Source organism: Aquarana catesbeiana, linkage group LG13, assembly GCF_042186555.1.
Source record: "Aquarana catesbeiana isolate 2022-GZ linkage group LG13, ASM4218655v1, whole genome shotgun sequence".
NCBI classification, from domain to species: domain Eukaryota; kingdom Metazoa; phylum Chordata; class Amphibia; order Anura; family Ranidae; genus Aquarana; species Aquarana catesbeiana.
This window is the reverse complement of record NC_133336.1, coordinates 206604154-207757586: the sequence shown is the minus strand read 5'-3', so window position 1 is coordinate 207757586 and position 1153433 is coordinate 206604154. Positions and strand designations below refer to the sequence as shown.

Genomic DNA, 1153433 nt, shown 5'->3' with positions numbered 1-1153433 from the left:
GGATATTAAATTGATTACATGTTTTGAATCCTTAATGAGGGAAGGCATCTTGTTAACCAAAGGTTGTAAGAGATAATCTATATACTTGCCCACCCAGGACGTAAGGGAATCAATTCCACTTACGATGGGACGTCCCGGGGGGGCAAGTCGGATGTTTATGAACCTTAGGTAGGTAGTAAATAACAGGCATGCGAGGTGTCTTAGGGATAAGATAGAGCTTCTCCTTTTTATTAATAATAATAATAATATGTGGAAGAGCTGGTATGTGAACTCCTCTCTTTTGTACAGGACACACGTGATGTACTTAGGAGGTTGGATAGGGTTTAATTACCACCGGGAGCAATCCTGGTGGGAATAGATGTTGAATCCCTTTACACATTGATTCCATATAATTGGGGCCTAAAAGCGGTACATCACTTTTTGGACAATAAATTTCCTCTGCTGGCCACACAAAATTAATTCATTGTGGACCTTTTTACAGTTCATGCTTGAACGCAACTGTTTTCCATATCTTGGAACGTATTATCATCAGATTAGGTTCACCTCGATGGATGCCCCTTGGGCCCCCTTGTATGCATGTTTGCATCTGGGCTTATGGGAGATGGAATGTGTATACCCCTCGTCGATGTACCTTAGCCACTGTCATCTGTGGCTGAGGTACATCAATGACGTGATCATGGTCTGGGGGGCTCACCCCTAGACCTGGTTTCTTTTATCGAGGAGCTGAACAATAATGATAGGAATATTAGGTAACTTATTCCTTTTGATCCTGCCGTTTTGCCCTTTCTGGGCCTCACTATTTCAATCAAGGAGGGTAGACTCCACACTAAAACATTCAGAAAAGAAATGATGTGGAGAAAAAAAAGAGAAGATGTGGATTTTTAATTTAAATAGCATGCAACCCCTTGGGTTGAATAACGATTGCAATCTATCTGTCTTCTTAGAGCAATAATTAGGGTATCTGGCGAGATCCTTTACTTCTATTAGTAGCTCATAATTTTCACCCTATTGATTTGTCACCTGGCCAACAGACATCTTACTTATGCGTAAGTGCCAGTTTCCTGGGTACCTGCACCATATTAATTCAGTTATGTTAAAACATGTTACACATTAAAAACCTTTCCTTCTTTCAATTCCTCCCTCCATAAAAAAAAACTATTTTACATTTCTTGTTGTGAAGGATTGGATAGGTTATATTCCTTCCCCAACCTCCAACCCATTGCACTTGTATTCACAGTACGTTTGCATTCATAAATGACAGAAGAGACTCCAGCAAAATGTTTCACAAGCCTCGTTGCTGGGCAAAGTCTTTCAGATTCAGCATTAGCGCTAAATTGTCCACAAGAAAAAGAAACCATATATTGCAAGTATTAATCTGAATATTTTTGTTTGTCCCTTCTCCCCTGAATGTTTATCAGAACAAATTTGCGGTGTGGTATGGCACAGACAAAATGCCAACCAGATGAAAATCTTTCATCTCTGTTCCAGAAACCTCTCCAATCTCTCTCCACCTGGACTCTGGAAGTGAAAAACAAGAGCAGAATAAAATTCTTATCCACAATATATGCTCGCTTGCTATGTTTACTTATAGTTCCCTCTTTATTACCCAGGAACCTAATATTCCTGGCTTCTGCCACTCTGAACAAATTATCGAACACCCATGATTTCTTTACGGTGAACCCACTCTAAAATGGATCCCCATGGTAGAAGCAAAAAAATAAAAAATGAACGTGAATGTTGCTTCTCACAAATTCTCAATTTAAACGCAAAAAAAATACATTTATCTGTACCTTAAGACCTATGCACTAACTCCCCTTTTAGGTGGACCAAGCCTAAACCTTTTTATCTTTTTCCACCTGAATGAAAATAAAAACAAAATAAAAAAACTACAATAACTCCAGGGGCTAGAATGGCTTCCTACCAACTCTTGTCTTAAACAAAATGTATTCAGCTGCTAATTGAAGACATATCCAATGAACCCCCTTTCAGGTGGACTAAACCCAACATTTTTTCCACCTGAACAAAACAAAAATAAAATAAATGAATAAACAATTTTAAAAAATGACAAAATAATAAAAAATTAAAATTATAACAATCCAGAGGCTTATCCTTGAAAATACTAAAAATATATCAAGGTCCTCTATAATTTTCCAAACATGAAGGGCAAATCTTTGAAACTCACATCTAAACCTTATTCATATCAAAAAAACATTTACCAGAACATTCTTACCATCCATGCAACTTTCTAAGGGCTGCTAACATTGTTTTCCTCCAGTGCTATATTTGAATGAACATACGGCTACCTGTCAGGTCACCTGTATCCAGGTGACAGATGCACCCTGTTGGGGTCAGGAGTGCACCGCTATGATAGTGGACCCTAAGGCTGACTGCTGCAGATGGAACTCGGGGTGGTTCAGGAAGGCAGGTTCCCTGGAGAACCAACACGGATGGACTGGGCTGCAACTGGATCCAGGTCGTGGCCCCCAGGGTCTCCCAGCTCACGCTCATGGTAGGCTACAGGAGGATGAAGAGGAAACAGCAGCCCAGGACAGCAAGGAATAGTAAGGAGGTAGCCAAATGTCAGGGCGACTAGCAGACAAGGATAACAGAGAACACGCCAAAAGTCAGGATAACAGGCAAAGAGGGACAGTCGAGAACGCGCCAAAGGTCAGGGTCACAAGCAGACAGGAATAGTCGGGAACACGCCAAGATCGGTAACAGAGACAGAGACAAACTAGAGCAGACGGCAAACAGGAAGCCAAACACACAATATTGCACGGCAAGGCAGGCTTGGAGAATACGGTGTTAAATAGTGGTTCCTGTTGAGGCTAGGGTGGAGCCACACAGAGGGAAAATTACTTAAGCATGCAGGTGTGAGAGCACAAGCCTCAAGGCTGATACACAGACCAGGTAAGAGACAGACAGGTCATGAATGTATTACTGCAAGGTCATGACACTACCTCCATTTCGAGTTTATGCAACTGTTCTACATAGCGATGCCTTTCCTGTCTTAATTGACTATTTTCAGTTTGTAGTCTCGAATTTGGGTCTTAAAAAGGGAAACAGGTTTGATTACTATGGCCTCTATGCCTTGGATTGATACCACATCTCACAGAATAAAATTCATAACGCCTTGGTGTAGTTTTTGGGTAGTGCAACCTCCTTTGCATATCATTATTAGACATCAAACAATACCTAGCTATGTGACCCCCCTTTTTACAAACAAAGCACTTGAGAGCTGGTCTCCCTGCATAGGCCCTTCTCTGAGCATATGGTGATGGAGACTCACATTGCTGCATTACTATGATTGGAATCAACAGATTTTACACTTTCATTGTCTGAGTATTCACTAGCAATGGACTCATCAGAAGTCTCTACTGTTTCAACTCCTGAATCAATTTCAAGCGCGGTTACCGCCCTTTTTTTAAATATTCCTCATTCAGATCTCCAACATTGATTCCCACCATAGCAACATCACTTGCATCAACACTAGCAATTGGCTTTTCTACATGTTGTTTCAGAGCCTCTATCTTTGCTAAGCACTGAGCATGTGTGGAGGATAACTCCATAATGGCAGACTGGGCTTCATGTAATTCCTTTCTAAGCAGTATTATAATATGTTCATTCTCAGCCTCTCTCTGATTCAAAGAGGCAATGCAACTTTCTCTTTGTTTACACATTTCCTCTAATTCATTCATTTTCTGTTCCAATACACATGTTTCAGTCACTAATTGTTTAATGTGATCACAACCATTTGCATCTGCCTTTGCAACCATTGTTAATATATTCTTAGTTACACTTTGTACCTGCTCCAATAAGTGCTTTCTGTCAGTACACCATTGGCCTTCTTTCGCTATAGCAAGGTCTTTAATTTTCAATAACATGCATACACCATTGGCCATCCTTGCTTTCCTGCCTTTTTTCAAAGACGTCTTATGTTTTATCTGATCATTATGAACATCACATTGTCTCAATAACTAATTAAATTGTTGCATTAAAGTGTTTTCTGGCATAGTGTTAAATTTAACACAGGCATGTTTTTTTAAGAAAATCTTCAATGACCTCCATTGATATGCTAATTAGTCTACACTGAGGTTTCTCAGCCAGTCTATACACAGCAGCTGCTTAGACAATGCACACAGACAACACACACAGATAAAAGCTGTTTAAAAGCTAACTTTTACTTGTAGTTCTACAGCACACAAGGCAGAGCACACTCCTAATCAATCCTCTACTATTACCACTGACTTTAGCCCCCTTAGATTGCAGGCCACATTAAACTTCTATTGGAACGGAGAGCTATTTCACTCTCACATAGGGAAAAAATAAAAATGTAAAAATAAAAATAATAATAAAAAAATAAAAATAAATATTTCTCCCACTTTCTCCTCAAAGATGTGTGGTTTATGCCATCAATCTGCAGGCTATATCAGATAACCAAGGGTGATCAGCTTCTCACTTGCCGGCACAATTGACCAGCTACACAGGCCTCAAACAATTTGCATTAGCAATACAATAAAGGTTAACACATGCATGTATACCAGCCAAAAATCTCACCAGGTTTGCGTGTCTGCACACTGATTAAATATTTCATAGAACTTTCAGGAACACTCACGCAGGGCTTCAGAATTCACAAACCAGCGCAAATCTTGTTCACAGTAGAGAAGGCTTTCAGTCCTGGGTGTAGTTGAAGACTCTTTAGCTTATAGGGACTCAAGACAAAAATACAATAGGGTTTGGGTTCTGTGCAGAAATAAATTCCACACACCTTCTGGGGTGCCAATTGAAATAAAAGCTAAAACAAATATTATTCAAGGGTGGTTAGAGTATTTTTGTGTTCACTGGAGGGGTATTCAAAGTCCTATCACTTATTCTGTTTTGCTATATACTTTTCTGGGGACAACCCAAAATTTGTGATTTTCTTTCACTTTCAATGATAACGGTAAACGGGACAAATAGAGAAAGTGGTGAATCTTCCTAACAGGGGCACAGACCACAATAAAAACCTGAAAGGGGTTCTAATCCATCTCCCCTCTATCCAAAACTATAAAAAAGTTTTGCCTTTAGTCATACTTAAAGTAAACCAGCCCCAATGATTCTGTGTTTTCCCATATTTAGGTTTCTATGCATTACTGTTGAGAGAACTCATCCAAAAATGTGGAGACTCCTCCAAATGGGTTATTATATTTTTACATTCCTTAACACTTCAGTCCCGGAAGGTTTTACCTCCTTCATGACCAGGCCATTTTTTGTGATACGGCACTGCATTGCTTTAACTGACAATTGCGCGGCCGTGCGATGTACCCAAATAAAATTGATGTCCATTTTTTCCCCACAAATAGAGCTTTTTTTGCTGGTATTTGATCACCTCTGCAGTTTTCATTTTCTTGCACTAAAAACAAAAAAAGACTGACAATTTAAAAAAACTGTATTTTTTACTTTCTGCTATAATATACATCCAATAAAAAATATGTACAAAATCGAATTTCTTAATCAATTCAGGCCAATATGTATTCTGCTACATATTTTTTGGTTAAAACAATCCCAATAAGCGTATATTGATTGGTTTGCACAAAAGATATAGCGTCTACAAATTATGGCATTTTTATGTTTACTAGTAATGGCGGCAATCAGCGATTTTTAGCAGGACTGCGATATTGCAGCAGACAAATCAGACACTAAGTGACACTATTTGGGGACCAGTGACACTAATACAGAGATCAGTGCTAAAAAAATGCACTGTCACTGTACTAATGACACTGGCAGGGAAGGGGTTAAGATCAGGGGCAATCAAAGGGTTAAGTGTGCTCCTAGGGAGTGATTTCTAACTGTGGGGGAAGTGCTTAGCTGGAGGAAGAGAGAGATCACTGTTCCTGCTTAACAGAAAAACAAGGTATCTCTCTTCCTCTGACAGAATGATGATCTGCCTTGTTTACATAGGCAGACAGCCGTTCTGCCTCTCCTGTTAACGATCGACAGGTCCCCGGTCGACATTGCATCTGCTGAAAAATGCTAATTGGCTCCCGCTGTGTCCACGTTGTTTAGCGCAGTTGGGCCGCCCTGATGTAGTATGTGTGGTGGGCAGTCCAGAAGTGGTTAAATACCGCATGCCAGACCACTACTTAATTACCGCATGCATTTATTTATTTCCTTCTGTGAATGGATGTTAACACCATTTTATGGAGGTATTTACCGAGTGGTTTTGGTTTGTGAAGTAAATAAGTCATAAGGTGATAATGAATTGACATTTTCGGTATGAGATAATTGGGAAATATGTGTCACGTGATTCAATTATGTCATGAGATATTCTTTAGTGAATGGAGCCCCCTGTCACTAGTCATAGAACCCCTCTGCAGGCTGTGCAGTAAGGAGAATTTGTGGTGGATTTACTAAATGCAGAGAGACTGTGTACATTGCAAATGCAGTTGCGCTAATTTTCTTTAGTAAATGTAAATGTGGTAAAGCTTCACTTTAAGAATATCCAATCAGGTGCAAGAAACATAAAAAACTGCATTTTTTAAAATATAATTTGGATGATGGAAATCAGCAGAGCTTCACCACATTCACTGAGCTCTGGGGAAGGTGAGTGCAACTGCACTTGCAGAGTACACAGCAGTGGTGACTGGTGCTCAAATTTCTTAGGGGGGCAGCCCCCACCCAGCCAGTCATCTGACCACCACCAATAACCCCCCAAACCCCCCATTGCTTGATCGATCGCCGCTACCCTCCCACCACCCACCCCTCATCAATCGCAGCTTCACTCCCTTGCCCGTTGCCCACTGCCTGCCAGGTCCCCCACCAGCCCCACACCTATTTTCATCCTTGCGTCTCTCTCCCTGAGTCCCAGTGGTCTCTTACCGGCCAATCAGGGGTCCTGAAATCTGGCCAATGGGGTCTTAGGACTCCCGGCCAATCGGGTCTCAGGACCCACTTCTTGATTGGCTGGGAGGAGGAACAGTATGACATTAGTGAATATTAATTAAACTAATGTCACACAACTGGGTGGGCTCCCCAGCTCAGTGCTCTGTGCCCCAAGCCCACCCTTTTTGAAGCCTTTTAGAGCCTCAGACTCTAATAATCTCAGAGTTTCTGCTGAGCTAAGGACTGACAAGATAGCGGTTTGTACTTCTGCAATAAATCCTCCGCATTCAGTTTGAAGAAGTTTGTATTCCTTTCATTGTTAGATCTTTTGATTTCACACATGCTTAAAAAAACATTTTAGGCCTGAAGATTAGATAAAATCTCCAAAATATAATATATTTTATGAAAATAGAGACCCTGAAGAATAACATGGTGGTCGTTCTAGTTTTTATAATGATAGGTTACTTCCACATTTTACATTGTAAAGGTGGCTTCTCCTAGGTTTTATAATCTTCATATTGTCTTGTTGATTTATCAGGATGTTTGCTCCCCCAACATTGCAGCAAAAAGCTGATCACCATTTGTTATTATACAGCTCCATCATACAGATTCCACTACACGTGGAGGATATATACATGCAGCATAAGGAGAGGTACCTGATTATGGTGTCCATGTTTGCATGCTCATGTGTGATCCTTTCACTGAATATCTAGGATTCCGCTTCTATGGATGCATACAATGTATGAATATATTGCATATAAAATGCCAGTGATCCATTGTGATTGATCCTTTTCCTATGGGGTCCAAAAAAGCTAAATATTCCAGTATACCTGTATACCCTACCGGTTGGGCATGGAAGCAGTCCACCATTATTTGAGTCAAGAACAGGGATGAGCTTCGAGTTCGAGTCGAACTCATGTTCTACTCGAACATTGGCTGTTCGCAAGTTCGCCGAACAGCGAACAATTTGGGGTGTTCGCGGCAAATTCGAATGCCGCGGAACACCCTTTAAAAGTCTATGGGAGAAATCAAAAGTGCTAATTTTAAAGGCTTATATGCAAGTTATTGTCATAAAAAGTGTTTGGGGACCCGGGTCCTGCCCCAGGGGACATGGATCAATGCAAAAAAAAGTTTTAAAAACGGACGTTTTTTCAGGAACAGTGATTTTATTAATGCTTAAAGTCAAACAATAAAAGTGTAATATCCCTTTAAATTTCGTACCTGGGGGGTGTCTATAGTATGCCTGTAAAGGGGCGCATGTTTCCTGTGTTTAGAACAGTCTGACAGCAAAATGACATTTGGAAGGAAAAAACTAATTTAAAACTACCCGCGGCTATTGCATTGCCGACAATACACATAGAAGTTCATTGATAAAAACGGCATGGGAATTCCCCACAGGGCAACCCCGAACCAAAATAAAAAAAAAAAAATGATGTGGGGGTCCCCCTAAATTCCATACAAGGCCCTTCAGGTCTGGTATGGATATTAAGGGGAACCCCAGCCAAAATTTAAAAAAAAAACGGCGTGGGGTCCCCCCAAAAATCCATACCAGACCCTTATCCGAGCACGCAACCTGGCAGGCCGCAGGAAAAGAGGGGGGGACGAGAGTGCGGCCCCCCCCCTCCTGAACCGTACCAGGCCACATGCCCTCAACATTGGGAGGGTGCTTTGGGGTAGCCCCCCAAAACACCTTGTCCCCATGTTGATGAAGACAAGGGCCTCATCCCCACAACCCTGGCCGGTGGTTGTGGGGGTCTGCGGGCGGGGGGCTTATCGGAATCTGGAAGCCCCCTTTAACAAGGGGACCCCCAGATCCCGGCCCCCCCCCTGTGTGAAATGGTAAGGGGGTACTTACCCCTACCATTTCACTAAAAAACTGTCAAAAATGTTAAAAATGACAAGAGACAGTTTTTGACAATTCCTTTATTTAAATGCTTCTTCTTTCTTCCTTCATCTTCTTCTTCTTCTGGTTCTTCTGGCTCTTCTGGTTCTTCCTCCGGCGTTCTCGTCCAGCATCTTCTCCGCGGCGTCTTCTATCTTCTTCTCCTCGGGCCGCTCCGCACCCATGGCATGGGGGGGAGGCTCCCGCTCTTCTCTTCATCTTCTTCTCTTCTTCATCTTCTTCTTCATCTTCTTCTTCTTCTTCTCTTCTTCCTTCTTCTGTTCTTCATGTCTTCTCCGGGCCGCTCCGCAGCCATGCTGGCATGGAGGGAGGCTCCCGCTGTGTGACGGCGTCTCTTCGTCTGACGGTTCTTAAATAACGGGGGGCGGGGCCATCCGGTGACCCCGCCCCCCTCTGACGCACGGTGACTTGAGGGACTTCCCTGTGACGTCACGGGGAATGCCACAGGGAAGTCCCGTCATGTCACCGTGCGTCAGAGGGGGGCGGGGTCACCGGGTGGCCCCGCCCCCCGTTATTTAAGAACCGTCAGACGAAGAGACGCCGTCACACAGCGGGAGCCTCCCTCCATGCCACAGCATGGCTGCGGAGCGGCCCGGAGAAGACATGAAGAACAGAAGAAGGAAGAAGAGAAGAAGAAGAAGAAGATGAAGAAGAAGATGAAGAAGAGAAGAAGATGAAGAGAAGAGCGGGAGCCTCCCCCCCATGCCATGGGTGCGGAGCGGCCCGAGGAGAAGAAGATAGAAGACGCCGCGGAGAAGATGCTGGACGAGAACGCCGGAGGAAGAACCAGAAGAGCCAGAAGAACCAGAAGAAGAAGAAGATGAAGGAAGAAAGAAGAAGCATTTAAATAAAGGAATTGTCAAAAACTGTCTCTTGTCATTTTTAACATTTTTGACAGTTTTTTAGTGAAATGGTAGGGGTAAGTACCCCCTTACCATTTCACACAGGGGGGGGGGCCGGGATCTGGGGGTCCCCTTGTTAAAGGGGGCTTCCAGATTCCGATAAGCCCCCCGCCCGCAGACCCCCACAACCACCGGCCAGGGTTGTGGGGATGAGGCCCTTGTCTTCATCAACATGGGGACAAGGTGTTTTGGGGGGCTACCCCAAAGCACCCTCCCAATGTTGAGGGCATGTGGCCTGGTACGGTTCAGGAGGGGGGGGGGCCGCACTCTCGTCCCCCCCTCTTTTCCTGCGGCCTGCCAGGTTGCGTGCTCGGATAAGGGTCTGGTATGGATTTTTAGGGGGACCCCACGCCGTTTTTTTTTTTTTTTTTGGCGCGGGGTTCCCCTTAAAATCTATACCAGACCTGAAGGGTCTGGTATGGAATTTAGGGGGAACCCCACGTCAATTTTTTTTTTTTAATTTTGGCTGGGGTTCCCCTTAATATCCATACCAGACCTGAAGGGCCTTGTATGGAATTTAGGGGGACTCCCACATCATTTTTTTTTTTTAATTTTGGTTCGGGGTTGCCCTGTGGGGAATTCCCATGCCGTTTTTATCAATGAACTTCTATGTGTATTGTCGGCAATGCAATAGCCGCGGTAGTTTTAAATGTGTTTTTTCCTTCAAAATGTCATTTTGCTGTCAGACTGTTCTAAACACGGGAAACATGCGCCCCTTTACAGGCATACTATAGACACCCCCCAGGTACGAAATTTAAAGGGATATTACACTTTTATTGTTTGACTTTAAGCATTATTAAAATCACTGCTCCTGAAAAAACGGCCGTTTTTAAAACTTTTTTTTGCATTGATCCATGTCCCCTGGGGCAGGACCCAGGTCCCCAAACACTTTTATTGACAATAACTTGCATATTAGCCTTTAAAATTAGCACTTTTGATTATTCATGTTCGTGTCCCATAGACTTTAACGGTGTTCGCGTGTTCGAACAAATTTTTTTCCTGTTCGCATGTTCTGGTGCGAACCGAACAGGGGGGTGTTCGGCTCATCCCTAGTCAAGAATTGTCTCTTACTGATTTCCAGAGGAGTTATATTATCAAACTTTTAGAGTTTGCCACTAAACACAACTACTTCTGGTTCGATAATCGCTTTTATCTTCAGCAGAGAGGTTTAGCAATGGGAGCTAAATTTGCCCCCAGCCTCACCAATTTGTTTATGGCCAAATGGGAGGAGGATGTTGTCTATTCCCAAGACACACCATCCTTGGTTTTATGGGCCAGGTAAATCAATGACATCCTCCTCCTATGGAATGGCAGTGCGGACTCTTTGAAACAGTCTCTTTGAACTCAAATAATCGAGGTATTTCCCTGTCTTACGAGTCCAGTCAAAGTAAAACTTTTTGGATCTCGAAACTGAAATTAAGGACCGACCGTTCAAATTTAAAACTTACTTTAAACCCACTGATCATAATGGCTTTATCCCCATCGATAGTTGCCATCACAGATCTTGGCTTTGCTCTGTTCCATTACTCAGAAACTGTACTGAAACAGAGACCTTCAAAATGCATGGTCCTTAGACAGAGGTTTCTTGATAAAGGTTATCATTCAGTTGATATAGACTCTGAGTTACAGAATATCTTAGATGTTGAGAGGGGTTCTTTATTGGTTGCAAAACCTCGACGCCAGCCAGATGATAATTATAAATGGTCTATGGTGACCTCAAAGTGATTATGAATAAACTTTGGAATATTCTTAAAAGTGACCGTATTCTTAGTACAACATTGCCCGACCAGGCTAGGGTTATTTTTAGGGGTGCTCCTTCTCTACAGAGTAGAATAACACCCAGTATTATTAATCAACCAGTCCGTACATCCTTTTTTCATAATTTGTTCGTTTTTTCCCATGTAAAAAATGTGGTGTTTGTCAATACAATATATTGGGAAGGCGCAAAACTGTTGAGTTTAAATCTTCCATAACTAATCGCGTGTATCCCATCAAACATTTTTGTACCTGTGTGACTAAACATGTTGTCTATTTGATCACTTGCTCTTGTGGCAAACAATATGTTGGCCGAACAATTTGAACATTTTCTATCAGAGTTAATGAACATATTGCCTTAATTAAAAGTGGGGACACCAAACATAGTGTACCTAGACACTATAGAAAGTGTCATAACTAGGGATGACCCTGATTTTCGAGTCGAGCGTAAGTTTGACTCGAACATCGGGTGTTCAACTGTTCGCCGAACAATATGCGGTGTTCGCGGCAAATTTGAAAGCTGCGGATGTTAAAGTCTATAGGACACTAACATGAGAAATCAAAAGTGCTAATTTTAAAGGCTTATATGCAAGTTATTGTCATAAAAAGTGTTTGGGGACCCGGGTCCTGCCCCAGGGGACATGGATCAATGCAAACATTTTTTTTTTAAACGGACGTTTTTTCGGGAGCAGTGATTTTTTTAAAGCTTAAAGTGATACAATAAAAATGAAATATTCCTTTAAATATTGTGCCTGGGGGGTGTCTATAGTATGCCTGTAAAGTGGCACATTTTTCCCGTGTTTAGAACAGTACCACAGCAAAATGACATTTCTAAAGGAAAAATTGTCATTTAAAACTGATCGCGGCTGAAATAAATTGTCGGGTCTCAGAAATATAGATACAGATAATTGAAAAAAGAGCATGGGATCCCCCCATCTATTACCAGGCCCTTTGGGTCTGGTATGAATATTAAGGGGAACCCTGAATCAAAATTAAAAAAAAAATTGCATGGGGGTCCCATAAAATCCATACCAGGCCCTTACCCAAGCATGCAACCTGGCAGGCTGCAGGAAAAGAAGGGGGACAAGAGAGCGCTCCCCCTCCTGAACTGTACCAGGCCACATGCCCTCAACATGGGGAGGGTGCTCAACATGTTGATGGAGACAAAGGCCTCATTCCCACAACCCTTGCCTGGTTGTTGTGGGGGTCTGTGGGTGGGGGGCTTATCAAAATCTGAAAACCTCCTTTAACAAGGGGACCCCCAGATCCCGGCCTCCCCCCTGTGTGAGATAGTAACTAGGTACAAGTACCCCTACCATTTCACAAAAAGGTGTCAAAATGATAAAAAAAAGACAAGAGACAGCTTGGGACAAGTCCTTTATTAAAAAATAAAAATGTCCCACGAAGTAAGTTCACGCCGCCCGACGGACCGGAAAAAAAAACCCTGCCTCTGTGGGAGGCTCCCGCCGACTGACGTGTCTTTGCTGTGACATCTCTTATATAACTGAGGGCGGGGTCACCCGGTGACGTAACTGGGTGACTCCACCTCCTCTGACGCCACGGGGAAGGACCTGTCATGCTGTATTGTTATCACAAGGAATGCTTACATTTTTTGTGACAGCAATAAATTGATCACTTTTTTTAAAGAACAGTGTAAAAGTAATAAAATAAAAAATTATTTTAAAAAATGTAAAAAGCCCCCACTCCCCCGTGCTCACATGCAGTGGTGAACACATATGTAGGTCACACACAGATATGTAACCATTGATCACACTACACATGTGAGGTATCACCGCAAACAAGTGCAATAATTCTAGCACTAGACCTCTTCTGTAAGGCTAAACTAGTAACCTGTAGAGAATTTTAAAGTGTCGCCTATGGAGATTTTTAAGTACCATAGTTTGGCGCCATTCCACAAGCAATTTTAAAGCATGACATGTTAGGTATTTACTCGCTGTAACATCATCTTTCACATTTTACAAAAAAATGGGATATATATTGTGTTTTTTTTTTTTAGTTCATTAAAGTGTACTATTTCCCAAAAATTGCTTTTGAAATACCGTATTTATCGGCATATAACACGCACTTTTTTCCCCTTAAAATCAGGGGAAATTTGTGGGTGCGTGTTATAGGCCGATCCCCGCCAATTTTGTTCTGATCGGAGCGATCGCAGCTATTGCCGCGATCGCCGCCGACATATACAGCCGTGTGTAAATTCAAATATGTCGCCGAGACTGCAGGGACTCGTCGGAGCTGAGATACACATACCCGAGTACCTTCGGCTTTTCTCGGCACCGCTCACAGTCACGCCCAGTCCCGCCATTGGACCTGTGTTATGTCCATCATAGGGCGGGACTGGGCGTGACTGTGAGCAGCGCCGAGAAAAGCCGAGGATACTCGGGTATGTGTATCTCAGCTCCGACGAGTTCCTGCAGTCTCGGCGCCATATTTGAATTTACACACGGCTGTATGCAATCACACAAGGCTGCACTGGGGCAAGGCTGCACTGGGGCAAAGCTGCACTGACAAGGCTGCACTGGGGCAAGGCTGCACTGACAAGGCTGCACTGGGGCAAAGCTGCACTGACATGGCTGCACTGACAAGGCTGCACTGAGGCAAAGCTGCACTGGCAAGGCTGCACTGGGGCAAGGCTGCACTGATAAGGCTGCACTGGGGCAAAGCTGCACTGACATGGCTGCACTGGGACAAAGCTGCACTGACATGGCTGCACTGGGACAAAGCTGCACTGACAAGGCTGCAGATGGACACCGATAACGCTGCATTGATGGGCATTTTAATGTAAGTTTTTCTTCCTTAAACTTTACTCCTAAAAGTTTTTTTCCTTAAAATTCCCTCCTAAACTTGGGGTGCGTGTTATACGCCGATAAATACGGTACTTCTGCACAAAAACCGCGTGACATAAAAAAATTGTAATAACCGCCATTTTATTCCTAGGGCCTCTGTAAAAAAAATATATATAATGTTTCGGGGTCCTAAAGTAATTTTCCAGCATAAAATACAGATTTTTACTTGTAAACAAAGCGTATCAGAAAAAGGTCGGATCTTTCAGTAGAATTGGGCTGTAGTATCATTTGAATCATTTTGCTGCCAGAGCAACTCTTTTTTGTACACACGTTTAAAAATATTTAGGCCTGATTACTTAAAACCACTAAAACTGATATTTACAAAAAGGAGAGACCCTGGAGAATAAAATGGTGGTAATTTCAATTTATTATGTAACACATTATTAGCACAAACGGTTTATCAAGCACAAAATTTCAGTAGAAAACACACTAAAGTTCATTTTAGGGCACAGAAATGCAATATGTTACCCGATTGTTGGTACAATATAAAAGATGAGATTGTGCCGAGTAAATGGACACCCAATGGAGTTAATTTACTAAAACTGGAGAGTGCAAAAACTAGTGCAGCTCTGCATGGCAGCCAATCAGCATCTAACTGATCCATAATGTCAAGTCCTAAAACTGCAACAAACTTCCATGCTGTAAATTTTCCACAGGCAATGCTTTACAATTCCCTCCAGGTCATCAGTTTAGAGTTCACTATTATTAATGATCCGATAATGATTGTTCTCTCCGGTGTGTGTGGTGATATCTGTAGAACATCCCCGGCTTTTACAGAATGATTCTCTTTCTATGGTGTAGATCTGGTGACAGGGACACCTTACACCCATCACACATCTACAGAACTCCATGGAACCAGCAGTGGTGGCCCGTCCATTAGGGGCACAGGGGGCACCACCCCCTAATCCATGCACCCGCCCCCTAATCTACATGCAGGACACTGGACACATGGATTTCAATGGTGGTTTGTTTGCTGCCCCCCAAAAAATGGAGCCCCAGCCGCCACTGAGATCCAGTAATACTGGAAGGTGAAGTCACGGAAATCTTCTCCTTTCCTGCAGACCTGGGCTTGGCCTTCTACATAGTATGAGCTAAAATTCTCTTTATCTTGAGGTGGAAGGATAATGTACCCCGGACTGCTGCACCAACTACTTGGGCAGTGAAGGCCAACCATCTACAGAGGTAAGTACTGGGGGTGGGGGATGGTGCAGGCTTCATTTTCTCTTTTTTTTTATAATTGTATTTTTATTATTATTTTTTTAAAGTTAATCAAGATGTAGAAACAAAGTCATATTAAAAGCAAAGATCACCACAAGTGCATCATTCCAATATACATAGAATGTGATGTTACAAATCATGTAATGCAGTATTATGCTGCGTACACACGAATGGAAATTTGTCCAGCAAAAGACAGATGAGAGCTTTTGGTCGGAAAATGCGACCGTGTGTATGCTCCATCGGACTTGACTTTTGCTGGCCGAATTTCAGCCAGCAAAAGATTGAGAGCATGTTCTCTAGGTAGGAAAAAGTTCCTATCCGAAAATGCGATTGTCTGTAGCAATTCCGATGCGCAAAATTCCTACACATGCCCGGAAACAATTTGACGCATGCTCGGAAGCATTGAACTTCATTTTCTCGGCTCATCATAGTGTTGTACGTCACTGTGTTCTTGACGGTCGAAAGTTCAGCAAATTTTTGTGTGACCGTGTGCATGCAAGGCAAGCTTGAGCGGAATCCCGTCATAAAAGCCATCATATCTTTTTCTGACCAAAATCCAGATCGTGTGTACGTGGCATTAGAATTCACAAGGGGAATATTAGCAATTAAAGGGTATAGAAAGTCCAGATATAAAAGGAGTGTAGAAATACAAGAAGCACAGCAGGGATGTATATTCTAGCAGAGCATTGAAATGGTAAATGTGAAAAAGAACAAGATGGTGGGGGCAGGGAACCTAAGAGGAAGACCATATTCAGACCGGTCCCAAACCTACCTTATTAAATTACAAGAGAGTATCGCCTACAGTGGCAGTAAGGTGTCCTTCCTGGGTTCCCTGAATAAGTTCAGTAAAGGTGGAAGTGGGAGGGGAGACCCCCTTCCCCTGCCTGTAAAAGTAATCCAGCAACTCTATAGCCACTTGGATTACTTTTACAATGTGCAAAATCGTTGGCTAGAAAAAATGATATCTCAGATGCAACAATGACTGAGAAATCACCCTTCCCATCCAAGGATGTACAGGTATGTCCTATGGGCAGGGAATGGTTAATTCTACTCATCATTTATTCCCAGGAAAAGTGATTATTTTCCAGTTAGTTTTTGTGGGGTGCAATGATGTGAGTATAGATATATACCTGTATATTTTCATATAAAAATGCCTGTGACTCGACAGTGAAAGGAGAAACAGCAGTGATAAACTCATCTCTCCGTCACTCTGCTCTCTCCTCCTATCAGCATGCTCCTTGTCAGCACATTAACAGATTGGCTTCTTCTGCAGGAGAATAATACCAGGTCAGATTAATCACTTCACTCCCTTAATGACCAGGCCATTTTTTGTGATATGACACTGCATAGTTTTAACTGACAATTGCGCGGTGATGCAACGTTGTATACAAACAGAATTGACGTCCTTTTTTCCCACAAATAGAGATTTCTTTTGGTGGTATTTGATCACCTCTGTGTTTTTTATTTCTTGTGCTATAAACAAAGAGCGACAATTTAGAAAAAAATACAATTATTACTTTTTGCTATAATACATATCCAAAAAAAAACAAACTAATTTATTCATCAGTTTAGGCCGATATGTATTCTTCTACATATTTTTGGTAAGAAAATTCACAATAGGCGTATATTGGTCGGTTTGCGCAAAAGTTATCGAGTTTACAAACTATGGGATAGATTTAGGGACTTTAATTTTTTTTTATTGTTTTTACTAGTATTGGCGGCGATCTGACACTTTTTGTGGAATAGTGACATTATTACATTGATCAGTGCTATAAAAATGCACTGATCAATGTAAAAATGACACTGGCAGGGAAGGGGTTAACACTAGGAGGCAATCAAGGGGTTAACTGTGTTCCCTGGGTGTGTTCTAACTGTGTGGAGGATGGGCTGGCAGGGACATGACAGATCGCTGTTCCTGATGACTGGGAACAGAAGATCTGTCATGTCATCTGTCAGAATGGGGATCCACCTTGTTTACAAAGACAGATCCCCATTCTTTCTCTGTGCTAGGCGATTGCAGGTCACCAGCGGACATCAAGTCTGCCGACCCGCGGGCACGCTCTCATAGCTTGCAATGCTGCCCTCCCACTATCATGCATTCGTGCTCCCCGTACAGCTACGGTGATATGTGCAGGAGAGCCGACCTGCCGCCGTATAATGACAGTGGCTGGTCAGCAAGAGCTTACAATACTTCTTCCCTATAAAATACATTTAATAATATATTAATGATGACAGACTTGTATTCATTTATCTCTGCATGGATTGAGAACAAGCAGTTTATCTGTCTCTGGATTTTAGTTTTGGAAATATTATTATAAAAAATAAAGTTCCACAAAGATTTCAGTCTGCGGCAGGAAATGAATCCTCAGACATATTACATCTGAGGGATCTGGACAACATAGTAACCATTAGTGACAATGTATCTCTGTGTCTAGGTGTTCCGTGACATGACTGGGATTCAGATGTAGAAGAACTAAGACCGAGCAAAGAGATGGCAGGGAGATTGATAAAATCCTTCAAAGGATTGTTTAAGAGAAAGAGAAGGAAAGAGAAAGAGGAAGAGGAAGAGGAAGAGGAAGAGGAAGAAAGGATCCCCGGTAATCACTTTTTGTCTTTTATTTCTCTGATCAGTTTTAATGAAATATGATAAACTATATGGAGCATCAAATACTGAATACTTCTACTAATCCATTTAATGTGTTGATATTTCATGCAAGGTCATCTATATTTTCTAATTGCTATGTATCGGCTTTTTCCAATCAGGGTGTGTTCAGGTTTCTTTAGGGGGTGCCTTGGCAAAATGCCCAAAAAATTATATACAAGCCAGCGGATGTTTCAAGTCTAATGATCAGTGTTGCCGGCTATAGCTCTAAATACATCTATTAAAATGTATTTATTACAGTCCTTGATACAAAAAATATTTTATCTCTTCTCTCTTCTCCCTCAGCCAGACCCCTCTTATGATTGATAAGACTTCTCCATCACATCTCCATGTTATGATTACAGCTGATCAGACATCAACTTCGTTTCACTTCCGCTCTGCAAAATACATACTTAATATCTAATCAGCTTTTATCCATACAATTCCTGGTATATGTACAGATATAATGGTTTATCATGCACAAAATGTCAGTAAAAAGACACTAAAGTTAACCATTTCTGGACCACCCATCGCATATATACTGTGGCAGGGCGGCCCAGCTCCGCAAAAACATGTACAGGTATGTAATTTTGGGCACGAGATCCAGGGGGCACGCACCACCAGAGCGTCACTCCCACTGTGATTGGACACAGTGCAAATCATTTAGAAGAAAGGGAGAACAGCGGTCTGCCTATGTAAACAAGGCAGTCCGCTGTTCTGTCAGAGTATAAAAGAGAGACCTTGTGTTTCAGCTTAGCTGAGACGCGGATCTCTTTTCCTCAAGTGCATCCATCCCCCACAGTTAGAAAGCATGCCCTAGGAGTACACTTAACCCCCTGATTGTCCCTGGTATTACCTCCTTCCTGCCAGTGCATTTTTTAGCACTGTATTGGTGTCACTGGTCACCAAAAAGTGTCACTTTTTGTCAGATTTGTCCACTGCAATGTCGCAGTCCCACAAAAAAAATCGCTGATGGCCGCCATTACTAGTAAAAACAATAAAAGAAAGTCCATAAATCTATCCCATAGTTTGTAGACGCTAGAACTTTTGCGCAAACCAATCAATATACACTTATTGGGATTTTTTTACCAAAAATATGTAGCAGAATACACATTGGTCCAAACCGATGAAGAAATTTGATTTTTTTTATTGGAAATGTTTTATAGCAGAAAGTAAAAAACTGTTTTTTCAAAATTGTAGGTCTTTTTTTGTTTCTAGCACAAATAATAAAAAATGCAGAGGTGATCAAATACCACCAAAAGAAAGCTCTATTTGTGGGAAAAAAAGGATGCAAATTTTATTTGAGTACAGTGTCGCACGACCGCACAATTGTCAGTTAAAGTGATGCAGTGCCGTATCACAAAAAATAGCCTGGTTATGAATTGGGGTAAACCTTCCAGGGCTGAAGTGGTTAATGTTGGGGCAAAACAAATCCCTGTCCTGATGAGATCCCGGGGAATGCTGAGTACTCCAAATCTCATGAGGAGATGACTCCGCACAGTGCAGGATTGTCTTCTCAGGAGATTCAGGCATACCTTGGGATCTCACCAGACAGACAGTGAAATCATCCTCACCTAGGTGATGTGGAAGTTATAGCTAGGGATCAGGAAAAGATGTATAAAGTGTATGTAAGCACTAAGGGCACTTTCACACTTGGGCATTGGGGGTAAAACTGCTATTTTTAACCCCCCGCTAGTGGATGAAAAACAGTTAAAAGCACCCGCAAAGCACAACTTTGCTGACGCTTCGGTGGCGCTGCCCATTGATTTCAATGGGCAGGGGCGCTTTAGGAGCGGTGTGTACACCACTCCTAAACCTCCTTTAACGATGCTGCTTGCAGGACTTTTTTTAGCGTCCTGCCAGCGCACCACTCCAGTGTGAGAGCCCTCTGGACTTCACACTGGAGTGACAGGACAGGCGCTTTAGCACCTGTATTTAGCGCTATAGCACCTGTAAAGCACCTGAATGTGAAAGTAGCCTAACAATGAATTTACCTTATTTGCACTCATTTCCTCTCTTAAATGTATAATTGAAAGTTTTCTGTTATATCTGTTCAATTAGTGCAAAAAACTTGTTGATCCTTCCAGAAATGCAACTCTGCCGGGTTAGCCCCATATTAAAATTTTTGAAAAAATCTTATGCAGTTTGTTAGATCTTTGTTAGATCAGGTTAGATCAAACGTTGTTTGCGTTAGATCTCACACAGAAGATGCAATATTAACAGTTATTTGCTGGGGGGGCTAACCCGTCATCAGCCCCCCCTTATCAAAAAATTGACCAAACAGTTAGCTATTTTGAAAGCTATTTGTTAGATCCGGTAAGATCAAGTGGTTTTAACGTTAGATCTCACATATTTAAAGACTTATTAAGTGATTAATGAGGGGGGTTGGCCCCCCTTATCAAATTTTCTGCCCAAAAATCATTCAGGCTAATAGATATTCATTAGATCCGGTAAGATCAAGTGGTTTTAACATTAGATCTCACATAATTTCAGAGATATTCCACATCAAAATAGAGATATTAGGTGGTAGATATGGACAGATTAGCCCCCCTTATCAAATTTTCTGGCCAAAAATCATTCAGGCTAATAGATATTCATTAGATCTGGTAAGATCAGGTGGTTTTAAGGTTAGAGCTCACATCATTTCAGAGATATTCCACATCAAAATAGTGATATTAGGTGGTACATATGGATGGGTTAGCCCCCCTTATCAAATTTTCTGGCCAAAAATCATTCAGGCTAATAGACAATTTTTCTCTTCATCCTTGCTGTTTTCATCTTCAGCAAGGGGTACAGAGTGAGATCTAGTCACTAGCCGGGATCTTTGAGAGGCCATGGGTGTGGACTGTAAATCTGGCTGTGGTGGTACATGAACTGCTTCTGACAGAGGCAATAGATGATTGCAATGCCAAGTCTTCAGCGGGCCTGTGCTTCCCTCTGGCCTGATTTGATATACTGGATGTCCTGGCAGATGCTTGCAAATGACATAGGGCTGTGACTTCCAGTGGTCAGTCAACCTTTGCTTTCCAGGGACACCCAGGTTTCTCAGCAGTACCTTGTCATCCGGCTGTAGGTCCTGCACTCGTACTGTGAGGTCAAAGTTTATTTTGTTTCTCTGTCCTCTGGCATATGAGGCAGCTTGAGCATTATCAATTCTAGCAATTTTCAGACGTCTCTGCAGGCGATCCACTTACCCTCTGTGTGAAGTTGCTGAGGTATGGTTGAGGGATGTGCCGAAGGTCAAGTCTACTGGCAGCCAGGCCTATGGTCCGAACATCAAACTATAGGGAGTGTAACCTGTGGCATCATTGGCGGTGCTGTTATAAGCATGCACAACAGCCACTATATGCTTGCTCCATTGCTGCTTTTGTTCTGAACTTAGAGTTCTGAGCATATCCAGGAGGGTTTGGTTAAATCTCTCTGGTTGAGTATCTCCTTGAGGATGATACAGGGTGGTTTTAGACTTCCTGATGCCCAACAGATCTAAAAGTCTCTTGATGAGTCTACTCTCAAAATCTCTCCCTTGATCAGAGTGGATGCATTGGGACAGACCATAGTGCACAAAGAATTTCTCAGCAAAGATCTTGGCCACCGTGGATGCTTGTTGGTCCCTCGTGGAAAACGCCTGGGCATATGGAGGGGAATGGTAAGTCACTACCAGGATATTTCCCTGCCCGCTCAGATCAGGCTCCAAGCACAGAATGTCAATGCACACTAGCTCCATGGGTCCCTGACTCTGAAGATGGCCCATTGGGGCAGCTCGGTGAGGCAAAGTCTTCCTTTGGATACATCTGATACAGGGGTGGCAATAGTCCTCAACTTCAGCCTGCCAGTCGAACCGGTCCCTCACCAAGTGAAAAGTCCTCTTGGGCCCTAGGTGGCCATGGTTGTCGTGTAGGGCAGTTAATACTGTCTCCCTATGTTTTTCAGGTAGGAATAGCTCCCATTTTTCTTCAGAATCGTCAGAGGGGCCCCTTCAGTAGACCAACCCTCTGTGCACCTGAAACTGATGCCACTCTTGGTGCAGCAGATGGGTTTCCTTCGGGGAGTCAGTGAGGAGCAAGTCAGGGCGTTGGCTCTCCAAGGCCTTCAATGCCAAGCTACAGGGAGGGTTCTCCAACTGGTCCCTCCGCAGGTCTTTCTTTGACAGCTTGGGCAGAACTTCATCCCTGACTTGGGTGACATTGCAATAACATTTGGGGACACCAGCGACTGACACTCCAACCTCTTCGGTCCTGGATCCTACTCCAGGTTGATGTTCTGCTTCTTGACATAAGGCTCGTACCCCTTTAGGTGTCAGCCGGGCCTATTCTTATGGAGGGTCCCTGGAACAATCTGGCCTTCTTGACAAAGCATCCACGTTTTGTTTCCCAACCCCGGTTGATAATTCAGGCTGAAAATAAACCCTGATAAAGCAGCCAACCATCTGTGACCCGTGGCATCCAACTTGGTGGTAGTGAGGATGTAGGTGAGAGGATTGTTGTTGGTCTTGATCACGAACTCCGCTCCATACAGGTAATCCCTCAGCTTATCCATCACTGCCCACTTCAAGGCCAGGAACTCAAATTTGTGCATGGGGTAGTTCTCGGCGGGGGGCAAAGTTCCGACTCACATAGCCGTAGATGGCCGTCATGCTCTTGATATAGCACCCCACCCAACCCATTCCAACTGGCATCAAAGTGTAGCTCATATGGCTTGGTTGGATCTGCATAGGCCACGACTGGAGCGGTTGTTAGGCTTCACTTCAGCTGCCTAAAACCTCTTCACACTTTGGAGTCCATTGTTCCTGAATGGACTCTCTGGGTTTTCTGGGCCCTCCAGCTGGTCTGACAGGCTCCGCCAGATCAGGGTCAGTGTCTTAGCAAAGTCCTTGACAAATCTCCTGTAATAAGAGCAGAATCCCAGAAATGACCTAAGCTCAGTCACGTTGGTAGGCCTCGGCTAGGAGTTGACAGTTTCCAGCTTCTGAAGGTCGGTGGCCATTTCGTCAGCAGATACAATATGGCCAAGGTAGTTGACTGAGGGTTAATAAAACTGGTACTTTTCCAGACACAGCTTCAACCCCCTCATCATGGAGTCTCTTCAGGACCTTCTGCAGACACTCTTCGTGCTCTTCCAGGGTCTTGCCGAAAACGATGATGTCGTCTAAGTACACCAACACCTCGATCAGTTTCATGTCACCCAAGGTCTTCTCCATTAGCCTTTGGAAGGTGGCTGGGGCACCAGACAGGCCTTTATGCATATGGTCAAATCCAAAGATCCTCTCCAGAGTAATGAAAATGGTCTTCTCCCAATCCTCAGGGTGCATGGGAATTTGGTAATACCCACTCTTCAAATCCAGCATGCTGAACCACTTTGCTCCTGACAGGCTCTGCAAGGCATCTTCTATCCTTGGGGTGCTATATTGGTCGGGAATGGTCCTTCGGTTCAGCATCCGGTAGTTAATACCCAGCCTCAGTGACCCATTCTTCTTCTGTACCACCACTATTGGGGAGGTGCATAGACTCTGGGACTCTCGGATGATACCTGCCCTCTTCAACTCTGCCAGTTGTTCACGCAGATCCTGCAAGTGCCCTAAAGGAATCAAACCCTGAACGACTTATGCACTCGAAGAGATGGATCCGGTATTGGGCACTTTTTGCACAACCCACATCAAAATCACTCTTGGAGAATGCAGCCTGCCATCTCAGGAGCTGAGTCTTGGCCCTTTTTTCCATACAGGAAAAGGGGAGTATTCTTCGGATAGAACTCCTCCACAGAGATCCCATCCTTTGCTCCCCCCACCAAATCAGACTGGGGTGGCCAGATTCACTTCCCCCTGCAACATCTGAGCTGGCATCTTCACTGGCAAGGCTGTTATGTTGCGGACACTAACCAAGATCTTCCCGTGACTTCTTTGCAACCCGTTGGTTGAAACCACCTTGGGAATTATCTCCACTCCCATGTCTTCTCTCTGTCCGTCCAATTCAAGGACAATGAAAGGGCCTGGTTGCTTCCAGCTTGACAGATGCTCATGAATAGGCCACTTTACCAGGCTGTAACACCTCTCACACTGGTCCAAGCACCAGATCTTTCCCACTCCTTCAGCTGGAGCCTTCTGTTTCTGTACCAGGTGCTGGTAGGCTTGTCTCAGCGTGGGGTGCACACTTGTAGTTGAAGCGCTTGGTTCCAGAACAAGAGGTGTCAACAGCCTTCTGACAAGATCAGTATTGGTCCCTATGATGAGAGAACTCTTACTGGCCGCTGGTGGGCGAGGACAGGCCACTGCCTGAGTGTCAAAAGTCTCGGCTTTCCCAGCCATGGAGAGATCAAAGGTCAGCTTGACTGGTAGATAGCCATCATAGGGGAAGTTCTGACGCAAAATGCCCCATATCTGCAGCTCTTCCAACTTCTGCAAAGGCTGGTGCTTGAGGTGCCTGTCATAAAAGTCTCTGTAGATAAGGGTCACTTAAGCTCCAGTATCCAGAAGGGCCTTGGTGTAGACTCCCTTACTTGGATGGGAACAACAGGAGAAGTTCCCACCAGCTTGTCATGGAGCATAGAGGAAGTGGTGGCCCTGGCCTGTTCGGTGGTTTGTATCCACGCTCCTGTCTGCAGAGATTCTGATCGGGCTTAAGTCTGCACTAAGTTCTGGGAGTCTGGTGTGCATTAACTCTCCGACACCAGGCAGCATGTGTCAAAGGAAACGGGACACTGGGTTGCTTGGAGGCAACAATGGGGGCCCTCTGCAAGGGTTTGTACTTTTGATGCTGTCTCTTTGTGTCATTGGTTTTGAGCCAGCTACCGTAGATGGGCACCTGGTTGGCTCCTTTACAAGAGCCCTCCGAAGTTTCCCTCTGGCTTCTGGCACTGTGCTTCAGGCTTCACTGGGCTTGGACACACCTGTCGATTAATGTCCCACATAATTTCAGCATACCTCGGTATGCTCAATGGCACTCCTCACTGGTACACGTGAAAATGCTCATTATCGGCTCCGATATAGACACTAGTATGGATATCGATGCATCGCTACCAAATATCCATAATATCCCTGTAATTATGGATAATCAAACATTAAAATCACTTGATCTTACCGGATCTGATGAATATCATTTAGCCGGGGTGATTTTTTGGCAAGAAAATTTGATAAGAGGGGGTCAGCCCCCCTCATTAATCACTTAATAAGTCTCTAATTATGTGAGATCTATTCTCATCCTTATGTATCACCACCTAATATCTCTAACGTTAAAACCACTTGATCTTACCGGATCTAAGGAATATCTATTAGCCTAAATGATTTTTGGCCAGAAAATTGCATGTGGGGGGCTAACCCATCCATATATACCACCTAATATCTCTATTTTGATGTGTAATATCTCTGAAATGATGTGAGTTCTAACGTTAAAACCACTTGATCTTACCGGATCTAATGAATATTTAATAGCCTGAATAATTTTTGGTCAGAAAATTTGATAAGGGGGGCTAACCCATCCATATGTACCACCTAATATCTCTATTTTGAGGTGGAATATCTCTGAAATGATGTGAGATCTAACGTTAAAACCACTTGATCTTACTGGATCTAATGAATATCTATTAGCCTGAATGATTTTTGGTCAGAAAATTTGATAAGGGGGGGTAACTTGTCCTTATGTACCACCTAATATCTCTATTTTGATGTGAAATATCTCTGAAATGATGTGGGATCTAACGTTAAAACCACTTGATCTTACTGGATCTAACAAATATCTATAAGCCTGAATGATTTTTGGCCAGAAAATTGCATGTGGGGGGGCTAACCCATCAATATGTACCACCTAATATCTCTATTTTGATGTGGAATATCTCTGAAATGATGTGAGATCTAATGTTAAAACCACTTGATCTTTGTGGATCTAATGAAGATCTATTAGCCTGAATGATTTTTGGCCAGAAAATTTGATAAGGGGGGGCTAACCCGTCCATATGTACCACCTAATATCTCTATTTTGATGTGGAATATCTCTGAAACAATGTGAGATCTAACGTTAAAACCACTTGATCTTAACAGATCTAATGAATATCTATTAGCCTGAATAATTTTTGGCCAGAAAATTTGATAAGGGGGGGCTAACCCGTCCATATGTACCACCTAATATCAATTTTGATGTGGAATATCTCTGAAACAATGTGAGATCTAACGTTAAAACCCCTTGATCTTAACAGATCTAATGAATATCTATTAGCCTGAATGATTTTTGGCTAGAAAATTTGATAAGGTTGATAATGATGTGAGATCTAACGTTAAAACCTTTACAATATCTAACGAATGTCTATTAGCCTGAATTATTTTTGGCTAAAAAATGTGATAAGGGGGGCTAACCCGTCCATATGTACCACCAAATATCTCTATTTTGATGTGGAATATCTCTGTAACTATGTGAGATCTAACTTTAAAACCACTTGATCTTACCGGATCTATCGAATATCTATTAGCCTGAATGACTTTTGGCCAGAACATTTGATAAGGGGGGGCTAACCCATCCTTATGTACCACCTAATATCTCTATTTTGATGTGGAATATCTCTGAAATTATGTGAGCTCTAACGTTAAAACCACTTGATGCTTCCAATAGCACTTCCACAAGCATACCTCAGAAGTATACACACTATGTTCCTAAGATTCATTTGGAGAGGAAAAAACCTTGTTTAAAATTCACACAATTGATTAAAGATAAGGGTAAGGGGGGATTCTCTAAGACCTATAAAGTACTAATAGAGTTGGGGAACATGGACGTCCCAGCATACATTAGGAGGTGGGAGAAGGAATTGGAAAGTAAGCTTACAGACCCAGAGGCATGGCAGATACTGAGGAGAGCGAACGCCACCTCGGTTAACTGCAAAATATTGGAATTGAACTATAAGTGTTTGGCGAGAATGTACATGACCCCTGATCATGTGCATAAATGTCAGAAGGAAACTTCGCAACTTTGCTGGAGGGGTTGCAAAGAGATAGGGTCAATGGCCCATATTTGGTGGTCTTGTCCAGAAGTGAAAAAATTCTGGGGGGAGGTAAGGGAAATTATCAAAGAAATAACCAGTATAGACATCTCTGACGACCCTTGGGAATGTTTATTTCATAAGAGCGAAATGCCCATAAAAACTTACCTGAAAATGCTACTACCACAGCTTACCGATGCGGCTAAAAGTCTTATTCCCAGGCATTGGCAAAAGAAAGGAAGACCCACGATGAGTGAATGGTTCAAAAAAATCAACGAAATTCAAAGCCTAGAATATCTTAGGTTCAGTGAAGGGACCAAAATGGCAGTCTTTGAGACGAAGTGGAGGGCATGGGTGGAGTTTAAGGACTCACTAAGAGCCGCTGAGGTATGGGTTAACTAGCTCAGGGGTCTGGACATCGAATGACAGTAAATAATAGGTTAACAAGTGGATTCCAGGGAAGACAAGAGGAGAATAAAGCGGGAGTGGGAGCGGGGGGTGAAATAAGTGAGGGGTGGTTTGGGGGTTGGGAGGTGGGGGGAGGGGGGGTGAGCTATAGGTTGGATTTAATGAGGATATTATAGTGTAATTAATGTATTCTAGTGACATACCTGTTTTGTTAAAATGCTGATAAAAATTGCCACTATGATGTGATGAAATGAAGGGACGAGTTTGAATTTTAAATAAAACATCGAGCTGATGTGGCAAAAAAAAAAAGGGGGGGCTAACCCGTCCATATGTACCACCTAATATCTCTATTTTGATGTGGAATATCTCTGAAACTATGTGAGATCTAATGATAAACCACTTGATCTTACCGGATCTAATGAATATCTATTAGCCTGAATGATTTTTGGCCAGAAAATTTGATAAGGTGGGCTAACCCGTCATTATGTACCACCTAATATCTCTATTTTGATGTGGAATATCTATGAAATTATGTGAGATCTAACGTTAAAACCTCTTGATCTTACCGGATCTAATGAATAACTATTAGTCTGAATGATTTTTGGCCAGAAAATTTGATAAGGGGGTCCAGCCTCCCTCATTAATCACCTAATAAGTCTGTAATTATGTGAGATCTAACGTTAAAACCACTTGATCTTACTGGATCTAACAAATAGCTTCCAAAATAGCTAACTGTTTTGTCAATTTTTTGATAAGGGGGGGTGATGATGGGTTAGCCCCCCAGCAAATAACTGTTAATATTGCTTCTTCTGTGTGAGATCTAACGTAAACAACTCTTGATCTAACCTGATCTAACAAGGATCTAACATAAGATTTTTTCAAAAATTTTGATATGGGGGGGCTAACCCGGCAGAGGTCATATTTGCCATCCTGGATGCAACCTGGCATTTTTACCTGCCTGCTGTCACATATTGTACTAGTATGCATTATGACATTATCCTGTAGGAGCTAATTTTTTGTGGTTTACTACCACGTTAGGACCTAATTAACCAGTCAGAGCATGGGAATAAAGACGAGGGAGAACTTTGAAAGTCATTGTTAGGACTACAAGTGCTGTATCCTGTAAAGCAGACATGACCAGATATGTATGGATCTGCACAGAGAACACCAGGCTCAACACTAAATGGAAGTAAATGTGGTTTATTAGGGAAACAAGACAAGCGATGAGCACAATAAGTACACCGAGTACAAAACCCAGTGAATCTATTCAGTGAAAGTGATTGCAACTAAGCAAAGCTATCAAAATTTAATCTGTCCATAGAGGGTTTGAAATTTGTTTGGTTCAGCAGGAACCGGCAGACATTTGATCCATCTATGGGCAGGCTGGTTGTATTGTATTCATTTATTGATTAAGTTCACTACAACCAGCTTGTTGGGTTTTCTTGTCCAATCATGGCTATAGCCACCAGCAGTGATCATTGTATTCTGCCAGTGGGGAAGGCTGCCCATGTTCCCCACCAACACAACACAATAGCACTGTGGGATGGATTCCCCATCTACACTGACTGTGTTGATGGAGGAATTGAGCAATTTTCTTTCTTGCAACCTGTGGTATGGCCTGCCTAGCAAACTAAGCTATGTACAGATGGCAGAATAAATCGGGCAGAGAAGTAACAGGAACAGGATTACAGGTTACAGGAAGCAGAGCACATGGGGCACAGAGGCAAAGCACTGAGGCACTGTAGAATACTAGCAGAGAAGCTAAATACCCTCCCAGCAACCAGCATCAGGTGGAGGCGAACTGCTTTATCTGTTGGTTACAAAAATACACCCACTGGTGGGCACCAGTATAGCACCCTTCAGATCTGTAAACCACAGTGCCACCAGCAGGTGATCCAGTTAATGACAGTCACATTCCAACTAAAACCTTTCCTCTTTAGCTATAGATTAGACAACAAGTCTTTGTCATGTTTTTAATAGGGACACAGAGAGCAATGACCAGACAGTGATAAAACCCTGACAGAAGTACTAACTCTCCTTAGTTGTTGGGGTTGCAATGTGTGTGGCAATGCTGGGCCAGTATGTGGTTTGGTATTACTGGAGGGGATCTGGTATGTGTTGTCCTTAAAGAGGGTATTCGGCCAATGGAAGATATTATGTAGGTGGGCCTTTTTAGGGTCTCAGCTGCTGCCTGTCTGGTAGCAATGGAAAGGCATTCCACAAGAGAGATTCAGACGGCTGTAGAGGCATGCTCAATATATAAAATTACCATTTATAATCACCAGCACACCACAGATCTTCAAAACCTTTCCAAAGGCTTTATTTAAAGTGATCAAATCACAGTGAAGAAATGCAACATTTTGGGGCTGCACTGGACCCCTTCATCAATCACGTGATCAAATGACTGATGAATGGGTCCTGCGCATTCCTAAAACATTGAACTCTTCCTCTGTGATGTGATCACTTTGAATAAAACCTTTTGAAAGTTTTTGAAGATCCGTGGTGTGCTGACAGATATGTACATTCATCTGGGAAGTTTCCAGTACTCAGCTGCTTCTATCTTTAAGCCTGATCCATGATTATGTTTGACAGGAATATTGACATCGATATAGAAGATTGTCACACTTGAGGTTATTATTAAAGAAGAAGTAATCACTGCCTCTTTTTTTTTGGTGACCTGCAAAGTAAAGGCATAATGTGCTAGTATGCATTGCATACTAGCACATTATGTGAAACGTACCTGAAAATGAAACCCTCATCCCTGCTGGAGGCCGCATCTATCTTCATCCATCTTCCTTCTGGGTCCGCGGACTCTGGCTGTGTGACTGGCTGGAGCCACATGATGTCACTCCCGCACGGGCATGCGGGAGCTGCTGGTTATGGCATAGGGCTCTGAAGATATGGCACGGGCGGCCGTTCCTTCAGATCGCATGCGCCAATGACAACATCGGCGGCATATACAGTAAATATCTCCTGAATGGCGCATGATTGGGAGATATTTACAGTACCTATAATTAAGCCTTATTATAGGATTACCTATAGGTACAATATATGCATGGGAGTTTACATCCTCTTTGAGGATGTTTATTGGAAATCACAGTCCGCAGGTGGTTAGTAAAGTCAACATGTTTTCGGTAAGTGCTCTCCCTTTGTCAGGGCTGTGATGGTGGGTGTGGTCATCACTGACCTGGAACTGAAGGTCAATTATGATAAAGCCTATACTTTAATGCAGGACATATATAAAGGTAATTTGCAGGAAAGAAATTTGCTTGATATCCCATTACAGTGTTGCCAACCACCCATTAACCCCTTGCCGACCAGCCACCGTCATTTTACTTGCGCAGGTCAACACGATCCCGCAAGCCATCGTAGCTATACAACGGCTCACAGGATCTGGATAGCAGGCATGCACGCTGCACAGCGGGGGTGCCGATGCTCGTGGCCTATAGTCGCGATGACCGCTGGCCACGAGCGATCGCGGGGATGAGAGGCAGAACAGGGAAGTGTATAAACACAAATCCCTGTTCTGTGAAGAGAGGCGTGACAGAACGTGAGTTTCTATTAGCTAGGAACCACGATCTGTCACTTCCTCTAGGTCAGTCCCCTCCCCCTACAATTAGAAACACATCTAGGGAACACTGTTAATCCCTTGATTGCCCCCTAGTGTTAACCCCTTCCCTGCCAGTGACATTTTTACAGTAATAAGTGCATTTTTATAGCACTGATCGCTGTATAAATGCCAATGGTCCCAAAAATGCATGAAAAGTGTCCGATGTGTCCGCCATAATGTCGCAGTCCCGATAAAAATCGCAGATCACCGCCATTACTAGTGTAACCCCTCCCCCCCTGAAGGAGCTGCTGGTATTTGATTGGGCTTACCGTTCCTTTACTGTTTCACCATATTCATCATAGGGGTCCCATTAATGCTATAAATCTATCCCCTATTTTGTAGACGCTATAACTTTTGCGCAAACCAATCAATATACGCTTATTGCAATTTTTTTACCAAAAATATATAGAAGAATACATATCGGCCTAAACTGAGAAAAAAATAGCTTTTTTTTAAAAAAATGGGGATATTTATTATAGCAAAAAGTACAAAATATTGCGTTTTTTTCAAAATTGTCGCTCTTTTTTGTTTATAGCGCAAAAAATAAAAACCGCAGAGGCGATCAAATACCACCAAAAGAAAGCTCTATTTATGGGAAAAAAAGGACGTCAACTTTGTTTGAGTGCAATGTTGCACCACCGTGCAATTGTCAGTTAAAGTGACGCAGTGCCAAATCACAAAAAATGGAAGGTCATTCAGCAGCCAAATCTTCCAGGGCTGAAGTGGTTAATTTACGGACAGCCCGTAAATTTCACCCCATTTTTGGGATGCCTGTAAATGTCTGTTACGGGCAATGCTGTCGAAAAAAAGTTGGCTGCAGGCCGACCATGCAACTGCACATGCGCCATTCTAGGAAAGATAGTACAGGCCCGGCCGGGTGGCGCAAGCGCAGTAACATAATGGCACCACCTGGTGCCATGTTTAATGGCATTTGTTCTCTGCAGTGCCAACACTGAAAAGAGCTAGTGGTTGGGGTGGGGGGTAAGGTTGTGGGTGAGGAGCAAGCTGAAGGAGGGGACTTTAGTGTTGGAGGAGGGCAGCTTTCGGATTATGTGCTGTTATTGACAGGAGATGAAGCAGGAGGAATGTAGGGCATGCATGGATGGGATGGATGGAGCAGGGCAGAAATAGGCAATGGGGAATGTGCTATTAAGTGCTGGTAATGGGAAGAGGTGAGCTGGATGGTAGTTGGTGACAGGAAGAACAATATACCAGGAATGTGGACCTGTAGTAGGAGAGGGGGAGGAGGGGGAGCTGTCAGAACAATTGCTGTGTGAACACAAGTGGACTGAAGGCAGAACTGAGTGTGAGGTTGGGGAGAGGGATATATTTGGTGGTGACGGCTGAGGGTAGGTTAGAGGAGAAGGCTGTTTGTTTTTAAAATTGTGAGAAAGGAGAACGTTGTGTTGAGCAGTACTATTTGGTAAACATGAATTGCTGATCATTCTGGTTGTACATGAATGATGGGACTGAGGTAGAGCAAGATATTGGCTGGTGTGGGGGAGAAGGGAAAATGGAAGCATTTTTATAGATAAGCTAATCCAGTGGTGACAGTGAAAGGTAAGAAAAAGTGGCATAGGCCACAGGACTCAGGAGGACATTACTGGGTGATAAAGCGGGCCTTGCAGAGGAGGACACTGATGTTCACAGTTTCAGTGCCTGACTGGAGAGGTGAAAGGGACACTGTCATGCCTTCGGCCTATAAAGAAAAATAATATCTTCTGGACTTGCAATACCAACATTGTCCACTAGATGCCACTCTAACAAAACACTACTAATGGGCAGTGTTCTATGGTTATTACTAGGGATGAGCCGAACACCCCCCCGGTTCGGTTCGCACCAGAACCCGCGAACGGACCGAAAATTTGCACGAACGTTAGAACCTTTATTGAAGTCTATGGGACTCAAACGTTCAAAATCAAAAGTGCTTTTTTTAAAGGCTAATTTGCATGGTATTGTCCTAAAAAGGGTTTGGGGACCCGGGTCCTGCCCCAGGGAACATGTATCAATGCAAAAACAAGTTTTAAAAATTGACGTTTTTTCAGGAGCAGTGATTTTAAAGAAAGTCCTGGAGCCACAATACAAAAAGAAATGGGCATAGGGACGGCATGACAGTGCTGGACAGCACAGCACCACTTTAAGGCTAGTTTCCCCTTTTAGAAAGGGGGTGGGGCTGGGTAGGTCAGATGACCATAGTGTAGAGAGAAAAGAGAAGGAGGAAGTGACGTCAGTCCGGAGCAGAGGAGGAAGAGATTGCACGCTACCCTCACTGCTCTGCATCTCTTCCCTGGGCACATGGTTGCGATGGAGGGGTTCATGGGACAACTTAGAGCAGCGGTCGCCGCTCAGGGCGCGGACTGGACTATGACAGCTGGATACCATAGCAAGGGATGACAGTACAGGCGCCAGCGGGGGGGCAGCTACACCACGTGCGCGGTGGGCCCGGCCGCTGGAAAGGTTCAGCCCAGACACAGGCCACAGTACTTCTCAGAGGAGGAGATCGCAGGACATGGGGGGATCCCCGGCTCTCCAGGACACCAGCGACCTGGATGATCGGTCAGGGGGTGGTGAGTGGATCCCGGCGCGGAGGCAGAGGCACAGGGGGAAGAGAGCCCAGAATAGATCACGGCAAAGAGAGCCCAGCATAGATCACAGCTCTTCCTCCCCCGCCCGCCGCAGATGTACAGAGCGTGAGGAGGGGTCTGTGGGGTAGGAACGGAACGGACAGAGTGCACAGGAGAGGACAGGGTGACAGCGCTGGGCCAGGGGCCAGTTTAGGAGGGAGGCAGCAGATCCTAGCTCCGCAGAGTCACAGACGCAGGAGCCTGTCAAGAGGGGCACTGAGCGAGTCTGGCGGTCAGGTGGAGAGAGCGGGATGGGCTCAACAACGCCGACCCATGGCAGCCAGGGAAAAGACATCTGGAGGTGAACCGGTAGTCAACAGGGAGGCGATCAGCGAAGAGAGATTGGAAGGCGAACTGTCTGGATCCGATGGGAGTGAGGATCAGGGACATCCAGCAGCGGTGGTTCCAGGAGTGGCGGCTGGTGGGCCCAGTCCTGGGCAGCCCGGTGAGTGCGATTCTTCTATTGTTTTTTCTACTTTCTTACATAGCTTGTTAGGTCAGAGTAAACAACCTGGGCAGGCTGGTTTGGGGGTTGAAGCAAGTGTAGTGGGGGCAGTGTCGCATACAGCGACATCGCTGGTAACGCCCCTTAGGACAGGGCACAAGGGTTTCACGACATTATTGACAGGGCTAAAAGAACTGATACAATGCGTGGAGTCAGGGACAGCAGCAGGCCCGGAGCGGGCTTGGGTAACTGGGCAGACTGCTCCTCTGGAAGTGGGCACTACTCAAGCCGCGGGTGATGTGCCAGTGTCTATTTCTGCAATGGGCACGGCCAACAACGAGTCTGCCAGTGCCACAGTTGGCGCTGCTACTCCTGCAGACCAAGTGGAGGTAGGAGATAAGAAAGCTGAGTCGGTTAGGTTAGCGGACTCTGCAAAAAGCGAAGTTTATGTCTGCTTTGAGGGCCCTCTTGAAGACAGCAGTCAGAGAAAAAATTTGGAAAGGGGAATACGTGGAGATTTTCACGCTATTGCTTTTGGAAAAATTCAACCTGGACAGGCTGAAGCCAGTGGAAGGCAAGAAGGAAGACAAAGAAAAAAGGAGGTACCATTTAATTCCACTTACTTTTTCCAACTGGCAGCAGGCCTTTGCCATTTTGGCAAGCGTGGTAGGGGAAAAGGCCCCCCAACACTGCTCATCGATGTTCATGTACCTGGAAGCTATTAGCTAGGCCCACAGGACTTATGGAGGCAGGGCTTGGCTGCGGTACAATGAACAGTTCAGACAACGGATGGCTGTACGCCGGACTATACGCTGGGATCATAAGGACATAAGCCTGTGGATGAAGTTGATGACTGCGGCGTGGGCCCCCGAATCAGTTTTTTCAGGCAGGGGTAAGGGGTTCGTCAGCTCCAGGACAACCGACCAGCAAAAGATGGGGCTTTTGTTGGCAGTTCAATGAGGGCACATGCAAGTTTGGGTCCAATTGTCGATTCAAGCATTTGTGTTCGGGCTGCGGCAGATCCCATGCACTGTCAAAGTGCTTCAAAAAAGGAAAAGGACGTGCTGGAGATTCTGCGGGTAAGAGGGATGACACTGCTGCGGGTGGAAAGGATGCTTCCTTTTCTCAGTAGGTACCCTGACAGGGCAGCGGCGAACATATTGGAAAATGGCTTTACTAGTGGCTTCAGAATACCTTGTTCTCTAGCTACAGTCCCACCTGAGGTGAAGAATTTAAGGTCAGCACTGCTGCACCGAGCGGTGGTTTCGGAAAAGTTGGGTAACGAGGTTACGTTGGGGCACATGGCAGGCCCTTTTAAAGAGTCACATCTTGCAGACTTGGTGGTCTCTCTGTTGGGTGTAGTGCCCAAGAAAAAGCTCAACAAATTCAGACTTATCCACCACCTTTCATTTCCGAAGGGTGGTTCGGTCAATGATTCCATTGCCCCTGAAGAGTGTGCAGTGACGTACACCTCCTTTGATGTGGCGGTGTCTTGGGTTAGGAGATGTGGGCAGGGGGCCTTGATGGCTAAGGCAGATATCGAGTCGGCTTTCAGGCTATTGCCGGTACACCCAGAAAGCTTTCGGCTGCTGGGTTGTACGTGGAACGGGGCCTACTATGTGGATCATTGCTTGCCTATGGGATGCTCCATCTCATGCGCCCTCTTTGAAACGTTCAGCTCATTTTTGGAATGGGCAGTTCGGGATGTTTTGGGGATTAACTCAGTCATTCATTATTTGGATGATTTTCTATGTGTCGGCCCGGAGGGTTCCAATAGATGTGTGGTCTTGTTAGGGACGCTACAACAACATCTGGCAGACCATTTTGGGGTACCCCTAGCTGCTGAAAAGACGAAAGGTCCAACTGCTACGATTACGTTCCTGGAAATTGAAATTGACTCGACGAGGATGGAGTGCCAACTGCCGGCGGACAAGCTGGAAAAATTGAAGGAGGAGGTGCGTGGGAGTACGCAAATTGCAGTTACGCTAACTGCAATCTTTGCTGGGAAAGCTGAATTTTGCTTGCCGCATAATCCCGATGGGTAGGATCTTTTGCCTTTGGTTGGCGGCAGCCACCGTGGGGGTCCGGGTACCTACACACTTTGTGAGTCTAGGCAGGGAACACAGGGAGGATGTGAGAGTGTGGCAGGAGTTCCTAGAATCGTTTAATGGGCAGGCTCTTTGGATGTCAGGTCCCATCAGTAACGGGGACTTGGAGCTGTTTACGGGTGCAGCGGGTTCCACGAGCTTTGGGGTGTTTTGCAAGGGACAATGGTGTGCCGCCAGATGGCCTTTAGCTTGGCAAGAGGCAGGGTTTCTGGGGAATCTGGTGCTGTTGGAATTGTTTCCAATTGTGGTGGCCATGGAAATTTGGGGGGAATCTTTTCGCAACCTGAAGGTGTGTTTTCATTGCAATAATATGGCCGTGGTACAGGTGGTTAATCGGCTGACAGCGGCATCAGTGCCGGTGGTCAGGCTTTTGCGACATCTGGTCCTGCGCTGCCTACAAGTGAATGCATTCATATATGCTATGCACTTACCTGGGATTGACAACACTTTGGCTGATGCTTTGTCTTGTTTTCAGTGGGACAAGTTCCGGAAGTTGGCATCAGAAGTGGAACAACATGGGGTCGCCTGTCCCGAGTGGATATGGAACATTGCTTTGGGACTGCAGCAAAGTGGATTAAGCAATCAGTGAGTAAGGCTACGTGGAATGCCTACTCAAAGGTATGGAGGAATTGGTTTGCCTGCTTGAGAGAGCTAGGCATACCCTCAGAGGGTCCGGAAGTTGCACAGGCGGTACTCTTTTTTGTTACTCTGGTAATTGACAGGGGTATCCCGGCAGCTGCCATCGATCGTGAGTTGGCAGGTTTGGCCTTTCTTTTTAAGTGGCAGGGGCAAAAGGATCACATGAAAGAGTTTTGGCTGAGACAGGCAGTTAAAGGGTACAGGAAGGAGCACAAGAAGAGGGATAGTAGGCGCCTGGTCTCCTTTGAGATGCTATATGTTTTGTATGATAGTTTGGAGAGAGTCTGCATATCATCCTATGAATGTTTGTTATTTCAGGCTGCATTCGCGCTGGCCTTCTTTGGGGCTTTGCGTGTAGGGGAGCTGGTCAGTCCATCTAAGAAGGTACAAGGGGAGCTTTTGTGTGGGGATGTGGAAAATTTTCAGAATTGTATCAGGCTCTGGATCAGACGATCTAAAACTGATCAGGTCGGTAAGGGCCGGCAGCTTGAGTTCCACAGGATAGCGGAGCCCCGCATCTGCCTAGTTAGGGCAGTGGCGGCATACTTGGCTGTGCGACCAGGAGTCGCGGGGTCCTTTCTCATTCATGAGGACGGTACGTTCCTATCAAAATTCCAGTTTGTGGCGGTTTTTATAAAATGTGTGGCTATCGAGGGATACGATCCGGGCAGTTTTTCTTCTCACTCCTTTCGTATAGGGGCGGCCACAGAGGCGGCTAGGGTGGGTCTGAGTCAGGAGGTAATCAGGCGGATTGGTAGATGGGATTCAGACAGATTTAAGTTGTACGTTCGCCCACAAATGATTTAATAACAAGTTTTGTATATTGTTGGTGTGGGTTTATGGCACTGATTTTGGAATTTATGTTTTGTGTTGTTGTCTTCTTGTCCACAGGTTATGACAGGGGACTAGTATGGATTCTCGGGCACTCTTATGTTTATTGGGGGGCCACGAGAGGTGATGTGCGGCCGAATGGCAGGCAGCTTCACATCCCCAGACAGGAGGCTCAAATCAGGTGGATTGGGATCCCGGCTATGCGGTGGAACAGGGTGTTGGGGGAAGTGTACAGGTTTTCCCGCTTGGACAGGGCACCAGATGTGTTGCTATTACATGTGGGGGGGATGATATGGGAATGAGATCTTTGAGGGACTTTATCAGGGATGTAAAATGCAATTTTTTTTATGGCTACGCGCGGCCTATCCGAGTATGGTAATAGTGCGGTCAGATATGGTGGGTAGGTTGTCATGGCGGTGGGCCTGGTCAGCCAAGAAGGTTGACAAGGCTAGAATTAAGGTCATCAAAGAAGTTAGCAGGTTTGTGATTAAGAATGGGGGCTTAGCCATTCACCACAGGGAGCTTGAGGTGGATACTTGGAGGTATTTGCGGAGTGATGGGGTTCATCTTAATGAGGTGGGGACGGATTTGTGGTCCCTGGGTCTACAGGATGGAATACAGCGAGGGCTGCGGGTGTGGAGGTGCTCGCAAGGGTAAGGGGTTACCCCTTGCGTGCTGTGGCAGTGTTGTGTTGCTGGAATTAAGTAATTATTAGGTGCAGGTATGGAAAAGGTGGTACCCATTCATGCAATGGGGGTTGTTTGATGGTACCCATCCTTGGGATGGGGGTTGTTTGATGGTACCCATCCATGGGATGGGAGGTGTTTGGTACCCATCCATGGAAGGATGGAGTTTGATTTAAGTACTTCCAGGTCACGAGGGGGTAACCTGGAAGGGGTTAAAATGTTAGGTCATTGCAAATGTGGGGGTACCGCCTCCGAGTCAGGGGTTAATGACTGGAGGCCTTTAAAGTTCTAAGGATGTTGTTCACAGTGATCTGTGTTATGTTGATTTCTTATAGTACCTCAAAAGTTTTATAAAGAATTTATGGTTATTTATAATGTTTTATGTAATTTATAAGTTGTTAATAAACAGGCCGTGAAGGCCATTTACTCCAACCGGGTCTAGTGGTTTATGTGAGTAAGGAGGGGGAAATACTTTTGGGGTAAAACGAGTGTCAATATTATACTGGGCTTAAGTCCTACAAATGTCATGATGCTTAAAGTGAAAAAAAAAGTGAAATATTCCTTTAAATATCGTACCTGGGGAGTGTCTATCGTATGCCTGTAAAGTGGCGCATGTTTCCCGTGCTTAGAACAGTCCCTGCACAAAATGACATTTTTAAAGGAATAAAAGTAATTTAAAACTACTTACAGCTTTAATGTAATGGTCCAGTCCCGGTAATATGGATGAAAATCAGTTAGACAAATGGCATGGGTACCCCCCTCTATTACCAGGCCCTTTGGGTCTTGTATGGATATTAAGGGGAACCCCGCGCCCAAATTAAAAAAAAGGAAAGGCGTGGGGCCCCAGGCCCTCTGAACAGCAGTATACAGGCGGTGCAAACAAGACAGGGACTGTAGGTTTGTTGTTAAGTAGAATCTGTAATTTTGAACTGGTACATTTTTAAAGTGTAGCTCCAGCCAAAAAAATCTCTATTTTTAAGCTTTTTGGAAAACATGGGGAAGGGTTATCACCCCTGTGACATTTGTTTTGCTGTCTGTGCACCTCTTTAGAAGAATTTACCTCACTTTCTGTCCCAATGACAAATGTTTTTTGACAATTTGGAGTTTTTAGTGAAACAAGGATTGGTGATAAAGCATCAGTGGAAAGGAGACACGTTTTTCCCATATTAACTCTTACAGGAGAGAATTTCCCTTCCTGGGGGTAGATTTCATCTCACTTCCTGTTGTCTCCTTCCGTTTGCAAGTAGGAGTCGTTTGTAAGTTGGATGTTTGAAAGTAGGGGTCTGCCCTATATATTCTGCAGAAATTGGGGCCTTAGGTGTTGGTGTTGCCACAACACTGTAAGCCCTCATAGTTACTCTTGGTGGGCGCAGGAACGGGCTCTGCTGTGAAATATTAGATCAAGAATTGTAATTACATGCCCCTGTTGAACAGGGTCAGAAAAATTGGACCTTTGGTGGTGGTGGTGTTGCCACAACACTGTAAGTCCTCACAGTTACGATTGGTGGGAGCTGTAACGGGCCCTGCTGTGAGATATTAGATCAAGAATTGTAATTACATGTCCCTGTTGAACAGGGGCAGAAAAATTGGGCCTTAGGCACTAGTGCTGGTGCCACAACACTGCAACCCCTCAAAAATACTCTAGTTGAGTGCAGCAACGAACCCTCCTTGCAAAATATTGCATCAAAAATAGTAATTACATGCCCCTGTTAAACAGGGGCTGAAAAATTGGGCCTTAGCCACTGGTGGAGGCGCCCAGAACCAAAAATATTCTTACAAGCTATCAGCATGATAATTGAGGAGGAAGAGGATAGTCACTCAGCATAACAGGATAGTTACTCAGCATCAGCATAGGCAGTCTTGAAGGGATCTGACATTTCAGAAAAAAAATATTCAGTTACATCAGCATCAGGTGCTTGGTAGCTGGTGGTGATCCAAGACTGATTCATTTTTATGAAGGTCAGTCGATCGACCGAGTCGGTGGACAGGCGCACCCTGTGATCGGTTACAAAACCTCCAGCAGCACTGAATGTGCGTTCCGAAAGAACGCTGGATGCAGGACAGGCCAGTAGCCCAAATTGCATACTGTGCAAGCTCTGGCCAGTGATCCATCCTCAAGACCCAGTAACCCAGAGGATTTTCGGTGGAAAAGGTGTCCAAGTCAGATCTTGCCCCTAGATATTCCTGCACCATGTAAAACAGACGCTGGTAATGGTTGCTGGAACCAATCATACCTTGGGTCTGCAGACTAAAAAATTGTCTGAAAGCATCGGTCAGACGGCCACCTTCTCCACCGCCCCTTCTTTGACTGACCGAAGCCTCAGCAACACGTTGTTCAGGAAGAGGAGTTTGTAACCTCCCAGTCTCTGGGAATGCATTGCACAGACCTTTCTGCAAGGCCTCCTGAAGATGTTTCACCCTCTGCTCTCTCTGCGAAGGCAAGATAAGGTCCGCAACCTTACCCTTGTAACATGGATCAAGGAGGGTTGCCAGCCAGTATTGATCCCTCTCCTTGATACCGCGAATACGAGGATCCTTCCGCAGGCTTTGCAGGATCAGGGAGGCCATGCAGCGTAGGTTTGCTGAGGCATTCGGTCCAGAGTCCTCTGGGTCACTAAGGACTACATGACCTGCAGCTACCTCCTCCCAGCCACGTACAAGTCCATGGGTTTCTTGGGACTGTAAATGATCCCTTAAAGACTTCTGCTGATGCTGAGTGCCAGGCTCCACCTCCATGCTGACACAATCCTCCTCTTCCTCCTCCTCGTCCTCTTCCTGTGTGATCGGCATGGCACGCAGGAACACTGTCTGGATAAAGGGGGCCTTGAGAGCTAAGGAAGTCTGCCTCTTACTGCCTCTGTTCTGCCTCAAGTGCCCTGTCCATTATTCCATGCAGCGTGTGCTCCAACAGGTGGACAAGGGGGACAGTGTCACTGATGCATGCACTGTCACTGGTCACATCCTCATGGCCTCCTCAAATGGTGACAGGACATTGCATGCATCCCTGATCATGGCCCACTGGCGTGGGGAAAAAAAACAAGCTCCCCTGACCCTGTCCTGGTGCCATAGTTGCACAGGTACTCATTGATGGCCCTCTGCTGCGTGTGCAGCCACTGCAGCATGGCCAACATTGAGTTCCACCTGGTGGGCATGTCACAGATTAGGTGGTTCTTGGGCAGGTTAAATTCCTTTTGGAGGTCAGCCAGCCGAGCACTGGCATTATATGACCGGCGGAAATGCACACAGACTTTCCTGGCCTGCCTCAGGACATCCTGTAAGCCTAGGTACCTGCCCAAGAACTGCTGCACCACCAAGTTAAGGACGTGAGCCAAACAGGGCACATGGGTCATTTGTCCATGTCGGAGGGCGGAGAGGAGGTTAATGCCATTGTCACAAACCACCATTCCTGCCTTAAGTTGACGTGGCATCAACCACCTCTGAACCTGCCCCTGCAGAGCTGACAGAACCTCTGCCCCAGTGTGGCTCCTGTCCCCCAAGAACACCAGCTCAAGCACCGCATGGCATCTTTTGGCCTGTGTACTTGCGTAGCCCCTTGGACGCCTACGGAGCACCACTGGTTCAGAGGAAAAGAAAAAAGGAAGAGGCCATGGAGTAAGAAGAAGAAGAGGAGGGGGTGGAGGAGAGAGGTGTGTCAGAATCACCAGTAGTAGCATTTTGGAGGCATGGTGGCGGAACAACCTCCAACACTACTGCACCTTGTCCTGCATCCTTCCCAGCTGCCAGCAGAGTCACCCAATGCGCTGTGAAACTTAGGTAACATCCCTGTCCATGCCTGCTGGACCATGAGTCAGCAGTCAGGTCTTAGAGAGGAATGAAGGTATAGTGGGGTTGGAGATCTCAGCTGATGAGGAGCAAGGAGAGGTCCTCTTTGTTCTTTGGTGTGGGTCTTTTAGGTACGCTTGCCAACGAACTGCATGGCAGGTCAACATATGTCTGGTCAAGCATGTGGTGCCCAAGCGGGAGATGTTTTGGCCACGCGAGATACGCTTGAGACATATGTTGCAAATAGCAGCGGTGCGATCTGATGCACTCGTCTCAAAAAAGGCAGCGCCCTGCACATGCGGAGCTTTGCGGTGTGATGCAGTCAGTGTGCTGCCCTTAAGCTGGCCCCTGGAGCGCATCCTGCCTCGTTGGTGATGTGCCTCCTCCTCCTCCCTCCTATCAGGCACCCACGTGGAGTCAGTGACCTCATCATCCCCTCCCTCCTCATCACTGTAGCAAACCTGGCAGTATGCTGCAGCAGTGGCAACATGACTGCCAGATTGCTGTCCTTCTTAGGCACCCCCTCTGTCTGGGCTCACGTTACTGCCTTCCTCTAGCTGAGTACCATCATCGGAGCCTTCAAAACGCTGGGCATCCTCCTGGAGCATGTACCCAACACTGTGGTCAAACAGTTCAGGGGACTCCTCAGGAGGACATGGTGGGGCTAGGGAAGGAGCGACTGATTCCATTGAGCCGAGGGAAGAGGCCGGGTTGGCAGCTGCTTTGCCAGACAAAGTACCCTGAGCATGGGTGAGAGAGGATGAGGAGGATGAGGACGGCTTGGTCATCCACTTGACCAAGTCTTCCGCATGTTGCGGCTAAACACGGCCAGCTGCCGAAAAAAAGGCCAAGCGTGTCCCACGGCCACGTGCTGATGAGGATGCACCGTGTCCATGACCAGCACAGTTGCCTCTAGACACAGAGCCTGCTTGCCCTCTTTTATTGGCTTGTGACTGTTTGCCTTTTCTTGTTGGCCTTCCAGACATACTAATGGCCTGCAGTGAGATGTAGCTGCACTAAGCTGGGATATATATATATACTAAAACTGCAGCTAGTAAAATCAACTGCCTGCATGTGGTATTATTAGTATGAGAACACCAACAATCTTCTACAGGTAGCTTTAGCTGAACACTGTGCAGAGGTCGCAATACACTAACTTGTAGCTTTAGCTGAACACTGTGCAGAGATCACACTACACTAACTTGTAGCTTTAGCTGAGAGCTGTGCAGAGGTGGCAGTACACTAACTTGTAGCTTTAGCTGAACACTTTGCTGAGGTCGCATTACACTAACGTGTAAATAATGTAGCTGCCTATGGTAGTGATAGGATCAGAAAAACACCACCAATCTTCTACAGGTAGCTTTAGCTAAACACTGTGCAGAGGTCGCACTACACTAACTTGTAGCTTTAGCTGAGCACTGTGCAGAGGTCGCACTACACTAACTTGTAGCTTTAGCTGAACACTGTGCAGAGGTTGCACTACACTAACTTGTAGCTTTAGCTGAACCAAGGTCACACGACACTAATGTGTAAATAATGTAGCTGCCTGCGGTAGAGATAGGGTCAGAAAAACACCACCAATCTTCTACAGGTAGCTTTAGCTGAACACTGTGCAGAGGTCCCACTACACTAACTTGTAGCTTTAGCTGAAAACTGTGCAGAGGTCGCACTACACTAACTTGTAGCTTTAGCTGAAAACTGTGCAGAGGTCGCACTACACTAACTTGTAGCTTTAGCTGAACACTGTGCAGAGGTCGCACTACACTAACTTGTAGCTTTAGCTGAACACTGTGCAGAGGTCGCACTACACTAACTTGTAGCTTTAGCTGAACACTGTGCAGAGGTCGCACTACACTAACTTGTAGCTTTAGCTGAACACTGTGCAGAGGTCACACTACATTAACTTGTAGCTTTAGCTAAACACTGTGCAGAGGTCGCACTACACTAACTTGTAGCTTTAGCTGAACACTGTGCCAAGGTCGCACTACACTAACGTGTAAATAATGTAGCTGCCTGCGCTAGTGATAGGATCAGAAAAACACCACCAATCTTCTACAGGTAGCTTTAGCTGAACACTGTGCAGAGGTCACACTACACTAACTTGTAGTTTTAGCTAAGCACTGTGCAGAGGTCTCACTACACTAACTTGTAGCTTTAGCTGAACACTGTGCAGAGGTTGCACTACATTAACTTGTAGCTTAAGCTGAACACTGTGCCGAGGTCGCACTACACTAACGTGTAAATAATGTAGCTGCCTGCGGTAGTGATAGGATCAGAAAAACACCACCAATCTTCTACAGGTAGCTTTAGCTGAATACTGTGCATAGGTCGCACTACACTAACTTGTAGCTTTAGCTGAGCACTGTGCAGAGGTCGCACTACACTAACTTGTAGCTTTAGCTGGACACTGTGCCAAGGTCGCACTACACTAACGTGTAAATAATGTAGCTGCCTGCGGTAGTGATAGGATCAGAAAAACACCACCAATATTCTACAGGTAGCTTTAGCTGAACACTGTGCAGAGGTCGCACTACACTAACTTGTAGCTTTAGCTGAGCACTGTGCAGAGATCGCACTACACTAACTTGTAGCTTTAGCTGAACACTGTGCAGAGGTTGCACTACACTAACTTGTAGCTTTAGCTGAACACTGTGCAGAGGTCGCACTACACTAACTTGTAGCTTTAGCTGAACACTGTGCAGAGGTTGCACTGCACTAACTTGTAGCTTTAGCTGAGTACTGTGCAGAGGTCGCACTACACTAACTTGTTGCTTTAGCTGAGCACTGTGCAGAGGTTGCACTACACTAACTTGTAGCTTCAGCTGAGCACTGTACAGAGGTCGCACTACACTAACTTGTAGCTTTAGCTGAGCACTGTACAGAGGTCGCACTACACTAACTTGTAGCTTTAGCTGAACACTGTGCAGAGGTCGCACTACACTAACTTGTAGCTTTAGCTGAACACTGTGCAGAGGTCGCACTACACTAACTTGTAGCTTTAGCTGAACACTAAGCAGAGGTCGCACTGCACTAACTTGTAGCTTTAGCTGAACACTGTGCAGAGGTCACACTACACTAACTTGTAGCTTTAGCTGAACACTGTGCATAGGTCGCACTACACTAACTTGTAGCTTTAGCTGAGAGCTGCGCAGAGGTGGCAGTACACTAACTTGTAGCTTTAGCTGAACACTTTGCTGAGGTCGCACTACACTAACGTGTAAATAATGTAGCTGCCTGTGGTAGTGATAGGATCAGAAAAACACCACCAATCTTCTACAGGTAGCTTTAGCTGAACACTGTGTAGAAGTCGTACTACACTAACTTGTAGCTTTAGCTGAGCACTGTGCAGAGGTCGCACTACACTAACTTGAAGCTTTAGCTGAACACTGTGCAGAGGTCGCACTACACTAACTTGTAGCTTTAGCTGAACACTGTGCAGAGGTCGCACTACACTAACTTGTAGCTTTAGCTGAGCACTGTGCAGAGGTCGCACTACACTAACTTGTAGCTTTAGCTGAACACTGTGCAGAGGTCGCACTACACTAACTAGTATCTTTAGCTGAGCACTGTGCAGAGGTCGCACTACACTAACTTGTAGCTTTAGCTGAGCACTGTGCAGAGGTCACACTACACTAACTTGTAGCTTTAGCTGAACACTGTGCAGAGGTCGCACTACACTAACTTGTAGCTTTAGCTGAACACTGTGCAGAGGTCGCACTACACTAACTTGTAGCTTTAGCTGAACACTGTGCAGAGGTCGCACTACACTAACTTGTAGCTTTAGCTGAACACTGTGCCGAGGTCGCACTACACTAACGTGTAAATAATGTAGCTGCCTGCGGTAGTGATAGGATCAGAAAAACACCACTAATCTTCTACAGGTAGCTTTAGCTGAACACTGTGCAGTGGTCGCACTACACTAACTTGTAGCTTTAGCTGAGCACTGTGCAGAGGTCGCACTACACCAACTTGTAGCTTTAGCTGAACACTGTGCAGAGGTCGCACTACACTAACTTCTAACTTTAGCTGAACACTGATCACTGTAAATACTGTAGCTGCCTGACTTTGGTACTAATAGTATCAGGAGAACACCAGCAATTTTCTTCAGTAGCTGTAAATACTGTAACAACACCTGCCCTGCCTGTCAGTAGGAAGATAATAACAGGAACGGAGCTAGCTAAACTGAATACAGTGTGTATGTATATATATATATATATATATATATATATATATATATATATATATATATATATACACACACAATACCTGGGATGCATATATATATACACAATACACTGTAAGTGCAGCTAACTGACTGACTGTCCTGCCTAATCTATCTAACTTAAATCAAACAACACTGTCTCTCTGTCTCTGTCTCTTAACGCCGGAACACACTTCACAGGGCCAACATGCATTATGAGCCATAATTGCCAAAGCCACCCTGGGAAAGGAGGAAAATCCTGGTCCTTCTAAGGCAGCATCGCTGGTATGCTAAAAGATTGTTTAACTGTATACCCAGTGGACATTTGTTTATGTTCATGTAATTATTGGGGATGAGCTGAACACCCCCAATTCAGTTCGCAGCAGAACATGCGAACAGGCAAAAAATTTGGCAGAACCTACGAACACCGTTAAAGTCTATGGGACACGAACATGAATAATCAAAAGTGCTAATTTTAAAGGCTTATTTGCAAGTTATTGTCATAAAAAGTGTTTGGGGACCTAGGTTCTGCCCCAGGGGACATGTATCAATACAAATTTTTTTCAAAACACGGATTTTTTTTCGGGCGCAGTGATTTTTTTAATGCTTAAAGTTAAACAATAAAAATTAAATATTCCTTTAAATATCATGCCTGGGGGTGTCTATAGTATGACTGCAAAGTGGTGCATTTTTCCCACCTTTAGAACAGTACCACAGCAAAATGACATTTCTAAACTAAAAAAAGTCATTTAAAACTGATCGCGGCTGTAATGAATTGTCGGGTCTCGGCAATATAGATAGAACTCATTGAAAAAAAGAGCATGGTTTCCCCCCTGTCCATTACCGGCCCTTTGGGTCTGGTATGAATATTACCAAAATTTTAAAAAAAATTGCGTGGGGGTCCCCCTAAAATCCATACCAGGCCCTTCAGGTCTGATATGGAAATTAAGGGGAACCCTGTGCCAAAATTTAAAAAAAATGTTGTGGGGATCCCCCAAAATCCATACCGGACCCTTATCCGAGCACGCAACCTGGCAGGCCACAGGAAAAGAGGGGGGATGAGAGAGCACCCCCCTCCTGTACTGTAGCAGGCCAACAAGGGGAGGGTGCTTTGGGGTCTGACCCTAAAACACCTTGTCCCCATGTTGATGGGGACAAGGGCCTCATCCCCACAACCCTTGCCCAGTGGTTGTGGGGGTATGCGGGCGGGGGGCTTATCAGAATCTGGAAGCCCCCTTTAACGGGGGGAAGCCAGGATCTGGGGGTCCCCTTGTTAAAGGGGGCTTCCAGATTCCAATAAAAAAAAGCTGCAACTGATCCGCCTCCATGGGAGGCTCCCACCTAATGACGCTTCTTCTCTGTGACAGTTCTTATATAGCTGAGGGCGGGGCCACCCAGTGACATATATGGGTGACCCCTCCCCCCTCTGATGCCATGGGGGCTTCCCGTGGCCTGTGCATATAAGCCTTTAAAATTACCACTTTTGATTTTTCATGTTAGTGTCCCATAGATCTTTAACTGTGTTCCGGCAGCTTTCGAATTTGCCGCGAACACTGAATATTGTTTGCTGTTCAGTGAACACCCGATGTTCGAGTCAAACATCGGGCTCACCCCTAGTAATTATTATATGTTCTTATTAACTGTTTATTTCTAGTTTCACCGCGTGTACATCCTATTCTTATATGGCCACCTCCTGTTCATTGTAATAAAGATCAAAAGTTACAGACAGTCTGGTTATTTTAGGATTCAAGGTTTAAGCTGTATGTTGAGCTACATACATGCCAGGGGCAAATGTGTAGTGAGAACAGAACAGACACAGTGACAGAAGGTGGACACTGACTGATGTGGAGACAGGTATGGTATTATGAAGGGGGACAGAGCAGGAAACTACCATGTCCGCAGCCCCTAACGATCTGTTACTGTATCCTGTCCGCAGCCTCTAACCATCTGTTACTATATCCTGTCCGCAGCCTCTAACTATCTGTTATTGTATCCTGTCCGCAGCCTCTAACCATCTGTTACTGTATCCTGTCCACAGCTTCTAACCATCTGTTACTGTATCCTGTCCGCAGCCTCTAACCATCTGTTACTGTATCCTGTCCACAGCTTCTAACCATCTGTTACTGTATCCTGACCGCAGCCTCTAACCATCTGTTACTATATTCTGACTGCAGCCTCTAACTATCTGTTACTGTATCCTGACCGCAGCCTCTAACCATCTGTTACTGTATCCTGACTGCAACCTCTAACCATCTGTTACTGTATCCTGTCCGCAGCTTCTAACCATCTGTTACTGTATCCTGTCCACAGCCTCTAACCATCTGTTACTATATCCTGTCCACAGCGTCGTCGGGATGGGAGTCACGGGAGGAGTCAGTGTGTGGACCCTGGAGAGGAGACTATAGGATAAAACCAGAGATGCCAAGCTGGAGCCGTTTGACTGAGCCCTGCACGGTGCACCTGAGAGATCATCAGTGACAGCACCGGCAGACAAGTCTGGGGGGGTTGCTGATAAAAGGGGGAGTGAATACAATAATGTAAGGGGATACTGATATATAGGTCCTCCCCTATATTAGTAACACCTCCTTACCTTAGTGTATTTACTCTACAGAAGGTGATCTCTGGTCACCAGAGTGCCCCCCACATCAGAGTTCCTAGTGTTCCCCTTTACATCAGAGTCTGCAGGATTCCCCCTTACAGTGCAAGGGGGAACTCAGTCTGCAGACCCTGATGTAAGTGGGAACTCTGATGTAAAGGGAATGCAGTGGACTCTGATATAAGGTGGTCTCTGGTCACCAGAGCCTCCCCTCACACCAGAGCCTCCCCCTTAGATCATGATCTGCAGCATTGCCCCTTACATAAGAGTTCCCTTTCACTGTAAGAAGGAATCCGGCAGACTCTGATGTAAGGGGGAACTCTGTACTGGCTGGGTTATAGTAACCTGACCTTCATTATCAATGGAGAAATATAGTTTTTGACTTTTGTTTAACTTAAACACATTGCTAATATCACTAGCTATATGTTTATAGTTTAAATATTGATATGTGTACTGTTTAGCACTGAAAACAGTCATTTTAGGTATTTTTTTGCATTGTCAGTAAAAAATGTGGCTCTGCCAGTAAATGTCATGATTTTTGCCAGTAAAAAAAAAATTGGTGCCTTTTGTAAATGTTGGCGTCCTGCCAGTAAATTTCACTTTGGGGGTTGGCAACACTGCCCCATTAACACACACAGTGTTGACAGGGTAATCCCTGCTGCCAAGCCATTGCATTCTCCCTGTGGGGGTTGGGGAAGCTGTCCCCACTGGGAGAAGACAGTGATTATTGCTAGGGGCTATACCAGCCACTAGTAATAATCATATGTAAAATCTGGCAGGCTGGTTGTACCCAAGTTGATTGATCGATCAACTTGGTACATTCAGCCTGTCTATACATGGTTTGAATATCAGCCATTTCCTTCTGAACTGGCAGAGATTTGAACCATCTATGGCCAGCCTTTGGTGTTGTGGGTGATGAATACGTGGTCAGATGACAGAGAAGCAGCATGTATGATCCTCTATCATCTGACATCTTATCCATCACCCACACACCTAAAGGGCTTTATTGTAATTGAATCTTTGGTTCCTGACCATACCCAGCATCACATTCCTAATGAAGGGGGATGCACTTTCCCAAAAACACATTGCCTTTGCTTGCCACCTGTGAACTGTGATTTTTGATAAATATTCTACATAATAACTTCAAGTGTGAAAATCTTCTATACTGAGCGTGCCTCTACACCCATGTGGGGTGAATATGAGGGCAAATATCCCCAGCAGGGTACTTTTAACCCTTTTTCTAACACATTCTGGCAGTTAGGAATGCCCTGCTAGCAGCACCAAAGTGTCGCTATTACAGGGGTAAAGCGCCGCTAAAACTATCAAAACGTTACCACCAACGCCCGCGCCTCCCCAGTGTGAAAGGGGTCTAAATCTCCCCCTAGAGGCTCTACTTACAAAGCAAACACAGAAGGATAAGAAGACTTATTTTAAAAGGTGGCAGTTATCATAAGTCCATAGCTATAACTGAGAGCCTTATCCTTGTTTTAGTACTTTGTGAATTGAGTCTAATGCATGATAAAATCCTGACAGAGGATATAACCCTCTCTCTCTATAAAAAAATAGGGTTATATTTTAACTCTTGATATGAGGCCTGCATGGAAAGCAATGTTAGAGAAATAATTATCATTGAAACTTTTACATATTATTTTTCGGCAATTAACATGCACAGGCATATAACACGCACCTTAATTTTAAGAGGGAAGTTTCAGGCAAAAAATAATTTTAAATAAAGAACTTCAAAGCAAAATAAGGGCCAGTGCCCATCAATGCAGCCTTATCAGTGCTCATCTGCAGCCTCACCATTGCCTATTAATGCAGCCTGATCAGTGCCCATTAACTACTTGCTGCCCAGCCGCCGTTGTTATACGGCGGCAGGCTGGCTTCCCTGCGCGAATCGGCGTAGCTGTACAGTGGGCGCTTTAAGGGGTATAGGGGGCGCGCACACCCACCATGTGATGTCGGAGCCGATGTGCGTGGCCGGCGGCCAAGATGTCCGCTGATGACCTGCAATCACTCCTGAGCGAGACAGAACAGGGATCAGTCAATGTAAACAGACAGATCCTCATTCTGTCAGGGAAGTAGAGAGAGATCTGCTGTTTCAAGTAATCAGGAACAGAAATCTCTCTCCTCCTCCAGTCACTACACTTCCCGCACTGTTAGAAACACCTCCCTAGGGAACACTTAACCCCTTGATCGCCCCCTAGTGTTAACCCCTTCCCTGCCAGTGACATTTATACAGTAACCAGTGGCTATTTTAAGCTCTGATCACTGTATAATTGTCAATGGTCTCAAACAAGTGTTAAAAATGTCCAATCTGTCCACCGCAATGTCTCAGTCCTGATAAAAATCGCAGATCACCGCCATTAGTAGTAAAAAAAATAATAAAAATGCCATTAATCTAGTCCATATTTTGTAGACGCTATAACTTTTGCACAAACTAATCAATATCCGCCACCCCATCAAATCATTACCCACATTTATTACCTTTTGTACCACCACCTCCTCCCTTTAGAATGTAAGCTCTATGAGCCGGGCCCTATTGTACCTTCTGCATTGAACTGTACTGTAATTGTGCTGTCCCCCCTATACATTGTAAAGTGCTGCGTAAACTGTTGGCGCTATATAAATCTTGTATAATAATATAACAATTGCAATTATTTTACCAAAAATATGTAGAAGAATACATATTGGCCTTAACTGATGAAGCCTTTTTTGGGGGATATTTATTATAGCAAAAAGTTAAAAAATATTTTTTTTTTCAAAATTGTCGGTCTTTTTTTGTTTATAGGACAAAAAATAAAAACTGCAAAGGTGATAAAATACCACCAAAAGAAAGCTCTATTTGAGGGCAAAAAAGGACGTCAATTTTGTTTCGGTACAGCGTTGCATGAACGCGCAATTGTCAGTTAAAGCGAAGCAGTGCCGTATAGCAAAAAATTGTCTTTTCTTTGGGCTGCCTCAGAGGGGAAGGGGGTACGAGCGTCGCCAGATTACACAGAGCAAGGATCTCCCATTTACTCAATGGCCTCTGTAATATGAAGTCCCACACCTCCTGCACCGGCTCCTATGATAGACAGAATACTGGGCCAATGCTGGGATGTCTATCATAGGAGCCAGTCCAGGAGGTGGGACTTTGTATTACAGAGGCCACTGAGTAAACAGGAGATCCCCGCACTCTGTAATCTGGTGGTGCTCGTACCCCCTTCCCCTTTGAGGCAGCCCAAAGAAAATATTGGCACACAAAAGTGTGTGTTATACGCCAATAAATATGGTGTTTCTATAATTCCAGACATTGTCAATCTTATATGAATGTGCAACTTTTAATAAAATAATCCCTGGTGATCATGTCATGACAGTCTTAGTTGAGGAATTTCCTCTTATAAGGTGACACCACCCTGTTCCTGTCTCTTCATTGTGATCCTGTGTTGTCACAGATTTATAAAAGATGAAAACACAATTTTATGAAAATAAAATGGTCGTTGATTATGACACACATTGCTTAGCAAACTAAACTCAATCCCATAATATATTAGATCTATCCAAAACTCTATTTAATATTGGAGACCAGAATGAGGAGTTATTGACCCTTTTTTCATAAGATATCAAATGGAGCATCATAACATAGTACAGCAAATCATCATATACTATAAAATAGAATACACAGCTAATAAAATATATCTTTATATTCATCTGAGAAATAAACCTTTAAACCCAATTCCAGCACTCCCAATTTCCCTCCATCCCCTTTGGATATTATTTTTGCATTGTAAAAATCATTATACACCCCTTTATTCCTGGGCTCTATGTTCTGGTCCTCTTCTGTCCTCAGTAGTGGGCAGGAACTGAATGATGCAGAATACTCTCTTCAGCATTCTCCTGTAAGTCCAGAGGGGTCTGAGGTCACTCCCCAGGGGGCCAGTCCTTGACACCCTGAGCTCATAGAAAATGGGATGAATGACACTGGGCATCAATCTACCTGGGAGAGGAGCACCATCTAGTGGTAAAAAAGGAAATACTGCAGGGGAGTATTTTAAAAAACATTATTATTATTATTCTTATTAGTATACAGGATTTATATAGCGCCAACAGTTTGCGCAGTGCTTTACAACATGAGGGCAGACAGTACAGTTACAATATATATAAGAGATACTGACTATTGCGCAAAAACCATAATGAGAAGTAGAATGGACAAGGAGCCGCCAACATAAATGGTATACTCACATAACCTTGCTCAAAATATGATAAAAGTATATGTAGCCCTACCTTAGTCTCAACGTGAAAGAATATTACTTAGTACGCCCAAAGCTAAAGTGAACACAAATAGGTAAGGCTCAGTGTAGCAATGTGTAACATATAAAGTGCAAAGTGAAACACAAAAAAATATTTTTTCAAACTCACACCTAAATAAAATGGAAAATCCAACCTCAAAGTGTAATAAATGAATCATATATGATGTCTCAAAAAGTATCCAATTAATTAATAATAAGCATCTGACATAAATAAAACCACCAAAAACTAATAGCATTAATGTTCACAGGCGTGCAATTCACAGATGTGATAAAGCCATGCTACTTTCCACAATTTAACAAAGTGCAGTGTGCGTGATCAAGAATAATAACTAGGGGACCACACTTCACAACTGCAACTCCACAAGCAAAAAAATATATATAAATTGTAACATGAAATGTGCATATAACTGAAAATAATTAATTTCACAAATTTGCGATTCACAGATGCGATAATAAATGCGACTGACAGAATAAATAATTTCTAACAAGGTGCATTGTGCATATAATAATATTGAAATTCATGCAAAATGGAATGTGCATAATACTCAAAATTGCACAAGCATGCAATTCACACATGTGATAATTAAATACATCAAAAATATATAATTTTCTAACAAAGTGCACTGTGCAAAATATATAAATTAATCAGTGAGAATTAATAATTAAACTATCCAATTGACTGTGAATTTGTATCTCAAGGTAAGGTGATGTAGAGTAAAAAATATATTCAGGTACAGTCCAGACACATATAAGTGCGACTTCTAATAGCGCTCAAAATGTGGAAAAACAAATATCTTCTAAAGATGAGAAAAGTGCTGGTGCAGTAATAGAAACAAACGTCTATAAATAATTCATCCAATCCTGTTCCAAAGTGCGATGTGCGGTGACCGCGGTGGCAGTTTCCCCCAGCCTCTCACCTGTAGTGGCGGCCCCCAAATGGGCCAAGTCACGCTTACACCCACAGGTGGGTAGGGATATCAGCACTGGAACGGCTCCCCAGAATAGAACTCCTAATCTCGATACCAGCTCCCTTGGGAGTGGGGTTGGAGCAGGACGGGATGGTTTTCGCCCTCACTTGGTCGGTATTCTCAGATGGACGTGAAAAAGAAGAAGAATGGGCTCCATAGTATAGTATGTAAAAATAAATTTTAATATATCGATACATTACATATAATTTTAACAGCAATCAGCAGCAGAGATAAAAAGCTTCCAGGTTCGGCCGTAGCCTAGGAAGTGACAGCACCTGGCTCCTCCTTCCCTGACACGTTGCGTCACACCACGTGACTTTATCAAAGGGATGCGAGGCCAGATGCCATGCAGCCAGTATAAGTGGTGACCATTGTTCTAACGGCAGCGAATCAACTACAGCCTGAATACATCATGAGTAATTACGGACATCTCATTATAATAAATATCATGAATATTAAAAACAAAAGATTAAAAAACGAGAAGAGTATGATGATATACAAATAAAACCAAAAATCTTAAATAGATTAATACACTTATCTATTAAGGAATAATTAACAAAGAATATACATAATCTAAAAGGCCTAATACAAGTGCGCCATCTGGTGGTAGAAAACTATCACTACAAAAGAAGAAGGATATATAGCTAAATAAGGCAAACAACGGGAATCAATCTAATAAGGAGTAGTCGACAACAGGATAGACATAAAAAGCCTAATGCCTATGCGCCATCAGATGGTGAGAGAATGTCACTACAAGAGGAGACACATAAATCTAAATAGACAATATGCAGGGAATCAATCCAACATGTCAAATGATGACTATATATCAATACAAAGATTATTCTGAATCCTTAATTCAATGATGACAGCTGATGAGGACAAGAGTTATCTTCTAAAATATGTCCCCCGGACACAATAGGAATTTTTTAAACACACCTTAATAATAAAACATATGATAAAAATATTAGAACATTCAGGCCTCCTCTAACTATACCATAGGCGCATGCAAAGAGGAAATCTATTTATGTGGATATACAAACTACTAATACCACATACTACTAATTTACATACTGTTTTTTTAATCCTTTGTTTTTAATATGCATAATATTTATTATAATGAGATGTCCGTAATTACTCATGATGTATTCAGGCTGTAGTTGATTCGCTGCCATTAGAACAACGGCCGCTACTTATACTGGCAGTATGGCATCTGGCCTCGCATCCCTTTGATAAAGTCACGTGGTGTGACGCAACGCGTCAGGCAAGGAGGAGCCAGGTGCCGTCACTTCCTAGGGTACGGCCGAACCCGGAAGCTTTTTATCTCTGCTGCTGATTGCTGTTAAAATTATATATAAGTGACGATATCGATATATTAAAATTTATTTTTACATACTATACTATGGAGCCCATTCTTCTTCTTTTTCACGTCCATCTGAGAATACCGACCAAGTGAGGGCGAAAACCATCCCGTCCTGCTCCAACCCCACTCCCAAGGGAGCTGGTATCGAGATTAGGAGTTCTATTCTGGGGAGCCGTTCCAGTGCTGATATCCCTACCCACCTGTGGGTGTAAGCGTGACTCGGCCCATTTGGGGGCCGCCACTACAGGTGAGAGGCTGGGGGAAAGTGCCACCGCGGTCACCGCACATCGCACTTTGGAACAGGATTGGATGAATCATTTATAGACGTTTGTTTCTATTACTGCACCAGCACTTTTCTCATCTTTAGAAGATATTTGTTTTTCCACAATTTGAGCGCTATTAGAAGTCGCACTTATATGTGTCTGGACTGTACCTGAATATATTTTTTTCTCTACATCACCTTACCTTGAGATACAAATTCACAGTCAATTGGATAGTTTAATTATTAATTCTCACTGATTAATTTATATATTTTGCACATTGCACTTTGTTAGAAAATTATATATTTTTTTGTATTTAATTATCACATGTGTGAATTGTATGCTTGTGGAATTTTGAGTATTATGCACATTCCATTTTGTATGAATTTCAATATTATTATATGCACAATGCACCTTGTTAGAAATTATTTATTCTGTCAGTCGCATTTATTATCGCATCTGTGAATCGCAAATTTGTGAAATTAATTATTTTCAGTTATATGCACATTTCATGTTACAATTTATATATATTTTTTTGCTTGTGGAGTTGCAGTTGTGAAGTGTGGTCCCTTAGTTATTATTCTTGATCACGCACACTGCACTTTGTTAAATTGTGGAAAGTCGCATGGCTTTATCACATCTGTTATTTGCATGCCTGTGAACATTAATGCTATTAGTACCTTTTACTAACTCCGAGACTCTTGGCTAAAGCCAAGAGTCTCTGAGTTATTTTTGATTTAGAAATGTCGATGGATGCACAAATAGGATCAGTAGTCAGCGGATCTCACCACCCCTCCGCCTGCTATGTAGACTCATCCCATTCGTGCCAGAAGAGGACAAAGCAGCAGTAGTTGGAACTATCATCAATTCCAGACTCGACTACGCAAACTCCCTCTACATAGGACTACCCCAATATCAGCTTGCGCGCTTACAACTCATTCAAAACACGGCGGCAAGACCGTTAACAGGAAAAAAAACCTGGGATTCCATCTCCCCTTCCCTGAGGAGCCTACATTGGCTAACCGTAAAGAATCGGATAACTTTCAAGACCCTCTGCCTCACCCACAAATGCATAAACGGAAACGCTCCTCACTACCTATGCGAGAAAATAAAACGCTACACACCGAATCTCAGTCTTCGATCTTCTAGCCATAACCTCCTCCTCATTCCAAAAACCCGCTACAAAACAAAGGGAGAACGAAGATTCGCAGTCCAAGGACCACGGCTATGGAACGCGCTACCTACTCACATTCGCATGGAAGAAAACCATCAGGCCTTCAGAAAGAAACTCAAGACCTACCTCTTCTGAGAAGCTTGACAACACAGGCCGGATCCAGCGCCTTGAGGCGATTCAGTTCGCAAATGCAGCGCTATACAAATCATTCATTCATTCATTCATTCATTTTAGTTTTTGGTGGTTTTATTTATGTCAGATGCTTATTATTGATTGATTGGATACTTTTTGAGAAATCATATATGATTCATTTATTACACTTTGAGGTTGGATTTTCCATTTTATTTAGGTGTGAGTTTGAAAAAATATTTTTTTGTGTTTCACTTTGCACTTTATATGTTACACATTGCTACACTGAGCCTTACCTATTTGTGTTCACTTTAGCTTTGGGCCTACTAAGTATTATTTTTTCTCGTTGAGACTAAGGTAGCGCTACATATACTTTTATCATAAGTACAGTCACATTACAATTCAATACAGGAGGAATCAGAGGGCCCTGCTCGTTAGAGCTTACAATCTAGAAAAATATACATATATATATATATATATATATATATATATATATATAAATAACTTTACTTTTTTATTAATCTGTAGTTAGGCTTTAAATAGTTAAAGCTCAAAGTTCTCAGTGAAGATTTAAAGCTAGTTAGCTTGTATGTGCAAAGATAATTCCCCAATTGCAGAGCAATTAATGTATTGATCATTATAGTGATTCTCACCTCCAAGGCTCCTTTTCTCAATTGCAGAGATCTCCAGTGAGATAAAATTCATGCTGGAGAATAATTTGCATCATTTATAAATCAGAAAATGTATTTCTTTGTTTTCTAGAGGACATCAGGAGGTTCCACCTTCAGCTGTCTTCATACGATGATCCAACACTGAGAAGGATATATGAGTATTATAGAGATGATCTGATCTACATCCTGGAGAACATGGATCCTCGTGCTGTCCTCAAAGAACTAAAATCTCGTAATGTCCTAAACACAGAGGTAAGAAAAATATATTTCTAAATTACCTAAAGCAATATTTGTATAAGTAAAGGGGAACTCTGATTCATAGTTGCAAACATAGAGTCCTTTATAATTGTACACCTTATCACTCCATAGTGATCATAAACAGCTGAACATAGAAGTCCTCCCAATAAACATGACCATATCAAAACTTCATTACATGCCGCAAAAAATATATTGAAACCATTTACACAACTGCTCCCACCAGAATGTAATAATGCACTTTACTAAAGGCAAATAGACTGTACACTTTGGAAGTACAGTTGCAATCATTTTCCCCAGAGCTCAGCAAATGTGGTGAAGCTTCATTTTGCAAAGAATACCCAATCAGATGCAAGGAAAATAAACATTATTCTTGCATATGATTGGATGATGGAAATCAGCAGAGCTACACCACATTCACTAAGCTCTGGGGAAAATACTTTCAAAGTGCACAATCTATTTGCCTTTAGTAAATCCACCCCAATTGCCTTTAAAATTGCTTCTATCAATGTATCAAATTGTATCTACAGTATATTATAATCATCTTCTTTTATATCCTTTCATTGCTAACAATACTCTTCACATCACAGTAGTAAATGAATGTTCTCATAATACAAATCAGAGATTTCTTACTCCTAGTAAAGTGTGCCATTCCATGAATGACTTTGAATTTAGGCAGTGTGTTCTATGTAAGTGTATGTGTGCTATGAGGTGGCTTACTGTATTGTATATAGTGTTATAATAAGGCTTCAGAAACATGAATGAGGGGTGAGTGTGTAACATTATGACTTCACCATAGTTTTCTATGATTTGACACCATATAGTCTTCACAATCCTGGAATATATTTACTTTTTACACAAATATTTAAATGTCCATTTGGACTACAATATACTGTATGGGGTCCAGTAATATGACAATGTTACCACAGAAATAATGCCTGTATAAGTACATCATCCCCAATGTTCCATTCCAGCTTTCACATCTTACACTCTCCCATCCATAACCCCATATACATATCAGACATGATGCCGTCTTCCTATACCTGCATGTTATCTGGGGATAAGCAGAACATTTTCACCAACTTGGTTTTGTAGTGAAATTGACAAAATTTGTCTTAAAATTAGTTTTAAAGCATTTTCTTTTGAAAGTTAAGAGTATAAATCTACAGGGCCTTGAAAAAGTATCCATACCCCTTAATTTTCCACATTTTGTCATGTTACAACCAAAAATGTAAATGTATTTTATTGGGATTTTATGTGATAGTCCAACACAAAGTGGCACATAATTGTGAAGTGGAAGGAAAATGATAAATGGTTTTCATTTTTTTTAATAAATACATATGTGAAAAGTGTGGTGAGCATTTGCATTCAGTCCCCTTTACTCTGATACCTCTACCTAAAATCTAGTGGAACCAATTGCCTTCAGAAAGCACCTAATTAGTAAATAGAGTCCACCTGTGTGTAATTTAGTCACAGTAACAAATACAGCTGTTCTGTGAAGCCCTCAGAGGTTTGTTAGAGAACCTTAGTGAACAAACAGCACCATGAAGGCCAAGGAACACACCAGACAGGTCAGGGATAAAGTTGTGGAGAAGTATAAAGCAGGGTTAGGTTATAAAAAAATATCCCAAGCTTTGAACATCTCACGGAGCTCTGTTCAATCCACCACCCGGAAATGGAAAGAGTATGGTACAACTGCAAACCTACCAAGACATGGCCGTCCACCTAAACTGACCGGCCGGGCAAGGAGAGCATTCATCAGAGAAGCAGCCAAGAGGCCCATGGTAACTCTGGAGGAGCTGCAGAGATCCACAGCTCAGGTGGGAGAATCTGTCCACAGGACAACTATTAGTCGTGCACTCCACAAATCTGCCCTTTATGGAAGAGTGACAAGAAGAAAGCCATTGTTGAAAGAAAGTCATAATAAGTTCCATTTGCAGTTTGCGAGAAGCCATGTGGGGGACACAGCAAACATGTGAAAGAAGGTGCTCTGGTCAGATTAGACCAAAATGGACTTTTTTGGCCTAAGATCAAAACGCTATGTGTGGCAGAAAACTAACACTGCAAATCACCCTTAACACACCATCCCCACTGTGAAACATGGTGGTGGCAGCATCATGTGCTGATGCTTTTCTTCAGCTGGGACAGGGAAGCTGGTCAGAGTTGACGGGAAGATGGATGGAACCAAATACAGGGAAATCTTAGAAGAAAACCTGTTAGAGTCTGCAAAAGACTTGAGACTGGAGTGGTGGTTCACCTTCCAGCAGGACAACGACCCGAAACATCCAGCCAGAGCTACAATGGAATGGTTTATATCAAAGCATATGCATGTGTTAGAATGGCCCAGTTACAGTCCAGACCTAAATCCAATTGAGAATTTGTGGCAGGACTTGAAAATTGATGTTCACAGACGCTCCTCATCCAATCTGACTGAGCTTTTTTTCTGAAAATAATTTTTATTTAGGTTTAGTCAACATAACACCTGACTAATGAAAAACAGTCCAACTTTAACCCTCCCTTCCCCTTTCCCCCTTTGTCACAGCTCCACCAAGGCTTCTGCAGTATCCCCTTATATATGGTTATATAATATAAAGCATTACATTTAGTCACAACATGTATGCATTAGCAATGGAACAGCAACTGCTACTATCTCGATTTCTAAGGTACAGACTTCCAAGGTAAGTGGTCGTTTAGATCCTGAGTGAACTCATCTCCAGGAATGGAGCAAATCCTGCCATTAATATATTTAGGTATTATATCCACTAATTTAGCCTACTGGCTATATAGGTAGCCTTATATTAAGGCATCATGGAATTCACCAAGCCCTTCCAGAATACCATGTCAGGAGCCCTCAGCTTCTTCCAATTTAGAAATATGGCCTTCCTCCCATAGAGAATAATATAGTACTAAGAGCCCTAGAGGGCGCTACCTCATCCACTAGGCCCAAGGCACAGTCATAGGTATCGATATTACCAAAAGATCTGATATACGGGATGTGACCTCGGACCAAAACTGCTGTATTTGTGGACACTTCCAGAAAATATGATCTGCATTGGCAGGCGAAAAGGAACATCTCCAGCACTCAGCTGAACCGGAGTGAAAAATCTTGGCCAACCTAGCTGGGGTAAAGTAGCTCCTATGTAAAAACTTGAATTGAATCAATTTATTCCTGGCAGATACAAGGTGTTTAAAGGGTTGTGTCCACATGTCATCCCAGTCCTCCCCCTGTATGTCAGGTACAGTAGGTAACCGTGATATTGTGTCTTTCGCCACATTTATCAGCGAGATTTGACACCTGCGAGCCCCGTTGCGGGAGCCAGCGCCGAGATGGCTCACACATCGGGAAAGGAAAACTTTTTTTGATATGAATCATGAGGGGGAACGCCGCACCAAATTTTAAATGAAAAAACCAGCGTGGGTTCTCCCCAGGGACATACCGGGCCCTTAGGTCTGGTATGGATTGTAAGGGGAACCCCCTATGCCGAAAAATCGGCATGGGGTCCCCCCAAAATCCATACCAGACCCATATCCGAGCACGCAGCCCGGCCGGTCAGGAAAGGGGGTGGGGACGAGTGAGCGCCCCCCCTCCTGAAATGTACCAGGTCGCATGCCCTCAACATGGTAGGGTGGGTGCTTTGGGGGAGGGGGGCGCCCTGCAGGCCCCCCCAAAGCACCTTGTCCCCATATTGATGAGGACAAGGGCCTCTTCCCGACAACCCTGGCCGTTGGTTGTCGGGGTCTGCGGGCAGAACATTGGAAGAAGAAGCCGGAGAGAGCGGAGAAGTCGGAAGAAGACCCCCAAAGTCGAAAGACCCCCAGAGCAGCCTAATAAATTACTCTTAAAACCTGTGTAGTGTTTTTTTGTATTGACACTTTTCCCTAGGTGAATGGGTAGGGGTACCATGTACCCCATACTCATTCACATAGGGTGGGGGGCCGGGATCTGGGGGCCCCCTTATTAAAGGGAGCTCCCGGATTCCGATAAGCCCTCCGCCCACAGACCCTGACAACCAACGGCCAGGATTGTCGGGAAGAGGCCCTTGTCCTCATCAACATGGGGACAAGGTGCTTTGGGTGGGGCGGCACTTTACCGTCGGTATTTGGCCACTAGCGGGGCAGTTTTACCCCCCGCTAGCGGCCAAGAAAGGGTTAAAAAACACCGCAAAGTGCCTCTGCAGAGGCGCTTTGCCAGCGGTACAGCCACGCTGTCCCATTGATTTCAATGGGCAGGAACAGTGAAGGAGCGGTATACTCTCTGCTCCTTCACCACTCCAAAGATGCTGCTAGCAGGACTTTTTTTGAGAAAACAGGGGAGTAAAAAAGAACCAAAAGGCTCTGCTTAACTACATTGTGACAGCGGGCAGAGGTTCAGTAATATCTGTGCCTGTGTATAATATTGGTAATTGCTGACACCTGTGGCACTGAGCCTATACTGGGGGTGCGCTGCCCTGAATTAATTGTACATATCAAAGAAAGGGGGGAGAAGAGATGGAATTGTGAACCAATTCCAAACAAAAGCAATTCGTCAAAGAGGAGCAGGCAATTAACAAAAAATATGAATAAAGTTTATTAATAACTCACTTGCACACCAATCAAATATAAATAATTAAAAACAGGTACCACCACCAATACATAAAATAGACAACATTGTCTTGGACGAACACAGATGGCCACCACACACAGAAACCATGTATACCTCCTATCAAATAAATACAAATTGATGAGACCTATTGGGTCATCTAGTAGGAAACTACTAAGTGTCAGCGTCCAGGCTGATTGTGAATGAAAGGAGGGTGGATGGTAAGTGCAACCTGCATGGGATCGACGTCCAGTATGCAAAATGTCAATGAGGGGAACTGACAATGACCAACTTGGCGTCAATGCATTAAGAATTACAGTCCTAATATGCAGAGTTCACCATTAGCGTATATTGCCATGGATAACAGATTGCAAGGGAGGAAGATCTTTATGTAAGTGACCGTAGGTGCTGGAGAAATGGAGCAGGCTTAAATGGACAACTGTGTCAGATAAATCATCAGTGCATTTAGGGGAAAACTGGATATAAAAAATCAGTCCCTATAATGAGGGTGTAAAGGTACGATCTCACCCAATTGTAGGCACTGGAATGTTACACCGGTCAGATGCGGAAGCCGTATCTCACTCGAGCCGTCCCCTGGTATCCGTTCAAACTATCTTCCATTCAGGTCCAGAGTATTGTCTGTGAAGTCCAGCTGGTGATGAGCGGGGAGCAAGGTACTTGACAAGTGGGCTGCAGTGAGCAGTGCGATGCATGCACTCATCTAGTTCCCAGGCTCATATGGATGACCTCACGGAGGTGCGGACAGAGTCCCCTGGGCAGGTGGGTGGGTCTGTGGATGTGCTAGGGAGAGCGTGATGGCGTCATGCTGACGTGTTTCATCCGTCACTCGGATTTCTTCAGAGCATGCGCCGTAGCAGGAACATTCACCTTAAGTAGCCCAAACGAAAATCACGTAGATACGTTGGCTTCTGGTTGTCCCGGCAACAGCGCAACTAATTGACAGCCATACGTACCTAAAGAACAATACATAAACAGCGGGCCAGTCTATGGGTACAGAGAAATCCACAGAGAAAAAGCAAAGCAGGCGCTAGCAGGACTTTTTTTCCCGTCCTGCTAGCGCAATGCTCCAGTGTGAAAGCCCTCGGGGATTTCACGCTGGAGAGACAGCAGCGGCTGTTTCGGGTCGGTTTGCAGGCACTATTATTAGCGCAATAGCGTCTGCAAACCGCCCTAGTGTGAAAGGGCCCTTAGTGAGAAGTGGGTGGGTATCAGCACTAAAATCAGTAGAAAATGGAAAAGGATGATATAGCAGCCAGCACAGTTTGTTGATCACCAAACTCAATAAAATATAGTCCAAAAATGCAGCGCTTATTCAAATAAAAGTTGATTCATTGAAGATGTAAAATGTGTGATAGTAAGAAGAGCCTTTCACCGCTTCCAGTGTGTGAAGAAAGAATCACACAACACCCAGGTGTGTCAAATCTGCTTACCAGATGACAATTAAAGGTGAGCATCATATCATTATTCCATGGAAATATAGGTGTCACTCTCCAACGGATACAATGAATCCTCCCAAGAATCAATCAAAATAGCCAACATTTTAAAACAGCTTCTCAGGACAGGAACAGGAGCAGTGGAACTTCAAGCATCAGCAATCCAGCAATTACACATGACATGCAAGGCAAGAGCAAGGCAGCAAAAAATAGTGAAGCTCGTAGTGTGAAAAGGCACAAATTTATTGTAGTACACTTACAGTTATGAAGTCACAAACGAACATCAAGAAAGGTATAAAATCTGCAATCATCAGCGTGCTTGCATCAGCCAGCCTGACATGTTTCATCCGAAGGGGATATCATCAGAGGCGTGGCTAAGTGATGCAAGCAGGCTCTATATAATGATCCAAATACAAAATGTCAGGTGTTGTAATTTGTCTGAAGAATTGGAAGCTGTATGCAATACATGTTACAATGGGCGTCCGCGCATGCGCAGTATGGCTGCCTGTCACTAATTAAACCCAAAAGAAACATCCAGGAGTGACCAGGAAGTAATACTGGCCGTCATTGAAAGGTATGCAGCAGAACTAACTGTACTGAGAACCACCAATTTACATCTCCAACGAGAGGTGACTGGTGATCGCTTCCGGGAGGTGGACTCGCCGACCGGAAGAGGTTATTGGATCACAACCTACAGCACTGCGCTCCACAATGTGCATGCACACATTTGATAAGCGTCCTAGTACTAAACGGACCTGTGACAGCTTCCGGGAGACTAGTTGATGGACATAATCAACCGGAAGTGATGTCACTGGAGTGCAAGCAAAAGCATTTGAGCTCCAGTGAAAGGAAAAGCTTCAAGACATGTCAGAATAACATCATGAATAAAATTTCAATGCAATTGGGGCGCATGCGCGGATGCCTGAGAGGTTAGATATGCCTGCTTAGAGCTCCGCTCCAGGGCCGTTTTCGCCGGAGGACTACAGGTCCCAGAGACGCCGAAAAGCATCAAAACCACCTGGCACTTACCTGTAAAGCACTCAGGTACTATTAGAATGGTTTTGAAAGGCACCAAATCTAAAATTAAGTCTGGTAACATTAAGGAAACACCGGCCCGTCAGTTATCCAAGATGGCGGCGGCAGTTACCTCACAGCCCAGCACCTCACATACTGCCAAGCCACTGAAACTCAATACAAGCACCATAGATTTTTCTGGAGAGTCTGATACAGACATAGGAGACTCACAAACAGCATTACAAACGGATTTATTTAAAAAATTTGAGCGAATATTACAAAAAGCCCTGAAACAGACGTCAGACCACATAACAGATAAATTAACAAGGGAAATTAGAGACCTGGGGCAAAGAACAGCTGAGTTAGAAATAAGGATGGATGATCTGGAAAGTCAAACACAGCAACATGAATCAGAATTTATGAACCTGAAAGAAGAAAATGCTGTATTACAGTCACGTTTAGAGGATCAGGAGAATAGGGATCGTAGGGCTAACTTGCGGATTAGAGGTATCCCTGAGAATGTCCTTGATGTTCAAGCCACCATTACTGCACTATTTCAAGAACTACAACCTGGTATTCCATTAGAGAGATTAGAAATGGATAGAGTGCATAGAGCTTTAGATCAACGTAGAATAAATGGCCCTCCTAGGGACATAATTGCTAAAATGCATTATTATCGCACTAAAGAACAATTGCTTGCAGCAGCCAGAGGAAAGGATTCTCTCACCTTTCAAGGTCATGTATATCAGCTTTTTGCAGACCTTTCTCCTATTACAGTGGCAAAAAGACGTGCACTTAAACCCCAGTTACAAGTACTTCAACGTCATCAAATTACTTATCATTGGGGTTTCCCTTTTTTGCTCAGATTTACACATTTAGAAACTAAATATATATGTCGCTCTTCAGAGGAATTGCAGTCAGCCTTGATTGAATTGGGCCTAAAGGAACAGGATTCACCTAAAGATTTACCACGCAGAAGGTCAGCCTCAGGTTCACCTCAGCAAAATGCAACAGGAGTACATAACTCTTCCACCTCTTCGCGTCAACATCTACATAAGCGAGGCCGTTTTGACAACTCTTCCCCTAATAATGAGGACTCAATGGACTGATATATATGTTTTTTTTCATATATATATCTGTTAAAGAATGTTTTCTATTTGACTCTTCAGTATTATATTATAACCTATTTCAGTGAACCCACTATTCACAATACCAAGGTTTCAGGTTTTTGGACTTCCAGTCTAAATCTTGTTTTTAATGTCTATGCCATCCATAACTTTTTTTTGTGAAAATATATTTTTGTTTTTCCCCCCTTTTTTTTATTTATTTATTTATTTATTTTTTTTTATTTATTTATTTATTTATTTATTTTTTTACAGCTTTTTACTAATAATTTTTTTTTTGATTACACTTTGGTACTTGGATATGACCAGCATTTAATATCATATCTGTTAATAAAGTGTATGCGTATGTTCATATATGCATGTATACATAAGTGTATGAATGTATATATGTTTGCATATATATATATATATATATATATATTATCTTTTTTTTTTAATTATTTATTTATTTATTTATTTATTTTTAATTTATTTACTATGTATATGTGTATGTATGTGTATGTATTTGTGTATGTGTATGTATATGTGTATGTGTGTAATTATGTGTAAGTGTATGTATGCATGTATGTATATGTATATGCGTATGTATATGTATATGTATATATATATGTATATGTATGTATATGTATGTGTGTATTTATAGTATATATATAAATTTATTTATTTATTTATTTATTTTTTAATTTATTTATTCAATTTTTATTATTATATGTATATATATATATTTTTTTTTTTACTTATTTATTTATTTCTTGCCACGATTATTATATAAATTAACAATCTTAAGGCCGGTAGCGATTTAAATAATTTAGTTTGCCTAAGATTGCGTCTAATATTATAAGTTATAGTAGTATATTGTAATGGAGCTGTGGTTCTCCGGCGAAGTTCGTCCTTTCGGAATTTCTTGTTGCCCCCCTCTCCATCCTCAGATTCTCGCTGCTATTATGTGGGAGTCTGCGGATGGTTTTGGAGCCTCTTGGAGTTTTTTGATTACTCCTCTAAGTTGCTCCCTTACCCTAGCATTTTGCTTTTCTTTATGCTTAATATGTTATCATATTGGGGTTACTCAATTGCTAATTATTCTCTCCTATTCTGTCCTTTCTTTTCCTTTTCTTACTCTCGGGGTGGTGTCCTTGACTCTAGTTATTAATTGTATTTCATATGGTGTGACAGTCATCTTTGTTCTATTATGGCCCCGATAAATATTCTATCCTTGAATGTTCAAGGATTTAATATTCCGCATAAACGCACAAAAGCAATGAGATCTTTCTCAGCCAAGAAGGCACACATTATTTGTCTGCAGGAAACTCACTTTACAGATAAAGCTACTCCTAAATTTCTTTCCCCCTCTTATCCACAATTTTATACCGCCTCAACCACAGTTAAACAACGAGGGACTCTTATCGGATTTCATCGTTCTATGCCATTTACCCTTTTAACTCAACTAAAAGATCCGGAGGGAAGATACTTACTTCTCACAGGATATATATTGGATATGGCTGTCACAATAGTATCATATTATGCACCAAATAAGAGACCAGAATCCGTTTTGTCCCATCTTTTCCAAATTGTAGAAACCCACAAATTTGGCACGGTAGTTTTATGTGGAGACTCAAATACAACAGTTTTCCCCTTCTTAGATAAGTCTCCGCCGGCACCCATCAATAGGTCTACTAATGTAACCCTTCAATATCTACTTACTAAACATGGTTTGGTGGATACATGGCGAGAGCTTAACCCTACTAGTAGACGTTTTACACATTATTCCTACCCACATAAATCATTCTCACGCATAGACCATATCCTAATCCCTTATAGCATGACCCCTGAAATTTTATCTTCAAATATTCTACCCTTTACATGGACAGATCATTGTGCGATATGCACATCCATTGCATCTACTATACTCAGATCCCACGATACTAATTGGTGTATTAATGACTCCACATTAACTCACCCTTCCCGTCGTATTGAAATTGAAATTGCGCTAAAGGATTATTTTTCCTCCAATGATACCGGAGATACTTCTGACACCACGTTGTGGGAAGCTCACAAAGTGGTTATTCGTGGTAGACTAATACAACAAGCTACAAACCTCAAAAGAGAACGTAAACTTTTGTTTACAAAGTTGGAAGATAACGTTAACTCTTGTCATTCCGCCTTTCAATCATACCCGAATGCCATTAATAATACTAAATTAGACAAAGCGCGTCTTGATCTAGATTTATTTTTAACTGACTCAGCAGACAAACTTATACGTAAACGACAACACATTCAATACCTTAATGCCAACAAACCCACCACCTCCTTGGCAAGAAATTTGAAATCAATAGATCAAATACGGACCCCTATAAGACTGAAAACGTCAAGTGATGCGTACACTAGTAATCCAATTAAAATATTAGAAATATTTCGATCTAATTTAGCTAAAGTGTATTCCTATACTCATGATTTTAATCAAACCAATGCAGATACTCTTTTCTCTAATATTAAACTCCCTACTCTAGCTATTGAACAACGAGAGAGACTTGAGTGTCCTATCACAAATATTGAAGTTCAGAATGCTATAAAAAGTTTGAAACTTCATAAAAGACCGAGCCCCGACGGGTTTTCGGCATCATATTATAAAAATTTTGAACACATCCTAACTCCAGTCTTGACTAGAGCCTTCAATTCTATCTTAGCAGGACACTTATTTCAATCTGAGACATTAAAATCTATTATAGTTATGATTCCCAAACCCCGTTCAGATACTACCTCTTGGACTAATCATCGCCCTATATCTCTACTCAATTTAGATATTAAGTTGCTTGCTAAGATATTGGCATCTAGATTGAACAATATTATAGGTCAACTCATACACAGAGACCAAACGGGTTTTATGCCCAAGAGACAAGCAGGAGATAATATAAGAAGATCCCTTTTACTCATCCATGCAGCTAAATCCAGACGCATCCCAACCTGCCTCTTATCTTTAGACATCAAAAAAGCATTTGATTCAGTCACCTGGCCTTATATGCAGTATATGCTTCAAAAATGGGGTTTCGGAATACATTTTCTGACTTGGGTTTCCTCTCTTTATAACAATCCGAGGGCTTATATTAAATATGCCGGATACAAATCGACAGTATTCGATATTAGAAGAGGCACGAGACAACGCTGCCCCCTATCCCCGTTGCTTTTCGCTCTGCTTATAGAACCTTTAGCACAACTAATCAGATCTAATCCAGACATCAAAGGTATTGAATTGGGTGGTTATCAACATAAGCTTTGTCTTTTTGCTGACGATATTCTTATTTTTTTATCACATCCCCATATTTCCACCCCTAATCTTCTTAACGTACTTGATAAATTTGCACATATTTCCGGGCTCTTTGTAAACCCCGTTAAATCAAATGCGCTAAATATATCTTTACCACTATCAGAGCTTCAACAGGCTCAAATTTCCTTACCATTTAATTGGGTCTCTCATAAATTACCATACTTAGGAGTATACCTCACATCCTCACTTTCTGATCTTTTTGCAGTTAATTATCTACCTCTATTGAAACAAACCACAGGCCTCATGAAACAATGGTCCTCTCTCCTATTGTCATGGTTGGGACGGATAAATACTATAAAGATGACGTTATTACCGAAATTTTTATACCTATTTAGGGTACTTCCGATTTCTATACCATCATATTTCTTTAGAATTACACAAAGTAAAGTGTTGTCGTTCATCTGGGGTAACATTAAACCCCGTATATCTAAATCCACTCTTTACCTTAGCAAAACATGTGGGGGCCTGGGGTTACCAAACTTTTCCTCTTATTACCATGCTGCACAAATTTCAATTTTAACTAAATACCATTCTAGGGAAGAAATACCCCTTTGGGTAGCTATTGAATCTATTGATAGCGACCCTATATCTGTAGCCAATTTGTTATGGATGCAACCTAGAGATAGGTCTCATCTATTTAACCCCATTACAAAACATTCATTAACTATTTGGGATAAGTTTAGTAAAATCCATATGCTTCAATCTATGCACAATCCCCTTCTTTCTTTTCTAGGGAACCCAGCTTTTTATCCTGCTTGGAAATTTCCAAAGTCATTTTCAGCTTGGTCCTCTACAAACTTGGTCAGATTATATAAGCTAGTCTCTAACGATAAATTTCAAACATTCTCTACTTTATGTGATAACAATGAATTACCTTGTAATGAAATATTTCGTTATTTACAAATCAAAAATTTTTATACGCCTTTCCTTAGGACCGGTACCATGCTTAATCAATTGTCTCAATTTGAGCATATTTGTATGAGTGACCCACATGTCAGAGGGATTATTTCACTCATTTATCAAAATCTCATTAATACTCCTAATGATATACTTCCGCCTTATACTGCTAAATGGGCAACAGATTTAGGACGGACGTTCACCATCGATGACTGGTCTAACATATGGATGGCTACCAAATCCTCATCCCCTAATTGCTTTGCTCTTGAAACTAACTTTAAAGTTTTGGCGCGTTGGTATCTAGTACCAGCTAGGATTGCTAAATTTACTCCTTCATATCCTAATAATTGCTTCCGAGGTTGTTCCTCACCAGGTACCCACGTGCACATATGGTGGCAATGCCCGATTGCGCAAGAATTCTGGAAAAAAGTATTTGCCATGGCATCTAAAGCTTTAGAAATTCATATAACACTAGATCCAGCCATTGCACTCCTCAATCTTAAACCAGACAACATAACTTGTAATCAATTCAAATTGCTTATTCAAATCAATACTGCAGCTAAACAAACTATAGCCAAAGCATGGAAATCTAATACACTGATTGTGGCAGAAGTCAAACATAGAACTAACAAGGCCCTCATTTTCGCAAAAATGACAGCTATCAAAGACAATAATATTAATAAATTCAGTAGGATTTGGTAGCCTTGGGTTAAGCACTTCTTTTCTTCCGATTTCGACCAGTCATTGATGTTACCCTATTAAAATTCCTGTAATATTGATGTATTATTGCTTATCTATGTCGGGAGCCGGGACACCACTCCGGGGGATTCTTTCTTTTCTTCTTTTTTCCTTTTACCTTACTACCTATTTCTCTTAAGATCTCTTTAATTTCTAGGGCAAACCTATGTAATTTTATTTAATATTCAGCACTATGATTAAAATGCCCGTATAAATCTCATATTCTTTTCTCTTCCTTCTCTACTATCTTTTCCTTTACTATTTATTAAGCGATTGATAATTATGGGATATTTTTACAATTTACTTAAGTGACTCATATCTCATTATCAATGAGTAATGTCTTTCTGCATATTAGACTTTCATAATTTTTTTCCTCCGATAGTTAAATATAGTCAATAATTTGTAATGAGAGTATCACTCCTTTTTTCCGTTCTTCATTTAAATTTCTTTCATCTTCTCTCAGGTGTACTATATGGATTAATTGCTATCTGTAATATTAATTTCATTTTTGATTATCCATGCCCCCATCTATCCACAGTTTGAGCCCAAGCGGGGTGGATAGGTGGTCTGGAGGCATACTTTATATATTTCATACATAAATATAGATTCATATTTTGATTCACAATTTATTGACTAATTTAAAATTTTATTTACCTCTGATTTCACCTCGCCTGTGAGATTTGTTTTTGTAAAGGCCATATAGATATGTCTCTATTGTTCATATATATATCCCTTGTTACATTATCTGATATACTTTGTTTTTTCTTATGCCAAATTTCAATAAAAATATTGAACAAGGAAAATTTCAATGCAAGAAAAAATCTTGTGAAGCCTACAGAAATTAAGTATCCCAGAAGTCCATTTATCAAAACAGAAACTAAACACAACAAAATATAGAATAAAAAATATAAAAAAAATATTTTAACCACTTGACCACTAGGCACTTAAACCCCCTTAATAATCAGACCAATTTTCAGCTTTCGGTGCTCTCACATTTTGAATGACAATTACTCAGTCATGCAACACTGTACCTATATGAAATTTTTGTCCTTTTTTTCACACAAATAGAGCTTTCTTTTGGTGGTATTTAATCACCGCTGGGTTCTTTATTTTTTGCGCTATAAAAGAAAAAAGACCGAAAATTTTGTAAATAAATGCATTTTTTTTCGTTTCTGTTATAAAATTTTGCAAATTAGTAATTTTTCTTCATATATTGTGGCCAAAATTTATACCGCTACATATCTTTGGTAAAAATAACCCAAATCAGTGGATATTATTTGGTCTTTTGGAAAGTTATAGAGTCCAAAAGCTATGGTGCCAATATCTGAAAATTAATAACACACCTGAAGTACTGACGGCCTATCTAATTTCTTGAGACCCTAACATGCAAGAAAAGTACAAATACCCCCCAAATGACCCCTTTTTGGAAATAAGATATTCCAAGGTATTTAGAAAGATGCATGATTAGTTTCTTGAAGTTGTAATTTTTTCCCACAATTCTTTGCAAAATCAAGATTTTTTTTTTCTTTTTTTTTCACAAAATTGTCATATTAGCAGGTTATTTCTCACACACCGCATATGCATACCACAAATTACACCCCAAAACACATTCTGCTATTACTCCCGAGTATGGCGATACCACATGTGTGAGACTTTTACACAGCGGTGCCACATACAGAGGCCCAACATGCACGGAACACCATCAGGCGTTCTGGAGCACCCAGGCCAATTCTGACATTTCTCTCCTACATGTAAAAATCATCATTTATTAGCTAGAAAATTACATAGAACCCCAAAACATGATATATGTTTTTTTAGCAAAGACCCTAGAGAATACAATGGCGGTTGTTGCAACTTTTTATCTCGTACAGTATTTGCGCAGCAATTTTTTTAACGCAGTTTAAAAAAAAAAAAAAACAGTAAAGTTAGCCCAATGTTTTTGCATAATGTGAAAGATGAAGTTATGCCGAGTAAATAGATACCTAACATGTCACCCTTCAAAATCGCTCGTGGAATGGCGCCAAACTTCGCTACTTAAAAATCCCCATAGGCGACGCTTTAAAATTTTTTACTGGTTACATGTTTTGAGTTACAAAGGAGGTCTAGGGCCAAAATTATTGCTCTCGCTCTACCGATCTCAGCGATACTTCACATGTGTGGTTTGAACACCGTTCTCATATGTGGGCGAGACTTACGTATGCGTACGCTTCTGCATGCGAGCACACAGGGAAAAATTATTTTTCTTTTTTTTATTGTTCATTTTACTTTATTTATATTAGTTTGATGCTTTTGTCCAAAAACATAAATTTTTTGATCACTTTTATTCCTATTACAAGGAATATAAACATCCTTGTAATAGGAAAGTGGCATGACAGGTCCTCTTTACAGTGAAATATGGGGTCAATAAGACCCCACATCTCACCTCTAGGCTGGGAAGCCTGAAATAAAAAAAAAAAAAAACAATCCTGGCTTCGATCGTAGCGGTGAGTCGGTAGAAGCACCTGAGGGTGTCAGGAGGAGGGGATGTCCCCTCTTGCCTCCCATAAGAACGATCAAGCAGTGGAACAGCCACTATGATTGTTCTTAGGGAATCGCCGGCTGAAAAAGCTGATATCTGAATGATGCCTGTAGCTGCACCCATCATTCAGATATCCCCGCAAGTCAAGGACGTCGTATGACGGCCGGCAGGCGGGAAGTGGTCAAAACGCATTTTTTTTAACACAAAGTTGTCCATTTATACAATATTTCTAACACATAACATGTACATACCAAAAATGACACCCCAAAATAGATTTTCCTACTGCTCCTGAGTACGGCGATACCACATGTGTGAGACTTCCACAGCCTGGCCACATACAGAGGCCGAGTACAGGCAAGTGTGGCTGAGCATGGCAGAGTATGGCTGAGCATGGCAGAGTATGGCTGAGCATGGCTGAGCATGGCTGGGTATGGCTGGGTATGGCAAAGTATGGCAGAGTATTGCAGAGTATTGCAGAATATGGCTGGGTATGGCAGAGTATGGCTGGGTATGGTAGAGTATGGCTGGGTATTGCAGAGTATGGCTGGGTATTGCAGAGTATGGCAGGGTATGGCAGATTATTGCGAGGTATTGCATGGTATTGTGGGGTATTGCAGAGTATTGCGAGGTATTGCAGAGTATTGCAGGGTATTGCAAGGTATTGCAGAGTATTGCGGAGTATTGCAGGGTATTGCGGAGTATTGCAGGGTATTGCAGGGCATTGCAGGGTATTGCAGGGTATTGCAGGGTATTGCAGAGTATTGCGGGGTATTGCAGGGTATTGCAGAGTATTGCGGGGTATTGCAGAGTATTGCAGGGTATTGCAGGGTATTGCAGGGTATTGCAGAGTATTGCGGGGTATTGCAGGGTATTGCAGAGTATTGCGGGGTATTGCAGAGTATTGCAGGGTATTGCAGAGTATTGCACAGGGAATTGCAGAGTAGTGCAGGGTAATGCTGAGCATGGAGGGATGGCTGAGCATGGATGGATGGATCCATGGCTGTGACTGCACATGTCACTGAGCAGCGCTGTGGGCACTACACATCCAGCCCACAGCGCTGCTACCATCCGATCCCTCCCCCTGTGTACTGATCAGTACAGAGAGGGAAGGGAGGAACCGGCATCATGACATGAAGCCGGTTTGTTTACAGTAGGTGACCGCGATATTGTGTCAATCTCGCCGCATTTCTCGGCGAGATTTGACACCTGCGAGCCCCGTCGCAGGAGCCAGCGCCGAGATGGCTCACTCATCGGGAAAGGAAAACTTTGTTTTCCTTCCGCGATGAGTGACAGGCAGTGCTGACAGCTGTCTGGTATGAATCCTGAGGCGGGAACACCGCGCCACATTTTAAATGAAAAAAACGGTGTGGGTTCCCCCCCAGGGGCATACCAGGCCCTTAGATCTGGCATGGATTGTAAGGGGAACCCCCTATGCCGAAAAATTGGTGTAGGGGTCCCCCCCAATCCATACCAGACCCTTATCCGAGCACGCAGCCTGGCCGGCCAGGAAAGGGGGTGGGGACGAGCGAGCGCCCCCCCCTCCTGAGCCGTACCAGGCCGCATGCCCTCAACATGGGGGGGTGGGTGCCTTGGGGGAGGGGGGCGCCCTGCGGGGGCCCCCCCACCCCAAAGCACCTTGTCCCCATGTTGATGAGGACAAGGGCCTCTTCCCGACAACCCTGACCGTTGGTTGTCGGGGTCTGCGGGCGGGGGGCTTATCGGAATCCTAGAGCCCCCATTTAATAAGGGGGCCCCCAGATCCCGGCCCCCCACCCTGTGTGAATGAGTATGGGGTACATGGTACCCCTACCCATTCACCTAGGGAAAAGTGTCAATATAAAAAAAACACAGTACACAGGTTTTAAGAGTAATTTATTAGTCAGCTCCGGGGTCCTCTTTCAACTTTGGGGGGTCTCCTTCCAACTTCTCCCGGTGTTCGGCCTCTTCTCCCGGTGTTCGGCCTCTTCTCTCGGGCCCCGCCGCTATCCTCTTCCAGCTCTATTGCCAGCGAGGGGCCCGGTCTGCTGCCGCTGTCTCGCCGCCGCTGTCTTGTCGCCGCTTCTTCTCCGATGTTGACACGACGCTCTCTCCGGCTCGAATGCTGTGTGCGAGCTGCGGAGACATTTATATAGGTGGTGACCCCGCCCCCTTACGACGTCATGGTCCCAGCATGCGCAGGGACTCTGGGGCCACGCCCCCTTATGATGCGGATCACGGATGTTCCCGCGTGCGCGCCCCAGGGGGTGCGCGGGAGCGTTTTTCTGGGATCACGTCATAGTACATGCTCCCAGAGTTATCCAACTGCCCTGCAGCCGTAATTTGGCTATGGGCCGATTGGTAACTGGTTAAAAGATTTATCATAAAATACAGATAAGCAAGGAAGTTAAATCAATTACATGAAGGTAATGCATATCTAACATAGAAAATAAATATAATAGGTATACCGAGGGCTGAATCTATAGAAGTTGGTAATAAAATACCTCTATTCTTTATATATTTTAAAAGGATGTTTTATAACAAAAATGTTAATCCTAGCTGTTGTTGATAAAACAATTCACGTCCCAATCAACGTTCATTCCAGAGGGAGTATAACATTTCAAATTGTAGATCCAACGAGTTTCCAATCTGGAATTTAAATACCCCTTATCAACAAGTGATGGCCTGCTCAAAGAAATCTTTTTTAAAAGTACAATTTTGCCACTGGCGTATAAACTGGCTTTTGGGTACAGATTTTAACCATTGGGGTGATGATAGCTGCCCTGCCCAATATAACCATTTCTATCAGTACTTTTGAAATAGGTGGATGTAAGAAAAGTACCACCCCTGATCTCAATATTAAGATCCAAAAAATGGATCTTGTTGGTACTGATCTCGAATTGCAATGACATACCCAGGATATTATCATTAAGCTCTTGTATAAAGAGAGACAATGACGTCATGTCGCCATTCCAGAGGAGGAGGATGTCATCTATATATCTACCCCAGAAAACCAACTCTGGTCTTCTTTTTTTAATAATCAAAATTTTTATTTCATTTATATATTTACACCAGTTATACAACATATTATACCCCTTCATTCATCCCAAAAAAACATAAAAACCAAATTACATCATTCCACAATTGCCCTTCCTATCCCAACATCCATAATTTACATATTGTAAACCACCAACCCAAAAAAAAAAAACCCACATTTTTTTAAAAAAATCCTCTTCCTCCTCTTTATCCCTCTCTCCCTCCTCCCCATTTCCCTCTCCTGCCCCTTCCCTCAATCTGTGTTTCATCCCCCCCTCACTCCTCCATATAGATTACTCCGTGTCCTTCCCTCCCTTATACGTGCATAATTTAAATTATGACTGTGAAGTGAATTTCCCCCTCATCCTAGTTCCATGTCATCAATTGTTATTGGTTCTTTAATTATTAAATTGTAAATGTGAGGGAAAAAAAAAAATTCTTCCCCTTTATTTTAGTCCCTCCCCTCTCTCTCCTGTGCTCATTTGAACTTGCATCCTCAAAAATCCTTGTGCCCTCTGACTAGTGTTGTAACCAGTGAGAGGGGAGGAACACTACCCTCTTCTCCTCTTAACCCATGGTGCTTGTGAATTATCTGTTATTACTTCTTTATTTTACTCCTTTATTTAGTAAAAAAAAATACTCCCACCACCCCCCAGTGTTAAGGTAAGAGAGTATGGGAGAGAGGAAGACAAAAAAAAAAAAACCCAACACCCCCCTCCCCCCCACAAAACAAACAATCATGTATTATCTTACCTCCCACCCTCTTTACACTTAATTAGCATTAGAGAAGTCATATCAATATCTAACTCTTTCTTCCAGGGTAAGTCTTCTTATTATCTTTATTCTTCATGACTATACCATATCTTCCTCCCTTACTCATTAGTATTTCCCCCTTCTGTTATCTCCTTAGCGCACTGATCCCATTTCGCCCAGGTCTTTTCAAATTTCCCTTTCTGATTTTTAACCATGTGGACCCACCTCTCCGCTTCTTTTATTTAATTTACTTTGTTTCTCCAGTCTATAGCTGTCGGGCCCCTAACTTGTCTACAGTACTTCGGAATTATTTTTTTTTGCTGCGTTTAATAGGTGTGGGGTTATACTTTCTCTGTACTTTTTGATGGGTCCGGGCTTTCCATGAAATAGGTACTGTATAGGCCCAAACTCCAGAGAGTCCACTGTTAATTTCTCAATCCATGGGGCCACTGATTCCCAGAACATCTTTATTACTGGGCATGTCCACCAAAGATGGAGAAAGGTTCCCCTCTGTCCACAACCCCTCCAACACCTGTCACTTGATGTTGGAGAGAATTGTGCTAATTTAGCTGGAGTCCTATACCACCTTGCTAGGAACTTATATGCCGTTTCTTGCACCTTTGAACTTATGGAAGTGGTAAATGTTAATGAGATCATTCTATTAATTTGTTTGTTTGTCCAGACTTGACCCAATTCCCTCTCCCACTCTTTTAAAAAGTATGGAGTTGTCTTTTCTTGTTCCCTTAGGATCATTCTGTACATCCTAGATAGCATATGCCCAGATTCTGATATCTGTACACATTGCCTCTCGAATGCAGTGAGTGAGTTCTTGGGTCTTATTACAGGCTTTATTTTTTTAAAGAAGCTCTTCATTTGACAATATTTCCATTCTGCCATTCGTATCGTCCCGAATCTCGAGACTATTTCTGTTAGTGGTAATAGGACTCCGCTTGGGGCAAACTTGCCACAACCAGTGTCCCCATCTCGACCCCAGGCCCCCAGACTTCCCATCTCCCCCCCCGGGGGGAACCAAGAGAATCCCTCCAGAGGGGCCAGAGGGGAAGTCTGGGGGGCGTATCTACCCTTCCTATTCATCCTATCCCACACTTCCAATGAGTTCAGGGTCAGCGGTGATGTCCATTGAGACAACCCTCTCAATGACCCTTGAATCCAGGGTGCTCCTGCGAGGTTTCTCCCCGCCATTGACATTTCTACTTGTACCCATGGTTTCCCCTTTAAGTCATGACACCAATTCAGTATCCTAACTAGAGTCATGGCCTTATAGTATGATGCTATATCTGGTAGTCCCAGGCCTCCCTCAGCTCTATTCCTTCTTAAGATGTCGTAGGCCAATCTAGGCCTTCTATCACTCCACACAAAGGCCACGAATAGCCTACGCACCAGCCTGAAGAGAGTCGCCGGCAACCTGATTGGCACAGTGCGCAGCAAATCAATTATTCTAGGTAATATACTCATTTTTATGGCACTGATTCTCCCGAACCAGGTCAGGTATTTCCCCTTCCATTTTTTTAGCTCCTCCGTTATTTCTTTCAATAGTGAGCCGTAATTACGTTCATACAATAATTCATAGTCTGCGCTAATCTGTACCCCCAGGTATGTCAGCGACCCCTTGTTCCATATAAATGGGTACATTCCTTTCAGTGACCTTTCCATCGCTACTGGGACCTGGCTGGGGAGGATGACTGACTTCTCAAAATTAATCTTGAAATCAGACACCCTACCAAATATATGTACCTCCGCCATCAAAGCTGCTATAGATGTCTGGGGGGCAGAAAGAAAAAAGAGAAAGTCATCCGCATACGCTTCTACTTTATGTTCTGTTTGGCCTATGTGCGTCCCTACTATCTCCTTATTACTTCTAATTTTGCGTAAAAATGGCTCCATTACTATCGCAAATATTAAGGGGGACAGCGGACACCATTGCCTGGTGCCGTTTTGTATGCTGAAACACTCAGATAGTGTCCCGTTGACCTTGATTCTTGCTCTTGGTTTCGCATATAGGGACATAATCCACCCCATAATGTTTTCCCCCAGTCATATCCTCCCCAGTACTTCTCTCATAAATTGTTCAAAAAGATATTCCTGCGCTATCGGATATGGAAAAGGCTAAAAGTGGAACAGCTGCATGCACCTATTAGGGTATCACTTGGCCTAAATGAATGTTATATAGATGGATGGTGCCGCGCTAATCCTATTGTGTGAACTTCTAATTGTTAGAATAAATAAATATATAAAAAACCAGCCTGAAAAACCAGTGATGTATTAAACAGGTGATATAACCCACTAGCAGACTAAAATAAATAGAAATAAATAGGATTAAATTATGCGGGTGTGAGCAATAAACAAACAGCCTAAAAGCTTAAATAAAATATCAATCGTGACTGACCATAAGTTTGACAGTTCCAATAATGTGACAAGAGACGATAAAGATAAGTGACATAAATTAAAATAATTGTCAATCACAAATCAGCAAAGTGCATAGTGCAAACACTGTGCAACCTAGATAACTAAATCATATAATGACTATACGTGTGAAACAGCAAATTTTCAATAAAGTGCAAGTGTGCAAACAAACGTAAAATCTATGTGTAAATAATGACTCCAAACTAAATGGTAGTAAAATGAAAGTGAATGTCCCAACAAATTAAATGAAAACGAGGGAAAAAATCACACAGGAAAAAACGTCCTTAATCTTAGGAAAAATCTTGTGACATATGGTGCTGGCATGCGCATGTAGCAGTTAAAGTGCCTGGTGACTTATAGTTTCATGCAGCTTCGTGTGTGGACACTCCAGTGAGCAGTGGCCCCTTACCTCACGGTAATGGGGCAACAGCATATGACCAAACTGGTTCTTTATCTTTATCCACCTAGCGGCTCCTACGTATTCCTCACCGTCCTGGGGTAGGGTTCCCTCAGATATGATGCAGGGGGGTGTTTAAAGACAGGAATAAAAGGAACCCAATAGTGTAACTCCGTTTAAAAGATTACTAAATTTATTAAGCAAAGGCAGCAGGTACTCACATTAAACAATGAATGGTAAGGTGTTTGTATCCGACGAGCGGCGAGCTCGTAGCTTTCTTTCAGTGTGTCCAGCCTATCCTGTCCCTACGCGTGACGTCACACCACACGTGACTTCTTCAGGGGATAAGTATAGGCTGTAATAGTGTCCTTAAATAGTGTAGTATTGGCCGGCAATGGGCGGGCATTTTCCCGAAGTTCTATAAATTTAAGTTACGGCGGCCATTTTCCTAGAGGTTTTACCGATCTGATTCGACTTAGGATGTATGTCAGCTGACGAATAGTGGCCAATAGGGGCTGTCAGCTAGTTCGATGTCGCTTGTACTGTCAGCAAAGGAGGGCAATGTTATTTCCAATGATAGGAGCCAGGCGGACAGAGAGATCGAATAGTTATTGAGAATAGAATTGCCTATAGGATATTGTTGATGGTATAGTGTCCTGCAAATACGCAGGACAGACTAGGTTTGTAACTAAATGATATGTATACTAATCGAACGAAGGGAAAGGGGGGGCAGTAAACACTGACAGAATGCCTAATGTGCAAAAACAGTAAATGTAAATATACATACAAAACCATATTGAATTAATATTTATAAGCATTAAAATAGCATAAAAAAAGTAAAACAGAATAAATTATTGGCAACAACCTCACATCTATAAGTGAGAGAATTGAGAAGGAGTGTGTGTCTTTATTGTCTGTAAACAAATATTAAATGTATAAGATTATAAAAACAATTTTAGTTAGAATCCCTGGGAGGCTGACTAGTTATATCTGATGCTAACTAGAAATGTAAGCTTGCATAAATATGCAGACTTCCCTAATATGGGAGACAGGTAGATGAATAAATATATATAAAACCTATTGGTTGAATAAAAATTATGGGAGATCAGTAATCTAAAATCAATTTTGAGTTATTCTAAAATTAGGTATTTCAATGTACCTTCATATATTCTAAAACCATTATTAAAAGTCACTCAGGAAACAATTTAGATCAAACTCAATGTTTAAGCCACGGGGCCAGAAGGTATCCAAGGTATAGATCCACTTGGATTCCAACTTACTTAAGGTTCTCACTTTATGGCCCCCCCGCCAATGTTTTGTATATGGGGTAATGCCCCAAAATGTCAGGTTAGTGGGGTCTCTGTTGTGACAGGTGAGAAAATGCTTTGATACACAGTGTTTGTCATAGCCGTTGAGGATGTTTTTAACATGCTCCTTGATACGGACTCTGAGGGGTCTTTTGGTGCGCCCTACGTACTGAAGGCCACAACTACATTCAAGCACGTATACTGCCCCTTCCGTGTTACAGCAAACAAAGTCTTTAATTTCGTGGCTTTCTCCTGTACTGGTTGACGTGAAACTAAACACTTTCTTGTTTGGGCGTTTGGTTCTGAGACATGCGAAACACCTCTTGCATGGAAAAAATCCGTTTCCGGAGAAAAAAGTAAAAGGTTTCTTGGGTGGGTCCACAACGTTTTTCACTAGTATATCTCTAATTGTTGGGGCTTTTTTATATATAAATTTTGGGTTCTCAGAGAGAATTTCTTGTAATTGTCTATCCGCCCGCAAAATATGCCAATGGCGCTTTATTATTTTTTCTATTTTTCTATATTGTGCATTGAAATCTAAGATAAGGGGTATTCCTTCCATTGTATTTTCTTGCTGGGTGGTTTTTTCTTTAATCAGTTGGTCTAATTTAGCCACTTCATCTATTTTTGTCTTAATGAATTTTCGGTCATAGCCTTTTGTGGTGAATCTCTCGCCCATCTTCTCTGCCTGTTCAAAATATGTCTCGATTTTTGTGCAGTTTCTCTTTATGCGCATTAATTGTCCTTTTGGGATATTGAAAATCCAGTTTTTATGATGACAGCTTGTGGTTGGGAGGTAGCTGTTTCTATCAACCCCCTTAAAGTGCGTTTTAGTATTAAAAATGAAATTCTCAAGCGAAATCTCTAGATCTAAAAAATTTATTTTTTCTGAGCTGATATCCCAAGTTAGTTTGATGTTTCTGTCATTGTCATTGAGCTTCATGAGGAATTCGGTTAGGTGTTCTTCTTCTCATCCCATAATATAAAAATATCATCAATGTACCTTTTATATATGACGAGTTGGCTTGGGCGTTCACTGAAAACATTGTACTCTTCCCACTGTGCCATAAAGAGGCCGGCTATGCTTGGGGCAAATCTGGCTCCCATGGCCACCCCAGTCTGTTGGTGATAATAAGAATGGTTATACCAAAAATAATTATTTTTGAGACTGAATTCCAGACATTTAATTAGGAACTTCCGCTGCATGCACAGGAGTTCGGTGTATCTCCTTAGACCCCATTTAGCTGCTTCACAGGCCCTATGATGAGGGATAATTGTGTATAGCGCCGACACGTCTGCGGTGGCCATGATCCATGGTTTATTCTCTCCCTGAATGTTATCTATGACCCGTAGCATTTCTTTGCTGTCTTTCAGATAGGCTTCAGTTTTCTGAACCGCCGGCTGCAAGAAAGTATCTATATACTGGCCCATCCTCGCTGTTATTGACTCGATGCCATTCACTATCGGCCTAGGGGGTGGGTTAGTTTTGTTTTTTTATGTAGTTTGGGAACTGAATAAATAATTGGCGTGCGACAGGATTCTGGTATGAGGAATCTTGCTTCCTTTTTATTTAATATTGTCTTTTTGACTCCCAGATGGACCACTTGTTCGAGCGCCTTGCGGCATGCAAAGACTGGGTTTTTTAATAGTTTTGTATATGTGCTGCTATCCTCCAGCATGAGGGTCATAGTATTGTGATATTGTTCTTTGGAAAATATCACGATCCCTCCTCCCTTGTCAGCTGGCCGAATGACAATGTCTTGCCTTTTGGATAGTTTGCGGATCCCACTCTTAATGTAGTTCGGTTCTTCTTTTTTCTTAATTTTTACATCTTTCAATTCATCTAAAACAATTTTCTTAAAAACATCAATATGCTTATTATCTTTCGCTGGCGGGTTAAAAACTGATCTATTCCTGAGTGAGCTATGTAAAATCCCATTGTCTTGTGGTTGTATGATACTAGTTGTTGGGGGGTTTCCTACCATATATTTTTGTATGTTTAATTTTCGTATGAATTTTTGGATTCCTATGTAGGTCTCGAATTTATTGAGATTTTTTGTGGGTGCGTATTTCAACCCTTTGTCGAGTACCCCAACTTCTTCTTGTGACAATTCCAAGCCACTAAGATTAAAGATCCCCTCTCCTTTTACCGTCTCCTTCTTTTGTTTTCTCTTACCGGATCTTCGTCCTCTCCTCTTTCCGGACTTTTTCTGGAGCCCCGTGTTTCTTCTGAGTTTCTCACCGGGTGATTTTCTCTGCTCCGATCTAAAAAAGGCTTGTTAGAATCTTGTTCTCCATATGGTGGAGGGTAGGGTCTGGATGCTCTTTCATCTCCTTCTCTGTTTGCCAAAGGGGCATAATAGTTGTAGGTGGGGATTGGGCTGCGTGTCTCCGGCCGGTAATCCCTACCAGCCTATAGGGATGCGTGTCTCCGGCCGGTAATCCCTACCAGCCTATAGGGATTACCGGCCGGAGACACGCAGCCCAATCCCCACCTACAACTATTATGCCCCTTTGGCAAACAGAGAAGGAGATGAAAGAGCATCCAGACCCTACCCTCCACCATATGGAGAACAAGATTCTAACAAGCCTTTTTTAGATCGGAGCAGAGAAAATCACCCGGTGAGAAACTCAGAAGAAACACGGGGCTCCAGAAAAAGTCCGGAAAGAGGAGAGGACGAAGATCCGGTAAGAGAAAACAAAAGAAGGAGACGGTAAAAGGAGAGGGGATCTTTAATCTTAGTGGCTTGGAATTGTCACAAGAAGAAGTTGGGGTACTCGACAAAGGGTTGAAATACGCACCCACAAAAAATCTCAATAAATTCGAGACCTACATAGGAATCCAAAAATTCATACGAAAATTAAACATACAAAAATATATGGTAGGAAACCCCCCAACAACTAGTATCATACAACCACAAGACAATGGGATTTTACATAGCTCACTCAGGAATAGATCAGTTTTTAACCCGCCAGCGAAAGATAATAAGCATATTGATGTTTTTAAGAAAATTGTTTTAGATGAATTGAAAGATGTAAAAATTAAGAAAAAAGAAGAACCGAACTACATTAAGAGTGGGATCCGCAAACTATCCAAAAGGCAAGACATTGTCATTCGGCCAGCTGACAAGGGAGGAGGGATCGTGATATTTTCCAAAGAACAATATCACAATACTATGACCCTCATGCTGGAGGATAGCAGCACATATACAAAACTATTAAAAAACCCAGTCTTTGCATGCCGCAAGGCGCTCGAACAAGTGGTCCATCTGGGAGTCAAAAAGACAATATTAAATAAAAAGGAAGCAAGATTCCTCATACCAGAATCCTGTCGCACGCCAATTATTTATTCAGTTCCCAAACTACATAAAAACAAAACTAATCCACCCCCTAGGCCGATAGTGAATGGCATCGAGTCAATAACAGCGAGGATGGGCCAGTATATAGATACTTTCTTGCAGCCGGCGGTTCAGAAAACTGAAGCCTATCTGAAAGACAGCAAAGAAATGCTACGGGTCATAGATAACATTCAGGGAGAGAATAAACCATGGATCATGGCCACCGCAGACGTGTCGGCGCTATACACAATTATCCCTCATCATAGGGCCTGTGAAGCAGCTAAATGGGGTCTAAGGAGATACACCGAACTCCCGTGCATGCAGCGGAAGTTCCTAATTAAATGTCTGGAATTCAGTCTCAAAAATAATTATTTTTGGTATAACCATTCTTATTATCACCAACAGACTGGGGTGGCCATGGGAGCCAGATTTGCCCCAAGCATAGCCGGCCTCTTTATGGCACAGTGGGAAGAGTACAATGTTTTCAGTGAACGCCCAAGCCAACTCGTCATATATAAAAGGTACATTGATGATATTTTTATATTATGGGATGGAGAAGAAGAACACCTAACCGAATTCCTCATGAAGCTCAATGACAATGACAGAAACATCAAACTAACTTGGGATATCAGCTCAGAAAAAATAAATTTTTTAGATCTAGAGATTTCGCTTGAGAATTTCATTTTTAATACTAAAACGCACTTTAAGGGGGTTGATAGAAACAGCTACCTCCCAACCACAAGCTGTCATCATAAAAACTGGATTTTCAATATCCCAAAAGGACAATTAATGCGCATAAAGAGAAACTGCACAAAAATCGAGACATATTTTGAACAGGCAGAGAAGATGGGCGAGAGATTCACCACAAAAGGCTATGACCGAAAATTCATTAAGACAAAAATAGATGAAGTGGCTAAATTAGACCGGAACCAACTGATTAAAGAAAAAACCACCCAGCAAGAAAATACAATGGAAGGAATACCCCTTATCTTAGATTTCAATGCACAATATAGAAAAATAGAAAAAATAATAAAGCGCCATTGGCATATTTTGCGGGCGGATAGACAATTACAAGAAATTCTCTCTGAGAACCCAAAATTTATATATAAAAAAGCCCCAACAATTAGAGATATACTAGTGAAAAACGTTGTGGACCCACCCAAGAAACCTTTTACTTTTTTCTCCGGAAACGGATTTTTTCCATGCAAGAGGTGTTTCGCATGTCTCAGAACCAAACGCCCAAACAAGAAAGTGTTTAGTTTCACGTCAACCAGTACAGGAGAAAGCCACGAAATTAAAGACTTTGTTTGCTGTAACACGGAAGGGGCAGTATACGTGCTTGAATGTAGTTGTGGCCTTCAGTACGTAGGGCGCACCAAAAGACCCCTCAGAGTCCGTATCAAGGAGCATGTTAAAAACATCCTCAACGGCTATGACAAACACTGTGTATCAAAGCATTTTCTCACCTGTCACAACAGAGACCCCACTAACCTGACATTTTGGGGCATTACCCCATATACAAAACATTGGCGGGGGGGCCATAAAGTGAGAACCTTAAGTAAGTTGGAATCCAAGTGGATCTATACCTTGGATACCTTCTGGCCCCGTGGCTTAAACATTGAGTTTGATCTAAATTGTTTCCTGAGTGACTTTTAATAATGGTTTTAGAATATATGAAGGTACATTGAAATACCTAATTTTAGAATAACTCAAAATTGATTTTAGATTACTGATCTCCCATAATTTTTATTCAACCAATAGGTTTTATATATATTTATTCATCTACCTGTCTCCCATATTAGGGAAGTCTGCATATTTATGCAAGCTTACATTTCTAGTTAGCATCAGATATAACTAGTCAGCCTCCCAGGGATTCTAACTAAAATTGTTTTTATAATCTTATACATTTAATATTTGTTTACAGACAATAAAGACACACACTCCTTCTCAATTCTCTCACTTATAGATGTGAGGTTGTTGCCAATAATTTATTCTGTTTTACTTTTTTTATGCTATTTTAATGCTTATAAATATTAATTCAATATGGTTTTGTATGTATATTTACATTTACTGTTTTTGCACATTAGGCATTCTGTCAGTGTTTACTGCCCCCCCTTTCCCTTCGTTCGATTAGTATACATATCATTTAGTTACAAACCTAGTCTGTCCTGCGTATTTGCAGGACACTATACCATCAACAATATCCTATAGGCAATTCTATTCTCAATAACTATTCGATCTCTCTGTCCGCCTGGCTCCTATCATTGGAAATAACATTGCCCTCCTTTGCTGACAGTACAAGCGACATCGAACTAGCTGACAGCCCCTATTGGCCACTATTCGTCAGCTGACATACATCCTAAGTCGAATCAGATCGGTAAAACCTCTAGGAAAATGGCCGCCGTAACTTAAATTTATAGAACTTCGGGAAAATGCCCGCCCATTGCCGGCCAATACTACACTATTTAAGGACACTATTACAGCCTATACTTATCCCCTGAAGAAGTCACGTGTGGTGTGACGTCACGCGTAGGGACAGGATAGGCTGGACACACTGAAAGAAAGCTACGAGCTCGCCGCTCATCGGATACAAACACCTTACCATTCATTGTTTAATGTGAGTACCTGCTGCCTTTGCTTAATAAATTTAGTAATCTTTTAAACGGAGTTACACTATTGGGTTCCTTTTATTCCTGTCTTTAAACACCCCCCTGCATCATATCTGAGGGAACCCTACCCCAGGACGGTGAGGAATACGTAGGAGCCGCTAGGTGGATAAAGATAAAGAACCAGTTTGGTCATATGCTGTTGCCCCATTACCGTGAGGTAAGGGGCCACTGCTCACTGGAGTGTCCACACACGAAGCTGCATGAAACTATAAGTCACCAGGCACTTTAACTGCTACATGCGCATGCCAGCACCATATGTCACAAGATTTTTCCTAAGATTAAGGACGTTTTTTCCTGTGTGATTTTTTCCCTCGTTTTCATTTAATTTGTTGGGACATTCACTTTCATTTTACTACCATTTAGTTTGGAGTCATTATTTACACATAGATTTTACGTTTGTTTGCACACTTGCACTTTATTGAAAATTTGCTGTTTCACACGTATAGTCATTATATGATTTAGTTATCTAGGTTGCACAGTGTTTGCACTATGCACTTTGCTGATTTGTGATTGACAATTATTTTAATTTATGTCACTTATCTTTATCGTCTCTTGTCACATTATTGGAACTGTCAAACTTATGGTCAGTCACGATTGATATTTTATTTAAGCTTTTAGGCTGTTTGTTTATTGCTCACACCCGCATAATTTAATCCTATTTATTTCTATTTATTTTAGTCTGCTAGTGGGTTATATCACCTGTTTAATACATCACTGGTTTTTCAGGCTGGTTTTTTATATATTTATTTATTCTAACAATTAGAAGTTCACACAATAGGATTAGCGCGGCACCATCCATCTATATAACTTCTCTCATAAAGCCCCAATTCACTCTGTCGAAAGCCTTTTCGGCATCTATCGACAGAGTGATCTTTGGGGCTATATCCTGACCAGACCGCATCCAATGCAGAATATGGAGTGCACGAGTGGTATTGTCCCTTGTCTCACGTCCCTTTATGAACCCTGTTTGGTCTGGGTCAGGGGCGTAACTACCACCATCGCGAACCAATGCGGGCGCTATGGGGCCCGCAGCCGAGTGGGGCCCAGTGAGGATAAGAGCACCGCCGGCACAGTCTCAAAGCCAGGGGAAGAGAGAGGAAAGGAAGAGCGAGCTGTCCGTATCAGCAGAGAGCTGAATTGCCCGATGTAATAGCTTTCAATAGAACTTCCAGTGTTCCCGGGGCTCACGTCACATAGCTCCACCTTTTTGGCCTGGTGTCTTTGATAGACAGAACGCCAATCCAATGCAGGACATGTGACATCATCAAAGGCGTCGGGCCAAAAGGTGTGACGATGAGCCCCGGGAAGACATTCAAATGAAAGCTATTACAGCAGGCAATCCCGCTGTCTGCTGATCCGGGTGGCTTGCCTCTTCCTCTGCATAGGTGGGACTGTATGGGGCACAGGCAGTCCAGGCTGTATTGGGCACAGGTCACGCTGTATGGGGCACAGGTCACACTGTATTGGGCACAGGTCACGCTGCATTGGGCACAGGTCACTCTGTATTGGGCACAGGTCACGCTGTATGGGGCACAGGTCACGCTGTATTGGGCACAGGTCACGCTGCATTGGGCACAGGTCACACTGTATGTGGCACAGGTCACACTGCATTGACACTAGGGCACCTGTGGGGGGGCTGTTTACAGGGGGGCCCCATACAACATTTTGCTATGGGGCCCTGCTATTTCTAGTTACGCCCCTGGTCTGGGTGTACCAAATCTCCTATATATTCCTGGAGTTTCAAGGCTAGAATTTTTGCCAGTAATTTGATGTCCAAGTTTTGCAAAGAAATGGGCCTGTAGTTAGAACATACCTGGGGGTCCTTTCCCTCTTTTGGCAACACCGTTATGTAGGCCAATAATGCTTCTGGGGGAGTGGACTAGAGGCACCAATTGAGTTAAAATAACTACAAAGTGGTTTTACCAAAACTGGAAGAAACTTTTTATAGTATGCGTTTGTTAGCCCATCCGGCCCTAGACTTTTCCCCGTGGGCAGTGTTGATATCACCTTGCTCAACTCATCAACCAAAATTGGGCGTTCAATATCTTCAGAAATTGCTCTAGGAAGTGTGGGCATGGCGGCGTACTCAATATATTCACCTATCTACTTCCTCCTTTGTCCCTCACTTTCCCCTATTCCCAATGGTTCTGTTTTGGAGATATTATACAGAGCCTCGTAGAATTTACCAAATTCTTTCGCTATAGCTTTCATATCTATTATTTTCCTGCCTTGGACTAATAGGCTGTGCACATGTCTAGAGTCTTGTTGTTTTTTGAGTTGTTTTGCCAGTAACCGTCCGCACTTATTTCCTTGTTCATATGCTCTATTTGCGAAAAACCTAATTTTGTTTTTTACTCTATGCTCTAGGCATGGAGAGAGCTCTGCTCGTAAGCTCTCCAAACCTCTGCCATCCGCTGGGTCGAGATTTTTCTTATGTTTCATCTCCAAAACGCTAATCTTCTCTAGTAATTCGTCTACTTCTCTTTTACTTTCATTCTTTATATGTGAGCCATAGGCAATTAGGTCCCCTCTAATGACTGCCTTGTGGGCTTCCCACACCACTTGATCTGACACCTCTTCTGTTTTATTTATTTCAAAATATTCTTTTATCTTAGTATTTAGTTTCTCCACTATGTCCTCCCTGTCCAACAATGACTCGTTCAGACGCCATGATTGTTCCGCACGATCCATTTGGGTTGGTCGGAGGGTCAAAGTTATTGGGGCATGGTCAGACATAGTTATGGGTTCGATTGTACTTGTGCTGACACTCCCCAGATAAAATTGATCCACCAGAAAAAGGTCTAATCGCGAGTACATGTCATGTGTTTTAGAATAGTAACTAAAATCTCTTGTCCCCGCATGTAATGCTCGCCAGCTGTCCGCCAGATGCTGTGAGCGTAAAATTTGTTTAACCCGCCTTATGGCTCTGAAAGATAGAGCGGTTATGCCCATAGAGGTATCCATACCCAGGTCCAGCACTATATTAAAGTCTCCTCGTACCACTATACATCCTTCCTTAAATTCTTCCAATTTTCTAAATGGTTTAACCAAGAAGTTAACCACTTCCCGACCGCCGCACGACGATGTACGTCCTAAGTTTGAACGGGGATATCGTTGTTATGGCAGCAGCTAGCTGCCATAACCCCGGTATCCCCATTTTCGTGCGGCGGCCTGCTTTCAGATAAAAGTGGTCCCTGCGGCGGATTCGCCGCGAGATCACTTTTATCGGTGGCGGGAGAGGGGCCCCCCCTCCCGCCGCGATCCGGTGCCCTCCGCCGCTTACTGGAGCCGTCGGTAGCGGCGGAGGCGATCACATCCTCTCCCCTGGTGTGTATAGAGACGAGTGAGGCCAAGATGGCGCTCACTCGTCTCCATGACACTGCTGGGCGGAAGCGACGTCAAAATGTCACTTCCGTCCACGCCTCTTAAAGGCATATTTTTTCAAATGTCATCTGTACAAATGACTTTTTTTTTTTTTTTTTTATTTCATTTTAGTGTAAATATGAGATCTGAGGTCTTTTTGACCCCAGATCTCATATTTAAGAGGTCCTGCCATGCTTTTTTCTATTACAAGGGATGTTTACATTCCTTGTAATAGAAATAAAAGTGACACAATTTTTTTTTTTTTTTTAAAAGTGTAAAAATAAATAAAATATTGTAAAATAAATAATAAAAATAAAAAAAAAATTTTAAAACCCCCCTGTCCCGACGAGCTCGCGCGCAGAAGCGAACGCATACGCGAGTAGCGCCCGCATATGAAAACGGTGGTCAAACCACACATGTGAGGTATCGCCGCGACCGGTAGAGCGAGAGCAATAATTCTAGCCCTAGACCTCCTCTGTAGCGCAAAATATGCAACCTGTAGAATTTTTTTAACGTCGCCTATGGAGATTTTTGAGGGTAAAAGTTTGACGCCATTCCACGAGCGGGCGCAATTTTCAAGCATGACATGTTGGGTATCAATTTACTCGGCGTAACATTATATTTCACAATATTAAAAAAAATTGGGATAACTTTACTGTTGTTTTATTTTTTTATTCAAAAAAGTGATTTTTTTCCAAAAAAAGTGCGCTTATAAGACCACTGCGCAAATACGGTGCAAAAAAAAGTATTGCAATGACCGCCATTGTATTCTCTAGGGTGTTAGAAGAAAAACCATATATGATGTTTGGGGGTTCTAAGTAATTTTCTAGCAGAAAAACCTGTTTTAAACATGTAAACACCTAAAATCCAAAACGAGGCTGGTCTTAAAGTGGTTAACGGACCCTTCGTTGGGCGCATATATTGAAGCAAAGGTATATTTCTTCCCATGCAGTACACCCTTCACGAACAGAAACCGGCCTTCTGGGTCACTTTGCAAGGTCTCCATTATCCAAGAGGACAACTTCTTGAACGCAATTGTGACCCCTCTTGCGCTTGCAATTGGCAACACTGCGTGATACCATTGGTTCAATATATTCTGGGGTAGGCCAGGGATTGAGCTGCCCCTAAAATGGGTCTCCTGTAGAAAAACAACATCAGCCCCTAAATGTTGCAACTCCACCCAGAGACGCCCTCTCTTGTTTGGTGAGCTCAGACCCCTCACACTGTATGACAATATTTTCAATATGGCTGTCATTCTATTTTATCCTTAGGACACCCCATCCCCCTTGTCCCTGATCTCTGTCTTCTCCTCTGCTAATCCTCCCCCATTTACACCACAACTCCCTACCTTTAATACCCCATTGAACACCAACCCATACATGAGAAAAAAGAAAAAGAACTCTTCCACATCTATATCATAAACATAAACCTTACATACTCCTCTTACATACCAAAAACCTTTTTTTAGAGGTATATCTAAAAATCGGATAGGGAGCCTGCGCACACATACGCCTCCTGCGCGCAGGCTACCTCCCTTCCCTGCCTCTCGCAGGATAACTCTCCCCTTCAGTGTCGCCAACCTACCAGATTGAAATTTACTGGCACAACACCCAAAATTTACTGGCACCACCACGTTTTTACTGGCATTTCACAAAAGTTCCAAAATTACATTTTTAGGTGTAAATTTCAGTATTTAGGCTACAAACAGGTATGCTAAGCAAATAGCAATGTGATTTAAGGTAGATTTTAAGGTAAAAAAACATATTTTTGGTATTTTCGACATAATAAGGAATTATCTAGTCCAATCACCTCCTGCCTCCATCACCTGTCACCATTACTCCCTGCCAGACTGCCTCCATCCCCCTCTGCCTCCACCCCCTGCCACCATCACCCCCTGCCAGACTGCCTCCACCCCTCTTTGCCACCATCCCCCTCTGCCACTAACACCACCTGCTCCAGTCCACCCCCCTCTGCCACCATCCCCCTCTGCCACCAACACCACCTGCTCCAGTCCATCCCCCTCTGCCACCATCCCCCTCTGCCACCAACACCACCTGCTCCAGTCCATCCCCCTCTGCCACCATCCCCTTCTGCCACTGACCCCTCTGCCACCATCATACCATGTCTCCACCCCCCTCTGCCACCATCACACCCTGCCTCCATCCCCCTCTGCCACCATCACCCCCTACCACTATCCCCCCTCTGCCAGACTGCCTCCATCCCCCTCTGCCACTATCCCCCTCTGCCACCATCACCCCCTGCCACAATCCCCCTCTGCCACCATCATACCCTGCCTCCATCCCCCTCTGCCACCATTACCCCCTACCACTATCCCCCCTCTGCCAGACTGCCTCCATCCCCCTCTGCCACTATCCCCCTCTGCCATCACCCCCTGCCACAATCCCCCTCTGCCACCATCATACCCTGCCTCCACCCCCCTCTGCCACCATTACCCCCTGCCACCACCGCCCTCTGCCAGACTGCCTCCACCCCCCTCTGCCACTATCCCCCTCTGCCACCATCACCACCTGCTCCATCCCCCTCTGCCATCATCACCCCCTGCCACCATCATACCCTGCCTTCACCCCCTCTGCCACCATCACCCCCTGCCACAATCCCCCTCTGCCACCATCATACCCTGCCTCCACCCCCCTCTGCCAGACTGCCTCCATCCCCCTCTGCCACCAACACCACCTGCTCCAGTCCACCCCCCTCTGCCTCCATCCCCCTCTGCCACCAACACGACCTGCTCCAGTCCATCCCCCTCTGCCACCATCACCTTCTGTCACCGTCGGCTGGGCTGTCACTCTGTCCCAGACTCCCCCCGGTCCCCGTAGACTCTGGATTGCCTGGTCCTGGATGCAGGGCTCCCCTCCATTCCGCCGGCGCGTGCTGCTCAGCCTCCGAGACCTGCTGCTCCAGTGGCAGAGTCGCCTGGCCCTGGCTCAGCTCAGCTGTCAGCTTGCCTTGCCGCCGCGGCCGCGCTCGATCGATTTGAAAATGACGCCGGGCGGCGGTATTACGTTACTGCGCATGCGCCGCCCGGCCGAGCGCGTACGAGCTTTCCCGAGCCCGGCCGGCTTCGGAACGGCGCATGCGCAGTTGCGTGGCCGGCTCGCGGCCATCATTTTTACGGGCACCGGTGCCCGTAACGGGCATTCACGGGCGCCCCGAAAAACGGGTCGTTTTTACGGGCTGCCCGTAAATCTACGGGCGGTTGGCAACACTGCTCCCCTTCAATTGGGGCTGACCTATTGACCTACAAAAGGTCCCCATTCCCCATCACCTCCCCTCATCTATTCCCCCCTCCTCCCAGGCATTGACCTATATGTCCCTTCCCAGGTGGAAAAAAAAAAGTCCCTCATGAACTATTTAAGTCCTTCTTTGGGCTGCACCCCTGTTAACCCTTGCCGGTACATCAGCTTTTGTGCTATGGGGAGGGACCCGGTGTATCCAGTCTATTTCAATGATGTTTGGGGCTTGATCCCCCATAATCTGTCCAAAAATTTTTTGTACTGTTGGAGCCAATTCTGTCGTTGTGACTGACTCCTTTAGTCCTTTTATACGAATATTTTGTCGTCTGTCCCTGTTCTCATACTCGTCCAGCTGGTCCCTGTAAGAATTTAATATCTCTTCGTACTTTTTCATGGACTCTTGAACATCCGCCACTACCTGTACAGTGGATTCTTGCTCTTTTTCCATTCCCTCTACTCTGTGTCCCAGGTCCCTGATGTCTTTTAGATTATCCACTGCCTGCATGCAAGATTGTTCAACTGCATTAATTAATTGCTGAATGTCATTTTTGGTGGGGAGGGCCTTCAACAATTCCCAGATGTCCCTCTCTGGGTCTGTATTCTGTCCATTCTGCCCCTGTAGACACCCCTCACCTTCCTGGGGGCTCTCCTGGTCACACACCACGGCCTGTCTATATGAGGTCCTGCATACTCCCGTGCCCCCTCCTGTTACTTTTGGGTGGTCCTGTCTGGTGCTTTGATCCGTGCTGAGAATTGGGTCTTCCCCTCCTCTTCCCTGCATAGTCTCTATGTTCTGAGACTCCTCTAATGACCACCCATCAGTCTCCCGATGGGTCATTATACCCAGGTTCTCTACTGGTGGGCTTTGTATGTCATTGTCCATAGATGGGTATCCAATACCAGGGTCGGTTTGTCCCTTATCCTTAGCCCCTGCTACTTCCCCTTTCCTCCTGGGGCTCCCACCACCACCGGGGGGACTTTGCTCTGGGGTCTTCCTCCCCCTCCCTGCTGTAGGCGATCTCTTACCGTGTGCAGCGACCTTATCTCCTGTCATCTGGATACTCGCTTTCTTTATCCAGGACTCCCGCTCTGCTTTGTCTGCTCCGCCAGTGGCGTTCGCACTTCTCCGCTTCCTTGTATCCGATCTTCCTGCTTGCTCAGGGGCACGGGGGGACAGGTAAGCTCTGATGCCGTCCATTGAGCTCCTTCCTCTTCCCACTGTTGGCTGCAGCGCGGCTTGTCTGCGGGTAACCATCATCTGGTGTGCTGCTATTGTTAGGAGTGCAGGGCTTACTCGAGTAGGGGGGAGGGGAGCCGCCGTGGGAATCAGCCGCTCGCCTCTCACCTCTCTCCCCCGCTTCAGCTGACTGCCTATCCGCTTGTCAGAAATACGTCAGCGCGTGTTTAGTGCAGGGAGAGGCTGGAACAGAGCAATCTCTCACACATACCGCTCCTCAGCTGACGGCTGGATGACTGCCTGTGTGATTAGCCCGGGAACATGGAGGGGGGGAGGGGCACTCACTCACACACACTCGTCCATCACCCAACTTTGGTCTTCTATTGGTATAGACGACATCCTTCTCCCATTTGGCCATGAATAGGTTTGCCATGCTTGGTGCGAACTTAGCACCCATGGCAACACCACGGCTCTGGAGATAATGTGTCCCACTGAACCAAAAATAGTTGTGTGATATGGCAAATCGCAGCAGATCCAGAATGAAACTCCTTTGGGAATGTAACAGGCTGACATCTCTTTGTAAGAACATATTGACAGTGCTTAAACCATCAGAGTGCGAGATGATGGTATAAAGGGAGGCCAGATCTGCTGTGGCCATAATTAAACCATCCGTCACCTCAAAATCATCAAGTAATTGAATCACTTGAAAAGAATCCTTGATGTAGGAAGGAGCTTCGGCGACAAGAGGTTGCAATATTTCTCGATGTGTGATGTGATAGAGTCCAACCCACTAATGATCAGTCTTCCGGGTGGATTCACAGGGTCTTTATGTACTTTTGGTAAAAAATACATAACAGGTTTCTTAGGGGCGAAAGGTATTAAGTAGGCTTTCTCTTTTTTAATAAGGAGTTTATTATCAAAACCTTGATTGATAATTTTCTTAAGTTCATTAGTGTATTTATAAATAGGATAATGATTGAGTGGGACATATGTAACAGTATCAGAAAGAATGTTATTCATTTCTGTGATGTAGGCAGTTTTGTCAAGCACGACTATTCCTCCATCCTTGTCAGTTGGACGAATAATAATATTTCTCTTTTTGAGGGAGTCTAAACCATTGTGGAATCAAAAACTGTTACGACCCTTTTTCACTTTCAGTTTGTCAATATCCATCAGAACCAACTCTTTAAATACTGTAACTGAAGGGGCAACAAACTCAGGCGGGTTGAAAAGCGAAGAATTGGCCAACCCTGAATGTCTAATTCCCTCATTATTATCACTAATGGGCAAACTAGGCTGGTATAAAAATTGTCTTTAAAGTTAACCTTCCTAATAAATTTTTGCACATCAATAAACATTCCAAACTTGCTCAGAGGGTGGAGCAAACTTAAGACCATGTGAAAGAACAAATTTTTTGTTGTCAGTGAGGATACTATTACTCAAATGAAATATACCAGCATCAATTACACTTTGTGTCTTTTTGGGTCGATTCCTCCGCCCCCCTCTGGTCCCTCTCTTGGATCCCGTCTTTTTTGTTTATTAAGGGAAAAAAAGATGATGTGGAGGGTGCAAAATGGGAAGGGGGGCCCTCATTATGATATTGAACCCTCCTGGGAGGATGATACCCTGGACTATCCAACCCCAACTGTCTGTAGCCAGGATATGAATTTCTAGGAGAAGGAGCAGATGGATGCTGAACAATGTAATGATTATCATAATCATATCTATTATAATTGTCATCATGGCTCCCAGCCAAAGAGCCATAGATTGTACAATGGAACATTATTAGGGTAAGACCACGGGGGGATAATTAGTATGTCCACCGTGTTGTTGTCCCACATGATTATTATGAAAATCTGTTTTAACCTGAGGGTGTTTCAGTTGTGCTGGTTTTTTAAAACCAACCCTCCTCCAACTTCATTAGGTGTTTTATTGGCATTGAAAATACGTGCACAGAAAGGGGGCACTCATTTAGTGCATTATATTATGGTGTACAAATAAAAATATAAAGATATACCAATGTGCAATCTTTAAATTTCACCTTTGAAAATACAAAACATTCCCAGTACAACCTTTGTAATAGGAGACTAAATAATAATAAATATTAAAGAATGCAAAAAAAGTGAAAAAAATGGTCCCAATAATAAGTGCTTAGTTCAACTAAAGCAAATGAAATATGTGTTGCTAAATTCGTGCTTGATAGTGGCTCTCCTTCACCAAATCAGTAGCAAATCACCCAACGTGAGCAGATGTAAAGGCTGCTTACCAGATGTATTTGACTTCTTTAGTTAAAAAGAAAGTCAAGTACCGCTTTGGCAGGATAATGCCTGCTCACATATGGATATGGCTGGAGATGTGCAGGAACCTCTTCCTCAGAATGGTGGGGCAGGATATGCAAAGATAATCAAGAAAATTAAAACTGGGGCTGCTGGCTTGTCTCGACCGACATATAGCTGGATGAGCTGGACCTGTTACACCTACCACACTTCCGGGTTCCAAGTTTTTGGCTGTAGATGGTGGAACGCATGCCATTCCGAGAGGAAGACGCGGGTGCAGTACAGGTCCAGCTCATCCAGCTATTTGTCGGTCGAGACAAGCCAGCAGCCCCAGTGCCGAGTAGGCACATTTTAATTTTCTTGATTATCGGGATTATTTTTTTTACTTTTTTTGCATTCTTTGATATATATTATTATTTAGTCTCCTATTACAAAGATCTTACTGGGAATGATTTGTATTTTCAAAGGTGAAATTTAAAGATTGCACATTGGTATATCTTTATATTTTTATTTGTACACCATTATATAATGCACTAAATGAGCGCCCCTTTCTGTGCACGTATTTTCAATTTAGGAGTGGTTTTCCACTTTTTCGAGGGGAGCAGCCTAACACTTTTATTATATTTTAATTTATTTCACTTTGGCGTGGAGGATCTTTTATATTTATAATTGTTTTATTGGCATTATCATCCCTATCGCGCAGATGGGATACTGAAGCATTGGGTTTTGGATGTGGGCCTGGGCCTGAGGGAAGCTCCCTTAATAAACAAAAAAAATGGGGATCCAAGAGAGGGACCAGAGGGGGGCGGAGGAACCAACCGAAAAAGACACAGAGTGTAATTGATGCTGGTATTTTTAATTTGAGTAATAGTATCCTCACTGACAACAAAAAATTTATTCTTTCACATAGTCTTAAGTTTGCTCCAGATAACCCTCTGAGCAAGTTTGGAACATTTATTGATGTGCAAAAATGTATTAGGAAGGTTAACATTAAAAGACATTTTTTATCCCAGCCTAGTATGCCCATTAATGATAATAATGAGGGAATTAGACATTCAGGGTTGACCAATGCTTCACTTTTCAACCCGCCTGGGTTTGTGGCCCCTTCGATTTCAGTATTTAAAGAGTTGGTTCTGATGGATATTGACAAACTGAAAGTGAAAAAGGGTCGTAAAAGTCTTCAATTCCGCGATGGTTTAGACTCCCTCAAAAAGAGAAACAATATTATTATTCGTCCAGCCGACAAGAGGGGAGGAATAGTGGTGCTTGACAAAACTGCCTACATCACAGAAATGAATAACATTCTTTCTGATACTGTTACATATGTCCCACTCAATCATGATCCTATTTATAAATACACTAATGAACTTAAGAAAATTATCAATCAAGGTTTTGATAATAAACTCCTTAATAAAAAGAGAAAGCCTACTTAATACCTTTGGCCCCTAAGAAACCTGTTATGTATTTTTTTACCAAAAGTACATAAAGACCCTGTGAATCCACCCAGAAGACTGATCATTAGTGGGTTGGACTCTATCACATCACACATTGGGAAATATGTGGATGGCTATTTGCAACCTCTTGTCCTGCGGACTTTGACGGACTTTACGAATGAACGGACTTGCCCACACACGATCAACCAAAGTCTGATGGATTCGTACGTGATGACGTACGGCCGGACTAAAACAAGGAAGTTCATAGCCAGTAGCCAATAGCTGCTCTAGCGTCAGTTTTTGTCCGTTGGACTAGCATACAGATGAGCGGACTTTTCGACCCGACTCGAGTCCGTCGGACAGATTTGAAACATGTTTCATTTCTAGGTCCGTCAAACTTTTGAGAAAAAAAGTCCGCTGGAGCCCACACACGATCGAATTGTCCAACGGACTCAGGTTCACCAGACCAAGTATGCCATAAAGTTCGGTCGTGTGTACGTGGCATAAGTGTACTACAATAAATTTGTGCCTTTTCACCCCACGGGCTTCACTATTTTTTGTTGCCTTGCTCTTGCCTTGCATGTCATGTGTAATTGCTGTATTGCTGATGCTTGAAGTTCCACTGCTCCTGTTCCTGAGAAGCTGTTTTAAAATGCTGGCTATTTTGATTAATTCTTGGGAGGATTCATTGTATCCATTGAAGAGTGACACCTATATTTCCATGGAAAAATGATATGATGCTCACCTTTAATTGTCATCTGGTAAGCAGAGTTGACACACCTGGGTGTTGTGTGCTTCTTTCTTCACACACTGGAAAAGGTGAAAGGCTCTTCTTACTATCACACATTTTACATCTTCAATTAATGAACTTTTATTTAAATAAGCACTGCATTTTTGGACTTTATTATAACCTTTAGTGGTTTTATTCCTTTGATCGCCCAGACCATAGGGTCTGGTATGTTATAGAAATGGGAAAGTGTAGGGTTCATCCACAATGGGGCAGAGGTGGAGACTCCCTGGTAACTTGGGCATGCGAGTTCAACCGCAGATTCCCAGGCTTTAATAGTGTCCCTCATTGTTAAAGTGAGTGGGAGGTCCGATTTAATTCTGCTATAAAGAGCATTCTCAGGCTTTCATAAGACCCCAGATGGGCTGCTTCTAGAACAGTGTTCCCATCGTCCGCTAGCAGCCATCGATGGGCAAAAACCATCTGGCCAGCCAGATAGTATTTCTGCCACATTCGACAGACACCATTAGCCTTCAATGACAGATTCGACCCTAATTTGGCTTTTCGGACGAATGCAATTTTTAACAAAAACCGAAATAAATAAAAATGAATTTCGGGAGTAACTAAATAAATGTATTTTTCGGAAGAAAACGAAATTCCGAAACAAAATATTTCAGTGTGCACATGTCTACTGTCTGAACTACCTCCCAAAAATTTACAAATTATCCAATCCCAAATGAAGCGGTGTTTTTAATATTACGCATATCAACAATATCCACTAGAGTCTATAGAAAATCCATTCTGCAACACTTATTAAATGCCGCTAAGTCATGCATTCCCTTGTTCTGGAAGCAATAAAACCCCCATATGCAAGTGTAGGTGCAAAAACTGAAAAAGAGCTGTAAAACAACCCTTATTCCATACGTTAAATAAAAGGAACAAGTCAATTACTGTAAACATAAAACCTATAAAAATTATTATTATAAAAACCATCTCAGGTAATAAAATATTCCAAAACAATGGCACAAGACGGTCATGATGATAAATGTATATATATGTATAACAAAAAAACACGTATATACAGGAAAGTCCAAACCAGGACAGAGAGTCCACATGTAGGGCTGCCTTCAATGGGAACTGAAACTGGGTTCCAAATCCTGAGGAGAAACACAAAAGAGAGAGAGGCGCCTCTGGGTGTAGACTTTAAAAAACAGTTTATTGAATAATCTTGTATCAATCACACTCACGTTTGGAAGATCATAAAAAGGCATATATATGTTGAGTATCCATCAAGGGAGGTATCATCAGGTCAGTCAGAAACCTTGTCTACTGGCTGCTCTGCCTGCGTGTGGAGGGATATTGCTTGAGATGTTAAAGCCGGCTGCAATACCGATAAAAATCCAAAACGAGGCTCGGAGCGCAGATGGAAGATGGGCAAGGAAAAATGACATCACTGGCAAGCGACGCGTTATCCGGGCGTACGGGCTGCGATGACGTGACAGCCGCGCCCCTTCATCAGGCTATGGATGGATGCAACTGGAGGCAATAAGAAGGAAAAAGAGGAGGAGTGAGCGAATTGAGCAGTACCGTGATTGGTCCGAATGGAACTAGATGACAAACAGGAAGGGGGAGTGGCCGCAATAGTACTAAAGGAAAGGGAAACGATGTGTGGCAAAAAGTGTCAGCAAGGGGGGTATAAGCAATAAATACATAATATAGCAATGAATGGTCAGCAGCGGTTATTAGCAGATCGTGGATGAAGGAATAATAAAGAAATAATATGGATGTGTATATGAATAGGTATAGGAACCCGGGGGAGGGAGGGAGGGAAAAAAGTATAATAATGAGGGATTACTGAGAAATAATATGAAATAGAATACCCTAGCTAAAGAGGGGGGAGGGGGGAAGAAGGGAGCCTAAACTAAATGAGATAAAACAAAAAAAAAAAAAAAAAAAGGGGAAGAGAGAAAAAAGAAAATAATAATAAATAATAATAATAAATGAAAAATAATAATAATAATAATTGAAAAATAATAAAATAAAAGAAAAATAATAGTAAAAGTAAATGAATAAAAATAAAAGTAATAATAATAATAAAATAAAATAAATCTATTTTATTTTATTGTATTATTATTATTATTACTTTTATTTTTATTCATTTACTTTTATTATTATTTTTCTTTTATTTTATTATTTTTCAATTATTATTATTATTATTTTTCATTTATTATTATTATTATTTTCTTTTTTCTCTCTTCCCCCTTTTTTTTTTTTTTTTGTTTTATCTCATTTAGTTTAGGCTCCCTTCTCCCCCCCCCCTCCCCCTCCCCCCTCTTTAGCTAGGGTATTCTATTTCATATTATTTCTCAGTAATCCCTCATTATTATACTTTTTCCCCCCTCCCTCCCCCGGGTTCCTATACCTATTCATATACACATCCATATTATTTCTTTATTATTCCTTCATCCACGATCTGCTAATAACCGCTGCTGACCATTCATTGCTATATTATGTATTTATTGCTTATACCCCCCTTGCTGACACTTTTTGCCACACATCATTTCCCTTTCCTTTAGTACTATTGCGGCCACTCCCCCTGTTTGTCATCTAGTTCCATTCGGACCAATCACGGTACTGCTCAATTCGCTCACTCCTCCTCTTTTCCCTTCTTATTGCCTCCAGTTGCATCCATCCATAGCCTGATGAAGGGGCGCGGCTGTCACGTCATCGCAGCCCGTACGCCCGGATAACGCGTCGCTTGCCAGTGATGTCATTTTTCCTTGGCCATCTTCCATCTGCGCTCCGAGCCTCGTTTTGGATTTTTATCGGTATTGCAGCCGGCTTTTACATCTCAAGCAATATCCCTCCACACGCAGGCAGAGCAGCCAGTAGACAAGGTTTCTGACCGACCTGATGATACCTCCCTTGATGGATACTCAACATATATATGCCTTTTTATAATCTTCCAAATGTGAGTGTGATTGATACAAGATTATTCAATAAACTGTTTATTAAAGTCTACACCCAGAGGCGCCTCTCTCTCTTTTGTGTTTCCCCAACAAAACCCCCCGACCACTGTGATTTGGCTAAGGAACGTGGAAGAGATACAGTCGTATGCAAAAGTTTAGGAACCCCTGACAATTTCCATGATAGTCATTTATAAATATTTGGGTGTTTGGATCAGCAATTTCATTTTGATCTATCAAATAACTGAAGGACACAGTAATATTTCAGTAGTGAAATGAGGTTTATTGGATTAACAGAAAATGCGCAATATGCATCAAAATGAAATTAGACAGGTGCATAAATTTGGGCATCCTTGTAATTTTGTTGATTTGAATACCTGTAACTACTTAGCACTAATTAATTGGAACACACAATTGGTTTGGTGAGCTCATTAAGCCTTGAACTTCATAGACAGGTGCATCCAATCATGAGAAAAGGTATTTAAGGTGGCCAATTGCAAGTTGTTGTTCTCTTTGACTCTCCTCTGAAGAGTGGCAACATGAGGGCTCGAAACAACTCTCAAATGACCTGAAAACAAAGATTGTTCCACTTTAAGGTTTAGGGGAAGGCTACAAAAATGTATCGCAGAGATATAAGCTGTCAGTGTCCACTGTGAGGAACATAGTGAGGAAATGGAAGACCACAGGCACAGTTCTTGTTAAGGCCAGAAGTGGCAGGCCACATAAATTATTGAAGAGGCAAAGCCGAAGGATGGTGAGAACGGTCAAAAACAGCCCACGGACCACTTTCAAAGACCTACGACATCAACTTGCTGCAGATGGTGTCACTGTGCATCCTTCAACAATTCAGCGCACTTTGCACAGGGAGAAGCTGTATAGGAGAGTGATATGAAAGAAGCCTTTTCTGCACACACGCCACAAACGGAGTCGCTTGAGGTATGCAAACGCACATTTGGACAAGCCAGCTTCATTTTGGAATAAGGTGCCGTGGACTGATGAAACAAAGATTGAGTTATTTGGTCATAACAAGGGGCGTTATGCATGGTGGCAAAAGAACACAGCATTCCAAGAAAAACACTTGCTACCCACAGTAAAATTTGGTGGAGGTTCCATCATGCTGTGGGGCTGTGTGGCCAGTGCCGGTACTGGGAATCTGGTTAAAGTTGAGGTTCGCATGGATTCCGCTCAATATCAGCAGATTCTTGAAAATAATTATGAGGAATCGGTCACAAAGTTGAAGTTACACCGGGGCTGGATATTTCAACAAGACAACGACCCAAAACACTGCTCAAAATCTACTCCGACATTTATGGCAGAGGAACAAGTACAATGTTCTGGAATGGCCATCCCAGTCCCCAGACCTGAATATCATTGAACATCTGTGGGGTGATTTGAAGAGGGCTGTCAATGCTCAGAAACCATCAAACCTAATTGAACTGGAGATGTTTTGTAAGGAGAAATGGTCCAAAATATACTCATTCAGAATCCAGACACTCATTACAGGCTATAGGAAGCATCTAGAGGCTGTTATTTCTGCTAAAGGAGGCTCTACTAAATATTGATGTGATTTTTCTGTTGGGGTGCCCAAATTTATGCACCTGTCTAATTTCGTTTTGATGCATATTGCACATTTTTTGTTAATCCAAAAAACCTCATTTCACTATTGAAATATTTCTGTGTCCTTCAGTTATTTGATAGATCAAAGTAAAATTGCTAATCCAAACACCCATTTATTTATAAATGACAATCATGGAAATTGTAAGGGGTTCCTAAACTTTTGCATACGACTGTATATTAATTATAGAGGAAATAACCTTTGCTATCCTGGTCGCTAATACTTTAGTTAAAATGTTAATAAAAGGATCATATATGCATCCAGCATGGAACCCGGCAGAGTGTCATTTGCAAGGCAATATTCCAGGAGTAATCCAAGTCTGGGGGCTAACTGTGTAACATATGACTTATAAAAATCAGCCATCAGGTCCAGGGGCTTTATGGGGGGAAAGCAAAAATTGCTGTTTCAATCTCCTTAGTGATAATTTTGGCATCTAAAGCATTTCTATCTTCCTCTGACAACATTGGGAGTGATAGGCCTTCCAATAAGGTATCTAGAGCAGACACATCATAAGGTGCTATAGGGGAGTATAGAGCTGAGAAGAAGTCAATAAATTCCTTCAATATGGTCTGTGGCTCAGAGACCAAGTCACTCCCCTATTTCTGATGACTGGAATATGTGTGATTGGGTGATAGTCAGCAACTAACATAGCTAATAATTTCCCATTTTTATCCCCTTTGGCAAATATTGTGTGAGCCCTCTGCTGTGCTTCTGAATGCGCCAGGTCCGTAAAATGTAGGAACAGAAGACGCTTTCCTCAAACAGAGACTCGAATGAGGTCCTTGTGGGCTAACCCACATGGGCCAACCCACGTGGGCTTCTGCACACTCCCTCTCCCTAGTCTGTAGAGTTTGAAATCCCTCATTGTTGTTTACATGGGCTGTCTTAAATGCAGAGATAAATTCTCCCCTAGCCACAGCCTTGAATGCATCCGACAATATAGGTGGACCTGCTGATTCAGCATTAGAAGTCCAGTATGATGTAATCGATTCCTCTAGTTGGGCAGACACCTGCTCATTTTGTAATCAGCTGGGTGACATCCTCCCCTTTTGCCCCCTTTGGAAAGGTCAGGGTAATAGAAAGAGAGTTATGGTCAGATAAACCCCCCCGCGAAATATTCTATTTCGGTCAGGAATGGCAACAAAAGCCCACTGCCAAAAGCTAGATCTATCCTTGCCGAGGATCTATGGGCTGTGGATACATGGGAGAAGCACCTGACTGCTGGATGCTTCCAACTCCATAATTCTGATAGCCCCGTTACATTTGCTCAGTTGACCAAATCAGAGTTACCCATTTTGTTCGGATTGGAAGTGTCCAATGCCGCGTCTAACACAGCATTAAAATCACCCATCAAAACAATAGGTAGGTTAGAAAATTGGGCCACTTTAGCCAGTAGATCATAAAGTATCTGGACCTGAAAGGGAGGAGGAAAATAAACATTTACCAATAATAATTTGCAATTACAAACATCCAGAACCACCGCCATATATCAACCCCCCTGGGTCCGAGATCACCCGGTAGATTGTGCACAGGGTAGCCTTGGTAATTAGAATGGAGACACCCCTAGCAAATGTTGAATAAGTCGAGTGCAGGGCTCTCTGGATCCATGGACTACGCAAAGCTAGGATATGATTGCCATCCAGGTGAGTCTCCTGCAGAAAAATGATATGCAGCTTGGTCTGTTTTAAATTTTGGAAAATAAAAGCCCTTTTGTATTTGTTATGCAAGCCCCTGATATTCCAGAACAGAAATGTAACCTTATCAGCCATGACTGCTATAACCCATTAATGCATCCCAGCAAGATAATAACAACAGATCTATGGCTATGTAGTGACCACAAAAAAACGCAGAGTCAATCCATTGTGGAATGGTATCAAAAGCTAAGGCACATTGGGGAACTGTGACAAACAAAATTGCCCCCTCTATTATATCAGATACCCAAGTAAAAAAACGAAAACAAAAACCTCCAGTATGTAGTTTAGTCCCAAAAAAACAATGGTGAGGTCCATCGGAAGCAAACAAAAGTTTGGCAGCTCCATTGGTGATTCTGCAGCTCCTCTGGACACTCCATTTGATAGGATCGTGGAGCAAAAGGAACAAAGTAAGGTGTAATGACAAGAAAGTAGGAAACAATATTGGGACTATGGCACCCTCCAGTGGTGCGTGATGTTATGTTCCCAGTATGCAGGACAGCATAGTCAGCCATGTGTGAATAGGAGGGAATGGAGTAGTTACAATTTTACCCTCAATTGCCTCAGTGATCACTTATAGCAACTGCAATCTCATTGGCCTAGATTAGAGTAGAAAGGTGAATGTGATCAGCACTAATATTGCAGCTCATTCTCCAGTCATTCCCGCGGCTCCAACAGGTAATCCACACATCCACTGCTGCTTCACGATATACAGGTAGCCTGCATACATATGGCAGGTCATAATGGATTTCCTTACCTTTCCCACGATTATGGAGTAATACAGACCAAAAAAGTGCAGTAGAAAAAAAGGGGAAGAACTATACAAGGAAGTTGGCTCCATCTAGTGGTACGATGAGGAATGTTCCCATAATAAAATCAGTGCAGACTTTAACATTTAACCAGAAGGAAATAGAGTATATTTAACAGGGCACCATGGGTGCAATAGTGTGCATTTGTAAATGATACGCAGTCTGGTGCAATCCAACAAAAAGAGGGAACAAGTAACATAGCAGCAACTACTTGTAGTTCTTTATCCAGCCAATCATTCGCCTCCACTGAGTTATTTAAAGCGGAGCGCCGCCGAAAGAAAAAATTTTAAAAGTCAGCAGCTACAAATACTGCAGCTGCTGACTTTTAAAACATGGACACTTACCTGTCCAGGGCGCCCGCGATGTCGGCACCCGAGGCCGAAGCGTCTCTCCGTCCTCCGGTGCTGCCGCCTCCATCTTCGGTAAGGGAATCAGGAAGTGAAGCCGTGCGGCTTCACTTCCCGGTTCCCTACTGCGCATGCGCGAGTCGCGCCACGCAATACGGATGCTCCCTGCTGCCTCTGGGACCCGTGTGTGTTTCCCAGCAGGCAGCGGGAGGGAGCAGGAAGTGGCGTAAATAACCGCAGATTCTGCGGCTATTTATGCCGGAAGTGGGTACAGATACCTGTAATATACAGGTATCTGTACCCCCCTCCCCCCTGAAAGGTGCCAACTGTGTCACCGGAGGGGGGGGGGATCTGATTAGTGGAAGTTCCACTTTTGGGTGGAACTCCACTTTAAAGAACTTCACAGCCCCTTTGTATTGGATTTTTAGCTTGCTAGGGTAAAGCATACTATATTGTATCTCCCTTACTCTGAGCCATTTACGAACTTCGTTAAATGAGCGGCGTTTTCTCTGGGTTTCAGCCGAAAAATCAGGGAGCAACATCACTCGGGTGTTCTCAAAACGCAGATCCTGATGCTTCCTGGAATGTGCTAGAATCATGTTGCGATCCCTTTAGTTCAAGAAACTAACCAGGAAGGGCCTTGGGAAAGCACCAGGGGAACGGATACCTGTGGGGACCCTGTGCGCTCTTTCCACTACATAGATGGGGGTAGATCTTGCTGGAAAAGTAACTGCTTGAAGAACTGCTCAGCAAAAGTAACAGGTGTAGCCCCCTCTGATCCCTCAGGGAAACCCACTACCCGTATATTATTCCTTCTCTGCCTGTCCTCTGCATCATCCGCCCTGTGTTGGAGGGATCAGTGGCATCACTAGGGTTGGTATCACATGGTGTGCCCCTACACACTTAGTAGGCTAGTGCATCGGGATGGAATTGGGGGATGGATGGAGCCGAGATGGGATCGGGGGATGGATGAAGCTGGGATGGTATGGGGGGATGGATGGAGCTGGGATCGGGGGGGAATTGATGGAGCTGGGATGGGATTGGAGTGGGGTGGATGGAGCTGGGATGGGATTGGTGGGATGGATTCAGCTGGGAAAGGATCTGGGGGGATGGATGGAGCTGGGATGGGATCGGGGGTGGATGGAGCAGGATGGGATTGAGGGGATGGATGAAGCTGGGATGGTATGGGGGGGTGGATGGAACCAGGGATTGGGGTGAGGTGGATGGAGCCAGGATGGAATGGGGGGGGATGGATGGAGCCAGGATGGGATTGGTGGGATGGATTCAGCTGGGAAAGGATCTGGGGGAATGGATGTAGCTGGGATGGGATCGGGGTTGGATGGAGCAGGATGGGATCGGAGGGGTGGATGGAGCAGGATGGGAACTCCGCTTTAAGGAGGTGGGGGTGGAGAAACATCAGGACACTGATCTTCCGAGTAAACTGCTATGAGGGGGAATCAGCACAAGTCTTGACCATTGGAGGACAGGCAGGCTGTTCTTCCAGCACAGCTAGAACAAAGCTGGGAAAATGTGCTCTAATGCCTAGAGTGGTCAGTTTGAAATAGTAAACAGGGGGACTGGCAGGATCACAAAGTATTCCACACAAAGAAAGCAATAAAAAGAATGAGATACTGTTTAACACAATTACCTGGTACAGCAGGCACATATCAGAAATAGGAAATGTTGAAATAACATTCTTTAACCACTTCAATATTGGGCACTTTCACCCCCTTCCTGCCCAGGCCAATTTTCAGCTTTCAGCTCTCTCACACTTTGAATGACGATTGCACTGTCATTCAACACTAACCATACAAATTTTTATCTTTTTTTCCCCACACAGAGCTTTCTTTTGGTGGTATTTGATCACCACTGGCAGTTTTATTTTTTGCGCTACAAATAAAAAAATATTGAAAAAATAAAATGTTTTTCTTTGTTTTTTTTTTATAAAATTTTGTAAATAAATAAGTTTTCTCCTTCACTGATTGGCACTGATGAGACAGCAATGATGAAAATTTATGAGGCGGCACAGATGAGGTAGCGCTGATGAGGAGGCACTAATACACAGCACTGATGGGCACGAATAGGCAGCACTGATATGTAGCACTGATGGGCTCTGATAGGTGACTGACTGGGAACTGATGAGCAGCAATGATGGGCACTGATGGGCAGCAATGATGGGCAGCAATGATGGGCGGTACTGTTTAGCGGCACTGATAGATGGCACTGATAGGCAGCACTGATGAGGAGGCACTGACTGGCATTACTGATGGGAACTGATTAACATCCCTGATTGGCATTACTGGCAGGCATTACTGGTGGACATCACTGATTGGTCTGCACTGATAATCAATGCGCTGGTTATCATCGTAGACCCCCCTGTCAGGAGAGCCGCTGATCGGCTCTCGTCTACTCACACCTGTCAACGCAAATAGAAGAAAGCGAATAAACAGCACTTCCTGGTTACCATGTGATCAGCTTTGATCGGGCACAACTGATCATGTGGTAAAGAGCCTACCTCATAGGCTCTTTACCTAGATCGGTGAAGCAGTGTGTCAAACCGACACACCGCACCACCGATCGCTGTGCTGCACACCCCCGAGGTCACGCACGAGCGGCATATCCTGCTGGGCATCATATCACACCTAGTCAGGACAGCTGATCCCCGCTGTGGCCATCATTTTTCTATTGGCCGGGTGGGATTTGTTTTAAATATATGTTTTTAATCCCATTATCACCCTCTGTAGTAAATGTTATCAATCTGATCTGTTGTCTCTCTTGCCTGTGTTCCGTCAGCTATGGCGACCCATCAGATTTTGTAACAGGAGTGACGTTCCTTCGCCACCATCTTGGTACACCCCACACTCGTCCACAGTAAGGATACAGTGAGAAAACGGCAAGCGGACATCTTGTTACACCCTCCGGAGTCTTGCATTTTACACTTATTTTTACCAGTAAACTCAGCTTAGTCAAATTGAGTATTTTGAAATCCATCAGACTGTTTTGATGTTGATTTTTCTAATCAGAGGTCTTCTATCATATTAGCAAACATGTGAGATCACCAGGCTCACTGCTGCTTTTAAAATTCAATATGTAAACATTCAGACGGACTTCAAAATACTTAATTTGACTATATAAGCTGAAAAGCTATAAGCTTTTTTAAGTTACAAGCTTATAAGCTATATAAGCTTGCCACCTTCTCACTGTACTCTTACTATGGAGGAGTGCGGGGTTTAGCAAGATGGCCGCGACAAAATGTCACTTCCATTACTAAATCTGACGGGTCACCATATCTGACGGAACACTTGCAGCTCTGGTAGAGTTCTATTGCGTCCAATTGTAATGGGAGAAATGCAAGAGCACACAAAGGCCTGGAAGTGTTCAGACATGTGTCAGTGGTACCCAGTATAACTTTCTTGTAATAAGATGTTCTTTTCTGAATGAAGTGTTCAAAGCACCCAGAATCACTTTATGTATTTATCCAAAAAAATGAAGTTACATTTTAACAGCAGATATGAAACAATAATAAGTTATATTTTCCAGAAATACCGATCAATGGAAAAAGACCCGTCTTCCTTCTCTCACATCTTCTCTCACACCTTGTTACAAGATATTCGGGATCAGGGAAGAGAAGCTGTGATTGGACTCTGGGAATGTCTCTATGCGCTGAAGAAAGATCATCCTCATCCTAATTTATTGTCGGTTCTGGATGAGATCACACAGACAGGTAACAGGACTTTGTGTTTTCAGACCACAATGTAATAAAATATAATGATTGACACTAATTATCCCAAAATAATGATTGACACTAATTATCCCAAAATAATGATTGACACTAATTATCCCAAAATAATAATTGATACTAATTATCCAAAGTGTACCTCCATTGTCAGAGATAAACACAGTACACATACACTGCACTCCTGACCATTATCTTTGTTCTCTCCTTTTCTCTTTGGCAGATTTGCTCTTGTTCCCATTTTCAAACAAATCCTCACTTTAAGATCAGAATTTGTATTTTTTTTAACAGTATAGATAGGATTTCTAATAATGTCTTTTTTATGGACTGTAAACCATGTGACCACATTACTCCTCCCCCTTTATCTGGAACACCATGTCCAGTCTCCTAACTACTACTAATTATTTCTAATAAAATGCTGCGCTATCCAAATGTTATCGTGTGACCATCACATTCAATATCTCTTAATAAAATAGTATTATTATTATTATTATTATATTGTTGCAATCCTATGCGGTTAAATTGTATCCGAATATTGCAATCCTATGTGATAACTCTAGTGACAAACTGTGTATATGTACATAACTCTATATAAAGTGAATCCACATTGCTTTTCTATGCGATTGTAAACTGCAGTCCTATGCGATAATTCTAGTGACAAACTCAGTACATGTACATAGCTCTAAAGTGCATCCACATTGGATAACCAATTTTATTGTGCTGAATATTATACAAATAAATCATGCATTAATGTGCCTTTCATGGACCGTAACATAAAAAGTCCATCCCTGTTTAATCAATTCTTCTATTACTTATTACAGATGATAAAACAACAAGTGCTCGTGTCCACTCCTGTGTTCCCCTTTGGTGTATGCGCTCACCTTACCGCGTGTGACCTCGCACCTAAGCTTGGTCAAAACACGCTTTTAAACCACCTCTGGGTTTACTGTCTGTATTCAGATCCTTGGCTGGTTGCTTGCACATATATCCATATAAAAACAGAGAAAACTAGATAGTGTATTACCGTTTTCATATATTTATTAAAACATAACATGGAAAAGATTTGAGATAGAATATACTGGTGTGCAGGGACTGCCATCATCCTAAATAATACTAGAGGAGATGTATGCAACAAAGTGCATATGGGGGATGCCCCTTTGGATTTTAAAGGCAGCAGAAGAGTAAGAAAAGTAGATAATGGTAAAAGGCAAAAACAATGCCAACTTTATTATTGTACAAATATGGATAAAAGTGTCTAAGAGACAGGGCAAACATAAACAAAAAGTATTCAATATCTTTACAAATACTTGAATGTAAACCATACAGAGCATTAGTTAATAACATCACCCGGTGCCATCGACCCCAAGAGACCAACCCAGTCAGAGTGGGTATAGTGGGGGTAGGTGGCTAGAAAATATATCCCGACATGTTTCGGAGAAGACCGTAGTCAAACTTGTATATTCCTTCTTCAGGGGAATTATTTTACATACAGGTGGGTGAAAAATGTTTCTTGTCTCTGGAACATAAGTGTATACATAAATGAATAACATAGCAAGAAAAGACTATAAAATGGTCTATTCACAGGCCATTATTTATGGAGAGTAGGCAAAATCACAGTACTTACATGGTTAAGCTCATGTCATAAATAAGAATCAGATAAAGGAATCATATGCTGGCTGTGGGGGTCCACCGGTGGCAAAGGAGGGGAACCCGCGGTGACACACAGAGCCGCAGGGGCACTTTCACAAGGGACGCCCAATCCTCCCTGTAGCAAACAATGTCACCATTAGGGGGAAAGATTGCACATGGGGAAAGGCAAGGAGGTGTATATCAGAGCTATAAAGTATGTGGTAGCTAGCCATATGAAATACCAGGTCCCTGCAGAGCAAGGTTCCTACCTTAGTTGTAAACCAAAGCCATCTGTTGCCGGATGCAGACAAAGAGGTTATCCCTGCCGCCGCATCGACACATGTGGCGTACGTGGATGTACCTCAAGGGGCGTACCTCAGGCATGGAGGCGCGCGGCGCAACCACGCCCACAAGAGGCATGATGGCGTCACATGCCGGTGCGCCACCGGCGGGAGGGCTTCACCAGTCGTCATGGAGACGACGGTGAGAGCGTAAGAACGCTCCACTTTGCGCCGCCAGTCAGAGACAGGAGAGGAGATCCCCAACTGACTCAGGCTGCACAAAGGAAGCCCGCCCGCCGGGTGTCAGAGCACAAGCGGCATCATGGAAAACCAGGGGGGCCCAACCCCGCCATGTAGTGGATAGGTGGAAGAAGACAACCAGGATATGAAACAAAGAAAAACACAACAATAATACATAATGAAAAGTAAAAATGAAAATAAATATAAAATATACAAAATAAAAAGGAAAAAATTATAATGAATAATGAATGGAATACAAATACAAACAACAATAAGGATGACAAAAAGAAAGAAATTGTTATCAACAGTGTATATCAAGGAATGTCCATAACATATGTTGAAAATAATTCAAGAGATATACCAAAGTTAATAGTATTTAGAAAGAAGACCAATTATTCACATATTAAGTTTGCAGACCCCAGGGGAAAAGCCTGTGAGAAAAGGTCTGAAGTTAAAGGCCTCATTTAGTCCTGGTGGCATGGTGGCTCATAAACTATGGATCCATCTGAGTTCGCATTGCAGAAGGTTTTTATTAAAGTCTCCACCCCTAGAATTGAAGTGTATACGATCAAGTCCCAAAAAATAAATTTTGGGGATCGAAGTGGGATGTGCAAGGGCCATATGTCGGCCAATGGTTACATCGGGATCACGTTTGGAAATTGTTGAGACATGTTGGTATATTCTCTTCCATAGAGGATTGATGGTCTTTCCAATGTAATAGCGTCCACATTCGCAAGTAAGTAAGTACACTACACCCGGGGTCTTACAGTTAATAAAGTGTTTTGGGTGGAATGGCCATCCATTAGGCAGGTGGATGTCTCTACATCGGTCCATATACTGACAGTAGGGGCATCCACCGCATGAAAAGGTACCTAAGGTTTTACAAGTGTCTCCTCTATGTGATTTTTACTCACTTTGGACTATTCGGTCACCGACAGACGGAGCTCTCCTATAGGTCACAGATGGCGTGTCTGTGACAAAAGGAGACAGTAATGGATCCATTTTCAGCAAGTGCCAATACCTATTTAGGATTCGCTTTAATTGTCGGTGCTGTATGGTGTAGGTGGTAATGATTCTAGTGGTGTTGTCGTTACAAGCTTGTTTCGGTGTGTCTAGTAGACACCCGGCGGGCGGGCTTCCTTTGTGCAGCCTGAGTCGGTTGGGGATCTCCTCCCCCCGTCTCTGACTGGTGGCGCAAAGTGGAGCGTTCTTACGCTCTCACCGTCGTCTCCATGATGACTGGTGAAGCCCTCCCGCCGGTGGCGCGCCGGCGCGTGATACCATCACGCCTCTTGTGGGCGTGGTTGTGCTGCGCGCCTCCACGCCTGAGGTACGCCCCTTGAGGTACATCCACGTACGCCGCATGTGTCGATGCGGCGGCAGGGATGACCTCTTTGTCTGCATCCAGATTGGCCGCCCATGACACACCCTCCCACCAGCTGTTTGAACACAGCTGTGAACAATACGATTATTCATACTAATTTGGCTCTTTGCCCCTATATATAGGTACTCCATTGCTCTCACCTGGATGTCCTTTGCCATTCTCCAGGCGGACACCGGACTGTCAGCAACAGACGGCTTTGGTTTACAACTAAGGTAGGAACCTTGCTCTGCAGGGACCTGGTATTCCATATGGCTAGCTACCACATACTTTATAGCTCTTATATACACCTCCTTGCCTTTCCCCATGTGCAATCTTTCCCCCTAATGGTGACATTGTTTGCTACAGGGAGGATTGGCGTCCCTTGTGAAAGTGCCCCTGCGGCTCTGTGTGTCACCACGGGTTCCCCTCCTTTGCCACCTGTGGACCCCCACAGCCAGCATATGATTCCTTTATCTGATTCTTATTTATGACATGAGCTTAACCATGTAAGTACTGTGATTTTGCCTACTCTCCATAAATAATGGCCTGTGAATAGACCATTTTATAGTCTTTTCTTGCTATGTTATTCATTTATGTATACACTTATGTTCCAGAGACAAGAAACATTTTTCACCCGCCTGTATGTAAAATAATTCCCCTGAAGAAGGAATATACAAGTTTGACTACGGTCTTCTCCGAAACATGTCGGGATATATTTTCTAGCCACCTACCCCCACTATACCCACTCTGACTGGGTTGGTCTCTTGGGGTCCATGGCACCGGGTGATGTTATTAACTAATGCTCTGTATGGTTTACATTCAAGTATTTGTAAAGATATTGAATACTTTTTGTTTATGTTTGCCCTGTCTCTTAGACACTTTTATCCATATTTGTACAATAATAAAGTTGGCATTGTTTTTGCCTTTTACCATCATCTACTTTTCTTACTCTTCTGCTGCCTTTAAAATCCAAAGGGGCGTCCCCCATATGCACTTTGTTGCATACATCTCCTCTAGTATTTAGAATGATGGCAGTCCCTGCACACCAATATATTCTATCTCAAATCTTTTCCATGTTATCTTTTAATAAATATATGAAAACGGTAATACACTATCTAGTTTCCTCTGTTTTTTATATGGATATATGTGCAAGCAACCAGCCAAGGATCTGAATACAGACAGTAAACCCAGAGGTGGTTTAAAAGTGTGTTTTGACCAAGCTGAGGTGTGAGGTCACATGCGCTAAGGTGAGCGCATACACCAAAGGGGAGCACAGGAGTGGACACAAGCACTTTTTGTTTTATCATCTGTAATAAGTAATAGAACAATTGATTAAACAGGGATGGACTTTTTATGTTACGGTCCATGAAAGGCACATTAATGCATGATTTATTTGTATAATATTCAGCACAATAAAATTGGTTATCCAATGTGGATGCACTTTAGAGCTATGTACATGTACTGAGTTTGTCACTAGAATTATCGCATAGGACTGCAGTTTATAATCGCATAGAAAAGCAATGTGGATTCACTTTATATAGAGTTATGTACATATACACAGTTTGTCACTAGAGTTATCACATAGGATTGCAATATTCGGATACAATTTAACCGCATAGGATTGCAACAATATAATAATAATAATACTATTTTATTAAGAGATATTGAATGTGATGGTCACACGATAACATTTGCAAACGGGGCACTTGCCCTGGGCCCAATCTTTGTTGGGGCGCCCGCATTACCCGTGAATTGGGGCCCCGATGACAGCTTTGTAGAGCGCAGAGAGTACACGGGAGGATGTATTCCCGTGCTAGCCAGCTGAGAGGGGGCGGGGCCGGGAGCTCCACTGACGCTCTGACCTTGCTTACGTGCAGCCTGTATACTCGGAACAGAGCATCCTCCCGTGTCCTCTGTGCACTCTGCAAAGCTGTCATCAGGGCTCCAATTCATGGGTGATGTGGACCCCCCAACAAAGCGTCAGTGGAGCTCCCAGCTGTTGTAGTGAGAGCAGAGTGTGAAAGCCCCGCCCACAGACCTAAATGTATGTAGTGAGTTTGGCTGGCCAGGTATGTCCTTACACCCATAAAACACCTGACTGCTTAAACCCTGAGCTGTGTTATAGGGCGTACACACGGTCGGACTTTGTTCGGACATTCCGACAAAAAAATCCTAGGATTTTTTCAGACGGATGTTGGCTCAAACTTGTTTTGTCTACACACGGTCGCACAAAGTTGTCGGAAAATCCGATCGTTTTAAACGCGGTGACGTAAAACACGTACGTCGGGACTATAAACGGGGCAGTGGCCAATAGCTTTCATCTCTTTATTTATTCTGAGCATGCGTGGCACTTTGTCCGTTGGATTTGTGTACACACGATTGGAATTTCCGACAACGGATTTTGTTGTCAGAAAATTTTATCTCCTGCTCTCCAACTTTGTGTGTCGGAAAATCCGATGGAAAATGTCTGATGGAGCCCACACACGGTCGGAGTTTCCGACAACACGCTCCGATCGGACATTTTCCATCTGAAAATCCGATCGTGTGTACGGGGCATTATTTAACTGTAAAGCTGTGCATTGCTGAAAGTTCTCTGACCATCACCTGTATAATGTCTGCAGTCTCTGATTGTCTCCTGCAGTATGTCTGCAGTCTCTAGTAATCTCCTGCAGCATGTCTGTAATCTCTAGTAATCTCCTGCAGTATGTCCGCAGTCTCTAGTAATCTCCTGCAGTCTCTAGTAATCTCCTGCAGTATGTCCGCAGTCTCTGGTAATCTCCTGCAGTATATCCGCAGTCTCTGGTAATCTCCTGCAGTATGTCCGCAGTTCCTGGTAACCTCCTGCAGTATGTCCGCAGTCTCTGGTAATCTCCTGCAGTATGTCTGCAGTCTCTAGTAATCTTCTGCAGTATGTCCGCAGTCTCTGGTAATCTCCTGCAGTATGACCGCAGTCTCTGGTAATCTCCTGCAGTATGTCCACAGTCTCTGGTATTCTCCTGGAGTATGTCCGCAGTCTCTAGTAATCTCCTGCAGTATGTCTGTAGTCTCTAGTAATCTCCTGCAGTATGTCGGTAGTCTCTAGTAATCTCCTGCAGTATGTCCGCAGTCTCTAGTAATCTCCTGCAGTATGTCCGCAGTCTCTAGTAATCTCCTGCAGTATGTCTGTAGTCTCTGATATTCTCCTGCAGTGTGTCTGCAGTATGTCTGTAGTCTCTGATATTCTCCTGCAGTGTGTCTGCAGTCTCTAGTAATCTCCTGCAGTATGTCCGCAGTCTCTGGTAATCTCCTGCAGTATGTCTGCATTTCCTGGTAATCTCCTGCAGTATGTCCGCAGTCTCCCGTGATCTCCTGCAGTATGTCCGCAGTCTCTAGTAATCTCCTGCAGTATGTCCGCAGTCTCTAGTAATCTCCTGCAGTATGTCTGCAGTCTCTGGTAATCTCCTGCAGTATGTCCGCAGTTCCTGGTAATCTCCTGCAGTATGTCCGCAGTTCCTGGTAATCTCCTGCATTATGTCCGCAGTTCCTGGTAATCTCCTGCAGTATGTCCGCAGTCTATGGTAATCTCCTGCAGTATGTCCGCAGTCTCTGGTAATCTCCTGCAGTATGTCTGCAGTCTATGGTAATCTCCTGCAGTATGTCCGCAGTCTCTGGTAATCTCCTGCAGTATGTCCGCAGTCTCTGATTGTCTCCTGCAGTATGTCCGCAGTCTCTAATTGTCCCCTGCAGTATGTCCGCAGTCTCTGATTGTCTACCTACAGTATGTCTGCAGTCTCTGGTAATCTCCTGCAGTATGTCCGCAGTCTCTGATTGTCTCCTGCAGTATGTCAGCAGTCTCTGATTGTCTCCTGCAGTATGTCCGCAGTCTCTGAACCTCTCCTGTAGTATGTCTGCACTCTCTGACACTCTCCTGTAGTATGTGTATTAATGTGCCCCTTTACTTGCTCAATTATTTGGGATTGCTCCACTGCTCAGTAAGAGGTAATGATGTGCATTAACCTGTAGCAACCAATCAGCGAACAGTAGTGATCTGCTTTAATCTCTAGCAACCAATCAGTAAGTGGTAATGATGTGCTGTAACCCCTAGCAATCAATTAGTGAGCGCTAATAATGTACATTAACCTCTAGCAACCAATCAGCAAGCAGAAATTATGTGTTATAACCTCTAGAAACCAGCCAGTGAGCAGTAAGGATAGGCTGTAACCTCTGGCAAACAATTGCAATCGCTGCGTGATCTGCTGCAACTGTCAACTGATTTTAAATCTACCTGCTATTTTTTGTATGTCTCAGAATGGAGGGGGGGAGCCCCAAGAAAATGTTTTCCCAGGGCCAATCAAAATTAAAGACGGCTTTGGCTACAGTGCACAATTCTATACAAGCCAGGAATAGTAAAAACGCTGAACTGATGTGTCCCCTCCTGTGCTGAGACACCTCCATCCCACACACTGTCCTGTAGGCTTGGCTACTGAATTACTGAATCAAATCAGTGAATCAACTCACTACAGAGTTTGAATGAATCAAATCATGAAAGTGAATCTGATTCAATTCATTGTCAAAGATCCTCCCCTTTTAGGATGAGTAGAGGGAGAAAAAAACAGCAGCCTCAGCTCATGATTTGTAAAATTAGCTAGAACATGATTAGCTGTGAGCCACCAAGACTTCAAGTTTCTGAATAAATCACAGAGTACTCAAGATTTTCTTTTGTATGATGTCTGTGTGTGAGGCAGGCAGCAGCTAGTCAAGTCCAGTCTGTGAACGACTCACTCAGAAAGAGCACACAAGAATCAACATTATGTTTTGTAATAGGGATGAGCTTCGAGTTCGAGTCGAACTCATGTTCGACTCGAACATTGGCTGTTCGCAAGTTTGCCGAACAGCAAACAATTTGGGGTGTTCGCGGCAAATTCGAATGCCGCAGAACACCCTTTAAAAGTCTATGGGAGAAATCAAAAGTGCTCATTTTAAAGGCTTATATGCAAGTTATTGTCATAAAAAGTGTTTGGGGACCTGGGTCCTGCCCCAGGGGACATGGATCAATGCAAAAAAAGTTTTAAAAACGGAAGTTTTTTCAGGAGCAGTGATTTTAATAATGCTTAAAGTCAAACAATAAAAGTGTAATATCCCTTTAAATTTTGTACCTGGGGGGTGTCTATAGTATGCCTGTAAAGAGGCGCATGTTTCCCGTGTTTAGAACAGTCTGACAGCAAAATGACATTTCGAAGGAAAAAAACCCATTTAAAACTACCATTGCATTGCCGACAATACACATAGAAGTTCATTGATAAAAATGGCATGGGAATTCCCCACAGGGGAACCCCGAACTAAAATTAAAAAAAAATGACGTGGGAGTCCCCCTAAATTCCATACCAGACCCTTCAGGTCTGGTATGGATTTTAAGGGGAACCCCGCGCCAAAAAAAACCAAAAAACGGCGTGGGGTCCCCCCAAAAATCCATACCAGACCCTTATCTGAGCACACAACCTGGCAGGCCGCAGGAAAAGAGGGGGGGACGAGAGTGTGCCCCCCCTCCTTAACCATACCAGGCCACATGCCCTCAACTTTGGGAGGGTGCTTTGGGGTAGCCCCCCAAAACACCTTGTCCCCATGTTGATGAGGACAAGGGCCTCATCCCCACAACCCTGACCGGTGGTTGTGGGGGTCTACGGGGGGGGGCTTATCGGAATCTGGAAGCCCCCTTTAACAAGGGGACCCCCAGATCCCGGCCCCCCCCTGTGTGAAATGGTAAGGGGGTACTTACCCCTACCATTTCACTAAAAAACTGTCAAAAATGTTAAAAATGACAAGAGACAGTTTTTGACAATTCCTTTATTTAAATGCTTCTTCTTTCTTCTATCTTCCTTCATCTTCTTCTTCTGGTTCTTCTGGCTCTTCTGGTTCTTACTCCGGCGTTTTCGTCCAGCATCTCCTCCGCGGCATCTTCTATCTTCTTCTCCTCGGGCCGCTCCACACCCATGGCATGGAGGGAGGCTCCCGCTCTTTTCTTCATCTTCTTCTTCATCCTCTTCTCTTCTTCCTGCTTCTCTTCTTCTCTTCTTCATTTTCTTCTCTGGGCCGCTATGCATCCATGCTGGCTTGGAGGGAGGCTCCCACTGTGTGACGGTGTCTCCACATCTGACGGTCCTTAAATAACGGGGGGCGGGGCCACCCAGTGACCCCGCCCCCTCTGATGCACGGGACATGACGGGACTTCCCTTTGGCATTCCCCGTGACATCACAGGGAAGTCCTGTCAAGTCACCGTGCGTCAGAGGGGGGAGGGGTCACCGGGTGGCCCCGCCCCCATTATTTAAGAACCGTCAGATGAGGAGACGCCGTCACACAGCGGGAGCCTCCCTCCATGCCAGCATGGGTTCGGAGCGGCCCGGAGAAGAAAATGAAGAAGAGAAGACCAGAAGAAGGAAGAAGAGAAGAGGATGAAGAAGAAGATGAAGAGAAGAGCGGGAGCCTCCCCCCATGCCATGGGTGCGGAGCGGCCCGAGGAGAAGATGATAGAAGACGCCGTGGAGGAGATGCTGGACGAGAACGCCGGAGGAAGAACCAGAAGAGCCAGAAGAACCAGAAGAAGATGAAGGAAGATAGAAGAAAGAAGAAGCATTTAAATAAAGGAATTGTCAAAAACTGTCTCTTGTCATTTTTAACATTTTTGACAGTTTTTTAGTGAAATGGTAGGGGTAAGTACCCCCTTACCATTTCACACAGGGGGGGCGGGATCTGGGGGTCCCCTTGTTAAAGGGGGCTTCCAGATTCCGATAAGCCCCCCGGCCAGGGTTGTGGGGATGAGGCCCTTGTCCTCATCAACATGGGGACAAGGTGTTTTGGGGGGCTACCCCAAATCACCCTCCCAATGTTGAGGGCATGTGGCCTGGTACGGTTCAGGAGGGGGGCTGCACTCTCGTCCCTCCCTCTTTTCCTGCGGCCTGCCAGGTTGCGTGCTCGGATAAGGGTCTGGTATGGATTTTTGGGGGGACCCCACAATGTTTTTTGTTTTTTTTGGCGCGGGGTTCCCCTTAAAATCCATACCAGACCTGAAGGGTCTGGTATGGAATTTAGGGGGAACCCCACGTCATTTTAAAAAAAAAATTTTGGCCGGGGTTCCCCTTAATATCCATACCAGACCTGAAGGTCCTGGTATGGAATTTAGGGGGACTCCCACGTCATTTTTTTTTTTAAATTTTGGTTCAGGGTTTCCCTGTGGGGAATTCCCATGCCGTTTTTATCAATGAACTTCTATGTGTATTGTCGGCAATGCAATAGCCACGGGTAGTTTTAAATGGGTTTTTTTCCTTCGAAATGTCATTTTGCTGTCAGACTGTTCTAAACACAGGAAACATGCGCCCCTTTACAGGCATACTATAGACACCCCCCAGGTACGAAATTTAAAGGGATATTACACTTTTATTGTTTGACTTTAAGCATTATTAAAATCACTGCTCCTGAAAAAACGGCTGTTTTTAAAACTTTTTTTTGCATTGATACATGTCCCCTGGGGCAGGACCCAGGTCCCCAAACACTTTTTATGACAATAACTTGCATATAAGCCTTTAAAATTAGCACTTTTGATTATTCATGTTCGTGTCCCATAGACTTTAACGGTGTTCGCGTGTTCGAGTGAACTTTTTTCCTGTTCGCATGTTCTGGTGCGAACCGAACAGGGGGGTGTTCGGCTCATCCCTATTTTGTAAAATGAGCTATGTGTGAGACAGTAGAATGATTCCTGAATCTATGAGTGACTCATCAGAGCACATTAGGTTCATGAGTTGTATGAGCCACCAGAGCGGAATGATTCCTGAATAGGGATGAGCCGAACACCCCCCGGTTCGGTTTGCACCAGAACTTGCGAACAGACCAAAACTTTGCACGAACGTTAGAACCCCATTGAAGTCTATGGGACTCGATCGTTCGAAATCAAAAGAGCTCATTTTAAAGGCTAATTTGCATGGTATTGTCCTAAAAAAAGGTTTGGGGACCCGGATCCTGCCCCAGGGGACATGTATCAATGCAAAAAAAGTTATAAAAATGTCCGTTTTTTTGGGAGCAGTGATTTTAAAAATGCTTAAAGTGAAACAATAAAAGTGTAATATTCCTTTAAATTTCATACCTGGGGGGTGTCTATAGTATGCCTGTAAAGGGGTGCATGTTTCTCGTGTTTAGAACAGTCTAAAAGCAAATGACATTTCAAAGGAAAAAAGTAATTTAAAACTGCTTGAGGCTATTAATGAATTGGCGGTCCGACAATACACATAAAAGTTCATTGATAAAAACTGCATGCCTAAATTAAAAAAAAAAATTGGCGTGGGGTCCCCCCAAAAATCCATACCAGACCCTTATCCGAGCAAACTGGCAGGCCACAGGAAAAGAGGGGGGGCGAGAGAGTGCCCCCCCCTCCTGAACTGTACCAGGCCACATGCCCTCAACATTGGGAGGGTGCTTTGGGGTAGCGGCCAAAGCACCTCAAAAATTATATTGCGGCGCTAAAAAACAGTTCAAAAGAAGTCTGAAGAGTGGGAGGAGTCAAATCGCCAGATACAGTGTAGATGTAGAAAAGTCACTCGTCACCACGTGATAATGTAGTCTGCTTACCAGAAGGTAATAAGGATTAGGCATGAATGATTAATTCTCAATGGCATCCAGCAAATCCAGCCCACTGGAACCCCTCGTCAGACAACAACCTCCATGTAACTTCCTTCATATATATACACTTCTCAATGATCGCATCAGAATTGGGGCTTTCCAGCATGTAGTCATCATATACCCGGGAAGAGAAATGAAGGACCCATAGTGAAGCCTGTAATGATATATAAAAAACTTTAATGTAGTAACTTACAATTGAAGCTCAAAACAGCATGCATCAGAGAAAGGACAGTCGGCTGCAGCAATCAGCGTACGGATATCAACCTGCCTGACATGTTTCTTCCTAATGGATGTCTTCAGAGGCGTGGCTTCAACTACAACCGCACGCTATATATATATATAAGAATTAGTGGGTGGATCAGAGGGGATATGATCCATCTAACCACTAACAGCTGGGCAGAGTGTGTGTCTATCGTGCAGCGCGCCATGCGCACGAGACACAAACAATGACATGTAACGTGAGGAGATAACATTAAGTTACCCCGCACGTAGCTGGAAAGTAAACAGCCTACTGCACATGTCTACTTCCGAAAAGAGCTAATAGGATGAACCTGGTTAGCAACAGATGACGCGACAGCGTGCGGTCAAACGAAAAAAAGGGGGCAGAGAAACTAGATGAGAATAGCAACAGATGAGGCAGTGCCGCATCATTGGCCAACCTATCATCCAGTAAAAACAATGGTCTAAAAACGTCAGATGAGCACGGACAAGCGGCGAATAAACATCTACCATGCGGTACGGCTAAGGGGCATAATGAGAAGGCTAAATGACTTTAGATCAATCAAATCATGTACCTAGTGACATGTAATTTAATACAAATTCACATGTATATTATGAAACAATTAAAAAAATTAAAAAAAAAAATTAAAAAAATGAACATCCGCATGGACAAGCTGCAAAATAACGCCTGCCGTGCAGTACAGCTCAGGGGCATGAGAAAAACGCTATACATTGTGCAGCAAATCAACGCCTGCCATGCAATATGGCTCAGGGGCATGATAAAAGCGTTAAACATTTTTGGTCTAACTGATCATGTGCATAATAACACATAATTCAATAAAGGTTCACATATACAGTATAAAACAATACATATATTAAAAAGTTGTTATACAGAAACCAAAAGTCAATAAAACATCATTTGAAAAGATGCTCACATTAATCCAAGATTTGCGAGTATGCATAAAAAAGGGGTAATGGAAAAAAGAAGAAATACAATAAAAAATAAACCCAATAGAGGAGTATGTTAAAGCTAACTGTTGTTGATGAAGCTATTAACATCCCACTCCACATTTAACCCATGGGGCGTATAACATTTAAGGGTGTGTATCCATCGAGTTTCCAACCTCGAGATTTCTCTCTTGGTACAACTGCCTCTCCAATGAGGTGTGAAACGATCAATGGCGGTAATCATGGTCCCTGCCGGGTTTTTATTATGGCATTCCAGATAATGACGTGAGACCGTGTGTTTAGGAAAACCCTTCTTTATGTTTTTTATATGTTCCCTCTACCCGCACATTCATGGCTCTCATAGTGCAGCCTACATATTGTAGACCGCATGGACAGGTCAATAAGTACACAACATTTTTCGATGTGCAAGTGATAAAGGTATCTATATCATGAACCTTTGTAGTGGAGTTAGATTTGAATTGACAAATTTTTCTATTTTTATTGCTATTAATGCGACACACTTTGCATTTGCGACATGGGAAGAAGCCTTTAGAGTTCTGAAAAAAGGAGACCCTATTAGGGGCATCAAGAACATTAGGGGCAACCTGCAGTCTCAAGGGGGGTACTCCTCTATAGATAACCTGTGGGTGTTCAGGTAAAGATGGGCCCAACACTTTATCGTTTTTTAGCATGGCCCAATGTTTTTTAAGAATTCTCTTTATATCATAATGTTGTCGAGAGTAGGTGGTCACTAAAGAGAACTCATGAATGTTGTTATTTTTAGTAGTTCTATCTATTCCCTTTAACATAGTGGCTGTCACGTACCTGGTAGGTTGTGAGCCCGTAGTGCAGAGAAGGACCTCCCTTACAGCTCCCACTCCTGTTCCTCTGGAATGGAGACAGAAGGCCAGGAGTGAGGAGTGGTATGGGTGCCTGGCAGGATCGACAGTCACCGGAAGTTCAGGAGTGGTGACACCCTCTGGGTCCAGAAGCTAAAGAGGAAGCTGGATTACAGAGAGGACCTGGAGCCACAGCAGATAAGGAAGCAGGTAAGTAAGCAGGTAAGTAGGCAGGACTGGAACCAGGAACAAAGCAGCAGGTAGTAGCCTGGAACGCTGGACTGGAACCTGGAACAAGCAGCAGGTAGTAGCCTGGAACGCTGGACTGGAACCTGGAAACAAGCAGCAGGTAGTAGCCTGGAACGCTGGACTGGAACCTGGAACAAGCAGCAGGTAGTAGTCTGGAACGCTGGACTAGAACCAGGAGCAAGCAGCAGGTAGTAGCCTGGAACGCTGGACTGGAACCAGGAACAAGGCAGCAGGTAGTAGACTGGAATACTGGACTGGAACCAGGAACAAGGCAGCAGGTAGTAGACTGGAATGCTGGACTGGAACCAGGAACAAGGCAGCAGGTAGTAGCCTGGAACGCTGGACTGGAACCAGGAACAAGGCAGCAGGTAGTAGACTGGAACGCTGGATACAGGTATCAGACTGAGGGGTGGTCAAACAAGCCAGAGGTCGGTATCGGTCGATCAGCAGAGGTACCAGGGACAACACAGAGGGATGGTCAGGCAAGCCAAGAGGGTCTGGTGCAGGCAGATAGCAGGATGGTCTAACAGGAAGCCGGGTCTGATAGCAGAGTACACAGGTCAGATCAGGTTAAGGCACACGGAACGCTGTAGAGCAGACAGCGGGGATGGAGTGTGACAGGCCAGTTTAAATAGCCCGCCTGGCACTAGCGGGAGTGCGCGCGCGCGTGCCCGTGCGTGACAGCACCCGTGAACGCGCGCGCATGCGCAGTGGAACCCGCGGCCGTGTCCCCCTGCGTTTGGATCGCTGATTATTGGCAGGATCTTCATGACATTGCCCCCCCCAAGGGGCAGCCTCCGGATGCCCCTTTGAAGGAATTTCTCCGGATGGGCTCTTTTAAAAGTTTGCAAAAGATTTTCAGCATGAATATTATCCTCGGGTTCCCAAGATTTTTCTTCTGGGCCGAACCCCCTCCATTTTATCAGAAATTGATTTTGGTTGCCTCTTCTCCTATGGTCCATGATAGCCTCCACCTCGAATTCTTCCTCCCCATCTACCAAAATTGGATCAGGAGGATCCGTACTTTGGCCTGGAAATGGGTTAGAAACAGAGGTTTTGAGTAGAGACACATGAAATACTGGATGCACTTTTAATGAATCCGGAAGTTCAAGTTCGTATGCCACCTCATTAATTCTTCGCTTAACAGGAAATGGTCCAAGAAACTTGGGACCCAATTTCTTTGATGGGCAAGCCATCCTGAGATTTACTGTAGATAACCATACCTGGTCCCCGGGTGTAAGTAACAGCTCACCTCATCTCTTCTTATCAAAAGTTGCTTTATTATACTCCTGGATCCTGGTCATGGTCTCCTGCAAAACTTGATTGTTGGAAGTGAAGAAGTCCAACCTCTCCTGAACTGCGGGTACTGTGCACTCTGGAAGAGAATTAGGCAGAAAACAAGGGTGGAAACCATAATTTGCAAAAAATGGGGTTTGTTTGATAGCGGAATGAATAGAGTTGTTGTAGGCAAACTCAGCCAATGGAAGAACAGAAATCCAATCATCCTGGGCAAATGAAGAAAAACAGCGTAAATATTGTTCAAGAGTCTGGTTTGTTCTCTCTGTTTGCCCATTAGTCTGGGGATGATAAGCAGATGAAAATGAGAGTTCAATCTTCAATGTTTTGCAGAATCGGGAGGTAAACTGTACCCCCCGATCTGAAACGATATTAACTGGTAACCCATGGAGCCTGATGACTTCTCTAATGAATGCCTGTGCCGTTTCTGTAGCTGAGGGAGTGCCCTTCATTGGGACAAAGTAGGCCATCTTCGACAACCGGTCTACTATGACAAAAATTGAGGTGAAACCCCCAGCCGGAGGTAATTCCACAATAAAATCTATAGAAAGCATCTTCCAAGGCCTATCTGGGACAGGTAATGGCTTTAGCAAACCCCATGCCTTGGTCCTGTGCCCCTTGTTTCTGATACAGGTGGTACAGGATTCAACAAATCTCCTACAATCATCACATAACTGAGGCCACCAAAAGGTACGCTGTACCAGATCAGTAGTCTTAGCCACTCCAAAATGCCCAGCCAAAGTATGGTCATGACAGAGTTCTAGTACCGAAACTCGTAGTTCTTCAGGTATAAAAATCCTATTCTCGTGCCATAATAACCCATCCTTAACTTGGAGTTCTGGCCTAATGGAAGACCCCAATTCTGTGGAAGCCTGCCTAATCCGGGAAAGTAGATCTACCTGAAGCAAAAGAAAATTCCCCGGGGACAGAATGGTGTCCGGAGGGGAAACCTCTTGGGGCTTATAAAACATCCTGGATAGGGCATCAGGCTTGGTATTCTTAGAGCCAGGGCGATAAGTGACATGAAAAGAGAACCTGGAGAAAAAGAGGGCCCACCTGGCTTGGCGTGGCTTCAACCTTTTTGCAGACCTCAAATACTCCAGGTTCTTATGATCTGTAAAAATTAAGACTGGATGAGCGGCACCCTCTAGCAGATAGCGCCACTCCTCCAACGCGGATTTGATAGCCAATAATTCTCTGTCACCTACATCATAATTTCTCTCTGCCGTGGACAATTTACGAGAGAAGAAGGCCACAGGATATAACAGGGCCTTAGTTCCCTGTCTTTGGGACAACACTGCCCCTACTGCAATTTCGGATGCGTCCACCTCTAGTACAAATGGCAGAGAGGAATCTGGATGTTTTAGCATGGAAGCAGAGGTAAAAAGGCCCTTGAGAGTCTCGAAAGCCTTTTGAGCCTCAGCAGACCAGTGGAAACGTGTACCCTGTTTAGTTAGCTGTGTGATGGGTGTGATGATGGCTGAAAACCCCTTAATAAATTTACGGTAGAAATTAGCGAATCCAACGAATTGCTGGATCCCCTTCTTATCTGTTGGGACTGGCCAGTCTAGTACTGCAGTGACCTTTTGAGGGTCCATCTTAATGCCCTTGCTGGAAATGATTAACCCCAAAAATGGAATACTTTCCTGTTCAAATTCACATTTCTCAGCTTTTGCATATAGACCGTGTTGTCGAAGCCGGGCCAACACACTTCTGACGTGCCTGCGATGGAATTCAAGGGAACAAGAAAAAATTAGTATGTCGTCTAAATAGACGATAACAAACAGATCTAGAAAGTCTCGTAAAACATCATTGATGAAGTACTGGAATGTAGCAGGAGCATTGCACAGCCCAAACGACATTGCAAGGTATTCAAAATGTCCATAACGGGTACGAAAGGCGGTCTTCCATTCATCTCCATCCCTAATACGAACCAAATTGTAGGCTCCACGGAGGTCAAGCTTAGTGAATATGGTAGCTGTCCCAAGTCTTTAAACAGCTCTGGTACCAGAGGAAGAGGGTAACGGTTCTTTACAGTGATTTTGTTCAGCTCACGGTAATCTACACATGGTCTGAGGGTCTTGTCTTTCTTTTGTACGAAAAAGATACCTGCACCTGCTGGAGACGTGGATGGACGAATGAAGCCTTTCTTTAGATTCTCATTGATATATTCTTTTAAAGCCCCTTGTTCCACTTCCGTTAAAGGAAATATTCTTCCAAAAGGTATCTCGGCACCGGGGAGTAATTTGATAGGACAGTCATAGGCCCGGTGAGGGGGTAAGACCTCTGCCCCCTGCTTGCTGAATACATCTAAGAAATCATGATATGCAGAAGGAATGGAAAGGTGTAGACTAGGATCTGTGTTCAAACAGAGCAGGGTAGGATTCTTCTGAGTGTTCTGAAGTCTACAAGACTGTTGGCAATATGGGGAGGAAAAGGTAACCTCACCTGTGATCCAATTAATGTCAGGATTGTGGGCCTGTAACCATGGCATGCCGAGGATTATGGGGAACATAGGTGAAGCGATGATATCTAGGCGTAACAGTTCTTGATGAGAATTGGAGATGGAAACGGGTATTGGAACAGTCTCTTGGGTAACAGGCCCTGACTTAATGGCTGTTCTATCAGCTAGATGAATGGAAAGTCCATGGGTTTTAGGGAACAGAGGTATCCGGTGTTGGGTAGCAAAAAGAGAGTCCATGAAACAACTGCAAGCTCCAGAGTCAATAATGGCAGCTATTTGCAGAGTCTCTCCTGGAAGCTGTAACAGGAGAGAGAGAGCAAGGTGAGTAGTGTTCTTAACTAGGGATGAGCCGAACACCCCCCTGTTCGGTTCGCACCAGAACATGCGAACAGGAAAAAAGTTTGTTCGAACATGCGAACACCGTTAAAGTCTATGGGACACGAACATGAATAATCAAAAGTGCTAATTTTAAAGGCTTATATGAAAGTTATTGTCATAAAAAGTGTTTGGGGACCTGGGTCCTGCCCCAGGGGACATGGATCAATGCAAAAAAAAGTTTTAAAAACGGCCGTTTTTTCAGGAGCAGTGATTTTAATAATGCTTAAAGTCAAACAATAAAAGTGTAATATCCCTTTAAATTTCGTACCTGGGGGGTGTCTATAGTATGCCTGTAAAGGGGCGCATGTTTCCTGTGTTTAGAACAGTCTGACAGCAAAATGACATTTTGAAGGAAAAAACTCATTTAAAACTACTCGCGGCTATTGCATTGCCGACAATACACATAGAAGTTCATTGATAAAAACGGCATGGGAATTCCCCAAAGGGGAACCCCGAACCAAAATTAAAAAAAAAAAATGACGTGGGAGTCCTCCTAAATTCCATACCAGGCCCTTCAGGTCTGGTATGGATATTAAGGGGAACCCCGGCCAAAATTAAAAAAAAAAATGACGTGGGGTTCCCCCTAAATTCCATACCAGACCTGGGTATGGATTTTAAGGGGAACCCCGCGCCAAAAAAAAAAAAAAAACGGCGTGGGGTCCCCCCAAAAACCCATACCAGACCCCTATCCGAGCACGCAACCTGGCAGGCCGCAGGAAAAGAGGGGGGGACCCCCCTCCCTCCTGAACCGTACCAGGCCACATGCCCTCAACATTGGGAGGGTGCTTTGGGGTAGCCCCCCAAAACACCTTGTCCCCATGTTGATGAGGACAAGGGCCTCATCCCCACAACCCTGGCCGGTGGTTGTGGGGGTCTGCGGGCGGGGGGCTTATCGGAATCTGGAAGCCCCCTTTAACAAGGTGACCCCCAGATCCCGGCCCCCCCCTGTGTGAAATGGTAAGGGGGTACATAAGTACCCCTACCATTTCACGAAGAAAGTGTCAAAAATGTTAAAAATGACAAGAGACAGTTTTTGACAATTCCTTTATTTAAATGCTTCTTCTTTCTTCTATCTTCCTTCATCTTCTGGTTCTTCTGGTTCTTCTGGCTCTTCTGGTTCTTCCTCCGGCGTTCTCGTCCAGCATCTCCTCCGCGGCGTCTTCTGTCTTCTTCTCCTCGGGCAGCTCCGCACCCATGGCATGGGGGGAGGCTCCCGCTCTTCTCTTCTTCTTTTCTTCTCTTCTTCTCTTCTTCTTTTCTTCTTTTCTTCTCCGGGCCGCTCCGCAATCCATGCTGGCATGGAGGGAGGCTCCCGCTGTGTGACGGCGCTCCTCGTCTGACAGTTCTTAAATAACGGGGGGGGCGGGGCCACCCGGTGACCCCGCCCCCCTCTGACGCACGGTGACTTGACGGGACTTCCCTGTGGCATTCCCCGTGACGTCACAGGGAAGTCCCGTCAAGTCACCGTGCGTCAGAGGGGGGCGGGGTCACCGGGTGGCCCCGCCCCCCCCGTTATTTAAGAACTGTCAGACAAGGAGCGCCGTCACACAGCGGGAGCCTCCCTCCATGCCAGCATGGATTGCGGAGCGGCCCGGAGAAGAAAAGAAGAAAAGAAGAAGAGAAGAAGAGAAGAAGAGAAGAAAAGAAGAAGAGAAGAGCGGGAGCCTCCCCCCCATGCAATGGGTGCGGAGCGGCCCGAGGAGAAGAAGATAGAAGACGCCGCGGAGGAGATGCTGGACGAGAACGCCGGAGGAAGAACCAGAAGAGCCAGAAGAACCAGAAGAACCAGAAGATGAAGGAAGATAGAAGAAAGAAGAAGCATTTAAATAAAGGAATTGTCAAAAACTGTCTCTTGTCATTTTTAACATTTTTGACACTTTCTTCGTGAAATGGTAGGGGTACTTATGTACCCCCTTACCATTTCACACAGGGGGGGGGCCGGGATCTGGGGGTCACCTTGTTAAAGGGGGCTTCCAGATTCCGATAAGCCCTCCGCCCGCAGACCCCCACAACCACCGGCCAGGGTTGTGGGGATGAGGCCCTTGTCCTCATCAACATGGGGACAAGGTGTTTTGGGGGGCTACCCCAAAGCACCCTCCCAATGTTGAGGGCATGTGGCCTGGTACGGTTCAGGAGGGAGGGGGGCCGCACTCTCGTCCCCCCCTCTTTTCCTGCGGCCTGCCAGGTTGCGTGCTCGGATAAGGGTCTGGTATGGATTTTTGGGGGGACCCCACGCCGTTTTTTTTTTTTTTTTGGGCGCGGGGTTCCCCTTAAAATCCATACCAGACCTGAAGGGCCTGGTATGGAATTTAGGGGGACTCCCACGTCATTTTTTTTTTTTAATTTTGGTTCGGGGTTCCCCTTTGGGGAATTCCCATGCCGTTTTTATCAATGAACTTCTATGTGTATTGTCGGCAATGCAATAGCCGCGAGTAGTTTTAAATTAGTTTTTTCCTTCAAAATGTCATTTTGCTGTCAGACTGTTCTAAACACGGGAAACATGCGCCCCTTTACAGGCACACTATAGACACCCCCCAGGTACGAAATTTAAAGGGATATTACACTTTTATTGATTGACTTTAAGCATTATTAAAATCACTGCTCCTGAAAAAACGTCCGTTTTTAAAACTTTTTTTTGCATTGATCCATGTCCCCTGGGGCAGGACCCAGGTCCCCAAACACTTTTTATGACAATAACTTGCATATTAGCCTTTAAAATTAGCACTTTTGATTTCTCCCATAGACTTTTAAAGGGTGTTCCGCGGCATTCGAATTTGCCGCGAACACCCCAAATTGTTCGCTGTTCGGTGAACTTGCGAACAGCCAATGTTCGAGTCGAACATGAGTTCGACTCGAACTCAAAGCTCATCCCTATTCTTAACCAGAGGTGCAACATAGTCAGAGGACAGAGATAGGCACTTACGGAGTTTAAGGGGACAGTTCCTGACATAGTGCCCAGGTTCCCCACAATACAGGCACAGATTATTCACTCGACGACGTTGTCGTTCCTCCTGAGTAAGAGAAGGCCGCAGAACCCCTAATTGCATTGGCTCAGGTGGGTTAAACGTAGACATTGATGGTGCTGGTGATGTATGATGGGGAACTTTAGGGGTAACCCAAGTTGGGCGAGAAGTTCCCATAGCTCTCTCAGTCCTCCGTTCTCTTAGACGTTGATCGATCTGGATGGTTAGATCGATCAATGCATTCAAAGTCTGTGGGGTACCCACCCTGGCCAATTCATCTTTCAGAGAGTCAGAAAGTCCCATTCGAAACTGATAGCGGAGAGCCGCATCATTCCAATTCGTGTCTACACTCCACTTTCTGAATTCCGCCACATAGTCTTCTGCAGCCCTGCGACCCTGCTGAAGGGTGTGCAAAGCCGCTTCTGCAGTCACGGACAGCTGGGGGTCATCATACAGCTGACCTAGTGCGTCAAAGAAGGCGGAAAGATTAGTCAAGGATACGTCCTTTTGCTCCAAGAGGCGGTGGGCCCAGGTTTGGGGGTCACCAGAAAGCAGAGAGATTACGTAGCCCACCTTAGTAGCCTCCAGGGAAAAGGTACGTGGCTGAAGAGCAAAGAACAGTTCACAGGAGTTGCGGAAAGCCCTGAATTTGAGGCAATTTCCGGAGAAACGTTCAGGCGTCTGGACCTTGGGTTCTGGAGGGAGCATCACCACTGTTGAGGAAGGCCTGACTGAAGGAGCAGAAGCGGAAGGAACTCCCTGAGCCCCAATGGGATTAGACAAGGTGAACACTCGTTCCTCCAGCCTGGTGTATCCTTGCTGTAGATTCTTGACTGCTTCAGTCAATCCTGCCAGGTGTGCACAAAGTTCCTCCATGGGAGACGTTCCCTGCTCAGGCTCAGACATGGCTGTCTGCTACTGTCACGTACCTGGTAGGTTGTGAGCCCGTATTGCAGAGAAGGACCTTCCTTACAGCTCCCACTCCTGTTCCTCTGGAATGGAGACAGAAGGCCAGGAGTGAGGAGTGGTATGGGTGCCTGGCAGGATCGACATTCACTGGAAGTTCAGGAGTGGTGACACCCTCTGGGTCCAGAAGCTGAAGAGGAAGCTGGATTACAGAGAGGACCCGGAGCCACAGCAGATAAGGAAGCAGGTAAGTAAGCAGGTAAGTAAGCAGGACTGGAACCAGGAACAAAGCAGCAGGTAGTAGCCTGGAACGCTGGACTGGAACCTGGAACAAGCAGCAGGTAGTAGCCTGAAACGCTGGACTGGAACCTGGAACAAGCAGCAGGTAGTAGCCTGGAACGCTGGACTGGAACCTGGAACAAGCAGCAGGTAGTAGCCTGGAACGCTGGACTGGAACCAGGAGCAAGCAGCAGGTAGTAGCCTGGAACGCTGGACTGGAACCAGGAACAAGGCAGCAGGTAGTAGACTGGAATGCTGGACTGGAACCAGGAACAAGGCAGCAGGTAGTAGACTGGAATGCTGGACTGGAACCAGGAAAAAGGCAGCAGGTAGTAGCCTGGAACGCTGAACTGGAACCAGGAACAAGGCAGCAGGTAGTAGACTGGAACGCTGGATACAGGTATCAGACTGAGGGGTGGTCAAACAAGCCAGAGGTCGGTATCGGTCGATCAGCAGAGGTACCAGGGACAACACAGAGGGATGGTCAGGCAAGCCAAGAGGGTCTGGTGCAGGCAGATAGCAGGATGGTCTAACAGGAAGCCGGGTCAGATAGCAGAGTACACAGGTCAGATCAGGTTAAGGCACACGGAACGCTGTAGAGCAGACAGCGGGGATGGAGTGTGACAGGCCGGTTTAAAAAGCCCACCTGGCACTAGCGGGAGTGCGCGCGCGCGTGTGCCCGTGCGTGACAGCACCCGTGAACGCACGCATGCGCAGTGGAACCCGCGGCCGCGTCCCCCTGAGTCTGGATCGCTGATTATTGGCAGGATCTTCATGACAGTGGCCCTATCCATGATGGCAACCTCGTTGATGGTTTTATCCAAGTCAGCACCAGGGTATCCCTTTTCCAAAAACTTAGTTTTAAGGTCAGAGGCCTGCATCAAAAAATCATGTTTGAAAGTGCAGTTGTGCCTTAGGCGGATGAACTGGCTTTTAGCAACCGTTTTTAACCATGATGGATGGTGGCAGCTCCCCTGTCCAATGTAGCCATTTCGATCTGTCTCCTTGAAGAAAGTGTTGGTTCTAAATTTATTGTCACATATCTGTATATTCAAATCCAAAAAATGGATGGCAACCTTGCTCATTTCAAATTGTAAAGATATGCCAAGATTGTTCTGGTTAAATTCCTGCATGTAATTGGTCAATGATATTTCATCGCCATCCCATAGGAGGAGGATGTCGTCTATATATCTGCCCCAGTACACAATTTCTGGCCGTCTGTCAGCATAGACGACATCCTCCTCCCACTTGGCCATGAACAAATTAGCCATGCTGGGCGCAAATTTTGCGCCCATGGCTACCCCTCTGTTTTGGAGGTAATAAGAACCCCCAAACCAGAAGTAATTGTGCATCATGGCGAACCTCAGAAGGAGTAAAATGAATTCCCTCTGTGAGGGGGCCAACTGGTTATCTCTATTGAGAAAGGTGTCCACTGCGTGAAAACCATCAGAGTGAGATATGATGGCGTATAAAGAAGATACATCGGCAGTGGCCATGATGTAACTTTCTTTCCACTCAAAAGTATCCAGTATCTGTAAAACCTGAGAGGAGTCCCTCAGAAAGGAAGGGGTCTGGAATACCAGAGGTTGTAAGAATCCATTGATATATTTCCCAATACGGCAAGTGACAGAGTCCAGCCCGCTGATAATGGGCCTCCCTGGTGGGTTAACTAAACTTTTGTGAATTTTTGGTAAAAAATAAATAACTGGAATTCTGGGAGCCATGGGGACCAAAAAAGCTTTTTCTTTTTTATTAATCAAGTGTTCGTTAAACCCCTTTTCAACGAGTTTCTCCAATTCCCTTTTATATTTGGCAGTGGGATCATAAGAGAGGGGGAGATATGTATCAGTATCAGACAGAATTCTCCTCATCTCAGAAGTATAGGCAACCTTGTCTAAGACAACAATCCCTCCCCCCTTGTCAGCAGGTCGAACAATTATGTCGTCCCTATCTTTAAGGGCTTTCATCCCATCCTGAAATTTCTGATTGTTTGGATCCTTCCGAATATTCAATTTTTCCAGATCATTCAAAACTAGACCCTTAACCACTTCAGCCCCGGAAGGATTTACCCCCTTCCTGACCAGAGCACTTTTTACAATTCGGCACTGCGTCGCTTTAACTGCTAATTGCGCGGTCATGCAATGCTCTACCCAAACGAAATTTGTGTCCTTTTCTTCCCACAAATAGAGCTTTCTTTTGATGGTATTTGATCACCTCTGCTGTTTTTATTTTTTGCGCTATAAACGGAAAAAGACCGAAAATTTTGAAAAAAAATGATAATTTCTACTTTTTGTTATAAAAAAAATCCAATAAACTCAATTTTAGTCATACATTTAGGCCAAAATGTATTCGGCCACATGTCTTTGGTAGAAAAAATGTCAATAAATGTATATTTATTGGTTTGCGCAAAAGTTATAGCGTTTACAAACTAGGGTACATTTTCTGGAATTTACACAGCTTTTAGTTTATGACTGCCTATGTCATTTCTTGAGGTGCTAAAATGGCAGGGCAGTACAAACCCCCCCAAATGACCCCATTTTGGAAAGTAGACACCCCAAGGAAATTGCTGAGAGGCATGTTGAGCCCATTGAATATTTATTTTTTTTTGTCCCAAGTGATTGAATAATGACAAAAAAAAAAAATTTACAAAAAGTTGTCACTAAATGATATATTGCTCACATAGGCCATGGGCTTATGTGGAATTGCACCCCAAAATACATTCAGCTGCTTCTCCTGAGTACGGGGATACCACATGTGTGGGACTTTTTGGGAGCCTAGCCGCGTACGGGGCCCCGAAAACCCAGCACCACCTTCAGGATTTCTAAGGGCATACATGTTTGATTTCACTCCTCACTACCTATCACAGTTTTGAAGGCCATAAAATGCCAAGATGGCACAAACCCCCCCCAAATGACCCCATTTTGGAAAGTAGACACCCCAAGCTATTTGCTGAGAGGCATGGTGAGTATGTTGCAGCTCTCATTTGTTTTTGAAAATGAAGAAAGTCCAGAAATTTTTTTTTCTTTTTTTAATTTTCAAAACCTTGTGACAAAAAGTGAGGTCTGCAAAATACTCACTATACCTCTCAACAAATAGCTTGGGGTGTCTACTTTCCAAAATTGGGTCATTTGGGGGGGTTTTGTGCCACCTGGGCATTCCATGGCCTCCGAAACTGTGATAGGCAGTAAAGAGTGAAATCAAAAATTTACGACCTTAGAAAGCCTGAAGGCGGTGCTTGGTTTTCGGGGTCCCGTGCGCGGCTAGGCTCCCAAAAAGTCCCACACATGTGGTATCCTCGTACTCAGGAGAAGCAACAGAATTTATTTTGGGGTGTAATTTCACAAATCCCCATGGCATGTTTGAGCAATATAACATTTAGTGACAACTTTGTGCAAAAAAAAAAAAAAAAAATTTGTCTCTTTCCCGCAACTTGTGTCACAATATAAAATATTCCATGGACTCGACATGCCTCTCAGCAAATAGCTTGGGGTGTCTACTTTCCAAAATGGGGTCATTTGGGGGGGTTTGAACTGTCCTGGCATTTTATGCACAACATTTAGAAGCTTATGTCACACATCACCGACTCTTCTAACCACTTGAAGACAAAGCCCTTTCTGACACTTTTTGATTACATGAAAAAATTTTTTTTTTTTGCAAGAAAATTACTTTGAACCCCCAAACATTATATATTATTTTAAAGCAAATGCCCTACAGATTAAAATGGTGGGTGTTTCATTTTTTTTTTCACACAGTAATTGCGCAGCGATTTTTCAAACGCATTTTTTGGGGAAAAAACACACTTTTTTAAATTTTAATGCACTAAAACACACTATATTGCCCAAATGTTTGATGAAATAAAAAAGATGATCTTAGGCCGAGTACATGGATACCAAACATGACATGCTTTAAAATTGCGCACAAACGTGCAGTGGCAACAAAATTAATACATTTTTAAAAGCCTTTAAAAGCCTTTACAGGTTACACTTTAGATTTACAGAGGAGGTCTACTGCTAAAATTACTGCCCTCGATCTGACCTTCGCGGTGATACCTCACATGCATGGTGCAATTGCTGTTTACATTTGACGCCAGACCGACGCTTGCGTTCGCCTTAGCGCGAGAGCAGGGGGGACAGGGGTGCTTTTTTTTTTTTTTTTTTTTTTGCTTTTTTATCTTATTTTTAAACTGTTCCTTTCATTTTTTTTTTAAATCATTTTTATTGTTATCTCAGGGAATGTAAATATCCCCTATGATAGCAATAGGTAGTGACAGGTACTCTTTTTTGAAAAAATTGGGGTCTATTAGACCCTAGATCTCTCCTCTGCCCTCAAAGCATCTGACCACACCAAGATCGGTGTGATAAAATGCTTCCCCAATTTCCCAATGGCGCTGTTTACATCCGGCGAAATCTAAGTCATAAAATGCTCATAACTTCCGGTTTCTTAGGCCATAGAGATGTTTGGAGCCACTCTGGTCTCTGATCAGCTCTATGGTCAGCTGGCTGAATCACCGGCTGCATTCTTAGTTTCCCTGTTGAGACAGGAGAGCCAGAGAAAAACACGGAAGACGGTGGAGGGGGGCATTCCCTCCCACTGCTTGTAAAAGCAGTCTAGAGGCTAATTAGGCGCTAGGATTGCTTTTACATGAAAGCCAACCGCTGGCTGAAAAGAATGATACCAAGATGATACCTAAACCTGCAGGCATCATTCTGGTATAACCACTCAAAGTCGTGAATGGCGTACCTGAAGACAAAAAAATGGTTACCTATTGAAAACCAGTTTATTCAACAAACCATTGATGAATTTAGGGGACTCATTGGTGGGGCCTTCCTTGAGGGCCTCATCAATGATGATACCTATAAATTCATCAATGTACAATATCCACGTACTCCTACGTTTTATGCTCTGCCTAAAACTCATAAGAATCTCTCTGTACCTCCAGGTCGACCTATTGTCTCTGGCTAAGGTTCACTAACAGAGAACGCCAGCAAATTGGTGGACACCTTCCTTCTCCCCCACGTCATGAGATTACCGTCCTATATAAGGGACACAACTGACCTGTTGAAACACATCGAGGGGATTCAGATCCCTCCGGACGCCCTCCTCGTGGCTATTGATGTCGAGGCTCTCTACTCGAGCATCCCCCACGAGCAGGGCGTCCGGATGGCTGGTTCCTTCTTGATGGAACAGGATCATCATACCTGGCCCACTAACATCTTCATCTTAAAACTCCTAGAATTTATTTTGACAAAAAATTATTTTTTATTTATGGATCAAACGTATCTTCAAATTCAAGGCGTGGCAATGGGCACATCTTGTGCCCCCTCATACGCAAATTTATATCTCGGCGGCTGGGAACGGGCAGTCTTCAGTGATGACCTTATGGAACCATTCCTGGACCATGTACTAGGATGGTTCAGGTTCATTGACGACCTCTTGGTAATCTGGACAGGTACAGAGCAACTTTTGCAAACCTTTATCGCAGAGCTTAACATTAACACTTTCAACCTTCATTTCACCTTTTCTTATGACAGACACAGCATCCCATTTTTGGATGTACAGATCATCAAGGACACCACTGGTCATCTTATCACGGACCTCTATCGTAAACCCACTGCAGGCAACACTTTGTTGCATGCATCCAGTCTTCATCCCTGTCCTCTGGTTCGCAGTATCCCTTTTGCTCAGTATCTCAGACTGAGAAGGAACTGCACAGAGGACGATGATTTTCACAAACAGGCCAATGCCCTCCGCACACGATTGTTAGCTAGGGGCTACAAACGCACCGTGCTAAGAAAAGCTTTCAACAAGGCCCTAGCTCTTGACCGACAAACACTTTTATACGGCCCTGCACGTCCTAAACAACCATACATGACCAAGATCATTACCAAATTCTCCGCTCACCATCAGCAATTACGAAAAATATTGTCTAACCACTGGCATATTTTAACCGATCACCACACCCTTAAAAAATACATCAAACCAACTCCCGACCTTGTCTTCAAAAGGGCCACCTCCTTGAGGGATAGATTAACACACAGCCACTATAGGATTCCCTCCCCCGACCTCAGGGGACCCAGGGGCACTTTTAAATGTGGCAATTGTCCACACTGCCCCTGGATCCAAGAGGGACAACATTTTTTACTTCCTAATGGTGAAATGTTTTTTCCCAGACACTCAGCCCATTGTGGCACGCGCGGAGTAATTTACCTCATGACATGCACCTGTAACGCTTTTTACGTTGGGAAAACAATTAGGGAACTACGGCAGAGACTGGGGGATCACCTATACGCTTCTACAAATGGCAAGCTCACTACCGTGGGCCGCCATATAGGTATTCACCATCGCTTCAATCTCGATTACATTCGGTTCACTGTGTTGGATGTTGTCCCTGAAGACCCCCGCGGGGGCAATTGGGACCGCAAAATTCTCAAACGTGAATCCTTCTGGATTGAGCGACTTGATGCATGTGTTCCTCCGGGTATCAACGAGGCACATTCATACAAACACTTCCTCGAATAACTCTGTTATCCTTTCCCCTCTTTTCCCCTCCCCCCCTCCCCCCTCTTTCCCCCCCCTTCCTCCCCCCCCCTCCCCTTTCCTTTCCCCCCTCCCCCAGTCTTTGCCACGACCCAATTACACACAACATATTAAAAATTTAAAAATAAAAATAATAAAAAATAAATCAAACCATACAATATTTGGATTCTGCTTTTTAGGACTTCAGGTATTTCCCCCTTTTCCCCCCTGATCATGGACTAGTGGACTCTGAATATTAGTGGATCCACAATGTATCCAAAACTTTCTATTCCTTATTGGTTCTTCTCAGTGGCTGATTTTAAATGTTCAGTGATTGTTTGATTTTTGTTATTCAAAATCATGTATGATGTTGATTATATTGTTGCTCTGCATATGCCCTGGGACGGGCCATGATGCATGTGTCCCCAGCTGTGGGGGTTCCTGGCGCCCCCGCTGCTGGAGACCATGCATCTCCCCCTCCCAGTCTATTTTTTCATTTATCACACTTGTACTTTGATTATTATCAAAATTGCACTGGCCACCCTGTCCTGGATGGATGTGAGGAGTTTATTCTCCCCCTATGGCAGGCTTGCGCTCCTCCGGCGGAGGGCTCGGCTAACATTAGCCCAGCCGCCGCTTCGTCCCGATCAGTGCTCAGGCACTGATCAATGTTGAGCTTTGCGCCTGCGCTGGATTAATTCCCTGCTCATGCGCAATAGTGGAGGACCGGACCCGGAAGCAATCGCGGCGGCCGTCCCCGCCATGGTAACTTCCGGGTTGGAGGCATTTAAGATGCCTGAGACCCAGCTGCCTGAGCCTCAGATGGACACCCAGTACTTTGCGGACGCTACCTGAAATTCATGTGAGTACTTATGTCATGCTCCCCCTTGACTAGGTGGGGATTCCCACTTTTCTTATATGGTATCCCCCCCTCTCCTGGCACTGAACACCTTATGATTGTTGCCTACTTTTAAAACCAGTCTCTCATGCCTCTCCCATTGATTTACATTTATTGCAGCGATCCTCTGTGACAGTGTGATGTGGCGTTTTTGCCACTGACTGCACTACTCATGTCCTCCTGGGTTTGAGCAGCCCCTAGTCTAGGCTTTTACTACAGCAACGATAGGTAAGGGAATTTCTTCATTACCATGAATTCCCTTTTTATTAGTCCTATATGTCTCTTCCTTACCTTAATTCCCTTTTATTAGGTGAAATTGGGACATCTACTCCACTCTAACCCCCTGTTTTTTTCCTTTCCCTCCCCCCCTCTTTTCTCCCCCCCCCTCCCTCCCCCTTCACATCTTCTCTTTCCTTTTTCCCCCCTTTCCCCCCTCCCCCTCCCCCCCCCTTTTTCCCCTGGCCTTCTTTCCTCCCATGTTTCCCCTTGCCCTCCTGGCCCCCTCCCCCCCTCCCTTCTTTCCCTCCCCCTTTTTCCCCCCTTTTTTTTTTTTTTTTCCCCCCTTTCCCCCCCCTTCCCCCCCCCCCTCCGTCCCTCTTTCTTTCCCTGTTCTGGTTCTTTCTTCACCTCAATCCTAGCACTCCCGGGTGACCCCTTAACAGAATTTATTGTATTATCCTTTAAACCTTATCTTTAAATATTTCCCTCATAATAGCTATACCCTAAATTTGCCTCCCTGGCCCGCCACCGGGGGAACGCCTCCTCAAGGGCGTCTCACAACATCACTCCAGGAAGACCCCTTTGGTTATAGTGTGGTGAGTGCAATTTGTAAACTTTGAGCATATTCTCCAATTCAAGTTAGTGTATTCTCTAAAACTGTCTATATATTCATGCTTGTTATGTTGATACTATATTTTTCACCTTCATAGACCATATACTACCAGACGCCTCCTGAAGAAGCGGCTGTGACCGCGAAACCGTAGAGGTTACGTCTGCAAGTATCACACCATATAACCTTTGTCTATGCACCTTGTGGGCATTAGCTATACCAAAACTTAGTGTCAACAATGCTGTAAACAATTACTATTGTTTTTGTTTCTGTATGTTAATATTATTAATATGTACCAAACATGTCCCCTTCAGGACTTTTTATCAATTTTGAAATAAATTTACATTTCTTTTAAACTAAGTCTTCTCTTTATGGTACCGCAATAGTCCTCTTCTCTCTCCCTCTTTTGAAAGAGGCAGGACCCTATTGGAGAGGTCCCTGCTCCGACTTCTCTTTCAATCCTATTTCTTGGCTTTATTCATACCCAGGATGATGGTACCTATCAATGTTAGTTTATTCCTTTGTGTAAACTATGTGGCATACCAATTTACTCTAATAAAGCACAGTAAACGGTAAAGTATAAAAAATTGCATACCTTAAAAGCAAACGTGATAAAACATAATAACAATAAAACATTGCAGAATATAATACAGTAAAAAAGAGCAGAACAATAGAGAGAGAATAGAGAGAGAGAACAATGAAACGACAACTATTTTTTTTTTATTTTTGTTTGTGTTTTTTTTTTTTTTTACACTTTTTTTTTGTAACTGTAACTTTTATAACTGTAACCGGTTCCAGGTTCGGGTCTCTCAAAATGCGATGGCATCTTGGGAGACCCTGTGAAAGTGTGCCTAGTCTGTGCAATGCTGTACCCTACGCTAATACTCAACTAGTGAATGGTAGCGTTCAAAACATTCACCAATGCAAAGACCAGGATTATCAGGACAGGAGGGACAATAATAGCGGGTGTCACGTCTATATCCGCGCTTGCTGCAGACACAACATGTTTTTTGGGGGTGTTCGTTGGGTAGGGGTACTCGGGAGGACATATAAATGCCTCTCATGCAGCCGACTGCATTTGGTTGGGGATGTGAATGGGGGAAGTACGGGCGCTGCAGAAGCGGTGGGTTCCCAATTAGGATTGGCGAATGCAGCAGGAAGGGCATTATGGGCATGACAGGCCTATGTTTGTCTTTTTGGTGGCAGCGGGACACTACTTGTGCTTGTCACCTCACCAGCTTGAACTGCACTTATGGGACTCGCCACGTCACCACATGTTACTGCAGTGCTGGTTTGACTACGACCGGGGTGTACTAGGCCGCTGGCGCTTGCCAGTTCACCAAAACGCTACAAAAAAAAGTGACAGTGATCGATCGATACTGCACTTGGGTGGGCTGGGCTGGGCCAGGCGGAGGGGCAAAACACAGGTGCTAGCAGGTATCTGGGCTGATCCCACTAACACTGCGTTTTTGGGAACCCTAAACTGCTGGGGACGCTAGTATAGATCTGATCGGATCAGATATTGATCCGATCAGATACTATACCACTAAGGGAGGCGTATGCTGCGTGTGTGGGTGTTAGTGGTACTGGCGCTAATCTGACGCTGCCTGGGGCTGGTGCTTGCCAGTTCACCAAAATGCTACCAAAAAAACTGTTAGCGATCGCAGGGATCAGGCCTGACTCTGCGAACGCTGCAGTTATGCGTTTAGTGTTTTGTAAGTGACAGTGATCGATCGATACTGCACTTGGGTGGGCTGGGCTGGGCCGGGCGGAGGGGAAAAACGCAGGTGCTAGCAGGTATCTGGGCTGATCCCACTAACACTGCATTTTTGAGAACCCTAAACTGCTGGGGACGCTAGTATAGATCTGATCGGATCAGATATTGATGCGTTCAGATACTATACCACTAAGGGAGGTGTACGGTGCGTGTACGGTGCGTGCGTGGGTGTTCGCGGTACTGGCGCTAATCTGACGCTGCCTGGGGCGACGCATATCACCACCGGCGATCAGGGGGCTAAACCTTTATTCGGTAATAAACGGCGGGTGCCCTGACACTATAAAAAATAAACAAACTAACCAGCGTCACCCGTAACAGTTATATGGTGATCAGTGGTGAAAGGGTTAACTAGGGGGCAATCAAGGGGTTAAAACATTTATTAGATAGTATATGGGGGTCCCTGTCGCTATAAAACGATGACAACGAACCTAAATATTTACGTTCTTAACTAGCGTCACCAGTGACACTAATACAGCGATCAGAAAAAAGATTGCTTAGTGACACTGGCGACAGGGGGTGATCAAGGGGTTAAAACTTTATTAGGGGGGGTTAGGGGGGTACCCTAGACCTACAGGAGGCTAACACTCACTGTCCTACCACAGTAACTGTCACAAACTGACACTATGCAGTAATCAGGAAAAAAAAAAAAAAAACCTGCTTGGTGTCAGTTTGTGACGGGGGGGGGTGATTGGGGGGGATCGGGGGGCGATCGGGTGGGGATCGGGGGTGTTTAGTGTGCCTGGCATGTTCTACTGTGTTGTGTGTGAGTGTTGGTGCACTTACATGTCTTCTCTCCTCGGCGCTGGAACGGAAACTGGCCAGCCGAGGAGAGATGACATCACATCCTCTGCCTCTGTGTACTATACAGAGGCAGGGGATGTTTCTCATTGGCTGGGAGCGATCGCGAGGGGGGCCACGATCGGATGGTCTCCCCCTCGTCTCTTATCGCTCCCAACCAAACGCCGACTGCCAATTGTCGATCGGACCCCCTGCCCGCGGGAAGGCAATCACATACCAGGTACGTGATTTTGCCTGCCCGTGCCGCTCTGCTCACGTATATAGGCGTGAGGCGGTCGGCAAGTGGTTAAAAACTGAAATGGATGGTGGAACAAAACCTGGGGGGTTGAATAACGAGGCATTCGCAAGGCCAGAATGTCTAATTCCATTAGCAGTATGTTCAGCTCTGACAATGGGTTGAGACAGGAAATGCCTTTTTATACTCATTTTCCTGATATATTTCTGTACGTCAATGAAGGCGCTGAATTTACTCAACGGTCTATCAGGTGCATATTTGGGCCCGTGATTTAATACAAATTTTTCATTATCACTTAAAATGGCCTTGTTGGGATTAAAGATCCTGACATCACTTACAGTCTCTGTCTTTTTCGTTCTGTGTCTCCTCCCCCCTCTGGACCCTCTTTTGGTTCGCCATCCCTCTTGTTCTTTTGGGAACCCTTCAGAAAAAAAGGGGTGGAAGGTGGACCCAGGGGAGGTGGAGGACCTCTAGGTGGATACTGAGGTCTTCTGGGCAGATAAAAACCAGGAGAATCCCAATCAGAGCATTCCCTGGTATAATAAGCTGCCCTGGGGGTATGCTGTGATGGATGATCCACAATGATTCTGTTGTCATATCCATCATAGCGGTCAGTGTATTCCCTATTAAGGGGTTCATAATAATTGTTAGTGGGAATATGGACAGGGTTACTCCTTGGTGGGTGGTTATACTGAGCATAACCTTCCCTTCCATTGTGGGTCCTAGTCCGTGGATGTCTGGGTTTAGGTCCTTTTTTAGGACCCGCCTTCTTCCAGCCATTCCATTCCAGCCAGTTACCTTGGAAAATTACATTAAATGCATTGAATGTATAATGCAAAAAAAGAACAGCAGCAAATAAATATATCAAAACAGTAATAGAAAAAAACAAGAAAAATTTGCGCTGAACTAAAAGAAGCAAGCGGCCAGCAAAGTTCGTTGATATCAAACAAAAAGTCCCATTAAAAATGATTTTGCGGCGCTAAAAAACAGTTTAAAAGAAGTCTGAAGAGTGGGAGGTCCATTATCAGCGGGCTGGACTCTGTCACTTCCCGTATTGGGAAATATATTGATGGATTCTTACAACCTCTGGTATTCCAGACCCCTTCCTTTCTGAGGGACTCCTCTCAGGTTTTAAAGATACTGGATACTTTTGAGTGGAAAGAAAGTTACATCATGGCCACTGCAGATGTATCTTCTTTATACACCATCATATCTCACTCTGATGGTTTGCACGCAGTGGACACCTTTCTCAATAGAGATAACCAGTTGGCTCCCTCACAGAGGGAATTCATTTTACTCCTTCTGAGGTTCGCCATGATGCACCATTACTTCTGGTTTGGGGGTTCTTATTACCTCCAAAACAGAGGGGTAACCATGGGCACAAAATTTGCGCCCAGCATGGCTAATTTGTTCATGGCCAAGTGGGAGGAGGATGTCGTCTATGCTGACAGACGGCCAGAATTGGTGTACTGGGGCAGATATATAGACAACATCCTCCTCCTATGGGATGGCGACAAAATATCATTGCAATGACATGCAGGAATTTAACCAGAACAATCTTGGCATATCTTTACAATTTGAAATGAGCAAGGTTGCCATCCATTTTTTGGATTTGAATATACAGATCTGTGACAATAAATTTAGAACCACCACTTTCTTCAAGGAGACAGATCAAAATGGCTACATTGGACAGGGGAGCTGCCACCATCCATAGTGGTTAAAAGCGGTTCCTAAAAGCCAGTTCATCCGCCTAAGGCGCAACTGCACTTTCAAACATGATTTTTTGATGCAGGCCTCTGACCTTAAAACTAAGTTTTTGGAAAAGGGATACCCTGGTGCTGACTTGGATAAAACCATCAACGAGGTTGCCATCATGGATAGGGCCACTATGTTAAAGGGAATAGATAGAACTACTAAAAATAACAACATTCATGAGTTCTCTTTAGTGACCACCTACTCTTGACAACATTATGATATAAAGAAAATTCTTAAAAAACATTGAGCCGTGCTAAAAAACGATAAAGTGTTGGGCCCATCTTTACCTGAACACCCACAGGTTATCTATAGAGGAGTACCCCCCTTGAGACTGCAGGTTGCCCCTAATGTTCTTGATGCCCCTAATAGGGTCTCCTTTTTTCAGAACTCTAAAGGCTTCTTCCCATGTTGCAAATGCAAAGTGTGCCGCATTAATAGCAATAAAAATAGAAAAAATTGTCAATTCAAATCTAACTCCCCTACAAAGGTTTATGAAATAGATACCTTTATCACTTGCACATCGAAAAATGTTGTGTACTTATTGACCTGTCCATGCGGTCTACAATATGTAGGCTGCACTATGAGAGCCATGAATGTGCGGGTAGAGGGAACATATAAAAAACATAAAGAAGGGTTTTCCTAAACACACGGTCTCACGTCATTATCTGGAGTGTCATAATAAAAACCCGGCAGGGACCATGATTACCGCCATTGATCGTTTCACACCTCATTGGAGAGGCAGTTATACCAAGAGAGAAATCTCGAGGTTGGAAACTCGATGGATACACACCCTTAAATGTTATACGCCCCATGGGTTAAATGTGGAGTGGGATGTTAATAGTTTCATCAACAACAGTTAGCTTTAACATACTCCTCTATTGGGTTTATTTTTTATCGTATTTCTTCTTTTTTCCATTACCCCTTTTTTATGCATACTCGCAAATCTTGGATTAATGTGAGCATCTTTTCAAATGATGTTTTATTGACTTTTGGTTTTTGTAAAACAACTTTTTAATATATGTATTGTTTTATACTGTATATGTGAACCTTTATTGAATTTTGTGTTATTATGCACATGACCAGTTAGACCAAAAATGTTTAGCGCTTTTATCATGCCCCTGAGCCATATTGCATGGCAGGCGTTGATTTGCTGCACAATGTATAGCGTTTTTCTCATGCCCCTGAGCTGTACTGCACGGCAGGCATTATTTTGCAGCTTGTCCGTGCAGGCGTTCATTTTTTAATTTTTTTTTTTTAATTTTTTTTAATTGTTTCATAATATACATGTAAATTTGTATTAAATTACATGTCACTAGGTACATGATTTGATTGATCTAAAATCATTTAGCCTTCTCATTATGCCCCTGAGCCGTACTGCATGGTAGACGTTTATTCGCCGCTTGCCCGTGCTCATCTGACATTTCTAGACCATTGTTTTTACTGGATGATAGGTTGGCCAATGATGCGGCACTGCGTCATCTGTTGCTATTCTCATCTGGTTTCTCTGCCCCCTTTTTTTTCATTTGACCGCGCGCTGTCGCGTCATCTGTTGCTAACCAGGTTCATCCTATTAGCTCTTCGGAAGTAGAAATGCGCAGTAGGCTGTTTACTTTCCAGCTACGTGCGGGGTAATGTTATCTCCTCACGTTACATGTCATTGTTTGTGTCTCGTGCACGTGCGCATGGCGCGCTGCACAATAGACACACACTCTGCCCAGCTGTTAGTGCTTAGATTGATCATATCCCCTTTGATCCACCCACTAATTCTTATATATAGCATGCGGTTGTAGTTGAAGCCACGCCTCTGAAGACATCCGTTAGGAAGAAACATGTCAGGCAGGTTGACAGCCGTACGCTGATTGCTGCAGTCGATTGTCCTTTCTCTGATGCATGCTGTTTTGAGCTTCAATTGTAAGTTACTACATTAAAGTTTTTTATATATCATTACGGGCTTCACTATGGGTCCTTCATTTCTCTTCCCGGGTATATGATGACTACATGCTGGAAAGCCCCAATTCTGATGCGATCATTGAGAGGTGTATATATATGAAGGAAGTTACACGGAGGTTGTTGTCTGACGAGGGGTTCCAGTGGGCTGGATTTGCTGGATGCCATTGAGAATTAATCATTCATGCCTAATCCTTATTACCTTCTGGTAAGCAGACTACATTATCACGTGGTGACAAGTGACTTTTCTACATCTACACTGTATCTGGTGATTTGACTCCTCCCACTCTTAAGACTTCTTTTGAACTGTTTTTTAGCCCCGCAATATAATTTTTAATGTGACTTTTTGTTTGATATCAACGAACTTTGCTGGCCGCTTGCTTCTTTAAGTTCAGCGCAAATTTTTCTTGTTTTTTGCCCCAAAGCACCTTGTCCCCATGTTGAGGACAAGGGCCTCATCCCCACAACCCTTGGCCGGTGGTTGTGGGGGTCTATGGGCGGGAGAGCTTATCGGAATCTGGAAGCCCCCTTTAACAAGGGGACCCCCAGATCCCGCCCCCCCCTTGTGAAATGGTAAGGGGGTACAAAAGAACCCCTACCATTTCACAAAAAAACTGTCAAAAATGTTAAAAATGACAAGAGACAGTTTTTGACAATTCCTTTATTTAAAGTCTTCTTTTTTCCATCTTCTATCTTCTTTCTTCTATCTTCCTTCGGTTTCTTCCTCCATCTTCTTCTTCCTCCGATCCTCTGGTTCTTTCTCCGGTGTTCTCGTCCGGCATCTTCCTCCGCTGCGTCTTCTTCTCTTCATCTTCTTCTCTTCCTCTTCATCTATCACCCTTCCCATGTGAACAGGCTATATACCAATCCAATAAACAAATCATGATCACACCAGCTGACACAAGCCTCATAACCCCAGGTACATACGCCTGAACTTATAAAAATGGACATCATAGATATCTGACCATGATTAACTGTATAATTACCTGCATTGGTCAATTAACAACCCAATTACCAACTATTGTTGGTGTGGGCCAAGACCAATGCAAGGTTGAACCATTAACTATTACTAAGGAAACATTTGAGATCAAACTCTTTGTTTAATATGTAGCAGAATACATATTGGCCTAAACTAAGGAAGAAGTTCTTTTTTTACATTTTTTGGGGGATATTTATTATAGAAAAAAGTAAAAAAATATTGTATTTTTTTCAAAATTGTTGCTCTATTTTTGTTTATAGAGCACAAAATATAAAAATATAAAAAGAAAGCTCTATTTGTGGGAAAAAAAGAACATCAATTTTGTTTGGGTACAACGTCGCCCGACCATACAATTGTCAGTTAAAGCAACGCAGTGCCATATCAGTGCTAATGTCCTGTCGAGAACTGTTCCCCATTGGATAGTGTCTGCCCTGTACTCTGCGCAGGCGCAGCGATTGCGCAGTACGGAGGACAAAGGAGATACCGAAAGTCTCCAAACATGAACACCTGTTCATGAGCTGTATACGGCGCATGAGCAATTAACACTACATTGTGCCATAGGCTCCCGATGCTCATACAACTCTGCAAGGGGCGTCTGTAGGGGCAGATGCATACAGAAGATGGCCAGACCATCAACATTGAACTACCCACCCTTATCAGCTCTGCCCATCATTGTAAAACTGCAAAGACATGTAGTTTACACTCTTCTCAATATTACATCCGCCCCTTTGAGAAATCCTTCCCCATCATATGAGCTCTGGCCATCTTCTGTATGCATCCACCCCTATACCCGCTCCTTGCAGAGTTGCATGAGCATTGGGAGCGTGCGGGAGCATGTGGCACAATGTAGTATTAATTGCGCTGGCGCCGTGTACAGCTGATGAACAGCTGTTCATATTCGGAGACTTTCAGCATCTCCTTTGTCCTGCGCAGTACAGGGCAGACACTATCCCATGGGGGACCTTTCTCGGCAGAACACCGGCCCTGGTAAAGGTCCCCATATTTTGACCATATATAAATATATAAAAGTGATCTGATTAATATTGTGTTCTGACATATATCAATAATATATCAGCGATGTTAGATCTTAGTGTATCAACCCTTTCCTTGCCAGGGCTGTTTTTGCATATTTTTTTTCATACATGTTAAATAAGAAAGCCAGTATGGTGGCCTGAATTTATGGGAGGAGCCGGGGGGTATTTAAGCAGACCACTCTCCCATGCTCCTTGTCAGTTCCAGTGCATGATACCCTCCCCCCCTTTTTCCCCCTTTTCCCCCTTTTTAAGGGCACTTCTCAGCACATTTCTCTCCACGATCATTCATTACTGTAACAAGGGGTTAAATTCTGTGTTACATTTATTCTTAGGTTCATTCATACATTTACCCTTTCAGATATGTTCTCAGTAAATGCAAGGATTAAAACACACAACACAAAGAATGCAATAAAAAGCTTTACTTAGCTTCGATTAAAGATATATTACAGATGATACAATACAGGATAAATACAGCATATTCAATTCCAGGGGACCCCTTAACTTCCGAAAGTTCTGGAAGCCAATGGTCTGTTTTAAGCCCAGGCACATTCACATCCATGTCCTGGGAGTAAACCACTGCTCTTTTCTATTGTCTAACCTTTTATAGGCTAGATGGAAGGCGCAAAAAAGCTGGTTTTATCTGGTACTAACAAAAGACTAGCCATAATGGTCCCGAGACAATGTGACCATCTGTGAGATCAGAAACATACATATATATATATATATATATATATATATATATATATATATATATATATATATATATATATATATATATATATCACCTTAAAACTATTACTAAGTCTCTTGTAATTCAATAACTAAAGTTATGTATGAATATAGGCCCATGCTACAATTACTTATCTTGGGTATGCCCCCTTTTCTTGGCATACCAGCCAGATGACCAAGGCACATCTCAGGTCTATTTTATGTTTTAATCCTTTGGTAAAAATAACCCAAATTAGTGTATATTATTTGGTCTTTGTGAAAGTTATAAAGTTATAAACCATGGTGCCAATCACTGAAAATTTATCACATCTGATCACACCTGATGTACTGAATCTCATTTCTTGAAACACTAACAAGTCAGGAAAGTACAAATATCCCCAAATGACCCCTTTTTAGAAAGTAGACATTACAAGGTATTAAGTAAGTAGCATGGTGAGTTTTTTAAGTTGTATTTTTTCCCACAATTTTTTGCAAAATGAAGTTTTTTTTTTTTTTACAAAATTGTCATATTAACAGGTTATTTCTCCCACAGAACATAGGCATACAACAAATTACACCCCAAAATACATTCTGCTACCCTCTTCCCAAGTATGGCGATACCACATGATTGTCCATAAAATGACCTAATTTTGGAAAGCACACACCCCAACATATAATCTATGAGGCATAATGAGTCTTTTGAACGGTTCATGTTTTCCAGAAGTTTTTTTGAAAATGTGGAAAAAAAAAGAAAACACATTTTTTTTACACAAAGTTGTCCATTTATCAGATATTTCCAACACATAGCATGTACATAGCAAATATGACATCCCAAATTACATTCTGCTACTCCTCTTGAGTATGGCGATACCACATGTGTGAGACTTTTACACAGTCTGGCCACATACAAAGGCCCAACATTGAAGAAGCACCTTCAGGTGTTCTACAAGCATAAATTACACATCTCATTTCTCAACCACCTATTACACTTTTAAAGGCCCTGGGGTACAGGACAATGGAATTGCCCACAAAATGACCCCATTTTGGAAAGCAAACACCCCAACGTATAATCTATGAGGTATATTGAGTCTTTTGAACGGTTAATTTTTTTCCAAAAGTTTTTGGAAAATGTTGAAAAAAAATTTAAACTTTTTTTACACAAAGTTGTCCATTTATCAGATATTTTCAACACATAGCATGTACATAGCAAAGGTGATACCCCAAAATACATTCTGCTACTCCTCCTGAGTATGGCGATACCACATGTGTGAGCCTTTTACACAGCCTGGGCACATACAGAGGCCCAACATCCAAGTAGCACCTTCAGGCATTCTAGGAGCATACATTACATATATAATTTCCTGGCAACCTATCATTTTTGAAGGCCCTTCATATTTCTAACACATAGCATGTACATACCAAGAATTACAAACCAAAATAAATTCTATTGCGGAAAGGGTAAAAAAAAGCATTACCTGTGCTTTTAGTAGTGTCCACAGAGCAGAGCAGCAGGCAGGGATGTGCTTAGCGACAGCAATAGTAATTATCCAGGCAGCAGGCAGGAATATTGTCTATAGTCAGCACAAGGATATTGTCAGCACAGCACAGTCCATAGAAATTGTACAGGCAGAGACAGCCATAATATTGGTCTTGGTACAATGTTACCTGCAGACACTCATTATTGTACTGCTCTCCAGGCCTTTATAAACATACTGCCTCTTGCTACAGCTAATTATTTGCATAGTCCAGGTAGCAGGCAGAGGTGTGGTCCATTCATGTGGCAGGCAGAGGCATGATGGCAGTAAGTCAGTAGCAGGCTGAGGGCCACAATCAGGTAAGACCTGTGCACAGGGGCACAGGGGTAGAGGCTTCGCCTACCCAAATCTCTATGAAGCCTCCAGACTCCAGACCCTAATCCGGAAATTACAAAACCTGGAGAAAACAAAAAAAATTGTTTTCTCCATACGGAAAAACAATTCCACCCTCAGGACTGCCTGTTGGACCTCATACCTCCTTTTTCATCACGGATATGATAAGCCAACGCATGTCAATATACTGCACCTAACATACCTCAATATACTGCAGTAAATGTGCACTAACGCACCTCAATATACTGCAGTAAACGTACATTAATGCACGTCAATATACTGCAGTATACATGCACTAACGCACATCAATGTACTGCAGTAAACATGCACTAATGCATGTCAATATTCTGCAGTAAACGTACACTAACGCACATCACTATACTGCAGTTAACATGCACTAATGCACCTCAATATACTGCAGTAAGCGTACACTAATGCAGTTCAATATACTGCAGTAATTGTACACTAACGCATGTCAATAGGACAAAGGGGTGGCTGTGGATGTGGTATACCTGGACAGAGGGGTGGCTGTGGATGTGGTATACTTGGACAGAGGGGTGGCTGTGGATGTGGTATACTTGGACAGAGGGGTGGCTGTGGATGTGGTATACTTGGACAGAGGGGTGGCTGTGGACATGGTATACTTGGACAGAGGGGTGGCTGTGGATGTGGTATACTTGGATTTTGCAAAAGCATTTGACACAGTTCTCCACACACAGCTAAAGTCTATAGGTTTGGAAAGATCAGTTTTAAATGGATAGAAAACTGGATAAAAGACAGAATTCAGAGAGTAGTAGTTAATGACTCATGCCCTGTACACACGGTCGGACTTTCTGACAGAACATGTGCGATCGGAGCTTGTTGTCGGAAATTCCGACCATGTGTGGGCTCCATTGGACTTTTCCATCGGAATTTCCGACACACAAAGTTTGAGAGCAGGATATAAAATTTTCCGACAACAAAATCCGTATGCGTAATTTCCAACCATGTGTGTGGACAATTCCAATGCGCAAAGTGCCACGCATGCTCAAAACAAATTAAGAGACAAAAGCTATTAGCTACTGCCCCGTTTATAGTCCCAACGTATGTGTTTTACGTCACCGCGTTCAGAACGATCAGATTTTCCGACAACTTTGTGTGACCGAGTGTATGCAAAACAAGTTTGAGCCAACATCCGTTGGAAAAAATCCATGGATTTTGTTGTCGGAATGTCCGATCAATGTCCGATCGTGTGTACAAGGGATATCTCTGAATGGTCTAAGGTTATCAGTGGTGTACCCCAAGTCTCAGTGTTGGGACCCCTACTTTTTAATATCTTTAAATGATATAGGGTCTGGGAATAAAAGTACCATTTCTGTCTTTGCAGATGACACCAAGCTTTGCAGTAAAATAATGTCGTTACAGGATGTCTCCAATTTACAAGCCAAACTCAATGCTCTGTCTAATTGGGCAACTATGTGGCAAATGATGTTTAATGCCCCGTACACACGGTCGGATTTTCCGATGGAAAATGTTCGATCGGAGCGTGTTGTCGGAAATTCCGACCGTGTGTGGGCTCCATCGGACATTTTCCATCGGATTTTCCGACATACAAAGTTGGACAGCAGGAGATAAAATTTTCCGACAACAAAATCCGATCGTGTCAATTCCGACCGTGTGTGGCCTGTTCCGACGCACAAAGTGCCACGCATGCTCAGAAGAAAGTCAGACACGGAACAGCTCGTTCTGGTAAACTTAGCGTTCGCAATGGATACAGCACTTTCGTCACGCTACAATGTTCAAAATGGTTTAATACAGCGCACTCTCTTCTTCTTTATAATGTGACAAGAATTAAGTAGTTTTGATGCTCATATTCACACACACTTCTCACAAACTTCTTTCGTTACTATTTATCGGGATTCCCTCAATATATTTTGATTTCTCACATCTGACAACATATTTTTTTTTTTTTTTGGACTTTAACCACTTGAGCCCCGGACCATTATGCTGCCTAAGGACCAGAGGTCTTTTTCCAATTCGGCACTGCATCGCTTTAACTGCTATTTGCACGGTCATGCAATGCTGTACCCAAACAAAATTTGCGTCCTTTTCTTCCCACAAATAGAGCTTTCTTTTGATGGTATTTGATCACCTCTGCCGTTTTTATTTTTTGTGCTATAAACGGAAAAAGACCGAAAATTTTGAAAAAAAATGATATTTTCTACTTTTTGTTATAAAAAAAATCCAATAAACTCAATTTTAGTCATACATTTAGGCCAAAATGTATTCGGCCACATGTCTTTGGTAAAAAAAATGTCAATAAGCGTATATTTATTGGTTTGCGCAAAAGTTATAGCGTCTACAAACTAGGGTACATTTTCTGTAATTTACACAGCTTTTAGTTTATGACTGCCTATGTCATTTCTTAAGATGCTAAAATGGCAGGGCAGTACAACCCCCCCCCCCAAATGACCCCATTTTGGAAAGTAGACACCCCAAGGAAATTGCTGAGAGGCATGTTGAACCCATTGAATATTTATTTTTTTTGTCCCAAGTGATTATATAATGACAAAAAAAAAAAAATATTTACAAAAAGTTGTCACTAAATGATATATTGCTCACACAGGCCATGGGCCTATGTGGAATTGCACCCCAAAATACATTCTGCTGCTTCTCCTGAGTATGGGGATACCACATGTGTGGGACTTTTTGGGAGCCTAACCGCGTACGGGGCCCCGAAAACCAATCACCGCCTTCAGGATTTCTAAGGGTGTAAATTTACGATTTCACTCTTCACTGCCTATCACAGTTTCGGAGGCCATGGAATGCCCAGGTGGTACAAAACCCCCCAAATGACCCCATTTTGGAAAGTAGACACCCCAAGCTATTTGCTGTGAGGCATATTGAGTCCATGGAATATTTTATATTTTGACACAAGTTGCGGGAAAGTGACACATTTTTTTTTTTTTTTTGCACAAAGTTGTCACTAAATGATATATTGCTCACACAGGCCATGGGCATATGTGGAATTGCATCCCAAAATACATTTAGCTGCTTCTCCTGAGTATGGGGATACCACATGTGTGGGACTTTTTGGGAGCCTAGCCGCGTACGGGACCCCGAAAACCAATCACCGCCTTCAGGATTTCTAAGGGTGAAAATTTTTGATTTCACTCTTCACTGCCTATCACAGTTTCGGAGGCCATGGAATGCCCAGGTGGTACAAAACCCCCCAAATGACCCCATTTTGGAAAGTAGACACCCCAAGCTATTTGCTGAGAGGCATGGTGAGTATTTTGCAGCTCTCATTTGTTTTTGAAAATGAAGAAAGACAAGAAAAAACATTTTTTTTTTCTTTTTTCAATTTTCAAAACTTTGTGACAAAAAGTGAGGTCTGCAAAATACTCACTATACCGCTCAGCAAATAGCTTGGGGTGTCTACTTTCTAAAATGGGGTCATTTGGGGGGGTTTGTGCCACCTGGGCTTTCCATGGCCTCCGAAACTGTGATAGGCAGTGAAGAGTGAAATCAAAAATTCACGCCCTTAGAAAGCCTGAAGGCGGTGCTTGGTTTTCGGGGTCCCGTGCGCGGCTAGGCTCCCAAAAAGTCTCACACATGTGGTATTCCCGTACTCAGGAGAAGCAGCAGAATGTATTTTGGGGTGTAATTTCACATATTCCCATGGCATGTTTGAGCAATATATCATTTAGTGACAATTTTGTGCAAAAAAAAAAAAAAATTGTCTCTTTCCCGCAACTTGTGTCGCAATATAAAATATTCCATGGACTCGACATGCCTCTCAGCAAATAGCTTGGGGTGTCTACTTTCCAAAATGGGGTCATTTGGGGGGGTTTTGAACTGTCCTGGCATTTTATGCACAACATTTAGAAGCTTATGTCACACATCACCCACTCTTCTAACCACTTGAAGACAAAGCCCTTTCTGACACTTATTGTTTACATGAAAAAGTTATTTTTTTTTGCAAGAAAATTACTTTGAACCCCCAAACATTATATATTTTTTTTAAAGCAAATGCCCTACAGATTAAAATGGTGGGTGTTTCATTTTTTTTTTCACACAGTATTTGCGCAGCGATTTTTCAAACACATTTTTTGGGGAAAAAACACACTTTTTAAAATTTTAATGCACTAAAACACACTATATTGCCCAAATATTTGATGAAATAAAAAAGATGATCTTAGGCCGAGTACATGGATACCAAACATGACATGCTTTACAATTGCGCACAAACGTGCAGTGGCAACAAAATAAATACATTTTTAAAAGCCTTTAAAAGCCTTTACAGGTTACCACTTTAGATTTACAGAGGAGGTCTACTGCAAAAATTACTGCCCTCGATCTGACCTTCGCGGTGATACCTCACATGCATGGTGCAATTGCTGTTTACGTTTGACGACAGACCGCCGCTTGCGTTCGCATTAGCACGAGAGCAGGGGGTGACAGGGGTGCTTTTTTTTTTTTTTTTTTCTTTATTATTTTTTTGCTTTTTTATCTTATTTTTAAACTGTTCCTATAATTTTTTTTTTTTAATCATTTTTATTGTTATCTCGGGGAGTGTAAATATCCCCTATGATAGCAATAGGTAGTGACAGGTACTCTTTTTTGAAAAAATTGGAGTCTATTAGACCCTAGATCTCTCCTCTGCCCTCAAAGCATCTGACCACACCAAGATCGGTGTGATAAAATGCTTCCCCAATTTCCCAATGGCGCTATTTACATCCGGCAAAATCTAAGTCATAAAATGCTCGTAGCTTCCGGTTTCTTAGGCCATAGAGATGTTTGGAGCCACTCTGGTCTCTGATCAGCTCTATGGTCAGCTGGCTGAATCACCGGCTGCATTCTCAGGTTCCCTGTTGAGACAGGAGAGCCAGAGAAAAACACGGAAGACGGTGGGGGGGGGCATTCCCTCCCACGGCTTGTAAAAGCAGTCTAGAGGCTAATTAGCCGCTAGGATTGCTTTTACATGAAAGCCGACCGCTGGCTGAAAAGAATGATACCAAGATGATACCTAAACCTGCAGGCATCATTCTGGTATAACCACTCAAAGTTGTGAATGGCGTACCTGAAGACAAAAAAATGGTTAACAATAAAGCACAGTAAACGGTAAAGTATAAAAAATTGCATACCTGAAAAGCAAACATGATAAAACATAATAACAATAAAACATTGCAGAATAGAATACAGTAAAAAAGAGCAGAAGAATAGAGAGAGAGAGAACAATAAAACGACAACTATTTTTTTTTATTTTATATATATATATTTTTTTTTTACACTTTTTTTGTAACTAACTTTTATAACTGTAACCGGTTCCAGGTTCGGGTCTCTCAAAATGCGATGGCATCTTGGGAGACCCTGTGAAAGTGTGCCTAGTCTGTGGAATGCTGTACCCTACGCTAATACTCAACTAGTGAATGGTAGCGTTCAAAACATTCACCAATGCAAAGACCAGGATTATCAGGACAGGAGGGACAATAATAGCGGGTGTCACGCCTATATCCGCGCTTGCTGCAGACACAACATCTTTTTTGGGGGGTTTGTTGGGTAGGGGTACTCGGGAGGACATAAAGAAAATGCCTCTCATGCAGCCGACTGCATTTGGTTGGGGATGTGAATGGGGGAAGTACGGGCGCTGCAGAAGTGGTGGGTTCCCAATTAGGATTGGCGAATGCAGCAGGAAGGGCACTATGGACACGACGGGCCTGTGTTTGTCTTCTTGGTGGTAGCGGGACACTATTTGTGCTTGCCACCTCACCAGCTTGAACTGCACTTATGGGACTCGCCACGTCACCACGTGTTACTGCAGTGCTGGTTTGACTACGACCAGGGTGTACTAGGCCGCTTGTGCTTGCCAGTTCACCAAAACGCTACCATAAAAACTGTTAGCGATCGCAGGGATCAGGCCTGACTCTGCAAACGCTGCAGTTATGCGTTTAGTCTTTTGTAAGTGACAGTGATCGATCGATACTGCACTTGGGTGGGCTGGGCCGGGCGGAGGGGCAAAACGCAGGTGCTAGCAGGTATCTGTGCTGATCCCGCTAACACTGCGTTTTTGGGAACCCTAAACTGCTGGGGACGCCAGTATAGATCTGATCGGATCAGATATTGATCCGTTCAGATACTATACCACTAAGAGAGGTGTACGGTGCGTGCGTGGATGTTAGCGGTACTGGCACTAACCTGACGCTGCCTGGGGCTGGTGCTTGCCAGTTCACCAAAATACTACCAAAAAAACTGTTAGCAATCGCAGGGATCAGGCCTGACTCTGCGAACGCTGCAGTTATGCATTTAGTGTTTTGTAAGTGTCAGTGATCGATCGATACTGCACTTGGGTGGGCTGGGCGGAGGGGCAAAACGCAGGTGCTAGCAGGTATCTGGGCTGATCCCGCTAACACTGCGTTTTTGGGAACCCTAAACTGCTGGGGACGCTAGTATAGATCTGATCGGATCAGATATTGATCCGTTCAGATACTATACCACTAAGGGAGGCGTATGCTGCGTGCGTAGGTGTTAGCGGTACTGGCACTAATCTGACGCTGCCTGGGGCGACGCATATCACCACCGGGCGATTAGGGGGCTAAACCTTTATTCGGTAATAAACGGCGGGTGCCCTGACACTATAAAAAATAAACGAACTAACCAGCGTCACCCGTAGCGGTTATACAGTGATCAGTGGTGAAAGGGTTAACTAGGGGGCCATCAAGGGGTTAAAACATTTATTCGGTAGTATATGGGGGTCCCTGTCGCTATAAAACGCTGACGGCGAACCTAAATATTTACGTCCCTAACTAGCGTCACCAGCGACACTAATACAGCGATCAGAAAAATGATCGCTTAGTGACACTGGTGACAGGGGGTGATCAAGGGGTTAAAACTTTATTAGGGGGGGTTAGGGGGGTATCCTAGACCTACAGGGGGATAATACTAACTGTAACTGTCACAAACTGACACCAATGCAGTAATCAGAAAAATAAATAAATAAATGAAAAAAAAAACTGCTGGTGTCAGTTTGTGACAGGGGGGGTGATTGGGGGGGGATCGGGGGGCGATCGGGGGGGATCGGGGTGTTTTGTGTGCCTGGCATGTTCTACTGTGTGTGTGTAGTGTTGTGCACTCACATACCTGTCTTCTCTCCTCGGGCCGGAACGGAAATTACCGAGCCGAGGAGAGATGACATCATTTCCTTTGCTGCTGTTTAGCATACAGCAGCAAAGGAATGATTCGATTGGCCGGCGGCGATCGCGAGGGGGGGCCACGAACGGATGGCCTCCCCCTCACCTCCGATCGCCGTGGGACAAAAGACGACCGCCTCGGGCACCGGGGGGGTCCGATCGGACCCCCCACCCGCGGAAGGAAAATCACGTACATGTACGTGATTTTGCCTGTCCGTGCCACCTTGCTGACGTACATCGGCGTGAGGCGGTCGTCAAGTGGTTAATGTAGATTCTTTTTTTTGTGTTTCTCTTTTTTAATTTTTTTTTTGGTGATTTTGATTTGTACTCCCGAAAATGTTTGTGTGTTTTTTGTGACAAGTTCCCACAACACCATTAATATGTTGTTCTATTTAATCTGTAGGAGATTGTTTCGTGTTGTCCCTTGTTAATTTCACATTTTATGTTTTTAGAAATGTACCTGAATCGTCACCAACAAACGGTCCTTTTTGGATGAAAACACACACAGGAGAGTAGAATTTACCAAAAAAATTTTTATTAAGGGGTCACAACTATAAAAAAACAAACAGGGAGGCAACGCTGGAGAAACTGCAGAAATTGGCGAAGCCTGGGACCCCCAGGGCAGACATCAATTATTTAAAAGCAAAATTGGTGGCCTGAGGAGTCCATATCTTAGGGAGGGCAGTCTGGTCCAGAAGTCCCAGAGATCCGGAAAGCAGCAGATGACATCTGTGTCCCCAGGCTGTGGTCATACGAGAGACTGCATCTTCTGTCAGACCAGACTGAATCAAGGGAAATCACTCTTTGGTCTTCCTTCCACGCTTGCTTCCAGGCTTTGGCTCTGGTGGTGGAGTTGTGGCAGCAGGAGGAGGAGGAGGAGGATCGTCCATCTCCATGACATCCGTCTTGTGTGTCAGTTCCCCACTCTCCCCCTTACGAAGGACTTTATAAATCAGGTCCTCAGAGATCTTGCGTTGGCCCTCCTGCATGCCCAGCAATTTGGTGGCAGCCATGCAGGCAAAGGCCTCTTCAGGACTGGGGAAGGCTCTGAGGGACGCCAAAGCCTCCTGGATCAGCCTGTATGCTGAATCCTGCACAGGACTGGGAGTGGCCTTCCTGGCTCGTTTATGTGGCAGGCGGAGGGGAGGAACCTGAGACTCAGTCAGGCTGCGACTTGTCCCTGGCTTCTCTTGGCTGACACTTAACCCCGCCTCCTCCTGGCTGCCACTAATAATCCCCGCCTCCTCCTGACTGCCACATTCCACAACCTCCTCCTGGCTGAGGTCTTCCTGTGTATGAAAAAGGGACATGGTTTTAGTATTTTTTCTTCATCAATCACACACAATTTTCACCTCCTGACTGCTGCAAATTGAATGTTAACAAATATAACAGACTATCCTTCTGAGCCCAGCATTTTGCATTCTTCTCCCAATTTTGGGTGCCCACTACTGTCTATTGATATGTAAAACACTTTATTAAATCAGCAATTAGTGATCAATAATAACATCTAGTAAACATCATTTATTTATTGCCCAGAAATCTGTAGAAGAATGCAATACCTGACACCAGCTGGGCTCCTCCACTTCTTCCTGGCTGGAAGGCCCAGGTTGGACATCGGAAGCCTCAGCTGGGGTGGAAGGAAGCGTGGAAGGAAGGGTTGAGAGGGATTCCCTGACTTCAGTCTGGTCTGACAGAAATCGCAGTCTCTCATAGTACCACAGCCTGGGGACATAAACGTCATCTGCTGCAGCTCCGGACCTCTGGGAATCTGTGACCTTCTTGCGCTCCCTAAGATATGTGCTCCTCAGGCCACCAATTTTAGCTTTTAAATAGGTGATGGTTGCTGTGGGGACCACCGGCTTCACCAACTCCAGCAGTTTCTCCAGCGCTGCCTGCCTCTTCTGTTTGTGGTTATAGTGGGGGTGTCTCACTTGCCACAGACAGGGCAGCTCCCTGTACTTGTCTATGAACAGGGGCAGGAAATTGTGGTCGTTGAACCCATCCATTTTCTCTGCAAGACACAACACAAGACAAACCCTAATGTCAGGCCAAACTCCCCTAATCTTGTTACAATCTAGGCTTCCATTTCGAAGCAGTATAGGCCCAAGTTTAGATCCTACCTTCGTTAGCACGATCGGTGTCTCCGATGCTCCTTCCTCCGCTCACAGATCGTACGTAAGACGCGCGCGTGTTATGATTTATACACACTGCGCATGCGTATAACTCCGCCCGCCCCTGACGTTCTTTCTATTCTATTCCCCGCCCCTTTTCGTTCGGCGCAGTGGAGGAAGAGCACATGGCGGATAGACAGCAGGATCATGCTAATTACAGCAACGAGGAGGAGGAAAGGCCAGAGCCTGAAACGTCCCGATCCAGAAGGAGATTAAAGGACTCAAATATGTCCTTTGGGGAGATGGTGGACATCCTGAAGAGGGCCGACTATGATGGAAAGTATGGGCTTTACCCCAACCACAATGTCTGAAAGGCCAAGATCATGGTGAAAGTGGTCAGGAGTCTGCACAGGAAATTCGGGGTACGACGATCGAAAGATCAGCTCAGGAAACGGTGGTCGGACCTCAAATTCAGAGAACATGAGCAGTACAGAAAGATCCGGAGAGTGCTGCTAAAAAGTAAGTAGTTGTGCTGTGTTCCTATTCTTTTTGTGTTTATTACGTTCGTGCTGCTCCATGTGCTTTTAGGAACTGTTGTACAGTTTAAAATGGCAACTTTCATGTTCATGGGCACATTATTCGTTCGGATCACACATTTTTTTTTCGGACGATAAAATACCATTGTTTAGCCCATATGCATTTGGCCACCATTTTGACGCCCTATACTTGTCTTCAAAGAATTGGGTTGTGTAGATGGCTTTGATACTAGAATGAAATGCAAACTAGATTGTGTGTAAGGAGAGGACACTGAGCAGCTGTTTTCACATCTGGACACTGGAGCACTAGTGTGGGACAAAAGAACAATATTTTTATTAGGGGGGCCACACAGGTGCTCCAGTGTATACTATAGGGGGGTCTCCATCTGTGAAGCTTGCACAAAACAGGTAAAGTATTGCAGGTTGACAAAGGACACTAAAAAAGCTACATCTTGGAACTCGGCTAAAATAGATCATTGTACCCTACTTCCAAGCAATGTTTCATCTTTATAGTTCTGCCATCAAATATCTGTGTGCTAATTATACCATTTTTGTTTGACATAGGGGAGAAAAGACTCGGAGGACACCCCTCATCTGAGGAGACCAGAGCCCCCCCCTCTGGAAGAAGGGGAAATCCCCCCAACACAAGATGAGCAGGAGGAGGAAGACGTGGTGGAACTAGTCACCACAACAGGTGAGTGTCTGCAACCACAGGCTCAGATAAGAGATGGATGGCGGAATTTTTTTAGACCTAATTTATTTTGGGGTTCCTCTCTTTTTAGGTGATCGTGAGGTTGTGGATGAAGATCCTTTCACATCCGAAAGTGCCCAGATCCTGATTGGGGAGATCATGGGGTGTAATTTACAATTGGAAATCATCAAGCAAAACATCAATGATGTTATTCCAAAATATAAAAACATCATTGATGTTTTGGGGCGAGTTTAAAGCCCCTCCAAATCACTTTCTTCTTTTGTGTGCTACAATGTGCTAAATGTTTTTGTGATTTTTCCCAAAGCCAAATTTGGAAGATGCACACAGTGTGTCAACATGTGCTATCTGCTATCACGGGAGATCAATGGACGCGTTTTGGGGGTGCAACCCCTTCCTCAATAATAAAGTAGCGGTGAGGAAGGGCTTTCTCCCCCAAAACACGTCCCTTGATCCCCCCGTGATGGCAACTAGCACATGTTGACATTGTGAAATTTGTGTGCATCTTCCAAATTTGGCTTTTCCAGGGGTGACTTCCCCCCATCTGAACGCAATATCCAACCCAGTTCCTAAATACTCATGTCTGATATTGCCTTCAAGTTCTACCAAATGTGAACTTTGTAAGATCAAGATTTGTGTCTTTTCTTGTTGGTTTTACACAGGCCTGTTTTCTATAAAATGCACATTTTGATTTTGGATAATGACACCACAAAAATTGGTATACAACAAACATCGGTTTGTCAGAAAAACCTTTGGTAAATGCACATGTGATTGTGCAGGTATTAAAAAGATTGTTAATCAAGAATGTGTGGATTATTGTCTCAACACTTTTGGGGTGATGTCATTGTTGTTTTATGAGAAAATGGGGGTAATTTCCTAAGGGCAAATCCTCTTTGCACTACAAGTGCTGTTTCAGTGCAGTTGCAAGTGCACTTGTAGTGAAAAGTGTCTTTGCATTTAGGAAATAACAGGCAACAGTGCTTGGTATAAGGTTACACAATCACGACATTTTCTAGACTCCACACATTTCTGTCAGGGTCAGTTAAAACAAACACAAGCAGTAAATGTCCACAAAGAAGAGCCTGGGGGAGATGCCTGTCGAGAACTTCAAGTCCTGCTTCTCCCTGTCGCCAAATACCGCAAGGTAGCGACCAACCTCTGCTCCGGAGTGATGGCTTGCCTCATGCAGGTATCCTGCCTGCTGATATAGGGGGTCAGCGAAGCCAGCAGACGGTGAAATACGGGGTCCATCATCCTGAGAAAGTTCCTGAAATCATCAGGATTATTCTCACGGATCTCACGGAGCAAAGGCATGTGACAGAACTGGTCACGCTGAAGCAACCAATTCTTGGTCCATGAACTCCTCCCCACCCTGTTCATGGACTGGACTTGTGTCAAGTCAGGACCCCAACACCAAGCCCCCGCACAGCACGAACTGTACGAGGAGTACACATACGAAACATGGCTAGAAAACGGTCGGCTGCTCAGAACGAAGTAACAGAATGCACTGAAGAACAGCAAGGCCTGTGAAGAGCGACCTGAAAACCAGTAACGAACGAACAAGAATACAATGACTACTTAAAGTCACGCGGAAGTTGCTGCACGCACTAAAGAGCAGATACAAACCCACAAGCACAAACTGAACGACAGAAAACGATCTGAAAGCCACGAGTCAGAAAAAGCGCGAATCGTCTCTCACCAAACTTTTACTAACACGAGATTAGCAAAAGGAGCCCAAAGGGTGCCGCGCTTGGTTCTGAACCGGCCTTTTCTAGTCTCGTCGTACGTGGTGTATGTGACCGCGTGGTTGTCAAACGGAAATTCCGACAACTTTGTGCGACCGTGTGTAGGCAAAACAAGTTTGAGCCAACATCCGTCGGAAAAAATCCTAGGATTTTGTTGTCGGAATGTCCGAACAAAGTCCGACCGTGTGTACGGGGCATAATTCTGATAAATGTAAAGTTCTGCACTGGGGGCTAAGAATATGTATGCATCATACATACTAGGGGAGTAAAACTGGGGGAATCAATGGTGGAGAAGGATCTACGGATTTTGGTAGATCATAACCCTAAAAATAGCATGCAATGCCAAGCTGCAGTTTCCAAAGTGAGTAAAGTCCTTTCTTGTATTAAGAGAGGCATGGACCCCAGAAAGAGCGATATCATTTTGCCCCTGTACAAATCATTAGTAAGACCTCATCTGGAATATGCAGTTCAGTTTTGGGCACCAGTTCTCAAAAAAGATATTGGGGAACTGGAGAAAGTGCAGAGAAGGGCAACCAAACTGATAAGAGGCATGGAGGAGCTCAGCTATGAGGAAAGATTAGAGGAACTGAATTTATTCTCTCTTGAGAAGAGGAGATTAAGGGGGACATGATCAACATGTGTAAATACATAAGTGGTCCATATAGTGAACTTAGTGTTGAGTTATTCACTTTAAGGCCAGCACAGAGGACAAGGGGGCATTCTTTTCGTCTAGAGGAAAAAGGATTTCATCTCCAAATACAGAAAGGTTTCTTCACAGTAAAGAAAAGAAAAAAACGGAACACCGTTTGTAGAGAGGTAGAGAATCCACCGACTCACCTGTGTGCTGTGGTTGTGCTTTTAATGGTTAGCAAAAATTAAATTGAGATAGTGAAACCGCACTATCAAAAAGAAAAGCACCATAAACCAAGCAGTTTGATTCAAATAATTTATTAGTTGAAATGTGTATCAATGACAGACTACCTTTATATTTTTAGAAAACATAAAATATATAACATATACAAAACATTGTTAAAAAGACAATCCGGATTATCAACCCACATGCTGGAAATTCTATAATAAAGATAATTATATCAGATATCAAAAAATTATGAGAATTCCCATTTGCACACTGAGCAGAGGTAGCAATTGCCAAAATTATATTGAAGACAAAAGGATATCTTTTAGGCCTCATGCACACGGACGTTTTTACAGCCGCTTTTTTGAGTGTTTTTTGCAACTTAAAAAGGCCTGTCTATGTCAGTCTATGGCTTCATGCCCACCTAGGCGTTTTTGAGCTGCAAATGGCATAGGCGTTTTTAAGCTGTAAAAACAAAACAGGACCAGTGGGTTCTGAGAGACGTTTTTCCGCTGTAAAAACGCTCTAACGCTGATAAACGCCCAAAAACGTCATTCACCAACGTTTTTTACCATTTTTTAACTATTGAAAAAAAGAAAAAAAAAATTTTAAAAAACCCGCTAAAAAGCGCTAACGCAGAAAAACGCTAAAAAACGCTAATAAACGCTAAAAAACGCTATTGCAAAAACGTTGAAAAAAGCTGAAAAAAGTTAAAAAAATCACTGCAAAGATACTGGTGTTTTCATAATGTTATTTTAACATCCCGTGTGCATGAGGCCTAAAACCCCGGTAGGTAGAGTAAATCTAGTGAAGATGGTCTTCCTCCCAAAATTTTTGTACCTTTTTAGAAATAGTCCACTCTTAATCCCGGTGTCCTACTTCAATAAATTGAAATCCATAGTCTCCTCCTTTTTATGGTTGGGCAGGGTGCCAAAACTGGCATTGTCCACACTGCAATTGTCAGTGGGACAGGGCGGGCTGGCTCTTCCCAACTTCCAGCAATACTACTGGGCTGATGCTGAGGCACGCCTTTCAGCATCAGTTTCCTGGCGGTGTTAACCTCAAGTCGGACCCAGTGGAGCCGTTGTTAACCACCAAGGTCCTCATGGCACCCCTGTTAGCAATATATTTCCACATATCAGCCTCCATACCCACTTCCTACAGTTAAAGTTCTTACACCGAGCCTTTTATACACCTCGGAGGTTGGCTGCCATTTACCCGGACAGGTCCCCAAAATGCCCTAGATGTGGAGATACAGAGGCCTCCTTTATACATATGACATGGTCATGTCCCTTGTTACAGGGGTTCTGGGAACAGGTCATGGCAGATGTTAATCAGGCAGCAGAAACCTCTATCCCACTGCAACCAGAAACTATGTTGTTAAATGTGATTAATGATCCTAGTGTGGGAGAATACAAGAAGTTGTTCATGGCATATGCCGCCTACTATGGCCGTAGGGAGATTTTTTTTTAGATGGAAATCTGAGCTGCCGCCCACCATCACCACCTAGAGGAATACCCTATATAACATAAATCAATAGAAACTGTCTGAGTAAGTTTGACAAGATATGGTCCTCCTGGATAGACTCCTGGGGATCCTTGCCACTGGAGAAAGCTCTTCCTAGTGCAGATGCAGACCCTTAGTCTGGTAGGGCAGATTACAAACTAGGTACAATTGGCACTAAGGATGAGCTCCGACGTGTTTGCAAGCTGCACGTGCCGAGCCTGCCAGGAAGTCAGCAATGTGCTGCGCTAATCACAGCAGTGAGACATTTCCCGATCTCTGCAGCCGCAAATCGGGAAATGTCTCACTGCTTGTGATTAGCGCTGTGCAGTGCCGAGTTCCTGGTGGGCTCGGCATGTGCATGTTGCAAACACGCCGGAGCTCATCCTTAATTGGCACATGTCCTCCCTCCCCTCTCCCCCACGTCTCTCCCCTCCCATTTATCCTGTTTTCCTCCCCCCCTTCCATCCTAGGAAACCCCTCTCCCTTTTTATACTGCACTTATTCAGGATTTACTGATTCGGGTGAGGGGGTCCTCTTGGTAAAGACTTACTAACCCCCATTTTTCTTTTTATGTTGCACACTTTTCAGCTATTGATATTATAATTACTTGGGAATAACATTTTGTACTCATACCAATACTTCAATCTCATTTGCAATGTACTGTAAACTGATTTGTACAGTATATACTGACTTTGAATAAAGTTCACCTTTTGTTAAAAAAAGAAGGATATCTTTAATCACCAAGATCAAGCTCATAAATGGCCAAAGAATGGAGTCAAAACTATACACTGATTATATCAAATCTTGATGGAGGTAACTTTCCTTATATAACAGAGTAATATCTCCTTATAGTCATGTGATATATTACTCTAGCCACTGTGAAGTTGATACGTCTACAGACATTTGGGCTGATTTACGAAGCATTTGTGCCATGACTTGCGGTGCACGCCGATGCGCAAATTACATTTTCGTATTTACAAAACATTTGCACCGGTAACGCAGCGCGATCCCCCATTTACTATACTCTTCCCAGTGCACGGGAAGAGGTGATCAGTACGCCACTATAGACATGGCACACGGAATCTTTAACTTAAAATTTAAACAAGCTGGAAGTACCAAAATTATGGGGTGATGTGGGGAAGTGTAGTACTAACTGCCCAAGTCACAAATATGGCCAAAATAGAATGATAACGTAACTCTCTCTGAACAAGCCGGCAGCGCCGGCAAATACATTTATTCTGCGGGAGGTGAATTTATACACTGCGCATGCTCAAACGGCATTTGCGTTTGTTCAAATGCTTTGGTTCACTGCGCCGGCAAAATGTCAAGTAAATGTCAAGCAACGTAAATGCATTTGCATAGGTTGAACGGGCGCACCTCTAGACTTTTTTTTTAACGCTGGTTCACTTCGCGTGGCTATAATGGTATGGATATTAAGGGGAACCCTGCGCCAAAATGTTTTAAAAAATGGCGTGCGGTCCCCCTAAAAATCCATACCAGACCCTTATCCAAACACGCAATCTGGCAGTCAGCAGGAAAAGAGGGGGGGTGAGAGAGTGCCCCCCCTCCTGAACCATACCAGGCCACATGCCCTCAACATTGGGAGGGTGCTTTGGGGTAGCCCAAAGCACCTTGTCCCTGTGTTGATGAGGACGAGGTCCTCATCCCCACCACCCTTGCCTGGTGGTTGTGGGGGTCTGTGGGCGGGGGGGGCTTATCAGAATCTGGAAGCCCCCTTTAACAAGGGGACCCTCAGATCCCGCCCCCCCGTGTGAAATGGTAAGGGGGTACTTACCCCTACCATTTCACAAAAAAAGTGTCAAAAATGTTAAAAATTACAAGAGACAGTTTTTGACAATTCCTTTATTTAAAGCCTTCTTCTTTCCATCTTCTTCGGGTCTTCTTCCTTCTTCCTTCCTTCATCCTTCGGTTTCTTCCTCCATCTTCTTCTTTCTCTGCTTCTTCCTCCGATCCTCGGCTTCTTGCTCCGGTGTTCTCGTCCGGCATCTTCCTCCGTGGCATCCTCTTCCCTTTGTTCTCGGGCTGCTCCGCATCCATGATGGGAGGCTCCCGCTGTGTGACGCTTCTCGTCTTCTGACACTTCTTATATGAGGGAAGGCAGGGCCACCCGGTGACCCTGACCCCCTCTGACGCACGGGGACTTGACAGGGACTTCCCTATGGGTTTCCCCGTGATGTCAGAGGGGGGCGGGGTCAACGGATGGCCCCGCCCTCCCACATATAAGAAGTGTCAGAAAAAGAGAAGCGTCACACAGCAGGAGCCTCCCATCATGGATGCGGAGCAGCCCGAAAACAAAGAAGGGAAGAGTACGCCGCAGTGGAAGATGCCGGATGCGAACACCAGAGCAAGAAGCCGAGGATCGGAGGAAGAAGCAGAGGAAGAAGAAGATGGAGGAAGAAACCGAAGGATGAAGGAAGGAAGAAGGAAGAAGGAAGAAGGAAGAAGACCTGAAGAAGATGGAAAGAATAAGGGTTTAAATAAAGGAATTGTCAAAAACTGTCTCTTGTCATTTTTAACATTTTTCACACTTTTTTTGTGAAATGGTAGGGGTACCATTTCACACAGGGGGGGCAGGATCTTGGGGTTCCCTTGTTAAAGGGGGCTTCCAAATTCAGATAAGCCCCCCTGCCTGCAAACCCCCACAACCAGGGCATGTGGCCTGGTATGGTTCAGGGGGGGTGCTCTCTCGTCCCCCCCTCTTTTCCTGTGGCCTGCCAGGTTATGTGCTCAGATAGGGGTCTGGTATGAAATTTTAGGGGGACCCCCCCAACATTTTTTAAAATTTTGGCACGGGGTTCCCCTTAAAATCTATTCCAGACCTGAAGGGCCTGGTATTGATTTTGAGGGGGACCCCCACGCCATTTTTTTATTTTGGTTCGGAGTTCCCCTTAATATCCATACCAGACCTGAAAGGCCTGGTATGATATTTCTGGGGAACCCTACACATTTTTCATTTCTTAATTTTGTTTTTTTTCTTAATGCTGATTTTATCAATTAACCTTTATGTGTATTGCCGGACCGACATTTCATTATAGCTGCAAGTAGTTTTAAATAACTTTTATTCCTTAAGGGCCAGTTCACACCACATGCAGTGCAGTGCGTTTTTTTCTGCATCAAAAATGCACAGAAAGTATGAGTAGGTTATATGGTTTTCAATGGCATAGTTCACACACAGTGCTTGCAGTTCCAGTGCGTTTCCAGTTCCCGAAAAAAAGTAGAACATGCTGCATTTTTTATGCACTGGACTGTACTGGAACGCTGTAAAATGCATCAAAAATGCATTGGAACGCACCTAAATGCACCAAAAACGCACTGCAACACACTTGTCCTTAATTAAGGTTAAGAAAAAAGAGGGGAGAAAAAAACACTGGACTGCATCAAAAACGCACCAAAAACGCACTGGAAAGCATCAAAAACGTGCATGCAGAAAAGCACCTGGAACGCGTCCGGACTGCGTTTCTATGGTGTGATCTTGCCCTTAGGGCCCTTAGGCCCAGTTCACACCATAGAAACACAGTCCAGACGCGTTCCAGGTGCTTTTCTGCATGCACGTTTTTGATGCGTTCCAGTGCGATTTTGGTGCGTTTTTGATGCAGCCCAGTGCTTTCCCCCCCTCATTTTTCTTAAACTTAAATAAGGACAAGTGCATTCCAGTGCGTTTTTGATGCGTTTTACAGCTTTCCAGTACAGTCCAGTGCAGAAAAAATGCAGCATGTTCTACTTTTTTCTGGAACTGGAACGCACTGGAACTGCAAGCACTGGTGTGAACTATGCCATTGAAAACCATATAACCACATTTCCATGCATTTTTGATGCATACAATATGCACTGGACTGCATTGGTGTGAACTGGCCCTTAAGCAATTTGGCATATTTAAAGGCATTTCTCCTTGTTTCGTTTTTGGGGTTGTCCAAATGGTGATATTGATATATGTCCCTTAGGGTGGGACCTGGGCCCCATACCCATTTTAAGGCCAATAACTAGAAGATAAGCCAGCCAAGTGGGGACTAGTAAAATTGCCAAGTCAGTTCCCTTAGACTGCAATGGTATTTGTTGTATAACTTTTGCACATGTTGGGCTCTTTAGTTGCCCCCCTGGACTGGGGGGTGTTTTGTCCCATCTGTAATTTTGCTGCATGCTGGATGATGTGCTAAATTTTGGACAGTGGGATGGTTTATTTTGTGCTAGCTGCATTTGGGTTGTTCTGGGCATGCTCAGGGACTTTGTTTTTTTTGGTGGTGCTTTTTGTGTGTGAACAGCACTTGGATGTTTCTGGGCATGCTCAGAGTGTGTTTTTTGGGTTAGCAATTTAAGGACATCCTTAATAGGTGTACCCACTTTGAAGTTCTCTCTACATTGGGTGAACTTGCATTTTGTGTTTCATGGACTGTCCATGTGTTTGCAATTGCCTCATTAGCACACAAACCTATGTTATATAAGCCCTCATTCACATGAGACGGACTCCGTTTCCACGGAGACCGCCTCGGTCCGCCGGCTCAGCGGGAGATCAGTCCGTTGATCTCCACTAAGCCGGCGGATGACAGGTCCCTCTCTGCTCACTGAGCGGGGAGGGGCTTGTCAGGCACCGCTGCTGCCTATGGAGGGATCGGATGAAAACGGACAGCATGTCCGTTTTCATCAGATCTCACTCAATCCGATCCGCCAGCGACGGATCGGGACGTAGGGCCATCCGTCTGCTTTTAGCGGATTGGATGGGTTTGGAGGTCAGCGGACATGTCTTCGCTGACATCCGTGGCTCCATAGGCTAACATGGAGCGCCCATTCAGGTCCGCCGTCAAAACTGACAGGCGGACCTGAACGGTCCGATCGTGTGAAAGGGGCCTTAAGCTTGCAGATAGCATTCTTTACTTTGCCCTGAAAAGAGCCAAGATTGTGTATGTGGGGGGCCGGAAAGAGAGTACATTTGGGTGTCCTTATTGAGTTTCTAACACATGTATTTTCCATTTGTATTTTGTGTGTTATGTTGTTGCAAAACAGATGTGTTTTTATGCAATTTATTTGTTACTTTGGTTTGTTGTATTTTTTTGGGTGGTGGTTATTTTACCATGAAATCTTTTTTTCTGACGCCACCATACTAGTGATAGGCTCTGCCTTTCTCCCCTCCCTCAGGACCAATGAAATAGCATAAATTAAAGGCCAGTTAGGCCCCACCCCATTCTTCTTTTTGTCCTCATACCTCCACGCACCAGAGAAGAGTAAGCAGTACTATGTTACCCCCTCTGCCTCCAGGGTTAAGCCTCTCCCAGTACGAAGTCCCAGTATCAGGATGCTAAAAGCGTCAGAGTAGCTTGGGAGCGCCTTCTGTGGGTCTCGATGGAGCTGAGCAGTTTTTCCTTTTTTAGGAATGAAATCTGCCTTTAAGGTTGGTGTCTGCAATGCTTGTTGGGTTTGGGGAGGCCAGCTATGCATCCTTCTTACCTTTGTTGGCAGTTTGTTGTTTTTAAGTTGTTCACTTTGATTTAACTGTCTGTGCTGCATTATTTTTAAAATTCTTTCTCAAGATGTTGTACATAATCTTGTTTTAATCCTTAATAGATGTCCATTTGTGGGTGCACTCCTTTTAACTCTTGTTAATTTACACTGCAAAAGGGTCAAACCTCAAACATATTCTGTTAGTGTCTCAAATTAACATACATGTGTGTATTTTGCTTTCCTTGCTTATTTACCAAGTCCTGTTTTTTTTTTTTTTTTTTTTGGACCCATAAAATTGTTTCAAATTTTTTATGTTTTGTGTGTTCTTTTCATGCAACGGATTTCCCAGCTGCAGCTTAACTAGGCTGATTGGCATGTCTTAGACAGATCCCTTTTTTATTTATTTTTTTTTAGTTTTAAGTTACTTTCCTGGTGCCTTCATGGTAGCACATGCATGGATTGTGCGTATGCTGCCATGGATAGTGACCAGGGAAGTAACATTTCAGAGTGGTAAGTATTCAATTTTCTTTTTGAGCTGTGGTTTTCAGCCTCAGTCCTCAAGTACCCCCCCTCGACAGGACATGTTTAGGAAATGTATCTTCTCTAAAATACAGTAGGTGACCCAGATATTGTGTCAATCTCGCCACATTTCTCGGCGAGATTTGACACCTGCGAGCCCCGTCGTGGGAGCCAGCGCCGAGATGGCTCACTCATCGGGAAAGGAAAACGTTGTTTTCCTTTCCCGATGAGTGACAGGCAGTGCTGACAGCTGTCTGGTATGAATTCTGAGGAGGAACGCTGCGCCAAATTTTAAATAAAAAAAATCGGCATGGGTTCCCCCATGGGGGCATACCAGGTCTGGTATGGATTGTAAGGGGAACCCCCTACGCCAAAAAATCGGTGTGGGGGTCCCCCCCAAAATCCATACCAGACCCTTATCCGAGCACCCAGCCCGGCCGGCCAGGAAAGGGGGTGGGGACGAGTGAGCGCCCCCCCTCCTGAGCCATACCAGGCCGCATGCCCTCAACATGGGGGGTGGGTGCCTTGGGGGAAAGCACCTTGTCCCCATGTTGATGAGGACAAGGGCCTCTTCTCAACAACCCTGGCCATTGGTTGTCGGGGTCTGCGGGCGGGGGGCTTATCGGAATCCGGGAGCCCCCTTTAATAAGGGGGCCCCCAGATCCCGGGCCCCCACCCTGCGTGAATGAGTATGGGGTACATGGTACCCCTACCCACTCACCTAGGGAAAAGTGTCAATAAAAAAAAAAAAACACAGCACACAGGTTAAGAGTAATTTATTAGGCAGCTCCGGGCTCTTCTTCTGACTTCGGGGGTGGGGGGTGTTTTCTTCTGACTTCTCCTGGTGTTCCACCTCTTCTCCCGGGCCCCTCCACTATCTTCTTCCAGCTCTTTTGCCAGCGAGGGGCCCGGTCTGCTGCCACTGTCTCGTCGCTTCTTCTCTTCTTCCAAAGTTGAGACGACGCTCTCTCCGGCTGGAATGCTTTGTGCGAGCTGCGGAGCCATTTATTTAGGCGGTGACCCCGCCCCCTTGTGATGTCATGGTCCCAGCATGCGCAGGGACTCTGGGGTCACGCCCCCTTATGACGCCAGAGTCCCTGCGCATGCTGGGACTGTGACGTCACAAGGGGGCGGGGTCACACCTATATAAATGGCTCCGCAGCTCGCACAAAGCATTCCAGCTGGAGAGAGCGTCGTCTCAATATCGGAAGAAGAGAAGAGGAGAAGAGACAGAGACAGCGGCGGCAAGACAGCGGCAGTAGACCGGGCCCCTCACTAGCAAAGGAGCTGGAAGAAGATAGCGGAGGGTCCCAGGAGAGGCGGAACACTGGGAGAAGTCGGAAGAAAACACCCCCACCCCCGAAGTCGGAAGAAGAGCCCAGAGCTGCCTAATAAATTACTAATTACTAATAAATTACTCTTAAAACCTGTGTGATGTGTTTTTTTTTTTATTGACACTTTTCCCTAGGTGAATGGGTATGGGTACCATGTCCCCCATACTCATTCACACAGGGTGGGGGGCCGGGATCTGGGGGCCCCCTTATTAAAGGGGGCTCCCGGATTCCGATAAGCCCCACGCCCACAGACCCCGACAACCAACTTCCAGGGTTGTCGGGAAGAGGCCCTTGTCCTCATCAACATGGGGACAAGGTGGTTTGGGGTGGGGGGGCCCGCAGGGTGCCCCCCCTTCCCCCAAGGCACCCACCCCCCATGTTAAGGGCATGCGGCCTGGTACGGCTCAGGAGGGGAGGCGCTCGCTCGTCCCCACCCCCTTTCCTGGCCAGCCGGGCTGCATGCTCGGATAAGGGTCTGGAATGGATTTTGGGGGACCCCCACGCCGATTTTTTTTGGCATAGGGGGTTCCCCTTACAATCCATACCGGACCTAAGGGCCTGATATGCCCCTGGGGGGAACCCACGCCGATTTTTTCATTTAAAATGTGGTGCGGCATTCCCCCTCAGGATTCATACCAGACAGCTGTCAGCACTGCCCGTCACTCAGCGGGAAAGGAAAACAATGTTTTCCTTTCCCAATGAGTGAGCCAGCACGACATGCACAGTACCCTGTCGACGAGAACCAGCGCGTGGTATCGCATTGGAAACACAATCTTGTGGTCAGGTACTGTAGCTGTCCAAAATACAAAGCTATTGACTTTGATTTAAAGCACCTGTGCAAGATGAAGGAAAACCTGCAAACATGGCCTGTTGGGGGTTACTTGAGGACAGGGTTGAGAAGCACTGAACTAAAATCAAGCTGAAGACAATCCTATTCTAATTGTGAACATTTTAAGGGAAATCAAGATTTTTATTTTTTTTTAAGATTGGGCTTTGTGTCCCTTTTCTTAAAATTGGCTTTGCTTCCTGTCACATAGCCAAACAGGAAGTGTAGTAAGGAGTAAAACCCTAATATTTTTTCCTTGGGGCTACACAGGTCAATCTAACTAGTGCCCCCATTATGCAAATTGCACTCTAGCACTTTGTTGTGGACACCCCAAATTATTAGGTATTTTGGGGTTTATTAAAGGCAAATCCTTTCTGCAATACAATTGTAGTTGATGAAAATCAGAGGGGAAGTACTAGTAATTTTATCATCCAATCATGTAGAGGCAAAGATGCTGTTTTTTTTTTCTTTTCCTTGCATGTCCCCCTCGGATCTCCAGCAACTGGACTTCTAAGTGCACTTGTAGTGCAAAGTGGATTTACCTTTTAGTAAATAAACCCCAAGAAATATAATAATTTGGGATGTACATGGCAAAATGCTAGAGTGCAATTTCCCGAATGGGGAAACTATTTAGATTGACCTGTGTGTCCCCAAGGACATACATTGGTAGGGTTTTACCCTCATGTCCTGTTTGGCTATGTGACAGGAAGTGAATAATTTTGAATGAGACATTGGCAAAATTTGGGAGGTGTCTTCACCCTATCAGGGGTGTAGACACCCCTCAAAACTTCTATTCCCTCTGCAGTCTATCCCCAAGCAAAAATAAGAAAGGATTTTAATGAGTTTAACTTTGCAAAGACACATTCCTAAGTTCAATTGTGATGCATGTTAATGGCCCATTTAGACCTTTAATAGAAAGTCATCAGTTGCCTTTGACTCTAAACATTATTTTTGGCCAGTCCTGGAAATCTGCATCTGTTTTTCTATTAACCACTTGGTGTCTGTGCTATAGCCAAACGACAGCCACAGCGTGGACCTGAATTTATGGGAGGCTGTCATAGGATGGGCTCTCCGTGTGCTCCCTGCTGCGTGCGCACTGAGTCACTGAGACTCGGGTGATCACAGATCCGAGTAAGGGACCCATCCCGGCCCCTTACCACGCGATTAGCTGTCAGCCAATGACCGCTGATCACATGATGTAAACTAAAGCTCGGTAATTGTTCATTTTTTCTCCTCACGCTGACAGCATGAGGATAAAAATAAAAGCTGATCACCGGCTTAGGTGCAAGGGACATTGGTCCCGAAGAGGCAATTCTGCCTCATCTGTGCCCACCAGTACCACATGCCAGGGCCACCTATCAATGCCCACCAGTGGTCCCAAGCAGTGCTGCCTATCAGTGTAACCAATCAGTGCCGCTTCATCAGCGTACATCAGTGAAGGAGAAAAATTACCTGTTTGCAAAATTTAATATCAAAATATCCAAAATTATTTATAAAAATCTGTCTTTTCTTTTTTTTGAACAAAAGAAAAAAAACACAGAGGTGATCAAATACCACCAAAAGAATGCTCTATTTGTGTGAACTTAAAAAAAAAAACATTTGGCTAAGTATGACCGCGCAATTGTCATTCAAAGTGCATCAGCACTGAAAATTGGTCTGGACAGCAGGGGGGTTTAAGTGACCAATAAGCAAGTGGTTAATTTCCATGCCAAATATGGATTTCTGTAATCAAGATGTGTGCCCGCTGTGTATATGGCATGTGTGCATGGGAAAAAGCAAGTCGCACACATATGAACGGTACCCATTGTAAATCATGGGGTACAACTTGTGATGCAACTTTTCAGTCCCAAGTGGCCCTAGGCTCTCTTTCCACTACTGCGAGTTGTTGTGCGACTTGACACATGTGAAGTCGCAGGACAAGTCAAAACACATGTATTTCAATGTTCCCCCAGTCTAATTGGTGCAACTCCAAAAAAAGTTCTTGCACTACTTTGTTCCAACTTCAGCGCGACTTTTTCTCAGATGTTTTGAATTAGTCGAATGACATGGCGTTAGGGCTTGGTTTCCACTATTGCAAGCCCAAAGTTGCGTGTTTTTTGCCGCAAGTTTCCCGCAACTTTTTGCCAAAACTTGAAGCAATGCCTGTGTATTTTTGAGGTCTATGGACCTCAAGTTGCATGAAAGTGGGACCAAAGTAGTGCAGGGACTACTTTGAAGTTGCTGCGACTTAGTCGCAGACATATGAACAGTACTCATTGTAATCATGGGGTAGAACTTGTGATGCAACTTTTCAGTTCCTAGTGGCATGACAAGTTGCAATAGTGGAAAACAAGCCGAAAAAAGGCATTGTAAATCACGCAACTTTGGGGTTGAAATAGTGGAAAGAGAGCATTAGGCTAAAGCGGTAATAGGAAGATGCACTGTAAGAATTACTTCTAATTGTAGAACACCAAACCGGCTCTTGCACTGAATCTAATTTATGGAAGGTCTAACTGATTGGCCAGTGTATGGTGACCTTTAAATATATGAAAACTTGAATTTCTGGTGTTTAAGCCTCATACAACCGATGGGACTTTGTAGAAACTTTTCTGTGGATTTTTGTACAAAGGGCGTTGGCCTTAGGGTCCTTTCACATGGACGTGTCCGTGTACGGAGCCCACTCTGCTCAGCGGGGGATCGCTCTGTCAATCCCCGCTGAGCAGGCAGATGACAGATCTGTCTCTGCACACTGTGCAGGGACGGACCTGTCAGAGTGCCGCTCTCCTCTATGGGGGATTGGATGATGACAGACCGTAGAGTCCGTCGTCACCCGATCCGATCCGCAGACATGTCACTACTGACATCTGACCCTCCATAGAGGTCTATGTAGTGTCCGTTCAGGTCCGCAGGTCTGAGGCGGGCCTTAGGCCCCTTTCACACTGGGGTGGTGCGGGCAGCAGCGGTAAAACAACACTATTTTTAGAACCGCTTTACCAGCGGTATATGGCCGCTAGCGGTTTTAACCCCCATTAGCGCCCGAAAAGGGGTTAAAAATGCTGTTTTGCCGGCGGTATAGCCGCGCTGTCCCATTAATTTCAATGTGAAGGAGGGGTTTATGCACCGCTCCAAAGGTGCTGCTAGCAGGACTTTTTTTTGGCCCCTTTCACACTGGGGTGTTTTTAGGTGCTACAGCACTAAAAATAGCGCCTGAAAAACGCCCTAAAGAAGTGGCTCTATTCACTCCAGTGAGGGCTTTCACACTGGAGCGGTGCGCTGGCACAAAAAGTCCTGCCAGCAGCTTCTTTGTAGCGGTGAACTCACTGCTCCTCCCCATTGAAATCAATGGGGCAGCACTGTGATACCGCCGACAAAATGCCGCTCCAGCGGCATTTTATGGGCGGATTTAACACCTGTCGGCTGCTAGCAGGGGGGTTAAAACCATCCCGCTAGCAGCCGAATAACGCCGCTAAAACGACAGTAAAGCGGCGCTAAAAATAGCGCTGCTTTACCGCAGACACCGCCCCAGTGTGAAAGGGGCCTTACTGTCCTGCTAGCGCACTGCTCCAGTGTGAAATCCCGATTCACACTGGAGTGAATGGAGCCACTTCTTTAGGTCGTTTTTCGGGCGCTATTTTTAGCGCTAAAGAGCCTTAAAAAAAGCCTAAGTCCCCTTTCACACGGAGGGATAGAATTGTGCTTTTAGCTGCGTTTTCTACTACAGCTAAACGCACACAGTGCTTTCCTATGGCCCCATTCACACACTGTGTTTAGCTGCGTTTTGATTATATGCAGTTTGGTGTGGATAGAAAAAATAGAATTTACTGCCTCCAGGAGTGATTAACTATCTGTACATAACCGCAGGTAATCGCAGTGCACTGTGTCAGCTGCAGATAGTAGCGCTGAGCTGGCTCGCTCATTGGGAAAGGAAAAAATGTTTTTTCCTTTCCTAATGAGTGACAAGCACGGGGATCCGACTTGGATCCCCGCCAATGCCAGGCACTGTGGTATGAATCTTGAGGGAGAACTCCACAGCAAATTTTACATAAAAAAACGGCAGTGGTTCCCCTCCGGTCTGGTATGGATTTTAAGGGGAACCTCCTACGCTGAAAAAACAGCGTGGGGGTCCCCCCAAATCCAGCAGTGGCCCGGTCTTCTTCGTCGTTGACTTCTCCCCTCTCCCCGCCCATTATGACGGAACAGTCCCGGGGCATGTTGGGACTGTGCCATCATAATGGGTGGGGTCACCCGGTGACATCACATGGTGACCACACCCCATACCTATATAAGTTGCCGCACACCTTGCAGATGGCATTACAGCGGGAGAGAGCGTTGTGTCAACATCGGAAGGAGAGAAGAGGGGAGAAGTCGACGAAGAAGAAGAAGACTGGGCCACCGCTAGCAAAAGAACTGGAAGAAGATAGCAGGGGAGCCCGGCAGAAGATACCGGACAGCGACAGAAGAACCGGACAGCGTCAAAAGAGCGGCAAAAGAGCAGAAGATAGTGGAGGAGCACGGCAGAAGAACCAGAGAGCACGGAGAAAAACCGGAGACCGGGAGAAGATCCGGAGAGCGCGGAAGAGACCCCCGAAGTCAGAAGAAGACCCCCGGAGCTGCCTAATAAATTACTTTAAAAACCTGTCTAGTGTGTTTTTTTTCTTGACACTTTTTTCCCCCAGGTGAATGGGTAGGGGTACCATGTACCCCATACTCATTCACATAGGGTGGGGGGCCGGGATCTGGGGGCCCCCTTATTAAAGGGGGCTCCCGTATTCTGATAAGCCCCCTCCCGCAGACGCCGACAACCAATGGCCAGGGTTGTCAGGAAAAGGCCCTTGTCCTCATCAACGTGGGGACAAGGTGCTTTGGGGTGGGGGGGCCCGCAGTGTGCCCCCCCTTCCCCAAAGCACCTATCCCCCATGTTAAGGGCATGTGGCCTGGTACGGTTCAGGGGGGTGCTCGCTTGTCCGCACCCCCTTTCCTGACCGGCCAGGCTAAGGGCCTGGTATGGATTTTGGGGGGGCCCCCACGCCGTTTTTGTGGCGTAGAGGGGTTCCCCTTAAAATCCATACCAGACAGAAGGGCCTAGCATGCACCCGGAGGGGGAACCCATGCCGGTTTTTCTCACTCTGCTTTGATAGGAAGATATGTATTTCCTATTGCAGCGAGCGCGAGATGTACCTCGCTGAGAACCAGCACTATGCCATTGCGTTGTAAACATTCTCGCGTGTAGGTACTGCTGTGTGTGCGCCGGTTCACACGCTCAATTAGGAATTTAACCAGCGCACAAATTAAGGAACCAGTGCAGTGCATTCATCTTAGTAAATGACCCCCATTGTGACATGTATCTAATAAAACTTAGAAATCTGCTGTCTTGAAAATCAAATCAAGATTCCACATCGGCTGTTCTTAATCCTTTCTAATTAAGGATCTAGTATTTACTGCTACCTTCACTGTGAAATCCATAATGAATGGTTTGTATTCCATAACTGCAACATTCTTTGATCAGCATTTATTGTGGTTTGCCACAACCATTTCATATCTATATTGAGGAAATATTTGCTGCTTTAAATCAATGACCAATTACAATACACATTACTATAAGGAAATATTACTCTGTTATATAAGGAAAGTTACCTCCATCAAGATTTGATATAATCAGTGTCTAGTTTTGACTCCATTCTTTGACCATTTTATGAGCTTGATCTTGGTGATTAAAGATATTATTTTGTCTTCAATACAATTTTGGCAATTGCTACCTCTGCTCAGTGTGCACTTTATTACAAATGGGAATTCCCATAGTTTTTTGATATCTGAGATAATTAGCTTTATTAAAGAAATTCCAGCATGTGGGTTGATAATCCGGATTGTATTTTTAACAATGTTTTTTACATGTTATAAGTTTTCTAAAAAAAAAAGGCGTCCTATTTAGGAATTCTTTCATTGATACAGGTTTCAGCTAATAAATTATTCAAATCAAACTGCTTGGTTTATGGTGCTTTTCTTTTTGATAGTGCAGTTCCACTATCTCAATTTTTTTTTCTTCACAGTAAGAGATGTGAAAATGTGGAATAGACTCCCTCCAGAGGTGGTTCTGGCCAGCTAAGTAGATTGCTTTAAAAAGGCCTGGATTCTTTCCTAAATGTACATAATATAACCGGGTAATAACATTTATTGGTAAAGTTGATGCAGGGTAAATCCGATTGCCTCTCAAGGGATCAGGAAGGAATTTTTTCCCCTGCTGGAGCAAATTGGTTCATGCTTTGCTGTTTTTTTTTTTTCCTTCCTCTGCATCAACTGTGGGTGTAGGATTATGTATATGGGATAGTATGTTTTTTTTGGGTTGAACTGGATGGACCTTGTGTCTTTTTTCAACCTGACTAACTATGTAAAAATGTAATATACTGTAGTAAACATACACAAACCCACCTCAATATACTGCAGTAAACATGAGCTAATGCACCTTAATATAGTGCGGTAAACACGCCCAGTGCGGTAAACACGCCCTGAAACACTAAACTATAAAAATGAATGGTCGCACTACACTCACACTGCACTATCACTATTTTTACTCTACACTGTAACACACTATAGCACACTAACTTGCTAGTAGCAATGTACAGAGCCCTTTTCTATCTCTCTCCACTCCAATATCACACTCCAACTCTATTCCATACTCTTATTCAGAACACAATCCTAATCAGATCACTTCTATATATTTATATATGACCAGAATATGGAGAACTTTACTCTGACATGTTACATGTAACATAGGATTCATTATATTCTGCTGCTTGGACATAATTGTAATGTGTAGCTTGGTGTATGTGAAAGGTCAGCTTCAATCATACATGACTCAGAACCATCATCTTATATTCCTCTCTATAGGTAAGGGTCTGCCGGATCAGATTTTGCTGGATGAACTCGGACATTCTCTGACTCCGGAGCTGAAAGGTAAATAAAACCCGTAGTGTATCTATCACAGGAATCACTTTGTGTAAGGTGCGGAGATGGTGTTGGAATAATTACACTTCTTTTGTACCATCTACTCCACTGAGGACTTCTAGATCTGAATCTTTAGAAATTATAATGATGATCTATGTACACCGATTATACTGGATCTGGGGTCTGTCTTCTGTTACCAGGTTCATAGTTCTTGAACACTAAATTGTATTCCATTTTATTCCATGGCCAGAAGCTCATTGCAGGAAATGGATCTATAAAACGTGTTCTTACCAATGGACTACTGTATTTCCCTTTAAAAAATGTAGCCTGCTAACTTCATATGTCAAAATGCTTCTATCTGTGTGAGATATTGTGACATCATAACCCAACAGATGTGTTTGTGAATAATACTATATGATCACCATGTCAGAGATTTCATAGTGATCACAGGACTGGGAATCATGATGATTTGTTCCTGAATGATAGAGGAGATTTAATAATCAGAAACATACAAAGATGTACATTCCTAGTTCTCATCTGTAATATCACTTAAAGTGGTTCTAAAGGCTGAAGATTTTGTTTACCTTCTTGCATTCTATGAAGATAAAGGAAGATTTATCTTATGTTCATTGACCGACATAACCTCTTCCCTTCTATAGGCCTCCAGTCATTGTGCCTTGTGCCAGGAGTAAGGATGGGCTCAGGTGTGTTCGCTCACTCCATGTGCAGAGCCCGCCAGGAAGTCGGCACGGTGCTGCACTAATCACAGGCAGAAAGACATTTTCCAGATGTGAGGCTGCAGAGATCGAGAAATATCTCACTGCCTGTGATTAGCGCAGCGCCGTGCCGACTTCCTGGTGGGCTCTGCACATGGAGTGTGTGAACACGCCTGAGCCCATCTTTAGCAAGGAGTATGGATGTATTGTTTTATGCTGGGACTTGTGGTCCTATAGCTTTCTTATTTTTTTCCTTTTCTTTTCCTGGGATTTTTTCATGTGGAGGTCTTCTATCAACAGTCAGGTCACCCCAGTTTTATCAACGAGAGCACACAGACCGCTAGCTCTGCTCTTAGTTGACAGCGACTATGTCTCATCCTGGACTGGGGTGGCCAGTGAGTTACATGTCTCATGTGGACATACATTACTGGGCACCTATATTCTGTGTCACAGTGTTACCCATGGCCGACAACCCCCCACTTCAGTGGAGAGGAGGATCTCTGGGTCCAGCATAGGTTCATATGGCTGCCATGTGGCTATTTTCTCTCTTCATCTTTCAGGACAGAACCTGGAGAGAGCGCAGCTCCACCCACTTTCCCAGGAAACACTGCAGTCAGTTTTCTTTATAGACTGGACACTTCCACCATGGCCTCAGTTGTAGTGTTTCCTCCACCATGGTGGAAGCACTGCAGGGAACCAAGGGAGTGCTATGCTTTCTCCAGGTGGGGAGAGTATGGGGCATACCTGTGGGGTAGTATGTTTGCTGGCAAGCCCAGCATCCCCCCTTTATGGGGGGGTGCGCTGGCATCTCCTCCTCTTCATACCCGGTGAGGGTTCAGGCTGCTGGAGGTCCCCGCTCTCTGTAGACCAGTGGCTGCAGGCTGGAAGGAGGGATGGCATGCTTCACAGCGGTGAGAGCAGTGTCTCCTCCATTCGTAAGCCTCCATGCTTCCCGGGTCCCGGGTGGTGAGTGCATAATTTCTGGCCAGGGCGGGACTTCCGGCGGTGCGACGTGGCTTCCTGTTTTGGCCGCTGGAACGCAGGACGAGGGGGCAGCCTTTGCTGATGTCATTTCTGGTTCTCGCAGTGGCGAAAGGACCGGGAAGTTCAAATAAAGAGCAGCTGAATGCCACTGTGAACTCAGGCAGCATGGAAGAGGAACAAGCGGCGGTGGCAGGAGCCACTAACGCCGCCAGACCCAGGTAGGCAGGGACAGAGGTCTCTGTACATTATCCATTTGGGTCTTGTATTTTTCCCTCTCTTACTCCCATGGGGGGAGGAAAGGGAGCCTGAACCACTCTCCTTGGACCGTTTGTACTAAGAAGAGTGTGTTTGTCTTTTAGCATCCTTTGTGGGGTGACTCTGTGGGGAGATCCAATAGTAAGCTGTGGTATCAAACATGGGCTAAAGTGTTGGCTCCTCTATTTGGCAGATGGTTCTTTTCTTGCATTAAAAGCTTGTTACTGTTTATCTATATGTACTGTTTAGATATACGTTTTAATAGAGGGCTGGTTTTGGTGTATTTCAGAAAGTTAAAGGAAAAACAAAACATTCCTCCCCTCCTCCTAAAAGGAAATGCCCATCCTGCAAAAATGCACTTAGGGAGTCTTGGACCAAGGTCCAAGGTGTTATGCAGGACCTGTATAGTAGATCTAGTTAAGGAGGAAACTTCCTCAGCTACACCTGCTACTCAACCAGGAGAACTATTAAGCTCCTTCCGGAAAGAATTGGCGGACACGTTTGAAATGTTCCATTCTTACCTGGATAAGCGCCCAGCTGCACAGCCTAAAGGCAGCGAAATACCCTGTTCTTGTCCATCTGTTTCTGCATCCAGAGGGGGCAGTGATTCAGGGGATGAAGAGGGAAGTGTTTCCCCAGGTTCTGGGGAAGAAGAGGATGAAGAGAAAGGAGGTTTCTTCTTCACGCTATAGACTATCCTTAGATGAAGTGGATGATCTTTTAAAGACTATCCATACAACTTTGAACATCAAAGAGGACAAAGCCCAGTTGTAGTTACACGATAAAATGTTCCAAGGCATGGGTGAAAAGAAACATTGGGTATTTCCAGTACATAAGTTTCTGAAACGGTGAAACAAGAGTAGAAAGACCCAGAAAGGGCTCCTTTCTTTTCTAAATCTCTCAAGCGGAGATTTCATTTCGAAGAGGATAGCTCTCAAGTATGGAATAAAAAACAAAGCTTGATGCAGCTTTTTCCTTAAGTATCGAAGAACACAGACCTCGCGTTTGAGGATATGGGTGTCTTAAAGGACGCCATGGATAAAAGGGCAGACTTCCTATTAAAGAAAGCATGGGATTCAACCTTAGCCATTTTAAAGCCAGTTATGGCGTCAACTGTGGTGGCTAGGAACCTAAAGCACTGGCTTGAACAGTTGAAATCCCATATTGAAGCAGGAACTTCCGGTAAGGACCTGTTGGATACACTGCCAGTACTACAGAAAGCAGTAGGATACATGGCAGATGCCTCCGCTGAATCTATAAAAATGTCAGCAAGATCCTCGACCCTGGTAAACTCAGCTCATAGAGCATTATGGGTTAAAATGTGGTCAGGGGATATGACCTCAAAAGCTAAGCTATGTAGTCTACCCTTTGAGGGGAATTTAGTTTTCGGTCCTAAACTTGAAGCCGTACTCGATAGAACGGCAGATAAGAAGAAGGCCTTCCAAATAAAGAAGAAGGTGCTCCCTCAAGGCAAGAAACATTTTCATACTTTTTACCAAGCCCAGGACACAAAAGAGACAGATTACAAGAAACCCTGGAGGTCCCAAAGAGGGAGGGGCAAGTCAGGAGTACTGTTTCGCCCCCTACCCAAAACACAAAAAAATCAGTGACAGTCCTCCAACTGTGGAAGGAAGGCTGCAAGCTTTTTTTCCACAGTGGAAGACAATGACCAGTCCGTACATTCTCAAAATAATATCAGAGGGTTACATACTGGAGTTCTCTCAACCCCCACCAACTCGGTTTTACATAACCCAGGCTCCCCGAGACCTAGAAAGATCTCTAGCAATGTCATCTATCTTACAAGAACTGATTCAACAAAAAGTGGTCATAACTGTTCCCCCCAAAGAGGAAGGACGGGGGTTCCATTTGCACGTATTCCTAGTAAGGAAACCATCAGGGAAGTTCCGATTAATTCTAAACCTGAAGATTCTAAACAGATCAATCGGGTACAAGAAGTTCAGGATGGACACAATCTTTTCAGTGAAAAGTCTTCTGACCCCCAGGCTGTTTTTGGCATCCATAAATTTGAGGGATGCGTATCTTCCAGTTCTTATAGCACCAGCATCACAGAAATACCTACAGTTAGAGGTCAAGATGGGAGGGTCAATCTCACATCTTCAGTTCAGAGCCTTTCTTTTTGGGCTGTCCTCCTCACAATATTCACAAAAATAGCTTTAGCTCCCCACAGATTAAAGGGAATATTGATTGTACCATATCTGGACGACCACCTGCTATTTGCCAAAACAGGGGATCTATTATAGAAAGATCTGAAGAAGACAAAGACACTTGGAAAGTCTTAGTTGGATCATAAAAAAAAGAAAAATCAAACATGATCCCATCTCAAACAATAGATTTCTGGGGTATACCATCTATTCCATATGGGAGAGAATTTTTCTCCTAGAGGAAAAAATAGAGAAGGTCCAAAATGCTGTAAAAAAAGACCCAAACAAACCTGCCAATTTCTATCAGGGCAGCCATCTCAGTGCTCCTCACAGCATCAATACCAGCAGTGCAATGGGCACGTCTCCATGCAAGGGATCTCCAGCAGGCAGTTCTGAGGAATTGGTTCTATGGGGAGTCTCTGGAGAGGTTGATCAAAATGACCCCTCAGGTTCAGAGAAAGATGCGGTGGTGGGGGAGACAGTCAAACCTGGACAAGGGCCTACTCTGGTATTTTCCTGTAGAAAGAAGGTGAACAGATGCAAGTTCTTGGGGTTGGGGCGCTCATCTGAAAGGACAGTTGGCCCAGGGAACATGGACAAACAAAGAAGCCAAGAGATCCCCCAATTAGAGGGAATTAAGGGCTATTCTTCTAGGACTATGGGCCTTCAAGGATCAAGTCCGAGGTCACCATATTCAGGTGTTGTCCAACAATGCCACAGCTGTGGCCTATATAAAAAGACAGGGAGGCATGAGAATCAGAGTGTTACTGTCCTCAGCCCTTCAGATTCTGTCCTAGGCAGAAAGCAACTTAACATCCCTGATGGCGGTGCACCTAAAGGGAGATCTGAATCTAGTAGCAGATTTTCTGAGCAGGGGAAGGATACTAGAATCAGAATGGAGTCTGAATTCAGAGGTATTCCAGAGGCTAATAGAAAGATTGGGAGCTCCCCCAGATCGATCTGTTCACATCCCAGGCTATTGCAAAGGTGGAGGCTTATTTCTCCCTGAACAGGTGAGATCAAGCGGACGGACTGGATGCGCTAGCACAGCTGTGGACCTTCCGCTTGTGCTACGCCTTCCCCCTTTTCAAATGATCCCGTTGGTACTAAAGAAGCTGCAAAGGGAGGCTACAAGCATAATTCTAGTGGATCCATTTTGGCCCAAGAGGGCATGGTTTTCAACCGTGCAGAAGATGACAGTGGGACCTCACTGGGTTCTTCCATTACGGAGAGACCTTCTAACTCAGGGGCCCCTTCAACAACCCAATATCGAGCATTTCAGACTGACAGCCTGGTTAACCCTATTAACCACTTAAAGACTGAGTTTCTTTCTGAGATTTGTTGTTTACAAGTTAAAAACAGTTTTTTTTGCTAGAAAATTACTTAGAACCCCAAACATTATACATTTTTTTCTAACACCCTAGAGAATAAATTGGTGGTCATTGCAATACTTTCTGTCACACCGTATTTGCGCAGCGGCCTTACAAGCGCACTTTTTTGGAAAAAATACACTTTTTTTAATTAAAAAATAAGACAGCAGTAAAGTTAGCCCAATTTTTTTTATATTGTGAAAGATAATGTTACGCTGAGTAAATTGATACCCATGTCACGCTTCAAAATTGTGCACGCTCGTGGAATGGCGACAAACTTTTACCCTTAAAAATCTCCATAGGTGACGTTTAAAAAATTCTACAGGTTGCATGTTTTAAGTTACAGAGGAGGTCTGGGGCTAGAATTATTGCTTTCGCTTTACCAATCGCAGCAATACCTCACATGTGTGGTTTGAGCACCGTTTTTATGCACGGGCGCTAGTCACGTATGCGTTCGCTTCTGCACGCGAGCTCATCAGGACGGGGTGTGTTTTAATTTTTTTTTTCTTATTTATTTTACCTTTTTTTTAACATTATTACACTGTTTTTTTTTTTTTTACATTGTGTCACTTTCATTCCTATTACAAGGAATGTAAACATCCCTTGTAATAGAAAAAAGCATGACAGGACCTCTTAAATATGAGATCTGGGGTCAAAAAGACCTCAGATCTCATATTTACATTAAAATGCAATAAAAAAAATTGTCATTTTAAAAAATGAAAAAAAAAGGTCGTTTAAGAGCTATGGGTGGAAATGATGTTTTGACGTTTCTTCCACCCTGCAGTGATAAGGAGACGGGTGGGGACCATCTTCCCCCTCACTCGTCTCCATACCCAGGAAGGGGACAGACACGATCGCCTCTGCCGTTGTTGACTGCTCCGGTAAGCGGCAGAGGGCACTGGATCGCGGCGGGAGGGCCCCTCTCCCCCCGCCGATAAAAGTGATCTTGTGGAGAATCCGCTGCAGAGACCATTTTTATCTTGTAGCGGACCGCCCGCTGAAAAGGAGGATACTGGAGTTATGGCAGCTAGCTGCTGCCATAACAATGATATCCTCCTTCAAAGTCATCACGTAAAACGACGGTGGGCAGTCCGGAAGTGGTTAAATAGCCAAAAAAATGTTACCAGGGCAATTTACTTTAAAACATGGAAATGTTTCAATTCCTGGTGTGCGACTAAAGTTTTTCAACCACCACTAGAATTCCTCCATGAGGGAATGGAGAAGGGGTTGGTGGCTAGTACTTTAAAGGTCCAAGAGGCCGCTCTATCGGTATTCCTGGAGAGACAGGATTCGCTTATAAGGTTTTTTTTTAAGGCACAGGCCAGAGCTAGGCCAGTACCTTTTTTAAGTTTTTTTTTACGACCTATCAGTGGTATTACAGGTTTTGACTAAAAAATCGTTTGAACCTCCGGAGGAAGCGACAATCAGATTTTGGTCGCTCAATTAACACTTTTAGTGGCGGTTACATCAGCTAGGTGGGTGAGCAAACTGCAAGCCCTGTCTATCATTGAACCATTTTGTTATATATTTCCAGACCGGGTAGTGCTAAAAACTGACCCGGGTTTTCTACCAAAGGTTTCAACAGTATTTCATAAGGCACAAGAAATAATTCTCCCAACCTTTTGCCCTACACCATCCAGCACTAGGGAGAGAACCTTTCATAGCCTGGATGTGTAAAGGTGTATACTGCATCTAGAAGTCACAAGAGAATTCAGAAAATCAAATTCACTGTTTATATTGTTCTCAGGCCCATGTAAAGGGTACAGTGCTTCTAAAAACACTATAGAAAGATGCCTATGAATGGCCATCAATGAAGCCTACAAAGCTTCAGGGGTAGATCCTCCCACAGGGGTAGTGGCCCATTCAACATGGGCAGTAGCAACATCCTGGGTGGAATGAGCAGGGGCTTCTCTGGGTTGGATCTGTAAAGCAGCTACATGGACAAGCTTTTCCACCTTTACCCGCCACTACGGGTTGGATTTTCTTTCAGCATCGGAGCAATCATTTGGCAGGAAAGTCCTGCAGGCGGTGGTCCCACCCTAAAGTAAGTAGTCTCTTATCATCACCAGGTGCTGCCCTGAAAGACGAAGGAAGAAAACCTTAGTTAGAATTACTGGTAATGGTATTTCTATGAGTCTTTCAGGATATTGTGCTGATGACCCACCCTAATTGTGTTATAAAATGTGGTGTTATTGCTATGTTCTGCTTATCTAATTTCAGCATGGCTAGAGGTACTCTATGAACAACTGAGGCCATGGTGGAAGTGTCTGGTCTATAAAGAAAACTGACTGCAGTTTCCTGGGAAAGTGGGTGGAGCTGTGCTCTCTCCAGGTGCTGTCCTGAAAGACTCGTAGAAATACCGTTACTGGTAAGTCTAACTAAGGTTTTTGGCCGGCAGTTATTTTCCCGGAGCCACAGCCCCCATTTTACCTTCACTTTTGGAGACATCCTGCATTTGCCATGCTCAGTGGACATTTTCCCTAAGACCAAGTGCCAGTATGGGCTGAAAGAGCTGGCTCAGGGTGGTCATGAATCGCCATTTTCTTGTAGCTCACAGCAGTGGCCTTCCCTTGGCTTCTGAGGGTCAGAGGATGTGGGAGTGGTCCCTAGCACCAGGTGGTGCAGTCCTGAGTGGTACACAGTGGCAGAGACACATTGCTAACTTCTAGTAGCATATGGCAGCCTGTAGTGAGTCCTCCCCTGGTATCCCTCTATCTCCTTCTCTGCTGGGCAGCCTGGGGTGGTCTCTTTCCTTTACCTTGGGGTCCCTAGTTGCAGCAGCACCTGTCAGGTAGTGCTGTCCCTATGGAGTCTCAGGGGCTTGCTACCCCCTGGACACCCTCCTGAAGGTGGCAGTCCTGTTCCTGTAGACGTGCTGATGGATAATCTCACTTGTGGATGTGGCTGTTGCGTACCTTGTGTCAGAGCCTGACATGTAGAGGGAGGCCTCTCATACAGCCCCAGCTCTAAGCATACTGATGTTGCTACAGTGCCCATGATAGCATGGGGGGAAACCTCCCTTCCCTGTTATGGTGCTCTCCACCAGGGTGGTTAACGGCTCCTAAGCATTCCAACATCAGGCATCTGTTTCTCAAGTTTTTTTGTAAACAACTGTAAAATCCCTTTATCTGAGTTCAACACAGCACCCACCTCTCTATGAAGTTTTCTTCTTGACACTGCTTGTGACTGACTGGAGGCCTATAGCAGAGAGGGAGTTTTATACCCAGAGAGGACTGCCCATAGGAGGTGCCAAAGTTTTTTTCTACCAAGTGTCCTACTCCTGTAGGTGGGGCTATAAAACCCTGCATGGTCATGGATAATGAAGAAGATGCTGTGTCCATCAATTAACTCAGAAAAAAGGATTTTATGGTGAGTAACAAAAAATCTAAATTTTTGCGTACTTCATGTTATTTGTGCATCAAATAGTAACTGATTTGTTTTTTTTGTCTATGCATTGAACCTGCATTGATGAAAGCAGTTCAACACCGCTCACCTGTTATGATGTGAATGAGCCCCAGTGTTCATAGTCTGGGTACAGGTGCACTTTAAAGTGGTTGTAAACCTCTAAAATGAAAAAATAACAAAGGATATATCCCTATATAGTGTGTACTTGCTTCAGTCCAAAGCATTTAGTGTGATTTCTGTCTGCTGTCTCAGGCTGGGTTCACATATGAGCCGCATGTGGCTCACAGCAGGGGTCCGGTTTGTCCTTCCTGGTTCACCATTTCAGGTCTGATTTCAGCCCAAATTTTGGGCTGAATTCGGACCTGAAATGGACCAAAAGACACACAGCGTTCTTCTGCAAATCGCACCGGACCCACTGCGGAGATATGTGAACCGGCCCTAAAGAGATTCGGTCACAATCTCCTGCTAATGCGAATTGTCCACATCCAATTCGCAATGGTGTGAACTGAGCCTCATTCCTCTTCTATCTGCATCAATCACTTCTGACAGACTCTAACTTGATACCACAGAATCCCAGGAGATGACCCCACCCCCCATTAACACACCTCAGCTGTTTGTGTCCCTATGTGTTTGTGGAGAGGGGGTGCTTACTATATCCACTCAGGTCTCAAATTGCAGTCAGCTATTCTTTCTAAGCTGTGCCATGCAGTGACATCAGATTCCTACCCCCTTCCTGCTGGAGCTGAGAAAAAGCATTTGCTCTGTGTGCTTTAGAAGGCTGTAGAGAAGAGAGTGTAGAAGATAAACAGGTACAACTTATATAGGAAGATTTGTTTAATATCTGTGTATATGTAAGAGTTTACAAACACTTTAAGCTAATATTTATCTTATAAAGGTGTGTTATATGATTCAGGGAGAGAGAGAGAGAGAGAGATTTAAGTAGAATCTGCTAAATGAACACAAATATATTGCTTAAAGGAGAAGTATGGGAATACAAAAATAGGTAGTACAGGTTACCCTCATACCTGCATTGCATTTCTTTCTTTCCCCAGTCCTTTAGTTTTTGCAGTACAGTCTTTTGAAGAGTCCAGAATCAGCCTCTAATGTTCTCTGTCAGTTCAAAAGTTTCCAGTGGATAGATACTGCTCCTCAATCCAGCTCCTCCTTCAGCCCCTCATTCTCTTGGATGTGTGGGTGTGTTTGGTGAAGAGGTGAACACCCAACCTGCTATCTAGAGCGAGCACGTTCTTCACATGCCTCTGTTTCCATGGCAGCGTGTCCCCAGCTAAAACCTGGAAGCAGAGGCAGCGTGACACAAGCAGTGAAGTGTTCTCACCTCCCAGCAGCAAGCCTCCAACACCTCCTTCAGTGGGCTTTAATGTTCCTGTGTCCTACGAATTCCCTCCCCCCTTCCCCTCACTCTTGGGAGATCAAAGTCTGTGTCAGTGTCTCCTCCATATGATGGGGGGAAGAGTGTCACTGAACACTTCTCATGTCCAGTACATAGGAGGTGTGCAGGGGAGAGGGAAACTGACCACTCCGCCACATCTAAAGTGAAATATTCCTGTTTAGACCCCAGATATATCCCTAGAGTCCCCTTTAGCCTAGGTTCACATTGGAATGATTTGGCATGCAATTTAATTGCATGCCAAATCGGTGGCAATGGCACCGTCTAAATTTGTGGCGCCACACTGATCACCAAAAGTAGTTTCTGTACTACTTTTGGAGACTTTGGGGTGCGATGTCCATTGACATTTGTGCAGCAACCCGCACAGATGTCTCCGAAGTCAGGACTGACATGTGGGAATGAAATTGTGTGAGTTCAGCTGAACTTGTATGATTTCATTCTGGCTATCAGTGTCAACCTATGCTTGTTGTACATAAAAAATCATCCCTCTGTCACTGATCCCATCCCCCACCACCATCCCTCAGCCACTGATCCCATCCCCCACTGCCATCCCCCATCACCACCACCACTGATGTCATCTCTATCCCCCATCATCACCACCACCACTGATGTCATCCCTATCCCCCCATCACCACCACTGATGTCATCCCTATCCCCCCATCACCGCCACCACTGATGTCATCTCTATCCCCCTGTCACCCCCACCACTGATGTAAACTCTATCCCCCTTCACCACCACCATTGATCTCATCCCTATTCCCCCCCCATCACCACCGCCACTAATTTCATCCCTATCCCCCGTCACTACCACTGATGTCATCCCTATCCCCCATCACCACCACTGATGTAAACCCTATCCCCCGTCACCATCACCACTGATGCCATTCCTATCCCCCATCACCACCACTGATGTCTCCCCTATCCCCCGTCACCACTGCCACTGATGTCATTCCTATCCTCTGTTGCCACTGATGTCATCCCTGTCCCCCGTCACCACCACCACTAATGTGATCCCTATCTCCCTGTGACCACCACCACTGATGTCCTCCCTATCCCCCCGTCACCGCCACCACTGATGTCCTCCCTATCTCCTATACAGTCCCATCATCCCGATCCCCTGTACTGCTATACAGTCCCATCATCCCCATCCCCTGTACTCCTATACAATCCCATCATCCCCTATACTCTTATACAGTCCCGTCATCCCCATCCCCAATACTCCTATACAGTCCCATCATCCCCATCCCCTGTACTTCTTTACAGTCCCATCATCCCCATCCCTTGTACTCCTATACAGTCCCATCATCCCCATTCCCTGTACTCCTATATAGTCCCATCATCCCCATCCCCTGTACTGCTATACAGTCCCATCATCCCCATCCCCTGTACTCCTATACAATCCCATCATCCCCTATACTCTTATACAGTCCCGTCATCCCCATCCCCAATACTCCTATACAGTCCCATCATCCCCATCCCCTGTACTTCTTTACAATCCCATCATCCCTATCCCCTGTACTCCTATACAGTACCGTTCATCCCCATCCTCTGTACTTCTAGAAGTGTAAAACCAGCCTAAGCATATGTACACGGAAGCCTCCATGACCCCAATCACATAGAACTATCTGAATAGCCAATAAAATTATAAAATCACAATATTAGCTCTAATTGTTTTACAGTAAATGCAGGCAATGCTGACAAAAGCCAGTGTTGTATTATACTTTCAAAATGTATTATTTGCATTATAATTTTAGTAGGAAAGTAGAATATAATACACTGTACAGAGCACTATCACTGACTTCTACTCTTCTGACTAATGCCTGCTGCTTTTCTGAATGTGTGCAGAGACTGTTCTGTCTGCAACAGGGAGAAGGGAGGGGGAGGAGGGGAGGAGGAGAACAGCTATGTGTGTTGTGTTTAGTCTCGGACATGAACAGAGAGCCCAGAGCTGATGTCATCACACAGATGACAGGTAGGGGGTGGATCCAGACTCTCCATTGTCAGTATGACGCTTCAAGAAAGTCTGCAGACCCTCCCACAGGTAATTAATTCTATTTTAACAGAAACTGAGAGGGCAGGAAAGATTTGTAGATAGTAGCAGCTCATAGGGAATAGGATTAAGCAGAAAAAATGAAACCCATACTTCTCTTTTAAACAACCAAGGAAAATCAGGTTCAAGGCCCAAGACAAACAATCAGACTCTAACCTTTTTACCATCACTACCATATATATATATATAGTATTGGGTGACACCAATCCTACCTATCACTAGGGTTGGTGTCACCCAGTGTGAAAAAAATTGGTGTCACCCCCCTCCACCAACTATAGTCCCCCTTCAGTACAGATCACCCTCTCTCAGTACAGACCCCTTTTCCTCATTATAACCCCTCATTAAGTATAGACACCCCCACTAAGTACAGAGCATAGATCTCCCTGAGTGCAGACCCCCCTCTATCAGCATAGACCCCCTCAGTGCAGACTCCCCTCCATCAGCACAGACCCCCCTCCATAAGCATAGACCCCCCTCTCCACTTGTGCTAGCAGTCCCCTCTCTCCCCTCCCATAGCACCCCCAGGCTATGTATATGTATGTATGTGTGTGTATATATGTGTGTGTGTGTGTATATGTGTATGTGTATGTGTGTATATATATATATATATATATATATATATATATATATATATATATATATATATATATATATATATATATATATATATATATATAAATAGCTGTGTCCAGCTACCAACCCCCCTCCCTCGGTTATCAGACCAGCACAGGCCACTCCTCCCAGTCCCACACTAGCTCTCAGGTGTAACTGGGTGGCATGCCAACACCATGGCAACCCCCCACCTCACCTTGGGCTGGTGGCAATCACCCCCTCAATGCAAGCTGACACCCTCCCACCCATTACAGCACCAGCTCAGGGCCGGGGCAGGGCAGGGCAGGCGGCTAGTTAAACTGTAGTACATCTGTCCCAGTCAGCAGCTGGAGTGGAGAGAACAGTGTGCAGCTGCTCCACCAAGGTGGAGATAGTGACACATGTGACAGGCTCAGCAGCAGGGAAGTAGGAGGAGGGAGGACACAGACCAGAGCAGTGTGGCTGCGGCGCTGGAGATGTTCCAGCTGGGACATAAAAAAACAAGGCTTTACTCACCCTCGGGAGAGTTGGGATGGTGTCACCCCTCTAGTGGTGTCACCCGGGTGTGGACTGCACCCCCTGCAACCCCCTAGCGACACCACTGAGCCATGGCAGTGGGGGGTTTACACAAACATCAGTGGCTGCAGCCCCCGGGAGTGTGTGTAAATCTGACAATCCAGCTGTTATTGGTCAGATGGAAGTGATCTGATGACTGTGTGGCTGCCCAATCATTTCCACACACCCCAATAAGTGCCAATCACCCCTGCACATACCCCTGCCATGCTTTTACTTTTAAGCCTTGTACACACAGTACGATTGTTGGCCAACCGAGTGTCTGATTTTTGTCAAAAGGGCGTGTGCCAGGATCTTGTCTTGCATACTAACGTTACACAATTGTTGTGCCACAAACACGAACGTAGTGATGTACTATAAGGAATTTCAGCTCTTGAGCGCCACCCTTTGGGCCCCTTCTGCAAATTTCGCCTGCTGAAAATCTACTAGCCTGTCATCCAACATTTGTTGGCCAAAAATTGTTAAACAATTGTCTAAAGGAGCATACTAATGGTACAAATTTAGGACAACAGACAATCCCCTTCCAACAATGGAACCGTGTGTACGAGGCTTAAGGAACTGTGACACAGAGAGACCTTGGATGAGGTATTCAGGATGAGCACTTTTATAGTGAATTATGGGGTTTCTGTCATTAGGATTTGTGTAAAGTCAGCTGTTCAGTTTTTGATCATTTACTCCAAGAAAGGTAATACTGTGTGTGAAATGTCAGGGCTGAATACCGTGTCATTGAAAATACCATTCAATAAGGTTACACATTCAGAGAGCAATGACAAACACATCATCTACATATATAGTCTACCCACATATAGACAATGATGGAAATAGAGCAGAAGAACAGATTAAGCCCCCATTCACACCTATGCGAATTAGATGCGGCTTACACTGCATCCAATTTGCAGGACATTTTAAAATACATTCATATGAATGCATCTGGTTCACATATGTGCGTTGCATTCGCACTGCATTGCACAAAAAATGTGTGCATTTTCTGGGCATTGCGGTGCGAAATACAAGCCCATTATCTTCTATGGGAACGCATCTGATTCGCAGATGCATTGCGTTCTGAACATGGATTTCCTCCTTCTCCTCACGACACCTCCCCCTCCCCCCCTGCTCACTGATCCGCAGCTAAAACTCAGATGAACCTCTGAACAACTGATTTTTATCTTCCCAGTGAAACCTGAGCTTCAATTCGCACCGCACATGTGTGAACCCAGGCTAAATGTTCTTATAAAAACCCCACAAATAGATGAATAAACGCTGATACAGCAGCACCACCCATAGCTGTGCCTTTAACCATTTCCAGTCCTGGCCAATTATGATATTTCTCTCCTACATGAAAAAAAAATCATAATTTATTGCTAAAAAATTACTTAGAACCTCCAAACATTATATATTTTTTTAAGCAGAGGCCCTAGAGAATAAAATGATGGGTGTTGCATGTTTTCATGTCACACTATATTTGTGCAGCAGTTTTTCAATTATGTTTTTTTGGATAAAATACATTTTAATGAATTTCAATGTGCAAAAACAAAACATAATACCCAATTGCTTGGTAAAGTATAAAAGATGATGTTACACTATGTAAATAGATACCAAACATGTCACGCTTTAAAATTGCATACACCCGTGGAACAAGGCCAAACTACGGTACCTAAAAATCTCCATAGGTGACACTTTAAAAGCCGTTACAAGTTTAGAGTTTCATAGGAGGTCTGGTGTTAGAATTATTGATCTCACTCTGACGTTGGTGGCAATACCTCACATGTGTGGTGAAATTGATGTTTACATATATGTGTGTGGGAATGTGAGCACATGTGTGCCTTTGCATGTGAGCACAGGGGGACGGGGTTCTTTAAAAACTATTTTTTATATTTGATTATATATTCTATTTCATTTTTTTAACACTGTACTTAAAAAAAAATGTATCAACCTTATTGCTTTCACAAGGGATGAACAACATACCTTGTGATACATGGGCCATGGCAGGTTTTCTTTATGGAGAGATCTATTAGACCCCATATCTCTTCTCTGGCCTCCAATGCAGGTAATCAGACACAGATTGGTCTGATCGGCTGCTTCACTGACTGGTAACCAACCAGTAAAAACAGAACTGAAACTAGAAGTGACAAAATCCTCATTGCTTCTGGATTCTGATGTCCCACTCCTCTCTCTGTGTGCTCGGAGCTGTATGCCGCTGGTCACATCCTTACCGGATTCCCTGATCAGAGCCCGGTAAAGGTGGTGGCAGGAGGGGGACCCCCTTCCCCCACCTGTAAAAGTAATCCAGCAGCTGTATAGACGTTCCAATTACTTTTACTAAAAAGAGAAACGCCAGATGAAAAAAAATGATGCTGGGATGCGACACGGTATACCCACTTCAATGTAGGCCATTTATAAAAGGCCTAAGGACATGAAGTGGTTACTTTGTTTGAACAACCTGTGTTCAAAATGAAAGTATTTATTATTGATAGTCCCAGGCCTCCAGAATATATACACTGGGTAATGGATGATCAGTTTTGTTTCTGCAGAAAGTATTCCACCACCTTGATCCTGACTCAGTTGGTATTGAGGTGTATAAGGAAAATATATTCAATGTGGCAAGGAGCCAGTCTGGTTCAAAGTCAACTACTTGTGATCATTTGTATAAAAAGTCTTTGGTCCACCAGCCCATCATATTTTATTAGCCCTGGATTGGTATGAAATGCCCCTTGCCCAGTCCTCCCCTGCGGCAGTCTACAGGGGCAATTTCTCTTTACCCATCTGACAGTGTGGAAAGGTAGAAATCCTCTCTTCTTTGCAGGAAACATGCATTATCTGATTCAGTTCGGCGGTCACTTTAACCCTTTCACTGCCAGGCCCTGTGCTCCATTTTATACACTCAGGCGACCAGATCATTTTTGCACTTTTTCCTTTTGCTTTTTTATTTTTCACTTATAGCTTTCAGAATTTGTGAAAGACCGCCCAAACCATATATTTTCTGAAAGCACATGATCAGTAGAATAAAAATAAGGTGCTAGTGATTTTTTAGACCTCACGGTATTTGCGCAAATGTTTATCAAAGCAATATATTTGCAAAAAATACACTAAAACCATTATTAGCAGATAAAAACAAAGCACATTTTACAAAATTCCTACTGAATATAAAAGCTTAACCTGTATTGAGTTAATAAATAACTAACAAAATTTTAAATTGCGCCTTTTTGTGAAATGGTGAAAATTGAACAGACACAAGTGTAAATATCCAAATTTCTCTAAAAATCTGAAGACTCTCATTTTTCCCCTACAGCTTTCAGAATTTGTGAAAGACCCCCAAAACCATATTTTCTGAAAGCACATGACCTCTAGAATAAAAAGAAGGTACTACTGATTTTTTTTTTTAGACCCAGCGGTATTTGTGCAAATGTTTATCAAACCAATTTATTGGCAAAAAATACACTAAAACCAATTGGCAGATAAAAACACAGCAAATTTTACAAAAATTCCTACTAAATATCAAAGCTTAACCTGTATGTAGTTAAAGTGGTGTTCCACCCTAAAAAAAAAATCCATGACTGTGCCTAAAAAAAATAAAAAAAAATGTGGATTTTTTTTTTAACTCACCTCTAAATGCCTGTTGCTAGGGGGTCCCTCGTAGTCTGCCTCTTTCAGTGCCTGGCCTGGTGACATCACATCCCCCTCGGCAAAGGAAGGACTCGGCTCTGCTGCCTCCCTCCTGTCAATCATCTGGGACCCATTACAGGTCCCAGGTGACTGAGCGGCCAATCAGGGCGCGTGGCGCCGATCGCGCATGCGCAGTGGGTGTCAGGCTGTGAAGCCACAGCCCGGCGCCCACATTTGCAATGCTGGCGCCGCTGAACGGAGGGGGAGACGAGCGGGTCTTCGATCCCCCGCATCGCTGGACCCTGGGACAGGTAAGTGTCCAATTAAAAGTCAGCAGTTGCAGTATTTGTACCTGCTGACTTTTAATTTTTTTTTTCATGGGCCCTCCTCTTTAGTAAATAACAAATATTTGTAAGTAGATGAGAAAATCCGGACAGCCGCACACCAGGAGGATATTAGCCAAAAAATTTTTTTATTGTAAAATCAGGATCATACCATGTACAGGACACCGTGGCAAAAAAATATATACAGGCAATCAGCTAACACGTTTCGCACTTATGCTAAGTGCTTAAGCACTTAGCATAAGTACGAAACGCATTAGCTGATTGCCTGTATATTTTGACATCAATGGGACTGCCTGCACAGAGAGGCACGGAACACCTGTTCATCCCTGTAAAGGTACGCTGTGTATGCCCTGTGTGAACAAGGCCTTAGGCCCCTTTCCCACAAGCACACTGATTGGGTCTGCCTGTCCGTTTTTCAGGTGGCCCAAATCAGACCACCTATTGCTCTCTATGGAGAGGCTGATGTAATTGGACATGTGTCTGTTTATACCCACCTACATCCGATCCAGTCCACTAAAAACAGACAGATGAGGATTTCATTCCCCATCCATCTAGCAGATCAGATCGGATGGCATCCAATGGAAATGGACAGGCCGCCCCATAGAGAACAGAGGGCTGTGTCCGTGTACGCTCTGCATCAGCGGAGTGGACACGGACCTGCTCGGCGGGAATCAGCAGGTAGGTCCCCCGCCGAGCAGGCGGATCTGCTTGACAGAGTCCACTCCATGTCCAGGAGCAGCCGGTCCATTGGTGGCGCAGGGGCACCCCACCTGCAGGGCACTGGACTCATACAATTGTATAAGTTTTTTTTTTTCAAGCCACATGATTAGAGCCTGAGGCTCTAATTGGCTTGAAAAAGGTTGGGCTTGGGGCACAGAGCATTGCACTCCAAACCCACCCACTCGTCTTCCGGCTTCTCCTCCTGGCTAATCAGGACGGATCGGGGTGGCCAGGAGGAGAAGCTGAGGTATCCGTGGAGGGATGAGTGCGGGGGACCGTCACGGGGGAGGGGGACCGTCACTGTGGAGGGGTGAGTGTGGGGGAGGGGGACCATCACAATGGAGGGGTGAGTGCGGGTGTACCTGAGGGGTCTTACTGTGTTTGTTTTATTTAAAACATTTTTATCTTTTTTACATTTTTTTTTTTTTTTTTTAGTCATTTTATATATATATTTGGTGAGATAGCAGAGGTCTAAACAGACCCCCATATCTCTTTTTTTGAGACAGATAAAGGGACTGAACATATTCCTTTTCTCTGTATCACTTTACTTGAATGAATGGAATCTGTATAGAGATTCCATTCATTCATAACCTGACAGTCTGGTACATAGTAACTCTCGCCTTTACTATTATCAGATGTCAGTGGGCATATAGAAGCAATTACAGCAATCTCTGCATTCGGCCAGGGTGCCACACTTAGGAGGTTGAAGGGGATTGGAGAGGAGAGTGGGGGGAGTAGTTTTAGGTGGAATGGAGGTGCGGGAGTTAGAGAGGCTGGGGAGAGGGAAGCGGTGGCATGGAGAGGGGGTGTCACATTAGGGGTTAATAACTCTGATCAGCGGGTTGTAATCTGCTGATCATTGTTATAGAATTGTTCAGCAGAGTCTTCTGAACAGTTCTGATATAAGATTATGTCACTGAAGTGCCCATAGGCTTATAGGAGAGGGAGAAAAGAGCTCCGTACCCCGTACTGACATGGACACCTGCAGGCCCTTTTGTAGGTCCATATGGCAGATGGACTTAGCAGTGAAAGGGTTAAAGTGTACATAATACTGAACTTAAAACCACTTCAATACTGGGCACTTAGACACCTTCCTGCCCAAGTCAATTTTCAGCTTTCAGCGCTGTCGCAATTTGAATGACAATTGCGCAGTCATGCTACACTGTACACAAACTCATTTTTATCATTTTGTTCCCACAAATAGATAAAAATAAATTTTGGTGGTATTTGATCACCTCTCCAATTTTTTTTTTGCGCAACAAATAAAAAAAGACCGAAAATTTTGAAAAAAAACAAGTTTTTCTTTGTTTCTGTTACATATTTTGTAAATAAGTACGTTTTCTTCTTCAATGATGGACACTGATAAGTCGGCACTGATGGGCACCGATGAGGTGGCACTGACGGGCACTGATGGGCACAGATAGGCGGCACTGGTATGTGGCACTGATGGGCACTCATAGGCAGCACTGATGGGCACTGATAGGTGGCACTGGTATGTGGCACTGATGGGCACTCATAGGCAGCACTGATGGGCACTGATAGGTGGCACTGGTATGCAGCACTGATGGGCACTCATAGGGGGCACTGATGGGCACTCATAGGGGGCACTGATGGGCACTCGTAGGGGGCACTGATGGGCACTCGTAGGGGGCACTGATGGGTACTTATGGATGGCACTGATGGGTGGCACAGATGGACACTGATAGGTGGGCACTGGGCAAGGATGGGCACTGATGGACACTGATGGGTGGCACTGATGGCTCTCCTCTACTCATGTCAGATGCGAGTGAGGAAAAGCTGATCAACGGCTCTTCCTGTCAACATCGTGATCAGCTGTGATTGGACACAGCTGATCACGTAGTAAAGAGCCTCCGCCGGAGGCTCTTTATCAAGATCGGTGTAGCAGTGTGTCAGACTGACACACCGCACCACTGATCGCCTCGATGCATGCCCCCACGGGCGCATGGCAGCTGTTATCCTGCTGGATGTCATATGACGCCCAGTCAGGATAACTGAACCATCGCCTGGCCATCTTTCTGCTATAGGCCATGCGGGAAGTGTTTAAAGTGGTGTTCTGGATGAAATTTTACTTTTTAGATAAAAATCCCCCTATAATCCTCATGCTTAATGTATTCTAGTAAAGGTTTGCTGTAAATGAAGGTCCATTTTGTATTTTTGCACCATTGATTTCTTATTTTTGTAAGTCCCAGCAGGCCGCAGCCATCTCATGTGTGGGCATCTGAAGCCAGACTGTATCTCTTCCTGTATTCCAGCATGCACCTCCAGATCTCGCACATGCTCAGAGCAGCACGAGTAGCATAATAGGTTGTAGGTCCAGTTTCTATAGCAACAGCAGTGTCAGAGGAAGTTGCCGCCCCTTAGCTATGGAAACCTCCCCTCCCCCTCCAGGGAGCAGGAAGTTTATCTACATTTATAAAGATTATAAATCTAGAAATATAAAAAGCTCCTGAAAAAGTAAGTACCTTTTGCAGGAGCTGCCCCAAATTGGCACCATCAAAATTGCCCCATCAAAACTGCACAATCATACTGCCCCCATCAAATTGCCCCATCAAAATTTCCTTATCAAATTGCCCCCATGAAAATTGCCCAATCATATTGCCACCATCAAAATTGCCCCATCAAAACTGCACAATCATACTGCCCCCATCAAATTGCCCCATCAAAATTGCCTCATCAAATTGCCCCCATGAAAATTGCCCCATCATATTGCCACCATCAAAATTGCCTCATAAAAACTGCACAATCATACTGCCTCCATCAAATTTCCCCCATCAAAATTGCCCCATCTTACTGTCCCATCATACTACCCCATCAAAATTTCCAAATCAAATTGCCCCGATCAAAATTGCCCCATTATACTGCCACCATCAAAATTGCCCCATCAAAACGGCCCCATCAAATTGCCCAATCATACTGCCCCATCAAAACTCCCCCATCAAATTGCCCCATCAAAATTGCCCCCATCAAAACTGCCCCATCATACTGCCCCAGTCAAAATTGCCACATCATACTGCCACCATCAAAATTGCCCCATTAAAACTGTACAATCATACTGCCCCCATCAAAATTGCCTCATCAAAATTGCCCCATCCTACTGCCCCCATAAATTTGCCCCTATCAAATTTGCTCCCATCAAAACTGCCCCCATCATACTGCCCCCATCAAAATTGCCACATCATACTGCCCCATCAAAACTGCCCCATCAAATTGCCCCATCATACTGCCCCATTATATTGGCCCCATCAAATTGCCACCAGCAAAATTGCCAAATCATACTGCCCCATCAAAACTGCCCCATCATATTGGCCCCATGAAAATTGCCCCATGAAAATAGCCCCCATCAAAACGGCCTCCATCAAAATTGCCCCATTATACTGCCACCATCAAATCGCCCACATCATACTGTCACCATCATACTGCCCCCATCAAATTGCCCCATCATACTGCCCCCATCAAAACTGCCCCATCAAATTTCCCTATCATACTGCCCTATCAAAATTGCCCCATCATACTGCCCCATCTTACTGCCACCATCAAAGTTGCTCCATCATATACTGCCCCATCAAAATTGCTCCCATCAAAATTGCCCCATCATACTGCCACCATCAAAATTGCTCCCATCAAAATTTCCCCATTATACTGCCACCATCAAATTTGCCCCATCATACTGCCACCATCAAAATTGCTCCCATCAAAATTGCTGCATCATACTGCCCCATCATACTGCCCCATCAAAATTGCCCCATCAAAACTGCCCCCATCAAAATTGCCCCCATCATACTTCCCCCTTCTAAATTGCCAAATCATATTGCCCCCATCAAAATTGCCCCATTAAAACTGCCCCATCATACTGCCACCATCAAAATTGTCACCATCAAAATTTCCCCCATCAAAATTGCCCCATCAAAACTGCCCCATCAAAACTGCCCTCATCATTCTGCCCCATCATACTGCCACCATCAAAATTACCCCATCAAAATTGCCCCATCATACTGCCACATCAAAATTGCCCCATCATACTGCCACCATCAAAATTGCCCCATCATACTGCCACCATCAAAATTGTCCCATCATACTGCCCCACCATATTGCTCCCATCAAAACTGCCCCCATCAAAACTGCCCCATCAAATTGCCTCATCATACTGCCCCATCATAACTGGCACATCATACAGCCCCCATCAAAATTGCCAAATGAAATTGCCCCATTACACTGCCCCCATCAAAATTGCCCCATCAAAATTGTCCCATCATACTGAGCCAAATTGCCCCCATCAAAATTGCCCCATCATACTGCCCCCATCAAAATTTCTACATCATACCGTCCCATCAAAACTGCCCCATCAAATTTCCCCATCAAAATGGCCCCATCAAAATGGCCCCTATCATATTGCCCCATCATATTGCCCCATCAAAACTGCCCCCATCATAATTGCCCCATCAAAACTGCCCCCATCATAATTGCCCCATCAAAACTGCCCCATCAAATTGCCCCATCATACTGCCCTATCAAAATTGCCCCATCATACTACCCCCATCAAAACTGCCCTCATCAAAATTGCCCCATCAAAATTGCCCCATCAAATTGCCCCAGCATACTGCCATCATCAAAATGCCCCAATTAAAATTGCCCCATCATAATTGCCCCATCATAATTGCCCCATCAAAACTGCCCCATCAAAACTGCCCCATCATACTGCCACCATCATACTGCCACCATCATACTGCCACCATCTTACTGCCCCCATCAAAATTGCCCCATCATGCTGCCCCATCAAAATTGCCCCATCAAATTTGCCCCATCATACTGCCCCATCAAATCTGCCTCATAATACTGCCCCCATAAAAACTGCTCCCATCAAAACTGCCCCATCAAAATTGCCCCAGCATACTGCCATCATCAAAAATGCCCCAATCAAAATTGCCCATCAAATATGCCCCTTCAAATTGCCACCATCATACTGCTCCTTCAAAATAGTCCCATAAAATTGTCCCAATCAAAACTGCCCCATCATCCTGCCCCATCAAATTGCCCCATCAAATTTCCCCCATCAACACTGCCCCATCAAAACTGCCATCTATCCTTTGATCACCAGTGGTGAGAAGAACTAGAAGATATCTCTATATTGAAGCTCTTATTTGGTGTTGGGAACTGTCACATTGGACTTTCTATATTGCTTTGTATTGTTTTTTGTTACTGATTTTGGAAATTTATTATTATGTTTTTCCACTGAAGACATCATTTTATATCTGTAACCAAATCAAGATATTTATTTATCACTGTGATCGCCATTTCCTTTCTTTCATGGTTTTCAGGTAATAGAGTATAGAAAACCTGAACTGTCTAGGGCTGTGTGTTCTCTGTCATAAGAGGTATTTAGGGGACAAGTATATCCGGTATTTTTCTGTACTTGTCATGTCTTTATAAGGATAAAAAGTGTTTATATATTGCTGAGAAAATAAATCTCTGTTCTCCAGTAATATGGATGACCACACAAAGTAATCTGTATTGTAATCATTTCACATGAAAATGTAGTAATGATAAAACCATACTAATATTATAATCAATACAGAAGAAAATGATATCAACATTCTTGTCTTCTCCATCCATAAAATATTTCCATTATATTTCCAGATATTCAGGAAAAGCACAAACAACATCTAATGGAGAAGACTGAGACTCTGGTGGAGCATAGACCCCCAGGAACTACCCTGGAACCACAAAGATTCCTCATCAATGATCGTTATGTGAATCTGATTGTAGTCTCCACCGATCAGTTCAGGAAACGTCCCCAGAATGAGATAATACAGACTGGGGTAAAACATGAGAAATGCTTGAAGGAAACACAAACTAGACTGGAGCACATTTCTCCCAACAAGCTGTTCCGATGGAACCCCCAGTCACAATGTGTACCACATGTAGTAATGGTGAGTGGAGTGCCAGGAATAGGGAAGACCACACTGATGCAGAAGTTTGTCTATGACTGGGTGACCGGAAAACACTACCAGAGATTTGCCTTTCTCCTCTTCTTCAGATTCCGGGACCTTAATAGACTGGGAGAGGTCAGCTTGGAGGAGATGATTCTTCATCAATATCCATATCTGGAGAGTCAGATTGGAGACATTTTACAAGATCCAGAGAGACTTCTATTTATATTTGATGGATTAGATGAAAGTAATCACCAAATCGATTTCAGATCAAGTAAACTGTCCAATCCAAAACAGAGATCACATTTTGGTGAGATTGTGGACAGTTTGGTGAGGCAAAGTCTTCTTAAGGGTTGCTCTGTACTGATAACCAGCCGTCCAACCAGAGTGGCATCAATTGATACCAGTGTTTTCCAGAGAATAGCTGAGATCATAGGATTTCTCCATGGAGACAGACTGATCTTCTTCAATAATTTCTTTGGAAATGGGGAATTATCAGAGAAGGCTTTTCATTATGTGGAGGAGAATGGCACGCTGTACACTTTCTGTTATATCCCATCATACTGCTGGATCATCTGTACAGTGTTATCAATGTGCTTCAGATCCCAACCAACAATCACTGATCAGCTGATGACATCATTACCCAAAACCGTGACACAACTCTTTGTCACTTTTGTCTCCAACATTCTGGCCAATCACAGCCAGATTAAAGATGGTGATCACACTGCCCGGGAACTGCTGACCTCTATTGGGAAAATGGCAGAACATGGAATCATGAATCACATGATTGTATTTGATGATCGTCATCTGGAGTCATTCAGTGTGAGAAAAGATAATCATGTCTTTTCATCTTTCATGATGGAATCTGGTCAGCCTCCCGATGTGGATTACACCTTCTTACATCTCACTCTTCAGGAGTTTTTTGCTTCTTTAGTCCACTTTATGAACAATAATCCTGAAAGATTACAGAAAACACTTGATGAGGCCGAATCTTACAAAGACGGCCGTGCTGAAATATTCCTCCGTTTCCTCTGCGGTCTCTCAGACTCTTCTACTAGATCCATGTTAAAGTCTCATGTGGGAGAATTGTCTACTCAGGCTGACAGACATGTCATCACCTGGATCCAGAAGAAAATACCAGAACAAAGATCTGACAAGAGAAAGCTTCTTAATGTATTCTACTATCTCTATGAGAGCAGGAATAAGGCTCTGGTGGCACAATGTATTGGATCAAACAAAGTTGACTTTTCTTTTGTCCCCCTCAGCCCTCTGGACTGTTCTGTGCTGTCTTTTATCCTTCAATCCTGCAGAGAGACAGAAGTAGATCTACTTTCATGTAATATTCAGAATGAAGGATTGAGGAAACTTATACCGGCTCTACACAATATCAAGAGTTTGAGGTAAATATTTAATCTGAATAATCACATTGCTGTAATAATTTGGTATTTTCAGGTGTTTTTCCAGAGAAATGACTAATTATCGGTGTGATTTGTTTTCTGTTCTATGCAGACTGTACACATCTATTTATCTGAATACATCAGATAAGACTTAAAGCGAATGTAAACCCTCACATAGACCCAGTGAAGGGAACAGCCTCAGATGATACACAGAGATTAAACAAATCCTCCTACATACGTTGTACATGTATATCTGCTGTCTCCAGCTTTATACACTGTTCAGAAAGTGAACGTTGTGTTAGATTGTTTTCTTTCTGTTCCAGCACTGGGTGTGGAATCTGGGCATACACTGTGTGTGAGATGATTGGAGGAAAGGCACACACCCCCCTCCACATAAGCAGAGGAAGGAAGAAACATGCAGAGCTGTAATGTGAATAGACAAGCTCTCTGCTAATCTATTTATAGCACTCGCCCCGACACAAATTTCCAGCTGCTTTTATCTCCTGTGTCAAAGAGCTTGTCAGAAGTTATCATTCTGATAACAGAGGAACAAAGCAGCAGAAAGACACTGGACACGGGGCTTTGAAGAGAGATAAGTAAACACTACAGATATATGTGATAAATAAATAAATGCAGCGCTAAGTGTCATTAACCATGCGTTTTTCTGTGGTTAAACAAACGTATAATCAAATATGCGTTTTCAGTGATTATACAAACATATAATCAAACATATCACCTTTCATAGGTAATAAGGATGTTCATCCGAAAAAATGTGATGGTGATTCAAAAAATATAAGTGAAAATAAACAACAAATTATAAGAGCAGTGTCTACACACATGAATCATCTAATTAGAATAATATATATCACCCTACATCACAGCAGTGTATAGTAGTATATAAAGGAATAAAGTCCATACATAAAAAACTCTAGCGATAACGCTGTGCAAACTGTGGCACTGATGAGATCCCGTAGTGATTGTTACATCTGGTGGGCAATCTTCCTGCATACAGATTTCATATAGAAATAGTAAGGTGGATGTGCTTACCAGAAGGGATGGACACTCTCACCGTACGGCGGGGTGTCATAAGGGCTTGTGGATCCAGATGATCCTATGGGTGTTCACTGGAAACTCGGTGAGGCGTGCCAATAGACAGTACCGGAAATTGCATACACAGCGACTTCAGAGACGAGGTAGACTGTAGGTCATCGGATGGATGGATGGATTCACCTCTCCCAATACGCTGGTGGCCGAAAGGATGTAGTTCTCACCACGTCACAATGTCATCCACATAGGGAAAAAAAGGTTGAACAAGTGATCACAAGTTGAATAAAAATAGGATTGGAAATTAGCGTGGTAACAGAGTAACAGCAGTCAGCAACCCGACATGTTTCAAAACATGTTGGGTTGCTGACTGCTGTTACTCTGTTACCACGCTAATTTCCAATCCTATTTTTATTCAACTTGTGATCACTTGTTCAACCTTTTTTTCCCTATGTGGATGACATTGTGACGTGGTAAGAACTATATCCTTTCGGCCATCAGCGTATTGGGAGAGGTGAATCCATCCATCCATCCGATGACCTACAGTCTACCTCGTCTCTGAAGTCGCTGTGTATGCAATTTCCGGTACTGTCCATTGGCACGCCTCACCGAGTTTCCAGTGAACACCCATAGGATCATCTGGATCCACAAGCCCTTATGACACCCCGCCGTACGGTGAGAGTGTCCATCCCTTCTGGTAAGCACATCCACCTTACTATTTCTATATGAAATCTGTATGCAGGAAGATTGCCCACCAGATGTAACAATCACTACGGGATCTCATCAGTGCCACAGTTTGCACAGCGTTATCGCTAGAGTTTTTTATGTATGGACTTTATTCCTTTATATACTACTATACACTGCTGTGATGTAGGGTGATATATATTATTCTAATTAGATGATTCATGTGTGTAGACACTGCTCTTATAATTTGTTGTTTATTTTCACTTATATTTTTTGAATCACCATCACATTTTTTCGGATGAAGAACCTTATTACGTATGAAAGGTGATATGTTTGTATAATCACTGAAAACGCATGTTTGATTATACGTTTGTTTAACCACAGAAAAACGCATGGTTAATGACACTTAGCGCTGCATTTATTTATTTATCACATTTTTTATATGGTTATCATACTGGTGATGCTGGCTGCTGATTTACACTTTTAAGGTAAAAAACATTTTTAGTAGCGCAACAATACTTTTTTCTCTTTCTTGTCTACAGATATATGTGCCCAGGTCAGTTTTCAGGAATGGGGTTTACATCCACTTCAAAGTAGAACTAAAGGCAAAACCTTTTATTTTTTTTATTTTTGGATACAGCAAAGGAAGGTTAAAGGGTGGGAATACCACCAACAACCCTCTCCATCTAATGCTGACAGCTATGTACTGTAATTTGGGCCTACAACGCCCTCTGGAGGTAACATGTGGTAGGTCGTTGTAACCAAAAGAGAAATACATTTCTTATGAAATTTTGAATCTTACCCAGAAAGAAGAGATGAATGAAGTTGGTTTTTACCTTTTGATTGATAGAAAACCGATCAGGGTGGGTTCAGTGCATGTTATAAAGTGGGTGTGAATGAATATATCTGAATAAACCAGTGTGCTTTAGGTGACTTTCACACTGCTCTGTATCAAAAACATACAAAAAATGCATATGAGTTTTTGCTGCATTGTTGCAGTGGTTTTCCTGTATTGTTACATTTAACATAACGCATGATGTGTTCTTGCCACGTTTGTGTTGTGTTTTCCCCATATCACTTTCCACTATCCAAATACAATTTCCAGTGTGACTATGCAGTGCTACTTGCTTACACATTTGATGTGACTTTGATGCAACTTCAATGCTAGTTTAGAAGTTCTCGAACATGGGTTCACAAATTGTATGACAAGGGAAATCACATTATATTCAATGATGTCCCTCTGATCATCTCAGCACAGTGCAATTTTGGAAAAGGTTCCTGGTGGACTTCAGTGTGAATTCAGCCCCATAGCCTGTTATGTTATCTCACAAAGTCACATCAGGATAGATAAGAAGCATTCCTATACACTTTGATGGATCAGTGTTTTTCTAACCCTCACCTCTCCTCCCTGGTCATCCTTCATCCATTGATTTTGATACAGCTGCAATTTTGGAGCCTTCCCTGGATCCTTCATTCGACCCTTTGAAAAAACCCTCCGCTCTGGTTGATCTATGTACATTGCAGGGATTGTAACAAACTTTGTTGCAGATTCATAGCTTTTGTTATTCTGAAGAAATTGCTGTTTGTCCATGTGCAGAGTGAATGTGAATGGGAGTAATTTTATAATTATCAAACAGCTGCTGCACTTGCAGGGCTCTAATAAGGAAAGTGGCAGGGTCTGCATCTCTTTAGACGGGATTTCCCTTTGGCAGTGTCTCACCAAAAATAACATTTTTTGTTGCGGGGATGCCCAAATCTGACTTGTATCTTAGTGCAGACTACTGGGAAAATTAGTGAGCCAATCACACAAGCAGGACATGACATTTTCAGGGGGCGTTCTGTACACCATCTGTGTACACCATCTCTCTATACCAGGGGTAGGCAACCTTTTGAGCACAATGTGCCAAAAAATATTTTCAAAGAAATTGAGAGTGCCGACTTCACACACTCAATCACAAAAAGGATTTTTTATAAAGTAAATGCTGTAAATGACTTGAATAGTAGTGAGAAGTTAACATCCTGCACTCACGCCTCAGATCAGCTCCAGTTCTTGCACCTTCACACCTCAGATCACTGTCCCCCCTGAACATCTGCCCCACCACTGTAACCCCCTGAACATCTGCCCCACCACTGTAACCCCCTGAACATCTGCCCCACCACTGTAACCCCCTGCACATCTGCCCCACCACTGTAACCCCCTGCACATCTGTCCCACCACTGTAACCCCCTGCACATCTGTCCTACCACTGTAACCCCCTTTCTCATCTGCCCCATCACTGTAACCCCCTTTCTCATCTGCCCCATCACTGTACCTCCAACACATCTGTCCCACCTCTGTTCCCCCTGCTCATCTGTCCCACCAATGCACCTCCTTTCACATCTGCCCCACCGCTTTACCCACCTGCTCACCTGTCTCACCACTGTAGCCCCCTGTACATCTTCCCCACGTACCCCCCTGCTCTTCTGTCCCACCACTGTAACCCCCTGCTCATCTGCCCCACCAATGTTCCTCCTTTCTCATCTGCCCCACCACTGTACCTCCCTGCATATCTGCTCCACCGCTGTACCCCATGCTCTTCTGTCTCACCGCTGAGCCATCTTCTCTTTCTTCCTAACACTGAACTTATCTGCTCATCTGCCCCACCACTGCAACCCCCTTTCTCATCTGCCCCAACACTGTACCTCCTGCATATCTGTCCCACCTCTGTTCCCCCTGCTCATCTGTCCCACCAATGTACCTCCTTTCTCCTCTGCTCCACCACTGTACCCCCTGTACATCTGCCCCACCTCTGTACCCACTGCACATCTGCTCCAGCGACGTATCCCCATGCTCTTCTGTCTCACTACTGAATCACCTTCTCATCTGTCCTAACACTGAGCGCATCTGCTCACCTGCCCCACCACTGTAACCCGCTTTCTCATCTGCCCCACCAATGTACCTCCTGCATATCTGTCTCACCTCTGTTCCCCCTGCTCTTCTGTCCCACCAATGTACCTCCTTTCTCTTCTGCCCCACCACTGTACCCCCTGTACATCTGCCCCACCTCTGTACCCCTGCTCTTCTGCCCAACCACTGTAACCCCCTGCTCATCTGTCCCACCAATGCACCTCCTTTCACATCTGACCCACTGATCTACCCCCTGCTCTTCTGTCCCACCACTGAACCCCCTTCTCATCTACCCCAACACTGAACCCCCCTGCTCATTTTTCCCACCGCTGAACCCCCTTAATATCAGCCCCATCAATGTACCCCCTGCTTTTATGTCCCACCGCTAAACCCCCTTCTCATCCTTTCCACTACTGTACCTCCTGCACATCTGCCCCACCAATGTACCCCCTCGCTATTTTGTCCCACCATTGTTACCCCGCTGCTCATCTACCTCATCAAAATACCCCTTTTTTCATCTGCCTCACCACTGTACCTCTCTGCACATCTGCTCCACCGACATATCCCCATGCCCTTATGTCTCACTACTGAATCACCTTCTCATCTGTCCTAACACTGAACCCATCTGCTCATCTGCCCCACCACTGTAACCCGCTTTCTCATCTGCCCCACCAATGTACCTTCTGCACATCTGTCTCACTTCTGTACCCCCTGCTCTACTGCCCCACCTCTATTTCCCCTGCTCATCTGTTCCACCAATACACCTCCTTTCACATCTGCCCCACTGCTCTACCCTCCTGCTTTTCTGGCCCAACACTGAGCCCCCTTCGCATCTGGCCCAACACTGAGCCCCCCTGCTCATCTGTCCCATTGCTATAGCCCCCTGCTTTTCTGTCCCATTGCTGAAGCCCCTTATCTCTTCCACCACTGTACCTCCTACACATCCGCCCCACCGATGTACCTTCCTGCTCTTCTGTCCCACTTCTGAACCCCTTCTGCTCATTTTCCCCACCACTGTACCCTCCTTCTCATCGTCTCCACCGCTGTACCCTCCTTCTCATCTTCTCCACCGCTGTACCCTCTTCTCATCTATGACATGCGTGATATGCAGAGTGGTGAAAGGAAGCAGACATGAGACACATCTACCTGTCCTGACACACTTATCCTGCTGATCCAACTCTTGTATCCAGCCCACATGCATGTATGGGATGTATGTGATGTATGGGATCATGCCATACATCACATACATCCCATTCATTCCATTGGGATGTATGGGATGTATAGGATGTATGTGATGTCACATACAAGCATATGGATAGGATGCGCAATGATGAGCTCAGGTCAGGGGTATTTTCTGAAAGCGGTGGGCCTGTGTGCAGGATCATAAGATGGGCCCCCGCAGCTAAGAAAAAGTGCAACACAGCAAAAGTTGGGTTTGATTTTCATTGCGCTGAATACTGGCTGTAGCTTAAAGGGACACAGAGTTCCAGGGATCAGTAGTAAGTGACAGAGTGCAGAGGGGTTCAGTAGTAAGTGACACAGAATGCAGAGGGGTTCAGTAGTAAGTGACACAGAGTGCAGAGGGGTTCAGTAGTAAGTGACACAGAGTACAGGGGTTCAGTAGTAAGTGACACAGAGTGCAGAGGGGTTCAGTAGTAAGTGACACAGAGTGCCGAGGGGTTCAGTAGTAAGTGACACAGAGTGCAGAGGGGTTCAGTAGTAAGTGACACAGAGTGCAGAGGGGTTCAGTAGTAAGTGACACAGAGTGCAGAGGGGTTAGTAGTAAGTGACACAGAGTGCAGAGGGGTTCAGTAGTAAGTGACACAGAGTGCAGAGGGGTTCAGTAGTAAGTGACACAGAGTGCAGAGGGGTTCAGTAGTAAGTGACACAGAGTGCAGAGGGGTTCAGTAGTAAGTGACACAGAGTGCAGAGGGGTTCAGTAGTAAGTGACACAGAGTGCAGAGGGGTTCAGTAGTGATGCAAAGGTTTAGGAATAATTTCAACAAAGTTCCCAGAAGCTCAACAGTAATTCCACAAACTGTCACCTGATTGGGGTTTTCTTAATCACAGTGAAATCTCTTCTTTCTGAGATTAGTAGTGGCAACCAAGCGAGTCATCTTCCTCCAGATGGTGGACGGGGCTAGCAGGACTGTGATTGGCTTTATCAGTGGCCAATGACAGTCCTCCTCCTCCTGGAAACAGGGACCGCCCCCTAGCAGAACTACACCCAATCTCTTCCCCATCACAAAAGCTGACAATCTCAGCTACAGTAAAGTTAGAGAACCCAACAATGTTTCCTATCTTTTACAATGTGTGGGGGTGCAGTGCCTCCCCCTCAGTGCAGGTGAGGAATTCTGAATGTGGAATGTATTAGTGTCTCACTGACACTTCCCTGTGCTGCTCTGCTGATGGGGAGGGAGTCGAGTGCTGGCAAAAGGAGTGCCGCTTGCGGCACCAGTGGCGGGGGTTGCCTACCCCTGCTCTATACCATCTGTATAAAGAACACCTCCAGGTTGCCATATTGCATTTTTGAGAAGATGACAGCACTGCAGATTGAAAAGGAAATAGCAGCAAATCACCAAAAACATATATTACTATTTTCTATACTATACCACCTCCCTCCCCCTCCTGTGCCAGACTCCCCTTCCCCCTCCCTCCTCCCTCTCCTCCTCGTCTCCATCTACCTCCCACTCGTTTCTTACTCCACACATATTTCTACATATTTGTTGGTTTTCTTAAAGTCTGTTCACTTTTCCCAAATTCCAGCAAATTTTTCTGTCCTGTCTTCTTCCCTACTACATACGTACTCCATATTATATACTGTATGTACTTGACTCTTTTAAAATATTCCCTTATTGAGGGTCTTTCTGGGTCTAGCCATTTTTTTGGGATAACTCCCTTTGCCGCATTTAGCAAATGTGGCAATACTGTACTCCTTTATTGTTCTATCTGTACTATGAAATAGACAGCACCACGGGTCGTCTGGTATTCCAATTCCTGTAATTTCTTAAATACATTTCTCCACCTCTTGCCAATACTCTCACATTTTAGGATATTCCCACCATATATGAATTATAGTGCCCTTCATATTACAACCTCTCCAACACAATGGTGATTTCTCTGGTTGATATTTTTGTGCTTTCTTGTGTGTTATATACCACCTTGACATATATTTATAGTTAAAGTGGATGTAAACCCGAATTTTTTTTATGTCATAATGTAGAGTATAAGATTTCCTATCATTTGAGCCCAGTCTTGCCACAAAGAGTTAATCCATCTCTGAGCAATCCTCTTTTATTGTTCTGTGAGATAAATCTTGACAAACAGAGAAAAACTTTGTCAAATCCTCCCCCTTGCTGTGAGTGACAGGTGATTTACATATCTCGTGCACTAGCCTAAGACATGCATTATTTTTTAATTCCCACCCCCACTCCTTTCTTCAGCAGCTCTGCAAGGATTGGCTGTTCCACACCTCAGCATGATTTGGCATGCTGAAGTCATGTGGTTACTTTCCTGTCTTTTCACTGGATGTTAAAGATCATAGCAGAAGTTCAGTGTAAGAAATATACAGGAGAAAATGAATATTGACAAGGGGAGTGTAGAGGTGGGCGGGGAGTCTACTGACATCACGACTCCACCCACCGAGCTCCAGACAACAGACCCGCCCACAGAATCTGCAGTTTTTGGGTTCTCATAACAAACAGAGGGGAGACATTTGACAGATAAAGATACATGCAGGAGGCGTGTATATCCTTATAGATAACCCCTATGGCAGTAGTTTAGAAAGGATGACATTGGGTTTACATCCACTTTAATTTCAATTGTATTTATGTCTGCTGCAGAGTTATGTACTGCTTTTAGTATTTTACTTCTTTGTCGTTCTTCTAATCATGTTCCCCATTCCTTTTCCCATTTTCTAATGAATGGAGGGATTCTCAGCTCTGCCAACCCCGTGAGTATTTTATAAATCTGTGCTACAGAGTTTTTCACAGTCTCCTGTGAATTACAAAGATCAGGGCCGGTGCACCCACTAGGCGAATTAGGCAGCCGCCTAGGGCGCACTGCCGCCTAGGGGCGCATCTGACCCTTGCCTCCCCCTTCTTGTCGCCCCCCCCAAGCTCCCGGCAGAGCCGCTGATAGGGGACCCAGACAGCAAGGAGTTCGGTGCAGCAGGCGTGCGGGTGGTAGCCTTGCAGTGCGGCGTGCAGCTTCTCCCCTCTCCCTCCCATCGGCTTTCACACATGCTGGAGGGAGAGGGACGTCTGTGTAACGGGGCAGGCAGCCAATAGCGCTGCTCTTCTGAGTGGGAGGGCGTGACTGCTAAGTTGCTCTGCCTCCCACTACCTCCTTAGCCAATCAGATTGCCCAGCCCGCCACATTTGACTAGAAGATGCTAGTGGCCAGAGCAGGGCGGGATGGAGAGGATCCAAAATACCTGAGTATGATGAAGAAGATATGGAGATCAAACATGTCACAATGCATTGCTGGCTGCAGAAATGGATCAGTGTTTTCTTTCTCCCGTCCTGTGTGTAGAATATGCGGTGATCACACTGATCTCCCCTCCATCTTCACACTGCTTCTTATCTGTGTTTTTATTTACACTGAACACAGGACAGGAGAATGCTGATTACACTTCTGCAAGACCTGCAACTTCAGCTCTTTCTATAGCTATATAGTCCATCCAGGATTTGTTTGACCTTTTATTTGTTATCTTTGAAGGAATTATCTAGTCAGGCTGGGAGAAGCTTCTCAGACCTGTTAACCATTTACTGTCCTCCTGTGCTTGAGAAATGACTTTTGTTTTTTTGGCACATTGTTATATCTTGTAAACTCCTGTGCAGTGATCAATGTATTTCCACACTGGTCACTGCTAGCCTGGGACACACTTGTATCATGTCCGCAGTCTCTGACCATCTCCTGTACTATGTCTGCAGTCTCTGACCATCTCCTGTACTATGTCTGCAGTCTCTGACCATCTCCTGTACTATGTCTGCAGTCTCTGACCATCTCCTGTACTATGTCTGCAGTCTCTGATCATCTCCTGTATTATGTCTGCAGTCTCTGACCATCTCCTGTATTATGTCTGCAGTCTCTGATCATCTCCTGTATTATGTCTGCAGTCTCTGACCATCTCCTGTATTATGTCTGCAGTCTCTGACATCTCCTGTACTATGTCTGCAGTCTCTGATCATCTCCTGTATTATGTCTGCAGTCTCTGATCATCTCCTGTATTATGTCTGCAGTCTCTGATCATCTCCTGTACTATGTCTGCAGTCTCTGATCATCTCCTGTATTATGTCTGCAGTCTCTGATCATCTCCTGTATTATGTCTGCAGTCTCTGATCATCTCCTGTATTATGTCTGCAGTCTCTGATCATCTCCTGTACTATGTCTGCAGTCTCTGACCATCTCCTGTATTATGTCTGCAGTCTCTGATCATCTCCTGTACTATGTCTGCAGTCTCTGATCATCTCCTGTACTATGTCTGCAGTCTCTGATCATCTCCTGTACTATGTCTGCAGTCTCTGATCATCTCCTGTACTATGTCTGCAGTCTCTGATCATCTCCTGTACTACGTCTGCAGTCTCTGACCATCTCCTGTATTATGTCTGCAGTCTCTGACCATCTCCTGTATTATGTCTGCAGTCTCTGATCATCTCCTGTAGTATTTCTGCACTAAAGGAGGGCTACAGGCATGGTAGGTGGTGAGGGAAGAGGGCTGTGGGTGCAGTGGGTGGTAAGGCAAGGGAGGCTGCAGGCACAGTAGATGATGAGTAAAGGGGTCCCAGGTGCAGTGGGTGGTGATGTAAAGAATGCCTAGGCACAAGTGATGGTTAAGGCGGGGCTGTAGAGAAAATTTTAATGTATCATACAGGACAAGGGGCTTCATGATCCAGAGCCCACCAAAATCCTCAGCACCAGGCCCATGATGCTCTTAATCCAGGCCAAACGGCCAGGGTCGCAAAGGTCGCACTTGCAATCAGGGCCTGGTGTTCACAGTGAAATAATTAGAAAGTGCACTGTCATATTGTCACACAATACACACTGGGATCTGTGATCAAAGAGTGTGTTGTGCTATTATTTAGTGACACTGCACAAAGCCATTCAGTGTGTTTTTTGTTGTTGTTTTTTTTTGGGGGGGGGCGCAAGTTGCTGGTCTTGCCTAGGGTGCAAAATAGTCTAGCACCGGCCCTGACAAAGATGTTCCATTAAATTTGGATCCTCTTCCTTTCTAATTGGCTGTGGTAGAGTTGATACAAAATGTTTTAGCTGTAAATACCTCCATTCATTCAGTGTCATTCAATCACCCCTGTGTTTTAATTCCTGATATGGGCAGATCTTTTCTTCTTTTATTATTATCTTTCAACTGTTCAACTGTGTATTCTTAAAAGGGTTGTAAAGGTTCATGTTTTTATACCTTAATGCATCCTATGCATTAAGGTAAAAAACATCTTACAATCACTGGCCCCCCAGCTCCCCCGTTTTACTTACCTGAGCCCTGGAAAGTCCAGCGTTGTGAACGCGCTCTTCCTTTACTCGGTCTTCTTGGCTCTTCATTGGATAGATTGATAGCAGCACAGCCATAGGCTCGCGCTGCTGTCAATCAACTCCATTGATGCAAGGGCCAGGGGGCAGGGCTGAGTCCTGTAGTCGGCGGCTTTGGACGCCAAATACAGGACTCGGGAGCGCGCCTGCAAGGTAACCCCCGGGAGAGTGCTTCCCAGAGGGTGTTATCAGAAGCAGGGAGGAGCCGAGACAGCCACCGAGGGACCCCAGAAGATGAGGATCAGGGTCACTCTGTGCAAAACGAGCTGCACAGTGGAGGTAAGTATGACGTTTGTTATTTTAAAAAAAAATATTTGAACCTTTAGTGTCACTTCAATTCATTCCCCAAATTATGTCCCATTCCCTGGTGAGAATATGGAAAATTGTTATCAAATACTTACCGTAATTTTTTCCTTTCCTGGCCTGTCCGCACATCAGCACACAATGGGCTAATGCCTCATCTGGCACCCTATAGGACCACCTCTTCATAGCTGAATAAAAGACACTGAAGTGCTTAATAACCTAGCCTGTGACAGGCCACTTGGGAGGGAGTCCTGTGCTAACGTGAGGACAGGCCAAGAAAGGAAAATTACGGTATTTGAAAGCAATTTTATGCATTCCTGGCCATACCTCACATCAGGGCTGGACTGGGACAAAAATTTGGCCCTGGACTTCATCATGACTGGCCCACTTTAATTTTGAATGTCCCCAACAGTGCCCCCCTTACATCAGAGAGTCCCCACCAGCAGTCCCCTTACATCAGAGAGTCCCCACCAGCAGTCCCCTTCACATCAGAGTCCCCACCAGCAGTCCCCTTCACATCAGAGTCCCCACCAGCAGTCCCCTTCACATCAGAGTCCCCACCAGCAGTCCCCTTCACATCAGAGTCCCCACCAGCAGTCCCCTTCACATCAGAGTCCCCACCAGCAGTCCCCTTCACATCAGAGTCCCCACCAGCAGTCCCCTTCACATCAGAGTCCCCACCAGCAGTCCCCTTCACATCAAAGAGTCCCCACCAGCAGTCCCCTTCACATCAGAGAGTCCCCACCAGCAGTCCCCTTCACATCAGAGAGTCCCCACCAGAAGTCCCTTCACATCAGAGAGTCCCCACCAGAAGTCCCTTCACATCAGAGAGTCCCCACCAGAAGTCCCTTCACATCAGAGTCCCCACCAGAAGTCCCTTCGCATCAGAGTCCCCACCAGAAGTCCCTTCACATCAGAGAGTCCCCACCAGCAGTCCCCTTCACATCAGAGAGTCCCCATCAGAATCCCCTTCACATCAGAGAGTCCCCACCAGAAGTCCCCTTCACATCAGAGAGTCCCCACCAGAAGTCCCCTTCACATCAGAGAGTCCCCATCAGAAGTCCCTTCACATCAGAGAGTCCCCATCAGAAGTCCCTTCACATCAGAGAGTCCCCATCAGAAGTCCCCTTTACATCAGAGAGTCCCCATCAGAAGTCCCCTTTACATCAGAGTCCCCATCATAAGTCTCCTTCACATCAGAGTCCCCATCATAAGTCTCCTTCACATCAGAGAGTCCCCATCAGAATCCCCTTCACATCAGAGTCCCCACCAGAAGTCCCCTTCACATCAGAGTCCCCATCAGAAGTCCCTTCACATCAGAGAGTCCCCACCAGCAGTCCCCTTCACATCAGAGAGTCCCCATCAGAAGTCCCTTTACATCAGAGAGTCCCCCTCACATCCGAGTCCCCACCAGAAGTCCCTTCACATCAGAGTCCCCACCAGCAGTCCCCTTCACATCAGAGAGTCCCCATCAGAGTCCCCACCAGCAGTTCCCCTCACATCAGAGAGTCCCCATCAGAGTCCCCACCAGCAGTCCCCTCCACATCAGAGAGATCCCAACAGAAGTCCCCTTCACATCAGAGAGTCCCCATCAGATGTCCATTTACATCAGAGAGTCCCCTTCACATCAGAGTCCCCACCAGAAGTCCCTTCACATCAGAGAGTCCCCTTCACATCAGAGTCCCCACCAGAAGTCCCTTTACATCAGAGAGTCCCCATCAGAAGTCCCCTTCACATCAGAGAGTCCTCCCTCTCCTCCCCCTCCCACATGTACTCACCATTATGAAGGCAGCTTCTCGTTCCTCTCTCCAGCCATGTGATAACAAGTGATAAGGGGAGAGAGGAAGGAAAGTCTACCATTGGTCTATATAATGCCTAATTCTCTCTCCAGCAACTGACTGAAGCAGCTCCTCCTGACAGGAGTGAAATCGTGATCACTTACTGTCAGAAAGGAGTGGCTCCAGGACTGCACCTGACTGGCCCACTGAGCCATCGGCCCACCGGGAATCTCCCGGAAGTCCCGATAGCCAGTCCATGCCTGCCTCACGTCAGCAGACAATGGGATATAACTAGCTGAATAAATGGGTGGGAGAGAACACATGAAAAGAAACACTGACAATCAAAGAAAGGCTGCCAAAGACAAAAAATATGTATATGGCTCATCCCAAACCTTGTGGGAACTTGCTGACTGCATGCCTGTAAAGTTGAGTGAAAGGCTAGCTGTCTCACATATATCGTCCACTGAAATCCTGGCATAACTGCCCCTCAGGTCAAAGAAGCTTGCACCTGTTCCTGGGGAGAAAGGCCATGCCAATCCTCCATGCCAATCTAATCACTAATAGAAAAGGACTCAAGAACTTGACGGTGAAATTAAAAGATTGTCCACTTTCCTCATGTCTTTTGACCTTTGTATGTACACTGGTAGCAACTTGTGTAAGTACTTGAAGTATTCCTGCTGTGTACTCAGTGACCCCGTGTGAATGCTTGGAGGGACTGCCCCCTGTTTTCCTGGAAACTGCATACCACTTTAGAATTTAGCTTTGGAGATGGACATAGTATCACTATTTCTGGTAAAAAGACACAAAAGGGATCTTTGCAGGAAAGTGCTGCAATCTCTAACATCCTTCTGTCTGAAGCAACTACTGTTAGAGGAACTAGTTTTACCACTAGAAACCGCAATGGAAATGAAGCTATTGGAGCAAAGGATGCCTGTACTAGTGCTTTCAGAACTAATCCCAAGTCCCATGAAGGAAACCAGGATTTCCTTGGTGGTCCTATATGGATTACGGTCTGCATGAAGTATTTGTTCAATGGCTCTTCCACCCTTCTGCAGCCTGAAAAAGAGGAGAAAGGCAGAGACCTGTACTTTAATGGAGTTGAATGCCAGACCAACCTCAAGCGTTGATTGTAAAAATGTCCAGGATATTGGCTAGAGCTGGAGACACAGGAGAGAATACTTTGCTAAGCAAACAGCACAAACTTCCTTCATATTCTCTTATATGTAGCGTTTATGGTCTTGTGATCTTCACCAAGGTCTGAACCACCTTGGATGAGAATCCCTGCACTACTAGTCTGGCTGATTCAATAGCCAAGCTATTAAGAGTCTCACTGGATTGGGGTGCTGCCATTGATGCTGGCATAAAAGATCTTGCTTGACCAGAAACAGGATTGGTGGTGCTGATGACATCTAGGGAAGCAATGAACACCAAGGCCTCCTTGACAGGTGGAAAGCACCTGTATTGCATAAATTTGTTCTGTCCATTGGAAAAAAATGTGCCTAACTGATCTGTTAGTGGATCCTGCTCTTCCGGTAAGTAGACTGCCGTTAACTGTCTGCAAGTGGCTCTCCACCCAGTGAAAAGTTTGTTATGAAAAGTAACAGGAAAAGACAGACACTTGGTGCCACCTTGGTGGGCAATGTAAGCTACTGCTGTCCTGGTGTCAATCATCAACTTCACTCAGGCCTCTTGGAGAAAAGATCCTGAAAGGCTTGCAAGGCTAGAAAAAACTGCCCTAATTTATCTCAGTCAGAGCATCTGCATTCCACTAGGCTTCAATGCACTTGCACCAGGGGCGGATCCAGAGCCTAGTCTCGGGAGGGGCACTGGCAGAAAATATGTTTTTTTTGCGGGAAAGTTATCGGCAGTGGCTGGTGTTAGCGCTTTCATCATCATGGCACCATGGTTGTTATGGTGTCAGGATGATTGAAGCACATTATTTCAACTATTACATTGTAATATAAAATAAAATGGTTCAACTCACCATAATGCAGAATCAGTGTCACTTGCCACGTCCCTGCCACTGGATGCTGATTATCACTTGCCACGTCACCTGCCACATGTTGCAGATTGTCATTGGCCTGCTAAGATGCAGATTGTCACTTGCCAGAGGGAAGGCAGGCAACAGAGAGATGATGTAATCTCTCTGCTGCCCGCGGCTGCACAGTGAGGGCGGAACTGCAGTGATGCAGGGGAGGCGGTGAGAGATGATGTCATCTCTCTGCTCCCCGCCCGCTGGCTCTCTGACTGGCCAGCACCTCCACTCTCATGCCGACCGGCCTGCCCACTTACTCGATGATTGCCCTGCCCGCCATTTCCTAATGCTTTCTGAGTTGAAGTGGTCTTTCTGCATGCATATTTTTGAAGTGTTCAGGTGCTTTTTCAATGTGTTTTGCCATGTTATAGATGCGTTCCATAGAGAAAAAATGTGACACGTTCTCCTTTAGTTAACTGTACTAGAACACACTGCACTGGTGAGGCATAGACCATTGGAATCCATGGTAAACACTGTTCATGCATTTTTGACTTGAATAATAATGCATTGGACTGTATCTGGTGTGAACCAGCCTTAAGTCATCTTTTCAATTCATAGGTTCCCTAAAGGTATAGCAAGGCAAAGACACATGCACACCAGACGCTGGCAGGCCCCATCCACTCCTGGAAGTGCATTGCTTAAACATGTATCAGCCAGCTTCATTGGATAAAGCTTGGAGACCTTTACTGTAAATTAGTATTCTTGTCACATCTCCCCCATTCTTCATCAATGAGCTTTTAACTCTGTCATTATGGGAAAAAAAGTCCTTCCTTTTCACATTTGGAAATATCTGCATGCATTTGCGATGGTTGTGCCTGCGTCTTACCTGTGACATAGATATTTGTCACATACTTTCCACTACAGCCTCTCGGCTTTGAAATTTGTGCATCCGCTTCATTATCCATTGTCATTTGAGGCAATCAATGCCAATTGACTTCCCGTCACTGCACATGCGGTGTAGCATTCTACCAGGGCTGGGCAAGGCATTTTCTATTGAGCTGATTTAAACGCTTGTGAGCCATTGCCACGTGAGCTGCTTGAGGGGCATGAAAGCCGCCCTGTGTGGGAATGTGAGGAATGCAGATTGTCCTGGTCAGCAGATGACCAGTGGCGGGTCTTATGTTTTCTGGAGTGTTTGCGTTTAGGGCTTCTGCTCCTAAAATCATGAAAAACACCATACTTTGCATTCCTAGAGCACTCTATTGAAGACATGTCCCATGCAACCCCCTTGTACCTTTGCTAATCTTCTGTGCTACTTACAGGTGTGGGGAGCTCATATCTGCAAAAAAAATGGAAAAAAAAACATAATTCTGTCACCAAGAAAAACAGGTACCTTGTCTCTTTAAGACCCATCTCCTTTCATCCACTTCAGAAGCAGCAGCAGGCAGCCTTCCAGAGGCAGATAGAAGACACAGAATCTGAGACAAAACCAGTCAGACTGTCTAACCCCCAGGAACACAGCACAGCAGGGGAGCAAACAGCAACAAGTTATTACCTCACAGGAGAAAACTGGCTGGACTGCAGATAGGAGAGAAACCAATTCCTCTGCCGCCTCAAAGACTGTTTAACCACTTAAGGACTGGAAGGATTTACCCACTTCCTGACCAGGCCATTTTTTGCGATTTGGCACTGCGTCGCTTTAACTGACAATTGCGCGGATGTGCGAAGTTGTACCCAAACACAATTGACGTCCTTTTTTTCCCACAAATAGAGCTTTCTTTTAGTGGCATTTGATCACCTCTGCGGTTTTTATTCTTTGTGCTATAAACGAAAAAACCCCAAAAATTAAAAAAAATATTTTTTTTTCTTTTTGCTATAAAAAAAATCCCCAAAGTTTTTAGAAAACAAATTTCTTCATCAGTTTAGGTCAATACATATTCTTATACATATCTTTGGTTAAAAAAAATCACAATAAGCATATATTTATTGGTTTGTGCAAAAGTTATAGCGTCTACAAACTATAGGAAAGATGTATGACTTTTTTTACTAGTAATGCTGGTGATCTGCGATTTTTAGCAGTACTGTGACATTGCGGCAGACAGATCAGACACTTTTGACACATTTTTGGGACCATTGACATCTATACAGTGATCAGAGCTATAAAAATACAGTGATTACTGTATAAATATCACTGTCAGGGAAGGGGTAAACACTAGGGGGCAATCAAGGGGTTAAAAGAGACTGCTTCTTACTGTGGGGGGAAGGGACTGAATGGGGGAGGAGATATATCGCTGTTAGCAGGGCCGGACTTACAATAGGGCTTGAGTGGGCTCAAGCCCATGGGGGTGCCCAATAGGGGGCCCCGCGGCACCCGTGCTATAGCAGAAAGATGGCTACAGTGCGGACGCCCATTCCCGGGTGGGCGTCCCTGGACGTCCTCCTGTGTACTTCCCCTCTGCGTGCCACCGTGGGTGCGCATCGGGGAAGTTCTGTGTTGGCCGTGTCCCTTGGACACAGCCAATCACAGATAGTGCTAAATGGCCAATCACAGCGGCCATTTAGCACTCGTCCAATGAGAGGTGATCTCATATGAGATCATCTCTCATCGCCGGCTCTCACAGAGACAGTGTGTGAGGAGTGAGAGCTTCCTGCTGCAGCGGTGAGTGAACACTCACACTGGTGTTATGAATGATTACAGTTACACAACACTACACAACATCTGTCCCGACTCCCCAGTGCCACCTATCAGTGCCAAATGTCCCCAGTGCCACCTGTCAGTGTCATCAGTGGCATCTGTCCCCTGTGCCATCTATCATTGCCACCTGCCTCCAGTGCCACCTGCCCCAGTGCCACCTGTCAGTTTTATCTGTGCCATAGGTCATCAGTGCCACCTGTCCCCAGTGCCACCTGTCAGTGTCATGTGTCATCAGTGCCACGTATCAGTGCCATCTGTCATCAGTGCCACCTGTCCCCAGTGCCACCTGTCAGTGTCACGTGTCATCAGTGCCATCTGTCATCAGTGCCACCTGTCCCCAGTGCCACCTGTCAGTGTCACGTGTCATCAGTGCCACGTATCAGTGCCATCTGTCATCAGTGTCATCCGTGCCACCTGTCCCCAGTGCCACCTGTCAGTGTGTCACGTGTCATCAGTGCCACATCAGTGCCACCTGTCCCCAGTGCCACCTGTCAGTGTCATCAGTGCCACGTATCAGTGCCATGTGTCATCAGTGCCACATATCAGTGCCATCTGTCATCAGTGCCACCTGTCCCCAGTGCCATGTGTCATCAGTGCCACATATCAGTGCCATCTGTCATCAGTGCCACCTGTCCCCAGTGCCACCTGTCAGTGTCACGTGCCACCTGTCCCCAGTGCCACCTGTCAGTGTCACGTGTCATCAGTGCCACGTATTAGTGCCATCTGTCATCAGTGCCACATATTAGTGCCATCTGTCATCAGTGCCATATATTAGTGTCATCTGTCATCACTGTCAGATGTCATCAGTGCCACGTATTAGTGCCATCTGTCATCAGTGCCACATATTAGTGCTGTCATCAGTGCCATGTATTAGTGCCATCTGTCATCATTGCCACATATTAGTGCCATCTGTCATCAGTGCCACGTCAGTGTCACATGTCATTGTCCTGGTGCTCCAGGGCCTTCAAAAGTGTAATAGGTAATCAACAAGTTAGATGTGTAATTTATGCTCCTAGAACACGTGATGGTGCTCCCTGCATGTTGGGCCTCTCTATGTGGCCAGGCTGTGAAAAAGTCCCACACATGTGATATCGTAATACTCAGGAGGAGTAGCAGAATGTATTTTGGGGTGTCATGTGTTATACACATGCCATGTGAGAGAAATAACCTATTACAATGACAATTATGTGGGGGGAAAAAAAATCTTCATTTTGCAAAGAATTGTGGGAAAAAATGACAACATCAAAAACCTCACCATGCATCTTACTAAATACCTTGGATTGTCTACTTTCAAAAAAGGGGTCATTTGGGGGGTATTTGTACTTTCCTGGCTTGTTCGGGTCGCAAGAGATGAGATAGGCCACCAGTACATCAGGTGTGATCAATTTTTTATGATTTGCACCATAGTTTGTAGACTCTCTAACTTTCACAAAGACCAAATAATATCCACTAATTTGGGTTATTTTTACCAAAGATATGTAGCAGTATAAATTGTGGCCAAAATTTATGAAAAAAAAATAATAATTTGCAAAATTTTGTCACAGAAACAAAGAAAAATTCATTTTTTTTCAAAATTTTTGGCCTTTTTCATTTATAGCACATAAATTAAAAAACCCAGAGGTGATCAAATACCACCAAAAGAAAGCTCTATTTGTGTGAAAAAAGGACAAAAAATTCATTTGGGTACAGTATTACATAACTGAGTAATTGTCATTCAAAATGTGAGAGCGCTGAAAGCTGAAAATTGGTCTGGGCAGGAGGGGGGTTTAAGTGCCCAGTTGTCAAGTGAGTCTGGCGCACCTTGTACTTTTCTATTCCTGTTTTATAGAGCTGTGCTTCGCTCTCCAGGTTGCAGCCATCATAGCAATCCTAGCCACCACCGCTTCTCATCATCCTCCTGTGGTGCCTCAGAACGATCGCTTACATCGTGGACCAGGACGAATACCAGTACAGTAGTATCCCCCACTTACACGCTTATATATTATCTACTTTTGTGAGTAGTCATTTGGCTGTTTTGTTTTGTCTTTAATACTGAGTCTGGCGCACCTTGTCCTTTTCTATTCCTGTTTTATAGAGCTGTGCTTCGCTCTCCAGGTTGCAGCCATCATAGCAATCCTAATGACTGTTCTTATACATAATATTTGGGACTATTTAAGGACTATATAGAATTGTTCCTTGCGCCATCTCTCCTTTTCTCTCTATCTTGAGGTTTTCTGATTGGTTATTGGCAGTTACGTGTAGTGCCTCATTTTCTGCCGTTGAGAAAACATGTCTGCATTAGACAGTGGTGTAATGGCGGACAAACGGTATCAGAGTGGTGCGCTTAAAAGAAAACTAAAGAATGAACGACAGCAACGCAAAAAGGAAGTTCTCAGTAAAATGAAAAGGATTACTGGATTTTTTACACCCATGACACCACAGCCTGATATGCAAGCGGAGAATCCAGAGGACAACAACCCGAACCCGCTGGAAGAAATGGTTGGAGACGATGTGAATTCACGAGCAGGGCAGCCCATCAATGAATCATCATCTCTTCAGTCAGAAACAGCGACCGAACAACGTCCAACTACAGATTCTTTACCCACTGATCCTGCTCGCTGGGGTAAAATTGATGAAAGCGCACGTGCTATTGGGCGCGAAAAGGTCTGGAGTCCTATCAAAATAAGGATGCTAATGTCAAGGCTTCTGAACGCTACTACAAACATAAGAAGAGACGGTTTTCTAAAACTCCTTTCAATCGCAAGCATTTGAATGGTGAGTACTTGCCCAGAGAATGGTTGCTCTACCCACCATCCACCGGTTGTGTGTTTTGTTTTGCTTGCCGCCTTTTTGGCGATGGTGACGGTCAATCCCTCTTTGAGTCTGGCTATAATGACTGGAAACATGCTACCAGATGCATTGCCGAGCACGAGAATAGTGACAGTCATAGAAAGGCTATGTTTAATTACATCAACAGAGTAGCAGCTGACCGAGTTATAGATTCACAATATTTGGTCGAGCTGACAATGGGAATTACATGGGAATCCTGGGACTGATCAGTGAATTCCACCCATTCTTGAAATCACACATACAGATATATGGCAATGCTGGGGTAGGAACCCCCTCATATCTTTCATCAAACATGCAACAAATTTATCGAGCTAATGAGCAGTAGAGTGCTTTCTGAAATCATTGCTGAAGTGAAAGTGACAAAGTACTTTTCCATTTGCTTTGATTCAACTCCCGACATGACGCACATTGATCAGCTTACATTTATCATAAGGTATGTTTCACCAGAGGGCCTCGTAGAAGAGCGATTCTTAAAATTTCTCCCTATATCTAGCCACACAGGGAAGGCACTCTGTGATGCAGTGTTCACAGTTTTACATGAGATGGACATAGATATCAGTAACTGCTGTGGACAGTGCTATGATAATGCCGCAAACATGTCAGGAGTGTACAACGGGCTGAAAGCTCACATCAAAGACATTAATCCACTAGTAGAGTGGGTGCTGTGCGCTGCGCACACGCTTAATCTGGCTGGAGTTAATAGCGTAAACTGCTGCACAGAGACCGCCGATTTTTTTAACTTCATTCAGACTTTGTTCAACTTCTGCTCGAAATCCACAGCTAGATGGAAGGTGGTAACTGCAGGTTTGCAGCCTAATGAAAACCACCACATTGAGACACTAAAATCTCTCTCTGACACCAGGTGGGCTGCGCATGCACAGGCCACCAAGGCACTGTGCAGGAATTATGCCAATATTCAAGAGTCCCTGATGAACATTGCAGAAGACAGCAATCAGAACCCAACAACACAAAATGATGCTTGGTCACTGCATAAAAAAATGAACAGGCTTGAGACTGCTTTTCTTTGCACTATGTGGAATTATGTTCTACAACGCTTTCATGGGACAAGTGTTGCACTTCAAGCTGTGGATCTGGACCTGTGCAATGCTGTTGATTTGGTGAGGTCACTGCAGGAATATATTGTTGGTTTGAGAGATGAATTTGATGTGTTTGAAGACCGAGCAAAAGCGATGTCTCCCACCGTTTCAGCAACATACAAACAAGACACACAAAGACAAAGAAAACGCAAGACTCATGTGGGTGAGTCTTCAACACCTGAGGTTCACTTATCAGGAAGAGAACGGTTCTCATCTGGTGTGTTTCTAGTTATGATGGATAGGCTGCTGGCTGAACTTGATCGCCATTTTCAGTCCTATAAAGAAGGTCCCGGAGCAGAGAGGAGCAGGGGATCAGCGCAGGGACAGCATGACCTGTGTGGACTGCACAGTCAGGCTGTTTGTGCTGGTCACTTTCCCCTTTAAGGATAAGGGAGGGGCTGGAGCAGAGGAGGAGGCAGAAGGAAATGTAGAGAGGAGAAGGGGGGATGTGACGTCAGTGGAGAGCGGCGGGGAGGAAGATTCGACACGCTCTCACACTGCTCCAAAAAAAAAAAAAAAAAAAAAAATCCACTGTCATGGCGGATGTAACGGCGGCGGCTTTGCTCGAACAGCTCAGAGCGGTGGCCGCAACTCAGGGGGCAGACTGGCTGCAGGCTCAGGTCGCAGCCATAATACAGGAAGACAGAGCGGCACCGAGCGGGGGGGGCCAGGAGACTCCACGTGGGCGCCGTTCCAGGCCGCCACAGCGCTTCAGCCCTGACTCTTCTCCTGTGAGTCAGAGGCCCAGGGACCAGCACAGAGGCAGACAGAATCAGCCACCCCCCCCCAGTGCTCAGCAAGCTCGGGGAGCCAGCATGGGAGAGGTGCAGCGTTCACAGCGCAGAGGAAGAAGTGCAGGGATGGGGGAGACCAGCGCAACCCTCGGTTCCCCCCCCTCAGCGCGTCGCAGGCGACAGGAACAACCAGATGGAGAGTCGCTGGGGTCAGCAAGCGGTCAGTCGGACCGTCGATCATCGGCAGTTGATCGGGGGGCTGGTCAGGGGGTCCATGCGGCCAGCAGCCCTACGCCAGCCAGAGGTGGAACCTTGAGAAGCACAGTGTCGGTGGTGAACAGAGGTGAAAGGAGAACAGCGGAGGCCCAGCATAGTCAGAGGAACAGAAGTCCGTCTACAAGGCCAGGACGCGGGTCCGGTGTTGCGGCGCAGCGTGCGGGGAGAGAGCAACAGCGGAGACCCCCGGCAGCCAGAGCGGGAACCTCTGGCGTGCAGGCACCGGTCGTTCGCCAGGAGGAAGTCAGCGACAGGTCGGAAGGTGAACTGTCCGGGTCAGAGAGAGACGAGGACCAGGGACAAGCGTCGGCGGTGGATTCCGGAAGGGCGGCTGATCGGCCCAGTCCTGTGCAGCCTGGTGAGTGCAGATCTAATGTTTCCATTTCTTCTTTATTAGAACAATTGTTAGAACAGGGTAGAAAAGGGGCTCCCTCTGGGGGGGCTGGTTCCGGGGGGGTGAGTGAGGTTAGGTCACCGGCTACACATCCTAGGGAGGCAAGTGAGAGGGCGAGTAGTAAGGGCTTGCAGGATTTGTTGGCTGGTTTGCGGGATTTAGTGCAGCGTTTTGATCCACCCACGGGGGACGGAGCGTCACCGGCGCGGGCGTGGGGCACAACCCCAGAGAAGGAGACGGCTGTGGTAAGTACGCCAGTACCGGCGGTCGTGGTGGGTGGAAGTGCGGAGACGGAGGCCGCAGGGTCGGCGACCGTTGAGTCGCCTGGGACGTCAAGTGGAGATTCCGCCACGAACAGCCAGGGTAAAACTGGAGATAGGAAGGCCGAGTCCGTCAGATTGGCGGATGCGGCAAAAAGTGAAGTGTACGTTTGCTTTGAAGGCCCATTGGGTGCACATCTTAAAGCAGAGGTAAAAGAAAAAATTTGGAAAGGGGAATATGTGGAGATATTCACGTTGTTGCCCTTAGAAAAATTCAATCTGGATAGATTGAAGCCAGAAGAACGCAAAAAAGAGGATGAGGAAAAACGCAGGTATCGGCTGATTCCGCGTACCTTTTCCAATTGGTTGCAAGCGTTCGCTATCCTGGCGAGTGTGGTGGGGGAGAAGGCTCCCGAACACTGCTCGGCCTTGTTTGTGTACTTGGACGCTATCAGCGAGGCTCATCGGACGTACGGCGGAGTGGCGTGGCTGCGGTACGATGAACAGTTTAGACAACGGATGGCCGTCCGACCGTCACTACGCTGGGATCATAAGGACATCAGCCTGTGGATGAAGCTTATGACGGCGGCGAGGGCTCCGAACCAGTTTTTTCAGGCAGGGGTCGGAGGTAACGCAGCTCCAGGACAGCCGACCGACAAAAAATGGGGCTTCTGCTGGCAGTTCAATGAGGGCACCTGTAAGTTTGGTGCAACCTGCCGGTTCAAGCACACGTGCTCGGGTTGCGGGGGATCCCATGCCCTGTCCAAATGCTTTAGACGGGGAAAAGGTCGTGGAGGGGAGCCTTCGAACAAAAGGGAAGACCCCAATACGGGTGGAAAGGATGCGTCCTTTTCTCAGTAGATATCCCGACCGGGAGGCAGCACGATTATTAGACTCGGGTTTTGAAAACGGTTTTAAAATACCAGCTTCCTTGGAGGCGGCGCCCCCCTTAGCAAAGAATTTACGGTCGGCTCTCATGCACCCATCGGTGGTTGCCGAAAAATTGGGAAAAGAGGTACATTTGGGGCGCATGGCGGGCCCTTTTACCTCCGCACCCCTGCCGGGATTGGTGGTTTCTCCGTTGGGGGTAGTTCCTAAGAAGGAGCCCAACAAATTCCGGTTGATCCACCACCTTTCCTTTCCGAAGGGTGCGTCGGTCAACGATGCAATCGCGCCGGAAATGTGTGCGGTGACGTACACTTCCTTTGATGCTGCAGTATCATGGGTGCGGCGCTATGGTCGGGGGGCGCTGCTGGCGAAGGCGGATATCGAGTCTGCTTTCAGGCTTTTGCCGGTTCATCCGGATAGTTTTCACCTGCTTGGGTGCACATGGAATGGCGCGTTCTACGTGGATCGCTGCCTTCCAATGGGATGTTCGATCTCATGCGCCCTTTTCGAAAAATTCAGTTCATTTCTCGAATGGGTGGTCAGGGACGTGTCGGGGATCCAATCGGTAATCCATTACCTTGACGATTTCCTTTGTGTTGGCCCAGCGGGTTCCAACGTTTGTGCGGTCCTATTAGGGACTTTGCAGCACGTAGCAGACCGTTTCGGCGTCCCGCTAGCACCGGAAAAGACGGAGGGCCCTACGTCCACCATTGTTTTTCTGGGTATTGAGATAGACTCCATGTGGATGGAGTGTCGGCTACCGGTGGACAAGCTGGAAAATCTCAAGGCTGAAGTACGTGGGACCATTGGCAAGCGTAAAGTGCAATTGCGGCAGCTGCAATCATTATTGGGCAAGCTGAATTTTGCTTGCCGAATAATGCCAATGGGCAGGGTGTTCTGCCGACGGTTGTCGGCAGCGACCGCGGGGGTCACCACCCCCACTCACTTTGTGACGCTCAACAGGGAGCACAGAGAGGACTTAGGGGTATGGCACGAGTTCTTAGACTCCTTTAACGGGCGGGCCTTGTGGATGTCAGGTCCCATCAGTAATTGGGATCTAGAACTATTTACTGATGCAGCAGGTTCTACGGGCTATGGGGCTATTTTCCAAAGAAATTGGAGCGCCGCCCGTTGGCCCACAGCTTGGGTGGAAGCAGGGTTCTTGAAGAACCTGGTCCTGCTGGAATTATTTCCAATTGTGGTGGCAATGGAAATATGGGGGGAGTCTTTTAGGAATTTGAAGGTGCGGCTGAACTGTGACAACCTAGGCGTGGTTCAGGTGATTAATCGTTTGTCGGCCAAGTCTTTGCCAGTGGTCAGGTTGCTGAGGCATTTAGTGTTGCGCTGTTTGAAAATGAATGTTTTCATCTACGCTGTACACTTACCTGGAGTGGACAACACCATAGCTGATGCTCTGTCTCGTTTTCAGTGGGACAAGTTTCGGGAACTGGCACCAGACGCGGAGCAGCAGGGGGTTACCTGCCCGGACTGGATATGGACCGTTGCCTTGGGAGCGCGGCCAGGTGGATCCAAAACTCCGTGAGTAAGGTCACTTGGGACGCTTACTCTAAGGTATGGCAAGAATGGTTGGCATGCTTAAAAAGTTTAAACATCGACCCTGTGAGCCGGGAGATACCTCAGGCGATGCTATACTTTCTCAATTTCGGTTTCGAGCGGGGCATCTCGGCAGCCGCCATCGATAAGAAGATGGCGGGTTTGGCCTTTCTCTTTAAGTTGCAGGGGTTGCGGGACCATACAAAGGATTTTTGGGTTAGGCAAGCTTTGAAAGGTTACAGAAAAGGTCATAAGAGCAGGGATGGGCGAGGACCTGTGTCGTTTGAAATGTTACACGGGCTATTTAGCCAGATAGAAGGCATTTGTAATTCTAGTTTTGAAAGGGCACTTTTTTGTGCGGCTTTTGCTTTAGCGTTTTTTGGGGCGCTACGGGTGAGCGAACTGGTCAGCCCGTCCAAACGAGCAAATGGGGGACTGCAATGGGATGATTTGGTCTGTACACAGGAATCGGTTAGGATTTACATAAAACGGTCAAAAACAGATCAGGCAGGGAAGGGAGTACAACTTGAGGTGTTCCGGATCGCGGGATCCCAGATTTGTCCGGTAGCAGCGGTAAAGAAATTTTGTGATTTGCGCCCGCATTGCCCGGGCTCATTTCTGATACATGCGGACAGATCCTCTTTGTCAAAATTCCAGTTTGTTGCCGTGTTCAAAAGGTGTTTATCGGCAGCCGGGTATGACCCCAATAGATACTCGTCCCATTCCTTTCGTATTGGGGCTGCTACTGAAGCGGCCAGGGCGGGCCTGGGTTCTGAGGCAGTTAAGCGTATTGGCAGGTGGGACTCAGATAGGTTTAAGCTTTACATCCGCCCGCATTTATTATAGGCTTGTTGAGAAAAAGGGGGGTGTTTCTTTTTGAATTTTGGGGGGTCTGGTTAAAGTTTTTTGTGATTTATTGTTGTGTCCTGTTAACCTTACTTTACAGGTGACTCGGTGCCCCTGGTTTGGATATTGGGCCACTCATTCGTGTTCTGGGGTGCCAAGCGGGCCGACGTTCGGCCGAATGGTAGGCAGCTGGGTATCCCAAGGCAGGAAGCACGGGTAAGGTGGATTGGGTTGTCAGGGATGATGTGGAACAGGGTAAGGTCAGAGGTCCACAAGTTTGCTCGGTGGGACAGGGCCCCGGATGTTTTAGTTTTACACGTGGGGGGCAATGACATGGGGGTCAGGTCCATGAGGGACCTCATACGTGACATAAAATGTGATGTTCTACGTTTACAGGCGGCTTTCCCTGGGATGGTGATAGTATGGTCGGACATGGTGGGTAGAAGGTCATGGCGCTGGGCTTTGTCTGATATAAAGGTTGATAGGGCACGTGTGAAGGTAAATAAGGAGGTCAGCAAGTTTGTTATGCGGAATGGGGGAGTGACCATACGGCATAGGGAGTTGGAGGTGGATACCTGGAGGTACCTGAGAAGTGATGGGGTGCATCTGAATGATGTGGGCACTGATCTTTGGGCGCTTGGTTTGCAGGAGGGGGTACAGCGAGCTTTGAGGGTGTGGAGGTGCTCGCAAGGGTAAGGTTTTACCCCTTGTGAGCAGTGGTTTGGGTCTGTGAGGAGGAGGAGATTGATGGTATGGAGAGTTTACACGGTTGGTACCCATATATAATATGGGCTGTTTAGAGTTTACATGGTTGGTACCCATATATAATATGGGCTGTTTTTATGTACCTTCCGGTTACGAGGGGTTAACCAGGAAGGGGAAAAGTTTGGTCACTGAGAGGTTGGGTACTGTCTCACAGTCTGGGGTTAGCGACTGGAGGCCTTAAAAAGTTTAAGAGTTCCTATGCAGTGACCTGTGGGTGGATTCCCCTCCTAGACTCCAATAATTCCGTAAAGTTATTTAAAAAGTTATTTAAAAGTTATTTACAAAAATGTTATTTATTGGTTTTATATTTTATTAATAAAAGGCCGACAAGGCCATTTACTCCACCACCTTGTCGTGTCATTTGTGGGAGGTATTAGAGGTTGATGGTTAAGGGGTAGCTTCTAGGACTGAAGTTTAGTCCTTCACAGGTCAAGAAGGTCCCGGAGCAGAGAGGAGCAGGGGATCAGCGCAGGGACAGCATGACCTGTGTGGACTGCACAGTCAGGCTGTTTGTGCTGGTCACTTTCCCCTTTAAGGATAAGGGAGGGGCTGGAGCAGAGGAGGAGGCAGAAGGAAATGTAGAGAGGAGAAGGGGGGATGTGACGTCAGTGGAGAGCGGCGGGGAGGAAGATTCCCACCCACCCTCCCTGAGGTTATGGCAATAAGGGACGTTGGTTGTAGTGTGGCAGTGGTTTGGGTCTGTGAGGAGGAGGAGATTGATGGTATGGAGAGTTTACACGGTTGGTACCCATATATAATATGGGCTGTTTAGAGTTTACATGGTTGGTACCCATATATAATATGGGCTGTTTTTATGTACCTTCCGGTTACGAGGGGTTAACCAGGAAGGGGAAAAGTTTGGTCACTGAGAGGTTGGGTACTGTCTCACAGTCTGGGGTTAGCGACTGGAGGCCTTAAAAAGTTTAAGAGTTCCTATGCAGTGACCTGTGGGTGGATTCCCCTCCTAGACTCCAATAATTCCGTAAAGTTATTTAAAAAGTTATTTAAAAGTTATTTACAAAAATGTTATTTATTGGTTTTATATTTTATTAATAAAAGGCCGACAAGGCCATTTACTCCACCACCTTGTCGTGTCATTTGTGGGAGGTATTAGAGGTTGATGGTTAAGGGGTAGCTTCTAGGACTGAAGTTTAGTCCTTCACAGGTCATGACCTCAACAGCACTTTTGGTTTCCTGAACAACATATCTACCCTATCTGCAGAACATCTTCATAAAAAAGCAGCAGATCTACAGAAGAAATACAACACTGACCTGGAAAATGAATTTTGTGAAGAAATCATCCAGTTCAAAGAATTCATCTGCCATGATGAGCCATCATCTGCTAGGGAACTTCTTTTGTGCATTAAAAAAAGAAAACTACAGACCATCTTCCCAAACGTGGATGTCGCTCTCAGACTTTACCTGACATTACCAGTTACAAATGCAAGTGGGGAGCGCAGTTTCTCCAAACTGAAACTAGTAAAAAATAGACCAAGATCCACAATTGTACAGCAGAAATTAAATCATCTCACTCTGATGTCATTTGAGAGTGACCTTCTACGTAAACTGGATTTTAATGATTTGATCAAAGACTTTGCTGCAAAGAAATTCAGAAGATGCCACTTCTAAATAGTACTATGTTAATATCTTTAAAATGAGATGACATGCATGAAGTCATAACCTGATCACCTTTCTCTTTCTTTCTCTACCTTGCCTGTTGTTGTTTTAAATGATCAGCCTCTGGCTTCTGTTGTTGATGTAGTGCTTTCTTAAGGTATGATAGTGTACTGTTTTTGTTTTATTGGCTGTACATTTCTAATTTGTGTGCATAGTTTTGATTTTTTCACTACAACACTCACTTACGTATTACACACACGCACACACAATTTATCCTGCACTTTGTTCAATTAGTTATTTTGCTATATTCTTGCAATTGATTTGTTATGATTGCAACCTTACAAGGTATTTGTATTTCAATATGTTTTCCAGGTAAATAAGTGTTTTATTCTCATTCTGACCAAGACATTTGTGCATCACAATAAACTTATGATCACTTTGAACTTTTTTAATCATTATTTATTTATTGGAAAAAAGTTTTTCAAGCTTCAATCAGTGGTCATATAAATAGATTATTACGTTTTTTTGACATGTAACACTGTCTACTGTACCAGTCAACATTTTGTTCTATTTAAAGTAATGTATAGAAGGGTAGGGCCCGAAAATGACTCAAGCCCAGGGGCCCCCACCACCCTAAGTCCTGCCCTGCCTGTTAGTAATTACTACACTCTCGCGGGTGGCCGGCAGCCATCATGGCCACGTGCATCGGGTCCACCGCTGTGCAGCAGGCACATGCCTGCTATGGCTCTTAAAGGGGAAGAAGTACTGATACGGCAATTTGTGGGAATGTGCCACTTTGCCCACGTATATCAGCATGAGCCAGTCGGCAAGTGGTTAAGCTGCTGCTTGGTGACTGGAGGTCACTAACCTATGCCGACCATTTCCCTGCCCTCTGTGACATCATCCACCGCCTATCTCAGACTGAAAACAAGCCAGGAGAGCGGCATGCTGCCTATACAAGATGAGAAAAATCCCAATGGTGACGTTGCAGAGCTTACTGATACCACACCTGTAGAAAATTTCTGCTATCTAAGAAACATTGCCCACAACTCGGCACAAGGGACAACCAGTTTCAGGAGGCTTTACCGTCCAACATTTAGGTACTTCCAACTCCATGAGAGGCTGAACATGGAGGGGCGGTGCGGTAGGGGAAATATCCTTGCAGCAAACAAAGGACTTACCACTGTGATCCACAGGTGGCCTGAGCATGACCAAAAAAAAAGAACATGACAGTGGGGGAGGGGCTGTCTTTTATTTAGCTATGAAGAGGTGGTCCCATGGGGCGCCAGATTAGGCGTTGACCCACTGTGTGCTGATGTGAGTTATAGCCAGGAAAAAATTTTGTTCCTGTTAACTAAATAAGTGGTGAGTTATATTCCCATTTTCCTTGCCTATATATATTTTTTTTATAATTGACAATTTTTATTGATTTTCCAAGAACAAAGGAATTGACAACATAAGATACAGGGAAATAGTTTGTAGTAGAAAAGATACTTTTGGTATACAATCAACCGACAGGTGATTAATGAGATAGATCGGTGCATAACTAGTTTGACTAACAAACGTTGGATAAATGCAAAATCATAGCGTTACTCAGATAGTATAGCATTTTTAACCCTGTATAAAGAAACAAAAAAAATATGGAAGGGGGGGAAAGTAAAACAGAAAGATGAAGGAGAGTAGTGGAGAGTAGAGAAGAAGAAAGGACAACCATCCGCCCCCAGAGCCCGGGATCTCTTGACAAAAACCAGTCAGAGGTGATTGAGGGTTATGAATCATTAGGTTATGGGGTTCTCCAAGAGGACCCAAAGTTCCCATATTCGATTATGCTTCTCAAGAGCATCATTTAGAGAGGCTGTGAGGTACTCCATTCTTTTGACATCTCTGATCCTGGAGTGCAGCTCGGATTTTGAGGGGGGTTCCTTCTGTTTCCACTTTAGGGCCACCAAACATTGCGCTGCAGTTAGGACATGCGACATGAGTTTTTTGGACACTTTAGAGAGAGAGATCGGTGGGAGACCTAAAAGGAAGGCCCTCGGATCAAAGGGCACTTCAGTATCAAAGATGGACTGGAGCAAGGAGTGCACCATTTGCCAATAGGGGATGATTAGAGGGCAGGTCCAGTAGATATGAAACAGTGTCCCCCTATCCTTACAGCATTGCCAGCATCGGGAATCAGCTGATGGGTATATAGAGTGGAGCAGGTCCGGGGTTTGATACCAATGAAATAGAATCTTATATTGATTCTCTTTATAGATCGTACAAATGGAGCCCTTAGAGGCCTGGGACCATATGAGCTGCCATGTGTTTAGAGGTATGTCTACACCCAGGGCCCGCTCCCACTTACCCATATAGGCATGTCGCGGTCCGGCTGGCGAAAAATCCATGGTCACAAGCTGATAGGTGCGTGAGATCATACCCTTAGGGGACGAGCCCTCTAAGCATAGTTTTTTAAATTCAGTTAAAGGGGAGAATTGAAGATTTGTTACCAGAGATTGTGCATATTGTCGTGTTTGCAAGTAGCTAAAGAAAGCCTGTCTGGGGATATCAAAGGTGTTTTGCAGATCTTGAAAAGATCTTAGCAATCTGGTTTTAGGGTCTATCAGCTGGCCATATCGAAATAAGGCCCTATCCATCCAGAAGTGTGACATCTGCGAGGTCAAGCTGTCTGGGATGTTGGGTGTGAATAGGAAGGAAGTGACTGGAGAAGAGGTGGTGGTAAGCGGATATGTTGATTTGGCTCGTCGCCACAGCAAACGCAGGAGGGTCATTAGTCCTAGTAATTGTAAACTGTCAATGGCTACATTAGAACTCCATAGCATGGAGTTCGGGTGGACAGGGGCTAGCCACAATTTCTCAATTTGCGTTCATCGATTGAAGGTGTGGAGAGTGCACCAGAGGGCTACAGGGTGTAACTGGGCAGCCAAGTAATATTTGGCTATGTTAGGGAATGATGCCAGGCCACCTTGGTTGCGGGGAGCGTATAGGACCGATCTAGCGATCCGGTGCTTCTTATTGTTCCAGAAGAAATTTATCAGGTCGCCCTGGAGCCTCTTAAGGTGTGAGGATGGGATGGGGATGGGAAGCGTCTCAAAGAGATATAAGAGTTGAGGTAGAATTGTCATCTTTTAAGGTCGCAAGGCGGCCAAAGAGAGATAACTTTAGGGGCTTCCACTTGGCCTAGGAGGCTCTGATGGAGGTGTATGGTTGGGGAAAGTTAGCTTTATAAAGAGTGTCATATGTGGAAATAAGATGGACCCCAAGGTATTTTAAGGAGGAGGTCTTCCAGGAATAGTTAAATGTTTGCGAGAGGGCCGTTAGTGTCTGGTGGGGTATATTAAGGGGAAGGGCTTCCATTTTTGAGTTAATTTTATACCCTGAGAGGGCACTATATCGGTCTAGCTCTACATGTAGGTTCGGGAGAGAGACATGGGGTTGTGTGAGGGGGAGGAGGACATCGTCTGCATATAGGGAAATCTTAAAGTCTCTGATACGAACTGGAATACCGTGAATGTTTGGGTTCTTTCTAATATGGGCTGCTAGGGGTTCAATACATAGGGCGTAAAGAAGAGGAGAGAGTGGACAGCCCTGTCGAGTCCCGTTGGATATCGGGAAGTTGGAGGAAGAGGCGAATTGAGTACGGACCAGAGCTGAGGGGGATGACTTGGAGGAAACAGCCCTCGATACCAGCCCGGTGGAGAGTTGCAAACAGGAAGGGCCAGCTTAGCCTATTAAGGGCTTTTTCAGCGTCAAGACTGAGCAGTATTGCCTCTAATTTGGTCCTGTTGGCAACCTCCACAAGGTCAATGACCCTCCGGGTGTTGTCCCCAGCTTGGCGGAGGGGAATAAATCCCACTTGGTCCTTATGGATCAGTGACGGCATGAAGTTGTTTAATCTATTAGCTAATCATTTCGTAAAAATTTTCAGGGCTGTATTGAGGAGTACTATAGGTCTATAATTGGATGGTAGAGTGTGGTCTTTTCCCAGTTTGGGAATCAACGTGAGGAAGGAATTTTGCATATCCCTCGGGACAGGTGTGTCAGAGAAAGGAATTAAACAGGGTTGTCATTTGGGGAAGTAAATGCGGTAAAAAGGTTTTGTAGTAGAGGTATGGTAGTCTGTCGGGTCCCGGGGCATTTGTTATTCGGCAAGGATTTTATCATAGCAGTGACTTCCTCCTCTGTAATGGAGGAATTGAGGGTCGTTAGTGCAGAAGGGGAGAGCTTAGGTAAATCGCAATCCGCTAGGTAGGAGTGGATCGCTTGAGATAGGTCAGGTGGAGGGGCTTTGTGCGGGTCGTTATACAAAGTCGAATAGTAGTCATGGAAGAGATGGGCAATTTTGGTGGGATGGGATTGAAGGTCACCTCTCTCATCTTTAAGGTGGGATGTTAAGGCAATCACTGCTCGCTCGCGAAGTTGTCTTGCTAAAAGCGTATCTGGTTTATTGGCCTAGTCGTAGTAGCTCTGTCATAACCTAAGTAGCGCCTTTTCTATTTTACCCAGGTCTACATCCTTTAGTCCAGCCGTAATGCTAATAATTTCCCTGAGGGTGATTAGGAGAGGTAGTAGGAGAGTAATCATGCTTCCAAGTGCTTGAGCTTATCTAATAGAGCTGGGCGAGTTGCATTATTTTTTAGATCATTTCTTTTTAGAGCAGTGGAGAGTGAGATGCGCTGGCCTCTGAAGACTGCCTTATGAACCTCCCACAGGGAAGAGGTAGAGACCTCAGTAGAGCTGTTTTCTGCGAAGTACAGCTTCAGGGTTTGTTCCAGTTCCACTCTGGAGGGGTCATGCTTGAGCAGAAAATCATTTAAGCACCAGTGACATGTGCGAAAGGTTCCCGGGGAAAGTGCAAGAGAAAGTTTGATTGGGGCATGGTCCAACCATGGGATAGCCTGAATGTCTGAGCCTGTGCAGGCTCTTAGGGTCGGAGCATTGACAAAAAAGTAATCTAAACATGAGTAGGACTTGTGAGGGTGGGAGTAGAAGGTGAACTGTTTAGCCGATGGGTAGGTAGTGCGCCAGGAATCAAACAGGGCATATTTCCTGGTTGATGGGAAAAACTTGCGCTAATGAGCAAAACATAATAAATCAAAAATTAAATTCACAAAGATGCAGCTGCAAAAAAAACTCCAAATATCCATGAAGTAATAAAACATATAAATAAAAAATTGTGCGCTAGCAATAATATAATTGGGATAATGCTCGGAGACACAATTTATATATGAATCCCAGCAAAAATTAATAAAGCAATAACAGGTGCATGAAATCCTCTCTCAAAGATCAGAAAAAAATTGAATATTCTGAAAATAAGATATAAACAATCACACATCCGAAAAACACCTATAATCAGTCCATGAATGGGTTAAGCAAAATAAAATAAAAAGAAAGAAAAAAGTCCCTTTGGTGTATCACATCACAAAACCAGGAAAGTAGTGAGTTGTAAAGAACATTTCCGAATACACATTGATTGCAGAAGAGGAGTAATGGATGTACCCTTACCCCATTCATTGGACCTCCTCTATGGCAAGGTCGTATGGGCTTGCAGATATAGCCCTCTGCAGGGACAGATGGAATGTTGATTTCCGGGTCCTGTCAGCGTGCACCACCGACTCCAATCTGATCCGACTGGTCCAACTGCTCCAGCATCAGAGGGGAGACTCAGGAGTGGGAGAGTCCATATTTAAGAAAAACAAGGGGAAAAACTCCAATAGTGTAGTAATGTTAGGGATTTATTGGTTAAAATAAACCACAGATATATATGTAAAAAGTTCCAATATAGGAAAAAACGTTACATCTAAAAAGCCGGCATAAAAACAGAGGCTGAACGCCCGTGCAAACAAGAAATCAGGAACACGTGATGGCAAGCACTGCGAGGCCACGCCCTACAGGTTTCGTCATACGTGACGTCTTCTACGGGGCACGGGCAACGCAATGAACCATCACCTTATATATAAACAAACAAAGTATAGCCACGCCCCGTCTCTGCCCATGTCCGTCGTGCGACAGGGCATGCGCAGAGATTCGACCAAGCTGTCATTGAAGACCGCCTTCAGGGCGGAACGTAAACAGAAAACCAAAACGAAAAAAACAAAACAAAATTACAGCCAAGCCTCATTTCAGCGCCGGCCCGTCACACGACTAGGCATGCGCAAGGATATACCAAGCCTCGGTCTGGCTGTCATTGAAAGCCTCCTATAGAGGCGGACCATGATTAAAAAACCGGAAAAGCTCGAGCGTGTACCCTGGGTTGGGAGATAAAGAGGACAATCCATGACACGCCAGAACATCCGGTATTTAATAAGTAAAAAACAGATTTAAAAAAACTTGACACCACAATTAAAGCTAAAAAGACTACTCTACAGCACATATGTTGTGCATGACAATAATATTAAAATGCACCATCCGCTTATTATAATGAAAAGGAATGTTATAATGCACTATACGTTTATTAAAATAAAGGGACTCTGTGGTGTGAAAAACCCTTGTTTTGTCTTTTAATTTTTTAATACATATATGTAACAAAAATATGAGAAATATTAAAAATAAAGGTAAAATAAAATTAGCCTGGAACTTATGGAAGGACATATGAACTAGTGTCCAAATTTATCAATAAAGTTATATAAAGTATGGACAAATCATATTAAAAATAGACCCGTTATATCTTTAGAATTACACCTATAAGGTTTAAATTTGGACCTGACAGCCAGAACAAACCTCAGCCTATCCCTTTACAATCTTCAACCTAAGGGAGGAAGAAATGGAGTCTTAAAGGTACAAGGAGCAAAAACCAATTTGAATAATTATAAACACACTAGAAAAAAGGTTCTAATTGGCCTATGAAGGTAGTTATAGTCACGAGAACCATATAAAATATTATGTCTGAAGTTTCCATCATGCGTTATCAATAAACGCATTGATTTCAATATCGACATTGAGTTCTCGTGGTTTAAGACACCCGATTTTGTATATCCATCCCATTTCCAACTTGGATATAGCTCGTCTTTTGGGCCCTCCTCTCCAAGGTACATTCAATCTATCAATACCTATAAATTGAGTGCCCTTGGGGTCTTTGTCGTGAACGTTAAGATAGTGTTTAGATACCGGATGGCCTATGTACGATTCCCCACGCCTGGGGTATATCCTCAGTGAAATATTATCTGTATAAGGACGTGACATTACTGAGAAAACAAAAGAGGTTCATAATGGACTTGCTGGAGTATGCCACTACTCACAATTTCTTCTGGCATAAGAATTTTTTCTTTTTGCAGAAGAAAGGGGTAGCCATGGGGGCAAAGTTTGCCCCCAGTCTGGCTAATTTATTCATGGGCAAATGGGAGGAGGACGTCATCTATGCTCAACGTAGACCAGAATTAGTCTTGTGGGCAAGATACATTGATGACGTACTCCTCCTATGGAATGGTACCCATGACTCTCTATGTAGATTCATGGAGGGCTTGAATGAAAATGACAGGGGAATTCATTTTAATTATGAAGCTAGCCTCAGTACAATAAACTTCTTGGATCTTAAAATATGGGGAGAAGGAGACATGATACTGACTTCTACCTATTTTAAGACCACTGATCGAAACGCGTTCATATCGCGAGATAGTTGCCATCACAAAGCTTGGCTGGATTCAGTCCCGAAAAGCCAATATGTCAGAATCAGACGTAACTGTTCTTCTATTGGCGACTTCAGGATTCAGTCTCAGGTTCTCACAGAGCGATTCCTTGAAAAAGGCTACGACGCCCCTTTTTTAAGAGAGCGAGTTGAGGAGGTGGAAAAATTAGATAGAGAATCCCTATTAAGAGATCAAACAGAAACAGGGAACACCACAAAGAAAGACTTTATTTGCCCATTTGTAACCAATTATTCTCATCAACATTTTACAATCAGAAAACTGATACATAAATATTGGCATATTGTCAAAAATGACAATATATTGGGTCCCCTACTCCCTGAGAAACCCCAGGTAGTTTTTAAGGGGTTGCCATCCATTAGAGCATCGGTGGCTCCCAGTGTATGTGACCCTCCGATAAGGAAACCAATGTTTTTTCAGAATTTATTCGGGTACTACAGATGTAGAAAATGTGTGGTTTGTACCGTTAATGCCATCAAAGATCGGAAGGTGACCCATTTTCACTCCATCAGCACTTCACAAACCTTTCCAATAAAATTGTTCATTACATGTTCTACTACCCATGTGGTGTATCTTTTAACCTGTCCGTGCGGGTTCCAATGTGTGGGACGCACGGTTCGCCCGCTCCAAGTCAGGTTAAACGAACACATTAGTAATATTCGGAGAGGTTTCATAGGCCATCCGGTATCTAAACACTATCTTAACGTACATGACAAAGACCCCAAGGGCACTCAATTTATAGGTATTGATAGATTGAATGTACCTTGGAGAGGAGGGCCCAAAAGACGAGCTATATCCAAGTTAGAAATGGGATGGATATACAAAATTGGATGTCTTAAACCACGAGGACTCAATGTCGATATTGAAATCAATGCGTTTATTGATAACGCATGATGGAAACTTCAGACATAATATTTTATATGGTTCTCGTGACTATAACTACCTTCATAGGCCAATTAGAACCTTTTTTCTAGTGTGTTTATAATTATTCAAATTGGTTTTTGCTCCTTGTACCTATAAGACTCCATTTCTTCCTCCCTTAGGTTGAAGATTGTAAAGGGATAGGCTGAGGTTTGTTCTGGCTGTCAGGTCCAAATTTAAACCTTATAGGTGTAATTCTAAAGATATAATGGGTCCATTTTTAATATGATTTGTCCATACTTTATATAACTTTATTGATAAATTTGGACACTAGTTCATATGTCCTTCCATAAGTTCCAGGCTAATTTTATTTTACCTTTATTTTTAATATTTCTCATATTTTTGTTACATATATGTATTAAAAAATTAAAAGACAAAACAAGGGTTTTTCACACCACAGAGTCCCTTTATTTTAATAAACGTATAGTGCATTATAATATTCCTTTTCATTATAATAAGCGGATGGTGCATTTTAATATTATTGTCATGCACAACATATGTGCTGTAGAGTAGTCTTTTTAGCTTTAATTGCGGTGTCAAGTTTTTTTAAATCTGTTTTTTACTTATTAAATACCGGATGTTCTAGCGTGTCATGGATTGTCCTCTTTATCTCCCAACCCAGGGTACACGCTCGAGCTTTTCCGGTTTTTTAATCATGGTCCGCCTCTATAGGAGGCTTTCAATGACAGCCAGACCGAGGCTTGGTATATCCTTGCGCATGCCTAGTCATGTGATGGGCCGGCGCTGAAATGAGGCTTGGCTGTAATTTTGTTTTGTTTTTTTCGTTTTGGTTTTCTGTTTACATTCCGCCCTGAAGGCGGTCTTCAATGACGGCTTGGTCGAATGTCTGCGCATGCCCTGTCGCACGACGGACATGGGCGGAGACGGGCGTGGCTATACTTTGTTTGTTTATATATAAGGTGATGGTTCATTGCGTCGCCCGTGCCCCGTAGAAGACGTCACGTATGACGAAACATGTAGGGCGTGGCCTCGCAGTGCTTGCCATCACGTGTTCCTGATTTCTTGTTTGCATGGGCGTTCAGCCTCTTTTTTTATGCCGGCTTTTTAGATGTAACGTTTTTTCCTATATTGGAACTTTTTACATATATATCTGTGGTTTATTTTAACCAATAAATCCCTAACATTACTACACTATTGGAGTTTTTCCCCTTGTTTTTCTTAAATATGGACTCTCCCACTCCTGAGTCTCCCCTCTGATGCTGGAGCAGTTGGACCAGTCGGATCAGATTGGAGTCGGTGGTGCACGCTGACAGGACCCGGACATCAACATTCCATCTGTCCCTGCAGAGGGCTATATCTGCAAGCCCATACGACCTTGCCATAGAGGAGGTCCAACGAATGGGGTAAGGGTACATCCATTACTCCTCTCCTGCAATCAATGTGTATTCGGAAATGTTCTTTACAACTCACTACTTTCCTGGTTTTGTGATGTGATACACCAAAGGGACTTTTTTCTTTCTTTTTATTTTATTTTGCTTAACCCATTCATGGACTGATATAGGTGTTTTTCGGATGTGTGATTGTTTATATCTTATTTTCAGAATATTCAATTTTTTTCTGATCTTTGAGAGAGGATTTCATGCACCTGTTATTGCTTTATTAATTTTTGCTGGGATTCATATATAAATTGTGTCTCCGAGCATTATCCCAATTATATTATTGCTAGCGCACAATTTTTTATTTACATATTTCCTGGTTAGTTGACGGAAGAGGTTGGATTTTCTATCGAGGGACTTGGGAGTTTTCCCACGCCCCAGGGAGTGTTTGTCAAGGCATGGGGAGTAGGTCAGGTTAAAGTCCCCTGCAATGACCAAATATTGGTGGGGTGCTGCAAATAATCGTTTATACACTTTGGATAAAAAGAAGTTTTGGTTGGTGTTCGGGGCATAGATGTTGCATAAAGTGAGATTGGTACCTTTCCATGAGCCTCTAAGGATAAGATAGTGTCCCAGTGGATTGGAGTATAGGGATTGTAACTGGAAGGGAGAACCTTGTTGGAAAAGATTTGCTACCCCTGCTTGTTTACGCAGATTTGAGGCCAGGTATATTTGGGGGAAGTGTTTGGATGCGAATGCCATGGTGCCAGGTTTAGTGAGATGTGCCTCCTGGGTAGGGATGAGCCGAACACCCCCCGGTTCGGTTCGCACCAGAACCTGCGAACGGACCGAAAATTTGCACGAACGTTAGAACCCCATTGACGTCTATGGGACTCGAACGTTCAAAATCAAAAGTGCTCATTTTAAAGGCTAATTTGCATGGTATTGTCCTAAAAAGGGTTTGGGGACCCGGGTCCTACCCCAGGGGACATATATCAATGCAAAAAAACTTTTAAAAACGGCAGTTTTTTCGGGAGCAGTGATTTTAATGATGCTTAAAGTAAAAAAAAAAAGTGAAATATTACTTTAAATATCGTACCTGGGGGGTGTCTATAGTATGCCTGTAAAGTGGCGCGTGTTTCCCGTGTTTAGAACAGTCCCTGCACCAAATGTCATTTTTAAAGGAAAAAATCTCATTTAAAACTGCTTGCGGGTTTAATGTAATGTCGGGTCCTGGCAATATGGATGAAAATCAGTGAGACAAATGGCATGGGTACCCCCCAGTCCATTACCAGGCCCTTTGGGTCTTGTATGGATATTAAGGGGAACCCCGCACCCAAATTAAAATACGGAAAGGCGTGGGGCCACCAGGCCCTATATACTCTGAACAGCAGTATACAGGCGGTGCAAACAAGACAGGGACTGTAGGTTTGTTGTTAAGTAGAATCTGTTTGTCATTTTGAACAGGTACATTTTTAACGTGTTTAGCTCCAGCCAAAAAATCTTTTTTAAGCTTTTTGGAAAACATAGGGAAGGGTTATCACCCCTGTGACATTTGTTTTGCTGTCTTTCCTCCTCTTCAGAAGATTTCACCTCACTTTTTGTCCCAATGACAAATGCTTTTTGAAAATCTGGGGTTTTTTGTGGAACAAGGATTGGAAAGCATCAGTGGAAAGGAGAAATGTTTTTCCCATATTAACTCTTACAGGAGAGAATTTCCCTTCCTAGGGGTAGATTTCATCTCACTTCCTGTTGTCTCCTTCCGTTTGCAAGTAGGAGTCGTTTGTAAGTTAGATGTTTGAAAGTAGGGGCCTGCCCTATATACTCAGCAGAAATTTGGGCCTTAGGTGTTGTTGTGGCCACAACACTGTAAGCCCTCACAGGGCCCTGCTGTGAAATATTAGATCAAGAATTGTAATTACATGCCCCTGTTGAACAGGGGCAGAAAAACTTGGCCTTTGGTGGTGGTGGTGGTGGTGCTGGTCCCACAACACTGTAAGTCCTCACTCGCTCTTGGTGGGTGCAGAAATGGGCCTTGCTGTGAAATATTAGATCAAGAATTGTATTACATGCCCCTGTTGAACAGGGGCTGAAAAATTAGGCCTTAGGCACTGGTGCTGGTGCCACAACACTGCAACCACTCACAGACACTCTAGTTGGAACGCAGGAACAAGCCCTGCTGCAAAGTATTGCATCAAAAATTGTAATTACACGCCCCTGTTAAACAGGGGCAGAAAAATTGTGCCTTAGGCACTGGTGGTGGCGCCCAGAACCAAAAATGTTCTTACAAGCTATCAGCGTGATGATTGAGGAGGAAGAGGATAATTACTCAGGGATAGTCACTCAGCATCAGCATAGGCAGTCTTTGAAGGGATCTGAGATTTAAAAAAAAATTATTCAGTTACATCAGCATCAGGTGCTTGGTAGCTGGTGGTGATCCAAGACTGATTCATTTTTATGAAGGTCAGTCGATCGACCGAGTCGGTGGACAGACGCACCCTGTGATCGGTTACCACGCCTCCAGCAGCACTGAATGTGCATTCCGAAAGAACGCTGGATGCAGGACAGGCCAGTAGCTCAATTGCATACTGTGCAAGCTCTGGCCAGTGATCCATCCTCAAGATCCAGTAACCCAGAGGATTTTCGGTGGGAAAGGTGTCCAAGTCTGATCTTGCCCCTAGGTATTCCTGCACCATGTAAAACAGATGCTGGCGATGGTTGCTGGAACCGATCATACCTTGGGGCTGCGGACCAAAAAATTGTCTGAACGCATCGGTCAGACGGCCACCTTCTCCACCGCTTCTTCTTTGACTGACCGAAGCCTCAGCAACATGTTGTTCAGAAACAGGAGTTTGTAACCTCCCAGTCTCTGGGAACGCGTTGCACAGACCTTTCTGCAAGGCCTCCCGAAGATGTTTCATCCTCTGCTCCCTCTGTGATGGCAAGATAAGGTTCGCAACCTTACCCTTGTAACGTGGATCAAGGAGGATTGCCAGCCAGTATTGGTCCTTCTCCTTGATACCACGAATACGAGGATCCTTATGCAGGCTTTGCAGGATCAGGGAGGCCATGCAGCGTAGGTTTGCTGAGGCATTCGGTCCAGAGTCCTCTGGGTCACTAAGGATGACATGGTCCGCAGCCACCTCCTCCCAGCCACGTACAAGTCCATGTGTTTCTTGGGACTGATCCCTTAAAGACTGCTGCTGATGCTGAGTGCCAGGCTCCACCTCCATACTGACACAATCTTCCTCCTCCTCCTCTTCCTGTGTGATCAGCGGGCACGCAGGAACACTGTCTGGATAAAGGGGGCCTTGAGAGCTAAGGAAGTCCTCCTCTTCCTGCCTCTATTCTGCCTCAAGTGCCCTGTCCATTATTCCACGCAGCGTGTGCTCCAACAGGTGGACAAGGGGGACAGTGTCACTGATGCATGCACTGTCACTGCTCACCATCCTCGTGGCCTCCTCAAATGGTGACAGGACAGTGCATGCATCCCTGATCATGGCCCACTGGCGTGGGGAAAAAAAATCAAGCTCCCCTGACCCTGTCCTGGTGCCATAGTCGCACAGGTACTCATTGATGGCCCTCTGCTGCGTGAGTAGCCACTGCAGCATGGCCAAAACCTGGTGGGCATGTCACAGATTAGGCGGTTCTTGGGCAGGTTAAACTCCTTTTTGGAGGTCCGTCAGCCGAGCACTGGCATTATATGACCGGCGGAAATGCACACAGACTTTCCTGGCCTGCCTCAGGACATCCTGTAAACCCGGGTACCTGCCCAAGAACCGCTGCACCACCAAGTTAAGGACGTGAGCCAAACAGGGAACATGAGTCATTTGTCCCTGTCGGAGGGCAGAGAGGAGGTTGGTGCCATTGTCGCAAACCACCATTCCTGCCTTAAGTTGGCGTGGCGTCAACCACCTCTGAACCTGCCCCTGCAGAGCTGACAGAACCTCTGCCCCAGTGTGGCTCCTGTCCCCCAAGCACACCAGCTCAAGCACCGCATGGCATCTTTTGGCCTGCATACTTGCGTAGCCCCTTGGACGGCTACGGAGCACCGCTGGTTCCGAGGACAAAGCACAGGAAGAGGCCATGGAGGAAGAAGAAGAGGAGGGGGTGGAGGAGAGAGGTGTGTCACAATCATTAGCATTTTGGAGGCGTGGTGGCGGAACAACCTCCAACACTACTGCACCTTGTCCTGCATCCTTCCCAGCTGCCAGCAGAGTCACCCAATGCGCCGTGAAACTTAGGTAACGTCCCTGTCCATGCCTGCTGGACCATGAGTCAGCGGTAATATGCACCTTACCGCTGACCGCCCTGTCCAGCGAGGCATGGACATTGCCTTCCACATGCCGGTAGAGAGCCGGAATCGCCTTCCATGAGAAAAAGTGGCGTTTGGGTACCTGCCACTGAGGAACCGCACATTCCACAAACTCACAGAAGGGGGCAGAGTCTACCAACTGAAAAGGCAGCAGTTGAAGTGCTAGCAATTTTGCCAAGCTAGCATTCAACCGCTGGGCATGTGGATGGCTGGAAGCAAACTTCTTTCGGCGGTGCAGCAGCTGGGGCAGGGAAATTTGCCTCGTACAATCTGACATCGGTGTACCAAAAGCAGATTGCCCACAAGTACTTGGCTGTGACACACCTAATTCTACACCTTCATTGCTCTCAGTGCAGGTCTCAGAGAGGACTGAAGGTCTAGTGGGGTTGGAAATCTCAGCTGATGAGGAGCAAGGAGAGGTCCTCTTTGTTCTTTGGTGTTGGTCTTTTAGATACGCTTGCCAACGAACTGCATGGCAGGTCAACATATGTCTGGTCAAGCATGTGGTACCCAAGCGGGAGATGTTTTGGCCACGAGAGATACGCTTGAGACATATGTTGCAAATAGCAGCGGTGCGATCTGATGCACTCGTCTCAAAAAAGGCCCACACCAAAGAACTTTTTGAATAACGTGCAGAGACTGCAGCGCCCTGCACATGTGGAGCTTTGGGGTGTGATGCAGTCAATGTGCTGCCCTTAGGCTGGCCCCTGGAGGGCATCCTGCCTCGTTGGTGATGTGCCACCTCCTCCTCCTCCTCCCCTCTCCTATCAGGCACCCACGTTGAGTCAGTGACCTCATCATCCCCTCCCTCCTCATCACTGGAGCAAACCTGGCAGTATGCTGCAGCAGGGGGAGCATGACTGCCAGATTGCTGTCCTTCTTGGGCACCCCCTCTGTCCGTGCTCATGTTACTGCCTTCATCGAGCTTAGTATCATCATCAGAGCCTTCCAAACGCTGGGCATCCTCCTGGAGCATGTACCCAACACTGTGGTCAAACAGTTCGAGGGACTCCCCAGAAGGACATGGTGGGGCTAGGGAAGGAGTCACTGATGACATTGAGCCGAGGGAAGAGGCCGCTGCTTTGCCAGACAAAGTACCCTGGGCATGGGTGAGAGAGGATGAGGAGGATGAGGACGGCTTGGTCATCCACTCAACCAAGTCTTCCGCATGTTGCGGCTCAACACGGCCAGCTGCCGAAAAAAAGGCCAAGCGTGTCCCACGGCCACGTGCTGATGAGGATGCACCGTCTCCACGACCAGCACTAGACACAGAGCCTGCTTGCCCTCTCTTATTGGCTTGTGACTGTCTGCCTCTCCTTCTTGGCCTTCCAGACATACTAATGGCCTGTAGCTGCACTAAGCTGGGATATCTATCTATATAGATAGATAGATAGATAGATAGATAGATAGATAGATATATATATATATATATATATATATATATATATATATATATATATATAGATATCTATATATATATATATATCTATATATATAGATATATATATATATCTATATATATATATATATATATATATATATATATATATCTATATATATATAGTATGTACTGATACTGCAGCTAGCAAAATCAACTGCCTGCCTGTAGTATGAGAACACCACCAACCTTCTACAGGTAGCTTTAGGTGAACACTGTGCAGAGCTCGCAAAAAAATAACTTGTAGGTTTAGCTGAACACTGTGAGCAGGACGCACGGCACTAACTTATAGTTTTAGCTAAACACTGTGAGCAGGATGCACTGCACTAACTTGTAGTTTTAGCTGAACACTGTGAGCAGGACGCACAGCACTAACTTGTAGTTTTAGCTGAACACTGTGAGCAGGACACACTGCACTAACTTGTAGCTTTAGATGAACACTGTGCAGAGGTCTCACTACACCAACTTGTAGTTTTAGCTGAACACTGTGAGCAGAACGCACAGCACTAACTTATCGTTTTAGCTGAACACTGTGAGCAGGACGCACTGCACTAACTTGTAGGTTTAGCTGAACACTGAGCAGGATGCACATCACTAACTTGTAGTTTTAGCTGAACACTGTGAGCAGGACGCACTGCACCAACTTGTAGGTTTAGCTGAACACTGTGAGCAGGATGCACAGCACTAACTTATAGTTTTAGCTGAACACTGTGAGCAGGACGCACTGCACTAACTTGTAGCTTTAGATGAACACTGTGCAGAGGTCTCACTACACCAACTTGTAGGTTTAGCTGAACACTGTGAGCAGGACGCACAGCACTAACTTGTATTTTTAGCTGAACACTGTGAGCAGGACGCACTGCACTAACTTGTAGCTTTAGATGAACACTGTGCAGAGGTCTCACTACACCAACTTGTAGGTTTAGCTGAACACTGTGAGCAGGACGCACAGCACTAACTTGTATTTTTAGCTGAACACTGTGAGCAGGACGCACAGCACTAAGGGCTCTTTCACACTGACGATCCGTATGTCCGTTTTTCATCCTTCCGTTTTCGGATGAAAAACGGACATACAGTCATCCCTATGGAGCGTCGGATGTCAGCGGTGACATGTCCGCTGACATCCGACCCGCTCCGATCCGAAAAGTGTAACGGAGGAAAAACCTACTTTTCCATCCGTTTTCGGATCGGATCGGATGACGACGGACACTACGGACCGTCATCATCCGATCCCCCCATAGGGGAGAGCGGCGCTCTGACAGGTCCGTCGCTGCACAGCGTGCAGCGATGCACCTGTCATCTTCCTGCTCAGCGGGGATCGGCGGAGCTATCCCCGCTGAGCAAGCGGATATTCACGGGGCGGATCATGACTGATCTGCCCCGTGTGAAAGAGGCCTAACTTGTAGTTTTAGCTGAACACTGTGAGCAGGACACACTGCACTAACTTGTAGCTTTAGATGAACACTGTGCAGAGGTCTCACTACACCAACTTGTAGTTTTAGCTGAACACTGTGAGCAGGACGCACTGCACTAACTGTAAATAGTCTAGCTGCCTGACTGTGGTACTAATAGGATCAAAAGAACACCAGCAATTTTCTTCAGGTAGCTGTAAATACTGTAACAAGACAAGCCTGCCTGTCAGTAGGAAGATAACAGGAACGGATCTAGCTAAACTGAATACAGTGTATATATATATACACACAATACACTGTAAGTGCAGCTAAACTGACTGACTGTTCTGCCTAATCTATCTAACTCAAATCAAATGTCACTGTCTGTCTCTCTCTTTCTCAATGAACGCCGGAACACACACTACACAGGGCCGCCGTGCAGGCGGCCTTATATAGTGTGGGGCGTGTACTAAATCCCCTGAGCCATAATTGGCCAAAGCCTCCTTGGCTTTGGCCAATTAAGGCTCTCTGTTCAGACGGCGCTGTGATTGACCAAGCATGCGGGTCATAGTTCATGCTTGGCCAATCATCAGCCAGCAAAGCAATGCGATGCCGCTGTGAATTATGGGCCGTGACACGCCACACGAATTTGGCGCGAATGGCCCATATCGTTCGCAATTCGGCGAACGGGCGAACAGACAATGTTCGAGTCGAACATGGGTTTGACTCGAACACGAAGCTCATCCCTAATGAGGAGTAAGTAGCATGATAATAAAGTCCCACCCAGGGTTTTTTTAAGCCCAAGTACTCTGCTACCCATCAAGTGGGTTTCCTGAAAGATGCATATGTCAGGGCGATGGGATTTTAGAAAGTTAAATACTAGAGAATGTTTGATCCGGGAGTTAAGGCCCAGGACGTTCCATTATATAATTATTAAGGGAGCCATAGATGAGGATGGAAGTTAATAAGGCACTGTAGAGACAGCTGGGACAGGAAAGCATCTGGACCCCGGGAAGCAGGCAACACCGCCCCTCCCCACCCTCCCTCCTTATAGCACTCAGAGAGAACACAAGCATTTTCTGCAACAACACAAATACCCCTGAAGCACTGACCCCTGAAGGAGCTGCTGATATTTTTGATTTGGGCCTGTACTCTGCCTTACAGCCCCCAATGACTTGACTCAGCCCCTTGGCACAACTGTGTTGCAGTGTTAGTGTGGAGCTAATGATAGGGATAACCTCAAAATGTACAGTATAATAACAGTATACCTTTGTTATTACCTGGGTATCCGATATTCCACCTGTTGGGTAAGGAACAACACTCCACACAAGTTGTACTTAACCAGCAAACATAACCTTTACTGGAATTAATCTGAAAGCAGTAGTACAATACTGGTACTGTCACACCAACGTAGAGCAACAGCCCAGTGAATATACACAATAAGTTGTACACACAAAATGGTATTAACTGATCTCGGGAAGCACGTCTCCAAGTGAGACTAATGCCAGAATGGAAAATACCTTAATTCTGGGCACCTTCCCACTTCCAGTGCGCGCTTGTAACTACAAGAAGACAAGGTTATATAGCACAAGAACAATCCCTAGAGAGCTCCCCCTGCTTTAGAGTGTAAACTCTCTATTAATCACAACTAGGATGCAAGGCCTTGCAATGGAATAGGAAGTCCTCTCTTTGTCTTCTGTCTTCTGCTAGCAATTAGGAATTATAATTTGTAATCCAGCGGTCAAATACACCAAGATTAAACAAAATAGATGATGAAAGTATATTCCTGTAGTGTAGTAACCTGTAACTGTCTCTGATGCAATTAACTTTGTGCAACACAGCATTAATATTGCGGTTAAGGGTAGGCTTGAGGCCTATTTGAACTCAGTCTCTAGTTCCTTCAATTCCCCTGTGTGGGACTACAGGTCCCAGCACACTGTTACAGAATCAGGTGTGTGATAGTGCTTTACGAAAACTTTGGGCAACAGCCCTCTCACCCGACCAGGTCTGTGTAGCAAGACAGCTCCCTCCGGTGTACTGGGTCTTGCTTCTCTCCAGCCAGTGCCGTCGCACCGCTCCGCTCTGAAAGGTAGACTGGAACCCTCTGATGACTCCGACTGTCAGCCTGGATCCTTCTCAGTTCTGTCCCAGCGTCTCTCCAGCCTGCTGGTGCAAAAAAAAAAAATCGCTGGTCGTGCTGCTCCTGGTAGGTGTAGGCTGCGTTCTGTGAAACACCATAGATCCTCACAGGCAGGCCATGCGTCCAAAGAGACCTAAGATGGCCGCGCAGAGCCTTTTTATAGACTACCCAGCATGCAATTCTGTACTGAGTCCTGCTGGGTAAATCACACGGCATGCTGGGTAGGTAGTTGTGGAAAGTAAATAATGGTCACTTCCCCTGATATTCTTCAAAGAGTAAAAATAAAATAAAGTCCATTCACCAATTTGGCCACTAGATGGTGCCACATATTAAAATATAACACTGTTCATAAGTTAACATTGTACTACATCAATAAACAAAAATGCTGGTGCAACACCCCTAAAGCATCCCTTCTTTTGAACCAATAAAGATTTCAGCCCGTTCCAACACCCCCCACCTCGCACACCCACCCAAACCAGGGTATGCTATTATCCCAAACCAAACCATAGTCAATGGCTACCTGGGGTCATGAACAGAGAGCAACCAACAGTTTATAGATGGAAAAAGAATTAGAAATTATAGGGGGGCAGAACAAAGGGTGTGCAGTTACACCATGTCTAGAGGAGAAACCTCCAATGGTCGGGAAACAGTTAAACGGACTTCTGCATAGTGTCCAGGGCACAGATTTCCAATGCAAGTTCTTTGGGACATGAAGCAGCCAAAATCCACGGGGATCACATAGAAAACTACAACCATCAGGTCCTCTGTCTGGGATGCCATGCTGTACTTGTTGGCAACATGTGCCGCCGCTCCTCCAGGAAAATTGGCAGATTTCGGAGCACTCCCTTGTTTTTGAGCCTTGGGTCTGTTCCGGGTCCGTCTCATTCCCTGTTGGGTATGATCTGGGGGTTTTGTAGCAGTTTTTAGAAGTCTTAGGTTGCGTGAACAGGATAAAATCCCCCTATGGATGCAGAGCTCCTCAACAAGTGTCCTACACAGCTGCCATCTTGGTCACTTCCCATATGATAAAAAATGTTATGCTATCATACCTTCCCTCTAAGGCAGATGAGAATGCAGAGATATACATTATCAAAGGGGCAGGTTCTAACCAAGATCGAGAGAGAAGGTATGAGAGCAAAGAGATCTTCCAGGTGTCTGGCACAGTATATTCTTCTCCCCCACCCTTCCCTACCCTCCTCCACTCCCTCTCTACCCTCCTCCACTCCCTCTCTACCCTCCTCCACTCCCTCTCTAATACTAAAGATCTTATTTATTAGAGCTTTTGACCTATTCCTGGTCCTTGAGTAGACTTCTTCCTTCTCTATTTGGGCCTTCACCTCATCTACTCTTCCTTCTTAGGGTAGAACTCTAACTGGCGCCTTTGCTAATCCTCCCTCCCTTCTCACTAGGGGCAGAGGCTCGGAGCACACCAGATAGCCAGGATTCCCATTAATCTAACTTATTTTCCCCCTACCACCCCCACTGTCCCCCCCAACCTCCACCAGTCCACCAAACAATTCTTGTTTCTCTGTCTTTTTTGAGATCAGGTGCCAGTAGTGTTCTGTCCTCCAGTAGTTCTTCTCCCCTTCTAACATCTGACCATCCAGGAATCTCTGGCACCATAATTTCTAGTTTTTTTACAGTTGGGATAAAAGTACTAAGGAGGTCAAATGTTCTCTTTATGAGATAAGGAAGGTGTCAGGGAAAGACAGAAGATAAAGTTGCAGTGAGGAAGTGTGTGTGGCAGGAGAAGAGGATTAAAGAGGAGAAGAAAGGCATATAACAACAATGAAGGGGAAATCAGCAAAAGCAAGTGAAACAGCAAAATTGCCCAAAATAAGTGCAAGACCAGAGACTATAAAAAAAAATGTGAGTGCCATGACAAGTCAGTAACAGAGAATCCTCCGGGAACTCGGGCCAAACAAGTAACATAGAACATTAAAAATGGACAAGCTAACATAAAGGGGGGCCCAAATACATTAACCCAATCAAGAGTGGAAACGGAGATCGAAAGTGACAGTGATTTAAGATATCTGGAGGAACAAACTTGAAAAATTCAACTACCAACAATAGTGTAGCACCCTCTGCCTAAAGGTAGGTGCTAGAGTAGGATTTTTGCTAAGTTTAGGGATGTGTGCAGGTAAATTTAGGCAAGATTATGTTGTGCGCTGGGTCTGTCTGTTTTGATTTTGGGATTGGGAGTGTACAGTGCAGTGGTGGGTGTGGTTACCTGTACTTTGATTCAGAGATGCCTCCCCTATTTTCAGAAAGATGTTTCTGGAATGGGGGTTGGAACTGAAGTCTGAGTGGCAGGCAGATCATGTGAGGAGCTCTGACCAATTACCTCTTGTTATTGGCAGGGGGCAGGCTTCCCATATATGCTGAGATCACATGCCATCAGGGAGGAGTTCTGAGAGCAGGAAAAGATAGAATAGAGTGCTGAGTTGTTGTTCTGGGCATCCCCATGTGGGGGGTGTGCCGAGCGCGGAGGAGGGCTGCAGGAGCCATAGGAATCTTCATCAAGGAGCTGGTGTTGGGCTGCTGTGACCGGGTAGCACAGGACTTGTACACAGATGAAGGTTGGTGAAGAAGAAGTCGCAGTAAAGAGTCAGGAGGAAAGTGGCAGAGCTAAAGTCAAGCTGCTGTGACCGGGGAACACAGGACTTGTACTTTGAAGGAGGTCAGTGCTGAAGAATTATAAGAGGATCTTTGAGAGTAGTGAGAAATGCTGTGGCCAGGGAACACAGTGTTTGCAATCCTGGACTGGCTGGTATCAGTGGTCCACCTATTACCATGTGTCAGGCCATCAGGGGGAGGTACAGAGTATCCTGGTGGCCTGGTGAAACACACTGGCAATACCTTCCAAAAGACTGTGTGGCTACCAGACTCAATGGACTATCGGGGAGAGGCTGTGTATGTCTCTGGCTTATTGATGTTTTGAAGCAACACCATTATGGTCTGCAAGCTGGAATTATTCAGAGTGATTCTTTCTTGTTCAAATGGAAGTGAAGTAACAGTAATCTTGCAGCTTACAGTGGAGGAATGGTAACAGTGGAAGGAAGTCAGTGGAAGAAATATTCTGCAGGGGTCAGTGCAGAGGAAAAGGAGCAACAGTCTGCAGAGAAGTATGCAGAGGAAGTAAACTGTGAATCTGTGGATGCTAGATGCACATCATGTTCAAGATCAATGTTGCTAAATAATGTCTCACCATACACACAGTACTATGGGCATCCCATGTCTCCCTTTATCCCACCCAAGTTTATCCCACAATAAACGCAACAAAAACTACAAATGACTGCTCATTATCTTCAATGATAGATGGGGTCTGGCAGCAGGGTGATTGTCAGATTGCTAGTAACCAAGTGGTGAACATACCGCTACAACAGAAATAGCAGAGATGTTTGCAGTTAGAAAATTCTCTAAAAACAGAAATGGCAACTTTACATAAAGATCTCAGCCAACTTTTACCCGGCCTATTGTCACGGGGAGAAGATACAGAAAGAAGATTGGATATTCATACACAAGTAGTAAAAGAGTTAAAAAATTTTATGAAAAACTTACAATTAAAACAGAGGAACATGGCATATAATATAGAGGTTTAAGAGAACTGTAACAGGAGGAAAAACCTGAGGATTAGTGGGGTACCAGAAATAACGCAGAGTGAAAATTTAATGAAAACAATGAGAAGGATTTTTGACCTGCAGCAGAGCAGACAAACATTAGAACCATTAAAATTTGAAAGGGTACACAGGATTAAAAGATCGAATGGTACCCCATTTGAAACCCAAGAGAAATTTAGTGAGGTTCCACAATTATGAAGATAAAGCACAAATATGGATAAATTCTTTTGATTTTACTTCCAGATGTCCCGCCATTCTTCTTTGTTTCCATTGGATGTCCCTGGCTGCGGATCAGGCAGGCTCCCAAATCTCTTCAGCAGCTCATCAGATCCTCACAGTAGCCATCTTGTTGGACTCTGATGTTATTCCAGACTTGGCATCCTAAGATTGATTATGCCCATCCAGATTTGACCACCTTCTATAACATATAAGAACCTATGTTTATTGAGATTACCCGCAACCTCTCTTTTTCTTATGCCTTTTTTCCTCTTGTTTCTCTGACTTTCCTTCTTTCCCCATCCTTTTTTAATGTCTGGTTTGATGGTAAAGGTATCAGCAGGCATGGGCGAACAGTTCAGCCTAAGCATGAGTTTGGGCCAAACATTGTCTGTTCACCCGTTCGATGAACACCCGAATTATCATTAAGTTTGACCATTTGTTTGCCTGCCGAATGACCACAATTAACTGAGCCACCGCACAGTGCATTGGGAGCCCTGATTGGCTGAAGCAATGAAAGCTTAGCCCAATCAGGGCACAGAGCACTGTCAGAGCCATGATTGGATGCTGTCATGATGACTCTATCCAATCATGGCTCATTGCTCTTAGTCCCATCCCACACTATAAACGTATTCTTTCAATTGTGGCCTTTGCAGTGTGATATTGGCGTGGAGAGAGAACAGGGCTCTGGTCAGTGCTGCTAGCGAGTTGGTGTGCTATTGTGCTTCTATTGTCAGTGTAGGGTATCAATTTAGTGTGAATCTAGTGATAGTTCAGTCAGTGTGGGTGAAGTGACCATTCATTTTTACATTAGTGTCAGTTTATATTGTCAGGGCAGGTTTACTGCAGTAAAGTTCAGTACATTACTGCACATTTAATGCAGTATATTTTAGTGCATTATGTGATGTTTAACATAGTATAGTTCAGTGCATTAGTGCACGTTTAACACAGTATATTTCTGTGCATTACTGCAGGTTTAACACAGAATATTTCTGTGCGTTATGTGACGTTTAAAGCCGTATATTTCAGTGTGTTAGTGCACATTTTACGCAGTATATTTTAGTGCACATTTAACACTCTCTATTTCAGTGCATTAGTGCACGTTTAACACAGTATATTTCTGTGTGCGTTAATGCACGTTTAACACAGTATATTGCAATGCGGTACTGCACGTTTAATGCAGTATATTTTAGACTGGCTTACTAAACTATCCTCATCATCAGTCACCCAAGAAGAGACTAAGGCGCAGTCCACTGCAGCTGCCAGAGTGGCTAAATTACTCCTGCCATAGCCCAAGCATCGGGCATGGAGGAGTCAGCTGAGTTATTTTAACACAGCATCAGGAGAGGAGAGAACACTGGTACAGAAATTGGCAGTCATGTTCCCCTCCGGCTGCAGCATATTGCCAAGTTGTCTCCAGTGATAATGAGGATGGAGGAGATTATGATGATGTCACTGACGCAACTTGGGTGCTGGATAGAGCAGAGGAGAAAAGTGAGGGTGAGGCACAACCCCAACAAGGCAGCCATCATGGAAGAGTAGATATCGTAAAATTGTAAAACACAAGGCGCCACTCTAAGTGCAGAATTATCATAAAGTTTATTATACAAGACTAAAAAGATGGTACTCACAAAAGTACATGATTAAAAGCATGTTTGGCAATGTAACCAGAGTGTCCTGAAGTCTGTGTTGTCCCAGTCTGGACGGCGTTGTCCGATGGGCAGGCTCAGCGGTGGGAGCTGTCGCTTCCTGCCGCTGGAACGCAAGCTGAGAACCAGGAAACCAAGAGATGAGGTCACTTCTGGGTGACGGGACATGTAGGCGACGCGTTTACGGAGCAACGCTCCTTCCTCAGGCCTAACGTGTAACGTGATTGGGCTGAAATGTATAGGCTAATGGATGTCGCTGATTGGTGGAAAAAAGCTCCAGATTATGCTGCAATCGCTCTGGCTGACATTATAGATATCTGATATGGATACATTAGACAACTGCTTGAATTTTTAAAATATGGCAATATATATAAAACCAATAAAAAGAGTAATAAAAAAAGGGGATGTATAAAAACAATGTGAATGATATAAATACTGACAGATAATTAGGGAAATCGTGAACAACCGCATTTCACACATAAGAGATGTTCCAGGGACACTTAACCTAAGCTGACAATTGGGGATGACACCAGGATGTAGGAAATATATGGATGTAAATGTGGAAAATAACAATAAAATAAAAATGAGATAAAAATAAAAATGGGAATAATAAAAAAATATAATAATAAATTAAAAATAATAAAAATAAAAATGAAAATAAATGTGAAAAATAATTGTGAAAAAAAAAATGAAAAAATGAAAAAAAAAAAATAAAAATAGAAAATAAAAATTGTATAATAAATAATGAATAGCTAGAACTTTGTTGAAAAATAAATATGAGAGATTAAATAGGAGGATATAAATTATTGATATTGCTGATACATAATGGCATATTAGGATAACAGAATGCATTGACAGATGGGAGAGGGAAAGCACTCAAATTAGGCTGCTCACCTCTATTTCCTTATTTAATCCGCCTGGGGCAAGAGAGTCCAAGGTGTATATCCAGTACGTTTCCCTCTGGCAGAGGTGTTTAAAACGCTCTGCCAGTGGTAACGTACCTGGAATGGACTCAATGATCCAAACCCTGAGGCCAGAGGAAGAATGATCATGATTGTGAAGAAAATGTAAGGGAACACTGTGGGTGTCATCTCCTGCTTCCACGAGACGGCGGTGCTCCCCAAATCTCTTTCTCAAGGTACGTATAGTTCTTCCCACATAATAAAGCCCACAAGGACAAGTTAAGCAGTAAATTACAAATTCCGTGGAACAATTGTAAAAACTGCTAATCTTGTATGTCTTGCCCTTGTGGGTGAATTCTTTTTGGCCATGTGTAACATGGCTACATGTCAAACATAATGTTTTGCAACACTGATACATCCCAATCAAAGGGATAAGACATGGGAATATCGTTTTGGGACCTGATTTGGATTTAAGTTTGCTGGGTGCTATCAAATTTTTGATATTTCTGGTTTTATGATATGTGAATTTGGGTCTTGGAGTAATGATAGATTTGAGTTGCGGATCCTGAAGAAGGATGGGCCAATGTCTGTTAAGGATACGTTCCATAGTTTTATATTGGGTATGGAACTGTGTCACGAATCTAACGGGTTGTGACGTGGACTCGTCCGAATTTTTAATACATGTAGGATGCTCCGACATGTAGAGATCAAAAGCTTCATCAATCACTTTGGGTGGGAAGGCTTTGTTGATGAATTTTTGTTTTAAAAGGGACCCTTCTGTAGTATAATCTGATTGTCTGGTGCAGTTTCTGCATAGATGGCAAAATTGGCTTTTGGGGATATTTGAGATCCACCTAGGATGGTGGCAACTTTGGAGATGTAAAAAAGAATTGCCTGCCGTAGGTTTTGTATAAATCTTAGCCAAAATTTTGCCATCCTGATGGAATAGTGTTAAATATAGAAATGCCAATTGAAGGGAATGATGTTCTGAGGTGAATGTGAGGCCATGTTTATTATTGCAATGTGCCAAAAAAATCTGTGAATATAGGTTCTGGGCCATCCCAAATGATGATAATATTATCTATATACCTCCCATAAAATACTATATGGGAGGTATAAGGATTATTGAGCCAGATGTGATTGGCCTCCCAGAACCCCATAGTTAAATTGGCATACCTGGGGGCAAAATTGGCCCCCATTGCTGTGCCCTTTAATTGGAGGTAGAATTCTCCATCAAACTCAAAATAGTTATGGGTCAGGCAGAATTCTGTGGCCTCCAAAATAAACTCTGCCTGACCTGGATTTAATAAAGGATCAGAAAAAAGAAAGTGAGCAATGGCTCTGAGACCTATATCATGTGGGATTGAGGTGTAAAGAGAGTTCTCGTCAGTGTTTTAACAATTCCAAAAGATGGGTGCCATCACGGATATAAGATGGAAGACTGATTGCAAGTGGTTGTAAAAATAAATCTATATACTGGGAAAAGGGACTGGTGATACTGTCTATGGCTGCGACTATGGGTCGGCCTGGGGGATTTATTGTACTCTTATGTTTTTTGGGGATGTGAGAAAAATATGGAGTGGAAAAGTAGGGTCTGTTGAAAAAAGCATATTCCTGTTTGGAGATGATGTTGTTGCTCTTGGCTCTATCTGTAAGTGTTTTGGCTTCTATAGTGAAAGTTGGCAAAGGATCACAGCGTAATTTGGAATATGTATTGTCATCTGACAATAAGCGTGTAGCTTCTGCCAAAAAATCATGACGATTTTGAATGACAATACCTCTACCTTTGTCTGCGGTTTTGATAACTATCTCTGGATTATCTGTGAGGTGTTTTAAGGCTGTTTTTTCAGGGATGGTGAGATTGAAATGATTAGAGTGGCTTTCATGTGTGTGTTGACACAGTTTTTGTAAATCAGAAAAAACCACCTGATAAAAAGTGTGTAAATAGGGTCCCTTAGAACCTGTGGGATTAAACACAGTTATGGGTCTGAATTTACTGTGTTGTACCGGAGGTGAAGCTGAAAGATGCTGTGTTAGAAGAACCAAATCTTCAACCTCGTCTTCACTCTCAATGTTGTATAATTTTTTAATATGCTTAGTTCTGGTGAATCATAGGTCTCAGAGTGGGAAATTGAATCTACAGAGCTGGAGTGTGTATAACTATCTGAGGCCTTTTGAGTTTTGATGTTATAATGGCGTTTGAGGGTGAGATTCCGAATGAATAGATGTATATCTTTAAATAGGCAAAATGAATTGGGAAGTGATGATGGAGCAAAATTTAGACCTCGTTGTAAAATGGATGCTTCTGCTTGGGACAAATTGTGAGAAAATAAATTGTAAATTTTTACTGTTTTTGGGACTTGGCCCTGTGATTTGTGTCGCTGCTTTTCTCAAACCGTGTTAAAAAAAAAAAAATCCCAGTCATAACCAGAACACCCAAACAAACAATGAGACATCTAAACACCATTCTCATGGAGATAATGATGATAATAATATACATGCTAACCCCAGCGACAACAGTCTGTCCACACAAAATAAGATTATTCACAACAGCTCTTTGTCCTGTTCCACACATCCAGACAATAAATCAGATCATACACCACAAATCATCACAACCATCATTTCTGGCATCCATGACTTGGACAGATCCACCAGTTCTACAGTTCCTACAGTTAGGTCCCCTTTTCATACACAGTTACCTTTATTATTTTCCCATACAGATTTGTCAGTTCCAGCAGAACAAGTCCCCCTAGACCATATACAACAGGGTTCAGGGGTTTTTTTAGCACTTCCCCCCTCGCCGACCCATCGTCCAAACATTGGAAAAAGAAAACTAAAAGAAGAGAAAAGCGAGGGGGAAAGCAGTGACCCAAATCACAGGGCCAAGTCCCAAAAACAGTAAAAATGTACAATTTATCTTCTCACAATTTGTCCCAAGCAGAAGCGTCCATTTTACAACGAGGTCTAAATTTTGCTCCATCATCACTTCCCAATTCATTTAGCCTATTTAAAGATTTGCATCTATTCATTCGGAATCTCACCCTCAAACGCCATTATAACATCAAAACTCAAAAGGTCTCAGATAGTTATACACACTCCAGCTCTGTAGAGTCTATTTCCCACTCTGAGACCTATGATTCACCAGAACTAAGCATATTAAAAGAATTATACAACATAGAGAGTGAAGACGAGGTTAAAGATTTGGTTCTTCTAACACAGCATCTTTCAACTTCACCTCCGGTACAACACAGTAAATTCAGACCCAAATCTGTGTTTAATCCCACACGTTCTAAATGACCTTATTTACACACTTTTTATCAGGTGGTTTTTTCTGATTTACAAAAACTGTGTCAACAAACACACGAAAGCCACTCCAATCATTTCAATCTCACCACCCCTGAAAAAACAGCCTTAAAACACCTCACAGATAATCCAGAGATAGTTATCAAAACCGCAGATAAAGGTGGAGGTATTGTCATTCAAAATCATTATGATTTTTTGGCAGAAGCTACACGCTTATTGTCAGATGACAATACATATTCCAAATTACGCTGTGACCCTTTGCCAACTTTCACTATAGAAGCCAAAACACTTACAGATAGAGCCAAGAGCAACAATATCATCTCCAAACAGGAATATGCTTTTTTTCAACAGACCCTACTTTTCCACCCCATATTTTTATCACATCCCCAAAATATATAAGAGTACAATAAATCCCCCAGGCCGACCCATAGTTGCAGCCATAGACAGTATCACCAAGTCTCTTTTCCCAGTATATAGATTTATTTTTACAACCACTTGCAGTCAGTCTTCTGTCTTATATCCGTGATGGCATCCATCTTTTGGAATTGTTAGAACACTACACATGGGAGCCCACTTACATGTGGGCTTCCCTTGATGTGAACTCTCTTTACACCTCAATCCCACATGATATAGGTCTCAGAGCCATTGCTCACTTTCTTTTTTCTGATCCTTTACTAAATCCAGGTCAGGCAGAGTTTATTTTGGAGGCCACAGAATTCTGCCTGACCCATAACTATTTTGAGTTTGATGGAGAAATTAATTAAATCAATTAAAGGGCACAGCAATGGGGGCCAATTTTGCCCCCAGTTATGCCAATTTAACTATGGGGTTCTGGGAGGCCAATCACATCTGGCTCAATAATCCCTATACCTCCCATATAGTATTTTATGGGAGGTATGTAGATGATATTATCATCATTTGGGATGGCCCAGAACCCCTATTTACAGATTTTTTGACACATTGCAATAATAATAAACATGGCCTCACATTCACCTCAGAACATCATTCCCTTCAATTGGCATTTCTAGATTTAACACTATTCCATCAGGACGGCAACATTTTAGCTAAGAATTATACAAAACCTACGGCAGGCAATTCTTTTTTACAGCACCAAAGTTGCCACCATCCTAGGTGGATCTCAAATATCCCCAAAAGCCAATTTTGCCATCTACGAAGAACCTTCACCAGACAATCAGATTATATTACAGAAGGGTCCCTTTTAAAACAAAAATTCATCGACAAAGCCTTCCCACCCAAAGTGATTGATGAAGCTTTTGATCTCTACATGTCGGAGCATCCTACATGTATTAAAAATTCGGACAAGTCCACGTCACAACCCGTTAGATTCCTGACACAGTTCCATACCCGATATAAAACTATGAAACGTATCCTTAACAGACATTGGCTCATCCTTCTTCAGGATCCGCAACTCAAATCTATCATTACTACACCCAAATTCACATATCGTAAAACCAGAAATATCAAAAATTCGATAGCGCCCAGCAAACTTGAATCCAAATCAGGTCCCAAAATGATATTCCCATGTCTTATCCCTTTGGTTGGGATGTATCAGTGTCAAAAAAAAAATTATGTTTGACATGTAGCCATGTTACACATGGCCAAAAAGAATTCACCCACAAGGGCAAGACATACAAGATTAGCAGTTTTTACAATTGTTCCACGGAATTTGTAATTTACTGCTTAACTTGTCCTTGTGGGCTTTATTATGTGGGAAGAACTATACGTACCTTGAGAAAGAGATTTGGGGGGCACCACCGTCTCATGGAAGCAGGAGACGATACCCACAGTATTCCTTTACATTTTCTTCATGATCATTCTTCCTCTGGCCTCAGGGTTTGGATCATTGAGTCCATTCCAGGTACGTTCCCACTGGCAGAGCGTTTTAAACGCCTCTGCCAGAGGGAAACATACTGGATATACACCTTGGACTCTCTTGCCCCAGACGGATTAAATGAGGAAATAGAGGTGAGCAGCCTAATTTGAGTGCTTTCCCTCTCCCATCTGTAAAGGCATTCCGTTATCCTAATATGCCATTATGTATCAGCAATATCAATAATTTCTATCCTCCTATTTAATCTCTCATATTTATTTTTCAACAAATTTCTATTCATTATTTATTATACAATTTTTATTTTCTATTTATATATTTTTTTTCACAATTATTTTTCACATTTATTTTCATTTTTATTATTTATTATTTTTAATTTATTATTATATTTTTTTATTATTCCCATTTTTATTTTTATCTCATTTTTATTTTATTGTTATTTTCCACATTTACATCCATATATTTCCTACATCCTGGTGTCATCCCCAATTGTCAGCTTAGGTTAAGTGTCCCTGGAACATCTCTTATGTGTGAAATGCGGTTGTTCACGATTTCCCCAATTATCCGTCAGTATTTATATTATTCACATTGTTTTTATACATCCCCTCTTTTTATTACTCTTTTTTTTTTCCATAAAGATTTTATTCCATATTTGCAAGGTAAACAACTGTATCGCATTTAAGTGTACAAGTATTCGTACAAACAGAAATAAGTACAAACAAGAAGGAAGCATCACATAAAAAAGGGGGAAACATCGGGGTACACATTTCAAAATATGAGGCAATCTAAAGTGAAATTGCTTATAGACTTCCTCCATGGTTGTCAGAGCGCTCTTTCCATTTATTAATGCATAAAAAGCGTCTGAGGGCAGAGGGTCGTACTCTCAATTTTCACCTCCCCCCTCTTCCTCCCCCCTCTTCCTCACCCTGCACAATACAGGGGGCAGGATAGCCTATTAAGCCCGTGCTTGCAATCTAACCTTACCGGGCAGGAACTCAATCAGTCCACTCGGGTCCTGGAGGGTATATGTAGTACCGTGTTCCCTCATTAAACTAAGTATCTGTTTCCGAAGGGAAACCCATGCTTTACCAACGTTTCAGAGCAATCAGGGGGTAGAGAAAAGATATAAACTAAGAAACAGAGGATTAGCATTAAAAGAAAAAGGAGGTGGGGGGAAAGGACAGGTACGGGGTAGATCTTAGGAAATCTCCGCTCCTCGCCCACCCGCCATGGGCCACCCAAGGTTCGGCACACTCATCCCCCAATACTTTTATTGGGTGTATTGCCGGTACCCGTCTGTAGTAGTGAAGTGAGACCAGCAAGCCCATATAATTGAAAATTTGTGCATTCTGTCTTGAGATATGTGGATCAGTTCCTCCATATCCCTGATCATGGATATTCTTGAGAACCATTCTCTGATTGTCGGTATGTTCATGGAGCGCCAGTGTTTAGGGATGCATAATCTTGCTGCGTTTACCATATTCATGGCTAGGGACTTGTAATATGTTTTCCTGGAGAGTGAGGTGTGGTGCAGGAGAAATTGAGCTGGAGTATAATCAAGGGAAAATGTGGTGACATGAGAAATGAGGTTGTGGACCTGTTTCCAGAACGGTTGAATTTTTTTACATGTCCACCATACGTGGAGCATAGTACCCACTTCCCGTTCACAATGCTAGCAGGTATCAGGAATGTCGGCCGAAAACTTGTGGAGCCGAGAGGGGGTCCTATACCACCTAGTGACAATCTTGTAGCCATTTTCCTGGACGGCCACATTCAATGAGCTCTTGTGAGCGTATTCATGGATTGTGGTCCAGTCCTCATTTGTCAAGTGTGCTTGTAATTCATTGTTCCAAGATGTTTGAGACGGGGCTGGGGAATGATCAGGGTCCTCCGAGAGGAACGAGTAGATGAGTGAGATCAGGTGTCGTTGATGGGTTTTGAGTTGGCAAAGGGTCTCGAACAGTGTTAGGGGTCTCGAACAGCACCCCTGGTGCGCTTGGTTTTGTAAAAAGTGCCTAATTTGTCTAAAGGTCCAGAAGGAAAAAGTGGACGACACTGACATTGTTTTGAGTTTCTCTAATGTGATGGGTTTGTTATTACTATAGAACTGCTGGGCCAGAACCTCTTCAAAAGGCCATTCTTTACGCAGAAAAGAATTGAGCTCCCCAGGTAGGAAAGCCGGGTTCCCTCTTAACGTTGTCAGAGGGCCCGGGCTAGTAGTGAGATTCGTATTCCGGCCTGTCCTCTTAAATGCTAGAAGTGAAGGATGGATAAGGGGATGTGTAGATAGGATCTGTGGCCAGCTGCTTGGATGCAGCCAGGTTAGCAGATGCAAGGGTGGGGTTGAGAAGGCTTTCTCTAGGAAGACCCACGCTTTCTCCCTAGCATGGATATTCCAGTCTGCGACCCTGGTAAGGTGGCAAGCTATATAATATTTATGTAGATCTGGCAGGCCTATACCTCCTCTCTGTTTGGCCAGTGTTAGACGTGTAAATTTGATATGGGGAGGAGCGTCTTTCCAGAGAAAAGCAGAACAAGCTTTTCTATAGATAGAGAAAAAGCCAGCTGGTAGGAGAATCGGGACCGCTTGCATCATGTATAGCAATCGGGGCAGGATCATCATTTTAAGCAGCGCTGCTCACCCGAACCACGATACATTTAAAGTTGCCCACCCCTTTAGAAGTTTTTGGACTCTAAGAGCCGCGTGATGATTCAAAGGGTAGAGTTCTGACATTTTTGTGGGGATCTTAATTCCCAAGTAGGTAATTGCCCTCTTCTCCCAGTGAAATGGGAATGAGTCCCGACAGTGGGCGACTTCTTGAGTTGTTAAAGTAACATTAAGTGCATGAGATTTTGTGTAGTTTATTTTAAGGTTTGAAATTTTACCAAACTCGGATAGATCTTTAAGCAGGTTCGGAAGAGACGTTCTAGGTGCTCTCAGGGATAGTAGAATGTCGTCGGCAAACACTGCTACTTTAAATTCCCTTTTATTTACTGTAACTCCCTGAATGTCTGGGTTTAATCTAAGTTTATCAAGAAAAGGTTCTAGGGTTAGTATATAGATTAAGGGGGAAAGCGGACACCCCTGGCGTGTGCCATTATTGATGGAGAAGGCACTCGACAGGTAGCTGTTGGTCCTCACCGCCGCCGTGGGATTCGAGTATAGGGCCATGATGTACGCAAGCATACGACTTCCCAGGCCAATGGCTGTGAGAGTTTCTCGCATATAATCCCAGGCCACCCTGTTGAACGCCTTCTCGGAATCTAGTGATAAAAAGAAACCTTGTGTTTTAGTTGATGTAAGCCAATGATGTAGGTTAAGGGTACAAATCGTGTTGTCCCTGGCTTCTCGTCCAGGAACAAAACCCACCTGGTCTGTGGAGATGAGTTCTGGAATCAGGGGCATCAATCGATTAGCTAGGACCTTCGCATAAATTTTTATATCTACATTTAGTAGGGAAATTGGTCTATAATTTGTCACTAGGGACGGGTCTTTGTCTTCTTTAGGAATTACGGTGATATGCGCCCTAAGCATCTCATTCGGTCAGGAATGCGGGTCTGAAAAACTATCGAGGGTCGTCTAAAGTCTGGGGAATAAACTGTCCGCGAAGGATTTGTAATATTGAAGGGTAAAGCCATCAGGGCCTGGGCTGCTCCCAGCCTTCATTTGTTTAACAGCTATTTCTATTTCCGTGATGGATATTTCACTTTCTAGGGCTGAAGCTTGTTGAGGCTTCATGGGAGAGGGGCTAAAAGAAGAAAGAAAGTCTTTAATTAGATTTGCACGGAATTCGGGTGTAGTTTGGGAGATGTGGTCAGTCTGTAAGTTATAAAGCTTGGAATAATACCTCTCAAATTCTTTGGCAATATCTTCATTCTTGGCCAGGAGATCTCCCCTGTTGTTGCGCAAAGAGTGAATCTTGGAGGAAGATTTAGACGCTTGCACTGAGCGGGCCAGCAGACAGCCGCACTTGTTGCCATGCTCATAAAAGACCCTCTGGCCAAGAATGTAACGTTGTTTCGTGCGTTTATCCAGCTCCTCCAAAAGGAGGGAACGAGCTTGTATTAAGTCCTGAAGTGTAGATTGGGCTTGAGTCTGTTTGTGGATTGTTTCCAGATTTTTAATTGATTGGATAAGGGAGTTGATGGTCTCTTGCTGCAATTTTTTGAATTTTGAAGCTAGGGCCAGAAATTCACCCCGAATCACACACTTATGTGCCTCCCATAAAGTGATTGGAGATATTTCTGGACTTGCGTTTTCCTGGAAATACTGATGTATGCACGTGTGAATGTGTTCTATTGTGGGGATATCTTTATGTAGGGATGGGTTCAGACGCCATATTTTCGACTTAGTTTCTACTTCCGGGAAAGTGAGAGTTACCGTGATTGGGTGGTGGTCTGATAAGAACATAGGTTCTATTGTGGCTTCTTTTAGATATGGTAGGTCTGCCTGGGAGAGGAAGAAATAGTCTATTCTTGAGTACTTTTGATGTGGGGCCGAGTAAAAAGTATAGCTTGATCTGTCTTAGTGCTTTGTATGTTAGGTTGGAGGATCCCGTGGAGGAGTCTAGTAGGGGGTTTAAGGGTATATTGAAGTCCCCCCCATTAGGACCAATCCCCTCTGGAAATCTGCTAGTTTGTCACATACTTTTTGAAAGAAAGAGACCTGATGGTCATTTGGACTGTAAATATTAGCTAACGTCAGTGGTTTTGAGGCATAAGTACCCTTAAGAAAAATGAACCTACCCTCCGGGTCAATAAGGGAGTCTGTCATGAGGAAGTTAGCATGTCTGGAAATTAGTATAGAGACACCTTTGGTCTTGGCTTCAGCATTAGTGGCATGAAATACCTGGCGTTATATGTGGTTTGACAATTTGGGGACGGCATCCGATCGAAAATGGGTCTCTTGTAGAAATATAAAATGAGCTCTGTGTTTAGACAGAGACGATAGGACTTGCAATCTTTTTTCAGGCAGGTTCAGACCCTTTACATTCAAAGAAATGCACTTCAGTGACAGGGGAGCATTGATAACCTTGCTATGCTGCATCATTGCAGGCGGATAGGGGAGTCGAGCCGACTTACCAGCAGAGGACGAGATAAGCCTCACCTAGTCTTAAAACTCTTTCCCCCTTAGGCGGGAGGACGAGGGCGGAGCAAACACAGAGAAAAAAAGGGGGGGGCAAGCCGAGAGGGGTGTCTCAGTGTATGAGGGTGGAGAGGACTAAGATGGACAGGGAAGAAGGTGGGGGTAAAAGGGACAACAAACAACAAATAAGGAGGAGCAGAAAAAAGAGAGAGAGAAGGACAGAAATATCAAACCAGAGATTGATATAGAAATACTAATCCACCTAGGAAGAAACAGTTCTGGAGTGTCAGCCTTGCTCCTGTCCTGTCAGGATTGCTGTGTGGGGTAGAGAGAACGGATGGAAACCACAGAGTGTGTGTACCGTCCGGGTCCAAGAAATTTGTCTAGTGGTTATGCATGTCCGTGCATCCCACTTCAAATGAGAGGGCGGGGAGCCTGCATTGGGCAACAAACAGAGCATACTTGCATCCTGGTCTTAAAATAATAAAAACAAAGAACAAAAACTTTTCAAAGAAACTAGAGCCTTAATGGCCATTCAAACACTGAACCGCATAAAACCCTAGTGCTGGACATTATCAAACTTTGCATGGGAGCATCTGATAAACATACATCATTTTATAACCCTCTGTGTATCCTCAGCAACCTTTACTTAATCCAGGGGTAAAGAAAAGGGGGGAAGGGAAGTAGGGTAGGAAAAGAAGGAAGGGGTTGGCAGGCAGAATAGCGTAGTAGAGAGACCTGGAGAGGATAGAGAGAGGGTAGCCCAAAGAATGGAAGAGAAGAGAAGAGGGCACAATCTGAAGTAAAATGGCAGCAGATAGCCAAGGACAAGTGGGGGTGAGCATGTTATGGTATACATATGAGTGAGATACACACCTTAATATGATAAAAAAGTTAACCTAACTTGAGCTTACATATTCCTCACCTGTAGATGTACCCCAAAGTAAGTACTTAAACTCCTCTGCAATATGATCATGTCTGGGTCATCTAGAGTATAACGGCTACATAAGCTGCATATAACCCCTAGCCTCTTAACTAAATTAAGTTACTTCAACCCTAGTTTGGAATCCTGAGATGTCAGGATAAACCCCGTTGTATCCCAGGTGCCCAAACCAAAAACAGTTATTTTCTCAAACCTCTATCATCGCACGTCAGCCTGGTCTTGTGGCTGTCCTCAGTGCCTCTAGAATTATGACAAAGCTAAATAACCCTGTGGAAGGTCAGAAGCCGTGGTGACAGGGTTCAAAGTGCTCCGATGAAGTCCTCACAGTTTTCGTTGCAGTTCTTCTGAGGGGATGTTGGAGGAGGTGGAGGAGGCGATGGTGAAGTCCGCGGGAAAGACTATTCTGTATCTTCAAGCACCGTCATGCAAGCTGTAATCCCTCACGTGCACATCTTGATTGATTGCAGATCCCAGTCATTCACCGACCAACCTAAAGGAGCACCTTATTGAAAGTCTGGAGGTAGAAGACGAGGCATCATACGTTCTCCATTCTTTTATATTTACTCAGTCTCATCGGTTTCATCTCATCAGGGATCGTTTGCATTAAAGTGTGTGATGGGGCTGGGATCCCATGGTTAACCAAAGTGCCAGAGGATAGTGATCTCAATGGGATTATGCAAAAGTCATAGGCAGATTTAATGATGTATCCAAGGCGCATGTATCAGTCAGGTCCAAATAATAATAAAAGGAGAGAAAAAAAAAAGGGGGAAAAAAAAAGACCAAACAACGTGACCAGCATATGAGGAGCAACTCTAGGCTTCCAGACGACCTCTTCTCGCTGATGGTGAGGGAGGTGAACCCGGGCTGCGTGGGTAAAGGTTGCGTCATGATGCACGGGCACTTGGAGAGGCCAGGTCACCTCTGCGTCTGCGTGTTCTGTGTCGCTGGGCTTTTGGAGATGGGTTGAGGGACACTGGAAGCCAAGGTTCCGCGGGAAAGAACTGTGCATACCAATCCGGTAATTCTATAATTGGAAGGTCCAGCTGCTCACAAAAGGTCTGCAGGTCATCCGGCGTGCGCAATAGTGCAGAGCGACCCCTAGATGAGGCTGACAAGCCAAAAGGAAACTTCCAGCGATAAGTGATGTTGCGGGCCCTTAGAGCATCCAACAGGGGGCGCAGAGCTCTTCTGTTTTGTAGCGTGATTTGCGACAAGTCCTGAAATAGTTTGACTTCCGCTCCATTGTGTAGAATCTGTCCTCTCTCTCTTGCTTTGCGTAGCATTTCTTCCTTAAGTTGGAAATGAACCACACAGCACACAATGTCCCTGGGCGGTTCATTATCACCCGACTATGGGCGCAAGGCCCGATGTGCCCTCTCCATTTCAATAGGGGAATCGGCTGGGCGCTCCATTAGATCATTAAACAATGAGCAGATGTTCTGTTGTATAGCTCCAGGGTCCACACTCTCAGGGATTCCCCGCACTCTGATATTATGTCTCCGGCCCCTATTATCAAGGTCTTCAGCATGTCTATGCAGGTCAAACATTTGGGAAAGCTGGGAGTCATATACAGATTGTACTTGGCGAATGGCGGCCGCTTGTGTTTTAGAGGTTTGTTCAACAGCCTCAATGTGCTACCGCCTGGAAGTCATTTTTCAGGTCCGCTATTGCTGTTGTCACCGTGCTCTTAATGTCTAAAGCGAACTTCTCTAGATCTAGGATGCTCGGCAGTAGGTCTCGGCCCGGGGCTAAGTCGGGAGGGGCCATCGTTAGCGAGCTGGATGGTGTGATAGGTGAGAACGTGGTCTTGGCCTGTGAGGCCGCGCCCGTTTGGCACTGGGTCCGGAACAGCTCCGGAATGTTCTTGCTCAGTTGCGTGTTTATTACTCTTTTTATTGGTTTTATATATATTGCCATATTTTAAAAATTCAAGCAGTTGTTGTCTAATGTATCCATATCAGATAGCTAAAATGTCAGCCAGAGCGATCGCAGCATAATCTGGAGCTTTTTTCCACCAATCAGCAACATCCATTAGCCTATACATTTCAGCCCAATCACGTTACACGTTAGGCCTAAGGAAGGAGCGTAGCTCCGCAAACGCGTCGCCTACACGTCCCGTCACCCGGAAGTGAACTAATTTCTTGGTTTCCTGGTTCTCAGCTTGCGTTCCAGCGGCAGGAAGCGACGGCTCCCACCGCTGAGCCTGCCCATCGGACAACAACGCCGTCCAGACCTGAACAACACAGACTTCAGGACACTCCGGTTACATTGCCAAACATGCTTTTAATCATGTACTTTTGTGAGTACCATCTTTTTAGTCCTGTATAATAAACTTTATGATAATTCTGCACTTAGAGTGGTGCCTTGTGTTTTACAATTTTGCAGTACCCAGAGGATCGCTTCTTTCTCATACAAGGCAGCCTTATAATGCGGTTAGTGCTTCATCTAATATATGGACTTATACACAGCCTATATGGACATTATAGTATATTTTCTCTTATATTTTCTTCTGAAAAACTAATGTTCATTTATTCCATTACTTTTCCATCAGTATCTATATTGACATTGTTTTTATTTTAATTTTTTAATTGTCTTTTAAATTTACAACTGTGTTAGGCTTAGCGCTCACTTTTACCCATTGAAGAGTAGATATCAGCCACCCTATTCCATCATTGTGGAGCTGTTATCTCCCGGCCCACTTCCCACAACTCAGCTGTCTAGACCTTTTTTTAGCACATGTGCAGCCGATCACTGTTGCAATTTGTAACTTTGTCTCAAGCACATCAAGCGGGGAAAAAACACAAGCCACTTGGGTACCACATGCTTGACAAGGCACTTCCCACTACTCAGCCAATGGCAAGAGCACCTGAAAGCCACACAAAAGGGACACAATGCTGCTGCTTCTCACTCCTCACCTCAGTCTACCCCTGCTATACCTTATGACTTCTCAGCAGTCTCCACTGACAGGGATGATGGTATAGCACAGGGTGTCCCATGTCCTTGCAGCACATCTGTCAACAGCACACCACCAGCTGTAGACTATAGTAAGAAAATTTCTCTGCCCCATCTGCTGCAGCGAAAAAAAAAATAGCCACTGCCACCCACATGCCCAGCATCTAAATGCAAGCTTGTCAAAGCTGCTGGCTTTACAACTCCTGTTTTTCTGTCTGGTGGATTCTGTCCCCCTGTGAATTTTCAGAATGTGCGTTACCACAAATTCCCAGTCGCTATTTGTTTTCACGTAAGCCCATTCCAGCTCTGTACCATCATGTGGAAGGCAATGTTGTGGCATCATAGGGCAAGACAGTCAGCTGCAAAGTCCTACTGCTGGCACATGGTCCAGCAAGCAAGCATGCTCAGGGACGATATATTTTGTTCACAGCACACTGGGTAATGCTGCTTGCAACTTGGAAGGATGCTGCAGGACAGTGCTCAGTGCTGCAGCTTGTTGTACTGCCACATCTTCACACAAATAGTGATGAAGTGAAATTTGTCAGCTCCACCCCCTCATCCTCCTCCATGCCCTCTTCTGCTGAATTGTCCAGTGAACCACAAGTACCCCTTTAGTGTTTCAATGGGCTATTCAAGTCAGGCTAAAAGGTGCCATGCAGTGCTTCAGCAGATGTGTCTAGGGGACAGGAACCACACCACAGCAGAGATTCCTGCAGCTTTGCAGGGGCAGACCCAGAGTTGGTTCATGCCATGCCAGCTGGAGCCAGGAATGGTGGTGTGTGATAATGACACAAACCTCCTGTCTGCCCTTAGACAGGGAAAGTTGACACATGTGCCATGCCTGGCACATGTCCTCAATTTGGTGATGCAGTATTTCTTAAATAGGTACCCAGGGATGGAAGATCTACTAAAGCAGGCCAGAAGAGTCTAGCCATTTCAGGCGGTCATACAAAGCAAATATTTGATTCAGTGGGAATTCCACCTGCCCATAAACCGCCTGATTTGTTACATGCCACCAGATGGAACTTGACTTTGGCAATGCTGCAGTGGCTGCATATGTAGCAGAGGGCCATCAATGAGTACCAGTGTGAAAATGGCACAATGACTGGCTCAGGCCAACTCAGCTTTTTTTCCCTGCACCAATGACTGCTCATAAAGGATGCATGCACTGAACTGTCAACATTTAAAGAGGCCATAAGAATGGTGAGCCATGAAAATGCATGCTTCAGTGACACAATCTGTTATCCATTTATTATATTTAAGATTTAATATCTAAAATATATGAGGTGGGTTTAATGAGAGTTCTTTGACCAAGAGTGAAAGTTCTAATATAATAACATTTATTAGGAAGTAGTTGAAAGCACCTATCTAATACACAAACACCTATAGTCTTACACCAAAAAAGAAAAGATTAGGTTAAAATAAAAGAATTACATGAAGGAATACAGAGTATATTCCTTAAAACATTAATCTACAAACATATTTAGTTACAAGTAAAAGGGCAGACCTTTCCCATAATTAACCGATTCTCACCAAGGTTCCAGTCTGATGGCTGCTCTACCATAAAGAGAGAAAATCTTTCCCATCTAGTCTGTGTATATCAATACAGGCTGATGCCTCATTGGTTGGAATAGCATGGTAATTGATTGGTGAGCTTCTCTATTGCTGGTTAAGGATTGGCTGCATCTCCAATCCCTATACTTTGCATAAGTCAGCCCCTTTAATGCAAATCCTTGTGACTATTAAGGCAGGAGATTGACTTGAACTTTCCCGGGAAGTTAAGTATTGGCCTGGGGTGGGCCTTCCTTCTTTGCATATCCCAGCATGGGATTCTTTGAAGTGAGTTTGTGTACCACAAAGAGGTTTGAAACCCATTGTTTGTACACAAAAGCCTGGGCACCGACTTGTCTGGATATATATGTGAAGATTTATATGTTCTGGCCTGCATAGATACAAGCTAAATGTAATATATTCCTAATTACAATATTTTACAGCTATTAATGGAGATTTCACATAAACCCATAAGGCAACACAATCCCTGTTGTGTTCCTGCTGGAACAGGCTCTGCATGGCATTGTGGACAGAGCACTCGAGGCAGAACAGTGTGATGAAGAGGAGGACTTTCTTTCCTCTCAAGGCCTGCATTATGCAGACACCTTTGTTTCTATGCCACAGAACACACAAGAGGAGAGGGAGGAGGAGGATTCTCACAGTTTTGGAGGCACTGAAGCAGAGGAAGACATACGTCAAAGGAATTCCTTTCCTTTATTTATTCACATGACTTTAAGTAAAACTAAGTATTGTTCCCTCCCACCCCCATTCCCATATTTTCCTCCCCCTTCAAAATCCCCCCCCTCCCTCCCGCCTCACCATCAAAACTCTTCCTAACTTTCCCAGATGTTATTTCCTCTTAAAATCCATTGCTAGTCAGCAACTTCTCCCAATAGCTGTCCGAGGTCTTGTATCTTTCCCACCGCTTCCAGACAGAGACGCATTTATCTAGGTTGTCCTTCATCTTTACAACAGAGTATTTCCATTTTGTGGTAGTAATCCACCTGCCTAAACCATTCTCCCAAATCTGGGCTTTTGCTCTTTAGCCAGTTTTTTGGCATCAGTCCCTTCGCAGCGTTTAATAATTTTGATGTTACTTTTCTCATGTATTGCTTTTTGGGAATTTTAGCATCGTGGAACAGACAGATCAATCTATTATTTTCTAACTTCTCTCCCGTGATCTCCTTAACACATGCGATTACTTCCTGCCAGAATACTCTTATTTTTGGGCAATCCCACCAAATGTGTATCATCGTGGCTTTATTCCCACAATTTCTCCAACATAATGGTGATTTTTCTTGATCAATTCTATGAAGTCTTTCCGTGGTCATATACCACCTGACCAAGAATTTATAATTCATCTCGATAGTGTTTACGTCCTAGGCTTGATTGTATCCACCTGCAATCATTTTCTCGATTTGTTGTTCCTCAAATTTTGTTTCCAGTTCTTTTTCCCATTTATCTATGAAGGAGGGCCTCTTCTGATCTTCAATATCTGAAAGGAATTCATAGACCTTCGAAATCCCTCCCTTCATTGTCGTTGGTGACATACAGAGCTTTTCTAATTTATTTAATTCTTCTGTGTCCCTGAACAGATATGGTGATGAAATAATTAAGTGCTTTAATTGTAAATATTCCCATTCACGTAATTTCCCCCCAAATTTAATCTCCAATTCTTGTGCCGATTCCACCTTCCCTTTCCTAGTGACATCTTTAATTTGTGGGTTCTTTATTCTTAATCTTCGAAATATGTCCTCACCCGGTGTGAAATATTTTGTTCCCGTAAGGGCAATTAGTGGAGAATTGTATACCCATTTTTGTTTCCGATAAAGTGCGTCCCAAACTCTAAATACATTTATTGTCAATTCATGTGCATTGGGGTCTATTATTCTATATTTATTTGCAATCCATATATTTTTGTGAAGCGTGGTTTTGCTTAAAGTGTTCTCTATCTCAATCCATTTTTTTTCTTTGTTCTCTTTCGTCCATTCAATCATGCATGCAAGAATAACTGCTTTGTAATACCTAAATATGTCAGGTGCTACTAAACCCCCGTGTTGTCTTTTCCTAGACATAAGTGCAAATTTTAATCTTGGTTTCTTACTTTGCCAGATAAATGTTGTCAGTATTTTCTGTAAGATCTTAAAGAAGCTCCGAGGGATCCTTATTGGTACCATTTGAAATTTTTATACAAAATTTTTGGTAAGATTACCATTTTAAGCGTATTCACTCTTCCTATCCACGATATTGATTGTATATTTATCCTTTTGACTTCTGCCCTAATTTCATTCAGTAATGGGATGAAGTTTGCGGGATATATTTTCTCAAGTGTTGGTGTTAATTTAATTCCAAGGTAGGATAGCTCTCCTTTTACCCACGTAAACGGGAATTCTCTTTGCAGCGCCAAGATATCTTTTTTTCCACTCCGAGGTTTAATATTTCCGTCTTTATGGGGTTTATTTTGAAATTTGAAAGTTCACCGTATCTTTCCACTTCCGATAAGATGTTTAACAGAGTTTCTCTAGGCTTAGTCACATAGACTAGGATATCGTCGGCGTAAGCAGCGATTTTATGTTCTTTTTCCTCTATCCTTGCCCCCTCTATCCCAGGGTTGTTTCTCAGAGTAGCCAGGAAGGGTTCCAGTGACAGCACGTACAGAAGAGGCGAGAGCGGGCATCCCTGCCGCGTTCCGTTGTACATTTCAAATTCGGGCAACATCTTATCATTTACCTTTACTTTTGCCGTAGGCCTATTATAGAGGTTGTTTATCCATTTCATAATTTTAGGCTCAAATCCCAGCTGTTGTAACGTAGTCGTCATGAATCCCCAATCTACCCTGTCAAATGCTTTTTCTGCATCTATTGACAGGAGTAGATCTGGGGAGCCATTGGGATTCTTTTTTTTCAGCATCAAGATTGTTTTTATGCTATTGTCCCTACTTTCTCTGCCTGGGACGAACCCCGTCTGATCCGGGTTTATTCAGAGTGGTATCAATCTTTTTATTCTCGTGGCTAATATTTTGGCGTATAGCTTTGTGTCTGTATTCAGTAAAGCGATCGGCCGGTAGCTTGAACAGTTGACCTTGTCTTTTGCTTCTTTAGGTATTATGGTAATGTGTGCCTGAAGTGACTTTTTTCTGATATCTTCCTCTTTCCCTATTTTGTTTAGATATTCACACAGCCTTGGAATCATTTAGTCTTGGATTTTTTTATAATATCTAATCGTGAATCCGTCTGGCCCGGGGCTTTTACCGACAGCGGTTTCATTTAGCGCAGTCTTAATCTCTTCTTGTGTTATCTCCCTTTCTAAATCCGTTAAAAAAGGTCAGGATTCATTTTTGGTAAGTTAGCTTTTTCTAGATAGATTTGGATCTTCTTCTTCTTCCTTTTTGCTTGTTGGCTTGTTTCTTGTTTTTTATTGCATATAGAGAACTATAGTATTGTGCAAAGGCTTGTGCTATTTCCGTGGTTTTATTTTTTATTTCTCCCTTTCCATTTTTTATCTTCTCTATATAATGTAAGGTCTTTTTTTTCCTTAGGATGTACGCGAGGTGTTTTCCTGCTTTATTTCCTGTCTTGAATCTTTCACTTACTACCCTATTGATTTCCTTTCTATATTCTTTTTCCATCAGATCTTTTAGTTGTTCTCTTTTAAGGATCAGGGACCGATGTATTTCTTTTTTAACTTCTTTTTTATGTCTTTGTTCCAATTTATGGATTTCATTTTGAAGATTCAGGATATTTTTTCTCTTTTCTTTCTTATTTCTTGCTCCTATAGATATTAATTTTCCCCTAATAACAGACTTGTGTGCCTCCCACAGGGTTGCTCTTGCTATTTTGGGAGTATCATTTTCCTGAAAATATTTCTCGATCTCACCTTTTATAGTTTTTACTGTGTCTCTATCCTCCAGTAACTCTTCATTGATACGCCATGTACCTCTTCCTGAAGACTCTCCACGAAAGTTTATCTGTATAGAGACTGGGGAATGGTCTGAAAGTACTGATGATTCTATTTCTGATTCAAATACTTCCTCCAGTGATCTATGTTCCAGCAGAATATAGTCCAATCTCGTATGGATTCTATGTACTGTTGAAAATTAAGTATAATCCTTTATACTTGGATGCTGTATTCGCCAGACATCGACTAATTGCAGCTCATGTCGTTTTTTTTTGACCATCTTTAGTTGTTTTCTTTCTCTGTCCGGAACAGTAGAGGTGGAGTCTAAGTTATGATCCATAATGAAGTTAAAGTCACCTGCTACTATTAGTTTACCCTGTTTGAAATCATGTAACTCTGTCAGTTTTTCTGTTAAGAATTTTTTGGGGTTTTTATTAGGGCAGTAGATGTTAGCTAACAAGTACTTTATATCCTGTATTGTCCCTATAAGGAAAAGAAACCGTCCTTCTGGGTCTGCTTTTATCTTTTCGATAATAAAGCCACTGTTTTTCCCGAACCCAATTGCGATGCCTTTTGAACCTCTGCATGGTGAATCTCTATGGTACCAGGTTGGGATTTTTTTTTTTAATATATTTTAACTCTTGAATCCTGTGTTATATGCGTCTCCTGCAGGAAAATTATGTCAGCCCTGAGTTGTTCAATTTCCCTCAAGATTAAGCGCCTTTTCTGCAGTGAGTTCATCCCTCGGACATTAAATGTCAAGATTTTGACTTTTTCTTCCATTTACAATTCTCATTATCACTCCCTCACCCCCTACAGGAGGACCTCCCCCCTGTGCCCCAAAACGGGGGCACAGGGGGGGAGAACCAGCACCCGGACAACCCCAACTGTCCAATCGGCAGGATCGGGCAGCTACTTCTTCTTGGTGAGACAGTTTTGAATCCCCCCTATTTTTTTCCCCATCCATTTTCCCAGTTTCTTTCCCCTTATCTACTCCTCCACTCCCCCTCCCACCACCCCCCCAAGACCCCGAGCCCTTGCGTATTTACCCGCAAGGGCATGAGTAGGTACCTATAATTAAAGGGGTTTCTTTATCTCTACTCCTATCCCTGAGGTGGAAATCTGTTTGGTCCCTTGACCCACCCTCTCCTTACAGGCTAGGATGATGTCTATGAAGGACGCCCTTTCCCCCAGGTCCCCCCCGCACCCCCCCTATTCTGATGTTTTAACCTTTCCCCTTATCTCCCCCACTTCTCACCCCCATCCCTCTTAGACTATTTCCTATAAACTAATTGCCACTGTGTTTCTTCCTCCATTTGCTTATCTGGTTTTTTAGTTGCTTCAACCAAGTCTTTTGGTAAAGGGATTTCCAGAGTCTTACAGAAGTTTGGGATTTCTTCTAGGAATCTCAATTTTGTAGTTCTTCCATTTCTTTTAACCATTAAGCATGCTGGGAAACCCCAGTTATATTGAAGTATAAGTCTTGAAAAACCTGAATTTCCTTTCCTTCTAATAAAATTGGTGGTTTCTCCTTTAAACTCTTCCATACTAGGTTTTTTCCTTCCAGGCTACAGAAGCGGACTATTATATCTCTTGGGGTTTCATTTGAAAAACCTATTGGCCTTCTTGTTCTGTAGGCCCTTTCAATCTTTAATTTCTTGCTTCATTTATGCTTGATAGGTTGAGAACTTGCCCAATTACTTCTATTATGTTCTCTGTTTGGGGCGCTTCAGGAACTCCGCGGATCCTTACATTCTTCCTCTTCTCCTTATTTAACTGATCTTCTAATCTATATGCCTGTTCCAATTGCTCTTGTTTTAGGGTTTTAATCTCTCCTTTTAGCTCTTTTATTCTTTTTGTGTGTGCGTCAGCTCTTTTTTCCACTTCCTCGACTCTAACAAGCGTATGTCCCATGTCTTTATGGAGTTTTGTCATTTCCGATTTTAATGAATTTTCCAGCGCTGAAAACATCCTTTCCATGTCTGTCATTGTTGTTAACTGGGCCGTTTTCTGCAGGGGATTTTCTGCATCAACTTCCTGTTCTAATCTATTTTCTGGATATACTCTATTTTCTGATGTTGTTTTTATCTGAGACTTTTTATCTTTTTTTTCCTTGTGTTTCCTCTAGTTTTCCTTTAGTATTTTGATGCTTTTCCCCTGCCATCGCTACTCCATGGGTTACATATCTGTGCAATGGGCCAGAAGTGGGGCTTGTACTGGGGCGAGGGGATTTTTCCACTACCCCACCACCCCTTCCGCTCTTACCCCTCATCAAGGTGGAGGAGAGGGAAGGAAAAAAAAAAAGAGAGGAGGGGGGGATAGGGGGGAACGATATACTACCAAGAATTGAAGCTTCGGATTTTTTCAGACTTTTAAGACTTTTGCCCCCTACATATTGTTACCTTTTCTTTTATTCCCTCTCTCCTCCCTCTCTCTCCCCTTCCCTCCCCTTCACCTGGGTACAGAGTCAATCTCCTTTACCTGCTTCCAAACAATATTCAAGCACTAGGGGGCAATAGTCGACAATGTCACTATTTCCATCCTTGTTAGCTGCTATTTATCGCTTTTTATTCTTCCAACAGTAGGTAATGATGCTTTCATTATTAATGAACATCAGCAGCTACAGTCAGTAACAGTCAATAAGTAAGGGGAGGTCTTCCAAGTACACTCACACCGCTTCAAAATCTTACTTTAAGTCAAATTTTTTGTAGGAAGAAACACAGTTTATATCAAGCAGAAAAATATAAATCACTTATCTTATCTTAAAGGGCGTGTTTGCGTCCTTTTCTGTTTCCACCCTTTCTAGCGTATCTTCTGCTTTTTTCCTTAGAGGACTTCCAGCTGATGCTTTAGATCCAGTGTCAGTGATCCCCTTCTATGCCTGGGACGTCCCGCTCAGCTGTGCAGCTGGATGGCTGAAGACTGGTGTCGGAGAGGTGAGGGGGGGATAGACTTCTCGGCATTCCCGCTGCTCCTACCTGACCCCCCACTCTCTCACACCACCTCCCCGCTGACTTCTGTAGAGGGGCAGGGGGAGCGGAGAGCCTCTCCGCACTCACGATCCCCCAAGCCAACACTCTTTCCCTTCGTTCCCTTCACACCGCCTCGCCTTGCACACCACTGATTGAACCGATGCCTACAGGCTGTGTGATTTCTCCGGGCTCTCTGGAGGAAAGTGGAGTGGGGGGAGACACTGCTTTGACCATCCACGCTGCCGCTGGAGTCCGCCGATGTGCCTTCAGATCACCGCCTCAGTCACTTCAATCATCAATCTTCAAAGGGAAATTTTCTTACCTTGCCACTCGGAGGGGTCCGATATCCGGGGGGGGGAGGAGGGGGAATGATGCCGACCAGCTGGAGGTTCCAGCCTGCTGGACAGCAGCTACTGCATCAGCGAGGGTTTGCAGGGAGGGAGACCCGGGATCTTACAGCGCTCCCTTGCACATCGCCATTAGCAGACTCCTCCCTCCAAGCGCGGTTGGCAACCCTCCTTGACCACCGTTATAAGGGAAAAGTCTCAGAACTTACCCCATCCCCAGAGAGAGAGCAGAAGATGAAATCTCTTGAGGATACCTTAAAGAGGATTTTAGCAAATGCCTTTCCTGATAGGTTACAGTGTCATGGAAAACATAGTTTTGAGGCTTCTGTTGGTCAAGATAGGAGCGGCGGAGAAGGGGGCTGACCAAATTGATGCATTTCACAATTTTTTTAGTCCTCTGCGCCCAGCTTCAACATCCCATTGGCAGCGTCTGCATCATATGGTGGACGATTATCTAGGGGCAAAAACAGAGATGGAGAGCTTTCCAGTTGGCGATCCCCTGTGTTATATATACAAAATAGATCTATGGTTCATTACCAAAAAACATATTCTGTGTGAGCAGCGCTACATATTTAAACACTCAACAACTGAATGTTCAAGGTGAATGTAAGACCGTAGTCAACTGAATAGTCAACTAACACTTAGAAATTAGAATTAAAACGTGAATAATTAAAAATGAAAAGAAAATAGTCCCTTTAAATGTAGCCAAAAGTGTAGGTATCACAGTTCATAATACAATAATCAATGAGCAATTGATGTTGATAATCCCAGGAGTGAGAGCAGTCACATAAATTAATCAATCCTTCTTCCAATATATGGTCCTGGATAATGGAGAATAAATCTCCCTATGCATTGGAATCTTACCAGATCAAGCTGGAATACAAGCATATATCAATGGATCATCTGTGGCTCTGGATCTCCCCACGGGATACAACACAATGGATCTGTTTGCTGGCGGGATGGTCGGGTCACTTGTTATAGAAGCTCAATCACATGGAGAAGAGAAAAAAAATCCCCTGGGTTACTGGGTCACGATTAAACAAGTGTTTGGCACAAAAAATTAAAAGCAATAATCCAAAATGAATAAACAACAATGTTGTGCATGTAAATATGCAAAAATAAGTTCATAATAATAGCACAGAGGAGTGAATGGTAAGGATGATGTGAAGAGTCCACATTCATGGCAGCCTTCCAGTGGGAGTGGAAACCATATTCCCAAAAGACATTGAAAAAAACAAGAAAACAGAGGCGCCTCTGGGTGCAGACTTTAAAACAACTTTAATAGTTAAAGGCAGCAACAAAGATTGCACTCACATTTAAGTTGAACTGATGAGGCATAGAAAAGTCCCAAAAGCAACCAAGGTGGTCCGTGAGGTAAGTCTCTCCCGGCCATGGACATGTCTCCTCTGACTGGTCTCTGGTACGCTGGATGTATTGTGGCCGACAGCGATGGAGGAACACCAGAGCTCAAGCTTGACAAAGGAGCACAGCCGTCATGTCACTCATGGTTAGCCGGCTCAGGAAACGTGTTGCATAGTTTGTGACGTCATCACCCCTCACCTGCATCACTGTTTGCTTTCCAAGCCTCACTCTGGTGTTCCTCCATCGCTGTCGGCCGCAATATATCCAGCGTACCAGAGACCAGTCAGGGGAGACATATCCATGGCCACGAGAGACTGACCTCACAGACCACCTTGGTTGCTTTTGGGACTTTTCTATGCCTTATCAGTTCAACTTAAATGTGAGTGCAATCTTTGTTGATGCCTTTAACTATTAAAGTTGTTTTAAAGTCTGCACCCAGAGGCGCCTCCATTTTCTTGTTTTTTTACTGGGTCATGAGAATAGACCACTTGCCAGAACTTGCCCAATATTGAGATCCTGGGCTGCCCTGCATCCAGCGTGCTTTCCGAACAGGCATTCAGTGCTGCCAGAGGTTTTGTTACTGAAAATTGAGCGCATCTGTCCACAGACTGTGCGGCTGACATTTATCAAAATGAAATCAGTCCTGTATTACCAGCAGCTATGAAGCCCCTGATGCCGATGTCACTGATTAAGTGTTTTTGGGATGTGGAAGCTCTGCAAGACTTCTCGGCTGCATAGTGTTGTGGGTGCTGATTTCATCTGGAAGAAATTTTTGGTATAGGTTTCATGGGCACAATTAACCCTTAAAGGCCAATTTTTCTACACCTGTTTGACAGGTGCATATCATTTCAATTTGTGACAGCAAGGTAGTTCTTTCTTTCATCAAAAGTACCTCTGTAGGGTTACGGTGTGAAGGCACCTTTAACACCCAAAGACCAATTTTTCTGCACCTGTTACTTCTATCTAAAGTCTGCAGAAGAGACGCCAGAATTTATCCTCCTTATTAATCTTGTTTCCAGTGCCCTATATCGCGGCCTCATCATACAGACTGGCTCCCCAAGCTTTTGTTTATAAATTAAAGAAAGCTTGCAGGGAATATGTAATTTTTTTTGGCTTTATAAATGTAATTATTGCTGCAGCAGCTTCTATACACAGTACAGATGTGCCATTTTACAGGTAGACTAAGGGGACTCCCTAGGCACTATATGAAAAGGAATTTTTCATTTTTATTGTTTTCTCATTTTTATGCTTTCACTTTAAGCATCAGTAAATCACTGCTCATTTAAAAATGATGTTTTTTACAAATTTTTTTCATTGATACATGTCCCCCAGGGCAGTACCCAGACCCTCATAATCATTGTATGCCCACTGCCCAATTACTTGAATATAAGCCTTCAAAATGTGTGCTTTTGATTTTTCCAGTTCGGGTCCATAGACTTCAATGGGGTTTGTTATTCTGTTCCGAACATTTGCAATGTTCTGGTGTGAATCGAACAGGGGGTCGTTCAGCCTATTCCTAGGTATCAGCCAGTTTAGACTGCCAATTTAATAGAAGTAGTCTCTCCCTACCTTTTGTGATGGAGACGTTCTGATGCCATTTACACCTGGGTCCTGATTTGACTTGTGTTTTTAGCACTGAATCCTACATGGCAACCTTTCATTCGTTTGTAGTGGCTTAAATGTGTTTGCATATATATATATATATATATATATATTTTTTTTTTTTTGTACCATCCGTGGTTATGCCCTTAATATTTTATTTAGTGGATGTGTACATTTTCTACTTTTTGAAATGTTGAAATGGCCCTGTTTGCTTTCTTTGTATATTCAGTTTGCTTACTGTCAATAAACCTTTTGTAAAAGGAAAGGTAATTTTTAATTACATTATGATTTGATTTTTTTCCTCCGAAAGTGAAGTTACTCTTGAACTCTTGGTACTCAATGAACACTAGCATAAACTCAAAAAAGCTAGGAAAAACCAGTTGATAAAAAATGTTGATAATAGCATTTTTGTGCCAGCTTCTAGTAGCATTTTAGTAGCTTTTAGAAGAGCATTATCATTTTTTGCAGTACATGAAGGCAAAAAAAGGCTCACAAAAAAAGTTGTTAGTAGAATTTAAAAGCAGTTAGAAGCATTTGGGAGTGTTTAGGAACATTCAGTATTTTTTTCTGCTCCTAGATGCTAAAGCTCAAAAAATGCTGATAAGCCTAATGAAGTGTGCATAGGATAACACTATTACACACATAGGATAATACTATTTAGCTTCTTGGAGCAGAAAAAAATGCTAATAACTTGACATGTGCAATTAGTAATCTCCCTCCACTTAAGCCTCGTACACACGGTACGATTGTTGGCCAGCCGGGCGTCTGATTTTTGTCAAAAGGGTGTGTGCCAGGACCTTGTCTTGCATACTAACGGTACACAATTATTGTGCAACAAGCGTAAATGTAGTGATGTACTACGAGGAATTCAGCTCTTGAGCGCCACCCTTTGGGCCCTTTCTGCTAATTTTGTGTTTGGTGAGCATTGATTCTGAGCATGCGTGTTTTTACTTTCAACTTTTGTGTGACGAATTTGTGTACTGACGACACAAAAATCTGATGTCAAACCGTTGTCCACCAAAAATTTACTAGCCTGTCATCCAAAATTTGTTGGCCGAAAGTTGGACAACAATTGTCAAAAGGAGCATACTAATGGTAAGATTTTAGGACAACAGTCTGTCAACAGACAATCGCCTGCCAACAATCATACCGTGTGTATGAGGCTTTAGTCTGGCTGCAACCATTTTAACTGTGGGCAGCTGAAGCTGCTGCCTGTTCACTTCCTGGATTTACACAGGGTCAGACCAACAGCTCTGCAGCCCTCATTGGCCCTTCAATGACTTATCCCCCCTCCCTTCCTGGCAAACTCTCATGAGAGGGAGAGCTGTGCATGATGTCATAAGCCTAGGCTTTTTATCAGAAAAGAAACAGGAAGTGGGCTGTAAAAGGTATTTACAGGCAAAAAGTTTTACCATCCAAAGTTAAAACAACAAGGGCAGAAGATTTAATAGATGGAAAGTTTAAAAAAAAAAAAAAATGACTGAAGGTCCTCTTTAAGCAGACGTCCACTGCATCCTTAACAACCAATGACTCATCAGCTGTCAGCAGGCTTCCCCACTGACAGCTGAAATGTAAACAAAACAATAGAACATTTTCCCTCCCCCTTTGGGTCTGGCATGGATTTTAAGGGGAACTCCACACCATTTATTAAAAAAAAATCCATACCAGACCCTTATCTGAACATGCAGGTCAGGAAAGGGGGGGGGACGAGTGAGTGGCCACCCCCTCCTGAACCATACCAGGCCACATGCCCTCAACATGGAGAATGTTTTGGGGCAGGGGGCCTCTGCCCCCCCACACCCCAAAGCACCTTGTCCCTATGTTGACGAGGACAATGGCCTCTTTCCCACAACCCTGGGCTGTGGTTGTGGGGTTCTGCGGGCTGGGGGCTTATCGGAATCTGGAAGTCCCCTTTAACTGGGGGGGGCAGATCCTGGTTCCCCCCATGTGAATGAGTATGGGATACATAGTACCCCTCAAAAAATGTATTGACCACACTCCACAACATAGAGGATAAACAAATTGCTTTATTGCAGAGATGAACAGTTCATGACAAACACAGGTACAGACGAACCACAGCAGGAGTTGACTAGTTTCACAAATTAACTTTGCTTACCCCTACCCATTCACCAAAAAAGTGCAAAAAGAGAATAAAGACAGTACAAAAGTTTGACAATTCCTTTATTAAAAAAAACAAATAAAAAAAACAATGTCTCCCGCTGTAGCTCCATCGTCAATCACGCCGCTCACTGCAACAACGGACCCGTATAAAGAAAAAACCTCCGGCCTTGTTGAATGCTCCCTGCCGAATGCCAGCTTCTCCACTTGACATTTCTTGAATAGCTAAGGGGCGGAGTCACTCAATGATATCAGCAGGTGACCCTGCCCCCTTACAATGTCACCAACCGATGCATGCTGGATCAGTGACATCACAAGGGGGGCAACAGGTGACGTCACCAGGTGGATCTGCCCCTTATCTATATAAGAACTGTCAAACAGCAGAGACTGCAGTAGGCGGTTAGCCTTTGTGATCACACTACATAGAAACGGCTTAATCCAGAACAGAGGGCAAAATCTGCTGCAGCTCTGCATAGAAACCAATCAGCTTCCAGTATTTTGTATCAAAACTTAACCGAACAAGCTGAAGTTAGAAGCCGATTGGCTGCCATTCAGAGCTGCACCAGATTTTGCCCTCTCCAGTTTTAGTATGTAAACCCCCATTACATTCACTATATGTATATGCAAGGGCTCTATAGCATAAATGGATTTGTTTTGGAAAATGTGAAAACTAACTCTTCCAATCTGCATTTTACCCCACATAAATGGAGAGAAGGTAGATTGTAACAGTTACATGCTGAATACCTGCTGTCATAAAAAAGTTGGCTTATGGATATTCCTAAGAGGCAATATGTGTTTGTGAGGAAGTACTGTAGTAGGGTAAAAGACTAGTGTTGGGCAAATGGTTCAACTGTTTGTTCCGCCCATCATATGTCCCACAATGCACTGCACACCGCACAGTGAATTCTAAGCCCTGATTGGCTGAAGCAATAAAGGCTTTGCCCAATTAGGGCACAGAGCATTGTCAGAGCCATGATTGGAGAAAGTCATGATGACTTAGCCCAATCATGGCTCATTGCTCATACACTCACCCCACACTATAAAAGGTTCCTGCCCAGGGGAGCCATTTGCAGTGCGATGTTGGAGTGGTGAGATATAGAACAGGGCGCTGTTCATTGCTACTAGTGAGTTAGTGTGCTATAGTTTGCTATTGTGATTCTGTTGTGAGAGTAGAGTGTCAGTGTAGTGTGAATATAGTGATAGTGCAACGTTAAATGTAGTGCGTCCATGCAGTTTTACTGTAGTGTCAGTGTAGTGTTTCCATGCAGTTTTACTGCAGTATATTGAAGTTTGTCAGTGTAGTGTGTAAGAGAAGCTCAGTTGGAACCATAAGGCCATTACATGCTCATAATTATGAGCAAAGGCTCAATACAGAATGGGCATTAGTGCACATGTGTAAATGTATTAGCATGTACACAAGAATAAATGTGCATATGTGCATGAGCACACACACACACACACACACACACACACACACACACACGTACAAGTGTGTGCACGGGTGCCAAATTTAAGCTGAACTATGGCATGAATAGATTGCTGAGTGGTTTTCAGCTAGTTTCTGTTTAACCACTTGCCAACCGCCTATATACGTGATCACAATGGCACGGGCAGGCAAAATCACGTACCTGGTACGTGATTGCCTTCCCGCGAGCGGGGGGTCCGATCAGACCCCCCCCGGTGCCAGCGGCGGTCGGCATTTGTCTGGGAGTGTTGAGAGGTGAGGGGGAGGCCATCCGATTGTGGCCCCCCCGCGATCGCTCCCAGCCAATGAGAAACATCCCCTGCCTCTGTATAGTACACAGAGGCAGAGGATGTGATGTCATCTCTCCTCGGCTCGGCAGTTTCCGTTCCGGCGCCGAGGAGAGAAGACATCTGAGTAAGTGTAAAACACACAACACAGTAGAACATGCCAGGCACACTAAACACCCCTGATCCCCCCCCCCAGTCATACTGACACCAAGCAGGTTTTTTTTTTCCTGATTACTGGATGATGTCAGTTTGTGACAGTTAGAAGTGTTAGGGCAGTTAGTATTAGCCCCCTTTAGGTCTAGGGTACCCCATTAACAAAGTTTTAAGCCCTTGATCACCCCCCCGTCACCAGTGTCGCTAAGCGATCATTTTTCTGATCGCTGTATTAGTGTCACTGGTGACGCTAGCTAGGGAGTTAAATATTTAGGTTCGCCGTCAGCGTTTTATAGCGACAGGGACCCCTTTATACTACCCAATGTTTTAACCCCTTGATTGCACCTAGTTAACCCTTTCACCACTGATCACCGTATAACCGTTACGGGTGATGCTGGTTAGTTCATTTATTTTTTATAGTGTCAGGGCACCCACCGTTTATTATCGAATAAAGGTTTAGCCCCCTGATCACCCGGCGGTGATATGCGTCGCCCCAGGAAGCGTCAGATTAGCGCCAGTATCGCTAACACCCACGCATGCAGCATACACCGCCCTTAGTGGTTTAGTATCTGAACGGATCAATATCTGATCATATCTATACTAGTGTCCCCAGCAGTTTAGGGTTCCGAAAAACGCAGTATTAGCGGGATCAGCCCAGATACCTGCTAGCACCTGTATTTTGCCCCTCCGCCCGGCCCAGCCCAGCCCACCCAAGTGCAGTATCGATCGATGGGGGATTATGGGGATACCACATGTGTGGGACTTTTTGGGAGTCTAGCCGCACACGGGACCCCGAAAACCAAGCACCGCCTTCAGGCTTTCTAAGGGCGTAAATTTTTGATTTCACTCTTAACTGCCTATCACAGTTTTGGAGGCCAGGGAATACCCAGGTGGCACAAAATCCCCCAAATGACCCCATTTTGGAAAGTAGACACCCCATGCTATTTGCTGAGAGGTATAGTGAGTATATTGCAGACCTCACTTTTTGTCAAAGTTTTGAAAATTGAAAAAAAAAAAAATTCTGGTCTTTCTTCATTTTCAAAAACAAATGAGAGCTGCAAAATACTCACCATGCCTCTCAGCAAATAGCTTGGGGTGTCTAATTTCCAAAATGGGGTCATTTGGGGGGGTTTGTGCCATCTTGGCATTTTATGGCCTTCAAAACTGTGATAGGTAGTGGAGGAGTGAAATCAAAAATTTACGCCCTTAGAAAGCGGCTAGGCTCCCAAAAAGTCCCACACATGTGGCATCCCCGTACTCAGGAGAAGCAGCTGAATGTATTTTGGGGTGCAATTCCACATAGGCCCATGGCCTGTGTGAGCAATATATCATTTAGTGACAACTTTTTGTATTTTTTTTCTTTTTTTGTCATTATTCAATCACTTGGGACAAAAAAAAATATTCAATGGGCTCAACATGCCTCTCAGCAATTTCCTTGGGCTGTCTACTTTCCAAAATGGGGTCATTTGGGGGGGGGGTTTGTACTGCCCTGCCATTTTAGCACCTCAAGAAATTACATAGGCAGTCATAAACTAAAAGCTGTGTAAATTCCAGAAAATGTACCCTTTTGTAGATGCTATAACTTTTGCGCAAACCAATAAATATACGCTTATTGACATTTTTTTACCAAAGACATGTAGCCGAATACATTTTGGCCTAAATGTATGACTAAAATTGAGTTTATTGGATTTTTTTTTATAGCAAAAAGTAGAAAATATTTTTTTTTCAAAATTTTCAGTCTTTTTTACGTTTATAGCGCAAAAAATAAAAAAAAGGCAGAGTTGATTAAATACCATCAAAAGAAAGCTCTATTTGTGGGAAGAAAAGGACGCAAATTTCGTTTGGGTACAGCATTGCATGACTGCGCAATTAGTTAAAGCGACGCAGTGCCAAATTGTAAAAAGTGCTCTGGTCAGGAAGGGGGTAAATCCTTCTGGGGCTGAAGTGGTTAAATGCGCCTTGACCTTCTATATCTGCCTACACATGCTTGACCCGGCTTGCCCTTGACCAATCTCTGGATTCCTGCCTGCCTATTGTGACCTTGGCTTGTACTCTGACTCTTTTCCTGTCTTGTGCTTCTCTGCCGTTCTGCCTGACTGTGTACCGACTCTGGCCCCTATCCTGACTCTGCTTCTATCTTATGTTCCTGTACCTTCGCTGCCCAGCTGGTAAAGACCTTTTGGCTTGTGTCCCAGCTACGCTCCTGCCTGCTGATCTGGGCCTTGCTTGTGGGGACAAATCTTTTGGTAAGTGACCTGTTTGCTCATCGGTGTGGTGGAGGATGACTGAGTTTTCTGCAAAGAGGCGGCAGCTGATCAGCATTGATTTAAACCATCTGGATGAATCTCTGGGACTTCCCCTTTTCTGTTACTGTACAAGTCACTGTATGGTGATGGAAGTAGTGGTAAAAGGGTTGTAGGAAATCAGCTTTTTTAACATGTATAAAGTCTTGTTGTTTGCAATTTTATAAGATAACTTTGTTGCTCGTCATGCTTATGTATTATATGTTGTTATATAGATTGAAGTAGCTGTGAATAGGTTGGAGGAGATCTACCCTTGCTCACATTTATGAAAGTGTATTTTTGTAGTGAATGTATTTGTTACATATGATCCCTATTGGTGGAATTATCACATCTAGTATAATATGGAAGAATGCAGGACTAGTATATAACATTCACACAATATAAATGTGAAAATATAACAATAAACATGAGACTCAACACAAAACTCCCTATAAGTGTATACATAACAATGGTATGGAGACTATTTCACTGATAACTAATGAAGAGAATTTATAATCAGCAGGTATAAAATTAGTGCAGCAATATTAGTACAAATCGTCAAAGTCAAAATAAAGAACGGTAATAATAAAATCTTTTCCACACCATAAGATCAAATCCTCCACCATGATGTTCAAAGGAAATCCCAAAGTACAATGGTGTCACTTTTAGTCAATGACGTTTCCACAGCATGAGTGAGACTTCTGTGACCATCAAAGTGAATCCCCACAACTGAATCCAAGACTTAGCAGAAGGTTGGAGGTGAAAGCCTAGAGGTCAGTGTGAGTGTGTATGGTCCAATCCCCATACAGGAATAATGAATGGATCACACCACCTCATCCACTTCTCATGTCACATTTAGTAATTGGGATCCACAAAAAGAGAAATCCTCCAGGATATCTAATTCTCATCACACACATTACAGTCTGATTGTACAATCTCTGTTCGATCTTCCAACAAGTATGTAGTAGGGATGGGCCGAACACCCCCTCCCTGTTCGGTTTGCACCAGAACATGTGAACAGGCAAAAAATTTGTTTGAACACGCGAACATAGTTAGCCGCTTGCCGCCCACTGGCTGTCATATGACGGCCAGGCGGCACGGCTCTCATTCTGGGAGGCCGTCATATGATGCCCTTGCCTTCCCGACCCACCAGGGGGTGCGTGTGTGCCGCCAACAGCAATCACACACACCGTGTCACTGGGGAACCGATGCGCGTGCCCGGTGGCCGCAATGTCCAGCGGGGCACCCGCGATTGCCTGGTAACACAGCAGGACCATGGATCTGTGTGTGTAAACTAGGGATGAGCATCGTGTGTTCGGCCGTTCGCCGAATTACGAAAGATATGGGCCGTTCGCGCCAAATGTGAGTGGCACATCACAGCCCATAATTCACTGCGGCATCGCAGTGCATTGCTGGCTGATGATTGGCCAAGCATGCACTATGACCCGCATGCTTGGTCAATCACAGCGCCGCCTGTACAGAGAGCCGTAATTGTCCAAAGTTACAGTGGCTTTGGCCAATTATGGCTCAGGGGGTATAGTACACGCCCCACACTATATAAGGCCGCCTACACGGCGGCCCTGTGTAGTGTGTTTCGGCATTGAGAGAGAGATAGACAGAGAGACAGTGTCATTTGATTTAGGTTAGATAGAGTAGGCAGGCGAGTCAGTTAGCTGCACTTACAGTAACTATATATATATATTATATATACACACACACACACACACACACACACACACACACACACACACACATCCTAGGCATTATACATATATATTGTAATATCGGGGACCATTAGCTCTCGTGGCAGATGCGTTTGTCAGTGAATCAAGCCAGTCAGGAACTATATTTAAAGGGCATGGTAGCCCATTTTTATTAAAAAGGCTAAAAAAGTCTAACATAAAAGGGTTCCCACGCAGGGGTTCATCTCCAGCAAATAAACACAATAGAAAATGCTAGCCCACCTGGCTCTCTTTAGCAGTACCTCTGCTCTTTATCCTGGTCACACAGACCACAGGATTCCTCAATGTGGATGGCTTCACTTTAGCGCCCACAGCTCTGCTTTGGCCTTAGTCCTCAGGCCGTTCCACTGCCTCTTTCAGTCACACATTCTGGCTGCCTCCTGCAGCCCCTCTGACTCCTGGAGACCTCCTGTCTCTCTGGGTGTGGAGCAGTCTCCAACTGGGAGCCATGAGGTCTTCCCATATGCTCATTATAAGTGCTGGACACAGGGTTGGAGATCCGGTCCCACCCAAGACACTATGGAATCTCCAAACTACAGAGCCCCATGACCGAATACCAAAACCTGGAGAAAGCTGCCAACACAGTTTTCTCCCTTTCAAAGCTATGCTTTGTAGCACTGCAGTCACCTGACATGCAAACTCTGTGTCCATTTTCCATCCCTTTTCACAGTGACAGGGACTCTCACTATTACATATCCCCCCCTTTGTTTCGATCCAGAGGGAGGAACACCAGCACCCGTCATGGTTGGGACACCTCTGTGCTGGCTGTCAGCCACGTAGGCCCAACCTTTTTTTTGGGTGCGCTTCCAGGTAGGTCCCACCCTGGATCTTAACAGGGTCCTACATTTCCCTATACTCAGCCTACTCCCTCTGTCCTTGGGGTTCCTGAGCTCATATTTCTTTTCTGTTGGCCCCCTGCCTTTCCTGCTACTTCCTTCCAACTCAGTTTCCTGATTCTGTAGAGAACCTGCTGCAGACACTACGCCTGATGAGTAACCACCTTTTCCCTCACTGGTACCCGTTTTCCCATCACAATAGGTCTCTTGGGTTTACCAACTCTTTTGCCTCCACGCTTCAATTTTCCTGGTTTCCCAAAACCTCTCTCAGCATTACTGTTCTGAGACTGTAGGGGGCCTATTTCTATGGTGTTTATAACGGGACCCCTCCTCTTATTTCTGGTACCTGACTCAGCAGTCACTAATTGTTTACCAGGTTTACCTGTACCTTTGGACACCACATTATAATGTACCATTAACACATTACTTGGTTCATCATTGACAGACATTTTAAAACCAACCTTACACCTCTCAATGTTGCACATGTCACCAATGCCTTTTTTTTCAGCATTTGCTAGGGCAGAGTCTGCAGAGGGCACACATACCGGAGGGCCGCCATCACCCACGGGAACCTCACACGATGTCACCTCCCCTGGGTTCACCCACTCTGCAGACAGCTGTCCTACCACTTGACCTTTAATACCACCTGGATTTCTATCCAAAACCGGAACAGGCGAGCTCTCGTCTGATCGGCGTACCAACCTTATTGCACTTTTTACCCATTTGCCTGTCTCAGGGACCATATCAGGTTTGTCACATAAACCTATTATTGGACTGGTGACCCCAGTCTCTTTAACCACCTCTGTCTGAGCCCCAGTCAGGATTTCTGCTGTTTTCTGGTCCATGCTCGGCCCTTCCATCTCACGTGGTTTGTCCACCGGTGCAGTATACACGCCCTTCACCGACAACTGACCAGCACCACCCTGGACCATAGCCGCAGAAATGCTTCCCATCGGGCTGTTAGGAGGTGAAACCTCAGACATTTTGGACTCATTTTTAGTTTCTCCAAAGCATCTCCCATATAACATTTTTTCAGGAACTAACCCAGCAGCATACCCAGAAGCAACTTTTAACAAGAGTAATACATTCAAGAATAAACCATTCCTGTCTTGTTCTCCTTTGTTCTGTACAGCCTGCCATTTAGTGCTCCACCTAGTGGTACTCCACAGTACCAGGCCATCTGACTGTGGAGGAGACACCCCAATATAGATTGGCTGTACATCCCAAAGTTTAAGCATCTCCTTTAATGCTTTGGTTACAGACCAGACCCTTAATCCCAGACCCAAGTCCTTTCTGGGGACTTTCATTACATTGGGAATGCAGACAGACTCATTTGCTGAGACTTGAGAAGTTGCAATTGTCAAACCAACATCCTCCCAGCTGGAGGTAACCACAGCCTGGTGCTCACCCAGAGCACTGCCAGGTGCTGGACTCATACCCAACTTCTCGGGCTCAGCATCAGTGAACTGCTCCAGAACGTTACCAGTGACAACGTCACTTTGACACTCCATGTCAACCTCAGTTTTGTGGGTCACGGACAGTCTGCTGTGCGCTCACCCTTATTTGGTTGATCCTGCTCATGAGGGTTGTTGTGTTACACTAGGTGATTTATTATGCTCTGTGTCTTTAAGATTTGTTCCCTCTGTCTATCTGAACTCTTTCTCTCACCATAGTTCTGTATATTCTCCTCCCCTTCCTCTCTCTGATTCATTGTGCACAGTATACCTCATTGCTTTAACATCTTACATGTGGCTTACAACTGCAACGTTTTTCTACCTATGAATATCCATCATTAAACGGAACATTCGAGAGGATTCATCGTCTGTCTTTCCAAACAGTGAGTTATTCATTGAGTTAAGCTGCCTGAATTGATGCAAGGGATAAATAGATCACCAGGTCATGTAAGCTCTATGTGAAGCTGAGGATAACATTTATAGCCTTGTAGTTGAGTCAGAACAGTAGAAAAATGGAGTTCCACAGCCTAATTACAAGATTTCTGCATATAGTACTGTTACAGACAAGATTTACTGCCCTCATTGCAAGAAAGAATGAGACAGCAGCACATGGAATCTTCATAACCTGAGACCAGGCTGCATGGTGTCATATTACAGCACACAGATCCTGCCTGCTTATCACTGAGACATTGTCTGCCTGTGTCAGCCATGAGTCACCACAGCTCTCAATGTGAATATACAGCCACTCCAACACAAGACACTGAGCCAACTGACTTACCCAAACGCTCAGTCAAACCCACCTGGAAAGTGATGGAGAATTATGAAGCCTTAAGAACTGAATTGTTTAATAGCTTGAAGCTAATTTGGGAAAAGATTACTTCTGAATCAAATACAGTGTCTGTTGAACGTGAATTACTGACACTACAGGGCGCCATTAAACAACTCTCTATCTCTTATGAGCTCTATCAGCTTACCAGTGACAAGTTCATTAATGTCTTACAAAATATGAACACAGAACTTTCACTCGAGGAATTAAAGAATTTCAAGGCTCTTAATCTGGAAAGAGACAGTTTTATCCAGCAAACCAAATTAAAGGCAGAAGCAAAGTTAAAGCTGATACAGGACACTGCATCTCACAGATCTGTTTCCACCAGACATTCTAAAAGGTCTTCTAGAAGTCATAGTTCAAGATACTCAACACTCAGTGAGCGACTTATTAGTGCCCGCACTGAAGCGGAAGCCAGCAAGGTGCAGGTCGCATATGCAGAAAAGAGAGCAGAATTGGAAGCTCAAACAGCACGTCAAAGAGCAGAGTTGGAAACGGAGTCAGTGCTTCAGACCGCACGTCAAAGAGCAGAGTTGGAAGCTCACACCGCACATCAAAGAGCAGAGTTGGAAGCTCACACAGCACGTCAAAGAGCAACTATAGAAATCTTAAATGAACAGTGTAAACATGACGCAGCTATGGCAAGGCTAATGCCGCGTACACACGGTCGGACTTTTCGTCTACAAAAGTCCAACGGACGCTGACGGACTAAAGCTGGCTGGTAATCCGATCGTGTGTGGGCTTCTCCGGACTTTCAACGGACTTTTTTAGCCTCAAATCCGACGGACTTTAGATTTGAAACATGCTTCAAATCTTTACGTCGTAAGTACGACGGACCCCGAAATCCGCTCGTCTGTGTGCTAGTCCGACGGACAAAAACCCATGCTAGGGCAGCTATTGGCTACTGGCTATGAACTTCCTTATTTTAGTCCGGTGTACGTCATCACGTACGAATCCGTCGGACTTTTGTGTGGTCGTGTGTAGGCAAGTCCGTTCGTAAGAAAGTCTGCCGCAAGTCCGCCGAAGGTACGTCGGAAGTCTGTCGGACAGGCTGTCGGACTTTTGTAGACGAAAAGTCCGACCGTGTGTACGCGGCATAAGAGTTTTAGAGCAAGCTATCAGTGCAGACGAAGGTGCAAGTGAGAAAGACAGCATCAACCTAAACATAGCAGATATGGAAGATCCCCTCAAACGCACTAAAGACTATGTCCTAAGCCACTGCAGTATACACTCCATTGTCTCCAATGCTCCTGGCAACTTAGAAACTCCTTCACAGCTCCAAGTTAAAGAGGTTCCAGCAACTTCCTGCATGCAAAATCACTCCAATGCATTTCCTGCCTGCCTACCTAACCTTCCTTCTTATGTCACAGAGCATCAGAGCAACCTGCAAGCAAGTCATCAATTTCCTGTTATCGGTACAGCATTGAGTCAACGTACCATTGGAACAACCGACTTCAAGCAAGCAACTCACCTGAATGCATCTACTGCACCATATTTACCTGTGTCCTTTAACAATAATGTCAAAGATAGTGCAATCAGCACCATTCAGCCAACAGCATCTCACATAAAAGCAGAGACAACTGAGACAGCAGAGTTTGTGAGGTACATACTTCGCAGAGAGCTCACAAAGACTGGTCTTACAAGTTTTGATGACCAACCTGAGAACTACAGAAGTTGGAAATGTGCTTTCAGAACTGCAATCAGCGATCTTGGCATTACAACGGCTCAAGAATTGGATCTCCTGATTAGATGGCTTGGTCCTCTATCTGCTGCACGTGTTAAGCCATTAAGATCAGTTTTCATGGACAATCCTACAGCAGGCCTCACAGCTGCATGGGAGCGACTAGAGCAAAGTTATGGCAGTCCAGAAGCTATAGAAAATGCCTTGTTCATGTGCCTGGAATCTTTCCCAAAGATATCTGGTAAGGACAACAAGGAGTTCCAGAGACTGAGTGACCTTCTCCTTTGAGCTTCAGCTAGCCAAGGCAGACCCAAAACTACCTGGACTCAGTTACCTTGACACTGCAAGAGGGGTAAACCCAATTGTCTCCAAGCTCCCGTACGGTGTACAAGAGAAATGGTCTGCACTAGGATCATCATACAAAAAAGAGAACAAGGTTTCCTTCCCACCATTCTCTTTCTTCTGCAACTTCATCAGGAGAATTGCAGAGACCAAGAATGATCCAAGTTTTTCCTACGGTGAGTACAGTCTCTTCTCACCATTTCCTAAGAGTACCAGTCTTCAGGGCAACTATAGAAGCCGTAGAGGCCCAGTATCCGTGAAAAAGACTGACATCCTTCCCACTCCTACCACAGTTGTTACCACGGACAGACAGAGTAGGAAGATTGAAAACCCTAACAGAGAGTGTCCCATTCACAAGAAGCCACACCCCCTCAAAAAATGTATCGGCTTTAGGAAAAAGCCTCTTGAAGAGCGTAAGGAGCTTTTAAAGACATTTAGGGTATGTTTCAGGTGCTGTACTTCCACCGAACATTTTGCAAGGGACTGTAATGTATCCATCAAGTGCATAGAGTGTGGCTCCGAAGAGCATGTGCAAGCCCTACATCCGCTTGAGCCCAGCTCTGCACAACCTGCTAACTCTCCTCCCAGGTTAACGCATGGCGGGGAGAATACAGACCAAGTGCCTAATTCTACCATCATTTCTTCATCCTGCACTGAAGTTTGTGGAGAAGACCGCTGCGATAAGTCCTGTGCTAAAATATGCTTGGTGAACATATACCACAAGGACCAACCAGAAAAGACTCTAAAAGCCTATGCTATCTTAGACGATCAGAGCAATAGATCGCTTGCAAAATCAGAACTGTTTAATCTATTTGAAATAAAAGGCGAAGCTCATCCCTACACCTTGGGTACCTGTAGTGGAACTACAGAGGTTTCTGGAAGAAGTGCTCATGGACTCATGGTATCTTCTCTGAAAGGTAACTTGCAATTACCTCTACCTACTCTTGCCGAGTGCAATCAGATACCCGCTAACAGGGAAGAAATCCCTACTCCAGCTGCTGCTTTCCATCACCCTCACCTGAAGGTAATAGCAAATGAGATACCGCCGCTTGACAAAGATGCTCAGATCCTTCTTCTGTTAGGAAGAGACATTCTAAGAATTCACAAGGTACACAGACAAGTCAGTGGACCCCCAGATGCCCCATTTGCTCAGCGCATGGATCTAGGGTGGGTCATCATAGGCAACGTCTGTATAGGCAAAATGAAGAGACCTACCAACATTTCGTCATTCAAGACAAATGTTCTGCCAAATGGCCGAAACACTTACTTTGAGCCATGCCCACATCACTACTGGGTGAAAGAGAAGATAGCCAGCCATGGATGGCAACATGGTATCTCAGGTAACACAAGCCCTTTCTCCTGCCACGATGACGACTTCGGCTCTACAGTGTTTAATACAACCAGTGAAGATGACATACTGGCTCCTTCAATGGAAGACAAAGAATTCATCAAGGTAATGGACAATGAGTTCTTTCAAGACGACTCCAATAACTGGGTAGCACCCCTACCTTTTCGTCTCCCAAGAGAGAGACTGCCCAACAACTTGCAACAGGCCATCAGTAGATTCTCCTCCTTAAAACGCAACTTAAGCAGGAAACCAGAGATGCAAAGACACTTTGTCGACTTTATGCAAAATATATTTGACAGAGATCATGCAGAGCCTGCACCCCCACTAAAGGAGGGAGAAGAATGCTGGTACCTTCCATCCTTTGGCGTGTATCACCCACGTAAACCAGACCAAATCAGAGTTGTCTTTGATTCCAGTGCTCAGCATGAAGGTGTTTCTCTTAACAACATGCTCCTTACAGGGCCTAACTTGAACAACAGTCTAATAGGAGTCTTGATTCGCTTCAGACAAGAACCTGTAGCAGTTATGGCAGACATTCAACAGATGTTTCACTGCTTCATTGTCAGAGAAGACAACAGAAACTACCTCAGGTTTCTATGGCACAAAGACAATGACATCCACAAGGAAGTTATAGACTTTCGAATGAAGGTACATGTCTTTGGTAACAGTCCTTCTCCTGCAGTGGCAACTTATGGGCTAAGGAGAACAGCTCAGACTGGAGAAGAAGAATATGGATCTGATGCTCATCAGTTTGTTGAAAGAAACTTCTACGTTGATGACGCACTCAAGTCTTTTCCAACCGCTAAAGAAGCGATTGATCTCCTCACCAGAACAAAGGAGATGCTGGCTACAGCAAACCTTAGACTGCACAAGATTATATCCAACAGCCAGGAACTTATGAATGCCTTTCACTCTGAGGACTATGCCACCAGTCTAAAAAACCTTGATTTGGGTACAGATGTGCCTCCTGTACAGCGAAGTCTGGGTTTGTTGTGGAACATCGAACAAGACACATTCACCTTCCAAGTGTCAACTTGTGACAAACCCTTCACTAAGAGAGGAGTCCTGTCGGTGGTGAATAGCATCTATGACCCACTCGGTTTCCTTGCTCCAGTTACCATTCAAGGTAAAATTCTGCTAAGACAGTTATCTACTGAGAACATAGACTGGGATACTCCCTTACCTAGTGAGAATCAACACAAGTGGGAAAGGTGGAGACATTCTTTGAAGTCACTAGGAAAACTTCAGATTTCCCGTTGCTATGTTCCAGGTTCTATTTCAACTGTTTACAGGAGGGAAATTCATATTTTCTCTGATGCATCAGTTGAAGCTATTGCTACTGTAGCCTATTTGAAGATCTCTGAAATGAATGGGGAATCACACTGTAGTTTTGTCCTAGGCAAGGCAAAACTCACTCCCAAACCTGCACATACCATACCAAGACTCGAACTTTGTGCAGCCGTGTTAGCGGTAGAAATTGCCGAAGTCATACGAAGTGAAATGGACACTAGAATTGATTCTTTCACCTTCTATACAGACAGTAAGGTAGTACTTGGTTACATATACAACCAAAACAGTTTCATGTGTATGTCAGCAAAAGGGTTGAACGTATTAGGAGATTCTCCCTACCAAGTCAATGGCGTTACGTTCCCACTGAACTCAATCCAGCTGACTGTGGGACCAGAGCCGTGTCATCTGATGTTCTTCAGGACAGCTTATGGCTGTCACCTCCAAGCTTTTTGTGTGAGGAGTCACTCACCCCCTGTTGACTCCATGTTGCAGACTCACAAGTCTTTACCACTCACCCATGATACTTTGTCTACCTTTCTCGCTGAAGTGTGTGCTATAGTGAACGCAAGACCTTTAGTGCCGGTATCTTCAGATCCTGATGCTCCAGTGATCCTTACTCCAGCTTCACTCCTTACTCAAAAGATTGGGGCTGCTGTAATATCTTCAAGTGAGATTGAACCCAAGGATATCTACAGGCGTCAATGGAAGCAGGTGCAGCATCTCGCCAATGTGTTTTGGCATCGCTGGAGGAAGGAGTATCTTCATCACCTTCAAGGTCGTAACAAATAGCAAACATCTAAGCCTGACCTCAAGGTTGGAGATCTCATCCTTCTAAAAGACAAGGAAGTTTGTCGGAATGAGTGGCCTATGGGTCTTATTACCAAGGTTATGCCCAGTGACGATAACAAGGTCCGGAAGGTAGAAGTCAAGGTAACCAAGGGAGGATCCACACGAACCTTCACTCGACCAATTACTGAGTTAGTACTCCTTTTGCCAGGTGAGTGACTTATGCAAGGACTAGCTATGCTGTTGGCACGGCGGGGAGTACATTGCTGCTATCTGCAGGTTCTACCTTGGACTTTGGAATTCTTTGAAGACGTCATACTTCGGACTACATGTTCTTCAATCCTGTTGGACTTATTGTTTATACTTGCTTGTTGCATGTTTTTCATTACAGGTTCCAGGACATTTAACAGTATTGGACTTATTGAATATATATATATAATTGTTTATGGTTATGAAATCTAAAGATTTCAGACGGGGAGTGTTGTGTTACACTAGGTGATTTATTATGCTCTGTGTCTTTAAGATTTGTTCCCTCTGTCTATCTGAACTCTTTCTCTCACCGTAGTTCTGTATATTCTCCTCCCCTTCCTCTCTCTGATTCATTGTGCACAGTATACCTCATTGCTGTAACATCTTACATGTGGCTTACAACTGCAACGTTTTTCTACCTATGAATATCCATCATTAAACGGAACATTCGAGAGGATTCATCGTCTGTCTTTCCAAACAGTGAGTTATTCATTGAGTTAAGCTGCCTGAATTGATGCAAGGGATAAATAGATCACCAGGTCATGTAAGCTCTATGTGAAGCTGAGGATAACATTTATAGCCTTGTAGTTGAGTCAGAACAAGGGTTAACCCCTGCAGCAGCCACTGCACACTCTGGTACAAGCTGTTCTGCAGTTCCTCCTGCTGGCACAGCAGAACCAGTGTCCACCTTATTTTTGTGCATAAAAACCTTATCTATCATGGAGATAAGATTTTTACCCCAACTTCCCCAATCCATTGTTTGTGCGCTCCATTCACCTGTACTCCTCAGAACCGATTCATCCGCCCAAGGGGACACATAACAGATGGGCTCAGGCTCATTACACAAATCATTGTGAATCATGTCAGACTGTGGTAATACATGTTTTAACACAGCAGGTTGCAATATATCATATTCACCACCTTGCTCGGCTGGCGCTTCATAAACCTCACACACCTTTGCATTTTTCACAGGTTGTGTTAACCCACCATTTACCTGCACATTTTTAGTACTAGCAGTTTGCACTAAGACATTACCATTACACGGTACAGTTCCACACTGTCCCACCAGAGTGACATCGCAGTTGTCCAGGGCAACCTCCGGCTCCAATAAATGAAGTTCCCTGGAGATGTCTAGGGACAACTGTGCTGTCTTACCACCAGTTGCTATGGGCAATGGCCCATTTTTGATTACAGCTTTTGCTCTGCAAGAACCTGGGGGTTTCCCAACAGCAATACATTTTCCATAATCATCAACATTGATAGCATTTGTACCTCTTGCAGGCTGTCCTAGCCCACTGCCAACTTGAGACTGGCAGACATTAGACACATCACTATTTTCCTCTTGAGATGCACACACAGGTGCAGGTTTGACTTTAACCCCTGCCTCCCCACTGCACAGGGTACTGCTAGAGTTGCCACCTCATCCCTTTAAACCCGAACACATATTAATTACACAGGTTCTGTGGCTGATTAAGGTGGTAATTAAACTCACTTGGTGCCTTATCTGCATTTAATTAGCCTCAGAACGTGTGTAATTCATAGGTGTTCGGGTTTAAAGGGATGAGGTGGCAACTCTAGGTACTGCAAAGGGACAAGTCACCCTCAAGAACACATTCAGTGGCCCCACTAACTGGGGTCACTCTCACATCATCAGGGACAGTCTTGTAACCAGTCCTTTTATACCGGAAATCAGCAGTTCCAGCCATCATTTCATTAAAGACAGTCTTACCCACCGCAGTAGTTGGGGTCACCATCTTCATTTGAGTACGTTGTCTTATGAACCAATCCTCTGCTGCACGTTTACTGGCCAACTCACCCTGGTGGCCACGGGATGAAACTACAGCAGGCATCTCCCACTGTTTAGCACCACCTGCCGACACAACAGGAAACTCCTTCTTGTTGCTAGGGGTGACTGCAAACATATTTTCACAGGAATCTGGGCCCGCAGATAAAGACTTTCTCAGCAATATTATCTCCAGCTGAATTCCAGAACCTAGGACAAGAAAACATGACACGCCCCAGCTGGCCACATTCCAGGCATGGTACTGGATGACTTTTTCCCAGAGCGCTTCTCTCCTGGTGATTCCCAGCTGGCTGGAACACACAAGCCTCTTTGCGGGGACGCTGAGCCAAATCTCCACCGCAGCTCCTCCTGTCTGGCACCACTTTCACTCTCGTCGCCATGGGAGATCACGCTCTCCCAGCAGAACTTTGCTGGCTCTCTCCAACATGATGTATCGGCTTCTCCTGAAGCTACTTGCCACGATCCTGGTTAGACATACCCCATGGTACACAGACAGCCTGACTGGCTTGCTCTGTGTTGCTATAGGCAACCACTCTTGGTCTCAGCCTTTCTCTTTGTAAATAGCATGGGCTTCTCTCTGCTGGATCCTGACACTGACATTTTTCACAATAGCTACTGTTTTAACTGCAGCAGCGTTGCCAGGGCCAACAACACCCCTCTTCCAGTTATGGACATCCAGCCGCTCTCCCCTTACACTGAGGGTTGGCTTTCTTTCCTCTGTAGCTTGGTTCAGCACTGCCAGGTGCCGCTTGCACCAGTCCACAGCCGATTCAAACACTGGTGGACTTTCCATATTCGCAGTCACTCCACTGCAAGTTTGCGGCCTCCAGCAAAAAATGAAGCACTATCACTTTAAAGCAAGTTGCTTTTCACTTCATGCAAGCTTTCCTCACCTGCACAGTGCACACACAGATTGTGCTGTCTCATGCACACAAACACAGTTCATAGCAAAAAAAATAAGTTTGACTTTTCATTCACAGGTACACCACCTGCAACACGCAATGCCTTTTGCCTGGCTGCACTTCCACACACAGACAATAGTTACTGACTTGAAATCACTGTGGAGCAAGGACACGGATTCCACCGTCTCGTGCCCGCATCCAACAACCACTTGTAATATCGGGGACCATTAGCTCTCGTGGCAGATGCGTTTGTCAGTGAATCAAGCCAGTCAGGAACTATATTTAAGGGCATAGTAGCCCATTTTTATTAAAAAGGCAAATAAAAGTCCGTAACATAAAGGGTTCCCACGCAGGGGTTCATCTCCAGCAAATAAACACAATAGAAAATGCTAGCCCACCTGGCTCTCTTTAGCAGTACCTCTGCTCTTTATCCTGGTCACACAGACCACAGGATTCCTCAATGTGGATGGCTTCACTTTAGCGCCCACAGCTCTGCTTTGGCCTTAGTCCTCAGGCCGTTCCACTGCCTCTTTCAGTCACATGTTCTGGCTGCCTCCTGCAGCCCCTCTGACTCCTGAAGACCTCCTGTCTCTCTGGGTGTGGAGCAGTCTCCAACTGGGAGCCATGAGGTCTTCCCATATCCTCATTATAAGTGCTGTGCTCACCTGAGCACACACCCTGCTGGTAATCTACAAAGTCTGGACACAGGGTTGGAGATCCCGTTCCACCCAAGACACTATGGAATCTCCAAACACAGGGACAGGGACTCTCACTATTACAATATATATATATATATATATATATATATATATATATATATATATATATATATATATATATACTGTATTCATTTTAGCTAGATCCGTTCCTGTTATTCTCTCCCTACTACTGACTAGGGATGAGCTTCGAGTTCGAGTCGAACATCGGCTGTTCGCAAGTTCACCGAACAGCGAACAATTTGGGGTGTTCGCGGCAAATTCGAATGCCGCGGAACACCCTTTAAAAGTCTATGGGAGAAATCAAAAGTGCTAATTTTAAAGGCTTATATGCATGGTATTGTCATCAAAAGTGTTTGGGGACAGCCCCAGGGGACATGTATCAATGCAAAAAAAAGTTTTAAAAAGGCAGTTTTTTCGGGAGCAGTGATTTTAATAATGCTTAAAGTGAAACAATAAAAGTGTAATATCCCTTTAAATTTCGTACCTGGGGGGTGTCTATAGTATGCCTGTAAAGGGGCGCATGTTTCCTGTGTTTAGAACAGTGTAACAGCAAAATGACATTTCAAAGGAAAAAAAGTAATTTAAAACTACTTGCGGCTATTAATGAATTGCCGGTCCAACAATACACATAGAAGTTCATTGATAAAAACAGCATGGGAATTCCCCACAGGGTAAAAATGACGTGGGGGTCCTCCTAAATTCCATACCAGGCCCTTCAGGTCTGGTATGGATATTAAGGGGAACCCTGGCCAATTTTTTTTTTTTTAAAAATGACGTGGGGGGTCCCCCTAAATTCCATGCCAGGCCCTTCAGGTCTGGTATGGATATTAAGGGGAACCCTGCACCAAAATTAAAAAAAAAAACGGCGTGGGGTCCCCCGAAAAATCCATACCAGACCCTTATCTGAGCACGCAACCTGGCAGGCCGCAGGAAAAGAGGGAGGACAAGAGAGCGCCCTCCCTCCTGAATCGTACCAGGCCACATGCCCTCAACATTGGGAGGGTGCTTTGGGGTAGCCCCAAAAACACCTTGTCCCCATGTTGATGAGGACAAGGGCCTCATCCCCACAACCCTGGCTGTGGGGGTCTGCGGGTGGGGGGCTTATTGGAATCTGGAAGCCCCCTTTAACAAGGGGACCCCCAGATCCCGGCCCTCCCCCCTGTGTGAAATGGTAAGGGGGTTTGTACCCCTACCATTTCACTAAAAAAGTGTCAATAATGTTAAAAATGACAAGAGACAGTTTTTAACAATTCCTTTATTTAAATGCTTCTTCTTTCTTCTATCTTCCTTCATCTTCTTCTTCTTCTGGTTCTTCTGGCTCTTCTGGTTCTTCCTCCAGTGTTCTCGTCCAGCATCTCCTCCACGGCGTTTCTTCCCTTCTTCTCCTCGGGCCACTCTGCATCCATGGCATGGGGGGAGGCTCCCGCTCTTCTCTTCATCTTCTTCTCTTCTTCATATTCTTCTCCGGTCCGCTCCGCACCCATGCTGGCATGGAGGGAGGCTCCCGCTGTGTGACGCTTATCCTCTTCTGACGGTTCTTAAATAACGGGGGCTGACGCACGGTGACTTGACGGGACTTCCCTGTGGCATCATGGGGAATGCCACAGGGAAGTCCCGTCATGTCCCCGTGTGTCAGAGGGGGTGGGGCCACCCAGTGACGTTATTTAAGAACCGTCAGAAGAGGAGAAGCATCACACAGCGGGAGCCTCCCTCCATGCCAGCATGGGTGTGGAGCGGCCCGAGGAGAAGAAGGGAAGAAGAAGCCGCGGAGGAGATGCTGGACGAGAACACCAGAGGAAGAACCAGAAGAGCCAGAAGAACCAGAAGAAGAAGAAGAAGATGAAGGAAGATAGAAGAAAGAAGAAGCATTTAAATAAAGGAATTGTCAAAAACTGTCTCTTGTCATTTTTAACATTTTTGACACTTTTTTAGTGAAATGGTAGGGGTACTTTTGTACCCCCCTACCATTTCACACAGGGGGGAGGGCCAGGATCTGGGGGTCCCCTTGTTAAAGGGGGCTTCCAGATTCCGATAAGCCCCCCGCCCGCAGACCCCCACAACCACCAGCCAGGGTTGTGGGGATGAGGCCCTTGTCCTCATCAACATGGGGACAAGGTGTTTTGGGGGCTACCCCAAAGCACCCTCCCAATGTTGAGGGCATGTGGACTGGTATGGTTCAAGAGGGGGGGTGCTCTCTCGTCACCCCCTCTTTTCCTGTGGCCTGTCAGGTTGCGTGCTCGGATAAGGGTCTGGTATGGATTTTTGGGGGACCCCACGCCGTTTTTTTTTTAAATTTTGGTGCGTGGTTCCCCTTAACCACTTAACAACCAGCCCATAGCCAAATGAAGGCTATAGGGCGGTTGCTTAACTCTGGGAGGGCATCCAGGGACGTCCTGCCAGAATTCTGCTCTCGCGTGCCCCCCCCGCTAATCGCGGCCGTTTACCATGTGATCGCTCCGTCAAATGACGGAGCGATCACATGTAAACGAACCGGCGTCATCTCATGACGCCGGTTCCTCTCCTCCCCTCCTGTGTACCGATCGGTACACTGTGAGCGGAGAGGGGGATGGATGGATGGTAGCAGTGCTGTGGGCTGCATCTGTAGTGCCCACAGCGCTGCATAGAGGCATCAAGCCATCCATCCATCCATGCTCAGCCATCCCTCACTACTCTGCAATGCCCTGCAATGCTGTGCAATACTCTGCAATGCCCCACAATACTCTGCAATGCCCCACAATACCCCACAATACTCTGCAATGCCCCACAATACCCCACAATACTCTGCAATGCCCCACAAAACTCTGCAATGCCCCACAATACTCTGCAATACCCCGCAATACTCTGCCATACCCTGCAATACCCTGCAATTCTCTGCCATACCCTGCAATACCCCGAAATACCCCGCAATACTCTGTCATACCCTGCAATACCCCGAAATACCCCGCAATACTCTGCCATACCATGCAATACCCCGCAATACTCTGCCATACCCTGCAATACCCCGCAATACTCTGCAATACCCCGCAATACTCTGCCATACCCTGCAATACCCCGCAATACTCTGCAATACCCCGCAATACTCTGCAATACCCCGCAATATTCTGCCATACCCTACAATGCCCCAAAATACCCCGCAATACTCTGCCATACCCTGCAATACCCCGAAATATCCCGCAATACTCTGCAATACCCCGCAGTACCCAGCCATACTCTGCAATACTCGGTGATACCCAGCCATACTCTGTCATACTCTGCCATACTCTGCCATACCCAGTCATGCTCTGCAATACCCCGCAAAAATCTGCAATACTCTGCCATAACCCGCAATACTCTGCCATACCCAGCCATACTCTGCAATACCCCGCAATACCCAGCCATACTCTGCAATACTCAGTGATACCCAGCCATACTCTGCCATACCCAGTCATACTCGGCGATACTCTGCAATACCCAGCCATGCTCAGCCATACTCGGCCATGCTCAGCCATACTCGGCCATGCTCAGCCATACTCTGCCTCTGTATGTGGCCAGGCTGTGGAAGTCTCACACATGTGGTATCACCGTACTCAGGAGGAGTAGGAGAATCTATTTTGGGGTGTCATTTTTGGTATGTACATGCTATGTGTTAGAAATATTGTTTAAATGGACAACTTTGTGTTTTAAAAAAAGCATTTTAACCACTTCCCTCCTGCCGTCATACGACGTCCTTGACTTTGTGCGGGGATATCTGAATGATGGGTGCAGCTACAGGCATCATTCAGATATCAGCTTTTTCAGCTGGCGATACCCTACGCCATAAGAATGATCATAGCGGCTGTTACACTGCTTGATCATTCTTACGGGAGGCGAGAGGGGACATCCCCCCTCCCGCTGCCCTCCGGTGCTTCTACCGACTCACCGCTACAATCAAAGCCAGGATCGTTTTTTTTTTTAATTTCAGGCACAGCCTAGAGGTGAGATGTGGGGTCTTATTGACCCCATATCTCACTGTAAAGAGGACCTGTCATGCCATATTCCTATTACAAGGGATATTTACATTCCTTGTAATAGGAATAAAAGTGATCAAAAATTTATTTTTTTGGAAAAAAGTGTCAAACTAAAATAAATAAAGTAAAATGAACAATTAAAAAAAAAAATTAAAGCGCCCCTGTCCGTGTACTCGCATGCAGAAGCGAACGCATATGTAAGTCCCGCCCACATATGAAAACGGTGTTCAAACCACACATGTGAGGTATCGCTGCGATCGGTAGAGTGAGAGCAATAATTTTGGCCCTAGACCTCCTCTGTAACTCAAAATTTGTAACCAGTAAAAAATTTTAAATCGTCGCCTATGGGGATTTTTAAGTAGCGAAGTTTGGCGCCATTCCACAAGCGTGTGCAATTTTGAAAGGTGACATGTTAGGTATCTATTTACTCGGCATAAATTCATCTTTCATATTATGCAAAAACATTGGGCTAACCTTACTGTTTTGGTTTTTTAAAGCACAAAACAGTTTTTTTCCCCAAAAAAAATGCGTTTGAAAAATTGTTGCGCAAATATCTTGCGAGATAAAAAGTTGCAATGACCACTATTGTATTCTCTAGGGTCTTTGCTAAAAAAACATATATAATGTTTTGGGGTTCTATGTAATTTTCTAGCAAATAAATCATGATTTTTACATGTAGTAGAGAAATGTCAGAATTGGCCTGGGTGCTCGAACGCCTGAAGGTGCTCCCTGCATGTTGGGCCTCTGTATGTGGCCACGCTGTTTAAAAGTCTCACAAATGTGGTATCGCCATACTTGGGAGTAATAGCAGAATGTGTTTTGGGGTGTAATTTGTGGTATGCATATGCTGTGTGTGAGAAATAACCTGCTAATATGACAATTTTGTGAAAAAAAACCAGAAAAAAAACCCTTGATTTGTGGGAATTGTGGGAAAAAATTACAACTTCAAAAAACTCACCATGCATCTTTCTAAATACCTTGAAATGTCTTCTTTCCAAAAAGGGGTCATTTGGGGGGTATTTGTACTTTTCTGGCATGTTAGGGTCTCAAGAAATGAGATGGGCCGTCAGTAATTCAGGTGTGATAAATTTTCAGATATTGGCACCATAGCTTGTGGATGCTATAACTTTCACAAAGACCAAATAATATACACTAATTTGGGTTATTTTTACCAAAGATATGTAACGGTATAAATTTTGGCCAAAATATATGAAGAAAATTTACTAATTTGCAAAATTTTATAACAGAAACGAAGAAAAATGCATTTTTTTACAGATTTTTCAGTCTTTTTTCTTTTATAGCGCAAAAAATAAAGAACCCAGCGGTGATTAAATACCACCAAAAGAAAGCTATATTTGTGTGAAAAAAGGACAAAAACTTCATATAGATACAGTGTTGCATGACTGAGTAATTGTCATTCAAAATGTGAGAGCACCAAAAGCTGAAAATTGGTCTGGTTATTAAGGGGGTTTAAGTGCCCAGTGGTCAAGTGGTTAATATCCATACCAGACCTGAAGGGCCTGGTATGGAATTTAGGGGGACCCCCACGTCATTTTTTTTTAAAACTTTGGTTCGGGGTTCCCCTGTGGGGAATTCCCATGCCGTTTTTATCAATGAACTTCTATGTGTATTGTCGGACCGGCAATGCATTAATAGCCGCGAGTAGTTTTAAATTACTTTTTTTCCTTTGAAATGTCATTTTGCTGTCAGACTGTTCTAAACACGGTAAACATGTGCCCCTTTACAGGCATACTATAGACACCCCCCAGGTACAAAATTTAAAGGGATATTACACTTTTATTGTTTCACTTTAAGCATTATTAAAATCACTGCTCCCGAAAAAACGGCCATTTTTAAAACTTTTTTTTGCATTGATCCATGTCCCCTGGGGCAGGACCCAGGTCAATAACTTGCATATAAGCCTTTAAAATTAGCACTTTTGATTATTCATGTTCGTGTCCCATAGACTTTAACGGTGTTCGCGTGTTCGAACAAACTTTTTTCCTGTTCACATGTTCTGGTGCGAACCGAACAGGGGGGTGTTCGGCTCATCCCTACTACTGACAGGCAGGCAGGTGTTTTTACAGTATTTACAGCTACTTAAAGAAAATTGCTGGTCTTCTTCTGATCCTATTAGTCCTATTAGCTACAGTATTTACAGTTAGTGTAGTGCGCCCTCTGTACAGTGTGCACCTAAAGCTACCTGAAGAAAATTTGTGGTGTTCTTCTGATCCTATATTAATACCACAGGCAGGCAGCTACAGTATTTACAGTTAGTGTACGGTGTCCTCTGCACAGTGTGCACCTAAAGCTACCTGAAGACAATTGCTGTTGTTCTGCTCCTATTAATACCACAGACAGGCAGCTACAGTATTTACAGTTATGGCCCATTCACACGGTCGGACATTGATCGTACATTCTGACAACAAAATCCTAGGATTTTTTCCGACGGATGTTGGCTCAAACTTGTCTTGCATACACACGGTCACACAAAGTTGTCGGAAAATCCAATCGGTCTGAACGCGGTGACGTAAAACACATATGTCAGGACTATAAACGGGGCAGTAGCCAATAGCTTTTGTCTCTTAATTTATTCTGAGCATGCGTGGCACTTTGTGCGTCGGATTTGTGTACACACGATAGGAATTTCCGACAACGGATTTTGTTGTCGGAAAATTTTATTGCAAGCTGTCAAACTTTGTGCGTCGGAAATTCCTATGGAAAATGTGTGATGAGCCTTACGGTCAGAATTTCTGACAACGAGGTCCTATCACACATTTTCCATCCATTTCCATTTTCCAAAATCCTATCTTGTGTACAGGGCATTAGTGTACTGTGTCCTCTGCACAGTGTGCACCTAAAGCTACCTGAAGAAAATTAGTGGTGTTCTTCTGTTCCTATTAATACCACAGGCAGGCAGCTACAGTATTTACAGTTAGTGTAGTGCGTCCTCTGCAGTGTGCACCTAAAGCTACCTGGAGACAATTGCTGTTGTTCTGCTCCTATTAATACCACAGGCAGGCAGCTACAATATTTACAGTTAGTGTACTGTGTCCTCTGCACAGTGTGCATCTAAAGCTACCTGAAGAAAATTAGTGGTGTTCTTCTGATCCTATTAATGCCACAGGCAGGCAGCTACAGTATTTTCAGTTAGTGTAGTGCGTCCTCTGCACAGTGTGCACCTAAAGCTACCTGGAGACAATTGCTGTTGATCTGCTCCTATTAATACCACAGGCAGGCAGCTACAGTATTTACAGTTAGTGTACTGTGTCCTCTGCACAGTGTGCACCTAAAGCTACCTGAATAAAATTGGTGGTGTTCTTCTGATCCTATTAATACCACAGGCAGGCAGCTACAGTATTTACAGTTGGTGTACTGTGTCCTCTGCACAGTGTGCACCTAAAGCTACCTGAAGAAAATTAGTGGTGTTCTTCTGATCCTATTAATACCACAGGCAGACAGCTACAGTATTTACAATTAGTGTACTGTGTCCTCTGCACAGTGTGCACCTAAAGCTACCTGAAGACAATTGCTGTTGTTATGATCCTGATCTTTTTTATTTTTTAAAGCGGTGTTCCGGCCGAATGTATACTTTTTAAATAAAAATATTCCTATAATACACAAGCTTAATGTATTCTAGTAAAGTTAGTCTGTAAACTAAGGTCCGTTTTGTTAGTTTATAGCATTAGTTTGTTATTTTATAAACTTCCAGCAGGCCGTGGCCATCTTAAGTGTGGGCATCTGAAGCCAGACTGTATTTCTTCCTGGATCTCATCCTTGCAGATCTCGCACATGCTCAGTGCAGCACAAGCAGTGAGATAGGTTTCAGGTCAGGTTTCCATAGCTACGGCAGTGTCAGAGGAAGTTGCTGCCCCTTAGCTATGCAAACCTCTCCTTCCCACCTCCCTCCAGGAAATAAATTACAATTGCATTATTTCTTGCATTGCCTACCTGCAAATGGCGTAGACCAAGTAAAAATGAATTTCTATGACATCACATCACCCCGAGAAAATTGCATCACAACAACCCCCGCAAATAGCATCACAACACCCCCCGCAAATCGCATCACAACACCCCCCGCAATTCGTATCACAACCCCCCCCACAAATCGCATCACATTGCCCCCAGCAAATTGCATCATACAGATCCCCCAAATCGTATCACAACACCCCCCGAAAATTGCATCATAACACCCCCACAAATTGCATCACATAGCCCCCCACAAATCATATCACAACACCCCCACAAATGGCATCACATCGCTCCCTGCAAATCACATCACAACACCACCCACAAATCGCATCACAAAGCCCCCTGCAAATTGCTTCACAATATCCCCCACAAATGGCATCACATCAGTCCCCTCAATTTGCATCACAACACCCCCAGCAAATCGCATCACATTGCCCCCAGCAAAGTGTATCATAACACCCATCACATGCCCCCATCAAAACTGCCCCATCATATTGCCACCATCAAAACTGCCCCATCAATATTTCCCCATCAGAATTGCCCCATCAAAACTGCCCCCATCGAAACTGCCCATCATATTGCCACCATCAGAATTGCCCCATCAAAACTGCCCCAATCAAAACTGCCCCTATTAAAATTGCCCCCATCAAAACTTCCCCCATCATATTGCCACGATCAGAATTGCCCCATCAAAACTGCCCCATCATGTTGCCCCCACCAAAACTGCCCCATCAAAATTGACCCCATCAGAATTGCCCCATCAAAACTGCCCCATCATGTTGCCCCCATCAAAACTGCCCCATCAAAATTGCTCCCATCAGAATTCCCCCATCAAAACTTCCCCCATCAAAACTGCCCCATCATATTGACACCATCAGAATTGCCCCATCAAAACTGCCCCATCATATTGCCCCCATCAAAACTACCCCATCAAAACTGCCCCATCAAAATTGCCCCATCAAAACTGCCCCCATCAAGACTGCCCCATCATATTGCCCCATCAAAACTGCCCCATCATATTCCTCTATTATAAATCAGTACATGGTGTGTCTGTCCCCTCCCCGGGCTCTGTATGTTATCAGAGCTGAGATGCTCCAGCCACCTCCCCCACCGCCCATCACTGTGTATGAGAAGCTTTGGTAACCATGACAACAAAAGTGATGCTACGGCCCAGCGATGCTTATTGTCTCCTGGGATTGATGACAAATATCTCCCAGGAGGCATTGCAGAGAGGGGAGGAAATGCTGGGCCGCGGCCGAGGACAGGAAGTGCCGACTACTATACAGTATATAAAAGTGAGTTTAAGGGGAAAATATTCCAATTCTTTATCAGCACACACAGCGGATTTGGAGGGAAATTACTTTAAAATATGGGTGGAGCTCCACTTTAAGGTCCCGTTGTCACCGGCCCACTAGCGCACGAAAAGTGCAGCTAAAGCACCACTAAAGCATCGCAAAAATGACCAGCGATTTAGGGCTGTTTTATCGGCTCTGCAATGTGAAAAGGGGTCTTACTACACAAGTCACTGTATGGTGATTGGAGATGGAAGTAGTGGTGAATGGGTTGTAGGAAATCTGCTTTTACACATTTATGAACTTTCTCTTGATGTTTGTAATTTTATGAGATAACTTTGTTGCTCTTCATGTTTATGTATTTTTGTACATTATATGTTATATAGATTGAAGTATCTGTGAATAGATTGCAGGAAATCTGCCCTTCCTCACATGTATGAAAGTATTTTTGTAGTGAATGGAATTGTTATATCTGATCCCTATTGGTGGAATTATCACATCTAGTATAATATGGAAGACTGCAGCACTAGTATATAACATTCACACAATATAAATGTGACAATATAACAATAAAAGTGAGACTCCTCATCACAAAACTCCCTATAAGTGTATATATAACAATGGTATGGAGAATATTTCACTGATAACTAATGAAGAGAATTTATAATCAGCAGATATAAAATTAGTGCAGCAATATTAGTACAACATTTTCAAAAAAGTTCCAAATAAAGAACGGTAATAATAAAATCTTCTCCACACCATAAGATCAAATCCTCCACCATGATGTTCAAAGGAAATCCCAAAGTACAATGGTGTCACTTTTAGTCAATGAAGTTTCCACAACATGAGTGAGACTTCTGTGACCATCAAAGTGAATCTCTACAACTGAATCCAAGACTTAGCAGAAGGTTGGAGGTGAAAGCCTAGAGGTCAGTGTGAGTGTGTATGGTCCAATCCCCATACAGGAATAATGAATGGATCACACCACCTCATCCACTTCTCATGTCACATTTAGTAATTGGGATCCACAATAAGAGAAATCCTCCAATAGTGTAGATGATCGATCGTCTTTTATAAAGTGATCTCATATTAATGATTCCAATAAAGAGAAATGAGTTCCATTCATGTAGAGAATAGTTACATTCATTCCTGGGGGAGAAATTCATTTTCTTCTGGTAACATTCTTCTCTTCTTCTACAGATTGTATGATAATCACCTGACAGACAGTTCCTGCCCCCACCTGGCATCTGGAATAAGAAATAACCAGACACTGAGGACACTGAACCTGTCTGAGGACAATCTGAAGGGTCCTCATTTCAGGGATCTGATGGAAGCTCTGACAACAAGCCGGATAGAGGAATTAGAGTGAGTATAACAGGACTGACTGAGACAATAATATTCTGGGACAGTTTTATATCTAAACCACATACATAATATAGAAATATGAAAATGTCATCACTTTCCATCTTTAGACTCCATAAGGCTCCATGCACACTGGGCTTAAAAAATGTCAGTTCCCTTGGCAGAAAAACACTTTCATATAGAGATTTTATTGTACAAAGTTTAGACGAGTTTAGGAGAGTTTTGCATTTTTTCTGCCAGAAAGCTCCAATCAGAAACATGAACCAGAAGGTTTTTTTTTCCTGCCTCTAAACATTGAGCTCAAAGTATGTCTTGGAACATGGAGCTGCTTCTACAGGCAGAATACAAAACTCTTATAGTAGCAGCAATGTATCAAGCCAGTGTGCATGGAGCCTAAATATCCAATACTGGACTATTACACTAGATTACCAAAAGTATTGGGACACCTGCCTTTACACACACATGAACTTTAATGGCATCCCAGTCTTAGTCTGTAGGGTTCAATATGGAGTTGGCCCACCCTTTTCAGCTATAACAGCTTAATTTCTTCTGGGAAGGCCGTCCACAAGGTTTAGGAGTGTGTCTATGGGAATGTTTGACCATTCTTCCAGAAGCACATTTGTGAGGTCAGGCACTAATGTTGGATGAGAAGGCCTGGCTCGCAGACTCTGCTCTAATTCATCCCAAAGGTGTCCTATCGGGTTGAGGTCAGGACTCTGTGCAGGCCAGTCAAGTTCCTCCACCCCAAACTCGCTCATCCATGTTTTTATGGACCTTGCTTTGTGCACTGGTACACAGTCATTTTGGAACAGGAAGGAGCCATCCCCAAACTGTTCCCACAACGTTGAGAGAATAAAATTGTCCAAAATGTCTTGGTATGCTGATGCCTTAAGAGTTCCCTTCACTGGAATTAAGAGGCCAAATCCAACCCCTGAAAAACACCCCCCACACCATAATCCCCCCTCCCCCCACACCATAATCCCCCCTCCCCCCACTCCATAATACCCCCCCACACCATAATCACCCCTCCACCAAATGATTTGCCAGTGCACAAAGCAAGGTCCATAAAGACATAGATGAGTGAGTTTGGGGTGGAGGAACTTGACTGGCCTGCACAGAAACCTGACCTTAACCCGATAGAACATCTTTGGTATTATTTAGAGTGGAGACTGCAAGGCAGGCCTTCTAATCCAACATGATCGTTAGTATGGTGCTTTTGACAGCCAATTCCGATTTTTCGTCCGACAAAAGCTGGATGTGCAGACTATAAAATTTTTATCGTACATGAACTCAACATCTGATTTTTGTTTAATCCAAAATAAATTGTGAGAGCAAGACTATGCATGCTAAGAAACGAAAGAATACATACAAAACTATTCAACACATCACGTCACTTCTGAAGTTGTATTCTGTCAGAAGGGAATTTTCATATGGAGAGTAACCTCTTCACTTTCGATATGAGACTAGCATGCCACAAAAAATGGATGAACAGTCATCCAAAAATCTGATCGTGTGTACGAGGATTAAGACTGAGATGCCATTAAAGTTCATGTGCTTGTAAAGGCAGGCGTCCCAATACTTTTGGTAATATAGTGTATGTCTAAACTACATAAACTTAATAATGGAGATATATTTCATCTCCTGGTTGTCTTTATATATCACCAATATCAGACAGTTCTCTAAAGCTGGATTTAAAAATATAAAACATTCAATATCTGCACTAAAAAACATGAACAACTTTGTGCAAATCGAATGAATGAAAACCAGCCGCCAGCAGGAAGTCTGATATAGAAGTACAAATAGTATAATATAATTCTATGTATAGAGCCCTACACTTAGTGATAAAATGTGTGATGAGACAAATGAGAAATCTGCAATCTACAATGTGTCCGAATACCAACACTTCTAATGTAGATGTGATAACTCCACCAATAGTGATCAATAATACAAATTCACAGCTACTTCAGTCTGTTAACATATAATGTGCAAAAATACAATATCACCCGAGGTGTCCAGACAATGGCCGCAATCACATTACATAGAAAAGAAAAAGCCTCCATGTCACTGCCTGGACTCCATCATACACGGCTGCAGTCCGGAGCGGTGTGTGTTCTGAGTTCTGTGTATACTCGTGTATATGATGGAAGTGTACAATCTGTGATTCTATATATATTTAAGGATTATGCACTATGGAGGCTTTTTCTTTTCTATGTAATGTGATTGCGGCCATTGTCTGGATACCTCGGGTGATATTGGAGATACTACCTGGAGGACTGACATTCCGTGGCACAGTCTGTTCTCATCGGAAGCCGGCTTGAGCGGAGTGGCGCTGCTGGAAGGATATAAACAAGCGTGTCTGGGCCTTGTGGGGACAAACCTTTTGGTAAGTGACATGTTTGCTCACCGGTGTGGGGGAGGTTGATTGAAGTTGCTGCAAAGAGGTGGAAGTTGATCAGCATTGATTTAATCCATCTGGATGAATCTCTGGTATTTCTGTTAGACCCCCTTCACACTGAGGCAGTTTTCAGACATTTCAGCGCTAGAAATAGCACCTGAAAACTGCCTCCCATTTATTTGTATGAGTGCTTTCACACTCGGGCGGTGCGCTTGTGGGACATTAGAAAAAGTCCTGCAAGCAGCATCTTTGGGGCGGGTTATGAGCATTATAAATAGCGCTCCCAAAACGCCCCTACCCATTGAAATGAATGGGCAGCACTTCCAAGCACTTTGAACGCGCCGCAAAACTGGTCTTTTGTCTTTTTTTAAAGCTGTGTTCCGGCCGAATGTTTACTTTTTAAATAAAAATAGCCCTATAATACACAAGCTTAATGTATTCTAGTAAAGTTAGTCTGTAAACTAAGGTCCGTTTTGTTAGATTATAGCATTAGTTTGTTATTTTATAAACTTCCAGCAGGCCGTGGCCATCTTAAGTGTGGGCATCTGAAGCCAGACTGTATTTCTTCCTGGATCTCATCCTTGTAGATCTCGCACATGCTCAGTGCAGCACAAGCAGCGTGATAGGTTTCAGGTCAGGTTTCCATAGCTACGGCAGTGTCAGAGGAAGTTACTGCCCCTTAGCTATGCAAACCTCTCCTCCCCTCCTCCCTCCAGGAATAAGTAAATAAATTACAATTGCATTATTTCTTGCATTGCCTACCTGCAAATGGCATAGAGCAAGTAAAGATGAATTTCTATGACATCACATCACCCCGAGAAAATTGCATCACAACAACCCCCGCAAATCGCATCACAACAACCCCCGCAAATCGCATCACAACACCCCCGCAAATCGCATCACATAGCCCCCGCAAATCGCATCACAACACCCCCTGCAAATCGCATCATACAGCTCCCCACAAATCACATCACAACACCCCCCGCAAATTGCATCACAACACCCCCACAAATCGCATCACATAGCCCCCCACAAATCGCATCACAACACCTCCCACAAATGGCTTCACATCGCTCCCTGCAAATTGTATCACAACACCCCCCGAAAAAATCGCATCACATTGCCCCCAGCAAATCACATCATACAGCTCCCCTAAATCGCATCACAACCCCCCCCCGGAAATTGCATCACAACACCCCCACAAATCGCATCACATAGCCCCCCACAAATCGTATCACAACACCCCCACAAATGGCATCACATCGCTCCCTGCAAATTGTATCACAACACCCCCCGGCAAATGGCATTACATCACTCCCCGCAATTCGCATCACAACACCCCCCACAAATCGCATCACATTGCCCCCAGCAAAGCATATCATAACACCCATCACATGCCCCCATCAAAACTGCCCCATCATATTGCCACCATCAAAACTGCCCCATCAAAATTGCCCCCATCAGAATTGCCCCATCAAAACTGCCACCATCAAAACTGCCCATCATATTGCCACATCAGAACTGCCCCATCAAAACTGCCCCATCAAAACTGCCCCCATCAAAACTGCCCCCATCAAAATTTTCCCCATCAAAACTGCCCCATCATATTGCCACCATCAAAACTGCCCCATCAAAATTGCCCCATCAAAACTTCCCCCATCATATTGCCACCATCAGAATTGCCCCATCAAAATTGACCCCATCAGAATGTCCCCATCAAAACTGCCCCATCATATTGCCACCATCAAAACTGCCCCATCAAAATTGCCCCCATCAAAATTGCCCCATCAAAACTGCCCCATCATATTGCCACCATCAGAATTGCCCCATCAAAACTGCCCCATCAAAACTGCCCCATCAAAAGTGCCCCATCAAAACTGCCTCCATCAAAACTGCTCCATCATATTGCCACCATCAAAACTGCCCCATTATATTGCCCCATCAAAACTGCCCCATCAGAATTGCCCACATCAAAACTGCCCCACCAAAACTACCCCATCATATTGCCATCATCAAGACTGCCCCATCAAAATTGCCCCCATCAGAATTGCCCAATCAAAACTGCCCCATGATATTGCCACCATCAAAACTGCCCAATCAAAATTGCCCCCATCAGAATTGCCCCATCAAAACTGCCCCATCATATTGCCACCATCAGAATTGCCCCCATCAAAACTGTCCCCATCGAAACTGGCCCATCATATTGCCACCATCGAAACTGCCCCATCAAAATTGCCCCCATCAGAATTGCCCCATCAAAACTGCCCCATCAGAATCGCCCCACCAAAACTACCCTATCATATTGCCATCATCAAGACTGCCCCATCAAAATTGCCCCCATCAGAATTGCCCCATAAAAACTGCCCCCATCAAAATTGCCCCATCAGAATTGCCCTATCAAAACTGCCCCATGATATTGCCACCATCAAAACTGCCCCATCAAAATTGCCCCATCAGAATTGCCCCATCAAAACTGCCCCATCATATTGCCACCATCAGAATTGCCCCATCAAAACTGCCCCATCATATTGCCCCCATCAAAACTGCCCCCATCAGAAATACCCCATCAAAACTGTCCCCATCAAAACTGTCCCCATCAAAACTGCCCCATCATATTGCCACCATCAGAATTGCCCCATCAAAACTGCCCCATCATATTGCCCCCATCAGAAATACCCCATCAAAACTGTACACATCAAAACTGTACCCATCAAAACTGCCCCATCATATTGCCACTATCAAAACTACCCCATCAAAACTGCCCCATCAAAATTGCCCCATCAAAGCTGCCCCCATCAAAACTGCTCCATCATATTGCCACCATCAAAACTGCCCCATTATACCCCTATCAAAACTGCCCCCATCAGAAGTGCCCACATCAAAACTGCCCCATCAGGAGGAAGAAGATTTCCATGTTCTGTTAACCAAATGGTGCAGAAGTGTCGCTGCGGGGATGGGTGTGGGTGTGTGTGAGAGTGAGTAAGTGAGTGCTCCTCCCCCCTCCTCCAAATCCCGGGCTAATGGACAATCATTCGGCCGACAGCTGAGAGGCTGCACACATGAAAGAGCTCACCTCGCCTGCCGCGTGTCTTCAGTCGTCTTAGTGCAGTAAGGATACGCTGGCACTCGGGAAGGAAAAAACATCGGATTTTACTGGCTGTTGTACCCACTGGCTGTTCCATCTGCTATACCCACTGGCTGTTACGCCTGCTCTACTCACTGGCTGTTCCATCTGCTCTGCCCACTTACTGTTCTATCTACTCCAACTTCTGGCTGTTCCATCTGCTCTACCCACTGGCTGTTCCACCTGCTCTACCCACATCGGTGTCTAGCTGTACCCGGCTTTGCGGTACAGGAGAGTGATTACATCCCGGAGCTTCTCTGATAGCGGACGGATGGCTGGACGGCGCGGCAAGGTAAAGCAAACTTGATTAAAGCTGGGAGCTGAATAAGCTGAAAAAGCAGAGTACGGGGGAGAGGGCTTCATTTGTTTTGTTAGCCTGGTTACCTGCCTACAAACCTCTGCGTATAACAAGACAGCCACACACTGACATTCTCCCTAATAGCAGACGTGTGGACAGCTGAGGTGGGGAGAGAAAAGGAAACTGCCACTGTTGCACTTCATCACCTTACCTCACCCAGGCAAACTTCACAGTGTAAAAAAGCGGTGTAAGAGAGAGAGGTCTCTGGTAGGCTGTATGCCGGTTCACAGCCCCTCCGTACAGTAAAGTAAAGACACACTGGCATTCCTCAGAAAACAGAAGGGAGGCTAGTTGGAGTGGGAAAGAGAGAGAGGTAGTGAGAAGAGCGGCTGCTCTGACGGGCTGCAACCCCTCCCCCACCCCCCAACTCCCTGCTCTATTCTATTTGAGTGGAGTGTGAAGAGGGAAGAAGGAGAAGGGAAAGGAAAAAAGGAAAGAACATTTTCTTTTTCTTAAGATGACAACACGCAGACAAGCAGCCCTGCAACCAACAGCAGGGAGAGGCAGAAAATCGACAGAAGGCATTAAAGCGTACCTATCCCCCCGCATACCTGAGCAAATAGGAAGGTCGGATACAAAGAAGCGAAGCGGAGGTAATATCATGGACAATAGATCCCCTACAACAGGGAGAGGGAGGAAGACCCCAGAGCCAAGCCCCCCCGGAAGTGATGGGAGCCCCAAGGTAGTTGGTGCTAAGAACAAGGGCCAACACATACTTGATAATGGACATCAACCAGGGGGCATACAAAGCCCACTAGTAGAAAGCCGGGATACTATGGCGCAATGGGAAAATAGCAGGTGGTCACTAGAAGAGTCACAGCCCATAGACACAGAGACCATGATTGGAAGAGGAGGAGAAGACCCAGGCCCTGATATGGACCAAAGCACCAGACAGGAACATATAGAAATAACAAGGTGGGACATGGGAGTAAGAGGGGTACCACATGGATATGAGCATGACCAGGAGAACGCTCAGGATGGCGAGGGGAACCCACAAGGGTGGAATGGACCAAATGCAGAACCAGAAAGGGACATCTGGGAGTTGTTGAAGGCCCTCCCCACCAAAAAATGACATACAGCAATTAATAAAAGCAGTTGAACAATCATGTATGCAAGCTGTGGCAAGTTTAAAAGAGGACGTCAGGGATCTGGGATACAGAGTAGAAGGGGCAGAAAAAGAACAAGAAACCATCACGCAGGCAGTGGTTGATGTACAAGAGTCCATGAAAAAATATGAAGAGATATTAAACTCATACAGAGATCAGCTGGACGAGTATAAGAATAGGGACAGGAGACAAAATATACGTATAAAAGGATTAAAGGAATCAATTACAGCGACAGAACTAGCCCCAGCAGTGCAAAAAATTTTTGGACAGATTCTGGGGGATCAAGCTCCAAGCATTATTGAAATAGATCGGGCACATCGGGTCCCTCCCCAGAACACAAAAGCTGACACACCTAGAGATGTAATTTGTAAAGTTCACAAATACACCGTGAAAGAAAACATAATGAAGACAGCTCGTAATATTCCCACAATTACATTTGAAGGCTCAAACATAGCGCTGTATCCAGATATCTCAAAAAGAACTCTTTTTAAACGAGGGTCGGTCCGCCCACTGCTAGAAACCCTACGAAAGGCCGAGATTAAATACCGGTGGGGGTTCCCCTTTAGCCTAACAGCTTCTAGGGACGGGAAAACTGCAACCCTGCGAACAAAGGATGATTTAAATTCATTTATAGAGAAATTAGACCTCCCACAGGTGGACTTTATGGACTGGAGAATAAACTCTTCAAGGCCCCCGCTGCAACGAACAGAAAAGTGGCAGGAAGTACCGGCAAGGGTTAACAGGGGTGGAGCCCAAAGAAGGACTTAAAGGACTATTTTTTTTCCTTTTTTTTTTTTTTTCTCTGGGAAGAGTTCTACAGGGTGAAGCCCGGGAGGAGGGGGGAAAAGAGGGGGGACTTGAGGGAAAATGAGGACCTTGTGTAGGTCAATAGGTCAACCCCAATTAAAGGGGAGAGTAATCCTGCGGAATGCAGGGAAGGGGGGTAGCATGCGCATGGGAGGTGTCGATATGCGCAGGCTCCCCGCCCGATTTTTAGATATACCCCTAAAGAGAGGTTTTTTGTATGGGGGAAGAGTATGTAAGGGTTATGTTTATAACACAAATGTGATGTATTTTTTTCTTTTTTGTTATGTTATGCATAAGTGTGTGTTTAATGGGGTACTGAATGTTGGGAATGGGGAGGTAATAGGGGGGGTGGGAGTGGCAGAGGGGAAGACAGAGATTAAGGGCAAGGGAGCAGGGGGTTCCTGGGATAAAAGGAAATGACAGCAATATTGAAAATACTTTCATATAATGTGAGGGGGTTGAGCTCACCAAATAAGAGAGGGAGACTATGGGTGGAGTTGCAACATCTGGGAGCTGATGTGATTCTCCTGCAGGAGACCCACTTCGGGGGCGGCTCGATTTCAGGCCTGCCCCAGAATATACTGAAGCAATGGTATCATGCGGTATCCCCAGTAGCAAGGGCAAGAGGGGTCTCAATTGCATTTAAGAAATCATGCCCCTGGATATTGGAGAACGTACAATGCGACCCAGAAGGTCGGTATTTGTTTGTAAAAGGAGTAATACAGGGGAGACGATATACCTTTGCTTCGATATATGCACCCAATGAAGGGACTGTTAATTTTTTGGTTAAAATGTTTAAAAAACTCGAAGAATTTAAGGAGGGATGTGTAGTGGTTGGAGGAGACTTCAATATGGTGCTAGATCCAAGTACAGATACATCCACGGGTAGATCCGCTTTATCTTTTGGAGCCATAAAACGAGTTAAACAAACCCTATGCGCACAACATCTTGTGGACAGCTGGCGAGCTTTACATCCAGGGACTAGGGACTTTAGTTACTACTCTAAAACACATGATATGTACTCACGGCTGGACCATTTTCTGGTGGATCAATACTACCTGGGAAATGTTAACACAAGTACAATTGAACCAATAACTATATCCGACCACGCTCCAATAATTCTGACCATCAGACCAACTCAAATGGCTCGTGCAGAACGAATATGGCGGCTGAACGAGTCATTGCTAGATAAGGAGGAAACAGTGGAGAATTTAAGCATTAAGATAAAGGAATATTTTGAAATAAATAAAACAGAAGGAATGTCAGATCAAGTGGTGTGGGAAGCCCATAAGGCAGTTGAAAGAGGGGAACTAATCACCATTGGTGCGCACAAGAAAAAGGAAGGTAAAAGAGAGATAGACGAACTACTAGAGAAGATTAAGGCCCTAGAGATAAAGCATAAGGAAAATCTCAACAAAACAGATGGTAGGTGTTTGGAAAGCTTACGAGTAGAGCTTTCACAATGCCTAGAATATAGAGCAAAGAACAAGATCAGTTTTTTGCTAACAGAGCATACGAACAAGGAAATAAATGTGGAAAGCTGTTAGCAAAACAACTTAAAAAACAACAGGACTCTAGACACGTGCATAGCTTATTAGTGCAAGGCAAGAAGATACTGGACACAAAAGCTATAGCTAAAGAATTTGGTAAATTTTATGAAGCACTATATAACATTGCTATAACGGAACCATCTGAGGGAGGGGAAAGCGAGGATCAAAGGAGGAATGAGATAGATGAATACATGAAGAGCGCTGTCATGCCTACAATACCTAAAGAGATATCAGAGGATATGGAGCGTCCAATCACGGTTGAAGAGTTGAGCAGAGCGATGGCAAACTTGCCCCTCGGGAAAAGCCCAGGGCCAGACGGGCTGACAAACTCATATTATAAGAAATTTCTCCCAGTTCTGGTAAAACCACTCTGCAGTTATTTTAACTCCATTAATGCTGCGAACCCACTCTCTCCAGAAGCATTTGGCATATATAACGGTATTACCAAAAGAGGGAAAAGATCCCCAGTTGTGTGTGTACTACTCCGATACAAAACTACTGGCAAAAATCCTGGCATCGAGACTTCGGGAATACGTAGGTGATCTGGTACATCCAGATCAAATGGGGTTTATAAAAGGACGGGAAGCCAGGGACAATACCATCCGCGCTCTCCATGTATTGCATTGGACGCGACATGGTCCGGATAGAGCCCCAGGTATCACTCTGTCGATGGATGCCGAGAAGGCCTTCGACAGAGTGACCTGGGGCTTTATGAGAGCAGTACTGGGTAAGATAGGTCTGGGGAGAAAAATGCTAGGATGGATCATGTCACTATACGGGAAACCAAGAGGAAGAATTAAGGTCAATGGGACAGTATCCGAATGCTTCAACATACAAAACGGTACTAGGCAAGGGTGTCCACTGTCCCCCTTGATATTTGCGATAGTGATGGAACCATTTTTACGCAGAGTTAGAAAGAATGAGGACATAGTGGGGACATACATAGGACATATGGAACATAAAGTAGCAGCATATGCGGATGATCTGTTATTTTTTCTCTCCGCTCCCCAGACATCTATAGCCGCACTGATGGCGGAGGTACAGAGATTCGGAGGGGTGTCTGGTTTCAAGATTAATTTTGAGAAATCAGTCATCCTTCCTAGTAATATATCAGTGGAGATGGAGAGGTCACTGAAAGAGATGTATCCATTTATATGGAATAAGGAGTCACTGACATACTTGGGGGTACAAATTAGCGCAGACTATGAACTATTGTATGAACGTAACTATGGCTCACTACTGAAAGAAATAACAGAAGAGCTAAAGCAATGGAAGGGTAAATTTTTGACCTGGTTCGGAAGAATCAGTGCCATAAAAATGAGTATACTGCCCAGAATGGTTTATGTACTGCGCACAGTGCCAATCAAGTTGCCAGTGACTCTTTTTAGGCAAGTGCGTAGGCTGTTTGTGTCCTTTGTATGGAATGATAGGAGGCCTAGATTAGCCTATGATTTTTTAAGAAGAAGCAGAGGTGAGGGAGGCTTAGGACTCCCGGATATATCCTCCTACTATAAGGCCATGACTCTAGTAAGAATAGTAGACTGGTGCCAGGACCTAAAGAGGAAACCATGGGTACAGGCAGAAATGTCAATGGCGGGAAGAAACCTGGCAGGAGCACCATGGATCCAAGGGTCATCGAGGGGGCTGTCACAATGGACATCACCGATGACCCTGAATTCATTGGAAGTATGGGATAGAGTGAATAGTAAGGGTAGATATGCCCCCCAGACCTCCCCTCTGGCTCCTCTGGAGGGATTTCCTTGGTTCCCCCCGGGGGAGGAGACGGGTAGTCTGGGGGCATGGGGCCAGGATGGGAATACTAGATGTGGCAAGTTTGCTCCCAATGGAGCCCTTTTATCACTGACAGAAATGGTCATGAAATTCGGTAAGATACGAATGGCAGAATGGAAACATCACCAAATGAAGAGTTTTCTCAAGAAATCTAAACCATTAAGACCCATGAACTCACTCACAACATTTGAGAGGCAGTGTGTACAGACTTCAGAATCTGGACATATGCTATCTCGAATGTATAGAATGATTTTAAGGGAACAAGAAAGGACACCCCCATACTTTGTAAAAGAGTGGGAGAGGGAGCTAGGCCAAGTCTGAACAGATAAACAAATTAATAGAATGATATTGTTAACATTCACAACATCCATGAGCTCAAAAGTGCAGGAGATAGCATATAAGTTCCTGGCGAGATGGTATAGGACACCAGTAAAACTAGCACAAATCTTCTCAGCATCTAGCGATAGATGTTGGAGGGGGTGTGGACAGAGGGGAACATTTCTCCATCTTTGGTGGACATGCCCAATAATTAAATCATTTTGGGAATCAGTGGCCATATGGATTGAGAAACTAACAGTGGATTCCTTGGAATTCGGGCTCATACAATATTTGTTCCATGGGAACCCTGGATCTGTTAAAAAGTATAGGGAAAGCATAACCCCACATTTATTAAACGCAGCAAAAAAACTGATCCCGAAGTACTGGAGGTGGGATTGGAGCCCGTCAGTCATGGAGTGGAGAAATGAGGTTAACATAATAAAGGAAGCGGAGAGGTGGGTTCATGTGGTCAAAAACCAAAAAGAGAAATTTGAAATTATATGGGCAAAATGGGAACAGTGCGCCAGGGAAATAACGGAAGAGGGAAATAATAATGGATAATGGAAGTAGAAATGGTATAGTCATTAAGAAATAAGATAAGCCCAGAAAGAAAGAGTTAAACATTAACATGACTTCTCCAATGCCAATTAAGTAAAGGGGGTGGGGGGCAAGATAATGTATGGATATATGGTCTCATTTTTCCGAGGGAGGTTTTCCTTTTTTTTTTTTTTTTTTTTTTTGTCTTCCATTCACCCTGATTCCCTTAATTAACACTGAGTGGTGAGGGTGATGTGGGGTAGGGGGTTTGTTTTTCTCCTTTTTTTTTTTTCTTCTCTTTTTTATTAAATAAATAGGAATTATAATGATTACAATGATTTATAACACGATTCAGAAGAAGGGGGATTTCACTGTATAATTTAGTCTATTAGGTTTGCACATCGGGGGGAAGAGTAGAGGTAAACCAATACTAAAGAAAAGGGGGAGGGAAGAAGGCACAATTTATTGATTATGGTCTATAGCAGGGGTCTCAAAGTACCGGCCCGCGGGCCATTTACGGCCTGCGGAGTGGTTACAATTGGCCCGCAGGGCCGTTGCATACTGATACATTTCCAGGTAAGCAACGGCCGTTTGCTTACAATGGTTTTTTTTCTCTTCCTGGTTTACTCGGAGTAAGTCGGGCTAGCTGACGTCAGGGACATCACGTGACGTCCGCCGCTGTTGCTTCTGGGAGTTGTAGTCCACGGCTGTGCGCTCAAGCTCCCTGCACCTGGTGGGTGGAGTCTGGAGAGAAGCGAGCGCAGCCAGCCTAAATACAGCCATTAGCATTGCTATGGGGGGTGCGGGAAGGGCTGGGGGTGTGGCTGCCTCCTCCACCCCTCCCACAGACCACTTCACTATGCATGATGCCGCAGCTGAAGCAGATAGAGGCGAGGAAAGACACAGCAGCCCCGCCCACCCGCCCGGGTCTTCATCTGCAGGCATGAGGCATGCTACGTAAGTTACTCTGCACACTGTCACTACATAGAGTTCTAAGATGCCCTGTACCACCCCAGCCTGCCATTTGCCACCCCAACCTGCCCTGTGCCACCCCAGCCTGCCCTGTGCCACCCCAACCTACACTGTGCCACCCCAACCTGCCCTGTAGCACCCCAACCTACTCTGTACCACCACAACCTGTCCTGTACCACCCCAACCTGTCCTGTACCACCCCAACCTGCCCTGTACCCCCCCAACCTGCCCTGTACCACCCCAACCTACCCTGTGCCACCGCAACCTGCTCTGCGCCACCCCCGCCTGCCCTGTACCACCCCAACCTACCCTGTGCCACCCCAACCTGCCCTGTGCCACCCCAACCTACTCTGTGTCACCCCAACCTGCCCTATGCCACCCTAACTTGCCCTATACCACCCCAACATGCCCTATACCACCCCAACATGCCATATACCGCCCTAACCTGCCACTATACCACCCTATACTATCATTTACAGGGGCTGGTTTGGGGTGCGCCCCATGACAGTGCGCTGCCTGCATGGTTCTGTGCAACCTAGACAGGGGGGGTGACACCATGTTTTACCGCACAAGGTGACACCAACCCTAGTGACGCCACTGACTACAGCCAAACTACAATTCCCAGTGGGATCTTCTTGGACACCGTCATGGCTGAGTCTGACTCACTGGCTTGGTGTGCAAGGAGGAGGACCTCTCCTGCTAAGCCTGAGCTGGCAACTGACATCGGCCCATCGCTGAGGTCACGGTAAGAGACCCTGACACCCCCAGCTGACCTCCACATGATCATCCCATCTATCCCCCCTATACACCTCATTTACCCTGCCCCTGTGCCCATCCAGTAACCTCAAAATAGCCTTCAACACTGGGAGCTGCCCAAGTGCCCATGGCCGGTGTATCCTGCTAGGAGCTGGCTGCGAACCTGTGGGGTCCTGCTGGCTGCTGACCTGTGGGGTCCTGCTAGCCTCTGGCCATGGGCTATGGGTCCTGCTGACCTGCGGGTCCTGTTGACCATGGCCTACAGGCCAGAAGGACAAACAGGTTCCCAGCCAGCTCCCAGCAGGACCCACAGCTTGGCTGCTGGATGCTGCAGAGCAAACACTGCCAAGCATCAGACAGTAAGCAGTGACTGGTAGCAAGCAGTAACTACCACTATATATACTAGTTTAATGTTCTTTTTGAAGCTTGAAAGTTTGCATGCGGCCCCCATGGAATATGAAAACTCGTCCTGTGGCCCTCAGGTAATTTGAGTTTGAGACCCCTGGTCTATAGTGACCTAAGACACGTATTGAATGAAGGGGAAACTTACTGTATAAATCTAGTTAAGCACGTTTGGATATGGGGGGAGGAGTTGAGTAAAGTGATATTAAAGATGAGGGGGAAGAATCACAGAAGATTAAGGAAGGGAAGGGAGAGGAAAGGGAGGGGGAGGGGGGAGGAGGGAGAGAGGGGGGGAGAGAGGGAAAGGGAAAGGGAAGGGGAAAGGGTTTTTTTTTTCTCTCTCTCACATATGCACAAATTATGCAACTATGAATTTTAGGGGTTCACAATACAAATTAGAATAAGGGGGAAATCACTAATGTTAAATAAATATGAATACACGTTTTGGGATTTTTTTTTTTTCTCTGTGTTATAGTCTGTGGAAGTCACTTACAACTTATAATATTGTTAATCACGTTTGTATGTTGGGGAGAGGGAGGTGGAGTAATATAAGGATAGGGATGGATGGAGATTCTAACAAAGAGGAAGATTGTGTTGTTTTTTTTTCTTTTTTTTTCTCTACCCTGGTTAAATGGGATACATGGGGTAATTGGTGTCTGGTTATTGGATTTTGGGTTGAAAGTAGGGGTATAGTATGTTGTATGAATGTTAATGTATTATGTATCATATAAATGAATAATTATGTATTATGTATCATATAAATGAATACAAATTTTGATTATTAAAAAAAAAAACTGCCCCATCAGAATCGCCCCACCAAAACTACCCCATCATATTGCCATCATCAAGACTGCCCCCATCAAAACTGCCCCCATCAAAACTGCCCCCATCAAAACTGCCCCATCAAAATTGCCTAATAAAAAACTGCCCCATCATATTGCCACCATCAAAACTGCCCCATCAAAATTGCTTCCATCAGAACTGCCCCATCAAAACTGCCCCATCATATTGCCACCATCAAAACTGCTCCATCATATTGCCCTCATCAAAACTGCCCCATCAGAATTGCCTCATCAGAATTGCCCCCTTAAAACTGCCCCATCATATTCCTCTATTATAAATCAGTACATGGTGTGTCTGTCCCCTCCCCCGGGCTCTGTATGTCATCAGAGCTGAGATGCTCCAGCCACCTCCCCCACCGCCCATCACTGTGTATAAGAAGCTTTGGTAACCATGGCAACAAAAGCGATGCTACGGCCCAGCGATGCCTATTGTCTCCTGGGATTGATGACAAATATCTCCCAGGAGGCATTGCAGAGAGGGGAGGAAATGCTGGGCCGCAGCCGAGGACAGGAAGTGCCGACTACTATACAGTATATAAAAGTGAGTTTAAGGGAAAAATATGCCAATTCTTTATCAGCACACACAGCGGATTTGGAGGGAAATTACTTTAAATATGGGTGGAGCTCCACTTTAAGGTCCCGTTGTCATCGGCCCACTAGGGCACGAAAAGTGCAGCTAAATCACCACTAAAGCACCGCAAAAATGACCAGCGATTTAGGGCTGTTTTATCGGCTCTGCAGTGTGAAAGGGGTCTTACTACACAAGTCACTGTATGGTGATTGGAGATGGAAGTAGTGGTGAATGGCTTGTAGGAAATCCACTTTTTCACATTTATGAACTTTCTCTTGATATTTGTAATTTTATAAGATAACTTTGTTGCTCTTCATGTTTATGTATTTTTGTACATTATATGTTATATAGATTGAAGTAGCTGTGAATAGATTGCAGGAGATCTGCCCTTCCTCACATGTATGAAAGTATTTTTGTAGTGAATGGAATTGTTATATCTGATCCCTATTGGTGGAATTATCACATCTAGTATAATATGGAAGACTGCAGCACTAGTATTTAACATTCACACAATATAAATGTGAAAATGTAACAATAAAAGTGAGACTCCTCATCACAAAACTCCCTATAAGTGCATATATAACAATGGTATGGAGACTATTTCACTGATAACTAATGAAGAGAATTTATAATCAGCAGATATAAAATTAGGGCAGCAATATTAGTACAACATTTTCAAAAAAGTTCCAAATAAAGAACGGTAATAAAATCTTTTCCACACCATAAGATCAAATCCTCCACCATGATGTTCAAAGGAAATCCCAAAGTACAATGGGGTCACTTTTAGTCAATGAAGTTTCCACAACATGAGTGAGACTTCTGTGACCATCAAAGTGAATCTCCACAACTGAATCCAAGACTTAGCAGAAGGTTGGAGGTGAAAGCCTAGAGGTCAGTGTGAGTGTGTATGGTCCAATCCCGATACAGGAATGATGACTGGATCACACCACCTCATCCACTTCTCATGTCACATTTAGTAATTGGGGACCACAAAAAGAGAAATCCTCCAATAGTGTAGATGATCGATCGTCTTTTATAAAGTGATCTCATATTAATGATTCCAATAAAGAGAAATGAGTTCCATTCATGTGGAGAATAGTTACATTCATTCCTGGGGGAGAAATTCATTTTTTTCCGGTAACATTCTTCTCTTCTTCTACAGATTGTGTAATAATCACCTGACAGACAGTTCCTGCCCCCACCTGGCATCTGGAATAAGAAATAACCAGACACTGAGGACACTGAACCTGTCTGATAACAATCTGGAGGGTCCTCATTTCAGGGATCTGATGGAAGCTCTGACAACAAGCCGGATAGAGGAATTAGGGTGAGTATAACAGGACTGACTGAGACAATAATATTCTGGGACAGTTTTATATCTAAACCACATAAATAATATAGAAATATGAAAATGTCATCACATTCCATCTTTAGACTCCATCAGGCTCCATGCACACTGGGCTTAAAAAAAATGTCAGTTCCCTTGGCAGAAAAAACTTTCATATAGAGATTTTATTGTACAAAGTTTAGACAAGTTTAGGAGAGTTTTTTGCATTTTTTCTGCCAGAAAGCTCCAATCAGAAACATGAACCAGAAGGTTTTTTTTTTCCTGCCTCTAAACATTGAGCTCAAAGTATGTCTTGGAACATGGAGCTGCTTCTACAGGCAGAATACAAAACTCCTGTGGTAGCAGCAATGTATCAAGCCAGTGTGCATGGAGCCTAAATATCCAATACTGGACTATTACACTAGATTACCAAAAGTATTGGGACACCTGCCTTTACACACACATGAACTTTAATGGCATCCCAGTCTTAGTCTGTAGGGTTCAATATGGAGTTGGCCCACCCTTTTCAGCTATAACAGCTTAATTTCTTCTGGGAATGCTGTCCACAAGGTTTAGGAGTGTGTCTATGGGAATGTTTGACCATTCTTCCAGAAGCACATTTGTGAGGTCAGGCACTAATGTTGGATGAGAAGGCCTGGCTCGCAGACTCTGCTCTAATTCATCCCAAAGGTGTCCTATCGGGTTGAGGTCAGGACTCTGTGCAGGCCAGTCAAGTTCCTCCACCCCAAACTCGCTCATCCATGTTTTTATGGACCTTGCTTTGTGCACTGGTACACAGTCATTTTGGAACAGAAAGGAGCCATCCCCAAACTGTTCCCACAAAGTTGAGAGAATGAAATTGTCCAAAATGTCTTGGTATGCTGATACCTTAAGAGTTCCCTTCACTGGAATTAAGAGGCCAAATCCAACCCCTGAAAAACACCCCCCACAGCATAATCCCCCCTCCCCCCACAGCATAATCCCCCCTCCCCCACTCCATAATACCCCCCCACACCATAATCGCCCCTCCACCAAATGATTTGCCAGTGCACAAAGCAAGATCCATAAAGACATAGATGAGTGAGTTTGGGGTGGAAGAACTTGACTGGCCTGCACAGAGACCTGACCTCAACCCGATAGAACATCTTTGGTATTATTTAGAGTGGAGACTGCAAGGCAGGCCTTCTAATCCAACATGATCGTTAGTATGGTGCTTTTGACAGCCAATTCCGATTTTTCGTCCGCCAAAAGCTGGATGTGCAGGCTATAAAAATTTTTATCGTACATGAACTCAGCATCTGATTTTTGTTTAATCCAAAATAAATTGTGAGAGCAAGACTATGCATGCTAAGAAACGAAAGAATACATACAAAACTATTTAACACATCACGTCACTTCTGAAGTTGTATTCTGTCAGAAGGGAATTTTCATATGGAGAGTAACCTCTTCACTTTCGATATGAGACTAGCATGCCACAAAAAAATGGACGAACGGTCATCCAAAAATCTGATCGTGTGTACGAGGATTAAGACTGAGATGCCATTAAAGTTCATGTGCTTGTAAAGGCAGGCGTCACAATACTTTTGGTAATATAGTGTATGTCTAAACTACATAAACCTAATAATAATGGAGATATATTTCATCTCCTTGTTGTCTTTATATATCACCAATATCAGACAGTTCTCTAAAGCTGGATATAAAAATATAAAACATTTAATATCTGCACTAAAAAACATGAACAACTTTGTGCAAATTGAATGAATGAAAACCAGCCGCCAGCAGGAAGTCTGATATAGAAGTACAAATAGTATAATATAATTCTATGTATAGAGCCCTACACTTAGTGATAAAATGTGTGATGAGACAAATGAGAAATCTGCAACCTACAATGTGTCCGAATACCAACACTTCTAATGCAGATGTGATAACTCCACCAATACTGATCAATAATAAAAATTCACAGCTACTTCAGTCTTTATAACATATAATGTGCAAAAATACACTATCACCTGAGGTGTCCAGACAATGGGCGCAATCACATTACATAGAAAATAAAAAGCCTCCATATCACTGCCTGGACTCCATCATACACGGCTGCAGTCCGGAGCGGTGTGTGCTCTGAGTTCTGTGTATACTCTTGTATATGATGGAAGTGTACAATCTGTGATTCTATATATATTTAAGGATTATGCACTATGGAGGCTTTTTCTTTTCTATGTAATGTGATTGCGGCCGTTGTCTGGATACCTCGGGTGATATTGGAGATACTACCTGGAGGTCTGACATTCCGTGGCACAGTCTGTTCTCATCAGAAGCCGGCTTGAGCGGAGTGGCGCTGCTGGAAGGATATAAACAAGCATGTCTGGGCCTTGTGGGGACAAACCTTTTGGTAAGTGACCTGTTTGCTCACCGGTGTGGGGGAGGTTGATTGAAGTTGCTGCAAAGAGGTGGAAGTTGATCAGCATTGATTTAATCCATCTGGATGAATCTCTGGTATTTCTGTTAGACCCCTTTCACACTGAGGCAGTTTTCAGACATTTCAGCGCTAGAAATAGCACCTGAAAACTGCCACCCATTTATTTGTATGAGTTCTTTCACACTTGGGCGGTGCGCTTGTGGGACATTAGAAAAAGTCCTGCAAGCAGCATCTTTGGGGCCGGTTATGAGCATTATAAATAGCGCTCCCAAAACGCCCCTTCCCATTGAAATGAATGGACAGCACTTCCATGCACTTTGAACGCGCCGCAAAACTGGTCTTCTTTCTTTTTTTAAAGCTGTGTTCCGGCCGAATGTATACTTTTTAAATAAAAATAGCCCTATAATACATAAGCTTAATGTATTCTAGTAAAGTTAGTCTGTAAACTAAGGTCCGTTTTGTTAGATTATAGCATTAGTTTGTTATTTTATAAACTTCCAGCAGGCCGTGGCCATCTTAAGTGTGGGCATCTGAAGCCAGACTGTATTTCTTCCTGGATCTCATCCTTGTAGATCTCGCACATGCTCAGTGCAGCACAAGCAGCGCAATAGGTTTCAGGTCAGGTTTCCATAGCTACGGCAGTGTCAGAGGAAGTTACTGCCCCTTAGCTATGCAAACCTCTCCTCCCCTCCTCCCTCCAGGAATAAGTAAATAAATTACAATTGCATTATTTCTTGCATTGCCTACCTGCAAATGGCGTAGAGCAAGTAAAGATGAATTTCTATGACATCACATCGTCCTGAGAAAATTGCATCACAACAACCCCCGCAAATCGCATCACAACACCCCCGCAAATCCCATCACATAGCCCCCGCAAATCACATCACAACACCCCCTGCAAATCGCATCATACAGCTCCCCACAAATCACATCACAACACCCCCCACAAATTGCATCACAACACCCTCACAAATCGCATCACATAGCCCCCCCGCAAATCGCATCACAACACCCCCCACAAATGGCTTCACATCGCTCCCTGCAAATTGTATCACAACACCCCCCGAAAAAATCGCATCACATTGCCCCCAGCAAATCACATCATACAGCTCCCCTAAATCGCATCACAACACCCCCCGAAAATTGCATCACAACACCCCCACAAATTGCATCACATAGCCCCCCACAAATCGTATCACAACACCCCCACAAATGGCATCACATCGCTCCCTTCAAATCACATCACAACACCCCCCGCAAATCGCATCACATGGCCCCCTGCAAATTGCTTCACAACATCCCCCGCAAATGGCATTACATCACTCCCCGCAATTCGCATCACAACACCCCCACAAATCGCATCACATAGCCCCCCACAAATCGTATCACAACACCCCCACAAATGGCATCACATCTCTGCCTGCAAATCACATCACAACACCCCCCACAAATCGCATCACATTGCCCCCAGCAAAGCGTATCATAACACCCATCACATGCCCCCATCAAAACTGCCCCATCATATTGCCACCATCAAAACTGCCCCATCAAAATTGCCCCCATCAGAATTGCCCCATCAAAACTGCCACCATCAAAACTGCCCCCATCAAAACTGCCTCCATCAAAACTGCTCCATCATATTGCCACCATCAAAACTGCCCCATTATATTGCCCCATCAAAACTGCCCCCATCAGAATTGCCCACATCAAAACTGCCCCACCAAAACTACCCCATCATATTGCCATCATCAAGACTGCCCCATCAAAATTGCCCCCATCAGAATTGCCCCATCAAAACTGCCCCATGATATTGCCACCATCAAAACTGCCCCATCATAATTGCCCCCATCAGAATTGCCCCATCAAAACTGCCCCATCATATTGCCACCATCAGAATTGCCCCATCAAAACTGCCCCATCATATTGCCCCCATCAAAACTGCCCCATCATATTGCCACCATCGAAAGTGCCCCATCAGAATTGCCCCCATCAGAATTGCCCCATCAAAACTGCCCCATCAGAATTGCCCCACCAAAACTACCCTATCATATTGCCATCATCAAGACTGCCCCATCAAAATTGCCCCCATCAGAATTGCCCCATCAAAACTGCCCCATCAAAACTGCCCCCATCCAAATTGCCCCCATCAGAATTGCCCTATCAAAACTGCCCCATCATATTGCCACCATCAGAATTGCCCCATCAAAACTGCCCCATCATATTGCCCCTATCAAAACTGCCCCCATCAGAAATACCCCATCAAAACTGTCCCCATCAAAACTGCCCCATCATATTGCCACTATCAAATCTACCCCATCAAAATTGCCCCATTAAAATTGCCCCATCAAAGCTGCCCCCATCAAAACTGCTCCATCATATTGCCACCATCAAAACTGCCCCATTATACCCCTATCAAAACTGCCCCATCAGAATTGCCCACATCAAAACTGCCCCATCAGAATCGCCCCACCAAAACTACCCCATCATATTGCCATCATCAAGACTGCCCCATCAAAACTGCCCCATCATATTGCTACCATCAAAACTGCCCCCATCAAAACTGCCCCATCAATATTGCCCAATAAAAAACTGCCCCATCATATTGCCACCATCAAAACTGCCCCATCAAAATTGCTTCCATCAGAACTGCCCCACCAAAACTGCCCCATCATATTGCCACCATCAAAACTGCCCCATCAGAATTGCCCCATCAGAATTGCCCCCTTAAAACTGCCCCATCATATTCCTCTATTATAAATCAGTACATGGTGTGTCTGTCCCCTCCCCGGGCTCTGTATGTAATCAGAGCTGAGATGCTCCAGCCACCTCCCCCACCGCCCATCACTGTGTATAAGAAGCTTTGGTAACCATAGCAACAAAAGCGATGCTACGGCCCAGCGATGCCTATTGTCTCCTGGGATTGATGACAAATATCTCCCAGGAGGCATTGCAGAGAGGGGAGGAAATGCTGGGCCGCGGCCGAGGACAGGAAGTGCCGACTACTATACAGTATATAAAAGTGAGTTTAAGGGAAAAATATGCTAATTCTTTATCAGCACACACAGCGGATTTGGAGGGAAATTACTTTAAATATGGGTGGAGCTCCACTTTAAGGTCCCGTTGTCATCGGCCTCTAGCGCACGAAAAGCGCAGCTAAAACACCGCAAAAATGACCAGCGATTTAGGGCTGTTTTATCGGCTCTGCAGTGTGAAAGGGGTCTTACTACACAAGTCACTGTATGGTGATTGGAGATGGAAGTAGTGGTGAATGGGTTGTAGGAAATCTGCTTTTTCACATTTATGAACTTTCTCTTGATATTTGTAATTTTATGAGATAACTTTGTTGCTCTTCATGTTTATGTATTTTTGTACATTATATGTTATATAGATTGAAGTAGCTGTGAATAGATTGGAGGAGATCTGCCCTTCCTCACATGTATGAAAGTATTTTTGTAGTGAATGGAATTGTTATATCTGATCCCTATTGGTGGAATTATCACATCTAGTATAATATGGAAGACTGCAGCACTAGTATATAACATTCACACAATATAAATGTGAAAATATAACAATAAAAGTGAGACTCCTCATCACAAAACTCCCTATAAGTGTATATATAACAATGGTATGGAGACTATTTCACTGATAACTAATGAAGAGAATTTATAATCAGCAGATATAAAATTAGTGCAGCAATATTAGTACAACATTTTCAAAAAAGTTCCAAATAAAGAACGGTAATAATAAAATCTTCTCCACACCATAAGATCAAATCCTCCACCATGATGTTCAAAGGAAATCCCAAAGTACAATGGTGTCACTTTTAGTCAATGAAGTTTCCACAACATGAGTGAGACTTCTGTGACCATCAAAGTGAATCTCCACAACTGAATCCAAGACTTAGCAGAAGGTTGGAGGTGAAAGCCTAGAGGTCAGTGTGAGTGTGTATGGTCCAATCCCCATACAGGAATAATGAATGGATCACACCACCTCATCCACTTCTCATGTCACATTTAGTAATTGGGATCCACAAAAAGAGAAATCCTCCAATAGTGTAGATGATCGATCGTCTTTTATAAAGTGATCTCATATTAATGATTCCAATAAAGAGAAATGAGTTCCATTCATGTAGAGAATAGTTACATTCATTCCTGGGGGAGAAATTCATTTTCTTCTGGTAACATTCTTCTCTTCTTCTACAGATTGCATAATAATCACCTGACAGACAGTTCCTGCCCCCACCTGGCATCTGGAATAAGAAATAACCAGACACTGAGGACACTGGGCCTGTATAAGAACAATCTGGAGGGTCCTCAATTCAGGGATCTGATGGAAGCTCTGACAACAAGCCGGATAGAGGAATTACAGTGAGTATAACAGGACTGACTGAGACAATAATATTCTGGGACAGTTTTATATCTAAACCACATAAATAATATAGAAATATGAAAATGTCATCACATTCCATCTTTAGACTCCATCAGGCTCCATGCACACTGGGCTTAAAAAAAATGTCAGTTCCCTTGGCAGAAAAAACTTTCATATAGAGATTTTATTGTACAAAGTTTAGACGAGTTTAGGAGAGTTTTGCATTTTTTCTGCCAGAAAGCTCCAATCAGAAACATGAACCAGAAGGTTTTTTTTTCCTGCCTCTAAACATTGAGCTCAAAGTATGTCTTGGAACATGGAGCTGCTTCTACAGGCAGAATACAAAACTCCTATAGTAGCAGCAATGTATCAAGCCAGTGTGCATGGAGCCTAAATATCCAATACTGGACTATTACACTAGATTACCAAAAGTATTGGGACACCTGCTTTTACACACACATGAACTTTAATGGCATCCCAGTCTTAGTCTGTAGGGTTCAATATGGAGTTGGCCCACCCTTTTCAGCTACAACAGCTTAATTTCTTCTGGGAATGCTGTCCACAAGGTTTAGGAGTGTGTCTATGGGAATGTTTGACCATTCTTCCAGAAGCACATTTGTGAGGTCAGGCACTAATGTTGGATGAGAAGGCCTGGCTCGCAGACTCTGCTCTAATTCATCCCAAAGGTGTCCTATCGGGTTAAGGTCAGGACTCTGTGCAGGCCAGTCAAGTTCCTCCACCCCAAACTCGCTCATCCATGTTTTTATGGACCTTGCTTTGTGCACTGGTACACAGACATTTTGGAACAGGAAGGAGCCATCCCCAAACTGTTCACACAAAGTTGAGAGAATGAAATTGTCCAAAAATTCTTGGTATGCTGATGCCTTAAGTGTTCCCTTCACTGGAATTAAGAGGCCAAATCCAACCCCTGAAAAACACCCCCCACACCATAATCCCCCCTCCCCCCACAGCATAATCCCCCCTCCCCCCACTCCATAATACCCCCCCACACCATAATCGGCCCTCCACCAAATGATTTGCCAGTGCACAAAGCAAGATCCATAAAGACATAGATGAGTGAGTTTGGGGTGGAAGAACTTGACTGGCCTGCACAGAGACCTGACCTCAACCCGATAGAACATCTTTGGTATTATTTAGAGTGGAGACTGCAAGGCAGGCCTTCTAATCCAACATGATCGTTAGTATGGTGCTTTTGACAGCCAATTCAGATTTTTCGTCTGACAAAAGCTGGATGTGCAGGCTATAAAATTTTTATCGTACATGAACTCAGCATCTGATTTTTGTTTAATCCAAAATAAATTGTGAGAGCAAGACTATGCATGCTAAGAAACGAAAGAATACATACAAAACTATTCAACACATCACGTCACTTCTGAAGTTGTATTCTGTCAGAAGGGAATTTTCATATGGAGAGTAACCTCTTCACTTTCGATATGAGACTAGCATGCCACAAAAAAATGGACGAACGGTCATCCAAAAATCTGATCGTGTGTACGAGGATTAAGACTGAGATGCCATTAAAGTTGATGTGCTTGTAAAGGCAGGCGTCACAATACTTTTGATAATATAGTGTATGTCTAAACTACATAAAATTAATAATGGAGATATATTTCATCTCCTGGTTGTCTCTATATATCACCAATATCAGACAGTTCTCTAAAGCTGGATATAAAAATATAAAACATTTAATATCTGCACTAAAAAACATGAACAACTTTGTGAAAATCTAATGAATGAAAACCAGCCGCCAGCAGGAAGTCTGATATAGAAGTACAAATAGTATAATATAATTCTATGTATAGAGCCCTACACTTAGTGATAAAATGTGTGATGAGACAAATGAGAAATCTGCAATCTACAATGTGTCCGAATACCAACACTTCTAATGTAGATGTGATAACTCCACCAATACTGATCAATAATAAAAATTCACAGCTACTTCAGTCTGTATAACATATAATGTGCAAAAATACAATATCACCCGAGGTATCCAGACAATGGCCGCAATCACATTACATAGAAGATAAAAAGCCTCCATGTCACTGCCTGGACTCCATCATACATGGCTGCAGTCCGGAGCGGTGTGTGCTCTGAGTTCTGTGTATACTCATGTATATGATGGAAGTGTACAATCTGTGATTCTATATATATTTAAGGATTATGCACTATGGAGGCTTTTTCTTTTCTATGTAATGTGATTGCGGCCGTTGTCTGGATACCTCGGGTGATATTGGAGATACTACCTGGAGGTCTGACATTCCGTGGCACAGTCTGTTCTCATCGGAAGCCGGCTTGAGCGGAGTGGCGCTGCTGGAAGCATATAAACAAGCATGTCTGGGCCTTGTGGGGACAAACCTTTTGGTAAGTGACATGTTTGCTCACCGGTGTGGGGGAGGTTGATTGAAGTTGCTGCAAAGAGGTGGAAGTTGATCAGCATTGATTTAATCCATCTGGATGAATCTCTGGTATTTCTGTTAGACCCCCTTCACACTGAGGCAGTTTTCAAACATTTTAGCGCTAGAAATAGCACCTGAAAACTGCCACCCATTTATTTGTATGAGTTCTTTCACACTCGGGCGGTGCGCTTGTGGGACATTAGAAAAAGTCCTGCAAGCAGCATCTTTGGGGCGGGTTATGAGCATTATAAATAGCGCTCCCAAAACGCCCCTTCCCATTGAAATGAATGGGCAGCACTTCCAAGCACTTTGAACGTGCCGCAAAACTGGTCTTTTTTCTTTTTTTAAAGCTGTGTTCCGGCCGAATGTATACTTTTTAAATAAAAATAGCCCTATAATACACAAGCTTAATGTATTCTAGTAAAGTTAGTCTGTAAACTAAGGTCCGTTTTGTTAGATTATAGCATTAGTTTGTTATTTTATAAACTTCCAGCAGGCCGTGGCCATCTTAAGTGTGGGCATCTGAAGCCAGACTGTATTTCTTCCTGGATCTCATCCTTGCAGATATCGCACATGCTCAGTGCAGCACAAGCAGCATGATAGGTTTCAGGTCAGGTTTCCATAGCTACGGCAGTGTCAGAGGAAGTTACTGCCTCTTAGCTATGCAAACCTCTCCTCCCCTCCTCCCTCCAGGAATAAGGAAATAAATTACAATTGCATTATTTCTTGCATTGCCTACCTGCAAATGGCGTAGAGCAAGTAAAGATGAATTTCTATGACATCACATCGTCCTGAGAAAATTGCATCACAACAACCCCCGCAAATCGCATCACAACACCCCCGCAAATCGCATCACAACACCCCCGCAAATCGCATCACATAGCCCCCGCAAATCACATCACAACACCCCCTGCAAATCGCATCATACAGCTCCCCACAAATCACATCACAACACCCCCTGCAAATTGCATCACAACACCCTCACAAATCGCATCACATAGCCCCCCCGCAAATCGCATCACAACACCCCCCACAAATGGCTTCACATCGCTCCCTGCAAATTGTATCACAACACCCCCCGAAAAAATCGCATCACATTGCCCCCAGCAAATCACATCATACAGCTCCCCTAAATCGCATCACAACACCCCCCGGAAATTGCATCACAACACCCCCACAAATCGCATCACATAGCCCCCCACAAATCGTATCACAACACCCCCACAAATGGCATCACATCGCTCCCTGCAAATCACATCACAACACCCCCCACAAATCGCATCACATGGCCCCCTGCAAATTGCTTCACAACATCCCCCGCAAATGGCATTACATCACTCCCCGCAATTCGCATCACAACACCCTCACAAATCGCATCACATAGTCCCCCACAAATCGTATCACAACACCCCCACAAATGGCATCACATCGCTCCCTGCAAATCACATCACAACACCCCCCACAAATCGCATCACATTGCCCCCAGCAAAGCGTATCATAACACCCATCACATCCCCCCATCAAAACTGCCCCATCATATTGCCACCATCGAAACTGCCCAATCAAAATTGCCCCCATCAGAATTGCCCCATCAAAACTGCCACCATCAAAACTGCCCATCATATTGCCACCATCAGAATTGCCCCATCAAAACTGCCCCATCAAAACTGCCTCCATCAAAACTGCTCCATCATATTGCCACCATCAAAACTGCCCCATTATATTGCCCCATCAAAACTGCCCCATCAGAATTGCCCACATCAAAACTGCCCCACCAAAACTACCCCATCATATTGCCATCATCAAGACTGCCCCATCAAAATTGCCCCATCAGAATTGCCCCATCAAAACTGCCCCATGATATTGCCACCATCAAAACTGCCCCATCAAAATTGCCCCCATCAGAATTGCCCCATCAAAACTGCCCCATCATATTGCCACCATCAGAATTGCCCCATCAAAACTGCCCCATCATATTGCCTCATCAAAACTGTCCCCATCAAAACTGCCCCATCATATTGCCACCATCGAAAGTGCCCCATCAGAATTGCCCCCCATCAGAATTGCCCCATCAGAATTGCCCCCATCAGAATTGCCCCATCAAAACTGTCCCATCAGAATTGCCCCACCAAAACTACCCTATCATATTGCCATCATCAAGACTGCCCCATCAAAATTGCCCCCATCAGAATTGCCCCATAAAAACTGCCCCATCAAAACTGTCCCCATCAAAATTGCCCCTATCATAATTACCCTATCAAAACTGCCCCATCATATTGCCACCATCAGAATTGCCCCATCAAAACTGCCCCATCATATTGCCCCCATCAAAACTGCCCCCATCAGAAATACCCCATCAAAACTGTCCCCATCAAAACTGCCCCATCATATTGCCACTATCAAAACTACCCCATCAAAACTGCCCCATCAAAGCTGCCCCCATCAAAACGGCTCCATCATATTGCCACCATCAAAACTGCCCCATTATACCCCTATCAAAACTGCCCCCATCAGAATTGCCCACATCAAAACTGCCCCATCAGAATTGCCCCACCAAAACTACCCCATCATATTGCCATCATCAAGACTGCCCCATCAAAACTGCCCCCATCAAAACTGCCCCATCAAAATTGCCTAATAAAAAACTGACCCATCATATTGCCACCATGAAAACTGCCCCATCATATTGCCACCATGAAAACTGCCCCATCAAAATTGCTTCCATCAGAACTGCCCCATCATATTGCCACCATCAAAACTGCTCCATCATATTGCCCTCATCAAAACTGCCCCATCAGAATTGCCCCATCAGAATTGCCCCCTTAAAACTGCCCCATCATATTCCTCTATTATAAATCAGTACATGGTGTGTCTGTCCCCTCTCCCGGGCTCTGTATGTAATCAGAGCTGAGATGCTCCAGCCACCTCCCCCACCGCTCATCACTGTGTATGAGAAGCTTTGGTAACCATGGCAACAAAAGCGATGCTACAGCCCAGCAATGCCTATTGTCTCCTGGGATTGATGACAAATATCTCCCAGGAGGCATTGCAGAGAGGGGAGGAAATGCTGGGCCGCGGCCGAGGACAGGAAGTGCCGACTACTATACAGTATATAAAAGTGAGTTTAAGGGAAAAATATGCTAATTCTTTATCAGCACACACAGCGGATTTGGAGGGAAATTACTTTAAATATGGGTGGAGCTCCACTTTAAGGTCCCGTTGTCACCGGCCCACTAGCGCACGAAAAGCGCAGCTAAAGCACCGCAAAAATGACCAGCGATTTAGGGCTGTTTTATCGGCTCTGCAGTGTGAAAGGGGTCTTACTACACAAGTCACTGTATGGTGATTGGAGACGGAAGTAGTGGTGAATGGGTTGTAGGAAATCTGCTTTTACACATTTATGAACTTTCTCTTGATATTTGTAATTTTATGAGATAACTTTGTTGCTCTTCATGTTTATGTATTTTTGTACATTATATGTTATATAGATTGAAGTAGCTGTGAATAGATTGGAGGAGATCTGCCCTTCCTCACCAGTATGAAAGTATTTTTGTAGTGAATATAATTGTTATATCTGATCCCTATTGGTGGAATTATCACATCTAGTATAATATGGAAGACTGCAGCACTAGTATATAACATTCACACAATATAAATGTGAAAATATAACAATAAAAGTGAGACTCCTCATCACAAAACTCCCTATAAGTGTATATATAACAATGGTATGGAGACTATTTCACTGATAACTAATGTAGAGAATTTATAATCAGCAGATATAAAATTAGTGCAGCAATATTAGTACAACATTTTCAAAAAAGTTCCAAATAAAGAACAATAATAAAATCTTCTCCACACCATAAGATCAAATCCTCCACCATGATGTTCAAAGGAAATCCCAAAGTACAATGGTGTCACTTTTAGTCAATGAAGTTTCCACAACATGAGTGAGACTTCTGTGACCATCAGAGTGAATCTCCACAACTGAATCCAAGACTTAGCAGAAGGTTGGAGATGAAAGCCTAGAGGTCAGTGTGAGTGTGTATGGTCCAATCCCCATACAGGAATAATGAATGGATCACACCACCTCATCCACTTCTCATGTCACATTTAGTAATTGGGGTCCACAAAAAGAGAAATCCTCCAATAGTGCAGATGATCGATCCTCTTTTATAAAGTGATCACATAATAATGATTCCAATAAAGAGAAATGAGTTCCATTCATGTAGAGAATAGTTACATTCATTCCTGGGGGAGAAATTCATTTTCTTCTGGTAACATTCTTCTCTTCTACAGATTGCATAATAATCACCTGACAGACAGTTCCTGCCCCCACCTGGCATCTGGAATAAGAAATAACCAGACACTGAGGACACTGGACCTGTCTGATAACAATCTGGAGGGTCCTCATTTTAGGGATCTGATGGAAGCTCTGACAACAAGCCGGATAGAGGAATTAGAGTGAGTATAACAGGACTGACTAAGACAATAATATTCTGGGACAGTTTTATATCTAAACCACATAAATAATATAGAAATATGAAAATGTCATCACTTTCCATCTTTAGACTCCATAAGGCTCCATGCACACTGGCTTAAAAAATGTCAGTTCCCTTGGCAGAAACACACTTTCATATAGAGATTTTATTGTACAAAGTTTAGACGAGTTTAGGAGAGTTTTGCATTTTTTCTGCCAGAAAGCTCCAATCAGAAACACGAACCAGAAGTTTTTTTTTCCTGCCTCTAAACATTGAGCTCAAAGTATGTCTTGGAACATGGAGCTGCTTCTACAGGCAGAATACAAAACTCCTATAGTAGCAGCAATGTATCAAGCCAGTGTGCATTGAGCCTAAATATCCAATACTGGACTATTACACTAGATTACCAAAAGTATTGGTACACTTGCCTTTACACACACATGAACTTTAATGGCATCCCAGTCTTAGTCTGTAGAGTTCAATATGGAGTTGGCCCACCCTTTTCAGCTATAACAGCTTAATTTCCTCTAGGAAGGCCGTCCACAAGGTTTAGGAGTGTGTCTATGGGAATGTTTGACCATTCTTCCAGAAGCACATTTGTGAGGTCAGGCACTAATGTTGGATGAAAAGGCCTGGCTCACAGACTCTGCTCTAATTCATCCCAAAGGTGTCCTATCGGGTTGAGGTCAGGACTCTGTGCAGGCCAGTCAAGTTCCTCCACCCCAAACTCACTCATCCATGTTTTTATGGACCTTGCTTTGTGCACTGGTACACAGTCATTTTGGAACAGGAAGGAGCCATCCCCAAACTGTTCCCACAAAGTTGAGAGAATGAAATTGTCCAAAATGTCTTGGTATGCTGATTCCTTAAGAGTTCCCTTCACTGGAATTAAGAGGCCAAATCCAACCCCTGAAAAACACCCCCCACACCATAATCCCCCCTCCCCCCACACCATAATCCCCCCTCCCCCCACTCCATAATACCCCCCCACACCATAATCGCCCCTCCATCAAATGATTTGCCAGTGCACAAAGCAAGGTCCATAAAGACATAGATGAGTGAGTTTGGGGTGGAGGAACTTGACTGGCCTGCACAGAGACCTGACCTCAACCCGATAGAACATCTTTGGTATTATTTAGAGTGGAGACTGCAAGCCAGACATTCTAATCCAACATGATCGTTAGTATGGTGCTTTTGACAGCCAATTCCAATTTTTCGTTCGACAAAAGCTGGATGTGCAGGCTATAAAATTTTTATCGTACATGAACTCAGCATCTGATTTTTGTTTAATCCAAAATAAATTGTGAGAGCAAGACTATGCATGCTAAGAAACAAAAGAATACATACAAAACTATTCAACACATCACGTCACTTCTGAAGTTGTATTCTGTCAGAAGGGAATTTTCATATGGAGAGTAACCTCTTCACTTTCGATATGAGACTAGCATGCCACAAAAAATGGACGAACGGTGATCCAAAAATCTGATCGTGTGTACGAGGCTTAAGACTGAGATGCCATTAAAGGTCATGTGCTTGTAAAGGCAGGCGGCGTCTCAATACTTTTGGTAATATAGTGTATGTCTAAACTACATAAACCTAATAATAATGGAGATATATTTAATCTCCTGGTTGTCTTTATATATCACCAATATCAGACAGTTCTCTAAAGCTGGATATAAAAATATAAAACATTTAATATCTGCGCTAAAAAACATGAACAACTTTGTGCAAATCGAATGAATGAAAACTAGCCGCCAGCAGGAAGTCTGATATAGAAGTACAAATAGTATAATATAATTCTATGTATAGAGCCCTACACTTAGTGACAAAATGTGTGATGAGACAAATGAGAAATCTGCAACCTACAATGTGTCCGAATACCAACACTTCTAATGTAGATGTGATAACTCCACCAATAGTGATCAATAATACAAATTCACAGCTACTTCAGTCTGTTAACATATAATGTGCAAAAATACAATATCACCCGAGGTATCCAGACAATGGCCGCAATCACATTACATAGAAAAGGAAAAGCCTCCATGTCACTGCCTGGACTCCATCATACACGGCTGCAGTCCGGAGCGCTGTGTGCTCTGAGTTCTGTGTATACTCGTGTATATGATGGAAGTGTACAATCTGTGATTCTATATATATTTAAGGATTATGCACTATGGAGGCTTTTTCTTTTCTATGTAATGTGATTGCGGCCATTGTCTTGATATCTCGGGTGATATTGGAGATACTACCTGGAGGTCTGACATTCCGTGGCACAGTCTGTTCTCATCGGAAGCCGGCTTGAGCGGAGTGGCGCTGCTGGAAGGATATAAACAAGCGTGTCTGGGCCTTATGGGGACAAACCTTTTGGTAAGTGACCTGTTTGCTCACCGGTGTGGGGGAGGTTGATTGAAGTTGCTGCAAAGAGGTGGAAGTTGATCAGCATTGATTTAATCCATCTGGATGAATCTCTGGTATTTCTGTTAGACCCCCTTCACACTGAGGCAGTTTTCAGACATTTTAGCACTAGAAATAGCACCTGAAAACTGCCTCCCATTTATTTGTATGAGTGCTTTCACACTCGGGCGGTGTGCTTGTGGGACATTAGAAAAAGTCCTGCAAGCAGCATCTTTGGGGCGGGTTATGAGCATTATAAATAGCGCACCCAAAATGCCCCTACCCATTGAAATGAATGGGCAGCACTTCCAAGCACTTTGAACGCGCCGCAAAACTGGTCTTTTTTCTTTTTTTAAAGCTGTGTTCCGGCCGAATGTATACATTTTAAATAAAAATAGCCCTATAATACACAAGCTTAATGTATTCTAGTAAAGTTAGTCTGTAAACTAAGGTCCGTTTTGTTAGATTATAGCATTAGTTTATAAAATAACAAACTTCCAGCAGGCCGTGGTCATCTTAAGTGTGGGCATCTGAAGCCAGACTGTATTTCTTCCTGGATCTCATCCTTGTAGATCTCGCACATGCTCAGTGCAGCACAAGCAGCGTGATAGGTTTCAGGTCAGGTTTCCATAGCTACGGCAGTGTCAGAGGAAGTTACTGCCCCTTAGCTATGCAAACCTCTCCTCCCCTCCTCCCTCCAGGAATAAGGAAATAAATTACAATTGCATTATTTCTTGCATTGCCTACCTGCAAATGGCGTAGAGCAAGTAAAGATGAATTTCTATGACATCACATCGTCCTGAGAAAATTGCATCACAACAACCCCCGCAAATCGCATCACAACACCCCCGCAAATCGCATCACATAGCCCCCGCAAATCGCATCACAACACCCACTGCAAATCGCATCATACAGCTCCCCACAAATCACATCACAACACCCCCCGCAAATTGCATCACAACACCCTCACAAATCGCATCACATAGCCCCCCGCAAATCGCATCACAACACCCCCCACAAATGGCTTCACATCGCTCCCTGCAAATTGTATCACAACACCCCCCGAAAAAATTGCATCACATTGCCCCCAGCAAATCACATCATACAGCTCCCCTAAATCGCATCACAACACCCCCCAAAAATTGCATCACAACACCCCCACAAATCGCATCACATAGCCCCCCACAAATCGTATCACAACACCCCCACAGATGGCATCACATCGCCCCCCGCAAATCGCATCACATAGCCCCCTGCAAATTGCTTCACAACATCCCCCGCAAATGGCATTACATCACTCCCCGCAATTCGCATCACAACACCCCCCACAAATCGCATCACATTGCCCCCAGCAAAGCATATCATAACACCCATCACATGCCCCCTTCAAAACTGCCCCATCATATTGCCACCATCAAAACTGCCCCATCAAAATTGCCCCCATCAAAATTGCCCCATCAAAACTGCCACATCAAAACTGCCCATCATATTGCCACCATCAGAATTGCCCCATCAAAACTGCCCCATCAGAATCGCCCCACCAAAACTACCCCATCATATTGCCATCATCAAGACTGCCCCATCAAAACTGCCCCCATCAAAACTGCCCCATCATATTGCTACCATAAAATCTGCCCCATCAAAACTGCCCCATCATATTGCCCTCATCAAAACTGCTCCATCAGAATTGCCCCATCAGAATTGCCCCATCAAAACTGCTCCATCATATTGCCACCATCAAAACTGCCCCATCAGAATTACCCCATCAAAACTGCCCCATCATATTCCTCTATTATAAATCAGTACATGGTGTGTCTGTCCCCTCCCCTGGGCTCTGTATGTAATCAGAGCTGAGATGCTCCAGCCGCCTCCCCCACCGCCCATCACTGTGTATAAGAAGCTTTGGTAACCATGGCAACAAAAGCGATGCTACGGCCCAGCGATGCCTATTGTCTCCTGGGATTGATGACAAATATCTCCCAGGAGGCATTGCAGAGAGGGGAGGAAATGCTGGGCCGCAGCCGAGGACAGGAAGTGCCGACTACTATACAGTATATAAAAGTGAGTTTAAGGGAAAAATATGCCAATTCTTTATCAGCACACACAGCGGATTTGGATGGAAATTACTTTAAATATGGGTGGAGCTCCACTTTAAGGTCCCATTGTCACCGGCCCACTAGCGCACGAAAAGCGCAGCTAAAGCACCGCAAAAATGACCAGCGATTTAGGGCTGTTTTATCGGCTCTGCAGTGTGAAAGGGGTCTTACTACTCAAGTCACTGTATGGTGATTGGAGATGGAAGTAGTGGTGAATGGGTTGTAGGAAATCTGCTTTTACACATTTATGAACTTTCTCTTGATATTTGTAATTTTATGAGATAACTTTGTTGCTCTTCATGTTTATGTATTTTTGTATATTATATGAAATATAGATTGAAGTATCTGTGAATAGATTGCAGGAGATTTGCCCTTCCTCACATGTATGAAAGTGTATTTTTGTAGTGAATGGAATTGTTATATCTGATCCCTATTGGTGGAATTATCACATCTAGTATAATATGGAAGACTGCAGCACTAGTATATAACATTCACACAATATAAATGTGACAATATAACAATAAAAGTGAGACTCCTCATCACAAAACTCCCTATAAGTGTATATATAACAATGGTATGGAGACTATTTCACTGATAACGAATGAAGAGAATTTATAATCAGCAGATATAAAATTAGTGCAGCAATATTAGTACAACATTTTCAAAAAAGTTCCAAATAAAGAACGGTAATAATAAAAGCTTCTCCACACCATAAGATCAAATCCTCCACCATGATGTTCTAAGGAAATCCCAAAGTACAATGGTGTCACTTTTAGTCAATGAAGTTTCCACAACATGAGTGAGACTTCTGTGACCATCAAAGTGAATCTCCACAACTGAATCCAAGACTTAGCAGAAGGTTGGAGGTGAAAGCCTAGAGGTCAGTGTGAGTGTGTATGGTCCAATCCCCATACAGGAATAATGAATGGATCACACCACCTCATCCACTTCTCATGTCACATTTAGTAATTGAGATCCACAATAAGAGAAATCCTCCAATAGTGTAGATGATCGATCGTGTTTTATAAAGTGATCTCATATTAATTATTTCAATAAAGAGAAATGAGTTCCATTCATGTAGAGAATAGTTACATTCATTCCTGGGGGAGAAATTCATTTTCTTCTGGTAACATTCTTCTCTTCTTCTACAGATTGTATAATAATCACCTGACAGACAGTTCCTGCCCCCACCTGGCATCTGGAATAAGAAATAACCAGACACTGAGGACACTGATCCTGTCTGGGAACAATCTGGAGGGTCCTCATTTCAGGGATCTGATGGAAGCTCTGACAACAAGCCGGATAGAGAAATTACAGTGAGTATAACAGGACTGACTGAGACAATAATATTCTGGGACAGTTTTATATCTAAACCACATAAATAATATAGAAATATGAAAATGTCTTCAAATTCCATCTTTAGACTCCTTAAGGCTCCATGCACACTGGGCTTAAAAAATGTCAGTTCCCTTGGCAGAAAAAACTTTCATATAGAGATTTTATTGTACAAAGTTTAGACGAGTTTAGGAGAGTTTTGCATTTTTTCTGCCAGAAAGCTCCAATCAGAAACATGAACCAGAAGTTTTTTTTTCCTGCCTCTAAACATTGAGCTCAAAGTATGTCTTGGAACATGGAGCTGCTTCTACAGGCAGAATACAAAACTCCTATAGTAGCAGCAATGTATCAAGCCAGTGTGCATGGAGCCTAAATATCCAATACTGGACTATTACACTAGATTACCAAAAGTATTGGGACACCTGCCTTTACACACACATGAACTTTAATGGCATCCCAGTCTTAGTCTGTAGGGTTCAATATGGAGTTGGCCCACCCTTTTCAGCTATAACAGCTTAATTTCTTCTGGGAATGCTGTCCACAAGGTTTAGGAGTGTGTCTATGGGAATGTTTGACCATTCTTCCAGAAGCACATTTGTGAGGTCAGGCACTAATGTTGGATGAGAAGGCCTGGCTCGCAGACTCTGCTCTAATTCATCCCAAAGGTGTCCTATCGGGTTGAGGTCGGGACTCTGTGCAGGCCAGTCAAGTTCCTCCACCCCAAACTCGCTCATCCATGTTTTTATGGACCTTGCTTTGTGCACTGGTACACAGTCATTTTGGAACAGGAAGGCGCCGTCCCCAAACTGTTCCCACAAAGTTGAGAGAATGAAATTGTCCAAAATGTCTTGGTATGCTGATGCCTTGAGAGTTCCCTTCACTGGAATTAAGAGGCCAAATCCAACCCCTGAAAAACACCCCCCACACCATAATCCCCCCTCCCCCCACTCCATAATACCCCCCCACACCATAATCGCCCCTCCACCAAATGATTTGCCAGTGCACAAAGCAAGGTCCATAAAGACATAGATGAGTGAGTTTGGGGTGGAGGAACTTGACTGGCCTGCACAGAGTCCTGACCTCAACCCGATAGAACATCTTTGGTATTATTTAGAGTGGAGACTGCAAGCCAGGCCTTCTAATCCAACATGATCGTTAGTATGGTGCTTTTGACAGCCAATTCCGATTTTTCGTCCGACAAAAGCTGGATGTGCAGGCTATAAAATTTTTATCGTACATGAACTCAGCATCTGATTTTTGTTTAATCCAAAATAAATTGTGAGAGCAAGACTATGCATGCTAAGAAACGAAAGAATACATACAAAACTATTCAACACATCACGTCACTTCTGAAGTTGTATTCTGTCAGAAGGGAATTTTCATATGGAGAGTAACCTCTTCACTTTCGATATGAGACTAGCATGCCACAAAAAAATGGACGAACGGTCATCCAAAAATCTGATCGTGTGTACGAGGATTAAGACTGAGATGCCATTAAAGTTTATGTGCTTGTAAAAGCAGGCGTCACAATACTTTTGATAATATAGTGTATGTCTAAACTACATAAACCTAATAATAATGGAGATATATTTCATCTCCTGGTTGTCTCTATATATCACCAATATCAGACAGTTCTCTAAAGCTGGATATAAAAATATAAAACATTTAATATCTGCACTAAAAAACATGAACAACTTTGTGCAAATCGAATGAATGAAAACCAGCCGCCAGCAGGAAGTCTGATATAGAAGTACAAATAGTATAATATAATTCTATGTATAGAGCCCTACACTTAGTGATAAAATGTGTGATGAGACAAATGAGAAATCTGCAATCCAACACTTCTAATGTAGATGTGATAACTCCACCAATACTGATCAATAGGGATGAGCTTCGCGTTCAAGTCGAACCCATGTTCGACTCGAACATTGGCTGTTTGGTCCTTCGCTGAATTCTGAACGTTATTGGCCATTCACGCCAAATTCGTGTGGCGCGTCACGGCCCATAATTCGCATTGCTGGCTGATGATTGGCCAAGCATGCACTATGACCCGCATGCTTGGCCAATCACAGCGCCGTCGGTAGAGAGAGCTGTTATTGGTAAAAGCCAGGGTGGCTTTGGCCAATTATGGCTCAGGGGGTTTAGAACACGTCCCCACATTATATAAGGCCGCCTGCACGGCGGCCCTGTGTAGTGTGTGTTCCAGCGTTGAAAGAGAGATAGACAAAGAGACAGTGTCATTTCATTTGAGTTAGATAGATTAGGCAGGACAATGAGTGAGTTAGCTGCACTTACAGTGTATTGTGTATATATATGCATCCCAGGTGTTGCGCATATATATATATATATATATATATATATATATATATATATATATATATATATATATATACACTGTATTCAGTTTAGCTAGATCCGTTCCTGTTATCTTCTTACTGACAGGCAGGCTTGTCTTGTTACAGTATTTACAGCTACCTGAAGAAAATTACTGGTGTTCTTTTGATCCTATTAGTACCACAGTCAGGCAGCTAGACTATTTACAGTTGGGGGCGTGGCCAAGATGGCGCTGTGAGCGGACGTGTCTGTGAGAGCTCCGCTGCAATCCGGGACTGTCTTCCTCTAAAAGGCGGCTGAGAGGCACCAAATGCCGGCAGAACCCTATACATGTACCGCCGCTCGTCCTGGACATCAAAAGGAAGGGGTAAGAAACTTAAATTCCCCCCTGTGACTAAGGAAACAGCGGCGGCCTGTACAGACCACGTGGGAACCAAGCGGCACGCTCTAATCAATATGGCCACTCAAACACTGCAGCCAGAGCAATCCTCCTCCATACAGCCAGGCCTGGCTGAGGTGCTGGCTGCCATAGGTAATTGCCAGGCCTCTCTCACCACCCTAACCACTAAGGTGGAAGCGATGCAGATAGATGTGAGGCTAATAAGACTTGATATGGACAAAATCCGCTCCAGACTGTCTGAGGCTGAGCAGCGCCTGGGGTATGTGGAAGATACTGTGGAGAATCATGGGCGGATCTGTGTGCCCTCCATACTAAAATCAGAGCCCTGGAATATAAATCCGAGGATGCAGAAAACCGCAACAGGAGGAACAATCTCCGTATTGTAGGCCTAGCAGAGGGGTTAGGGGGTCAGCGGCCGACTGAATTTATTGAAGAGCTACTCTGGAACCTTCTCCCTGAGGCCCAATTTTCGCCATTCTACGCTGTTGAGCGGGCCCATCAGATACCTCCTAAACCGGGCCCTCCTGGAGCACCACCACGCACTTTTATTCTAAAGTTTCTTAATTTCCGTGACAGGGATGAAGTGCTCAGGGCTGCCAGGGTAAAAGGAGAATTGAAGCACCAGAACAGCAGACTGCTTATCTTCCCTGACTATTCTGTTGAGACACAAAAGATTAGACGCTCTTTTGACCAGGTAAGGCAGCCATGCGTCTTAATGGCATTCGTTATAGCATACTATTTCCTGCACGGCTCCGTGTTCAGGATCTGGAGACAACCAAGTTTTTTACGTCCCCCAGGGATGCCACTGCTTGGCTGGAGTCATTGCCTCCTAATCGCTGAAGGCTGCTGGAGGGATCTGTTGCATGACTATTCAATGCTCTGTAGCGAATATTCCTCTCAATGCTAGGTGGACTAATGTTGCACCTGTTGTTCCTTTTGCAAAGCCTGCCTGCAAGAACTTTAAGTACTGTGCCCCTTGCCTCTAAGCCTGCCATTTTATTGCTTATTCAGTGGTTTATTCATCCATCCCGTGATTTGAGTGCCTGTGGGATTGGGATGAGGGAGAGAAGAAACAGTGATAGCTTATTATAATACTCCCTCTCAGTTCTACATTATACCTTGATAGACTGACTCCCTGGACTGGGCACTGGCAAACTCTAGTGCTCATGTAAGGTACTGCAAGCTTAACCATTCCATCTTTTACGTTTGCAAGTTGTTTACTACTGCCTAGATGATTGCTTTCCTTCCAGACATGTTGTTTGGGAACCTTGCTCATCCTGAAGGCACTGTACCAAATCCAGTGCTCCGCATAATAAGAAGGAAGTACACACTGACAAGAAATGGAACAGTCTGACAAACCATATTTTTTCTTTTGCTGGAACTCCATCTCCTATTTTTTAGTGGCGGCGGAGCTTCTCATTGCTCTACGTGGACGTGTTTTTCCACTAAGTGTCTGCACCCACTGGTCCACGCTCCCTGACTGTGGGGTTTTTGATGTTTGGGGAACAAAGCATTCCTGTGTTGGGGTGGGGGATGCGGGGAGGGGGGGGATTGGTTGAAGGGTTGTTTTTGTTCACTGGTTTTTTTCTTTTCAGGTGCTTAAAATTGTCTATTTTACTATTGGGATCTAATGACATAGTGCTATCCATAGTAATGAGTGTGTTGCTGGACTTGGATGCTGCCCTCACGGATTGGCCCATATTCATATTTCTAATTTACCCCATATCCAATGACTGAGTTTAGAGTAGTATCATGGAACGTGCAGGGACTTAATACCGCTGTGAAGCGTCCCCTAGTGTTTTGTTTCCTGCATAAACACAGGCCGCAGATCTGTATTCTTCAGGAGACACATATGCAGAGCAGCAGAACACCTTGCCTTAGGAAAGCCTGGGTTGGCCCAAATTACCAGTCCACTTTCTCCACGTATGCCCGTGGGGTCAGCATCCTGGTCCACAAGGAAGAAGTCAGAACTGACAAGGAAGGGAGATTTGTTATTATACATGCTAATGTCTACGATAAAAATGTGGTGTTAGTTGGTATCTATGTTCCACCGCCGGCTACTGGCAGAATCCTTCATGAGATTATGCAAATAGTCGTGCAATTTGACACCGCTTTGGTTTATCTCATGGGGGATTTCAATATGGTCCCCTCGGTAGAGTTGGATCGACTGCATTGCTCGGCACGAGACACTCCGGATCTCAGGCAGTGGGTGGACATGTTCGCCCTCACTGATATCTGGAAGCACATTTACCCGCAGTCCAAAGTATTCACCTGCCACTCAGCTACACACAAAACTCTATCGAGAATTGACCTGGCTTACGCTTCTGGTCCTGCCCTACAATTTGTTCAGGACCTATCTGTGCTTCCCAGGGGAATCTCGGATCATGCCCCATTATGTTTGACACTAGCGCTGACTGTGCCTCCAGGAACTCGCCTATGGCGCTTGTCTAGATTTTGGGCCAATGATGAGAGATTACTGGAACCTCTCACGGCCTCCATCTGCAATTTCTGGACGGACAACGCGGGTTCAGTTTCCCCGCCTGTTCTCTGGGATTCTTTTAAAGCTTGGATGTGGGGGGAATATGGGGTCAATATTAATAGATTGAAACGGGAATCCACTCACTCCCTTGAAAATCTTGAAGAGCAGGCAGCTAGGCTGGAATCGGAATATGTCTCTGCTCCTGATGATGAACGGTATAGGGCATGGAAGCGAGCTCTACAAGCTCTATCCACTGAAAGGATGACTCAAACAGACAAAGCATTACTTTATTCAGCACAGAGGGTGTTTGAGCATGGGAGGAAGAATGGGAAGTTGCTGGCATGGCTGGCTAGGGGAAGCATACCCTCAACCCCTATAGGTTCCATTAAAGATGGGTCGGATCAAATTCTTACAACTCCCAGTAGAATTAACGATCAATTTAGTGACTATTTTCGGGAGGTTTACTCCTCTAGAGCAGCTGCTTCTGACTCCTCCATATCCTCCTTCCTTGATTCCCTATCCATTCCCGTTTTGTCTGATGAGGCAAGAGAGGGCCTAGAGGCAGATATTACACTGGAGAAGATTCAGGTAGCCATGGGGCATCTCCGGGGAGGGAAGGCCCCTGGGGCAGATGGGTTACCATCTGAATTTTATTCCAGTTTTTCTGAGCTCCTGGCTCCCAAATTAACCTCACTACTCTCTAAATTTGCGACATTGGAGACTCTGCCTGATACCATGAACGAGGCAATTATTGTACTGGTTCCTAAACCCGGTAAGGATCCACTTGACTGTGCATCCTACAGGCCCATATCTTTAATTAATGTGGATGCGAAGATTTTTGCTAAGGTCTTGGCTATCCGTCTATCTCATGTTATTGAAGATCTGATTAGCATTGATCAGACGGGTTTTATGCCGGGTAAGGGAACTGACATCAATATTCGATGCCTGTTACTCAATCTAACTGTCTCGCATGACATTCTGGGGTCCAGAGTTATTGCCTCTCTTGACGCCGAAAAGGCGTTTGACTCGGTTGAATGGAACTTTTTGTGGGAAACCTTGCGCAGATTCGGATTTGGACCCAAATTTATCAATGGTGTACAATTACTATACCAAACCCCCAGAGCTTGCGTACGCACTAATAATTGGGTCTGGGACCCCTTCAATTTATATTGTGGTACGAGGCAGGGATGTCCGCTCTCCCCCAGCCTGTTTGCCCTGGCACTGGAGCCCCTGGCTATTGCTATTAGGGGTGCTTCGGATGTCCGGGGCTTGCGGGTGGGTATGTTGGAAGAGCGCCTCTCCCTCTATGCCGATGATGCACTTTTATATTTGAACGACGACGGGCCCTCTCTGCAAGCTGCTCTGCGTATATTTGATAATTTTGGTGGACTGTCGGGGGTTAAAATAAATTGGACCAAATCTGTTATATTCCCTTTAGAGGCAGGCGTTACCTCTGGACCCCAATCCTTCCCGCTGCAAATGGTAAAGGAGTTTAAATATTTAGGGATAGTGATCACAAGAAACCCCTCTGAATTCATTGCCAAAAATCTAACCCCTGTAATACATACACTGCGCACAAAATGCTCTGCATGGGGGAACTTACCACTTAATCTTCTTGGACACATCAATCTCCTTAAAATGATGATATTACCTAAGTTCAACTATCTATTCAGAAATTGCCCAGTTTGGGTTCCTATTGCATTATTTAGGGAGATTGATTGGCTAGTGAGTTTGTTTATTTGGGCCGGGGGAACCCCTAGGCTGGCTCGATCCACATTGTAGTTTGGGGGGGCTGGCTCTACCCAATTTTCAAACCTATTTCTGGGCAGCCATGCTAGTAACAGTGCATTGGTGGTATCAGGGCTCAAGATCTAATGCTGCGGTCTGTCTTGAAGCCAACAGTTTGGGCTCCCTGACTGACCTCTGTAACTTCCCTTATAGAGGGCCGGGGGCTTACCCTGAGGTACCCGGACCTACTCGGGCAACCTGGAAGGTATGGGTGGCTGCTAGACGGAGGTTCCATAAGCCGGGGCAGCTATCCTCGGCTCATCCATTGTGGGGAAACCCAGCACTACACCATTTCCGTACAATTCCAGATCCTCAAGTCTGGGCTAGATACGGTATTACCACTGGAGCATATAATGCCTAGAGGAGAACTGCTCTCTTTTCAGGAGTTGATGACTAAATTTGGGCTACCGCAATGGATGAGATTTCGGTATCTCCAGCTTAGACAGGTGACTAGGGCTCAATTCCCACAACCCCCTATCCTACAAGCCGACCCCATTGAAGAACTCTTGTCCCCTGCGATCTATTGAAACCTCTATCCTATCTCTATAATGCGCTGTTGGGCAAGGACTCCCCCAAAATAGAAAAGCTGTGGGAAAGTTGGCAGGCGGATATCCCATCGTTGGACAAGGAGGGTTGGGACGATTGTCTAGATTACGGCCCTAAATTAGTGATAGCGTCTAGGGATAAACTGATACAGGTCAAATTTATACATAGGGTTTACTACACCCCGCAGAGACTCCATCGCATATTCCCTGAGAGAGATCCTGTATGTCCTCAATGCAAGATGCAAATTGGTACCTTTTTTTCATATGTTCTGGGAGTGCCCCATCATAGTGACATTTTGGTCTGCGATTTTTGGAGAAATGAATTCCAGATTGGAAGTATCCCTTCCGGTTCTGCCTGCGCTAGCTCTGTTGGGGGTGTTTGATGATGAACAAAGGCCCTATCATCTTAAACTCCTAATTTCCTATCTTCTTTTTTATGCAAAAAAGGAAATCCTTATGAAGTGGATTGATTCTTCCCCTTCGTCGGTTGCGGCCTGGGAGGCACAGATTGAAGCAGCCATCCCCATGTACAGAATGACATATATAAACTGTGGGTGTCCATGGAAATTTGAAAAAGTTTGGGCTCAGTGGATGGCCTCTTAGGGATATACACTCCATCCTGTTTCCTAAATGTATTTGGTGGGTGGGGGGTGGATCTAGTGGGCGGAAACTCAGAAGTACTTGGTTATTAGTTTTGAAATTTCTTTTTACAATGCCATATTGTTATATATACTAAGTAGAACATATTGTGGTAAAGCATGTACACCTATTATGTAGAGCTGTGTATTGTGTCAATCGGTATTCTGTAATTATGCCTTCTTTGACAATAAAGCACCTTTGTTTTGTTAAAAAAAAGACTATTTACAGTTAGTGCAGTGTGTCCTGCTCACAGTGTTTAGCTAAAACTACAAGTTAGTGTGGTGCGTCCTGCTCACAGTGTTCAGCTAAACCTACAAGTTATTTTTTTATGAGCTCTGCACAGTGTTCATCTAAAGCTACAAGTTAGTGCAGTGCGTCCTGCTCACAGTGTTCAGCTAAAACTACAAGTTAGTGTAGTGAGACCTCTGCACAGTGTTCATCTAAAGCTACAAGTTAGTGCAGTGCGTCCTGCTCACAGTGTTCAGCTAAAACTACAAGTTAGTGTGGTGCGTCCTACTCACATTGTTCAGCTAAAACTACATGTTAGTGTAGTGAGACCTCTGCACAGTGTTCATCTAAAGCTATAAGTTAGTGCGGTGCGTCCTGCTCACAGTGTTCAGCTAAACTACAAGTTAGTGTAGTGAGACCTCTGCACAGTGTTCATCTAAAGCTATAATTTAGTGCAGTGCATCTTGCTCACAGTGTTCAGCTAAAACTACAAGTTAGTGCAGTGCTTCCTGCTCACAGTGTTCAGCTAAAACTACAAGTTAGTGTAGTGAGACCTCTGCACAGTGTTCATCTAAAGCTACAAGTTAGTGCAGTGCGTCCTGCTCACAGTGTTCAGCTAAAACTACAAGTTAGTGTAGTGAGACCTCTGCACAGTGTTCATCAACAGCTACAAGTTAGTGCAGTGCGTCCTGCTCACAGTGTTCAGCTAAAACTACAAGTTAGTGTAGTGAGACCTCTGCACAGTGTTCATCTAAAGCTATAAGTTAGTGCAGTGCATCCTGCTCACAGTGTTCAGCTAAAACTACAAGTTAGTGTAGTGAGACCTCTGCACAGTGTTCATCTAAAGCTACAAGTTAGTGCAGTGCATCCTGCTCACAGTGTTCAGCTAAAACTACAAGTTAGTGTAGTGAGACCTCTGCACAGTGTTCATCTAAAGCTACAAGTTAGTGCAGTGCGTCCTGCTCACAGTGTTCAGCTAAAACTACAAGTTAGTGTGGTGCGTCCTACTCACATTGTTCAGCTAAAACTACATGTTAGTGTAGTGAGACCTCTGCACAGTGTTCATCTAAAGCTATAAGTTAGTGCGGTGCGTCCTGCTCAGTGTTCAGCTAAACTACAAGTTAGTGTAGTGAGACCTCTGCACAGTGTTCATCTAAAGCTATAATTTAGTGCAGTGCATCTTGCTCACAGTGTTCAGCTAAAACTACAAGTTAGTGTGGTGCGTCCTCCTCACAGTGTTCAGTTAAACTACAAGTTAGTGTAGTGAGACCTCTGCACCGTGTTCATCTAAAGCTACAAGTTAGTGCAGTGCGTCCTGCTTACAGTGTTCAGCTAAAACTACAAGTTAGTGTGGTGCGTCCTCCTCACAGTGTTCAGCTAAACCTACAAGTTATTTTTTTGTGAGCTCTGCGCAGTGTTCATCTAGAGCTACAAGTTAGTGTAGTGCGTCCTGCTCACAGTGTTCAGCTAAAACTACAAGTTAGTGTAGTGAGACCTCTGCACAGTGTTCATCTAAAGCTTCAAGTTAGTGCAGTGCGTCCTCCTCACAGTGTTTAGCTAAACCTACAAGTTATTTTTTTTGCGATCTCTGCACAGTGTTAATCTAAAGCTACAAGTTAGTGTAGTGCGTCCTGCTCACAGTGTTCACGTAAAAAAACAAGTTAGTGTGGTGCGTCCACCTCACAGTGTTCATCTAAAGCTACAAATTAGTGTAGTGCGTCCTGCTCAGTGTTCATCTAAAGCTACAAGTTAGTGTAGTGCCTCCTCCTCACAGTGTTCAGCTAAACCTACAAGTTATTTTTTTGCGAGCTTTGCACAGTGTTCATCTAAAGCTACAAGTTAGTGCAGTGCATCCTGCTCAGTGTTCAGCTAAAACTACAAGTTAGTGCAGTGCGTCCTGCTCACAGTGTTCAGCTAAAACTACAAGTTAGTGTAGTGAGACCTCTGCACAGTGTTCATCTAAAGCTACAAGTTAGTGCAGTGCGTCCTGCTCACAGTGTTCAGCTAAAACTACAAGTTGGTGTAGTGCATCCTGCTCACAGTGTTCAGCTAAAACTACAAGTTAGTGCAGTGCGTCCTGCTCACAGTGTTCAGCTAAAACTACAAGTTAGTGTAGTGAGACCTCTGCACAGTGTTCATCTAAAGCTACAAGTTAGTGCAGTGCGTCCTGCTCACAGTGTTCAGCTAAAACTACAAGTTAGTGTAGTGAGACCTCTGCACAGTGTTCATCTAAAGCTACAAGTTAGTGCAGTGCGTCCTGCTCACAGTGTTCACGTAAAACTACAAGTTAGTGTGGTGCGTCCACCTCACAGTGTTCATCTAAAGCTACAAGTTAGTGTAGTGCGTCCTGCTCACAGTGTTCACGTAAAACTACAAGTTAGTGTGGTGCGTCCACCTCACAGTGTTCATCTAAAGCTACAAGTTAGTGTAGTGCGTCCTGCTCACAGTGTTCATCTAAAGCTACAAGTTAGTGTAGTGCCCCCTCCTCACAGTGTTCAGCTAAACCTACAAGTTATTTTTTTACGAGCTCTGCACAGTGTTCATCTAAAGCTACAAGTTAGTGTAGTGCGTCCTGCTCACAGTGTTCAGCTAAAACTACAAGTTAGTGTAGTGAGACCTCTGCACAGTGTTCATCTAAAGCTACAAGTTAGTGCAGTGCGTCCTGCTCACAGTGTTCAGCTAAAACTACAAGTTAATGTAGTGAGACCTCTGCACAGTGTTCATCTAAAGCTACAAGTTAGTGTAATGCGTCCTGCTCACAGTGTTCAGCTAAAACTACAAGTTAGTGTAGTGAGACCTCTGCACAGTGTTCATCTAAAGCTACAAATTAGTGTAGTGCATCCTGCTCACAGTGTTCAGCTAAAACTACAAGTTAGTGTAGTGCGTCCTCCTCACAGTGTTCAGCTAAACCTACAAGTTATTTTTTTGCGAGCTCTGCACAGTGTTCATCTAAAGCTACAAGTTAGTGCAGTGCGTCTTGCTCACAGTGTTCAGCTAAAACTACAAGTTAGTGTAGTGAGACCTCTGCACAGTGTTCATCTAAAGCTATAAGTTAGTGCAGTGCGTCCTGCTCACAGTGTTCAGCTAAACTACAAGTTAATGCAGTGCGTCCTGCTCACAGTGTTCAGCTAAAACTACAAGTTAATGTAGTGAGACCTCTGCACAATGTTCAGCTAAAGCTACAAGTTAGTGTAGTGCGTCCTGCTCACAGTGTTCAGCTAAAACTACAAGTTAGTGTAGTGAGACCTCTGCACAGTGTTCATCTAAAGCTACAAGTTAGTGTAGTGCATCCTGCTCACAGTGTTCAGCTAAAACTACAAGTTAGTGTGGTGTGTCCTCCTCACAGTGTTCAGCTAAACCTACAAGTTAGTGTAGTGAGACCTCTGCACAGTGTTCATCTAAAGCTACAAGTTAGTGCAGTGCGTCCTGCTCACAGTGTTCAGCTAAAACTACAAGTTGGTGTAGTGCGTCCTGCTCACAGTGTTCATCTAAAACTACAAGTTAGTGTACTGCGTCCTGCTCACAGTGTTCAGCTAAAACTACAAGTTAGTGCAGTGCGTCCTGCTCACAGTGTTCAGCTAAACTACAAGTTAGTGTAGTGAGACCTCTGCACAGTGTTCATCTAAAGCTACAAGTTAGTGTAGTGCGTCCTGCTCACAGTGTTCAGCTAAAACTACAAGTTAGTGCAGTGCGTCCTGCTCACAGTATTCAGCTAAAACTACAAGTTAGTGTGGTGCGTCCACCTCACAGTGTTCATCTAAAGCTACAAGTTAGTGTAGTGCGTCCTGCTCAGTGTTCATCTAAAGCTACAAGTTAGTGTGGTGCGTCCTCCTCAGTGTTCAGCTAAACCTACAAGTTATTTTTTTGCGAGCTCTGCACAGTGTTCATCTAAAGCTACAAGTTGCTGCAGTGCGTCCTGCTCACAGTGTTCAGCTAAAACTACAAGTTAGTGTAGTGCGTCCTCCTCACAGTGTTCAGCTAAAACTACAAGTTAGTGTAGTGAGACCTCTGCACAGTGTTCATCTACAGCTACAAGTTACTGCAGTGCGTCCTGCTCACAGTGTTCAGCTAAAACTACAAGTTAGTGTGGTGCGTCCTCCTCACAGTGTTCAGCTAAACCTACAAGTTAGTGTAGTGAGACCTCTGCACAGTGTTCATCTAAAGCTACAAGTTAGTGCAGTGCGTCCTACTCAGTGTTCAGCTAAAACTACAAGTTAGTGTAGTGAGACCTCTGCACAGTGTTCATCTAAAGCTACAAGTTAGTGCAGTGCGTCCTGCTCACAGTGTTCATCTAAAGCTACAAGTTAGTGCAGTGCGTCCTGCTCAGTGTTCAGCTAAAACTACAAGTTAGTGCAGTGCGTCCTGCTCATAGTGTTCAGCTAAAACTACAAGTTAGTGTGGTGCGTCCACCTCACAGTGTTCAGCTAAACCTACAAGTTAGTGTAGTGAGACCTCTGCACAGTGTTCATCTAAAGCTACAAGTAACTGCAGTGCGTCCTGCTCACAGTGTTCAGCTAAAACTACAAGTTAGTGTGGTGCGTCCACCTCACAGTGTTCATCTAAAGCTACAAGTTAGTGTAGTGCGTCCTGCTCACAGTGTTCATCTAAAGCTAAAAGTTAGTGTTGTGCGTCCTCCTCACAGTGTTCAGCTAAACCTACAAGTTATTTTTTTTTGCGAGCTCTGCACAGTGTTCATCTAAAGCTACAAGTTAGTGCAGTGCATCCTGCTCACAGTGTTCAGCTAAAACTACAAGTTAGTGTAGTGAGACCTCTGTACAGTGTTCATCTAAAGCTACAAGTTAGTGCAGTGCGTCCTGCTCACAGTGTTCAGCTAAAACTACAAGTTAGTGTAGTGAGACCTCTGCACAGTGTTCATCTAAAGCTACAAGTTAGTGCAGTGCGTCCTGCTCACAGTGTTCAGCTAAAACTACAAGTTAGTGTAGTGAGACCTCTGCACAGTGTTCATCTAAAGCTATAAGTTAGTGCAGTGCATCCTGCTCACAGTGTTCAGCTAAAACTACAAGTTAGTGTAGTGAGACCTCTGCACAGTGTTCATCTAAAGCTACAAGTTAGTGCAGTGCATCCTGCTCACAGTGTTCAGCTAAAACTACAAGTTAGTGTAGTGAGACCTCTGCACAGTGTTCATCTAAAGCTACAAGTTAGTGCAGTGCGTCCTGCTCACAGTGTTCAGCTAAAACTACAAGTTAGTGTGGTGCGTCCTACTCACATTGTTCAGCTAAAACTACATGTTAGTGTAGTGAGACCTCTGCACAGTGTTCATCTAAAGCTATAAGTTAGTGCGGTGCGTCCTGCTCACAGTGTTCAGCTAAACTACAAGTTAGTGTAGTGAGACCTCTGCACAGTGTTCATCTAAAGCTATAATTTAGTGCAGTGCATCTTGCTCACAGTGTTCAGCTAAAACTACAAGTTAGTGTGGTGCGTCCTCCTCACAGTGTTCAGTTAAACTACAAGTTAGTGTAGTGAGACCTCTGCACCGTGTTCATCTAAAGCTACAAGTTAGTGCAGTGCGTCCTGCTTACAGTGTTCAGCTAAAACTACAAGTTAGTGTGGTGCGTCCTCCTCACAGTGTTCAGCTAAACCTACAAGTTATTTTTTTGTGAGCTCTGCGCAGTGTTCATCTAGAGCTACAAGTTAGTGTAGTGCGTCCTGCTCACAGTGTTCAGCTAAAACTACAAGTTAGTGTAGTGAGACCTCTGCACAGTGTTCATCTAAAGCTTCAAGTTAGTGCAGTGCGTCCTCCTCACAGTGTTTAGCTAAACCTACAAGTTATTTTTTTGCGATCTCTGCACAGTGTTAATCTAAAGCTACAAGTTAGTGTAGTGCGTCCTGCTCACAGTGTTCACGTAAAAAAACAAGTTAGTGTGGTGCGTCCACCTCACAGTGTTCATCTAAAGCTACAAATTAGTGTAGTGCGTCCTGCTCAGTGTTCATCTAAAGCTACAAGTTAGTGTAGTGCCTCCTCCTCACAGTGTTCAGCTAAACCTACAAGTTATTTTTTTGCGAGCTTTGCACAGTGTTCATCTAAAGCTACAAGTTAGTGCAGTGCATCCTGCTCAGTGTTCAGCTAAAACTACAAGTTAGTGCAGTGCGTCCTGCTCACAGTGTTCAGCTAAAACTACAAGTTAGTGTAGTGAGACCTCTGCACAGTGTTCATCTAAAGCTACAAGTTAGTGCAGTGCGTCCTGCTCACAGTGTTCAGCTAAAACTACAAGTTGGTGTAGTGCATCCTGCTCACAGTGTTCAGCTAAAACTACAAGTTAGTGCAGTGCGTCCTGCTCACAGTGTTCAGCTAAAACTACAAGTTAGTGTAGTGAGACCTCTGCACAGTGTTCATCTAAAGCTACAAGTTAGTGCAGTGCGTCCTGCTCACAGTGTTCAGCTAAAACTACAAGTTAGTGTAGTGAGACCTCTGCACAGTGTTCATCTAAAGCTACAAGTTAGTGCAGTGCGTCCTGCTTACAGTGTTCACGTAAAACTACAAGTTAGTGTGGTGCGTCCACCTCACAGTGTTCATCTAAAGCTACAAGTTAGTGTAGTGCGTCCTGCTCACAGTGTTCACGTAAAACTACAAGTTAGTGTGGTGCGTCCACCTCACAGTGTTCATCTAAAGCTACAAGTTAGTGTAGTGCGTCCTGCTCACAGTGTTCATCTAAAGCTACAAGTTAGTGTAGTGCCCCCTCCTCACAGTGTTCAGCTAAACCTACAAGTTATTTTTTTACGAGCTCTGCACAGTGTTCATCTAAAGCTACAAGTTAGTGTAGTGCGTCCTGCTCACAGTGTTCAGCTAAAACTACAAGTTAGTGTAGTGAGACCTCTGCACAGTGTTCATCTAAAGCTATAAGTTAGTGCAGTGCGTCCTGCTCACAGTGTTCAGCTAAACTACAAGTTAATGCAGTGCGTCCTGCTCAGTGTTCAGCTAAAACTACAAGTTAATGTAGTGAGACCTCTGCACAATGTTCAGCTAAAGCTACAAGTTAGTGTAGTGCGTCCTGCTCACAGTGTTCAGCTAAAACTACAAGGTAGTGTAATGAGACCTCTGCACAGTGTTCATCTAAAGCTACAAGTTAGTGTAGTGCATCCTGCTCACAGTGTTCAGCTAAAACTACAAGTTAGTGTGGTGTGTCCTCCTCACAGTGTTCAGCTAAACCTACAAGTTAGTGTAGTGAGACCTCTGCACAGTGTTCATCTAAAGCTACAAGTTAGTGCAGTGCGTCCTGCTCACAGTGTTCAGCTAAAACTACAGGTTAGTGTGGTGTGTCCTCCTCACAGTGTTCAGCTTAAACTACAAGTTAGTGTAGTGAGACCTCTGCACAGTGTTCATCTAAAGCTACAAGTTAGTACAGTGCGTCCTGCTCACAGTGTTTAGCTAAAACTACAAGTTAGTGTAGTGAGACCCCTGCACAGTGTTTATCTAAAGCTATAAGTTAGTGCAGTGCGTCCTGCTCACAGTGTTCAGCTAAAACTACAGGTTAGTGTAGTGAGACCTCTGCACAGTGTTCATCTAAAGCTACAAGTTAGTGCAGTGCGTCCTGCTCACAGTGTTCAGCTAAAACTACAAGTTGGTGTAGTGCGACCTCTGCACAGTGTTCATCTAAAGCTACAAGTTGGTGCAGTGCGTCCTGCTCACAGTGTTCAGCTAAAACTACAAGTTGGTGTAGTGCGTCCTGCTTACAGTGTTCAGTAGAAATGAGCTTCGATTTCGAGTCGAACTCATGTTCGACTCGAACATTGGCTGTTCGCAAGTTCACCGAACAGCGAACAATTTGGGGTGTTCGCGGCAAATTCGAATGCCGCGGAACACCCTTTAAAAGTCTATGGGAGAAATCAAAAGTGCTAATTTTAAAGGCTAATATGCAAGTTATTGTCATAAAAAGTGTTTGGGGACCTGGGTCCTGCCCCAGGGGACATGGATCAATGCAAAAAAAAGTTTTAAAAATGGCCGTTTTTTCAGGAGCAGTGATTTTAATAATACTTAAAGTCAATCAATAAAAGTGTAATATCCCTTTAAATTTCATAGCTGGGGGGTGTCTATAGTATGCCTGTAAAGGGGCGCATGTTTCCTGTGTTTAGAACAGTCTGACAGCAAAATGACATTTTGAAGGAAAAAACTCATTTAAAACTACCCGCGGCTATTGCATTGCCGACAATACACATAGAAGTTCATTGATAAAAACGGCATGGGAATTCCCCAAAGGGGAACCCCGAACCAAAATTAAAAAAAAAAAATGACGTGGGGGTCCCCCTAAATTCCATACCAGGCCCTTCAGGTCTGGTATGGATTTTAAGGGGAACCCCGCGCCAAAAAAAAATAAAAAAACGGCGTGGGGTCCCCCCAAAAATCCATACCAGACCCTTATCCGAGCACGCAACCTGGCAGGCCGCAGGAAAAGAGGGGGGGACAAGAGTGCGGCCCCCCCTCCCTCCTGAACCGTACCAGGCCACATGCCCTCAACATTGGGAGGGTGCTTTGGGGTAGCCCCCCAAAACACCTTGTCCCCATGTTGATGAGGACAAGGGCCTCATCCCCACAACCCTGGCCGGTGGTTGTGGGGGTCTGCGGGCGGGGGGCTTATCGGAATCTGGCAGCCCCCTTTAACAAGGTGACCCCCAGATCCCGGCCCCCCCCTGTGTGAAATGGTAAGGGGGTACATAAGTACCCTTACCATTTCACGAAAAAAGTGTCAAAAATGTTAAAAATGACAAGAGACAGTTTTTGACAATTCCTTTTATTTAAATGCTTCTTCTTTCTTCTATCTTCCTTCATCTTCTGGTTCTTCTGGCTCTTCTGGTTCTTCTGGTTCTTCCTCCGGCGTTCTCGTCCAGCATCTCCTCCGCGGCGTCTTCTGTCTTCTTCTCCTCGGGCCGCTCCGCACCCATGGCATGGGGGGGAGGCTCCCGCTCTTCTCTTCTTCTCTTCTTCTTTTCTTCTTTTCTTCTTTTCTTCTCTTCTTCTCTTCTTCTTCATTTTCTTCTCCGGGCCGCTCCGCAATCCATGCTGGCATGGAGGGAGGCTCCCGCTGTGTGACGGCGCTCCTCGTCTGACAGTTCTTAAATAACGGGGGGCGGTGCCACCCGGTGACCCCGCCCCCCTCTGACGCACGGTGACTTGACGGGACTTCCCTGTGGCATTCCCCGTGACGTCACAGGGAAGTCCCGTCAAGTCACCGTGCGTCAGAGGGGGGCGGGGTCACCGGGTGGCCCCGCCCCCCCCCCGTTTAAGAACTGTCAGACGAGGAGCGCCGTCACACAGCGGGAGCCTCCCTCCAAGCCAGCATGGATTGCGGAGCGGCCCGGAGAAGAAAATGAAGAAGAAGAGAAGAAGAGAAGAAGAGAAGAAGAGAAGAAGAGAAGAAGAGAAGAAGAGAAGAAGAGAAGAAGAGAAGAAAAGAAGAGCGGGAGCCTCCCCCCATGCCATGGGTGCGGAGCGGCCCGAGGAGAAGAAGACAGAAGACGCCGCGGAGGAGATGCTGGACGAGAACACCGGAGGAAGAACCAGAAGAACCAGAAGAGCCAGAAGAACCAGAAGATGAAGGAAGATAGAAGAAAGAAGAAGCATTTAAATAAAGGAATTGTCAAAAACTGTCTCTTGTCATTTTTAACATTTTTGACACTTTTTTCGTGAAATGGTAGGGGTACTTATGTACCCCCTTACCATTTCACACAGGGGGGGGGCCAGGATCTGGGGGTCACCTTGTTAAAGGGGGCTTCCAGATTCCGATAAGCCCCCCGCCCGCAGACCCCCACAACCACCGGCCAGGGTTGTGGGGATGAGGCCCTTGTCCTCATCAACATGGGGACAAGGTGTTTTGGGGGGCTACCCCAAAGCACCCTCCCAATGTTGAGGGCATGTGGCCTGGTACGGTTCAGGAGGGAGGGGGGGCCGCACTCTCGTCCCCCCCTCTTTTCCTGCGGCCTGCCAGGTTGCGTGCTCGGATAAGGGTCTGTTATGGAATTTAGGGGGAACCCCACGTCATTTTTTTTTTTAAATTTTGGCCGGGGTTCCCCTTAATATCCATACCAGACCTGAAGGGCCTGGTATGGAATTTAGGGGGACCCCCACGTCATTTTTTTTTTTTTAATTTTGGTTCGGGGTTCCCCTTTGGGGAATTCCCATGCCGTTTTTATCAATGAACTTCTATGTGTATTGTCGGCAATGCAATAGCCGCGGGTAGTTTTAAATGAGTTTTTTCCTTCAAAATGTCATTTTGCTGTCAGACTGTTCTAAACACAGGAAACATGCGCCCCTTTACAGGCACACTATAGACACCCCCCAGGTACGAAATTTAAAGGGATATTACACTTTTATTGTTTGACTTTAAGCATTATTAAAATCACTGCTCCTGAAAAAACGGCCGTTTTTAAAACTTTTTTTTGCATTGATCCATGTCCCCTGGGGCAGGACCCAGGTCCCCAAACACTTTTTATGACAATAACTTGCATATAAGCCTTGAAAATTAGCACTTTTGATTATTCATGTTCGTGTCCCATAGACTTTAACGGTGTTCGCATGTTCGAACAAACTTTTTTCCTGTTCGCATGTTCTGGTGCGAACCGAACAGGGGGGTGTTCGGCTCATCCCTAGTGTTCAGCTAAAACTACAAGTTAGTGTACTGCGTCCTGCTCACAGTGTTCAGCTAAAACTACAAGTTAGTGTAGTGAGACCTCTGCACAGTGTTCATCCAAAGCTTCAAGTTAATGCAGTGTGTCCTGCTCACAGTGTTCAGCTAAAACTACAAGTTAGTGTAGTGAGACCTCTGCACAGTGTTCATCTAAAGCTACAAGTTAGTGCAGTGCGTCCTGCTCACAGTGTTCAGCTAAAACTACAAGTTAGTGTAGTGAGACCTCTGCACAGTGTTCATCTAAAGCTTCAAGTTAGTGCAGTGCGTCCTGCTCACAGTGTTCAGCTAAAACTACAAGTTAGTGTAGTGAGACCTCTGCACAGTGTTCATCTAAAGCTATAAGTTAGTGCGGTGCGTCCTGCTCACAGTGTTCAGCTAAACCTACAAGTTATTTTTTTGTGAGCTCTGCACAGTGTTCATCTAAAGCTACAAGTTAGTGTGGTGCGTCCTCCTCACAGTGTTCAGCTAAACATACAAGTTATTTTTTTGCGAGCTCTGCACAGTGTTCATCTAAAGCTAAAAGTTAGTGTAGTGCGTCCTGCTCACAGTGTTCAGCTAAAACTACAAGTTAGTGTAGTGAGACCTCTGCACAGTGTTCATCTAAAGCTACAAGTTAGTGTAGTGCGTCCTGCTCACAGTGTTCAGCTAAAACTACAAGTTAGTGTGGTGTGTCCTCCTCACAGTGTTCAGCTAAACCTACAAGTTAGTGTAGTGAGACCTCTGCACAGTGTTCATCTAAAGCTACAAGTTAGTGCAGTGCGTCCTGCTCACAGTGTTCAGCTAAAACTACAAGTTAGTGTAGTGAGACCCCTGCACAGTGTTCATCTAAAGCTATAAGTTAGTGCAGTGCGTCCTGCTCACAGTGTTCAGCTAAAACTACAAGTTGGTGTAGTGCGTCCTGCTCAGCGTTCAGCTAAAACTACAAGTTGGTGTAGTGCGTCCTGCTCACAGTGTTTAGCTAAAACTACAAGTTGGTGTACTGCGTCCTGCTCACAGTGTTCAGCTAAAACTACAATTTAGTGTAGTGAGACCTCTGCACAGTGTTCATCTAAAGCTATAAGTTAGTGCAGTGCGTCCTGCTCACAGTGTTCAGCTAAAACTACAAGTTAGTGCAGTGCATCCTGCTCACAGTGTTCAGCTAAAACTACAAGTTAGTGCAGTGCGTCCTGCTCACAGTGTTCAGCTAAAACTACAAGTTAGTGTAGTGAGACCTCTGCACAGTGTTCATCTAAAGCTATAAGTTAGTGCAGTGCGTCCTGCTCACAGTGTTCAGCTAAAACTACAAGTTAGTGCAGTGCATCCTGCTCACAGTGTTCAGCTAAACTACAAGTTAGTGTAGTGAGCCCTCTGCACAGTGTTCATCTAAAGCTACAAGTTAGTGTAGTGCGTCCTTCTCACAGTGTTCAGCTAAAACTACAAGTTAGTGTAGTGAGACCTCTGCACAGTGTTCATCTAAAGCTTCAAGTTAGTGCAGTGCGTCCTGCTCACAGTGTTCAGCTAAACTACAAGTTAGTGTAGTGCTACCTCTGCACAGTGTTCATCTAAAGCTACAAGTTAGTGCAGTGCGTCCTGCTCACAGTGTTCAGCTAAAACTACAAATTAGTGTAATGTGTCCTGCTCACAGTGTTCAGCTAAAACTACAAGTTAGTGTAGTGTGTCCTGCTCACAGTGTTCAGCTAAAACTACAAGTTAGTGTAGTGAGACCTCTGCACAGTGTTCATCTAAAGCTACAAGTTAGTGCAGTGCGTCCTGCTCACAGTGTTCAGCTAAAACTACAAGTTAGTGTATTGAGACCTCTGCACAGTGTTCATCTAAAGCTATAAGTTAGTGCGGTGCGTCCTGCTCACAGTGTTCAGCTAAAACTACAAGTTAGTGTATTGAGACCTCTGCACAGTGTTCATCTAAAGCTATAAGTTAGTGCGGTGCGTCCTCCTCACAGTGTTCAGCTAAACCTACAAGTTATTTTTCTGTGAGCTCTGCACAGTGTTCATCTAAAGCTACAAGTTAGTGTAGTGCATCCTGCTCACAGTGTTCAGCTAAAACTACAAGTTAGTGTAGTAAGACCTCTGCACAGTGTTCATCTAAAGCTACAAGTTAGTGTAGTGCGTCCTGCTCACAGTGTTCAGCTAAAACTACAAGTTAGTGTGGTGTGTCCTCCTCACAGTGTTCAGCTAAAACTACAAGTTAGTGTAGTGAGACCTCTGCACAGTGTTCATCTAAAGCTATAAGTTAGTGCAGTGCGTCCTGCTCACAGTGTTCAGCTTAAACTACAAGTTAGTGTACTGCGTCCTGCTCACAGTGTTCAGCTAAAACTACAAGTTAGTGTAGTGAGACCCCTGCACAGTGTTCATCTAAAGCTATAAGTTAGTGCAGTGCGTCCTGCTCACAGTGTTCAGCTAAAACTACAGGTTAGTGTAGTGAGACCTCTGGACAGTGTTCATCTAAAGCTACAAGTTAGTGCAGTGCGTCCTGCTCACAGTGTTCAGCTAAAACTACAAGTTAGTGTAGTGAGACCTCTGCACAGTGTTCATCTAAAGCTACAAGTTAGTGCAGTGCGTCCTGCTCACAGTGTTCAGCTTAAACTACAAGTTAGTGTACTGCGTCCTGCTCACAGTGTTCAGCTAAAACTACAAGTTAGTGTAGTGAGACCCCTGCACAGTGTTCATCTAAAGCTATAAGTTAGTGCAGTGCGTCCTGCTCACAGTGTTCAGCTAAAACTACAGGTTAGTGTAGTGAGACCTCTGGACAGTGTTCATCTAAAGCTATAAGTTAGTGCAGTGCATCCTGCTCACAGTGTTCAGCTAAAACTACAGGTTAGTGTAGTGAGACCTCTGCACAGTGTTCATCTAAAGCTACAAGTAGGGATGAGCTTCGAGTTCGAGTCGAACTCATGTTCGACTCGAACATTGGCTGTTCGCAAGTTCGCCGAACAGCGAACAATTTGGGGTGTTCGCGGCAAATTCGAATGCCGCGGAACACCCTTTAAAAGTCTATGGGAGAAATCAAAAGTGCTAATTTTAAAGGCTAATATGCAAGTTATTGTCATAAAAAGTGTTTGGGGACCTGGGTCCTGCCCCAGGGGACATGGATCAATGCAAAAAAAAGTTTTAAAAACGGCCGTTTTTTCAGGAGCAGTGATTTTAATAATGCTTAAAGTCAAACAATAAAAGTGTAATATCCCTTTAAATTTCGTACCTGGGGGGTGTCTATAGTATGCCTGTAAAGGGGCGCATGTTTCCTGTGTTTAGAACAGTCTGACAGCAAAATGACATTTTGAAGGAAAAAACTCATTTAAAACTACCCGCGGCTATTGCATTGCCGACAATACACATAGAAGTTCATTGATAAAAACGGCATGGGAATTCCCCAAAGAGGAACCCCAAACCAAAATTAAAAAAAAAAAATGACATGGGAGTCCCCCTAAATTCCATACCAGGCCCTTCAGGTCTGGTATGGATATTAAGGGGAACCCCGGCCAAAATTTTTAAAAAAAAATGACGTGGGGTTCCCCCTAAATTCCATACCAGACCCTTCAGGTCTGGTATGGATTTTAAGGGGAACCCCGCGCCAAAAAAAAAAAAAAAACGGCGTGGGGTCCCCCCAAAAATCCATACCAGACCCTTATCCGAGCACGCAACCTGGCAGGCCGCAGGAAAAGAGGGGGGGACGAGAGTGCGGCCCCCCTCCCTCCTGAACCGTACCAGGCCACATGCCCTCAACATTGGGAGGGTGCTTTGGGGTAGCCCCCCAAAACACCTTGTCCCCATGTTGATGAGGACAAGGGCCTCATCCCCACAACCCTGGCCGGTGGTTGTGGGGGTCTGCGGGCGGGGGGCTTATCGGAATCTGGAAGCCCCCTTTAACAAGGTGACCCCCAGATCCCGCCCCCCCCCTGTGTGAAATGGTAAGGGGGTACATAAGTACCCCTACCATTTCACGAAAAAAGTGTCAAAAATGTTAAAAATGACAAGAGACAGTTTTTGACAATTCCTTTATTTAAATGCTTCTTCTTTCTTCTATCTTCTATCTTCCTTCATCTTCTGGTTCTTCTGGCTCTTCTGGTTCTTCCTCCGGCGTTCTCGTCCAGCATCTCCTCCGCAGCGTCTTCTATCTTCTTCTCCTCGGGCCGCTCCGCACCCATGGCATGGGGGGGAGGCTCCCGCTCATCTCTTCATCTTCTTCTCTTCTTCTCTTCTTCTCTTCTTCTCTTCTTCTCTTCTTCTCTTCTTCTTTTCTTCTCCGGGCCGCTCCGCAATCCATGCTGGCATGGAGGGAGGCTCCCGCTGTGTGACGGCGCTCCTCGTCTGACAGTTCTTAAATAACGGGGGGGCGGGGCCACCCGGTGACCCCGCCCCCCTCTGACGCACGGTGACTTGACGGGACTTCCCTGTGACGTCACGGGGAATGCCACAGGGAAGTCCCGTCAAGTCACCGTGCGTCAGAGGGGGGCGGGGTCACCGGGTGGCCCCGCCCCCCCGTTATTTAAGAACTGTCAGACAAGGAGCGCCGTCACACAGCGGGAGCCTCCCTCCATGTCAGCATGGATTGCGGAGCGGCCCGGAGAAGAAAATGAAGAAGAAAAGAAGAAGAGAAGAGCGGGAGCCTCCCCCCCATGCCATGGGTGCGGAGCGGCCCGAGGAGAAGAAGACAGAAGACGCCGCGGAGGAGATGCTGGACGAGAACGCCGGAGGAAGAACCAGAAGAGCCAGAAGAACCAGAAGAACCAGAAGATGAAGGAAGATAGAAGAAAGAAGAAGCATTTAAATAAAGGAATTGTCAAAAACTGTCTCTTGTCATTTTTAACATTTTTGACACTTTCTTCGTGAAATGGTAGGGGTACTTATGTACCCCCTTACCATTTCACACAGGGGGGGGCCGGGATCTGGGGGTCACCTTGTTAAAGGGGGCTTCCAGATTCCGATAAGCCCCCCGCCCGCAGACCCCCACAACCACCGGCCAGGGTTGTGGGGATGAGGCCCTTGTCCTCATCAACATGGGGACAAGGTGTTTTGGGGGGCTATCCCAAAGCACCCTCCCAATGTTGAGGGCATGTGGCCTGGTACGGTTCAGGAGGGAGGGGGGGCCGCACTCTCGTCCCCCCCTCTTTTCCTGCGGCCTGCCAGGTTGCGTGCTCGGATAAGGGTCTGGTATGGAATTTAGGGGGAACCCCACGTCATTTTTTTTTTTTAATTTTGGCCGGGGTTCCCCTTAATATCCATACCAGACCTGAAGGTCCTGGTATGGAATTTAGGAGGACTCCCACGTCATTTTTTTTTTTAAATTTTGGTTCGGGGTTCCCCTTTGGGGAATTCCCATGCCGTTTTTATCAATGAACTTCTATGTGTATTGTCGGTAATGCAATAGCCGCGGGTAGTTTTAAATGAGTTTTTTCCTTCAAAATGTCATTTTGCTGTCAGACTGTTCTAAACACAGGAAACATGCGCCCCTTTACAGGCATACTATAGACACCCCCCAGGTACGAAATTTAAAGGGATATTACACTTTTATTGTTTGACTTTAAGCATTATTAAAATCACTGCTCCTGAAAAAACGGCCGTTTTTAAAACTTTTTTTTGCATTGATCCATGTCCCCTGGGGCAGGACCCAGGTCCCCAAACACTTTTTATGACAATAACTTTCATATAAGCCTTTAAAATTAGCACTTTTGATTATTCATGTTCGTGTCCCATAGACTTTAACGGTGTTCGCATGTTCGAACAAACTTTTTTCCTGTTCGCATGTTCTGGTGCGAACCGAACAGGGGGGTGTTCGGCTCATCCCTAGCTACAAGTTAGTGCAGTGCGTCCTGCTCACAGTGTTTAGCTAAAACTACAAGTTGGTGTAGTGCGTCCTGCTCACAGTGTTCAGCTAAAACTACAAGTTGGTGTAGTGCGTCCTGCTCACAGTGTTTAGCTAAAACTACAAGTTAGTGTACTGCGTCCTGCTCAGTGTTCAGCTAAAACTACAATTTAGTGTAGTGAGACCTCTGCACAGTGTTCATCTAAAGCTATAAGTTAGTGCAGTGCGTCCTGCTCACAGTGTTCAGCTAAAACTACAAGTTAGTGTAGTGAGACCTCTGCACAGTGTTCATCTAAAGCTACAAGTTATTGTGGTGCGTCCTGCTCACAGTGTTCAGCTAAAACTACAAGTTAGTGTAGTGCGTCCTCCTCACAGTGTTTAGCTAAACCTACAAGTTAGTGTAGTGAGACCTCTGCACAGTGTTCATCTAAAGCTATAAGTTAGTGCGGTGCGTCCTGCTCACAGTGTTCAGCTAAAACTACAAGTTAGTGTAGTGCGTCCTCCTCACAGTGTTCAGCTAAACCTACAAGTTATTTTTCTGTGAGCTCTGCACAGTGTTCATCTAAAGCTACAAGTTAGTGTAGTGCATCCTGCTCACAGTGTTCAGCTAAACCTACAAGTTATTTTTTTGAGAGCTCTGCACAGTGTTCATCTAAAGCTACAAGTTAGTGCAGTGCATCCTGCTCACAGTGTTCAGCTAAAACTACAAGTTAGTGTAGTGAGACCCCTGCACAGTGTTCATCTAAAGCTATAAGTTAGTGCAGTGCGTCCTGCTCACAGTGTTCACGTAAAACTACAAGTTAGTGTGGTGCGTCCACCTCACAGTGTTCATCTAAAGCTACAAGTTAGTGTAGTGTGTCCTGCTCACAGTGTTCATCTAAAGCTACAAGTTAGTGTTGTGCGTCCACCTCACAGTGTTCATCTAAAGCTACAAGTTAGTGTAGTGCGTCCTGCTCACAGTGTTCACGTAAAACTACAAGTTAGTGTGGTGCGTCCACCTCACAGTGTTCATCTAAAGCTACAAGTTAGTGTAGTGCGTCCTGCTCACAGTGTTCATCTAAAGCTACAAGTTAGTGTAGTGCGTCCTGCTCAGTGTTCAGCTAAACCTACAAGTTATTTTTTTGCGAGCTCTGCACAGTGTTCATCTAAAGCTACAAGTTAGTGCAGTGCATCCTGCTCACAGTGTTCAGCTAAAACTACAAGTTAGTGTAGTGAGACCCCTGCACAGTGTTCATCTAAAGCTATAAGTTAGTGCAGTGCGTCCTGCTCACAGTGTTCAGCTAAAACTACAAGTTAGTGTGGTGCGTCCTGCTTACAGTGTTCAGCTAAAACTACAAGTTAGTGCAGTGCGTCCTCCTCACAGTGTTTAGCTAAACCTACAAGTTAGTGTAGTGAGACCTCTGCACAGTGTTCATCTAAAGCTACAAGTTAGTGTGGTGCGTCCTCCTCACAGTGTTCAGCTAAAACTACAAGTTAGTGTAGTGAGACCTCTGCACAGTGTTCATCTAAAGCTATAAGTTAGTGCGGTGCGTCCTGCTCACAGTGTTCAGCTAAAACTACAAGTTAGTGTAGTGAGACCTCTGCACAGTGTTCATCTAAAAGTACAAGTTAGTGCAGTGCGTCCTCCTCACAGTGTTCAGCTAAAACTTCAAGTTTGTGTGGTGCGTCCTCCTCAGTGTTCAGCTAAACCTACAAGTTATTTTTTTGCGAGCTCTGCACAGTGTTCATCGAAAGCTACAAGTTAGTGTAGTGCGTCCTGCTCACAGTGTTCAGCTAAAACTACAAGTTAGTGCGGTGCGTCCTCCTCACAGTGTTCAGCTAAACCTACAAGTTATTTTTTTGTGAGCTCTGCACAGTGTTCAGCTAAAGCTACCTGTAGAAGGTTGGTGGTGTTCTCATACTATGGGCAGGCAGTTGATTTTGCTAGCTGCAGTATCAGTACATATATATATAAATCCCAGCTTAGTGCAGCTACAGGCCATTAGTATGTCTGGAAGGCCAAGAAGGAGAGGCAGACAGTCACAAGCCAATAAGAGAGGGCGGGCAAGCAGGCTCTGTGTCTAGTGCTGGTCATGGAGATGGTGCATCCTCATCAGCACGTGGCTGTGGGACACGCTTGGCCTTTTTTTCGGCAGCTGGCCATGTTGAGCTGCAACATGCGGAAGACTTGGTCGAGTGGATGACCAAGCCGTCCTCATCCTCCTCATCCTCTCTCACCCATGCTCAGGGTACTTTGTCTGGCAAAGCAGCTGCCTCTTCCCTCGGCTCAATGTCATCAGTGACTCCTTCCCTAGCCCCACCATGTCCTCCTGAGGAGTCCCTCGAACTGTTTGACCACAGTGTTGGGTACATGCTCCAGGAGGATGCCCAGCGTTTGGAAGGCTCTGATGATGATACTGAGCTCGATGAAGGCAGTAACATGAGCACGGACAGAGGGGGTACCCAAGAAGGACAGCAATCTGGCAGTCATGCTCCCCCTGCTGCAGCATACTGCCAGGTTTGCTCCTGGCAGTGTGCTGCAGCAGGTGATGAGGATGAGGAGGGAGGGGATGATGCGGTCACCATCTCAACATGGGTGCCTGATAGGAGAGAGGAGGAGGAGGAGGAGGAGGAGGCGGCACATCACCAACGAGGAGGATGCCCTCCAGGGGCCAGCCTAAGGGCAGCACACTGACTGCATCACACCCCAAAGCTCTGCATTTGCAGGGCGCTGTAGTCTCTGCACGTTATTTAAAAAGCTCTTTGATGTGGGCCTTTTTTGAGACGAGTGCATCAAATCACACCGCTGCTATTTGCAACATATGTCCCAAGCGTATCCCGCATTGCCAAAACATCTCCCGCTTGGGTACCACATGCTTGACCAGACATATGTTGACCTGCCATGCAGTTCCTTGGCAAGCGTATCTAAAAGACCCACACCAAAGAACAAAGAGGACCTCTCCTTGCTCCTCATCAGCTGAGATCTCCAACCCCACTATACCTTCAGTCCTCTCTGAGACCTGCACTGAGGGGAATGAAGGTGTAGAATTAGTTTGTCACAGCCAAGTACTTGTGGGCAATCTGCTTTCGGTACACCGACGTCAGATTGCATCAGGCAAATTTCCCTGCCCCAGCTGCTGCACCACCAAAAGAAGTTTGCTCCCAGCCATCCACATGCCCAGCAGTTGAATGCTAGCTTGGAAAAATTGCTAGCACTTCAACTTCTGCCTTTTCAGTTGGTAGACTCTGCCCCCTTCTGTGAGTTTGTGGAATGTGCGGTTCCTCAGTGGCAGGTACCCAAATGCCACTTTTTCTCACGGAAGGTGATTCCGTCTCTACCAGCATGTGGAAGGCAATGTCCATGCCTCGCTGGACAGGGCGGTGCATATTGCCGCTGACTCATGGTCCAGCAGGCATGGACAGGGATGTTAACTAAGTTTTACGGCGCATTGGGTGACTCTGCTGGCAGCTGGGAAGGATGCAGGACAAAGTGCAGTAGTGTTGGAGGTTGTTCCGCCACCACGCCTCCAAATTGCCACTACTACTGATTGTGACACACCTCTCTCCTCCACCCCCTCCTCTTCTTCTTCCTCCATGGCCTCTACCTGTGCTTTGTCCTCGGAACCAGCGGTGCTCTGTAGGCGTTTAAGGGGCTACGCAAGTACGCAGGCCAAAAGATGCCATGCGGTGCTTGAGCTGGTGTGCTTTGGGGACAGGAGCCACACTGGGGCAGAGGTTCTGTCAGCTCTGCAGGGGCAGGTTCAGAGGTGGTTGATGCCACGCCAACTTAAGGCAGGAATGGTGGTTTGCGACAATGAAACCAACCTCCTCTCTGCCCTTCTGACAGGGACAAATGACCTATGTGCCCTGTTTGGCTCACGTCCTTAACTTGGTGGTGCAGCGGTTCTTGGGCAGGTACCTGGGCTTACAGGATGTCCTGAGGCAGGCCAGGAAAGTCTGTGTGCATTTCCACTGGTCATATTATGCCAGTGCTCGGCTGGCGGACCTCCAAAAGGAGTTTAACCTGCCCAAAAACCGCCTAATCTGTGACATGTCCACCAGGTGGAACTCAACGTTGGCCATGGTGCAGCAGCTGAACACGCAGCAGAGGGCCATCAATGAGTACCTGTGCAACTATGGCACCAGGACAGGGTCAGGGGAGCTTGTTTTTTTTCCCCACGCCAGTGGGCCATGATCAGGGATGCATGCACTGTCCTGTCACCATTTGAGGAGGCCACGAGTATGGTGAGCAGTGACAGTGCATGCATCAGTGACACTGTCCCCCTTGTCCACCTGTTGGAGCACACGCTGTGTGGAATAATGGACAGGGCACTTGAGGCAGAACAGAGGCAGGAAGAGGAGGACTTCCTTAGCTCTCAAGGCCCCCTTTATCCAGACAGTGTTCCTGCATGCCCGCCGATCACACAGGAAGAGGACGAGGAGGAGGAGGATTCTGTCAGTATGGAGGTGAAGCCTGGCACTCAGCATCAGCAGCAGTCTTTAAGGGATCAGTCCCAAGCAACACATGGACTTGGACTACGTGGCTGGGAGGAGGTGGCTGCGGACCATGTCGTCCTTAGTGACCCAGAGGACTCTGGACCGAATGCCTCAGCAAACCTACGCTGCATGGCCTCCCTGATCCTGCAAAGCCTGCGTAAGGATACTCGTATTGGTGGTATCAAGGAGAAGGACCAATACTGGCTGGCAACCCTCCTTGATCCACGTTACAAGGGTAAGGTTGCAGACCTTATCTTGCCGTCGCAGAGGGAGCAGAGGATGAAACATCTTCGGGAGGCCTTGCAGAAAGGTTTGTGCAATGCATTCCCAGAGACTGGGAGGTTACAAACTCCTGTTTCTGGACAACGTGTTGCTGAGGCTTCGGTCAGTCAAAGAAGGAGCGGAGGAGAAGGTGGCCATCTGACCGATGCGTTCAGACAATTTTTTAGTCCGCAGCCCCAAGGTATGATTGGTTCCAGCAACCATCGCCAGCGTCTGTTTTACATGGTGCAGGAATACCTAGGGGCAAGATCCAACTTGGACACCTTTCCCACTGAAAATCCTCTGGGTTACTGGGTCTTGAGGATGGATCACTGGCCAGAGCTTGCACAGTATGCAATTGAGCTACTGGCCTGTCCTGCATCTAGCGTTCTTTCGGAACGCACATTCAGTGCTGCTGGAGGCTTTGTAACCGATCACAGGGTGCGTCTGTCCACTGACTCAGTCGATCGACTGACCTTCATAAAAATGAATCAGTCTTGGATCACCACCAGCTACCAAGCACCTGATGCTGATGTAACTGAATAATTTTTTTTTAAATCTCAGATCCCTTCAAAGACTGCCTATGCTGATGCTGAGTTACTATCCTGAGTAATTATCCTCTTCCTCCTCAATGATCATGCTGATAGCTTGTAAGAACATTTTATTTTCTGGGTGCCGTCACCGGTGCCTAAGGCCCAATTTTTCAGCCAGGGCGTGTAATTACAATTTTTGATGCAATACTTTGCAGCAGGGCTCGTTCCTGCATTCTAACTAGAGTATCTGTGAGGGGTTGCAGTGTTGTGGCACCAGCACCAGTGCCTAAGGCCCAATTTTTCAGCCCCTGTTTAACAGGGGCATGTAATTACAATTCTTGATCTAATATTTCACAGCAGGGCCCGTTTCTGTGCCCACCAAGAGCGAGTGAGGACTTACAGTGTTGTGGCACCAGCACCACCACCACCACCAAAGGCCCAATTTTTCTGCCCCTGTTCAACAGGGGCATGTAATTACAATTCTTGATCTAATATTTAACAGCAGGGCCCTGTGACGGCTTACAGTGTTGTGGCCACAACAACACCTAAGGCCCAAATTTCTGCTGAATATATAGGGCAGGCCCCTACTTTCAAACATCCAACTTACAAAGGACTCCTACTTGCAAACGGAAGGAGACAACAGGAAGTGAGATGAAACCTACCCCTAGGAAGGGAAATTCTCTCCTGTAAGAGTTAATATGGGAAAAACATTTCTCCTTTCCACTGATGCTTTATCACCAATCCTTGTTTCACAAAAAAACCCCAAATTTTCAAAAAACATTTGTCATTGGGACAAAAAGCGAGGTGAAATCTTCTGAAGAGGAGCACAGACAGCAAAACAAATGTCACGGGGGTGATATGTTTTAAAAAAGATTTTTTGGCTGGAGCTAAACACGTTAAAAATGTACTCGTTCAAAATTACAAACAGATTCTACTTAACAACAAACATACAGTCCCTGTCTTGTTTGCACCGCCTGTATACTGCTGTTCAGAGTATATAGGGCCTGGTGGCCCCACACCTTTCCTTTTTTTAATTTGGGTGCGGGGTTCCCCTTAATATCCATACAAGACCCAAAGGGCCTGGTAATGGACTGGGGGGTACCCATGCCATTTGTCTCACTGATTTTCATCCATATTGCCAGGCCCCAACATTACATTAAACCCGCAAGCAGTTTTAACCACTTCAGCCCCGGAAGGATTTACCCCCTTCCTGACCAGAGCACTTTTTACAATTTGGCACTGCGTCGCTTTAACTGCTAATTGCACGGTCATGCAATGCTGTACCCAAACGAAATTTGCGTCCTTTTCTTCCCACAAATAGAGCTTTCTTTTGATGGTATTTGATCACCTCTGCCGTTTTTATTTTTTGCGCTATAAACGGAAAAAGACCGAAAATTTTGAAAAAAATTGATAATTTCTACTTTTTGTTATAAAAAAAATCCAATAAACTCAATTTTAGTCATACATTTAGGCCAAAATGTATTCGGCCACATGTCTTTGGAAAAAAAATTCAATAACCGTATATTTATTGGTTTGCGCAAAAGTTATAGCGTCTACAAACTATGGTACATTTTCTGGAATTTACACAGCTTTTAGTTTATGACTGCCTATGTCATTTCTTGAGTTGCTAAAATGGCAGGGCAGTACAACCCCCCCCCCCAAATGACCCCATTTTGGAAAGTAGACACCCCAAGGAAATTGCTGAGAGGAATATTGAGCCCATTGAATATTAATTTTTATGTCCCAAGTGATTGAATAATGACAAAAAAAAAAAATTACAAAAAGTTGTCACTAAATGATATATTGCTCACACAGGCCATGGGCATATGTGGAATTGCACCCCAAAATACATTCAGCTGCTTCTCCTGAGTACAGGGATACCACATGTGTGGGACTTTTTGGGGGCCTAGCCACGTACGGGGCCCCGAAAACCAAGCACCGCCTTCAGGATTTCTAAGGGCATACATTTTTGATTTCACTCCTCACTACCTATCACAGTTTTGAAGGCCATAAAATGGCAAGATGGCACAACCCCCCCAAATGACCCCATTTTGGAAAGTAGACACCCCAAGCTATTTGCTGAGAGGCATGGTGAGTATTTTGCAGCTCTCATTTGTTTTTGAAAATGAAGAAAGACAAGAAACATTTTTTTTCTTTTTTCAATTTTCAAAACTTTGTGACAAGAAGTGAGGTCTGCAAAATACTCACTATACCTCTCAGCAAATAGCTTGGGGTGTCTACTTTCCAAAATGGGGTCATTTGGGGTTTTTTTTGCCACCTAGGCATTCTATGGCCTCCGAAACTGTGATAGGCAGTGAAGAGTGAAATCAAAAATTTACGCCCTTAGAAAGCCTGAAGGCGGTGCTTGGTTTTCGGGGTCTCGTACGTGGCTAGGCTCCCAAAAGTCCCACACAGGTGGTATCCCCATACTCAGGAGAAGCAACAGAATGTATTTTGGGGTGTAATTTAACATATTCCCATGGCATGTTTGAGCAATATATCATTTAATGACAACTTTGTGCAAAAAAAAAAAATTGTCTCTTTCCCGCAACTTGTGTCACAATATAAAATATTCCATGGACTCGACATGCCTCTCAGCAAATAGCTTGGGGTGTCTCCTTTCCAAAATGGGGTCATTTGGGGGGTTTTGAACTGTCCTGGCATTTTATGCACAACATTTAGAAGCTTATGTCACACATCACCCACTCTTCTAACCACTTGAAGACAAAGCCCTTTCTGACACTTTTTGATTACATGAAAAAAATATTTTTTTTTTGCAAGAAAATTACTTTGAACCCCCTAACATTGTATATTTTTTTAAAGCAAATGCCCTACAGATTAAAATGGTGGGTGTTTCATTCTTTTTTTCACACAGTATTTGCGCAGCGATTTTTCAAATGCATTTTTTGGGGAAAAAACACACTTTTTTACATTTTAATGCACTAAAACACACTATATTGCCCAAATGTTTGATGAAATAAAAAAGATGATCTTAGGCTGAGTACATGGATACCAAACATGACATGCTTTAAAATTGCGCACAAACGTGCAGAGGCAACAAAATTAATACATTTTTAAAACACTTTAAAAGCTTTTACAGGTTACCACTTTAGATTTACAGAGGAGGTCTACTGCTAAAATTACTGCCCTCAATCTGACCTTCGCGGTGATACCTCACATGCATGGTGCAATTGCTGTTTACATTTGACGCCAGACCGATGCTTGCGTTCGCCTTAGCGCGAGAGCAGGGGGGACAGGGGTGCTTTTTTTTTTTTTTTCTTTATTATTTTTTTGCTTTTTTATCTTATTTTTAAACTGTTCCTTTCATATTTTTTTTAAATCATTTTTATTGTTATCTCAGGGAATGTAAATATCCCCTATGATAGCAATAGGTAGTGACAGGTACTCTTTTTTTAAAAAATTGGGGTCTATTAGACCCTAGATTTCTCCTCTGCCCTCAAAGCATCTGACCACACCAAGATCGGTGTGATAAAATGCTTTCCCAATTTCCCAATGGCGCTGTTTACATCCGGCGAAATCTAAGTCATAAAATGCTCGTAGCTTCCAGTTTCTTAGGCCATAGAGATGTTTGGAGCCACTCTGGTCTCTGATCAGCTCTATGGTCAGCTGGCTGAATCACCGGATGCATTCTCAGGTTCCCTGTTGAGACAGGAGGGCCAGAGAAAAACACGGAAGACGGTGGGGGGGCCTTCCCTCCCACTGCTTATAAAAGCAGTCTAGAGGCTAATTAGCCGCTAGGATTGCTTTTACATGAAAGCCGACCGCTGGCTGAAAAGAATGATACCAAGATGATCCCTAAACCTGCAGGCATCATTCTGGTATAACCACTCAAAGTCGTGAATGGCGTACCTGAAGACAAAAAAAAGGTTAACAATAAAGCACAGTAAACGGTAAAGTATAAAAAAATTGCATACCTGAAAAGCAAACATGATAAAACATAATAACAATAAAACATTGCAGAATAGAATACAGTAAAAAAGAGCAGAAGAATAGAGAGAGAGAGAACAATAAAACGACAACTATTTTTTTTTATGTTATATTTTTGTTTGTGTTTTTTTTTTTTTTTTTACACTTTTTTTGTAACTAACTTTTATCATGGTAACCGGTTCCAGGTTCGGGTCTCTCAAAATGCGATGGCATCTTGGGAGACCCTGTGAAAGTGTGTCCTAGTCTGTGCAATGCTGTACCCTACGCTAATACTCAACTAGTGAATGGTAGCGTTCAAAACATTCATCAATGCAAAGACCAGGATTGTCAGGACAGGAGGGACAATAATAGTGGGTGTCACGCCTATATCCGCGCTTGCTGCAGACACAACATCTTTTTGGGGGGGTTCATTGGGTAAGGGTACTTGGGAGGACATAAAGAAAATGCCTCTCATGCAGCCGACTGCATTTGGTTGGGGATGTGAATGGGGGAAGTACGGGCGCTGCAGAAGTGGTGGGTTCCCAATTAGGATTGGCGAATGCAGCAGGAAGGGCATTATGGGCACGACGGCCTGTGTTTGTCTTCTTGGTGGCAGCGGGACACTACTTGTGCTTGCCACCTCACCAGCTTGAACTGCATTTATGGGACTCGCCACGTCACCAAGTGTTACTGCAGTGTTGGTTTGACTACGACCGGGGTGTACTAGGCCGCTGGCGCTTGCCAGTTCACCAAAACGCTACCAAAAACACTGTTAGCGATCGCAGGGATCAGGCCTGACTCTGCGAACGCTGCAGTTATGCATTTAGTGTTTTGTAAGTGACCGTGATCGATCGATACTGCACTTGGGTGGGCTGGGCTGGGCCGGGCGGAGGGGCAAAACGCAGGTGCTAGCAGGTATCTGGGCTGATCCCGCTAACACTGCGTTATTGGGAACCCTAAACTGCTGGGGACGCTAGTATAGATCTGATCGGATCAGATATTGATCCGTTCAGATACTATACCACTAAGGGAGGTGTACGGTGCGTGCGTGGGTGTTAGCAGTACTGGCACTAACCTGACGCTGCCTGGGGCTGGTGCTTACCAGTTCACCAAAACGCTACCAAAAAAACTGTTAGCGATCGCAGGGATCAGGCCTGACTCTGCGAACACTGCAGTTATGCGTTTAGTTTTTTGTAAGTGACAGTGATTGATCGATACTGCACTTGGGTGGGCTGGGCTGGGCCGGGCGGAGGGGCAAAACGCAGGTGCTAGCAGGTATCTGGGCTGATCCCGCTAACACTGCATTTTTGGGAACCCTAAACTGCTGGGGACACTAGTATAGATCTGATCGGATCAGATATTGATCCGTTCAGATACTAAACCACTAAGGGAGGCGTATGCTGCGTGCGTGGGTGTTAGCGGTACTGGCGCTAATCTGACGTTGCCTGGGGCGATGCATATCACCGCCGGGCGATCAGGGGGCTAAACCTTTATTAGATAATAAACGGCGGGTGCCCTGACACTATAAAAAATAAACAAACTAACCAGCGTCACCCGTAACGGTTATACGGTGATCAGTGGTGAAAGGGTTAACTAGGGGGCAATCAAGGGGTTAAAACATTTATTAGGTAGTATATGGGGGTCCCTGTCGCTATAAAACGCTGACGGTGAACCTAAATATTTACGTCCCTAACTAGCGTCACCAGCGACACTAATACAGCGATCAGAAAAATGATCCCTTAGTGACACTGGTGACAGGGGGTGATCAAGGGGTTAAAACTTTATTAGGGGGGGTTAGGGGGGTACCCTAGACCTAAAGGGGGCTAACACTCACTGCCCTACCACTTCTAACTGTCACAAACTGACACCATGCAGTAATCAGAAAAAAAAAAACTGCTTGGTGTCAGTGTGACAGGGGGGGGGGGTGATTGGGGGGCGATCGGGGGGGATCGGGGGTGTAAAGTATGCCTGGCATGTTCTACTGTGTGTGTGTTTTACACTTACTCAGATGTCTTCTCTCCTCGGCGCCGGAACGGAAACTGCCGAGCCGAGGAGAGATGACATCATATCCTCTGCCTCTGTGTACTATACAGAGGCAGGGGATGTTTCTCATTGGCTGGGAGCAATCGCGAGGGGGGGCCATGATCGGGTGGCCTCCCCCTCGTCTCTCAACGCTCCCAGACCAAAGCCGACCACCGCTGGCACCGGGGGGTCCGATAGGACCCCCCATCCACGGGAAGGCAATCACGTACCAGGTACGTGATTTTGCCTGCCCGTGCCATTTTGTTGACGTATATATGCGTTAGGCGGTCGGCAAGTGGTTAAATTACTTTTTTTTCCTTTAAAAATGACATTTTGTACAGGGACTGTTCTAAGCACGGGAAACACGCGCCACTTTACAGGCATACTATAGACACCCCCCAGGTAAGATATTTAAAGGAATATTTCACTTTTTTTACTTTAAGCATCATTAAAATCACTGCTCCCGAAAAAACGTCCGTTTTTCAAAGTTTTTTTTGCAATGATACATGTCCCCTGGGGCAGGACCCGGGTCCCCAAACCCTTTTTAGGCAATACCATGCAAATTAGCCTTTAAAATGAGCACTTTTGATTTCGAACGTTCGAGTCCCATAGACATCAATGGGGTTCTGACGTTCGTGCAAATTTTCGGTCCGTTCGCAGGTTCTGGTACGAATCGAACCGGGGGTGTTCGGCTCATCCCTAACCATGGCCAAGGTGCTTGTAGAGAAGTTTTTCGTACATTATGGACTCCCAGTGCAGATCCATTTGGATCAAGGAAGAGACTTTGAGGGTCAGCTATTACATCAGTTACGTACTTTGTTGGATATCAAGAAATCCCGCACCACGCCTTATCACACTCAAGATGATCCTCAGCCTGAACATTTTAATAGAACTTTATTGAACATGCTGGGAACATTGACTCCAGACAAGAAGCAGCATTGGGAAAACCACGTAGCAGCGTTGGTTCATGCCTATAATTGTAGAGAGAGTGATACTACCGGTTACTCCCCTTTCTGTCTTATGTTCGGGAGAGAGGCTAGACTTCCTGCTGATTTGGCCTTTGGCACTTCTCTGGATGATATTCCATTAACATTGCATAAAGGATATGTGAACAGGCTGCGAAAGAATCTGCAACAGGCCTTTGAGAAAGCAGTGGAGCATGCTACTACCAGAAAGTCCCGAAGCAAGAGGAATTTTGATGCAAGGGTAAAAATTCAGGATTTGCAACCAGGTGATCGGGTGTTGTTGAAGAATCTAAGGGTGCCTGGAAAGCACAAACTGGCAGACCGGTGGAGGCCGCAGCCTTATATCATGTGTAAACAGGTTCCTGGTTTACCGGTGTATCAAATTAGACCTAAAGGAGAGACGGGACCGAGGAAGATGTGGCATCGGAATCACTTGCTACCATTGTCAGATGCAGTGAGGGTCCCACCAGTTCCCCAGCTACCTCCTCAAAAGCCAACTCCACCTCATACACGTTCACAGAAAGAGATACCAGCTGAAGTTGAAGAGGATGATGAATTTGGAGAAGATTACGGGTATTTCCAAATTCTTAGTCCGATATCTTCGTCAGAGGAGAAGGAGGCGGATCAGGAAGATGATGAATTTGGGGAAGAGTATGCATACTCCCAGCTTCCTAGTGCGGTGCCATCATCCTCACAGACAAGAAGGAGGGATGAGGAAGATGACCTGGTATCAATGCCTACCTGGTTTTGGACAGAAAAGAGCTCAATAGCCAGCCCTCTGAGAAGAATAAGGGAGAGAAACAAAGAGATGGAAACTCTCATGCCCCGTACACACGGTTGGACTTTGTTCGGACATTCCAACAACAAAATCCTAGGATTTTTTCCGACGGATGTTGGCTCAAACTTGTCTTGCATACACACGGTCACACAAAGTTGTCGGAAAGTCCGATCATTCTGAACGCGGTGACGTAAAACACGTACGTCGGGACTATAAACTGCGCAGTGGCCAATAGCTTTCATCTCTTTATTTATTCTGAGCATGCGTGGCACTTTGTCAGTCGGATTTGTGCACACACGATCAGAATTTCCGACAACGGATTTTGTTGTTGGAAAATTTTATAGCCTGCTCTCAAACTTTGTGTGTCGGAAAATCTGATGGAAAATGTGTGATGGAGCCTACACACGGTCGGAATTTCCGACAACAAGGTCCTATCACACATTTTCCATCTGAAAATCCGACCGTGTGTACGGGGCATTAGAACTTTGCCCCCACAGGCGAAAGAATTGGTCAAAGTGAAGTCTCAACAGCCCTTGGAGAAGGAGAAGACAGTTCATAGGTCTCTTGGGCCGGAATTTCAGAAGACTTTATTAAGAAAGGATGTGGAAGAAACTGGAGCTGTGATGGTCTTTCCTGAAGACAAAACGGGAGATTTAATTGATTTCTCCAGTTGCCAGTGCCTGACCCTGAGGAGTCAATACCTGTTCCTGTACCTGCAACCCAAGATTCTTTTATTGACTTGAGTAATCGAATCGAAGGCAGGGACACAGTCACAGACTTAGCTCAGCCTGCTGGGAGATACTCTTCCATGCGGTTAAAGAGGGACATGCATCCTCCCAAGAGACTTACGTATGACACACTGGGAGAGGGTTCTGAAGAGCAGATCCATACGATTCATAGGTCAGCTCCTGAAGCTACACCCCCCCACTGTTAATTGGGTAGGGGGCGACTCTAACCTCTGGCACTGATGGGTGGGACACTGCAATTGCCCTGGCCTGTTCAAAGATTAATTATGAACTCACTGATGATGTGTATCAGCTGATTCGAAAGAATCCAGTGATGTGTAAATATTTGTCAAGATTGGAATGGGATTAGAATTATAACCTGGTTTTCCTTTCAGCAAGACAAAGTTGAGTTTCTTATCTTTGGGGACCAAAGAGTTTGAGCAGGGGGAGTGTGTAGCCATGCTTAGTAATTTCTGTATTATAATAAGTAAAGTTCTTCAGAAAGGAAAGGCTCCCTCTAGTGTCCTTCTCTTTGTATTCATGCTGTTATGACTTTTGTTTGCCCTTTGCAATAGCTTCAATGCATTGGGGGATGTAGTGAATGAGGAAGTGACTAATATGTAAATTACCAGTCAAAGAACTACCTACCCACAATGCCTACTTACCTACCCACAAGGCCAAGCCACAGAACTGCTTGCTGGGTAGGGGTATAAAAGAAAGAGGCGTGGCACGTTTTCTCTCTCTCTGGACACCATTAAAGACCTGCCTGCAGGGAGCTGTGTGATCAGAAAACTGCGGCCTGTGAGGCGCGGAGTAGAATCGTTTGACTTCCAAGGAGTACCGGGACACAGTGTGCTGGATCAGCATGTGAACAGAGTGGAGAGCTCGAGATAACCCAAAGGTTTCCTGTATTATAGTCACCAGCGATCAGTTGAAACGGTGAGGAGTGACTGCGCCAGCGTGGAGCGGGACTGAAATATCAGGAGCAGAGCAGTACAAGCATCTGGGCCCTGTGTGGTGAGCGGGCACTTGCCCAGACTGATCTAATACTTTGTTGCTGTACAGACTCAGTTCCAGAAGGCTAGTGAGACCTGTAGTCCCACAGAAGGGCTTCATTTATTTAGACTGTGTACTGTGAGGCCTCAGAGTTTGTTTTATTATACTGCAAAGTGAACACGGTGTTGCATCCTTCAGTAGGGAAGAAGTTTCACAAGTGCTCTATATAACCAAGCACACAGTTACTTATTCATCATCTTTACTATAACTTACTACTTATATGTTTCCTGGATTACAAATACTGCAGTATAATAAGCTAGCTGAAGAAAGAAGACCAAAGACTTTCCTTTTCTCTATAAATGCTCTTACTTCTTTTATGCACTCTAATGCTCTGTACACACGGTCGGACATCGTCCAAGATGAAGCTACGCTATAGGCAATAGCAAAACGCATTGACATCATCAACGCTGACTCGTCACGGGCGCTGTGCTTCGGATGTGAGGAATTACGAGGAGGCGGCTGCAGGTGTTAGGTGAATCGAGCCAGCCTGATCCATCTGTCTGACCCGGCACTGAAAGGACTGATTGCCTCCACTTACTTGCTGTGGATTTGTGCCCCATATGGGAAACACCTGAAGCTGGCAGATTCATGTCAGCGGGCGGACGCCACAGCACCGGACTAAGAAGGAGGTAAAGTTTGCGGTGTGCTATTTGTATTTCCCGCTATCCCTCCAGCCATCGATGCAGAACACGGAGCTGCACTAACCACCAACAGCTGTCCTCTCCTCGTGAAGAGGATATCATGAAGAACGGCCAACTCTGATCAGAATCTAGAGAATCAACCTCTAATTAAGCAGAGCAACAAATGGTAAAGTTCCTTACCTTCACTAATTAAAGTGTTTACTTCATATTCACTACCTCATTGTAAGTAACTTTTTGCCTGAAATCATCTATGTGGATCACCACTATTAATTGAACTCTGCCAAATAATATCTTTAATCTGCCTGATATCACTCTATGGGACAGGTTACAATTTTGTGGACTCCTACTGCTTCCATTCAACTAACTTAGTTACCAAGGTCTCTCTTGCTATAGAATTAGAGTATATATTAGCAGTAGGTAGCTTACCTTAATCCTCCCCCCTCCATCCATCCCCACTCATCCCCAAAGGATCTTTCTTGCTGTCAACTGGTTATTTTGGATCACACGGGACATGAATATCCCACCAACCAAATACATTCAACCCATCAATTATTTTATTACCAGTCGACAATTAGCAAGACACTTAAGCGTCCGGACGTTGATCTTCGTTAAGTGTGTTATTTGTCTTTTATATTGTTTTTTGTTTTTCTGTCTGGCTTGTCATCAAATCATGCATGTAGCAATTGGGTCCTATTGGACCTAATTACATCTAATCTATTTTAATTTTAATCCAAGGTTGTTGCACAATGATGATTAATTGTATTTTAATTATTTAATAAAGAGATTTATATTTTTTGGCAATACAGTTAGCAATTCTTTGGTAAATATATAACAATATTGTTGCCACAGTAACCCCTTACCCGACCACTAGAACCGGGTGCTGCCCCTTTCTTCTATGCAGATTATGGTTACAGCAACAGTCGATACACTTAAACACTACAATTGGTCATTTAATTATTTGACCACTCTTAGGTGTTACTTGTTCCCACTTCCCCTTCCCTTTAGCTTAGCTTTTGTGTGATCGGAGCTTGTTGTCGGAAATTCCGACCGTGTGTGGGCTCCATCTGACTTTTTCCATCGGAATTTCCGACACACAAAGTTTGAGAGCAGGCTATAAAATTTTCCCACAACAAAATCCGATCCTTTAAATTCCGATCGTGTGTAGACAAATCTGACGAACAAAGTGCCACGCATGCTCAGAATAAATTAAGAGACAAAAGCTATTGGCTATTGCCCCGTTTATAGTCCCGATGTGTTTTACGTCACCGCGTTCAGAACCATCAGATTTTCCAACAACTTTGTGTGACAGTGTGTATGCAAGACAAGTTTGAGCCAACATCCGTCTGAAAAAATCCATGGATTTTGTTGTCGGAATGTCCGATCAATGTCCGATCGTGTGTATGGGGCATAAGAACTGCATTACAACCTAGGGAGAGCCCTTGAGTATAAGTTGTAGATATATATATATGTGCTGTATTACATTACTGCATTGTATTTGAAATTGCATTGACAGTTTAATGAGTTTATGCTCTGGGGTTCAGGTGGGAGTGTGCTCAGTGTCAGGACTTTATAACACGGAGAATAAGTCCCGCTTTCTGCCTGTCTGCATATACTTCCCCAGCAACCATTTGAAGTATATGTATTATTACCATTTTCATTTGTGATATCTGAGTTTAAATACTGAATTCACACTGTTACAATTATATTACAGTAAACTCTTTACGTGGTTCAGTAGCTCTGTGTACGCTCTTATTTGTTAGCACTGCATTGCAACCTGGAACCGAGCAGCCTAATTCTTGGATCTTATCACACTCTGTTATCAGCCATGAAATAGTCTTTTCCTGTAACCTTGTTATAATCCGATATTCTATGAAGTCCAATAAGTAGTAATATAGATATAGTAGTAATATAGAAATCTGATCTTACTGAAATGACCAGTCAGAGCCTCATATGAGCTTCTTGTCACCTGAGATGACCATCTGCTATTAAGTGTCAGGGGATCTCCCCATTACTTCCTATGAGTACAGAGCTCTTATTAGCAGAGATAAATAGAATATCAATTAAAAATCATCCCGTCCAATCACTAGCAATGCTGATTCCGGCCTCACACGGTCTGCTGATACCATTCATGCTCCATACACAAGGAGATTATAGTGTATTCTGTGCTCATCCTGTGTATGGTGTTATCACCGTCTCTTCACATAGATGACAATATTGGGGTCTGTAGTCCATTATTTTTTTTTTATATTCACTGGAGTTTTATAAAGTAATCTGATCTGAATGAAAATAAATACAATTCTGTATTACTAGATTAGATAATGAGCAGAGAGGTGGAGAGACCCTTAATTGTTCTGGTCTCGGGGGGAGTTGATGGATCAGTTTTGAAGTTCCATAGAACAGGATCTTTTATGTTTTTTATTGATTTTAGTCTGTAAAATATTTACAATATCATAAACAACCATAAGTGAATCAAAACAGGTACAAGAAAGTCAGAGTATCAGTATTCACAAACCAATAGTATGATGTAATGATATGTAAAGTTGAAGTAGTACAGGATGTTATTAGAGGAGTGTATGAGATCTTCTTATCAGGCAATATTAACAATTATAATTTAAGTAAAGAAGAATATGACACAATGTATAAATACTGTATATAAAGGTGATTATATAAATGTAACAACCTGTTTACTCTAAGCTCTCTGACCTCCATGGCCATGATTTAAAACTAGATGGAACAAGATTGTATTTTTAAACCGTGAAAGGGATTCTTTACTGTTAGAGCAGTGCAAATGAGCAACTCCCTCCCCCAGGTTGTGGAATTAGCTGAGAGGTGAATGAATTTAAAAAAAGGAGATATTTTCCTCAGTGGGCACAATACAGTCTAATGGAAATTGTTACATTTGATAGGAGGTTGTTGGAGGAATTTTTCTGATCACCAATAAGTAAGGACGTTTTTTCGCCACCTCAGAAAATTAGACTATTCATGTCGGGCTTTTTGCCTTCCTCTGGATCAAACACATATAACTCACACACAAAGTTTGAACTTCATGGATCTGTGTCTCTTTTCAACCTTGTCTACTATAAAACTTTGAATGTGTAGTCCATTTTCCCAAATGTCATAATGTCTTAAATCCCCATAAGACCCAACTCCATGCAGTAAAAAAATCCCCCCTTGCAGTTAGGCCCCTCGGTTCAAAAAGCAGAGTGGTAGAGGAATATGGAATGATATTTCACTATTCTACACTCTGACAGGATTCAGAGCTTTCCTTTTCTATTTGATGCTCCAGCTTATGAGTGGTTCCTCACCTACAATGTAGGACCATTAGCTCTGCATTGTACTTTATTACATCATTGTGTGACTGTCTGACAGAGCCAAATCCATAGCTCTGCTCAAGACTCATCCCTCTTATACAATGACAATGCGGTTCTGGCCCCTATAGTCTGTCTTCACTCTCTGTGGATCCTATCATTGTCAGCAAACCAGGAGTGGGGAAATGTGTCAAGGAAGGTTGGTTCTCAGGTGGAGACATTGTTCTATGCAGTCGTCATGTTGACAATCAAACATGGCAAGAGGAGCTAAGAGTGGAGTGCGGCTGATACATTCTTTCGTATATCTGCCAGAGTGCTTGAGACAAGAGGATTTGGGGGATCAGTCACACAGATGAAGGGAGCCGGCCAAAGTGAGACATGAGGGAAGTATTATTCCCTTAAAAGAAAACACACCCACATTTTTACATTCGGCTCCATTCACATCTCAGCGATCCAAATCTGGGGCAGAATTCTGCCCGCGAATCAAAATTGGGGCAAATCACAGGATGCTTGTGCGATGCCAATACCTCTTAATGGCACCCCAATCACGGCACAACTTTGCTGTGATGGTCACATGATAAATCTTTCTGCAATCACAGCAAATTGCAACACGTGATGCTGTTGCTCAAAGGATTTCCGCAATTGCAGCACGATTTATCTCGTGGCAAAATTGCACCACAATTGGAGTGCTATTAAGAAGTATTGGCATCACACAAGCGTCCCGTGATTTTCCACAATTTCTAATTGCGGGCAGAATTGCGGTGATTCCGCCCCAGATTTGGATCACTCAAGTGTGGAGCCTTAATGTCCCCCAGTGCGCACTCCACAAAATAACCTGGTATAAGATATAAGATGTATATCTATTATAACACTTTAGGAACATTCTGTAAAACTGCAGCTAATGAATATAAACACATAGCACAATTAGTGATTTGTATAGTTATAGTGCAAAAGTGAAACACCATGTGCAATCCAAAATTCTTCAAAAATCAACAACCACCACTAAGGACATTGTGAACTCTTATAAAACATTTACACCTCATAGTTATAAGAGATCTAGCTGCACTTATGGGTGAGCCCCTCATAAAAGACTCCTGGACTGAAGAGTCCCGGTCTGGGAGCAGAGAGAGTGAAGTGTCACCCGAGGAAGAAATACTCTATGAAATACTGTAGGATTAGATCCAGATACTTCAAGTGATGGGTCATACTGCTGACTCCATAGGGGGGCACACCACTTATTAACAAACTCTTTCTCAAATGGTTACAAGGATGGCAGATTGCTTGGGAGGCACAATGAGCTTGTCAGGATTTTCTATAAAGGAAGACTGCAACCAGAAGATGCACTGGAAAGGCCTTGGTGGTCTTAGGAGCCCCTAAGGAGCCTAGACTGGGGAGAGCACTGGTGGAGGGGACTGGCTGTTCTCCAAGGTTTAAAGTGGTGCTCACCACATCAATAAGGCTACTTTCACACTGAGGAGCTTTACAGGTTCTATAGCAAAGCGCCTCTCCTCTCACTCCAATGAGAAAGCCAGAGGGCTTTCACACTGGAGCGGTGCGCTGGAAGGACGCTCCAAAAAGTCCTGCAAGCAGCATCTTTGAGGTGCTGTAGGAGTGGTGTATACACTGCTCCTAAAGCACCCCAGCCCGCTTTTAACCCTTTTTCGGCCATTAGTGGGGGTTAAAAGCACCCCGCTAGTGGCCGAAAAGTGCCACAAAAACTATGGCAAAGTGCCACTAAAATCAGCTGTGCTTTACCGCCGACGCCCGCCCCAGTATAAAGTGCCCTCAGAGTGTTTATGTTGGGAGTAATGGCAGAAGACTGATTCCTCAGGTACAGGTTCATCTCTCATGGGCTTTAGAGACTCGGCATCCAATAGAGTCTAGATAGATGAAAGATGAAAGGCTGCTAATGCTGTGTGCAGATCAGATAGAGATTCTGCAGGGGAAGGTGGGGGCGGAGCTTATGGCCTTTGCTGTCAGAAATCCTCAGTGCTGAATGACTGCATTGAAATCCTTCCTAGATACATCCGAGGAGGAGGACACACGATGGAGATACAAGACATCCAAGTCTTCTTCTTGGGATTAGATATACTTTACATGACAAAAAGAGGAATATAAAATGGTACAATGGGAAGCTCATGTACTAAATAATTGTATTAATAGTGGATAATGGACTGAAGCCCCCTATCAAAAATAACCCCCTATGAGAATAAAAGGTGACAGCATTGTCCCCCCCCAGCCTTCCATACAACCCCCATCCCCCATACCAGTACTGGTACTATGGTAAAGTAGAAGTGCAGTGTGAGGAAGTCCCCTCTAGTCTCCAGCATTGATTGCTGATAATCCTCCACAGAAGATGGAATTGTTGGTGATGGTTATGACATGTAAATCTGACTGATGATTAGATAATAAGAAGTACAACATGGACAGTGGATGGACTCTGAGATCTCCAAAGCTGGAATGTACAGAGCAGAGGACAGGAAACAGCTCAAGCTTGTAGAGAGAGTTCAGATCAGCAAAGTAATAGAATTCCTGCAGACAGAAGGTGAGAGAGACCAGTCACCGGGGAACACACATCCTTCACACATCTCCAGTCTCATGGGGAGGAGCCACTTATCTGTATTTATACATCACATCACCAATAATCTACAACAATCTTTATTGAATGGAAGAAAAAAGATGCCAAGAATGTCATATCACAGCTGACCAATCATTAGATGTGGGGGCTGCATTCGTTTTTTCCTCTATTATCTCCTGGTGGTCTGGCCAGTAAGACATCTCCTGTATTAGTGAGACACAACTCTGGAGGAAGGAGAAAGGAGGCACAGCAGCATTTTTAGTCATCTGAATGGTTGTGATAAATGTATTAGCAGATTTAGATACACTAACAAATTGAAGCCAAACTCCAGCTCACACTTTATAGTCAGTTACAACAAACAGTTTTTGGGGGATAAAAGTTTTTCATGAATAAATAAAAGCGGATCATATTAATCACCACTGCCAGTGTTAAATGGTTTGTCTCATCCATGTAAACTGATACATTCTGCTGGAGATGTTGTGCTTTTGAAAAGACCTGCTGGCTGGTTCACCAAATGAAAATAGAAGAAAGACAAAAAAAGGAAATCTTTTACAGCCGTCACATCTAAGAATTGGTGAGCTGCAATATAAGAAATGTTGGCTTTTGGGTTTAATAAAACTTTAAACTTTTCTCATCAGAGTAGAGAAAAGACATCCGTCCTCCGAGGACACCAGCAAAAAACTGAGGCATGCTGGGAGGAGGAGGGATTATCCTGGCCCCGCCCACAATCTTTTCATTTCCCAGTGTCAGATTCCCCTGTAGGTGGCAGTATAACCCAAACTTATCTGAACTGCTGTGTCCCTCATTGGATGAGAAAGAAAGAGAAGTGTGACTGTGATTGGTGGGTTTGGGACATCACAGAACAAATGACCAATGAGGAGGAAGATTTCCTGTTCTATAATCTGATATCTCCCATCATCCTCCATTGTGCAGTGTCACTTCTTAGTTGGTAAAGTCCTACAAGAAGGTGACAGGATGGTGTAAGATCATCACACACAGTACAATCTGACCATACAATCTTTATACAATCAGCTTTATATCTTCCAGAACGATGTCATATGAGGACCGACCTAAACTATCATATCAGTCTCTATACAATCAGACAGATCCTTACTCTACATACTTGTTGGAAGATCAAACAGAGATTGTACAATCAGATTGTAATGTGTGTGGTGAGCTTAATAGATATCCTGGAGGATGCTGGGAAATAGTGGAGAGAATTCTGCTGAGATCTGATGACTCTTTATATCCTCTCTTCTAGGATTGGCTACTTATTTTCAGAGAAATCAAGAGGAGAACTAAGAAATCTGGAAAAGCTCCGACCAGAAATGAGGATTTATATGTGATCACCCCAGAGGAAGAGACTCGGCTACAGCTGTGAATGGAGGAGGGGGAGGGGACATTGCTGTGAATGGAGGAGGGAGGAGGGGAGATTTCTGTGAATGGAGGAGGGGGGAGGGAACATTGCTGTGAATGGAGGAGGGAGGAAGGGACATTGCTGTGAATAGAGGAGGGGGGAGGGAAAATTGCTGTGAATGGAGGAGGAGACTCGGCTACAGCTGTGAATGGAGGAGGGGGGAGGGGACATTGCTGTGAATGGAGAAGAGGGAGGGGACATTGCTGTGAATGGAGGAGGGGTAGGGGATATTGCTGTGAATGGAGGAGGGGGAGGGGACATTGCTGTGAATGGAGGAGGGGGGAGGGGACATTGCTGTGAATGGAGGAGGGGGGAAGGGACATTGCTGTGAATGGAGGAGGGGACATTGCTGTGAATGGAGGAGGAGGGAGGGGACATTGCTGTGAATGGAGGAAGGTGAGGGGACATTGCTGTGAATGGAGGAGGGGGAGGGGACATTGCTGTGAATGGAGGAGGGGCAGGGGACATTGCTGTGAATGGAGGAGGGGCAGGGAACATTGCTGTGAATGGAGGAGGGTGAGGGGACATTGCTGTGAATGGAGGAGGGGGAAGGGACATTGCTGTGAATGGAGGAGGGGCAGGGGACATTGCTGTGAATGAAGGAGGATGAGGGGACATTGCTGTGAATGGAAGAGGGGGAGGGGACATTGCTGTGAATGGAGGAGGGGCAGGGGACATTGCTGTGAATGGAGGAGAGGGAGGGGACATTGCTGTGAATGGAGGAGGGAGGAGGGGACATTGCTGTGAATGGAGGAGGGGGGAGGGGACATTGCTGTGAATGGAGGAGGAGGGAGGGGAAATTGCTGTGAATGGAGGAGGGGGAGGGGACATTGCTGTGAATGGAGGAAGGTGAGAGGACATTGTTGTGAATGGAGGAGGGGGGAGGGGACATTGCTGTGAATGGAGGAGGGGGAGGGGACATTGCTGTGAATGGAGGAGGGGGGGGACATTGCTGTGAATGGAGGGGGGAGGGGACATTGCTGTGAATGGAGGAGGGGACATTGCTGTGAATGGAGGAGGGGGAGGGGACATTGCTCTGGATGAGGATGAGATACAAATCTGAGCAAACCTGACCCAAGAGGAGAATGGATGATCACAGATGAAGTAATACACCAGGACAGGATGGGGGATTCTGTTTTGTAATGAAGAAGATAAAAACTGAACATTTCATATATAACCTGACTCAGGGAACACAGCCGGCATTTATCTGTCATCCCGGTATTTATCTTACACAGCCGGCTACCCCTCCCCTCCCCCATGGTGGGGGGATCCTTGTTCTCTGAATGGAGTCTCCCCCTCCCCCATGGTGGGGGGATCCTTGTTCTCTGAATGGAGTCTCCCCCTCCCCCTCCCCCATGGTGGGGGGATCCTTGTTCTCTGAATGGAGTCTCCCCTCCCCTCCCCCATGGTGGGGGATCCTTGTTCTCTGAATGGAGTCTCCCCCTCCCCCATGGTGGGGGGATCCTTGTTCTCTGAATGGAGTCTCCCCCTCCCCTCCCCCATGGTGGGGGGATCCTTGTTCTCTGAATGGAGTCTCCCCCCCTCCCCCATGGTGGGGGGGATCCTTGTTCTCTGAATGGAGTCTCCCCCTCCCCTCCCCCATGGTGGGGGGATCCTTATTCTCTGAATGGAGTCTCCCCCTCCCCTCCCCCATGGTGGGGGGATCCTTGTTCTCTGAATGGAGTCTCCCCCTCCCCTCCCCCATGGTGGGGGGATCTTTGTTTTCTGAATGGAGTCTCCCCCTCCCCTCCCCCATGGTGAGGGATCCTTGTTCTCTGAATGGAGTCTCCCCTCCCCCTCCCCCATGGTGGGGGGATCCTTGTTCTCTGAATGGAGTCTCCCCCTCCCCTCCCCCATGGTGGGGGGATCCTTGTTCTCTGAATGGAGTCTCCCCCTCCCCTCCCCCATGGTGGGGGATCCTTGTTCCTCTGAATGGAGTCTCCCCCTCCCCCATGGTGGGGGATCCTTGTTCTCTGAATGGAGTCTCCCCTCCCCCTCCCCCATGGTGGGGGGATCCTTGTTCTCTGAATGGAGTCTCCCCTCCCCCTCCCCCATGGTGGGGGGATCCTTGTTCTCTGAATGGAGTCTCCCCCTCCCCCATGGTGGGGGGGATCCTTGTTCTCTGAATGGAGTCTCCCCTTCCCCCATGGTGGGGGGATCCTTGTTCTCTGAATGGAGTCTCCCCCTCCCCTCCCCCATGATGGGGGGATCCTTGTTCTCTGAATGGAGTCTCCCCCTCCCCTCCCCCATGATGGGGGGATCCTTGTTCTCTGAATGGAGTCTCCCCCCGATGTGTCACTGCCGGCCTTTCCACATGGACTTCGTGTCACCCACATGGACTGATCCCTGCAGGAGAGATCAGAACTGGGTTTGTATGAAGCTGTGTGCTGGAGGAGGACAATACAGGAGGACTCATCAGACGATCGATCAGCCTGGGAGCCCCCAAATCAGGGGACAGAGGAGCCCTTGAAGAGTGCTGGTGGGATCCCAATGGGGGATGGGATGGAAGTCTATGAAAATATAATGCCCCGTACACACCATCTGAATTTTCGTTGGAAAAACCTTGGATGGGTTTTTCCGATGGAATTCCGCTCAAGCTTGTCTTGCATACACACGGGTCACAGAAAAGTTCTCTGAACTTTCCACCATCAAGAACGCGGTGATGTACAACACTACGACAAGCCGAGAAAATGATGTTCAATGCCTCCAAGCATGCATCAAATTGTTTCCGAGCATGTGTAGGAATTTTGCATGTCGGAATTGCTACAGACGATCGGCGTTTCCGGTAGGAACTTTTTCCGTCGGAAAAATAGAGAACCTGCTCTCAATCTTTTGCTGGTGAAAATTCCGCCAGCGAAAGTCCGATGGAGCACACATGGTCGGAATTTTCCAATCGTGTGTACGGGGCATTACTGTATATCATCAGTCTATGTATTGATCATTACATACACAGCAGGAATTGGGATTTCATTCTCTATAATACTGAGTGACATTCTATATATTAATGGAATATAAAATAGAGAAGCAGCTATTAGTGCAGTGATATTATTGAGGAACGTTTAATGGAGCGCAGACCATATACTGCAGATCAGATCAGAGGGACATTCAGGGGTTTTCATACAATTTAATGTGGAATAAAGTTGTAATAAATAAAATGTCATTTGAACTTTTAGGCCCCTTTCACACGGGGGGATCCGCTCACTGTGCAGAGACTGAGCTGTAAGAGTCCCGCTCTCCTCTATGGGGAGATCCGATGAAAACCGACCGCCTGTCCATTTCCATCCCATCCAACCCACTGGACGGATGGAGAACGTATCTCTATACGTCTGTTTCCAGCAGATCTTGTCGGATCGGATGTCAGGTGGGTGTCAGAGGACACAGATCCACTGACATCCGTCTCACCATAGAAGTCAATGAGTGGCCCGAAAAATGGACAGGTGGATGGGATGGTTCTGATGGTGTGAAAGGGGCCTTACTCCTAAGAACCTGGCTGGTGATGCATTGTAAAATAAAGACATTTCTCATCTCTAGGGATGAGCCGAACACCCCCCTGTTCGGTTCGCATCAGAACATGCGAACAGGAAAAAAGTTTGTCCGAACACACGAACACCGTCTATGAGACGCGAACATGAATAATCAAAAGTGTTAATTTTAAAGGCTAATAAGCAAGTTATTGTCATAAAAAGTGTTTGGTGACCTGGGTCCTGCCCCAGGGGACATGGATCAATGCAAAAAAAGTTTTAAAAACGGATGTTTTTTGGGGAGCAGTGATTTTAATAATGCTTAAAGTCAAACAATAAAAGTGTAATATCCCTTTAAGTTTCGTATCTGGGGGGTGTCTATAGTATGCCTGTAAAGGGGCGCATGTTTCCTGTGTTTAGAACAGTCTGACAGTAAAATGACATTTTGAAGGAAAAAACTCATTTAAAACTACCCGCGGCTATTGCATTGCCGACAATACACATAGAAGTTCATTGATAAAAACGGCATGGGAATTCCCCAAAGGGGAACCCCGAACCAAAATTTAAAAAAAAAATGACGTGGGAGTACTCCTAAATTCCATACCAGGCCCTTCAGGTCTGGTATGGATATTAAGGGGAACCCCGGCCAAAATTCTTTAAAAAAATGACACGGGGTTCCCCCTAAATTCCATACCAGACCCTTCAGGTCTGGAATGGATTTTAAGGGGAACCCCGCGCCAAAAAAAAAAAAAAAAAACGGCGTGGGGTCCCCCCAAATATCCATACCAGACCCTTATCCGAGCACGCAACCTGGCAGGCTGCAGGAAAAGAGGGGGGGACGAGAGTGCGCCCCCCCCTCCTGAACCGTACCAGGCCACATGCCCTCAACATTGGGAGGGTGCTTTGGGATTATCGGAATCTGGAAGCCCCCTTTAACTAGGGGACCCCCAGATCCCGCCCCCCCCTGTGTGAAATGGTAAGGGGGTACTTACCCCTACCATTTCACTAAAAAAACTGTCAAAAATGTTAAAAATGACAAGAGACAGTTTTTGACAATTCCTTTATTTAAATGCTTCTTCTTTCTTCTATCTTCTTTCATCTTCTGGTTCTTCTGGCTCTTCTGGTTCTTCCTCCGGCATTCTCGTCCAGCATCTCCTCCGTGGCGTCTTCTATCTTCTTCTCCTCGGGCCGCTCCGCACCCATGGCATGGGGGGGAGGCTCCCGCTCTTCTCTTCTTCTCTTCTTCTCTTCTTTTCTTCTTCTCTTCTTCATTTTCTTCTCCGGGCCGCTCCGCAACCCATGCTGGCATGGAGGGAGGCTCCCGCTGTGTGACGGCGCTCCTCGTCTGACAGTTCTTAAATAACGGGGGGCAGGGCCACCCGGTGACCCCGCCCCCCTCTGACGCACGGTGACTTGACGGGACTTCCCTGTGACGTCATGGGGAATGCCACAGGGAAGTCCCGTCATGTCCCGTGCGTCAGAGGGGGGCGGGGTCACCGGGTGGCCCCGCCCCCGTTATTTAAGAACTGTCAGACAAGGAGCGCCGTCACACAGCGGGAGCCTCCCTCCATGCCAGCATGGGTTGCGGAGCGGCCCGGAGAAGAAAATGAAGAAGAGAAGAAGAGAGGAAAAGAAGAAGAGAAGAGAGGGAGCCTCCCCCCATGCCATGGGTGCGGAGCGGCCCGAGGAGAAGAAGATAGAAGACGCCGCAGAGGAGGTGCTGGACGAGAACGCTGGAGGAAGAACCAGAAGAGCCAGAAGAACCAGAAGAACCAGAAGATGAAGGAAGATAGAAGAAAGAAGAAGCATTTAAATAAAGGAATTGTCAAAAACTGTCTCTTGTCATTTTTAACATTTTTGACAGTTTTTTAGTGAAATGGTAGGGGTAAGTACCCCCTTACCATTTCACACAGGGGGGGCCGGGATCTGTGGGTCCCCTTGTTAAAGGGGGCTTCCAGATTCCGATAAGCCCCCCGCCCGCAGAGCCCCACAACCACCGGCCAAGGTTGTGGGGATGAGGCCCTTGTCCTCATCAACATGGGGACAAGGTGTTTTGGGGGGCTACCCCAAAGCACCCTCCCAATGTTGAGGGCATGTGGCCTGGTACGGTTCAGGAGGGGGGGCCGCACTCTCGTCCCCCCCTCTTTTCCTGCGGCCTGCCAGGTTGCGTGCTCGGATAAGGGTGTGGTATGGATTTTTGGGAGGACCCCACGCCTTTTTTTTTTTTTTTTTTGGCGCGGGGTTCCCCTTAAAATCCATACCAGACCTGAAGGGCCTGGTATGGAATTTAGGAGGGCTCCCACGTCATTTTTTTTTTTTTAATTTTGGTTCGGGTTTTTGGGGAATTCCCATGCCGTTTTTATCAATGAACTTCTATGTGTATTGTCGGCAATGCAATAGCCGCGGGTAGTTTTAAATGAGTTTTTTCCTTCAAAATGTCATTTTGCTGTCAGACTGTTCTAAACACAGGAAACATGCGCCCCTTTACAGGCATACTATAGACACCCCCCAGGTATGAAATTTAAAGGGATATTACACTTTTATTGTTTGACTTTAAGCATTATTAAAATCACTGCTCCTGAAAAAACGGCCGTTTTTAAAACTTTTTTTGCATTGATCCATGTCCCCTGGGGCAGGACCCAGGTCCCCAAACACTTTTTATGACAATAACTTGCATATAAGCCTTTAAAATTAGCACTTTTGATTTCTCCCATAGACTTTTAAAGGGTGTTCCGCGGCATTCGAATTTGCCGCGAACACCCCAAATTGTTCGCTGTTCGGCGAACTTGCGAACAGCCAATGTTCGAGTCGAACATGAGTTCGACTCGAAGCTCATCCCTACTCATCTCCCTGTAATGTGAGGATTCCTATGGAGGAGATAAAGCGGGCTGAGATGGTCATACATGTAATACAATTATCATGGTGTACTGGGGTGTAATAATTCTTACCAGTTGAGTGGCTGATTAGAATTTTGGTGAAGATTTCATATACCTTAGATTGTAAGCTCCTTGAGGGTAGGGACTGATGTGAATGTACAATGTATATGTAAATGGCTGTGTAAATTGACGGCGCTATATAAGTACCTGAAATAAATTAATAAATAAATATTTTCTCTTGTTCAAACATTTTATTGAAGAATAGAATAAGTATACATAGGTAAGGAGCAAAAGAGAAAATTGCCATCGATAGAGAGGATAAGACAGGATCTACCATAATGCAATGAGAGGGACGCACCCCTTAAAGAAATAAGGTTGGTGTGGGGGGACATTCAGGAGGATCATACAACATCTCATTTCTTACAGATGTAAAAAGCTATAGGTAGCAGAGTAGAATAATTAGATAGGTATGGTAGAAGGATCACTGTGTAACCTCTCACTAATTACAGCTCAAGAGAGAGAAATCCAAGTGTGAAGCAACAATGAGGATACTCGGATCTCCGGGGAATAAAACCAGAGAAAAGGGGAGATGATCACCACCCTTAGGTAGGACCATGGGTCTTGTAGAGTTGTTGTAGATGATATCCTGTCAAATATATACAGTATATACTAGCGAGGCAATGCTAGTATAGCACCCTCTAGTGGGCTAGAAGTAGAATAGGTTTTTTGTTAAGTGTAGTAAATTGTCAGGTTTGGATGACAGCCAAGCCTGTGTTGTTTTGGTTTATCTGGGTCAGGGGAGTGGGAGGCTGGTATGACTCACAGGCAGCATCTCTAAGACCTTCCCCGATTTCTAGAAACTGGTGATATGAGAAGAATGGGAGTGGAGGGGACGATAAGCTGTTTGGAATATTCATGAGGGCCCTGACCAATCCCCAACAGATTGGTTGGCAGGGGGAAGGCCCCCTCAAATACTCTGGGTCAGCCCAGCTGGGGCAGTGTGGAGTTCGGGTGGAAGATAGAGATGTAGTGTTAGGCTGTCGGTGGCCACGGAGGGTGCCCCTCTAGTCTGGGTGGTGACCTTGGGCCTGAGCATATCTGCGCAAGGAACCTTCTTTATGGTGCATGAGGTTGTCCTGTCCAGAGGCACGGGAGCAAGTAAAAGACATCAGAACACTGCCAGGAAAATCTCCAGGAAAGAAGAAGCCAAATGGGCTGGTGAGTGTTGCAGCTGAGAGGCATCCCTGAGAGGAGTGGGTGAGGCATTTCACTGTTCTGCCTAGCAACATGACAGGGATCTACTGCTCCTTGTCATCAGGACCAGTGATCTCTGTCATGTTGTAGTGAGACAATCCCGTCTACACTTTGCCCCTTGATCTCCCCCTAGTGTTAACCTCTTCCTTGCCAATGTCATTTATACAGTAATCAGTGGCTATTTGTAGCACTGATCGCTGTATAAATGCCAATAGTCCCAAAATAGTGTCAAAAGTGTCCAATCTGTGCACCACAATGTCGCAGTCCCAAAAAATAAATAAATAAATAAAAATCACAGATTGCCGCCATTACTATTAAAAAAAATGAATAATAAAAGTGCCATAAATCTATCCCCTATTTTGTAGACGCTATAACATTTGCGCAAACCAATCAATATACGGTTATTGCAATTTTTTTTACCAACAATATGTAGAAGAATACATATCAGCCTAAACTGTGGAAGAAATTTGTTTTTTTAAATATATTTTTGGGGATATTTATTATAGCAAAAAGTAAAAAATATTGTTTTTTTTTTAAATTGTTGCTCTTTTTTTGTTTATAGCGCAAAAAATAAAATAACCGCAGAGGTGATCAAATACCACCGAAAGAAATCTCTATTTGTGGGAAAAAAGGACATCAATTTTGTTTGGGTACAGCGTCGCACGACCGCGCAATTGTCAGCTAAAGCGACGCAGTGCCGAATCGCAAAAAATGCTCTGATCACGAAGGGGGTAAAGACTTCAAGGGCTGAAGAGGTTAATGAATAAGAAAAAAAACAGTAAAGTTCGCCCAATTTTTTTGTATAATGTGAAAGATGATGTTACGCCATGAGAATCGCGATCTTTATTCTAAGCAAAAAAATTGTGATTTTCATTTTAGCCCGAATCGTGCAGCTCTAATGGACTGTTATGGACTCACATGTTTGACTTCATATTGTTTGGTATTTTTGTCAGTATTTAGCATTGGTAGAAAGAATGCTTTCGCGCTACTCTGGATAAATATAAAAATAGGTGATATATAAATTGATATTGGTGGATATAAATGCAGCAAAATCTGTAGTGTACCACTGATCACTAATGAAAAAACGAGAATGAATGAAGTGATTTTGTGCAAATAATACTAATGGTGTCAAATTAATGCATTTGAATGATTCAGGAGAGTAGTTAAATTATTATTGTGAACATAAACATACGTGATATATTTAGTGTCTAACTACAATGATACACTGAAAATACTACAATATTAATAACCTTGTGTAAAATCACAGTGCTCTTCATACATTGGTGACAGTGATAAATAAGTAAATACGACCTAGTAGAGACATAAATTGTATGGATGAAGAATAAGTCCCCTTTTGTGGCTGTACTCAATAAAGATTAACTTGAAATGGTAAATACAAAAATAGAGGAATGATAATATATAAAGTCCAAAAAATGATATTATATGGAAGATTATAACGTTCTAGTGTAGGTTGTTGTTCCCAATATTCCTAGTGTGGTTCCTTTGGCAGTGAGGTCTCACAGGTCTCTTACCTCAAGGGTCTCTTACCGAAGCGTGGCGAGCGAAGCGAGCCCGCGAGGGGCCCCCTTACAGGCTCCATGTACAGCTGATTTCTTCTGTATTTCGCTTTGGCTATTTCCGCCGGCTCCTACTGCGCAGGCGCTGCGCCTGCGCAGTAGATGGGGGTCCTTATCCGCCGAGAGGAACTTTCTCGGCAGAACACCGGTTCCCCAGATGAAGTTGTGTGAAACAACGTAACGCGTAAGGATTGGCCGGATAGAGCCGCGACCGGAAGTGATGTGAGAAGGCGAGGAACAATGCCTAATTTGTTCCCTGTGTTTTTAAACTTTTCTTTGTGTAAGAGCATATACTTTTTAAATAAACTGTTTCCTATTTTACCTAACAACATACTGCACTATCAGAGGTCCCTTCTTTCCCTGTCCCCTCTCCATTGAGGTACCGCCCCACATTACATGAGTACAAATCGCATTAATCCGAAAGGAAACAGAGCTGTAATACAACACACAGAGGAGAGACGATCACAACATAGCAAAACCAAAGGATCCCCCCAGTGGAGGCGGAGTGTACTGCACCTTACAGCCAGCATTGAGGGAAAAGAGCAGTATTATATCATCCAGAGGAGAAATGACCACAATGCAGGAGAATTAAGAATCCACCCAGTGGTGACGGCGGGTACTACATATTATAGCCAGCATTGAGGTAAGAGACCTGTGAGACCTCACTGCCAAAGGAACCACACTAGGAATATTGGGAACAACAACCTACACTTGACTTATTATACATAGAACGTTATAATCTTCCATATAATATCATTTTTTGGACTTTATATATTATTATTCCTCTATTTTTGTATTTACCATTTAAAGTTAATCTTTATTGAGTACAGCCACAAAAGGGGACTTATTCTTCATCCATACAATTTATGTCTCTACTAGGTCATATTTACTTATTTATCACTGTCACCAATGTATGAAGAGCACTGTGATTTTACACAAGGTTATTAATATTGTAGTATTTTCAGTGTATCATTGTAATTAGACACTAAATATATCACGTATGTTTATGTTCACAATAATAATTTAACTACTCTCCTGAATCATTCAAATGCAATAATTTGACACCATTAGTATTATTTGCGCAAAATCACTTCATTCATTCTCATTATTTAGCATTGCTGCTTTTTTTTGCCCTTCAATACCGGACACTTTCCCCCCTTCCTGCCCAGGCCAATCTTCACCTTTCAGCGCTGTCACATTTTGAATGACAATTGTGCGGTCATACAACACTCTACACATATCACATTCTTATCATTTCTTCACACAAATACAGATTTTTTCTATCTAATCACCACTGGGGGTTTTTTTTATTTTTTGATAAATGAAAAAAGATCGAACATTTTGAAAAAAAAAATACATTTGTCTTCATTTCTGTTATAAAATGTTAATAAATAATCTTTCTTCATACATTGAGGCCAAAATGTATTCTGCTCCATTTCTTTGGTGAAAATAACCCAAATCAGTGTCTATTATTTAGTCTGTAGGAAAGTTATAGAGTCCACAAACTATGGGATATATATCTGAAAATCGATCGATCCGGATGTACTGACAGGCAATCTCATTTCTTGAGGCCCAAAAACACCAGGACAGGACAGATACCCCCCAAATGACCCCTTTTATTGGAAAATAGACATTCCAAGGTATTTAGTTAGAGGCATGGCAAGTTTTTTTTATTGTAATTTTGTCTTTTTTTGGGACATGAAGAAATGGAAAAAAAAATCTGATTTATTTTCTTGACATGTGATCACCGGTGCAGAGCGGCATCATCATATACCTGACTGGTGACACCACGGAAATAAAAATACATTCATAGTTTTTTAATACTTTTTTTTCTTTTTTGTACAATTATTTTTTTCTTTAATACTCTGTGACCAAAAATCTAATGTTCCGATAGTAAGATTGTGAACTCCGGGGAAGTGATCAGGATTTTTTTAACACGTTATGATTGCTTATAACAGGGCATTACATTGCTATAAGAAAACATTTTACTGAATGAAACTGATTCCTTCAGTTTGTTTTGATTATCTGTGATTGTCCAATCACATGGTGCTGATGGGCTGTGATTGGCCCTCTCTGTACCATGTGATCACCCTGACCAATCACAGCTAGTAACACAATTGTACACAATGGATGGCATGAAAAGAAAGCCCCCTATTGTGTACAATTGTCATGTGACCAACAAGCCGGTACACTGATCAGTCATCAGATATGTCCCTGATTCAGGAGGAGGTCATGTGACGTCCACCCGGAGTGACGAGAGGCTCCGCCCAGCCGTTATATTGTGATAGGTTGGGTGGGAACTGGTTAATAGGCCAATCATTGGTAGACCAGAAATGTGCAGATCAAATGTAAAAGGAAGTTTGGTGTCACATGGCAGTCTGACACACCCCCCTAAACACCCCAATTATCAGATCTTTAGGATCTACTATATGCTGGACCAATCAGAATCCGGTATCCTCATTATCAACACAAATCTTTTGGTTTTTCTAGTCTTAAGGCCCCACACACCATCGGATTTCCTGATGGGAATTGCGTAGAAAAATCCGACCGTTTGTACGCTCCATCGCACAATTGTTGTCGGATTTTCCACCAACAAATGTTGGATAGCACGCTTTAAAAATGTGTGTTGTGGGATTATCCGATCGTGTGTACACAAGTCCGTCGGACAAAAGTCCAAAGTATAAACACGCATGCTCAGAAGCGATGCTCACCATAACACAACATTATCAGAAGCTGCAAAAAAAAGGGTGGCGCTAAAGAGCTGAAAACCACGTCGTTTCGTGTTTGTTGCCCGACAATTCTTTGCCGCTTGTATGCGAGACGAGTTCCCGGCCAACGCCCTTCGGAGAAAAGTCCTACGCTTTGCCCGCGGAAAATCCGATGGCGTGTCCCCGGCTTTAGGCTCCATTCACACCTGATTGCGGGTAGAATTGCGGATTTCAAATCGCTTCTTAATGGCGTCCCAATTGTGCGGTGATTGTCGCATGGGAACCGCGCCGCAATAAAAAACAAACCTGATCTTCTTCTGGAGGACGGCGTCACACGTTGTGATTTGCAGCACAATTTACAGCACGACAATCGCAGTAAAATGGGGGTACAATTGGGGTTCCATTAGAAGTAATGAGATTGTAAACACGTCCCGCATTGTGCAGTGATTGGGAATTGCAGAGATTCTGCCCGCGGTCCGCTGTGATTGGGGCCTTAAAGTCATACTAAAGGTTTGATTTTTATTTAAATAACAAACATGTCACTTCCCTCCACTCTGCAGTTTGTTTTGCACAGATTGGCCCTGAACCTCCTCTTCTGGGGTCCCCCGGCGGCTCTCTCGGCTCCTCCCCCATTAGATAACCCCCTCTGGGAAGCGATCTCCTGAGGGGGTCACCTTGTGGGCACGCTCCCGAGTCCAGCGTTCGGTGGTTATAGCCCCCAATGAAGGACTCGCCCCCCCTCCCCCGTGCAGAGGAAGCGCACGTCCTCAATGTGGGACTTTCTAGGGCTCAGGTGAGGAAAACGGGGGGCCGGGGGGCCGGGGACTGAAGTTTTTTCACCTTAATGCATAGGATGTAAAACAGGAGGGTTTACAACGTCTTTAAGGTAAAGGTGAAAATCTGTATCAGTATCTCTGAGAATAACCATGACAGTGAACACCCCCCTTTTCTATACACCTCTGCTGACTATCCTATGGAAGAAGAAGGACCTCATAGTCCTGTGAGGAGAACCTTCTCCCCACTGTCCACCATTGTAGAGAAGTGTCCACCATTGTAGAGAAGTGTCCACCATTGAGGAGAAGTCTCCACCATTGAGGAGAAGTCTCCACCATTGTAGAGAAGTGTCCACCATTGAGGAGAAGTGTCCACCATTGTAGAGAAGTGTCCACCATTGTAGAGAAGTCCCCACCATTGCAGAGAAGTCTCCACCATTGAGGAGAAGTGTCCACCATTGTAGAGAAGTCTCCACCACGCCTGACCAACACATCTATGGGGGACATTAAGGACCCTTTACATGACAATGACTTAGAATGCTGTTTACTCCACATGTGGCCTCATCTGTCTGATAAAGGGAACATCACTACAACAGATAGTAGAGGGTCAGGAATAGAGAAGGATTCCTACTAAGGGGTGGAAGTGGATGTGTTAGGAGATCTGGGTCATCAATGTGAAGGTTTGTCAGATGGAGACCAGAGGGAGACTTTCAGGAACATCAGAGAATGACAATGGGGGGATTTACTAAAACTGCCATCATAAAATAGAGTCATAATTAGGGGGGAGGGGTGGAGAGGGGGATAAAGGATAAAGGGGAGGAGTATACAGGGGATTCATCTATAATCAATAAACATCCATACATTAGATAGTAATGTGTGTGTAGTAGGATTCATATGTGGGGCTCATGAAGGGGGGGCATTTTTTTTGGGAGGGGATTTTTGTAAATTGTTTTTAATACATTTTTGTATCTTTTGTGATTGTTTTGTGATTTGTAATGAAAATAAATGTTAATAAACAGGAAATATAAAGAGAGAGAGAGAGAGAGAGAGAGAAGAGTATTGTGGTGATTTGTTACTCATCGGAGAGGCAGAATTCTCGTCTTCCTCAAGGAACCCCCAACAACCTCGGGAGGAACCCAACTGGAGAAAGAGGAACTTCCTCTGTAAAGTGGAACCAACCAAATATTTCTTTCTTCTTCTGAAGGAGTGAAGAAGGTTCAAATCTCTGTTGGGTTTCTGTAGATTTGCTGGGATCATTTCCACTTACTTCCTGTCCAGAGCAACAACAAGTCACTTGTAAAAGTAAAAAACCAGCAACACATAAAATGAATGGGGAGCAGTATGATCCTAGACCAGGAGTACAGCAAACACCCTCCGTGTGTGACCCCCTCCCCCCCGCATTGTATGTGTATAGGGGGTATTATTAGGAGGAGGAGTAGTAGTAGTATTAGTAGGAGTAGTAGTAATATAGCTAGTATTATTAGGAGTAGTAGTAGTAATAGTAGCTGTATGAGTAGTAGTAGTAGTATTAGTAGGAGTAGTAGTGTCACGTACCTGGTAGGTTGTGAGCCTGAAGTGCAGGAAAAGACCTCCCTTACAGCTCCCACTCCCGTTCCCCTGGAATGGAGACAGAGGGCCAGGAGTGAAGAGTGGTATGGGTGCCTGGCAGGATCAACAATTGCTGAAAGTCCAGTAGTGGTGGCACCCTCTGGAGTCAGTAGTCTGGGGTGTAGACTGAGGACAGAGACTGGAATGCAGGACTGGAACCAGGAACAACAGCAGGTAATAGCAGACTGGAAGCTGAACTGGAACCAGGAACAACAGCAGGTAATAGCAGACTGGAAGCTGATGAACACAGCGGAGGGTCAACAAGCCGGTGGTCAGTAACGTTCGGACAGCAGAGGTACCAGGGGTAATGCAGAGGGATGGTCAGGCAAGCCAAGAGGGTCTGGTGCAGGCGGATAGCTGGATCGTCAAACAGGAAGCCGGGTCAGATAACAGGATACACAGATCAGATCAGGTAACACTCACAGAACGCTGTAGGGCAGACAGCGGAGATGGTGTGTGATAGACCGGTTTAAGTAGCCCACCTGATAGCAGGAGTGCGCGTGCCCGTGCATGACCGCACCCGTGAACGCGCGCGCATGCGCAGTGGAACCCATGGCCGTGTTCCCGGACGCCTGGATCGCCGGTTACTGGCAGGATCTTCATGACAAGTAGTAATATAGCTAGTATTAGTAGTAGTAGTAGCTGTAGTAGTAGTAATAGTAGTAGTAGTATAGCTAGTATTAGTAGGAGTAGTAGTAGTAGTATTAGTAGGAGTAGTAGTAATATAGCTAGTATTAGTAGGAGTAGTAGTAGCTGTATGAGTAGTAGTAGGAGTAGTAGCAGTAGTAGTAATATAGCTAGTATTAGTAGGAGTAGTAGTAGTAATATAGCTAGTATTAGTAGGAGTAGTAGTAGTAGTAGTAGCTGTATGAGTAGTAGTAGTATTAGTAGGAGTAGTAGTAATATAGCTAGTATTAGTAGGAATAGTAGTAGTAGTAGTATTAGTAGGAGTAGTAGTAATATAGCTAGTATTATTAGGAGTAGTAGTAGCTGTATGAGTAGTAGTAGTATTAGTAGGAGTAATAGTAATATAGCTAGTATTAGTAGGAATATTAGTAGTAGTAGCTGTATGAGTAATAGTAGTAGTAGTAGTATTAATAGGAGTAGTAGTAATATAGCTAGTATTATTATTAGGAGGAGCAGTAGTAGTAGCTGTATGAGTAGTAGTAGTATTATAATGAGTAGTAGTAATATAGCTAGTATTAGTATGAGTAGTAGTAGTAATAGTAGCAGCTGTATGAGTAGTAGTAGTAGTAGTAATATAGCTAGTATTAGTAGTAGTAGTAGTAATATAGCTAGTATTATTAGGGGTAGGAGTAGTAGTAATATAGCTAGTATTAGTAGGAGTAGTAGTAGTAGTATTAGTAGCTGTATGAGTAGTAGTAGTAGTATTAGAAGGAGTAGTAGTAATATAGCTAGTATTAGTAGGAGTAGTAATAGTAGTAACTGTATGAGTAGTAGTAGTAGCAGTAGCTGTATGAGTAGTAGTAGTAGCTGTATGAGTAGTAATAGTAGGAGTAGTAGTAAAATAGCTAGTATTAGTAGGAATAGTAGTAGTAGTAGCTGTATGAGTAGTAGTAGTAGTATGAGTAGGGGTAGTAGTAATATAGCTAGTATTAGCAGGAGTAGTAGTAATAGTAGTAGTAGTAGTAGTAGTAGTAGTAGTAGTAGCTGTATGAGTAGTAGTAGTAGGAGTGGGAGTAATAGTAATATAGCTAGTAATAGTAGGAATAGTAGTAGTAGTAGTAGTAGTAGCTGTATGAGGAGTAGTAGTAGGAGTAGTAGTAATATAGCTAGTATTATTAGGAGGATTAGTAGCTGTATGAGTAGTAGTAGTATTAGTAGGAGTAGTAGTAATATAGCTAGTATTAGTAGTAATAGTAGTAGTAGTAGCTGTATGAGTAGTAGTAGTAGCAGCTGTATGAGTAGTAATAGTAGTAGTATTAGTAGTAATATAGCTAGTATTAGTAGGAGTAGTAGTATTAGTAGGAGTAGGAGTAATATAGCTAGTATTATTAGGAGTAGGAGTAGTAGTAGTAGTAGTAGCTGTATGAGTAGTAGTAGGAGCAGTAGTAATATAGCTAGTATTAGTAGGAGTAGTAGTAGTAGTAGCTGTATGAGTAGTAGTAGTAGCTGTATGAGTAGGAGTAGTAGTAGGAGTAGTAGTAATATAGCTAGTATTATCAGGAGTAGTAGTAGTAGAAGGAGTAGTAGTAATATAGCTAGTATTAGTAGGAGTAGTAGTTGTAGTAGTAATAGTAGTATAAGTAGTAGTAGTAGTAGCTGTATGAATAGTAGTAGTAGTATTAGTAGTAATATGAACAGGGGTAGTAGTGGTATAAGTAGTAGTAGGAGTAACTGTATGAGTAGTAGTAGTATAGGTAGTATTAGTAGGAGTAGCTGTATGAGTAGTAGTAGTAATATGAGATGGGGTAGTAGTAGCTGTATGAGTAGTAGTATAAGTGGTAGTATTAGTAGTAGTAGTAGTAATATGAGCAGGGGTAGTAGTAGTATAGGTAGTATTAGTAGTAGTATAAGTAGTAGTAGTTGTAGGAGTAGCTGTATGAGTAGTAGTAGTATAGGTAGTATTATTATTATTAGTAGTAGTATAGATTTTAGTAGGAGTAGTAGTAATATGAGCAGGGGTAGTAGTAGTATAGGTAGTATTAGTAGAAATAGTAGTATAAGTAGGAGTAGCTGTATGAGTATTAGTAGTAGTAGTAGTATAAGTAGTAGTAGTAGCTATATGAGTAGTAGTAGTATGAGTGGTAGTAGTAGTATAGGTGGTATTAGTAGGAGTAGTAGTAATATGAGCAGGGTTAGTAGTAGTAGCTGTATGCGTAGTAGTAGTATGAGTGGTAGTATTAATAGGAGTAGTGCATAATATGAGCAGGGGTAGTATAGGTAGTATTAGTAGGAGTAGTAGTATAAGTAGTAGTAGCTGTATGATTATTATGTTTCGTGTTTCTTCATGATTCAGCTTTTTAAATAAAGCAGTCATCATTATACCGGTGTGCAGCTTCCAGCTTTCCTCGATTTGTCTGACTTACTTGCAGCACAGCATTAAAAAATGTAAAATTGAATTCTAATACTTACTGTAATTTTTCTTTTCCTGACGAGCTCCATGGCAGCACAGCTGGGTATAGGCTCCGCCCCCCATGCCTCCAGGACATAACTCATATATATTGGAGCCCACCTACAGCCTAGGCGTTCTGTAACTTGTCCTACCAAGCTGGGTGGGATTTGTGCTGCCATGGAGCTCGTCAGGAAAGGAAAATTACAGTAAGTATTTGAATTCAATGTTCCATTTTCCTGACGGCTCCATGTCAGCACAGCTGGGAACTAACTAGACAAAACAGGGGAGGGATAATACTACACACTCCTCAATTCTGACTAAAAACAGAAGCCAGGACGCCTCTGCCAAACTCAACTGTCATTAAGCCATGAATATGAATATTTTGGTGCCCACGTAGCTGCCTTGCAGATAGTTTCAGACACTCGGCCTGCTGCCACTCTCAAGGTGGAGACCCTTCTAGTGAAGAGTGCCGTGATTCTCCTGGTGCAGCCAACCCTTTCAACTTGTAGGCCAAGGAGATGAGCTTTACCAACCAAGAGGCAATAATCTTGCTGAAAGCCGTAAAATCATTATGTGTTCCACCTGGAATGACAAACAGATGCTCTGACTTCCTCATGGCAGAAGTCGCCTTGATTAAACATTTTAAAGCTTTGCCCACATTCGATGGGCTAATTTCTTGAGTACTCCCCAAAAGGAACGTAGGAGGACAACCTCTTGTGTGATATGGACTCTGGAGGTCGGTTCAGACACAAATTTGAGTATTGGCATGAGTACCACCCTGTCTGGGAAGTACGCGAGTATGGGTTCTTTAAACTCCAAGGCCAACAATGCTGACTCTCTTCTGGCTGATATAATTGCCCCAGTAAAGCAGTTTTCAGTGAGAGGAACCACAGAGTGATTAAAGGCATCTGATGCAATAATGTCCAACAGCAATGGGAGATCTCATTTTGGAAACAATTCAAGGTTTCTACCAAATTGCATCTTGAAAAACAGTATAAGTGATGGATGCCCACTGTATGCTGGTGAAGGCAGAGATATCTGAAATGTGTGCCTATAGCATACTTACTCATAGACCTAAATCAAGCCACGCCTGCAGACATTTCAGAATAGTCTTCTGAAGAGACCAGTGTAAAATCTTGATCAGCAATAATACTTGGAATTTATGCCATATTCTACTATAGGCACGGTTAGCGCTGTCCTTTCTTGTTTTCATAAGAGTATTCACAATCTTCACAGAGCATTCAAAATCCATTAACCTCTTCATCTCCAGACCCAGGCCATCAGCCTGAGCCTGTCAGATGCAGGATGAATGGGACTTTGGAGAAGATTTGATCTTACTTGTAGAGGGAGTCAATCCTTGACACTCATAAGGATGATCCGAGGGTACCAAGGCCCCTTCGGCCAAATTGGGGTCATCACCAGAACTGTCTCCTTCCCCCACCACAGCCGGAAGCTGAAAATCAGAGGATACATACTGTCAAGCCCATCTGTGTATTCCTCTTATAGAGTCTGAAGAGGGATGTTTTGCTTGGGAAAGCTATGAGACTGCTCATTGCCAGAGAATTTAACCCCTTCACAAGGTAAGTGGAAATGGCCCCATCAAAACTGCCCCATCATATTGCCCCCATCAAAACTGCCACATCCTAATGCCTCATCAAAACTGCGCCATCAAAATTGCCCCATCATACTGCCACCATCAAAGTTGCCCCATTAAAACTGCCCCATCCTAATGCCCCAATCAAAATTGCCCCATCATACTGCCACAATCAAAATTGCCCCATCCTATTGCCCCATCAAATCTGCCCCATCCTATTGCACCATCAAAAGTGCCCCATCAAAATTGCCTCATCCTATTACCCCATCAAATTGCCCCAAAAGTGCCCCATAATATTCCTCTATTATAAATGATTAGTAATGGACTGTCCCCTCCCCCCGGCTCTGTATGTAAACAGAGCTAAGATGTTCCAGCCGCCTCCCCCACAGCCCATCACTGTGTATAAGAAGCTTTGGTAACCATGGCAACAAAAGTCTTGTTACCCTTTTTAAAAATGTCCCTGGCCACCACCTTGCATCGCGTCATTTCCGGTTTGCAAACAACACATGAGCCAGCGATGCCTATTGATGACAAACATCTCCCAGGAGGCATTGCAGAGTGGAAATGACACGCGGGACTGTGGACAGGGAGGAGGAAGTGACAAATGAATACAGCATATATACAGAAGGTGCTGACAAAAAAAACAATTCATTTACAGTGCACAGATTAGTGAGGGATGCTGAGGAGTTGAAAATGTGGGTGGAACTCCGCTTTAACATTCACTGTTGTCTTCCTGCTTCTCCTCCCGGACAATCAGCAAGTAGGTCTCAAGACCCTATTGGCCAACAGGACAAGCAGCCATATTGGCCACTGAGGAGGAAGCCACCGAGGAGGAAACACAAGGTGAAGCCTCCGAGGAGGAGAGGCAGGAAGGAGCCGAAGCAGCCCGTGGCCTAGATGGGGTAAGTGCAGGGCTGGTGGGCAATCGAACAAGCAAGCGACGGGTGGGTGGGTTTGACTGACCGAATGAATGGGGGGATGGTGGCCATTTTGTTTGCCGCCCATTCCAAAAAAAAAATGGAGCACCAGCCACCACTGCACTCAATCCTATTCAAGTTCAAGACCCCTAATAAAATAAACCAAAGCTGCAAGGACTGATTTCTTGTCTCCAGCATGTGTGGAAGATTCTGTGTCAGGCGGTGTAGGGCGGAGGATACCTTTATTCACCAGCGGCTCCTGTGGGGGGAGCGCTACACTAGAAAGATAGGTCCCTAGTAAATAAAAACTAGTGGGAATAAGAAAGTTGTAAGAGAGAGAGAGGAGTGGGAAACAGGGGATGGGGGAGAGAAAGGAGAGAAACGGTAAAGAGGGATGGGTTCCCCATGACTAATCTCTGGGGGGGGGTGGAGTGAAATGTGTTGGGGGCGTGGCCTGGTTGGAGTCCAGGCTGAGGTTACCACTCTATTCACTACTCCAGGACACCTAGATGTGCAACTTTTAGGGGTCACCCCATTGTTCTCTACAGAGGGATTAGGGCCAGTCCCGAGAGGAGGGGTTCATATAATTTTCTCATGGTGATGATTGGGGGATGGTAATACCAGTGAAGTGGGTGATGATGAATGTCGGGTGTTTCCAATGCATGCTGGGATGTCTAATAAGAGAGCCCAGCAGTAGTTTTACATGACTGATTGCTGCAGCTGGATAAATAATCATCTCCATGTTCCCAGAGATACAATAGATTTAACATTCAGCATCTACAGTGATCCTTCCCTAAATACATAATGTCTGTATCCTGTAAAGTGATATCTGACTATGTGAATGATTTAAATCCTGTTAAAATCAATTATCATAGAATCAATCTATAATTTCCATGAATTTTTTTTTAACAAATAGTTTGTTCAAGTTTTCAAATGAACAAGGGGCGTGGCGACCGGACTCCAAGATGGACGCTTAACCTAGGAGCTCCGCTCGCCCATCGGAGATAATTTGCAGCAATCAGAGCCCACCGGCACCATCCATGGCTTCAAGCACAGCCACATTCTCGGTGAATCACCGCTGATCCGAAAAAGGATGCCAGGGCACTGTAAAAACCCACAGCAGCCGCAGAAAATGGCGAGCTATTACGCCTCGCGGGGGCCACAACAAAATGGCTGCGGCGCCCGGGATCACAGGCCAGAACAAAGATCCGGACAGAACGGCGGCATTAATGGGCTCTCATTGGCCCCCACTTGCTCGGATAACCCACCCAGCAAATCCTCTTCAGGCCCATCAAGCCCCACGACGAGGAGCCCAGCCAAATCGAAGCCACGGAGGGACTCTCCAGTCAGACAACAGGCCGATCTGGCCATGGAGGTAAGCGGGCCCGACAATGCCAAAGGCCAGAGCAATCAGGAACAGGACCCTATTAAGGATTTTCCCACAGAAGATAGACCAGTGTCAGATACCTTGAAGGACATGCTGCTGTCCCTGCGATCCTCATTACAGGCAGACATGAGAGGGATCAATGAGTGTCAGAGGGAAGTGCAAACACTGGGCCGCAGAGTGAATCAAGTGGAGCACAAGATGGAGGAATATACCTCATCCTACAATGTCATGGTAGAAGTGCACACAGCACAAGGGAAGGACATTTCATGGATAAAAGATAAGCTGGCTGACCTTGAGGACAGGTCTAGGAGGAATAACCTCAAGCTGAGGGGTATACCAGAAACTGTCCCCCCTCCTCAGCTCCTGCAATATGCCCAGACCCTATTTTCCACATTAATACCTGAGGCAACTGCACCAGATCTCCTCGTGGACAGGATACATAGGGTCCCCAAACCGTCCTTCCTCCCTGATGACACTCCCAGAGATGTATTACTGAGAGTGCACTATTACCACATAAAGGAACGTATACTACAAGCCTCCCGTAAACCAGAAAACATTCCCCAGCAGTATACCACCATAAGAGTGCTCCCTGACCTGTCCAGGCACACCTTACAACTAGGGATGAGCTTCGAGTTTGAGTCGAACTCATGTTTGACTCGAATATTGGCTGTTCGCAAGTTCGCCGAACAGCGAACAATTTTGGGTGTTCGCGGCAAATTCGAATGCCGCAGAACACCCTTTAAAGGTCTATGGGAGAAATCAAAAGTGCTAATTTTAAAGGCTAATATGCAAGTTATTGTCATAAAAAGTGTTTGGGGACCTGGGTCCTGCCCCAGGGGACATGGATCAATGCAAAAAAAAGTTTTAAAAATGGCCGTTTTTTCAGGAGCAGTGATTTTAATAATGCTTAAAGTCAAACAATAAAAGTGTAATATCCCTTTAAATTTCGTACCTGGGGGTGTCTATAGTATGCCTGTAAAGCGGCACATGTTTCCTGTGTTTAGAACAGTCTGACAGCAAAATGACATTTTGAAGGAAAAAACCCATTTAAAACTACCCGCGGCTATTGCATTGCCGACAATACACATAGAAGTTCATTGATAAAAACGGCATGGGAATTCAACACAGGGAAACCCCGAACCAAAATTAAAAAAAAAAATGATGTGGGGTTCCCCCTAAATTCCATACCAGACCCTTCAGGTCTGGTATAGATTTTAAGGGAAACCCCGCACCAAGAAAAAAAAAAATGGCGTGGGGTCCCCCAAAAATCCATACCAGACCCTTATCCGAGCACGCAACCTGGCAGGCCGCAGGAAAAGAGGGGGGGACGAGAGTGCACCCCCCTCCTGAACCGTACCAGGCAACATGCCCTCAACATTGGGAGGGTGCTTTGGGGTAGCCCCCCAAAACACCTTGTCCCCATGTTGATGAGGACAAGGGCCTCATCCCCACAACCCTGGCCGGTGGTTGTGGGGGTCTGTGGGTGGGGGGCTTATCGGAATCTAGAAGCCCCCTTTAACAAGGGGACCCCCAGATCCCACCCCCCCTGTGTGAAATGGTAAGGGGGTACTTACCCCTACCATTTCACTAAAAAACTGTCAAAAATGTTAAAAATGACAAGAGACAGTTTTTTGACAATTCCTTTATTTAAATGCTTCTTCTTCTATCTTCCTTCATCTTCTGGTTCTTCTGGCTCTTCTGGTTCTTCCTCCGGCGTTCTCGTCCAGCATCTCCTCTGCGGCGTCTTCTATCTTCTTTTCCTCGGGCCGCTCCGCACCCATGGCATGGGGGGGAGGCTCCCGCTCTTCTCTTCTTCTTTTCTTCTCTTCTTCTCTTCTTCATTTTCTTCTCCGGGCCTCTCCGCACCCATGCTGGCATGGAGGGAGGCTCCCGCTGTGTGACGGTGCTCCTCGTCTGACAGTTCTTAAATAACGGGGGACGGGGCCACCCGGTGGCAGAAGGGGGCGGGGTCACCGGGTGGCCCCGCCACCCGTTATTTAAGAACTGTCAGACGAGGAGTGCCGTCACACAGGGAAGAAGAGAAGAAAAGAAGAAGAGAAGAGCGGGAGCCTCCCCCCATGCCATGGGTGCAGAGCGGCCCGAGGAGAAGAAGATAGAAGATGCCGTGGAGGAGATGCTGGACGAGAACACCGGAGGAAGAACCAGAAGAGGCAGAAGAACCAGAAGATGAAGGAAGATAGAAGAAAGAAGAAGCATTTAAATAAAGGAATTGTCAAAAACTGTCTCTTGTCATTTTTAACATTTTTGACAGTTTTTTAGTGAAATGGTAGGGGTAAGTACCCCCTTACCATTTCACACAGGGGGTGGGCCAGGATCTGGGGGTACCCTTGTTAAAGGGGGCTTCCAGATTCCATTAAGCCCCCTGCCCGCAGACCCCCACAACCACCGGCCAGGGTTGTGGGGATGAGGCCCTTGCCCTCATCAACATGGGGACAAGGTGTTTTGGGGGGCTACCCCAAAGCACCCTCCCAATGTTGAGGGCATGTGGCCTGGTACGGTTCAGGAGGGGGGCGCACTCTCGTCCCCCCCTCTTTTCCTGTGGCCTGCCAGGTTGCGTGCTCGGATAAGGGTCTGGTATGGATTTTTGGGGGGACCCCACGCCGTTTTTTTTTTTTTTTCTCGCGGGGTTCCCCTTAAAATCCAAACCAGACCTGAAGGGTCTGGTATGGAATTTAGGGGGAACCCCACGTCATTTTTTTTTTTTTAATTTATGGTTCGGGGTTCCCCTTTGGGGAATTCCCATGCCGTTTTTACCAATGAACTTCTATGTGTATTGTCGGCAATGCAATAGCCGCGGGTAGTTTTAAATGGATTTTTTCCTTCAAAATGTCATTTTGCTGTCAGACTGTTCTAAACACAGGAAACATGCGCCCCTTTACAGGCATACTATAGACACCCCCCAGGTACGAAATTTAAAGAGATATTACACTTTTATTGTTTGACTTTAAGCATTATTAAAATCACTGCTCCTGAAAAAACTGCCGTTTTTAAAACTTTTTTTTGCATTGATCCATGTCCCCTGGGGCAGGACCCAGGTCCCCAAACACTTTTATGACAATAACTTGCATATTAGCCTTTAAAATTAGCACTTTTGATTATTCATGTTCGTGTCATATAGACTTTAACGGTGTTCGCTTGTTCGAACAAACTTTTTTCCTGTTCGCATGTTCTGGTGCGAACCGAACAGGGGGATGTTCGGCTCATCCCTACTTACAACGTCGCAGAAACCTGATGACAATCACCAAGGCCCTGAAAAATCATAATATTCTCCATAAATGGAAGTACCCTGCAACTCTCTCTATCACACATAATGGAACTACCATCTTAGTATCCACTTTAGAGGAAGGGCTTAATGCGCTAAGGAATTGGGGCATACTTCCTGAACAGTCCACCCAACACTTACCTCCTCCAGGGCTGACCCTTCTACAAAACGATTGGCAAATTGTTTCCCACAAACGTTCGAGCAAGAAAAATGCCGGTGGAAGCTCATAATGCAGTCTACAGTTACAAAAGTTTATCTCCAGGGACGAGTTCAAGTTTGACTCTCACCAAACCCCTATAACACCAGTAGCAGTTACTCCTGCACAGGGATCAATTATTGGATCCATTTCTTATGCAACCCATGTTGACTTTCTCTTCTTTTTTGTTCTTTTTACCTTTTCTTTTTGATATACACAGTTCCATTCGCAGCAGAATCAATTGATTCTTTCTCCAATGACATACCTGCAGCAATCAACAAACCATCTGGGCACAGTGAGTACTCTCACCACTTCACCTCACAAAATACCACACACCCCTTACAATGACGATTACCTGTCTTTCAATTAATAACTGGGGTCTAAACCATCCAGCAAAAAGGTTCTTCTTGTGGAAGGAAGCTAGCAAACAAAAAGCGGATATTCTATGAATCCAAGAAACGCACATCCAACTAAACAAAGCTCTACATTATACGCATAAGTACTACCCGCACATTTATATGGCCAACACACCAAACAGCAAAAAAGGAGGTGTCCTACTAGCCTTCAAAAGCTCACTCTCAATTCAACCCAAAGATATCCTTATTGACGTAGGAGGCAGATACATCATCTTCACAGGTGATATTAACTCTAAACCATATACAGTAGGTGACCGCGATATTGTGTCACAGCGGCAAGACAGCGGCATCAGACCCGGCCCCCGCTGGCAAAAGAGCTAGAGGAAGATAGCGGAGGGGCTCTGGAGAAGAGGCCGAACACCGGGAGAAGTCGGAAGGAGACCCCCCAAAGTTGGAAGAAGACCCCGGAGCTGCCTAATAAATTACTCTTAAAACCTGTGCACTGTGTTTTTTTTTTATTGACACTTTTTTCCCTAGGTGAATGGGTAGGGGTACCATGTACCCCATACTCATTCACATAGGGTTAGGAGCCAGATTCGGATAGGCCCTCCGCCCGCAGACCCCGACAACCAACGGCCAGGGTTGTTGGGAAGAGGCCCTTGTCCTCATCAACATGGGGACAAAGTGCTTTGGGGTGGGGGGCTGCAGGGCGCCCCCCTCCCCAAGGCACCCACCCCCCCATGATGAGGGCATGCGGTCTGGTACGGCTCAGGAGGGGGCGCTCGCTCATCCCCACCCCCTTTCCTGGCCGGCCGGGCTGCATTCTCGGATAAGGGTCTGGTATGGATTTTGGGGGGACCCCATGCCGATTTTTCGGCATAGGGGGTTCCCCTTACAATCCATACCAGAACTAAGGGCCTGGTATGCCCCTGGGGGGAACCCATGCCATTTTTTTCATTTCAAATTTGGCACGGCGTTCCCCCTCAGGATTCATACCAGACAGCTGTCAGCACTGCCTGTCGCTCATCGTGAAAGGAAAAAAAGTTTTCCTTTCCTGATCAGCGAGCCAGCGCGACATGCACAGTACCCTGTCGCCGAGAACCAGCGCGATGGTATCGCGCTGGAAACACAATCTCGCAGTCAGGTACTGTACAGTAATTACGCTGTATGCCCCGAATTCACACCAAATTTGATTCATTAAGAAGTTTCTACACAAAGCTAACTCAATGAAATACGGCAATTTCCTGATATGTGGCGATTTTAACGTAACTTCAGACCCTATTCTGGACACTTTGTCAGGCCAATCCAAAGGAACTCTATCTCTTCAGGCTCTTCTCCACCAGGAGGAGCTATTAAACACGTGGGGGTGCTTACATGCCACTGAAAGAGATTATACCTTCTTCTCCAACAGACACTCTTCATACTCCCGGATAGACATGTTCCTAATGGATAAATGGCTCTTGCAAAATGTGAAATCAACCAGAATTCATGATATTACGTGGTCAGACCATGCTGCCATATCCATGTCTATCGCGGAGAGGGGAGTCCCCTCCTAACCCCCATCTGGCGCTGTAACACCCGACTAATACAAGAATCTAACTATCACAAAACAATCTCCCAGCATCTACAAAACTTCTTCTTAGATAATAGCGGATCAGTGAGTGATCCATTTGCTTTATGGAATACACACAAGGCCTTCATAAGAGGTATCTTAATCCAATTAGGAGCAAGAGAAAAGAAGAGACAGGCTAAGCAGCTTAACACTGTTCTCGCTGACATACATCTTATTTAAACCCAAAACAAGACATCTCCATCAACACCACTAATAAATAAACTAAATTCTCTTAGAGAAAAACTTAGAGAAATGCTAACCCAACAATATGACAAACACCTTAGACGCCTACGACAAAATTATTATGTTAATACCAACAGAGCCGGCAAATACCTAGCGAATAGATTGAAAGCGGCTCACACAAAAACTAGAATAGCATACCTTCAACATCCCACACTATCACATAAAATTCCGAACCCACAAGATATAGTAAACCATTTTGCGACATACTATAGCTCATTATATAACCTACTCAATGATACCAGTACACCTCAACCGTCCATAGACAATATAAACTCATTTTTAAAGAACATAAGCCTCCCCTCCCTCTCAGAACAACAATTAGAGACACTGAACGCCTCGATCATGATCCGGAAAATAGAACTGACCATAAATTCGCTTCCCAATGGGAAATCTCCCGGACCCGATGGATTCTCTAATGAATATTTTAAAACGTTCACAAATATTCTCTCACCACACATGACAACAATATTCAACAAAGCTGCTGAGACTGCTTCTCTTCCAGAGGAAATGCTGAGAGCACATATAGTAACATTACCCAAACCAGGCAAAGAACCCACCACATCAGCTAACTTTAGACCCATCTCCCTACTCAATTCCGATACCAAACTATACGCAAAATTATTAGCCAAAAGATTAACAAACATTATACCCACACTTATAAAGCGTGACCAGATGGGCTTTGTGAGGGGGATACAAACCTCTGATGCAACCAGGAGAATTGTTAACGTGATACATTATGCTGAGAAAACTCAAACGCCTTCTCTGCTGTTGTCAATTGATGCAGAGAAGGCGTTCGACAGGGTCCACTGGACCTATATGGAAATGACTCTAATCAAGTTTGGATTTAAAGGCCCTATATTACAAGCTATTATGGCCCTGTACTCTTATCCATCAGCGCAAGTGTATTCTGCAGGTTTCCTATCCACACCCTTTAATATCACTAATGGAACAAGACAGGGGTGCCCCCTATCCCCAACCATCTTCAATAAGATGATAGAGCCTTTAGCTGAGTCTATAAGAACACACCCCCTGATCATGGGCTTCCAGTTTGGATCTAACACTCATACCATCAACCTATTCGCGGATGATGCAATCCTGCTCCTGACCAACCCCACCACTTCCCTAAAACAAGCCCACAAAATCCTTACTGCCTTTGGGGAAGTATCCTATTACAAAGTTAACTTTACTAAATCATTAATTTTGGATATAGGTGTTCCACCCAACACGCGTGATACCCTACAAACACAACTACCATAGCAAAGGAAGTATCACATACCTAGGGATTGCACTTACGAACAAAATCTCCACAATTGTCAAAGCTAATATGATTCCACTGGTTGTCAAACTGGAAGCCCAAATCAGAGACATGTCAAATAATGAGATCTCATGGCTGGGCAGAATTACAGCTTACAAAATGATGATATTGCCGCAAATATTATATATATTCTGCACCCTACCATGGAACATCCCTCATCATTTCAATAAAAACATTGCAAATCTCGGGTGGAGATATATATGGAATGGTAAAAAAAGCCAGATGTTCGCAAAACAACCTCACATCCCATAAAAAAGCAGGTGGAGCAGGACTAGTGGACATATATGATTACTTCTGGGCAGTACGCTTAGACCAAAACAAACACTGGTTTCAAACAAATGACATACCATTATGGATGGACATCGAAATGGCAAAAGCACAGACAAAAGATTTACCCTTACTACTCATGACCGACAGGTGAATACCATGGGACACAAAAACATTGTTTCCTCCAATGCAGATATCATTAAAAGCGTGGAGATTCATACTGGGACAAACATGTAGGGACACTCAGGACATAAATTACAAAATTCCCTTAACATTCTTAGAGACAAAGATTCCAATGCTGACAGTCAGAGACTTAACAAACAAGGGCATAATACCCTGTTTCCCCGAAAATAAGACCTAGCATTATTGTCGGTGATGGCTGCAATATAAGCCCTACCCCCCAAATAAGCCCTACCCTGTTTCCCCAAAAATAAGCCCTACCCTGAAAATAAGACCTACAAGGACTTTAACTAGGGCTTATTTGGGGGGTAGGGCTTATATTGCAGCCATCACCGACAATCACGCTAGGTCTTATTTTCGGGGAAACAGGGTACATGTATCAGACCTTTATAATGGAACACAACCTAAATATGTGGAACAAATCATGACACAATACCACCTTCCAAATGATAAGAGGTTTACATGCTTGAGAATTGCACACTTCATCAAATCTCGACCTAAACCGACTATATCCCTTCCGAGCAAAATATGGCAATTTTACTCCACAGCTAAACAACACACAAAAGGTATATCTTTCTTTTATAACATCACTAGAGATAAACTCACACTTACAAAAACTATAGCAATGAACAAATGGGAGGAGGAACTGGGTATAGTCTTTTCAGTAGAACAATGGCAACAAACATTCCGGGCAATACATAAAGCCTCTCACTATGTCAAACATTGGGAATTAGCTATCAAAATGGCAAACATATGGCATTACACTCCATATAGAATAGCAAAATTCTTCCCTGGAGCTTCGCCATACTGCTGGAGGGCCTGTGGACAAATAGGAAACTTATTACACATGCTTTGGTATTGTCCTACAGTTAAAATCATTTGGAACCAAGTATTCCAAATGTTATCTGCAATAACGGGAGTGCTCACACCCCCAGACCCGGCGCTGGCAATTCTTCATCTGAACATAGAAAAATTTCATACAGAATTTAGGCCAGTTATAACACACATACTACTAGAGACACGTTTACTGATCCTACGAAATTGGAAATCCACAACAGCCATCAACATGTCAGACATCACTAAAGCTGTACATAGAAATTACACTTTTGAATGTCATAGCAATAAACTCTTTACAATGTGCAACATTTGACAAGTATTGGTCTATATGGCTCAAAGGTTAATGTTCATTGTAACAATCTGATAGTGGATATTTGCTGCCCTTGAGGATACAGCTGAGCTAATAAAATAATATGTAATGTTGAATTAATCTGCTTACACTGAATTTTCTCTTTACTGACAACAAAAGTAATGAAATACTTTCCGAGATGTACATTCGTTGAATGTGTATCTCACTATGACCTTTTATGTTATGTACTATGTTTCTTTATAAAATCTTCAATAAATATCATTGAAACAAAAAGTTTTCAAATGAACAGACATTGGAAGAGTGTTACAAATCTTCAGAGATAGAAATCCGGCAACAGGGGTATAAACCAAACAGGTACATATTATAAACAGTAAATGCAATAAACAAGTATTCCAGTAGTTGTTGAATTTGCGTTATTACTGTAATAATAATGATATTTCAATAATTCATATTGATGAGAAACGTTCCAAGAAAATCCGTTCAATTCTCGTGCAAAAACTGATTTAATAATAAAAATAGCAAAATATTACAAAAACAATGTCAAAGTATCAATAATATATTATATTCTTAAAATGAAGATTAAATCAGATATGTCTGTGTGTAAAAATATCAGCAATGTCTGGAGATGTATGTGTGTGAGTGTGTCCTCGTGGAGAGCTGGAGTGAAAGTCTGCCTTTGTCCCCTGTTACAAGCTTTTCTACTCCTAAAAAACAACCTCTACCCTTTTCCTATTCAGGCTGCTTTAAAAGTTTGTTTTTTTCCTTATAGTCCCACAGAAAACCGAGAACTTTGAATGAGCAAATTCCCTCCCACCTTTCTAAAAAGGGGGGTGTCACTCAATCTAACATTCCTAAGGATGGGGGTAGAACTATGTGAGATTAGCTAAAATAAGAATCATTTAACTTATACAATATACACGTTTCCATTAAACATCTAAAATCCTACTACATATCAGTATATATACATTTAAAATGTGTTCTTATTAATATCCTAATCAAGAAATATAGTAATGTAAAGAAACAGCTTATCTTCTTAACATACTGGAACTTTGTGTCTTTGGAAAAGGATGTAACCTTATCTCTTACGATGGGGGAGGTGAGACTAATTGATACCACATGAGAGTTCTACATAGAACTGTTTATGAAGCTTATTATAACAAAATATATACTTTCACAAGTATATATAAAGATCTGATATAAAACTTCACTTTTTCTATACATAGAAGAGTAATAAATTATATAAATGTATCCATGTCCATTGTTCTCAAAGACCCAACAATTCATAAATATTGATTTATAACAGTAGTCTAAATGGGTACAGCTAGTTCAAAGGCACAGTGCTATTTGGGAAGAAAAGGAAGGAGGGGGGTTGCCAACCTCTCATCTCCAGTCTAGCCAGTGACATAAACAATAGGATTAGGTTTCGGTTGGTTCGGGAATATTAAGCGACTCAAGGGGTAATAGGACTCCTAGTTTGTTTATTCAAGGGTCAGATGTTTTGCCTTCACCCACTCTGCCCAGATTTTATCAAATTTCTTTGGGGAGTTTCTACCTGGGTAAGTTCATTTATATAGTGGAAGGGATGTGTTAACCATTGTCTGCAAAAGTTGTCTAGTAGGCGGTTGAGCCTGGTTCCAGTGTAGGAGTATTGCCTTTCTCACATACAGTGTCGTGTAGAAAACAAACATTTTTTTTCCTCTGAGGGGCCTCTAAGAAGTTGCATATGCCCAGAAGGAGGGGGATAGGGCTATATGGAACATTTATTTTTCCTATAGAGTTAATGTCAGCCAAGACTGCCTTCCAGAATTCCACTACACTAGGACAGGACCAGACCAAATGATAAAAATCAGCGTTTTCCAAGCTATATTTAGGCAGTTAGACGTTCGGTCAGGGTAGATTCTCGCCAAACGTGCCGGGGAGTGATAGGCGCAATGTAAGAATTTCAGCTGGATAAATCTATCTTGTGATGAGATCGTCAGGGGTAGATATTGCTGAATTCCCTCCGCCCAGTCATCGTCCGTTAGCTCTGGAACATCCCATTGCCAGACCAAGAACAATTGAGATACCTTGGATGTGTGGAGAACAGCAAGCTTGTTGTACAAGATAGACAGTGTTCTCACACCATCTGGGGATTGGAGCGTGTCCTCCACCTCAGACATCTCCAAACTCACCAGGGAGGGGAATTGGGAGCGAAAAGCATGGCGCAGTTGGATATATCGGAAGAACATCTGATTCGGAAGTCCCGATCCCGTTTAAGAGCATCAAAAGTAATCAACTGCCCCTGGGACACTATGTCCTCCAAAGTCATGATCCCATATCTGGCCCAAATAATCGGATCCGGTATGGAACAGAAGTGGGGCAGACAGGGGTTTCCCCAGAGTGGAGTATGTGGGGACCAGGCATGGGGTTTCCCAAGTTTCCTAGCAACAGTATCCCACACTCGAGGAGTTGTACGCATAGGGGGGTCACCCAAGGGTTGGACCGAGGACCCCTATATATCAGGTTCCTCAATTCAGAAAATGAACCTGTTATGGAAATGATTAAGAGCTCCAATCGAGCTCAAGGTTATCTGCTGCTGTCTCTAATTGGAAAGTGTGGCTATGCATGCATATAAAAGTAAACACTCTGAGACACGCTCAGCACCGTTACTTCTTACACTTCTGATTTATTCAAGGCGGTGCTAATGTTTTATACACAAAAATACATCATTGCTATGTTAGTCTAATAGGTACATCTCATTGGTTAAAATGGAAAAGAAGATGGAGAATCTTCATAACGAGGTTTGGCTGTCCTTGGTTTTATCTTCAGTTCCGCGTTCTTCTGATGTGTGGGATGTAGGGGGTACCCGCCATTTTGAGAAAAATATAGGAACAGAGCTAATCTGTATACTTATATAATGAGTAAGGAGAAAAATATGTATGCACATAAGAAAATAGACATTTTCAGATTTAATATTATTTACATCACATTCCTTCACAATCCCCCCTAAAATGACTATTTTCTCTTTTCTGTCCCTAATACTAAAGGTCCCACTTTGGCCTGGCCCTTCTCCTCAGCAACTCTTTTAGGCTGTATATAGAATTGGGCAGCAACTGTTCACTTCCCTCCTCAATACAGCTGGAGAGGTGTAGTCAGGCGCTATCTATCCCTAAAACCCTATAGGATTGTGAGGTTATGGACAGGGAGTGACTGTAGAGGAGTGAAGGGTTTGTCATCTTCCATCATAAGGAGGTCCTCTTCTTCTTGGTGGAGAAATGTAGGTGCGCTATTGTCTACAGCCTTGCTCATTAACTTTTTACGAAAGGTAGAATACAGCATACAATCAGTTTTAAAAGAACCAGGATTATTGATACCCTTACCCGTATCTGGACGAGCACCTTCTGCCACTCACTCATCCAGCTAAAGTATTGATCCCATGGGTCTGTAATACCTGAGTTCTTCAACTCCAATGACAGATCTTCTATTTTCTTTATAGCTAGAGTAACCTTACCATTTGGGCCAGTATTATCAGGAATGTATGTACAACAGGTTCCCGTTTTTTCCTATAATTTTACAAAACACCTTCTTTCCCAGCTAGCAGCATGTCTAAGGCCATCAGGTCCTGGAATGTCATGTAGGAAGTGGGAGCTAACTAGTCAGCAATTCCCTGGAGGGCATTTTTAGTGTAATTTACAAATCTCTGTTGGTTATAATATGTGTAGTGCCAGGTCACCTAGAGGCTGGGTGACAGATGCACACCGTTGGGATCAGGAGTGCACCGCAAGGTAGTGGACCCTCCGGCTGACTGCTGCAGATTGAACCCTGGGAGGTTCAGGAAGCAGGTCTACTGGATCACTGACACAGATCCCACTGGGAGCTAGAGCATAGATTCCCCAGGGCGCGGAGTCTAAGAGCCAGCAGTTGTTCACCAGAGCCTCTAGTGGTTAGGATGGACTGCATTGCAGTCTGGCTCCAGGTCGCGGCCCCCAGGGTCTCACAGCTCACGCTCACGGTAGACTACAGGAGAAGATGAAGGAGGCAGCAGGCTGGAAAATCAGGGTCACAGGCAAACAGGGATGGTCGGGAACAGGCCAAAGTCGGTAACAGGAATCAGATGTAGGAAACACAGCAAGTACACATAGAGGCTAACACACAATGGTTGATCAGCACTGCTGGCTTGCAGTGCACAGGTTAATATAGGGTTCCCTGATAGGGCCTGGGGTGGGGCCATGCTTAGAGGAGAGGTTACAAAAGCAGTCAGGTGAGGGTCAGCTGGTCTCTAGAGATGAACACATGGAGACAGGTATGCTGATCGACAAACTCTATTGCATAACCATGACATGTAGTTAATCCAATATACATTCTTGCTGACAGTTGTTATGGGGATCAAAGACTCAAAACCAGCTTTTACCTGATCCCTGGCTTTAAACTCATCAGGGACCCCCTTGTAACCCTTATGACATCTATGTATACATGAGGGTCAAAGCTTCTGGAGAGAGCTGCTCGCTTCCTCATCTGACTGTGTGCTGGGTTAGTGTATGTATCAGGGGTATCTTTGGTTAGGATATGGGGGGGCATAATGACCTTTGCAAGGGCACATTCACTGGTCCAGATTCCCTCTAGATCAAACAGAAAAAGGATATGCAGCACCCGAAAACACGCTCTCCTGCAGTGATAAGCGTGCATTCAGGTGTTCTTCCTGGCCAACTTAACTGAGGTGGCTGTGGTCAGCAAAACTTGGAATAGACCATCATATCTTGGCTCAAGGATCTCCAGACAGTAGTTGGTGTGTTCCTGTATCTAATTCAGGATCTGGAATGGAAGAAAACACCTGGACATGCATTCAGGTTAATTCTCCTGATAATGTGGTTACATAATTATGCCCCGTACACACGGTCGGATTTTCCGATGGAAAATGTCCGATCGGAGCGTGTTGTCGGAAATTCCGACCGTGTGTGGGTTCCATCAGACATTTTCCATCGGATTTTCTGACACACAAAGTTGGAGAGCAGGAGATAACATTTTCCGACAACAAAATCCGTTGTCGGAAATTCCGATCGTGTGTACACAAATCCGACGGACAAAGTGCCACGCATGCTCAGAATAAATAAAGAGATGAAAGCATTTGGCCACTGCCCCGTTTATAGCCCCGACGTACATGTTTTACGTCACCGCGTTTAAAACGATCGGATTTTCCGACAACTTTGTGTGACCGTGTGTATGCAAGACAAGTTTGAGCCAACATCCGTCGGAAAAAATCCTAGGATTTTGTTGTCGGAATGTCCGAACAAAGTCCGACCGTGTGTACAGGGCATTAGTCAACACATCAGACTGCAACTGTAACTGTTGTGGAAAGTAACAATCAAGTCTGGGAGCTGAACCAAACAAAATTTCATAAGGGGATAGGGCATGTTTCCCCCGGGGGTGTGTCTGACACTGAAAAGGGCAATGGGCTAATTATCTGGCCAACTCATGTTTGTCTCTTGGGCCATCTTTAACATCCTGTTTTTTGTGTCCCATTCATCCTTTCTACCTTCCTGCTACTTTGAGGGTGGTATGGGATGTGTAGTGCCAACTGAACCCCCAGTGCTGCCCAAATCTCTTTTGTAAGGGTTGCTGTTAAGGCTGGTCCCTGATCTCTCAATATCACCTCTGGGACCCTAAATCTACATACAGTACCTGACCGCGAGATTGTGTTTCCAGCGCGATACCATCGCGCTGGTTCTCGGCGACAGGGTACTGTGAATGTCGCGCTGGCTCGCTCATCGGGAAAGGAAAACGTTGTTTTCCTCCCGCGATGAGTGACAGGCAGCGCTGACAGCTGTCTAGTATGAATCCTGAGGCGGGAACACCGCGCCAAATTTTAAATGAAAAAACCGGCGTGGGTTCCCCCCCTCGGGGGCATACCAGGCCCTTAGGTCTGGCATGGATTGTAAGGGGAACCCCCTATGCCGAAAAATCGGCGTGGGGGTCCCCCCCAAATCCATACCAGACCCTTATCCGAGCACGCAGCCCGGCCGGCCAGGAAGGGGGGTGGGGACGAGCGAGCGCCCCCCCCCTCCTGAGCCGTACCAGGCCGCACGCCCTCAACATGGGGGGATGGGTGCCTTGGGGGAGGGGGGCGCCCTGCGGCCCCCCCACCCCAAAGCACCTTGTCCCCATGTTGATGAGGACAAGGGCCTCTTCCCGACAACCCTGGCCGTTGGTTGTCGGGGTCTGCGGTCGGGGAGCTTATCAGAATCCGGGAGCCCCCACTTAATAAGGGGGCCCCCAGATCCCGGCCCCACACCCTGTGTGAATGAGTTTGGGGTACATGGTACCCCTACCCATTCACCTAGGCAAAAGTGTCAATATAAAAAAAACACACTACACAGGTTTTAAGAATAATTTATTAGTCAGCTCCGGGGTCTTCTTCCGACTTCGGGGGGTCTCCTTCCGACTTCTCCCGGTGTTCGGCCTCTTCTCCGGGCCCCGCCGCTATCTTCTTCCAGCTCTATTGCCAGCGAGGGGCCCGGTCTGCTGCCGCTGTCTTGTCGCCGCTGTCTCGCCGCCGCCGCTGTCTCTCCGCTTCTTCTCTTCTTTTCTTCTTCCCCGATGTTGACACGACGCTCTCTCCGGCTCGAATGCTGTGTGCGAGCTGCGGAGCCATTTATATAGGCGGTAACCCCGCCCCCTTACGACGTCATGGTCCCAGCATGCGCAGGGACTCTGGCGTCATAAGGGGGCGTGGCCCCAGAGTCCCTGCGCATGCTGGGACCATGACGTCGTAAGGGGGCGGGGTTACCGCCTATATAAATGGCTCCGCAGCTCGCACACAGCATTCGAGCCGGAGAGAGCGTCGTGTCAACATCGGGGAAGAAGAAAAGAAGAGAAGAAGCGGAGAGACAGCGGCGACAAGACAGCAGCAGCAGACCGGGCCCCTCGCTGGCAATAGAGCTGGAAGAAGATAGCGGCGGGGCCCGGAGAAGAGGCCGAACACCGGGAGAAGTCGGAAGGAGACCCCCCGAAGTCGGAAGAAGACCCCGGAGCTGACTAATAAATTATTCTTAAAACCTGTGTAGTGTGTTTTTTTTATATTGACACTTTTGCCTAGGTGAATGGGTAGGGGTACCATGTACCCCAAACTCATTCACACAGGGTGGGGGGCCGGGATCTGGGGGCCCCCTTATTAAGGGGGGGCTCCCGGATTCCGATAAGCTCCCCGCCCGCAGACCCCGACAACCAACGGCCAGGGTTGTCAGGAAGAGGCCCTTGTCCTCATCAACATGGGGACAAGGTGCTTTGGGGTGGGGGGGCCGCAGGGCGCCCCCCTCCCCCAAGGCACCCACCCCCCCATGTTGAGGGCGTGCGGCCTGGTACGGCTCAGGAGGGGGGGGGCGCTCGCTCGTCCCCACCCCCCTTCCTGGCCGGCCGGGCTGCGTGCTCGGATAAGGGTCTGGTATGGATTTGGGGGGGACCCCCACGCCGATTTTTCGGCATAGGGGGTTCCCCTTACAATCCATGCCAGACCTAAGGGCCTGGTATGCCCCCGAGGGGGGAACCCACGCCGGTTTTTTTCATTTAAAATTTGGCGTGGTGTTCCCGCCTCAGGATTCATACTAGACAGCTGTCAGCGCTGCCTGTCACTCATCGCGGGAGGAAAACAACGTTTTCCTTTCCCGATGAGTGAGCCATCTCGGCGCTGGCTCCTGCGACGGGGCTCGTAGGTGTCAAATCTCGCTGAGAAGTGCGGCGAGATTGACACAATATCGCGGTCACCTACTGTACTATCTTGCTCAGTAGTTTCTTAGCTGTGGTCCTGGCAGTCGTGACCACTTCCACTAGGGCGTTTTCGAATCTGCCACTTCTTGGCACTTGAGAATGATAAATTTGCATCCTCTGGAATGGGGTATAGGGCTTTTGCCAGGTGCTTCTTCTGTGCTTCTTCTGTGCATCCTGGGTTACATTTGGTGCAGATAATGCATGATCTGCAGAAGTTGTCGGTCAGTGGAGTAACTCTTGGTGCAACACTTGTTGTTAAGAGAGTTCATAAAAGTCTTTGTCAAGTGGGCAGCTCCATGTGCCCATTGCACCATGGCTGGGTACATACTCCTGGGTAGACAAGGCTTCTTGTTGCACTCGAATAGTCCATTTCTGAGAGTTGCTCCTCTCCGTTTCCAGCTTTCCTTCTTATCCGGACTTGTTGTTTCCTGTAGTTCTTTTAGATAAACTCTGTCCACTGGGAAAGTCTGTAAGGTAAGCACGGGGTGGTCTTCTTCTACCACCCTGCTGTCCACTTCCCGTGGACCACCAGCTGTCTATTTGGCAGCTGAATTGGCTAGATGATTGCCTCAAGCTTCCTTTGAGTTCAGTTTGTTGTGTGCTTTACTCAGAATAGTCACTTGGGTTGGGAGAAGCAAAGCATCAATTTTTCACAGGTGTTCCTGCAGCCGTCAGGAATCCTCTGTCCTAGATAACACCATAATCATGGGCAATGCTGAAAGCATATCTTGAGTCCATATGAATGTTGGCTCTTTTTCCCTCTGCCCATTTACATGCTGTAGTAAGTGCTTACAGCTCTGCCTCCTGTGCAGACATCACCGGTGGTAAGGCTTCAGCTTGTAGAACAGTGTTTTCAGTGGTGACCGCGTGTCCTGTGTGGTCATGGGGTGACAAGTCAAGACTCTACTCCTCCTCCTCCTTTCCCCCCTCGAGAAGTGGAAGAAGGGTGGTAGGGTTCAGTGTTTGACAACTTAATAGAGTAATGCTGTCCAGTAGGAGGGAACACAGGAGTCTCAAGTGTCTGGTAGTGGACAAGTATTTCGGCTGGATCTTGGTTGAATATGGCAACAACGTCATGGGGAGTAAGCAGAACGAGGCAGTGTCCGAGGACCAAGTTCAAAGTTTTGTCAAGCAAGGCTTGTGTAGCAAAGCCAGCTCGCAGACACAATAGGCCTCCTCTTGCTACCACATCCAGCCGACAAAATAATATCCTATGGGGCGTAGGCTGATGCCGTGTGATTGGGTGAGTACACCTGCAGCATGTCCCAGACGTTTGGATACAAAGAGCTTGAGCGTTTTGTTGTAGGCTGGGAGCCCTAGCGCCGGGGGTGGCGCAGTTAAGGGCTTCAAACTTTAGATATTTCTTCAGGAGACATCTGGAAGGGGTCTGATTGCAGAGCATCAGTAGGAAGGCTTCTGAAATCCATGCTCTGCACTAGGAAATTAGTCCAAGGAAGGCATGAAGGGATTTCTGACCTTGTGGCAGTGGGATATCAGATTACTTGCACCCTGTCTTCAGTGGGGTGTCTTGTCCCATGGGACAAACAGTGTCCAAGGAAAATGACAGGTGTTGAGCACCACTGCAATTTGGGCTTTGAGACTTTGCACCCCTGGTTGGCAAGATAGCACAACAGGCTTTCTGAGGTGACTTCAACAGGGGGTAAGTCAGCTGCACAAAGGAGAAGGTCATCAACATGTTGGAAGAGAATCACTTCCGGGTGTTCCTCTTGTCATGTGTCAAGGATGATAGCCATAGATTTTGCAAACTGGCTTGGAAAGTTCTGTACCCCTTGTGGCACCACTGTTTAGGTATGTTTCCGTTTCTTTCTGTGGATGTAGGCAAAAAGGTACCAGCAGGAGGGGTGAGGGTGGACACTTAAGAAAACGTTTGTAAGGTCCACCTCTGTGAGGTATTTTGCAGTCAAAGGCATCCACAGCAGGTACCTGGTTCTTCTTTAGGGGTTCTCTTCTTGGGGTTATTGTGGTTTCCGGGGCAATGATGCGCCCTCTTTTAGCTTGACTGAAACTGGTGGCACCTTTAAGTGACCGTTGTCTTCCGGTCCTGTGGACCATAGGCACGCAGGGATTCTGTCAAGTACTTCCTGGAGTATTGAACTTGAAGTTTTTGCTTCTTCAAGTGTCATCAGGAGAGGCAGAAAACACAAAGCAGATTAGTCTTCTAAAGATAGGGGAGTATGTAACTTCATCCCCCCTTCAGGCATGTCCTGATTGAGGCCTGTAGTCCGGACAACACATCAGCTCCTAGTAGATTCAAGGGACATGTAGACGACGCCACAAATCTGGCAAGCAAATCAGGAAATGTCCCCACTTGGAGTGGCTTTACAAATGGACTGGAGCGGGGCACCCCATCCACTCCCATGCAGGAAACGTGTGTGTCTCTTGGCAAAGTGGGAGAAACTCTGATCATCAAAGGCCTGTACGAGTCTAGCGTGATACTTCTTCAGACTCCCCTTTATCTTGGGTAATATCTTGGATTGTGGTGGTCTGATCCATCAACTTCTCCTTTGCCCAGTCGTGGAGTTGTGCACAGAACTCCACGCCTGAGGTGTAGGAAGTGGCACTTGTCAGGCTGGCATCATTGAAGGCCGTCTACATGACTGGCCAAAAGACATGTCCTGCTTTGATTTGGCATAGGCTGATCAAGTCTCTCCAGGCAGCTGAGTAAGTTTCTTGTATCTGCACTATCCTGTGGTAGAAGGGAATTGGCTGCTTCTCTGGGTCAGGCAGACTTGTCACTAAGGCCTCTGCTTGTGATGGAGTAAAAGCGACATACATCACTGGTGCCCCTTCTGGTAACCGAGACTGTTGTTGGGGCTGGGGCTGGCAAGAGGCACTGTTCCTTACGGTTGCCAGCATGTGTTTGAGATCCTCTCGGAACTGTGAGTCCGGAGCCGGATTGGGGGTTAAATCAGTGGGTGGCCTTGCTGCCTGTTGTTGGGCTTCCCACTCAGACGCTTCTTCATCATTAACATATCCGGCCTGGGAATGTGATGCTTCCGTATTGGGGAAGACAGATGTGTGGTACGAACCATCCTGGTTTAAAACAGGGAGGGCTGGGTACAGGCTGTTTAAGCTTACTGGGTGTACCAAGATGGCCGCCGGCAGGAAGTGCACTGGGCTGGGTAGAAAGTGAAGGCATGGGTGCACTAAGATGGCCGCCGGGCTGAGTTGTCACAGTGGGTTGTGCTTGGGTGGTGAGAAAGGAGTGGTTGTTAGACGGAGGGCAGTGCTGTCCCTCCCCTCCTTTTGTTTCAAGTTCCAACATAGCGTGGTAATTTCACATACTGTATCCTCAACTCTGTGATACACATACATAATACAATCGCCATCTTTCTTAACTTCCTTTATCCAATTTTCTTTATCACACAGGATTTTTCTCCCTGTTTCTTTAGCAACATAACTTTCGCCACTTCGTTCAACTTTGTTAACTATTTCAACATCTTCTTCTCTTCACAATATCACTTTCTTTACAATATCACATTCTTTTCTCTCTCTGTTTCTCGGCTAATGGCTTGAGAGGAGAATACGTACAACCAAGGGGTTAATATTCTTTCTCAGTGTTCTTTATCAACAAATTCCTTGGGTGGGGGCACATAAGACTGCGCTCCTAGCTGCTACTGTCTGCTATAACCCTGTAATGTACGGTTAATCTCAGAACAAGAACAAACACATCAGGGGTAGTGAGGAGCAATGGCCCGCGACCCAACAGATCCCCCGGGCAGCCCCCCCTCCGACCTTAACCAGTCCCCAACCCCTCTCGTGTATAGCAAACAGTAAACCACAAATACACTCACGACAGGACATTACACCTGCCACTCTTCGAACTGCAAAATTTCAGCAGGCTAAGGTAACCTCAGGGGCAGACAACTCCCCTTAAACCCAGTTAAAGGTTGTCATTACAGTTACTCCCAGAGGCCGACAGCTCATCTGGGGGTGATACATCTGTAACGCTTTCAGACTGCGGGGGGCTCCAGCAGCTGAGATTTCCCTCAAAGGTCTGACAAACCCTTGAGTAACCCGTCCCATAACCGACTGCCACAATAACCCATCTCACTCCAGAGGCCGACAGCTCATCTGGAGATGAGAACACACCTGTAGCACTTTTAGACTGCTGAGTTTCGTAGCCCAAAGAATGGCAGACAGTGAACAAATACAGACAGCAGAAACCCATCGGCAGGTTCGTTAAAACAACCTCAGGCGAGGAAATACCTGCCTCTAAGACAGTCTCAGTATACCGACAGAATCCAGCCGTCAACCGAAAGATAAGAAAGTCGTACAGTGGTAAGAATATAAATCAACTTACCGTACTGTTAGGGCTGCGCAAACCCCCATCTCATCTTTCAATTAACGCTCGAATGCTTATCACGGTATGGCTTCGACTGTAGCCTGAGGTCCCGGGTTTTGGCACCAGCTGTTATGGAAATGATTAAGAGCTCCAATCGAGCCCAAGGTTATCTGCTGCTGTCTCTAATTGGAAAGTGTGGCTATGCATGCATATAAAAGTAAACACTCTGAGACACGCTCAGCACCGTTACTTCTTACACTTCTGATTTATTCAAGGCGGTGCTAATGTTTTATACACACAAATACGTCATTGCTATGTTAGTCTAATAGGTACATCTCATTGGTTAAGATAGAAAAGAAGATGGAGAATCTTCATAACGAGGTTTGGCTGTCCTTGGTTTTATCTTCAGTTCCACATTCTTCTGATGTGTGGGATGTAGGGGGTACCCGCCATTTTGAGAAAAATATAGGAACAGAGCTAATCTGTATACTTATATAATGAGTAAGGAGAAAAATATGTATGCACATAAGAAAATAGACATTTTCAGATTATTATTATTTACATCACATTCCTTCACAAACCAAGTAGTGCCGCCTCTAGGGTAGATGCAGGGTTGGCTGGCTCCTCAGAGAGCCAACATTTAACGGTGACCAGAACCGCCGCCCAATAATATTTTATAAAAGAGGGTAGTGCCAGGCCACCTAGAGTAATGGGTAGTTGTAGGGTTGTTCTCGCTACTCTAGCAGTCTTGTCGTTCCAAATAAAGGAGGTGATAATACTATCCAATTTCTTAAAGAGGCAGTCCGGCAGGGGTATAGGGGTCTGTCTTCCATGAAAGTATTCCTCACTGAAAAAAAAAAATATATAAGTTTCAATAATTGCAGAATGTATGTCCAAAACATTTGTACGAGCTGAAAAAAGTCTCTGTAATTTTAGGAAAATATCAATGCCTGTGTTGTCAGCTCCATCTAGTGGCCAAAATGCAGTATAGGTTTATGAAAATATTTCAAATGGGAAAACTTTACTGGACCGCATTTTGGTGACCAGTGTTCATTTTTTACATCACATTTCTATTTCATTTTAGTTATAGTCTTTTGACTAAAATGTCATTTTTAGTTTTAGTCTTATTTCAGTTGCCTAAAATTGAATGTGTTTAGTTAAATTTGAATGCGTTATTTCAAAAATAAAATATTAACCCTCCAACCCAAATCCCAACACCTAACTCTTACTCCTAACCCTTAACCCCAATCCTAACCCCTAACACTAACCCCTAACCCTAATCCTAACCCTTAACCGTAATCCTAATATTGAACACCAACCCATAACCCTCATCCCAACACGTAACCATAACTCTAACCCCTTCCCATGTCCTCATTTCTTCTTAGAAATCCTCACTTCCTTTTCTTCTGGGTGTAACTCCCCCTGTCATGCGCGGTTTTCTCCCTGGTGTGGAGTGTGGTGGTCGCCCCTCCCTAGGACTACAGGAGAACGTCAGGACCCTCTCTACGTCAGAGCTGGAGAAAAGAGCTGGGGGTTAGTGGGCGTGTCCTACCACAGCTCCGCCTCCCTTGGCTTAATTTCATTTACTAAGCTTCACTGCCCCACCTGGACTCCGCCCCCTTGCTGCCTGGTGATTGGTGGAAAGGAGAGCAGCAAACTCAAGGTGAGTAAAACCTGAGAGTTGTCTCCACAATGACTGTAAATTGTAAGATTTCTATATAAACTTAGTGATGTCTATTTATATCGCTGTCTTTATTATATGCTATAAAAAGCATTGTGTGGCTCCTCCTACAAAATACCAACAACGCCCCTCCCCCACAACATTACCGAATATTATCTTTTCATGGATCCGACCTTCACATTCCTCCCTCTTCTATCCCTCAAACCATTTCATCTCCATCCATTCATCCCATCCCTCGCTCATCCATCACTATGTCTTATTTCTCCCATCTCCATCCATTTATCCCATCCCTCGCTCATCCATCACTATGTCTTATTTCTCCCATCTCCATCCATTCATCACATCCCTCGCTCATCCATTACTATGTCTTATTTCTCCCATCTCCATCCATCCATTCATCCCATCCCTCGCTCACACATCACTATGTCTTATTTCTCCCATCTCCATCCATTCATCACATCCCTCGCTCATCCATCACTATGTCTTATTTCTCCCATCTCCATCCATTCATCACATCCCTCGCTCATCCATTACTATGTCTTATTTCTCCCATCTCCATCCATCCATTCATCCCATCCCTCGCTCACACATCACTATGTCTTATTTCTCACATCTCCATCCATCCATTCATCACATCCCTCGCTCATCCATCACTATGTCTTATTTCTCCCATCTCCATCCATCCATCACATCCCTCGCTCACGCATCACTATGTCTTATTTCTCCCATCTCCATCCATCCATTCATCCCATCCCTCGCTCATCCATCACTATGTCTTATTTCTCACATCTCCATCCATCCATTCATCCCATCCCTCGCTCACGCATCACTATGTCTTATTTCTCAAATCTCCATCCATCCATTCATCACATTCCTCGCTCATCCATCACTATGTCTTATTTCTCCCTTCTCCATCCATCCATTCATCCCATCCCTCGCTCATCCATCACTATGTTTTATTTCTCCCATCTCCATCCATCCATTCATCACATCCCTCGCTCATCTATCACTATGTCTTATTTCTCCCATCTCCATCCATCCATTCATCACATCCCTCACTCATCCATCACTGTCTTATTTCTCCCATCTCCATCCATTCACCCCATTCCTCGCTCATCCATCACTATGCCTTGTTTCTCCCTTCTCCATCCATCCATTCATCACATCCCTCGCTCATCCATCACTATGTCTTATTTCTCCCATCTCCATCCATCCATTCATCCCATCCCTCGCTCATCCATCACTATGTCTTATTTCTCCCATCTCCATCCATTCATTCATCCCATCCCTCGCTCATCCATCACTATGTCTTATTTCTCACATCTCTATCCATTCATCACATCCCTCGCTCATCCATCACTATGTCTTATTTCTCCCATCTCCATCCATTCATCCCATCCCTTGCTCATCCATCACTATGTCTTATTTCTCACATCTCTATCCATTCATCACATCCCTCGCTCATCCATCACTATGTCTTATTTCTCCCATCTCCATCCATTCATCCCATCCCTCGTTCATCCATCACTGTGTCTTATTTCTCAAATCTCCATCCATCCATTCATCACATCCCTCGCTCATCCATCACTATGTCTTATTTCTCCCATCTCCATCCATCCATTCATCCCATCCCTCGCTCATCCATCACTATGTCTTATTTCTCCCATCTCCATCCATTCATTCATCACATCCCTCGCTCATCCATCACTATGTCTTATTTCTCCCATCTCCATCCATTCATCACATCCCTCGCTCATCCATCACTATGTCTTATTTCTCCCTTCTCCATCCATCCATTCATCACATCCCTCACTCATCCATCACTATGTCTTATTTCTCCCATCTCTATCCATTCATCACATCCCTCGCTCATCCATCACTATGCCTTAATTCTCCCATCTCCATCCATCCATTCATCACATCCCTCGCTCATCCATCACTATGTCTTATTTCTCCCTTCGCCATCCATCCATTCATCACATCCCTCGCTCACACATCACTATGTCTTATTTCTCCCATCTCCATCCATTCATCACATCCCTCGTTCATCCATCACTATGTCTTATTTCTCCTATCTCCATCCATCCATCACATCCCTCGCTCATCTATCACTATGTCTTATTTCTCCCATCTCCATCCATCCATTCATCCCATCCCTCGCTCATCCATCACTATGTCTTATTTCTCCCATCTCCATCCATCCATTCATCACATCCCTCGCTCACACATCACTATGTCTTATTTCTCCCATCTCCATCCATCCATTCACCCCATTCCTCGCTCATCCATCACTATGTCTTATTTCTCCTATCTCCATCCATTCATCCCATCCCTCGCTCATCCATCACTATGTCTTATTTCTCCCATCTCCATCCATCCATTCATCACATCCCTCGCTCATCCATCACTATGTCTTATTTCTCCCATCTCCATCCATCCATTCATCCCATCCCTCGCTCATCCATCACTATGTCTTATTTCTCCCATCTCCATCCATCCATTCATCCCATCCCTTGCTCATCCATCACTATGTCTTATTTCTCACATCTCCATCCATTCATCCCATCCCTCGCTCATCCATCACTATGTCTTATTTCACCTATCTCCATCCATCCATTCATCACATCCCTCGCTCATCCATCGCTATGTCTTATTTCTCCCATCTCCATCCATCCCTTCATCACATCCCTCGCTCACGCATCACTATGTCTTTTTTCTCCCATCTCCATGCATCCATTCATCCCATCCCTCGCTCATCCATCACTATGTCTTATTTCTCACATCTCCATCCATCCATTCATCCCATCCCTCGCTCATCCATTACTATGACTTATTTCTCCCATCTCCATCCATTCATCCCATCCCTCGCTCATCCATCACTATGTCTTATTTCTCTCATCTCCATCCATCCATTCATCCAATCCCTCACTCACACATTACTATGTCTTATTTCTCTCATCTCCATCCATTCATCACATCCCTCGCTCATCCATTACTATGTCTTATTTCTCACATCTCCATCCATTCATCACATCCCTCGCTCACACATCACTGTGTCTTATTTCTCCCATCTCCGTCCATCCATTCATCCCATCCCTCGCTCACACATCACTATGTCTTATTTCTCCCATCTCCATCCATCCATTCATCCCATCCCTCGCTCATCCATCACTATGTCTTATTTCTCCCATCTCCATCCATCCATTCATCACATCCCTCACACATCACTATGTCTTATTTCTCCCATCTCCATCCATCCATTCATCACATCCCTCGCTCACACATCACTATGTCTTATTTCTCACATCTCCATCCATCCATTCATCACATCCCTCGCTCATCCATCACTATGTCTTATTTCTCCCATCTCCATCCATCCATTCATCCCATCCCTCGCTCATCCATCACTATGTCTTATTTCTCCCATCTCCATCCATCCATTCATCACATCCTTTGCTTATCCATAATTATTTCTTATTTCTCACATCCCCATCCATCTATTCATCCCATCCCTCGCTCATCCATCACTATGTCTTATTTCTCCCATCTCCATCCATCCATTCATCCCATCCCTCGCTCATCCATCACTATGTCTTATTTCTTCCATCTCCATCCATCCATTCATCCCATCCCTTGCTCATCCATCACTATGTCTTATTTCTCCCATCTCCATCCATCCATTCATCCCATCCCTCGCTCACACATCACTATGTCTTATTTCTCCCATCTCCATTCATCCATTCATCCCATCCCTCGCTCATCCATCACTATGTCTTATTTCTCCCATCTCCATCCATCCATTCATCCCATCCCTCGCTCATCCATCACTATGTCTTATTTCTCCCATCTCCATCCATTCATCCCATCCCTCGCTCATCCATCACTATGTCTTATTTCTCCCATCTCCATCCATTCATCACATCCCTCGCTCATCCATCACTATGTCTTATTTCTCCCATCTCCATCCATTCATCCCATCCCTCGCTCATCCATCACTATGTCTTATTACTCACATCTCCATCCATCCATTCATCCCATCCCTCGCTCATCCATCACTATGTCTTATTTCTCACATCTCCATCCATCCATTCATCCCATCCCTCGCTCATCCATCACTATGTCTTATTTGTGAAGGATCTGGAGGCTCCTCTTCTCAGACATCTTTTATAATAATAATATGACATATTTTACTATTGTACATTTAGAACATCAATATATTTGTATCTTTATTATTGTGATGAAGATTCTTGTGAGGTAAATGAATATTTTTTATATGAACCTCTTATATACCAGTAACTTTCACCCTCCCCCACACATGACAATGTTATTCTCTCCGCTCTGTCGCTCTTCAGATGACAATTGTCAGGTAACACTCCACACAATCCAACATTTCATCATTTATTACCCACAAAGAGATATTTTATGATGGAACTTCATCACCTTCAATGCTTTTATTGTTTGATAAAATTTAAAAATTTTTATATTCTTTGGAATAATAAAATTTTTTTTTATTTATTAGATATAAATAAAGTTGATTTTGTGTTGAATAACGGTGAATGATGAGGCTTTACTGATGGGCAATGATGAGGCAGCAAAGGATGGACACTGATGAGTCGGCACTGATATGTAGAATTCAGGAGCAATGATAATCTGCACTGATGGGCACCAATAGAACACAATGTTATACAGCACTGATGGGCACTGATAGGCAACAGAGATGGGCAATGATAGATGGCACTGATGAGCAATGATAGATGGCACTGATGGGTCCTGACAGGCGGCTGTGATGGGTCCTGACAGGCGGCACTGATGGGCAATGACAGGTGGCTGTGATGGGCAATGATAGATGGCACTGATGGGCACTGACAGGCGGCACTGATGAGCAATGACTGGCTGCACTGAAGGACCCTGACAGGCGGCTGTGATGGGCAATGACAGGTGGCACTGATTGACAGATGGGCGGTACTGACTTACACTGACAGCGATCACTGATGCCCATCACTGATGTTGAAGTCCTGACATGTTTTACTGCAGGGCACTGAGATGGGCAATTCCAGGCACTCTGGTCGGCACTGATTGGCACTTTGATGGTGACTGTTAGCAGTGTTTTGATTGGCCGCTGACTGATAACTTTTAGAAGGGGGTGTGTCACATAGGAGGGGGCTGTGCTGATAGTCAATGTGATGATGATGATCAGAGAACCCCCCTCATATAGGGAGAACATCCGATTGGCTCTCCCTGTCAGTGTGAAAAGATAAATGGCGTATAACGGGACCTCATGGTCCACGAGATGATGAACTGCGCTTTGTCACAGCCAATCACGTGACAATAAGGCGATGACAGAGGCTTCTTACCACAATCTGAGGAGCGGGATGTCCGACTGACACTAGGCACTCGCTTTGGCCGCGCTGCGTCTCCCTTATGTTATAATGATGGACTAAAATAGACGTCCAATCAGCAGATCAGAACCCATCCCCCGACGTCTTTCTACATACAGCCGGCCAGAAGGGCTTCAAAATAGACATTTTATTATTTGATTTATAATTGTAAACATTTCATATAAAAGATGAAGCATAATGATTTTATACATGTTATGTTATTGAAATAAAGAAAAATAGAATACAACATGTTTATTATAAAAACAATATAAAAATGATGATTTTCTCCAATAATAAGACCCCTTTCACACGGAGACCCCCATAGTGTCCTCGGTAAAACTACGCTATTGGCCACGGCTACGTTATTGGCGGATAGGAGGCGCATTTTGGTCGCCCGCGTGGTGGTTAAATGCCCCCCGCTAGCGGAGGAGAAAGGGTTTAAAGCGCCCCTGTAATGCGCTGCTGCAGCGGTACATTCCCAGCGGTATAGTCGTACTGTCCCATAGAATTCAATGGGCAGGAGCGGGGGAGGGGTATTAAACACAACGCTCCTTCAACGCTCCAAAAAATGGTGCCGGCAGGACGGTGAGAAATGGATCGGATGTTTGAGGGCGTATTGAAGGCGCGATTTATAACGCTATAGAGCCCGCAATACGCCAAGTGCGTAAAAAGGGTTTATAAATGTTAAAAAAATAAATTAAATTAAAAAATGTAAGTAAAATGTAGCGATTATCATGAGAATTGACTCTTTGTGAGGATTTCCAGATTCCATGTGGATTTGGTGAAGAAGAATTCTTTTGGTCGGACATCTTTCCTTGGATTCTTCCTTGTTTATTACACATGGAAGTCCAATGTCTGAAGAAAGACTCCACCTCATTCCATGACTGGCAGCATTTCCATTCTTCTGTTGTTGGGCCGACATTCTCCACATAAACACCACCTTGTGTGACCAATCAGAATCTCTCAATCATCTTCCTCTTCTAAACTTTCAATCGTTCTTTTCCTTCTCAGGGGATTTCTAGGGAACGCTGGCGGCTCCTCAGTGCCAGGCTGATGATCTTTCTCTAAGATTAGGAACATCCTCAATTCTAATTATAAAGAGAACATGAATTTCCTAACAAAATAAAAATAATCTCAGTAAATCTTCTTCTTGGAAAACCTGTATTAATAAATGACGATCGGCCTCCAGCGAGGGAAGAAGCACGGCGTGAAGGAGGCCGGGAGTTCCATGGTTTCTGGAAGTAAAACTGGGGGCCGGGGGGAGCATTGGATGGATCAAGATGAAAAAACTCCAAGATTTAGAAGATCTTTATTGGTGGGAAAAGATTGGATGATTTGCGGAGCCCACGCACGCGCGGGTTACATAGCGGAGTCATTGAAGGTCAGGCGTTGATAATGCTCTTGATGGTTTTCTCAGCTCTTCATAGATGAAGCTCAGTACAGCCAATGGCTTGTGCTGCAGGGAATCTCCTCCAATGAGTAGAGGGCCGGGGGCGGGGCCGGGGGCGGGGCGGAGTCTTCTAGTGACGTCTGTAGACAAGGAAGGAATAGGGAGCGATCCCCAAAGATACAAAAATAGGGAGATTGTTTACCAGAGGGGATTATCAGAAGAAGAAGAGGAGTCAGATGGTAAAGTGAGCCCAGAAGACGTGGATGGCGGCCCCTCTATACAATACGAGCTTCAAAGTGGAGATCAGAGCCGTCTTTAATGTGTGATAAAAGGGGCGGAGACACAGGCCATGTCACTGATTGGTGCCCCTGTACTGCCCGCCTCTTGAGCCCCTTGCTGCCCCCCAGAGTTCACCCCCCTCTGATAACGGTCACATGCCGGCTGCTCGCCAATGAAATACAGAAGCTTTCCCATTGTGCTGTAGATAATATTGCTGTAGGCGGGGGAGGGGGGAATGGGTGTATACTAGAGGCGGGGGAGGGGGGAATGGGTGTATACTAGGGGCGGGGGAGGGGGGAATGGGTGTATACTAGGGGCGGGGGAGGGGGGAATGGGGGTATACTAGAGGCGGGGGAGGGGGGAATGGGTGTATACTAGGGGCAGGGGAGGGGGGAATGGGTGTATACTAGGGGCGGGGGAGGGGGGAATGGGTGTATACTAGGGGCGGGGGAGGGGGGAATGGGGGTATACTAGAGGCGGGGGAGGGGGGAATGGGTGTATACTAGGGGCAGGGGAGGGGGGAATGGGTGTATACTAGAGGCGGGGGAGGGGGGAATGGGTGTATACTAGGGGCGGGGGAGGGGGGAATGGGTGTATACTAGAGGCGGGGGAGGGGGGAATGGGTGTATACTAGGGGCAGGGGAGGGGGGAATGGGTGTATACTAGGGGCGGGGGAGGGGGGAATGGGTGTATACTAGGGGCGGGGGAGGGGGGAATGGGTGTATACTAGGGGCGGGGGAGGGGGGAATGGGTGTATACTAGAGGCGGGGGAGGGGGGGAATGGGTGTATACTAGAGGCGGGGGAGGGGGGAATGGGTGTATACTAGGGGCGGGGGAGGGGGGAATGGGTGTATACTAGGGGCGGGGGAGGGGGGAATGGGTGTATACTAGGGGCGGGGGAGGGGGGGAATGGGTGTATACTAGGGGCGGGGGAGGGGGGAATGGGTGTATACTAGGGGCGGGGGAGGGGGGAATGGGTGTATACTAGAGGCGGGGGAGGGGGGAATGGGTGTATACTAGGGGCGGGGGAGGGGGGAATGGGTGTATACTAGGGGCGGGGGAGGGGGGAATGGGTGTATACTAGAGGCGGGGGAGGGGGGAATGGGTGTATACTAGGGGTGGGGGAGGGGGGAATGGGTGTATACTAGGGGCGGGGGAGGGGGGAATGGGGGTATACTAGGGGCGGGGGAGGGGGGAATGGGTGTATACTAGGGGCGGTGTAGTGTCATATTCCGCTCCCCATCATAGAATGCTCCATGCGGCCAGAAATTTCACACTGCGCATGCGCGATGCGTTCTGACAATACAGCGGCGTCCAGGAGAACTATGCTCATTCTTGTTAGGTGAAAGTAAAAAAAGGGACTGCGCATGCGCGATGGCGCTAGGCCTGATGGGAACTGTAGTGACGTGACTGTAATGCACAGAAATACTGTATAGAAGAAGAGAGGAAGTCCGGAGGGGATATCAGGAATATTTCAATCATTATAATACAAGTGACAACATTATTCTTTATAAGGACATAACAGACAACGATTTTATCTTATAACATTTTTACCTGTAAAGTGATTGGAAAGTCTCGTGTTTTCTTTTCTTCAATAACAATCATCTTATACTTCCCTCCTCTGTTGGTTTTGCACAGAGCGGCCCCCCGATCCTCCTCTTCTCGGGTTCCTCTTCACTGGCCCCTCCCCCTGTTCAGTGCCCCCACAGCCAGCAGCTCTCTATGGGGGGCCCCCGAGCCGAGTCACATGACCGTGTGTCCATTCAGACATGGAGCCCTGACCCAGCCCCGCCCCCTCTCTCCCCTGATTGGCTGACTGACTTTGATGGACAGCGGTGGGAGCCAATGTCTCAGGAGGAGTGTGTCGGGGGGATTAAACCCTGGTGGACATGTCTGGAGAGAGATGGGGGTCTATGAAAGGAATTAGGGGGGTGCCACACACAGAAGGATTTTATCTTCATACATAGAATGCACCTTCTGCCTTTACAACTCCTTTAAGGCTTCTGTAGAATTCCCGTCCTGTGTAGAAGACGATCGCTCCGATCTTTTCCTGTGCGCTGCTCACTAAGGGGCTCATTCATACCTCGGGGTCCGGGTGCATTGCTTGTTCTGTGACTTCATGTGCTCTGTGGGGGGCTGCCATGCAGGAATGTCGGGGGGGTGTTGTCTTAGTATGTTGGGCGGTACAACACGCTAACACATGTAATGTGGGGTAACATGCGAGCCAACACGCCACAACGCACCGCAGAGGAGAAGCGTGAACTCGGAGCGATCGTCTTTTACACAGGAGTCGTATTTGGAAGGAATTTGATGGAATTGTATGAAATGAGCTCAGTGCTGCTCCCTAGTGGTGGAGTCTGGCACTGCGCTGTGACTAATCCTCCCATGAAAGAGATAAAGGGATGAGGACACGCCTCTCGATCGCTCAGCCACACCCCTCCTTCAGACTGGAAGGTGATCTCAGGGAGAGCGGAGAGGAGAGGAGAGGAGAGGAGAGCGGAGAGGAGAGGAGAGGAGAGGAGAGAGGAGAGAGGAGAGAGGAGAGGAGAGGAGAGGAGAGGAGAGGAGAGGAGAGGAGAGGAGAGGAGAGGAGAGGAGAGGAGAGAGGAGAGAGGAGAGGAGAGGAGAGGAGAGCGAAGAGGAGAGGAGAGGAGAGGAGAGGAGAGGAGAGGAGAGGAGAGGAGAGGAGAGGGGAGGGGAGAGGAGAGAGGAGAGGAGAGGAGAGGAGAGGAGAGGAGAGGAGAGCGGAGAGGAGAGGAGAGGAGAGGAGAGGAGAGAGGAGAGGAGAGGAGAGGAGAGGAGAGGAGAGGAGAGGAGAGGGGAGGGGAGAGGAGAGAGGAGAGGAGAGGAGAGGAGAGGAGAGGAGAGGAGAGGAGAGGAGAGGAGAGGAGAGGAGAGGGGAGAGGAGAGGAGAGGAGAGGAGAGGAGAGGAGAGGAGAGGAGAGGAGAGGAGAGGGGAGGGGAGAGGAGAGGAGAGGAGAGGAGAGGAGAGGAGAGAGGAGAGGAGAGGAGAGGAGAGCGGAGAGGAGAGCGCCCGGCGTTGGTCTGGTGGGGGAAGGGAAGTCACGTTTTGTATTATTACGTGCGCGGTGTTTGTACAATTTGGTGATAAAATCCGGCAGATCTTGTGACCTGAAAGCGATCGATCTGTGTTCTACTGGGAGGAAAAAAAGAACAATGGAGAATTTGTAACAATTTTCCCCATTTAGCACAGTTGTCTGACATGTCCGTTTTATGGGGGAGGGGCCACGCCGCACCGGTGTCTGCCCCACCCACATCGGGCTCCGAGGGGCTTCCCGCTTTGTTTCTATTGGATAATAATAAATCTTTTTAGCGGGTGTTTGCTTGAGAGGAAGCATGGACAAAGTCCCGTTATTTCCCCCTATGTCAGCACATCACACACTTTACAATCGATCGATCTCTTATAGATTTAGTATCAGTTTTGTAGAGCGAGAGATCGTCTGATTGGATAGAAATGTAACATTGAGGCTTCGTTTCCACGAGTGCGATTGTCATGTGACTTTGGACACCCCGAGTCATGTGACAAGTCACAGCCCTTCGATTTCAATAGAACCCGATCAAATCATTGCCACTTTGAATAGGCGCCGCAATACTTTGATTCCGAGAGCGGAAATTCACATTTTATAATTGTGCGACTTTAGAGTCACATTAGTGGAAACAGATCCTGATTTAGACCAATCCTCACCTTACATGGCGATTGGTAAATCTAAAGATGACCATACACCTTACAATCTGTCCATACAATCAACCTTAGATTCACCAAATCTACACTAGATTACCAAAAGTATTGGGACGCCTGCCTTTCCACACACTATATTACCAAAAGTATTGGGACGCCTGCCTTTCCACACACTATATTACCAAAAGTATTGGGACGCCTGCCTTTCCACACACATGACCTTTAATGACCTCCCAGTCTTAGTCCGGAGGGTTCAATATTGAGTTGGCTCCGCCCTGTGCAGCTATAACAGCTTCATCTCTTCTGGGAAGGCCGTACACAAGGTTTAGGAGGGTGTCTATGGGAATGTTTGACCATTCTTCCAGAAGAACATTTGTGAGGTCAGGCACTGATGTTGGATGAGAAGGTCTGGCTCGCAGTCTTTTTTCTAATTCATCCCAAAGGTGTTCTATCGGTCTGAGGTCAGGACTCTGTGCTCCATACTAGCACATTATCACATTGCCTTGCAGGTTTATAATAAAGCCAGTGGTTTACTACCGCTTTAAACACTGACCACACTAAGCAGGAGAGCTCACCATGGTCAGTTCTCTAGCTATGCTGGGAGCTCAGTGTGCTCTCCTCCAATGATCAGACTTGTCCTGACACCTCCCCCCTGCACAGTCATTCACTGGGAAGACCGGTGTGCTGCTGCTTCTCCTCCCCCAGCTCTTCTGCAGCTGAGAATAGAGGGAATGTGATCACTTATAAAAAGGAATAAAATGTATTTAGAATGTTTTTTTTTATCTATACAGAAAATGTTTTGGATTTGATTTGTATAATTGGAATGAATAGTTTTCCGATCACTTTAAGCCGTGGTTCACATTGATGTGACTTTCATATTGTGAGATTTCACTTGAAGTCTCCGGATTTCATAGTATCCGGTCAGCACAATTCCAGGTGATACTTGGCTGAGATCTGATCCTCTTCATACACAGATGTCTATGGAAATCACACCGGAAATCACCACAAATACTGCAGGGACCTTCTTCTTCCAATCAGTGCCGAGGCACAAAGTCACAGAGATTCCATCGCTTCCATTGCTGACAATAGGATGTGACTTGTCATGTGATCTGGAACTGTCTAATGACATGACAAGTCACACCGGTGTGATCGGGGCTCCGCCTCCATTCATATCTATTCATGTCGCTTCTCAGAGTTTCTGCAGAGCTTTCTGCTGAGATTTCTGCATTTTTTTACAGCAATTTGTATTTTTAGTTGTTTATTTTTATTTTATTTAATTTGTTGTCGGGCAGATTTAATAATGCAAATCGTGGCAAAAGGCGGTAAAAACGCACAACACGCTTTTCTGCAGCTTGTCTATTGATAGTAGTAGTATATGTAGTAGTAGGAGTAGCTGTATGAGTAGTAGTACTAGTAGCATAGGTAGTATTAGTAGGAGGAGTAGTAACATGAGCAGGGGTAGTAGTAGTAGCTGTATGAGTAGTAGTAGCAGTAGTATGAGTTGGTAGTAGTAGTATATGTAGTATTAGTAGGAGTAGTAGTAATATGAGCAGTGGTAGTAGTAGTAGTAGTAGTAGTAGTAGCTGTATGAGTAGTAGTAGTAGTATGAGTTAGTAGTAGAATTAGTAGGAGTAATATGAGCGGGGGTAGTAGTAGCAGTAGTAGTAGTATTAGTAGTAGTAATAGTAGTAATATGAGCAGGGGTAGTAGTAGTAGGAGGAGTAGCTGTATGAGGAGTAGTAGTAGTAGTATTATGAGTGGTAGTAGTAGTATAGGTAGTATTAGTAGGAATAGTAGTAGTATTAGTAGGAGTAGTAGTAACATGAGCAGGGGTAGTAGTAGTAGCTGTATGAGTAGTAGTAGTAGTGTAGGTAGTATTAGTAGGAGTAGTAGTAATATGAGCAGGGGTAGTAGTAGTAGTAGTAGCTGTATGAGTAGTAGTAGTAGGAGTGGTAGTAGTATTAGTAGGAAGAGTAGTAATATGAGCAGAGGTAGTAGTAGCAGGGGTAGTAGTAATAGCTGTATGAGTAGTAGTAGTAGGAGTATAGGTAGTATTAGTAGGAGGAGTAGTAATATGAGCAGGGGTAGTAGTGGTAGTAGTAGTAGCTGTATGAGTAGTAGTAGTAGGAGTGGTAGTAGTAGTATAGGTAGTATTAGTAGGAGTAGTAGTAACATGAGCAGGGGTAGTAGTAGTAGCTGTATGAATAGTAGTAGTAGTAGTAGTAGTATTAGTTGGTAGTAGTAGTGTAGGTAGTATTAGTAGGAGTAGTAGTAATATGAGCAGGGGTATTAGTAGTAGCTGTATGAGTAGTAGTAGTAGTAGTAGTAGGAGTGGTAGTAGTAGTATAGGTAGTATTAGTAGGAGGAGGAGTAATATGAGCAGGGGTAGTAGTAGTAGCTGTAGGAGTAGCAGTAGTAGTAGTGGGAGTGGTAGTAGTAGTATAGGTAGTATTAGTAGGAGGAGTAGTAATATGAGCAGGGGTAGTAGTAGTAGCTGTATGAGTAGTAGTAGTAGTATAGGTAGTATTAGTAGGAGGAGTAGTAATATGAGCAGGGGTAGTAGTAGTAGTAGATGTATGAGTAGTAGTAGTAGTAGTAGGAAGAGGAGTGGTAGTAGTAGTATAGGTAGTATTAGTAGGAGGAGTAGTAATATGAGCAGGGGTAGTAGTAGTAGCTGTATGAGTAGTAGTAGGAGTGGTAGTAGTAGTATAGGTAGTATTAGTAGGAGGAGTAGTAATATGAGCAGGGGTAATAGTAGTAGCTGTATGAGTAGGAGTGGTAGTAGTAGTAATAGTAGGAGTAGTAGTAATATGAGCAGGGGTAGTAGTAGTAGGTGTGGTAGTAGTAGTATTAGTAGGAGTAGTAGTAATATGAGCAGGGGTAGTAGTAGTAGCTGTATGAGTAGTAGTAGGAGTGATAGTAGTAGTAGTATTAGTAGGAGGAGTAGTAATATGAGCAGGGGTAGTAGTAGTAGCTGTATGAGTAGTAGGAGTGGTGGTAGTAGTAGTAGGAGGAGGAGGAGGAGGAGTAATATGAGCAGGGGTAGTAGTAGTAGCTGTATGAGTAGTAGTAGTAGGAGTGGTAGTAGTATAGGTAATATTAGTAGGAGGAGTAGTAATATGAGCAGGGGTAGTAGTAGTAGTAGTAGCTGTATGAGTAGTAGTAGTAGGAGTGGTGGTAGTAGTAGGAGGAGTAGTAATATGAGCAGGGGTAGTAGTAGTAGTAGTAGCTGTATGAGTAGTAGTAGTAGGAGTGGTGGTAGTAGTAGGAGGAGTAGTAATATGAGCAGGGGTAGTAGTAGTAGCTGTATGAGTAGTAGGAGTGGTAGTAGTATAGGTAATATCAGTAGGAGGAGTAGTAATATGAGCAGGGGTAGTAGTAGTAGTAGCTGTATGAGAAGTAGTAGGAGTGGTAGTAGTAGTATTTAGTAGGAGGAGTAGTAATATGAGCAGGGGTAATAGTAGTAGCTGTATGAGTAGTAGTAGTAGTAGTTGGAGTGGTAGTAGTAGTATAGGTAGTATTAGTAGGAGGAGTAGTAATATGAGCAGGGGTAGTAGTAGATGTATGAATAGTAGTAGTAGTAGGAGTGTTAGTAGTAGTATAGGTAGTATTAGTAGGAGAAATAGTAATATGAGCAGGGATGGTAGTAGTAGTAGTAGCTATATGAGTAGTAGTAGTAGTATTAGTAGGAGGAGTAGTAATATGAGCAGGGGTAGTAGTAGTAGTAGTAGTAGTAGTAGTAGTAGCTGTATGAGTAGTAGTAGTAGTAGGAGTGGTATTAGTAGTATTAGTAGGAGTAGTAGTAATATGAGCGGGGGTAGTAGTAGTAGCTGTATGAGTAGTAGTAGTAGGAGTGGTAGTAGTAGTATTAGTAGGAGGAGTAGTAATATGAGCAGGGGTAGTAGTAGTAGTAGCTGTATGAGTAGTAGTAGGGGTGGTAGTAGTAGTAGTAGTATAGGTAGTATTAGTAGGAGTAGTAATATGAGCAGGGGTAGTAGTAGTAGTAGGAGGAGTGGTAGTAGTAGTATTAGTAGGAGTAGTAGTAATATGAGCAGGGGTAGTAGTAGTAGTAGTAGTAGTAGTAGGGGTGGTAGTAGTAGTATTAGTAGGAGGAGTAGTAATATGAGCAGGGGTAGTAGTAGTTGTAGTAGGGGTGGTAGTAGTAGTAATAGTAGGAGGAGTAGTAATATGAGCAGGGGTAGTAGTAGTAGTAGGAGTGGTAGTAGTAGTATTAGTAGGAGGAGTAGTAATATGAGTAGGGGTAGTAGTAGTAGTAGTAGTAGTAGTAGTAGTAGTAGCTGTATGACTACTAGTAGTAGTAGTAGTAGTAGTAGTAGTAGGAGTTAGTAGTAGTATTAGTAGGAGGAGTAGTAATATGAGCAGGGGTAGTAGTAGTAGTAGCTGTATGAGTAGTAGTAGTAGTAGTAGCTGTAGTAGTAGTAGGAGTGATAGTAGTAGTATTAGTAGGAGTAGTAATATGAGCAGGGGTAGTAGTAGTAGCTGTAGTAGTAGTAGTAGGAGTGGTAGTAGTAGTATTAGTAGGAGGAGTAGTAATATGAGCAGGGGTAGTAGTAGTAGTAGCTGTATGAGTAGTAGTAGTAGTAGTAGTAGTAGGAGGAGTGGTAGTAGTAGTATTAGTAGGAGGAGTAGTAACATGAGCAGGGGTAGTAGTAGTAGCTGTATGAGTAGTAGTAGGAGTGGTAGTAGTAGTATAGGTAGTATTAGTAGGAGGAGTAGTAATATGAGCAGGGGTTGTAGTAGTAGCTGTATGAGTAGTAGTAGTAGTATAGGTACTATTAGTAGGAGGAGGAGTAATATGAGCAGGGGTAGTAGTAGGAGTGGTAGTAGTAGTATTAGTAGGAGGAGTAGTAATATGAGCAGGGGTAGTAGTAGTAGTAGTAGTAGTAGTAGGAGTGGTAGTATTAGTAGGAGGAGTAGTAGGTGTATGAGTAGTAGTAGTGGTAGTAGTAGTATAGGTAGTATTAGTAGGAGGAGTAGTAATATGAGCAGGGGTAGTAGTAGTAGCTGTACGAGTAGTAGTAGGAGTGGTAGTAGTAGTAGTAGGTGTATGAGTAGTAGTAGTAGTAGGAGTGGTAGTAGTAGTATTAGTAGTAGTGGTAGTAGTAGTATAGGTAGTAGTAGTAATATGAGTAGGGTACCCCACACAGTATGTGACATTCGTGTAGTAAACAAGACGGACTCCTGTAGTATCTTCAGAGTAGATGTGCTCCCTGTACATACCAGGCACACAATCAGACATCTAGAGGGTTGTGGTACATTGTGATATTTCCTGGTCTCTCTCGTAGATAAACAGTTGGATATAAATAGACGCTTCTTATTCTTAGAGGGACACATTGGGGGTGTGAAGGTTACACTGACCACTGTGAATGCACCAAATACACACCAAGATATTATTAGAAGTAAAACTTGGAGTAAATTGTGAGAATTTGCGGAGGGAAAAATGATGGTGGGCGGGGGGGATTTTCATACCCCATTGGACCCTCGTGTAGACACATCCTCAGGGGTCTCTTCCATTACAAGTGGCCCTATGAAGAGTATTGTTTGTAAGGTAGAGGAGATGCAGCTGGTGGATGTACGGCGGCAGTGGCGGCTGGTGCTCCATTTTTTTAGGGGGGCGCAAACAAAATCCCAACCAACCCCCCCCTTGACATCACTCGCCCGTGATGGGCCTATAGACACACAGAGGGATAGAATGGATAAGATAGATAGATAGAGATAGATAGATAGATAGATAGATAGATAGATAGATAGATAGATAGATAGATATGTGCAGTTATATAGATATACAGATAGATAGACATGCAGTTAGATAGAGATATACATATGTAGAGAGAGAGAGAGAGAGAGAGAGAGAGAGAGAGAGAAAGAGAGAGTGCACAGCATGACTCCAGGACGCAGTGCTGGGAGCCCCCGTGATTTACACATACAGCAGATGTGTAATGAAGGCTCCAGCACATTTGTCGGGTGAAGGGCTGGAGCAGAGATTGATGCCTGGCAGGGCAGAGGTGAAGCACAGCTCCCTCCACCCTCCGATCACAGACTGAGAAGAAGAATAGGCTGTCAGTGACACAGTACCTTGTCTTCTCTCTTCTCCATTCACACAGAGCGGCCCAAAACAGGAAGTGACACGCCCCTGGGAGACAGCACCGCCCAGACAGGAAGACACAAAGGGGAATGGCCCAATCACCGTGTAGAGGCGCACTGCATAGCGCCACAGGGCATCAAAAAACCCTGCAAATGAAGCGTCTTGCCTGCAATCACGGGATTGCATTGGCATGACGCTTCCATAGTGCACCGTGTCCGGCGCCCGCCCGGAACACAGTGCACTTAAAGGAAGTTTTTTTTTTTTTTAAGGGACTTTTTTTTTTTTCTTTTTGGGGAGAGGGGGGCGGCGCCCATGCGCCCCCTATGGACAGGCCGCCACTGTACGGCGAGTGTTACACGCAGGGGAGAAAGATTACACCTTCTTTTCCAACCCGCACCATCGCTCCTCCCGCATAGATCTCTTCCTGGGGCCTCACTATTTATTATCCTCGGTATGTGAAGTGACTATAGGAAACATAACGTGCTCAGATCATGGGCCCCCGTCATGCTCCACATCTCCCTGTCCGGCTCTCCGCTCCCTCCCCGGAGTGGCGCTGGAATGAAAGTTTGCTACAGATCCCTGAAGTCGGAGAAGATGTAGTAAAAGAATTGGAAGCATACTTTAAGAGGAATGACCCCCCGGGGAGTGACCCGGGCATGATATGGGGGGCACACAAGGTAGTAATGAGGGGAGTGTTGATCAAACATGGTTCCCGAATGAAGAAATCACGGGAGGTACAAATAGTAAAATTATCAGAAGAAATTCAGATCTTGGAGTCACAAGACAAGAAAGTCCAGACACCGCTTGTAGGGAAAGAGCTTTGTACATCTGAGGAGACCAATGACCGACCTCCTTCCATACAAAGCCAAAGCAGCAATACAGTCAGGGAAGAAAGTTCTGTATGAACTGGGAGATACATGGAGTAAAATGTTGTCAGGGAAGAAAGTTCTGTATGAACTGGGAGATACATGGAGTAAAATGTTGTCAGGGAAGAAAGTTCTGTATGAACTGGGAGATACATGGAGTAAAATGTTGTCAGGGAAGAAAGTTCTGTATGAACTGGGAGATACATGGAGTAAAATGTTGTCAGGGAAGAAAGTTCTGTATGGGGCGTGGCTTAGCGAGCGAGCGAGATGGCAGCACACTAGTGGAGCTCTGTGAACGGACACAGCCGACAGCATTTTTTCCAGCTTACCTGGGTCAGGAGATGGGCAGACTGACTCACCAGACCTCTCACCCCAAAACACACCGTACTCCAGCCTCTACTTCAACCAGAAGCATCTCAGAGCTACTCAAAGCTAAACCCGCGGATGGAGGCAGCATGGCGGGACACAAGATGGCGGGCGCTCAGCAAGAGGAAGAGGACTTCAGCGAGGACTCACAATCCGCTCTGGAGGATGCAGGTAGGAGCGGGACTCGCTCTCACAAAGCCCTCACTTACACCGACATGTCTGGCTTTGCAGCAGACATTAAAGCAACGTTCTCAGCAGTCATTCCAGACTTAAAGTCTAATCTACTAGTGCTGTCTGACCAGATGGAGGCCGTAGAAGTGCAGGGTAGGCACAGAGACAGAGAACTATTCAGATTGGATAAGATTGCAGATACACACATTGAAATGAACCGGCACATAGAGGACCTGGATAACCGAGGAAGGAGAAATAATATCAGGGTGAGGGGGATTCCTGAGTCGGTAGACAATGAGCAGATAATTCCTGCACTGAAACGAATGTTTAACAGTCTGCTGGAGAGACAGGAGGATTGTGACATAGAATTTGTCAGAGCACACAGAGCTCTCAGAGCCAGAGGCCCGGATACTGCTCCCCCCAGAGACATAATATGCTGCTTACAGAGTTTTCCTCTTAAGGAGGATATCATGAGGAAAGCAAGGAGGAATGACCACATCATTTTTAATGGGGCAAACATAATGTTATATCAGGACCTCTCACAGATTACACTGAGGAACCGCAGGGCCCTGCGACCTCTCCTGGATAAATGAAGGGAAAGAGACATAAGATACACATGGCGTTTCCCCTTTGCACTTGTAACCACAATCTCAGGAAAACAGCTTGTGTTACGCACACCAGAGGATCTCCCTGATTTCTGTGCAGCCCTGGACTTAGATCTGATTGATCTACCTGAATGGTACCAGGAGTTTACTCTGCCCCCTCACACCAGAAGCCCTCCAGGTTCTCCCTTGTCTACTCCGGATAAACAACTTTCTAAGAAAATGAAGCATGGAAAGGGAACAATAACGGGGACCCCTGCATCACGTTCCACACCATCCAGGTTTCACAAACTGAACTGATCTAGAGCCCTTCCTACCAGGACCTTCCCAATGGTCTCCTACACCAAAGATTGAGCAGTGAGTTACATGCTCACTGCAGACCAATTTCCCCATATATAGAGATGCAAGAACACAACAAGATCCACGTCAATCATCGCAGTTCACGGCTAAAGAAAACGTAACCAAGTTGAAGTTCATATGTTTGGTTAACTTTGGTACACTGCAATTAAGGCCTAGAAGTAGTTCACTACATACTGTTTCTTAAGAAGCCACGACTTGAAACCAAACCAAAAGATAACCCACAAATTTATGTATCATATGCCGGACACTCTCAAAAGGTGGAATACAAATCAAGCGATACAGGCAATAATAGACCACAGGTCGGACAAGCAGATTCGTTTATTCCAACTTACGAAAATGCAGACATTATTCCCTGAATGTTGACAGCTACCTGACACGGGAGTCCACGGATGTTACAGACAATGCTCTCTATCCATAGGAGAACTAAAGGGACAGGTTCTGGAACGAGAAGTTCTTCCTAGACCCAAACCCAAATGTTGCCTTAAAGAGGCTGAGCCGTTCTCTTTTTTCTCCGTTTTATTTGAATTACCAGTTAACTAGTCTAAAACAAGTTTTTCAATTTTTTCTTTTCGGGCGCTGACTTTCCACGTACCCACAAAAGTGTATCTGAGCCAGGTTTATAAGCTCCGGTACACTACTTAGTCACTTTAGTGCAGTGTGTTAATTGACTAAAGTATATATACTTACTCTGTTAGGAGGTGAATTCACCTCTGATATTTACTTTTTTATCTACTAACTTCTCTTCCTTCCCCCTTTTCTCTCTCTGTACCTCTCCCTTCTCACCACCCAGCTAACAACTACCACACTACGGTGGAGATTGGTCGTTAACAGATATCTCAGAAAAATTTATTTCAGGACTCACATACTGTCTTCAACCACCCAATTATACCGATGGCCTACTCAGCATTGGGGAAATCCCCCAGAGTGATCTCACACAACATAAGAGGGCTCAATATCCCAGAGAAAAGGTCAGCACTCCTTCGGGAACTAAGGAAGGGTAAGCCACACTTTGTTTTCCTCCAAGAGACCCATTTTAAAACAGGGCACATCCCAAAACTCACCAATACCTACTTTACAGAGGCATATCATGCAACAAATGACACAGCTAAAACCAAGGGAGTCTCGAGTCTCTTAGGGTAAAAGATGCCCCATTTACCCTAAGAGAAAGTCTCATAGACCCAGAGGGTAGATACATATTTCTTAAGGGCACATACTTCGATAGACCCATCACTTTAGTGAACGTTTACTTCCCTAATTCAGGCCAGGTTACCTTCTGCCAACAAATAGTACGAGAACTGACAGGGTTCCCATCAGGATTACTCATTTTAGGTGGAGACTTTAATGTACCACTAAACCCAGCAGTTGATTCCTCTTCGGGGAAATCCTGCATTAAGTATAGCGCCCTCAAAAGAATTAAAACACTCCTCAACTCATTACAATTAATAGACTCATGGAGATTCCTCCACCCAGATACTAGGGACTTCTCCTATCATTCAGCTCCACATAACAGATACTCACGTATAGACCTACTGTTCATTACTCAAAGGGACTTACCAAACGTAATAGACGCCCAAATAGGAGTTCAAGTACCGTCTGACCATACACCGATATCCCTGACGTTAGATTTAAGCGCACCAGCCCCCAGATCAAATATATGGAGACGTAACCCCTCACTCATAACAGACATGGAACTAATGCCCAAAATAACTGCAACACTGTCTGAATATTTCAGACACAACTGTACCCCTACAATGGATCCCATGACAATCTGGCAGGCACACAAATGTTGTATTAGAGGGGAACTAATTAAACTAGGAGCCCAAAGAAAGAAAAAACAGGAACAAGAAATTAATAAACTGATAAATAAAATGAATGCCTTGGAACATAAATAGTCATAAACATTCCCTATCGCTACAATCAGCTAAAGACCTCCTTGACACCCGCAAGACACTACAACAAATATTTGAGCACAAATCTAAAAGAATGCTGTTCTTCAAAAAAGCTTTATATTATGAGTCAGGTGACAAAACAGGCAGGCTGTTATCTAGAGCACTGAAAGAAGCTAACTCAAAAAATCACATAGCAGGAATCAGATCACGAGGAGGGACATTAGCTGTCACTACGGAAGCAATAGCGACACAATTCCAACAATTTTATACGGAACTGTACAACTTACCTACGCAACATAAGAAGGACAGCTATACAAGACTACCTTATTAGGAGTGGAATACCCAAATTGGGAGACACGGAGACATCCCCCTTAGAGGAAGAAATCACAGAAACAGAAATTGAGTCAGCAATAAAAGACCTCAAACCAGGGAAAAGCCCGGGCCCAGACGGCTTTACCTCAATTTATTATAAAACATTTAGTAATATTTTAACACCCCCCTTACAAAAAGCTTTAAATGCCTTGACTTCAATCTCCCCGGTACCAACTGAATTTCTAGCAGCCCATATTACAGTAATACCAAAACCAGGAAAAGACCCCATGGAGTGCACAAGCTACAGACCTATTTCCTTACTAAATTTAGACCTGAAAATTATGGCTAAAGTGATGGCAAACAGACTAAGGTCTATATTGCCCTCACTAATAGGCCCAGAACAGGTGGGCTTCATGCCCAATAGAGAGGCTAGAGACAATGTGATCAAGGCCCTTTTGTTGTCACATGCAGCACACAATGGGGGCTGTGAAGGCCTTCTCCTGTCCACGGATGCGGAGAAGGCCTTCGATAGAGTCTCATGGGATTATATGCTAGACACGTGCAAATACATGGGTCTAGGCCCTCGCATGTTGATGTGGATATCAGCCCTCTATGACAAACCCTCAGCTAAGTTGAAAATGAATGGCTCGCTATCGGAGAGGGTCTTGATCACTAGTGGTACTAGAAAGGGATATTTTAAATAAATTTGAATAAATAATGTAGGTAAGGGTGAAGGATGGAAAGTAGTCAATCTATGTCTAAAAAGACGAGTGACCCCATTCAATCCTAGACACAAAAAATGTGTATGATGAGTGATTATAAAAATAAATTTAACCACATCTGAAAACACGTGAGACACTCTTTCTTCTCAGAGAAAGTACAGAAAATCACAATGTATATGATAGATAGTGACAACAAATTCTATATTAAAATATCCCGATTTGTGAAAATAAATTTGCATAAATAGTAACAAAAGTGTCCGTAATATTGGTGGGGAGATATGACTCCCAAGTGAACAACATAAATATGACGAATTAGTCCATATAGTGCAACCAGTAATTGGCCCAACTTGAATCCAAGGCAGATATCATCACAATAGACATCCAGATCAAAGTAAGGGATAAATTACTCTTACCGACTTCGGTGGACTCACAGGCCGTGGGCGGTGAGTCAGATAGGCTTGTACTGTCTTAGGATGGATGACAGTGTGAAAATGGCTTGTACATCAGATGGAGGGCTGGGGACCTGCCCAGACGGTTTCCACGGTCAGCGTCTTTGTCAGCAAACATGGGCCACGTGTAAAGAGAAAACAGGGAGCCTCCACATAGTGTAAATCCAAAGATTATTAAAAAATGATGTTTATTAGATCACTCAAGATCGTCAAACAATCCATAAAAAACTTTGTAGAATCGATTCAAATTGCAAAGATGGGTATGAAAACAATAAGCGTGGTATAGGTGGCTGGGTACAGCAAGAAACCCGACCGGTTTCGTCCACAAAGACTTCGGCTGGGGTGTATGCCATCCTGCCACCTCCACGCTTTTATATATATATTGTAATACTCAACTGAAAACAGCTGTTACAGCGTCATGCAGACTTACTTCCTGAATCAGTGGCGTGCGCTCCATTCAGGGTCATGTGTTATCTCAATTAGCCAATGGGGAGATAAAGCGATGGGTTCACCTCTATTTCCCAAGCCTCGATGTGGATGTCATCTCGGCGCACGCACTCATTGGAAGGAAGAGTGCGTTCCTCAGTTGTTCACCCAATAAGGGCCGCCGCCGTGTGACGTGCATGTAACGAACGTCACGTGATGGCGCCTGACGTACCCATAGGTGTCCATCATTGTACTCTGCCGGAAGTATAACCACATTACCGAGGCTGTTGGAACGCAAACAGCGTTCCAAACGGATCATTAAAGAAGAAAATAAATGATATAAAAACCGAAAACAGACAAACGGCGATCGTTATAATCAGCCGTAATACTAAATATATGAACCCAATTTGGATTTTAAAAGACCTTTGTTATTTATACTAGAATGTTCTATCGGGAAGTAAGTAGGCATTGCAGCCATATCACAATTTCTAAGAACAGAAAAGACTATGTAATAAATGACCATTCCTATACATTAAACATATACATATACTAATGTGCTCTAAAAAACATGTAGCCATGCTAGAGTAAATCCTTCACAACAATTTTTAATCATTAAAATGAAGTAAAAAATAAAATAAAAACTGGGACTAATATTGAAAAATGAAATTAAAATTGAAATTAAAACCAAAACCTAATATTGAGCAGAATACCAATTGTAGAACTCTTATTTGTATGTAAAAAATCTAATATTGAGCAAGATACTAGTTGTAGAACTAATCTTTATATGTAGGAAGCCAGCTTGATCTATTATTCAAGAGCTAAGCTTAAAATGCCTTCTAACCAATTAGACTTCCCTTACTATATATATTGTAAATAAGACTAAGGGGGGGAAATTGGTGAAGGGAAAGGGGGGGCTGTAATCAAGATTGGTTGATGAATGAATTGATGTCCCACTCCACATTTAATCCATGAGGCGTGAAACATCTTAATTGGTGTATCCAGAAGGTTTCAAGCCTTGACACTCCCCTTATAGATGACTCTCCTCTCCAGTGAGGGGTAAATTTATCTATTATTTGGAACTTCGTGCCGGTAGGATCTCGGTTATGGCATGTTAAGTAATGGTTAGGAACGCTATGATTTGTACGCCCCTTTTTTATGGATTTAATATGTTCATTGACCCTTATGGAAAAAGTACGGATGGTCCGCCCGACGTACTGTTTCCCACAAGGGCATGTAATGAGATATACAATGTACCTCGTCGAGGATGTGACAAAATGTTTAACGGCATATTCTTTCCCTGTGACAGTTGACCTAAAAGTCTCGATCTTCCGGGTTTTGAGTGTGTTAGTTATACACACCTTACATCTTCGACAGGGGAAGAAGCCCTTCATGTCCTGAAAGAAGGAAGGGACCGAAGGGGGGTCTATTACATTAGGTGCAATCTGGCCCCTCAGGGACAAAGCACCTCTGTATATCACCCCTGCTTGTTCTGGGAGAACTGGTCCAAGTACAGTATCATTTTTTAAAACCTTCCAATGCCTATGGAAGATATCTTTAACCTGCTTATGTTGAATAGAAAAATTGGTGAAAAAAGACCATTTATGTTTATTTTCTACAATGGGTTTGGGTTGTTCTGAGATAAGTATATTTCTATCAACTAGGGAGACACTTTGGATTACTTTGTCTATCTCCAATGCATCATAACCCTTGTCTGTAAATCTCGACTTCAAAACATTAGCTTGGTCAAAGTAATCAGTGAGTTTTGAACAGTTGCGTCTGATCCGCAACATTTGACTTCGGGGAATGGATTTCAACCAAGCTGCGTGGTGGCAGCTATCGATCGGAATGTACCCATTCCGATCGGTGGCCTTAAAAAAAGTCTTGGTAGTAAGATGGTTATCGACAACTGAGATCTCAAGGTCAAGGAAGTGAATGGTCGACCGACTAGCTTCATGGGTTAACTCTATCCCAATTTGATTATCATTAAGGGTGCATATGAATTTGTCTAGAGATTCCATATTCCCTTTCCATAGGAGGAGGATGTCGTCAATGTACCTAGCCCACAACACCAATTGCGGCGGGTCTAGGGCATAGACGACATCCTCCTCCCATTTGGCCATAAATATATTGGCCAAACTGGGGGCAAACTTTGCCCCCATTGCTACCCCTTTCTTTTGGAGATAAAAATCTCCATCGTACCAGAAGTAGTTGTGTTTGGTGGCAAAACACAATAAGTCCATAATAAACCTCTTCTGGGTACCCGGAATTGAGTTATTCCTGGAAAGAAAAGAGTTAACTGCTTCGAACCCGGAATTATGGGGTATGCAGGTGTACAACGCCTTAACATCGGCTGTGGCCAGAATAAGGTCATTACTATATGTGACACATTTAAGTTTGGCAATAGTGTCCTTGGTATCCTTTAGATAGGATGGTATGGATTTCACTAGCGGTTGGAGAAAAAAATCAATATATTTCCCGATACGGGAGGTTATGGAATTTATGCCACTAATGATAGGGCGACCGGGAGGTTGTGTAACATTTTTATGAACTTTCGGTAAATAATAAATTATAGGAATACGTGGGGCGACTGGAACCAGGAAACTTTTCTCTTTCTTATCAAGAATGCCCAACTGGGAACCAGTATCTATCAAATCAACCAAAATTTTCTTGAACTCCGATGTAGGATTCTTGGTTAGTTTAAGATAAGTATCTGTGTCACCAAGAATTCTCATCATCTCTGTATGGTAGTCTGCCTTATCGAGAATGACGATCCCGCCCCCCTTGTCAACCGGGGGCGAATGACGAGGTTTTTTTGTTCACAAAGGGACTTAAGCCCAATTTTTAAGTTAGGGTCACTGTATATTTTTTTGTCAGGTAGCTTATCAAGGTCTTTAAGTACCAAATCTCGAAAGACTTTAATGGAAGGTGCCACTGGACAAGGAGGATTGAACAGCGATGGATTCGCGAGGCCTGAATGGACCGTATGTGACGTAATGTCACTGGTCCGAGGTCTCATGGGATTGGACATAATATATCTCTGGATATTCAACTTTCTGATGTATTTGTGTACATCTATGAAAGTTGAGAATTTATTTAGTCTTTTTGGAGGTACGTATTTCAACCCTTTATCTAAAACTGATTTTTCGGCTTTTGTTAGTTCTACATTGCTCAAATTAAAAATACCAGTGTCTTTCAAACACGTTTTCTTTTTCCTGGCGCGCCACCCCCCTCTGGAGCCGCGCCCGGATTTGGATTTCTTAGATGACTTTCCCCTTCCCTGTGAAAATCCCTCCTTGTGGATAGTCCTGGTTGATTCTGGTTATAATTAAATGGTGATCTCACATGGTATCCGTCATCTCTATCAAAATGGGAGTATCTGGAAACCTGGTCATCATTAAATCTTCTCTCTCTAAGAGGTGAAAATCTATTTCGTGTATGAACAGGGGTTCTCTGAGGATATTGGTATTCTAAATATTGATCATAATGATCATTGTTTCTTCTCCAGGGGGACGAGTCCTGTCTATGATGATCATAGTACGGTCTCTGGTTCCTATTTCCCTTGGCTCTACCTCTGTTATTCTTCCCCCTTCCTCCATTATTGGAGGATGAGTACTTATATTGGGGTGTGGGAGTGAGGGGTCCAATGGGTGGATGATATACATCCTGTATGTTGGATTCAATCCTATTTGTTGGTTGTTGTGAACTAGAAGAGGCTAGACTATTATTGGGTGCTTGTCCTATCTCAGGGGCCATAATTGGTGGATTCTTATCCTGCCAACTAAACACACAACCATTCTTGTAATCACAGGTGTCCCTGGTGTATTTTTTTTGCTTTTTAATCCTCTGTTCACGTTCTTCTTTTTCTAAATGATCTTTAAGATTTGTGGAAAGTATATTATATTCAGCTAATTTTTTATGAGGGAGGAGTCTATCCCTGATTTCTTTGATGTCTGTGTCTAAGGTCATTTTCTTAAGGCGCTTTCTTTCTATCAAAAACCCTAGTAGGGAGAGACCTGCCTCATTAAAGTAACGAAACCAAGAATCAGGGTCAGGTTCACCCTGTTGGGGGTGGATGTTCCACCTCAAACCCCTTGGGACCAAACGTTCTTTCAAGTATTGTTCGAGGAACGCTATGTCCCACTCCAAGTGGAGCTCAGAAACCATCAGGTTTTTTAGTCTTAGGAATAGCCCTCCTATTTCAGAATCGCTATTCAGGGGTGTAAAAACGCCTTCGATGTTAAATGTACGATTACTTCGATAATCAAAGATATCCATTATTGTGATATCAACCCTTGACTATGGAAGAAGGGAGAGGCAGCAGTAGTATAGTCAAAGAAGTTGGCAAATAAATATGTAAAGACCGCGCCAATCCAAACCATCAAGGTAGCAGCCAACACTACAAAACGACTAATTTGTGCACAATAACTAAGTAATATAAGTGTAGCGCTAAAGTGAAAGGGAAATTTTAAATAAATTTGAATAAATAATGTAGGTAAGGGTGAAGGATGGAAAGTAGTCAATCTATGTCTAAAAAGACGAGTGACCCCATTCAATCCTAGACACAAAAAATGTGTATGATGAGTGATTATAAAAATAAATTTAACCACATCTGAAAACACGTGAGACACTCTTTCTTCTCAGAGAAAGTACAGAAAATCACAATGTATATGATAGATAGTGACAACAAATTCTATATTAAAATATCCCGATTTGTGAAAATAAATTTGCATAAATAGTAACAAAAGTGTCCGTAATATTGGTGGGGAGATATGACTCCCAAGTGAACAACATAAATATGACGAATTAGTCCATATAGTGCAACCAGTAATTGGCCCAACTTGAATCCAAGGCAGATATCATCACAATAGACATCCAGATCAAAGTAAGGGATAAATTACTCTTACCGACTTCGGTGGACTCACAGGCCGTGGGCGGTGAGTCAGATAGGCTTGTACTGTCTTAGGATGGATGACAGTGTGAAAATGGCTTGTACATCAGATGGAGGGCTGGGGACCTGCCCAGACGGTTTCCACGGTCAGCGTCTTTGTCAGCAAACATGGGCCACGTGTAAAGAGAAAACAGGGAGCCTCCACATAGTGTAAATCCAAAGATTATTAAAAAATGATGTTTATTAGATCACTCAAGATCGTCAAACAATCCATAAAAAACTTTGTAGAATCGATTCAAATTGCAAAGATGGGTATGAAAACAATAAGCGTGGTATAGGTGGCTGGGTACAGCAAGAAACCCGACCGGTTTCGTCCACAAAGACTTCGGCTGGGGTGTATGCCATCCTGCCACCTCCACGCTTTTATATATATATTGTAATACTCAACTGAAAACAGCTGTTACAGCGTCATGCAGACTTACTTCCTGAATCAGTGGCGTGCGCTCCATTCAGGGTCATGTGTTATCTCAATTAGCCAATGGGGAGATAAAGCGATGGGTTCACCTCTATTTCCCAAGCCTCGATGTGGATGTCATCTCGGCGCACGCACTCATTGGAAGGAAGAGTGCGTTCCTCAGTTGTTCACCCAATAAGGGCCGCCGCCGTGTGACGTGCATGTAACGAACGTCACGTGATGGTGCCTGACGTACCCATAGGTGTCCATCATTGTACTCTGCCGGAAGTATAACCACATTACCGAGGCTGTTGGAACGCAAACAGCGTTCCAAACGGATCATTAAAGAAGAAAATAAATGATATAAAAACCGAAAACAGACAAACGGCGATCGTTATAATCAGCCGTAATACTAAATATATGAACCCAATTTGGATTTTAAAAGACCTTTGTTATTTATACTAGAATGTTCTATCGGGAAGTAAGTAGGCATTGCAGCCATATCACAATTTCTAAGAACAGAAAAGACTATGTAATAAATGACCATTCCTATACATTAAACATATACATATACTAATGTGCTCTAAAAAACATGTAGCCATGCTAGAGTAAATCCTTCACAACAATTTTTAATCATTAAAATGAAGTAAAAAATAAAATAAAAACTGGGACTAATATTGAAAAATGAAATTAAAATTGAAATTAAAACCAAAACCTAATATTGAGCAGAATACCAATTGTAGAACTCTTATTTGTATGTAAAAAATCTAATATTGAGCAAGATACTAGTTGTAGAACTAATCTTTATATGTAGGAAGCCAGCTTGATCTATTATTCAAGAGCTAAGCTTAAAATGCCTTCTAACCAATTAGACTTCCCTTACTATATATATTGTAAATAAGACTAAGGGGGGGAAATTGGTGAAGGGAAAGGGGGGGCTGTAATCAAGATTGGTTGATGAATGAATTGATGTCCCACTCCACATTTAATCCATGAGGCGTGAAACATCTTAATTGGTGTATCCAGAAGGTTTCAAGCCTTGACACTCCCCTTATAGATGACTCTCCTCTCCAGTGAGGGGTAAATTTATCTATTATTTGGAACTTCGTGCCGGTAGGATCTCGGTTATGGCATGTTAAGTAATGGTTAGGAACGCTATGATTTGAACGCCCCTTTTTTATGGATTTAATATGTTCATTGACCCTTATGGAAAAAGTACGGATGGTCCGCCCGACGTACTGTTTCCCACAAGGGCATGTAATGAGATATACAATGTACCTCGTCGAGCATGTGACAAAATGTTTAACGGCATATTCTTTCCCTGTGACAGTTGACCTAAAAGTCTCGATCTTCCGGGTTTTGAGTGTGTTAGTTATACACACCTTACATCTTCGACAGGGGAAGAAGCCCTTCATGTCCTGAAAGAAGGAAGGGACCGAAGGGGGGTCTATTACATTAGGTGCAATCTGGCCCCTCAGGGACAAAGCACCTCTGTATATCACCCCTGCTTGTTCTGGGAGAACTGGTCCAAGTACAGTATCATTTTTTAAAACCTTCCAATGCCTATGGAAGATATCTTTAACCTGCTTATGTTGAATAGAAAAATTGGTGAAAAAAGACCATTTATGTTTATTTTCTACAATGGGTTTGGGTTGTTCTGAGATAAGTATATTTCTATCAACTAGGGAGACACTTTGGATTACTTTGTCTATCTCCAATGCATCATAACCCTTGTCTGTAAATCTCGACTTCAAAACATTAGCTTGGTCAAAGTAATCAGTGAGTTTTGAACAGTTGCGTCTGATCCGCAACATTTGACTTCGGGGAATGGATTTCAACCAAGCTGCGTGGTGGCAGCTATCGATCGGAATGTACCCATTCCGATCGGTGGCCTTAAAAAAAGTCTTGGTAGTAAGATGGTTATCGACAACTGAGATCTCAAGGTCAAGGAAGTGAATGGTCGACCGACTAGCTTCATGGGTTAACTCTATCCCAATTTGATTATCATTAAGGGTGCATATGAATTTGTCTAGAGATTCCATATTCCCTTTCCATAGGAGGAGGATGTCGTCAATGTACCTAGCCCACAACACCAATTGCGGCGGGTCTAGGGCATAGACGACATCCTCCTCCCATTTGGCCATAAATATATTGGCCAAACTGGGGGCAAACTTTGCCCCCATTGCTACCCCTTTCTTTTGGAGATAAAAATCTCCATCGTACCAGAAGTAGTTGTGTTTGGTGGCAAAACACAATAAGTCCATAATAAACCTCTTCTGGGTACCCGGAATTGAGTTATTCCTGGAAAGAAAAGAGTTAACTGCTTCGAACCCGGAATTATGGGGTATGCAGGTGTACAACGCCTTAACATCGGCTGTGGCCAGAATAAGGTCATTACTATATGTGACACATTTAAGTTTGGCAATAGTGTCCTTGGTATCCTTTAGATAGGATGGTATGGATTTCACTAGCGGTTGGAGAAAAAAATCAATATATTTCCCGATACGGGAGGTTATGGAATTTATGCCACTAATGATAGGGCGACCGGGAGGTTGTGTAACATTTTTATGAACTTTCGGTAAATAATAAATTATAGGAATACGTGGGGCGACTGGAACCAGGAAACTTTTCTCTTTCTTATCAAGAATGCCCAACTGGGAACCAGTATCTATCAAATCAACCAAAATTTTCTTGAACTCCGATGTAGGATTCTTGGTTAGTTTAAGATAAGTATCTGTGTCACCAAGAATTCTCATCATCTCTGTATGGTAGTCTGCCTTATCGAGAATGACGATCCCGCCCCCCTTGTCAGCTGGGCGAATGACGAGGTTTTTTTGTTCACAAAGGGACTTAAGCCCAATTTTTAAGTTAGGGTCACTGTATATTTTTTTGTCAGGTAGCTTATCAAGGTCTTTAAGTACCAAATCTCGAAAGACTTTAATGGAAGGTGCCACTGGACAAGGAGGATTGAACAGCGATGGATTCGCGAGGCCTGAATGGACCGTATGTGACGTAATGTCACTGGTCCGAGGTCTCATGGGATTGGACATAATATATCTCTGGATATTCAACTTTCTGATGTATTTGTGTACATCTATGAAAGTTGAGAATTTATTTAGTCTTTTTGGAGGTACGTATTTCAACCCTTTATCTAAAACTGATTTTTCGGCTTTTGTTAGTTCTACATTGCTCAAATTAAAAATACCAGTGTCTTTCAAACACGTTTTCTTTTTCCTGGCGCGCCACCCCCCTCTGGAGCCGCGCCCGGATTTGGATTTCTTAGATGACTTTCCCCTTCCCTGTGAAAATCCCTCCTTGTGGATAGTCCTGGTTGATTCTGGTTATAATTAAATGGTGATCTCACATGGTATCCGTCATCTCTATCAAAATGGGAGTATCTGGAAACCTGGTCATCATTAAATCTTCTCTCTCTAAGAGGTGAAAATCTATTTCGTGTATGAACAGGGGTTCTCTGAGGATATTGGTATTCTAAATATTGATCATAATGATCATTGTTTCTTCTCCAGGGGGACGAGTCCTGTCTATGATGATCATAGTACGGTCTCTGGTTCCTATTTCCCTTGGCTCTACCTCTGTTATTCTTCCCCCTTCCTCCATTATTGGAGGATGAGTACTTATATTGGGGTGTGGGAGTGAGGGGTCCAATGGGTGGATGATATACATCCTGTATGTTGGATTCAATCCTATTTGTTGGTTGTTGTGAACTAGAAGAGGCTAGACTATTATTGGGTGCTTGTCCTATCTCAGGGGCCATAATTGGTGGATTCTTATCCTGCCAACTAAACACACAACCATTCTTGTAATCACAGGTGTCCCTGGTGTATTTTTTTTGCTTTTTAATCCTCTGTTCACGTTCTTCTTTTTCTAAATGATCTTTAAGATTTGTGGAAAGTATATTATATTCAGCTAATTTTTTATGAGGGAGGAGTCTATCCCTGATTTCTTTGATGTCTGTGTCTAAGGTCATTTTCTTAAGGCGCTTTCTTTCTATCAAAAACCCTAGTAGGGAGAGACCTGCCTCATTAAAGTAACGAAACCAAGAATCAGGGTCAGGTTCACCCTGTTGGGGGTGGATGTTCCACCTCAAACCCCTTGGGACCAAACGTTCTTTCAAGTATTGTTCGAGGAACGCTATGTCCCACTCCAAGTGGAGCTCAGAAACCATCAGGTTTTTTAGTCTTAGGAATAGCCCTCCTATTTCAGAATCGCTATTCAGGGGTGTAAAAACGCCTTCGATGTTAAATGTACGATTACTTCGATAATCAAAGATATCCATTATTGTGATATCAACCCTTGACTATGGAAGAAGGGAGAGGCAGCAGTAGTATAGTCAAAGAAGTTGGCAAATAAATATGTAAAGACCGCGCCAATCCAAACCATCAAGGTAGCAGCCAACACTACAAAACGACTAATTTGTGCACAATAACTAAGTAATATAAGTGTAGCGCTAAAGTGAAAGGGAAATTTTAAATAAATTTGAATAAATAATGTAGGTAAGGGTGAAGGATGGAAAGTAGTCAATCTATGTCTAAAAAGACGAGTGACCCCATTCAATCCTAGACACAAAAAATGTGTATGATGAGTGATTATAAAAATAAATTTAACCACATCTGAAAACACGTGAGACACTCTTTCTTCTCAGAGAAAGTACAGAAAATCACAATGTATATGATAGATAGTGACAACAAATTCTATATTAAAATATCCCGATTTGTGAAAATAAATTTGCATAAATAGTAACAAAAGTGTCCGTAATATTGGTGGGGAGATATGACTCCCAAGTGAACAACATAAATATGACGAATTAGTCCATATAGTGCAACCAGTAATTGGCCCAACTTGAATCCAAGGCAGATATCATCACAATAGACATCCAGATCAAAGTAAGGGATAAATTACTCTTACCGACTTCGGTGGACTCACAGGCCGTGGGCGGTGAGTCAGATAGGCTTGTACTGTCTTAGGATGGATGACAGTGTGAAAATGGCTTGTACATCAGATGGAGGGCTGGGGACCTGCCCAGACGGTTTCCACGGTCAGCGTCTTTGTCAGCAAACATGGGCCACGTGTAAAGAGAAAACAGGGAGCCTCCACATAGTGTAAATCCAAAGATTATTAAAAAATGATGTTTATTAGATCACTCAAGATCGTCAAACAATCCATAAAAAACTTTGTAGAATCGATTCAAATTGCAAAGATGGGTATGAAAACAATAAGCGTGGTATAGGTGGCTGGGTACAGCAAGAAACCCGACCGGTTTCGTCCACAAAGACTTCGGCTGGGGTGTATGCCATCCTGCCACCTCCACGCTTTTATATATATATTGTAATACTCAACTGAAAACAGCTGTTACAGCGTCATGCAGACTTACTTCCTGAATCAGTGGCGTGCGCTCCATTCAGGGTCATGTGTTATCTCAATTAGCCAATGGGGAGATAAAGCGATGGGTTCACCTCTATTTCCCAAGCCTCGATGTGGATGTCATCTCGGCGCACGCACTCATTGGAAGGAAGAGTGCGTTCCTCAGTTGTTCACCCAATAAGGGCCGCCGCCGTGTGACGTGCATGTAACGAACGTCACGTGATGGTGCCTGACGTACCCATAGGTGTCCATCATTGTACTCTGCCGGAAGTATAACCACATTACCGAGGCTGTTGGAACGCAAACAGCGTTCCAAACGGATCATTAAAGAAGAAAATAAATGATATAAAAACCGAAAACAGACAAACGGCGATCGTTATAATCAGCCGTAATACTAAATATATGAACCCAATTTGGATTTTAAAAGACCTTTGTTATTTATACTAGAATGTTCTATCGGGAAGTAAGTAGGCATTGCAGCCATATCACAATTTCTAAGAACAGAAAAGACTATGTAATAAATGACCATTCCTATACATTAAACATATACATATACTAATGTGCTCTAAAAAACATGTAGCCATGCTAGAGTAAATCCTTCACAACAATTTTTAATCATTAAAATGAAGTAAAAAATAAAATAAAAACTGGGACTAATATTGAAAAATGAAATTAAAATTGAAATTAAAACCAAAACCTAATATTGAGCAGATTACCAATTGTAGAACTCTTATTTGTATGTAAAAAATCTAATATTGAGCAAGATACTAGTTGTAGAACTAATCTTTATATGTAGGAAGCCAGCTTGATCTATTATTCAAGAGCTAAGCTTAAAATGCCTTCTAACCAATTAGACTTCCCTTACTATATATATTGTAAATAAGACTAAGGGGGGGAAATTGGTGAAGGGAAAGGGGGGGCTGTAATCAAGATTGGTTGATGAATGAATTGATGTCCCACTCCACATTTAATCCATGAGGCGTGAAACATCTTAATTGGTGTATCCAGAAGGTTTCAAGCCTTGACACTCCCCTTATAGATGACTCTCCTCTCCAGTGAGGGGTAAATTTATCTATTATTTGGAACTTCGTGCCGGTAGGATCTCGGTTATGGCATGTTAAGTAATGGTTAGGAACGCTATGATTTGAACGCCCCTTTTTTATGGATTTAATATGTTCATTGACCCTTATGGAAAAAGTACGGATGGTCCGCCCGACGTACTGTTTCCCACAAGGGCATGTAATGAGATATACAATGTACCTCGTCGAGCATGTGACAAAATGTTTAACGGCATATTCTTTCCCTGTGACAGTTGACCTAAAAGTCTCGATCTTCCGGGTTTTGAGTGTGTTAGTTATACACACCTTACATCTTCGACAGGGGAAGAAGCCCTTCATGTCCTGAAAGAAGGAAGGGACCGAAGGGGGGTCTATTACATTAGGTGCAATCTGGCCCCTCAGGGACAAAGCACCTCTGTATATCACCCCTGCTTGTTCTGGGAGAACTGGTCCAAGTACAGTATCATTTTTTAAAACCTTCCAATGCCTATGGAAGATATCTTTAACCTGCTTATGTTGAATAGAAAAATTGGTGAAAAAAGACCATTTATGTTTATTTTCTACAATGGGTTTGGGTTGTTCTGAGATAAGTATATTTCTATCAACTAGGGAGACACTTTGGATTACTTTGTCTATCTCCAATGCATCATAACCCTTGTCTGTAAATCTCGACTTCAAAACATTAGCTTGGTCAAAGTAATCAGTGAGTTTTGAACAGTTGCGTCTGATCCGCAACATTTGACTTCGGGGAATGGATTTCAACCAAGCTGCGTGGTGGCAGCTATCGATCGGAATGTACCCATTCCGATCGGTGGCCTTAAAAAAAGTCTTGGTAGTAAGATGGTTATCGACAACTGAGATCTCAAGGTCAAGGAAGTGAATGGTCGACCGACTAGCTTCATGGGTTAACTCTATCCCAATTTGATTATCATTAAGGGTGCATATGAATTTGTCTAGAGATTCCATATTCCCTTTCCATAGGAGGAGGATGTCGTCAATGTACCTAGCCCACAACACCAATTGCGGCGGGTCTAGGGCATAGACGACATCCTCCTCCCATTTGGCCATAAATATATTGGCCAAACTGGGGGCAAACTTTGCCCCCATTGCTACCCCTTTCTTTTGGAGATAAAAATCTCCATCGTACCAGAAGTAGTTGTGTTTGGTGGCAAAACACAATAAGTCCATAATAAACCTCTTCTGGGTACCCGGAATTGAGTTATTCCTGGAAAGAAAAGAGTTAACTGCTTCGAACCCGGAATTATGGGGTATGCAGGTGTACAACGCCTTAACATCGGCTGTGGCCAGAATAAGGTCATTACTATATGTGACACATTTAAGTTTGGCAATAGTGTCCTTGGTATCCTTTAGATAGGATGGTATGGATTTCACTAGCGGTTGGAGAAAAAAATCAATATATTTCCCGATACGGGAGGTTATGGAATTTATGCCACTAATGATAGGGCGACCGGGAGGTTGTGTAACATTTTTATGAACTTTCGGTAAATAATAAATTATAGGAATACGTGGGGCGACTGGAACCAGGAAACTTTTCTCTTTCTTATCAAGAATGCCCAACTGGGAACCAGTATCTATCAAATCAACCAAAATTTTCTTGAACTCCGATGTAGGATTCTTGGTTAGTTTAAGATAAGTATCTGTGTCACCAAGAATTCTCATCATCTCTGTATGGTAGTCTGCCTTATCGAGAATGACGATCCCGCCCCCCTTGTCAGCTGGGCGAATGACGAGGTTTTTTTGTTCACAAAGGGACTTAAGCCCAATTTTTAAGTTAGGGTCACTGTATATTTTTTTGTCAGGTAGCTTATCAAGGTCTTTAAGTACCAAATCTCGAAAGACTTTAATGGAAGGTGCCACTGGACAAGGAGGATTGAACAGCGATGGATTCGCGAGGCCTGAATGGACCGTATGTGACGTAATGTCACTGGTCCGAGGTCTCATGGGATTGGACATAATATATCTCTGGATATTCAACTTTCTGATGTATTTGTGTACATCTATGAAAGTTGAGAATTTATTTAGTCTTTTTGGAGGTACGTATTTCAACCCTTTATCTAAAACTGATTTTTCGGCTTTTGTTAGTTCTACATTGCTCAAATTAAAAATACCAGTGTCTTTCAAACACGTTTTCTTTTTCCTGGCGCGCCACCCCCCTCTGGAGCCGCGCCCGGATTTGGATTTCTTAGATGACTTTCCCCTTCCCTGTGAAAATCCCTCCTTGTGGATAGTCCTGGTTGATTCTGGTTATAATTAAATGGTGATCTCACATGGTATCCGTCATCTCTATCAAAATGGGAGTATCTGGAAACCTGGTCATCATTAAATCTTCTCTCTCTAAGAGGTGAAAATCTATTTCGTGTATGAACAGGGGTTCTCTGAGGATATTGGTATTCTAAATATTGATCATAATGATCATTGTTTCTTCTCCAGGGGGACGAGTCCTGTCTATGATGATCATAGTACGGTCTCTGGTTCCTATTTCCCTTGGCTCTACCTCTGTTATTCTTCCCCCTTCCTCCATTATTGGAGGATGAGTACTTATATTGGGGTGTGGGAGTGAGGGGTCCAATGGGTGGATGATATACATCCTGTATGTTGGATTCAATCCTATTTGTTGGTTGTTGTGAACTAGAAGAGGCTAGACTATTATTGGGTGCTTGTCCTATCTCAGGGGCCATAATTGGTGGATTCTTATCCTGCCAACTAAACACACAACCATTCTTGTAATCACAGGTGTCCCTGGTGTATTTTTTTTGCTTTTTAATCCTCTGTTCACGTTCTTCTTTTTCTAAATGATCTTTAAGATTTGTGGAAAGTATATTATATTCAGCTAATTTTTTATGAGGGAGGAGTCTATCCCTGATTTCTTTGATGTCTGTGTCTAAGGTCATTTTCTTAAGGCGCTTTCTTTCTATCAAAAACCCTAGTAGGGAGAGACCTGCCTCATTAAAGTAACGAAACCAAGAATCAGGGTCAGGTTCACCCTGTTGGGGGTGGATGTTCCACCTCAAACCCCTTGGGACCAAACGTTCTTTCAAGTATTGTTCGAGGAACGCTATGTCCCACTCCAAGTGGAGCTCAGAAACCATCAGGTTTTTTAGTCTTAGGAATAGCCCTCCTATTTCAGAATCGCTATTCAGGGGTGTAAAAACGCCTTCGATGATAAATGTACGATTACTTCGATAATCAAAGATATCCATTATTGTGATATCAACCCTTGACTATGGAAGAAGGGAGATCACCATTTAATTATAACCAGAATCAACCAGGACTATCCACAAGGAGGGATTTTCACAGGGAAGGGGAAAGTCATCTAAGAAATCCAAATCCGGGCGCGGCTCCAGAGGGGGGTGGCGCGCCAGGAAAAAGAAAACGTGTTTGAAAGACACTGGTATTTTTAATTTGAGCAATGTAGAACTAACAAAAGCCGAAAAATCAGTTTTAGATAAAGGGTTGAAATACGTACCTCCAAAAAGACTAAATAAATTCTCAACTTTCATAGATGTACACAAATACATCAGAAAGTTGAATATCCAGAGATATATTATGTCCAATCCCATGAGACCTCGGACCAGTGACATTACGTCACATACGGTCCATTCAGGCCTCGCGAATCCATCGCTGTTCAATCCTCCTTGTCCAGTGGCACCTTCCATTAAAGTCTTTCGAGATTTGGTACTTAAAGACCTTGATAAGCTACCTGACAAAAAAATATACAGTGACCCTAACTTAAAAATTGGGCTTAAGTCCCTTTGTGAACAAAAAAACCTCGTCATTCGCCCCCGGTTGACAAGGGGGGCGGGATCGTCATTCTCGATAAGGCAGACTACCATACAGAGATGATGAGAATTCTTGGTGACACAGATACTTATCTTAAACTAACCAAGAATCCTACATCGGAGTTCAAGAAAATTTTGGTTGATTTGATAGATACTGGTTCCCAGTTGGGCATTCTTGATAAGAAAGAGAAAAGTTTCCTGGTTCCAGTCGCCCCACGTATTCCTATAATTTATTATTTACCGAAAGTTCATAAAAATGTTACACAACCTCCCGGTCGCCCTATCATTAGTGGCATAAATTCCATAACCTCCCGTATCGGGAAATATATTGATTTTTTTCTCCAACCGCTAGTGAAATCCATACCATCCTATCTAAAGGATACCAAGGACACTATTGCCAAACTTAAATGTGTCACATATAGTAATGACCTTATTCTGGCCACAGCCGATGTTAAGGCGTTGTACACCTGCATACCCCATAATTCCGGGTTCGAAGCAGTTAACTCTTTTCTTTCCAGGAATAACTCAATTCCGGGTACCCAGAAGAGGTTTATTATGGACTTATTGTGTTTTGCCACCAAACACAACTACTTCTGGTACGATGGAGATTTTTATCTCCAAAAGAAAGGGGTAGCAATGGGGGCAAAGTTTGCCCCCAGTTTGGCCAATATATTTATGGCCAAATGGGAGGAGGATGTCGTCTATGCCCTAGACCCGCCGCAATTGGTGTTGTGGGCTAGGTACATTGACGACATCCTCCTCCTATGGAAAGGGAATATGGAATCTCTAGACAAATTCATATGCACCCTTAATGATAATCAAATTGGGATAGAGTTAACCCATGAAGCTAGTCGGTCGACCATTCACTTCCTTGACCTTGAGATCTCAGTTGTCGATAACCATCTTACTACCAAGACTTTTTTTAAGGCCACCGATCGGAATGGGTACATTCCGATCGATAGCTGCCACCACGCAGCTTGGTTGAAATCCATTCCCCGAAGTCAAATGTTGCGGATCAGACGCAACTGTTCAAAACTCACTGATTACTTTGACCAAGCTAATGTTTTGAAGTCGAGATTTACAGACAAGGGTTATGATGCATTGGAGATAGACAAAGTAATCCAAAGTGTCTCCCTAGTTGATAGAAATATACTTATCTCAGAACAACCCAAACCCATTGTAGAAAATAAACATAAATGGTCTTTTTTCACCAATTTTTCTATTCAACATAAGCAGGTTAAAGATATCTTCCATAGGCATTGGAAGGTTTTAAAAAATGATACTGTACTTGGACCAGTTCTCCCAGAACAAGCAGGGGTGATATACAGAGGTGCTTTGTCCCTGAGGGGCCAGATTGCACCTAATGTAATAGACCCCCCTTCGGTCCCTTCCTTCTTTCAGGACATGAAGGGCTTCTTCCCCTGTCGAAGATGTAAGGTGTGTATAACTAACACACTCAAAACCCGGAAGATCGAGACTTTTAGGTCAACTGTCACAGGGAAAGAATATGCCGTTAAACATTTTGTCACATGCTCGACGAGGTACATTGTATATCTCATTACATGCCCTTGTGGGAAACAGTACGTCGGGCGGACCATCCGTACTTTTTCCATAAGGGTCAATGAACATATTAAATCCATAAAAAAGGGGCGTACAAATCATAGCGTTCCTAACCATTACTTAACATGCCATAACCGAGATCCTACCGGCACGAAGTTCCAAATAATAGATAAATTTACCCCTCACTGGAGAGGAGAGTCATCTATAAGGGGAGTGTCAAGGCTTGAAACCTTCTGGATACACCAATTAAGATGTTTCACGCCTCATGGATTAAATGTGGAGTGGGACATCAATTCATTCATCAACCAATCTTGATTACAGCCCCCCCTTTCCCTTCACCAATTTCCCCCCCTTAGTCTTATTTACAATATATATAGTAAGGGAAGTCTAATTGGTTAGAAGGCATTTTAAGCTTAGCTCTTGAATAATAGATCAAGCTGGCTTCCTACATATAAAGATTAGTTCTACAACTAGTATCTTGCTCAATATTAGATTTTTTACATACAAATAAGAGTTCTACAATTGGTATTCTGCTCAATATTAGGTTTTGGTTTTAATTTCAATTTTAATTTCATTTTTCAATATTAGTCCCAGTTTTTATTTTATTTTTTACTTCATTTTAATGATTAAAAATTGTTGTGAAGGATTTACTCTAGCATGGCTACATGTTTTTTAGAGCACATTAGTATATGTATATGTTTAATGTATAGGAATGGTCATTTATTACATAGTCTTTTCTGTTCTTAGAAATTGTGATATGGCTGCAATGCCTACTTACTTCCCGATAGAACATTCTAGTATAAATAACAAAGGTCTTTTAAAATCCAAATTGGGTTCATATATTTAGTATTACGGCTGATTATAACGATCGCCGTTTGTCTGTTTTCGGTTTTTATATCATTTATTTTCTTCTTTAATGATCCGTTTGGAACGCTGTTTGCGTTCCAACAGCCTCGGTAATGTGGTTATACTTCCGGCAGAGTACAATGATGGACACCTATGGGTACGTCAGGCGCCATCACGTGACGTTCGTTACATGCACGTCACACGGCGGCGGCCCTTATTGGGTGAACAACTGAGGAACGCACTCTTCCTTCCAATGAGTGCGTGCGCCGAGATGACATCCACATCGAGGCTTGGGAAATAGAGGTGAACCCATCGCTTTATCTCCCCATTGGCTAATTGAGATAACACATGACCCTGAATGGAGCGCACGCCACTGATTCAGGAAGTAAGTCTGCATGACGCTGTAACAGCTGTTTTCAGTTGAGTATTACAATATATATATAAAAGCGTGGAGGTGGCAGGATGGCATACACCCCAGCCGAAGTCTTTGTGGACGAAACCGGTCGGGTTTCTTGCTGTACCCAGCCACCTATACCACGCTTATTGTTTTCATACCCATCTTTGCAATTTGAATCGATTCTACAAAGTTTTTTATGGATTGTTTGACGATCTTGAGTGATCTAATAAACATCATTTTTTAATAATCTTTGGATTTACACTATGTGGAGGCTCCCTGTTTTCTCTTTACACGTGGTCCATGTTTGCTGACAAAGACGCTGACCGTGGAAACCGTCTGGGCAGGTCCCCAGCCCTCCATCTGATGTACAAGCCATTTTCACACTGTCATCCATCCTAAGACAGTACAAGCCTATCTGACTCACCGCCCACGGCCTGTGAGTCCACCGAAGTCGGTAAGAGTAATTTATCCCTTACTTTGATCTGGATGTCTATTGTGATGATATCTGCCTTGGATTCAAGTTGGGCCAATTACTGGTTGCACTATATGGACTAATTCGTCATATTTATGTTGTTCACTTGGGAGTCATATCTCCCCACCAATATTACGGACACTTTTGTTACTATTTATGCAAATTTATTTTCACAAATCGGGATATTTTAATATAGAATTTGTTGTCACTATCTATCATATACATTGTGATTTTCTGTACTTTCTCTGAGAAGAAAGAGTGTCTCACGTGTTTTCAGATGTGGTTAAATTTATTTTTATAATCACTCATCATACACATTTTTTGTGTCTAGGATTGAATGGGGTCACTCGTCTTTTTAGACATAGATTGACTACTTTCCATCCTTCACCCTTACCTACATTATTTATTCAAATTTATTTAAAATTTCCCTTTCACTTTAGCGCTACACTTATATTACTTAGTTATTGTGCACAAATTAGTCGTTTTGTAGTGTTGGCTGCTACCTTGATGGTTTGGATTGGCGCGGTCTTTACATATTTATTTGCCTACTAGAAAGGGATGCCCATTGTCCCCTCTACTATTCATCCTCTCCTTAGAACCATTTATTAGAATGATAAATCAAGATAAATCTATTACAGGATTCGAAGTTGCGAATAAGGAATACAAGATTGCGGCATATGTCGGACGACCTCCTGTTTTTTTTAACTAATCCACACATAACAATGCCAAACCTGATGAAACAATTTACCGATTACGGCTATCTCTCAAATTTTAAAATAAATTACACAAAATCAGAAGCAATGAACATTTCCCTATCTGACGAAAACCTGAATAACACCAAAACCAATTGCCCCTTTAGATGGGAAACGCACACCCTCAAATATCTGGGAATAAATTTAACACCAAGATTAACATCCCTATACGAACATAACTTTCCTGCTTTACTACAAGAAATAAAGAAAGACCTAAAAAAATGGAACAACAAATACTTCTCATGGTTCGGGAGGGCGGCGATATTAAAAATGGTTATTCTCCCCAGATTGCTGTATTTACTCAGATCCCTCCCTATTAAAATACCACAATCTTTCTTTAAGGCTTTGCAATCTGTACTGCTAGAATTCCTCTGGGGACACAAAAAAGCCAGAATCAAATTCCAACTTCTCACTAGACCAAAAGAACAAGGGGGTATGGGCATACCAAATTTTTACAATTATTATCTTGCCTCACACCTCACAAGGGTGATAGATTGGCATTGCCATACCGAATCTAAAGACTGGGTCTTGTTGGAGGCCTCACTGTACCAAACCCCTTGGATACCTTGGAAATCTCACAACAAGCAAATTAGAAAACACCCATTGACAGGTACTACACTAAACCTATTTCAGAAAATAGCTAACACTACTGAATTGACATCAGTTCTCAGTCCACTTTCCCCAATGATGGACAATCCTGACTTTCCACCAGGACTTAAGAATAAGACCCTACAGACCCCAACTAGTAGATCACCTCTACTAGCACTGAATTGTATACATAAAGGCAACATTAAGGATTTTGCTACACTCGAGACAGATAATGACCTCAAGGGGCTTCCTCTATGGGTATACTTTCAAATGCACAGCTATATAACTAACAAAACAAGAAAACCCACACTCTTCCAGCGATTAACAGAGTTAGAGGAAATTTGCTTACAAGGCACACAGTTCAGCAGAGCGACTTCTATTTCCTACACCTGGTTGCAAGAGTCTAAAGAGACAACAGAGGACAGATTTAAAGCTGTTTGGTCTAAAGCATTACAAGTAGATATCACTGACAAACAATGGAAAGTAGCATGCATCATGTCACACAAATGCTCAATAAGTACTAAAACTCAGGAAACATCATACAAACTAATGACACACTGGTATGCTACACCTGATAAGCTTAAGAAATGGTTTCCTCACACATCAGACAGGTGCTGGAGGTGTGAGGAAGAAAGGGGGACCCTGCTACATATCTGGTGGGGATGTCCCCTAATCAGCCCATTCTGGCACAGAGTAAAGGAACTTGTGAAGCTAATCACCGAGACGAGTCTTGAACTTAATGCACCTTGTTGTCTACTTCACATATCAAATTTCCCTCTTAAAAGGTACAAAAAAATCACTGACAAAACACCTACTCAATGCGGCTAAATCTTTAATACCGCTCAACTGGAAAACGAAGAGCCCCCCATCCATACAAAACTGGCTAAAAAAAGTAGATGAAAGACACCCTGGCCCAATCCACAGACAGAGCAGAGAAATTTCAAAAGACATGGTCTCCGTGGTTCGCTTTTAAATTCTCTAAGACATATGAAGAGTTAATGACACAGTGAAATCTAAACTGAACATAGAAGTACAAGAGGAAGATAAGCCATGGTGACCACTCTCCACCAGACTGCACAGTTCAAATCAATAAGAAATAATAACATAATGTATAACAAGTTCTTCCTACATCCCCCTTATTACCCCTATACCCTTTCTATTCTTCTATCTGTTCTATCCATTTCTAGGTTTTCAAATCAAAGCTGACTGTAAAAGCAGAATTCAGATGTGAATAATAAGTACTATGTGATACTACATAATATATAGTAATGCTATAATATAAGTTAAATATTAAACAATCGAGAAATACACTGACTAAACCTAGTTAGAAATAATGGTAAATAACAATGTAGTAAAGATTAGCAATATGTTTTTGTACTGGTTTGTCACTCGTAAATGGCTTTGATTGTAAGCTGTATTAAACTTTCAAATAAACTTTTTGATGTAAAAAAAAAAAAAAAGAAAGTTCTGTATGAACTGGGAGATACATGGAGTAAAATGTTGTCAGGGAAGATTAAAGAAAAGGGAAGGTCAGCCTACGTACCCCATATAAAGGGTGAGAATGGACAGAGGATCTCCTTACCTAAAGACATAGCTCAGAGATTCACAGAGTATTACTCTTCACTTTATAATCTGACATCAATACCCTCATCTCCAGATAGTATGGAGGAGGATCTCTCCTCAGCACCTCTCTTTAGGTTCTCCTCTCCAGATAGTATGGAGGAGGATCTCTCCTCACCACCTCTCTTTAGGTTGTCATCTCCAGATAGTATGGATCAGGATCTCTCCTCACCACCTCTCTTTAGGTTGTCATCTCCAGATAGTATGGAGGAGGATCTCTCCTCAGCACCTCTCTTTAGGTTCTCATCTCCAGATAGTATGGAGGAGGATCTCTCCTCAGCACCTCTCTTTAGGTTGTCCTCTTCAGATAGTATGGAGGAGGATATCTCCTCAGCACCTCTCTTTAGGTTGTCCTCTCCAGATAGTATGGAGGAGGATCTCTCCTCACCACCTCTCTTTAGGTTGTCATCTCCAGATAGTATGGAGGAGGATCTCTCCTCAGCACCTCTCTTTAGGTTGTCCTCTCCAGATAGTATGGAGGAGGATCTCTCCTCAGCACCTCTCTTTAGGTTGTCCTCTCCAGATAGTATGGAGGAGGATCTCTCCTCACCACCTCTCTTTAGGTTGTCATCTTCAGATAGTATGGAGGAGGATCTCTCCTCAGCACCTCTCTTTAGGTTGTCATCTCCAGATAGTATGGAGGAGGATCTCTCCTCACCACCTCTCTTTAGGTTGTCCTCTCCGGACCGGAATATCTTAGAGGCCCCCATAACGATTGAGGAATTAAGCGCAGTGATAAAAACAGTCAAACATGGGAAGGCGCCAGGCCCCGGATGGATTTACAATCTAATATTAGAAGAACTTTTTCCCATTACTGGGTAGATATATGACAAAGGCCTCCAATGAGATTGGACGGGCGGCCGCTCTCCCCCCGGACGCAGTTATGGCGCACATATCGGTTATTCCGAAAGAAGGAAAGGATCCTACGGAGTGTGGGAGCTACCGCCCAATCTCATTGTTGAATGGAGATTTAAAACTTTTCACCGAATTGCTCGCCCCGCGTCTTCAGCCGCTATTGAACCAGTTGGTAGATTTGGAGCAGGTTGGGTTTATCCCTACCCGTGAGGCGAGGGATAACACCATTAATGGTACCCAACCTGGTCCATCATGCCGATAAGACAAAAACCCGCCTCTATTTTTCTGAGCACCGACGCAGAAAAAGCGTTTGATAGGGTCAGTTGGCGATTTACGTTTGGTGTGCTGAGGCATATGGGACTGGGAGAGCAGATGTTGGGTTGGATTGCCGGGGTGTATTCCACCCCCCAGGCCCGGGATAAAGTTAATGGGGTACACTCAGAGCCGATTAAAATATCAAACGGAACGCGGCAGGGATGTCCACTTTCCCCCGATGTTATTCGCCCGATCTTTAGAACCACTACTTAATAAAATCAGGCAAAACCCAGACATCCAGGGACTCCAAATAGGGGATCGTAATTATAAAATCTCAGCTTACGCAGACGATCGGTTCTTCTCTCTATCTAGTCCGCGCGTTTCTCTACCGAATCTGATGAAGGAAGTTGAAGGATATAGTGTATTAGCGAACTTAAAAATCAATTACGCCAAATCAGAGGCGATGGGCGTGGCTCTCCCCCTAGTGGTACATCAGAGGCGATGGGCGTGGCTCTCCCCCTAGTGGTACATCAGAAGCGATGGGCGTGGCTCTCCCCTAGTGGTACATCAGAGGCGATGGGCGTGGCTCTCCCCCTAGTGATACATCAGAGGCGATGGGCGTGTCTTTCCCCCTAGTGGTACATCAGAGGCGATGGGCGTGGCTCTCCCCCTAGTGGTACAGCAAACTATACAACCTAATTGTAACTTTAAATGGGTTGGGACGGCATTAAAATATCTCGGCACAAACATTCCGCCAAGAATAGAGAAGACCTTCGAGGTAAATGTCCCTCCGCTATAGAAGGCAGTTCCCTCCCTATTAGATAAATGGCGACATGGACTCCATTCATGGTTTGGCCGTTGTAACTTTATTAAAATTAATATTCTGACAACATTTTTGTATTTTTTCCAAGCCTTACCGATAGATATTCCAACTGCCTTGTCGATAAGCTTTTTACTAAACTTATCTGGGCAAATAAGCGACCAAGGATGAGTAGAAGCCGTATGACTATACCGAAACAATATGGCGGCCTGGCAGTCCCAGATGTAGGTAAATACTATCAGGCAGTCCATGTCGGGAGGATCATTGATTGGTGTAGACATACAGAATATAAATTATGGACAGAATTGGAAGAAGAATTCTGACGCTTGGCCTACAGTTCCCTCATTGACACACCTGGGGGGCCGATTTGAAATAAACTTTTGGCCGGCATTACAACTCCGCCCCTTCCTTGAGTCATTGGGACCAGCGAAAAATTATAGAGGAGAACCCACAAGGTTGGAACTATACTGAGAAGAGGAAGAGCCCCTTGCCCCAACAATATCTAAGATATACACCATGGTAATTGCCCCTCCCCCCAGATAACTTTGAGATTCCAGGAATAGGAAAGTGGGAAAGGGACCTAAATAGGATTTTTAGGCCAGTTGAAGGTCAGAAGATAAGATATCTTTGGTTGGACTCATCAGTCTGTACGCCAACCCAAGAACTCAATGATAAGCTCCTGACAAGGTGGTATTACCCCCCGGTGAAGCTTCGTAGGTTTTTCCCTGAAGCCTCAGATCAATGTTGGAGATACAGCTGGGGACGGGGGACTCTACTCCATAGATTTGGGACGTTTCCTAAGATTAGGCAATTTTGGTTGGAAGTACAAAGGATTGGCCAAAAGTTTACACCCTTCCCACTTCCGGACGATCCGGCCTTTTTCCATTTCTCACAAATCCCATTACAGACATATAAAAAGTCGGTCTTATGTCATCTGGGTAACGAGGCCAAGGCGTGTATCGCCCGATGCTGGGAAGACCCCAAACCACCATCAATTACAGGATGGGCTGAATAAAGGAAGAAATGTGGGGGCCATAGAAGATCTGCTGTTCTCCGGACAGGATAGAAAAGAGCAATACATTGAAATGTGGACAACATGGAACTTCTTTGTATATTCAGAGGAAGGAAAGAGATTGTTGGGAGATACTACAGGGCAATGAGTCCGCCTGTCTGGGAAGTTTACAATATTATGGAGGTTCCCTTCCCCCCACGAGGAGAGCGGAGTAGGGAAGGATGGGTATAGGAGGGGGAAGGGGGAGGAATGAGTTACACCCTGGTGGCCAGGAGAGGAGGGAAAAGAGAAGAAAAGGAGTAGAGGGTTTATAGGGGAGATAATAGGGGTGCTTAAAGTTTAATATGTAGATTTCCAGAGTCATATGCAGAGAAATATCTCCATTGTATATATATTGAAAGTTCAAACAACTTACAGCATGGAATAGATTATTTACTCCTCCCTTGGGTATAAATAAAGAGTATTAAAAAAAAGTAATATGAGCAGGGTAAAGTAGTAGTATAGGTAGTATTAGTAGCAGTAGTAGTAATATTAGTAGTAGTAGCTGTAGGAGTAGTAGTAGTATGAGTGGTAGTAGTAGTATAGGTAGTATTAGTAGGAATAGTAGTAGTATACGTAGTAGTAGGAGTAGCTGTATGAGTAGTAGTACTAATAGTATAGGTAGCATTAGTAGGAGTAGTAGTACTAATATAAGCAGGGGTAGTAGTAGTAGCTGTATGAGTAGTAGTAGTAGTATGAGTTGGTAGTAGTAGTTTAGGTAGTATTAGTAAGAGTAGTAGTAATATGAGCAGTAGTAGTATAGGTAGTAGCAGTAGTAGTAATATTAGTAGTAGTAGCTGTAGGAGTAGTAATAGTATGAGTGGTAGTAGTCGTATAGGTAGTATTAGTAGGTATAGTAGTGGTATATGTAGTAGTAGTAGTAGCTGCATTAGTAGTAGTACTAATAGTATAGGTAGTATTAGTAGGAGTAGTAGTAATATGAGCAGGGGCAGTAGAAGTAGGAGCAGCTGTATGAGTAGTAATAGTAGTAGTAGTAGTAGGGGTATGAGAAGTAGTAGTAGCATCAGTAGCAGTAGTAGTATAAGTAGTAGTATGAGGAGAAGTAGAATGAGCAATAGTAGTAGTAGTAGTATTATGAAAGGTAGTAGTAGGATGAGTAGTAGTATGAGTAGCAGTAGTAGTATTAGTATAAGTAGTAGTAGTATGAGTAGTAGTATAAGGACAAGTAGAATGAGCAATAGTAGTATTGTGAGAAGTAGTGTGAGTAGTAGTAGTAGTAGTAGTACGAGTAGCAGTAGTAGTATGAGGAGAAGTAGAATGAGCAATGAGAAGTAGTAGTAGGATGAGTAGTAGTATGGAGTAGCAGTAGTAGTATTAGTATGAATATTAGTATGAATAGTAGTATGAGTAGTAGTAGAATGAGTAATAGTAGTAGAATGAGCAATAGTAGTAGAATGAGCAATAGTAGTAGTATGAGAAGTAGTAGTAGTATGAGTAGCAGTAGTAGTATGAGTAGTAGTATTAGTAGGAGTAGTAGGAGCAGAATAATTAGTAGCATGAGTAGTAATAGAATGAGTAGTAGTATTAGTATGAGTAGTAGTAGTAGAACGATTAGTAGTCTGAGGAGTAGTAGAATTAGTATTATTAGTATGAGTAGTAGTAATATCAGTAGTAGTAGTACGAGTGGTAGTAGAATGAGCAATAGTAGTAGTAGGAGTAGCAGTAGTAGTATTAGTATGAGTAGTAGTATTAGAATAATGAGTAGAATGAGTAGTAGCAGCAGAATGAGTAGTAGTATTAGTATTAGTAGAATTAGTAGTAGTAGTATGAGTAGAAGTAGTAGTAGTAGCATTATTAGTATGAGTAGTAGTAGTATGAGTGGTAGTAGTAGTAGTATTAGAAGGAGTAGTAGTAATATGAGCAGGGGTAGTTGTAGTAGGAGTAGTAGTAGTAGTAGTATGAGTGGTAGTAGTAATATGAGCAGGGGTAGTAGTAGGAGTAGCTGCATGAGTAGTAGTAGTAGTAGTAGAAATAGTAGTAATATGAGCAGGGTTAGTAGTAGTAGGATGAGTAGCTGTATGAGTAGTAGTAGTAGTAGTAGTAGTATGAGTGGTAGTAGTAGTATAGGTAGTATTAGTAGGAGTAGTAATATAAGTGGTAGTAGGAGTAGCTGTATGAGTAGTAGTAGTAGAAGTAGTAGTAGTAGTAGTAGTAGTAGTATTAGTAGGAGTAGTAGTAATATGAGAAGGGGTAGAGGTAGTAGTGGTAGCAGTATGAGTAGTAGTAGTAGTACTAGTAGTATGAGTGGTAGTAGTAATATAGTTAGAATTAGCAGGGGTAGTAGTAGTATAGGTAGTATTAGTAGAAGAAGTAGTAGTATGAGTAGCAGTATAGGTAGTGTTAGTAGCAGTAGTAGTAATATTAGTAGTAGTAGCTGTAGGAGTAGTAGTAGTATGAGTGGTAGTAGTAGTATAGGTAGTATTAGTAGGAATAGTAGTAGTATATGTAGTAGTAGTAGTAGCTGTATGAGTAGTAGTATAGGTAGTATTAGTAGGAGTAGTAGTAATATCAACAGGGGTAGTAGTAGTATTAACACCCTAACAAATAAATAAATACTCCTCACCTTACAATGCTGAGAGCTTTTAATCCCTTGTAATAAATGTGTTGTATGATACACGCTGCACTTAGAGGGCACCGTCCTCTTTGTCTTGGGCCTTGTTTGGACTCCTGTAGTATAAATGTCCCCTCCCCCCCATTATGATGTCATACATCCCATAATAAGAGGGTGTGGCCTTGTTTGGACTCCTGTAGTATAAATGTGACCTCTTCACCCTCCAGGGAGCCCACAGGTGCCGCACACAGCCGCCAATCATCACACAACTACCTGACTAGAAAGATGTGGGGGGAGGAGAAATGAGGGCGCACAGCTGTGGTGACTGAGGTAGTTTAGGCCCAGCCATTGACTTGTATAGGAGTGTGTATAGAGCGTGTGTGGGGGGAGGAGAAATGAGGGCGCACAGCTGTGGTGACTGAGGTAGTTTAGGCCCAGCCATTGACTTGTATAGGAGTGTGTATAGAGCGTGTGTGGGGGGAGGAGAAATGAGGGCGCACAGCTGTGGTGACTGAGGTAGTTTAGGCCCAGCCATTGACTTGTATAGGAGTGTGTATAGAGCGTGTGTGGGGGGAGGAGAAATGTGGGCGCACAGCTGTGGTGACTGAGGTAGTTTAGGCCCAGCCATTGACTTGTATAGGAGTGTGTATAGAGCGTGTGTGGGGGGAGGAGAAATGTGGGCGCACAGCTGTGGTGACTGAGGTAGTTTAGGCCCAGCCATTGACTTGTATAGGAGTGTGTATAGAGCGTGTGTGGGGGGAGGAGAAATGTGGGCGCACAGCTGTGGTGAGGCAGTTTAGGCCCAGCCATTGACTTGTATAGGAGTGTGTATAGAGCGTGTGTGGGGGGAGGAGAAATGAGGGCGCACAGCTGTGGTGACTGAGGTAGTTTAGGCCCAGCCATTGACTTGTATAGGAGTGTGTATAGAGCGTGTGTGGGGGGAGGAGAAATGTGGGCGCACAGCTGTGGTGACTGAGGTAGTTTAGGCCCAGCCATTGACTTGTATAGGAGTGTGTATAGAGCGTGTGTGGGGGGAGGAGAAATGTGGGCGCACAGCTGTGGTGACTGAGGTAGTTTAGGCCCAGCCATTGACTTGTATAGGAGTGTGTATAGAGCGTGTGTGGGGGGAGGAGAAATGTGGGCGCACAGCTGTGGTGAGGTAGTTTAGGCCCAGCCATTGACTTGTATAGGAGTGTGTATAGAGTGTGTGTGGGGGGAGGAGAAATGAGGGCGCACAGCTGTGGTGAGGTAGTTTAGGCCCAGCCATTGACTTGTATAGGAGTGTGTATAGAGCGTGTGTGGGGGGAGGAGAAATGAGGGCGCACAGCTGTGGTGAGGTAGTTTAGGCCCAGCCATTGACTTGTATAGGAGTGTGTATAGAGCGTGTGTGGGGGGAGGAGAAATGAGGGCGCACAGCTGTGGTGAGGTAGTTTAGGCCCAGCCATTGACTTGTATAGGAGTGTGTATAGAGCGTGTGTGGGGGGAGGAGAAATGTGGGCGCACAGCTGTGGTGAGGTAGTTTAGGCCCAGCCATTGACTTGTATAGGAGTGTGTATAGAGCGTGTGTGGGGGGAGGAGAAATGTGGGCGCACAGCTGTGGTGAGGTAGTTTAGGCCCAGCCATTGACTTGTATAGGAGTGTGTATAGAGCGTGTGTGGGGGGGAGGAGAAATGTGGGCGCACAGCTGTGGTGAGGTAGTTTAGGCCCAGCCATTGACTTGTATAGGAGTGTGTATAGAGCGTGTGTGGGGGGAGGAGAAATGTGGGCGCACAGCTGTGGTGACTGAGGTAGTTTAGGCCCAGCCATTGACTTGTATAGGAGTGTGTATAGAGCGTGTGTGGGGGGAGGAGAAATGTGGGTGCACAGCTGTGGTGAGGTAGTTTAGGCCCAGCCATTGACTTGTATAGGAGTGTGTATAGAGCGTGTGTGGGGGGAGGAGAAATGTGGGCGCACAGCTGTGGTGAGGTAGTTTAGGCCCAGCTATTGACTTGTATAGGAGTGTGTATAGAGCGTGTGTGGGGGGAGGAGAAATGTGGGCGCACAGCTGTGGTGACTGAGGTAGTTTAGGCCCAGCCATTGACTTGTATAGGAGTGTGTATAGAGCGTGTGTGGGGGGAGGAGAAATGTGGGTGCACAGCTGTGGTGACTGAGGTAGTTTAGGCCCAGCCATTGACTTGTATAGGAGTGTGTATAGAGCGTGTGTGGGGGGAGGAGAAATGAGGGCGCACAGCTGTGGTGACTGAGGTAGTTTAGGCCCAGCCATTGACTTGTATAGGAGTGTGTATAGAGCGTGTGTGGGGGGAGGAGAAATGTGGGCGCACAGCTGTGGTGAGGTAGTTTAGGCCCAGCCATTGACTTGTATAGGAGTGTGTATAGAGCGTGTGTGGGGGGAGGAGAAATGTGGGCGCACAGCTGTGGTGACTGAGGTAGTTTAGGCCCAGCCATTGACTTGTATAGGAGTGTGTATAGAGCGTGTGTGGGGGGAGGAGAAATGAGGGTGCACAGCTGTGGTGACTGAGGTAGTTTAGGCCCAGCCATTGACTTGTATAGGAGTGTGTATAGAGCGTGTGGGGGGAGGAGAAATGTGGGTGCACAGCTGTGGTGAGGTAGTTTAGGCCCAGCCATTGACTTGTATAGGAGTGTGTATAGAGCGTGTGTGGGGCTCCCTGACAGGGAATACACCGCAATCTACACTGGACAGTAATAAGAGGAGGGAAGAGGGGGGGACACATTCCACACAACACTAGAAGGGGGAACTCTACTTCCTGCTCTGTGTGTGGGGGGGAAGGATTTCTCAGTGACACGTTCAGTGCTTGTCATCTTATAATGTATAGGGGCCCCAACTGTGTCCCCTGACACCTCCACAGGGGCCACACATTCTATTCAGTATATGACAGAAGACTGTCAGAGACTTCAATCCTATTGGAGGAGATGATCAGAGACTGCAGACATGTGACATGAGAGAAATCTGCGACATTATGGCTTCTTTACAGATGAATACCGCCGCTACCGACTGCTGGGGGTCTGCAAAGGGCCCCTCATCAAGGGCCAAAGGGCCCCATGTGTGTGAAGGTTGGGCCCCGTGGATCCAGTCACATAGTTGCCAACAGTCCCGATTTTCCCAGGACAATCCTGATTTTGGGACCCTCGTCCTGATTGGAGGCTGTCCCGAATCTGAATTTTTCATAAGGAAAATCGGGAATGTTGTTTTTTTAAATTTTTGGAGCAGCTGGCTCCAGCAAAATGGCGGCCAGCGCCGCCACTCGATCTTCCCCCTAGTGTTCAGTCAGTGGAGAGAGGAAGGGGGCTCGATCCGTGCAGCGAATGAATTGGCTTCTTTAGCTGCACGGCCCCTCCCCTCTCCACTGAAGACACAGCACCGCCGTGTCTTGCCAAAAAGTTCCCCAGCTCGGCTATTTTCACTGGCTTGTACTGCGCAAGTGCTGCGCCTGCGCAGTACAGGGGGTCCTTACTTGCCGAGGAGAACTTTCTCGGCAGAACACCGGCTGCTCCTGGATGAGGGGAGGGTCAGCACTGAGGGGGGGCTGCACTGAGGGGGGGCTGCACTAATTGAGGGGGGTCTGCAGTAATAGAGGGGGGCTGCACTGAGGGGGGGCTGCACTAATAGAGGGGGGGCTGCACTAATAGAGGGGGGGCTGCACTAATAGGGGGGGCTGCACTAATAGAGGGGGGGCTGCACTAATAGAGGGGGGTCTGCACTGAGGGGGTCTGCACTAATAGAGGGGGGCTGCACTGCACTAAGGGGGGGCTGCACTAATTGAGGGGGTCTGCACTAATAGAGGGGGGTCTGCACTAATAGAGGGGGGTCTGCACTAATAGAGGGGGGCTGCACTGAGGGGGGGCTGCACTAATAGAGGGGGGTCTGCACTGATGGAAGGGGTCTGCACTGATGTAGGGGGTCTGCACTGATGTAGGGGGTCTGCACTGATGGAGGGGATCTGCACTAAGGGGGTCTGCACTGAGGGGGTCTATACTGACTCTGCCGGGGGCACCTGATGCGAGGACAGACTCTGCCGGGGGCACAAAAAGTTCCCCAGAGCGGCTATTTCCACTGGCTTGTACTGCGCAAGCGCTGCGCCTGCGCAGTACAGGGGGTCCTTACTTGCCGAGGGGAACTTTCTCAGCAGAACACCGGCCGCTCCTGGATGAGGGGAGGGTCAGCACTGGGGGGGGGGCTGCACTGAGGGGGGGCTGCATTGAGGGGGGCTGCACTAATTGAGGGGGGTCTGCACTAATAGAGGGGGGGTCTGCACTAATAGATGGGGGGCTGCACTAATTGAGGAGGGTCTGCAGTAATAGAGGGGGGTCTGCACTAATAGAGGGGGGTCTGCACTAATAGAGGGGGGTCTGCACTAATAGAGGGGGGCTGCACTGAGGGGGGTCTGCACTAATAGAGGGGGGTTGCACTGAGGGGTGTCTACACTAATAGAGGGGGGGCTGCACTGAGGGGGGGCTGCACTGAGAGGGGGCTGCACTAATTGAGGGGGGTTTGCACTAATAGAGGGGGGGCTGCACTGAGGGGGGTCTGCACTAATAGAGGGGGGGCTGCACTGAGGGGGGTCTGCACTAATAGAGGAGGGGCTGCACTGAGGGGGTCTGCACTTATAGAGGGGGGGCTGCACTAATAGAGGGGGGGGCTGCACTAATAGAGGGGGGGCTGCACTAATAGAGGGGGGGCTGCACTGAGGGGGGGTCTGCACTAATAGAGGGGGGGGTCTGCACTGATGGAGGGGATCTGCACTGAGGGGATCTGCACTGATGGAGGGGGTCTATACTGACTCTGCCGGGGGCACCTGATACAAGGACAGACTCTGCTGGTGGCAGGCGACGTGGCAGGTGACACGCTCAGGGATCCCACTGATTTGGCATTATGGTGAGTTGAATGATTTAATTTTATATTACAATGTAATAATAGAAATAATGCACTTCAATCATCCTGACGCCATAACAACCATGGTGCCGGGATGATTGAAGTGCTAACACCAGGTGTTTGGAGTATCTTTATCTGCTGATTGTTAAACTTTCTAGAATACACAGATTTCTATTGTGTAGGATCTGGGCCTGCTGTCCCGTCATTCCCCCTCTCCCCCTCTCTCCCACTCCCCCTCTCCCCCTCTCCCCCTTTCCCCCTTTCCCTCTCCATCCCTCATTCATCTCAGACTCTAATCACACCCTCTTGAGCCACGCCCATTTAAGCCACGCCCACTATTTCACGTAAGCCACACCCATTTTTCGCCACGGCGCGCTTAGCGAGCCGCACATGAATTTTTATAAGTCACGCCTACAAACGAATGCCCCGCCCCTAATTATTGTACGGCTCTGCCTACAGCCAAAAAAGTGTCCCACATATTTTTTTTTGCAATGTTGGCAACTATGCAGTCACCCCCTTCAGTGGAGATGAGGAAATAATGGTATTATTTTATGGATTGTATTAGAAAGGTCTTTTTTTCTATGGATTAGGAAGTCACATGTCAGACGTCTGATTGGTGATCTCTGTGCGATTTATGAATTCTCTCCATAAAATGAGGACCTCCCCTGAGGATTATCGGGGGAGGTTTTCGGTCGGGTTCACATATGTACAGCCGTGGTTTTCAGCCCGGTGTCCGGTGCGTTTCTCTTCACCGGTTCCGGTGCCATTCGGGTCTGAATATTTTTACCTGAATTCTCACCTGAACCGGACCCAAAAAACGCACCGGACCCAAAAAACACACTGGACCCAAAAACCGCACCGGACCCTTCTGTAATCGGCACAGCGGCCGCCCTGGCCATGGAGAGCCGGTCACACTCACACGTCATGTGACTTGACATGCAATGAAAGCCGCATCCAATTCACACCTATGTGATCCCGGCCCGAACCATCTTTTTCCAGCTGGACTGAGACAATGATGAGGATTGGTGGGATCATCTAGAGAAGACTTTCTCCCCCAGGGTTCCTCTGGAGGTCGGTGAGCCCCCCGTTCACACCGGGGCCACTTCTCATGTGATTTGTCATCTCCAAACTGCATGACAAGCGACACCCCATTGCAGGCGATGGATCCATTTCTATCGCTGACACTCCTCATGTTGCAGCGATTCTGAAGAAGGTTCCTGGATGACTTTTTACTGATTTCACTGCCAATTGAATGGATTTCTGTTCAATGAATTTACAAGTCGCCATGAAATCGGCGGTGCGAATTGCACTGATGTTTGGCCTGGAAAGTCGCTGAGTTTCCAAGCCGCACTGATGTGAAGCCAGGCTGAGGGATCCTTGAAGAATCTGTCATCTCAGATATGTGACCACTGAAGGCAAAGACTTGTTTTTATATAAATCTCTCCACACACGTTACAATCTGATTGTACAATCTCCTTTACATCTCCCAAGTCTGAAGAACTCCCATCCCCCGAGATAAAAGTTCTCTTCTTATAAAAGGGAAAAGACCAATTATTAGAGTGAAGGATGAGAGTCACTCGCACGGAGAGCCAACATTTTATCTGGTGGAGGAGCACATAGTTTATAAGGGTGAAGAGCCCCCAACACTTGCACCTTTTTTTCTTTATGGTTTTCGATATAAACTGCGGACTATTTGGAAGCTTTTTCAGTGTAGCACATCATTTATAAGGGTGACGGGCCCTAAACACTGACACTTGTTTGAACTGTAGCACATAGTTTATGAGGGAGCGCTACTTTCACTTTATTGCTGTTTTTCATGTTTTGGAATTTTTATTTTTGTCATGAAGTGTATAAAGGGGGTTGTTGTCATATGAAGATGTTTTTATATGAGAGTTTTTCTATAATATATTTAATCCCCTCTGATTATCTTCACATAAAGTAGAAGTATGAGAAACATTTTTTTCTCAGTTTCGGGATGACGCGGCGCCGGGACTGATCTGTGTGACGTCAGCAGAGAGAGGACTTCAGACCGATCGACTTCAGACCCATCGACTTCTTCAGACCCATCGACTTTAGACCCATCGACTTCAGACCCACTGACTTCAGAACCATCGACTTCAGACCCACTGACTTCAGACCCATCGACTTCAGACCCACTGACTTCAGACCCATCGACTTCAGACCCATCGACTTCAGACCCATCGACTTCAGACCCATCGACTTCAGACCCCTCGACTTCAGACCCATCGACTTCTTCAGACCCATCGACTTCTTCAGACCCACCGACTTCAGACCCACCGACTTCAGAGCCACCGACTTCAGAGCCACCGACTTCAGAGCCACCGACTTCAGAGCCACCGACCTTCAGAGCCACCGACTTCAGAGCCACCGACTTCAGACCCATCGACTTCAGAGCCATCGACTTCAGACCCATCGACTTCAGACCCATCGACTTTAGACCCCTCGACTTTAGACCCCTCGACTTCAGACCCCTCGACTTTAGTACCATCGACTTTAGACCCCTCGACTTCAGACCCCTCGACTTCAGACCCATCGACTTCAGAGCCATCGACCTGAGACCCATCGACTTCAGACCCATCGACTTCAGACCCACTGACTTCAGACCCACCGACTTCAGACCCACCGACTTCAGACCCATTGACTTCAGACCCACCGACTTCAGACCCACTGACTTCAGACCCATTGACTTCAGACCGACCGACTTCAGACCCATTGACTTCAGACCCATTGACTTCAGACCCACCAACTTCAGACCCACCGACTTCAGACCCACCGACTTCAAACCCATCGACTTCAGACCCATCGACTTCAGACCCACTGACTTCAGACCCATTGACTTCAGACCGACCGACTTCAGACCCATTGACTTCAGACCCACCGACTTCAGACCCATCGACTTCAGACCCACCGACTTCAGACCCATCGACTTAAGACCCACCGACTTCAGACCCACCGACTTCAGACCCATTGACTTCAGACCCACCGACTTCAGACCCACCGACTTCAAACCCATCGACTTCAGACCCATCGACTTCAGACCCACCGACTTCAGACCGACCGACTTCAGACCGACCGACTTCAGACCCATTGACTTCAGACCCACCGACTTCAGACCCACCGACTTCAGACCCACCGACTTCAAACCCATCGACTTCAGACCCATCGACTTCAGACCCACCGACTTCAGACCCATCGACTTCAGACCCACCGACTTCAGACCGACCGACTTCAGACCGACCGACTTCAGACCCATTGACTTCAGATCCACCGACTTCAGACCCACCGACTTCGGACCCACCGACTTCAGACCCACCGACTTCAGACCCACCGACTTCAAACCCATGACTTCAGACCCACCGACTTCAGACCCATCGACTTCAGACCCATTGACTTCAGACCGCGCTCTGCTGAAAACCGGTCACAGGAGTACAAAACAAATTCCTCTCCTGTGCCCCCGAGGAGAAGACGAACGATCTCAGGCTGGACTTCTCCTTTAATATCGGAGGTTGTCATAGAATTAGACAATCTGGTTTAAGCAGCACAAATACTCACCTTATTTCAATCGGCTCTTATCATTGTGACAACACAATTTGTATTTGCAGCAGCTTAGAGGTCCATCTATATAAGATTAGTACAAATACATTAGTCATCAGCAGACCTCACATTGTCTTACCTAATGGCAAAATATTCAAACCCCGGCACTTTGCTAATTACAAAACCTCTTGTGTGATCTCTATGTTGCAATGCCAGAGGTTCTATATTAGCAAAACGGAACTAGAGTGTCGCAAAAGGGCATTGAGACACATGAAAAGTATAACCACAGCCGAGCAGGACCGTGATCTGTATGTGTAAACACAGAGATCCACGTCCTGTCAGGTGAGAGGAGACCGATCTGTATTCCCAGTACAGAGGAACACAGATCGGTCTCCTCCCCTTGTCCCCACCCCCTACAGTTAGAATCACTCCCCTAGGAAACATAATTAACCCCTCGTGTCCCCCTAGTGGTTAACCCCTTCCCTGCCTGTCACATTTATACAGTAATCAATGCAATTTTATAGCATTGATCGCTGTATAAATGTGAATGGTCCCAAAAATGTGTCAAAAGTGTCCGATGTGTCCACCATAATGTCGCAGTCACGAAAAAAAATCGCAGATCGCCGCTATTACTAGTAAAAAAATAAATAAATACAAATTTTTTGAAAATGCCATAAATCTATCCCGTATTTTGTAGATGCTATAACTTTTGCGCAAACCAAACAATATACGCTTATTGCGATTTTTTTTTTTTTTTAACCAAATATATGTAGAAGAAAATGAATCGGCCGAAACTGAGGAAACATTTTTTTTTTTTTAATGGGATATTTATTATAGCAAAAAGTAAAAAATATTGTGTTTTTTTTTCAAAATTGTCACTCTTCTTTTGTTTATAGCGCAAAAAATAAAAACCACAGAGGTGATCAAATACCACCAAAAGAAAGCTCTATTTGTGGGGAAAAAAGGACATCAATTTTGTTTGGGTACAACGTCGCATGACTGCGCAATTGTCATTTAAAATGCGACAGCATTGAAAACTAAAAATTGGTCTGGGAAGGAAGGGGGTGAAAATGCCCGGTATTGAAGCGGTTAAAAACCTGTGTACTGTGTATTTTTATTGACACTTTTTCCCTAGGTGAATGGGTAGGGGTACGATGTACCCCATACTCATTCACATAGGGTGGGGGGCCGGGATCTGGGGGCCCCCTTATTAAAGGGGCTCCCGGATTCCAATAAGCAGACCCCGACAACCAATGGCCACGGTTGTCAGGAAGAGGCCCTTGTCCTCATCAACATGGGGACAAGGTGCATTGGGGTGGGGGGCCCACAGGGCGCCCCCCAGCCTCAAAGCACCCACCCCCCATGTTGAGGGCATGCGGCCTGGTATGGTTCAGGAGGTTTATACCTCTCCACCTTTCATTTCAATCTATCCTTCTTTATGTGATTCCATCACGTGTTACCCATCCCGTGCCTAATTTATTATTATAAATTATCCTCTTCCTTTAATGACATCAAGCATCTCTCCACTGTGCTTCCCGGGGGAGGAAAAAAAAGACTCCCACCTCCTCCCAATTTCCCCCCAGACTATCCGATCCGTAATGCAGCATTACCCCCCAAAAGGGTTTAATCCACCCCTATTTCTGAGGAGTAGTACAGCCATCCTGCCCATGTATCTTTACATTTGTTCTGTTGGTCTTTAACCATATGTATCCATCTCTCCGCTTCCATTATTTTTTCTACCTCCCTTTTCCAATCCATTATAGTGGGACATCCAGACTGTTTCCAGAATCTAGGTATCAATAATTTAGCTGCATTTAACAAATGAGGAGTAACGCTTCTCTCTTTGTGGAAGGGAGTTTAACAAGACTGGTGGCAACTCATTAAAATTAGAAGAAAAGAGGTTTAACCTTAAACTACGGAGAGGGTTCTTTACTGTAAGAGCGTTGGGGGTGTGGAATTCCCTTCCACAGGCGGTGGTCTCAGTGGGGGGGAAACAATAGTTTCAAGAAACTATTAGATAAGCACCTGAATGACCACAACAGAGATATACAATGTAATGCTGACATATAATCACACACATAGGTTGGACTGGATGGACTTGTGTCTTTTTTCAACCTCACCTACTATGTAACACCTAGCAGATGATGGCATCCCATGAAAAAGAAAATGTAATGGGGAGAATTCTATAGGTCCAAGGAGCTTTCTCCTCCCAGAAAACTTTAATCTTTGGGCAATGCCACCATAAATGCAGAAATGAACCCCTTTGGTTACATCCCCTCCAGCAATTAACATCTGCCAATGGATATATCTGAGGCAATCGAGCCGGTGTAAGATACCATCTTGTCAGGAACTTATAAGACATCTCCTGTATATGGGAACCTTTTGAAGTATGGTGTGTCAATCCCATCAGCCTTTTAATTAGTTTGGATGTAAAATTATAACCCAGTTCCCTTTCCCATTGGGAGTTGTCATATTTTGGGCACTCAGAACCAGCCTATACATTCCAGACAACATATGACCCGGCTCTGAGAAGTTCACACACCATTCCTCAAAAGTAATAAGCTGGTTCGCTGGCCTGATCTGGTGCTTCCACTTATTGAACAAGTCTGTCAGTTGACGGTATTTCCATATACCGTGCATATGTAATATTTGCTTTATAGTTTACGTGGGGACTGTCCCTATTTCTGAAATGAATAAAAACTTGTATTTCTGTTCAATTCCAGAGAACCTAAGCTAGTGTCAGCTGGATTCTTGGGTGCGATCTTCTGCTATATTACCTGGTTCCTGGGCCCAGACTGGAGGAAGATATATATCTTGATGGAAGCACCCAAGGTGGGTGCTGGATGGATCCATCACAGATATAATGTTTTCTCACCTGATTTTTACTAGATGGGGAGACCAATGAATAGATGTTTGCTGGCTTCCATCACCTCCACCCAGCAGGACCTACCATATGGTCATTGGTCCACCAGTGGCAGCAGAAGCCCAAGAAACATGATGGGAGAATGTGAGGGTGGCAGTAATCAGTTGTCTCTACAGTCACCTGATCACTTCCATCTGACAGCCAACAGTCAGCTTGTCGGATTTACAAACATTCTATAGCAGAGGAGTGTATATAAAGCCCCTCGCTGGTGCCAACCTGTGGTGGGTGAGGTAGGATGGCAGTACTTAGGCTGGGTTCACACTTGTGCGATGCGGGAACAAGCATGATTCCAGTGCGAGTTCCCACATCTCATGTCACTTGCAGGCAGTTCACACTGTCCTCTGCAAACCGCTCTGGGTCTCAATGTAAGGTAATGACACCCCCAGATCAGTTTGCAGATGACAATGTGAGTTGTGACATAGTACAGGAATCAGATCGTATAGGTGTGAACACTCATGTGATCCAAGTCCAATGCGGACCAAAAAAAAGGTTCTTTACCATTTTGGTCTGAATGCAATTCACATATAGCCATACAAACTATAAGGCTGAATTTGCATTGCACAGACATCGCATGTGATCTGCACAGCAATGCAATGTGAATCACATGCAATGTCTGTGTTCGCACAAGTGTGAACCCACCCAAAATCTCATGAATTGATCATTGTAAACTGTATGCATCTTTAATTGCAAAATAAAACTAAACGTTGTGAGGTTGTATAAGGTAAGAAGGCAGCGCTAAATCTTGTGAATCTCATGTATAAACTTCCCCCACTGCTGCCAACCTGTAGTAAATAATAGAAGAAGGCTCTGAGCCCCTGAGCACAAAACACATAGAGCTAGGATGTGGTGACGTCATCACGCATGTTGGCATTGCTGATTGGGACTGTTGCTGGTTTATACATATAAGCGCTACCGCAGTATGGAAATGTGAGAGGTTTTAACTGATTTTAATTATTCCCTATGTTTTTATGTTATGGATATGAGCTGGACATCAGCTACCAAGGGTGCCTGGGGAAAGTTGCTCTGGCTGACATGTTTCTGATGCACTGAGAGATTTCTCTGAGATATTTATTTGTTGGATTCACTTATCACTGGGACATGTGGCACATATATTTATGGCACTTATCTATAGGGTTGCCACTTTTTCTTCAAGCCAAACCCAAACACTTTACAACATTTTTTTGTTTTAGTATACACTATAGGATTGTAACAGACCTGGGACACCTTTTGGGAACTCCAAAGAGAATAGTAATGCGGTGCACATAGTGCCCCCTAACCCTCCTGTCAAGCCCTGTTCCAAGCCACATTCCTGTCTAAATAATGTGTCTGAGTTTCAGGTGGACTGAAACCCGGACACATGATTCAAAACCCGGACTGTCTGGGTGAATCCTGGACAGGTGGCAACCCTACTTATGTAATGTCCACTTGGAACTATAACTACTTGCTCTTTGCTATTTTGCACTGCGCTAATTTAACTAGCAATTGCAGAGACATGCAACACTGTACCCAAATGAAATGTATATTATTTTTTTCACACAAATAGAGCTTTTGGTGGTATTTGATTACCACAGTTTTTTTTTTTCATTTCAATTTTTTTTTTTTTTTTTTTTTACATTTTGAAAAAAAAGATAATTTTTCATTTCCTGTTATAAAACATGTCCAATAAAATCAAATTTCTTCATAAATTTAGACCAAAATGTATTCTGCTACATGTCTTTGGTAAAAAAAAATCACATTAAGTGTATATTAATTGGTTTGTATGAAAGTTATAGCGTCTGCAAACTATGGTGTACAGCCATGAGTCTTTTTGGGAAAGATGCAACAAGTTTTTCACACCTGGATTTGGGGATCCTCTGCCATTCCTCCTTGCAGATCCTCTCCAGTTCTGTCAGGTTGGATGGTAAACGTTGGTGGACGGCCATTTTTAGGTCTCTCCAGAGATGCTCAATTGGGTTTAAGTCAGGGCTCTGGCTGACCCATTCAAGAACAATCACAGAGTTTTTGTGAAGCCACAACTTCGTTATTTTAGCTGTGTGCTTAGGGTCATTGTCTTGTTGGAAGGTAAACCTTCGGCCCAGTCTGAGGTCCTGAGCACTCTGGAGAAGGTTTTCATCCAGGATATCCCTGTACTTGGCCGCATTCATCTTTCCCTCGATTGCAACCTGTCCCTGCAGCTGAAAAACACCCCCACAGCATGATGCTGCCACCACCATGCTTCACTGTTGGGACTGTATTGGACAGGTGATGAGCAGTGCCTGTTTTTCTCCACACATACCGTTTAGAAATAAAGCGGTTGTATACCCGCAAAAAAAAAAAAAAATTCTACCCCTGTAAAGCAAAAGGCATAATGAGCTAGTATGCACCACATACTAGCTCATTATGAAATACTTACCTTAGAACGAGGCGTCAGTATCTTACCTGGTCCACGCCGAGGGAGCTGTCATGTTGCCTTGGCGTGTCTTGCAGCACTGTGAGTGGCTGAAACCACGATGTCGTCACTCATGCGTGCGGGAGATTTCTTACTCGGCAAGGTCCGGCAGTTGCCGGCCTTCAGCCGAGAATCCCCTGTGCGCATGCGTCGCTGCAGTCAGCGGCTCATAGCAAGAGGAATATCTCCTAAACCGTAAAGGTTTAGGAGATATTTTTTTTACCTACAGGTAAGCCTTATTATAGGCTTACCTGTAGGTAAAAGTAAAAAAAATGACTATACAACCACTTTAAGGCCAAAAAGTTCTATGTTGGTCTCATCAGACCAGAGAATCTTATTTCTCAACATCTATGAGTCCTTCAGGTGTTGTTTAGCAAACTCCATGCGGAATTTCATGTGTTCTGCACTGAGGAGAGGCTTCCGTCGGGCCACTCTGCCATAAAGCCCCGACTGGTGGGGGGCTGCAGTGATGGTTGACTTTCTACAACTTTCTCCCATCTCTCGACTGCATCTCTGGAGCTCAGCCACAGTGATCTTTGGGTTCTTCTTTACCTCTCTCACCAAGGCTCTTCTCCCCCGATAGCTCAGTTTGGCCAGACGGCCAGCTCTAGGAAGGGTTCTGGTCGTCCCAAACGTCTTCCATTTAAGGATGATGGAGGCCACTGTGCTCTTAGGAACCTTAAGTGCAGCAGAAATTTTTTGTAACCTTGGCCAGATCTGTGCCTTGCCACAATTCTGTCTCTGAGCTCTTTAGGCAGTTCCTTTGACCTCATGATTCTCATTTGCTCTGACATGCACTGTGAGCTGTAAGGTCTTATATAGACAGGTGTGTGGCTTTCCTAATCAAGTCCAATCAGTATAATCAAACACACCTGTTAAATATATGAGTGTCACAGCAAAGGGTCTGAATACTTAGGACCATGTGATATTCCAGTTTTTCTTTTTTAATAAATCTGCAAAAATGAAAAACACAATTCTGTGTTTTTCTGTCAATATGGGGTGCTGTGTGTACAATATGGGGTGCTGTGTGTATAATATGGGGTGCTGTGTGTACAATATGGGGTGCTGTGTGTACAATATGGGGCGCTGTGTGTATAATATGGGGGGCTGTGTGTACAATATGGGGTGCTGTGTGTACAATATGGGGTGATGTGTGTACATTAATGAGGAAAAAAATGAACTTAAATGATTTTAGCAAATGGCTGCAATATAACAGAGTGAAGAATTTAAGGGGGTCTGAATACTTTCCGTCCCCACTGTGTATATATATATATATATATATATATATATATATATATATAATGTAGCAATACCCTCCTTAGTGGCTGCTGATTTATACTGGGCTGTTGCCGTCACCTTTTTTACCTGTAGTTTCACCAATACCAGACTTAGAGTCCACGTTGAGCTCATTATCGAACAATGCAGGCACCAGTCACTTTAGTACTTTTCCAATGCTTTAATGGGAGATAACTGGAAGAAGTAGCAGGAAAGAGGTAGAAGAAGAGTTGCAGGGAAATTCAAATACATTTTCTTGGTGTAGCAATAAGGAATTGAAATCTCAGGGATGAATATACTTTCAGTCCAGGATTAAATCTTTGCCCGCCCGGATAGGTCTCTCTCACTAACCTAGCAGCCGGAGCGCAGCACGAACAAAAAGTTTCTGCCACAGACTTGGGTAGAACAAAATCGTATGATCCTCTGCCACAGGATGTAGTAGTTTTAGATGAACAGCAAACACAGTACCAGAACCTTTACGCCGACCTGGTAGTACTTGTGTGGTAGATTAGATTAAGATGCGTCCTCCAATCGAGTCACCAGGCCCCACTTAAGACCATCCTTCCGCATGATCACTTCCAAGATGGGTCCTCCCCTGGGCTATCCTCGATCGTCCGGCTTCTTCCCACAGGACAGACAGCACAGGACCATCCCGGCAGCAGTAGTAGTAGGTCCCAGACAGGCTTCTGGGACTACTTGCACGGCTGCAGCAACGCAGTCCTCCAGCCCGGAGGGCCACAAGGTAGAATTCTCCTAGCACATACCTTTAGGCCAGGAGGGCCAGCAGGCGAAAGAAAAAGAGAAATGGCGTCTCCCCCTTAAGTACCCTCTCCCAGAATGCACCGCAAAGGACCACCTCTGCAGAGTTGTCTCCGAGAAAGAAGAGCACTCAATACACTTCAGCTTGTTACTTTCCAACACTGACCTATGGTGACAACGACACCTACAGGCAACAGTGCGGAACTGCATGCAACACAGCCAAAGCTGAAATAGAGGCCAATTTAACAATAGATTAAATCTGAACTATGTACAGTACAGATGACCCACTAAATTTACATATAAGTGGTAGATTAAAAATCTACCAGCGCTACATATACATGACATGATGAGTCCCAGCAGTGCAGTCCAATATATATATATATATATATATATATATTGACTGCACTGCTGGGACTCATCATGTCATAAAGTAATACTGCAGTGCTGGTGACCAACATGCCAGGATGTAGTAGGCCGCTGGTGCTTGCCAGCTCACGGAAAGGTAGTGCAGAGCTAGTACTGGCCCCCTGCTTCATATGAGAAGAATCATATGTGTCCCTAGCACTTCATTTACCTGAGGTACTCCTGATCTTAGCAGCGACCTCTCCTCCATCATCTGAGCTATCATGGCGGGGTGCCGCTGCTCTCTACAGGTTCATATTCTGAGGTGGGTTCTGACAGTAAGGACTCCCCATCACTCTCATCTGTCATGCTCACAATCCTGTAGGCCTCTTCACTAGTTTTTGGGGACATTTTGGGCACTAAACTTACAGGTACCTAGTGTGACTCATGGGGAAAAAGAGCACCTGGCTGTCAGTGACTGCTTAAAATAAAATTTACCTGCTAAAACCCCTTTCACACTGGGTCGTTTTGCAGGTGCTATAGCATTAAAAATAGTGCCTGCAAACTGCCCTAAAACAGCTGCTCCATTCCCTCCAGTGAGAAAGCCCAAGGGCTTTCACACTAGAGCGATGCGCTGGCAGGGCAACAGAGAAAGTCCTGCCAGCAGCTTCTTTGGAGCGGTGAACTCACTGCTCCTTCCCATTGAAGTCAATGGGGCAACGCTGTCATACCACCGGCAAAACGCTGTTGCGGCGGCATTTTGCGGGCAGATTTAACCCCTTTTCAGGCGCTAGTGGGGGTTAAAACAGAGGTGGCAGTGATCAGAAACATTCTACTGACATTGCACTTGTTGGGGGGGATAAACACAAGTGCTGGCAGCAAATGTGGCTGATGCTCTGAACACTGTGTTTTTGAGGACACTATACTAAGGGGGACACTCAGAGGCGGACTGACCATTCGGGCCCGACAGAGGGCCCAGGGCCTGTGAGAAGCTCCTGAGAGATGCTCGTCGGATCTGGAGGTATGCTGCTGGCAGTGCTGCGGCAGAGCCGTTCTGCCACTGTGGGGGGGCCCAAGACACAGCATCTCCCCCTGCACCTCTAGCTTTCAGTTTGCGATGCAGTGGGGGAGTGGGAGGCTGCGATCAGCAGCTCTATGGTGCTTGCGGCCTCCCCCTGGGCTTGTATTTCTCCTCCAGAGTGTATACAGTGGAGAGGCCAGGGGCCTCTGACCCGGGCAGCTACAAGTTTTACTCTTCAGTGTACAAGTGAGTTGCTCTGCTTGTACACTGTTGCCAACTGCTGCCCAGGTCAGAGGCCCCTCCCCTCTCCACTGTACAGAATCAGGAAGAGAACTACAAGCCCCAGTGAGATCCACAGGCACCATAGAGCTGCCGATCGCCACCTCCCACCTCCCCCTGTGCTGGGGGTTGGAGGTGCACAGCCAGGTACAGGGGAACCTCTGGGGGGTGGTTAAGTCTGGGGACCCTGATGTAAGGGGGAGGCTCTCTGGGGACCCTGATGTAAGGGGGGAGGCTCTTTGGGGACCCTAATGTATGGGGGGCTCTCTGGGGACCCTGATGTATGGGGGGAGCCTCTCTGGAGACCCTGATGTATGTGGGGGCTCTCTGGAGACCCTGATGTATGGGGGGCTCTCTGGGAACACTGATGTATGGGGGGGCTCTCTGGGACCCTGATGTATGGGGGGCTCACTGGGACCCTGATGTATGGGGGGCTCTCTGGGGAACCTGATGTATGGGGGGGCTCTCTGGGACCCTGATGTATGCAGGGCTCTCTGGGGACCCTGATGTATGGGGGGACTCTCTGGGGACCCTGATGTATGGGGGCTCTCTGGGAACCCAGATATATGGTGGGGCTCTCTGGGACCCTGATGTATGTGGGGCTCTCTGGGACCCTGATGTATGGGAGGCTCTCTGGGGGCCCTAATGTTTGGGGGGGCTCTTTGGGGACCCTGTTGTATGGGGGGGCTCTCTGGGGACCCTGTTGTATGGGGGGCCTCTCTGGGGACCCTGTTGTATGGGGGGGCTCTCTGGGGACCCTGTTGTATGGGGGGGCTCTCTGGGGACCCTGTTGTATGGGGGGCCTCTCTGGGGACCCTGTTGTATGGGGGGCCTCTCTGGGGACCTGTTGTATGGGGGGCCTCTCTGGGGACCCTGTTGTATGGGGGGCTCTCTGGGGACCCTGTTGTATGGGGGGGCTCTCTGGGGACCCTGTTGTATGGGGGGCTCTCTGGGGACCCTGATGTATGGGGGCTCTCTGGGGACCCTGATGTATGGGGGGCTCTCTGGGGACCCAGATCTATGGGGGGGCTCTCTGGGACCCCAATGTATGGGGGCTCTCTGGGGACCCTGTTGTATGGGGGGCTCTCTGGGGACCCTGTTGTATGGGGGGGCTCTCTGGGGACCCTGTTGTACGGGGGGCTTTCTGGGGACCCTGATGTATGAGAGGGAGGCTCTCTGGGGACCCTAATGTATGGGGGCTCTCTAGGGGGGGACCTTGATGTATGGGGGGAGGCTCTCTGGGGACCCTGATGTATGGGGGGCTCTCTGGGGACCCTGATGTATGGGGGGACTCTCTGGGGACCCTGATGTATGGGGGAGGCTCTCTGGGGACCCTGATGTATGGGGGGGCTCTCTGGGGAACCTGATGTAAGGATGGGGCTCTCTGGGGACCCTGATGTAAGAGGAGGTTCTCTGGGGACCATGATGTAAGGGGATGCTCTCTGGGGACCCTGATGTAAGTGGGGGAGGCTCTCTGGGGACTTTTTTACATTGGCAGTCCACCGTTCTGCCTCTGTTGGAAACTATTGTCGGGGCCCGGTGGACATCGGGTCCGCCTGACCCGCTGATTAGTCAAAAAGCACGCAGATCTGCAAGTGCAGAATCAAGTACCTGTACGTGATTCTGCTCACAGGAGACGCAGCCCCACAGTAAATGTACGTGGTTAATGTGAGTTTATTTTTCTTTATTTTCTTAAATCTTTAAACATTTATTTTGAACATACAGTAGAGAAATTCTGTGACCAATGCATTTATAGTAGCAGTGCAATATATACGTGGTGTTTTGTGAGGGTGAGGCTTGTGTGTGGGTGGGTGGGGACAAAGGGGGCCCCATGATCCCCTATTGCCCGGGGGCCCCATGAGTTGTCAGTCCACCCCTGGGGACACTAGTCTAGTTTTGTTTGTGAATAAGATATTGATCTGTACAGACTTTATACTGTGGTGATCAGCAACCTATAGTGTGAAGGGTACGGGCAATCTAACGCTAGCTGACCCTGACACTATCTGATGTCGCAAGTGATGCTAATGCCCCGTACACACGGTCAGATTTTCTGACGGAAAATGTTTGATGGGAGCTTTTTGTCAGAAATTCTGACAGTGTGTAGGCTCCATCTGACATTTTCCATCGGAATTTCCGACACACAAAATTTGAGATCTGTTGTTGGAAATTCCAATCGTGTGTACACAATTCCAAAGCACAAAGATCTACGCATGCACGAAATCAAGCAGAAGAGCCGCACAGGCTATTGAACTTCAATTTTCTCGGCTCGTCATACGTGTTGTATGTCACCGCATTCTTGACGTTCAGAATTTCCGACAACATTGTGTGACCGTGTGTATGCAAGACAAGTTTGAGCCAACATCCGTCAGAAAATCCCATGGATTTTGTTGTAGGAATGTCCGATCGTGTGTACGTGGCATTATACAGTGATCAGTGAAGATACTGCACACTGTCACTCTACTAATGACACTGACGGGGTGACGGATGATCAAAGGGTTATATGTGCCTAACTGAGGTGTGTGGGTACAAAGTTTGCTGCTTTTTCTCACTGTGGTGTTCTCTCTTCTCTTCCTGAACTGAAGGGTTCAGAAAGATGAAACCACTAGATCCACTGCCTGTGTTTATAGGCACAGGCTGGTCTATCATTGGCTGCAGGTGATCGGCAGGGTCCTGGACAAAATCATTGGCTTAACGGGGGCGTGCATGGACCCGGAAGAAGACCGCTACAAACAGGTACATAATTGTGTCTGTATGAGCCGCCCATCTGCAGTAAAATTACTGTGGGTGGTCGGCAAACAGTTAAAGTGGACCTTTACCTAAAAAGTTACTTCTTCTAATTCCTCTCCTCCAGCCTGTTAAAAAATTGAAGATTTTTGGGGGGAATGAATACTTTTTTGGTGGTACCTGCTCCCACTTCCTCACCTAGGTGAGTGTCCGTAGGGTTCAATATGGAGTTGGCCAACCCTTTGCAGCTATAACAGCTTCAACTCTTCTGGGAAGGATGTCCACAAGGTTTAGGAGTGTGTCTATGAGAATGTTTTTTCCAGAAGCGCATTTGTGCATTTAGGCACTAATGTTGGATGTGAAGGCCTGGCTTGCAGTCTCTGCTCTAATTCATCCAAAAGGTATTCTGTTGGGTTGAGGTTAGGACAGTCAAGTTCCTCCACCCCAAACTCACTCATCCATGTCTTTATGGACCTTGCCTTGTGAACTGGTGCACATGTTGGAACAGAAAGGGGCCATGCCCAAACTGTTCCCACAAAGTTGGAAGCATGAAATTGTCCAAAATGTCTTGGTGTGCTTATGATGGGAGTACCTTTGGGTGGGGGGTAGTGGAACCCAGCTTATCTTGGAGAGCTCTGGAACCTCCTTGTCCAGCTTCCCCGACCCCTCCTATGTGTAAGTTACCCTGTGTCTATTAGGGGAACAGGGTGACCGAGAACCCCAGTTGGGTCTGCTTAACCCAACTCACAATACAACCACACTAGACTCAGCAATTCCCTTTGACACTGTTGTTCTGGGTTCTGTGTGTGTGTGGTTTGTGTTGAAGGAAAGAGGGGCTCTTTTCACTTGGAACATTAAGTTCTGTGAGCAATATCCTTCAAGAAATGTATGAAGATGAATGATTTCACCTTTAAGACTGCTAGACTCTTGCAGGAGTATTTCACAGACCATTGCTAGATAGTTTGAGGTGGAGTGGGGGTTGTTATGTGTTTAGGTGCCTGTATCCCATTGTTCTATTGTTTGTGTCTGCCTTAGGGGCAACCTATTATGGGATGTATGTCTATGTGGATTGGCTGTGAGAGGGGGGATTTCTCCAGCAGCCCCTCCCAAAGCCCCTCCCAAAGACAGTCTACTATTGAATAGCTGAATACCTGTGTGTCATGCTACTGGAAAAGATAAAGTTTAACCCGCCTTCAATGCAAAGGGAGGGGCAGTGGCATTCCATCCATAGGGGGAGCATTGGTGCTGCCCCCCAAGCTGGTGCCCTTTAAGAGTTTCTGGGCGCTGGCAGTCTATGGGAAGCTTCCCAGCTTGTAATCATCTGATTGCAAGCTGGGAAGCTGATTTGCCTGTGTTTAGGGTGTGCTCAGGGTGCAAACGATGTGCCCGCAAACACTCCCACTCTACACTGATTTGTTTCTGTCCTCCCATCCGATATTTTAATTGGCGGGGATCGGAGGACGGTGGGCGATGCTTTTTTCAGCACCTCCACGCCACTTCCAGTTTCTCGGCTCACTGCAGTGTGGAGTAGACACAGATCGACGGACTGAGACTGCCAGTGCAGCGCTGTAACGGCAGAGGTAAGCCCCTATGTAGGGCAGTAACAAGGCATGGACATAGGAGAAGCGGCTCTGTATGGATGCAGGGGTGAACTTGGAGTTGGAGCAGCTCATCCTCTCTTTAGCAGAAGCAACAAGCAAATGGAGGAAAGTAAATCTTTCACTCACTCACATGATAACAGAGCTCACTGCTAAGGATGAGCTCAGGTGTGTTCGCAACTAGCACGTGCAGAGCCTGCCAGGAAGTCGGCACTGCACACCGCTAATCACAGGCAGTGAGACATTTTCCCAATGCGTGGCTGCAGAGATCGAGGAATGTCTTACTGCTGGGGGACAGTATGTATAGGGGAGGAGTGTGGAGGGTATGATGGGGGCAGTATGTATAGGGGAGGAGTGTGGAGAGTATGATGGGAGCAGTATGTATAGGGAAGCAGACTCCTTTGCTATACATACTGCTTCCATTATACTCTCCACACTCCTCCCCTATACATACTGCCCCCATAATCCCCTCCACACTCCTCCCCTATACATACTGCCCCATCATACCCTCCACACTCCTCCCCTATACATACTGCCCCCATCATATACTCCACACTCCTCCCCTATACATACTGCCCCCATCATACCCTCCACACTCCTCCCCTAAACATACTGCTCCCATCATACCCTCCACACTCCTCCCCTATACATACTGCACCCATTATCCCCTCCACACTCCTCGCCTATACATACTGCTCCCATCATCCCCTCTACACTCCTCCCCTATACATACTGCCCCCATCATCCCCTCCACACTCCTCCCCTATACATACTGCTTCCATCATACCCTCCACACTCCTCCCCTATACATACTGCCCCCATCATACCCTCCACACTCCTCTCCTATACATACTGCCCCCATAATCCCCTCCACACTCCTCCCCTATACATACTGCCCCATCATACCCTCCACACTCCTCCCCTATACATACTGCCCCCATCATATACTCCACACTACTCTCCTATACATACTGCCCCCATCATACCCTCCACACTCCTCCCCTAAACATACTGCTCCCATCATACCCTCCACACTCCTCCCCTATACATACTGCACCCATTATCCCCTCCACACTCCTTCCCTATACATACTGCTTCCATCATCCCCTCTACACTCCTCCCCTATACATACTGCCCCCACCATCCCCTCCACACTCCTCCCCTATACATACTGCTTCCATCATACCCTCCACACTCCTCCCCTATACATACTGCCCCCATCATACCCTCCACACTCCTCTCCTATACATACTGCCCCCATCATACCCTCCACACTCCCCTCCTATACATACTGCCCCATCATCCCCTCCACACTCCTCTCCTATACATACTGCCCCATCATACCCTCCAAACTCCTCCCCTATACATACTGCCCCCATCATCCCCTCCACATTCCTCTCCTATACATACTGCCCCCATCATACTCTCCACATTCCTCTCCTATACATACTGCCCCCATCATACCCTCCACACTCCTCTCCTATACATACTGCCCCATCATACCCTCCACACTCCTCTCCTATACATACTGCCCCATCATACCCTCCACACTCCTCTCCTGCAGATTTAGATGTAAAGGGGAACAAACCCTGTGCATTCAGATGTAAAGGGAACTCTGTTGAGTCTGATGTAAAGGGGGACTCCATATGTTTAGAAATGTTATTTAATCACAAAATATATGTATAGTGTATACTACATAAAAATTGTGGTGTATTGCTGTGTACAGAGATAATGAATTTATTGTACTACAAAAAAATTTTGCGTGCGCTGCTAAAGTGTTCGGGTTCGGCTTGGCGAAAAGGTGGCAACCCTAGGCTGAACTCTCATTAGATTCACAGAAAAAAAGTGCAGCGACTTTTTTCTCCCCACACTGTTCTCACCTTTGTGACCTGATTCCTGTGCGAGTTCACAGTTCGCACCACAGACTGTGAACTGATCTGGGGGTGTCATTAACATTGTAATGACAACCGGTGCTGGAATCGCACTGGTTCCCGCATCGCATCAGTGTGAACCCAGGCTAAAGGAGAATGATCCTCTCAGAGGACCAGGGCTGGTGCTCCATGCTTCTAGATTAGAAACATCCACTATTTTAGAATTTGGAATTTACAATTCAACTCTTTGTTGAACCGGGGTGTATTACAAGGATGAGGATGATGATGATGGGTGTATTATACAATGATGATGGGTGTATTATACAATAATAAGGATGATGACGGGCGTATTATACAATGATGAGGATAACGATGGGTGTATTATACGATGATGACCGGTGTATTATACAATAATAAGGATGATGACGGGCGTATTATATAATGGTGAGTATATTATACGATGATGATGATGGGTGTATTATACAAGGATGAGGATGATGATGATGGGTGTATTATACGATGATGATGATGATGATGGGTGTATTATACAATGATGAGGATAACAATGGGTGTATTATACAAAGATGATGATGGGTGTATTATACCAGGATGAGGATGATGATAATGTGTGTATTATACGATAATGATGATGATGATGATGATGATGATGATGATGATGATGATGATGATGATGATGATGGCTGTATTATACAATGATGAGGATAGCAATGATGGGTGTATTATACAATGATGAGGAAAGCAATGATGGGTGTATTATACAATGATGTGGATGGGTGTATTAAGGATGAGGATGATGATGGCTGTATTATACAATTATGAGGATAGCTAAGATGGGTGTTTTATATAATGATGAGGATGATGATGATGGGTGTATTATACAATGATGAGGATGATGATGACTGGTGTATACTGACTACGTTACACTACATAATAGTCACAAATTGTGAGTACATCTGTCCTGTATCGTATACAGCTATATACACCCACCTTCTTCCTTCCTGTACATAGAGACCATCCTCCATCACCACTGACTAAAGATATACATAATCTGTCCTGTTACTGTATACATAGCTCCCAACTGTCCCTGATTTCGAGGGACTGTCCCTGATTTGGAGCAATGTCCCTCTGTCCCTCTCTCCTCCTCATTTGTCCCTCATTTTGGTCTGATCTCTATAGTTGTATATAAAATGCACGTTTTATCTTTCAAAAGATGTTTTCCAGGGCTAAACCTTTCATCCAATTTCTAAATTGCTGCATTTGTAAATTTTAAAAGCCAATATAAAGGAATAATAATGGTAAAAAAAGCCCTTGTAGATTTAATTAAGATTTTTTTTTGGCTAATTCTCCATTAAGGGGGTGTGGCAAGGGGGCGTGTCCTATGCCTACATACATTTGCTAGTAGGTGTCCCTCATTCCCATCTCAAAATGTTGGGAGGTATGCTGTATATATAGCTGTATACAGGACAGATGATATATATCTACAGTCAGTGATGATGGAAGAAGGTCTCTATATACAGGAAGGAAGGTGGGTGTAGATAGCTAGCTGTATACAGGACAGATGATGTATACCTGCATACCCTGATCTGTGAGGCTGAGCTATAGACCCTGATCTATAATGCTGAGCTATATACCCTGATCCATTAGGCTGAGCTGTATACCCTTATCTGTGAGGCTGAGCTATATACCCTGATCTGTGAGGCTGAGCTATATACCCTGTTTTGTGAGGCTGAGCTGTATACCCTGATCTGTGAGGCTGAGCTGTATACCCTGATCTGTGAGGCTGAGCTGTATACCCTGATCTGTGAGGCTGAGCTGTATACCCTGATCTGCGAGGCTGAGCTGTATACCCTGATCTGTGAGGCTGAGCTGTATACCCTGATCTGTGAGGCTGAGCTATATACCCTGATCTGTGAGGCTGACCTATATATCCTGATCTGTGAGGCTGAGCTGTATACCCTGATCTGTGAGGCTGAGCTGTATACCCTGATCTGTGAGGCTGAGCTATATACCCTGATCTGTGAGGCTGAGCTGTATACCCTGATCTGTGAGGCTGAGCTATATACCCTGATCTGTGAGGCTGACCTATATATCCTGATCTGTGAGGCTGAGCTGTATACTCCTGTCCTGTGATGCTGAGCTGTATACTTCTGACACTATGGGTGGAATACAGGGGATGGCGTGGGTGGATTCTATAAGGGGTGGGGCTTATGAGAGGCGGGAGGGGTCAAAAAGGAAGGGCAGGTCTGGTGCCCCCATCCTAAAACTTCACCAATTGCCGCTGGGGAGGGGAGTTTGTCGTCTGAGTGTTACTTCTGTGTACCTGTGTTTCAATAAACAGTTTGATGTTTTCACCCTACACTGAGTTACGGTTAGTGGCTGGGTGGGCTAAAGGCTCTTGGATTGTGCTATTCCAGACAAATGAAGGATGGCAGACATAATCCTGTCAAGGATGGGGGTCCATGACAATGCTGACGCCTCAAGAGTTTTCTTCACTGGAACTAATGCCGCGTACACACGAGCGGACTTTCTATCCTACTTGGTCCGGCACACTTTCCGACGGACTTTGTCCGCCAGGTGCGCCGGACTTTAAAACGGACGGACTTGCCCACACACGCCGGGACTTTCCGGCGGGCTAAGTCCGCCCGTCTTTCCGACGGACTTTCGCCGGAGTTCCGGCGGACTTTCAGAATGAACGGACTTGCCCACACACGGACAAGTCCGTTCATTTTGAACGTGACTCAGGTGCGACGGGACTAGAAAAGGATGTCAATCTTGCCGCTTTTATCGGCGAGATTGACACCTTACTAGCCCCGTCGCGGGGCATACCAGGCCCTTAGGTCTGGTATGGATTATAAAGGGGAACCCCGCTACGCCGAAAAAACGGCGTGGGGTCCCCCTAAAATCCATACCAGACCCCGATCCGAGCACGCAGCCTGGCCGGTCAGGAAAGGGGGTGGGGACGAGCGAGCGCCCCCCCCCTCCTGAACCGTACCAGGCCGCATGCCCTCAACATGGGGGTGGGTGCTTTGGGGGAGGGGGGCGCCCTGCGCCCCCCCCCCCAAAGCACCTTGTCCCCATGTTGATGAGGACAAGGGCCTCTTCCCGACAACCCTGGCCGTTGGTTGTCGGGGTCTGCGGGCGGGGGCTTATCGGAATCTGGGAGCCCCCTTTAATAAGGGGGCCCCCAGATCCCGGCCCCCCACCCTATGTAAATGAGTATGGGGTACATGGTACCCCTACCCATTTACCTAGGAAAAAAGTGTAAGTAATAAAACACACTACACAGGTTTTTAAAATATTTTATTAAACAGCTCCGGGGGGGGGGATCTTCCTCCGGCTTCGGGGGTCTTCTTCCGGCTTCGGGGGTCCCTCCGCTTCATCTTCTCCCGGCGTCCGGTTGGTTCTTCTCCGCTCTCTTCTCCCGGTGTTCCTGTTCTTCGGCCGGCTCCTCTGCTGTCTTCAATTAGCTCTCTTGCCAGCAGAGGTCCGGACTTCTGGGCTTCTGGGCTTCTTCTCTTCTCTTCTCCAGATGTTGACACGACGCTCTCTCCTGCTGGACTGCTCTCCGAGGGCTGCGTTGTGACTTATATAGGCGGAGACCCCGCCCCCTTTTGATGTCACAGTCCCTGGGCATGCTGGGACTGTGACGTTTTAGGGGGCGTGGTCAACATCACCCAGTGACCACGCCCCCTAAAACGTCACAGTCCCAGCATGCCCAGGGACTGTGACATCAAAAGGGGGCGGGGTCTCCGCCTATATAAGTCACAACGCAGCCCTCGGAGAGCAGTCCAGCAGGAGAGAGCGTCGTGTCAACATCTGGAGAAGAGAAGAGAAGAAGCCCAGAAGCCCAGAAGTCCGGACCTCTGCTGGCAAGAGAGCTAATTGAAGACAGCAGAGGAGCCGGCCGAAGAACAGGAACACCGGGAGAAGAGAGCGGAGAAGAACCAACCGGACGCCGGGAGAAGATGAAGCAGAGGGACCCCCGAAGCCGGAAGAAGACCCCCGAAGCCGGAGGAAGATCCCCCCCCCGGAGCTGTTTAATAAAATATTTTAAAAACCTGTGTAGTGTGTTTTATTACTTACACTTTTTTCCTAGGTAAATGGGTAGGGGTACCATGTACCCCATACTCATTTACATAGGGTGGGGGGCCGGGATCTGGGGGCCCCCTTATTAAAGGGGGCTCCCAGATTCCGATAAGCCCCCGCCCGCAGACCCCGACAACCAACGGCCAGGGTTGTCGGGAAGAGGCCCTTGTCCTCATCAACATGGGGACAAGGTGCTTTGGGGGGGGGGCGCAGGGCGCCCCCCTCCCCCAAAGCACCCACCCCCATGTTGAGGGCATGCGGCCTGGTACGGTTCAGGAGGGGGGGGGTGCTCGCTCGTCCCCACCCCCTTTCCTGACCGGCCAGGCTGCGTGCTCGGATCGGGGTCTGGTATGGATTTTAGGGGGGACCCCACGCCGTTTTTTTCGGCGTAGGGGCTTCCCTTTATAATCCATACCAGACCTAAGGGCCTGGTATGCCCCGCGCTCGCCGCAATAGGAAAATGTGTTTTTCCTATTGCAGCGAGCGTGAGATGCAATACCCTGCCCTCGTGTTGTATCTGGTCCGTCGGACCAGCCTACACACGAGCGGGCTTTCCGTCGGACCAGCACACACACGAGCGGACTTTCCGCCCGAAACTGAGTCCGGCGGAAAGATTTAGAACTTTCTTCAAATCTAGGTCCGGCGGGCTTTTGGGAAAAAGTCCGCCGGAAAAGTCCGCCGGTGCCTACACACGGGCGGATTGTCCGGCACACTCTGGTCCGCCGGACCAAGTATGCCGGAAAGTCCGACCGTGTGTACGCGGCATAAGGGGTAAAGCCCAACCCCTGAAAAACAACCCCACACCATAATCTCCCCTCCACCAAATGATTTGGACCAGTGCAAAAAGCAAGGTCCATGAAGACATGGATGAGTGAGTTTGGGGTGGAGGAACTTGACTGGCCTGCACAGAGTCCTGACCTCAACCTGATAGAACACCTTTGGGATGAATTAGAGTGGAAACTGTGAGCCAGGCCTTCTCATCCAACATCACTGCCTGACCTCACAAATGAGCTTCTGGAAGAATGGTCAAACATTCTCATAGACACCCTCCTAAACCTTGTGGACAGCCTTCCCAGAAGAGCTGAAGTTGTTATAACTGCAAAGGGTGGGCCAACTCACTATTGAACCCTATGGACTAAGACTGGGATGCCATTAAAGTTCATGTGCGTGTAAAGGCAGGCGTCCCAATACTTTTGGCAATATAGTGTTGTAAAGTTCAGGGGGGTTGTAGCTCCACAGAACCGAATGCAAAACCGTTAAACTTTTAACAAAAAGGCTTTTATTTTCAGCAAGCAAATTAAAAATAAGGCTTCCAGCAGTACACAAGTACAAAAATACAAAATAAAGTCAGCTTATCGTCAGCATAAAGTAAAAAGGCACATACACTTTGGGGATGGGTCTTCACACCAAGGTTTTAACAGTCCTTGTTAAATCTTTTAGCCACCTCTAGCAAACTTACAGCTCTCCTCCTCACCACCACTCCTAGCACTACTTCCTGTCTTTAAGAGCTGCTACATGGAGGCTTTTAACCCCATGTGTGCTGGAAACCCTGTAGTCAGGGGTGGAGGCTCTTTCCCACCTGAATATCACTTCAGAGCCTCAGAAATTCCAGGTCCCAAATATCTCTCTATTAACACAGAGAGAACTGACTGTTGGATACCAGATGTTACTCTTGCCCATATCTATACCCCTCTTACTCTTAATCCCCCACAAATTAAGACCACACCATTCTTGGGGTATAAAAAAGGCCGTAGCAGCCTACTTTATTTAAATATAAATAATTTATTCAGAAAAATAACTATGGAAAAAATATCCATCAATAAACAAAACAATAACAATAACTCACGGAAAAAAGAGCGTTGGTCTGGGCAATAGCATCTTGACAATCAATCTGATGGCCATCACAAAAATTATGGCACTGCAGTCCTTATCAAATATATCAAAAATAGGCCTCAAGCCGACAAGCTGGCTCAGAGACTGCCAGTGACCGCAGTGCCCCCATATCACTTCCCGGCTAACCTCCGTTAGCCGGGGACCAGCATCTGGACCCATACAACGTTAGATTCCACTCTTACTTGCCATCTTCCTTCCCTTACACAGACCAACGCCCGCCACAGCACCCCTAAGAGTAAAACCTTACCCGCGGGTGCCCCTCCCAACCCGAAGAGCTCGCTGAATCCCGTCCTGCAATCCCAAGGTCCATAAATCTATGCCCACCTCATTGAGATGGACGCCGTCAGCCCTCAAATACCTCCAAGTCTCGAATTCTAACTCCATATGCCTTATCGCCAACCCCCCATTATTAACTACAAATTTACTCACTTCCCTGTTAATCTTCCTCCTGGCCCTGTTAACGCCTGCCACCGACCTGGCCATCCTCCAAGATCTACGAGCCACCATGTGAGACCACACTATAATAGTATGGGGAAATTCCACCATCAATCGCCACACATCACACTTGATGTCCCGCGTGATGTCCACCATAGAACGTAATCCTAGGTCGTTACCCCCAGCGTGAACTACCAAGATGTCAGGTGGTCTGTCACGCTGAGAATAATGCTGCACTTCTGGCACTAATCTGCCCCATAACATGCCCGGTATGCCTAACCATTTTATGCAAATCTCTCGCCTGTTAAACCCCAACTGCCTGCCCTCAAAGCGAGCATCCCCCCTTCTTGCCCCCCAACACACATAAGAATGGCCCATAATCCAGACCAGTCTTGTCACTGAACCTGAAATTAGAAGAAGACAAGAAAAACTAACCACTAAAGACGCAGTGCATACAAACCACTAAGGTCTATAACTGAAAACCACTAACAACAAAACATTGCTTACAATATATATTATTTTTTATTTTTTTTTTATATTCCTACCACCAAATGAGGCCATACATAAGATTGGAACCTGTTAGATTCCCACCTCCCAATACGTTTTACCGACTCCACGTCGAGACCATGTCTGGATGCCTCCGTAGCAGCCCCAATCCTAAACGAATGTGAAGAAAATTCCTTATCTTCCAAGCCGATCCCCTTTAGACATCTTCGAAAAACTGCCCCAAACTGAAACCTGGATAGCCAACTACCATCCCGATGCACTAACAAAGGGCCCTTGAAATCTGGACGCACCGCTAAAAATTCCCTGACCGTGCCCACAGGACACAACAGGGGAACCATGAACGGGAAAAACTTGTACCACCTTACCTTTCCCTAACTGATCCGTTTTTGACCTCTTGAAAAACAACTGTAACAATTCATTTTCCAACTTAACATCCTGGCACCCCAATCCCCCTTCTACCTTCTTAGAAGGACTAACCAGTTCCCCTATCCTGAATGCCCCAAAGAATGCTAACACGAAAGCCACCTTAAACAACAAGCCCTCATATTCAGATGGACACACCCCTTTCAAATAGTCAACAATACCCCCCAAAATTTCAAAAGTAACCGGTCTCCTGGAGTCCCGCTTAACCACCGACCTCCTGTAACCTTTTAACGCTTGCCTCACTCGAAAGTCTTTTGTTACATCCGGTTGCCCCTGTAACTTGAACAGGAAGGCCAACCCTGCTAATTTCGCATTGATCACAGATGCAGACATTTCTTCCTCCATTTTTCTAATAATGAAATATAACAGTAGCAAATTCAATTCCTGCCCAATCGATTCTTCACCTATCCCTTTAACAAAAGTCATCCACTCCTTCCATACCTTTTTGTATGTTGACCAGGTGCCCCCACTTACTGACCGCTCGATCCATCCTGCGGCGACTCTAATGCTATGTCCCACATCCACTCGGGACAAGGCACCCCGTGTTGCTCCGCCTCCGGCGCCAACTCTTGGAACCTGTCCCACTGTAAGCGAGACAACCCATCAGCTATCACATTCTCAACCCCCGGCAAGCTGACAGCATGAATGAAAACATTCAATTGCAAACATCTTAACACTAAATGCTGTAGCAACCTGATCACTGGTGGAGAGGACGCCGTAATCCTATTTATCACTTGCACCACCCCTAAGTTATCGCCATGGAACACACCTTCTGATCCCATAGTTCCACCGCCAGAACCACTGGAAACAGTTCCAGCAGTAAAACTGGAAAGTAGTGCTGCGCAAATATAAAAGTCCTCAAAGAATCAAATATCAGGTATGACAAGTGAAGTAAATGACAGGAACCACCAGTGGACACTCCGGATGACAGAAAACAACTTAATAGTGACTGTGATCCCTCCACCGGACATGGATGGCCCCTCACCTTAGATAATCGACCTGAAACAGGTCACACAGCATAAATATCATACACTGGGTAGATAAATCCAGATGATAATGATGGTTTCACCTTCACACTTCAGCACTCATCAAGTAGGAACGGATGATGCATATGTAACACAAAAGGGCAAAACATAGTGCTCTCCGTATAAGATTTATTAAGTTTAAAAAGTAAAATGTGCACTTACAGAGACCGGCACTCAGATCCGAGTGCCGGCTAGGAAGCTTGCGATCGTATCAGCCAATGGCCGCGGGTGACGTCATGCGCTCCTAGCCCCCGTACGCGTTACATCCTGTGGGCGGGACTTCATCAGCGTGGGGCGGGATGCGCAGTGACGGCCCGCTTTGTATATGTACGATACCATAGTGACGATTTTTCATTTGTGGAATTATCTGTACACAGATTGGTAGCGTTAATCTCTCTTCACTCCGGTGGAGGCTAAAGGGTTGAGCTGACTATTTGTCTAGGTACAGCTGTTGGGACGTGCTGGATTCATGTTCCCTCTTGATTTGCATATCTACACTGTGATTGGCGTTGCCGTCACTATGGTATCGTACATAACTCCAGAATAGTTTTGTGTGTGTTTTGTGTGTCAAGTTACCACAACACGATTATTATCTTGTATTATTTAATCTCAAGGAGGTTGCTTGGTGTTGGTGTCTCTTGTTAATTTCACATTGTATTTTTGAAATGTACCTGCCTCCTCACAAACAAACTGTCCTTTTTTAAGGAAAACACACATAGGCGAGTATAATAAAACAGACCAAAAATGTATTAAAGTGGATGTAAACCCCAATTTTTTTTTTTTTATATCATACTGTAGAGTATAAGATCTCCTATCATTTGAGCCCAGTCTTGCCACACAGAGTTAATCCATCTCTGAGCAATCCTCTTTTATTGTTCAGTGAGACAATTCTTGACAAACAGAGATAAACTTTGTCAAATACTCCCCCTTGCTGTGAGTGACAGGTGATTTACATATCTCGTGCACTAGCCTAAGACACAGGCAGTATTTTATAATTCCCTCCCCCACTCCTTTCTTCAGCAGCTTTGCAAGGATTGGCTGTTCCACACCTCAGCATGATTGGGCATGCTGAAGTCATGTGGTTACTTTCCTGTCTTTTCACTGGATGTTAGAGATCATAGCAATAGTTCAGTGTTAGAAATACACAGGGGAGTGTAGAGGTGGGCGGGGAGTCTACTGACATCACGACTCCACCTACCGAGCTCCAGACAACAGACCCGCCCACAGAATCTGCAGTTTTTCGGGTCTCATAACAGACAGAGGGGAGACATTTGACAGGTAAAGATACATGCAGGAGGCGTGTATATCCTTATAGATAACCCCTATGGCAGTAGTTTAGAAAGGATGACATTGGGTTTACATCCACTTTAAGGGGTCATAACCAAAGAAAGAGGGAGGCAACGCTGGAGAAACAGCAGAAATTGGCAAAGCCCTTGGCCCCCAGGGCACACATCAATTATTTTACTGCAAAATTGGTGGCCTGAGTAGTTCTTATATAAGGGAGTACAATCTGGTCCAGAAGTCCAAGAGATCATGAGCAGCAGCAGATGACATGTATGTCCCCTGGCTGTGGTCATACAAAAGCCTGCATCTTTTGTCAGACCAGACTGAATCAATGCCATCACTTTCTTGTCTTCCTTCCACGCTTCCTTCTATGCTGTGTCTGTGGTTTTGGAGATGTGGCAGGAGGAGGAGGAGGATGATGCAAGTCACACAGGTGGGTATTGGGTGTGATTTCACCCCTCACCCCCTCAGTTAATGTTTTATAAAGGATGTCCTCACACATGAGGCGTTGGCCCTCCTGCATGTCCTGCAGTTTTGTGGCAGCCATGCAGGCAAAGGCCTCTTCATGAGTGGGGGTGGCTCTGAGGGAGGCAGAATCCTCCTGAATCAGCCTGAGTTCTGACTCCTCCAAGTTACTCCCCTTCCTGGGTCTTTTGTTTGGAAGGTGGAGGGGAGGAACCTGCGATTCTGTGAGGCTCCTACTGGGCCCGGCCACCTCCTGGCTGCCACTAACCCCCGCCTCCTCCTGGCTGACACTTACCCCTGCCTCCTCCTGGCTGCCACATTCCACAGCCTCCTCTTGGCTGAGGTCTTCCTGTGTATGAAAAAGGGGCATAGTTTTAGTTATTTCTTCAATCATTCATCAATCACACACAATTTTCACCTTATGACTGTTGCAAATTGAATGTTAACAAATATAGAAGACTATCATTCTGAGCCCAGCATTTTTCATTCCTGTCCCAATTATTTTTGCCCATTACTGTCTATTGATATGTAAAACACTTTATTAAATCATCAATTAGTGATCAATAATAACATCTAGTAGACATCATTTATTTATTGACCAGAAATCTGTAGAGCAATGCTAGATTTGGCTCAAGCTGGGCTCCTCCACTTCTTCCTGGCTGGAAGTCCCAGGTTGGACATCGGAAGCCTCAGCTGGGGTGGAAGATAGGGTGGAAGAAAGAGTGGAAGGAAGGGTTGAGAGGGATTCCCTGACTTCAGTCTGGTCTGACAGAAATCACAGTCTCTCATAGTACCACAGCCTGGGGACATAAACGTCATCTGCTGCAGCTCCGGATCTCTGGGAATCTGTGACCTTCTTGCACTCCCTAAGATAAGTGCTCCTCGGGCCACCAATTTTGGCTTTTAAATAGGGGATGGTTGCTGTGGGGATCACCGGCTTCACCAACTCCAGCAGTTTCTCCAGCGCTGCCTGCCTCTTTTGTTTATGATTATAAGGTGGGTGTTTCACCTGCCACAGACAGGGCTGTTCCCTGTATTAATCTATGAACAGGGGGAGGAAGTTGTGGTCATTGAAGCCATCCATTTTATCTGCAATACACAAGACAAACCCTAATGTCAGGCTAAAGTCTCCTAATCTTGTCCCAATATAGGCCTAAATCTATGAACAGTATAGGCCCAAGTATAAATGTTACCTTCGTTATCACGATCGGCACTTCCTCCGCTCACAGATCGTAAGTATGACACACGCGTGTTACGCTTTATATACACTGCGCATGTGTGAAACTCCGCCCGCCCCTGATGTTCTTTCTAGTTTATTCCCAGCCCCTTCTCATTCGGCGCAGTGGGGAAGAGCACATGGCGGAGACACAACAGGTGTGTGCTAATAGCAGCAACGAGGAGGAGGAGGAGGAAAGGCCAGAGACAGAAATGTCACAATCCCGGGGGAGATTTAAAGCATCAAATATGGCCTTTGTAGGGATGGTGGAGATGGTTGACATCTTGAAGAGGGCCGACTATGATGGGAAGTATGGACCTTACCCCAACCCAAATGTCAGAAAGGCCAAGATCATGGCAAAAGTTGTGAAGAGTCTGCACAGGAATTTTGGGGTACGGCGATCCAAGGATCAACTGAGGAAGCGGTGGTTGAACCTCAAATTAGGGGGGAAAGTTCAGTATAGAAGGATCAGGAGAGTGCTGCAAAAAAGTAAGTAGTGCTGTGTTCCTATTCTTTATTTTTCTTACGTTCGTGCTGCTCCATGTGCTTTTCTTTACTGTTGTACAGTTTAAACTTTCAACTTGTTCATGGACACATTATTCGTTCATAGGAAACATTGTTCGTTCGGCCAATAAAACACCATGTTTTGTCCAGATGCAGTTTAATACATTTTTTCTGGCCTACTTCTCTTAAAATAAGTTTGTTGTCTAGATGGGTTAGTAACTAGAATGAAATGCAAACTAGATTCTGTGTAAGGAGAGGACACTCAGCAGCTGTTTACACATCTGGATGCTGGAGCACTAGTGTGGGACACCAGAACACCCTTTTTATTAGGGGGTCCACACAGGTGCTCCAGTGTATACTATAGGGGTGTCTCCATCTGTGAAGCTTGTACAAAACAGGTAAGTATTCAAGCTTGACAAAGGACAAAAATATTTTTTCATCTTGGAACTCTGCCAAAACAGACAATTGTACCCCACTTCCAAGCAATGTTTCATATTCCTATTTCTGCCATCAAATATCTGTGTGCTAAGTATACCTATTTTTGTTCACATAGGGGAGAAAAGACTTGGAGGACACCACTCATCAGAGGAGACCACAGACCCCCACCTCAGGAAGAAGGAGAAATCCCTCAAACCCAACCAGAGGAGGAGGAGGGAGACGTTGTGGAAATTGTCACAACAACAGGTGAGTGTCTGCGACCACAGCTTCAGGTATGAGATGGATGTCTGCATATTTATAATACATGGTGTGTTTTTTTTAATATATTTTAGGTGATCGTGATGTTGTGAAAGAGGAATGTCACTTCACCAGTGAAAGTGCCCAGATCCTCATTGGGGAGATAATGGGATGTAAGAGGGATATGGAAAACATTAAGCAAAACATCAATAATGTTCAAAACAAAATCAAGAACATCATTGATGTTTTAGGGAGAATTTAAAACACCCAGAAATCCCTAACTTATTGCAGCTTTATTTTTGTTATTTTTCTGACAATTTTTTGACATATTATAGAAAAGCCAAATTTTGAAGATGCACACAGTGTGTCAACATGTGCTATCTGCCATCACGGGAGATCAATGTACGCATTTTGTGGGTGCAACCCCTTCCTCAATAATAAAGTAGCTGAGAGGAAGGTGTTGCACCCACAAAAGACATCCATTGATCCCCCATGATGGCAGCTAGCACATGTTGACATTAGGCAATTTGTGTGCATCTTCAAAATTTGGCTTTTCCAGGGGTGACTTCACCCCATCTGCTGAATGCAATATCAAACACAGTTTATAAATACTTATGTCTGATATTGCCTTCACTTTCTATAAAACAATGGCAGAGGCCCTTTACCATGTGATCGCTCCGTCATTGGACGGAGCGATCACATGGTAAAGGGCCTCTGCCATTGTTTTATAGAAAGTGAAGGCAATATAAATGTACATGTACAAATGTAAAAATGTACAAACTTTGCGACCGAGCCACTGGGTACATCTACGCCTTCCGGGTGTACGAAGGGAAGGACTCCCAACTTCATCCCCCTGAATGCCCAGAGTACATTGGAGCCAGCGGAAGAGTGGTCTGGGATCTTGTCTATCCACTCCTTGGAAAGGGATACCATCTTTATGTGGATAATTTTTATACCAGCTTCCCCCTCTTCCGCAATCTTCACCGGAGAGACACCCCAGCATGTGGTACAGTAAGAGCCAATAGAAAGGGCTTCCCGCAAAAACTTGTCAATGAAAGGCTACAATGAGGGGAGACAGCATCTTTGCGGAACCAGGAGTTATTGGCTGTCAAGTGGAGGGACGAAACGTCCACATGCTGACGACAATCCATAATGACACCTACGTGGAAGTCCCAAGAAGAAACGGCCCAGTCCAGAAACCAGCTTGCATTTATGATTATAATTTGTTTATGGGGGGAGTGGACTTCAATGATCAGATGATTGAACCCTACCTTCCCACAAGAAAATCCCGCCACTGGTATAAAAAAGTGTCCATTTATTTTTTCAGTTTGGCCATGTATAACACTTTGGTTATTTACCAAAAATCTACAGAGAACCCCGTATCCTATCTCCACTACCAATAAGAAGTTATTTCTGCCCTTTTGTACCCTGAAAGCCCACCAGAAACGATTCGCTCTGATTCTGTGAGCAGACTCCACGAGCGCCACTTTCCTGACAAAATCCCCCCCCGTGAAACAGGCCGCAGACGTCAAAAGAAATGCCGGGTGTGCTCCAGTGGAGGAATTAGAAGAGACACCAGGTATTATTTTCCCAATTGTCCTTCCCAACCAGGCCTCTGTATAGTTGAATGTTTCCGCCATTACCATACTTCTCTACATTATTAGGGAAGTATGGTAAACGTAATTCTAATTTCCTGTCATTTTCCTCCACACCCCTTATGCCACTGCACTGAAATGTACATACCTCTGCCTTCTCCGGAACCGACCCTGGCCTGTTATACGACCAAGCTTCTGCCTAACGCTAAACATACTTCTGCCTTCTCCGGAACTGACCCTGGCCTGTTATACCACCACGCTTCTGCCCAACGTTAGACTGTACCTACCTCTGCCTGCTCTGGAACTGACCCTGGACTGTTATATGACCACGCTGCTGCCGAACGCTAAACTGTACCTACCTCTGCCTGCTCTGGAACTGACCCTGGACTGTTTGACCACGTTTTTTGCCTGCCTCTTGGATTGATCTTTTACCCTGCTGTGCTAGTGGGAACACAAGGGTCTCACATATCTGAGGGGCTCCAGAATTGTTTTTCTGGATGAAGAAAACTGATTTTTTAGTTTTTTCATTACCGGATTAGGGTCTGGAGACTCGGAGTCTTCAAAGAGATTTGGGTGGGAGAAGCCTGTACCCCTGTCCCCATTCTTTCCTGGCCTGCTACTTGGATCGTGTTCCTTCTTACTACCAGGACCAAAATTTTGGCACTGCTGGCAACGTCTCTACTTGCACTGACCCTGGACTGTATATGGACAGTATCCCTGCCTGTACTGACTATGGACAATATTCCTGCCTGCTGCCTGCACAACTCCATTCACTATCACTGACCACGTCCCTGCCTGCTGCCTGGATCAGGGCTCTCCTCCTGTGGACAATAGCACTACTAAAATCACAGGTAATCTTTTGTTTACCCTTTACTCAGCAGAATGTATTTTAGGGTGTAATTCTTGGTATGTACATGCTGTGTTAGAAATATGAAGGGCCTTCAAAAATGTGATAGATTGTAAGGAAATTGGATGTGTAATTTATGTCCCTAGAACACCTGATGGTGCTTCTTGGATGTTGGGCCTATATGTTGTCCAGGCTGTGTAAAAGTCTCACACATGTGGTATCACCATACTCAAGAGGAGTGGCAGAATACATTTGGGGGTGTCATTTTTGCTATGTACATGCTATGTGTTGGAAATATCTTATAAATGGACAACTTTGTGTAAAAAAAAAAATGCATTTTCATTTTTTTCCACATTTTCCAAAAACTTCTGGAAAAACATGAACCGTTCCAAAGACTCATTATGCTGACCACGTCCCTGCCTGCTGCCTGGATCAGGGCTCTCCTCTTGTGGACAATAGCATTACTAAAATTACAGGTAATCTTTTGTTTACCCTTTACTCAGCAGAATGTATTTTAGGGTGTAATTCTTGGTATGTACATGCTGTGTTAGAAATATGAAGGGCCTTCAAAAATGTGATAGATTGTAAGGAAATTGGATGTGTAATTTATGTCCCTAGAACACCTGATGGTGCTTCTTGGATGTTGGGCCTCTATGTGGCCAGGCTGTGTAAAAGTCTCACACATGTGGTATTGCCATACTCAGGAGGAGTAGCAGAATACATTTGGGGGTGTCATTTTTGCTATGTACATGCTATGTGTTGGAAATATCTTATAAATGGACAACTTTGTGTAAAAAAAATGCGTTTTCATTTTTTTCCACATTTTCCAAAAACTTCTGGAAAAAAATGAACCGTTCCAAAGACTCATTATGACTCATAGATTATACGTTGGGGTGTTTGCTTTCCAAAATGGGGTCACTTTGTGGGCGTTTACATTGTCCTGGTGCTCCAGGGCCTTCAAAAGTGTAATAGGTGGTTGAGAGATTAGATGTATAATTTATGCTCCTAGAACGCCTGGAGTTGCTACTTCAATGTTGGGACTCTGTATGTGGCCAGGCTGTGTAAAAGTCTCACACATGTGGAATCGCCATACTCAGGAGGAGTAGCAGAATACATTTTGGGGTGTCATTTTTGCTATGTAAATGCTATGTGTTGGAAATATCTTATAAATGGACAACTTTGTGTAAAAAAAAAAAGTGTTTTCATTTTTTTCCACATTTTCCAAAAACTTCTGGAAAAAAATGAACCATTTCAAAGACTCATTATGCCTCATAGATTATACGTGGGGGTGTTTGCTTTCCAAAATGGGGTCACTTTGTGGGCGTTTCCATTGTCCTGGTGCTCCAGGGCCTTCAAAAGTGTAATAGGTGGTTGAGAGATTAGATGTGTAATTTATGCTCCTAGAACGCCTGAAGTTGCTACTTCAATGTTGGGACTCTGTATGTGGCCAGGCTGTGTAAAAGTCTCACACATGTGGTATCGCCATACTCAGGAGGAGTAGCAGAATACATTTTGGGGTGTCATTTTTGCTATGTACATGCTATGTGTTGGAAATATCTTATAAATGGACAACTTTGTGTAAAAAAAAAGCGTTTTCATTTTTTTCCACATTTTCCATAAACTTCTGGAAAAAAATGAACCGTTTCAAAGACTCATTATGCCTCATAGATTATACGTTGGGGTGTTTGCTTTCCAAAATGGGGTCACTTTGTGGGCATTTCCATTGTCCTGGTGCTCCAGGGCCTTCAAAAGTGTAATAGGTGGTTGAGAGATTAGATGTGTAATTTATGCTCCTAGAACGCCTGAAGTTGCTACTTCAATGTTGGGACTCTGTATGTGGCCAGGCTGTGTAAAAGTCTCACACATGTGGTATCGCCATACTCAGGAGGAGTAGCAGAATACATTTTGGGGTGTCATTTTTGCTATGTACATGCTATGTGTTGGAAATATCTTATAAATGGACAACTTTGTGTAAAAAAAAATGTGTTTTCATTTTTTTCCACATTTTCCAAAAACTTCTGGAAAAAAATGAACCGTTCCAAAGACTCATTATGCTGACCACATCCCTGCCTGCTGCCTGGATCAGGGCTCTCCTCTTGTGGACAATAACATTACTAAAATTACAGGTAATCTTTTGTTTACCCTTTACTAAGCAGAATGTATTTTAGGGTGTAATTCTTGGTATGTACATGCTGTGTTAGAAATATGAAGGGCCTTCAAAAATGTGATAGATTGTAAGGAAATTGGATGTGTAATTTATGTCCCTAGAACACCTGATGGTGCTTCTTGGATGTTGGGCCTCTATGTGGCCAGGCTGTGTAAAAGTCTCACACATGTGGTATCACCATACTCAGGAGGAGTAGCAGAATACATTTGGGGGTGTCATTTTTGCTATGTACATGCTATGTGTTGGAAATATCTTATAAATGGACAACTTTGTGTAAAAAAAATGCGTTTTCATTTTTTTCCACATTTTCCAAAAACTTCTGGAAAAAAATGAACCGTTCCAAAGACTCATTATGACTCATAGATTATACGTTGGGGTGTTTGCTTTCCAAAATGGGGTCACTTTGTGGGCGTTTCCATTGTCCTGGTGCTCCAGGGCCTTCAAAAGTGTAATAGGTGGTTGAGAGATTAGATGTGTAATTTATGCTCCTAGAACGCCTGGAGTTGCTACTTCAATGTTGGGACTCTGTATGTGGCCAGGCAGTGTAAAAGTCTCACACATGTGGTATCGCCATACTCAGGAGGAGTAGCAGAATACATTTTGGGGTGTCATTTTTGCTATGTACATGCTATGTGTTGGAAATATCTTATAAATGGACAACTTTGTGTAAAAAAAATGCGTTTTCATTTTTTTCCACATTTTCCATAAACTTCTGGAAAAAAATGAACCGTTTCAAAGACTCATTATGCCTCATAGATTATACGTTGGGGTGTTTGCTTTCCAAAATGGGGTCACTTTGTGGGCATTTCCATTGTCCTGGTGCTCCAGGGCCTTCAAATTGTAATAGGTGGTTGAGAGATTAGATGTGCAATTTATGCTCCTAGAACGCCTGAAGTTGCTACTTCAATGTTGGGACTCTGTATGTGGCCAGGCTGTGTAAAAGTCTCACACATGTGGTATCGCCATACTCAGGAGGAATAGCAAAATACATTTTGGGGTGTCATTTTTGCTATGTACATGCTATGTGTTGGAAATATCTTATAAATGGACAACTTTGTGTAAAAAAAAATGTGTTTTCATTTTTTTCCACATTTTCCAAAAACTTCTGGAAAAAAATGAACTGTTCCAAAGACTCATTATGCCTCATAGATTATACATTGGGGTGTTAGCTTTCTAAAATGGGGTCACTTTGTGGGCGTTTCCATTGTCCTGGTGCTCCAGGGCCTTCAAAAGTGTTATAGGTGGTTGAGAGATTAGATGTGTAATTTATGCTCCTAGAACACCTGAAGTTGCTACTTCAATGTTGGGACTCTGTATGTGGCCAGGCTGTGTAAAAGTCTCACACATGTGGTATCGCCATACTCAGGAGGAGTAGCAGAATACATTTTGGGGTGGCATTTGTGGTCTGTACATGCCATGTGAGAGAAATAATCTGTTATAATGACAATTTGGAGTGAAAAATTAAAAAAATAAAAAAAATCTTCATTTTGCAAAGAATTGTGGGAAAAAATGACAACTTCAAAAAACTAAATGTGCCTTGTACTAACTACCTTGGAATGTCTACTTTCCAAAAAGGGGTCATTTGGGGGGTATTTGTACTTTACTGGCTTCTTAGGGTCTCAAGAAATGAGATAGGCTGTCAGTACATCAGGTGTGATCAAAATGATACATTTTCAGTGAGTGGCACCATAGCTTGTAGACCCTATAACTTTCACACAGACTAAATAATACCCACTAATTTGGGTTTTTTTTACCAAAGATATGCAGCAGTATACATTTTTGGCCAAATTCATGAAAAAAAATTACTTATTTGCAAAAACATTTAATAGAAATGAAGAAAATGCATTGTTTTACAAAATTTTCGGTCTTTTTTAATTTATAGCACAAAAAATAAAAAACCCAGAGGTGATCAAATACCACCAAAAGAAATCTCTATTTGTGTGAAAAAAAGGACGAAAATTTCATATGGGTACAGTGTTGCATGACTGAGTAATTGTCATTCAAATTGTGAGAGCACTGAAAGCTGAAAATTGGTCTGGTTATTATGGGGGTTTAGGTGCCCAGTGGTCAAGTGGTTAATATACTCCTTCTGCAGGACCTGGATGATGGCAGAACAGGTCTCTGGGATAATGATTCCCAGAGCCTGGGGGGGAGATGCCTGTTGAGAACTTGAGGTCCTGCAGGCTTCTCCCCATTGCCAAGTACCGCAGGGTGGCGACTACCCTCTGCTCTGGAGTGTTGTCTTGCCGCATGCAGGTATCCTGCCTGCTGATATAAGGGGTCAGCAAAGCCAACAAATGGTGAAAAATGGGGTCTGTCATCCGGAGAAAGTTCCTGAAATCGTCAGGATTATTCTCACGGAGCAAAGGAATGTGACAGAATTGGTCACGTTGGAGCAACCAATTCTTGGTCCAAGAACTCCTTCCCACCCTGTTCATGGACTGGGCTTGAGTCAAAGTAAGAACCCCAACACCAAGCCCCTGCACAGCACGAACTCTACGATGAGTATGTACATACAACATGGCTAGAAAACGGTCGGCTGGTCAGAACGAAGTAACAGAACGCACTGAAGAACAGCAAGGCCTGTGAAGAGCGACCTGAAAATGAGTAACGAATGGACAAGAACACAATGACAGAGTCAAGCGTAACTCGCTGCACGCACTGAAGACCAGATACAAACCCACAAGCACAAACTGAACAGCAGAAATACTATCTGAAAAACACGAGTCTGAAAAAGCGTGAATCGTCTCTCACCAAACTTTTACTAACACGAGATTAGCAAAAGGAGCCCAAAGGGTGCCGCACTTGGTATTGAACTGCCCTTTTATAGTCTCGCTGTACGTGGTGTACGTCACCGCGTTCTTGACATTTGGAAATGTCGGAATGTCCGATCAATGTCCGACCGTGTGTACAGGGCATTACACATCAAGACCATTCAGTGTGACCTAGGCTCCGTTACCACTAATGCAATTTGCCATGCGACTTTGGACACAAAGTCGCATTACAAGTCGCAGCCCATTGATTTCAATAGCACCTGTTCCAATCCATGCAAATTAAAGCTGCAACGACTATGAAAAGGTACCTGCACCACTCTGATGCGACTCCGACCCAGAGCGTAAATTTGGAGCAAAGTCGATTCAAAGCCACACCACAGTCGCACTTCACAGTTACACTCTAAATCATGTGATTTTGGAGTTGCATCAGTGGAAACCTAGCTCTATGCCCATAGGTGCGTTTCAATCACAACAATTGGCCTAATCTCATTCAAAGGGTCAACTGCAATTGCTATTTGGCAGAGAGGCACATATCCTTTTCTACTGCCCCAAAGATTCCAAATGGAGCCCTCATCATTCGCACTTACAATTTAATTTTATATATACACATTATTCAAAATCAGTCTCATCAAAGTATTAGTATAGACAAAAGGTACAAAGGAAAGTTATGAGAAGTTTGTTAGTCTGGGTATTCAGATGGGAGACAGGTGAACACAAAACCAGCTCTGTCATCCATATAAGAAATTGCATTCACCCAAACGTTAAACTTCCTCACACAGGGCACCATCTGACAAGGCAATGTTTACCTACCTCACTTATATGGCTAATGATACCTAACATAAATGATTAAAACCTTTTATCTATATGAATCAACCCATGAAATTATGGATGAATAATACCTGTGTGAAAAGGATAACAATCTAATGTATTTAAACTTACTATTATACAGAAAAGAAACTTGTATTAATCCGAGGTTAGCAACTATAACATAACTGATACAACCTTAAAAACAACGATGTTACCAATGATACAAAATATTGCTATAATGGTTATACACATGCTATCACGTTATTACTTAGGATAGAAAAAAGTTAGAGAGAAGAGAAGAGACATATAGATAATACAGATACATTACCTAGACAGCCCTTATGTTACCATGTTTCATCTAGACCGTGAGCCAAAGAGCTAGCATCTCTATTAGGGATGAGCTTCGAGTTCAAGTCGAACTCACGTTCGACTCGAACATTGGCTGTTCGCAAATTCGCCGAACAGCGAACAATTTGGGGTGTTCGCGGCAAATTCGAATGCCGCGGAACACCCTTTAAAAGTCTATGGGAGAAATCAAAAGTGCTAATTTTAAAGGCTTATATGCAAGTTATTCTCATAAAAAAGTGTTTGGGGACCTGGGTCCTGCCCCAGGGGACATAGATCAATGCAAAAAAAAGTTTTAAAAACGGCCGTTTTTTCAGGAGCAGTGATTTTAATAATGCTTAAATCAAACAATAAAAGTGTAATATCCCTTTAAATTTCGTAGCTGGGGGGTGTCTATAGTATGCCTGTAAAGGGGCGCATGTTTCCCGTGTTTAGAACAGTCTGACAGCAAAATGACATTTCAAAGGAAAAAAGCCATTTAAAACTACTCGCGGCTATTGCATTGCCGGTCCGACAATACACATAGAAGTTCATTGATAAAAAACGGCATGGGAATTCCCCACAGGGGAACCCCGAACCAAAATTTAAAAAAAAATGACGTGGGGGTCCCCCTAATTTCCATACCAGGCCCTTCAGGTCTGGTATGGATATTAAGGGGAACCCCTGCCAAAATTTTTTTTAAAAATGGCGTGGGGGTCCCCCTAAATTCCATACCAAAGGGTCTGGTATGGATTTTAAGGGGAACCCCGCGCCAAAAAACGGCGTGGGGTCCCGCCAAAAATCCATACCAGACCCTTATCCGAGCACGCAACCTGGCAGGCCGCAGGAAAAGAGGGGGGATGAGAGAGCCCCCCCCTCCTGAACTGTACCAGGCCACATGCCCTCAACATTGGGAGGGTGCTTAGCCCCCCAAAACACCTTGTCCCCATGTTGATGAGGACAAGGGCCTCATCCCCACAACCCTGGCCGGTGGTTGTGGGGGTCTGCGGGCGGGGGGCTTATCGGAATCTGGAAGCCCCCTTTAACAAGGGGACCCCCAGATCCCAGCCCCCCCCTGTGTGAAATGGTAAGGGGGTACTTGTACCCCTACCATTTCACTAAAAAACTGTCAAAAATGTTAAAAATGACAAGAGACAGTTTTTGACAATTCCTTTATTTAAATGCTTCTTCTTTCTTCTATCTTCCTTCATCTTCTTCTTCTTCTTCTGGTTCTTCTGGCTCTTCTGGTTCTTCCTCCGGCGTTCTCGTGCAGCATCTCCTCCGCGGCATCTTCTATCTTCTTCTCCTCGGGCCGCTCCGCACCCATGGCATGGGGGGAGGCTCCCGCTCTTCTCTTCATCTTCTTCTCTTCTTCATCTTCTTCTTCATCTTCTTATTTTCTTCTCTTCTTCTCTTCTTCATTTTCTTCTCCGGGCCGCTCCGCATCCATGCTGGCATGGAGGGAGGCTCCCGCTGTGTGACGGCATCTCCTCGTCTGACGGTTCTTAAATAACGTGGGGCGGGGCCACCCGGTGACCCCGCCCCCCTCTGACGCACGGGACATGACGGGACTTCCCTGTGGCATTCCCCGTGACGTCACAGGGAAGTCCCGTCAAGTCACCGTGCGTCAGAGGGGGGCGGGGTCACTGGGTGGCCCCGCCCCACGTTATTTAAGAACCGTCAGACGAGGAGACACCGTCACACAGCGGGAGCCTCCCTCCATGCCAGCATGGATGCGGAGCGGCCCGGAGAAGAAAATGAAGAAGAGAAGAAGAGAAGAAGAGAAGAAGAGAAGAGAAGAAAAGAAGAAGATGAAGAAGAGTAGACATGTGCAGGATGAAAAAATTTGTTTAGTTTAGTTTCGTTTCGATTCGTTATTTAACTTAATTCGTTTAGTTAAATTCGTTGCATTCATTACATTCGTTTTCGGAATTCGTTTCGTTTCGTATTCGAATTCGAAAAAATTCGACCGCATTCGAAAAAATTCGACCGCATTCGAAAAAATTCTACCACATTCGAAAAAAACTGTCAAATTCGAAAAAATTCTACCACATTCGAAAAAACTATCAAATTCGAAAAAATTCTACCACATTCGAAAAAAACTGTCAAATTCGAAAAAATTCTACCACATTTAAAAAAAACTATCAAATTCGAAAAAAACAATAACTGAATTTGAAAAAGTAAACTATATATAACCATTTTGCGAAATTTGAAATTCGTATAGAATGAAATCGAATTCCAATAGAAAAGATTAGGATAGAATAGAAAGTATAAAAGAATAGCATAGAAAAACAATAGATCAGAATAGAAAAAATATAATATATTGTATTCTAAGCTTTTCTATTTGAATTCGAATTCATTCTGTACCAAATTCCAATTTTGGAAGATGGTTAAATATATATATTATATTTTTTTTCTATTCTGTTCCATTGTTTTTCTATGCTATTCTTTTCTATTTTATTCTAAACTTTTCTATTCGAATTTGAATTAATTCTATGCAAAATTCGAATTTCAGAAGATGGCTTCTAAAATTAGAATTTCGTATAGAATGAATTCGAATTTGAATAGAAAAGATTAGAATAGAAATAGAATAGACTAGAAAAACAATAGAACAGAAGAGAATAAAATATAATATATATATTTTTTTCTATTCTGTTTCATTGTTTTTCTATGCTATTCTTTTTTATTCTATTCTAAACATTTCTATTCGAATTTGAATTCATTCTATACGAAATTCGAATTTCGGAAGATGGCTTCTGAAATTCGAATTTCGTATAGAATGAATTTGAATAGAAAAGAATAGACTAGAAAAACAATAGAACAGAACAGAATAAAATATAATATATATATTATATCTTATTCTATTCTGTTCTATTGTTTTTCTAGTCTATTCTTTCTACTCTATTTTAATCTTTTCTATTCAAATTAATTTTATACGAAATTCGAATTTTGGAAGATGGTTTTATATATATATATATATATATATATATATATATATATATATATATATATATATATATAAAACAATTTTTCTATTCTGTTCTATTGTTTTTCTATTATTTTCTATTATATTCTGATCTTTTCTATTTGAATTCAAATTCATTCTATACAAAATTCGAATTTCAGAAAATAGTTATATAGAAATAGAATGAAATCAAATTCTAATAGAAAAGAATAGAATAGAAAAACAATAGAACAGAATAGAAAGAAATATTTTATATATATATAAAAATAAATAAAACCATCTTCCGAAATTGGAATTTGGTACAGAATGAATTCGAATAGAAAAGATTAGAATAGAATATTTTATATTTTTTTCTATTCTGTTCTATTGTTTTTCTATGCTATTCTTTTATATTATTTTCTGTTCTATTCTAATCTTTTCTATTTGAATTCATTCTGTACCAAATTCCAATTTCGGAAGATGTGTGTGTATATATATATATATATATATATATATATATATATTTTTTTTTCTATTCTGTTCTATTGTTTTTCTATTCTAGTCTTTTCTATTAGAATTCGATTTCATTCTATTTCATTCTGTTTCTGTATAACCATTTTCAGAAATTCAAATTTCGTATAGAATGATTTCGCATTCAAATAGAAAAGATTAGAATAAAATAGAAAAGAATAGAAAAACAATAGACCAGCATAGAAAAAAAATAAAAATAAAAAAAATATATATAAATATATATACCATATTTATCGGCATATAACACGCACTTTTTTCCCCTTAAAATCAGGGGAAAATCATGGGTGCGTGTTATACGCCGATCCCTTGCGATCCTGAGCTGACAGATCTTCAAAATCGCCGACCGCGATTTGAAAATGGCACCGAAATACACAGAGCCGGTCCTCGGCTCTTCTCAGCCACTTTCGGCTTCACTCGAGTGCCGCCCGAACCTAGCCGAGTGTACTCGGCTAGGTTCGGATAGCTCCGCTCACAGTCACGTCCATCCCGGGCGGGACTACGAGTGGAGCCGAAAGTGAACGAGAGCCGCCGAGAAGAGCCGAGGACCGGCTCTGTGTATTTTGGCGCCGGCGGCACCATTTTCAAATCGCGGTCGGCGATTTTGAAGCTCAGGATCGCAGGGGATCACAGGATTTTCAAACTGCGAGCTGCAAGGCTGCACTGGGGCAAGGCTGCACTGGGATAAGGCTGCAATGGACACTGGGAAGGCTGCACTGACAAGGCTGCACTGACAAGGCTGCACTGACATGGCTGCACTGAGGCAAGGCTGCACTGAGAAGGCTGCAATGATGGGCATTTAAATGTAAGTTTTTTTCCCTTCAACTTCCCTCCTAAAAGTTTTTTTTTCCTTAAAATTCCCTCCTAAACTTGGGGTGCGTGTTATACGCCAGTGCGTGTTATACGCCGATAAATACGGTAATTTTTTTGTATTATTCTCTTCTATTGTTTTTTTATGCTTTTCTTTTCTATTATTTTATATTCTATAATAGTCTTTTCAATTCAAATTCATTCTATACGAAATTCGAATTTCGGAACATGGCTTCTGAAGTTTGAATTTCTTATAGAATGAATTTGAATTAGAACAGAAAATAATAGAAAAGAATAGACTAGAAAAACAATAGAACAGAATAGAAGAAAATATAATATATATATATATTATATATTATATTTTCTTCTATTCTGTTCTATTGTTTTTCTAGTCTATTCTTTTCTATTATTTTCTATTCTATTCTAATCTTTTATATTCAAATTTGATTTTGGTCTATATGAAATTCGAATTTTGGAAGATGTTTTTTATATATATATATATATATATATATATATATATATATATATATATATATATATATAATTTTCTATTCTGTTTCATTGTTTTTCTATGCTATTCTTTTCTATTCTATTCTAAACTTTTCTATTCGAATTTGAATTCATTCTATACGAAATTCGAATTTCGGAAGATGGCTTCTGAAAGTGGAATTTTGTATAGAATGAATTCGAATTTGAATAGAAAAGATTAGAATAGAAAATAATAGACTAGACAAACAATAGAACAGAATAAAATATAATATATATATATTTTTTTGTATTCTGTTCTATTGTTTTTCTAGTCTTTTCTCTTCTACTCTGTTCTAATCTTTTCTATTCAAATTCATTTTATAAGAAATTCAAATTTCGGAAGATGGTTTTATATATATATATATATATATATATATATATATATATATATATATATATATATATATTATACATATATATATATTATACATATACACACACACACACATATATATATATATATATATATATATATATATATATATATATATATATATATATATATATATATATATGTATATATATATATATATATATATATATATATATATATATATGTATATATATATATATATATATATATATATATATATGTATATATGTATATATATATATATATATATATATATATATATATATATATATATATATATATATATATATATTATACATATACACATATATATATATATATATATATATATATATATATATATATATATATATATATATATATATATATATAACCATCTTCCGAAATTTTAATTTCTTATAATATGAATTCGAATTTGAATAGAAAAGATTAGAATAGAGTAGAAGAGAAAAGACTAGAAAAACAATAGAACAGAATAGAATAAATTATATATATTATATTTTATTCTGTTCTGTTCTATTGTTTGTCTAGTCTATTATTTTCTATTCTAATCTTTTCTATTCAAATTCGAATTCATTCTATACGAAATTCCACTTTCAGAAGCCATCTTCCGAAATTCGAATTTCGTATAGAATGAATTCAAATTCGAATAGAAAAGTTTAGAATAGAATAGAAAAGAATAGCATAGAAAAACAATGAAACAGAATAGAAAATTATATATATATATATATATATATATATATATATATATATATATATATAAAACATCTTCAAAAATTCGAATTTCATATAGACCGAAATCAAATTTGAATGTAAAAGATTAGAATAGAATAGAAAATAATAGAAAAGAATAGACTAGAAAAATAATAGAACAGAATAGAAGAAAATATAATATATATATTATATTTTCTTCTATTCTGTTCTATTGTTTTTCTAGTCTATACTTTTCTATTATTTTCTGTTCTAATCTTTTCTATTCAAATTCGAATTCATTCTATACGAAATTCAAACTTCAGAAGCCATGTTCCGAAATTCGAATTTCGTATAGAATGAATTTGAATTTGAATTGAAAATACTATTATAGAATATAAAATAATAGAAAAGAAAAGCATAAGACAAAAAAAAAAAAAAAAAAAAAAATATATATATATATATATATATATATATATATATATATATATATACATATTCTATTGCTTTATTATTTTATATTCTACCTTATTGGTTTTTTTTAGAAAAACGTTTTCTATTTTTTTTTAATTTGATTATGTTTTCGAATTCGATTCGAATATGTTTTCGAATATGTTTTCGAATTCGATTCGAACATGTTTTCGAATTCGATTCGAATATGTTTTCGAATTCGATTCGAATTCGTTCGTTTTTTTTTGGATTCGTTTAAATTCTTTACTTTTGTCATTCGGAAATTCGGATGCATCCGAATTTCCGAATAATGAAAAATTCGTCCGAATTTCGATTCGGAACGAAACGTAATGCACATGCCTAAAGAAGAGAAGAATATGAAGAGAAGAGCGGGAACCTCCCCCCCATGCCATGGGTGCAGAGCGGCCCGAGGAGAAGAAGATAGATGATGCCGCGGAAGAGATGCTGGACGAGAACGCCGGAGGAAGAACCAGAATAGCCAGAAGAGCCAGAAGAAGAAGATGAAGGAAGATAGAAGAAAGAAGAAGCATTTAAATAAAGGAATTGTCAAAAACTGTCTCTTGTCATTTTTAACATTTTTGACAGTTTTTTAGTGAAATGGTAGGGGTACAAGTACCCCCTTACCATTTCACACAGGGGGGGCGGGATCTGGGGGTCCCTTTGTTAAAGGGGGCTTCCAGATTCCGATAAGCCCCCCGCCCGCAGACCCCCACAACCACCGGCCAGGGTTGTGGGGATGAGGCCCTTGTCCTCATCAACATGGGGACAAGGTGTTTTGGGGGGCTACCCCAAAGCACCCTCCGAATGTTGAGGGCATGTGGCCTGGTACGGTTCAGGAGGGGGGGCGCTCTCTCATCCCCCCTCTTTTCCTGCCGCCTGCCAGGTTGCGTGCTCGGATAAGGGTCTGGTATTGATGTTTGGGGGGACCCCACGCCATTTTTTTTTTTGGCGCGGGGTTCCCCTTAATATCCATTTCAGACCTTAAGGGCCTGGTATTGAATTTAGGGGGACCCCCACGTCATTTTTTAAAAAATTTTGGTTCGGGGTTCCCCTGTGGGGAATTCCCATGCCGTTTTTATCAATGAACTTCTATGTGTATTGTTGGACCGGCAATGCAATAGCCGCGAGTAGTTTTAAATGTTTTTTTTCCTTCGAAATGTCATTTTGCTGTCAGACTGTTCTAAACACAGGAAACATGCGCCCATTTACAGGCATACTATAGACACCCCCCAGCTACGAAATTTAAAGGGATATTACACTTTTATTGTTTGACTTTAAGCATTATTAAAATCACTGCTCCTGAAAAAACGGCCATTTTTAAAACTTTTTGCAATGATCCATGTCCCCTGGGGCAGGACCCAGGTCCCCAAACACTTTTTATGACAATAACTTGCATATAAGCCTTTAAAATTAGCACTTTTGATTATTCATGTTCATGTCCCATAGACTTTAACGGTGTTCGCGTGTTCGAACAAACTTTTTTCCTTTTCGCATGTTCTGGTGCGAACCGAACAAGGGGGTGTTTGGCTCATCCCTAATCTCTATGTTTAATGGGAAGTTTTGGGACTTTGAGTGAGGCATGGGGCGGTGCCTCCATCCCAGGTACAAGAGAGAGGGGGGGGACATTGGGACTTTAAATGAGACAGTGGACAGGTAGGAGTTATGATAAAATTCTCAAGTTTTATTGCATCAAAAAGTCCAGTGCATATTGCCTATGAGAGGTTGCATGTGCATGACCACAAAACATAACCTACATAAATGCATAATTGTAAAACAATCGACATAACATTTGAGCAATAAATACATAAGGATATTACATATATGCGTCTAGGGGCACATGAAAACATGATGTGAAAAGGTAGTATGAGTAACATAAAAGAGTAATTCTGAGTAAAATCCTATAAACGCAAAGTGGCTGCATCCTTGATGTCCGACGCGTTTCTGTGAATACACTTCTTCAGGGGCGGATGCTATAGGAAATCTGAAATAACAAAGTATAGGGACGTCAAAAAACTGACTAACTGCAACCAGGAAGGACAGTATGTCAGTTTCTGGATACTCACGGTGCATCCCCAGCAGTGGTGAAGGGTAAAGACTGAGCCAAAAATATTGTTCTTTCCCGGAGCTGAGGCAGCGAAGGATCCAGCACAGAACAGACACATACCGGCATGGTCCCCCCAGTCCAACCCATCACTTCCACAGTGTAGCCAATAGTTGGTCAGGATAGTAAGGAAGTATCTGAAATGGATGAAGAGTCCATTGAGATATACCGTGTTGCTAACAATGAGGTATAGGGGATAAAAACTGAGTAAAGGAGCCACAAGATGTTTTACAATTATGCATTTATGTAGGTTATGTTTTGTGGTCGTGCACATGCAACCTCTCATAGGCGATATGCACTGGACTTTTTGATGCAATAAAACTTGAGAATTTTATCATAACTCCTACCTGTCCACTGTCTCATTTAAAGTCCCAATGCCCCCCCTCTCTCTTGCACCTGGAATGGAGGCACCGCCCCATGCCTCACTCAAAGTCACAAAACTTCCCATTAAACACATATATTAGGGATGGAGACAGTGGACAGTAGCTGGCAGTCATCCCCTGCCGGCTTTATTTGGAGTTATTTTTTGTGTTAATGTACCATTTTGGTTCATACACACAATCTCATTGGCAATATCATGTTGTTTCAATGTTTAAGGGGTCACTGGACATATGCCAGCATGGTGGCTACAGCGGTCAGTTCTGGGCCATGGTTTGTTCAGGACCCGGAGCTGGAGCTCTGCATGCCCTCCCTTCCCCCCTTGCCTCCGCCCCATGTGAGCGGCTTGGTTTGGGGGATCGGGCGGGATCTCATGGTGCATCGGTGTCACGCACCGCCCTTCCCACGTGACGTCCTTGATTGGCATCATGGCGGGGGTGTGCCCTCTACCATCATTGCTGATCCAGCTGGACGTGGTGGCATCAGTTTCTGGGTGTATTCTCTCCACCCAGGCTGTGGCCCCACCCCACGCTATGTCGGCTCAGCATGACGTTGATGGCGATTGCCGGTGCAGGCGGGATCCATATCAGGTGTACCCCCGGGCGCAGTCCTCACTTCCGCACACGTGCAGACGCTGCAGCTTTGGCAAGCTCCTGTCACAGCACACTAAGGTAACATCTGGTGGCTCCTTTACTCAGTTTTTATCCCCTATACCTCATTGTTAGCAACACGGTATATCTCAATGGACTCTTCATCCATTTCAGATACTTCCTTACTATCCTGACCAACTATTGGCTACACTGTGAAAGTGATGGGTTGGACTGGGGGAACCATGCCTGTATGTGTCTGTTCTGTGCTGGATCCTTCGCTGCCTCAGCTCCGTTAAAGAACAATATTTTTGGCTCAGTCTTTACCCTTCACCACCGCTGGGGATGCACCGTGAGTATCCAGAAACTGACATACTGTCCTTTCTGGTTGCAGTTAGTCAGTTTTTTGACGTCCCAATACTTTGTTATTTCAGATTTCCTATAGCATCCGCCCCTGAAGAAGTGTATTCACAGAAACGCGTCAGGCACCAAGGATGCAGCCACTTTGCGTTTATAGGATTTTACTCAGAATTACTCTTTTATGTTACTCATACTCCCTTTTCACATCATGTTTTCATGTGCCCCCTAGACGCATATATGTAATATCCCTATGTATTTATTGCTTAGATGTTATGTCGATTGTTTTACAATTATGCATTTATGTAGGTTATGTTTTGTGGTCATGCACATGCAACCTCTCATAGGCGATATGCACTGGACTTTTTGATGCAATAAAACTTGAGAATTTTATCATAACTCCTACCTGTCCACTGTCTCATTTAAAGTCCCAATGTCCCCCCCTCTCTCTGGCATCTCTAGGCTTTGGTTTTTTCCGTTCCCTCTCTACCCATCCCTGGCAATCAAAACCCTGGACCACCTCATTGGTTCAGAAGTGGCATTGAATCCTTATTGGCTGAAATTTAAGCATTCTTCCCACACAAGCAAGAGGCTATCTTCAGTGCCTCTGTGTCTGCCTTAAGGCCCCTTTCACACTGGGGCAGGGGCGGCATCGGTGGTAAAATGGCGCTACGTTTAGTGCCGCTTTACCGTCATTTTAGTGGCGGTATTCGGCCGCTAGCGGTGCGCTTTTACCCCCTCTAGTGCCCGAAAAAGGGTTAAAACCACCGCAAAGCGCTGCTGCAGCAGCGCTATGCCGGCGGTATAGCCACTCTGCCCCTTCGATTTCAATGGGCAGGAGCTGTGAAGGAGCGGTGTATACACTAGACATGTGCACACTGAAATATTTTGTTTCGGAATTTCGCTTTCATCCGAAAAATAAATTTATTTAGTTACTCCCGAAATTCGTTTTTATTATTTTGTTTTTCGTTAAAAATTGCATTTGTCTGAAAATCCAAATTAATTAAGGTCGAATCTGTCATTGAAGGCTTATGGTGTCTGTCGAATGTTCAAAGAAGATTTGCCGGAGCAGCTAAACTGTACGACGCCGTGTAGTTTACCTGCTCCGTCGAATCTTCTTAGAAATTTCAACAGATGCCATAAGCCAAAGATTCGACTTTTGTATGTTTTTGGCTGCTTTGTCGAATCTTCGTCGTTCATGTTGAATGTATATAGTTCAAACAAAAAATGAACTGATGATACAGATAGGTAACAAGATAGGGTATATAGAATCTATATAGAATCTCAATCTATAATATAGAATCTATAATAATAAATCCCCCCCACAACACGGGCAGCCTCTGAGACTATCACAACATTAGCAACACTAGTATCACTATCAAGTTCACAACACTAACACAATAGCAGCAGATTAATATGAAAAAGTTAAGTTGAACTGTAGCTTACTTCACTATTGTTCTGCTGCTGTGCTTATGCTTAATTGCTAAATAATTCAGGTTCTCTGACAAAGTGACAAACGGACCAGCTAAGATTGACTGTCTTCTGAAATGAATCAGTGTGTGTCTCTCTCTCTGCTAGCAAATCGTAAGTGAAAGTAAGTTGGCTGTACGTGTGTACTTAGTTCTAGCTATCTCGCTCCTCCTCTTTGGTTACAATCAGCCAATAGCATTCATCTTCATCATTATTTTTATTTTACTTTTCTCTCTACGTCGAATCTTTTCTCTCTATGTCAAATCTTTTCTCTCTATGTCAAATCTTTTCTCTCTATGTCAAATCTTTTCTCTCTATGTCAAATCTTTTCTCTCTATGTAGAATAATCTTGGACTAATAGGTTAGGCACATTGGACCACAGGTTTGATGGACACAGATTGTTATTGTCATCATCATGTCGAATCTCCTATCTATATCGAATTGTTGTCGCAATGAAAATGAAAATAAAGCATTTGTTTATGTGGGATCTTTTTTTTTTCGGATTCTGCACTTTCGTTATCGTTTGTTAAAACGATAACGAAAATACCTGAAAATCGGACGAAAATGCATTCGAACAAAAACAAATGCACATGTCTAGTATACACCGCTCCTTCACCGCTCCAAAGATGTTGCTAGCGCACTGCTCCAGTGTGAAAACCCTTGGGGCTTTCACATTGGAGACACAGCAGCGGCTCTTTCAGGGCACTTTGCATGCGCTATTTTTAGCGCTGTAGCACCTGCAAAGCGCCCCAGTGTGAAAAGGGTCTTAAAGCGGGGGTCCACCTGTCTATTGTTTTTTTTTTTGAGTTCATTCACAAACTTTTCTTCTCAGCATTACATACTCACATATTGTGTGTAATATGTCCGCCTGTGTCAGATTTTGTCGGAAAGAATAACTTATATTATTCACTGCAGGCGGTTTCCATCTTCATTGTGGGCATTTGAAGCCCACAAGCATTTATTTCCTGGATGTGGTGAATGCTGTGCTCCCAGCATTCACCGCTCGTTCCCGCACATGCTCAGTGGCATCCTGGGAAGCCTGAGACTAGCTCCCAGGAGTCTGGGAGAGGCTAGAAACACGCCTACTCCCACAGGAGGAGAACCAGGAAGTGCAAAGAAGAATAGAAAAATAAAAGGTAATTACGGCGATTTAAATTTTTTTAAATGGCATGTCAGCATCTAGGCAAGGAAGAGAATACATACAGATATTGTTCAAAATTTGGGTGGAACAGTTAGTCCTCTTTAAACTTAATATAACCAGTTCCAAAATTAGCATATCAAAAGACCTCCAACCAGGTGGTGACACAAAGTCTGAAGAGTAACTTAATTATCACCTGCCTAAAACATTCAACAGCTTTTGAGAACCAGGAAAACAGGAAGTATTTTTAAAATCTAAGCTGGGCTCAACCTGATCTCACAAAATATATAAAGTCCTGTAAAAATATATACATACATGCGCATATATATATATATATATTATAATATATATCCAATGGGGCATGGTAATTTAACTAGAGAGTCCTTTTATTAGAGAGTTACCTTGAAGATTTAAATATAGATTTCAAAATCTCCACCACAGAAGAGAACACAGGACTGTGTGAGCTGGTAAAGTATCTGTTCTGCTTCAGGATTTGTAACTTCTGACGTTCCATTTTGTAAAGTTCCCCTTTTTTTTACATGTTTTGAAGAGCAAAGCATTAACCCTTTCACTGCCAGGCCTATACGTTGTACGAACTTGACAGTGGGGGAGGTTTCACACACAATGTGTGACTGCAGCCCCCGGGATTGTGTGTACAACTGACATGCAGACTCCTGCCTGCGGTGGCTGTGCTGCCTCCTGATTGACTCCACACACCCCAGGACTGGCACCCCCCCCACATGTGCACCTTGCCATGTATTCTAGGCACCACTTGCCCATCTGTGGGCCCGGGACTGACATAGCAGGTGGAGGGGAAGGAGAAGAGCTGACACACATCCGCTCGCCCCCCCTTCTTGCTGTGACCCAAAAAGTGATGTGTATGATGTCACTTCCGGGTCACCCGTCACTTAGCTGGTTGGGGATGTATTGCAGTGTTATCTGCATTGCAATACATTCAGTGGAGCCCAGAAGAGATATTGGGGGTCTTTTACACCCTGCATGCCTTATTAAAGAGAACCTGTCACCTTAAAAATCATCACATAGGGGACTTTTTGTTAAAGTTCAATACAATTTTTTTTTTTGCAAAATAATAAAGTTACACCCAAGCACGGGTCCCCTGCTGGCAATCCTGGCTCTTCCCCCTGTTGAGTGCCCCATAGAAGGCTGCTTGCTCTGGGGGTACTCATGCATGCTCACTCCTGAGCCCCCTCTGTGTGTCTATAAAACACAAAGTATGGCCCTGCCCTGCCCCCCCTCTTCACTGCTGTGTCTCAGCCAATGAGTGAGACCCCGTTCACACAGGGACGACTTGTCAGGCGACCTAGTTGCCTGACAAGTCGCCTCCCATTCTGTATTATGGAACCATTCTAAGGGGAGCGACGCAAGTCGCTCTGACTTAGAAAAAGGTTCCTGCACGACTTCGGGGGCGACTTGGGGCGACTTGCATAGACTTCTATACAGAAGTCGTTTTGCAAGTCGCCCGGGCAGTCGTGTGCAGGTCGCCTCGGTGAGGCGACCTGCAAGTCCTGTTGCCCCTGTGTGAATGGGGTCTAAGGAGAGATCCCAGAGAGCTTCTGCTATGGAGCACATCGCTGGAGTGAGATGGGACTTAGGTGAGTATTAAGGGGACTAAGGGGGAGTTGCACATAGAAGGTTACTTACCTCCATATATAGAATGCATCTTCAGCCTTTACAACTACTTTGCCCACTTAAAGTGGATGTAAACCAGAATTTTTTTTATATATATATATCATAATGTAGAGTATAAGATTTCCTATCATTTGAACCCAGTCTTGCCACAAAGAGTTAATCCAGCTCTGAGCAATCCTCTTTTATTGTTCAGTGAGAAAAATCTTGACAAACAGAGAAAAACTTTGTCAAATCCTCCCCCTTGCTGTGAGTGACAGGTGATTTACATATCTCGTGCACTAGCCTAAGATATGCATTATTTTTTAATTCCCACCCCACTCCTTTCTTCAGCAGCTCTGCAAGGATTGGCTGTTCCACACCTCAGCATGATTTGGCATGCTGAAGTCATGTGGTTACTTTCCTGTCTTTTCACTGGATGTTAGAGATCATAGCAGAAGTTCAGTGTAAGAAATACACAGGAGAAAATGCATATTGACAAGGGGAGTGTAGAGGTGGGCGGGGAGTCTACTGACATCACGACTCCGCCCACCGAGCTCCAGACAACAGACCCGCCCACAGAATCTGCAGTTTTTGGGTTCTCATAACAGACAGAGGGGAGACATTTGACAGGTAAAGATACATGCAGGAGGCGTGTATATCCTTATAGATAACCCCTATGGCAGTAGTTTAGAAAGGATGACATTGGGTTTACATCCACTTTAAGGACCACCCTATAGAAAATATTCTGCTACAAGGCGGCGGAATAAGGTGTATATATATATCTGTGGTTCTGACACTTGCACCTAGGGGCCATCTGATGGGCGGGTGCTAGGCAATGGATGTCTGTCTACACCCACCGATAATTGGGCAGAGACACAAAACGGAGATCAGACGGGGGAAGTGATCGATTTTGTGTCTCTGCAAAGCAGGGAATAAAATTCATCACATCCCTTAGTAAAAGCAGCACACCATTTACACAAAAACACTGGCTAGGCACACATGTAACCCTTTGATTACCTTAAATGTTTAACCCCTTCCCAGCCAGTGTCATTAATACAGTGACAGTGCATATTTTTAGCACTGACCTCTGTATTAGTGTCACTGGTTCCCACAAAGTGTCAAAAGTGTCAGTTAGTGTCCGACAGTCCACCCCAATATCAAAGTCCCGCTATACTTTCCTGATCACCTCCATTACTAGTATACAAATAAATAAATACAAATTCCAGTATATATCCCATGGTTTGTAGACACGATAACTTTTGCGCAACCAATGGATATACGCTTAGTAGGATTTTTTGACCAAAATATGTAGCAGAATACATATTGACCTAAATTGATGAAGATATTAGATTTTGTTCAATTTTTTTATTAGACATGTTTTATAGCAGAAAGTAAAAAATAGTTTTTTTCAAAATTTTAATTTTTGTTGTTGTTTATAGCAGAAAAAATAATAAAATGCAGAGGTAATCAAATACCACCAATAAATTTGTGGGAAAAAAGGACATAAATCTAATTTGTGTACAGCGTTGCATTTGTCAATTAAAGTAATGCGGGGATGTATTACAAAAAATGTCCTGGTCATGAAGGGGGGTAAATCTTCCGGAGCTGAAGTGGTTAAACCTAAAAGTAAACATTTATTATATTGCATCTTACCAATTGTTAGATGTGATGGCTGCGCTAGTTTTCTTTTTTAGGCTTTCTTTCTTCTATTATCATTTGGTGATCCTGCCAGTAAGTCCATCCAAAGGTGACCCCTGTTCTTCTTCATCCAGAGTGGTGGCACTCCAGGTAAAGGTTCACATTATGCGGTGTGGGAAACAGAGATCTGTGTGCTTTTCCCGCACTGCCTGCAAATCGCACTACTCATGAGATCTGCTGCGAGTGTCAAAACAAAGTCACCAACACCCCAAATCTAAGTCACATATATAGTGCATTGGCCTGCACTGGATTGCATTGTACAAAATGACCATGTGATGTGATGTGATTGCGGTGCGGTTCAAATAAGCTGCATGCACATCTTTGGTGCGATTCACATGCAGTTCATAATGCGAACTGAGGCTTTTACAGGAAGGGTGTTACTGGCCAGGTCAGGGGGGAAAAAGAGGGGAAGAAAGACTAAGGAGAAAACCAATGCAGCTGCCACAGCTAATGATTGGAGCTGCAATATACAGGATGACATTTCTGGGTTTATTACCACTTTGAATAAAACATGACAGTCTGGGATGTGACAGTTACACCCCCAGGGTACAATATCTGTAGATTGGAGGATCTCAGTGAAAACTAAAAGTGAAACTTCCTCATTCACATTTCCTTCTCTCCCCTCCCAAAATTCTTCATTTTGTTGTTTGTGTTCAGAGCTTTCAGATCATCTCTTCACAGACCGGTGTGACCGGAAAGGTAAGATTACATAGAACCCGATCTAATATACTGAGTGATGCCGAGTGATAATACTGAGTGTTAGGATGGGGGATGGAGGGTTAAGATGTGTAATGAGGGAATGTATGGAGGAGGATCCTTCTGTCACTCTGGGGTGATTTGCTACCTAGTCTACGGTGACCAGACGTCCCCGTTTTCCTGGGACAGTCTCTGGACTGAGGGTATGATCCCCGGACCCCGTTCGTCCCCTGTTTTGCCACGTCGGTCAGTACTTGGGCAGCCAGGCAGTTTCCTGATGGATGGGGGCGTTGTCTGGTAAACGGGAGCATAGTCCGGTGGACAGGGCATTGTCCGGTGGACAGGGCATTGTCCGGTGGACTGGGTCATTGTCCGGTGGACTGGGGCATTGTCCAGTAGACTGGGGCATTGTCCGGTGAACGGGGGCATTGTCCAGTGAACGGGGGCATTGTCTGGTGGACTGGGGCATTGTCTGGTGGACTGGGGCATTGTCCGGTGGACTGGGGCATTGTCCGGTGGACTGGGGCATTGTCCGGTGGACTTGGGCATTGTCCGGGGGACTGGGGCATTGTCCGGTGGACTGGGGCATTTTCTGGTGAACGGGGGCATTGTCTGGTGGACTGGGGCATTGTCCGGTGGACTGGGGCATTGTCTGGTGGACTGGGGCATTGTCTGGTGAACGGGGGCATTGTCCGGTGGACTGGGGCATTGTCCGGCGGACTGGGGCATTGTCCAGTGAACGGGGGCGTTGTCTGGTGGACTGGGGCATTGTCCGGTGGACTGGGGCATTGTCCAGTGAACGGGGGCATTGTCCGGTGGACTGGGGCATTGTCTAGTGGACTGGGGCATTGTCCGGTGAACGGGGGCTTTGTCCGGTGGACTGGGGCATTGTCCAGTGAACGGGGGCATTGTCCAGTGAACGGGGGCATTGTCCAGTGGACTGGGGCATTGTCCGGTGAATGAGGGCGTTTTCCAGTAGACTGGGGCATTGTCTGTGAGAGAAGCCAGCGCTAGTACATGCAGATCTGGAGAGGAGGAGCTGGAGTGGCTCCAGCCTGACTATGCACTACTGTAGTAGCCACAATGCCTCCTCAGCTAAAAAACACACATGATCCCAGGGACACATGACTGCCCCCTCTTCCAACATCCTGCTCTTCTCCTCCTATCTCTGATCCCTCTTCCAATCACTCTTCCGGCAGCATGGGGAGAGAACAGAGCACAGCGTTCCTCCCCTTCCCTTTGGTACTGCAATGAACTATGGGAATTGTAGTCCAGAGGGGCAGGATTGGAGCTACAGAGTGAATGGCCACAAACACAAGAAGCAGGTGAGTTTGTATGCTAGCAGCTAATATAGTAAGTAATTTTTCTCCTTCACTGGTGGGCACTGACAGGTAGCACTGATGAGCTCTTATGTGGTGGCACGGATAGGCGGCACTGACAGGCAGTGGCACTGATAGGCAGCACTGAGAGGCACTCATGCAGTGGCACTGATAGGCGGCACTGATGGGCACTCATGTGGTGGCACTGACAGGCAGCACTCATGTGGTGGCACTGATGGGCACTCATGTGGTGGCACTGATGGGCACTCATGTGGTGGCACTGATGGGCACTCATGCGGTGGCACTGATGGGCACTCATGCGGTGGCACTGACAGGCAGCACTGATGGGCACTGACAGGCAGCACTGATGGGCACTGACAGGCAGCACTGATGGGCACTGATAGGCTGCACTGATGAGGCGGCACTTATGGGCACTTAAAGGCTTCACTGATGGGCACTCATGAGGCAGCACTCAAGGGCACTCATGAGGCAGCACTCAAGGGCACTCGAGAGACGGTACTGATAGGCTGCACTGATGGGCACTGATAGACACTGATAGGCTGCACTGATAGACACTGATGAGGTGGCACTGATGGACACTGATAGGCTGCACTGATGGGCAGCACTGATGGACACTGATATGTGGCAGTAATGGGCAATGATAGGTGGCACTAATGGGCAATGATAGGCAACACTGATGGGCATTAATAGGCAGCACTGGTAGGTGGCACTGATGAGTGGCACTAATGAGAAGGCATTGATGGGAAGCACTGATTGGCACTGATGAGCTGCACTGAGAGGCACTCATGCGGTGCCACTGATAGGCGGCACTTATGGGCACTCATGCAGTGGCACTGACAGGCGTCACTGATGGGCACTCATAGGCAGCACTGGTAGGTGGCACTGATGAGAAGGCATTGATGGCCAGCACTGATTGGCACTGATGGGCTGCACTGAGAGGCACTCATGCGGTGGCACTGATAGGCGGCACTGATGGGCACTCATGCAGTGCCACTGACAGGCGGCTCTGATGGGCACTGACAGGCGGCACTGATGGGCACTATTGAGGCAGCACTGATGAGGTGGCACTGATGTGCACTCATGGGCACTGAAAGGCTGCACTGATGGGCACTCATGTGGCAGCACTCAAGGGAGCTCGAGAGGCTGCACTGATGGGCACTCCTATGGTGGCACTGATGGGCACTATTGAGGCAGCACTGATGAGGTGGCACTGATGGGCACTCATGGGCACTGAAAGGCTGCACTGATGGGCACTCATGAGGCAGCACTCAAGGGAACTCGAGAGGCTGCACTGATGGGCACTCCTATGGTGGCACTGATGGGCACTGAAAGGCTGCACTGATTGGCAATCATGCGTGCCCTGCAGCAGTGCGATCCCGATGTGCCTGTGTTCTCCAGACACAGGGCAACATGCACGGCAGAAGGGCTCTGTGATTGGCCCTCCTGATCACATGACGGCTGTGTCCAATCACAGCTGTCATGTAATGTCAGCAGAGAAACTACCCCACCTATATATTTTTAATCGTCTCTGGTTATGCATGATATTTCAATTTGAAGATACATATGTGATGATTACTGCTGGAGTGTACCTTTGAATAAAGAGAGTTATACCTGGGCTTGCTGTATCCATCATCCGGTCTGCTGCCATTAACCACTTAAGCCCCGGACCATTTGGCTGGCCAAAGACCAGAGCACTTTTTGCGATTCGGCACTGCGTCATTTTAACTGACAATTGCGCGGTCGTGTGACGTGGCTCCCAAACAAAACTGTTGTCCTTTTTTCCCCACAAATAGAGCTTTCTTTTGGTGGTATTTGGTCACCTCTGCGGGTTTTTTCATTTTTTGTGCTATAAGCAAAAAAATTGCTATAATAAATATCCCCAAAAAATATATAAAAAAACATTTTTTTCCCTCAGTTTAGGCCGATACGTATTCTTCTACATATTTTTGGTAAAAAAAAATCACAAAAAGCGTTTATTGATTGGTTTGCGCAAAAGTGTATAGTTTATAGGGGTGTATAGGGGATAGTTTTATGGCATTTTTATTAATAATTTTTTTTACTAGTAATGGCAGTGATTTTTATCGTGACTGCGACATTATGGCAGACAGATCAGACACTTTTGGCGCTATTTTGGGATTTACATTTATACAGCAATCAGTGCGATTAAAAATGCATTGATTACTGTGTAAATGTGACTGGCAGTGAAGGGGTTAACAAGGAGGAGGTGCTGCAGGGGTTAAGTGTGTCCTAAGGATGTGTGATATGTGGGGGAGGGGCTACGTGTGACATGACACTGATCACCGCTCCCGATTACAGAGAACTATGATCAGTGTCCTGTCACTAGGCAGAACGGGGGAAATGATTGTTTACAGCATTTCTTCCTCTCCGTGAGACCATTGCGGGTATCCCCGCAGACATCGAGTCCGCGGGACCCACAATCACAGTCACGGAGCTCACGGCAGGGTCGCGCGCTTTGCCGCTGGCGCCACGCACGCAACCACATGGCGGCAAATTTGAAGGGACGTACCTGTACGACCATTTGCCTGTCCGTGCCATTCTGCCGACGTATATGTACATGTGGCGGTCGGCAAGTGGTTAAAGTGATTGTAAAGCTTCATTTTTTTAATTTAAAATACCAAACATGTCATACTTACCTCCACTGTGCAGCTCGTTTTTCACAGTGTGGCCCCGATCATCCTCTTCTGGGGTCCTCCGGTGGCTCTCGCGGCTCCTCCCCGCATAAGATAGCCCCCTAGGAGAAGCGCTCTCCCGGGGGGTTACCCTGCGGGCGTGCTTCCGAGTCCAGCATCCATAGACACGAATGCAGGTTTGGCCCTGCCCCCGCATCATTGGGTTTGATTGACAGAAGCGGGAGCCAATGGCTCCACTGCTATCAATCTATCCAATCAAGAGCCAGGACCCCATGCAGAGAGGGACAGCGCGTCTCCGCCGAGGGAAACACTGGGGTCAGATAATTAAAACAGGGGACTGGGGGGCTGCCAGAAGTTTTTTCATCTTAATGCATAGGATGCATTAAGGTGAAAAAACATGAGGGTTTACAACCCCTTTAAGTGTATAAAGATTGATGGGCTTCCTCTATACCATACTATACCTTATAAGTGCTGATGTGGCCTTTGTGATGAGGGTCCACTAAATAGGGAAAGCGGCTGTATTGTTGGGTGCTGGTGACGGGTCTCTGTATTGCACACTTAGCTCCTGCCTACCATAGACTGAACTACCATTAAATATTTGTTCCTGGATTGAGTTTCTTTGGACTATCATTTAAGCGCTGCACCTTTAACTATATATATTTTTTATTGATTTTCCTCAATATTGTGCTGGCTGCTGTTTTATTGAATTAATTGATACCAAGAATTTTTAGCGCAACATATTTTATTTTTATTTATTCAATGTAAGCAGAGAGCCATTGCCAAGCAATCGGCTCTGCTTCTCCTCACACAGCGTCACTGAGAAGGAGAGCAGATCTGTGAGCTGGGGATCAGTATGTATGAGCTGTTTTTTACAGCTTTTTACACACTGATCACCCAGCTAGTGTCCCCAAACAGTGAAAACACCAACACCTGTCCCAGTAAATGCCTGTCCCACATCTGTCCCAGTAAACGCCTGTCCCACATCTGTCCCACATCTGCCCCAGTAAACACCTGTCCCACATCTGTCCCAGTAAATGCCTGTTCCACATCTGTCCCAGTAAACATCTGTCCCAGTAAACACCTGTCCCATATCTGTCCCAGTAAATGCCTGTTCCACATCTGTCCCAGTAAACATCTCTCCCAGTAAACACCTGTCCCATATCTGTCCTAGTAAATGCCTGTCCCACATCTGTCCCAGTAAACATCTGTCCCAGTAAACATGTCTGTGATCATCTGGCGCACATCTGTCCGTGATCATCTTCCACATCTAATTCCATTGTCTTTGTGCTCCAGGGCCTTCAAAATTGTGATAGGTAATCAGGAAATGAAATGAGCAATTTATGCCTTTAAAATTCCTGATGGTGCTCCCTGCATGTTGGGCCACTCTATGTGGCCAGGCTGTGTAGAAGTCTCACATGTGGAGAGGAGTAGCAGAATGTATTTTGGGGTATCATTTTTGCGATGTGCATGCTATGTGTTCAAAAAATCTTATAAATTGAAAACTTTGTGTAAAAAAAAATAGTTTTCACTTTCTTTCCACATTTTGCAAAAACTTGTGGCAAAAATGACATGTTCAAAAGACTGCCATAATAATGCCTCGTATTATATAAGTTGGGGTGCTTACTTTCCAAAATGGGGTCATTTTGTGGGTAATTTCATTGTTTTGGTGCTCCAGGGCCTTCAAAAATGTGATAGGTAGCCAGGAAACTAAATGTGTAATTTATGCTCCTAGAACACCTGATGGTGTTTCCTGCATGTTGGGCCTCTCTTTGTGGCCAGGCTGTGGAAAAGTCTCACACATGTGGTATCGCCATACTCAGGAGGAATAATAGAATATATTTTGGGGTGTAATTGCAAGTTTATCTATGCCATATGTGAGAAATAATTTGTTAATATGACAATTTTGTGGAGAAAAAAAATTAAAAAATAAAAATCATAATTTTCCAAACAATTGTGGGCAAACAATGATAACTTAAAAAAACTCACCATGCCTCTTACTAAATACTATGGACTGTCATCTTTACAAAAATGGGTCATTTGGGGGGTATCTGTACTGTCCTGGTATTTTAGGGCCTCAAGAAATGATAGGCCATCAGTGCATCAGGATTGATCAATTTTCACTGATATGTAGCCTAGCTTGTAGACTCTATAACTTTCACACAAACCTATTATCATACACTCATCAGATTTTTTTTTACCAAAGACATGTAGCAGAATACATTCTGGCCTAAATTTATGACGAAAATATTGTGTTTTTTTTTCAAAATGTTCGCTCTTTTTTAGCTTATATTGCACACAATAAAAAAAACAGAGGTGATCAAATACCACCAAAAGAAAGCTCTATTTGTGTGAACAAAATTATAAAAATTTAATCTGGGTACAGTGTAGCACGACTGAGTAATTGTCATTGAAAGCTGAAAATTGGTCTGAGCAGGAAGGGGGTGAAAGTGACCAGTTTTGCGTTGGTTAAAATACAATCTCAACAATTTATACTTCCTATGCGTTTGTTGAACGTTCAAGGCTTCATGTACACAGAACGTTTTTACAACATCTCCCGAACGATTTAACTTGGCAGATAGTAACCCATGTTTAAAACGTTCGTTTTGCTCATTTACATGCCGCGTTTAGCTGTGTTTTGCCAGGTTTAGAAGCGTTATATCTATCTATCTATCTATCTATCTATCTATCTATCTATCTATCTATCTATCTATCTATCTATCTATCTATCCTAAATTTTTTTGCCAAAAAGGAAACCCCCCCTAAACAAAGTAAACTCGAGTTATCCTGTTTAGAAGCATTTGGTGCTAGAAATGCTTCTAAACCCATTTTTTGCATTCCAAAAAAAGCCTCTGAACTCAACTGCCTAGAAATGACTATAAATGACCCTGTGTACATGTACTGATAAGATACCATAGAAGAGAGTTCAGGAGCAGTTGAAAAAAATGCCCAACTGCTCCTAAGATCCGTTTAGCAACAGCAGTGTACATGAGGTCTTAAAGAATACCTGCTTTAAAAGAATTTCATATTTGTCTGTATAAAGTGATATACTATACCCAGTGCTTACTGGGCACTTAAACCCCCTCCTATCCAGACCAATTTTCAGCTTTCAGCGCTGATGCACTTTGAATGACAATTGCGCAATCATACAACACTGTACCCAAATGAAATTTTTATCATTTTTTCCCCACAAATAGAGCTTTCTTTCGGTGGTATTTTATCACCTCTGCAGTTTTTATTTGTTGATGAAAAATTTTTTTAAAAGACCAAATTTTAAAAAAAATATTTTTTTTTTATATTTTGTTATAAAATTTTAAAAAGGGTAGTTTTTCTCCTTCATTAAAGTACGCTGATGAGGTGGCACTGATGGGCACTGATAGGTGGCAGTGATGGGCACTGATGGGTGGCAGTGATGGGCACTGATTGGTGGCAATAATGGGCACTGATCTGGTACATTGATAGGCAACACTGCTAGGTGGCACTGATTGGCATCACTGGTGGGCATTGATAGGTGGCACTTGTGGGCATTGATAGGTGGCACTTGTAGGCATTGAGAGGTGGCACTCATGGGCATTGATACGTGGCACTGGTGGGCACTGTGGGCACTGTCAGGTGGCAATGTCAGGTGGCACTGACAGGGGGTACTGGTGACACAATTGAGGCATTATTGCCTCCTCCTCTTCGGGACCGATGTCCCTTGCTGGTGAGCTGGTGATCGGCTTTTTTTTCTCCACGCACTGTCAGTGCGAGGAGAAAAAAAAACGATCCCAGAGCTTTTGTTTTGATCATGTGATCAGCTGTCATTAGCTGACAGCTGATCACCTGGTAGGTGATCACCCGAGTCTCAGTGACTTGGTGATCACAGCGCGCTCCACGCGCGCCCTGCAGGGCGCGTGCACAGGGGAGGCCTTCATATGACGGCCTCCCGGGAATTCAGGTCCGTGCTGTAGCCCTCATTCGGCTATAGCGCGGATATCAAGTGGTTAAAAAAATTCAAACAGGCATTGACTTCTGGTTTACACATCTCAGTAGTAGGGATGAGCTTGGGCATGTTCGCAACCCCACATGCCCGAGCCCATCGGGAACCTGACACTGTGCAGCGCTAATCACAGGCAGTGAGACATTTCCTGATCCGCAGCTGCACAGTTTGGGAAATGTCTCACTGCCTGTGATTAGCACTGCACAGTGTCAGGTTCCTGGCAGGCGCGGGCATGTGGACTTGCGAACACGCCTGAGTTCATCCTTACTCAGTAGTGACACAACTGAGCATGCCCTGACCAGAAAAACTACAACTTGCCTTCCCTTGGTGCTATATGCTCCTATTGCCGGCAACAGGCTCTGATTTGAAATGCGATCTGACCTGTCAAATTGTGCTGATGTGAATGGGGGCTTAGGAGCAAAGCTACATTTTAGACATCAAAATTGGAATTAACAAGAATTCAACTACAGGTGAGTGTATTTATTCATTAAACAGGTGTCCAGCAGGCAGGTGATTATAAAAGGGCATTACTTAAAGTGGAAGTCTACCCTAACCCTTAAATTCTCCCCTGCAACCATTAATGTGAGCTCAGCCTTATGCCTCAAAATTTAAAAAAATCAGTTTTTCTACCTTTATTTTGCAGTATCCAGTGCTGTCACATGACTTCAATTCTACTTCTTTCTGATTCCAAAATCAGCCAATGGGTTACTGAAAGCAAGTGATATCACTTCCTGGGAGGGACACTATTCCTGTGTAGCCAGTGGGCGTATGCAGGATGGGAGGAGCTGATCATAGGTCACCGCCCAGTGTTCTCTCATTGTACATCCTAATTCATGAGAAAATTAAGAAATTAAAAAAAGACCCATTTACACAGGAGCTGGGGGGGGAACCATCCACACAGGACCCGAGGGGACCCATCCACACAGGACCCGGGGGGGACCCATCCACACAGGACCCGGGGGGACCCATCCACACAGGACCCAGGGGGGACCCATCCACACAGGACCCGGGGTGTACCCATCCACACAGGACCCGGAGGGACCCATCCACACAGGACCCGGGGTGTACCCATCCACACAGGACCCGGAGGGACCCATCCACAAAGGACCCGGGGTGTACCCATCCACACAGGACCCGGAGGGACCCATCCACACAGGACCCGGGGTGTACCCATCCACACAGGACCCGGAGGGACCCATCCACACAGGACCCGGGGGGGACCCATCCACACAGGACCCGGGGGGGACCCATCCACACAGGACCCGGGGGGACCCATCCACACAGGACCCGAGGTGGACCAATCCACACAGGACCTGCGGGGACCCATCCACACAGGACCTGGGGGGGACCCATCCACACAGGACCCGGGGGGGACCCATCCACATAGGACCGGGGGGGGGACCCGTCCACACAGGACCCGGGGGGGACCCATCCACACAGGACCCGAGGTGGACCCGTCCACACAGGACCCAAGGGGGACCCATCCACAAAGGACCCGAGGGGGACCCATCCTCTGGCAAGCAAGAAATGAAGACCAGGTGGGTCACTGTGGAAGGAAGAGTCTTTGGCATTTAATCAACAGCTGAGCACAGAGCTCTGAGAAGGAAGGGCTGAGCCCAGCCCCAACATGCCTTCTATCCATGACCATCTTGTATCCAGTCCGTTGTTTCTCCAGCAACATCACCACTCAGGCTGTCACTTTGGATCCCGTGTCTCATTCACCTGGGCACCATCAATTTTTTATTTCAGTTTATTTCAATGAATGATGGGCCTGTGTGGGTGGAGCCAAGCTGATTTCAAAAAGTGACAGCTAGTATGGGGAACTAGGAGGAAAATGGGTGGAACATGTTCCCAAAAGGTGAACTTATCCTTTAACAGATTGCAGGAGGATAATACCAGGGCAGATTCAGGTACTTGCACTGCTTTTATAAAAATACATTTAATAATGTATTCATTTTTATAGGGTTGCAATAATTTGCATCAATTATATATGTATGGAGTTAGATAAAATCTGCCTATGTGGCTCTAGGTCTTAGTTTTGGAAATATTGTTATAAAAAATAAAGAAATCTGGACAACATAGTAACCATTAGTGACAATGTATCTCTGTGTCTAGGTGTTCCGTGACATGACTGGAATTCAGATGTAGAAGAACTAAGACCGAGCAAAGAGATGGCGGAGAGTTTGTCAAAATCCTTCAAAAGATTGTTTAAGACAAAGAGAAGGAAAGAGAAAGAAAGGATCCCCGGTAATCACTTTTTGTCTTTTACTTCTCTTATCAGTTTTAATGAAATATGACAAATTTTATGAAGCATCAAATACTGAATACATCTATTCACCCATTCCTGAACTTGTTATATATTTCCTGCAAGGTAATCTATATTTTTCCATTGCTATATATATAATAGTTTACATAGATTATATCTACAGGGGTGCAATGAAGTCAGTGTAGAACAGGCCAAACACAAGAGTACCGGAACTTTAAATATGTCTTTGAGAACTAAACCGACACTAGAACTTGTATAAAAAAATGCAACATTTTATTGGATTAAATATTTAAGACATAAACACTTCATTAGGTATACCATACAGTATAGAATTACAAGGATAAAAACTGGTACAGAGCTGGAGTTCAGTTGATCAGCAATTGCATAGTAAGTTTATTTGGTCTGCATGTTTCATGGGAGCTCCGCTTCTTCAGGATGTAACTAGGGATAGACCGATATCGTTTTTTCAGATACCAATACCGATATTTTGGCCACCTCTCCTGCCAATAGCCAATATTATTTGCCTATATTTTGTACATTTAAACTTTTCAAAAATAACACAAATTTTATGCACAAATCTGTAATAAACTGAACATGTTAACCACTTCAGCCCTGGATGATTTGGCTGCTCAATGACCAGGCCATTTGCTGTGATTTGGCACTGTGTCGCTTTAACTGACAATTGCGCGGTCGTGCGATGCTGTACCTAAACAAAATCAACATCCTTTTTTTGACACAAATAGAGCTTTCTTTTGGTGGTATTTTCTTGTCTCTGCAGTTTTTATTTTTTGCACTATAAACAAAAGAAGAGCGACAATTTTGAAAAAAACACAATATCTTTTACTTTTTGCTATAAAAAATATCCCACATTTTTTATAAAAAAAACAAATTTTTTCCTCAGTTTAGGCCGATATGTATTCTTCTATATATTTTTGGTAAAAAAAATTTGCAATAAGCGTATATTGATTGGTTTGCGCAACAGTTATAGCGTCTACAAAATAGGGGATCGATTTATGGCAATTAATTGTATTATTATTATTTTTACTAGTAATGGTAGCGATCTGTGATTTTCTTCGGGACTGCGACATTATGGCGGACACATCGGACACTATTGACACATTTTTTAAACCATTGACAATTATACAGTGATCAGTGCTATAAAAATGCATTGGTTACTGTGTAAATGTCACAGGCAGGGAAGGGGTTAACACTAGGGGGTGATCAAGGGGTTATCTGTGTTCCCTAAGTGTGTTCTAACTATGGAGGGATGGGACTGTGTAGGAGGAGAGAGTATGAACACACGATCTGTCTCCTCTCTCCTGAAAGAATCGTCAGGCACTTGCATCAGCTCTGGTCACACGCCGCGGGTGCGTGCGTGCCTCCGGCAGTGCACCCGCACCCCCAGTGGCCAAAAGGCAAAGCGACATAAGGTAACGTTGTTTCATCCAGCCGTGCCATTCTGCAGCAGTAAAACTGCGGCGGCTGGTCGGCAAGCATTTAATGTTCATTAAAAATTAAACATTAAGAGCTTTTTCTTCACACCATACCTGCATGAAAACTGATGGGAGAAAAACAGTAAAACACACACAGATTTCAAAACAGACATTCTCTGTCTGCAGTGCACCATGGTATGATGGGTAGCTGCTGGCTGCCCTGGCTGGCACCTTGCTGTGGGTGGCTGCTGGCCTGGCTGGCACCTTGCTGTGGGTGGCTGCTGGTTGGCCTGGCTGGCACCTTGCTGTGGGTGGGTGGCTGCTGTGGGTGGCTGCTGGTTGGCCTGGCTGGCACCTTGCTGTGGGTGGGTGACTGCTGTGGGTGGCTGCTGGCCTGGCTGGTACCTTGCTGTGGGTGGCTGCTGGCAGGCCTGGCTAGCACCTTGCTGTGGGTGGGTGGCTGCTGGCTGGCTGGCCTCAGTGGCCTGGCACCTTACTGTGGGTGGGTGGGTGGTTGGCAGGCTGGCTGGCATGTCTTTCCATCTGAGTGTCGAGGTGAGGGAGGCTTGTCAGACTCAATAGGCCCAGTGTGCGCAGGTGTAATGATGTTGTGTGCGTGTCCTGCATGCCTCTGCACACTGGGTCTGCACTCTTCAGGCTTCTGGACCCCAAAAAGATTGCTGTGGCCCGCAGAGACCAATATTGGTAAAATCGGTCTGGTTTGCAACCGATACTGATTTTCTTGAAAATGCTGATATCGGCCTGCATTAATCGGCCACACCGATAATCGGTCGATCCCTACATGTAACATGAATATCATATATGTAATTCACAAGCTATAGCAGTGATCTGTAAATAAAAACAAAGTCCAATGGTGATAATATGCCCTCTGAAGAACGAGTCCAATGTGCATCAGGTGATCCTAAAGGTTTCCTAAAGAAATATGCTTACATCAAATAAAAAGTAAAATGGCATCTCATAATATTCAAATCATTTGCAGCCTATAACGATACTCGCTCACCAGAATATTATGAGATGCTATTTTACTTTTTATTTGATGTAAGCATATTTCCTAAAAGGGGATTATCGCTTTAAAAAAAAAAACAGTTTTACGCTATAAGGATTCCTTCTCTGTCTCCTTATGGTTTGTGATAAACAAGACAACAAATGAACACCCCGCTCTGAATGAGTAGTCCTTGTATGCTGATTGAAGACGCAGGCTTGCTACAGGCTACTGACACATCATTGTAACAAGGTGTCTTTATAACATTGTTCTGGTGAGTGCGTTTTTTGAGGGGAGCGGTTCTCACGTGGTGCGGTGAAGGTTTCTTATTCTTTGGAAAAACACCATATGAATACCTTTACGATCACCTGATGCACTTTGGACTCGCTCTTCAGAGGGCATATTATCACCATTGGACTTTGTAGTTTTTATTTCCAGAGTTGCTATAGCTTGTGAATTACATCTATGGACTTCTAGAGCTTTGTGTTTAATTTTTTATTTTATTATAGCAGCTGCTAAATTCCACTATAGATCATCTTTCCAGAAGCGCCGGATGAGCTAAATTTTATTTTGCTTAAAGGTTTTTTTTGAATATCCTATATAACTCTGACTAAACATGTCTAACAAAGAAGAGAGAAAGAAACCATAAACATGTCATAAAGAAAATGTCCATCATAATATAAATATATAATTACCAAATCTGAATAAATTAAATAAACTCAATGATTTGCCTAGATGGGGGAAAAAGGGGGACATTATAAATCTATATTAATATAGAGACTGTAAAAAAAAAGGTATACATCTATGCATGTCAAGTGCGCATACCTATCCATGGATACATCCATATGTACACAAAAACGCACTATGCAAGATCATCAGGTCTGTTTGTTCATGATATAATTAAACAAAAATCAGATACAAATAAACCTTACCTGTAATAGGGGTGCTGAAATGAATCACTGCATCAATGCATTGCGATTCGGGTGTCCCCGATGCGGCATCGATGCATGCGACCGTAAAAATCTATTGCCGGAGATGTCATTGCCACGCCCCTCCCAGGAGTGCGCTCCGAGCGTATCCCCTGTTGTGTACAATGCCCGCCTTTCTCCTCTCACTTCCAGCTCTCCTCTCACATCTCACATCTCTCCTGACGTCAGCGGAGAATTCTCAGCCCCACCCGCTGACTGTCGCTGTCAAATCAGAAGAGTGGCGGGCGGGGCTGAGAATTCCCCACTAATGTCAGGAGAGACATGAGATGTGAGAGCAGAGAAGTGGGCGGGGCAGTCACATCGGGGGTGCCTATGCTTGTGGCCGACGGTCGCGATGACCACCGGCCAGGAGCGATGGCGGGCACGAGAGGCAGAACAGGGACGTTTGTGTGTAAACACACAAATCCCTGTTTTGTTCTGTGAGTGACAGATCATGAGTTCCTAATAGCTAGGGACCACGATCTGTCATTTCCTCACAGTTAACCCCTTAATCACCCCCTAGTGTTAACCCCTTCACTGTCAGTGACATTTTTACAGTAATCAATGCATTTTTATAGCACTGAGCGCTGTATAAATGCCAATGGTCCCAAAAATGTGTCAAAAGTGTCCGATGTGTCCGCCATAATGTCGCAGTCATGATAAAAATCGCAGATCGCCACCATTATTAATCTTCACTGTTCTCACGATTCGATTACGATTACGATTATCTGGTCAACGATTCGATTCCGCGATGCATCATAATTACCCAGGAACTCCCTAGGCGGCCCAAGTGGGAGTTGGTCCGTAATCATGATGCATTGCGGAAACAAATCGTTGACCAGATAATCGTAATCTAATCGAATCATGAGACCAGTGAAGATGCGGACCTCTAACCTGTAGTAGTAAATAATGTCCACCACAACATAATGTCCACGTTGAAAGAAACATAAAATTAGATACGCAACCAAAAAAGTGAACAAACAAATATGTGCAACCAAAGGTGCAAATAATTATGTGCAACACAAAAGGTGCCAAATAAAAAATGCCAAATAACAAATAAGTGCAGAAAAAAACTATCACAGCTGATGTGAAATTAATGAATGGAAGAAATAAAAACGTCCATATAATGTGTCATTCAATATAACTCCATTCGGTATAAGTCCTTCAATAAAAACTTCAATAAGAGGGCAGACAGTTCCTTCCATGGTATGTCCCCACAGAACAGTCAAAAAATAATAAGCCAAGGAAATAAATGCCAGATGGCCACTTACCAGATCTGTGGGATCTCTATTACGGAGATCAAATAGGCTTATGCAGGAGGGATCGTTCAGGCAGGAGAATTGATTCACACATCCATCGAGATCCTCTCCTCCGCCGGCAAATTCAAATGCTACAATGTACTCCATAGCACCCATTCCAGAAGGGTGTACTCATAGAATTTTGTTATGAAAAGAAGAAAGAGGGCTTCATAGTGCAGTAGATTTAAAATAGCAGTTCCTTTATTCTGTATCATAGACAATTGACATCTAAAAAGCACTAGCAGACAATGCAAAATGAAAGACACAGCTGCGGCTTGAGCCAGGCTCCACCCAACGCTGCATTTCTCCGTACTAGGCTTCAACAGGGAAAGGATCCTCCCTGTTGATTTCATCAATTCTGGTTCCACAGCTGTTGTTCTCTGGCTGGTACAACCAGGGAAGCAGCTAACCTATCAAATCTGTGCTTGGTTAGCCCTCAGTGTCTTCATAAAGGGTACCTGTATCCTGTTCAATGCTATCACATTTGTTTGTCATCCCCTTTTGATAGCAATAAAGTACAATAAATAAAAAGGTAAAACAAACAAAATTGTAATAAATGTTATTAAAAACAAAAAAGAACCATAACCTCTATCATCCTGCATACACCCACAAATGCAAACATGCACACAGGGTGTCATATATGTAAACCACAAATGCACAACACACGTGAGGTATCTATTGCCATAGCTCATGGTTAGTAGAGAGTTAGTAGTAAAGGCTTATAAAGTGTCATCTATTGAGATTTTTTGGGTACCATAGTTTTTTTTTATAATATCACAGGGACACACAATTTTGAGAATAGGCATTTTTTTGTATATGTATATATGTGTGTATATATATATATATATATATATATATATATATATATATGCAACACAATCCCATCTTTTATATTTTTACCAAAATTAGGCATTGTATTAGGCATTATTAAAGGGGGCTCCTGGATTCCGATAAGCCCCCCGCCCACAGACCCCGACAACCAACGGCCAGGGTTGCCGGGAAGAGGCCCTTGTCCTCATCAACATGGGGACAAGGTGCTTTTTGGTGGGGGGACCGCAGGGCGCCCCCTAACCCAAAGCATCCACCCCCCCATGTTGAGGGCATGCGGCCTGGTACGGTTCAGGAGGGGAGGGCGCTCGCTCGTCCCCACCCCCTTTCCTGACCGGCCGGGCTGCATGCTCGGATAAGGGTCTGTTATGGATCTTGGGGGAACCCCCACTCAGTTTTTCGGCGTAGGGGGTTCCACCTAAAATCCATACTGGACACAAGGGCCTGGTATGCTTTTGGGGGGGAACCCCCATGCCGGTTTTTCATTTAAAATTTTGCGTGGAATTCCCCCTCAAGATCATCAGAGGACAAGTCGCATGCCAAGGTCAGATCAGGCAAGACGGCATTCCAATTTTGATCCAACTTAAATGATACTTAATGGGCTGAAGAATGATCAAAGTCAGACCAAATTATTGCAGGGAGCATTTTCAAAGTTGGACCGACATGTGTCGGACCAGTTAAGATGGCTCCCATAGGGAAACATTGATTTTCACACGTCATGCGACATGAGGTCCCAATGTCGGAGCGTTCAACTCACACGATTTCTGAAAAAAAATCAATATTTTGTTTTGCACAAATCGAACAGATATAAACAGTACACTTTCAATGGTATATATATATACCTCCCCAAAAAATTCAAACCCTTACTGGCCAAGTGTGCATGTTTATGTGATCATCTATTACACCCATGTAAGCATGCATACTATTATAAGCCAGGTGTACATATGTATGTGCTCAGATATAACTGGGGCTGGTCTTCTCTTAAAGAACCAACCCAGCCATTCATCTTTTTTAGCAAAAATTGATTGAATATGCAGCCAGTGCTCCATGATCTGAGTTCTGTCCTCCCAAATACAGAGAACGTATAATCCAGCACTGCAGTGATGTACAGTGATGCCAGATTTATCCATTTTTGAATCCATCAATATTACTCTGATTATTACACATATGGAGACCAGGCTGCGTACCTGGGCCTCTCTACCACTAAATTTATTTGGCCGTGTGAACATTTTTAAAATTATATATCTACCTTAATTTTATTTATGTTTTCAGGACATCCCCAATCTTTTTGTTTAAAAAACTTTTCAACAAAATTAATTCACTCTTATCCTCCTTCCTCTGGCAGGAGTCAAGCCCAAGAATTGCTAGGGCCTTCCTACAGGCCACTAAGGTTGACGGTAAGTTAGCCTGCCCCAACCTGTGACACTACTTTACAGCGTCACAGCTGGCATATGTTTATGACTGGTTCCTGGAGGCCTCCTCATCCTGTTCCACCGCTTTATTAAATGCTCTTGCTGGTTCTGGGGCCTCACTTATTGATGTATTACATAGATCAATACCTAAACATTGCTCTTGTGGTTCTCTGATAGAAGTTAGCTGGCTAGCCTGGCATGAGGGAAATAAGGTGATCACAAACTCAGGTGGGGTGTCTCCCAAAGCCCCCTTATGGCACAACCCTCCTAGGTCACCCTGACTCCCTGTGGTGGACACGAATTGGTGTCACCCATATCTCTCACATTTTCTTAATGATGCATTCGTCTCCTTTGAAGACTTGAAGGCACGGTGTGGCGTGACTAACAAATTCTTTTTTAAATATCTTCTACTACGTCATGCCATCAGGGCACAATTCAATGGCCTGACCCAGGAGCTCAATGAACTACCTTTTGGAAGTGCTATTTTCATACCCAGACATTGAAAAACTGGTCACGACTATCTATTCACGCCTGCAGGCTGCTGGGGTAAAACCCTTCCAGATTGCTCAGCGGAAATGGGTAGTAGACATTCCGAGGCTGTCCGAGAAGGGATGGGAGGAGGCCTCAGAGGTCTGCTTTTTGGATCTTATTGGGTCTAATGACCAATATGTACAGTTTAAATTTATACACCAGTTGCACTATACTCCTGCCAGGCTCACCCGTATGGGTTATGACTCCGCTGCCTCCTGTTTCAGGTGTGGCTCCACTGATGCCGGGTACATGCATATGTTTTGGTCCTGCCCAATCTTGTCAACATTCTGGAATGACTTATTCTCATTTTTTGAAGACACCCTACATCTACCAATATCTCGCACTCTGGAAGTCGGACTGTTGGGTGTCTTAAACAAGTACCTACATAGTACCCATACTCGTACTCTGGCTCTCATGGTATTGTTTTACGCTCGGAAATTAATTTTATTGCAATGGAAGAATGTATCTGCTCCTAATGTTCAAATGTTGTACCGTATGATTAATAAGGTTATACTCATCTTTAAATTCATTTATAATGCAAGGGCTTATCTCAAAAAAATTGCTAAGATGTGGCAACCTTGGCTTGATATTGCTGATTCCTTTTGGAATGACACCCCACTTTCTCAGCAATAGGGGGCTTCAACCCCCCTCTGAAGGGCCTGGGATGTCTGTGGGTGGTTGAGCACCACAGGTAATGCTCCTGTAGACTGGACGGTGATGAATGGGGCGGGAAGGATGGAATGACATTTTCCACCTGCAGTGATTGTAGGCAAGTGTGTGTGTGTGTATGTGTGTGTATGGCTGTATTGGATTGTGAATGCAACTTTACTGTTTACAGCACTATGACTTACTGAAGTTGGACCCTGTGCGGTCCACGTTTATCAACCTGCTATATTTCTAGTACAAGTTTTTCCTCCATTGAGGAATAGGGATCCAGTGACACCCGATTGTTACTAATAAGCTCTGCTCGGCTAATGTGAAGAATGTAACATAGGTATGAGATGTAACCATCTATATATTTCTGTTATGTACTATAACTTGTTTTTTCATGAACAAAAGCAATAAATAAATATGTTAAAAAAAAAAAGAAACTGTAGAATAAAAAAATATAATTTGAACTGTTATTTAAAAAGCAATTTATGTTTCATTCTATATTTAATCCAAATGGTGTATAGCTTTTAAGGTAAAAAATCCAGCGTGTCTCCATTCTGAAAATTTCACGCTGGATATGACTCCCTCTCCAATCTGAGATAAATTTATCAATGGCCATAAAAAGAGTCCCATTAGAATTTTTTCTGTGACACTGTACATAATGCTTTGAAACACTGTGGCCAGGAAATCTTTTGATGTCACCAACATGTTCATTCACTCTGACCTGTAAAGTTCTAACTGTATGGCCCCAAAATTGTAGGCCGCAAGGACATTGAATTAAATAGACAACACCAGAAGAGGAACACGTCATGAAATGGGTAGTTGTCAAAATATTACCATTCCTAACCTCTATATTTAAATGCAAGAAAAGCCCTCTAATTTACAGGCTAGATGTTGTAATTTGATACCCAATAAATTATCCAAAGATTCAACATCACCATCCCAGAGGAGGAGCATGTCATTTATGTACCTGCTCCAAACAACAAGTTCAGGTCTCTGGTCTTTATAGACGATGTCCTCCTCCCACTTGGCCATAAAAAGATTGGCCATGCTGGGTGAAAATTTGGCCCCATGGCCACTCCTCTGTTTTGTAAGAAAAGTATGAACCCCCACACCAGAAATAAATATGCCCCATAGCAAATTTAATTACATAATTAAATAATATTAAATACATTATAATGCAAAATTAAATAATTGTAACACAAAATTCCTCTGTATGGGCAATAATTCAAGGGCCCTCAAAAAGAAAATGTTCAACAACTTCAAAGCCATGCTGATGTGAAATGATGGTGTCTATAACAGTGACATTAAAAGTCACTACAATGTAACTGTCCTTCCATTGTATATTTCTTAATAAATTGATAACTTGTGAGGAATCTCTGAAATAAGATGGGGTCTGAGTGACCAGGAGATGGAGATAGCCACCAATATATTACCCTATGCTGGAATTAACAGAGTCAAGACCGCAAAATATTGGCCTCCCAGGGGTATTAATAGAGTCCTTATGGACTTTTGCCAGGTAAGGGATTACTGGAACTTGAGGGGTTACAGTAGCCAGTTAAGCCTTCTCTTTTTTTTTTTAGTTAAAATTCCATCTTGGTAACACTGATTAATAATCTGCAATAACTCCTTTTTTTAAATGTAATTGTAGAATTGGATTGAAGGGGTGCATATGTTTCAGCATGTGATAAAATCCTATTCATTTCATTCACATATTCTTATCAAGGATAATAAAACCGCCCCCTTATTAGCAGGGTGGACAATAATATCATTATGATCCTTTACGGACTTCATCCCATCAGAAAACAGATTACTTTCCTTCTATCTTTTTTCCTTCAAGGATTCCATGTCCTTAAATCAGAGGTCCACCCTAAAAAAAAATACACAAAAACGCTCCCTTAAATACATTAAAAAACATTTGAAAAAAAAATTACTTACCAGAAATGCCTGTTGCTAGGCAGATCGTTCTAATCTGCCACTTCCTATTCTGTGGTGATCTTCAGTCTTCTCCTCCTTACGTTGATTTCTGGGAAATTTGGGCGTGGTGTCCTCTGGGACCTGTGTGTGTCACAGAAGACAGCTGCCCATTCAGAAATCGCCGGGGGACTCACACCTGGCCACAGTGTTTCAAAGCATTATGCACAGTGTCACAGAAAATATCCTGATGGAACTCTCTTTATGGCCATTGATAAATTTATCCCAGATTGGAGAGGGGGTCATATCCAATGTGAAATTTCCAGAATGGAGACGCACTGGATTTTTTTACCTTAAAAGCTACACAGTTAAAATTATATTTTTTTTCTTTTACAGTTTCTTATGTGTAACATATGTTTTTTTTTTTTTTTAAGCTACTTCAGCAATTACTTTTGGGATACTTAATTCACCATTAAAGTTCATTTTTATCCCATCAATTGTCACATCATAGTAGCTTTAATGTTTTCTTTCCCCTTTTTATCCCTCCCCCCTATTTAATCTTTATTCAATTTTTCTTTCCCTTCCCCTTCGCTTCCTGCAAGGGTTAACAAATTAGTTAAAAAGTGAATACACAAAACGTTCTCTTACATAATAAAATGGATAAGTACCTCAACAAGAAGTGAGGGCGCATGTGTAACATATGTAATTACTTACTTACCATAGTAAACATAGTAAAACCAGCTCCATCTTGTGGAGATAAATATATATACCAAATATAAATTTCATATATTACAATTTCAAAAAATATATAAAAAAATTTCATTAAAAGATATATTATGGGTTATATATATTTTAATGACATTTTTTATATATTTTTTGAAATTGTAATATATGAAATTTATATTTGGTATATTTATTTATCTCCACAAGATGGAGCTGGTTTTACTACGGTACTGTATATAGATTGTGATATTTAATCGGTCCATAGGCTGGTCTATCCGGTCTTGAACCTTGTTTTCTGATTGATATCCACTATGTGCTGTTTTTCCACTAATCAGGTTTGAGGGTAGGAATGTGTTCTTTGTCTGTCTTCCAGCAGTTGGAACGCCTACTGTCATTTTTTTTGATGCTGCATCCTCTTCCGGTATGTGGAATGCATCTCATTTGATGTGCAGTTTATTTGATATATAAAGTGCACTGGTGACCACAGGTCACACCCCTGATGACATCAGCTTGTGATGGAATGCATAGGGTGGGACTTGTGATGTCAGCACGCCGGATGCTGCAACCATCATGCTTTGTTTGTTCACAATGCGCATTGATTCTATGTACATGTGAATGTGTTACCTTCTTATTAAAACCCCTTTTTTAAAGTTTTAAAATTACTACACTATAGTGGCTTTTTTATTTTTGAGTCCATGGTGTATGATCATTTTCACTTTGCTGATGTTTCTGGATTCGTGAAGAGATTCTGGTTTCTGTTCTGGTGTGCAGGAGATGGCTACATTAATGTCCACATTAAATATCTAAAAGATGCTTCTAGACCACTCTATAATTTGAGGGTCTACATCATCTGGTAAGCAGTTTGGAGGTTTCACCCTGTTGTTGAGTGCTATCTTTCACACTGAAGCCAGTTTCTGGGACCCCTCTCTACAAATCTTTGATGTACTTATATTAATTTTATGTTTATTCATTTCATGTTTGTTGCAAAAATGTCAATCATATTTTGGAGAGCTGCAATTTTTTACATATGTTTTTTAATTTGTGATCAACAAATTTTTGCTAGCTGATTGGCCTTATTTGTGTATCTGATTGCAGACAATTGGTACATTTTGATAGCTTCATTGATTCAATAATTTTTTGACAATATGGAGGACGTGTCATTGGATGAACTGATAAGGAGGTGAAGGTTCACTACTATATTTTATTTATGTATTTATTTACTTGATCACATCCACAGCGCTGTTCAATCTTTGTCCAAAAGTAAATTGTCAGTGAAAGAAAATGTGGTTTATTAGGGAAACGACACAAGTGACAAGCACAACAATAAAACACAAACATCCAATACACTAAAGAATATAAAACTCTGTGAACCTATATAAACCTATGAACCTATATAAAAGTGCAACTAATCAGTGGAAGTTACATAGTTACATAGTTAGTCAGGTTGAAAAAAGTCCATCCAGTCCAACCAATGAAAAAAACAAACAAGAAAACCCCAAAAAACATTCCCATATACACTATCCTTCACCCACAATTGATCCAGAAGAAGGCAAAAAACCCCAGGAAAGCATGATCCAATTTCCTACAGCAGGGGAAAAAATCCTTCCTGATCCCCCCGAGAGGCAATTGGATTTTCCCTTGATTAAACTTTATCTATAAATGTCGGTACCCAGTTATATTATGTATATTTAGGAAATAATCCAGGAATTTTTTTAAAGCAATCAACTGAGCTGGTCAGAACCACCTCTGGAAGGAGTTTATTCCACATTTTCACAGCTCTTACTGTGAAGAAACCTTTCCGTATTTGGAGATGAAATCTTTTTTTCCTCTTGGCATAGAGAGTGTCTCCATGTCCTTTGTGATGACCTTAAAGCAGGCATGTCCAAAGTCCAGCCCATGGGCCAATTGCGGCCCACGTTTCAGTTTAATACAGCCCCCCTGGTGATTTGGATATATATATTTTTTGTTGCCTCCAGGGCCACAAAGATATATACCGTATTTATCAGCGCTGCCTCGCAGGGGATGGGATGACTGCCGTTAGATTACATACAGGAGAATCTCCTGTTTACTCGGCAGCATCTGTAATAGGAAGTCCTGTCTCCTGGGCTGCCATTGGATGACTGTTCTGTCTATCATAGAAGGCAGGACTTTGTATTAAAGAGGCCGCTGAGTAAACAGGAGATTCTCCTGTATGTCACCTGTTGGCGATCATCCCGCCCCCTCCCTGTCCCCTCCGAGGCTGCAGATGGGCATTGATCAGGCTGCACTGATGGCAATGGTGAGGCCTCACTGATGTCAATGGTGAGGCTGCATTCATGGCAATGGTAAGGCTGCATTCATGGCAATGGTGAGGCTGTATTATTTGCAATGTTGAGGCTGCATTGATTGCAATGGATAGGCTGCATTGATTGCAATGGTGAGGCTGCATTGATTGCAATGGTAAGGCTGCATTCATGGCAATGGTAAGGCTGCATTCATGGCAATGGTGAGGCTGCATTTATGGGAATGGTGAGGCTGCATTCATGGCAAAGGTGAGGCTGCATTCATGGCAATGGTGAGGCTGTATTCATGGCAAAGGTGAGGCTGCATTCATGGCAAAGGTGAGGCTGCATTCATGGCAATGGTGAGGCTGCATTTATGGCAATGGTGAGGCTGCATTTATGGCAATGGTAAGGCTTCATTCACGGCAATGGTGAGGCTGCATTCACGGCAATGGTGAGGCTGCATTTATGGCAATGGTATGACTGCAGATGGGCACCGATTTAGGCTTCATTGATGGGCACTGACCCTTATTTTGCTTCACAGTTTATTTAAAATTATTTTTTTTCCGCAAACTTCCCTCTTAAAGTGAAAGTGCGTGTTATACTCCGATGAATACAGTATATCCAAATAACACGCCCGGGCTCATCCTTAGTCCTGAGCGGATTCGTTGGGGGCCACAAAATATATATATATCCAGATAACATGCCCAAGCTCATCTCTTCACCACATACAGCCACAAAGGCAAGATAATTCTTGTTGGGCAGTGTATCAGTGCTTGGAGGAACACACTTAGACCAAATTTTAATGGTTCAAAGATTGTCAGGCAAAATGGTCGTCCCTCATGCATGTTCACTTCATAAAATCTGGCCCTCTTTGAAAAAATTTGGACACCCCTGCCTTAATGTGAATAACTTACCACCAAGTTCGCTATATGGACCACTTATGTATTTGTACATGTTGATCATATCCCCCTTAATCTCTTTTTTCTCAAGAGGGAATAGATTCAGTTCCTCTAATCTTTCCTCATAGCTGAGCTGCTCCATGCCTCTTATCAGTATGGTTGCCCTTCTCTACACTTTCTCCAGTTCCTCAATATCCTTTTTGAGAACTGTTGCCCAAAACTGAACTGCATATTCCAGATGAGGTCTTATTAATGATTTGTACAGGGGAAAAATGATATCTCTCTCTGAAGTCCATACCTCTCCTAATACAAGAAATAATTTTGCTCGCTTTGGAAACCGCAGCTTGGCATTGCATGCTATTATTAAGCTTATGATCTACCAAAACCCCCAGATCCTTCTCCACTACGGATCCCCCCAGTTGTACTACCCCTAGTATGTATGATGCATACATATTCTTAGCCCCAAGTGCATAACTTTACATTTATCAACTTTAAACCTCATTTGCCACTTAGTTGCTCAATTAAACATTGCATTGAGGTCAGCTTGTAAGTGGAGACATCCTGTCTAACTTGGTGTCATCTGAAGTGAAAAGAAGTAAGCAAAGCTACCTAAACTAACTAGGCTATGTACAGATGGCAGGATAAATATGGAAGAACAGGATCAGGCTGATGAACAAGGAATGAGCCAGAATGGAAGAAAGTACACAGGAGCAGGTACAAGCAGGTGGGAGCAGGAACAGAATCAGGATCAGGGTCATAGGTTTCAAGAAGCAGAGCATGTGGGGCAGAGAGGCAAAACACTGAGGCGCTGTAGAATACTAGAACAGGATTTAACCCATCTTCTAGTATTTCACAGTGCCTCTGTGTTTTGTCCTAGCAGCCAGCATCAGGTGGAGAAAAAATGCTTGGATCTGCTGATTATTAAGAGACACCTTCTGGTGGACACCAGTACAACACCCTTCAGATCTGGGTACCACAGTGCCACAAGCACATTCCAACTAGGTCACATTGCCACCAGTCACATTCCAACCAAAACCTTTTTCTTTTGTTATAGATAAAATAGGGAAATGTCAGATCCTCTGTCATGTTTCTTTAATTGGCTATATATGCATTGGGGAGATTTCCCCCAACTTTATAGTTACATAGGTAAGGCTAAAAAAAGACAATAGTCCATCCAGTTCAACCTGTGTAGGTGCATCAGTATCTATAATGATTTCCCATATCCCTGTATGTTGTGTCCTTTAAGATGTATATCTAAGAGTTACATAGTTACATAGTAGTTACATAGTAGGTGAGGTTGAAAAAAGACACAAGTCCATCAAGTCCAACCTATGTGTGTGATTATGTGTCAGTATTGCATTGTATATCCCTGTATGTTGTGGTCATTCAGGTGCTTATCTAATAGTTTCTTGAAGCTATCAATGCTCCCCGCTGAGACCACCGCCTGTGGAAGGGAATTCCACATCCTTGCCGCTCTTACAGTAAAGAACCCTCTACGTAGTTTAAGATTAAACCTCTTTTCTTCTAATTTTAATGAGTGGCCACGAGTCTTGGTAAACTCTCTTCTGCGAAAAAGTTTTATCCCTATTGAGGGGTCACCAGTCCGGTATTTGTAAATTGAAATCATATCCCCTCTCAAGCGTCTCCTCTCCAGAGAGAATAAGTTCAGTGCTCGCAACCTTTCCTCATAACTAAGATCCTCCAGACCCTTTATTAGCTTTGTTGCCCTTCTATTAGCTTTGTTGCCCTTCTTTTAAAGAGTCTTTTAAAGATATCCACACTCCCTGCATCCACCACCCATTGTGGAAGAGAGTTCCACATCCTTATTGCCCTAACAGTGAAGAGCCCCCTATGCAGTTTAGAGTTAAACTGCTTATCCTCCAGTCTCATTGTGTGCCCCTGTGTCCTTATACACTCCCTGGGACTGAATAGTTTATTTCCTATGCCTGGGTTTCCCATTGAGATATTTGTAGATCGCTATCATGTCCCCTCTCAAGTGTCTTTTCTCCAGCGAGAATACATTTTAGTGTTTACAGCCATTCCTCGTAATTGAGTTCCTCCAGTCCCCTTATTAGTTTTGATGCCCTTCTTTTGATTCTCTCCAGCTCAAGCACATCCCTTCAGAGGACTGGTGACCATAACTGGATGGAAAACTCCAGATAAGACCTAACCAGAGTTTTATAAAGTGGCAGAATTATAATTTTGTCCCTGGAGTATATCCCTTTTTTATGCATGCTAATATTCTGCCTGCTTTGGTAGCTGCATCTTGGCACTGCATGCTGTTGCACAACCTGTCATCTACTAGCACCCCTAGATCCTTCTCCAGCCTTGATTATCCCAGCTGTACTCCACCTAGTGAATATTTTTCATTTATGTTTTTTGACCCCAAGTGCATTACTTTATATTTCAATAGTTTTTTATTGATTTTTCAAACAAATACAGAAGTAATGTTGCTCTAATGAGCAGTTGTCAAATCCGGTTATGAAGTTAGTTAACATAATGATATTACAATATATGTTTACATGTATAAAGTAGATTACAAACAAATTAACAAACTTGTTTCCTCCTATTAATTTTCCAATTCAATATAGTAAATTGTTTACTAATCCTATGTTAATTAAACTTCAGTAATATGGGTGGTAACTAAACCTTCCTAAGTTATTTGGTATAATTTTCAAACCATTTGGTCCAAGGTGACCACGCTGTACTTTCACGTAAGTCGTCCTATCCTTTTTCAGTAGGAGTTTGTGTGTGTAATGAGTTTGGTTCGTATGTATGACATCAAGCATTTTTGGAGGTGATTGCCCTTTCCATAGTCTTCTTATTGAGAGTCTGGCTGCTAGTAAGACATGTACTACTACTTTTCTTCCAGTATGTGGTATGTAGGGATGAGCCGAACACCGCCCGATTCGGTTCGCACCAGAACCTGCGAACGGACCGAAAATTCGCACAAACGTTAGAGCCCTATTGACATCTATGGGACTCGAATGTTCGAAATCAAAAGTGCTCATTTTAAAGGCTAATTTGCATGGTATTGTCCTAAAAATGGCTGGGGACCCGGGTCCTTCCCCAGGGGACATGTATCAATGCAAAAAAAGTTTTAAAAATGGCCGTTTTTTTGGGAGCAGTGATTTTAATGATGCTTAAAGAAAAAAAAAGTGAAATATTCCTTTAAATATCGTACCTGGGGGGTGTCTATAGTATGCCTGTAAAGTGGCGCGTGTTTCCCTTGCTTAGAACAGTCTCTGCACAAAATGTCATTTTTAAAGGAAAAAAAGTCATTAAAAATAATTTAAAACTGCTTGCGGCTTTAACCACTTCGCATCCAGGCCATTTCTGACACTTCGCTCCTACATGTCAAAAATCATCATTTTTTTGCTATAAAATTACATAGAACCCCCAAACATTATATATGTTTTTTTAGCAGAGACCCTAGAGAATACAATGGCAGTCATTGCAACTTTTTATCTTGCACGGTATTTGCGCAGCAATTTTTCAAACGTGTTTTTTTTGAAAAAAAAAAACAGTTTCATGCTTTAAAAAAAAACAAAAAACAGCAAAGATAGCCAAATTTTTTTGCATTGTGTGAAAGATGAAGTTACGCTGAGTAAATAGATACCTAACATGTCACACTTCAAAATTGCACACACTCATGGAATGGCGCCAAACTTTGGTACTTAAAAATCCCCATAGGCGACGCTTTAAAATTTTTTACTGGTTACATGTTTTGAGTAGGGATGAGCCGAACACCCCCCTGTTCGGTTCGTACCAGAACATGCGAACAGGAAAAAAGTTCGCTCGAACAGGCGAACACCGTTAAAGTCTATGGGACACGAACATGAATAATCAAAAGTGCTAATTTTAAAGGCTTATATGCAAGTTATTGTCATAAAAAGTGTTTGGGGACCCGGGTCCTGCCCCAGGGGACATGGATCAATGCAAAAAAAAGTTTTAAAAATGGCCATTTTTTCAGGAGCAGTGATTTTAATAATGCTTAAAGTCAAACAATAAAAGTGTAATATCCCTTTAAATTTCGTAGCTGGGGGTGTCTATAGTATGCCTGTAAAGGGGCGCATGTTTCCCGTGTTTAGAACAGTCTGACAGCAAAATGACATTTGGAAGGAAAAAAACATTTAAAACTACCCGCGGCTATTGCATTGCCGACAATACACATAGTAGTTCATTGATAAAAACGGCATGGGAATTCCCCACAGGGCAACCCCGAACCAAAATTAAAAAAAAAAATGACGTGGGAGTCCCCCTAAATTCCATACCAGGCCCTTCAGGTCTGGTATGGATATTAAGGGGAACCCCGGCCAAAATTTTTTTAAAAAAATGACGTGGGGTTCCCCCTTAATTCCATACCAGACCCTTATCCGAGCACGCAACCTGGCAGGCCGCAGGGAACGAGGGGGGGACGAGAGGCCGAGAAGACGCCGCGGAGGAGATGCTGGACGAGAATGCCGGAGGAAGAACCAGAAGAGCCAGAAGAACCAGAAGAAGAAGAAGATGAAGGAAGATAGAAGAAAGAAGAAGCATTTAAATAAAGGAATTGTCAGAAACTGTCTCTTGTCATTTTTAACATTTTTGACAGTTTTTAGTGAAATGGTAGGGGTAAGTACCCCCTTACCATTTCACACAGGGGGGGCCGGGATCTGGGGGTCCCCTTGTTAAAGGGGGCTTCCAGATTCCGATAAGCCCCCCGCCCGCAGACCCCCACAACCACCGGCCAGGGTTGTGGGGATGAGGCCCTTGTCCTCATCAACATGGGGACAAGGTGTTTTGGGGGGCTACCCCAAAGCACCCTCCCAATGTTGAGGGCATGTGGCCTGGTACGGTTCAGGAGGGGGGGCCGCACTCTCGTCCTCTCCTCTTTTCCTGTGGCCTGCCAGGTTGCGTGCTCGGATAAGGGTCTGGTATGGATTTTTGGGGGGACCCCACGCCATTTTTTGTTTTTTTGGGCGCGGGATTCCCCTTAAAACCCATACCAGACTTCAGGTCTGGTATGGAATTTAGGGGGAACCCCACATCATTTTTTTTTTAAATTTTGGCCGGGGTTCCCCTTAATATCCATACCAGACCTGAAGGGCCTGGTATGGAATTTAGGGGGACTTCCACGTCATTTTTTTTTTTTTAATTTTGGTTCGGGGTTTCCCTGTGGGGAATTCCCATGCCGTTTTTATCAATGAACTTCTATGTGTATTGTCAGCAATGCAATAGCTGCGGGTAGTTTTAACCACTTGAGCCCCGGACCATTATGCTGCCTAAGGACCAGAGGTCTTTTTCCAATTTGGCACTGCGTCGCTTTAACTGCTAATTTCGCGGTCATGCAATGCTGTACCCAAACGAAATTTGCGTCCTTTTCTTCCCACAAATAGAGCTTTCTTTTGATGGTATTTGATCGCCTCTGCAGTTTTTATTTTTTGCGCTATAAACGGAAAAAGACCGAAAATTTCGAAAAAAAATGATATTTTCTACTTTTTGTTATAAAAAAAATCCAATAAACTAAATTTTAGTCATACATTTAGGCCAAAATGTATTCGGCCATATGTCTTTGGTAAAAAAAAATGTCAATAAGCATATATTTATTGGTTTGCGCAAAAGTTATAGCGTCTACAAACTAGGGTACATTTTCTGTAATTTACACAGCTTTTAGTTTATAACTGCCTATGTCATTTCTTGAGGTGCTAAAATGGCAGGGCAGTACAAAACCCCCCCAAATGACCCCATTTTGGAAAGTAGACACCCCAAGGAAATTGCTGATAGGCATGTTGAACCCATTGAATATTTATTTTTTTGTCCCAAGTGATTGAATAATGACAAAAAAAAAAAAAAATATTTACAAAAAGTTGTCACTAAATGATATATTGCTCACACAGGCCATGGGCCTATGTGGAATTGCACCCCAAAATACATTGAGCTGCTTCTCCTGAGTATGGGGATACCACATGTGTGGGACTTTTTGGGAGCTTAGCCGCGTACGGGGCCCCGAAAACCAAGCACCGCCTTCAGGATTTCTAAGGGTGTAAATTTTTGATTTCACTCTTCACTGCCTATCACAGTTTCGGAGGCCATGGAATGCCCAGGTGGCACAAAACCCCCCCAAATGACCCCATTTTGGAAAGTAGACACCCCAAGCTATTTGCTGAAAGGCATATTGAGTCCATGGAATATTTTATATTTTGACACAAGTTGCGGGAAACGCAAAATACTCACCATACCTCTCAGCAAATAGCTTGGGGTGTCTACTTTCCAAAATGGGGTCATTTGGGGGGGTTTTGTGCCACCTGGGCTTTCCATGGCCTCCGAAACTGTGATAGGCAGTGAAGAGTGAAATCAAAAATTCACGCCCTTAGAAAGCCTGAAGGCGGTGCTTGGTTTTCAGGGTCACACATCACTTATGTCACACATCACTCACTCTTCTAACCACTTGAAGACAAAGCCCTTTCTGACACTTTTTGTTTACATGAAAAAGATTTTTTTTTTCCAAAAACATTACTTTGAACCCCCAAACATTATATATTTTTTTAAAGCAAATGCCCTACAGATTTAAATGGTGGGTGTTTCATTTTTTTTTTTTCACACAGTATTTGCGCAGCGATTTTTCAAACGCATTTTTTGGGGAAAAAACACACTTTTTTAAATTTTAATGCACTAAAACACACTAAATTGCCCAAAACGCAGGTGCTAGCAGGTATCTGGGCTGATCCCGCTAACACTGCATTTTTGGGAACCCTAAACTACTGGGGACGCTAGTATAGATCTGATTGGATCAGATATTGATCCGATCAGATACTATACCACTAAGGGAGCTGTACGGTGCGTGCGTGGGTGTTAGCGCTACTGGCGCTAACCTGACGCTGCCTGGGGATGGTGCTTGCCAGTTCACCAAAATGCTACCAAAAAAATGTTAGTGATCGCAGGGATCAGGCCTGACTCTGCGAACGCTGCAGTTATGTGTTTAGTGTTTTGTAAGTGACAGTGATCGATCGATACTGCACTTGGGTGGGCTGAGCTGGGCCGGGCAGGGGGGCAAAATGCAGGTGCTAGCAGGTATCTGGGCTGATCCCGCTAACACTGTGTTTTTGGGAACCCTAAACTGCTGGGGACGCTAGTATAGATCTGATCGGATCAGATATTGATCCGTTCAGATACTATACCACTAAGGGAGGCGTATGCTGCGTGCGTGGGTGTTAGCGGTACTGGCGCTAATCTGACGCTGCCTGGGGCGACGCATATCACAGCCGGGCGATCAGGGGGCTAAACCTTTATTCGGTAATAAACGGCGGGTGCCCTGACACTAAAAAAAATAAACAAACTAACCAGCGTCACCCGTAACACTTATATGGTGATCACTGGTGAAAGGGTTAACTAGGGGGCCATCAAGGGGTTAAAACATTTATTAGGTAGTATATGGGGGCCCCTGTCGCTATAAAACGCTGACGGCGAACCTAAATATTTAGGTCCCTAACTAGCATCACCAGCGACACTAATACAGCGATCAGAAAAATGATCGCTTAGCGACACTGGTGACAGGGGGTGATCAAGGGGTTAAAACTTTATTAGGGGGGGTTAGGGGGGTACACTAGACCTAAAGGGGGGTAATACTAACTGTCCCAACACTGTAACTGTCACAAACTGACACCAATGCAGTAATCAGAAAAAAAAAAAAAACTGCTGGTGTCAGTTTGTGACAGGGGGGTGATTGGGGGGGATCGGGGGGCGATCGGGGGGGGGGGATCGGGGTGTTTTGTGTGCCTGGCATGTTCTACTGTGTGTGTAGTGTTAGTGCACTCACAGTGATGTCTTCTCTCCTCGGCGCTGCAATGGAATACCGAGCCGAGGAGAGATGACATCATTTCCTTTGCTGCTGTTAAGCATACAGCAGCAAAGGAAGTTATCTGATTGGCCGGCGGCGATCGCGAGGGGGGGCCATGAACGGATGGCCTCCCCCTCATCTCTGATCGCCGTGGGACCAAAGACGACCGCCTCGGGCACCGGGGGGGGTCCGATCGGACCCCCCACCCGCGGAAGGCAAATCACGTATATATACGTGATTTTGCCTGTCCGTGCCACCTTGCCGACGTAAATCGGCGTGAGGCAGTCGTCAAGTGGTTAAATGTGTTTTTTCCTTCCAAATGTCATTTTGCTGTCAGACTGTTCTAAACACGGGAAACATGCGCCCCTTTACAGGCATACTATAGACACCCCCCAGGTACAAAATTTAAAGGGATATTATACTTTTATTGCTTCACTTTAATCATTATTAAAATCACTGCTCCTGAAAAAACGGCCGTTTTTAAAACTTTTTTTTGCATTGATCCATGTCCCCTGGGGCAGGACCCAGGTCCCCAAAAACTTTTTATGACAATAACTTGCATATAAGCCTTTAAAATTAGCACTTTTGATTTCTCCCATAGACTTTTAAAGGGTGTTCTGCGGCATTCGAATTTGCCGCGAACACCCCAAATTGTTCGCTGTTCGGCGAACTTGCGAACAGCCAATGTTCGAGTCGAACATGAGTTTGACTCGAACTCGAAGCTCATCCCTAGTTTTGAGTTACAGAGGAGGTCTAGGGCCAAAATTATTGCTCTCGCTCTAACTTTTGCGGCGATACCTCACATGTGTGGTTTGAACACCGTTTTCATATGTGGGCGGGACTTACGTATGGGTTCGCTTCTGCGTGCAAGCTCACGGGGACAGGGGCGCTTTAAAAGAAAAAAAATGTATTGTTAATTTTACTTAAAAATTTTTATTTTGACACTTTTTAAAACATTTTTTTTTTGATCACTTTTATTCCTATTACAAGGAATGTAAACCTCCCTTGTAATAGGAATATGACACGATCAGTCCTCTTTACAGTGAGATATGGGGTCAATAAGACCCCACATCTCACCTCTAGGCTGGGAAGCCTAAAATAAAAAAAAAAAAAAAAAACGATCACCGCTTCCCAGCCGAAGCGGCGCCGTTTTTTTTAATGCAGAGGCCGGGCGTGACGTCATAACATCGCGCCCGGCCTCCGAACGATCATAGAGACTCCGGCGACCATCCGGTCCGCCGGAAATCTCTATGGTGAACATCCGGCGCCGGCAGATCCGCTATCCGACTCACCGATCACTGAGGTGAGTCGGTAGAAGCACTCTCGCCGCCCGTAAGAACGATCAAGCGGTGGAAAAGCCGCTATGATTGTTCTTATGGTGTACGGAATCGCCGGCTAAAAATGCCGGTATCTGAATGATGTCTGTAGCCTCAGGCATCATTCAGATATAACCCCCGAAAGTCGAGGCCTTCATTTGATGGCCTCCGGATGTCAAGAGGTGTAATGTCGGGTCCTTGCAATATGGATGAAAATCAGTGAGACAAACGGCATGGGTACCCCTCAGTCCACTACCAGGCCCGAATACGAGGATCCTTCCCCAGGTTTTGCATCATCAGGGAGGCCATGCAGCGTAGGTTTGCTGAGGCATTCGGTCCGGAGTCCTCTGGGTCACTAAGGACGACATTGTCCGCAGCCACCTTCTCCCAGCCGTACAAGTCCATGTGTTTCTTGGGACTGATCCCTTAAAGACTGCTGCTGATGCTGAGTGCCAGACTCCACCTCCATACTGACATAATCCTCCTCCTCCTCCTCGTCCTCTTCCTGTGTGATCGGCGGGCACGCAGGAACACTGTCTGGATAAAGGGTGCCTAGAGCGCTAAGGAAGTCCTCCTCTTCCTGCCTCTGTTCTGCCTCAAGTGCCCTGTTCATTATTCCATGCAGCGTGTGCTCCAACAGGTGGACAAGGAGGATAGTGTCAGTGATACATGCAGTGTCACTGCTCACCATCCTCATGGCCTCCTCAAATGGTGACAGGACAGTGCATGCATCCCTGATCATGGCCCACTGGCATGGGGAAAAAAAAAGCAAGCTCCCCTGACCCTGCCCTGGTGCCATAGTCACACAGGTACTCATTGATGGCCCTCTGCTGCGTGTGCAGCCGCTGCAGCATGGCCAACATTGAGTTCCACCTGGTGGGCATGTCACAGATTATGCGGTTCTCGGGCAGGTTAAACTCCTTTTGGAGGTCTGCCAGCTGAGCACTGGCATTATATGACCGGCGGAAATGCACACAGACTTTTCTGGCCTGCCTCAGGAAATCCTGTAAGCCTGGATACCTGCCAAAGAACCGCTGCACCACCAAGTTAAGGACGTGAGCCAAACAGGGCACATGGGTCATTTGTCCCTGTCGGAGGGTGGAGAGGAGATTGGTGCCATTGTCGCAAACCACCATTCCTGCCTTAAGTTGGCGTGGCGTCAACCACCTCTGAACCTTCCCCTGCAAAGCTGACAGAACCTCTGGCCCAGTGTGGCTCCTGTCCCCCAAGCACACCAGCTCAAGCACCGCATGGCATCTTTTGGCCTACATACTTGCGTAGCCCCTTGAACGCCTACGGAGCACTGCTGGTTTCCGAGGACAAAGCACAGGAAGAGGCCATGGAGGAAGAAGAAGAGGAGGGGGTGGAGGAGAGAGGTGTGTCACAATCATTAGTAGTGGCATTTTAGAGGTGTGGTGGTGGAACAACCTCCAACACTACTGCACCTTGTCCTGCATCCTTCCCAGCTGCCAGCAGAGTCACCCAATGCGCGGTGAAACTTAGGTAACGTCCCTGTCCATGCCTGCTGGACCATGAGTCAGCGGTAATATGCACCTTACCGCTGACCGCCCTGTCCAGCGAGGCATGGACATTGCCTTCCACATGCTGGTAGAGAGCCGGAATCGCCTTCCATGAGAAAAAGTGGCATTTGAGTACCTGCCACTGAGGAACCGCACATTCCACAAACTCACGGAAGGGGGCAGAGTCTACCAACTGAAAAGGCAGAAGTTGAAGTGCTAATAAATTTTGCTAAGCTAGCATTCAACCGCTGGGCATGTGGATGGCTGGGAGCGAACTTCTTTTGGCAGTGCAGCAGCTGGGGCAGATAAATTTGCCTGGTACAATCTGACGTCAGTGTACCAAAAGCAGATTGCCCAGAAGTACTTGGCTGTGACACACCTAATTCTACACCTTCATTCCTCTCAGTGCAGGTCTCAGAGAGGACTGAAGGTATAGTGGGGTTGGAGATCTCAGCTGATGAGGAGCAAGGAGAGGTCCTCTTTGTTCTTTGGTGTGGGTCTTTTAGATACGCTTGCCAATGAACTGCATGGCAGGTCAACATATGTCTGGTCAAGCATGTGGTGCCCAAGCGGGAGATGTTTTGGCCACGCAAGATACGCTTGAGACATATGTTGCAAATAGCAGCGGTGTGATCTGATGCACTCGTCTCAAAAAAGGCCCACACCAAAGAACTTTTGGAATAACGCACAGAGACAGCAGCGCCCTGCACATGCGGAGCTTTGAGGTGTGATGCAGTCAGTGTGCTGCCTTTAGGCTGGCCCCTGGAGGGCATCCTGCCTCGTTGGTGATGTACCTCCTCCTCCTCTCTCCTATCAGGCACCCACATTGAGTCAGTGACCTCATCATCCCCTCCCTCCTCATCACCGGAGCAAACCTGGCAGTATGCTGCAGCAGGGGGAGCATGACTGCCAGATTGCTGTCCTTCTTGGGCACCCCCTCTGTCCGAGCTCACGTTACTGTCTTCATCTAGCTCAGTATCATCATCAGAGCCTTCTAAACGCTGGGCATCCTCCTGGAGCATGTACCCAACACTGTGGTCAAACAGTTCGAGGGACTCCTCAGGAGGACATGGTGGGGCTAGGGAAGGAGTCACTGATGCCATTGAGCCGAGGGAAGAGGCTGCATTGGCAGCTGCTTTGCCAGACAAAGTACCCTGAGCATGGGTGAGAGAGGATGAGGAGGATGAGGACGGCTTGGTCATCCACTCGACCAAGTCTTCCGCATGTTGAACCAAGTCTTCCGCATGTTGTGGCTCAACACGGTCAGCTGCCGAAAAAAAGGCCAAGCGTGTCCCACGGTGACGTGCTGATGAGGATGCACCGTCTCCACAACCAGCACTGTTGCCTCTAGACACAGAGCCTGCTTGCCCTCTTTTATTGGCTTGTGACTGTCTGCCTCTCCTTGTTGGCCTTCCAGACATACTAATGGCCTGTAGCTGCACTAAGCTGGGATATATATATATATATATACTGAAGCTAGCATAATCAACTGCCTGCCTGTAGTATTGTAGTATGAGAACACCACCAACCTTCTACAGGTAGCTTTAGCTGAACACTGTGCAGAGCTCGCAAAAAACTAACTTGTAGCTTATTTAGCTGCCTGCGGTAGTGATAGGATCAAGAAAACACCACCAACCTTCTACAGGTAGCTTTAGATGAACACTGTGCAGAGCTCGCACTACACTAACTTGTAGGTTTAGCTGAACACTGTGCAGAGCTCGCAAAAAAGTAACTTGTAGCTTATTTAGCTGCCTGCGGTAGTGATGGGATCAAGAAAACACCACCAACCATCTACAGGTAGCTTTAGGTGAACACTGTGCAGAGCTCGCAAAAAACTAACTTGTAGCTTATTTAGCTGCCTGCGGTAGTGATAGGATCAGGAAAACACCACCAACCTTCTACAGGTAGCTTTAGCTGAACACTGTGCAGAGCTCGCAAAAAAATAACTTGTAGCTTATTTAGCTGCCTGCGGTAGTGATAGGATCAGGAAAACACCACCAACCTTCTACAGGTAGCTTTAGATGAACACTGTGCAGAGCTCGCACTACACTAACTTGTAGGTTTAGCTGAACACTGTGAGGAGGACGCACTACACTAACTTGTAGCTTATTTAGCTGCCTGCGGTAGTGATAGGATCAAGAAAACACCACCAACCTTCTACAAGTAGCTTTAGATGAACACTGTGCAGAGCTCGCACTACACTAACTTGTAGGTTTAGCTGAACACTGTGCAGAGCTCGCAAAAAAGTAACTTGTAGCTTATTTAGCTGCCTGCAGTAGTGATGGGATCAAGAAAACACCACCAACCATCTACAGGTAGCTTTAGGTGAACACTGTGCAGAGCTCGCAAAAAACTAACTTGTAGCTTATTTAGCTGCCTGCGGTAGTGATAGGATCAGGAAAACACCACCAACCTTCTACAGGTAGCTTTAGCTGAACACTGTGCAGAGCTCGCAAAAAAATAAACTGTAGCTTATTTAGCTGCCTGCGGTAGTGATAGGATCAAGAAAACACCACCAACCTTCTACAGGTAGCTTTAGCTGAACACTGTACAGAGCTCGCACTACACTACCTTGTAGTTTTAGCTGAACACTGTGAGGAGAACGCACTACACTAACTTGTAGCTTTAGCTGAACACTGTGCAGAGGTCGCACTTCACTAATTTGTAGTTTTAGCTGAACACTGTGAGGAGGACGCAATGCACTAACTTGTAACTTTAGCTGAACACTGTGCAGAGGTCGCACTTCACTAATTTGTAGTTTTAGCTGAACACTGTGAGGAGGACGCACTACACTAACTTGTAGCTTTAGCTGAACACTGTGAGGAGGACGCACTACACTAACTTGTAGCTTTAGCTGAACACTGTGCAGACGTCGCACTAAACTAACTTGTAGTTTTAGCTGAACACTGTGAGGAGGACGCACTACACTAACTTGTAGCTTTAGCTGAACACTGTGCAGAGGTCGCACTACACTAACTTGTAGTTTTAGCTGAACACTGAGGAGGACGCACTACACTAACTTGTAGCTTTAGCTGAACACTGTGCAGAGGTCGCACTACACTAACTTGTAGTTTTAGCTGAACACTGTGAGGAGGACGCACTACACTAACTTGTAGCTTTAGCTGAACACTGTGAGGAGGACGCACTACCCTAACTTGTAGCTTTATCTGAACACTGTGCACTACACTAACTTGTAGTTTTAGCTGAACACTGTGCAGAGATCCCACTAAACTAACTTGTAGTTTTAGCTGAACACTGTGCAGAGCTCGCAAAAAAGTAACTTGTAGCTTATTTAGCTGCCTGCGGTAGTGATGGGATCAAGAAAACACCACCAACCTTCTACAGGTAGCTTTAGGTGAACACTGTGCAGAGCTCGCAAAAAAGTAACTTGTAGCTTATTTAGCTGCCTGCGGTACTGATAGGATCAGGAAAACACCACCAACCTTCTACAGGTAGCTTTAGCTGAACACTGTGCAGAGCTCGCAAAAAAATAACTTGTAGCTTATTTAGCTGCCTGCGGTAGTGATAGGATCAAGAAAACACCACCAACCTTCTACAGGTAGCTTTAGCTGAACACTGTGCAGAGCTCGCACTACACTAACTTGTAGTTTTAGCTGAACACTGTGAGGAGGATGCAGTACACTAACTTGTAGCTTTAGCTGAACCCTGTCTAGAGGACGCAATACACTAACTTGTAACTTTAGCTGAACACTGTGCAGAGGTCGCACTTCACTAACTTGTAGTTTTAGCTGAACACTGTGAGGAGGACGCACTACACTAACTTGTAGCTTTAGCTGAACACTGTTCAGAGGACACATTACACTAACTTGTAGCTTTAGCTGAACACTGTGCAGAGGTCGCACTAAACTAACTTGTAGTTTTAGCTGAACACTGTGAGGAGGACGCACTACACTAACTTGTAGCTTTAGCTGAACACTGTGCAGAGGTCGCACTACACTAACTTGTAGTTTTAGCTGAACACTGTGAGGAGGACGCACTACACTAACTTGTAGCTTTAGCTGAACACTGTGAGGAGGACGCACTACCCTAACTTGTAGCTTTAGCCGAACACTGTGCACTACACTAACTTGTAGTTTTAGCTGAACACTGTGCAGAGATCACACTAAACTAACTTGTAGCTTTAACTTAACACTGTGAGGAGGACGCACTACACTAACTGTAAATAGTCTAGCTGCCTGCGGTACTGATAGGATCAGGAAAACACCACCAACCTTCTACAGGTAGCTTTAGCTGAACACTGTGCAGAGCTCGCAAAAAAATAACTTGTAGCTTATTTAGCTGCCTGCGGTAGTGATAGGATCAAGAAAACACCACCAACCTTCTACAGGTAGCTTTAGCTGAACACTGTGCAGAGCTCGCACTACACTAACTTGTAGTTTTAGCTGAACACTGTGAGGAGGATGCAGTACACTAACTTGTAGCTTTAGCTGAACCCTGTCTAGAGGACGCAATACACTAACTTGTAACTTTAGCTGAACACTGTGCAGAGGTCGCACTTCACTAACTTGTAGTTTTAGCTGAACACTGTGAGGAGGACGCACTACACTAACTTGTAGCTTTAGCTGAACACTGTTCAGAGGACACATTACACTAACTTGTAGCTTTAGCTGAACACTGTGCAGAGGTCGCACTAAACTAACTTGTAGTTTTAGCTGAACACTGTGAGGAGGACGCACTACACTAACTTGTAGCTTTAGCTGAACACTGTGCAGAGGTCGCACTACACTAACTTGTAGTTTTAGCTGAACACTGTGAGGAGGACGCACTACACTAACTTGTAGCTTTAGCTGAACACTGTGAGGAGGACGCACTACCCTAACTTGTAGCTTTAGCCGAACACTGTGCACTACACTAACTTGTAGTTTTAGCTGAACACTGTGCAGAGATCACACTAAACTAACTTGTAGCTTTAACTTAACACTGTGAGGAGGACGCACTACACTAACTGTAAATAGTCTAGCTGCCTGACTGTGGTACTAATAGGATCAAAAGAACACCAGCAATTTTCTTCAGGTAGCTGTAAATACTGTAACAAGACAAGCCTGCCTGTCAGTAGCAAGATAACTGGAACGGATCTAGCTAAACTGAATACAGTGTATATATATATATATATATATATATATATATATATATATATATACACACAACACCTGGGATGCATATATATATATACACAATACACTGTAAGTGCAGCTAACTCACTGACTGTCCTGCCTAATCTATCTAACTTAAATCAAATGACACTGTCTCTCTGTCTATCTATCTATCTCAACGCCGGAACACACACTACACAGGGCCGCCGTGCAGGCGGCCTTATATAGTGTGGGGCGTGTACTAAATCCCCTGGGCCATAATTTGCCAAAGCCTCCTTGGCTTTGGCCAATTACGGCTCTCTGTTCAGATGGCGCTGTGATTGGCCAAGCATGCGGGTCATAGTGCATGCTTGGCCAATCATCAGCCAGCAATGCACTGCGATGCCGCAGTGAATTATGGGCCGTGACGCGCCACACGAATTTGGCGCGAGCGGCCCATATCATTCGCAATTCGGCGAACGGGTGAACAGACGATGTTCGCGTCGAACATGGGTTTGACTCGAACACGAAGCTCATCCCTAGTGGTATGCAGTCGATATTCAGACTTAGAATTGCTCATTCTGGGGAGGGGGCTATGTTACACTCTACGATATTGCTTATGATGGTGAAAACCTCCTTCCAAAAACCTTGCATCAGGGGACAGTCCCACATGTGTTGGAGTGTTCCTATTTGGCTGCAATTTCTCCAGCAGTATGGGGGAATATTCCCTTTGTAGTGAGCTAGAGTCGAGGGGTATCATCTTTGGGTTAGCTTTTGGGTTAATTCCCACAAGCCTGTGCATGCAGTGGCTTTGTATATAGAGTTCAGTGCCTTCTTCCATTGGTTTGATGTTTATTAACATTGTAGATCTTTTTCCCATTTAAGCATGGGGGATCTTTGTGAATATTTTTTTCTCCCCTAGAGTGGCAAAGAAGAGTGAAATGCCTTTAGTTCTGTGTGGATTCAGAAATAGGTAATTTTTTATTTGTGTCGGGATGTTAGCGAGGATCTGAGGGTTATGTCTAATGCAGTTATGTATTTGAATATATTGGTAGTAGTCTGAGGGGGGTATGTTATGGTTTGAGATGAATTTGTCAAATGATTTCAAGGAGGTCTTATCAAATAGCATGTCTAAGGTTTCATTGGGATCCTTGGACCAGTGAATTAGGTGGACATCTGGGATTAGGTATTTTAGGATATTGATTGGGTGGTTTAATTTTGATAGTGGAGTTTCAGTCCATGTATTTTGATTCTCCACCATTCCTGTGCTGATGCTCTAATAGTAGATGGATAGTGTGAGGGGATAGTAGAGCTGGGACAAATGCTACATAACCAAAGTTGCAAGTTGTGGAATGGGACTGTGTCACGTTCTATGACTTTCCAGAGTGTGGTTGGGAATGGCCTGAACCAATCTGTTAGTTGTGCTAGTATTGATTAGGGATGAGCCGAACACCCCCCTGTTCGGTTCGCACCAGAACATGCGAACAGGAAAAAAGTTCGTTCGAACATGCGAACACCGTTAAAGTCTATGGGACACGAACATGAATAATCAAAAGTGCTAATTTTCAAGGCTTATATGCAAGTTATTGTCATAAAAAGTGTTTGGGGACCTGGGTCCTGCCCCAGGGGACATGGATCAATGCAAAAAAAAGTTTTAAAAACGGCCGTTTTTTCAGGAGCAGTGATTTTAATAATGCTTAAAGTCAAACAATAAAAGTGTAATATCCCTTTAAATTTCGTACCTGGGGGGTGTCTATAGTGTGCCTGTAAAGGGGCGCATGTTTCCTGTGTTTAGAACAGTCTGACAGCAAAATGACATTTTGAAGGAAAAAACTCATTTAAAACTACCCGCGGCTATTGCATTGCCGACAATACACATAGAAGTTCATTGATAAAAACGGCATGGGAATTCCCCAAAGGGGAACCCCGAACCAAAATTAAAAAAAAAAAATGACGTGGGGGTCCCCCTAAATTCCATACCAGGCCCTTCAGGTCTGGTATGGATATTAAGGGGAACCCCGGCCAAAATTAAAAAAAAAAAAATGACGTGGGGTTCCCCCTAAATTCCATACCAGACCCTTCAGGTCTGGTATGGATTTTAAGGGGAACCCCGCGCCAAAAAAAAAAAAAAAAAGGCGTGGGGTCCCCCCAAAAATCCATACCAGACCCTTATCCGAGCACGCAACCTGGCAGGCCGCAGGAAAAGAGGGGGGGACGAGAGTGCGGCCCCCCCTCCCTCCTGAACCGTACCAGGCCACATGCCCTCAACATTGGGAGGGTGCTTTGGGGTAGCCCCCCAAAACACCTTGTCCCCATGTTGATGAGGACAAGGGCCTCATCCCCACAACCCTGGCCGGTGGTTGTGGGGGTCTGCGGGCGGGGGGCTTATCGGAATCTGGAAGCCCCCTTTAACAAGGTGACCCCCAGATCCCGGCCCCCCCTGTGTGAAATGGTAAGGGGGTACATAAGTACCCCTACCATTTCACGAAAAAAGTGTCAAAAATGTTAAAAATGACAAGAGACAGTTTTTGACAATTCCTTTATTTAAATGCTTCTTCTTTCTTCTATCTTGCTTCATCTTCTGGTTCTTCTGGCTCTTCTGGTTCTTCTGGTTCTTCCTCCGGCGTTCTCGTCCAGCATCTCCTCCGCGGCGTCTTCTGTCTTCTTCTCCTCGGGCCGCTCCGCACCCATGGCATGGGGGGGAGGCTCCCGCTCTTCTCTTCTTCTCTTCTTCTTTTCTTCTTTTTTTCTTTTCTTCTCTTCTTCTCTTCTTCTTCATTTTCTTCTCCGGGCCGCTCCGCAATCCATGCTGGCATGGAGGGAGGCTCCCGCTGTGTGACGGCGCTCCTTGTCTGACAGTTCTTAAATAACGGGGGGGGCGGGGCCACCCGGTGACCCCGCCCCCCTCTGACGCACGGTGACTTGACGGGACTTCCCTGTGACGTCACGGGGAATGCCACAGGGAAGTCCCGTCAAGTCACCGTGCGTCAGAGGGGGGCGGGGTCACCGGGTGGCCCCGCCCCCCCGTTATTTAAGAACTGTCAGACGAGGAGCGCCGTCACACAGCGGGAGCCTCCCTCCATGCCAGCATGGATTGCGGAGCGGCCCGGAGAAGAAAATGAAGAAGAAGAGAAGAAGAGAAGAAGAGAAGAAAAGAAGAAAAAAAGAAAAGAAGAAGAGAAGAAGAGAAGAGCGGGAGCCTCCCCCCCATGCCATGGGTGCGGAGCGGCCCGAGGAGAAGAAGACAGAAGACGCCGCGGAGGAGATGCTGGACGAGAACGCCGGAGGAAGAACCAGAAGAACCAGAAGAGCCAGAAGAACCAGAAGATGAAGCAAGATAGAAGAAAGAAGAAGCATTTAAATAAAGGAATTGTCAAAAACTGTCTCTTGTCATTTTTAACATTTTTGACACTTTTTTCGTGAAATGGTAGGGGTACTTATGTACCCCCTTACCATTTCACACGGGGGGGGGCCGGGATCTGGGGGTCACCTTGTTAAAGGGGGCTTCCAGATTCCGATAAGCCCCCCGCCCGCAGACCCCCACAACCACCGGCCAGGGTTGTGGGGATGAGGCCCTTGTCCTCATCAACATGGGGACAAGGTGTTTTGGGGGGCTACCCCAAAGCACCCTCCCAATGTTGAGGGCATGTGGCCTGGTACGGTTCAGGAGGGAGGGGGGGCCGCACTCTCGTCCCCCCCTCTTTTCCTGCGGCCTGCCAGGTTGCGTGCTCGGATAAGGGTCTGGTATGGATTTTTGGGGGGACCCCACGCCGTTTTTTTTTTTTTTTTTTGGCGCGGGGTTCCCCTTAAAATCCATACCAGACCTGAAGGGTCTGGTATGGAATTTAGGGGGAACCCCACGTCATTTTTTTTTTTAAATTTTGGCCGGGGTTCCCTTTAATATCCATACCAGACCTGAAGGGCCTGGTATGGAATTTAGGGGGACCCCCACGTCATTTTTTTTTTTTAATTTTGGTTCGGGGTTCCCCTTTGGGGAATTCCCATGCCGTTTTTATCAATGAACTTCTATGTGTATTGTCGGCAATGCAATAGCCGCGGGTAGTTTTAAATGAGTTTTTTCCTTCAAAATGTCATTTTGCTGTCAGACTGTTCTAAACACAGGAAACATGCGCCCCTTTACAGGCACACTATAGACACCCCCCAGGTACGAAATTTAAAGGGATATTACACTTTTATTGTTTGACTTTAAGCATTATTAATATCACTGCTCCTGAAAAAACGGCCGTTTTTAAAACTTTTTTTTGCATTGATCCATGTCCCCTGGGGCAGGACCCAGGTCCCCAAACACTTTTTATGACAATAACTTGCATATTAGCCTTTAAAATTAGCACTTTTGATTTCTCCCATAGACTTTTAAAGGGTGTTCCGCGGCATTCGAATTTGCCACGAACACCCCAAATTGTTCGCTGTTCGGTGAACTTGCGAACAGCCAATGTTCGAGTCGAACATGAGTTCGTCTCGAACTCGAAGCTCATCCCTAGTATTGATGCATGATAGTAGTCTTGTATATTTGTCATTGTGGAGCCCCCTATGGATCTGTGTTTGATTAAGATTTTGTGGGCGCTCCTGGGTTTTTTCCCTTGCCATATATATTTATTCAAGCTGGTTTGTAGTGTTTTAAGGTAAGATTTAGGGATGTCGATAGGGAGAGTTCTAAAGAGGTACAGTAATTTTGGGAGGACTGACATTTTAATTGCTGCTAGGCGACCTTCCCAAGAGAACTCGAATTTGGTTAGAGATTCCAGTTCTTTGGCAAATTGTTGTTTAAATGGGATGAAGTTGCTGTTAAATAAAAAATTTGTACTCTTTGAGTGTAATGCCCAGATAGTCAATCCCTGTGTCTTTCCAAGGGTAGGGGTATTGTGATGCTAGAAGATTTCTCAAGATTCCATCTACTCCTATGTCAAGAATGTGGGATTTGGTGAGAGGGAGGAGCCGGATGTGGGCGTCTTGCTGGGATGGCGGGTATGCCTGGAGCCTCTCCTTCCGTGAGTCTGGCTCTGGCCTCGGGGTAGATACAGATTGCCCCCCCTGGATTTCCCTCGGACCCCCCCGACCTGGTTCCTCCGACCCTCCCCCCTCGGATATTCCTGACGGAGGTTCAACGTGATCTGACATCCTCTGGTATACTCAGAGTGTACAAGGAAAGCGGCTATCCCAGCTGCAAGGAGACACGCTGATCAATACCTGGACAGGAGCTCCGACACTCTCCCGAAGCGGATGCTGTGATGCGGTGATGTACTGTAGGTTAGTGTCTATGGGGCTCACGACCCCTCCATCCTGCCACCCACTATCTAGCTGTTACCGGGAGGCATGAGTGATATTACAGTGGAGTCAGAGGAAGAACGCAAAGCTGAAACAAAATCCCAGGCGAACGAGAGGTTGGTAGGTGCGCTCAAATCTGTCAGAGGGGGTTAGTGTATCATACTAACTGTATATTGTGGAGACCCCTCTTATAGTGGCCCAGAGAAGAACTAGAAAGATTTACAGATAGCTCTCCCCTTCTCTTTATTTATTAATCAGATTCAAAGAAGTTCTGACTCTTTTACTACTGTTTGTGATGTTGTACATAGCACTTTACGCACATGTTTAAGTTAACCTAAAGAATCAAGCTAATCTAAGTTAACTCATGGGCTGAGGCATACAAAGAGAGTCTACTGGACTATGCGACTTGATGCCATATTACACCGTATGCTTATATCCGCCTCTAGCCTACCTTGACGCTAAATGTACAGAGATTTTGCGCATCCTCCTCCAAATAGGTGTCTATATAAAAATTTTCGCCTGGCCGGGGTAAAGATTACATCCTGACTATATGAGCAAGTGGAAACCTGACGTGCTTGTTTCATATGGGTACAGGAACTGAATTTGGAAGTCTCCCATGTATAATGTAGATAAGCTCTCAACTCATTATTCATAATCCCACTGCGGCAAGTAGCTCCTCAAAATTCAATTGTGCTGCCAGAACGGACAATTGGATCATAGCTACCGATCCTTGAACTGATCTGAATAGCCCGTTGAGAAACTGGGTGCAAATTATATGTGTATAACCGGTGTTTATGAGCCCAAATGGCCTACTAAAGAGGGACACTATCGGGATTCTTCAGACACCTCTCATAGAGTTCCTTAATGGTACACAACCTACACAACTTATGGTATCTGTGTAGCCCCTCTAGAGAATAATAAGTGTGACCCCTTATCTTAACTAGGGACCCCCGAATGGTTTTTCTAGATACTATATCTATTCTATACTCAGTTTACATAGTGGACTCGTTTAGAATAGGGTTTAACAAGGGAGATCCTGCCCCTGATAGTAATAGAAGGAGAGTGGGTGGAGGGGAGTAAATAGGGAGAATGCACAACCCTGGACAAACTGGAACAACTTTGTGGACTCAGGCTCCTATCTGAAGTACAGTAGAGAGGAAAAGGAAAAAAAAAATGAAGGGAAAGTCAGGGAAAGGGGCCACAGCTAACTCAGCTAACACCACTAGAACAAGTGTAAGCCCGGGCACCATCAGCAAATATATGGTCCAGGATAGTGGTAAAGAAAGCCCGGGGAAGGTAGCTGGTTCTAAAGGTAAAACCCATGAGTACCCGCCAAAAATTAATACGAGAAGACAGTTGGCTGCGATGGATACACACATCGCAAGCACTGAGATAACAGAAGCATTAACGGAACCCCAGCAAAACAAACAACTCCCAACTAAGAGCGAGATGGCAGAAATGTTTGCACGGCTGGAAAACTCGATTAAAGGAGAAATAGAAACAGTACGTGAAGATATGAGCCATATTCTAAAAAGAGTTGAAGAGGTTGAAATAACGATGGGCAGGCAAGGGGCAGAGATAAAAAATCTCAAACAGATGGAAGAGATCCACCGAGAACAGAGGAAACTACTGTACAGATTGGAGGACCAGGAGAATCGTAATAGGAGGAAGAATCTGCGGATTAGAGGTCTCCCAGAGATACAAGGTGAAAAAGAGAACCTACAAGAAAAAATCGATCATATCTTTGGAGGCCTTTTAAATCCACTTGATAACAGCCTTAAAATTAAACTGGATAGAGTACATAGGACAAGAAAGCCTCCAGAAATTAGCAAAGAAGCTCCACGGGATGTAATAGTAAGATTTCACAATTATCAGGACAAGGAGCAGATTAAATCCAGTATGAAAAAGAATCAACCAATGAGGTTTGGAGAGACAAACCTGCAGATTTTTCCAGACTGGGCAGCAGAGACGTTATCCAGGAGAAGAGTTCTTAAACCGTTACTGGCTCAACTTAAAATCTATGATGTTCAATATTCTTGGGGCTTTCAAACATGCCTGATTGGGCGTAAGGAAGGTCGCTCAGCAACATTGAGATTCCCTGAAGAGACGCCGAAATTCTGTCAGCGCCTAGATGTACCACTTGTGGAAATTCTGGGATGGTGGGAAAGAATAGTAAACCAGGACACTATAGAGGATCCACCAGCCTGGAAACCAGTCTTTAAAATGAAAGGTCCATAAACAAAGAAAGAAAAATAGTCATAACGAGACTTACAAAAATATACGTTTTACGATTATGTAATGCATTGAGTGGGTGTGTTGGTGGGGGGGTATGGATGAGGGGTGGGGGGTTGGTGGGGAGGGGGGTGGGGTGAGGGGATAATACCCCAATCCCAGGGGAGGCTATAGGATGGTAATACCCCAATCCCAGGGGAGGCTATAGGATCCAAGGATTGCCACGCTAAGCTCAACCTCTAGGGGGCTAAACGAGGGGACAGGTGGTGCAAGTGGGGCTGCGGTTATCTGGGCCATGAGGTGGCCTGTTACCCCCAAGTGGAGGGAAAGGGGTTGGGGAGTGTGGGGGAAGGGTATGGTAAAGAGTAGCGGGGAGGGGGGGTAAGGGGAGGGAGGGGGGTTGGAAACTTGTATTTACCTCAGTACTTCACACCCTCTAGCCTAGAAAGGACAAGTAAAGCTCTCCTTATTGTGCAAATAACAAGATGTCTGGGTTAAACATAATCTCATATAATGTAAGGGGTCTTAATTCTCCCATAAAATGTGCAAACATAGTGGGTGAACTGAAATTCCTTAAAGCAGAGGTAGTCTTGCTACAGGAGACGCACCTTGTTATAGAAAAGAACCAGAGAATTGATTCCAGAGATTACCTGACGTGGTACTACGGCGACTCCCCGACCAAGGGAGCAAAAGGAGTTGCGATTGGTTTTGCAAAGGATGTCAGGTTCATGCTAGACAAGAGAATGACTGACCCAGAGGGACGTTTTTTATTCCTAAAAGGTAAACTTAATGGGTTAGATTGCTCATTAGCAAACGTGTATGGCCCGAACAACAATCCTAACAGGTACCTACTAGGAATCCTCTCAAAGTTCGAGGCTTTCTAGAAAGGGGGGGGGCATCATAGCAGGAGATTTCAATCTGTGCCTTGAGCCTTGGAAAGATAGTACGTCGCATGCCCGGGGGACTGGAGGGGTATGGATGAACAAACTGAAAAGGAAATTGCGACAATGTCAATTGGTAGACGTTTGGAGGCTGCAACACTTTAATATAAAAGATTATTCCTTCTACTCCCCCGTACAGGCAACGTACTCTAGACTAGACTTTTTCCTAGTGGACCATTGCCTCCTCGAGGAGGTGGAGGGTACAAATATAGACTCAATGACGTTCTCGGACCACGTACCTGTGAGTTTACAGTTAAAAATAGGTAAACGTAAAAATATGCGCAACGACTGGAGATTAAACGAAGACCTCCTTCACGATAGAGAAATCGACAAGCAGATTAAGGAGGAACTTGAATTCTACTTTAAAACAAACACGTCGGGGGGAGACATCAGAAGCTGTAGTCTGGGTGGCCCACAAAGCATATATTAGAGGTATCTTAATGATGGTGGGTTCGGAGAAAAAAAGGAGACAAGTAGAAGACAAATTAGTCCTGCAAAAAGAAATCTCTGACCTTGAACAACAACACAAATTAACAGGGGATGGTGAGATACTGGTGGACCTTTATAAGAGAAGAGAGGCTATGCGAGAGTTAATTGAGCAAGAAAACCGAAAGTTATATAGTCTTGTGAAAAAAGAAAGATACCTAGGTGGTAACAGACCTGGAAGATTCCTGGCAAAGGCCCTAAGTAAAAAGAAAAGCAATAACTATATTGACAAAATAAAAACTAGGACGGGGAGATCAGTTATAAAGATACAGATATTGCAGCAACTTTCCAGGAATACTATGGGGAGTTATATGCTATAAATAAAAATGACACACTATAGGAGAGGAAAAAAAACAAGTAAAAATGAAAAATTATTTAAAATACATTGGAATGGCTAAACTAACTGAAAGGGAACAAATATCCTTAGAGTCTCCCATAACGGAGGATGAATTAAGAAAGGCACTCAAGGAGACGCAGGTAGGGCTGACGGTCCTGTATTACAAAAAATATCAGGATTATTTAATACCTAAAATGTGCTCTTACATGAATAATATCAGAGATAAAGGGGAAATGAGGAGAGAAGCATTGACAGCTAATATTGCCATCATCCTTAAAGAAGAAAAAGATTGTACATTATGCTCCAGACCCATCTCACTCCTAAATGTGGACACTAAATTATTTGCGAAAGTGATCGCGACAAGATTGAAACCAATAATAAATAGGAACGTATACCCAGATCAGGTAGGATTTATATTGGGTAGGGAGGGACATGACAATAGTATTAAGACCCTCTTAGTCGTACAAAAAATCAAAAGGATTGGAGCCCGGGGCCTACTTCTGTCAATAGACGCTGAAAAAGCGTTTGACAGAGTCGACTGGGACTTCATGATAGGCACATTGGAGGAGATCGGCATCGGGGATAGGATATGTACATGGATAGGGGCCCTTTATTCTAGACCTTCTGCGAGAGTGAAGATTAATGGGGTCCTCTCGGAGCCCTTTGAAATGTATAATGGCACAAGACAGGGGTGCCCACTCTCCCCGCTGCTGTTGATATTAACCCTTGAGCCCCTTCTCTCTAATATTAGGCAGGACTCGGACATCAGCGGGGTAACAATCGGCAAAGAGGAGCACAAACTAGCTGCCTTTGCAGATGATATCTTGCTGTATGTATCACGTCCAAGGATTTCCCTCCCGAATATCATGTCTACCTTACTAGAATATGGGAAATTATCCAATTTTAAAGTTAACCCGACTAAATCGGAAACACTGGATATCAACATTAGCAAAACTGGAGACAATTCATTCCAAAAACATTTTCCCTTTCGGTGGGGGGAAAAATAACTAAATTACTTAGGGGTCAAAATTACAGAGACGCTTTTCCAGGTGAACTATATGTCCCTTCTCAAAAAAAAGCAAGAATTAAATAGAATCTCATACGCACAGTTATCCTGGGCAGGGAGAATTAATATTTATAAAATGGTAATACTGCCAAAAATGACATACATAATGCAAATGCTTCCAATAATGCTCCCACAATCATATATTAGAAGTCTACACACAATGTTTTTAAGATTTATATGGAGCGGAAAAACACCACGTTTGAAATTTACACAATTAATTAGCCCTAAGGGTTAGGGGGGATGGGGGGCACCAGATATTCGTAAGCATTACGAGGCTATAGCTATAGCAAGGGTAATAGAATGGGCTAAAAACAATGTAGAAAAACACTGGGTAAAAATGGAAAACAAAATTAGTGAAACTAAATTGAATAAAATAATATGGATGCCACTTCATTTAAGAAAATGTAGTTCCACAGCACACGATATCACAAGACATGCACTTAACATTTGGGACACTTTGCACAAAAGGGAGCACTGGGGGTTTAACTCACCTTTAATCCCATTAAAGGATTCAGATCATTTCCCACCAGGGAAAGAGGAGTGGTTTGGCAACTGGATATTAGAGGAAAACATCCAATTAAAAGATGTAATGTGCCAGGATAGAATATGTACGTTCCAGGAGCTCAAGGACAAGAAAAATCTGTTAGTCATTAATGCATGGCGATACAACCAATTGAGCCATTTTATAGACTCTCTCCCGCAGCCAATTAGATCAGCAGATAATCTACTTCCACTAGAGAAGATTTGTATTGATAAAAATAGGAGGGGGGGTTTTCTAAGACCTATCAATTCTTGATTGGGCTGTTGAATACAGAAGTCTCGGCTTTTATAGGGAAATGGGAAAAGGAACTGGTGAGTAAGCCCACTGATCCAGAAGTAGGGTTGATACTGAGGAGAGCATCTGCTACTTCAGTTAACTAAAATATTGGAGAGAAACTTTAAGTGCCTGGCCAGAAGGTACTTGACCCCCGATCGTACTCACAAATATCAGAATTATACTTCACAATATTACTGGAGGGGTTGCAAGGAACTAGGGTCAAAACTGAGACTGAACTATTTATCCCATTCTCTATATCAATTATGAATATGTTAAATCAAATTGGATCACTACCCTTTGGACCCATCCCTGTAACCAGTTTTTTTACCAAAGCACAAACCCTATGGTCCAAGCCTACAGACCTCAGCTTGTAAATGAAGCGTTTATGAGGGACTGTATCAAATGCTTTTTCAATGTCCAGATACACCACATCCACAGGCCTCCCCACCAATCTGCCTCCAAGGGCAGATTGGTCTGGCAGGAACGTCCTCTCTTAAACCCATGCTGATTACCACTTGGGATGAGCCGAACACCCCCCTGTTCGGTTCGCACCAGAACATGCGAACAGGAAAAAAGTTTGCTCGAACACGCGAACACCGTTAAAGTCTATGGGACACGAACATGAATAATCAAAAGTGCTAATTTTAAAGGCTTATATGCAAGTTATTGTCATGAAAAGTGTTTGGGGACCCGGGTCCTGCCCCAGGGGACATGGATAAATGCAAAAAAAAGTTTTAAAAACGGCCGTTTTTTCAGGAGCAGTGATTTTAATAATGCTTAAAGTCAAACAATAAAAGTGTAATAACCCTTTAAATTTCATACCTGGGGGGTGTCTATAGTATGCCTGTAAAGGGGCGCATGTTTCCCGTGTTTAGAACAGTCTGACAGCAAAATGACATTTCAAAGGAAAAATTCCATTTAAAACTACCCGCGGCTATTGCATTGCCGACAATACACATAGAAGTTCATTGATAAAAACGGCATGGGAATTCAACACAGGGAAACCCCGAACCAAAATTTAAAAAAAAAAATGACGTGGGAGTCCCCCTAAATTCCATACCAGGCCCTTCAGGTCTGGTATGGATATTAAGGGGAACCCCGGCCAAAATAAAAAAAAAAATGACGTGGGGTTCCCCCTAAATTCCATACCAGACCCTTCAGGTCTGGTATGGATTTTAAGGGGAACCCCGCGCCAAAAAAAAAAAAAACAGCGTGGGGTCCCCCCCAAAAATCCATACCAGACCCTTATCCGAGCACGCAACCTGGCAGGCCGCAGGAAAAGAGGGGGGGACGAGAGTGTGGCCCCCCCTCCTGAACCGTACCAGGCCACATGCCCTCAACATTGGGAGGGTGCTTTGGGGTAGCCCAAAATACCTTGTCCCCATGTTGATGAGGACAAGGGCCTCATCCCCACAACCCTGGCCGGTGGTTGTGGGGGTCTGCGGGCGGGGGGCTTATCGGAATCTGGAAGCCCCCTTTAACAAGGGGACCCCCAGATCCTGGCCCCCCCGTGTGAAATGGTAAGGGGGTACTTACCCCTACCATTTCACTAAAAAACTGTCAAAAATGTTAAAAATGACAAGAGACAGTTTTTGACAATTCCTTTATTTAAATGCTTCTTCTTTCTTCTATCTTCCTTCATCTTCTTCTTCTTCTGGTTCTTCTGGCTCTTCTGGTTCTTCCTCCGGCCTTCTCGTCCAACATCTCCTCCGCGGTGTCTTCTATCCTATTCTCCTCGGGCCGCTCCGCACCCATGGCATGGGGGGAGGCTCCTGCTCTTCTCTTCATCTTCTTCTTCATCCTCTTCTCTTCTTCCTTCTTCTCTTCTTCACTTTCTTCTCCGGGCCGCTCCGCACCCATGCTGGCATGGAGGGAGGCTCCCGCTGTGTGACGGAGTCTCTTCGTCTGACGGTTCTTAAATAACGGGGGCAGGGCCACCCGGTGACCTCGCCCCCCACTGACGCACCGTGACTTGACGGGACTTCCCTGTGACGTCACGGGGAATGCCACAGGGAAGTCCTGTCATGTCCCGTGCGTCAGAGGGGGCTGGGTCACCGGGTGGCCCCCCCCACCGTTATTTAAGAACCGTCAGACGAGGAGACGCCATCACACAGCGGGAGCCTCCCTCCATGCCAGCATGGATGCGGAGCGGCCTGGAGAAGAAAATGAAGAAGAGAAGAAGGAAGAAGAGAAGAGGATGAAGAAGAAGATGAAGAGAAGAGCGGGAGCCTCCCCCCATGCCATGGTTGCGGAGCGGCCTGAGGAGAAGAAGATAGAAGACGCCGCGGAGGAGATGCTGGACGAGAACCAGAAGAGCCAGAAGAACCAGAAGAAGATGAAGGAAGATAGAAGAAAGAAGAAGCATTTAAATAAAGGACTTGTCAAAAAATGTCTCTTGTCATTTTTAACATTTTTGACAGTTTTTTAGTGAAATGGTAGGGGTAAGGTAGGGGTAAGTACCCCCTTACCATTTCACAGAGGGGGGCAGGATCTGGGGGTTCCCTTGTTAAAGGGGGCTTCCAGATTCCGATAAGCCCCCTGCCCGCAGACCCCCACAACCACCGGCCAGGGTTGTGGGGATGAGGCCCTTGTCCTCATCAACATGGGGACAAGGTGTTTTGGGGGGCTACCCCAAAGCACCCTCCCAATGTTGAGGGCATTTGGCCTGGTACGGTTCAGGGGGGGCGCACTCTCATCCCCCCCTCTTTTCCTGTGGCCTGCCAGGTTGCGTGCTCAGATAAGGGTCTGGTATGGATTTTTGGGGGGACCACACACCGTTTTTTTTTTTTTTTTTGGCACGGGGTTCCCCTTAAAATCCATACCAGACCTGAAGGGTCTATCTAGGCAGCAATCCTCAGCCTCGACTTCCCCCGCTGATCCAATAGCAATGATGGATCCCTCGCTGGGGACGGAGGAGGCTGGGAATCCCCCTCCCCTTGCAATACAGGCCCCAGGCCTCATACCCTCTCCTGTACCAGCAGTTCTATCCCCGGACATCCTAGATGCCAAATTGGATGCTAAACTGCAGCTTCTGCTTTAGCAAATCACAGAATCCATTTCGGCTGCTGTGAGCAAAATATCTACAGAACTGAGGTAGGAAATCACGCAAATTGGGGAATGCACAGACACGCTAGAGCATAAATTTGATGAAATGGTGAATTATGTGCAGGCCATAGAAGATGAGAACTCCTGCCTTAAAACTCAGTCTCCCAGTTACAGCTACAGCAGGAGGACTTAGAGAACAGGGAAAGAAGAAAAAATCTACGATTCTGTGGTATCCCTGAAAAGGTGGGTGACTCCGCTTTGCGCCCCTATCTCCTGGGGCTCTTTAACACCTTGGCGCCTTCTGTGGTGGACGTGGACTGGCGCCTGGACAGGGCTCATCATTCTCTGGTTCTGAAACCACCGGCTGGAGCTAGGCCCAGAGATGTAACTGTGAGGTTTCACTTTTATGATAGCAAGGAAGCCCTGACCTTGGCCACACACAATAAATCCCAAATCACGTACCAGGGGGCTAAGCTGCAGATTTTTAGTTGACCTCTCCCCCATCACATTAGCAAAACAGAGAAACCTGCGACCAATAACAGCACACCTGCAACATCACTGGGTGATATCCCCAGTATTACTGGGGATTCCCTTTTCGTCTCATCGTGTTCAGGGATGGTGTCCAATACAGCCTTCGAGATCTTCAGGAAGGAGAAGCCTTTGTGAAAAGTTTAAATCTCCCCTCAGTGCCTAAAGAAGATTTGCTACCCCCCTTGGACAAGCCTGTCTATTTCCTACTACTCCCATCTGCATCTGGACCCCTGTAAGGGGTCAATCAAGGAAGCAGGTCTCCACACCTCAACTCTCACATTACTCCAAGCAACCTCCTTGATCCTCCTGGTCGGATTTTTCGGCTCACTGTTTTGTCTTTTCCCCCTGTAGTTTACAGGGTGCATAGTGCTGTGTGCTGGATTTCAGGTAGTATGAGTTACCCTGATATTCTGTTTTAGGGGTACTCCTTTCCCATACCCGTGGGGTATTAAAGGTAAAGTTTCTGTTATTGTTCTGTTGCTCTTTAATGACTGTTTTATTTGATGAGCTAACTTTTGCCAGACTGTTATCGCGACTGCCAAGTTCATAAGGAAAGTGGGCAGTCCCCTCTCTCTCCTGAGTTCCCTTGCTAGAGACCCCCATGTGCCCCTACCCGGCCTTTGCCATTGTGCAAGGCCTCCTGAGATGCAAATGGATCTCAGGCTTTCAAACCTTGGTTTTCTTTTTTTTTTATGTTTTTGTTTTTATTTTTATATGTTTTTTTATTTTTCCAACATGTCCATGCTTATATGCCAGCTCTGTAAGTTGAGGTCGCAAGATTTTGTTTTACCTCTATTGTTATGGGTTTCTTCTCATGAGGTATATATGTTTTTCCACAGATACCATAGGGCTAGTTCCTTTTGCTATGCTCATAATTTTTCATCTAACAGTTATTGTGCCTTCTATGTTATGTCTCTCCACAGGGTTTTCATGCTAATGCTAGGGACTATTGATGCTCTGTCTCTATGATGTTGAGAATCATGTCGTATAATGTAAAGGGTCTGGGCTCCATTCGGAAGCGTTGGATGGCTCTGAAGGAGTTTAGATCCTCGGGTGCGGATGTGGTCATGCTCCAGGAGATGCACTTCCGGGCGGGAGGTACGTTGAAATTTGCTTCCAGATTTTTTTCCATCTCTTACCTGGCCTCGGAATTCACGGGCAAAGTTGGGGTGGCAATTTTAATTAAAAAATACTGTCCCATTAGGGTCCAAAAAGTACATGCTGACCCCCACGGGAGGTATATTATCCTGGAGTGTGGCTACATGACCTCTTCTTTCACCCTAGTCAATTTATATGCTCCCAACACTTTACAGGTTGATTTCCACAACAAGGTTTTTGACTCACCTCAATATCACTCTCAACCCTTTATGATTGTTGGGGGAGACTTCAACTTGATCATGTCCCCCACTAGAGACAGACAAGCCATAATAAGAGACGCCCCCTCACAAAAAATCACCTCTCAAGCCAATTCTTTTCGCAAATGCATTATATCCCACAAACTTTTTGACTCCTGGAGGATTAAGCACCCTACGGCTAAACAATATACTTTCTACTCCGTGGCCCACAAAATGTACTCTCGCCTTGATCATTTTCTTATTTCTGCCCCACTCATACCTTGCATTGTAGATTCTGACATACTCCCCATCACTTGGTCAGACCATGCCCCTATTGTATTGGATGTTATGTTATCTCAGACCCCCAGGACATGTCATTGGCACCTTAATGACCATCTTTTGCAATCCGAGATCTCACCCAAAAAATTGGCTACAGACCTAAAGGAGTTTTTTCAACTCGATTTGGGGTCTGTTTCAGTCTTTTCCACACTGTGAGAGGCGCACAAGGTGGTCTTCCGTGGTGCTTGTATCGCGGAGGGTTCCCGCATAAAAAAAGACAGAAACAGACTTTTACAGTTCTTGATGGTTGCCCTGCAGAAAGCAGAGCGCCAGCTGTTGCGCGAACCCACAGTGTCGAAACTGCGTAGGGTCACCTCCCTTAGGGAACAGATAAAATCCTTGCACCTTGGTAAGGCGGCCAAATCCATACTCTGGGCAAAACAAAAATTCTATGAATTTTCTATTAAGCCACACAGGATGTTGGTCAATAAATTGTGTCCGCGCCCCTTTAATTCTTTTCCTGATTATCTCCTTTGGGCTGATGGGTCTAGAATCCATTGCCCCATGGAGATGTCCAAGATTTTTGGCAACTTCTACCGACAGTTGTATAATTGCCTTACCCCTGATAACCATTTTAACTTTACCCAGGCAAGATTTGACAAGTTCTTTTCTGGTCTTAAACTTCCAAAATTGTCCCCTTCCAACCTGACTGACCTAAACACAGCCATAACTGCAGAAGAACTTCAAAAAACAATTTAGTATCTCCCACTCCATAAATCACCAGGCCCAGATGGGCTGCCCTATTAGTATTATAAGACCTTCCTGGATATCCTATCACCTCATATGCTAACTCTCTATGGCACTCTGTTTAAAGCACAATCCCCGCATCCCCAGTTTTCACACTCATATATCTCAGTCATCCATAAACCAGGTAAAGACCCTTCCGTTCCAGATAACTATAGGCCTATAGCTCTCCTAAACTCAGATTACAAAATATTCACAAAAATTCTTGCGTCTAGACTCTCCAAACATATTCCTAAATTGATTAACAGGGACCAAGTGGGTTTTGTTTCAAATATACACGCTGGGGACAACACTTGTCGCACTATAAGTTTGATCGATCTACTGAATAGATCTCCCCGTCAGACTCTTGTTCTGAGCCTGGATGCATAAAAGCCCTTTGACAGGTTGAGCTGGCCTTATATGATCTCCACCCTGCGAGTGTATGGATTAAAAGGCCCTTTTTTCAAAGCTTTGGAGGCTCTATACTCACAAGTCACAACTCAAGTTCAGATGTCATCCTTTTTGTCGCCTAGTCTCCGCATGACTAATGGCACTCGGCAGGGGTGTCCCCTATCCCCATTACTTTTTATCTTGTGTTTGGAATGCCTTGCCAAGTCAATCCGTCTACATCTGGACATATGTGGGGTGGTGATGCGACAAAGGGAGTATAAGCTATCGTTGTTTGCGGATGACATTCTGCTTACTATAACAAATCCGCTATTGTCCCTACCCTCACTACATAACCTCTTGTCCTCATTCTGTTAACCCCTTAATCGCCCCTAGTTAACCTCTTCCCTGCCAGTGACATTTATACAGTAATCAGTGTATTTTTATAACACTGATCACTGTATAAATGTCAATGGTCCCAAAAATGTGTCAAAAGTGTGTGATCTGTCTGTCTCATTACTGCTAAAAATCACAGATCACTGCCATTACTAGTAAAAAAAAAATGCCATAAAAAAGCCATAAATCTCTCCCATAGTTTGTAGATGCTATAACTTTTGCACAAACCAATCAATATACGCTTATTGTGATTTTTTTTTTACCAAAAATATGTAGAAGAATATATATTGGCCTAAACTGATGAAGAAATTTGTTTTTTAACCACTTCCGGACTGCCCTCTGTCATTATACTCTTGAAGAGTATCGTTGTTATGGCAGCAGCTAGCTACCATAACCCCGGTATCCTCTTCTTCAGCGGGCGGTCCGGTTTCAGATAAGTGGTCTCTGTGGCGGATTTGCTGCGAGATCACTTTTATCGGCGGCAGGAGTTGGCCCCCCCACTCACACCACGCTCCAGTGCCCTCTGCCGCTAACCAGAGCCGCCGGCAGTGACGGAGGCGATCGAATCCTGTGTCCTTTGTGGTATGGAGATGAGTGAAGGGAAGGTGGGAAAAACATCACTTCCACCCATAGCTCTTAAAGCAAAATGTTTTATTTTATTTTTTTCAAACAACATTTTATTTTAATTTTTTTATTGCATTTTACTGTAATAATGAGATCTGAGGACTTTTTGACCCCAGATCTCATATTTAAGAGGTCCTGTCATGCTTTTTTTCTATTACAAGGGATGTTTACATTCCTTGTAATAGGAATAAAAGTGACACATTTTTTTTAAAAGAACAGTGTAAAAATAAAAAATAAAAGGTAAAATAAATAAGAAAAAAAATTAAAAAATTTAAACATGCCCCATTCCGCCAAGCTCGTGTGCAGAAGCGAACGCATACGTGAGTAGTGCCCCCATATGAAAACGGTGTTCAAAGCACACATGTGAGGTATCGCTGTGATTGTTAGAGCAAGAGCAATAAATCTAGCACTAGACCTTCTCAACTCAAAACATGCAACCTGTAGAATATTTTAAACGTCGCATATGGAGATTTTAAAGGGTAAAAGTTTGTCGCCATTCCACGTGCGGGCGCAACTTTGAAGCGTGACATGTTGGGTATCAATTTACTCTGTGTAACATTATCTTTCACAATATAAAAAAATTCGGGCTAACTTGACTGTCGTTTTATTTTTTAATTCAAAAAATGTATTTTTTTTCAAAAAAAAAGTGCGCTTGTAAGACAAAGGCAAATACGGTGTGACAGAAAGTATTGAAATGACAGCCATTTTATTCTCTAGGTTGTTAGGGAAAAAATGTTGGGGGTTCTAAGTAATTTTCTAGCAAAAAAAAATGATTTTAACTTGTAAACAACAAGTTTGAAAAATAGGCCTGGTCTTAAAGTGGTTAAAAACATTTTTGGGGATACTTATAGCAAAAAGTAAAAAAATTTCAAAATTGTTGCTCTTTTTTTGTTTATAGCACAAAAAATAAAAAAAGGCAGAGGTGATCAAATACCACCAAAAAGCTTTATTTGTAAAAAAAAATGCAAATTTTGTTTGGGTACAGTATTGCATAACCATGTAATTGTTAGGTAAAGCGATGCAGTGCCAAATTGTAAAAAGTGCTCTGGTCAGGAAGGGGGGAAAATCTTCTGGGGTTGAAGTGGTTAACTTTAGACATTTTAACTTTGTTTTCCTTTTCTTATTAATCCGTAGTTAGGCTTGTTCTCAGCAAGGTTTAAAGAGGAGTTCCACCCAAAAGTGGAACTTCCGCTTTAAGCACTCCTCGGGGGGGGGAGTGGGTGACTAGTTTTGAGTGGGACTTCCTGTCCCACTTCCAAATACGGGCCGTCTAGGCGACTCCTCCACTCTCCTAGGTGGCAGCTTCCTCTCGGCAATCTTCTGAAGCCGCAAGCTTTCACAGCCGGGTGCCCACAGTTTCAGTGGAGGCGCCGCAGGGAGGAGCGAGGCTCCATGCGGCCGCATCACTGGACCATGGGACAGGTGAGTGTCTGTTTATTAAAAGTCAGGAGATACATTTTTTGTAGCTGCTGACTTTTTTTTTAAATTTAATATTTTTATTGTGTTTTTCAAAGAGAGAAGAAAAATACAGAAACATCGCCAATTGGGCATACCCTGGCGTCTTAGCATTTATACAAACGGCAATGAGAAAAAAAAAAAAAAAAAAAAACTTATTTAAGTGTAACTTTGCTTGATCTAAAGCAAATAAAAGAAACAATTGGTGAGTTATAAGTAAACAAGCATACTACAGACACCTATGGTAGTATAAAGGGTTCTAGTATTAGTAGGTTAATTACTGATTGGGGGGAACATCTCTATGTAATCTTAGATCATGGTATGACATTGTACCCTATATTACGTGTTTTAATAAGAGTCCGTGATATCGTAATAAGATAGTATGGGCTGATATAAAAGCTAGGTAGGCTAGGGGTTGGGCTGTTACAAGAGTGGTGTACTCCTAGAGTCCAAAATCCAGGGGTGCCAGTTTCTATTGAAACGCTCAATGGACATGTTGGCTTTGGCAAAAGAGAATTCCATCTGAAAGTGTTGGTTGAGTAGGTTGATAGCATCTTTAAGTGTTGGCGGGTCGGCTGATTTCCATTTTTTTGCGATTGTTAGTCTTGCGGCAATGAGAATGTGTGTGACCAATGTTTGTCGATGGGTGGGCATTGTTGGGATCGAGAGACCTAGGAGTAGGTCAAGCGGGGACAGAAATTGGGGTGTACCACATAAAGCTTCAATTAGATTGCGTACCTGTCCCCAGAAATGCTTGATTAGGTGGCATTCCCACCATATATGTGAAAGAGATCCGATTTGAGCACAGCCCCTCCAACAATTTGGAGAGGTGTTCGGGTATATTTTCGCCAATCTTTCTGGTGTGAAGTACCATTTGTGGGAAAGCTTTTGTGCTGCTTCCCAGTGGTTAATGCAGTGCGACAGGCGTAAGGGCAGAGTGAGGGCTTTTGGCCATTGTGTTTCTGAGGGTAGTTGGTCTGACAGAGAGGACCAGTACTGTATGGAAGAAGCCAGATGGTTAGTGGTTGGTTTGGTGAGTAGCTTGTACATAAAGGAGATTCCTTTGGTCTTGGGTACAGTTATGTTATAAAATTTGAGTATTGAGAGTGAGATATCGTCTTCAGTTGTCCAGGAAATTTTTGATAAGCTAGATCTGATCCTTAGATAGAGAAAAAACGTATGTTTGGGTAATCCGTGTTTTTGCATTAATTGCTCAAATGAAAACATAGTTGATGATGAAAAGAGCATACCTAGATGGGAGATGCCGGCTTTGGTCCATTCTGAGAGAGGTAAGTCCGGGGAGATGAGGTGTAATGCCTCAGTGGGTATTGCTGTCAGAGTGTCCTTTGACATCCCTCCTTTGAGTTGCAGTACTGAGGTCCAAATTCTTATGGAGGATGTGATAGTATCAAGAGGGTATCTTCTGGGGTGGGGATTGAGCCACATTGCGGCTAGGAAGTTTTTGGTATCTGTGGGTAGTAGGTTGGATTCAATTTGTTTCCAGGTAGTGTGGTGTTTGTCTGACCACCATGATTTCAGTTGGTCTAGGATAGTTGCTCGGTGGTAGGCTTGAATATCTGGGGCGCCCAGTCCTCCATGTTGAACTGGGGTTGTAAGTATAGTTTTTTTTATTCTGGGTCTCTTCTGTTGCCAAATGAATCCGTTGATGATCCCTTGGATTTTTTTTATTTGATTTTGCGCTAGAGGAAGAGGCAGTGTCCGGAAGAAATATAGGACATGGGGAAGTAAATACATTTTTGTCTGGGCTATCCTACCAGCCCATGAGGCTGGAACCTTACCTAGATCCTTTGCTAGTTGGGTAAGCTTGTCCACAAGGTCTTCAAAATTAATTCTTAGTAGCATTCGGCTTGGGAAAGTTAATTGGATACCTAAGTATGGGAGAGAGGAGTTGGAGGCCCAAGCAAAGGGGGAGCTAGTGGTAATGGTATTTAGAGTTTGAGAATCAAGGCCTAGGTTAAGCATTAGGGATTTACTATGATTTAGTTTGTACATTGACACTGCTCTGAACTTGTCAAGGATTAATTGGACTGCTGGGAGAGACGACAGTGGGTTAGTTAAGGCGATAATCACGTCATCTGCGTACAGACCGATTTTATGATCGGTCTGTCCAATTGTTATTCCTGTAATCGAGGGGTCAGATCTAATAATTTGTGCTAGGGGCTCCATAATCATGGCAAAAATTAGGGGGGACAGGGGGCACCCCTGTCTCGTGCCATTAGTGATTTGGAATGGGTTGGAGACAACTCCTGACGTCCAAATGCGTGCAGATGGCTGAGTGTATAGGCCTAGTATGGCAGAGAGAAAGGTGCCCGAAAGACCAAATTTTTGGAGTACTGCCTCCATATATGGCCAGTATACCCTATCGAACACCTTCTCTGCGTCCAAAGATAGGAAGAGAGAAGGCGTTCGAGTGTGCTCCGTCCATTGGATAAGGTCAATGAAACGTCTAGTGCCGTCGGAGGCTTGTCTGCCGGGTACGAATCCTACTTGGTCGGGATGAATAATCTGGGGGATGATGGTGGAAAGGCGTTGTGCTAACAGTTTAACATAGATTTTGGTGTCTGTGTTGAGGAGTGAAATTGGTCTGTAGTTGGCTGGATTGTCTGGGGGTTTCCCCGGTTTGGGGATGGTGACCACTAGGGCATCGAGAGATTCCCTAGGAATTATGCCTGTTGTAGCAAATTGATTGTACATGGCACTTAGGTGGGGGACTAATGGTTGAGCAAAACGTTTATAATATTCGTTGGGTAGTCCGTCAGGTCCTGGTGCTTTATGTAGGGGTAGGTTGTTTATCACTTTCTGAATTTCAGTCTGTGAAAAGGGAGTCATGAGAGAGTCTAGTTGCTCTGTTGTGATCGAGGGTAGGGAGATAGAGGATAAGAATTTCTTTATATCATCTTGGGTGGGTGTGAGATGGGGGTTTGTTTTCGTAAGGTTATAAAGTTTGGTGTAGAAATTGCCAAATTCGTTGGCAATGTCTAGTGGGTTGGTCAGGCGTTTGCCCTGGGGATTTGTGATAAATGAGATTTTTTTATTAGAAAGTTGTTTTTTGAGTTGTTTGGCCATAAATGCTCCTGACTTGTTGGCTGATGAATATATCTGAAGTCGTAGTCGTTTGATGAAGTAATCAAAATTTTTGTGCAGGTGATTACTGAGTTGGGATCTCAGTTTTTTGAGTTCTGAGGAGGTAGTGTTAGTGGGGGATTTCTTGTTTATTGTTTCAAGAGATCGAATTTGTTTCAGGAGGGACTCTGTTATAGAGGAGTATTGTTTTTTAGCCTGGGCTCCAAGTTTAATGAAAAGACCCCGTAGACAAGCTTTATGAGCATTCCAAACAATAGCACAGTCAGTTACAGAATTGACATTTTGGTGGAAATAGTTATCGATCTCTGACCGTATTTGAGACACACAGGAGGGGTTGTTGAGAAGGGAGGTATTTAGTCTCCAGACCGTGTGTCTAGTGGTTTGGGAGGGGGATGCTCTTTTGATCGTGACTGGAGCATGGTCCGACCATGATATAGTGCCTATGGTGGAGGCAGTGATAGCCTGTAGTAGGTGTTTATCTGTAATAAATAGGTCAATACGGGAATAAGATTGATGTGGGGGGAAAAGTAGGTGTAGTCTCTCTCCTCATCATGCATGCACCTCCATATGTCATAAAGGTCTTCTTTTTTGAGAAAATTTGATATTGATGAGGGCCTATTTCTCGTGGGATTGGAGGTGTCGAGTGTAGGGTCAATTACTTCATTAAAGTCACCACACATTACCAGGGGGGAAGATCTGTAAGGGGCCAATTTGGCAAAGAGAGTGGCGTAAAATCTTTTTTGTGCTGTATTGGGGGCATAAACGTTGACTATAGTGAGAGGTCGGTTGTCAAATGTGGCTGATAGTATTAGGAACCTGCCATCTTCGTCACTTTCACAGTGATGAAGCTTAAAGTTTATTGCTGCGTTTATGGCAATCATTACTCCTCTCTTTTTTTTAGAGGCACTTGCGAAGAAGCAGTGGGGATATTTTTTGTGACTACATTGGGGTTGATTGAGTTTAGTAAAGTGTGTTTCTTGGGCGCAGATTATGTCTGCTCGTTGTTGTATTGCTTCTTTCCATAAGAGGTTGCGTTTAAATGGTGAGTTTAGGCCTTTAACGTTGAGGGAGGTAATCGAGAGTGCCATATTGGTGTTGTAGTTGTGAGGGCCTGGGCAGAGGGAGAGAGACCGCACCTACTGGTGATGGATGTGAATACACAGTTAGATAATTAAGTGCCGTATATGGTACAAGTATATTGTCAAAACCAGATGCTTAATACAACAATCTATAATTCTAGGAGAAATTTATAATCAATACTAATTACTCTTTGCTGTAATCAAGAAAGAAGGAACAGAGAATAAGAAAAAAGAGAAAAAAAAAACACCAGAGACAAAAAAAAACGTGTGCTTAGCACAACTGTAAACCTGAGGGGTGGTGAGGAAAAGGAATAGATGTGTCGCCCAGGCTGGATATAGGTAGATCTGGGGATCCGGGCTTGTATCAAAGTTAGGTCTTTTTGGAAGCTTTGTTCGCCACATTTCTGGGGTCAGATGACTTGTAGGAGGGAGTAGCATGTTCCGCTTCTCTGGGCGCTATGGGGAGAAAACCCCAATTGGTGAGCTTTTTGTAGCCATCCTTCGGGGAGAGAATAGGCACTATCTTTTGTTGATGAGTGACCAGCAATTTCGTAGGGAAGCCCCATTTGTAGGTTATTTTTCTCTGTTGGAGTATGGAAGTCACTGGGGCGAATGCTCTGCGCATCTCCATTGTAGCCGGGGACAGATCAGTGAACAGCTTGACGTTGTTGTAAGGGGCTGGCAGGGGTGTCACGGATCTGGCGGCGGAGAGAACTTGTTCCTTCACATGGAAGAAGTGAATGCGTGCCAAGATATCTCTGGGGATATCATCAGGGAGGTGTGGCGGTTTGGCAATTCTGTGGGCTCGGTCAATTAAAGTGTCGCGGGCGTTGAGGCGTGGGAGTAGGGCTGAGATAAGCTGTTGCAAGTAGGGAGTTATTTCGTTTGGCTTAACCGATTCCGGGATGCCCCGGAATTTGATGTTGTTCCGCCTAGAGCGGTCTTCCAAATCCGCCAGTTTCATTTTGATACGGTGAATTTCTTCCGAGTGGTGCTCATGAGCATCTAACAATTCGTTGTGTGCCTTAGAATAATCTTGCAGATTTTCTTCTAGAACGTCTGTGCGCTCTTCTAGGCAGTCTATTTTGTCATGCATTTGTGATAATGACAATTGGAGGTCTCTATGCAGATCTTGTTGCAGTGTGAGAAGCATAGATTTGAGCATAGCTTCTGTCACTGTGTTGTCAGTGACAGGTATGGCAGCCAGGGATGGAGTATTTTGGGCACTGTGTGTCCCTGCAACAACATGGGACCACAGTTGTTTCTTTGCATGAGGCTCTTTGTTAGGGGAATGTGCAGGGGAGGTAGCCAGCCGTTTACCTCTGTCCTGTTGCAGTCCTCCTGGGGAATCCTCTGGAGGGGGGTGAACGTCCATGCTGTCCCATTCTTTTGATGTGGTCACAGTGCCATGGTGAGGGAGTGCTGAGGAGGCAGGCTGCAGGTCCTCTGTGCTGTTGTTGGAGCGGGCGCCATCTCCTTCGTCGGCGCCATCTTGGGCCTTCTGCATGGCGGCGGCCGGCGGATAATAGTCGGTAAGACGGCGGGGGTTTGGCGGTTTATACCGCTGCATCAGTGTGCCCGAGTGGTTCCCCGATCCTTCCCCGCTGTTATGGTGTGAGCAGCGGGAAGGATGGTAGCTTAGGGTTGCTGGATACCAGGCCGTGGAGCGGAGCTCGGACTTCAGGCAGCCATCCTGGTCTGCAGCAGGCCACGCCCCGTAGCTGCTGACTTTTAATAAACGAAAAAAGCCTGGAACTTCATTTTAAAGCAAGTTAGCTTGTATGGGCAAATATAAATCCCCAATCACAGGGGTATTATTGTATTGATTTGTGAAGGGATTCTAACCCCCAGTGCTCCTTTCCCCAATTGCAGAGGGTCGATCCAGGAATACAAAAGTCCATGCTGAACTTAAGTTACAACATTTATAAAACAGAAATTGTATCTCTTTGTGTTTTTTTTTTCTAGAGGATAACAAAAAGTTCCACCGCCAGCTGTCTGCATATGATGATCCATCACTGAGGAGGATATATGAGTATTATAAAGATGATCTGATCTACATCCTGGAGAACCTGAACCCTTATCCTGTCCTGGTAGAACTAAAATCTCAGGAAGTCTTAAACACAGAGGTAAGAAAAAGATATCTCTAACTTACCTACAGCAAAATATGCAAAGGGAACTCCGAGTAAATACATGTTGTAGTTGGATGGATCACCCCAGTCCTTTATAATAGAACACCATATCACTCCAGACTGATCATAAAACGCTGAACATATAATAACTCCACACAATAAAAGTGACCATATCAAAACTTCATTACATCCCATAAATCTATTAAAACCATTTACACAACTGCTCCCATCAGAATGTAACTATACACAAAGTTATAAATGTTATTTATTGTATATCAAAGAGGTAGGTGAATCTTATTATAATGGAAATCAGAGATTACTTGCTGCTTGTTAAAGTGTGCCTGCTCCTTGTATGGCTAATTTATATGTAAGTGTAAATGTCATTAGAGATGGCTTATACAATGTTTACATAGTTACATAGTTAGTCAGGTTGAAAAGAGACACAAGTCCATCTAGTTCAACCAAAAAAAAAAATAATAATACAATCCCATATACACAATCCTTCACCCACAGTTGAGAATCCAGGCCTTTTTTAACCACTTCAGCCCCGGACCATTATGCTGCCTAAGGACCAGAGGACTTTTTCCAATTTGGCACTGCATCGCTTTAACTGCTAATTGCGCGGTCATGCAATGCTGTACCCAAACAAAATTTGTGTCCTTTTCTTCCCACAAATAGTGCTTTCTTTTGATGGTATTTGATCACCTCTGCCGTTTTTATTTTTTGCGCCATAAACGGAAAAAGACCGAAAATTTTGAAAAAAAATGATATTTTCTACTGTTTGTTATAAAAAAAATCCAATAAACTCAATTTTAGTCATACATTTAGGCCAAAATGTATTTGGCCACATGTCTTTGGTAAAAAAAATGTCAATAAGCGTATATTTAGTGGTTTGCGCAAAAGTTTTAGTGTCTACAAATTAGGGTACATTTTCTGGAATTTACACAGCTTTTAGTTTATGACATCCTATGTCATTTTTTGAGGTGCTAAAATGGCAGGGCAGTACAAACCCCCCCCAAATGACACCATTTTGGAAAGTAGACACCCCAAGGAAATTACTGAGAGGCATGTTGAACCCATTTAATATTTATTTTTTTTGTGATTGAATAATGACAAAAAAAACATATATATTTACAAAAAGTTGTCACTAAATGATATATTGCTCACACAGGCCATGGGCCTATGTGGAATTGCACCCCAAAATACATTCAGCTGCTTCTCCTGAGTATGGGGATACCACATGTGTGGGACTTTTTGGGAGCCTAGCCGCGTACTGGGCCCCCGAAAACCAATCACCGCCTTCAGGATTTCTAAGGGCGTAAATTTTTGATTTCACTCCTCACTACCTATCACAGTTTTGAAGGCCATAAAATGCCCAGATGGCACAAAACCCCGCAAATGACCCCATTTTGGAAAGTAGACACCCCAAGCTATTCGCTGAGAGGCATGTTGAGTCCATGGAATATTTTATATTTTGACACAAGTTGCGGGAAAGTGACAATTTTTTTTTTGCACAAAGTTGTCACTTAATGATATATTGCTCACACAGGCCATGGGCATATGTAGAATTGCACCCCAAAATACATTTAGCTGCTTCTCCTGAGTATGGGGATACCACATGTGTGGGACTTTTTGGGAGCCTAGCTGCGTACGTGGCCCCGAAAACCAATCACCGCCTTCAGGATTTCTAAGGGTGTAAATTTTTGATTTCACTCTTCACTGCCTATCACAGTTTCGGAGACCATGGATTGCCCAGGTGGCACAAACCCCCCACAAATGACCCCATTTTGGAAAGTAGACACCCCAAGCTATTTGCTGAGAGGCATGGTGAGTATTTTGCAGCTCTCATTTGTTTTTGAAAATGAAGAAAGACAAGAAAAAACAATTTTTTTCTTTTTTCAATTTTCAAAACTTTGTGACAAAAAGTGAGGTCTGCAAAATACTCACTATACCTCTCAGCAAATAGCTTGGGGTGTCTACTTTCCAAAATTGGGTCATTTGGGGGGGTTTGTGCCACCTGGGCATTCCATGGCCTCCAAAACTGTGATAGGCAGTGAAGAGTGAAATCAAAAATGTACGCCCTTAGAAAGCCTGAAGGCGGTGCTTGGTTTTCGGGGTCCCGTACGCGGCTAGGCTCCCAAAAAATCTCACACATGTGGTATTCCCGTACTCAGGAGAAGCAACAGAATGTATTTTGGGGTGTAATTTCACATATTCCCATGGCATGTTTGAGCAATATATCATTTAGTGACAACTTTGTGCGAAAAAAAAAAAAATTGTCTCGTTCCCGCAACTTGTGTCACAATATAAAATATTCCATGGACTTGACATGACTCTCAGCAAATAGCTTGGGGTGTCTACTTTCCAAAATGGAGTCATTTGGGGGGGGTTTGAACTGTCCTGGCATTTTATGCACAACAATTAGAAGCTTATTTCACACATCACCCACTCTTCTAACCACTTGAAGACAAAGCCCTTTCTGACACTTTTTGTTTACATGAAAAAATTATTTTTTTTGCAAGAAAATTACTTTGAACCCCCAAACATTATATATTTTTTAAAGCAAATGCCCTACAGATTAAAATGGTGGGTGCTTCATTTTTTTTCACACAGTATTTGCGCAGCGATTTTTCAATTTTTTGGGAAAAAACACACTTTTTTAAATTTTAATGCACTAAAACACACTATATTGCCCAAATGTTTGATGAAATAAAAAAGATGATCTTAGGCCGAGTACATGGATACCAAACATGACATGCGTTAAAATTGCGCACAAACGTGCAGTGGCGACAAACTAAATACATTTTTAAAAGCCTTTAAAAGCCTTTACAGGTTACCACTTTAGATTTACAGAGGAGGTCTACTGCTAAAATTACTGCCCTCGATCTGACGTTCGTGGTGACACCTCACATGCATGGTGCAATTGCTGTTTACATTTCACGCCAGACCAACGCTTGCGTTTGCCTTTGCGCGAGAGCAGGGGGGGACAGGGGTGCTTTTTTTTATTTCATTTTTTTTTATTATTTTTTTGCTTTTTTATCTTATTTTTAAACTGTTCCTTTCATTTTTTTTTTCATCATTTTTATTGTTATCTCAGGGAATGTAAATATCTCCTATGATAGCAATAGGTAGTGACTGGTACTCTTTTTTGAAAAAATTGGGGTCTATTAGACCCTAGATCTCTCCTCTGCCCTCAAAGCATCTGACCACACCAAGATCGGTGTGATAAAATGCTTTCCCAATTTCCCAATGCCGCTGTTTACATCCGGCGAAATCTAAGTCATGAAATGCTTGTAGCTTCCGGTTTCTTAGGACATAGAGATGTTTGGAGCCACTCTGGTCTCTGATCAGCTCTATGGTCAGCTGGCTGAATCACCGGCTGCATTTTCAAGTTCCCTGTTGAGACAGGAGAGCCAGAGAAAAACACGGAAGACAGTGGGGGGTGGGGGGGGGGCATTCCCTCCCACTGCTTGTAAAAGCAGTCTAGAGGCTAATTAGCCGCTAGGATTGCTTTTACATGAAAGCCGACCACTGACTGAAAAGAATGATACCAAGATGATACCTAAACCTGCAGGCATCATTCTGGTATAACCACTCAAAGTCGTGAATGGCGTACCTGAAGACAAAAAAATGGTTAGCAATAAAACACAGTAAACGGTAAAGTATTAAAAATTGCATACCTGAAAAGCAAACATGATAAAACATAATAACAATAAAACATTGCAGAATAGAATACAGTAAAAAAAGAGCAGAACAATAGAGAGAGAATAGAGAGAGAGAGAGAGAACAATAAAACGACAACTATTTTTTTTTATTTTATATATTTTTTTTTTACACTTTTTTTTGTAACTAACTTTTATAACTGTAACCGGTTCCAGGTTCGGGTCTCTCAAAATGCGATGGCTCTTGGGAGACCCTGTGAAAGTGTGCCTAGTCTGTGCAATGCTGTACCCTACGCTAATACTCAACTAGTGCATGGTAGCGTTCAAAACATTCACCAATGCAAAGACCAGGATTGTCAGGACAGGAGGGACAATAATAGCGGGTGTCACGCCTATATCCGCGCTTGCTGCAGACACAACATCTTTTTTGGGGGGTTCGTTGGGTAGGGGTACTCGGGAGGACATAAAGAAAATGCCTCTCATGCAGCCGACTGCATTTGGTTGGGGATGTGAATGGGGGAAGTACGGGCGCTGCAGAAGTGGTGGGTTCCCAATTAGGATTGGCGAATGCAGCAGGAAGGGCATGATGGGCACGACGGGCCTGTGTTTGTCTTCTTCTTGGTGGCAGCGGGACACTACTTGTGCTTGCCACCTCACCAGCTTGAACTGCACTTATGGGACTCGCCACGTCACCAAGTGTTACTGCAGTGCTGGTTTGACTACGACCGGGGTGTACTAGGCCGCTGGTGCTTGCCAGTTCACCAAAATGCTACCAATAAAACTGTTAGCGATCGCAGGGATCAGGCCTGACTCTGCGAACGCTGCAGTTATGCGTTTAGTGTTTTGTAAGTGACAGTGATCGATCGATACTGCACTTGGGTGGGCTGGGCTGGGCCGGGTGGAGGGGCAAAACGCAGGTGCTAGCAGGTATCTGGGCTGATCCCGCTAACACTGCATTTTTGGGAACCCTAAACTGCTGGGGACGCTAGTATAGATCTGATCGGATCAGATATTGATCCGTTCAGATACTATACCACTAAGGGAGGTGTACGGTGCGTGCGTGGGTGTTAGCGGTACTGGCGCTAACCTGACGCTGCCTGGGGCTGGTGCTTGCCAGTTCACCAAAATGCTATCAAAAAAACTGTTAGCGATCGCAGGGATCAGGCCTGACTCTGCGAATGCTGCAGTTATGCATTTAGTGTTTTGTAAGTGACAGTGATCGATCAATACTGCACTTGAGTGGGCTGGGCTGGGCTGGGCGGAGGGGCAAAACGCAGGTGCTAGCAGGTATCTGGGCTGATCCCGCTAGCACTGCATTTTTGGGAACCCTAAACTGCTGGGGACGCTAGTATAGATCTGATCGGATCAGATATTGTTCCGTTCAGATACTATACCACTAAGGGAGGCGTATGCTGCATGCGTGGGTGTTAGCGGTACTGGCGCTAATCTGACGCTGCCTGGGGCGACGCATATCACAGCCGGGCGATCAGGGGGCTAAACCTTTATTCGGTAAAAAACGGCGGGTGCCCTGACACTATAAAAAATAAACGAACTAACCAGCGTCACCCATAACGGTTATGCGGTGATCAGTGGTGAAAGGGTTAACTAGGGGGCAATCAAGGGGTTAAAACCTTTATTAGGTAGTATATGGGGGTCCCTGTCGCTATAAAACGCTGACAGCAAAAATAAATATTTACGTCCCTAACTAGCGTCACCAGTGACACTAATACAGCGATCAGAAAAATGATCGCTTAGTGACACTGGCGACAGGGGGTGATCAAGGGGTTAAAACTTTATTAGGGGAGGTTAGGGGGGTACCCTAGACCTAAAGGTGGCTAACCCTAACTTCCCTAACACACTAACTGTCACAAACTGACACCATTCAGTAATCGAAAAAAAAAAAAACTGCTTGGTGTCAGTGTGACGGGGGGAGGGGTAATCGGGGGGTGATCAGGGGGGGTCGGGGGTAAAGAGGGGTGTAATGTGTGCCTGGCATGTTCTACTGTGTGTGTGTGTTTGGTGCACTCACATTACAGTCTTCTCTCCTCGGCGTCGGAACGGAAACTGCCGAGCCGAGGAGAGATGACATCACATCCTCCGCTTCTGTTTACATTACAGAAGCCAAGGATGTCTGTCATTGTCCAGGAGCGATTGCAAGGGGGGAGCCACGAATGAGTGGCCTCCCCCTCACCTTTGATCGCCCATGACCTGAATCCGACCGCCGCTGGCACCGGGGGGGGGTCCTGTCGGACCCCCCACCCACGGGCAGGCAAGGACGTACATGTAAGCCCTTTTGCCTGCCCATGCCACTCTGCCGATGTACATCGTCGTGCGGTGGTCGTCAAGTGGATAAAGAAATCTACTGAGCTGGCCAGAACCACCTCTGGAGGGAGTCTATTCTACATTTTCACAGCTCTTACTGTAAAGAAACCTTTTCTTATTTGGAGATTAAATATTTTTTCCTCTAGACGTAAAGAGTGCCCCCTTGTCCCCTGTGATGACCTTAAAGTGAATAACTCAACACCAAGTTCACGATATGGACCACTTATATATTTGTACATGTTGATCATATCCCCCTTAATCTCCTCTTCTCAAGAGGGAATACATTCAGTTCCTCTAATCTTTCCTCATAGCTGAGCTCCTCCATGCCTCTTATCGGTTTGGATGCCCTTCTCTGCACTTTCTCCAGTTCCCCGATATCCTTTTTGAGAACTGGTGCCCAAAACTAAACTGCATATTCCAGATGAGGTCTTACTAATGATTTGTACAGGGGCAAAATTATATCTCTCTCTCTCTGGAGTCCATACCTCTCTTAACACAGGAAAGGACTTTGGTCGCTTTGGAGACCACAGCTTGGCATTGCATGCTATTATTGAGCTTATGATCTACCAAAACTCCCAGATCCTTCTCCACCATTGATTCCCCTAGTTGTACTCTCCCTAGCATGTATGTTCGATGCATGCATATTCCTAGCCTCCAAGTGCATAACTTTACATTTATCAACATTAAACCTCATTTGCCACTTAGTTGCCCAATTAGACATTGTGCATTGTGGTTGGCTTGTAAATTGGAGACATCCTGTAAGGACGTTATTCCACTGCATAGCTTGGTGTCATCTGCAAAGACTGAAATGGTACTTTTAATCCCCGACCCTATATCATTTATAAAGATATTAAAAAGTAAGGGTCCCAACACTGAACCTTGGGGTACACCACTGATAACCTTAGACCATTCAGAGTAAGAATCATTTACCACTAATCTCTGAATTCGGTCTTTTAGCCAGTTTTCTATACATTTACAAACTGATATTTCCAAGCCTGTAGACGTTACCTTACACATGAGCTGTGTGTGTGGAACTGTGTCAAACGCTTTTGCAAAATCCAAGTATACCATGTCCACAGCCACCCCTCTGTCCAAGTATACCATGTCCACAGCCACCCCTCTGTCCAAGTATACCACGTCCACAGCCACCCCTCTGTCCAAGTATACCACATCCACAGCCACCCCTCTGTCAAAGTATACCACGTCCACAGCCACCCCTCTGTCCAAGGTTTTTCTTACCTCCTCATAAAAAGAAATCAGATTTGTTTGACAACTTCTATCTTTCATGAATCCATGCTGTCTGTTGCTTAAAATATTTTTTCCAGCAAGAACTAATCTATGTGGTCTTTTATTAAACTCTGCAGTATCTTCCTGACTATAGAAGTTAAACTAACAGGTCTATAGTTACTTGGTAAAGACTTTGATCCCTTTTTAAATATGGGCACCACATTGCCCTACGCCAATCCAGTGATACCATTCCAGTCATTAACAAGTCCCTAACAATTAGAAACAATGGCCTTGAAATGACAGAGCTCAATTATCTTAAGGATCGGTGGGTGGATGTCATCTGGTTCAGGTGCTTTATCCAACTTTATTCTGTCTAAATATTTCTGGACCATATCACTTTTGAGCCATTGTTTACAGTGTTTTAATAAAGTTGAAGGTGAATGTGTTACAATTTGACTTCACCATAGTGGTCTATGATATGGCACCATGTAGACTTCACAATCATGGAACATCTTTGCTTTTGAACAACAAATATTCTAAATGTCCATTTGGACTACAATGTACTATATGAGCTCCAGTAATATGACAATGTTATCACAGCAATGATGGCTGTATGAATACATCATCCTCAATGTTACATTGTAGCTTTCCACATATTAAACTCTCCCATCCCTAACTCCATATACATATCAGACATGATACCCTCTTCCTATAGCTGTATATCACTTGGGGATGAGCAGCAAATTATGAACAGATTGATTTTGTAGTGAAATTTACAAACTTGTGTCATTCATTTTAAAAAGTTTTCTTTTGAAAGCTAAGAGCACAATTGGCTAATGTGTCCCACATGTCCTTTCTTGGTCTGTGATATTTATTGGATGTTGTGAAGTGTCTAAAGTTATTACAAAAATTAAAACAAACATCAAAATATAGATTTTGTTAATGTAAAAGGAATTATCTTGCAGATGTGATGATTAGATGCTGTAGAGGAGACATTGTGAATACAGACAGATGCTATAGACATGATGAATGACACAGTTGGGACGCATCTTTCATGTGCATAACATTTATTAAAAAAAATAAGGTGATTATAATATACATACAGCGGGACAAACTGGTAGAAGCAATTTCAGATCATTCTATTTTAGAATGGGGGGGGGGGCAGTTATTTACAAATATTTAGATGTTTAAATGTTTATGTACCATATGTAATAAAGTTTTGATATGGTGACACTGGGGGAGACCTGGGAACTCTTGGGCTGGGAAAAATACAACCAGCTGGTAGGGACAGATTTCTGTGAGCTGAAGAAAGTGTAAAATACAGGGTACCATTGTGTTGCAGTGATTGGTGGCCATGGTAAAAGGTGGGGGTTCTAAAGGACATGGCTTATTGTGACACAACACTTTATGTCCTTCACCTTCAGCTTCCCTTGTGGTTCTTGGCATTTAATCACATGAGATCTCAGAGCTGCAAATTAAGTTAATGATGGCTGACTTCCCCCTGCAGATGATGTGATCATAGGTGTTAACAGGGAGCAGGTAGCTCTATAATGCCTGGCATGGGTCACTGACCATGGGTCCCACTCTGACCAATGTCTGAATGGTAAAGAATAATCACTCAGAACCACCAGCCCAACATATCTTATAGTGTGTGTGCATCTCTTATCTGGGGAAGAGATGGTATCAGGATGCAGTATGGGAGGAAGGCAATCTGGTTGAGGCACTGTGATGCTTTGGGCAATGTTCTGCTGGGAAACCTTGGTTCTGCCATTCTTATGGATGTATTTGGACATGTACCACCTACCTAAACATTGCTGGTGATCGATAGGGATGGGCTGAACATCCCCCAGTTCGGTTTGCACCCAAACACCGTGAAAAGGCAAAAAATTTGTTCAACACGCAAGCACCGTTAAAGTCTATGGGACACGAATATGAAAAATCAAAAGTGCTCTTTTTAAAGGCTTATATGCAAGTTATTGCCATACAAAGTGTATAGGTACCTGGGTACTGCCGTAGGGGACATGTATCAATGCAAAAAAGTTTTTTTCAGGAGCAGTGATTTTAATAATGCTTAAAGTGAAACAATAACAATGAAATATTCCTTTAAATATCATGCCATTTCTGAAGGAAAATTTTTAATTCAAAATTGCTTGCGGCTGTAATGTATTGCAGACTCTTGGCAATATAGTCACAAATCAATGAAAAATATGGTATGGGTCCCCCCTAGTCCATACCAGGCCCTTTGGTTCCTTCGGTTCCCCCCTCCTGAACCATACCAGGCCACATGCCCTCAACATGGGGAGGGTGGGTGCTTTGGGGCAGGGGGCTCTGTGTCCCCCCACCACAAAGCACCTTGTTCCCATCAAGGTGGAGGGCTTATCAGAAACCCCAGATCCAGCCCCCCTATGTAAATGGGTATCGGGTACATTGTACCTCTACCCATTCACCAAAAAAGTGTTAAGCCAAAGCAGTTTTTGACAATTCCTTTTTTTTTTAAATAAAAAATAAAGTGTCCTGTGAGGTGAATCACGGCACCGACGGACCTGAAAAATAAAAAAAAACAACCAAACAGTTCTGCCCCCATGTGAGGCCTCCCAGCGACAGCTGTCTTTTCTATTTGACAGCTGTTATATAGGCAAGGGCAGGCCACCTGCTGACACATCACATGATGCCAAAGGGGACGGGATCACTCGGTTACATCACCGGGTAGCCCCTCCTATGCCTATATAAGAGCTGTCACAGCCAAGAGATGTCAGTCGCCGGGAGGCCTCCCATGGAGGCGGAGCTTTTTCTTTTTTTTTTTAAAGTTTTGGGACCATCGGGCACCGTGATTGACAATGGATTTACATTGTGGGACACTTTTTTTTAAATAAAGGAATTGTCAGAAAACTGTCTGCTGTGGTTTTTACGTTTTGACACTTTTTTTGGTGAATGGGTACAATGTACCTGATACCCATTCACATAGGGGGGGGGATCTGGGTGTCAGCTTGTTAAAGGGGGCTTCCAGAATCCGATAAGCCCCCCGCCTGCAGACCTGGACAAACACTGGCTAGGGACCCCAAAGTACCCTCCACATGTTGAGGGCAAGCGGCCTGCTATGGTTCAGGAGGAGGGGGTGCTCACTCGTCCCCTCCCTTTCCTGGCCTGCCAGGCTGCTTGCTCAGATAAGGGTTTGGTATGGATTTTGGGGGGACCCCACACCATTTTATTTTTACATTTTGGCATGGAATTCCCTTAAAATCCATGCCAGACCCAAAGGGCCTGGTATAGATTTTGGGGGGACCCCATGCAGTTTTTTTTTTAAATTGACGTGGCACAAACTTATAAATATGTGTGTGTGTGTATATATATATATATAAATAATAGACTGATCACACACTATATATATATATATATATATATATATATATATATATATATATATATATATAGTGGAAGAGCATTGCCCTGCCAGGGTCTAGAAGGAGGATGTGACCCAGAATTCTCAACCAGATGGGTTGAGGGGCTCCAGGGAGCATGTAACATGAAGAGGAAACTGGCCTTTCAGTTTTCTGAGTGTTTTTGGAAAGTCCACTTTGGGACCTGGAGCTCAGGGATTTCTGAGAGATCCGGGTGGGATGAAATCCCTTGTCCTGGGTCCTGATTTTGAGAACAGCCAGCATACTGATTGGTCAAGTGTGTGCTGGGCTTTTAGTAGTAACCTGACCATAGTTCTGGGCTCCACCCCGGCAGATAGGAAGTCTGAGTACCAGGAGTCAGGAGGGTTCCGCGTGGGAGCCAGAGCAGCAAGAGGCTGCTAGCTATATGCACCAAGGTGGTTGGTTGGTGAAACAGTCTGTCCAGGACAGACAAGGGCCTGAAGTGTAAGGCCAGAGCTGCAGTGCTGCAAGTGAGAGCCAACTAGGCTGAATGTAATTGTTTTGTTGATGGAAAAAGGAATGCTGAAAGCCCCTGTGAGGGAAACCTATGTTGTTTGCTGAAGTGCTTTTCTAAAAATGGGCAAACAAAGCCCTTAAAAAGAAGAACCAGCGAGTGGCGGTGTCCTGGAACCTCTACATTTCACGCTAGTCCTTTACACGTGGTGGAGAAGTGCTGTGGGCACAATCTGATATCCCTACAGTCAAGTAAGTTCATCTGTCATATGAACTGTGTTTTGATGCATGAGACTGCATAATCTGTGTGTGCAGGTGAGGAGAACCTGCAAGAGAAAGGTGACTAGCCTTAAAGAGACAGTGCTCCAATTTATTGCTGAAATGTGCAAAGTTTTTCTGGAGTGATTGTGAGTATGGGGCTGTCAAAGCTCCTAAAAAAAAAAAAAAAAAAAAAAAAAAAAAAGCAAGGATGGCTGAGATGATAGATGGAGCTCTGTGGCTGGAGGGGTTGTTACCGCCTGAACGAACCTCATACATGCCTGATCAGAGTTTGCCAAGGAGAAAAAAGGGCTGGGGTTGTCCCTAGCAACACTGGTGCAATGAGTGCACAGGTGACTATGAGTATGGAGAGTCTACCAAAGTCTGCATCTTTGTCTGGGAAACCATCACTCAGTGCAAGGAGTGAGCAGATGGGTGTTGTTGCCCGTGGCAACAAAAGAGAAATCTGTGCTGCTGACTTCATACAGCCTATGTTGCCTTTTGAACATATTGAAGACTTTTTGGGTGAGTTTGCAATAACTGCTTCCTACAGAGGATGGCCCAAAGGTCGCTGGGTTGAATTGGTGCAACTGTTTCTGACAGAGGAGTACCAAGAGGTGTACCGCTGGATGGGTCCTAAGCGAGATGATCGCGACAATTTCCTAGGAGTGATCAAATCTAGAGAGCGCTGGAAAAAGTCAATGGGGAGAACGTGGTCTCCCATATCAACGGGAGAAAGTGTGTTTGAGACGTGGCTCAAATTTTGAGTGCAGATGTTGGTGAAAAGGTGTCTGTTGTTGCCCCTGGCAACGCTCGTGCAAGCAAGCCAGCTATCAATGTGCAAAGTCCTAAGCTTACAAGAGAAGGCAATTGGGGAGGCCCTGTTAAGAACAAAGTGCTCTGTTTGTGGTGCAGTGAGTGGGGGCATGCAGTCTCCAAGTGCCCCTTTTCCCAGGCTCCAGTGCAAAGATACCTAGCAAAGCAAAGGTCTGAGAGTGCCAGGAGTGAGCAACAGGCGTACCAGAAGTGTGAGAGGAGTGCAGTTGCCCATATCAACACCTATGATGTCAGGTGGATGGACCACAAGACAAAGCTATTGCCTACAAAGGATCGTGGCAAGTTTAAAGCAACACCGCTTCATAGAGAACGAGAAGTCTACATATGTGGGAGAGCCAGCAAAGTGCAGTTGGGAGAGTGACATCTCCCTTAGCAACAGGAGAAAGTCACCAAGTACTATGCCAGGAATGTGGTCAGCTGGGGCATGGGATCTTTTCTTGTCCCAGCTTGTGGAATATGGCTGCTGATACTGTTGCTGGGCTTAACTCTTCGTCTGCAAGCCAGGATTCCTGTGTTAAAGTATTTGCAGTCACCCCTGCCAACAGAGAGGAAATTCCTGCTGTAATTTCATCCCGTGGCCACCAGAGGGAGTGTGGTGGTGGAAGTGCAGTACAAAAGAGTCAACGTACTCAAATGAACATGGCAAGTTCTGTTACACTGATGGGTAAGGCTGTTGAAGTCATGGGAAAGACTGAAGTGGAAGTGATCCCAGAGGGGAGATCCACTGTTGGTGCAGAAAAGGACTTGCCTCACTGCAGTGCCCTGTCCAGTGGGGAGGCAAGTGTCAAAATTGAATGTGATGATGTTAAACTTACTGAGGAGTATGATAATACTGTTATTGAGTTAACTAATGCTGATAATGTGATGCTTAATGAGGTAGGGTTGATCACTAAGCAGGGTATGCTATTCCCCTTAGCAACAGTATATAAGGCTGCAGAGGTGTCCCTAGAAACCTCAAGGGAGCTCTGTGTGTTGGAGCCAGAGGTTGCCCGGGACAACTGTGGTGCCACTCTGATGGATAAGAGGGTACTTGACCTTGGCGTTAATGTGTCAAATGGTAAAACTAATATATCTGAAATTACTTGTGTCAATAATGTTTTACTGCGGTCTGTCACTGCTGACAGCAAAAATCTTTGCGAGTTTAATGAAGCGCCACCCGAGCAAGTTGGTGAACTAATGGTATTGCAGCCTGCTATGTTTAAAAAAGTTTTGCCACAGGTTAGTATAAACAAAAGTGATATGTGCAATGTGTCTGCTGTGGAGACACTGTCCTGTGTCTCCTTTGGCAGGTGGAGCGGTACTGCGAAGTACCTCTGATGGGAGCACAGAGAAAATAGACTGGGACAAATGGGCAACAAGTCTGTTGGCTTTATTGAAAGAAGGCTCGGTGTGTAACAGTGGAGCGGGCACAATTTCTGCTGTGCTAAATGGAGGGACTGCAGAGCAGCTTTTGGACAAGGGCTCGCTTGCTGCTGTTGCAGAGGATATTCCTCAGGAGATGGAAGGGCCAAGAGAGATTGAGCACATAGCAGAGGTTGTGCCCACAACCCATAAAGGAGTTATTGGTGTGGTATACCAAACTAATGTTATCCATAGAGAAGACCAGGAACAGATCATTGACACTGAACCTGAGAGTTTTGTGGTGACCCCCACACCTGGCTGTGCTCTAGGAGAGCACCAGGTTATTGCGTTGGATACCTCCAGTGGGGAGGAAGCCCCTTTAAGAAGCACCACCTCCTATGGCATCAGTAAATTAGTCTTTCCACGTTCCAAGGAACATTAAGGACCCCAGGAAGGTCTTAAATGTAGAATCACAGTGCCTTTTTATGACAGATATGCTGAGAGAAATGTTAGAATGTTGGAGTGTACAGCCGGTGTATATTCTGCCATCCTCTCCTGCATTTGGAGAACTTATACCATGGGGTATGCATAAATGGAGCTGGATATTACATGCTGTTCTATCGCAATCTCTGCAATTTTGGAAGCATGTGATGCAATCATTGTTATTATGGAAAATTGTCCCACAGTGTGCTGGATTGCGTCATACAGAGGTTGTGCATGAGAGGCACTCTGGAGTACTGTTGGACAGGACAGAAATCTGTGCGGAAGTGCCAGAGGGCACAAGTACATGTGATGTGTTTGGGGCCATCAATCCAAAGGTTAAATTGGATTGTGAGGATCAGGTATCAGGACAGTTGCTGGAGGAGCTTCATGTGGCAGTGGAGTTGGTGGTTAGTGACATTGCCATGGTAGACAACCACTCCACTTTGTGCGATTCTCCATACACTCCCTTTAGAACACTGGTGAAAAGAGTTCTGATAAATGTGGCGATACTTCGGACAATAAGGAAAAGTGCAACACACTGGTAAATGTTTTGGTTACCATGGGTAATAACAAAAATAAGGGAAGACCTGATGGTCAAGGTGACATGGTTGCTCTTAATCTTAAAAAATACAGGAAGATGAATGGTATGACAGACACAGAAGAGGGAATAGGTGCAGTAGAATTGGGCCCCTACAGGTTCAAGGGTGTAATTCTGGGAAGGATTTCCAGGGGTCCAGGAACCTCCCAAGTTGCAAGAGTAAAATGTCTGAGGACACTGGCCCAAAGCTTAACAAGGTGTCATTAAAAGAGTTTAATTCCCAAATAAAAGTGCCCACACTTATGGCTAAAAAGGTGTTTTAAAAATGTGACCACTTTAGAAGTAAAGAGAAAAAGGTTGAGAAACAATATCCAAGTCCTTGGTAAGTCCCTTAGTGTGAAAGTGTTTGAAGGTGTGACCCCCAGGAAAATGGGCAGATGGCATTTTTGGAAGCGCACCCGTAAAGTCACTGGGGTGTCTTTGTAGTACCCAAGTTAGTGTAGCAGGGGGACATAGGGAAAGTCACCTGATAAGACCAGGTTTGGCCCATGGTGGTAACTGGCACAGAAGTGCCATTTTGAAGAGGTTTGGCTGTTGTGTTACGCCCCCTCCGGGGTAGAAACAGGGGGGAGGATGATATGTGGCAGAGCGTTGCCCTGCCAGGGTCTAGAAGGATGATGTGACCCAGAATTCTCAACCAGATGGGTTGGGGGGCTCCAGGGAGCATGTAACCTGAAGAGGAAATTGGCCTTTCAGTTTCCTCCAGTGTTTTTGTAAAGCCCACTTAGGGACCTGGAGCTCAGGGATTTCTGAGAGATCCAGGTGGGATGAAATCCCTAGTCCTGGGTCCTGATTTTGAGAACAGCCAGTATACTGATTGGTCAGGTGTGTGCTGGGCTTTTAGTAGTAACCTGACCATGGTTCTGGGCTTCACCCCGGCAGATAGGAAGTCTGAGTACCAGGAGTCAGGAGGGCTCCATGTGGGAGCCAGAGCAGCAAGAGGCTGCTAGCTATATGCACCCGCACTAAGGTGGTTGGTTGGTGAAACAGTCTGTACGGGACAGACAAGGACCTGGAGTGTAAGGCCAGAGCTGCAGTGCTGCAAGTGAGAGCCAACTAGGCTAAATGTCATTTTTTTGTTGATGGAAAAAGGAATGCTGAAAGCCCCTGTGAGGGAAACCTATGTTGTTTGCTGAACTTTCTTTTAAATAAAATGGGCAAACAAAGCCTTTAAAGAAGAACCAGCGAGTGGCGGTGTCCTTGAAACTGTACATTTGACGCTAGTCCTTTACTATATTTTTTATATATATATATATATATATATATATATATATATATATATATATATATATATATATATATATATATATATATATATATATATATATATATATATATATATATATATATATAAAATTACCTATTTATTAAGGGTGCACCGAATGGGTTTTTTGGTGCCGAAACCGATACCGAAAATGGAAAATACACTAGGCTAAAAACTGAAACCTATACCAAAAATGACCGATACTTATTTTTAAAAAATATTTTTATATGGGAGATGGTCAGAGACTGGGGACATGGTACAGGAGATAGTCAGAGACTGGGGACATGGTACAGCAGATGGTCAGAGACTGCAGACATGGTACAAGAGATCAATGCAGCCAGCCAGTGTCCCCAGTGCAGCCAGTGTCCCCAGTGCAGCCTGTGTCCCCAGTGCAGCCTGTGTCCCCAGTGCAGCCTGTGTCCCCAGTGCAGCCTGTGTCCCCATTGCAGCCAGCCTGTGCAGGGGAAGAGAGAGGAGAGCCGCCGCTGCCTGGTTGATTAGAGAACCGGGAACATCACAGCTTTCATTTTATTAGCTGTGTGTTCCCCACCGCACGCCGTCACATACAGCCCCTCCTCTTTGTCCGGGCACTTTGATAGGCAGATCACCTGTCCAATCCTGGGATGGGTGATCTGTCTATCAAAGTTTCCCGGACAAGGGGGAGGGGCTGTATGTGACGGAGCGCTGCGGGGAACACACAGCTAGTGAAATTAAAGCTGTGATGTTCCCAGCGCTCTAATCAACCAAATTTGTCACGAACACCCCATAAATTATGTTTGTTTGTGAACAAACGAACACCCAATGTTCAAGTGGAACTTACGTTTGACTCGAACATCGGGACCGTCCCTAGTGATCAAGTACAACCTTTCATAGAAAAGGTATTCCCTGATGGCAATATCCTTCTTCAGCAGGATAATGCACCCTGCCACACAGCAAAAATGGTTCAAGAAGGGTTTGAGGAACACAACAAGTTTTAGGTGTTGACTTGGCTTCCGAATTCTCCAGATCTCAATCCAATCGAGCATCTGTGGGATGTACTGGAATAACAAGTCTAATCAATGGAGGCCCCACCTCACAACCTACAGGAGTTAAAGGACATTCTACCAATGGCTTGTTGCCAGATACCACAGCATGCATTCAGAGGTCTAGTGGAGTCCATGCCTCAATGGGTCATGGCTGTTTTGGTGGCAAAATCTACTCAATATTAAGTGGGTTGTTGTGATGGAACCACTTGGGCACCCCACTTATGTGCTTCCTTTCACCAACCAATGCTTCCTGCCCTCCAAACTGTTCCGAGCAAAGGGAGAGCTAATGCCAGCCCTGTTACCCAAATCACCATACACAGACAAGGTGTTGAGGTAAACTCCCAAAGGAAAGACTGTTTATTGAAACTCGGACACATACTTTATACCCTACAGGAGGACATGCCCTCCTGATCATATTACCCGAACAACACAAACTGTAACCAAGAAACACAATTAAAATGATGAGCTAATTAACTAGTCAGTTAACCACTTCAATACCAGGCACTTTCGCCCCTTCCTGCCCAAGCCAATTTTCAGATTTTAGCGCTGTCACTATTTAAATGACAATTGCGCGGTCTTGCTACACTGTACCCAAACTATATTTTTATGATTTTGTTCCCACAAATAGAGCTTTCTTTTAGTGGAATTTGATCACCTCTGCGGGTTTTCTTTTTTGCTAAACAAATAAAAAAAGACTGAATTTTGACAAGAAAAAGTTTTTCTTTGTTTCTGTTATAAAATTTTGTAAATAAGTAAGTTTCCTCCTTCACTGATGGCCACTGATAAGCTGCACTGATGGGCACTGATAAGGCCACACCGATGAGATGGCACTGATGGGCAGTGACGATGGGCACTGATAGGTGGCACTGGTGGGTGACACTGATAGGCGGCACTGATGGGCAATCATAGGTGGCACTGATGGGCACTGAGAGGCGACACTGGGCACTGAAAGGCTGCACTTATGGGTACTTATGGGTGGCACTGGTAGATGGCACTGATGGGCACTGATAGGCAGCACTGAAATGTGGCACTGAGACTGCACTGATAGGCATCACTGGTGGCACTGGCAGGCATTTTTAATTGCCACTGATTGGCAGCTGCCTGGGTACTGACTGGTATATCCCTGGTGGTCTAGGGTGGTATACCTGGTGGTTCCGTGTGGTGGCCATCCCTGGTGGTCCTGGCAGCATCCTGGTGGTACTGGGCAGTCATCCGAGGGGGGCTGCGCTGATAAACAATCAGCGCAGACCCCCTCTGTCAGGAGAGCAGCCGATCAGCTCTCCTCTACTCCTGTCTGTCAGATGGAGGCTCTTTACCAAGATCAGTGTAGCAATGTGTCAGATTGACACACCGCACCACCAATCGCCAGGATGCACGCCCCCATGGGCGAGCAGCGGCTGTTATCCTGCTGGATGTCATATGATGCCCAGTCAGGATAAAAGAACCACTTCCCAGATATCATTCTGCTATAGGAGGTGGTTGAACCAGCCTAGGTGACTCAATGCCCACCCAGACAATGTTGTTATTAATCAGACAATAGGTGACACAATTAACAATGGGACAGACATGCTTAGCAGAAAACACATAATACCTTAATAAACAGAGGACAATGTGACCAGCTCTTTCAATGAACATGTAAAGTTCAGAATCAAACAAAACAGCAATAGTCTTTATATATTTCTTGAGGGATATTGTTTACAAATATTACTGTCCCATTTGAAGTAATTAAAACCACATTTTCAGTGTCCATCAAGTAGTTGTTCATCATTTGCTCGGTCACCCTCTAATAGGCGCAGGGTGACTTATACCTAAGAGGGGCCTGTGCAGCTGAACCAGGATATTCCTGACCTCTCTAAAAGTAAGCTGGGTTCCACAAGCCCCCCGCCCAATGTAACTCCCGTCACAGTTGTCATAAAGTTATGGCTGATTGGTGTATATCAAATGTTTATGATTAATAATGTAATGCTACCCCACTGGATCTGGAGTCCCCCTATTCCTGCACAGCCAGACAACAAGCTCTTCCAACTTATATCCAGACACAATAAATCAGTCTGTGGACTTGTTTTTTTTGTTTTACTTGGGGAAAACAATGTGAATAGGATATAGGAATTATGGGATGCCCAAACTGATGAGTAGAACATCATATTAGGACAAACGTTCTTCTCTATGTACACAAAAATGAAGATCCTGGACTGTACTTCCTCAGGTATAATCACAATCTCTATGGATCAGTGGCAAAGTTATTTATGAACCAGGAGCTCTCAGTCCCCTTTAGTGAAATAGCACAAAGTTCCAAAACTGTATGCAGGAGTATTGTCTTTTCAATAGAGCCTCACACAGTTCTGACACGTGCAGATACTCCCAGCCTACCTGGCTGCTCTGAAGTATGCCCCAGGTCATTGTCCTGCTTTAAGGGGTATTTGACTTTCCTGCATGCTCCACTTCTGCTGCCAAAAGCCTCATGTCCATCAAACAGGGTATGAGAACTGTTGCCAATTACACCATTAAATTCCGTACTCTAGCAGCAGAGGTTGCATGGAACAACGAGGTCCTCGTGGCTGCTTTTTCTCATGGTCTTTCGGATAACCTCAAAAATGAGAATAGCAGACCAAGACATACCCACTGAGCTGGAGAGGTTGATCTTGTTTGCCATTCTTATTGACTCCAGACTCCGAGAGACCTTCCTTTAAGGAGTACTTGTGGAAGCCTGCTGTACCTTTTGGCTCCAAACCTTTCTTGGCTTTGCCAATTATTATCGGAAGTTTATTCATAACTTTTCATCTCTGGTCAAGCCCCTGACTGATATGACAAGAAAGGACAGTAACCCAGAGTTGGTCTCCGGAGTCCATTAAGGCCTTTGCGAGTCTCAAGGCTGCCTTTGTTTCTGCTCCTGTGTTGTCACATCCTGATCCTACGTTACCCTTTATTCTTGAGGTTAATGCTTCTGAGACTGGAGTTGGGAACCTTCTGTTTTCAACGTCATACCTCCTGAGAGCACTATGCATCCTTGTGGCTACTTTTCCAAGAAATTGTCACCTACAGAATGCAATTACGAGATTGGGGACAGAGGGCTGTTGATGATCATTTTATCCCTGAAAGAATGGAGACATCTCCTCGAAGGTACCACTGTGCCGGTTCTCATTCTTACTGACCAGAAGTCTCCCATTCTTGTCTGAGGCTAAACACCTCTATCCCAGAAGGGCGCGATGGGCTCTTTTCTTGTCAAGTTTCAATTACATTGTCTCATTCTTACCCGGTACTAAGAATGTAAGGGCTGACGCTTTGTCGCAACAATTTTCCTCCACTTCCAAGATGGAGCCGGTTCCGGTTCCTGTGATTCCTCCTGATCATATTCTGGCTACGGTTCACACCAGTCTCACTTCTCCTTTGGGTGACAAAATTCTTCCGGCTCAGGTCCATGCTCCTCCTGAGAAACCTTGTAAGTCTCCGTACTGCCACGCTCCAGACTTACCATTCTCTCAAGGCTCCTGGTCACCCTGGGATGAATCTACTCTTGTGGTTGACCAGTTCTCGAAAATGTCTCATTGTATTCAACTTAAGAAGTTGCCCACATCTAAGGAACTGGCTTCCATTTTTGCTCAGGAGATCTTTTGCTTACATGGGCTATCCAAGGTGATCGTCCCGGATAGGGGTAGTCAGTTTGTGTCCCAGTTCAGTGAGCCTTTTGTGCACAGTTGGGAATTCAGCTTGCTTTCTTCTCTGTGTATCACCAGCAGTCTAATGGGGCCACAGAATGAGCCAACCAATCCTTGGAGCAGTTCCTATGTTGCTATATTTATGACCATCATAACTGGTCAGACCTCTTACCTTGGGCAGAGTTTGCTCACAACAGTGCCTTGAATTCTGCTTCCAGATTGTCCCCATTTATGATGAACTATGGTTTCCAATCTTCCATGTTGCCTGACTCATTTGTTCTGCAGAGCATTCCTGCATTAGAGGAGGATCTGTGACATGCCAATTATAGGTACAGACTCCATTCTGACTGCAGATGGCAGCCTGCACCTTCCTATCAGGTTGAGGACAGGGTCTGGCTGTCATCTCACAACCTCAGACTCCGTGTTCCCTCTCTGAAGTTGCCCCCTTGGTTTATTGTGCCTTTCTGTATTCTCCGCAGGATTAACCCAGTGGCTTACGCTTTAGACCTTCCTTCTAATATGCGTATCTCAAATGTATTCCATGTCTCCTTTATTAAAAGCTTTGGTCTGCAACTGCTTTACCACCTCGGTGCCACATCCTCACCTTGTACAGGATGAGAACCTTGAGTATAAAGTACAGTCCATTGTTGACTCCCATAGGTTCCGTGGGCGCATACAGTACCTGGTGCATTGGAAAGAGTACAGTCCGGAGGAACCCTGTCCTCCATGATTTTCATAGACGTTTTCCCCTCAAGCCTGGTGGTCCTGCAAGGGGGAGGGGTTGTTGAGGAGGGGGTACGGTCATGGCTGGACTCAGCCCTTCCTTCTCTGAGCTGGCTGCCCAGCTGTCAGTTAATTGCGAGCTCCTATCTCTCCACAGTGAAGAAAAAAGGTACTACTGGAGGTACTACCAAAAATCTGACTTTTTAGGCAAGGAAACAATGGAGAGATGACAAAAATATTTAATCGTTGCATTTATTGAAAAAACTACAAGATATAGACATAATGTTCAAAGAGGTATAAAAAGCATAGTACACATGCATAAACTACAGTTTGTACAGTGAGCCCTTGTGCGTCTACGCGTTTCGCCGTTAGGCTTCTTCAGGACACGACCAAGGTTCAGAGACGTTACAAATAAGAGAACGAATCTCACTATCTGAAATGAGATACATTGCCATTAAAATCAAAGCTATTGCACAAACCTAGAACATGTTATCTTAAAAAGCATATGTTGGGCCAGTCAGGGGAAGCCCACAGGGGACAGACAAAATTGAAGGTACCTTAGATTGGAATACATTTTCTATGTATACAGCCCAGATAGGTGGAGAATTTTCAAAATTATAAACCTGTGAAAAAGCAGATATAATGCAATGGGCTCTAACAAATATGCCAGTAAAAAGGAATATATGAAAGTAAGAATATATGGAAATTGGAATACCTACTAGTAAGTGGTTTTCAAGTGTTTGAATAGGGGCAAGTAGGAACCTTCACTCCAAACATGTAGGGAACCAACAGAGCCACATTATAAGGTCCAATAAACATAGGGGAGACACATCCTTATTAGGATTAAGCAATGCTCATGACAAATAGAGCCTGGACTAGCATGCTGAACCTATAAACAAAGGGTATGAATGAGAATATACAGTGGGGACGGAAAGTATTCAGACCCCCTTAAATTTTTTATTCTTTGTTATATTGCAACCATTTGCTAAAATCATGTAAGTTCATTTTTTTCCTCATTAATGTACACACAGCACCCCATATTGACAGAAAAACACAGAATTGTTGACATTTTTGCAGATTTATTAAAAAAGAAATAAAACTGAAATATCACATGGTCCTAAGTATTCAGACCCTTTGCTCAGTATTTAGTAAAAGCACCCTTTTGATCTAATACAGCCATGAGTCTTTTTGGGAAAGATGCAACAAGTTTTTCACACCTGGATATGGGGATCCTTTGCCATTTCTCCTTGCAGATCCTCTCCAGTTCTGTCAGGTTGGATGGTAAACATTGGTGGACAGCCATTTTTAGGTCTCTCCAGAGATGCTCAATTGGGTTTAAGTCAGGGCTCAGGCTGGGCCATTCAAGAACAGTCACGGAGTTGTTGTGAAGCCACTTCTTTGTTATTTTAGCTGTGTGCTTAGGGTCATTGTCTTGTTGGAAGGTAAACCTTTGGCCCAGTCTGAGGTCCTGAGCACTCTGGAGAAGGTTTTCATCCAGAATATCCTTGTACTTGGCCGCATTCATCTTTCCCTCAATTGCAACCAGTCGTCCTGTCCCTGCAGCTGAAAAACACCCCCACAGCATGATGCTGCCACCACCATGCTTCACTGTTGGGACTGTATTGGACAGGTAATGTGCAGTGCCTGGTGTTCTCCACACATACCGCTTAGAATTAAGGTCAAAAAGTTCTATCTTGGTCTCATCAGACGAGAAAATCTTATTTCTCACCATCTTGGAGTGCTTCTGTTGCTTTTTTAGCAAACTCCGTGGGGGCTTTCATGTGTCTTGCACTGAGGAGAGGCTTTCGTCAGGCCACTCTGCCATAAAGCCCCGACTGGTGGAGGGCTGTAGTGATGGTTGACTTTCTATAACTTTCTCCCATCTCCCGACTGCATCTCTGGAGCTCAGCCATAGTGATCTTCGGTTCTTCTTTAACTCTCTCACCAAGGCTCTTCTCCCCCGATAGCTCAGTTTGGCTGGATGGCCAGCTCTAGAAAGGGTTCTGGTTGTCCCAAACGTCTTCCATTTAAGGATTGTGGAGGCTACTGTGCTCTTAGGAACCTTAAGTGCAGCAGAAAATTTTTTGTAACCTTGGCCAGGTCTGTGCCTTGCCACAATTCTCTCTCTGAGCTCTTTAGGCAGTTCCTTTGACCTCATGATTCTCATTTGCTCTGACATCCACTGTGAGCTGTAAGGTCTTATATAGACAGGTGTGTGGCTTTCCTAATCAAGTCCAATCAGTATAATCAAACACAGCTTGACTCAAATGAAGGTGTAGAACCATCTCAAGGATGATCAGAAGAAATGGACAGCACCTGAGTTATATATATGAGTGTCACAGCAAAGGGTCTGAATACTTAGGACCATGTGATATTTCAGTTTTTCTTTTTTAATAAATCTGAAAAAATGTCAACAATTCTGTGTTTTTCTGTCAATATGGGGTGCTGTGTGTACATTAATGAGGAAAAAAAGAACTTACATGATTTTGGCAAATGGCTGCAATATAACAAAGAGTGAAAAATTTAAGGGGGTCTGAATACTTTCCATCCCCACTGTATATATTATAGAGACTGTTGGTAACAGCCAAAGTGCTCGCACAAAGAGAGTGGTAGATAGCACTTACATGGAGGATAAGGTAAGCAGACGTGCCCCTGGGAGACAGCCGGGTGCTGCACACAAAGCCCGTGTAGAAATGAGGGTTATTTATATTAACCGGCAGTGTCTCAGCAAATCGCAGAGACAGCGTCATGTGATGTAATCGTGTCAGGCGTACTAAGAGACAGGCGTTGTGGGTATTGTAGGCAGCGAGCGGGACTCCGCTTGTTGTGCGCATGTGCAGACCGGCCACTGCACACAAACAGAAAAAAGATACTGTAAACGCCGTAGGCGGTGCAGTGAGCAGATCTTAGCTCATTGTGCGCATGTGCAGGATAAACGAAAACGAGTGAATGTGAGTGAGTGAATTATGGGGTTTGTAGGCAAAATGGTAAATAGAACTCCAAAAGGTCCGCATTCATGAGCGTCCCCATGAAGCAAAGGAGCTAACCAGAGCGGACTTGCAATAACTGTGGGAAAAAATAGAGCATATCACTGCTGTGAATGCCTCTATAGAAAAATACAGGGAAACATAAAATTCATGAATTGAATATCGCCACCTAATATGGAATGGTACCACATCGTGTCACCCTTAGGTCCCCTGAGTGGGCAACACAGGCCAAATAAAAACAAAACAGATATACATATGAACATTTACAGATACAAATCAATTACAAAATATATTACCATTGTTTACAAAATAGCTAAGAGTACAGATAAATAAAAAAGTATCCATACCAACTATATATCATCTGGTACCCCAATAGCCCATTTGTAGGGTCCTTTATTTGTTGACTATGTATATACTGTAAGTGACATAAATGTAGATAGGAGAATGACAAAATATAGACAAAAAAATTGTCGGGTGAAAAATGTCAATGGGGAAACAAGGGAAACAAAAAGGAGGGGAAAGGCATGTCACGGACATATGCAATCTGTAGAAATTACATATTAGTGATGTAATATTACAGAAAAGGTCTAAAACGTATTGTGTCATTCAAACCTGGATGCATAGTGGCCCATAATCTATGTATCCATTGAGTTTCTCGGAGTACACTCTTATCAAAATTGCCTCCTCGGTGGTCTTCATGAATGACATCCAGAGCAGCGAATTTAAACACCATGGGGTTGTATTTATGTTTAAAGGCTATATGATAGCCCATAGTGGTGTTAAGAAGACCACTAGTAGCATAGTAAATGTGGTCTTTGATCCTCCTCCAAAATGGCCTGATGGTTTTGCCAACGTAGAAAACTCCACATTGGCAGAAAATAATATAAATCTCTTCTTTAGTTTTGGTAAGTGATGTGGTGTCGTAAAACATGGGTACGGCCATTAGGGTGGGGAACAGAGGGTCCCACCAATATTAAGTCACAGAAATCACATAACCCGCATTGAAATAAACCAGGTGGATCTTGGGTTACATTATTGGTTTTGCAATAATGGCTACGTACCAACCAATCTTTGACAGGTCCTGCTCGTTGATAGGTGATTTCAGGTTCGGGTCCTATATATTTGACTAGAATAGGATCTGCCAGCAGAATGTGCCAGTGTCTTTGAATTACCGACCGTATTATATGATGTTGGTCAGAGTAAGTGGTAATGAACCTTGGTACATTGGAATCTGTTTGTTTGGGTTTTGAAAGAGAATGGTATTCCTAGGTTTAGCTACAGCCTTTTTGAAAGCTTTTTTTAAGGCTGGTTTTGCTGTATCCTCTGGCCAAGAGCCGTTCGTATAGACTGTCTGCCTCCTGTTTTAAATCAAGATCACTCGAGCAGTTGCATTTAAGGTGCAAATATTGGCCAAAGGGAATACCTTGAATGAGGGGCTGGTGGTGTGCACTTAGCGCGTGTAAAATTGTGTTACCCGCAGTGGGTTTTCTATATAATTTACTGATCAGGCCATCCATAGTGATGTTAATAGTGATACCAAAATATGCAATAGTGGTAAGACTAGATTGCATATTGAATTTCAAATTATAGTCATTGTGACTTAGAATGGCCATAAATTCATTAAGTGCTGTTGGTGGTCCCGCCCACAGTAACAAAATGTCATCTATGTAGCGGAAGCACCGCAGCACACAGCGAAAAAAGGTCTGAGTGCCCATCACCAGCAAATAGGTCTCGCTCCCACCCCCCAAGATACAGGTTCGCATATGAGGGCACACAACATAAGCCATAGCAACCCCCTGTACCTGGAGAAAGTGGGATCCGTCAAAGGAAAAGACATTCTTTGTAAGGATGTGGGAGAGTAGCTGTAGTACAAAGCTATTAAGGCCTGCAAAATTGGGTCCTCTTTCATTCAGGAATTTTGCAATAATCTCCATACCCAGTTCATGTGGGATTGATGAATATAAGGTTTCAACATCTATGACTACCAACGAGCAGTCAGGAGGTAAAGTGAGGCCTTCCACAGTGACTCACCTGTTGATTATATCCTGCTCGTCAGTCCTGCTTACTTAAGCCATCAGCCCAGATATTCTCTGCCTTCGCCTGGTCAACATCACAGAGACTCTCTCCCGTGTGCCTCTTAAAGACTCGCTTGGCTGACATACCTTCTGGTTCCAGATCCTGACTTCCTGGCTTGTCTGACTATCCTTTCCAGTTAACGAACTTTGTCTACGTTTGTTCTATTTACTATTATTATTATACAAGTGTGATTTAACTGTACTTCTGTCTTGGTCTGATTCGTGGTTTCTGACACTTTGTTTACAATTGGGACACTTATTCTGGCTGCACGTCCATACTTCCTATTTCCTCAGAAGGTATCTTGTTCTCCTGGATGAAACTTTCCCATCAACGGTTTCATTTTTTCTATTTTGTTTTGCTCTTTTCTCTTTTCTTCTCCCTATAAATGCAGAAGAAGCCCTTCATTTTATTTTCTTATTGCTACAAACCTTCTACAGTGGAGTTGCCATTTCCTCCGAGTTGGCACACTAACTCAACTGTGAGACTACGTCCACTGGTCCATGCCTCCTCTCATTGGGTGTAATATGTTTAAGGGTACAAGCATTCCTTGGTTGGGGTGGGGGATGCAGAGAGGGGGAGGGTTGGGATGTTTTTGTTCTGGGGGTTTTTTGTTTTCTGTTTTTAAAGGTGCTTCGTTCTGTTTTTATGTATATGGAACTGACATTAGAATGCCTCTTGGCTTTGGGTATATAATGCTGTGCAATGTGTGCTATATATTTGCCTCTTATAATTCAGTGACTGGGCTTCTGCCCTTATGAGCTGGTGTTTCACCTTGTTTTATCTTTCCACACTTCCGATGTCTCAATTCACTGTGATTTCCTGGACTATCCAGGGCCTGAACTCCGCTGTTAAATGGTCCCTGGCGTTCCAGTTCCTCCAAAAGCATAACCTACGTATTTGTATCCTCCAGGAGATACTTCTCCAGGGATCAAAAACGATCTGCCTTAAAAAATGATGGGTGGGCCTCCACTACCATGCCACATACTCCACCTATGCTCACGGGGTCAGCATCCTGGTTAGAAAAACGTTGCCATTTAGGCTTATTGAAGTCAACACGGACCCGGCTGGTAGATATGTAATTCTGCATGCCCATATATATGACAAGACTGTGGTGCCAGTGGGGATCTATGTTCCACCTCCAGCCTCAGTTCAGGTTCTACAGCTTATTATGCAACTTGTGATACAGTTTGATACCGATGCGGTATATCTTATGGGTGATTTCAATATGGTCCCTTCATCTGCTATGGATAGATTGCATACTTAGGCTTATGACTCTCCTGACCTTCGGCAGTGGGCTGATACCTTTTTCCCTCATGGATATATGGAGACACATGCACCCAAATTTGAGAGAATTCACTTGCCACTCTGCCACGTATAAGATCCTGTCTAAAATAGACCTGGTTTTTGCATCTAAAGCTGCCCTGTGGTATGTCCGGGGTATGTCTGTGCTTCCCAAGGGTATCTCTGATCATGCCCCCCTGTGTCTCTCCCTTGCCCTGACCACTCCCCTGAATCCTTACTTTGGAAACTATCCAGATTTTGGGCGAATGATGAGCGCCTATAGGAACCGCTAACTGCTTCTATTTGTAACTACTGGACAGATAACCAGGACGCTGCCTCTGCACCTGTGCTGTGGGACTCCTTTAAATCCTGGGCTAGGGGGGAATATATTTCTCTCTCCCCAGTTTGTTTGTTCTAGCTCTGGAACCCTGGCCATTTTGATCAGGGAGGTGTCGGATGTCCTGGGCCTTTGGCTGGGAAAGCTGGAAGAGAGGCTGTCCCTGTTTGCGGATGATGCATTGATATATCTAAATTATGCTGGACCCTCACTGTTTGCTGCTTTGTGGATTTTTGATAGTTTTGGTAACTTCTCAGGCATAAAAATTAACTGGTCCAAATCTGTTCTGTTCTCAATTGATGATAATGCTGCCAAAACTGCCGCCCCCTCCCCTCTATGCTGGGTAGACAAATTACATTACCTTGGTGTTATAGTGACCAAAAGCCCAACTAACTCCCTGGAGGAGAACCTTCTCTCCCTTATGGTCACCTTGAGCACAAAATGTTCCTCCTGGACTAGCCTCCCCTTAATCTGTTGGGGCAGATAAATCTCCTTTAAAATGGTGATGTTGCCTAATTACTACTTCAGAAATTGTCCAACATGGGTCCCTGTTACCTTATTTAAAGATTTTTAGAAATGTGTGGGGTCCTTTCTGTGGCATGGAATGACTCCTCAACTGGCATGCTCCACCCTGTGGCTTCTGGCCCATCTTGGGGGGCTAGCCTTGCCCAATTTTCAGATCTACCACTGGGCTGAAATGCTGGTGATGGTCCAGTGGTGGTTTGAGGGCTCCAAATCGAATGCTGCTACCTGCCTGGAAGCAAGTTGGTTGGGGTCCTTGGCTAACCTATGTAACTCTATCTACAGAGGCCCGAGGCCTTATCAAGGGGTTCCAGGTCCAACACAGGCTATGTGGGTGGTGGGGAGGTGGCGGTTTATATGCCCTAACCAATGTTCTCCAGCCCATCTCCTGTGGGGAAATTCCAGTCTGCCACAGTTTCGCACCCTGCCAGACCCACAAGTGTGGGATAGATGTGGCATCGCCACTTTGGGTGATGTTATGCCTCGCGGTGCTTTACTTTCAATTTCTGACCTCTCTCTTAAATTTAAGTTACCCCAGTGGATGCGGTTTGGATACTTACAGTTGCGACATGCCGATAGGGCACAATTTCCTCACGTGCCTCTCCTCCAGGCAGATCCTATTGAAGAACTGCTATCTCCTCCTGGTAAAATAGACAAGCCTCTCGACTTTATGCGCTGCACTCCCGGGCACTGGCTCCCCTAAAATGGATTGGTTGTGGGATGTCTGGCATGGGGACATACCATCCTTAGACAAGGAGGACTGGGAGTACTTTCTGGATCAGGGTCCTAGATTGGTCATCTCTTCTAGGGATAAGCTCATCCAGGTAAAATTCCTCCACAGGATCTATTATACACCTCAGAGATTGCACCACATTTTCCCAGACCAGGACCCCAACTGCCCTAGATGTAAAACACGGGTGGGGACCTTTCTCCATATGTTCTGGGATTGCCTGGTTATATCATCTTATTGATCAGCAGTGTTTGGTGAAATTAATCTTAGGTTACAGCTGTCAGTTCTGGTGGTCCCAGAATTAGCACTGCTGGAGGTGCACAATGATGCACAGCGGTCTCATCACCAAAAGCTACTGATCTCATACCTCCTGTTCTATGCCAAAACAAAGATTCTCCTAAAATGGATCTCACCAGCTCCCCCTCGCCCTCTCCTCCTGGGAAGCACTGATTGATGCCGCCTTGCCTATGTACAGAATTACATATATAAATATACGGTGTCAGTGGAAATATGACAAGGTATGGGCTCCATGGACCTCTACCTAAGCCACATGCTTTCACTGTCCTTTCTGTCTGCAATTTTCCTTTACATGTCCAAGTCATATGTTCACTTTTTGTTACAGTGCATTCTGAATGTTATATATGTAGCGCCCTCTACCTTTAGGTAGGTGCTTTATGGTATTTTTTTGATAGAGTAGGATATAGAGACAGGTAAAGTTGTCTAGGCCTGTGTTCTTTGCTAGGCCTGGATGGTAATTCAGGGTTGGAAGTGTCAGAATAGAAGGGGGTGTGGCTGCCTACATTTGGGCTCAGGAAAAACCTTCTCTGCTTGACGGTGGATTTTGCTGGAGAGAGAGAATGGGCTGAGACCTGAGTGGCAGGAAACCCATGTGAGAGGATTGACCAATGGTTAATTTCTTTGGTCAAGGGGAGGTCTCACATAAAAGGGGGTCACATGCTCTGGGGGGGGTTCGCAGATTCAGTTCAGGATTCAGAGTCCACAAGTTAGGCCCAGCGGCCCCGGAGTTCAGAGATCCCAAAGACCTGGTGCCGGAAGAGGATCCAGCGGGGCTGAGAGCCTAGGCCCTGGATAAGGAGTCAGCATGTAGTCGACAAGGAACCACCGGACGCTCCCATGCGGGGAGGTGGCGGTCAAGAAAAGGAGGAAGTAGGAGCAAAGTGGCAGACAAAAGCCTGGGTGATCGACTTTCTGTGAGTAGAACATGGACTGTTGATTGGGAGAGAGAGCAAAGGGAGTGCAAACCCAGGGGAGCCGAGAGAGTAACTTATATTGCAAATTCAAGGACCACAATTTCTAATACGTTCAAGTACCTAAAGAATGTTGGTATGCGGGTCATAAGAAAAGTGGTGTAGGTGTTGACCTTAAAGAACCAATACCCCGATGGAAGCATATTGAGTTAAGCGGAGGAGCTATTCAGAGTAGTGTATCTTAAAGAAGAAGCAATAAGCTGCAGTGGGAAATCATTACAGGAGACATTATTCAGAGTGATGTTCACCTGTGGGATTCAAGGAGTGCTGCATTACATAAAAAAGGAAAGGAACCAAGAAAGTATTAAAACAACTGCCCGGCAACGATACGGGGCCTCATGGGACATCTCATATACTTCATTGGAGATCCCGCGGATTTAATCCCAAATAAAGAAACTTAAGGTGTAACTTTGACTATTTGGTGTTATGTGGGTGCATGGGAGATTGGAAGTAGAGCGATTGGCAAAGGTAAAGAACTAAAACTTAGTAGCCCCCAAGGGGTAGTGCGCTACATATATGTTACTGGAAATACCCTTTTGGTTTTCCAGCTACTGTCTATGATCAACAATCTCTGTTTTGTTTTATGTCAATCTGTATGTTTTGTTTACCCGATAAGACAACAATAAAGCACCTTTAATTGTTAAAAAAATAATATCTCCTAAACCTGTACGGTTTAGGAGATTTTCACTTTGCATGTAGCCGCTGGCATCAGGGCATGTGCTGTGAAGGTCCGGCGGACGCTGCCATACCTTGCCAAAAAGAAGTCTCATGTGGATGTGCAGAAGTGACGACATTGTGGCTCCGGGCACTCACAGCGCCGGAGCTGCAAACCCGGAAGACACGCCGAGGTTTGCAGCAGCGCTGTGACTGGGTGACTGGGATTAGCTGCCGATGCCTCGTTCTAAGGTAAGTATTTCATTATGCCTTTGCCTTTAGAGGTGGACCATCCTATTAAATGCTATAAATAAAATAAGTATGCACAGCCTTACTGTTCATATTTGTTTATACTGCAGATGTAGTCTCTCTACAACAACCTTTCTTTGCAGACAAGTACCCCTGCAATCTGTGTGGAAGCAGTGGTATGTCCGCAGAGATCAGGCATAGCCTATGCAGAGTCATATCTAGAACTCTCCAGTCAACAAAGCTCACCCTCCCTACAGATTGGAGAGGTATAGTTCTGATATACAGGGGGGTCTCAGAGAAGTGAACAGCAGTAACATGAATTAGAGCTGCAGTATAAAAGTGTAAAACTTAGACATCTGAAGAACCACTGGAGGAAACTAATCATGTGCTTCAGGGCCGATCCTACCCGGGGTGCACAGGGTGCTTTGCACCCAGGCGCCTGCAGAGGTGGGGACGCTGAAGAGCCAGAGTTCTCCCCTCCCTCCTTCTCTCCTTGTGAGTGTCCGTCCAGAACACCAGTGTGAGCGTAGGGCAGCCCGTCCAGCCTGGCAGTGCTGGGGGGGAGGGGCGCTCCTCTTCCTGACACAAGGGTTCTAGTCAGTGGCTGCTGATGTGCGGGAATGAATTCCTCACACTGGGATCCCGCACTGTCTCTACCAACTCCAGTTGGAATGCTTCCCCCTCCCATCTCTATCTCAGGCTGCACAGAGAGAACCGAGGTGAGTCAGTATTCAGTATGAGTCGGTGTCGGTGTCGGTGTTCAGTATGCAGTGTGTAGGAATGGCATCCCCAGCACACCTTTAGATGGGCTGCCCCTGCTAGGAGATGTTTTATGGCATGATAGATTACATAGGATACACAGGCCCTGTCCCTTCCTGCACCTCAGTAGTCCATCTACAGATGTGATGTATAATGAGATGTACTAAGAGCCCTTTCACACTGACAGTGCGGGGGCATCGGCGGTAATGTGCCGCTACTTTTAGTGGCGCTTTACCGTTGCTTTAGAGGTACAATTAACCCCCACTAAAGGGTTTAAAGTCGCAACTGCGGAGGTGCTTTGCAGGCACTGCCCATTGATTTCAATGTGCAAGGGCACTTTAGGAGCGGTGTATACACCGCTCCTAAAGTGCCTCACAGAAGCTACTTGCAGGAATTTTTTGGACGTCATGCCAGTGCTCTGCTCCAGTGTGAAAGCATTCGGGCTCTCACACTGGGATTGCAGATAAGGCTTTTTCCAGGCGCTATTTTTAACACTAAAGTACCTGAAAAACGCCTCCAGTGTGAAAGGGGTCTAATGGACCATCTCCTGTACTATGTCTGCAGTAAGGATTAGCTCCGGCGTGTTCGCAAGCTGCACATGCAGAGCCCGCCAGGAAGTCGGCACTGCACAGCGCTAATCACAGGCAGTGAGACATTTCCCGATGTGCGCTGCAGAGATTGGGAAATGTCTCACTGCCAGCGATTAGCGCAGCGCATTGCTGACTTCCTGGCGGGCTCTGCATGTGCAGCTTGCGAACACCCAGGAGCTCATCCTTAGTCTGCAGTCTCTGACCATCTCCTGTAGTATGTCTGCAGTCTCTGAACATCTCCTGTACTATGTCTGTGGTCTCTGACCATCTCCTGTACTATGTCTGCGGTCTCTGACCATCTCCTGTACCATGTCTGCAGTCTCTAACCGTCTCCTATATCTTGTCTGCAGTCTCTGACCATCTCCCGTACCATGTCTGCAGTCTCTGTACGTCTCCTGTACCATGTCTGCAGTCTCTGATCGTCTCCTGTACTACGTGTGCAGTCTCTGACCGTCTCCTGTACCATGTCTGCAGTCTCTGATCGTCTCCTGTACCATGTCTGCAGTCTCTGATCGTCTCCTGTACCATGTCTGCAGTCTCTGATTGTCTCCTGTACTATGTGTGAAGTCTCTGATCATCTCCTGTATCATGTCTGCAGTCTCTGACCATCTCTTGTATGTCTGCAGTCTCTGATTATCTCCTGTATTATGTCTGCAGTCTCTGACCATCTCTTGTATCATGTCTGCAATCTCTGACCAGCTTCTGTACCATGTCTGCAGTGTCTGACCATCTCCTGTATTATGTCTGTAGTATTTCTGGGGGCTCTTTCTTTTTTGTTTAATAATTGTTTATTAAGGAATTTTTACAAAAGAAAAATAAAATAAACAAATAACATACTATAAACAATCTTATGAGTGAAATACAAAAGGTGCGTTGTGCACCTAATCTCAGCATAATGCAACATTTAAATAAATAGCACTGTAAGTGCATAAAAGGATGAATGGACAAATAAAGCCATAGACTAAACAGAGGCTTATAACTTATGTCAACATAATAGACAATCAAGAAATAAGATTGCAACTAAATAGAGTAAGTAGTTGGAAAAAGAAAACAGAAAGAGATAGATAGATAGATAGATAGATAGATAGTAGGGATGAGCCGAACACCCCCCTGTTCGGTTCGCACCAGAACATGCAAACAGGAAAAATGTTCGTTCGAACACGCGAACGCCGTTAAAGTCTATGGGACACGAACATGAATAATCAAAAGTGCTAATTTTAAAGGCTAATATGCAAGTTATTGTCATAAAAAGTGTTTGGGGACCTGGGTCCTGCCCCAGGGGACATGTATCAATGCAAAAAAAAGTTTTAAAAACGGCCGTTTTTTCAGGAGCAGTGATTTTAATAATGCTTAAAGTCAAACAATAAAAGTGTAATATCCCTTTAAATTTCGTACCTGGGGGGTGTCTATAGTATGCCTGTAAAGGGGCGCATGTTTCCCGTGTTTAGAACAGTCTGACAGCAAAATGATATTTTGAAGGAAAAAACTCATTTAAAACTACCACGGCTATTGCATTGCCGACAATACACATAGAAGTTCATTGATAAAAACGGCATGGGAATTCCCCAAAGGGGAACCCCGAACCAAAATTTAAAAAAAAAAATGACGTGGGAGTCCTCCTAAATTCCATACCAGGCCCTTCAGGTCTGGTATGGATATTAAGGGGAACCCCGCGCCAAAAAAAAAAAAAAAAAACGGCGTGGGGTCCCCCCAAAAATCCATACCAGACCCTTATCCGAGCACGCAACCTGGCAGGCCGCAGGAAAAGAGGGGGGGACGAGAGTGCGGCCCCCCCTCCCTCCTGAACCGTACCAGGCCACATGCCCTCAACATTGGGAGGGTGCTTTGGGGTAGCCCCCCAAAACACCTTGTCCCCATGTTGATGAGGACAAGGGCCTCATCCCCACAACCCTGGCCGGTGGTTGTGGGGGTCTGCGGGCGGGGGGCTTATCGGAATCTGGAAGCCCCCTTTAACAAGGTGACCCCCAGATCCCGGCCCCCCCCTGTGTGAAATGGTAAGGGGGTACATAAGTACCCCTACCATTTCACAAAAAAAGTGTCAAAAATGTTAAAAATGACAAGAGACAGTTTTTGACAATTCCTTTATTTAAATGCTTCTTCTTTCTTCTATCTTCCTTCATCTTCTGGTTCTTCTGGTTCTTCTGGCTCTTCTGGTTCTTCCTCCGGCGTTCTCGTCCAGCATCTCGTCCGCGGCGTCTTCTATCTTCTTCTCCTCGGGCCGCTCCGCACCCATGGCATGGGGGGAGGCTCCTGCTCTTCTCTTCTTCTTTTCTTCTCTTCTTCTCTTCTTCATTTTCTTCTCCGGGCCGCTCCGCAATCCATGCTGGCATGGAGGGAGGCTCCCGCTGTGTGACGGCGCTCCTCGTCTGACAGTTCTTAAATAACGGGGGGGCGGGGCCACCCGGTGACCCCGCCCCCTCTGACGCACGGTGACTTGACGGGACTTCCCTGTGACGTCACAGGGAATGCCACAGGGAAGTCCCGTCATGTCCCGTGCGTCAGAGGGGGGCGGGGTCACCGGGTGGCCCCGCCCCCCATTATTTAAGAACTGTCAGACGAGGAGCGCCGTCACACAGCGGGAGCCTCCCTCCATGCCAGCATTGGTTGCGGAGCGGCCCAGAGAAGAAAATGAAGAAGATGAAGAAGATGAAGAGAAGAGCGGGAGCCTCCCCCCCATGCCATGGGTGCGGAGCGGCCCGAGGAGAAGAAGATAGAAGATGCCGCGGACGAGATGCTGGACGAGAACGCCGGAGGAAGAACCAGAAGAGCCAGAAGAACCAGAAGATGAAGGAAGATAGAAGAAAGAAGAAGCATTTAAATAAAGGAATTGTCAAAAACTGTCTCTTGTCATTTTTAACATTTTTGACAGTTTTTTAGTGAAATGGTAGGGGTAAGAACCCCCTTACCATTTCACACAGGGGGGGCCGGGATCTGGGGGTCCCCTTGTTAAAGGGGGCTTCCAGATTCCGATAAGCCCCCTGCCCGCAGACCCCCACAACCACCGGCCAGGGTTGTGGGGATGAGGCCCTTGTCCTCATCAACATGGGGACAAGGTGTTTTGGGGGGCTACCCCAAAGCACCCTCCCAATGTTGAGGGCATGTGGCCTGGTATGGTTCAGGAGGGGGGGGGCGCACTCTCGTCCCCCCCTCTTTTCCTGCGGCCTGCCAGGTTGCGTGCTCGGATAAGGGTCTGGTATGGATTTTTGGGGGGACCCCACGCCGTTTTTCTTTTTTTTTTTTTTTGGCGCGGGGTTCCCCTTAAAACCCATACCAGACCTGAAGGGTCTGGTATGGAATTTAGGGGGAACCCCACGTCATTTTTTTTTTAAATTTTGGCCGGGGTTCCCCTTAATATCCATATCAGACCTGAAGGGCCTGGTATGGGATTTAGGGGGACTCCCACGTCATTTTTTTTTTTTAAATTTTGGTTCGGGGTTCCCCTTTGGGGAATTCCCATGCCGTTTTTATCAATGAACTTCTATGTGTATTGTCGGCAATGCAATAGCCGCGGTAGTTTTAAATGAGTTTTTTCCTTCAAAATGTCATTTTGCTGTCAGACTGTTCTAAACACGGGAAACATGCGCCCCTTTACAGGCATACTATAGACACCCCCCAGGTACGAAATTTAAAGGGATATTACACTTTTATTGTTTGACTTTAAGCATTATTAAAATCACTGCTCCTGAAAAAACGGCCGTTTTTAAAACTTTTTTTTGCATTGATCCATGTCCCCTGGGGCAGGACCCAGGTCCCCAAACACTTTTTATGACAATAACTTGCATATTAGCCTTTAAAATTAGCACTTTTGATTTCTCCCATAGACTTTTAAAGGGTGTTCCGCGGCATTCGAATTTGCCGCGAACACCCCAAATTGTTCGCTGTTCGGCGAACTTGCGAACAGCCAATGTTCGAGTCGAACATGAGTTCGACTCGAACTCAAAGCTCATCCCTAATAGATAGATAGAAGGAAAAAGTGAGGGAAAAGGAGAAGATATGGAGGTAAGAATGGAAGAGAGGTTAAAGAGTGGGATCAAGAGGGGGGAGGGGTGGTTGGCATGCGTGTCATCATACTTTAGGGTAACATTACCAATAAGTATGAAAGTATGTGGAGGTAGGATAAACCACAGTCAGAAGAGGAGAAATCTCTGAAATTAAGTCATAAGGGTCCTATACAATGGTTAAAAAGGTAAGCTCATACGGGTTGTGTTATGATTTCCTTATAGTGGGATGAGGATGTGAACTTTATCCAGGGTGCCCAAGTTAAAGTGTGTCTCTGGGAAGTACCTCTAATGCTGTGAGTTATGTCCTCCAAATGATGAACCTCTGAGATCTTATGTAACCAATTTTTTACAGACGGGATTGTGGGTTGACCCCACAGAGTAGGGATTAGGGCCTTGGCAGTATTCAGTAAATGAGGAAGGAGTGAACGTTTTATAGGTACCAATTGTTTCTTTAGTAGCAAGAAAGAGGATGGTCCAGGGATCAAGAGGGAGATTTTTGTCTGTAATCTGTAATTTAAGATTAAGAACATTGGTCCAGAAGGGCCGAATGATTGGGCAGTGCCACCAAATATGAGCATGTGTGGCTTCATTCCTGCATCTCCTCCAGCACAATGGGGAGCTGTCGGAACATTTGGTGCATTTTAACTGGGGTATAGTACAAGTTGCAAGACTTTATCTTTCAGAGTGTCTGTGAGGGGAGAATCTAAATCTAATTCCCATTTAGCCAGGAAGTGTGGGTATGTAGGATTAGAAAGATCAGTAAGAGCTTTGTAAAATAATGAGATACCATGCAGAGGGGGGTCTTTTGGGTGGAGTATTTCTTCTATGCTATTTAGATCCTGTAAGCCTCGTAATGGGTGGGGAAAGGATCGTATAAAGCGTTGCAATTAATGATATCTCCACTTATCCATAAATGTGATAGGTTTAGAGCAGAGGATCCCCGGAAGAGGTTTAATTACATTGGCATTTAAGACGTGATGCAACAGAAGAGGTTCTCCTGGAGACCAGGATTTAAATCCTGGGTCCAATAGACCTGGTAAGAAATAGTGGTGGTTAAGAAGAGGCATCAGAGGAGAGTCATAGTTCCAGGAAAATTTCCTGTGTATGGCATCTCAGATATCCAATGTGGACGTGGTGAGTGCTGAAACAGTGTGGGTAATATTCCTAAAAGCTCGGGGTAACCAGGGGGCAACAGAAAGATCTACACCACTCAGAGTATTCTAGTTGTACCCATAGTTTTGAATTAACAGCATTTTTCCAGTCTGCCAATCTAGACAGTATTACAACATGGTAATAAGACTCAAAGTTTGGGAGTGCCAGACCCCCAGAGCACTTGGAGCGAAAAAGAATGTCTCTGGATATTCTGGGGTGGCTGTTCTTCCACACAAAGCGGGAGATCATCGCTTGCAGAATAGTGAAGAACCCTACAGGTACACCCAGTGGAATTATCTGAAAAATAAATAATATGCGAGGGAGAATGTTCATTTTGATGATGTTTATTGTCCCCAACCATGAGTGTGATAGATTAGCCCATTTTCTTAGGTCCTCTCTGATGTTATTTAACAGCGGGATGTAATTATACTTAAAAAGGGAGTGCAGTTTAGGTGTGAGGTATATACCCAAGTATTTCATGTGAGTCTGTTCCCATCTGAATGGGAAAAAAGGGTTTCAAAGAGGCCGCTTCTGACCTGAGGAGGTTAATGTTTAAAATTTCAGATTTGGAAAGGTTTATTTTAAAGTTTGATATTGTTTGAAAGGTAGAGAATGCTGACATTAAGATAGGTAGAGAGATACGTGGTTGTTGGATAAAGAAGAGTATGTCGTCGGCATAGGCGGCATATTTGTGAGTTCTGGCACCTACTTGGATGCCTCGTATATTGATATTGTGTCTAATTGTGGCTAGGAAGGGCTCTAAAGTGATAGCAAAGAGGAGGGGGGAGAGAGGGCATCCCTGCCTAGTGCCATTATGCAAGGTGAAGGGATCACTTAACGAGCCGTTTATGTTAATTTTGCGCAGAGGGGGCAGAATAAAGTGAAGAGATGCAGTGAAACATCTTTTGGCCCAATCCAAAGTGACGTAAGGTCATCTTAAGATAGTCCCAGTCCACCCTATCGAATGCTTTTTCAGCATCAGTAGAAAGAAGCAGGGTGGGCTGGGCACATCTTTGAACATACTGGATTAGGGAAATAGACCGTAAGGAGTTATCTTTAGCCTCTCTATGTGGTATGAAACCTGTTTGATCTGCTGAGATCCAATTGGGCAGTAGAGGGAGTATGCGGTTGGCCATCACCTTGGCAAATAGTTTAATGTCAGTATTTATTAAAGAAATTGGCCTGTAACTGCTGCAAAGAGTGGAGTCTTTACCGGGTTTAGATGTAACAGTAATATGTGCTGAAAGGGATTCTGGGCATAAACCTGAAGATTGGGAAATTGAGTTAGCGTAAGCCGTGAGGCGAGGAAGTAAGATGTCTTGGAATGTTTTGTAATAAAGAATAGTGAACCCGTCAGGGCCGGGAGCTTTATCTGAAGGGGAGGATTTTAAAGCGGTCTGGAATTCTTCAACTGAAAAATCTGCTTCCATCTCCCTAAGGGCTGACCTAGACAGTTTAGGGAGGTTTGCCGCCCTCAAATAGGAGAGCATGCGAGAGCGCCTCTCTGATGGGGACAAAGGAGATAAACCATTTGTAACATTATATAAATCTGCATAGAATTCCCTAAAGGCTTTGGCAATATGTGGAGTTGCATGAACAAGCTCCCAAGTTGGAAGTTTAATTTTAGGAATAAATGACTTCGTTTGTGTAGCCTTAAGGGATCTAGCAAGTAATTTGCTTGGTTTATTGCCCCATTCATAGAATTTCTGTGATATGCGATGAAGTTTCTTTTTAGTGTCTAAGTCTAGAAGGTTTTTGAGTTCTTCACGTTTAAGTGTGAGGGCTTTGAGATGAGCGCTGTGGAGTGAAAGTTTATGTTGTTTATCGAGGTCAGTTATTGCAGTACCTGTGCAATTTGGTGACCATGCTCCCTTTTTTACTTGCACCGAGCTCAATGAATCGTCCCCGTATAGTGGCCTTGTGAGCTTCCCATACAATAGATGGGGAAGTTACAGAGGGTAAGTTCTCTTAAAGTAATGTGTCAAGTGAGAGGCCAACATGGAGACTTCAGTTTGATTAGAGAGAAGGGAATCATTAAGTTTCCAGTTATTGGTGCTATGGGTTAAGGTGGGCATGGTCATGAGCATTGTCACAGGTGCATGGTCAGATAAGGTTGCGGTTCCTATATGTGTAGATTTGAGGAGAGGGAGATGGAAGTGGTCCAGAAATATATTATCTATTCTAGAGTAAGACTGGTGTGTCGCAGAGAAGTGTGAGTAGTCTTTGTCCTTGGGGTGGAGCAGGCGCCAGACATCTATTAATTGATGATCTATGAGTCTTTTTTGACAAAAGCTAATCGTTTAACCACTTGAGGTCTGGGCCATAGCCGAATGACTGCTACAGCGCGGGCCTCAATCTCCGGGAGGCCGTCATAGGACGTCCTCCCCTGTGCACGCGCACCGCGCGCACCCTGCAGGGCGCGAGGTGTGCGCGCTGTGATCACCGAGTCACGGAGACTCGGATGATCACATATCCGAGTAAGGGGCCGGTCCAGGCCCCTTACCATGTGATCAGCTGTCAGCCAATGACAGCTGATCACATGATGTAAACAAAACTCGGTGATCGGTTTCGTTTTCTCCTCACGCTGAGAGCGTGAGGAGGAAAAAAAAGCCGATCACCGGCTTATGTGAAAGGGACATCGGTCCCGAAGAGGAAGGAGGCACAGATGCCTCATCTGTGCCTCCAAGCGCCATTTGTCAGTGCCCACAAGTGCCACCAACAATGCCCACAAGTGCCACCAACAATGCCCACAAGTGCCACCTAGCAGTGCTGCCATCAATAAGTGCCCAATCAGTGCCCAACACTGCCACCCATCAGTGCCTATCACCGCCACCCATCAGTGCCCATCACTGCCACCTATCGGTGCCCATCAGTGCTGCCTCATCAGCGTACATCAACGAAGGAGAAAAATTACCTGTTTGCAAAAATTTATAACAAAATATAAAAAAATATAATTTTTTTTTTAAATTCTGTCTTTTTCAATTTTTTTAACAAAAAATAAAAAATGCAGAGGGGATCAAATACCATCAAAAGAATGCTCTATTTGTGGGGAAAAAATGATAAAAATTTCATTTGGGTACAGTGTTGTATGACCGTGCAATTGTCATTTAAAGTGCAACAGCACTAAAAGCTGAAAATTGGTCTGGACAGGAGGGGGGTTTAAGTGCCCAGTAAGCAAGTGGTTAAACTATATGTTTGATCGGCCCTGGGACGTATCCATTGTAGGGTCAAGGGGCATGTTTATGTCACCAGCAAGGACAATAATACCTTTGGCAAATTGTGATAGTTTAGTGAGGACTTGTGAGAAAAAGGTTGGTTGATTCTGATTCGGGCAGTATAGATTTGCAAATGTGCATTGGGTGTTGCCTATAAAGCCCTTAAGGAAAAGAAAACGACCAAAATCATCTGCTATCATATCTGTTAGGCGAAAAGATATCCCACTACTGAAACCAATGCCAACACCCTTAGCCTTGTTGGTGTCAGAGAGGCTGTAATACCACTGCGGAAAGTAGGTGAGGTCAATCTGACCGGTGTAGTGTGGGTTAAATGCGTTTCTTGAAGGAAGGCAACAGAGCAAGCAGTGTGCTTTAGCTCACGTATTACTTGGTGTCATTTAGCAGCAGCGTTAAGACCCCGAACATTATAATATGTAATTGTCAGAGTCGCCATTGGTACAACAGAGTGGGACATCCTAGCCTATACTTCCACGCATGCCAACGTGGAGGGGGGAGGAGGAGGTTGGGGAGAAATAGTCAGAAAAGGTAGAAGAAAGGAGAAGGGAGAACACAAAGAGAAAGCATGTAAATGCAATAACACAATTGTGGGAGTAACCAGTAAGACACGCAGAAATTTGCAGTGGTCCCTGTGGGGAGAGAAAGAACAGGCGGCCATCCATAACTCCAGTGAGAGTCTGGATGAGAGACCTTATGGGCCGCCCGGTCTCACCAACCCCAAAAGGGAAAAGGGGAGGGGGGCGGGGTATGCACCAAAGAAAAAGAACGAGAGAGCAGTGTGCCCCGCCAGCACTCGGCCTGTTAAATAAAGGACCTATATAAAATTACCTGTAATGAGCTCCAGCCATAAAAAAAAAAAATTGAATATTAGAGATAAAAAAAAAAAAATAACAAAACAAACAGGAAAAGGGAAGGTTATGAAAACCAAAGCAATATTAATTACAACATCAAGGTAAACCTAACGAACCCTGCAATAAAGAATGCAATTGAACCTTTCAGATCCAGAAAAACTGAATTTAAACAATGGGATACCCAAAAGAAAAACAAAAAAAATGAATGTCAGGTCTACATCCTCTAAGCCAATGAGGCTGAAAATAGAGTTCAAAGAGTCTGACCCAAGCATAATGAAAATTGAAAATTTGGGTATCTGTAAACACTTAAAAAAAAAAAAAAAGAAGAGAAACAGAGATGGGTAGAGAAAGGCATATCTTCTCCCGGGATTGATGTGCGCCTTTTCTTTGACAGAGTTTTCCTCCAAGGGGGGTCCAAGGGGTTTGAGAATTTCGGAATGGGGTTTTGCCAGCCCGGGAGGTCCACAGGTGGAAGATTGAGATACTGAAGGAAAGTAGAGAGTTCCTCTGAAAAGCGAAGAGTATAAGAGCGACCAGCTTTGGTGGCAATCAAGCAAGCTGGAAAACCCCATCTGTAAGTAATCCTGTCTGTTCCCAGATGTTCAAGGAGCGATTTTAGGGCTCTGCGATGATCCAGAGTTTCCTTGGACAGATCAGGGAATATATTAAGGACTGCTCCGTCAAAGTCAATGTTAGGAGTGTTCCGCAGTTTTGTCATGATGGCGTTTTTATCTTCGAAGTAGTGCAAACGACAAATGACATCTCTGGGTTGGTCTGAATTTGCATTACGAGGGTGCAGGGTGTGATGTACACGTCAAATCGCAGTGGGTCAGTGACAGGATTTTCCAGGATTGTATTGAGAATTCCTCAGATCGATGGCTCTAGGTCATTTGTCTCTGGTTGCTTCTGGTAGGCCTCTGATACGTAGGTTATTTCTACAGTTATGGTTCTCGAGGTCCTCGAGTTTGTAGAGAGAGGCACGATGAGCAAATGCGAGCTGGGTAACAGTCTCCTGTAATTCTTTTATGGCTGATGCTTGGGAGTCCTGACCCTGTTCCGTTTCCTCTACCCTAAGCAAGAGGTGGGACATGTCAGTTCTCACAGCGGTAATTTCTTAATAGATTTCTCCAAGCTGTGAAACATACCAGCAAGTTCTTTTTTAAGACCACTCATCAACTGTCATTTCTGAGCCAGCGGGGGATCCGGGATCCTCCATGAGGTCTGAGCAGTAAGATGAGGCAGGGGAACTTTCCCTCACTGAGGCAGTGTGGGAGGAGGGAGAGATACTCGGTCTTGAAGTTCTGGCTTGTCCACTGCGTGCGCCAGCTAAATATTGCTGGATAGAGCCAGAGGCAGCCGTATGAGTTTCAAACCCTTCCCGGATCTTTTGCCTAATGTGGAATGAGTTTTAGGTGTCTTGGCGGGCATAGCTGGAGCTGTAAGGCCGGTGGCTGGACAGGGCCCCTCACACTCACATCAGATTACATGCACAAAATGGTCATAATTATAGTCCCAAATATGGTATCCAGTTACCCAGGGGACTCCTGCAGGTACTGTGGGAGGTGGTAATGGGCCACTCAATGCACAAATTCTATGAGAGGAGAGAGCCGTGCTGCCAATAAAGTAATGTGGAGAGGAGTGGAGGAGGGTGTATGTGGAGTAGCAAGATGGCCGCCTACTTCCAGAACTAGGTTGGAGCCACAGACTTTCCTACAGATGAGAGCCGGCCAGGTTAGTTCCGCACCCCTCAGGACACAGTGTTCCCTCCTTAGGCACAGACTTTGGAGCCCAGATGCTGCAGAAGGTTAGAGTCTTTGTGCGGTGCGTGGGTAAAGGGGAAAGCTGCTACTCACTGTGTCCCTGGTGCTGGAGAGGTCAGGCCGACAGGTCGCAGGATGGCGACAGGCCACGGGGGATCGAGGCAGAGGGACCGGATTCTCAGGCAATCGACCACCTCTGTCTTCTTGAGGTCTCCGGCAGGTTGGCAGGCCGCCGACCCGGGCAAAACGTCCGTTTGCTGCCCAGAACGCAAGTACAACAGGCCGGAGGCTCCTATCTGACAGCAGGCCCCAAGGTGGCAGCGGGCGTCCTCGGTGTGGAGCAATCCGTAGGCCCAAATCAAATTAGTCAGCCAGAACTAGGAAAGGCCCCTCCAGGAGTATAGCAGGGGGGTCCAGAAGGTAGTGCGAGTGTGATTAAGGCTCACAAAAGTGGAATGGGACCCGGATGGCAGCAGATTTGCTGTGCCTTTGTGGAGTTTTGGGTGTACCAAAATGGCCGCAGGCTCCGGGAGTAGGCCGGAGCCAGGGATTTTCCTGAATGCAGCGGCCGCTGCATGGGAGATCGCTGCTCCGTTCGGGCCGCCGTGTGGCTGAAGGCCTTTAGAGGTTAGTCAGGGTGTGTGGAGAGTCCTCAGGCAGGTTTTCCAGGTGGATGCTGGATTTTGTGGATTGCAGGGTGAAGTTTTAAAGGAGTAATGGACGGAGCTCAGGGCACACACGTCCTACTCCATGCAGCGTCAGGCCATGCCACCCATCCTCTGGGGGCTCTTTCTAACAGACTCTCTAACAGAAGTGCTCTCTGTCTCCATCAGAAAGCCCCCCCCCAGGTCCCAATAAAGTACTCTTGCTTCTCTTCCTGTATTTTGTTTATTGTATCTGTAAGGATCCCAGGGTAATGAAGACTTTGTGGTGGAGCATCTCTGTGGTTGAGTCATTGCCATAGAAATATTTGTAAAGGGGAGGAGTTACTAAAATGACCACGCCCATGTGGGGGCACCACAAATATTTCTGCACCCAGGCGCCTGTGACCCTAGGATCGGCCCTGATGTGCTTTATAGTCTGTACTTCAGAGTAATATTCTTCAAGAAGAGAACTAAACAGATAAACCGTAAATGTTCTCATTAGACCACTTATTGAAAAACAATCAGTCATTTTTTTTAAATGTCTTTTGTGAAATTCCACAAATCTCTTTTATTTTAAATTCCTCTCATCCCCTGCACACCAACTGATATTTTAGATCAGGCTGACAGTGGGAGTGTCTGCACTGGATGCCAAAGTTGTAAAGATTGAAGCCATGGTTAATAGTACAAATCAGATCTGTTGTCTTTACTCTTGCCTGCAGCTCTGGTAGTGTCCTATTACTAAAAGCAAAAGCACACAAGTCAGGTAGAGTTCAGGCATGTGTCAGCAGCACTCAGTATAACCTCCTGGTGACAATGTTTTCTTCTCTGAATCGAGTGTTCAAAGCACCCAGAATGATTTTTATGTATTTAACTAACTAAAAAAATTAAAGTTATATTTTACCTGCAGATATGAAACAATAATACGTTATATTTTCCAGAAATACCGATCAATGGAAAAAGACCCATCTTCCTTCTCTCACACCTTGTTACAAGATATTCGGGATCGGGGAAGAGAAGCTGTGATTGGACTCTGGAAATGTCTCTATGCACTTCAGAAAGATCATCCTCATCCTAATTTATTGGCCATTCTGGATGAGATCACACAGACAGGTAACAGGACTTTGTGTTTACAGACAACAATGTGATAAAATAATGATTGATACTAATTATCCCAAATGTAACTCCATTATCAGTGATAAACACAGTACATATTTATAGCACTCCTCTCCACTATTATTGATCTCTCTTTCTCTTTGGTAGATTTGCTCTTGTATATATTACCATACAAATCCTCCTTATCAGTTTGGAATGTCATTTCTACTAATGTCATTTTTGTGGACTGTAAACCATGTGACCACATTACCCCCCCCCTAGTCTATGCAGTCATGGGATCCCAGTAGTTATTATAAAACTGTGCACCTTTATAAAATGTTCATGAGCTTTATTGTCATGTCTATAAGCCATTGGGGTCCCCCCAGAGGTTTCACTGAAAACTCCCAGTTAGTGACCCCCACATCCTGCTATATTAGGATGTGAAAATTATTAGAATAATAGGATTACAGGAGCAAATCCAACAGTTTTTTGCATCCCAGCAACAAGCCAGAACGTGGGGTTTACTAACTAGAAGGTATTCAGCTCGGTTTCTGGAGGGATCCATATGGCCTACAGGAAGGACAATAATTTTAATAAATGTTTTACAAAGCTGCAATGCTTTTTAATATGTAGTGGAGCCCATGACAGCATAGACTCCGCCGCAATTTTTTTTTAAAAGTTAGCAGCTACAAATACTGCAGCTGCTGACTTTTAAAACATGGACACTTACCTGTCCAGGGTGCCCGCGATGTCGGCACCCGAGGCCGAACCGCCTCCATCTTCGGTAAGGGAATCAGTAAGTGAAGCCTTGCGGCTTCACTTCCCGGTTCCCTACTGCGCATGCGTGAGTCACACAGTGCAATACGGATGGCCCCTGCTGTCTCTGGGACCCATGTGTTTCCCAGCAGACAGCGGGGGGGGAACGGGAAGTGGCATAAATACCCGCAGATTCTGCGGATATCTATGCCAGAAGTGGGTGCAAATTATCTGCACCCCCTCCCCCCTGAAAGGTGCCAACTGTGACACCGGACGGGGGGAGGAATCCGATGAGCGGAAGTTCCACTTTTGGGTGGAACTCCACTTTAACCTTTAAAATTACATGATAAAATAAGGAAAATATCAACACTGAAAGTTTAGATGGGATTTATTTTACCGACTCAACTTAGTAGGTTGGTGTTCCCAAAGCCAAATAGAATATGCAAAGAAAAGAAAACAAGTCAAGCAGGCTTGTAAAGGGGCTTCAATATGGAACTCACAGCGGCATAGATACAAAGTTTATTCATAGAAAAAAGACACAATTCCAATAATGTATGGCTATTAGCCACAATAAGCAGTAAAACCTTCACCAATATTAAAAAATCATGACAACATTGTTACAATAAAAGTTTTATTACATTATTGGAACTGTGTCTTTTTTCTGTGCCTCTTTACAAGCCTGCTTGGCTTGATTTTTTTGGCTGCAAAAATTAAAAGCCAGCAGCTTCACATACTGCACACATACTACACACATACTGCACACATACTACATACTGCACACATACTGCACACATACAACACACATACTGCAGCTGCACACATACTACACACATACTACACACATACTGCACACATACTACATACTACACACATACTGCACACATACTACATACTGCACACATACTGCACACATACAACACACATACTGCAGCTGCACACATACTGCACACATACAACACACATACTGCACACATACTGCAGCTGCACACATACTGTACACATACTGCACACATACTACACACATACTGCACACATACTACACACATACTACGCACATGCTGCAGCTGCTGACTTTTAATAATTGGACACTTGCCTGTCCTGGAGTCCAGCAATGTCGGCACCGCAGCTGATGTTTCCATCAGCTGTCGGGTTAAATCCGCCTCCATTGCGAGTTAGGGAACCTGGCAGTGTAGTTTTTTGGCTTAACGCTGGGAACTCTACTGCGCATGCTCGAGGCTCCACTCCTTTCTCCTACTGGCCCGGTCGCTGTGGGAGGAGGAGGGAGCCCCAGCCGTGACATCAATATCCACGCTAAGGGTCTTGGAAGTGGAGAAACCATACCTGTGAAAGATAGGTATGCTGTCCCCCCTCCCCCCGAAAGGTGCCAAATGTGACACCGGAGGGGGGAGGAGTACAATGAGTGGAAGTTCCACTTTTGGGTGGAACTCCGCTTTAACCTTTTTAAAGCTGATCTCTAGATTTTCTTTCACCTTAACTAGTTGATATGGGCCAAGCTGGTCCAATCAAACCATTTCATACACTAACAGATGCACCCGCTGGAAGCACTATATAAACAAGGTACATACAATAAACAGCAGTTCAATCTGTCTGTGAGATATGGACACCATGTTTCACACATTGGACAAAATTGAGTCAGAATGAGTGCTAAGGGGTGCTCAGCCATTCATAAGCAACCTTGTATTCACATTCCACAAACTCACAGAAGGGGGCAGAGTCTACCAACTGAAAAGGTAGCAGTTGAAGTGCTAGCAATTTTGCCAAGCTAGCATTCAACCGCTGGGCATGTGGATGGCTGGGAGCGAACTTTTCTGCGGTGCAGCAGCTGGGGCAGGAAAATTTGCCTGGTATAATCTGACGTCGGTGTACTGATAGCAGGTTGCCCGCAAGTACTTGGCTGTGACACACCTAATTCTACACCTTCATTCCTCTCAGTGCAGGTCTCAGAGAGGACTGAAGGTTTAGTGGGGTTGGAGATCACAGCTGATGAGGAGCAAGGAGAGGTCCTCCTTGTTCTTTGGTGTGGGTCTTTTAGATACACTTGCCAATGAACTGCATGGCAGGTCAACATATGTCTGGTCAAGCATGTGGTGCCCAAGTGGGAGATGTTTTGGCCATGCGAGATACGCTTGAGACATATGTTGCAAATAGCAGCAGTGCGATCTGATGCACTCATCTCAAAAAAGGCCCACACCAAAGAACTTTTGGAATAACGCACAGAGACAGCAGCGCCCTGCACATGTGGAGCTCTGCGGTGTGATGCAGTCAGTGTGCTGCCCTTAGGCTGGCCCCTGGAGGGCATCCTGCCTCGTTGGTGATGTGCCGCCTCCTCCTCCTCCTCCTCTCTCCTATCAGGCACCCATGTGGAGTCAGTGACCCCATCATCCCCTCCCTCCTCATCACTGGAGCAAACCTGGCAGTATGCTGCAGCAGGGGGAACATGACTCCCAGACTGCCTACGATATCTAACTTAAATCAAGTGACACTGTCTCTCTCTCTCTATCTCTGTCTCAACGCCGGAACACACTACACATGGCCGACGTGCAGTGGGCCTTATATAGTGTGGGGCATGTACTAAACCCCCTGAGCCATAATTGGCCAAAGCCTCCTTGGCTTTGGCCAATTACGGCTCTCTGTACACACAGCGCTGTGATTGGCCAAGCATGCGGGCCAGTCATCAGCCAGCAATGCACTGCGATGCCACAGTGAATTATGGGTCGTGACGCGCCACTCGAATTTGGCGCGAACAGCCCATATCGTTCGTAATTCGGCGAACGACCAAACACACGATGTTCGAGTCGAACATGGGTTTGACTCGAACACAAAGCTCATCCCTAATTTCCACACATAGCTAATGTCTAAGGTAAAGTCTATAGGCTTGGAAAAGATCAGTTTGGAAAGATCAGTTTGTAAACGGATAGAAAACTGGATAAAATACAGAATTCAGAGAGTAGTGGTTAATGACTCTTACTCTAAATGGTCTAAGGTTATCAGTGGTGTACCCCAAGGTTCAGTGTTGGGACCCTTACTTTTTTTTCTCAAAGAAGTTTATCAGAAAACAAATCAAAGAAAAACTTTACAGCTCACAATTAAACATCAGTGTCTTTCATACATTCCAATTTCAAAGATTGTATTAGCTCGGTGAACTCAACAACAAATTCCACCTCACATTGTGTAATTCAGACATTTCCTCCCCTGATACCAATGATATGCAAAACATCTTAATATCCTGGACTCTACTAAGCAGGGGTGTTCACCCCCTCCAAGGGCACCCCATCCATCCGACAATACTGTTTAATTCAGGGGTCTCAAACTGGCGGCCCTCCAGCTGTTGCAAAACTACAAGTCTCATGAGGCATTGCAAGGCTGGCAGTTACAAGCATGACTCCCAAAGGCAGAGGTGTGATGGGACTTGTAGTTCCGCAACAGCTGGAGGGCCACCAGTTTGAGATCCCTGGTTTAATTCAACAGTCTATCCAGTATGAGATCTACAGTGGAGAGGCCCGGGGTATCCAGCCAGGGTGTCCAAAGTTTGTCGAACTGTCCCAGGCATCCCCTATGTTGGAAGATGTATTTCTCTAACCGTATGGTGTCTCCCATCTGAGCAATCCATTCCTTCAACTTTGGATGTTCAACCGCCTTCCACCGTCTAAGGATCAGCTTGGGACCCTTACTTTTTAATATCTTTAAATGATATAGGGTCTGGGAATAAAAGTACCATTTCTGTCTTTGCAGATGATACCACGCTTTGCAGTAAAAAAACATCCTTACAGGATGTCTCCAATTTACAAGCTGACCTCAATGCACTGTCTAATTGGGTGACTATGTGGCAAATGAGTTTTAACGCTGATAAATATAAAGTTCTGCACTTGGGGGCTAAGAATATGCATGCATCATACATACTAGGGGAGTAAAACTGGGGGAATCAATGGTGGAGAAGGATCTGGGGGTTTTGGTAGATCATAAGCTTAATAATAGCATGCAATGCCAAGCTGCGGTTTCCGAAGTAAGCAAAGTCCTTTCTTGTATTAAGAGAGGTATGGACCCCAGAGAGAGAGAGATATAATTTTGCCCCTGTACAAATCATTAGTAAGACGTCATCTGGAATATGCAGTTCAGTTTTGGGCCCCAGTACTCAAAAAGGATATTGGGGAACTGGACAAAGTGCAGAGAAGGGCAACCAAACTGATAAGAGGCATGGAGGAGCTCATCTATGAGGAAGGATTAGAGGAACTGAATTTGTTCTCTCTTGAGAAGAGGAGATTAAGGGGGGGTATGATTAACATGTATAAATACATAAGTGGTCCATATAGTGAACTTGGTGGTGAGTTATTCACTTGAAGGTCAGCACAAAGGACAAGGGGACACTCTTTTCGTCTAGAGGAAAAAGGATTTCTTTATTGTACATCATGGGACACAGAGCCACAGTAATTACTGTATGGGTTATAGACCACCTTTAGGTGATGGATATTGGCACACCCTAAACAGGAAGTTCAACTCCCTACATAAGCCCTCCCCTTACAGGGGGTACCTCAGTTTTTTTTTGCCAGTGTCTAAGGTGTTGATCACAAGTAAAGATGTGCTGTGCTGAGCTCCACTGGGGAAATTTTTGCTGGTGCAAGCCATGCAACTGGATGCATTCAAAGTGTCTTTTCAGGCCGAATTGAATGGTACCCGGGCCTTGTGGCGGAAGAAACAAGGTTTTGCCTGTAACACTTTTCTCTTTTTAGTCAGCTAGACCCAAGGATCCAGTGCTTGTTTTTTATAGCAATATTTCCTGGCGGGGTGCTGTACGGGTCCAGGGGTGTGGATCCCCCGACGAAAAGGGGCTCCGGTCCCTGAAGGTTTTGTAAACGGAGCCCACGTGAGTGGTGAAGATTGGGTCTGTCTGGTTTACCACAGAACCCTGCAGCTGGATATGGTAAGTGGGGATGAGCCGAACACCCCCCGGTTCGGTTCGCACCAGAACCTGCGAACGGACCGAAAATTTGCACGAACGTTAGAACCCTATTGACGTCTATGGGACTCGAAATATGGGAAATCAAAAGTGCTCATTTTAAAGGCTAATTTGCATGGTATTGTCCTAAAAAGGGTTTGGGGACCCAGGTCCTGCCCCAGGGGACATGTATCAATGCAAAAAAAACTTTTAAAAACAGACTTTTTTTGGGAGCAGTGATTTTAATGATGCTTAAAGTAAAAAAACAAAAGTGAAATATTCCTTTAAATATCATACCTGGGGGGTGTCTATAGTATGCCTGTAAAGTGGCGCGTGTTTCCCGTGTTTAGAAAAGTCCCTGCACAAAATGACTTTTTTTTTTTTTTTTTTTTTTTTTTTTTTTTTAACTCTTTATTGCAAAATTTTACTTTACAGGTTATTTAACACAACTTACATTCCCATTTCTATACTTTTTCTTCCACAAATTTTACATAAATATCATTATCGTTCCCACTCTTACACTCATTCTTCCCTCTCATTCATCTTATGGTTACTAAATCTTTCTCCTTTTACTCATTTTATACTGTAATTTCTGGTCTTCCTATATCTGTCGTCAAATGTGATTTATTCAATTTTGCCCAAACCTTCTCATATTTCTGCATATTTCCTCTTTGTTCATACATTATTTTCTCACATGGGACCACCTGGTTTACCACCCTCACCCACTGATTTATTGTAGGTGGACTTGGCTGGATCCATTTTTCCACTATTTGTTTTCGGGCCAAGAATAGTACTTTTTGCAAAAATATCCTAGTATAACCACACACCCTATCTTTTACCACCCCCAGCACACATAACTCCACCATAGCCGTCATAGATTTATTTATGACTTTTCCTAGTTTCTTAACTACCTGTTGCCAATACCTTCCTATACATCCACACTGCCACATGACATGGATGAAATCCGCTCCTCCCTCTCCACATCTTGTACAGTCTGGTGTCTGCATCCTCCCAATCCTATATAGTCTATTTGGTGCCAAATATGTCTGATGTATTATATTTAATTGAAATATTCTATTATTCATTGCCAGTGATACTTTCAGGTGCGAGGAGCAAATTTCATCCCAGTCACGTTCACTCATTCCCGGAACGACTCCCTGGTATTTTTCCCTCACGCCCACCGGGTCCCCCTTTATTTTACTCTGTAGCAAGTGTGAATACAACTTAGATATCAGTCCCTTTGGTCCCTGAGATTTTAATATTCCTATGAGGGGATATCTAGAGATTTTTGGTTCTTTCCTTTCAAACTGTTCTCGTAGTAAGTGTCTTAGCTGTAGATATCTATAAAATTGTTTACTCTGGAGGTTATATTGTTTACACATATTCTCATATGTCACTATTACATTGTTGTTGTTATACATCTGGCCAATAGTTTTTATTTTGTTCTGTTTCCAGTAACTACTATCTTCAAATATTTCTAATTTTTCAAACATTGGGTTGTTCCATAATGATGTTTCTGGTGGAATATCCCTATATCCCGTTCATTTTTTTACCTCCTTCCAAACCGACCTGGCCAGCTTTAGAAGAGGAATTTTTATTCCAATCCTTCTTAATTCTGCTATTTCTAATCCCACCAAAAAATCTCCTACCTGCATTTTATTTAGTAAATATTTCTCTACCCTCATTTCTCGTTCTTGAACTACCCAGGTCTTTAGATGTTTTAATTGCCCCGCCAAATAGTATAAATATAGATCTGGTATTGCCAGTCCTGCTGCAGTATTAGGTCTTTGTAACGTGGAGAGCTTTCATTTACAGCGCCCATTTGCCCAGATAAATTTAGTTAACAGGGAGTTTAATTTTTTGAATATATATTTTGGTATTTTTACCTCCGAATGCGCCATCACATAGAAGCACTTCGGTAGTATAATAGATTTAATCAACTGTACTCTCCCTGCCATTGATAACGGTAGTTTTTTTCCATACTCCCACTTTTTTCTTTACATATTCTACCAAGGGGTCTGAATAAATAAATGAATGAATGATTTGTAAAGCGCGGGAAATGCGAACTGAATCGCCTCAAGGCGCTAGATGTGTTCTCTGTAGTCAGCTGCTAGAAAAGTTTAGTTTTTTCCTGAAGGCCTGGTGGTTTTCTTCCATGCGGATGTTGGTTGGAAGAGCATTCCATAGTCAAGGTCCTTGGACTGCAAATCTTCATTCTCCCTTTGCTTTGTAGCGGAAATTGGGAATGATGAGGAGGTTTTGGTTAGCTGATCGAAGACTGCGGTTCGGTGTGTAGTGTTTTATTTTTTCCTGGAGATATAGCAGAGCGTTTCCTTGTATGCATTTGTGGGTGAGGCAGAGGGTCTTCAATGTAATCCGATTCTTCACAGTTAGCCAGTGTAGGCTCTTTAGGGATGGGGAGATGGATTCCCAGGGCTTTTTTCCTGTTAACAGTCTTGCCGCTGTGTTTTGGATGAGTTGCAAGCGCGCAAGCTGATATTGTGGTAGTCCTACGTAGAGCGAGTTTGCGTAGTCGAGTCGAGAATTGATGATTGTTCCCACAACTGCCGCTTTGTCCTCTTCTGGGATGAAGGGGATGAGTCTGCGAAGCAGGCGGAGGAGATGGTGGGATCCGCTCACCACTAATCCTATTTGTGCATCCATTGTCATTCCTGAGTCAAAGATGACTCCGAGACTCTTGGCTTTGGTGCTAGGGGAGATGGTCTGTCCGAGGATGGAGGGTGGTGTCCACGGGGTCTTAATTTTGGAATTTTTGTTGGCTTGCAGGAGAAGTTCTGTTTTTGATCCGTTGAGTTTAAGGGAGCTAGTGGTCATCCAGTAATCTATTAAAGTAAGGCATTTCTGTAATTGCTGTTGAAGATCTTTTTGTCCGTTGATGCGAAGGTAGAGTTGGGTGTCGTCTGCGTATGAGTGAAAGCAGAGATCGGTTTTTCTGATGATATTGAGAAGCGGGCGGATGTAGATGTTAAATAGCACTGGTGACAAGGGTGAGCCCTGAGGGACTCCACAGGAGACTGCCCGAGATTCCGAGGTGAATGCTCCTAGTTTCACTGTCTGGGAGCGATTCTCTAAGAAGGATGTAAACCATTTTAGGGCAGAATCTGTAGCTCCTGCAACTTCTGAGAGGCGGACAAGTAAAGTATTGTGGTCTACTGTATCGAATGCTGCGCTGAGGTCTAAGAGTACCAGGAGACTCGGTTCTCCGTCATCTGCTGCTTCAAGGGCGTCGTCCCATATTTTGAGAAGAGCTGTTTCTGTGCCATGGCCTGGGTGGAAGCCTGATTGCAGAGGGTCCAGGAGGTGGTGTGTGTTCAGGTGGCGTTGTAGCTGCTGTACTACTGCTTTCTCTATAATCTTGGAGATGGTGTTGAGGCTTGTTATTGGTCTGCGGCAGTTAGGGTCTTTAGGGTCAAGATTGGGTTTCTTTAGCAGGGGTTTGACGATGCCTTGCTTGAGGGAGGTTGGCACAGTCCCTTCTTTGAATGATTGATTTATGAGATGTGTGAGGGTGGGGGCCAGGATGTCGGAACATTCTTTGAGCAATTTGGTGGGGATGATGTCGTTCGGTGATGTGCTGTCGCGAAGGCTTCTGATGATGTTTTTAGTCGTGTCCGTAGTGATTGGGGACAAAAAGAAATTCGGTGGTTGAGTAATGTTCGTGTCGATATCCTCTTTTTGCTTTGGTTGAGTGAGGTTGGTTGTTATTTTCTGATTCTATTTTTGCTTTAAGGGCTTCTTCTACTTCCAATGTAATATTTATTCCTAAATATTTAAAAGTGTCCACTATTTTTAATGGGGTCTAAAAATTCCTCTCCTTTCCTGGTCTTAATAACATCAATGTGGATTTTTGCCAATTTATTTTAAGTCCCGATAATATCCCATATGTTTTCTATTATATTTATTGCCTCCCCTAATGAGCTATGTGCATCCTCCATATATAATATGATGTCATCTGCATATAGTCCTATGTGTTCAGTCCTATCCCCCACTCTAATCCCTTTTATATATTTTAGATTGTCTAAAACTATTAGCTAGTACCTCTATAGCAAGTGAGAATAATTGAGGGGACAGCGGGCACCCCTGTCTCGTTCCCCTTTGCAATTTCACTGTGGGGGACAGAATTCCATTTATCAAGAGGTTAGAGCATGGTTGTTTATACAATATTCTCACCCATTTTCTAAATCCTTCCCCAAATTCACTTTTTTCCAACACTGCCTGCAGGAATTCCCATTCTATAGAGTCGAATGCCTTGGCCGTATCCAACGATGCCAAGGCACTCGACTCTGGAAAATACTCTTTCAGCTGAACCATCAGCTGTGTTCTTCTAATATTATTTGTAGTGGACTTCCCCGGCATAAATCCTGTCTGATCCTCTGATATAATAGATAGAATAACCCTATTAAGCCTCTTAGCCAATACCTTTGCCAGTACCTTATAGTCGATATTTAACAAAGATAATGGTCTATAGAACGCACATTCCTTCCTGTCTTTTTCTGGTTTTGGTATCAGTATTACTGTTGCCTCATACATGGATGCAGGCATCTCCCCTCGGTCAAATGTCCCCCTATACATCTTGGTCAGTGTCGGAGCAATAATCTCCACATACCTCTGATACATTTCCAATGGGATACCATCGGGTCCTGGTGATTTACCCTTTCCCAAAGACTCTATGGCTTCTTTTACTTCCTCCACTTCAATATCTTTCTCCAACTCCTCTTTTTGCTCTTCTGATAATTTCAGGAACTCCAAATCCTCTAGATATTTTTCTATCTCCTCTCCTGTACATGTCAACGTTGATGTATACATTTTCTCATAATATCTATAGAAGGTTTCCCCAATGTCCTCCACTGTCTTAACCGTCTCCCCCTTCTCATTCCTCACTTCTGTTATAGCCAGTGTGGATACTTGTTGTTTTATCAGATAATTTACTATTTTATTGGCATAATATCCTTGGTCATAATTTTTTTGTTTTGACTGGAGCCTCTTACGCTTATTTTTAATTATTAACTGATTCTTATATTGGCGCACTGCTCCTACCCATTTTATTTGGTTCATAATAGAGGGGTTCTTAATAAACTCTGTTTCGGTCTTCTTACATTCTTCTTCCATATCCTCTTCCTCTTGCCTATTGGTACGTTTAATATATGATATTGTTGATCTTACTATCCCTCTTAAATATGTTTTGAAGGTATCCCATGTTACTCCCTCCATTATACTATCCCCATGGGCCTCCAAAAACATTTTCATTTGCTCCGGTATACGGTCGTTTGACCCAATCTGGGCTAGCCAGTAGGGCTGTATTCAATATCCCGGCCGCCTTCCTCTGAGACCCATCTTTAACTCAAAGATAAGCCCAGAGTGGTCAGACACCCCTTTAGTCATATATGCGGCTGAATGCACCATTGGGAGTATTTTCTCATTTCCCAGAGCCAGGTCTATCCTAGACATGCTCCCCCTACCCGGAGCATGCCATGAATAGGCCCTGACTCCTGGGTTTCTAGTCCTCCAAATATCAAGCCACCCCACCTCCTTCAGGAAGCAATCCAACATTTTAGACCCTTCACCTCTCCCAAGACTTTTTTTCCAAATCTATCCATCTTTGGGTCCAGCCACATATTAAAGTCTCCCATGTACATATGCCTCTGGATATTCTGACATAAATAACATAGCTTTCTTCAGTACTCCCAGTGTAGCTGGGGGTGGATTATATATCCCCATAATCACCATTGGAAGTGAGTGCACCAGGACAAAGACAAAAACATACCACCCTTCTGAATCCCTCTTTACCCTGATGCACTCCCACGCCACCGACTGGTGCACCATTAATGAAACCCCTCTCGAAAAAGTTGTGTGACAAGAGTGGCAAGACCATTGTATCCATGTTTTTTTAAAATAATCAAGTCTCTCATTAACCATATGTGTTTCTTGGATGCAAATTATTTTGGCCTGAGTTTTCTTAATTTCTGCAAATACCTGTGCCCGTTTTACTCGTGTACCCATACCTCTCACATTCCAAGATATAAAGGTATAATTGTTATTCATTTTTACCCATTTTTAGTCATTTTTAAAGGAAAAAAGTCATTTAAAACTGCTTGCGGCTTTAATGTAATGTCAGGTCCTGGCAATATGGATGAAAATCAGTGAGACAAACGGCATGGGTACCCCCCAGTCCATTACCAGGCCCTTTGGGTCTTGAATGGACATTAAGGGGAACCCCGCACCCAAATTAAAAAAGGAAAGGTGTGTGGCCCCCAGGACCTATATACTCTTAACAGCAGTATACAGGTGGTGCAAACAAGACAGGGACTATAGGTTTGTTGTTAAGTAGCATCTGTTTGTAATTTTGAACTGGTACATTTTTTTTTTTTTTTTTCTCTTTCAAAATCTTTTATTGGTTTTTTACAAAAACAAGAGAATAAAATAAAATACAGGATTTGTATCCACATATCATGTAACATCAGCTGAAAAATAAGATACGCCTGCTGGGGCTAGAGAGTTAGCATTGAAAAGGCACAGTGGGAATGTCTGGTTATGGCGTATAGGATCAAATGCTTGAAACCTTGAAACTGGTGTAAACATAGTAAGTGACCACTATGAGGATTGACCGTTGACTAGAGAGGCACTAGGAGATCCCACCGGCACCCCTAAAGGGATCATGCTGTGCACAGTGTGAGCTCCCACCCTCCCCAAACCAGCGATTGACCTAGGGCCCTAGGGTCCAAAGGATCGTTACAATATAATTACTGGAGATTATAACCTATCAGTGAGAACTATGAAACGAAAAGGCCGATATTTGTCCCAATATGAAGGATCTCTGATCAGAAAATACAATACATCAATTACATGATGATCTGTCCTAGTTTCCCCCAGCAGAAGAACGCAATCGACGAGAACTACAACTAAAATAGTAGAAGAGAAAAATAGGAAAGGGGAAAAGTGAGAAAGGAAGGTTAGCCGGCCGTCTGGAGGGGCCCCCGCCCCACAAATTGACCCCTTTTAGTTTTGGGGTGGGACTCTGGGTATGAGAGAGATGCCGACGAACTTTGCCCAAGGCTCCCAAATAGCTTCAAATTGCAGTTTTTTGTTATCTAAGATGCTGGCCAATTTCTCTTGGGCCATAATCCACGAGATTTTGTGGATTGCCACTTTCACCGAGACTTTGGGCTGTTTCCAAGCCTTGGCAATGGTGAGTTTTGCACCTAAGAGGATGAAGTGTATCAGTTTACGTGAGCTCTTCGGAGTCCTGGGCAAGTTATCATTGAGAAGAGCTATGGTCGGGGATTTCGGGATTTGGATCTGTGTTGTTTTCCGTATCCGGGAGAATATCGTATCCCAGAAGAGCCTGAGTCTAGGGCATTCCCACCAGACATGGGCCATTGTGCCCAAGAGCTGACACCCCCGAAAACACTTGGGGTCAGCCGTTGGGAACATTCTGGAGAGCTTGGCAGGAGTAAGGTACCATCTTGTCATAACCTTAACACTTCCTTCGATTAAGGAAATGTTTTTAATACCTTTTAAAGGCTCTGTCAAAGGAGCATCTTCATTTAGAGACTTCCCATTCCAAAGCTAGATCCCTTTCCCAGTCAAGCATATAGGGGGTCTTTTGGGGGTGAAGGGCTAGTGACTGGTAGATGACGGAAATCCCTCCCCTCTGTTCAAAAGAGCGACCACACCATAGTTCATATGGCGTAAAGGCGGTGTGTGAGGGGATACCTCCTCTCCAACGTTGGCAGAGGAAATGTCTTATTTGGTGGAATCTGAAACTCTCAGAGTTCGGAATTTCCAGAAGCCTTACACCTTGCTCCAAGGAGATAGGACCCTCATTCGTGAAAAAATGTCCGATTCGATACAGTCCCTTGTCCAACCACCAACGAAAAGCCTTAATATCCAACCCAGGGGGAAAGTCAGGGTTATTGAAGATGTGTGCTAAAGGAAGACATCTTGAGATTAGGGCCGAATTTTTCCTTAGGTTATCCCATAAGTGAAATGATTGAGATAAAGATGGGGAAAGAATTGGGGGTCTCTGTTTGTGAGGAGTCCAGAGGAGATAGTCCAGGGTGTATGTGGGGACTGCCTGTCTCTCTATCTGAATCCAATCTGGCTTCTCTGCCTTGGAGTAAACCGTGGATAATTGGGCCAGCCTAGCCGCTTGAAAGTACCAGAAGAGCTGAGGAGCCCCCATGCCACCCTGATCTCTTGGAAGGAATAGGGTTTTTTGTTGAAATCTATGTCCTCTCCCCCCCAGATAAATTTGGTGATCTTCTTTTGAAAATTGGATAGGTGTTCTTTGTTTATATTTATCGGAATTGCCCTGAAAAGGTATAGCAGTCTGGGCAGAAGTGTCATCTTCACTGCGTGAACTCTGCCCAGCCAAGAGATCTCACCCTTGGACCATGCTCCCAGATCAGCTGCTAATTTCCGGTACATTGGCGGAAAGTTTAAAGGGTATAGTTGTTCCGTTCTAGCTGGAAGTTTGATTCCTAAATAATCTATCCATTGGTCATTCCATTTAAAGTCAAAGGAGCTTTGGAGTGCGGATACCGTATCTGACTGCAGGGAGACATTTAAAGCGGATGATTTAGAATAGTTTACCTTAAGGCCTGAGGTGCTAGAGAAGTCTTTCAATAGTTTACATAAATTAGGGAGTGATGTAATAGGGGACGTTATGAAAAGGAGCATATCATCGGCGAAGAGCCCACACTTGTGGACTTGTTCCCCACAGGATACGCCGTGGATATTAGGGTTTGATCTAATCGCTATCGCCAGTGTTTCAATGGCCATGGTGAAAATGAGAGGGGAGAGAGGGCATCCCTGTCTCGTCCCTCTCGCTATTTGAAGGGGTTTGGAGTATTGGCCCTGTAGTCGGATTATTGCTGCCGGGTTGGAGTAGAGGGTTCGCAGTATCCCTAAGAAGCTAGCCCCAAAACCCCATCTCTCCAGGAGGGAAAAAAGGTATGGCCATTCGATCGAGTCGAAGGCCTTATGTAAATCTAAAGACAACAGCATACCTGCTTGTTTTGGGCCCCCTTCCCAATTTGATTGGAGAATGGAGACAATGTCCACCGCTCTCCTAATTTGATCTGGACCCTGCCTCCCTGGGATAAAACCTACCTGATCTTTGTGTACGTACTGCTTGATAAAGGAGGCTAGTCGGTTGGCTAAGATTTTAGTGAGTATCTTGAGATCATTATTGATAAGGGAAATGGGCCTATAGTTCTCTACTTCTTCGTGGTTCTTATTAGGTTTGGGAATAACTGTTATGAAAGCCGTGTTCAGGTGGGGGTCCATTGGGGAGCCTAATTTCTTAGAATTGAAAAATTTAGCCATATGGGGGGCCAGTATATCCCCGAACCTTTTGTAGTAAGGGACTGACAAACCATCCGGCCCCGGGGCCGAACCTGTCTTAAGGTTTTTGATAACTTCCTTTATCTCGTCTGAGGAGAAGGGTTCCTCCAACAGGTCTCTATGGTCTTTGGAAAGAGAGGGCAGTTTAATATTCGAGAGAAAGGAAGTAATCGAACTGTCGCTCTGTGTTTGTGTGGCTTTGTATAGTCCTGAGTAAAATTCGTGGAAAGCTGTCATGATTTTGGATGGATTGGCCGTGGGAGGTTGACCCGCTATGCGCACTTTGGGGAAAGTGCGAGATTGGAACTTGGGGGAGAGTTTCGTGGCAAGCATTGTCCCGACTCTGTCCTTGTGGCAGTAAAATTTGCTCCACTCCATCTAATGTGTTTTTCAGCTTTGGCCGTTAAAGCTAAGTTGAGTTCCAATCTAATCGTGTCTAGTTTTTCATTAAGATCTTTAGATGGAGTTTTTTTGTGTTCGATTTTTAAAACAATAAATTTCTGTTCTAGCCTAAGAATATCTATCAGCCTCTCCTTTTTAACTTGAGTGGCTAATCTGATGAGCTCACCACGGACCGAGGCCTTGTGGGCTGCCCACAGTGTTTCGGGGGCGATGTTACCCACATCATTTATCTGAAAATATTCCTTAATCGCGTCTGCTACTAATTTGGCTTTAACCGGATCCCCCAGGAGAGACTCGTTCAATCTCCAATAAGAGCCCCCGCTACACGATAGCACATTTTTCAATGTCAGGAGGACCAGTGAGTGGTCCGACCAGACTATGTCTAAGATTTTAGCTTTAGAGGAAAGAGGGATGAGATTAGTCTGAATAAGTATGTGATCTATCCTTGCATAGATCTGGTGGGGTGAGGAGAAGTGAGTAAAGTCCCTGGCCACGGGATTCAGCTCCCTCCAAATATCTACTAACCCTTGGGAGTGAATCATTTTAGCTATTCTGGTGCTTAATTTAGTGGGGCATGTTAGTCTTCCTTTGAGAGGGTTGTTTTTGTCTAGACCCTGGTCAAACGCTACATTTGAGTCCCCACCCCAAATGACTTTACCCTCCAGGAGGGGATTGAGAGTTGCAAAGAGGTTCTGGAAGAAGGTTGCTTGACCCTTATTAGGGGCATAATAAGAAATTATGGAGTATAGTACTCCCTCCAGAGTGCCCTTTACAAGAATGAACCTGCCCTCTGGGTCTTTAAGATCAGAGATATGGTTAAATTTACTATTTTTAGAAAAAAGTACTGCTGCACCTTTGGTTTTGTTTGGCGCGTTGGCCAGCAAAAAAGATGGGTAGTAGGTGTGTAGGAACTTGGGACTGTACCGAATCGGGAAATGCGTCTCCTGTAGGAGTACTACATCTAGTTTGAGGGATTTGTAATGGTCCAAAGCTACTCTTCTTTTCCTAGGTGAGTTGAGCCCCTGAGCGTTGTGAGAGGCCACCCTGAGATCTAGACCCTTAGACACTAGATCAGTCATGGGAACAGAGGGGAGAGTGATCACCGGCACAGCAGCCACTTACCTTGTGTTGGAGTGTAATCATAGAGGACGTGAAGGGGGACGGGTCCATGCTATAACTGCGTGCGGGAGGAACCGGGGCATCCCCAGACGACCAGCTAGGAGAAAAAAAAGAAGTGAGAGGAAGTGGAGGGAAGAAGGAGAGACAAGTAGACAAAAAAAACAACAATAATAACAACAACAATAATGACAAGGGCCCTCTAGGAGGACCCGTGGAGGGTAGCGGTGTGTCTGACCGCTTAAACTCCATTTTAAATCTTCCCTCGTCCGTAGTGGGCGAGAGAAGTCTCACTCCGCGGGAGCACATTGATGCCCTTGAAGTGAGAGGAGGCGCAAGGGTACCACCCCGGACCCATACTTCTAAGTAACCGTAATAAAACACTATTTGCATAACGTAGTATAAGATCTTCGTCTCATTAAGTGCAATATTATACTGCAATCTCAGAACAATATAAACATTCGCAAAGACTGTAAAAAGGATTCAGGCGGAGCTAACAACCCAGAAAAAATAAAAAAAAGGAAAGATAATTAAATAACTAGGGATGAGCTTCGTGTTCGAGTCGAACCCATGTTCGACTCGAACATCGGCTGTTCGATCGTTCGTCGAATTGCGAACGATATGGGCCGTTCGCGCCAAATTCGTGTGGCGTGTCATGGCCCATAATTCACTGCGGCGTCGCAGTGCATTGCTGGCTGATGATTGGCCAAGCATGCACTATGACCCGCATGCTTGGCCAATCACAGCGCCGTCAGTAGAGAGAGCTGTAATTGGCCAAAGCCAGGGTGGCTTTGGCCAATTATGGCTCAGGGGATTTAGTACACACCCCACACTATATAAGGCCGCCTGCACGGCGGCCCTGTGTAGTGTGTGTTCCGGTGTGCTGAGAGATAGAGAGAGAGAGAGACAGTGTCATTTGATTTGAGTTAGATAGATTAGGCAGAACAGTCAGTCAGTTAGCTGCACTTACAGTGTATTGTGTATATATATGCATCCCAGGTGTTGCATATATATATATACACTGTATTCAGTTTAGCTAGATCCGTTCCTGTCATCTTCTATCTAGACTATTTACATTTAATGCAGTGCGTCCTGCTCACAGTGTTCAGCTAGATCCGTTCCTGTTATCTTCTAGACTATTTACATTTAGTGCAGTGCGTCCTGCTCACAGTGTTCAGCTAGATCCATTCCTGCAATTTACATTTAGTGCAGTGAGTCCTGCTCACAGTGTTCAGCTAGATCCGTTCCTGCTATTTACATTTAGTGCAGTGCGTCCTGCTCACAGTGTTCAGCTAGATCCGTTCCTGCTATTTACATTTAGTGCAGTGCGTCCTGCTCACAGTGTTCAGCTAGATCCGTTCCTGTTATTTACATTTAGTGCAGTGCGTCCTGCTCAGTGTTCAGCTAGATCCGTTCCTGCTATTTACATTTAGTGCAGTGCGTCCTGCTCACAGTGTTCAGCTAGATCCGTTCCTGTTATCTTCTAGACTATTTACATTTAGTGCAGTGCGTCCTGCTCACAGTGTTCAGCTAGATCCGTTCCTGTTATTTACATTTAGTGCAGTGCGTCCTGCTCACAGTGTTCAGCTAGATCCGTTCCTGCTATTTACATTTAGTGCAGTGCGTCCTGCTCACAGTGTTCAGCTAGAGCCGTTCCTGCTATTTACATTTAGTGCAGTGCGTCCTGCTCACAGTGTTCAGCTAGATCCGTTCCTGCTATCTTCTAGACTATTTACATTTAGTGCAGTGCGTCCTGCTCACAGTGTTCAGCTAGATCCGTTCCTGCTATTTACATTTAGTGCAGTGCGTCCTGCTCACAGTGTTCAGCTAGATCCGTTCCTGCTATTTACATTTAGTGCAGTGCGTCCTGCTCACAGTGTTCAGCTAGATCCGTTCCTGCTATTTACATTTAGTGCAGTGCGTCCTGCTCACAGTGTTCAGCTAGATCCGTTCCTGTTATCTTCTAGACTATTTACATTTAGTGCAGTGCGTCCTGCTCACAGTGTTCAGCTAGATCCGTTCCTGTTATTTACATTTAGTGCAGTGCGTCCTGCTCACAGTGTTCAGCTAGATCCGTTCCTGCTATTTACATTTAGTGCAGTGCGTCCTGCTCACAGTGTTCAGCTAGAGCCGTTCCTGCTATTTACATTTAGTGCAGTGCGTCCTGCTCACAGTGTTCAGCTAGATCCGTTCCTGTTATCTTCTAGACTATTTACATTTAGTGCAGTGCGTCCTGCTCACAGTGTTCAGCTAGATCCGTTCCTGTTATCTTCCTACTGACAGGCAGGCTTGTCTGGTTACAGTATATAAAGCTACCTGAAGAAAATTACAGGTGTTCTATTTGATCCTATTAGTACCACGGTCAGGCAGCTAGACTATTTACATTTAGTACAGTGCGTCCTGCTCACAGTGTTCAGCTAGATCTGTTCCTGTTATCTTCCTACTGACAGGCAGGCTTGTCTGGTTACAGTATATAAAGCTACCTGAAGAAAATTACAGGTGTTCTATCCCAGCTTAGTGCAGCTACAGGCCATTAGTATGTCTGGAAGGCCAAGAAGGAGTGGCAGACAGTCACAAGCCAATAAGAGAGGGCAAGCAGGCTCTGTGTCTAGTGCTGGTCGTGGAGACGGTGCATCCTCATCAGCACGTGGCCATGGGACACGCTTGGCCTTTTTTTCGGCAGCTGGCCGTGTTGAGCTGCAACATGCGGAAGACTTGGTCGAGTGGATGACCAAGCCGTCCTCATCCTCCTCATCCTCTCTCACCCATGCCCAGGGTGCTTTGTCTGGCAAAGCAGCGGCCTCTTCCCTCAGCTCAATGTCATCAGTGACTCCTTCCCTAGCTCCACCATGTCCTCATGAGGATTCCCTCGAACTGTTTGACCACAGTGTTGGGTACATGCTCCAGGAGGATGCCCAGCGTTTGGAAGGCTCTGATGACGATACTGAGCTCGATGAAGGCAGTAACATGAGCACGGACAGAGGGGGTGCCCAAGAAGGACAGCAATCTGGCAGTCATGCTCCCCCTGCTGCAGCATACTGCCAGGTTTGCTCCAGTGATGAGGAGGGAGGGGATGATGAGGTCACTGACTCAACGTGGGTGCCTGATAGGAGAGAGGATGAGGAGGAGGAGGAGGAGGAGGAGGAGGAGGCGGCGGCACATCACCAACGAGGCAGGATGCCCTCCAGGGGCCAGCCTAAGGGCAGCACATTGACTGCATCACACCCCAAAGCTCCACATGTGCAGGGCGCTGCAGTCTCTGCGCGTTATTCAAAAAGTTCTTTGGTGTGGGCCTTTTTTGAGACGAGTGCATCAGATCGCACCGCTGCTATTTGCAACATATGTCTCAAGCGTATCTCGCGTGGCCAAAACATCTCCCGCTTGGGTACCACATGCTTGACCAGACATATGTTGACCTGCCATGCAGTTCGTTGGCAAGCGTATCTAAAAGACCCACACCAAAGAACAAAGAGGATCTCTCCTTGCTCCTCATCAGCTGAGATTTCCAACCCCACTAGACCTTCAGTCCTCTCTGAGACCTGCAGTGAGAGGAATGAAGGTGTAGAATTAGGTGTGTCACAGCCAAGTACTTGTGGGCAATCTGCTTTTGGTACACCGACGTCAGATTGTACCAGGCAAATTTCCCTGCCCCAGCTGCTGCACCGCCGAAAGAAGTTTGCTCCCAGCCATCCACATGCCCAGCGGTTGAATGCTAGCTTGGCAAAATTGCTAGCACTTCAACTGCTGCCTTTTCAGTTGCTAGACTCTGCCCCCTTCCGTGAGTTTGTGGAATGTGCGGTTCCTCAGTGGCAGGTACCCAAACGCCACTTTTTCTCACGGAAGGCGATTCCGGCTCTCTACCGGCATGTGGAAGGCAATGTCCATGCCTCGCTGGACAGGGCGGTCAGCGGTAAGGTGCATATTACCGCTGACTCATGGTCCAGCAGGCATGGACAGGGACGTTACCTAAGTTTCACGGCGCATTGGGTGACTCTGCTGGCAGCTGGGAAGGATGCAGGACAAGGTGCAGTAGTGTTGGAGGTTGTTCCGCCACCACGCCTCCTAAATGCTGATTGTGACAGACCTCTCTCCTCCACCCCCTCCTCTTCTTCTTCCTCCATGGCCTCTTCCTCGGAACCAGCGGTGCTCCGTAGGCGTTCAAGGGGCTACGCAAGTACGCAGGCCAAAAGATGCCATGCGGTGCTTGAGCTGGTGTGCTTGGGGGACAGGAGCCACACTGGGGCAGAGGTTCTGTCAGCTCTGCAGGGGCAGGTTCAGAGGTGGTTGACGCCACGCCAACTTAAGGCAGGAATGGTGGTTTGCGACAATGGCACCAACCTCCTCTCTGCCCTCCGACAGGGACAAATGACCCATGTGCCCTGTTTGGCTCACGTCCTTAACTTGGTGGTGCAGCGGTTCTTGGGCAGGTACCCGGGCTTACAGGATGTCCTGAGGCAGGCCAGGAAAGTCTGTGTGCATTTCCGCCGGTCATATAATGCCAGTGCTCGGCTGACGGACCTCCAAAAGGAGTTTAACCTGCCCAAGAACCGCCTAATCTGTGACATGCCCACCAGGTGGAACTCAACGTTGGCCATGCTGCAGTGGCTGCACACGCAGCAGAGGGCCATCAATGAGTACCTGTGCGACTATGGCACCAGGACAGGGTCAGGGGAGCTTGGTTTTTTTTCCCCACGCCAGTGGGCCATGATCAGGGATGCATGCACTGTCCTGTCACCATTCGAGGAGGCCACGAGGATGGTGAGCAGTGACAGTGCATGCATCAGTGACACTGTCCCCCTTGTCCACCTGTTGGAGCACACGCTGCGTGGAATAATGGACAGGGCACTTGAGGCAGAACAGAGGCAGGAAGAGGAGGACTTCCTTAGCTCTCAAGGCCCCCTTTATCCAGACAGTGTTCCTGCGTGCCCGCCGATCACACAGGAAGAGGACGAGGAGGAAGAGGAAGAGGAGGAGGAGGAGGAGGAGGAGGAAGATTGTGTCAGTATGGAGGTGGAGCCTGGCACTCAGCATCAGCAGCAGTCTTTAAGGGATCAGTCCCAAGAAACACATGGACTTGTACGTGGCTGGGAGGAGGTGGCTGCGGACCATGTCGTTCTTAGTGACCCAGAGGACTCCGGACCGAATGCCTCAGCAAACCTACGCTGCATGGCCTCCCTGATCCTGCAAAGCCTGCGTAAGGATCCTCGTATTCGTGGTATCAAGGAGAAGGACCAATACTGTCTGGCAACCCTCCTTGATCCACGTTACAAGGGTAAGGTTGCGGACCTTATCTTGCCATCGCAGAGGGAGCAGAGGATGAAACATCTTCGGGAGGCCTTGCAGAAAGGTCTGTGCAACACGTTCCCAGAGACTGGGAGGTTACAAACTCCTGTTTCTGGACAACGTGTTGCTGAGGCTTCGGTCAGTCAAAGAAGGAGCGGTGGAGAAGGTGGCCGTCTGACCGATGCGTTCAGACAATTTTTTGGTCCGCAGCCCCAAGGTATGATCGGTTCCAGCAACCATCGCCAGCGTCTGTTTTACATGGTGCAGGAATACCTAGGGGCAAGATCAGACTTGGACACCTTTCCCACCGAAAATCCTCTGGGTTACTGGGTCTTGAGGATGGATCACTGGCCAGAGCTTGCACAGTATGCAATTGAGCTACTGGCCTGTCCTGCATCCAGCGTTCTTTCGGAACGCACATTCAGTGCTGCTGGAGGCGTGGTAACCGATCACAGGGTGCGTCTGTCCACCGACTCGGTCGATCGGCTGACCTTCATAAAAATGAATGAGTCTTGGATCACCACCAGCTACCAAGCACCTGATGCTGATGTAACCGAATAATTTTTTTTGAAATCTCAGATCCCTTCAAAGACTGCCTATGCTGATGCTGAGTGACTATCCCTGAGTAATTATCCTCTTCCTCCTCAATCATCACGCTGATAGCTTGTAAGAACATTTTTGGTTCTGGGCGCCACCACCAGTGCCTAAGGCACAATTTTTCAGCCCCTGTTTAACAGGGGCGTGTAATTACAATTTTTGATGTAATACTTTGCAGCAGGGCTCGTTCCTGCATTCCAACTAGAGTGTCTGTGAGGGGTTGCAGTGTTGTGGCACCAGAACCAGTGCCTAAGGCCCAATTTTTCTGCCCCTGTCTAACAGGGGCGTGTAATTACAATTTTTGAAGCAATACTTTGCAGCAGGGCTCGTTCCTGCGTTCCAACTAGAGTGTCTGTGAGGGGTTGCAGTGTTGTGGCACCAGCACCAGTGCCTAAGGCCTAATTTTTCAGCTCCTGTTCAACAGGGGCATGTAATTACAATTCTTGATCTAATATTTCACAGCAGGGCCCTGTGAGGGCTTACAGTGTTGTGGCCACAGCAACACCTAAGGCCCAAATTTCTGCTGAGTATATAGGGCAGGACCCTACTTTAAAACATCTAACTTACAAACGACTCCTACTTGCAAACGGAAGGAGACAACAGGAAGTGAGATGAAATCTACCCCTAGGAAGGGAAATTCTCTCCTGTAAGAGTTAATATGGGAAAACAATTTCTCCTTTCCACTGATGCTTTCCAATCCTTGTTCCACAAAAAAACCCAAATTTTCAAAAAACATTTTTCATTGGGACAAAAAAGTGAGGTGAAATCTTCTGAAGAGGAGGAAAGACAGCAAAACAAATGTCACAGGGGTGATAACCCTTCCCTATGTTTTCCAAAAAGCTTAGAAAAGATTTTTTGGCTGGAGCTAAACACGTTAAAAATGTTCAAAATTACAAAGAGATTCTACTTAACAACAAACCTACAGTCCCTGTCTTGTTTGCACCGCCTGTATACTGCTGTTCAGAGTATATAGGGCCTGGTGGCCCCACACCTTTCCTTATTTTAATTTGGGTGCGGGGTTCCCCTTAATATCCATACAAGACCCAAAGGGCCTGGTAATGGACTGGGGGGTACCCATGCCGTTTGTCTCACTGATTTTCATCCATATTGCCATGACCCGACGTGACATTAAACCCGCAAGCAGTTTTAAATGAGATTTTTTCCTTTAAAAATGACATTTGGTGCAGGGACTGTTCTAAACATGGGAAACAAGCGTCACTTTACAGGCATACTATAGACACCCCCCAGGTACGATATTTAAAGGAATATTTCACTTTTTTTTTTTTACTTTAAGCATCATTAAAATCACTGCTCCCGAAAAAACGGCCGTTTTTAAAAGTTTTTTTTGCATTGATACATGTCCCCTGGGGTAGGACCCGGGTCCCCAAACCCTTTTTAGCACAATACCATGCAAATTAGCCTTTAAAATGAGCACTTTTGATTTCGAACGTTCGAGTCCCATAGACGTCAATGGGGTTCTAACGTTCGTGCGAACTTTTGGTCCGTTCGCGGGTTCTGGTGCGAACCGAACCGGGGGGTGTTCGGCTCATCCCTATAAATAACATGGAAAAAGAGTGGCCACCAGCTCTAAGCTACCTACAACCCTACGCCTGGATCTGAAAAGAAAATTGATTACTGAGTGCTATGAAGAACTGAAGTCTCAGTGTTCTAAATCTCAGATCGGGTTGGAAAGAGATCTCTCTTCGACTTCGAAAAGGCAAAGGGAACTCGGGAACTGTTCTCCATAGGTGAATCACTTCGGGAAGCCTCAACCGCAGTCGGTGTCCCATCTGTAAAAGAAATACAATGACCTGTGTCCGAAGCCCCGTTTGGGCCTTGGGATTAGAAGGAAGAGCATTAGCTCAATTAAAGGTGGGGGGCCGTCCCCAACAGGAAAGACCGTGGAAGGTCTGGGTGTATAAGATGGGGACCTTCAAGCCCCGGTAAGGGGGTTTGCCATCCTTGCTCCTCTTGGAAGGGCCCTTGATCCAGAGAGGGGAGACTGGGCTGCCTGGAGGGGGGCGTTTGGATGAGCCCGTAGAAGATGAGGAGAGTTCCATGGGGGCTTCCTGGGAGATCAGCTTGAGGGAGAGGAAAAGTTTCTCACCTTCCGGGAGGTTGGAGAAGGTGTAGGTCTTGCCTTGTAAGGAAAACTTTACTGCAAAGGGGAATGTCCAACAGTATTTGATGTCTCGTTCCAACAAAACTGAAAGGAGGGGTTTGAGGGTGCGTCTTCTTTGTATGGTGGATTGAGCAAGGTCAGCAAAGACCTGAATTTGGTGACCCTGATGTTGGAGCTTGGGCTTCAGGCGAGATTGTCTCATTACCTCCTCTTTGACCGCGTAGAAGTGCGGTTTCACTATTATGTCCCTTGGGGACCCGTCCTTCCTCAGGGGACCCAGGGCTCTGTGCGCCCTATCCAGCTCTAGCCTATGCGGCGGGATGTTGGGAATGAGTTCTGAGATAAAGTCCTGCACCGTGAGGGGGATATCCGTAAAAGACTCAGGAAGGCCTCTTATTCGGAAGTTGTACCTCCTGGACCTGTTCTCAAGTTCATCAATTCTTGATAGGGCCGTTTCTAGCTGTTCTTGGACTGACTGTAGGTGTGCGGCATTCTGGTTGGTTCTGGCGACCGTGTGGTCAATTTTGTCTTCCATAGCCTCCATCCTAGAGCCCAGGTTAGAGAGGTCTGATTTAATTGCATTAGTGATCTGGGAGGCTGTGTTGGCCAGGCCCTTTTCTAAAAGGGCAGAGAATTTGCAGAATAGATCTTCTTGTATAGCAGAAATGTCCTTAAATGTGTATCCAGGTGGGGTGCCTGCAGATGAGGGGAGATGAGGGGATATGCCTGAGGGAGAAGCGCCATCTTCCCCCTGCTCACCGCTTTGTGTCTCTCTGTATGCACCCTGTGAGGCTTGGTGCTGGTGCATGCCCTGATGCGCAGTATGGAGCGTGTTGTGGCCTCCCTGTGTTGCCTGGGCATAGGTCAGGGTCAGTGGGTGAGTATGGGACGTTGCTCCGTCCCCTTGTACTGTAAGGCTGGGTTAGGCCTAGCTGTGTCCCCGTCGGCGGCAATCTTGGTGCACCCGTCCGCCGCCACCGCTGCAAATTGCGGGCCCAAATCTCGGCGAGCTTGTGCGCCTGCCATCTCACCGTATTCCCCCGCTGTTCCGCGAGCGGGGGGAGTGCTTGAGTGGGTCCTCCGCCTGCTGTGACCGGGGTTATGCCGCTCGTCGGTCCGGGGTGGTGTGGAGCTCCGGGCTTAGGCGGCCATCACGGAGCTCTCGCGCATGCGCACTGAACTGGTACATTTTTAACGTGTTTAGCTCCAGCCAAAAAATCTATTTTAAGCTTTTTGGAAAACATATTATAACCCCCTGTGACATTTGGTTTGCTGTCTGTGCTCCTCTTCAGAAGATTTCACCTCACTTTCTGTCCCAATGACAAATGTTTATTGAAAATGTGGGTTTTTTTTGTGAAACAAGGATTGGTGGTAAAGCATCAGTGGAAAGGAGAAAAGTTTTTCCATATTAACTCTTACAGGAGAGAATTTCCCTTCCTAGGGGTAGATTTCATCTCACTTCCTGTTGTCTCCTTCCGTTTGCAAGTAGGAGTCGTTTGTAAGTTGGATGTTTGAAAGTAGGGGCCTGCCCTATATACTCAGCAGAAATTTGGGCCTTAGGTGTTGTGGCCACAACACTGTAAGCCCTCACAGGGCCCTGCTGTGAAATATTAGATCAAGAATTGTAATTACATGCCCCTGTTGAACAGGGCCAGAAAAATTGGGCCTTTGGTGGTGGTGCTGGTGCCACAACACTGTAAGTCCTCACAGTTACTCTTGGTCGGCGCAGAAACGGGCCCTGCTGTGAAATATTAGATCAAGAATTCTAATTACATGTCCCTGTTGAACAGGAGCTGAAAAATTGGGCCTTAGGCACTGGTGCTGGTGCCACAACACTGCAACCCCTCACAGACACTCTAGTTGGAATGCAGGAACTAGCCCTACTGCAAATAATTGCATCAAAAATTGTAATTACACGCCCCTGTTAAACAGGGGCTGAAAAATTGGGCCTTAGGCACTGGTGGCGGCACCCAGAACCAATAATGTTCTTACAAGCTATTAGCATGATCATTGAGGAGGAAGAGGATAATTACTCAGCATAACAGGATAGTCACTGAGCATCAGCATAGGCAGTCTTTGAAGGGATCTGACATTTCAAAAAAATGTATTCAGTTACATCAGCATCAGGTGCTTGGTAGCTGGTGGTGATCCAAGACTGATTAATTTTTATGAAGGTCAGTCGATCGACCGAGTCGGAGGACAGACGCACCCTGTAATCGGTTACAAAGCCTCCAGCAGCACTGAATGTGCGTTCTGAAAGAATGCTGGATGCAGGACAGGCCAATAGCTCAATTGCATACTGTGCAAGCTCTGGCCAGTGATCCATCCTCAAGACCCAGTAACCAGAGGATTTTCAGTGGGAAAGGTGTCCAAGTCAGATCTTGCCCCTAGGTATTCCTGCACTATGTAAAACAGACGCTGGCGATGGTTGCTGGAACTGATCATACCTTGGGGCTGTGGACCAAAAAATTGTCTGAACGCATCGGTCAGACGGCCACCTTCTCCACCGCTCCTTCTTTGACTGACCGAAGCCTCAGCAACACGTTGTCCAGAAACAGGAGTTTGTAACCTCCCAGTCTCTGGGAATGCATTGCACAGACCTTTCTGCAAGGCCTCCCAAAGATGTTTCATCCTCTGCTCCCTCTGGGACGGCAAGATAAGGTCCGCAACCTTACCCTTGTAACGTGGTTCAAGGAGGGTTGCCAGCCAGTATTGTTCCTTCTCCTTGATACCACGAATACGTGGATCCTTCCACAGACTTTGCAGGATCAGGGAGGCCATGCAGCGTAGGTTTGCTGAGGCATTTGGGTCACTAAAGACGACATGATCCACAGCCACCTCCTCCCAGTCACGTACAAGTCCATGTGTTTCTTGGGACTGTAAATGATCCCTTAAAGACTGCTGCTAATGCTGAGTGCCAGGCTCCACCTCCATACTGACACAATCCTCCTCTTCCTTGTGCTCTTCCTTTGTGATCGGCGGGCATGCAGGAACACTGTCTTGATAAAGGGGGCCTTGAGAGCTAAGGAAGTCCTCCTCTTCCTGCCTCTGTTCTGCCTCAAGTGCCCTGTCCATTATTCCACGCAGCGTGTGCTCCAACAGGTGGACAAGGGGGACAGTGTCACTGATGCATGCACTGTCACTGCTCACCATCCTCTTGGCCTCCTCCAATGGTGACAGGACAGTGCATGCATCCCTGAACATGGCCCACTAGCATAAGAAAAAAACAAAACAAACTCCCCTGACCCTGTCCTGGTGCCATATTCACACAGGTATTCATTGATGGCCCTCTGCTGTGTATGCAGCTGCTGCAGCATGGCCAACGTTGAGTTGCACCTGGTGGGCATGTCACAGATTAGGCGGTTCTTGGGCAGGTTAAATTCCTTTTGCAGGTCTGCCAGCCGAGCACTGGCATTATATGACTAGCAGAAATGCACACAGACTTTCCTGTCCTGCCTCAGGACATCCTGTAAGCCCGGGTACCTGCCCGAGAACTGCTGCACCACCAAGTTAAGGATGTGAGCCAAACAGGGCACATGGGTCATTTGTCCCGTTGGAGGGCAAAGAGGTGGTTGGTGCCATTGTCGCAAACCACCATTCCTGCCTTAAGTTGGCATGGCATCAACCACCTCTGAACCTGCCCCTGCAGAGCTGACAGAACCTCTGCCCCAGTGTGGCTCCTGTCCCCCAAGCACACCAGCTCAAGCACCGCATGGCATCTTTTGGCCTGCGTAATTGCGTAGCCCCTTGAATGCCTATGGAGCACCACTGGTTCCGAGGACAAAGCACAGGAAGAGGCCATGGAGGAAGAAGAAGAGGAGAAGAGGAGGGGGTGGAGGAGAGAGGTGTGGCAGAATTACCAGTAGTAGCATTTTGGAGGCGTGGTGGCGGAACAACCTCCAACACTACTGCACCTTGTCCTGCATTCTTCCCAGCTGCTAGCAGTCACCCAATGCGCCGTGAAACTTAGGTAACGCACCTTATCGCTGACCGCCCTGTCCAGCGAGGCATGGACATTGCCTTCCACATGCCGGTAGAGAGACGGAATCGCCTTCCATGAGAAAAAGTGGCGTTTGGGTACCTGCCACTGAGGAACCGCACATTCCACAAACTCACCGAAGGGGGCAGAATCTACCAACTGAGAAGGTAGCAGTTGAAGTGCTAGAAATTTTGCCAAGCTAGCATTCAACCGCTGGGCATGTGGATGTCTGGGAGCGAACTTCTTTCGACGGTGCAGCAGCTGGGGCAGGGAAATTTGCCTGGTACGATCTGACGTTGGTGTACCGAAATGAAGTACTTGGCTGTGACACACCTAATTCTACACCTTCATTCCTCTCAGTGCAGGTCTCAGAGAGGACTGAAGGTATAGTGGGGTTGGAGATCTCAGCTGATGAGGAGCAAGGAGAGGTCCTCTTTGTTCTTTGGTGTGGGTCTTTTAGATACGCTTGCCAATGAACTGCATGGCAGGTCAACATATGTCTGGTCAAGCATGTGGTGCCCAAGCGGGAGATGTTTTGGCCATGCGAGATACGCTTGAGACATATGTTGCAAATAACAGCGGTGCGATCAGATGCACTTGTCTCAAAAAAGGCCCACACCAAAGAACTTTTGGAATAACGCGCAGAGACAGAAGCGCCCTGCACATGTGGAGCTTTGCGGTGTGATGCAGTCTGTGTGCTGCCCTTAAGCTGGCCCCTGGAGGGCATCCTGCCCGGTTGGTGATGTGCCTCCTCCCCCTCCTCCTCTCTCCTATCAGGCACCCACGTTGAGTCAGTGACCTCATCATCCCCTCCCTCCTCATCACTGGAGCAAACCTGGCAGTATGCTGCAGCAGGGGGAACATGACTGCCAGATTGCGGTCCTTCTTGGGCACCCCCTCTGTCCGTGCTCACTTTACTGCCTTCATCTAGCTCAGTATCATCATCAGAGCCTTCTAAACGCTGGACATCCTCCTGGAGCATGTACCCAACACTGTGCTCAAACAGTTCGAGGGACTCCTCAGGAGGACATGGTGGGGCTAGGGAAGGAGTCACTAATGCCATTGAGCCGAGGGAAGAGGCCACGTTGGCAGCTGCTTTGCTAGACAAAGTACCCTGAGCATGGGTGAGAGAGGATGAGAAGGATGAGGAGGGCTTGGTCATCCACTTGACCAAGTCTTTCACATGTTGCGGCTCAACAAGGCCAGCTGCTGAAAAAAAGGCCAAGCGTGTCCCACGGCCACGTGCTGATGAGGATGCACCGTGTCCACGACCAGCGCTGTTGCCTCTAGACACAGAGCCTGCTTGCCCTCTTTTGGCTTGTGACTGTCTGCCTCTCCTTGTTGGCCTTCCAGACATACTAATGGCCTGCAGTGAGATGTAGCTGCACTAAGCTGGGATATATATATATATATATATATATATATATATATATATATAATGTACTGATACTGCAGCTAGCAAAATCAACTGCCTGCCTGTAGTATGAGAACACCACCAATCTTCTACAGGTAGCTTTAGCTGAACACTGTGCAGAGGTCGCACTACACTAACTTGTAGCTTTAGCTGAACACTGTGTAGAGGACGCACTACACCAACGTTAAAATAATGTAGGTGCCTGCGGTAGTGATAGGATCAGGAAAACACCACCAACCTTCTACTGGTAGCTTTAGCTGAACACTGTGCAGAGGTCGCACTACAGTAACGTTAAAATAATGTAGCTGCCTGTAGTAGTGATAGGATCAGGAAAACACCACCAACCTTCTACAGGTAGCTTTAGGTGAACACTGTGCAGAGGACACACTACACTAATGTGTAAATAATGTAGCTGCCTGCGGTAGTGATAGGATCAGGAAAAATAGGATTTTTTAAAACAGCTTACCTGTAAAATCCTTTTCTTTCGAAGGACATCACGGGACACAGAGCCACAGTAATTACTGATGGGTTATATAGGTATCACTGGTGATTGGACACTGGCACACCCTATCAGGAAGTTCAACCCCCTATATAATCCCTCCCCCTTGCAGGGATACCTCAGTTTTCTAGCCAAGCAATATAGTGTATTAGAAGAGGGGCGGGACCTCTGTGTCCCGTGATGTCCTTCTAAAGAAAAGGATTTTACAGGTAAGCTGTTTTAAAAAATCCTATTTTCTTTCTCGAACATCAGGGGACACAGAGCCACAGTAATTACTGATGGGATGTCCCAGAGCAATGCTACCTGAGGGGGGGGGAACCACGACCAAGTAGGGTGCAATCAGACCTGAGGACCCTGTACCGCTGCCTGCAGCACACTACGCCCAAAGGCGATATCCTCATGCCTTCTCACATCCACCTGATAAAATCTGGTGAATGTATGAACTGAAGACCAGGTTGCGGCCTTGCAGATTTGAGCCATAGAGGCCCGGTGATGCACTGCCCAAGAAGCACCAATAGCCCTTGTGGAATGTGCCCTGATCTGAAACGGAGGAATCTTCTGTTTCAAACCGTAAGCTTGAATGATCAACTGTCGAATCCATTTAGAAATGGTAGCTTTTGAATCCGCCTGCCAATTCTCTATTCCCGGGATGAAAACTGCCAATATGCATGGCACATGCATCTCTGCCCAGACTAAGATCTGGTTCACCTCTTTTTGAGCAGCTCGGCTCCGGGTGCCTCCCTGATGATTGACATAAGCCACTGCTGTGGCATTGTCGGACTGGATCCTGACCGGACAACCCTGTAGCCTGATAGTCCAGGCCTTTAGAGCTAGATGTATCGCCCGGATCTCCAGAATGTTGATAGGTAAGGTCCTCTCTGTCTTGGACCATACCCCTTGGACCGCAGCCTGTTCCAGAACTGCTCCCCAACCTGACAGACTGGCATCTGTTGTTACCACCGTCCAGGTAACCGGTAGAAAGGATTTCCCCTTCTGCAGGTTTTCGGGTATGAGCCCCCAATTGAGGCTCTGACGCACCGCATGCGACAGGTGCATCGGAAAGTCTGATGCCTGAACCTTCTTGTTCCAGGTCGACAGAATACTGTGTTGCAGCATTCTTGAGTGAAACTGAGCATAGGGAACTACTTCGAATGAAGACACCATCTTCCCTAGTAGCCTCATACAAAGGCGGACTGAGGGACCCTTCTTGGTCCTTACTGTCAGAATCAGCTCTCTCAAAGCAGTGATCTTTGCCTGGGGTAGAAATATTTTCTCCTGGCTTGTATCTATAATCAGACCTAAATACTCCAGTCTTCTTACTGGTTTTAGGAAAGACTTTTCTAAGTTGAGGATCCAACCCAGGTGTTCTAGATACCTGACCGTGGTCCTCAAGTTTCCATTCAAAGAGGCTACCGACCGGTCTATCAAGAGCAGGTCGTCTAGGTATGCTATGACAGCTATACCCTGAGCCCTTAATCTGGCCAGAGGAGGAGCCAAGATCTTTGTGAACACTCGAGGTGCAGTGGCTATCCCGAAAGGCAGAGCCACAAACTGAAAATGGTGCCCTCCTACCTCGAAGCGCAGAAACTTCTGATGAGCAGGAAAAATGGGCACATGCAGATATGCATCTCTGATGTCTATTGATGCCAGAAATTCTCCTCCCTGCAGGGTGGGAACTACTGTTCGAATTGATTCCATGCGGAAGGATTGAATCCTTAGGAATCGGTTCAGATCCCTTAAGTCCAGAATGGGCCTGACATCCCCATTTGGCTTTTGGACCGTAAAAAGGTTGGAATAGAAGCCCAATCCCTGGTCCTTTGCGGGAACTATCATAATGACCTCCTGCGACAAAAGTCGCTCTAACGCTAGAAGGAGCGACTGCTTCTTCTCTGGGTCTCTGGGAACATTTGATCTGAGGAACCGAGGAGAGGGGAATTCCTGAAACTCCAGCTTGTACCCTAAGGTTACCGTGGAGATTACCCATCTGTCCTGGAAGTCCTCCTGCCAGAGCTCTGAGAACTGTCGCAGTCTTCCCCCCCACTCGAGTGAGCGGGGGCGCCCCCTCATGCAGAGGTCTTAGTGTTTTGCCTAGTAGGCTTCTTTCCCCAGGACTTCTTTTGTCCCTGGGGTTGACTCTTGTCTCTGGACCCCGATGGAGGCGGCCGTCGAGACTGCCTGGAGGCTGAAGCCCCCGGCGCTGGGGAAAGAGTACGTTTGAAAGAGGGAAGCTTACTCTTCTTCTTGACAGGTAAGAGAGTGCTTTTCCCACAAGAGATTCTCTTGATATAGTTATCCAAGTCCTCTCCAAACAACCTTGCACCACGAAATGGAAACCCAGCCAGTAGCTTCTTACATGGTGCTTCGGCTGACCAATTTTTCAACCATAGGATTCTACGTATATGCACCAACCCCAGTGAAAGACGGGAGGTTTGCACGATAGAATCTCTAATGGCGTCAACCACAAAGCATAAGGCCGCTGGAAGGTTAGCAAACCCCTGGGCCTGCTGTTCAGGTAATACTTTGATGACCTGCTTAACATGGTCTCTTAAGTATTGACAGACTCCAATCGCTGCTACTGCAGTTCGGGCCACTGATCCTGCTAAGGAGAAAACATCCTTCAATAGGGATTCCATTCTTTTATCTACAGGATCCCTGAGCACCTGAGCATTGTCTACAGGACAAGTCAGGCTATTATTTACGGAGGAAATGGCGGCATCAATAGCCGGTATTCCCCACATTTTAATAAACTTTTCTTCCATCGGATAAAGTGTTGAAAACTTTCTCGGCGGAAAAAAACGTTTGTCTGGGTGATCCCACTCAGAATAAATGAGCTTTTCAAGTAAAGTATGAACAGGAAAAGCATGTGCTGCTTGGAAAGGTTTCAGTGACCCCAAAGCAGAAGAGGATTCTTTAGCAGTTTCAGGTATGGGCAACTTAAATGTGGAGCGGACCAATCCAGTAAGGATCTGCACTAAGACTTTCTCCTCTTGGGAAGTCGCAGAGGGTCCCTCTCCACCTGATTCCTCCGAAGAGGAATCATCTGTCCCATCCCGATCCTCTGAAAGGGATTCATCTACTTTATCCCAGAGCTCCTCTGTCTGAGGGTCTTGGGGAACAGAGGAAAGCCTAGTGCGTTTTCTTCCACTGAGTGAAGACGTAATCATGGCCATTAATCTTTCCTCTAGACCATTAATGGTTGAGGAAAAAACCTCTTGTGTAATATATACAGGGGCTGAAGTGCCAGAAGCAGTTGTAGCCCCTGACCTCGATGGCTCTCCCTGGCTAGCCGTCCCTGGCCCATCTTTAGGGGGGGAGGATGCTGCCGACAGGGGGCCCTCAGAACCTGAACAAGATCCCCTAGTGTCTCTGGTTCCTGGGGTGCTTGAACCTCTTCTACCCATAGTGTAAAGCAACAAGGTGTGAGGTATACAAATGAACACTGCCCGCTGAGCGATGTAGTCTGGCTAAAAGCCTTGCTACCCAATGCTCAGTCTGGTGTTACTTCAGTAAATGCTGCCTAGGAGAATGCCTGTGTCCCACCTTACATGCGACCGTCAGCTCTGTGTCTCTCAGAAGGCTGAGTGCACCTGTACAGAGTGCCTTTAATAGCCTGCAGCTGGCCTGAGTGGGAGTCTAAGCACCTGTGCTGATGTCCCGCCCCCTCCTCTACCGCCCCCCCTCGAGTTTTGAAAAAAACGAACGCTTCCCACGCTGCTGACTCTCCTGTCATGCTTCTGGCTGGGGATGGGGGGAGGGGAGGGAGGAAGGCTGGTAACAAGATCTGCCTGAACGGCTATCTTCAGAGATGGTGGCCATTAGGCCACAGAGCCCGGGTGGTATAACCACTTTCTAGACCCCTGTGGCCCCTCTCTAGCCTGGGGGGAACATTGAAACATGAGAAATCCCCCTTTCCACCTTACCTGTTTGCAGCCTGCTTGAGACGCTGAGACATAATCAGCGATGCAAACACCTGAGACAGACAGTCAGCATGTGCAGGTTTGCTCTTGGCAGCCCCCGGTGGTCACAATAGGCATAGCATGCATTTACCTTAAAGGAGAAAAGCCACTAGAACTCAAAAATTCTGTGGAATCTCCTCTTACCTTATCCAGGGTGCTGTTTACACAGACCAAATCTTCACCTCTCACGGTGGGCTCCGTTTGAAAAAACCGTCAGAGACTGGGGCCCCCATCAGTAGGGGGATCCAACAGTTCTGGGACCGTAAAGCACCTCGCCAGAAATTAGGAAGTTTAAAGCTAGAGGTCGCACTACACTACCGTGTAAATAATGTAGCTGCCTGCGGTAGTGATAGGATCAGGAAAACACCACCAACCTTCTACAGGTAGCTTTAGCTGAACACTGTGCAGAGGACGCACTACACTAACGTGTAAATAATGTAGCTGCCTGCAGTAGTGATAGGATCAGGAAAACACCACCAACCTTCTACAGGTATCTTTAGCTGAACACTGTGCAGAGGTCGCACTACACTAACTTGTAGCTTTAGATGAACACTGTGCAGAGGTCACACTACACTAACTTGTAGCTTTAGCTGAACACAGTGCAGAGGTCGCACTACACGAACTTGTAGCTTTAGCTGAACACTGTGCACTACACTAACTTGTAGCTTTAGCTGAACACTGTGCAGAGGTCGCACTACACTAACTTGTAGCTTTAGCTGAACACTGTGCAGAGGTCGCACTACACTAACTTGTAGCTTTAGCTGAACACAGTGCAGAGGTCGCACTACACGAAGTTGTAGCTTTAGCTGAACACTGTGCAGAGGTCGCACTACATGAACTTGTAGCTTTAGCTGAACACTGTGCACTACACTAACTTGTTGCTTTAGCTGAACACTGTGCAGAGGACGCACTTCACTAACTTGTAGCTTTAGCTGAACACTGTGCAGAGGACGCACTTCACTAACTTGTAGCTTTAGCTGAACACTGTGCAGAGGTCACACTACACTAACTTGTAGCTTTAGCTGAACACTGTGCAGAGGTCGCACTACACTAACTTGTAGCTTTAGCTGAACACTGTGCACTACACTAACTTGTAGCTTTAGCTGAACACTGTGCAGAGGACGCACTACACTATCTTGTAGCTTTAGCTGAACACCCTGAACACCCACCCTGGCTTTGGCCAATTACAGCTCTCTCTACAGATGGCGCTGTGATTGGCCAAGCATGTGGGTCATAGTGCATGCTTGGCAAATCATCAGCCAGCAATGCACTGCGATGCCGCAGTGAATTATGGGCCGTGACGCGCCACACGAATTTGGAGCTAACGGACCATATTGTTCGCAATTCGGCGAACGATCGAACAGACGATGTTCGAGTTGATCATGGGTTTGACTCGAACACGAAGCTCATCCCTAATGGTAAGTGGAGTTTCCTAAGGAATTTTCTAATTCTTATGGGTTTTCTCCTTTTAAGTAAAATGTCATGCCTAAAGTTGCCCCGGGGGCTGTCAAGAGCACGTACCTGATTCCATGCTTGTCAGATCTCGCTCTGTGTCATTACACGCTTCCCCCAGCCCAAGCCTCAGGTAAGAAGTTGGAAAGGGGCTTTTCTTTTGGAATCCCCCACCTGGACTAGTATTTCTTTCTCCAGGAGGCCGAGGGAGCATGGGTCAGTCGGAGGTATGACCCACCGCCACTGCCATAGTACGGCGGTTTTCTTCCAGCAGCTCTCCTCCTGCATGCTGATCCTGTCGGATCGGAGGCCCGCTTGTGTGGGAAAGCAGTCTTTTTTGAAAAAAGTGAAGGGGGGCGCGTTGGGAAGTCGGAGGAAAGTCGGAGGGGGGGCGTGGCTTACCAGGGCATTGGCGTGCTTCAACATCCACAACGTGGGGCTGTGCAGACTATAAGTGCACTTTTTTGCAGGTGCATTGAGCTGATGGAGGGACACAGCAGGCGGGGGCATGTAAGTGTTGGTGACAATGCTGATGTAATCTCTTACTGAAATGGTCCACTCCACATTTAAAGGTCACAAAAAGCCTCCTGAAGCTTGCGTGCCTTTCCTGTCCATTCATTGCTGGAAAAGCTTATGTATTCTGAGTGGGATCACCCAGATAAGAATTTTTTTCCTCCTAATTTTTTTTTTAACACTTTATCCTATGGAGGAAAAAATTTCCTAAGAGGTAAAGTATACCAGCAATTGACGCTGCTATATCCTCTGTAAATATAGGTTTGACTTGTCTGGTTGACAATGCACAAATGCTTAGGAATACAACTGATAAAAAAATGGAAACTGTTAAAAAACATTTTTTCTTTGACAGGTTCAGTAGCATAACCTGCAATTGAGATATACCAATCCTTTTTGCAGTGAAAAGCTGTTTGGGGATGATTTGGACAAATATATCCAAAGGATATCAAGATGGAAAAGTACCCTTTTACATGTTAAGAAAAGGAGTACATGTCCCTCATTTAAATGGGCTCTTTCTCCAGTGCCAGGGGCATCAGCCTCCAGGCAGTCACAACAGCCTCCACTGTCAGGTTCAAGAGGTAAACCTCAGGGTCAACCCCAGGGACAAAAGAAGTCCTGGGGAGGAAACCTACAAGACAGAATGCTAAAGCATCTTTATGAAGGGGTGCCCCTGCTCGTTCGAGTGGGGGAAAGACTTCTGCAGTTCTCAAGGGTCTGGCAGGAAGAATTTCAAGACAGATGGGTGGTCTCCACAATAGCTCTAGGTTACAGACTAGAGTTCCGAGCCTGTCTCCTCGTTTTCCTCAGGTCAAATGTCCAAGGATCCGGAGAAAAAGAAGTCTCTCTTTCAAGCATTAGACCAAATTTTTGTCTCAAAAGGGGGATCATGGAGGTACCCGCGAAGGAGTAGGGGTTCAGGTTTTTCAAGCATATTCACGGTGCCAAAACCAAATGGGGATGTCATACCCATTCTAGATCTCAAGGATCTAAACCTGTTCCTGAATATCCGCTCTTTTTGCATGGGGTCAATCCGATCTGTTGTCTCTATCCTACAAGGGGAGAACTTCTGGCTTCAATCAGGGATGCATACCTGCATATGCCTATTTTCCCCACTCACCAGAAATATCTGCGTTTCAAAGTAGAAAGGCTCCATTTTCAGTTTGTAGCCTTGCCTTTCGGTCTAGCTACTGCACTTCGGGTGTTTACAAAAGATCTGGCCCTTCCTCTGGCCAGATTAAGGACTCAAGGTCAAACAATTGTAGCATACCTAGTTGACCTGCTCTTGATAGACAGGTCGGTAGCCCGCTTAGACCAAAGCATGATCACCACAATTGTTGTGGAAAATTTTATGAAGATGTATTTTTAATGTAGTGTCATAAGTCTCCCAGTGTATGTTCTCTCGCAGGCTGCTCTAAAGAGCTTGCTGGGGCAGACTGATGCTGGTTGAGATCAGTTTGGTAGTGAAAAGCTCTTTGGGGATGTAGAGAAATGTTTGTGGAGTGGGGACATGTCCGCCAGCTAAGAGCGATGCAAAGAACGATCATCTGGTGGGGGTGTGTTCGCTCTGCAAAGACATTATCGGTTTAACGAGTGTGCACTCATGTTGCCCCTGTGTGCCTGATCAACATATTTGTGGCCCAATGAGTGTACGCCTGCCGATAATCTCTCGTCCACAAAGACAGTAGAAAAATCCAGGTATACATTGTTCTCTGGAACAATGTATAATAGGGATTCCTATCAACGGAAATACGGGAGTCTTTTGGGTTGTCATGGTCGGAAACGGAGTCCATGTTTGAAAGCCATGTGGTTTCTAAAAACATGCATGCACCCTGTATCTGCTCAGACATGCCCACAAAACTTCTGTAGTCATTGTTCATTGGTTGTTGTATTTTCCTGTGTTGAAAGTCATGTCTTTATTTGGTCATGTCTTTATAACTTCCTGTTTGTCATAGCTTTTGTGATGTTGGAAATAAAAGCAAGGCGGACTGCAAAGAGAGGCAGAGATGCGGAGATGAGAACGTAAGAATGTGCTGATGTCTGTTTACTGGGGAATGGGGAACCAGAGGGGAGACATACGATCAAAATGTACGTTATATCATTAAGATGGAAATGGGTGCTTTATTAGCAGAGGCGTTGCTAGGGGGGTGCGGTCTGCACCCGGGTGACACTCCCTAGAGGGGTGACACCCTCCCGAGAGTGAGGAAAGCCCTGGCTGACTTTGGAAGTCTTTTTTTTTTTCAGCTGGAAACCCACCTCCAGCGCTGTGGGTGTTCTCCTCCTCCTCTCTGTCTCTCACTACGGCGCTGCTACCTGAGCTTGTCACGATCCATGTGTTCCATGTACCTGTCCTGACCCGCCCGAGCTGGTGTGGTAACGGGCGGGGGGAAGGGGTGTCGGCTTGCGATGGTGGGGGGGTGGCCTCCGTGGTGTTGCGACAGGTGGGGGCTGTACTGATAAAGGGGGGGTAGTTTGTCCTGGGGGGGCTGTACTGGTAAAGGGGGGTAGTTTGTCTTGGGGGGCTGTACTGATGGAGGGGGTAGCTTGTGCTGGGGGGATCTACTGATGGAGGGGGTGGTAGGTCATGGGGAGCTGTACTGATGGAGGGGGGAGCTTGTGCTGGGGGGGCTCTACTGATGGAGGGGGTGGTATGTCCTGGGGGGGGCTGTACTGATGGAGCGGGTGCTTTTTCCTGGGGGGATCTGTACTAGTAGAGGGGGTGCTTTGACCTGGGGGGAGGGGTCTGAACTGATGGAGGATGGGGGTGGTTTGTACTGAGGGGGGTCTGTACTGATGGAGGGGGGTTATACTTAGTGGGGGGTCTATACTGAGGAAGGGGGTTTGTATGAAGTGGGGGGTCTATACTGAGGGGGAACTATACTTTGTGGAGGGAGGGTCTGTACTGAGGGGGGGGACTATACTTGGAAGAAGGTCAGTACTGAAGGAGGGGGGTCTGTACAGAGGGGAGACTATAGTTGGTGGAGGGGGGTGACACCATGTTTTACTGCACCGAGTGACACCAACCCTAGTGACGCCACTGCTTATTAGCACAGGAGATATGGCTGTGTGCATAGCTTACAGCCAAATTTCCCTAACACAATCAACTACCTGGAATACCTAGGTTGGGTCCTCAACCTAGAGAGATCTTCTTTAAAAAAACATTAAGAAGACTTATGCCCTGTACACACGATCGGACATTCCAACAACAAAATCCATCCTATTTTTTCCGACGGATGTTGGCTCAAACTTGTCTTGCATACACACGGTCACACAAAGTTGGTCGGAAATTCCGAATGTCAAGAACGCAGTGATGTACAACACATACAACAAGCCGAGAAAAATGAAGTTCAATAGCCAGTGCTGCTCTTCTGCTTGATTCTGAGCATGCGTGGTACTTTGTGCATCAGAATTGTCTACACACGATCGGCATTTACGCAAACAGATTTTGTTGTCGGAAAATTTTAAATCCAGCTCTCAAACTTTGTGTGTTAGAAATTCCGATGGAAAAAGTCTGATGCAGCCTACACACGGTCGAAATTTCTGACAACAAGCTCCGATCGCACATTTTCTGTCGGAAAGTCCGACCGTGTGTACAGGGCATAAGAGTACTTGGGTCTGGTTATAGATACAGCCCAGAAGAGGGTGTTTTTACCCCAGGCAAAGACCAGTTCCAGAAAGGAGCTGGTTCAGGTGGTCAGGGCAAAGAAGGGTCCTTCTATGCGCCTTTGCATTAGGTTGTTGGGAAAGATGGTGGCTTCATTCTAAGCGATTCCTCTACTCAGTCTCATTCAAGACTACTGCAAAACAGTATCCTGTCTACCTGGAACAAGAAGGTCCAAGCACTAGATTTTCCAATGCGTCTGTTGCCAAAGGGTGTGCCAGAGCCTCAGTTGGTGGAGGATATCCAAGAATCTGCAGAAGGGGAAATCCTTCTTACCAGTTACCTGGAAGGTGGTAACAACAGCTAACAGCCTTGCGGGTTGGGGAGCAGTCCTGGAAGAGGCGACTGTCCAAGGGAAACGGTCCAGAACTAAAATGACCTTGCCCATCAACATTCTAGAGATTTGGGCAGCACGCCTAGCCCTAAGGGCCTTGATATTCAGGTTGTGGATTTGTCCTGTCAGGATTCAATCCGACAATGCCACAGCAGTGGCTTATATCAATCACCAAGGGGGCACCAAAAGTCATGCAGCCCAGGGAGAGGTAAACCATATCCTAACCTGGGCAGAAAAGCATGTGCCGTGCATATTGGCAATATTTATTCCAGGGATAGAGAATTGTCAGGCAGACTAATTGAGTCTTCAGCAGTTGTTCCCAGGAGAATGGTCCCTTCACCTAAACATCCTCCTGGCTATGTGCCAAAGATGGGGGATCCTGGACGTAGATCTGTTTGTGTCCAGGTTCAAAAACGAAGTTGGGAACTTTGTGTCAAGAACAAGGGATCCACTCGTATACAGAACAGATGCGTTGGTGACCCCGTGGGATCAGTTCTCACTGATTTATGCATTCCCTCCTAGTCTGCTGCTACCACAACTTCTTTGCAGGATCAAGCAGGAAAGGAAGTTGGTGGTTCTTGTGGCCCCAGCGTGGCCCAGAAGATTTTGGTATGCAGAGATCGTAAAGATGGCGTTAGCAGCCCCATGGACCCTACCACCATGTCCAGACCTGCTATAGCAGGGACTGGTGTTCCATCCTACCTTACAAACGCTGAATTTAAAGGTTTGGCTATTGAAACCCATATTCTGAAGAATCATGGGCTTTCAGGCTCAGTGATATCTACCTTGATTAATGCAACGAAGCCAGCTTCCAGAGTCATTTTATATTAGAGTCTGGAAAGCATATGTTTCCTGGTGTAAGTCCAGGGGTTGGCATCCTAGAAAGTATGTTATAGGTAGAATCCTTGCCTTTTCTGCAAATAGGATTAGAAATGAAGCTGGCCTTGAGTACCATCAAAGGCCAGGTCTCGGCCTTATCAATATTGTTCCAATGACCACTTGCTTCGCATTTCCTGGACCGTAGTTTTATACAGGGGGTAGCACGGCTTAGTCTGCCAGTTAGGTTACCCTTAAAACCTTGGGACTTAAATTTTGTTTTGTCAGTTTTACAAAAACAGCCTTTGAGCCAATACAACATACTCCCTTGATCCTTTTGACAAGGAAGTTGGTTTCTGGTTGCAATATCTTCTGCAAGAAGGGTATCAGAATTGGCTGCTCTTTCTTGTAAAGAGCAATATTTAAATATTCATAAGGTTAAGGTGATATTGCGTCCTCATCCTAGCTTTCTGCCGAAGGTGGTTCAGGTTTTCATTTAAACCAGGATATTGTTCCACCTTCATTTTTTCCAGAACCCTGTTCTACGGAAGAAAAGTCGCTACATTCTCTTGATGTAGTGAGAGCAGTCAAATTCTATTTGAAGGCGATTGCTCAGATTCGAAAAATGTATGTTTTGTTTGTGTTGTCTGAAGGTCCTAGAAAAGGACAGGCAGCATCAAAATCTTCTATTTACAAGTGGATTCGGCAAGTAATTATTCAAGCTTATGGTTGAAAAGGAAGATTCCACCTTTTCAAATCAAAACACACTCCAGCAGGACTGTTAGTGCTTCGTGGACAGTGCATCACCAAGCCTCCGTTGCTCAAATCTGCGAGGCTGCAACTTGGACTTCAATCCATACATTCACCAGATTCTATCAGGTGAATGTAAGAAGGCATGAGGATATCGTCTTTGGGCGCAGTGTGCTGCAGGCAGCAGTATTGGTCCGTAGGGTGTCAGGTCTGATGGCACCCTACTTTTGTTTGTGTCTCCCTCCCCTCAGATAACATTGGGACATCCCATACAGTAATTACTGTGGCTCTGTGTCCTGTGATATACGATAAAGAAAAAAGGGTTTTTATAACCGCTTACCTGTAAAATCCTTTTCTTGGAGTACATCACGGGACACAGAGGTCCCTCCCCTCTTATGATTACACGTGTATTGCTTTGCTACAAAACTGAGGTAGTCCCTGTAAGGGGAGGGGTTATATAGGGAGATGAACTTCCTGTTTAGGGTGTGCCAGTGTCCATCACCTAAAGGTGGTCTATAACCCATACAGTAATTACTGTGGCTCTGTGTCCCGTGATTAGGGATGAGCTTCGAGTTTGAGTCGAACTCATGTTCGACTCGAACATTGGCTGTTCGCAAGTTCGCCGAACAGCGAACAATTTGGGGTGTTCGTGGCAAATTCGAATGCCTCGGAACACCCTTTAAAAGTCTATGGGAGAAATCAAAAGTGCTAATTTTAAAGGCTAATATGCAAGTTATTGTCATAAAAAGTGTTTGGGGATATGGGTCCTGCCCCAGGGGACATGGATCAATGCAAAAAAAAGTTTTAAAAATGGCCGTTTTTTCAGGAGAAGTGATTTTAATAATGCTTAAAGTCAAACAATAAAAGTGTAATATCCCTTTAAATTTCATACCTGGGGGGGTGTCTATAGTATGCCTGTAAAGGGGCGCATGTTTCCCGTGTTTAGAACAGTCTGACAGCAAAATGACATTTTGAAGGAAAAAACCCATTTAAAACTACCCGCGGCTATTGCATTGCCGACAATACACATAGAAGTTCATTGATAAAAACGGCATGGGAATTCCCCAAAGGGGAACCCCGAACCAAAATTAACAAAAAAAATTTCGTGGGAGTCCCCCTAAATTCCATACCAAGCCCTTCAGGTCTGGTATGGATATTAAGGGGAACCCCGGCCAAAATTTAAAAAAAATGACGTGGGGTTCCCCCTGAATTCCATACCAGACCCTCCAGGTCTGGTATGGATTTAAAGGGGAACCCTGCGCCAAAAAAAAAAAAAAAAAACGGCGTGGGTTCCCCCCAAAAATCCATACCAGACTCTTATCCGAGCACGCAACCTGGCAGAAAAGGAGGGGGGGACGAAAGTACACCTTGTCCCCATGTTGATGAGGACAAGGGCCTCATCCCCACAACCCTGGCCCGTGGTTGTGGGGGTCTGTGGGCAGGGGGCTTATCGGAATCTGGAAGCCCCCTTTAACAAGGGGACCCCCAGATCCCGCCCCCCCGTGTGAAATGGTAAGGGGGTACTTACCCCTACCATTTCACTAAAAATCTGTCAAAAATGTTAATGACAAGAGACAGTTTTTGACAATTCCTTTATTTAAATGCTTCTTCTTTCTTCTATCTTCCTTCATCTTCTGGTTCTTCTGGTTCTTCCTCCGGCGTTCTCGTCCAGCATCTCCTCCGCGGCGTCTTCTATCTTCTTCTCCTCGGGCCGCTCCACACCCATGGCATGAGGGGAGGCTCCCGCTCTTCTTTTCTTCTATTCTTCTCTTCTTCTCTTCTTCATTTTCTTCTCCGGGCCGCTCCGCACCCATGCGGGCATGGAGGGAGGCTCCCGCTGTGTGACAGCGCTCCTCGTCTGACAGTTCTTAAATAACGGGGGACGGGGCCACCCGGTGACCCCGCCCCCCTCTGATGCACGGGACATGACGGGACTTCCCTGTGGCATTCCCCGTGACGTCACAGGGAAGTCCCGTCAAGTCACCGTGCGTCAGAGGGGGGCTGGGTCACCGGGTGGCCCCCCCGTTATTTAAGAACTGTCAGATGAGGAGCGCCGTCACACAGTGGGAGCCTCCCTCCATGCCAGCATGGATGCGGAGTGGCCCAGAGAAGAAAATGAAGAAGAGAAGAAAAGAAGAGAAGAGCGGGAGCCTCCCCCCCATGCCATAAGTGCAGAGCGGCCCGAGGAGAAGAAGATAGAAGACGCCGCGGAGGAGATGCTGGACGAGAACGCCGGAGGAAGAACCAGAAGAGCCAGAAGAACCAGAAGATGAAGGAAGATAGAAGAAAGAAGAAGCATTTAAATAAAGGAATTGTCAAAAACTGTCTCTTGTCATTTTTAACATTTTTGACAGTTTTTTAGTGAAATGGTAGGGGTAAGTACCCCCTTACCATTTCACACAGGGGGGGACGGGATCTGGGGGTCCCCTTGTTAAAGGGGGCTTCCAGATTCCGATAAGCCCCCCGCCCGCAGACCCCCACAGCCACCGGCCAGGGTTGTGGGGATGAGGCCCTTGTCCTCATCAACATGGTGACAAGGTGTTTTGGGGGGCTACCCCAAAGCACCATCCCAATGTTGAGGGCATGTGGCCTGGTACGGTTCAGGAGGGGGGGCGCACTCTCGTCCCCCCTCCTTTCCTGTGGCCTGCCAGGTTGCGTGCTCGGATAAGGGTCTGGTATGGATTTTTGGGGGGACCCCACGCCGTTTTTTTTTTTTTTTTTTTTTTTTGTGCGGGGTTCCCCTTTGGGGAATTCCCATGCCGTTTTTATCAATTAACTTCTATGTGTATTGTCGGCAATGCAATAGAGTAGTTTTAAATGAGTCTTTTCCTTCAAAATGTCATTTTGCTGTAAGACTGTTCTAAACACGGGAAACATGCGCCCCTTTACAGGCATACTATAGACACCCCCCAGCTACGAAATTTAAAGGGATATTACACTTTTATTGTTTGACTTTAAGCATTATTAAAATCACTGCTCCTGAAAAAATGGCTGTTTTTAAAACTTTTTTTTGCATTGATCCATGTCCCCTGGGGAAGGACCCGGGTCCCCAAACACTTTTTATGACAATAAATTGCATATTAGCCTTTAAAATTAGCACTTTTGATTATTCATGTTCGTGTCCCATAGACTTTAACGGTGTTCGCGTGTTCGAACAAACTTTTTTCCTGTTCGCATGTTCTGGTGCGAACCGAACAGGGGGTTGTTCGGCTCATCCCTACCCGTGATATACTCCAAGAAAAGGATTTTACAGGTAAGCTGTTATAAAAATCCTATTTTCATCTCCAAATACGAAAAGGTTTCTTCACAGTAAGAGCTGTGAAAATGTGGAATAGACTCCCTCCAGAGGTGGTTCTGGCCAACTCAGTAGATTGTTTTAAAAAAGGCCTGGATTCTTTCCTAAATGTACATAATATATCTGGGTAATAACATTTATAGGTAAAGTTGATCCAGGGAAAATCTGATTGCCTCTCAAGGGATCAGGAAGGAATTTTTTCCCCTGCTGGAACAAATTGGATCATGCTTTCCTGGGTTTTTTTTGCCTTCCTCTTCAACTGTAGGTGTAGGATTGTATATATGGGATTGTATTTTTTTTTGGTTTAACTGGATGGACTTGTGTCTTTTTTCAACCTGACTAACTACAGTAGGTGACTGCGATATTGTGTCAATCTCGCCGCTGTTATAGGTGAGATTTGACACCTGCAAGCCCTGTCACGGGAGTTAGCGCCGAGCTGGCTCGCTCATCGTTAAAGGTAAACTGCATTTTTTTTCCTTTCACGAGGAGCGACAAGCATTGCTGACAGGTGTCTGGTATGAATCACGAGGGGGAACGCCGTGCCAAATTTCAAATAAAAAACCGGGATGGGTTCCCCTCCAGGGGCATACCAGGCCCTTAGGTCTGGTATGGATTTTAAGGGGAACCCCCTACGCTGAAAAAACGGCATGGGGTCCCCCCAAAATCCATACCAGACCCTTATCCGAGCAAGCAGCCCAGCCCGTCAGGAAAGGGGGTGGGGATGAGCGAGCGCCCCCGCCCCTCCTGAGCCATACCAGGCTGCATACCCTCAACATGGGGGGTGCACGCTTTAGGGCAGGGGGCGCCCTGCAGCCCCACCACCCCAAAGCACCTTGTCCCCATGTTGATGGGGACTAGGGCCTCTTCCCGACAACCCGTCCCGTTGGTTGTCGGGGTCTGCGGGCAGAGGGCTTATCGGAATCCGGGAGCCCCTTTAATAAGGGGGCCCCCAGATCCCGGCCCCCCACCCTATGTGAATGAGTATGGGGTACATCGTACCCCTACCCAATTACCTGGGGAAAAAGTGTCAATAAGAAAACACACTAGACAGGTTTTTAAAGTAATTTATTAGGCAGCTCCGGGGGTCTTCTTCCGACTTCGGGGGTCTTCTTCCGACTTCTCCACTCTCTTCTCCCGGTGTCCAGTTCTTCTCCCACTCTCCGGTTCTTCTGCCGGGCTCCTCCGCTATCTTCTGCTCTTTTGCCTCTCTTTTGCTAGCGGTGGCCCGGTCTTCTCCGTCGTCTTGTTCTCTCTTCTCTTCTTTCAATATTGACATGACGCTCTCTCCCGCTGTAATGCTGTGTGCGAGGTGCGCAACGACTTATATAGGCATGGGGCGTGGTCACTGGGTGATGTCACCCGGTGACCCCGCCCCTTATGATGACACAGTTCCACCATGCCTCGGGACTGTGACATCACCCGGTGACCACGCCCCATGCCTATATAAGTAGTTGCACACCTCGCACACAGCATTACAGCGGGAGAGCGCGTCATGTCAACATTGGAAAAAGAGAAGAGGGAACAAGACGACAGAGAAGAAATGGCCACCGCTAGCAAAAGAGTGGCAAAAGAGCAGAAGATAGCGGAGGAGCCCGGCAGAAGAACCGGACATCGGGAGAAGAGGCCGGATAGCGGGAGAAGAGCCAGACACTGGGAGAAGAGAGCGGAGAAGTCGGAAGAAGACCCCTGAAGTCAGAAGAAGACCCCTGGAGCTGTCTAATAAATTTCTTTAAAAACCTGTCTAGTGTGTTTTTTTATTGACATTTTTCCCCCCAAGTGAATGGGTAAGGATACGATGTACCCCATACTCATTCACATATGGTGGGGGGCTGGGATCTGGGGGCTCCCTTATTAAAGGGGGCTCCCGGATTCCGATAAGCCCTCCGCCCGCAGACCCCGACAACCAACGGCCAGGGTTGTCAGAAAGAGGCCCTTGTCCTCATCAACATGGGAACAAGGTGCTTTGGGGTGGGGGGATGCAGGGCGCCCCCCTGCCCCAAAGTGACCACCCCCCATGTTGAGGGCATGCGGCCTGGTACGGTTCAGGAGGGGGGGGGGGGGCGATCGCTTGTCCCCACCCCCTTTCCTGACCGGCCGGGCTGCGTGCTCGGATAAGGGTCTGGTATGGATTTTGGGGGGACCCCCACGCTGCACGTAGGGGGTTCCCCTTGAAATCCATACCAGACCTAAGGGCCTGGCATGCCCCTGGAGGGAACCCATGCCGTTTTTTTATTTAAAATTTGGCGCAGCGTTCCCCCTCATAATTCATACCAGACACCTGTCAGCAATGCTTGTCGCTCATCGGGAAAGGAAAAAATGCAGTTTTCCTTTCCTGATGAGCGAGCCAGCGGGAGATGTACAGTACCCTGTCACCGAGAATCAGCGCAATGGGATTGTGCTGGAAACACATTCTCGTGGTCAGGTACTGTATGTAAAAATGTAATATACTGGAGTAAACATACACAAATCCACCCCAATATACTGCAGTAAACCTACACAAACGCACCTCAATATACTGCAGTAAACGTGCGCTAATTCACCTTTAATATACTGCAGTAAACACGGCCTGAAACACTAAACTATCACTATTATCATTCTACACTGTAGCACACTATAGCACACTTATGCCTCGTACACACAATCGGATTTTCCGACGGAAAATGTGTGATAGGACCTTGTTGTCGGAAATTCTGACCATGTGTAGGCTCCATCACACATTTTCCATCAGATTTTCCGACACACAAAGTTTGAGAGCAGGCTATAAAATTTTCCGACAACAAAATCCGTTGTCGGAATTTCCTATCGTGTGTGCACAAATCCGACGCACAAAGTGCCATGCATGCTCAGAATAAATAAAGAGATGGCTACTGACCTGTTTATAGTCCCGACGTACGTGTTTTACGTCACCGCATTCAAAATGATCGGATTTTCCGACAACTGTGTGACCGCGTGTATGTAAGACAAGTTTGAGCCAACATCCGTCGGAAAAAATCCTAGGATTTTGTTGTCGGAATGTCCGATCAATGTCTGACCATGTGTACGGGGCATAACAGTTAAAGGGCAAAAATGTATAAACCTATTACAGGACAATTTTATGGTCCAGTTTATTTAGGCCCCAACTAGGAATGAAGCTCTGTTGGACCTGGTAATCTCAAACCATGCAGAGCTTATTACTAATGTCCAGATAAAGGAACACCTGGGTAGCAGTGATCATAACAGGATTTCATTTGATGTTAGCTGTAAACAAGAAATACATACGGGAAAGATAAAAACACTTCAAGAGAGCAAATTTTCCAAGGATGAGGGCTGCTCTCCAGAATTTAGACTGGGAGGGAATATTTGCATTGATAAACACAGAACAGAAATGGGAATTCTTCAAAAAGACTGTTTGGGACCTCACTGCAAAATATATTCCCATGGGCAATAAGTTTAAAAGGCTAAAATAAAAACCTATGTGGCTCAAGGCCAAAGTTAAAGAAGCTATAAACAATAAGAAAAGAGCTTTTAAAAAATATAAAAATGAAGGAACACTAGTGTCGTTTAAAAGTTACAAAGAATTTTACAGAACATGTAAAAAGGAAATCAAGGATGCAAAAATTCAAAACGAACAACAGATCGCAAAAGATAGTAGGAAAAACCCCAAAAAATTCTTCAAATATATTAATAGTAAAAAGGCCAGGTCTGAGCATGTAGGTCCTTTACAAAATAACCTAGAGTGGGTGACTGGGGACAAGGAGAAGGCAAATTTATTAAATACTTTCTTCAGCTCTGTGTATACAAAGGAGCATGGGGGAGCCTATGTCCATAATGGGGGTGGTATTGACACAGCCCCAAATGATCCACAATGGTTCAAAAGTGATATGGTCCAGAATTATTTAGACAGAATAAAGGTGGATAAAGCACCTGGACCTGATGGCATCCACCCACGGATCCTAAAAGAATTGAGCTCTGTAGTTTCAAAGCTCTTGTATCTAATTTTTAGGGACTCATTAATGACGGGAATAGTACCACTGGATTGGCGCAGGGCGAACATGGTGCCTGTATTTAAAAAGGGATCAAAGTCTTTACCAAGTAACTATAGACCTGTTAGTTTAACTGCTATAGTCGGGAAGATACTGGAGCGTTTAATAAAAGACTACATAGACGAGTTCTTGCTGAAAAAAACATTTTAACCACTTCAGCCCCGGAAGGATTTACCCCTTTCCTGACCAGAGCACTTTTTACAACTTGGCAGGCCATGGGCATATGTGGAATTACACCCCAAAATACATTCTGCTGCTTCTCCTGAGTACGGGGATACCACATGTCTGGGACTTTTTGGGAGCCTAGCCAAGTACGGGGCCCCGAAACCAAGCACCGCCTTCAGGATTTCTAAGGGCGTAAATTTTTGATTTCACTCCTCACTACCTATCACAGTTTTGAAGGCCATAAAATGCCAAGATGGCACAACTCCCCCCAAATGACCCCATTTTGGAAAGTAGACGCCCCAATCTATTTGCTGAGAGGCATGTTGAGTCCATGGAATATTTTATATTTTGACACAAGTTGCGGGAAAGTGACCAATTTTTTTTTTTTTTGCACAAAGTTGTCACTAAATGATATATTGCTCAAACATGCCATGGGCATATGTGGAATTACATTCCAAAATACATTCTGCTGCTTCTCCTGAGTACGGGATACCACATGTGTGGGACTTTTTGGGAGCCTAGCTTCATACGGGGCCCCGAAAACCAATCACTGCCTTCAGGATTTCTAAGGACGTAAATTTTTGATTCATTCCTCATTACCTATCACATTTTCGAAGGCCATAAAATGCCAAGATAGCACAAACCCCCCCAAATGACCCCATTTTGGAAAGTGGACACCCCAAGTTATTTGCTGAGAGGCATGGTGAGTATTCCCCATTTTGGGGTGTAATTTCACATATTCCCATGGCATGTTTGAGCAATATATTTTTTAGTGACAACTTAAAAAAAAAATTGTCTTTTTCCCGCAACTTGTCACAATATAAAATATTCCATGGACTCGACATGCCTCTCAGCAAATAGCTTGGGGTGTCTACTTTCCAAAATGGGGTAATTTGGGGGGGTTGAACTGTCCTGGCATTTTATGCACAACATTCAGAAGCTTATGTCATACATTACCCACTCTTCTAACCACTTGAAGACAAAGCCCTTTCTGACACTTTTTGTTTACATGAAAAAATATTTTTTTTTTGCAAGAAAATTACTTTGAACCCCCAAATATTATATATATATATATATATATATATATATATTTTTTAAGCAAATGCCCTACAGATTAAAACGGTGGGTGTTTCATTTTTTTTTCACACAGTATTTGCGCAGCGTTTTTGCAAACGCATTTTTTTGGGAAAAACACACTTTTTTAAATATTGCCCAAATGTTTGATGAAATAAAAAAGATGATCTTAGGCTGAGTACATGGATACCAAACATGACATGCTTTAAAATTGCACACAAATGTGCAGTGGCGACAAACTACATAAATTTTTAAAAGCCTTTTAAAGCCTTTACAGGTTACCACTTTAGATTTACAGAGGAGGTCAACTGCTAAAATTACTGCCCTTGATCTGACCTTTGCGGTGATACCTCACATGCATGGTGCAATTGCTGTTTACATTTGAAGCCAGACCGATGCGTTTGCCTTTGCGCGAGAGCAGGGGGGGACAGGGGTGCTTTTTTTTTTTTTTATAACTTTTTTGCTTTTTTTTTTCTTATTTTTAAACTGTTCCTTTCATTTTTTTTAATCATTTTTATTGTTATCTCAGGGAATGTAAATATCCCCTATGATAGCAATAGGTAATGACAGGTACTCTTTTTGCCCTCTGCCCTCAAAGCATCTGACCACACCAAGATCGGTGTGATAAAATGCTTTCCCAATTTCCCAATGGCGCTGTTTACATCCGGCAAAATCTAAGTCATTAAATGCTCGTAGCTTCCGGTTTCTTAGGCCATAGAGATGTTTGCAGCCATTCTGGTCTCTGATCAGCTCTATGGTCAGCTGGATGAATCACCGGCTGCATTCTCAGGTTCCCTGTTGGGACAGGAGAGCCAGAGAAAAACATGGAAGACGGTGGGGGGGGGCATTCCCTCCCACTGCTTGTAAAAACAGTCTAGAGGCTAATTAGCCGCTAGGGTTGCTTTTACATGAAAGCCGACCGCTGGCTGAAAAGAATACCAAGATGATACCTAAACCTGCAGGCATCATTCTGGTATAACCACTCAAAGTCCAGCAACATACCAGTACGTTGCTGGTCCTTGTTGGGCATATATTGTAAACTTTTTTTTCATGCAGCCTGTGGGCTAAACGAAAAAAAGGTATTGATCGGTGGGTATGCCCACCATTAGAATACCTCCCTTCATCCACCCACTTCTAATGATGGGCATACATGCACCATTTATATATGCCGAAGCATGGGGGCATCCTCCCGCAAAAGGTAGGAGCAAATCGCTCCTCCACCCACTGCTGCCCCCACGCTTCGGCATATATGCTGAATTATGTAACTGTGGTGGTGAAATCACCTCCGACTGCGCTGGAGTCACGGCTTTATGTATTGTTGGAGCAAACGCTGTTGCTGTCAAGATAAATAAATCCGCGCTGCAACTGAATGGCGTACCTGCTAAGCAAATGATGGTTAACAATAAAACAAAGTAACATTACAGTATAACAGTAATGCCCCGTACACACGATCGGATTTTCCGATGGAAAATGTCCGATCAGAGCGCGTTGTCGGACATTCCGATCGTGTCAATTCTGACCGTGTGTGGCCAGTTCCGACGCACAAAGTGCCACGCATGCTCAGAAAAATTCCGAGACGGAACAGCTCGGTCTGGTAAAATTAGCGTTCGGAATGGATACAGCACTTTCGTCATGCTGCAATGTAAAAAATGGTTTAATACAGCGCACTCTCTTCTTTATAATGTGAGAAGAATGAAGTAGTTTTGCTGCTTATATTGACACAGACTTCTCACAAACTTCTTTCTTTATTATTTATCGGGATTTCCTCAATATATTTTGATTTGTCACATCTGACCAATTGTTTTTTGTTTGTTTTTAATTGTAAAAAATTTTTTTTCAAGGCTGTTTTTGTTTAAAAATTTTGTATGCTTTTTAATAAAGAATATTTTTGTGTGTGTTTTGTGTGTCAAGTTACCACACCATTGATATCTTATATTATTTAATCTCAAGGAGATTGCTTGGTGTTGGTGTCTCTTGTTAATTTCACATTGTATATTTGAAATGTACCTGCCTCCTCACAAACAAACTGTCCTTTTTGAAGGAAAACACACATAGGCAAGTATAATTTAAACAAAAATTCCTTTATTAAGGGCTCATAACCAAACAAAGAGGGAGGCAACACTGGAGAAACAGCTGAAATTGGTGAAACCTTTGGCCCCCAGGGCAAACATCAACTATTTTACTGCAAAATTGGTGGCCTGAGGAGTCCATATGTAAGGGAGTACAGTCTGGTCCAGAAGTCCCAGAGATCATGAAAGCAGAAGATGACATCTGTGTCCCCAGGCTGTGGTCATACAAGAGACTGCATCTTTGGTCAGACCAGACTGAACCCAGGTCATCACTCTCTGGTCTTCCTTCCACGCTTCCTTCCATGCTGTGGCTCTGGTGGTGAAGTTGTGGCAGCAGGAGGAGGAGGATGGTCAAACTCAATCACGTCGGTCTTGGGTGTGATTTTGCCACTCACCCCCTTAGTTAGGACTTTATAAATAAGTTTCTCACACAGCTGGCATTGACCCTCCTGCATGCACTTCAGTTTGGTGGCAGCTATGCAGGCAAAGGCCTCTTCAGGAGTGGGTAAGGCTCTGAGGGACGCAAAAGCCTCCTGAATGACCCTGAGCGCTGAATCCTGCATGTGAATCACCTTCCTCGCTCTTTTGTGTGGAAGGCGGAGGGGAGGAACCTGTGATTCTGTCAGGCTGCGACTGGTCCCAGGCTTCTCCTGGCTGCAACTTAGCCCTGCCTCCTCCTGGCTGCAATTTAGCCCCGCCTCCCCCTGGCTGCCACATTCCACAGCCTCCTCCTGTGTGCCACACTCCACAGCCACCTCCTGGCTGAGGTCTTCCTGTGTATGAAAAAGGGACATAGTTTTAGTTTTTTATTCATCAATCACACACAATTTTCACCTCATGACTGTTGCAAATTGAATGTTAAGAAATATAACTGATGATCATTCTGAGCCCAGCATTTTTCATTCTTGTCCCAAATATTTTTGGCCACTACTGTCTATTGATATGTAAAACACTTTATTAAATCAGCAATTAGTGATCAATAATGACATCTAGTAAAGATAATTTATTTCTTGACTAGAAATCTGTAGAAGAATGCTATACCTGACTCCATCTGGGCTCCTCCACTTCTTCCTGGCTGGAAGTCCCAGTTTGGACATCGGAAGCCTCAGCTGGGGTGGAAGGAAGAGTGGAAGGAAAAGTTGAGAGGGATTCCCTGACTTCAGTGTGGTCTGATAGAAATCGCAGTCTCTCATAGTACCAGAGCCTGGGGACATAAACGTCATCTGCTCCAGCTCCGGATCTCTGGGAATCCGTGACCTTCTTGCGCTCCCTTAGATAAGTGCTCCTCAGGCCACCAATTTTGGCTTTTAAATAGGGGATGGTTGCTGTGGGGACCACCGGCGTCACCAAGTCCAGCAGTTTCTCCAGCGCTGCCTGCCTCTTTTGTTTATGATTTATAATGCGGGTGTTTCACCTGCCACAGACAGGGCAGCTCCCTGTACTTGTCTATGAACAGGGGGAGGAAGTTGTGGTCATTGAAGCCATCCATTTTATATGCAAGACACAACACAAGACAAACCCTAATGTCAGGCAAAACTTTCCTAATCTTGTTACAATATAGGCCTCAATATAGAAGCAGTATAGGCCCAAGTTTAGATCTTACCTTCGTTATCACGATCGGCACCTCCTATACTCCTTCCTCCACTCACAGATCGTACGTACTACGCACGCGTGTTACGCTTTATACACACTGCGCATGCGTGTAATTCCGCCCGCCCCTGAATTCTTTCTAGTCTATTCCCCGCCCCTTCTCATTTGGCGCAGTGGGGGAAGAGCACATGGCGGAGACAAAGCAGGTGCGTGTTAATTACAGCAATGAGGAGGAGGAGGAGGAAAGCCCAGAGCCGGAAACGTCTGGATCCAGAAGGAGAAGATTTAAGGTATCAAATATGTCCTTTGGGGAGATGTTTGAGATGGTGGACATCCTGAAGAAGGATGACTATGATGGAAAGTATGGACCTTACCCCAACCCCAATGTCCGAAAGGCCAAGATCATGGCAAAAGTGGTCAAGAGTTTGCACCGGAATTTCGGGGTATGACGATCGAAAGATGAATGAGTGAATGAATGAAAAATTTATAGAGCGCTGCAAATGCGAACTGAATCGCCTCAAGGCGCTAATGCGTTGGTGTTGACAGCTTCTAGAAGAGGAAGGTCTTGAGTTTTTTCCTGAAAGCCAGATGGTTTTCTTCCATGCGTATGTGGGGCGGAAGTGCGTTCCATAGTCTAGGTCCTTGGACTGCAAACCTTCGTTCTCCCTTTGCTTCAGCTCGGGAAGCGGTGGTTGGGCCTGAAATTAAGACAACACGAGCAGTACAGAAAGATCCGGAGAGTGCTGCAAAAAAGTAAGTAGTTGTCCTGTGTTACTATTCTTTTTGTGTTTATTACATTCGTGCTGCTCCATGTGCTTTTCTGAACTGTTGTACAGTTTAAAATGGCACATTATTCGTTCGTATCAAACATTTTTATTTCGGCCTATAAAACACCATTGTTTTGGCCATATGCATTTGACCACATTTTTTAGGGCCTACTTGTATGAAAATAATTTGGTTGTGTAGATGGGTTTGTTACTAGAATGAAATGCAAACTAGATTCTGTGTAAGGAGAGGACACTCAGCAGCTGTTTACACATCTGGACACTGGAGCACTAGTGTGGGACACAAGAACACCCTTTTTATTAGGGGGCCCACACAGGTGCTCCAGTGTATACTATAGGGGTGTCTCCATCTGTGAAGCTTGTACAAAACAGGTAAAGTATTGAAGCTTGACAAAGGACCCCAAAAATTCTACATCTTGGAACTCTGCCAAAACAGACAATTGTACCCCACTTCCAAGCAATGTTTCATATTTGTAGTTCTGCCATCAAATATCTGTGTCCTAAGTATACCATTTTTTTTTTCACATAGGGAAGAAAAGACTCGGAGGACACCCCTCATCTGAGGAGACCAGAGACCCCCCCACCTCTGGAAGAAGGGGAAATCCCACAAAGCCAAGCAGAGCAGGAGGAGGAAGACGTGGTGGAAATTGGCACCACAACAGGTGAGTGTCTGCGACCACAGGCTCAGGTAAGAGATGGATGCTGGCATATTTATAATACATTTTTTTTTGTTTCTATCTTTTTAGGTGATCATGATGTTGTGGATCAGGACTCACCACATTTCTGTCAGGGTCAGCTAAAATGAACACAAGCAGTAAATGTCACCAAAGATTTGCTTAATTATTTTTTTTTATTTGATAAAGGTTTAACACGTTGTCTGGCATATTGATAGCCCCCCTACCCGCAAAGAATTCAAGGTATCTTAGCCGGACATCACGGGCACTCAGGGAGGGCAAGCCAGGAAGGCCACTTTCAAGCGCCCTCAGGGTTGGTTCATTTTGAATTCCAGCTTCAGGCCCAACTGAGCCAGCATAGTTGGCAGAATGTTGCCGTAAAAAGTTGTGTAGAACACAGCACGCCAGGATAATATGATTCAGTTTGTACTCCGCCATATGTATGGGTGTAAGAAATAGGCGAAACTGGCTGGCCATGAATCCAAACGTGTTTTCCACCACTCTTCTGGCTCTGGCCAGCCGTTAATTAAAAACCCTCTGGTCCAGGGTGAGGGTCCTCATTTGGAATGGCCGCATAAGATGGTCCCCCAGCGCAAATGCTTCATCCGCAACGAAGATGAATGGGAGTCCTTCCACATTGTCTTCTGGAGGTGGCAAGTCCAAGCTGCCATTCTGGAGACGCCTGTAGAACTCCATCTGGGCGATGACTCCACCATCGGACATCCGGCCATTCTTCCCCACGTCCACATACAGGAACTCATAAGTAGCCGACACCACCGCCAACATCACAATACTATTGAACCCCTTATAATTATAATAGTACAACCCCGAGTTTGGTGGTGGGATGATGTAGATGTGTTTCCCATCAATTGCCCCTCTGCAGTTAGGAAAGTCCCACCGCTGGGCAAAGTGGGAGGCCACAGTCTGCCATTCCTGTGGCGTGGAAGGAAACTGTTGAGGAAAACAAAAAAAATAGTCTTTTTGCACATTAAAACATGGAAAGCAGATTAGACACAAACATTCTTGGCCAACATCAAGATAACATTTATTAATGGGAAGATACACCTATCATATCCCCCCCACCTCTCCTGGGCCATTTCTAACATTATAGGGGGGAGCTCTTGGACAGGTAGCCCTTTCCACATTACTTTGAACAGCCCCTCCTTAGTTACACTATTGGCAGCCCACTGGACAGGTAAGAAGTGTCATAATACAAAGATATAAATACACACTGTACACATTCGAGCACATTTGGACATTCTGCTTTTACCTATCAAGATAATAATAGGATACAAAAACTTTAAACAGTATGTCACATACCTTACTGTGGAGTCTGAAATGACGAGCGTGGCCTCTTGCACGGTTCCGGTCCTAACACCCCTGGAGGTGGAGACAGGGCTGCTAGGGCAACGCAAGGGTGCAGGTGCCTGTTGGCAGGATCAGGAACACCGGAGCCTAGAGATGCTGGTGAGATGTTGATCCTGGATAGGTTCAGGAAAGTCCAACAGGAGAACTTGCAAGGTCGGGAACAAGCAGGAGTCGGCAACGTGCTGGCAGGAAGGTGCACAATCGATAGGCAGGTTCGTAGTCAGGGGCTAGCGGAGGTTGGCAATTAGGGATGAGCTTCGGGTTCGAGACGAACTCATGTTCAACTCGAACATTGGCTGTTCGCAAGTTCACCGAACAGCGAACAATTTGGGGTGTTTGCGGCAAATTCGAATGCCGCGGAACACCCTTTAAAAGTCTATGGGAGAAATCAAAAGTGCTAATTTTAAAGGCTAATATGCAAGTTATTGTCATAAAAAGTGTTTGGGGACCTGGGTCCTGCCCCAGGGGACATGGATCAATGCAAAAAAAGTTTTAAAAACGGCCGTTTTTTCAGGAGCAGTGATTTTAATAATGCTTAAAGTCAAACAATAAAAGTGTAATATCCCTTTAAATTTCGTACCTGGGGGGTGTCTATTGTATGCCTGTAAAGGGGCGCATGTTTCCTGTGTTTAGAACAGTCTGACAGCAAAATGACATTTTGAAGGAAAAAACTCATTTTAAAACTACCCGCGGCTAATGCATTGCCGACAATACACATAGAAGTTCATTGATAAAAACGGCATGGGAATTCCCCAAAGGGGAACCCCGAACCAAAATTTAAAAAAAAAATGACGTGGGAGTCCCCCTAAATTCCATACCAGGCCCTTCAGGTCTGGTATGGATTTTAAGGGGAACCCCGCGCCAAAAAAAAACAAAACGGCGTGCGGTCCCCCCAAAAATCCATACCAGACCCTTATCCGAGCACGCAACCTGGCAGGCCGCAGGAAAAGAGGGGGGGATGAGAGTGCGCCCCCCCCTCCTGAACCGTACCAGGCCACATGCCCTCAACATTGGGAGGGTGCTTTGGGGTAGCCCCCCAAAACACCTTGTCCCCATGTTGATGAGGACAAGGGCCTCATCCCCACAACCCTGGACGGTGGTTGTGGGGGTCTGCGGGCGGGGGGCTTATTGGAATCTGGAAGCCCCCTTTAACAAGGGGACCCCCAGATCCCATCCCCCCCCCTGTGTGAAATGGTAAGGGGGTACTTACCCCTACCATTTCACTAAAAAACTGTCAAAAATGTTAAAAATGACAAGAGACAGTTTTTGACAATTCCTTTATTTAAATGCTTCTTCTTTCTTCTATCTTCCTTCATCTTCTGGTTCTTCTGGTTCTTCTGGCTCTTCTGGTTCTTCCTCCGGCGTTCTCGTCCAGCATCTCCTCCGTGGCGTCTTCTATCTTCTTCTCCTCGGGCCGCTCCGCACCCATGGCATGGGGGGAGGCTCCCGCTCTTCTCTTCTTCTTTTCTTCTTTTCTTCTCTTCTTCTCTTCTTCTCCGGGCCGCTCCGCAACCCATGCTGGCATGGAGGGAGGCTCCCACTGTGTGACGGCGCTCCTCGTGTGACAGTTCTTAAATAACGGGGGGCGGGGCCACCCGGTGACCCCACCCCCCTCTGACGCACGGGACATGATGGGACTTCCCTGTGGCATTATAACTAAATATTAAAAGTGTAGCGCTAAAGTAAAAAAGCTATGTGAAAAGGTTTAAGACAGGGGGAGGTCAATCCACATCTACTTATCCATTTGCTTCCCTGTGGCATTCCCCGTGACATCACAGGGAAGTCCCGTCAAGTCACCGTGCGTCAGATATTTAAGAACTGTCACATGAGGAGCGCCGTCACACAGCGGGAGCCTCCCTGCATGCCAGCATGGATTGCGGAGCGGCCCGGAGAAGAAAATGAAGAAGAGAAGAAAAGAAGAAGAGAAGAGCGGGAGCCTCCCCCCCCATGCCATGGGTGCGGAGCGGCCCGAGGAGAAGATAGAAGACGCCGCGGAGGAGATGCTGGACGAGAACGCCGGAGGAAGAACCAGAAGAGCCAGAAGAACCAGAAGAACCAGAAGATGAAGGAAGATAGAAGAAAGAAGAAGCATTTAAATAAAGGAATTGTCAAAAACTGTCTCTTGTCATTTTTAACATTTTTGACAGTTTTTTAGTGAAATGGTAGGGGTAAGTACCCCCTTACCATTTCACACAGGGGGGGGCCGGGATCTGGGGGCCCCCTTGTTAAAGGGGGCTTCCAGATTCCGATAAGCCCCCCGCCTGCAGACCCCCACAACCACCGGCCAGGGTTGTGGGGATGAGGCCCTTGTCCTCATCAACATGGGGACAAGGTGTTTTGGGGGGCTACCCCAAAGCACCCTCCCAATGTTGAGGGCATGTGGCCTGGTACGGTTCAGGAGGGGGGGGGCCGCACTGTTGCCCCCCCCTCTTTTCCTGCGGCCTGCCAGGTTGCGTGCTCGGATAAGGGTCTGGTATGGATTTTTGGGGGGACCCCACGCCAGTTTTTTTTTTTTTTTTGGCGCGGGGTTCCCCTTAAAATCCATACCAGACCTGAAGGGCCTGGTATGGAATTTAGGGGGACTCCCACGTCATTTTTTTTTAAATTTTGGTTCGGGGTTCCCCTTTGGGGAATTCCCATGCCGTTTTTATCAATGAACTTCTATGTGTATTGTCGGCAATGCAATAGCCGTGGGTAGTTTTAAATGAGTTTTTTCCTTCAAAATGTCATTTTGCTGTCAGACTGTTCTAAACACAGGAAACATGCGCCCCTTTACAGGCATACTATAGGCACCCCCCAGGTACGAAATTTAAAGGGATATTACACTTTTATTGTTTGACTTTAAGCATTATTAAAATCACTGCTCCTGAAAAAACGGCCGTTTTTAAAACTTTTTTTTGCATTGATCCATGTCCCCTGGGGCAGGACCCAGGTCCCCAAACACTTTTTATGACAATAACTTGCATATTAGCCTTTAAAATTAGCACTTTTGATTATTCATGTTCGTGTCCCATAGACTTTAACGGTGTTCGCGTGTTCGAACGAATTTTTTTCCTGTTCGCATGTTCTGATGCGAACCGAACAGGGGGGTGTTCGGCTCATCCCTATTGGCAATGGGCTGGCAGAGAGGTACAAGATCGGAAGACAGAGCCGTGGTCAGAAGTTCAAGCCGGGTTCAGTACAGGAAGCAGAAGTAAACAGAGTTGCAGGGATAATCCAAGAGTAGTCAGGAAGGCCAAGGTTTCAGGATCAGGGTTCAATCAAACAGCAATCAAGGATACAGGAACTAGCTGAAACAATCCAGCACTGATACTAGTATGCTGATCCTTTAAATAGGGTGCCCTGTGCTGTGATTCATTGGCTTGCGGACATGCCCATGCCGACGTGCACTCGTTCATATGAGAGTACTAACGTGCGTGCCTGGTCCGGGGTTCACACATTCGTGCCGCAAGTCTGGCTGGCGCACGGGAACAAGCGTTTGTAATGGTTCTCTGACATTGCCCCCTCCTTACGGGCAGCCTCCGGATGCCCCTTTGGATCCTTCTTTCTGGATGAGAGCGATGAAAGGCTTGTATAAGCCTTGGGGCATGAAGGTTTTCTTCTGGTTCCCAGGAGTTTTCTTCTGGGCCAAAACCTTTCCATTTAATTAAATATTGATTATGTTCTTGCCTTTTTCTGCAGTCCACAATGGTCTCGATCTCGAATTCCTTCTTTCCATCCACCATTATGGCCTCTGGGGGCCCCATTTCATGTCCTGGAAAGGGATTAACCACGTCAGGTTTCAACAAGGAAGTATGAAACACAGGATGTATCTTGAATATGTCGGGAAGTTCAAGTTCATACACCACTGAATTGATCTTTCTCTTGACTGGGAAAGGTCCCCGATATTTAGGTCCCAATTTCCTGGACGGGCAGGCCAGTTTCAGATTGACTGTTGAAAGCCACACACGGTCACCCACTTTCAAATCCAGTTCTTCTCTCCTCTTTCTGTCAAAGAATCTTTTATTAACCTCCTGTGTCCTGGCAATGGTCTCTCTCAGCACCTGGTTATTAGTAGCAAGGAAATTTAGTCTGTCCTGAACAGCTGGTAACGGAGAGTCTGGAATTAGCGTTGGCAAGAAACCGGGATGGAACCCATAATTAGAGAAGAAGGGAGATTGGTTGGTAGCTGTATGGGTAGAGTTGTTAAATGCAAATTCCGCCAAGGGCAATAGTGAGGCCCAATCTTCCTGTAAAAAAGAGGTAAAGCATCGCAGGTATTGTTCTAGCGTTTGGTTGGTACACTCAGTCTGTCCATTAGACTGGGGATGATACGCTGAGGAGAAATTTAGTTTGATGCCCAGTGCTTCGCACAGTGTTTTCCAAAATCTTGAAGTAAACTGCACTCCACGATCTAAAACAATGTCACTAGGGATTCCATGCAATCTCACCACTTCTTTAATAAAAACTTCAGCAGTTTCTGTTGCTGATGGGGTCCCTTTCATGGGGACAAAATGTGACATCCTGGAGAAGCGGTCCACCACTACAAAGATGGATGAAAGTCCTTCCGATGGAGGGAGCTCTACAATAAAATCCATCGCAATCTTATCCCAGGGTCTTTCAGGAATGGGTAGTGGTCTTAATAATCCCCATGCTTTGCTTTTGCTGTTCTTGTTTCTGAGACAAATTGAGCACGAGCCGACATATTTCCTGCACTCCCTTGCTAAGCTGGTCCACCAAAAATGTCTCTGGACCAAATCCATGGTCTTGTATCGCCCGAAATGGCCGGCCAGCGGGTAGTCATGGCACACTTGTAAAATAGTAGTACGCAGATTCTGTGGTACGAAAATTTTATTCCCCTGCCAATAGAGCCCATCGTCTTCTTGAAGGTTCATATCTGGAGGCAGAGAGATTCCCCTGGATGCTTGACGTATCTGTGTCATTAAATCATTTTGTGTGAGCAAAAAATTCCCAGCCTGTAATATAGTATCCATTTGAGGTGGAACGTCGATTTCCGTGAACATACGTGACAACGCGTCTGGTTTCACATTCTTGGATCCGGGCCGGTAGGTTATATGAAAACTGAAGTGAGAAAAAAAAAGAGCCCATCTTGCTTGTCTGGGTCTGAGACGTTTAGCAGTCCTGAGATACTCTAAATTTTTGTGATCTGTGAAGATCAGTATTGGGTGTGTTGCTCCCTCCAAGAGGTACCGCCACTCTTCCAGAGCCGATTTGATTGCCAACAGTTCCCGGTCCCCCACATCGTAATTCCTTTCTGAAGGCCCTAATTTCTTCGAGAAAAAGGCCACAGGGTGCATTAAAGCTTTAGGTCCTTGGCGCTGAGACAGGATGGCCTCTACAGCGCTCTCTGAAGCATCTACTTCCAGTATGTATGGAGGGGCAGGATCAGGGTGCTTCAATTCCGGGGCAGAGATGAATAGTCTCTTTAATTTGTCAAAAGCAGCTTGAGCTACTTCTGTCCACTGAAAGCGGTTCTGTTTTTTGGTGAGCTGAGTGATGGGCATGATGATACCCGAAAAGTTTTTTATAAATTTCCTGTAAAAATTGGAGAAACCAATAAACCGTTGTACCCCTTTCTTGTCAACGGGAGGCGGCCAGGACATTATGGCTGTGACTTTTTGAGGATCCATTGCAATCCCTCCTGCAGAGATTACTAGTTCGAGAAAGTGAATGGTCTGCCGTTCGAATTCACATTTCTCGGCCTTGGCATAGAGTCCATTTTGTCTTAACCTAAGAAGGACCTGTTTCACATGGTCACGATGTAGTTCCAGGGAAACCGAGAAAATCAGAATGTCGTCTAGATAAACGATCATGAATAAGTCTAGGAAGTCTCTGAAAATATTTGCTAAAAAAAAATGATGAATAAAAACCAAGCGCTGATGTGGATAGATATGTGTGATATAAATAAATTGTGCTTAAAAATATATATATACCAATATAGTTAGTGCTATGAAAAAATCAGTAAATTAAAGCTGCTATCAATATAGGGTGATCAGATAACCAAACAAATAGTACTAAGTATAAAATTGATGCGCTTTAAATAAATAGTGCACAATATGCTGCTGCGACTAAGCTTAAATCCAGGAATAAAAAATGCATACATGTGAATAAAATAAATTAATAATTATGGTGCTAATACATGTGTTAAAATTGCCAAAATAAATCTTCAAATTGGTGATGTGACGGTGAGTATAAATAATAATGACACTCTGAGTACAATGTCCAGGCAGAGATAAATAGTGGGAGAAAGTAAAAATAATTAAACAGTTCCTTCCCTTAATCCAGATTGATTGACTCACTGGGTTAGATCGTTTGTACCAGGATATTTAGTTTCTCTTGCATCCCACTTCAGCAATTAATAAAACCTTTATCCTGAGAGCCGAATCACCAGCAGTGTAATTGCTGCAGTGGGATGCAAGAAAAACTAAATATCCTGGTACAAACGATCTAACCCAGTGAGTCAATCAATCTGGATTAAGGGAAGGAACTGTTTAATTATTTTTACTTTCTCCCACTATTTATCTCTGCCTGGACATTGTACTCAGAGTGTCATTATTATTTTATTTATACTCACCGTCACATCACCAATTTGAAGATTTATTTTGGCAATTTTAACACATGTATTAGCACCATAATTATTAATTTATTTTATTCACATGTATGCATTTTTTATTCCTGGATTTAAGCTTAGTCGCAGCAGCATATTGTGCACTATTTATTTAAAGCGCATCAATTTTATACTTAGTACTCTCTGAAAATATTATTTACAAAATGCTGGAAAGTTGCTGGTGCGTTACATAACCCAAAGGGCATAACGAGGTACTCGAAATGTCCAAACCGCGTCCGGAAGGCCGTTTTTCACTCATCACCCTTTTCTGATCCTGATCAAGTTGTAAGCACCTCGTAGATTCAACTTGGTGAAAATCGTTGCAGAGCGGAGTCTCTGGAGTAATTCTGGAATTAGAGGCAGGGGGTAGCGGTTTTTAACGGTAATCCGATTTAGTTCCCTGTAATCCACACACGGCCGGAGTGAGTGGTCCTTCTTTTCAACAAAGAATATTCCTGCTCCGGCTGGAGAAGTAGAGTGTCGGATGAACCCCTTTTTGAGGTCTCGTTGACGTAGTCTTTCAGGACCAAGAGTTCAGGTTCCGAGAGGGGGAAAATTCGGCCAAAGGGGATTTCTGCCCCTGGTAAAAGTTCAATTGGGCAATCGTAGGCCCGGTGGGGAGGAAGGGTGTCTGCTTTTTGTTTATCAAAGACATCCAGGAAATCGTGGTATACGGGTGGAACAAGATCTTGGGATTCGGATGTGGGTTTGAGACAGCCAACAACTGGTACTGAGTGGTGGAGGGTTTCTGAGGCAGTTATGGAGGAAATAGGCAGACTGAAAGACCACCTTGCCGGTTGTCCAATCGATCTGTGGGTTGTGTGCTTGCAACCATGGCATTCCCAGGATGATTGGGAAGAGCGGTGAGGATATCACGCCTAGGCACAACAGTTCTTGGTGGTTGGGTGAGATATCAGCGGGCAGAGGTTGAGTTTCTTGAATGATGGGCCCAGATTTGATGTTGAACCCATCAGCTAGTCGTATGGACAATTTGTGTTGCTTGGGACGTAGAGGAATCTTGTGTTGCAGGGCGAAGGCATGGTCGACGAAGCAACTACAGGCGCCCGAGTCAACAATGGCCTGGACCTGGAGTGCCCCTTCCGGAAGCTGTAGGGAGACAGGAACAGCAATGTGAGTTGATCTTGATAGAGCCAAAGCACAAGGATCAAGAGAAGGAGAGACACACTTACGAGTCTTGTTAGGACACATGTTGGCGTAATGACCGGCTCCTCCACAGTAAAGGCAGAGATTATTCATACGGCGGCGCTGCTTCTCTTCTGGTGTCAATGGGGCATGAAGCAGGCCTAATTGCATTGGCTCGGGAGCTTCAGTGACTGGAGCAGAGAGTGGGGTTGCAGGAATAGGTGGGTGGCTGGGTATCCTAGGTAACATCCACATGGGCCGGTATTGGCTGATTCTTTCAGATCTTCGCTCCCTCATCCGGCGATCGATCTGAATAGACACCTGAATCAGTTCTTCAAGAGAATTGGGGACCCCCACCCGAGCTAGTTCATCTTTCAATGCCTCTGACAGTCCTGAGGGGAACTGAAAACAAAGAGCGGCGTCGTTCCACTGTGTGTCAGAACTCCACCGTCTAAAGTCTGTGACATAGTCCTCCACAGGCCTACGGCCTTGCTGGAGGGAGTGGAGACTAGCCTCAGCTGTAGTGGTGCGCTGAGGGTCATCATAAAGCTTAGCCATTTTATCCAAAAAAGAGTCCATGGTGCCTAGCAAGGGACTAGCTTGTTCTAATAGATGGTGAGCCCAGGTCTGGGGTTCTCCCTGTAGCAACGAGATGATGAATCCCACCTTGGTACTTTCCAAGGAGAAGGTGCGAGGCTGAAGTAGGAAATACAGATGGCAAGCGTTTCTGAAAGTGGGGAATTTACTGCGGTCTCCCATGAATCTTTCTGGAGCAGGAACTCGGGAATCTACAAGCCGCTGGGGAAAGCCCTGGCGATTAGGTCGCACGGTGCCACATGCTCTAATCTGATGATCAAAAAGGTGACTAAAAAGTGGCACCCCGTGTAATAATTGTCCACATACAAGTGGTACCCCTTTCCGAATAAGGGTGACACCAAGTCCCACACAATCTTGCCAGCACTTCCTATGTAGTCAGGGCAGTTTGTCGGCTCTACGTGACTATCTTTGCCCTCGTAAACCTTAAAACTACATGTATAGCCTGTGGCCTTGTCACAGAGCTTAGAGAAGAGAAGAAGGAAAAAGAGAAGAGGATGAAGAAGAAGATGAAGAGAAGAGTGGGAGCCTCCCCCCATGCCATGGGTGCGGAGCGGCCCGAGGAGAAGAAGATAGAAGATGCCGCGGAGGAGATGCTGGACGAGAACGCCAAGGGAAGAACCAGAAGAGCCAGAAGAACCAGAAGAAGATGAAGGAAGATAGAAGAAAGAAGAAGCATTTAAATAAAGGAATTGTCAAAAACTGTCTCTTGTCATTTTTAACATTTTTGACAGTTTTTTAGTGAAATGGTAGGGGTAAGTACCCCCTTACCATTTCACACGGGGGGGGCGGGATCTGGGGGTTCCCTTGTTAAAGGGGGCTTCCAGATTCCGATAATCCCCCCGCCCGCAGACCCCCACAACCACCGGCCAGGGTTGTGGAGATGAGGCCCTTGTCCTCATCAACATGGGGACAAGGTGTTTTGGGGGGGCTACCCCAAAGCACCCTCCCAATGTTGAGGGCATGTGGCCTGGTACGGTTCAGGAGGGGGGGCGCACTCTCGTCCCCCCCTCTTTTCCTGCGGCCTGCCAGGTTGCGTGCTCGGATAAGGGTCTGGTATGGAATTTAGGGGGAACCCCACGTCATTTTTTTTTTTTAATTTTGGCCGGGGTTCCCCTTAATATCCATACCAGACCTGAAGGGCCTGGTATGGAAGTTAGGGGGACTCCCACGTCATTTTTTTTTTAAATTTTGGTTTGGGGTTTCCCTGTGTTGAATTCCCATGCTGTTTTTATCAATGAACTTCTATGTGTATTGTCGGCAATGCAATAGCCGTGGGTAGTTTTAAATGGAATTTTTCCTTCGAAATGTCATTTTGCTGTCAGACTGTTCTAAACACGGGAAACAAGCGCCCCTTTACAGGCATACTATAGACACCCCCCAGGTACGAAATTTAAGGGGATATTACACTTTTATTGTTTGACTTTAAGCATTATTAAAATCACTGCTCCTGAAAAAACGTCCGTTTTTAAAACTTTTTTTTGCATTGATCCATGTCCCCTGGGGCAAGACTCGGGTCCCCAAACACTTTTTATGACAATAACTTGCATATAAGCCTTTAAAATTAGCACTTTTGATTTCTCCCATAGACTTTTAAAGGGTGTTCTGCGGCATTCGAATTTGCCGCGAACACCCCAAATTGTTTGCTTTTCGGCGAACTTGCGAACAGCCAATGTTCGAGTCGAACATGAATTCGAGTTGAACTCGAAGCTCATCCTTACTCACAGGTGAAAAAGCTCCTGACTGTTAGCGACTGTATCAAAACGCGGCCGCGGACGAACTTCCGGTCCGCGGCAAAATGGATGCCAATTGAAAATTTAACAAGGGGACACCACACACACTATATAAGGATGGGAAGACACAACACAGGTCACGCTCCCGTAGACGTCCTAACGACGAAACGCGTAGGGCGTGGCCTAATCTGTGCTTCCCAAACATCACCTCCTGTACCAGCGCTGAAGGATATTTATGACGGTTTTGACGTTTTTACCATTTCGCTTGATTTTTACTGTAAAAGTGTGAGTACCCTTTCATTTTGTGTAATAAAACTTTTTTAAAGCAATTTTATGCTATGGGCACTCCCTCTCTCTTTATATATGATATACCACGATCCTGAGCCCGCCAGCGATCGCTGTACAGTGGCGACAAAACTGTAACTGCCTACTACCCCCGCAGGGGTGAAGTGATCTGGTGAGTGGCTGCACTTTCAGAGCAAAGAGATATTATAAGTGAAGGATTATCACCACAGCACAAGAATATGACACAAGAGACTTACTAAAGAATTTTGAAGCACGTTTGCACTTTATCTTATCACTGTTGTCTTTCGGATTGCACCAGCACATTTGCACTTTATCTTGTTATTGTAATTTTCCTTAGGAACAGATTTCCTACACCCCCTCCCCACCTCCCTATCTCACTCCCTTTCTCCCCCCCCCCCCTCTTTCCTCCCCCCACCCCCCCCCCCCTTTCTTCCCTCCCTAGCAATATTACATATGTAAGCATTTAAGTTATGTCTATGTATCACCTATGATTGCACAATATTGTAGCAGAATATTTAATTGACACATGCACGGTATACTTGGGAATCCATATTGTTAATTTGTATTTAATATTTGATATATGCACGGTGCACCTAAGAATTTATTTATTTTAATCTAGTAACCTATATGGAGGTAGGAAACTAAATAGGAACAGCGCCAAACCCTTCTATCATTTCTAATATATCTCAGCTGTCCCCATTTTAGGGTGACTGCCTGTTGGGAGGCAGCAGTTCCAAACTTTACCAATTAAGTCTTTATGTCCACTGCGCGGGTTCACCATCCCTTTACTAGTCACTGTTTAATTTAAAACTAAACAGAAACCTGCAGCAATGGATATCTTTAGATACCTAAACAACAGAAACATCAACCTCACCGAAGTCTTTAATCAAGAACAAGTAGCCATACGGCAGGATATAGACAGTCTATTTAAACATCTGAAACACAATATCGAAAAACAAATAAGAGTTTGGTGGGATATAGCAACTATTGAAATGTACATTACAGAGAAAATCACCCCAAGACGTTTGAGGTGGGATATCTCACCCAACGATGCAGTTAATGATAAAGGATTGATGGAAGATTGGTATAAATTCTTCAATGATAGCGAAAATGCACTGCTCGGGAAAATAGTAATACGAAGACGACATAAATTAAAGAACATAGAAACAGAAATACTACAAATAAGAGACCAACTCGTACCTTTCTTGGAATCCAGAGAATACAAAGAAAAAGAGAACAAACTACAAGAAGCCATGACTAAATATGATAAAGAAATACAGCTGAAGAAACAAAAAAAGTTTAGAAGAGATGTGCTGGACTACAAAAACAAGCAGGTATATAAATGGCAAATAGATGAAAATTACATGGAAGATAACCACAACATCTCTATGATAGACGAATCAAGGGAAAGTTCAGTAATAGAAGATACTACACCATGGCAAGAGATAAGACCCACAGAAATTAGGACACCAAGAACAAGACCAGAAGAACTACCAAATATAAGAATGAGAAGAGAGGGAACTAGCCCGGAACGTCGGTACTACAGGGATCAAGCTGGAGATGAGAGTAGACCACAACAATGGAACAACCCCTCAAGTATTTTGAGGACACCAAGATATAATAATAGATACTCCCCTCTGAGGAACGAACAACATTACACCCCCTATGAAGAACCATCACATAGGCGGGGTTTTTTTCCCAGGGAATACAGAGGGAGACCCCCAGTCTTCAGAAACAGACGGTCCCCCTACAGGGATACATATGGGCCCCAAGACAGACAAAGGGGAGGGCAACCCTTCAGGTTCCCCACCAGGAACCGAAACAACGGAGACCCTCGACGGAGCTGGAACATGAGGACCACCAGGAACACATACATGGGCCCGAGGAACAGAATGCAAGAAGAAACCCAACGAGAAGAAAGAACAGAGCATACATACAGACCACAGAGATGGGAAAGAGGAGAAGAGCACGCGGTAAGAGAGGAGGAATCAAGAAGAAAAAGAAGAAGAGAGTATTAGGTACAGGAATTTTTAACCTAAGCGAAGCCAATTTTAATGAGGAAGAATTGAGAGTGTTGGATTTAGGCTTAAAATATGCCCCTGATAAGAATCTTGACCCCTTCGAAGTATATATAGACCTCCAAAAATTTGTAAGAAAACTTAACATAAAAAAATTTTATTTAATGAAAGGAGATATTAATAGGAACGTACGAACAGATGATGACCCCCCTTTATTCCAACATTCAGGATTAAGAAACAATTCAACATTCAATCCGAATATTCAACAAAATGAGAGCCTGATGACTTTTAAAAAAATGGTCGAACAAGATCTTAGGAAGATGAAACCGAAGAAAATAAAAACAAACATATGGAACATTATTAAAGAAATAGAGAAGAAGAAAAATATAGTCATCCGACCGGCCGATAAGGGAGGAGGCCTGGTCATTTTAAATAAAAAAGACTATGAGTCAGAAATGAAGAAGCTACTGGAGGTACCCAACACATACAAGAAACTGAGGGGCAACCCAAGAACAGAATATAAGAAAAAACTGAAGACCTATGTCAAAAAAGGAGAAGAAATGGGGATTCTAACAAAAAAAGAAGCCAAATATCTAACCCCTGAAATAGCCAAAACTCCAATTATATATTACGTACCAAAGATCCATAAAGACCAAAAGAACCCACCCGGCAGACCGATAATCAGTGGCATTGATTCACTGTTCTCCTGGTTGGGAGCATACCTGGACGGCTACTTACAGCCCCTAGTTAAAAAAGGGAGATCGTTTCTGAGAGACAGTAAACAGCTAATTGGGGAATTAAATAACTTTGAAATAAATGATAACGACATACTAGTAACCGTTGATATAAATTCTCTGTACACCAACATCGTACAGAAAGATGGCATTACTGGTGTCGAATGGGCTTTACACACGCTAACGGATCTAAGGGTAACACAAATCAATTATATCTTGGAGGGACTAAAATTGGCCATGAGCCATAACTATTTTTGGCACAAGGGTGACTTCTACTCCCAAATAAAAGGAGTAGCCATGGGGGCTAAGTATGCCCCCAGCGTAGCCAATTTACTACTCAATAAATGGGAGGAGGAACAAATTTATAGTAAGGAAAGAAGAAATCTGAAATTATACAGGAGGTACATTGACGACATTGTCATGGTATGGAGGGGTACGATAGAGGAATTACAGAATTTCTTCAACGAGATCAATGGCAATGCCTATGGACTGACCTTCTCAGGAAACTGGAATAAAGAGACTGTGGATTATCTGGACCTACAAATATATAAAGAGGATGGACAGCTGAAAACAAGAACATATTTCAAAACTACGGACAGAAATGGGTACATCCCAACTAGCAGTTGCCATCACCCCCGTTGGCTAGGAAATATACCTAAGGGTCAGTTCATGCGGTTATATAGGAATTGCTCCAACAAACACGATTATGAGAGACAAACGGACACTCTAATAAACAAGTTCGTAGAAAAGGGATATAAAAGAAAGGACCTAGTGGCAATGAAACACATCGTCGGGAAAATGGACAGAAACAAAATGTTAGACGAAACAGGAATACAACATAGAAGAACAAAAAATGAAAAACCGGAAGTAGCTTTTCTAACGGGGTACAATAGACAATACAAACATGTGGAGACTATAATTAAAAAACATTGGCCCATTTTACAATCTGATAGGACCCTTAACTCTATATTGCCTAGGAAACCAGTTTTCATCTACAAAAAAGCACCAACTCTGAGGAACAAACTGGTACACAATGCAATAGATCCACCTAGGGAGATAAAAATAGGAAAAGGTTTAAAAGGGTTTTTTAAATGTGGCAAATGTTTACCTTGCAGAACCAGTAAAAGAACCAGCAAGAAAACAACGAAATTTAGGTCTACTGCTAATGGAAAAGAGTTCAATATTCGAGAGCTCATTACCTGCCACAGTACCCACGTCACTTACGTGTTAGAGTGCCCATGTCGGAAGCAATATGTAGGAAGGACAACGAGAGAGCTGCATGTCAGGGTCAGAGAACACATTAAAAACATCAAGAAAGGTTTTAACAAACACAGCGTGTCCAGGCATTTTAGAGATTACCACAATAGAGACCCGGCACAGATGACCTTTTACGCAATAGATAAAATCAAGGGTCACTGGAGAGGCGAGAATAAAAAAATTAAGGTCTCACAAAACGAAACCAAGTGGATATTCTTATTAGATACCCTGCAGCCTATGGGCATGAACATTGACCTCGACCTCAACTGCTTCCTAACAAATTATTAATATTCATATTAAATATGGGAGACATAGAGCACCTACACTCTTGACACATAAACACTCTGACATCTAATTACCCCCTTTTTTCCTTCTTCCTTATAAATGAGCAGAAAGTACCGCAATAGAATATAAACATGAAAAATAACCAAAAGACCCAGTACACTCTCTAGTATATATATATACATGCACGAATAGTATAATACAGATTTCGAAAGTAACCCTTCTCCTCCCGTTTTATTCTTCCCGTCTTCCTTAAGCCATTTTATATTAGTATATATATATTTTTATACTGTCTTTTATAATATTTTTTATAATTTTTTACATATATCTTCTTCATATAGTCCATGTATGGGACATAATATCCAGAAAGAAATGCTAAATATAAAAAAAAAAAAAAAAATCCAAGATTCCTTTCTCACGTACGCACTATAGAAGTAATTACTCTTAAAAATGAGGATATATAATGTATAAATGTGGACACCCTAAAAGATTAATATATACAACAAGCCCCCTTAAAAATAAATTCCCCCTCTCTCCAGATACACAAAAAATGCCATATAATATATGAAGTTAAGTTTTATTTATTTAATTAATTTTTCCAATTTTTTCCAATTTATTTTATTTAAGAACGATATGTATTCAGTAAGCTCCCATTTAAGTATTCCTCATGATCCTCTATGTGCTCCTCATGATTTTAATTTTAACATTAATTTTTACTTGCATTTATTTTTATGTATTTTTTATGTTTCTTTATGTATTTTTTATGGGTTTTAAATCATTTTGAATTTAGTATAATTTTTTGATTTTTAGTGTCATATAAAGCAAGCTGATTAATGTACAATAAACCTTTTATAGTGTGTGATAGATTTAACACCATATATCTGCAGTTGACATCAATAGGGAGATCTATTTACGGTCTCCATTGTCCACAAAAACACAGGCAAAATGGCCGCCGGACTATGCAATACAAATATACAGAGACAGGTAATTTGAACTACTGTCTACAAATAGCTCAGGCAAAATGGCCACCAGTAGTCCCACTACTATTAACACAGGAAGTCGGACTTCTGTCTGCAAAATACAAACAAAATGGCCGCGGACGAACTTCCGGTCCGCGGCAAAATGGATGCCAATTGAAAATTTAACAAGGGGACACCACACACACTATATAAGGATGGGAAGACACAACACAGGTCACGCTCCCGTAGACGTCCTAACGACGAAACGCGTAGGGCGTGGCCTAATCTGTGCTTCCCAAACATCACCTCCTGTACCAGCGCTGAAGGATATTTATGACGGTTTTGACGTTTTTACCATTTCGCTTGATTTTTACTGTAAAAGTGTGAGTACCCTTTCATTTTGTGTAATAAAACTTTTTTAAAGCAATTTTACGCTATGGGCACTCCCTCTCTCTTTATATATGATATACCAGGATCCTGAGCCCGCCAGCGATCGCTGTACAGTGGCGACAAAACTGTAACTGCCTACTACCCCCGCAGGGGTGAAGTGATCTGGTGAGTGGCTGCACTTTCAGAGCAAAGAGATATTATAAGTGAAGGATTATCACCACAGCACAAGAATATGACACAAGAGACTTACTAAAGAATTTTGAAGCACGTTTGCACTTTATCTTATCACTGTTGTCTTTTGGATTGCACCAGCACATTTGCACTTTATCTTGTTATTGTAATTTTCCTTAGGAACAGATTTCCTACACCCCCTCCCCACCTCCCTATCTCACTCCCTTTCTCCCTCCCCCCCCCTCTTTCCATCCCCCCACCCCCCCCCCTTTCTTCCCTCCCTAGCAATATTACATATGTAAGCATTTAAGTTATGTCTATGTATCACCTATGATTGCACAATATTGTAGCAGAATATTTAATTGACACATGCACGGTATACTTGGGAATCCATATTGTTAATTTGTATTTAATATTTGATATATGCACGGTGCACCTAAGAATTTATTTATTTTAATCTAGTAACCTATATGGAGGTAGGAAACTAAATAGGAACAGCGCCAAACCCTTCTATCATTTCTAATATATCTCAGCTGTCCCCATTTTAGGGTGACTGCCTGTTGGGAGGCAGCAGTTCCAAACTTTACCAATTAAGTCTTTATGTCCACTGCGCGGGTTCACCATCCCTTTACTGTATCAAAACGTTACCAACAAAAACTGTTAGCGATCGCAGGGATCAGGCCTGACTCTGCAAATGCTGCAGTTATGTGTGTTTAGTGTTTTGTAAATGACAGTGATCGATCAATACTGCACTTGGGTGGGCTGGGCTGGGCTGAGGGGCAAAACGCAGGTGCTAGCAGGTATCTGTGCTTATCCCGCTAACACTGCGTTTTTGGGAACTCTAAACTGCTGGGGACGCTGGTATAGATCTGATCAGATCAGATATTGATCTGTTCAGATACTATACCACTAAGGGAGGTCTATGCTGCGTGCGTGGGTGTTAGCGGTACTGACGCTAACCTGACACTGCCTGGGGCGAAGCAGACCCTATCTGACCCTAAAACTTAACTTATATCACCGCCGGGCGATTAGGGGGCTAAACCTTTATTAGGTAATAAATGGCGGGTGCCCTGAAACTGTAATAAACAAACTAACTAACCAGCGTCACCTGTAACAGTTATACGGTGATCACTGGTGAAAGGGTTAACTAGGGGGCAATCAGGGGTTTAAAACCTTTATTAGGTAGTATATCCCTGTCACTATAAAACGTTGACGGCGAACCTATATACTTACCTCCCTAACTAGCGTCACCTGTGACACTAATACAGCGATCAGAAAAATGATCGCTTAGAGACACTGGCGACGAGGGGCGATCAAGGGGTTAAAATTTTATTAGGGGAGGTTAGGGGGATACCCTAGACCTAAAGGGGGGTACCCTAGACCTAAAGGGGGCTAACCCTAACTGCCCTACCACTTATAACTGTCACAAACTGACACCAATGCAAAAAAAACTGCTATTGGTGTCACCGTGACAGGGGGGGGGTGATTGGGGGGTGATCGGGGGGTGATGGGGGGTGAAAAGTGTGCCTAGTGTGTTCTACTGTTAGTGTAGTGTTAGTGCAGACTTATATAAAAAAATCCAAATGCAGCGCTAAATTAAATTAAGTAAAGTGATTAAATCATAAATAAGTCTGTGAGAATTATTTGAAAAGTTGAGATGACGTGAAGCCTCCACCAAACTTCAGTGTGCACAAAAAAGCACACCACACCCACGTGCTGCCAAACTGCTTACCAGAGCAATATAAAAAACATGCAATGTAATCAAATGATGCCGAGGCTCAACATTAACTCGGAATGACACTCCATCACACACGGCCAAAGGATGGGAAAAGCCAGATGATCACATAACATCAGGACATCAGGGTACACATGGGAAGGTGAATGGATTGTGCAATCACCAGCAGGATAACCCAGTAAAGAAAGAGCAATAATAGTGAAGCCCGTATGGATAAAAAATGGGCATTTATTGTAGTTCACTTACAGGTATAGACAGTGGATCATCACAAAAAAGAAATAGGTCCGCAGTTCACAGCCTGCCTGCATCAGCCAGCCTGACATGTTTCATCCCATGTGGATATCATCAGAAGCGTGGCCAATGATGCAAGCATGCCCACATATAGTAAAACATTCCAGGTCACACTGCCCTCTGATAGGACAGTGCGACACACATAACAGCTGTTATCAATTGTGCCTCTGTCCGCACATGAGCAAAGCGAGCGCTCTGCATGTGAGGCAGGAAGCAAAACATCAATCTATTCGGCCGCGCATGCGCAGCACGGCCGTGCGGTTCACAAATACAGGAAATGAAAACCAACAGGTTATTACGGCCGCTCAGAGCGCCGTGCGTCCCTCCTGATAGGGTAAACACAGCCGCGCATGCGCGCCACGGTCACACTATACAGCAGGCCTGCATTAGTCACCTTTGTATGCCCGCACATGCACAGTGCGGCCGAACAGTTAGAGCACGGAGATACTAGTCGGCAAAGCCGCATCTCATTAATGATAGGCGCAATCGAAACAGCGCCAGACAAGAGTGACCGCGGCTGTGCAGAAAAAAAACCCTTATGTAACAGAGGCACATTAAAATCATGTTGATTATTGTTAATAATAAACATAACTATAAAGAGTGGATAAAAATTAGTAAAACACATATATGTTAAACATATTAAGAACATGTATCTTATAGAGCAATAAACTGCATTGAAGGAAGGATATGGAGGCTCCCAAACAGTGCAGTGATACAACGGCATCAATCGCCCAAAAAAGATATAAAAACTTTTTAAAAAGATAAAAAATGAAATATACAAAATAATAAAATATATGAACAAAGTACAAATATGTGATAAAAACAAAGCACAAGACAGGAAAATGTACAAGCACTGCCCCCTAGGTGTTCATAAAAAAGAAAAATATTTTTAACTATTATTAATAAAACAGTTTATATCCTTGTCGACATTCATGCCGAAAGGGGACACTGATACCTACATTCCTTTTAAGTCATGATCCCATTTTTAAATATAAAAAGGAACTTACTGCACTTGTCAATGCTGGGTTTCGTAACAAATTGCTTAATAAGAAAGAGAGGGACTTTCTAATCCCGTTGGCGCCTAGAAAGCCAATTATTTACTTTCTACCGAAAATACATAAGAGTTTAATTAATATGCCGGGAAGACCAATTATTAGTGGGTTGGACTCTATTACCTCTAGAATCGTTAAATATATTGATGGCTTTTTACAGCCCTTAGTATCTGGTACCCCTCCTATATTAAAGATTCTGCGCAGGTGATTTGCAGTTTTGAGAATTTGGAGTGGAAAGAGGGATATATTATGGCCACTGCTGATGTGGCGTCCCTGTACACTATTATTTCCCACGCAGATGGCTTAGAAGTGGTGGACTTGTTCTTAAAGAGAGCTGTTGAGTTGATATCTGCACAACAAGAGTTCATCCTAGACTTATTAAAATATGCCATGACCCATAATTACTTCTGGTTTGGGGGTACTCATTACCTCCAAAGCAGAGGGGTCGCTATGGGTGCAAAATTTGCACCAAGCATGGCCAATTTATTTATGGCCAAATGGGAGGAGGATGTCATCTATTCCAACAGAAGACAAGAATTAGTCTTCTGGGGTAGATATATAGACGACATCCTCCTCCTGCGGGATGGCGACATGCTATCACACCACCTTTATGCATCAACTCAATGAAAATTCACTGGGGATTGTGCTACAGTTTGAGAGCAGCACTAGTAAAAAACATTTTTTGGACCTGACCATACAGATCAAAGATGGCACTTTTAATACATCCACTTTCTTTAAGAGTACCGATAGAAATGGGTATATTGGAGAAGGGAGCTGTCATCACCCTTCATGGCTCAAATCAGTACCCAGGAGTCAATTCCTCCGTTTGCGGCGGAATTGTACTCTTAAGGAAGACTTTTTTATATAGGCTGCTACTCTGAAAGAAAGATTAATTGAGAAAGGATACTCACCTAGTGATTTAAACAGAGTCATTAATGAAGTGGGGAACATGGATCGACTGTCCATTTTACAGAATAAGAAAAAACCTATATCAAGTGAGATCGATTACAATTTTTCAATGATCACCACTTATTCCCAACAATATCCTGATATTAAAAAAAATTTGTCCAAACATTGGGGAGTTCTTAAAAATGATAAGGTTTTGGGTCCAGTCCTCCCAGACCGGCCACAAGTTATTTTTAAAGGGGTTCTCCCCCTTAAACTCCAAGTAGCACCTAATATTTTGGATGCCCCCAATAGAGTGTAATTTTTTCAAAAATCTAAGGGTTATCATCCTTGCCGGGCTTGTAATGTTTGTGCTATTAATAACGACAAGAGTAGAAAAATATGTCAATTCAAGTCTTGTGCTACAGGGAGAGTATTTGACATTAACACCTTCATTACCTGCACCTCATTAAACGTGGTATACTTATTGATCTGCCCTTGCGGCTTACAATATGTGGGTTGCACGACACGGGCTATGCACATTAGGGTTAATGAGCATATCACAAACATTAAGAAGGGTTTCCCGAAACATACTGTCTCTCAACATTATTTGGAATGTCACAATCAGAATCCCAAGGGAACCACTTTTGTGACCATCGACAGGTTCAATCCACACTGGCGTGGTAGTTCGTCCAAATGGGAAATTTCCAAACTCGAAACCCGCTGGATATATAATTTAAAATGTTATACCCCTTTCGGCATGAATGTCGACTGGGATATAAACTGTTTTATTAATAATAGTTAAAAATATTTTTCTTTTTTATGAACACCTAGGGGGCAGTGCTTGTACATTTTTCTGTCTCGTGCTTTGTTTTTATCCCATATTTGTACTTTGTTCATATATTTTATTATTTTGTATATTTCATTTTTTATCTTTTTGAAAATTTTTTATATCTTTTTTGGGCGATTGATGCCGTTGTATCACTGCACTGTTTGGGAGCCTCCATATCCTCCCTTCAATGCAGTTTATCGCTCTAAAAGATACATGTTCTTAATATGTTTAACATATATGTGTTTTACTAATTTTTATCCACTCTTTATAGTTATGTTTATTATTAACAATAATCAACATGATTTTATTGTGCCTCTGTTACATAAGGGTTTTTTTTCTGCACAGCCGCGGTCACTCTTGTCTGGCGCTGTTTCGATTGCGCCTATCATTAATGAGATGCGGCTTTGCTGACTAGTGTCTCCGTGCTCTAACTGTTCGGCCGCACTGCGCATGTGCGGGCATACAAAGGGGACTAATGCAGGCCTGCCGTATAGTGTGACCGTGGCGCGCATGTGCGGCCGTGTTTACCCTATCAGGAGGGATGCACGGCGCTCTGAGCGGCCGTAATAACCTGTTGGTTTTCATTTCCTGTATTTGTGAACCGCACGGCCACACTGCGCATGGGCGGCTGAATAGATCGATGTTTTGCTTCCTGCCTTACATGCAGAGCGCTCGCTATGCGCATGTGCGGACAGGTGCACAATTGATAACACCTGTTATGTGTGTCACACTGTCCTATCAGAGGGCAGTGTTACTTGGAATGTTTTACTATATATGTGGGCGTGCTTGCATCATTGGCCATGCCTCTGATGATATCCACATAGGATGAAACATGTCAGGCTGGCTGATGCAAGCATGCTGTGAACCGCGGACCTATTTCTTTTTTGTGATGATCCACTGTCTATACCTGTAAGTAGACTACGATAAATGCACATTTTTTATCCATACGGGCTTCACTATTATTGCTCTTTCTTTACTGGGTTATCCTGCTGGTGATTGCACAATCCATTCACCTTCCCATGTGTACCCTGATGTCCTGATGTTATGTGACCATCTGGTTTTTCCCATCCTTTGGCCGTGTGTGATGGAATGTCATTCCGAGTTAATGTTGAGCCTCGGCATCATTTAATTACATTGCGTGTTTTTTATATTGCTCTGGTAAGTTTGGCAGCACGTGGGTGTGGTGTGCTTTTTTTGTGCACACTGAAGTTTGGTGGAGGCTTCACGTCATCTCAACTTTTCAAACAATTCTCATGGACTTATTAATCATTTAATCACTTTACTTAATTTAATTTAGCGCTGCATTTGGATTTTTTTATATATGTTTGATGAATCAACAAACTATGCTGGCAGCTAACCGTTATTTCTAGTTAATGCAGATATTTTTCACATTTGTTTTACCGTTGGTGCAGACTTACTTGATGTCTTCTCTCCACAGCGCCGGAATGAAAAGACCGGCTCGAGGAGAGATGACATCACTTCCTCTGCCGCTGTTTACATTACAGCAGCAGAGGGAGATTTTCATTCATGGGGAGCGATCGCGAGAGGGTGGCTACGAATGAGTGGCCTCCCCCTCAGCCTGTATCGCTTCCCTAATGAAGCTGACCGCCTCGGGCACCGGGGGGGGCCGATGCGACCCCAGCCCGCGGGAAGCAGATCACATACCAGGTACGTGATTTTGCCTGCCTGTGCCTTTCTGCTGACGTATATCGTCAGTAGGCGGTCGGCAAGTGGTTAAGCAACAGACAGCATGGATTCATGAAAGACAGAAGTTGTCAGACAAACCTGATTTCTTTTTATGAAGAGGTAAGTAAAATCTTGGACAGAGGGGTGGCTGTGGACGTGGTGTACTTGGATTTTGCAAAAGCGTTCGACACAGTTCCCTACACGCATCTCATGTGTAAGGTAAGGTCTACAGGTTTGGAAATATCAGTTTGTAAATGGATAGAAAACTGGCTAAAAGACAGAATTCAGAGAGTAGTGGTTAATGATTCTTACTCTGAATGGTCTAAGGTTATCAGTGGTGTACCCCAAGGTTCAGTGCTGGGACCCTTACTTTTAATATCATTATAAATGATATTGGGTCTGGGATCAAAAGTAACATTTCTGTCTTTGCAGATGACACCAAACTATGCAGTGGAATAACGTCCTTACAGGATGTCTCCAATTTACAAGCCGACCTCAATGCACTGTCTAATTGGGAAACTATGTGGCAGATGAGGTTTAATGTTGAGAAATGTAAAGTTATGCACTTGGGGGCTAAGAATCCGTGGAGAAGGATCTGGGGGTTTTGGTAGATCATAAGCTCAATAATAGCATGCAATGCCAAGCTGCGGTTTCCAAAGCGAGCAAAGTCCTTTCTTGTATTAGGAAAGGTATAGAGAGATATAATTTTGCCCCTGTTCAAATCATTAGTAAGACCTCATCTGGAATGTGCAGTTCAGTTTTGGGCACCAGTTCTCAAAAAGGATATCGGGGAACTAGAGAAAGTGCAGAGAAGGGCAACCAAACTGATAAGAGGCATGGAGGAGCTCAGCTATGAGGAAAGATTAGAGGAACTGAATGTATTCACTCTTGAGAAGAGGAGAATAAGGGGGATATGATCAACATGTTCAAATATATAAAGGGTCCATATAGTGAACTTGGTGTTGAGTTATTCTCTTTACGGTCAACCCAGAGGACAAGGGGGCACTTTTTACGTCTAGAGGAAAAGAGATTTTATCTCCAGATACGCAAAGGTTTCTTCACAGTAAGAGCTGTGAAAATGTGGAATAGACTCCCGCCAGAGGTGGTTCTGGCCAGCTCAGTAGATTGCTTTAGGAAGGCCTGGATACTTTCCTAAATGTACATAATATAACTGGGTACTAACATTTATAGGTAAAGTTGATCCAGGGAAAATCCGATTGCCTTTTGGGGGATTAGGAAGGAATTTTTTCCCCTGCTGTAGCAAATTGGAGCATGCTCTGCTGGGGTTTTTTGCCTTCCTCTGGATCAACTGAGGGTATAAAATTGGGTATATTGGATTGTACGATATTTTTTATTTTATTTATTTATTGTTTTTAAGGTTGAACTGGATGGACTAGTGTCTTTTTTCGGCCTGACTAACTGTGTGTGACTGTGTAACTTGCTAGTAGCAATGAACAGAGCCCTTTTATATCTCTCTCCACTCCAATATCACACTCCGACTCTATTCCTTACACTTATTCAGAACACAATCTTAATCAGATCACTTCTGTATATTTATATATGGGCAGAATATGGAGAACTTTACTCTGACATGTTACATGTAACATAGGATTCATTATATTCTGCTGCTTGGACATAATTGTAATATGTAGCTTGGTGTATGTGAAAGGTCGGCTTCAATCATACATGACTCAGAGCCATCATCTTATATTCCTCTCTATAGGTAAGGGTCTGCCGGATCAGATTCTGCTGGATGAAATCGGACATTCCCTGACTCTGGAGATGAAAGGTAAATAAAACCCGTAGTGTATCTATCACAGGAATCACTTTGTGTAAGGTGCGGAGATGGTGTTGGAATAATTACACTTCTTTTGTACCATCTACTCCACTGAGGACTTCTATATCTGAATCTTTATAAATTATAATGATGATCTATGTACACCGATTATACTGGATCTGGGGTCTGTCTTCTGTTACCAGATTCATAGTTCTTTTATAGGGATGAGCCGAACACCCCCCTGTTAGGTTTGCACCAGAACATGCGAACAGGCAACAAATTTGTTCGAACACGCGAACACCGTTAAAGTCTATGGGACACGAACATGAATAATCAAAAGTGCTCATTTTAAAGGCTTATATGCAAGTTATTGTCATAAAAAGTGTTTGGGGACCCGGGTCCTACCCCTAATTTAAATCTAATCGCGGCTAAAAAAAATGGCGCGAGGTTCCCCTCAAAATCTATACCAGACCCTTTAGGTCTGGTATGGATTTTAAGGGTAACCCCGTGCCAAATCCATTATTTAAGTTCTTAAATAATGGAGGGCTGGGCCACCCGGTGACCCCACCCCCTCTGACGCACGGGGACTTGACGGGGACTTTCCTGTGGCATTCCCCTTGACGTAACGGGTGACCCCCCTCTGACGTCACAGGGAATGCCACAGGGAAGTCCCCGTCAAGTCCCCGTGCATCAGAGGGGGGCGGGGTCACCGGGTGGCCCCGCCCTCCGTTATTTAGGAACCGTCAGAAGACGAGAGGCATCGCACAGCAGGAGCCTCCCATCCAATCATGGATGCAGAGCGGTCCGAGAAGAAGATGAAGAAAAGAAGATGAAGAGAAGAAGGCGCCCTGGAGGAAGATGCCGGACGAGAACACTGGAGGAAGAACCAGAAGAAGAAGAAGATGGAGGAAGAAACCGAAGGAAGATAGAAGATAGAAGAAAGGAGATAGAAGAAAGAAGAAGCATTTAAATAAAGGAATTGTCAAAAACTGTCTTGTCATTTTTAACATTTTTGACACTTTTTTTGTGTAATGGTAGGGGTACTTTTGTACCCCCTTACCATTTCACACAGGGGGGAGGGCTGGGATCTGGGGGTCCCCTTGTTAAAGGGGGCTTCCAGATTCCGATAAGCCCCCTGCCCGCAGACCCCCACAACCACCGGGCAAGAGTTGTGGGGGGATGAGGCCCTTGTCCCCATCAACATGGGGACAAGCTGTTTTGGGGGGCTACCCCAAAGCACCCTACCAATGTTGAGGGCATGTGGCCTGGTACGGTTCAGGAAGGGGAGGCGCTCTCTCGTCCCCCCTCTTTTCCTGCGGCCTGCCAGGTTGCATGCTTGGATAAGGGTTTGGTATGGATTTTTGGGGGTACCCCACGCCATTTTTTTTTTTTAATTTTGGTTCGTAGTTCCCCTGTGGGGAATTCCCATGCCATTTTTATCAATGAACTTTTATGTGTATTGTCTGACCGGCAATTCATTAATAGCCGCGAGTAGTTTTAAATTACTTTTTTTCCTTTGAAATGTCATTTTGCTGTCAGACTGTTCTAAACACGGGAAACATGCGCGGAATAATATAGACACCCCCAGTTACGAAATTTAAAGGAATATTACACTTTTATTGTTTCACTTTAAGCATTATTAAAATCACTGCTCCTGAAAAAACAGACATTTTTAAAACTTTTTTTTTCATTGATCCATGTCCCCTGGGGCAGGACCAAGGTCCCCAAACACTTTTTATGACAATAGCTTACATATAAGACTTTAAAATGAGCACTTTTGATTTCTCCCATAGACTTTTAAAGGGTGGTCCGCGGCTTTCGAATTTGCCACCCACGAACACCCCAAATTGTTCGCTGTTCGGCGAACTGGCGAACAGCCAATGTTCGAGTCGAACATGAGTTCTGATTCAGTACTTTTTTTATTCTTTTCATAGCAGTACAAGTTATACATTTATCCATACATTTTATTTCCAGATACATAATCTTACTTCTAGCATTCACCCACCCCTCAAAAAAAACCACACAAAACAAAAACTAAAAGAAAAAAAAAAAAAAGAGCGAAACCCAACAACAACAAAAAAGATTTCCTCCCCCTACTGTATCTCTCTCCCCCCCTCGACCCCAAAAGCCCCCCCCCCGTCCTCCCATCCTCTCCCAATATTGTCCCTCTCCCATATTGATTCATCTTTTATTTTCATTGTCCCAGGCCTCTACCCAGCTTTTCCAGATGGCATCAAATTTATCTTGGCTCCCTTTATGTGTATAAATAAATTCCTCCTTTATTATGGTTTCTTTTATTTGTGTTCTCCATTCTTCGACTGTTGGGGGGTATATAGATATCCACTTCTGAGCTATTAGCTTTCGTGCCTGAAACAAGCCTCTCGTCATTGCGATATGGGTATGTTTTGAAATATTTGTTTCCTCCACTATATTTAATAAACATAAATTTGGGTCTAGTGAAATTTCTATACCTAATGCGCTATTTATGTTTTTAACCACTTCAATACAGGGCACTTATACACCTTCCTGCCCAGACCAATTTTCAGCTTTCAGTGCTGTCGCAGTTTGAATGACAATTGCGCGGTCATACAACACTGTACCCAAACTAAATTTTTATCATTTTGTTCCCACAAATAGAGCTTTCTTTTTGTGGTATTTGATCACCTCTGCGTTTTTTTTTTTTTGCGAAACAAATAAAAAAAGACCGAAAATTTTGAAAAAAATAAAAGTTTTGCTTTTGTTTAAAAATTTTGTAAATAAGTAAGTTTTCTCTTTCACTGATGGGCACTGATAAGGCAGCACTGACAGGCACTGATAAGGCGGCAGTGATGAGGTGGCACCAATGAGCGGGCACTGACGATGGGCACTGGTAGGCGGCACTGATGGGTGACACTAATATGCAGCACTGATGGGCATTGATAGGTGGCACTGATGGGCACTCATGGGTGGCACTGGGTGGCACTGATGGGCACTAATAGGCGACACTGATCGGCACTGATAGGCTGCAAAGATGGGTTCTTATGGGTGGCACTGATGGGCACTGATAGGTGGCACTGATGGGCACTGATAAGCGGCACTGATGGGCACTGATACGCGGCACTGATAGGCATCCCTGGTGGCACTGGCAGGCATTGGAGTTGGCACTGATTGGAAGCTGCCTGGGCATTGATTGGCAGCTGCCTTTGCACTAATTAGTTTTTCCCTGGGGGTCTAGGGGGCATAACTGGTGGTCCAGTGTGGATGGTTTTCCTGGTGGTCCTGGGCTGCTTCCCTGGTGGTCCTGGGCGGGATTCGAGGGGGGCTGTGCTGATAAACAATCAGCACAGACCCCCCTGTCAGGAGAGCAGCCGATCGGCTCTCCTCTACTCGCGTCTGTAAGACGCGAGTGAGGAAAAGCCGATCACCGGCTCTTCCTATTCATCTTCATTCTTCATTGATTGGACACGGCTGATCACATGGTAAAGAGTCTCCGTCAGAGACTCTTTACATAGATCGGTGTTGCGGGGTGTCAGACTGACACCCCGCAACAACGCTCGCTGCGATGCGCGCCCCCGGGGGTGCGCAGTTGCTTAATATCCTGAGGACGTCATATGACACCCAGTCAGGTTATTGAAACCACTTTGCCGCCGTCATTCTGCTATATGGCAGGCGGCAAGTGGTTAATTATATCCTGCCAATAACGATGGAGTTTGGGGCATTTCCACAACATGTGTATTAGATTAGCCGGTGCACCACTACACCGGGGGCATAAGGGGGATTCCCTGCGTTTCCACTTAAATAGATTTTCGGGGGTATAGTATGAACTATGTGTAATAAAAAGTTGTGTTAATTTTTGAGTAGCTGACAGAGATACCTTTGGGATCGCAGACAAGACCTCTGACCACTGAGCGTCAGTCAGTGCTCCCAGGTCTCATTCCCACTGCGCCCCGGCCGGCACCACTACCGCTTCCTTAAATTTACACTGCAATATCTCATATAATTTAGAGATAAGTCCCTTTTTTTGATCCCTTTTCTTCAACAATATTGTTATTTTAGAGACATTAAACTTAAATACAGATGTACGGGCCTGAACATGAAAAGCATGTCTAAGCTGGAGATACTGAAAGAACCTCTGTCTTGGAATCCCGAATTCCTCAGATATTTGCGCAAATGATTTTATGTTATCGTTCCAAAACAGTTGTTCCACATATCTCAGCCCCTGAGTTTGCCAAAGCCCAAATCCCTCCAATCTCTGCACTTCCTCATAGTTTGCGTTATTCCATATTGGTGTATAGGAAGTATAACCTGTAATGCTAGTAATCTTTTTTATTGCTAGCCATACCTTATTGAATAGCTCACCTGTCATGAATTTCTTATCTTTTTGAAAGGTTTTTGTCTCTAGTAGGGACATCAGTGAATATCCCTTACCCAGTGGAAGTAATAACCCCTGTATGGGATCATTCTCATCTACCTCTGTCCAGCCAAAAAATTGCTGGGTTTGTGAAGCCAGTTCGAGCTTGAAGGTCATCCCTATACTTGAACACTAAATTGAATTCCATTTTATTCCACAGCCAGAAGCTCATTGCAGGAAATGGATCTATAAAACGTGTTCTCACCAATGGACTACTGTATTGCCCTTTAAAAACTGTAGCCTGCCGACTTCATATGTCAAAATGCTTCTATCTGTGTGAGGTATTGTGACATCATAACACAACAGATGTGTTTGTGAATAATACTATATGATCACCATCTCAAAGATTTCATAGTGATCACAGGACTGGGAATCATGATGATTTGTTCCTGAATGATAGAGGAGATTTGGATGTCACTTATTAATCAGAAACATACAAAGATCTATATATTCCTAGTTCTCATCTGTAATATCAGCACTTAAAGTGGTTCTAAAGGCTGAAGATTTTGTTTACCTTCTTGCATTCTATGAAGATAAAGGAAGATTTCTTATGTTCATTGACACACAGCCTCTTCTTTATCCATGACCAAACAGGATTTTATAGCAACACCTACAAGAGTAGAACACTAGGAAGAAAAAAATGTTGGCACCTCCTGTAATGATGTGTATACTTTATGTTATAATTCAAGTTCAATTGTTATGCCTAGTTCCTTATGCATGTTAGGAAACAGTTAACAGTTTTGGTCATGTGATTTGGGGGTGGGGAGCTGTGAAGAGATCTGTAAGATGGATGCTGCTGAATAAACACCAGGCTCATGTTAAAGCTCTTGCTATCTGACTATTCTTGGTGTTAAATCATCACATGGTACCAGAAGTGGGTTGAGAAGAATCATGGCAGCAAACAACAACACAAAGAACATTCCATCCCTGGATTTGGAATCAGGAAATGTATCTGAAAACTGGTCACAATGGAGGGAGCTGATAGAGCTTGTGTTTGCAGGACCAGATGCAGACAAATGGTCTGATCAGCAGAAAGCAGCTCACTTTCTGATATGTGTGGGACAAAAAGGACGTGATGTGTGCCGAGCCTGGCAAGCAAGTGGGGAGATCACCGCAGAGGACAAAAAGAAAACAGAGGTACTGTTTGCAATTTTTGAGGTGTACTGCAACCCAAGGAGAAACTCCACAGTGCAAAGGAAACTGTTTTATGAGAGGAAGCAGTGTGGAGGTGAGTCTGTGGATGAATGGGTAACACAGCTGTGCTTGCTTGCCAAAGACTGTGCTTTCTATGATGCTGGAGATATGATAAAAGACCGCATTCTGATGGGCAGTAAGTTTAAGGAAGTTCAGGAAAAGCTGCTGCAGGAAGAAGACTTAAATCTTGAGAAAGCCATAAGAATTGCCAGAGCATATGAAATGTCAAGAAAGGACATGCAGGTACTGGAAGGAACACAGCTCCAGATTAATGCTATAGAAAATCACAGCAGCAGATATGGGCAAGAAAGAACACACAAAGGAATAAAGAACACCTGTGGCACTGGGACAAGTAACACACAAGAAGCGTGTGGATATTATGGAAACGTGCACCATAAAAATACTGTCTGTCAGACAAGGGGGCAGTTATGCAATACATGCAAGAAAAAGAGGACATTTTGCCAGGGTGTGTAAACTGTCTTCACAAACCGGAAACTCCTTAGAGGACAATGATGACAACGCAGGGTCAGACTCAGACTGCACCCCAATATATCTTGCAGCAGTACAAAAAACACATCAGTCTGTAGATGAAGCAACTGTAACATTACAGATAGGGGCTAACTAAACTCCAATCACACAGGAGCACAAGTAAATTGTGTGCCAAGCCACATATACCTGGAACACCTCAGTAATGAATCCCCCTTAGGGACTCAGGACCTACCAAAACTAATGGGATATGGTGTTAAAAAAGCTGAAAGTAATAGGTCGCTGCCATGCAAAATGTTCATACAAGGGATCTGAAAAGGTTTTACAATTGTTTGTGATAGAAACACAAGCCCCAGCCATGCTAGGTCTCAGAACAAGTAAAAAGATTGGACTTGTGAAGATCATAATGACTGTGGATGGTGGGCACAGAGGTCTGACAGAGGCTGACATTAAACGTGAGTACTGTGATCTATTCAAGGGCCTGGGGTGCCTCCCGGGTGTAAGCTGCATACATATAAAAGAGGGTGCACAGCCAGTCATTCATGCCCCAAGGAGAATACCTTTAACTCTTGTGAATAAAGTCAGACAAGAACTCACTAGGATGGAGTAGTAAAAAAGGTCACAGAACCATCGGAATGGCTCAGTTCTATGGTTGTGGTGGAGAAGAACACAGGTGCAATTCGTATATATGCATTGACCCACATGATTTGAATAAAGTCATAAATGAGAGAACACTACAAACTCCCCAGCATAGAGGATATAGTGCACAAGCTAGTAGGAGCAACAGTATTTAGTGTACTAGATGCCCATTCGGGTTACTGGCAATTGCGTCTTGATAAAGCCAGCAGTTACTTGACCACTTTTAACTCCCCTTTGGGTCGTGGATGCTTCACAAGGGTGCCTTTCGGCATAGCATCTGCACAGGAAATATTTCAAAAGAAATCACACAAATTGATCACTGGTCTACAGGGTGTTGAAGTAATAGTTGATAATTTGCTGGTCTATGGAAAGGATCAAATGGAACATGACAAAAACCTTACTGCTTTGCTCAATCGGTGTCGTGAGAAGAATCTTACACTCAATCCAAACACAATGCAAATTGGGGTAGAAGAAGTTACATATTTTGGACACCTACTAACCAAAGAGGGCTTGAAGCCTGATCCGAAGAAGATTACAGCAGTTCTTAACATGAAGGCCCCAACCTCCAAAAAGGAGCTGGAGACATCACTAGGTATTTTCAACTATCTATCCAAATTCTCTCAGGGCCTTGCTCAACAGATAGCACTGCTACATACACTGCTACAGAAGGATGCTGTTTAGCAGAGGCGGCTCTAGGCTTTGTGAGGCCTTAGGCAAATTTTACACATGAGGCCCCACTCACGCCCATAATGTGAAAAAAAATTCAAGCAATTAAAATGGCTGCAAAAAGATGCACGGATTTAGCACACAGTTCATCAGCACCACTTCCAGAGCACCCTCCTCACTCATCAGACATATGCAGCCAATAAAACATCTGGGACCCAGCAAGGTGGCAACCTACCCCTCTAAGAATTTCCCATGCCTTGGGAGGAAGGAGATTGGGGGAATCCCAACACAGTGCAGAGAGAGATAGGGAGGAGGGAGGGAGAGAGACAGGGATAGAGAGGGGGGAGGGGTGGGAAAGAAGGGAAGAGAGGGGGGGGAGAGGGGGGATAGGGGGGATAGGGGGGAGAGAGAGGGGGAAAGGGGGAGAGAAGGGAGGAGAGAGAGAGATAGGGGAGGAGGGGAGAGAGCGGGGGAGGGAGAGGGAGAGAGGTGGGAGAGAGAGAGAGGGGGAGAGAGAGAGAGAAGGGAGGAGAGGGAGAGAAGGGAGGAGAGGGAGAGAGAGAGAGAGGGGGGGAGAGAGAGAGGGGGGAGAGAGAGAGAGAGGGGGGGGAGAGAGAGAGGGAGAGAGGGAGGGTTGGAGAGACTGGGGGTGACACAGAGGAGGGAGGTGAATAAGAGAGGGGGTGAGGGAGAGAGAGAAGGGCTGTGGAAGAGAGGGGTGGCACAAGAGAGAAAGAGACAAGGGGTGGGAGAGAAGGGGAGAGAGGGAGAGAGAGAGAAGGGGGAGAGAGAAGAGGGAGAGAGAAGAGGGAGAGAGAAGAGGGAAAGAGAGGGGGGAGAGAGAGAGAGAGAGGGGGGGTGAGAGGAATGGTGAGAGAGAAGGGGGGGAGAGAGGGAGAGAGAGAAAGGAGAGAGAGAGAGGGGGGAGGGAGAGAGAGAGGGGGGAGGGAGAGAGAGAGGGGGGAGGGGGAGAGAGAGAGGGGGAGAGAGAGAGAGAGAGGGAGAGAGAGGGGGAGAGAGAGCGAGAGGGGGGAGAGAGAGAGAGGGAGAGAGAGGGGGAGAGGGAGAGAGAGGGAGAGAGAGGGGGAGAGGGAGAGAGAGGGGGAGAGGGAGAGAAAGGGGAGAGAGAGAGAGAGAGAGAGGGGGAGAGAGAGAGAGGGGGAGACAGAGGGGGGAGACAGAGAGACAGGGGGGAGAGAGAGAGAGACAGGGGGGGAGAGAGACAGGGGGAGAGAGAGGGAGAGAGCATGTGAGAGCACTGGGCAGGAGCAGGAGAGGGGGGGCAAAGAACAGGAGGGAGCTGGAGAGCACTGGGGTTGTGGGGGCAGAAAGCACTGGGGAAGGTGGGGAGCATAGGAGGGGTGGGGGCTGGAGAGTGCGGGGGAGCTTGAGAGGAGGGGAGTCAAAGAATGCGAGGGGGAAGCAGGGGGAGCTGAAAAGCACTGGGGGAGGAGCCAGGGAGCACAATGAGGGTCGGAGAGCACAGGGGGTGCAGAAGAAGTTAGATAGGAGGAGCGGTGGGAGGCTGCATATAGTGGAATTGAACTTTTTATATTCCTCCTGCAGCCGCTGAACACTCACTTCTCCTCCTCTCCTTCCTGCAGATGATTCAGCGGCTGCAGGAGGAATATAGAAAGATCAGTTCCACTGTATGCTGCCGTCCACCGCTCCTCCTAACCAGGCACACAGGAAGGCTGCACAGGCACTCACCTTCTCTCTGGTCGGCCAGGCGGCATCAGGAGATTGAAGGCGGGGCTCCTTCATGTTCAGTTACAGGGCAGCTCAGCTGGAGGCAGGTGCGGAGACTCGGAGAGGTCGGGTGAGCGCAGGCTAAAAGAGCAGCCCAGCTGCGGCTCCCACATGGACATGCCGCCGCCCGACACACGCCTTGTAGAGATGGCACCAGGAGCCGGATGCTGTCATCCGGCCGCTGCCGCCACCTAGAGGCCTCAAATGTCCCGCTGTCCACACCTGCTGCCACCGGACCAGGATGCAACCGCTCCGTGCTGGAGCCGCTATTCCCCGGGCAGTACCCGATTCGTCACTCAGCCACAGAGCCGCGGTAGGCGGAGCCGGCGGCGTCGACATCAGTAATTGAGCACAAGCAAAGTAGGCGACCGCGAGGCCCCTGTCAGTGCGGGGCCTTAGGCGGTCGCCTAGTTTGCCTAATTAGAGAGCCGCCTCTGCTGTTTAGTGTTGGGATGCAAACATGGAAAAGACTTTTGACAAAGTGAAAAAACTGATCACTAAACATCCAGGGCCAATACTGAAATATTTTGATGTAAACTGTGACACTGTACTTCAAGTGGATGCATCCCTATTTGGGTTAGGTGCTGTACTGACTCAACAAGGACATCCTGTGGCATATGCTTCATGAGTATTAACCACAACACAAGCCAATTATGCCCAAATTGAGAAAGAGATGCTGGCTATTGTGAATGCATGTGAGAAATTTCACCAGTACATATATGGTTGCCCGGTAGTAGATCCTACAGAAAACACTAGCTTCTACACCTCCACGTCTGCAGCGGATGGTTATGAAATTACAGCAGTATGATCTCACAGTAAAGTATAAGCCTGGAAAGGAAATTCCCAGGGCAGATACCCTGTCTAGGGTGTTTCTAGAAGGACATGAAGCACGGGATGAACCTGAATTGGAAGAAGAGGTACATAAAGTACTAGCGAACATTCCAATATCGGATGTATGGCTGGAGAAGATAAGACAAGACACCAAACAGGATAAAGTCCTAGAAAAACTAACTTGTGTCATGTGCAATGGCTGGCCAGAAAAACGAAAGAAGCTGTGTCCTGAACTACAGGGATTCTGGTCTATAAAAGATGAGCTATACATTCATTTGGATATCATATTTATGGGTGACCATATTCTCATTCCTAAGTCACAGCAGGCAGAAGTACTGAAACAAATCCACCAGGGTCATTTGGGTGTCACTCTGTGTAAGCGCAGAGCGCGGGAGTTGGTCTACCGGCCTAATTTGGACTTTGACATTGAGATACTTGTGAAGAAGTGTGAAACCTGCCAGACATTTCAAAAACACAATGCAAAGGAACCTCTTACACTGTGGAATGCCCCTTCATGGGCATGGCAGAGACTGGTACAGATATTTTTGATTTTGAGGACAACCATTACCTGATAGTAGTAGATTATTACAGCAACAACTTTGAGCTAGTGCAGTTGAGAAATTTAAAAACCTTAACAGTCATATGGGCTTTCAAAACAATACTTTCAAGACATGGAGTGTGTGAAGAACCTGTGTCTGATAATGGGCCACAATTCTCATGTTCTGAGTTCTAGTGCTTCCTGTGTGAATGGGGAATCAGGCACAAACCCACAGGCCAATGGTCTAGCAGAGAAGTATGTTGGCATAGCCAAATCCATTATACTGAAAGTGCAATCATCAGGGCAGGATGTGTACCTAGGACTGTTAAACTATCGTGCAACACCTATTGAAGGTTTATGCTCACCTGCACAGCTGCTAATGGGTAGAACACTGAGGACCACAGTGCCTATTGCACCACAGAAATTGCTGCCTCAGTCTATTCCATAGGATCGAGTAACAGCTCAGAGGATCATAAACATGAAAAGGCAAAAACTGTATTTTGATAAATCTACAAAATCCCTTCGTCCACTCTGCTGGGCAAGCTGTGCGACACAGAGTCACTGGGAATACATGGGAACCTGCTCAAATTGTCAAAGAAGCCCATTCACCAAAATCATATATAATCGAGACCAAGTGTGGACAGAAACTGAGACGAAACAGGCGTCATCTTCGTCCAGACACTGCTACAGATACATCATTAGAGGAACCGGGTGACAATGGAGATAAAGAACAAGCCCATGATGGCACAGAAGTCCTAAACATGGATTTTGAGTCTACTGAGGATACCTAGGACAGCATAAACATATCACCATGTGATAATCTTGGGATTGACTCTCAACTGAACCCCAATCCTACAGATGATGAGCCAGCTATTACTTTCTCTCGCTATGGTCGAGCTATTAAACCAAAGATATGGAGGGACTTTGTCTCATATTAAATGCTTCATGTTATGATGTGTATGCTTTATGTTATAATTCAAGTTCAATTGTTATGCTAGTCCCTTATGCATGTTAGGAAACCGTTAACAGTTTTGGTCATGTGATCTGGGGCAGGGAACTGTGGAGAGTTCTGTAAGATGGATGCTGCTGAATAAATACCAGGCTCATGTTAAAACTCTTGCTGTCTGCCTATTCTTGGTGTTAAATCATCACACCTCCTATGGCCAGTCTTCCCTGGCCTTAAAACCCCTTCTCTACTATAGACCTCCGGTCATTGTGCCGAGTGCCAGCAGTATGGTTGTATTGTTTTATGCTGGGACTTGTAGTCTTATAGCTTTCTTATTTTTTTCCTTTTCATTTCCTGGTATTTTGTCACGTAGAGATCGTCTATCAACAGTCATGTCACCCCAGTTTGACCAGCGAGAGCACACAGACCGCTAGCTCTGCTCTAAGTCGACAGCGACTACGCCGCTTTTCCTTTTGGCCACTAGGGGCATACCCGCGTGTGCCCAGAGCCGATGCAAGTGCCCGCTGGGTGCGATGACCGCCAGGCACCCGCAATTGCTCGTGGCAGAGCGAGAACAGGGATCTGTGTGTGTAAACACACAAATCCCGGTTCTTTCAGGGGAGTAGAGACAGATCATGTGTTCATACCAAGTATGAACACCTATCTCTCTCTCTCCTCCTAGACAGTCCCATCCCCCTACAGTTAGAACACAGTGAGGGAGCACAGTTAACCCCTTGATCACCCCCTAGTATTAACCCCTTCCCTGCCAGTGACATCTATACAGTAATCAGTACATTTTTATAGCACTGATTGCTGTATAATTGTCAATTGTCCCAAAAATATGTCAAAAGTGTCCAATTTGTCTGCAGCAATATCGCAGTCCCGATAAAAATCGCACATCGCTGCCATTACTAGTAAAAAAATAATAATAAAAATGCCATAAATCTATCCCCTATTTTGTAGACGCTATAACTTTTGCGCAAACCAGTCAATTTACTCTTATTGTGATTTTTTTAACAAAAATATGTAGAAGAATACATATTCGCCTAAAGTGAAGAAAAAGATTTTTTGAAAAAAAATGTCGGATATTTATTATAGCAAAAGTAAAAGATATTGGGGGTCATTTACTAAGATGAATGCACTGCGCTGGTTCCGATCTTAATTGGTGCGCTGGATAGATCCTTAATCCAGCGTGTGAACCAGCATACACACAGGAGTACCTGCACACGAGAATGTTTCCAGCGCAATAGGACCACGCTGGTTCTCGGCGAGGTACATCTCGCGCTCGCTGCAATAGGAAAAAGACATCTTCCTATTAAGGCAGCGTGAGAAAAACCTGCATGGGTTCCCCCTTTGGGTGCATGCCAGGCTCTTCGGTCTAGTATGGATATTAAGGGGAACCCCTACACCGAAAAAATGGCATGGGGGTTCCCCCAAATCCACACCAGACTCTTATCTGAGCATGCAGGCCGGCCGGTCAGGAAAGGGGGTGGGGACGAGTGAGCGCCCCCCCTCCTGAACCGTGCCAGGCCGCATGCCCTCAACATGGGGGATGGGTACTTTGGGGAAGAGGGGCGCGCTGCAGGCCCCCCCACCCCAAAGCACCTTGTCCCCATGTTGATGAGGACAAGGGCCTCTTCCCGACAACCCGTCCCGTTGGTTGTCAGGGTCTGCAGGCAGAGGGCTTATCGGAATCCGGGAGCCCCTTTAATAAGGGGGCACCCAGATCCCGGCCCCCCACACTATGTGAATGAGTATGGGGTACATGGTACCCCTACCCATTCACCTAGGAAAAAAAGTGTCAATTAAAAAAAACACACTGCACAGGTTTTTAAAGTAATTTATTAGACAGCTCCGGGGGGTCCTCTTCCGGCTTCGGGGGTCTTTCTGGTTCTTCTCCGCTGTCTCCGGCCTTTTCTTCCACTGTTCGACCTGTTCTCCACGCTCTCCGGGTCTTCTGCTGGGCTCCTCCGCTATCTTCTGCTCTTTTGCCGTTCTTTTGCTATAGCAGAGGAGCCCGGTCTGCTGCCTTCTGCCTTCTTCCCTCTTTTTTTTTAAATTCTTTATTTATTTAAGGCAAAGTTCCTTGACATACAGTAATCATACCTTTTTTACAAGCAAAATAATCAAACAAATTCCGTGGATTAAAAGATATGCTTAAACACATCAATATCGTTATTAGCAGATCAAGGATTACTTTGTCCATGTGAGAACCCTTATGTACATGAAAACCAGAAGGCCAAAGATACCTTCTGGGCAAATTGGCACGTAAACAGAACATAATGATTAAATCGATCTAGGGTGAAAATCGTGTGCCGTTATCTTACCTCTATAAATTGCGTAACTTTTATAGGTCTTATGAACTCTACATTTATGATACAGCTATACATCCGCCTGAAAATCTTAACGACACTCGTACATAAGGAAGAGAAAAAAGGAACATGAAAGCAGAGAGAGGGGGGAGGGGAAGCGTTCCCATACAGGTTATCAATACACTATTCAATCCTAGTCCCAGTAGATTAGAGTGTAAGTCATTCATGTCATAGAATCAGCCACTTCTTGCAGGTATGTGTTCGTGCCTGTGAAGTGTCTCCAGGGCCTCCATCTGTCCCCGAATTGTTCCTCTGTGTTATGGAGGGTAGCAGTCAGTTCCTCCATACGTAATATATAATTGACTTTGGAGTACCACAGGACCCTGGTAGGTGGCTTGGGTTGCCTCCAGAGTGCGGGAATACATGCCCTTGCTGCATTGAGGAGTTGCATTGTCAAAGTTTTTTGTATTTCCGAATGGGTCTCTCTGCCAGATGCAAGAGACATGCCGCCGGATTGTTTTATAAGTCAACTGAAGTTAGGCTTTTAATAATCTTTGTCACCTCCTCCCAGAACGGTCTCAATACTGGACAGGCCCAGAAAATATGGATAATGGTACCTACTGCAGTGTCGCATCGCCAGCACTTATCCGAAACGTTTTTATTCATCTTATGGAGTAAATAGGGAACTCTATACCAACGGGACATAATTTTATATCCTATTTCCTGGTATTGGTTCGCTATGGAAGACTTATGTGCCAGAGTTTGAATTTTGTCTGTCTGTTATGGCGAAAACTGAACCTCCAAATCCCTTTCCCACTTTTGTATAAATGTCATAGTCGGTTCTACTAGCTGAACAGTCAGGTAGTTGTACAGCCAGTAGAGCATATGCCGCGAGGGTTCCCCTGCCTTACAGAGTGATTTGAAGAGGGTAAGGTCACGTGGCGTGTACGACATCTTCTGTAGAGATTGTAAAAAATGTCGGAGTTGGTAGGTACTGAAAGCATTTAGCGGTGGGTCTGTGAGGTTAGAAATGGCTGACAGGGAGGGGAGCTCCCCCCGCGGCCAGACATCCATCAGACTACACCTCCCCTCTGCGATCAATTGTCGCATTCTTCTACTAGTGATCCCCGGTATGAGGTCTGGATTGCCTATTATCGGCATCATAGGAGAGGGCAGCGGTGAGAGACCAGTGACATGAATGGTGGATCTAGCCACTTTAAGAGTAGCACCAATCAAAGGGTGATTCCTCATATCCTCTGGCGGAGGATATGTGAGCCACGGAGAAGCCAAGAGGGGGATAGAGGCATCTTCAAGTTCCATTCCTACCCACTGTTTTAATTCTTTATGACAATGCCAATCCACAATCCTCGAAAAATGTACCGCTCTATAATAGTTGAGGAAGTCCGGTAGGCCAATGCCCCCTTTCTCCTTAGGTCTAGTCAGTATTAGTATTTTCGTCCTGGGCAATTTATGTGCCCAAATGAAGTCTCTAACTATCACCTGAAGCTGTTTGAAAAAATTCAGCGGAATCTGGATTGGGATGGTTTGAAGCACGTACAGAATCCTTGGTAAAACTGTCATCTTTAAGGCGTTGCACCGTCCGAACCACGTCAAGGTCAGGGTATGCCAAATGCGAAGGTCAGCTTTCAGTCTATGTAGCAGGGGAATATAATTAAATGTATACAAGTGTGCCAAGTTCGGTGTGATGTCAATACCTAGATAACGAATAGATTTATCCGCCCAGTGGAATGAAAAGGACGTACGTAAACTGTGAGCCTCTGATTCAGGCATCGTTATATTCAACACTGCAGACTTGGCACAGTTGACCTTAAAATTTGACATCTCCCCGTATTTCCGTAAAGCTGCTAGGATATTGGGGAGCGATATCCGCGGGTTGGCGACAAAGAAAATTAAGTCGTCGGCATAAGCCGCAATTTTGTGATGTCCCGAGGGCTTCTGCACGCCTGTAATATTTGAGTCATCTCTTATGTGGCACATAAACGATTCTAAAGTCAAGATGAAAATAAGGGGGGAGAGGGGGCATCCCTGTCTTGTCGCGTTTCTTATGGAAAAAAACTCGGAACGCCACTCCTTTACCCGAACTGCCGCCGACGGTTTGGAGTAAAGGGACAGAATCCAGCTAAGCATATTGGGACCGAGGCCAATGTATGAAAGAGTGGCCTGCATGAAATGCCAGGCCACCCTGTCCTTCTTTCCTCTTCTCTTCTTCCGATGCTGACACGATGCTCTCTCTGGCTGGAATTCTCTCTGGGCGCTCCGCTCTGACTTATATAGGCGGTGACCCCACCCCCTTATGCCGTCACAGTCCCTGGGCATGCTAGGACTGTGATGTTTTAGGGGGCATGGTCAACATCACCCGGTGACCACGCCCCCTAAAACATCACAGTCCCAGCATGCCCAGGGACTGTGATGGCATAAGGGGGCGGGGTCACGGCCTATACATAAGGGGGCGGGGTCACCGCCTATATAAGTCAGAGCGGAGCGCCCAGAGAGCATTCCAGCCAGAGAGAGCGTCCTGTCAACATCAGAAGAAGAAGAGAAGAGGGCAGAAGGCAGTAGACCGGGCTCCTCCGCTATAGCAAAAGAGCGGCAAAAGAGCAGAAGATAGTGGAGGAGCCCGGCAGAAGACCCGGAGAGCGCGGAGAAATGGTCGAACAGCAGAAGTAAAGGCCGGAGACAGCGGAGAAGAACCGGAGAGACCCCCGAAGCCGTAAGAGGACCCCCCCGGAGCTGTCTAATAAATTACTTTAAAACCTGTGCAGTGTGGTTTTTTTTATTGACACTTTTTCCCTAGGTGAATGGGTAGGGGTACCATGTACCCCATACTCATTCACATAGGGTGGGGGGCAGGTATCTGGGGGCCCTCTTATTAAAGGGGGCTCCCGGATTTCAATAAGCCCCCCCTCCCGCAGACCCCGAAACCAACTGCCAGGGTTGTCGGGAAGAGGCCCTTGTCCTCATCAACATGGGGACAAGGTGCTTTGGGGGGGCCGCAGCATGCCCTCTTTCCTCAAAGTACCCATGCCCCATGTCGAGGGCATGCGGCTTTGTATAGTTCAGTAGAGGGGGGCGCTCGCTCGTCCCCACCCCCTTTCCTGACCGGCCGGGCTGCGTGCTCGGATAAGGGTCTGGTATGGATTTTGGGGAGGACCCCATGCCGATTTTTCGGCGTAGGGGGTTCCCCTTAAAATCCATACCAGACCGAAGGGCCTGGTATGCCCCTGGGGGTGGGGACACCCACGCCATGTTTAAAAAATTTTTGGCATGGGGTCCCCTCCGAATCAATACCAGACCCTTGGGGGGGAACCCACGCTGTTTTTTTTCACAATTTTTTTTTAGCCGGCATTTTTTTTTTATATTGAGCGGGAAGTCAGCTGACAGCTGATGACTCATAGGTTGTTAACCACTTCAATATCAGACACTTTTGCCTCTTCCCGCCCAGGACAATTTTCAGCTTTCAGCGCTGTCACACTTTGAATGACAATTGCGCGGTCATGCTACACTGTACCAAAACAACATTTTTAGCATTTTGTTCCCACAAAAAGAGCTTTCTTTTGGTGGTATTTGATCAACTCTGCAGTTTTTTTTGCTAAAAAAACACAAAAAGAACAAAATTTTGGAAAAAAAAGTTTTTCTTTGTTTCAGTTATAAAATTTTGTTTTCTCCTTCACTGTCGGGCACTGATGAGGCGGCACTGATGAGTTGGCACTAATAAGGTGGCACTAATGGGCACTGATGAGGATGCACTGATATGTAGAATTGATGGGCACTAATATGCAGCAATGATAAGCAGCACTGATAGGTGGCAGTGATGGGCACTGACTGGCAGCACTGATGGGCACTGACTGGCGGCACTGATGGGCTCTGACTGGCGGCACTGATGAGCACTGACAGGCAGCTGTGATGGGGCAGCTGTGATGGGCACTGACAGGCGGCACTGACAGGCGGCACTGATGGGCAGCACTGATGTTGAGTAGGGATGAGCCGAACACCACCGGTTTGGTTCACACCAGAACCTGCGAACGGTTCGAAAATTCGCACGAACGTTAGAACCCCATTGACGTCTATGGGACTCGAACATTCAAAATCAAAAGTGCTCATTTTAAAGGCTAATTTGCATGGTATTGTCCTAAAAAGGGTTTGGGGACCCGGGTCCTGCCCCAGGGGACATGTTTCAATGCAAAAAAACTTTAAAAACGGACGTTTTTTCAGGAGCAGTGATTTTAATGATGCTTAAAGAAAAAAGTGAAATATTCCTTTAAATATCGTACCTGGGGGGTGTCTATAGTATGCCTGTAAAGTAGCGCGTGTTTCCTGTGCTTAGAACAGTCCCTGCACAAAATGTCATTTTTAAAGGAAAAAAAGTCATTTAAAACTGCTTGCGGCTTTAAAGTAATGTCGGGTCCTGGCAATATGGATGAAAATCAGTGAGACAAACAGCATGGGTACCCCCCAGTCCATTACCAGGCCCTTTGGGTCTTCTATGGATATTAAGGGGAACCCCGCACCTAAATTAAAAAAAGGAAAGGCGTGGGTCCACCAGGCCCTATATACTCTGAACAGCAGTATACAGGTGGTGCAAACAAGACAGGGACTGTAGGTTTGTTGTTAAGTAGAATCTTTTTGTAATTTTGAACTGGTACATTTTTAATGTGTTTAGCTCCAGCCAAAAAAATCTATTTTAAGCTTTTTGGAAAACATAAGGAAGGGTTATCACCCCTGTGACATTTGTTTTGCTGTTTGTGCTCCTTTTCAGAAGATTTCACCTCACTTTTTGTCCCAATGACAAATGTTTTTTGAAAATTTGTTTTTTTTTTTTGTGATACAAGGATTGGTGATAAAGCATCAGTGGGAAGGAGAAAAGTTTTCCCCATATTAACTCTTACAGGAGAGAATTTCCCTTCCTAGGGGTAGATTTCATCTCACTTCCTGTTGTCTCCTTCCGTTTGGAAGTAGGAGTCATTTGTAAGTTGGATGTTTGAAAGTAGGGGCCTGCTTTATATACTCAGCAGAAAAATTGGGCCTTTGGTGGTGGTGGTGGTGGTGCCACAACACTGTAAGTCCTCACTCGCTCTTGGTGGGTGCAGAAACGGGCCCTGCTGTGAAATAATAGATCAAGAATTGTAATTACATGCCCCTGTTGAACAGGGGCTGAAAAATTGGGCCTTAGGCACTGGTGCTGGTGCCCAGAACCAAAAATGTTCTTACAAGCTATCAGTGTGATCATTGAGGAGGAAGAGGATAATTACTCAGGATAGTCACTCAGCATCAGCATAGGCAGTCTTTGAAGGGATCTGAGATTTCAAAAAAAAATATTCGGTTACATCAGCATCAGGTGCTTGGTAGCTGGTGGTGATCCAAGACTGATTAATTTTTATGAAGGTCAGTCGATCGACCAAGTCGGTGGACAGACGCACCCTGTGATCGGTTACAAAGCCTCCAGCAGCACTGAATGTGCGTTCCGAAAGAACGCTGGATGCAGGACAGGCCAGTAGCTCAATTACATACTGTGCAAGCTCTGGCCAGTGATCCATCCTCAAGACCCAGTAACCCAGAGGATTTTTGGTGGGAAAGGTGTCCAAGTCTGATCTTGCCCCTAGGTATTCCTGCACCATGTAAAACAGACGCTGGCGATGGTTGCTAGAACCGATCATACCTTGGGGCTGCGGACCAAAAAATTGTCTGAGCGCATCGGTCAGACGGCCACCTTCTCCACCGCTCCTTCTTTGACTGACCGAAGCCTCAGCAACACGTTGTCCAGAAACAGGAGTTTGTAACCTCCCAGTCTCTGGGAACGCGTTGCACAGACCTTTCTGCAAGGCCTCCCGAAGATGTTTCATCCTCTGCGACGGCAAGATAAGGTCCGCAACCTTACCCTTGTAACCTGGATCAAGGAGGGTTGCCAGCCAGTATTGGTCCTTCTCCTTAATACCACGAATACGAGGATCCTTACGCAGGCTTTGCAGGATCAGGGAGGCCATGCAGCGTAGGTTTGCTGAGGCATTCGGTCTGGAGTCCTCTGGGTCACTAGGGACGACATGGTCCGCAGCCACCTCCTCCCAGCCACGTACAAGTCCATGTATTTATTGGGACTGATCCCTTAAAGACTGCTGCTGATGCTAAGTGCCAGGCTCCACCTCCATACTGACACAATCCTCCTCCTCCTCGTCCTCTTCCTGTGTGATCGGCGCACACACAGGAACACTGTCTGGATAAAGGGGGCCTTGAGAGCTAAGGAAGTCCTCCTCTTCCTGCCTCTGTTCTGCCTGAAGTGCCCTGTCCATTATTCCACGCAGCGTGTGCTCCAACAGGTGGACAGTGTGACTGATGCATGCACTGTCACTACTCACCATCCTCGTGGCCTCCTCAAATGGTGACAGGACAGTGCATGCATCCCTGATCATGGCCCACTGGCGTGGGGCAAAAGAAAACAAGCTCCCCTGACCCTGTCCTGGTGCCATAGTCGCACAGTTACACATTGATGACTCTCTGCTGCGTGTGCAGCCGCTGCAGCATGGCCAACCTTGAGTTCCACCTGGTGGGCATGTCACAGATTAGGCGGTTCTTGGGCAGGTTAAACTCCTTTTGGAGGTCTTCCAGCCGAGTTCTGGCATTATATGACCGGCGGAAATGCACACAGACTTTCCTGCCCTGCCTCAGGACATCCTGTAAGCCCAGGTACCTGCCCAAGAACCGCTGCACCACCAAGTTAAGGACGTGAGCCAAAGAGGGCACATGGGTCATTTGTCCCTGTCGGAGGGCAGAGATGAGGTTGGTGCCATTGTCGCAAACCACCATTCCTGCCTTAAGTTGGTGTGGCGTCAACCACCTCTGAACCTGTCCCTGCAGAGCTGACAGAACCTCTGCCCCAGCGTGGCTCCTGTCCCCCAAGCACAACAGCTCAAGCACCGCATGGCATCTTTTGGCCTGCATACTTGCGTAGCCCCTTGAACGGCTACGGAGCACCGCTGGTTCCGAGGACAAAGCACAGGAAGAGGCCATGGAGGAAAAAGAAGAGGAGGGAGTGGAGGAGAGAGGTGTGTCACAATCATTAGTAGTGGCATTTTGGAGGCGTGGTGGCGGAACAACCTCCAACACTACTGCACCTTGTCCTGCATCCTTCCCAGCTGCCAGCAGAGTCACCCAATGCGCGGTGAAACTTAGGTAACGTCCCTGTCCATGCCTGCTGGACAGATTCTACCAACTGAAAAGGCAGCATTTGAAGTGCTAGCAATTTTGCCAAGCTAGCATTCAACTGCTGGGCTTGTGGATGGCTGGGAGCGAACTTCTTTTGGCGGTGCAGCAGCTGGGGCAGGGAAATTTGCCTGGTACAATCTGACATCGGTGTACCGATAGCAGATTGCCCACAAGTACTTGGCTGTGACACACCTAATTCTACACCTTCATTCCTCTCAGAGAGAACTGAAGGTATAGTGTGGTTGGAGATCTCAGCTGATGAGGAGCAAGAAGAGGTCCTCTTTGTTCTTTGGTGTGGGTCTTGTAGCCTCCCTGGTGGTTTTCCCGAGTGTGGGTCGGGGTTAAAATTCAGGACCATTAGCGGTAACCCCGAGCCACACTCGGGATTACATCGCAGGATCCCGGTGTGGCTTTACTTACCTTGTCCCCGGGATCCTGCGATGTCCCCCGCAGTGTCCGAGGGCTCTGTTCTCCTCCAAACCCTCTCCTTGCCAGGCTCTGTTCCCTGCGAGTGTCACGACGCATGGGGGCGGAGCCTGGCGGCAAATTCAAAAAATGTAAAAATCATAACACATACAGTACTGTAATCTTACAGATTACAGTACTGTATGAAATGATTTCACATCCCTTTTGTCCCCAGTGCTTTGTCCAATGCCCTGCATGCAGTTTAATGTTATATATACTGTTCTTTCTGCCTGGAAACTGGAGATTGTCCAAAGCAACCAAAAAGTGTCCCTTTACGTCAAAAGTGGCTTTAGACCAGCTATAAAACAGCAATAGTAAATTAGAACACTTGCAGAATTGAGCGATAGTGAATCGTGGGGAAATTTATTTTATTATTATTATTTTTTTTTTAATTATTTATTTTTATTTATTATATTATAATTTATGTTTTTGTGTTTCAAACTTTATCATACCCGGGATAATCTACTAGACTCTTGTTTGGACAGATTTAAGTGTGTTATTGTTAAGCATTACAGACCTACAATATAAAACGCCAAATTTCCATGCAAAATAATTGTACCGCTTTCAGCACCTAAAATCAGAAAGAATCATACCGCCAGGGAGGTTAAATATGCTTGCCAACGAACTGCATGGCAGGTCAACATATGTCTGGTCAAGCATGTGGTGCCCAAGCGGGAGATGTTTTGGCCACGCAAGATATGCTTGAGACATATGTTGCAAATAGCAGCGGTGCGATCTGATGCACTCGTCTCAAAAAAGGCCCACACCAAAGAACTTTTGGAATAACGTGCAGAGACTGCAGCGCCCTGCACATGCGGAGCTTTGGGGTGTGATGCAGTCAGTGTGCTGCCCTTAGGCTGGCCCCTGGTGGGCATCCTGCCTCGTTGGTGATGTGCCGCCTCCTCCTCCTCCTCCCCTCTCCTATCAGGCACCCACGTTGAGTCAGTGACCTCATCATCCCCTCCCTTCTCATCACTGGAGCAAACCTGGCAGTATGCTGCAGCAGGGGGAGCATGACTGCCAGATTGCTGTCCTTCTTGGGCACCCCCTCTGTCCGTGCTCATGTTACTGCCTTCATCTAGCTCAGTATCATCATCAGAGCCTTCCAAACGCTGGGCATCCTCCTGGAGCATGTACCCAACACTGTGGTCAAACAGTTCGAGGGACTCCTCAGGAGGACATGGTGGGGCTAGGGAAGGAGTCACTGATGACATTGAGCCGAGGGAAGAGGCCGCTGCTTTGCCAGACAAAGTACCCTGAGCATGGGTGAGAGAGGATGAGGAGGATGAGGAGGATGAGGACGGCTTGGTCATCCACTCGACCAAGTCTTGTACTGATACTGCAGCTAGCAAAATCAACTGCCTGCCTGTAGTATGAGAACACCACCAACCTTCTACAGGTAGCTTTAGCTGAACACTGTGCAGAGCTCGCACTACACTAACTTGTAGCTTATTTAGCTGCCTGCGGTAGTGATAGGATCAGGAAAACACCACCAACCTTCTACAGATAGCTTAAGGTGAACACTGTGCAGAGGTGTCACTACACTAAAAAATATTTTATCTAGTGTGCCAATATTACCACAAACCTCCTCCAGGCACCAAAAGAAAAAATAAGAGGCGCTAAAAATCAATTAGAATATTCATGTGCTTAAAACCAGTGATGGTGTGACTCCCCAAAAAGGTGTCCTGATAGCTTAGTGTATTCAATAAAATGTGAGCAACAATAAAAAAAATATAAAAAATAATTATATTAAAAATAATTATATTAAAACGCACTCAATGCGTTTTAAGTGTAGTAACAATACAGTGATGGTGTGTACCACACACCTTTTTGGGGAGTCACACCATCACTGGTTTTAAGCACATGAATATTCTAATTGATTTTTAGCGCCTCTTATTTTTTCTTTTGGTGCCTGGAGGAGGTTTGTGGTAATATTGGCACACTAGATAAAATATTTTTTAGACAGATTTATTTTAAAGGGGCAGCTTTGCACTAATTGTGGGGAGTCAATTCACCACAAAATTTCATTTCTAAATTATACACACATATGATTTCATGGTCTTCATTATTTGACTCTAGTAGGCGCGGTGGAGATATTATTGGTGGGTAGGGCAGTTCTCATAATATCTTTATATATACGTGTCACTACACTAACTTGTAGTTGTAGCTGAACACTGTGAGCAGAACACACTACACTAACTTGTAGTTTTAGCTGAACACTGTGCAGAGGTCTCACTCCACTAACTTGTAGTTTTAGCTGAACACTGTGAGCAGGACACACAACACTAACTTGTAGCTTTAGATGAACACTGTGCAGAGGTCTCACTACACTAACTTGTAGTTTTAGCTGAACACTGTGCAGAGGTCTCACTACACTAACTTGTAGTTTTAGCTGAACACTGTGCAGAGGTCTCACTACACTAACTTGTAGTTTTAGCTGAACACTGTGAGCAGGACACACAACACTAACTTGTAGCTTTAGATGAACACTGTGCAGAGGTCTCACTACACTAACTTGTAGTTTTAGCCAAACACTGTGAGCAGGACACACTACACTACTTTGTAGTTTTAGCTAAACACTGTGAGGAGGACGCACTACACTAAGGAGGATCAAAAGAACACCAGCAATTTTCTTCAGGTAGCTGTAAATACTGTAACAAGACAAGTCTGCCTGTCAGTAGGAAGATAACAGGAACGGATCTAGCTAAACTGAATACAGTGTATATATATATATGTAACACCTGGGATGCATATATATACACAATCCACTATAAGTGCAGCTAACTGACTGACTGTCCTGCCTAATCTAGCTAACTCAAATGAAATGACACTGTCTCTCTCTCTCTCTATCTAAGCATGCCGGAACACACTACACAGGGCCGCCGTGCAGGCGGCCTTATATAGTGTGGGGCGTGTTCTAAACCCCCTGAGCCATAATTGGCCAAAGCCACCCTGGCTTTGGCCAATTACAGCTCTCTCTACCCATGGCGCTGTGATTGGCGAAGCATGCGGGTCATAGTGCATGCTTGGCCAATCATCAGCCAGCAATGCACTGCGATGCCGCAGTGAATTATAGGCCGTGACGCGCCACACGAATTTGGCGCGAACGGCCCATAACGTTGGGAATTCGGCGAACGATCGAACAGCCGATGTTCGAGTCGAACATGGGTTTGACTCGAACACGAAGCTCATCCCTAATGTTGAGGTACTGACAGGTTTTACTGCTGGGCACTGAGATGGGCACTGTGGTGGGCACTGATTAGCACTTATATGGGCACTGATTGGCACTTTGATGGGCACTGTGAGCTGTCTTTTAATTGGGGAACTGACTGACAGCTGAGGGGTCACATCTGAGGTGTTGTGGCACATCTGAGGGGGCTGTGCTGATAATCAATGTGCTGATAATTATCAGCACAGACCCTCCCTCTGACAGGGGGAGCCACGATCGGCTCTCCCTGTCAGCACGAACCAAGGAATGCCATTTACCGGCACTTCCTGGTTCTCATGATGATCAGCTGTGATTGGTCACAGCTGATCACGTGGTAAGAAGCCTCTGACAGAGGCTTCTTATCACAATCGGAGATGCGGGGTGTCAGACTGACATGCCGCACTCGCGATCGCCGCGATGCACGCCCCTGCAGGTGCGTGCCGGCTATGTTATCCTGCTGGACATCATATGACGCCCAGTCCGGATAACAGAACCACTTCCTGGATGTCATTCTGCATACGGCGGGCGGGAAGTGGTTAAGGATGTGGCAGCTGGCTTCCCGGCCCCCTTCTTAGCAACCAGCTATATACAGCATAAAAAAAGAAATAAAAAAAAACGCAAATCGCGGTAAAAACACGGTACTTGCATTTTGGATGCAGGTCCAGTGAAATCTATTACCAGCAAAACGCTGCATTTTGCGGAAAAAAGTCCCGGACCCTTTTCAAAAACGCAGAGACACAAAAATGCATTGATGTGAACATGTTCCATAGGAACCCATGTTAAAAAATTCCCATGCTTTTCTGCAAAATGCATCAAAAAACGCATTAGTGTGAATAGAGCCTAAGGCCCCTTTCACACTGGGGCAGTGGGGGCGTCTGCGATAAAGCAGCACTATTTTTAGCGGCGCTTTAATGTCGTTTTAGCGGCGTTATTCGGCTGCTAGCGGGGCGGTTTTAACCCCCCATGGGGCGGTTTTAACCCCTCTACTAGCGGCCAAAAAGGGGTTAAATCCGCCCGCAAAACGCTGCTGGATCGACATTTTGCCGGCGGTATCACAGCGCCCCCCCATTGATTTTAATGGGGAGGAGCAGTGAGTTCACCGCTCCAAAAAAGCTGCTGGCAGGACTTTTTGTGATGCCCTGCCAGCGCACCACTCCAGTGTGAAATCCCTCACTGGAGTGAATGGAGCCGCTTCTTTAGGGCATTTTTCAGGCGTTTTTTTAGCGCTGTAGTGCTTAAAAATGCCCCAGTGTAAAAGGGGCCTAAAAAAAGTCCTGCTAGCAGCATCTTTGAAGCGGTGTATAAACCGCTCCTGCCCATTGAAATCAATGTGACAGCGCGGCTATACCGCCGGCAAAACGCAGCTGCAGTGGTGTTTTGCGTGCGGATTTAACCCCTTTTTGGCCGCTAGCGGGGGTTAAAACTGATAGCGGCCGAATACTGCCGGTAAAGCAGCGTGAAAAATAGCGCTGTTTTAGCGCTGCCGCCCCCACCACCCCAGTGTGAAAGGGGCCTAAGGCCCCCCTCACACGGACAGACCTTTCAGGTCCGCCTCGGACCTGAACAGACACTCCATAGACCTCTATGGAGGGTCGGATGTCAGTGATGACATGTCCGCTGACATCCGACCCACTCCAATCCTAAAAAGTGTAACGGAGGAAAAACCTATTTTTCCATCCATCATCGGTTTGGGTAATGACTGACTCTATGGTCCGTCATCATCCGATCCCCCATAGAGGAGAGCGGCACTCTGACAGGTCTGTCCCTGCACAGTGTGCAGAGACAGACCTGTTATCTGCCTGCCCAGCGGGGATCGACGGAGCGATCCCCCGCTGAGCACAGCGGGCTCTGTACACGGGGTACAAAGTCCCATCGTGTGTATGAGGCTTAAACATCAGAAATTCAAGTTTTCATATATTTAAAGGTCACCATACACTGGCCAATCAGTTAGATCTTCCATAAATTAGATTCAGTGCAAGAGCCGGTTTGATTTTCTACAATTAGAAGTAATTCTTACAGTGCATCTTCCTATTACCGCTTTAGCCTAATGCTCTCTTTTCACTATTTCAACACCAAAGTTGCGTGATTTACAATGTGCTTTTTCGGCTTGTTTTCCACTATTGCAACTTGTCATGCCACTAGGGACTGAAAAGTTGCATCACAAGTTCTACCCCATGATTTACAATGAGTACCGTTCATATGTCTGCGACTTCAAGTCGCAGCAACTTCAAAGTAGTTCCTGCACTATTTTGGTCCCACTTTGATGCAACTTGAGGTCCATAGACCTCAAAAATACACAGGCATTGCTTCAAGTTTTGGCAAAAAGTTGGGGGAAACTCAAGGCAAAAAGCACGCAACTTTGGGCTTTCAATAGTGGAAACCGAGCCTTAATGCCACGCGACTAATTCAAAACATCTGAGAAAAAGTCGCACTGAAGTTGGAACAAAGTAGTGCAAGAACTTTTTTTGGAGTTGCACCAATTAGAACGGGGGAACATTGAAATATATGTGTTTTGACTTGTCCTGCGACTTCACATGTGTCAAGTCGCACAACAACTCGCAGTAGTGGAAAGAGAGCCTAAGGCCACTTAGGACTGAAAAGTTGCATCACAAATTGTACCCCTTGATTTACAATGAGTACCGTTCATATGTGTGCGACTTTGCAATGCACATGCCGTATACACAGCGGGCACACATCTTTATTACAGAAATCCATAGTTGGCATGGAAATTAACCACTTGCTTACTGGGCACTTAAACCCCCCTGCTGTCCTAACCATTTTTCAGTGCTAATCCATTTTAAATGACAATTGCGCGGTCATACTTAGCCAAATGTTTTTTTTTTTTAAAGTTCCCACAAATAGAGCATTCTTTGGGTGATATTTGATCACCTGTGTGTTTTTTTTCTTTTGTTCAAACAAAAGAAAAGACTGATTTTTAAAAAATAATTTGGTATATATTTGGATATTTTGATATTAAATTTTGCAAACAGGTAATTTTTCTCCTTCATTGATGTACGCTGATGGGGCGGCACTGATTGGTTACACTGATAGTCAGCACTGCTTGGGATCACTGGTGGGCACTGATAGGTGGCACTGGCAGGTGGTACTGGTGGGCACAGATGAGGCAGAATTGCCTCTTCGGGACCAATGTCCCTTGCACCTAAGTAGGGATGAGCCGAACACCCCCCTGTTCGGTTCGCACCAGAACATGCGAACAGGAAAAAAATTCGTTCGAACACGCGAACACCGTTAAAGTCTATGGGACACGAACATGAATAATCAAAAGTGCTAATTTTAAAGGCTAATATGCAAGTTATTGTCAATAAAAGTGTTTGGGGACCTGGGTCCTGCCCAGGGGACATGGATCAATGCAAAAAAAAGTTTTAAAAACGGCCGTTTTTTCAGGAGCAGTGATTTTAAAAATGCTTAAAGTCAAACAATAAAAGTGTAATATCCCTTTAAATTTCATACCTGGGGGGTGTCTATAGTATGCCTGTAAAGGGGCGCATGTTTCCCGTGTTTAGAACAGTCTGACAGCAAAATGACATTTTGAAGGAAAAAACTCATTTAAAACTACCGCGGCTATTGCATTGCCGACAATACACATAGAAGTTCATTGATAAAAACGGCATGGGAATTCCCCACAGGGCAACCCCGAACCAAAATTAAAAAAAAAAAATGATGTGGGGGTCCCCCTAAATTCCATACAAGGCCCTTCAGGTCTGGTATGGATATTAAGGGGAACCCCAGCCAAAATTTAAAAAAAAAATTGACGTGGGGTTCCCCCTAAATTCCATACCAGACCCTTCAGGTCTGGTATGGATTTTAAGGGGAACCCCGCGCCAAAAAAAAAAAAAAAAAACGGCGTGGGGTCCCCCTAAAAATCCATACCAGACCCTTATCCGAGCACGCAACCTGGCAGGCCGCAGGAAAAGAGGGGGGGACGAGAGTGCGGCCCCCCCCCCCTCCTGAACCGTACCAGGCCACATGCCCTCAACATTGGGAGGGTGCTTTGGGGTAGCCCCCCAAAGCACCTTGTCCCCATGTTGATGAAGACAAGGGCCTCATCCTCACAACCGTGGCCGGTGGTTGTGGGGGTCTGCGGGCGGGGGGCTTATCGGAATCTGGAAGCCCCCTTTACCAAGGGGACCCCCAGATCCCGGCCCCCCCCCTGTGTGAAATGGTAAGGGGTTACTTACCCCTACCATTTCACTAAAAAACTGTCAAAAATGTTAAAAATGACAAGAGACAGTTTTTGACAATTCCTTTATTTAAATGCTTCTTCTTTCTTCCTTCATCTTCTTCTTCTTCTGGTTCTTCTGGCTCTTCTGGTTCTTCCTCCGGCGTTCTCGTCCAGCATCTCCTCCGCGGCGTCTTCTATCTTCTTCTCCTCGGGCCGCTCCGCACCCATGGCATGAGGGGGGAGGCTCCCGCTCTTCTCTTCATCTTCTTCTTCATCTTCATCTTCTTCTTCATCTTCTTCTTCTTCTTCTTCTTCTCTTCTTCATCTCTTCTTCCTTCTTCATTTCTTCTGCGGGCCGCTCCGCATCCATGCATGGAGGGAGGCTCCCGCTGTGTGACGGCGTCTCTTCGTCTGACGGTTCTTAAATAACGGGGGGCGGGGCCACCCGGTGACCCCGCCCCCCTCTGACGCACGGGACATGACGGGACTTCCCTGTGGCATTCCCCGTGACGTCACAGGGAAGTCCCGTCAATTCACCGTGCGTCAGAGGGGGGGCGGGGTCACCGGATGGCCCCGCCCCCGTTATTTAAGAACCGTCAGACGAAGAGACGCCGTCACACAGCGGGAGCCTCCCTCCATGCATGGATGCGGAGCGGCCCGCAGAAGAAATGAAGAAGGAAGAAGAGATGAAGAAGAGAAGAAGAAGAAGAAGAAGAAGAAGATGAAGAAGAAGATGAAGATGAAGAAGAAGATGAAGAGAAGAGCGGGAGCCTCCCCCCTCATGCCATGGGTGCGGAGCGGCCCGAGGAGAAGAAGATAGAAGACGCCGCGGAGGAGATGCTGGACGAGAACGCCGGAGGAAGAACCAGAAGAGCCAGAAGAACCAGAAGAAGAAGAAGATGAAGGAAGAAAGAAGAAGCATTTAAATAAAGGAATTGTCAAAAACTGTCTCTTGTCATTTTTAACATTTTTGACAGTTTTTTAGTGAAATGGTAGGGGTAAGTAACCCCTTACCATTTCACACAGGGGGGGGGCCGGGATCTGGGGGTCCCCTTGGTAAAGGGGGCTTCCAGATTCCGATAAGCCCCCCGCCCGCAGACCCCCACAACCACCGGCCACGGTTGTGGGGATGAGGCCCTTGTCTTCATCAACATGGGGACAAGGTGCTTTGGGGGGCTACCCCAAAGCACCCTCCCAATGTTGAGGGCATGTGGCCTGGTACGGTTCAGGAGGGGGGGGGGGCCGCACTCTCGTCCCCCCCTCTTTTCCTGCGGCCTGCCAGGTTGCGTGCTCGGATAAGGGTCTGGTATGGATTTTTAGGGGGACCCCACGCCGTTTTTTTTTTTTTTTTTTTGGCGCGGGGTTCCCCTTAAAATCCATACCAGACCTGAAGGGTCTGGTATGGAATTTAGGGGGAACCCCACGTCAATTTTTTTTTTAAATTTTGGCTGGGGTTCCCCTTAATATCCATACCAGACCCGAAGGGCCTTGTATGGAATTTAGGGGGACCCCCACATCATTTTTTTTTTTTAATTTTGGTTCGGGGTTGCCCTGTGGGGAATTCCCATGCCGTTTTTATCAATGAACTTCTATGTGTATTGTCGGCAATGCAATAGCCGCGGTAGTTTTAAATGAGTTTTTTCCTTCAAAATGTCATTTTGCTGTCAGACTGTTCTAAACACGGGAAACATGCGCCCCTTTACAGGCATACTATAGACACCCCCCAGGTACGAAATTTAAAGGGATATTACACTTTTATTGTTTGACTTTAAGCATTAATAAAATCACTGCTCCTGAAAAAACGTCCGTTTTTAAAACTTTTTTTTGCATTGATCCATGTCCCCTGGGGCAGGACCCAGGTCCCCAAACACTTTTTATGACAATAACTTGCATATAAGCCTTTAAAATTAGCACTTTTGATTTCTCCCATAGACTTTTAAAGGGTGTTCCGCGGCATTCGAATTTGCCGCGAACACCCCAAATTGTTCGCTGTTCGGCGAACTTGCGAACAGCCAATGTTCGAGTAGAACATGAGTTCGACTCGAACTCGAAGCTCATCCCTACACCTAAGCCGGTGATCAGCTTTTATTTTTATCCTCATGCTGTCAGTGTGAGGAGAAAAAAAAAAAAAAACAGATCGGCCCTTACTTCGATCTGTGATAACCCGAGTCTCAATGACTACGTCCTATGACAGCCTCCCAGAAATTCAGGTCCACGCTGTGGCCGTCTTTTTGCTATAGCACAGACACCAAGTGGTTAATAGAAAAACAGATGCAGATTTCTAGGACTGGCCAAAAATAATGTTTAGAGAGTCAAAGGCAACTGATGACTTTCTATTAAAGGTCTAAATGGGCCATTAACATGCATCACAAATGAACTGAGGAATGTGTCTTTGCAAAGTTAAACTCATTAAAATCCTTTCTTATTTTTACTTGGGGATAGACTGCAGAGGGATTATAAGTTTTGGGGGATGTCTACACCCCTGATAGGGTGAAGACACCTACCAAATTTTGCCAATTTCGCATTCAAAATTATTCACTTCCTGTCACATAGCCAAACAGGAAGTGAGGGTAAAACCCTACCAATGTATGTCCTTGGGGACACACAGGTCAATCTAAATAGTTTCCCCATTTGGGAAATTGCACTCTAGCATTTTGCCATGTACATCCCAAATTATTATGTATCTTGGGGTTTATTTACTAAAAGGTAAATCCACTTTGCACCTCAAGTGCACTTAGAAGTTCAGTTGCTGGAGATCCGAGGGGGACATGCAAGTAAAAGAAAAAAAACAGCATCTTTACCTCTACATGATTGGATGATAAAATCACCAGTGCTACCCCTCTAATTTTCATCAACTACAATTGTATTGCAGAAAGGATTTGCCTTTAATAAACCCCAAAATACCTAATAATTTGGGGTGTACACAACAAAGTGCTAGAGTGCAATTTGCATAATGGGGGCACTAGTTAGATTAACCTGTGTGTCCCCAAGGAAAAATTAGGGTTTTACTCTCACTTCCTGTTTGGCTATGACAGGAAGTGAAGCCAATTTTAAGAAAAGGGACAAAGCCCAACCTTTAAAAAAAAATAAAAAAATAAAAATCTTGATTTCCCTCAATGTCCACAATTGGAAAAGGATTGGCTTCAGCTTGATTTTAGTTCAGTGCTCTAAATCAGTGCTTCTCAACCCTGTCCTCAAGTACCCCCCAACAGGCCATGTTTGCAGGTTTTCCTTTATCTTGCACAGGTGCTTTAAATCAAAGTCAATGGCTTTGTATTTTGGACAGCTATTTTAGAGAAGATAAACGTTCCTAAACATGTCCTGTCAGGGGGGGGGCAGGGCTTGGGTGGTGGGGGGGTACTTGAGGACTGAGGCTGAAAACCACTGCTCAAAAAGAAAATTGAATACTTACCACTCTGAAATGTTACTTTCCTGGTGCATCATGGCAGCATACATATTGTTGTGACTCCGCCCTCACAACCTGATAGGACTGGTTAACTATAAATCAAAGACAGACCCAGCACACAGCCTTCTCCTTTTTTTCCTCACCTGATCAAGACTGGAGTCGCGAGGTATCCCTTACCGCTTGTTGCCCCAGCCAGGTTCAGCCTCTCCTGGGTGGAAGTCCTTCCTGTACAGCCTCTAAACAGCCCCATTCTGGTGGTCTGGGGGGCATATTTCAGCCTCTCCTGGGCAGAAGTCCTTCCTGTACAGCCTCTAAATGAGCTAGATGGTTGGAGCCCCATTCTGGTGGTGCAGCCTTCTCAAAGAAAGCTTTAAACAAGCTTTGACGTGTGACAGCATTTCCTTTTGCTTTCCATATGCTTTTTACTTATTTTTTCTGTGTTATGGGCGTTTGCCATTTCCAAGATGGCTGCAGCAGTGCAAGTACACTCTGAGCATGAGAGGCAGGAAGTGATGCGGCCTCTGTGTTTCCTGGCTAGAGCTTTTCCAGGATGGTGATCTGAACATGTTCAGGCACTGATATCATTGCTAATGGCAAATGTAAGTTCTAAATGGTTTTATGGCATTTTTGGGCAACAAATGGTGGAGCTCTCTACTCATTCATGCTGGATGCTTATGTGCTCTTTGTTTGCAGGTATGTTTTCCCTTTTTATGGCATTCACCTGTGTTTTTTCCTATCTCCTTCTCAGTGTTGCTCTAGGATCATTGTGCTCTTTATGGCATTCACCTGGGCTCTTCCTATCCACTTTTCTATGCTTTCTCTGGGATCACTGTGTTGGGCTCAGTTTCCACTAGTGCGACTTGTCACTGCAAAGTTGCATGACAAGCCCTACCCCATGATGTCCAATGAGTAAGTTCATATCTTTGTTCATAGACCTTAAGAATACATAGGCATTGCTTCAAGTCGCATCAAATTGCAGCAAAATCTTGCGTCTTTCAGGTCGCAATAGTGGAGACTTAGCTTATGCTGTTTTTCATTTCAGTCTTCTGCTTTGCTCTGTTTCTATGGGAAACGCTGTCCAGCCAGACCACCCATTGCTTTTAAGGTAAAGGGATTAGGTAAGTAGTGAAGATTGAGAAAAAGAGAGCCAATATCTATAGTCCTGTAAGGACTACAAGATGGAGGGAGCCTTCTGACGGTCAGGACAAGTCACCATCTAAGAACAGACATTGAGGCAATGTTGATTAAGCTCATCATCTCACCCCTCATTATCATTGCTCCTCGTTTACAAACATCACAAGTTACCAGCCCTAATAGTGGCTGCATTTGTGGTGGGAGGTCATTTGCCTGCCAAGCTAGTATGTCAAATTTGCCTGGAGCAAGCACTATACAGCCCTGCAAGGACCTCAAGGTGAAGAGATCCTGCTAAAAGCCAGAACAGTCACCATTCAAAGCGCAGACATAGAGGCAACATTGATCAATGTCATCTTCTCACCTCTCATTTTGTTTGCTCCCCGTTTACGAACACCACAGATTACCAGCCCTAATGGTTGCTGCAGTCGTGATGAAAAGTCATTGCTTGACAAGCTACAGTGCATAAATTGCCTAGCACTTCCAACCAGAACCAGTAGGTGGTGTCCAAATAGGAAAGCTTGCACAAGCTTTGAAGATTGCCCAATAGAGACTTTTTTTTGCAAGGACCACTAAGGACCCAATTGCCTGGGTTGAAGTGGAGGAAACTCTCCACAAGATTAGAAAGTACTAATTTCCTTCACTGAACAACTGGAAGAGTTAATCCAGGAAGAATTGAAGGGGTCAGAGAAAAAATGCCCTTATAAACAGGCTGTCAAAACTGTATACCCTGAAAAAGCTAGCGGTCAACCTGCTGCAGTCTTCTCAGATGATGGATGCATCATGAATGTAGCTGGCAAGACATGGCACATTTAAGGAGCCTCTAGTCCCAAAATTAGATCTAGATCTGAAGTGCTACTTTATACTGTAGCATCTGCAGGTGCTTGCACACCAGCAATAACCAGCCCATGTGCTGAATGAGTCTTAATGGGAGTGGTTTCATAATTGTCAACCAGCTGCTGTACCTGCAGGACTCTGTGGAAAGTGGCAGGGTCTGCATCCCTTTAGACATGATTCCCTTTTGGGAGTATCTTATCAAAAATGACATTTTTATTGTGGTGGATGCCAAAGAATCTGACTTTTATCTTGGTGCAGACTTCTGGGAAATTATGTTATGCAGAGCACCTCCAGATGGTCATGTTTAATTGCATTTTTCAGAAAACTGGAGCCCTGAAAAAAAAAAAAAAATGGTGTAACCCTTTAAATAAGCCCATCTGGAAGAAGTGAAGAGACAAGGTGGTAACAGCTTTGTAAGAGCTGAAATTGGCGGCATACTCTGTGGTGGATGTGTCAGACATTAATTGATGTTTTTCAAGAGCAGTGTTCCTCGCGGTCACGGCAAGGAGTGCATTATGGCTGAAGCCATGGTTGGTGGATCCCGCCAAAAAAAAAAAAAAGGTGCAGGACACCAGAACACAGATCCAAACTATTTGGGAGTAGACAGGATACAGCCACCTCAAGGGTGACCATTAGCAGGTCAGGGCAAATATCATCTGACAAAAAAACAGAAAATTCAAAGGTCCAGCATACAGGTGGCGAATCCCAAGTAGACACCAGGAGGCGAAATCCTACGGACCGGGAAAAAGATTAGTAAACAAACTGGAGAAGTACCCAATCTTCATTATTGAAGCCTTAAAGCTCTAAGGCTCCTGTCTTAGGAGAACAGTGGAAGTCTCTTTTAAGGGTGCACTAATCCAGGGGGTGCCTGTGCAAATCTTTATGCACACACCTGGAGGGAAAACCTTCAGGATCAGTGGGCCATATCAGCCATATTGGCGTGACATTGGCAGAAGTTTAAGGGAGGTCTGCCTTTCTGGTACAATAATTTTTATTGAATGAGCATACCGATCATATAACATTGACAGGTGGGAATTCCCCCTTTCAATCTCTTTCAGTTAGCCAGGCTACCAGAGTTGATGGGAAAGTAAAAAATTCTGTTCCCGTTTTGTAGCTGGATAAAAAAAAATGAGCAATCGTGACGGTTCCAGTAACCCATGGGAGATGAGGATTCGGTTCACTTCTGTTCCTAGCAAAAATAAAAAATGCAAAAACAGGTAATCTGTGCCCAGTGCTAAAGTTTAAAAAAAAAAATTGACAAGCAGCACAGGAAGTTAGAGTCATGCAAGATGGAAAACCTCCAATCAATTATATTATTCATAAATCTGGGAGACTGGATTTTCCTGTTGGTTTATCAGACACCTACTTGTCCCAATTCATCCTCAATTTCTCGACCAGTTTAGTTCCTCCCCTTCGGTCTGTACATCTCTCCCAGGGGATTCACAAAGGTCTTACTGTCTGCAATAGTGACAGGAAAAATTCAGTAGAACTTACACAAGGGAATTTCTATCCTCTGATAGAGAAAGCCAAAGGTACTTTGGGAGTTAAGTCTTTTCCAGCAGAACAGTGCCGGAGTATCCTTGGCTCTTCGTAACTGACCAATTATTCTCAGATGGAACATTATCACATCAGACCCCAGCTAGAAAGATTGGGGGACTCATTTCAAAGACCAGGCTGCTTAAGGTCATGGGATGTTAAGCTTTTGAGGAATAGTATTGAATTTCTTGAACGGAGTAGTGTTCAAAGCACTTCTGTCATTCACTCCTTTTAGCAAGAGGAGCAAGATTTGTACTGTGCCTAGACAGCAGTGGAAGGGTAGAATTCTTAGGCTGTCAGTGGAGCTTCGTGTATCAATAATTGCAAATGTACCATTATGACTTGGGAGGCTCTAGTGTCTCTCTCTCTCTCTCTCTCTCTCTCTCTCTCCTACTCTTAAGCATTGAATCACCACTGCCCCTTCCAGTGATGACGGATTTGCTCTCTCATGGACAGTTTTGCCATCCAGCTCCAAGAGACTGATGGCATGGAAGTTGAGAGGCAGTGGCTACCAAGTCAAGTATGCTCAGTGCAGGTAGTGCCCTACCTTGTGTAAAGCCAGAGAGGTCTTCATGAATAAAATTTACCTATGAATATGGGAAAATGATGCAGATCTCACACAGCAAAAGCCTGGAGTCCTTTATCACCTAAACCAGCCAAGGTTCCACAGTTCTTTCAACTGGGGCTGAACAGGGGCTTAGATTCAAATATGTTTAAAGCTTGACGTTTACCTTTTTCTGCACTTGCAGGGGTTTAAGGAGTCCTTAACCCTTAGTGATGCAATTCTTAAAAGGCTTGCATGAAGTTATAGGCCTCCCAGAAACCATTGTTCCCTATGTGGAACTTGCTTATGGTCCCCATTTCTATCAAAGACTCATTTCTATCCTACAGAATTGACTACACTCTGCAAACCCCATATTTCTGGTTGCTACAACCTCTGTGAAGAAGGATGTCAGAACTACAGGCTTTGCACTTAAGGAGCCTCACTTAACATTATACCCAGACAGAACAGAATAGTCCTAAAACTCCAGACTGCTTTTATCCATGGGGTGTCTTTCTCCTTCCAATTTAACCAGGAAGTCAATTTCCCGTCTTTCTTGGTTGAGTGGGAACCACATCCCCTGTTGGTTGAGCTAGCGCTGGTGACCTGCTTGGCAGCTACCCTTTCATTCAGGAAAGCTGAAATATGTACTTGGTTCCAGCATGGCTTAAGGAAGGGTCAGTCAGCATCAACACGTTCAGTCACCTCCTAGATTAAGACAATTAAAAGAGCCTACTCTTCAAGGCCTTCCTGTTTTGGAGGTCTTAAGAGCACATTTAACTAGGGCAGTGCCAGCTCTGTGGACAGCTCAGCACTGAGTGTCTCCTGAGGTTATTTGCAAGTCAGCAATATGGTCCTTCAAGGACACCTTCATTACACTTTTATAGGTGAACCCGGCTCGCAACAGTAAAATTTGGAAAAATTCATGGTGCATACTTGTGCTACTGATGATTACAAAATTTTTCTTGCACCCTCCTGTATGGCGAGTTAGTCCCCATATGTATGCTGCCATGATGCACCAGGAAAACAAAAAATTGTATACTCACCTTTCCGTAATTTTCCTTTCCTGGTGCATCTTCATGGCAGCATACAGATACCCACCCAAATGGTGAGAGTTACAGAGAATGGTGTGAGCCGGGTCTGTCTTTGATTTATAGTTAACCAGTCCTATTAGGTTGTGGGGGCGGAGTCACAACCATATGTATGCTGCCATGAAGATGCACCAGGAAAGGAAAATTACTGAAAGGTGAGTATACAATTTTCCGTTTTCCTGGTCACTATCCATGGCAGCATATGCACAATCCATGCATGTGCTACCATGAAGGCACCAGGAAAGTAACTTAAAACTAAAACAAAAAAAAATGAAAAAGGGATTTGTCCAAGACATGCCAATCAGCCTAGTCAAGCTGCAGCTGGGAAATCCGATGCATGAAAAATACACACATAAAACATAAAGAATTTGAAACAATTTTATTGGTCAAAAAAAAAAAAAACAGGACTTGGAAAAGAAGCAAAGAAAGCAAAATACACACATGTATGTTAATTTGAGACACTAACAGAATAGGTTTGACCCTTTTGCAGTGTAAATTAACAGGAGTTAAAAGGAGTGTACCCACAAATGGACATCTATTAAGGATTAAAACAACATTAGGCACAACATCTTGAGAAAGAATTTTAAAAATAAGGCAGCACAGACAGTTAAATCAAAGTGAACAAAGTAAAAACAAAAATTGCCAACATAAAAAAGATTTCATGGTAAAATAACCACCACCCAAAAAAAAAACAAAATAAACAGCAATCCAAAGTAAAAAATTGCATAAAAACACACCTGTTTTGCAACAACATAACAAACAAAATACAAATAGAAAATACATGTGTTAGAAACTCAATAAGGACACCCAAATGTACTCTCTTGCCGGTGTTGTGTCGATGAGTGCCTCCCATTGAATAATACCTCCTACACTACGTCACACCAGCTTATTTTCCGATCAGCTGGCATGACGTAAGACTGCACATGCGCAGTTTGTCGGATGCATTTTCCGACGGGAGGAACAGAAAAGTGTAGGAGAGGCTCGGGAGATACTTTGAGCTCCTGTATCCTGGAGACCCAGTAGATGAAAACACACCAAACTTAGCACACTTATAGGGAAGACCCATAGCTGCAGGTGGAAGAAATTTCGGATCCAGGGAACCAAAGCGCAGCCGGTACCGACTCCCCAAAGTGGGCCACTCGCTTCATTTTTCCACCTGGGGAAAAATGGGTGACTTTGAGCTCCGGTTTCCAGGGACCCCCGGGTCAAATCCCACCAAATTTGGCACACTTGTAGGGGGGGGGACATGGCTGCATGAGGAAGAAATTTCGGGTCCACGGAACTGAAGGGCAGCCGGTACCAACTCCCCAAAGTGGGCCCCTCGCTTTATTTTTCCGCCTGGGGAAAAAACGGGCGAATTTGAGCTCCGGTTTCTGGGGACCCACCAAGTCAAATCACACCAAACTTGGCACACTTGTAGGGGAGAGCCATGACTACACGTCCAAGAATTTTCGGGTCCAGGGAACCGAAGGAAGGCCGGTACCGACTCCCCAAAATAGGCCCCTCACTTAACATTGTAGTCTATGGGGAAACCAGGCCAAATTGTGGCGGATTTCACTTATCGCTCAACCATTCGACGACCGAATGGCCTAGCGTCACCAAACTTGCACCCCTTTTTCCCAGATATCACAGCTACACCTCATAAAAATGTGGTGGTTCGGAGACCCTTTTCCGGGGATTTACCAGGGCCACAATGTTGACCGTATTCATGGTACTGATGCTCTCTGACCATGGGTCACAAAATTACAAAACTTAAGGGTGATGTAGAGACACTCTATGGGTACCCCCACACTGAACCGGGGCCCAGTACCCCAACCGGAACCCTCTGGTAACCAGAAAATGGCACTTTGAAATGGTGTAGCTAGGAACCGGTTCACCGGAAAAAGGCTCCAGTAGGTCTTATTTGAATATTTCAGGCCTTTTCTACAGAATGGCACCCCTCTCGACTTTCGGGGACTGGTGGCCCCCTCACACAACACCAGCAAAGATGTGCGTGGTGCTCTCCGGTTCTATGGGTCTTAAAAATACACCAACACCAGGAGGCTGTGGGGATGCTCTTTGGGTACGCATTGGCCAAGTTTGGGGTTCAGGGAACCTATGGCGGGCCGGTGGCACCCCAAAAGGTCAACTGGTAGAAACCGCACGTTTAACATTGGAGTCTATGGTAAACTTGGTTAACTTGGGGGGATGATATTTCCTCGGCTATTGGGGTTAGGAATAGGGATGAGCCGAACACCCCCCTGTTCGGTTCGCACCAGAACATGCGAACAGGAAAAAAATTCGTTCGAACACGCGAACACCGTTAAAGTCTATGGGACACGAACATGAATAATCAAAAGTGCTAATTTTAAAGGCTAATATGCAAGTTATTGTCAATAAAAGTGTTTGGGGACCTGGGTCCTGCCCCAGGGGACATGGATCAATGCAAAAAAAAGTTTTAAAAACGGCCGTTTTTTCAGGAGCAGTGATTTTAAAAATGCTTAAAGTCAAACAATAAAAGTGTAATATCCCTTTAAATTTCATACCTGGGGGGTGTCTATAGTATGCCTGTAAAGGGGCGCATGTTTCCCGTGTTTAGAACAGTCTGACAGCAAAATGACATTTTGAAGGAAAAAACTCATTTAAAACTACCGCGGCTATTGCATTGCCGACAATACACATAGAAGTTCATTGATAAAAACGGCATGGGAATTCCCCACAGGGCAACCCCGAACCAAAATTAAAAAAAAAAAATGATGTGGGGGTCCCCCTAAATTCCATACAAGGCCCTTCAGGTCTGGTATGGATATTAAGGGGAACCCCAGCCAAAATTTAAAAAAAAAATTGACGTGGGGTTCCCCCTAAATTCCATACCAGACCCTTCAGGTCTGGTATGGATTTTAAGGGGAACCCCGCGCCAAAAAAAAAAAAAAAAAACGGCGTGGGGTCCCCCTAAAAATCCATACCAGACCCTTATCCGAGCACGCAACCTGGCAGGCCGCAGGAAAAGAGGGGGGGACGAGAGTGCGGCCCCCCCCCCCTCCTGAACCGTACCAGGCCACATGCCCTCAACATTGGGAGGGTGCTTTGGGGTAGCCCCCCAAAGCACCTTGTCCCCATGTTGATGAAGACAAGGGCCTCATCCTCACAACCGTGGCCGGTGGTTGTGGGGGTCTGCGGGCGGGGGGCTTATCGGAATCTGGAAGCCCCCTTTACCAAGGGGACCCCCAGATCCCGGCCCCCCCCCTGTGTGAAATGGTAAGGGGTTACTTACCCCTACCATTTCACTAAAAAACTGTCAAAAATGTTAAAAATGACAAGAGACAGTTTTTGACAATTCCTTTATTTAAATGCTTCTTCTTTCTTCCTTCATCTTCTTCTTCTTCTGGTTCTTCTGGCTCTTCTGGTTCTTCCTCCGGCGTTCTCGTCCAGCATCTCCTCCGCGGCGTCTTCTATCTTCTTCTCCTCGGGCCGCTCCGCACCCATGGCATGAGGGGGGAGGCTCCCGCTCTTCTCTTCATCTTCTTCTTCATCTTCATCTTCTTCTTCATCTTCTTCTTCTTCTTCTTCTTCTCTTCTTCATCTCTTCTTCCTTCTTCATTTCTTCTGCGGGCCGCTCCGCATCCATGCATGGAGGGAGGCTCCCGCTGTGTGACGGCGTCTCTTCGTCTGACGGTTCTTAAATAACGGGGGGCGGGGCCACCCGGTGACCCCGCCCCCCTCTGACGCACGGGACATGACGGGACTTCCCTGTGGCATTCCCCGTGACGTCACAGGGAAGTCCCGTCAATTCACCGTGCGTCAGAGGGGGGGCGGGGTCACCGGATGGCCCCGCCCCCCGTTATTTAAGAACCGTCAGACGAAGAGACGCCGTCACACAGCGGGAGCCTCCCTCCATGCATGGATGCGGAGCGGCCCGCAGAAGAAATGAAGAAGGAAGAAGAGATGAAGAAGAGAAGAAGAAGAAGAAGATGAAGAAGAAGATGAAGATGAAGAAGAAGATGAAGAGAAGAGCGGGAGCCTCCCCCCTCATGCCATGGGTGCGGAGCGGCCCGAGGAGAAGAAGATAGAAGACGCCGCGGAGGAGATGCTGGACGAGAACGCCGGAGGAAGAACCAGAAGAGCCAGAAGAACCAGAAGAAGAAGAAGATGAAGGAAGAAAGAAGAAGCATTTAAATAAAGGAATTGTCAAAAACTGTCTCTTGTCATTTTTAACATTTTTGACAGTTTTTTAGTGAAATGGTAGGGGTAAGTAACCCCTTACCATTTCACACAGGGGGGGGGCCGGGATCTGGGGGTCCCCTTGGTAAAGGGGGCTTCCAGATTCCGATAAGCCCCCCGCCCGCAGACCCCCACAACCACCGGCCACGGTTGTGGGGATGAGGCCCTTGTCTTCATCAACATGGGGACAAGGTGCTTTGGGGGGCTACCCCAAAGCACCCTCCCAATGTTGAGGGCATGTGGCCTGGTACGGTTCAGGAGGGGGGGGGGCCGCACTCTCGTCCCCCCCTCTTTTCCTGCGGCCTGCCAGGTTGCGTGCTCGGATAAGGGTCTGGTATGGATATTTAGGGGGACCCCACGCCGTTTTTTTTTTTTTTTTTTTTGGCGCGGGGTTCCCCTTAAAATCCATACCAGACCTGAAGGGTCTGGTATGGAATTTAGGGGGAACCCCACGTCAATTTTTTTTTTAAATTTTGGCTGGGGTTCCCCTTAATATCCATACCAGACCCGAAGGGCCTTGTATGGAATTTAGGGGGACCCCCACATCATTTTTTTTTTTTAATTTTGGTTCGGGGTTGCCCTGTGGGGAATTCCCATGCCGTTTTTATCAATGAACTTCTATGTGTATTGTCGGCAATGCAATAGCCGCGGTAGTTTTAAATGAGTTTTTTCCTTCAAAATGTCATTTTGCTGTCAGACTGTTCTAAACACGGGAAACATGCGCCCCTTTACAGGCATACTATAGACACCCCCCAGGTACGAAATTTAAAGGGATATTACACTTTTATTGTTTGACTTTAAGCATTAATAAAATCACTGCTCCTGAAAAAATGTCCGTTTTTAAAACTTTTTTTTGCATTGATCCATGTCCCCTGGGGCAGGACCCAGGTCCCCAAACACTTTTTATGACAATAACTTGCATATAAGCCTTTAAAATTAGCACTTTTGATTTCTCCCATAGACTTTTAAAGGGTGTTCCGCGGCATTCGAATTTGCCGCGAACACCCCAAATTGTTCGCTGTTCGGCGAACTTGCGAACAGCCAATGTTCGAGTAGAACATGAGTTCGACTCGAACTCGAAGCTCATCCCTAGTTAGGAACACCAAACTTGGCACACTTGTAGGGGAGACCCTACGGTTGGCCCGTAACCATCTCCCAAAGACAGCACCCCTCGCTTCACTTTGCCGCCTAGGGGAAAAACTGCTGATATTGGGGCGACTTTGAGCTCCGGTTTCCGGGGACCCACCAAGTCAAATCACACCAAACTTGGCACACTTGTAGGGGAGAGCCATGGCTATACGTGCAAGAAATTTCAGGTCCAGGGAACCGAAGGAAGGCCAGTACCGACTCCTCAAATTAGGCCCCTCGCCTAACATGGGAGTCTATAGGGGAACCAGGCCAAATTGTGGCGGATTTCACTTATCGCTCAACCATTCGACGACCGAATGAGCTAGTGACACCAAACTTATACCCATTTTTCCCAGATATCACAGCTACACCTCATAAAAATTTGGAGGTTCGGGGACCTTTTACCGGGGGTTTACCGGGGCTAAAATTTGACAGTCTTCACGGTACTGGTGCTCCCTGACCATGGGTCACAAAATTACAAAACTTGGGGGTGATGTAGAAGCCCTCTATGGGTACCCCCACACCAAACCGGAGCCCGGTACCCCAACAGGAAACCTCCGGTAACTGAAAAATGGCACTTTGAAATGGTGTAGCTCGGACCCGGTTAACCGGGAAAGGCTCCAGTAGGTCTTATTTGAATATATCAAGCCTTTTCTACAGAATGGCACCCCCCTCGACTTTCGGGGACTGGTGGCCCCCTCACACAATACGAGCAAAGATGTGCGTCGTGCTCTCTGGTTCTATGGGTCCTAAAAATACACTGACACTGGGAGGCTGTGGGGATGCTCTTTGGGTACGCATTGGCCAAGTTTGGGGTTCAGGAAACCTATGGCGGGCCGGTGGCACCCCAAAAGGTCAACTGGTAGAAACCACATGTTTAACATTGGAGTCTATGGTAAATTTGGTGGGATGATATTTCCTCGGCTATTGGGGTTAGGAACACCAAACTTGGCACACTTGTAGGGAAGACAATGCACAACTTGTGATCCACATTTGGGGTTCCTAAACCCTACGGTTGGCCTGTAACCATCTCCCAAAGACAGCACACCTCGCTTCACTTTGCCGCCTAGGGGAAAAACTGCCGCTATTGGGGCGACTTTGAGCTCCGGTTTCTGGGGACCCACCAAGTCAAATCACACCAAACTTGGCGCACTTATAGAGGAAAGCCATGGCTACAAGTGGAAGAAATTTCGGGTCCAGGGAACCAAAGGAAGGCCGGTACCAACTCCCCAAATTAGGCCCCTCACTTAACATGGGAGTCTATAGGAAAATCAGGCCAAATTGTGGTGAATTTCACTTATCTCTCAACCATTCGAGGACCGAATAGGCTAGCGACACTAAACTTGCACCCCTTCTTCCCAGATAGCACAGCTGCACCTCATAAAATTTGGAGGTTTGGGAACCTTTTACCGGGGATTTACCAGGGCCACAATGTTGACCGTCTTCACGGTACCGGTGTTTCCTGACCATGGGTCACAAAATTACAAAACCTAGGGGTGATGTAGAAGCACTCTATGGGTACTGCCACACCAAACCGGGGCCTGGTACCCCAACCAGAACCTTCTGGTAACCAGAAAAGGGCACTTTGAAACGGTGTAGCTTGGATCCGGTTAACACCAAGAAAACTCAGGTGGGTCTCATTATAATATTTCAAGCCTTTTCCACCGTATGGCACCCCCCTCGACTTTCGGGCACTGGTGGCCCCCTCACACAACACCGGCAAAGACGTGCGCGGCGCTCTCTGGTTCTGTGAGTCTTAAAAATACACAGACACTGGGAGGCTGTGGGGATGCTCTTCGGGTACTCACTGGCCAAGCTTGGGGTCCAGGGAACGTTTGGTGGGCCAGTGGCACCCCAAAAGGTCAACTGGTAGAAACCGCATGTTTAACATTAGAGTCTATAGTAAACTTGGTTAAATTAGGGAGATGATATTTCCTAGGATATTGGGATTAGGAACACCAAGCTTGGCACACTTGTAGGGGAGACGATGCACTACATGTGAACCAAATTTGGGGTTCCTAGACGCTACGGTTGGCCCGTAACCATATCCCAAAGACGGCACCCCTCTCTTCACTTTGCCGCCTAGGGGAAAAACTGCCGATATTGGGGCAAGTTTGAGCTCCGGTTTCCGGGGACCCACCAAGTCAAATTACACTTGGCACACCTGTAGGGGGGAACTACATGGCTACACGTGGAAGAAATTTTGGGTCCAGGGAACCAAAGGAAGGCCAGTAACGACTCCCCAAAGTAGGCCCCTCACTTAAAATGGGAGTCTATGGGAAAATCAGGCCAAATTGTGGCAAATTTCACTTATTGCTCAACCATTCGAGGACCGAATGGGCTAGCGACACTAAACTTGCACCCCTTCTTCCCAGATAGCACAGCTGCACCTCATAAAAAAATTTTAGGTTCGGGGACCTTTTACCGGGGATTTACCAGGGCCACAATGTTGACCGTCTTCACGGTACCGGTGTTTCCTGACCATGGGTCACAAAATTACAAAACCTAGGGGTGATGTAGAAGCACTCTATGGGTACTGCCACACCAAACCGGGGCCTGGTACCCCAACCAGAACCTTCTGGTAACCAGAAAAGGGCACTTTGAAACGGTGTAGCTTGGATCCGGTTAACACCAAGAAAACTCAGGTGGGTCTCATTATAATATTTCAAGCCTTTTCCACCGTATGGCACCCCCCTCGACTTTCGGGCACTGGTGGCCCCCTCACACAACACCGGCAAAGACGTGCGCGGCGCTCTCTGGTTCTGTGAGTCTTAAAAATACACAGACACTGGGAGGCTGTGGGGATGCTCTTCGGGTACTCACTGGCCAAGCTTGGGGTCCAGGGAACGTTTGGTGGGCCAGTGGCACCCCAAAAGGTCAACTGGTAGAAACCGCATGTTTAACATTAGAGTCTATAGTAAACTTGGTTAAATTAGGGAGATGATATTTCCTAGGATATTGGGATTAGGAACACCAAGCTTGGCACACTTGTAGGGGAGACGATGCACTACATGTGAACCAAATTTGGGGTTCCTAGACGCTACGGTTGGCCCGTAACCATATCCCAAAGACGGCACCCCTCTCTTCACTTTGCCGCCTAGGGGAAAAACTGCCGATATTGGGGCAAGTTTGAGCTCCGGTTTCCGGGGACCCACCAAGTCAAATTACACTTGGCACACCTGTAGGGGGGAACTACATGGCTACACGTGGAAGAAATTTTGGGTCCAGGGAACCAAAGGAAGGCCAGTAACGACTCCCCAAAGTAGGCCCCTCACTTAAAATGGGAGTCTATGGGAAAATCAGGCCAAATTGTGGCAAATTTCACTTATTGCTCAACCATTCGAGGACCGAATGGGCTAGCGACACTAAACTTGCACCCCTTCTTCCCAGATAGCACAGCTGCACCTCATAAAAAAATTTTAGGTTCGGGGACCTTTTACCGGGGATTTACCAGGGCCACAATGTTGACCGTCTTCACGGTACCGGTGTTTCCTGACCATGGGTCACAAAATTACAAAACCTAGGGGTGATGTAGAAGCACTCTATGGGTACTGCCACACCAAACCGGGGCCTGGTACCCCAACCAGAACCTTCTGGTAACCAGAAAAGGGCACTTTGAAACGGTGTAGCTTGGATCCGGTTAACACCAAGAAAACTCAGGTGGGTCTCATTATAATATTTCAAGCCTTTTCCACCGTATGGCACCCCCCTCGACTTTCGGGCACTGGTGGCCCCCTCACACAACACCGGCAAAGACGTGCGCGGCGCTCTCTGGTTCTGTGAGTCTTAAAAATACACAGACACTGGGAGGCTGTGGGGATGCTCTTCGGGTACTCACTGGCCAAGCTTGGGGTCCAGGGAACGTTTGGTGGGCCAGTGGCACCCCAAAAGGTCAACTGGTAGAAACCGCATGTTTAACATTAGAGTCTATAGTAAACTTGGTTAAATTAGGGAGATGATATTTCCTAGGATATTGGGATTAGGAACACCAAGCTTGGCACACTTGTAGGGGAGACGATGCACTACATGTGAACCAAATTTGGGGTTCCTAGACGCTACGGTTGGCCCGTAACCATATCCCAAAGACGGCACCCCTCTCTTCACTTTGCCGCCTAGGGGAAAAACTGCCGATATTGGGGCAAGTTTGAGCTCCGGTTTCCGGGGACCCACCAAGTCAAATTACACTTGGCACACCTGTAGGGGGGAACTACATGGCTACACGTGGAAGAAATTTTGGGTCCAGGGAACCAAAGGAAGGCCAGTAACGACTCCCCAAAGTAGGCCCCTCACTTAAAATGGGAGTCTATGGGAAAATCAGGCCAAATTGTGGCAAATTTCACTTATTGCTCAACCATTCGAGGACCGAATGGGCTAGCGACACTAAACTTGCACCCCTTCTTCCCAGATAGCACAGCTGCACCTCATAAAAAAATTTTAGGTTCGGGGACCTTTTACCGGGGATTTACCAGGGCCACAATGTTGACCGTCTTCACGGTACCGGTGCTCCCTGACAATGGCTCACAAAATTACAAAGCTTGGGGGTGATGTAGAGACATTCTATGGGTACCCCCACACCGAACCGGGGCTCGGTACTCCAACCGAAACACTCCGGTAACCGGAAAATGGCACTTTGAAATGGTGTAGCTCGGACCCGGTTCACCGGGGAAGGCTCCGGTAGGTCATATTTGAATATATCAGGCCTTTTATACAGAATGGCACCCCATCGACTTTTGGGGACCGGCCAAGACGTGCGCGGCGTTCTCCGGTTCTATTGGTCTTAAAAATACACCGATACCGGGAGGCTGTGGGGATGCTCTTCAGGTACTCACTGGCCAAGTTTGGGGTCCAGGGAACGTTTGGCGGGCCAGTGGCAGTAGAAACCGCACGTTTAACATTGGAGTCTATGGGAAACTCAGTCAACTTGGGGGCTAACGATGTAGGGGAGATGATGCACTACATGTGGTCCAAATTTGGGGTTCCTAGACCCTACGGTTGGCCCGTAACCATCTCCCAAAGACGGCACCCCTAGGGAGCTACTCAGAAAATTCGGACTTAGGTTCTGGCGTCTACCGATCAGATGACTTTGAGTGCTCGTATCTCCGGAACCCCAAATTTGGTCTGCCGGCTCATGGGATCAAGATCTACAACATATCCAAAAAGTAGACTCCTAGCTCAAACGGTTCGGAAGATGACTTTCCTGGAGCCCAAAAAATGCTTGAGTTTGAAAGTTAGGTCGACACAAAGGATGCATGGTGGTTTTCAGAAAAGTCATTTCGGGCACCTTTCGCTCCAGAGACCTCAAATTTGGCCTGCAGCTAGGGAGCCTCTATGAACCCCCAACTACCAAGTTTGAAATTCCTGTGACCTACGGTTCCGGAGATATGGACCGGTAAAGCAAAAAGTTCATACCGTCCATGGGGCACCAAGGGACCAGTTCTGATCTAGCGGTCGCTCGCTGCCCCCTCGGCCTTGGTGGGCATCATGGGTCGGTCCCCTTTGGAAGTCCATATCTCCCCCATACTTTGAGCTAGAGACCCCAAATTGGCAGGTCGGTACCGGTGGATTTTAGACACAAGATCCGGGTAGACCGACCCTCCTGCGAGCAACCGTGTGGAAGTTTCTCTCCGATTGAGCCCAAGTGTCTTGAAAACTTGAAAAAGGAGCGCGCATGTGCCGTACGGACCTTGCGCATGCTCAGAAACGCGTTTTGTTCTTCCCCACCACTATACATCACCAGCCGCTTCCTGGGTTGCTGCTCCACTCCTCTGCGTAGACAGACTGTGTTCCGTCCTGGCTTCCCGTCAGATTGCGGCATAGGCTTGGGGCGTCCCTGGGAATCGATGATTGTCCTTTTACCTTCCCACTTTGGAATGTACCTTCTTGCTGCACATACCGTATTTACATGTAAGTGGATACTTTTATTTGTCAATTGTTAATAAATCAACCTACTTAGCAGCGCTCCTCTCCTTTTGTTTTTTACCTTCTCACCTAGGGACTGGGACCACTTCTCACCCGGGGACTGGGATCCTATCTCACCTGGGGACAGGAACTCCATCTCCCCTGAGGACAGGGAACCCACCTCCACCAAGAACAGGAACCTGATCACCCTGTGTGTGCCAAACTCACCTCCCTGCCCCTGTGTGTGCCAACCTCACCATCCTGCCTGATCACCCTGTGTGTCTCAACCTCACTGCCCTGCCTGACATGTGTCCTATGTGAGGGCCCTCCTGTAACAGCTGTTATCAGGACTTTACCTCACCGTGTGCCCCCCTAAATGAATACATGGATCTTCTCCCACTACATGACTGACCCGGAGATGCAAGCAAAGCATGAGTAAGTATGAGTAAGAGTAAGCACCCGTTATGAGTGCGAAACGCGTCAGAGGATCTCTGTTCATCCCTGCTGTAGTGTCTTGTATACTTTTGTGATCCAGCTTTTTATTAATAAAGGCACTTGTCATCCTGTCCGATGTGCGGCATTGAGATCTTTTTGTCTACTTCTACATGACTGACCCCTCTGTGTGCTCCCCCTACATGTCTGTATACTCTGACCACCTCCTCTATCCTTTACACATGTTCTGACTGCCTCCTGTACCATGTCCGCAGCCTTTAGCCACCTCGTGTCTGCAATCTCTGACTATCTCTTGTCTTTTATCATATCTGCATTCTCTGAGGGGAAGTCTGTAGAAGGATCAACATTAAGAGAGCTACCGGGATGGGTATTATGGGCAGCTTCAGACATTTATGTACTGTGGAGACTATGGAATAAAACCAGAGCCACCAACTTGGAGCCATCTAACTGAGCCCTGCACAGTGCCCCTGAGAGATCAGTGACAGCACCACCAGGCCAGTCTAAGGGGGGTCACTGATGTAAGGGGGTAGTGAATACAAAAATGTAAGGGGGCACTGATAAAAAGGTTTCCCCTTATATCAGAAACCCCCCCACTTACCTTAGTGTATTCACTCTGTGGAAGGTGGTCTCTGGTCAGCGGAGTCCCCCCTCCCACATCAGAGTTACCAGCATTTCCCTTTACATCAGAGTCTGCAGGATTCCCCCTTGCAGTGCAAAGGAACTCAGATGTAAAGAAAAATGACGCAGAGCATGATCTAAAGAGGAACTCTGATGTAAGGGGTTCCTAACTACATCAGAGTCTGCAGCATTGCCCTTTACATCAGTGTTCCCCTTTACATCAGGGTTCACAAAGTTCCCCCTTGCACTGTAAGATTAAAAGGGATGGAGGCCCAGAGACATGTCCAGGGTACACAGAGGAGGCCTCCGTCCCTTCTAATCTAACTCATGTCTTCTGTGTACCTTGGAAATGTCTCTGGTCATCCATCCCTTCTAATCTATCTCATGTATCCTCTGTGTACCCTGGACATGTCTCTGGGCCTCCATCCCTATAATCTATCTCATGTATCCTCTGTGTACCCTGGACATGTCTCCGGGCCTTCATCCCATCTAATCTATCTCATGTATCCTCCGTGTACCCTGGACATGTCTCTGGGCCTTCATCCCTTCTAATCTATCTCATGTATCCTCCGTGTACCCTGGAAATGTCTCTGGTCATCCATCCCTTCTAATCTATCTCATGTATCCTCTGTGTACCCTGGACATGTCTCTGGGCCTCCATCCCTTCTAATCTATCTCATGTATCCTCCGTGTACCCTGGATATGTCTCTGGGCCTTCATCCCTTCTAATCTATCTCATGTATCCTCTGTGTACCCTGGAAATGTCTCTGGTCATCCATCCCTTCTAATCTATCTCATGTATGCTCTGTGTACCCTGGACATGTCTCTGGGCCTTTATCCCTTATATACAGTCGTGTAGTGAGAGCACATCCATGTAGGGGAGCACCAAGTGGGTTAAAGTCCTGATAACAGCTGTCACAGGAGGGCCCTCACACAGTACACATGTCAGGCAGGGTGGTGAGGTTGACACACACAGGGTGATCGGGCAGGACAGTGAGGTTGGCACACACAGGGGCAGGGAGGTGAGTTTGGCACACACAGGGTGATCAGGTTCCTGTTCTTGGTGGAGGTGGGTTCCCTGTCCTCAGGGGAGATGGAGTTCCTTTCCCCAGGTGAGATAGGATCCCAGTCCCCGGGTGAGAAGGGATCCCAGTCCCCGGGTGAGAAGGGATCCCAGTCCCCGGGTGAGAAGGGATCCCAGTCCCCGGGTGAGAAGGGGTCCCAGTCCCCAGGTGAGAAGGTGTCCCAGTCCCCATGGGAGAAGGGGGTCTCAGTCCCCAGGGAAAATGGGTGTCCCTGTCCACAGGTGAGTGGCCTAGAGGGTCCTAAGTCCTCAGGGGAGATGGAGTGGGGTATGGGATGGTGTGGGGGATATACCACTTGGTGACTGTCACTCACCATGACCAAGTCTGCAGGGCTCTCATTTATGGTCACCTGGGCTCCCTCCAGCAGCAGCACGGATGGGCGATCAGCATATCCCCAGGGAGCACAGCTATGGCTTGACATGCTCTAAAGCACACTTGTCAAAAGAACAAAGAGTAAACAGAGATAAAATGTATGTCATTTTAATAGATTGCAAGCTCTTGGGAACGGGATCTCTGATGGGCTTTCTTAAACTGCAGTGTAGGTCACTTACACATACATAGCTATTCAGGGCCCCGCCCCCCTCTGGAAGCACAGACCTTGGCCCTCCTGCTGGCACAGCTGTGTCTATCCAAGCTTCCCTGACAAATACACTGCTTATGCATGGCGCTTGCCCCCTTTCTCTAGAGCAGCCTAGGGGTGTGTTAGAGGTGGGGCTGGATGCGGTGTTACCACTGACGTTATTAAGCCAGCGGAGTTCTTCTTTACGTCAGTGTTCCCTGCGGAGTTCTCCCTTACGTCAGTGTTCCCTGTGGAGTTCTCTCTTACGTCAGTGTTCTCTTTCTGCACGCTCCCGTGGCTTGCCTCTCGTCGAAAAATGCATACGACGAACTGCGCATGCCCAGTCGATACGTCACGCCACAGAGAGCGAGGCAGAATCTTACATTTAAAGCGGAGGTTCACACAAAAATTGAACCTCCGCTTTTCGGAACCCGACCCCTCCGGTGACACATTTGGCACCATTCAGGGGGGAGGGGGTGCAGATACCTGTCTGAGACAGGTATTTGCACCTACTTCCGGCGTAGACTCCCACGGGAGTCTACACCCCCTCCCCCCGTGCTGTCTGCTGGGACACACACAGGTCCCAGAGACAGCGGGGACCAGTAAGAAAGCGCAGCGTGACTGGCGCATGCGCAGTAGGGAACCAGGAAGTGAATCCACAATGCTTTACTTCCTGATTCCCTTACTGGTTCAGTGTGGGGGTACCCATAGAGTGTCTCTACATCACCCTCAAGTTTTGTAATTTTGTGACCCATGATCAGAGAGCACCGGTACCATGAAGACGGTCAACATTTTGGCCCCGGTAAATCCCCGGTAAAGGGTCCCCGAACCTCCACATTTTTATGAGATGTAGCTGTGATATCTGGGAAAAAGGGGTGCAAGTTTGGTGTCACTAGGCCATTTGGTCGTCGAATGGTTGAGCGATAAGTAAAATCCGCCACAATTTGGCCTGGTTTCCCCATAAACTCCCATGTTAAGTGAGGGGCCTACTTTGGGGAGTCGGTACCTGCCTTACCGGTTCCCTGGACTCTTGCACGTACAGCCATGTCTCCCTCCTACAAGTGTGCCAAATTTGGTGGGATTTGACCTGGTGGGTCCCCGGAAACCGGAGCTCAAAGTCGCCCGTTTTTTCCCCCGGCGGAAAAATGAAGCAAGTGGCCCAATTTTGGGAGTCGGTACCAGCTGCCCTTCGATTCCCTGGACCCGAAATTTCTTCCACCTGCAGCCATGGAACTTCCCTACAATTGTGCCAAGTTTGGTGGGTTTTCTTTGAGTGGGTCCCCGGATACAGGAGCTCAAAATATCTCCCAAGCCTCTCCTACACTTTTCTGTTCCTCCCGTCGGAAAATGCATCCGACGAACTGCGCATGGGCAGTCTTACTTCATGCCAGCTGATAGGGAAATCAGCTGGTGTGACGTAGTGTAGGAGGCATTTTTCGACGGGAGACACTCATTGACAAGACACCAGCCCCCCACACACACAATCTTGGCTCTTTTCAGGGCAAAGTAAAGATTGCTATCTGCAAGCTTTATATAACATAGGTATGTCTGCTAATGAGGCAATTGCAAACACATGGACAGTCCATTAAACACACAAAATGCAAGTTCACCCAATGTAGAGACAGAACTTCAAAGTGGGTACACCTGTTAAGGATGTCCTTAAATTACTAACCCAAAAAACACACTCTGAGCATGCCCAGAAACATCCCAGTACTGTTCCCACACAAAAAGCACCACCAAAAAAACCAAAGTCCCTGAGCATGCTCAGAACAACCCAAATGCAGCTAACACAAAATAAGCCACCCCACTGTACAAAATTAAGCACATCATCCAGCATGCACCAAAATTACAGATGGGACAAAACACCCCTCTGTCCAGGGGGGCAACTAAAGAGTCTAACATGTGCAACAAATACCATTGCAGTCTAAGGGAACTGACTTGGCAATTTTACTAGTCCCCACTTGGCTGGCTTATCTTCTAGTTATTGGCCTTAAAATAGTTATGGGGCCCAGGTCCCACCCTAAGGGACATATATCAGTGTCACCAATTGGACAACCCCAAAAACGAAACGGAGAAATGCCTTTAAATATGCCAAATTGCTTAAGGGCCAGTTCACACCAATGCAGTCCAGTGCATATTTTATGCATCAAAAATGCATGAAAATTTGGTTATACAGTGTGCAATGGCATAGTTCACACCAGTGCTTGCCGTTCCAGTTCCAGAAAAAAAAGTAGTACATGCTGCATTTTTTCTGCACTGGACTGTACTGGAAAGCTGTAAAACGAATCAAAAACGCAATGGAACGCACTTGTCCTTACTTAAGGTTAAGAAAAAAGAGGGGTGAAAAAAAGCACTGGACTGCATCAAAAACGCACTGGAACGCATCAAAAATGTGCATGCAGAAAAGCACCTGGAACACGTCTGGACTGCGTTTCTATGGTGTATTCCCCCCCTCTTTTTTTCTTAACCTTGAGGCCTGATTCAGACCTATGCATTTTTAGTGCTTTTTGCATTTTGCAGATCTGCACTACAGTCCATTTAACATGGTTTCCTATAGAACATGTTCTGTAGTGCAAATCTGCAAAATGCAAAAAGCACTAAAAATGTATAGTTTTGAATCAGGCCTAAATAAGGACAAGTGTATTGTAGTTGCATTTAGGTGCGTTCCAGTGCGTTTTTGATGCATTTTACAGTGTTCCAGTACAGTCCAGTGCATAAAAAATGCAGCATGTTCAACTTTTTTTTTGGGAGCTGGAAACGCACTGGACCTGCAAGCACTGGCGTGAATTATGCCATTGAAAACCATATAAACTACTTTCCGTGCATTTTTAATGCAGAAAAAAAAACGCACTGGACTGCATGTGGTGGGAACGGGCCCTTAAAGTGGAAGTAAACCCTCCTATCGTTTTCAGCCAAGGAAGCCGCCATCTTGGCCTCTGTTTAATCTACAACTGCCATGATGCTGCACATGTGATCCGTTATGACACCAGCCATTGGATGGTTTGACAGTTTGGTTGAGAGCACAACCAATGGGAGTGTTACATTTCTGGCACGTGCCGGAAAGGTAACCGTTTTATGGATGGGTTTACTTCCGCTTTAAGGAATAAAAGTTATTTAAAACTACTCGCGGCTATAATGAAATGTCGGTCCGGCAATTAGGGATGAGCCAAACACCCCCCCTGTTCGGTTCGCACCAGAACTTGCAAACAGGCAAAAAATGTGTTTGAACACACAAACACAATTAAAGTCTATGGGACACGAACATGAATAATCAAAAGTGCTAATTTTAAAGGCTTATATGTAAGGATGAGCTTCGAGTTTGAGTCGAACTCATGTTCGACTCGAACATCGGCTGTTCGTAAGTTCGCCGAACAGCGAACATTTTGGGGTGTTCGCGGCAAATTCGAAAGCCGCGGAACACCCTTTAAAAGTCTATGGGAGAAATCAAAAGGGCTAATTTTAAAGGCCTATATGCAAGGTATTGTCATAAAAAGTGTTTGGGGACCTGGGTCCTGCCCCAGGGGACATGTATCAGTGCAAAAAAAATTTAAAAAATGGCTGTTTTTTCGGGAGCAGTGATTTTAATAATGCTTAAAGTGAAACAATAAAAGTGTAATATCCCTTTTAATTTCGTAGCTGGGGGTGTCTATAGTATGCCTGTAAAGGGGCGCATGTTTCCCGTGTTTAGAATAGTCTGACAGCAAAATGACATTTCAAAGGAAAAAAGTCATTTAAAACTACTCGCGGCTATTAATGAATTGCCGGTCCGACAATACACATAGAAGTTCATTGATAAAAACGGCATGGGAATTCCCCACAGGGGAACCCCGAACCAAAATTTAGAAAAAAAATGACGTGGGGGTCCCCCTAAATTCCATACCAGGCCCTTCAGGTCTGGTATGGATATTAAGGGGAACCCCGGCCAAAATTTAAAAAAAAACCAATGACGGGCCTGGTATGGAATTTAGGGGGACCCCCACGTCATTTTTTTTTCTGAATTGTGTATGTTTTCTTAATGCTGTTTTTATCAATGAACTTGTATGTGTTTTGCCGGACCGACATTTCATTAGAACCGCACTAGAAGTGCACCCGTTCAACCTATGCAAATGTTTTTACGTTGCCTGACATTTACTAATATTTTGCCGGCGCACTGAACTAAAGTATTTGAACAAGCGCAAATGCCGTTTGTGCATGCGCAGTGTATAAATTCACCTCCCGCAGTTTAAATGTATTTGCCGGCGCTGCCGGCTTGTTCCAAGATAGATGGCCATATTTGTGACTTGGCCAGTTAGTACAACACTTCCCCACATCACCCCCATATTATTGGCACTTCCAGCTTGTTTAAATTTGAAGTTAAACATGCCGTGCACCAGGTCTATAGTGGCGTACAGATCACCTCTTCCCGTGCGCCGGGAAGAGAATAGTAAATGGGGGATCGCGCTGTGTTACCAGCGCAAATGCTTTGTAAATACGAAAATGTCATTTGCGCATTGGCGTGCACCGCAAGTCATGGCGCAAATGCTTCGTAAATCAGCCCCATTGTGGTTTTTTTTCAATATTGTCACTCTTTTGTTTATAGCGCAAAAAATGAAAACCACAGAGATGATCAAATACCATCAAAAGAAAACTCTATTTGTGAGAAAAAAAGGACGTTCATTTTGTTTGGGTACAGCTTTGCACGACCACGCAATTGTCAGTTAAAGCGACGCAGTGCCTTATTGCAAAAAATGGCCTGGTCATTGAGCAGCCAAATCTTCCAGGGCTGAAGTGGTTAAGTAGAATCTGCTAAATGAACAAAAATATATTTTTCAAAGGAGAAGTATGGGGATTCTAAAATAGGTAGTACAGGCTACTCTCATACCTGCATTGCATTTCTTTCTTTCTTTCTTTCTTTCCCCAGTCCTTTAGTTTTTGCAGTACAGTCTTTTGAAGAGTCCAGAATCAGCCTCTAATGTTCTCTCTCAGTTCAAAAGTTTCCAGGGGGAAGATACTGCTCCTCAATCCAGCCCCTCCTTCAGTCCCTCATTCTCTTGGATGTGTGGGTGTGTTTGGTGAAGAGGTGAACACCCAAGCTGCTATCTAGAGCGAGCACATTCTTCACATGCCTCTGTTTCCATGGCAGCGTGTCCCCAGCTAAAACCTGGAAGCAGAGGCAGCGTGACACAAGCAGTGAAGTGTTCTCACCTCCCAGCAGCAAGCCTCCAACACCTCCTTCAGTGGGCTTTGATGTTCCTGTGTCCTACGAATTCCCTCCCCCTTCCCCTCACTCTGGGGAGATCAAAGTCTGTGTCAGTGTCTCCTCCATATGATGGGGGAAGAGAGTCACTGAACACTTCTCATGTCCAGTACATAGGAGGTGTGCAGGGGAGAGGGAAACTGACCACTCCCCCACATCTAAAGTGAAATATTCCTGTTTAGATATATGTCAAATCACATGCCAAATCAGTGGCAATGGCACCGTCCAAATTGGTACAATGCTGCATTTGTGGCGCAGCACTGATCGCCAAAAATAGTTTCTGTACTACTTTTTGGCGACTTCGGGGTGCGATTTCCATTGACATTTGTGCAGAAACCCGCACAGATGTCTCTGAAATCACCCTCAAAGTCGGGACTGACATGCGGGAATGAAATTGTGCGAGTTCAGCTGAACTTGTATGATTTCATTCCCGCTATCAGTGTGAACCAGGGCTTATTGTACATAAAAAACATCCCTCTGTCACTGATCCCATCCCCCCCACCGCCGACCCTCTGCCACTGATGTCATCCCTATCCCACAATCACCTCCAGTGGGGGTCTTTATTATGTATACATTATTCCACATATTGTACTCTTTGATCTATCTTCATTATTCTAGTCTTTTCAAGTCTAGTTTTTACACACTTTGTGATTCAATGATTTTATTTGGTGTGTTTAATTGCTATATATGTTGGTCAGATAATCAAGACAATTTGGGGTCTATCCAAAAGGTGAGAGGCTAGCACTATTGGGGGAGGATTACAGAAAGCTATCAATACCATCTTACATCTGTAAATTGGACTCCCACATCCGTCCCTTTCCCCCTCATCTCTATTTGTCTACATAGGATCATCTTTGTCTACTCTCTGAATATGGGACTGACCACCTCTCTGAATCACTAGATCCCTTTTGGTTGCTTTTTTATTTTAAATTGATTATTCCCACAAAATTATTTATTTCAAGTTTTTCTTGTTTTTTTTTTTTTTTAGATGTGATGCACTTTATTGAACTTTATTACACTAATGTTTAGTTGTTAATTACTTGGATGTGATGCACTTTAAAGGATATTGAACACACATATATGTGTCTCTATTTGCGAGGTATATTTGAGAGATCGCTTGATTCATATTATTATTTTTTACATATTTAGCACTTTAGTGATGTGTTTTATTAATTAGGGCGACTTCATCATATTTAAACATACCTAGGGGTGTTGGCAACACTACAGAAGTTTAGCTGCTTTTTTGCCTCATTAAGCACTTTATATCACGCACTTTATAATTAGCACCTTATCTGTTAGCAATACACTTGACTTTTGGTAGCGCATTAGTACTTTCTCTATATTATCCCCCATCACCACCACCACTGATGTCATCCCTATCCCCCATCACCACCACTGATGTCATCCCTATCCCCCGTTACCACCGCCACTGATGTCATCCCTATCCCCCATCACCACCACCTCCACTGATGTCATCAATATCCCCCAATCCCCAATAGTTCTGTTGTCCCATCCCCTGTACTCCTATACAGTCCCATCATCCCCATCCCCTGTGCTCCTATACAGTCCCATCAGCCCCAATGCTCCTATACAACCCCATCATCCCTATCCCCTGTACTCCTATACAGTACCGTTCATCCCCAGTACTCCTATACAATCCCATCACCCCCATCCCCTGTACAGTGCCGTTCATCCCCACCCCCTGTACTCCTAAACAGAGTAGATACCAGCAGCTCATAAATATTAGGATTAAGCAGAAAAAATGAAACCCATACTTCTCTTTTAAACAACCAAGGAAAATCAGGTCCAAGGCCCAAGACAAACAAAAAAATGGTCACCCCCTCAGTCAACTATAGTCCCCCTTCAGTACAGACCCCCTCCATTAAGTATAGACCCCCACTAAGTACAGACCCCCTTTCCTCAGTATAACCACCCAGGTACAGACCCCCTTTCCTCAGTATAACCACCCAGGTACAGACTCCCTTTCCTCAGTATAACCCCCTCCATTAAGTACAGACCCCCTTTCCTCAGTATAACCACCCAGGTACAGACTCCCTTTCCTCAGTATAACCCCCTCCATTAAGTACAGACCCCCTCCATCAGTATAGACATCCCCCTCAGTGCAGACCCCCATCAGCATAGACCCCCCATTAGCATAGACCCCACCTCCATAAGCATAGACCCCACCTCCATAAGCATAGATCCCCTTAGTGCAGACCCCCCTCCATAAGCATAGACCTCACCTCCATAAGCATAGATCCCCATCAGCATAGACCCCCTCAGTGCAGACCCCCATGCCACATGCATAGATCCCCTCAGTGCAGACCCCCTCTCCACTTGTGCTAGTAGTCTCTCTCTCTCTCTCTCTCTCCCTCTCTCTCTCCCCCTCTCTCTCTCTCTCCCTCCCTCCCTCTCTCTCTCTCTCTCTCTCTCTCTCTCTCTCCCCCTCCCTCTCTCTCTCCTCCTCCCTCTCTCTCTCTCCCCCTCCCTCTCTCTCTCTCTCCCCCTCCCCCTCTCTCTCTCTCCCCCTCCCTCTCTCTCTCTCTCTCCCCCTCCCTCTCTCTCTCTCCCCCTCCCTCTCTCTCTCTCTCCCCCTCCCTCTCTCTCTCTCTCCCCCTCCCTCTCCCCCTCCCTCTCTCCCCCTCCCTCGGTTATCAGACCAGCACAGGGCACTAGACATATACACTCCTCCCAGTCCCACACTAGCTCTCAGGTGTAACTGGGTGGTGTGCCGACACCATGGCAACCCCCCACCTCACCTTGGGCTGGTGGTGGTTACCCCCTCAATGCAAGCCGATACCCTCCCGCCCATTACAGCACCAGCTCGGGGCTAGGGCAGGGCGGGCAGCTAGGTAAACTGTAGTACACACGTCCCGGGTGGTAGCTGGAGTGTACAGCCACACCACCCAGACAGACACATGTGACAGGCTCAGCAGCAGGGAAGTAGGAGGAGGAAGAAGGACACAGACCAGAGCAGCGCGGCTGAGGCACTAGAGATGTTCCGGCCGGGACAGCTGAAAAAAAAAAAAAAACAAGGGTATACTCACCCTCGGGAGAGTTGGGATGGTGTCATTCCTCTAGCAGGTGTCACCCGGGTGTGGACTGCACCCCCGCACCCACCTAGCAACACCACTGAGCCATGGCAGTGGGGGGTTTACACAAACTTCAGTGGCTGTAGCCCCCGGGAGTGTGTGTAAATCTGACAATCCAGCTGTTATTGGTCAGATGGAAGTGATCTGATGACTGTATGTCTGCCCAATAATTTCCACACACCCCAATGAGTGCCAATCACCCCCGCACATACCCCTGCCATGCTTTTACTCTTGAGCCTCATACACACAATATGATTGTTGGCCAACCGAGGGTCTGATTTTTGTCAAAAGGGTGTGTGCCAGGATCTTGTCTTGCATACTGACGTTACACAATTGTCATGCCACAAACACGAACGTAATGACGTACTACAAGGAATTTCAGCTCTTGAGCGCCAACTTTTGGGTCCCTTCTGCCAATTTCATCCACCGAAAATTTACTAGCCTGTCATCCAACATTTGTTGGCCGAAAATTGGAAAACAATTGTCTAAAGGAGCATACTAATGGTAAGAATTTAGAACAACAGTCTGTCAACAAATAATCCCCTTCCAATAATGGAACCGTGTGTACGAGGCTTAAGGAACTGTGACAGAGAGACCTTGGATGAGGTATTCAGGATGAGCACTTTTATAGTGAATTATGGTTTTCCTGTCATTAGGATTTGTGTAAAGTCAGCTGTTCAGTTTTTGAGCATTTACTCCAAGAAAGGTAATACTGTGTGTGAAATGTCAGGGCTGAATACGGCGTCATTGAAAATACCATTCAATAAGGTTACACATTCATAGAGCAATGACAAACACATCATCTACATATATAGTGTACCCACATATAGACAATGATGGAAATAGAGCAGAAGAACAGATTAAATGTTCTTATAAAAACCCCACAAATAAATGAATAAACGCTGATACAGCAGCACCGCCCATAGCTGTGCCTTTAACCATTTCCAGTCCTGGCCAATTATAATATTTCTCTCCTACATGAAAAAAATCATAATTTTTTGCTAAAAATTTACTTAGAACCTTCAAACATTATATATTTGTAAGCAGAGGCCCTAAAGAATAAAATGGTGGGTGTTGCATATTTCTATGTCACACAAGCGCAGCAGTATTTGCATTTCTTTGGATAAAATACATTTTAAAGAATTTTATTGTGCAAAAACAAAATATAATACCCACTTGCTTGGTAAAGTATAAAAGATGATGTTATGCTGCGTAAATAGATACCAAACATGTCACACTTTAAAATTGCGTACACAACCGTGGAACAATGCCAAACTACGGTACCTAAAAATCTCCATAGGTGACACTTTAAAATCCTGTACAGGTTACCAGTTTGGAGTTACATAGGAGGTCTGGTGTTAGAATTATAGATCTCACTCTGACGTTGGTGGCAATACCTCACATGTGTGGTGAAATTGATGTTTACATATATGTGTGCGGGAATGTGTGCACATGTGTGCCTTTGCATGTGAGTACAGGGGGACGGGGTTCTTTAAAAACTATTTTTTATATTTGATTATATATTTTATTTTATTTTTTTAACACTGTACTTACATTCTTTTTTTTATCAACTTTATTGCTTTCACAAGGGATGAACAACGTACCTTGTGATAGTGTGGGCCATGGCAGGTTTTCTTTATGGAGAGATCTATTAGACCCCATATCCAGGACTTTTTTTTCTCAGAGAAGAGGTGCAGGAACTCCCCCCATCTGAGTCACCCCTTGTCTCTGCCCCCTACCCACCTCTGACCACCGTCCCTTGATTCCACCCCCTACCCATCTACCAGTACTGCCCCTTATAGAGAATACAGAACCAAGTATCATTTTGTGGTGCTAAATCATTTATATGGAACATGTTAATGATAAAAAGAAAAGCAGTAAAATAGATCCCCTGCAGCCAGCAACAATAGAATCCCAGCAATAGATCCCCACACAAAAATAGACTCCCCCAGCAACAATGGACTCCACCCCAACAACAATAGATTCCCTGCAGCAACAGTGAACCATGCACAACAAAATATCACACCCAAGCAACATTAGACCCCCCAGCAGCAACAACAGATCTCCCAGCAGCCAGTAAAAATAGACCTCTCCCTCAACAGTAGATCCCTTTCAGCAACAATAGACCCTTACACAAAATCAGATCCCCACCAGTGACAATAGATCCCCCAGCAGCCAACATCAATAGACCCTCCAGCACACCCCACACCCCATGCTATTACGTACATTCAGTGCTGGAGGTGCCGGAACTGCATTCCTGCTGAAAAAAAAACCCTGCCCATATCTCTTCTCTGGCCTCCAATGCAGGTAATCAGACACAGATTGGTCTGAACGGCTGCTTCACTGACTGGTAACCAACCAGGAAAAACAGAACTGAAACTGGAAGTGACAAAATCCTCATTGCTTCTGGATTCTGATGTTCCCCTCCTCTCTCTGTGTGCTCGGAGCTGTATGCCGCTGGTCGCATCTTTACCAGATTCCCTGATCAGAGCCCGGTAAAGGTGGTGGCAGGAGGGGGACCCCCTTCCCCCACCTGTAAAAGTAATTGAGCAGCTGTATAGCCCTTCCAATTACTTTTACTAAAAAGACAAACGCCAGTTGAAAAAAAATGATGTGCCTAAGGACATGAAGTGGTTACTTTGTTTTAACAACCTGTGTTCAAAATGAAAGTATTTATTATTGATAGTCCCAGGCCTCCAGAATATATACACTGGGTAATGGATGATCTGTTTTGTTTCTGCAGAAAGTGTTCCACCACCTTGATCCTGACTCAGTTGGTATTGAGGTAAATAAGCAGTACTGTGTTTTGGCCTAGGTCAACAAGGCCCAGGCCTAGGGCGGCACTTTGTGGGGGGCAGCAAGAAAGCCCCCCCCACCAAAATGGCACCCGCGCCCTCCTCCCGCACAGTAGGGTACATCAGGAGAGTACAGCTTAGTAGTGCAGTGGCGTGGCGGCTGCAGATGGGGCCAGAAAGCAGTTAAAGTAGGAGCCGTCAAGCCAACCCCTGTAAAGCCATGATTCTCTCTCTCTGATTGGCCCTCTGCTGTGGCCAATCATGGGGAGGGAAACAGCGGGCAGGAAGCTGGGCGGCGGTGTGGCAAAATCAATTAGAGCCGCTCTCTCTCTCTCTTCTCCCTTCGGCTGACAGAAAGGGGAGGGGGGCGAGCGGAGGAGTTCTCTGCTGCTGCCGAGTTCTCTGGTAAATGGAGCAGCAGCGCTGTGACAGGGAGAGGAGAGATGCGGGTTGTCTGTGTATCTCCCCCACTCGCCCCCCCTCCCCTTTCTATCAGCCGAACGGAGAAGAGAGAGAGAGCGGCTCTAATTGGTTTCACCGCGCCACTGCCCAGCTTCCTGCCCGCTGTTTCCCTCCCCATGATTGGCCACAGCAGAGGGCCAATCAGAAGACTCTGGGGGCATCATGGGAAAAGTAATCCCTGAAGAATGGTGGCCTCTGTGTGTCCACAGACATCCTGCTACAGCCCCCAGCATGCATGCACTCTGCTGGGAGGGGGTTACAGGAGGAGAAAAAAGGAGTACTGTGCTGGGGGAAGCCAGATAGGGAGCCACACTGTACCCATGTACCCGCACCACCAGAGCCACGCTGTACCTGCACCACCAGAGCCACGCTGTACCCGCACCACCAGAGAGCCACACTGTACATGCACCACCAGAGAGCCACACTGTACATGCACCACCAGAGAGCCACTCTGTACACGCACCACCAGAGAGCCACTCTGTACACGCACCACCAGAGAGCCACGCTGTACACGCACCACCAGAGAGCCACGCTGTACACGCACCACCAGAGAGCCACGCTGTTCCCGCACCACCAGAGAGAGAGCCACGCTGTTCCCGCACCACCAGAGAGAGGCACGCTGTTCCCGCACCACCAGAGAGCCATGTTGTTCCCGCACCACCAGAGAGGAAACCACGATGTACCCGAACCACCGGAGAGGGAACCACGATGTACCCGCACCACCAGAGAGGGAGCCATGCTGTACCTGCACCACCAGAGAGAGAGGCACGCTGTACATGCACCACCAGAGAGAGAGTCATGCTGTACACGCACCACCAGAGAGAGAGCCACGATGTATCCGCACCACCAGAGAGGGAGCCATGCTGTTCCTGCACCACCAGAGAGCCACATTGTTCCCACACCACCAGAGCCACGCTGTACCCGCGCCACCAGAGCCACGCTGTACATGCACCATCAGAGAGCCACGTTGTTCCCGCACCACCAGAGAGGGAGCCACGCTGTACCCGCACCACAAGAGGGGGAGAAAGATGAAGCCACTGCCAGGGTAGGGACATGCTACACTACTGAATAGAGTTAGCCTGGGCAACCCAGAGTGAGCAAATGTCCAGCCGGAGGGATCACTGTTGCAGTTTCACTGGGTCTGGTAAGAGAGCCTGTTGGCCATTATCCATGACTGTTCCCAGGAACTGAGCCATTAGGAAGTGCCTAACCTGATATCCTTTAGGCCAACCCTAGTGACGCCACTGTCTCGGAGCCCACAACAAGTTCTGGCACTGAGTTTCGGTAACTGGCCAGACAGGGATGCGCCAGCGTGGGCACCCAGGACATCTGCCGCCCAGAGTCCCACAAGCGGCGATGGGCTTTTCGTAGCAGCCGACACCCCTCTCCCCACTGCCAGCCACACACACTCAGTACACAGCCAGGAGGAGGAGGAGCCACAGAGAAGGGACACGACTTCAGTGCAAGAGCCTCCCAAAGCACCCAGCACATATCCCCTTACCTCCCCAAATGAAAAGATGCTGTATCGCTCACTGTCCTCCTCCCGCAGCGTCCCTCTGTCCTCTTCCCGCGGCGTCCCTCTGTCCTCCCATGAAATTGACAGGGCGGATCTTAAAAGGGAAGGGGTGTGGCCTTGACAGGAAGGGGTGGGTCATAGTTGAATTAGGGGGTGCGCAAGCTTAGTCAGGCCTAGGGCAACACAAAACCTAAATACACCACTGTATATAAGGAAAATATATTCAATGTGGCAAGGAGCCAGTCTAGTTCAAAGTCAACTACTTGTGATCATTTGTATAAAAAGTCTTTGTTCCACCAGCCCATCATATCTCATTAGCCCTGGATTGGTATGAAATGCCCCTTGCCCAGTTCTCCCCTGCGGCAGTCTACAGGGGCAATTTCTCTTTACCCATCTGACAGTGTGGAAAGGTAGAAATCATCTCTTCTTTGCAGGAAACATGCATTATCTGATTCAGTTAAGCACAAGGTCACTTTAACCCTTTCGCTGCCAGGCCCTGTGCTCCATTTTGTACACTCAGGTGGCCAGACCATTTTTGCCCTTTTTCCTTTGCTTTTTTATTTTTCACTTAGCACATGATCAGTAGAATAAAAAAGAAGGTGCTACTGATTTTTTATACCCCGCGGTATTTGTGCAAATGTTTATCAAAGCAATATATTTGCAAAAAATACACTAAAACCTTTATTAGCAGTAGGGATGAGCTTCGAGTTCGAGTCGAACTCATCTTCGACTCGAACATTGGCTGTGAACAAGGCCTTAGGCCCCTTTCACACAAGCACACTGATTGGGTCTGCCTGTCTGTTTTTCAGACAGCCCAAATCAGACCACCCATTGTTCTCTATGGAGAGACTGATGTAATTGGACATGTGTCTGTTTATACCCACCTGTATCCGATCCAGTCCACTAAAAACCGACAGATGAGGATTCCATTCCTCATCCATCTAGCAGATCAGATCGTGGCATCCAATGGAAATGGACAGGCGGTCTGTTTCCATCTGACCGTCCCATAGAGAACAGCAGGCTGTGTCCGTGTCTTCTCTGCATCAGCGGAGGGGACCTGTCATCCGCCTGCTCAGCGGAGATCAGCAGACAGATCCCCCGCTGAGCAGGAATATTTGCTTTACAGAGTCCGCTCCATATGAAAGGGGTCTTACCAAGAGCGGCCGGTCCATTAGGGGCACCACCCCCCCTGCAGGGCGCCGGACTCATATGTTTGTATGAGGTTTTTTTTTCAAGCCACATGATTAGAGCCTGAGGCTCTAATTGGCTTGAAAGGTTGGGCTCGGGGTGCAGAACATTGCACCCCAAACCCACCCCCTCATCTTCCGGCTTCTCCTCCTGGCCAATCAGGATGGATCGGGTTGGCCAGGAAGAGAAGCTGAGGTATCCGTGGAGGGGTAAGTGCGGGGGGACAGTCACCGTGGAGGGGTGAGTGCGGGGGGACGACCGTCACCGTGGAGGGGTGAGTGCGGGGGGGCGTCACCACAGAGGGGTGAGTGCAGGGGGGACCATCACCATGGAGGGGGGAGTGCGGGGGGACCGTCACCATGGAGGGGTGAGTGCAGGGGGATGTCACTGTGGAGGGGTGAGTGCGGGGGGGACCGTCACCGTGGAGGAGTGAGTGCAGGGGGGAATCATCACCATGGAGGGGTAAGTGCGGGGGGGCGTCACCGTGGAGGGGTGAGTGCGGGGGGGACCGTCACCGTGGAGGAGTGAGTGCAGGGGGGAATCATCACCATGGAGGGGTGAGTGCGGGGGGGCGTCACCGTGGAGGGGTGAGTGCGGGAGATTCAGACTCTTAAATTTTTCACTCTTTGTTATATTGCAGCCATTTGCTAAAATCATTTAAGTTCATTTTTTTCCTCATTAATGTACACACAGCAGCCCATATTGACAAAAAAACACAGAATTGTTGACATTTTTTCAGATTTATTAAAAAAGAAAAACTGAAATATCACATGGTCCGAAGTATTCAGACCCTTTGCTCAGTATTTAGTAGAAGCACCCTTTTGATCTAATACAGCCATGAGTCTTTTTTGGGAAAGATGCAACAAGTTTTTCACACCTGGATTTGGGGATCCTGTGCCATTCCTCCTTGCAGATCCTCTCCAGTTCTGTCAGGTTGGATGGTAAACTTTGGTGGACGGCCATTTTTAGGTCTCTCCAGAGGTGCTCAATTTGGTTTAAGTCAGGGCTCTGGCTGGGCCATTCAAGAACAGTCACGGAGTTGTTGTGAAGCCACTCCTTCATTATTTTAGCGGTGTGCTTAGGGTCATTGTCTTGTTGGAAGGTAAACCTTTGGCCCAGTCTGAGGTCCTGAGCACTCTAGAGAAGGTTTTCGTCCAGGATATCCCAGTACTTGGCTGCATTCATCTTTCCCTCGATTGCAACCAGTCATCCTGTCCCTGCAGCTGAAAAACACCCCCACAGCATGATGCTGCCACCACCATGCTTCACTGTTGGGACTGTATTGGACAGGTGATGAGCAGTGCCTGGTTTTCTCCACACATCCTGCTTAGAATTAAGGCCAAAAAGTTCTATCTTGGTCTCATCAGACAAGAGAATCTTATTTCTCACCATCCTGGAGTCCTTTAGGTGTTTTTTTAGCAAACTCCATGCGGGATTTCTTGTGTCTTGCACTGAGGAGAGGCTTCTGTCGGGCCACTCTGCCATAAAGCACTGACTGGTGGAGGGCTGCTGTGATGGTTGACTTCATATAACTTTCTCCCATCTCCCGACTGCATCTCTGAAGCTCAGCCACAGTGATCTTTGGGTTCTTCTTTACCTCTCTCACCAAGGCTCTTCTCCCCCGATAGCTCAGTTTAGCCAGGCGGCCAGCTCTAGGAAGGGTTCTGGTCATCCCAAACATCTTCCATTTAAGGTTTATGGAGGCCACTGTGCTCTTAGTAACCTTAAGTGCAGCAGATTTTTTTTTGTAACCTTGGCCAGATCTGTGCCTTGCCACAATTCTGTCTCTGAGCTCTTCAGGTAGTTCCTTTGACCTCATGATTCTCATTTGCTCTGACATGCACTGTGAGCTGTAAGGTCTTATATAGACAGGTGTGTGGCTTTCCTAATCAAGTCCAATCAGTATAATCAAACACAGCTGGACTCAAATGAAGGTATAGAACCATCTCAAGGATGATCAGAAGAAATGGGATCACCTGAGTTAAATATGAGTGTCACAGCAAAGGGTCTGAATACTTAGGACCATGTAATATTTCAGTTTTTCTTTTTTTAATAACTCTGCAAAAATGTCAACAATTCTTTGTTTTTCTGTCAATATGTGGTGCTGTGTGTACATTAATGAGGAAAAAAAATGAACATAAATGATTTTATCAAATGGCTGCAATATAACAAAGAGTGAAATATTTAAGGGGGTCTGAATACTTTCAGTCCCCACTGTATGTATTGAGGGAGTGATTGGCTGTTGTAGCCATCACTTCCTGTTTGTCATAGCTTTTGTGATGTTGGAAATAAAAGCAAGGCGGACTGCAAAGAGAGGCAGAGATGCGGAGATGAGAACCTAAGAATGTGGTGATGTCTGTTTCCTGGGGAATGGGGAACCAGAGGGGAGACATACCATCAAAAGGTATGTTATATCATTAAGACGGAAATGGGTGCTTATTAGCACGGGAGATATAGTCACATAGTTACATAGTTAGTTAACCAGGTTGAAAAAAGACACAAGTCCATCCAGTTCAACCTTAAAAACAATAAATAAATAAAATAAAAAATATCGTATAATCCAATATACCCAATTTTATACCCTCAGTTGATCCAGAGGAAGGCAAAAAACCCCAGCAGAGCATGCTCCAATTTGCTACAGCAGGGGAAAAAATTCCTTCCTAATCCCCCAAGAGGCAATCGGATTTTCCCTGGATCAACTTTACCTATAAATGTTAGTACCCAGTTATATTATGTACATTTAGGAAAGTATCCAGGCCTTTCTTAAAGCAATCTACTGAGCTGGCCATAACCACCTCTGGCGGGAGTCTATCCCACATTTTCACAGCTCTTACTGTGAAAGAAACCTTTGCGTATTTGGAGATGAAATCTCTTTTCCTCTAGACTTAAAGAGTGCCCCCTTGTCCTCTGGGTTGACCATAAAGAGAATAATTCAACACCAAGTTCACTATATGGACCCTTTATATATTTGAACATGTTGATCATATCCCCCTTATTCTCCTCTTCTCAAGAGTGAATAAATTCAGTTCCTCTAATCTTTCCTCATAGCTGAGCTCCTCCATGCCTCTTATCAGTTTGGTTGCCCTTCTCTGCACATTCTCCAGTTCCCCGATATCCTTTTTGAGAACTGGTGCCCAAAACTGAACTGCATATTCCAGATGAGGTCTTACTAATGCATTGAACAGGGGCAAAATGATATCTCTCTCTAGAGTCCATACCTTTCCTAATACAAGAAAGGACTTTGCTTGCTTTGGAAACCGCAGCTTAGCATTGCATGCTATTATTGAGCTTATGATCTACCAAAACCCCCAGATCCTTCTCCACCTCAGATTCCCCCAGTTGTACTCCCCCTAGCATGTATGATGCATGTGAATTCTTAGCCCCCGAGTGCATAACTTTAAATTTCTCAACATTAAACCTCATCTGCCACATAGTCACCCAATTAGACAGTGCATTGAGGTTGGCTTGTAAATTGGAGACATCCTGTAAGGACGTTAGTCCACTGCATATCTTGGTGTCATCTGCAAAGACAAATGTTACTTTTGATCCCAGACCCAATATCATTTATAAAGATATTAAAAAGTAAGGGTCCCAGCACTGAAACTTGGGGTACACCACTGATAACCTTAGACCATTCAGAGTAAGAATCATTAACCACTAATCTCTGAATTCTGTCTTTTAGCCAGTTTTCTATCCATTTACAAACTGATATTTCTAAGCCTGTAGACTTTACCATACACATGAGCCGTGTGTGGGGAACTGTGTCAAACACTTTTGCAAAATCTAAGTATACCTTGTCCACAGCCACCCCTCTGTCCAAGATTTTACTTACCTCTTCTTAAAACGAAATCAGGTTTGTCTGACAACTTCTGTCTTTCATGATTCTCTGCTGTCTGTTGCTTAAAAAGTTTTTTTTTCAGCAAGAACTTGTCTGTGTGGTCTTTTATTAAATGCTCCAGTATCTTCCCGACTATAGAAGTTAAACTAACTATAGTTACTTGGTAAAGACTTTAATCCCTTTTTAAATACAGGCACCACATTCACCCTGCGCGAATCCAGTGGTACTATTCCCATCATTAATGAGTCCCTAAAGATTGGATACAATGGCTTTGAAACTACAGAGCTCAATTCTCTTAGGATCTGTGGGTGGATGTCATCAGGTCCAGGTGCTTTATCCACCTTTATTCTGTCTAAATAATTCTGGACCATATTACTTTTGATTCAATGTGGATCATTCGGGGCTGTGTCACTACCACCCCCATTATGGACATGAGCTCCCCATGCTACTTTGTATACACAGAGTTGAAGAAAGTATTTAATAAATTAGCCTTCTCTTTGTCCCCAGTCACCCACTCCAGATTATTTTGTAAAGGGCCTAAATGCTCAGACCTGACCTTTTATACTATTTTTTTTTTCCAAAATAGATTTTTATTGAAAGAAAAATAGTATAATATAACAGTATCACAGTATCATCATACAGTTGTACAAAAGGTGGGGAATAGACATAAATTCTTACGATTGAGACAAATGTAACAATGAGTTAGAGGAGGATTCCCAGTCGTTGGGTGAGGGCATAGGAGTTTGTATGACAATTCAATCCACGTGTAAGGTAGAGGTGTTGGCCGGGAGCTCTGTTAGGAGACCCAAACCGTATAAGGGGCTAAGAGGGGTTGTGGGTGGACAATGAGAAATAGATAAAAGAAGAAAAAAGAAATGGGGGGGAGTAAAAGAAGAGAAAGGGGGGGGAGTGGGGGGGAGGGGTGACCTAAGGGGCTTGAGGGGGGGGGAAGAGGAAACAACAAAGGGGAGAGGGGGGGGAAATAAGGGGGCTAGAGGAGTGCCTTTCTCCTCGGTCTCCGTCACTTGTGGTGTAGATTCGGTTTGGTGTTGTTTTATGGTGAAGCAAGTCAGGTTTGTTCAATCTCAACTCTCGGAAAGTGATATTGGGCTAACTTTGACATGTGGCCCCCCATACTCGTCCCTTGTTTAGGGGTGGGGGGTCCACGTCAACTGGGGAGGAAGAAGAGGTATAGGAGTGGTGAGGCTGAGAGGTTTATACAATACAGATCGTGGGTGGTGGGTGGTAAATTTAAATGGGTAGGTCCAGGTCGAGATTTATGTCATCAGTGTTAGGTATCTGTCGGTTGACCGAAAATGGGTCCAGCATGCCCACGTCTTAGAGAATCTAGCTGGGGAGTCTCGTGAGATGGAAATATGTTCTTCCATTTCCGCTATTTTATTAACTTGTGTGAGCCATTCTTGGATGGTCGGAGCATGAGGCGTACCCCAATGTCTAGGTATGCACATTTTCGCTGCATTTAGTAGGGGTAAGATCAATGTTTTACGGTAGTATGACGTGGACAAATCTGAGTGATAAAACAGGCATTGTGTTGGCGTGTGGTCTAAGTTATAGGTCGATATTGATTCCGTGAGTTCTCGGACTTGTATCCAGAATGATTGAATAGCTGGACATGACCACAGGATGTGTAACAGTGTGCCCGGTTCATCCCCACATCTCCAGCATTTGTTGGGAAATGAAGGGTTAATTTTATTCAAGATGGCTGGGGTTCTGTACCATCGTGTCAGGGTCTTATAGTTATTTTCCTGAATGGATACGTTCAGGGAGCCTTTATGGGCAATCGTGAATATGTGTTCCCATTGGTCTTCTTCTAGTTCTGTTTGTAATTCTCTTTCCCAAGATTTGCAAGCTTTCCCTTCTTTGGGGGAAGTTTCAGTAAATAGTATAGCATATATGCTGAAGATTAAATGTTGTTGGGGATTGGATTGAGAGCATAAATGCTCAAATGGAGTAAATGTTCTTGATATAGAAGAGTCGCGGTTGGCTTCCTTTAAAAAATGCCGAATTTGAAAGTAAGTCCAGAATGGTAAAGGGTCCCTAGTGATGGCGGGTGTCAGTGTGAGGCGATCTAGAAAAGATCCGTCGCGGAAAAATTGATGTGCTTGTATGTTGGGGAGTTGCCATTGGTTTGCTAGAAATTGTGCGGACATGCCCGGAGTGAAGGCAGGGTTCTGTCTTATAGGAGTCAAAGGGCCCGGGGAGGATGATATGTGTAATTTACGGCATGCGTCCCTGAAACAGTCCAGGGTCGGTCCAATGAGAGGGTGTTCTTTGAGAATGGAGGGGATATGTGTCGACGCCAGCCAGGGTGCGGATTTCAGCGGGAAGGGGGACAGTGATCCTTCCAGTCTGACCCAATCTTTAAGTTGGGTGTGTAATGACCAGTCCACAATACGGGTAAGATGGCAGGCCCAGTAATATTTTTTCAGATCTGGAAGCCCGATGCCCCCCTTCGTCTTAGGCTTTGTCAGAAGATCATATGCGATTCTCGGAGGTTTTTGTTTCCATAAGAATTCTGTACAAAGCCTTCTATAGGATAAGAAAAATGACGGGGGGAGTTTGATGGGGATAGCTTGTAAAATATACAGAATGCGGGGAAGAATATTCATTTTAATAATCGCTGCACGCCCGAACCAGGAAAATTGGGGTTTGTTCCAATTTTTGAGATCAGCAGAGATCGTTTTGAGGATGGGAAGATAGTTTTGTGCAAAAAGGTCTGATAGGTTCGTTGTAAGGTAAATGCCAAGGTACTTAATTGCGTTTTGTCGCCATTGGAAGGGGAAGTTAGATTCACACTGCGCAACTGTTTCTTTTGGGATGGTGACATTGAGGGCGTGTGATTTGGTGAAGTTTATTTTAAAATTAGAGATGCGCTGGAAGAGGTGGAAGATTTTAATAAATTTGGAATAGAAGTGTGGGGCTCGCTAAGGGAAAGTAGGATGTCGTCGGCAAAGGCTGCCAACTTATAAGTGTGGCCTGATATGGGTATGCCTTTAATATTCTCATTTCTCCTGAGGCAGTTCAGAAGAGGTTCAAGGGTTAACACAAAGAGGATAGGGGAAAGTGGGCATCCTTGCCTCGTTCCGTTGGCTATGGAGAAGGCGTTTGACAGATGTTAATCCTAACTCTGGCCGTGGGTGTCGTGTATAGAGACATGATTGAGTTAAACATGCGATTTTGGAGGCCTAAGTGTGGTAGCACTGCCACCATGTAGTCCCATGCCAGTCTGTCAAACGCCTTCTCCACATCCAATGATAGAAAGAAACCTTTATGTTTATTAGTTGTCATCCAATGATGGAGATTTATGGCTTTAATGGTGTTATCCCTTGCCTCTCGACCCGGAATAAAACCGACTTGGTCTCCATCGATCAGTGATGGTAACAGGGGAAGCAGGCGGTTGGCTAGGATTTTTGCAAAGAGTTTTATGTCAACATTTAGTAGGGAAATCGGCCTATAGTTACTTACTAGGGTCGCGTCTTTTCCTTCCTTTGGTATAACTGTAATGTGGGCTTCAAGGAGTCTATGGAAGGGGAGCGCGGAGGAGGACAGGGAGTTGAAGGCTTTGAGAAAGGAGCCTGTGAGTGTCTCTATGAAGGTCTTAAAGTATACGGCTGTGAAGCCGTCTGGGCCAGGACTCTTTCCGGCTTTTAACTGTTTGATTGCATTTTTGAGTTCAGTTTCCGAAATGGGGAGTTCTAATTGGTGAGCATCTTCTCTGTCAATCGGTTTAGGGCAATGTTCTTTTAGAAAACTTTTAATGAGGGATCGTCTATCCTTGTTATTAGATGCACCGTCGGTAGTTGTGTCGAGATTGTACAGTGTAGAGTAGTATGCTTCGAATTGGGAGGCTATGTCTGGGGCTGTGACTTTCGATCTACCTTGGGAGTCGTTGATCGTATGGATATTGGAACGTGCTTTGTTTTTCTGAATGGCTCGGGGCAGATACTTTTCGCTTTTATTTCCGAATTCATAGAATAATTTCTGTTGTAGGATGAATTTACGTTTTGTTTTTTATGACAGTTCTGTGAGTAAATGTTCTCTTGTTTGTGTGAGTTCATGATATGTTTGTTGGGCCTGAGTCTGTTTGTGAGCTAGCTCTAAGGTTTTAATCTTCTGGATTAGATTTGAGATATTGGCTTGGTGGGCTTTTTTCCGCGACGTTTTGAGGGCAATAAGTTTGCCCCTTAAGACGCATTTATGGGCCTCCCACTGTGTTAGTGGAGATGTGTCTTCGTTGTCATTGTCGGTAAAGAAGTTGTGTATGGTTTGTCTAATGTCTGTGATATCTCCTTCTGAGGTCAAGAGGGTAGAATCTAGGCGCCAGATTTTTGAAACATTCTGATGCTCAGGGAAAGTCAGTGTCATTGTGATGGGGTGGTGGTCAGATAGGACCATAGGTTCAATTGTCGCATGAGAAAGGAATGGAAGGTCTGGTTGGGAGAGGAAAAGATAATCGATTCTGGAATATCTGTCATGAGGGGCGGAGAAGAATGTGTAGTCCTTGACATTGGGGTGAAGAGTGCGCCAGGTGTCATGTAAGAGCAGGTCATTTAATTGCAGTTTGATTTGGCGCAGAGTTCGGTATGGCAGCGATGTGGAGCCTGAAGAGGTGTCTAGAATTGGGTATAGGGCTACATTAAAGTCTCCTCCGAGTATGGTTAGACCAGCAGAGAAGCCTGATAAAAGTTGGGAGATCTGTCTAAAGAAGCTAGATTGTGCAGAATTGGGGCTGTAAATATTAGTCAGAGTTACAGGCCGGCCCTGTATCTTGCCTTTTAAAAAGATATATCTGCCTTCCTTGTCAGTAACCGAATCAGAGAGTTCCCACGTTAAGTTTTTGGAGATCAGGATTGAAACCCCCTTAGTCTTTGCTTGTGGGTTGGTAGAATGGTAGGAGTGAGGGAACCAGTGGTTTGTAAGCTTAGGAATCTTGTCTGCACGAAAGTGGGTTTCCTGGAGGAAAACTATGTTGGATTTTAGTTTGTGCATCATAGACAGAACTTGGCTGCGTTTTTCTGGGATATTGAGCCCTTTTACGTTTAGGGATGTCACTTTTAGTGTGTCGTGTTTGGTGGTAGGTGGTGTGTGCGACATGCTTTAAAGGGATGTGCTCTTTTTGTCGGTTTGGTCAATATACCTCTTCGAGTGTGTTAGGGGTGGATCGTGGGAGTATAGTTGGATCGAGAGGAGTCGCGGAGGCGAAGTGGAGGTGACGGAGACCGAGGAAGCAGTAGAGGGGGGTGCGGGAGATGGAAATGGGCTTAGATAGTCTGAGGGGGAAAGGGGACTGTCAAGGGTAGAGGAAGGGGATGGGAAAGGGGGAAGAGGAAAGGAGAGGATGAGAAGGGACAAAAGGAGGGAAGAGGAAGGAGAAAAGATAGATAAAAGGTCAAGAAAGATATGTGATATCTAGGTGTACCGAAGGTAAAGAAGGGTTCAGAGACCCCTCTTATGGGGTAATACGTTATCCGGTATAGGTCAACGGGGGATATAGGTTCCCGTTGAGTGGGGGGGTGGAGGGAGCCGGTGGTGACGGGTTAGAGATAGAGTGTAATCCTCTGGTCCTCAGAGGGGTGTGGATGGTCAAGATAGAGGAGCGAGCCTATAAGTTATAGTATTAGTCTTGGGGGTTAAGGAATACATGAAATGAGGGGGATCTTAAATTTAAAGTAGTGTCATTGCCAAAGATAGAATATCACATGAGGTCTTTTGGGGCAGGAGAGTGAGTCCGCCTGACTGGGGGAAGTCGGCCTTAGCTATTGTGGGGATGTGGAGCGAACGTCTAGTTGTGAGTCGTTTAGATAATTAGAGAGACAAGTAAGGAATCATCTGTACCATCAACCTTATAACATTAACCAGACTATATATTTAGTAAATAATTCTAGCGTTATTTATGCTCGCCTTACTCTCAGAGTAGGCCTCCAGCCTGTGCGACCATACCCCATACTGTATAAGAACCGATAGTCTGAAATTTCACCAAAAAGGTGGGCCGGCCCGGTTTACTCGGGTATCTATACATCTGGATGTCATGATATAGAGATCAATGACCAGGCGGAGTATGGGGTCTTTCACACATGCCGGAGGTCTCCCCGGGTTCTTTTGCTTGGTTGCCAAGAACAAACTTGGTATGTTGTGTTGAACTATTGATAACGAAACGAGAGTATTAAAAAAAAATAAATAAATAAATAAAATGGCATATCATTACATGTTATGCACCCAGGTCTTAGGCCTGCCCTACGTGGGGTCAGCCATACATTCGGTGAGGAGTCTCTCAAGATTCACCATATACCTTAGGTCATTGTATGACGAGTATTCAGGTAATGACAGTAATAGTAATGATACTAATACCTCCTAGCTGGATTTTTAGGTTCCTATGGGTTGTAACTTAACTGAAGATAACATGAAAACTCTTTCCGGCAATGTACCAGCCGGATGAGCGGCTCCACACAGATTAATGCTTTTACTGGGGACATTGGGGAATGCCGGCTATGTCTTATTCGTCATCTTAGTGGATGCCTAGGTTTAGATACCCATTAACCTTTTGGGTAATCTCTTGATCAGGTGGAGGGGGTACCCGAGCATATGAAAATCAGCTCTTAATGTTGGGGGGACATCAGTAGGGGTAGGGTATGTGGCACTTGGACGGAATAAAGGGTGTAGTTGAGGTACTGTGTGGAACCGCCCCTCCAGGGAGGAATCAACATTGTTAACAAACAACATCACTAACAAGCAAGTGTGAGCCCCAGTTTTTTTTTTTTTTTTTTTTTTAAACAAGGGTGCCATTTAAAATAAGGGGATTCTGACCTGGGAATGTGACCTATGTCTGTCACATTAGGGAATGATACTAGCCTAGGGAGGTTCAAAGAAGCCCACTTGAGGGATGAGTTATGGGGGTGACAGAATGGGGAGGTGGAGATATAATAAGGAAAGGAATTATTGTAATTTGGGGGGGCTATATAGCTTTCACAAACAATGGTTATCTTCGTGCAGGTTCATGCTATACTTGCGTGTCCAATGTTCTGTTGCTTGAAGACTGTGTTAAATTTGCTATGTGAGCTGACTGGCATGAAGGAGGGAGGTAAAGGGGTGGGGGGATGCTTTCACAGGTAAGGCCAGTCTGTGGGGCTGAATAAAAGCGTCCATCTTGGGCTAGGTGTGGGAGAGGCGAGGAATTATGGTGGTCCTTTGAGTCTAGCCTTCTTGTTTCTGGTTTGTAGGAGATCCATTTGTGGGAAATCGGATGATCATACTGTGGATTGACGTCTGTCTTGCGTAGGCCTTCGTAGTGTAGGGGGTGAAATGATTTCAGGGGAGCAATCGAAGATAGGAGTGGGTTACCCCGTTAGTCAGCACCACCGTGGCGGGGTCTTCTGTGGGCAGGAGAAGCTGTGGGGCTGTTGTCTGTAGGGTTCCTGGGTCCTGTGGAAGTGTTGGCCCTGGGAGAGTTGGATCTGCGTCTTCTTATGTGGAACTCGTCGCGCACAGGGATGGCATCCATGGAGCTGGACCTTCTGAGTTGGGGAGGTCTGAGAGAGCGGTACCAGTCGGGCAGTTCAATGCAAGGTATGTTCAGAATCTCACAGAATGTGGTGAGATCTTCAGGCACTCTCAGGTTAGCCGTTCGCCCTTGTGTTGATGCTGAGAGGCAAAAAGGGAATTTCCAGCGGTATTGAATTCCGTTTGTGCGTAGTATATCAAGAAGAGGGCGTAAGTCTCTTCTAGTTTGTAAAGTGATGGGCGATAGATCTTGAAAGATTTTTATTTCTGAGCCTTGGCATGAAAGATTGCGACGATCTCTGGCCCTGCGAAGGATTTCTTCTTTCAGCTTAAAGTTAACTAGGCAGCATACCACATCTCTGGGAGGGTCAGTGTCTCTACCCCGGGGCCTGAGGGCCCTGTGTAAGCGCTCACATTCAATAGGGGTCTCAGGGGGTCTGCCTAGGAGATCGTTGAAAACAGCTACGGTTGCCTGGGTAAGTTGTGTATGATCGATCGATTCTGGCATGCCTCTTACCCGTAAGTTGTGTCGTCTGCCACGATTGTCCAGGTCTTCCATGTATCTATGTAGGTCTCTGAGCTGGACAGAGTGTGCCTGGGATGATGTCTGGAGCCTGTGGATGGCATTCTCACTTTGTGCTGTAGCTTCCTCTATGTTGTCCATGCGGACCGTCATGGAGTGGATGTCTCTCCTCAGATCTGAGATGACCGATGCGAAGGTGGCTTTGATGTCTTCCACTACTATTCTTAGGTCCCCGATGTTCAGGGGGTGCTCTGTCACCACATGCCGTGCGGGCAATTGTGTCCTGTGCCTGCCTGAGGGGCTGAGGCTGGAGGAGCGTGCTGTGGCCGAGTAGGCCTGAGATGAAGCCGGGGCCTCACGTGATTGCGTCCGGAAGATCTCCGGAATGCTGTGGCCTGCTTGAGAGTCGGGTCTCCGCGGGGATCGGGAATGGGATGGGGACGGGTTCCCCTTAGATTTCCCCATGTTTTCGCTTTTGGATGGCTCTTTTAAGCTGCTGAGAAACCCTCTGAGGACCGGAGCACAGGGATTAGGCGTCCATTAGAGTCCGGCGCCAAGCCACGCCCCCTGTATACTATTAATATATTTGAAGAATTTTTTGGGGTTCGTCCTATCTTTTGCAATTTGTCGCTCATTTTGAATTTTTGCATCCTTGATTTCCTTTTTACATGTTCTGGTAAATTCTTTGTAACATTTAAACGACACTAGTGTTCCTTCATTTTTATATTTTTTAAAAGCTCTTTTCTTATTGTTTATAGCTTCTTTAACTTTGGCCGTGAGCCACATAGGTTTTGTTTTTAGCCTTTTAACCACTTCAGCCCCGCAAGGATTTACCCCCTTCCTGACCAGAGCACTTTTTACAATTTGGCACTGCATCGCTTTAACTGCTAATTGCACGGTCATGCAATGCTGTACCCAAACTTCCCACAAATAGAGCTTTCTTTTGATGGTATTTGATCACCTCTGCCGTTTTTATTTTTTGCGCTATAAATGGAAAAAGACCAAAAATTTTGAAAAAAAATGATATTTTCTACTTTTTGTTATAAAAAAAATCCAATAAACTCAATTTTAGTCATACATTTAGGCCAAAATGTATTCGGCCACATGTCTTTGGTAAAAAAAATATCAATAAATGTATATTTATTGGTTTGCGCAAAAGTTATAGCGCCTACAAACATTTTCTGGAATTTACACAGCCTTTAATTTATGACTGCCTATGTCATTTCTTGAGGTGCTAAAATGACAGGGCAGTACAACCCCCCCCAAATGACCCCATTTTGGAAAGTAGACACCCCAAGGAAATTGCTGAGAGGCATGTTGAGCCCATTGAATATTAATTTTTTTTGTCCCAAGTGATTGAATAATGACAAAAAAAATTACAAAAAGTTGTCACTAAATGATATATTGCTCACACAGGCCATAGGCATATGTGGAATTGCACCCCAAAATACATTCAGCTGCTTTTCCTGAGTATGGGGATACCACATGTGTGGGACTTTTTGTGAGCCTAGCCGCGTACAGGTCCCCGAAAACCAATCACCGCCTTCAGGATTTCTAAGGGTGTAAATTTTTGATTTCACTCCTCACTACCTATCACAGTTTTGAAGGCCATAAAATACCCAGATGGCACAAACCCCCCCAAATGACCCAATTTTGGAAAGTGGACACCCCAAGCTATTTGCTGAGAAGCATGTTGAGTCCATGGAGTATTTTATATTTTGACACAAGTTGCGGGAAAGTGACAATTTTTTTTTTTTTGCACAAAGTTGTCACTAAATTTGTCACTAAGTTGTCACTCTGGTCTCTGATCAGCTCTATGGTCAGCTGGCTGAATCACTGGCTGTATTCTCAGGTTCCCTGTTGGGACAGGAGAGCCAGAGAAAAACATGGAAGACGGTGGGGGGGGGCATTCCCTCCCACTGCTTGTAAAAGCAGTCTAGAGGCCAATTAGCTGCTAGGATTGCTTTTACATGAAAGCTGACCGCTGGCTGAAAAGAATGATACCAAGATGATACCTAAACCTGCAGGCATCATTCTGGTATAACCACTCAAAGTCCAGCAACATACCAGTACGTTGCTCGTCCTTGTTGGACATATATTGTATTCTTTTTTTTTTCATGCAGCCTGTGGGCTGAACGAAAAAAAGATATTGATCGGTGGGTATGCCCACCATTAGAATACCTCCCTTCATCCACCCACTTCTAATGATGGGCGTACATGCACCATTTATATATACCAAAGCATGGGGGCATCCTCTCGCAAAAGGTAGGAGCAAATCGCTCCTCCCCCCTGCTGCCCCCATGCTTCAGCATATATCACCTCCGCTGGAGTCATGGCTTTATATATCATGCGAGCAAACGCTGTTGCTGTCAAGATAAATAAATCCGCGCTGCGGCTGAATGGCGTACCTGAAGACAAAAAAATGGTTAACAATAAAAACACAGTAAACAGTAAAGTATAAAAAATTGCATACCTGAAAAGCAAACATGATAAAACATAATAACAATAAAACATTGCAGAATAGAATACAGTAAAAAAAGAGCAGAACAATAGAGAGAGAGAATATATATAGAGAGAACAATAAAACGACAACTATTTTTGTTTTTATTTTATATATTTTTTTGTTTTTTTGTTTTTTTACACTTTTTTTGTAACTAACTTTTGTAACTGTAACCGGTTCCAGGTTCGGGTCTCTCAAAATGCAATGGCATCTTGGGAGACCCTGTGAAAATGTGCCTAGTCTGTGCAATGCTGTACCTTACGCTAATACTCAACTAGTGTATGGTAGCGTTCAAAACATTCACCAATGCAAAGACCAGGATTGTCAGGACAGGAGGGACAATAATAGCAGGTGTCACGCCTATATCCGCGCTTGCTGCAGACACGACATCTTTTTTGGGGGGTTCGTTGGGTAGGGGTACTCGGGAGGACATTTCTCTCATGCAGCCGACTGCATTTGGTTGGGGATGTGAATGGGGGAAGTACGGGCGCTGCAGAAGTGTTGGCTTCCCAAATAGGATTGGCGAATGCAGCAGGAAGGGCACTATGGGCACGACGGGCCTGTGTTTGTCTTCTTCTTGGTGGCAGCGGGACACTACTTGTGCTTGCCACCTCACCAGCTTGAACTGCACTTATGGAACTCGCCATGTCACCAAGTGTTACTGCAGTGCTGGTTTGATTACAACCGGGGTGTACTAGGCCGCTGGTGCTTGCCAGTTCACCAAAACGCTACCAAAAAAACTGTTAGCGATCGCAGGGATCAGGCCTGACTCTGCGAACGCTGCAGTTATGCGTTTAGTGTTTTGTAAGTGACAGTGATCGATCGATACTGCACTTGGGTGGGCTGGGCCGGGCGGAGGGGCAAAACGCAGGTGGTAGCAGATATCTGGGCTGATCCCACTAACACTGCGTTTTTGGGAACCCTAAACTGCTGGGGATGCCAGTATAGATCTGATCGGATCAGATATTGATCCGTTATTGATATTGATCCGTTCAGATACTATACCACTAAGGGAGGTGTATGCTGCGTGCATGGGTGTTAGCGGTACTGGCGCTAACCTGACGCTGCCTGGGGCGACGCAGACCCTATCTGACCCTAAAACCTAAGTTATATCACCGCCGGGCGATCAGGGGGCTAAACCTTTATTCGGTAATAAACGGCGGGTGCCCTAACACTATAAAAAATAAACTAACTAACCATTTAAAAAAAGGAAAAAGTTTTGGGACTTTAAATGAGGCTAGCACCAAAGGGATGCTCGCCTCCATCCCGGTCATTGGTTATAAAAAATGGAGAAGAAGTGGGACTTTAAATGAAGCACACAGCAGCACAACGCAGGTCAAGTGACCAAAATTCATTTATTTGGTATAATCCATGGTGTGTAAAAAACATTTTGGGCATCCAACCTCTAAAATGCTGTGGGAATCAAGCCTCTATATAATAAACCATGGATTGATTATACATAAGATACACATAAGTTGCACAATAAGTCATGATCCATTGTCACACAGAGAGCAAAGATAAAAATCAACATACATGTGTACAATTATTACTGTGATTAGACCCAAAGAGAGCCATGAAAATTAGGACAAATAATGCCGATAATAAAAGGATTTAATGCCATGACAGATACTTATGGAGGTAAATAGAATCATTGAAAACTTGGTATTCCATGATGTGTGAAGATTGGTAATAATCAAAGCTCTATGCGTTTCGCGGTATAGCAACCGCTCATCAGGAGCATACGTCATGGAATGATTCTAAAAAAATTTATTTTTATAAAAAAAAAAAATTTGTTTTCAGTAAATAAACAGAAAATGAAAAAAGGTTTTTTTATACAAATATTTGACTTGTATAAAATGAGTTAAAGGTTGTGCGTCAAAACTCACATCTGCATCAGCGATCCAGTGAAACAGTATCCAGAATCGCAGAGAGCTGCAATGCAAAGCCGCCCGACGCCAGGGTGGTCTGCGGGAATGAGAACAACAGCCATAGGCAAAACCATTGCTGGTAGGTGCAATGAGTGCAGGATGCGGACCTCTGTGTGGGAAACCTATATGAAACAAATTATAGTGATGTGTGCAGGCCCAGATTTACTACCTTTGCCGCCCCAAGGCCGGGTCCTTCAATGCCCCCCCACCATTCTCATCCTTTATCGGTGACTGCTACAATAGATCAATTAAAAACATATCTCCACACACGAGAACACTGAAAATAACTGGCTTTAATTGTACAGACTAAAAATACTTCAGGGTAGGCAGGTAGGTAGGTAAGGATTTTTCGCGGGCAATTTTTCAGGGCAATGGCTGGTGTTAGTGCTTCAATCATCCCCGGCACCATGGTTGGTATGGTGTCAGGATGATTGAATAGTTCAACTCACCATAATGCAGAATTATTGGGAGCACTGAGCGTGTCACTTGCCACCATCGCTTGTCACTTGCCACGCTGCCTGCCACCAGATGGAGATATCACTTGCCACGCTGCCTGCCACCAGATTGAGATTTCACTTGCCACGTTGCCTGCCACCAGATGGGGATGTCACTTGCCATGCTGCCACCAGATGGGGATGTCACTTGCCACGCTGCCAGCAGATGGAGATGTCACTTGCCACGCTGCCTGCCACCAGATGGAGATGTCACTTGCCACGCTTCCTGCCACCAGATGGGGATGTCACTTGCCACACTGCCACCAGATGGAGATGTCACTTGCCACGCTGCCTGCCACCAGATGGAGATGTCACTTGCCACACTGCCTGGCTGCCACCAGATGGAGATGTCACTTGCCACGCTGCCACCAAATGGAGATGTCACTTGCCACGCTGCCTGGCTGCCACCAGATGTTAATGTCACTTGCCACGCTGCCTGGCTGCCACCAGATGGAGGAGGGCGGAACAGCTGTGCGGGCAGTGAGAGATGTCAACTCTCTCCCCCGCCGCCGCACCGCTGACATTACTTCTCGATCTTTTCAAAAATGGCGCCGGGCGGCGCAATCACGCTACTGCGCATGCGCCGCCCGGCCGAGCGCATACGAGCCTTCCCAAGCCCGGCCGCTTTGGAACGGCTCATGCGCAGTAGTGGGCGGTGCGGCCATCTTTTCTAAGGGCACCTTAATCGACTTTAACGGGCAGCCCGAAAGGGGGGGGCCTCGGTGGCCTTGGTGGCCTTGTGGCAAATCCGGCCCTGGATGTGTGTGGGTTTATGAAAGTGAAACGAATATAAAAAAGAGTGATGTGAGGACAAAGGTTAAAATAGGGAGAGAGAGTGGGATAGGAAGAGGTGGAGATAAAGCAAACATAAAAGGGAAAATTAGAGAAGAAAAAAATAAAAAAAAAAAAAATAAAAAAAAAATGAAAGGAATAATACCTGGTGTGCACAGAGTGGACAACTCCATGCATGTGAGTGTGATGATAAATAGGAAGGAAAGTGCAGTGTGTGAAGGCCAGCCTTGGAGATGCCTATATAGGTGTTCCATCATGGCCCAACCCCCCACATCAAGTCAGCAGACAACACCTGGGAGTGGAGAACTTTCACCTGGGCGGCTCAGCCGTCGGGCGATTAGTGCCAATTCATCTCCCCAGTGTGTCCACCGAACAGCGACACACCGCCGGAAACATAGCGCCACAAGGACGCCCTGCGACCGGCGGATGTGACGTGATGCAGAGAGGGAAGGACCATGCATCCGCCCCCTCCCTGACAACCATGGGCAGGGAGAGGGGTAGGAGACCCACGTGAAACACCTCAGCCAACGGAGGCGAGCAAATGCAGACAGATCAGCGATATCAATAACACCATCCAGGGATCGCAGACACAGACCCAGCAGGACACACAACCAATACATCAGTATGAGAGGTTGATTGTGGGACCACTGATACCAATGGCCTACATAGATATAGAAATAAATGTGCGACTGCTGCTGTGTGCTTCCATCCCGGGTTATGTATTTAAAAAAAGGAAAAAGTTTTGGGAATTTAAATGAGGCTAGCACCAAAGGGATGCTCGCCTCCATCCCGGTCATTGGTTATAAAAAATGGAGAAGAAGTGGGACTTTAAATGAAGCACACAGCAGCACAACGCAGGTCAAGTGACCAAAATTAATTTATTTGGTATAATCCATGGTGTGTAAAAACATTTTTGGCATCCAACCTCTAAAATGCTGTGGGCATCAAGCCTCTATATAATAAACCATTAATTGATTTTACATAAGATACACATAAGTTGCACAATAAGTCATGATCCATTGTCACACAGAGAGCAAAGATAACAATCAACATACATGTGTACAATTATTACTGTGATTAGACCCAAAGAGAGCCATGATAGATCAGGGACGGAAGCAAGCGCCACCTCCTGGAAACTGATACTGCACCTATGAACAGATACTACACTTGATCTTAGCCAAAAGGCCGAGAAGCAATTAGCAATAATCATGCCTCAGTTGAACCTCATTGGCTATGATACTGCCACTGCGCAAAGCGAACCCTAGCACCAGGGAGACAGCAAACCATTCTGTTGAGGCTTTCCTGGTGACAAATTATTCTATCAGTCCTTCTGATTATAGAATCCCCTATAACCACCAACTGTCTAGGCCTTACCTGCACTCCCCTCACCACCTCTACTAGATGGGCTGCTCTCCCGGCTGTTAGGGGTAGCAGTGACATCTAGGGCTGCCACCTCTGTGTTTGCCACCTCCACATCTTCACCCAACTTGGCAAATTTGTTTTGATGCACAAATACAGGACTGGCCTTTCTTTTCTGCAAGCCCCTTCCACTCCCTTTAACTCAGTGGTTCGCAACCTGGGGGTCGAATGATGATTTGCCAGGGGTCACTGAATCCTGGGCTGTTCCTAAAGCTCACACTGCTCTCCCAGTCTTTTTGCGGCCACCCAGCAGGGCTGTCCCTGGAAACTGTGGCCGCCCAGCTGGGCTGTTCCTGGAGCCTGCAGCCACCCACTCAGCCTCTTCACACTCACCCATTTAGTTCAAAGCATGGCTGGGGGGCAGAGACTAGAGGTCAGCTGACTGGTGAGGAATGTGAAGTGGGAGGAGCCCCTATCTCCTGATTTCGGCATAGGTGTCACTGCTACGAGACATTACAAAGTCGGAGACACAAAGCTGGAGACACGGTGAGTAACACTACCTGTGATTATAGTTGCCATTAAAAGTCCCCATTACAGTTCTCAGATCAGCAGATGACCTTGATCAAGAGCTCCTAAGTTGGCTGATCAGAACTCCCCCCAGCATTGCCACTCATCCCAACTCCCCGCCACCAAGGAGTAAGAGAAGGAATAAAAATAGAGAATACATGGAAGGGAGAGGAAAGGAGGGAGAGGAACAAAAAGAAAGCATAAGAGAAAGAACAAGTAAGACGGCTAGAGAGAGGGATGGGGAAAAAAAATAAGAAATTAGGATAGCGAGAGATAAAAGCGAAAGAAAGGAGAACCAAGAGAAAGAGTGGTACATCCTAAAATGTACCATAAGGGGAGCGCTAAATGTCCGTGGGTTAGGGGCACAAATTACTTGTCTTGCCTTGGGTGCTGACAACCCACGCTACGAAAATAATTTTACTGTTATTATTTTTACAAGGGGTTTTTACAAGGTAAACTCAACGGGACCCTAGACCCGGTGCCGGTGAAACAGAGGTGGCAGAAGTGAAGGTAACAGCCCGCTTTAAACCAGCAGCTCCACCGAGAGTTAGTGCTACATATATATATATATATATATATATGTATGTATGATATATCAGCACAGAAACAAGGGATAGCATTTACAATTAGCATCTTTAAAAAAGTAATTACCTTTGGAAGGAGCTGCCCCAAATTGCCCCATCAAAATTGCCACATCATACTGCCCCAATCATAATTGCTCCCATCAAAATTGCCTCATCATACTGCCACCATCAAAATTGCCCCATCAAAACTGCACAATCATACTGCCCCCATTAAATTGCCCCTATTCAAAATTGCCCCATCATACTGCCACCATCAAAATTGTCTCTATTATACTGCCACCATCAAAATTGCCCCCATCAAATTGCCCCATCATACTGCCACCATCAAAATTGCCCCCATCATACTGCCCCATCATATTGCTCCCATTAAAACTGCCCCATCAAATTGCCCCATCATACTGCCCCATCATACTGCCACCATCAAAACTGCCCCCATCAAATTGCCCCATCATACTGCCCCCATCAAAACTGCCCCCATCAAAATGCCCCATCATACTGCCACCATCAAAACTGCCCCATCGAGATTGCCCCCATCATAATGCCACCATCAAAATTGCCTCATCAAAACTGCCACCATCAAAATTTCCCCCATCATACTGCCCCATCAAAACTGCTCTATCAAAATTCCCCCATCATATGGCCCCCATCAAAATTGCTCCATCAAAACTGCCCCATCATACTGCCCCATCAAAACTGCCCTATCAAAACAGCCCATCAGATTGCCCCATCATACTGCCCCATCAATATTGCCCCATCAAAATTGCCCCATCAAAACTGCCCCCATCATATTGCCCCCATCAAAAATGCCCCCATCAAAACTCTCCCATCATACTGCCCCCATCGAAACTGCCCCATCATACTGCCCCATCAAAATTGCCCCATCATGCTGCCACCATCAAAACTGCCCCATCATACTGCTCCATCAAAACTGCCCCATCAAAACTGCCCCATCATCAAAACTGCCCCCATCAAATTGCCCCCATCAATTTGCCCCAGTCATACTGCCACCATAAAAATTGCCCCATCATACTGCCCCATAAAAACTGCCCCATTATACTGCCCCATCAAAATTGCCCCATCAAAACTGCCCAATAAAAATTGCCCCAATAAAATGCCCCCATCAAAATTGCACCATCAAAATTGCACCATCAAAACTGCCACCATCAAAATGGCCCCATCAAATTGTCCCCATCAAATTCCCCCATCATACTGCCACCATCAAAATTTTCCCCATCATACTGCCCCTTCATACTGCCCCATCAAAATTGCCTCATCATACTGCCCCCATCAAAAATGCCCCATCAAAACTGCCCCAATCAATTTGCCCCATCAAATTGCCCCATCATACTGCCACCATCAAAATTGCCCCCATCATACTGCCCCATCATATTGCCCATCAAAATTGCACCATCATACTGCCCCCATCAAAACTGCCCCCATCAAAATTCCTCCATTAAAATTGCCCCTTCATACTGCCACATCAAATTGCCCCCATGAAATTTCCCCCATTAAAACTGCCCCATCATATTGCCCCCATCAAAACTGCCCCATCAATTTGCCCCCATCATACTGCCCCATCAAAACTGCCCCCATCAAAACTGACCCCATCAAAATGCCCCCATCATACTGCCACCATCACAATTGCCCCCATCATACTGCCCCATCAAAACTGCCCCATCAAAAATGCCCCTATCAAAAATGCCCTGATCAAAACACCCCCATCAAATTTCCCTAAACAAATGTCCCCATAATACTGCCCCATCAAAACTGCCCCATCATACTACCCCACCAACATTGCCCCCATCATATTGCCCCATCAAAATTGCTCCATCTGCTGCCAACATCAAAATTGCCCCATCATCAAAACTGCCCCCATCAAATTGCCCCCATCATATTGCCCCATCATACTGCCCCATCAAAATTGCCCCCATCAAAACAGCACAATCATATTGCCCTCATTCAAAACTGCCACCATTAAAATTGTCCCTATCATACTGCCCCCATCAAATTGCCCCATCATACTGCCACCATCAAAATTGCCCCCATCATACTGCCCCATCAAAACTGCCCCATCATATTGCTCCCATTAAAACTGCCCCGTCAAATTGCCCCATCATACTGCCCCATAAAAACTGCCCCCATCATACTGCCCCCATCAAAACTGCCCCCATCAAATTGCCCCATCATACTGCCCCATAAAAACTGCCCCATCAAAACTGCCCCCATCAAAATGCCCCCATTATACTGCCACCATCACAATTGCCCCCATCATACTGCCCCTTCATACTACCCCATCAAAATTGCCCATCATACTGCCCCCATCAAAACTGTCCCATCATCAAAACTGTCCCCATCAATTTGCCCCCATCATACTGCCCCATCAAAACTGCCCTCATCAAAACTGACCCCATCAAAATGCCCCCATCATACTGCCACCGTTACAATTGCCCCCATCATACTGCCCCATCAAAACTGCCCCATCAAAAATGCCCCTATCAAAAATGCCCCGATCAAAACACCCCCTTTAAATTTCCCTAAACAAATGTCCCCATAATACTGCCCCCATCAAAACTGCCCCATCATACTACCCCACCAACATTACCCCCATCATATTGCCCCATCAAAATTGCTCCATCTGCTGCCAACATCAAAATTGCCCCATCATCAAAACTGTCCCCATCAAATTGCCCCCATCATATTGCCCCATCATACTGCCCCATCAAAATTGCCCCCATCAAAACAGCACAATCATATTGCCCTCATTCAAAACTGCCACCATTAAAATTGTCCCTATCATACTGCCCCCATCAAATTGCCCCATCATACTGCCACCATCAAAATTGCCCCCATCATACTGCCCCATCAAAACTGCCCCATCATATTGCTCCCATTAAAACTGCCCCGTCAAATTGCCCCATCATACTGCCCCATAAAAACTGCCCCCATCATACTGCCCCCATCAAAACTGCCCCCATCAAATTGCCCCATCATACTGCCCCATAAAAACTGCCCCATCAAAACTGCCCCCATCAAAATGCCCCATCATACTGCTACCATTGAAATTGCCCCATCGAGATTGCCCTCATCATACTGCCACCATCAAAATTGCCTCATCAAAACTGCCACTATCAAAATTGCCCTCATCATACTGCCCCATCAAAACTACCTCATCATATTGCCCCCAATAAAAATTGCCCCATCAAAACTGCCCCCATCATACTGCCCTATCAAAATGGCTCCATCATATTGCCCCCATCATACTGCCCCATCAATATTGCCCCATCAAAATGTCCCCATCAAAACGCCCCCATCAAAACTGCCCCATCAAAACTGCCCCCATCAAAATGCCCCCATCATACTGCCACCATCACAATTGCCCCATCATACTGACCCATCAAAACTGCCCTATCATACTGCCCCCATCATACTGCCCCATCATGCTGCCACCATCAAAACTGCCCCATCATACTGCTCCATCAAAACTGCCCCATCAAAACTGCCCCCATCAAATTGCCCCCATCAATTTGCTCCATCATACTGCCACCATAAAAATTGCCCCATCATACGGCCCCATAAAAACTGCCTCATCATACGGCCCCATAAAAACTGCCTCATCATACTGCCCCATAAAAACTGCCCCATCAAAATTGCACCATCAAAACTGCCACTATCAAAATGGCCCCATCAAATTGCCCCATCATACTGCCCCATCAAAATTTTCCCCATCATACTGCCCCATCAAAATTGCCTCATCATACTGCCCCCATCAAAAATGCCCCATCAAATTGCCCTATCATACTGCCACCATCAAAATTGCCCCATTATACTGCCCCATCATATTGCTCATCAAAATTGCCCCATCAAAACTGTCCCCATCATATTGCCCATCAAAATTGCCCCATCAAAACTGCCCTATCAAAACTGCCCCCATCAAATTGCCCCATCATACTGCCCCATAAAAACTGCCCCATCATACTGCCCCCATCAAAACTGCCCCCATCAAATTCCCCCATCATACTGCCCCATAAAAACTGCCCCATCAAAACTGCCCCCATCAAAACTGCCCCCATCAAAATGCCCCATCATACTGCCATCATTGAAATTGCCCCATCGAGATTGCCCCATCATACTGCCACCATCAAAACTGCCACCATCAAAATTGCCCTCATCATACTGCCCCATCAAAACTGCCCTATCAAAACTGCCCCATCATATTGCCCCCAATAAAAATTGCCCCATCAAAACTGCCCCATCATACTGCCCCATTAAAACTGACCTATCAAAACTGCCCCATCACATTGCCCCCATCAAAATTGCCCCATCAAAACTGCCCCATCATACTGCCCTATCAAAATGGCTCCATCATATTGCCCCATCATACTGCCCCATCAATATTGCCCCATCAAAATTTCCCCATCAAAACGCCCTCATCAAAACTGCCCCATCAAAACTGCCCCATCAAAATTGCCCCATCAAAACTGCCCCCATCAAAATGCCCCCATCATACTGCCCCCATCAAAACTGCCCCATCATACTGCCCCATCATGCTGCCACCATCAAAACTGCCCCATCATACTGCTCCATCAAAACTGCCCAATCAAAACTGCCCTCATCAAATTGCCCCCATCAATTTGCTCCATCATACTGCCACCATAAAAATTGCCCCATCATACTGCCCCATAAAAACTGCCTCATCATACTGCCCCATAAAAACTGCCCCAATCAAAATTGCCCCATCAAAACTGCCCAATGAAAATTGCCCCATCAAAATTGCACCATCAAAACTGCCACCATCAAAATGGCCCCATCAAATTGCCCCATCATACTGCCCCATCAAAATTTTCCCCTTCATACTGCCCCATCAAAATTGCCTCATCATACTGCGCCCATCAAAAATCCCCCATCAAAAATGCCCCATCAATTTGCCCCCATCAAATTGCCCTATCATACTGCCACCATCAAAATTGCCCCATCATATTGCTCATCAAAATTGCCCCATCAAAACTGTCCCCATCATATTGCCCATCAAAATTGCCCAATCAAAACTGCCCTATCAAAACTGCCCCCATCAAAATTCCTCCATTAAAATTGCCCCTTCATACTGCCACATCAAATTGCCCCCATCAAATTTCCCCCATCAAAACTACCCCATCATACAGCCACCATCAAAATTGCCCTATCATACTGCCCCATCAAATTGTCCCCATCACACTGATCCATCAAAACTGCCCCATCATACTGCACCCATCATATTGCTCCCATCAAAACTGCCACCATCAAAATTGACCCATCATACTGCCACCATCAAAACTGCCCCCATGAAAATTGCCCCCATCAAAACTGCCCCCATCAAAATGCCCCCATTATACTGCCACCATCACAATTGCCCCATCATACTGCCCCTTCATACTGCCCCATCAAAATTTCCCATCATACTGCCCCCATCAAAAATGCCCCATCAAAACTGCCCCATCATCAAAACTGTCCCCATCAATTTGCCCCCATCAAATTGCCCCATCATACTGCCACCATCAAAATTGCCCCCATCATACTGCCCCATCAAAACTGCCCCCCATCAAGACTGCCCCCATCAAAATGCCCCCATCATACTGCCACCATCACAATTGCCCCCATCATACTGCCCCATCAAAAATGCCCCTATCAAAAATGCCCCATCAAAACTCCCTTATTAAATTGCCCCAAACAAAATGCCCCATAATACTGGCCCATCAAAACTGACCCCATCAAAACTGACCCATTATACTGCCCCACCAACATTGCCCCCATCATATTGCCCCATCAAAATTGCCCCATCATACTGCCACCATCAAAATTGCCCCATCATACTGCTCCATCAAAACTGCCCCATCATCAAAACTGCCCCCATCAAATTGCCCCATCATACTGCTCCATTAAAACTGCCCCATCATATTACCCCATCACACTGCCCCATCAAATTGCCCCCATCCTACTGCCCCATCAAAATTGCCCCCATCATACTGCCCCATCAAAATTGCCTCATCAAAACTGCCCCAACAAAATTTCCCCATCAAAACGCCCCTATCAAAATTGCCTGATCAAAATTGCACAATCAAAACTGCCACCATCAATATTGCCCCCATTATACTGCCCGATCAAAACTGCCCCATCATATTGCCCCCATCAAAACTGCCCCATCAAAATTGCCCCATCATTCTGCCCTCATCAAATTGATCCATCAAAACTGCCCCAACAGATTGCCCCATCAAAATTGCCCCACCATTCTGCCCTCATCAAATTGACCCATCAAAACTGCCCCATCAAATTGTCCCATTAAAACTGCCCCCTTTAAAACTGCCCCATGAAAACTGCCATCTATCCTTTGATCACCAGTGGTGAGAAGAACTAGAAGATATCTCTATATTGAAGCTCTTATTTGGTGTTGGGATCTGTCACATTGGACTTTCTATATTGCTTTGTATTGTTTTTTGTTACTGATTTTGGAAATCTATTATTATGTTTTTCCACTGAAGACATCATTTTATATCTGTAACCAAATCAAGATATTTATTTATCACTGTGAGCGCCATTTCCTTTCTTTCATGGTTTTCAGGTAATAGAGTATAGAAAACCTGAACTGTCTAGGGCTGTGTGTTCTCTGTCATAAGAGGTATTTAGGGGACAAGTATATCTGGTATTTTTCTGTACTTGTCATGTCTTTATAAGGATAAAAAGTGTTTATATATTGCTGAGAAAATAAATCTCTGTTCTCCAGTAATATGGATGACCACACAAAGTAAACTGTATTGTAATCATTTCACATGAAAATGTAGTAATGATAAAACCATACTAATATTATGATCAATACAGAAGAAAATTATATCAACATTCTTGACTTCTCCTGATCCATAAAATATTTCCATTATATTCCCAGATATTCAGGAAAAGCACAAACAATATCTAATGGAGAAGACTGAGACTCTGGTGGAGCATAGACCCCCAGGAACTACCCTGGAACCACAAAGATTCCTCATCAATGAGCGTTATGTGGATCTGATTGTAGTCTCCACCGATCAGTTCAGGGAACGTCCCCAGAATGAGATAATACAGACTGGGGTAAAACATGAGAAATGCTTGAAGGAAACACAAACTAGACTGGAGCACATTTCCCCCAACAAGCTGTTCCGATGGAACCCCCAATCACAATGTGTACCACATGTAGTAATGGTGAGCGGAGTGCCAGGAATAGGGAAGACCACACTGATGCAGAAGTTTGTCTATGACTGGGTGACCGGAAAACACTACCAGAGATTTGCCTTTCTCTTCTTCTTCAGATTCCGGGACCTTAATAGACTGGGAGAGGTCAGCTTGGAGGAGATGATTCTTCATCAATATCCATATCTGGACAGTCAGATTGGAGATATTTTAAAAGATCCAGAAAGACTTCTGTTTATATTTGATGGATTAGATGAAAGTAATCACCAAATGGATTTCTCATCAAGTAAACTGTCCAATCCAAAACAGAGATCACATTTTGGTGAGATTGTGGTCAGTTTGGTGAGGCAGAGTCTTCTTAAGGGTTGTTCTGTACTGATAACCAGCCGTCCAACCAGAGTGGCATCAGTGGATATCGGTGTTTTCAAGAGAATAGCTGAGATCATGGGATTTCTCCATGGAGACAGACTGACCTTCTTCAATAATTTCTTTGGAAATGAGGAATTATCAGAGAAGGCTTTTCATTATGTGGAGGAGAATGACATGCTGTACACTTTCTGTTATCTCCCATCATACTGCTGGATCATCTGTACAGTGTTATCAATGTGCTTCAGATCCCAACCAATCACTGATCAGCTGATGAGATCATTACCCAAAACCGTGACACAACTCTTTGTGACTTTTGTCTCCAACATTCTGGCCAATCACAGCCAGAATAAAGATGGTGGTCACACTGCCCGGGAACTGCTGACCTCTATTGGGTGGATGGCAGAACATGGAGTCATGAATCACATGATTGTATTTGATGATCGTCATCTGGAGTCATTCAGTGTGAGAAATGATAATCATGTCTTTTCATCTTTCATGATGGAATCTGGTCAGCCTCCCGATGTGGATTACACCTTCTTACATCTCACTCTTCAGGAGTTTTTTGCTGCTTTAATCCACTTTATGAACAATAATCCTGAAAGATTACAGAAAACACTTGATGAGGCTGAATCTTACAAAGACGGCCGTGCTGAAATATTCCTCCGTTTCCTCTGCGGTCTCTCAGACTCTTCTACTAGATCCATGTTAAAGTCTCATGTGGGACTATTGTCTACTCAGGCTGCCAGACATGTCATCACCTGGATCCAGAAGAAAATACCAGAACAAAGACCTTACAAATCTACAGAAGACAAGAGAGAGCTTCTTAATGTATTCTACTATCTCTATGAGAGCAGGAATAAGGCTCTGGTGACACAATGTATTGGATCAAACAAAGTTGACTTTTCTGAGGTCCCCCTCAGCCCTCTGGACTGCTCTGTGCTGTCTTTTATCCTTCAATCCTGCAGAGAGACAGAAGTAAAACTAGTTTCATGTAATATTCCGAGTGAAGGATTGAGCAAACTTATACCGGCTCTACACAATATCAAGAGTTTGAGGTAAATATTTAATCTGAATAATCACATTGCTGTAATAAATTGGTATTTTCAGGTGTTTTTCCAGAGAAATGAATAATTATCGGTGTGATTTGTTTTCTGTTCTATGCAGACTGTACACATCTATTTATCTGAATACATCAGATAAGACTTAAAGTGAATGTAAACCCTCACATATACCCAGTGAAGGGAACGGCCTCAGATGATACACAGAGATTAAACAAATCCTCCTACATACGTTGTACATGTATATCTGCTGTCTCCAACTTTATACACTGTTCAGAAAGTGAACGTCGTTTTATATTTTTTTTCTTCCTGTTCCAGCACTGGGTGTGGAGTCTGGGCATAGACTGTGTGTGAGATGATTGGAGGAAAGGCACACACCCCCCTCCACATAGGCAGAGGAAGGAAGAAATATGCAGAGCTGTAATGTGAATAGACAAGCTCTCTGCTAATCTATTTATAGCACTCGCCCCAACACAAATTTCCAGCTGCTTTTATCTCCTGTGTCAAAGAGCTTGTCAGAATTTATCATGCTGATAACAGAGGAACGAAGCAGCAGAAAGACACTGGCCACAGGGCTTTGAAGAGAGATAAGTAAACACTACAGATATATGTGATAAATAAATAAATGCAGCGCTAAGTGTCATTAACCATGCGTTTTTCTGTGGTTAAACAAACGTATAATCAAATATGCATTTTCAGTGATTATACAAACATATAATCAAACATATCACCTTTCATAGGTAATAAGGATGTTCATCCGAAAAAATGTGATGGTGATTCAAAAAATATGAGTGAAAATAAACAACAAATTATAAGTGCAGTGTCTACACACATGAATCATCTAATTAGAATAATATATATCACCCTACATCACAGCAGTGTATAGTAGTATATAAAGGAATAAAGTCCATACATAAAAAACTCTAGCGATAACGCTGTGCAAACTGTGGCACTGATGAGATCCCGTAGTGATTGTTACATCTGGTGGGCAATCTTCCTGCATACAGATTTCATATAGAAATAGTAAGGTGGATGTGCTTACCAGAAGGGATGGACACTCTCACCGTACGGTGGGGTGTCATAAGGGCTTGTGGATCCAGATGATCCTATGGGTGTTCACTGGAAACTCGGTGAGGCGTGCCAATGGACAGTACCGGAAATTGCATACACAGCGACTTCAGAGACGAGGTAGACTGTAGGTCATCGGATGGATGGATGGATTCACCTCTCCCAATACCTCTGGTGGCCGAAAGGATATAGTTCTCACCACGTCACAATGTCATCCACATAGGGAAAAAAAGGTTGAACAAGTGATCACAAGTTGAATAAAAATAGGATTGGAAATTAGCGTGGTAACAGAGTAACAGCAGTCAGCAACCCAACATGTTTCAAAACATGTTGGGTTGCTGACTGCTGTTACTCTGTTACCACGCTAATTTCCAATCCTATTTTTATTCAACTTGTGATCACTTGTTCAACTTTTTTTCCCTATGTGGATGACATTGTGACGTGGTGAGAACTATATCCTTTCGGCCACCAGCGTATTGGGAGAGGTGAATTCATCCATCCGATGACCTACAGTCTACCTCGTCTCTGAAGTCGCTGTGTATGCAATTTCCGGTACTGTCCATTGGCACGCCTCACCGAGTTTCCAGTGAACACCCATAGGATCATCTGGATCCACAAGCCCTTATGACACCCCGCCGTACGGTGAGAGTGTCCATCCCTTCTGGTAAGCACATCCACCTTACTATTTCTATATGAAATCTGTATGCAGGAAGATTGCCCACCAGATGTAACAATCACTACGGGATCTCATCAGTGCCACAGTTTGCACAGCGTTATCGCTAGAGTTTTTTATGTATGGACTTTATTCCTTTATATACTACTATACACTGCTGTGATGTAGGGTGATATATATTATTCTAATTAGATGATTCATGTGTGTAGACACTGCACTTATAATTTGTTGTTTATTTTCACTTATATTTTTTGAATCACCATCACATTTTTTCGGATGAAGAACCTTATTACGTATGAAAGGTGATATGTTTGTATAATCACTGAAAACGCATGTTTGATTATACGTTTGTTTAACCACAGAAAAACGCATGGTTAATGACACTTAGCGCTGCATTTATTTATTTATCACATTTTGTATACGGTTATCATACTGGTGATGCTGGCTGCTGATTTACACTTTTAAGAGAAAAAACATTTTAGTAGCGCAACAATACTTTTCTCTCTTTCTTGTCTACAGATATATGTGCCCAGGTCAGTTTTCAGGAATGGGGTTTACATCCACTTCAAAGTAGAACTAAAGGCAAAACCTTTTATTTTTTTTATTTTTGGATACAGCAAAGGAAGGTTAAAGGGTGGGAATACCACCAACAACCCTCTCCATCTAATGCTGACAGCTATGTGCTGTAATTTGGGCCTACAACGCCCTCTGGAGGTAACATGTGGTAGGTCGTTGTAACCAAAAGAGAAATACATTTCTTATGAAATTTTGAATCTTACCCAGAAAGAAGAGATAAATGAAGTTGGTTTTTACCTTTTGATTCATAGAAAACTGATCAGGGTGGGTTCAGTGCATGTTATAAAGTGTGTGTGAATGAATATATGTGAATAAACCAGTGTGCTTTAGGTTACTTTCACATGGCTCTGTATCAAAAATATACAAAAAATGCATATGAGTTTTTGCTGCATTTTTGCAGTGGTTTTCCTGTATTGTTACATTTAACATAACACATGATGTGTTCTTGCCACGTTTGTGTTGTGTTTTCCCCATATCACTTCCCACTATCCAAATGCAATTTCCAGTGTGACTATGCAGTGCTACTTGCTTGCACATTTGATGTGACTTTGATGCAACTTCAATGCTACTTTAGAAGTTCTCGAACCTGGGTTCACAAATTGTATGACAAGGGAAATCGCATTATATTCATTGATGCCCCTCTGATCATCTCAGTACAGTGCAATTTTGGAAAAGGTTCCTGGTGGACTTCAGTGCGAATTCAGCCCCATAGCCCATTTTATGTTATCTCACAAAAGTCACATCAGCATAGATGAGAAGCATTCCTATACACTTTGATGGATCAGTGTTTTTCTAACCCTCACCTCTCCTCCCTGGTCATCCTTCATCCATTGATTTTGATACAGCTGCAATTTTGGAGCCTTCCCTGGATCCTTTATTCGACCCTTTGAAAAAACCCTCCGCTCTGGTTGATCTATGTACATTGCAGGGATTGTAACAAACTTTGTTGCAGATTCATAGCTTTTGTTATTCTGAAGAAATTGCTGTTTGTCCATGTGCAGAGTAAATGTGAATGGGAGTGATTTTATAATTATCAAACAGCTGCTGCACTTCCAGGGCTCTAATAAGGAAAGTGGCAGGGTCTGCATCTCTTTAGACGTGATTTCCCTTTGGCAGTGTCTCACCAAAAATGAAATTTTTTGTTGCGGGGATGCCCAAATCTGACTTGTATCTTAGTGCAGACTTCTGGGAAAATTAGTGAGCCAATCACACAAGCAGGACATGACATTTTCAGGGGGCGTTCTGTACACCATCTGTGTACACCATCTCTCTATACCAGGGGTAGGCAACCTTTTGAGCACAATGTGCCAAAAAATATTTTCAAAGAAATTGAGAGTGCCGACTTCACACACTCAATCACAAAAAGGATTTTTTATAAAGTAAATGCTGTAAATGACTTGAATAGTAGTGAGAAGTTAATATCCTGCACTCACGCCTCAGATCAGCTCCAGTTCTTGCACCTTCACACCTCAGATCACTGTCCCCCCTGAACATCTGCCCCACCACTGTAACCCCCTGAACATCTGCCCCACCACTGTAACCCCCTGAACATCTGCCCCACCACTGTAACCCCCTGCACATCTGTCCTACCACTGTAACCCCCTGCACATCTGTCCCACCACTGTAACCCCTGCACATCTGCCCCACCACTGTAACCCCCTGAACATCTGCCCCACCACTGTAACCCCCTGCACATCTGTCCCACCACTGTAACCCCCTGCACATCTGCCCCATCACTGTAACCCCCTTTCTCATCTGCCCCATCACTGTACCTCCAACACATCTGTCCCACCTCTGTTCCCCCTGCTCATCTGTCCCACCAATGCACCTCCTTTCACATCTGCCCCACCGCTTTACCCACCTGCTCACCTGTCTCACCACTGTAGCCCCCTGTACATCTGCCCCACGTACCACCCTGCTCTTCTGTCCTACCACTGTAACCCCCTGCTCATCTGCCCCATCAATGTTCCTCCTTTCTCATCTGCCCCACCACTGTACCTCCCTGCATATCTGCTCCACTGCTGTACCCCATGCTCTTCTGTCTCACCGCTGAGCCATCTTCTCTTTCTTCCTAACACTGAACTTATCTGCTCATCTGCCCCACCACTGCAACCCCCTTTCTCATCTGCCCCAACACTGTACCTCCTGCATATCTGTCCCACCTCAGTTCCCTCTGCTCATCTGTCCCACCAATGTACCTCCTTTCTCCTCTGCTCCACCACTGTACCCCCTGTACATCTGCCCCACCTCTGTACCCACTGCACATCTGCTCCAGCGACGTATCCCCATGCTCTTCTGTCTCACTACTGAATCACCTTCTCATCTGTCCTAACACTGAGCGCATCTGCTCATCTGCCCCACCACTGTAACCCACTTTCTCATCTGCCCCACCAATGTACCTCCTGCATATCTGTCTCACCTCTGTTCCCCCTGCTCTTCTGTCCCACCGCTGAACCCCCTTCTCATCTACCCCAACACTGAACCCCCCTGCTCATTTTTCCCACCGCTGAACCCCCTTATTATCAGCCCCATCAATGTACCCCCTGCTTTTATGTCCCACCGCTAAACCCCCTTCTCATCCTTCCCACTACTGTACCTCCTGCACATCTGCCCCACCAATGTACCCCCTCGCTATTTTGTCCCACCATTGTTACCCCGCTGCTCATCTACCTCATCAAAGTACCCCTTTTTTCATCTGCCTCACCACTGTACCTCCCTGCACATCTGCTCCACCGACATATCCCCATGCTCTTCTGTCTCACTACTGAATCACCTTCTCATCTGTCCTAACACTGAACCCATCTGCTCATCTGCCCCACCACTGTAACCCACTTTCTCATCTGCCCTACCAATGTACCTTCTGCACATCTGTCTCACTTCTGTACCCCCTGCTCTACTGCCCCACCTCTGTTTCCCCTGCTCATCTGTCCCACCAATACACCTCCTTTCACATCTGCCCCACTGCTCTACCCTCCTGCTTTTCTGTCCCACCACTGAACCCCCTTCGCATCTGGCCCAACACTGAGCCCCCCTGCTCATCTGTCCCATTGCTATAGCCCCCTGCTTTTCTGTCCCATTGCTGAAGCCCCTTATCATCTCTTCCACCACTGTACCTCCTACACATCCGCCCCACCGATGTACCCTCCTGCTCTTCTGTCCCACTTCTGAACCCCTTCTGCTCATTTTCCCCACCACTGTACCCTCCTTCTCATCTTCTCCACCGCTGTACCCTCTTCTCATCTATGACATGCGTGATATGCAGAGTGGTGAAAGGAAGCAGACATGAGACACATCTACCTGTCCTGACACACTAATCCTGCTGATCCAACTCTTGTATCCAGCCCACATGCATGTATGGGATGTATGTGATGTATGGGATCATCCCATACATCACATACATCCCATACATTCCATTGGGATGTATGGGATGTATAGGATGTATGTGATGTCACATACAAGCATATGGATAGGATGTGCAATGATGAGCTCAGGTCAGGGGTATTTTCTGAAAGCAGCGGGCCTGTGTGCAGGATCATAAGATGGGCCCCCGCAGCTGAGAAAAAGTGTAGCACAGCAGAAGTTGGGTTTGATTTTCATTGCACTGAATACTGGCTGTAGCTTAAAGGGACACAGAGTTCCAGGGAATAGTAGTAAGTGACACAGAGTGCAGGGGTTCAGTAGTGACGCAAAGGTTTAGGAATAATTTCAACAAAGTTCCCAGAAGCTCAACAGTAATTCCACAAACTGTCACCTGATTATGGTTTTCTTAATCACAGTGAAATCTCTTCTTTCTGAGGTTAGTAGTTGCAACCAAGCAAGTCATCTTCCTCCAGATGGTGGATGGGGCTAGCAGGACTGTGATTGGCTTTATCAGTGGCCAATGACAGTCCTCCTCCTCCTGGAAACAGGGACCTCCCTAGCAGAACTACACCCAATCTCTTCCCCATCACAAAAGCTGACAATCTCAGCTACAGCAAAGTTAGAGAACTCAACAATGTTGCCCACAGAATCTGCAGTTTTTGGGTTCTCATAACAGACAGAGGGGAGACATTTGACAGGTAAAGATACATGCAGGAGGCGTGTATATCCTTATAGATAACCCCTATGGCAGTAGTTTAGAAAGGATGACATTGGGTTTACATGCACTTTAATTTCAATTGTATTTATGTCTACTGCAGAGTTATGTACTGCTTTTAGTATTTTACTTCTTTGTCGTTCTTCTAATCGTGTTCCCCATTCCTTTTCCCATTTTCTAATGAATGGAGGGATTCTCAACTCTGCCAACCCCGTGAGTATTTTATAAATCTGTGCTACAGAGTTTTTCACAGTCTCCTGTGAATTACAAAGATGTTCCATTAAATTTGGATCCTCTTCCTTTCTAATTGGCTGTGGTAGAGTTGATACAAAATGTTTTAGCTGTAAATACCTCCATTCATTCAGTGTCATTCAATCACCCCTGTGTTTTAATTCCTGATATGGGCAGATCTTTTCTTCTTTTATTATTATCTTTCAACTGTTCAACTGTGTATTCTTAAAAGGGTTGTAAAGGTTCATGTTTTTATACCTTAATGCATCCTATGCATTAAGGTAAAAAACATCTTACAATCACTGGCCCCCCAGCTCCCCCATTTTACTTTCCTGAGCCCTGGAAAGTCCAGCGTTGTGAACGCGCTCTTCCTTTGCTCGGTCTTCTTGGCTCTTCATTGGATAGATTGATAGCAGCACAGCCATAGGCTCGCGCTGCTGTCAATCAACTCCATTGACGCAAGGGCCAGGGGGCAGGGCTGAGTCCTGTAGTCAGCAGCTATGGACGCCAAATACAGGACTCGGGAGCGCGCCTGCAAGGTAACCCCCGGGAGAGTGCTTCCCAGAGGGTGTTATCAGAAGCAGGGAGGAGCCGAGACAGCCGCCGAGGGACCCCAGAAGATGAGGATCAGGGTCACTCTGTGCAAAACGAGCTGCACAGTGGAGGTAAGTATGACATTTGTTATTTTAAAAAAAATATTTGAACCTTTAGTGTCACTTCAATTCATTCCCCAAATTATGTCCCATTCCCTAGGGAGAATATGGAAAATTGTTATCAAATACTTACCGTAATTTTTTCCTTTCCTGGCCTGTCCGCACATCAGCACACAATGGGCTAATGCCTCATCTGGCACCCTATAGGACCACCTCTTCATAGCTGAATAAAAGACACTGAAGTGGTTAATAACCTAGCCTGTGACAGGCCACTTGGGAGGGAGTCCTGTGCTAACGTGAGGACAGGCCAAGAAAGGAAAATTACAGTATTTGAAAGCAATTTTATGCATTCCTAGCCATACCTCACATCAGGGCTGGACTGGGACAAAAATTTGGCCCTGGACTTCATCATGACTGGCCCACTTTAATTTTGAATGTCCCCAACAGTGCCCCCTTACATCAGAGAGTCCCCATCAGAAGTCCCCTTTACATCAGAGTCCCCATCAGAAGTCCCCTTCACATCAGAGTCCCCACCAGCAGTCCCCTTCACATCAGAGTCCCCATAAGAAGTCCCTTCACATCAGAGAGTCCCCATCAGAAGTCCCCTTCACATCAGAGTCCCCACCAGCAGTACCCTTCACATCAGAATCCCCACCAGCAGTCCCCTTCACATTAGAGAGTCCCCATCAGAATCCCCTTCACATCAGAGTCCCCACCAGAAGTCCCCTTCACATCAGAGTCCCCATCAGAAGTCCCTTCACATCAGAGAGTCCCCACCAGCAGTCCCCTTCACATCAGAGAGTCCCCATCAGAAGTCCCTTTACATCAGAGAGTCCCCCTCACATCCGAGTCCCCACCAGAAGTCCCTTCACATCAGAGAGTCCCCTTCACATCAGAGTCCCCACCAGAAGTCCCTTCACATCAGAGTCCCCACCAGCAGTCCCCTTCACATCAGAGTCCCCACCAGAAGTCCCTTCACATCAGAGAGTCCCCTTCACATCAGAGTCCCCACCAGAAGTCCCTTCACATCAGAGTCCCCACCAGCAGTCCCCATCAGAGTCCCCACCAGCAGTTCCCCTCACATCAGAGAGTCCCCATCAGAGTCCCCACCAGCAGTCCCCTCCACATCAGAGAGATCCCAACAGAAGTCCCCTTCACATCAGAGAGTCCCCATCAGAAGTCCCTTTACATCAGAGAGTCCCCTTCACATCAGAGTCCCCACCAGAAGTCCCTTCACATCAGAGAGTCCTCTTCACATCAGAGTCCCCACCAGAAGTCCCTTTACATCAGAGAGTCCCCATCAGAAGTCCCCTTCACATCAGAGAGTCCTCCCTCTTCTCCCCCTCCCACATGTACTCACCATTATGAAGGCAGCTTCTCGTTCCTCTCTCCAGCCATGTGATAACAAGTGATAAGGGAAGAGAGGAAGGAAAGTCTACCGTTGGTCTATATAACGCCTAATGCTCTCTCCAGCAACTGACTGAAGCAGCTCCTCCTGACAGGAGTGAAATCGTGATCACTTACTGTCAGAAAGGAGTGGCTCCAGGACTGCCCCTGACTGGCCCACTGAGCCATCGGCCCACCGGGAATCTCCCGGAAGTCCCGATAGCCAGTCCATGCCTGCCTCACGTCAGCAGACAATGGGATATAACTAGCTGAATAAATGGGTGGGAGAGAACACATGAAAAGAAACACTGACAATCAAAGAAAGGCTGCCAAAGACAAAAAATATGTATATGGCTCATCCCAAACCTTGCAGAACTTGCTGACTGCATGCCTGTAAAGTTGAGTGAAAGGCTAGCTGTCTCACATATATCTTCCACTGAAATCCTGGCATAACTGCCCCTCAGGTCAAAGAAGCTTGCACCTGTTCCTGGGGGAGAAAGGCCAACTTCCTCCATGCCAATCTAATCACTAATAGAAAAGGACTCAAGAACTTGACGGTGAAATTAAAAGATTGTCCACTTTCCTCACGTATTTTGACCTTTGTATGTACACTGGTAGCAACTTGTGTAAGTACTTGAAGTATTCCTGCTGTGTACTCAGTGACCCCGTCTGAATGCTTGGAGGGACTGCCCCCAGTTTTCCTGGAAACTGCATACCACTTTAGAATTTAGCTTTGGAGATGGACGTAGTATCACTATTTCTGGTAAAAAGACACAGAAGGGATCTTTGCAGGAAAGTGCTGCAATCTCTAACATCCTTCTGTCTGAAGCAACTGCTGTTAGAGGAACTAGTTTTACCACTAGAAACCGCAATGGAAATGAAGCTATTGGAGCAAAGGATGCCTGTACTAGTGCTTTCAGAACTAATCCCAAGTCCCATGAAGGAAACCAGGATTTCCTTGGTGGTCCTATATGGATTACGGTCTGCATGAAGTATTTGTTCAATGGCTCTTCCACCCTTCTGCAGCCTGAAAAAGAGGAGAAAGGCAGAGACCTGTACTTTAATGGAGTTGAATGCCAGACCAACCTCAAGCGTTGATTGTAAAATGTCCAGGATATTGGCTAGAGCTGGAGACACAGGAGAGAATACTTTGCTAAGCAAACAGCACAAACTTCCTTCATAACCTCTTATATGTAGCATTCATGGTCTTGTGATCTTCACCAAGGTCTGAACCACCTTGGATGAGAATCCCTGCACTACTAGTCCGGTTAATTCAATAGCCAGGCTATTAAGAGTCTCACTGGATTGGGGTGCTGCCATTGACGTTGGCATAAAAGATCTTGCTTGACCAGAAACTGGATTGGTGGTGCTGATGACATCTAGGGAAGCAATGAAAACCAAGGCCTCCTCGACAGGTGGAAAGCACCTGTATGGCATAAATTTGTTCTGTCCATTGGAAAATAATGTGCCTAACTGATCTGTTAGTGGATCCTGCTCTTCCGGTAAGTAGACTGCCGTTAACTGTCTGTAAGTGGCTCTCCACCCAGTGAAAAGTTTGTTATGAAAAGTAACAGGAAAAGACAGACACTTGGTGCCACCTTGGTGGGCAATGTAAGCTACTGCTGTCCTGGTGTCAATCATCAACTTCACTCAGGCCTCTTGGAGAAAAGATCCTGAAAGGCTTGCAAGGCTAGAAAAAAACTGCCCTAATTTATCTCAGTCAGAGCATCTGCATTCCACTAGGCTTCAATGCACTTGCACCAGGGGTGGATCCAGAGCCTAGTCTCGGGAGGGGCACTGGCAGAAAATATGTTTTTTTTGCAGGAAAGTTATCGGCAGTGGCTGGTGTTAGCGCTTTCATCATCATGGCACCATGGTTGTTATGGTGTCAGGATGATTGAAGCGCATTATTTCAACTATTACATTGTTATATAAAATAAAATGGTTCAACTCACCATAATGCAGAATCAGTGTCACTTGCCACGTCCCTGCCACTGAATGCTGATTATCACTTGCCACATCACCTGCCACACGTTGCGGATTGTCACTTGCCACGCGTTGCGGATTGCCACTTGCCACGTCACCTGCCACATGTTGCAGATTGTCATTGGCCTGCTAAGATGCAGATTGTCACTTGCCAGAGGGAAGGCAGGCAACAGAGAGATGATGTAATCTCTCTGCTGCCCGCGGCTGCACAGTGAGGGCGGAACTGCAGTGATGCAGGGCGGGCGGTGAGAGATGATGTCATCTCTCTGCTCCCTGCCCGCTGGCTCTCTGACTGGCCAGCACCTCCACTCTCATGCCGACCGGCCTGCCCACTTACTCGATGATTGCCCTGCCCACCATTTCCTAATGCTTTCAACATCACATTAACGCTGTTGCTAGTTAACAGGCAAAAAACTTGCCACAGTATAGATTTTCTGCAAGTGTGCGGACCAGTTTACCACAATTTCTGAGTTGAAGTGGTCTTTCTGCATGCATATTTTTGAAGTGTTCAGGTGCTTTTTCAATGCGTTTTGCCATGTTATAGATGCGTTTCATAGAGAAAAAATGTGACACGTTCTCCTTTAGTTAACTGTACTAGAACACACTGCACTGGTGTGGCATAGGCCATTGGAATCCATGGTAAACACTGTTCATGCATTTTTGACTTGAATAATAATGCATTGGACTGTATCTGGTGTGAACCAGCCTTTAGTCATCTTTTCAATTCATAGGTTCCCTAAAGGTATAAAAAAGGCAAAGACACGTGCGCACCAGACGCTGGCAGGCCCCATCCACTCCTGGAAGTGCATTGCTTAAACATGTATCAGCCAGCTTCATTGGATAAAGCTTAAAAAGGAAGAAAAGCAGCGTTGACCTAAGTGTAGTACTGTAGCATAAACATTTATTACAGGTTAAAATGCACTCACTCAGAGTAAGGTAGATACAGGCACATCAAGTAAAAAATCCGTCCGGGAAGCTGTGTGGTGGGCAGCAGGGCTCCACAGGGGGCGATCCTATATGCTGGAGTGTGTTAAACTTGTCTCCTTGTCCCGTCTGATGGCGCAGGTGGTAACCAGTGTCACAGGCTGGGTTGAGACAGGCACAGCGTGGATCGTCTGTTAAGTTGTATTTCCCGGGTATCAGTGACACTGGGGGCGTGCACGCGTTCGGAGCATGCGTGCTCCTTCATCAGGCATAGCGTCCATTAATTTCGCAAGAGGTATAAGAAGGGCGGACGGGCCAATTGCATCATTGGCTCCGCCTACCTCGTATTAGGCTTAAGGGAACCGTGGGAGGGGTGGACAGTGTTGAGGAACATGATGACAGAATAGGGGGTGGAGAGTGGAGGAGACAAGGAGGAAATAGCAAGGGAGGTGAAGAAGTGTGTGGAGAGAGGGGGGAGGGAGAGAACAGCAGAGGGATGTGATAGCATGGAAATGTGCTTATTAGAAGGCAGTTGCTGAGAGGTGGATGAGGACGGGATGAAGAGTGGGAGGGTGGGATGGGGTGATCTCATGGCAATGGGATGACGAGGATAATATGTGGATAATATGTGGAAAAAAGGGGAAATTTAGAAAATTGTAAAAATTAAAAAATAATCTAAGAAAAATCTATATACGTAGTAAAATAAAAATAAATGGGAGTGATGATGGGATGAAAATGGGAGAAATAGGAGGGTTTTTTTTTAAAGAACTTATAAATGGGTAGGGAATTGTATATAATAAAATATGAAAAATGTGGAAAAGAAGGAATGTATATATAAAAATACATATAAAGATATACATAAAAAAGATGTACATAAAAAAATATATATAAAAAAAAAAAAAAAAATGTATATAGAAAATGCATAAAAAACGCATAAAAAATGCATAAAAATCATATACATACACATAAATATATATATATATATATATATATATATATATATATATATATATATAAATATATATATATATATATATATATATATATATATATATATATATATATATATATTATATATATATATATATATATATATATATATATATATATAAATATAAATATATATATACATATACACATACATACATGCACATGCGCATGCGTTGGGTGGAACCAGGACATGTATGGGCACATGCCGTGGTGGGTGTGGGTTTCTAGTGGGATATAGGGGTAGAACCTTAGAGTGGAAGAATTATAAAGGTGAATTCTGCCCTTCAAGCAAGCTGCCTCCTGTGTTTGTATCTGCATCTCTCCCCCTGAGGTCATAGACCTATACTCTGCATTCCCCCCCCCCCTCTCCACTCATTCATCCCAGTTTTTATGCCTGGACTTTTGTTCATCAACCCAGCACCATCCCTGGACTTTTTTTTTTTTATCATTTTTCATTTTTCATTTTTTATTTTCTATTTATCATTATTTTTATCATATAAATGTATTGTAACTCACACATGACTGTTATTTAAATTGATATCTTTTAATTCTTTATTTTTTTATATAACTTACTATCCCTTTGTATATTGCTCACCCCTATCCATAGCTAAAAAGAAGAAGGGGGAAAGGTGACGGCCACAGTTGCTGCTCCTGTCAGCCAATGTCTCCGCTCCCCAACGGGGAAAGGAAAGGGACTATTGCGGTACTACATATAGATATACAGTAGAAGTGAAGGGTACACAAGGATTGAAAATTTTATAAAAGTTAACTTTTAATAGAAACAACATTCATAAAATTACAATACCGCATACAGTTGCGATTGTAAACAATAACAAACATTACATATAACCATAAAAGAAGAGGTGGGGATACCACAAAATCTGAACTAGTGGGTTCCGCACAAATTTGATGGCAGATATGTATATGGCTTAATTTCTCGACCGTTTTCACGGTTAACACCGCTTCTTCAGGAGAACCATATCTACAATATAACATACAATAGTTGTAACAAATACAAATGCATCAGCAAGTACATAAACGATTATTGCAGCAGATTTAACAGTAATACATCAGAACATTCGATACAAGACATAAACATATAAGGACAAGCTCACCCAATCAGGAATCTCTGTGGGTATGCGAGACCCCATAAAATTCCCCCTGCGGCGGACACAGGGGATGACAGACAGCCTCTAATAAATAAAATATTGGATTAGTAGATTGTACAAGTCACCATGCCACAAGTAGGGGTATAGGTGCTCGTGACCTATCTCTCAAGGGTCCGAAATAGTGGTGCAGTGGAGGAATTAGTGTGATGTTGCCTGGGGACATGGAGTGCTGGAGAACCAGGAGATGTTAGTGTGTAGCTTCTTCCATCTCTTAATTTTTTTGCATGGATGGATTACTGGGCCTCTTTTTCCACCCTGGCCACCCTTCTTCCCCCCCTCCCTTCTTTTCCCTCCCCCCACCCCCCCTCTTAGTGTCCCCTCCCCCCCTTTTTCCCCTCCTTTTTTCCCCTTCCCCCTTTCCCCCCTTCTCCCCCCCCTTCTCCCCCCCCATCCTTCTTTCCCTCCTGCCCTCTCCACCTTCCCTCCCCCCCCTTTTTTTTCCCTCCCCCCCCCCCCCCCTCCCTTGTTTTTCCCTCCCTCCCTGCTCCTTTCTCCATCCCTTCCCTCCCGGTTTTCCCTTTCCCTTTCCTGGCTACCCCTCTTCCCTCCTCCCCCCCTCCTCCTCCACCTCACTTCTCCCTCCCCATTTCCCCCCCCCTCCCCCTCCTCTTCCCCCTTTCCTTCCTTCCCCTCTCCCCTTGGTTCCTATCTCCTGGTTCTCCAGCACTCCATGTCCCCAGGCAACATCACACTAATTCCTCCACTGCACCACTATTTCGGACCCTTGAGAGATAGGTCACGAGCACCTATACCCCTACTTGTGGCATGGTGACTTGTACAATCTACTAATCCAATATTTATTTATTAGAGGCTGTCTGTCATCCCCTGTGTCCGCCGCAGGGGGAATTTTATGGGGTCTCGCATACCCACAGAGAATTCCTGATTGGGTGAGCTTGTCCTTATATGTTTATGTCTTGTATCGAATGTTCTGATGTATTACTGTTAAATCTGCTGCAATAATCGTTTATGTACTTGCTGATGCGTTTGTATTTGTTACAACTATTGTATGTTATATTGTAGATATGGTTCTCCTGAAGAAGCGGTGTTAACCGCGAAACAGGTCGAGAAATTAAGCCATATACATATCTGCCATCACATTTGTGTGGAACCCACTGGTTCAGATTTTGTGGTATCCCCACCTCTTCTTTTATGGTTATATGTAATGTTTGTTATTGTTTACAATCGCAACTGTATGCAGTATTGTAATTTTATGAATGTTGTTTCTATTAAAAGTGGAACTTTTATAAAATTTTCAATCCTTGTGTACCCTTCACTTCTACTGTATACCTATATGTAGTTACCGCAATAGTCCCTTTCCTTTCCCCGTTGGGGGGCGGAGACATTGGCTGACAGGAGCAGCAACTGTGGCCGTCACCTTTCCCCCTTCTTCTTTTTATCTTGACAATTTGGGATGATGGTACTTTTACCCTCTGAAATTATTTTGTTAACCTAGGCTGTTTCTTTTGTAGTATACATCGGGTGGATAATACACCCATTTTTTTGTTGTGTATCCCTGGGTGAACAGCAACACCCATCGATACACCCTCTTTGTCAGCACCTTTATTTGTTTTGTGATTTTGCCTTATGGTATTCACCTGTTCTTGTCATTTCCTTACCCTCTGTCTTCATAACATAATTTAGGGGTTGCCTGTTGCAGTTAGTCTCATTATGGATGTTCTAGGCACAGATTGGATGGGCTTTATGTCCAACCTTAAAACTGCATGTTTGAATGAACATAAAACTGAAGATGACATCCAAACATTTTTTGCCCGAATGTCGAAACTTCTTAAACGTAAGTCACACTTACATTGGCATATTGAATATTTTAAACTCTATGTCAGTGAAAAAATCTGCCCCCTTGGTTTGAGGGGCCAGATATTCCCTACTATAAAAGATCCCTCAGTGGACTTCAAGAAAGCATGGGAAGACATATTGACGAAAAATAGCCTTGAATTAATCGATCTACTCATTACCCAGTACACTCATGACATGACCCTCCTTGATAGCGACATTGAGCGACTTAACATTGAATATGCTCACTTAATGGACAATGCGACCTTTAAAAACAAATGGAAAGAGCTCAGAGAACGCTTAGAAAGTATGAATAAGGACATTATCATTAAGAAACAAATTAAATTTGGGAAGGATAAATCAGCCTTCACTGAGGGCCTGGCCTACCATTGGCCTGGTAGGGGCCGGGGTAGACGAGGCCCTCCCCGCACCAATAATAATAGAAATGTCACTACGGACATTGAATCAGATTCTTCGCTCTCTTCCACTATATCCTCTTTAAGCACCACTCAATCTAACACTTCATCTGCACTGAATTCTTCACGTAAGAGACTTCGTTTTGGAGGTAATACTCCACCAACGAACCCCAAAAAAGATAAAAAAGGCCCGAAAGGCCCTGGATCCACTCATGCACCCACAACACAAACCTCACATGATACCCATGCCCCGCCAGAAGGGGCATCTGGCCACTCCACATTGCATGGCACGATTCCTAAAATCCTAAACTCAGCTTTAATGACAAATAAATACACTAAAGTTAATGAAGATGCTATTTTTTTAGATTTGAAAAAACAACAGAGCAACCTAGACGCGTACGTTCTGAAACCCTCACTACCCCAACAGAATCCTCCTCCTCACGTCACACCAATCTTAATGTCATAAATCTCACCCCCTATACACTCAATGACGATGAAATCTCGTTATTGCAGCTAGGACTAGGTTTTTGTCCTCTTGATGCACTTAGGGTCACTGAGACAATTAAGGATTTGTATCTATTTGCACGCAACTTGACTTTCAGATATATCTATGATAAGGATCGTGTTAATCTCGGCTTGGAGCGTGAGCTCGCGGAGTGTACCAGGGGCTTCTCTATGGAGGAGTTCAGGGCGCTCCGCGATCTGATGCTCCTGTTCGACGAGGGTGATACCGTTGACCCCACGTCTTCACAAGATTATGGGGTCTCCGGTGACATCTCTTCATCTGAACCCGCAACAGGGACGTTCCCTGTGGCTACCCCTTCTCTACCCAATGTGTCCGGCACAATGATTGTTCCTAAACAAACACCAGTGCCCAAGTTGTTCCGTTTACGATCACGCAGGTTTCCCGACCTCAATACCTGCCCGGAGATTTGGGCCTTTCTTCGAGCAACAATTAGTGACCTTAAGAAACAGAAATGGCCTGACTTTCCCTTGAACCTTGACCCTAGTCAAACTCGAGCTCTTCGATCCTTGCAGCGACACCCGGACATCGTTATAAAACAATCAGACAAGGGTGGGAACATAGTCCTTATGACCAACCACCAATATCAACTAATGTACCTCGCCATCCTCAACAACAAGAACTGGTATAGACCCATTACTTCCACCCAAGTTTCTTCCTTTGCACAGGAACTCTGGGCTCTTTGCACTGAGGCCTACATCACAGGCCTCATTGACAAAGATACCTTGGAGTTCCTGGTCCCCCAATTTCCCCGCACCCCCACCTTCTACTCCTTACCCAAGACCCACAAGAATATGCAGACTCCCCCAGGAAGACCTATAGTTTCAGGGATAGGCTCGTTAACAGACAACGCCAGCAAATTTGTTGATGCATTTTTAATGCCTCATGTCCGTAGCCTTCCGTCCTACATTAGAGACCTATTGCAATGCCTTGAGGGAATCCAGATCCCTCCGGACGCCCTGCTCGTGGCTGTCGATATTGAGGCCTTGTACTCGAGTATCCCCCACGAGCAGGGCGTACGGACGGCTGGTTCCTTTTTATTTGAACAAGACACAACTACATGGTCCCTAAATCAATTTGTATTAGCATTGCTGTATTTCATCTTAACGAAAAATTATTTTACTTTCAATAATCAGTTGTTTTTGCAAATACAGGGAGTTGCAATGGGGACGTCGTGTGCCCCAGCTTATGCCAATTTATATCTAGGCGGCTGGGAGAGGCATATCTATGCTCATGACCACTACTCGGAATTTTTAAACGATATCCTCTTATGGTATCGTTATATTGACGACCTATTCCTGGTATGGACAGGCCCCAGAGACAAATTACTACAATTCTTGCGTAAACTGGACACTAACGATTTAAATCTCAAATTTACTTTCAAAATCGATACAGAGCAGATCCCGTTTCTAGACCTAATGATTATTAAGCATCCGGATGGAACATTAGGTACGGACCTTTACAGAAAGCCAACTGCTGGCAACACCCTTTTGTTCGCCACTAGCGCACACCCGAGCCCCCTGGTGCGGAGTATACCATACGCTCAGTACCTACGTTTACGTAGAAACTGTACACGCGACAGTGACTTTAAACTTCAGGCTGGGGCATTACGTCAACGCCTTTTACTACGTGGTTACACTTCTACTAATTTACGTAAAGCATATAACAAGGCCATGTCACGCTCCCGAACCTCCCTACTTTTCAAAGGTAGGGAACCTTCCCCCAAACAGAAACTGTAAGATTCATCATGACCTATTCGGCACATCACAACCTACTCCGTAACATTCTAACCCAAAACTGGCACCTTCTGGCTGAGCACCACATTCTGGCCAAATACATCTGACCCACTCCAGAAGTGGTCTTCCGTAGAGCTCGATCGCTACGTGATCAACTGACCGCTAGTCATTATACTCCTACTAGACCTTTGAGGAGTGGACCCTACGGCACATTCAAATGCGGGGATTGTCCCCGGTGCCCTTGGGTCCATGAAGGTAGACACTTTGTTTTACCTAATGGGGAAACCCTGACCCCACGTACTTTCGCCAATTGCGGCACCAAAGGGGTGGTTTACTTAATGAACTGTGTGTGCAAAGCCTTTTATGTGGGCAAAATGATCCGGGAACTCAGACAGCGTATTGGCGACCATTTGTATGATTCTGAAAATGGAAAACTGACCACTATTGGCCGACATATTGGCCTGCACCACAGGTTTGACAACTCTGGCGTCAAATTTCTGGTGCTGGAGGTAATCCAACCCAGTCCCAGGGGTGGGGATTGGGATCGCTCGATACTCCAAAGGGAATCCCTTTGGATCGAGCGACTTAATGCTACTACTCCCCCCGGCCTCAATGAGTCAGTTTCGTATAAGGCTTTTCTGTGAGATCCCTTCGTTTTTTTTTTTTTTTTCCTCCCCTTCCCCCCTCCTTCTCCCCCCCTCCCTCTTGGGTTGCTACTGTTCCTTTGTTTGGGGGTATTAACAGATATATGTTTTTTCTGCTAATGACTACCCCTGATGCTGTTATTGAATGACACTCACAATATTTATGTTTGTAAGTTTATTGTGTTTTTCTCTTCTATGGATTACCTGATGTTATGATGAATTTTACTATTTTGCTGTACAAGGACAACCTCTCCCCCCCACAATCAGGATCTGTCGGTTACTGTCGAGCCCCGGTGTTTCTGCTTGCGGCGGACGCATGTTTGCCCTGGCAGCCCTCGGGCTGCTTGTGTCTCCGTGTCTGGGAACTCGCTTTCCTTTTGACAGGATTGCGCGCTTGCGCAGTAGCACATGGTTGTGCACCTGCGCAGTGCGGGTGAGCAGACCCGGGCTTGTCCGGGGCCGCCCTCCTTGCCGCCCCTTACTTCCGAGTTGGGGAGCTCTTATAGCAGCCAGCAATGGCCGCTATACGAGCCTCATAGCCTCCTGATGCTGCGCTGGCCGAGGATCGCTCGTTACAGGTGAGTCTCCCTCTCTCCCCCCCTGCCGCCTGCTAGCCTGTCCCCCTTCACTTTCTACCCTCAGGTTATGTACTAGCGTAACACTGTTCGGCGTTCACTGCACAGCCTTGCACGCAGTGAACATTCTGGACACTTTACCCACTTCTACTTTACAGCGGGTAATTTTTGTTTAATGCTAGTGCCTTCCAGTCTTGGGAGGGCTCCTATGTACCTAGCTATGATAGTTATTGTTTCTTTCCTTATGCTATCAATACCCTCTGCTTGCATTAATTGATCCCCATGGTCTCCATCAGCAGCACCATGGCATGTACAAGTTAACCCCCTTTATACCAATGTGTATGGTAACGTTTTCCTTTTTTTACATATTAATTCTCTTTTCAGCTGCTGTGACTCTCTGGTGACTCTCTGGTTATGCAGTTGTGGCCTTAGCTGTAGGGGGTTTGTAATGTTGATGTTTTTCATGGCTCTGTATGATCCCCCTGACCCTCGGTCCTGCTAATGGGCAGTCATCATCCATCCCAGCTCACGCGTTATATAAACCTTTAATCTTTAGGCGGTGAGTGTCAGCCCTACCACTGTTAGTGTGTAGCTTCTTCCATCTCTTTAATTTTTTTGCATGGATGGGATTACTGGGCCTCTTTTTCCACCCTGGCCACCCTTCTCCCCCCCCTTCTTTCCCTCCCCCCCTCTTAGTGTCCCCTCCCCCCCTTTTTCCCCTCCTTTTTTCCCCTTCCCCTTTTGAAATAAATGGCTTAATATTGTATAAAAAGCCTTCAATAATGATGATTCTCGTGAGACGAATTTTGGAATTATTTCTGCTTGAGTCAGCTTAAATCAAAACCGTGTGTTTTATTGTACACACATAAACTTGGAAAATACTTACAAAAATAGTACATTCATATTCAGAATTAGTGTTGTTTCATATATGCAAAAAATGTTCAAATATAGTTCATTTGTTTCAAAGATCTGAAAAAGTCCTTAAAGTCAGAGACATGTGCTTCCTTTGTCATAGCCTATTAAAAATGGCCGATTAACCTCTTGTGTCCTGGCTTGAATAGGTGTATGTCTTGGGAGGAAGATGTGTGAAGAGTGAGATGTGTCTTGAAGCAAGAGCTGTGTGCAAAGAGACACAGGACTGGATTCCTTGTGTCTATATGAACTCAGTCTTTCAAATTCGCGCCCAAACACAAATCCCTCCCATACACTCCCCTTCTCTCCGCCTTTAGAAAAGCGGGGGCTAACAAAGAGCAACATCTGTTTTTAACTGAACCAAACCTTTTAAACATGAAACCAGATATATGTGAGAGGCTTTCAGCAGACCTCTTAAAACATAAATGCATAAATCAAACAGAGTATCGGTTACATAGGAAAATTCAACCAAAACATATATTATTTACAAAATCCATCAAATTCTGACAGGGTCTTGACCTGCATTTTCAGTCAATGAATGGCCATTTGGGTATCACTAGCTCAAAGTCCTGTCATTCAAACACATATGGAAAATGCATATTCTTTTCAATAAAGCCAATTAAAATTTAGATATTAAGAATATAACATTCCCCTCTGAAATATGAATAACAATCATATTTTAATCATACATTCATAGCATACATGGCCCATTCATACTGACTTTGATCCAATAACTCCAAATGTATTTCCATCACCAACCGAGTTTGCAATACCAAAACCCATCTTTCTCTTAAGCTTATTTTGCAATAAATCATCTCCTTTCTTGATTTCATTTGTAATTCGATAATATAATTTTTTCATTCTAAACATCAAACATAACTGGAATATAATGAATAACATAATAATAATAAAAAGAATAACTATAGGATGTGATAAAATATTTCCTGCTGCTGAGGTTATTGAAGTTTTTCCCCAAATTGATACACTATTACTAAATTTTTTCCACCAATTACTTCCTGAAAATTCTGACCATTGATGAGATATCTCTTGCAAATTACCTTGTTCATGTTTAAACAATATTTCTGCATTCTGAAGTCCCTTAGCCAAAGCTATCAATAAACCTTTATCCTTCTGAATTACATGTGCCCATTCTTCCCAAGGAAATTCATCTATCTGAGATATATTATATTGTGTGGGAAGAGCACTTATATTTTTCATAAGCATGTTTGTTAAATTTGTTCTAAACCCATTAATACTTATTGCTACAATGTCTCCTTCTATACAATACAAGCCTTGATTTAGGTTTTCTGTATTTGTACAAGAAGAGAAAAAAGTTTTAACCCTTTCTGTATCTGACATGATCTGGAAACAAACTTTCTTTTTATCTACACGAGTAATTAATTCAGAAATTGTTTCAACTTTTTCTATTCTTGCTGAACATAATGTATGATTATGATAACAAGAATGAAAAATACGTTTATCTTGATTAGGTAAACAGATAACTTTAGACTGAAATTGTAAACATGATGACAAATCTAATTGTTCTAATTCAGAATTATCATTGTTAAATGCAAAATCTGTATACTGTAATTTATAATACAATAATTGTGTATTGCTGACGGGTAATCCCAAGACAGTGATTGGAACCAAAATTTGTTCTTGTCCTGCTATTGGAATCATAGAAGAACTATAACAAACATCCTGTTTACATCCTATCCATTTATTTACCCATAAATCTGTATGATTTATAGCATATACATATTCTCTGGGTAAATTCTGTAAAATGCCAAGAGGGGTTATTCCACTCTGAAATGCTTGTGCAATAATTTTAAAATTAGTGGAATATTCAGTCTGGATCTCTAAACATGCTCTGGCAATATTAAAAAAGTTGTTCACTTAACATTAAATCAAGAGTAATATTTTGAAGATGTAAAATAGATGGACCCATTATATTAGCTGTTTTAATAACCATATTTTCTAAAATTTCATTTAAATTTCTCTGTATTTTAATCCCATTACTACCCACTAAACCAGCTGTCTCAAGATCAGACTTTAAAGTATTAATGTCCATACTATTAGTAATACTCCCAATTGTGCCAATCCCTCCTAAAATACCTTCAACAATACCACGCTTATTTCTGTTATGATTTCTGTTATTAATTCCAAACCATCTTTCAATACCCAATTCCATATTAACCAAATGTCCTTGACATTGTGGAAACCTTGTAGAAATTTTCCATTCTGAAACATTAAAGTTCCACAATATAATGACAAACTTTCCCTCTCTCAAAAGAGTTCTGGATTGGAAATGGTTAATCTGAAATGGATTTGCTGAGACACTTTTCTTACCAACACATGGAGTTTTCCTAGGAGACCTTACAACAACACTTCCCTTCGCACATTTCATTGGATAATTTACTATTGATATGCAACATTCATATATACCAGTATCATTCAAAGATACTCTAATTTGCTGATAAACAAATGTATTATTGATCCAATTCACACTACCATAAATTCCTTTATGAATCATCATAGTAGAACTGTGAAGAAAACTTCCCAAAAATTCATTGTTCCTTTTCCAAGTTACCAATGAATCTTGAGGTACAGATATTTTTGTTTTACATATCAAATGCAAACTATCATTATCTTCCAAAATGTTCAAAGATTGTGGAAAAATATAAATTTCTGGAATAATCATGTTGACCACAGAAATACTAACTTTAACCCTTATTTGTGTTAATTGTCTTGTTACTTTAAAATCCCATTTTCTTACAACATCCCCTTTTTCATCTCCAATTATATTTAAATGTTCTGGATCTAATATTTTTACGAAACTTTGAAAAAGGTAATAAAAATGATCTAGGGGGTAAAATACTTTCCCAGATCTTGACATAGTATTAGTAACATCTCCAGACCAAATTGTTGAGTCATTACCCTTTAAATATATAGCCCAGAAACTCCTTAACAATATATTGCATTCAAAACTTCCAGTTTTGTTGTTTAGTCTATAAGATCCCTGCATTTTAACAAAATTTGTTTTAGATTCTATTTTAACGTTGATTTCGATATTATTGCTATGAATGAAATACAATTGCAGACAGCAATCATATCCCTGACCTACACAAACATATCCATACAAATCTTCAGCTGTATCAATATCAACGTATCTAAAATCATGATTCTTGTCAAATGCATTAATATCAATAACTCTCTCATTTTTGTCCTTTCTATTGATATTAATGTTTTTATCATTTTGTTCCTCTGAATTGACATCAATGTCTACATCTCTTTTGTCTCTGAATAATGTAATGTCTTTGTAGTGTAATTCTTCAATCCTGTTAACCTCTGCATAGCTGGAACAGTTGGTGATATATTTTACCACAGATAAAATTGTCACAAGAGAAAAAATGAATCCTGTGATGATGATGAATTTTCTCTCTCTAAAACCTTTTTGTTGAGCTGACATCTTTTCTTCCTTTTGGAATCCACAATTTCTTCAGGTTAGATTTTTGCAATTCATTCCTGGAAAAAGAAATGCAGCATCATTATCTCGGATTATAAAGTTTGCATTGATCAGTGTGCACCCACGTTTTTTGTTGTCTACGTGCATTTTTCACTGAATTGAGGGGCCTTTGTACCTGTACCATCACCCCTTGAACATCCAAGATGTCAAATGGACCTTCCCAATTACTTTACCACGGTCCACTTTTCCTGAAACTTTTTACCATGAGCTGACCTCCTTTCTCAAACCTAGAAGTATGTGGAGGGACCATTTTTTGCATACAGGTAGCTGCATGTGGCAAAATACTATTCAAATTGTCCTGCAACATCTGCAACCATTTTGATTTCTCTATTGCCTTCCTTTGAGGTGTAGACAAAAAAGGTTCATGTGGAAACACAAGCGGCATTTTCCTCCCTGTCATCAATTCAAAAGGAGAATACTTTGTAGCAGCAGAAGTTGTGCTTCTTACACTCATTAAAATAAAAGGAATAACATCAACCCAAGTATTTCCTCTGTCTAACAACATTTTTGCAATTCTAGATTTGATAGTCCTATTCATCCGTTCAACAATTCCTGCAGACTGTGGATGATATGGTACATGAAATCTCTGTTCAATTCCCAAAATTTTACACATTGCCTGCATGATTTTACCTGTAAAATGGGACCCTCTGTCACTACTGAGGTTTGCTGGTATACCCCAGACTGGAAAAACATGATTAACCAACATCCTAGCAGTTGTTAAAGCATCATCTTTGCGTACTGGAATAATTTCAATCCACTTTGAAAAAATGTCAACTAGAATCAATGCAAATCTGAATCCATTTTTTCCTGATGGTAATGGCCCTATATAATCTATTTGTATAGAAGACCATGGTCCATCTCCTGGAGGAATTCTTTGTAAAGGAGGTTTTTGACCCTTTGGTCTAGGATTCACTTGTGCACAAATCAAACAAGATTTGATTACACTGTCCACTGTCTCTTCCATTTTGTCCCAATAGAATTTCTCTTTGAGAATTTCAAGCAATTTTTGCTTACCAATGTGACCTAAACTGTCATGGTTAAATTTAGTAAATTCCACCTGTAGGTGTTGTGGTACAACTGGACACAATAAACCGTCTGCGTCGTGACATAGGATCCCGTTTTCAAAAACCAAGGAAGATCCTAAATCATCCGATGAAGGGCAAGAGATGGACTTGTCTCTCTCTTGTTCCTCAGAAAACAAAGGTAAATGTGTGTCTGTCTTTTTCACAACATTAATTGAGACCGTTTCAGGTTGAATTACTAACTCTCCATGCAAAGCTGCTTCCTTTGCTAATGTGTCAGCCTTTCTATTGCCTACAGATAACTCATTATTATCTTTTTTATGTGCTGGAATTTTTACAATAGCATATGCAAGAGGATTACTCTCTGCAAGGTCAAAAACTGATTCTAATGTCTCTTTCTGCACAAGAGTCTTGTTGGATGAATCTACAAAACCTCTTCGTTTCCAAATAGGTAAATAATCAGTAAGAGAACGAACAACATATGAGCTATCACTATAAATCACTAGTGAGCCTCTATTCTCTTCCTTGTCAGTTGTCAATACAGTTTTTACTGCTTCAAGTTCTGCTCGTTGAGCTGAAAAATGTCCTGGCAACTTGTGTTGTATGGCAAGATTACGCTTTGGATACCAAATTGCATACCCACTGTAATAATTACCTGACATACAATATCTGGAACCATCAACAAATACAGGTTCATCATTTTCCTCTGCCTCTCTACGAAAAAGAGGAGAATGTGTTTCATGGACTTCACACAAACATTCATGTTCTAGCCCATTGTATTCCATCAACTGAGGAAGGATATACTTGGCATTATGTTCAACCTGTATTTGTTTAGGTGACAGAGCCACTAACCATTGAGAAAATCTTTGGTTAGAGACTCCAGGAACATTTTTCTCAAAAAGGAACTTCATGGTACTATGTGGTGTTTGCAAAATGATTTTGTTAAATCCTACAATATGCTCTGTTGCTTTTACTGCATAATGCACACCCACTAATTGTCGAACACATTCATCAAGTCCTCTCTCCACTGGGGTAATTAAACGTGAAAAATACCCAAGAATTCTCCAATCTTCTCCCTGTTTCTGAAGCAAAACAGCTGAGATGGCAATCTCTGAAGCATGCACTTGCAAAGCAAATGGTGCTTGTTTATCCACTGTCGCTAATGCAGGTGCTGACTGTAAATCATTTTTCAACATTTCAAAAGCTTTTTGCTGGACTTCAGTCCAAGGACCAAATTCACTATCCTCTGTATGTTTTAACAAGTCATATAGCGGTTTTGCCTTCTCTGCAAATGACTCGATAAAATCTCTGGAAAAATTTACCAATCCCAAAAATTGTCTCAATGCTTTGAATGTTGTTGGTACAGGTAAAGATACAATAGCCTCTATACGTTCCTGTAAAGGCTGCTTCTTCCCTGGGCCAATCAAAATTCCTAGAAATTTGACCTCACTTTTCATAAGCTGAACTTTGCGTGTATTCAGCTTGAGACCTTCTTCTTGCAGAAGTGTGAACAATTCTGCCAGAAGAGTCAAATGCTCCTCCTCATTTTCACTTGAAAGAAGTATGTCATCTACATACTGAATTAAACAATCAGGTCTAGAGAATCTTGATAAAACATTTGCCAACGCCTGATGAAAAATAGACGGGGAACTATGAAATCCTTGAGGAAGTCTTGTAAAAACGTAAGAAACATTTTTATACACAAATGAAAATTTGTATTGACAGCTCTTGGCCAAAGAAATGCTAAAAAATCCGTTTGCAATGTCTAATACAGAAAACACTTTTGCATTAGCATTTAATTGCGACATGATATCTGGTGTTTCCGCTACAATAGGCGAACAACATGGTATGTATTTGTTTAGCATTCTTAGGTCAATCAAAAGTCTGTATGCACTAGGATCATCTCGTTTAGCCACAACCCATAAAGGATTATTTGTTACAGAATTTGCTTTCCTGATGATACCCTGTTCCAAAAACTCTTGAATGATCAATGAGACAGGTTCATCAGAATCTGGTGGTAATTTATATGGCTTCACGAAAGGATGATCCTTGCCTTCAACATTAACTTCAATGCCTTTAAATAATCCAACATCATTCTTTTTTTGACTCCAAAGCTTTTTGTGTGACTGTACCACTTGTTTTAACTTCAAATTCTCTCCCGTATCAGGCCATTTGTAATCATTGTCAACTGTTTCTGTCAAACATATGCTTCCCACTTCTGAATAATCAGCTGGATCAATTACCACAGGCTTACGATTAGCTGAACCTTTCCAAAGCACTCCATTGCCTAAATCAATAATCCACCCTTTTTGATACAAAATATCAGCTCCAATGATATTTTCAGATCCTTTACAAAACCACATGTCTATTTCAGTTTTCAAATGACCTGGGATCTCAAAAGAAACATTTTTACACATTTTAGCTTGAGAATCACCTGTTCCATTATACCCAACAATTGTACAAATTGCTGCATCCGATAAAACAGGTAATTTCAAACCAGTGACACTAATCTGAGCACCAGTGTCTAAAAGAGTTTTCACTTTTTGTCCATTAATTTTAACCTTTAAATAAGGTCGACCACTCTTGTCTAAAAATATAGGCGCTACAGGGACTAAAGAGTGGTATTCAATCTCTTTTTCCTCTATCTGTCATGGAGAAGATAACAATGGCTGTCTCCCACTGCTATCACTGGTTGAATGTGCATTCATATTTTTACCAATCTCTTTTAGCTCTTTCCTCAAAGGGGCATAGGGAGAAAAAGTTTGAACTTCTTCTGTTGAAGGTGGGGCAGAAGGTTTAATGAATACTAATCCATTTTCTTTCCCAATGTTTTTCGACTCAATATATTTTAAATACTTCCTACATTGTGATTTATAATGACCAGGCTTCTGACAAAAGAAACAAGTCATTGGTCTTTTCTTATCAACCTGTCTTACCCTGTCGTTCTTGAAGGTGGCAGCACCGCCTGCTTTTACATTATTCTGAATGTCTATGTCAGAATTACTATTCTGAATGACAGCAATTTTTGTTTTCAAATTACTACGCTTCAGCTTTCTTCTTACAAGATCTACAACTGAAGTTGCATCGTCCAGAGTTTCTTTTTGACTGGCTAACGCCATCGATGCAGGATCTAGATATGTAAATTTCCGAACAAATGCCCTTATTAATGCAGAATTCTCATCTCCCACTGCATATACCATTTTAAATGCCTTTGCAAATGTTTCACGAAAATGATATGGGTCGTCATGTATTGTAACCTTTAACGAATCCAAAATCTCAGCAGTCGGAGTTTCCTCCCCTGTGATACACATCAGTAACTGACGCAATCTTTCAGATGCATCAGTATGTACTTCAGTTCCATATTCATCAATGTAAGGTGTTTTAACTACACGTCTTGCTATATGATTAGGAACCCATAAACAGAAAATTTTATTTCTTTGCTCATCAGTCAAATTGAAACGATCACAAAAACTTTCAAAAACATCCCCATTGCGAAACACATCTGCTTTCAAGTCATAATGCGGGATATCTTTCAAAATTTTCATCAACTGATCGTGTATTTGCAATTTAAGTTTAGACGCTCTGTCTAATAACTTTTGCTTTCGAACGTCACATTCTGACGGTTCGTCTAACTCAACAGGATTCTCCGGTATAAGCGACGATGTTGCCGCAGCTGACTGTTTTTTCTTTGCAGCCTCCTTTGTAAGTACCGAGATCTGTTTGTTTTTTGAAATTGTATCATTCTGCATTTCTATTTCATTCTCTAAATGTTCAATATACGTACAAAAAGTATCACAACTTGAACAACTAGGTTCTAAAGGTACATTCTCTTGTGTTTGCATAATTTCCGTTACATTTTGACTTGCTGACTGATTCACTACACAAATCATTTGTTTATCTGGCTCATCAAAAACCATTGTATTGAAAACTGTAACTAATTTCATTATATTTCGTAATTTTTTCTTCGTTTTAGCTAGTGAAAATCTAGTTTTATCAATTTCATTATTTGCCTGTAGGCATTGCTGAAACATAGACTTCCATAACTTAGCATCAGAAAAATGACTGGCTAAACCTTCAAATTCTAAATTACTTTCTTCAGCTAACACATTTATAAATTCCATATTTTGGTACTCACCGAATATAAAACTTTTCCGTTTTCCGCTGGACTCTAATTAAACCGTCTGTCAAGACTTCAGAATTTCCAAAATCCTCTGGTCTTCACGAATCAAAGTAGCGATTCTAGGTTCTTTCAATAATTGCAAAGTTTTTCTGTTCCTCGCTTTCCCCTCTGAACAACGGAAAAGTGGCGAAAACTTTTGACGATTGAAACTGGCTGGCGTCCGCCAATTAAATAAATGGCTTAATATTGTATAAAAAGCCTTCAATAATGATGATTCTCGTGAGACGAATTTTGGAATTATTTCTGCTTGACTCAGCTTAAATCAAAACCGTGTGTTTTATTGTACACACATAAACTTGGAAAATACTTACAAAAATAGTACATTCATATTCAGAATTAGTGTTGTTTCATATATGCAAAAAATGTTCAAATATAGTTCATTTGTTTCAAAGATCTGAAAAAGTCCTTAAAGTCAGAGACATGTGCTTCCTTTGTCATAGCCTATTAAAAATGGCCGATTAACCTCTTGTGTCCTGGCTTGAATAGGTGTATGTCTTGGGAGGAAGATGTGTGAAGAGTGAGATGTGTCTTGAAGCAAGAGCTGTGTGCAAAGAGACACAGGACTGGATTCCTTGTGTCTTTCAAATTCGCGCCCAAACACAAATCCCTCCCATACACTCCCCTTCTCTCCGCCTTTAGAAAAGCGGGGGCTAACAAAGAGCAACATCTGTTTTTAACTGAACCAAACCTTTTAAACATGAAACCAGATATATGTGAGAGGCTTTCAGCAGACCTCTTAAAACATAAATGCATAAATCAAACAGAGTATCGGTTACATAGGAAAATTCAACCAAAACATATATTATTTACAAAATCCATCAAATTCTGACAGGGTCTTGACCTGCATTTTCAGTCAATGAATGGCCATTTGGGTATCACTAGCTCAAAGTCCTGTCATTCAAACACATATGGAAAATGCATATTCTTTTCAATAAAGCCAATTAAAATTTAGATATTAAGAATATAACACCTTTCCCCTCCCTTCTTTTTTCCCCCCTTCTTTCCCCCTCATCCTTCTTTCCCTCCTGCCCTCTCCACCTTCCCTCCCCCCCCCCTTTTTCCCTTCCTCCTTCCCCCCCTCCCCCTCTCCCTTGTTTTTCCCTCCCTCCCTGCTCCTTTCTCCCATCCCTTCCCTCCCGGTTTTCCCTTTCCTGGCTACCCTCTTCCCTCCTCCACCTCACTTCTCCCTCCCCATTTCTCCCCCCCTCCTCTTCCCCCTTTCCTTCCTTCCCCTCTCCCCTTGGTTCCTATCTCCTGGTTCTCCAGCACTCCATGTCCCCAGGCAACATTACACTAATTCCTCCACTGCACCACTATTTCGGACCCTTGAGAGATAGGTCACGAGCACCTATACCCCTACTTGTGGCATGGTGACTTGTACAATCTACTAATCCAATATTTATTTATTAGAGGCTGTCTGTCATCCCCTGTGTCCGCCGCAGGGGGAATTTTATGGGGTCTCGCATACCCACAGAGAATTCCTGATTGGGTGAGCTTGTCCTTATATGTTTATGTCTTGTATCGAATGTTCTGATGTATTACTGTTAAATCTGCTGCAATAATCATTTATGTACTTGCTGATGCATTTGTATTTGTTACAACTATTGTATGTTATAACCGCGAAACCGGTCGAGAAATTAAGCCATATACATATCTGCCATCAAATTTGTGCGGAACCCACTAGTTCAGATTTTGTGGTATCCCCACCTCTTCTTTTATGGTTATATGTAATGTTTGTTATTGTTTACAATCGCAACTGTATGCGGTATTGTAATTTTATGAATGTTGTTTCTATTAAAAGTGAACTTTTATAAAATTTTCAATCCTTGTGTACCCTTCACTTCTACTGTATACCTATATGTAGTACCGCAATAGTCCCATTCCTTTCCCCGTTGGGGGGGGCGGAGACATTGGCTGACAGGAGCAGCAACTGTGGCCGTCACCTTTCCCCCTTCTTCTTTTTATCTTGACAATTTGAGATGATGGTACTTTTACCCTCTGAAATTATTTCGTTAACCTAGGCTGTTTCTTTTGTAGTGTCCTATCCATAGCTGTCGTCCCCTAGCGCAACAAAATATTGTAAATTATCTTGTATATCTTCAGAAACCTTTGTTTGCTGCTTGGTGATTACTGCTAGCATTAGTGTATTTTTTCCCTTTCCCTTACTCCACCCTCCCCCCCCCTCTTTTAGACACAGGCACTCACCTAAATATCCCTAACAATCACTCTTCTTTTTCTCAAGCCACACTGTTTTTAGCTTGTCCTTTTCCCCTCCTTCCCCCTCTATTCTTTCACCCTTTCATTTTGCATCATGGATATGCTGCTATCCCTGGAACTGTCCAAATATGTTCTTTTGGACAAACTATTTTCACATTTCCCAACTGAATTTTTCAGCCCAAAATTCACAGTTAAAGAGAACCTGTATGGGAAGCTCTGTGCACTTTTTAGAAAAATCGAAGATAATATTATCCTGTTAAACCACCAAAAATGGGACAAATTCTTCCTCGAGGAATATTTGTCGTCCAAAGTCACCCCTAGGGGCCTCAGAATAAAGACCAGATGCTCCTTCCTCTCTCCTGACCTCCAAAACGAATGGGAACATATCTCTGAATTTTGCTCCCAAAAATGGATCAATATTATCATACAACAACAAGACCAAAAAACCTGTACACTCCTAGAGAAACTCAAACAACTGATCCACACTCTCACCAACCAGACACCCAATCTCCCTACCACCTGGCTAGATCTCCTTAAAAAGAAAGTTAAAAAAGATGAAGATAAACTTATCCAAACCAAACTCCAAAAAATGAGAAGAGACCTGGACGACTATAATAATAAAAAAGTCTTCCAATGGAAAATTAAAAATTCCACACTGATACCCCTAATGCAAATCTCTTTCCCTCCCTCCTTCCAGCCCTTCCAATCCCATCATCCTAACCCACGTCCACATCCCACAACCATATACCCCCCACCCACTAGACCCCCCCCACTCATCCCCGGCCATCGCCATATGAACATCACCCCCCTCCACTACAGCCCAAACCCAAAAGATATAGGAAACCCAATAAAACTCCTCCAGCTAACCAGTCTGACAACAAAAAACAAACTTCCACCATTCCCACTAATATCAGACCCACAACCACAACAGTGGCCACCACCAATCCAAACATCCCCTCCATAGAGACCTCCCATTCACCACCCTCTGCCAAACCCCCTCCCAACCACAATACTGCCCCCCATGGCACATCCAGCACCCAATCCCCAACAGATCCCCCTAACCCATCTATGTCCCCCTTCAAACTCAACACTCAAGATGCCACTGCCTCCCAACCACAGACAGGCCACTGTATGGACCCACTCCCACAAACCACTGACCAGTCTTTTTTTAGCCAAAACCCCCCTCTCTGTCCTAAAAAGAAAACTAGAAGAGGCAGACGAGGGGGTAGAAGAATCAAACACAAAGCCCAAAGAAAAGATTGCCAAACTATAAAAATCTTCAATCTCTCCTCCCATGTCCCTACTCCTGAAGAAATCTCCTTACTTAACAAAGGCCTAAACTTTGCACCCACCACACAACCTAACCCGTTCACTCTATTTGTGGATTTAAACAAATTTATTTGCAACCTCACAGTCAAACGCTTCTTCAATATAAAAGCCCACAAAGAGAAATTAAATGACAATCAAGACGGTATAAATCCAAACACCACCACATCCACACACCCCTCTGAACATGATCTGGAGGATCCGTGTCTAGCGATCCTAGAGGAACTCTATAACTTCGATGAAGATTCCACTGTTCCAGACACTTACCATCTCCTACAATATTTGTATGACTCACCCCCCCATAAAACACACTCCCTTCCAACCCAAGTCCATTTTCAATCCCAGCCACGCCAAAGGCCCCTACATACAGAGTTTTTACCAAGTCGTATTCTCGGACATACAGCGAATGTGCAAATCCACCTCCTCCCAACGTCCAAATAATAATCTCACTCCCCAAGAAACTACCTCCCTCAAAAAACTAACCAATAATACATCCATCATCATCAAATCTGCAGACAAAGGGGGTGGCATTGTCATCCAAAATCGTGAGGCCTACCTTGGTGAAGCCCACAGATTACTCTCGGATACCAAAACATACACCCGCTTCACCAGTGACCCACTTCCCCGTTTTTCCATGGAGGCTGATACCCTCGTAAAGCAAGCCCTCAATGACCACATAATTACAAAAGCCGAAGCCTCTTTCCTATCCAGATCATACTATAACACTCCCTATTTTTACCATCTCCCAAAAATACACAAAGATCCAACCAATCCCCCAGGTCGACCAATTGTAGCGGCCATGGACAGCGTCACCAGCTCTTTTTCCATATACATTGACCACTTCCTACAACCATTAGCACAAAACCTATCCACATACATCCGTGATGGTACCCATCTCCTAGACATCCTTAAAAAACTACACCTGGGAACCCACATATCAATGGGTCTCCCTAGATGTCAACTCCCTATACACTTCCATTCCCCATGACGTTGGTCTTCGAGCTGTTAAACACTTCCTATCCTTAGACCCATCCATCAAAACTTTACAGGCAGACTTCATCATAGACTCCACCCAGTTCTGCCTGACCCACAACTATTTCTCATTTGACAATAACTTCTACCTCCAAACCCAAGGGACGGCAATGGGCGCCAATTTTGCGCCCAGCTACGCCAACCTCACCATGGGCCTTTGGGAACATCTGTTCATCTGGAACAACAATCCTTTTTCCGAATTCATCATATACATGGGTCGATATATAGATGATATTATCATCATACGGGACACAACCGGACCACCCATTGACAATTTTTTAACTTATTGCAACTCCAACAACTTAGGCCTCTCCTTCACATCCGCATGCAGCCCAGAGAGTTTGGCCTTTCTGGACCTTGAGCTCTGTCACACCGAAAATACGATCTATGCAAAAAACTACATAAAGCCCACAGCAGGCAATTCATATCTACACTACCAAAGCTGCCATCACCCCAGATGGATCACTAATATCCCAAAAAGCCAATTCAACCGCCTAAAACGCAACTGCACCCACAACTCCGAGTACATCAGACAAGGCAACCTTTTCAAAACCAAATTCCTAGAAAAAGGATACCCCCCAGATCTAATAGAAGAAGCTTTCGCCAATTTTCTAGAAAATGACTCTCCCTCCCATACAGAACCACCAACCCAACCCACCACCCCCCCCAGCCCCACACCACCAGGTTCATCACCCAATTTCACTCAAAATACAAAAAAATGGAAAGAATCTTAAAAAAGCACTGGGACATTCTACTGGAGGATCCCATGCTAAAATCATCCATCCACACTGTACCCAAGATCACATACCGCAAAGCCAGAAACATAAAAAGCCTTATTGCCCCAAGCAAGCTTAAAACTACACGTAACAGACCCACCCCATCTCGGACCTTCCTCTCATTAAACTGCATGTATCAATGCAAAAAGATCAAATGTCTCACCTGCAAATTTGTCCCCCATCGCCAAAAATCTTTCACCACAAAAGGAAACACCTACCAACTCAGAGAATTTTTCAATTGTTCCTCAGACACTTAGGAAAAGATTTGGCGAACACCGCAGATCTATAGAGGAAAACCTTAATCTAACCATCCCCAGACATTTCAAAGAGTACCACCAAGGCTCCACCAATGGTATACTAGTATGGGTCATCGAACAAATACCCAGGACCCTCCCCCCCACAGAGCGTTTCAAACGTCTCTGTGAAAGAGAAACTTTTTGGATATATACCCTTGACGCCCTTGCGCCTGGAGGCCTGAATGAAGAAATAGAAGTTAACCCAGTCCTCTAAAAATCCATCCTCAATCATGCCCAGATCCCCTCTTTCACAGCCCCAACACACACCCCACACCTCCCCCACCACCCTCCCCCCCCAACAATAACACCCCTCTATACCCTGATGTGTCTCCTCCCCTTTGCCCCCCCTTTTCTCTTTCTATTCCCCTTTATAATTCTTCCACTCTAAGGTTCTACCCCTATATCCCACTAGAAACCCACACCCACCACGGCATGTGCCCATACATGTCCTGGTTCCACCCAACGCATGCGCATGTGCATGTATGTATGTGTATATGTATGTGTATATATATATATATATTTATTTATGTGTATGTATATGTTTTTTATGCATTTTTTTATGCGTTTTTTATGCGTTTTTTATGCATTTTCTATATACATTTTTTTTTTTTACATATATATTTTTTTATGTACATCTTTTTTATGTATATCTTTATATGTATTTTTATATATTCATTCCTTCTTTTCCACATTTTTCATATTTTATTATATACAATTCCCTACCCATTTATAAGTTCTTTTTAAAAAAAACCCTCCTATTTCTCCCATTTTCATCCCATCATCACTCCCATTTATTTTTATTTTACTACATATATAGATTTTTCTTAGATTTTTTTTTAATTTTTACAATTTTCTCTATTCCCCTTTTTTCCACATATTATCCACATATTATCCTCGTCATCCCATTGCCATGAGTCCACCCCTCCCACGGTTCCCTTAAGCCTAATACGAGGTAGGCGGAGCCAATGATGCAATTGGCCCGCCCGCCCTTCTTATACCTCTTACGAAATTAATGGACGCTATGCCTGATGAAGGAGCACGCATGCTCCGAACGCGTGCACGCCCCCAGCGTCACTGATACCCGGGAAATACAACTTAACAGACGATCCACGCTGTGCCTGTCTCAACCCAGCCTGTGACACTGGTTACCACCTGCGCCGTCAGACGGGACAAGGAGACAAGTGTAACATACTCCAGCATATAGGATCGCCCCCTGTGGAGCCCTGCTGCCCACCACACAGCTTCCTGGACGGATTTTTTACTTGATGTGCCTGTATCTACCTTACTCTGAGTGAGTGCATTTTAACCTGTAATAAATGTTTATGCTACAGTACTACACTTAGGTCAGCGCTGCTTTTCTTCCTTTTTATCTCCCTCCAAAGGTGAATTCTGCCCTTCAAGCAAGCTGCCTCCTGTGTTTGTATCTGCATCTCTCCCCCTGAGGTCACAGACCTATACTCTGCATTCCCCCCTCCCCCCCTCTCCACTCATTTCATCCCAGTTTTTATGCCTGGACTTTTGTTCATCAACCCAGCACCATCCCTGGACTTTTTTTTTACCATTTTTCATATTTCATTTTTCATTTTTTATTTTCTATTTATCATTATTTTTATCATATAAATGTATTGTAGCTCACACATGACTGTTATTCAAATTGATATCTTTTAATTCTTTATTTTTTTATATAACTTACTATCCCTTTGTATATTGCTCACCCCTATCCATAGCTGTCGTCCCCTAGCGCAACAAAATATTGTAAATTATATTGGATAAAGCTTGGAGACCTTTACTGTAAATTGGTCTTCTTGTCACATCTCTCCCATTCTCCATCAATGAGCTTTTAACTCTGTCATTATGGGAAAAAAAGTCCTTCCTTTTCACATTTGGAAATATCTGCATGCGTTTGCGATGGTTGTGCCTGCCTCTTACCTGTGACATAGATATTTGTCACATACTTTCCGCTACAGCCTCTCGGCTTTGAAATTTGTGCATCCACTTCCTTATCCATTGTCATTTGAGGCAATCAATGCCAATTGACTTCCCGTCACTGCACATGCGGTGTAGCATTCTACCAGGGCTGGGCAAGGCATTTTCTATTGCGCTGATTTAAACGCTTGTGAGCCATTGCCACGTGAGCTGCTTGAGGAGCATGATAGCCACCCTGTGTGGGAATGTGAGGAATGCAGATTGTCCTGGTCAGCAGATGACCAGTGACGGGTCTTATGTTTTCTGGAGTGTTTGCGTTTAGGGCTTCTGCTCCTAAAATCATGAAAAACACCATACTTTGCATTCCTAGAGCACTCTTTTGAAGACATGTCCCACGCAACCCCCTCATACCTTTGCTAATCTTCTGCGCCACTTACAGGTGCGGGGAGCTCATATCTGCAAAAAAATGGGAAAAAAACATAATTCTGTCACCAAGAAAAACAGGTACCTTGTCTCTTTAAGACCCATCTCCTTTCATCCACTTCAGAAGCAGCAGCAGGCAGCCTTCCAGAGGCAGATAGGAGACACAGAATCTGAGACAAAACCAGTCAGACTGTCTAACCCCCAGGAACACAGCACAGCAGGGGAGCAAACAGCAACAAGTTATTACCTCACAGGAGAAAACTGGCTGGACTGCAGATAGGAGAGAAACCAATTCCTCTGCCATCTCAAAGACTGTTTAACCACTTAAGGACCAGAAGGATTTACCCACTTCCTGACCGGGCCATTTTTTGCGATTTGGCACTGCGTCACTTTAACTGACAATTGCGCGGACGTGCGAAGTTGTACCCAAACACAATTGACGTCCTTTTTTTCCCACAAATAGAGCTTTCTTTTAGTGGCATTTGACCACCTCTGCGGTTTTTAATCTTTGTGCTATAAACAAAAAAACCCCAAAAATTAAAAAAAATATTTTTTTTCTTTTTGCTATAAAAAAAAATCCCCAAAGTTTTAAAAAAACAAATTTCTTCATCGGTTTAGGTCAATACATATTCTTATACATATCTTTGGTTAAAAAAAATCACAATAAGCATATATTTATTGGTTTGTGCAAAAGTTATAGCGTCTACAAACTATAGGAAAGATGTATGACTTTTTTTACTAGTAATGGCGGTGATCTGAGATTTTTAGCAGTACTGTGACATTGCGGCAGACAGATCAGACACTTTTGACACATTTTTGGGACCATTGACATCTATACAGTGATCAGAGCTATAAAAATACAGTGATTACTGTATAAATATCACTGTCAGGGAAGGGGTAAACACTAGGGGGCGATCAAGGGGTTAAATGAGACTGCTTCTTACTGTGGGGGGAAGGGACTGAATGGGGGAGGAGATATATCGCTGTTAGTAGGGCCGGACTTACAATAGGGCTTGAGTGGGCTCAAGCCCATGGGGGTGCCCAATAGGGGGCCCCGCGGCACCCGCGCTATAGCGGAAAGATGGCTACAGTGCAGACGCCCATTCCCGGGTGGGCGTCCCTGGACGTCCTCCTGTGTACTTCCCCTCTGCGTGCCGCCGTGGGTGCGCATCGGGGAAGTTCTGTGTTGGCCGTGGCCCTTGGACACAGCCAATCACAGATAGTGCTAAATGGCCAATCACTGCGGCCATTTAGCACTCGTCCAATGAGAGGTGATCTCATATGAGATCATCTCTCATCGCCGGCTCTCACAGAGACAGTGTGTGAGGAGTGAGAGCTTCCTGCTGCAGCGGTGAGTGAACACTCACACTGGTGTTATGAATGATTACAGTTACACAACACTACACAACATAGTGCCATCTGTCCCGACTCCCCAGTGCCACCTATCAGTGCCAAATGTCCCCAGTGCCACCTGTCAGTGTCATCAGTGGCATCTGTCCCCTGTGCCATCTATCATTGCCACCTGCCTCCAGTGCCACCTGCCCCAGTGCCACCTGTCAGTTTTATCTGTGCCATAGGTCATCAGTGCCACCTGTCCCCAGTGCCACCTGTCAGTGCCATCTGTCATCAGTGCCATGTATCAGTGCCATCTGTCATCAGTGCCACCTGTCCCCAGTGCCACCTGTCAGTGTCACGTGTCATCAGTGCCATCTGTCATCAGTGCCACCTGTCATCAGTGCCACCTGTCAGTGTCACGTGTCATCAGTGCCATGTATCAGTGCCATCTGTCATCAGTGTCATCCGTGCCACCTGTCCCCAGTGCCACCTGTCAGTGTGTCATGTGTCATCAGTGCCACATATCAGTGCCATCTGTCATCAGTGCCACCTGTCCCCAGTGCCACCTGTAAGTGTCATCAGTGCCACGTATCAGTGCCATCTGTCATCAGTGCCACCTTTCCCCAGTGCCATGTGTCATCAGTGGCACATATCAGTGCCATCTGTCATCAGTGCCACCTGTCCCCAGTGCCACCTGTCAGTGTCACGTGCCATCAGTGCCACCTGTCCCCAGTGCCACCTGTCAGTGTCACGTGTCATCAGTGCCACGTATTAGTGCCATCTGTCATCAGTGCCACATATTAGTGCCATCTGTCATCAGTGCCATATATTAGTGTCATCTGTCATCACTGTCAGGTGTCATCAGTGCCATGTATTAGTGCCATCTGTCATCAGTTCCACATATTAGTGCCATCTGTCATCAGTGCCACGTCAGTGTCACATGTCATTGTCCTGGTGCTCCAGGGCCTTCAAAAGTGTAATAGGTAATCAAAAAGTTAGATGTGTAATTTATGCTCCTAGAACACCTGATGGTGCTCCCTGCATGTTGGGCCTCTCTATGTGGCCAGGCTGTGAAAAAGTCCCACACATGTGATATCATAATACTCAGGAGGAGTAGCAGAATGTATTTTGGGGTGTCATTTGTGTTATACACATGCCATGTGAGAGAAATAACCTATTACAATGACAATTATGTGGGGGGAAAAAAATCTTCATTTTGCAAAGAATTGTGGGAAAAAATGACAACATCAAAAACCTCACCATGCATCTTACTAAATACCTTGGATTGTCTACTTTCAAAAAAGGGGTCATTTGGGGGGTATTTGTACTTTTCTGGCTTGTTCGGGTCGCAAGAGATGAGATAGGCCACCAGTACATCAGGTGTGATCAATTTTTTATGATTTGCACCATAGTTTGTAGACTTTCTAACTTTCACAAAGACCAAATAATATCCACTAATTTGGGTTATTTTTACCAAAGATATGTAGCAGTATAAATTGTGGCCAAAATTTATGAAAAAAAATAATAATTTGCAACATTTTGTCACAGAAACAAAGAAAAATTCATTTTTTTTCAAAATTGTTGGCCTTTTTCATTTATAACACATAAATTAAAAAACCCAGAGGTGATCAAATACCACCAAAAGAAAGCTCTATTTGTGTGAAAAAAAGGACAAAAAATTCATTTGGGTACAGTATTACATAAATGAGTAATTGTCATTCAAAATGTGAGAGCGCTGAAAGCTGAAAATTGGTCTGGGCAGGAGGGGGGTTTAAGTGCCCAGTTGTCAAGTGAGTCTGGCGCACCTTGTCCATTTCTATTCCTGTTTTATAGAGCTGTGCTTCGCTTTCCAGGTTGCAGCCATCATAGCAATCCTAGCCACCACCGCTTCTCATCATCCTCCTGCGGTGCCTCAGAACGATCGCTTACATCGTGGACCCAGGACGAATACCAGTACAGTAGTATCCCCCACTTACACGCTTATATATTATCTACTTTTGTGAGTAGTCATTTGGCTGTTTTGTTTTGTCTTTAATACTGAGTCTGGCGCACCTTGTCCTTTTCTATTTCTGTTTTATAGAGCTGTGCTTCGCTCTCCAGGTTGCAGCCATCAGAGCAATCCTAATGACTGTTCTTATACATAATATTTGGGACTATTTAAGGACTATATAGAATTGTTCCTTGCGCCATCTCTCCTTTTCTCACTATCTTGAGGTTTCCTGATTGGTTATTGGCAGTTACGTGTAGTGCCTCATTTTCTGCCATTGAGAAAACCTGTCTGCATTAGACAGTGGTGTAATGGCGGACAAACGGTATCAGAGTGGTGCGCTTAAAAGAAAACTAAAGAATGAACGACAGCAACGCAAAAAGGAAGTTCTCAGTAAAATGAAAAGGATTACTGGATTTTTTACACCCATGACACCACAGCCTGATATGCAAGCGGAGAATCCAGAGGACAACAACCCGAACCCGCTGGAAGAAACGGTTGGAGACGATGTGAATTCACGAGCAGGGCAGCCCATCAATGAATCATCGTCTCTTCAGTCAGAAACAGCGACCGAACAATGTCCAACTACAGATTCTTTATCCACTGATCCTGCTCGCTGGGGTAAAATTGATGAAAGCGCACGTGCTATTGGGCGCGAAAAGGTCCGGAGTCCGTTCAAAATAAGGATGCTAATGTGAAGGCTTCTGAACGCTACTACAAACATCAGAAGAGACGGTTTTCTAAAACTCATTTCAATCGCAAGCATTTGAATGGTGAGTACTTGCCCAGAGAATGGTTGCTCTACCCACCATCCACCGGTTGTGTGTTTTGTTTTGCTTGCCGCCTTTTTGGCGATGGTGACGGTCAATCCCTCTTTGAGTCTGGCTATAATGACTGGAAACATGCTACCAGACGCATTGCCGAGCACGAGAATAGTGACAGTCATAGAAAGGCTATGTTTAATTACATCAACAGAGCAGCAGCTGACCGAGTTATAGATTCACAATATTTGGTCGAGCTGACAATGGGAATTACATGGGAATCCTGGAACTGATCAGTGAATTCGACCCATTCTTGAAATCACACATACAGATATATGGCAATGCTGGGGTAGGAACCCCCTCATATCTTTCATCAAAAACATGCAACAAATTTATCGAGCTAATGAGCAGTAGAGTGCTTTCTGAAATCAATGAAGTGAAAGTGACAAAGTACTTTTCCATTTGCTTTGATTCAACTCCCGACATGACGCACATTGATCAGCTTACATTTATCATAAGGTATGTTTCACCAGAGGGCCTCGTAGAAGAGCGATTCTTAAAATTTCTCCCTATATCTAGCCACACAGGGAAGGCACTCTGTGATGCAGTGTTCACAGTTTTACATGAGATAGACATAGATATCAGTAACTGCCGTGGACAGTGCTATGATAATGCCGCAAACATGTCAGGAGTGTACAACGGGCTGCAAGCTCACATCAAAGAAATTAATCCACTAGTAGAGTGGGTGCCGTGCGCCGCGCACACGATTAATCTGGCTGGAGTTAATAGCGTACACTGCTGCACAGAGACCGCCAATTTTTTAAACTTCATTCAGACTTTGTTCAACTTCTGCTCGAAATCCACAGCTAGATGGAAGGTGGTAACTGCAGGTTTGCAGCGTAATGAAAACCACCACATTGAGACACTAAAATCTCTCTCTGACACCAGGTGGGCTGCGCATGCACAGGCCACCATGGCACTGTGCAGGAATTATGCCAATATTCAAGAGTCCCTGATGAACATTGCAGAAGACAGCAATCAGAACCCAACAACACAAAATGATGCTTGGTCACTGCATAAAAAAATGAACAGGCTTGAGACTGCTTTTCTTTGCATGTGGAATTATGTTCTACAACGCTTTCATGGGACAAGTGTTGCACTTCAAGCTGTAGATCTGGACCTGTGCAATGCTGTTGATTTGGTGAAGTCACTGCAGGAATATATTGTTGGTTTGAGAGATGAATTTGATGTGTTTGAAGACCGAGCAAAAGCGATGTCACCCACCGTTTCAGCAACATACAAACAAGACACACAAAGACAAAGAAAACACAAGACTTCATGTGGGTGAGTCTTCAACACCTGAGGTTCACTTATCAGGAAGAGAACGGTTCTCATCTGGTGTGTTTCTAGTTATGATGGATAGGCTGCTGGCTGAACTCGATCGCCGTTTTCAGTCCTATAATGACCTCAACAGCACTTTTGGTTTCCTGAACAACATATCTACCCTATCTGCAGAACATCTTCATAAAAAAGCAGCAGATCTACAGAAGAAATACAACACTGACCTGGAAAATGAATTTTGTGAAGAAATCATCCAGTTCAAAGAATTCATCTGCCATGATGAGCCATCATCTGCTAGGGAACTTCTTTTGTGCATTAAAAAAAGAAAACTACAGACCATCTTCACAAACGTGGATGTCACTCTCAGACTTTACCTGACATTACCAGTTACAAATGCAAGTGGGGAGTGCAGTTTCTCCAAACTGAAACTAGTAAAAAATAGACCAAGATCCACAATTGTACAGCAGAAATTAAATCATCTCACTCTGATGTCATTTGAGAGTGACCTTCTACGTAAACTGGATTTTAATGATTTGATCAAAGACTTTGCTGCAAAGAAATTCAGAAGATGCCACTTCTAAATAGTACTATGTTAATATCTTTAAAATGAGATGACATGCATGAAGTCATAACCTGATCACCTTTCTCTTTCTTTCTCTACCTTGCCTGTTGTTGTTTTAAATGATCAGCCTCTGGCTTCTGTTGTTGATGTAATGCTTTCTTAAGATATGATAGTGTACTGTTTTTGTTTTATTGACTGTACATTTCTAATTTGTGTGCATAGTTTCGATTTTTTCACTACAACACTCACTTACGTACTACACACACACACAATTTATCCTGCACTTTGTTCAATTAGTTATTTTGCTATATTCTTGCAATTGATTTGTTATGATTGCAACCTTACAAGGTATTTGTTTTTCAATATGTTTTCCAGGTAAATAAGTGTTTTATTCTCATTCTGACCAAGACATTTGTGCATTGCAATAAACTTATGATCACTTTGAACTTTTTTAATCATTATTTATTTATTGGAAAAAAGTTTTTCAAGCTTCAATCAGTGGTCATATAAATAGATTATTACATTTTTTTGACATGTAACACTGTCTACTGTACCAGTCAACATTTTGTTCTATTTAAAGTAATGTATAGAAGGGTAGGGCCCGAAAATGACTCAAGCCCAGGGGCCCCACCACCCTAAGTCCTGCCCTGCCTGTTAGTAATTACTACACTCTCTCGGGTGGCCGGCAGCCATCATGGCCACATGCATCGGGTCCACCGCTGTGCAGTAGGCACATGCCTGCTATGGCTCTTAAAGGGGAAGACATACTGATATGGCAATTTGCGGGAATGTGCCACTTTGCAGATGTATATCAGCATGAGCCAGTCGGCAAGTGGTTAAGCTGCTGCTTGGTGACTGGAGGTCAGTAACCTATGCCGACCATTTCCCTGCCCTCTGTGACATCATCCACCGCCTATCTCAGACTGAAAACAAGCCAGGAGAGCAGCATGCTGCCTATACAAGATGAGAAAAATCCCAATGGTGACATTGCAGAGCTTACTGATACCACACCTGTAGAAAATTTCTGCTATCTAAGCAACATTTCCCACAATTCGGCACAAGGGACAACCAGTTTCAGGAGGCTTTACCATCCAACATTTAGGTACTTCCAACTCCATGAGAGGCTGAACATGGAGGGGCGGAAATATCCTTGCAGCAAACAAAGGACTTACCACTGTGATCCACAGGTGGCCTGAGCATGACCAAAAAAAAGAACATGACAGTGGGGGAGGGGCTGTCTTTTATTTAGCTATGAAGAGGTGGTCCCATGGGGCGCCAGATTAGGCGTTGACCCACTGTGTGCTGATGTGAGTTATGGCCAGGAAAAAATGTTGTTCCTGTTAACTAAATAAGTGGTGAGTTATATTCCCATTTTCCTTGCCTATATATATTTTTTTTATAATTGACAATTTTTATTGATTTTCCAAGAACAAAGGAATTGACAACATAAGATACAGGGAAATAGTTTGTAGTAGAAAAGATACTTCTGGTATACAATCAACCGACAGGTGATTAATGAGATAGATCGGTGCATAACTAGTTTGACTAACAACCGTTGGATAAATGCAAAATCATAGCGTTACTCAGATAGTATAGCATTTTTAACCCTGTATAAAGAAACAAAAAAATATGGAAGAGGGGGAAAGTAAAACAGAAAGATGAAGAAGAGTAGGAAGAGTAGTGGAGAGTAGAGAAGAAGAAAGGACAACCATCCGCCCCCAGAGCCCAGGATCTCTTGACAAAAACCAGTCAGAGGTGATTGAGGGTTATGAATCATTAGGTTATGGGGTTCTCCAAGAGGACCCAAAGTTCCCATATTCGATTATGCTTCTTAAGAGCATCATTTAGAGAGGCTGTGAGGTACTCCATTCTTTTGACATCTCTGATCCTGGAGTGCAGCTCGGATTTTGAGGGGGGTTCCTTCTGTTTCCACTTTAGGGCCACCAAACATTGCGCTGCAGTTAGGACATGCGACATGAGTTTTTTGGACACTTTAGAGAGAGGGATTGGTGGGAGACCTAAAAGGAAGGCCCTCGGATCAAAGGGCACTTCGGTATCAAAGATGGACTGGAGCAAGGAGTGCACCATTTGCCAATAGGGGATGATTAGAGGGCAGGTCCAGTAGATATGAAACAGTGTCCCCCTATCCTTGCAGCATCAGGAATCAGCTGATGGGTATATAGAGTGGAGCAGCTCCGGGGTTTGATACCAATGAAATAGAATCTTATATTGATTCTCTTTATAGATCGTACAAATGGAGCCCTTAGAGGCCTGGGACCATATGAGCTGCCATGTGTTTAGAGGTATGTCTACACCCAGGGCCTGCTCCCACTTACCCATATAGGCATGTCGCGGTCCGGCTGGCGAAAAATCTATGGTCACAAGCTGATAGGTGCGTGAGATCATACCCTTAGGGGACAAGCCCTCTAAGCATAGTTTTTTAAATTCAGTTAAAGGGGAGAATTGAAGATTTGTTACCAGAGATTGTGCATATTGTCGTATTTGCAAGTAGCTAAAGAAAGCCTGTCTGGGGATATCAAAGGTGTTTTGCAGATCTTGAAAAAATCTTAGCAATCTGGTTTTAGGGTCTATCAGCTGGCCATATCGAAATAAGGCCCTATCCATCCAGAAGTGTGACATCTGCGAGGTCAAGCTGTCTGGGATGTTGGGTGTGAATAGGAAGGAAGTGACTGAGGAAGAGGTGGTGGTAAGTGGATATGTTGATTTGGCTCGTCGCCACAGCAAACGCAGGAGAGTCATTAGTCCTAGTAATTGTAAACTGTCAATGGCTACATTAGAACTCCATAGCATGGAGTTCGGGTGGACAGGGGCTAGCCACAATTTCTCAATTTGCGTCCATCGATTGAAGGTGTGGAGAGTGCACCAGAGGGCTACAGGGTGTAACTGGGCAGCCAAGTAATATTTGGCTATCTTAGGGAATGATGCCAGGCCACCTTGGTTGCGGGGAGCGTATAGGACCGATCTAGCGATCCGGTGCTTCTTATGGTTCCAGAAGAAATTTATCAGGTCGCCCTGGAGCCTCTTAAGGTGTGAGGATGGGATGGGGATGGGAAGCGTCTCAAAGAGATATAAGAGTTGAGGTAGAATTGTCATCTTTTAAGATCGCAAGGCGGCCAAAGAGAGATAACTTTAGGGGCTTCCACTTGGCCAAGGAGGCTCTGATGGAGGTTTATGGTTGGGGAAAGTTAGCTTTATAAAGAGTGTCATATGTGGAAGTAAGATGGACCCCAAGGTATTTTAAGGAGGAGGTCTTCCAGGAATAGTTAAATGTTTGCGAGAGGGCCGTTAGTGTCTGGTAGGGTATATTAAGGGGGAGGGCTTCCATTTTTGAGTTAATTTTATACCCTGAGAGGGCACTATATCGGTCTAGCTCTACATGTAGGTTCGGGAGAGAGACATGGGGTTGTGTGAGGGGGAGGAGGACATCGTCTGCATATAGGGAAATCTTAAAGTCTCTGATACGAACTGGAATACCGTGAATGTTTGGGTTCTTTCTAATATGGGCTGCTAGGGGTTCAATACATAGGGCGTAAAGAAGAGGAGAGAGTGGACAGCCCTGTCGAGTCCCATTGGATATCGGGAAGGTGGAGGAAGAGGCGAATTGAGTACGGACCAGAGCCGAGGGGGATGACTTGGAGGAAACAGCCCTCGATACCAGCCCGGTGGAGAGTTGCAAACAGGAAGGGCCAGCTTAGCCTATTAAGGGCTTTTTCAGCGTCAAGACTGAGCAGTATTGCCTCTAATTTGGTCCTGTTTGCAACCTCCACAAGGTTAATGACCCTCCGGGTGTTGTCCCCAGCTTGGCGGAGGGGAATAAATCCCACTTGGTCCTTATGGATCAGTAACGGCATGAAGTTGTTTAATCTATTAGCTAATAATTTCGTAAAAATTTTCAGGTCTGTATTGAGGAGTACTATAGGTCTATAATTGGATGGTAGAGTGTGGTCTTTTCCCAGTTTGGGAATCAACGTGAGGAAGGAATTTTGCATATCCCTCGGGACAGGTGTGTCAGAAAGAAAGGAATTAAACAGGGTTGTGATTTGGGGAAGTAAATGCAGTAAAAAGGTTTTGTAGTAGAGGTATGGTAGTCTGTCGGGTCCTGGGGATTTGTTATTCGGCAAGGATTTTATCGTAGCAGTGACTTCCTCCTCTGTAATAGAGGAACTGAGGGTCGTTAGTGCAGAAGGGGAGAGCTTAGGTAAATCGCAATCCGCTAGGTAGGAGTGGATCGCTTGAGAGAGAGGTCAGGTGGAGGGGCTTTGTGCGGGTCGTTATACAAAGTCGAATAGTAGTCATGGAAGAGATGGGCAATTTTGGTGGGATGGGATTGAAGGTCACCTCTCTCATCTTTAAGGTGGGATGTTGAGGCAATCACTGCTTGCTCGCGAAGTTGTCTTGCTAAAAGCGTATCTGGTTTATTGGCCTAGTCGTAGTAGCTCTGTCATAACCTAAGTAGCGCCTTTTCTATTTTACCCAGGTCTACATCCTTTAGTCCAGCCGTAATGCTAATAATTTCCCTGAGGGTGATTAGGGACGGGGAGGAGAGTAATCGTGCTTCCAAGTGCTTGAGCTTATCTAATAGAGCTGGGCGAGTTGCATTATTTTTTAGATCATTTCTTTTTAGAGTAGTGGAGAGTGAGATGCGCTGGCCTCTGAAGACTGCCTTATGACCCTCCCACAGGGAAGAGGTAGAGACCTCAGTAGAGCTGTTTTCTGCCAAGTACAGCTTCAGGGTTTGTTCCAGTTCCACTCTGGAGGGGTCATGTTTGAGCAGAAAATCATTTAAGCACCAGTGACATGTGCAAAAGGTTCCCGGGGAAAGTGCAAGAGAAAGTTTGATTGGGGCATGGTCCAACCATGGGATAGCCTGAATGTCTGAGCCTGTGCAGGCTCTCAGGGTCGGAGCATTGACAAAAAAGTAATCTAAACATGAGTAGGACTTGTGAGGGTGGGAGTAGAAGGTGAACTGTTTAGCCGATGGGTAGGTAGTGCGCCAGGAATCAAACAGGGCATATTTCCTGGTTAGTTGACGGAAGAGGTTGTATTTTCTATCGAGGGACTTGGGAGTTTTCCCATGCCCCAGGGAGTGTTTGTCAAGGCATGGGGAGTGGGTCAGGTTAAAGTCCCCTCCAATGACCAAATATTGGTGGGGTGCTGCAAATAATCATTTTTACACTTTGGATAAAAAGGAGTTTTGTTTGGTGTTCGGGGCATAGATGTTGCATAAAGTGAGATTGGTACCTTTCCATGAGCCTCTGAGGATAAGATAGTGTCCCAGTGGATTGGAGTATAGGGATTGTAACTGGAAGGGAGAACCTTGTTGGAAAAGATTTGCTACCCCTGCTCGTTTACGCAGATTTGAGGCCAGGTATATTTGGGGGAAGTGTTTGGATGCGAATGCCATGGTGCCAGGTTTAGTGAGATGTGCCTTCTGGGTAGGGATGAGCCGAACACCCCCGGTTTGGTTCGCACCAGAACCTGCGAACGGACCGAAAATTTGCACGAACGTTAGAACCCTATTGACGTCTATGGGACTCGAACGTTCAAAATCAAAAGTGCTCATTTTAAAGGCTAATTTGCATGGTATTGTCCTAAAAAGGGTTTGGGGACCCGGGTCCTACCCCAGGGGACATATATCAATGCAAAAAAACTTTTAAAAACAACCGTTTTTTCGGGAGCAGTGATTTTAATGATGCTTAAAGTAAAAAAAAAAAAAGTGAAATATTCCTTTAAATATCGTACCTGGGGGGTGTCTATAGTATGCCTGTAAAGTGGCGCGTGTTTCCCGTGTTTAGAACAGTCCCTGCACCAAATGTCATTTTTAAAGGAAAAAATCTCATTTAAAACTGCTTGTGGGTTTAATGTAATGTCGGGTCCTGGCAGTATGGATGAAAATCAGTGAGACAAACGGCATGGGTACCCCCCAGTCCATTACCAGGCCCTTTGGGTCTTGTATGGATATTAAGGGGAACCCCGCACCCAAATTAAAATAAGGAAAGGTGTGGGGCCACCAGGCCCTATTTACTCTGAACAGCAGTATACAGGCGGTGCAAACAAGACAGGGACTGTAGGTTTGTTGTTAAGTAGAATCTGTTTGTCATTTTGAACGGGTACATTTTTAACGTGTTTAGCTCCAGCCAAAAAATCTTTTTTAAGCTTTTTGGAAAACATAGGGAAGGGTCATCACCCCTGTGACATTTGTTTTGCTGTCTTTCCTCCTCTTCAGAAGATTTCACCTCACTTTTTGTCCCAATGACAAATGTTTTTTGAAAATTTGGGTTTTTTTGTGGAACAAGGATTGGAAAGCATCAGTGGAAAGGAGAAATGTTTTTCCCATATTAACTCTTACAGGAGAGAATTTCCCTTCCTAGGGGTAGATTTCATCTCACTTCCTGTTGTCTCCTTCCGTTTGCAAGTAGGAGTCGTTTGTAAGTTAGATGTTTGAAAGTAGGGGCCTGCCCTATATACTCAGCAGAAATTTGGGCCTTAGGTGTTGTTGTGGCCACAACACTGTAAGCCCTCACAGGGCCCTGCTGTGAAATATTAGATCAAGAATTTGTAATTACATGAACAGGGGCAGAAAAACTGGGCCTTTGGTGGTGGTGGTGCTGGTCTCACAACACTGTAAGTCCTCACTCGCTCTTGGTGGGTGCAGAAATGGGCCCTGCTGTGAAATATTAGATCAAGAATTGTATTACATGCCCCTGTTGAACAGGGGCTGAAAAATTAGGCCTTAGGCACTGGTGCTGGTGCCACAACACTGCAACCCCTCACAGGCACTCTAGTTGGAATGCAGGAACGAGCCCTGCTGCAAAGTATTGCATCAAAAATTGTAATTACACGCCCCTGTTAAACAGGGGCAGAAAAATTGGGCCTTAGGCACTGGTGCTGGTGCCGCAACACTGCAACCCCTCACAGGCACTCTAGTTGGAACGCAGGAACGAGCCCTGCTGCAAAGTATTGCATCAAAAATTGTAATTACACGCCCCTGTTAGACAGGGGCAGAAAAATTGTGCCTTAGGCACTGGTGGTGGCACCCAGAACCAAAAATGTTCTTACAAGCTATCAGCGTGATGATTGAGGAGGAAGAGGATAATTACTCAGGGATAGTCACTCAGCATCAGCATAGGCAGTCTTTGAAGGGATCTGAGATTTCAAAAAAAATTATTCGGTTACATCAGCATCAGGTGCTTGGTAGCTGGTGGTGATCCAAGACTGATTCATTTTTATGAAGGTCAGTCGATCGACCGAGTCGGTGGACAGACGCACCCTGTGATCGGTTACCACGACTCCAGCAGCACTGAATGTGCGTTACGAAAGAACGCTGGATGCAGGACAGGCCAGTAGCTCAATTGCATACTGTGCAAGCTCTGGCCAGTGATCCATCCTCAAGACCCAGTAACCCAGAGGATTTTCGGTGGATAAGGGGTCCAAGTCTGATCTTGCCCCTAGGTATTCCTGCACCATGTAAAACAGATGCTGGCGATGGTTGCTGGAACCGATCATACCTTGGGGCTGCGGACCAAAAAATTGTCTGAACGCATCGGTCAGATGGCCACCTTCTCCACCGCTCCTTCTTTGACTGACCGAAACCTCAGCAACACGTTGTCCAGAAACAGGAGTTTGTAACCTCCCAGTCTCTGGGAACGCGTTGCACAGACCTTTCTGCAAGGCCTCCCGAAGATGTTTCATCCTCTGCTCCCTCTGCGATGGCAAGATAAGGTTCGCAACCTTACCCTTGTAACGTGGATCAAGGAGGATTGCCAGCCAGTATTGGTCCTTCTCCTTGATACCACGAATACGTGGATCCTTACGCAGGCTTTGCAGGATCAGGGAGGCCATGTAGCGTAGGTTTGCTGAGGCATTCGGTCCAGAGTCCTCTGGGTCACTAAGGATGACATGGTCCGCAGCCACCTCCTCCCAGCCACGTACAAGTCCATGTGTTTCTTGGGACTGATCCCTTAAAGACTGCTGCTGATGCTGAGTGCCAGGCTCCACCTCCATACTGACACAATCTTCCTCCTCCTCCTCCTCCTCTTCCTGTGTGATCGGTGGGCACGCAGGAACACTGTCTGGATAAAGTGGGCCTTGAGAGCTAAGGAAGTCCTCCTCTTCCTGCCTCTATTCTGCCTCAAGTGCCCTGTCCATTATTCCACGCAGCGTGTGCTCCAACAGGTGGACAAGGGGGACAGTGTCACTGATGCATGCACTGTCACTGCTCACCATCCTTGTGGCCTCCTCAAATGGTGACAGGACAGTGCATGCATCCCTGATCATGGCCCACTGGCGTGGGGTAAAAAAAACAAGCTCCCCTGACCCTGTCCTGGCGCCATAGTCGCACAGGTACTCATTGATGGCCCTCTGCTGCATGAGTAGCCACTGCAGCATGGCCAACGTTGAGTTCCACCTGGTGGGCATGTCACAGATTAGGCGGTTCTTGGGCAGGTTAAACTCCTTTTGGAGGTCCGTCAGCCGAGCACTGGCAATATATGACCGGCAGAAATGCACACAGACTTTCCTGGCCTGCCTCAGGACATCCTGTAAAACCGGGTACCTGCCAAAGAACTGCTGCACCACCAAGTTAAGGACGTGAGCCAAACAGGGCACATGGGTCATTTGTCCCTGTCGGAGGGCAGAGAGGAAGTTGGTGCCATTGTTGCAAACCACCATTCCTGCCTTAAGTCAGCGTGGCGTCAACCACCTCTGAACCTGCCCCTGCAGAGCTGACAGAACCTCTGCCCCAGTGTGGCTCCTGTCCCCCAAGCACACCAGCTCAAGCATCGCATGGCATCTTTTGGCCTGCATACTTCCGTAGCCCCTTGATCGGCTACGGAGCACCGCTGGTTCCGAGGACAAAGCACAGGAAGAGGCCATGGAGGAAGAAGAAGAGGAGGGGGTGGAGGAGAGAGATGTGTCACAATCATTAGCATTTTGGAGGCGTGGTGGCGGAACAACCTCCAACACTACTGCACCTTGTCCTGCATCCTTCCCAGCTGCCAGCAGAGTCACCCAATGCGCCGTGAAACTTAGGTAACGTCCCTGTCCATGCCTGCTGGACCATGAGTCAGCGGTAATATGCACCTTACCGCTGACCGCCCTGTCCAGCGAGGCATGGACATTGCCTTCCACATGCCGGTAGAGAGCCGGAATCGCCTTCCGTGAGAAAAAGTGGCATTTGGGTACCTGCCACTGAGGAACCGCACATTCCACAAACTCACGGAAGGAGGCAGAGTCTACCAACTGAAAAGGCAGCAGTTGAAGTGCTAGCAATTTTGCCAAGCTAGCATTCAACCGCTGGGCATGTGGATGGCTGGAAGCAAACTTCTTTCGGCGGTGCAGCAGCTGGGGCAGGGAAATTTGCCTGGTACAATCTGACGGTGTACCAAAAGCAGATTGCCCACAAGTACTTGGCTGTGACACACCTAATTCTACACCTTCATTCCTCTCAGTGCAGGTCTCAGAGAGGACTGAAGGTCTAGTGGGGTTGGAAATCTCAGCTGATGAGGAGCAAGGAGAGGTCCTCTTTGTTCTTTGGTGTGGGTCTTTTAGATACGCTTGCCAACTAACTGCATGGCAGGTCAACATATGTCTGGTCAAGCATGTGGTACCCAAGCGGGAGATGTTTTGGCCACGCGAGATACGCTTGAGACATATGTTGCAAATAGCAGCGGTGCGATCTGATGCACTCGTCTCAAAAAAGGCCCACACCAAAGAACTTTTTGAATAACGCACAGAGACTGCAGCACCCTGCACATGTGGAGCTTTGGGGTGTGATGCAGTCAATGTGCTGCCCTTAGGCTGGCCCCTGGAGGGCATCCTGCCTCGTTGGTGATGTGCCACCTCCTCCTCCTCCTCCTCCTCTCTCCTATCAGGCACCCACGTTGAGTCAGTGACCTCATCATCCCCTCCCTCCTCATCACTGGAGCAAAGCTGGCAGTATGCTGCAGCAAGGGGAGCATGACTGCCAGATTGCTGTCCTTCTTGGGCACCCCCTCTGTCTGTGCTCATGTTACTGCCTTCATCAAGCTCAGTATCATCATCAGAGCCTTCCAAACGCTGGGCATCCTCCTGGAGCATGTACCCAACACTGTAGTCAAACAGTTCGAGGGACTCCTCAGAAGGACATGGTGAGGCTAGGGAAGGAGTCACTGATGACATTGAGCTGAGGGAAGAGGCCGCTGCTTTGCCAGAGAAAGTACCCTGGGCATGGGTGAGAGAGGATGAGGAGGATTCGGACGGCTTGGTCATCCACTCGACCAAGCCTTCTGCATGTTGCGGCTCAACACGGCCAGCTGCCAAAAAAAAGGCCAAGCGTGTCCCACGGCCACGTGCTGATGAGGATGCACCGTCTCCACGACCAGCACTAGACACAGAGCCTGCTTGCCCTCTCTTATTGGCTTGTGACTGTCTGCCTCTCCTTCTTGGCCTTCCAGACATACTAATGGCCTGTAGCTGCACTAAGCTGGGATATATATATATATATATATATATATATATATGTACTGATACTGCAGCTAGCAAAATCAACTGCCTGCCTGTAGTATGAGAACACCACCAACCTTCTACAGGTAGCTTTAGGTGAACACTGTGCAGAGCTCGCAAAAAAATAACTTGTAGGTTTAGCTGAACACTGTGAGGTGGACGCACCGCACTAACTTGTAGTTTTAGCTGAACACTGTGAGCAGGACGCACAGCACTAACTTGTAGTTTTAGCTGAACACTGTGAGCAGGACGCACAGCACTAACTTGTAGTTTTAGCTGAACACTGTGAGCAGGACACACTGCACTAACTTGTAGCTTTAGATGAACACTGTGCAGAGGTCTCACTACACCAACTTGTAGTTTTAGCTGAACACTGTGAGCAGGACGCACAGCACTAACTTGTAGCTTTAGATGAACACTGTGCAGAGGTCTCACTACACCAACTTGTAGTTTTAGCTGAACACTGTGAGCAGGACGCACTGCACTAACTTGTAGCTTTAGATGAACACTGTGCAGAGGTCTCACTACACCAACTTGTAGTTTTAGCTGAACACTGAGCAAGATGCACAGCACTAACTTGTAGTTTTAGCTGAACACTGAGCAGGACGCACTGCACCAACTTGTAGGTTTAGCTGAACACTGTGAGCAGGACGCACAGCACTAACTTGTAGTTTTAGCTGAACACTGTGAGCAGGACGCACAGCACTAACTTATAGTTTTAGCTAAACACTGAGCAGGACGCACTGCACTAACTTGTAGCTTGAGATGAACACTGTGCAGAGGTCTCACTACACCAACTTGTAGTTTTAGCTGAACACTGAGCAGGACGCACAGCACTAACTTGTAGTTTTAGCTGAACACTGTGAGCAGGACGCACTGCACTAACTTGTAGGTTTAGCTGAACACTGTGAGCAGGACGCACAGCACTAACTTGTATTTTTAGCTGAACACTGTGAGCAGGACGCACAGCACTAACTTGTAGTTTTAGCTGAACACTGTGAGCAGGACGCACTGCACTAACTTATAGCTTTAGATGAACACTGTGCAGAGGTCTCACTACACCAACTTGTAGTTTTAGCTGAACACTGTGAGCAGGTTGCACTGCACTAACTGTAAATAGTCTAGCTGCCTGACTGTGGTACTAATAGGATCAAAAGAACACCAGCAATTTTCTTCAGGTAGCTGTAAATACTGTAACAAGACAAGCCTGCCTGTCAGTAGGAAGATAACAGGAACGGATCTAGCTAAACTGAATACAGTGTATATATATATATATATATATATATATATATATATATATATATATACATATACACATACACACACACATATACACACAATACACTGCAAGTGCAGCTAAACTGACTGACTGTTCTGCCTAATCTATCTAACTCAAATGTCACTGTCTCTCTCTCTCTCTCTCTCTCTATGAACGCCGGAACACACACTACACAGGGCCACCATGCAGGCGGCCTTATATAGTGTGGGGCGTGTACTAAATCCCCTGAGCCATAATTGGCCAAAGCCTCCTTGGCTTTGGCCAATTACGGCTCTCTGTTCAGACGGCGCTGTGATTGGCCAAGCATGCGGGTCATAGTTCATGCTTGGCCGATCATCAGCCAGCAATGCACTGCGATGCCGCAGTGAATTACGGGCCGTGACGTGCCACACGAATTTGGCACGAACGGCCCATATCGTTCGCAATTCGGCGAACGGGCGAACAGACGATGTTCGAGTCAAACATGGGTTCGACTCGAACACGAAGCTCATCCCTAATGAGGATTAAGTAGCATGATAATAAAGTCCCACCCAGGGTTTTTTTAATCCCAAGTACTCTGCTACCCATCAAGTGGGTTTCCTGAAAGATGCATATGTCAGGGCGATGGGATTTTAGAAAGTTAAATACTAGAGAACGTTTGATCCGGGAGTTAAGGCCCAGGACGTTCCATGATATAATTATTAAGGGAGCCATAGATGAGGATGGAAGTTAATAAGGCACTGTAGAGACAGCTGGGACAGGAAAGCATCTGGACCCCGGGAAGCAGGCAACACCGCCCCTCCCCACCCTCCCTCCTTATAGCACTCAGAGAGAACCACAAGCATTTTCTGCAGCAACACAAATTCCCCTGAAGCACTGACCCCTGAAGGAGCTGCTGATATTGTTGATTTGGGCCTGTACTCTGCCTTACAACCCCCAATGACTTGACTCAGCCCCTTGACACAACTGTGTTGCAGTGTTAGTGTGGAGCTAATGATAGGGATAACCTCAAAATGTACAGTATAATAACAGTATACCTTTGTTATTACCTGGGTATCTGATATTACACCTGTTGGGTAAGGAACAACACTCCACACAAGTTGTACTTAACCAGCAAACATAACCTTTACTGGAATTAATCTGAAAGCAGTAGTACAATACTGGTACTGTCACACCAACATAGAGCAACAGCCCAGTGAATATACACAATAAGTTGTACACACAAAATGGTATTAACTGATCTCGGGAAGCGCGTCTCTAAGTGAGACTAATGCCAGAATGGGAAATACCTTAATTCTGGGCACCTTTCCACTTCCAGTGCGCGCTTGTAGCTACAAGAAGACAAGGTTATATAGCACAAGAACAATCCCTAGAGAGCTCCCCCTGCTTTAGAGTGTAAACTCTCTATTAATCACAACTAGGATGCAAGGCCTTGCAATGGAATAGGAAGTCCTCTCTTTGTCTTCTGTCTTCTGCTAGCAATTAGGAATTATAATTTGTAATCCAGCGGTCAAATACACCAAGATTAAACAAAATAGATGATGAAGGTATATTCCTGTAGTGTAGTAACTGTCTCTGATGCAATTAACTTTGTGCAACACAGCATTAATATTGCGGTGAAGGGTAGGCTTGAGGCCTATTTGAACTCAGTCTCTAGTTCCTTCAATTCCCCTGTGTGGGACTACAGGTCCCAGAACACTGTGTTACAGAATCAGGTGTGTGATAGTGCTTTAGGAAAACTTTGGGCAAGAGCCCTCTCACTCGACCAGGTCTGTGTAGCAAGACAGCTCCCTCCGGTGTACTGGGTCTTGCTTCTCTCCGGCCAGTGCCGTCGCACCGCTCCGCTCTGGAAGGTAGACTGGAACCCTCTGATGACTCCGACTGTCAGCCTGGATCCTTCTCAGTTCTGTCCCAGTGTCTCTCCAGCCTGCTGGTGCAAAAAAGTCGCTGGTCGTGCTGCTCCTGGTAGGTGTAGGCTGCGTTCTGTGAAACACCTCAGCACAGGTCCTCACAGGCAAGCCATGCGTCCAAAGAGACCTAAGATGGCCGCGCAGAGCCTTTTTATAGACTACCCAGCATGCAATTCTGTACTGAGTCCTGCTGGGTAAATCACACGGCATGCTGGGTAGGTAGTTGTGGAAAGTAAATAATGGTCACTTCCCCTGATATTCTTCAAAGAGTAAAAATAAAATAAAGTCCATTCACCAATTTGGCCACTAGATGGTGCCACATATTAAAATATAACACTGTTCATAAGTTAACATTGTACTACATCAATAAGCAAAAATGCTAGTGCAACACCCCTAAAGCATTCCTTCTTTTGAACCAATAAAGATTTCAGCACATTCCAACACCCCCCACCTCGCACACCCACCCAAACCAAGGTATGCTATTATCCCAAACCAAACCATAGTCAATGGCTACCTGGGGTCATGAACAGAGAGCAACCAACAGTTTATAGATGGAAAAAGAATTAGAAATTATAGGGGGGCAGAACAAAGGGTGTGCAGCTACACCATGTCTAGAGGAGAAACCTCCAATGGTCGGGAAACAGTTAAACGGACTTCTGCATAGTGTCCAGGGCACAGATTTCCAATGCAAGTTCTTTGGGACATGAAGCAGCCAAAATCCACGGGGATCACATAGGAAACTACAACCATCAGGTCCTCTGTCTGGGATGCCGTGCCGTACTTGTTGGCGACATGTGCCACCGCTCCTCCAGGAAACTTGGCAGATTTCGGAGCACTCCCTTGTTTTTGAGCCTTGGGTCTGTTCCGGGTCCGTCTCATTCCCTGTCGGGTAAGATCTGGGGGTTTTGTAGCAGTTTTTAGAAGTCTTAGGTTGCGTGAACAGGATAAAATCCCCCTATGGATGCAGAGCTCCTCAACAAGTGTCCTACACAGCTGCCATCTTGGTCACTTCCCATATGATAAAAAATGTTATGCTATCATACCTTCCCTCTAAGGCAGATGAGAATGCAGAGATATACATTATCAAAGGGGGAGGTTCTAACCAAGATCGAGAGAGAAGGTATGAGAGCAAAGAGATCTTCCAGGTGTCTGGCACAGTATATTCTTCTCCCCCACCCTTCCCTACCCTCCACCACTCCCTCTCTACCCTCCTCCACTCCCTCTCTAATACTAAAGATCTTATTTATTAGAGCTTTTGACCTATTCCTGGTCCTTGAGTAGACTTCTTCCTTCTCTATTTGGGCCTTCACCTCATCTACTCTTCCTTCTTAGGGTAGAACTCTAACTGGCGCCTTTGCTAATCCTCCCTCCCTTCTCACTAGGGGCAGAGGCTCGGAGCACACCAGATAGCCAGGATTCCCATTAATCTAACTTATTTTCCCCCTACCACCCCCACTGTCCCCCCCAACCTCCACCAGTGCACCAAACAATTCTTGTTTCTCTGTCTTTTTTGAGATCAGGTGCCAGTAGTGTTCTGTCCTCCAGTAGTTCTTCTCCCCTTCTAACATCTGACCATCCAGGAATCTCTGGCACCATAATTTCTAGTTTTTTTACAGTTGGGATAAAAGTACTAAGGAGGTCAAATGTTCTCTTTATGAGATAAGGAAGGTGTCAGGGAAAGACAGAAGATAAAGTTGCAGTGAGGAAGTGTGTGTGGCAGGAGAAGAGGATTAAAGAGGAGAAGAAAGGCATATAACAACAATGAAGGGGAAATCAGCAAAAGCAAGTGAAACAGCAAAATTGCCCAAAATAAGTGCAAGACCAGAGACTATAAAAAAACTGTGAGTGCCATGACAAGTCAGTAACAGAGAATCCTCCGGGAACTCGGGCCAAACAAGTAACATAGAACATTAAAAATGGACAAGCTAACATAAAGGGGGGCCCAAATACATTAACCCAATCAAGAGTGGAAACGGAGATCGAAAGTGACAGTGATTTAAGATATCTGGAAGAACAAACTTGAAAAATCCAACTACCAACAATAGTGTAGCACCCTCTGCCTAAAGGTAGGTGCTAGAGTAGGATTTTTCCTAAGTTTAGGGATGTGTGCAGGTAAATTTAGGCAAGATTATGTTGTGCGCTGGGTCTGTCTGTTTTGATTTTGGGATTGGGAGTGTACAGTGCAGTGGTGGGTGTGGTTACCTGTACTTTGATTCAGAGATGCCTCCCCTATTTTCAGAAAGATGTTTCTGGAATGGGGGTTGGAACTGAAGTCTGAGTGGCAGGCAGATCATGTGAGGAGCTCTGACCAATTACCTCTTGTTATTGGCAGGGGGCAGGCTTCCCATATATGCTGAGATCACATGCCATCAGGGAGGAGTTCTGAGAGCAGGAAAAGATAGAATGGAGTGCTGAGTTGTTGTTCTGGGCATCCCCATGTGGGGGGTGTGCCGAGCGCGGAGGAGGGCTGGAGGAGCCATAGGAATCTTCATCAAGGAGCTGGTGTCGGGCTGCTGTGACCGGGTAGCACAGGACTTGTACACAGATGAAGGTTGGTGAAGAAGTAGCAGTAAAGAGTCAGGAGGAAAGTGGCAGAGCTAAAGTCAAGCTGCTGTGACTGGGGAACACAGGACTTGTACTTTGAAGGAGGTCAGTGCTGAAGAATTATAAGAGGATCTTTGAGAGTAGTGAGAAATGCTGTGACCAGGGAACACAGTGTTTGCAATCCTGGACTGGCTGGTATCAGTGGTCCATCTATTACCATGTGTCAGGCCATCGGGGGGAGGTACCGAGTATCTCTGGCCTGGTGAAACACACTGGCAATACCTTCCAAAAGACTGTGTGGCTACCAGACTCAATGGACTATCGGGGAGAGGCTGTTTATGTCTCTGGCTTATTGATGTTTTGAAGCAACACCATTATGGTCTGCAAGCTGGAATTATTCAGAGTGATTCTTTCTTGTTCAAATGGAAGTGAAGTAACAGTAATCTTGCAGCTTACAGTGGAGGAACGGTAATAGTGGAAGGAAGTCAGTGGAAGAAATATTCTGCAGGGGTCAGTGCAGAGGAAAAGGAGCAACAGTCTGCAGAGAAGTATGCAGAGGAAGTAAACTGTGAATCTGTGGATGCTAGATGCGCATCATGTTCAAGATCAATGTTGCTAAATAATGTCTCACCATACACACAGTACTATGGGCATCCCATGTCTCCCTTTATCCCACCCAAGTTTATCCCACAATAAACGCAACAAAACTACAAATGACTGCTTATTATCTTCAATGATAGATGGGGTCTGGCAGCAGGGTGATTGTCAGATTGCTAGTAACCAAGTGGTGAACATACCGCTACAACAGAAATAGCAGAGATGTTTCCAGTTAGAAAATTCTCTAAAAACAGAAATGGCAACTTTACATAAAGATCTCAGCCAACTTTTACCCGGCCTATTGTCACGGGGAGAAGATACAGAAAGAAGATTGGATATTCATACACAAGTAGTAAAAGAGTTAAAAAATTTAATGAAAAACTTACAATTAAAACAGAGGAACATGGCATATAATATAGAGGTTTAAGAGAACTGTAACAGGAGGAAAAACCTGAGGATTAGTGGGGTACCAGAAATAACGCAGAGTGAAAATTTAATGAAAACAATGAGAAGGATTTTTGACCCACAGCGGAGCAGACAAACATTAGAACCATTAAAATTTGAAAGGGTACACAGGATTAAAAGATCGAATGGTACCCCATTTGAAACCTAAGAGAAATTTAGTGAGGTTCCACAATTATGAAGATAAAGCACAAATATGGATAAATTCTTTTGATTTTACTTCCAGATGTCCCGCCATTCTTCTTTGTTTCCATTGGATGTCCCTGGCTGCGGATCAGGCAGGCACCCAAATCTCTTCAGCAGCTCATCAGATCCTCACAGTAGCCATCTTGTTGGACTCTGATGTTATTCCAGACTTGGCATCCTAAGATTGATTATGCCCATCCAGATTTGACCACCTTCTCTAACATATAAGAACCTATGTTTATTGAGATTACCCTCAACCTCTCTTTTTCTTATGCCTTTTTTCCTCTTGTTTCTCTGACTTTCCTTCTTTCCCCATCCTTTTTTAATGTCTGGTTTGATGGTAAAGGTATCAGCAGGCATGGGCGAACAGTTCAGCCTAAGCATGAGTTTGGGCCAAACATTGTCTGTTCACCCGTTCGATGAACACCCGAATTATCGTTAAGTTTGACCATTTGTTTGCCTGCCGAATGACCACAATTAACTGAGCCACCGCTCAGTGCATTGGGAGCCCTGATTGGCTGAAGCAATGAAAGCTTAGCCCAATCAGGGCACAGAGCACTGTCAGAGCCATGATTGGATGCTGTCATGATGACTCTATCCAATAATGGCTCATTGCTCTTAGTCCCATCCCACACTATAAACGTATTCTTTCAATTGTGGCCTTTGCAGTGTGATATTGGCGTGGAGAGAGAACAGGGCTCTGTTCAGTGCTGCTAGCGAGTTGGTGTGCTATTGTGCTTCTATTGTCAGTGTAGGGTATAAATTTAGTGTGAATCTAGTGATAGTTCAGTCAGTGTGGGTGAAGTGACCATTCATTTTTACATTAGTGTCAGTTTATATTGTCAGGGCAGGTTTACTGCAGTAAAGTTCAGTGCATTACTGCACATTTAATGCAGTATATTTTAGTGCATTATGTGATGTTTAACATAGTATAGTTCAGTGCATTACTGCAGGTTTAACACAGAATATTTCTGTGCATTATGTGACGTTTAAAGCCGTATATTTCAGTATGTTAGTGCACATTTTACGCAGTATATTTTAGTGCACATTTAACACTGTCTATTTCAGTGCATTAGTGCACGTTTAACACAGTATATTTCTGTGTGCGTTAATGCACGTTTAACACAGTATATTGCAATGCGGTACTGCGCGTTTAATGCAGTATATTTTAGACTGGCTTACTAAACCATCCTCATCCTCAGTCACCCAAGAAGAGACTAAGGCGCAGTCCACTGCAGCTGCCAGAGTGGCTAAATTACTCCTGCCATAGCCCAAGCATCGGGCATGGAGGAGTCAGCTGAGTTATTTTAACACAGCATCAGGAGAGGAGAGAACACTGGTACAGAAATTGGCAGTCATGTTCCCCCCGGCTGCAGCATATTGTCAAGTTGTCTCCAGTGATAATGAGGATGGAGGAGATTATGATGATGTCACTGACGCAACTTGGGTGCTGGATAGAGCAGAGGAGAAAAGTGAGGGTGAGGCACAACCCCAACAAGGCAACCATCATGGAAGAGTAGATATCGTAAAATTGTAAAACACAAGGTGCCACTCTAAGTGCAGAATTATCATAAAGTTTATTATACAAAACTAAAAACATGGTACTCACAAAAGTACATGATTAAAAGCATGTTTGGCAATGTAACCGGAGTGTCCTGAAGTCTGTGTTGTCCTGGTCTGGACGGCGTTGTCCGATGGGCAGGCTCAGCGGTGGGAGCTGTAGCTTCCTGCCGCTGGAACGCAAGCTGAGAACCAGGAAACCAAGAGATGAGGTCACTTCTGGGTGACGGACGTGTAGGCGACGCGTTTACGGAGCTGCGCTTCTTCCTCAGGCCTAACGTGTAACGTGATTGGGCTGAAATGTATAGGCTAATGGATGTCGCTGATTGGTGGAAAAAAGCTCCAGATTATGCTGCAATCGCTCTGGCTGACATTATAGATATCTGATATGGATACATTAGACAACAACTGCTTGAATTTTTAAAATATGGCAATATATATAAAACCAATAAAAAGAGTAATAAAAAGAGGGGATGTATAAAAACAATGTGAATAATATAAATACTGACGGATAATTAGGAAAATCGTGAACAACCGCATTTCACACATAAGAGATGTTCCAGGGACACTTAACCTAAGCTGACAATTGGGGATGACACCAGGATGTAGGAAATATATGGATGTAAATGAGGAAAATAACAATAAAATAAAAATGAGATAAAAATAAAAATGGGAATAATAAAAAAATATAATAATAAATTAAAAATAATAAAAATAAAAATAAATGTGAAAAATAATTGTGAAAAAAAAATGAAAAAAAAAATAAATAAAAATAGAAAATAAAAATTATATAATAAATAATGAATAAATAGAACTTTGTTGAAAAATAAATATGAGAGATTAAATAGGAGGATATAAATTATTGATATTGCTGATACATAATGGCATATTAGGATAACGGAATGCATTGACAGATGGGAGAGGGAAAGCACTCAAATTAGGCTGCTCACCTCTATTTCCTCATTTAATCTGCCTGGGGCAAGAGAGTCCAAGGTGTATATCCAGTACGTTTCCCTCTGGCAGAGGTGTTTAAAACGCTCTGCCAGTGGGAACGTACCTGGAATGGACTCAATGATCCAAACCCTGAGGCCAGAGGAAGAATGATCATGATTGTGAAGAAAATGTAAGGGAACACTGTGGGTGTCGTCTCCTGCTTCCACTAGACGGCGGTGCTCCCCAAATCTCTTTCTCAAGGTACGTATAGTTCTTCCCACATAATAAAGCCCACAAGGACAAGTTAAGCAGTAAATTACAAATTCCGTGGAACAATTGTAAAAACTGCTAATCTTGTATGTCTTGCCCTTGTGGGTGAATTCTTTTTGGCCATGTGTAACATGGCTACATGTCAAACATAATGTTTTGCGACACTGATACATCCCAATCAAAGGGATAAGACATGGGAATATCGTTTTGGGACCTGATTTGGATTTAAGTTTGCTGGGTGCTATCAACTTTTTGATATTTCCAGTTTTACGATATGTGAATTTGGGTCTTGGAGTAATGATAGATTTGAGTTGCGGATCCTGAAGAATGATGGGCCAATGTCTGTTAAGGATACGTTCCATAGTTTTATATTGGATATGGAACTGTGTCACGAATCTAACGGGTTGTGACGTGGACTCATCCGAATTTTTAATACATGTAGGATGCTCCGACATGTAGAGATCAAAAGCTTCATCAATCACTTTGGGTGGGAAGGCTTTGTTGATGAATTTTTGTTTTAAAAGGGACCCTTCTGTAGTATAATCTGATTGTCTGGAGCAGTTTCTGCATAGATGGCAAAATTGGCTTTTGGGGATATTTGAGATCCACCTAGGATGGTGGCAACTTTGGTGATGTAAAAAAGAATTGCCTGCCGTAGGTTTTGTATAAATCTTAGCCAAAATTTTGCCATCCTGATGGAATAGTGTTAAATATAGAAATGCCAGTTGAAGGGAATTATGTTCTGAGGTGAATGTGAGGCCATGTTTATTATTATTGCAATGTGCCAAAAAAAAAATCTGTGAATAGAGGTTCTGGGCCATCCCAAATGATGATAATATTATCTATATACCTCCCATAAAATACTATATGGGAGGTATAAGGATTATTGAGCCAGATGTGATTGGCCTCCCAGAACCCCATAGTTAAATTGGCATACCTGGGGGCAAAATTGGCCTCCATTGCTGTGCCCTTTAATTGGAGGTAGAATTCTCCATCAGACTCAAAATAGTTATGGGTCAGGCAGAATTCTGTGGCCTCCAAAATAAATTCTGCCTGACCTGGATTTAGTAAAGGATCAGAAAAAAGAAAGTGAGCATGGCTCTGAGACCTATATCATGTGGGATTGAGGTATAAAGAGTTCTCGTCAGTGTTCTAACAATTCCAAAAGATGGGTGCCATCACGGATATAAGATGGAAGACTGATTGCAAGTGGTTGTAAAAATAAATCTATATACTGGGAAAAGGGACTGGTGATACGGTCTATGGCTGCGACTATGGGTCGGCCTGGGGGATTTATTGTACTCTTATGTATTTTGGGGATGTGAGAAAAATATGGAGTGGAAAAGTAGGGTCTGTTGAAAAAAGCATATTCCTGTTTGGATATGATATTGTTGCTCTTGGCTCTATCTGTAAGTGTTTTGGCTTCTATATTGAAAGTTGGCAAAGGGTCACAGCGTAATTTGGAATATGTATTGTCATCTGACAATAAGCGTGTAGCTTCTGCCAAAAAATCATGATGATTTTGAATGACAATACCTCCACCTTTGTCTGCGTTTTTGATAACTATCTCAGGATTATCTGTGAGGTGTTTTAAGGCTGTTTTTTCAGGGATGGTGAGATTGAAATGATTGGAGTGGCTTTCGTGTGTTTGTTGACACAGTTTTTGTAAATGAGAAAAAACCACCTGATAAAAAGTGTGTAAATAGGGTCGCTTAGAACCTGTGGGATTAAACACAGATTTGGGTCTGAATTTACTGTGTTGTACCGGAGGTGAAGTTGAAAGATGCTGTGTTAGAAGAACCAAATCTTTAACCTCGTCTTCAATCTCTATGTTGTATAATTCTTTTAATATGCTTAGTTCTGGTGAATCATAGGTCTCAGAGTGGGAAATGGACTCTACAGAGCTGGAGTGTGTATAACTATCTGAGACCTTTTGAGTTTTGATGTTATAATGGCGTTTGAGGGTGAGATGCTGGACGAGAACGCCGGAGGAAGAACCAGAAGAGCCAGAAGAACCAGAAGAACCAGAAGATGAAGGAAGATAGAAGAAAGAAGAAGCATTTAAATAAAGGAATTGTCAAAAACTGTCTCTTGTCATTTTTAACATTTTTGACACTTTTTTCGTGAAATGGTAGGGGTATAAGTACCCCCTTACCATTTCACACAGGGGGGGGGCGGGATCTGGGGGTCACCTTGTTAAAGGGGGCTTCCAGATTCCGATAAGCCCCCCGCCCGCAGACCCCCACAACCACCGGCCAGGGTTGTGGGGATGAGGCCCTTGTCCTCATCAACATGGGGACAAGGTGTTTTGGGGGGCTACCCCAAAGCACCCTCCCAATGTTGAGGGCATGTGGCCTGGTACGGTTCAGGAGGGAGGGGGGGCCGCACTCTTGTCCCCCCCTCTTTTCCTGCGGCCTGCCAGGTTGCGTGCTCGGATAAGGGTCTGGAATTGGATTTTTGGGGGGACCCCACGCCGTTTTTTTTTTTTTTTTTGGCGCGGGGTTCCCCTTAAAATCCATACCAGACCAGAAGGGTCTGGTATGGAATTTAGGGGGAACCCCACGTAATTTTTTTTTTTAAATTTTGGCCGGGGTTCCCCTTAATATCCATATCAGACCTGAAGGGCCTGGTATGGAATTTAGGGGGACTCCCACGTCATTTTTTTTTTTTTTATTTTGGTTCGGGGTTCCCCTTTGGGGAATTCCCATGCCGTTTTTATCAATGAACTTCTATGTGTATTGTCGGCAATGCAATAGCCGCGGGTAGTTTTAAATGAGTTTTTTCCTTCGAAATGTCATTTTGCTGTCAGATTGTTCTAAACACGGGAAACATGCGCCCCTTTACAGGCATACTATAGACACCCCCCAGGTACGAAATTTAAAGGGATATTACACTTTTATTGATTGACTTTAAGCATTATTAAAATCACTGCTCCTGAAAAAACGGCCGTTTTTAAAACTTTTTTTTTGCATTGATCCATGTCCCCTGGGGCAGGACCCAGGTCCCCAAACACTTTTTATGACAATAACTTGCATATTAGCCTTTAAAATTAGCACTTTTGATTTCTCCCATAGACTTTTAAAGGGTGTTCTGCGGCATTCGAATTTGCCGCGAACACCCCAAATTGTTCGCTGTTCGGCAAACTTGCGAACAGCCAATGTTCGAGTCGAACATGAGTTCGACTCGAACTCGAAGCTCATCCCTACTTAACAGACATTGGCTCATCCTTCTTCAGGATCCGCAACTCAAATCTATCATTACTCCAAGACCCAAATTCACATATCGTAAAACCAGAAATATCAAAAATTCGATAGCACCCAGCAAACTTGAATCCAAATCAGGTCCCAAAATGATATTCCCATGTGTTATCCCTTTGGTTGGGATGTATTAGTGTCAAAAAAAAAAATTATGTTTGACATGTAGCCATGTTACACATGGCCAAAAAGAATTCACCCACAAGGGCAAGACATACAAGATTAGCAGTTTTTACAATTGTTCCACAGAATTTGTAATTTACTGCTTAACTTGTCCTTGTGGGCTTTATTATGTGGGAAGAACTATACGTACCTTGAGAAAGAGATTTGGGGAGCACCACTGTCTCGTGGAAGCAGGAGACGATACCCACAGTATTCCTTTACATTTTCTTCACAATCATGATCATTCTTCCTCTGGCCTCAGGGTTTGGATCATTGAGTCCATTCCAGGTACGTTCCCACTGGCAGAGCATTTTAAACGCCTCTGCCAGAGGGAAACGTACTGGATATACACCTTGGACTCTCTTGCCCCAGACGGATTAAATGAGGAAATAGAGGTGAGCAGCCTAATTTGAGTGCTTTCCCTCTCCCATCTGTAAAGGCATTCCGTTATCCTAATATGCCATTATGTATCAGCAATATCAATAATTTCTATCCTCCTATTTAATCTCTCATATTTATTTTTCAACAAATTTCTATTTATTCATTATTTATTATACAATTTTTATTTTCTATTTATATATATTTTTTTTTCACAATTATTTTTCACATTTATTTTCATTTTTATTATTTATTATTTTTAATTTATTATTATATTTTTTTTATTATTCCCATTTTTATTTTTATCTCATTTTTATTTTATTGTTATTTTCCACATTTACATCCATATATTTCCTACATCCTGGTGTCATCCCCAATTGTCAGCTTAGGTTAAGTGTCCCTGGAACATCTCTTATGTGTGAAATGCGGTTGTTCACGATTTCCCCAATTATCCGTCAGTATTTATATTATTCACATTGTTTTTATACATCCCCTCTTTTTATTACTCTTCTTTTTTTCCATAAAGATTTTAATCAAAATTTGCAAGGTAAACAACTGTATCGCATTTAAGTGTACAAGTATTCGTACAAACAGAAATAAGTACAAACAAGAAGGAAGCATCACATAAAAAAGGGGGAAACATTGGGGTACACATTTCAAAATATGAGGCAATCTAAAGTGAAATTGCTTATAGATCTCCTCCATGGTTGTCAGAGCGCTCTTTCCATTTATTAATGCATAAAAAGCGTCTGAGGGCAGAGGGTCGTACTCTCAATTTTCACCTCCCCCCTCTTCCTCCCCCTGTACAGGGGGCAGGATAGCCTATTAAGCCCGTGCTTGCAATCCAACCTTACCGGGCAGGAACTCAATCAGTCCGCTCGGGTCCTGGAGGGTATATGTAGTACCGTGTTCCCTCATTAAACTAAGTATCTGTTTCCGAAGGGAAACCCATGCTTTACCAACGTTTCAGAGCAGTCAGGGGGTAGAGAAAAGATATAAAACTAAGAAACAGAGGATTAGCATTAAAAGAAAAAGGAGGTGGGGGAAAGGACAGGTACGGGGTAGATCTTAGGAAATCTCCGCTCCTCGCCCACCAGCCACAGGCCGCCCAAGGTTTGGCACACTCACCCCCCAATACTTTTATTGGGTGTATTGCCGGTACCCGTCTGTATTAGTGAAGTGAGACCAGCAAGCCCATATAATTGAAAATTTGTGCATTCTGTCTTGAGATATGTGGATCAGTTCCTCCATATCCCTGATCATGGATATTCTTGAGAACCATTCTCTGATTGTCGGTATGTTCGTGGAGCGCCAGTGTTTAGGGATGCATAATCTTGCTGCGTTTACCATATTCATGGCTAGGGACTTGTAATATGTTTTCCTGGAGAGTGAGGTATGGTGCAGGAGAAATTGAGCTGGAGTATAATCAAGGGAAAATGTGGTGACATGAGAAATGAGGTCGTGGACCTGTTTCCAGAACGGTTGAATTTTTTCACATGTCCACCATACGTGGAGCATAGTACCCACTTCCCGTTCACAACGCTAGCAGGTATCAGGAATGTCGCCCGAAAACTTGTGGAGCCGAGAGGGGGTCCTATACCACCTAGTGACAATCTTGTAGCCATTTTCCTGGACGGCCACATTCAATGAGCTCTTGTGAGCGTATTCATGGATTGTGGTCCAGTCCTCATTTGTCAAGTGTGCTTGTAATTCATTGTTCCAAGATGTTTGAGACGGGGCTGGGGAATGATCAGGGTCCTCCGAGAGGAACGAGTAGATGAGTGAGATCAGGTGTCGTTGATGGGTTTTGAGTTGGCAAAGGGTCTCGAACGGTGTTAGGGGTCTCGACCAGCACCCCTGGTGCGCTTGGTTTTCTAAAAAGTGCCTAATTTGTCTATAGGTCCAGAAGGAAAAAGTGGATGACACTGACATTGTTTTGAGTTTCTCTAATGTGATGGGTTTGTTATTACTATAGAACTGCTGGGCCAGAACCTCTTCAAAAGGCCATTCTTTACGCAGAAAAGAATTGAGCTCCCCAGGTAGGAAAGCCAGGTTCCCTCTTAACGTTGTCAGAGGGCCCAGGCTAGTAGTGAGATTCGTATTCCGGCCTGTCCTCTTAAATGCTAGAAGTGAAGGATGGATAAGGGGATGTGTAGATAGGATCTGTGGCCAGCTGCTTGGATGCAGCCAGGTTAGCAGATGCAAGGGTCGGGTTGAGAAGGCTTTCTCTAGGAAGACCCACGCTTTCTCCCTAGCATGGATATTCCAGTCTGCGACCCTGGTAAGGTGGCAAGCTATATAATATTTATGTAGATCTGGCAGGCCTATACCTCCTCTCTGTTTGGCCAGTGTTAGACGTGTAAATTTGATACGGGGAGGAGCGTCTTTCCAGAGAAAAGCAGAACAAGCTTTTCTATAGATAGAGAAAAAGCCAGCTGGTAGGAGAATCGGGACCGCTTGCATCATGTATAGCAATCGGGGCAGGATCATCATTTTAAGCAGCACTGCTCGCCCGAACCACGATACATTTAAAGTTGCCCACCCCTTTAGAAGTTTTTGGACTCTAAGAAGAGCCGCGTGATGATTCAAAGGGTAGAGTTCTGACATTTTTGTGGGGATCTTAATTCCCAAGTAGGTAATTGCCCTCTTCTCCCAGTGAAATGGGAATGAGTGCCGACAGTGGGCGACTTCTTGAGTTGTTAAAGTAACATTAAGTGCATGAGATTTTGTGTAGTTTATTTTAAGGTTTGAAATTTTACCAAACTCGGATAGATCTTTAAGCAGGTTCGGAAGAGACGTTCTAGGTGCTCTCAGGGATAGTAGAATGCCGTCGGCAAACACTGCTACTTTAAATTCCCTTTTATTTACCGTAACTCCCTGAATGTCTGGGTTTAATCTAAGTTTATCAAGAAAAGGTTCTAGGGTTAGTATATAGATTAGGGGGGAAGCGGACACCCCTGGCGTGTGCCATTATTGATGAAGGTGCTCGACAGGTAGCTGTTGGTCCTCACCGCCGCCGTGGGATTCGAGTATAGGGCCATGATGTACGCAAGCATACGACTTCCCAGGCCAATGGCTGTGAGAGTTTCTCGCATATAATCCCAGGCCACCCTGTCGAACGCTTTCTCGGAATCTAGTGATAAAAAGAAACCTTGTGTTTTAGTTGATGTAAGCCAATGATGTAGGTTAAGGGTACAAATCGTGTTGTCCCTGGCTTCTCGTCCAGGAACAAAACCCACCTGGTCTGTGGAGATGAGTTCTGGAATGCAGGGGCATCATTTGAATAGCTAGGACCTTCGCATAAATTTTTATATCTACATTTAGTAGGGAAATTGGTCTATAATTTGTCACTAGGGACAGGTCTTTGTCTTCTTTAGGAATTACGGTGATATGCGCCCTAAGCATCTCATTCGGTCAGGAATGCGGGTCTGAAAAACTATTGAGGGTCGTCTAAAGTCTGGGAATAAACTGTCCGCGAAGGATTTGTAATATTGAAGGGTAAAGCCATCAGGGCCTGGGCTGTTCCCAGCCTTCATTTGTTTAACAGCTATTTCTGTGATGGATATTTCACTTTCTAGGGCTGAAGCTTGTTGAGGCTTCATGGGAGAGGGGCTAAAAGAAGAAAGAAAGTCTTTAATTAGATTTGCACGGAATTTGGGTGTAGTTTGGGAGATGTGGTCAGTCTGTAAGTTATAAAGCTTGGAATAATACCTCTCAAATTCTTTGGCAATATCTTCATTCTTGGCCAGGAGATCTCCCCTGTTGTTGCGCAAAGAGTGAATCTTGGAGGAAGATTTAGACGCTTGCACTGAGCGGGCCAGCAGAGGGCCGCACTTGTTGCCATGCTCATAAAAGATCCTCTGGCCAAGAATGTAACGTTGGTATGCAGTAGTTGAGTACAGCGCTGCGCTAAAAGAAGTAAACAGCAGCCGACACACCTGTAGACTCAGGATTAAACTAACATTAAAAAATTCAAAAAGTGTGGCGCTATAAACTCCGTACATAAAGAATAATTGAAATGAATCTAAAGAATGAACACTCTAAAATATTGAGTGATTACAAAGCAAACATTTCAGTGTAAACCAAAAAGTGCTTACGTGAAGAGAATGTGATTGGTAAACAAAACTTAAATACATTCACTAAATCCAATAATAGGTGAAAAAACATCACAAAATAATGTTATATATAAAGTCCATGTCATAATAAGTGAGAAAAAACTGTGATGATAGTGCATAAACGATGATGGACAGGTGTCTCCTGAGCATGCAGAAGGGTTGTTTAGACCAAGCAACCTGGTAGGTGAATGGACCACGAGGAGACCAACCGTGCACAAAGGATTGGAATCAGTGCCAGAACCATCACCAGGAATCATAGAGGCTTACCAGAAATATTGGCCTGAAATAGCATATGCCAAAACAGGTCAAAAAGGCTTGATGACCGACAGGTCTGAATATAACAACTGGTCAGATGTCGTCGTCACACAGAGAAGGGGGGAAGGAAATCAGCACGGCTTCCTCTTCACTGGATACACCATAGGCCAATAATATGTGTGGCATGTGAGGGGAAAAACACTCACATAGCATGATAACGTTTTTAAACTTGGATTTATTTAAAAAAATGAATAAAAACAGACTCACACTTTCTGAAGAAGAAAACAGCATATAAATCGTGTAGCGGTAGTCATGAGAGGGTGGACCTTATGCACTTCAGTGACAGGGGAGCATTGATAACCTTGCTATGCTGCATCATTGCAGGCGGATAGGGGAGTCGAGCCGACTTACCAGCAGAGGACGAGATAAGCCTCACCTAGTCTTAAAACTCTTTCCCCCTTAGGCGGGAGGACGAGGGCGGAGCAAACCCAGAGAAAAAAAGGGGGGCAAGCCAAGAGGGGTGTCTCAGTGTATGAGGGTGGAGAGGACTAAGATGGACAGGGAAGAAGGTGGGGGTAAAAGGGACAACAAACAACAAATAAGGAGGAGCAGAAAAAAGAGAGAGAGAGGGACAGACATATCAAACCAGAGATGGATATAGAAATACTAATCCACCTAGGAAGAAACAGTTCTGGAGTGTCAGCCTATGTCCTGTCAGGACTGCTGTGTGGGGTAGAGAGAACGGACGGAAACCACAGAGTGTGTGTACCGTCCGGGTCCAAGAAATTTGTCTAGTGGTTATGCACGTCCGTGCATCCCACTTCAAATGAGAGGGCGGGGAGCCTGCATTGGGCAACAAACAGAGCATACTTGCATCCTGGTCTTAAAAATAATAAAAACAAAGAACAAAAACTTTTCAAAGAAACTAGAGCCTTAATGGCCATTCGAACACTGAACCGCATAAAACCCTAGTGCTGGACATTATCAAACTTTGCATGGAAGCATCTGATAAACATACATCATTTTATAACCCTCTGTGTATCCTCAGCAACCTTTACTTAATCCAGGGGTAAAGAAAAGGGGGGAAGGGAAGTAGGGTAGGAAAAGAAGGAAGGGGTTGGCAGGCAGAATAGCGTAGTAGAGAGACCTGGAGAGGGTAGCCCAAAGAATGGAAGAGAAGAGGGCACAATCTGAAGTAAAATGGCAGCAGATACCCAAGGACAAGTGGGGGTGAGCATGTTATGGTATACATATGAGTGAGATACACACCTTAATATGATAAAAAAGTTAACCTAACTTGAGCTTACATATTCCTCACCTGTAGATGTACCCCAAAGTAAGTACTTAAACTCCTCTGCAATATGATTATGTCTGGGTCATCTAGAGTATAACGGCTACATAAGCTGCATATAACCCCTAGCCTCTTAACTAAATTAAGTTACTTCAACCCTAGTTTGGAATCCTGAGATGTCAGGATAAACCCCGTTGTATCCCAGGTGCCCAAACCAAAAACAGTTATTTTCTCAAACCTCTATCATCGCACGTCAGCCTGGTCTTGTGGCTGTCCTCAGTGCCTCTAGAATTATGACAAAGCTAAATAACCCTGTGGAAGGTCAGAAGCCGTGGTGACAGGGTTCAAAGTGCTCCAATGAAGTCCTCACAGTTTTCGTTGCAGTTCTTCTGAGGGGATGTTGGAGGAGGTGGAGGAGGCGATGGTGAAGTCCGCGGGAAAGACTATTCTGTATCTTCAAGCACCGTCATGCAAGCTGTAATCCCTCACGTGCACATCTTGATTGATTGCAGATCCCAGTCATTCACCGACCAACCTAGAGGAGCACCTTATTGAAAGTCTGGAGGTAGAAGACGAGGCGTCATACGTTCTCCATTCTTTTATATTTACTCAGTCTCATCGGTTTCATCTCATCAGGGATCGTTTGCATTAAAGTGTGTGACAGGGCTGGGATCCCATGGTTAACCAAAGTGCCAGAGGATAGTGATCTCAATGGGGATTATGCAAAAGTCATAGGCAGATTTAATGATGTATCCAAGGCGCATGTATCAGTCAGCTTCAAATAATAATAAAAAGGAGAGAAAAAAAAAAAAAAAAGGGGGAAAAAAAAAAAGACCAAACAACGTGACCAGCATATGAAGAGCAACTCTAGGCTTCCAGACGACCTCTTCTCGCTGATGGTGAGGGAGGTGAACCCGGGCTGCGTGGGTAAAGGTCGCGTCATGATACACGGGCACTTGGAGAGGCCAGGTCACCTCCGCGTCTGCGTGTTCTGTGTCGCTGGGCTTTTGGAGATGGGTTGAGGGACACTGGAAGCCAAGGTTCCGCGGGAAAGAACTGTGCATACCAATCCGGTAATTCTATAATTGGAAGGTCCAGCTGCTCGCAAAAGGTCTGCAGGTCATCCGGCGTGCGCAATAGTGCAGAGCAACCCCTAGATGAGGCTGACAAGCCAAAAGGAAACTTCCAGCGATAAGTGATGTTGCGGGCCCTTAGAGCATCCAACAGGGGGCGCAGAGCTCTTCTGTTTTGGAGCGTGATTTGCGACAAGTCCTGAAATAGTTTGACTTCCGCTCCATTGTGTAGAATCTGTCCTCTCTCTCTTGCTTTGCGTAGGATTTCTTCCTTAAGTTGGAAATTAACCACACAGCACACAATGTCCCTGGGCGGTTCATTATCACGCGACTGTGGGCGCAAGGCCCGATGTGCCCTCTCCATTTCAATAGGGGAATCGGCTGGGCGCTCCATTAGATCATTAAACAATGAGCAGATGTTCTGTTGTATAGCTTCAGGGTCCACACTCTCAGGGATCCCCCGCACTCTGATATTATGTCTCTGGCCCCTATTATCAAGGTCTTCAACATGTCTATGCAGGTCAAACATTTGGGAAAGCTGGGAGTCATATACAGATTGTACTTGGCGAATAGCGGCCGCTTGTGTTTTAGAGGTTTGTTCAACAGCCTCAATGCGGTGTGCTACCGCCTGGAAGTCATTTTTCATGTCCGCTATTGCTGCTGTCACCGAGCTCTTAATGTCTAAAGCGAACTTCTCTAGATCTAGGATGCTCGGCAGTAGGTCTCGGCCCGGGGCTAAGTCGGGAGGGGCCATCGTTAGCGAGCTGGATGGTGTGATAGGTGAGAACGTGGTCTTGGCCTGTGAGGCCGCGCCCGTTTGGCACTGGGTCCGGAACAGCTCCGGAATGTTCTAGCTAAGTTGCGTGTTTTATTACTCTTTTTATTGGTTTTATATATATTGCCATATTTTAAAAATTCAAGCAGTTGTTGTCTAATGTATCCATATCAGATAGCTAAAATGTCAGCCAGAGCGATTGCAGCATAATCTGGAGCTTTTTTCCACCAATCAGCAACATCCATTAGCCTATACATTTCAGCCCAATCACGTTACACGTTAGGCCTAAGGAAGGAGCGTAGCTCCGCAAACGCGTCGCCTACACGTCCCGTCACCCGGAAGTGACCTCATTTCTTGGTTTCCTGGTTCTCAGCTTGCGTTCCAGCGGCAGGAAGCGACGGCTCCCACCGCTGAGCCTGCCCATCGGACAACAACGCCGTGCAGACCTGAACAACACAGACTTCAGGACACTCCGGTTACATTGCCAAACATGCTTTTAATCATGTACTTTTGTGAGTACCATCTTTTTAGTCCTGTAAAATAAACTTTATGATAATTCTGCACTTAGAGTGGTGCCTTGTGTTTTACAATTTTGCAGTACCCAGAGGATCGCTTCTTTCTCATACAAGGCAGCCTTATAATGCGGTTAGTGCTTCATCTAATATATGGACTTATACACAGCCTATATGGACATTATAGTATAATATCTATTTTCTTCTGAAAAACTAATGTTCATTTATTCCATTACTTTTCCATCAGTATCTATATTGACATTGTTTTTATTTTAATTTTTTAATTGTCTTTTAAATTTACAACTGTGTTAGGCTTAGCGCTCACTTTTACCCATTGAAGAGTAGATATCAGCCACCCTATTCCATCATTGTGGAGCTGTTATCTCCCGGCCCACTTCCCACAACTCAGCTGTCTAGACTTTTTTTATCACATGTGCAGCCGATCACTGTTGCAATTTGTAACTTTGTCTCAAGCACATCAAGCGGGGAAAAAACACCAGCCACTTGGGTACCACATGCTTGACAAGGCACTTCCCACCACTCAGCCAATGGCAAGAGCACCTGAAAGCCACACAAAAGGGACACAATGCTGCTGCTTCTCACTCCTCACCTCAGTCTACCCCTGCTATACCTCATGACTTCTCAGCAGTCTCCACTGACAGGGATGATGGTATAGCACAGGGTGTCCCATGTCCTTGCAGCACATCTGCCAACAGCACACCACCAGCTGTAGACTATAGTAAGAAAATTTCTCTGCCCCATCTGCTGCAGCAAAAAAAAAATAGCCACTGCCACCCACATGCCCAGCATCTAAATGCAAGCTTGTCAAAGCTGCTGGCTTTACAACTCCTGTTTTTCTGTCTGGTGGATTCTGTCCCCCTGTGAATTTGCAGAATGTGCTGTACCACAAATTCCCAGTCGCTATTTGTTTTCACGTAAGCCCATTCCAGCTCTGTACCATCATGTGGAAGGCAATGTTGTGGCATCATTGGGCAAGACAGTCAGCTGCAAAGTCCACATTACTGCTGGCACATGGTCCAGCAAGCATGCTCAGGGATGATATATTTTGTTCACGGCACACTGGGTAACGCTGCTTGCAACTTGGAAGGATGCTACAGGACAGTGCTCAGTGCTGCAGCTTGTTGTACTGCCACATCTTCACACAAATAGTGATGAAGTGAAATTTGTCAGCTCCACCCCCTCATCCTCCTCCATGCCCTCTTCTGCTGAATTGTCCAGTGAACCACAAGTACCCCTTTAGTGTTTCAATGGGCTATTCAAGTCAGGCTAAAAGGTGCCATGCAGTGCTTCAGCAGATGTGTCTAGGGGACAGGAACCACACCACAGCAGAGATTCCTGCAGCTTTGCAGGGGCAGACCCAGAGTTGGTTCATGCCATGCCAGCTGGAGCCAGTAATGGTGGTGTGTGATAATGACACAAACCTCCTGTCTGCCCTTAGACAGGGAAAGTTGACACATGTGCCATGCCTGGCACATGTCCTCAATTTGGTGATGCAGTATTTCTTAAATAGGTACCCAGGGATGGAAGATCTACTAAAGCAGGCCAGAAGAGTCTAGCCATTTCAGGCGGTCATACAAAGCAAATATTTGATTGGCTTAAATTCAGTGGGAATTCCACCTGCCCATAAACCGCCTGATTTGTTACATGCCACCAGATGGAACTTGACTTTGGCAATGCTACAGTGGCTGCATATGTAGCAGAGGGCCATCAATGAGTACCAGTGTGAAAATGGCACAATGACTGGCTCAGGCCAACTCAGCTTTTTTCCCTGCACCAATGACTGCTCATAAAGGATGCATGCACTGAACTGTCAACATTTAAAGAGGCCATAAGAATGATGAGCCATGAAAATGCATGCTTCAGTGACACAATCTGTTACCCGTTTATTATATTTAAGATTTAATATCTAAAATATATGAGGTGGGTTTAATGAGAGTTCTTTGACCAAGAGTGAAAGTTCTAATATAATAACATTTATTAGGAAGTAGTTGAAAGCATCTATCTAATACACAAACATCTATCTATAGTCTTACACCAAAAAAGAAAAGATTAGGTTAAAATAAAAGAATTACATGAAGGAATACAGAGTATATTCCTTAAAACATTAATCTACAAACATATTTAGTTACAAGTAAAAGGGCAGACCTTTCCCATAATTAACCGATTCTCATCAAGGTTCCAGTCTGATGGCTGCTCTACCATAAAGAGAGAAAATCTTTCCCATCTAGTCTGTGTATATCAATACAGGCTGATGCCTCATTGGTTGGAATAGCATGGTAATTGATTGGTGAGCTTCTCTATTGCTGGTTAAGGATTGGCTGCATCTCCAATCCCTATACTTTGCATAAGTCAGCCCCTTTAATGCAAATCCTTGTGACTATTAAGGCAGGAGATTGACTTGAACTTTCCCGGGAAGTTAAGTATTGGCCTGGGGTGGGCGTACCTTCATTGCATATCCCAGCATGGGATCCTTTGAAGTGAGTTTGTGTACCACAAAGAGGTTTGAAACCCATTGTTTGTACACAAAAGCCTGGGCACCGACTTGTCTGGATATATATGTGAAGATTAATATGTTCTGGCCTGTATAGATACAAGCTAAATGTAATATATTCCTAATTACAATATTTTACAGCTATTAATGGAGATTTCACATAAACCCATAAGGCAACACAATCCCTGTTGTGTTCCTGCTGGAACAGGCTCTGCATGGCATTGTGGACAGAGCACTCGAGGCAGAACAGTGTGATGAAGAGGAGGACTTTCTTTCCTCTCAAGGCCTGCATTATGCAGACACCTTTGTTTCTATGCCACAGAACACACAAGAGGAGAGGGAGAAGGAGGATTCTGACAGTTTTGGAGGCATTGAAGCAGAGGAAGACATACGTCAAAGGAATTCCTTTCCTTTATTTATTCACATGACTTTAAGTAAAACTAAGTATTGTTCCCTCCCACCCCCATTCCCATATTTTCCTCCCCCTTCAAAATTCCCCCCCCTCCCTCCCGCCTCACCATCAAAACTCTTCCTAACTATCCCAGATGTTATTTCCTCTTAAAATCCATTGCTAGTCAGCAACTTCTCCCAATAGCTGTCCGAGGTCTTGTATCTTTCCCACCGCTTCCAGACAGAGACGCATTTATCTAGGTTGTCCTTCATCTTTACAACAGAGTATTTCCATTTTGTGGTAGTAATCCACCTGCTTAAACCATTCTCCCAAATCTGGGCTTTTGCTCTTTAGCCAGTTTTTTGGTATCAGTCCCTTCGCAGCGTTTAATAATTTTGATGTTACTTTTCTCATGTATTGCTTTTTGGGAATTTTAGCATCGTGGAACAGACAGATCAATCTATTATTTTCTAACTTCTCTCCCGTGATCTCCTTAACACATGCGATTACTTCCTGCCAGAATACTCTTATTTTTGGGCAATCCCACCAAATGTGCATCATCGTGGCTTTATTCCCACAATTTCTCCAACATAATGGTGATTTTTCTTGATCAATTCTATGAAGTCTTTCCAGGGTCATATACCACCTGACCAAGAATTTATAATTCATCTCGATAGTGTTTACGTCCTAGGCTTGATTGTATCCACCTGCAATCATTTTCTCGATTTGTTGTTCTTCAAATTTTGTTTCCAGTTCTTTTTCCCATTTATCTATGAAGGAGGGCCTCTTCTGATCTTCAATATCTGAATTTTTTCCCCCATCCATTTTCCCAGTTTCTTTCCCCTTATCTACTCCTCCACTCCCCCTCCCACCACCCCCCCAAGACCCCGAGCCCTTGCGTATTTACCCGCAAGGGCATGAGTAGGTACCTATAATTAAAGGGGTTTCTTTATCTCTACTCCTATCCCTGAGGTGGAAATCTGTTTGGTCCCTTGACCCACCCTCTCCTTACAGGCTAGGATGATGTCTATGAAGGACGCCCTTTCCTCCAGGTCCCCCCCGCACCCCCCCTATTCTGATGTTTTAACCTTTCCCCTTATCTCCCCCACTTCTCACCCCCATCCCTCTTAGACTATTTCCTATAAACTAATTGCCACTGTGTTTCTTCCCCCATTTGCTTATCTGGTTTTTTAGTTGCTTCAACCAAGTCTTTTGGTAAAGGGATTTCCAGAGTCTTACAGAAGTTTGGGATTTCTTCTAGGAATCTCAATTTTGTAGTTCTTCCATTTCTTTTAACCATTAAGCATGCTGGAAAACCCCAGTTATATTGAAGTATAAGTCTTGAAAAACCTGAATTTCCTTTCCTTCTAATAAAATTGGTGGTTTCTCCTTTAAACTCTTCCATACTAGGTTTTTTCCTTCCAGGCTACAGAAGCAGACTATTATATCTCTTGGGGTTTCATTTGAAAGACCTATTGACCTTCTTGTTCTGTAGGCCCTTTCAATCTTTAATTCATTTCTTGCTTCATTTATGCTTGATAGGTTGAGAACTTGCCCAATTACTTCTATTATGTTCTCTGTTTGGGGCGCTTCAGGAACTCCGCGGATCCTTACATTCTTCCTCTTCTCCTTATTTAACTGATCTTCTAATCTATATGCCTGTTCCAATTGCTCTTGTTTTAGGGTTTTAATCTCTCCTTTTAGCTCTTTTATTCTTTTTGTGTGTGCGTCAGCTCTTTTTTCCATTTCCTCGACTCTAACAAGCATATGTCCCATGTCTTTATGGAGTTTTGTCATTTCCGATTTTAATGAATTTTCCAGCGCTGAAAACATCCTTTCCATGTCTGTCATTGTTGTTAACTGGGCCGTTTTCTGCAGGGGATTTTCTGCATCAACTTCCTGTTCTAATCTATTTTCTGGATTTACTCTATTTTCTGATGTTGTTTTTATCTGAGACTTTTTATCTTTTTTTTCCTTGTGTTTCCTCTAGTTTTCCTTTAGTATTTTGATGCTTTTCCCCTGCCATCGCTACTCCATGGGTTACATATCTGTGCATTGGGCCAGAAATAGGGCTTGTACTGGGGCGAGGGGATTTTTCCACTACCCCACCACCCCTTCCGCTCTTACCCCTCTTCAAGGTGGAGGAGAGGGAAGGAAAAAAAAAAAAAAGGAGAGGAAGGGGGGATAGGGGGGAACGATATACTACCAAGAATTGAAGCTTCGGATTTTTTCAGACTTTTAAGACTTTTGCCCCCTACTTATTGTTACCTTTTCTTTTATTCCCTCTCTCCTCCCTCTCTCCCCTTCCCTCCCCTTCACCTGGGTAAAGAGTCAATCTCCTTTACCTGCTTCCAAACAATATTCAAGCACTAGGGGGCAATAGTCGACAATGTCACTATTTCCATCCTTGTTAGCTGCTATTTATCGCTTTTTATTCTTCCAACAGTAGGTAATGATGCTTTCATTATTAATGAACATCAGCAGCTACAGTCAGTAACAGTCAATAAGTAAGTAAGGGGAGGTCTTCCAAGTACACTCGCACCGCTTCAAAATCTTACTTTAAGTCAAATTTTTTGTAGGAAGAAACACAGTTTATATCAAGCAGAAAAATATAAATCACTTATCTTATCTTAAAGGGCGTGTTTGAGTCCTTTTCTGTTTCCACCCTTTCTAGCGTATCTTCTGCTTTTTTCCTTAGAGGACTTCCAGCTGATGCTTTAGATCCAGTGTCAGTGATCCCGTTCTATGCCCGGGACGTCCCGCTCAGCTGTGCAGCTAGATGGCTGAAGACTGGTGTCGGAGAGGTGAGGGGGGATAGACTTCTCCGCGTTCCCGCTGCTCCTACCTGACCCCCCACCTCTCACACCACCTCCCCGCTGACTTCTGTAGAGGGGCAGGGGGAGCGGAGAGCCTCACCGCACTCATGATCCCCCAAGCCAACACTCTTTCCCTTCGTTCCCTTCACACCGCCTCGCTTTGCACACCGCTGATTGAACCGATGCCTACAGGCTGTGTGATTTCTCCGGGCTCTCCGGAGGAAAGTGGAGTGGGGGGAGACACTTCTTTGACCATCCACGCTGCCGCTGGAGTCCACCGATGTGCCTTCAGATCACCGCCTCAGTCACTTCAATCATCGATCTTCAAAGGGAAATTTTCTTACCTTGCCACTCGGAGGGGTCCGATATCCGGGGGGGAGGGGGAAAGGTGCCGACCAGCTGGAGGTTCCAGCCTGCTAGACATCAGCTACTGCATCAGCGAGGGTTCGCAGGGAGGGAGACCCGGGATCTTACGGCGCTCCCTTGCACATCGCCATTAGCAGACTCCTCCCTCCAAGCGCGGTTGGCAACCCTCCTTGACCACCGTTATAAGGGAAAAGTCTCAGAACTTACCCCATCCCCAGAGAGAGAGCAGAAGATGAAATCTCTTGAGGATACCTTAAAGAGGATTTTAGCTAATGCCTTTCCTGATAGGTTACAGTGTCATGGAAAACATAGTTTTGAGGCTTCTGTTGGTCAAGATAGGAGCGGCAGAGAAAGGGGCTGACCAAATTGATGCATTTCACAATTTTTTTAGTCCTCGGCGCCCAGCTTCAACATCCCATTGGCAGCGTCTGCATCATATGGTGGACGATTATCTAGGGGCGAAAACAGAGATGGAGAGCTTTCCAGTTGGTGATCCCCTGCGTTATATATACAAAATAGATCTATGGTTCATTACTAGGGATGAGCCGAACACCCCCCAGTTCGGTTCGCACCAGAACCTGCAAACGGACCGAAAGTTCGCACGAACGTTAGAACCCCATTGACGTCTATGGGACTCGAACGTTCGAAATCAAAAGTGCTCATTTTAAAGGCTAATTTGCATGGTATTGTCCTAAAAAGGGTTTGGGGACCCGGGTCCTACCCCAGGGGACATGTATCAATGCAAAAAAAACTTTTAAAAACGGCCGTTTTTTCGGGAGCAGTGATTTTAATGATGCTTAAAGTAAAAAAAAAAAGTGAAATATTCCTTTAAATATCGTACCTGAGGGGTGTCTATAGTATGCCTGTAAAGTGACGCGTGTTTCCCGTGTTTAGAACAGTCCCTGCACCAAATGTCATTTTAAAAGGAAAAATCTCATTTAAAACTGCTTGCGGGTTTAATGTAATGTCGGGTCCTGGCAATATGGATGAAAATCAGTGAGACAAACGGCATGGGTACCCCCCAGTCCATTACCAGGCCCTTTGGGTCTTGTATGGATATTAAGGGGAACCCCGCACCCAAATTAAAATAAGGAAAGGCCCTATATACTCTGAACAGCAGTATACAGGCGGTGCAAACAAGACAGGGACTGTAGGTTTGTTGTTAAAGCGGAGTTCCACCCTAAAGTGGAACTTCCGCTCATCGGATTCCTCCCCCCCTCCGGTGTCACAAATAGCACCTTTCAGGGGGGAGGGGGGTGCAGATACCTGTATAATACAGGTATCTGCACCCACTTCCGGGTATAGCTAGCCACATCTAGCCGCAGACTCCCCGCCCACCCCCGTTGTGTTGTGGGAAATACACAGTTCCCACAAAACAATGGGGACCATTGAGAAAGCGCAGTGCGACTCGCGCATGCGCAGTAGGGAACCGGGCAGTGAAGCGGCAACGCTTCACTTCCTGATTCCCTCAGTGTGAATGGCGGCGGCAGCACCCGAGGATCGAGGGACGGCTCGGTCTCGGGTGCCGACATCGCTGGACCCCGGGACAGGTAAGTGTCCTTATTTTAAAAGTCAGCAGCTGCAGTATTTGCAGCTGCTGACATCTAAATTTTTTTTTTAGTGAAACTCTGCTTTAAGTAGAATCTCTTTGTAATTTTGAACGGGTACATTTTTAACGTGTTTAGCTCCAGCCAAATGTTTAGCTCCAGCCAAAAAATCTTTTTTAAGATTTTTGGAAAACATAGGGAAGGGTTATCACCCCTGTGACATTTGTTTTGCTGTCTTTCCTCCTCTTCAGAAGATTTCACCTCACTTTTTGTCCCAATGACAAATGTTTTTTGAAAATTTGGGTTTTTTGTGAAACAAGGATTGGAAAGCATCAGTGGAAAGGAGAAATGTTTTTCCCATATTAACTCTTACAGGAGAGAATTTCCCTTCCTAGGGGTAGATTTCATCTCACTTCCTGTTGTCTCCTTCCGTTTGCAAGTAGGAGTCGTTTGTAAGTTAGTTGTTTGAAAGTAGGGTCCTGCCCTATATACTCAGCAGAAATTTGGGCCTTAGGTGTTGCTGTGGTCACAACACTGTAAGCCCTCACAGGGCCCTGCTGTGAAATATTAGATCAAGAATTGTAATTACATGCCCCTGTTGAACAGGGGCAGAAAAAAATGGGCCTTAGGCACTGGTGCTGGTGCCACAACACTGCAACCCCTCACAGACACTCTAGTTGGAATGCAGGAATGAGCCCTGCTGCAAAGTATTACATCAAAAATTGTAATTACACGCCCCTGTTAAACAGGGGCTGAAAAATTGTGCCTTAGGCACTGGTGGTGGCGTCCAGAACCAAAAATGTTCTTACAAGCTATCAGCGTGATGATTGAGGAGGAAGAGGATAATTACTCAGGGATAGTCACTCAGCATCAGCATAGGCAGTCTTTGAAGGGATCTGAGATTTCAAAAAAAATTATTCGGTTACATCAGCATCAGGTGCTTGGTAGCTGGTGGTGATCCAAGACTGATTCATTTTTATGAAGGTCAGTCGATCGACCGAGTCAGTGGACAGACACACCCTGTGATCGGTTACCACGCCTCCAGCAGCACTGAATGTGCGTTCCGAAAGAACGCTGGATGCAGGACAGGCCAGTAGCTCAATTGCATACTGTGCAAGCTCTGGCCAGTGATCCATCCTCAAGACCCAGTAACCCAGAGGATTTTCGGTGGGAAAGGTGTCCAAGTCTGATCTTGCCCCTAGGTATTCCTGCACCATGTAAAACAGACGCAGGCGATGGTTGCTGGAACCGATCATACCTTGGGGCTGCGGACCAAAAAATTGTCTGAACGCATCGGTCAGATGGCCACCTTCTCCACCGCTCCTTCTTTGACTGACCGAAGCCTCAGCAACACGTTGTCCAGAAACAGGAGTTTGTAACCTCCCAGTCTCTGGGAACGCGTTGCACAGACCTTTCTGCAAGGCCTCCCGAAGATGTTTCATCCTCTGCTCCCTCTGCGATGGCAAGATAAGGTCCGCAACCTTACCCTTGTAACGTGGATTAAGGAGGGTTGCCAGCCATTATTGGTCCTTCTCCTTGATACCACGAATATGAGGATCCTTACGCAGGCTTTGCAGGATCAGGGAGGCCATGCAGCGTAGGTTTGCTGAGGCAAACTAAGGACGACATGGTCCGCAGCCACCTCCTCCCAGCCACGTACAAGTCCATGTGTTTCTTGGGACTGATCCCTTAAAGACTGCTGCTGATGCTGAGTGCCAGGCTCCACCTCCAAACTGACACAATCTTTCTCCTCCTCCTCCTCCTCCTCGTCCTCTTCCTGTGTGATCGGCGGGCACGCAGGAAGACTGTCTGGATAAAGGGGGCCTTGAGAGCTAAGGAAGTCCTCCTCTTCCTGCCTCTGTTCTGCCTCAAGTGCCCTGTCCATTATTCCACGCAGCGTGTGCTCCAACAGGTGGACAAGGGGGACAGTGTCACTGATGCATGCACTGTCACTGCTCACCATCCTCGTGGCCTCCTCAAATGGTGACAGGACAGTGCATGCATCCCTGATCATGGCCCACTGGCGTGGGGAAAAAAAACAAAAAAACCAAGCTCCCCTGACCCTGTCCTGGTGCCATAGTCGCACAGGTACTCATTGATGGCCCTCTGCTGCGTGTTCAGCTGTTGCAGCATGGCCAACGTTGAGTTCCACCTGGTGGGCATGTCACAGATTAGGCGGTTCTTGGGCAGGTTAAACTCCTTTTAGAGGTCCGTCAGGCGAGCGCTGGCATTATTTGACTGGCGGAAATGCACACAGACTTTCCTGGCCTGCCTCAGGACATCCTGTAAGCCCGGGTACCTGCCCAAGAACTGCTGCACCACCAAGTTAAGGACGTGAGCCAAACAGGGCACATGGGTCATTTGTCCCTGTCGGAGGGCAGAGAGGAGGTTGGTGCCATTGTCGCAAACCACCATTCCTGCCTTAAGTTGGCGTGGCGTCAACCACCTCTGAACCTGCCCCTGCAGAGCTGACAGAACCTCTGCCCCAGTGTGGCTCCTGTCCCCCAAGCACACCAGCTCAAGCACCGCATGGCATCTTTTGGCCTGTGTACTTGCGTAGCCCCTTGAACGACTACGGAGCACCGCTGGTTCCGAGGAAGAGGCCATGGAGGAAGAAGAAGAGGAGGGGGTGGAGGAGAGAGGTGTGTCACAATCATTAGCATTTTGGAGGCGTGGTGGCGGAACAACCTCCAACACTACTGCACCTTGTCCTGCATCCTTCCCAGCTGCCAGCAGAGTCACCCAATGTGCCGTGAAACTTAGGTAACGTCCCTGTCCAGGCCTGCTGGACCATGAGTCAGCGGTAATATGCACCTTACCGCTGACCGCCCTGTCCAGCGAGGCATGGACATTGCCTTCCACATGCTGGTAGAGAGCCGGAATCGCCTTCCGTGAGAAAAAGTGGCGTTTGGGTACCTGCCACTGAGGAACCACACATTCCACAAACTCACGGAAGGGGGCAGAGTCTACCAACTGAAAAGGCAGCAGTTGAAGTGCTAGCAATTTTGCCAAGCTAGCATTCAACCGCTGGGCATGTGGATGGCTGGGAGCAAACTTCTTTCGGCGGTGCAGCAGCTGGGGCAGGGAAATTTGCCTGGTACAATCTGACGTCGGTGTACCAAAAGCAGATTGCCCACAAGTACTTGGCTGTGACACACCTAATTCTACACCTTCATTCCTCTCAGTGCAGGTCTCAGAGAGGACTGAAGGTCTAGTGGGGTTGGAAATCTCAGCTGATGAGGACCAAGGAGAGGTCCTCTTTGTTCTGTGGTGTGGGTCTTTTAGATACGCTTGCCAACGAACTGCATGGCAGGTCAACATATGTCTGGTCAAGCATGTGGTACCCAAGCGGGAGATGTTTTGGCCACGTGAGATACGCTTGAGACATATGTTGCAAATAGCAGCGGTGCGATCTGATACACTCGTCTCAAAAAAGGCCCACACCAAAGAACTTTTTGAATAACGCGCAGAGACTGCAGCGCCCTGCACATGTGGAGCTTTGGGGTGTGATGCAGTCAATGTGCTGCCCTTAGGCTGGCCCCTGGAGGGCATCCTACCTCGTTGGTGATGTGCCGCCTCCTCCTCCTCCCTCCTATCAGGCACCCACGTTGAGTCAGTGACCTCATCATCCCCTCCCTCCTCATCACTGGTGCAAACCTGGCAGTATGCTGCAGCAGGGGGAGCATGACTGCCAGATTGCTGTCCTTCTTGGGCACCCCCTCTGTCCGTGCTCATGTTACTGCCTTCATCGAGCTCAGTATCATCATCAGAGCCTTCCAAACGCTGGGCATCCTCCTGGAGCATGTACCCAACACTGTGGTCAAACAGTTCAAGGGACTCCTCAGGAGGACATGGTGGGGCTAGGGAAGGAGTCACTGATGACATTGAGCCGAGGGAAGAGGCCGCTGCTTTGCCAGACAAAGTACCCTGGGCATGGGTGAGAGAGGATGAGGAGGATGAGGACGGCTTGGTCATCCACTCGACCAAGTCTTCCGCATGTTGCGGCTCAACATGGCCAGCTGCCGAAAAAAAGGCCAAGCGTATCCCATGGCCACGTGCTGATGAGGATGCACCGTCTCCACGACCAGCACTAGACACAGAGCCTGCTTGCCCTCTCTTATTGGCTTGTGACTGTCTGCCTCTCCTTCTTGGCCTTCCAGACATACTAATGGCCTGTAGCTGCACTAAGCTGGGAGATATATATATATATATATATATATATATATATATATATATATATATGTATTGATACTGCAGCTAGCAAAATCAACTGCCTGCCTGTAGTATGAGAACACCACCAACCTTCTACAGGTAGCTTTAGCTGAACACTGTGAGCAGGACGCACCCCACTAACTTGTAGGTTTAGCTGAACACTGTGAGCAGGACGCACTGCACTAACTGTAAATAGTCTAGCTGCCTGACTGTGGTACTAATAGGATCAAAAGAACACCAGCAATTTTCTTCAGGTAGCTGTATTTACTGTAACAAGACAAGCCTGCCTGTCAGTAAGAAGATAACAGAAACGGATCTAGCTGAACACTGTGAGCAGGACGCACCCCACTAGCTTGTAGGTTTAGCTGAACACTGTGAGCAGGACGCACCCCACTAACTTGTAGGTTTAGGAGAACACTGTGAGCAGGACGCACTGCACTAAATGTAAATAGTCTAGCTGCCTGACTGTGGTACTAATAGGATCAAAAGAACACCAGTAATTTTCTTCAGGTAGCTTTATATACTGTAACAAGACAAGCCTGCCTGTCAGTAGGAAGATAACAGGAACGGATCTAGCTGAACACTGTGAGCAGGACGCACTGCACTAAATGTAAATAGTCTAGCTGCCTGACTGTGGTACTAATAGGATCAAAAGAACACCAGTAATTTTCTTCAAAATACTGTAACAAGACAAGCCTGCCTGTCAGTAGGAAGATAACAGGAACGGATCTAGCTGAACACTGTGAGCAGGACGCACTGCACTAAATGTAAATAGTCTAGAAGATAACAGGAACGGATCTAGCTAAACTGAATACAGTATATATATATATATATATATATATATATATATATATATATGCAACACCTGGGATGCATATATATACACAATACACTTTAAGTGCAGCTAACTGACTGACTGTCCTGCCTAATCTAGCTAACTCAAATGAAATGACACTGTCTCTCTCTCTCTATTTCTCAGCACACCGGAACACACTGCACAGGGCCGCCGTGCAGGCGGCCTTATATAGTGTGGGGCGTGTACTAAATCCCCTGAGCCATAATTGGCCAAAGCCTCCTTGGCTTTGGCCAATTACAGCTCTCTGTTAAGGCGGCGCTGTGATTGGCCAAGCATGCGGGTCATAGTGCATGCTTGGCCAATCATCAGCAAGCAATGCACTGCGATGCCGCAGTGAATTATGGGCCGTGACGCGCCACACGAATTTGGCGCGAACGGCCCATATCGTTCGCAATTCGACGAATGACCGAACAGCCGATGTTCGAGTCGAACATGGGTTCGACTCGAACACGAAGCTCATCCCTATTCATTACCAAAAAACATATTCTGTGTGAGCAGCGCTACATATTTAAACACTCAACAACTGAATGTTCAAGGTGAATGTAAGACCGTAGTCAACTGAATAGTCAACTAACACTTAAAAATTAGAATTAAAACGTGAATAATTAAAAATTAAAAGAAAATAGTCCCTTTAAATGTAGCCAAAAGTGTAGGTATCACAGTTCATAATACAATAATCAATGAGCAATTGGTGTTGATAATCCCAGGAGTGAGAGCAGTCACATAAATTAATCAATCCTTCTTCCAATATATGGTCCTGGATAACAGAGAATAAATCTCCCTATGCATTGGGATCTTACCAGATCAAGCTGCAATACAAGCATATATCAATGGATCATCTGTGGCTCTGGATCTCCCCACGGGATACAACACAATGGATCTGTTTGCTGGCGGGATGGTCGGGTCACTTGTTATAGAAGCTCAATCACATGGAGAAGAGAAAAAAAAATCCCCTGGGTTACTGGGTCACGATTAAACAAGTGTTTGGCACAAAAAATTAAAAGCAATAATCCAAAATGAATAAACAACAATGTTGTGCATGTAAATATGCAAAAATAAAACTATAAGATACGGCCATAAGGAATAAAAATAGTAAAGTCCATAATAATAGCACAGAGAAGTGAATGGTAAGGATGATGTGAAGTGTCCACATTCATGGCAGCCTTCCAGTGGGAGTGGAAACCATATTCCCAAAAGACATTGAAAAAAACAAGAAAACAGAGGCGCCTCTGGGTGCAGACTTTAAAACAACTTTAATAGTTAAAGGCAGTAACAAAGATTGCACTCACATTTAAGTTGAACTGATGAGGCATAGAAAAGTCCCAAAAGCAACCAAGGTGGTCCGTGAGGTAAGTCTCTTCCGGCCATGGACATGTCTCCTCTGACTGGTCTCTGGTACGCTGGATGTATTGTGGCCGACAGCGATGGAGGAACACCAGAGCTCAAGCTTGACAAAGGAGCACAGCCGTCATGTCACTCATGGTTAGCCGGCTCAGGAAACGTGTTGCATAGTTTGTGACGTCATCACCCCTCGCCTGCATCACTGTTTGCTTTCCAAGACTCACTCTGGTGTTCCTCCATCGCTGTCGGCCGCAATACATCCAGCGTACCAGAGACCAGTCAGGGGAGACATATCCATGGCCACGAGAGACTGACCTCACAGACCACCTTGGTTGCTTTTGGGACTTTTCTATGCCTTATCAGTTCAACTTAAATGTGAGTGCAATCTTTGTTGCTGCCTTTAACTATTAAAGTATTTTTAAAGTCTGCACCCAGAGGCGCCTCCGTTTTCTTGTTTTTTTATTGGGTCATGAGAATAGACCACTTGCCAGAACTTGCCCAATATTGAGATCCTGGGCTGCCCTGCTTTCCGAACAGGCATTCAGTGCTGCCAGAGGTTTTGTTACTGAAAATTGAGCGCATCTGTCCACAGACTGTGCGGCTGACATTTATCAAAATGAAATCAGTCCTGTATTACCAGCAGCTATGAAGCCCCTGATGCCGATGTCACTGATTAAGTGTTTTTGGGATGTGGAAGCTCTGCAAGACTTCTAGGCTGCCTAGTGTTGTGGGTGTTGATTTCATCTGGAAGAAATTTTTGGTATAGGTTTCATGGGCACAATTAACCCTTAAAGGCCAATTTTTCTACACCTGTTTGACAGGTGCATATCGATTCAATTCGTGACAGCAAGGTAGTTCTTTCTTTCATCAAAAGTACCTCTGTAGGGTTACGGTGTGAAGGCACCTTTAACACCCAAAGACCAATTTTTCTGCACCTGTTACTTCTATCTAAAGTCTGCAGAAGAGACACCAGAATTTATCCTCCTTATTAATCTTGTTTCCAGTGCACTATATTGTGGCCTCATCATACAGACTGGCTCCCCAAGCTTTTGTTTATAAATTAAAGAAAGCTTGCAGGGAATATGTAATTTTTTTGGCTTTATAAATGTAATTATTGCTGCAGCAGCTTCTATACACAGTACAGATGTGCCATTTTACAGGTAGACTAAGGGGACTCCCTAGGCTCTATATTAAAAGGAATTTTTCATTTTTATTGTTTTCTCATTTTTATGCTGTCACTTTAAGCATCAGTAAATCAATGCTCATTTAAAAATGATGTTTTTTACTATTTTTTTTTATTGATACATGTCCCCCAGGGCAGTACCCAGACCCTCATAATCATTGTATGCCCACTGCCCAATTACTTGCATATAAGCCTTCAAAATGTGTGCTTTTGATTTTTCCAGTTCGGGTCCATAGACTTCAGTGGGGTTTGTTATTCTGTTCCGAACATTTGCAATGTTCTGGTGTGAACCGAACAGGGGGTCGTTCAGCCTATTCCTAGGTATCAGCCAGTTTGGACTGCCAATTCAATAGAAGTAGTCTCAACCTACCTTTTGTGATGGAGACGTTCTGATGCCATTTACACCTGGGTCCTGATTTGACTTGTGTTTTTAGCACTGAATCCTACATGGCAGCCTTTCATTTGTTTGTAGTGGCTTAAATGTGTTTGCATATATATATTTTTTGTTGTACCATCCGTGGTTATGCCCTTAATATTTTATTTAGTGGATGTGTACATTTTCTACTTTTTGAAATGTTGAAATGGCCCTGTTTGCTTTCTTTGCATATTCAATTTGCTTACTGTCAATAAATCTTTTGTAAAAGGAAAGGTAATTTTTAATTACATTATGATTTGAGTCACAATTATATATGCTATTTTATTTTTTAATTGCTATTTTTTTCCTCCGAAAGTGAAGTTACTCTTGAACTCTTGGTACTCAATGAACACTAGCATAAACTCAAAAAAGCTAGGAAAAAAGTTGATAAAAAAATGTTAATAGCATTATTGTGCCAGCTTCTAGAAGAGCATTATCATTTTTTGCAGTACATGAAGGGGAAAAAAGGCTCACAAAAAAAGTTGTTGGTAGAATTTAAAAGCAGTTAGAAGCATTTGGGAGTGTTTAGGAACATTCAGTATTTTTTTCTGCTGGAAAAACACTCTACAAAATTATCATTTTTTTCTGCTCCTAGATGCTAAAGCTCAAAAAATGCTGATAAGCCTAATGAAGTGTGCATAGGATAACACTATTACACACATAGGATAACACTATTTAGCTTCTTGGAGCAGAAAAAAAATGCTAATAACTTGACATGTGCAATTAGTAATCTCCTTCCACTTAAGCCTCGTATACACGGTACGATTGTTGGCCAGCCGGGCGTCTGATTTTTGTCAAAAGGGTGTGTGCCAGGACCTTGTTTTGCATACTAATGGTACACAATTATTGTGCAACAAGCGCAAATGTTGTGATGTACTACGAGGAATTCAGCTCTTGAGCACCACCCTTTGGGCCCCTTCTGCTAATTTTGTGTTTGGTGAGCATTGATTCCGAGCATGCATGTTTTTACTTTCAACTTTTGTGTGACGAATTTGTGTACTGACGATACAAAAATCTGATGTCAAACCGTTGTCCACCAAAAGTTCACTAGCCTGTCATCCAATATTTGTTGGCCGAATATTGGACAACAATTGTCAAAAGGAGCATACTAATGGTAAGATTTTAGGACAACAGTCTGTCAACAGACAATCACCTGCCAACAATCATACCGTGTGTATGAGGCTTTAGTCTGGCTGCAACCATTTTAACTGTGGGCAGCTGAAGCTGCTGCCTGTTCACTTCCTGGATTTACACAGGGGAAGACCAACAGCTCTGCAGCTCTCATTGGCCCTTCAATGACTTATCCCCCCCTCCCTTCCTGGCAAACTCTCATGAGAGGGAGAGCTGTGCATGATGTCATAAGCCTAGGCTTTTTATCAGACAGGAAACAGGAAGTGGGCTGTAAAAGGTATTTACAGGCAAAAAGTTTTACCATCCAAATTTAAAACAACAAGGGCAGAAGATTTAATAGATGGAAAGTTGAAAAAAAAAAAAATGACTGAAGGTCCTCTTTAAGCAGACGTCCACTGCATCCTTAACAACCAATGACTCATCAGCTGTCAGCAGGCTTCCCCACTGACAGCTGAAATGTAAACAAAACAATACAACATTTTAAAAAAAGTGTGGGATCTCTCCCCCTTTGGGTCTGGCATGGATGTTAAGGGGAACCCCACACCATTTATTAAAAAAAAAATCCATACCAGACCCTTATCTGAGCATGCAGGTCAGGAAGGGGGGGGGGAAACGAGTGAGTGGCCACCCCTTCCTGACCCATACCAGGCCACATGCCCTCAACATGGAGGGTGTTTTGGGGCAGGGGGCCTCTGCCCCCCCACACCCCAAAGCACCTTGTCCCTATGTTGAGGACAATGGCCTCTTTCCCACAACCCTGAGCTGTGGTTGTGGGGTTCTGCGGGCTGGGGGCTTATCAGAATCTGGAAGTCCCCTTTAACTGGGGGGGCCCAGATCCTGGTTCCCCCCATGTGAATGAGTATGGGACACATAGTACCCCTCAAAAATGTATTGACCACACTCCACAACATAGAGGATAAACAAATTGCTTTATTGAAGAGATGAACAGTTCATGACAAACACAGGTACAGACAAACCACAGCAGGAGTTGACTAGTTTCACAAATTAACTTTGCTTATCCCTACCCATTCACCAAAAAAGTGCAAAAAGAGAATAAAGACAGTACAAAAGTTTGACAATTCCTTTATTAAAAAAAAAAAAAAAAACAATGTCTCCCGATGTAGCTCCATCGCCAATCACGCCGCTCACTGCAACAACGGACCCGTATAAAGAAAAACCCTCTGGCCTTGTTGAATGCTCCCTGCCGAATGCCAGCTTCTCCACTTGACATTTCTTGAATAGCTAAGGGGCGTAGTCACTCAATGGATATCAGCAGGTGACCCTGCCCCCTTACAATGTCACCAACCGATGCATGCTGGATCAGTGACATCACAAGGGGGGCAACAGGTGACGTCACCAGGTGGATCTGCCCCTTATCTATATAAGAACTGTCAAATGGCAGAGACTGCAGTAGGCGGTTAGCCTTTGTGATCACACTACATAGAAACGGCTTCATCCAGAACAGAGGGCAAAATCTGCTGCAGCTCTGCATAGAAACCAATCAGCTTCCAGTATTTTGTATCAAAACTTAACCGAACAAGCTGAAGTTAGAAGCCGATTGGCTGCCATTCAGAGCTGCACCAGATTTTGCCCTCTCCAGTTTTAGTATGTAAACCCCCATTACATCCACTATATGTATATGCAAGGGCTCTATAGCATAAATGGATTTGTTTTGGAAAATGTGAAAACTAACTCTTCCAATCTGCATTTTACCCCACATAAATGGAGAGAAGGTAGATTGTAACAGTTACAAGCTGAATACCTGCTGTCATAAAAAAAGTTGGCTTATGGATATTCCCAAGAGGCAATATGTGTTTGTGAGGAAGTACTGTAGTAGGGTAAAAGACTAGTGTTGGGCAAATGGTTCAGCTGTTTGTTCCGCCCATCATATGTCCCACAATGCACTGCACACCGCACAGTGAATTCTAAGCCCTGATTGGCTGAAGCAATAAAGGCTTTGCCCAATCAGGGCACAGAGCATTGTGAGAGCCATGATTGGAGAAAGTCATGATGACTTAGCCCAATCATGGCTCATTGCTCATAGACTCACCCCACACTACAAAAGGTTCCTGCCCAGGGGAGCCATTTGCAGTGCGATGTTGGAGTGGCGAGATATAGAACAGGGCGCTGTTCATTGCTACTAGCGAGTTAGTGTGCTATAGTTTGCTATTGTGATTCTGTTGTGAGAATAGAGTGTCAGTGTAGTGTGAATATAGTTAAGGTGTAACGTTAAGTGTAGTGCGTCCATGCAGTTTTACTGTAGTGTCAGTGTAGTGTTTCCATGCAGTTTTACTGCAGTATATTGAAGTTTGTCAGTGTAGTGTGTAAGAGAAGCTCAGTTGGAACCATAAGGCCATTACATGCTCATAATTATGAGCAAAGGCTCAATACAGAATGGGCATTAGTGCACATGTGTAAATGTATTAGCATGTACACAAGAATAAATGTGCATATGTGCATGCGCATGAGCACACACACACGTACAAGTGTGTGCACGGGTGCCAAATTTAAGCTGAACTATGGCATGAATAGATTGCTGAGTGGTCTTCAGCTAGTTTCTGTTTAACCACTTGCCGACCGCCTAACGCCTATATACGTGAACACAATGGCACGGGCAGGCAAAATCACGTTCCCGGTACGTGATTGCCTTCCCGCGAGCGGGGGGTCCGATCAGCGGCGGTCGGCATTTGTCTGGGAGCATTGAGAGGCGAGGGGGAGGCCATCCGATCGTGGCCCCCCCCTTGCGATCGCTCCCAGCCAATGAGAAACATCCCCTGCCTCTGTATAGTACACAGAGGCAGAGGATGTGATGTCATCTCTCCTCGGCTCGGCAGTTTCCGTTCCGGCGCTGAGGAGAGAAGACATCTGAGTAAGTGTAAAACACAACACAGTAGAACATGCCAGGCACACTAAACACCCCTGATCCCCCCCCCCCAGTCATACTGACACCAAGCAGGTTTTTTTTTTTCCTGATTACTGGATGGTGTCTGTTTGTGACAGTTAGAAGTGTTAGGGCAGTTAGTATTAGCCCCCTTTAGGTCTAGGGTACCCCCTAACAAAGTTTTAACCCCTTGATCACCCCCCCGTCACCAGTGTCGCTAAGCGATCATTTTTCTGATCGCTGTATTAGTGTCACTGGTGACGCTAGCTAGGGAGTTAAATATTTAGGTTCGCCGTCAGCGTTTTATAGCGACAGGGACCCCCATATACTACCCAATAAATGTTTTAACCCCTTGATTGCACCCTAGTTAACCCTTTCACCACTGATCACCGTATAACCGTTACGGGTGATGCTGGTTAGTTCATTTATTTTTTATAGTGTCAGGGCACCCACCGTTTATTACCGAATAAAGGTTTAGCCCCCTGATCACCCGGCGGTGATATGTGTCGCCCCAGGCAGCGTCAGATTAGCGCCAGTATCGCTAACACCCACGCATGCAGCGTACACCTCCCTTAGTGGTTTAGTATCTGAACGGATCAATATCCGATCATATCTATACTAGTGTCCCCAGCAGTTTAGGGTTCCCAAAAACGCAGTGTTAGCGGGATCAGCCCAGATACCTGCTAGCACCTGCATTTTGCCCCTCCGCCCGGCCCAGCCCAGCCCACCCAAGTGCAGTATCGATCGATGGGGGATTATGGGGATACCACATGTGTGGGACTTTTTGGGAGTCTAGCCGCGCACGGGACCCCGAAAACCAAGCACTGCCTTCAGGCTTTCTAAGGGCGTAAATTTTTGATTTCACTCTTAACTGCCTATCACAGTTTAAGGCCATGGAATGCCCAGGTGGCACAAAACCCCCCAAATGACCCCATTTTGGAAAGTAGACACCCCATGCTATTTGCTGAGAGGTATAGTGAGTATATTGTAGACCTCACTTTTTGTCAAAGTTTTGAAAATTGAAAAAAAAAAAAAAAAAAAAAAAAATTCTGGTCTTTCTTCATTTTCAAAAACAAATGAGTGCTGCAAAATACTCACCATGCCTCTCAGCAAATAGCTTGTGGTGTCCAATTTCCAAAATGGGGTCATTTGGGGGGGTTTGTGCCATCTTGGCATTTTATGGCCTTCAAAACTGTGATAGGTAGTGAGGAGTGAAATAAAAAATTTACGCCCTTAGAAATCCTAAAGGCGGTGCTTGGTTTTCGGGGCCCCATATGCGGCTAGGCTCCCAAAAAGTCCCACACATGTGGTATCCCCATACTCAGGAGAAGCAGCAGAATGTATTTTGGGGTGCAATTCCACATATGCCCATGGCCTGTGTGAGCAATATATCATTTAGTGACAACTTTTTGTATTTTTTTCTTTTTTTGTCATTATTCAATCACTTGGGACAAAAAAAAAAAAAAAATATTCAATGGGCTCAACATGCCTCTCAGCAATTTCCTTGGGGTGTCTACTTTCCAAAATGGGGTCATTTGGGGGGGGGGGGGTTGTACTGCCCTGCCATTTTAGCACCTCAAGAAATGACATAGGCAGTCAAACTAAAAGCTGTGGAAATTCCAGAAAATGTACCCTTTTGTAGACGCTATAACTTTTGCGCAAACCAATAAATATACGCTTATTGACTTTTTTTTACCAAAGACATGTAGCCGAATACATTTTGGCCTAAATGTATGACTAAAATTGAGTTTATTGGATTTTTTTTATAACAAAAAGTAGAAAATATTTTTTTTTCAAAATTTTCGGTCTTTTTTACGTTTATAGCGCAAAAAATAAAAAAGGCAGAGGTGATTAAATACCATCAAAAGAAAGCTCTATTTGTGGTAAGAAAAGGACGCAAATTTCGTTTGGGCACAGCATTGCATGACCGCGCAATTAGCAGTTAAAGTGACGCAGTGCCGAATTGTAAAAAGTGCTCTGGTCAGGAAGGGGGTAAATCCTTCCGGGGCTGAAGTGGTTAAATGCGCCTTGACCTTCTATATCTGCCTACACATGCTTGACCCGGCTTGCCCTTGACCAATCTCTGGATTCCTGCCTGCCTATTGTGACCTTGGCTTGTACTCTGACTCTTTTCCTGTCTTGTGCTTCTCTGCCGTTCTGCCTGACTGTGTACCGACTCTGGCCTCTATCCTGACTCTGCTTCCATCTTATGTTCCTGTACCTTCGCTGCCCAGCTGGTAAGGACCTTTTGGCTTGTGTCCCAGCTACGCTCCTGCCTGCTGATCTGGGCCTTGCTTGTGGGGACAAATCTTTTGGTAAGTGACCTGTTTGCTCATCGGTGTGGTGGAGGTTGACTGAATTTTCTGCAAAGAGGTGGCAGCTGATCAGCATTGATTTAAACCATCTGGATGAATCTCTGGGACTTCCCTTTTCTGTTACTGTACAAGTCACTGTATGGTGATGGAAGTAGTGGTAAAAGGGTTGTAGGAAATCAGCTTTTTTAACATGTATAAAGTCTTGATATTTGCAATTTTATAAGATAACTTTGTTGCTCGTCATGTTTATGTATTATATGTTGTTATATAGATTGAAGTAGCTGTGAATAGGTTGGAGGAGATCTACCCTTGCTCACATTTATGAAAGTGTATTTTTGTAGAGAATGGAATTGTTATATCTGATACCTGAAAAGGGGAGAGACACATACTGAGAAGATATAAAGTGCTGCACACCCCGATTAATGTCAAAAAGAAAAAGAAGATATCCCCCGTGGGGTTTTAAAGCAGCAAAAAATTATGAAAATAATAGGTTGTTACTTGAAAGAGTTTTTTTATTAATGGAACTTAACCATAATGGTTAAAATAGGAGCTGTGCTACAGGAGATAACACAAATGAAGCTGGCACAAGTATTATACAATGATCAAGCGCTAAAATAGGGTGATAATCCTGACGCGTTTCGACCCCGTTGGGTCATCTTCAGAGGACTGAGGCGCTGTGACAAAATTTGCGTATTAGAGTTCATGGATGTGACCATAAAAATACAATATAATATATATATGTTTAACAGTATAATTACCAATCACATTGTGTTTGAGCAGTTTCTCCTGAGCTTATAGTTCTCCGACGTCTCCCCCACCGGGTCCCGACAAGAGTCCCCGGCCGTCCACCACGTCAACAGGGGAAAAGGGGGGGTTTAATCGTCCATGCGTGTCTTACAAGGAGTCACACCAAGTGGATATTTCCCAAAACTGGGGAGGAGCGTGGGGGCAAGCGAGCGAGACCTGCAGCCAAAGCATCAAATAACAGACAACTGTACCATCAGTGCGTTCGGTTTAGCACGGATAGAGATATATGTATCATGTGTCATTTTTTGAAAAAAAGAGATAACTCTGTAATTTATTTAATTAAATATTTGTTGGATGTTGTCTGTGCTTGGGGTCAGCAATGTATGAATAATCCTATAGTGATGATGGTAACAAAAGGGGGGGAGGGGAAGGGGTTAACAAGGGTAAGTAGGACTGCATATAGATATCAGTATATCAGAGTATGTAATGTAATAGGTAAATAGTGGTATCTATGTGTTGGCCGTGAAACAAGTGACGAAGTAGGGTGAAAATATAGGAATGTAAAGAAAAAGGCGAGTGTGGGGAGAACATGTGAGGAAAGAAGGGGATGGGCAGACTAGTAGGGAAAAAAAAAAAAAACCCGGGGAAAGGAAGGGGATGGGAAAGAAAGAACGGGAAGGAGGGGGGGATGGTTAAGGGGAGAATGGGAAAAAAAGATCAGGGAGTGAAGGAAAAAAGGCTTAAGAGGAAAAGATCCAGGGGAAAAAAGGGAACAGATAGGTGAAGTGTGAGGATAGTGCAGGTGGGGTGATGCATGTGAGTGGAAGGGAAGCATGGGGGTGGGGAAATGGGAAGGTGCAGTGCAAGGGGCCAAATAAAACAATCAAAAAGCAGTGAAAGCAAAAACATAGGCAAAAAAACATAATCCAACCGTGTATAGGTGAGAGATGGGTGTGTGTGATAGTGTACTGAAAAATGCATGGGTGCTGGAAAAGGGGTCATGAGGTGTCAAGATGGGAAGAAAATGGGACAGAGGTGAGACAAAGAAACACACAAGGTGAAGTGCCATAAAGGTGGACATGTATTGAGGGTGGGTAGAATCGGATGTAAATTGTACAAGATAGTATAACTAATCACAGTGGGAAGGAATGACGTGACAGAGACCCACAATACAGGGTATGTCAGGTCCAACTCATCAATGTGTTCAGATACTGGTGATTACCTGTCTCCAGAGTATAAGTCAGTTGATCAGTCTGATGAAACAGTAGGAACTAAAAGCAGATCCCCCAATCTGCTTGGTCATTATAAATAAAGTGCTGGCCGCTGATTGGATGCCTAATTAGGCTGCAGGTACATGCAGGCTGTCCCCACCCCTCCTCCTCCAGCAGGGATTAACCCTCCACATGTGGCTCCCCCGGCGTTCAGGAAGATAAATATCCCGGCACAGCCGTCACATCCGCCGTAATAGCGCGATGTCGCGACGTCGCACGCACGCAGCATCGCGTGCCCACAACGCCACGGCATCCGGATGTGATCCGGAACGCCGCTGGCAGGAAGTGATACACCCAAGGGTGCAGAAAGGAGGCACGGACCCTTTAATTGTGCCCCCCCTCTTTTCCTGCCAGGAAGAGACGCAACGACGAAGCCCCCATCCCCAGGACGGGTCCACGGCCCATGGGACCCACATTCTTCATTCTTCTTCCCACATCTACATTCTTTTTCTATATCTGATACCTATTGGTGGAATTATCACATCTAGTATAATATGGAAGAATGCAGCACTATTATATAACATTCACACAATATAAATGTGAAAATAGAACAATAAACATGAGACTCAACACAAAACTCCCTATAAGTGTATATATAACAATGGTATGGAGACTATTCCACTGATAACTAATGAAGAGAATTTATAAATCAGCAGATATAAAATTAGTGCAGCAATATTAGTACAAAAAGTCAAAATAAAGAACGGTAATAATAAAATCTTCTCCACACGATAAGATTAAATCCTCCACCATGATGTTCAAAGGAAATCCCAAAGTACAATGGTGTCACTTTTCGTCAATGAAGTTTCCACAGCATGAGTGAGACTTCTGTGACCATCAAAGTGAATCCCCACAACTGAATCCAAGACTTAGCAGAAGGTTGGAGGTGAAAGCCTAGAGGTCAGTGTGAGTGTGTATGGTCCAATCCCCATACAGGAATAATGAATGGATCACACCACCTCATCCACTTCTCATGTCACATTTAGTAATTGGGATCCACAAAAAGAGAAAACCTCCAGGATATCTAATTCTCATCACACACATTACAGTCTGATTGTACAATCTCTGTTCGATCTTCCAACAAGTATGTAGTAGGGATGGGCCGAACACCCCCTCCCTATTCGGTTTGCACCAGAACATGCGAACAGGCAAAAAATTTGTTTGAACACGTGAACATAGTTAGCCGCTTGCCGCCCACTGGCTGTCATATGACAGCCAGGTGGCACGGCTCCCATTCTGGGAGGCCGTCATATGATGCCCTTGCCTTCCCGACCCACCAGGGGGTGCGTGTGTGCCGCCTACAGCAATCACGCACGCCGTGTCACTGGGGAACCAATGCACGTGCCCAGTGGCCGCAATGTCCGGCAGGGCACCCGCGATTGCCTGGTAACACAGCAGGACCATGGATCTGTGTGTGTAAACTAGGGATGAGCATCGTGTGTTCGGCCGTTCGCCGAATTACGAAAGATATGGGCCGTTCGCGCCAAATGTGAGTGGCACATCACAGCCCATAATTCACTGCGGCATCGCAGTGCATTGCTGGCTGATGATTGGCCAAGCATGGACTATGACCCACATGCTTGGCCAATCACAGCGCCGCCTTTACAGAGAGCCGTAATTGTCCAAAGTTACAGTGGCTTTGGCCAATTATGGCTCAGGGGGTTTAGTACACGCCCCACACTATATAAGGCCGCCTACACAGCGGTCCTCCGTAGTGTGTTCCGGCGTTGAGAGAGAGAGAGATAGACAGAGAGACAGTGTCATTTGACTTAGGTTAGATAGAGTAGGCAGGCGAGTCAGTTAGCTGAACTTACAGTATATATATATATATATCCTGCCCCAGGGGACATGGATCAATGCAAAAAAAAGTTTTAAAAAGGCAGTTTTTTCGGGAGCAGTGATTTTAATAATGCTTAAAGTGAAACAATAAAAGTGTAATATCCCTTTAAATTTCATACCTGGGGGGTGTCTATAGTATGCCTGTAAAGGGGCGCATGTTTCCCATGTTTAGAACAGTCTGACAGCAAAATGACATTTCAAAGGAAAAAAAGTAATTTAAAACTACTTGCGGCTATTAATGAATTGCTGGTCCGACAATACACATAGAAGTTCATTGATAAAAACGGCATGGGAATTCCCCACAGGGTAAAAATGACGTGGGGGGTCCTCCTAAATTCCATACCAGGCCCTTCAGGTCTGGTATGGATATTAAGGGGAACCCTGCACCAAAATTTAAAAAAAAAACGGCGTGGGGTCCCCCGAAAAATCCATGCCAGACCCTTATCCAAGCACGCAACCTGGCAGGCCGCAGGAAAAGAGGGGGGGACGAGAGAGCACCCCCCCTCTTGAACCATACCAGTCCACATGCCCTCAACATTGGGAGGGTGCTTTGGGGTAGCCCCCAAAACACCTTGTCCCCATGTTGATGAGGACAAGGGTCTCATCCCCACAACCCTGGCTGGTGGTTGTGGGGGTCTGCGGGCAGGGGGCTTACTGGAATCTGGAAGCCCCCTTTAACAAGGGGACTCCCAGATCCCGGCCCTCCCCCCCGTGTGAAATGGTAAGGGGGTTTTGTACCCCTACCATTTCACTAAAAAAGTGTCAATAATGTTAAAAATGACAAGAGACAGTTTTTAACAATTCCTTTATTTAAATGCTTCTTCTTTCTTCTATCTTCCTTCATCTTCTTCTTCTTCTGGTTCTTCTGGTTCTTCCTCCAGTGTTCTCATCCAGCATCTCCTCTGCGGCGTCTTCTTCCCTTCTTCTCCTTGGGCCAATCCGCATCCATGGCATGGGGGGAGGCTCACGCTCTTCTCTTCATCTTCTTCTCTTCTTCATATTCTTCTCCGGTCCACTCCGCACCCATGCTGGCATGGAGGGAGGCTCCCGCTGTGTGACGCTTCTCCTCTTCTGACGGTTCTTAAATAACGGGGGCGGGGCCACCCGGTGACCCCGCCCCCCTCTGACGCATGGTGACTTGACGGGACTTCCCTGTGGCATCATGGGGAATGCCACAAGGAAGTCCTGTCATGTCACCGTGTGTCAGAGGGGGCGGGGTCACTGGGTGGCCCCACCCCCGTTATTTAAGAAACGTCAGAAGAGGAGAAGCATCACACAGCGGGAGCCTCCCTCCATGCCAGCATGGGTGTGGAGCGGCCCGGAGAAGAAGATGAAGAAGATGAAGAAGAGAAGAAGATGAAGAGAAGAGCGGGAGCCTCCCGCCATGTCATGGATGCAGAGCGGCCCGAGGAGAAGAAGGGAAGAAGAAGCCGCGGAGGAGATGCTGGACGAGAACACCGGAGGAAGAACCAGAAGAGCCAGAAGAACCAGAAGAAGAAGAAGATGAAGGAAGATAGAAGAAAGAAGAAGCATTTAAATAAAGGAATTGTCAAAAACTGTCTCTTGTAATTTTTAACATTTTTGACACTTTTTTAGTGAAATGGTAGGGGTACTTTTGTACCCCCCTACCATTTCACACAGGGGGGAGGGCCGGGATCTGGGGGTCCCCTTGTTAAAGGGGGCTTCCAGATTCCGATAAGCCCCCCGCCCGCAGACCCCCACAACCACCAGCCAGGGTTGTGGGGATGAGGCCCTTGTCCTCATCAACATGGGGACAAGGTGTTTTGGGGGCTACCCCAAAGCACCCTCCCAATGTTGAGGGCATGTGGACTGGTATGGTTCAAGAGGGGGGGTGCTCTCTCGCCCTCCCTCTTTTCCTGTGGCCTGCCAGGTTGCGTGCTCGGATAAGGGTCTGGTATGGATTTTTGGGGGACCCCACGCCATTTTTTTTTTAAATTTTGGTGCGTGGTTCCCCTTAACCACTCAACAACCAGCCCATAGCCAAATGAAGGCTACAGGGCGGTTGCTTAACTCTGGGAGGGCATCCAGGGACGTCCTCCCAGAATTCTGCTCTCGCATGCCCCCCCGCTAATCGCGGCCATTTACCATGTGATCGCTCCGTCAAATGACGGAGCGATCACATGTAAACGAACCGGCGTCATCTCATGACGCCGGTTCCTCTCCTCTCCTCCTGTGTACCAATCGGTACACTGTGAGCGGAGAGGGGGATGGATGGATGGTAGCAGTGCTGTGGGCTGCATCTGTAGTGCCCACAGCGCTGCATAGAGGCATCAAGCCATCCATCCATCCATGCTCAGCCATCCCTCACTACTCTGCAATGCTGTGCAATACTCTGCAATGCCCCACAATACTCTGCAATGCCCCACAATACTCTGCAATGCCCCACAATACCCCACAATACTCTGCAATGCCCCACAAAACTCTGCAATGCCTCACAATACTCTGCAATACCCCACAATACTCTGCCATACCCTGCAATACCCCGCAATACTCTGCCATACCCTGCAATACCCCGAAATACCCCGCAATACTCTGCCATACCCTGCAATACCCCGAAATACCCCGCAATACTCTGCCATACCCTGCAATACCCTGCAATACTCTGCCATACCCTGCAATACCCCGAAATACCCCGCAATACTCTGCCATACCCCAAAATACCCCGCAATACTCTGCAATACCCCGCAATACTCTGCCATACCCTGCAATACCCCGCAATACTCTGCAATACCCCGCAATACTCTGCAATACCCCGCAATACTCTGCCATACCCTGTATTACCCCAAAATACCCTGCAATACTCTGCCATACCCTGCAATACCCCGAAATATCCCGCAATACTCTGCAATACCCCGCAGTACCCAGCCATACTCTGCAATACTCGGTGATACCCAGCCATACTCTGTCATACTCTGCCATACTCTGCCATACCCAGTCATGCTCTGCAATACCCCGCAAAAATCTGCAATATTCTGCCATACCCAGCCATACTCTGCAATACCCCGCAATACCCAGCCATACTCTGCAATACTCGGTGATACCCAGCCATACTCTGCCATACCCAGTCATACTCGGCGATACTCTGCAATACCCAGCCATGCTCAGCCATACTCGGCCATGCTCAGCCATACTCGGCCATGCTCAGCCATACTCTGCCTCTGTATGTGGCCAGGCTGTGGAAGTCTGACACATGTGGTATCACCATACTCAGGAGGAGTAGGAGAATCTATTTTGGGGTGTCATTTTTGGTATGTACATGCTATGTGTTAGAAATATTGTTTAAATGGACAACTTTGTGTTTAAAAAAAAAGCATTTTAACCACTTCCCTCCTGCTGTCATACGACGTCCTTGACTTTGTGCGGGGATATCTGAATGATGGGTGCAGCTACAGGCATCATTCAGATATCAGCTTTTTCAGCCGGCGATACCCTACGCCATAAGAATGATCATAGCGGCTGTTACACTGCTTGATCATTCTTACGGGAGGCGAGAGGGGACGTCCCCCCTCCCGCTGCCCTCCGGTGCTTCTACCGACTCACCGCTACAATCAAAGCCAGGATCGTTTTTTTTTTTTTAATTTCAGGCACAGCCTAGAGGTGAGATGTGGGGTCTTATTGACCCCATATCTCACTGTAAAGAGGACCTGTCATGCCATATTCCTATTACAAGGGATATTTACATTCCTTGTAATAGGAATAAAAGTGATCAAAAATATTTTTTTTTGGAAAAAAGTGTCAAACTAAAATAAATAAAGTAAAATGAACAATTAAAAAAAAAAATTAAAGTGCCCCTATCCGTGTACTCGCATGCAGAAGCGAACGCATACGTAAGTCCCACCCACATATGAAAACAGTGTTCAAACCACACATGTGAGGTATCGCTGCGATTGGTAGAGTGAGAGCAATAATTTTGGCCCTAGACCTCCTCTGTAACTCAAAATTTGTAACCACTAAAAAATTTTAAAGCGTCGCCTATGGGGACTTTTAAGTAGCGAAGTTTGGCGCCATTCCACAAGCGTGTGCAATTTTGAAAGGTGACATGTTAGGTATCTATTTACTCGACATAAATTCATCTTTCATATTATGCAAAAACATTTGGCTAACCTTACTGTTTTGGTTTTTTAAAGCACAAAACAGTTTTTTTCCCCCAAAAAAATGCGTTTGAAAAATTGCTGCGCAAATATCGTGCGAGATAAAAAGTTGCAATGACCACTATTGTATTCTCTAGGGTCTTTGCTAAAAAAACATATATAATGTTTTGGGGTTCTATGTAATTTTCTAGCAAATAAATCATGATTTTTACATGTAGGAGAGAAATGTCAGAATTGGCCTGGGTGCTCCAGAACGCCTGAAGGTGCTCCCTGCATGTTGGGCCTCTGTATGTGGCCACGCTGTTTAAAAGTCTCACAAATGTGGTATCGCCATACTCGAGAGTAATAACAGAATGTGTTTTGGGGTGTAATTTGTGGGATGCATATGCTGTGTGTGAGAAATAACCTGCTAATATGACAATTTTGTGAAAAAAAACAAGAAAAAAAAACCTTGATTTTGAATTGTGGGAAAAAATTACAACTTCAAAAAACTCACCATGCATCTTTCTAAATACCTTGGAATGTCTTCTTTCCAAAAAGGGGTCATTTGGGGGGTATTTGTACTTTTCTGGCATGTTAGGGTCTCAAGAAATGAGATAGGCCGTCAGTAATTCAGGTGTGATCAATTTTCAGATATTGGCACCATAGCTTGTGGATGCTATAACTTTCACAAAGACCAAATAATATACACTAATTTGGGTTATTTTTACCAAAGATATGTAACGGGATAAATTTTGGCCAAAATATATGAAGAAAATTTACTAATTTGCAAAATTTTATAACAGAAACGAAGAAAAATGCATTTTTTTACCGATTTTTTGGTCTTATTTCTTTTATAGCGCAAAAAATAAAGAACCCAGCGGTGATTAAATACCACCAAAAGAAAGCTATATTTGTGTGAAAAAAGGACAAAAACTTCATATAGATACAGTGTTGCATGACTGAGTAATTGTCATTCAAAATGTGAGAGCACCAAAAGCTGAAAATTGGTCTGGTTATTAAGGGGGTTTAAGTGCCCAGTGGTCAAGTGGTTAATATCAATACCAGACCTGAAGGCCCTGGTATGGAATTTAGGGGGACCCCCACGTCATTTTTTTTTAAAACTTTGGTTCGGGGTTCCCCTGTGGGGAATTCCCATGCCGTTTTTATCAATGAACTTCTATGTGTATTGTCAGACCGGCAATGCATTAATAGCCATGAGTAGTTTTAAATTACTTTTTTTCCTTTGAAATGTCATTTTGCTGTCAGACTGTTCTAAACACGGTAAACATGTGCCCCTTTACAGGCATACTTTAGACACCCCCCAGGTACGAAATTTAAAGGGATATTACACTTTTATTGTTTCACTTTAAGCATTATTAAAATCACTGCTCCCGAAAAAACGGCCATTTTTAAAACTTTTTTTTGCATTGATCCATGTCCCCTGGGGCAGGACCCAGGTCAATAACTTGCATATAAGTCTTTAAAATTAGCACTTTTGATTATTCATGTTCGTGTCCCATAGACTTTAACGGTGTTCGCGTGTTCGAACAAACTTTTTTCCTGTTCGCATGTTCTGGTGCGAACCGAACAGGGGGGTGTTCGGCTCATCCCTACTACTGACAGGCAGGTAGGTGTTTTTACAGTATTTACAGCTACTTAAAGAAAATTGCTGGTGTTCTTCTGATCCTATATTAATACCACAGGCAGGCAGCTACAGTATTTACAGTTAGTGTACGGTGTCCTCTGCACAGTGTGCACCTAAAGCTACCTGAAGACAATTGCTGTTGTTCTGCTCCTATTAATACCACAGGCAGGCAGCTACAGTATTTACAGTTATGGCCCATACACAGGGTCGGACATTGATCGTACATTCTGACAACAAAATCCTAGGATTTTTTCCGACGGATGTTGGCTCAAACTTGTCTTGCATACACACGGTCACACAAAGTTGTCGGAAAATCCGATCGGTCTGAACGCGGTGACGTAAAACACGTATGTCAGGACTATAAACGGGGCAGTAGCCAATAGCTTTTGTCTCTTAATTTATTCTGAGCATGCGTGGTACTTTGTGCGTCGGATTTGTGTACACACGATAGGAATTTCCGACAATGAATTTTGTTGTCGGAAAATTTTATAGCAAGCTCTCAAACTTTGTGTGTTGGAAATTCCTATGGAAAATGTGTGATGGAGCCTTACGGTCAGAATTTCCGACAACGAGGTCCTATCACACATTTTCCATCGGAAAATCCTATCATGTGTACAGGGCATTAGTGTACTGTGTCCTCTGCACAGTGTGCACCTAAAGCTACCTGAAGAAAATTAGTGGTGTTCTTCTGTTCCTATTAATACCACAGGCAGGCAGCTACAGTATTTACAGTTAGTGTAGTGCGTCCTCTGCAGTGTGCACCTAAAGCTACCTGGAGACAATTGCTGTTGTTCTGCTCCTATTAATACCACAGGCAGGCAGCTACAGTATTTACAGTTAGTGTACTGTGTCCTCTGCACAGTGTGCATCTAAAGCTACCTGAAGAAAATTAGTGGTGTTCTTCTGATCCTATTAATGCCACAGGCAGGCAGCTACAGTATTTTCAGTTAGTGTAGTGCGTCCTCTGCACAGTGTGCACCTAAAGCTACCTGAAGAAAATTAGTGGTGTTCTTCTGATCCTATTAATACCACAGGCAGGCAGCTACAGTATTTACAGTTGGTGTGCTGTGTCCTCTGCACAGTGTGCACCTAAAGCTACCTGAAGAAAATTAGTGGTGTTCTTCTGATCCTATTAATACCACAGACAGACAGCTACAGTATTTACAATTAGTGTACTGTGTCCTCTGCACAGTGTGCACCTAAAGCTACCTGAAGACAATTGCTGTTGTTATGATCCTGATCTTTTTTATTTTTTTAAAGCGGTGTTCCGGCCGAATGTATACTTTTTAAATAAAAATACTCCTATAATACACAAGCTTAATGTATTCTAGTAAAGTTAGTCTGTAAACTAAGGTCAGTTTTGTTAGTTTATAGCATTAGTTTGTTATTTTATAAACTTCCAGCAGGCCGTGGCCATCTTAAGTGTGGGCATCTGAAGCCAGACTGTATTTCTTCCTGGATCTCATCCTTGCAGATCTCGCACATGCTCAGTGCAGCACAAGCAGTGTGATAGGTTTCAGGTCAGGTTTCCATAGCTACGGCAGTGTCAGAGGAAGTTGCTGCCCCTTAGCTATGCAAACCTCTCATTCCCACCTCCCTCCAGGAAATAAATTACAATTGTATTATTTCTTGCATTGCCTACCTGCAAATGGCATAGACCAAGTAAAAATGAATTTCTATGACATCACATCACCCCGAGAAAATTGCATCACAACAACCCCCGCAAATAGCATCACAACACCCCCCGCAAATCGAATCACAAAACTCCCCGCAAATCGTATCACAACCCCCCCGCAAATTGCATCACATTGCCCCCAGCAAATCGCATCATACAGCTCCCCCAAATCGTATCACAACACCCCCCGAAAATTGCATCATAAAGCCCCCACAAATCACATCACATAGCCCCCCACAAATCATATCACAACACCCCCACAAATGGCATCACATCGCTCCCTGCAAATCACATCACAACACCACCCACAAATCGCATCACATAGCCCCCTGCAAATTGCTTCACAATATCCCCCACAAATGGCATTACATCACTCCCCGCAATTCGCATCACAACACCCCCCACAAATCGCATCACATTGCCCCCAGCAAAGTGTATCATAACACCCATCACATGCCCCCATCAAAACTGCCCCATCATATTGCCACCATCAAAACTGCCACATCAAAATTTCCCCATCAGAATTGCCCCATCAAAACTGCCCCCATCGAAACTGCCCATCATATTGCCACCATCAGAATTGCCCCATCAAAACTGCCCCATCAAAACTGCCCCAATCAAAACTGCCCCTATTAAAATTGCCCCCATCAAAACTGCCCCCATCAAAACTTCCCCCATCATATTGCCACCATCAGAATTGCCCCATCAAAACTGCCCCATCATGTTGCCCCCATCAAAATTGACCCCATCAAAACTTCCCCCATCAAAACTGCCCCATCATATTGACACCATCAGAATTGCCCCATCAAAACTGCCCCATCATATTGCCCCCATCAAAACTACCCCATCAAAACTGCCCCATCATATTGCCCCCATCAAAACTACCCCATCAAAACTGCCCCATCAAAATTGCCCCATCAAAACCGCCCCCATCAAGACTGCCCCATCATATTGCCTCATCAAAACTGCCCCGTCATATTGCCCCATCATATTCCTCTATTATAAATCAGTACATGGTGTGTCTGTCCCCTCCCCCGGGCTCTGTATGTCATCAGAGCTGAGATGCTCCAGCCACCTCCCCCACCGCCCATTACTGTGTATAAGAAGCTTTGGTAACCATGGCAACAAAAGCGATGCTTATTGTCTCCTGGAATTGATGACAAATATCTCCCTGGAGGCATTGCAGAGAGGGGAGGAAATGCTGGGCCGCGGCCGAGGACAGGAAGTGCCGACTACTATACAGTATATAAAAGTGAGTTTAAGGGAAAAATAGGCCAATTCTTTATCAGCACACACAGCGGATTTGGAAGGAAATTACTTTAAAATATGGGTGGAGCTCCACTTTAAGGTCCCGTTGTCACCGGCCCACTAGCGCACGAAAAGCGCAGCTAAAGCACCGCAAAAATGACCAGCGATTTAGGGCTGTTTTATCGGCTCTGCAGTGTGAAAGGGGTCTTATTACACAAGTCACTGTATGGTGATTGGAGATGGAAGTAGTGGTGAATGGCTTGTAGGAAATCTGCCTTTTCACATTTATGAACTTTCTCTTGATATTTGTAATTTTATAAGATAACTTTGTTGCTCTTCATGTTTATGTATTTTTGTACATTATATGTTATATAGATTGAAGTAGCTGTAAATAGATTGGAGGAGATCTGCCCTTCCTCACATGTATGAAAGTATTTTTGTAGTGAATGGAATTGTTATATCTGATCCCTATTGGTGGAATTATCACATCTAGTATAATATGAAGACTGCAGCACTAGTATATAACATTCACACAATATAAATGTGACAATGTAACAATAAAAGTGAGACTCCTCATCACAAAACTCCCTATAAGTGTATATATAACAATGGTATGGAGACTATTCCACTGATAACTAATGAAGAGAATTTATAATCAGCAGATATAAAATTAGTGCAGCAATATTAGTACAACATTTTCAAAAAAGTTCCAAATAAAGAACGGTAATAATAAAATCTTCTCCACACCATAAGATCAAATCCTCCACCATGATGTTCAAAGGAAATCTCAAAGTACAATGGTGTCACTTAGTCAATGAAGTTTCCACAACATGAGTGAGACTTCTGTGACCATCAAAGTGAATCTCCACAACTGAATCCAAGACTTAGCAGAAGGTTGGAGGTGAAAGCCTAGAGGTCAGTGTGAGTGTGTATGGTCCAATCCCCATACAGGAATAATGAATGGATCACTCCACCTCATCCACTTCTCATGTCACATTTAGTAATTGGGGTCCACAAAAAGAGAAATCCTCCAATAGTGTAGATGATCGATCGTCTTTTATAAAGTGATCTCATATTAATGATTCCAATAAAGAGAAATGAGTTCCATTCATGTAGAGAATAGTTACATTCATTCCTGGGGGAGAAATTCATATTCTTCTGGTAACATTCTTCTCTTCTTCTACAGATTGAAGAATAATCACCTGACAGACAGTTCCTGCCCCCACCTGGCATCTGGAATAAGAAATAACCAGACACTGAGGACACTAAACCTGTCCTGGAACAATCTGGAGGGTCCTCATTTCAGGGATCTGATGGAAGCTCTGACAACAAGCCGGATAGAGGAATTACAGTGAGTATAACAGGACTGACTGAGACAATAATATTCTGGGACAGTTTTATATCTAAACCACATAAATAATATAGAAATATGAAAATGTCATCACTTTCCATCTTTAGACTCCATAAGGCTCCATGCACACTGGACTTAAAGAATGTCATTTCCCTTGGCAGAAAAACACTTTCATATAGAGATTTTATTGTACAAAGTTTAGACAAGTTTAGGAGAGTTTTGCATTTTTTCTGCCAGAAAGCTCCAATCAGAAACATGAACCAGAAGGTTTTTTTTCCTGCCTCTAAACATTGAGCTCAAAGTATGTCTTGGAACATGGAGCTGCTTCTACAGGCAGAATACAAAACTCCTATAGTAGCAGCAATGTATCAAGCCAGTGTGCATGGAGCCTAAATATCCAATACTGGACTATTACACTAGATTACCAAAAGTATTGGGACACCTGCCTTTACACACACATGAACTTTAATGGCATCCCAGTCTTAGTCTGTAGGGTTCAATATGGAGTTGGCCCACCCTTTTCAGCTATAACAGCTTAATTTCTTCTGGGAATGCTGTCCACAAGGTTTAGGAGTGTGTCTATGGGAATGTTTGACCATTCTTCCAGAAGCACATTTGTGAGGTCAGGCACTAATGTTGGATGAGAAGGCCTGGCTCGCAGACTCTGCTCTAATTCATCCCAAAGGTGTCCTATCGGGGTTGAGGTCAGGACTCTTGCAGGCCAGTCAAGTTCCTCCACCCCAAACTCGCTCATCCATGTTTTTATGGACCTTGCTTTGTGCACTGGTACACAGTCATTTTGGAACAGGAAGGAGCCATCCCCAAACTGTTCCCACAAAGTTGAGAGAATGAAATTGTCCAAAATGTCTTGGTATGCTGATGCCTTAAGAGTTCCCTTCACTGGAATTAAGAGGCCAAATCCAACCCCTGAAAAACATCCCCCACACCATAATCCCCCCTCCCCCCACACCATAATCCCCCCTCCCCCCACTCCATAATACCCCCCCACACCATAATCCCCCCTCCCCCCACACCATAATCCCCACTCCATAATACCCCCCACACCATAATCGCCCCTCCACCAAATGATTTGCCAGTGCACAAAGCAAGATCCATAAAGACATAGATGAGTGAGTTTGGGGTGGAGGAACTTGACTGGCCTGCACAGAGACCTGACCTCAACCCGATAGAACATCTTTGGTATTATTTAGAGTGGAGACTGCAAGCCAGGCCTTCTAATCCAACATGATCGTTAGTATGGTGCTTTTGACAGCCAATTCCGTTTTTTCGTCCGACAAAAGCTGGATGTGCAGGCTATAAATTTTTTCTCGTACGTGAACTCAGCATCTGATTTTTGTTTAATCCAAAATAAATTGTGAGAGCAAGACTATGCATGCTAAGAAACGAAAGAATACATACAAAACTATTCAACACATCACGTCACTTCTGAAGTTGTATTCTGTCAGAAGGGAATTTTCATATGGAGAGTAACCTCTTCACTTTCGATATGAGACTAGCATGCCACAAAAAAATGGACGAACCGTCATCCAAAAATCTGATTGTGTGTACGAGGATTAAGACTGAGATGCCATTAAAGTTCATGTGCTTGTAAAGGCAGGCGTCACAATACTTTTGGTAATATAGTGTATGTCTAAACTACATAAACTTAATAATGGAGATATATTTCATCTCCTGGTTGTCTTTATATATCACCAATATCAGACAGTTCTCTAAAGCTGGATATAAAAATAGAAAACATTTAATATCTGCACTAAAAAACACGAACAACTTTGTGCAAATCGAATGAATGAAAACCAGCCGCCAGCAGGAAGTCTGATATAGAAGTACAAATAGTATAATATAATTCTATGTATAGAGCCCTACACTTAGTGATAAAATGTGTGATGAGACAAATGAGAAATCTGCAATCTACAATGTGTCCGAATACCAACACTTCTAATGTAGATGTGATAACTCCACCAATAGTGATCAATAATAAAAATTCACAGCTACTTCAGTCTTTATAACATATAATGTACAAAAATACAATATCACCCGAGGTATCCAGACAATGGCCGCAATCACATTACATAGAAGATAAAAATCCTCCATGTCACTGCCTGGACTCCATCATACACGGCTGCAGTCCGGAGCGGTGTGTGCTCTGAGTTCTGTGTATACTCGTGTATATGATGGAAGTGTACAATCTGTGATTCTATATATATTTAAGGATTATGCACTATGGAGGCTTTTTCTTTTCTATGTAATGTGATTGCGGCCATTGTCTGGATATCTCGGGTGATATTGGAGATACTACCTGGAGGTCTGACATTCCGTGCCACAGTCTGTTCTCATCGGAAGCCGGCTTGAGCGGAGTGGCGCTGCTGGAAGGATATAAACAAGCGTGTCTGGGCCTTGTGGGGACAAACCTTTTGGTAAGTGACCTGTTTGCTCACCGGTGTGGGGGAGGTTGATTGAAGTTGCTGCAAAGAGGTGGAAGTTGATCAGCATTGATTTAATCCATCTGGATGAATCTCTGGTATTTCTGTTAGACCCCCTTCACACTGAGGCAGTTTTCAGACATTTTAGCACTAGAAATAGCACCTGAAAACTGCCTCCCATTTATTTGTATGAGTGCTTTCACACTCGGGCGGTGCGCTTGTGGGACATTAGAAAAAGTCCTGCAAGCAGCATCTTTGGGGCGGGTTATGAGCATTATAAATAGCGCTCCCAAAACGCCCCCACCCATTGAAATGAATGGGCAGCACTTCCAAGCACTTTGAACGCGCCACAAAACTGGTCTTTTTTCTTTTTTTAAAGCTGTGTTCCGGCCGAATGTATACATTTTAAATAAAAATAGTCCTATAATACACAAGCTTAATGTATGCTAGTAAAGTTAGTCTGTAAACTAAGGTCCGTTTTGTTAGATTATAGCATTAGTTTGTTATTTTATAAACTTCCTGCAGGCCGTGGCCATCTTAAGTGTGGTCATCTGAAGCCAGACTGTATTTCTTCCTGGATCTCATCCTTGTAGATCTCGCACATGCTCAGTGCAGCACAAGCAGTGTGATAGGTTTCAGGTCAGGTTTCCATAGCTACGGCAGTGTCAGAGGAAGTTGCTGCCCCTTAGCTATGCAAACCTCTCGTCCCCTCCTCCCTCCAGGAATAAGTAAATAAATTACAATTGCATTATTTCTTGCATTGCCTACCTGCAAATGGCGTAGAGCAAGTAAAGATGAATTTCTATGACATCACATCGTCCTGAGAAAATTGCATCACAACCCCCGCAAATCGCATCACAACACCCCCGCAAATCGCATCACAAAGCCCCCCGCAAATCGCTTCACATAGCCCCCGCAAGTCGCATCATACAGCTCCCCACAAATCACATCACAACACCCCCCGCAAATTGCATCACAACACCCTCACAAATCGCATCACATAGCCCCCCACAAATCGTATCACAACACCCCCACAAATGGCATCACATCGCTCCCTGCAAATCACATCACAACACCCCCCGCAAATCACATCACATAGCCCCCCGCAAATTGCTTCACAACATCCCCTGCAAATGGCATCACATTGCCCCCAGCAAAGCATATCATAACACCCATCACATGCCCCCATCAAAACTGCCCCATCATATTGCCACCATCAAAACTGCCCCATCAAAATTGCCCCCAACAGAATTGCCCCATCAAAACTGCCCATCATATTGCCACCATCAGAATTGCCCCATCAAAACTGCCCCATCAAAACTGCCCCATCAAAACTGCCCCCATCAAAACTGCCCCCCATCAAAATTTTCCCCATCAAAACTGCCCCCATCAAAACAGCCCCATCATATTGCCACCATCAAAACTGCCCCATCAAAATTGCCCCATCAGAATTGCCCCATCAAAACTTCCCCCATCATATTGCCACCATCAGAATTGCCCCATCAAAACTGCCCCATCATATTGCCCCATCAAAACTGCCCTATCAAAATTGACCCCATCAGAATGTCCCCATCAAAACTGCCCCATCATATTGCCACCATCAAAACTGCCCCATCAAAATTGCCCCCATCTGAATTGAACCATCAAAACTTCCCCCATCAAAACTGCCCCATCATATTGACACCATCAGAATTGCCCCATAAAAACTGCCCCATCATATTGCCCCCATCAAAACTACCCCATCAAAAATGCCCCATCAAAACTGCCTCCATCAAAACTGCTCCATCATATTGCCACCATCAAAACTTCCCCATTATATTGCCCCATCAATACTGCCCCCATCAGAATTGCCCACATCAAAACTGGCCCATCAGAATTGCCCCACCAAAACTACAACATCATATTGCCATCATCAAGACTGCCCCATCAAAATTGCCCCCATCAGAATTGCCCCATCAAAACTGCCCCATCATATTGCCCCCATCAAAACTGTCCCCATCAAAACTGCCCCCATCAAAATTGCCCCCATCAGAATTGCCCCATCAAAATTGCCCCCATCAGAATTGCCCCATCAAAATTGCCCCATCAGAATTGCCCCATCAAAACTGCCCCATCAGAATTGCCCCACCAAAACTACCCCATCATATTGCCATCATCAAGACTGCCCCATCAAAATTGCCCCCATCAGAATTGCCCCATAAAAACTGCCCCATCAAAACTGCCCCCATCAAAATTGCCCCCATCAGAATTGCCCCATCAAAACTGCCCCATGATATTGCCACCATCAAAACTGCCCCATCAAAATTGCCCCATCAGAATTGCCCCATCAAAACTGCCCCATCATATTGCCATCATCAGAATTGCCCCATCTAAACTGCCCCATCATATTGCCCCATCAAAACTGCCCGCATCAGAAATACCCCATCAAAACTGTCCCCATCAAAACTGCCCCATCATATTGCCCCATCAAAACTGCCCCCATCAGAAATACCCCATCAAAACTGTCCCCATCAAAACTGCCCCATCATATTGCCACTATCAAAACTGCCCCATCAAAATTTCCCCATCAGAATTGCCCCATCAAAACTTTCCCATCAAAACTTCCCTATCATATTAACCCCATGAGAATTGCCCCCATCAAAACTACCCCATCAAAACTGCTCCATCATATTGCCACCATCAAAACTGCCCCATTATATTACCCCTATCAAAACTGCCCCATCAGAATTGCCCACATCAAAACTGCCCCATCAGAATTGCCCCACCAAAACTACCCCATCATATTGCCATAATCAAGACTGCCCCATCAAATCTGCCCCCATTAAAACTGCCCCATCATATTGCCACCATCAAAACTGCCCCATCAAAATTGCTTCCATCAGAACTGCCCCATAAAAACTGCCCCATTATATTGCCACCATCAAAACTGCTCCATCATATTGCCCTCATTAAAACTGCCCCATCAGAATTGCCCCATCAGAATTGCCCCCTTAAAACTGCCCCATCATATTCCTCTATTATAAATCAGTACATGGTGTGTCTGTCCCCTCCCCCGGGCTCTGTATGTCATCAGAGCTGAGATGCTCCAGCCACCTCCCCCACCGCCCATCACTGTGTATGAGAAGCTTTGGTAACCATGGCAACAAAAGCGATGCTACGGCCCAGCGATGCCTATTGTCTCCTGGGATTGATGACAAATATCTCCCAGGAGGCATTGCAGAGAGGGGAGGAAATGCTGGGCCGCGGCCGAGGACAGGAAGTGCCGACTACTATACAGTATATAAAAGTGAGTTTAAGGGAAAAATATGCCAATTCTTTATCAGCACACACAGCGGATTTGGAGGGAAATTACTTTAAAATATGGGTGGAGCTCCACTTTAAGGTCCCGTTGTCACCGGCCCACTAGCGCACGAAAAGCGCAGCTAAAGCACCTCAAAAATGACCAGCGATTTAGGGCTGTTTTATCGGCTCTGCAGTGTGAAAGGGGTCTTACTACACAAGTCACTGTATGGTGATTGGAGATGGAAGTAGTGGTGAATGGCTTGTAGGAAATCCGCTTTTACACATTTATGAACTTTCTCTTGATATTTGTAATTTTATAAGATAACTTTGTTGCTCTTCATGTTTATGTATTTTTGTACATTATATGTTATATAGATTGAAGTAGCTGTGAATTGATTGCAGGAGATCTGCCCTTCCTCACATGTATGAAAGTATTTTTGTAGTGAATGGAATTGTTATATCTGATCCCTATTGGTGGAATTATCACATCTAGTATAATATGAAGACTGCAGCACTAGTATATAACATTCACACAATATAAATGTGAAAATATAACAATAAAAGTGAGACTCCTCATCACAAAACTCCCTATAAGTGTATATATAACAATGGTATGGAGACTATTTCACTGATAACTAATGAAGAGAATTTATAATCAGCAGATATAAAATTAGTGCAGCAATATTAGTACAACATTTTCAAAAAAGTTCCAAATAAAGAACGGTAATAATAAAATCTTCTCCACACCATAAGATCAAATCCTCCACCATGATGTTCAAAGGAAATCCCAAAGTACAATGGTGTCACTTTTAGTCAGTGAAGTTTCCACAACATGAGTGAGACTTCTGTGACCATCAAAGTGAATCTCCACAACTGAATCCAAGACTTAGCAGAAGGTTGGAGGTGAAAGCCTAGAGGTCAGTGTGAGTGTGTATGGTCCAATCTCCATACAGGAATAATGAATGGATCACACCACCTCATCCACTTCTTATGTCACATTTAGTAATTGGGATCCACAAAAAGAGAAATCCTCCAATAGTGTAGATGATCGATCGTCTTTTATAAAGTGATCTCATATTAATGATTCCAATAAAGAGAAATGAGTTCCATTCATGTAGAGAATAGTTACATTCATTCCTGGGGGAGAAATTAATTTTCTTCTGGTAACATTCTTCTCTTCTTCTACAGATTGGATAATAATCACCTGACAGACAGTTCCTGCCCCCACCTGGCATCTGGAATAAGAAATAACCAGACACTGAGGACACTGAACCTGTCTATGAACAATCTGGAGGGTCCTCATTTCAGGGATCTGATGGAAGCTCTGACAACAAGCCGGATAGAGGAATTAGTGTGAGTATAACAGGACTGACTGAGACAATAATATTCTGGGACAGTTTTATATCTAAACCACATAAATAATATAGAAATATGAAAATGTCATCACTTTCCATCTTTAGACTCCATAAGGCTCCATGCACACTGGGCTTAAAAAATGTCAGTTCCCTTGGCAGAAAAAAACTTTCATATAGAGATTTTATTGTACAAAGTTTAGACGAGTTTAGGAGAGTTTTGCATTTTTTCTGCCAGAAAGCTCCAATCAGAAACATGAACCAGAAGGTTTTTTTTTCCTGCCTCTAAACATTGAGCTCAAAGTATGTCTTGGAACATGGAGCTGCTTCTACAGGCAGAATACAAAACTCCTATAGTAGCAGCAATGTATCAAGCCAGTGTGCATGGAGCCTAAATATCCAATACTGGACTATTACACTAGATTACCAAAAGTATTGGGACACCTGCCTTTACACACACATGAACTTTAATGGCATCCCAGTCTTAGTCTGTAGGGTTCAATATGGAGTTGGCCCACCCTTTTCAGCTATAACAGCTTAATTTCTTCTGGGAATGCTGTCCACAAGGTTTAGGAGTGTGTCTATGGGAATGTTTGACCATTCTTCCAGAAGCACATTTGTGAGGTCAGGCACTAATGTTGGATGAGAAGGCCTGGCTCGCAGACTCTGCTCTAATTCATCCCAAAGGTGTCCTATCGGGTTGAGGTCAGGACTCTGTGCAGGCCAGTCAAGTTCCTCCACCCCAAACTCGCTCATCCATGTTTTTATGGACCTTGCTTTGTGCACTGGTACACAGTCATTTTGGAACAGGAAGGGGCCATCCCCAAACTGTTCCCACAAAGTTGAGAGAATGAAATTGTCCAAAATGTCTTGGTATGCTGATGCCTTAAGAGTTCCCTTCACTGGAATTAAGAGGCCAAATCCAACCCCTGAAAAACACGCCCACAGCATAATCCCCCCTCCCCCCACACCATAATCCCCCCTCCCCCCACACCATAATCCCCCCTCCCCCCACTCCATAATACCTCCCCACACCATAATCGCCCCTCCACCAAATGATTTACCAGTGCACAAAGCAAGATCCATAAAGACATAGATGAGTGAGTTTGGGATGGAGGAACTTGACTGGCCTGCACAGAGACCTGACCTCAACCCGATAGAACATCTTTGGTATTATTTAGAGTGGAGACTGCAAGGCAGGCCTTCTAATCCAACATGATCGTTAGTATGGTGCTTTTGACAGCCAATTCCGTTTTTTCGTCCGACAAAAGCTGGATGTGCAGGCTATAAAATTTTTCTCGTACGTGAACTCAGCATCTGATTTTTGTTTAATCCAAAATAAATTGTGAGAGCAAGACTATGCATGCTAAGAAACGAAAGAATACATACAAAACTATTCAACACATCACGTCACTTCTGAAGTTGTATTCTGTCAGAAGGGAATTTTCATATGGAGAGTAACCTCTTCACTTTCGATATGAGACTAGCATGCCACAAAAAAATGGACGAACGGTCATCCAAAAATCTGATCGTGTGTACGAGGATTAAGACTGAGATGCCATTAAAGTTCATGTGCTTGTAAAGGCGGGCGTCACAATACTTTTGGTAATATAGTGTATGTCTAAACTACATAAATCTAATAATGGAGATATATTTCATCTCCTGGTTGTCTTTATATATCACCAATATCAGACAGTTCTCTAAAGCTGGATATAAAAATATAAAACATTTAATATCTGCACTAAAAAACATGAAAAACTTTGTGCAAATCGAATGAATGAAAACCAGCCGCCAGCAGGAAGTCTGATATAGAAGTACAAATAGTATAATATAATTCTATGTATAGAGCCCTACACTTAATGATAAAATGTGTGATGAGACAAATGAGAAATCTGCAATCTACAATGTGTCCGAATACCAACACTTCTAATGTAGATGTGATAACTCCACCAATACTGATCAATAATACAAATTCACAGCTACTTCAGTCTGTATAACATATAATGTGCAAAAATACAATATCACCCGAGGTATCCAGACAATGGCCACAATCACATTACATAGAAAAGAAAAAGCCTCCATGTCACTGCCTGGACTCCATCATACACGGCTGCAGTCCGGAGCGGTGTGTGCTCTGAGTTCTGTGTATACTCGTGTATATGATGGAAGTGTACAATCTGTGATTCTATATATATTTAAGGATTATGCACTATGGAGACTTTTTCTTTTCTATGTAATGTGATTGCGGCCATTGTCTGGATACCTCGGGTGATATTGGAGATACTACCTGGAGGTCTGACATTCCGTGGCACAGTCTGTTCTCATTGGAAGCCGGCTTGAGCGGAGTGGCGCTGCTGGAAGGATATAAACAAGCGTGTCTGGGCCTTGTGGGGACAAACCTTTTGGTAAGTTACCTGTTTGCTCACCGGTGTGGGGGAGGTTGATTGAAGTTGCTGCAAAGAGGTGGAAGTTGATCAGCATTGATTTAATCCATCCGGATGAATCTCTGGTATTTCTGTTAGACCCCCTTCACACTGAGGCAGTTTTCAGACATTTTAGCACTAGAAATAGCGCCTGAAAACTGCCTCCCATTTATTTGTATGGGTGCTTTCACACTCGGGCGGTGCACTTGTGGGACATTAGAAAAAGTCCTGCAAGCAGCATCTTTGGGGCGGGTTATGAGGATTATAAATAGCGCTCCCAAAACACCCCTACCCATTGAAATGAATGGGCAGCACTTCCAAGCACTTTGAACGCACCGCAAAACTGGTCTTTTTTCTTTTTTTAAAGCTGTGTTCCGGCCGAATGTATACTTTTTAAATAAAAATACTCCTATAATACACAAGCTTAATGTATGCTAGTAAAGTTAGTCTGTAAACTAAGGTCCGTTTTGTTAGATTATAGCATTAGTTTGTTATTTTATAAACTTCCAGCAGGCCGTGGCCATCTTAAGTGTGGGCATCTGAAGCCAGACTGTATTTCTTCCTGGAGCTCATCCTTGTAGATCTCGCACATGCTCAGTGCAGCACAAGCAGCGTGATAGGTTTCAGGTCAAGTTTCCATAGCTACGGCAGTGTCAGAGGAAGTTACTGCCCCTTAGCTATGCAAACCTCTCGTCCCCTCCTCCCTCCAGGAATAAGGAAATAAATTACAATTGTATTATTTCTTGCATTGCCTACCTGCAAATGGCGTAGAGCAAGTAAAGATGAATTTCCATGACATCACATCGTCCTGAGAAAATTGCATCACAACAACCCCCCGCAAATCGCATCACAACACCCCCGCAAATCGCATCACATAGCCCCCGCAAATCGCATCACAACACCCCCTGCAAATCGCATCATACAGCTCCCCAGAAATCACATCACAACACCCCCACAAATCACATCACAACACCCCCCGCAAATTGCATCACAACACCCTCACAAATCGCATCACATAGCCCCCCACAAATCGCATCACAACACCCCCCACAAATGGCTTCACATCGCTCCCTGCAATTGTATCACAACACCCCCCGAAAAAATCGAATCACATTGCCCCCAGCAAATCACATCATACAGCTCCCCTAAATTGCATCACAACACCCCCTGAAAATTGCATCACAACACCCCCACAAATCGCATCACATAGCCCCCCACAAATCGTATCACAACACCCCCACAAATGGCATCACATCGCTCCCTACAAATCACATCACAACACCCCCCACAAATCACATCACATAGCCCCCTGCAAATTGCTTCACAACATCCCCCGCAAATGGCATTACATCACTCCCCGCAATTCGCATCACAACACCCCCCACAAATCGCATCACATTGCCCCCAGCAAAGCATATCATAACACCCATCACATGCCCCCATCAAAACTGCCCCATCATATTGCCACCATCAAAACTGCCCCATCAATATTGCCCCCAACAGAATTGCCCCATCAAAACTGCCCATCATATTGCCACCATCAGAATTGCCCCATCAAAACTGCCCCATCAAAACTGACCCCATCAAAACTGCCCCCATCAAAATTTTCCTCATCAAAACTGCCCCCATCAAAACAGCCCCATCATATTGCCACCATCAAAACTGCCCCATCAAAATTGCCCCCAACAGAATTGCCCCATCAAAACTGCCCATCATATTGCCACCATCAGAATTGCCCCATCAAAACTGCCCCATCAAAACTGCCCCCATCAAAACTGCCCCCATCAAAACTGCCCCCATCAAAATTTTCCCCATCAAAACAGCCCCATCATATTGCCACCATCAAAACTGCCCCATCAAAATTGCCCTATCAAAATTGACCCCATCAGAATGTCCCCATCAAAACTGCCCCATCATATTGCCACCATCAAAACTGCCCCATCAAAATTGCCCCCATCAGAATTGAACCATCAAAACTTCCCCCATCAAAACTGCCCCCATCATATTGCCACCATCAAAACTGCCCCATCAAAATTGCCCCCAACAGAATTGCCCCATCAAAACTGCCCATCATATTGCCACCATCAGAATTGCCCCATCAAAACTGCCCCATCAAAACTGCCCCCATCAAAACTGCCCCCATCAAAACTGCCCCCATCAAAATTTTCCCCATCAAAACAGCCCCATCATATTGCCACCATCAAAACTGCCCCATCAAAACTGCCCTATCAAAATTGACCGCATCAGAATGTCCCCATCAAAACTGCCCCATCATATTGCCACCATCAAAACTGCCCCATCAAAATTGCCCCCATCAGAATTGAACCATCAAAACTTCCCCCATCAAAACTGCCCCCATCATATTGACGCCATCAGAATTGCCCCATAAAAACTGCCCCATCATATTGCCCCCATCAAAACTACCTCCATCAAAACTGCTCCATCATATTGCCACCATCAAAACTGCCCCATTATATTGCCCCATCAAAACTGCCCCCATCAGAATTGCCCACATCAAAACTGCCCCATCAGAATTGCCCCACCAAAACTACCCCATCATTTTGCCATCATCAAGACTGCCCCATCAAAATTGCCCCATCAGAATTGCCCCATCAAAACTGCCCCATGATATTGCCACTATCAAAACTGCCCCATCAAAATTGCCCCCATCAGAATTGCCCCATCAAAACTGCCCCATCAAAACTGCCCCATCATATTGCCCCATCAAAACTGTCCCCATCAAAACTGCCCCATCATATTGCCACCATCAAAATTGCCCCCATCAAAATTGCCCCCATCAGAATTGCCCCATCAAAACTGCCCCATCAGAATTGCCCCACCAAAATTACCCCATCATATTGCCATCATCAAGACTGCCCCATCAAAATTGCCCCCATCAGAATTTCCCCATAAAAACTGCCCCATCAAAATTGCCCCCATCAGAATTGCCCCATCAAAACTGCCCCATGATATTGCCACCATCAAAACTGCCCCATCAAAATTGCCCCCATCAGAATTGCCCCATCATATTGCCACCATCAAAACTGCCCCCATCAGAAATACCCCATCAAAACTGTCCCCATCAAAACTGCCCCATCATATTGCCACTATCAAAACTGCCCTATCAAAATTGCCCCATCAGAATTGCCCCATCAAAACTTCCCCATCATATTGCCACCATCAGAATTGCCCCATCAGAACTGCCCCATCAAAACCGCCCCATCATATTGCCACCATCAAAACTGCCCCATCAAAATTGCCCTCATCAGAATTGCCCCATCAAAACTTTCCCATCAAAACTTCCCCATCATATTAACCCCATGAGAATTGCCCCCATCAAAACTACCCCATCAAAATTGCTCCATCATATTGCCACCATCAAAACTGCCCCATTATATTACCCCTATCAAAACTGCCCCATCAGAATTGCCCACATCAAAACTGCCCCATCAGAATTGCCCCACCAAAACTACCCCATCATATTGCCATCATCAAGACTGCCCCATCAAAACTGCCCCCATTAAAACTGCCCCATCAAAACTGCCCCATCATATTGCCACCATCAAAACTGCCCCATCAAAATTGTTTCCATCAGAACAGCTCCATCAAAACTGCCCCATCATATTGCCACCATCAAAACTGCTCCATCATATTGCCCTCATTAAAACTGCCCCATCAGAATTGCCCCATCAGAATTGCCCCCTTAATCTGCCCCATCATATTCCTCTATTATAAATCAGTACATGGTGTGTCTGTCCCCTCCCCCGGGCTCTGTATGTGATCAGAGCTGAGATGCTCCAGCCACCTCCCCCACCGCCCATCACTGTGTATGAGAAGCTTTGGTAACCATGGCAACAAAAGCGATGCTACGGCCCAGCGATGCCTATTGTCTCCTGGAATTGATGACAAATATCTCCCAGGAGGCATTGCAGAGAGGGGAGGAAATGCTGGGCCGCGGCCGAGGACAGGAAGTGCCGACTACTATACAGTATATAAAAGTGAGTTTAAGGGAAAAATATGCCAATTCTTTATCAGCACACACAGCGAATTTGGAGGGAAATTACTTTAAAATATGGGTGGAGCTCCACTTTAAGGTCCCGTTGTCACCGGCCCACTAGGGCATGAAAAGCGCAGCTAAAACACCGCAAAAATGACCAGCGATTTAGGGCTGTTTTATCGGCTCTGCAGTGTGAAAGGGGTCTTACTACACAAGTCACTGTATGGTGATTGGAGATGGAAATAGTGGTGAATGGGTTGTAGGAAATCCACTTTTACACATTTATGAACTTTCTCTTGATATTTGTAATTTTATGAGATAACTTTGTTACTCTTCATGTTTATGTATTTTTGTACATTATATGTTATATAGATTGAAGTAGCTGTGAATAGATTGGAGGAGATCTGCCCTTCCTCACATGTATGAAAGTGTATTTTTGTAGTGAATGGAATTGTTATATCTGATCCCTGTGACAAATGAGAAAACTCAAATCTATACGCCCTTCTCGAGTTTTCACCACTGCGCTCAAATGCCAGGCAAAGGGGTGCTAACCCCCTACAAAAGAATGTGAACAAACGTCCTAATGAAATTACTATAAAGCTGCCACTTTAAAAATAAACTGTGCAAATCTTTCTATTGTTTCCAAGAGGCCCTAAGCGGTCCTTGTGAATCAATGAAAGTGGCGCTAAATGACAGTATGTATACTGTCTAGTATAAACTAAAGTGATCTAGTGCTGTAGCAAAAAATGTATATATATAAATCATAAGTGAAAAACAATCATACAAAATCTCATCAGTGTGCAAGTAAGAATCGTGACAGTCCCTATAAAGGTGTACCATACACACAGCAATTTATATTGCAGAATAATAACAAAAGTGAGATATGGGTAATTTAGTCCATAAAGATTCCATAGACAGGACACCGTGAAGGAAATGTGCAGTATCTGGAAACAGTCCACCAATTCACTCAGTGTCAGTGATTCCTCTCCCCTTGAATTCAACACTCACCAGCTCAATATGCCTCACACTCTCGTGTTTTGGCAATAAGGCATGGGCATATAGTTGGTCAATTGAAGGTAAAAAGATCCAGATTCCTTATTTATCCAAGTGTCACCTTAATTCATAAAAAAACTCAAAATAGTGTGATACCGTAAAACATATAAAATTTATTCAACTTAAAACTTCAATCATTACACTCACAAGAAAAACTCTTGATTCAAGCCAAACTGACACTGCAGATCAAATCCAAATCAAACTCAATCCTCCTCTGTGAAACGCCCAGCACCACTGTGGAAATGAGGGGAAGTCTGATATGACGAAACATGTCGGGGCGTGGCTGTACGGCACCTACCAGTAACAGTTAGTGACGGACGGGACGTGGTTGTGGATCCCCGTGCACCGGCGGGAGCCTTCGAACGCGATAGAGGAGCTGCCCCCTGGGCTTGGATGCCAGCAGGTGATCCACACCAGCAGAGTGTCAGCGAAGAGGGGTGAGAACCTATCCAACGCTGTTTCTTGAGGTCCGCCGTGACCCTCATTTCCACAGTGGTGCTGGGCGTTTCACAGAGGAGGATTGAGTTTGATTTGGATTTGATCTGCAGTGTCAGTTTGGCTTGAATCAAGAGTTTTTCTTGTGAGTGTAATGATTGAAGTTTTAAGTTGAATAAATTTTATATGTTTTACGGTATCACACTATTTTGAGTTTTTTTATGAATTGAGGTGACACTTGGATAAATAAGGAATCTGGATCTTTTTACCTTCAATTGACCAACTATATGCCCATGCCTTATTGCCAAAACACGAGAGTGTGAGGCATATTGAGCTGGTGAGTGTTGAATTCAAGGGGAGAGGAATCACTGACACTGAGTGAATTGGTGGACTGTTTCCAGATACTGCACATTTCCTTCACGGTGTCCTGTCTATGGAATCTTTATGGACTAAATTACCCATATCTCACTTTTGTTATTATTCTGCGATATAAATTGCTGTGTGTATGGTACATCTTTATAGGGACTGTCACGATTCTTACTTGCACACTGATGAGATTTTGTATGATTGTTTTTCACTTATGATTTATATATATACATTTTTTGCTACAGCACTAGATCACTTTAGTTTATACTAGACAGTATACATACTGTCATTTAGCGCCACTTTCATTGATTCACAAGGACCGCTTAGGGCCTCTTGGAAACAATAGAAAGATTTATATCTGATCCCTATTGGTGGAATTATCACATCTAGTATAATATGGAAGACTGCAGCACTAGTATATAACATTCACACAATATAAATGTGACAATATAACAATAAAAGTGAGACTCCTCATCACAAAACTCCCTATAAGTGTATATATAACAATGGTATGGAGACTATTTCACTGATAACTAATGAAGAGAATTTATAATCAGCAGATATAAAATTAGTGCAGCAATATTAGTACAACATTTTCAAAAAAGTTCCAAATAAAGAACGGTAATAATAAAATCTTCTCCACACCATAAGATCAAATCCTCCACCATGATGTTCAAAGGAAATCCCAAAGTACAATGGTGTCACTTTTAGTCAATGAAGTTTCCACAACATGAGTGAGACTTCTGTGACCATCAAAGTGAATCCCCACAACTGAATCCAAGACTTAGCAGAAGGTTGGAGGTGAAAGCCTAGAGGTCAGTGTGAGTGTGTATGGTCCAATCCCCATACAGGAATACTGAATGGATCACACCACCTCATCCACTTCTCGTGTCACATTTAGTAATTGGGATCCACAACAAGAGAAATCCTCCAATAGTGTAGATGATCGATCGTCTTTTATAAAGTGATCTCATATTAATGATTCCAATAAAGAGAAATGAGTTCCATTCATGTAGAGAATAGTTACATTCATTCCTGGGGGAGAAATTCATTTTCTTCTGGTAACATTCTTCTCTTCTTCTACAGATTGATCTCTAATGACCTGACAGACAGTTCCTGCCCCCACCTGGCATCTGGAATAAGAAATAACCAGACACTGAGGACACTGGACCTGTCTGATAACAATCTGGAGGGTCCTCATTTCAGGGATCTGATGGAAGCTCTGACAACAAGCCGGATAGAGGAATTACAGTGAGTATAACAGGACTGACTGAGACAATAATATTCTGGGACAGTTTTATATCTAAACCACATAAATAATATAGAAATATGAAAATGTCATCACTTTCCATCTTTAGAGTCCATAAGGCTCCATGCACACTGGGCTTAAAAAATGTCAGTTCCCTTGGCAGAAAAACACTTTCATATAGAGATTTTATTGTACAAAGTTTAGAAGAGTTTAGGAGAGTTTTGCATTTTTTCTGCCAGAAAGCTCCAATCAGAAACATGAACCAGAAGGTTTTTTTTTCCTGCCTCTAAACATTGAGCTCAAAGTATGTCTTGGAACATGGAGCTGCTTCTACAGGCAGAATACAAAACTCCTATAGTAGCAGCAATGTATCAAGCCAGTGTGCATGAAGCCTAAATATCCAATACTGGACTATTACACTAGATTACCAAAAGTATTGGGACACCTGCCTTTACACACACATGAACTTTAATGGCATCGCAGTCTTAGTCTGTAGGGTTCAATATGGAGTTGGCCCACCCTTTTCAGCTATAACAGCTTAATTTCTTCTGGGAATGCTGTCCACAAGGTTTAGGAGTGTGTCTATGGGAATGTTTGACCATTCTTCCAGAAGCACATTTTTGAGGTCAGGCACTAATGTTGGATGAGAAGGCCTGGCTCGCAGACTCTGCTCTAATTCATCCCAAAGGTGTCCTATCGGGTTGAGGTCAGGACTCTGTGCAGGCCAGTCAAGTTCCTCCACCCCAAACTCGCTCATCCATGTTTTTATGGACCTTGCTTTGTGCACTGGTACACAGTCATTTTGGAACAGGAAGGAGCCATCCCCAAACTGTTCCCACAAAGTTGAGAGAATTAAATTGTCCAAAATGTCTTGGTATGCTGATGCCTTAAGAGTTCCCTTCACTGGAATTAAGAGGCCAAATCCAACCCCTGAAAAACACCCCCACATCATAATCCCCCCTCCCCCCACACCATAATCCCCCCTCCCCCCACACACTAATCCCCCCTCCCCCCACTCCATAATCCCCCCCACACCATAATCGCCCCTCCACCAAATGATTTGCCAGTGCACAAAGCAAGGTCCATAAAGACATAGATGAGTGAGTTTGGGGTGGAGGAACTTGACTGGCCTGCACAGAGACCTGACCTCAACCCGATAGAACATCTTTGGTATTATTTAGAGTGGAGACTGCAAGCCAGGCCTTCTAATCCAACATGATCGTTAGTATGGTGCTTTTGACAGCCAATTCTGATTTTTCGTCTGACAAAAGCTGGATGTGCAGGCTATAAAATTTTTCTCGTACGTGAACTCAGAATCTGATTTTTGTTTAATCCAAAATAAATTGTGAGAGCAAGACTATGCATGCTAAGAAACGAAAGAATACATACAAAACTATTCAACACATCACGTCACTTCTGAAGTTGTATTCTGTCAGAAGGGAATTTTCATATGGAGAGTAACCGCCTCACTTTCGATATGAGACTAGCATGCTACAAAAAAATGGACGAACGGTCATCCAAAAATCTGATCGTGTGTACGAGGATTAAGACTGAGATGCCATTAAAGTTCATGTGCTTGTAAAGGCGGGCGTCACAATACTTTTGGTAATATAGTGTATGTCTAAACTACATAAACCTAATAATAATGGAGATATATTTCATCTCCTGGTTGTCTTTATATATCACCAATATCAGACAGTTCTCTAAAGCTGGATATAAAAATATAAAACATTTAATATCTGCGCTAAAAAACATGAACAACTTTGTGCAAATCGAATGAATGAAAACCAGCCGCCAGCAGGAAGTCTGATATAGAAGTACAAATAGTATAATATAATTCTATGTATAGAGCCCTACACTTAGTGATAAAATGTGTGATGAGACAAATGAGAAATCTGCAATCTACAATGTGTCCGAATACCAACACTTCTAATGTAGATGTGATAACTCCACCAATACTGATCAATAATAAAAATTCACAGCTACTTCAGTCTTTATAACATATAATGTGCAAAAATACAATATCACCCGAGGTGTCCAGACAACGGCCGCAATCACATTACATAGAAAAGGAAAATCCTCCATGTCACTGCCTGGACTCCATCATACACGGCTGCAGTCCGGAGCGGTGTGTGCTCTGAGTTCTGTGTATACTCGTGTATATGATGGAAGTGTACAATCTGTGATTATATATATATTTAAGGATTATGCACTATGGAGGCTTTTTCTTTTCTATGTAATGTGATTGCGGCCATTGTCTGGATACCTCGGGTGATATTGGAGATACTACCTGGAGGTCTGACATTCCGTGGCACAGTCTGTTCTCATCGGAAGCCGGCTTGAGCGGAGTGGCACTGCTGGAAGGATATAAACAAGCGTGTCTGGGCCTTGTGGGGACAAACCTTATGGTAAGTGACCTGTTTGCTCACCGGTGTGGGGGAGGTTGATTGAAGTTGCTGCAAAGAGGTGGAAGTTGATCAGCATTGATTTAATCCATCTGGATGAATCTCTGGTATTTCTGTTAGACCCCTTTCACACTGAGGCAGTTTTCAGACATTTTAGCACTAGAAATAGCACCTGAAAACTGCCTCCCATTTATTTGTATGAGTTCTTTCACACTCGGGCGGTGTGCTTGTGGGACATTAGAAAAAGTCCTGCAAGCAGCATCTTTGGGGCGGATTATGAGCATTATAAATAGCGCTCCCAAAACACCCCTACCCATTGAAATGAATGGGCAGCACTTGCAAGCACTTTGAATGCGCCGCAAAACTGGTCTTTTTTCTTTTTTTAAAGCTGTGTTCCGGCCGAATGTATACATTTTAAATAAAAATACCCCTATAATACACAAGCTTAATGTATGCTAGTAAAGTTAGTCTGTAAACTAAGGTCCGTTTTGTTAGATTATAGCATTAGTTTGTTATTTTATAAACTTCCAGCAGGCCGTGGCCATCTTAAGTGTGGGCATCTGAAGCCAGACTGTATTTCTTCCTGGATCTCATCCTTGTAGATCTCGCACATGCTCAGTGCAGCACAAGCAGCGTGATAGGTTTCAGGTCAGGTTTCCATAGCTACGGCAGTGTCAGAGGAAGTTACTGCCCCTTAGCTATGCAAACCTCTCCTCCCCTCCTCCCTCCAGGAATAAGTAAATAAATTACAATTGTATTATTTCTTGCATTGCCTACCTGCAAATGGCGTAGAGCAAGTAAAGATGAATTTCTATGACATCACATCGTCCTGAGAAAATTGCATCACAACAACCCCCGCAAATCGCATCACAACACCCCCGCAAATCGCATCACATAGCCCCCGCAAATCGCATCACAACACCCCCTGCAAATCGCATCATACAGCTCCCCACAAATCACATCACAACACCCCCCGCAAATTGCATCACAACACCCTCACAAATCGCATCACATAGCCCCCCGCAAATCGCATCACAACACCCCCCACAAATGGCTTCACATCGCTCCCTGCAAATTGTATCACAACACCCCCCGAAAAAATCGAATCACATTGCCCCCAGCAAATCACATCATACAGCTCCCCTAAATCGCATCACAACACCCCCCGAAAATTGCATCACAACACCCCCACAAATCGCATCACACAGCCCCCCACAAATCGAATCACAACACCCCAACAAATGGCATCACATCGCTCCCTACAAATCACATCACAACACCCCCCGCAAATCACATCACATAGCCCCCTGCAAATTGCTTCACAACATCCCCCGCAAATGGCATTACATCACTCCCCGCAATTCGCATCACAACACCCCCCACAAATCGCATCACATTGCCCCCAGCAAAGCATATCATAACATCCATCACATGCCCCCATCAAAACTGCCCCATCATATTGCCACCATCAAAACTGCCCCATCAAAATTGCCCCCAACAGAATTGCCCCATCAAAACTGCCCATCATATTGCCACCATCAGAATTGCCCCATCAAAACTGCCCCCCATCAAAATTTTCCCCATCAAAATTTTCCCCATCAAAATTTTCCCCATCAAAACTGCCCCCATCAAAACAGCCCCATCATATTGCCACCATCAAAACTGCCCCATCAAAATTGCCCCCATCAGAATTGAACCATCAAAACTTCCCCCATCAAAACTGCCCCATCATATTGACACCATCAGAATTGCCCCATAAAAACTGCCCCATCATATTGCCCCCATCAAAACTACCCCATCAAAATTGCCCCATCAAAACTGCCTCCATCAAAACTGCTCCATCATATTGCCACCATCAAAACTGCCCCATTATATTGCCCCATCAAAACTGCCCCCATCAGAATTGCCCACATCAAAACTGCCCCATCAGAATTGCCCCACCAAAATTACCTCATCATATTGCCATCATCAAGACTGCCCCATCAAAATTGCCCCCATCAGAATTGCCCCATCAAAACTGCCCCATTAAATATTGCCACTATCAAAACTGCCCCATCAAAATTGCCCCCATCAGAATTGCCCCATCAAAACTGCCCCATCATATTGCCACCATCAGAATTGCCCCATCAAAACTGCCCCATCAAAACTGCCCCATCATATTGCCCCCATCAAAACTGTCCCCATCAAAACTGCCCCATCATATTGCCACCATCAAAATTGCGCCCATCAAAATTGCCCCCATCAGAATTGCCCCATAAAAACTGCCCCATCAAAACTGCCCCCATCAAAATTGCCCCCATCAGAATTGCCCCATCAAAACTGTCCCATGATATTGCCACCATCAAAACTGCCCCATCAAAATTGCCCCCATCAGAATTGCCCCATCAAAACTGCCCCATCATATTGCCACCATCAGAATTGCCCCATCAAAACTGCCCCATCAAAACTGCCCCCATCAGAAATACCCCATCAAAACTGTCCCCATCAAAACTGCCACATCATATTGCCACTATCAAAACTGCCCCATCAAAATTGCCCCATCAGAATTGCCCCATCAAAACTTCCCCCATCATATTGCCACCATCAGAACTGCCCCATCAGAACTGCCCCATCAAAACTGCCCCATCATATTGCCACCATCAAAACTGCCCCATCAAAATTGCCCTCATCAGAATTGCCCCCATCAAAACTACCCCATCAAAACTGCTCCATCATATTGCCACCATCAAAACTGCCCCATTATATTACCCCTATCAAAACTGCCCCCATCAGAATTGCCCACATCAAAACTGCCCCATCAGAATTGCTCCACCAAAACTACCCCATCATATTGCCATCATCAAGACTGCCCCATCAAAACTGCCCCTATCAAAACTGCCCCATCAAAACTGCCCCATCATATTGCCACCATCAAAACTGCCCCATCAAAATTGCTTCCATCAGAACTGCCCCATCAAAACTGCCCCATCATATTGCCACCATCAAAACTGCTCCATCATATTGCCCTCATTAAAACTGCCCCATCAGAATTGCCCCATCAGAATTGCCCCCTTAAAACTGCCCCATCATATTCCTCTATTATAAATCAGTACATGGTGTGTCTGTCCCCTCCCCCGGGCTCTGTATGTAATCAGAGCTGAGATGCTCCAGCCACCTCCCCCACCGCCCATTACTGTGTATGAGAAGCTTTGGTAACCATGGCAACAAAAGCGATGCTACGGCCCAGCGATGCCTATTGTCTCCTGGGATTGATGACAAATATCTCCCAGGAGGCATTGCAGAGAGGGGAGGAAATGCTGGGCCGCGGCCGAGGACAGGAAGTGCCGACTACTATACAGTATATAAAAGTGAGTTTAAGGGGAAAATATGCCAATTCTTTATCAGCACACACAGCGGATTTGAAGGGAAATTACTTTAAAATATGGGTGGAGCTCCACTTTAAGGTCCCGTTGTCACCGGCCCACTAGGGCATGAAAAGCGCAGCTAAAGCACCGCAAAAATGACCAGCGATTTAGGGCTGTTTTATCGGCTCTGCAGTGTGAAAGGGGTCTTACTACACAAGTCACTGTATGGTGATTGGAGATGGAAGTAGTGGTGAATGGCTTGTAGGAAATCTGCTTTTACACATTTATGAACTTTCTCTTGATATTTGTAATTTTATAAGATAACTTTGTTGCTCTTCATGTTTATGTATTTTTGTACATTATATGTTATATAGATTGAAGTAGCTGTGAATAGATTGGAGGAGATCTGCCCTTCCTCACATGTATGAAAGTATTTTTGTAGTGAATGGAATTGTTATATCTGATCCCTATTGGTGGAATTATCACATCTAGTATAATATGAAGACTGCAGCACTAGTATATAACATTCACACAATATAAATGTGACAATATAACAATAAAAGTGAGACTCCTCATCACAAAACTCCCTATAAGTGTATATATAACAATGGTATGGAGACTATTTCACTGATAACTAATGAAGAGAATTTATAATCAGCAGATATAAAATTAGTGCAGCAATATTAGTACAACATTTTCAAAAAAGTTCCAAATAAAGAACGGTAATAATAAAATCTTCTCCACACCATAAGATCAAATCCTCCACCATGATGTTCTAAGGAAATCCCAAAGTACAATGGTGTCACTTTTAGTCAATGAAGTTTCCACAACATGAGTGAGACTTCTGTGACCATCAAAGTGAATCTCCACAACTGAATCCAAGACTTAGCAGAAGGTTGGAGGTGAAAGCCTAGAGGTCAGTGTGAGTGTGTATGGTCCAATCCCCATACAGGAATAATGAATGGATCACACCACCTCATCCACTTCTCATGTCACATTTAGTAATTGGGATCCACAAAAAGAGAAATCCTCCAATAGTGTAGATGATCGATCGTCTTTTATAAAGTGATCTCATATTAATGATTCCAATAAAGAGAAATGAGTTCCATTCATGTAGAGAATAGTTACATTCATTCCTGGGGGAGAAATTCATTTTCTTCTGGTAACATTCTTCTCTTCTTTTACAGATTGATCTCTAATCACCTGACAGACAGTTCCTGCCCCCACCTGGCATCTGGAATAAGAAATAACCAGACACTGAGGACACTGAACCTGTCTAGGAACAATCTGGAGGGTCCTCAATTCAGGGATCTGATGGAAGCTCTGACAACAAGCCGGATAGAGAAATTACAGTGAGTATAACAGGACTGACTGAGACAATAATATTCTGGGACAGTTTTATATCTAAACCACATAAATAATATAGAAATATGAAAATGTCATCACTTTCCATCTTTAGACTCCATAAGGCTCCATGCACACTGGCTTAAAAAATGTCAGTTCCCTTGGCAGAAAAACACTTTCATATAGAGATTTTATTGTACAAAGTTTAGACGAGTTTAGGAGAGTTTTGCATTTTTTCTGCCAGAAAGCTCCAATCAGAAACATGAACCAGAAGGTTTTTTTTTTCCTGCCTCTAAACATTGAGCTCAAAGTATGTCTTGGAACATGGAGCTGCTTCTACAGGCAGAATACAAAACTCCTATAGTAGCAGCAATGTATCAAGCCAGTGTGCATGGAGCCTAAATATCCAATACTGGACTATTACACTAGATTACCAAAAGTATTGGGACACCTGCCTTTACACACACATGAACTTTAATGGCATCCCAGTCTTAGTCTGTAGGGTTCAATATGGAGTTGGCCCACCCTTTTCAGCTATAACAGCTTAATTTCTTCTGGGAATGCTGTCCACAAGGTTTAGGAGTGTGTCTATGGGAATGTTTAACCATTCTTCCAGAAGCACATTTGTGAGGTCAGGCACTGATGTTGGATGAGAAGGTCTGGCTTGTAGGCTCTGTTCTAATTCATCCCAAAGGTGTCCTATCGGGTTGAGGTCAGGACTGTGTGCAGGCCAGTCAAGTTCCTCCACCCCAAACTCGCTCATCCATGTTTTTATGGACCTTGCTTTGTGCACTAGTACACAGTCATTTTGGAACAGGAAGGAGCCATCCCCAAACTGTTCCCACAAAGTTCAGAGAATGAAATTGTCCAAAATGTCTTGGTATGCTGATGCCTTAAGAGTTCCCTTCACTGGAATTAAGAGGCCAAATCCAAGCCCTGAAAAACACCCCCCACACCATAATCCCCCCTCCCCCCACACCATAATCCCCCCACACCATAATCCCCCCTCCCCCCACACCATAATCCCCCCTCCCCCCACTCCATAATACCCCCCCCACACCATAATCGCCCCTCCACCAAATGATTTGCCAGTGCACAAAGCAAGGTCCATAAAGACATTGATGAGTGAGTTTGGGGTGGAGGAACTTGACTGGCCTGCACAGAGACCTGACCTCAACCCGATAGAACATCTTTGGTATTATTTAGAGTGGAGACTGCAAGCCAGGCCTTCTAATCTAACATGATCGTTAGTATGGTGCGTTTGACAGCCAATTCTGATTTTTCATCTGACAAAAGCTGGATGTGCAGGCTATAAAATTTTTATCGTACATGAACTCAGCATCTGATTTTTGTTTAATCCAAAATAAATTGTGAGAGCAAGACTATGCATGCTAAGAAACGAAAGAATACATACAAAACTATTCAACACATCACGTCACTTCTGAAGTTGTATTCTGTCAGAAGGGAATTTTCATATGGAGAGTAACCTCTTCACTTTCGATATGAGACTAGCATGCCACAAAAAAATGGACGAACGGTCATCCAAAAATCTGATCGTGTGTACGAGGATTAAGACTGAGATGCCATTAAAGTTCATGTGCTTGTAAGGGCAGGTGTCACAATACTTTTGGTAATATAGTGTATGTCTAAACTACATAAACCTAATAATAATATAGATATATTTCATCTCCTGGTTGTCTTTATATATCACCAATATCAGACAGTTCTCTAAAGCTGGATATAAAAATATAAAACCTTTAATATCTGCGCTAAAAAACATGAACAACTTTGTGCAAATCTAATGAATGAAAACCAGCCGCCAGCAGGAAGTCTGATATAGAAGTACAAATAGTATAATATAATTCTATGTATAGAGCCCTACACTTAGTGATAAAATGTGTGATGAGACAAATGAGAAATCTGCAATCTACAATGTGTCCGAATACCAACACTTCTAATGTAGATGTGATAACTCCACCAATACTGATCAATAATACAAATTCACAGCTACTTCAGTCTGTATAACATATAATGTGCAAAAATACAATATCATGCGAGGTATCCAGACAATGGCCGCAATCACATTACATAGAAAAGAAAAAGCCTCCATGTCACTGCCTGGACTCCATCATACACGGCTGCAGTCCGGAGCGGTGTGTGCTCTGAGTTCTGTGTATACTCGTGTATATGATGGAAGTGTACAATCTGTGATTCTATATATATTTAAGGATTATGTACTATGGAGGCTTTTTCTTTTCTATGTAATGTGATTGCGGCCATTGTCTGGATACCTCGGGTGATATTGGAGATACTACCTGGAGGTCTGACATTCCGTGGCACAGTCTGTTCTCATCGGAAGCCGGCTTGAGCGGAGTGGCGCTGCTGGAAGGATATAAACAAGCGTGTCTGGGCCTTGTGGGGACAAACCTTTTGGTAAGTGACCTGTTTGCTCACCGGTGTGGGGGAGGTTGATTGAAGTTGCTGCAAAGAGGTGGAAGTTGATCAGCATTGATTTAATCCATCCGGATGAATCTCTGGTATTTCTGTTAGACCCCCTTCACACTGAGGCAGTTTTCAGACATTTTAGCACTAGAAATAGCGCCTGAAAACTGCCTCCCATTTATTTGTATGAGTTCTTTCACACTCGGGCGGTGTGCTTGTGGGACATTAGAAAAAGTCCTGCAAGCACCATCTTTGGGGCGGGTTATGAGAATTATAAATAGCGTTCCCAAAACGCCCCTACCCATTGAAATGAATGGGCAGCACTTCCAAGCACTTTGAACGCGCCGCAAAACTGGTCTTTTTTCTTTTTTAAAGCTGTGTTCCGGCCGAATGTATACATTTTAAATAAAAATACCCCTATAATACACAAGCTTAATGTATTCTAGTAAAGTTAGTCTGTAAACTAAGGTCCGTTTTGTTAGATTATAGCATTAGTTTGTTATTTTATAAACTTCCAGCAGGCCGTGGCCATCTTAAGTGTGGGCATCTGAAGCCAGACTGTATTTCTTCCTGGATCTCATCCTTGTAGATCTCGCACATGCTCAGTGCAGCACAAGCAGCGTGATAGGTTTCAGGTCAGGTTTCCATAGCTACGGCAGTGTCAGAGGAAGTTGCTGCCCCTTAGCTATGCAAACCTCTCGTCCCCTCCTCCCTCCAGGAATAAGGAAATAAATTACAATTGCATTATTTCTTACATTGCCTACCTGCAAATGGCGTAGAGCAAGTAAAGATGAATTTCTATGACATCACATCGTCCTGAGAAAATTGCATCACAACAACCCCCGCAAATCGCATCACAACACCCCCGCAAATCGCATCACAACACCCCCTGCAAATCACATCACAACACCCCCCACAAATGGCTTCACATCGCTCCCTGCAAATTGTATCACAACACCCCCCGAAAAAATCGAATCACATTGCCCCCAGCAAATCACATCATACAGCTCCCCTAAATCGCATCACAACACCCCCTGAAAATTGCATCACAACACCCCCACAAATCGCATCACATAGCCCCCCACAAATCGTATCACAACACCCCCACAAATGGCATCACATCGCTCCCTGCAAATCACATCACAACACCCCCCGCAAATCACATCACATAGCCCCCTGCAAATTGCTTCACAACATCCCCCGCAAATGGCATTACATCACTCCCCGCAATTCGCATCACAACACTCCCCACAAATCACATCACATTGCCCCCAGCAAAGCATATCATAACACCCATCACATGCCCCCATCAAAACTGCCCCATCATATTGCCACCATCAAAACTGCCCCATCAAAATTGCCCCCAACAGAATTGCCCCATCAAAACTGCCCATCATATTGCCACCATCAGAATTGCCCCAGCAAAACTGCCCCATCAAAACTGCCCCCATCAAAACTGCCCCCCATCAAAATTTTCCCCATCAAAACTGCCCCCATCAAAACAGCCCCATCATATTGCCACCATCAAAACTGCCCCATCAAAATTGCCCCATCAGAATTGCCCCATTAAAACTTCCCCCATCATATTGCCACCATCAGAATTGCCCCATCAAAACTGCCCCATCATATTGCCCCATCAAAACTGCCCTATCAAAATTGACCCCAACAGAATGTCCCCATTAAAACTGCCCCATCATATTGCCACCATCAAAACTGCCCCATCAAAATTGCCCCCATCAGAATTGAACCATCAAAACTTCCCCCATCAAAACTGCACCATCATATTGACACCATCAGAATTGCCCCATAAAAACTGCCCCATCATATTGCCCCCATCAAAACTACCCCATCAAAATTGCCCCATCAAAACTGCCTCCATCAAAACTGCTCCATCATATTGCCACCATTAAAACTGCCCCATTATATTGCCCCATCAAAACTGCCTCCATCAGAATTGCCCACATCAAAATTGCCCCATCAGAATTGCCCCACCAAAACTACCCCATCATATTGCCATCATCAAGACTGCCCCATCAAAATTGTCCCCATCAGAATTGCCCCATCAAAACTGCCCCATCATATTGCCACCATCAGAATTGCCCCATCAAAACTGCCCCATCAAAACTGCCCCATCATATTGCCCCCATCAAAACTGTCCCCATCAAAACTGCCCTATCATATTGCCACCATCAAAATTGCCCCCATCAAAACTGCCCCATCATATTGCCCCTATCAAAACTGTCCCCATCAAAACTGCACTATCATATTGCCCCCATCAGAATTGCCCCATCAAACCTGCCCCATCAGAATTGCCCCACCAAAACTACCCCATCATATTGCCATCATCAAGACTGCCCCATCAAAATTGCCCCCATCAAAATTGCCCCCATCAGAATTGCCCCATAAAAACTGCCCCATCAAAACTGCCCCCATCAAAATTGCCCCATCAAAACTGCCCCATGATATTGCCACCATCAAAACTGCCCCATCAAAATTGCCCCCATCAGAATTGCCCCATCAAAACTGCCCCATCATATTGCCACCATCAGAATTGCCCCATCAAAACTGCCCCATCATATTGCCCCATCAAAACTGCCCCCATCAGAAATACCCCATCAAAACTGTCCCCATCAAAACTGCCCCATCATATTGCCACCATCAAAACTGCCCCATTATATTACCCCTATCAAAACTGCCCCCATCAGAATCGCCCCACCAAAACTACCCCATCATATTGCCATCATCAAGACTGCCCCATCAAAACTGCCCCATCAAAACTGCCCCATCATATTGCCACCATCAAAACTGCCCCATCAAAATTGCTTCAATCAGAACAGCCCCATCAAAACTTCCCCATCATATTGCCACCATCAAAACTGCTCCATCATATTGCCCTCATTAAAACTGCCCCATCAGAATTGCCCCATCAGAATTGCCCCCTTAAAACTGCCCCATCATATTCCTCTATTATAAATCAGTACATGGTGTGTCTGTCCCCTCCCCCGGGCTCTGTATGTAATCAGAGCTGAGATGCTCCAGCCACCTCCCCCACCGCCCATCACTGTGTATGAGAAGCTTTGGTAACCATGGCAACAAAAGCGATGCTACGGCCCAGCGATGCCTATTGTCTCCTGGGATTGATGACAAATATCTCCCAGGAGGCATTGCAGAGAGGGGAGGAAATGCTGGGCCGCGGCCGAGGACAGGAAGTGCCGACTACTATACAGTATATAAAAGTGAGTTTAAGGGAAAAATAGGCCAATTCTTTATCAGCACACACAGCGGATTTGGAGGGAAATTACTTTAAAATATGGGTGGAGCTCCACTTTAAGGTCCCGTTGTCACCGGCCCACTAGCGCACGAAAAGCGCAGCTAAAACACCGCAAAAATGACCAGCGATTTAGGGCTGTTTTATCGGCTCTTCAGTGTGAAAGGGGTCTTACTACACAAGTCACTGTATGGTGATTGGAGATGGAAGTAGTGGTGAATGGCTTGTAGGAAATCCACTTTTACACATTTATGAAATTTCTCTTGATATTTGTAATTTTATAAGATAACTTTGTTGCTCTTCATGTTTATGTATTTTTGTACATTATATGTTATATAGATTGAAGTATCTGTGAATAGATTGCAGGAGATCTGCCCTTCCTCACATGTATGAAAGTATTTTTGTAGTGAATGGAATTGTTATATCTGATCCCTATTGGTGGAATTATCACATCTAGTATAATATGAAGACTGCAGCACTAGTATATAACATTCACACAATATAAATGTGACAATATAACAATAAAAGTGAGACTCCTCATCACAAAACTCCCTATAAGTGTATATATAACAATGGTATGGAGACTATTTCACTGATAACTAATGAAGAGAATTTATAATCAGCAGATATAAAACTAGTGCAGCAATATTAGTACAACATTTTCAAAAAAGTTCCAAATAAAGAATGGTAATAATAAAATCTTCTCCACACCATAAGATCAAATCCTCCACCATGATGTTCTAAGGAAATCCCAAAGTACAATGGTGTCACTTTTAGTCAATGAAGTTTCCACAACATGAGTGAGACTTCTGTGACCATCAAAGTGAATCCCCACAACTGAATCCAAGACTTAGCAGAAGGTTGGAGGTGAAAGCCTAGAGGTCAGTGTGAGTGTGTATGGTCCAATCCCCATACAGGAATAATGAATGGATCACACCACCTCATCCACTTCTCATGTCACATTTAGTAATTGGGGTCCACAAAAAGAGAAATCCTCCAATAGTGTAGATGATCGATCGTCTTTTATAAAGTGATCTCATATTAATGATTCCAATAAAGAGAAATGAGTTCCATTCATGTAGAGAATAGTTACATTCATTCCTGGGGGAGAAATTCATTTTCTTCTGGTAACATTCTTCTCTTCTTCTACAGATTGGAGAATAATCACCTGACAGACAGTTCCTGCCCCCACCTGGCATCTGGAATAAGAAATAACCAGACACTGAGGACACTGGACCTGTCTAGGAACAATCTGGAGGGTCCTCAATTCAGGGATCTGATGGAAGCTCTGACAACAAGCCAGATAGAGGAATTACGGTGAGTATAACAGGACTGACTGAGACAATAATATTCTGGGACAGTTTTATATCTAAACCACATAAATAATATAGAAATATGAAAATGTCATCACTTTCCATCTTTATTTATATGTAAAAATCCGCGCTCAGGACAGACAAAAGGCTGCTGCCTATCTCAAATTAGTGCCCTTAAGGGTCTAATTAAGGAATCAATAAATAATTAAAGAGATAAAAATGGCGCTGCCCTCTAAATAACTAAATAATAAACTAAGGTCTAAGTGGGGCCAAGATATATGGAAATTGTATCACTACTATTAATGTACAGAATAAACAATCTGTATATCAAGACAATTAAGATATTGAACCTGTAATACAAGTATGATACTTCTGCATATAACGTAATACCGGGAATGCAAAGCCGGTGTATGAAAATTAAGAAAAACAAAAAAATTTTTTTGAAAAAATATTATAAAAAATACACCAATAGTGCAAAAATATTGGGACAAAATGGCGTCTCCCTTGCTGAAAATTTTTTGAAAATGTGAAAAATATGTGAAAAATATTATCACTGCTATGTTAATGAAGCTCCCATAAAACTAAGTGATACAAAATATAAGTGAAAAAATCCTCAAAATTATTGTGACATAGAGCCCTATGGTGAGTTCAAAGTGACGAGCTCCTTGTTGTGTGTCTTATACTATATATTCTCCATGCGTACCCAGCATAAAAAAACACAATCCCAGATTTCTCATTGACAAAATATGAAAACAAATATTATAGAAATGAAAGCTGGTGTAAATAAATTTCTAACGAATAAGTGATTAATTCTGTGCAAACAATAATTGAATAAGTTCAATATTTTTTCACTCCTTGGGAATTACTATCCGTGACTTCTGTGCTTGTAGTTCAGAATGGTGACTTGAGGTGCTCAGCCCCCCAGTGCTCCCCCACTCACCAGAGTTGATCACCCCTGCAGGGGTACCGAGCGATAAAGTGGGTGCTCTTGGGGTAGTTGTTGTTCTCTCCTCTTGAATTGCTGTTACTTGATTCAATGCGATCCTTGATAAGTAATCCTGGTTAAGCTGTGTGCTTCAGCCTGACATAATCACTCCATGCCTCCTTAGCTGTAAAACTCTCCGGGATAACCAGAACCAGGAGAAAAACAAAGAGGCTGCCTTCGTGAAGTATGTCAAATAAGTTTTATTAGATAAACTTTAATCCAGTCCAATACTGATGGTAGATGATAACAAACTAAACAGAAAATTAAACCGGAACCGCTGTATGCAAGGATAGGACCAAACACAAGCTGTAAGCGTGCGTTCCACCTGGTGGAACGCACGCTTACAGCTTGTGTTTGGTCCTATCCTTGCATACAGCGGTTCCGGTTTAATTTTCTGTTTAGTTTGTTATCATCTACCATCAGTATTGGACTGGATTAAAGTTTATCTAATAAAACTTATTTGACATACTTCACGAAGGCAGCCTCTTTGTTTTTCTCCTGGTTCTGGTTATCCCGGAGAGTTTTACAGCTAAGGAGGCATGGAGTGATTATGTCAGGCTGAAGCACACAGCTTAACCAGGATTACTTATCAAGGATCGCATTGAATCAAGTAACAGCAATTCAAGAGGAGAGAACAACAACTACCCCAAGAGCACCCACTTTATCGCTCGGTACCCCTGCAGGGGTGATCAACTCTGGTGAGTGGGGGAGCACTGGGGGGCTGAGCACCTCAAGTCACCATTCTGAACTACAAGCACAGAAGTCACGGATAGTAATTCCCAAGGAGTGAAAAAATATTGAACTTATTCAATTATTGTTTGCACAGAATTAATCACTTATTCGTTAGAAATTTATTTACACCAGCTTTTATTTCTATAATATTTGTTTTCATATTTTGTCAATGAGAAATCTGGGATTGTGTTTTTTTATGCTGGGTACGCATGGAGAATATATAGTATAAGACACACAACAAGGAGCTCGTCACTTTGAACTCACCATAGGGCTCTATGTCACAATAATTTTGAGGATTTTTTCACTTATATTTTGTATCACTTAGTTTTATGGGAGCTTCATTAACATAGCAGTGATAATATTTTTCACATATTTTTCACATTTTCAAAAAATTTTCAGCAAGGGAGACGCCATTTTGTCCCAATATTTTTGCACTATTGGTGTATTTTTTATAATATTTTTTCAAAAAAATTTTTTTGTTTTTCTTAATTTTCATACACCGGCTTTGCATTCCCGGTATTACGTTATATGCAGAAGTATCATACTTGTATTACAGGTTCAATATCTTAATTGTCTTGATATACAGATTGTTTATTCTGTACATTAATAGTAGTGATACAATTTCCATATATCTTGGCCCCACTTAGACCTTAGTTTATTATTTAGTTATTTAGAGGGCAGCGCCATTTTTATCTCTTTAATTATTTATTGATACTTTCCATCTTTAGACTCCATAAGGCTCCATGCACACTGGGCTTAAAAAATGTCAGTTCCCTTGGCAGAAAACACTTTCATATAGATATTTTATTGTACAAAGTTTAGACGAGTTTAGGAGAGTTTTGCATTTTTTCTGCCAGAAAGCTCCAATCAGAAACATGAACCAGAAGGTTTTTTTTTCCTGCCTCTAAACATTGAGCTCAAAATATGTCTTGGAACATGGAGCTGCTTCTACAGGCAGAATACAAAACTCCTATAGTAGCAGCAATGTATCAAGCCAGTGTGCATGGAGCCTAAATATCCAATACTGGACTATTACACTAGATTACCAAAAGTATTGGGACACCTGCCTTTACACACACATGAACTTTAATGGCATCCCAGTCTTAGTCTGTAGGGTTCAATATGGAGTTGGCCCACCCTTTTCAGCTATAACAGCTTTATTTCTTCTGGGAATGCTGTCCACAAGGTTTAGGAGTGTGTCTATGGGAATGTTTGACCATTCTTCCAGAAGCACATTTTTGAGGTCAGGCACTAATGTTGGATGAGAAGGCCTGGCTCGCAGACTCTGCTCTAATTCATCCCAAAGGTGTCCTATCGGGTTGAGGTCAGGACTCTGTGCAGGCCAGTCAAGTTCCTCCACCCCAAACTCGCTCATCCATGTTTTTATGGACCTTGCTTTGTGCACTGGTACACAGTCATTTTGGAACAGGAAGGAGCCATCCCCAAACTGTTCCCACAAAGTTGAGAGAATTAAAAATGTCTTGGTATGCTGATGCCTTAAGAGTTCCCTTCACTGGAATTAAGAGGCCAAATCCAACCCCTGAAAAACACCCCCACACCATAATCCCCCCTCCTCCCACTCCATAATACCCCCCCACACCATAATCGCCCCTCCACCAAATGATTTGCCAGTGCACAAAGCAAGGTCCATAAAGACATAGATGAGTGAGTTTGGGGTGGAGGAACTTGACTGGCCTGCACAGAGACCTGACCTCAACCCAATAGAACATCTTTGGTATTATTTAGAGTGGAGACTGCAAGCCAGGCCTTCTAATCCAACATGATCGTTAGTATGGTGCTTTTGACAGACAATTCCGATTTTTCGTCTGACAAAAGCTGGATGTGCAGGCTATAAAATTTTTATCGTACATGAACTCAGCATCTGATTTTTGTTTAATCCAAAATAAAGACTATGCCTGCTAAGAAACAAAAGAATACATACAAAACTATTCAACACATCACGTCACTTCTGAAGTTGTATTCTGTCAGAAGGGAATTTTCATATGGAGAGTAACCTCTTCACTTTCGATATGAGACTAGCATGCCACAAAAAAATGGACGAATGGTCATCCAAAAATCTGATCGTGTGTACGAGGATTAAGACTGAGATGCCATTAAAGTTCATGTGCTTGTAAAGGCAGGCGTCACAATACTTTTGGTAATATAGTGTATGTCTAAACTACATAAACCTAATAATGGAGATATATTTCATCTCCTGGTTGTCTTTATATATCACCAATATCAGACAGTTCTCTAAAGCTGGATATAAAAATATAAAACATTTAATATCTGCACTAAAAAACATGAACAACTTTGTGCAAATCGAATGAATGAAAACCAGCCGCCAGCAGGAAGTCTGATATAGAAGTACAAATAGTATAATATAATTCTATGTATAGAGCCCTACACTTAGTGATAAAATGTGTGATGAGACAAATGAGAAATCTGCAACCTACAATGTGTCCGAATACCAACACTTCTAATGTAGATGTGATAACTCCACCAATACTGATCAATAATAAAAATTCACAGTGACTTCAATCTTTATAACATATAATGTGCAAAAATACAATATCACCCGAGGTGTCCAGACAATGGCCACAATCACATTACATAGAAGATAAAAATCCTCCATGTCTCTGCCTGGACTCCATCATACACGGCTGCAGTCCGGAGCGGTGTGTGCTCTGAGTTCTGTGTATACTCGTGTATATGATGGAAGTGTACAATCTGTGATTCTATATATATTTAAGGATTATGCACTATGGAGGCTTTTTCTTTTCTATGTAATGTGATTGTGGCCATTGTCTGGATACCTCGGGTGATATTGGAGATACTACCTGGAGGTCTGACATTCCGTGGCACAGTCTGTTCTCATCGGAAGCCGGCTTGAGCGGAGTGGCGCTGCTGGAAGGATATAAACAAGCGTGTCTGGGCCTTGTGGGGACAAACCTTTTGGTAAGTGACCTGTTTGCTCACCGGTGTGGGGGAGGTTGATTGAAGTTGCCCTATAATACACAAGCTTAATGTATTCTAGTAAAGTTAGTCTGTAAACTAAGGTCCGTTTTGTTAGATTATAGCATTAGTTTGTTATTTTATAAACTTCCAGCAGGCCGTGGCCATCTTAAGTGTGGGCATCTGAAGCCAGACTGTATTTCTTCCTGGATCTCATCCTTGTAGATCTCGCACATGCTCAGTGCAGCACAAGCAGCGTGATAGGTTTCAGGTCAGGTTTCCATAGCTACGGCAGTGTCAGAGGAAGTTACTGCCCCTTAGCTATGCAAACCTCTCCTCCCCTCCTCCCTCCAGGAATAAGTAAATAAATTACAATTGCATTATTTCTTGCATTGCCTACCTGCAAATGGCGTAGAGCAAGTAAAGATGAATTTCTATGACATCACATCGTCCTGAGAAAATTGCATCACAACACCCCCTGAAAATCGCATCACAACACCCCCGCAAATCGCATCACATAGCCCCCGCAAATCACATCATACAGCTCCCTACAAATCACATCACAACACCCCCCGCAAATTGCATCACAACACCCTCACAAATCGCATCACATAGCCCCCCACAAATCGCATCACAACACCCCCCACAAATGGCTTCACATCGCTCCCTGCAAATTGTATCACAACACCCCCCGAAAAAATCGAATCACATTGCCCCCAGCAAATCACATCATACAGCTCCCCTAAATCGCATCACAACACCCCTCGAAAATTGCATCACAACACCCCCACAAATCGCATCACATAGCCCCCCACAAATCGTATCACAACACCCCCACAAATCGCATCACATAGCCCCCCACAAATCGAATCACAACACCCCCACAAATGGCATCACATCGCTCCCTGCAAATCACATCACAACACCCCCCGCAAATCGCATCACATAGCCCCCTGCAAATTGCTTCACAACATCCCCCGCAAATGGCATTACATCACTCCCCGCAATTCGCATCACAACACCCCCCACAAATCGCATCACATTGCCCCCAGCAAAGCATATCATAACACCCATCACATGCCCCCATCAAAACTGCCCCATCATATTGCCACCATCAAAACTGCCCCATCAAAATTGCCCCCAACAGAATTGCCCCATCAAAACTGCCCATCATATTGCCACCATCAGAATTGCCCCATCAAAACTGCCCCATCAAAACTGCCCCCATCAAAACTGCCCCCATCAAAATTTTCCCCATCAAAACTGCCCCCATCAAAACAGCCCCATCATATTGCCACCATCAAAACTGCCCCATCAAAATTGCCCCATCAAAACTTCCCCCATCATATTGCCACCATCAGAATTGCCCCATCAAAACTGCCCCATCATATTGCCCCATCAAAACTGCCCTATCAAAATTGACCCCATCAGAATGTCCCCGTCAAAACTGCCCCATCATATTGCCACCATCAAAACTGCCCCATCAAGATTGCCCCCATCAGAATTGAACCATCAAAACTTCCCCCATCAAAACTGCCCCATCATATTGACACCATCAGAATTGCCCCATAAAAACTGCCCCATCATATTGCCCCCATCAAAACTACCCCATCAAAATTGCCCCATCAAAACTGCCTCCATCAAAACTGCTCCATCATATTGCCACCATCAAAACTGCCCCATTATATTGCCCCATCAAAACTGCCCCCATCAGAATTGCCCACATCAAAACTGCCCCATCAGAATTGCCCCACCAAAACTACCCCATCATATTGCCATCATCAAGACTGCCCCATCAAAATTGCCCCCATCAGAATTGCCCCATCAAAACTGCCCCATCATATTGCCACCATCAGAATTGCCCCATCAAAACTGCCCCATCAAAACTGCCCTATCATATTGCCCCCATCAAAACTGTCCCCATCAAAACTGCCCCATCATATTGCCACTATCAAAATTGCCCCCATCAAAATTGCCCCTATCAGAATTGCCCCATCAAAACTGCCCCATCAGAATTGCCCAACCAAAACTACCCCATCATATTGCCATCATCAAGACTGCCCCATCAAAATTGCCCCCATCAGAATTGCCCCATAAAAACTGCCCCATCAAAACTGCTCCCATCAAAACTTCCCCCATCAAAATTGCCCCATCAGAATTGCCCCATCAAAACTGCCCCATGATATTGCCACCATCAAAACTGCCCCATCAAAACTGCCCCATCATATTGCCCCATCAAAATTGCCCCCATCAGAAATACCCCATCAAAACTGCCCCATCATATTGCCACTATCAAAACTGCCCCATCAAAATTGCCCCATCAGAATTGCCCCATCAAAACTTCCCCCATCATATTGCCACCATCAGAATTGCCCCATCATAACTGCCCCATCAAAACTGCCCCATCATATTGCCACCATCGAAACTGCCCCATCAAAATTGCCCTCATCAGAATTGCCCCATCAAAACTTCCCCATCAAAACTTCCCCATCATATTAACCCCATGAGAATTGCCCCCATCAAAACTACCCCATCAAAACTGCTCCATCATATTGCCACCATCAAAACTGCCCCATTATATTATCCCTATCAAAACTGCCCCCATCAGAATTGCCCACATCAAAACTGCCCCATCAGAATCGCCCCACCAAAACTACCCCATCATATTGCCATCATCAAGACTGCCCCATTATATTACCCCCATCAAAACTGCCCCATTATATTACCCCCATCATATTAACCCCATGAGAATTGCCCCCATCAAAACTGCTCCATCATATTGCCACCATCAAAACTGCCCCATTATATTATCCCTATCAAAACTGCCCCCATCAGAATTGCCCACATCAAAACTGCCCCATCAGAATCGCCCCACCAAAACTACCCCTTCATATTGCCATCATCAAGACTGCCCCATCAAAACTGCCCCCATCAAAACTGCCCCATTAAAACTGCCCCATCATATTGCCACCATCAAAACTGCTCCATCATATTGCCCTCATCAAAACTGCCCCATCAGAATTGCCCCTTAAAACTGCCCCATCATATTCCTCTATTATAAATCAGTACATGGTGTGTCTGTCCCCTCCCCCGGGCTCTGTATGTAATCAGAGCTGAGATGCTCCAGCCACCTCCCCCACCGCCCATCACTGTGTATTAGAAGCTTTGGTAACCATGGCAACAAAAGCGATGCTACGGCCCAGCGATGCCTATTGTCTCCTGGGATTGATGACAAATATCTCCCAGGAGGCATTGCAGAGAGAGGAGGAAATGCTGGGCCGCGGCCGAGGACAGGAAGTGCCGTCTACTATACAGTATATAAAAGTGAGTTTAAGGAGAAAATATGCCAATTCTTTATCAGCACACACAGCGGATTTGGAGGGAAATTACTTTAAAATATGGGTGGAGCTCCACTTTAAGGTCCCGTTGTCACCGGCCCACTAGGACACGAAAAGCGCAGCTAAAGCACCGCAAAAATGACCAGCGATTTAGGGCTGTTTTATTGGCTCTGCAGTGTGAAAGGGGTCTTACTACACAAGTCACTGTATGGTGATTGGAGATGGAAGTAGTGGTGAATGGTTTGTAGGAAATCTGCTTTTACACATTTATGAACTTTCTCTTGATATTTGTAATTTTATGAGATAACTTTGTTACTCTTCATGTTTATGTATTTTTGTACATTATATGTTATATAGATTGAAGTATCTGTGAATAGATTGCAGGAGATCTGCCCTTCCTCACATGTATGAAAGTATTTTTGTAGTGAATGGAATTGTTATATCTGATCCCTATTGGTGGAATTATCACATCTAGTATAATATGAAGACTGCAGCACTAGTATATAACATTCACACAATATAAATGTGACAATATAACAATAAAAGTGAGACTCCTCATCACAAAACTCCCTATAAGTGTATATATAACAATGGTATGGAGACTATTTCACTGATAACTAATGAAGAGAATTTATAATCAGCAGATATAAAATTAGTGCAGCAATATTAGTACAACATTTTCAAAAAAGTTCCAAATAAAGAACAGTAATAATAAAATCTTCTCTACACCATAAGATCAAATCCTCCACCATGATGTTCAAAGGAAATCCCAAAGTAAAATGGTGTCACTTTTAGTCAATGAAGTTTCCACAACATGAGTGAGACTTCTGTGACCATCAAAGTGAATCTCCACAACTGAATCTAAGACTTAGCAGAAGGTTGGAGGTGAAAGCCTAGAGGTCAGTGTGAGTGTGTATGGTCCAATCCCCATACAGGAATAATGAATGGATCACACCACCTCATCCACTTCTCATGTCACATTTAGTAATTGGGATCCACAAAAAGAGAAATCCTCCAATAGTGTAGATGATCGATCGTCTTTTATAAAGTGATCTCATATTAATGATTCCAATAAAGAGAAATGAGTTCCATTCATGTAGAGAATAGTTACATTCATTCCTGGGGGAGAAATTCATTTTCTTCTGATAACATTCTTCTCTTCTACAGATTGTATAATAATCACCTGACAGACAGTTCCTGCCCCCACCTGGCATCTGGAATAAGAAATAACCAGACACTGAGGACACTGGACCTGTCTATGAACAATCTGGAGGGTCCTCATTTCAGGGATCTGATGGAAGCTCTGACAACAAGCCGGATAGAGAAATTACAGTGAGTATAACAGGACTGACTGAGACAATAATATTCTGGGACAGTTTTATATCTAAACCACATAAATAATATAGAAATATGAGAATGTCATCACTTTCCATCTTAAGGCTCCATAAGGCTCCATGCACACTGGGCTTAAAAAATGTCAGTTCCCTTGGCAGAAAAACACTTTCATATAGAGATTTTATTGTACAAAGTTTAGACGAGTTTAGGAGAGTTTTGCATTTTTTCTGCCAGAAAGCTCCAATCAAAAACATGAACCAGAAGGTTTTTTTTTCCTGCCTCTAAACATTGAGCTCAAAGTATGTCTTGGAACATGGAGCTGCTTCTACAGGCAGAATACAAAACTCCTATAGTAGCAGCAATGTATCAAGCCAGTGTGCATGGAGCCTAAATATCCAATACTGGACTATTACACTAGATTACCAAAAGTATTGGGACACCTGCCTTTACACACACATGAACTTTAATGGCATCCCAGTCTTAGTCTGTAGGGTTCAATATGGAGTTGGCCCACCCTTTTCAGCTATAACAGCTTAATTTCTTCTGGGAATGCTGTCCACAATGTTTAGGAGTGTGTCTATGGGAATGTTTGACCATTCTTCCAGAAGCACATTTGTGAGGTCAGGCACTGATGTTGGATGAGAAGGTCTGGCTCGCAGGCTCTGCTCTAATTCATCCCAAAGGTGTCCTATCGGGTTGAGATCAGGACTCTGTGCAGGCCAGTCAAGTTCCTCCACCCCAAACTTGCTCATCCATGTTTTTATGGACCTTGCTTTGTGCACTGGTGCACAGTCATTTTTGAACAGGAAGGAGCCATCCCCAAACTGTTCACACAAAGTTGAGAGAATGAAATTGTCCAAAATGTCTTGGTATGCTGATGCCTTAAGAGTTCCCTTCACTGGAATTAAGAGGCCAAATCCAACCCCTGAAAAACACCCCCCACACCATAATCCCCCCTCCCCCCACTCCATAATACCCCCCACACCATAATCGCCCCTCCACCAAATGATTTGCCAGTGCACAAAGCAAGGTCCATAAAGACATAGATGAGTGAGTTTGGGGTGGAGGAACTTGACTGGCCTGCACAGAGACCTGACCTCAACCCGATAGAACATCTTTGGTATTATTTAGAGTGGAGACTGCAAGCCAGGCCTTCTAATCCAACATGATCGTTAGTATGGTGCTTTTGACAGCCAATTCCGATTTTTCGTCCGACAAAAGCTGGATGTGCAGGCTATAAAATTTTTATCGTACATGAACTCAGCATCTGATTTTTGTTTAATCCAAAATAAATTGTGAGAGCAAGACTATGCATGCTAAGAAACGAAAGAATACATACAAAACTATTCAACACATCACGTCACTTCTGAAGTTGTATTCTGTCAGAAGGGAATTTTCATATGGAGAGTAACCTCTTCACTTTCGATATGAGACTAGCATGCCACAAAAAAATGGACGAACGGTCATCCAAAAATCTGATCGTGTGTACGAGGATTAAGACTGAGATGCCATTAAAGTTCATGTGCTTGTAAAGGCAGGTGTCACAATACTTTTGGTAATATAGTGTATGTCTAAACTACATAAACCTAATAATAATGGAGATATATTTCATCTCCTGGTTGTCTTTATATATCACCAATATCAGACAGTTCTCTAAAGCTGGATATAAAAATATAAAACATTTAATATCTGCACTAAAAAACATGAACAACTTTGTGAAAATCGAATGAATGAAAACCAGCCGCCAGCAGGAAGTCTGATATAGAAGTACAAATAGTATAATATAATTCTATGTATAGAGGCCTACACTTAGTGATAAAATGTGTGATGAGACAAATGAGAAATCTGCAACCTACAATGTGTCCGAATACCAACACTTCGAATGTAGATGTGATAACTCCACCAATACTGATCAATAGGGATGAGCTTCGCGTTCCAGTTGAACCCATGTTCGACTCGAACATTGGCTGCTCGGTCCTTCGCCGAATTCCAAACGTTATGGGCCGTTCGCGCCAAATTCGTGTGGCGCGTCACGGCCCATAATTTGCATTGCTGGCTGATGATTGGCCAAGCATGCACTATGACCCGCATGCTTGGCCAATCACAGCGCCGTCGGTAGAGAGAGCTGTTATTGGCCAAAGCCAGGGTGGCTTTGGCCAGTTATGGCTCAGGGGGTTTAGAACACGTTCCCACACTATATAAGGCCGCCTGCACGGCGGCCCTGTGTAGTGTGTGTTCCGGCGTTGAAAGAGAGATAGATAGACAGAGAGACAGTGTCATTTCATTTGAGTTAGATAGATTAGGCAGGACAATCAGTGAGTTAGCTGCACTTACAGTGTATTGTGTATATATATGCATCCCAGGTGTTGCATATATATATATATATATATATATATATATATATACATATACACTGTATTCAGTTTAGCTAGATCCATTCCTGTTATCTTCTTACTGACAGGCAGGCTTGTCTTGTTACAGTATTTACAGCTACCTGAAGAAAATTGCTGGTGTTCTTTTGATCCTATTAGTACCACAGTCAGGCAGCTAAACTATTTACAGTTGGGGGCGTGGCCAAGATGGCACTGTGAGCTGACGTGTCTGTGAGAGCTCCGCTGCAATCCGGGACTGTCTTCCTCTAAAAGGCGGCTGAGAGGCACCAAACGCCGGCAGAACCCTATACATGTACCGCCGCTCGTCCTGTACATCAAAAGGAAGGGGTAAGAAACTTAAATTCCCCCTGTGACTAAGGAAACAGCGGCGGCCTGTATAGACCGCGTGGGAACCAAGCGGCGCGCTCTAATCAATATGGCCACTCAAACACTGCAGCAAGAGCAATCCTCCTCCACACAGCCAGGCCTGGCTGAGGTGCTGGCTGCCATAGGTAATTGCCAGGCCTCTCTCACCACCCTAACCACTAAGGTGGATGCGATGCAGATAGATGTGGGGCTAATAAGACTTGATATGGACAAAATCCGCTCCAGACTGTCTGAGGCTGAGCAGCGCCTGGGGTATGTGGAAGATACTGTGGAGAATCATGGGGCGGATCTGCGTGCCCTCCATACTAAAATCAGAGCCCTGGAATATAAATCTGAGGATGCAGAAAACCGCAACAGGAGGAACAATCTCCGTATTGTAGGCCTAACAGAGGGGTTAGGGGGTCAGCGGCCGACTGAATTTATTGAAGAGCTGCTCCGGAACCTTCTCCCTGAGGCCCAATTTTCGCCATTCTATGCTGTTGAGCGGGCCCATCAGATACCTCCTAAACCGGGCCCTCCTGGAACACCACCACGCACTTTTATTCTAAAGTTTCTTAATTTCCGTGACAGTGATGAAGTGCTCAGGGCTGCCAGGGTAAAAGGAGAATTGAAGCACCAGAACAGCAGACTGCTTATCTTCCCTGACTATTCTGTTGAGACACAAAAGCTTAGACGCTCTTTTGACCAGGTGAAGGCAGCCATGCATCTTAAAGGCATTCGTTATAGCATACTATTTCCTGCACGGCTCCGGGTTCAGGATAGGGAGACAACCAAGTTTTTTACGTCCCCCAGGGATGCCACTGCATGGCTGGAGTCATTGCCTCCTAATCGCTGAATGCTGCTGGAGGGATCTGTTTCATGACTATTCAATGCTCTGTAGCGAATATACCTCGCAATGCTAGGTGGACTAATGTTGCACCTGTTGTGCCTTTTGCAAAGCCTGCCTGCAAAAACTTTAAGTACTGTGCCCCTTGCTGTGCCAGGTGATCTATGCCTCTAAGCCTGCCATTTTATTGCTTATTCAGTGGTTTATTCATCCATCCTGTGATTTGAGTGCCTGTGGGATTGGGATGAGGGAGAGAAGAAACAATGATAGCTTATTATAATACTGAGATTAATTTTTTTCCTCCCTCTCAGTTCTACATTATACCTTGATAGACTGACTCCCTGGACTGGGCACTGGCGAACTCTAGTGCTCATGTAAGGTACTGCAAGCTTAACCATTCCATCTTTTACGTTTGCAAGTTGTTTACTACTGCCTAGATGATTGCTTTCCTTCCAGACATGTTGTTTGGGAACCTTGCTCATCCTGAAGGCACTGTACCAAATCCAGTGCTCCGCATAATAAGAAGGAAGTATACACTGACAAGAAATGGAACAGTCTGACAAACCATATTTTTTCTTTTGCTGGAACTCCATCTCCTATTTTTTAGTGGTGGCGAAGCTTCTCATTGCTCTACGTGGACGTGTTTTTCCACTAAGTGTCTGCACCCACTGGTCCACGCTCCCTGACCGTGGGGTTTTTGATGTTTGGGGAACAAAGCATTCCTGTGTTGGGGTGGGGGATGCGGGGAGGGGGGATTGGTTGAAGGGTTGTTTTTGTTCACTGTTTTTTTTCTTTTCACATGCTTAAAATTGTCTATTTTACTATTGGGATCTAATGACATAGTGCTATGCATAGTAATGAGTGTGTTGCTGGACTTGGATGCTGCCCTCACGGATTGGCCCATATTCATATTTCTAATTTACCCCATATCCAATGGCTGAATTTAGAGTAGTATCATGGAACGTGCGGGGACTTAATACCGCTGTGAAGCGTCCCCTAGTGTTTTGTTTCCTGCATAAACACAGGCCGCAGATCTGTATTCTTAAGGAGACACATATGCAGAGCAGCAGAACACCTTGCCTTAGGAAAGCCTGGGTTGGCCCAAATTACCAGTCCACTTTCTCCACGTATGCCCGTGGGGTCAGCATCCTGGTCCACAAGGCTTTGCCGTTTAGACTTCTAGAAGTCAGAACTGACAAGGAAGGGAGATTTGTTATTATACATGCTAATGTCTACGATAAAAATGTGGTGTTAGTTGGTATCTATGTTCCACCGCCGGCTACTGGTAGAATCCTTCATGAGATTATGCAAATAGTGGTGCAATTTGACACCGCTTTGGTTTATCTCATGGGGGATTTCAATATGGTCCCCTCCGTAGAGTTGGATTGACTGCATTGCTCGGCATGTGACACTCCGGATCTCAGGCAGTGGGCGGACATGTTCGCCCTCACTGACATCTGGAGGCACATTTACCCGCGGTCCAAAGTATTCACCTGCCACTCAGCTACACACAAAACTCTATTGAGAATTGACCTGGCTTACGCTTCTGGCCCTGCACTACAATTTGTTCAGGACCTATCTGTGCTTCCCAGGGGAATCTCGGATCATGCCCCATTATGTTTGACACTAGCGCTGACTGTGCCTCCAGGAACTCGCCTATGGAGCTTGTCTAGATTTTGGGCCAATGATGAGAGATTACTGGAACCTCTCACGGCCTCCATCTGCAATTTCTGGACGGACAACGCGGGTTCAGTTTCCCCGCCTGTTCTCTGGGATTCTTTTAAAGCTTGGATGTGGGGGGAATACGGGGTCAATATTAATAGATTGAAACGGGAATCCACTCACTCCCTTGAAAATCTTGAAGAGCAGGCAGCTAGGCTGGAATCGGAATATGTCTCTGCTCCTGATGATGAACGGTATAGGGCATGGAAGCGAGCTCTACGAGCTCTATCCACTGAAAGGATGACTCAAACAGACAAAGCATTACTTTATTCAGCACAGAGGGTGTTTAAGCATGGAAGGAAGAATGGGAAGTTGCTGGCATGGCTGGCTAGGGGAAGCATACCCTCAACCCCTATAGGTTCCATTAAAGATGGGTCGGATCAAATTCTTACAACTCCCAGTAGAATTAACGATCGATTTAGTGACTATTTTCGGGAGGTTTACTCCTCTAGAGCAGCTGCTTCTGACTCCTCCATATCCTCCTTCCTTGATTCCCTATCCATTCCCATTTTGTCTGATGAGGCAAGAGAGGGCCTAGAGGCAGATATTACACTGGAGAAGATTCAGGTAGCCATGGGGCATCTCCGGGGAGGGAAGGCCCCTGGGACAGATGGGTTACCATCTGAATTTTATTCCAATTTTTCTGAGCTCCTGGCTCCCAAATTAACCTCACTACTCTCTAAATTTGCGACATTGGAGACTCTGCCTGATACCATGAACGAGGCAATTATTGTACTGGTTCCTAAACCCTGTAAGGATCCACTTGACTGTGCATCCTACAGGCCCATATCTTTAATTAATGTGGATGCTAAGATTTTTGCTAAGGTCTTGGCTATCCGTCTATCTCATGTTATTGAAGATCTGATTGGCATTGATCAGACGGTTTTATGCCGGGTAAGGGAACTGACATCAATATTCGACGCCTGTTACTCAATCTAACTGTCTCGCATGACATTCCGGGGTCCAGAGTTATTGCCTCTCTTGACGCCGAAAAGGCGTTTGACTCGGTTGAATGGAACTTTTTGTGGGAAACCTTGCGCAGATTCGGATTTGGACCCAAATTTATCAATGGTGTACAATTACTATACCAAACTCCCAGGGCTTGCGTACGCACTAATAATTGGGTCTGGGACCCCTTCAATTTATATTGTGGTACGAGGCAGGGATGTCCGCTCTCCCCCAGCCTGTTTGCCCTGGCACTGGAGCCCCTGGCTATTGCTATTAGGGGTGCTTCGGATGTCCGGGGCTTGCGGGTGGGTATGTTGGAAGAGCGCCTCTCCCTCTATGCCGATGATGCACTTTTATATTTGAACGACGACGGGCCCTCTCTGCAAGCTGCTCTGCGTGTATTTGATAATTTTGGTGGACTGTCGGGGGTTAAAATAAATTGGACCAAATCTGTTATATTCCCTTTAGACGAAGGCGTTACCTCTGGACCCCAATCCTCCCCGCTGCAAATGGTAAAGGAGTTTAAATATTTAGGGATAGTGATCACAAGAAACCCCTCTGAATTCATTGCCAAAAATCTAACCCCTGTAATACATACACTGTGCACAAAATGCTCTGCATGGGGGAACTTACCACTTAATCTTCTTGGACGCATCAATCTCCTTAAAATGATGATATTACCTAAGTTCAACTATCTATTCAGAAATTGCCCAGTTTGGGTTCCTATTGCATTATTTAGGGAGATTGATTGGCTAGTGAGTTCATTTATTTGGGCCGGGGGAACCCCTAGGCTGGCTCGATCCACATTGTGGTTTGGGGAGCTGGCTCTACCCAATTTTCAAACCTATTTCTGGGCAGCCATGCTAGTAACAGTGCATTGGTGGTATCAGGGCTCAAGATCTAATGCTGCGGTCTGTCTTGAAGCCAACAGTTTGGGCTCCCTGACTGACCTCCGTAACTTCCCTTATAGAGGGCCGGGGGCTTACCCTGAGGTACCCGGACCTACTCAGGCAACCTGGAAGGTATGAGTGGCTGCTAGACGGAGGTTCCGTAAGCCGGGGCAGCTATCCTCAGCTCATCCATTGTGGGGAAACCCAGCACTACACCATTTCCGTACAATTCCAGATCCTCAAGTCTGGGCTAGATACGGTATTAACACTGGAGCATATAATGCCTAGAGGAGAACTGCTCTCTTTTCAGGAGTTGATGGCTAAATTTGGGCTACTGCAATGGATGAGATTTCGGTATCTCCAGCTTAGACACGTGACTAGGGCTCAATTCCCACAACCCCCTATCCTACAAGCCGACCCCATTGAAGAACTCTTGTCCCCTGCGATCTATTGAAACCTCTATCCTATCTCTATAATGCGCTGTTGGGCAAGGACTCCCCCAAAATAGAAAAGCTGTGGGAAAGTTGGCAGGCGGATATCCCATCGTTGGACAAGGAGGGTTGGGACGATTGTCTAGATTACGGCCCTAAATTAGTGATAGCATCTAGGGATAAACTGATACAGATCAAATTTATACATAGGGTTTACTACACCCCGCAGAGACTCCATCGCATATTCCCTGAGAGAGATCCTGTATGTCCTCAATGCAAGATGCAAATTGGTACCTTTTTTCATATGTTCTGGGAGTGCCCCATCATAGTGACATTTTGGTCTGCGATTTTTGGAGAAATTAATTCCAGATTGGAAGTATCCCTTCCGGTTCTGCCTGCGCTAGCTCTGTTGGGGGTGTTTGATGATGAACAAAGGCCCTATCATCTTAAACTCCTAATTTCCTATCTTCTTTTTTATGCAAAAAAGGAAATCCTTATGAAGTGGATTGATTCTTCCCCTCCATCGGTTGCGGCCTGGGAGGCACAGATTGAAGCAGCCATCCCCATGTACAGAATGACGTATATAAACTGTGGGTGTACATGGAAATTTGAAAAAGTTTGGGCTCCGTGGATGGCCTCTTAGGGATATACACTCCATCCTGTTTCCTAAATGTATTTGGTGGGTGGGGGTGGATCTAGTGGGCGGAAACTCAGAAGTACTTGGTTATTGGTTTTGAAATTTCTTTTTACAATGCCATATTGTTATATATACTAAGTAGAACATATTGTGGTAAAGCATGTACACCTATTATGTAGAGCTGTGTATTGTGTCAATCGGTATTCTGTAATTATGCCTTATTTGACAATAAAGCACCTTTGTTTTGTTAAAAAAAAGACTATTTACAGTTAGTGCAGTGCGTCCTGCTCACAGTGTTCAGCTAAAATTATAAGTTAGTGTGGTGCGTCCTCCTCACAGTGTTCAGCTAAACCTACAAGGTAGTGTAGTGAGACCTCTGCACAGTGTTCATCTAAAGCTATAAGTTAGTGCAGTGCGTCCTGCTCACAGTGTTCAGCTAAAACTACAAGTTAGTGTAGTGAGACCTCTGCACAGTGTTCATCTAAAGCTACAAGTTAGTGCAGTGCGTCCTGCTCACAGTGTTCAGCTAAAACTACAAGTTAGTGTAGTGAGACCTCTGCACAGTGTTCAACTAAAGCTATAAGTTAGTGCAGTGCGTCCTGCTCACAGTGTTCAGCTAAAACTACAAGTTAGTGTAGTGAGACCTCTGCACAGTGTTCATCTAAAGCTACAAGTTAGTGCAGTGCGTCCTGCTCACAGTGTTCAGCTAAAACTACAAGTTAGTTTAGTGAGACCTCTGCACAGTGTTAATCTAAAGCTACAAGTTAGTGCAGTGTGTCCTGCTCACAGTGTTCAGCTAAAACTACAAGTTAGTGTAGTGAGACCTCTGCACAGTGTTCATCTAAAGCTTCAAGTTAGTGCAGTGCGTCCTGCTCATAGTGTTCAGCTAAACCTACAAGTTATTTTTTGCGAGCTCTGCACAGTGTTCATCTAAAGCTACAAGTTAGTGCAGTGCGTCCTGCTTACAGTGTTCATCTAAAGCTACAAGTTAGTGTGGTGCGTCCTCCTCACAGTGTTCAGCTAAACCTACAAGTTATTTTTTGCGACCTCTGCACAGTGTTCATCTAAAGCTACAAGTTAGTGTGGTGCGTCCTGCTCACAGTGTTCAGCTAAAACTGCAAGTTAGTGTAGTGAGACCTCTGCACAGTGTTCATCTAAACCTACAAGTTAGTGCAGTGCGTCCTGCTTACAGTGTTCATCTAAAGCTACAAGTTAGTGTAGTGCGTCCTCCTCACAGTGTTCAGCTAAACCTACAAGTTATTTTTTGCGAGCTCTGCACAGTGGTCATCTAAAGCTACAAGTTAGTGTAGTGCGTCCTGCTCACAGTGTTCAGCTAAATCTACAAGTTAGTGTAGTGAGACCTCTGCACAGTGTTCAGCTAAAGCTACAAGTTAGTGCAGTGCGTCCTGCTCACAGTGTTCAGCTAAAACTACAAGTTAGTGTAGTGAGACCTCTGCACAGTGTTCAGCTAAAGCTACAAGTTAGTGTAGTGCGTCCTCCTCACAGTGTTCATCTGAAGCTACAAGTTAGTGTGGTGCGTCCTCCTCACAGTGTTCAGCTAAACCTACAAGTTATTTTTTGTGAGCTCTGCACAGTGTTCATCTAAAGCTACAAGTTAGTGTAGTGCATCCTGCTCACAGTGTTCAGCTAAATCTACAAGTTAGTGTAGTGAGACCTCTGCACAGTGTTCATCTAAATCTACAAGTTAGTGCAGTGCGTCCTGCTCACAGTGTTCAGCTAAAACTACAAGTTAGTGTAGTGAGACCTCTGCACAGTGTTCATCTAAAGCTACAAGTCAGTGCAGTGCGTCCTCCTCACAATGTTCAGCTAAACCTACAAGTTAGTGTAGTGAGACCTCTGCACAGTGTTCATCTAAAGCTACAAGTTAGTGTAATGCGTCCTGCTTACAGTGTTCAGCTAAAACTACAAGTTAGTGTAGTGAGACCTCTGCACAGTGTTCATCTAAAGCTACAAGTTAGTGTAGTGCATCCTGCTTACAGTGTTCATCTAAAGCTACAAGTTAGTGTAGTGCGTCCTCCTCACAGTGTTCATCTAAAGCTACAAGTTAGTGTAGTGCATCCTGCTTACAGTGTTCATCTAAAGCTACAAGTTAGTGTAGTGAGACCTCTGCACAGGGTTCATCTAAAGCTACAAGTTAGTGTAATGCGTCCTGCTTACAGTGTTCAGCTAAAACTACAAGTTAGTGTAGTGAGACCTCTGCACAGTGTTCATCTAAAGCTACAAGTTAGTGCGGTGCGTCCTGCTCACAGTGTTCAGCTAAAGCTACAAGTTAGTGTGGTGCGTCCTCCTCACAGTGTTCAGCTAAACCTACAAGTTAGTGTAGTGAGACCTCTGCACAGGGTTCATCTAAAGCTAAAGTTAGTGTAATGCGTCCTGCTTACAGTGTTCAGCTAAAACTACAAGTTAGTGTAGTGAGACCTCTGCACAGTGTTCATCTAAAGCTACAAGTTAGTGTAATGCGTCCTGCTTACAGTGTTCAGCTAAAACTACAAGTTAGTGTAGTGAGACCTCTGCACAGTGTTCATCTAAAGCTACAAGTTAGTGCAGTGCATCCTGTTCACAGTGTTCAGCTAAAACTACAAGTTAGTGTAGTGAGACCTCTGCACAGTGTTCATCTAAAGCTACAAGTTAGTGCAGTGCGTCCTGCTCACAGTGTTCAGCTAAAACTACAAGTTAGTGTGCTGCGTCCTCCTCACAGTGTTCAGCTAAAACTACAAGTTAGTGTAGTGAGACCTCTGCACAGTGTTCATCTAAAGCTACAAGTTAGTGCAGTGCGTCCTGCTCACAGTGTTCAGCTAAAACTACAAGTTAGTGTGGTGCGTCCTCCTCACAGTGTTTAGCTAAACCTACAAGTTAGTGTAGTGAGACCTTTGCATAGTGTTCATCTAAAGCTACAAGTTAGTGCAGTGCGTCCTGCTCACAGTGTTCAGCTAAAACTACAAGTTAGTGTAGTGAGACCTCTGCACAGTGTTCATCTAAAGCTATAAGTTAGTGCGGTGCGTCCTGCTCACAGTGTTCAGCTAAAGCTACAAGTTAGTGTGGTGCGTCCTCCTCACAGTGTTCAGCTAAACCTACAAGTTATTTTTTGCGAGCTCTGCACAGTGTTCATCTAAAGCTACAAATTAGTGTAGTGCGTCCTGCTCACAGTGTTCAGCTAAAACTACAAGTTAGTGTAGTGAGACCTCTGCACAGTGTTCATCTAAAGCTACAAGTTAGTGCAGTGCGTCCTGCTCACAGTGTTCAGCTAAAACTACAAGTTAGTGTAGTGAGACCTCTGCACAGTGTTCATCTACAGCTACAAGTTAGTGCAGTGCGTCCTGCTCACAGTGTTCAGCTAAAACTACAAGTTAGTGTGGTGCGTCCACCTCACAGTGTTCATCTAAAGCTACAAGTTAGTGTAGTGCGTCCTCCTCACAGTGTTCAGCTAAACCTACAAGTTATTTTTTTGCGAGCTCTGCACAGTGTTCATCTAAAGCTACAAGTTAGTGCAGTGCGTCCTGCTCACAGTGTTCAGCTAAACCTACAAGTTAGTGTAGTGAGACCTCTGCACAGTGTTCATCTAAAGCTATAAGTTAGTGCGGTGCGTCCTGCTCACAGTGTTCAGCTAAACCTACAAGTTAGTGTAGTGAGACCTCTGCACAGTGTTCTTCTAAAGCTACAAGTTAGTGCAGTGCGTCCTGCTCACAGTGTTCAGCTAAAACTACAAGTTAGTGTAGTGAGACCTCTGCACAGTGTTCATCTAAAGCTATAAGTTAGTGCGGTGCGTCCTGCTCACAGTGTTCAGCTAAAACTACAAGTTAGTGTAGTGAGACCTCTGCACAGTGTTCATCTAAAGCTACAAGTTAGTGCAGTGCGTCCTCCTCACAGTGTTCAGCTAAACTACAAGTTAGTCTAGTGAGACCTCTGCACAGAGTTCATCTAAAGCTACAAGTTAGTGCAGTACGTCCTCCTCACAGTGTTCAGCTAAAACTACAATTTATTCTAGTGAGACCTCTGCACAGTGTTCATCTAAAGCTACAAGTTAGTGCAGTGCGTCCTGCTCACAGTGTTCAGCTAAAACTACAAGTTAGTGTGGTGCGTCCTCCTCACAGTGTTCAGCTAAAACTACAAGTTAGTGTAGTGAGACCTCTGCACAGTGTTCATCTAAAGCTATAAGTTAGTGCGGTGCGTCCTCCTCACAGTGTTCAGCTAAAACTACAAGTTATATTTTTGCGAGCTCTGCACAGTGTTCATCTAAAGCTACAAGTTAGTGCAGTGCGTCCTGCTCACAGTGTTCAGCTAAAACTACAAGTTAGTGTAGTGCGTCCTGCCCACAGTGTTCATCTAAAGCTACAAGTTAGTGTAGTGCGTCCTGCCCACAGTGTTCATCTAAAGCTACAAGTTAGTGTAGTGCGTCCTCCTCACAGTGTTCAGCTAAACCTACAAGTTATTTTTTTGCGAGCTCTGCACAGTGTTCATCTAAAGCTACAAATTAGTGCAGTGTGTCCTGCTCACAGTGTTCAGCTAAACCTACAAGTTAGTGTAGTGAGACCTCTGCACAGTGTTCATCTAAAGCTACAAGTTAGTGCAGTGCGTCCTGCTCACAATGTTCAGCTAAAACTACAAGTTAGTGTAGTGAGACCTCTGCACAGTGTTCAACTAAACCTAAAAGTTAGTGCAGTGCGTCCTGCTCACAGTGTTTAGCTAAAACTACAAGTTAGTGTAGTGAGACCTCTGCACCGTGTTCATCTAAAGCTATAAGTTAGTGCAGTGCGTGTTGCTCACAGTGTTCAGCTAAAGCTACAAGTTAGTGTAGTGAGACCTCTGCACAGTGTTCATCTAAAGCTATAAGTTAGTGCAGTGCGTCCTGCTCACAGTGTTCAGCTAAAACTACAAGTTAGTGTAGTGAGACCTCTGCACAGTGTTCATCTAAAGCTACAAGTTAGTGCAGTGCGTCCTGCTCACAGTGTTCAGCTAAAACTACAAGTTAGTGTAGTGAGACCTCTGCACAGTGTTCAACTAAAGCTATAAGTTAGTGCAGTGCGTCCTGCTCACAGTGTTCAGCTAAAACTACAAGTTAGTGTAGTGAGACCTCTGCACAGTGTTCATCTAAAGCTACAAGTTAGTGCAGTGCGTCCTGCTCACAGTGTTCAGCTAAAACTACAAGTTAGTTTAGTGAGACCTCTGCACAGTGTTAATCTAAAGCTACAAGTTAGTGCAGTGTGTCCTGCTCACAGTGTTCAGCTAAAACTACAAGTTAGTGTAGTGAGACCTCTGCACAGTGTTCATCTAAAGCTTCAAGTTAGTGCAGTGCGTCCTGCTCATAGTGTTCAGCTAAACCTACAAGTTATTTTTTGCGAGCTCTGCACAGTGTTCATCTAAAGCTACAAGTTAGTGCAGTGCGTCCTGCTTACAGTGTTCATCTAAAGCTACAAGTTAGTGTGATGCGTCCTCCTCACAGTGTTCAGCTAAACCTACAAGTTATTTTTTTGCGACCTCTGCACAGTGTTCATCTAAAGCTACAAGTTAGTGTGGTGCGTCCTGCTCACAGTCAGGGATGAGCCGAACACCCCCCGGTTCGGTTCGCACCAGAACCCGCGAACGGACCGAAAGTTCGCACGAACGTTAGAACCCCATTGACGTCTATGGGACTCGAACGTTCGAAATCAAAAGTGCTCATTTTAAAGGCTAATTTGCATGGTATTGTCCTAAAAAGGGTTTGGGGACCCGGGTCCTACCCCAGGGGACATGTATCAATGCAAAAAAAACTTTTAAAAACGGCCGTTTTTTCGGGAGCAGTGATTTTAATGATGCTTAAAGTAAAAAAAAAAAGTGAAATATTCCTTTAAATATCGTACCTGGGGGGTGTCTATAGTATGCCTGTAAAGTGACGCGTGTTTCCCATGTTTAGAACAGTCCCTGCACCAAATGTCATTTTTAAAGGAAAAAATCTCATTTAAAACTGCTTGCGGGTTTAATGTCATGTCGGGTCATGGCAATATGGATGAAAATCAGTGAGACAAACGGCATGGGTACCCCCCCAGTCCATTACCAGGCCCTTTGGGTCTTGTATGGATATTAAGGGGAACCCCGCACCCAAATTAAAATAAGGAAAGGTGTGGGGCCACCAGGCCCTATATACTCTGAACAGCAGTATACAGGCGGTGCATTTTTAACGTGTTTAGCTCCAGCCAAAAAATCTTTTCTAAGCTTTTTGGAAAACATAGGGAAGGGTTATCACCCCTGTGACATTTGTTTTGCTGTCTTTCCTCCTCTTCAGAAGATTTCACCTCACTTTTTTGTCCCAATGAAAAATGTTTTTTGAAAATTTGGGTTTTTTTGTGGAACAAGGATTGGAAAGCATCAGTGGAAAGGAGAAATTGTTTTCCCATATTAACTCTTACAGGAGAGAATTTCCCTTCCTAGGGGTAGATTTCATCTCACTTCCTGTTGTCTCCTTCCGTTTGCAAGTAGGAGTCGTTTGTAAGTTAGATGTTTGAAAGTAGGGTCCTGCCCTATATACTCAGCAGAAATTTGGGCCTTAGGTGTTGCTGTGGCCACAACACTGTAAGCCCTCACAGGGCCCTGCTGTGAAATATTAGATCAAGAATTGTAATTACATGCCCCTGTTGAACAGGAGCTGAAAAATTAGGCCTTAGGCACTGGTGCTGGTGCCACAACACTGCAACCCCTCACAGACACTCTAGTTGGAACGCAGGAACGAGCCCTGCTGCAAATTATTGCTTCAAAAATTGTAATTACACGCCCCTGTTAGACAGGGGCCGAAAAATTGGGCCTTAGGCACTGGTGCTGGTGCCACAACACTGCAACCCCTCACAGACACTCTAGTTGGAACGCAGGAACGAGCCCTGCTGCAAAGTATTGCATCAAAAATTGTAATTACACGCCCCTGTTAGACAGGGGCAGAAAAATTGGGCCTTAGGCACTGGTGCTGGTGCCACAACACTGCAACCCCTCACAGACACTCTAGTTGGAACGCAGGAACGAGCCCTGCTGCAAAGTATTGCATCAAAAATTGTAATTACACGCCCCTGTTAGACAGGGGCAGAAAAATTGGGCCTTAGGCACTGGTGCTGGTGCCACAACACTGCAACCCCTCACAGACACTCTAGTTGGAACGCAGGAACGAGCCCTGCTGCAAAGTATTGCATCAAAAATTGTAATTACACGCCCCTGTTAGACAGGGGCAGAAAAATTGGGCCTTAGGCACTGGTGCTGATGCCACAACACTGCAACCCCTCACAGACACTCTAGTTGGAACGCAGGAACGAGCCCTGCTGCAAAGTATTGCATCAAAAATTGTAATTACACGCCCCTGTTAGACAGGGGCAGAAAAATTGGGCCCTAGGCACTGGTGCTGGTGCCACAACACTGCAACCCCTCACAGACACTCTAGTTGGAATGCAGGAACGAGCCCTGCTGCAAAGTATTACATCAAAAATTGTAATTACACGCCCCTGTTAAACAGGGGCTGAAAAATTGTGCCTTAGGCACTGGTGGTGGCGCCCAGAACCAAAAATGTTCTTACAAGCTATCAGCGTGATGATTGAGGAGGAAGAGGATAATTACTCAGGGATAGTCACTCAGCATCAGCATAGGCAGTCTTTGAAGGGATCTGAGATTTCAAAAAAAATTATTCGGTTACATCAGCATCAGGTGCTTGGTAGCTGGTGGTGATCCAAGACTCATTCATTTTTATGAAGGTCAGCCGATCGACCGAGTCGGTGGACAGACGCACCCTGTGATCGGTTACCACGCCTCCAGCAGCACTGAATGTGCGTTCCGAAAGAACGCTGGATGCAGGACAGGCCAGTAGCTCAATTGCATACTGTGCAAGCTCTGGCCAGTGATCCATCCTCAAGACCCAGTAACCCAGAGGATTTTCGGTGGGAAAGGTGTCCAAGTCTGATCTTGCCCCTAGGTATTCCTGCACCATGTAAAACAGACGCTGGCGATGGTTGCTGGAACCGATCATACCTTGGGGCTGCGGACCAAAAAATTGTCTGAACGCATCGGTCAGACGGCCACCTTCTCCACCGCTCCTTCTTTGACTGACCGAAGCCTCAGCAACACGTTGTCCAGAAACAGGAGTTTGTAACCTCCCAGTCTCTGGGAACGCGTTGCACAGACCTTTCTGCAAGGCCTCCCGAAGATGTTTCATCCTCTGCTCCCTCTGCGATGGCAAGATAAGGTCTGCAACCTTACCCTTGTAACGTGGATCAAGGATGGTTGCCAGCCAGTATTGGTCCTTCTCCTTGATACCACGAATACGAGGATCCTTACGCAGGCTTTGCAGGATCAAGGAGGCCATGCAGCGTAGGTTTGCTGAGGCATTCGGTCCGGAGTCCTCTGGGTCACTAAGAACGACATGGTCCGCAGCCACCTCCTCCCAGCCACGTACAAGTCCATGTGTTTCTTGGGACTGATCCCTTAAAGACTGCTGCTGATGCTGAGTGCCAGGCTCCACCTCCATACTGACACAATCTTCCTCCTCCTCCTCTTCCTCCTCGTCCTCTTCCTGTGTGATCGGCGGGCACGCAGGAACACTGTCTGGATAAAGGGGGCCTTGAGAGCTAAGGAAGTCCTCCTCTTCCTGCCTCTGTTCTGCCTCAAGTGCCCTGTCCATTATTCCACGCAGCGTGTGCTCCAACAGGTGGACAAGGGGGACAGTGTCACTGATGCATGCACTGTCACTGCTCACCATCCTCGTGGCCTCCTCGAATGGTGACAGGACAGTGCATGCATCCCTGATCATGGCCCACTGGCGTGGGGAAAAAAAACCAAGCTCCCCTGACCCTGTCCTGGTGCCATAGTCGCACAGGTACTCATTGATGGCCCTCTGCTGCGTGTGCAGCCGCTGCAGCATGGCCAACGTTGAGTTCCACCTGGTGGGCATGTCACAGATTAGGCGGTTCTTGGGCAGGTTAAACTCCTTTTGGAGGTCCGTCAGCCGAGCACTGGCATTATATGACCGGCGGAAATGCACACAGACTTTCCTGGCCTGCCTCAGGACATCCTGTAAGCCCGGGTACCTGCCCAAGAACCGCTGCACCACCAAGTTAAGGACGTGAGCCAAACAGGGCACATGGGTCATTTGTCCCTGTCGGAGGGCAGAGAGGAGGTTGGTGCCATTGTCGCAAACCACCATTCCTGCCTTAAGTTGGCGTGGCGTCAACCACCTCTGAACCTGCCCCTGCAGAGCTGACAGAACCTCTGCCCCAGTGTGGCTCCTGTCCCCCAAGCACACCAGCTCAAGCACCGCATGGCATCTTTTGGCCTGCGTACTTGCGTAGCCCCTTGAACGCCTACGGAGCACCGCTGGTTCCGAGGAAGAGGCCATGGAGGAAGAAGAAGAGGAGGGGGTGGAGGAGAGAGGTGTGTCACAATCAGCATTTTGGAGGCGTGGTGGCGGAACAACCTCCAACACTACTGCACCTTGTCCTGCATCCTTCCCAGCTGCCAGCAGAGTCACCCAATGCGCCGTGAAACTTAGGTAACGTCCCTGTCCATGCCTGCTGGACCATGAGTCAGCGGTAATATGCACCTTACCGCTGACCGCCCTGTCCAGCGAGGCATGGACATTGCCTTCCACATGCCGGTAGAGAGCCGGAATCGCCTTCCGTGAGAAAAAGTGGCGTTTGGGTACCTGCCACTGAGGAACCGCACATTCCACAAACTCACGGAAGGGGGCAGAGTCTACCAACTGAAAAGGCAGCAGTTGAAGTGCTAGCAATTTTGCCAAGCTAGCATTCAACCGCTGGGCATGTGGATGGCTGGGAGCAAACTTCTTTCGGCGGTGCAGCAGCTGGGGCAGGGAAATTTGCCTGGTACAATCTGACGTCGGTGTACCAAAAGCAGATTGCCCACAAGTACTTGGCTGTGACACACCTAATTCTACACCTTCATTCCTCTCACTGCAGGTCTCAGAGAGGACTGAAGGTCTAGTGGGGTTGGAAATCTCAGCTGATGAGGAGCAAGGAGAGATCCTCTTTGTTCTTTGGTGTGGGTCTTTTAGATACGCTTGCCAACGAACTGCATGGCAGGTCAACATATGTCTGGTCAAGCATGTGGTACCCAAGCGGGAGATGTTTTGGCCACGCGAGATACGCTTGAGACATATGTTGCAAATAGCAGCGGTGCGATCTGATGCACTCGTCTCAAAAAAGGCCCACACCAAAGAACTTTTTGAATAACGCGCAGAGACTGCAGCGCCCTGCACATGTGGAGCTTTGGGGTGTGATGCAGTCAATGTGCTGCCCTTAGGCTGGCCCCTGGAGGGCATCCTGCCTCGTTGGTGATGTGCTGCCGCCTCCTCCTCCTCCTCCTCCTCCTCTCTCCTATCAGGCACCCACGTTGAGTCAGTGACCTCATCATCCCCTCCCTCCTCATCACTGGAGCAAACCTGGCAGTATGCTGCAGCAGGGGGAGCATGACTGCCAGATTGCTGTCCTTCTTGGGCACCCCCTCTGTCCGCGCTCATGTTACTGCCTTCATCGAGCTCAGTATCATCATCAGAGCCTTCCAAATGCTGGGCATCCTCCTGGAGCATGTACCCAACACTGTGGTCAAACAGTTCGAGGGAATCCTCATGAGGACATGGTGGAGCTAGGGAAGGAGTCACTGATGACATTGAGCTGAGGGAAGAGGCCGCTGCTTTGCCAGACAAAGCACCCTGGGCATGGGTGAGAGAGGATGAGGAGGATGAGGACGGCTTGGTCATCCACTCGACCAAGTCTTCCGCATGTTGCGGCTCAACACGGCCAGCTGCCGAAAAAAAGGCCAAGCGTGTCCCATGGCCACGTGCTGATGAGGATGCACCGTCTCCACGACCAGCACTAGACACAGAGCCTGCTTGCCCTCTCTTATTGGCTTGTGACTGTCTGCCTCTCCTTCTTGGCCTTCCAGACATACTAATGGCCTGTAGCTGCACTAAGCTGGGATAGAACACCTGTAATTTTCTTCAAGTAGCTTTATATACTGTAACCAGACAAGCCTGCCTGTCAGTAGGAAGATAACAGGAACGGATCTAGCTGAACACTGTGAGCAGGACGCACTGTACTAAATGTAAATAGTCTAGCTGCCTGACCGTGGTACTAATAGGATCAAATAGAACACCTGTAATTTTCTTCAGGTAGCTTTATATACTGTAACCAGACAAGCCTGCCTGTCAGTAGGAAGATAACAGGAACGGATCTAGCTGAACACTGTGAGCAGGACGCACTGTACTAAATGTAAATAGTCTAGCTGCCTGACCGTGGTACTAATAGGATCAAATAGAACACCTGTAATTTTCTTCAGGTAGCTTTATATACTGTAACCAGACAAGCCTGCCTGTCAGTAGGAATTTAACAGGAACGGATCTAGCTAAACACTGTGAGCAGGACGCACTGCACTAAATGTAAATAGTCTAGAAGATAACAGGAACGGATCTAGCTGAACACTGTGAGCAGGACGCACTGCACTAAATGTAAATAGTCTAGAAGATAACAGGAACGGATCTAGCTGAACACTGTGAGCAGGACGCACTGCACTAAATGTAAATAGCAGGAACGGATCTAGCTGAACACTGTGAGCAGGACGCACTGCACTAAATGTAAATAATCTAGAAGATAACAGGAACGGATCTAGCTGAACACTGTGAGCAGGACGCACTGCACTAAATGTAAATAGCAGGAACGGATCTAGCTGAACACTGTGAGCAGGACGCACTGCACTAAATGTAAATAGTCTAGAAGATAACAGGAACGGATCTAGCTGAACACTGTGAGCAGGACGCACTGCACTAAATGTAAATAGCAGGAACGGATCTAGCTGAACACTGTGAGCAGGACGCACTGCACTAAATGTAAATAGTCTAGAAGATAACAGGAACGGATCTAGCTGAACACTGTGAGCAGGACGCACTGCACTAAATGTAAATAGCAGGAACGGATCTAGCTGAACACTGTGAGCAGGACGCACTGCACTAAATGTAAATAGTCTAGAAGATAACAGGAACGGATCTAGCTGAACACTGTGAGCAGGACGCACTGCACTAAATGTAAATAGCAGGAACGGCTCTAGATGAACACTGTGAGCAGGACGCACTGCACTAAATGTAAATAGCAGGAACGGATCTAGCTGAACACTGTGAGCAGGACGCACTGCACTAAATGTAAATAGCAGGAACGGATCTAGCTGAACACTGTGAGCAGGACGCACTGCACTAAATGTAAATAGCAGGAACGGATCTAGCTGAACACTGTGAGCAGGAAGCACTGCACTAAATGTAAATAGCAGGAACGGATCTAGCTGAACACTGTGAGCAGGACGCACTGCACTAAATGTAAATAGCAGGAACGGATCTAGCTGAACACTGTGAGCAGGACGCACTGCACTAAATGTAAATAGCAGGAACGGATCTAGCTGAACACTGTGAGCAGGACGCACTGCACTAAATGTAAATTGCAGGAACGGATCTAGCTGAACACTGTGAGCAGGACGCACTGCACTAAATGTAAATAGTCTAGAAGATAACAGGAACGGATCTAGCTGAACACTGTGAGCAGGACGCACTGCACTAAATGTAAATAGCAGGAACGGATCTAGCTGAACACTGTGAGCAGGACGCACTGCATTAAATGTAAATAGTCTAGATAGAAGATAACAGGAACGGATCTAGCTAAACTGAATACAGTGTATATATATATATGCAACACCTGGGATGCATATATATACACAATACACTGTAAGTGCAGCTAACTGACTGACTGTTCTGCCTAATCTATCTAACTCAAATCAAATGACACTGTCTCTCTCTCTCTCTATCTCTCAGCACACCGGAACACACACTACACAGGGCCGCCGTGCAGGCGGCCTTATATAGTGTGGGGTGTGTACTAAATCCCCTGAGCCATAATTGGCCAAAGCCACCCTGGCTTTGGCCAATTACAGCTCTCTCTACTGACGGCGCTGTGATTGGCCAAGCATGCGGGTCATAGTGCATGCTTGGCCAATCATCAGCCAGCAATGCACTGCGATGCCGCAGTGAATTATGGGCCGTGACGCGCCACACGAATTTAGCGCGAACGGCCCATAACGTTCGCAATTCGGCGAACGATCGAACAGCCGATGTTCGAGTCGAACATGGGTTCGACTCGAACACGAAGCTCATCCCTACTCACAGTGTTCAGCTAAAACTGCAAGTTAGTGTAGTGAGACCTCTGCACAGTGTTCATCTAAACCTACAAGTTAGTGCAGTGCGTCCTGCTTACAGTGTTCATCTAAAGCTACAAGTTAGTGCAGTGCGTCCTCCTCACAGTGTTCAGCTAAACCTACAAGTTATTTTTTGCGAGCTCTGCACAGTGGTCATCTAAAGCTACAAGTTAGTGTAGTGCGTCCTGCTCACAGTGTTCAGCTAAATCTACAAGTTAGTGTAGTGAGACCTCTGCACAGTGTTCAGCTAAAGCTACAAGTTAGTGCAGTGCGTCCTGCTCACAGTGTTCAGCTAAAACTACAAGTTAGTGTAGTGAGACCTCTGCACAGTGTTCAGCTAAAGCTACAAGTTAGTGTAGTGCGTCCTCCTCACAGTGTTCATCTAAAGATACAAGTTAGTGTAGTGCATCCTGCTCACAGTGTTCAGCTAAATCTACAAGTTAGTGTAGTGAGACCTCTGCACAGTGTTCATCTAAAGCTACAAGTTAGTGCAGTGCGTCCTGCTCACAGTGTTCAGCTAAAACTACAAGTTAGTGTAGTGAGACCTCTGCACAGTGTTCATCTAAAGCTACAAGTTAGTGCAGTGCGTCCTCCTCACAATGTTCAGCTAAACCTACAAGTTAGTGTAGTGAGACCTCTGCACAGTGTTCATCTAAAGCTACAAGTTAGTGTAGTGCATCCTGCTTACAGTGTTCATCTAAAGCTACAAGTTAGTGTAGTGCGTCCTCCTCACAGTGTTCATCTAAAGCTACAAGTTAGTGTAGTGCATCCTGCTTACAGTGTTCATCTAAAGCTACAAGTTAGTGTAGTGAGACCTCTGCACAGGGTTCATCTAAAGCTACAAGTTAGTGTAATGCGTCCTGCTTACAGTGTTCAGCTAAAACTACAAGTTAGTGTAGTGAGACCTCTGCACAGTGTTCATCTAAAGCTACAAGTTAGTGCAGTGCATCCTGTTCACAGTGTTCAGCTAAAACTACAAGTTAGTGTAGTGAGACCTCTGCACAGTGTTCATCTAAAGCTACAAGTTAGTGCAGTGCGTCCTGCTCACAGTGTTCAGCTAAAACTACAAGTTAGTGTGCTGCGTCCTCCTCACAGTGTTCAGCTAAAACTACAAGTTAGTGTAGTGAGACCTCTGCACAGTGTTCATCTAAAGCTACAAGTTAGTGCAGTGTGTCCTGCTCACAGTGTTCAGCTAAAACTACAAGTTAGTGTGGTGCGTCCTCCTCACAGTGTTCAGCTAAACCTACAAGTTAGTGTAGTGAGACCTTTGCATAGTGTTCATCTAAAGCTACAAGTTAGTGCAGTGCGTCCTGCTCACAGTGTTCAGCTAAAACTACAAGTTAGTGTAGTGAGACCTCTGCACAGTGTTCATCTAAAGCTATAAGTTAGTGCGGTGCGTCCTGCTCACAGTGTTCAGCTAAAGCTACAAGTTAGTGTGGTGCGTCCTCCTCACAGTGTTCAGCTAAACCTACAAGTTATTTTTTTGCGAGCTCTGCACAGTGTTCATCTAAAGCTACAAATTAGTGTAGTGCGTCCTGCTCACAGTGTTCAGCTAAAACTACAAGTTAGTGTAGTGAGACCTCTGCACAGTGTTCATCTAAAGCTACAAGTTAGTGCAGTGCATCCTGCTCACAGTGTTCAGCTAAAACTACAAGTTAGTGTAGTGAGACCTCTGCACAGTGTTCATCTACAGCTACAAGTTAGTGCAGTGCGTCCTGCTCACAGTGTTCAGCTAAAACTACAAGTTAGTGTGGTGCGTCCACCTCACAGTGTTCATCTAAAGCTACAAGTTAGTGTAGTGCGTCCTCCTCACAGTGTTCAGCTAAACCTACAAGTTATTTTTTTGCGAGCTCTGCACAGTGTTCATCTAAAGCTACAAGTTAGTGCAGTGCGTCCTGCTCACAGTGTTCAGCTAAACCTACAAGTTAGTGTAGTGAGACCTCTGCACAGTGTTCATCTAAAGCTATAAGTTAGTGCGGTGCGTCCTGCTCACAGTGTTCAGCTAAACCTACAAGTTAGTGTAGTGAGACCTCTGCACAGTGTTCATCTAAAGCTACAAGTTAGTGCAGTGCGTCCTGCTCACAGTGTTCAGCTAAAACTACAAGTTAGTGTAGTGAGACCTCTGCACAGTGTTCATCTAAAGCTACAAGTTAGTGCAGTGCGTCCTGCTCACAGTGTTCAGCTAAAACTACAAGTTAGTGTGGTGCGTCCTCCTCACAGTGTTCAGCTAAAACTACAATTTAGTGTAGTGAGACCTCTGCACAGTGTTCATCTAAAGCTATAAGTTAGTGCGGTGCGTCCTCCTCACAGTGTTCAGCTAAAACTACAAGTTATATTTTTGCGAGCTCTGCACAGTGTTCATCTAAAGCTACAAGTTAGTGCAGTGCGTCCTGCTCACAGTGTTCAGCTAAAACTACAAGTTAGTGTGGTGCGTCCTCCTCACAGTGTTCAGCTAAACCTACAAGTTAGTGTAGTGAGACCTCTGCACAGTGTTCATCTAAAGCTACAAGTTAGTGCAGTGCGTCCTGCTCACAGTGTTCAGCTAAAACTACAAGTTAGTGTAGTGCGTCCTGCCCACAGTGTTCATCTAAAGCTACAAGTTAGTGTAGTGCGTCCTGCCCACAGTGTTCATCTAAAGCTACAAGTTAGTGTAGTGCGTCCTCCTCACAGTGTTCAGCTAAACCTACAAGTTATTTTTTTGCGAGCTCTGCACAGTGTTCATCTAAAGCTACAAATTAGTGCAGTGTGTCCTGCTCACAGTGTTCAGCTAAACCTACAAGTTAGTGTAGTGAGACCTCTGCACAGTGTTCATCTAAAGCTACAAGTTAGTGCAGTGTGTCCTGCTCACAGTGTTCAGCTAAAACTACAAGTTAGTGTAGTGAGACCTCTGCACAGTGTTCAACTAAAGCTATAAGTTAGTGCAGTGCGTCCTGCTCACAGTGTTCAGCTAAAACTACAAGTTAGTGTAGTGAGACCTCTGCACCGTGTTCATCTAAAGCTATAAGTTAGTGCAGTGCGTGTTGCTCACAGTGTTCAGCTAAAGCTACAAGTTAGTGTAGTGAGACCTCTGCACAGTGTTCATCTAAAGCTATAAGTTAGTGCAGTGCGTCCTGCTCACAGTGTTCAGCTAAAACTACAAGTTAGTGTATTGAGACCTCTGCACAGTGTTCATCTAAAGCTACAAGTTAGTGCAGTGCGTCCTGCTCACAGTGTTCAGCTAAAACTACAAGTTAGTGTAGTGAGACCTCTGCACAGTGTTCAACTAAAGCTATAAGTTAGTGCAGTGCGTCCTGCTCACAGTGTTCAGCTAAAACTACAAGTTAGTGTAGTGAGACCTCTGCACAGTGTTCATCTAAAGCTACAAGTTAGTGCAGTGCGTCCTGCTCACAGTGTTCAGCTAAAACTACAAGTTAGTTTAGTGAGACCTCTGCACAGTGTTAATCTAAAGCTACAAGTTAGTGCAGTGTGTCCTGCTCACAGTGTTCAGCTAAAACTACAAGTTAGTGTAGTGAGACCTCTGCACAGTGTTCATCTAAAGCTTCAAGTTAGTGTAGTGCGTCCTGCTCATAGTGTTCAGCTAAACCTACAAGTTATTTTTTGCGAGCTCTGCACAGTGTTCATCTAAAGCTACAAGTTAGTGCAGTGCGTCCTGCTTACAGTGTTCATCTAAAGCTACAAGTTAGTGTGATGCGTCCTCCTCACAGTGTTCAGCTAAACCTACAAGTTATTTTTTTGCGACCTCTGCACAGTGTTCATCTAAAGCTACAAGTTAGTGTGGTGCGTCCTGCTCACAGTTAGGGATGAGCCGAACACCCCCCGGTTCGGTTCGCACCAGAACCCGCGAACGGACCGAAAGTTCGCACGAACGTTAGAACCCCATTGACGTCTATGGGACTCGAACGTTCGAAATCAAAAGTGCTCATTTTAAAGGCTAATTTGCATGGTATTGTCCTAAAAAGGGTTTGGGGACCCGGGTCCTACCCCAGGGGACATGTATCAATGCAAAAAAAACTTTTAAAAACGGCCGTTTTTTCGGGAGCAGTGATTTTAATGATGCTTAAAGTAAAAAAAAAAAAAGTGAAATATTCCTTTAAATATCGTACCTGGGGGGTGTCTATAGTATGCCTGTAAAGTGACGCGTGTTTCCCATGTTTAGAACAGTCCCTGCACCAAATGTCATTTTTAAAGGAAAAAATCTCATTTAAAACTGCTTGCGGGTTTAATGTCATGTCGGGTCATGGCAATATGGATGAAAATCAGTGAGACAAACGGCATGGGTACCCCCCCAGTCCATTACCAGGCCCTTTGGGTCTTGTATGGATATTAAGGGGAACCCCGCACCCAAATTAAAATAAGGAAAGGTGTGGGGCCACCAGGCCCTATATACTCTGAACAGCAGTATACAGGCGGTGCAAACAAGACAGGGACTGTAGGTTTGTTGTTAAGTAGAATCTGTTTGTAATTTTGAACATTTTTAACGTGTTTAGCTCCAGCCAAAAAATCTTTTCTAAGCTTTTTGGAAAACATAGGGAAGGGTTATCACCCCTGTGACATTTGTTTTGCTGTCTTTCCTCCTCTTCAGAAGATTTCACCTCACTTTTTTGTCCCAATGAAAAATGTTTTTTGAAAATTTGGGTTTTTTTGTGGAACAAGGATTGGAAAGCATCAGTGGAAAGGAGAAATTGTTTTCCCATATTAACTCTTACAGGAGAGAATTTCCCTTCCTAGGGGTAGATTTCATCTCACTTCCTGTTGTCTCCTTCCGTTTGCAAGTAGGAGTCGTTTGTAAGTTAGATGTTTGAAAGTAGGGTCCTGCCCTATATACTCAGCAGAAATTTGGGCCTTAGGTGTTGCTGTGGCCACAACACTGTAAGCCCTCACAGGGCCCTGCTGTGAAATATTAGATCAAGAATTGTAATTACATGCCCCTGTTGAACAGGAGCTGAAAAATTAGGCCTTAGGCACTGGTGCTGGTGCCACAACACTGCAACCCCTCACAGACACTCTAGTTGGAACGCAGGAACGAGCCCTGCTGCAAATTATTGCTTCAAAAATTGTAATTACACGCCCCTGTTAGACAGGGGCCGAAAAATTGGGCCTTAGGCACTGGTGCTGGTGCCACAACACTGCAACCCCTCACAGACACTCTAGTTGGAACGCAGGAACGAGCCCTGCTGCAAAGTATTGCATCAAAAATTGTAATTACACGCCCCTGTTAGACAGGGGCAGAAAAATTGGGCCTTAGGCACTGGTGCTGGTGCCACAACACTGCAACCCCTCACAGACACTCTAGTTGGAACGCAGGAACGAGCCCTGCTGCAAAGTATTGCATCAAAAATTGTAATTACACGCCCCTGTTAGACAGGGGCAGAAAAATTGGGCCTTAGGCACTGGTGCTGGTGCCACAACACTGCAACCCCTCACAGACACTCTAGTTGGAACGCAGGAACGAGCCCTGCTGCAAAGTATTGCATCAAAAATTGTAATTACACGCCCCTGTTAGACAGGGGCAGAAAAATTGGGCCTTAGGCACTGGTGCTGATGCCACAACACTGCAACCCCTCACAGACACTCTAGTTGGAACGCAGGAACGAGCCCTGCTGCAAAGTATTGCATCAAAAATTGTAATTACACGCCCCTGTTAGACAGGGGCAGAAAAATTGGGCCCTAGGCACTGGTGCTGGTGCCACAACACTGCAACCCCTCACAGACACTCTAGTTGGAATGCAGGAACGAGCCCTGCTGCAAAGTATTACATCAAAAATTGTAATTACACGCCCCTGTTAAACAGGGGCTGAAAAATTGTGCCTTAGGCACTGGTGGTGGCGCCCAGAACCAAAAATGTTCTTACAAGCTATCAGCGTGATGATTGAGGAGGAAGAGGATAATTACTCAGGGATAGTCACTCAGCATCAGCATAGGCAGTCTTTGAAGGGATCTGAGATTTCAAAAAAAATTATTCGGTTACATCAGCATCAGGTGCTTGGTAGCTGGTGGTGATCCAAGACTCATTCATTTTTATGAAGGTCAGCCGATCGACCGAGTCGGTGGACAGACGCACCCTGTGATCGGTTACCACGCCTCCAGCAGCACTGAATGTGCGTTCCGAAAGAACGCTGGATGCAGGACAGGCCAGTAGCTCAATTGCATACTGTGCAAGCTCTGGCCAGTGATCCATCCTCAAGACCCAGTAACCCAGAGGATTTTCGGTGGGAAAGGTGTCCAAGTCTGATCTTGCCCCTAGGTATTCCTGCACCATGTAAAACAGACGCTGGCGATGGTTGCTGGAACCGATCATACCTTGGGGCTGCGGACCAAAAAATTGTCTGAACGCATCGGTCAGACGGCCACCTTCTCCACCGCTCCTTCTTTGACTGACCGAAGCCTCAGCAACACGTTGTCCAGAAACAGGAGTTTGTAACCTCCCAGTCTCTGGGAACGCGTTGCACAGACCTTTCTGCAAGGCCTCCCGAAGATGTTTCATCCTCTGCTCCCTCTGCGATGGCAAGATAAGGTCTGCAACCTTACCCTTGTAACGTGGATCAAGGATGGTTGCCAGCCAGTATTGGTCCTTCTCCTTGATACCACGAATACGAGGATCCTTACGCAGGCTTTGCAGGATCAAGGAGGCCATGCAGCGTAGGTTTGCTGAGGCATTCGGTCCGGAGTCCTCTGGGTCACTAAGAACGACATGGTCCGCAGCCACCTCCTCCCAGCCACGTACAAGTCCATGTGTTTCTTGGGACTGATCCCTTAAAGACTGCTGCTGATGCTGAGTGCCAGGCTCCACCTCCATACTGACACAATCTTCCTCCTCCTCCTCTTCCTCCTCGTCCTCTTCCTGTGTGATCGGCGGGCACGCAGGAACACTGTCTGGATAAAGGGGGCCTTGAGAGCTAAGGAAGTCCTCCTCTTCCTGCCTCTGTTCTGCCTCAAGTGCCCTGTCCATTATTCCACGCAGCGTGTGCTCCAACAGGTGGACAAGGGGGACAGTGTCACTGATGCATGCACTGTCACTGCTCACCATCCTCGTGGCCTCCTCGAATGGTGACAGGACAGTGCATGCATCCCTGATCATGGCCCACTGGCGTGGGGAAAAAAAACCAAGCTCCCCTGACCCTGTCCTGGTGCCATAGTCGCACAGGTACTCATTGATGGCCCTCTGCTGCGTGTGCAGCCGCTGCAGCATGGCCAACGTTGAGTTCCACCTGGTGGGCATGTCACAGATTAGGCGGTTCTTGGGCAGGTTAAACTCCTTTTGGAGGTCCGTCAGCCGAGCACTGGCATTATATGACCGGCGGAAATGCACACAGACTTTCCTGGCCTGCCTCAGGACATCCTGTAAGCCCGGGTACCTGCCCAAGAACCGCTGCACCACCAAGTTAAGGACGTGAGCCAAACAGGGCACATGGGTCATTTGTCCCTGTCGGAGGGCAGAGAGGAGGTTGGTGCCATTGTCGCAAACCACCATTCCTGCCTTAAGTTGGCGTGGCGTCAACCACCTCTGAACCTGCCCCTGCAGAGCTGACAGAACCTCTGCCCCAGTGTGGCTCCTGTCCCCCAAGCACACCAGCTCAAGCACCGCATGGCATCTTTTGGCCTGCGTACTTGCGTAGCCCCTTGAACGCCTACGGAGCACCGCTGGTTCCGAGGAAGAGGCCATGGAGGAAGAAGAAGAGGAGGGGGTGGAGGAGAGAGGTGTGTCACAATCAGCATTTTGGAGGCGTGGTGGCGGAACAACCTCCAACACTACTGCACCTTGTCCTGCATCCTTCCCAGCTGCCAGCAGAGTCACCCAATGCGCCGTGAAACTTAGGTAACGTCCCTGTCCATGCCTGCTGGACCATGAGTCAGCGGTAATATGCACCTTACCGCTGACCGCCCTGTCCAGCGAGGCATGGACATTGCCTTCCACATGCCGGTAGAGAGCCGGAATCGCCTTCCGTGAGAAAAAGTGGCGTTTGGGTACCTGCCACTGAGGAACCGCACATTCCACAAACTCACGGAAGGGGGCAGAGTCTACCAACTGAAAAGGCAGCAGTTGAAGTGCTAGCAATTTTGCCAAGCTAGCATTCAACCGCTGGGCATGTGGATGGCTGGGAGCAAACTTCTTTCGGCGGTGCAGCAGCTGGGGCAGGGAAATTTGCCTGGTACAATCTGACGTCGGTGTACCAAAAGCAGATTGCCCACAAGTACTTGGCTGTGACACACCTAATTCTACACCTTCATTCCTCTCACTGCAGGTCTCAGAGAGGACTGAAGGTCTAGTGGGGTTGGAAATCTCAGCTGATGAGGAGCAAGGAGAGATCCTCTTTGTTCTTTGGTGTGGGTCTTTTAGATACGCTTGCCAACGAACTGCATGGCAGGTCAACATATGTCTGGTCAAGCATGTGGTACCCAAGCGGGAGATGTTTTGGCCACGCGAGATACGCTTGAGACATATGTTGCAAATAGCAGCGGTGCGATCTGATGCACTCGTCTCAAAAAAGGCCCACACCAAAGAACTTTTTGAATAACGCGCAGAGACTGCAGCGCCCTGCACATGTGGAGCTTTGGGGTGTGATGCAGTCAATGTGCTGCCCTTAGGCTGGCCCCTGGAGGGCATCCTGCCTCGTTGGTGATGTGCTGCCGCCTCCTCCTCCTCCTCCTCCTCCTCTCTCCTATCAGGCACCCACGTTGAGTCAGTGACCTCATCATCCCCTCCCTCCTCATCACTGGAGCAAACCTGGCAGTATGCTGCAGCAGGGGGAGCATGACTGCCAGATTGCTGTCCTTCTTGGGCACCCCCTCTGTCCGCGCTCATGTTACTGCCTTCATCGAGCTCAGTATCATCATCAGAGCCTTCCAAATGCTGGGCATCCTCCTGGAGCATGTACCCAACACTGTGGTCAAACAGTTCGAGGGAATCCTCATGAGGACATGGTGGAGCTAGGGAAGGAGTCACTGATGACATTGAGCTGAGGGAAGAGGCCGCTGCTTTGCCAGACAAAGCACCCTGGGCATGGGTGAGAGAGGATGAGGAGGATGAGGACGGCTTGGTCATCCACTCGACCAAGTCTTCCGCATGTTGCGGCTCAACACGGCCAGCTGCCGAAAAAAAGGCCAAGCGTGTCCCATGGCCACGTGCTGATGAGGATGCACCGTCTCCACGACCAGCACTAGACACAGAGCCTGCTTGCCCTCTCTTATTGGCTTGTGACTGTCTGCCTCTCCTTCTTGGCCTTCCAGACATACTAATGGCCTGTAGCTGCACTAAGCTGGGATAGAACACCTGTAATTTTCTTCAAGTAGCTTTATATACTGTAACCAGACAAGCCTGCCTGTCAGTAGGAAGATAACAGGAACGGATCTAGCTGAACACTGTGAGCAGGACGCACTGTACTAAATGTAAATAGTCTAGCTGCCTGACCGTGGTACTAATAGGATCAAATAGAACACCTGTAATTTTCTTCAGGTAGCTTTATATACTGTAACCAGACAAGCCTGCCTGTCAGTAGGAAGATAACAGGAACGGATCTAGCTGAACACTGTGAGCAGGACGCACTGTACTAAATGTAAATAGTCTAGCTGCCTGACCGTGGTACTAATAGGATCAAATAGAACACCTGTAATTTTCTTCAGGTAGCTTTATATACTGTAACCAGACAAGCCTGCCTGTCAGTAGGAATTTAACAGGAACGGATCTAGCTAAACACTGTGAGCAGGACGCACTGCACTAAATGTAAATAGTCTAGAAGATAACAGGAACGGATCTAGCTGAACACTGTGAGCAGGACGCACTGCACTAAATGTAAATAGTCTAGAAGATAACAGGAACGGATCTAGCTGAACACTGTGAGCAGGACGCACTGCACTAAATGTAAATAGCAGGAACGGATCTAGCTGAACACTGTGAGCAGGACGCACTGCACTAAATGTAAATAATCTAGAAGATAACAGGAACGGATCTAGCTGAACACTGTGAGCAGGACGCACTGCACTAAATGTAAATAGCAGGAACGGATCTAGCTGAACACTGTGAGCAGGACGCACTGCACTAAATGTAAATAGTCTAGAAGATAACAGGAACGGATCTAGCTGAACACTGTGAGCAGGACGCACTGCACTAAATGTAAATAGCAGGAACGGATCTAGCTGAACACTGTGAGCAGGACGCACTGCACTAAATGTAAATAGTCTAGAAGATAACAGGAACGGATCTAGCTGAACACTGTGAGCAGGACGCACTGCACTAAATGTAAATAGCAGGAACGGATCTAGCTGAACACTGTGAGCAGGACGCACTGCACTAAATGTAAATAGTCTAGAAGATAACAGGAACGGATCTAGCTGAACACTGTGAGCAGGACGCACTGCACTAAATGTAAATAGCAGGAACGGCTCTAGATGAACACTGTGAGCAGGACGCACTGCACTAAATGTAAATAGCAGGAACGGATCTAGCTGAACACTGTGAGCAGGACGCACTGCACTAAATGTAAATAGCAGGAACGGATCTAGCTGAACACTGTGAGCAGGACGCACTGCACTAAATGTAAATAGCAGGAACGGATCTAGCTGAACACTGTGAGCAGGAAGCACTGCACTAAATGTAAATAGCAGGAACGGATCTAGCTGAACACTGTGAGCAGGACGCACTGCACTAAATGTAAATAGCAGGAACGGATCTAGCTGAACACTGTGAGCAGGACGCACTGCACTAAATGTAAATAGCAGGAACGGATCTAGCTGAACACTGTGAGCAGGACGCACTGCACTAAATGTAAATTGCAGGAACGGATCTAGCTGAACACTGTGAGCAGGACGCACTGCACTAAATGTAAATAGTCTAGAAGATAACAGGAACGGATCTAGCTGAACACTGTGAGCAGGACGCACTGCACTAAATGTAAATAGCAGGAACGGATCTAGCTGAACACTGTGAGCAGGACGCACTGCATTAAATGTAAATAGTCTAGATAGAAGATAACAGGAACGGATCTAGCTAAACTGAATACAGTGTATATATATATATGCAACACCTGGGATGCATATATATACACAATACACTGTAAGTGCAGCTAACTGACTGACTGTTCTGCCTAATCTATCTAACTCAAATCAAATGACACTGTCTCTCTCTCTCTCTATCTCTCAGCACACCGGAACACACACTACACAGGGCCGCCGTGCAGGCGGCCTTATATAGTGTGGGGTGTGTACTAAATCCCCTGAGCCATAATTGGCCAAAGCCACCCTGGCTTTGGCCAATTACAGCTCTCTCTACTGACGGCGCTGTGATTGGCCAAGCATGCGGGTCATAGTGCATGCTTGGCCAATCATCAGCCAGCAATGCACTGCGATGCCGCAGTGAATTATGGGCCGTGACGCGCCACACGAATTTAGCGCGAACGGCCCATAACGTTCGCAATTCGGCGAACGATCGAACAGCCGATGTTCGAGTCGAACATGGGTTCGACTCGAACACGAAGCTCATCCCTACTCACAGTGTTCAGCTAAAACTGCAAGTTAGTGTAGTGAGACCTCTGCACAGTGTTCATCTAAACCTACAAGTTAGTGCAGTGCGTCCTGCTTACAGTGTTCATCTAAAGCTACAAGTTAGTGCAGTGCGTCCTCCTCACAGTGTTCAGCTAAACCTACAAGTTATTTTTTGCGAGCTCTGCACAGTGGTCATCTAAAGCTACAAGTTAGTGTAGTGCGTCCTGCTCACAGTGTTCAGCTAAATCTACAAGTTAGTGTAGTGAGACCTCTGCACAGTGTTCAGCTAAAGCTACAAGTTAGTGCAGTGCGTCCTGCTCACAGTGTTCAGCTAAAACTACAAGTTAGTGTAGTGAGACCTCTGCACAGTGTTCAGCTAAAGCTACAAGTTAGTGTAGTGCGTCCTCCTCACAGTGTTCATCTGAAGCTACAAGTTAGTGTGGTGCGTCCTCCTCACAGTGTTCAGCTAAACCTACAAGTTATTTTTTGTGAGCTCTGCACAGTGTTCATCTAAAGATACAAGTTAGTGTAGTGCATCCTGCTCACAGTGTTCAGCTAAATCTACAAGTTAGTGTAGTGAGACCTCTGCACAGTGTTCATCTAAAGCTACAAGTTAGTGCAGTGCGTCCTGCTCACAGTGTTCAGCTAAAACTACAAGTTAGTGTAGTGAGACCTCTGCACAGTGTTCATCTAAAGCTACAAGTTAGTGCAGTGCGTCCTCCTCACAATGTTCAGCTAAACCTACAAGTTAGTGTAGTGAGACCTCTGCACAGTGTTCATCTAAAGCTACAAGTTAGTGTAGTGCATCCTGCTTACAGTGTTCATCTAAAGCTACAAGTTAGTGTAGTGCGTCCTCCTCACAGTGTTCATCTAAAGCTACAAGTTAGTGTAGTGCATCCTGCTTACAGTGTTCATCTAAAGCTACAAGTTAGTGTAGTGAGACCTCTGCACAGGGTTCATCTAAAGCTACAAGTTAGTGTAATGCGTCCTGCTTACAGTGTTCAGCTAAAACTACAAGTTAGTGTAGTGAGACCTCTGCACAGTGTTCATCTAAAGCTACAAGTTAGTGCAGTGCATCCTGTTCACAGTGTTCAGCTAAAACTACAAGTTAGTGTAGTGAGACCTCTGCACAGTGTTCATCTAAAGCTACAAGTTAGTGCAGTGCGTCCTGCTCACAGTGTTCAGCTAAAACTACAAGTTAGTGTGCTGCGTCCTCCTCACAGTGTTCAGCTAAAACTACAAGTTAGTGTAGTGAGACCTCTGCACAGTGTTCATCTAAAGCTACAAGTTAGTGCAGTGCGTCCTGCTCACAGTGTTCAGCTAAAACTACAAGTTAGTGTGGTGCGTCCTCCTCACAGTGTTCAGCTAAACCTACAAGTTAGTGTAGTGAGACCTTTGCATAGTGTTCATCTAAAGCTACAAGTTAGTGCAGTGCGTCCTGCTCACAGTGTTCAGCTAAAACTACAAGTTAGTGTAGTGAGACCTCTGCACAGTGTTCATCTAAAGCTATAAGTTAGTGCGGTGCGTCCTGCTCACAGTGTTCAGCTAAAGCTACAAGTTAGTGTGGTGCGTCCTCCTCACAGTGTTCAGCTAAACCTACAAGTTATTTTTTTGCGAGCTCTGCACAGTGTTCATCTAAAGCTACAAATTAGTGTAGTGCGTCCTGCTCACAGTGTTCAGCTAAAACTACAAGTTAGTGTAGTGAGACCTCTGCACAGTGTTCATCTAAAGCTACAAGTTAGTGCAGTGCATCCTGCTCACAGTGTTCAGCTAAAACTACAAGTTAGTGTAGTGAGACCTCTGCACAGTGTTCATCTACAGCTACAAGTTAGTGCAGTGCGTCCTGCTCACAGTGTTCAGCTAAAACTACAAGTTAGTGTGGTGCGTCCACCTCACAGTGTTCATCTAAAGCTACAAGTTAGTGTAGTGCGTCCTCCTCACAGTGTTCAGCTAAACCTACAAGTTATTTTTTTGCGAGCTCTGCACAGTGTTCATCTAAAGCTACAAGTTAGTGCAGTGCGTCCTGCTCACAGTGTTCAGCTAAACCTACAAGTTAGTGTAGTGAGACCTCTGCACAGTGTTCATCTAAAGCTATAAGTTAGTGCGGTGCGTCCTGCTCACAGTGTTCAGCTAAACCTACAAGTTAGTGTAGTGAGACCTTTGCACAGTGTTCATCTAAAGCTACAAGTTAGTGCAGTGCGTCCTGCTCACAGTGTTCAGCTAAAACTACAAGTTAGTGTAGTGAGACCTCTGCACAGTGTTCATCTAAAGCTACAAGTTAGTGCAGTGCGTCCTGCTCACAGTGTTCAGCTAAAACTACAAGTTAGTGTGGTGCGTCCTCCTCACAGTGTTCAGCTAAAACTACAATTTAGTGTAGTGAGACCTCTGCACAGTGTTCATCTAAAGCTATAAGTTAGTGCGGTGCGTCCTCCTCACAGTGTTCAGCTAAAACTACAAGTTATATTTTTGCGAGCTCTGCACAGTGTTCATCTAAAGCTACAAGTTAGTGCAGTGCGTCCTGCTCACAGTGTTCAGCTAAAACTACAAGTTAGTGTGGTGCGTCCTCCTCACAGTGTTCAGCTAAACCTACAAGTTAGTGTAGTGAGACCTCTGCACAGTGTTCATCTAAAGCTACAAGTTAGTGCAGTGCGTCCTGCTCACAGTGTTCAGCTAAAACTACAAGTTAGTGTAGTGCGTCCTGCCCACAGTGTTCATCTAAAGCTACAAGTTAGTGTAGTGCGTCCTGCCCACAGTGTTCATCTAAAGCTACAAGTTAGTGTAGTGCGTCCTCCTCACAGTGTTCAGCTAAACCTACAAGTTATTTTTTTGCGAGCTCTGCACAGTGTTCATCTAAAGCTACAAATTAGTGCAGTGTGTCCTGCTCACAGTGTTCAGCTAAACCTACAAGTTAGTGTAGTGAGACCTCTGCACAGTGTTCATCTAAAGCTACAAGTTAGTGCAGTGTGTCCTGCTCACAGTGTTCAGCTAAAACTACAAGTTAGTGTAGTGAGACCTCTGCACAGTGTTCAACTAAAGCTATAAGTTAGTGCAGTGCGTCCTGCTCACAGTGTTCAGCTAAAACTACAAGTTAGTGTAGTGAGACCTCTGCACCGTGTTCATCTAAAGCTATAAGTTAGTGCAGTGCGTGTTGCTCACAGTGTTCAGCTAAAGCTACAAGTTAGTGTAGTGAGACCTCTGCACAGTGTTCATCTAAAGCTATAAGTTAGTGCAGTGCGTCCTGCTCACAGTGTTCAGCTAAAACTACAAGTTAGTGTATTGAGACCTCTGCACAGTGTTCATCTAAAGCTACAAGTTAGTGCAGTGCGTCCTGCTCACAGTGTTCAGCTAAAACTACAAGTTAGTGTAGTGAGACCTCTGCACAGTGTTCAACTAAAGCTATAAGTTAGTGCAGTGCGTCCTGCTCACAGTGTTCAGCTAAAACTACAAGTTAGTGTAGTGAGACCTCTGCACAGTGTTCATCTAAAGCTACAAGTTAGTGCAGTGCGTCCTGCTCACAGTGTTCAGCTAAAACTACAAGTTAGTTTAGTGAGACCTCTGCACAGTGTTAATCTAAAGCTACAAGTTAGTGCAGTGTGTCCTGCTCACAGTGTTCAGCTAAAACTACAAGTTAGTGTAGTGAGACCTCTGCACAGTGTTCATCTAAAGCTTCAAGTTAGTGTAGTGCGTCCTGCTCATAGTGTTCAGCTAAACCTACAAGTTATTTTTTGCGAGCTCTGCACAGCGTTCATCTAAAGCTACAAGTTAGTGCAGTGCGTCCTGCTTACAGTGTTCATCTAAAGCTACAAGTTAGTGTGATGCGTCCTCCTCACAGTGTTCAGCTAAACCTACAAGTTATTTTTTTGCGACCTCTGCACAGTGTTCATCTAAAGCTACAAGTTAGTGTGGTGCGTCCTGCTCACAGTTAGGGATGAGCCGAACACCCCCCGGTTCGGTTCGCACCAGAACCCGCGAACGGACCGAAAGTTCGCACGAACGTTAGAACCCCATTGACGTCTATGGGACTCGAACGTTCGAAATCAAAAGTGCTCATTTTAAAGGCTAATTTGCATGGTATTGTCCTAAAAAGGGTTTGGGGACCCGGGTCCTACCCCAGGGGACATGTATCAATGCAAAAAAAACTTTTAAAAACGGCCGTTTTTTCGGGAGCAGTGATTTTAATGATGCTTAAAGTAAAAAAAAAAAAGTGAAATATTCCTTTAAATATCGTACCTGGGGGGTGTCTATAGTATGCCTGTAAAGTGACGCGTGTTTCCCATGTTTAGAACAGTCCCTGCACCAAATGTCATTTTTAAAGGAAAAAATCTCATTTAAAACTGCTTGCGGGTTTAATGTCATGTCGGGTCATGGCAATATGGATGAAAATCAGTGAGACAAACGGCATGGGTACCCCCCCAGTCCATTACCAGGCCCTTTGGGTCTTGTATGGATATTAAGGGGAACCCCGCACCCAAATTAAAATAAGGAAAGGTGTGGGGCCACCAGGCCCTATATACTCTGAACAGCAGTATACAGGCGGTGCAAACAAGACAGGGACTGTAGGTTTGTTGTTAAGTAGAATCTGTTTGTAATTTTGAACATTTTTAACGTGTTTAGCTCCAGCCAAAAAATCTTTTCTAAGCTTTTTGGAAAACATAGGGAAGGGTTATCACCCCTGTGACATTTGTTTTGCTGTCTTTCCTCCTCTTCAGAAGATTTCACCTCACTTTTTTGTCCCAATGAAAAATGTTTTTTGAAAATTTGGGTTTTTTTGTGGAACAAGGATTGGAAAGCATCAGTGGAAAGGAGAAATTGTTTTCCCATATTAACTCTTACAGGAGAGAATTTCCCTTCCTAGGGGTAGATTTCATCTCACTTCCTGTTGTCTCCTTCCGTTTGCAAGTAGGAGTCGTTTGTAAGTTAGATGTTTGAAAGTAGGGTCCTGCCCTATATACTCAGCAGAAATTTGGGCCTTAGGTGTTGCTGTGGCCACAACACTGTAAGCCCTCACAGGGCCCTGCTGTGAAATATTAGATCAAGAATTGTAATTACATGCCCCTGTTGAACAGGAGCTGAAAAATTAGGCCTTAGGCACTGGTGCTGGTGCCACAACACTGCAACCCCTCACAGACACTCTAGTTGGAACGCAGGAACGAGCCCTGCTGCAAATTATTGCTTCAAAAATTGTAATTACACGCCCCTGTTAGACAGGGGCCGAAAAATTGGGCCTTAGGCACTGGTGCTGGTGCCACAACACTGCAACCCCTCACAGACACTCTAGTTGGAACGCAGGAACGAGCCCTGCTGCAAAGTATTGCATCAAAAATTGTAATTACACGCCCCTGTTAGACAGGGGCAGAAAAATTGGGCCTTAGGCACTGGTGCTGGTGCCACAACACTGCAACCCCTCACAGACACTCTAGTTGGAACGCAGGAACGAGCCCTGCTGCAAAGTATTTCATCAAAAATTGTAATTACACGCCCCTGTTAGACAGGGGCAGAAAAATTGGGCCTTAGGCACTGGTGCTGGTGCCACAACACTGCAACCCCTCACAGACACTCTAGTTGGAACGCAGGAACGAGCCCTGCTGCAAAGTATTGCATCAAAAATTGTAATTACACGCCCCTGTTAGACAGGGGCAGAAAAATTGGGCCTTAGGCACTGGTGCTGATGCCACAACACTGCAACCCCTCACAGACACTCTAGTTGGAACGCAGGAACGAGCCCTGCTGCAAAGTATTGCATCAAAAATTGTAATTACACGCCCCTGTTAGACAGGGGCAGAAAAATTGGGCCCTAGGCACTGGTGCTGGTGCCACAACACTGCAACCCCTCACAGACACTCTAGTTGGAATGCAGGAACGAGCCCTGCTGCAAAGTATTACATCAAAAATTGTAATTACACGCCCCTGTTAAACAGGGGCTGAAAAATTGTGCCTTAGGCACTGGTGGTGGCGCCCAGAACCAAAAATGTTCTTACAAGCTATCAGCGTGATGATTGAGGAGGAAGAGGATAATTACTCAGGGATAGTCACTCAGCATCAGCATAGGCAGTCTTTGAAGGGATCTGAGATTTCAAAAAAAATTATTCGGTTACATCAGCATCAGGTGCTTGGTAGCTGGGGTTAACAAAGACTCATTCATTTTTATGAAGGTCAGCCGATCGACCGAGTCGGTGGACAGACGCACCCTGTGATCGGTTACCACGCCTCCAGCAGCACTGAATGTGCGTTCCGAAAGAACGCTGGATGCAGGACAGGCCAGTAGCTCAATTGCATACTGTGCAAGCTCTGGCCAGTGATCCATCCTCAAGACCCAGTAACCCAGAGGATTTTCGGTGGGAAAGGTGTCCAAGTCTGATCTTGCCCCTAGGTATTCCTGCACCATGTAAAACAGACGCTGGCGATGGTTGCTGGAACCGATCATACCTTGGGGCTGCGGACCAAAAAATTGTCTGAACGCATCGGTCAGACGGCCACCTTCTCCACCGCTCCTTCTTTGACTGACCAAAGCCTCAGCAACACGTTGTCCAGAAACAGGAGTTTGTAACCTCCCAGTCTCTGGGAACGCGTTGCACAGACCTTTCTGCAAGGCCTCCCGAAGATGTTTCATCCTCTGCTCCCTCTGCGATGGCAAGATAAGGTCCGCAACCTTACCCTTGTAACGTGGATCAAGGATGGTTGCCAGCCAGTATTGGTCCTTCTCCTTGATAGCACGAATACGAGGATCCTTACGCAGGCTTTGCAGGATCAGGGAGGCCATGCAGCGTAGGTTTGCTGAGGCATTCGGTCCGGAGTCCTCTGGGTCACTAAGAACGACATGGTCCGCAGCCACCTCCTCCCAGCCACGTACAAGTCCATGTGTTTCTTGGGACTGATCCCTTAAAGACTGCTGCTGATGCTGAGTGCCAGGCTCCACCTCCATACTGACACAATCTTCCTCCTCCTCCTCTTCCTCCTCGTCCTCTTCCTGTGTGATCGGCGGGCACGCAGGAACACTGTCTGGATAAAGGGGGCCTTGAGAGCTAAGGAAGTCCTCCTCTTCCTGCCTCTGTTCTGCCTCAAGTGCCCTGTCCATTATTCCACGCAGCGTGTGCTCCAACAGGTGGACAAGGGGGACAGTGTCACTGATGCATGCACTGTCACTGCTCACCATCCTCGTGGCCTCCTCGAATGGTGACAGGACAGTGCATGCATCCCTGATCATGGCCCACTGGCGTGGGGAAAAAAAACCAAGCTCCCCTGACCCTGTCCTGGTGCCATAGTCGCACAGGTACTCATTGATGGCCCTCTGCTGCGTGTGCAGCCGCTGCAGCATGGCCAACGTTGAGTTCCACCTGGTGGGCATGTCACAGATTAGGCGGTTCTTGGGCAGGTTAAACTCCTTTTGGAGGTCCGTCAGCCGAGCACTGGCATTATATGACCGGCGGAAATGCACACAGACTTTCCTGGCCTGCCTCAGGACATCCTGTAAGCCCGGGTACCTGCCCAAGAACCGCTGCACCACCAAGTTAAGGACGTGAGCCAAACAGGGCACATGGGTCATTTGTCCCTGTCGGAGGGCAGAGAGGAGGTTGGTGCCATTGTCGCAAACCACCATTCCTGCCTTAAGTTGGCGTGGCGTCAACCACCTCTGAACCTGCCCCTGCAGAGCTGACAGAACCTCTGCCCCAGTGTGGCTCCTGTCCCCCAAGCACACCAGCTCAAGCACCGCATGGCATCTTTTGGCCTGCGTACTTGCGTAGCCCCTTGAACGCCTACGGAGCACCGCTGGTTCCGAGGAAGAGGCCATGGAGGAAGAAGAAGAGGAGGGGGTGGAGGAGAGAGGTGTGTCACAATCAGCATTTTGGAGGCGTGGTGGCGGAACAACCTCCAACACTACTGCACCTTGTCCTGCATCCTTCCCAGCTGCCAGCAGAGTCACCCAATGCGCCGTGAAACTTAGGTAACGTCCCTGTCCATGCCTGCTGGACCATGAGTCAGCGGTAATATGCACCTTACCGCTGACCGCCCTGTCCAGCGAGGCATGGACGTTGCCTTCCACATGCCGGTAGAGAGCCGGAATCGCCTTCCGTGAGAAAAAGTGGCGTTTGGGTACCTGCCACTGAGGAACCGCACATTCCACAAACTCACGGAAGGGGGCAGAGTCTACCAACTGAAAAGGCAGCAGTTGAAGTGCTAGCAATTTTGCCAAGCTAGCATTCAACCGCTGGGCATGTGGATGGCTGGGAGCAAACTTCTTTCGGCGGTGCAGCAGCTGGGGCAGGGAAATTTGCCTGGTACAATCTGACGTCGGTGTACCAAAAGCAGATTGCCCACAAGTACTTGGCTGTGACACACCTAATTCTACACCTTCATTCCTCTCACTGCAGGTCTCAGAGAGGACTGAAGGTCTAGTGGGGTTGGAAATCTCAGCTGATGAGGAGCAAGGAGAGATCCTCTTTGTTCTTTGGTGTGGGTCTTTTAGATACGCTTGCCAACGAACTGCATGGCAGGTCAACATATGTCTGGTCAAGCATGTGGTACCCAAGCGGGAGATGTTTTGGCCACGCGAGATACGCTTGAGACATATGTTGCAAATAGCAGCGGTGCGATCTGATGCACTCGTCTCAAAAAAGGCCCACACCAAAGAACTTTTTGAATAACGCGCAGAGACTGCAGCGCCCTGCACATGTGGAGCTTTGGGGTGTGATGCAGTCAATGTGCTGCCCTTAGGCTGGCCCCTGGAGGGCATCCTGCCTCGTTGGTGATGTGCTGCCGCCTCCTCCTCCTCCTCCTCCTCCTCCTCCTCTCTCCTATCAGGCACCCACGTTGAGTCAGTGACCTCATCATCCCCTCCCTCCTCATCACTGGAGCAAACCTGGCAGTATGCTGCAGCAGGGGGAGCATGACTGCCAGATTGCTGTCCTTCTTGGGCACCCCCTCTGTCCGCGCTCATGTTACTGCCTTCATCGAGCTCAGTATCGTCATCAGAGCCTTCCAAACGCTGGGCATCCTCCTGGAGCATGTACCCAACACTGTGGTCAAACAGTTCGAGGGAATCCTCATGAGGACATGGTGGAGCTAGGGAAGGAGTCACTGATGACATTGAGCTGAGGGAAGAGGCCGCTGCTTTGCCAGACAAAGCACCCTGGGCATGGGTGAGAGAGGATGAGGAGGATGAGGACGGCTTGGTCATCCACTCGACCAAGTCTTCCGCATGTTGCGGCTCAACACGGCCAGCTGCCGAAAAAAAGGCCAAGCGTGTCCCATGGCCACGTGCTGATGAGGATGCACCGTCTCCACGACCAGCACTAGACACAGAGCCTGCTTGCCCTCTCTTATTGGCTTGTGACTGTCTGCCTCTCCTTCTTGGCCTTCCAGACATACTAATGGCCTGTAGCTGCACTAAGCTGGGATAGAACACCTGTAATTTTCTTCAAGTAGCTTTATATACTGTAACCAGACAAGCCTGCCTGTCAGTAGGAAGATAACAGGAACGGATCTAGCTGAACACTGTGAGCAGGACGCACTGTACTAAATGTAAATAGTCTAGCTGCCTGACCGTGGTACTAATAGGATCAAATAGAACACCTGTAATTTTCTTCAGGTAGCTTTATATACTGTAACCAGACAAGCCTGCCTGTCAGTAGGAAGATAACAGGAACGGATCTAGCTGAACACTGTGAGCAGGACGCACTGTACTAAATGTAAATAGTCTAGCTGCCTGACCGTGGTACTAATAGGATCAAATAGAACACCTGTAATTTTCTTCAGGTAGCTTTATATACTGTAACCAGACAAGCCTGCCTGTCAGTAGGAATTTAACAGGAACGGATCTAGCTAAACACTGTGAGCAGGACGCACTGCACTAAATGTAAATAGTCTAGAAGATAACAGGAACGGATCTAGCTGAACACTGTGAGCAGGACGCACTGCACTAAATGTAAATAGTCTAGAAGATAACAGGAACGGATCTAGCTGAACACTGTGAGCAGGACGCACTGCACTAAATGTAAATAGCAGGAACGGATCTAGCTGAACACTGTGAGCAGGACGCACTGCACTAAATGTAAATAATCTAGAAGATAACAGGAACGGATCTAGCTGAACACTGTGAGCAGGACGCACTGCACTAAATGTAAATAGCAGGAACGGATCTAGCTGAACACTGTGAGCAGGACGCACTGCACTAAATGTAAATAGTCTAGAAGATAACAGGAACGGATCTAGCTGAACACTGTGAGCAGGACGCACTGCACTAAATGTAAATAGCAGGAACGGATCTAGCTGAACACTGTGAGCAGGACGCACTGCACTAAATGTAAATAGTCTAGAAGATAACAGGAACGGATCTAGCTGAACACTGTGAGCAGGACGCACTGCACTAAATGTAAATAGCAGGAACGGATCTAGCTGAACACTGTGAGCAGGACGCACTGCACTAAATGTAAATAGCAGGAACGGATCTAGCTGAACACTGTGAGCAGGACGCACTGCACTAAATGTAAATAGCAGGAACGGATCTAGCTGAACACTGTGAGCAGGACGCACTGCACTAAATGTAAATAGCAGGAACGGATCTAGCTGAACACTGTGAGCAGGACGCACTGCACTAAATGTAAATAGCAGGAACGGATCTAGCTGAACACTGTGAGCAGGACGCACTGCACTAAATGTAAATAGCAGGAACGGATCTAGCTGAACACTGTGAGCAGGAAGCACTGCACTAAATGTAAATAGCAGGAACGGATCTAGCTGAACACTGTGAGCAGGACGCACTGCACTAAATGTAAATAGCAGGAACGGATCTAGCTGAACACTGTGAGCAGGACGCACTGCACTAAATGTAAATAGCAGGAACGGATCTAGCTGAACACTGTGAGCAGGACGCACTGCACTAAATGTAAATTGCAGGAACGGATCTAGCTGAACACTGTGAGCAGGACGCACTGCACTAAATGTAAATAGTCTAGAAGATAACAGGAACGGATCTAGCTGAACACTGTGAGCAGGACGCACTGCACTAAATGTAAATAGCAGGAACGGATCTAGCTGAACACTGTGAGCAGGACGCACTGCATTAAATGTAAATAGTCTAGATAGAAGATAACAGGAACGGATCTAGCTAAACTGAATACAGTGTATATATATATATGCAACACCTGGGATGCATATATATACACAATACACTGTAAGTGCAGCTAACTGACTGACTGTTCTGCCTAATCTATCTAACTCAAATCAAATGACACTGTCTCTCTCTCTCTCTATCTCTCAGCACACCGGAACACACACTACACAGGGCCGCCGTGCAGGCGGCCTTATATAGTGTGGGGTGTGTACTAAATCCCCTGAGCCATAATTGGCCAAAGCCACCCTGGCTTTGGCCAATTACAGCTCTCTCTACTGACGGCGCTGTGATTGGCCAAGCATGCGGGTCATAGTGCATGCTTGGCCAATCATCAGCCAGCAATGCACTGCGATGCCGCAGTGAATTATGGGCCGTGACGCGCCACACGAATTTAGCGCGAACGGCCCATAACGTTCGCAATTCGGCGAAAGATCGAACAGCCGATGTTCGAGTCGAACATGGGTTCGACTCGAACACGAAGCTCATCCCTACTCACAGTGTTCAGCTAAAACAGCAAGTTAGTGTAGTGAGACCTCTGCACAGTGTTCATCTAAACCTACAAGTTAGTGCAGTGCGTCCTGCTTACAGTGTTCATCTAAAGCTACAAGTTAGTGTAGTGCGTCCTCCTCACAGTGTTCAGCTAAACCTACAAGTTATTTTTTGCGAGCTCTGCACAGTGGTCATCTAAAGCTACAAGTTAGTGTAGTGCGTCCTGCTCACAGTGTTCAGCTAAATCTACAAGTTAGTGTAGTGAGACCTCTGCACAGTGTTCAGCTAAAGCTACAAGTTAGTGCAGTGCGTCCTGCTCACAGTGTTCAGCTAAAACTACAAGTTAGTGTAGTGAGACCTCTGCACAGTGTTCAGCTAAAGCTACAAGTTAGTGTAGTGCGTCCTCCTCACAGTGTTCATCTGAAGCTACAAGTTAGTGTGGTGCGTCCTCCTCACAGTGTTCAGCTAAACCTACAAGTTATTTTTTGTGAGCTCTGCACAGTGTTCATCTAAAGCTACAAGTTAGTGTAGTGCATCCTGCTCACAGTGTTCAGCTAAATCTACAAGTTAGTGTAGTGAGACCTCTGCACAGTGTTCATCTAAAGCTACAAGTTAGTGCAGTGCGTCCTGCTCACAGTGTTCAGCTAAAACTACAAGTTAGTGTAGTGAGACCTCTGCACAGTGTTCATCTAAAGCTACAAGTTAGTGCAGTGCGTCCTCCTCACAATGTTCAGCTAAACCTACAAGTTAGTGTAGTGAGACCTCTGCACAGTGTTCATCTAAAGCTACAAGTTAGTGTAATGCGTCCTGCTTACAGTGTTCAGCTAAAACTACAAGTTAGTGTAGTGAGACCTCTGCACAGTGTTCATCTAAAGCTACAAGTTAGTGTAGTGCATCCTGCTTACAGTGTTCATCTAAAGCTACAAGTTAGTGTAGTGCGTCCTCCTCACAGTGTTCATCTAAAGCTACAAGTTAGTGTAGTGCATCCTGCTTACAGTGTTCATCTAAAGCTACAAGTTAGTGTAGTGAGACCTCTGCACAGGGTTCATCTAAAGCTACAAGTTAGTGTAATGCGTCCTGCTTACAGTGTTCAGCTAAAACTACAAGTTAGTGTAGTGAGACCTCTGCACAGTGTTCATCTAAAGCTACAAGTTAGTGCAGTGCATCCTGTTCACAGTGTTCAGCTAAAACTACAAGTTAGTGTAGTGAGACCTCTGCACAGTGTTCATCTAAAGCTACAAGTTAGTGCAGTGCGTCCTGCTCACAGTGTTCAGCTAAAACTACAAGTTAGTGTGCTGCGTCCTCCTCACAGTGTTCAGCTAAAACTACAAGTTAGTGTAGTGAGACCTCTGCACAGTGTTCATCTAAAGCTACAAGTTAGTGCAGTGCGTCCTGCTCACAGTGTTCAGCTAAAACTACAAGTTAGTGTGGTGCGTCCTCCTCACAGTGTTCATCTAAACCTACAAGTTAGTGTAGTGAGACCTTTGCATAGTGTTCATCTAAAGCTACAAGTTAGTGCAGTGCGTCCTGCTCACAGTGTTCAGCTAAAACTACAAGTTAGTGTAGTGAGACCTCTGCACAGTGTTCATCTAAAGCTATAAGTTAGTGCGGTGCGTCCTGCTCACAGTGTTCAGCTAAAGCTACAAGTTAGTGTGGTGCGTCCTCCTCACAGTGTTCAGCTAAACCTACAAGTTATTTTTTTGCGAGCTCTGCACAGTGTTCATCTAAAGCTACAAGTTAGTGCAGTGCGTCCTGCTCACAGTGTTCAGCTAAAACTACAAGTTAGTGTAGTGAGACCTCTGCACAGTGTTCATCTACAGCTACAAGTTAGTGCAGTGCGTCCTGCTCACAGTGTTCAGCTAAAACTACAAGTTAGTGTGGTGCGTCCACCTCACAGTGTTCATCTAAAGCTACAAGTTAGTATAGTGCGTCCTCCTCACAGTGTTCAGCTAAACCTACAAGTTATTTTTTTGCGAGCTCTGCACAGTGTTCATCTAAAGCTACAAGTTAGTGCAGTGCGTCCTGCTCACAGTGTTCAGCTAAACCTACAAGTTAGTGTAGTGAGACCTCTGCACAGTGTTCATCTAAAGCTATAAGTTAGTGCGGTGCGTCCTGCTCACAGTGTTCAGCTAAACCTACAAGTTAGTGTAGTGAGACCTCTGCACAGTGTTCATCTAAAGCTACAAGTTAGTGCAGTGCGTCCTGCTCACAGTGTTCAGCTAAAACTACAAGTTAGTGTAGTGAGACCTCTGCACAGGGTTCATCTAAAGCTACAAGTTAGTGTAATGCGTCCTGCTTACAGTGTTCAGCTAAAACTACAAGTTAGTGTAGTGAGACCTCTGCACAGTGTTCATCTAAAGCTACAAGTTAGTGCGGTGCGTCCTGCTCACAGTGTTCAGCTAAAGCTACAAGTTAGTGTGGTGCGTCCTCCTCACAGTGTTCAGCTAAACCTACAAGTTAGTGTAGTGAGACCTCGGCACAGTGTTCATCTAAAGCTACAAGTTAGTGCGGTGCGTCCTGCTCACAGTGTTCAGCTAAAGCTACAAGTTAGTGTGGTGCGTCCTCCTCACAGTGTTCAGCTAAACCTACAAGTTAGTGTAGTGAGACCTCTGCACAGGGTTCATCTAAAGCTAAAGTTAGTGTAATGCGTCCTGCTTACAGTGTTCAGCTAAAACTACAAGTTAGTGTAGTGAGACCTCTGCACAGTGTTCATCCAAAGCCACAAGTTATTGTAATGCGTCCTGCTTACAGTGTTCAGCTAAAACTACAAGTTAGTGTAGTGAGACCTCTGCACAGTGTTCATCTAAAGCTACAAGTTAGTGCAGTGCATCCTGTTCACAGTGTTCAGCTAAAACTACAAGTTAGTGTAGTGAGACCTCTGCACAGTGTTCATCTAAAGCTACAAGTTAGTGCAGTGCGTCCTGCTCACAGTGATCAGCTAAAACTACAAGTTAGTGTGCTGCGTCCTCCTCACAGTGTTCAGCTAAAACTACAAGTTAGTGTAGTGAGACCTCTGCACAGTGTTCATCTAAAGCTACAAGTTAGTGCAGTGCGTCCTGCTCACAGTGTTCAGCTAAAACTACAAGTTAGTGTGGTGCGTCCTCCTCACAGTGTTCAGCTAAACCTACAAGTTAGTGTAGTGAGACCTTTGCATAGTGTTCATCTAAAGCTACAAGTTAGTGCAGTGCGTCCTGCTCACAGTGTTCAGCTAAAACTACAAGTTAGTGTAGTGAGACCTCTGCACAGTGTTCATCTAAAGCTATAAGTTAGTGCGGTGCGTCCTGCTCACAGTGTTCAGCTAAAGCTACAAGTTAGTGTGGTGCGTCCTCCTCACAGTGTTCAGCTAAACCTACAAGTTATTTTTTTGCGAGCTCTGCACAGTGTTCATCTAAAGCTACAAATTAGTGTAGTGCGTCCTGCTCACAGTGTTCAGCTAAAACTACAAGTTAGTGTAGTGAGACCTCTGCACAGTGTTCATCTAAAGCTACAAGTTAGTGCAGTGCGTCCTGCTCACAGTGTTTAGCTAAAACTACAAGTTAGTGTAGTGAGACCTCTGCACAGTGTTCATCTAAAGCTATAAGTTAGTGCGGTGCATCCTGCTCACAGTGTTCAGCTAAAACTACAAGTTAGTGTAGTGAGACCTCTGCACAGTGTTCATCTAAAGCTACAAGTTAGTGCAGTGCGTCCTCCTCACAGTGTTCAGCTAAATTACAAGTTAGTCTAGTTAGACCTCTGCACAGACTTCATCTATAGCTACAAGTTAGTGCAGTATGTCCTCCTCACAGTGTTCAGCTAAAACTACAATTTATTCTAGTGAGACCTCTGCACAGTGTTCATCTAAAGCTACAAGTTAGTGCAGTGCGTCCTGCTCACAGTGTTCAGCTAAAACTACAAGTTAGTGTGGTGCGTCCTCCTCACAGTGTTCAGCTAAAACTACAAGTTAGTGTAGTGAGACCTCTGCACAGTGTTCATCTAAAGCTATAAGTTAGTGTGGTGCGTCCTCCTCACAGTGTTCAGCTAAAACTACAAGTTATATTTTTGCGAGCTCTGCACAGTGTTCATCTAAAGCTACAAGTTAGTGCAGTGCGTCCTGCTCACAGTGTTCAGCTAAAACTACAAGTTAGTGTGGTGCGTCCTCCTCACAGTGTTCAGCTAAACCTACAAGTTAGTGTAGTGAGACCTCTGCACAGTGTTTATCTAAAGCTACAAGTTAGTGCAGTGCGTCCTGCTCACAGTGTTCAGCTAAAACTACAAGTTAGTGTAGTGCGTCCTGCCCACAGTGTTCATCTAAAGCTACAAGTTAGTGTAGTGCGTCCTGCCCACAGTGTTCATCTAAAGCTACAAGTTAGTGTAGTGCGTCCTCCTCACAGTGTTCAGCTAAACCTACAAGTTATTTTTTTGCGAGCTCTGCACAGTGTTCATCTAAAGCTACAAATTAGTGCAGTGTGTCCTGCTCACAGTGTTCAGCTAAAACTACAAGTTAGTGTAGTGAGACCTCTGCACAGTGTTCAACTAAAGCTATAAGTTAGTGCAGTGCGTCCTGCTCACAGTGTTCAGCTAAAACTACAAGTTAGTGTAGTGAGACCTCTGCACAGTGTTCAACTAAAGCTATAAGTTAGTGCAGTGCGTCCTGCTCACAGTGTTCAGCTAAAACTACAAGTTAGTGTAGTGAGACCTCTGCACCGTGTTCATCTAAAGCTATAAGTTAGTGCAGTGCGTGTTGCTCACAGTGTTCAGCTAAAGCTACAAGTTAGTGTAGTGAGACCTCTGCACAGTGTTCATCTAAAGCTACAAGTTAGTGCAGTGCATCCTGCTCACAGTGTTCAGCTAAAACTACAAGTTAGTTTAGTGAGACCTCTGCACAGTGTTCATCTAAATCTACAAGTTAGTGCAGTGCGTCCTTCTCACAGTGTTCAGCTAAAACTACAAGTTAGTGTAGTGAGACCTCTGCACAGTGTTCATCTAAATCTACAAGTTAGTGCAGTGCGTCCTGCTCACAGTGTTCAGCTAAAACTACAAGTTTGTGTAGTGAGACCTCTGCACAGTGTTCATCTAAAGCTACAAGTTAGTGCAGTGCGTCCTCCTCACAGTGTTCAGCTAAAACTACAAGTTTGTGTAGTGAGACCTCTGCACAGTGTTCATCTAAAGCTACAAGTTAGTGTAGTGCGTCCTGCTTACAGTGTTCATCTAAAGCTACAAGTTAGTGTAGTGCGTCCTCCTCACAGTGTTCATCTGAAGCTACAAGTTAGTGTGGTGCGTCCTACTCACAGTGTTCAGCTAAACCTACAAGTTATATTTTTGCAAGCTCTGCACAGTGTTCATCTAAAGCTACAAGTTAGTGTAGTGCGTCCTGCTCACAGTGTTCAGCTAAAACTACAAGTTAGTGTAGTGAGACCTCTGCACAGTGTTCATCTAAAGCTACAAGGTAGTGCAGTGCATCCTCCTCACAGTGTTCAGCTAAAACTACAAGTTAGTGTAGTGAGACCTCTGCACAGTGTTCATCTAAAGCTACAAGTTAGTGAAGTGCGTCCTGCTCACAGTGTTCAGCTAAAACTACATGTTAGTGTGGTGCGTCCTCCTCACAGTGTTCAGCTAAACCTACAAGTTAGTGTAGTGAGACCTCTGCACAGTGTTCATCTAAAGCTACAAGTTAGTGCAGTGCGTCCTGCTCACAGTGTTCAGCAAAAACTACAGATTAGTGTGGTGAGTCCTCCTCACAGTGTTCAGCTAAAACTACAAGTTAGTGTAGTGAGACCTCTGCACAGTGTTCATCTAAAGCTACAAGTTAGTGCAGTGTATCCTGCTCACAGTGTTCAGCTAAACCTACAAGTTAGTGTAGTGAGACCTCTGCACCGTGTTCATCTAAAGCTATAAGTTAGTGCAGTGCGTCCTGCTCACAGTGTTCAGCTAAAACTACAAGTTAGTATGGTGCGTCCTCCTCACAGTGTTCAGCTAAAACTACAAGTTAGTGTAGTGAGACCTCTGCACAGTGTTCATATAAAGCTACAAGTTAGTGCAGTGCGTGTTGCTCACAGTGTTCAGCTAAACTACAAGTTAGTGTAGTGAGACCTCTGCACAGAGTTCATCTAAAGCTACAAGTTAGTGCAGTGCGTACTGCTCACAGTGTTCAGCTAAACTACAAGTTAGTGTAGTGAGACCTCTGCACAGAGTTCATCTAAAGCTACAAGTTAGTGTAGTGCGTCCTGCTTACAGTGTTCATCTAAAGCTACAAGTTAGTGCAGTGCGTCCTGCTCACAGTGTTCAGCTAAAACTACAAGTTAGTGTGGTGCGTCCACCTCACAGTGTTCATCTAAAGCTACAAGTTAGTGTAGTGCGTCCTCCTCACAGTGTTCAGCTAAACCTACAAGTTATTTTTTTGTGAGCTCTGCAAAGTGTTCATCTAAAGCTACAAGTTAGTGCAGTGCGTCCTGCTCACAGTGTTCAGCTAAAACTACAAGTTAGTGTGGTGCGTGCACCTCACAGTGTTCATCTAAAGCTACAAGTTAGTGTAGTGCGTCCTCCTCACAGTGTTCAGCTAAACCTACAAGTTATTTTTTTGCGAGCTCTGCACATTGTTCATCTAAAGCTACAAGTTAGTGTAGTGCATCCTCCTCACAGTGTTCAGCTAAAACTACAAGTTAGTGTAGTGAGACCTCTGCACAGTGTTCATCTAAAGCTATAAGTTAGTGCGGTGCGTCCTGCTCACAGTGTTCAGCTAAAACTACAAGTTAGTGTAGTGAGACCTCTGCACAGTGTTCATATAAAGCTATAAGTTAGTGCAGTGCGTCCTGCTCACAGTGTTCAGCTAAACCTACAAGTTTTTTTTGTGAGCTCTGCACAGTGTTCATCTAAAGCTACAAGTTAGTGTAGTGCGTCCTGCTTACAGTGTTCATCTAAAGCTACAAGTTAGTGTAGTGCGTCCTCCTCACAGTGTTCCGCTAAACCTACAAGTTATTTTTTTGCGAGCTCTGCACAGTGTTCATCTAAAGCTACAAGTTAGTGTAGTGCGTCCTGCTCACAGTGTTCAGCTAAAACTACAAGTTAGTGTAGTGAGACCTCTGCACAGTGTTCATCTAAAGCTACAAGTTAGTGCAGTGCATCCTGCTCACAGTGTTCACGTAAAACTACAAGTTAGTGTGGTGCGTCCACCTCACAGTGTTCATCTAAAGCTACAAGTTAGTGTAGTGCGTCCTCCTCACAGTGTTCAGCAAAACCTACAAGTTAGTGTAGTGAGACCTCTGCACAGTGTTCATCTAAAGCTACAAGTTAGTGTAGTGCGTCCTGCTCACAGTGTTCAGCTAAAGCTACAAGTTAGTGTGGTGCGTCCTCCTCACAGTGTTCAGCAAAACCTACAAGTTAGTGTAGTGAGACCTCTGCACAGTGTTCATCTAAAGCTACAAGTTAGTGTAGTGCGTCCTGCTCACAGTGTTCAGCTAAAACTACAAGTTAGTGTAGTGAGACCTCTTCACAGTGTTCATCTAAAGCTATAAGTTAGTGCAGTGCGTCCTGCTCACAGTGTTCAGCTAAAACTACAAGTTAGTGTAGTGAGACCTCTGCACAGTGTTCATCTAAAGCTACAAGTTAGTGTAGTGCGTCCTGCTCACAGTGTTCAGCTAAAACTACAAGTTAGTGTAGTGAGACCTCTTCACAGTGTTCATCTAAAGCTATAAGTTAGTGCAGTGCGTCCTGCTCACAGTGTTCAGCTAAAACTACAAGTTAGTGTAGTGCGTCCTCCTCACAGTGTTCAGCTAAAACTACAAGTTAGTGTAGTGAGACCCCTGCACAGTGTTCATCTAAAGCTATAAGTTAGTGCGGTGCATCCTGCTCACAGTGTTCAGCTAAAACTACAAGTTATTTTTTGTGAGCTCTGCACAGTGTTCATCTAAAGCTACAAGGTAGTGTAGTGCGTCCTGCTTACAGTGTTCAGCTAAACCTACAAGTTATTTTTGCGAGCTCTGCACAGTGTTCATCTAAAGCTACAAGTTAGTGCGGTGCGTCCTCCTCACAGTGTTCAGCTAAACCTACAAGTTAGTGTAGTGAGACCTCTGCACAGTGTTCATCTAAAGCTACAAGATAGTGCAGTGCGTCCTGCTCACAGTGTTCAGCTAAAACTACAAGTTAGTGTAGTGAGACCTCTGCACAGTGTTCATCTAAAGCTATAAGTTAGTGCAGTGCGTCCTGCTCACAGTGTTCAGCTAAACCTACAAGTTATTTTTTGTGAGCTCTGCACAGTGTTCATCTAAAGCTACAAGTTAGTGTAGTGCGTCCTGCTTACAGTGTTCATCTAAAGCTACAAGTTAGTGTAGTGCCTCCTCCTCACAGTGTTCAGCTAAACCTACATGTTATTTTTTTGCGAGCTCTGCACAGTGTTCATCTAAAGCTACAAGTTAGTGTAGTGCGTCCTGCTCACAGTGTTCAGCTAAAACTACAAGTTAGTGTAGTGAGACCTCTGCACAGTGTTCATCTAAAGCTACAAGTTAGTGTAGTGTGTCCTGCTCACAGTGTTCAGCTAAAACTACAAGTTAGTGTAGTGAGACCTCTTCACAGTGTTCATCTAAAGCTATAAGTTAGTGCAGTGCGTCCTGCTCACAGTGTTCAGCTAAAACTACAAGTTAGTGTGGTGCATCCTCCTCACAGTGTTCAGCTAAAACTACAAGTTAGTGTAGTGAGACCCCTGCACAGTGTTCATCTAAAGCTATAAGTTAGTGCGGTGCATCCTGCTCACAGTGTTCAGCTAAAACTACAAGTTAGTGTGGTGCATCCTCCTCACAGTGTTCAGCTAAAACTACAGGTTAGTGTAGTGAGACCTCTGCACAGTGTTCATCTAAAGCTACAAGTTAGTGCAGTGCGTCCTGCTCACAGTGTTCAGCTAAAACTAAAAGTTTTTTTTGTGAGCTCTGCACAGTGTTCATCTAAAGCTACAAGTTAGTGTAGTGCGTCCTGCTTACAGTGTTCAGCTAAACCTACAAGTTATTTTTTGCAAGCGCTGCACAGTGTTCATCTAAAGCCACAAGTTAGTGCGGTGCGTCCTGCTCACAGTGTTCAGCTAAAATTACAAGTTAGTGTGGTGCGTCCTCCTCACAGTGTTCAGCTAAACCTACAAGTTAGTGTAGTGAGACCTCTGCACAGTGTTCATCTAAAGCTACAAGTTAGTGCAGTGCGTCCTGCTCACAGTGTTCACATAAAACTACAAGTTAGTGTGGTGCGTCCTGCTCACAGTGTTCAGCTAAAATTACAAGTTAGTGTAGTGAGTCCTCCTCACAGTGTTCAGCTAAACCTACAAGTTATTTTTTTGCGAGCTCTGCACAGTGTTCATCTAAAGCTACAAGTTAGTGTAGTGAGACCTCTGCACAGTGTTCATCTAAAGCTATAAGTTAGTGTAGTGAGACCTCTGCACAGTGTTCAGCTAAAGCTACAAGTTAGTGTAGTGAGACCTCTGCACAGTGTTCAGCTAAAGCTACAAGTTAGTGTGGTGCGTCCTCCTCACAGTGTTCAGCTAAAACTACAAGTTAGTGTAGTGAGACCTCTGCACAGTGTTCATCTAAAGCTACAAGTTAGTGTAGTGCGTCCTGCTCACAGTGTTCAGCTAAAACTACAAGTTAGTGTAGTGAGACCTCTTCACAGTGTTCATCTAAAGCTATAAGTTAGTGCAGTGCGTCCTGCTCACAGTGTTCAGCTAAAACTACAAGTTAGTGTGGTGCATCCTCCTCACAGTGTTCAGCTAAAACTACAAGTTAGTGTAGTGAGACCCCTGCACAGTGTTCATCTAAAGCTATAAGTTAGTGCGGTGCATCCTGCTCACAGTGTTCAGCTAAAACTACAAGTTAGTGTGGTGCATCCTCCTCACAGTGTTCAGCTAAAACTACAGGTTAGTGTAGTGAGACCTCTGCACAGTGTTCATCTAAAGCTACAAGTTAGTGCAGTGCGTCCTGCTCACAGTGTTCAGCTAAAACTAAAAGTTTTTTTTGTGAGCTCTGCACAGTGTTCATCTAAAGCTACAAGTTAGTGTAGTGCGTCCTGCTTACAGTGTTCAGCTAAACCTACAAGTTATTTTTTGCGAGCTCTGCACAGTGTTCATCTAAAGCCACAAGTTAGTGCGGTGCGTCCTGCTCACAGTGTTCAGCTAAAATTACAAGTTAGTGTGGTGCGTCCTCCTCACAGTGTTCAGCTAAACCTACAAGTTAGTGTAGTGAGACCTCTGCACAGTGTTCATCTAAAGCTACAAGTTAGTGCAGTGCGTCCTGCTCACAGTGTTCACATAAAACTACAAGTTAGTGTGGTGCGTCCTGCTCACAGTGTTCAGCTAAAATTACAAGTTAGTGTAGTGAGTCCTCCTCACAGTGTTCAGCTAAACCTACAAGTTATTTTTTTGCGAGCTCTGCACAGTGTTCATCTAAAGCTACAAGTTAGTGTAGTGAGACCTCTGCACAGTGTTCAGCTAAAGCTACAAGTTAGTGTAGTGAGACCTCTGCACAGTGTTCATCTAAAGCTACAAGTTAGTGTAGTGAGACCTCTGCACAGTGTTCATCTAAAGCTATAAGTTAGTGTAGTGAGACCTCTGCACAGTGTTCAGCTAAAGCTACAAGTTAGTGTAGTGAGACCTCTGCACAGTGTTCAGCTAAAGCTACAAGTTAGTGTGGTGCGTCCTCCTCACAGTGTTCAGCTAAAACTACAAGTTAGTGTAGTGAGACCTCTGCACAGTGTTCATCTAAAGCTACAAGTTAGTGTAGTGCGTCCTGCTCACAGTGTTCAGCTAAAACTACAAGTTAGTGTAGTGAGACCTCTGCACAGTGTTCATCTAAAGCTATAAGTTAGTGTAGTGAGACCTCTGCACAGTGTTCATCTAAAGCTATAAGTTAGTGCAGTGCGTCCTGCTCACAGTGTTCAGCTAAAACTACAAGTTAGTGTGGTGCATCCTCCTCACAGTGTTCAGCTAAAACTACAAGTTAGTGTAGTGAGACCCCTGCACAGTGTTCATCTAAAGCTATAAGTTAGTGCGGTGCATCCTGCTCACAGTGTTCAGCTAAAACTACAAGTTAGTGTGGTGCATCCTCCTCACAGTGTTCAGCTAAAACTACAAGTTAGTGTAGTGAGACCTCTGCACAGTGTTCATCTAAAGCTACAAGTTAGTGCAGTGCGTCCTGCTTACAGTGTTCAGCTAAACCTACAAGTTAGTGTAGTGAGACCCCTGCACAGTGTTCATCTAAAGCTATAAGTTAGTGCGGTGCATCCTGCTCACAGTGTTCAGCTAAAACTACAAGTTAGTGTGGTGCATCCTCCTCACAGTGTTCAGCTAAAACTACAAGTTAGTGTAGTGAGACCTCTGCACAGTGTTCATCTAAAGCTACAAGTTAGTGCAGTGCGTCCTGCTTACAGTGTTCAGCTAAACCTACAAGTTATTTTTTGCGAGCTCTGCACAGTGTTCATCTAAAGCCACAAGTTAGTGCGGTGCGTCCTCCTCACAGTGTTCAGCTAAACCTACAAGTTAGTGTAGTGAGACCTCTGCACAGTGTTCATCTAAAGCTACAAGTTAGTGCAGTGCGTCCTGCTCACAGTGTTCAGCTAAAACTAAAAGTTTTTTTTGTGAGCTCTGCACAGTGTTCATCTAAAGCTACAAGTTAGTGTAGTGCGTCCTGCTTACAGTGTTCAGCTAAACCTACAAGTTATTTTTTGCGAGCTCTGCACAGTGTTCATCTAAAGCCACAAGTTAGTGCGGTGCGTCCTGCTCACAGTGTTCAGCTAAAATTACAAGTTAGTGTGGTGCGTCCTCCTCACAGTGTTCAGCTAAACCTACAAGTTAGTGTAGTGAGACCTCTGCACAGTGTTCATCTAAAGCTACAAGTTAGTGCAGTGCGTCCTGCTCACAGTGTTCACATAAAACTACAAGTTAGTGTGGTGCGTCCTGCTCACAGTGTTCAGCTAAAATTACAAGTTAGTGTAGTGAGTCCTCCTCACAGTGTTCAGCTAAACCTACAAGTTATTTTTTTGCGAGCTCTGCACAGTGTTCATCTAAAGCTACAAGTTAGTGTAGTGAGACCTCTGCACAGTGTTCATCTAAAGCTATAAGTTATTGTAGTGAGACCTCTGCACAGTGTTCAGCTAAAGCTACAAGTTAGTGTAGTGAGACCTCTGCACAGTGTTCAGCTAAAGCTACAAGTTAGTGTGGTGCGTCCTCCTCACAGTGTTCAGCTAAAACTACAAGTTAGTGTAGTGAGACCTCTGCACAGTGTTCATCTAAAGCTACAAGTTAGTGTAGTGCGTCCTGCTCACAGTGTTCAGCTAAAACTACAAGTTAGTGTAGTGAGACCTCTGCACAGTGTTCATCTAAAGCTATAAGTTAGTGCAGTGCGTCCTGCTCACAGTGTTCAGCTAAAACTACAAGTTAGTGTAGTGAGACCTCTTCACAGTGTTCATCTAAAGCTATAAGTTAGTGCAGTGCGTCCTGCTCACAGTGTTCAGCTAAAACTACAAGTTAGTGTGGTGCATCCTCCTCACAGTGTTCAGCTAAAACTACAAGTTAGTGTAGTGAGACCCCTGCACAGTGTTCATCTAAAGCTATAAGTTAGTGCGGTGCATCCTGCTCACAGTGTTCAGCTAAAACTACAAGTTAGTGTGGTGCATCCTCCTCACAGTGTTCAGCTAAAACTACAAGTTAGTGTAGTGAGACCTCTGCACAGTGTTCATCTAAAGCTACAAGTTAGTGCAGTGCGTCCTGCTTACAGTGTTCAGCTAAACCTACAAGTTATTTTTTGCGAGCTCTGCACAGTGTTCATCTAAAGCCACAAGTTAGTGCGGTGCGTCCTCCTCACAGTGTTCAGCTAAACCTACAAGTTAGTGTAGTGAGACCTCTGCACAGTGTTCATCTAAAGCTACAAGTTAGTGCAGTGCGTCCTGCTCACAGTGTTCACATAAAACTACAAGTTAGTGTGGTGCGTCCTGCTCACAGTGTTCATCTAAAGCTATAAGGTAGAGCAGTGCGTCCTGCTCACAGTGTTCAGCTAAAACTACAAGTTAGTGTGGTGCGTCCTGCTCACAGTGTTCAGCTAAACTACAAGTTAGTGTAGTGAGACCTCTGCACAGTGTTCATCTAAAGCTACAAGTTAGTGTAGTGCGTCCTCCTCACAGTGTTCAGCTAAACCTACAAGTCATTTTTTTGCGAGCTCTGCACAGTGTTCATCTAAAGCTACAAGTTAGTGTAGTGCGTCCTGCTCACAGTGTTCAGCTAAAATTACAAGTTAGTGTGGTGCGTCCTCCTCACAGTGTTCAGCTAAACCTACAAGTTAGTGTAGTGAGACCTCTGCACAGTGTTCATCTAAAGCTACAAGTTAGTGCAGTGCGTCCTGCTCACAGTGTTCACATAAAACTACAAGTTAGTGTGGTGCGTCCTGCTCACAGTGTTCATCTAAAGCTACAAGTTAGTGCAGTGCGTCCTGCTCACAGTGTTCACATAAAACTACAAGTTAGTGTGGTGCGTCCTGCTCACAATGTTCAGCTAAAATTACAAGTTAGTGTAGTGCGTCCTCCTCACAGTGTTCAGCTAAACCTACAAGTTATTTTTTTGCGAGCTCTGCACAGTGTTCATCTAAAGCTACAAGTTAGTGTAGTGAGACCTCTGCACAGTGTTCATCTAAAGCTATAAGTTAGTGCAGTGTGTCCTGCTCACAGTGTTCAGCTAAAACTACAAGTTAGTGTGGTGCGTCCTCCTCACAGTGTTCAGCTAAAACTACAAGTTAGTGTAGTGAGACCTCTGCACAGTGTTCATCTAAAGCTACAAGTTAGTGTAGTGCGTCCTGCTCACAGTGTTCAGCTAAAACTACAAGTTAGTGTGGTGCGTCCTCCTCACAGTGTTCAGCTAAAACTACAAGTTAGTGTAGTGAGACCTCTGCACAGTGTTCATCTAAAGCTACAAGTTAGTGTGGTGCGTCCTCCTCACAGTGTTCAGCTAAATCTACAAGTTAGTGTGGTGCATCCACCTCACTGTGTTCAGCTAAAACTACAAGTTAGTGTAGTGCGTCCTGCTCACAGTGTTCTTCTTAAGCTACAAGTTAGTGTAGTGCGTCCTCCTCACAGTGTTCAGCTAAACCTACAAGTTATTTTTTTGCAAGCTCTGCACAGTGTTCATCTAAAGCTACAACTTAGTGCAGTGCGTCCTGCTCACAGTGTTCAGCTAAATCTACAAGTTATTTTTTGCGAGCTCTGCACAGTGTTCATCTAAAGCTACTAGTTAGTGTAGTGCATCCTGCTCACAATGTTCAGCTAAAAGTAAAAGTTAGTGTAGCTAGACCTCTGCACAGTGTTCATCTAAAACTACAAGTTAGTGTGGTGCGTCCTCCTCACAGTGTTCAGCTAAAACTACAAGTTAGTGTAGTGAGACCTCTGCACAGTGTTCATCTAAAGCTACAAGTTAGTGCAGTGCGTCCTGCTCACAGTGTTCAGCTAAAACTACAAGTTAGTGTAGTGAGACCTCTGCACAGTGTTCATCTAAAGCTATAAGTTAGTGTGGTGCGTCCTGCTCACAGTGTTCGGCTAAAACTACAAGTTAGTGTAGTGACACCTCTGCACAGTGTTCATCTAAAGCTACAAGTTAGTGCAGTGCGTCCTGCTCACAGTGTTCAGCTAAAACTACAAGGTAGTGTAATGAGACCTCTGCACAGTGTTCATCTAAAGCTTCAAGTTAGTGCAGTGCGTCCTCCTCACAGTGTTCAGCTAAACCTACAAGTTATTTTTTGTGAGCTCTGCACAGTGTTCATTAGGGATGAGCTTCGAGTTTGTGTCGAACTCATGTTCGACTCGAACATTGGCTATTCGCAAGTTCACCGAACAGCGAACAATTTGGGGTGTTCACGGCAAATTCGAATGCCGCGGAACACCCTTTAAAAGTCTATGGGAGAAATCAAAAGTGCTAATTTTAAAGGCTAATATGCAAGTTATTGTCATAAAAAGTGTTTGGGGACCCGGGTCCTGCCCCAGGGGACATGGATCAATGCAAAAAAAAGTTTTAAAAACGGCCGTTTTTTCAGGAGCAGTGATTTTAATAATGCTTAAAGTCAATCAATAAAAGTGTAATATCCCTTTAAATTTCGTACCTGGGGGGTGTCTATAGTATGCCTGTAAAGGGGCGCATGTTTCCTGTGTTTAGAACAGTCTGACAGCAAAATGACATTTTGAAGGAAAAAACTCATTTAAAACTACCCGCGGCTATTGCATTGCCGACAATACACATAGAAGTTCATTGATAAAAACGGCATGGGAATTCCCCACAGGGGAACCCCGAACCAAAATTAAAAAAAAAAAATGACGTGGGGGGTCCTCCTAAATTCCATACCAGGCCCTTCAGGTCTGGTATGGATATTAAGGGGAACCCCGGCCAAAATTAAAAAAAAAAAATGACGTGGGGTTCCCCCTAAATTCCATACCAGACCCTTCAGGTCTGGTATGGATTTTAAGGGGAACCCCGCGCCAAAAAAAAGGCGTGGGGTCCCCCCAAAAATCCATACCAGACCCTTATCCAAGCACGCAACCTGACAGGCCGCAGGAAAAGAGGGGGGGACGAGAGTGCAGCCCCCCCTCCCTCCTGAACCGTACCAGGCCACATGCCCTCAACATTGGGAGGGTGCTTTGGGGTAGCCCCCCAAAACACCTTGTCCCCATGTTGATGAGGACAAGGGCCTCATCCCCACAACCCTGGCCGGTGGTTGTGGGGGTCTGCGGGCCGGGGGCTTATCGGAATCTGGAAGCCCCCTTTAACAAGGTGACCCCCAGATCCCGGCCCCCCCCCCTGTGTGAAATGGTAAGGAGGTACATAAGTACCCCTACCATTTCACGAAAAAAGTGTCAAAAATGTTAAAAATGACAAGAGACAGTTTTTGACAATTCCTTTATTTAAATGCTTCTTCTATCTTCCTTCATCTTCTTCCTCTTCTGGTTCTTCTGACTCTTCTGGTTCTTCCTCCGGCGTTCTCGTCCAGCATCTTCTCTGCGGCGTCTTCTATCTTCTTCTCCTCGGGCCGCTCCGCACCCATGGCATGAGGGGAGGCTCCCGCTCTTCTCTTCATCTTCATCCTCTTCTCTTCTTCATCTTCTTCATCTTCTTCATCTTCATCTTCTCTTCTTTTCTTCTCCGGGCCGCTCCGCATCCATGCATGAAGGGAGGCTCCCGCTGTGTGACGGCGTCTCCTCGTCTGACGGTTCTTAAATAACGGGGGGCGGGGCCACCCGGTGACCCCGCCCCCCTCTGACGCACGGTGACTTGACGGGACTTCCCTGTGACGTCACGGGGAATGCCACAGGGAAGTCCCGTCATGTCCCGTGCGTCAGAGGGGGCGGGGTCACCGGGTGGCCCCGCCCCCCGTTATTTAAGAACCGTCAGACGAGGAGACGCCGTCACACAGCGGGAGCCTCCCTCCATGCATGGATGCGGAGCGGCCCGCAGAAGAAAAGAAGAGAAGATGAAGATGAAGAAGATGAAGAAGAGAAGAGGATGAAGAATAAGATGAAGAGAAGAGCGGGAGCCTCCCCTCATGCCATGGGTGCGGAGCGGCCCGAGGAGAAGAAGATAGAAGACGCCGCGGAGAAGATGCTGGACGAGAACGCCGGAGGAAGAACCAGAAGAGCCAGAAGAACCAGAAGAAGAAGAAGATGAAGGAAGATAGAAGAAGCATTTAAATAAAGGAATTGTCAAAAACTGTCTCTTGTTATTTTTAACTATTTTGACAGTTTTTTAGGGAAATGGTAGGGGTAAGTACCCCCTTACCATTTCACACGGGGGGGGGGGCGGGATCTGGGGGTCCCCTTGTTAAAGGGGGCTTCCAGATTCCGATAAGCCCCCCGCCCGCAGACCCCCACAACCACTGGCCACGGTTGTGGGGATGAGGCCCTTGTCCTTATCAACATGGGGACAAGGTGTTTTGGGGGGCTACCCCAAAGCACCCTCCCAATGTTGAGGGCATGTGGCCTGGTACGGTTCAGGAGGGGGGGGCCGCACTCTCGTCCCCCCCTCTTTTCCTGCGGCCTGCCAGGTTGCGTGCTCGGATAAGGGTCTGGTATGGATTTTTGGGGGGAACCCCACGCCGTTTTTTTTTTTTTTTTGGCGCGGGGTTCCCCTTAAAATCCATACCAGACCTGAAGGGTCTGGTATGGAATTTAGGGGGAACCCCACGTCATTTTTTTTTTTTAATTTTGGCCGGGGTTCCCCTTAATATCCATACCAGACCTGAAGGGCCTGGTATGGAATTTAGGGGGACCCCCCACGTCATTTTTTTTTTTTTAATTTTGGTTCGGGGTTTCCCTGGGGGGAATTCCCATGCCGTTTTTATCAATGAACTTCTATGTGTATTGTCGGCAATGCAATAGCCGCGGGTAGTTTTAAATGTGTTTTTTCCTTCCAAATGTCATTTTGCTGTCAGACTGTTCTAAACACGGGAAACATGCGCCCCTTTACAGGCATACTATAGACACCCCCCAGGTACGAAATTTAAAGGGATATTACACTTTTATTGTTTGACTTTAAGCATTATTAAAATCACTGCTCCTGAAAAAACGTCCGTTTTTAAAACTTTTTTTTGCATTGATCCATGTCCCCTGGGGCAGGACCCAGGTCCCCAAACACTTTTTATGACAATAACTTGCATATTAGCCTTTAAAATTAGCACTTTTGATTTCTCCCATAGACTTTTAAAGGGTGTTCCGCGGCATTCAAATTTGCCGCGAACACCCCAAATTGTTCGGTGTTCGGCGAACTTGCGAACAGCTAATGTTCGAGTCGAACATGAGTTCGACTCGAACTCGAAGCTCATCCCTATTAGTGAGACACAACTCTGGAGGAAGGAGAAAAGGAGGCACAGTAGCATTTTTAGTCGGCTGAATGGTTGTGATAAATGTATTAGCAGATTTAGACACACTAACAAATTGAAGCCAAACTCCAGCTCACACTTTATAGTCAGTTACAACAAACAGTTTTTGGGGATAAAAGTTTTTCATGAATAAATAAAAGCTGATCATATTAATCACCACTGCCAGTGTTAAATGGTTTGTCTCCTCCATGTAAACTGATACATTCTGCTGGAGATGTTGTGCTTTTGAAAAGACCTGCTGGCTGGTTCACCAAATGAAAATAGAAGAAAGACAAAAAAAGGAAATCTTTTCCAGCCGTCATATCTAAGAATTGCTGAGCTGCAATATAAGAAATGTTGGCTTTTGGGTTTAATAAAACTTTAAACTTTTCTCATCAGAGTAGAGAAAAGACATCCGTCCTCCGAGGACACCAGCAAAAAACTGAGGCATGCTGGGAGGAGGAGGGATTATCCTGGCCCCGCCCACAATCTTTTCATTTGCCAGTGTCAGATTGTCCTGTAGGTGGCAGTATAACCCAAACTTATCTGAACTGCTGTGTCCCTCATTGGATGAGAAAGAAAGAGAAGTGTGACTGTGATTGGTGGGTTTGGGACATCACAGAACAAATGACCAATGAGGAGGAAGATTTCCTGTTCTATAATCTGATATCTCCCATCATCCTCCATTGTGCAGTGTCACTTCTTAGTTGGTAAAGTCCTACAAGAAGGTGACAGGATGGTGTAAGATCATCACACACAGTACAATCTGACCATACAATCTTTATACAATCAGCTTTATATCTTCCAGAACGATGTCATATGAGGACCGACCTAAACTATCATATCAGTCTCTATACAATCAGACAGATCCTTACTCTACATACATGTTGGAAGATCAAACAGAGATTGTACAATCAGATTGTAATGTGTGTGGTGAGCTTAATAGATATCCTGGAGGATGCTGGGAAATAGTGGAGAGAATTCTGCTGAGATCTGATGACTCTTTATATCCTCTCTTCTAGGATCAGTGAATACCACTTGTCAGAGGAATCAATAAGAGAACTAGAAAATGTGAGAAAGCTCCGACCAGAAATGAAGATTTATAGGTGATGACCCCGGAGGAGGAGACTCGACTACATCTATGAATGGAGGAGGGGGAGGGAACATTACTGTGAATGGAGGAGGGGACATTGCTGTGAATGGAGGAGGGGGGGAGGGGGCATTGCTGTGAATGGAGGAGGGGGGAGGGGATATTGCTGTGAATGGAGGAGGGGGGAGGGGACATTGCTGTGAATGGAGGAGGGGGAGGGGACATTGCTGTGAATAGAGGAGGGGGAGGTGACATTGCTGTGAATGGAGGAGGGGGAGGGGACATTGCTGTGAATGGAGGAGGGGGGAGGGGACATTGCTGTGAATGGAGGAGGGGGAGGGGACATTGCTGTGAATGGAGGAGGGGGGAGGGGACATTGCTGTGAATGGAGGAGGGGGAGGGGACATTGCTGTGAATAGAGGAGGGGGAGGGGACATTGCTGTGAATGGAGGAGGGGACATTGCTGTGAATGGAGGAGGGGGAGGGGACATTGCTGTGAATGGAGGAAGGGGGAGGGGACATTGCTGTGAATGGAGGGGGGGACATTGCTGTGAATAGAGGAGGGGGAGGGGACATTGCTATGAATGGAGGAGGGGACATTGCTGTGAATGGGGGAGGGGGGAGGGAACATTGCTGTGAATGGAGGGAGGGAGGGGACATTGCTGTTAATGGAGGAGGGGGAGGGGACATTGCTGTGAATGGAGGAGGGAACATTGCTGTGAATGGTGGGGGGAAGGGAGATTGCTGTGAATGGAGGAGGGGGGAGGGAACATTGCTGTGAATGGAGGAGGGGGAGGGGACATTGCTGTGAATGGAGGAGGGAGGAGGGAACATTGTTGTGAATGGAGGAGGGGGGAGGGAACATTGCTGTGAATGGAGGGGGGGAGGGGACATTGCTGTTAATGGAGGATGGGGAGGGAACATTGCTGTGAATGGAGGAGGGGGAGGGGACATTGCTGTGAATGGAGGAGGGGGAGGGGACATTGCTGTGAATGGAGGAGGGGACATTGCTGTGAATGGGGAGGGGACATTGCTGTGAATGGAGGAGGGGGAGGGGACATTGATGTGAATGGAGGAGGGAGAGGGAACATTGCTATGAATGGAGGAGGGGGAGGGAACAATGCTGTGAATGGAGGGGGGAGGGGACATTGCTGTGAATGGAGGGGGAGAAGACATTGCTGTGAATGGAGGAGAAGACATTGCTGTGAATGGAGGAGGGGGAGGGGACATTGCTGTGAATGGAGGAGGGGACATTGCTGTGAATGGAGGGGGGAGGGGACATTGCTATGAATGGAGGAGGGGGAGGGGACAATGCTGTGAATGGAGGAGGGGGAGGGGACATTGCTGTGAATGGAGGAGGGGAGGGGACATTGCTGTGAATGGAGGAGGAGGGGGGGACATTGCTGTGAATGGAGGGGGAGAAGACATTGCTGTGAATGGAGGAGAAGACATTGCTGTGAATGGAGGAGGGGGGAGGGGACATTGCTGTGAATGGAGGAGGGGAGGGGGACATTGCTGTGAATGGAGGAGAAGACATTGCTGTGAATGGAGGAGGGGGGAGGGGACATTGCTGTGAATGGAGGGGGAGGATACATTGCTGTGAATGGAGGAGGGGGAGTGGACATTGCTGTGAATAGAGGAGGAGACTCGGCTACAGCTGTGAATGGAGGAGGGGGAGAGGACATTGCTGTGAATGGAGGAGGGGGAGGGGACATTGCTGTGAATGGAGGAGGGGGAGGGGACATTGCTGTGAATGGAGTAGGGGGAGGGGACATTGCTGTGAATGGAGGAGGGGGAGGGGACATTGCTGTGAATGAAGGAGGGGGAGGGGACATTGCTGTGAATGGAGGAGGGGGAGGGGACATTGCTGTGAATGGAGGAGGGGGAGGGGACATTGCTGTGAATGGAGGAGGGGGAGGGGACATTGTTGTGAATGGAGGAGGGGGAGAGGACATTGCTGTGAATGGGGGAGGGGAGGGGACATTGCTGTGAATGGAGGAGGGGGGAGGGGACATTGCTGTGAATGGAGGAGGGGGGAGGGGACATTGCTGTGAATGGAGGAGGGGGGAGGGGACATTGCTGTGAATGGAGGAGGGGGAGGGGACATTGCTGTGAATGGAGGAGGGGGAGGGGACATTGCTGTGAATGGAGGAGGGGGAGGGGACATTGCTGTGAATGGAGGAGGGGGGGAGGGGACATTGCTCTGGATGAGGATGAGATATAAATCTGAACAAACCTGACCCAAGAGGAGAATGGATGATCACAGATGAAGTAATACACCAGGACAGGATGGGGGATTCTGTTTTGTAATGAAGAAGATAAAAACTGAACATTTCATATATAACCTGACTCAGGGAACACAGCCGGCATTTATCTGTCATCCCGGTATTTATCTTACACAGCCGGCTCCCCCTCCCCCATGGTGGGGGGATCCTTGTTCTCTGAATGGAGTCTCCCCTCCCCCTCCCCCATGGTGGGGGATCCTTGTTCTCTGAATGGAGTCTCCCCCTCCCCTCCCCCATGGTGGGGGATCCTTGTTCTCTGAATGGAGTCTCCCCCTCCCCCTCCCCCATGGTGGGGGATCCTTGTTCTCTGAATGGAGTCTCCCCCTCCCCCTCCCCCATGGTGGGGGATCCTTGTTCTCTGAATGGAGTCTCCCCTGCCCCTCCCCCATGGTGGGGGGATCCTCGTTCTCTGAATGGAGTCTCCCCTCCCCCGATGTGTCACTGCCGGCCTTTCCACACGGACTCCGTGTCACCCACATGGACTGATCCCTGCAGGAGAGATCAGAACTGGGTTTGTATGAAGCTGTGTGCTGGAGGAGGACAATACAGGAGGACTCATCAGACGATCCATCAGCCTGGGAGCCCCCAAATCAGAGGGGAGGAGCCCTTGAAGAGTGCTGGGGGGACCCCAATGGGGGATGGGATGGAAGTTTCTGATACTATTACTGTATATGATCAGTCTATGTATTGATCATTACATACACAGCAGGAATTGGGATTTCATTCTCTATAATACTGAGTGACATTCTATATATTAATGGAATATAAAATAGAGAAGCAGCTATTAGTGCAGTGATATTATTGAGGAACGTTTAATGGAGCGCAGACCATATACTGCAGATCAGATCAGAGGGACATTCAGGGGTTTTCATACAATTTAATGTGGAATAAAGTTGTAATAAATAAAATGTCATTTGAACTTTTAGGCCCCTTTCACACGGGGGGATCCGCTCACTGTGCAGAGACTGACCTGTAAGAGTCCCGCTCTCCTCTATGGGGAGATCCCATGAAAACCGACCGCCTGTCCATTTCCATCCCATCCAACCCACTGGACGGATGGAGAACGTATCTCTATACGTCTGTTTCCAGCAGATCTTGTCGGATCGGATGTCAGGTGGGTGTCAGAGGACACAGATCCACTGACATCCGTCTCACCATAGAAGTCAATGAGAGGCCCGAAAAATGGACAGGTGGATGGGATGGTTGTGATGGTGTGAAAGGGGCCTTACTCCTAAGAACCTGGCTGGTGATACATTGTAAAATAAAGACATTTCTCATCTCCCTGTAATGTGAGGATTCCTATGGAGGAGATAAAGCGGGCTGAGATGGTCATACATGTAATACAATTATCATGGTGTACTGGGGTGTAATAATTCTTACCAGTTGATTGGCTGATTAGAATTTTGGTGAATCTTTCATATATTTTCTCTTCTTCAAACATTTTATTGAAGAATAGAATAAGTATACATAGGTAAGGAGCAAAAGAGAAAATTGCCATCGATAGAGAGGATAAGACAGGATTAGGGATGAGCTTCGAGTTCGAGTTGAACTCATGTTCGACTTGAACATTGGCTGTTCACAAGTTCGCCGAACAGCGAACAATTTGGGGTGATCGCGGCAAATTCGAATGCCGCGGAACACCCTTTAAAAGTCTATGGGAGAAATCAAAAGTGCTAATTTTAAAGGCTAATATGCAAGTTATTGTCATAAAAAGTGTTTGGGGGACCCAGGTCCTGCCCCAGGGGACATGGATCAATGCAAAAAAAGTTTTAAAAACGGCCGTTTTTTCAGGAGCAGTGATTTTAATAATGCTTAAAGTCAAACAATAAAAGTGTAATATCCCTTTAAATTTCGTACCTGGGGGGTGTCTATAGTATGCCTGTAAAGGGGCGCATGTTTCCTGTGTTTAGAACAGTCTGACAGCAAAATGACATTTTGAAGGAAAAAACTCATTTAAAACTACCCGCGGCTATTGCATTGCCGACAATACACATAGAAGTTCATTGATAAAAACGGCATGGGAATTCCCCAAAGGGGAACCCCGAACCAAAATTTAAAAAAAAAATGACGTGGGAGTCCCCCTAAATTCCATACCAGGCCCTTCAGGTCTGATATGGATATTAAGGGGAACCCCGGCCAAAATTTAAAAAAAAATGACGTGGGGTTCCCCCTAAATTCCTTACCAGACCCTTATCCAAGCACGCAACCTGGCAGGCCGCAGGAAAAGAGGGGGGGACGAGAGTGCGGCCCCCCTCCCTCCTGAACCGTACCAGGCCACATGCCCTCAACATTGGGAGGGTGCTTTGGGGTAGCCCCCCAAAACACCTTGTCCCCATGTTGATGAGGACAAGGGCCTCATCCCCACAACCCTGGCCGGTGGTTGTGGGGGTCTGCGGGCGGGGGGCTTATCGGAATCTGGAAACCCCCTTTAACAAGGTGACCCCCAGATCCTGGCCCCCCCCCTGTGTGAAATGGTAAGGGGGTACTTATACCCCTACCATTTCACGAAAAAAGTGTCAAAAATGTTAAAAATGACAAGAGACCGTTTTTGACAATTCCTTTATTTAAATGCTTCTTCTTTCTTCTATCTTCCTTCATCTTCTGGTTCTTCTGGTTCTTCTGGTTCTTCCTTCAGCGTTCTCGTCCAGCATCTTCTCCGCGGCGTCTTCTATCTTCTTCTCCTCGGGCCGCTCCGCACCCATGGCATGGGGGGGAGGCTCCCGCTCTTCTCTTCTTCTTTTCTTCTCTTCTTCTCTTCTTCATTTTCTTCTCCGGGCCGCTCCGCACCCATGCTGGCATGGAGGGAGGCTCCCGCTGTGTGACGGCGCTCCTCGTCTGACAGTTCTTAAATAACGGTGGGCGGGGCCACCCGGTGACCCCGCCCCCCCTCTGACGCACGGGACATGAATTTGTTTTTTTAATATATTTTTGGGGGAAATTTATTATAGCAAAAAGTAAAAAATATTGTTTTTTTTTTAAATTGTCAGTCTTTTTTTGTTTATAGCACAAAAAATAAAAACCGCAGATGTGATCAAATACCACCAAAAGAAATCTCTATTTGTGGGAAAAAAGGACGTAAATTTTGTTTGGGTACAACGTCACATGACCGCGCAATTGTCAGCTAAAGCGACGCAGTGCCATATCGCAAAAAATGCTCTGGTCACGAAGGGGGTAAACACTTCCGGGCTGAAGAGGTTAATGAATAAAAAAACAGTAAAATTAGCCAAATTTTGCGTATAATGTGAACGATGATGTTACGCCACGAGAATCGCGATCTTTATTCTAAGCAAAAAAATTGTGATTTTCATTTTAGCCCGAATCGTGCAGCTCTAATGGACTGTGATGGACTCACATGTTTGACTTCATATTGTTCGGTATTTTTGTCATTATTTAGCATTGATGATTTTTTTTGCCCTTCAATTTTGCCCTTCAAGCGCTGTCACATTTTGAATGACAATTGTGCGGTCATACAACACTCTACACATATCACATTCTTATCATTTCTTTCACACAAATACAGATTTTCTATCTAATCACCACTGGGGTTTTTTTATTGTTTGATAAATGAAAAAAGATCGAACATTTTGATAAAAAAAATGAATTTGTCTTTGTTTCTGTTATAAAATGTTAATAAATAATCTTTCTTCATACATTGAGGCCAAAATGTATTCTGCTCCATTTCTTTGGTGAAAATAACCCAAATCAGTGTCTATTATTTAGTCTGTAGGAAAGTTATAGAGTCCACAAACTATGGGATATATATCTGAAAATCGATCGATCCTGATGTACTGCCACGCAATCTCATTTTTTGAGGCCCAAAAACACCAGGACAGGACAGATACCCCCCAAATGACCCTTTTATTGGAAAATAGACATTCCAAGGTATTTAGTTAGAGGCGTGGCAAGTTTTTTTTTTTTATTATAATTTTGTCTTTTTTTTGGGACATGAAGAAATGGAAAAAAAATCTGATTTATTTTCTTGACATGCGGTCACCGGTGCAGAGCGGCGTCATCATATACCTGACTGGTGACACCACGGAAATAAAAATACATTCATAGTTTTTTAATTCTTTTTTTTCTTTTTTGTACAATTATTTTTTTCTTTAATACTCTGTGACCAGAAAAATCTAATGTTCCGATAGTAACATTGTGAACTCCGGGGAAGTGATCAGGATTTTTTTTAACACGTTATGATTGCTTATAACAGGGCATTACATTGCTATAAGCAAACATTTTACTGAATGAAACTGATTCCTTCAGTTTGTTTTGATTATCTGTGATTGGCCAATCACATGGTGCTGATGGGCTGTGATTGGTCCTCTCTGTACCATGTGATCACACTGACCAATCACAGCTAGAAACACAATTGTACACAATGGATGGCATGAAAAGAAAGCCCCCTATTGGGTACAACTGTCATGTGACCAACAAGCCGGTACACTGATCAGTCATCAGATATGTCCCTGATTCAGGAGGAGGTCATGTGACGTCCACCCGGATTGAGGAGAGGCTCCGCCCAGCCGTTATATTGTGATAGGTTGGGTGGGAACTGGTTAATAGGCCAATCATTGGTAGACCAGAAATGTGCAGATCAAATGTAGAAGGAAGTTTGGTGTCACATCGCAGTCTGACACACCCCCCTAAACACCCCAATTATCAGATCTTTAGGATCTACTATATGCTGGACCAATCAGAATCCGGTATCCTCATTATCAACACAAATCTTTTGGTTTTTCTAGTCTTAAGGCCCCACACACCATCGGATTTCCTGATGGGAATTGTGTAGAAAAATCCGAGCGTTTGTACGCTCCATCGGACAATTGTTGTCGGATTTTCCACCAACAAATGTTGGATAGCATGCTTTAAAAATTTCCGACAACAAATGTGTGTTGTGGGATTATCCGATCGTGTGTACACAAGTCCGTCGGACAAAAGTCCAAAGTATAAACACACATGCTCAGAAGCAATGCTCACCATAACACAACGTTATCAGAAGCGGCAAAAAAAAAGGGTGGCGCTAAAGAGCTGAAAAACCACGTCGTTTCGTGTTTGTTGCCCGACAATTCTTTGCCGTTTGTATGGAAGACGAGTTCCCGGCCAACGCTCTTCGGAGAAAAGTCCTACGCTTTGCCCGCGGAAAATCCGATGGTGTGTCACCGGCTTTAGGCTCCATTCACACCTGATTGCGGGAGGAATTGCGGATTTCAAATCACTTCTTAATGACATCCCAATTGCGCGGTGATTGTCGCATGGGAACCGCGCCGCAATAAAAAACAAACCTGATCTTCTTCTGGAGGACGGCATCACACGTTGTGATTTGCAGCACAATTTGCAGCACGACAATCGCAGTAAAATGGGGGTACAATTGGGGTTCCATTAGAAGTAATGACATTGTAAACACGTCCCGCATTGTGCAGTGATTGGGAATTGCGGAGATTCTGCCCGCGGTCCGCTGTGATTGGAGCCTGAAAGTCATACTAAAGGTTTGATTTTTATGTAAATAACAAACATGTCACTTCCCTCCACTCTGCAGTTTGTTTTGTACAGATTGGCCCCGAACCTCCTCTTCTGGGGTCCCCCGGCGGCTCTCTCGGCTCCTCCCCCATTAGATAACCCCCTCCGGGAAGCGATCTCCTGAGGGGGTCACCTTGTGGGCACGCTCCCGAGTCCAGCATTCGGGGGTTATAGCCCCCAATGCAGGACTCGCCCCCCCTCCCCCGTGCAGAGGAAGCGAACGTCCTCAATGTGGGACTTTCTAGGGTTCAGGTGAGGAAAACGGGGGGCCGGGGGGCCGGGGACTGAAGTTTTTTCACCTTAATACATAGGATGTAAAACAGGAGAGTTTACAACGTCTTTAAGGTGAAGGTGAAAATCTGTATCAGTATCTCTGACAAGAACCATGACAGTGAACACCCCCCTTTTCTATACACCTCTGCTGACTATCCTATGGAAGAAGAAGGACCTCATAGTCCTGTGAGGAGAACCTTCTCCCCACTGTCCACCATTGTAGAGAAGTCTCCACCATTGAGGAGAAGTGTCCACCATTGAGGAGAAGTGTCCACCATTGAGGAGAAGTGTCCACCATTGAGGAGAAGTGTCCACCATTGTAGAGAAGTCTCCACCATTGTAGAGAAGTCTCCACCATTGAGGAGAAGTCTCCACCATTGAGGAGAAGTCTCCACCATTGTAGAGAAGTGTTCACCATTGTAGAGAAGTGTCCACCATTGTAGAGAAGTGTCCACCATTGTAGAGAAGTGTCCACCATTGTAGAGAAGTCTCCACCATTGAGGAGAAGTGTCCACCATTGTAGAGAAGTCTCCACCATTGAGGAGAAGTGTCCACCATTGTAGAGAAGTCTCCACCATTGTAGAGAAGTGTCCACCATTGAGGAGAAGTGTCCACCATTGTAGAGAAGTCTCCACCATTGAGGAGAAGTGTCCACCATTGAGGAGAAGTCTCCACCACGCCTGACCAACACATCTATGGGGGACATTAAGGACCCTTTACATGACAATTACTTAGAATGCTGTTTACTCCACATGTGGCCTCATCTGTCTGATAAAGGGAACATCACTACAACAGATAGTAGAGGGTCAGGAATAGAGAAGGATTCTTACTAAGGGGTGGAAGTGGATGTGTTAGGAGATCGGGGTCATCAATGTGAAGGTTTGTCAGATGGAGACCAGAGGGAGACTTTCAGGAACATCAGAGAATGACAATGGGGGAGATTTACTAAAACTGCCATCATAAAATAGAGTCATAATTAGGGGGGAGGGGTGGAGAGGGGGATAAAGGATAAAGGGGAGGAGTATACAGGGGATTCATCTATAATCAATAAACATCCATACATTAGATAGTAATGTGTGTGTAGTAGGATTCATATGTGGGGCTCATGAAGGGGGGGCATTTTTTTGGGGGAGGAGATTTTTGTAAATTGTTTTTAATACATTTTTGTATCTTGTGTGATTGTTTTGTGATTTGTAATGAAAATAAATGTTAATAAACAGGAAATATAAAGAGAGAGAGAGAGAGAGAAGAGTATTGTGGTGATTTGTTACTCATCGGAGAGGCAGAATTCTCGTCTTCCTCAAGGAACCCCCAACAACCTCGGGAGGAACCCGACTGGAGAAAGAGGAACTTCCTCTGTAAAGTGGAACCAACCAAATATTTCTTTCTTCTTCTGAAGGAGTGAAGAAGGTTCAAATCTCTGTTGGGTTTCTGTAGATTTGCTGGGATCATTTCCACTTCCTTCCTGTCCAGAGCAACAACAAGTCACTTGTAAAAGTAAAAAACCAGCAACACATAAAATGAATGGAGAGCAGTACGATCATAGACCAGGAGTACAGCAAACACCGTCCGTGTGTGACCCCCTCCCCCCCGCATTGTATGTGTATAGGGAGTATTATTAGGAGGAGGAGTAGTAGTAGTATGAGTAGTAGTAGTATTAGTAGCAGTAGTAGTAATATAGCTAGTATTAGTATGAGTAGCAGTAATATAGCTAGTATTAGTAGGAGTAGTAGTAGTAGTAATAGTAGTAGCTGTATGAGTAGTAGTAGTATTAGTAGGAGTAGTAGTAATATAGGTAGTATTAGTAGGAGTAGTAGTAGTAATAGCAGTAGTAGTAGCTGTATGAGTAGTAGTAGTAGTAGTAGCTGTATAAGTAGTAGTGGTAGTAGGAGTAGTAATAATATAGGTAGTATTAGTAGGAGTAGAAGTAGTAATAGTAGTAGCAGTAGCTGTATGAGTAGTAGTAGCAGTAGCTGTATGAGTAGTAGTATTAGTAGGAGTAGTACTAATATAGCTAGTATTAGTAGTAGTAATAGTAGTAGTAGTAGCTGTATGAGTATTAGTAGGAGTAGTAGTAATATAGCTAGTATTGTTAGGAGTAGTATTAGCTGTATGAGTAGTAGTAGTAATAGGAGTAGTAGTAATATAGCTAGTATTAGTAGGAGTAGTAGTAGTAATAGTAGTAGTAGCTGTATGAGTAGTAGTACTAGTAGTAGATGTATGAGTAGTAGTAGTATTAGTAGGAGTAGTAGTAATATAGCTAATATTAGTAGTAGTAGTAGTAGTAGACGTGGCTGTATGAGTAGTAGTAGTAGTAGTATTAGTAGGAGTAGTAGTAATATAGCTAGTATTAGTAGGAGTAGTAGTAGTAATAGTAGTAGTAGTAGCTGTATGAGTAGTAGTAGTAGTAGTAGTAGTAGTAGTAGTATTAGTAGGAGTAGTAGTAATATAGCTAGTATTAGTAGGAGTAGTAGTAGTAATAGTAGTAGTAGTAGCTGTATGAGTAGTAGTAGTAGTAGTAGTATTAGTAGGAGTAGTAGTAATATAGCTAGTATTAATAGGAGTAGTAGTAGTAGCTGTATGAGTAGTAGTAGTAGTAGTAGTAGTAGTATTAGTAGGAGTAGTAGTAATATAGCTAGTATTAGTAGGAGTAGTAGTAGTAATAGTAGTAGTAGTAGCTGTATGAGTAGTAGTAGTAGTAATATAGCTAGTATTAGTAGGAGTAGTAGTAGTAGCTGTATGAGTAGTAGTATTAGTAGGAGTAGTAGTAATATAGCTAGTATTATTAGGAGTAGTAGTAGTAGCTGTATGAGTAGCAGTAGTAGTAGGAGTAGTAGTAATATAGCTAGTATTAGTAGGAGTAGTAGTAGTAGTACTAGTAATAGTAGTAGCTGTATGAGTAGTAGTAGGAGGAGGAGGAGGAGTAGTAGTAATATAGCTAGTATTAGTAGGAGTAGTAGTAGTAGTAGTAATAGTACTAGCTGTATGAGTAGTAGTAGTAGGAGTAGTAGTAATATAGCTAGTATTAGTAGGAGTAGTAGCTGTATGAGTAGTAGTAGTAGCTGTATGAGTAGTAGTAGTAGTATTAGTAGAAGTAGTAGTAATATAGCTAGTATTAGTAGTAGGAGTAGCAGTAGCTGTATGAGTAGTAGTAGTAGTAGTAGTAATAGTATTAGTAGGAGTAGTAGTAATATAGCTAGTATTAGTAGGAGTAGTAGTAGTAATAGTAGTAGTAGCTTTATGAGTATTAGTAGTAGGAGTAGTAGTAGCTGTATGAGTAGTAGTAGTAATATTAGTAGGAGTAGTAGTAATATAGCTAGTATTAGTAGTAGTAGTAGTAGTAGCTGTATGAGTAGTAGTATTAGTAGGAGTAGTAGTAATATAGCTAGTATTATTAGGAGTAGTAGTAGCTGTATGAGTAGTAGTAGTAGTAGTAGTAGGAGGAGGAGTAGGAGTAGTAGTAATATAGCTAGTATTAGTAGGAGTGGTAGTAGTAATAGTAGTAGTAGCTGTATGAGTAGTAGTAGTAGTAGTAGCTGTGTGAGTAGAAGTAGGAGTAGTAGTAGTAGGAGTAGTAGTAATATAGCTAGTATTAGTAGGAGTAGTAGTAGTAATAGTAGAAGTAGTAGCTGTATGAGCAGTAGTAGTAGTAGTAGCTGTATGAGGAGTAGTAGTAGTAGTATTAGTAGGAGTAGTTGTAATATAGCTAGTATTAGTAGGAGTAGTATTAGTAATAGTAGTAGTAGCTGTATGAGTAATAGTAGTAGTAGTAGTAGTAGTAGCTGTATGAGTAATAGTAGTAGTAGTAATATAGCTAGTATTAGTAGGAGTAGTAGTAGTAGTAGCTTATGAGTAGTAGTAGTATTAGTAGGAGTAGTAGTAATATAGCTAGTATTATTAGGAGTAGTAGTAGTAGTAGTAGTAGCTGTATGAGTAGTAGTAGAAGGAGTAGTAGTAATATAGCTAGTATTAGTAGGAGTAGTAGTAATAGTAGTAGTAGTAGCTGTATGAGAAGTAGTAGTAGTAGTAGTAGCTGTATGAGTAGTAGTAGTAATATAGCTAGTATTAGTAGGAGTAGTAGTAGTAGTATTAGTAGGAGTAGTAGTAATATAGCTAGTATTATTAGGAGTAGTAGTAGTAGTAATATAGCTAGTATTAGTAGGAGGAGTAGTAGTAGTAATAGTGGTAGTAGTAGCTGTATGAGTAGTAGTAGTAGTATTAGTAGAAGTAGTAGTAATATAGCTAGTATTAGTAGGAGTAGGAGTAGGAGTAGTAGTAGTAGCTGTATGAGTAGTAGTAGTAGTAGTAGCTGTATGAGTAGTAGTAGTCATAGTATTAGTAGGAGTAATAGTAATATAGCTAGTATTAATAGGAATAGTAGTAGTAGTATTAGCTGTATGAGTAGTAGTAGTAGTATTAGTAGGAGTAGTAGTAATATAGCTAGTATTATTAGGAGTAGTAGGAGTAGTAGGAGTAGCTGTATGAGTAGTAGTAGTAGTAGTAGTAGTAGATGTATGAGTAATAGTAGTAGTAGTATTAGTAGGAGTAATAGTAATATAGCTAGTATTAGTAGGAGTAGTAGGAGTAGCTGTATGAGTAGTAGTAGTAGTAGTAGTAGCACCAGAGATGAATTGACGCTCTTCATTGGTCATCTAACCCAGAACTCTTATAATCTCAAATTCACCATGGAATGCAGCCAGTCTCAGATCCACTTTTTGGACCTTCAGATCAGTCTGCATTCCAATGGTCAGATACAAACTGCCTTATACCGCAAACCCTCTTCGGGCAATACCATCTTGCATGCCAGCAGTGCCCATCCTAAGCCCCTCATTCCCTTCAGCCAGTATCTTAGACTCACAAGAAACTGCACTCTTGAAGGAGATTTCCTTCAACATCACAGGAACTGTACAGCAGACTTATAGATAGAGGATACAGCCACTCTCTCCTGAAAAAAAGCCTTTAACAAGGCCGAAAAACTTGACAGAAAGGATTTAGTCTTCTCTGACAAACCCCCCGACACTAGACAGCCGGTACGACTAATTACTCAATATTCCAAACAACACACCCAAATTAGACATATTTTACACCAGTTCTGGCCCCTATTAACTGCGGACTCCACAATCTCTAAATATGTCAAAGCCCATCCCAACATCACCGATCGCAGATCCCGCTCACTTCGAGATCAACTCATTAAAAGCCACCACTCGGTTGATACACAACATGTTTCCAATAGCAACGGGAACCTATCAGTGTGGAAAATGTGATGTTTGTACCTTTTGTTAGCAACTCCAGGGAACTAGTCCTTCCCAACGGACTGACTCACAGCATTAGACATGGAGTCACCTGCACCACCGTGGGAGTTGTATACTTGGCTCAATGCCGATGTGGCTCGTACTACATCGGAAAAACCAAGCGACCCTTCCAGGTTCACATCCGAGACCACATCAAACCTCTACTTAAAAATACTACCACTACAGCTATTAACTGGCATATTGCCACCCAACACAACTCTGATCCCCACGTTATTCAATTCTCCGCACTCCAGCATGTTCCGCCACATGCTAGAGGCGGGAGCATTGATAACACATTACTACAGTTGGAGACAAAATGGATCCATACCTTACAGGCTACAAAATTTCCTGGGCTTGATGAACACATTAGCTTTAAACCCTTTCTGTGAGTCTGGATATCCTTCCGCATATCACTTTCTGTCCTATTATCCTTATCTATGAACAGAGCTGCTATATGTTCCCTTCTTATTCAGGTCATTTCTAGTTCTTTTCTCACCCTCTTCCTTCCCTCCTTCCCTTTTTCTCCTTCTCCTTTTTGCCTTTTTTTTCTTCTTCCTCTCTTTCTGTGTTGACTTACCCCATTTTCCTGCCATGGTCTGATATTGTGTCCTTCCTACACAGTCTTAGTCATTCTACCATAGAACAAACAACGACTTGTGTATCTCTTCTTATTGACATTTAGTATTGATGTATAACACACTAATTCCTTCATGCTGTATAATTGACATATTTTGTTGCTCTCTGCCCTGTGGTTTATATCAGTTTATTATATTCTTTATCAGTTTTTTCAGATTTTTGTTTCATTTGTCCTTTTATGTCCCCACTGGGACCCTGTTATTCTCTATACACCTTATGGTTTATGTGGCTGGATCACGTGGGCTGAGGCGCAGGGACATCCCTTCCGCCCCTACAGACCCACGGGGGGGCCGTTGGGATGTTTGGGGAGATTTCCCCGCACCCGGCGCCTCTCCCCACATCATGTTTCTCAACTGGGGGGGCCCCATCCCCGGATTCCCGTCAGTGCCTGTTTCCCATTCATCCCTGGGGGGGGGGTCGGGCATCGGTCCCCCGCGGTGGTGGGCGGGGCTTGCACTGTTGTTGTCTGTATGGACGCCCAGGACAGTACAATTTCTGTCTGCCCCAGGCGTCTGCGCACCGCTCGCGCCACCCTGCCTCCCATTATCCATCAGCTGATGGGGTTTTGGCAGCATCATCGGACCTCTCTGACAGCGACTCCCACCTTCCCATTGGCCGCACTGAGGCCAGGTGATTCGAGCGTGCGCCTGCGGTGCATTTCGGACCTTGTAGGCTCCGGGATGCCGCCTAGTGCGCATGCGCGGACGCCTCATCTCAGCGTCCGCACACCTGATTGATCTTCGATCAGGTGTGGGGGGGGATATATAAGCCGGCCTGTCCATTCAATCAGCTGGACATGACAAGCGCCTGCACAAGCTCTGTACACATTGACAAGGTCATTTTCAACTGCTTTTCACCCCTCAGCATTTCTAAACCATCCCCCTCCTTATTCCTAACTTTGCCCTTATTCACCCTCTTTCAGGACGCATCAACCCTCTGCCAATGACTACTTTCCAACTATCATTTCTTATATGCAATATGAGCAACCATCTTCCTTAGCTACATACCCCATAAATAGTCCATTTGGTGAGCTTTTTTCTATCATTACCTCTTACCCCTTTATAGGAGTGTTGCCACTCCCTCTTTTTTAAGGTCAAATGGCTTCTTTTCAACCTTTCCTTATTTTATGCATTTCTTCAGATTACTATCCATTATCTTCACTAGTCTTCCAAGCTTGTCTCCCAATCCATGTCCAGGCGCTTTCGTCTTATCAATCAATCTGCTTTTAAAGTCTGAGTCTTTTTGAGGCTTTGATGCCCTATTTAATTTACGTGCGGTCTGTGGCCCCACTCATGTCCTAAAAATACTGTGTATATTACATACACTTCAAACCTGTATAGCCATTATTATTTTTTAATCTTTAACCTCCTTGGCGGTAATCCCGAGCGTGACTCGGGTCTGACTTTTACTGTCAGGAGCGGTAACCCCGAGTCACGCTCGGGGGTAACATTGCAGAGCATCCAGCGGAGCCCTTACCTTCTCCTGGGTTCCAGCGATGCCCCCCACTGTCCTCGGCTGTGATCGCCAGCGCGATCACAGCATCTCACTTCCTAGTTCCGTTCCCTGCGAGCAGCAGCGGTGCACGGGAGCGGAACTAGGCGGGAAATTCAAAAAGTTCAAAAGTTCAAACACAATAACACACATATAAAAAGAGGTGATACAGTGTAATCTGAGAGGATTACATTGTATCATCTCAGATCTCACTGATACAGTGCCCCTTGCCCCAGTGCCCCTTGCCTCCAATAAAATATTGAGAAGATGGAATCCAAAAAGCGCCATTTCGCTACAAAATCGCCTTTGGAGCAGTTGAATGACAGCGACATGGAGTTGCTCCCAGAACTCAGCGATAGTGAGTCGTGGGGAGATTTGTCGTCTGACACTGATCTGACAAGTGATGACAGCGGTGATGATCCTGCACCTGACATCAGCGATGTGCGCACTTGGTGCCCTATTGAGTGCGATACGGACCAGGTAGCGCCCCCAAGATTTCCCTTCACTGGATCACCTGGGATGAAGGTCGAAGTTGAGTGGACAACCCTCTGGCATACCTGCAATTATTTCTCACAGAGGAGGTAATTGAAAAAATTGTCATAGAGACAAATCGCTACCAACAGCAGCAATCCGCTACGCTGCATGCCAGGTTTTCCCGAAGCAGAAGGTGGGAACCGGTGACTAAAGAGGACATCTGGCTGTTTCTCGGACTCATTATTCTTCAGGGGGTGGTGGGGAAACCGCGCCAGAAATGGTACTGGACCACCAACACGTTATTGGCCACTCTGTTTTTTGGTACTGTGATGTCCGAATACCGTTTTTCCCTCATCATGAAATATTTTCACTTCACTAACAATGAAGAGTTTGATGAGGCCACGCATCCTGCGCCCAAGCTAAATAAAATCTGGGAGGTATGCCAAATTATTGGGAACAATTTCCAGCGGGCCTACGTGCCAGAAAGGGACGTCAGCGTGGATGAGAGTTTGATGGCCTACAAAGGGACCGCCTAAGCTGGATCCTGTATATTGCATGCAGAAGGGCGCGGTTTGGCATCAAATCATACATGCTCTGCGAGTCATCCACCGGATACATACGGAACGCGGTCATTTACACCGGTAAAGGCACGAAGTTCAACCCCAGGTACAGCAATTATGGGATGGCCACATCATCTGTCCTTACACTGCTGGAGCCATTCCTGAACCAGGGATATTGTGTGACCATGGACAATTTCTATATGTCGCCGGAACTGTTTGAGGTTTTGATCCAATACAAGACGGATGCCTATGGTACAGTTAGGCCTAACAGACGTGACATGCCATCAATGTTTGGGGAAAAAAAACTAAAACCCGGAGAAATGGTTGCCTGGCAGAAGGGTAAGATGATGGCAATACGTTGGCGAGACAAGAAGGACGTGTGTCTCATGAGCACTGTGCACAATACCTCCACTGCCACGGTCCACACAAAAGGTGGGAAAGATGTGCTGAAGCCGCAAGTCGTCATAGACTATAATTGCACTATGGGAGGTGTGGACCGAGCCGATCAGGCAATGACCTTTTATCCGACTATGCGGAAACAGCAGAAAAAATATTACAAAAAGATTTTCAGGCATCTTCTGGAACAATGCCTTTGGAACGCTTACATCTTGTACCGAGCAGGGAGTGACAGGCCTCTTGTTCATGCAGATTTTATCTGGAAGGTGGCTGAGCAGATTTTTGCCAAACACCAGAAGCCATCAGTAGATGTGAACAGACCTGGACGACGTGCTGTTGGTGTTGCCAACCCAGAACGCCTAACAGGTCGGCACTTTATGGACTATATACCGCCAACCGCAAAAAAGGCAGCACCTACCAGGATGTGTGTGGTTTGCTGTTCACACAGAGATGACAAGGGGAAAAATCCGAAAAGAAAGCAGGTTCTATTGTCCGGATTGTGAGGTGGGACTGTGTGCTGGACCTTGCTTCAAAATTTATCACACTCAGGATGTTTATTGAATTCTCTTTGTCTGACAAATTTCTTTAGTTTGTATTACATTATTGAATAAAATTATATTATTTAAAAATTTTAAATCATGATTTTGTGTTTCAAACTTTATCACATCTGGGATGTCTACTAGAGTCTTGTTTGGTCAGGTTTAAGTAAGTAATTACTAAGAATTGCAGGCCTATAATACATAGCATCAAATCTCCATGCAAAATAATTGTACCGCTTTCAGCACAAAATTCCAGACAGAATCATACCGCAAGGGAGGTTAAGGCTTCTGTAGAATTCCCGTCCTGTGTAGAAGACGATCGCTCCGATCTTTTCCTGTGCGCTGCTCACTAAGGGGCTCATTCATACCTCGGGGTCCGGGTGCATTGCTTGTTCTGTGACTTCATGTGCTCTGTGGGGGGCTGCAATGCAGGAATGTTGGGGGGGTGTTGTCTTAGTATGTTGGGCGGTACAACACGCTAACACATGTAATGTGGGGTAACATGCGAGCCAACACGCCACAACGCACCGCAGAGGAGAAGCGTGAACTCGGAGCGATCGTCTTTTACACAGGAGTTGTATTTGGAAGGAATTTGATGGAATTATATGAAATGAGCTCAGTGCTGCTCCCTAGTGGTGGAGTCTGGCACTGCACTGTGACTAATCCTCCCATGAAAGAGATAAAGGGATGAGGACACGCCTCTCGATCGCTCAGCCACAATCATCCTTCAGACTGGAAGGTGATCTCAGGGAGAGCGGAGAGGAGAGCGCCCGGCGTTGCTCTGGTGGGGGAAGGGAAGTCACGTTTTGTATTATTACGTGCGCGGTGTTTGTACAATTTGGTGATAAAATCTGGCAGATCTTGTGACCTGAAAGCGGCCGATCTGTGTTCTACTGGGAGGAAAAAAAGAACAATGGAGAATTTGTAACAATTTTCCCATTTAGCACAGTTGTCTGATATTTCTGTTTTGGGGGAGGGGCCACACCGCACCAGTGTCTGCCCCACCCACACCGCACCAGTGTCTGCCCCACCCACACCGCACCGGTGTCTGCCCCACCCACATCGGGCTCCGGGGGGCTTTCCGCTTTGTTTCTATTGGATAATAATAAATCTTTTTAGCGGGTGTTTGCTTGAGAGGAAGCATGGACAAAGTCCCGTTATTTCCCCCTATGTCAGCACATCACACACTTTACAATCGATCGATCTCTTATAGATTTAGTATCAGTTTTGTAGAGCGAGAGATCGTCTGATTGGATAGAAATGTAACATTAAGGCTTCGTTTCCACGAGTGCGACTTGTCATGTGACTTTGGACACACCGAGTCATGTGACAAGTCACAGCCCTTCGATTTCAATAGAACCCGATCAAATCATTGCCACTTTGAATAGGCGCCGCAATACTTTGATTCCGAGAGTGGAAATTCACATTTTATAATTGTGCGACTTTAGAGTCACATTAGTGGAAACAGATCCTGATTTAGACCAATCCTCACCTTACATGGCGATTGGTAAATCTAAAGCTGGCCATACACCTTACAATCTGTCCATACAATCAACCTTAGATTCACCAAATCTACACTATATTACCAAAAGTATCCGCCCTTTGCAGCTATAACAGCTTCATCTCTTCTGGGAAGGCCGCCCACAAGGTTTAGGAGGGTGTCTATGGGAATGTTTGACCATTCTTCCAGAAGAGCATTTGTGAGGTCAGGCACTGATGTTGGATGAGAAGGCCTGGCTCACAGTCTCCGCTCTAATTCATCCCAAAGGTGTTTTATCGGTTTGAGGTCAGGACTCTGTGCAGGCCAGTCAAGTTCCTCCACCCCAAACTTGCTCACCCATGTCTTTATGGACAACCTATAGAAGTGCTTTTTATTAGGAAAAATGCAAGCAAGTTTGCAACAGTGGTACAGAATGAGAATTTGTGTGAAATTGGGTAAAAGTGCACTTTGGAAATGGTGAGGAAAGTTTATGGAGAAGCTGCGCTATCATCTGCACATGTGTACCGATGGCATAAGGCCTTCAAGGAGGGATGAGAAGGTGTTGAAGACAAACAACGATCAGGACATCCCTCTTCAGAAAAAATGGAACAAAATGTGGATGCCGTGAGGTCTGCTCTCAACCGTAACCGACAATCTTTGGTCTAATTTATCCCAAAGGTGTCCTATCGGGTTGAGGTCAGGACTCTGTGCAGGCCAGTCAAGTTCCTCCACCCCAAACTCACTCATCCATGTCTTTATGCTCCATCGGTCTTTTGCTTGCCGAATTCCAGCCAGAAAAAGATTGAGACCATGCTCTTAATTTTTCGGTCGGGAAAAGTTCCTATCCAAAAATGCGATCATCTGTGGCAATTCTGACGCACAAAAGCCCTACGCATGCTCGGAAGCATTGAACTTTATTTTCTCGGCTGGTCGTAGTGTTGTACGTCACCGCGTTCTTGACGGTCGTAATTTCAGCGAACTTTTGCGTGACCGTGTGTATGCAAGGCAAACTTGAGCGCAATCCCGTCGGAAAAGCCGTCATATCTTTTTCCGACGAGAAAACCGATCGTGTGTACGGGGCATAAAACTGGGATGCCATTAAAGTTCATGTGTGTGTAAAGGCAGGCGCCCCAATACAATAATATATAGTGTATATAAAGATGTCTATACATTATACAATTTTCTTATTCCATTTTCTTTAGATTTACCTTCAGCTACGTAGTGCGAGAGAGATCAATGGGACACAATTTAGCATTGAAGTCAATGGGACACAATTTTGCATTAAAGTCAATGGGACACAATTTTGCATTGAAGTCAATGGGACACAATTTAGCATTGAAGTCAATGGGACACAATTTAGCATTGAAGTCAATGGGGCACAATTTTGCATGGAGAGATCAGAACTGGGTTTGTATGAAGCTGTGTGCTGGAGGAGGACAATACAGGAGGACTCATCAGACGATCAGCCTGGGAGCCCCCAAATCAGGGGGGAGGAGCCCTTGAAGAGTGCTGGGGGGACCCCAATGGGGGATGGGATGGAAGTTTCTGATACTATTACTGTATACTATCACACACTTGATGTATTGATCATTACATACACAGCAGGGATTGGGATTCTCTAGAATACTGAGTGACATTCTAGATTAGAATGGAATACAAGGAGTACAAATAGAGAACAGAATTGGTGCCGTGATATGGAGGAAGATTTCATGGAGCGCAGACCATATACTGCACATCATATCACAGGGACATTCCGGGGTTTTCATCACATTTAATGCGGTTTTAAGTTGTAATAAATAAAATGTAATGAGAACTTTTCCTCCTCAGATCCTGACTGGTGATACTTTGTAATATAAACACATTTCTCATCTCCCTGGAATGGGATGAGTCCTATGGAGGAGATGAAGTGATCTGATTGGTGGATACAATGATCAGGGTGTACTGTGTGTAATAATTAGGATTTCTGCTGAAGCTTTCATGTATTTTCTCACGAGGGGGCATGGCCTCTGCTATTCTGGATTCTAATTGGTAAGTAGCTGTGGGAAGGATATGGAAGGAAGATCATACAGAGAAGATGAATGATGGTGATGATTGGGGGATGGTAATACCACTGAAGTGGGTGATGATGAATGTCGGGGCGTTTGCAATGCATGCTGGGATGTCTAATAAGAGAGCCCAGCACTAGTTTTACATGACTGATGGCTGCAGCTGGATAGATAATCATCTCCATGTTCCCAGAGATACGATCGATTTTATATTCAGCATCTCCAGCACTTCTTCTCTATGGAGTGTCCCTTCCCTAAATCCATCGATGGACATCCTGGGAAGAGACATGTGACTATGTGAAGGATTTATATTAGTGGTGGACTGAGAAGAAAATTCTGGTGCCGAAACTGAAAATTCAGGATGAACTTGGCCCAAAATTCAAACAGAAACAGACAGTTTTTTTTTTTTTAATTAAATTGAATGGGGGCGTGGCCAAGACCGGCATGTGAGAGGATGCACTTCTCACAGCTCCTGCCTGATCCTCAGATTGATCCTTTCCCGGCACCCCTGATCCTGATTTTTTCGGCCCCCCAGCTGGCTACCGAGACCCCCTATCATCCGGACCCACCACCGGCCCTCTGCACGAGTGCAAAGACCCGCCGAGGCCCATTAGAGATGGCGGGACTGGACTCGCAAGATGTCACCGCCGCTGCAGCAGCCAAAGCACAGCACACGCCGCGAACAACGGACAAGCCCAGGGATAATACCAGCAAGAAGCAGCTGAAAGGTAAGGAGCAGTATAGAGACATGACATACTATACACAGAAAATACAAATCCCGGAGGAAGCGGGGGGGCAACAAGTAATGGGGAAACTGCAGATCTTTTTTCACAAGCTGATTGGGGCCTTGATACAGACACCATGCCTGAGCAGCTCCATGAGGACATTAGTCATCCTCCCTCCCCCCCACCATCAGATGAGACAATTGAGACCCTGGAGCAGCCCACCCTGGCTGATATTTTGAAGGCTGTTAATGTGTGCATGGCCACAGTCACTGATATGAAGGAGCAGTTTGGGGGCCTGAGGGAAGAGGTCTCACTACTCAGACAAGACCTTCAAAAGGTTAGAGAAAGAGCAACTGCAGTTGAGAGCAGAGTGAGCGATTTGGAGGAGCAGTTACCCCTGTTGGCGCGAGAAGCAAAGGCAGCTTACCGCATGGCCCAGAAGACACGGAAAATCATTTAAGCAGAAACAATGTCCGTATTGTCGGCCTCCCTGAGAAATCGGAGGGTAGAGATCCCACATTGTTTGTGGAAAGCTGGCTGGTTGAACTGTTTGGCCGAGAAGCTTTTTCCCCATTCTTTACAGTGGAGAGGGCCCATAGAGTACCGGGGCGACCTCCCCCACAGGGTGCTCCCCCCAGATCAATGTTGGCCAAACTGCTACACTACCGCGACAGAGAGGCAGTGCTACGATGCGCAAGAGAACAGGCCAATGTAAAGTTCAATGGCGTAAGAGTGTCATTCTATCCAGACTTTTCGGCCGAGGTGCAAAGAAATAGAGCTAAGTTCAGCGATGTGAAGAGGCGCCTAAGAGCTTTGCAACTGCCATACGCTATGCTATACCCGGCGAAGCTCCGAGTAACTGCGGAAGGACATGCACAATTCTTTGACTCTGCCAGAGAGGCTGCCGCCTGGTTGGACCATAATGAACAAGCACTACGTCGTCACCGTGCTGAGGTGGAGGGTGACTGAACAGGACATACTTCCAGATGTTAAGAGTGCTGTCCACACATTGAGATGCCACACTCTCTCTTTCTTGCTGTCTTTTCTGGTCCACAAAATCATTACTATGCCGTTTCTGTTTTTTGTTTTTACACCTTTTACCATAATCTACCAACTCACCTGACCTCTTCAAAGTTACCCAATTGCCAGGAATCATCCCATATCTCTTCAGTGAAAGGAACTGAACTGTGAAACCCCCTTTACTTGACTTGTGATGTGTGAAGTATTAGTTGGTCTGTTTTTAGGCCGTGTTGGGCCCTACGGGCCTACCTCGTTGGCATGGCTCATCAGGATGCCCATTTTGTTTATTTTTGCCTGCTCTCTCACAGGAGTGAGAGCGCCAAATCACAAAAGGAAATACCTCAGTGCAGTTGCACTGCTGTTTGTTGGCACCATTGTGCTATGTTATTTTATACAGCCTGTTTCTTACCGCAGTCCAAGAATCTTACTCCCACTAACCATCTGCTATTTTGATCCCACTCAAGCCTGCTGCAATCTCTCCCAACAGGATCTCGGTGGTCTCTATGCAAGCATGCCACCTTCTGACCTTCCCTCACAACTAACTATGTTTTTGCCATGGCGGGTTCACCGGTGATCTCCTGGAATGTTAGGGGCATGAACTCCCCCCTGAAACGCACTATGATTTTCTCATGTCTGAAAAAGTTTTATCCTGCGGTTATTTGCTTGCAGGAAACACATTTAACGTCTGATTCTAAAAGCTGTATGAGATATAGATGGAACGGGTGGTCGTACCACTCCACTCACACCTCCTTTTCTCGGGGGGTGAGTGTAGTGATACACAGCTCCCTGGACTATCAGGAATTTTAGTCAAAAATAGATCAGGAGGGTATATTTGTATTTTTGCATTGTCGCATTGGTATTCTGAAATGTATCCTGGCTTGTGTGTACATCCCTCCCCCGTTTAATGCTCGGGTACTCCGGCTCCTCCTGGAATTTCTGGAGGGGAAGCCGGATCTTCCGTTACTGCTGGTGGGCGATTTCAACAGCTGGCTAGCTCCGGCCCTGGATAAACACCTGGGCACGAGCACCCCAGCTCCTTATAGGCTAACTCCGCTGGCTAGATTGCTACAGGAGGTGGGATGGCTGGATTTATGGAGACACCAGAATCCCACTGCTAAACAGTTCTCCTGTTTCTCAAAATCACACGGTTCTTTATCTAGAATAGATTTGGCAGTGGGTAACCCAGCTATGCTCTCCTCAGTGCTATACATTTCGTACAAACCTCGGTGTGTATCTGATCACTCCTATATGGTGATAAATCTTATTGTATCCCACCAATCCACACTCCCTAAGGTACGTGGAAATTTAATGCCTTTTGGCTTCAGCTTTTTACCTCCCCTGAGAACTTAGAAGGCAACATAAAAAAGTTTTTTTCATGTCAACCGGGCTCATTGTCTGCCCTTGCAGAATGGGAGGGCTTCAAAACACACCTTAAGAAAATACTTAGCAATGAGGTCACCAAGATTAAGAAACATTCTGAAGCGCTACGGAACACACTGGAATCCCATGCCTGCTCCCTTGAGGCAAAGTATGTCCAAGACCCAACTGACTCCGCAAGGGAGGCTTGGCAGTCAGCTCAATCAGCTTATGAGCACCTGCTGACCTCCTTGGCAGACAAAAAGAGGTTTTTTTCTAAGACTGCCTTTTTTGAGGAAGGGGAAACGACCGGACGCCTTTTAGCCAGAATAGCTAATTCTGATAAGAGATCTCCGGCAATCAGGTCCATAAAAAAGGCTGACTGCGACTGGTACACTCCCCAGATCAGGTACTCCAGACGTTGGTGGAGTTCTATGAGCAGCTATATTGCTCCTCTTCCAGATATAGCTCAGAGGAGTTGTCCAATTACTTGGATGGCATTGTATTTCCACAGCTTACGGACTCCCAGAGAAAAGAATTAGACGCCCCTTTAACTCTTGATGAGATGCAGGAGGCGGTGGCTGAATTCCCTAACTGTAAGGCCCCCGGGGGGGACGGTATCCCTATGGAAATCTATAAAACCTATTCTGAGATATTACTCCCCAAGCTCTTAAATGTATTTCTTACTGCTAGGGAGCATAATACCCTACCACCCTCCATGTCTAGAGCCCACATTGTATTAATTTTAAAACCAGGCAAGGACCCCGTAAACCCGGCCTCATATAGACCGATATTCCAATTGCAGTCAGACATCAAAATATTAGCAAAGGTTTTGGCTATCAGGTTGAATAAGGCAGTTGCCTCAATTATACACCCTGATCAGGCGGGATTTATGCCCAACAAATCAACAGCAATAAACCTTAGGAGATTATATCTTAACATGCAGTCCCCACCGGATAATAAAGGTAAGAGGGCATTGCTGTCTCTAGATGTGATGAAAGCCTTTGACAGTGTGGAATGGCCATACCTATGGGAGGTAATGAGGAGATTTGGTTTTGGAGAGATATATATTTCTTGGGTGCGTTTACTATATCATTGCCCTCAGGTGATAATTAGAGAGGCGGGTAGAATGTCACTGCCCTTTGCTCTGGGGCGGGGTACACGGCAGGGGTGCCCTTTGTCCCCCCTGTTGTTTGCTCTGGCCATAGAGCCATTGGCAATACGGATTAGAGACTGCGGAGATATCACCGGCTTCTGCTATGGTGATAGACAGGAGAAGGTGATGCTCTATGCGGATGATACCATGATTCTTTTGGGTGACACTGACCACTCCCTAAAGAATACAATGGATACAGTGGTTCGCTTTGGGGATTTTTCGGGCCTTAAAATAAACTGGACCAAATCAGCCCTAATGCCAATAGATGATGCAAGATTATTAAATGAAGAGAAAGTTGGGGAAATCCCTGTGTCCACTTCCTTCAGATACTTGGGGATACAGGTCTCTCCTAAGATTAGGGAATATAGTCAGTTGAATATTTCCCCACTGCTGGCTCAATTTCGTCTACGAGTTAAAACCTGGAATGCTCTGTGTATGTCGGTTGCAGGCAAAGTGAATCTAATTAAAATGATTCTAATGCCTCAACTGCTATACATACTACATAATTCACCGGTAGTCATCCCACTTAAGATATTCAGAATAGTCAATGCCATTTTTCGTGAACTGATCTGGAAGAACCGCCCACCAAGGATAAAACTAGAAAACTTACAACGCCCTAAAGATGAAGGTGGCCTTGCATTACCAAATCCATGGCTTTATTACTTGTCATCGCAAATACAACATTTAATAGGCACCATGGCCATGGAAGGGGAGTCTACGGCCAGGATCCCTAGCGCTTCAGAATATATAATGTTACATACGATAGGGGGTAAATCCGTTCCCACGGCTTTAGAGGCCGCGGCTTTTGGCAAGCCTCAGAAATGTTTCCCCACTTATGCCCTCATACAAAAAATGTGGAACAAAAGTAAGTACATTCAGGAGGCGACAGGTATCAATGAGTATAGTCCTATATGGGGAAATGAATCCTACCCAGAACTTGCTAAACTGCAACATGCGGAAAGGTGGAAGAGGTTTGGCATTCTCTACCTAAAGCAAATCATAAGTGAGGGCAAATTGCGTTCATTTGACAATTTAAGGGACCTATATAGTCTTCCGTCCTCCATGCTTTTTTATTATATGCAACTTAGACACGCATTTGAAGCACAGTCAAAAACCTCTGATTGGCATACTAGCTCGAACCCTTTGGTCGATTTGCTTAAAGGGGCGGAGACCTCTAAAGGATTCATTTCCCAGAGCTATAGCACCTTGCTCCACAAATACCTTCTAAAACATCCTTTGACAGTGAAAGGGAAATGGGAGTTGGATGTTGGACCCTTGGATGAGGATCAATGGGAGGAGGTCTTGCAGTCAGTTTCCATATGTTCACTGAATGTAACGCAAAGACTAACGCAACTATATACACTTTTGAGAGCGTATTATACACCCCATAGGCTACATAATATGGAACTTCTTTCCACCCCAACCTGTACTAGATGTAAGAGAGATCATGGAGATTTAATACATATGCTATGGAGATGTCCCAGATTGCATGTGTACTGGAAGGGGGTAGTGGACACACTGAACGCAGTGTTTGGGGTCTCAATTCCGCTGGACCCTAGACACTGTATTTTGAATGTGTTAGATGAACTAGAGTGGGAACCCCATGTCAGGGAAGCTTTAACTAGAGCCCTTTTTGTGGCCCGTAAGCTAATCATGGTACATTGGAAATCTGAAACGCCTCCCTCAGTCAAGGAATGGATTACTGCACTAGGAAATATATTAAGAATGGAGAAAATTATATACCAACACAGGGGATGTTCAAGAAAATTTGAAAAACTATGGGAACCATGGCTAGGCACTCCTGGGCTAGCTCCTGAGGACCTGGTCATGGATAGATTACTGCGCCTTAATAACGGCTAAAGGGATGGTGCACCCTGCATTAGTCCTGAGTGGAGCTCTGTGCTCCTGATGGTTACAGATAGAGGGTTGGAATTTGGAAAAAGGAGGAGGCCTGTTATCTCAATTCCTATTTCATTCTCTAACAGTGGGATGTACTTTATACTATTGTATGAGTTTGATTCTTTTATGGAACTACGCCTGATTAGGCTACTATGTATAATTTAACTGTGGATTTATTGGACTGTATGTACTTGTTTTTCAATAAAAACTTTTTCTTGGATAAAAAAAAAAAATTAAATTGAATGAAAGTGGCTGCCATTTGGACACGGGCACTTCTTCTAACAAGACCACCTGTCATCTTCACCATCCCCTCACCATACCTTCTCTGCTCTACTCTTTCAGGTAACTGCACTGATCTTCCCTGCAACACAAAAGTCGCTCTACCTGTCTGCGATTTCCCACCTGACTCTTCATACCTTCTGGTAACTGCAAAGACTCCCCTCTTCTCTTAAACACTGGACTACATTGCCTAACTGAACTTTAATTCTGCCTTACTAAGAATTTGAAACTACTGTCTATACTTGTTTTTTTTTTAAAGTGTCATTTATTTTGTATTCTGCTGCCCTGAGCAAGATCAAACATTTAACCTTATTCTGTTGCCCCCTCTTGCACTGCAATCTGTGCAGGCCAGTTGTAAAACCCCACCCCCCACAAGCTTAGTTTTATCAGCTTCTAATTGAATAATTTTGAATCCCCCCCCCACACCTTCCCACTATAAATTTAGTTAATTTCTTGGGACGGCTGGCGAGGGTTTAGGCTGGTCAATCCTTGCACAAAGTGTCACGCCGGCAACAAGTGTTTGGCACTTGGACACGGGCACTTTGACTAAGGCACTGCTACAAAAAAAGTAAGTACAGACATTATTGTTCCACAGCTATTTTGCGGGAAGTTCCACTTCATTCTCTAACTTTCCTCAGCCTTCCTTCTATTAGCCTGTCCCCACCCTCTAAAATGCTCACACTAATCTTTGTTATAACGTCCTCTCTCCTCAAACTCTCATGTCTTTACCCCCCCCTCCAGCCCCCAACCTTTACATATCTCCCTCTCTTCTGCCCACTCAATATTACTCCACTTACCACCTCCTGCTCATTCTAAGCCCACACAGTATCACCACGTCCATTCCACCACAGCATCTGCCCTCCTATAAATCCCACTCCCGCCTTACCACCCTCACCCTCCTACTACTCCTAATGTCTGGGGACATCGCACCAAACCCCGGCCCTCCCACACCCAATTCCCAACGCCAAGATCGGCCATCTACCTCCTCCAACAGTAGTCGTAACTTCAACCTTCTCATCCCAATTCCCCTGATTCCACAAGTCAGCCCCCCTCTTTCATGTGCCCTCTGGAATGCCCGCTCAGTCTTCAATAAACTAGTTTCTGTCAATGACCTTTTCCTCTCCAAATCCCTTGATCTATTTGCTATAACTGAAACCTGGCTCCAGGAATTCGATACTACCTCTCCAGCTGCACTGTCCCACAGTGGCCTTCTCTGGACTCACTCCACCAGACCCAGTGGACAAAAAGGAGGTGGTGTCGGACTTCTCCTCTCCCCACAATGCACCTTCCAGGTACTGCCCACACCTCCCTCTCTTTCCCCCTGCTCTTTCAAAATGCACTGCATTTGTCTTTTCTCTCCAGCTTGTCTGAGGGTCGCAGTCATTTATCGGCCTCCTGGACCAGTGTCACGCTTCCTGGATGACTTCTCTGCATGGCTACCCTATTTTCTCTCATCCGAAGTGCCTGCCATCATCCTAGGTGACTTTAACATTCCAATCAATGTTAATAATGCTACCACTTCTAAACTACTCAACCTAACCTCCTCTTTTAACCTAACACAATGGACACAAACCACCACTCACTCCAACGGCAACACTCTTGACCTTGTCTTCTCCCATCGCTGCACTCCCTGCAATCTCTCCAACGCACCCTTTCCTCTCTCTGATCACAACCTTATCCGTTTCACACTCCCCTTGTCTCCTATATCCCATGCTGCCAACCCACAAACCACTACCCGCAGAAACCTTCGCAACCTCAACCCTTCCCTTCTTCACTCTGCTACTGATGGCCTTTATGACAAAATCGCACCCCTGTCCTGCCCAGACCTAACCACTTCCATCTACAACACCACGTTGTCATCCTCCCTAGACGTACTTGCTCCTCTTTCTACACGCAGAACCAGGCCCCATCTGCCACAACCCTGGCAAACAGACGACACCAGAAGTCTCAAGAGACGCAGCCCTGCTCTTGAGCGAGCATGGCGTAAATCTAAATCCCTGCAAGATTTTACCCTCTACAAATCTGTCCTTCTCAAATACAACTCCTGCCTCCACACTGCTAAACAAACCTATTACAACACTCTCATCAAAACCCTCTCATCCAAACCTCGTCAACTCTTTTCTACCCTTAATTCCTTACTTCACCCCCCACTGCCCCCACCCACCAACTTGCTTACCGCTCAACATATTGCCAACCACTTCAATAGCAAAATCAACACAATTCGCAAGGAAATATCCAGCATTCAAATTCCTCCCCTACCCAACATATCAGGTCCAACACCACACTCAATACCCTCCTCCTTTTGCCCAGTTACCACAGAAGAAGTTGATAAACTCCTCTCCGTGGCCCACCTCACTACATGTCCCCTGGACCCTGTCCCCTCTCAATTACTGTGACCACCTTCCCACTCTATCCTCAACTCCCTAACCCACATCTTCAACCTCTCCCTCTCCTCCGGCACCTTTCCTTCCCCGCTCAAACACGCACTGGTTACCCCCATACTCAAAAAACCCTCACTAGACCCCACCTGTTTGAATAACTTAAGACCTATCTCCCTGCTCCCGTTTGCCTCCAAGCTCATCGAATGTCTTGTTCATGACCAAATGAGTCGCTACCTCATGGACAACAACCTTCTCGACCCCCTACAGTCTGTCTTCTGCCCACAACATTCTACTGAAACTGCCCTACTAAAACTCACCAATGACCTAATAACTGCCAAAACCAATGGCCACTACTCCATACTCATACTTTTAGACCTCTCTGCTGCCTTTGACACAGTTGACCACCTGCTCCTGCTTACAAATTACACTCCCTTGGCCTCCATGATTCTACATTATCCTGGTTCTCCTCCTACCTATCTCAGCGCACTTTCAGTGTCACTTACAACTCCATCTCCTCCGCTCCCCTTCCTCTTTCTGTTGGGGTACCCCAAGGCTCCGTCCTTGGGCCTCTCCTTTTCTCACTCTATACCTCTTCCCTGGGCCAGTTGATAACCTCACATGGCTTCCAATACCACCTCTATGCTGATGACACACAGATCTATCTCTCCACTCCTCAACTCACCCCCTCTATCCCACTGATCTCAAACTTGCTGAATGACATATCGGTATGGATGTCACACCACTTCCTTAAACTTAATCTTTCTAAAACTGAGCTTGTTATATTTCCTCCTTCACGGTCCCCCTCCTGTGACTTCACCATTAATATCAACAACACAACCATTGGTCCCTCCACACATGCCAGGGTACTGGGTGTAATCCTTGACTCTGACCTCTCCTTCAGCCCCCATATCCAATAACTGGCTAAATCCAGCCGCCTTAACCTCCGCAACATCTCAAGAATTCGACCCTTCCTGACTAATGACACCACAAAGCAACTTATTCACTCCTTGATTATTTCCCGCCTCGACTATTGCAACTCTCTCCTTAATGGTCTACCCTTAAGCAGGCTATCCCCCCTTCAGTCTATTATGAATGCTGCTGCTAGACTAATACACCTCACTAATCGATCCGTGACTGCTGCTATTCAGGGAAGCCTATCCCACACCCACATAACTGTCCCTGAGCCACCCCCATCAAATCATTCTTTGCAGCTATTACCTTTTGTACCACCACCCCCTCCCTTTAGAATGTAAGCTCTACGAGCAGGGCCCTCCTGTACCTTTTGTATTGAACTGTACAGTAATTGTGTTGTCCCCCTTATACATTGTAAAGTGCTGCGTAAACTGTTGGGGCTATATAAATCTCGTATAATAATAATAATGATATTATATTATGGAGAGGGATGAGGATGATGATGGGCGGAGGTGGAGATATATTATGGAGAGTGATGAGGATGATGATGGGCGGAGGTGGGGATATATTGTGGAGAGGGATGAGGATGATGATGGGCGGAGGTGGGGATATATTGTGGAGAGGGATGAGGATGATGATGGGTGGAGGTGAGGATATATTGAGGAGAGGGATGGGGATGATGATGGGCGGAGGTGGGATATATTGTGGAGAGGGATGAGGATGATGATGGGTGGAGGTGGGGATATATTGTGGAGATGGAGGGGAAGGAGAAGAGCGGAAACACGCCCACTCTCCTCCTCTTCTTGTCCTGACCCAAGAAGTGATGACTATGATGTCACTTCCTGGGTCAGGATCTCGGTGTCTCCAGCCAGCTCAGCCGGCAAGTAATGCGATCTCTATCACAAAACATTCAGAGGAGCCCAGAGGAGACATTGGGGGGACTTCTAGACTCCGCGTGTCTCAATAAAGAGAACCTGTCACCTAAAAATCAGCACATTGGGGACTTTTTGTCTAATGTGACGAAAGAAACGTTAAGTAAAAAAATTAGTTTTTTGCAAAACAAATAAAATTACACCCAAGCATCTAAAATCCCCCCCAAAAATGTTGCTGCTTCCCCCACATATATGAAAGTAAGCGCATGTGTTGGGGGTGCTTATGCAGGAAAATGTTGATTACGAGACACATGTTACATATTGCCGCGCACGCCGGAGTGAGAGCAATAATTCTAACACAAGACCTCCTCCATAACACTAAACTGATGACCTATAGGGGGCGTTTAAAAAAAAACCTGACAGCTCCGGTCAGACCCACTGTACTAACTATGCAATGTTGGTACAGCGATCTTCCCCACTGAGCTGTTGTGTTCTGACAGGGGGACGCCTCTCCCCTACCAGAACACTCCGATCAGCGATTTCCTCCATTGGCTGATATGGAGTCATCTGCTGCTTCTCCTGACTTTCCAATTGGCCAGATTCTGTCGGACAGACTGACATACACATGGGCCCAATGTCTCCCAACAATCGGGCCGTGTGTACCCGGCTATGCCCTCAGAGGCTGCTGTCAGATCTGGTCAGCACTGGGGAGAGCCGGCTTCTATATACAGTTGTACTGACTGATCTGCATTTTTCAGGGTTCGCTTACCAGACCCCCTAATTGAAGTTTCTGCTGTCAGTGTGGGGAGGAGGGGGCCGGGGGGTCAGATAACAGAAGAAATATGTGGGTGGGAAGACAGGTAAACACACCCTGCAAAGTCCCGAGCTGTCAGTGCAACACACGGCTGATTTTTGGGAGACATTGGGCCCATGTGAAGCTGGCCGATCGAAAAGTCTGGAGAAGCAGATGACTCCCGATCAGCCAATGGCGAAGATCGCTGATCGGAGTGTTCTGGTGGGGGAGGGGCGTCCCCCTGTCAGAACACAACAGCTCAGCGGGGGAGATCGCTGTACTAACATTGCATAGTTAATACAGTGGCTCTGACCAGAGCTGTGTGTTTTTTTTCATACAACACGCTGGGTTGAATAAAAAAACCTTGTAGTGTGCACCCGGATTATGAATGGCTTTGAATACATTCACACCCATTGATTATATAGAAATGGATTGGAAGGTAAATAAAGCCATTCATATACTGGAAATGTAGAACATCGGCTTCATGTCCTCGGGTGTAACTTTCATTTTTTACAATAAAAAGAAACTTTTTATTTTCATTACATAAGGGACAGAGAGTATGTGCTGATTTTTTGGTGACAGGTCCTCTTTCTGGAGACATGCCGCCTCCCTTGTGCTCCATTGAAGGGAATGCCAGGCAGATTGTACATCCCGCCATCGATGGGCAGGAAATCTGTTATTGGGGACCCAGAAGTGACATCAGACATGTGTCTTCCGGGTCAGGACAAGAAGGGGAGGAGAGCGGATGTGTACCCACCCTCCTCCCTCCCCTCTACCTGGTGGCACCCACTATGCCAGTCCTGGGCCTGCAGATAGGTAAGCAGAGCCTGGGATACATAGTGGGGGGTGAGCATGCACGGGGGGAGGGGTGGGCACTTTAGCGGGATGTGTGAAAGCAAGCAAAGCCCCCCAAATGCTTCTACCTGACAAGCCCTGCTGCATAAATGTTAAAAAGATGACCCACCCAGCAACCAGAACTGCAAGTCCTGGGTGACCTGTACCCGATTCTTCAAGTCTGTGTATGACCCAGCCTGCCTGACCCTGCCTGCTGTCACCAGCATCAGCTGCCTGCCTACCTGTCTACCTGATGAAGCCATCTGCTGACTTCACCTGCCCAGCAAGGACATCCGCTCTGCTGTTAGCAAGACTTTCTGGCACTCCTGCGCCTCCTGTCTACACTATCAGGGGCCCCGAGTCAGAGGTGTAAGAGAGGCCTTCCTCATCCTATCAGGGTCTGCTACCAGTGTGTTATATCTTCCCTTGGGTCATTTACCATTGGCATCTATGGTCGGATGGTCCCTTTGGTCTCACGCTGTGAGCGCCATTAGCGTCCATCATCCAAGTGAATGTTTGGGTACAGCTGACATCTTGCCTTCTTAAAGGAGACATCTGCCTGTTTTTTCCAGTGTCTGGTAAGGAGGCCCTCTATGTGGTGACGGGTCACTTAGAGTTGCTCTTTTCACAAGGGTGGCGTTTGTCCTTTCTTGGTCACGATGTTAGGGCTTTCCGTAACCATTGTGCACAATCCTTTGTTTTTTACAGTATCACGCTATGATTATTTTTTTTGTTTAATTTATACCGATATCTGTGGAACCGTTGTATATCTGCTTTGAGAGGATTCCAAACGTCTCGGTTCATTTCACAAGATCTACAACCCAGGCTGGGGTTACGGCCATCTGCACATTTTGTCTTACAATCTGGTAAGCTTGTATTTCACATGGTGTTATCTTATGCTGACCAATTCCATTGGTGAATATTATTTGCATCATTTGCTCAACAATTGGGACTTTATTTTATTCATATTTAATTTTATTCATTTATTTCACTGTGGACTTTACTTAGCACGATTTTTTCTTTTTTATTGTATGTTTGTGTTTATCTCACATTAATTGCAGCTTTTTTTGAGTTTTGTCCACCCTTAATATTTACTGGACTAGCGCAGTTTTTCTTCTCTCCGTAAAACAAACAATGCAGAAAATAATAAAAAATAATAAAAATATAAATGACTGACACAAACCTACTGACATTGTCCTCTGCTCTAGTGACACTGTCCATTGTCCTACTGCTATATATATATATACAGTGTGTGTGTGTGTGTGTGTGTGTGTGTGTGTGTATATATATGTATATATATATATATATATATATATATATATATGTGCGCACGGGGTGTGCCGGGTGTGCCTGGGCACACCCTAATGTGTGTCCGGAGATCTGTTGTAAGATGGTGCAAGAGACTGTATAGGGAGCTGCCTGTGAGACAGTTTCCCATTGAGCAGTCAGAGAGGAATGGAAGAGCCGCTTAGTGCTCTAAACTGTAATGTAATGTCACTGCTTGCAGATAGGAGCTGTCAAAACTCAGAGCTGATGTCAGGGGTGGGCGGGACCAAACAGCTAGCCTATTAAACACGCTGATGTCGAGGGCTGGGTGGGCCACTCCGTGAATGTGGCTCCGTCCCCTTTCTATCAGCTATTAAACACCAGCCAATGATTGGGCTGCTTAAGAAAGGTGGCGGAGCCATATACATGGAGCAGCCCACCCAGCCCCTATACCTTTGGCTGGTGTTTGATAACTGATAGAAAGGGGCAGAGCCACATACACAGAGTGGCCCACCCAGCCCTATCCCATTGGCTTGTGCTTGATAGGCCACCCACCCCCGACATCAGCTCTGAGTTCTGACAGCTCCTCTCTGCAAGCAGTGACATTATATTACAGTTTCACACACTGAGCGCCTCTTACATGCCTAGCTGACTGCTCAATGGGAAACTTCCCCTCTCCTAGATCAGTGCCAATCGGTGCCACCTATCATTGCCAACCAATGCCACCTATCATTGCCGCCAATCAGTGCCACCTGTCAGTGCCCATCAGTGCCAACTGTCAGTGCCCAGTGCCACATGTCAGTGCCCACCAGTTCCACCTGTCAGTGTCAATCAGTGCCACCTGTCAGTGCAAATCAGTGACCACCAGTGCCACCTGTCCAAGCCAAATATTGCTCATCAATGCCACCTGTCAGTGCCAATCAGTGCCCACCAGTGCCACCTGTCTGTGCCCAATAGTGCCATCTGTCAGTGCCCATCAGTGCCACCAATCAGTGCCAACCAATGCCACCTATCAGAGACAATCCATGCCACCTGTCAGTGCCAACCAATGCCACCTATCAGTGTCCAACAGTGCTTCCAATCAGTGCCACTTCTCAGTGCTGCCTATCAGTGCCCATCAGTGCTGCCTATCAGTACCCATCAGTTTTGCCTATTAGTGCCAATCAGTGCCCAGTGCTGCCAATGAGTGCCCATCAGTGCTGCCTATCAGTGCCCACCTGTGCTGGCAATCAGTGAAGCCTATTAGTGCCAACCAATGCCAACCAATGCCACCTATCAGTGCCAATCAGTGCTGCTATCAGTGCTTCCTATCAGTGCCCATCAGTGTTGCCTATCAGTGCCCATCAGTGCTGCCAATCAGTGTTGCCTAGGAGTGACATCTATCAGTGCCCATCAGTGCTGCCTATTGGTGCAGCCTATCAGTGCCCATCAGTGCTGCCTATCAATGCCCATCAGTGCCACCTATCAGTGCCAATCAGTGCCACCATGCAGTGCCTATCAGTGCTGCCAATCAATGCCCATCAGTGCCACCTATCAGTGCTGCATATCAGTACCCATCAGTGCCGCCTATTAGTGCCAATCAGTGTCACCATGCACTGCCTATCAGTGCTGCCAATCAGTGCTGCCAACCAGTACCGCCTATCAGTGCCCATCAGTGCTGCCTATCAGTGCCCATGAGTGCTGCCAATCAGTGTCACCTATCAGTGCCAGTCAGTGCTGGCTATCAGTGCTGCCTGTCAGTGCCTATGAGTGCTGCCTATCAGTGCTTCCAATCAGTGCCCATCAGTGTGCTGAGAACAGGGATGGGCAGTTGAACTCAGCAGCTAGGCACATTGTCTATGGAGGGCGCCTGGTGGAAAACAACTGAAATCCGTCTGTTTATTAATGCCACATGCCAATCTTTAGTATAATAATTAATCACCACACTACTATTTACAATAAACTACTGGAGGGAAAATAAAGTGTCAGTAAAAGGCCACTAAGCTCTGTTATGTGTTCCCACACCACAAAAAAAAAGTGCAGCGCTAATTTACTAATCAATAACTTAACAATAATTATGGAACCCTCTAATGTATGGAAATCTCAATAGACGTCAATATTACCCCAATACCGGTGATATGTAACGTCACATATAATACACATCAAACTGAAAAAATAAATAAAACATGAAACTTAGCAGGGATGGTGGAAACCCCTCTACAGATAATTGTAATACAAATTAACTTCAAGTGCAACAACTTTTTAGTTGGGAGGTTCAACCATTATAGCACAATTATAATGTGAATTTTTGCGCTTGAAGTTAATTTTCCACCACCCTTCCTAAGTCCATGTCTTTATGGACCTTGCTTTGTACTCTGGTGTGCAGTCATGTTGGGACAGGAAGGGGCCGTCCCCAAACTCCTCCCACAAAGATGGGAGCATAAAATTGTCCAAAATGTCCTGGTATGATGACGCCTTAAGAGTTCCCTTCACTGGAACTAAGGGGCCAAACCCAACCCCTGAGGAAAAACCCCACACCATAATCCCCCCTCCACCACACAATAATCCCCCCTCCCCCCACACCATAATCCCCCCTCCCCCCACACCATAATCCCCCCCACCATAATCCCCCTCCCCCCCACACCATAATCCCCCTCCCCCCACACCATAATCCCCCCTCCACCAAATGATTTGGACCAGTGCACAAAGCAAGGTCCATAAAGACATAGATGAGCGAGTTTGGGGTGGAGGAACTTGACTGGCCTTCACATTAAAGTGTTTAATGGACCTTGCACATACTTTCTGTATGGCTGATATCGCACAGCACAGACATCACATGTGATGTGAACAGCAGTGCGCTGCGAATCACATACGATGTCTGCCACCGCAGCAGTGTGAACCCAGCCTTAAACTGCATAGGTGTGAATGCTGCCTTACACCCCCAGGGTACAATACCTGTAGATGGGAGGATCTCGCTGAAAACAGAAAAAGTGAAACTTCCTCAGTCACATTTCTTTCTCTCCCACACCCAAAATTCTCCATTTTGTTGTTCATGTTCAGAGCTTCCCGATCGTCTCTTCACAGACCGGTGTGACCTGAAAGGTAAAATTACATAGAACCCGATCTAATATACTGATTGATAATACTGAGTGTTAGAATGGGGGATGGAGGGTGCAGATGTGTGATGAACGATTGTATGGAGGATGATCAGTCACTCTGTGTTCATGTCTGTTATTAACAGGGATGAGCTGAACAACCCCCTGTTTGGTTCGCACCAGAACATGGGAACAGGCAAAAAATTTGTTCGAACACACGAACACCATTAAAGTCTATGGGACACGAACATGAATAAAAGTGCTCATTTTAAAAGCTTATATGTAAGTTATTGTCATAAAAAGTGTTTGGGGACCCGGGTCCTGCCCCAGGGGACATGGATCAATGCAAAAAAAAGTTTTAAAAACTGCAGTTTTTTTGGGAGCAGTGATTTTAATAATGTTTAAAGTGAAACAATAAAAGTGTAATATTCCTTTAAATTTCGTACCTGGGGGGTGTCTATAGTATGCCTGTAAAGGGGTGCATGTTTCCCGTGTTTAGAACAGTCTGACAGCAAAATTACATTTCAAAGGAAAAAAAGTCATTTAAAACTACTCGCGGCTATTAATGAATTGCCGGTCCGACAATACACAAAAAAGTTTATTGATAAAAACGGCATGGGAATTCCCCACAGGGGAACCCCAAACCAAAATTAAAAAAAATGACGTGGGGGTCCCCCTAAATTCCATACCAGGCCCTTCAGGTCTGCTATGGATTTTAAGGGGAACCCCGTGCCAAAAAAAAAAAATGGCGTGGGGTCCCCCCAAAAATCCATACCAGACCCTTACCTGAGCACGCAACCTGGCAGGCCGCAGGAAAAGAGGGGGGACGAGAGCGCCCCCCCTCCTGAACTGTACCAGTCCACATGCCCTCAACATTGGGAGGGTGCTTTGGGGTCCCCCCAAAGCATCTTGTCCCCATGTTGATGAGGACAAGTGCCTCATCCCCACAACCCTTGCCCGGTGGTTGTGGGGGTCTGCGGGTGGGGGGGCTTATCGGAATCTGGAAGCTCCCTTTAACAAGGGGACCCCAGATCCCGCCCCCCTGTGTGAAATGGTAAGAGGGTACATGTACCCCTATCATTTCACAAAAAAAGTGTCAAAAATGTTAAAAATGACAAGAGACAGTTTTTGACAATTCCATTATTTAAATGCTTCTTCTTTCCATCTTCTATCTTCTATCTTCTTCTATCTTCTATCTTCCTTCGGTTTCTTCCTCCATCTTCTTCTTCCTCCGATCCTCTTCTTCTTGCTCCAGTGTTCTCGTCCGGCATCTTCCTCAGTGGCATCTTCTTCCCTTCTTCGTGCTCGGGCCACTCCGCATCCATGATGGGAGGCTTCCGCTGTGTGACGCTTCTCATCTTCTGACGGTTCTTAAATAATGGAGGGCGGGGCCACCCAGTGACCCCGCCCCCCTGATGCATAGGGACTTGACGGGGACTTCCCCATGACGTCAGAGGGGGGGCGGGTTCACCCGTTACGTAAGTTCAGATGCTGAGTTTAGAGGAATTTTAAGCGCCAAACGTTTCTAGACGAGGCTAAATATGGTAACTCATGTTTCATTTACAGGCATTTTTCATTTTTGGCTATTTTAAAAAAAAAACAAAATAAAAAAAAATGACAAATGCTTCTAAACGCAGCATACAAACGTGGTAAAACAGACATTTTAAATGTGGGTTACTATCTGTCAAGTTAAATCGTTCAGGAGAGGTTGTAAAAACGTCCCGTGTACAATAAGCCTAAAAAAAAAGCTACTGGCGTTTTTATAACGTAATATTAACGTCCAGTGTGTATGAGGCCTTAGGCTTATGCCCCGTACACACGATCGGACTTTTCGACAACAAAACCGTGGATTTTTGTTCTAAGGTTGTTGGCTCAAACTTGTCTTGCATACACACGGTCACACAAATGTTGGCCAACAATTACAAATGTAGTGAGTACAAGACGTACGGCGAGACATTAACCACTTGCCGACCGCCTCATGACGATATACGTCGGCAGAATGGCACAGGCAGGCAAAATCACGTACATACACGTGATCTGCCTCCCGCGGGTGGGGGGTCCGATCGGACCACCCCCAGTGCCCGAGGCGGCCGGCGTTTGTCCCCCGGTGATCGGAGGTGAGGGGGAGGCCATCCATTCGTGGCCCCCCCTCGTGATTGCTCCTGGCCAATCTGATCATTCCTATGCTGCTGTATGCTAAACAGCAGCAGATGAAATTATGTCATCTCTCCTCGGCTCGGTATTTTCTGTTCCGGCGCCAAGGAGAGAAGACTTCAATGTGAGTGCACCAACACAACACACACAGTAGAACATGCCAGGTACACAATACACCCCCTTTACCCCCCGATCCCCCCCGATCACTCCCCAATCACCCCCCCCCCTGTCACACTGACACCAAGCAGTTTTTTTTTTCTGATTACTGCAATGGTGTCAGTTTGTGACAGTTAGTGTGGTAGGGCATTTAGTGTTAGCCCCTTTAGTTCTAGGGTACCCCCCTAACCCCCCCTAATAAAGTTTTAACCCCTTGATCACCCCCCATCGCCAGTGTCACTAAGCAATCATTTTTCTGATCGCTGTATTAGTGTCACTGGTGACGCTAGTCAGGGAGGTAAATATTTAGGTTCACTGTCAGTGTTTTATAGCATCAGGGACCCCCATATACTACCTAATAAAGGTTTTAACCCCTTGATTGCCCCCTAGTTAACCCTTTCACCAGTGATCACCGTATAACTGTTACGGGTGACGCTGGTTAGTTTGTTTATTTTTTATAGTGTCAGGGCACCCGCCGTTTATTACCTAATAAAGGTTTAGCCCCCTGATCACCCGGCGATGATATGCGTCGCCCCAGGCAGCATCAGGTTCGCGCCAGTACCGCTAACACCCACGCATGCAGCATACACCTCCCTTAGTGGTATAATATCTGTACGGATCAATGTCTGATCCGATCAGATCTATACCAGCGTCCCCAGCAGTTTAGGGTTCCCAAAAATGCAGTGTTAGCGGGATCAGCCCAGATACCTGATAGCACCTGCGTTTTGCCCCTCCGCCCGGCACAAGCCCAGCCCACACAAGTGCAGTATCGATCGATCACTGTCACTTACAAAACACTAAACACATAACTGCAGCGTTCCCAGAGTCAGGCCTGATCCCTGCGATCGCTAACAGTTTTTTTGGTAGCGTTTTGGTGAACTGGCAAGCACCAGCGGCCTAGTACACCCCGGTCGTAGTCAAACCAGCACTGCAGTAACACTTGGTGATGTGGCGAGTCCCATAAGTGCAGTTCAAGCTGGTGAGGTGGCAAGCACAAGTAGTGTCCCGCTGCCACCAAGAAGACAAACACAGGCCCATCGTGCCCATAGTGCCCTTCCTGCTGCATTCGCCAATCCTAATTGGGAACCCACCACTTCTGCAGCGCCCGTACTTCCCACATTCACATCCCTAACCAAATGCAGTCGGCTGCATAAGAGGCATTTTTATGTCCTCCCGAGTACCCCTACCCAACAAACCCCCCCAAAAAAGATGTTGTGTCTGCAGCAAGCGCAGATATAGGCGTGACACCCGCTATTATTGTCCCTCCTGTCCTGACAATCCTGGTCTTTGCATTGGTGAATGTTTTGAACGCTACCATTCACTAGTTGAGTATTAGCATAGGGTACAGCATTGCACAGACTAGGCGCACTTTCACAGGGTCTCCCAAGATGCCATCGCATTTTGAGAGACCCGAACCTGGAACTGGTTACAGTTATAAAAGTTACAGGTACAAAAAAAAGTGTAAAAAAAAAAACACAAAAAAATATATATAAAAAAAAATAGTTGTCGTTTCATTGTTCTCTCTCTCTCTATTCTCTCTCTATTGTTCTGCTCTTTTTTACTGTATTCTATTCTGCAATGTTTTATTGTTATTATGTTTTATCATGTTTGCTTTTCAGGTATTCAATTTTTTATACTTTACTGTTTACTGTGTTTTATTGTTAACCTTTTTTTGTCTTCAGGTACACAATTCATGACTTTGAGTGGTTATACCAGAATGATGCCTGCAGGTTTAGGTATCATCTTGGTATCATTCTTTTCAGCCAGCGGTCGGCTTTCAGGTAAAAGCAATCCTAGCGGCTAATTAGCCTCTAGACTGTTTTTACAAGCAGTGGGAGGGAATGTCCCCCCCACCATCTTCCGTGTTTTTCTCTGGCTCTCCTGTCTCAACAGGGAACCTGAGAATGCAGCCGGTGATTCAGCCAGCTGACCATAGAGCTGATCAGAGACCAGAGTGGCTCCAAACATCTCTATGGCCTAAGAAACCGGAAGCTATGAGCATTTCATGACTTAGATTTCGCCGGATGTAAACAGCGCCATTGGGAAAGCATTTTATCACACCGATCTTGGTGTGGTCAGATGCTTTGAGGGCATAGGAGAGATCTAGGGTCTAATAGACCCCAATTTTTTTTCAAAAAAGAGTACCTGTCACTACCTATTGCTATCATAGGGGATATTTACATTCCCTGAGATAACAATAAAAATGATTAAAAAAAATGAAAGGAACAGTTTAAAAATAAGATAAAAAAGCAAAAAAATAATAAAGAAAAAAAAAAAAAAAGCACCCCTGTCCCCCCCTGCTTTCACGCTAAGGCGAACGCAAGCGTCGGTCTGGCGTCAAATGTAAACAGCAATTGCACCATGCATGTGAGGTATCACCACGAAGGTCAGATCGAGGGCAGTAATTTTAGCAGTAGACCTCCTCTGTAAATCTAAAGTGGTAACCTGTAAAGGCTTTTAAATGCTTTTTAAAATGTATTTATTTTGTTGCCACTGCACGTTTGTGCGCATTTTTAAAGCATGTCATGTTTGGTATCCATGTACTCGGCCTAAGATCATCTTTTTTATTCCATCAAACATTTGGGCAATATGGTGTGTTTTAGTGCATTAAAATTTAAAAAAGTGTGTTTTTTTCCCAAAAAAATGCGTTTAAAAAATCGCTGCGCAAATACCGTGTGAAAAAAAAATGAAACACCCACCATTTTAATCTGTAGGGCATTTGCTTTAAAATATATATATAATGTTTGGGGGTTCAAAGTAATTTTCTGGCAAAAAAAATAAAATATATAATAATAAAAAAAAGTGTCAGAAAGGGCTTTGTCTTCAAGTGGTTAGAAGAGTGGGTGATGTGTGACATAAGCTTCAAAATGTTGTGCATAAAATGCCAGGACAGTTCAAACCCCCCCAAATGACCCCATTTTGGAAAGTAGACACCCCAAGCTATTTGCTGAGAGTCATGTTGAGTCCATGGAATATTTTATATTGTGACACAAGTTGCGGGAAAGAGACATTTTTTTTTTTGCCATGAAAATGTGTGAAATTACACCCCAAAATACATTCTGTTGCTTCTCCTGAGTACGGGGATACCACATGTGTGAGACTTTTTGGGAGCCTAGCCGCGTACGGGACCCTGAAAACCAAGCACCGCCTTCAGGGGCATAAATTTTTGATTTCACTCTTCACTGCCTATCACAGTTTCGGAGGCCATGGAATGCCCAGGTGGCACAAACCCCCCCCAAATGACCCCATTTTGGAAAGTAGACACCCCAAGCTATTTGCTGAGAGGTATAGTGAGTATTTTGCATACCTCACTTTTTGTCACAAAGTTCTGAAAATTGAAAAAAGAAAAAAAATATTTTTTTCTAGTCTTTCTTCATTTTCAAAAACAAATGAGAGCTGCAAGATACTCAGCATGCCTCTCAGCAAATAGCTTGGGGTGTCTACTTTCCAAAATGGGGTCATTTGGGGGGGGGTTGTGCCACCTGGGCATTCCATGGCCTCCGAAACTGTGATAGGTAGTGAAGAGTAAAATCAAAAATTTACACCCTTAGAAATCCTGAAGGTGGTGATTGGTTTTTGGGGCCCCGTACGCGGCTAGGCTCCATAAAAGTCCCACACATGTGGTATCCCTATACTCAGGAGAAGCAGCTAAATGTATTTTGGGGTGTAATTTCACATATTCCCATGGCCTGTGTGAGCAATATATCATTTAGTGACAACTTTGTGCAAAAAAAAATGTGTCACTTTCCCGCAACTTGTGTCAAAATATAAAATATTCCATGGACTCAACATGCCTCTTAGCAAATAGCTTGCGGTGTCTACTTTCCAAAATGGGGTAATTTGGGGGGGTTTGTGCCATCTGGGCATTTTATGGCCTTCAAAACTGTGATAGGTAGTAAGGAGTGAAATCAAAAATTTACGCCCCATAGAAATCCTGAAGGCGGTGATTGGTTTTCGGGGTCCCGTACGCGGCTAGGCTCCCAAAAAGTCCCACACATGTGGTATCCCCATACTCAGGAGAAGCAGCTGAATGTATTTTGGGGTGCAATTCCACATATGCCCATGGCCTGTGTGAGCAATATATCATTTAGTGACAACTTTTTGTAATTTTTTTTTTGTCATTATTCAATCACTTGGGGCAAAAAAAAATAATATTCAATGGGCTCAACATGCCTCTACTTGTCTACTTTCCAAAATGGGGTCATTTGGGGGGGTTTTGTACTGCCCTGCCATTTTAGCACCTCAAGAAAGGACATAGGCAGTCATAAACTAAAAGCTGTGTAAATTCCAGAAAATGTACCCTAGTTTGTAGACGCTATAACTTTTGCGCAAACCAATAAATATACACTTATTGACATTTTTTTACCAAAGACATGTGGCCGAATACATTTTGGCCTAAATGTATGACTAAAATTGAGTTTATTGGATTTTTTTATAACAAAAAGTAGAAAATATCATTTTTTTCAAAATTTTCGGTCTTTTTCCATTTATAGCGCAAAAAATAAAAACCGCAGAGGTGATCAAATAAAATCAAAAGAAAGCTCTATTTGTGGGAAGATAAGGATGCAAATTTTGTTTGGGTACAGCATTTCATGACCGCGCAATTAGCAGTTAAAGCGACGCAGTGCCAAATTGTAAAAAGTGCTCTGGTCAGGAAGGGGGTAAATCCTTCCGGGGCTGAAGTGGTTAAAAAGGAAGTTCAATAGTGATGCGTGATTCCAAGCATGCGTGTTTGTACTTTGGACTTTTGTCAAAAATCCGACAATAAACATTTGTTGGTAGAAAATTTGAGAGCATGCTAGCCAACATTTTGTTGGCGAAAAGTCTGACAACAAATGTCCAATGGAGCGTACACACGGTCAGACTTACCACCAACAAGCTCACATCCAACATTTGTTGTCGGAAAATACGATCGTATTAAGGCTTAATGTACACGGTATGTTTTTACAACCTCTCCTGAACAATTTAACTTGACAGATAGTAACCCATGTTTAAACCATCTGTTTTTCTGCGTTTACATGCCGCGTTTAGCAGCATTTTGCCGCGTTTTTATTTAGAAGCGTTTGAAATTTTTTTTTTTTAAATAACCAAAAATGAAAAATGCCTGTAAATGAAATGCGGCTAAACGTGAGTTACTGCATTTAACCGCGTTTAGAAGTGTTTGACGCTTGAAATGCCTCTAAATTCAGCGTCTGAACTCATTTTTTTGCTTTCCAAAGGCCTCTAAACTCAACTGCCTAGAAAGAACTATAAACAACCCCGTGTACATAACATAGAGGAGAGTTCAGGAGCAGCTGTAAAAATGCCCAACTGTTCCTAAACGTCCGTTTACCAGCAGCATTGTGCCTGAGGCCTTATAGTCATTTCTAGGCAGTTGAGTCTAGAAGCATTTTTTTGGAAAGCAAAAAAAATGCATTCAGAACGGATGGTCAGAGGCATTTAAAACACCAAATGCCTGTAACAGCTTGTAAGCGCGTTTACTCGTGTTTAGCCGCATTTTATTTACAGGCATTTTTCATTTTTTGACTTAAAAAAAAAAGTTTCTAAATCCAAACGTGGCTAAACATGGCATGTACACTGACGTTTTTTCAATGGTTACTATCTGTCAAGTTAAATCATTCAGGAGAGGTTTTAAAGCGTCCCGTGTACATTAAAGCTGGACACACACTATCCAATTTTCTGTAGATTTTTTCCTTCAGATTTACCAAAACCATATAATATGAGGTCATACCTTAGGAGTTTCAATTTGTGTGCAATCAGGCTGGCCCTTGTACTACATGATTTTGGTAAATCTAAAGGAAATCTGACAACCAAAGTTGTATAGTGTATATAAGCCTTATGCATCGTACACACGAGCAGACTTTGCGGCAGACTTCATCCGGCGGACTTTGCGATGTACTTTACAATGGACTTTCCGAATGAACGGACTTGCCTACACACGATCAACCAAAGTCCAATGGATTTGTACGTGATGACGTACACCGGACTAAAACAAGGAAGTTCATAGCCAGTAACCAATAGCTGCCCTAGCGTCGGTTTTTGTCCATCAGACTAGCATACAGATGAGCGGATTTTTTGACCGGACTCGAGTCTGTCGGACAGATTTAAAACATGTTTCATTTCTAGGTCCTTTTTAGGGAAAAAAGTCCGCTGGAGCCCACACACGATCGAATTGTCTGACGGACTCCAGTCCGCAGGACCAAGTATGCCGTGAAGTCCGGTCGTTTGTACGCGGCATTAGACCCCTTTCACACTGAGGCAGTTTTTATACTAGAAATAGCACCTGTAAAGTGCCTGAAAACCACCTCCCCTTCATTTCAGTGTGACTTTTCACACCGGGGCGGTGCGTTTGTGGGGCGTTGGGAAAATACCTCAAGCAGCCTCTTTGGGGCGGGTTGGGAGCAATGTATTTAACACTCTCAAAATGCCCTGCCCATTGGAATGAATGGGCAGTGCTTCCAAAGCTCCTGAAAAGTGATTAGGAAGTGCCGCCACACGGGCGCCTTTAACCCCTTATACCCACAGTTGATCCAGAGGAAGGTGAAAAACCCCAGCAAAGCATGATCCAATGTGCTACAGCAGGGGAAAAAATCCTTCCTGATCCCCCGAGAGGCAATCAGATTTTCCCTGGATCAACTTTACCTATAAATGTCAGTACCCAGTTACCGTATATTATGTACATTTAGGAAAGAATCCAGGACTTTTTTAAAGCAATTTACTGAGCCGGCCAGAACCACCTCTGGAGGGAGTCTATTCCACATTTTCACAGCTCTTACTATGAAGAAACCTTTCCGTATTTGGAGATTAAATCTTTTTTTCCTCCAGACGTGATCCCTTGTCCTCTGTGAATAACTCACCACCAAGTTCACTATATGGACCCCTTATGTAATTGTACATGGAGATCATATCCCCCTTATGTATTTGTACATGGTGACCATATCCCCCCTTATGTATTTATACATGGTGATCATATCCCCCCTTATGTATTTATACATGGAGATCATATCCCCCCTTATGTATTTATACATGGAGATCATATCCCCCCTTATGAATTTGTACATGGTCATCATATAACAATATTGCCACATTTTATTATTGTTAACCACTTCAGACCCGGAAGATTTACTGCCCTTCATGACCAGGCCATTTTTTGCGATTCGGCACTGCATCACTTGACTGACAATTGCGCGGTCGTGGGGCACTGTACCCAAACAAAAATTGATGTCCTTTTTTTCCACAAATAGAGCTTTCTTTTGGTGGTATTTGATCGCCTCTGTGGTTTTTTTTGTATTATAGCCAAAAATAAGTGACAATTTTGAAAAAAAAATATTTTTTACTTTCTGCTATAATAAATATCCAAAAAAAATGTATTCATCAGTTTAGGCCGATATATATTTTGCTACATATTTTTGGTAAAAAAAAATCGCAATAGGCGTATCTTGATTGGTTTGCGCAAAACTTATCGGGTCTACAAACTATGGGAAAGATTTATGTACTTTTATTTTTTTCATGTTTCTTACTGGTAATGGTGGCAATCTGTGATTTTTAGTGGGACTGCGACATGGGGCAGACAAATTTGAACGCAAGTGACACTTTTTGGGGACCAGTGACATTATTACATTATTGATCAGTGTTATAAAAATGCTCTGATCAATGTATAAATGACACTGGCAGGGAAGGGGTAAACACTAGGGGGTGATCAAGGGGTTAACTGTGTTCCCTGGTTGTGTTCTAACTGTGTGGGGGCTCACTGGAACACCACAAAGATCGCCATTCCCGATCACTGGGAACATTAAATCTCTATGATATCCCCTGTCAGAAGGATTCACCTTGTTTACAGAGGCAGATCCCCATTCTGCCTCTGTGTGCCACGACTGTATGCCCACAGTGTCACACGCACGGACCACCGTATGGGTACAGTGGTTTGCGCAATAGAGCCAACCTATCGCTGTATATATACAATGAATGGTCAAAAAAGGTTGTAAAAAGCTATAAAAACACTTGAAAAAGGGCCCAAAAAATGCCAGTAAATCACTACACTTAGGTGTGAATGAGGCCTTAGACTCTCTACATAGTCCCACTGGCCAGTGGTTAAGCAGGGCAGCAGGTAGTAGGTAGGCTGTATTGCCATTGCAAATGCCATTTAAATTGCTGTACTGTGTTAGATTGTCATTAATTTGCAATTACAAGCCAGAATCGCTCTCTAGCACCTGCACCAGTTGTTTTCCAGGTGAATATTGTAAACTAACAAGGTGCCTTCATTGCTATATCATAAACTGTTGTTCTTTTTAGGGTTTTGCTGTTAAATCCCATTTAAAGGGGTTGTAAACCCTCAAGGTTTTTCACCTTATTGCATTCTATGTGTTGGCACTCTATAATCAACGGAATCGGATAAGCATTCTTAATCCTGAAACGATTGAGACTCCTATAATCAATACAATGTCTTAGTTCACCACTCTTCTTCTTCACAAAGAAAAAACCAGCACCAGCAGAGGATGAGGATTTGCGGATGAAACCTCAAGAAAGTGCATCTGCAACATACTCCTCCATGCCCTTATCCTACAAGACCGACAAAGGGTAAACCCGGCAACAAGGGGGTATGGCACCAGGTTGAATGTCAATTGCGCAATCATACGGTCGGAGTGGAGACAAACTACCGGCTTGACCCTGGCCAGTGGTTGAGCAGGGCAGCAGGTAGTAGGTAGGCTGTATTGCCATTGCAAATGCCATTTAAATTGCTGTACTGTGTTAGATTGTCATTAATTTGCAATTACAAGTCAGAATCGCTCTCTAGCACCTGCACCAGTTGTTTTACAGGTGAATATCGTAAACTAACAAGGTGCCTTCATTACTATATCATAAACTGTTGTTCTTTTTAGGGTTTTGCTGTTAAATCCCATTTAAAGGGGTTGTAAACCCTCAAGGTTTTCCACCTTATTGCATTCTATGTGTTGGCATTCTATGCCAACACAGGAGCGGAAACAAAGGCAGCCTTGACACTCTCAAAGGCCTTAATGTAATCTGCAGACGAACTCTGTGGGTTACCGTCCTTTCTGGTCATATCAGTCAGGGGCTTGACCAGAGACGAGAAGTTACTAATAAACTTCCGATAATAGTTGGCAAAGTTCAGGAAAACCGCTGCAGAGGACGTAAACCAATGGGTCGGGGCCACTGTAGGACTGACAAAAGTTTCTCTGGGTCCATCGAAAAACCAGCAGTGGAAATGACATAACCCAGGAATTTAACCTGTTCACGAGGGACCTCGCACTTCTCCAGTTCACAATAGAGATTGTTTTCTCTTAGTTAATCAAGCACACAACAAACATCTGTGTGGTGGCTCTCCAGGGACTCGGAAAATATGAGGATATCATCGAGATAAACCACCACACACAACTGTAACAAATCTGAGGACATTGTTAATAAATTCCTGGAAAACTGCTGGGGCGTTACAAAGGCCAAAAGGCATTACGAGGTACTCATAATGGCCTTTTCTGGTATTCCACTCATCGCCCTCCTTAATCCTCAGGAGATTGTATCAAGCTTTGTGAAAACCTTTGCTCCCTTGAGTCAGTCAAAAAACTCTGTAATCAACGGAATCGGATAAGCATTCTTAATCCTGAAATGATTGAGACTCCTATAATCAATACAAGGTCTTAGTTCACCACTCTTCTTCTTCACAAAGAAAAAACCAGCACCAGCAGAGGATGAGGATTTGCAGATGAAACCTCAAGAAAGTGCATCTGCAACATACTCCTCCATGCCCTTATCCTACAAGACCGACAAAGGGTAAACCCGGCAACAAGGGGGTATGGCACCAGGTTGAATGTCAATTGCGCAATCATACGGTCAGAGTGGAGACAAACTACCGGCTTTACCTTTGTCAAAGACATCGCTAAAATCACGGTACTTCTCCGGCAGGGAGGAGAGTGAAGAGGTGCACAGGACCTTGGCTACCTTCTGGAAGCATGTCTCACTGCATGGTGGTGACCAGGAGAGAACCTCAGCATGAAGCCAATCAAAAGCGGGGTTGTAACCAAGGATAACCAATAACCAGCAGAAACTTAGGTGAGGAAATAACTTGGAACTGGATTATCTCATGGTGAAGAGCCCCTATGGCCATGGACAACGGAACCATCTCATGAGTCAAATAGGCAGGCTGTAGAGGTCTCCCGTCAAGAGCCTCAATGGCAAGTGGAGTGTCACGCAGCTGCAGCGGAATCGAGTGCTTTGATAAAAAGACAGCATCAATGAATAGGCCTGCAGCCCCAGAGTTGATTAGAGCCTGTATCTCGACGGACAACTCAGCCCAAGAAAGGGTGATGGAAACCAGAGCCTTATCCTTCTGGATAACTGGGGATGAAACAACACCACCTATATTCTGTCTATGACAGGACCTCAAGGTTCGGGCGTTTCCTGGAGGGGTAGGACAAGACTTCAAAAAGTGACCTGCCTGGCCACAATAAAGGCACAATCTCTCCCTCCTCTTAAAGGTTCTCTCATCCACAGAGAGACGCATGAAACCCAAGTGCATGGGTTCATCTTCACTGACCGACTCGGTACCAGGAGGCATGGGTGGGACTGCAAATCTCTGAGACAAACGTACAGGAGGTTTCCCACAAGCGCTCCTTTAAAAGAGACTCTTTCTCTGAGTCTGGAATCAATGAGGATGGCAAATGTGATCAACTTCTCCAGCTCAGTGGGTATATCTCAGGCTGCTATCTCATCCTTGATGGTATCCGAGAGACCATGAGAAAAAACAGCCACGAGGGCCTCATTGTTCCACGCAACCTCTGATGCAAGAGTACGGAATTCAATGGCGTAGTCGGCAACAGTTCTTGTACTCTGTTCGATGGACATGAGGCACTTGGCAGCAGAAGCGGAGCATGCGGGAATGTCAAATACCCTTTTAAACAAAGCCACAAACTCAGGGTAGCTCAAGACAACAGTTTTTTGTGTCTCCCATAGAGGGTTTGCCCAGGCCAAGGCTCTCTCAGAAAGCAAAGGTATCACGAAACCTACTTTGTTTCTTTCTGTGGGAAACGCCCGGGGCAGCATCTCAAAGTATTTCTAAACCTGGTTGAGAAACCCTCTCTGCATTGGACTGGATCACCCCCAAATCTCTGGGGAAGCGGAGTGGAACCAGACATACCTTTGATAGAGGTAATACTCAAGGCGGGTGCCTGCACAGAGACTGGAGCAGCAGCAGGGATGGCCTGCAACATAGGTTGTACTGGGGCGGCCACAGTGGGAGATACCAGGTGAGCCATGCGACTGAGGAGCGTTTGTAATGCCATGGCAAACTGATCCATGCAGTGATCCAGTTCATCAAATCTGGAAAAAATATTACCAACAAGTGGATTGACTAGATCTTCTGAATTCATGGCCCTCGCCTACTGTCAGAAACCATGAAATCAGACCGAAACAGAAGTACAGTTAAATCACACTTGTTTAATAATAAAAGTAAAAAGAACAAACTTAGTCAAAACATAGCTAAAAGTACAGTAACCGGAATGGATAGTCAGCCAAGCCAGAAGTCCGGGATCAACGTAGTGGAAGAGCAAGCAGGATCTGGAGCCAGAAGGGATGTCAGCAAAGCAAGTCTTTAAACAGGAACGCAGGAGATAGTCTCTGTGAAGTTGACCAAGGCGAAGGCAGAGATCCACTGGGCTGAATGGCTTAAGTAGGCAGAACTGACGAGCAGGATATCATCAACAGCTGAGTAACTGTGGAGAGATAGGAGCTGGCAATTAGCCGACAGCTGAGCGGCCAGCTCTGAAAAGGAAGGGGTGAGCCCAGCCCTGACAAAGAGAAGGAATAAAAATGGAGAATACATGGAAAGGAGAGGAAAAGAGGAGGAGGAACAAAGAAAAAGAGAGAATAAGAGAAAGAACAAGAAAGATGGCTAGAGAGAGGGATTGGGAAAAAAACAAGAAATTAGGATAGAGAGAGATAAAAGAGATAAAAGGAAAAGAAAGGAAAACAAAGAGAAAGATTGGTACATCCTAAAATGTACCATAAGGGGTTTTAATACTGTACGAGTGGAAGGGATTCAGGGAGCGCTACATTCCACGGTTAGGGCAGCAAATTACTTGTCTTGCCTTGGGTGCTGACAACACAGGCTATGGAAATAATTTTACTGTTGGGGTCCCCACAACTTGGGAAGTTTTATCAAGGGGTCACGGCACTAGAAAGGTTGAGAACCACTGCTCTAAACATACAGTTCTAAGGTTAGTGCTGCTATAAAGACCAATATACACATTAAACCACAGAGAATAGTGCACACATACACAAAAAAGGTTGCTTTTCAAATCTTCCAACTAGGATACCAACCACCTGGCCCTGTCCACATCACTGTCATTGTCTGATTGATTACAGCAGGATCACATGACTTTATTACATGGCTGTACTGTCATTTTGTGTTTGGTTTATTTGTTGAACTTTTTTTTAGAGAGGAACTCATGCAAATTCTTTTTTTGTTATTTTTGTATTTCAAATTTTGTGCTCAACATAACCTGTTATGTAATGTTGAATGATTCCATAGACTGAAGTCTTTTTAGATTATAGATGTAGCACCCTCTACTATAGGGTAGGATTTAATAGCATAGGATTTAGTACAGGTAAATTTAGCCAGGCCTGTGGGTTTTTTACCAGGCCTGGTTGTTTTGATTTAGGTTTGGGAGTGTCAGAATAGTGGGGGGGTGGCCACCTACGTTTGGGCTCAGAGATACCTCCTCTGCCTGACTGTGAATTGTTCCAGAAGGAGAGGATGGGCTGAGACCTGAGTGTCAGGAAACTCATGTGAGAGTCCTGACCAATCATTAATTTGTTTGGTCGAGAGGAGGTCTCTCATAGGGGGTCACATGCTTTCAAGGGGGAGGAGGGCCTAGGGCCCAGGAAAGAACAGGAGGGTCTGGGGCCCAGGAAAGAACAGGAGGGTCTGGGGCCCAGGAGAGGGAGAGGAAGGCCTGGGGCCGGGATCTAGAAGTGTTCCAGGAGGTCCAAGCCGGGCACCTGGAGTACAGCGGAGTCAGCATGTAACGCTGGGGAAAGAGCCGGGCATTCCCATGCGGGGATGTGCCGGATGAATGAGGAGGAAGTAGGAGTGAAGCGGAGGAAGAAGACTGGGTGATCAACTTTCTGTGGGAAACATGGAATGTTGGTTGGGAGACAATCAGGTCAGTGAAAACCCAGAGAAGCAAGTGTCAGAGTGAGTCAAGGGACATGCTGTGAGCCTATGGACTACAGTATAAACTATAAGGACAGTAACTTTCAGAGACTGATGGGCGTTAGCGTGTGTGTCATGGAAATAGGCAGTGATGGCCTGTGACTCTAATGACTCTGGATGATGGTACCCGTGAATTGAACAACCTTGTGTCTTTAACTTGTGGCATTATTCTATAACTCTAACATGAATATCCAAAAGGAATTCTATCAGTCAAGCAGGGGGAATTGTTCAGAGTAATGCCTTTTGTTCAACTTGTAAGTACTGCACCAGAGAAAGCAATAGACTCAGGAAAGCATTTTTTAGGGAAGTCCAATAACAAAAGCTATGGCTGTGGATTATACCCTCATATAAAGTGAGGTCTGGCGGAGCATCTCATATCTACCTATGAACACCTCCCAGATTTAATCTACGAATAAAGAGTAATAAAACTTTAACAATGACTGTTTGGTGTCATGTGCATGCATGGGAGATTGGAAGCAGAGTGATTGGCAAAATGATGATGAACAACCCAGCAGCCCCCATGGCGGTACTGCTACATATAATTTTGGTTTTCAATTTTTGTTTGGCTATAATTTTTCTGAATGTTCAAATTAATTCTACTCCATGCTGTAGGTTCTTCCCAGGGATTGCAATTATTTTTATTGTTTTCTTATGGGTTAATTTTTAGGTGCAATTATGTGAGTAAAGATATATATTTTTTCATATAAAAAAGTGGCTACACAGTGAAAGGAGAAGCCACAGTGATTAGCTCATCAATCCATCACTCTGTTCTCTCTTCATATCAATATTATTATTACATAGGATTTATATAGCGCCAACAGTTTGTGCAGCGCTTTGCAAGGTACAGCAAACAGTACAGATTACAATACAATTTAAATACAGGAAGAAATCAGACTCCCTCCTCATTAGAGATTACAATCTAAAAAGGAGGGTCAAGGCTAGGGAGAAGTCCTGGAGGTGAGTATGGGGGGAGGTGATAAGGGAACTAGAGAGCAGGAGGTTTTGGGAGGAACAAAGAGAATGATTTGTTTGGTATTTTGAGATTACGTTGATGTAGCTGGGGGCAGAGTTGTGGATGGCTTTATAAGTTATTATTAATATTTTGAAATTAATTTGTTGGGTGAGTGGCAGCCAATGGAGGGATTGTGTCACATACCTGGTGATGGAGCCCAAAATGCAGGGAGCGGCCTCTCATATGCCTCTGGCTCGAGAACCCCTGGTAGAGGAGACAGGGACTCAGGAGTGCAGAGGAGCACAAGTGCCTAACGGGTGGCAGGGGTAGGGCTAATCCGGACCTCTGAAGCAGCTGAGAGAGACTGGCAGGAACACTGGAACAGCTGGCTGCAAGGAGGAGCTCTGTAGCTTGGCAGGAACTCTGGAACAGCAGACAGCAAGGAGGTGTTCTGTAGTTCGGCAGGAACTCTGGCACAGCAGACTGCAAGGAGGTGCACTGTAACTTGGCAGGAACACTGGAACAGCTGGCTGCAAGGAGGAGCTCTGTAGCTTGGCAGGAACTCTGGAACAGCAGACAGCAAGGAGGTGTTCTGTAGTTCAGCAGGAACTCTGGAACAGCAGACAGCGAGGAGGTGCTCTTTAGTTTGGCAGGAACTCTGGCGAGGTCAGACAGGCCATATCAACACTGGTGGGCAGAGCAGGTACCAGACGGAGGCAGAAGAGTAGTCGGGGTGCAGGCCGGGTCAGAAACAGGCGGGCAGTGATCAAACCAAAGGAGGAGGCAGGAGAGTAGTCAAGACAAGCCGGGGTCGGAGACTGGCAGCAAACAGGAGTAGTCAGGAACAGGCCGGGTAGACAGGAATCAGGTAAGCAGGTAACAAGTAGTAGGGGTTTTAGAAAATGCTGTAGACCGGACAGCATGAAGGTATGGTGACAGACTCCTTTAAATTAGCTTCTTGGCGTTAAGTGCTCTCACATTGCGTGTCTGCGTGCACCCATGCGCACCTGCGCACAGCTGTACATGTCCGCTCGCACCATTGCACACACGCGTGTGCCCGTTAACTCCTCTGATGGGGATTCTGCGACAGGTCTTCCACAAACCACTGGATTACCAGAACGTTTTCTTTGACAGATTGGCAGCAAGGGGTGGCAGACATTGAGTGGTTGGTAATGTGGATGACAGCAGCAGCAGTTGCCTGGCAGCAGCATTCATGATGGTCTGAAGGGAGGATAGGTTATGTAAAGGTTCCTTGTCAGCACATTAACTTTAAGTGGTGATATCTGAATGATGCCTGCAGCTAACAGGCATCATTCAGATATCATTTTTTAGAGCCGGCAAATTTCTTCACAAAAAGAATGATCATAGTGGCTCAGCCACTTGATCATTATTACAGACAGGGGGAGGGGATGCCCAACCTCCCGCTGCCCTCAGGTGCTTCTCCGGGCTTGACCCTGCCACCGGCGAACCAGAGAAGGAATCAACCAGCCTTGGATGCTGACCATAGAAATTTCCAGTGGGCCAGATGGTCCCCAGAGTCTCTACGATTGTTGGGAGGCCGGGTGCGATGATATGACATCACGCCAAGCTTCTGCATTCGAAAAAATGGCACTGCCTCGGCTGGTAAGCCAAGATCGTTTTTTTGTTTTTTTTTATGTCAGGCTTCCCAGCCTAGAGGTGAGATGTGGGGTCTTATTGACCCCACATCTCACTGTAAAAATTACCTATCAAGCATTATTCCTATTTAAGTTGCCATTTGTCTAAATAGACTTGTTTTTTTTTTGCATACTGCACCTAGAGTGGCGCTCCTTTGTTTCTGTTTTTATGCTGCATAGAGATGGCTTTATCTCCTGGGAGCTGCCTTGTGTCTGATTCATGGGAACCATGAATGAGACAGAAGTGAAGTAAAAATCACACTATTTAATAAAATGGTATAAACAGAGTAAAGTAGTCAAAACATAGCCAGAGTTTGGTAACCAGGATGGGTAGTCAGAACAAGCCAGAGAAACAGGAGTCCAGAGATCAGCGAAGTCGGGTGCAGCAAACAGGATCAGGAACCAGAAGAAGTCAGCCAAGCAAAAGTCTTTCACAGGAAAACACAGGAGAGAGAGTCCGGATATGTTGACGAAGGCAAAGGCACAGAAGATCTGATCCAAGGAATTTATATATCCAGCAGCTCTAGCTGACAAGCAGGAAATGAAGACCAGGTGGGTCACTGTGGAAGGAAGAGTCTTTGGCAATTAACCAACAGCTGAGCACAGAGCTCTGAGAAGGAAGGGCTGAGCCCAGCCCCCACATGCCTTCTATCCATGGCCATCTTGTATCCAGTCCGTTGTTTCTCCAGCATCATCACCACTCAGGCTGTCACTTTGGATCCTGTGTCTCATTCACCTGGGCACCATCTATTTTTTATTTCAGTTTATTTCAATGAATGATGTGCCTGTGTGGGTGGAGCCAAGCTGATTTCAAAAAGTGACAGCTAGTATGGGGAACTAGGAGAAAAATGGGTGGAACATGTTCCCAAAAGGTGAACTTATCCTTTAACAGATTGCAGGAGGATAATACCAGGGCAGATTCAGGTTCTTGCACTGCTTTTATAAAAATACATTTAATAATGTATTCATTTTGAAAGAGTTGCAATAATTTGCATCAATTATATATGTATGGAGTTAGATAAAAGCTGAAAAAAGAAATCTGGACAGCATAGTAATCATCAGTGACAATGTATCTCTGTGTCTAGGTGTTCTGTGACATGACTGGAATTCAGATGTAGAAGAACTAAGACCGAGCAAAGAGATGGCGGAGAGATTGTCAACATCCTTCAAAAGATTGTTTAAGAGAAGACCCAGGATCCCCGGTAATCACTTTTTGTCTTTCATTCCTCTTATCAGTTTTAATGAAATATGACAAATTTTATGAAGCATCAAATACTGAATACATCTATTCACCCATTTATGAACTTATTTCTTATTTATATATTTCCTGCAAGGTAATCTATATTTTTCCATTGCTATATATAATAGTTTACATAGATTATATCTACAGGGGTGCAATGAAGTCAGTGTAGAACAGGCCAAACACAAGAGTACCGGAACTCTTTGTCTTTGAGAACTAAACTGACACTAGAACTTAAAAAATTAAAAAATTAAAATGCAACATTTTATTACATTAAATATTTAAGATATAAACACTTCATTAGGTATACCATACAGTATAGAATTACAAGGATACAAATTGGTACAGAGCTGGAGTTCAGTTGATCAGCAATTGTATAGTAAGTTTATTTGGTCTACATGTTTCATGGGAGCTCCGCTTCTTCAGGACTAGGGATGAGCTTCGAGTTTGAGTCGAACTCATGTTCGACTCGAACATTGGCTGTTCGCAAGTTCGCCGAACAGCGAACAATTTGGGGTGTTCGCGGCAAATTCGAATGCCGCGGAACACCCTTTAAAAGTCTATGGGAGAGATCAAAAGTGCTAATTTTAAAGGCTTATATGCAAGTTATTGTCATAAAAAGTGTTTGGGGACCTGGGTCCTGCCCCAGGGGACATGGATCAATGCAAAAAAAAGTTTTAAAAACGGGCGTTTTTTCAGGAGCAGTGATTTTAATAATGCTTAAAGTCAAACAATAAAAGTGTAATATTCCTTTAAATTTCATAGCTGGGGGGTGTCTATAGTATGCCTGTAAAGGGGCGCATGTTTCCTGTGTTTAGAACAGTCTGACAGCAATATGACATTTCAAAGGAAAAAAGCCATTTAAAACTACTCGCGGCTATTGCATTGCCAGTCCAACAATACACATAGAACACATAGAAGTTCATTGATAAAAACAGCATGGGAATTCCCCACAGGGGAATGGATATTAAGGGGAACCCCGGCCAAAATTTAAAAAAAAAATGACGTGGGGGTCCCCCTAAATTCCATACCAGACCCTTCAGGTCTGGTACAGATTTTAAGGGGAGCCCGGCACCAAAAAAAAAAAAACGGCGTGGGGTCCCCCCAAAAATCCATAACAGACCCTTATCTGAGCACGCAACCTGGCAGGCCGGAGGAAAAGAGGGGGGGACGAGAGAGCACCCCCCCTCCTGAACTGTACCAGGCCACATGCCCTCAACATTGGGAGGGTGCTTTGGGGTAGCCCCCCAAAACATCTTGTCCCCATGTTGATGTTGACAAGGGCCTCATCCCCACAACCCTGGCCGGTGGTTGTGGGGGTCTGCGGGCGGGGGGCTTATCGGAATCTGGAAGCCCCCTTTAACAAGGGGAACCCCAGATCCCGGCCCCCCATGTGTGAAATGGTAAGGGGCTACAAAAGTACCCCTACCATTTCACTAAAAAAACTGTCAAAAATGTTAAAAATGACAAGAGACAGTTTTTGACAATTCCTTTATTTAAATGCTTCTTCTTTCTTCTTTCTTCTATCTTCCTTCATCTTCTTCTTCTGGTTCTTCTGGCTCTTCTGGTTCTTCCTCCAGCGTTCTTGTCCAGCATCTCCTCCGCAGCGTCTTCTATCTTCTTCTCCTCGGGCCGCTTCGCACCCATGCCATGGGGGGAGACTCCCACTCTTCTCTTCATCTTCTTCTTCTTCTCTTCTTCTTTTCTTCTCTTCTTCATTTTCTTCTCCGGCCCGCTCCGCATCCATGCTGGCATGGAGGGAGGCTCCCGTTGTATGACGGTGTCTCCTCGTCTGATGGTTCTTAAATAACGAGGGGCGGGGCCACCCGGTGACCCCGCCTCCCTCTGACGCACAGGACATGACGGGACTTCCCTGTGGCATTCCCCGTGACGTCACAGGAAAGTCCCATCAAGTCACCGTGCGTCAGAGGGGGCGGGGTCACCGGGTGGCCCCGCCCCCCGTTATTTAAGAACCATCAGATAAGGAGACGCCGTCACACAGCGGGAGCCTCCCTCCATGCCAGCATGGATGCGGAGCGGGCCGGAGAAGAAAATGAAGAAGAGAAGAAGAGAAGAAAGGGTGTGTTCTAACTGTGGAGGGATGGGACTGTGTAGGAGGAGAGAGTATGAACACACGATCTGTCTCCTCTCCCCTGAAAGAACCGTCGGGCGCTTGCATCAGCTCCGGACTCCTTGGGTGCGCGTGCCCCCGGCAGTGCACCTGCGCCCCTAGTGGCCAAAAGGCAAAGCGACGTAAGGTAACATTGTTTCACCCAGCCGTGCCATTCTGCAGCAGTAAAACTGTGGCGGCTGGTCGGCAAGCGGTTAATGTTCATTAAAAATGAAACATTAAGAGCTCCTTATTCACACCATACCTGTATGAAAACTGATGGGAGAAAAACAGTAAAACACACACAGATTTCAAAACAGACATTCTCTGTCTGCAGTGCACCATGGTATGATGGGTGGCTGCTGGCTGGCCTGGCTGGCATTTTGCTGTGGGTGGCTGCTGTGGGTGTCTGCTGGCCTGGCTGGCACATTGCTGTGGGTGGCTGCTAGCTGGCCTGGCTGGCACCTTGCTGTGGGTGGGTGGCTGCTATGGGTGGCTGCTGACCTGGCTGGCACCTTGCTGTGGGTGGCTGCTGGTCTGGCTGGCACCTTGCTGTGGGTGGCTGCTGGTCTGGCTGGCACCTTGCTGTGGGTGGCTGCTGGCTGGCCTGACACCTTGCTGTGGGTGGCTGCTGGCTGGCCTGGTTGGCACCTTGCTGTGGGTAGGTGGCTGCTGTGGGTGGCTGCTGGCCTGGCTGTCACCTTGCTGTGGGTGGGTGGCTGCTGTGGGTGACTGTTAGCCTGGCTGGCACCTTGCTGTGGGTGGGTGGCTGCTGTGGGTGGCTGCTGGCCTGGCTGGCACCTTGCTGTGGGTGGCTGCTGGCTGGCCTGGCTAGCACCTTACTGTGGGTGGGTGGCTGCTGGCTGGCTGGCCTCATTGGCCAGGCACCTTACTGTGGGTGGGTGGCTGGCTGGCCAGCTAGCATGTCTGTCCATCTGAGTGTCGAGGTGAGGGAGGCTTGTCAGACTCAATAGGCCCAGTGTGCACAGGGGTAATGATGTTGTGTGCGTGTCCTGCATGCCTCTGCGCACTGGGTCTGCACTCTTCAGGCTTCTGGACCCCAAAAAGATGGCTGTGGCCTGCGGAGACCAATATTGGTAAAATTGGTCTGGTTTGCAACCGATACTGATTTTCTTGAAAATGCTGATATCGGCCATACCGATAATCGGTCGATCCCTACATGTAACATGAATATCATATATGTAATTCACAAGCTATAGCAGTGCTCTAGAAATAAAAACAGTCCAATGGTGATAATATGCCCTCTGAAGAACGAGTCCAAAGTGCATCAGGTGATCCTAAAGGTTTCCTAAAGAACTATACTTACATCAAATAAAAAGTAAAATAGCATCTCATAATATTCGAATCATTTGCAGCCTATAACAATACTCGCTCATCAGAATGTTATGAGATGCTATTTTACTTTTTATTTGATGTAAGCATATTTCTTAAAAGGGGATTATCTCTTAAAAAAAAAAAAAACAGTTTTACGCTATGAGGGTTCCTTCTCTGTTTCCTTATGGTTTGTGATAAACGAGACAACAAATGAAAACTCCGCTGTGAATGAGTAGTGCTTGTATGCTGATTGAAGACGCAGGCTTGCTACAGGCTACTGACACATTATTGTAACAAGGCGTCTTTATAACATTGTTCTGGTGAGTGCGTTTTTTGAGGGGAGCGGTCTCACGTGGTTTCTTAATCTTTGTAAAAACACCATAAGAATACCTTTAGGATCACCTGATGCACTGTGGACTCGCTCTTCAGTAGGGATGAGCTTCGAGTTCAAGTCGAACTCATGTTCGACTCGAACATTGGCCATTCGCAAGTTCGCCGAACAGCAAACAATTTAGGGTGTTCGCAGCAAATTCGAATGCCGCGTAACACCCTTTAAAAATCTATGGGAAAAATCAAAAGTGCTAATTTTAAAGGCTTATATGCAAGTTATTGTCATAAAAAGTGTTTAGGGACCCGGGTCCTGCCCCAGGGGACATGGATCAATGCAAAAAAAAAGTTTTAGAAACGGACGTTTTTTCAGGAGCAGTGATTTTAATAATGCTTAAAGTCAAACAATAAAAGTGTAATATCCCTTTAAATTTCATAGCTGGGGGGGTGTCTATAGTATGCCTGTAAAGGGGTGCATGTTTCCCATGTTTAGAACAGTCTGACAGCAAAATGACATTTCAAAGGAAAAAATTTAAAACTACTCGCGGCTATTGCATTGCCGCTCCGACAATACTCATAGAAGTTCATTGATAAAAACAGCATGGGAATTCCCCACAGGGGAACCCCGAACCAAAATTTAAAAAAAAAAAATGACGTGGGAGTCCCCCTAAATTCCATACCAGGCCCTTCAGGTCTGGTATGGATATTAAGGGGAACCCCGGCCAAAATTTTTTTAAAAAATGATGTGGGGTTCCCCCTAAATTCCATACCAGACCCTTCAGGTCCGGTATGGATTTTAAGGGGAACCCCGCGCCAAAAATAAAAAATGGCGTGGAGTCCCCCCAAAAATCCATACCAGACCCTTATCCAAGCACGCAACCTGGCAGGCCGCAGGAAAAGAGGGGGGGACGAGTGTGCAAACCGTACCAGGCCACATGCCCTCAACATTGGGAGGGTGCTTTGGGGTAGCCCCCCAAAACACCTTGTCCCCATGTTGATGAGGACAAGGGCCCCCCTCATCCTTATCAGAATCTGGAAGCCCCCTTTAACAAGGGGACCCCCAGATCCCCGCCCCTCCCCCTCTGTGTGAAATGGTAAGGGGGTACTTACCCCTACCATTTCACTAAAAAACTGTCAAAAATGTTAAAAATGACAAGAGACAAGTTTTTGACAATTCCTTTATTTAAATGCTTCTTCTTTCTTCTATCTTCCTTCATCTTCTTCTTCTGGTTCTTCTGGCTCTTCTGGTTCTTCCTCTGGCATTCTCATCCAGCATCTCCTCCGCGACGTCTTCTATCTTCTTCTCCTTGGGCCGCTCTGCACCCATGGCATGGGGGGAGGCTCCCGCTCTTCTCTTCATCTTCTTCTTTTCTTCTCTTCTTCTCTTCTTCTCTTCTTCATTTTCTTCTCCGGGCCCGCTCCGCACCCATGCTGGCATGGAGGGAGGCTCCCGCTGTGTGACGGCATTTCCTCGTCTGACGGTTCCTAAATAACGGGGGGCGGGGCCACCCGGTGACCCCGCCCCCCTCTGATGCAAGGTGACTTGACGGGACTTCCCTGTGACGTCACGGGGAATGCCACAGGGAAGTCCTGTCATGTCCTGTGCATCAGAGGGGGGCAGGGTCACCGGGTAGCCCCGCCCCCTGTTATTTAAGAACCGTCAGATGAGGAGACGCCGTCACACAGCGGGAGCCTCCCTCCATGCTAGCATGGATGCGGAGTGGCCCGGAGAAGAAAATGAAGAAGAGAAGAAGAAAGAAGAGAAGAAGATGAAGAAGAAGATGAAGAGAAGAGCGGGAGCCTCCCCCATGCCATGGGTGCGGAGCGGCCCGAGGAGAAGAAGATAGAAAATGCCATGGAGGAGATGCTGGATGAGAACGCCGGAGGAAGAACCAGAAGAACCAAAAGATTTTTTTTTGGTGCGGGGTTCCCCTTAAAATCCATACCAGACCTGAAGGGTCTGGTATGGAATTTAGGGGGAACCCCACGTCATTTTTTTTTTAAATTTTGGCCGGGGTTCCCCTTAATATCCATACCAGACCTGAAGGGCCTGGTATAGAATTTAGGGGGACTCCCACGTCATTTTTTTTTTTAATTTTGGTTCGGGGTTCCCCTTTGGGGAATTCCCATGCCGTTTTTTATCAATGAACTTCTATGTGTATTGTCAGCAATGCAATAGCCGCGAGTAGTTTTAAATGTTTTTTTTCCTTCGAAATGTCATTTTGTTGTCAGACTGTTCTAAACATGGGAAACATGCGCCCCTTTACAGGCATACTATAGACACCCCCCAGCTATGAAATTTAAAGGGATATTACACTTTTATTGTTTGACTTTAAGCATTATTAAAATCACTGCTCCTGAAAAAACGGCCGTTTTTAAAACTTTTTTTTGCATTGATCCATGTCCCCTGGGGCAGGACCCAGGTCCCCAAACACTTTTTATGACAATAACTTGCATATAAGCCTTTAAAATTAGCACTTTTGATTATTCATGTTTGTGACCCATAGACTTCAACGGTGTTCGCGTGTTCGAACAAACTTTTTTCCTGTTCGCATGTTCTGGTGCGAACCGAACAGGGGGGTGTTCGGCTCATCCCTACTCTTCAGAGGGCATATTATCACCATTGGACTTTGTAGTTTTTATTTCCAGAGCGCTGCTATAGCTTGTGAATTACATCTATGGACTTCTAGAGCTTTGTGTTTAATTTTTTATTTTATTATAGCAGCTGCTAAATTCTACTATAGATCATCTTTCCAGAACCACCGGATGAGCTAATATTTATTTTGCTTAAAGGTTTTTTATGAATATCATATATAACTCTGACTAAACATGTCTAACAAAGAAGATAGAAAGAAACCATAAACATGTCATAAAGCAAATGTCCATCATAATATAAATATATAATTACCAAATCTGAATAAATTAAATAAACTCAATGATTTGCCTAGATGGGGGGAAAAGGGGGACATTATAAATCTATAGTAATATAGAGACTTTAAAAAAAAAGTATAAATCTATGCATGTCAAGTACGCATACCTATACATGGATACATCCATATGTACACAAAAATGCACAATGGGAGATCATCTGATCTGTTTGTTTGTGAAATAATCAAACAAAAATCAGATACAAATAAACCTTACCTGTAGTAGGGGTGCTGAAATTAATCGCTGCATCAATGCATCGTGATTCGGGTGTCCCCAATGTGGCATCGATGCATGCATCTGTATAAATTGATTACCAGTGATGTCATTGCCACACCCCTCCCAGGAGAGAGCTCCGAGCGTATCCCCTGTTGTGTACAATGCCCGCCTCTCTCCTCTCCCTTCCAGCTCTCCTCTCACATCTCACATCTCTCCTGATGTCAGCGGACAATTCTCAGCCCCACCCACTGACTGTCGCTATCAAATCAGAAGAGTGGCGGGCGGGGTTGAGAATTCCCTACTGACATCAGGAGAGACATGAGATGTGAGAGCAGAGAGGTGGGCCAGGCAGTCACATCAGGGGTGCCTATGCTTGTGGCCAACGGTCGCGATGACCCCCGGCCACGAGCGATGGCGGGCACGAAAGGCAGAACAGGGACGTTTGTGTGTAAACACACAAATCCCTGTTCTGTTCTGTGAGTGACAGATTGTGAGTTCCTAATAGCTAGGGACCACGATCTGTCATTTCCTCTATGTCAGTCCCCTCCCCCTTCAGTTAGAACACACATTACATACAGTAATCAATGCATTTTTATAACACTGATCGCTGAATAAATGCCAACGGTCCCAAAAATGTGTCAAAAGTGTCCGATGTGTCTGCAGATCGCCGCCATTACTAATCTTCACTGGTCTCACGATTCGATTCAATTACGATTATCTGGTCAACGATTCGATTCCGCAATGCATCATGATTACCGACAAACTCCAACTTGGTGGGAGTTCGTCGGTAATCATGATGCATCGTGGAATTGAATCGTTGACCAGATAATCGGAATTGTAATCGAATTGTGAGACCAGTGAAGATGCGCACCTCTAACCTGTAGTAGAAATAATGGAAGAGAGGAAAAATCAGAAGCACCACATCCCAGAAAGTACATTTGTAAAGAGAGGGGACATTGAGGCTGGGACAGGCCCCGGGACTTTTAACGGTGCTGGGATAAATGAGGTAGAAAAGGTAGGATAAAAAGATCTTTTATTTAACAATCTTTTAAAAAGACAGACAGAGAAAAAAAAACACTAATCAATATTTACAAAGCAAATAAGATAATTGATTGATACAGAAGTTGATACCACTTTCTCAACATGTTTCACAAGCTACTTTAGGAGACATAATGTGGCATTAGATCAACTATAAGGTAGAAAAAACAGCAATAAGAATTTTATGTCTGCTAATATATCATAATATATATCCATTAGGTCAAAAAAGAACAATTGTTGAAAAGAATTTTTGGAAAGAATTTTTACAACATATAAACCCAAGGGGGAATGTATCGTAGAAGAAAAAATAATATAAATATAAATAATGTAAGGAAAAGAAAAAAAAAACACAATACATATGTGTACACATTTGATTCAGCATACATCACATCATAAATTGTTCATTAATCTTACCCGTAAATAGGGGGAAAAAATTTTTTTAGGTTTAAAAAGGAAATTTGTGCAAAAGGAATATTCCTCCCTACAGTCCGCACCTCACTGATTAGCATGCAGAGAAGGATAAAAAAGATTGCAACAATAGATGAGATTCTCTGGAAAGGAGAAAAATCAAATATAAGGGTGTCATAGGATCTGATGCATAAGTCAAAAGCATAAATAAGCTGACATTTAGGCAAAGTAAAAGGGGTAGCAGTTTGAAGTAAGGTACCTTCAATATACTAAGTAGAATCAATTCATAAATCACGGATCAACATCCAAAAGATGATGGAAAGCCTGATTGCTGAGTATGCAGATCGGTGGTTCTTTTTTGCAGCAAGATAGCAGCCGAACAGTGGGCAGGATACAGGGTTCGAGCACCCACAACAAATATATAGTGGGCAATCAAACCTGAAAGGTCGTCTGCAGCCCAGCGCAAAGAACCTATAGATAACACAGAATGAACTAAGTTCAAATGCGTAATTCAGAGCGAATAAGATAAGGCTAAACATAACAAAATCAAAGAACCAATCAGAGGAGCTTACCTGTGAGTAGTAGAGCCAATTGTAAAATCAGCCAGAGGTATCCAGGCACGTCTGCCTGCCCAGCGTGTCTGAAGGGAATGACAGAGAGTAGCGGGAGAGCCCGCTTTTTAAACCTCTCCAGCGTGACGGCGTCTGACTCGCCGCCACGCTGTGGACCGAGAAGAGACAACCGCGCATGCGCGCGCCTCCCGGCCTCAGTGCGGAAGCGGCGTCGATGATCGACCCGCAGCCATCTTTGAAAATCCAATGCCTGAGATAAGCACTACGGAAGCCCGAAGGCTAAGGGGAAGTAAATAGATAAAGTGAATAGACTGTTCTAAAGCACGAATAGCCGAGAAAAGCGAGCACAGCATTGGTTGTCAATAATAGGGCAAACACACAGTCAAAACATTGATTAGGAGCTGAGCTGATGAGTGCCCTGGGTGTCCATACATGCCAAAAAAAGGGGGGGAGGTGACAGGCTGGGGGGGAGAGAGAAGAAAACCCCATAATGCACAAATTAAATGATAACGAAATATTGAGTAATAATAGGAAAGAAAAATACATAAAGGTCTCTATGGAAAATCACATAAAAAATGTAACGTCAGAATTCAGCATCCATAAACCATTAATTCTAACAGATGGAGTTGTAAAAACACGATATAAATTGTGTATAAAAAAAAAAAAAAAAAAATTTAATGAAAGGGTTTGTAACTAAGAACGTCATTCAGGCCAGGATGTTTCAAAGCATTTAGACTAAAAATCCATTTAGTCTCGCGTGGTAATAAAGTCCTATCGTAATCTCCACCCATTTCATTTGGAAGGGCGTACTCCAGGGCAAAAAAGTGCATTTTGCTGTCATCAAACTGGTGACATAAACCCATATGTCGACTGATGGGAGTTTCCATCTTTTTCTTATTTACTAAGGAAACGTGGTCTCTGATTCTGTGGAAAAAGGGACGTTTGGTTTTCCCCACATAGAATGCATTGCACTCGCATATCATAATATAGACTACGCCGATGGATTGGCATGTGGCTAAGAAGTTTGGATTATAGAGCCGTCCATTTGGAAGAACGATATTGCGAGATGAATAAATGTACCTACAAAGGTCACACTTGTGACAGGGTTTTGTTCCCTTGTTTTTAGTAGCAGTTGCAGACAGGGGAGCATGGTGGCTATGAACAATGTGATCCCTAATTGACCGAGATCGTCTGTAGGTGATCTCAGGGTAATCCTTGAGGTGTTTGGACACCCTGGGATCACCCATCAGCAAATACCAATGCTTCTGTAGCAGATTACGCATTTGCTGATGTTGACCGGAGAAAGTTGTGATTAGTCTCAAGCCTGGATCTGGTTTAGTTTTAGTGCGGCCATGAATGAGTTGGCTGCGATCACTCTTTTTGGCCCTAAGGTAGGCTCTTTTAAGGCATTTATTACTATAGCCCCGTGCCTTGAGACGTTCTCTCAGTGCTCTAGCCTCGGATTCGAAGTGGACGTTTTCACTGCAATTTCTCCTTAGTCTTAAGTATAGTCCGTACGGAACATTGTTGATGAGTGACAGTGGATGTGAGCTGGTGGCGTGCAGGAGTGAATTTCCTGCTGATGGTTTACGGAATAAGGTAGTCCCTATGGTTCTGTCAGGGTTAATCACAATGGTGATGTCCAAGAAAGTTAGAGTGGTTTGATTAGCTTTCATAGTGAAGGTTAAATTATAAGGATTGGTTTTTAATCCGTCAAAAAAATGGGAGAGGTCCTCTCTACTACCCGTCCAAATGAGGAACACATCATCAATATACCGTTTCCATATCGGTATGTATTCCACCAAAGATTGCATATCATCCCTGAAAAAAAGTCTTTGCTCCCACTCCCCCAGGTACAGGTTCGCATAGGAGGGGGCACATCTGGTCCCCATTGCGACCCCCTGCACCTGGAGGTAGTGGGAGCGTGCAAACAAAAAGATGTTATTTGTAAGGATAAACCTCAATAGGTCCAGAATGAACCCATTGTAGGCTTGGGGAACATCACCATTGTGAGAAATGAAGCCCTCTACAACTGCCACCCCCAAATCATGGGGAATGGAGTTATAGAGGGCCTCCACATCCAAAGTCACAAGCCATGCCCCTTCGGGGATGGCCAAGCCATCCAGAGTTTGAAGGAGTTCACTGGTATCTTGTAGGTATGATGTAAATACTTCTACATGGGGCCTAAGAAAATCGTCCACAAGTTGGCTAGCATTTTCAGTTAAAGATCCATTTCCGGACACTATCGGCCGGCCGGGGGGATTACATAAATCCTTGTAACCTTGTAGATTTTTCTACCTTATAGTTGATCTAATGCCACATTATGTCTCCTGAAGAAGCTTAAGAAAGCAAAACATGTTGAGAAAGTGGTATCAACTTCTGTATCAATCAATTATCTTATTTGCTTTGTAAATATTGATTAGTGTTTTTTTTTCTCTGTCTGTCTTTTTAAAAGATTGTTAAATAAAAGATCTTTTTATCCTACCTTTTCTACCTCATTTATCCCAGCACCGTTAAAAGTCTCGGGGCCTGTCCCAGCCTCAATGTCCCCTCTCTTTACAAATGTACTTTCTGGGATGTGGTGCTTCTGATTTTTCCTCTCTTCCATTATTTCTATTCAAATTGAGGTGTTACCCACCTATCACTCTGAAGAACTGAGGAATTTCAAATCCATTTCTTCTAATTGAATCAATTTATTCTTTAAGTATTTTTCATATATTTAATGATTAGTCTTTTTCTGTAAGACATATAATTAACTATTGATTTTTTTTTTCCATGGCTTACTACTGTGGCAATGCATTCGAGGGATTCATGGACCAGATCCACAAATCCCAGAATGCCACTGGGGGGGGTCTCTCCATGGACCGTTTCTTCCTTCGCCTCCAACGGATGTTGGAGAAGATAGCCAGAGTCTATTGGAACAAATGGTACTTTTCCAAATATTTGGACGATCAAATTGCCCCTTGGGGTTTGAGAATTCAAATTTTCCCTACAGTGAGCAAATTGGAGCAAGATTTTAGAACCAGTTGGGAAATCAATCTCCAATCCTGCTCTATGAAAATGATGGAACTACTATGTGGTCATTATAATGATGAATTGATTTCCTTGGACAAGGAAATAGAAAAACTGTATTCTGAAAACAGTTCAATTGTTTCAAATGAACTCTTTTCCAGTCGTGAGGGAACCCTTAAAGCACACATAGAGACCTATGTAGCTGAAATTTTAAAAACAAAGGAAAAGAAATTCGTAAGAGATAAATTATCGTATGATAATAATCAAGCTTACGCCTGGACACAAACTAAAACGAATAAGAGACGCAATACAGAAATGCGAACTCCTAGAGACGCCCATCCCGAACCAAGTGACTCTGACACTTCCTCTGCTTCCTCCCTCTTATCACAGGCACCAGAAGGTCCTAAGGATTTCGGATTCCCGAAGCGCACCAACGGTAACTCCAACGCACCCACTGGGTCAAGTAAGCGGCACCAAAACACTAATCGCACACCGGTTCATACTAGATCCACAGCGGCCAAAATTAACAACTCTTCGCACGCACCGAGTCACTGGGAAATCCCGTCCAGTACTCATCTAACTATTCCATCATCCCTAACACCGGTACCATCAACAAGCAATGTCAATGATCTTATTATTCAGTGGGATTTTCGTCCAGCTCCCATCTTCACACAACCGGTGCACGATTCAAAGAAAACGACCACCATGGAGGGCTTTCAGAAACAGGCAAAAAGTTTGAGGTAATCAATTTATCTTCCATCCCCCTAAGTGCTGATCAAGTTTCTGTCTTGGAATTAGGTCTTACCTTCTGTCCGACACAGAAAATTGATCAGTTTGAACTGATTAAGGATCTCAATTTATTTGCTCGCAAATTAATGCTGCGCATTATTTACGACAAACCCAAACAACCCACCTCAACATCATCGTCCAATATATGAGATCAAAGCCATGGAGGAACTCATGGAGCTCTGGGATGAGGGACACATCGATGAGACTGAGCTCTCTGAAGCTCAAGCTCTTGATCGTGATGGTTATCCCGACCGGGAGTTGTGTGCCCCTCATCTAGGAGTCTCCTGTGTCCCTACTGAATATAAACCTAAATCAAAAATTTTTCCCACACCACAGGGTAACCCCAACGTCTGGGCCTTCATCCATCAGGTCACAGATGACATCTGTAAGACCAGATGGAAGGGCCTATCACAATCTAATCTCACAGTTCAGCAGAAAGCAGCCTTAAAGTCTTTACAACAGGACTCCCGTCTGGTAGTAAAACCCTCAGACAAGGGAGGCAATTTGGTAGTGATGACTACTGAACAGTATGAGTCCATGGTCTTACGCCTCCTCCAGAATAGAGACTGGTACAAGAAAGTATCTGAAGTGCATGTCACCAATATGACCATACGCTACAGAAAACTGATTGGGACTGCTTACCATCAGGGTTTAATTACAAAACCAACATGGAATTTTCTTAATGTGCCTTGCCCTCGGATTTCCACACTATACGCCCTCCCCAAGGTTCACAAGGATTTATGTAATCCCCCAGCCGGCCGATAGTGTCCGGAAACGGATCTTTAACTGAAAATGCTAGCCAACTTGTGGACGATTTTCTTAGGCCCCATGTAGAAGGCCTTACATCATACCTACAAGATACCAGTTAACTCCTTCGAACTCTGGATGGCTTGGCCATCCCCGAAGGGGCATGGCTTGTGACTTTGGATGTGGAGGCCCTCTATAACTCCATCCCCCATGATTTGGGGGTGGCAGTTGTAGAGGGCTTCATTTCTCACAAAGGTGATGTCCCCCGAGCCTACAATGGGTTCATTCTGGACCTATTGAGGTTTATCCTTACAAATAACATCTTTTTGTTTGCACGCTCCCACTACCTCCAGGTGCAGGGGGTCGCAATGGGGACCAGATGTGCCCCCTCCTATGCGAACCTGTACCTGGGGGAGTGGGAGCAAAGACTTTTCTTCTGGGACGATATGCAATCTTTGGTGGAATACATACCGATATGGAAACGGTATATTGATGATGTGTTCCTCATTTGGACGGGTAGTAGAGAGGACCTCTCCCATTTTTTTGACGGATTAAAAACCAATCCTTATAATTTAACCTTCACTATGGAAGCTAATCAAACCACTCTAACTTTCTTGGACATCACCATTGTGATTAACCCTGACAGAACCATAGGGACTACCTTATTCCGTAAACCATCAGCAGGAAATTCACTCCTGCACGCCACCAGCTCACATCCACTGTCACTCATCAACAATGTTCCGTACGGACTATACTTAAGACTAAGGAGAAATTGCAGTGAAAACATCCACTTCGAATCCGAGGCTAGAGCACTGAGAGAACGTCTCAAGGCACGGGGCTATAGTAATAAATTAAAAGAGCCTACCTTAAGGCCAAAAAGAGTCATCGCAGCCAACTCATTCATGGCCGCACTAAAACTAAACCAGATCCAGGCTTGAGACTAATCACAACTTTCTCCGGTCAACATCAGCAAATGCGTGATCTGCTACAGAAGCATTGGTATTTGCTGATGGGTGATCCCAGGGTGTCCAAACACCTCAAGGATTACCCTGAGATCACCTACAGATGATCTCGGTCAATTAGGGATCACATTGTTCATAGCCACTATGCTCCCCTGTCTACAACTGCTACTAAAAACAAGGGAACAAAACCCTGTCACAAGTGTGACTTTTGTAGGTACATTTATTCATCTCGCAATATCGTTCTTCCAAATGGACGGCTCTATAATCCAAACTTCTTAGCCACATGCTAATCCATCGGCGTAGTCTATATTATGATATGCGAGTGCAATGCATTCTGGGGAAAACCAAACGCCCCTTTTTCCACAGAATCAGAGACCCTGTTTCCTTAGTAAATAAGAAAAAGATGGAAACTCCCATCAGTCGACATATGGGTTTATGTCACCAGTTTGATGACAGCAAAATGCACTTTTTTGCCCTGGAGTACGCCCCCCCAAATGAAAGGGGTGGAGATTACGATAGGACTTTATTACAACGCAAGTCTAAATGGATTTTTAGTCTAAATGCTTTGAAACATCCTGGCCTGAATGACGTTCTTAGTTACAAACCCTTTCTTTAAATTTTTTTTTTTTTTTTTCTTTTATACACAATTTATATCGTGTTTTTCCAAATCCATCTGTTAGAATTAATGGTTTATGGATGCTGAATTCTGACGTTACATTTTATATGTGATTTTCCATAGAGACCTTTATGTATTTTTCTTTCTTATTATTACTAAATATTTTGTTATTTAATTTGTGCATTATGGGGTTTTCTTCTCTCTCCCCCCAGCCCGTCACCTCCCCCCCTTTTTTGGCATGTATGGACACCCAGGGCACTCATCAGCTCAGCTCCTAATCAATGTTTTGACTGTGTGTTTGCCCTATTATTGACAACCAATGCTGTGCTCGCTTTTCCCGGCTATTCGTGCTTTAGAACAGTCTATTCACTTTATCTATTTACTTCCCCTTAGCCTTCGGGCTTCCGTAGTGCTTATCTCAGGCATCGGATTTTCAAAGATGGCCGCGGGTCGATCATCGACGCCACTTACGCTGCTTCCGCACTGAGGCCGGGAGGCGCGCGCATGCGCGGTTGTCTCTTCTCGGTCCACAGCGTGGCGGCGAGTCAGACGCCGTCACGCTGGAGAGGTTTAAAAAGCGGGCTCTCCCGCTACTCTCTGTCATTCCCTCCAGACACGCTGGGCAGGCAGATGTCCCTGGATACCTCTGGCTGATGTTACAATTGGCTCTACTACTCACAAGTAAGCTCCTCTGATTGGTTCTTTGATTTTGTTATGTTTAGCCTTATCTTATTCGCTCTGAATTACGCATTTGAACTTAGTTCATTCTGTGTTATCTATAGGTTCTTTGCGCTGGGCTGCAGACGACCTTTCAGGTTTGATTGCCCACTATATATTTGTTGTGGGTGCTCGAACCCTGTATCCTGCCCACTGTTCGGCTGCTATCTTGCTGCAAAAAAGAATCACCGATCTGCATACTCAGCAATCAGGCTTTCCATCATCTTTTGGATGTTGATCCGTGATTTATGAATTGATTCTACTTAGTATATTGAAGGTACCTTACTTCAAACTGCTACCCCTTTTACTTTGACTAAATGTCAGCTTATTTATGCTTTTGACTTATGCATCAGATCCTATGACACCCTTATATTTGATTTTTCTCCTTTCCAGAGAATCTCATCTATTGTTGCAATCTTTTTTATCCCTCTCTGCATGCTAATCAGTGAGGTGCGGACTGGAGGGAGGAATATTCCTTTTGCACAAATTTCCTTTTTAAACCTAAACATTTTTTTTCCCCCTATTTACGGGTAAGATTAATGAACAATTTATGATGTGATGTATGCTGAATCAAATGTGTACACATATGTATTGTGTTTTTTTTTTTCTTACATTTTTTCATACATTATTTATATTTATATTATTTTTTTCTTCTACGATACATTCCCCCTTGGGTTTATATGTTGTAAAAATTCTTTCCAAAAATTCTTTTCAACAATTGTTCTTTTTTGACCTAATGGATATATATTATGATATATTAGCAGACATAAAATTCTTATTGCTGTTTTTTCTACCATATAGTTGATCTAATGCCACATTATGTCTCCTGAAGAAGCTTAAGAAAGCAAAACATGTTGAGAAAGTGGTATCAACTTCTGTATCAATCAATTATCTTATTTGCTTTGTAAATATTGATTAGTGTTTTTTTTTTCTCTGTCTGTCTTTTTAAAAGATTGTTAAATAAAAGATCTTTTTATCCTACCTTTTCTACCTCATTTATCCCAGCACCGTTAAAAGTCCCGGGGCCTGTCCCAGCCTCAATGTCCCCTCTCTTTACAAATCTAACCTGTAGTAGTAAATAATGTCCACCACAACATATTGTCCACGTTGAAAGAAACATAAAATTAGATGCACAACCAAAAAAGTGAACAAACAAATATGTGCAACCAAAGGTGCAAATATTTATGTGCAACTTAAAAGGTGCCAAAAAAAATGTCAAATAACAAATAAGTGCAGAAAAAAACTATCACAGCTGATGTGAAATTAATGAATGGAAGAAATAAAAACGTCCATATAATGTGTCATTCAATATAACTCCATTCAGTATAAGTCCTTCAAAAAAAACTTCAATAAGAGAGCAGACAGTTCCTTCCATGGTATGTCCCCACAGAACAGCCAAAAAATAATAAGCCAAGGAAATAAATGCCAGATGGCTGCTTACCAGATCTGTGGGATCTCTACTATGGAGATCAAATAGGCTTATGCAGGAGGGAATGTTCAGGCAGGGTGATTGATTCATACATCCATCAAGGTCCTCTCCTACGCCGGCAAATTCAAAAGCTACAATGTACTCCGTAGCGCCCATTCCAGAAGGGTGTACTCATGGAAGTTTGTTATGAAAAGAAGAGAGAGGGCTTCATAGTGCAGTAGATTTAAAACAGCAGTTCCTTTATTCCGTATCATGGACAACTGACATCTAAAAAGCACTAGCAGACAATGCAAAATGGAAGACACAGCTGCAACTTGAGCCAGCCAGCTGGTGTGGTGACGTCAGGTCCTAAGGCTCCACCCAATGCTGCATTTCTCCGTACTAGGCATCAAAAGGGAAAGGATCCTCCCTGTTGATTTCATCAGTTCTGGTTCCACAGCTGTTGTTCTCTGGCTGGTACAACCAGGGAAGCAGTTAACCAATCAAATCTGTGCTTGGTTAGCCCTCAGTGTCTCCATAAAGGGCACCTGTATCCTGTTCAATGCTATCACATTTGTATGACAATCAATTCTGATAGCAACAAAGTACCATAAATAAAAAGGTAAAACAAACAAAATTGTAATAAATGTTATTAAAAACAAAAAAAGAACCATAACCTCCATCATCCTGCATACACCCACAAATACAAACATGCACACAGGGTGTCGTACATGTAAACCACAAATGCACAACACACGTAAGGTATCTATTGCCATAGCTCATGGTTAGTAGAGAGTTAGTAGTAAAGGCTTATAAAGTGTCATCTATTGAGATTTTTTGGGTATCATAGTTTTTTTTTTATAATATCACAGAGACACACAATTTTGGGAATAGGTATTTTTTTTATATATATTTATGCAACACAATCCCATCTTTTATATTTTTACCAAAATTAGGCATTGTATTAGGCATTATTAAAGGGGGCTCCCAGATTCCGATAAGCCCCCCGCCCGCAGACCCCAACAACCAACGGCCGGGGTTGTGGGGAAGAGGCCCCTGTCCTCATCAACATGGGGACAAGATGCTTTGGGGTGGGGGGACTGCAGGGCACCCCCTACCCCAAAGCACCCTCCCATATTGAGGGAATGTGGCCTGGTACGGTTCAGGAGGGGGGGCGCTCGCTCATCCCCACCCCCTTTCCTGACCGGCCGGGCTGCGTGCTCGGATAAGGGTCTGGTATGGATTTTGGGGGGACCCCCACGCCGTTTTTCGGTGTAGGGGGTTCCCCTTAAAATCCATACCAGACACAAGGGCCTGGTATGCTCTTGGGGGAACCCATGCTGTTTTTTCATTAAAAATTTTGCGTGGAATTCCCACTCAAGATCATCAGAGCACAAGTCACATCCAAAAGTCGGATCAGGCAAGACAGCATTCCGATTTTGATCCGACTTAAATGATACTCAATGGGCTGAAGTATGATCATAGTCGGACCAAAGTAGTACAGGGAGCATTTTCAAAGTCAGACCGACATGTGTCAGACCAGTTAAGATGGCTCCCATAGGGAAACATTGATTTTCACACGTCATGCGACATGAGCTCCCAATGTCGGAGTGTTTGTCGCACCAGTGTGAATTTGGCATGAAAAGACTTCATCACAAGTCATTACTCAGTTTACAGCTGCTCAGACATCAACTTTGGCTTCTCCTCTGGCCTGCAAAATGTATGCCAAATATCTCATTGCTCTTATCCATACAATTCCTAGTATATACAGTAAGTGGATGTGTGTGTGCGTGTGTATATATATATATATATCTATATATATATATATATAGATATATATATAGATATATATCTATATATATATATATAGATATATATCTATATATATATCTATATATAGATATATATCTATATATATATATATATAGATATATATATATAGATATATATATGTATACTCTTCTCTATAACATAAGAGTGCAGAAAATGCTTAGAGTACACAGGAAGTTATCAACTCACACGATTTCTGAAAAAAAAATCAATATTTTGTTTTGCACAAATCGAGCAGATATAAACAGTACACTTTCAATGGTATATATACACCTCCATAAAAAAATCACACCCTTACTGGCCAAGGGTGCATGTTTATGTGATCATCTACTATACCCATGTAAGCATGCATACTATTATAAGCCAGGTGTACATATGTATGTGCTCAGATATAACTGGGGCTGGTCTTCTCTTAAAGAGCCAACCCAGCCATTCATCTTTTTTAGCAAAAATTGACTGATTGAATATGCAGCCAGTACTCCATGATCTGAGTTCTGTCCTCCCAAATACAGAGGACATATAATCCAGCACTGTGTGATGTACAGACTCTGAACAAAGTCAGAAAACACAGGCCTGGAGCCATCAGTCCTTACAACCACTCTGAGTGGAGGACACAGCTGACAGGCTGCTAGGAAACATTTTTTCCAGGAACTACTGTTGCTAGGGACTGCAGCTCCAGCATTTATTCTAGTTGGCCCAAGTTCCTCCCCAGCCCCCATGCTGGGATTTGTAATACTACAGTGGCCTTGCACTATGCATTGGGAAAGGGATAACTGCAGTGGGAACTGGTCAAGATAGACTGTGTAATGTGGCTCACCAAAAGAAAGCATTGGTCCCATCATAATAGACCTTGGACTTTGTGCTTAGAGCTCTTTACTGTGCAGGGGCTTACTGGCTAACAGCCTGACCTGGGTCTTCACCTTGTTCCAGCACTGTATAGTCAAGGATTACTTTTAGGCTCTAGTGGTGGCCGGTGCTCAAAATTTTTTTGGTGGGGGGGAAACAAACTGAAAAATACTGGAACCCCCCATCAATTGCAGCCTCACTGTGCCCATCAAATTCAGCCATTGTGCCCATCAAATTCAGCCATTGTGCCCATCAAATTCAGCCACAGTGCCCATCAAATTCAGCCACTGTGCCCATCAAATGCAGCCATTGTGACCATCAAATGCAGTCACTGTTTCCATCATACGCAGCCACTTGTGCCCCATTATATGCAGCCACTTGTGCCCCATCATACGCAGCCACTTGTGCCCCATCATACACAGCATCTTGTGCCCCATCACATGCAGCCACTTGTTCCCATCATATGCTGCCACTTGTTCCCGTCATATGCAGCCACTTGTTCCCATCATATGCAGCCACTTGTGCCCATCATATGCAGCCACTTGGGCCAATCAAATGCAGCCACTTGTGCCCAGTAAATGCAGCCACTTGTTCCAATCAAATGCAGCCACTTGTGCCAATCAAATGCAGCCACTTGTGCCAATCAAATGTAGCCGCTTGTGCCCATCAAATGCAGCCACTTGTGCCCAGTATATGCAGCCACTCGTGCCCAGTAAATGCAGCCACTTGTGCCCATCATATGCAGCCACTTGTGCCTATCAAATGTAGCCACTTCTGCCCAGTATATGTAGCCACTTGTGCCCAGTAAATGCAGCCACTTGTGCCTATAAAATGCAGCCACTTCTGCCCAGTATATGCAGCCACTTGTGCCCCATCATACACAGCATCTTGTGCCCCATCACATGCAGCCACTTGTTCCCATCATATGCTGCCACTTGTGCCCGTCATATGCAGCCACTTGTTCCCATCATATGCAGCCACTTGTGCCCATCATATGCAGCCACTTGGGCCAATCAAATGCAGCCACTTGTGCCCAGTAAATGCAGCCACTTGTTCCAATCAAATGCAGTCACTTGTGCCAATCAAATGCAGCCACTTGTGCCAATCAAATGTAGCCGGTTGTGCCCATCAAATGCAGCCACTTGTGCCCAGTATATGCAGCCACTTGTGCCCAGTATATGCAGCCGCTTGTGCCCAGTAAATGCAGCCACTTGTGCCCATCATATGCAGCCACTTGTGCCTATCAAATGTAGCCACTTCTGCCCAGTATATGCAGCCACTTGTGCCCAGTAAATGCAGCCACTTGTGCCTATAAAATGCAGCCACTTCTGCCCAGTATATGCAGCCACTTGTGCCCATCAAATGCAGCCACTTGTGCCCATCAAATGCAGCCACTTGTGCCCATCAAATGCAGCCAGGCTCGGCTGTCACTCCACTAACCCCCCGCGGCCGGTCCAGCGGCACTTACCGCTCCTCTCCTAGGAGTGACGGGGCTCTCCTCCTCGGCAGGAACTGGTGGTTCTTCTCCTCAGAGGCTCTCCTCCTTGGCGGCTCTCTTTCTTGGTGGCTCTCTTCCTCGGCGACTCTCCTCCTTAGCGGGAAGTGGCGGCTGTGGGTCCTGTGTCTGCTTGGCTTGCTCCGATGTGTCTCCTCTTCTGCCAAAGCGCTAGGCATCCAATAGGATTGCCTAATGCTCTGGCCAATCGGGAGACAGGTCTCACTGACCTGCCTGCTGATTGGCAGGTAGGAACGTTAGTGTGAAAACTAGCGAAAATTCATTCGTTATGCCACACAAGAGGGTGGGATCATGACGCGGTGCTCTGCGCCCCGAGCCCACCCTATTTAGATGCCTATTAGAGCCTCTGGCTCTAAACAAGTGCTTCAAAATACACAGCCCTGCCTATCCCTGCCATAGTATTTTATGTGTCCGGCGTCCTGGAAAGGGGCCGGGCACATAAATAGGGAAGGTGGCGGAGGTGTCAGGGGGCAGCGCCCGTGTGCCCACAATGCATGGGCCACCACTGTTAGGCCCCCTTTCTGTCCTCATGGAGAAGCATGGTCCAGCACTTTCCAGCCAAGCTTACCTACACTGCTGGCTGCTCTGAACTCTCCTGCTACTGACCAGGGAGCAGGGGGTGGAGTGCAGGGCACACAATTTCCTCTGACCAAGTGGGTTGGGCACTGACATGCATGATCTCAGGTGCTCTAAAAGCCAGCTGGACAAGTCAGGGAGGCCACATGGGTCCCACATGACCCCTCATGCTATGCCAAGCAACAACTTAGTCTTGTTGGTTGGTGGGCCTGGGCCCCTCATGATGCTAAGGCCCCCTGCATGTGTATTGGCTGTCCCCCCTGATGGCAGCCCTGATTAGACCCAAGCATGGTTTAGCATACTGCAACAATAGCCAGACCTTGATTTCTATTCAGACCAAGAGACAAGGTGGGCAATTCATTTAAAAATATATCCCTACTCTATTTCAAATATTCACTTCTTTTACAAAAGACACAGTACAGTGAGTGAATATTGTCACATTACGACAAGAAGTGTGTTAATGTCAGGCTCACCAGGTGAAAATAAACAAAGAAGCCTGAAAAAAGAAAACAAACGCAGCCATCACTTCTAAGAACTGGTAAGTTGCAATATATTGAATTTTTACATATGCATGCATGACCTTCATATGCGTTTGCTTCTGTGCATGAGCATGGAGGAATGGGGGCACATTAATTATTTTTATTTTTATACTGTCCCTTTATTTTTTTATCACTTTTATTCCTATCACAAGCAATGTAAACATCCCTTGTGATAGAAATAAGGAATGATAGGTAAAACGTAAATCTCATGATTTTAGAAAAAAATTGTTTACATCTGCCCTAGACTGGAAGTTACTTCATGACATCGCTCCTGTCCACCTAGATCATAGAGGTAAGGAGAAATGATCTGGTCTCTCCTCACCTCTGTGGCCATCCATGCAAACTGCCGGATTGTTTCCCGGGCTCACCGTTGATAATGGTAAGCCCACGTAAAAACTGCAAGGGGAGAAGGTGGTAGACGACCCCTTCCATTGCTTCTAAAAGTGATCCAGTGCCTAACGAGCCACTTCTAAAAACGATCCAGCGGCTAATCAGCAACTCAGATTGCTTTCATAAGAAAGAAAATCGCTGGCTGAAAAGAAAATACCAGGTTTATAGCTGAGAGCTTCATTAATTAAAAAATTGCAGCGATCCAAAATATGATTGAAATGTTTACAACAAATATGAAATAATAAACATAAAATGAATATAAGTCCATGAAAGATTTGCAGAGAGGTATCCCAGAAACTAGCTTCAGTGTGAAGGATAGCACTCAACACCAGGGTTACACTTCCAAACTGCTTACCCTCAAATTATATAGTGGTCTAGAAGCATGTTTTAGATATTTAATGTGGACCTAGCCATTTCCTCTACACCAGAGCAGAATCCAGAATCTATTCATGAATCCAGAAATATCACCAAAGTGAAGATGATCATACACCATGAACTCATACATAAAAAGCCACTATAGTGTAGTAATTTTAAAATAGGTTTTAATAAGAAGTTAACACACTGACATGTACATAGAATCAATTGTGAACAAACCAAGCAAGATAGCTGCGGCATCCAGCCTGTTGATGTCACACATCACAAGTCCCGCTCTATGGATTTTGACATGACTGGTGATCATCAGCACACTTTATATATCAGATAATCCAGATGTATATTTAAATGCATTCCATGTACCAAAAGAGGAAGCAGCATCAATATAAATTGACACTATGCAATCCAACTGACAGAAGACAGACACAGAACACATTCCTACTCTTGTCAAACCTGATTAGTGGAAAACACCACATAAAAAATATCAATCAGGAAACTAGGTTCAGGTCTGGATAGACCAGCCTATAGGCTGATCAAATATCATAATCTATACACACAGGACCATAGCAAAGCCAGTGCCATCTTGTGGAAATAAATAAATATACCAAATATAAATTTCATATATTACAATTTCAACAAAATATATAAAATAAAACATTAAAAAATATATATATAACCCATAAATGTAAGTAAGTAATTACATATGTAACACGTGACTGTAGAAGACAATTGAAGAAATTACTGAAGCCATTTCTTCTCTCCCCCCAATAAAACTCCAGGATTGGACGGTTTGCCCGCCGAATGGTACAAAAATTATGCGGAAGAAATGGCACAGAAATTACACTCTCAGTTTGGACAGGCACTGGAGGATGGCATACTCCCCTCCTCCATGTGTGAAGTCCAATACGGACAAACTGTTGTGTTGATCTTACCGTCCGATCTCATTACTTAACAGTGTGTCAGAGAAATAGCAGAAACCTTACCTGTCAGCGTTGGTGCTTCTCAATGCGCCTGCGTGGGAGAGTAGCATTGCGGGGCAAACAAGTGCACGATACTGCGGGTCGGCACACGCGAGTGAGCGGTGAGGCGCAACGGCGTGGGCACACGTGCGCTACTGGGCGCACGGCATGAGTCTCCTGGCGGGCCTATATAAAGCAGTCTTGTTTCTTGTCTCATTGCTGGTTTGTCTTTTCAGCTTCCAGTGTTCCTGTTCCCAACTTCTATTTACCTGTGTCTGCCTGCTGTGACCCGGATCGACTTGACCATCTCTGAACTTCTCCTGCACTTGACCTCGGCTTGCTTTACGGACTTCTCTTCCTGCCTGATCCCTGTGCTTGAACCTCGGCCTGTTCTAAGGACTTTGCTATTGCCTGATTCCTGTGTTTGATCCTCGGCCTGTTCTTAAGATTTCTCTTCTGCTTGATAAATGTGCATGACCCCGGCTTGTTTAAAGGACTTCCCTTCTACTGGACCACTGTGTTTGAACCTCAGCCTCTTCATCAGACTTTTCTTCAATTACCATCTCCAGATCAAGGTGTTAGAGCCTCAGCCATGTTTTCTCATCAGTCCAGTGTCCTAGTCATCTCTCTGCCAGGAGATCCTTCACACAAGCCTCTCCTACCTGCTGGCGACCTGTGCCCCTCCGTGCCCGATACCTTCTGTGCCACCTCCAGGGGTATAGCGCACTCATTTGTAAGGGGAGCCACTCTCAGCATCTGGGCCCTGGTGAGTACCTGACAGTACAAACCAGCCATGAGCGAGGCCGACAGAGCTGGCTCTCCCCTCGAGGTGCTCTGTCTGCGGGTTTCAGCCCTTACCCAGGCTGTTCAGAGACTCCAAGACGGTTATTTTCAGATTAAAGGCCGTCTTCAACACCTGGCTACTTCTTCAAGACTCTCAGACACCACATCAGCATCTGCCAGCAGAACATCTCCCCCACAAGGTCAAGTCAATCCAGCTCCCGAAGTGGTAATGACTCTTCCTGAACCCAGAGTCCCCACTCCAGAACGGTTTTATGGGAACCGGAAGAAGTACAGGGCGTTAAAAAATGCTTGTCTGCTGTATTTTGCCCTCCAACCCAGGACTTTTCATTTCAAGTCTGTGAAGGTGGGATTTATCATCTCCTTACTATCTGATGAACCGCAATCTTGGGCTCACAACCTCCTTGAGCAGAAGAGCCCCCTTCTCAACTCGGTGGACACCTTCTTTGATTCGATGGCCCAACTATATGATGACCCACAGCGCACTACTACGGCTGAGTCTATCCTGCACACTCTGATCCAGGGGAAGAGACCTGTGGAGGACTATACTGTGGAATTCCAAAAATGGTCTGGAGACACCAACTGGAATGAGGCCGCTCTTAAATACCAGTATCGCCAAGGTCTCTCGGAAAGTGTAAAGGACAAACTGGCTCGGGTGGATACTCCTGCCTCCCTGGAGGACCTGATCCAACTGGCCACCGAACTTGACAGACGCCTACGAGAGCATCGCTCCGAGTGCTTCCAGTCCTCAAGACCTACCTGGATGCTGCCAAGGGTGCCACCTGTTCCTGCACCTTCTGCGGCCCCTTCCTCCTCCCCCTCTGACTGCGAGCCCATGCAACTGGGTTTAGTTCGGTCCCCGCTTTCTCCTGATGATAGACTCTGCCGGCGCCAAGCCAACCTTTGCTTGTACTGTGGGGAAGCCGGCCACTTCTTACGCAACTGCCCCGTGAGACCTAGTAAGTGCCCTCCACAGTCTGCCATGAATTTCCAAGTTGCTAGCTCAAACCAATCTCACCTTGTCCTCCCAGTCTCATTGCAGGTGGCGGAAGAGGAGGTCCGGCTTCCGGCCATCGTTGACTCAGCCTGCACATCCCCCTACAAGTCAAGAAACAATGTCTGCAAATACATCTGGCAGATGGGTCCCTACCCTGCTCTGTGCTCGTCAGGAAACTAAGCCTATTCTCACTTCCACGGACTCTAGCCATAAATAATTTCTTTGCTTTGACATTATAAGTTCATCCATGTTTCCAATCATCCTGGGATATCCATGGTTGCAGGCCCATGATCCTCAGATCAATTGGAGCAAGAAAGAAATTCTTTTCTCCTCCGTGTATTGCTCTCAGCATTGCCTTTTGTCAAAATATGACAGAACTGTTCCCTGTTTAGCTATACAACCAGTACTAGATAACCTCCAGCATATCCCCTCAGCATATCATGAATTTCTGAACATTTTTGATAAAAAGAAAGCTGACAGTTTGCCACCCCACCGGCCTTATGATTGCTCTATTGATCTCCTACCCGGTTCCGAGATCCCCATCGACAAAAATCTTGAAAAAGGTTTCATCCGTCCTTCTTCTTCCCCAGCTGGAGCAGGAGGCTTTTTCGTCGAAAAGAAAGACAGATCCCTGAGGTCTTGTGTGGACTATAGGGAGCTTAATAAAATTACTATCAAAATTACTATCAAGAACAGGTATCCGCTCCCTCTTATTCCTGAACTTTTTCAATGTCTCTGAACTGCTCAAATATTTACTAAACTACTCCAGGGAGCATACAATCTTGTTCGGTTACGTGATGGAGATGAGTGGAAGACAGCCTTCAGGTCCAGATTCGGGCACTTTGAATATTTAGTGATGCCTTTTGGGCTCTGTAACGTTCCAGCTACGTTTCAACATCTGGTCAATGACATTTTCCGTGAGTATCTGGATAACTTTGTAATTGTTTATCCTGATGACATCTTGATATTTTCCACCACAGTAGAACTACATCGTATCCATGTAAAGAAGGTGCTCTCGATCCTCAGAAAACATGGCCTATACTTGAAAGGGAAGAAATGTGAATTTGAGAAGGATACCATCCAGTTCCTCGGGTTTATCATCTCTATAGGAGGGGTTACAATGGACCCACAAAAAGTTAAGGCCATCCAGGAATGGCCAGCCACTTCAGATAAAAAGGGGATTCAGCAATTTGTTGGCTTTGCCATTTTTTTGCAGATTCATTCAAGGGTTCTCTTCAATCATCTCCCCATCACTCAACTAACCCACCAGCAGGCTAGGTTCCAATGGTCCCAGGAAGCCCAGAAAGCTTTAAATGAACTAAAATGACTTTTCATGTTGGCCCCTAACCTCCAACATCCCAATCCAGTTTTGCCCTATGTGCTTGCAGTGGATGCCTCGGAGTCGGCAATGGGGGCAATCCTGTCCCAAAGAAGTGGCTAATAAACACTACTCCACCTGGTGGCCTTTGCCTCTAGATAAACTCAGCCCTCTGGAGAAAAATTATGATGTTGGGGACCAAGAGTTACTAGCCATAAAATTTGCCTTAGAAGAGTGGAGATATTTGCTGGAGGGGCATCCCAACCCATCTTTATGGACCACCGTAACCTGGAGTATCTCTGAACAGCCAAGTGCCTTAGACCTCGACAAGCCCGTTGGGCCTTATTCTTCTCCAGGTTCAACTTCCATATCTCCTATCGACCTGGCTCTAAGAACGGGAAGGCAGATGCACTCTCCCGTATGTTCCCAGAAATCAATGAATCAACAGAACCTGGAACCATCCTATCGCCACACAACTTCCTTAGCCTTATTCATCCCAATCTCAGATCGGCCATTAAACAGGCCTCCAGTCAATGTACTGGACCCGAAGTATCCTCCCTGGAAAATAGAGACGGTTTGTTATGGGCTCAAGACAGGGTATTTGTTCCTCCTCCGGTAAGACTTCAGATTTTGCAAACTTTTCATGACCACAAGCTGGCAGGACACTTTGGAATACAGAAAACCACTGAGTTAATCAACCGGTCCTTCTGGTGGCCGGGTTGGAGACAAGACTGCAAAAATGATCTACAATCTTGTATTTCTTGCCAATGTAGTAAGGGGTCAAACACCAAGGCATGGGGACTTTTAAGATCTTTGCCGTTCCTGAACAGCCCTGGAAAGAGGTCTCTATGGACTTTATCGTTGACCTGCCCCCCTCTGTGAAGTTTATTACCATCCTAGTGGTTGTCGACTGCCTCTCAAAAATGGCACACTTCCTGTCCATAATAGGCACTCCTTCTGCTTCAACTACTGCAAATATCTTTATAAAAGAAGTGGTAAGACGTCATGGTGTTCCTCACAACATTGTGTCCGACAGGGGAATTCAATTCAATTCAAAATTTTGGAAGGACCTGTGCAAGTCTCTAGAAATCAAAACCTCCCTCTCTTCTGCATATCATCCACAAAGCAATGGCCAGACAGAGAGGACTAATCAAACTCTCAAGCAATACCTCCGTTGTTTCTGCTCCTGCTCCCAAGATGACTGGTCTTCTCTTCTACCCTGCGCAGATTTTGCCTACAACAACTCCATACACTCTGCCATCAACCAAACGCCTTTCTGGGCAAACTACGGTTTTTACCCTTCTTTTCTACCAGATTCCATCCCCGAAGTTGCAACTCCTGCAGTACAGGATCGAATACATTTTATCCAAACAAATTTCTTGCAGATTCAAGAAGCTATGAAGAAGGCCCAAAACAGCTACAAAGAATACTATAATAGAGGAAGAAAGAGTAACCCAAGTTTCAAAGTTGGACATAAAGTGTGGCTATCTGCTATCAATCTCAAACAACCCTGCCTGTCACATAAATTAGGCCCGAAGTTCATTGGTCCTTTTGAAATTAAGAGAGCAATAAACCCTGTGGCTTTCGAACTGACCTTGCCCAGTTCTTATAGGATACACCCGGTGTTCCATGCTTCTTTGCTAAAACTGGTCATCCCCAACTCGTTCCCAGGAAGAGAAGAACTACCTCCTCCACCAATTAAGATTGAAGGAGAAGAAGAATTTGAAGTAGAGGCAATAATAGACTGAAGAAAGAGGGGGGGGATGAGTACAATACTTAGTTAAGTGGAAGGGGTATACTATATAAAATACTAGCTCTGAGACTGCAGAAGGTCATTCTTCACCTCGTTCATAGAGACCAGACTGGGTTTATGCCACTAACCAAAAAAGTGGACTAGTGTTATCATTGGATGTGTTAAAAGCCTTTGACACAGTCAACTGGTTCTTTGGGAAACTATGCATCATATGGGTTTCAGTTCCCAATTTATCAAGTGTGTCTGCCTGCTCTATACCAACCCTAGGGCAAGGATAAGTACCAATAAGGATGTTTACAGTGCTGCCCACTCTCGCCGCTTCTGTTTGCACTGGCCATAGAGCCTCTTGCTCTGGCGGTGCGGCAGATGGCAACAGTAGGTGGCATCTGCTATGGTGAACTGTCTGAAAAGATATCCCTATACGCAGATGATGCCCTAATTTATCTGGATGGCTCGGAACAATCCTTTGTTTCCCTGTAGTGAGTGGTGGGGGAGTTTGGGAGGGTTTCTGGGTTAAGAGTGGGCTGGGATGAGTCTGTGGCATTTCCTATAGGCCCTAAGCTTGACTATAACTACTTATCTCAATCCAATTTGACCATTCAACCCACATTTAAGTATTTAGGGATTTACATTAAGGCAGATTTATCCATTTTTGAATCCCTCAATATTACTCCGATTATTACACATATGGAGACCAGGCTGCGTACCTGGGCCTCTCTACCACTAAATTTAATTGGCCATGTGAACATTTTTAAAATTATATATCTACCTAAATTTCTTTATGTTTTCAGAGCATCCCCAATCTTTTTGTTTAAAAAAACTTTTCAACAAAATTAATTCACTCCTATCCTCATTCCTCTGGCAGGGGTCAAGCCCAAGAATTGCTAGGGCCTCCCTACAGGCTGCTAAGGTTGACGGTGGGTTAGCCTGCCCCAACCTGCGACACTACTTTATAGCGTCACAGCTGGCATATGTTTATGACTGGTTCCTGGAGGCCTCCTCATCCAGTTCCACCGCTTTATTAAATGCTCTTGCTGGTTCTGGGGCCTCACTTATTGATGTACTACATAGATCCATACCTAAACGTTGCTCCCGTGATTCTCCGATAGAAGTTAGCTGGCTAGCCTGACATGAGGGAAATAAGGTGATCACAAACTCAGGTGGGGTGTCTCCCAAAGCCCCCTTATGGCACAACCCTAACTTCTTAGAGCTCCTGGGTCACCCTGACTCCCTGTGGTGGACACAAATTGGTGTCACCCATATCTCTCACATTTTTGTTAATGATGCATTCATCTCCTTTGAAGACTTGAAGGCACAGTGTGGCATGACTAACAAATTCTTTTTTAAATATCTTCTACTACGTCATGCCATCAGGGCACAATTCAATGGCCTGGCCCAGGAGCTCAATTAACTACCTTTGCAAGTGCTATTTTCATACCCAGACATTGAAAAACTGGTTACGACTATCTATTCACGCCTGCAGGCTTCTGGGGTAAAACCCTTCTAGATTGCTCAGTGGAAATGGGTAGTAGACATTCCGGGGCTGTCCGAGGATGGGTGGGAGGAGGCCTCAGAGGTCTGCTTTTTGGATCTTATTGGGTCTAATGACTAATATGTACAGTTTAAATTTATACACCAGTTGCACTATACTCCTGCCAGGCTCGCCCAAATGGGTTATGACTCTACTGCCTCCTGTTTCAGGTGTGGCTCCACTGATGCCAGGTACATGCATATGTTTTGGTCCTGCCCAATCTTGTCAACATTCTGGAATGAATTATTCTCCTTTTTTGAAGACACCCTACATCTACCAATACCTCGCACTCTGGAAGTCGGACTGTTGGGTGTCTGAAACGAGTTCCTACATAGGACCCATACTCGTGCTCTGGCTCGCATAGTATTGTTTTACGCTTGGAAATTAATTTTGTTGCAATGGAAAAATGTATCTGCTCCTAATGTTCAAATGTTGTACCGTATGATTAATAAGGTTGCACTCCTCTTTAAACTCATTTATAATGGAAGGGCTTGTCCCAAAAAAATTGCTAAGAGATGGCAACCTTGGCTTGATATTGCTGACTCCTTTTGGAATGACACCCCGCTTTCTCAGCAATAGGGGGCTTCAGCCCCCATCTGAAGGGCCTGGGATGTCTGTGGGTGGTTGGTAATGCTCAATGCTCCTGTAGACTGGACAGTGATGAATGGGGCAGGAAGAATGGAGTGCCATTTCCCACCTGCAGTGATTGTAGGCAAATGTGTGTGGCTGTATTGGATTGTGAATGCAACGTTACTGTTTAAGATCCATGTTTATCAACCTTCTATACTTCTAGTTCTAGTTTTTTCCTCCATTGAGGAATAGGGATTAGGGATGAGCTTCGAGTTCGAGTCGAACTCATGTTCTACTCGAACATTGGCTGTTCGCAAGTTCGCCGAACAGCGAACAATTTGGGGTGTTCGCGGCAAATTCGAATGCCGCGGAACACCCTTTAAAAGTCTATGGGAGAAATCAAAAGTGCTAATTTTAAAGGCTTATATGCAAGTTATTGTCATAAAAAGTGTTTGGGGACCCGGGTCCTCCCCCAGGGGACATGGATCAATGCAAAAAAAAGTTTTAAAAACGGACGTTTTTTCAGGAGCAGTGATTTTATTAATGCTTAAAGTCAAACAATAAAAGTGTAATATCCCTTTAAATTTCATACCTGGGGGGTGTCTATAGTATGCCTGTAAAGGGGCGCATGTTTCCTGTGTTTAGAACAGTCTGACAGCAAAATGACATTTGGAAGGAAAAAAACTCATTTAAAACTACCGCGGCTATTGCATTGCCGACAATACACATAGAAGTTCATTGATAAAAACGGCATGGGAATTCCCCACAGGGCAACCCCGAACCAAAATAAAAAAAAAAAAATGATGTGGGGGTCCCCCTAAATTCCATACAAGGCCCTTCAGGTCTGGTATGGATATTAAGGGGAACCCCAGCCAAAATTTAAAAAAAAAATTGACGTGGGGTTCCCCCTAAATTCCATACCAGACCCTTCAGGTCTGGTATGGATTTTAAGGGGAACCCCGCGCCAAAAAAAAAAAAAAAAAAAACGGCATGGGGTCCCCCTAAAAATCCATACCAGACCCTTATCCGAGCACGCAACCTGGCAGGCCGCAGGAAAAGAGGGGGGGACGAGAGTGCGGCCCCCCCCCCCTCCTGAACCGTACCAGGCCACATGCCCTCAACATTGGGAGGGTGCTTTGGGGTAGCCCCCCAAAACACCTTGTCCCCATGTTGATGAGGACAAGGGCCTCATCCTCACAACCGTGGCCGGTGGTTGTGGGGGTCTGCGGGCGGGGGGCTTATCGGAATCTGGAAGCCCCCTTTAACAAGGGGACCCCCAGATCCCGGCCCCCCCCCTGTGTGAAATGGTAAGGGGGTACATAAGTACCCCTACCATTTCACTAAAAAACTGTCAAAAATGTTAAAAATGACAAGAGACAGTTTTTGACAATTCCTTTATTTAAATGCTTCTTCTTTCTTCCTTCATCTTCTTCTTTTTCTGGTTCTTCTGGCTCTTCTGGTTCTTCCTCCGGCGTTCTCGTCCAGCATCTTCTCCGCGGCGTCTTCTATCTTCTTCTCCTCGGGCCGCTCCGCACCCATGGCATGGGGGGGAGGTTCCCGCTCTTCTCTTCATCTTCTTCTTCATCTTCTTCTTCATCTTCTTCTTCATCTTCTTCTTCTTCTTCTTCCTTCTTCTCTTCTTCCTGTCTTCTCCGGGCCGCTCCACAGCCATGCTGTGGCATGGAGGGAGGCTCCCGCTGTGTGACGGCGTCTCTTCGTCTGACGGTTCTTAAATAACGGGGGGCGGGGCCATCCGGTGACCCCGCCCCCCTCTGACGCACGGTGACTTGAGGGACTTCCCTGTGACGTCACGGGGAATGCCACAGGGAAGTCCCGTCATGTCACCGTGCGTCAGAGGGGGGCGGGGTCACCGGGTGGCCCCGCCCCCCGTTATTTAAGAACCGTCAGACGAAGAGACGCCGTCACACAGCGGGAGCCTCCCTCCATGCCAGCATGGCTGCGGAGCGGCCCGGAGAAGACAGGAAGAAGAGAAGAAGGAAGAAGAAGAAGATGAAGAAGAAGATGAAGAAGAGAAGAAGATGAGAAGAAGATGAAGAGAAGAGCGGGAGCCTCCCCCCTCATGCCATGGGTGCGGAGCGGCCCGAGGAGAAGAAGATAGAAGACGCCGCGGAGAAGATGCTGGACGAGAACGCCGGAGGAAGAACCAGAAGAGCCAGAAGAACCAGAAGAAGAAGAAGATGAAGGAAGAAAGAAGAAAGAAGAAGCATTTAAATAAAGGAATTGTCAAAAACTGTCTCTTGTCATTTTTAACATTTTTGACAGTTTTTTAGTGAAATGGTAGGGGTACTTTTGTACCCCCTTACCATTTCACACAGGGGGGGGGCCGGGATCTGGGGGTCCCCTTGTTAAAGGGGGCTTCCAGATTCCGATAAGCCCCCCGCCCGCAGACCCCCACAACCACCGGCCAGGGTTGTGGGGATGAGGCCCTTGTCTTCATCAACATGGGGACAAGGTGTTTTGGGGGGCTACCCCAAAGCACCCTCCCAATGTTGAGGGCATGTGGCCTGGTACGGTTCAGGAGGGGGGGGGGCCGCACTCTCGTCCCCCCCTCTTTTCCTGCGGCCTGCCAGGTTGCGTGCTCGGATAAGGGTCTGGTATGGATTTTTAGGGGGACCCCATGCCGTTTTTTTTTTTTTTTTTGGCGCGGGGTTCCCCTTAAAATCCATACCAGACCTGAAGGGTCTGGTATGGAATTTAGGGGGAACCCCACGTCAATTTTTTTTTTAAATTTTGGCTGGGGTTCCCCTTAATATCCATACCAGACCTGAAGGGCCTTGTATGGAATTTAGGGGGACTCCCACATCATTTTTTTTTTTTAATTTTGGTTCGGGGTTGCCCTGTGGGGAATTCCCATGCCGTTTTTATCAATGAACTTCTATGTGTATTGTCGGCAATGCAATAGCCGCGGTAGTTTTAAATGGGTTTTTTCCTTCCAAATGTCATTTTGCTGTCAGACTGTTCTAAACACAGGAAACATGCGCCCCTTTACAGGCATACTATAGACACCCCCCAGGTATGAAATTTAAAGGGATATTACACTTTTATTGTTTGACTTTAAGCATTATTAAAATCACTGCTCCTGAAAAAACGGCCGTTTTTAAAACTTTTTTTTGCATTGATTCATGTCCCCTGGGGGAGGACCCGGGTCCCCAAACACTTTTTATGACAATAACTTGCATATTAGCCTTTAAAATTAGCACTTTTGATTATTCATGTTCGTGTCCCATAGACTTTAACGGCGTTCGCGTGTTCGAACGAATTTTTTTCCTGTTCGCATGTTCTGGTGCGAACCGAACAGGGGGGTGTTCGGCTCATCCCTAATAGGGATCCAGTGACACCTGGTTGTTACTAATAAGCCCTGCTCGGCTAATGTTATGGAAGAATGTGACATAGGTATGAGATGTAACCGTCTATATATTTCTGTTATGTACTATAACTTGTTTTTTCATGAACAAAATCAATAAATAAATATGTAAAAAAAAGAAAGTGTAGAAGAAAAAAATATAATTTTAACTGTTATTTAAAAAGCAATTTATGTTCCATTCTATATCCAATCTGGGATAAATTTATCAATGGCCATAAAGATAGTCCCATCAGGATTTTTTCTGTGACACTGTGCATAATGCTTTGAAACACTGTGGCCAGGAAATCTTTTGATGTTACCAACATGTTCATTCAATCTGACCTGTAAAGTTCTAACTGTATTAAGGCGTACACACGGTCGGACTTTGTTCGGACATTCCAACAACAAAATCCATGGATTTTTTCCGACGGATGTTGGCTCAAACTTGTCTTGCATACACATGGTCACACAAAGTTGTCGGAAAATCCGATCGTTCTAAACGCGGTGACGTAAAACACGTACGTCGGGACTATAAACAGGGCAGTGGCCAATAGCTTTCATCTCTTTATTTATTCTGAGCATGCGTGGCACTTTGTCCGTCGGATTTGTGTACACATGATCGGAATTTCCGACAACGGATTTTGTTGTCGGAATATTTTATCTCCTGCTCTCCAACTTTGTGTGTCGGAAAATCCGATGGAAAATGTCCGATGGAGCCCACACACGGTCGGAATTTCCGACAACACGCTCCGATCGGACATTTTCCATCGGAAAATCCGACCGTGTGTATGGGGCATATAACCCACATAGTGTAGGCCGCAAGGACATTGAATTAAATAGACAACACCAGAAGAGGAACACGTCATGAAATGGGTAGTTGTCAAAATATTACCATTCCTAACCTCTATATTTAAATACAAGAAAAGCCCTGTAATTTACAGGCTAGATGTTGTAATGTACCCAATAAATTATCATTAAGATAATTCATATAATTATCCAAAGATTCAACATCACCATCCCAGAGGAGCAGCACATCGTTTATGTACCTGCTCCAAACAAAATGTTCAGGTTTCTGGTCTTTATAGACGATGTCCTCCTCCCACTTGGCCATAAAAAGATTGGCCATCCTGGGTGAAAATTTGGCCCCATGGCCACTCCTCTGTTTTATAAGAAAAGTACGAACCCCCACACCAGAAATAAATATGCTCCATAGCAAATTTAGTTACATAATTAAATAATATTAAATACATTATAATGCAAAATTAAATAATTGTAACAAAAAATT

The 1153433-nt window shown here is 44.7% G+C and overlaps 3 protein-coding genes and 1 pseudogene across 4 annotated transcripts in view; 3 read left to right on the top strand and 1 right to left on the bottom strand.

Annotated features, from left to right (window-relative positions):
- The window catches only part of LOC141117774 (NACHT, LRR and PYD domains-containing protein 3-like), a 445237-nt gene extending 41526 nt beyond the window's left edge, over window positions 1-403711 (top strand). For both annotated transcript variants that reach the window (XM_073610805.1, XM_073610806.1), the window contains exons 2-12: window positions 17939-18100; window positions 57979-58139; window positions 110887-111070; window positions 182757-182822; window positions 206650-208342; window positions 319682-319846; window positions 336535-336699; window positions 343318-343482; window positions 350197-350361; window positions 356020-356184; window positions 403587-403711. In XM_073610805.1, coding sequence (XP_073466906.1) covers window positions 17995-18100; window positions 57979-58139; window positions 110887-111070; window positions 182757-182822; window positions 206650-208342; window positions 319682-319846; window positions 336535-336699; window positions 343318-343482; window positions 350197-350361; window positions 356020-356184; window positions 403587-403671 — 3120 coding nt within the window. In that variant the 5' untranslated portion in view covers window positions 17939-17994 and the 3' untranslated portion in view covers window positions 403672-403711. The remainder of the gene's footprint in view (window positions 1-17938; window positions 18101-57978; window positions 58140-110886; window positions 111071-182756; window positions 182823-206649; window positions 208343-319681; window positions 319847-336534; window positions 336700-343317; window positions 343483-350196; window positions 350362-356019; window positions 356185-403586) is intronic.
- On the top strand, window positions 230441-236137 carry LOC141117775 (uncharacterized). Its single transcript, XM_073610807.1, has 2 exons — window positions 230441-231545; window positions 235230-236137. The coding sequence occupies exons 1-2, from the start codon at window positions 230714-230716 to the stop codon at window positions 235823-235825; spliced, it is 1428 nt and encodes a 475-aa protein (XP_073466908.1). The 5' UTR covers window positions 230441-230713; the 3' UTR covers window positions 235826-236137.
- Window positions 403712-558739: 155028 nt separating the features above from the next.
- On the top strand, window positions 558740-1060753 carry LOC141116658 (NACHT, LRR and PYD domains-containing protein 3-like). The gene is made up of 11 exons (XM_073609051.1): window positions 558740-558800; window positions 568880-569011; window positions 624851-625011; window positions 670336-670507; window positions 751897-751962; window positions 844564-846268; window positions 964095-964259; window positions 973619-973783; window positions 987737-987901; window positions 997075-997239; window positions 1060601-1060753. The coding sequence occupies exons 2-11, from the start codon at window positions 568936-568938 to the stop codon at window positions 1060686-1060688; spliced, it is 2928 nt and encodes a 975-aa protein (XP_073465152.1). The 5' UTR covers window positions 558740-558800; window positions 568880-568935; the 3' UTR covers window positions 1060689-1060753.
- LOC141120779 (U4 spliceosomal RNA) lies at window positions 836333-836397 on the bottom strand (annotated as a pseudogene).
- Window positions 1060754-1153433: the final 92680 nt, after the last annotated feature.

What these genes read in the sequence shown, in the direction of transcription:
- LOC141117775 (XM_073610807.1), top strand. Translation starts at nt 230,714, where the DNA reads ATGGCGGATGTAACGGCGGCGGCTTTGCTCGAACAGCTCAGAGCGGTG. An exon ending in GCCCAGTCCTGTGCAGCCTG is followed by an intron (nt 231,546 to 235,229) that starts GTGAGTGCAGAT and finishes CTTACTTTACAG; the next exon opens with GTGACTCGGTGCCCCTGGTT.
- LOC141116658 (XM_073609051.1), top strand. Translation starts at nt 568,936, where the DNA reads ATGGCGGAGAGTTTGTCAAAATCCTTCAAAAGATTGTTTAAGACAAAG. An exon ending in AGGAAGTCTTAAACACAGAG is followed by an intron (nt 625,012 to 670,335) that starts GTAAGAAAAAGA and finishes TATATTTTCCAG; the next exon opens with AAATACCGATCAATGGAAAA. An exon ending in AGCCGGATAGAGGAATTACA is followed by an intron (nt 973,784 to 987,736) that starts GTGAGTATAACA and finishes CTTCTTCTACAG; the next exon opens with ATTGGAGAATAATCACCTGA.